The following is a 1,142,762-nucleotide window of genomic DNA, read 5'->3' on the forward strand; positions in this document are numbered from 1 at the left end:
GGATCTAGTCAATTAACAATGTTGTGATAGGTGAACAAGGAAGGAACTCAGCCATACATATACATGTATCCATTTCTTTATAACAAACAATCTGTGGATTTGTCTATTTCCCCTTTCTGTTCTGTCAGTTTTTGCTTCCTGCATTTTGAAGATCTGGGAGACGGATTTAGGATTATTGTGTCTTTCAGATGAATCTACCCTTCTGTCATTATGAAACATCTCACTATATCCCTGGTCATATTGTTTTTGCTGAAACCTACTTTGTCTGATATTATTACAGACAATCCAAATTTCTCAAGGCTGGTGTTTTCACAGTACTTTTTCCCACCCTTTTACTCTATGTCTTTATAGTTAAAGAGGTTTCTAATAGTCTATTGTTGAGACTTGCATTTTTGTTTTTTTTTGGAAATCTAGTCTTACAATATTTGCTTTGCAATTTAAGTATTTCCACTCCTTACATTTACTGTAATTAGCAATACTGTGCTTCATTCTATCATCTTGTTATTTGTTTTCCATTTGTCCCATCCGTCCTTCAGCCATTCTTCACCTTTTTATGCCTCCTTTGATTGATTATTCCACTTTGTCTCCATTATAAGCTTATTTGTTTACCATTTTATTTTATTTTCAGTGGTTGCTCTAGGCAGGGGTTAGCACAATACAGCCTGTAGTCAAATCTGACCCATTATTTATTTCTATTAAAGAAAATTTGATTGGAACACATTCTCACTTACTTTTGTATTGTCTTTAGCTGTCTATGTAGCTAATGAGTTTTATGCTATAAATCAGAGTTAAGTAGTCATGACAGTGACCTTCTTACCCAGAAGACTAAACTATGTATTACCTGATCCTTTATAGAAAGAGTTTGCCAACTCCTGCTGTAGTGTTTACTATGTTTCTGTAAATTATCACAATCTACCTTCAAATAATATTATATCACTTCACATATAAAAACTATAAAACAATATACTTTCATTTTTCCCCTCCTGTTCTTTGTCCTATATTTTATTTCTGCATATATTATAACCCCCAAATACACTTTATTGTTTTACTTTGAAGAGTCCAATATTTTTAAAGAAATTAAGAAATAAAAGGTATTTCATATTCACTCATACATTTACCATACTTTGCATTCTTCACTTCTTTTCTACATCCAAATTTCCAGCTGTTGAAAATTTTCTTCTGTCTAAAGGACATCCTTCAGTATTATAGTTCAGCACTTCTGGTAAGAAATGATCTCAGCTCATATTTGACTGAAAGCCTTTATGTCATCTTCATTTCTGAAGACAGTTTTCATTGGCTATAAAATCTTAGGTCAACATTTGCTTTTTCTTCTTCTATTATTCAGCACTTTAACTATAGTGTCCTGTTGTCTTCTTATATAGTTTCAGATAAGAAGTCTATAATCATTTTTTTTTATCTTTGTTCCTCTATATGTAATGTGTTTTTTTTTTTCCCCCCTTTGGTTACTTTGACAATTTTTCTCATTACCACTTGTTTTCCAAAACTTGGTTGTAATGTGCCCTGGTGGAGTTATCTTTGTTATCTTGACTGAGGCTCATTAAAATTATATTTTTGATCAAATTTGGGAATTTTTAATTATTACAATTAAAAATATTCTTCTGCTTCCCTTTGCCCTAGCCTCTCCTTTTATTATTCTGTTAAACCACTTCAAAACTGTCTTAAATGTCACTAAGATACTGTTAGTTATGCTTTTCAATTATTTTCTTCTATAAGATTCACTTGTATACCTTCTACTACCATATCTTCAATTTATTAATATTTTCTTCTTCAGTATATAATACACTCCTCGTCTTTCTAGAGAAGTTGATATTAGCATATATTTTTTTAATCTCTAGAAGTTTCATTTTGTCTTTTTAAAAGTCTCCCATTTCTCTTCTCACTAAATTCATGCTTACCTTTGAATAAATCCATATAACTTAAGAGCTGTTTAAAGTCCTTCTCTGCAAGCCTGTCATCTGTATAATTTCTGAGTCTGTTTCTATTGACTGTTTTTTTCCTGATTATAGATAACATCTGGCTACTTCTTGACATATCAAGAATTGACATATCCACATATTAGTGGATAATGACCATTGTGCTTTATGCTGAGTGTCTGGATTTCGTGGTTATCCTTTAAAGAGAGTTGAGCTTTGTTCTAGCAGGGAAAATAACTTGCTGATCAGCCTGATCCCTTCCAGACTTCTTTTCAAGATGTTTTAGAGCAAGTCTAGACAAGTCTTTACTCTAGAGACAGTTTAACCCTCTACTAAGTCATGACACCTCTCTGGTCTCTACTGAATGTCCCAGGTGATCTCTCTGCTTATAGTGGTTGGAGTCTCCCAACTCTGTGACTTCTGTGAACTGCTCAGCCTACAGCTCCCCAGTCATCCACTGCCTGGCCTCATGGAGTTATGCCTTAGGCATACATGTATGAGTATTTAGCAAAGACTCTGAAGTACTTTTTCTATGTTGCTGTCTTATTTCTGAAAGTCTATTCCACAATTTTGAGTCACCTCAACCCCCCAGATCTTCGATATCTGTCTTCTCAATTTACTTAGACTGTGGTGCTCTGCTTAGGATTCCCTTTGCTGCAGTGAGATCCAGAATGTGATTCCAAGCAGAGAGTCAAGGGCTTATCTCACTTATTTCCTTTTCTTGGGAATCATAATACATACTGTCTGTTGTTCAATATCTGAAAACAGTCGTTTTGTATAATTTTTTCCAGTTTCCTTATTGTTTATGATGAGAAAATATGTCTGGACCCTATCACCCCACCATGGCCTGAAATGGAAGTTCAACTATTATACTTTTATTTGTACATTTAGAGAAAATGGTAAACTTCAAGACTGGAAGCAGGAATAATCATGTTACAATAGCAAAATGAAACATGTACAAAGAGTGATGTCTAAGATGTATTCATTAAAGGAAGTATGGTGTCTAAGACTAGGAAAGTGATAATCCAACTTAATCCCACTCCACACACAACTGGCCTTGCTCCTCCATTCATTCATTCCATAAATATGTTTTGAGCACTATCTTTGTCACTGTGCTAAGCCACTGTGTTAAGCTAACAGGATGAATGAGATATAGCCTTTGTCCTTTAAAAAACTCATAGGCGAGGGAGAACTAGACAACATGGAAATAACAACACATCAGGATAAGTAATACAGGAGAGAGAACCCAGGGGTTATGAGAACACAGAGGATGGAAAGGTGTCCAACTTGAGTGAGGGTGGGAGTATCAAGATGCACTGTCTATCCCTTTGTCTCTTTAGACCAGTTGCGACACTTCCCGTATTTGAGGGGTAACTTGAAGCTGTCAGCTCAAGACATTACATATACAAATCCATGCTATTTATTATGACCATTATTTCATAAAACTAAAGACATCTTAGTCTTTAAAATAAAAGGATAAAGGACAATGTTTTCAATGGATTAAGTTTTGACATATGGAAAATTAAAAAAAAAAAAAAGAAAAGATGGCTGTCTACAGGAGATAATGACTTAGGAGTGGAGTCCTGATGGATGAGTAAGAATGTGTCAGATGAAGAAAGTGGGAGGAATTAGGGTTAAAGCACACACATGCAAAACTATATTTAATTTCTTTAGGGAATTATTTATATTTCAGAGTGGATGAAGTGTCACGTGGAAAGCATAAGAGTGGAGTGAGATGAAGCTAAAAAGAGATGTAGGAGCTGAGTAATATAAGGTATTATTTTAAAACTTAATTCTATTCTAGGAGAACTGAGGAACTATTGAATAGTTTACCCAGGTGAATAACATGGTCTAATTTCTTTTTAAATATCATGGGCTGCAGTTTGGAAAACAGGGCTATATGGAGGAAACAATAATCTATCAGGAAGACTTAGCATTACTTTAGGCAAAAGATGCTTTGGACCTATGGACCGTCTATGGGGTCGCACAGAGTCGGACACGACTGAAGTGACTTAGCAGCAGCAGCTTTGGACTTAAGCTGTTATTAGAAATGGGAACTGAGATAGTAGATGAGTGAGAGGTATTTAGAAGCTGTAAACAACTGACCTGAAGACTGGCCAGATACGGGGAGTAGGAAAGAGGCAGAAGCCATAGACAACACTTGGAGTTTCACTAGGATGACTCCAGTATTCTATTAAGGGATAGCAGATTTCTTTGTTTCTGTCTGAATTGACTGTTGTTTTGCCATGTGTGTGATTCTAGCCTTCTGGTTACCTGGGCCTGTGTACTTCCTTTGGGTATTTGAGATTGTTTCCTGTCTGCTAAGCTGCCTTTCATCTCCTGCCTCTTCTAACAGAATCTGTGTGAGCCAGTACTCCTGGCTGCTCTCCTGGTTCTGCTTGGACTACCAGGCTGGGTAACTTATCGGGTTTATCTAATTTTTCTATGGGACTTCCTATATTTATTTCCATGACTCATGGAAAATTATGACATGGAGCTGGCAAAATAATACTTGGAAGTCAGCAGTAGAAGGCAGTCAGCCACCATGTGGTACAATATGGCAATTTTGTCACCAAAAAAGTAAAAACATAGATTTATCATTTCATTCATACATTCACTCAACATGTGTCGATTTTACTATCCTTCATAGGTCAAATATATTGATAACTTATTAATAATTATAACTCCCTCATGTATAGATATATTCTTGCAAGGTTATATTGGGTAAGAAAGATGGTGATTTCCTTGCACTATGGAGATCAATACTGAAGGATAGAGGTTCAACCATCCTGGGTGTTCATTGGAAGGACTGATGCTAAAGCTGAAACTCCAATACTTAGGCCACCTCATGTGAAGAATTAACTCATTGGAAAAGACCCTGATGCTGGGAGGGATTGGGGGCAGGAGGAGAAGGGGACAACAGAGGATGAGATGGCTGGATGGCGTCACCGACTCGATGGACATGAGTTTGAGTGAACGCCGGGAGTTGGTGATGGACAGGGAGGCCTGGCGTGCTGCGATTCACGGGGTCGCAAAGAGTCGGACACGACTGAGCGACTGAACTGAACTGAAGAACTGATCAAGAAAAACTGATGGGACCATGGCAAAGACTGCTTGCTGTTTTGCTATATGGGTTCTCCTCTCCTATTTCGGTAATAGAACTGTTAATTTTTAAGTAAGTGACTGTCCCATAATAAAAACCTTGTAGTTAGGTAGGTGTGTCAAAATCCTAACAGAATACAGATGACATACTCAAAATGGGATAAGTCAAAGAGATTTTATTTCTAAAGGACCTATTTACTAAGATTGGGTGTGGAGGAACTGTAAGTATAATGCAGTAATCCAGTGCTCATAGCAACTGGGCTGTTATCTCCCTCAGGGCCTAATGGGATGAAGGGAGGGAGCAGTTACTAGAGACTAGAAAAAGAGAGAAGCAGGTAAAATCAATCATTTTTCAAGGATAAGTAACCCACCCAGTGCAACATTGAAGGGAGGGATCCAGCGAAATAAATGCCTGACCTCATGTTTGTTTGTTTGTTTTTTGATCTCTTGCTATAGCCCCTTGGAGAAGGAAATGACAACTGCTCCAATGTTCTTGCCTGGAAAATCCCATGGACAGAGGAGCCTGGCGGGTTACAGTCCCTGGGGTCACAAAGAGTTGGACCTCGCAACTCCATAACATAAGAGCCCCTATTGTCTACACTAGGGCCATAAAAAGCAGGGATTACCACCTCCCACTGATGAGGTGCCCGCGGGCCACCCCCACCTATGGCAGAGAGCAGATGAAGAGGACTAGGCAGTGGGCCTGGAGGATCAAATAGATGGCATGTGGGAATTACGTAACTACACTTTGGCCAGTGGAACAGAATTAGCAATAGTGTGATCAACTTTGAGGGGCACACCTTTAAAAGATGGGGCATGTCTTTCTCCTTCCTACATGCTGGACTGGTGACTGGAATTTGAGCAGCCATCTTGGTCATGAGATGAAAGCTGCATCCTGAGATTGGCAGAACAACATGAGAGAGGGAACTTGGATGATCAGGTAATTAGTTGATTTGGGAGAAAAACAGACTTGTAATCTTATATTTGGTTTCCTGTCACTTACAGCTGATGCAAATCTTCACCAATTCAGAGACCAAACAGGAAATTCTTTTTTGGATTTGGACTGTATTGGTTCTGATTTTTTAAACTTATAAGCATCTGAAATGGACTTTGTCTAGCTTAAGCTAAAGGGAAATTTATTGGAAGGATGCTGGGGGTGTCTCAGAAAATCAAAGGAAATGCTGAACTACCAAGATAGGAGAACCCAAGGCAGTTCTGGTATCTCAGAATTCTTCATGGCCTTTCACCTTGGAGGACTGCCACAAGTGTGACTCAGCTCCCACAGCTCCCAGGCTCTTCAGCAATCCATTCCAAATTTCGTATTTCTGTTAGAGAGAACCTGATTCAACCTGCTTGGGTCAGACGCTCATGTCTTTATTGGGTGTGGAGGGTCACAATGCAAACAGAGTCACTGGGATCCTTCAAGGTTCTTAGAACCACGGATGCATTGTGTGTCAAAGAGTCATCCCAATGACTGTGATGAAGGGACTGTTACCTCAATTTAAACCAATCATTTAAATACTAATAGCATGGACAATGATAATGACTGGTCCATAGAAGGTACCAATTAAATTAGACTCATTTTCTTTCATTTACCTTCTCAGTACCTGATGTCACCAGCTCATTATGAGGTAAGGATGGGCAACAACTCAAAGTCACAATTCTGTGTAAATTCAAAACTGTAACTAGATTCACATAATTCTCAATATCTACCATAATCCAGGAATTCTACTGAATACAACTGACAGGAAAAAAATGACTAAATGCCTTTAAGAAATCAGACTTCAGGGGAAAGAAGCGTGTAGACAAATGATCATAATAATAAATAGCGGGTCATATGCCATAGGAGAGTTAAGTATCAGATGCTTTAAGAGAATAAGCAACTAAGGGAATTGGAAGAGGTGATGTTTGAGGAGGTGTGTGTGGGTGAGTAGGCAATGGCACCCCACTCCAGTACTCTTGCCTAGAAAATCCCATGGGCGAAGGAGGCTGGTAGGCTGCAGTCCATGGGGTCACGAAGAGTCGGCTTCACTTTCACTTTTCACTTTCATGCATTGGAGAAGGAAATGGCAACCCACTCCAACTGTTTTTGCCTGGAGAATCCCAGGGACTGGGGAGCCTGGTGGGCTGCCGTCTATGGGGTCGCACAGAGTCCAACACGACTGAAGCGACTTAGCAGCAGCAGCAGTGTGGGTGAGTAGGAGTCCTATAGCCAAAAATGGAGGGAAAGAATTCTGAATAAAAGAAATAGCCCGTGCAAAACTCCTGAAGCATGAAAATGCTCATCCATTTTCAGGGAAAAGCTAAGACCTCTATGTGAATAGACTCCTGGGCATTGACTGGAAACTCATTTATTCATTCAGTTATAATTCACTGAGTACTCTGTGCAGGGTTACCAAGGAGTCAAAGGTAAATAAGATGTAAGCCTTACCTTCAGAGGAGGTGGCAAACTCAGTAGCTACAATCAGATGAGCCCTAAGCAGAGGAGATGAAAACCCTATTGAGTGCAAGCTGGGGAAAGGACATTATCTAGGGACCCAGGAGGAGTCCAGAGCTGTAGGCAAGAGTTAGGACCTTGAACAACATGTAATAACTGCTTGAGTTTCTTTACCCTGTAGGTCATGGGGCTCCTGAAGATAAACTCACGTGTTTGTTAAAACCTTGCTAAAGTTTATTAAAGCTTGTCAAAGAAGATTCTGATTTGCTGAGACTGCTTTAAAACATCTGACTCAAGACAAATAAATCCCATTTGTTGCACGCATGTGTGCCAGGCACTGAGCTAGGGATTTTATATACGTTGTCTCATTTGAGCTGAGAAGGACCAGCAGGGGAGCGTCCCATGTACCCAACTTTGGAGGTGAGCAAGGCAGAGAATGGAGACAAGAACACTGTGTAGAGTGTGGGGAGTGGGATGACTCAGCAGGTTAATACTATTTTAAGAATGAAGCACAGGAGTTTAAATTCTTGCCTGCATTTCAGAGAAAAGTCCCTGCTCTAATCAAAATGACTGCCATTTATTTGGGTATGTGTGGTGTATCAAAGCCTAGATTATTCCATCAGTCAGGAATATGGACAGCTGCAACCTGATTAAGCTAGCCAGGGTGGATTTGTCTCAAGCAATAAGTCCAGGGAAAAGCAGCCCAACCAACAATCCTAGCAGAGGTACAAGCTCTTCCATCTCTCCAAGCTGGCTGCTGAATCTCCATTTTCCCCTCTATTCCTTGGAACGTAATTTCATCCCAAGAAGGAAGAAGGGGAGAAGGAAGGCTTTTGCGAAAAAGGTTTAATTTTTTTATTCAGGACCAGGTCCCTTTCCTAGAGACTCCTGTTTACATTTCATTGCCCAGAACTATGTCACATGGCCACATCCAAGTGCAATGAAGACTGGGAAATAGAATATTTTAAGTGGGTGCATTTGCTGCCCCATCCACATCAAAGTGGGCTTCCCTGGTGTCTCAGATGGTAAAGAATCTGCCTGCAAGGCAGGAGACCTGGGTTTGATCCCTGGATTAGGAAGATTCCCCTGGAGGAGGGCATGGCAACCCACTTCAGTAGTCTTGCCTGGAGAATCCCCATGGACAGAGGAGCCTGGTGAGCTACTGTCCATGGGGTTGCAAAGAGTCAGACATTACTGAGCGACTAAGCATACCACATCAAACTGGACTTCCCTGGTGGCTCAGTGGTAAAGAATCTGCCTGCCAATGCAGGAGTCATGGATTCAGTCCCTGGGTCAGAAAAATCCCTGGGAGAAAGAAATGGCAACACACTCCAGCATTCTTGCCTGGGAAATCCTAAGGACAGAGGAGATTGGTGGGCTTCTGTTCATGGGGTCGCAAAAGAGTAGGACACAACTGAGTGATTAAAGCATCAATAACCACATCAAATTAGTTTTGAGTCCTAAGGAAGGAGGACTTACATAGTGGGCAGCATATATAATTTCACTCCATGTTTCCAAAAGTTCTATAAGATAGATAAAGTTATTCCCATTCTACATATAGGAAAATAGACTCAGAGAGGAAAGTAAATTACCCAAAGTCATATGAAGTAGTGAGTATGGAATCACGACTTAATGGAATAAAGATTTTAAAATAAGCCTGTATCATTTCAAAAGCAAAAGATTTTTAATGATACATTTATGTCTCCCTTAGCTGTGTGACCTTACCTGAGTCACTAAATTTCCCTTAGCCTCCATTCCAAGATCTGTAAAATGAAGATAATTATCCTTGATTCAGCAGTTCTTGAAGTATCAAGTTAGATGGTGAATGTAACATGGCTGAAAAGAATAATGTGGATGGGACCCTGCTTATTATCCACATATGTATCAGCCGAAATGTCTCTCTCTTGGCTGACAGGAAGAAATGGTTCTTGGAGGAGCATGGTTCCGACACTGGTATCCAAGCCTGGCACCAGTAAAATCTCTTGAGTGGCATTTCCTATTTGGGCCCCATGACAGTTTCCCAGGAATTTCCACTGGCTGGGTTTCCTTTGTCCATTCCAGTAGCTAGCTGCCCATGTAGATGAATTATGAGCCACATTCCACAGCAGGTCAGATGAAAACTATGTGCAAATCGTTCACCCATCTCTCTTGCCTTCTTCCTCCGTGGCTGCTCCTCCAAACTAGAACTAAATTCAGGCCACTCCTCGGCCTGTGCTTCTTCTGGTGCCTTGTTTCAGGACTGAATAAAGCATCTGAGCACTGAGGGTCACATTCCAGCTGCAAACACAGCACAGCCCACCCTGTTTCAGGCCCTAGGCCTGGGTTCTTGCGTTCCTCTGCCTAGGAAGCTTTGCCTTCATTGTCTTCCCCTGGAGAGCATCTCTTCCTAAGAGATGCCCAAGCCGAGCTCAGGCTAACTCCCCGAGCCTCCTCTTCTGTGCATCTTCTCCTGGGTTTTTGGAAAGGTGTTTGTTTTACATTCTCTTCTGTATTAGCATGGAGTTCTGTCCATACTTTTATTACTGAACTAAACCTGTTCACAAGTCTGGCTTTGGCTTGCTGGGTACCAGCATCTTGTAAAAAAAAAAAAAAAAGATAAAGTAATCTTGATAACAAAAATGCATGTTTATTAGACTTAAGGAAGAAAGAATAAAAGATAGGATAGAATGAAGGAAGGAAGAAGGGAAGAAAGGAAACCACAGATATAAATGGGGGAGGGGAGTCTCATCCCCTTCCCATCCCTGTTCCTTAGTTATGTATCTGGTGTGACACCCCCAGGGACAAATCAGAAGAGAGTTGTAATTAGAAGATCGAGGGCTCCTGGGGAGACAGGTGTTCATTTTTTAGAATCTGGTCATCTTTCCATTCCTTTCTATGAATATACCATCATTTTAAAAACCATTCCCTACTTTGGAAGATTTTTTTTCACTATTACAAACGATGCTGAAGTGAATGTGCTTGAAAATATATTTGTGAGCACATGTGTGGATTTACCTATGTATTAGTGTCCTGGAAATTGAATTTTGGTGGAGACTCTATATTTAGACTCCCACTAACTGAATATAATCATATCCATTTTCTCAGAGCATCACGTACCTTGAACACTGTTGACCTTTTTAACTTTTGCAAATCTTGGAAGAAAATCTCATTTACTTAGTTTGAATTTCTTTGATGATTAGTGCAACTGAGGATCTTTCTATATGTTTACAGAATATTTATTTTTTTCTTATTTTGTGCCATTGCTGTTAGCATCAGAATCTTGACTCCAGTGGGTCCCACTCAGTCTTGAGATCCAGTTCTAACAACACCCCATTAAGTTTTCAATTCAAGACTACATGACAGTGAGGCAAGAATTTGTTAAGAAAGACAGAGACAACTCTCTGAAATTAGAGCTCCAAAAAGTTTTTGCTTTTGCCACCACTGCGTTTGTCAACCATGCACATCATTCACGGGGGTTCTGAGGGCAACTTTCAGGCCGTCCTCTTGAAGCATCTATTGAGTGTCTTTCGTTTGTGTGACTAACGAAAGAGTTTAGGTGGGAGGGTTGTACTTGGGTCTCTTTTTTTCAGTTGACTCGTCTGCCCAGCTCTTGTCTTTGCTTTGTCTCAGTCTGGCCAAGCCCCTCCCGTGTGAGATGATGTCTAGCTCTGCAGCAGCCTGACCGGGGAAGTCACCGTCTCAATTTTGATCCCTTGGTATTAAATACGTGTACTCTATTGCCTTTGTATGATGAGTCAGTTTCATTTCATTTCAAAGTCAAGGAGCACCTACTCTGTGCTAGACTTTGGGAATACAAAAATGGATAATACTCAGTCCCTATTTCAGGGGAGCCTGAAGTCCAGTGGAGATGAAAGCCAGGTAAATGGGATTACCATGGTCCCACAGTTAAATCAAGAAAGAGTGGAACCCTGGTGCTCTAGGAGACAGGTGAGCTCGCCTGCTTCTCACTGATGACATCTCAGGCAGGTGATGTATACTCTGTGTGCTTCAGTGTCTTCCTCTGTAAAATGCAGAATGTATCTATATTCTTATTTCATAGGGTTGTTATGAGGATTAAATGAGCTAATTCAAATATAAGGCTTAGAAGCTGTTGTGTAGTAAGTGATCCATAAATGGTGGTTTTTAGTGTTAGTATCATCACTGATTTTTCAAATTACTATCAATATTATTATAATAGCGCAGCAAAGGGACCTAACCCAGTCTGGAGGCTACTAGAGAAGGTGATGGCAAGGTTGAGTCTTGAATAGTAGAGAAAGGAGACGTAGCCTTGATCCAGAGATGAAAATACCCCATTATTATCATGTGCTGAGCAGTGACAATGGGTTGGCCATTTAGCCTATATGACCTCATTTACAAATGAAGACATTCAGACACAGAGAAGTTATGTAACTTGCCCAAGGTTAAAGCAGCTAGTAATATATAGTATTTTATTTCTTCTATTTTATAGTCAAGAAAGGTGAAGCAGGGAGTGGTTTTAGGGGCATGATTTATGTTCATATCTCATGTTCTTCCCACTTGCTATATTGCCATCCAAGGGAGTATAAGTCTTGTGTCATTGGGACTTTTGAACAAGACGTGGGCTTCTTTACACTTTGATTTCTCTCTGTCTAAAGCAGGCATCTCCACACCTCTCCTCTCTGCACACAGCCCTTCTTTCAAGCTCCAGGAGAGTCTGTGACAAGGAGTGGGCTCCCTCTGCAAGACATCTTGATTCCTTTGAAGAAAGGCAGCCAGGAAATGTGAAGCATGGTGATGGTGGCCTTTTCAGGAGTGGGTGGTGAGTGGAAACTTCCTGACGTGTCAAGTGACAACATCAGAAAGGAAGTGGAATTTTCCTGAGGCACAGGCAGGAGTTCTCCCCAGCTATTGATTTGGAGTGTGCATCTCGAATTTAACCCAGTGATTAGTTTGGAGGGAGGCAGCATGCATGCTGGGCTTTCATTTAGTGAGTTTAAAGGCATACAGCTTCTGATTTATTTTTTCTTTCTTCGTGCAGGGCTGTTTTATTACTAAGAGTTGAGTGACAGGCTTCCCAGCAGACTCGAAAGACAGGTAAAAATTTAAAAAGGAACATAAAATTTTTCAAGGCACTCTATTTACCTTTTGTAATTTATTAATCACACCTAGTGAAGGCTGGTTGCCCCTCTGGGAACAGTTCAGCAAAGGAAAACTATTCTGAAGACTCAGCTTTCCAATCCCCTTTCTTTCCTTATGCTTTCTTATGGATGAGAGAACTAAGGATCCCAAATAGGAAGTAACTCATCCCAATCATAATATGGGTTAGAAATGGAAGTAAGTCTAGTCCTGTCTGGCAACCTCAGAATCATGAAACACAAAGACTATGTGTAGAGCTACATACATGTTCCCAAAATCTTCAAAGTTTTTTTTTTTTTTTAACTGATGAATTAATATAAGTACCCCCTTGCCTATATCTCTTCAATACCACTGAAGGACAAACTTCAGGGCAAGACTTACAAGGTCCTTCAAGAGCTGGTCTCTGTTTAACAGGCAAGGTTCATCTCTTGTCTTTCCTTCTTTGAAATCATCCATTTATATGGGCTTCCCTAGTAGCTGCTAAAGACTCTGCCTCCAATGCAGGAGACCTGGTTTCAATCCCCAGGTCAGGAAGATCCCCTGGAGAAGGGAATGACAACCCACTCTAGTGTTCTTGCCTGGAGAATTCCATGCACAGAGGAGCCTGGTGGGCTATAGTACATGGGGTCACAAAGAGTCAGACATGACTGAGTGACTAATACTTTCATTTATATGGAACATCTATATCTTTCCCACATAGAACATCTTTCTTACTGCTGGGTTGATGAACATGCTATCCATCTGCCTGAAACTTTCCTCCCTGGATGGATGGATGAAGGAATGAACAACTAGGGCCTGAATTTATAGCTCATTTCATTAGAAGTCATTGCCTCATTGGGTTAGTGTTCATTCGATCAATTCAAATTACCTCTAACTCCCCCAAATTATAATTTCTCTAGCTTGACTTTATCACTTGCTTGAGATTTTCCAATTGTAACCTTTGGGTCTGAAATAATTCCATTTAATTCAGGAAGTTGCCATACTTCCCTTGGTATAAGTCTTTCCTTTTAAAAATTCAAGAAATTCTCTCCATTTGATGCCTTTGTAGGCAAATCCTCCTCATCTATAAGCATGTAGATTCCAAGAAACCAAATAAAAATTTGAGAAGTTCAGAGTGGAAAAAAAAAAAAGAAAAAGCATTTGTATTATGTAAGTGAGCCACATTACTGTGAAGTTTGGTAGCTTCAAACTTCAAGCTCAAAAAGCAGGCATTTCCAAAGTGGGGGGTGTGCAAAATATGATATAAATGTGATGCGCTGCTGAGGGGAGCTAGAGATCACAGGGTGGGATGGAGGGGTGAGCATGGAAAATATATCCTATGTCATTGGCATGACGGAAAAGGCAGAACTCTAAAATAAAGGGGTGAAGAGATGGCATGCTGGGAAAGTTGGGGGATAGGTCATTTCACTTCTTTAACAGCACATTTTATTAAGTAGCTATGATGTGCAAGCCCTCGTCTGGGACCTGGGTATTTGCAGAGAAAAACAAGTGACAGAAAGAAAGTTTAGAATTTGACATCATGGAAACCTGGATTTCAGTTTCAGTTCCATCACACAGTACCAGTTTGATCTTGGATGGTTTGTTTTGGTTGCCTTGTTTGTAAAATGTGTGTGTACTTTCTTGTTTATCAATAGCTACTATGTCATTTAGACACTGTGCTAGGCACTGGACACCCAAAAGTAAACAAGACAGATAGGGCCCCCTCCTCCCAGAAGCTTATGGAGTAAGGGAAGAATCTGACAAGTTCTGAGAATAAAGTATTTGCTGTGGGAGGATTAGCAGGGCTGAGATACCACCTGACATACAGGACCATTAGGATTAAATGAGATAAAGTATTTGAGAGCCTACTGTGATTTTGAGAAGAGCACAGAACAGGAACGGAACCAGGCTGCCTCCGTTCAAATCCCAATGTGGCCACATATTAATTGTATCACTTAAGGAATTACTAAACCAATTTCCTGATCTATAACATGGGGATAATAATAGTAGTCAACTCATGGGGTTGTTAAGAAGATTAGATAAGTTAACATATGTGAAGAGTTTAGAATAGTGCCTGGCACACACTGAGTATGCAGCTGACATTTATGAATTATTGCTGTTGCTGTTATTGTTTGCACATGGCCCATGTGGGTGCTCACGATCACCAGTTCCCTACCTCCCCTCCACTGCTCTTCTGAAAGCAGTAGTCCCAGCAGTGAACAGCAGTCCATGTTCATGTTCCATCGTATATCAAAGGCCCAGAAGGGTAACTGCAGAAAGCATTGTTCTCAGTATAATTTATAATTTATTCCTGTCCAAGCCATTTGCCTTGTTGAGCCTTTGAAGAGCACAAAGTTCTTTCCTGTACTTGGCTGGGCTGAGCACAAAAGGTCATGGTAAAATTAGAGCTACAGGGACGAGAGTGCCTGGAAAAGAACTTGGGCCTCAAATGGATGACAACTGACTCCTTCCCTGGGAGCCTCAGAGAAGAAAAGGTCACGTGTTGATGTTCAGCCACACAGGGTCCAGGGGTCTCACAATCTTGTGAGCAGTGCTTGGCTCTGCTGGTACAAGCCATGCCGTCTCCTGGGTCATGTCTACCTCTTAGGGTCACTGTGACGATTATATGGAATAACTAATTTTCAAATGCCTGACAGTTGATGGAACTGTCGTCCAGCCTTGTCATCAGATGATGTTCATTAAATTCTAAGAGCAAGAAGAGCTTGCTTCTTCACAGCACTGAGTGATGCTCGCTGAGGGGTTATGGTTCTGATAGCTGAACAGCTAAACAGCTTTCCTCCCCCAGTGTTTGAAGGTCTGGTCTACACCCTCCCAGCAATGCAGGCATAGAATTAGGGGTTCAAACTTCAGGAAGGCAGGCACTGGAGAGTCTTGCTCCTTCTCGTGCTCCCAGATGCTCCCTGGCATGCAGCAGGGATGTGACGAGTACTCGCTGAAAGGGTAAACTATAAGGACAGGCAGAGAAATGTAGTGTGTCTGGAGGCATGGTGAAGGGACTCAAAGCCACACTGTATAAAGAACATGGGTGGAACTAAGGCTGAAAAGCTGGAGAAGGAAGACTGGGGCACAGAAGTCTTCTGTGATTGCATCAGTCAGACTTCAACTAGTATGAAAGACAGATGACTGAGATAGACAGATAATAGATGATTGATAGATTCATTAGTGGAAAGTTAATATAAAATAGACATATGTTAATTCATCATGTTGTACATCTAAAACCAATACAATGTTATATGTCATTTATATCTCAGTTTTTTTTAATGTTAAATAAATAAATAAAAGTAAGGAAGCTGTTTCAAAACACTTAGGAAACTTAGGAAAGTTGTTGAGTCAATACCAAAAAGTTCATGTGCCTGATTTTTGTCTCTTTCTTGTTTGATTTTATTAATACCACTCCAAAAAAAATGAGAAATTTTATAATCCATATTGTTCCAGGAATAGCACAAGTTTGCTTTTTAACAGAATACCAACTATTTTAGGATAAATTCTTCTATACCTGAAAATCCCATTGATTTTTGTCTGAAAGCAAGAATAGCAAATCAAAGAGAAAGCAACTCAGTTTATTTGTAGATTTTCAAAATTCAGTCATGTTTCATATGTTCAATAAACTAAGGGCTTTTGGTTTCATGTATAGGAAGCATAGGGCTTCCTTGGTGGCTCAGTTGGTAAAGAATCTACCTGCAATACAGGAGACCTGAGTTCGATTCCTAGGTTGGGAAGATCCCCTGGAGAATGAAATGACAACCCATTCCAGTATTCTTACCTGGAAAATCCCATGGACAAAGGAGCCTGGTGGGCTACAGTCTATGAGGTCACAAGAGTTAGACAGGATTTAGCAATTAAACCACCACCACCATGATAGAAAGCCAATTCAAACAAATTGAAGAATAGGCTTAAAATATTATAAACTCTGATGAAAACCTATCACATGGTGACTCATTTGTAGACTACCCTTCAAAATAAAATTTAACAAGAAATGGACTAAGTATTCACATTTTCTGTATTAATAATTTTAGATTATCTAACATTAAAAAAGATAAATCATTTAAAAGAAAATGTAGTAGTTTACGATTGTTATTGTTATAACTGTTGTTAATTATCCTGTGTAATTGGGAGAGCTGGCTAAGCAAACAACATCCACAGATAAGTGGTCAGGAAGGGAAGACCACAGGGAAGTGTGGGTAACTGCAGACCCCTGCCGGCTATATGAACAAGCAGAGTCTTCCCAGGGGAGTTAAGGTTGAAATAGGGGACTTCAACAAAGATAAAGAGTCAAACAGATAGACAGGATGAGGAAGGCATCTCAGGTGGAGGACACAGTGTGGTGTAGAGGTCACGGGCTCCTGGTGTGCTCATGGGGTGCATAGAGTATGGGAGTGGGGAGACATCAGACTTAATTCAACCCTGGGGGCCACGTTGAGCTGCTATCACACAGAAGCTGTGTGGTGTCTCTGAGCCTCAATTTCGTCCCTTGTGGACTGGATGTTATATTACCTGCTTTATCTGCCAGTTAGGGAAGAAGATTTGGACCCAGTTGAAGAAAGAACTTCAGAGCAGGCAGGACTGGCTTCTGAGTTCCTGCTATGGACAGGTTTTCTGAAAGGATGACCTGCAAACACCCCTCCCAGGCCCATGATTTTGAGATCCCATGAGTCAGGGATGCAGGCCTTGCTCTGACGCTGCCCCTCAGACACCAGCCTCATTCAAAGCCTCGGTCAACATTTGCTGCTGGCCTGCTGGGCACAGTAAGATCTGAGAGGCACTTAGATGAAATGACACCTGAATCACTTCAACTTTAACACCCAGTGAATCTCTTCCTAGGAGCTGAGAAGGTAGCACGGATATCCTCAAAATGACATCACAACAAAAAGAGGAGAGTTAACACCATGTATGCCAATTGTGTGTGGGGGGGAGGGGGGTCGGGGGGGGAGTTGGTCACCCGATCTGTGGATTATGTGGCCTGGAGCAAGAGCTTCGACCTCACCACTCAGCAAACACAGGTAGCTTCACTGTACGCATCGGTTCCATGGTGAATCAAGACCTTGGAATTCTTCATGAGCATATCAAATCTCTTCAAATTCCAAGAACAGTTAGGCAGCCTTTCCCCCCTCGAAATCTTTGTACCTGCTATTGCATCCTCTTCCTACAACCCTTACAGCCTGTTTCAGGTATCTAATGCTGTGTTAACAAAGCACCCCAAACATAATGCTTTATAATGAAATCACAAAAATCTCTATTTTGCCCCCAAATCTGCAATTTAGGCTGACTGAGAGGAAACGGCTCTTCTCTGCTTCACTCAGTGTCAGCTGGGTGCCTCTAAGGCCGGGGGGCTGAAATTAACCAAAGGTGGGGTCCCTGGGCATCTCTCTCCATTGTGCATGGCTTTTCCAAGTGGTGTCTACATGTCAGTTTCAGGGTAGCCAGACGTCTTACCAGACAGCTCAGGCCTCCTGAGGCATAAATCCTGAGAGGGGGAGAGAGAGAGAGAGAAAACCAAGCAAAATCCAGGTTGCTTTCAGTGACCTAACCTCAGAAGTCACACATCGCTTCTCTGCCCTCTCTGGGAGGAAGTAGTCAAAAGCCACCACCCAGATTCCAGAGCAGGGAACACAGAGCCCGCTGCTTCTCCATATGAGGCAGGCCAGTCTCACTATGAGAGGAGCACATGGGACGGGAGATACAGCTTGCTGAGTCCATTTCTAGAAGGTATAATCTGTATCCACTCTTTTCTGTCTGAAAAACCCTTCTTATGCTTTAAGACCCAGCTCAAACATCACCTCCTTTATAGAGCCCCCAAGTTCCTAAGAGCAGGTTACCTCCTTGATGAGGCCTAACTGTACTTTGTACCTCTGCTTTCAGAGCACTTAGCACCCTGAAATGACATCTGTCTCTTTCTGGAGTCTGTGAATGGCGAGTTCTTCAAGGTCTGAGGCTATAACATGTATTTCATTGCTCCTAGCTTTTGGTACTGGGGAGCTGCTTAGGAAACAGATGTTGCTACAAGCTAGACTAGGGCTTCTCATACGCTGGACTATGTGCTGCAGAATGCCTGGGTGCTCGTTCAAAATGCAGACTCCCAGATCTGCATCAAACCTGCTGCACTGACTCTTGCAGGAGGGGCGCTAGTTTAATCAACTGCCCAGATGATTCCAATGGGTATCAATCTTTGCAAGCTATCTTTGTGTTCCCAGTGCCTAGTACCATGCCTGGCACATAGTTACTACTCAGTAAATACCTGCTGAATGAATGAGTGAATAAGTGAGAGAATGAATGAATATTTTTAGACTGTACTGGGTACACGAGAGTCAGTTTGCTCTTTTGGCTAATGGGACATCCAGGTCTGGCTCCAGAGTCAGATAGGCAGACATCCCTCGAGGTTAAGTCCAGGTGGGACTCAATGCCCCCATTGGCCCTTAAGTGTGCTGGCTTTCCAGAGGAGGTGGCTGAGCCAGTAGAAGGGAGAGACTTGGCGGTTGTAAAGTTAGTGCATTTTCTCCCCCTCTACCAGAAAGCTCCCTTCCCATCCCCACCTCCCACTCGTCTCCCTTCCCCCAAGCATCCTGTCACATCCCATATCAGAACCATTCTGGAAGCAGTATTTGCTAGTTTGACATTTCAAAATAGCATCTAGGAGGCTAAAGATAGCTAGGTTACAAGGGAGGTTAAACAGCTTGCCAAATGACGCTGAGCAAATTTGGTCTTCTCTGCGATGTCCGAAGAGTTCTTTGATGTTTTCCCTCTACTTGGAGGAGTAGAGCATTGGATGGAGGGAGGATACTGAGCCAAGAGCCAAAGGGCGCAACCCTGGGGGCTGGGAATTCAGTGAATGGTAAAGGAGTGTGTGTTTCAGAGGTCAGCTTTCTCCAGCTGTCCAGGACGACAAGGCAGAGACGGTAAGAGCCTGCTTGCCTGGCCGCCTGTGTGTGGCCCTGTGTCTACCTATGCATCTGGTTTCCACTGAGACCAGCACAACCATGAGGAAACAATTTGTCCATGTGAGATAGTAAAATTTTTTAAATGTCACTAGCCTTTTACTTCCTTTTCATTTCTTCTTGGCTCATCCCCGTTTTAACTAAATTGCCCCAAGCCAGAACTATGTGACTATGGATGTGGTAGGTGGGGGCCAAGACCCTGGTGACTGTGAGGAGACACCATGTTCCCTGGGGATCAAGTACCCACTCAGCGTGTCCAAACAATAATACCTACCATTCATGGACCATTTGCTGTTCGCCAAGCTCTCTGCTAAGCTTCTCACATCCTTTACCTCATTTATTCTCACAGGAGCTCTGTGCCTTAGGTGTAGGATGGCCTCCTTCCCAGGTGGCACTAGTGGTAAAGAACCCGCGTGCCAATGCAGGAGACATAAGAGTAGAGGATTTGATCCCCGGGTCAGGAAGATCCCCTGGAGAAAGGCATGGTAAGCAACTCCAGTACTCTTGCCTGGAGAATCCCATGGACAGAGGAGCCTGGCGGGCTACAATCCATAGGATTTCAAAGAGTCAGAAACAACTGAAGCGACTTAGTATGCGTAACTTAGCATGCATACACCATATAAATGAAGGTCTGAGAGTCAGGGAAGTTAAGAACTTGCTTCTGGGACTGCAGCCAGTGCTGTAGAGTTGAGACTCCAAAGCAGGTGTGTCTGACTCCAAAGACAGCTCTCCTCCCAACCATGTTACTTAGGTTCCTTTTACAGAAACAGACATCTTCCCCCGCATGCCCTGCATTGAATCTATCCCAGGAATCAAACCACCTTCAAAGGGCAAACGGGTACCCCTTGCGATGGGCAGGTTGCCAGGATGGACACTCACGCTCGGTGACTCAGCAGCACAGTCCACTTGTCTGACCTTTTCCCATGTCACAGATATCTAATGAAAGGGCTAGCCCTGCTCGTGTCCTGCAGCCCCAGGGGCAACCTGAGTCACAGGAGACGGACTGAATGTCAGAGTTGAAGGGAGTGTCTCTGCCTCACCCTCTCTAAATGCGGCTGCAGCTGCCCATTCAGTGGTGGCTGAGCTGTCAAGCCAGCACAGGCTAGCAGAGAAGCAGGAGGGCCCCTTGCGGGGGTAGGATGCTGGTCATCTGGCTAAAAAAGGGGGGTGGGGTGGGGTGGGTGAGGCAGCCCAATTATGCCTGGCTTTGCTTCCAAGCTCTATAATCGGATTCAGGTGCTTCCAAAAGCTCCTGCCTCTTCCGAGCAAATTCAGTTAAGGGCAGGGGGAGGGCGCGCTAATGGTTTCCACATTGGGGGCCTCTGCAGAGAGGCCTCTCAAGAGTGGGGGCAAGGAATCTGACCTTGCCTCCAAGAAGAGTCGTGCTGGAAGGAATGCAAATGTGTTCATTAAGCACCTCTTACGAGTGAGGGTCTTAGGTCTTGTAGGCTGGACACTGAGAATATGATAAACAAGCAATCACAGATGTAGCCTGCCCGGAGCTTACAGCTGGTGGGAGAGACAGAAAATGGACCAGAAAATTACAATACAGAGTGAAGAAGCCTGCAGGTACTGTGGAGCGCAGAGAAGGCCACCTACCCAGATTCAGGGGAACAGTTGGCTCCCTGTTGAGTGGCTGAAGAGGAGTTCACTGGGGAATCTGAGGGTTCTGGGAGCAGAAAAACAGCCCAGGAGAACATGAATTGGGGGAGGTGTAGAGCTGGCCAGAGCATCGGTGGAATAGCACAGAGTGTAAAGAGGTAAGTTAAGAATGCGGAGAAGTTGGTAAAAACTTTTGGCCTTGTAACTCAGCAAGGAGAAGGCCAGAGGTCTAATACAATCCGTTTAGAAAGGCCAGTCTGACCGGGACGGAATAGACTGCGTAAAGGGAGACCAGTGAGGAAGCAGCGGGAGTGGTTCAGGGTCACACCAGCGTGTCTCAGACTAGGGTGGTGGCTGAGGGGATGGTGAGGGAGGGTATATCTGGTTATAAGGCCAAATCAACAAATTACACGGTCCTTGCCTTCAAGGAGAAAAGAGTTTTAGTTGAAAAAACATTTTCTCCCTTAATTCATCCCAGTCTTACATGACCAGAAGGGAGCTGAAGGGTCATTCAGTTCAATCTCCTTTTTGCAAGAAGTCTAGTGGTTTTCAACCTGGGTTTGAACTCCTTCAGTGAGGGAAGGCAGTAGTGGCAGCCTGGAGAGAGTCTGGATGGGCAGCTGGCCTGGACACAAGCTTTCTTGAAGTTTCAGAAACCCCTGGACCTGAGTGACGGTACACCCTGCTGGTGGGGCCCCTGGTTCCAAGCATTGGGGCAGTTTTAAGGTGACATCTATTTTGCCAGCTGTGATGGAACAGGCTGCTGCCCACCCCTACTCCCCCAGCAGACGGGGGCCACAGAGGTTGGCTGGGGGCTGAGGGCACTTTTCTGTCAACAGACCCACCTATGAGTGCTTCCTAAGTGTCTGCCCTGTGCCAGCCTTGTTCCTGGAAACCACTGTGATAACACTCCCTGGGTGAGAACCAACACTCACTGACCTTTTCCATGGGCAGAATCTGCAGGAAAAGGTTGTTGAAATTTTAATGACAGCAATTCCTGAGGCTTGTAAAATTCTTTTAACATTTCTCTAAGCACAGACAACAACCGCATCTTCTCTTAGCCTGAGCGGGGTTCTACAGCTCAAAAGCACTCACTCACTCAGGGTCACCCTTGATCCATAAACAAGCCTGGGGGAGGGGCAGAGCTCCTGGGCCCTAGAGCCCCAGTGACCTGGATTCACATCCTTTGTGCCCCATATGACAGTGTGACTGTGGTCCTTACTTTACCTCTCTGAGCTTCCTCTTCTGTAAAATAGGGATAATATGCCGATTTGAAAGGTTGTTGTAAGCGTTCAATAAGAAGATTCTGCCTAGCTGGTGCTTGGGGAAAGCTCATTTCCTTGGCCATATTTCTCTTTCATTCCTATATTCCAGATAAGGACATGTCTAAGTTTCCGTAACTAGAAGAAGTGGTGCCTAGCATATAGAGCCTTAGTCAGCTCAGGCTACTATCACAAAATGCCAAAGACTGGATGGCTTAAACAACAGACATCTATTTCTCATGGTGCTGGAGGCTTGGAAGTCTGACATCGGGGTGTCTGTCTACATGGTCAGGTCTGGTGAGGACCCTCTTCCTTGCTTGTAGATGACTGTCTTCCTGCTGTATCCTCACATGGCAGAGGGAGGAAGTTTTGATGTCTCCTCCTCTTCTTTTTTTTCTTAAATTTATTAGTTGGAGGATAATTGCTTTACAATGTTGTGCTGGCTTCTGCCATACAACGTGAATCAGCCATAACTATACGTATGTTTCCCCCTCTTGAACCTCCCTCCCACCCCCCACCGTCCCATCCCTTTAGATTGTCACAGAAAAATATGGAACGCTTCATGAATTTGTGTATCAACCTTGAGCAGGGGCCATGCTAATCCTCTGTATCCTTGCAATTTTAGTATACTACTGCCAAAGTAAGAACATCCTCATTTTTTTTTATAAGGTCATTAATCACTAATCTCATCATAGTGGCTTTCCTGGTGGCTCAAAAGGTAAAGAATCTGCCTGCAAGGCAGGAGACCAGGGTTTGATCCCTGGGTCAGGAAGAGTCCCTGGAGAAGGGAATGGTTACTCACTCTAGTACTCTTGCTTAGAGAATTCCATGGACAGAGGAGCCTGGCGGGCTACAGTCCATGGGGTCTCAAAAGAGTCAGACACAACTGAGTGACTAACACAACAATAACAATGCCATCACAGGGGCTCCACCCTCATTATCTCATCTAAACCTAATTTCCTCCCAACCTTAGGGTTAGGGCTTTAAGCTATGAATTTAAGGGGATACAAACATTCAGTTCATAATACAGTGGGCCTAAAATCAATGTTAGTTCCACTTTTCCTCCACCTCAAGGCCCTGAACTAGGGCTATCTCTTCTTCACGCTTCTCCTTATGCAGCCTCTAGTGCTTCCTAGGGACCCCCCTTTGAGAATGTCGTGAAAGCCATGAGCCTCTTCCCTGAAAACACACACATATATAAACAGACACCACGCACACCTTGTCACCCACGGAATTCCAGATCCCTGAAGCTCACCTATGGACTCTAATAACCTGCCATAACACCCATATGACACAAACTACCTTTGGCCACAAATTGTGGTTCCGTTTTCTAATTTCCCCAGGTAGATTTTTAACTACGTGAAATAGGAAACCAGCTTTTCTTGTTCAAGTCTGTATTCCATATAGTGACTGGAGAGGGGGGTGTATATAGTGAATGTTAATTGATCTGGTGGATAAACAGAGGGATGAATGGAAGGCTGCATGGATGGACGGTAATTTGGCTGGTGGGTCTGTGGGTAGGTGAGAAGATAGGTCAAGATGGATAAATAACAGAAAGGTGATGAGTGGTAGGTGGGTGAACAGATGTATGGGTGCTCTGGGTGAGAGGATAAGTGGGGAGATGGATGGGTGGATAGATGACTGGATGGTAGGATGGTGAGGTCTTCACCATGCTCAGAGAAGCACCCAAGCAAACCCTTCTTGAGAAGATAAATTCATGGTGGTGGGGATCCAAATACTGGAGGACCTGGAAAGCTCTGGAATTAATTCAGTAGAGAATACAAACTCCGGAAGGATCAGAAGCAGAGGCTGCATGGGGGGGAACAATGTGTTGGCAGGTGGGGTCTGAAGAAGGGCTGTGGGCTCCGGTGGGAGAAGACAACGCAGGGTCAGAAAAGCCAAGGAGGAAGCTGGACAAGAGGAGGGGAAACCTCTGATGGAGAAAGCAGCACCGGTACTAAAAGGAGACCGGAAGCTACAAAGACCCACTTCTAAGGAGAAGTGGAGGGCAGGCAGGATCTGGTGGGGAGCAGAGATGACTGAATGGAGACAGAAGAATTTATGACCTTGGGATTCTGAGCCACTCATTCAACAATCATTTGCTGAGCTCCTCCTGTGTGCCAGGGCTCACTGTAGGTACTGAGGAAAAGTCCCAGTCTGTGCCGTTAGATAAGAAAGACAGAAACACTAATGAAAGTTGAAATTTACACAGTACTTACTATGCACCAGCCACTATTCTGTTTAAGGGTGACTCGCCTCAACAACAGCCATATGAGGGAGATATTATTATCATCCCTACTTGGCAGACAGGGAAACTAAGGCACAGAGAAGGTAAGTTATACTTTACCCAGGTAACACAGCTAATACGTGTGAGAGTCAGGACTGGAACTCAGGTTCCAGAACTTATGTGCTTCATCCTTGTTGCCATTAAATGGAAGGTTAAACAATAGTTGTAATGCAAGGTGATGGCAGTCTGAACCATTACAGTGGGTTACAAAGCAGGGATGAGATGACTGACTGGCTGGTTGGATCTAAGAGGATTTGAGAGAGGAGACCCTTGGGAGCTGGGCCTTGGAGAATGAGTCAGGTTTCTTAGGCATCCTGCAAGAGGTATGTAAGTTGAAGGATGAGGGGAAGGGCATACCAGACAGAGAAATTGAGTTGTGCAAAGATCACAGGCACTGGGGCATGAAACAGCAGACACCTGTGCAGGTGATGGTACGTGGCTCTGTGTGACTGCTCGGCAGGGCTGGGAGCTGGGAAAGGGGAGACAAGCTACACATTGGAAAAATGCCAGGGACTGTTCCCTCATACTTATGTGAAGGTTTATGATGTTCAACACACTTCTCTATCCCTTTAGGAAGACAGTATGTGGCAGACTGTATATATAATATTTTTGTTCCCATTTTTTAGATGAGGAAACTAAAATTCAAAGTACAAAATCCATGAGGTCTATTACTATGACCATAGCCAATATCCATCCTATGATTACTGTGTGCTAGCCACTGTGTTCAATGCTTGTATGCAATTTTTCATTTCATTTCTACAAATTTGCCATGAGATAGATGCTGCTGTCAAGCTCATTTTAAAATAAAGAAAATCGAAACTCAAAACCAGTTAAGGTCCTCCCACTAGGATGATCAATCAACCACCACACAAAGGACCTGCTCTTTGGCACAACGTAATACTGAGCTTCCCCAGTGGGTCAGCTGGTAAAGGATCTGCCTGCCAATGCAGGAGACGAAAGAGATGCAGTCAGGATCCCTGGGTCAGGAAGATCCCATGGAGATGGAAATGACAACCCGCTCCAGTATTCTTGCCTGGGAATTCCCATGGACAGAGGAGCCTGGTGAAAAGGGGTCACAGAGTCAGATACAACTGAGCAGGCATGCATGCAAAACTGTCTTCGCTGACTTTGGATTCTAGTCTAGCCCACCTGAAAGGAAGATAACATGCTTTGAGTTTTGCATAAAACCTTTGTGGAAGCAGATACATTTAATGATGAAAAGTTTCTAACTCTTCTATACTAAACTATCTCCTCTGTGGGTGAACCAGACTGAAAATCCACTGGGTTCCAAGACTCCTAGGATATCCTGGTTTCTTCACAATCAGGACCTAGAGATCATGACTTTCATTTCTTTGCGAAAGAAAGGGCTTAGACTGGGCATGAGCCAGGCATGAGATAGGCCTGGGCTGCAGCGTGACAGGTTCCTGGCCTGGGTGAAGAAGCCTCCATTTAGAGCTGGGATAACAAAAGAACCAGGTAACATTCACTGGGTACTTACTTTGTGCTAAATAGCCTTCCTAACCTTAAAAACTGTTTACCTGTTATCTGCCCAGGGAAGCAGTAACCATTATAGCAATCTTTCAGATGATAAAATTGAGGCCCAGAAGGCTTAAGTGACTTATCCAAGATCACGCAGCAAGTCAGTAGTGGAAGCAAATTTCCAGCTCGGCTAGTCTGGCTCCAGACCCTATGTGCTAACCTATATATTATATCTGAAGGAGGCTTTTGTAGCCAAAGAGCCAAGCTCTACATTTTACCTATAAGGAGGATCCAGAGAGATCATGAAACTTCATTAATAACACACAGCATCACCCAAACCTCAGTTTAGTACTCAGAAGTTTTCTCTCTAGAGCCATTCCACTCCTCCTTCCTCACCTCCATCTTCTTTGTGGTACCCTTCCCTCCAAGCTGGCCTTGAAGGTTAATGGGAACCAACTCAGGAGTCAGTCATACAGGGGGTTAAATCTTGGTCATGCAGCTTTTCAGTTATAGGTACTTGGACAAGGTGCATGGTCTCTCAGCCTCAGTTTCCATATCTATCAAATTATTATACAGTCTTATTCACCTAGAAGAGAGGTTGAAAGGGTTAAATGCGGCATTGTTTGGTCACTCTGCATCATTGTTTTAATTTTTTCAGAGCGCTGTGAAGCACACCATCTATTGGACAGAGCTCCTTCTGAACAATCTCCAGCGAAGACTGTCTTCAATACATCGTTGGATGCACGCATGCATTTTCTCGAATGACTGTCTAGCACAAAGGTTGGACGACTGAGCGACTTCACTTTCACTTTTCACTTTCATGCACTGGAGAAGGAAATGGCAACCCACTCCGGTGTTCTTGCCTGCAGAAGCCCAGGGATGGCGGAGCCTGGTGGGCTGCCGTCTATGGGGTCGCACAGAGTTGGACACAACTGAAGCGACTTAGCAGCAGCAGCAGCAGCAGCACAAAGGTCAGTGTATTAATAGGTAGATACTAGGTGACCTCATAGGATCTGACTGTCTGCATTAAACTAATAAACTAATTTTGGTTGAGGTGTCCATAGCGGCTAACATTTGAAACTAGTGTCCTTGAAGGTAAGATTGCCATTTTAACTGCAACTTTATAACAGACAGAAGTAGGCTTTTTTTTCCTACCATGGGACCCAAAGAAAAGTTCCTTTAGATATGACCAGGAGAGGTAGAGGGAAGAACAGCCAGTGCTGAGAAGGCAGGGGAGAGCTGGGGTGCAGAGGCAGCAGAGGAAGGTGGGGAGAGATGGATTCAAGACCCAGTAAGCTCCCTGCCCACAGGTTTGCTTGTTTTCAGTGCTCACTGCCCAGAGCCTAGGACCACCCAGGGCACATCATGGGAGCTTAGTAACTGTTTAAAAAAAAAAAAAAAAGTATGAGAATGAAAAATAAAGAGAGGCAAGGAGAACACATCGGGCAGGAAGAGAGAAAAATAGAGACAGAGCTCCATCAAAGATAGAGAAGACAGCCAGAGGGGCCTGAGGCGGCTGGCAGCCGGGGGCAGAGGGAGGGACTCTGCTGGCTGAAGCCCAAGGACTCGGCGGGGCGGGGGGGGGGGGGCGTGGGGGGGACCCCAGCGGGAGGGGCGGTGGCCTGGCTGTGGTGAAGAGAGCGCACCCCGAGTGCAGCGCCTGCGCCCAGGGCTCCAGACAGCCCAGCCTGGAGAGGGCCGTGGCCGTCAGAAGGTCACGGCCGCGCCGCGGGACTTTCCTGGGGTGGGGGTGGAGGACCTGCGAACAACGCTGGCCTTTAACTTCCCAGGTCAGACCACCCCGCGCTGCCTCCGGTGCAGGGAACCCACCCTGAGCTAGCCTGCCCGAGGGACCTGTCCTCTGGCCTGACTTTTTAAAGTCCCTCCCTGCCTTCAAAGCTCTGAGTGCCTCCTTTCCCCTAGCCGGAGGCTTCTCACACTTGAGTGCATCAGAATCAGAATGAGGCTTTGTTCATTTATTTAACTGAACGATTTAATTAAGTCGATGACGCTCCACCCCACCCTCCTGTTTCTGACTGGTGGGTTTAGGTTGGAGCCATAGGCTATGTGTTTCTTTTAAGTTCCCAGGTGATGTTGATATATCTAGTCCCCGTACCCAGGCTTGAAAACCACTGCCCAGTATGGGACAACTGTCTCCCTCCTTTTCCTCCTTGATCCACCAAGTAGCTTGTTCAGCCTCTCAAGAGAGTCCGGACGGAACCCCTGATCTGCGCTTGGGCAAAGCCCGGAGGGTACCAGGAATCCCAGCTCCCAGCCCCCGAAGCTGTCTGGTAGCAGCAGCCGTTTCTCTACCCTTTCGCGGGTAGAACTGGGATCCAGAACAGGGCAGAACCCTGAGGAGTAAAAGCTGAGTGGAAAGCAATGTTAATCAAGTCCACCTCCAGGAAAGGGAGAAAAAAGTCCTTTTCTTCAGGAGAGGAGAGTGCATGGAGGATTCCTATTTAATGACCAGTAACACACTGATTAGTGCCACTGACACTTACTCCTACCAGCTGGGGATTGGGGGTCATAAGGGAAATAAAACTGGGGTCAATGTCTTAGGGAGAATGCTTTCTAGTAGGCAGATTAACAATAAACTTAGGAAAATAGTATGCTAGAAATAAATTATAAATCCTATGGGGGAAAAAACCAAGTAAGGTAAGGGGGTGCCACTGAGTACAATTTTAAACAACATGGTCAAGGTAGGCCTTGTTGGGAAGGTGACATTTGAACCAAGAGTTAAGGTAGGCAACCATGTGATACCAGAGAGGAGAGTTTTCAGGTAAGGGGAACAGCTGGAGCGAAAGTCCTGAGGTAGGAGCATGCCTAGCATATCCGAGGCCCCACGGAGAGGTGAGTGTAACTGAGTGGGGCGGGGTATGGAAAGAGCTGAGCAGGAGATTGAGGACAGAGAGGTAAGAGGCAGGCAGGAAGGTGTTATAGGGCTGGGGTGGAGCGACCATTCATAGGGTTTGACTTTTACCCTAAAATGTCCCTCCATTTTTCTTTACTTTTTTTGTCCTGTTCTTGCCTCTTCCATCTACAATACCAAGTTTAAGAATAGTGTTAATCTGGCTCACAGCCGGAGCTGGTTCTGAGAGACAATTTTCAGTAGGTTAGTCAGGCCATCCATCTCAGATAGTTAATACAGGTTATAATTACTTTTTCTAACCTGCAGGACAGACGGTGAGCTGTTTACATTTGCCTCAGCATCCTTCTTTCTTTTTTCCCGTCATTCTCCATGCCTCCTCCAGGCTCTAGTTTCCCTGATGCCCCTGCTCCCTGACACGCCCCAGGCTTCTACAGCAGCACTGTCCAATCAAAATAGAATATCAGCTGCACATGTTATTTAAAATTTTCTGGTGGCCACATTAAAACAAAAGTAAAAAGAAATAGGCAAAATTAGTTCTACTAATAGATTTGATTTAACCCATTATAGCCAAAATAGCATCTTGTCAACATGTAATCAATACAAAAATCAATGAGATATTTTACTTTATTTTTTCCTATACTGTCTTTGAAACCCAGAATGTATTTTACACTCATATCACACCTCAATTCAGCCTAGCCTCATTTCAAGTACTCTAAAGCTTCATGTGGCTAGTGAATACATGGACTGCACCACCCTAGACTCAAACTCCTGATCTTTCTTCTCAACAAAATTAACTCTTCCTGTTTCTAGAATAAGCTGACACTTCCTTCAGGAAGACTTTGCTGATTTCTTCACTTCCCTCACTGGCATGTAAGAAATAAATGAGTAAAACTGTATGAATATATGGTACTCAGAATAATCCCTGGCACAAAGTAAGTTTAATTGAGGTGTTAGCTATTGTTATTATAGTATTTACTGCCATTGTAATAAACTGATTGTTGTGTAATTCTTATATAAGAATTATATATTTAATTTCCTGCTTTCCTCTCAGGCTACCCTGAAAACTCCATGAGAAGAAAATGGCTGCCTTTTTCATTGCTCCACCCTCGGGACCTTGTGTCTGGGAAAAGTAGATTCAGTATAAATGTATTAAATGAATGAATAAGAAAGCATGCTTGGAGTTATGACTATTTTAATTCTAACATTATAGTAGATAATCATAATCCTGGAGGATATGACATCAGGTTCCATTTTTACAGAAGTTCAGACAGTAGATACTATAGAGAGATGAAATCTGGTCTCAAAAATGAAGAAGAAGAAAAAAAAAAGCAGAGTGGTGTGATGAAAGGGTCCATGCTCTGAATTCAGACAGATTTGGGTCTGAAGTCCTATTACTTTACTCACTACTAGTATGACCCTGGAGAACTTAGTTAATTTCCCTGTATCTCAGTTTCCCCATCTGTAAAATGGGGATATGAGTATTTTTTAACATTATGTTATATTCTGGGCTTCCCTGGCAGTTAAGATGGTAAAGAATCTGCCTGCAATGCAAGAGACCTGGGTTTGATTCCTGGGTCGGGAAGTTCCCCTGAAGAAGGGAATGGCTACCTACTCCAGTATTCTTGCCTGGAGAATTCCATGAATAGAGGAACCTGGCAGGCTACAGTCCATGGAGTCACAAAGAGTCAGATGTGACTGAGTGACTAACACTTTCACTTTACATTATATACCTACACTCAAGGTTAGTTTGTAAGTGGCAGGAACACAGGTCCTAATCTCAGCCCAGGTATCTGCTTTACCCCTTTGTGTAACAAAATCTACCGTGTGTGTGTGTGCATGTTCTGTTAGTATTCAGTGAGGTATACTATAGACACAAAGTTTTGATACACATTAGATGCCCACATTAGTATGTGTGGTTTTTCTTTCATTTCTATACAGCAGCATGGGATCTTTCTATTCTCCTTCTCTTTTTATTCCTCAAACGAGAAAAGTTCAAGAAGTTTACTTACTATTTCAGGGAAATTTCACCATCCTGCCTAGCAGATAGAGTGAAACAGGTTCAAGTCAAGAAAAGACCCTTTGGCAAAACTGTAAAACTTAACACTTTAGTCTCCCCACCCTTTTGTCTCCTTCTTCAGCCTCCCTACTTCCAGAAAGTCCTTCTTTTGTACCATTTTGGTTCCTGGCATTTTCTTCTCTCTCTGGCTCCCAGAGACAAAAGGAATTCCCACCCACACTGAATTTTGTTGCATGTTAAAGAGGAATTCCAGACACCTAGAGATGGTTGCCACTCATTGCTCAGGGTTCTCAAAGCTCTTTCTCTGGCTCAGCCACAGTGCTTTCCCCATTACTTCCTAAATGTCTGTGAATGCATTTTCCCCCACCAGACCCCTGAACAGTATGTGCAGAAACAGCCATGTCTCTCTGAATCTCAGCCCTTAGGAATCAACCAGACACATAGTAGGTGCTGGATGAACATATGCTAAATGCATATGTGCATGTATGATGTCTGAGTGCCTGTTTCTTAATACTTCCCCTCCAAAATGCCCCAAAGACTGACAGATGTGTGTGGTGAGAGCTGTAATGGGAGGAGGTTGGCTACCTTCTTAGAAATGAAACTGAACACGCCTCGAAGCTCAGCTCCACTGTCTGCTTCCCTCTGGTGTCCTCTGGGAATGACAGGGAGGAGGTTGGAGGTGGGGAGCCCAGGAGGGCTGACAAGGTGCCCTCTTCAGCACTGAGTCAGCAACACCCAGCCCCGTGGACACAGGAAGATCCAGCTTTCAGGGGCTGAGTCACTTGAATAACTGGAATAGTTGTTTAGATCATAATGAATTCCCAGAACCTTTCCAAGCCAACCAGCAGGCGCTTGCTCTCTCCCTACCCTAAAAGCCTTCTAGCTTTGTGACTTAGCAGAAAGGAAGAGCCGGACCTGGGATTCTGCAGGAGAGAGGCCTCAGGGGAGCAGGCTGCAAGTCTCCTTGCCATTCCCATCAGCTGGCACTGCAGGTTGTTTCTGGACATTTTCATGTTTCCCAGAAGATGTAAAAGGAGACTGGCATTGCAGGCAGCAATCCCGCACAGGCCACACAGCTGTTGTGTCAACTGGGCAAGGTGTGGTCCAGAGGTCCTGGCACCTCCCGGTGGAGCAGGGTGTCAGACGATACCAGATGCTCCAGGAGGCTGGACAGGTTATCCTCTACTGAAATGTCCTTAGAGGTCTGTGTTACCTTGGATGAAACAAGATACCTAATCTGCAGCGCTAGGAGTAACTGTATGGGAGAGGGGAGAGGATGGCAGCCCAGGCGCTGTGGGACTGGTGCACAGGTCCATGCTGTGCATCTTCTCAGCTGCAAGTCCTGAGTCCAGTAGCTCCCAGAAATGCCTGCTCTGAGAGCCGCAGAAGCCCGCAGGGAATGCCTTGTCAAAATATTGGCAGAATTCAAAGCTATGCCTCAGTGTTTCCTTCCTGAGAGAATCCAAAAAGGATCTCAGGCTTCTAAGATTTTCCTCTATCTTCTTTGATCGTATGCACTGTCAAAATCCCACTTAGGCCAGTGAACCGTGTCTAATGCCGTATCACTCAAGTTTATGCCTGTGTTAAGGCAGTGTTTCCCAAACTTAAGCATATATCAGAAGCACCTGAAAGACTCATCAACAGATTTCTGGGCCCCACGCTCAAAGTTCCTGGCTTACTAGGTCTTGGGTGGGCCTGGGAATACACATTTCCTAACAAGTGCCCTGGAGATGCGGATGCTGCTGATGGACGGAGGAGCCCGGTGGGCTGCAGTCCGTGGGGTCGCTCAGAGTCGGACAGGACTGAGCGACTTCACTTTCACTTTTCACCTTCATGCATTGGAGAGGAAAATGGCAACCCACTCCAGTATTCTTGCCTGGAGAATACTGGGGACGGGGGAGCCTGGTGGGCTGCCGTCTATGGGGTCGCATAGAGTCGGACACGACTGAAGCGACTTAGCAGCAGCAGCAGCAGCTCTAAAGCAAAGTTCTTAAATGTATTTTGGGGTCAAAAACCCATTTGAGAATCTCTGATAACCCATTTGATAAGTCTTGTCACCACTTCCCAGAAAAACAAGACACAAATGCTGAAAAATTTTGATTACAATTTCAGGGTTCATTAGACTTGCAGAAATTCATCCATGAACATCCAGGCTAAAATAACTCCTGATTCAGGGTCCAAACCAGAATTAAGAAGTAAAATGCAGATTAATAAAGTACAGGAAGGCGGACTTTATGTCTAAAAGCAAAAGAGTTTCATAGTAAATTTGTTGAGTGTTCGTTTTCTAAAACTAGACAACTACAACAGGCTGTAACATTTGCCAGCTGTCCGTCAGTTTTCTCTTCTGTGGATGGATAATTGAATCTATTTCATAGGGCTTTGTAGGGATTGAATGGGTTCATACATGCAAAATGTATAGAATAGAGCCTGGCACATAGTATACACGCAATAATTGTTCCCAATTATTTCAGCTCAGTCAAGCCCTATTGATTTTCAACTTCCTGACATATTTCAAACCCTCTCTTCTCCAGCCCAACATCCATAATCCTAATTTAGGTTCTAACCTTGTCTTGTCTACCATGTTGCAGTATCCTCTCAATATTCCTATTTTTCCTGCTCCTAAGTTAACTTCTACAGGATATTCTTCAAGACTCAGCAGGCGGACTCTTTTCTCTGCCACTTTCCCTGAACCCCAAGTAGACCTGATTTCTCTCTTCTTTGTGATTGTATAACATGCTTCCTCTAACGCTGTAGCGTGTGTATACATTCTTGAGCCCATGGGGAACACTGCTAATGATTCTCCCAGTCCCAGTTCTCATCTTCCATAATAAAAGGCCATTTCCAGACTTCCTTGTAGATAGGGTTCTGAATGCAAATTCAGTTCTGCCAGTAGATGTACATGAATGAGATTTGAAAAGTTAAAGTGAAACAAAGGAAATTCTGCTCTTTTAGACATTTTCAGCTGGCAAGCACGGTTGTGGTGACATGAAGCTTTTCTGCATTGTATTCTAATAACTCATCAACAGTTTTATGATTTTCAAGAGTCAGTTTTAACAGTAGCAATAACAGCTTCCTGAAGCTTTTATCTGATTCCCTAGATAAAAATACGGGATTTGTTACAGATTCTAGAAACTAGAATTCAAGATTGAATTTGAGTCTTCCTGATGTTCACCTTTCTGATGGAGCAGACGTCGCAGGTCTCTCTGGAAGTTACCTTGGAGCCTACAGTCCCCTCCTCCAGCCCTTGCAATGGCCCTATGAGCCTCTAATCCCCACATTGAAATCCTCTGTGCTTGAAATACCTAGAATGGCTTCTATTTCTTGAACACTGAATGATAGAGGTTGAGTGCTAGTAGGCTAAGATCAAGTCTCATTCATCTTTGTATCCTTCACGTCCAAAATTGTCAAGAGAAGTTTCTGAAAAATGAACCCCTTAAAGAAGTGAGTGGAGCCACTAACCAGAATTAAAGAGGGGCAGGTCATTTATCTGTATTTACCAAAAGAGCTTTGAAGTCAAAGTTGCTATCAGACCAACCAGTGAACAACACACTTTTGTTGTTGTTTAGTCCTTAGGTTGGGTCCAACTCTTTGAGACCCCATGGAGTGTCACCTGCCAGGCTCCTCTGTCTGGAGTGGGTTGCCATTTCCTTCTCCAGGGGATCTTCCCGACCCAGGGATTGAACCCACATCTCTTGAATTTCAGGTGGATTCTTTACTGATGACCCACCAGGGAAGCCCAGCATACCACCACCACCAAAATAACAAATAGTAGGAACTGAATGAATGGCTGGAACAGTAGCGCCAACTTTGAAATAGAAAGATGCAGACCTTGCTCCTCACTGTGGGTCTCTCCTCACAGAAGCATTTGGCCCCTCAAGAGCCCAATGGAGAAGTTAGGAGAGAATGAAGGGGAAGAGACTGTGAGTAGTCTTAACAGCCTGGAAAACTGTGAAGAACAGAGAAAAGACTAAGTGGTGCTGGGATTTCTCTCATGGTCCAGTAGTTAAGACTTCGCCTTCCAATATAGGGGGCAAGGGTTCAATCCCTGGTCAGGGAGCTAAGATACCACATGCCTTGTAGCCAAAACACCAAAACAGAAAACAGAAGCAATATTATAAAAAATTCAATGAAGACTTTAAAAACAGTCCACATAAAACATATATTTAAAAAAAAAAAGAATAAGTACTACTGGGCACAACCTCAGAAGTCAGAGGTACAGCATGGCTAGAGACCAGAGGGTTTGGCTGTTTGACATATAGGTGCATGAAATGAGGGACATGTTGCAAAAATAGAAAATACTTACAGTGGGAAACCCATGTGCTTTGGACATCAGACCTACTCATCATCAAATCCCAGGTCCATTGCTAATCTTTGTATGCGTGTGTGCATGCTAAGTCGCTTCAGTCATGTCCGACTCATTGCAACCTCATGGACTATAGCCCACCAGGCTCTTCTGTCCATGGGATTCTCCAGGCAAGAACACAGGAGTATGTTGCCATGCTCTTCTCCAGGGGATCTTCCCAGCCCAGGGATTGAACCCATGTCTCTTATGTCTCCTGTATTGGTTCTTTACCACTCACTCCATGAGCCTCTGTCCCTTCACTCCTAAAACTGATGTTTACAGTCCTTATCCTAGAAGATAAGGAGCCCAGCACAGGGAGCTCGAGGAACAGAGCTCTCCCCAGGACCCCTGCAGATCATCAATCTCTGCACATCCTTCAGATCCAGCCTGGTATTCTTTCTAGTGGTAACACTTTGCTCCATAAAAGAGCTGATTTAGTGTTTTGTTTTCTAATGATGGTGCTGGAAGATAAGGCACTGAGATTTGTGTGAGGGGCAACTTCTTAATCCATTCATTTTGTCTGAAAATGCTAAAGGCAGGAAGTAAGATTCCCGGAAGTTTTTTTAAGTGCAGAGAGGCTGGGAGGTAGGAGCGAGCTGTTCCAGGAAGCCTGCTCCTGCCAGCTGGGGAGAGAGTGCACAACTTGGCCTTGCAGTCCCTGTGTAATCACGTTGTCCATGCTCATCAGTGGGGCTATTAGCATTTGAGTCTCAGCCAGTCTTCCTGCGGCATCCCGGAGGACATCCGCCTCCTTCCATGTACCCTCTGTAATCTACTGCAGGTTTATTGTGATGAATTTCTCCGCCAAAAAGGCCAGAATGTTTCCACTTAGTGAGAGAGATGGCTATTTCAGATATCTCACCCGCCTTTTCACCAAGATATGTCCAAGGCCTTCGGGTCGAGCATAAGTGAAGTTCTTCAGGACAGGTCTAAGTCCTAACACACTGGGAGGGCTCTTTATCCCTTTAATCTGTGATCTTCCATGAGGGTTTTCCAGGTGGAGTTAGTAGTAAAGAACCCGCCTGCCAAAGCTGGAGATGTAAGAGATGCAGGTTCAGTTTAGATCGCTGGGTCCGGAAGATTCCCTAGAAGAGGGCATAGCAGCCCACTCCAGTATTCTTGCCTGGAGAAGCCCATGGACAGAGGAGACTGTGGGCTACAGTCCACAGGGTCACACAGGGTCGGACTGAAGCAACTTAGCACACACGATCTTCCATGAGTCCCTTGGCATCTTTTATGAGGCTGGTTGTTGGGTTTGTCGACTGAAAACAATGCACAACCTAAATGCTGAGAATTCTGTTTTATATGGTGAACTAAACTGAGGACTTAGCCCAGGACACAGCATCTCAGACAGCTCTGAGAAACTGCTGTCTGAAAATATTTTTCAGGAGAAGGGAGAAACTAGGATATATAGGAGTTTTGCAACAAAGACAAGGAAGTCAGGACATCAAAAGATTACTATTAATTCAAGAAAACCAGGCTTCTCAAGTTAAGGAACTTAGTGCTCCTCTACACAAGGGAAGATGCGAGAGTCTGAGCTCTCTGAAACCATTCCTTTGGCACACACCCCAGCTATCCAGGTGCAGTAGCCTGTGCTTTCCTTTCCCATCCTGAGTCTCCTCAGGGTGCACCATTGTCGAGGGCGTGGCTGCAGGGGCTGAGGGCTTGGCAGTCCTCTTGATTCCATCCTGAGTTCTCTCAGGGCTCGCTGTCAGTCTGTAGTGGCTTGAGGGCTGCAACATCCTTGGTTAACTGACACAGCAGGCAATATTTTTTGATTGACAGGTTCATCCAGGACTGGTAGGACTAAAGGAAGGAACCTCACAGAAAGTGGTCTCCAGGAGTGAGGACACATATACAGAACCACAGTAACATTAACCACAGGGGAGAGTGGAGAGATGGCCCGGATTCCTTCTGGGGAGCAGAAATCAGAATTAGGAAGAAAACTACCATTACTGGGCACCCATTGTGTTCACAGCATTGTGGCAGAGGATTCTGAAGCTCTTGCAGACTGGGCACAAAACAGTTAAGCTGTCAAGTTCTGAGTTTAGGCAGCAGGAATATTTGATGTTACTGCACAGGAAGCTTATCCTAGAGTGAATAATTCCTGCACAGCAGGGGAGCCTTTTTGCAGGTTGAACCCTGTCTGAAAGCTGCTCTTTTCCTGTCAAAGAGCCAGGGGCAATAGCTATCATCCTGTTCATCAGTTCCTGCCCCTCCCCCCACCAAGAAAGCCATGCAGGCAGCTGAGGGCCCAGGGAGAGATACTCAGAGGTCCAGGTAGAGGTCCACTGAGCTACTACTTGTGCCTCGTACCTTGTGCACAATGGAAGAAAATAAACCTCCTTATTAGCTGTTGATGACCACTTGTATCTTTAAGCCCCTGAAGACTGAGCGAGTAGGAATGCTTTATTGTTATTGTTGTTTTGTCGCTAAATGTCCAACCCTTTTGCAACCCAGGCTCCTCTGACCATGGGATTTCCCAGGCAAGAATACTGGAGTGGGTTGCCATTTCCTTCTGCAGGGTATCTTCCTGATCCAGGGATCGAAGCCGTGTCTCCTGCATTGGCAGGCCGATTACCCATGTGGAAGTGACTATTGCTTTGTCTACCTAGGCAGGACATAGACAAGGAGGAACTCGAAAAGGGATGGAAACAGTGTAAAACAGTGTAAAAACAGGATGACTAAGAAGAAGCGCCTCTAGATCAGAGGGCTCCCAGATCCCTGGTGAAAGACGAATACCACAGAATGTGTTAGGGTGTGATAATGTCGGGCTGTGTTATGTGTGTATGAGAAACCTCTTCAGCAAAGTAAGTATATATACAGAAAGGAAGAAAATATTAAACAATGAAGTAATAAGCAAGATGTCATTCCAGATATTATTCTACATTAATATCTGGTATTGAGAGTATTCTAATAATTCTTATAATTAAAATTCTTAGAAGCAGTCTTCTTTTTAGGACTTGGCCTTAACAAGGGTTATTTCTCATTGTTTTATGCCACTTGTTTAAAATGAATGTTTCCCTTATTCCTCATAGAAACACCGGGAAATAGGTTCCCCAGATCCATTTTACAGACAAATGAACTGAGGTGCAGGGGCATGAACTGAGTTGCTCAAAGCAACATGATTTATCACGTAATAGAGCTAAGGTGCAAATCTAAATATATCAGGTGATTTCCAAACCTGTGCCCTAGCTACTAAACCATGCTCATCAACTCCATCTGTGTTCTAATCTCTGGAATGTCCTCTTAGAAAAAAAGGAAGCTGACTCCAGGGGGAAGAACTAGAACAATTAAAAAAAAAAAATCAAACAATCCAATAAAAATAAAAGGGACAAAATATTTGCCAAAATAAGCCTTTTCACAAAGAGATGTACATGGCAAATAAGCACAGGCTTAATATCATTAGTCATTAGTGAAACATCAGTTAAAACCACAATGAAATACCTCTACTTGATAGCTAGAATGGCTAAAATTAAAAAGACTGATCATATCAAGTGCTGGTGAGGACACAAGCAACTGGAACTGTCAAACATTGCTGGTGAGAAGGTAAAATAGTACACTCATTTTGGAAAACTCTGAGACAGTGTCTTAAAAAGTTAAACATACACCTTCCATACAATCCAGCCATTACACTCCTAGATATGTATTTAAATAAAAGTATATGACCACACAGAGACTTGTACATGAATATTTATAGCAGTTACATCTGTGCTGATGTACATACTGTTATACACAGCAGCATCCATACAATGAAACAAAAGAAATAAAAAAGAACAAGGTAATGATATACTCTAAGTCATGGATCTCAAAATAATTATGCTGAGTGAATGAAGGAAGACAGAAAAATAATACATACTAGATGATTCCAATTCTAGAAAATGCAAACAGATCTATAACGACAGGAAGCAGATCAGTGGTTACCAAGGAATGGGGGAGAGCTGGAGAAGAGCTAGACTACAAAGAGACATGAGGAAGACTGGGAGAGGGAATGATGGATATGCTCCTTATTTGAACTGTAGTGATTTTTTATGAGTGTAAACATATGTCAGAACTCATCAGTTTTTACTGGTTATTGCATGTCAACTGCATCTCAAAAAATCAGCAGAGATAGGCTGCCAAGAAGATACAGCAGTAAGAAATTGAAGAAAATAAAAGCAAATATGAGCAAGGGAAGTAACCTAAAATAAATGTAACATAATAGTTAAGAACCCAAGCCATAGATTCAATTATCAGCTTCACTTTAAGCAAGGTAGTTAATTACTTCTATAAAATGCACATGATAATAGTATCTCCTCATAGGGGAGTTGGGATGATTAAATGAGTTATGTACATAAAGACCTAAATCAGTGCCTGGTACTTAATAATGATTCAATGAGCATTAACTATTATTATTGCAGAAATCATTGTTTTTCATCTGGTGTCAACCCTTTTTCCATTGGAAAAATCTTGAAGTCCCATCCAGATGATAAATCCAGAAGAGAAACCTGGGGCCAGTTTTTTCCAAGCTCAAGTTTTCTGATGAGTATCAATTCCTCCTCTTGAGCATGGCTTACTGTGGCTCCTTGAGATTTTTCAAGTCAAGGGCTAAATAATGTACTTAACAGCCCAATACACTCATTCTACAAGCATTGGGGAAATAAAAGATAATAAGACTCCCTATTGAGGGTGAGAGGAAGCAACAAGATACTTGGGTAGATACTTGAGTCACTTGGTAGAGCATCACCTGGATTCTGTTGCACTATCCATGGGTCTCTGTTTGTTCCTTGACCAGTTATTCTAGCGGCCCTGGGTTCTACCTACCAAGAGGGCTTTCTTTGGCCAATGTTAGTCAGTACCAAAACTGATAGGAGAATTGAGGAGGGTTCCATCATAAGGGACTGTACAGTTTTGGTAGTTCATTTCTGTTTGAGTCATGAATATGCCCCAAGTGTTGCTTTCAGGGTTCAATAAGCACATGTCTCTTTTTCCTAGGCTTGAGTCTTTCTTACAGCACAGCTTTTAAAATCTTTTCTTAGCCAAGCCTATTGATTTCACTGGGTTAGAGGAGGGAGGAGGCATGAGAGACCCAGTTTGCTGGTACCCAATACCAGAAATCTTGCCCAAATTTTATTTTTGAATTTGGACCTCATATTTGTACCATAAGTTTCTTAATATCAATACTAGGGACTCTGCACATCTCCTTAGATCTTAGCTTATGGGCCTCTGACTCAAAGTTTGAAGAGTAATAGCCTGGAGTAATGAGGAAAGGCTCAGTCTTTCTGCCATGAAGCTCCTGTCTCAACTTTGCTACCATCCAAATGTGTATTTCCAACGTTCCCAGGCAGGGATGCACAGGAGAGTTGCTCAGAAAGAATCTGATCACTAGGATTCCTAGATTCTGCCGTACCAACTTTAAGACCAGATTCTTAAGGCACGTGTTTATCTGATTCAACAGACTCAAATTCCTCACTACAGGTAGAAATAAACAGGACTGTAAATCTGTCCAGCTATTCTGGTTATCTGCTATTAGGCCAAAATCAACAAGTTACTTAGAGAAGAACAGGTGGCAATATTTTGACATTTTTCTACCAGGTTCCTAAAGTTCCTATTTTGTGGGCAATGTTCTGAATTCTAGCAGACAACTGATAATTTTTTTTAACCTCAGATTAAGCAATAGTTTATTAGATATAATACAACAAGCATGAATGACAAGGGAAGAACATAAATTAGACTTCATCAAAATTTAAAACTTTTATGTGAAAAGAAAAACTGAAGAGACAACCCACAGAATGGGAGAGAATATTTGCAAATTTTATATCTAAGGGATTTGTATTCAGTATATATAAGGAACACTTACTGTTGTTCTTTACATACAACTTACAACACTTACTGTATGTTCACAGATAATCTTTTAGCCAAACTGATTTTCTACCTCCTAACAAGGATTGCTAATATATCCACCCTGTATGGTAGAGTCCTAGCAACTCCCTAATCTATCCCAATTTAGATTCCCATCTCAGATGAGCTTGGACAAAGGGATAACTTATTGAAAGGATGTGAAACATCCCATAATTGAAGGGGAAAGGATCAGATTTCTGAGAGCAGTGACTTAGCCAGCTTTGGTCACTGCTCCAGGCCCAATACCTAGAGTAGAACTTGTTAAATGTTAAGGGAATAAAGGACCAAACTTCAGTAAGGCCAGGGTTCTCACTTGGCCTTGCTAATAACTAACACCAGCACTCCATGCCTCAGGAAGAGAGAGGAGATGGGACAGTCCATCTATTGTCAGAACTTCCCTGCTCTGTCATCTACATGGTGTCCAGGGACCAGCCCGAGGAAGTCAGAGTCATCCTCTGTAATCCTTTCTCCTGGTCAGAGTTGCCTGACATTGACCACAAGATTGGAGTGTGGCCGATGATACCTGCTCTGCAAGAAACTTTAACTAGGACCTAGATTCAGTCTCTTTTTTGGTGGTTGAATTGGTTACAACTAAATGTAGATACCAACGGAGGCTGTTATTCAAAGTGAGAGAGAGAAGGTTAGGGGGAGAAGAGGAAGAGGTGAAGGAGATGGAGAAAGAAGCAGGGAGAGGAGCAGGAGGGGAGGAAGAGGTGAGAAGGGGGAGGGGAAGGAGAAGAAGAGGGGGAAGGGAGTGGAAGGATGAGAGGGGATGGCTGGGGAAGCAAGAAGAGAAGGAGGAAGAGAAAAGAAAAAAGCAGATACTCTTAGAAACAGAGTGCCAAATGCTTTTGAGATCCTAGTTACAGTCCACCACCAGGCTCAGCTGAATCCCTATACTTGGGTCCCAAGAGATGCCTCTTATTCTTATTAAAGCTTTCCTCACATTTATAGAAGCTGGCTCAAATTCTTTTCTGACACTTTCAGAAACCTCAGATACCTCCCGCTAATGAAAATATGGACACTGAGGATTCGGAAGTATACAGATTTGCCTGTTTGTGAGAGAACAGGCAGTAAGTGCCGTGGTCTTTACTGTTCTCTCACTGCTAAAAAAAAAAAAAAAGATTTTGGCTGCAGATAAGAAAACAATACTAATAACAGCTTAAGAAACAAATGCATTTTGTTATTAAACGTAGCTAGAAAAAAAAAAAAAAAAACGTAGCTAGGAGGGGGGAAGCAGGCAATAGACAGATTTGTTGCAAGTGCCAACAGTGTCCCCAGGCACCCAGCCACCCTCAACTTACTAGTTTTCTATCTTTGTGGTTTTGGTCATAGAAGGCTACCATGGAGTTGGGCATCTTGACCAAAATCCAGTAGCAATGGGAGGAGCGTGTGGGGGAGAACGGATCCATGTATATGTATGGCTGAGTCACTTTGCTGTCCGCCTGAAAATTTACAACATTGTTAATCAGCTATACTACAAAATAAAATAAAAAGTTTAAAAAAAATCCAGTGGCAAACCCAAAGGGACTATGCTTGCCCCTTTGTGTACAGGTCTGATATCATGTTCCTGGCATACCACCAGCCTCCTTCAGGGCCCATAGTATAAGCAGGTGTGATATTAACAGAAGAGTCCTTGATGGAGGTGAAACTCTGGCACTGAAATCTGGGTTCTGTTTTTTTTTCTTCTTCTCACTGTTTTACTTGGAAGAGTCACCAAAGCTTTCTATATTTCATATAGTTTCTCATATGTTTAAAAAAAGAAAATAGTTATCCTTGGTGATTGTGAAAAGTAAATGAGATAATATATACAAATATGCTTAGTTTAATACCTTGGAATTTACAACTTTCTTGAAGAATGAGACTTCCCTTTCTTTTTCATTCAGGCCTCCCAGTTCTGCTAGGGAAGGAAGTACAAGAGCCGGCTCAGAAAAAGGATAGACTTCAGAGTCAGATTTTTATTTCAAGTCCTGTTTCTGTCATTTATTAGTTATCTGGGTTTGACAAATTACTTTATCTTGCTCACTGGCAAATATTTACTGGGCACTTGCTAGGTGACAAGCACTGTTCTGCCTATTGAGGATACAAGAATGAACGAGAAGGACATACTCCTTGCTCTTTAAAGCCTATATTCTAGTTTTCTCATTTATTAAGATGAATAATATATTATTGCTGTATGAACTAAATAGAAGAGCTCATGCAGAATATCTGTGAATAGCAGATGCTCAACATCTGAAAATTCTCTTCCCTGCTTCCCTTTCTCAGTCACTACTGGATGCTGGAAAAAGTACTGGGTTGGATATTAGAACCCTGGCATTCTAACCCTACCCCTGCTGTTCATTAGCTAGCTGTGTGATATCAGCCAAAGACCTTAATCTTTTTGGGTCTCAATTTCCTCTTCTGTAAAATAAGAGTGTTGTTTGAAATAATTTGTAAGACTCCCTTTGTTTGGTGAGATTCTGTATGTCTCAAAAGCAATCATTCTTCTTGGCATATTATGGCAGAATTAATTTAAGTCAAATTTATAGCATTCATTAAGAACCTCCTAGGTCTAAGCATTGTGCTACATCCCTGGTTTTTATTTTAATCCCACGATGACAATTGTATAAGGCACGTATTACAATCTTCATTCTGTATGAGGAAATGGAGCTCAGAGAAGCGAATTTGGTCAAAGTCAGAGGCAAAAGTGGCATTGATACCCACACCTGTCTGACTCTGAAGGCTTTAGCTTTGTCCTTCACTGCTGCTGAATGGTTATTCTGAACTTGTCATAAAACCAACTGGACAGAGTTAATGACTCCATAAATGAATCAGGATGTCACGTCAGGAAGAATGTCCCCCTCATGGTTCATCCAGGGGAATACACAGAGGTAAGTGTGGGTCTTTCTGCATCCCAGGTGTTATTCCTGGTTTCTCTCTGTAGCTGCCTCTCTGCCTCCATCTCTGTGGATGGGTCCACGTGATGAATGAGAAAACAAACATTATTGTTCAGGAATTACGTTTTTCAAATTGGACATCTGCTGCTTATTTGGCTGGGAGTTTGGCAAGTGTTTCAGTCTGTTGTAGTGGTCAGACCTAGAGGAAGTGATTAGGTAGTCATGGCAACCAGCATCCTAAGAACACCATGGTGATGCCAAGGAGGGAGCACTGGATGGACAGTCTAGTTGTCCACTCTGCCATGAATGCTCTGGCCTTGGATTCCGTAGGGCCTCTGGAACTTTAGTTCTTAAAATCTCTCCATTAGGATAATTTAATATTTAATTTCATACTGAAAGAGATAGGTCCTGAGATCCAAAGAGCATCTAAAGAGGTGGCATAAAAATCATATGAAGCTGAGAAAGACCAAAGAAGGGTGGAAAAATGCACATGTGAAATATCCACTATTGTCCCAGGAACAGTGCTGTATGCAATGTACCATCGCCTCAGGCCTCAGTTCACCCTGATGATATCCTTTGTGCAGAGGAAGAAACTGAGACTTGGAGAAGTGACATGACTTGCCTAAGATCACACAGCTAGGCAGTAAAGGAATGAGAATTTGAAATCTTGGCTAGTTGATCCTAAAGCTTTTTTATAACACCTACACTTGGCTGTCATCAGTACCTTTGCTAACATAGCTTCTGCTAGAGGTAGAATGGGGGCTGAGAAGAAATTCAGATGGTATCAGTCCTGAAGGCCCCGTCACTGGTTCCTCTACGTAGTCCAACTTGGTGGGATTTTGCTCTCTGGCCTAGACTTAAACCTTTCCAGCATCGGCTGAAGGTCTTATCCTCACCCTAGATTTTTTAAATCCAGGTTCTCTCCAATGTATCGATATTTCTGTTGTGCCCTAAGCAGTATATTGAAGTTGAGTCTGAGCTCAATTCTCTGTTTTTCTTTGCCTCATTGGAAAAAAAAAAAATGACAGAGTGTGCAAGATGCTCCCCGATCCCTGGATCATAGATCTTCCCTCTGACTCTAAAGTTAAATTGCTTATTGTCCTATAGGTATTTGAAAATTCCTGTTTCCCAGAAACAGGTTCAGAAAAATCACACTCTTCCATGATTTTTCTTCCCCTTCCCACCTTCCTATAATTGTTTTAGAATCACATGAGACTATTATATACCCTTGACTTGGTGAGGGCAGGTTATCTGGCATTTCATACTTGGTAGGCTCCAGGAACAGAGGAAAACTCTGACATTCCCTAAAATGGAATCAGAGGACTTGCCTTTGAGCCCCTTTGCTGCCACCAACTAGCCTGTAACCTTGAAGAAGTCAGTGAACATTTTTGCATCAGCCAAATAAGAGGTCAGACGAAGCCCTCCTGAAGGTGTCATTCCATGCTAAGATTTGGTAATTCAAGCCATCCTTCTAGTAAACAAAATTTCAGTGCCCATTTGAAATTTAAGATGGTTCAATCTGCTCCTTACTTCAGAATGGACAGGGTTACCTCTCAGATTGATACAAATTCAGTGTCCTCACCTTGAGCTATTGATTTTTTCTACCTTACATTCTCCCTGAGTTCTGAGGCTGTGAACTATGAGTCTTTAGAGAGCTGTCTGTCTCCTGATCTGATGGATAGAATGCTGGATAAAGGGCAAATAGAAATGGTGGTGGTGCCAGTGAAGAAAGTAAACAAGTTAAATGATACCTTTAGAGAACCGAAGACAAGGGTTGCCTGGGTCAGCCTGCCCTCACTATTACTATATTTCTCTGTTTTTGGCCACAGTGGGTGATGGTATAATAGGAAGGGCACAGTCTTTGGATCTGGTTCTGTCACTTAAATAGCTGTATGACCTTGGGCAAGTCATGCAACCCCTCTAAGCATCAGTATCTTTTCTGTTAAATGTGGATAATGGTACCTTGATGGTTATTGTAAGGATTAGTGATAAGACAGATAAAATGGTGGGGCACTGAAGTTTGGAGATACACACTGACATATTTACAGATGAACTGATATGTCTGCAATTTGCTTCAAAATAACAGGAGATGATGGTCAATTGATTTTCAAAAAGGGAACCAAGACAGTTCAACAGTCTTTTGAATATTGTTTTCAACAAATGGTGCTATAACACCTGGATATCCTCTTGCAAAAGAATGAAGTGAGACAGTATCTCATACCATGTATAAAAATTAACTTGAAATGAATCAAACACCTAAATATAATGACTAAAGCTATAAAACTCTTACAAGAAAGCATAGATGTACATCTTCATGATCTTGAATTAAGCAACTGTTTCTTAGATTTGACACCATAAATATAAGCAACAAAAGAAAAGCAGTAGGTAACTTGGGCTCCATCAGAATCAAAAAGTTTGGTGCTTTGAAGGATACCATACAGAAAAAGATGACCCACAGAATAGCAGAAAATATTAATATTTAAAAATTATTTATTTGATGACACATATCTTGAATATATGAAGAACTTTCACATCTTAGTAGTAAAAAGATGAATAACTCAATTAAAAATGGCCAAATGATCTGAATAGATATTTCTCTAAGTAGTCCCCCTTTATCCATTGGGAGTATGTTCCAAGACCCACTTTGGAGGCCTGAAATTGCAGATCGTACTGAAACCTGCATACTATGTTTTTTCTTACAAATATATAGCTATGAAAAAGTTTAATTCATAAATTAGGCATGGTAAGAAATTAAACACTAACTAATAATAAAATAGAACAATTATGACAACATACTGTAATAAAAGTTAAGTGAATGTGGACTCCCTCTTTCTCTCTGACTCTCTTTCAAAATTACAGTACCATGCCCTTCTTCTTGTGATGATGCGAGGTGATAAAATGCCTCCATGATGAGATGAAGTGAGGTGAATGACAGGCATTGTGACGTCACACTAGGCTAATGTTGACCTTCTGCTGATACATCAGAAGGAGGATCATCAGCTTCAGGTGATCCTGGATCATTGAGCCGTGATGATGTTGATGCTTGGATGTCAGAAACAGATGATATGGAAGGTTGGAGATCCTGGGTAGGCTGGAACAAGACTGCGTGAGATTTCATCCTGTTGCTCAGAACAGTTCACAATTTTTAAATTTATGAAGTATTTATTCCTGGAGTTTTCCATTTAATATTTTCTGATCGTGGTTGACTGTGGGTAACAGAAACCACAGAAAGTGAAATTGAGGATAAGAAGGGAATACTGTACAAATGACCACGGAGCACATGAAAATGCTCAACATCCTCAGAAATCAAGGAAATACTAATAAAATCAAGGATGCAGAATTATTATTAGGGCAGTCAAAATACTCTGAATGCTATTATAATGATTGATATAGATCATTATATATTTGTTCAAACTCATAGAATATACAACACCAAATACGAATCCTATTGTAAACTGGAATTTGGGTGATTATTATGGATCAATATAGATTCTTCAGTTGTAACAAATGTACCATTCTGGTGGAAGAAGTTAATAGGGAATGCTAAGCATATGTGGGGCAGAGGTGGGTGGGAGGGGGGTTCCCAGCTGGCTCAGCAGTAAAGAATATGCCTGCCAATACAGGAGATGTGGGTTTGATCTCTGGGTCAGGAGGCACCCCCCTGGAGGAGGAAATGGCGACCCACTCTAGTATTCTTGCCTAGATAATCCCATGGACAGAGAAACTTAGTGGGCTAGAGTCCATGGGGTGGCAAAGAATCAGACACAACTGAGCATGCATGCACTCCATTTTGAGAACCTAAAACTGCTCTAAAAATAAAGTCCTTAGAACTTTTAATTTAAAATTAACAACTTTAAATAATGAAAAATAGCAAAAAGTGTGAGGAAGATGTGGAAAAATTAGAATTCTTATACACTGTTGGTAGGTATGTAAAATGGTATAGCCACTGTGAAAACCAGTCTGGTAGTTTCTTAAAAGGTTAAACATATAGTTACTCTATGACACAGAATTATCTCTGCCAGAATACTGGAGTGGGTAGCCTATCCCTTCTCCAGCGGATCTTCCCAAACCAGGAATTGAACTGGGGTCTCCTGCATTGCAGCCAAATTCTTTACCAACTGAGCTATCAGGGAACCCCCATAACGTTACTCTATGATTCAGAAATGTCTCTCTTAAGTATATACTCAAAAGAAATGAAAATATATGTCCACTTGTATATGAATGTTCTTGTACACAGGTGTTCTTAGTAAATTATTCATAATAGCCAAAAATGGGAGCTCAATGTCCATCGACTGCTGGATGAATGGGTAAGATGTAGCCTATCCACACAATGGGGTATTATGTGGCAGAATAAAGAAATGAAGTGCTAATAGATTCTACAATATAGGTGAACCTTGAAATCATGATCCTAAGTGAAAGAAGATATTCACGGAAGACTATATACTGTATGATTCCATTTATATAAAGTGTCCATCATATGAAAATCTATAGTGACAGAAAGCAGATTAGTGGTTACTTAGGGCTGGAGGAAGAGGGATGTAGGAACAGAGAGTGACAGCTAGAGTACGGAATTTCTTTTTGGGGTGATGAAATGTTCTGAAATTGATTGTGGTGATGGTTGCACAACTCTATGAATATACTACAAACTATTTGCATTACACACTTTAAATATGTGCATTGTATGGTATGTTAATTGTATTGTATCTTAGCGATGAAGCACAACCTGGAATCAAGATTGCCAGGAAAAATATCAGTAATCTCAGATACACAGATGATACCACCCTTATGGCAGAAAGCAAAGAACTACTAAAGAGCCTCTTGATGAAAGTGAAAGAGGAGAGTGAAAAAGTTGGCTTAAAGCTCAACATTCAGAAAATGAAGGTCATGGCATCTGGTCCCATTACTTCATGGCAAATAGATGGGGAAACAGTGGAAACAGTCTCAGACTTTATTTTGGGGGGCTCCAAAATCACTGCAGATGGTGACTGCAGCCATGAAATTTAAAGACGCTTGCCCCTTGGAAGAAAAGTTATGACCAACCTAGACAGCTTATTAAAAAGCAGAGACATTACTTTGCCAACAAAGGTCCGTCTAATCAAGGCTATGGTTTTTCCAGTGGTCATGTATGGATGTGAGAGTTGGACTGTGAAGACAGCTGAGCACTGAAGAATTGATGCTTTTGAACTGTGGTGTTGGAGAAGACTCTTGAGAGTCCCTTGGACTGCAAGGAGATCAAACCAGTCCATCCTAAAGGAAATCAGTCCCGAATATTCATTGCAAGGACTGATGCTGAAGCTGAGACTCCAATACTTTGGCCACCTGATGAGAGGAGCTGACTCATTGGAAAAGACCCTGACGCTGGGAAAGATTGAAGGTGGGAGGAGAAGTGGACTACAGAGGATGAGATGGTTGGATGGCATCACCAACTCAATGGACATGAGTTTGAGTGAACTCCGGAAGTTGGTGATGTACAGGGAGGCCTGGCGTGCTGCAGTCCATGGGGTTGCAAAGAGTCAGACATGACTGAGTGACTGAACTGAACTGAACTGAACGTTGTTATTCAAAAAATAAAACCTGAGTTGATGTTGATTATAGAGAGTAAGAGAGAGACTAGAGAAACAAGATTAATTGGCTATGATTTGATCATGTAGAAGCTGATTAATAGGTACCTTCGGGTTCATTATACTATTTTCCCTACTTCTATATATGTTTGAAATTTTCTATAATAAAAATAAGTTTAAAGAAATAAAACAGCAAGACATAATAGGCTGGCAATAAGTTCAACTATTACTATTATTATTACATCATAGAGCCAAGACTGAATTTGAGAATTTAAGCATATACCCTTAAATAACCCATTATTAATACATCTGACAGTTTTCCTTTAACTTGCCTACATTCCTTTTGTAGGAAATAGCACTTTTCATCATGACTGCAGATGGGCAGGAGAACAACTGGTCACACACACAAAGATGGTGTGTAACCTCTGACTTGTCCCCTTCTTTATCTCCCTATGGCCAGTCACCCACTCTTGCCAGTTTCCTTCCAGATGACTCATCTTCAGCCATCCTTCTTACCCATGCCACCTACCTAGACCAAGTCCTTGGCAAATTCTACCAAGGCTGCAGCAATAGCTGAGCTTCTCTCACAGCCGCTCATCAATCCCTCCCCTGAGTCTAGTGCTCATCTCTGCTGCACATCATCAGTGGACTCTTTCCATGCATGTCCTTACATATTCCTATCCCCTGCTCAAAGGTAACAGGTTCTACAGGACTTAGAGCATATACTCTTAATTTTTCTATCTGGATTCCTATCATCTGATGCCATCCTGTGAATCTAAACTTATTTCTGTTTCAAAATGTGTCCCTATTGCATTGATTTAGCACTTCCATCCACTGTGTTCATTCAGGCATCCACAGGCTTCAAATGAGGCAAATCTCAAATAGTTTTTATCCAATCATGTTATTCCATTTTTCTTCCCAGTGATTGGCTTGGTAATGTGGGTGTGATGAAATTCAGTACAGTAGTAACACATGAGAGGAGGTCTTTGGGGGAAGAGTATACCTTGGGGGAAGAAAGTATTGCTCTTAAAAAAGACATGGAAGAAGAGACATGCCCTTTCTTCACTGATGTCTGGAATTGCTGCAGTCTTCTCGTGACCATGAAGAAAAAGTCAGGAGAATGGGAGCTACTGTTGAGCTGGAGCCATAAAGCCACTGAACTGCTGAATTAAATAAAATATGGAACTGAGCTACTTCTGTACATCTTATTACAAGAAATAATAGGTGTTCTTACAGTGCAAGGCAATTTTATTTCAAATCCTAAATCTTTGTGAACCATCTCAATACAGTCTCCCAGACTCTGGTTTAGGAGACAGTGGACTCTATTTTAAAACTTCTTCTTGTGACTTATTAGCTCTGGGAATTTGGCAAGTTACTCACTTTTTCTAGTGCAGTCCTTCTCAAATGTTAGTCTGCATCAGCATCACCAAGGGGCTTGTTAAAGCACAGATTCCTGAACACCACCCCACAGGGATTTGGTTTTAGGAGGTTTGTGATGGAGCTGAAGAATTTACATTTCTAACAAGTTCTCTGGTAATCTGTTGTAGCTCCAAGGACCACACTTTGAGTAACAGTGGCCTAGTCCTAAACTTCTTTGTCCACAAAACAGACATGAGAGTAATCCCTAGTAAGTTTTATGAGGATTAAACCTGATAATACAGACACACTGCTTGGCCTAGTGCCTGACATAGAAGTAGAGCTCAGAGACAATAGCTATTAATGTTAACTTGGGAAAATGTTAATCCTGCAGCTGAGGGCTCAGTTTGTGTGAATTCCAGATTCAGATTCATTTCTCTGGAGTTCTGGGGTCTTGCCTAGCAAGCATTCCCAGACAAAAGAGCCAAAAGAAACCTGTTGACTGCTGATATTAACTAGGTGGCGTGGGAGAATGACATGAGTGATTTGCTGGGATGATTGGAAATCATCTGAAATACAGCCTGGTTGAGAAGGAGCTGGGAGGAAAAATGGCCTTCACTTATCAGCTTCCCATTAAAATGGTTTGTAGTGTGTCCCAGCTTTATCCAAATGATTAAAGAGGTGAGACCTTGAAGAGGGGTAGGGGAGGGAACCAGACTTGCCGGCTTGCTTCAAAGAGGGAAGGCAATAAAAGATTAGTTATTAAATAAATGAAATTCAGGAAATGATCCAATGTCTTGGGAGTGTTCAATCACAGAAGACGAGAAGCTTCTAACCTTGTAGAGTCAAAGAAAATGGAGAGAAACAGGTTACCTCAGGCATGCCATTCTCTTGCAGTTTCTCAGGGTAAGGAAAAATTAAGAAGACTCAGAAATCTGGATTTTTTAAAAATTTCCATGGATTCAGATCCTAAAATTTTCAACAGATCTTACATTTCCTTTAATCCCAAGCAATAAAGGAAGGTTTCTATTGCTGTTGTTGTTGGTATATAGCAGAAACACAGCCACTCATTGAGTCCTTCCTATGTGCCAACACCATGCTAACATTTGCCTGCATTATTTCACTTAATCCCTTTAACAATTATAGGATGTAGGCTCTATTTATGTCTTTAGAGGTGAGTAAACAGGTTCAGAAAAATGAGTGGTTTCAGCCATATGTTTAGTAGAAGTGACTTTAACCTCGACCCAAATGGTATTTTAACTTTTCAAATAACATATAACTCTATTTTGTCACTGTTCTCCCCAGAATGTTAGGTAGGTTTTAATATTCCTGCATTTTTAGATAGGGACCTGGAGATGTAGAGGATTTACATGACATGCCCAAATTTCATCATGAGCTAGAACTCAAGAGCGATCTCTCTACAGTATTACAGTGCCAACTCCAAATTGCTTTATAGAAGTAATTTGTATGACATACCTATTTATAATTCCTTTCCCGTTAATAAATAAAACAAAAGAGCTTTCAAAATATCTTCTCACGCTAGTTTCTTAGAAACAGTGTTCACCTTCATCTTGATTTTCCGTCTCTCTTATTTCCCTTTCCTTCCATTTCCAGAGTAGGAATCACCTCTCATATTCTGGCATTGCTTAGATTTCTACCTATCTATGAGCCCTAGAGAGACAGAACGACTAAGTCAAAAATCATTCTTCTGTTTGTCCCTATTTCCTTTTAATTAGTCTTCACCACCTACGACTTGCAAAAGGTCAGATATTATTATCTGCATATTAGAGATGAGGAAATTGAGTCAACAGAAAGGTTAAAAATGTTTCCTAAAACAACCACATGGTTTTCGTCAGTGTTCTTTCTGATTTTAAAGTACTCTTTGTAAGGCTTTACTTTGAGTTGGCCAGAAATCTGATTTTGAGAAAAGTTCAGAATCTGCCCACAATCAGGTTAAGATTAGACTGATCTTAAGCAAATTTCTTATCTTCTCTGGTATCTGTTTCCTCTTTGTAAAATGGAATTTCTGTAAAATTTGGAGGTAGTGTATAAAGTGCTTCTACTGTGCCTATAGTAAAAGGTATTAACAAAAGCAAGTTATATGTATGTATATAAATATATACATACACTACATATATACATCAACTTATAAAAATGTTATACTGTTAGCTTTTATGTTTAGCTTTGATCCATTTTGAGTTAATTTTTGTATATGGTATAAGGGTCCAACTTCTGTTTTTTTCACATGAATATCCAGGTTTTCAAACACCATTTGTTGAAAACCTGCCCTTTCCCCCATTTGAATGCTTTGGCATGCTAGTGAAAATCATTTTACTATATATGCAAGGGTTTATTTCTGGTTCTTATTTTGTTCCATTGGTCTATATGTGTATCTTTATGCTAGTACCTCACTTTTTTGATTACCAAAGCTTTTCAATAAGTTTTGAAATGAGGAAGTGTGAAACTTCTAACTATGTTCTTCTTTTTTCAAGGTTATTTTGGCTCTTCTGGGTCCCTTGAAATTTGAAATTTCATATAAACTTGAGAATGTACTTTTCTATTTCTGAAAAAAAATCATTGGAAATTTAACAGGGATTGCATTGAATCTGTAAATAGCTTTCAGTTACATTAACATCTTAACAATATTAAGTCTTCCTGCCTGTGAACACAGGATGCCTTTCCATTATTTGTATATTTAATTTCTTTCAGCATCATTTTGTAGTTCTCAGTGTCATCTGCTGTCTTGGTTAAGTTTACTCATTAATATTTTATTCTTTTTTGATGCTATTGTTTTCTTAATTTCCTTTTCAGATGGTTCATTGTTAGCATAGGCAGGTGCAACTGATATTTTGCTCATTGATTTTGAATTTTGCAAATTTGCTCATTTATTTATTAGTCCTAACAATTTTTTTAAAAAATCTTTAAATTTTATTCATATAAGATCATGCCATCTGTGAACAGAAACAATTTTATACTTTCATTTCCAATTTGGATGGCTTTTATTTTTCTTGCCTAATTACTTTGGCTAGGACTTCCATTATTAAGTTTAATGCAAGTGGCAAAACCAGGCATTCTTGCCTGTCCTGCTCTTAGAGAAAAAGCTTTTAGTTTTCCACCACTGAGTATGTTAGCTGTAGTTTTTTTCACACATGGTCTTTACTATGTTAAGGTAGTTCCCTTTGTTCCTAGTCTTTTGAGTACAGATTACATTTTTAAAGACACCTGGGCTACTCAGTGGGGAATAGACTGGGTGGGGATGATATGATAGAAGCTTTCTGGAAGCTGTTGTACTAGTTTGTTTATTTGTTTCAGCTGCACCATGTGGTTTGTGGGATCTTAGTTCCCAGACCAGAGATTGAACCTGGGCCATGGCAGCCAAAGTGCCATGTCCTAACAACTAGACCACTAGGGGATTCCCTTTTGTACTAGTTGAAGCAATAGGTAATGTTATTCTGAATTAGGAAATTGTCAGGAAGAATGAAGAGGCAAGAACCGTGATAAGAGACTTTTAGGAAACAATGTTAGTAGATCTTAGTGATTGATTTGATATGCTAGTAAGGGAAGGGTTACTAGTAAGGGAAGGATGCTTTCCAGTCTTCTTTACTTGGGAAACTGGATAAAGAGACTCCTTTTAGGGATAGTTTTGTGAGCAAATATGATGAATTAGTTGAAAACAAGGCACTCAAGGTCAGGAATTTAGATGGAAGGGTCAGACGCTTGACAAGAAAAGGCACAAACTGGAGAAGTTTTGATGTATTTCCATCCAGGGGGTGGTCAAAACCATGTGTATGAATGAATCAAGCAAAGTTTACAAGAACGAATGCTCGGAGAGTTCAGGCAGGTAAAAATCACAGTGAACAGACCTGATGCAATACTGTGAGGGGCCACAAGGCCTGGGGCAAATGATCGCGCATGTCCTGCCCAGAGCCTTTCCAATGTAATCCGCCAAGCAGAGAATGCTAGCTTGCATGCAAGTCCTCTCCTATCCCATCATTATCCCTCATAAGCCTAACAGAATAAGTTCCATCATCTTAATGGAATTTCAGGGAGCGTGGCTGACCAGTGGGGAGATAATTAGAGTCAGGAGACACCCCTTGCCTTCCCCCCAGCACTCCTGACATCATTCCACAGAGGCAGATTGTGGCTCCAGCTGCAATTGGCTCTGTTCTTAGCAGCATTACGCAGAGCAGTGGCTGCCGGGAGCTCAATTTTGAGAGCCTGGGGGTCCTTAATATGAGAGAGCCAAGAGATCTCAAGGCCAAGGCCAGCAGACCTAGCTTCTGTTTCAGGGTCTGGAAGCACAGTTCTTCAAAACGTCAACATATTAAATGACCCGCTGAAGGCTTGGCTTCTTGTGCATGTGTGATATTTGGAAAGAAAAAGTTATTTTTGTTGTTGTTTTTATATAAATAATACAATCTGACTTTTCAGCACTACAGAGAGGTCTAGGCAGCCAGGATGTAAGACCCCCCCCACCCCCCTACAAGAGTGACTTTCGGGAGCCAGTTCTTACACGAGCCTGAAGCTCTAAGGGGATTTGGGCCTGAGCAGCCAGAGGTCAGCATCTCTCTTCCTGTTTTTCCCACAAATGGCAGGCCAACTGGGGCAGGAGATCCAGACAACCAGCCTACGTGGTTGAGGCTGTTTTTTGAAATGCCAGATTGAACAAGCTTAGCAAGCCTGCGATTTTTGCTTCTTTGATGGCTCTCCAGACCAGGGAGGAGATTTTAGGAGGCTCTTTCCAATGACAGAAATAATTAGGTCCATTAAGCAAGTAGCAAGCAAATATACTCATCTTTAAAATCCTGGCTCAGATGTCACCTTCTGCATCCAAACCTTTGTCTATAGCATTCCTTTGGGGCCCCGTAACATTTACTTCTGTTTTGAGCCTAACTGGACCATATTTTGGGCTTCTCAAAGGCAAAGAGAATCATATTCTAACTCATCTCTTAAAAATTGGAGTATAGTTGCTTTTCAATGTTGTGTTAATTTCTGCTATAGAGCGAAGTGAATCAGCTACACATATACATATATCCTTTCTTCTTTGGATTTCCTTCTAGGTCACCACAGAGTTCTGTGGTCGGTTCTCAATAGTTATCTACTTTATACATAGTAGTGTATATATGCTCATCCCAATCTCTCAGTCTATCCCACCCTCCTTTCCTCTCTTGGTATCCATATGTTTGTTCTCTACATCTGTGTCTCTGTTTGTGCCTTGCGAATATGTTCATCTACACCATTTTTCTAGATTCCACATATGTGTTAATATATGATATTTGTTTTTCTTTCTGACTGACTTCGCTCTGTATGACATTCTCTAGGTCCACTCACATCTCTGCAAATGGCACAATTTTGTTCCCTTTTATGACTGAGTAATATTCTATTATATGGCTTCCTAGGTGGTGCACTGGTAAGGAATCTGCCTGCCAATGCAGGAGACATAGGTTTGATCCCTGGGTTGGGAAGATGTCCTGGAGTAGGAAATGGCAACCCACTCCAGTATTCTTTCTGGGAAAATTTCCTGGACAGAGGACCCTGGAGGGCTATAGTCCATAGGATGGCAAAGGGTCGGACATGACTGAGCACCTGAGCACGCACACACAATATCATATTGTGTAAATGTACCACATCTTCTTTTTCTAGTCCTCTGTTGCTGAGTGTTTAGGTTGTTTCCATGTCCTGGCTATGATAAATAATGCTGCAATCAACACCGGGGTGCATCTATCTTTTTGAATTGTGGTTTTCTAATTCTTCGTGTATCTGCTCCAGGACCAAGTGAAAGTTACCTCATACAGATTCAGTGTGTGAATGATAAATACATTGATCTGATCTGATCTGATTGTTTCATTAAGGCATCATCCCTTCCTTCACAGTGCCTACTTCCTACGGCTACCACGTAACCTTTTTTTTAAGCTTATTTATTTACTTAATTTTGGCTCTGCGTGCAGGCTTTTCTCTAGTTGCAGAGAGCAGGGGCTACTCTCTAGTGGTGCGTGGGCTTCTCGTTGCGATCGCTTCTCTTGTGGAGCACAGGCTCTAGGTGCATGGGCTTCAACAGCTGCGGCTTGTGGGCTCAGTAGTTGCCGCTCCCGGGCGCTCGAGCACAGGCTCAATAGTTGTGGCACACAGGCTTAGCTGCTCTGCAGCATGTTGATCAGGGATTGAACCCATATCTCCTGCTTTGGCAGGCATATTCTTTACCACTGAGCCAGCAGGGAAGCCCCCCTGACACATAACTTTTCTTTCTTCTAGTGATTGTATTAGTTTCCTAAAGCTTCCATAACAAACACTGCAAAGTGAGTGGCTTAAAGAACAGAAATGTGTTGTTTCACAGTTCAGAAGGCTAGGAGGCAAGTATCAAGGTGTCACAGGGTTGGTTCCTACTAAGGGAGGTTCCTGGGAAGGAGATTCTGTTCCATGCTTCTTTCTTTACTCCTAGTGGTTTGCTGGAAATTTGAGGTGTTCTTGCTTTGTAGATACACTGTCCCGATCTCTGTCTTCATGTTCACTTGCCATTTCTCTCTGTGTGCACACCTAAACCTCCCTTTAATAAGGACCCCAGTTATTGACTACATTGAATGCAATGTATTCAGGGCCCACTCTACCCTAGTATGACCTCATCTTCATTAATTTCATCTGCACTCATCCTGTTTCCAAATAAGGCTATATTCTGAAGTTCTGAAAGTTAGAATTTCAAATTATGAATTTGTGGAAGACACAGTTCAATTCCTAACACATTTTGTACCTAGTGATTTTTCACAGCACTCGCTAATCTCATAGCTTAACCCAGGAGAGGAATTATGTCTTGCTCTTTTCACAAGGCTGTGGTGAATTAGAAGGAGCTCTGCTCCAGAAGAACAAGTCACTCCTACTTCCTGGCCTTGGTTTTCTCATATGTAAATGGAAAGTTTCATAATAACTTTATAAATAATATGTATAAATAATGCTTCAGGCAACTCCCAGCTCTGAGATTCTTGGATTTATCTGGTACTTAACTAGTCTCAGGGCCTGAGGTCTTTTCTAGACTTTCTACTCTTATCATCAACTAGCAGCAGACCTCATCATCAGTATGTGATTGTTGCTGATCAATGACATTTCTCATTTTTTATTCAATAATTTGTATATTCTTATATAGTTTGTTGATCTATATATTTTTTTTTACTGGGTGTCAATGTACACTCCTGATTTAATTTTTAATAACCTTGGAGAAGATGTTATCCACACAATCTGAAAGGAGTTCACACTCAGTTATACAAATGATGATCTAGCCTTCTCTGATTTCCTGTTGCATTAATGAATAACTAGGTCTGGTATCTGTCTGGTATCTATGTGGCCCTAATATATATTGTTCCGGAGAAGGCAATGGCAACCCACTCCAGTACTCTTGCCTGGAAAATCCCATGGACAGAGGGGCCTGGTGGGCTGCAGTCCATGGGGTCGCTAGGAGTCGGACACGACTGAGCGACTTCACTTTCACTTTTCACTTTCATGCATTGGAGAAGGAAATGGCAACCCACTCCAGTGTTCTTGCCTGGAGAATCCCAGGGAACCTGGTGGGCTGCTGTCTATGGGGTCGCACAGAGTCAGACACGACTGAAGCGACTTAGCAGCAGCAGTAGCAGCAGCAATACATATTGTTCACCTCTATCAGCTGGTTCTCTCCTTTATGCATATTTCTCTAGCCACATTATATGTGTATGTCTCTGTGCATCTCTGTGTATATCATCATTATTAATATTCATTCCTACCTTTATGCCTTTGTGTTTTAGATATTCTTTATTCCTTACATATGGCCTTTTCCCATCATCTCTTACTCATCAATCAAGATCTGGCTGAAATTCCATCTCTTCCATCAAGTCTTCTCTTACCATCTCAGGCCAAAGAATTCACCCCATTCTCTGAGCTGCCATTGTATTATATGTGTACTTTTCTTTCACATTTAATCACTTTCTACTTTGTATCTGCAGAGGATTCAGTTTCACTTTTCAGCTCCAACTCTGAGTTGAAAATCAGTTAAATTTTCAAGTCTCAAGTTTATCCATCTGCCAAGTGGGAACCATTATGCCCAACATATAGAGTAGTTATGAGAATTATTTAAAGCAATAATTGTGAAAGTATTGGAACACAGTAGGTAAATGATAAATGGTCGTTCCCTCTTCATAATCACCCAAGTAAGGTTGGTGCATTTGTTCATTTCTTCACCCCCATTGCCCTCTTGAATACAACCTGGTATTTGCTGTATGCTTAATAAGATATGGATATGTGAATGGACGGATGGGTGGTAAACTGAATAACCTGTGAGAAAAGTTGAGAATACTCAATTTGGGCTACTGTTTTTATATAAGCAATGCCAAAGTTGACTCTTCATGGTCCAAAACCATGATCTAATTAGTAAACAAAGAAAGGCATTTCTGGCACTTTATATACAGTCTCTCACCCCATCCCTTAGACTCAAACTCACACATTATTTATTTGTTCACTCCTACTCAGATACTCGAAATGCTAAACCTGCCTCTTGACTGCTATATTTAGCCAAGTCTTTCTCCTTACACTCGACTAGTTCTATGTATTCTTTCTTCTTTCTATTTGCCCATCAGAATTTACCTGCTCCTGAAGACTCTTGAGAGTCCCTTGGACTGCAAGGAGATCTAACCAGTCCATTCTAAAGGAGATCAGTCCTGGGTGTTCATTGGAAGGACTCTTGTTGAAGCTGAAACTCCAATACTTTGGCCACCTGATGTGAAGAGCTGACTCATTTGAAAAGACCCTGTTGCTGGGAAAGGTTGGGGGCAGGAGGAGAAGGGGACGACAGAGGATGAGATGGCTGGATGGCATCACCAACTCAATGGACATGAGTTTGGGTAAACTCTGGGAGTTGGTGATGGACAGGGAGGCCTGGTGTGCTGCGGTTCATGGGGTCACAAAGAGTCAGACACGACTGAGCGACTGAACTGTGCTAATCACTTAGGGCTCCAATTATTACAGAAAAAAGTCTTCAACTGGTAGAAATAAGGGTTTAATGGTATATTGACCAGCCTCCAAAACTGCCAAAAAGGATCCTCAATTTATGATTTTCATGCCTTAGTAGTGTGCCCTCCCATGCTGAATAAGGATGACTTGGGTGGTCAGTAAAATAATGAGAAAGTGACTGTGTATGATGTCCAGGGCGAGACCATAAGGCACACTGCTGCCTCTGCCTTGGGCTCTGGCACTGCTCACATGAAGCCAGCCACCATGTTGTGAGGACACTCAGCAGCCCTGTGGATAGACTCACGCGGATAGAAACTGAAGCTTTCTGTCAACAGTCAGTACCATCTTCCTAGTTATATATGAGAGAACCACCTTGAAAGTGGATCATCTAGCCCCAGTCAACTTTTTAGATGACTTTATCTAGCCCAGACCAACATCCGATTCAATCTCATTCAAGTCTAAGTCTGAATGTTTGAATCAGCAGCCAAATTATTCCCCAATTCCTCACCCACCTAAAGCATGAGGCATAATAAATATGTATTTTTTTCATTTAGTTAGGCCACTTATTTAGAGGAGGTTGTGTGTGTGCATGTGTGTGTAGCAATAGATAACTGGTACATTGGGTTACCCAAAGCTATTGATTTCTTATACCCAAAGAGTAAGATTACAGTTCATAGGTTCTAGGAAGTACAATGAGAAAGAGATTGTGAACAGACAGAGCTATCAAACCTTCTTGAGTTCTTACCAATTAAAAGCAGGGAACATTCAGCTACTTTGTAAAACTGCATGATAATATCTACAGAAGGCGAACGTGTACAAATCCCAACATTCAGAAATTCCACTCACAGATATGTACTCAACAGAAATGCATGAACTAAAGACACATCCAAGGATTTTTATGGCAGCATTTTTGATAATAGCCCAAACTCAGGAACCATCCAGATGCCCAACAACAGTAGAATGGATCAGTGAATTGCTGTATACACACTGGACACTGTGCAGAATGAGAGTGATCAAGCAAGACACAACTACACACACTATGAATGCATGTCTCCAGTACCATGTAGAGTTAAAAAAATCCAGACATAAGAACATCTACTTGTGATTTCATTTGTATAAAGTATAAAAAGGCAAAATTCATCTATAGTGTAAAGTTGTTATGTTGTTTGGTGGTGTTTAGTCACTAACTCTTGTCTGACTCTTTTTGCGACCCCAAGGACTATAGCCTGCCAGGCTCCTCTGTCCATGGAATTTCCCAGGCAAGAATATTGGAGTGTGCTGTCATTTCCTTCTCCAAGAGATCTTCCTGACCCAGGAATCAAACTCGTGTCTCTTGCATCTCCTGCATTGGCAGTCCATTTCTTTACCACTGAGCCACCAGGGAAACCCATAATGTAAACTGGTAGTTACCTTCAGAGATGGTAGTAAGGGGGCTGCTGGAGATGTTCTGGTTCTTAATTTGAACGCTAGTAACATGGGGCACATTCTCCATTTGGAAAACTCAGTGAGCTATACACTTATGACTTACGCATTTTTTCTGTATGTTGCTGCTGCTGCTGCTAAGTTGCTTCAGTCATGTCCGACTCTGTTAGACCCCATAGACGGCAGCCCACTAGGCTCCTCTGTCCCTGGGATTCTCCAGGCAAGAATACTGGAGTGGGTTGCCATTTCCTTCTCCAATGCATGAAAGTGAAAAGTGAAAGTGAAGTCGCCTAGTCGTGTCTGACTCTTAGCGACCCCATGGGCTGCAGCCCACCAGGCTCCTCCGTCCATGGGATTTTCCAGGCAAGATACTAGAGTGGGTTGCCATTTCCTTCTCCAATGCATGAAAGTGAAAAGTGAAAGTGAAGTCGCCTAGTCGTGTCTGACTCTTAGCGACCCCATGGGCTGCAGCCCACCAGGCTCCTCCGTCCATGGGATTTTCCAGGCAAGATACTAGAGTGGGTTGCCATTGCCTTATCCTTTTCTGTATGTACATTTACTTAAAAACAATGTACCTTTAAAAAGGACTTAACCAATTTTTAAAAACAAGTAAGTGTATTTGAGAGCAGAAAGGGATCTTGCTTTATATTAAGGAGGGAGATGGGAAATTCCTGATCTGATATTAATTTGCTCTGGGCCTCAATAGCCTAATAATAATAAAATAACTACTTAAAGTATTATGTCAAACAAATAAGTATGACATTGTAATTAACTGTAAAATATTTCAGGAGAGAGAACAGTATACTCATTTTACAAATGTGAAAACATAAGTTAAGACAGATTGAGTAACTTGCCCAGAGTTACACTATGTATTAATGACATGGGTTGCACTTGAATCTAGATCTCTGGCTCCTTTAGTTCAGTTTCAGTTCAGTCGCTCAGTCATGACAGACTCTTTGTGATCCCATGAACCGCAGCACACCAGGCCTCCCTGTCCATCACCAACTCCCAGAGTTTACCCAAACTCATGTCCATTGAGTCGGTGATGCCATCCAGCCATCTCATCCTCTGTCGTCCCCCTCTCCTCCTGCCCTCAATCTTTCCCAGCATCAGGGGCTTTCCCAATGAGTCAGCTCTTCACATCAGGTGGCCAAAGTATTGGAGTTTCAGCTTCAACATCAGTCCTTCCAATGAACACCCAGGACTGATCTTTAGAATGGACTGGTTGGATCTCCTTGCAGTCCAAGGGACTCTCAAGAGTCTTCTCCAACACCACAGTTCAAAAGCATCAATTCTTCTGGTTCCTAAAACTGCTTTTTTCAGCAAAGCCACAGGACCACTAAAAAGAGGAAGGTAACTAGGTGTGATCTCTCCTCCTCTAGTATAAGATTAGGATCTATGCAAGTGTAAATCTATGTTGCATATGTATGTATTCAATAGGTCTGTACACATACGCCTATGTGTGGGGGTTATGTGGGTGTCCACATACTGAGTTATGAGGCCAAGGCTCTGTCTGCCCAGTGCCAATATCTACAGAGAAACTGAAAAATGTGAAGATTCACAGGGATGATTCCAAATATTTGATCTTTAGCATTGGGTCATGCTAAAGATGACCCATGCTAAAGTAAAGCAACTGACTAGACCTTCGCTCTGCTTTTCACCCAGGTTATTTACTCAGTACAGATGTTAGCTCAGACTCAGTGACCTGATGGGTGAATTGATCTATACAACTGTCCTTAGGTATCTGCAAGGGATTGGTTTCAGGACCGCCAACACCGACATCAAAATCCATGGATGTTTCAGTTCCTCATATAAAATGGTGTGCTGCTGCTGCTGCTAAGTCGCTTCAGTCACGTCCGACTCTGTGCGACCCCATAGACGGCAGCCCACCAGGCTCCCCCATCCCTGGGATTCTCCAGGCAAGAACACTGGAGTGGGTTGCCATTTCCTTCTCCAATGCATGAAAGTGAAAAGTGAAAGTGAAGTCGCTCAGTCGTGTCCAACCCTCAGTGACCCCATGGACTGCAGCCTTCCAGGCTCCTCCATCCATGGGATTTTCCAGGCAAGAGTACTGGAGTGGGGTGCCATTGCCTTCTCCATAAAATGGTGTAGTACTTGCATATCATCATGCACATCCTCTTGTATACTTTAAATTATCTCTAGACTATCTATAACACTGGATGCAATATAATTGGCATGTAAATAGTTGACTGCATGGCAAATTCAAGTTTTGCTATTTGGAGCTTCCTAGAATTTTTTTCCAAATATTTTCTATCCTTGCTTGGTTGAATCCATGGATGTGGAACCTGCAGGTATTGAGGGCTGAGTATATTCATTTCCCTGATGTTTTTCTTGCTTCTGTCATTCCTGATCTTGAACAATAAAACTCTCAAATTGAAGCCGGGCACATGGTCACCAAGCTAGAGACTCCATCTGTCATCCTTCCTTGAAGTGGGACATGAATAAGGGTAAATGATGCATGGAGCCTCTTGTCACCTTCTTAAAGATAAAATCCCTCATGCAGGACTTGCTTTTTTTCCTCCCTGCATGCTGGAAAGCTGACAAAATAGCAACCCAGTTTCAACCAGAGAAAAGGATGACACTCTGAAGATGATACGAAGGATTTCCCTGGTGGTTCAATGGGTAAGACTCTGTGCTTCCACTGCAGAAGACATGGGTTCTGTCCCTGGTTGGGGAACTAAGATCCTGCAAGCCACTCTGTGTGGCCAAAAAACTTAAAAAAAATAAAGATAACACTTCCTATTATTAAAAAGTTTTTAAAAATCAATAAAGATGGTACAGAAATCAGCTGGAAGAAACGTGGGTGGCTTGTGGAGTACAGCCACGCCACTAACCCCACTGCTTTCCTTTGGTCTGTTAAAAGAGAAAGAAATCTGTTTTCTATCAGCCCAGTGTGGGGCTCCATGAAGCCTCCCTGACACCTGTGGCTCTACAGGAGGGGTTAATGCCCAGAGACCATGAAAGAGCGCCTTGGCCAATGGCCAGCAGCTCAGCCCTCAGGGAGCAGACACTTGCGTCCCCAAGTGAGAGACCACACTGTGGGAGGCAGTCCCAGAGGAACAGATAATTTCTTTTTTGTGGCTGACAACAGTGTTCCATATGCACCTTTTTATTTGATCCCCATGACAAATATATGGGGCAGGAATTAACTGTATTCCCATTTTGTAGGAAAACCAAGTTTCAAAGAAGCGCCTTGGTCGTATTAGTAAGTGACAAGGAGCCAAAAGCTTTTCATCATTCCTCATCTCCCTGGAAAAAGATTTACGTGGAAACTTGAGGCTAAGGAAGGAGTTCCTGACAGATGCCTTTTCACCACTGCCATAGAGCCACACAATTCAGACTGACAGTTCTGGCCTCTTCTGTAAGAAGGTAAAAAAATGCAGGAATTTCAGGAATCTGACTTTAAAACAGCCATGGCCTCTGTGCTTTGCCAGCCTTAGGTACCAGCTGGAATAACTGAATAGCTTTATGACCATAACCTAGACTACAGCACACTCACTTTCATTGGAGTCACAAAATAAGCCTGTAATTAGTTTTCTTTTTATTTATTTTTTATTGAAGGATAATTGCTTTACATAATTTTGTTGGATTCTATCAAACCTCAACATGAATCAGCCATAGGTATTCATTTATCCCCTCCCATTTTAACCTCCCTCCCATCTCCCGCCCCATCCCACCCCTCTAGATTGATACAGAGCCCCTCTTTGTGTTTCCTGAACCATACAGCAAATTCCTATTGGGTATCTATTTTACATATGGTAATGTAAGTTTCCATGCTACTCTTTCCATACATCTCACCCTCTCCTCCCCTATCCCCGTAAGTCTGTTCTCTATGTCTGTTTCTCCATTGTCACCCTGTAAATAAATTCTTCAATACCATTTTTCTAGACTCTGTATATATGACTTAGAATACGATGTTTATCTTTCTCTTTCTGACTCACTTCACTCTGTATAATAGGTTTTAGGTTCATGCACTACATCAGAACTGACTCAAATGCATTCCTTTTTATGGCTGAGTAATATTCCATTGCGTACCACAACTTCTTTATCCATTCATCTGTTGATGGATATCTAGGTTGCTTCCATGTTCTAGCTGTTGTAAAGAGTGCTGCAATGAACAATGGGATACACGTGTCTTCTTCAATTTTGGTTTCCTTAGGGTGTATGCCTAGGAGTCAGATTGCTGGGTCATAAGGCGGTTTTATTTCTTTTTTTAAGGAATCTCCATACCATCTTCCATAATGGCTATAATCAATTTACACTCCCACCAACAGTACAAGGGTGTTCCCTTTTCTCCACACCCTCTCCAGCATTTATTGTTTGTAGAATTTTTGTTGATAGCCATTCTGACCAGTGTGAGGTGATATCTCACTGTGGTTTTGATTTGCACTTCTCTAATAATGAGCGATGTTGAGCATCTTTTCATGTGTTTGTTAGCCATCTGTATGTCTTCTTTAGATAAATGTCTGTTTAGGCCTTTTCCCCACTTTTTGATTGGGTTGTTTGTTTTTCTGGCACTGAGTTGTATGACCTGCTTGTATATTTTAGAAATTAATCCTTTGTCAGTTGTTTCATTTGCTATTATTTTCTCCCATTCTGAGGGTTGTCTTTTCACCTTGCTTATAGTTTCCTTTGCTGTACAAAAGCTTTTAAGTTTAATCAGGTCCCACTTGTTTGCTTTTGTTTTTTATTTGCATTACTCTAGGAGGTGGGTCATAGAGGATCTTGTTTGATTTATGTCACCAAGTGTTCTGCCTATGTTTTCCTCTAAGAGTTTTATAGTTTCTGGTCTTACATGTAGGTCTTCAATCCATTTTGAGTTTATCTTTGTGTATGGTGTTAGGAAGTGTTCTAATTTCATTCTTTCACATGTAGCTGTCCAGTTTTCCCAGCACCATTTACTGAAGAGGCTGTCTTTACCCCATTGTATATTCTTGCCTCCTTTGTCAAAAATAAGGTACCCATAGGTGCATTGGTTTATTTCTGGGCTTTCTATCTTGTTCCATTGGTCTATATGTCTTTTTTTGTGCTAGTACCATACTGTCTTGATGACTATAGCTTTGCAGTATAATCTGAAGTCAGGAAGGTTGATTCCGCCAGCTCCATTCTTCTTCCTCAAGACTGCTTTGGCTATTCGGGGACTTTTGTGTTTCCATATGAATTGTGAAATTTTTGTTCTAGTTTTGTAAAAAAAAATACCATTGGCAATTTGATAGGGATTGCACTGAATCTGTAGATTGCATTTCGTAGTATAGTCATTTTCACAATATTGATTCTTCCTAACCAGAAATATCCCTTAGAAGAAATGGAGTAGCCATCATAGTCAACAAAAGAGTCTGAAATGCAGTACTTGGATGCAATCTCAAAAACGACAGAATGATCTCTGTTCGTTCCCAAGGCAAACCATTCAATATCATGGTAATCCAAGTCTATGCCCTGACCAGTAACACTGAAGAAGCTGAAGTTGAACAGTTCTATGAAGACCTACAAGACCTTCTAGAACTAACACCCAAAAAAGATGTCCTTTTCATTATAGGTGACTGGAATGCAAAAGTAGGAAGTCAAGAAACACCTGAAGTAAGTGTCAAATTTGGCCTTGGAGTACAGAACGAAGCAAGGCAAAGGCTAATAGAGTTCTGCCAAGAGAATGTACTGGTCATAGCAAACATCCTCTTCCAACTACACAAGAGAAGACTCTACACATGGACATCACCAGGTGGTCAACACCAAAATCAGATTGATTATATTCTTTGCAGCCAAAGATGGAGAAGCTCTATACAGTCAGCAAAAACAAGACCGGGAGCTGATTGTGGCTCAGATCATGAACTCCTTATTGCCAAATTCAGACTGAAATTGAAGAAAGTGGAGAAAACCACTAGACCATTCAGGTATGACCTAAATCAAATCCCTTATGATTATACAGTGGAAGTGAGAAATAGACTTAAGGGACTAGATCTGATAGATAGAGTGCCTGATGAACTGTGGATGGAGGTTCGTGGCATTGAATAGGAGACAGGAATCAAGACCATCCCCATGGAAAAGAAATGCAAAAAAGCAAAATGGCTGTCTGGGGAGGCCTTACAAATAGCTGTGAAAAGAAGAGAAGCAAAAACCAAAGGAGAAAAGGAAAGATATAAACATCTGAATGCAGAGTTCCAAAGAACAGCAAGGAGAGATAAGAAAGCTTTCCTCAGTGGTCAATGCAAAGAAAAAGAGGAAAACAACAGAATGGGAAAGACTAGAGATTGCTTCAAGAAAATTAGAGATACCAAGGAAACATTTCATGCAAAGATGGGCACAATAAAGGACAGAAATGGTAGGGACCTAGCAGAAGCAGAAGATATTAAGAAGTGGCAAGAATACACAGACGAACTGTACAAAAAAGGTCTTCATGACCCAGATAATCATGATGGTGTGATCACTCACCTAGAGCCAGACATCCTGGAATGTGAAGTCAAGTGGGCCTTAGAAAACATCACTATGAACAAAGCTAGTGGAGGTGATGGAATTCCAGTTGAGCTATTTCAAATCCTGAAAGATGATGCTGTGAAAGTGCTGCACTCAATATGCCAGCAAATTTGGAAAACTCAGCAGTGGCCACAGGACGGGAAAAGGTCAGTTTTTCATTCCAATCCCAAAGAAAGGCAATACCAAAGAATGCTCAAACTACTGCACAATTGCACTCATCTCACACGCTAGTAAAGTAATGCTCAAAATTCTCCAAGCCAGGCTTCAGCAATACACGAACCATGAACTTCCAGATGTTCAAGCTGGTTTTAGAAAAGGCAGAGGAACCAGAGATCAAATTGCCAACATCTGCTGGATCATCAAAAAAGCAAGATAGCTCCAGAAAAACATCTATTTCTGCTTTATCGACTATGCCAAAGCCTTTGACTGTGTGGATCACAATAACTGTGGAAAATTCTGAAAGAGATGGGAATACCAGAGCACCTGACCTGCCTCTTGAAAAACCTATATGCAGGTCAGGAAGCAACAGTTAGAACTGGACATGGAACAACAGACTGGTTCCAAATAGGAAAAGGAGTTCGTCAAGGCTGTATATTGTCACCCTGCTTATTTAACTTCTATGCAGAGTACATCGTGAGAAACATTGGGCTGGAAGAAGCACAAGCTGGAATCAAGATTGCCAGGAGAAATATCAATAACCTCAGATATGCAGATGACACCACCCTTATGGCAGAAAGTGAAGAGGAACTCAAAAGCCTCTTGATGAAAGTGAAAGTGGAGAGTGAAAAAGTTGGCTTAAAGCTCAACATTCAGAAAACTAAGATCATGGCATCGGTCCCATCATTTTATGGGGAATAGATAGGGAAACAGTGGAAACAGTGTCTGACTTTATTTTTCTGGGCTCCAAAATCACTGCAGTTGGTGACTGCAGCCATGAAATTAGAAGACGCTTACTCCTTGGAAGGAAAGTTATGACCAACCTAGACAGCATATTCAAAAGCAGAGACATTACTTTGTCAACAAAGGTTCATCTAATCAAGGCTATGGTTTTTCCAGTGGTCACGTATGGATGTGAGAGTTGGACTATAAAGAAAGCTGAGCACCGAAGAATTGATGCTTTTGAACTGTGGTGTTGGAGAAGACTCTTGAGAGTCCCTTGGACTGCAAGGAGATCCAACTAGTCCATCCTAAAGGAGATCAGTCCTGGGTGTTCTTTGGAAGGACTGATGTTGAAGCTGAAATTCCAATACTTTGGCCACCTCATGAGAAGAGCTGACTCATTGGGAAAGCCCCTGATGCTGGGAAAGATTGAAGGCAGGAGGAGAAGGGGACAACAGAGGATGAGATAGTTGGGTGGCATCATCGACTCAACGGACATGGGTTTGGGTGGACTCCGGGAGTTGGTGATAGACAGGGAGGCCTGGCATGCTGCAGTTTATGGGGTCGCAAAGAGTCAGACACGACTGAGCGACTGAACTGAACTGAGAGGTTTTGAGTTGTCGCATTTTCATTGTCATTTGTGTCTAGAAGTTTTTTGATTTCCCTTCTGATTTCTTCAGTAACCGATTGGTTATTTAGAAATGTGTTGTTTAATTTCTATGTGTTTGTGTTTCTTACAGTTTTTTTCTTGTAACTGATCTCTAGTCTCATACCATTGTGGTCAGAGAAGATGCTTGATATGATTTCAGTTTTCTCAAATTTCCTGAGGTTTGAATTGTGACCCAAGATGTGATCTATTCTGGAGAATGTTCCATGTGCTCTTGAGAAGAAGGTGTAATCGTCTGCATTTGGATGGAATGTCTTGAAGATATCAATGAGATCCATCTCATCTAATATATCATTTAAGACTAAAACAAGCCTGTATTTTTATTTTTCCCATTTTTCACAGATGGAAAAATTGAGGCTCAGAGAGGTTAAGCAACTGACCCATGGCACCTCAGTGAATAAGTGAGATCCTTCACTTTGAACACTCAACTCTGTTTTGGGCTCTTCTGAAGTGTAAAATAAAATGTGAATTACTATTTGGAAGGGCAGGTAATGACTTAAAGTGAAGTCTCCTGACTGTACATTGTCTATTCCCCTGGCCTCTGTCCTGAAGCTTTTTCTCTCAGATCTCCCTGTCCCTGAGGTTGTCTTTGTAACACACTCAGTAATTATGATGACATCACTGGCATGGTGCTTACTCTGTGTCAGAAACTGTTGTACGTGCTTCCACTTATTAACTGTGTCCATGCCCTCCAACCAAAGATCACCAGGAACAATCTGTAGTTGAACGCTGGATTGATGGACTCATTGTAATGAGGGAGAGCACACATCACAGGGAACTCTGGGGTGTTTCAGCAGAGGGTGTCTGAAAGGGCTTATAGGATGTGTACTTATAGGAGCTGAAGTCAGGTGATGTTGGAGAGAATTCTAGGAAGTGGGAATTTGCTCCATATTGGGTGCTACCAAGGAGCAAGGATAAGCAAACTACTATATAGAGAATGGATAAGCAACAATGGATAAGCAACTGTATAACATAAGGAACTATATACAATATCCTGTGACAAACCATAATAGAAAAGGATATGGAAAAGAATGTGTGTATGTATACACACACACACACACATACACACACTCTTATCCATATGGTAAACTGAGGCACTTTGCTGCACAGAATAAATTATCACAACCTTATAAATCAATTATACTTCAATAAAATTGAAAAAAGAAGCAAGTATAATTCTAATTTGATACCTTAGTGGATGTTATCAAGAAAGAGGGAAGAATAGACAGAGGCTAAAACAGTAATTTATAAAGAGGCAGCAGTCATTTATTCATATTAGCCAGGAAAGCGGGATGTCTGGTATTTTTGCGGTTTGCATGGCAACCCTGTCTCCGTAAATACTTGGAAAAAATATAAAATAGCTCTTTTTTGGTTTCATTTGTGAGATTATTTATGTTCAGCAGGAGAATTCTGCAGGGCTTCCCCGGTGATCCAGTGGCTGAGGATTCTCCTGCCAATGCAGGAATCATGGGTTCGATCTCCAGTCAGGGAAGAATCCACGTGCTACAGGGCAAGCAATTACTGAGCCCATGTGCAGCTCCTGAAGCTCACCCATCCTAGAGCCTGTGCTCCACAGGAGAAGCCACTGCAATGAGACATCTGCACGTTGCAACTAGAGAGTAGCCCCCACTTGCTGCAACCAAAGAAAGCTTGCAGGGAGCAACTAAGACCCAGCACAGCCAAAGAATACAGCAAGGACAGGACCAGCACCGAACAACCTAGCTTTTAGTGCTGGGCCAGTTTATAGATATCTGGCTACTTTTCTCTTTCTAATCTATTTCATCTTTATAAGAATCCTATTTATGACTTAGATCCTGAACGCAAGATAGAAAAGATCTGAGTAGCTCACCAAGGTCCCACAGGTAACAAATGGAGGCACAAGGGTAAGAATCTAGGCAGTGTGGCCTCAGAAATCTTCCCTCCTGATCAGCGGGTCTAATATCCCACCGCTCCAGTCATCTCCCTGGGGCTTAACCCTATCAGTGTTTGGGCAAACCCTCATGGAACACGCCTGCTGACTCGCCGACCCTATGCACTGGATTCTCTCCAATCCCATGGCTGGATTCCACAGCTCCTCACTCTGTGGAAACAGCTGCAACTCCTGACCTGAAAGCCTGCCTGGACCTTTCACTCATTCCCCATCCCAGACTCTGGAAACCTGCTCCGCCTGCTTCACAGGACAACGCTGTCATCACCTCCTATGGCTCCCTGATGTCCTCCCCACCCTGCTGATTGAGGCTTGTTTCTGGAGGGGCCAGACCTAGGGCCTGCCCAGCCCCGAGTGCCTGTTGTGACATCCCGAAAGAATCTGAAGAAGGCCCCCCAGGGTGTTGGAGGCTGCCTGCAAGCTTGGAGGTGGGGTTGTACAGGAAGCACTAGCTGAACCTCTGTTGAACACAGCTCTGTCCGCTGGGCAAGTTACTTCGCCTCTCTGATGTCCATCTGCTGTCAAACTACAGGCACTAGTGATCCCCTCAGAGTGCTGCAGGGAGGGTCAGATGCAATTACGTAGTATTCTTTTGGCGGAAACTGAGGGAGGGATTCGTTTTCTGTCTGGGTTGACATGGGACAGACTAGAGAGTGCAAGCAAGGGAATGTGACACAAGTTAGACACCATCCTGTGAAGGGGAAGCCTTCTAGAAATACTCATCTCCCCTTCCTCTTATAAGACAGAAGGAGCTGGGGACTATACCCTATAGGGGATGAGCACAGACACTGCCACCGGACTGCACGGTTCAAAGCCCTGTGCCATCAGTGCTTGTGTGCGGCCTCAGGCAAGTTCCTTAACCTCTCTGGGCTTTTCTCTCTCCCCCTGTGACACAGGGAGTAACACTGCTTGGTGCAGTGGTTGTGAAGGGGCAGCAGCTCGGCATCTGTGGCATGACTAGACCAGGACAGGCTTCAGCAGAGGGAGCTTCCCACCATTCCTCCCACCCAGTGAGGGTGTCCGTGTTTGAAAAGAGGCTGAAGGGGAAAGGACAGCGCCGAACTCCAAGGTCAGAAGAGCTGACATAGCCCTTTTGGGCTTTTGGGGAGGATTGCAGAGGCAGGTCAGGTAGGCTATCCCAACCCCCATCAGGGGCTGTGAACACACCAGTGCAAGTGCGGGTTGACTTCACCCACCAAGGTGAGGGTCAGGGGAGAGTTTCAGTCTTTGATGGACCTAGGAGTGCAAGATACTGAATGGAAGGGGTAAGTACTGGATTCAGCCTCAGAATATCCAAGTCTTAGATCTGGTGGCACCATTTTCTGGGCTTGAGTGAGTCATTTAACCTCTATCTTTTTCTCCTCTTCCTCCTTAAGAACAGACAAGAAGTTCCTACAAACCCAGGTAAAGTACTTGACTTCTGTATTTTTGGACTTCACTACTACTCTCTCTGAAGTCCAAAAAAAAAAAAAAAACCTACTACTCTCTCTGGGCTTCCCTGGTGGCTCAGACGGTAAAGCGTCTGCCTGCAATGCAGGAGACCTGGGTTTGATCCCTGGGTTAGGAAGATCCCCTGGAGAAGGAAAAGGCACCCCACTTCAGTATTCTTGCCTGGAAAATCCCATGGATGGAGCCTGGTAGGCTACAGTCCATGGGGTCACAAAGAGTTGGACACGACTGAGCGACTTCACTTCAGTTCACTACTCTCTCTAGTAGGTAATATCATTATGCCCATTTTACAGCAGAGGAAACACAGGCTCAGAGTGGTCAAAGAGCCCATCTAAAGACACACAGCCAACAATGGCTGGGGTATGACCCAGGCAGCCAGACTCTAGAGTCTGCACTCACAGCCTCTCCCACAAGCACGAGCAGCATCTCAAGGTTTCCACTCTGTTATCTGAAACCCTGGGAGAAGAACTGCCCCTGCTTTCTTCCAGGAAGCTCTGAGGATCAGATAAGCCAATGGACATGGTTGAGATGTGCTCTGTTGACTGGGGGAAGCAGGGTAGAAATGCAAGGGGTGTCCTGCTTGCTGTGGTTTTGGAGGACAGCATCAGCACAAAGGGGCTTCCCGGGGGCATTAGTGGTAAGGAAGCCATCTGTCAATGCAGGAGATGTAAGAGACACGGGTTTGATCTCTGGATTAGGAAGATCCCCTGGAGGAGGGCATGGCAACCCACTCCAGTATTCGTACCTGGAGAGTCCCGTGGACAGAGGAACCTGGTGGGCTACAGTCCATAGGGTGACAGAGAGTTGGGCACAACTGAAGTAACTGTGCATGCAAGCAAGCACCTTAGCACAGAAGTTCACAGCACAGATGAGAAAAGAAGATTTCAGTGGCAGGTAAAAGGGTAGACTTGCTGAGGCAAGAGATAGATGGGCCCCAGGCTGATGAGGTGGAGTTGGTTTCCTGTGGACAGACACTCCAAGATGAAGACAATAGCAGGAGGGAGAAGCTGGGCCATGCCCAGAGAGAGACTTCATATTCCTCATTCCGGAGGTCTAGGACACCTTCCCAACTACGCATGCACCGAAAGGCTCTTCAGAGGTCAAAGTTGGGGTACCATCCCTTAATAGATGATGTCAACATACCCATAGGCCTCTTCACTAGAATCCATTTTGGCGAAGAAATGTGGTGTGTACACACACATTGAGATAAACCAAATATGGACTCAGAGTCAGGCAAAGCAAAGTGACTGGCCAAAAGAAACTGGGAAAAAATGCCCTATAATAAGTGATTCAAATTACCATGAGGGCATGGCACTCTCTCTCATTCTGTCTGTGTGTGCCTATTCATATGTACTTTTTCCTCCTAATAAACACATTATTTGTTTCACTACATTCTGCCTCTTTATAAAAACTCATTTCTACAAAGGTCATGAGCCAGGGTCTGGCCACTGGTACCTGGTGGTCTAGTGGCTAGGATTCTGCACTCTCACTGCCATGGCCTGACTTCAGTCTCTGGCCGGGAACTGAAACCCTACTTCAAGCCACCACAGTCCAGGGCCACCTGAGATCACTTCCACAGTGCATGCTTCTGAGCGAGCTGGGCTGCCTCTGAGGCAGACAGCCCTCCCAGCAAAAGAAGCACCTGCTGAGCAAGCCAGGGGGTTCCTCCAGCAGCTAAGATACATACTGGGAAGCTTCTAGCACAGGGCTCTACACCATTTGGTGAGGCTTCCTGCCTCTTCCTCACTTCTTTTCACATTAGATGCTCTCCGGCCACCATTTCCCCTCAGATTTGGTGAATTTTCCCATTTCCGTGAGGTTGCCAGGGCCCAGCTAGATCTGGATGTCATTTGCCAACTTCCTCACAGCCTCTGGGGCAGGGGTGGGTCTGAGGGAAAACATTTTTCCTGAACTTTGGCTCCAACTCCTGCAACATCTGTGGAAAACAAGGGAGTTGACCACACGGCCCTCTCCCAATCACACTCTCATTTCATGCTTGGCTCCCCAGAGCGACCTTTCTCAAGAAAAATACCATTTAAAGCTCTTTCTCCACCTCCTTTCCTCTTTCTGAGAGAGGGAGTTCTGAGGCCAACTACAGAGAAAGAGTCTTTGGTTTCCCCCCCTGCAGATTGTTGTTCTAATACCCTGGGCCAAAGCAGGCAGAAGGGAGTGCTGAGCATACCCGGCGTGACCTCTTACGCTGCCTGGGTGGGGACAGAGCAGGGACTGAGGAGAAGGGCTAACAAGGAAGCCGTGGTTTCTTGACAGCTTACTCTGTCACCAGAGGACACGGGAGCCCAGATTTCTCAGGAACACTGGGAGAGGAGGATGAGATGAAGACGATGTTGATGGGGGGTATTGTGGAGAGAGAGAGAGACAGAGACAGAAAGGCAGAAAGAGAGGTAGTATGATGCCATCGGAAATTTTCCATCCCTTTGAGAGCTAGAGCCCTAGGACTCAAGGTGTGGTGGGAAGATCACAACAGCACTACCATCACCCGTGAGCTTGAGCCTGCTTGAAATGATTCCCTGCAGACTGACTGAATCAAAATCTACATCTCCCCAAGACCCTCAGGTGGTGTGGAAACACACTGAAATTTAAGAAGCACTGTTTGACGTAAGATTGCATTGAAGCTCCTAGCTGTGTTACCTGGAAGTCCAAATCCCTAGTGTACATTCTATGGAAGTCCAAATGTGTGTTAGTCGCTCTTTGTGACCCCATGGGATGTAGACAGCCAGGCTCCTCCGTCCATGGGATTTTCCAGGTAAGAATACTGGAGTGAGCTGTCATTTCCTTCTCCAGGGATCGAACCCGGGTCTCCTGCATTGCAGGCAGACTCTTTACCATCTGAGCCACCAGGGAAGCCCAAAGTCCTCCCTGAATTGTCCGTGAATTTCCAGGGAGCTAACCCTCTCAGAGTCACCTCTGCTAACTCTGGGAGAACTGTTCTCCTGCATGGGACAATTGAAAGCCTGTTCTGTTCTCCTTTGCTCACACACTCTGCCCGTTCCATATCAAACCAGACTGAAAACTTAATCCCTTTCTCAGTTTCCACCAAAAGCAACTTACACAGAACATGTGTGTGTATGTGTGTAGGAGATTTTCCAAAAATGTGTTAAGTAGTGAGGATGGAGTAAAACAATTACTGTAACCACTTTATCTGTAACCACATCTCTGGTCTCTGAACACACACATTGGGCCCTCATTCCAGGTGTTCCCTATGTCACCTCATCTCCCTGGATCATCTCTTCCTACCTTTCCTGCCCGGCCCCAATCCCCTCTTCTCTCCCAATCCCCTCTTCTCTCCCAATCCCTCTCAGGAGGTAATTCTCCTCATTTTCTCGTATGGAGCAGTAATGATATCCCTTCTTTTGTCTTCACACTATGTTCCTAGGATTCCCTTTCTGTCCGACATGTCTCAAAGCACCCATCTTCAGAGCAGCTCTATGCACAATGCCAGGAGGAGAAGGCAACCCAAGTGGCCAAAGACAAAATGAGTAGATTAACAACATCTGCTATATGCACACAATGGAACATATTCAATCTTAAAAGGGAAGGAAATTCCTATACACACTACAACATGGATGAGCCTTGAGGACATTATACTAATAAAGTAAACCTGTCTCAAAGAGATAACTATTGTATTAGTCCACTTATTGGTTGGCCAAGATGTTTGCTTGGGTTTTTCCATACAATCATGTGGAAAAACCTGAATGAGCTTTTCGGCCAAGCCAATACATGAACTATCTAGAGTCAAAATCATAGAAACAGGAAGTAGAATAGTGGCTGCCAGAGGCTGGAGGGAGGGGAGAAATGGGGAGGGACTGATTAACGAGTACCAAGTCTGATTAAGATGAAAACATTCTGGATATGAGTTACACAACGATGTGAATATACTTAGCACCACTGACTTGCACACTTAGAAGGAGTTAAGATGGTCAGTTGTATGTTATTCCACCCCCCCAATTAAAAGTTAAAATTAAAAAACCCTCTGGGCAAGGAATGTATCCTTCAGAATCTTGGTTTCCTCACTGGTAATTAAGGATAAATATATATGCTGCTGCTGCTGCTAAGTTGCTTCAGTCGTGTCCGACTCTGTGCAACCCCAGAGACGGCAGCCCACCAGGTTCCCCCGTCCCTGGGATTTTCCAGGCAAGAACACTCGAGTGGGTTGCCATTTCCTTCTCCAGTGCATGAAAGTGAAGTCACTCAGTCGTGTCAGACTCTTCTCGACCCCATGGACTGCAGCCTACCAGGCTCCTCTGCCCATGGGATTTTCCAGGCAAGAGTACTGGAGTGGGTTGCCATGGCCTTCTCCAAAATATATATGTTCCCCTCTAAATACACCTCATGGGATCCTTTTGAAGCTCATATAAATTGATGGCTTTGAAAGAAAAAAAAAGGCAATTCTTTTCCCAAGAGGAATTCAGATGCCAGTGGTTTAGTTCACTATCCCTTGTAGCATATATCTCTCCCATTTCCTCCGCCTGCCTGCCTAGGCTGCACCCATCCCCTAACCCTGCTCCTCCTCATCTACCATTTCCACCAACATTGGTGTGCCTTAACATCATTTCCTTCCTCTCTTATGTTTCTATTCTTTTTTACTTCACTGACATTCAAGGCTTCAGGTAGCTCTATAAGCAGACAAACACCAACCCATAACTCTTGCTTGGTCTCCTTCCTAATACAGACTAATTAATCCTACTATCTACTGCATTTCTGCCGCCCCCATGCACCTCAAATTGGCATGTTCAAAACCAAACACATCACCATTCCCCACCAACCATCTCCTCCAAAGTTCTTGCTCTGAGTGAAAGGTCTAATAACCATCTCCCCTGATGGCAAAAAAAAAAAAAAAAAAAAAATCACCCAGTTTCTGCCTCCCTCTCCTTCCTAACCTCACCCCTTTTAAAAGCCTACTCTCAAGAGAGAGTCTCAGATGAGTTATCTTTTAAAAGATCATTTCTCTCTTAGGTTATTGTCAGAGGCAAAGGCAGGGTAGCAGTGCTCTGCTTTGTGTCTTTTTTATTCCAAAATCCAAACTGAAGGGACATGCCATTCTAATGGCAGAGGGAAAACGGACATGGCTGACATTTGCAATGGCTCAGGATTTCTGCCTGGTCTCAGTCTAAGTGACTCCCACTTAAGGTTCCATTGGCTAAAGCAAGTCATATGTCCACAGTTTTGATACTAGTAATTCCTTCTCCAGGAAGACACTGCAAGTCACAGGGCAAATGATAGGAATATAGAATTCTCTTACCGGGAGAAGTGAGTAATATATGACACTGCTTGTGTATAAGGCTGATTCCATCTGTAGAAAGACCACAATTAGAAAAGCACCCACATCTCCCCCAGCCCGAATCCCAGGATTGCTGGTCTCCTGAAGGGAAGTAGATGAAGTCTTATAGGAAAAGTGTTGGCCTCTTGATAAAGAAACTCTAGAAGATAATCCTGCTTCAGTCAACCCAATGAGTAAAATGAAAGGAAATTTACTTCATGTTGTGGGCTCCTTCTGGAGTGTTCTTCATGACCTTCCTGGGCTTCCCAGATAGCACAAGTTGTAAAGAACCTGCCTGCCAATGCAGGAGACATGAGACGCAGGTTCAATCCCTGGGTGGGGAAGATCCCCTGGAGGAGGGCATGCAAGCCACTCCCAAATTCTTGCTTGGAGAATCCCATAGACAGTGGAGCCTGGCCACCTATAGTCCATAGGGTCACAAAGAATCAGACACAGTTGAAGGAATCTACAGGAGTGAGTGTCCAGCAGCAGTGTGTGTACACCACGGTGCCACTCATGGACCAAGTTTGACCAGACCAGGGGAAAGCCCCAGACCCAAGCTGGTCCATCCGGGTCCCATCTGTGGTCATGTGTAATCCAAGCAAAGTGAGCAAAGTGAGCAAAGGGCAATCTCCCCTATGGTTGGAGTGATAACTTGTGAATTTGGAAATTGTCTTGAGATGAACTTCAGCTTAAGCTGGATTCAGTTGGTTTCTGCAGCTTGCTAAAGTTCTTTGAGCAATTTTCATTCACCTTTCTGAGCCTTAGTTTGTTCAGCTGAAGAAGAAACAAGATAATGATGCTGAGGCACTAACCTGTTAAAAGAATCAACTGGATGTAAAAAATGTTATAAAAAATGGGAAGGACAGGAGAGAAATATCTTGGCTGAAGGAAAATGGCTTAGGAGGAATTTTTGCTCTGAATTTTTGAAATACTGGTTAAAAAGTAAGAAAAATAATAATCAGACATATATCAAAATATGCTAGACACTGTTCTAAGTATTGGAGACACATCATCTCCTTTCATCTTCATATCAACCTTATTTTCTATAGGTTCTGTTCTTTTACACCATTTTGCAGACGAGGAACCTAAGATATTCTAGAAGTTTAATAACTAGCGAAGGTCACATAATACTAGGTGGTCAAGTATTATTATTGACTTTTATATCTGTTTCCTAATCCATAAAATGGCACAAATAACAAATATTACAGGATTGTGTTTTGAGATTTAACTAAAAATGTTCTCACAAGTATATGACACATAGTAAGAACTGATGTAATAATCCCTTTCATAAGAAGACTCATCATAAATCTACTCCTTATTGCCTTGCAAATGAAGAAAATAAGCTATGCAACTATGAGGAGGTGAATTTCAAATAAATAAAAGGCAATTCTGTTACCAAGGCAGGAGATATACTTGTTAAACTCATTGACTGCAATGGAGAATAGGCCTGAAAATCTATCATGCTTTAATAAAATCTGGCCTAAGGCAACTTCAGCCAAACAATTCTCAAGCCCTCTCATTATAAGAGAATTGTGATAACCCATAGTCTGCAGTGCTTATTGACATACAGTCCTTAAAAAAAAAATTATTGGAGTATACTTGATTTACAATGTTGTGTTAGTTTCAGATATATAGCAAAGTGAAATCAGTTATACATATATCCACTCTTTTATAGATTCTTTTCCCATATAGGCCATCACAGAGTATTGAGTAGAGTTACCTGTGCTATATGGTAGGTCTTTATTAGTCATCTTTTTTATATATAGCAATCTTTTTTAAACTCTTCTCTGCTTTGAGACTAGCATGTCTCACTTGTATATGAAATGGAAGAGGACAAGGAAACTGAGAATGATGGTATGCTTCTATATCATGGGAGTTCTGCAGGCCTCATGTCATGTTATAGATGTAATGTGGGAGCTCCAGGAGGTAACAGGACATGCCTTCACTCCAACAACCAGGAAACTGAAGAGTTGGTGTTCAAAATACAAGTCTTTCCAACCAACCCTTTCCAACCAACCCAAGTCCCTACTCTCATCCTCATCCTTTGAAATGCCTTACCAAAATACATAGCTTGTGTGTGTGTGTGTGCTCAGTCGTGTCCGACTCTTTGCAACCCCACGGACTGTAGCCCTTCAGGCTTCTCTGTCCATGGAATTTTCCAGGCAAGAATACTGGAGTGGGTTGTTTCCTCCTCCAGGGGATCTTCCCTGGATCAAACCCAAGTCTCTGCATTGCAGGCAGATTCTTTACCACTACACTATAGGAATTCCCACTGTTAGTGCTGTGAGCTATTAGAGCCTAACAATGACCCAAAGTCAATAATTTGAAACAAGATGCACATATTATCTCACAGTTTTTTGTGCGCCAGAAATTCAGGGCTGGCTTATCTAGGTGGTTCAGACTGTGTCATGAGGAGACAGTCAAGATGTCAGCTGGAGGGACTTCCCTGGTGGTCCAGTGGCTAGGATGCCCTGCTGCCAACACAGGGGGCCTGAGTTCAATCCCTGGCCAGGGAACTCGATCCCATGTGCTCCAACTAAAAGTTTGCATGCCACAGCTAAAGATCCCACATGCTGCAACAAGGACTGAAGATCCCTCATGCTACAACTAAGGCCCAGCAGTCAGTCAGTTCAGTCGCTCAGTCGTGTGTGGCTCTTTGTGACCCCATAGACTGCAGCATGCCAGGTCCATCACCAATTCCCAGAGCTTGCTCAAACTCATGTCCATCGGGCTGGTGATACCATCCAACCATCTCACCCTCTGTCATCCCCTTCTCCTCCTGCCTTCAAACTTTCCCAGCATCAGGGTCCTTTCAAATGAGTCAGCTCTTTGCATTAGGGGGCCAAAGTATTGGAGTTTCAGCTTCAACATCAGTCCTCCCAATGAATATTCAGGACTGATCTCCTTTAGGATGAACTGATTGGATCTCTTACAGTCCAAGGGACTCTTAAGAGTCTTCTCTAACACCACACTTCAAAAGCATCCATTCTTTAGCACTCAGCTTTCTTTATAGTCCAACTCTTGCATCCATACATGACTATTGGAAAAATCATAGCTTTGACTAGATGGACCTTTTTTGGCAAAGTAATGTCTCTGCTTTTGAATATGCTGTCTAGGTTCGTCATAGCTTTTCTTCCAAGGAGCAAGCATCTTTTAATTTTATGGCTGCAGTCACCATCTGCAGTGAGTTTGGAGCCCCCCAAAATAAAGTTTCTCACTGTTTTCATTGTTTACCCATCTATTTGCCATTAAGTGATGGGACCGGATGCCATGATCTTAGTTTTCTGAATGTTGAGTCCAGGCAAATAAGTAAATATTTTTTCAAAAAGATGTCAGCTGGGGCTACAGTTATCTACAGGTTTGACTGGGCCTGAAGGATCTGTTTCCAGCTGTGATGGCTAGCAATTTGGTACTGTTGAAGTTCCTCTCCATCTAGACTTCACCATAGGCTGCCTGAGTGTCCCTACAGCATGGTGACTAACTTTCCCCAAAGCATGTAGTTTGGCAGAGAGAGCATGTCAGGGAAGCTATCCTAGCTGCAGAAGCCACATAGAATCACTTCTGTCACATTTTATCAGTTATTAATAGAATTAAGACTGCCTACATTCAAGGGAAGGAAATTAGGCCGAGAATGATGGACATATTTTTGACCACTACACTTAGCTAATGAGAAAGAATTTGCAGCTGTGGTGCGAATTGCCTAGCCTTTGTTTAAAATGAACCAAGGTTTCCAACACCTCTCTGTTTGAAATAAAAATCCTCAACATGACAGCCAGGCCAGGCCAGGCATGACCTACACACTGCATGTCTCCAGCCTCAAACCAGGTCTCTCCCCTTTATGTGATATAGTTGTGGTAGTGTTAGTCACTCAGTCGTGTCCGACTCTTTGTGACCCCATGGACTGTAGCCCGCAGTCTCCTCTGTCCATGGAGATTCTCCAGGCAAGAATTCTGGAGTGGGTTGCCATTCTCTTCTCCAGGGGATCTGCCCAACCCGAGGATTGAACCCAGGTCTCCTGCATTGCAGGCAGATTCTTTACCATCTATACCTGGACTGTTTTCATTTCTTCTAAAATACTGCATTCCCAGCTGCCTAAAAGCCTCTCAGAGATGTTTCCCTGGCTCTCTATGCCCTCCTCCAAACTCCTTTGCCTTGTTAACATTCATTCATGGGGTCCTGGTTCAAAGGATGCTTCTTCATCTAACTTTCCCTGATCCCTCAGACCACATCAGGTCTGGCCAGAAGCAGTTATGAGTCCTTGATTTTTTTCTGAATGATACTTTTCACTTGCAATTATGGATGGAAGTGATCACTTGATCATTTTCTGACCAATGTTTAGTCTGTATTGAGACTAAATGTTTTACTCACTGTTGCATCCCAGCACTTTGCACAGTGCCAGGGAAGTAATGTGTGCTGCTAAGTCGCATCAGTCATATCTGACTCTGTGCGACCCCACAGACGGCAGCCCAACAGGCTCCTCTGTCCCTGGGATTCTCCAGGCAAGAACACTGGAGTGGATTGCCACTTCCTTCTCCATTGCATGAAAGTGAAAAGTGAAAGTGAAGTCGCTCAGTCGTGTCCGACTCTTAGTGACTCCATGGACTGTAGCCTACCAGGCTCCTCTGTCCATGGGATTCTCCAGGCAAGAGTACTGGAGTGGGGTGCCATTGCAGTAATGTGTACTCAGTAACAAATGTGTAGAATAATAAGTGTCCAGACAATGATCTCCTTGCAGCTGGAGGTATGCACACAGAGGTGGAATCATCTCTTTATAAATGTGTTTCAGGGGAAGTTTGAGCATCAAATCACAGTTGACTGGATGACTTTTAAGGTTTTTTTCCTTCAGGGGAGTCTCTGAGATTCTGTGAGTCTGTGATTCTAGGGTCCCCACTCATGGTAGAAAACCCTGACTACTTGCGTAACTCACCTATGGCCCAGGTCTGGGGTCTCCTGGCTCCAAGGACACAACCCTCTCAAGAGGCAGCTGACTCCAGGCTCCTCTGGCAGCCTGGTACTCACATCAAGCACAGGGAGAAGCTATGTTGGAAACCTTGGGAGCAGCTGCCTGGGGGCTTTAGTGATTGGACCCTCTGTGGCTCCTTTAAGATGTTTTACAAGGTTAAGGTTTGCTCTAAAAATAAGCTCACAAGGCTTTTTAAAAAGCTTCTAAAACCATATGTCCACAACAGCCATTTTTTGAAGGGCCAGTGAACCTTTAAAAGCTTCAAAAATCACTAGTTGGCCTGCCTCCCACAGTGGAGAAAGTTCAATATGCAGTGTGCTTAAAAACAGACCTGCTTTTAAGTCTTCTAGAATCTCCACCTGAAACACTCTGCTCCCTATCAAAGGGGTTCAAAATGGAGATCAGTTTGTGTGTGGCTTGTTACCCCAGAGACTAGGTTCTTTCCACAGTGATCAAGTGCCCCAAATAACCACAACATTTCCATTAGTTGCCTATAGAGAGATTAGTTCAGGGTTTTCTTTCCTGTTCCTTCTTTCCTCCTATAGGTCTCTTCATATTATGGGGTGCTGTGGATTATTCTGTTAAGTGCATACACACAGATTCACAGGAACCATGGTGTGTCCAAGAAAATGTTCACCCAGATTGGGTGTCTATGAGATGACTGGTAGCAAATGAGAAAGGGCACTTATTTGTTAAATTGTTCTTAAGTTCAATATGTGGTACATAATAGGTAGGCAGTTATGTATTTATAGACATAGAATAGCTATATTTCAGGTAAGAAGGCAGGAGTTAGAGATGAGTGGAAAGCAATAGAAACGATATCTCAATGAATCATAAATATGTTCTCCTCTAGCATGAAGATTCCTCAAAAAACGAAAACTCTACTTGCTATAAGATCCAGCAACGACACTTCTGGGCATGTATCTGGACAAAACTCTAGCAGCTCTTTTCGCAATAGCTGAAACATGGGAACAACCTACATGTCTATCAACAGATGACTGGATAAAGAAGATGCGGTCCATATATACAATGAAAAATTACTCAGCTGCCCCCAAAAGAAAGAATGAAGTAATGTCATTTGTAGCAACATGGACGGACTTAGAGATTATCATACTAAACGAAGTAAGTCAGAAAGAGAAATTCAAATGCCGTATGATATCACTTATATATGGAATCTCACACAAATGAACTTATCTGCAAAACAGTAACTCACAGACAGAGAACAAGCTTTTGGTTGATAAGGGGATGGGGTGGGGGAGGGCTGGATTGGGAGCTTGGGACTAGCAGATGCACACGCATATATAGAACAGACAGACAAGGTCCTACTGTAGAGCACAGGGAGCTATATTCAATATCCTGTGCTAAACCATTATGGAAAACAGTATGAAAAAGAGCATATATGTATCTCTTTGCTGTATAGCAGAAACTAACACAGCATTCAAGAGCAGTTATACTTCAACAAAAAAAGGAAAAGAAAAATAATATGTTCTCCCCAAAGACATTTTATAATTTGCAGGGAGGACTAGAGAGAATCATGTGATACGATGAACCATATTTCAAGCTCCTCGAATCCTTCAAGCCTCAGTAAGGAATTCCCTATTGACCCCTCTACATAATGAAAAAATGGAGGCCCAGAGAGGTTACGATGATCCCACAGGACTGCCACCCTCTGCACCCAGGCTCCTCATATTGGTGTAAAAGGGTAATGTGATGGCTCTAGACACAGAGTACTGAGGTTTGACTCCCGACTTCACTACTTCCTAACTGTAAATTTTGGGGCAATTTTCTCCACCTCACAGAACTTCAGTTCCTTTATCTATAAAACAAAGATAATATCTACCATGTCATGGCCTACTCTTTTGGGACCCCATGGACTGTAGCCCACCAGGCTCCTCTGTCCATGGAATTTCCCAGGGAAGAACACTGGAGTAGGTTGCCATTTCCTCCTCCAGGGATCTTCCTGACCCAGGGATTGAACTCGAATCTCCTACATTGCGGGTGGATCTGCTACTGCTCAGCCACTGGGGAAACTCAAAATAGCTACCACAGAGGGTGATTAAAGAGACAAACTGCAACAATCCATGTGAAACAAATCCATGTGATGCTGTTATCAGCATCCCTGGAATACAGTATGCTTATAGTATATGTTATCTCATATGAGATGAGTACTTTACCTTGGGTGATAAAGTATTTCTTCCCTGTTTTGAGAGCAGAAAGGAATGAACAAAGAGCTCATTTGGAAAGATTACAGCACTTAAAAGTATGAGACAGCTGCAGAACTGCAATATCTCAGGTGCGTTCTGGATTACCATGGAGAGAAGAGAATCTCAGACTTAGCATGTACCAGAATCCTCTGAAAGACTTGATAAATCACAGCATGCTGGGTCTACCCCCAAAGTTTCTGATTTACTGGGTCTGGGTTATTTCTAACACATCCCCAGGTGAGGCTAATGCTGCTGGTCTAGAGACCACACTTTGAGAACCACTGTCCTAGAGATTAACCAGTGGTAAGTAACAAATTCACAATGATCCTGCTGAGGGCTGTGCACATTCATTTTATGTCTCATCTCAAGAAGTCCTCCCAGAAGAACTCATAGGTAACTACTTACTCACTTCCTCTTTAGAAATAAAGAAATTAACATGTGAGTTTGGGTAACTGGCCCTTTATGACGTATCAGTGGCAGAGATGAGATGGAAATCCAAGTTCAATTGCCCCAAAGTCTGTTCATCCCCACTTAGCAGATGAGTAAACCGAGGCACCAAGCAGTTTAATCTTGCCTAGATCACCCATTTAAAGGTAGTTGAATTCATTTTCAAATCTAGATCTATCTGACCCCAAAGTCCAAGACCTTAGCTCAAGCTTCGGTGCATAGCAGGCTATGTTAAAAGCTGTACTCATTCTAGCATGTAGCCCAGCCCCTCATCCGCAGTGCATGCTTTCCCTTTGTCCTTTTCTTTTTGCTTGACTTCTCTGGGTAATTGCCTCCTTTATCCAGGCCCTTGATTGGGTAGGCACAGTCTTCGTGGGGATTGAATGACCACAGAAGGAAAATAACTTAGAACAGGCAGTTCTTCATTCTTCCTCAGCTGGTGTTTTTCCTTCAGAGCCTGGAAAGAAATGTGGCCTCTGCACACTTTAAATTGGACCATCAATTATTTGTGTCCTGAATATGCAGAGCTCATTAGGGCTACCTTGGCCACAGCAGAGCACCTGGGCTGAGAAAAGTAAACTTTCCTCAGCTATTTCAATCCATGCCGCCCCTCTGGAGTGGAGCCCAGTCTGAGACTGCCAGGCACTAATGCAACCAATTATTTCTGTCCTCAGTTACTAGGTCATAAATTCTTCCCTGGCACCAAGTCCCTGGTTTCTGGTGGAAGAAGGTTGGGTTTAAGGAACGACTCTACCTTCTCACTGCAGAGTGGTGTGAAGCTGTGGTTAGGACTCTTGGACTTGAAGCCAGACTGTTGCTGGGACCTCATTATGGCCTGTCAGTAACCAGTTGTCATATTTCCATTCTACTCCTCGGCTATCAAATGGGTCCAGTGCGTCCCAAGTTTGCTCAAGTGACACTGTGTTTGAGAAAAGAGGTCAGGCATCTATATGGGGTCACTGGGAATATCTAGGTTTATCTGAAGGCCCTGGTGTGGTTTCCTAAAAGGAACGTTCAGGATCATTCCCAGGCTTATTTCTGCTCAGGAGCCTTTGTACTCTTCAGAATGTTCTTCCTTCTGCTGTTTGCATATCTGGATTATTCTCACTCTTAGTTATCTCCTCAAACTTGCCAGTTTTCCAAAGGGGCTTTCTCCAGCTCCTACCTCAAATCCCTCTTTCCTCTCTGGGCTCCAGTTACTCTCTGAAACATTACCCTCATTTCAACCTCTTCAATCTGGAACACAATCTACACTTACCTTGTTTATTTCTTCGATTGCATTGTTGTTAAGTAATGATGTCACACGCTGACAAGTTAATTTGTCTTTGTGGACGTTTTGAATGGGAAACGCCTGTCCCCTCTATGAACCCCACGCCCCTGAAATTAGAAAGCTCACTCTTTCAATACAGTATTGGAAACTTCTCACCAAAGCAATTCAGGTCTTTCAAATCAAACAACCCAAACAAAGCGCAGAAGAGTGTTATTGGTGACACTGATTGAAAAGTGTCTGTATCCATTAATCCAGTTTTATTGTTTTTAGTGGTGGTCATTAGACGTTATTAATTTGATCTCTTTTTTAAAAGGCAGGGAAAACAAAATGGAAAAAAAGACAAAAGACAATCCCTGCTTTGAAGGAATGCAGTTAAAAGGATAGATACCCAGAGTAGCAGACAATTGCATAGCCATTTGCTAAGTTTGCCAGTTGAGGTAATAAAACTTCACAGAAGCTTTTGAGGTGAAGAAGGGCAGGAAAAAACAGCGTGAATAAAGCCAGGGCTGAGAAATAGGACAGCACGTTCAGGGACTTAAAAGTAGCTCAAGGTATGCTGGATGTGAGCAGAGGGGAATGAAGAGCTCACAAACCCCTCAAGAGCCTCTCCACTCCATCCTGACTCTGGGTTATGGATGTGCGATTTTTTGTCTGTTTGTCTGTAATCTCAATCCCAGATTCCAAGTCCCCGGGATCAAGCATGGTACCTTTCCAGAATCAACATTCACTTATCATCTTCTGAATGAGCTTTGAATAAAGGGCCAGGTTCTCAGGGCAATAGAGGTGGTAGGTGGCAGACATATCTGCACAGTTGGAGACAGGGCCGAGAAAACTCGGGAGAGACAAAGGGACCCCACACACTTTGACTCATATGTAGATATTTCACAAAGATTTGGACCAGCAATTTGGCCAAATTTTCACTGAAAATGTGGGAAGAATAATCCTGGTTTTATAAGCCATAAACACACATCATTAAAATATAATTAATAGCCAATAAAGGAAAATTAAAGTTATTATTTTATAATTTCCCCCAAATCTTATTATATATATAGCAGTATCTAGGTTCAGTTTCTACTTCAACTTAATGGTTTTGTAAATAAATAGCTAAAGGGGAAAAAAAAACCCTTTGGTAATGAAGTTTAAAATGCAGGATTTAAAATCAAATAGATTTCCTTTCTGAACAAAGGTTTGCCACGTTCCATATGACCTTAAACAATTAATTTAATCTCTTTGAACTTCAGATGTCCTCCCCATAAAAAGGGCTAAAATCCCAAGTCTTATTGTGGCAATTGAACCATGTGTTTCAGTTATCTACTGCTGCCTGTCAAAACCACCCCAAATTTAGTAGCTTCCAACAACAACTTACAACGGGCTCTCACAGTTGTCTTAGTTGCCTGGATTTGGCCAAGCAGTTTTTGCTTACTTCCTCTCATGAATTGTAGTCAGATATTTGCTGGGGCCAAAGTCACCTGAAGGTTCAACTGGACTAGATATCCAAGATGGGGCGCTCATACGGCTGGCAGTTGATGTTACCTGGGAGCTCAACTAAGTTTCTCTTGACTGAAACACCTATCACGGACTTTCCATGTGGCATGGAACAGAAACATACAGTAACAACACAGCAACAGGGCTGGGTTCCAAGAAGGAGCATTCCTAGAACCAGTACTAACAAAGCTTCTTGCGACCTTGTCCTGGCAGTCCCAGATAATCATTTCTGCAGATTCTGTTGGCCAAGTAAGTCACTGAAGCCAGACTAGATTCAAAGGGAAGATGGAACTGGACTTCAGCTCTTCATGTGAAGAGCAGAATGCAGGTACAGAGAGGGGAGCTTTGGGGGCAGCCACCTTTGGAGACTCACAAACACACAGTATATGACATATACATACATGGCATATCAGACTTGGATGAACATCTGTTCTCTCCTCCCCATATTCACTGTGTCTCATTACTTTTCCAAAATTCTTTTGATACATACTTTTAGAAAATCAGAGCTAGGCAAAATGGCACTTTAAAGAGGATCTAAGAGATTCCTCTTTAATTGGACCTACAGGAAAAATGATGCCCAAAGGAAGGAAATACTAAACCCATGGCTTCCATCCCTAGACTGCATCCCAGGTTCTTGACAAAACAGATCCTAAGTAAGTGTTTCTTCATGAAGCAAGTGGCTCTCCACATCATTTGACTGATTTTAAAGCATTGCCACATATACCCTCAAAAGCAAAGTGAGGCAGTGAAAAGTTACCAGATTTTAGAATAATTAGATCTGTGTTAGAATTCTACCTCTTCAACTCACTTTATGATTCTAGGTGAATTGCTGATCTCCTCTGAGCTTCAGATTCCCTTAACTCTAAAAACAGTCTAATGAAGCATGGGTTTCCAAGGCATTATGAGTGCTGAAGTCATTAATCAAATAGCTGATACAAGCCAAGTGTTCAGTATTTGGCAGTCATGTTGGTACCCTGTGAGGGAGGCATTGTAGTCCCATTTTACAGATCAGGAGACTGGACCTGGAAAAGAGTACGTGCTTTGCTTAGCACAAACAGCTAGCAAAAGCCATCTCTGAGACTTGAAAATCATCTTTGATTCAACCTTGGAAGCGCCCTACCACTCATCACCCCCACCCTCACTGCCCATATATTCATCCTTGGTATTCTACTCTGAGAAGCAGAGAGAAGATTCTGGGTAGCAACAGGTTGCTAAATTAATGATTACTTAGGATTGTTTTCCCACTAAGGGGCGGGAACTCTCCAAATCATAGTCTGTTCAATAATTTAGCACCTTTTCTAGCACTTCAGCATTTTTAAAGTTTCCATATTTCTTTGATCTTCGATACCACATGAGACGGGAAAGGCCAAGATGATCATGTCTATGACATAGATGAGAAAATCAAACCTTACTTTTAGCAAAATGCCCACGGCTTCTCTTCCTACTCTGGGGACAGTATGCGGATCACACTGTTTACTATGAGGCAGAAAAATTAGAGGGAATAAGAAGATTGTGAATATAGCTCTTTCATCCTCATTAAACTAGTGTCATATCACCCTTTAAAAGGCCAACCACAAACCTCATCGAAAACTGTGAGATTCCTGGAAGAGCACCATAAACAGAAGATAATCAGAACAAGAGTAAGACAAAAACCATGGGGCAAATAAAAGGAAACCATATATTTCCAATGGACAGACTGGCTGACCTCTAAAGGAATCTTCACTTTTGAATCTGCTGGACAGGGCAGGAGTATAGCCCTGCCCATGAGCCATCCACTCACCCACCCCCTGTAATTGTTGATGACACTCTCCATGCAGATGTTGACATTTGCATCAGAACTCAACAAGGGGCCAGACACCTGGAAGAGGGCTAAACCCTTTTGTGCATGGCACATGTTTTTAAAAAGTTCTTTGAAAATATGTGTTCTAGATCCCATGAGAGAGTGACTTGAGAGTAAAAGAATTATTGCATTGCTTTTTGGGTTGCTTTCTTCTCAAATCACCTCTCCTACAATGAAGAAAATTCACTTGAGAAGCTTTCCTTTCCCTCTCCTTCACTCTCCTGAGCAAGAGCCAAATTGCCAACAGACTAGTTCTGATTTCCAACAGAAAACAAAGTGGAATGATGGCTGGGGAGGGGACTCTCTGGCCTGGGAGAAACCCAGCTTGTGTGCAGTGTTTCTGTTCCCTGTCACCAGGCAGGCAGACGACTCAGGGGACCAGCTCTACTCTTTTACTGGCTATTTGCAGGGGATACATGACATACTGTCTCTGAACTTCACTTTACTCAACAGCAAAATGAGGACACTCCCCAGAAGTGGTAAGACTCTTCTGTGATGCCAGGAAACATGCTTCATCAAATGTTCTCCATGTAAAGCTGTCACGGTGAACTTGGCAGGTTCACTCCTTTCAACCTCATAGCTTTCTTTCTCTTCTTGCTGCCAAATTATACCCAGATATGCCCATTGAAGAAATGTACTGACCCAAAGACAATAACATCTTGAAAATGAACTCAAAGGGATAAACAGAGTGGAGGAAAAGCCTTTCAAATGATGGCAAGTGGGAAATCTTGAATTGCTTTTTCTTCTTTTTAAAATTACAGTTCACATTAGGGTAACCTATTGGAAAGAATACTGTTCTGGAATCCTGGACAATGAGCTCTGCTGGTACTCACTGTGTGACCTCAGGCAAGCCACTCTGCTCTGTGAACCTCCCTCTTCTACAAAGTGGGGTCCCTAATGGGGAGTGTTGCATAAGAGAACACACTCTAGACACAGACATACTTAGCTTCAAATCACTTCCTCTGGCTTATTAGCCATATAACCTTGACCTCTCTAAAGTTTCCTTGTTTACTAGGAAGGTTTCCTTTGTTTACTAAACAAGGTTATTAAAAGTATCTATTTAATATGGTTATCCTGAGGATTAAACAAAATAAACTACATAATATATTTTGTAGCTTGCTTGGTGGACAGTCAGTACTGAAGAAAAGGAAGTTGCTATATTATTAGAACTATCATTATTATTATTAGTGTTATTGTTACTCTACAACTGTTAGGGGTTCAAGAAAGTAAAGGTCTCTCCTTCAGTTCTTTGTACTCTCTGAGGTCAGTCTCAGCAGGGGTGTACGTTGAATGGCCCATTCTCCCCAGGACCCACAGAAACACCACAAAGAGAGGGTGTCCATACTTTCTGGCACACAACTTGGGAAGGGAAATGAAGCCCTCCTGTGCCCTCTCTCTGGAGTCTCATGTTCTCTTCCTGGCCCTGCCTGGCCTGGCCCAGGTCTGATAGCTGGAGCTGCTGTGCTCTGGGCTCACAACAGTCAAGCAGCCAGGACGGAGAGGAAACCAGAATAAACATGTTTTGCAAGAGCAGAGCCAGTTTAAGTGAAAGCAATTCTAAATAAGGACAATGCAGAGACTTGACTGCCTAATGGCAGCTTCCTCCACATAGGGGTTTGCCGTGAAAAACCAAAGGTCAGACTGATAAGCTGGGGGTGCCTGCAACCAGGCTTGCAGGAAGCTCATGGCAGGAACCCCTAATTCAGTCAAGGGAGGTGGGTTCAGGGGAGGGGAATCCAAAGACCCAACCAGGATTGGGTTGTGATGTACTACTACTGCTATTCCATTGTGATAGAAGGTCTGTCCCTTCACCTTGTTGAACTTCAAATTCCCTATCAACATAAATTTTTTAAAATCTGCTCTGGGTGTCCATGAAAATTAAAAAAAAAAAGTTAAGTAAAGGTGGTTACAAACTATAAAGTGGTTTGCAAAACTCAGAAGTTAATCAGTAGTAGGTTTTAATCCCAGCTCCATTGCCTGCTAGCCATGTGACCCTGGGCAAATTAATCTGCTTGTTTGAAACAATTTTCTACGTTGTATGTTTCATACTTGTCCTGGCCTAGTGATCTCAGAGGTCATCAAAGGAGCAAAGTATGCAAAGTTGGCATATTAGTTTGTTGTGGCTTTTGTAACAAATTAACACCAATTGGGTGGCTTAAAACAAAAGACTTTTATTCTCTCGAAGTTCTGGAGGCCAGAGGTCTGAAATCAGTTTCACTAACCCAAAATTGGGATGTCTGTCTGGGGATTCCAGAGGAAAATCTATTCCTACCTCTTTTAAGCTTCCTTGGCTTGTGGCCGCATCAACCTAGCCTCAACCTCTATGGTTGCTGCTGCTGCTGCTGCTAAGTCGCTCCAGTTGTGTCCGACTCTGTGTGACCCCATAGACGACAGCCCACCAGTTTCCCCCGTCCCTGGGATTCTCCAGGCAAGAACACTGGAGTGGGTTGCCATTTCCTTCTCCAATGCATGAAAGTGAAAAGTGAAAGTGAAGTCGCTCAGTCGTGTCCGACTCTTCTTGACCCCATGGACTGCAGCCCACCAGGCTCCTCCATCCATGGGATTTTCCAGGCAAGAGTACTGGAGTGGAGTGCCATTGCCTTCTCTGAACCTCTATGGTTACATTGCCTTAAAAATCAGTGAGATTGCTTTGCTAACAAAGGTGCACATAGGCAAAGCTATGGTTTTTCCAATAGTCATGCATGGATGTGAGAGTTGGACCATAAAGAAGGATGAGCACTGAAGAATTGATGCTTTTGAACTGTGGTGTTGGAGAAGACTCTTGAGAGAGTCCCTTGGACAGCAAGGAGATCAGTCCAGTCAATCCTAAAGGAAATCCACCCTGAATTTTTATTGGAAGGACTGATGCTGAAGCTGTAGCTCCACTACTTTGGTCACCTAATGCAAAGAGTTGATTCATTTGAAAAGCCCCTGATGCTGGGAAGATTGAGGGTAAAAGAAGAGGGTGGCAGAGGATGAGATGGTTAGATAGCATCACCAATTGAATGGACAGGAATTTGAGCAAACTCCATGAGATAGTGGAAGACAGAGGAGCCTAGTGTGTTGTAGTCCATGGGATCACAAAGAGTCAGACATGATGTAGAGACTGAAAAGAAATGACAACAACTTCTGTGTGTATTCGAATCCCCCTCTGCCTCCCTCTTACAAGAACACTTGTGATTGCATTTAGGGCCCACATGAATAACCCAAAATAGTCGCATCTCAAATTTTTTAATTTAATCACATCTACAATGTCTTTGCTACATAAAATAACATTTATAGGTCTTAGGGATTAGGGCCTGATATCTTTGAGTTCTATTATTCAGCTATACTTAAGAGATATTTAAGTAGTAGTTTGCCTAGCATGCTTACTGTGTTCTTGTTTAGTCGCTAAGTCATGTCTGACTCTTTGCGACCCCATGAGCCCGCCAGGCTCCTCTGTTCATGGGATATCCCAGGCAAGAATACTAGAGTGGGTTGCCATTTACTTCTCTAGGGATCTTCCTGACCCAAGGATCCAACCCACATCTCCTGCTTGGCAGGTGGATTCTTTACTGCTGAGCCACCAGGGAATCCCACTTTATTATTAACTTAATTAAATAAAAATGATGAATAGTTGTCTAAATACAAAAATTAGACCTAGAAGGACACATTAAATTGTAAACTTCTTGTGATTATGGGTGACTTTGTCTTTTGCTTATGCGTTTTGCTTTCGTACAATGCACATGCTAACTTTTAAGAAATAAATGTTGATTTTAAAACTCTTTAAAAAGCAGATATGGAGGGCTTCAGAAGGATTTCAACATTAAAAATACCTTGTGACTGAAGCTGCGGATTAGGGACTATTAGAGTTTACCAGAAATAATGTTGAATGTCTTCATATTTCCATGTTTTGCATAGATGTCCTGCTTAGTTACCTCTTTATCCTAAGCAAGTAGTTAAGCAGAGACACTCAGTACAAGCTTGATGAATGGAAAAAGGGATGCATGGAAACACTTATATAAATTTGAATTTCATTTGGGCATAGAAGACTAGTTGTGTGTGGAGACTAGTATCAGATGACCTGAGTGAAAACAAGGTCCCCTTACTTATTAGATATGAGATTTGGGGCAAGTTACTTAGCTTGTCAAAAAACCTTCCATGTTTTCAGATATAAAATAAAAATAATTAAAGTATCTACCACATAGAGTTTTGCAGGTAATAACTGAGAAGGTCCATATAAAGGAATTTTCATTATGCCTAGCATGTGATAAGTACTTGTATAATATGCACATTAGCTATTATTAACTTTTTAAAGTTTCCAAGTTTAATTCATTTAACATACCCTTGGTATATGCCAGGAATTGACTCATTTAGGGGGCAGAAGGGAGAGGTAATTTAGAGAGAAACAGGAATTAGAAGCATATCTTTAGACTTATACTAAAGAATTCTGCCTAATAGTTTTATTCACCATCTTCAACTTAGGTTACCACAAGGACCAGGATTACGCTTTGCCTCTAGGTTTTGTTCCTTGGTAACAAACAAAGAAAAACAAAACAAAAACTTTGATCAACTGAGGTCTTTCTTTCAGCCACTGAGTTTCACGGTCCAAGGCAACACCCTAGAGTATGGCATGGCTCTAAGCTGTATCTGTGGCTCAAATGATCAGATGGAATTGAGGAGGGACAAGACTGGCATCGAAAAAACAATGTCTTTATCAAGGGGCACTGGAAGAGATACCAGAACACAGATACCAAGGCCCAGGAGATCAGAAGGCCACGGGAATGACAAGGAGTTGGGAAACACCCAGAATATATGTTGTTCGTGTGCTTAGGTTTTACGTGTTCCTCTGTTTGGAAAAGCAGACTCCATTTAAACAACTTATTTTTCAAGACTATAGGCTCTACCCAGAAAACAGATATGTATACAACAAATTTAAGCTAGATTGTGAAAAATGCAGCTTTAGAAGTGTGACAGGGCAGGGAGATGAAAGCGAAAAATCCAGCTCACGGACAATAGAAGGGGATGAAATTGGGAAAGTGTTCCAAAGAAAACGACATGACATTTTAATGGGTTTCATGCAGTTTCCTGTAACCTCTAGCCCTTTCAAAACACACTTTGAAGAATTAAACACAAGAGACCATGAGAGATTATCTGGCTTAGACCTCTGCTTTCAAGGGCCTGTTTATCCCCATTTTATAGATAAAGCTGCTGAGGTCCAAAGAAACACAGGAAATGTTGGTGGAGAGAAAATGATAACACAGATCTTTCTGCTTCTTAATATTCTCTACTTCTAGACAGGATAAATAAGTAAGAAATAAGATTTTTAAAAATTGTAATTGCTAGATTCCATATATAAGCGTTCCAGGTGGTACTAGTGGTAAAAGATTTTGTCTGCCAATACAGGAGATGTAAGAAATGTGGGTTAGATCCCTGAGCTGGAAAGATCCCTTGGAGAAGGAAGTGGCAACCCACTCCAGTATTATTGCCTGGAAAATTCCATGGACAGAGGAGCCTAGCAGGCGACAGTCCATGGGATCACAAAGAGTCGGACACGACTGAGCAGTTGAGCACGTTACACATTATAAAAGCTAAAATTATGACCAGTTAAGAATGACAAAACTCCAAACAAAAATGGGTTAAGTAGACAGAACCATACTCCTGGCTTGTGTAAAAGAAATCTAGAGATGCTTGTACACAAACATTCATAGAACACTATTCACTATAGTCAAAAAGTGGAAATAACCCAAATGTCCATCAACAGGTGAACAGATAAGCAGAATGTGGTATAAACACAAAGGAACTATTATTCATTCAAAGAAAGGAACAGAGTACTGATACATAATCCATCTGATGTGCACAAATCTCAAAAACATTATCCTAAATGAAAGAAGCCAGACACAAATGGTCACAGATACTACGATTCCATGTATATGAGATGTCCATAATAGGCAAATCCATAGAAACTGAGAGCAGACTCATAGTTTCTAATGACTGAGGAAAGGAGGGAATGGATAGTGACTGCATAATGCGTATGATGCTTCTTTCTGGGGGTGATTAATAGATCTTGGAACTAAACAGAGATGATTATTTCATAACCTGGTAAATATACTAAATGCCGCTGAATTGTACACTTTAAAATGGTTAATGGCCAATTATGTTACACAAATTTTACCTCAATTGGAAAAAAATAAATCCAGAGGTGGAAATTTAAAACTGGTATGCATCTTTATGACAACTTCAGGGATTCACACTCTTTCTATCTTGCAGTTCTGCCATGTACAGCTTTAACCTTTACCTCATGGTCCAAAATGGCTGCTCAAATCTCAGTAATCACACCTGCATTTCAGATATCATGAAGGATAAAAGGAAAAAAGAAGAAGTGAAATAGGAAAGGACCCCGAAGAATGACATAGATATACAAAAATTTGAAGAATATACAGGAATCAGCCAAAGGAAGAGTGATGAGGAGAGATTTCCAGAAGGACTCAGAGGGTACGCATCTCAGGAAAACTGATGGGAAAATTCCAGTACAACTGGCACATGGGGAGTGAGGAGGAGAGTCCCAGAGAGGTAAGCATGGACTAGATTTCCTCGTCCACCACTAACCCCTGTATGGTGCTGGAAATCTCTCTCTCTTCTCACCACTCCAGGTCTCGTTCGTTTTACCATACCATACTCTTGGGCCTTAAGGAAATTGGTTTCATAAAAATAAATGAGAGAAAAGTCTAGAGATGGCCTTTAGTAAGCATAAAAGCACACATTTTATCTTCCAGTCAAGGACTTTTTGAAGTTATTTACCTCTCAAAGACAGCTGCCAAGGACCCCATGACTCAAGTGTCCTCTCCCGCCTTCTGATGGCGTGTTTTACTGCTGCCCTCCTAGAGGTCTTCTCCATTGTCCCCTCCCTCTATGACCTCATTCACAATGCCAGTGAGAGCCAAGGTAAATCGTGCAGACTTACAGCCAGGGCCAGCTGCTGAGATGTGAACTGTTTATTTGTCTCCGCAGGCCCCAGGGGAGTGGCATTTGTTAGAACGAGGAGGAGGAAGCCTTAGGTCACCAGTGCCCGTGGTTCTGTCCATTTGGCTTTGATAGGAGCTAGGATTTTATGTGCCCAGAGGTGCAGGGGGGCCAACCTGCCCTGGCTGAACCTCTCACACCGAAAGAGAGAGAAAGCAGGAAACTGCCATGCTCGCACTTTGCTGTGCCCCGAAGATGCCAGTTTGTTGTGGTGACAAGAATGGCAGAACTGAAGAAGCTTAGTCTCTGATAGATGAGAGGATGTTCCTCCCCAAGGGCAGAATTTGAAGAGTTAACTTGCTCAGCTCAAAGGTTAAAGGCTATCTCATTTAATGTCTTTTGGTGCTAACCCCAAACTGCTGGATTCTTGATTCATAAAGATGGGGACAGAGAGCGAGAAGAAGGCAAAGATTAATAGGAAATGAGAACGTTAATACTGTTGTATATGTGAGTGAACTCTTGAATAACTGCTGCCAGTTGATTCCTAACCAGGGGCTTAACTCTAAGCACACTCATTACATGTTTAAACTCATTTTGTCACTGCTCCAGTGCTGTAAGGTAGTATAATTGTCTCCATTTCACAGGGGAGAAGCTGAGGCTCTAAGACATGCTATAACGTACCCAAAGTCACCCAGCTATTAAGAGACAGGAGCCAATGTTGAAACCCAGTTGTCTATGACCTTCTGGTCCAGGATCTTAGTCAATATCCTTCACTCTTTCTCTTCAAACTCTGCTAACCAGCATTTCCGTTCAGGTAGATATGATGTTTTCTAGCACAGGAAACCCACTCCAGTGTTCTTGCCTGGAGAATCACAGGGACGGGGGAGCCTGGTGGGCTGCCGTCTATGGGGTCGCACAGAGTTGGACACGACTGAAGCGATATAGCAGAAGCAGCAGCAGCAGCACAGGAAAAGATGTGGAGAAATCACCAAACTCTATTTGATCAAAAACAGAAACAAGGTAGCTGAAGATGTGAGATGCCTGGCTGAAGGCTGGCCATGGACAGAGGGTGGAGGAGACACAGGGCCTTCCACCTCCTGCCATCTTGCACTGGTCTGCAAGACTCCTGATATAAACTGGGTGGTTTCCATTCACCCTTGCAAATCCCCCTTCCACTTCAGTGTCTCAGGACCCCAGGAGTATGGCCTCCATGGACCCCATGAACCCTCTAGTTTCCATTGGGTTCAACCAATGGGAGGCAACCTCAGGAGATTTGAGAGCAGAGTATTTATTCCATGCTCCCTCCTCTGAGACCACAGGTTGGCAGTGGTTGTGCCCCTTTACCAAAGGCCTCGCTTCCCATTAGGTAGCCTTCTGCTGAAGCCACCGCATAGCTCCTGCTCTAAGGGCCTGGTTACTCTTGTTTGTTTCCCTTAATTCCATTCATACCTTTTTAGTAGTCCCTTCATTAAACTGTCCTCAATCACTCCATTTGAATAAGCCATCTGTTTCCTGTTAGGACCCAGGGCAATTTAGTATGAGAGTTTAGAGTCTGGAAGGCGTTTTAGAGTCTACTACTTACATGTTTTTCAAATTTTTTTTTTTTTTTATTGTTACTCGCAGAGATCTAGTAAGAACCATAATTACAAAACTGATAAAGTTCTGAAAGGTCATGGAACCCTGCCTGCTCCTCATCACACCCAAAAGTGCTCCTCTTCTCTGCCTCCCTCCAACTGCTCCTTGAAATCCAAGGATTGTGGGCAGCACACTCTGGAACCAGCTGACCTAATCCAAACCCCTCACTCACACGAGAGGGGTGGTTGGCAAAGTTTCCAAAGTGTCCTTTGTTGGCCCAAGAGGGTCTGATTTATGCCCTGGGCCTTCATCAACAGTTTGTCTCAATATCTTCCAAAGTGTAAAGTCCCGTAAATCTTCCCGGGGAGCGACAACTCGACCGCCGGCCCGTGTTATGCAAACACACAGAAATGTCATTAAGGCAACAAACAGCCCCATTGGCTTTGGCAAAGGCCTGTTCTGCCAGGCTCAAGTTACTTAAAATCAATATTTGAACAAGGACAAAACCACATGTTTTCAAAACCAAATTAGAGGGGTTTAATACCAGGCCTAGCAATGTGGTTACATCACGTGCATTCCAGCGCCGTCCCCCCAACACACACCTTCCGGGGTGGGGGGTGCGCCACCATTTGGTTTGACCCGGTCGTCCAGGCTCCTACCCCTTCGCAGTGACTGGACTTACTTGTCCTGAGTGTGTGACCTCACCAGACAGGTGACGCCAAGGGACAGGCTGAGCAAGAAACAGGAACTTTCAGAGACCGAGTTTTATAAAACAGAGGTTGGGTGTGTTCCTTCGTGCATGCCTCAAAGCAGTAGTTCAGGAACTGTACCAGGCTTTCCCTGAAAGTCTGGAAGCCCAAGAGTGAGGAAAACCATGAGTCTCTGCCCTTAGGGAACTCACTGCAGTATGGAAGGCCATTTCTTTTTTAAATTTAATTTACAATGTTGTGTTAATTTCTACTGTATAGGAAAGAGACTTGGTTACACATGTATACAATCTTTTTTATATTCCTTTCCATTATGGTTTATCACAGGGTAGACAAACATGTCAATTCTGGAGGACCAGTACCAGGGATGTAGGGAAGTTTAGGATACTTTAGAGGCACACGGCAGGGACAGGTAACCCAGGAGTTGAATGAGGGCCTATCAGAGAAGACTTCCAATGGCAGATATCCTAACAGGTGCTCCATCTAACCTACTATCCTGGCTTTATATGTGTAAGGACATGTGGCACTAGTGGTAAAGAATCTGCCTGCCAATACAGGAGATGTTAGAGATGCGGGTTCGATCCCTGGGTCAGGAAGATCCCCTGGAGAAGGGCACGGCACACTCACTCCAGTATTCTTACCTGGAAAACTCCACGGGCAGAGGAGCTATAGTTCATGGGGTTTCCAAGAGTCGGGCATGATTTAGTGACTAAAGAACAAACAAGTTTGGGGGTACACAGGTGTACCTACAAATTCTCGGAGGGGGTTCAAGCTGGTGTGTGGAACAATTAGACCATGAGAGAGTGTGGTACAGCAGCAGGTTATAGTCTCTACTTAAAAAGCCAATAACAGGGCTTGGAACTTAGTAGATTCTTCATAAATAACTGTTAATGGGTCTGTCTACTCCGTGACTTCAGAAGGGGGTTACACTGACAAGTACATGGATCTATGGATATGGAGATACTAGGAAGTTAGAAGCTTAGGAGGTACTAGGAAGACTGTTACAGTGATCAGTTTCAGGTAGGATTCTGCAATAATTGAATCCCAATCAGTATTTCTGCTCAGGGCCCTGGGATTCAAGACAGCGACTATACAGGGGAGCAAGCACAAGAAAGGTCAGGATTGCAGAATCAGGGGCCAAGGCCAAACAAGGGCACTTCATTTATTTACTCATCTACACATCCTGCCCTTCATCTGTTCATCCATCCAATCCTCCACCCATCTTTTTCTATATGAAATCTTTCCATAAAACTTAGCATTTGATTTCCGCCTCACTTCCTTCTTTCTCCTGCCACAAATATTTTGCGAGAAGTGATTGTTAGTAAGACAGGATAAAGATAAAAAGGTTGTGTCTGCACAAAAATACATTGAAGGTTTACTAAGAAAGTCAAAATGCTGGTTTGGCTTTGAATGCCGCTATTCCACTCAGAAGAACTGAAAGATCCTAAAGCTTTATAGATTTACTGCTGCCCTTTGGATTGAACCTGAGATTCTGGGCAGGGGAGGAGGACATATAGGCAGGAAGCAAGCGTAGAAAAAGAAGGGAATCGAAAAGGGAGGAACAAAGTCCCTGGATCCCAAATGTGTATGTCAGTTGGACTCTGGCATGGGAGATGGCAAAGTGAGAAAATAAACATTCCAGATCATCTTTACATGTGCTCAGAAGTAAAAAGCATTTTCATTTTGATGATGAGAAATAACCAAAAGCTCTTTCTGATATTTTGTTCAAATGAGGACCAACCATTCTTAAGTGCTGGGCACACCAACACAGATTAAGATACAGCCCTGCTCTGGAGTACCTCACATTCTAAGGGAGATGGCAGACATGAAGCAAAGCAATGTGATGGAGGAGAGTTGTATTGATAAGATGGGCCATCACACTCAGACTTGGACTTTCAAGAAGAATTCCCAGAAGAAGTATTATGGCTGAAAGCTGAGTTTTGAAAGAAAGGCTGGAGTTATCCAAACAAAGAAGTAACAAGTGTTGTAGGGAGTAGGAGAAGAACCAGGGCATGGAACAGTGGTGGTGGTTTGTGCGGTTAGAGAAAAGGTATAAGCAAGAAGGAGATAGGTGTTAAGGGCAAGAATTAGGTCATGAAGGGTCTTGTATGCCCGGATATAAGACTTCAAACTTTATTCTGACTGCTATTGAGAGCCATTTGAGGAGTATTCCACAGAACTAGGATCTTAAGTCACTGAGATGGAACTACTGGAATTTCTTGGATGCCTCCAACCATTTACCTCTGGGTCCTAGGCTCTGATGTCTGGCCTGAAACTCACGCAGCCTCTGGCTTCCTCTTGTGCCTTGGGAGCAAGTACTGACACCCCTGGCCCAGAGGATGGGCTCCTTTCCATGGTGCTGGGCCACTTGGGTGGAGCCTCGCTAGGCAGGGCCTTCCAGAAATGAGTTGCATGCACATGATGTCAGAGGGGTGGCGCATGGGGAATGGAGTGGGGTGTAACCTCTGCTATCACTGTCCCCCCTCCTTCCTCCTGAGAAATTGCAAATCCCTCCCCAGGCTGCTAATCAAAGAGTCCTTGCACTTCTGGAGAAATTCAAACTTTTGTAAAACCCAAATAATTTCTGGAAATGATAGGGTTGTGAAAAGACCTCAAGCTTTGTAGTGAAGTTGATCTGAGTTTGGATCCTGGCTCTGTTACAAGCTGGGAGATCTTAAGCAAATTAATTACTTTCTATGAATCTTAGTTCTTTATCTTTAAGAACATATATCTATATGAACATATATCTATATCTATATGGGGATAACAATGTATCTCTCACAGGGTTATCAGGAGCACCATAGAAGAAAATATTTGTAATTAACTTTGGCAGTATATGGGCTTCCCTGGTGGCTCAGATAGCAAAGAATCTGCCTGCAATGAGGGAGATCCAGATTCAACCCCTGGGTCAAGAAAAAGCCCTGAAGAAGGAAACGGAAATCCACTCCAGTATTCTTTCCTGGAGAACTCCATGGACAGAGGAGCATGGCTGGCTACAGTCTATGGAGTCACAAAGAGTAGGACACAATTGAGCAACTAACACGTTTCTTTTGCAGCATATATTAGCTCTGCAAGAATTTTCTCCTTGTGGAGTTTCACTCGTTTATTGGTCATCCACAGCTCACTCAGTTCAGTTGTTCTGCCCTAGAAAGAGATTTAGGAAAGTATTAGTTGACAATATATTAACATATACATATATATGGAACCTAGAAACATGGTAAAGGTTAACCTATTTGCAGGGCAGGAACAGGGAACATATTAATTGAAAACATGGATGCCATAGACCAACCTGTAAATTTTGGTTCATCTTGAACTTGTTAGTACACTGTACTATGTCAGGAATCACAAATTTATGAACTTGGAATGCAAAGAGCTTAGGACTCCAAGTATAAGTCCTGAGCTCTTATCTCTGTCCATCTCCTTGGCCAAGTCCCTTGTCTGGAAGATGAGGTCCCTTCTGGTCCTGTCCAGGTTTGATGGTCTCTAAAACAAGCTAATAAAGGATGATGAGACTCCAATAAGTCATGCTTATGGGGGGAACAGGAGATGAAGCACCAAAGGGTGTCCCTCTTTCTTGTTCGTGTAAGTTCTGTGCATTTCCATGCAGCTCTGCAGCTAAGGAAGAAGAAATTCCTCCATGGGAAAAAAGTTAAGAAGGTCATGCTCCAAGGATGAATCATAAAATATTCCAAGAATGTCAGAGAGAAATATGACCTACCCCAGGGGGCCCCCGGGGGAGTGGGAGAGGTGAGCAGCTAAAGCTGCCACAGGCTGAGCCAGGTGCTTTCTCCAGTCTGATCCCAGAGAGTAACATGAGCCCATGTCAGGGTGGGATGTCTCTCCCCGTCTCCATCCCTGTCTTCTGGATACAGGAGTCCTTTCCAGGGCAAACCCACTGATGATGTATCCAACTTCTGATTGGTGGATAAGAGAACTACCTTTGGAATCAAACATCTGGATTCAACACCCAATTGTGCCACTGACAGTGATTTTGGCCAAGTGAATTCATCTTTCTGGGCTTCAATTTCTTCACCTGTCCCCAAAGGATATACACATTTACTCCCTAAAATTTGTTTAAAGGACTGAATGAAATAATGTAATAAGGCCTTAGGTCCAGCATCCTAGGAGGGACTCCATCAATAACAGTTAATATTTTAGGTAAAGGCAGCTGGGTGGAGTGGCCACGTGCCACATGCACAGTTCAGGCCCTCTCTGAATCACCTGGGTCCCCACAGATGAATACAATTTATGAGGCTGATTTGGTTTCCATTCATAGTTCCAGAGGTCTCGAAGTTGTGGGGAGGGAAAGCAGAGACTTCATCCAGCAACAGAAAGGGAGAAACAGAGCTTCCAAGAGGCCGAGCAGCCAGAGGAGCAGGCCTGGCTATCTGCCTGAATGTGGACTTGCAGCTGGGCCAACACTGAGAGGGTGGGGTCTGAGGGGTGTGGTAAGCTTCATGGGATTCATTCAGCAATCATTCAACAACTCTCTGCTGGGCATCCACTGTGTGTCAGCCCCTGGTTCTGGAAAGTAGAGACACAGAAGAGAATAAGTCATTGCCTTTGTCTTCCTGGAGTTAAAATGTAATGGAGGAACAGAAGTGAAACAAAAATAAACTGGTATCTTTCAGGTAATATGTATTTCCCTGATTCAGACAAATCAGCCTCAGCTTTCTAAAGGGAGGCAGAAGGCCTGGCAGGGGCCCACAGGTTGGCCACAGCCTCTGTCCTCAGGTAAGCAGTGCCCACAGATGTCAGCAGGAGTGATTTTCTGAGGTTAAAAAAACAGGCTCTGAAGTCAGACAGCCGAAGATGACACCTCATTCCACTAATTTAAAAATCTGGGCCTTGGGCACATTACTTAACCTCTGGGAGATTTATTCTCCAGCTCTGTAAAAGAAATTAAAACACAATTTACCTCCAGTATTGCTATGAGTTTTAAATGAGATAATAGATACAAGGGCTTAGCAAAGCAACAATAAATTAATTGTTTTTATCCTAATAATTAGCATAGCCAGAATGTATCAATATGAGTTCTCTGAACTGGGTACTTACCAAAAAAGTGATGGACCCCATGAATAGGGCAGGAACCAGTCCTGGATCCAGCAATGAGTGGGTAAGAGCAGAGGGCACTCAGAGTGAGAGCAAAGGGGAAGGAAAGTGGGATTCCAGGGGTCAATACCTAGTATTAAACCTGGGCACATTTGGCAGAAGAGCAAAAGCAAAGAATTCGCAGACAACCTGAGGTACAAAGAGAAAGTCGGGATTCAAGCCAAAGAAAGAGTAGCTAATAATATCTCATCTTGACTGAATGCTTCCATGTACCAAGCCCTGTAAGTTTGATGTATCTGTTGCCATTTAATAATTCAGCAGTTCTCTGTGGTAGGTTTTAGTATCCTTCATTTTACAAATGAAGAAACTAAGACTCAAAGAGGTTATAATTTAGCAAAAGTCAACCAGCCAGCAAATGTTCTTGAACCTGGATTTGAACCTAGAGGTATCTAATGCCAAAGCCCAGGTTCTCAGACATAAGGCCATTCTGTTTTCCCCAAATCCAACTGGCCTCCTTTAATCAGGAGTTATTGAGGACTTCAGCACAGGTCAGTCCACAGCAAGTGGCCAGCACAGCTGTATGCTTCATTCAAGTGACAAATATTTATTAAGCATCCACCTTATGCTGGCCACTTGCCATGGACTGAACTGTGCTGAAGTCCTCAATAACTCTTAGTAACCTATAAAGAAGGATGTACAATTGAAGGAGCCCTGCTTGGAAATCAGACAGACCTTTGTGACTAGTAGGGTGACACTGGGCAGTTTTTGACAGCCCAATTCCTCAAAACCCACCTCAAAGCCACCAAGCTCATGTTCTGGTACAATGAGTTGCACTGAAAATGGTGCTGCAGAATGAAGCTTGAGTCAGAAGACCTGGTGGCAAGTCTTGGACACATCATCTAGTCTACCAGAACCTCAATGTCCTCTACTGCAAAATCAGATTTTAGGACTAGAAGCCTAAAAAGACCCCATGTGGATGCCAGAAGTATCTTAGGCTTTGAATTAAAATCTTTGAGCTCAAAGGAGGTTGGCCAAAATGGAAGAATAGAAAGACCCTGGGCTCACCTCTTGTTATAAACACACCAAAATCATAACCATTTGTGGAACTATTTGATGAAAAATACTGGAACTTTCCATAAAAGATCTACAACTAAAGACAAAGAAAGAACCACAGAGAAATGGGTAGGACGGGTAGACTCATGATACAGTCAAGTCCCATACTCCAAGATGGGCAAGTCACAAACTGCAGAAATATTATATTGCAGAGATTCTCCTATGGGAGAGAGAGCTATGAGCCCCACATCAGGCTCCAGGGGTCCTGTACTAGGAAGATGAGTCCCTAGAGGATCTGGCTTTGAGGGCCTGTGGGTCTTAGTTTCAGAAGACCCACAAGACTGGGAGAAATAGAGACCTCACTCTTAAAAGACACATACAAAATCTCACAGACTCTGGGACCCAGGGCCAAAGCAGTAATTTGATAGGAACCTGGGCCAAATAGCAGAGACATTACTTTGCCAACAAAGGTCCATCTAGTCAAAGCTATGGTTTTTCCAGTAGTCATGTATGGATGTGAGAGTTGGACTATAAAGAAACTAAGTGCCAAAGAATGGATGCTTTTGAACTGTGGTGCTGGAGAAGACTCTTGAGAGTCCCTTGGACTGCAAGGAGATCCAACCAGTCCATTCTAAAGGAGACCAGTCCTGGGTGTTCATTGGAAGGACTGATGTTGAAGCTGAAACTCCAATCCTTTGGCCACCTGATGCGAAGAACTGACTCATTTGAAAAGACCCTGATGCTGGGAAAGATTGAAGGCTGGAGGAGAAGGGGATGACAGGAGATGAGATGGCTGGATAGCATCACTGACTCAATGGACATGAGTTGAAGTAGGCTTCAAGAGTTGTTGATGGACAGGGAAGCCTGGTGTGCTGCAGTCCATGGATCACAAAGAGTCTGACACGACTGAGCAACTGAACTGAACTGAACTGATGGGCCAGACCTTCCTGCTGGTCTTGGTCTCCTGGAGAGGCAGGGGTCAGCTATGGCTCACCCTGGGGACACAGACACTGGTACCAGCCATTCCTCAGAGCTCTTTCTGTCACGTGGATGATGGGGCTGGCAGGCACCAATGTAGACTCCTCCCTTAGATCATTATGTGCCAAGGCTTTGCTCTACCTAATATCCTGTAAGTGCCAGTGCTACGATGCCTCAGGCCAATCAACTAACCAGGCAGGAACATAGCCCCACCCATCAGCAGACACGCTGCCTCAAGACTTCCTGAGCCTGCATTCCCCTCTGGACATGGCCCTGCCCACCAGAGGGTCCAGGTCCGAGTTCCACCACTACTGGGCAGCCACCAGCTCCAGAATCCCCTAAACCCTGGCTCTGCCCTCCAGAAAGGCTGCCTGAGCCTCTGGACCAGCCTCACCCACCAGACAGCAGACACCAAATGCAAGAAAAACACAATCTAGCAGCTTGCAGACCCAGCCAGCTGACAGCAGGGTAGACCCTGCCTTGGAACTAGCTGGGCCACAGCACTGTACACTAGCAAGTCAACACAAACTCTGGGACACCCCAAGCCTCATACCCAATTGTGTCAAGAGACAGCTCCCCCCACCCCCCAACCAGATCTGATACCAGGGATCCCAGGGCCTCACAATCAAATCTAAGACCTGGCTCTGCCTGCCAGTAGGTCTGTCTGGCACTAACCCTAGGATCTAGATTAAACCACCAGTGGGTGGACAACAGCTCTGGAGTCTTCTAGACCCTGACTTCACTCACCAGTGAGCCAGTACTAGACTCAGGGCCTCCTGGGGTTCTGTAGACAGCCACCTCATGACCTGGACGTGTCAACCAGAAGCTGGCAACATCTGCAAAGGCACCTGGTAACCAACCAGATCAGAGGCCACTCAAGACTACCAGACCACCTGCATAGTCAGCCCAACACAAGAGAAGGACCCATGAAACCCTAATGGGGAAATTTCTAGGGCACATAGCTTGGGTGATAAGAAGGGAGTGCATTGCTAGGATGTGTAGGATGTCTCCTATAGAAGGCCAACTCTCCAACTTTGGGAAATGTAATGAATTGACCAGGTACATAAAAATACACAGCAACTTAGGCAAAATGAGGTGACAGAAGAACATTTTCCAGATGAAGGAATAAGACAAAACCCCAGAGAAGAAGTAAGTGAACTGGACATAGGCAAACTACTCAAGAAAGAATTTAGGGTGGTGATCATAAAGATGACCAGAAACTCAGGAAAAAAATAGATGAACAGAGTGAAAACTTAGAAGCTTTAAACAAAGAATTAGAAAATACATTAAAAAACAACCAGAGATCAATGCAAAGAAATAGAGGAAAACAATAGAATGGGAAAGACTAGAGATCTCTTCAAGAAAATTAGAGATACCAAGGCAACATTTCATGCAAAGATGGGCTCGATAAAGGACAAAAATGGTAGGGACCTAACAGAAGCAGAAGATATTAAGAAGAGATGGCAAGAATACACAGAAGAACTGTACAAAAAAGATCTTCACAACCAAGATAATCACGATGGTGTGATCACTCACCTAGAGCCAGACATCCTGGAATGTGATGTCAAGTGGGCCTTAGGAAGCATAACTACAAATAAAGCTAGTGGAGGTGATGGAATTCCAGTTGAGTTATTTCAAATCATCCTGAAAGATGATGCTGTGAAAGTGCTGCACTCAATATGCCAGCAAATTTGGAAAACTCAGCAGTGGCCACAGGACTGGAAAAGGTCAGTTTTCATTCCAATCCCAAAGAAAGGCAATGCCAAAGAATGCTCAATCTATCGCACAATTGCACTCATCTCACACGCTAGTAAAGTAATGCTCAAAATTCTCCAAGCCAGGCTTCAGGAATACATGAACTGTGAACTTCCAGATGTTCAAGCTGGTTTTAAGAAAAGGCAGAGGAACCAGAGATCAAATTGCCAACATTCACTGGATCATCGAGAAAGCAAGAGAGTTCCAGGAAAACATATATTTCTGCTTTATTGACTATGCCAAAGCCTTTGACTGTGTGGATCACAATGAACTGTGGAAAATTCTGAAAGAGATGGAAATACCAGACCACCTGACCTGCCTCTTGAGAAACCTGTATGCAGGTCAGGAAGCAACAGTTAGAACTGGACATGGAACAACAGATTGGCTCCAAATAGGAAAAGGAGTACGTCAAGGCTGTATATTGTCACCCTGCTTATTTAACTTATATGCAGAGTACATCATGAGAAACGCTGGGCTAGAAGAAGCACAAGCTGGAATCAAGATTGCTGGGAGAAATATCAATAACCTCAGATATGCAGATGACACCACCCTTCTGGCAGAAAGTGAAGAAGAACTAAAGAGCCTCTTGTTGAAAGTGAAAGAGGAGAGTGAAAAAGTTGGCTTAAAGCTCAACATTCAGAAAACGAACATCATGGCATCCGGTCCCATCACTTCATGGGAAATAGATGGAGAAACATTGGAAAGAGTGGCTGACTTTATTTTCCTGGGCTCCAAAATCACTGCAGATGGTGACTGCAGCCATGAAATTAAAAGACACTTACTCCTTGGAAGGAAAGTTATGACCAACCTAGATGGCACATTCAAAAGTAGAGACATCACTTTGCCAACAAAGGTCTGTCTATTCAAGGCTATGGTTTTTCTAGTAGTCATGTATGGATGTGAGAGTTGGACTATGAAGAAAGCTGAGCACCAAAGAATTGATGCTTTTGAACTGTGGTGCTGGAGAATACTCTTGAGAGTCCCTTGGACTGCAAGGAGATCCAACCAGTCCATTCTGAAGGAGATCAGTCCTGGGTGTTCTTTGGAAGGGCTGATGTTAAATCTGAAACTCCATACTTTGGCCACCTGATGTGAAGAGCTGACTCGTTTGAAAAGACCCTGATGCTGGGAAAGATTGAGGGAAGGAGGAGAAGGGGACAACAGAGGATGAGATGGTTGGATGGCATCACGGACTCAATGGACATGGGTTTAGGTGGACTCCGGGAATTGGTGATGGACAGGGAGGCCTGGCGTGCTGCAGTTCATGGGGTCACAAAGAGTTGGACATGACTGAGCGACTGTACTGAAATGAACTGAACTGAAACAGAGATGACGAATACAATAACTTAAAGGAAAAATGCCGGAAGAAATCAACAGTAGACTAAATGATATAGAGGAATGGATCAGTGAGCTGGAAGACAGAGTAGTGGAAATCACTGTTGCTCTATAGAAAAAAAAAATGAATGAAATGAAATGAAAACTCTTGTAAGCCTATCAGCCGACTTTTCAGCAGAAATTGCAGGATGGAAGGGAGTGGCACAATATATTTATAGTGAATAAAGGGAAAAACCTACAACCAAGACTACTCAACACAGCAAGATTCTTATTCAGATTTGATGGAGGGAGAGACCAAAGGCTTTACAGACAAGCAAAAGCTAAAAGAGTTCTGCACCACCAAACCAACTTTACAAGAAAAATTAAAGGAACCTTTTTAAGTGAAAAAAAAAAGCCACAACTAGAAGTGTGAAAATTACAATATGAACTTTGTAATTCATCAGTAAAGGCAATGATACAGTAAAGAAAGGAAATTGTCTACACACAAAGCAAGTATAAGAAGGTTAAAAGACAAAAGCAGTAAAAATAATCTATATCTACAATAATCAGTTAAGGAATACACAAAACAATTACATGTAAAATACGATATCAAAAGAAGTAATCATGAGGGGAAGGGAGTACAAATGCAATGTTTTAAAAATGCACTTGAAATTAAGAGATAAGCAACTGAAAACAATCACACACACACATATATAGATTGCTATATAAAAACCTCATGCTAACCTCAAAGCAAAAATCTATAAAAGATATTTGCACAGAAAAGAAAAATGAATCCAGATACAACACTAAAGATAGTCATTAAATCACAAGAGAAGAGAACAAAATAAGCGAGGGGTAGGGGGGTGAAACATTCTACAGAAACAACTTCAATAAAATGGCAATAAGAACATACATATATAATTACTTCAAGTGTAAATGTAAGTGTAAATGCTCCAATCAAAAGACACAGAGTGGCTGAATGGATACAGAAACAAGACCTGTGTATATGCTGCCTACAGCAGAGTCACTTTAGAGCTAAAGACACACAGAGACTGAAAGTGAGGAGACGGACAAAGGTATTCTATGCAAATGGATACCAAAACAAAGTTGGAGTTGCAATAGTCATATTAGACTAAATAGACTTTAAAATAGTGACTGTTACAAAAGACAAAGAAGGACACTACATAATGTTCAAGGAATCCATATAAGAAGATATATAATTGGAAATATATATGCACCCAACATAGGAACACCTCAATATATTAGGCAAATATTAACAGACATAGAGGGAGAAACTGACATAACACAATAATAGCAGGGGACTTTAACATGCTACTTACATCAATGGACAGATCATACAGATAGAAAGTCAATAAGAAAACACTGATCTTAAATGACACCTTAGATCAGATAGATTAATTAATACATACAGAATATTTCACCCAAACATACAGAATACACATTATTTTCAAGTGCATACAGAACATTCTCCAGAATAGATCACAAACAAAGCCACAGAACAAGTCTTGGTAAAATAAGAAAACTGAAATAAAATCAAACACCTCTCTGACAACAAGGCTCTGAGACCAGAATCAGTTACAAGAACAAAATGCAAAAAATACAAACTTGTGGAGGCGTAACAATATGCTACTGAATAATCAATGGATTCAGTTCAGTTCAGTTCAGTCTCTCAGTCGTGTCAAACTCTTTGTGACCCCATGAATCGCAGCACGCCAGGCCTCCCTGTCCATCATCAACTCCCAGAGTTCACCCAGAATCAATGGATTACTGAAGAAATTAAAGAGGGAATAAAAACTACCTGAAGACAAAGGACGGAGAAGGCAATGGCACCCCACTCCAGCACTCTTGCCTGGAAAATCCCATGGATGGAGGAGCCTGGTAGGCTGCAGTCCATGGGGTCGCTAGGAGTCAGACACGACTGAGCAACTTCACTTTCACTTTTCACTTTCACGCATTGGAGAAGGAAATGGCAACCCACTCCAGTGTTCTTGCCTGGAGAATCCCAGGGACGGGGGAGCCTGGTGGGCTGCTGCCTCTGGGGTCGCACAGAGTCGGACACGACTGTAGCGACTTAGCAGCAGCAGCAGCAGCAGCAGCAGAAGACAAAGGAAAATGAAAACACAATAATCAGAAATCTGTGGAATGTATCAAAAGCAGTTCTAAGAGGGAAGTTTATAGAGATACAAGCTTACCTCAGAAAACAAAAACCTCAGTTAACAACCTAACCTTACAACTAAAGGACCTAGAGAAAGAAGAAAAAACAAAACCCCAAATTAGTAGGAGAAAAGAAATCATAAAGATGAGAGCAGAAATAAGTGAAATAGAGAATTAAAAAATAGAAAACATCAATGAAACTAAAAGTGGGTTATTTGAAAAGATAAACAAAAGTGAGAAAACTGTAGCCAGACTCAAGAAAAAAAGGGAGAGGACCTAAATCAATAAAATCAGAAATGAAAAAAGGCAAGCTACAATTCACATCAAAGAAATATAAAAGAACATAAGCAACTACTATGAACAACTCTAGGCCAATAAAACGGACAACTTAGAAGACATGGACAAATTCTTAGAATTGTACAATCTAAAATATGAACAGACCGATTACCAGTATGAAAGTGAGTCTAATTAAAAAATTCCTGATAAATAAAAGTCCAGAACCAGAAGGTTTCACAGATGAATTCTACCAAAATTTAGAGAACAGCTAACACTTATCCTTCTCAAACTGTTTCCAAAAATTGCAATGGAAGGAACACTTTCAAACTCATTCTATGATGTTAGCATTGGCCTGATAAGCAAACCAAAGATATCACACACAAAAACAAACTTATAGGTTAATATCACTGATGAACAAAGATGAAAAAATCCTCAACAAAACATTAGCAAATCAAATCCAACAATATGTTAAAATGATCACACACCATGATCAGGTGGGATTAATCCCAGGGAGGCAAGGGTATTTCAATATCCACAAATTATTCAATGTGCTAAAGCAGATTTATAAATTGAAAAGTAAAAACCATATGATCATCTCAATAGATACAGAAAAAAAAAAACTTTTGACAAATTCAGCATCTATTTACAATAAAAATTCTCCAGAAATCAGGCATAGAGGGAACATACCTCCACATAATAAAGACTGTATATGAAAAACTCATGGCTAACATCATACTCAATGATGAAAAGCTGAAAGCATTTCCTCTAAAATCAGGAACAAGACAAGGATGCAGACTCTCACCACTTTTATTAAATATAATATTGGAAGTTCTAGCCACAATCAGACAAGAAAAAGAAATAAAAAGGAATCTAAATTGCAAAAGGAACATGTACCAAGAATATTTTTAACAGAACTAGAACAAATAATTTTAAAATTTGTATGGAAACAAAAAACTCTGAATAGACAAAACAACCTTGAGAAACAAGAACAGAACTGGAGGAATCATGCTTCCTGACTTCAGACTACACTACAAAGCTACAGTCATAATAGTATGGTACTGGCACAAAACCAGACACAAAGATCAACAGAACAGAAGAGAGAGCCCAGAAATAATTTCGCACACTTATTTATGGTCAATTAATCTATGACAAAGGAGGCAAGGATATCCAATGAAAAAACAGTCATCTCTTCAAGTGGTGCTGATAAAACTGGACAGCTACATGTAAAAGAATGAAATCAGAACATTCTCTAACACCATATGTAAAAATAAACACAAGATGGATTAAAAACCTAAATATAAGACTGAAAACTACAAAAACTCCTAAAGGGAAACACAGGCAGAACAGTCTCTGATAGAAATCATAGCAGCGTTTTTCTGGATCTGTCTTTTAAAGCAAAGGAAATAAAAGCAAAATAAACAAAATGGGACCTAATCAAACTCAGTATATCAAAGGAAAAGTAGTTGCAAATGATATGACCAATAAGGGGTTAATATCCAAAATATATAAACAGCTAATACAACTCAATATAAAAAAAATCTGATTTAAAAATGTGCAGAAGACCCAAAGAGACATTTTTCCAAAGAGGATATGCAGATAGCCAATGAGCACATGAAAAGATGTTCAACATCACTAATAACCAGGGAAATGCAAATCAAAACCATGGTGAGATATCACCTCACACCTGTCAGAATGGCTATCATCAAAAAAACACAAATAACAAAAGTTTTTAAGGAAAGGGAACCCTTGTATACTGTTGGTGGGAATGTTAAGTTGGTACAGTCACTGTGGAACCCAATGTGAAGGCTTCTCAAAAAACTCAAAATATAACTACCCAGCAATATATATGACCCAGCAATTCCACCCCTGAGTTTATATCCAAAAATAACAAAAACACTAATTGAAAAAGATACATGTACCCCAATGTTCATGGCAGCATTATTTATAATTGTCAAGATATGGAAACAACATATATATATTCATAATATGCACATACACACACACACACACACACATATACAATGGAATACTATTTCAGCCACAAAAATGAATGAATTTTTGTCATTTGCAACAACATGGAAGAACCTGGATGGTATCTTTTAATAGTTTTATTTACTTATCTATTTTTGGCCGTGCTGGGCGTGTGTTGTTGCGTGGGCTTTCTCTAGTTGTGGAGAGTGGGGACTACTCTCTTGCTGTGTTGTGCCGGCTTGTCACTGGGCTGGCTTCTCTTGGTGCAGAGCATGGGCTCTAGGGCGTGGCGCTTTAGAACCTGTGGTGTATGGGTTCGGCGGCTGTTGTTCCTGGACTCTGGAGCACAGCCTCAGAAGTTGTAGTGCACAGGTTTTGCTGCTCTGTGGCATGTGGGATATTCCAAGACCAGGGATTGAACCAGTGTTTCCTGCACTGGCAGGCAGATTCTTTACCATTGAGACACCAGGGAAGCTTTGAACAGTATTATGCTAAGTGAGGTAAGTCAGAGACAGACAAAGACTGTATGATATCACTTATATGTGGAATCTAAAACATACAACAAAGTAGTGATCATAACAATAAAGAAACAGACTCATAGAGGAAAAAAACTAGTGCTTACTAATGGGGAGAGTGAGGAGGAGAGGCTATATTAGACGTAGGAGTTTAAGAGGTACAAACTATTATGTATAAAATAAATTACAGGGATATATTGTACAACACAGGGAATACAGCCAACACTTTATAAGAACTACAAATGAAGTTTAAACTTTAAAAATTGTGACTCACAATATTGTACACCTGTAATGTATATAATATTGTTTAGCAATCATACCTCAATACAGAAAATAAAATCTTTGAGTTCAAATCCCATATCTACTGCAAATCTACTCTGGGACTTTTGATAATTCAAACTCTTATACCCACCCCATCCCATATCTTGGGTTTTTGCTGTTGTTGTTAAACAGAGGGAATTGATTAACCCAACATTCAGTGAGTCTTTCAAGCAGTGGCTGTTTCCTCCACTACATTCTTGCATCACTGGAACAGGACTGGAGATTGATTGCTGTGGTTTAGTCACTAAGTCCTGTCCAACTCTGAGACTCCACGGACTGCAGCACACCAGGCTTCCCTATCCTTCACAATCTCCCGGAGTTTGCTCAAACTCATGTCATCGAGTCGGTTATTCCATCCAACCATCTCATCCTCTGTCACACCCTTCTCCTCCTGACTTCAATCTTTCCCAGCATCAGGGTTTTTACCAGAGTTGGTTCTTTGCATCAAGTGGCTAAAGTACGGAGCTTCAGTTTCAGCATCAGTCCTTCCTATGATGTTCATGGTTGATTTCCTTTAGAATGCTGGTTTGATCTCCTTGATATCCAAGGGACTCTCAAGAGTCTTCTCCAGCACCACAGTTTCAAAGCATCAGTTCTTCAGTGCTCAGTATTCTTTATGGTTCAACTCTCACATCTGTACATGACTACTGGAAAAACCATTGTTGGCAGAGTGATGTCTGATTTTTAAAATGCTTTGTTTGTCATAACTTTTCCTCCAAAGAGCAAGTGTCTTTTAATTTCATGGTTTGTAGTCACCATCCGCATTGATTTTGGAGCCCAGGAAAAGAAAATCTGTCACTGTTTCCACTTTTCCCCCTATTTGCCATTTCCCCTATTCCCCTATTTTCCATCTATTTGCCATGAAGTGGTGGGACCAGATGTCATGGTCTTAAGTTTTTTGAATGTTGAGTTTTAAGCCAGCTTTTTCACTCTGCTCTTTTACCCTCATCAAGAGGTTCTTTAATTTTTCTTCACTTTCTGCCATTAGAGTGGTATCATCTGCATATCTGAAGTTGTTGCTATTTCTCCTGGCAATCTTGATTCCAGCTTGTGATTTATCCAGCCCAGCATTTTGCATGATGTACTCTGCATGTAAGTTAAATAAGCAGGGTGATAATATACAGCCTTGACATACTCCTTTCCCAATTCTGAACCAGTCCATTGTTCCATGTCTGGTTCTGTCACTTCTTGGCCTGCATGCAGGTTTCTCAGGCGACAGGTAAGGTAGTCTGGTATTCCCATCTCTTTAAGAATTTTCCACAGTTTGTTGTGATCCACACAGTCAAAGGTTTTAGTGTAGTCAATGAAGCAGAAGTAGGTGTTTCTCTGGAATCCCTTTGTTCTCTCTATGATCCAACGGATGGTGGCAATTTGACTCACTAGGTGTCTTCCTTCTTACATTCAGCCCATGGTCCCTTCCCCCTCCAAAAATTCACCAGTTTGGAAGCTCATCAGACACCTGAGAGCTGGGTTAATGAGTGTGTGATCTGGGGGTATAGCGCTACAACTATACCATTCAACTCTATGTGCTTTGAATAACAAGTTCAACCCAACTGAATAGCTCCTCTTGGAGTCTGTTTTCTTTTCCCAGGGAAACTTACAAGGGGAAAATTAGTAGGATGAACTAGTCCCTGCCACTGCAGTTGGCCTCCTGGAGGCAACAGAGTTGCATCACTTCCCTCTCCTTACCCGTCTGTCCCTCTTATTTTCTACAGCCTCTGCTAATCTAGGTGGTTTACATGAGAAGATAGAGGATAATCTAGATTCTCACCTATGAAGTCTGAGACTCTGCCATCATGTTCTTCCTGTCCATTTACTCTCAAAATTGGTTACAGGAATATCAAATGATGCCCCTGTGATCCCCCTGGGTGTCAAACTGATCCCTCCATGACCCTATCATATAATAGCAGCTCTACCTCCTGCTGATGATCAGAGTCAATAAACTCGAAGGTGGTTTAGCTGGTTCACTGTAGTTGAGAATTCAATCTTCTCTAAAGAGAGTTCTGCTATCGTTATAATTAAGTTCTGGGATTGAGACTCAGATTTTTTTTTTTTTCTGCCCTCTGCTTGCATTACATGGGAGTCTGTCTGTATGCTGCCAAAGAGGACTGCTGACTTTCACATTTTGTCATAAATTGGTGATTAATCACCCCAGCCTTTCATGTCTTTCCAATGTGTTAATTACACTCAACCATCTGATTCCATTGTCTTTATAATTACTCTTTCCTTTAAATCTCTTAAATGGCTGAGATACAGCATAGCTAGTGCATTCCTTTCCACTAGTCTCTCATTCACCACTAATTAAAGTGTTAACAGTTGTACTGCCAGGGCTATCAGGGCTCTACCTATCGCCAGCAGTAGGGCCCTCATTGTCTGCCAGGATGCCCATTGAGTTAGCCCCCACTGAGACAAGGGGTCAGGTCTTTGTAACTCTGCATTGGATGTGAACTGCCCCTAGACAGTAGGGGCAAAATGTGATCCAGGTAGCTCCTTTGTTGAGGGGCAGTTCCAGGGGAGAGGTTCAGGTGGGGGCCACCAGCAGCTTCCAGAAGCCAGGGAAATGAATACCTTGGTCCTGATGTGGGCCACACAATACAACATTCTCTACAATACCGTGAAATTATAGGAACATTCTTACCACCACCATTCACACTGCCAGAGAATGTGAAATGCCATCTTACGAGTGAGGCCTCTCCCCTAGCACATGCTGTTCCTCTCACTCTGTTTCATTTTTTTCCACTGGGCTAATTTCCATCTGAAACTCTTGTTTATCATTTATCTCTTACCATCAGACCATATACTCCAGACTTAGGGTACCCATTACCCAGAAGAGGACCTGGCACAAGGCAGGCTCCCAACAAATATAAATGAAATTCCAAATATGTATATGAACCTACTCTGTGCATCTCACTGGAATTTCTGTGAGGACTAAAATCTCCTACATGTAAGAATACAGCTCACAGTAGACACTTAAGCCAAAAAAGTATATAAAAATATAAATGTTGGGAAAGAAATGTTTGTGTGTGTGTGTGTATGTATGTATGTATGTGTGTGTATATATATATATGGCATTGGGATAAGGAAATGGACCTTTTTTCTTTTCTTTTAAAATTTTCTGGCCATACCACTCAGCACATGGATCTTAGGTCCCAATCAGGGACTGAACCCATGCCCCCTGCATTGGAAGCATGGGGTTTTATAACCACTAGGGAAGTCCTTGGACCTTTTTTCTTATAGGAAAGACACCACAATTTGAGCAATTCAGCAGCAGGGAACAGAGACAGAACTTCTTATCCGGGGTTTAAGGGCAAGCCTTTGACTCTCTATAAGGTAGGGAGACTTAAGACTAGCATTTATTTCGTCCAGCACCAGCATTTAATTCCAGACTTAACAGGGACTGAGACCTATAAAAGATTCACCTTGTTTCTCTGAATGTGTACATTATTTACCATACAGTTTATAAAATATTTACCCTTTTATCAACCGACTGCACTCTGCTCAGCTTTAACTACCTTACTGCTGCTTAAAGGTGATCAAATAGGTGGCTGGCACCTCTCCAGAAATGAATGGAGTGAACAGCTGGAAGGGAACCATATTTTATGCATTTGTCAGAGCACATAGCAATCAAGGGTGTTGAAAGCCTTTCTAAAGGTGCTGGGGAGGGGTGTGGGTCTTCACTCCCTTCCCACCTCTACCCACCTGGTCTAAAACAAAGCTACCTTTGCCAGGCCCAGCTACTCATCTGTTTAAGATGCACTTACAGAGCAGTTATTGTGAGCAAGGGGTCTTGGGGAGATGGATGAGAGGAAAGCACATTACTATGCTCTTTCTGGGGAAAACGAGCCCAATGATAAAGAATCACAGCAAAAACACCTAAGTATTAGACTCTCTCTCCATATGATCAGTGCATGCAAAGTACACAGCCTTACAAGCCAGATTTTTGGGTTGAAACTATATCTTACTCTATCACAAGTGTATGCCTCTGGACAAGTTGCCTAACTTCTGGTTGCCTTAGTTTTCTCAGGACATTAATAGTCCCAATTTCATGATATTATTCATATTACATATATGGTGCCCAGCACATAGAAAACATTCAATAAAGTTAAGAGATGTGGAGAAAGGGGAGGATAATCCTTAGGCCAGCTCTACATGGTAAATATGTTCATTTTCAGTCGCTCAGTCGTGTCAAACTCTTTGTGACCCCATGAATCGCAGCACGCCAGGCCTCCCTGTCCACCACCAACTCCAGGAGTTCACTCAAACTCACGTCCATCGAGTCAGTGATGCCATCCAGCCATCTCATCCTCTGTCGTCCCTTCTCCTCCTGCCCCCAATCCCTCCCAGCATCAGAGTCTTTTCCAATGAATCAACTCTTCGCATGAGGTGGCCAAAGTACTGGAGTTTCAGCTTCAGCATCATTCCTTCCAAAGAAATCCCAGGGCTGATCTCCTTCAGAATGGACTGGTTGGATCTCCTTGCAGTCCAAGGGACTCTCAAGAGTCTTCTCCAACACCACACTTCAAAAGCATCAATTCTTCAGTGCTCAGCTTTCTTCACAGTCCAGCTCTCACATCCATACATGACTACTGGAAAAACCTAACCTTGATTAGATGGACCTTTGTTGGCAAAGTAATGTCTCTGCTTTTGAATGTGCTATCTAGGTTGGTCATAACTTTCCTTCCAAGAAGCAAGCGTCTTTTAATTTCATGGCTGCAATCACCACCTGCAGTGATTTTGGAGCCCCCCAAAATAAAGTGTGACAGTGTTTCCATTGTTTCCCCATCTATTTCCCATGAAGTGATGGGACTGGATGCCATGATCTTAGTTTTCTGAATGTTGAGCTTTAAGCCAACTTTTCCACTCTGTTCTTTCACTTTCATCAAGAGGCTCTTTAGTTCTTCTTCACTTTCTGCCAGAAGGGTGGTGTCATCTGCATATCTGAGGTTATTGATATTTCTCCCAGCAATCTTGATTCCAGCTTGTGCTTCTTCCAGTCCAGCGTTTCTCACGATGTACTCGGCATATAAGTTAAATAAGCAGGGTGACAATATACAGCCTTGATGAACTCCTTTTCCTATTTGGAACCAGTCTGTTGTTCCATGTCCAGTTCTAACTGTTGCTTCCTGACCTGTATATTCCCATCTCTTTCAGAATTTTCCACAGTTTATTGTGATCCACACAGTCAAAGGCTTTAGCATAGTCAATAAAGCAGAAATAGACATTTTTCTAGAACTCTCTTGCTTTTTTGATGATCCAGCAGATGTTGGCAATTTGATCTCTGGTTCCTCTGCCTTTTCTAAAACCAGCTTGAACATCAGGAAGTTCATGGTTCACATATTCCTGAAGCCTGGCTTGGAGAATTTTCAGCATTACTTTACTAGCGTGTGAGATGAGTGCAATTGTGCGGTAGTTTGAGCATTCTTTGGTATTGCCTTTCTTTGGGATTGGAATGAAAACTGACCTTTTCCAGTCCTGTGGCCACTGCTGAGTTTTTCAATTTGCTGGCATATTGAGTGCAGCACTTTCACAGCATCATCTTGCAGGATTTGGAATAGCTCAACTGGAATTCTATCACCTCCACTAGCTTTGTTTGTAGTGATGCTTTCTAAGGCCCACTTGACATCACATTCCAGGATGTCTGGCTCTAGGTCAGTGATCACACCATCATATTATCTGGGTTGTGAAGATCTTTTCTGTACAGTTCTTCTGTGTATTCTTACCAACTCTTCTTCATATCTTCTGCTTCTGTTAGGTCCATACTATTTCTGTCCTTTATTGAGCCCATCTTTGCATGAAATGTTCCCTTGGTATCTCTAATTTTCTTGAAGAGATCTCTAGTCTTTCCCAGTCTGTTGCTTTCCTCTATTTCTTTGCATTGATCGCTGAGGAAGGCTTTCTTATCTCTTCTTGCTATTCTTTGGAACTCTGCATTCAGATGCTTATATCTTTCCTTTTCTCCTTTGCTTTTCGCGTCTCTTCTTTTCACAGCTATTTGTAAGGCCTCCCCAGACAACCATTTTGCCTTTTTACATTTCTTTTCCACGGGGATGGTCTTGATCCCTGTCTCCTGTACAATGTTATGAACCTCCATCCATAGTTCATCAGGCACTCTATCACATCTAGTCCCTTAAATCTATTTCTCACTTCCACTGTATAGTCATAAGGGATTTGATTTAGGTCATACCTGAATGGTCTAGTGGTTTCCCTACTTTCTTCAATTAAAGTCTGAATTTGGCAATAAGGAGTTCATGATCTGAGCCACAGTCAGCTCCTGGTCTTGTTTTTGCTGACTGTATAGAGCTTCTCCATCTTTGGCTGCAAAGAATATAATCAATCTGATTTTGGAGTTGACCATCTGGTGATGTCCATGTGTAGAGTCTTCTCTTGTGTTGTTGGAAGAGGGTGCTTGCTATGACCAGTGCGTTCTCTTGGCAGAACTCTATTAGCCTTTATGATCCTCTTTTACAGATGAGAAACTGAGATTTAGGAAATTTAGTACTTTGTTAAAATTCACTTGTAAGCCAGGATTCAAGATTATGAATGCCTAATTATAAAGACTCTACTTGTAATCACTGCTTACACACACACACACGTGCACACACACACACATGCACACATGCACACACACACAGGGAAACATGGCATAACCATCAAGTGCACCTCCTCAGTGATGCTCCCAACCAACGTTCAATGAGATGAGATTTTCTTATTTGCCCTTATAGCACCTCTTTCACCACAGTCATCATGACGGTAATAATTTATCAATTGGATCCTTATTTGTGATGGGCTGGGTACCCCCCCTAAATTGTATGTAGACAGGGGCTTGTGTTCATCATGTATTCTCAGAGTCTAGTGACTATTTCACATACACTGTCATTAAATCTCCTCAACAATGTTAAGATAAAAGTGATATTTTTCTCCCATTTTATTGTTAATGAAACTGAAGCTCAAAAAAACCAAATAGAAGAACATACAGAAAAAAAAATGGGAGAAGATTTTAACCCAGCACAGTTGATTTCAGAGCCCATTCCCATTCACTGGGCTACATTCTCTCCCTAAGAAGGAGGGAACCAGAACAGAAGGGTAGAGGAATGAAGTTTACATATCAAGGGCCTGCCACGTTGGGTATCAAGCTGAAGTTCATTATCAATGGTATCTCTTTCACTCCTCAAGATAAATTTTTGTTCAAAACAAGATTTTGCTAAAACAAGGTTTTTCCAGACCCGGATGCAAGCCCTGCTGAGATGAGCTAGTGAAGTGGGGAGAAGGCTGGCAGTGAGCAAGAAGTGAATGGGAAAACTGACAAGCTTACAAAGCCCTTCAGTGTAGCCTTTTGCTTCAATACTTCATAATTAAAGAATAAGGCCAGTTCAGGTGGGGCTCAGGCAAAGGCCAAGGTCAGGAGCTCAGGCCTGGCGAGGTGGATGAGGGAAGGATCAGGAGAGAAGTCAGATGCTTTGACCCCATCATCTTGACTCTGACTCATACTGCATGACAGAAAGAAAGTGAAGTTGCTCAGTCATGTCTGACTCTTTGCGACCCTATGGACTGTAGCCCGCTAGGCTCCTCCATCCATGGGATTTTCCAGGTAAGAATACTAGAATGGGTTGCCATTTTCTTTTCCAGCAGATCTTCCCAACCCAGGGATCAAACACAGGTTTCCTGCATTGCAGGCAGACTCTTTACCCTCTGAGCCACCAGGGAATCCCATCATATTGGATGACCTCTCAGCTATACTAATGTCCTTTCTCCTTTGCTTTTAAAAAAAGAAAACAGAGATACCATTGATTTTCTCAGTCTTTTATGTTCAATTGTTGGTCGATTCTTTTTTTTTTTTTAATTGAAGTATAATTGATTTATGCTGGTTAATTCTTAATGAACACCACTGGTAAAAATAACTAGCATAAAACACAATTGATAATGATAAAACCACACACAGCATAACATGTTATTGGCTATCAGTTAACAGAAATATCAACTCTTCTTAAGTAAGAATAGATTTTCAAACTGAATTTTATAGAATTAATGTTTATGAAAGAAAACTGGCAGTGCCAGAAGCTATTATCAGATCAATATGATATGGAAAAAATGATGATTGGTTAGTATAATATTCAGTTTACAATTTACAAAGAAATATTTGATTCTAATAAAAGGTAAATAGGACACTCAGAAATAGTGAATGGTGCTGTATAGAAATTCAATGAAAATTATAAACTGGCTCAATAGAATTTGCTCCAGAAAAGAAATTTTTGGATAAACATGACTACAATTTTGATGAAAATAGGTGTTTCATGTAGTAACAACATAAACACCTCTCAGGTCCAATGCAAGGTCTCACAACATCTTATTACCTCACCCAGGGTTCAGTGCTATGCTGGGGGCTCTACTTAATGTTGTCTCTAATCCTTACAACAACATTTTGTTATAGGAATGTAATTCCCCAAGTTTCAGCTAAGGAAATAAATCAGAAAAGATATGTGATTTGCCCAGCATAACCCATGATTTAGTACCAGGGCCAGGATTATTTGTTGATTAAAACTGAACAGTCTAATCATGAAGTGATGATCACCTGGACCTCCCTTCCAAGATTTCAGGACATTTTGCAAGGGGTGTGGGGGGCATCTCTTTATTTCTTGGCCTCTCCAGAAACGCAGGTGTGTCTGTGCCTCTTTCCAGATGGAAATGTTGAGACCTCGGGAGAGAAAAGCACTAGCCTAAGGTTTCAAATTATATGAAGGGCCTGAGTTTTCCCTGATCCTCCATCCACCACTCTCTTCACTCAATGGAATGACCTGCATAAGGCTGTCTTTAAAAGTTACTAGAGACAGGAAGCTCTCTGCTTCAAGAAGGGTAGAGTTTATGGAATGTAAAGTGATTCATTCATGGCTGATAGCATTCATGGAATTTTGTCTCCCCATCCCCCAAAGTAAAACTACTTGTCAAAGATACCCTAAGTAATACATCCTTCAAAGACAGCCTGCGGTCCCTGTGCTCTTTATGCAACACTCAAGACAGGGAAGGGAAGGGGCCTAAATTGGTCCTCTGCAACATCATAATATCAATGTCTTCTATTATCACTGGTTTCTCCGTGAAGCAGATGTCTCCTATCTGTTTAGTAGTTATTTAAACTGGGGGTTCATGAGGAAAAGAAGGAGGCATATTTCAGGTCTCTAAGGAAATAAATATTTCTGGCATGATTTCCATTTGTTTAAATTCAAATCGATAAAATCATACTGAACTTCATTTCACGTTCCTGGCGTGACACTTAGTGTCTTGTGATGGGGGTACAATTTTATAGGAAACTTATGGGATCACCTGCCCTGGCTGCATCCTGGTTTTAGGATGCAAGAACTTTCAGGTTTAAAACTAAACAGTGTCAGGCAAGTCGGATGGTTGATCACCCGACTTATTCACTACTGTATTACCAGCAGCCTTGCTAGTACCTGGTGTGTACTGAGCCTCTGCTAGTCTCACTAGAGTTTTCAATGCCTTGATTTCTTTCCCTTTACAATGGGAACAAAGGGGGCTAATACTTGTCCTGTGTCACTCACAGGGTTATTATTCTATACGGTAATGTTGAGGGAGAATTATACTGTTATTATTATGTCTAGTAAAGTAAAAGAGAATTTAAAAAATCTCTGAAAAACCCTCTCCAGAGAGTCAATTTTTTGAGACTGGAACCATGGTTTATTGTATTATGTCCTGAAGCACAGTGACTGGCAGAAAAGATGCTCAAAAACCTAGTTGAATGAAAAAATAATGAACAAATGGATAGTTAAACCAACACTCTGTGAATGAGAATAAAGGGATTAAATTAACTCATTTCATAGAATTATTTTCAGAGCCAGAAGTGTATTTAATTGAACCCCTGCATTTTTCAGAGCCCACATGTAAACAACACATTCTTGGTAGGGTTAAGATTAAAACTGAGTCATGTCAATATACTAAAATAAAGTAAAAATTCTTGATTAATTTTACTTATTTTCTCCAGTGATGTTTTTCCCCCAGCACAAGAAATGCCAATTCAGCCTGTAACTCAGTTCTTCCAACAGAAGCTGAGGGTTGTCTACTAGCAGAGCATGTGGGCTTGAGTTCCACCTCACACCTATGCTCTGCTCTCACTGAGATATAGATAAGCTTCAGAGGTGGCTTCAGAAAAAGACCTGAGATGCTGGAGGGGGTTGTCTAAGAGCCTGGGGCATCGAAGGACATCACCATCAGCATCAAGAAATTGTATTACCAGAAGCCTGATCACAGCAAGCTAGAAGTCTTAACCTGCTTTCTTCCTTTCTTCTATGGTACCATTCCAAATTCAACCTCCTTCTAGGCCTCTGTCAAATTTCTCTTCTCAGTTCTTTGGCTTCATAGTTAAGATGCCATGAGACTCTGAGTAACTTGAGGACAAGGACCTACTTTATTCATCTCCAGATCCCAGCACTTAGCCAAAGGCCTTGGGTAACATAGGAGTTCAAAAAATGTGAGAATGAATAAATGAACTTAATGCCTAAAAGAGTTGGACTGTGAAGAAGGATGAGTGCGGAAGAATTGATGCTTTTGAACTGTGGTGTTGGAGAAGACTCTTGAGAGTCCCTTGGACTGCAAGGACATCCAACCAATCCATGCTAAAGGAGATCAGCCCTAGGATTTCTTTGGAAGGAATAATGCTAAAGCTGAAACTCCAGTACTCTGGCCACCTCATGCGAAGAGTTGACTCATTGGAAAAGACTGATGCTGGGAGGGATTGGGGGCAGGAGGAGAAGGGGACAACAGAGGATGAGATGGCTGGATGGCATCACTGACTCGATGGACGTGAGTCTGAGTGAACTCCAGGAGTTGGTGATGGACAGGGAGGCCTGGCGTGCTGCGATTCATGGGGTCGCAAAGAGTTGGACACGACTGAGCGACTGATTTGATCTGAATGCCTAAAAGTTCCAAAGTGTATCCAAATTATGACATCTGTGCCTAGCTTGAAACGTGGTTTCAACAGATACTGAATAAATGTGTGAAATAATGAATAAATGATTGATATGAATGACTACTATTAATGGACAACTGATTATGCACCAGACACTGGCCAGGAACATTTTACATGTCATCTTACTTAATCTTTTCAACAACCCTGCTTCATCTTTTTCTCTGCAGTGCTTAGCACTATCTAACATCCCATGCATTTTATTTATCCACCTTGTCCACTATCGGTCTCCTCCACTAGAATTTAGCCTCCACAAAGTCTGAATCTTTGTCTGCTTTGTTCACTGCTGCTTCCCCTGTCTGGAAGAGTGTTGGTACCAAGTTTATATTCACTAAATATCCATGGCATGAATATTGAATAAATATTATCCTTACCTGAATAGAAAAAGCTAAATTTAGTGATGCTAAGAAAAAAATTCCTGATCTTGTGTCAGACACTCCAAGTCTTCCACACTCGCACTGAAAACTGGGGACACATTGTGATGTAGCTAATGTCATTATTCTAGTCGGATGGACACTGAGACTCAGAAAGATAGGGTCACCAGTTCGAATCACAGAGCAGTTCACTTAATAAAGTGCTGGGTCACAATTCAAACCCTCGTGTGTGTGGCCTCAAAACTCTTGCTCTTGTCATGACCTCAATCTACCTTGCAATGAGAAATTGACCCATCCCTCAATTAAGATATTCACAGAGAGGTGTTGTTGCACACCTAGAAAAAATAGAGAGACCCCCATTACAATCCAAGTCAATTTAGAAAGATCCCGATCAAACAAAGAGCATCCTTTTAACATTAACAATGCAATACATGCTGAATGCAGGAGATTAGAAAAACGTTATTAGGACGAGAAAGACATGCCAAAGCCTTGAGCTTTTAATGAGATGCCCACTGTATCTAGAAGTAAGCAATTTCCCAGAGGATTATCTGATGTGAAAGGAATAGTAAGGAGCTCTTTAGTGGCACCCAGACACATCCTCTCCCATACACACCTGCTCAGGGCTCAGTGAAGACAGTGCGTAAATGTCTGGAATATTACATAAAAGCTGTCTGCCCAACCAGTCAAAGCTATTAAAATCCATCTTGCTGAAACAAACCCTGAGAGCAGGTCAAACAAATCTAATTTTTATTGTTCCTTAAGGAGATGACTATGTCGGAGACAAAGGAGAGAGGCAGAAGGCCAGTTAGAAAGGAAAAAAAAAAAAACCTAAGAGGCCTTAAAAAATTAAATGTTCAGAAGAACCGTGGCAGGCAAGATAAATGATATATTACAGTGCCGGTTTAAACCTAATTGATGACTAATGTTGCAATGCATCTGAACCTACACTGATCTATTATCCGTCTGGTGCAGGATGAAGGGACACTGCAAGGAGAAAAATTGCTAACTGTTTTAACCTGATGGAACTTTAAAAAAAATAACCAGCCCAGTTACTTTAAAAGATAAATGGCTGGGTGGTGACCTCCTAATGTATATCAGGGTCTTGCAAGGCAAAATCAAATGTTAATTAAATAGAATCCAGTGCAAGAACGATGCAGAAAGAGCGTGGTTTAGAGCCCAAGAGGCCACAGGGAATTGTGTTGTCAGATTTCAAAGAAACTACCAATGGAGAGGCAGTAATGGCAGACCACATAGGAGTAGCTGAAAAAAACCGGATGTACACACAAACACCATCTAAATAATACTTACAGGGCACAGCTAAATCACAATCTTTGGAAGGGCAGTGTTATCAACAGAGCCACTTAAATTCACTGGGGTGGATCAGAGATGTTTTATTTTTCTGATCTATATCAATATAATCTCAACACAACTCTCAGAAGGCAAAACAATGTAAGATGTAAGAATTTGTCAAAGGGATTCAAGAGCCAACTTGAAATGGCTCCAGATGGCCAAGTCTGGGATAATGTTAGCCACAAAATAGTGAATGTAATAGATGATAACCAAAGACTAAAATAAGAGTCAATGAGCTCATACTGATAATAATCAATGAATATATGAATGGAAGAAGGAATGAATGAGGAGAAGGGAAATTTCCTTGTTAGTGTGTGTGCCTGTGTGTGCATGTTAGGTTGCTTCAGTCTTGTCCAACTTGTTATGACATTATGGACTCCATCCTGCCAGGCTCTTCTGTCCATGGGATTCTCCAGGCAAGAATACTGGAGTGGGTTGCCATGCCTCCCTCCAGGGGATCTTCCCTACCCAAGGATTGAAGTCTGTCTCTTGTGGTTCCTGCATTCCAGGTGGATTCTTTACTGCTGAGCCACACACCAAGTATCAAGTCAAAGAATGACTCAGGAAGTATTTTATATTAAAGGAGATCATGTAGATATGGCAATAAAATTCAACCTGTTTGAACACTAGGCCAGAAAAATAGACATCTGTGGAACAACTGGAGACTTTTGCATTAAGTCCTTGAATTAGATACTAAACATTGTATTAACATTCCTCTCATAAATTTGACAGTTATACAATGACTATTTGGAAGAAAGTTAACATTTGGGGAATTAGAGTAAAATTTAGACATTCTTTGTTCTAATGTTGAAACTTTTTTTATAAGACTGAAATTATTTCAAAATGCAAAGTTAAAAGATTATACCCAGAATGCCATCATTGTACTTCCTCTGAAGGACTGAATCGAGAATAAGCTGGTCTCCTCAGAGGTGGGAAGAGCCACCACCAAAGCCTATACGTCCTTGCTCAATTGGGAAAGGAAAGAACCAATGGCAGAAAGAGGTGATCACGTTGATCAAGTTCAGAAATAGTCAGATACCTTCAAGACATGAGCAACCACAGAACAGTTTTGCCTGGCTTGTTCATGCCTAGGATGGTATCTGACCTTTTGGGTACAGGGGCTACAAATGAGTCCACTGAGAATAGCTCTGTACTGACAGTGACTTAGGAGAGGGAATCATTGCTAATAACTCTTAATAATAATTACACCATTTATTTTGCACTTATTGAGTTAGTCTTTGTGTTACTATCCTTAATATATTATCTAATCTAAGATGTATAGAGAAGCCTCTGAGAGAGGTATTGTCCACATTTTAGGAAATGGGAGGAGACATATTTGTTTTTGAAAACAGAACTGTTTCAATAAAAGGGAGATTTAAATGACCATACTACCCAAGGCAATCTATAGATTTAATGCACTCCCTATGAAATTATTAATGGCATTTTCCACAGAACTAGAACAAATAATTTTTAAATTTGTATGGAACCACAAAAGACCCTGAATAGCTAAAGCAATTCTGAGAAAAGAAGAATTTCAGGCTCTGCTACAAAGCTACAATCAACAAAATAGTACTGGCACAAAAATATATACATAGAACAGCCCTCGAGAATACTGGAGTGGGTAACCATTCCCTTCTCCAGGGGATCTTCCTGAGACAGGGATCGAACCCAAGTCTTCCGCATTGCGGACAGATTCTTTACCATCTGAGCCACCAGGGAAGTCCTAATAAATCAACTATACATCAGTAAAAATTTAAAAAGTAAAAGAAAGATTTATCAATTTGGCAATGGATGGAAGTGATAACGTAGTGATAATCTATGCTTATTATTCTAAATCCTGGTGTGTTCTACAATCTCAGCAAGAGTGTAGAGCCTACCTACCAATAACTTTTAAAATTTTTAACTAGATTTGATCCATAGTTCAGGGTAAAAATTTAAATGTGAAAAGGAAAATAAAAAAACAAGGAATTTCTAGCCAAGTATATAAATATATAGGCAAGATTGTTGCAGCATCACTTAATCTACTTAGGAAACCTATGATTTCCAGCACTTGAGTAGAACTTCACTTATTTCACAGTAGTCATCCATGCACTAATTGCTAATGATCCTCATCTATTGAGGCAATAAGAATTTAGTGAATATCTTCTAGTGCAAAATACAGTGCTGGGCCTCAGAGCAAAAGAAAGATAAAAATTATCCATTTGAGCCTACTGAGGGCAAGCCGTGTTAAGATCCATCATAGTGATATTCCTTCCTCTCCTTCCTCTCCCCATCCTTCCTCTTCTCCATTTTCCCTCCCCCTCCCTGACCTTCATCTTCTCTCCTCCTCCTGTCTCCTTTTCCTCTTCTCCTCCTCCATTCCTCTCTGTCTTTCTTATCCTCTCCCTCTCCTTCTTTTTCTTTCAAACTATGGAAGCATAGAAAAGGGGGAATTCATTCTAACTGGAGGATTTAGGAAGACTTATGGAATATAAGCCCTGACTGAATAGGGTCATGAACAAGAGGCAAGCCTTTAATATGCAGGGTGAGAGAAAAAGCTTTCCAAGGGACTCAATGGATCAAAACTATCTTGGTGGGGAAATTCAAGGAAATAAGAAGTAGTGTGAGTGGTCAGAGCATGTGTACATGAGATGATAAGGGTAAGGAGGAAAGAGCAAGGGATAGGGAGTGGCAGAACTACTGACAGAGGCTAGGGCTGATCCTGGAGAAGCCACTAGTTCCCTCAGGAGGGATCTGCATTTGGCCTTCTGGACCAAGGAATGGTTACTTGTAAGAGGGGTAAGTAATGAACAAGCACATTCTTTGTCATCTGAAAGACCTGAATCGAATTCATAAAAGTTAGGCTCAGGAATCATATGCATTTAAACAGTCCAGGATAGTCTCACAAACAATAAAATGACTCCACGAGACCTCCACCTGGGAACAGGTTGTTATTATTACATCCTTCCTAAAGAACAAATTATAGGTGCTCTTGTCCTTCCAAGATTCTCTGTAATCCAAACTTTTTTGTAATATAAACTGTCTATTTCTCTGCTTCATAAGAGCTAGTAGAGTTTGCTCATAAGGGCTCATTTTCCCCAATATATTTTGATAGAAGTGGATGATATGAGTACCCAAAGTTAGGAAAATAAGAACAAACACTCTTGGGAAGAATTATTAGCTTTCCTACTAGTGTAGGAGCTGACAAACGAGCTTCCCTAAATAGAGGCACTGGCTACCTTCCAGGATGGCCATGACCACTCCATCTCCAGACCAATGGTTAGAAAAGTCAAAGTCGTATTTTATGAAGCTCAGCTAGCTCAATGAAAACACCGTGCTGAAAAACCTCAAGTAGTCCATAAATAGATTTCTAGGATTTTCTCGAAAGGTTTATGAGAACACCATGGCTTAGCACTAAATTATGTGAGTGAAAGGACCAGAATGCACCTTTGAAGGGATGTGTGTCTCTTTGTAAATCTGTGCTTAGTCAACCAGATAAGAACACAAGTTCTGGGGTCAGGAAGACCTGGGTCCAAATCACAGTTCTCTCATTTATTACTTCTGTACAGGGGCAAGTTAGTTCCTCTGAACTTCAGTTTTCTTGGGGCTCTAGTGCCTAGTTCTTCAGGTTATTTTGAGGGCTGATCTCTTCCCCCACATATCTATATGCCTCATGATCACACCTCTTTGGGTCTTCACTCAATTGTCCTTCCCAGTGGAGACTTCCCCAAGCTTTGTATTTAACGCTGAATACACCCCTACCTGCCTCCAATACTTCTTATCCTCTTTTCATGCTTTTTCACTTCAGTACTTACTCACCACAATATATTACACTGCATATTTTACCATTTTTATCTTCTTTAATTTCTGTCTCCAATAGTAACATTTTAACAACACAGAGCAGGAATTTTTGCTTATTTTCATCACTGTTATAACTTCTGTGCCTAGAATAGTATTTGAAACAAAATAAGTGCTTAATAAATACTTATTGAATGAATGGGTGGATGATTAAATGGTTAGTCAATGGGAAGATTTCCTGGGCCAGATTCCTAGTCAATATGGTTTGATGAGTTCATGCTTCCAGTGTCCTTGAGTGCCAAATACCCAAAAATGAGAGATCAACTACAAAAAGGAAAAAAAAAAAAAAAAAACATAAAAAAACCTGTGTTATATGAGAGGTTAACATCAGGAGAAGTTGGTGGAAGTTATTCAGTTACTTTCTGTACTATTGCTGAAATTCTTCTGAGAATCCAAAACTATTTCAAAAGAAAAATTAAAAAAAAAATAACTGTGGTTGAGGAAAAAAAGATAAGCATTTCTTTGGCCCAGATATAGAACCAAAATACAGCAATAATCAGGGGCTAAAGGTGTGGCCTACTAGGCTCTTCACCTAGCTAGCCGACACTGAGTAGTTGAGCTTCTGAGGCAAGGAGAACCACATGTGGCAGGGAACCCAGTGAATCTCATAAGCTAAAATTTAGAGTCTCAGGCAGGACTCTCCAATCCATGAAGAAAGGCTTAAAGTCATACCACCCATTGTCCAGGGCTATGATTTGTATAATGCTCTAGGAAGGAAACAGACAACTGTGCAACTAGGATTTGGGTCAAGTGATTTGTTATTGACCCTCTTCTAGACAAGGGTGGAGAAGCAGTATATGAAAAGATAATGGATGAGAATTTTTCCAGCATGAATGATAGACCACTGGACTTTGAAACACAAGGAAGTCTAAAGAAATAAAAATTGAACTGTATTTACACACAAAGGGCAGAACATTATGGATACCAAGAAAATCTCCAAAACTACTAGAGAAAAAGGGCAGATTGTCTAGCACAGAACGATAGTGAGGCAGATGGCAGGTTACTCAGCAGCAGCAATCTCTGCCAGAACTCAATAGATACCTACAAAGTGCTGATGGGGGAAAGATCTGACCTAGACTTCTATACCCTGTGTGACTATCAAGCAAAGGTATATTAGTATACTGCTAGGGCTGCCATAATAAAATACCACACATTGACATAAACAGTCAAAATTTATTTTCTCACAGTTTTGGAAGTTGAAAGTCCAAGGTCTGGGTATCCGCAGATTTGATTTCTTCTGAGGCCTCTCTCCTTTGCTTGCAGACAGCTGCCTTTGTGCTATGTCCTCACATGGTCTTTCCTCCAGGCACATAAACTCCTGGTGTCTTTTTCACATGTCCAAATTTTCTCTTCATAGAGGGAAATCAGATTGGATAAGACCTCACACTAATAGCCTCATTTTAACTTAACCATTTAAAGGTCCTATTGCCAAATATAGTCACATTCTGATGTAGTGGAGTTTAGGGCTTTATCATATGAATTGGGGGAGAGGATGCAATTCAATCCATAATAAAGAGTAAGAGAAAGACATATTCAGACCCACAAAACACTAGAGCAATTATTACCTTCAAGAACCACTAAAAGCTATTTATCACTAATGAGGAATGAAAATTATCCAAAAATGGTAGAAATATATACAAAAAGTAATAATAAAGTTGATTATAAGTGCATTAAATTCCTCTGCAGAAAGCTAGAGATTATCATATTGGATTTTTAAGACATCCTGTTAAATGCCTCATCAAAGAGACATAGCCAAAACAGAATGGCCCAAAGATCAAAACTAAGTGTACGAAACAAGAGTTAGCAGCCACATGTGAGTCAAATAAAGCTGGTACATCAATATTAGAATTACACCAAAAACAACTTAAGGAAAAAGGGATTAGTAAAGTAAAGAATGCTAAATAATAATTAAAAGGAATTCTGCCAAGAAGATGGAAAAATTATAAACCTGTATTTACCTAAAACCTAATGAAATATCTCAGACTTTATTTTTTTGGGCTCCAAAATCACTGCAGATGGTGACTGCAGCCATGAAATTAAAAGACGCTTACTCCTTGGAAGAAAAGTTATGACCACTCTAGACAGCACATTAAAAAGCAGAGACATTACTTTGCTAGCAAAGGTCCGTCTAGTCAAGGCTATGGTTTTTCCAGTGGTCATGTATGGATGAGAGAGTTGGACTATATAAAAGCTGAGCGCAGAAAAATTGATGCTTTTGAACTGTGGTGTTGGAGAAGACTCTTGAAAGTCCCTTGGACTGCAAGGAGATCCAACCAGTCCATCCTAAAGTAGATCAGTCCTGGGTGTTCTTTGGAAGGAATGATGCTAAAGCTGAAACTCCAATACTTTGGCCACCTAATGCGAAGAGTTGACTCATTGGAAAAGACTCTGATGCTGGGAGGGATTGGGGGCAGCATCACCGACTCAATGGATGTGAGTTTGGGTGAAATCCGGGAGTTGGTGATGGACAGGGAGGCCTGGCGTGCTGCAATTCATGGGGTCGCAAAGAGTCAGACACGACTGAGCAACTGAACTAAACTGAACTGAATGAAATACATAGAATAAAAAGTGACTCATCAGCAAATATATAATTATGACTGAAATATATTCAATCTTGAATATAAATGCATTTGCACCCAGACAGACAGACAGACAGACACACACACACATACAGATACATTTACGTTTCTAACACAGAGAAAATATACATTCCCCTAGAATGTTCTGCCTTGTTAATCTGGCATATGCTTTTCAAACTTTAAGACTCAGTCTTACTTGGGTCTCTTGAGCAGAATTATTCATTACAACACTAGGGTCCCTTAAAATCATCCACATACATGGTATATAGTATTTGTAGAATGGTATCTATTTGTTTTCACTAGATGCTGAGTCCCTGAAATGATGGGCACTGGTGTGTTACCCACCTTTGCCATCCATTCCTGGCACATAGTACATGGTTGAAAACTGCTTATTGGATGAATGAATCCATAGTCTCTGCCCCTGAGAAGCTCACAAAGCAGAGAAATGAGCAGCTAACATGCACTGGGAAAGTCTAAGTGCTGAGCATGCTTATCAGTGCCTTACAGGTGGTATTCCATTAGGCATCACAACATCCCTATGGGGTAAGTGTTCAGATTATCTCCCATTAGAGATGAGAAAATTGAGATCACTGAGTTATTGTAACCTGTTCAAAGTCACAGAATTAATAAATGGCAGAATCAGGATTTGGTTCCAAATTCTCTGATCTCAGGGTCTGAGCCCTTCACCATCATATAATATTACTTACTTTGTATATGAAAACAGAATCACTAATAGAAAGCAGTACTGGCCAAGCAATACATTCAATGCTATTTTGCTAAAAAGACTAGTTGCACAAATTATATCTTAAAAAAAAAAAAGAATCAATCTTAATTTTTTTGGCCATGCTATGCAGCATGTACGAAGAAGGCGATGGCACCCCACTCCAGTATTCTTGCCTGGAGAATCCCAGGGATGGGGGAGCCTGGTGGGCTGCCGTCTATGGGGTCGCACAGAGTCGGACACAACTGAAGCGACTTAGCAGAAGCAGCAGCAGCATGCAGCACGTGGCATCTTAGTTCCCCAACCAGGGATCAATTTGAGCCTTTTGCATTGGAAGCACAGAGTCTTAACCACTGGACTGCTAAGGAGGTCCTGCGTGAATTTGTATCTTGACAAACTGTAAAATGATTCCCACATCTTTCCCTTTCCCTCTTTTGTGGAAAGCATTTCTCTCTCCCACTCTTCTAGAGGATTGTGTTGGGTGGGAGATAAGGGAAGAAGTCATCTGGTCTCTTTCCTTGGAGTCCAGGTCCTCTCTGAGGTCATTCCAGAACCCTGTTGCTGCTGCTGTTGCTAAGTTGCTTCAGTCAGATCTGACTCTGTAGGACCCCATAGACGGCAGCTCCCCCTTCTCCCCCGAGACACCAGGCTCCCCCGTCCCTGAGATTCTCCAGGCAAGAACAGTGGAGTGGATTGCCATTTCTTTCTCCCCACCCTACAACTCTACAGTCTTGGCAGGAATTGCAGAGTGGTGCTCTGTGACTCCAAATCCATCTGGCTTGATGCTTCTCAGTACCCTTAATAGGGACAAGGAGTGATGAGTAGTCCAGGCCATGTAGACAACTGAGCATCTGCTTTGTATCCCCTATATTATCCAGAAAGTTTAGCTATAGGTCCATTGTTGGATTCTGAGAAAAACCTGGGGTGAAACGGTGCAAGAAAACTGTTTGCCTCTCAATCCTCATTATCATGAAAACATTATAAACTGTTTTATATTTTTGGTGCCTGAATCATATGGGTCATGAACTAACATATACACATATCCAAGTATATTGACATATGCCATTGACAGCTTGTTCTCAGTGAAGTAACAGTTAAGAAGAAAAACTGCTTTATTTGAGGAGATATGTATCAACTTCTCTTGCATTCTGGAAGCCCTCATGGTCCATCCAGTGTCACTGAGAAATTATTATACAGCTTACATTGTCCACTGTGTTGGTTTTATGATACATTTGATCAGGGTTTATGAGACAATTTACCACTGAATAATTTCCCTCCAAATGTTGAAGCTGGAGACAGTTTAATTCATGTCTAACTTCAAAGCTGAAGCATTTGAGGGCTGCAGCTGAGCAATGAAACAGTTGGCAGGGTGAACATTGTAAAAACGGCTTTGACTACAAAATTTAGAGTGCAAATTTCTGGCCAGTAATTTAATATCAATGATCCATTTTAAGAAATCATCTAAAAAAGCTCCTCTGGTTTTCAAGGTAGATCTTTTAAGGCCCCAAATTGGTGAGAGAGGTAATAATCAAAATAATAATACTCTGTTGTTTGGTTGAGAGGGTTAGAGTTTTAAAATGTATTAATTTAATTTTAACATGGATTTTGTGGAAACTTTATTCTACCCCACATGACTAACAAGAAAGATAAAGTTCCCAGGAAAGAAATGACCTTTCTAAGCAAAATTGTATCATTCTTAGGAAGTAGCAGAGATAAGACTTAAAACTAGATTTTCTTGTCTAATGCAACATCTTTCCCCCATACCAAAGTTTGTAGTACTTTAATTTTTCATTATTTTTAACTGCCATCAGATGTGATCCTTTAGCCAAAGAGCTAGAATCTCTGCTGGTTACACAAGGGAAGGACAGGCAGAAGATACTTGAGCTGAGAGGGACCTTAAAGAACGTCATCTGGTTCCATATTTTTGCTTTAAGATGAGAAAATCAAGACCCAGAGAGATGGGGTTGTTGGATGATTTGAAACCAGAGTCAGAATCCATCTCGCCTCTTCATCAGCCTTTCTGCTACTTCCTGACACCTCACCAGAAATATTTCACCTCTCAACTCTTGAAATTGTGTTTATTTATTCAGTCTATATTTACTCATCGCTTTCTACAGGACAACTAATGGTTTAGTCCCAGAGAATACAAAAATTTACACTACGGGAACTCCTAGTCCTTTAGGGAAGACAGATACAAAAACAGTTATAGTTACTATTGGAGGTTTTCAGAGATGAAGTGGATTAGCCAAAAGAAGTAATTAATTAGGCGTCCAGAACAAAGGGAAGACAACCAAGAAGTAAGAGTTGAGTTTTCAAGTAAGTGGAGAAGTTTGTTATCCAGACCATAGAGAAAGGGGTTTTGCATGAGAGAAAATGATTTGTGTAGTAAAGGAATCAGGGCTGTGAGAAATCACTGAGAGAACCATGCCAGTCCTTAGGTATGGGGAAGTCACCAAGACTCAGAGGACAGTGAAAAGAAAAGAGAGCAGCAAGTACAGAGTGAGACGAAGGCTTCATATATCATAATAAGGAATATGGACTGTCTCCAGAGGGAGATAGAGAGGGAAAGTGAAAATGAAAGTCACTCAGTCGTGTCCGACTCTTTGCAACCCCATGGATTATGTAGTCCATGGAATTCTCCAGGCCAGAATACTGGAGAGGGTAGGCAGTTCCCTTCTCCAGGGGATCTTCCTAACCCAGGGATTGAACCCAGGTCTCCTGCATTGCAGGCAGATTCTTTACCACCTGAGCCACCAGGGAAGCCACCACCACCACAGGGACATAAGGAGCTATTAAATTATTGAAAGCAGCAGATTTGATTTACAAATTGCTTTGTTAGGTGAGTGTTATTATCCCCAACTGTAGTGATAGAGGAACTATGGTTCACAGAATAAATAACATACTCGTGTTTGTATGAGAAAGAGAGAGAGAATTAAAGAGCCTCAACCAAGACTCAGGTATTCTGAGTCCAAATCCCAGGTTCTTTAGACATCACCCTGTGGCTCAGGCAGTAGAGAATATGCCTGCAGTGCAGAGACCCAGGTTTGATCCCTGGGTCGTGAAGATTCCCTGGAGGAGATGGAAGCCCACTCCAGTATTCTTCCCCGGGAAATCCCATGGACAGAGGAGCCTGATGGGCTACAGTCCATGGAGTTGCAAAGAGCTGGACACAACTGAAGCTACTAACACACGCACATAGTCGCTCTGAGTGTAAGTGCTTTTGAAAGGGAGAGACTGGGTCCTAAGATCCTGCCAAAGATGTATAGTGTGGAGAGTAGAGAGATGCCATATGACTCCATCCCTGGTGAAACACCCACCTGGCCACTGCTTACTTCCAGATCCTGCTTTTCTGTTGGTCTGTAGAGTTCAGTTTGTCTTTCCCAAGCTTCTGAAAAACAAATGAACGAAACGATGACACTATGCCTATGACTCTAAGGGGTTTATGTTGACAGGATAGTTAAGATATAAGCAGAAAGACATAATGGGAAGAAGGCACTGCTCTGCCTCTAGCTCAACCTTCAGGAGAATTCAGTTGATGCAGAAGAAACACTCCAGATTCACATTCTCCCTCTCAATCCCTCTTTCTGTAGTCCAGATTATTCTGTCTCTAGACTCCTTCCCAAGAATTAGCACGTCAAGCTTGCCCTTTCTACATGATTCCAAGATCCAAACAAATCAGGTTTATCCTTTCTGCTCAAAAAATGCGTTTATTCTGTTTCATTTCCTATGTGATACACTTTCTACTCTTTGTGATTATAGAAGTGAGAAACAAAGAAAACTAGATCAGAAGAGTTTTAGCAGAAAGTCGGTCCAAGTGTCGCATCTTTTGTAGCTTTTGTATCCATAGCACCTAGCACCATTATTTGTGGCCAATTCATTGATAGCTTTGTACCAGGCCCACAGTAGACCCTCAATAATTTTTAAATTGCCCAAAGGTTTGATTCCCTCTCTAGCATCTTGGGTAAAAACTGGAAGAAAAAAATTATGATAGCTATCTATGTATAGCTGAGTAAATTTCTAAAAATGTAAAAGAATACCATTAAGAAAATAATAATTACCAGGTCAGTCACGGTCCAGTTAGAAAAACAGAAGCTAGGCCAAGTAATTCAATAGAGGAAATTTAATAGGAGAAACTCATTTCATGTGTCTTGGGAGAACTAAAGGTACAAACAATGGATAGAGGAGTGACCCAGAAATGAGCAGAAACCCATTGTCACCCTTAAGGATAGCAGGAAAAAAATGGTATCAGAACTGAGAAGCAGAGCCGCACAGAGGGAGGGGTTGCCAGGGGGAGATGAAACAATCGTGGAATCATTGCCACCTGGAAATGCTGTCTGAGACAGAGGAGGGGCAGAGAAATGCCCTGTCTTCTCTCCCCCTCCCACCCCCGCCCCCACCCCCGCCCCGGTCTAGTGCCTTCCATTGGCCAATCCCAACACAGTGACAGAAAGCAAGCATGTGTGATTATGAGAAATGTAGTTTGCAAGGCTTGGCTCTTTCTACTACGATGAAGATGACAAAAGTGGTGAACGGGTCTGAGATCAAACAAGAAAACAGAAACATATCTAAAACTTCACTTTGAAGAGACAGCCATGGTTTACATGCTGGCATATTTACTTTTCATCCTCTTTTAATGTATTTTCCATTTACATAATTGAGATCATACAGAATAATCTGTATGACAGATTATGACAGAATAATCTGGACATAATTGAATTATGTTCTTCTCTGTTGACTCAGTATTATTTCTTATGTGTTTTCCTACATCATTTAAAATTTTATAAACTTGACTTTTATGGATACATACTACTGCATTTTTATAGGAGTGCTATAACTTATTTATTATAGGACATCAAAAAATGTATATATCAAAGTAATCTTTTTTAAAAAAGAACAAAGCTAAAGGATCTCAACAGACTTCATGACTTATTATAAAACTACAGTAATTAAGCCAGTATAGTGCTGGTGCTAAGTTAGAAAAGTAGATCAGTGTAACAGAATATAGAATCCAGAAATAGATCCCCACATATAGGGGCACTTGATTTACAACCCTGAAGTTCAGTAGGAAAAAGGCAAGTTTTCTACAAGTGGTGCAAGGCAAATTGAATATCCTTATGGTTCATTTTTTTGAACTTTGATCCTTGATCTCAACCTCAAAGGATGCACAAAAACTAATTCAAAGTGGATTAAAAATCTCAGTGTAAAGGCTGAAACAATAAGGCTTCTAGCATAAAATATAGAAGAATAATATCCTGACTTTAATACATATTAAAGGGCACAAAATAAATAGGATGCAAAAGAACTTGCTATAAAAATGATTAAATGGATTATACCAATGTTAAGAATTTCTGTTTATCAAAAAGTGAATAAGTAAGCCATAGTTTGACTGGAAGCTATTATTGATAACACAAATCCAACAAATAAAACACATTCTCACAACATAAAAAGAACTTTCAAAAATGAATTTAAAAAACACAGACAACCTGATTTTTTGAAGGCAAAAATACTTGGAATACTGCACTAAAAAGCTTATTCAAATAGCAAGAACATTAAGAAGTATTTGATTTCATTAGTCATAAGGGAAGATAAAACCACAATGAGATGCCACCATAAAACCACCAAAATGGCTAAAGTTAATGACTAGCTATATCAAGGGTAATCAAGGATATGGAACAACTGGAACTCTCATACATTAATGGTATCATTGTAAACTAGTTTAGACACTTTGGAAAACTGTTTTTCAGTATCAATGAAAACCAAGATGCAGGATATGGATGAAAATACATATACACTAAGTGAAATGAAAGTCGCTCAGTCATGTCCAACTCTTTGAGACCCCATGAACTATAAAGTCCATGGAATTCTCCAGGCCAGAATACTGGAGTGGGTAGCCTTTCCCTTCTCCAGGGGATCTTCCCAACCCAGGGATCAAACGCAGGTTGCCCACATTGCAGGCAGATTCTTTCCCAGCTGAGCCACAAGGGAAGCCCAAGAATACTGGAGTGGGTAGCCTATCCCTTCTCCAGGGGATCTTCCCAACCCAGGAATCGAACCGGGGTCTCCTGCATTGCAGGTGGATTCTTTACCAACTGAACTATGAGGGAAGCCCATATATACACTAAAGACATGTACAAAAATACTTATAAAAACTTCATTCATAATGGACCCACACTGGAAAAACAACATGATTGCCCATCAACAGGAGGATGGATGTGAAACACTGTCAAAAATGTGTACAATGTAATTGGAAACAGTAACAGGAAAAAAGAAAGAAAGTGAAGTCGCTCAGTGGTGTCCAACTCTTTGCAACCCCATGGACGGTAGCCCACCAGGCTCCCCCGTCCATGGAATTTTCCAGGCAAGAGTACTGGAATGGGTTGCCATTTCCCGTTTATATTCACAAAAATGGATGAACTTTACAAACATAAAGCGTAATGAAAAAATCACAGAAGGCACTTACTATATGGTTCTATCTATATGAAGTTGTTGAATAGGCAAATCAATCTATGTACATGGAAGCTGGGTAGTGATTACCTCTGGGTATGGGTTATTAAAGAGGAAGAGGAAAGCAGGAGACCACTGGGATAGAGGAATGTTCTATAGCTTGATGTGAGTGGCAGTCACATGATCTATGTTTGTATGAAAAAATTGATTGAACTAAACACTTAAGATTTTGCAATACTGTAAGTCAATTATATATTTAAAAAGTACCAAAATATTCCCTAGGATAAATAATATGCTACTGCATATTTTTGAGTGTACATCTTAACCCATATACCTATCTACATAAATTGGGAAGGCCATGAAGCATGGTGCTAAGCATGCCAGCTCTGATGTCAGACTGCCTCGGTTTAAATTCTTGCTCTGCAAATTACCAGATGTGCAAGTGTGGGCATGGTATATCTGCTCTATTTCCCTTATCTTTTTCCTCACCAATAAGAAAGCAATAATAATAGTGTCTATCGCATAGGGTTTAATGAGATGTAACTGTCCTAATATGTAATTCACTTAAAACATTGCCTGTACATACTAAGTATTTGATAATTGCATCTGAATTCTTCAGAGAAGCAGAGCCAATAGAACACTGATGGACTTCAATTTTTTTTTTTCATTTTCCTTTTTATTTTTTTTAAAAGGAATTGGCTCATGTGATTATGGTAGCTGCCAAGTCCAAGATCTGCAGTCAGCAAGCTGCAGCCCCAGCAGAGCCAATGGTGCCATTCCAGCCTGAACACCAACAGGCCTGAGACCCAATAAGAGCAGATGCTTCTTTAGTTTGAGTCCAAAGGCAGGAAAAAAGCAATGCCCCTGCTAACAGCAGTCAGGCAGGAGGTCCTCAGCCTTTTGTTCCATGTAGGCCTTCAGCTGATTGAATGAGGCCCACTTCATTAGCAAGGAAAACTGACTTTACTTAATCTGTCAAGTTAAATGTGAGCCTTATCCAAAAACATACTCACAGAAATATCCAGAATGCTTGTCCAAATATCTGGGCACCCTCTGGCCCTGTCAAGTTGACACATAAAATTAATGATTAATAATTACGTATTTGGGCTTCCCTGGTGGCTCAGATGGTAAAGAATCCGTTTGCAGTGTGGGAGACCTGGGTTCGATCCCTGGGTAGGGAAGAGCCCCTGAAGGAGGACATGGCAACCCACTTCAGTATTCTTGCCTGGAGTATTGCCATGGACAGAGGAGCCAGGGGGCACAGAGAGTCAGATGTGACTGAGCAACTAAGCATGGCACAATTACCCATTATCATTAGGGAAATCCCTGGATTAAAGAATATTGACGCATGAAAGGTCTGCCATACACGTCACACAATTCCTTTGAAATGGTTGTACCAGTTTACATTTCATTCACCAGACTACAACAGGGCCTGTCACACCATTTAATGAAGAAAAGTATGTTCAGGTGTTGCAGCAGATTAAAAGGAAAGAACAGAACAGTGTGGTTAGGCAACAAGTACTGAGACTTGCAGCTTTGAGTGAGTGAGTGAAGTTGCTTAGTTGTGTCCTACTCTTTGTGACCCCATGGACTTTAACCTATCAGGCTCCTCTGACCATGCAATTTTCCAGCAAGGATACTGGAGTGGATTGCCATTTCCTTCTCCATGGGATCTTCCCAACCCAGGGATCAAACCTGGGTCTCCTGCATTACAGGCAGACGCTTTACCGTCTGAGCCACCAGGGCAGCTAAGTGAGTACAAAACAAGGCTGAAGAAGCTGACTGGATGTGGTGATCTGAAACTGACTTGCTCTTATAAGCTCCATGCTTCCAAGATTCCATCTTGAAATTACCGTCAGCACTTTTGGTACTTGTTCTGCATTGCAAGTCCTCTTCCTGTTGACTTGCCTCCCCAATCCTGCTCCAAATGGGCTACTGCCTGCTGGCCATCCTCTTGTCTTGTCCTGGCACTCCTGATATTCAGTTTTTGCAACTGCTATCAAGCAGCTTTCTTCAACAGATGGTGGAAAGAGGATTCTAGACACAGAATTAGCACCAGAGAGAGAGAACTTGAGAACTTTTATTAAAAATGAAACATATGTCTCCTCCTGGGCTCAGCAATTCCAGTACCAGGTATTGACCATATATGAGATGAAAGCATCAGCACTAGTGGCAGTAAGAGGGTTGAAGGCCTTGAAATTCAGGGTGCACGGGACGAAGGGTATAATAACTCAGTCATCTCTAACCTGTCCCACCACTTCACCAACTTCCTCATTCATTGTCAATATTCCATCAGTAGCAATGACTTAATGTTCCTGGATTCTGCTCTGCTTTGTCTCTGAGCCTTTGCACGTATTCTTCCCTTGAAACAACATTCTTAATTGTTATCAATGAGTGGCTCCTACTGTCCTTAGGACTCATCTCTTGAGCATACCCACGCCCATGTCCCCATAAGTCAGGATGGCCAACAGAAATGTACATCCTGAGCGACCCTTACGAACCTGGAGAAAACCTAATTAGAGCTTTCAGATAATTCCTCATTGCCTTTAGGATCAAAATCTGGAAACACGTAGCCTCAAACAATCTGGTTCTGATTGTCACTTCAGTCTCATCTTTCAATACCTCATGCTCCAAGGTCCAAGAACGTTGAAGGTCTTCAGACCCTTGAACTTAATGCTCACTGTTGCCTCTGGGCCTTTGCACTCTTTCCACAAGGAACACTCCTCTCTCTGGAACTCACTCCTCTAGGTGGCTGACTTCCATTCATTCCCAAGTCTCAACCTAAAGGTCACTTTCTCAGGGGAACATTCTATGGGCTCCAGATTTGATTAGCTACTTTCCCACTCATTATACTCCCAAAGCCCCCTGACCTCTCTTTAACATAATAGTCATTAAGCTTTATGAATTATTTATTTTGTCTTTTTTTCACTAGATAGAAAGCCCGTAGGGTAAAATGGTATTTTTTTTAGTTTGCTTTTCATCTCCATAGTTAAGTAAACTGTCTTCAGCAGATTTTATCTCTATTATTTCATAGTAGGTACTTCAAATTATTTGCTAATGAATGAATAATGTGTGTGTATGACATGTACACATACATGGAAGAAACCTTGAATGCCAGATGTGTTGGTTAGTCTCCATTTACCCTCTCCCGGGACCTATTTTCTGCTCTACTTTGCCCTCCTCTATGCTTCAGGAGGCTGAGTCTGTCAGGTTACATCACATTTGTGATCTGACTTCCACTGGATTCAGACAATGGGAAGCACCAATGGAAAATTAGGAAACTGAGCAGAGAGAGGCTGGGGCATTTCTTCCTGGCTTTGGTGCCTGTTCTCTGGCAGCTGTTGTGACTCTCTGTGGCTGAAGCCCCTGCTGAAAGGCTGCTCTCCAAGGCTCCAGTTCTTACCAGACTGTAATACACTATCTCTACCTCCTGCCCTCTGGCTCTGGAGGATATGCTAGCTTCTCATTGACTGTATTCTCCAGGTGCCCTCAAGTCCTTCGTTTGTTCTTGTCACTCTCCAAGACTATTCATTACAGTCTCTACATTTAAACTCTCTGAATGAATCCTGGCTCCTTATTTTCCTCTCCTCTCCCAACTGCCTGCCCTTATTTGGGTGGCTCACTTGGTTGCATGGCTCTATTTACTGATCTTGTATCCCCACTGGATGGCGAGTGCCTTGAGGGCAGAGAAAATATCTTATTTATCTCTCCAACCTCAGGGTCTAAGATAGCACCTAGCCTATAATGAATAATTAATTGTTGGTCTCCATCTCATCAGTAAAATTGGGCTGAATGATCTCTAAAACCATTTTTAACTCTTCCTAAGCAAAAGAGACAAAGAAAATGTTCTTTTTAGATCTCCCATATTGGAAGAGCTCTCCAGGAAGATGCAAACACATTTGTCGTTGCTGGGATGATGCTGAAGCCGTCTCTAGTGGGGTAGATGCCTAAATAAGCCCATCTTAAGCAATTTATGTTGAAGAGATTTACCGCAAAATATCACAGTTCAGATCAGATTTAATAGACCAATAAATGGCTGCTTAACAAGGACATTTGGTTACTGTTACATTAAGTTTCCTAAGGGACACTGTTCTGTTCTACTAAAAGGCTGCAAAGGGCTATAAAAGTACAAGCCTTCCAAATTTAATTTTTTTTTTAATCCAGTTCTTTTTGGAAATTGTTTTTCTTAAATGACAGTATGAAAACAAGCCTCAAACATTTTCTTTTCTAGGCACTTCCTTCATGTATTTTGGGGAAAGTCTGGCCTGACTTACAAGGAAACCCCTTAATTGTCCCTTAAAAGTAGAATTGCGTCATTGTGGATAAGACATGGTGTTCAAATAGCTCCCTGGGGGCCGGGCTCTTGGAAACTCAGCAGGATTTTAATTGTAAGCAGACAATTTGTTTTGGATTGTATGCAGAGCATGAAAATATAACTGCTATAGGATCTAACAACATATAAGAGGATTAAAGTCTAGTATTTCTCTCCTGCTTTACTTCTTGGTCCTAGGCAGTTTTGAAAGCCAGGAATTTACCATGTAAGGTTATTGTGAGTCCTTTTGAAAATCTGAATTGTATTAATTATTAGACCCCAGCATCTTGAGGGGCTATATTAGTCTTGTTCAATTATATCACTAGTGCCTAACATTATTGCTCATATCATCTGTGCCCAATAAATATACTGCATTTCATCAATTCTAAGACGCACTTTTTTTTTTTAATTTAAAAGTTTTAAAATCAGAATGCCTTATATCATCAATGGCATGTCACAGATTAATTGGGTTTTCCTTTTTCAGTGATATCCCAAATCATGATACCGATTACATCTGATATCATCTTTAACTCAGTGAAATGTGTAATGCCAAGTGCCTATGCTGAACCAGATTCTATGCCAAGTCCTTTAATCCATTATTCATTACACCATGTGATAATAACTCTTTAATGTGGGTAATATTATCTCCATTTGACGAGGCTCAGAGTAGTGCAGTCAACTGTCTAGAGTAACAATTTCTACTAGGAAACATAGAGTTGGCCTCAAATCCAAGTCTGACTCCAAAGCACATAATCTTCCCATTATATTGTGCTCTCTCCCAGTGGAGACTTCAGATAAACATATTTTAGAAACTATATGTTAAAATCTGAGATGCTTCATTGCAGTTTAACTTTCTCTACCCTGGTTGTCCTGAATTCAAGCAATAAATCCCATCTCAGGGAGCTCTCAAAAGAGATCAAGATGTATTTATTAGTTTATATTCTTGGTGACAAAGCGAGAGAATTATTGGAAGTATCTTCCCAGGTGGTGCTAGTGTAAAGAAACTTTCTGTCCATGCAGGAGGCACAAGAGACATGTGTTAGATTCCCAGGTCGGAAAGATCTCCTGGAGGAGGGCATGGCAACCCACTCCAGTATTTTTCCCTGGTGAATCTCATGGACAGAGAAGCCTGGTGGGCCACAGTCCATAGGTTCTCTAAGAGTCGGACATGACTGAAGCCATTTAACATGCAGCCATAGGTATCTCACAGCTCCAAGGCTAGGCAAATGTTGGATATAGTTGGAGCCCAGGAACTATTGGAACCAGAGACTACAATACTGATGGGATATTATCCTGTCTCTGTTTCTCTTTGTGTACACCTTCATTCTTCTCTTTTACTGGAAGCCCATGATTTACACAAAGCAAAACCATAGCCCTTAAGAGCTCCAGAGTCATACATCTTAGAGCTTCAGATAATAAGACAGGTGAAAGAACTCTTTCTAAAAATCCCAAAGTAAGTAAGTAATCCTTACTCATCAGCCCAGAGTTCAAGTATATGCCTTGCTCACCCCTAGAGCTAGAGTCTTGGGTAGAGTTACACTCATGTCACATGTCAGGTCCCACAGTAACTATGTGACTGGAGCTGGAAGACAAGCAGAGCAAGTTCCAGAAAACAACTAGAAGTAGGCAGGAATTTCTCTGATGTCTGTTCTACAAAGCAATCAGAGATGTCCAGAAACCATATTTAGAGATGATTAGAGAAGAAGTATCACTAAAAACAAAGCTAGTGGAGGTGATGGAATTCCAGTTGAGCTATTTCAAATCCTAAAAGCTGATGCTGTGAAAGTGCTACACTCAATATGAAAGCAAATTTGGAAAACTCAGCAGTGACCACAGGACTGGAAAAGGTCAGTTTTCATTCCAGTCCCAAAGAAAGCCAATGCCAAAGAAAGCTCAAACTACCACACAATTGCACTCATCTCACACACTAGCAAAGTAATGCTCAAAATTCTTGAAGCCAGGCTTCAACAGTATGTAAACAGTGAACTTCCAGATGTTCAAACTGTATTTAGGAAAGGCAGAGGATCCAGAAATCAAATTGCCAACATCCATTGGATCATCGAAAAAGCAAGAGAGTTCCAGAAAAACATCTATTTCTGCTTTATTGACTATGCCAAAGCCTTTGATTATGTGGAATCCAACAAACTATGAAAAATTCTTAAAGAGATGGGAATACCAGACCACCTGATCTGCCTCCTGAGAAATCTGTATGCAGGTCAAGAAGCAACAGTTAGAACTGGACATGGAACAACAGACTAATTCCAAATCAGGAAAGGAGTACATCAAGGCTGTATATTGCCACCCTGCTTATTCAACTTATATGCAGAGTACATCATGCGAAATGCCAGGCTGGATGAAGCACAAGCTGGAATCAAGATTGCTGGGAGAAATATTAATAACCTCAGACATGCAGATGACACCATCCTTATGGCAGAAAGTGAAGAAGAACTAAAGAGCCTCTTGATGAAAGTAAAAGAGAAGAGTTGGCTTAAAAAAAGAAAAACTTGGCTTAAAACTCAACATTCAAAAAACTAAGATCGTGGCATCGAGTCCCATCATTTCATGGCAAATAGATGGGGAAACAATGGAAACAGTGACAGATTTTATTTTGGGCGACTCCAAAACCACTGCAAATGGTGACTGCAGCCGTGAAATTAAATAATGCTTGCTCCTTGGAAGAAAAGCTATGACCAACCTAGACAGAATATTAAAAAGCAGAGACATTGCTTTGTCAACAAAACGCTGTCTAGTCATAGCTATGGTTTTTCCAGTAGTCATGTATGGATGTGAGTGTTGGACTATAAAGAAAACTGAGCGCTAAAGAATGGATGTTTTTAAACTATGGTGTTAGAGAAGACTTCTGAGAGTCCCTTGGACTGCAAGGAGATCCAACCAGTCCATCCTGAAGGAAATCAGTCCTGAATATTCATTGGAAGGACTGATGCTGAAGCTGAAACTCCAATCCTTTGGCCAACTGATGTGAAGAACTGACTCATTGGAAAAGACCCTGATGCTGGGAAAGATTGAAGGCAGGAGGAGAAGGGGACAACAGAGGATGAGATGGTTGGATGGCATCACCAGCTTGATGGACATAAGCTTGAGTAAGCTCTGGGAGTTGGTGATGGACAGGGAAGCCTGGCGTGCTCCAGTTCATGGGGTTGCAAAGAGTCGGACATGATTCAGCAACTGAACTGAATTTAACTGAGAGAAGAAGGGTAACAATATTTCCAGATGGGGAGACTGGTGGGAAAGAGAATTCCTGGAAGGAATAGACCTCGAAGGATGGCTATGATTTGAGTTTATGGAGATGGGAGGCCTTACCAGGTGGGGAAGCAATGTTACAAATACATAGTCTAGTTAGGAGTTGACTGTGTAATAACACAAAGACACAGCTGTAAATTAAATTTAGGGGCATGGAGGAAAATATATATGAAGATGTGATAAAGAAGACCTGACTTTGAGGAAGGAGGGACAGCTTCCTTTGAAAAGTGAAGTTTCAGTTGTGATCAGAAGGATGAGTAGTCAAAAACAAAGTGAAGACCTGGGATGATAGAGGGAACATTTCTAGATGGAAGGAAATGTATGTAAAGGATCCTGTCGTGGGGGAAGCAAGTCAGGTTTGTGCAACTAGAAGGACAGCTGCTTCTGATCTCTTTCTGGGTCTTGGTTAAAGCCCACTGAGGTTATCTCTTTATGCAAACCTAACCAGGTCATTTACGTACCTAAAGCTCTTATATTACTTCCCATCACCTAGAACAACACTTTCCAACAGCATCAGGACACACTGCTGTGTCACAAATGACTTATAAAGTCCCTCCATCCCTGGAGTTGGCATCCTCTTCCATTTACTCCACTGTGCCATAGGAAATCCCACTCTAGTACTCTTGCCTGGAAAATCCCATGGATGGAGGAGCCTGGTAGGCTGCAGTCCATGGGGTCACTAAGAGTTGGACAAGACTGAGTGACTTCACTTTCACTTTTCACTTTCATGCATTGGAGAAAGAAATGGCAACCCACTCCAGTGTTCTTGCCTGCAGAATCCCAGGGGCGGGAGAGCCTGGTGGGCTGACGTCTATGGGGTCGCACAGAGTTGGACACGACTGAAGTGACTTAGCAGCAGCAGCAGCCATAGTAAATAAAAAATGCTCTAATTTTCTATGTGCACCATGATGAGACAAAAGCTGAAAAGCACCAATGAGAATAAAATTCCAGTATTTAGCTTACAACTTAGTTCCCCTCTCTAATTTCACTGCCATGTATATCAGTCACAGTCTTCCAATTCACCTTCATGATACAGACACAGAAGAGGCTTAGTGGGGAGCTGGGACAATGTAATTTCCTTCCACCTTTCCTCCCTACTTGCTTTCAGAGTAGCCTTTGTAGGCGCCTTCATGAAACTTATTTCTGAGGACTAGGTCTTTCTTTGCACTCTCTTCTTTTCTATAAACATGAGGCATATACAACACATTAATAGTTTCCCCCAGCCCTCCTCCTACCACACACCATCAAACAAAATATTTTCACACTGCTGTGCCTTTTCACTTCTTCCCTCTTCCTGGAATGCCCTGATCCAAATCCCTTGGAGTCTAATAATGAGGGATATTAATGTAATAATGGCTTAGTCGCTAAGTCATGTCCGACTCTTGCTACCCTATTGACTGTAAGCCACCAGACTCCTTAGCCCGTGGGATTTCCCAGGCAAGAATACTGGAGTGGGTTGCCATTTCCTTCTCCAGGGTTATTAATAAGTATTGCAAAAAAAAAAAAAAAATGTGATTGCATTTGTGAGCAAAGAAGATGAGGAAGCCCTGGCTAGCCAGAGTTAAAGGGTGATTTCACCACAGGATTTCTCAGCACTTTCCACATGGTGAGTTGCACTGTGAATTTCTAGGAAGGATAGTTATTTGGGATCCTGAGTTTCCCAAAACTCCTTAACCACAGAGCCACTGTAGGTGGAACATCTGTGGGATGGGGAAATGTTCCCAAGGTCACATAGATGGGAATATGAAGAAATACAGGGTTTGTGTTTAGGATGCAGAGAAGTCAAGGAGGAGGAAGACGCTGAGACAGAGAAGGCAGATGAGAAAAAGGAGGAGGGGGAGGAGACACCTCTACAGGGACGAAGGCTCCCCTTCAAAACCTAGAGATTTATCAGATTGCCCCTATCTACACGGAATTACTTTTTCCCTTGGCAGAATCCCCCAGAATTGGGCTTGGGTGGAGGGTGAAAAATTAAGTAGACAAAGCCATCTCTTGTTGCTACTTGGGAACCTCGTTAATAACTATCCCTAGAGGGTGAGGAACGTGCCTCTCCTCTTTCATTAAGGTCTCAGCCGTAAGGATGGTCACCACTTGCTGTGACGATGGCTTTTGCAGCAGCCTTTCCTTCCGGATCTCAAACAATAGCTCTTCATGCCCTGGTCAGAGTTCACTTAAGGAATGAGATTCTAATGACCGTGCTGATGACCATGGCATCAGTACTTAATATTCTACCAGGACTGTACGTTTATAACTACTTTAACCAACAATATACTAGTATTAATAATAATGTTACTGATCACAGTTACCATACACTGAGCATCTTTTATGTATCAGAAACAGTGCAAAACAATGTGCATAATCAGTATTCAAAGCATGAGAATAGGGTGATTACACATATGCCTTTTTTGTCCTCATAACTGCATGAGTTGCTTCATAACCTGGGTTGCAATTAAGGTCATATTTTCATGGTTAAACATTTTGATGAGCATGACTCTGGCTTCCCTCTTTCATTTTGCTTCTTCTCTTTGAATTGCTTTCCTCATCCAAAAACTCAGGCTATTTCTAATAACTCTCAAAGGAAGAAAAGGAAGCTTTAATTCGTGTATGAGTGGCTCTGCTTTCTAGCTTCTGACACTACTGCATGGGGTCATCATCACAGTCTGGTCCTGCCTAGTCACCTTCACACTCACCTCCTGCCTAGTGCCATTCTTACTTTTTCAGACCCTTTCAAAGCTTCAGAGGCTTTTTTTTTTTTTTTTTTTTTTTTAAGGAAGGACAACACTATCTTCTCAGTGCTATTCTTGGCCATGGTTGCTCCATATCTGTGCTTCCAACTATCCTCAAAGCATTTCCACCAGCAGAATCAGAGGCCACACAGTTGACTAAAATGATCTTCCCTTTGTACCCACAGTGGTAAAAAAAAAAAAAATATCTGCTTGCCAATGAGATGTAGGTTCGATCTGTGCATTGGGAAGATCCCCTGGAGAAGGAAATGGCAACTCACTCCTATATTCTTGCCTGAGAAAATCCATGGACAGAGGAGCCTGACAGGCTACACTACATGGGGTCACAAAAGAGTTGGACAAGACTTAGCAACTAAACAACAGTAACAATAATCAGTCAAGAAATTTCCTCACGGGTTTTTAAAAATTTTATTTATTTAATTGGAGGCTAATTACTTTACAATATTGTGGTGGTTTTTGCCATACATCGACATGAATCAGCCACGGGTGTACATGTGTCCCCCCATCCTGAACCCCCCTCCCACTTCCCTCCCCACCCCATCCCTCTGGGTTTTCCCAGAGCACCAGCTTTCAGTGCCCTGCTTTATGCATCGAACTTGCACTGGTCATCTATTTTACATATTGTAATATACATGTTTCAACGCTATTCTCTCAAATCATCCCACCCTCGCCTTCTCCCACAGAGTCCAAAAGTCTGTTCTTTACATCTGTGTCTCTTTTGCTGTCTCCCATATAGGGTTATCGTTACCATCTTTGTAAATTGCACATATATGTGTTAATATATCGGGGTTTCTCTTTCTGACTTACTTCACTCTGTATAATAGGCTCCAGTTTCATCCACCTCATTAGAACTGACTAAAATGCATTATTTTTGTAGCTGAGTAATATTCCATTGTGTATATGTGTCATAACTTCCTTATCCATTCATCTGCCGGTGGACATTTAGGTTGCTTCCATGTCCTAGCTATCGTAAACAGTGCTGCAATGAACATTAGGGTACACGTATCTCTTTCAATTCTGGTTTCCTCATATGGCAATTCTATTTCCAGTTTTTTTTAAGGAATCTCCACACTGTTCTCTATAGTGGTTGTACTAGTTTATATTCCCACCAACAGTATAAGAGGGTTCCCTTTTCTCCACAACCTCTCCAGCATTTATTGCTTGTAGACTTTTTGATGACAGCCATTCTGACTGGCATGAGATGGTACTTCATTGTGGTTTTGATCTGCATTTCTTTGATAATAAGTGATTTTGAGCATCTTTCCATGTGTTTGTTAACCATCTGTATGTCTTCTTTGGAGAAATGTCTGTTTAGTTCTTTGGCCCACTTTTTTATTGGGTCATTTATTTTTCTGGTTTTGAGCTGCATGAGGTCAAGCAGCTCATTTTTTTTCTTTTTTAAAGCAACTCTCACTGTCCTTTTTGCCAGGAGACTTTAGCTGGGCTGTCTCTAGTCCATACTACAGCTGAATACCCAAAGGAAAGTTCTGGTGTCAATGCCTTGAGTCTCTGTGCAAATATTTCTATAGCCATCCAAGAGATTTTTTTAAAATATGAAGGGAGAGCAGCCTCCCAAAGCCACAAATAAAAGACTTTATTACAGAATTCCCTTAGGCACTGTGTGCCCACTTGCCTTACGTATGTGCAACTAGAAAGGGCCATCATGTGAAGAGACATCTTCCAGATCAAAGAAAGATGACTCCACTGGTGTCCAGGCTTTTTTTCTAGGCAGAGAGGCAATTTTAAAATGGCAGCTTACTTAAAAAAATGTTTTGGACCCACTCAGATATTCCACTACATTTACACCACTGTCCTTTCTCTATCCGATTTGCTGGCTCCTTCTGTTTCTCCTATGCTCTAAACATGAGTTCATAATCCTCTGCTCTGCTCTGCTCTTTCTCTTGACATCTAAATTCAAGCTTCAGCATCCACTATGTTGGTGACTCTACAATTCTCATTTTCTCACCAGAGCTCTGTTGGGTACCTACCTAGAGTCTGGCACTTACATGGTGCCCAATAAATTCTTTATCTCTAACCACCAAAGGACATCATCAGTTATACAGCCCCTTTCATCAGAAATTAAAGGTGTCTAAAACTGAGCTTTTCTTCCCATAGAAATGGACCCTCTCCAAGTCTCCTACTCTTAGTCAGTGATGCCATCAGCTTCTCAACCAAACTTCAAGTCAGTAAGGTTATCTGAGTCAATTTCTCCCCACCACCTGCTGCTCTCTTCTGGACCATTTCTGCACTTGTCAAACGGGAATAATAATAGTGCCTCCCTCCCAGTGCCCAGCATATAGAAGGCAATAAATGCTAAGATTTATTAATTTTTAAATTCAGGAGCTATATTTTCTGTAACTGGAACCTTGTCGTGGTCGTCTGAGGACAAAGGATGGACCCCTACTTAAATGGTGGATCTTAGTGTGATGACACTGTTCACACAGTAAAAATGTTATTAAATATAAAAGGGGACATATAATTTATTACTCATATAATGAGACTTTCTGGGGAGACCAGAGTGGCTGCCAAGCACATCCAAAAATGGCTTGAGAGAGGGCAGGGGCAGGAAACTTGGTTGGGATTTTATGGTGGCTGCGGGGTGAGGATGGGGTGAGGGTTCCCATGCATGATTTAAACTTGTCACTGGTGCCAAAGGAGGGAGTACCAGACTTTCTTATCAGCATGCTCAGATATGGAGTTTGGGGAGAAGAAGAGGGTGAGGCTTAGAAGCATCAAAAAAGAAGAAGAAGAAAAAAAAAAAGAGTAAGATTCTTTACTATAAAGCTTATAGGGTAGATCTCTGCCAGGCAGCTACCACATCTTCTCAATTCTTAATCTGAATTCTCTCTAACATGTGCCTCTAGGGGCTTCCCAGGTAGTGCCCAGTGGTAAAGAACATGCCTGCCAATGCAAGAGGCATAACGAGATGAGGGTTCAATCCCTGGGCTGGGAAGATACCCTGGAAGAGGAAATGGCAACCCACTCCACTATTCTTGCCTGGAGAATCCCATGGACAGAGGAGCCTGATGGGCTACAGTCCATGAAGTCGCAAAGAGTCAGACATGACTGAAGCAACTCAGTTTGGACTCATGTGCTTTTCCCCTCCTCTCTTATGATCCTAAATGAATAAAGTTTTCAATCACTTTTTTAATTCAAGTAGCAATGGCACCCCACTCCAGTACTCTTGCCTGGAAAATCCCATGGATGGAGGAGCCTGGTGGGCTGCAGTCCATGGGGTCGCTAAGAGTCGGACATGACTGACCGACTTCACTTTCACTTTTCATGCATTGGAGAAGGAAATGGCAACCCACTCCAGTATTCTTGCCTGGAGAATCCCAGGGGCAGGGGAGCCTGGTGGGCTGCCGTCTATGGGGTCACACAGAGTTGGACACGACTGAAGCAACTTAGCAGCAGCAGCAGCACAAAATCTGCTTTCTGGATTTCCTACCACTATTTCTCTGACCGTCTCTTGTTCTCTTTGTCCACAGCCATTTTTTTGCTAATGTAATAGCGCAAATGTAAGCTTCCTTCTCACTATGAGGTTCAAAGAGGTTTCCCATGTGACTTTTTAAGTCATAGTCTGAAAATTCCTTGACACTCTGCATAAAAAGAGGTGGGGTCTATGTTCCCTTCCCTTGACTCATGAAGTGCCACAGAAATGATGCTATCAACTTCCCACAGCAGGTCAGTAAAGGCCATGTAGTTCTAGGCCATGGACACCTGGTTTTCTCAGAATGCTTGCCCCAGGGAAGCCAGCCACCCTTTAAGAAGTCTGGATTCAAGCCAACCATGCTACAGAGGCTATGGACAGGGGCTCTGTGGACAGCTCCAGCGGAGCTCCCAGCCAGCACCCAGCAGCAACTGCAGCCTGAGTATGAGCCACCCTGGACACCCAGACCAACCAAGACTGTGGCCTACAGCCTCAGAAGACCCCTGACTCTAACCATATGAGAGACTCCAAACAAAAGCTTCTCAGTAAGCCCTTCCCAAAGGTCCAACCCACTATACTGTGACTAAATTATATGGTTGCTGTTTTATGTCACTAATTTTTAGGGTAATTTGTTATGTGGTAATAATGACTGGAAAACGATCATTTTTTGGCATTAAATGTGGACTGTCAAAGAATAATTTTTTTAGAATATCAACAATTATATATGTGGAATCTAAAAAAGGGGTACAAATGAAATTATCTACAAAACAGAAATAGAGTTATAGATGTAGAAAACAAACTGTGGTAGCCAGGGGTAAGTGGGAGGATAAATTGAGAGATTGGGATTGACATATACACACTACTATATACAAAATGTATCACTTACAAGGATCTGCTATATATCACAGGAAACTCTACTCAATGTTCTGTAATGGCCTATATGGGAAAAGAATCTTAAGAAGAGTGAATATATGTATCTATGTATAACTGATTCACTTTGCTGTACACTTGAAACTAATGCAACATCGTAAATCAAGTATTTGAAATCTCAAATTTCTTTAAAAAAGAATATCAACAATTATGAAGTGAGCACAAGAGTAATCTAACTCATTAATCAAGGAGCCAGCAGATGACTAAAAGTCATTTGAAAAAACATGTGAGACACTTTTTATGTACTGAAGAAAGTACATTGGGATAAGACTAATCAGTTAAACACAAAACTGGACAAAACCATTTAACATCCTATAGAGCAATGAAAGCATAATCTTTGGGGTTATTTTTCTTCCAAACAAAAGTCATTTGCATCTGTACTGGGAAACAAATCTATATTATGTTTCTTCACAGACTCTGGGCCTTAAACAATAGTAAATAATGTGCCAAACATTAGAAAATTAATAACCCTAATGGCACCCCACTCCACTACTCTTGCCTGGAAAATCCCATGGACGGAGGAGCCTGGTGGGCTGCAGTCCATGGGGTCTCGAACAGTCGGACACGACTGAGTGACTTCACTTTCACTTTTCACTTTCATGCATTGGAGAAGGAAATGCCAACCCACTCCAATGTCCTTGCCTGGAGAATCCCAGGGATGGTGGAGCCTGGTGGGCTGCCGTCTATGGGGTCGCACAGAGTTGGACACAACTGAAGCGACTTAGCAGCAGCAGCAGCAGATCTGCCAGTACAGGAGATGCAGGAGACATGGGTTTGATCCCTGGGTCGTGAAGGTCTCATGGAGTAGGAAATGGCAACTCACTCCAGTATTCCTGCATGGAAAATTCCATGGACAGAGGAATGTGGCGGGCTACAGTCCATGAGGTTGCAAAGAGTCGGACACGACTGAGTTACGGAGCACACACTGACAGGCCTGTTAGACAGTGCTCCAAAATGATACTGGAAGAATACATAGTTAAAGTTCAATCTAAGTTTTTGGTAGTTCTTTAAAAAAAAAAAAACTAGGATCTGTACTAGATCTTACCTTTTCCTAAAAAACTTTCTGAGGGCCAACAACAACCAAGGCAGAAATGGAGGAACTTCTGTCCCTGTGACAGACAGTGAAAAGAGACATTAAGGGGGATGATGGTCTAGCACCTTCAAACCACATCATAGGTATTGTGACTATCATTTAGCAAATCTGTGGTTTTGCTGAAGGAAAAAGAAAGCTGACTACTTTTCCTTTGGAAATAAAGGCACTCAGTAGTAAGGGATGATGTTGGGAGAATGGCCTGAATATTGAGTGTTCAGAGTCTTCAGCATAGTGTGATATATTTAAGTAGAAGATATTTGTACAGAAAGTCAGAACAGACCCTGGACCAGGTGTCCTTTTTTCAATCTACCATTTACTTCCTGGTTTCCTGATCAGGAAAATGGGGCTAATAGAAATCATTTTCCTAATTCACAGAGAGTTTTGGAAATGGTACAGATCTCTTTACAAGAAAAAGAGTGTTATTATCATTATTACCTAGTTGAGGACACAAATGGTGGAAAGAAGGAGATTCACTCTTGCAGGTTGCTGGGCCAAGGCAGCCCCACCCAAGTGGCTGGACCAGAAGCTCCTAGTGCAGCTGACTACTACCAGTGGAATTGTCTGACTGAACAGGATGTTTTGACATATATTGACAGGGGCAGCTCAGGAAATCCCCTCTTCACCCCAGCAATGACTCACAGGGACTCAGAGCAAAAGTGAGCTGGGGAAGTCTTCTGAGCCTGAAACACATTGGATTGAGAGGAGAACTGGTCCTCCAAGGAAGGGAGGAAGTGGCACTGCAGGCTTTGGAGTCAGAGAGAATTGAATGAAACCCTGGCTCTGCCACTCTGTGGCCATGTGACAACAGAAAAGTTTCTAATGCTCTTTGAGTTTCAGTGGCCTCATAGCTAAAGTGAAGATAATCATACCCAGCTCAAAGAGTTGGTGGGAGATTTGAAACTGGAGAAGGAAAAAAAAAATTCAGAGTTATTCATTGGAGTAGGTAGTCAAGGAAAACCCCCAATACCCACTGACAGCACAACGTCTAAATATTTAGTGATATAGTCACACAATAGAAGACAGTAAAGGAAAAAAAGTAGTAAAAAGGAATAAACTATAGCCATATGCACCAGAGTGGTGAATTTCTGTAAAAGTAAATGCAAATGTATGTGTATGTGTGCATACTGTATATTAAAAGTAAGGAATAAACATGCGAGAGTCAATAGCATTTGAGAAGGGTTAATTTGGCTGGGGGTGGAGGGAAAAGGAAAGAAGAGGAACACATGGGCAAACACCGATGTTCTAGTTCTATTTGTTGAACTTGGTGGCAAGTTCAAGAATATTTTATTTTACTATTAATGATGATGATGGACATTTCCTCACTGCTAACATGATGAAAGCATACCATGAACTAAGGATTAGAATGAATTCAGTTTTGTGCAAAACAACACAGGACAAGCACTCAATAAATATACCTTCCTGTCTCCTTGTCTCCTCGCTAACCTTCTTCTTCCAGAAATTTTTTTAAGAGCAAAGCATTTTCTTTAATGTATTTTTCTTCACACTGCATATAAGGAGGGTCCTTTGTCCACACATCTTTAATTAAAGCTAAAAATTATGATATTTCTGTGCTTAAATTGTTTCTATCTTTGGTAACTGTTTTAATTATACCGTTGTCTGTTTCTCTTCTCCATTATGTCTTTTCTAACTTCTAATTCTCACCCATGTTTGTAATACAATAAGGGGGACATGCAGTAAGATATATGGAGAAGGTGATGGCACCCCACTCCAGTACTCTTGCCTGGAAAATCCCATGGACGGAGGAGCCTGGTCAGCTGCAGTCCGTGGGGTCTCGAACAGTTGGACACGACTGAGCGACTTCACTTTCACTTTTCACTTTCATGCATTGGAGAAGAAAATGGCAACCCATTCCAGTGTTCTTGCCTGGAGAATCCCAGGGACGGGGGAGCCTGGTGGGCTGCCGTTTGTGGGGTCACACAGAGTCAGACATGACTGAAGTGACTTAGCAGCAGCAGCAGTAAGATATTCAAAGAATTGAAAAGAAAATGCTAGTGCTGACAAGATAAAGCTGAGAACTTGGAGCCGACACATAAGGCCTTTCATAATCTTGCACCAAACTCAAACCCATCCCTCAATACACCTCCCTTCCAGTCAAACCGAAAGTCTCGCTGTTCCCCAGCATGTTGTGACTGTTTACACCTCTACACAGTACCCTTCTTGAACGCCTTCAGCACCCCCTTTTTTTCTCTTTCTCGGAAAATTCCTGCTCTTTTTTCTGAACCACACTTAAATGTCACTTCCCCCACGAAGCCTTCCTGAGCAGCCCCAGGGAGGCTGTTGCTATCTCTTCTGGGCTCCTACATTACTTGAAAAATACCACTATTTTAGCCCCTAACACAGATATTGAAATTATTTCTTCACATGTGGTTCCCCTACCACTCTGAGGAAGGGTTACATCTTCTTCACCTCAGAAGTGTCTGGTGCATTACAGACAAGAAAATAAAGACGTGTAGGAGTGAGTGAGAGATCGTGATAACAAACATTTCATACCTCCTCTGCTCACAGGCAATTCTTCGACTGTAGTGTGGTGCTGACATGGGAGTGCTAATGAGACCAAATGTCCCGTCAGGGAGGTTTCTTGGAGAAGAGATTTAGTGGGAGCCTTGAAGGATCAGAAAGATGGAGAAGGGAGTATCTTCTCTGTGGACTCCATCAGTCCCTAGTTGCTTCATTTCTGGTTCTACACCCAGAAGACCCTCCTCTGCCTGGAAACAGAGCTCCTGTGAGACCCAATAAGGGAGATTACTCTCTTGTGAGAGTTTCACAGGAAACACATAAAAAAGCACTTGTGGATACAACTTTGGATGGCCTGGAAACAATTTCCAGAGGGGGAAAGTTGTAAGATATTTTCGTATTACAACTACTTGGTGAAATATCTCCCATCTTCTGAAAGTGTCCACTGATGGAAGGAAAGCCGGTATAACTGAACTGAGACTACAAAAGAGGTCAGTAAGACAGTGAACACTATAGCAGCTTCCGGTAAGTGACAGGAGCGCACGTGAGCAAGTACTACAGACTATCAGGAAAAAAACAGTATGTTGCAGTGACTAAAGAACAGGATTTGGAATTAGATTTGGGCTCATGTTTCATCTATCTAGTTAAATATCTTTGAATAAGTTACTCAACTTTTTTGATTATTTGGCTTGTCACCAATGACACAGGCAGAAAATAACATTTTATCTCATTGGATTGTTGTAAGATTATATGAGATGTAAAAACAATGGTAGAAAAGCTATGACCAACCTAGACAGCAAATTAGAAAGCAGAGACATTACGTTGCCCACAAAGGTCTGTCTAGTCAAATCTATGGCTTTTCCAGTAGTCATGTACGGATGTGAGAGTTGGACTATAAAGAAGGCTGAGCACCAAAGAATGGATGCTTTTGAACTGTGGTGTTGGAGAAGACTCTTGAGAGTCCCTTGGACTGCAAGGAGATCCAACCAGTTAATCCTAAAGGAAATCAGTCCTGAATATTCATTGGAAGGACAGATGCTGAAGCTGAAACTCCAATACTTTGGCTACCTGATGTGAAGAACTGACTCACTGGAAAAGACCCTGATGCTGGGAAAGATTGAAGGAGGGAGAAGAAGGGGACAACAGAGGATGAGATGGTTGGATGGCATCACCAGCTCAATGGACATGAGTTTAAGTAAGTTCTGGCAGTTGGTGATGGACAGGGAAGCCTGGCGTGCTGCAGTCTATGGGGTTGCAAAGAGTCGGACATGACTGAGCAACTGAACTAAACTGAAAAACAATGAGTATATGAGAAGTATTCAATAAAAAAAAAAGAAGTATTCAATAAATGGTAGCAATTACTATTAAACTCTCTGTTTGCTTCAAGAATGAAAAAAAAAGTGGGAGGCAGGCAATGTTACCTACCTCTCAGAAGGGTTAAATGAGGAAGCATTCAGTACAAAAATTGAGAATAGTGTTCAGCACCGGGCTCAACATACAATGGATATCTGAATCAAGAAGAGAAGAAAGCTTGAAATGAAGAAGTTGATCTAAGATTTCGTGGGGACTTCCCTGGAGGTCCAGTGGTTAAGACTCTGAGATCCCAGTGCAGGGGGTGTGGGTTTGATCTCTGGTGGGGGAACTAGGATCCCACATGCCACACAGTGTGGCAAAAAAAAAAAAAAAAAAGAAAATTCTTAATATTTTTTTCCAGAGATGTAGGCAGATACCCTCTTAAAATCTTAAATAGCTGTGAGTCATTTCACCAGGAAAAAAAAAAAGTAATGTATGTATATATTATTTTAAAATTCTAATAAAATTGTGGTGACTTCCTGAATTCTATCTAAAAAATAGAATACTTGGACCCCCCAGGCTTAAAATCCCTGGTCTAAATAAAGGTAAAAATATAGGTCAGAGGAAATGGGAACTACACCCTAGATTTTCTTTTCCTTGGTTTTAAATAAGTAGGTCTATTATTCATTTTCAAAACTATTGTTAGCTGAAGTAGGCAGACTGTTAAGTGTAAATTAATAAACTCTTTTGGTGGAAGAAACAGGAGCCAGTGGCAAATATTTAATCTTTTTGAAGTTGGAGTGGTTTAGTCTCTGCTCTTTTTTGTGCAAGCTATAGATTTTAATCCCCTTTTGGCCTCTTCCTTTGATTAGAGCTAATGGAATTGTTCGCCCCTTATGTCCTCATTTTCCATTCCTCAACCTGTCTGGACTTTTGCCTCCGAAGGTTAACATCACTATGAAGTAATGTAATTCATCATTACGAGTTAGACAGATTTATTCAGAGTTCTCCCTCCACAGCTGTCTGTAAGCATGGTGAATCTGACATCCGGATTGCCCACTGGGGTTGAATATTATATTTACTTTATCTAAGCCCAAAGCTAAGAAGCAGAGAACCCTCAAAACCCCCACAACTTTAGTGAACTTAGTTTCAGTTAATTTGTCTTACTTTGGAATACTGAAGTTGGCCTTACCAACATTTACAGCTTGGATAAAACATGCAGATTCATAGATTCTAAACATCCCTGGGTCAGGAAGACTCCCTGGAGTAGGAAATAGCAACCCATTCCAGTATTCTTGCCTGGAAAATTCCATGGACAGAGGAGCCTAGTGGGCTACAGTCCATGAGGTTGCAGATAGTCAGACACGACTGAGCAACTGAGCATGCACACACAAACACTGCAGCTTAGAAGGCTGTCTAAGGGACAGCACTGTTTCTTACAGAGGCCCAGATGGCTACTATCATTCAGCTGGAAGTGCCTTAGGACCAGAGTCTTCTTTGCCATGTCTGGTATTCTAGGGAATGTATTTGGGGAATATCCTTGTCATCATCTCCACACTGGAGCCCCTTTTTGGAAGGGGACCTCCTAGTAGTCTTTTCCATCCTGGGGCCATAGAGCTTTTTATGCCGAAGAGTCAAAATCCGTCTACCCCCCTGGAACTGACCTCCTCCTTGGGGGGGAAAAAAACACATCTAATGCCTCTTCCACTTAACAGACATTCAGTGAACTGTTTAATTAATGCTCCATATACTATTTATTGAGCGTTAATCATATCATACACACTGTGCCACACACATGGGGTATTTTGGTGAGCAGGACAGATCCGGCTCTTATAGAGCTTCTGTCTCAGCAGGAAAGAGATTTGATGACCACTGTGACTCTTCTCATCTTCAGAGTGAGAAGCGCATGGGTGCATAAGATGGGTGCATGCAGCCCCATCACCATCCTGCTCAGCCTCCTCTAAATTCATTCTAAGTGGTCTAGGACCCTCTCAAAGGGTAGGGCTAGACTGAACACCAGGAAGAAGGCAGGGGAGACTAAGCCTATCTCTGCTATTCTGGATTACTTTTCCCTGTGAGTCTCTGAAGCTCTCATCGTTATTAACCTTATTTGAGTCACCCAGCTTCCCTATGGAGTAGGGGATGAGGGCAATATGTAGACAACATGAGTGATTTGACAACATGAATTGAGACCATGGACTTTTGAATCAAAGAGGTCCAGGTATAAGTCAGCTCTATCACTTACTAACTTAAGTAAGCTGGACCAACTTTATGGATATGTGACCTGTGCAGTCATGGGGGTAAAGGAAGGAGAGGGGGCTCAAGCTCAGAAGGAATCTGAAGTTGGTTTAATGCTCTGCTGTCACCATCTTGAAATTCTTTAACAATTTCTCAGCATAGGGCCCTGTATTTCTATTTTGGACTAGACTCCACAAATTATTATCACTGTAAGCAAGTTATTTAACCCCTCTGAGCGTTAACATCCTCACCTAAAACAAGGTGTGATAAGGGCATTTACTCCTCAGATTTCTTCGATCTTCGGATGGGACAATGGGTGTACCATGTACATCCCAGTGTAAGGGCTACCGGCCAACCAATGTAAGTCAATGGCATTCTTATTTAGAATATCAGACATGAACTATTCTGAATTTATGATCTATGGTGCCAAAGTGAGCACTTCTAACCTCTATGTGCCATTAGTTACACTATTTAGTAACTCTTCTGTTAACTCAGCAATACTTGGGAAAGGAGAGTTAAATTTTTGTCTTTAGTGGGCATCTGATATGTTTGCCTATGACAAACACCGCTTCTTCACTGCTTATGCAAAAGGGAATTTTTGGAATGATAATGTGACCTCAAAACAAACAAAAATGATAGTAAGACTGGAGAATTAGGCTTGGAAGTGAGTTGGAACCAAGACATCTTTGCTCCCAGGCAGAAGAGTTTTGGCAAGGGTGGAATGCATGAGCTCCTACCATTTTCAGTCTCTGTATCATTCTGCTGAAGATTCAAATTCCAGAGAGAGTGTGGCCATGACCTACCTTGGTTCACATGCTCACCCCCAGGCCCAGGAAGGGCAGGGCACCTGATTACAGAATGTACTATAGTGTGCTAAGTTGCTTCAGTCATGTCCAACTCTTTACGACCCTATGGACTCCTCTGTCCATGGGATTCTCCAGGCAAGAATACTGCAGTGGGTTGCTGTGCCCTTCTCCAGGGGATCTTCCCAACCCAGGGATCAAACCTGTGTCTTTTAGTTTCTCTTGCACTGGCAGGCGGGTTCTTTACCACTAGAGCGACCTGGGAAGTCCCTAGATTGGGAGTGGAAGGGACTAAATATAAAAATAAGGTGCTAGTAGAAGAGGGAAATTGGTCCAGAAAAATAAAAACAAAATGATAAAATTTCCCCAGAGTGTCTGCTATGTAGCCATCCAGCTGTTAGGGACTTTTGTATAGTATTCATTTTATATTACATACAGTGCCTAGCATGAGGTAAGTACCCTGCAGGTATTTGTTGAATGAGTGAATAATTGAGTGAACTTACTTAACTCTCACACAACTCTTGGATGTAGGTATCAACAGTTCCATTTACAGAAGAGGAAACGGAGGCTCCAACAATCAAGTCTGTGCAAAATCACACAATCTATATGTTATAGTTGAGGTTATAACTGGGTTCTGTTTGATTTCAAAGCTTATTTTTGTTCCATTGCATGTGCGCCTGCCTTCCTCAGGGTGTACGTGAGAGGCTGTTCTAAACCTCTTGACCTCTTGCAGTGCTGTCCCAAGACAAAGGAGTATATATTTGAAATCTAGAAAAATTGTATAGATGATCTTATTTGCAAAGCAGAGATAGAGACAGACGTAAGAGAACAAGCATATACATACCAAGGGGGAAAGGGGTGGGGTGGGATGAATTGGGAGATTGGGATTGCTACATATATATGCTGCTGCTGCTGCTGCTGCTGCTAAGTCGCTTCACTCGTGTCCGACTCTTAGCGACCCCATAGACGGCAGCCCACCAGGCTCCCCCATCCCTGGGATTCTCCAGGCAAGAATACTGGAGTGGGTTGCCATTTCCTTCTCCAATGCACGAAAGTGAAAAGTGAAAGTGAAGTCGCTCAGTCGTGTCCGACTCTTAGCGACCCCATGGACTGCAGCCCACCAGGCTCCTCCGTCCATGGGATTTTCCAGGCAAAAGTACTGGAGTGGGGTGCCATTGCCTTTTCTGATATATATGCTACTATGTATAAAATAGACAACTAATGAGAACCTACTGTATAGCACAGGGAGCTCTACTCAATGCTCTGTGGAAGGAAATCAAAAAAAGGGGGTAGGTATATGTATATGTATGACTGATTCATTTTGCTGGATAGTAGAAGTTAACACAACACTGTAAAGCAATACACTCCAATAGGAGTTAATTTTTAAAAAAAGAGACAGGAGCTTGATGCATTATCGTTTATCTGGGCTGGGAAAAGTTCATTTTGTGATCCTCCACTAATTTCAGAAAGGAAGTGGTGTAAACTGTTTAACCTCAGGCAAGATATCTCAGTCTCTTCAGCGTTAGAAGTGTATGATAATGGTGTCTCCTACAGGGTTACTGTGAGACACTTGAGAGGATGTTTGTAAAGCCTTTAGCACAGTTTCTACACAGAATGCCCTCAGATATGACACCTTATCTACAGGCTAGACAATAAAGAAACTGGAAGAAAGTCCTGGGGGAGGCATCAGGTTTCAGTATCTTATTTCATCAAAGTTAAGAGGCCACCAGCTGAACTCTTAATTTACATATGTCTTAGAAAGAAAAAGCATTGGCAATTAAGCCATGAGGATGCTTTCTAAGTTTTTTAAACTTTTATTAATACCGAGAAAATCTCTTGTAGATATAATTAGACATGATTTAGATAATTTTTAGTGAAAATCTCCTTTAGGTTTTTTCGTATTTTTAATCATGTACTGCTTTTTAAAATAATTTTTAATTGAGGTATAGTTGATTTACAATGTTAATTTCTACTGTCCAGCAAAGTAATTCAGTTAAACATATACACGTTTATGTTCTTTTCCATTATGGTTTATCATGGTATATTCCCTGTGATATTCTGTTGGACCTTTTTATCCCTTTTATATATAATAGCTTGCATCAGCTAATCTCATACTCCGAATCCTTTCCTCCCCACACCTCTTCCCCTTGGCAGCCACAAGTCTGTTCTTTGGGTCTGTGAGTCTGTTTCTGTTTCGTAGATAAACTCACTTGCATCATGTTTTAGATTCCATATACCTGATATCATGTGGTATTTGTCTTTCTCTTTCTGACTTACTTCATTTGTTATGATAATCCCTAGATCCATCCATGTTGCTGTAAACATTATTTCATTCTTTTTAATGGCTAAGTAGTATTCCATGCTATACACATACTACATCTTCCTCCATTCATCTGTCAGTGAATACTCAGCTTGATTCAATGTTAGTCACAATGAACCCACTCCAGTATTCCTGCCTGGAAAATCCCAAGGACAGAGGAGCCTGGAGGGCTACCATGCAGAGGGCTGCAAAGAGTTGGACATGACTAAGCAACTAAATAACAACAATATGATTCTGCACTTTGCACAAATTCAGAAAAGTTGCCCTCTTGGCTGGGGTGGGACAGCCTCACAGGCCCATAGTCTGGCTGGCAGAGCAGGGACTGGATTTCAGTCCCCACTAGCTCCCCCTTACTGACTGTCTTGCGGAAGAGAACAACTTGGCAGAGGTGGGGGACATTCTGGAAGGCCTGTGGGTCCATTCAGCTTCTTTTGTGCTGTGCAGGCCTCTTCCTACAGGATGCAGTTTGAAAACTACCCAAACCAAAGTTCTCTAATTATTCCCAAACGCCATGGTTCTGGAGAAGCGAATGGCAGCATTCCTCCAACTGAAGTCCACATACCACACAGGCTTCAGTGGCCTCCTCTGACCCAGCCCCTGGGGCCTGGCATTATGTGCTTCCAGCAGGCTGACTCCTGGCTCTCCTCTGGCCTTGTCATCATCTCATGGTCCTGGGCTCTCTTCTTCCTTCTGTTGCCTCACAGTAGAAAAACGCTCATTGGAGTTTAGGGTCACACATTTTTGTCATGGATCATCACACAGTTTGCTCTTTTGTTAAAATGACTCATGGCCAAGAGGCTGTGGGGTTGCAGTCGGGAGATGTTAGGGGAGAAGGATATAGGTAGTGTAGAACTGGTTAGAATGGTGAGGTCTGGGAACTAGGGAGTGGGTGAGACAGGAGAGAACAAGTTTGATTAGGAGGGAGGGATCCAGGAGGCAGGTAAGTGCTGCCACTGCCATAATTATAAGTTAGTGATGTACCTGCTATCGAGAGGATACCTAGGTGGCACAGCATTAAAGAACCTGCCTGACAATGTAGGAGATATGGATTCGATCCCTGGGTCAGGAAGATCCCCTAGAGAAGAAAATGACAACCCACTCCAGTAATGTTGCCTGGGTGCCAGGGTCCAGCCCCAGCAGGATCCAGGGGTACCTTCAGGATGATGGCCTAGGCGAAAGGATAGCAAAGCAGAGAGCAGGGCTTGATCTTCCTTGATTAACACAGAAAGCCAATAAAGCTCCTGTGTTCCAAGGAGTCATCCTGAAAGAAGAACAGAGAGAGAAAAGGAGAGAAAAGGAAAAAAAAAGAATGACACGGGGAGACCAAGCTTTGGTGAGCGAGGCCCATAACTTTATTTTCAAAAGGAACTTTTATACCTTGACTTGTACATAGAGGGAAATGAAAGATGCAAAGTCATACAGAGTCAGCCCAAACATTACATCTGTTTTGTCTTTATCAAAACCAGGATTTTTTCTGCATACCTTTCCCATAAACAATGTTGTGTACATTATCTTCTGGCCTTGGAGGCCTGTGGACATTTTATGACGCTTTTTTGATAAAGGCTGCTCAACCAGAAAACTTATTTTCCCTTAAAGTGTTTCTTCTTTATTTCTCCCAGCCTCAGAAAGTACTAAACAGAGTTACATTCTCACAGAGCAAAGGTGCAGTGGGTCACAACAAAGAAAGAACCAGTTAGCTCAAAGGTCTGATGTGGTTAATTCCAAGGCTGCTGCTTGTTTTTCTTACATTCTAACTATGTTAACCAATGCACTCCCAGGTGCACAATGGATAAGGGATATGGGCACTTGGCAGCAAGCATTGGCCCACTAATGAAGCCCTTTACCAGTACTATCTATTCCAATAATTTTTCATCCCTTAAAGGACTCTATGCTTATTAGGACTTTTAGAATGTTTTGGCTTCCTGTGTCTTCCAAGGTTGGGGAGTTGTGAACAATCATGTGTGTTAATTGCAAGAGTATGGACAGGCAAGCTAGAATGCCAACAGAGGGGTTTTAATTGAAATACTCCTTTCATGCCCAGGAGACTTATTAATTAGAGCCCTAAGTTGACTTCTTTCAGAGAAAGGTGGTCGGGGATAGCCCCCTGTTAATGTCAGAAGAGTTGGTGAAAGGCACAAAATAGTAAGACAGACAGATTTTGGTTTTGGGGTGGATGGTCGAGCAGATTCAGGGGGTCCCTCGAGGCCTGATCTGCCTCTGCTGTCAGGTCTCTTCCGCATGACCTTTGTCATGGGTGGGATCTCCCGTGGTGGCTCCCGGCACCTGGGAAACTCCATGGACAGAGGAGCCTGAAAGGCTACAGTCCACAGGGATCATAGAGTTGGACACAGCTGAGTGACAGCACAAGCATGATACCTGCTATCACAGAGCACTGTGATAGTTGCTGAGACTGTAAAGTAGAAGGCATAGGTCTTGCCCTCCACAGGCTTCTGATCTAGGTAATGGGGCATCCCTGGAGGCTTAGATGGTAAAGAATCCACCTGCAATGCAGGAGACCTGGGTTTGATCCCTGGGTTCGGAAGATCCCCTGGAGGAAGGCATGGCAACCTACTCCAGTATTCTTGCCTGGAGAATCCCCATAGACAGAGGAGCCTGGTGGGCTACAGTCCATGAGGTCATAAAGAGTCAGACATGACTGAGCGACTAAGCACGGCACAGCACATAAAACTATGAAGCAAGGACCAAGTACTATCCATTCAGCACTGGGACACGTGCTTTAAGACCTATCTCAAGAAATAAATTACTGTTCTCCAAAGAAACTACAGAGAGGTTAAGCAATGTTCTCCAGGTCATTAAAGAAACAAGTAGGACTTGAAAAAGAACCCAGGTTTGTCTGCTTTGATGACTTTGTGCTTCTCACAGGACTGTGAACAAGGGCATCAGGGCAGGCGAGTAAGGAGAAGGAACTTTACCAGGTGTCTCAGGGCCAGTGCCACATGAGTAAAACATGACGACTGTTACGGAAGCTTAGAAAACAAGAGATGTGTTGAGACCTGCTGAGGAAGCAGGTCCTGCATTAGATGCTGAAGGCAGATTATGAATCCAATAAGAGAAGGATGGAGGGGTAGGCTTTCCAGGTTGAAGGAGGCATAGTGTGTGCAAAGGTGGAAGCTGGAAAAATGCGACCTTTGGGTTTGTGCTGTGCAGTGCAGAGCAGTGGAGAGAGCACCGCCTGCTCCAAACTTACTAACAGTGCAACCTGAAGCCAATCAGCTAATCTCCCCTTAAGCCTCAGTTTCCCTAGTTGCCAGTGGTTGTGATAGTAGCCACTTTACAAGGTTGTTGAAGACCCTTAGGTCTTCAGTGTATGTAATGCACCAGGCTCCTCAGAATCACCAATTTCAGACTTCAATTGAAATCACGTTCCCTCTGTCATAGTATCCCACATCCAGTCCTACCTGCAACTGGATCTATCTACATGGATTCAGTTGCAGATATATATATATCTATCTATCTCTGTATGCTTATATATTGAATGTCTGTTTCGTGTCTGTCAGTTTCATGATGACATGGACAATATCTGTTCTTCTCAACACCATCTCCATAAAGAACAGACTTTCGGACTCAGTGGGAGAGGGAGAGGGTGGGATGATTTGAGAGAATAGCTTTGAAACATATACATTAGCATATCTAAAATAGATGACCAGTGGGAGTTTAATGTATGATAAAGGGTACCCAAAGCTGGTACTCTGACAAGTTGGAAGGATGGGATAGGGAATGAGGCGGAAGGGAGGTTCAGGACAGAGGGGACACGTGTATGCCTATGGCCAATTCATACTGATATATGGCAAATACCATAACAATACTGTAAAGTAACTATCCTCCAATTAAAATAAATATATAAATTAAAAAAAAGTCTCTCAAACTGTTAGATGTGTGAATACATAAGTGTCTGAATTCATGAATAAATGAATAAGCATACCTATTTCTGTGCCATGACTCTAAGAATCTCAGGGAAAATATGTCTTCTCCGTAGTGGGGAAGGGGTGGTTACTTAGAAAAAGCTTTCAGAGAATGCAGTTGGAGCATCAGAGGGTCACCATGGATCACCAGGGAGAGCACCAGGTCTCCTGTCTGCCTCCTGATATTGCACATAATAGTCTCTGAACAGGAAGGAAATTACACAAACTTCCAGTTCAGCTGGTTCCAGTGTCACAACCCAGCTCTTTCTGTCTCACTTAAATCTGATGTGCTGCGTCACTGATGTGACTTGTGACCTGTCTAATGGACGACGACTTTGCGTGATCCCCACACTGCCTGCCAATAACCTAGAGTGGATGTCAAGACTTTCCAATAATTGAGTCTTTTAATCCAATGTGACATGATAATCCTTTATGCTTAGTGAAAATAAACAGATGCACTAATAACTACTAAGCATTTGATACATTCTAGTTCCATGATAGAGGTAAGGATAGAGAGCTGAAGGAGGCTATAATCCCACCTAAAGTGAAGCAGTGTACACATAGTACACATAATAATTGCAGCTTTCAAGTTACGGTTATGTATATCATCTTAGTCTTCCTTGTAGCCATGAAAAATGGGAAAGTATGGATAATATTTACGTTATTTGATCCCAATATAAAGGAAACTTAGGCAACTGGGGTTGGTTCAGGATATAGGTCTGGTTTCAGGGCAGATTTGAACTGAGTGTCCAGATCTCATGATTATCAATTTAGGGATCTTTCTTTCTTTTGTATCTCATTGTCACTCACTAGCTTTATACTGGTCAACAGTGTACAGATGCCTGGAATGTCACAGTCCCCCTACACCCTGTAATATATTTTTGATGCACTCTTGTGATGGGACATCAGAATCTAATAAATCAGGGGCTGGCAAGCTAAGGCACACTGGGTCACACTGGCCATTGTATGCCTTTGTAAAGTTGTATTGAAATAGTTACACCCACTTATTTACTTTTATCTATGGTTGCTTTTGCCCTACAAAAGCAGAGTTGAGTAGTTGCAACAGAAACTAGATGACTTACAAAGTCCCCCAAATTCACTATTTGGTGCTTTATAGAAAAAGTTTGCCACCTCCTAGAATAAATGAATGGAGTGGAAGTACAGCAAGTCCCCTACATACAAACCTTCAAGTTGCAAAGTTTCAAAGATGTGAATGTGTCTCTGTAGGCCAGCTGTTGTATGGTACTACTGTAATCTTCAAGATACTTTACTATAAAACTAAAAATGTTTTATTTATTTATTTTTTATGTGTTTGCTGTATGAAAAGTATTACAAACCTACTACAGTACAGTACTATATAGCCAATGTGTCAGTTGGGTACCTAGTCTAACTTTGTTGGACTTAATGAATGTGCTCACAAAACAGAACTCATTCATATGTAGGAGACTTGTAGCAGATGAAAAAAAAAATAGATTTGTTCATGCACAATAGGCAGTGGGTCATAGTTGAAAAAGAAAATGAGAACAGGCCACAAAATTATGCCTCGATCACTTGGCTGGATGACACTGAACAAGTCATTTACACTCTCAGGTCTGCTTCTGCATCTATCACAGAGTTGCTCCAGGATTTCTGTGACATAAAGTATACATATCAGTTATGGTTATGTTTGGCCCCATGGACAGAAAACACAAAATTGCAGTGTCTTGCACAAGAAAGCAGTTTCTTTCTTACAAGTGGAAGTGGGCAGTGGGTATTGGTCTGGTTCTGCTTGGTGTTAGAAACTCAAGCCCTTGCACCTTGGGGTGTGTAAACTTCATTCCTGAAATCCTCTCATGGTCCAAGATGGCTGCTGGAGCTCCAGCCACTGCGCTATTGTTGCTATTACCACTGACGACAGCATGATGATAAGAGGAAACAAACCCAAATCAAATACAAATGCCTAGTAACAGAGACATCTATAAAGGCCAGGAAGAAAACCCACATTAATTCAAGTCTAGCCAGGATGAGATCTCCTGTCATAGTTTCTAAGGCAAGCAGTATATTCATTTATTCTATTCCTGAGGTACAACTGAGGAAGGTTCAGAAGGCATCTTACATGTGTTCAGCTTCTAACACTTCACCAAGTATTTCTATATTTATTACCTTATTTACTCATCACAATACTCTGGAAAGGTAAGATGAACAGGTCTTAATATTATTATTCCTACTGTATTAATACATTATGATTCACACAGGTGCCGAGAAGCAGATCCTAGTACTTCCCACATTGCCAAAGAGTCCATGGTTAAAGCTTTGGCTATTTGTTGGAATATGAAGGTGAATAGCCATGGTGTAGAAGAAAGAAAATGACCCTGTGGGGATGGGTAGAGTTGCCACCCCAAAATGTCTCTTTGGCATGCAAATTATTGACAGCTGAAAAAATTCAAAGCCCAAGACGACTCAGGAAAAAGCTCTGATGTCCCCCCTTAGCTGCCTAAAGAATGCAGACAGGGAACCTTTTCCAAGAAGCTATCATAGATAACTATAGCATGAACTAGGTATGGTAGACTGGGAGAAACCTGGGAAGGTTTTTTTTCTCTAATTCTGTTCTGTGTCCTACTGTCTCTGTGCATCCAGAAAACATTTGTTTACTAAACATTTTATTTTCCGTCTTCATGTAAACTGCCTTCCTCCCTTCTGAAAACTCAAACCACACCTCCAACATCTTTGTCTTTTTTTTTTTTTCAATCTTTAGTTGAGGATGGTCTTTCCCATGTACACATGTGATTAAACTTTCATTTGGTTTTCTCCCATTGATCTGTAAATTCAATTCTTGACCAGCCAGAAGAACCTAGAAGGGTAGAAAAGAACTTCCTCCTGACAACCCCAATCCAGGAGCCCTAGGAACTAATCACACGGCCTCAGCCTCACTGAGCCAGTATCCTCACCTGTAAGACCAAGAGAAGAACATGTATTTGGGGTAGTTATGAGGAGAGCAGAGTGACTATCACAGACATGGCACACACCCCAGTTCAGTGCAAGCACAGTGATTACCTAGGCTTACCTCTCAGAGCTGGCATGTCCTTGGACAATAACTTCCTTTTACTGTAACTTCATCTCCTTTTCTAGGAAAATAAAGAATTTAGACTTGATAACTTATCTTCCAAATGCCTGGGAGCCTGACTTTTTAAAAGACATGGCTCAGGTTTAAGCTAAGTTTGTGGAATCTTCCCTCCTGTTACTTACTGGGTGTCTCAAAACAAGCTAAAAAACGTTTCAGACTCCCTGCATCTGTAAACCAGGGACAACTAGGACCTAGCGAACTGGAAATGTAAGGATAGTGAAGATTAAATGAGATAGGTGTGTCCAGGACCCACCAGACTGTAATTTCCTTAAAGGCTGGAACCCATTTGTAGATTTACAAACTGTGACACTTCTTCTCATGGTTGCTCACAAAATTAAATGAGAAAATTTAAATAAAGTATCAGGAATAGGATCTGGCACAAACTAAAAACATTTGATAAATATTATTAGAAGGGCTTCCCTCTTAGCTCAGTCGGTAAAGAATCTGCCTGTAATGCAGGAGACCCAGACTCGATTCCTGGGTCAGGAAAATGCCCTGGCGAAGGAAATGGCAACCCACTCCAGTATTCTTGCCGTGGAGAATCCCATGGACAGAGGAGCCTGGCAGGCCACAGTCCATGGGGTCGCAAGAGTCGAACACGACTTAGCGACTAAACCACTACCACTTTATTTTAGCAACTGTCTGCATGAGTCCTGATGTTCAGTGCATTGTTGAAACGCAAAGTTACAGGATACACGCTGGACACATACCAGCGGCTACGAAAAGTTTGCATGGATAAATTCTGCTAGAAGAGCCTGCAGAGCAGGAAACTCGAGGCCTGAGAGGACAGACCCACTTCAGGCCTTAAACGTCCCTGAGAGGGTGGAAGAACCTGTTAAGAGACTGAGGTCCACACGACTCGCCGGGGCCATATGACCGCAGGAGAGGCAGGGGCCAATCCCCGGCCCGGTTCAAAGGGCCAATCGCGGCACGTTTTACAAGGGCCCCGGCCGGAGGGGGCGGGGCCGCGCGCGGGGCGGGGCGGAGCCTCAGCTGCCCCTGTGGACCGCCCAGTCCAGGCCCGGTGGGGCTCCGCTCAGCAACCTGCAGAGCCCTGATAGCTAAAATGTAATTTCAGATTGGACAAGTAAGTGACCCTCCTCTCAGTCCCACGTGTGTACCAGGGGCTTTACAGAAGCGCAGGCTCGCAGCGCGAACGTTCTCCAACCGGAGAGCGTATCTGGCCCAAGCTTCCCTCCCCTTTCCCGCAGTCGCCTCCTCCTCTTCCTCCTCTCACCGCCCGAGTCTTAACGCCAGCGCCAGCCGGGCCCTTGGCCTCGGAGATCTTGTTGAGTCCCCTGTGTTCTGGGTGAGGTGTCCGGCCACTCAAGAGACGGGTGGGCCTTTTCTGCATTCCCCCATGCTGCCTAAGATGTGTGGAACCCTGGGTCCTCTGCAGTCACTATCCAGTTAATTATGTTAATTTCCTCGCTTTCCCCTCATCCCCTCAGGGCCCTCTACCACCTATTTCAGGATATTTCCTGGTAAAGAATCCGCCCGCAATGCAGGAGACCGAGGTTCGATCCTTGGGTTGGAAAGATTCCCTGGAGAAGGAAAAGGCTACTGGCCTGTAGAATTCCATGGACTATATTTTGGGGTCGCAAAGAGTCGGACACGACGGAGCAACTTTCACCTAGGCATTTTTGAGCCTTTTAATTTCAATCTGGCTACTGTAAGGCATTTTAAGACCTGTGTTGCTTGTAGCTTTCAACGCTTTCAGCAACTTGTAATTTTTGAAGTTTAGATTAGATGGTATAATGCCCTTTGGCTACAGTTATCCTGGGTAGAAACGGCCTAGGAGTATCTTTCCATTTTTATTAATGACCTTTCTTTTTAAGAACAAGATGCAAAATGGTGAATTTCCCTAATCCTTGACTATGTTCCACTAAAGCACTTTTCATGTCTTAACATTTGTCTCTAAAGAGTCTCTGATTTTGTCTCTAAAGAGTCAAGTCATTTACAAAATATTGAAAAGCAGTCATCATTAGATTAATTTTTAAAATACGGTATTAGGGGGAGGAATTGATGATGCTTTTGAATTGCAGAGCAGTGAGAAGGCAACCTGCCTTTTAGTTTGTGGCTGGTGTATAGAGGGTAGAGTTCTGTTTTATTTTGCTTGCTTTTCCCCCCTTCCCTGTAATCCACCAAATGTGCATCCTCAAGTTGTAGTTAAGTTGTCAGCTGGGTCTTCCAGCCTTCTGGCTGCCTCCTGGTCTTCTGGGAGTTTCCTGTTAATGAGGTCCTGTCCTTGGCTTTTGACCTGGTGGTCACTGGCCTGACTCTTGGAGGGATCAGCTAAGGAGGACTTCCTGGTGGCAGGCTCAGAAAACTCTTTATTAAGGATGATTGAAGGAACCCGGAGGGTAAGAAGGCCTGGAGATTGATTCTGAGGGGAAGGGAGTCTCCCTGCTGGCTTTGGAAGTCAAAACATGTGTACTGGAAGAAGGAACTAACCCAGAGGGTGGAGATCTGTGTCTTTCTGGGTGAAGTTAAGTTTACTGGACCTTCTTCCAGGCTGTGTTAATTGTTACTATCAGTAATTGTTACTAGGGACCTTGTCTTTTCCTAGAATCTGGTTCCCTTTCCCTAACCTACTTCACTTAGTTCAAATCACCATCTGTTATCAGCTGGTTCTGAAAACCGTTTCAGGTAGTGAATCTTCCCCACCCCCACCCCTAAATATTTGAAATAATTATTTTACCAGAATGCACTACATAGAGTATTCAGCCTCTTACCTGCCCCTATTTTTATACGGTAGAATTTAGAGTCTACTCAGATTATGTAAGGGGAGGCACCCAAACCACCTCTTGCGTTCATTTGTTTGTTCCCTGATTTGGGAACCTGCTCTGGGCCTGAGCACTGTGGTAGGCTCTGGGAAAGCAAGGATTGGTCTTTGCTTTCAAGCTTTCATCCATTCTGCTTCTGTCTAGTCTGGCAAAGGAGATTATATGATACTGAGATTGGTGCTGTAGCAAGGTATAAGAAGATTCTCCCCTGTAATGGACTGTATGGGAAAAAAATCTAAAAAAAAAAGAATGGATATTGCTGATTCACTTTGCTGTACACCTGAAACTAACACAACATTGTTAACCAACTATACTCCAATAAAAATCAATTTTAAAAGATTCTCAGGAGTTGAGAGAAGTCCAAATGGCCCACTATAGGGCCATCAGTATGACTGGGCTGGAGAAAGACTTGCTGACCTGGGACAGCATGGGCAAAGCTACACAAGGCTGGTGCACTACTGATTATGGGCAGACAGGAGAGAGTGAAGTGGGAAATCGCCAAAAAGGAGGATGGGAGAGTGCAAAGGCCAGCTCAGGGAGGGTCAGGTGAATCAGGTTAAGGAGTGAAATGTATCTCTAGAGCAAGCAGCAGCTAGTGAAGTGACTGACACTCAGGGATGTGTTTTAGAAAGTTAATTCTGGCTGCAGGATGGCAAATGAAGTGGTGAGGACTGAAGAGAGTAATTTAATGCAGGTGAGAGATGGGTTAGCATAGTTATGGACTAGAAGAAAGGGATTAGAATAGAATGCTTAAGAATTAATTACTGATTGAATGTAGGAGATAAGGAAAGAATATAGCAGTCAGGGTACCCTGGAAAAGAAAAGGCATTCACCACTGGGATATTTTTCAGCAGCTTTATTGAGGTATACTTGGCATAAGGTAAACTGTACATATATAAAGTGTCTAATTTGAGAAGTTTTAATATTATCCGTGACACTATCATCACAACCAAGATAAAGAACATTTCTTATACCCCCATTGATTTCTTGTGCCCTTTTCTAATTCCCTCCAAGAACCAGTGAGCTGCTTCCTGTCAGGATACATTATTTAAACTTTTTTAGAATATTTATCTGTAGGGTCATACAATATGTATCTTTTATGTATGGTGACTTTTCTTTAGCATGATCCTCTTGAGATTTGTCCAGGTGGTATGTGCATACATGGTTTATGTTTTGTTTTTCTGAGTAGTATTCCATTGTACAACTATGCCATATTTAGTTTATCCATTAACCTGTTGATGGACATTTGAATTATTTGCTGCTTCTTGGCTACTACACGTAAAGCTGATATGATTACTTGTATAAATGTCTTTGTGCAGCCTTTCTTTCTCTTGGTTAAATACTTAGAAGTGGAATGGCTAGTTTACACGGTAGGTGTGTATTTAACTTTTTAAGATGCATCCAATCTGTATTTCAGAGTGATTCTAGTTTGCCCCAACTGCTGTGGTCACTTTTAAATTTTAGTTATTCTATTAATGTGGAAATTCTTTCATGGGGTTTTAATGTGTACTTCCCTAATGACTAATAATCTCAAGCTTCTTTTCATGTGCTTATTTCCCCGTATATATTTCATACATCTTGGTTGAAGTGTTTATTAAATCTTTTGTCCATTTAAAAAAATGACCTATTTCTTTATTGATTTTTGAGAGGTTTTTATGTATATTCGCATTACAAGTTTGTTTTTTTTAAATCATAGTTGTGATTTGGAAAAATTTTCTCCCATTTTGTGGCTTATATTTTCATTTTCTTAACAGTGTCTTGAAAAGCGGAGTTCTTAATTTTGGTGAAGTTTAATTTATCAATTTGTAATTTTAATGATGTCTGTTTTATCAGTTTATTCTTTTATGGATCATGGTTTTGGTATCTAAGAAGTTGAGCCTAGTCTGAGATCTCAGATAGTTTGTCCTATTTTTTTTTTTAAAGAAGCTTTATTTGTTATTTTATATTACATCCAGGATCTATTTTATGTTTACCTGTAGAACAAGATATGGACAGATTTATTTTTTGCCTATGGTATCAGCTGTTCCAGTACCATTTGATAAAAAGCCTATCCTGTGTCTCATGAAGTGTCTTTGTACCTTTGAATAGAATCAGTTTACCATATGTATATGTGGACCCATTTCTGGATGTTTTATTTCATTACATCCATTTCTTTGTCTATTTTAATGCTATTACCACTTCGTTTTGATGACTGTAGCTTTGTAATAGATATTAAAGTCAGGTAGAATATCCTTCCACTTTTTTGTTTTTAAAGTTGTTTTGGTTATTCTACATCTGTTACATTTCCATATTAATTTTACAATCATTTCAAAATAAAGCCCTGCTTAGATTTTAATTGCAATTTAGTTTAATCTATACATTAATTTGGGGAGAGAATTGACATCTTAAATTTTGTTTTCTATCCTTGGACAGAGTATATCTATTCATTTATTTAGGTCTTCCTTAATTTCTTTCAACAGTGTTTTTTTAGCTTTCATAGATGGATCTTTGTCAGATTATCTGTAGGTTGTTCACATTTTTTGATGCTGTTGAAAATAATGTCCTTTTAGGTTTCAGCTATCAATTGTTTGTTGCTACTTGTATATTGACCGTGTATCTTGCCATCTTGCTAAATTACTTATTTAGTTCTAGTAACTTTTTGCTGGTACCATCAGATTGTCTATCTGATCATGTTATCTGTGAAAAAAGACAATTTTACTTCTTCCTTTCAGTAAGAATGTCTTAACTTTTCTTGCCATAGTACACTGGCTAGAATCTCCTGTGCTGAGAGGTTTCCTTAATTTTTTTAAATGAAGAATGGGTGTAATGTTTTGTCAGTTGCTTTTTTCTGTAACTATTGAGATCATAATTTTTTCAAAGACTGGTCAGTTACATTCATTGATTTTTTTTTTTTTTTGAACGTTAAATTAACCTTATATTACTGAGATAGATCCCATTTGGCCAGGACCTACTATCCTTTTTATATTTTGTTGGATTCTATTTGCTAAAATTTTAAGAATATTTGCATCTGTGTTAATGTTTGGTAATGATATAATTTTCTTTCCTTATATTGTCTTTTAAGTTTTGTTATCAAGATAATTCTGGCCTCATAGAATGATCAGGGAAACATTTATTTCTCTTCAGTTTTCTGTAAGGGTTCATGTAGAATTGACATTGTTTCTTTCTCAGATGTTTGGTAGAATTCATCAGTGAAGCCATTTAGCCATTTGAGTTTTTTTTTTTTTAATGGAGGAGACAGAAAAGTCAATTGACTTAATAATAGAGGACTGTGCAGATTATCTGTTTCTTCTTGAGTGAGGTTTGATAGTTTCTGTTAATATATTTAAAGGAATCTGTACATATCATCTAAGGTGCTCATAATACTTTTATTACCATTTAAACATTTATAGAAGCTGTTGTAATTTCATTTCCCTCATTCCAAATACTGGTTATGTGTCTCTTTTCTCTTTATTTTCTTGATCATTCTTGCCAGAAATTTATTAATATTATGGATCTTCTGAAAGAGTCAGCTTTTTGTTTTCATTTATTCTCTTTATTATTTTTTAATTTATTGATACTTACCCTAAATTTTATTTTCTTTCTTCTGCTAACTTTGGATCCCTCTTACCCTTTTTTTTTCCCTAATGTATTAAGGTAGAAATTACGGTCATTTACTTGAGACGTCTTTTCTAATATAGGCATTTGAGTCTGTAAATTTTTAAGCATGGCTTCAGCTGCATCCCACAAGTTTTGTTGTTTGTATTTTCATTCAGTGAATACATTTTCTAGTTTTTTAAAGTGTCTTTTTGACCGATTGGTTTATAGAAGTGTGTCAATCAGTCTCCAAATATTTGAGGATGTTCCACATATCTATTATTGATTTATAATTTAGTTCCATTTAAGTCACAGAAAGTAGTTTATATGATTTGAATTTTTTTACCTTTTTGAGACTTGCTTTATGGCCCAGAATATGGTCTGTCTTGTATTAGGTTGGTGCAAAAGTACTTGCAGTTTTACAGTGTTGAACTTTGCTGTTTTATACTGGAATACATTCTTAAGTGTGGTTATGTTATATGTCATTTTAATGCACATTTCTCACTTTATTTTTTTGTTAATGACTTATTACTTACTGTTTATTTTATATTTATTTTAGACTAGGGAAATGATGTTAGATAACAAAAGTGAATTCAAGTGATTTGCTTATTAGAATTTGCTTATTCAAAGTGAGTCATAAAGCAATGTAGACAACTCACAGCATCAGCAATGCATCTGGCTCAAAACTGCTAATGAGTGTACAAAAAGCAGTCGTGGCTCAAGAAGTTGTGCAAATGAGATGAGAGCCTTGAAGATAAAGAGCATAGTGGCCAGCCATTGGGAAGCTGACAATCACTAGTTGAGAGGATCATCGAAGCTGATGCTCTTACAACTACATGAAAAGTTGCCCAAGATCTCAGTGTCGACCATCCTACGTTCATTTGGTATTTGAAACAAATTGGAAAGATGAAAAAGGTTGATAAGTGTGTGCCTCATGAGCTGACCGAAATTCAAAAAAATTGTCATTTTGAAGTGTCATCTTCTCTTATTGTATGCAACAGCAACAAACCATTTCTTGATCGGATTGTGATGTGTGACAAAAACTGGATTTTATTTGACAACCGGAGGTGACTAGCTCAGAGGTTGGACCAAGAAGAAACTTCAAAGCGCTTTCCAAAGCCAAACTCGCACCAGAAAAAGGTCATGGTCACTGTTTGGTGGTCTGTTGCTGGTTTGATTTACTTTCAGTTCAGTTCAGTTCAGTCACTCAGTCGTGGCCAACTCTTTACAACTCCGTGGACTGCAGCACGCCAGGCCTCCCTGTTCATCACCAACTCCCGGCGTTTACCCAACCTCATGTCCATTGAGTCGGTGATGCCATCCAACCATCTCATCCTCTGTCGACCCCTTCTCCTCCTGCCCTCAAACTTTCCCAGCATCAGGGACTTTTCAGGTGAGTCACCTCTTCACATCAGGTGGCCAAAGTATTGGAATTTCAGCTTCAGCATCAGTCCTTGCAATGAATATTCAGGACTGATTTCCTTTAGGATTGACTGGTTGGATTTCCTTGCAGTCCAAGGGACTCTCAAGAGTCTTCTCCAACACCACAGTTCAAAAGCATTAATTCTTTGGTGCTCAGCTTTCTTTACAGTCCAACTGTCACATCCGTACATGACTACTGGAAAAACCATAGCCTAGACTAGACGGACCTTTGTTGGCAAAGTTAGTGTCTCTGCTTTTTAATATGCTGTCTAGGTTGGTCATAACTTTCTTTCCAAGGAGTAAGCATCTTTTAATTTCATGGCTGCAATCACCATCTGCAGTAAGTTTGGAACCCCTAAAAAATAAAGTCTGACACTGTTTCCACTGTTTCCCCATCTATTTGCCATGAAGTGATGGGACTGGATGCCATGATCTTAGTTTTCTGAATGTTGAGCTTTAAGCTAACTTTTTCACTCTCCTCTTTCACTTTCATCAAGAGGCTCTTTAGTTCTTCTTCACTTTCTGCCATAAGGGTGGTGTCATCTGTATATATGAGGTTATTGATATTTCTCCCGGCAATCTTGATTCCAGCTTGTGGTTCTTCCAGCCCAGCATTTCTCATGATGTACTCTGCATATAAGTTAAATAAGCAGGGTGACAATATACAGCTTGACGTACTCCTTTTCCTATTTGGAACCAGTTTGTTCCATGTCCAGTTCTAACTGTTGCTTCCTGACCTGCACACAGATTTCTCAGGAGGCAGTTGAAGTGGTTTGTTATTCCCATCTCTTTCAGAATTTTCCACAGTTTATTGTGATCCACACAGTCAAAGGCTTTGGCATAGTCAGTAAAGCAGAAATAGATGTTTTTCTGGAACTCTCTTGTTTTTCGATGATCCAGCGGATGTCGGCAATTTGATCTCTGGTTCCTCTGCCTTTTCTAAAACCAGCTTGAACATCTGGAAGTTTACGGTTCATGTATTGCTGAAGCCTGGCTTGGAGAATTTTGAGCATTACTTTAGTAGTGTGTGAGATGAGTGCAATTGTGTGGTAGTTTGAGCATTCTTTGGCATTACCTTTCTTTGGGATTGGAATGAAAACTGACCTTTTCCCGTCCTGTGGCCACTGCTGAGTTTTCCAAATTTGCTGGCATACTGAGTGCAGCACTTTCACAGCATCATCTTTCAGGATGTGAAAGAGCTCAACTGGAATTCCATCACCTCCACTAGCTTTGTTCGTAGTGATGCTTTCTAAGGCCCACTTGACTTCACATTCCAGGATGTCTGGCTCTAGGTGAGTGATCACACCATCGTGATTATCTGGGTCGTGAAGATCTTTTTTGTACAGTTCTTCTGTGTATTCTTGCCACCTCTTCTTAATATCTTCTGCTTCTGTTAGGTCCATACCATTTCTGTCGTTTATTGTGCTCATCTTTGCATGAAAATTTCCCTTGGTAGCTCTAATTTTCTTGAAGAGATCTCTAGTCTTTCCCATTCTGTTGTTTTCTTCTATTTCTTTGCATTGATACCTGAGGAAGGCTTTCTTATCTCTCCTTGCTATTCTTTGGAACTGTGCATTCAAATGGGTATATCTTTCCTTTTCTCCTTTGCTTTTCAGTTCTCTTCTTTTCACAGCTATTTGTAAGGCCTCCCCAGACAGCCATTTTTGGTTTTTGCATTTCTTTTTCTTGGAGATGTTCTTGATTCCTGTCTCCTGTACAATGTCACGAACCTCCATCCGTAGTTCATCAGGCACTCTGTCTATCAGATCTAGTCCCTTAAATCTATTTCTCACTTCCACTGTATAAGCATAAGAAATTTGATTTAGGTCATACCTGAATGGTCTAGTGGTTTTTCCCCACTTTCTTCAATTTCAGTCTGAATTTGGCAATAAGGAGTTCATGATCTGAGCCGCAGTCAGCTCCTGGTCTTGTTTTGCTGACTGTATAGAGCTTCTCCCTCTTTGGCTGCAAAGAATATAATCAATCTAATTTCGGTGTTGGCCGTCTGGTGATGTCCTTTAGCTTCCTGAATTCCAATGAAACCATTACATCTAAGATGTATGTTCTGCAGATGAATGAGTTTCACCAAAGATTGCAATGCCTGCAGCTGGCATCAGTCAACAGAAAGGGCCCTCTTCTCCACAAGAACACCTGACCACATGTCACACTCAGAACTTCAAAAGTTAAACATATTGGACTATGAAGTTTTGCCTCATCTGCAATATTCACCTGACCTATTGCCAACTGACTACCACTTCTTCAAGCATCTAGAAAAATTTTTTCAGGGAAAATGTTTCCACAACCAGCAGGATGCAGAAAATACTTTCCAAGATTTTGTGAAATCCTAAAGCATAGATTTTTATGCTACAGGAATAAACAAACTTATTTCTTATTGGCAAAAATGTGTTGATTATAATGATTCCTATCATGATTAATAAAGATGTGCTTGAGCCTAGTTATAATTTAAAATTCATAGTCCAAAACTACAATTACGTTTGTACCAACCTAATAAGTATTCCACGTGCTCTTGAAAAGAAAAAATATATTCTACTCTTGTTGGGAAATGTGCTTTTTACATGTCAGTTAGCTTTAATGACTACTGTTATGTATTATGTACTTGCTGATTTTCTATCTGCCTGTTCTACCAATTATTGAGAGTGGCACATTTAAATCTCTCATGATAATTGTAGACATACATGTTTCTCCTTGCAGTTCTATCAGATTTTGCTTTAGGTATTCTGACACTCTCTTATTAGGTGGATTAATATTTGGATTTTTAGGTCATATTGGTGAATCATCCACTTTATCATTTCATAATTTCTGCTGCTATTTTTCTTCAATATCTACTGAATCATTATTCCTGGTAATATTTTTGCTTTAAAATCTACTTGCTGCTGCTGCTGCTGCTGCTGCTGCTGCTGCTAAGTCGCTTCAGTCGTGTCCGACTCTGTGCGACCCCAGAGACGGCAGCCCACCAGGCTCCCCCTTCCCTGGGATTCTCCAGGCAAGAACACTGGAGTGGGTTGCCATTTCCTTCTCCAATGCATGAAAGTGAAAAGTGAAAGTGAAGTCGCTCAGTCGTGTCTGACTCTTAGCGACCCCATGGACTGCAGCCCACCAGGCTCCTCCGTCCATGGGATTCTCCAGGCAAGAGGACTGGAGTGGGGTGCCATTGCCTTCTACAATACATTTTACTTCTGCGTGTATTGAAACCCCACAATACATGGTCACTATTTTAGTTTTAAGCAGTCAATTATCTTTTTAAGACATTCAGAACTTTTTAAAAAGTGTATATATACCCACATAGTTAACTTTATGCTCTTCCTTTTATTTTATGGATCCAGATTTCCATGAGATATTATTTTCTCCCACTTCTTGTGGTACAGTTCTGCTGCTGAGAAATTTTGATCTTTTTTTCTTTTTTTTGGGTCCACACCTTGAGGCATGTGAAACTTCCCCAACTAGAGATAGAGTCCACACCCTCTGCAGTGGAACAGCAGAGTCTTAACCACTGGACCACCAGGGAAGCCACCGATGTTTTGTTCTTTTTTTTTTTTTTTTCCTCTGATGATGAATTTTGGTATGACATCTTTGGTATGTCTCAAAAAAAATCTTTATTTCAGCTTCAGTTTTGAAAGATTTTTTTCCCCCACAGGATAAAGAATTCTAGTATAAAGTTTTTTCTTCTAGTTCTTCAAATCTAGCTCTGCTGTTCATAGCTTGCATTATTTCTGTTGACATTCTCACATTTTTTTCTTTTTTTTTTGCATAATTTGCCATCTCTACCCTGACTGCCTTTAAGATTTCTCTTTACTATTGGTTTTGAACAATTTGGTTATGATGTTGCTTGGCTGAGTTTTCTTTATGTTTCTTTTGCTTGGAGTTCATTTGTGTTCTTGAATATGTGGTTTTATAGTTTTCATCAAATTTGGAAATTTTTAAGCATTATGTCTAATGTATTTCTCCTGATCTCTTCTTTGTTCTCTCCTTCAGGTATTCCCATTTCACATATATTAGGTCACTTAAGTTTTTCCACAGCTCACTGATGCTCTATTTTTAAAAAATCTTTTTTCTCTTTGTTATATTTTTGATAGTTTCTATTACAATGTCTTGAAGGTCACTAATCTTCTGTGTTATGTAATCTCATACAGTCAGCTTTTCATCTCAGATATTTTAGTTTTCATTTTTATAATTTCAACTTGATTCTTTTAAAAACCTTATATGTCTGAACTTTTAAATTCACTCTTTCCTTTAGCTTTTTGAACATAGGACTTTCACGTATAATAACTGCCATAATATCTGCATCAACTCATTCTATCAGATAGGTCAGTTCTGGGTTGGAGTCCATTGATTTTTCTCACTTTAAGTCGTATTTTCTTGGTTCTTTGCATGCTGTTAAGTTTTGACTGAATACCAGACCTTATGTGTTTTACCTTGTTCAATGCTAGATATTTCCGTATTTCTATAAATACACTTGATCTTTGTTTTGCAGCATGTCTAAGTTATTTGGAAACAGTTTGATCCTCTTGCGTCCTGCTTAAGCTTTGTTGAGTAGGACTAATGCTTCTTCACTGCTGAGGTAAAGCCGGTCTGTGTACTTGCCCCCAAGCGCTGTTAATTGTGAGGTTTTCCTCACTGGCTGGTGTGAATCGCCACTATTCATGGCCCTGTGTGAAGTCCACTGATTGCTCACTGTCATCCTTTTGAGTGCTTCTGGCTCAGACGGCTTCTTCGCATGTGTATAGTGACTGCTACTGTCCTGAATACTTGACGAACACACCTTCTGGGGCAACTTTCCTATCTCCTACTTTGCCCCAAGAATTCTAGCCTCCTTGCTCTGCACAGACTCCTAGCTCTCGCTCAGTTCAGGAAACTGCAGGCCTTGGTGTGGATTTTCTCTTCCTGTGTCCACGTCCCAGGCATTCAGCTTGAACAATTTCAGGATACCTCTTTTTCTCCCCCCATCTCTCTAACATCACTGTATTTTGTTGCCTGATGTCCTGTATCCTGAGAATCTTTGTTTCCTGTATTCATTATTTTAGTTATTTAAGGTGGGAGGGTAAATATGGTGCTCTTTATCTATCTTGGCTAGACGTGGAGGTCTTCACCTGGAAATTTTGAAGAAAATTTTAAGAGAGACTACTAGAGTTTCTGAGGAAGGGAATTTAAGTTATTCAGGCACTTTTACTGCTTGAGGCCTGAAAGGGCACAGTGAAGGAATAAATCAGAAGGAAAGACACCCTTAGATTTGTATAATTTTAAGTACAGGAACTATTTAGAAAGATGAGGGCAGCATGAATGCCTAGAGCTAATATTAGTGGTGTTGTTATACCTTTCTACTTAAGTGGGCAAGGGATGGAGAACTCAGAAATCCCGTGGAGAAAGCTGCCTTGAGAGGATGTATTATCTTAAAGAAATGCAGCAAGTTTGAGGCAGCTCCAAAGGAGGGGAACCCTGACCTTACTTTCCTTCCTCCTTTAAGGTTTCTGCTAATGGCTCTCCATGGGCAAAACCAACTAGAAGATAAAAGGGTTAGAGAGCCTTAGAGATCAGACTATAATCCCCAGGACACAGGGTAGGCAGAAAAGGGTTGAGTGTGGAAGAGGTGGGTAAACAGAATAACCTGCACAGGGAATCAGTGATAATTTTTAGATTGCTGGCTACAATGTCAGGGTGGTTGGTGGTGCCACTTGGTGGGAAAGAAGAGAAAAGGCACAGTATGTTTGGGCAGAAGTGGGTTTGACACAAGGAAAAACAATGAGATGGTTTTTCCTGGAAGTCCTGTAACTATCGTTTTAAATTGTTTAGAAGGTCCTTATCAACATGGATGATGAAGCAGAGTTTATATAGCAAGTACATATACAGTGATTTGTGTGGGGACTGGGTTTAGGAAGAGTGGGGAAAATAAAGTAAAAATCATTCAGCCTAAATGTATGTGTTGCCTGTCCCTTGGGCCATCTGGATTTTGGGCCAGTTACACTGAAATCTGTTGCAGACCAGGCTGAGAGCTGAGTATTTTGAATTCTGCTAGAGTGGCTATGGGATGAAGAGATTTGGAAAGCACTCAGTTACTGAACACCTATAGGGGATAAAAGTTGAGAAGACAGGTGATAAAATCAAGCGTGATTTAGATACGCCAAACTCAGTATAATTTATCAGATTCCGGGATTATAGAATTATGTGGCCAACGTTGATATTAGAGTGTGGCTGTTTTAAATCATCATGCGACATAGTGGAAAGAGTATGGGTTGAAGTCCCTCTCTTGTTTTTTACTGAGTCTGTGACATTGGGCTGCTGCTGCTAAGTCACTTCAGTCATGTCCGACTCTGTGCGACCCTATAGACGGCAGCCCACCAGGCTCCCCCGTCCCTGGGATTCTCCAGGCAAGAACAGTGGAGTGGGTTGCCATTTCCTTCTCCAATGCATGAAAGTGAAAAGTGAAAGGGAAGTCGCTCAGTTGTATCCGACTCTTCACGACCCCATGGACTGCGGCCTACCAGGCTCCTCCGTCCATGGGATTTTCCAGGCAAGAGTACTGAAGTGGGGTGCCATTGGGCAAGTGACCTAAATGCACAGAACCTTAGTTTCCCCTAAGAACTGGTCAGTCAGTTCTTTGCATCAGGTGGCCAAAGGATTGGAGTTTCAGCTTCAGCATTAGTCCTTCCAATGAATACTCAGGACTAGTTTCCTTTAGGATGGACTGGTTGGATCTCCTTGCAGTCCAAGGGACTCTCAGGAGTCTTTTCCAACACCGCAGTTCAAAAGGATCAGTTTTTGTTTGTGGACCCTCCAAAGTTGCTGGAAGTTTCAGCAAGGCCATCTACTAAGTCACTAGTAGCAGGCCAGGAAGAGAGTAAATGCTCACGTGAAATCTGTTGATCCAAGATGACGGTTGGCACAAAATACAAGTTTGAGAAAGATTGCTATTCGTGTGATGATACATATTGATAGAACATAGACAACACCAAATTCTAGGGACCTTAAAGGACGAGTCAGGTACTTGAGGAGGTTACCTCAAAGCTCACCTTCCAAAGCACTTTGCAAGACACCCCACCTCTCCTTCCCTTTTCTCCTCTGCAGATTGTTCCCTTTTTAGTGTGTGAGATTGGGTATTGGGCTGGATGGGCCAGTGATTTGTCCCAGCATGTGTTCCATCTGGGGAGCCTCCAGGGAGGTAAAGAAGACCTACTGTGTGCTCACAGGTTGCTATTAGCCCAGCTTCCCTCATCTCCACACAGAGTCACATGGGAACATGGGACTCTGAAGATTATTCTTGTTAAATGTACTAAGCACACCATATCCTTTTTTCCTGTCTCTTGATTTTAGGAAAAGCCATGGCATGGAGGAGCAGTTGTCGGAACTAAAAGTATATAACAAAGAGGAAAGAAAGTTCCTTCCTCGAGGAGGTCATGAGAATCATTTTAAAACATTCTAAGGGCTCAGTTCAGTTCAGTCTCTCAGTCGTGTCTGAATGTTTGTGACCCCATGGACTGCAGCACGCTAGGCCTCCCTGTCCATCACCAGCTCCCAGAGTTTACTGAAACTCATGTTCATTGAGTTGGTGATGCCATCCAATCATCTCATCCTCTGTCATCCCCTTCTCCCGCCTTCAATCTTTCCCAATATCAGGGTCTTTTCAGATTAGTCAGTTCTTCGCATCAGGTGGCCAAAGGATTGGAGTTTCAGCTTCAGCATCAGTCCTTCCAGTGAATATTCAGGACTGATCTTCTTTAGGATGAACTGGTTGGATCTCTTACAGTCCAAGGGGCTCTCAAGAGTCTTCTCCAACACCACAGTTCAAAAGCATCAATTCTTCAGCACTCAGCTTTCTTTATAGTCCTACTCATGTCCATCGGGCTGGTGATGCCATCCAACCATCTCACCCTCTGTCATCCCCTTCTCCTCCCTCCTTCAGTCTTTCCCAGCATCAGGGTCTTGTCAAATGAGTCAGCTCTTTGCATTAGGTGGCCAAAGTATTGGAGTTTCAGCTTCAACATCAGTCCTTCCAATGAATATTCAGGACTGATCTTCTTTAGGATGAACTGGTTGGATCTCTTACAGTCCAAGGGACTCTCAAGAGTCTTCTCTAACACCACAGTTCAAAAGCATCCATTCTTTAGCGCTCAGCTTTCTTTATAGTCCAAATCTTATATCCATACATGACTATTGGAAAAACCATAGCTTTGACTAGATGGACCTTTGTTGGCAAATAATGTCTCTGCTTTTTAATATGCTGTCTAGGTAGGTCACAGCTTTTCTTCCAAGGAGCAAGTGTCTTAATTTCATCGCTACAGTCACCATCTGCAATGATTTTGGAGCCCCCCAAAATGAAATCTGTCACTGTTTCCATTGTTTCCCCATCTATCTGCCATGAAGTGATGAGACTAGATGCCATGATCTTCATTTTCTGAATGTTGAGTTTTAAGCCAGCTTTCTCACTCTCCTCTTTCACTTTCATCAAGAGGCTCTTTAGTTCTTCACTTTCTGCCATAAGGGTGGTGTCATCTGCATATCTAAGGGCTGCATATCCAAGGGCTAGCTCACTTAAGAGAGATTAGGTGGTTTGGATGATCCCATGGGATAAAAATGTGGACTAGAGGGTGGAAGCCACATAAAGTAGATTTCAACCCAGTACAAGAATCTTTCTTATAATTACAATAGTAGCTGCCTATTGTGAAAATTCAAACAGCACAGAGAGGGGAGGTTAAAAATTGCCCTCCATGCTTCCACTGTACTGCTTTCTGTAGATGTCACTGCAGTAAGCAGGCTTTTGCATATTCTTCCTGAAGTTTTGTATGTTAGGTCCTTACACAGTTTCGGAGAAGGCAATGGTACCCCATTCCAGTACTCTTGCCCGGAAAATCCCATGGACAGAGGAGCCTAGTGGGCTGCAGTCCATGGGGTTGCTAAGAGTCAGACACAACTGAGCGACTTCACTTTCACTTTTCACTTTCATGCATTGGAGAAGGAAATGCCAACCCACTCCAATGTCCTTGCCCGGAGAATCCCAGGGACGGTGGAGCCTGGTGGGCTGCCGTCTATGGGGTCACACAGAGTCAGACATGACTGAAGCGACTTAGCAGCAGCAGCAGCAGCATTCAGGGTAGCCTGAAGGGTTTTAATAGCACAGACTGTGAACCGTACTCCCTAGAGTTTCTGCATTAGTAGGTCTGGGTTGGAGCCTGAGAGTTTGCGTTTCTAACACATTGCTTGGTGGTGCTGATGCTGACTTTCTGAAGCTCACAGTTTGAGAACCACTGATGTGGTTTCCTCTTTACAGAGTTCTTACAAATGCAGTCATATTGTAGTGTCTAAGAATTTGCTCTTTTACTCAATAACACGTAATTAGCAGTTTTCTTTAGCTATGTCTCATTTTTAACAACTGCTTCTGTATCAGTTTTAGCAAGGCCCCTATAAATGAATGGGGCTTCCCTAGTGGTTCAGTGGTAAAGAATCCAGCTGCAATGCAGGAGCTGCAGGAGATGTGGGTTTGATCCCTGGGTTGGGAAGATCCCCTGGAGGAGGGCATGACAACACACTCCAGTATTCTTGATTGGAGAATCCCTTGGATAGAGGAGCCTGGTGGTCTACAGTCCGTGAGGTTGCAAAGAGTCAGACAGACACAACTAAGCGACTTAGCATGCAGGCACTATAGATGAATATTGAATTTGTTTCCAGGGTTTTTGTGAGTGTGCCCTTGCCTTTAAAAAATAAATCTGAAATGTGCATTTTTGTATATATCTTTTAGATGAGCCAATCTTCAGTTCTTAGAAGGTAAATTCTTAGAAGTTACAGCTCTTGGGTAAAGAGGTAGATTTGGAAAACAGATAGATATTGCCAAATTGTTCTAAAGGAGGATGAACCAATTATTCTCCTGCTAAAAGTATCTGAAACTGCTTGTGTCCCCAAGCACTTGCCCAAAATGGATATTATCAGTGTTTTCATTTTCTGCCCATTTTTTTAAGGTGTAAAATTGTATATCAGTGTTGTTTTGATTTGCATTTCCCTCCATTTTTTGTGAGGTTAAAGGGTCAATGTATGGATTGAATATCTTTTTCTATGAACTGCAAGTTTGTATTTTTTGCATCACATGAACAAAGGCAGCAAACTTTTATTTGCGGGATTGCTAGTAATGTTGTAAGGTTGGCATATTAGGAGTTGTGATCAGAGATGAGGTTGGGCAGTGGGGTTAGTGGTTTGGGCAGGAGCAGGAGCTTTGAGTTCCTTGTGGGCCAGATAAAGAACTTGGCCTTCACTTTGGACAGAAGCAGCATTGCTGGTGTTGAAGCTTACCCTGCAGCTCGTGATAATTTTAACAGGGCCTGTTTCTGGAAAGGCACACTGTTCAGTAATCTTCCAGTAACTCATTCTTTCGGCCTTTCACGTGGGGCCTTGAAGCCACCTAGCCATTCTTCATAAATAGGGTAGGGGGGCGTCGTAGAGCAGCGCGTTGTACAGCAAAAATGAACACAACATTGTAAAGTAGTTATCCTCCAATTAACAAATGGTCAGTAATTGTTAGCAGTAAGTAAAAATACATTACTATATATTAATAATATATACTATATAATAATAACATAAAAATGTTTATATTAGTAAAATAATAGGAAAAAAATAATAGAATTTCTTTAAAAAGGGGAAAAAAAAAGCCAAAAGAGTAGGGTAGAAACCTCAGCCATCCTCAGGCTGGGCATTGTCTTTGAGGGCAGAGTTTTGCAAGATGGTGCAGGGACTGGATTTTGTTGCTGTACCCAATACTTCTCTCCTCAATGCCTGTGTGTGCGGAAGTGGGCTGCAGGTCAGGAGGAAGAATGCCCTGGGAAGGGGTGCAGTGCTTCATACAGAAGAAAGGCTTGCTGACTGTGCTTCTAGACCTCTCCAGGGATGGAGAGTTTTTAGATGCTTTTTATTTTAAAAGGTATTTGACTATTTTATACATTAATAATTTCCTCCTCCCTCCCAGCCCAAGAATTCCCTATTACTGCAGGACACACGGCATGTTTCCGTCTAGGCAGAAGGAAGTAGAGGGCAGAACATTCTCAATATCTAATGCTTCTCATAGTAGCCTGTATAGTGACATAGGGTTGTCATTAATCAGAGCATGGAGGAGGCGTTTCTGATGGTTGAGTGTCTGAGAAGTTTTCACAGGATGAACTGACTTGGAATTGTGTTCTGAGTATGCTAAGGATGAAAGCAACTTGGTTGGGAGGTGGGAAAAGTCAAGTCATTTCAGGGATAGATAAGAGTCCTGTTCTGGCCTAGACAAACCTGAAATTGAATACAGCCTCCTTAATCTTCCAGCTTTGTGACCATCCACTGGATTTTGTTCCCCTCAGGATTTCAGTGTCTTCCCCCTGTAAGTGGGGGAAGGGTGGGTGTCATAAATGTGGGTTCCCCCTCTCCCCGTCTCTGCAGAGAGAATAGCTTGGTAGGGCATTTTAAAGGGCTTGGAAGGCATTTTAACAAGTAGGGAGCTGCTTTATTGGATCACAAGGATTGAAGAGAAGGGAGTGTAAGTGAGGTTTTATAGAAGAGGACATGGGAGATCCAGAGTTTAATTTACTCTCAGGCAATGTTTGTTTTGGGAGTTTGGGGATGTCATTTGATGCGTCAGATTTTCCACCCATGATTTTGTTAGGACTTATACCGTGCATTTGGCCTCAGCATGGCTGGGTTTTGTATTTTCTCTGTGTCATCCATTGAGCATTGCCTGTGTGGCTTTTGGACGGTGGTGGGTTTTGGCCACGGCCCAGGATCGCCTCAGTGTTGATCCCTGTGACCACCACATTGTGAGGCATGCACGAGGCTTCCTTAAGTTTGCCTGTTCTACCTGTTGGAATCCAACTTTGAATCTAAGACGACAGCCAGCTTTTCTTCTGTCTGATTTAATTCCATACCCCTCATCCAGTCATCTCAGATTTGTCTTTAAAGATGGGCTCAGTCCAAAGCATGAAGATCCTAAACATCTTGAAAAATACTGGGCTTCTGATCTAGTGCTTGGAAGACTGATGAAAACAGTAACCCTGTACTTATTTTATCAACTTACATCTCCATATTCTGCCAAGGAAGGTGGAGTTGAAACAAGACGCTTGGCTTCAAGAGTATAGCCGAGGTTCCACTGGCAAATGGAGCCCCCCTTACTGCCACGTGCAATATTACCAGGTGCATTAGTTGTGCTTCAAGTACATAAACTAGGCACAACTTGAGGCATCACTGTTTGACTTTCAAAAATAAGATTCTTACACTAAATTGTCAACTATTTAAAATCAGAAATGATATATTTTTCAGCTTCCTATTCCTAGTGTCCTGACCCAGAGAAAGCACTTTACATTTGTTTACTGGAATTTGAGCTGTTAGACATGGTGTGAATACCTAGGTATAGATCATGCATACTAAACATCCCTGCAGATGTTCAGGGATGATTTGGTCATGAAAGAGAAGGTTGGCATATCTTAATAGACCTAATAATTGCTGCTGTTTACTGAGTGTGTTTGTGTGTGTGTGTGTGTGTGTGTGTTAGCCACTCAGTCATGTCTGACTCTCTGTGATCCTATGACTGTAGCCTGCCAAGCTCCTCTGTCCATGGAATTCTCCAGGCAAGAATACTGGAGTGGGTGGCCATTCCCTTCTCCAGGGGATCTTCCCAATCCGGAGGTCAAAGCTGGGTCTCCCATATTGTAGGCAGATTCTTTACCATCTGAGCCACTAGGGAAGCTGTTACTGAGCATACCATATATTAATACCAGGCACTGTGCTGGGCCCCCTGGTTATACAATCTTAGTTAATCGTTCAAAGCATATAGCAAGATTGGAGCTGCGGGAGACAGCCTTTCACTTTAAGAGGAGAAGTACCTGTCAAGAAGCTGTACTTGTTCTCCCATGTATATTTTTGGTAAAGCCGATGGAGAACCAGGTATTATTGCCAGATTAGCTCTTTCCTTCCCCTGCCAAATTTTCTCTCCATTTTAGAGCATGGGAGAATTGCTTTAAGTGGTATTTAATTCTTTCTGTTAAGGAGACTGAAGTGGAGCAGCATACTCATTGCTTATCTTTTTCTTCCCAAATCTCCCAACCCCCTGATTATATTATAACTAAAAAAAAAAATGTGTGTGTGACTTGTGTACTTGAACTCCCAGCCAAGACCAAAGATCAAAGTCAAGAGAGGATATTAAGCTCACTCCCAGGTCCCTGGGACACTGTATCTGTAGCCACTGTCCTCAAGTTTGTCCTGGAGGAGTGGCCCACTAAGAAGTAGAACTGCAGGTAAGCTTATCCACTCTGGAGGGTTGCAGTCTTAGGGACTAGTGTTCTGCTCTTTAGTCATTTAGGGGAAAAGAAGGAAGCAAATAAATATAAGAGACAACCCCAAAGAGTGGTTTTCAGCACGATTATGTGTAGCATGACCCCTTTTGAGAATTTTTGGGACAGTTATGCAGAGAACAGCCTCCATGTCCCTGACTCTGTCTCCTTTTCTCACACTGCCTTTGAGCAGCTTTCACGTTTGTTGAGGAATCAGCTGTGAAGCCTGTGGTTTCCTGTGGCACATTTCTAATAATATTTGTACAGGCTATTGTTTAATGCACCATATAAATATTTATCATAAGAGCGGTCTTTTGATCATGAACAGAGGCTAAAAACCAGTTCAGTCAATGCTGGCAATTGGCTGGGAAGCTGTTCTGCCCTTTGGAGCCTCTTGTAGACTGAGAAGTTAGGTAAGGCCTGGGACATGTGTGCAGCCAGCTTGAATTTCTCCCTGTAGCTTTTCTTTCTCTTGGCTTCCACAGTCTATGCTCTTAATTCTCTTGTCTGACCAGCCACCCCATATTCCCTGTTAGTTGTGTTTCTTTTTTAATGGGCTTCCCTGGTGGCTCAGATGGTAAAGAATCTGCCTGTAATGCAGAAGACCTGGGTTCGATACCTGGGTTGAGAAGATCCCCTGGAGGAGGCCATGCCAACCCATTCCAGTATTCTTGCCTGGATTATTGCCATAGACAAAGCAGCCTGGTGGGCTACAGCCCATGAGGTCACAGAGAGTCGGATACCCCATATTCCTTATTAGTTGTCTTTCTTTTTAGAGAATTTATCTCTGCCTCAAATGAATGAAGTGGGATCAACTTTCTGACTCTCAGCATTCATCTGTTGGGGTTTAAAGCCACACCATTGTGACCTGGACAAAACCCAGCTCCTTTGGTGTTGTGCTCTGTGACCTTAAACTGCTTTATTGCTGAGAACCTCAGTCTCTCTAACTGGGAAATGAGCTCACAGTGGCAACCTCACGGGATTGTTACAAGTGAAATCACAGAATCAGGTGGATGATTTGCAGAGCAGAGCCTAATAAGTGCCAGTTGTTGCTGCCTTTGTTGTTGGCACTGTTGTTGAAGGATTCGGTTTTCACTTTTAGGTTGGAAAGAGCCCTAAAGTTGCCTTAAGAGGCCAGGGTTCAAATGCAGATGCTGCTGCTGTTTACTCTTTGTGTGACTTGGGGCAAATTTTCCTATCCCAACAAGGTATAAAATGGTGGTAGGTTCCCCAGCTTGAATGCATTTCAGTTGGAAGAGATGAACAAAGGTGTAAAAATGCCAAGCATGCAGGAGGATCCTAATCCTTTTTTTTTTTTTAAAGCAAATTATAAAAGGGAATAATGTTTTCCATTTTGCAGTTACTTTATTCTCTGAGGCCAAGAGGAACTGGAATGTAGTTTGGAGTCTAGGACACATCAGAGAGTACTTATGACCCAGGAACAAAGGGCACAGAGGGGAGACTAGGAATCTGAGTGCAGAAAATCCTCTGGCAGAGTTTTTATAACTCACAGGGTCAAGTTTCAGGGAAGCTGCCCTAGAGCTTGAACTTCTCAAGATCCAGGTGTGGAAACAATCATAAAGAGATCACTTAAAACTATAGTAATAGGAAACGTAGTGAACCTGAAATATTTAATTAGGATCTATTTCTTACAAAAACATGAACTGGGGTGTGTGTGTGTGAACAACGCAGAGAAGGTATGATGCCCTTGTTCCCATGGGTTTGACTCTCTTTTGGACTGATATCTCAGTCATACAGTCTAGAAATGGATAGTTTTACCAGAGAGAGGCCACCTGGTATTGGGGAAGGGCCAGTCTCTGAAGGTGGGCAGCCTGAGTTCTGAGTAAACCAGTTGTAGACAGAGTAGGCACATGGCTTTGAGCCCTAGGTCAGGAAGATCCCCCGGAGAAGGAAATCCACTCCAGTATTCTTGTCATGAACAGAGGAGCCTGGTGGGCTGCATCTCACAGGGTCACAAAAGAGTCAGACACAACTTAGTGACTAAACAACAAGAACAGGGTACAGAGTAGGCAGAGTCCTTGGCAAACGTGCGTTAACTACGTGGAGGGTATCCTGCAGCATGGGGCTTCCTAGGTGGCACTGGTGGTAAAGAACCCACCTGCCAGTGCAGGAGACATAAGAGAGGTGGGTTCTATCCCTGAGTTGGGAAGATCTCCTGGAGGAGGGCACGGCAACCCACTCTAGTATTCTCACCTGGAGAGTCCCTATGGACAGAGGAGCCTGATGGGCTACATACAATCCATGGGGTCGCAGAGCCAGACACGACCGAAGCAACTTAGCACGCATGAACCTGTTAGCATGGCATTCCAAGAACGGTTAGGGATTTGGTAGCAGAGGGATCGAGACTGCTCTCACCTCTATCACTTGGTATTTATATAACGTACGTGAGCAAGTTACTTGACTAGCCTAGGACTTGTTTTCCCTCATCAGTAAAATGGGAATGGTCCTAGTAATTCTCTTCAAGGGTTGATATCAGGACAAAAAGTGGATTTAAAAATGTAAGCAAGCTGCTTAGTAAAGCATCAGGTACACAGTAAATTTTACCTGAAGGTGGGTTTTAAGAGTTTGCTCTGAGTCTCAGGGACATGGTGAGTTTGTGCCATGTGCCAGACACTGGGCTGGCACTAGGGGTACCGCTGTGGTCCAGGCAGCCCTGGAGTTAACTCTCTAATGGCAAAGCTCCAGTCTGCATACAAGTCAGAGTGGAGGGGGAGGGTTCTCCGGAAGGATGGGCTCTTTCCTCTTTAGCCAAGAAATAGGTCCAAAACCCAGAGCCAGGGTAAGCCCTGAGTCAGCTACAGAGTGGAAATTTGCCTCTTTGGATTTTACTGGACTGAATCAGGATGTCTGGTGGGTGGTGAGATGAGATATTCCATGCAGAAGAAGACAGTCGCAAGTGAAGGAACCAGGCCTGAGGAGCTGGGCCAGCCCCCTGGGGGCCTCTTTTGTCACTGGCTCTGGTAGGAGTAGAGAGAAGCTTGGGTGGCTGGCCAGGTCTGTGTAAGCCAGAATGTTTGCATGGACTCTTCATTTCCTATTTCTTTCCCCTTGTTTCTCCCTGCAGTGTTTAGAATAGTTTTGAAAAGCTCTAGTCAAGGACAGAGTTGTTGACTTGCCAGGATCAGTGTTGGAGGGCAGCGTCCTTGGGTCCTTCCAAGTGGTGACAGTGGGACGCTAAGAGAGGCAGTCCTGAGTTCAGCAAGTGGAGGCCTGTGGTCATTTGGGGGCGGTGGAGCGGCCAGCCTCGTCAGTCTTCTTCCTCGGCAGATAAAGAAATCTAGGAAGATATAAGCCATGGCACTGCCCTGTTTTGCCCTTCACTGTATCCTCAGTTCCTAGCAGGGTGTCTGATGCCTGGCACAATCTGCATTTCTTCTAATATCAGTCACTGATTGCAACATGCCTCATTATTTCATATATCACTAAGAAAGATGTTCCCAGTTGCCATTGGTTTTTAAGTCACTGATTTCAGAGAAGCTAAATGTGAAAAGAAATGAGTACCTTAGAATTAATAAAATGTGGTTGTAAGCATCCAGTAAATATTTATTAATTGGATGAATGAAGCATACAGATATTAGAATCAAGGCAAAACACTAGTGCAGATAAATCCAAACCTAGGAATCTGAACTATTAAAGCATTAAAGCATGAACCTGTTCATCCTTATTTTTTTTTGTTGATTCACTGATTTAGGTGTTCATTCCATAAGAACTTAGTTAGAACTATTATGTACCAGACAGTGTTTGGGGATACAGGCACTTGTAGGAGCTGAGGATATAGAAATCAATCAGTTCCTTTCTTCAGGTTCAGGCCAGTGAGGGAGGTGAACACAGAAGCCAAAAATTCGGTCAGAGTGATTTTTAAAAAGTTTAAAAGAAAGAAGGGACACAGTACTCTGGTGGCGCTGGGGCATGGAGAGAGGCAAGAGGTGATGGTTGGGATTCTCTGGTGGTGCAGTGATTAAGACTCTGTGCTTCCAGGGGAAGGAACCCAGGTCCAATCTCTGGTCTGGGAACTATATCCTACATGCCTCAGTGAAGATCCCACACATGGCAGCAAAGATCCTATGTGCCACAGAACAGCCAAACAAATTAAGAAAAAAGTGTTGGTTGAGCAAGATCTTAACGTGAAAGTCAGTAGGCAGCATATTAAAAAGCAGAGATGCCAACAACGGCCCTTCTAGTCAAAGCTGTGATTTTTACAGTAGTCATGTATGGATGTGAGAGTTGGACTATAAAAAGAGCTGAGCGCTGAAGAATTGATGCTTTTGAACTGTGGTGTTGGAGAAGACTCTTGAGAGTCCCTTGGACTGCAAGGAGATCCAACCAGTCCATCCTAGAGGAAATCAGTCCTGAATATTCATTGGAAGGACTGATGCTGAAGCTGAAGCTCCAATACTTTGGCCACCTGACTCATCGGAAAAGACTCTGATCATGGGAAAGATTGAAGGCAGGAGGAGAAGGGGATGACAGAGGATGAGATGGTTGGATGGTATCACCGACTCCATGGACATGAGTCTGAGTAAACCCCGTGAGTTGGTGATGGACAGGGAGGCCTGGCATGCTGCAGTCCATGGGGTTGCAAAGATTCAGACATGACTGAGCGACTGAACTGAACTGATGCACAGAAGAGAGAAAGGAAGTTGGAAGGAAAGAGAAGCATGAAGTGGAGACAGTCCTGTAGTGGTGTGGTGCACCTGGGAACCTGTGAGGGTTCAATGTGTCTGAAGCCTGATGTGAGAACAGGCAGGACTGTAGTAGATGTGGCTGGATAGGAGGCAGAGGGCAGATCCTGGAGGGCCTGGGATGCTGTGCCGAGGGCCTCAGCCAATGGTTTTAAGTCCTTAGGAAGAACTCAGCAGAGTCACTGTTGGGGGAGGGTCGAGGGCCAGGCAAGGATGATCTTTGCTTGACACAGCGCTGCTGTGCTTTGATCTATTTCAGTTTTCAGTTTCCTTCGAGTAATGGCTTGAAGAAAAAATATCCCTTTTGGGTGTTTGAAGGAATGCATGTTTTGAAAACTGGTGCCGCTGATCGTGTGGGCGAGGAGATGAGAAAGCAGTTAGGCCGGAGCCTTGGAGTTGTTCTCTGAAGCTCAGAGGAGGATAGCCCTTGTTCGTACTCCAGCTTCCACCTTCGCCTCTCCAGCTGCTCATGAACCATAGGGGCCACATGCTGTTGGGGGATCATTGTGAGCAAGTCAGAAACCATCATGTTTAACGAAGCCATTTTTAACTGGGATAAATACCCAGGAAACCTTAACGGAACACCTGCTGGCTGACTTCGTTTTTGAATCCCCAAGTATGATCTTGCCGAGGAAATATTACCTCTTTGAAGTGAAAGAATACAGAACACTGCTGTGGTTGAAATTAGACCCTGGGCGCTGAGGCTACCCTGAGCTCACCTAGGGGACTGTAGCACGTTCTCCAGCATAAATATCTTGGGGGCTTGTTCTTATTCTTTAAAACACCAGTCTGGAAAATGAAAGCCTCTGTGAGATGTCTGCGTCCTAGGGGCTAATCTGAGCAAAGGGACCCAGAGCAGCAGTGAAGGCCAAGGAATTCCTGGAGTGTTCGCTGGTCAGGTTTCCTTGTAACTCGCAAGGCGTCTGTAAAGAAAACAGATTGTCTAACAAATTCCTGATCCTGTCTCCCTCGAGGCTCCTTCCCAGTCCCAGTCAGTTCACGACACGGCCTGCAGTGTATTTGCCTCTTCTCTGAATCTGTGCTGTGAGCTGTTACCAAGGAAAAGAGAATGTACAGGTGTGGGATTGTGGGTTCAGGCTGCTCTGCAGTCGTGCTGCCTCATCTCTTCATTTCCGAAACCTTTTTGCCTGTCAGTATAATGTGCATGATTATTCCAACTTCCATTTACTGTTCATAAGTGTATGGACCTAGCATTAAGAGAAAATTTATATATTCCTTGGAGTCTCATCTTAATCACCTATAAAATAGACACTCACCGTCAGGGTGAGGGGGGAATTGGATGAAAGTAGGCAAAAGGTACAAAACTTCCAGTGATAAATGAATACTAGGAATATAATGTACAATGTGATAAATATAATTAACCCTGCTGTATTTGTATATGAAAGTTGTTAAGAGAGTAGATCCTACGAGACCTCATGACACAAATATTTTTCTGTTTCTTTGCTTTTCAATCTGTATGAGATGATAGATTTTTACTAGATGTATTGTGATAATCATTTCTTAAGGTATGTAAGCTTTATGCTGTGTACCTTGAACAATAGTTCTGTATGTCAATTATACTTTAATAAAACTGGAATAAAAACAATCTCACCTTGTAGCATCACAGTGAGTAGAGGGCCTCTATGACTTCCCTGGTAGCTCAGATGGTAAAGCATCTGCCTACAATGCGGGTGACCCAGGTTCGATCCCTGGGTCAGGAAGATTCCCTGGAGAAGGAAATGGCAACCCACTGCAGTACTCTTGCCTGGAAGATCCCATGGATGGAGGAGCCTGGTAGACTGCAGTCCATGGGGTCGCAAAGAGTCAGACACGACTGAGTGACTTCACTCACTTACTCATGTACTGTTTAGAGTGCTTATTGGCACGTGATAGGTGCTCAGTAGATAGTTTTTTCAATGAATGGCTGACCAGGTAGGTGAGTTCCTTTTTAGCACCATGGCCATTGCCCTTTTGATTCAAATTCATTGAGGAGAAAATGTGTACCTGTTGCTTCCAGATTCTCAGTTCTACAACCTTTTGTTTTTCTTCATTGCACTTTTCATCCGATATCATGATTTTGGTTGAATAATGGTGAAGCTTGTAAATGCTCATCATCTGACTCCCTCCAGAGAACAGAAACTCCATGTCTGAGGCCACGTCTGCCTGTTCACCCACCACCTACCTCAGTGCCTGCTCGCACACTGGCAGCAATGAGCATCTTTCTTGGATTAATGAATAATCATCCAGTTCGTCAGCTGTGCCCCTTCATTTCCACTTTCAAGATGTTCCTGTGCTCGACTTTGCAGACCCGCTTGGTCTTCACGTGGTTTGGCCTTTGACCCCACAGGTGGAGGGATAACAATGCCCGGTGGAAATGAACCCAGGAGCTACTATGTGGGCGTGGATGTGGGGACCGGCAGTGTCCGAGCAGCCCTTGTGGACCAGAGGGGCACCCTCTTGGCTTTTGCAGACCAGCCCATCAATCAATGGGAGCCTCAGTTCAACCACCATGAGCAGTCGTCCGAGGACATCTGGGCCGCATGCTGCGTTGTCTCAAAGGTATGGCCCTGACTCTGGCATTCTATCCTTGCACATGCTTCCTTCCCCCCGCCCCTCCACTGAGTGTCTCTTGTGTGTCCATCTGGTACCAGGGACAACGTATGGGTAACTTTAGACACTGGCTTTGCCTTTTGGGAGCTCAGAGTCTGTGACAGAGACCAACAGTCAGCAGGGATATGACATGACAGGTGTGGGAACAAAGTGACTGTGGCTGGAGCTGAGGATGGGGCCAAGCCAGAGGGGCTCAGGGTAGACGGTGGAGGACTCGGAGCATGCAGTCAGAGGATTTGGTTGGGTGTGACTGGATGTGAAGACGTCACTGATCACCAGAGCTCACCTCTACGGTGCCTTCAGGTGTGCCCAGTTCTGTGTAAAATAGGTTAACCTGCATCATAGAGGAGAATCCTTGCAATGGCTGTATAGAGGCAGTGCTATTAACACCCTCATTTCATTGAGGCAGAAACAGAGGCACAGAAAGATTAGATAACTTCCCCATGCTCATGCAGTTAATAAGTAGGAAAGGCAGGGCTGGAACCTAAGCAGTCTGATTCCAGTGCTGCACCCTGAGTCACTGGACTGTCCTGCCTTCCAAGTGGACAAGTGAGGGGAACCTCTCTTGTTCAGAGGGAGCAACATATGCAAAGGCAAGGTGGGCTCTGAGAAAGGAAGAAAGTCGAGCAAGACCAGTGCATCTCTGAGTTGTAGCAGGTAGGCATTTTTCTTGAGGGGCCTTTATTTGCAGTCAGCTTGCTGACTTGGAAAAAAGTGATGCTGGATGAGAATTGTTCCCTTTTAGTTTCGCTTGACTGGTTTTATATCCCAGTAATCAGGAACGACAGAGATGTTTTTGTCTTTTTATTTTTCCAGAGGGAAAAATAAAGACCTGGATTCTGTCTTCTCCCTGTTTCTGGTTTAGTTCCTTAAATATTCATGATGGGCTTGGTAATTTGCAGATGGACAATTCACCATTCTGTCCGTATTGATCAGTCTGTTTAAACTTTCATGAGCTCAGGGCTGCTGTTAGTCCCCCCAGAGAAGAAGGCAGGGAGAGGAGGCTGGGGGTGGGCAGCACTGGAGCATGATATAGGAATAAAAGGGAGGCGTGCCTTTTCTTCTGCCTGTTTAACTTTCTTCCTCCCTCCCCCTCCCAGCCCTTGCCTTGGTGAGAATCCTCTACTCTTTGCCCTTGGGTCTCCTTTGTCCTTCCAACATAGAGTCTTTCTTGCCATTAAGGAAATTGTCAAGAAGAAAATATAATCCCCTGATGAAAAGCTACTTTAAAACAGGTCTGCTCTAAGTACAGCTTGGTTTAATGTTGGATTTTTAATCATCTTGCAGTGGCAGCCACCACATTATCTCTTTGAGCCCCTTCAGCCATGTGAGTGCTCTGGGCATTGTCCTTCTTGAGGCTGTGCTTCTAGAGTAAACCTGGATAACACTATTGGTCTTAGGCCCTTCTTCTCACAAGGGGCATGGCCACGTGGCCATGTGTCAGAAGCCGTGGGATAAGCATGACACGTCTGCTCATAGCTCATCGCTGTGGGGTTGAAGGAGGGAAGCGTGTTTATATTGGAGAAGTAACACACCAGAGAGCACAGATTCTAGAGCTGGACTGCCTGGATTGACATCCCAGTTCCAACATTTATTAGCTTGTCATCTTGAAAAAATTACTTTCGGTTTCTTGCTTGAGTTTCATCATCTGTAAAATGGGAATGATGACTGTACCTATCTGCATTGGGTCGCTGTGAGGATTAAATGAGTTAATGCATACAAAATGTCATAACAGTGCCTGGAAATGAGTAAGCACTGTGATTCCTATGGCAATTGCACTGATAACAGTAACAAAAATGAGTAGATTATGGAGGAGAATGAATTTTTAAGATAGAATGTTGAGAAGTCAGAGTCAGTAAGGGAGGTACCTCATGGGGAATATTCACTCCTTTTCTGGTTAGGGTTCTTTCTATGTGAGATTTTGAGAAGCAATGGTCTGGGGCAAAGGGTGACATAAAATACACCCTGACCTGTCTTGTTCTCAAAAACTTAAGGAGCTCAAGGGCTTGAGAGCCGTTGTATTGTTTCCTTTTCTCTAAGTCGCTCACATTCCCTAAGATGGTTTTCCTGTAGTCAAATTAATAAAAACAACAACAGCAGCAACAGTAATAATAGTTACCACTATTATTAGTAATAGTAATAATAACAGTAATCATTAATAATTAATAGTAATATTAGCAGTAATAGTAATGATGATGGCAACTAACATTTCTTGGGCACTAATTCTGTTCCAGGTATCATGCTGAACACTTTATACCAATCACTCCTTGTTATCTACACAAAAAATCTTTTTTAAAAAATTGAAGTATAGTTGGTTTATAATGTTATGTTAGTTTCACATGTACAGCAAAGCAATTCAGTTATATATATACACACACACACACACACATATGTTCTTTTTCAGACTCTTTCCCCTTATTGGTTAGTACAAAATTATTGAGTATAGTTTCCTGTGCTATAGTGTAGGTCCTTGTTTGTTATTTTATATATAGTGAAAGTGAAGTCACTGAGTTGTGTCTAGCTCTTTGTGACCCCATGGACTGTAGCCCACCAGGCTCCTCTGTCCATGGGATTTTCCAGGCAAGAATACTGGAGTGTGTCGCTATTCCCTTCTCCAGGGGATCTTCCCGACCCAGGGATCAAACCCAAGTCTCCCACATTACAGGCCAACTCTTTACTGTCTGAGCCACCGGGGAAGTAGTGTGTATATATTAATCCCAAACCCCTAATTTATCCCTCCCTCACTTTTTCTTTTGGTAACCATAAGTTTGTTTTCTGTGTTTATAGGGCTATTTCTATTTTGTATCTAAGTACATTTGCATCTTTTTTTTAAGATTCCATGTATAAGCAATAATATACGTGGAATCTTTTGTCCTTTTCTGCCTGGCTTAGTTCACTTAGTAAGACAATCTCTAGGTCCATTTTTATTGGGGCAAATTTTTTTAACTAATATTCCATCGTATATATGAACCACATCTTCTTTATTCATTTCTCTGTTGATGGACATTTAGGTTGCTTCCATGTCTTGAGTTCTGTGTCATCGCTGATTTTAATGGCTTATGTTCCTTTTGGGGGGCTTCCCAGGGGCTCAGTGGTAAAGAATCCACCTGCCAGTGCAGGAGATATGAATTCCATCCCTGGGTCGGGAAGGTCCTCTGAAGGAGGAAATGGCAACCTACTCCAGTATTCTTGCCTGGAAAATCCCATGGACAGAGGAGCTTGGCAGGCTACAGTCCATAGGCTCACCAAAGAGTCAAACATAACTTAGTGACTAAACATTTCTTTTGGAGCCACAAATATTAATCCCCTCAACAAGGCAAGAACATTGCAAGTTTAGTGTATAGTAACAGATTCCATTAGGAAGAAGATGATAAGCTGGAGGTGTCATTTATTCTGCAAATATTTATTGAGCACTACTGTGTGCTATCGGAGAAGGCAATGGCACCCCACTCCAGTACTCTTGCCTGGAAAATCCCATGGACGGAGGAGCTTGGTGGGCTGCAGTCCATGGGATCGCTAAGAGTCGGACACAACTGAGCGACTTCACTTTCACTTTTCACTTTCATGCATTGGAGAAGGAAATGGCAACTCACTCCAGTGTTCTTGCCTGGAGAATCCCAGGGATGGCAGAGCCTGGTGGGCTGCCGTCTGTGGGGTCGCACAGAGTTGGACACGACTGAAGCGACTTAGCAGCAGCAGCAGCAGACTATGTGCTATGCTGTTTGCTAAGAACTGGAGTATGTATGGGAGAGGGGGCTACAACAAGTTCTCTGCCTCTAAGGATGAAATAGTTCAGTTGCATGGGGAAAAAATATCCACAAAGTCAACAAAGTACCATTTTTTTTACCCCCTAAATTGTACCAGCTGTATGAGTAATATATACTTCTAGAGAGAGAGAGCAGAAGGAGGAGTCATACATGTGGGACTGAGGGTGCAATGATGTCACCCTCCTACCATTCATAGAACTGTGTGGTTTGCAAAGCATGTTCCTATCCACTTGATTGTCATAGGAGGTGGGTAGGGGAGGGATTGTTTCTTCCATATTATAGTTGAAAAGAACAGCTGGGATCCAGAGAGTGAAGTGACTTTTCCTAAGTCACCCAGGAAGTGGGTGATAAGCCTGAAGTCAGGTCATATCTCTGGATTCCCTCCGTCTCCAACACCCGATACCTTCATCTTTTGTTTAGATCAGCGCTGGAATGTAACCTCCTCCTAAAATGTCCTTCCCCTCTATGATTGTTCTCCTTCTTGAGCAGGAATGATAATGCTAACCTGACAACTCTTCTATAGCCTCAAACTACTCTTCAGAAAGAATTCATAACATGCCCTCCAGGCCTCGCATGGTTTGGTTTTAGCCTGCTCTTCTGGTTTATCTCATGATCCTCCTTTCAGCTCTGCCTTCCACCTGCATTTTCCTTCTGTCCTGTCTTCACACATGCAGTGCTTCCTCTCTTTCACACATATTCTCTCTTCTTCCTGTACACTCTTCCTGCCTTCAGCCAACAGATTTCACTCCCATACATCCTTAGATCCATAAGGTCCAATATGGCAGTCACTAGCCACATGTCTTTTCATACTGTTCACGGGGTTCTCAGGGAAAGAATACCAAAGTGGTTTGCCATTCCCTTCTCCAGTGGACCACATTTTGTCAGAACTCTTCACCATGACCCGTCCATCTTGGGTGGGTGCCATGGCACTCCAGTAATCCCGCCGTTCCAGTGCCATTACTTTGACAACAAAGGTCCGTCTAGTCAAGGCTATGGTTTTTCCAGTAGTCATGTATGGATGTGAGAGTTGGACTGTAAAGAAAGCTGAGTGCCAAAGAATTGATGCTTTTGAAGTGTGGTGTTGGAGAAGACTCTTGAGAGCCCCTTGGACTGCAAGGAGATCCAACCAGTCCATTCTAAAGGAGACCAATCCTGGGTGTTCATTGGAAGGACTGATGCTGAGGCTGAAATTCCAATACTTTGGCCAGCTGATGGGAAGAGCTGACTCATTTGAAAACACCCTGATGCTGGGAAAAATTGAGGGCAGGCAGAGAAGGGGATGACAGAGGATGAGATGGTTGGAGGGCATCACCAACTCAATGGACATGAGTTTGGGTAGACTCCGGGAGTTGGTGATGGACAGGGAATCCTGGTGTGCTGCAGTCCATGGGGTCACAAAGAGTCAGACACAACTGAGCGACTAAACTGAGCCACATGTCACCATTTACCTTTAGTTAAAATGAAGTGTAGGTCAAAATTCACTTATTGGAAACACTTTTTTTTGCACAGGTTTCTACAGCCTATAGAAACAAGGTCAGCTTGTTTCTACAAGGTCAGCTTCTCAGGTCCTTCGAGTGTTTCCTCAAATCTCACCTTTTTGGCAACTGTCTGCCTTCCCTGACATTCCTGATTCCCGTGACATCACTTTCTAGTATGCTGTATATACACTATTTAATTTTTTCAGTTTATGGCTGTTGTCTGTCCTTACAGTGTAACCTCCAAAAGGGTAAGGAATTAAAAAATTTTTTTTTCCTTTCCCTTGCTTCCCAAATACCTGGAAGAGTGCATAGCATGACCTTAGAAGGGGCTTGATGGTATTGAATATTTGCTAACTAATTGAATGAATGAGTAATTGAATTGTGCAGGCAATGGGGACTGATGGGCCTAAGGGAACTAGGGATTTCATAACCTCATGCACACCCCCAAAGCTGACAAAGGCATTCAAATCAAGATTTAAAATAATACAGTACCAGCCACATGGAACTCTGTTGGAAGCTGAATTCCGTGAGGCCCCAGGCCTTGACCGTTGATTCAGATAGAGCTAAAGATAAAACCAGGTATGCCTCTGACCCTCCAGTTCTCAGTTTGGAAGATTTCTGAGGAACGCTGTCTCCCCACCCAATATGGCAGAGCCTACTGATTTAAAACACATGCAGTATTGAACTGGTTCCCACAGTCAGAACAAAGCGATGCACAATCCCTTCCCCAAATATTTGTTTGCTGCCCCATAGCTACGAGTTGACAGTTGCGAGACATGGACCAGGTTACAGAATGAAGTTGCAGAAATCTCCTTCTCTGGAAATTCTTTAGCAGAGCAATGTGCTTTCTCTCTAGCTGAGGAAATTCCCTTGATGCCAAGTTGCTGGGGTGAGTTTACTAGCCTGCTTTCTTCTTCCATTAATGAGAGTATAAAAAAGAATCCTCAGGTCAGCAGGTCAAAGTCCCGGGGGCCTTCTGGGTAGTGTGACTCTGACAGCCGTCTCTCTGAGATGGTTTAGCTGGGGGTGAGGTGGAGGAGTTGTGGTAGGGGGTCTCAATCATGATAAGCATGATCATAAGGTATTTCCATATAAGGCTGGGCAAATGACAGTGGCTGCCTAACCAAATCAGGTTTAAATGCATGTCACAGTTTTTTCTCCAGTTCTTTGTGATAGGTTTCCCTTTTAGAGATGGAGACGCTGAACCTTTGTTGCTGAAAAGCCATAATTAGAATATAGAACTCTGTAGGTCTTCAGAGGGGATTCATAAAATAGATTGAAGAGAATATTTTTTTTGCTTCTATTGGAAGGTCACCTTCACCACAATTCTTAGGAGGATTCGAGTTTAATCTTTCAATTGTTCATCCTGTGGTTTTTATATGTGATTACATTACACAGAGAGCATGCTATACTTCATACATAAGATTCCATAAACACAATTAATGAAGCATCAAGTGGATTTTTCCATCCTCCACGTTTCCTACAAAGGTTGATCGGTTCCAAAGCACTTTCAAACTAATTGACACTTTTGATCCTTACCTGTCTCTCTGTCAGGAGCCTGAGGCTCGTAAAGGTGATGATATTAGTGCAAGATTACCTGAACTGGGTGTTGGGACCAGAAGCTGGTGCTTTTGATAACCATAGTGTATACTCCTTTCTCCCGCAGAGCTGCCTTTTTGTATTGAGTTTTTTTGCATTTTCTACCTGTTCTCTCCTACTTCCTCTCTTGACTAGAGACCTTTTGTAGGCCTGTGTGGGATGGGCTTGCCTAAGTCAGGCATGTGCTCTCTGGGCACAGAGATCAATAGGGCTGCATGGCAGGTAGAAGTTAGGGCTGGTTTATGCATTGACAGATTGAGGCTCCATGAGTTCAAAGACTGGATGCAATTAATTCACTCATAATGGCAGCTACTTCTTGTGCACTGATGTTGGGCTAATCACACCTTATTTTGCTGAGTTCTCCTAACATCAATAGGAGATATAGTCTAAGTAGTAGCTTTGCATAACCAAGGGAGCTGTTTTTTTTGGCTTCCTAAAGTCACAAGACTAATCAGTGGTGGAGCCAGGTTTCAAGCTCAGATAGTCTGCACCCAACACCATTGATATTAGCCACTACCTAGAGATTTCCAAGCCAACTTGGAAGGACATTCCAGACAGAGTTGGCCATGCTTATAAATGCTGCAGAGACATGATCCAGCAAGACAAGGTGACTGGAAGGACTGAAATTGTGTAACCTGCATTGAATCATGTAGCCAGAGTGACAGAGCTAGGATTTGAAACCAGGTCTTTGTAGCTCTTTGTCATGAATTTATATGTTCCTCATGCTCTTCAATGGCAACCCACTCCAGTACTCTTGCCTGGCAAATCCCATGGCCAGAGAAGCCTGGTGGGCTGCAGTCCATGGGGTCGCTAGGAGTCAGACACGACTGAGCGACTTCACTTTCACTTTTCACTTTCATGCAGTGGAGAAGGCAATGGCAACCCACTCCAGTGTTCTTGCCTGGAGAATCCCAGGGACTGGGGAGCCTGGTGGGCTGCCATCTTTGGGGTCACACAGAGTTGGACACGACTGAAGTGACTTAGCAGCAGCAGCAGCATGCTCTTCATTGGTAGGACTGATGTTGAAGCTGAAACTCCAACACTTTGGCCACCTGATGCGAAGAGCTGACTCATTTGAAAAGACCCTGATGCTGGGAGGGATTGGGGGCAGGGGGAGAAGGGGACGACAGAGGATGAGATGGTTGGATGGCATCACTGACTCAGTGGACATGGGTTTGGGTGGACTCTGGGAGTTGGTGATGGACAGGGAGGCCTGGCATGCTGCGGTTCATGGGGTCGCAAAGAGTCGGACATGACTGAGTGACTGAACTGAACAGGCTGTTCTAACTCTAGATGGATCAATGTAGTAAAGATTTACAGGGCGTTTACCTGGTATTGTGGAGCAAAGACATTGCCTGGAGTCACAGGGGGGTTCACTGGCAGTGTTCTTCTGAGGACACATGCCCTGTCTGCAGGATAAGTCTCTTGGGCAGGCAGGCAGTGTGGTGGAGTAGGAAGAACATAGCCATTGATGGGTTCTGAAACAGGATTAAGTTCAAGTTCTCGGTCTCTGGGATGTGCTTGCTCTTCCCTTCTTTCCCTAGTCTTCTACTTACTCTTTTTATGAAATGAAAATACTAAATGTTCCCTCAGTAGGCTTTGTAAGGATTCAGTAAGGTGATGCTTGTAGAGTACCTGGCACACAGTAAGTGCTCAATACGTGATGACATTTTATTATTTGTTGTTAGTATTTGAAAAAAAATTAATTCTTTTCCTTGTTGAAAATATGTAATAGTTGTGTGTAGCTCTTATTTGAGGAACACATTCAAAGTAAGAAATAGAGTCCTAAATGACAAGTCTGGCATTCTATAACAGGGGAAAAGAAGAATTGTACAGTTTATCTCTTTAAATTTATTTTTAATTTTGTTTTTTTACTTTTTTAATGATGATGGACACTTTTGAATTGATTTTTGTGGGGTTTAAAAGATTATTATCTGTTTTAAGTTTCCAGAAAATGTTAATGAATATAATCACTTGTGCTTTTTCACAAAAGGAAACTGTGGAAACAAAAATAAAAAAAATAGAATTAATAAATGTGTTATTCTACAACTTAAAAAATTACATGACAAAGTGAAAAATCTCCCATCTCCTCCAGCTGTCGTTTCTGCTCTCAGAGGCACCCATTAGTAACAGTTGTATATGCTTTTTCTTTTTTTTACCTTGTTAATGTACCATGGGTATATTTCCATTTTTTGCATTTTATAGCTCAGTTTTTTCAAAAATATTTAACAGCTTCAGGTATAATTTACATACCATAAAAGCATCAATTTAAATGTATAATTCAATGATTTTATTAAATTTATACCTTTGTATAATCATCACCATAATTAAACTTTAGAACATTTCTTTCTAAGTGAAAGTCGCTCAGTTGTGTCCATCTCTTTGCTACCCCATGGACTGTACAGTCCATGGAATTCTCCAGGCCAGAATACTGGAGTGGGTAGCTGAACCTTCTCCAGGGGTTCTTCCCAACCCAGAGATCAAACCCAGGTCTCCCACATTGAAGGCACATTCTTTACCAGCTGAGCCACAAGGGAAGCCCAAGAATACTGGTGTGGGTGGCCTATTCCTTCTCCAGCAGATCTTCCCAATCCAGGAATTGAACCAGGGTCTCCTGCATTGCAGGCAGATTCTTTACCAACTGAGCTATCAGGGAAGCCCACAATGTTTCTGTTAAACCCCCAAAGTTCCCTTATGCCTGTTTGTAGTCAGTCCTCAGCCCTAGATAGATAATTTTTTCTGTCTTTATAGTTATTCTTTTCTAGAAAGTTTACATAAATGGAATCATGCAACATATCTTCTTTTGTGTCTGACTTTTTTCACTTAGAATAATGTTTTTAAGGTTAATTCATGTGGTTACACATATCATTGTATGGATATACCATACTTGGTTTCACCATTTGGTTAAACCATGATGAATATTTGATTTGTTCCCAGTTTTAGGGTATTTTGAATATTGCTGCTGTGAATATTCACATACAAGTCTTTATGTTGACATAAGTTTTTATTTTTCCTGCTTGGATACCAAGGAGTGAAACTGCTGGATTGTGTGATAAATTTTATTGCACTTCATGAAATAGCTGCATTGTTTATCTTCTTGTTATTGAGTTATAAGTGTTCTTTATATATTTCACATATGTCTATTATCAGATGTATGAATTGCAAATATTTTCTTCTAGTATTTAGTTTATCTTTTCACTATCTTGTTGTTTCTTTTAAAGAGCAAAATTTAAAAATTTTAATGAAGTCAAATTTATTATTTTTTTCTTTTATGAGTCTTGCTTTTTAATAAATCTTTGTCTAGCCCATGTCATAAAGGTTTTCTCTGTAAGTGTTATAGTCTTAATTCTTAACATTTGGGGATATGATACATTTTAGAGTTAATGTTTATGTATGGTATAAGATAAAGTCTAAAAGTGTGGGGTTTTTTTGTATATGTTTTGTGGAAATGTTTTAGGTACAGTTTTATTTTTCAAGAAAGATTACTTCTCAGTTTCTTATGTGACTTTGGTTAAGTTTTATTCCACTCAAATAGTTGTTTTTGATGATTTTGTCCCGTTTTATGCTTTTATTTTGCTAAGCAGATTTGCCAACTTCTTCATACTACCAAACCCAGAATATGCTTCTCTACTTTTTTTTAATGGTGTAGAAAATTCTATTTTATAGGTTTATTTAATAAAGTAGTTTTTACTGATTTTTATATTCATAAACAGTTAACCTTGGTTTATATAATATTTTACTTACTTATGCTAATAATTCATTAAGATAGTTTCCTAGAAGTGGATTTCTGGGTCAAAAGTTATATATGTTTTTAATTTTAATAAACACTATACTATATTCTTCAGAATCTGTACTAAATTATCACATTGTTAGAATGTAAAGAAGGCCCACTTCTCCCTATCTTGCCACTATTAATACTATATATTTTTAATTCTTAGATTTTTGCCAATAAACAAGATGAAGAGTGGAGTATTTTTATTTGCATTTATTTAATTTTAGTGGAGTTAGGAATTGTTTTATATACTCTTTATATACTCTTTGTTTCTTTTATGAAGTGACTTCTCATGTCCTTTGCTTAATTTCCAATTAGATTGGTTGTCTTTTTCAAAATTAATGTATAGAATATTCTGATATTTTAGTGATATTGAGTTTTTATCTGTGTTTTGTTGTAAGTACTTTATTCATTTCCTTCTAGTCATAACTGTTGTAAGTCTTTTAGAAGCCTGTTTTGTAATTCATGTTTTCGTTTATTTGTTTTTAAAACAGAAAGTTGTACAAGGGGTCAATTTACACCAAATTCGAGGGCTTGGGTTTGATGCCACATGTTCTCTGGTTGTTTTGGATAAGCAGTTTCGTCCTTTGCCAGTCAATCATGAAGGTAGGACCGTTTCTGTCTCTTTTTGTGGTAGTGGGAGACTGGCTGGGGCCCAGGGGGAGCGTGACCCCAGGTGTCTGTTATCGCCATGAGTGAGATTCACGAGTGGAGCATGGAGACCAGAGATCATGTCCCCAGAGGTTAAGAGCTTGGACAGCAGTTAGTAGGAGAGGGGTGACATTAGGGTTAGGTGGATTAGGAAGAGACTCTGCTCCCTAGGGCACAAGAGCAGCAGCAGAAAGTTTGATGTTAGCTCAGAGTGAGTAGCCTTGAAACAGGTAAGTGGTCTGGGCCTTTCCAAGGAAGCAGTCTGCAGTTGCTTGTGCATATGTATTTCACCACCACGTTCATTTGAGTGGATGAGTCAAGTTAATTTAAAGGAAATAGAATAAGATAGGTAGAACCATATATCACACAGAAGCTGGAAACAAATGTTCTCTGTTTTCAATAGTCAGACCAAAGATGTTCCCATTGAATGATGTTGTTCTAACAGACACTCTTGAGTACTATAATGAGCTGTTTCAAATGTTTAAATGCCACCTGCACCTGCCATCAGAAAATTTTCATGGATGAGTATGTGCCCTTTTGGGATACTTTAGCCAATAGTGCTAGCACGGAAGTTGCAACCCCAGAAGTCAGGTAGGTAATGGAAGTGAGTAAAGTGGGCCAAATTTGAGAAAAATAACAGCGCATGTGCAGAGATAAATTTCAACTGATGTTTATCCTTTCAACGGGTGGCATACATTTGGGAGTGGTGGAGACTATGGTGCATTGGAAATTGCATGCTGCATCTCAAGGAGTGTGGCTCTCTGCATTTTCAGTTGGCTGTTACCAGCATAGGCACCACAGCATGCTTTGGGCTGTGTTAAGAAATCCTTAGTAGTGGACACTGCTGTAGTAGCACCTTTCTTAAATGGTGGCTGTAGACACTGGGGCACTCTGAGACATTCTGAAATTGGAGTCAGACAGTTTCAGATCTTAACCCTGCTACTGCTGAGCTGTGATACCTTGAGTGAATCACTTAACCTCCGCGTGACTTGGTTTCATCTCTGAAAGACTTGGAATAATGAAACAGCACTTTGCTGTGAGAATTAAGTGAGAGACTGATACCTGATTGTTTAGAAAACTTTCTTCCATCCGATTATGAATTCTTTAACTTAGGAGAATGTGTTCCACTCATTCCTATGGACCTGATGCATGGAACAGTGATATCTATAAATGACATGCCCTGAAGAAGTATGCAAATGGACGAATGATTAGCACAAGTAGTAATGGTGACCATCTTTTACACACACACATTTTTTCTAATTATGTCACATTTACTAGCACAGCTTGTGTGCCAATCCCTGTCTTATTAAGTGTTAAGGCTTCAAAGATGAATACAAGTGGCCAACCACTGGCTTGGTTGGCATTGTTCTGGTCCAGGAGTGGTCCCGGTCTGGACCACTTCAGAGAGCAGAGACCCAAAGGATGGGACCGAACCTGCGCACTCAGCTCAGCAGCAGCAAGCCCTCTCCAGCCACGGAGCAGGCCGCGTGGGGAGGCTGCCAGGGCTGCTTTTAGGATGGCTTTAAGGAGCGGTCAGGTGATGTTCTGTCAGGGATGTTGTATGAGGAATTCTCATTTTGTATGGGGCTTTAGATGCTAAGAGCCCTAAGTTCCAAGGACTCTATGCCTCTAATCTGCTAAAATACAGGGTTTTAAATCTGGTTGCATGTTAGAATCAACTGGAGATCTTTTTAAGATTATCAGTTCATGAGCCTTACCCAGGGTTGTTTTTATTCACTTGGCTTGGGTAAACTTAGGCTATCCGTGTTTTTATAGTCTTCTCAATAATTCTAGTATTTGGAGAATCACTGGGTACAGATGAATGAACAGCTAAAATATTAGGAACAAGAACATTTGAAATGGAGGAAGAAGAGTTCTTTGTTAAATCTGCTTATACAAGCACCCTCAGATACCATCTTTTCTTCTCAGTGTAGGTAGAATTGCTTCCTATTAACAATTAAAAGGGTATGTAGGAAGCTACCCTAATTATGTGTTGAAAATATTGGGTAATTAGGTTGCAACCTATTAAAGAAAAGAGTAGCCAGGTTGCAGCCATAATTATAAGTGTTGAAAAAAATTGTATTCCACCTAAAAGGTTAAAATGTACCCATTCATCAAATGCACCCAGCTGCAGGTTCCCCTTACCAGTTTCTTGCCTTTCAGCAGGTTCTTTTAAGGTTAGATTTTATATGCAGTGGATTAGCCTGTGTTGGAAAGTGAAATTCAGATTTTAAGGATGAATTAAAGGGTCTTTAATGACTTCTCCTTACCTGGCAATGACCCATTCTTGATTGGTCAATTGGAGTAATTGTGGAGTGGGATCAAAAAATTAGCTATCACTGTTAAAACCGAGGGTTTCTGAGGTGGTGCGAGTGGTAACGAATCCACCTGCCAATGCAGGAGACACAAGAAATGCAGGTTCAGTCCTGGGTTGGGAAAATCCCCTGACATAGGAAATGGCGACCCAATCCAGTATTCTTGCCTGGAAAATTCCACGGACAGAGGAGCCTGGCGAGCTACAGTCCTTGGGGCCACCAAGCGTCGGACATGACTGAGCACACACAGACATTAAAACAAAACCCCCAAGACTGGCAAAATTTACCATCTTTAGATGGTAACCAAAAAAACGAGAAAAATTCTCAAGTAAGCTAAGTATAATAGTTTAAGGACACTGACCTGTGTGATAAAGTCGTCTCATTGTTTGGTTTCTCTTCCTTTGAAGGTCAGATTAGCTCTGGGTTGGGCCATGGTGACATTGCTCTGTGCTTCCTACCTCTACAGCCTGCCTGGCTCAGACCATAACTCTGGGTCAGTCATTCCAGCCACAGGAGCTCTTGGGAGGGAGAGCAATTGAGGCTGATAATTTAGGGTCAGGGAGGAAGTTACTACCTAGGCCAACTCTGCAACAGAAACCTCATGTTTAGATGGTTTTCTGATCTAGTCATTTCCTTCAAGTATCCCTGGAACACCTCCTGTGAGGCATTCACAGTATTAATTGAATGAGTACAGGGATGAATAATCTGCCCAAGGGTAAACTGACTATGTAACCCTAATTCTTCTCTATTAGATTGCTTCCAATTGTATTAAATATGATGCTGTCTTGGGTCTGTGCTCTGTTGGTCTCACATGCTGTTTCTGTTGTGTGATCCCTTTTCCCTCACTCTTTCTTCACCTGCCTACCCAGTGACCAGTCACTTTCAGAATTAACCAAAAACTTTCCCGCCTAGCGGAAGCCCCCTGTGCAGCCTCAGGTTTCACTAACTGGGGGCTTCTCTGTGCCCCTCCTCTTATGTGTACCATGTCCAGGTCTTCTGTCCTGGCAGTCATTACTACATACAGTTTTGTCCACTTACCCACCTGCTCCACAAGGGCAGGGTCTATGGCACATTCTTCTTGGTATCTTAGCACCCAGCACTGTGTCTGGCATGTAGCAAATGGTTAATAAAAGATGAAGTGAACTTTCAGTGGAGTCATTTGTTTGTATTTTTCTACAAGCACTGGAAAGATCACCTTCCATGTTGTTGTCTATAATGAACATTATTAGTTAATAATCATAATAAATAGAGTAAAGTAGTTGATTCTGCACAGTCTTCATTATGTCATTCTGAGAGCCTCTTCATGTAGAGCAGTGGTAGCTGATCAGTTGGTCTTTACAGGTAATAGTTTAGCAACAGGTGTTTTTGTCTTGAAGCAGCTGCAAATACATTCTACACAATATTGAAGATACCGTCCACGGTATCAGAATACTGATACTGTCCTTTCTAACACCCACACACGTGTGTGTGTGTGTGTGTATGCATGATGTGTGTTCACACACCCACCTTCTGATTCTGTGATGGTTCTTGAATAGGACCTGGACATTAGTATTTTTTAAAGCTATCCCGGGAGATTATAATGTGCAACTAGGGTTGAGAACCAGAGCTGTAAGTGGTTTTGTTATATAGTAGAATCCACTCAGCCCTTTATATAAAATCTTAGATGTGCTTATGGAAGGTTTCATGTACTTTCTTTTATTTTCAATGTGTTAATGTTGTTTGAGGAGCTTTTTGGGACCTGAAATCTCTCTGGTCAGGCAAATCAGTGATTGAGGCCCTGGCTTATTTCAAAGATGACCTAATTTAGTATTTTCTCAGGTTGACTTTTTTTGTTATGTTTTAAAAATTCTTTTTCAAATATATGGAAGAGTAAGGAAAATAAGATAACAGCCTCCTATGTATGTATGAAGATAAACAGATGAAGTTTTATCACATTTGCCACAATTCTTTTTTTTTTTTAAGAAAAAACCACTTTAGTCCATGCCCTCCTCCTCTCCTCTGTCAGCAGGTGATGGTTCTGCTGTAATTGGTGTTCACAAACACTTTTCTTCTGTGCTTTTATCACATGTGTGTATACGCACAACAACAAACAATATATATTGTGTTTAAAAATACCCCAACTGGTGTAGCTCAAGTTTAAACTTGTTTTACTAATTTATTTATCCATTCTCTGCACAGATCTACTTTCAAAACACATTTGTGCTTTTCCCAGCTATGAGAGAGCAGGCAGGTCTTCAAGCTTGAAGGCAGTTTGTCATTGAAAATGACCTAGATCTCAGAGTTGTTTTTAAGATTAAATAAGATAATGTATATAAAATGTTTAGCACAGGGCTGCACACACACACACACACAGAGCTTTATCAATATTTGTTATTAGCAAAAATTATATAATAGCTGCAGTTATTTTGCCAATAAATAAAATAACGCGTGAACTCAGTTCCTCTGGAGTCCTTTTTCTCTCTCCTGTTTATAATCTGCCAGGCATATTCATTGCTGTTCTCTGCATTTTGCCATTGGAGGAAGCAGAGGGCTGTGAAGAGTAGTGACTTGCCCGTCACTGCAGTATGAATTAACAAGGCTGGGGGAGGGCCAGCGGAGCAACTAGTTCCTCTATGGGCTGCAGGGTGTCAGAAGCAGGAGGCGAGGGGCACTGGCCATGCTCCTTTTCCAGCTGGTTTCACATTCTGCTTCCTATGAAACATTCCTCTCGAGGGTCTGCTATGCAACAAGTATGTGCCATATCTTTATGCACATTATCTTTTGTTCAATGAGTGAAAAAAATCTCAGTTAATCCATCTAGGCCTGGTTATCCCCATTTTATAGAGAAGAACACTCAGGCTGAGAAAAATTCCCCAACTTTTTCAGTATCTCTGTACTGAAAGAGCGTTCCTCGTTAGGTCTGCTTGGTTCCCCAAATGGAAAAAAAATATTCCAGTGTTTTCCACTCCACAAAACCAACCAAGTGAGGAAAAAGCACTTAAATTAACTAATTTTAATTAAAGTGACTAGAGGCAGTGAGACTATAAGCAGATAATAGCCATTATGTAGATGCATATGATAATTATACCTGAAATTATATGTCCTGATTTCCAGGAGGCATACCTTAAAAAACTGAAGTATCATTTAGGCTTATTTCATTGCTTCTTTGCTTGAGTATATGTCCAGAAAAGTTTTTCTTAGATATAAGGGATAGGAGAGGGGAAAAGTTGAGAGAATGAATGGCAATACTGTATAATTAATCAGTGAATCTTGACTAGGATTTTGTGTAGACATTTAACCTTGAAACTATATTCAAAGAGTACATCTTTTGAAGGGAGATCCGAGGTTCGGGTGGGATGTACTAGTCGGTGCTGGTGGTGTTCCCTGTTGATGTGTGAAACTATAGAAGCGATTGTGAAGATTTCTGCCCTTGGGAATCCACAAACAGCCCCTTGAATTAGAATGACAAGGATGTGCCTGTGTCCTCACTTTCCTTGTTTTTGCTAGGGGATTCCCATCGAAACATCATCATGTGGCTGGATCACCGGGCGGTCAGTCAGGTCCACCGGATCAACGAGACCAAGCACAGCGTCCTGCAGTACGTTGGGGGTGTAATGTCTGTGGAGATGCAGGCCCCGAAACTTCTGTGGCTAAAAGAGGTGAGTGCACAGGCTTGGGGAGAGATTGCTCATAATAGCAGAGGATTCCTTCCAGGGAATCTATCCGTACCAGGCACCCTGCTCGAGTCTGCTGTGTTGGATTTTTCCAGCAACTCCCAGAAGGTTGATCCCATTTTATTGATTCAGTAGCAGTTAAGTCATTCTGCGTAACTCATGCAAGGCACCGTGATAAGTATTTGACAGAGATTATCTCTTTGAATCCTAACAGCAACCCTATAAAGTAGGTTTTTTTTTCTTTTTTTGTGTGTGTTTTGTAAAAACTAAAGCTAATAGAGATTCATCAGCTCACCCTAAGCAACTTAATCTTAGCAGCAACCCTCTAGTTTTCTTTTTCTTCTTTATGTGTTTTGTAAAAGCTAAAACTAATAGAGATTTGTCAGCTCACTCTAAGTGACTCAGAAGCATGCAACAGAGCCAGAATCTGAACCTAAAACTGACTCTGAAATTGATTTTTCATAACATCCACTGCTCTACTGCAGTTCACAGAGGTTAATTACCATTCCGGTTAGAAAGTGGCAGAGCTGGGATTCAAGTCCTGATTTTCTAACGGGAACATTCTCTGCATACTTTTAGCCCCCAATGATTAATGTTTGACCTTGGTGGCATTTTATGGAATGCCTTTCTCATCTCACCTGAACCTGAGTTTCCATGTCCTTGTGTGATAAGGTGATCTCTGGACAAAGCACTTGCAGGTGGTTCCCATTTCCAGATGTTAGGATCATTTATGAAGTGCGGAGAATGGTGATGTCAACTTAATGGTTCCTGGTAGATATGGATGCATGAGAAAGTTCAGGTCCTCTGGGATCTGTAAGGACTTGAAAACCCCTAGTGCTCTGGTGAGAAGAGAATTCATCTAAGGATAAGGCCTAACATGATTCATTTACTGGCTCTGGTGGGTTGATTCTTCAATTACTCAAACGTGGGATTGGGGGAGTCTCAGGGTACTGAGAAGGTGTCCTTGGATTGCCACCATGGGACAGAGAGAGATGAGCAAAAAGGATATTGATAATTAAGGCAGGCTTGGGTTGTTACTTGTTTAGTATATTGAGCTATTTTGTAAGTTTGAATTTGCAGAAAGATGTATGTATTTGCTAGGAGTTTGAAAATACAGTGTTTTAGGAGTTGGGGTTTCAGGATCCTAATTCTGACTCTACTAGCATCACACTGTATTTGTCATCCCAGGCTTCACTTTTTCCATCTAGAAAGTGAGTGAGTTGAATTGGGTCACTTTGAAAACTGGATACCAAAATATCCTGAAATACAAATCAGATTACTAAACTGCCCTGCACTGCCCCCACACTCTATTCTGTGTTTGATAGGTTTTAATTGATTTCGTTCTAGCAACCTCTGACTGCTTGATGGCATGAGAAACTGAGGCTGAGAGAGAGGGTTATATGACTTTCCCAAACAGATGATAGAGCCAGAATGTAAACTGGTGTCTCCTGGTCTCTAAATCCCAGCTCATTCCATTTGTCATGCAGTGCTGAAACCCTCTTTAAAGTTGCTTGTCCAGGAAGTACCAGTAACAGGGGTGGTAGTGGTCTTTAAGCCAGCCTAAACATGGTTGCTGCTTCTGCTGCTGCTAAGTCGCTTCAGTCGTGTCCAACTCTGTGTGACCCCATAGATGGCAGCCCGCCAGGCTCCCCCATCACTGGGATTCTCCAGGCGAGAACACTGGAGTGGGTTGCCGTTTCCTTCTCCAATTCAGGAAAGTGAAAAGTGAAAGTGAAGTTGCTCAGTCGTGTCCGACTCTTCGCCACCCCATGGACTGCAGCCTACCAGGCTCCTCCGTCCATGGGATTTTCCAAGCAAGAGTACTGGAGTGGGTTGCCATTGCTTTCTCCGCCTAAACATGGTACAAAAGAACAAATGGGTTGGCCATGTCACCCTTGTTAGCCATAGGTGAGGAAGAGCCATTCTAAATTAGGTGAGAAGAATGGGACAGGTGGTCATTGGTGCAGTACCAGCACCTTCCTGAGCACCTGGTTTGTAGCCAGCTTAGTGTTTTGTATCCCAGGAGATCTTAATATACATCCAGTTATAAGCTTGTCTGGATATTTACCTATGTGCTTGAGATCAAAGTAAGCTAAATAAAACCCACAGAAAATAATTAATATCTAGATTGCCTGGCTGTGTTTATGACCTAAGACTGACCATCCATCTGTCCATTCATTTAGTCGATTCCATTTCAGAATTTTCTGAGTAAGGCTCTAAACCGTGCCTCACTGTGTATTCAACTACCTGAACATTGAGCTTCAAACCTGTGTTTCAGATTTTTTTTAATTGATTTTTATTTTTTGGTAAGCATACCCAGGAATCCTTGCTGAGAATTCCTTTGGTTTTACTGTGTTTGCAAATTCAAAATCAAAACAACTTCTAAAGAAATCAGTTTTCGCATCTTCTCCTTAAAGCGTGCCAGTGGCTTTATAGCTTCTCAAACTTTAATGTAAATGAATCACCTGGAGATCTTACTGAACTGTGGATTCTGACTTAGTAACCCTGAGATGGGACCTGAAAATTTGGGTTTCTAACAAGCTCCCAGGTGGTGCTGATGTTCCTGCCTGCAGATTCACAAAACCACTTTTGGTTCTAAAGGCTTTTCTACCCTTATATCCTGAAAAGTATCCGTGTATGGAGAAGTGGGAAGCAGTTCCTTCTTTTTAGTGGGCCTATGGGGAACTGAGACATAGGAAAGTACTGCTTCCCAGATGGCACTAGTGGTAAAGAACCCACCTGCCAATGCAAGAGATGTAAGAGACACAGGTTTGATCCCTGGGTCTGGAAGATCCCCTGGAGGAGGGCATGGTAACCCACTCCACTATTCTTGCCTGGAGAAATCCCATGGACAGAGGAGCCTGGCGGGCTCTAGTCCATAGGATCGCGAAGAGTTGTACACAACTGAAGCGACTTAGCATACATGCATACACATAGCTTCACTAACTGTCCAACAGCACATTCAACATCAGAACATGAGACTATGCAAGTTCACAGGGCTGCTAGGTGGTTATTCTTCATTCATTCCTTAGTTTGTCAAATCTTACTTGTGGTCCTGCCGTCAGCTGGCAGTATGGTAGGCACTGGGGGCATGGGTACAAGGAGGACTCAGCCTTACCCTCGAGGGGCACAGTGTCCAGTGGGAACAGTGGTGGGGAAGCATAAGGAGGATAGAAGCATGGACCCAGAGCCAGCAGAACATGCACTGAGCACTGTGATTCAGGAATATGAAAAGTGCTTTTGGGGAAAATAATTTGCTTCCTGGACAAGGTACTTGAGATGAGCCTCAAGATATGACTGGAGGTTTTGCCTAGTAGAGAATAAAGGAAGGATATTCTAGAGAGACTGTTTTTTTGTTATTGTAAGGTACATAGGCCCCAGGACAGGAGCCTGGGATGCTTCCCTGAGAGTAGTAGGAAATGAGACCAGGTAAGTAGCCTGGGCTTGATTTGTTAAGAGCCTGTTTGGTGAGAGAAATTAAGGATGGTTGTTAGCCAAGAGAGGAAATATCCTAGATACCTTGGGCAGGGTGAAAAGATTGGACTAGGAGTAAGAAAATGTGTGTGTGGTGGGGAGTAAGAGCCAGTTATCTTTTTTTTTTTTTAATTTATTTATTTGTTGCCCATGCCACATAGCTTGTGGGAGCTTAGTTCTTTACAGAAATCGAAACCAGGCCCCAGCAGTGAACGTGCCAAGTCCTAACCACTGGACCACCAGGGAATTCCCCAAGAATCAGTTTTCTTATTTTTCTGATTATAGCACTTTATTGGCCTTGCTTTGCTCTTAGGATAAGCTCCAAAATTTGTAATCTGGCTCAGAAGATGGTGTAGGATATCATTTTCACCTCCCCCCTGCTGCTTACTGTGTGTCCCTCACTTTGCTGTCTCCGGTCCATCCATAGGGATCCATCCACTCAGAGTGCCTCAGTCACTCCAGGTCTTTGCCATCTCAGAGTCTTTGACTAGGGGTTGGCCAACTATGGCCATGGGCCGAATCTGGCCTGCTGCCTACTTTTGGGTGTCCTGGGAGCTGAGAATGGCTTTTACCTTTTCAAATGTTGAATAAGAATTTAAAGAAGAGTCATGTTTTGTGACTGGTGAAAATGAGATGAAATTAAGACTTTGGTGGCCGTAAAGTTTTACTGGCAGCCAGCCACATTATTTGTTTATGGACTGTCTGAGGTACTTTTGTACTTCAGCAGTAGATCTGCATATTTGAGATGGAGATTGCATTTCCTGCAAAGCTGAAAATGTTTACTCTCTTAAATCATTATAGAAAATGTTTGCTGATCTCTGGTCTTAAATGACGCTGGGCCTTCTGATTGAATATTCTTCCCTCTACTCACCATTGATTCTAACTCATCATGTAAATCTCAGTTTTACTGTCACATATTTAAAGAAGCCTTTTCTGACTTTCAAGTAAATCAGAGGTCTTTTGTCATTTTACTCTTTTTTAAAACATTAATTGATTTATTTTTGGCTGAGCTGGGTCTTGGTTGCTTCGTGCAGGCTTTCTCTAGTTGCAATATTCGGGTTTCTCATTGCCTCTTCTATTGTTGTGGAGCATGGGCTCTAGAGCACGTGGGCTTCAGTAGCTGTGGTACTTGGGCTTAGCTGCCTCGAGGCATGTGGGATCTTCCCAGACTGAGGTTCAAACCCATGTCTCCTGCATTGGCAGGTGGATTCTTAACCACTGGACCACCAGGGAAGCCCTGTCATTTTACTCTTAATTTTATTTCATTATATCTTTCATAAATTGTAATGGCATGTCCATTTGTGTAACGACTTGTATAAAGCTCACCCCTTCCAACCATTGTAATCCACAGGAAGATGGAGGTGATGTCCATTTTGTTCCTTGCTGTGTCCCTATACTTAATCAAATGCCTGGCACATAATGGGTACTCAATAAATATTTTTTGAATGACTTGAGTGGGACAATAAGGAGCTCTTACAGTTCTCCAGGTGAGAAGTGATGAGACCTGAATTAGGCACAGTGGGATGGAGAGGAGACAGGTTCCCAAAATTGTTAGGGATTAATGTCAGCAGGACATTGAGGCTGATTGGCCACGAGGGGTGAGCTAGGTGGAGGAGTCAGAGCTGACCACTCATTTCAGTATTGCTGTCATTCATGCGCTCCTTGTGCTTAGCCTGGAATCGAATGTCGGAGGCAGTTGGATAGAATTTGGAATTCAGACTTCCCAGAAGACAGAGTGATGTACTAGGACCACCATGGCTCGTGGGCAAAGCCACTTGAGTCCTAGTTCTGCAATATGGAATTTTAATCGTGTCTTTTTCATTTAAGGTTTATGTGTTTTAGGTTGACGTATGTCTCCTTAATAAGAATTGTCAGATAAAAGGAAAAATGCCATTTGAATTTTTCATAACCCCCAGCAGTCTGGCTTCTCCATTTGGTCTCAATGATTCTGACTCTCATCTTAATGAAGGCCAAATGTAAATTAAGTTCTCTCAGGCTGAAACAGCTGGAGTCTCCTATCTTTATAAACATGAAACATCGTAGGGTAACGAGGTGCAGGCTGAGGAAGGTCAAGTAAGTTAACGGGCTGATGCCGATCCTGACAGCTCAGTGTTAATGGAAGATAATTAACTGGCTTGTAGAGGATGCATGGAGATATTCCAACCCCTCTTTTAACTCATTTCCTTTTTTTGCCATTGTCAGCAGAGCAGAAAGCTAATCATTTTATAGTTTGCAGTTTTCATTGTTCATTCCAAAGTCTGGAAGCAACTGGCTAGAATGTCAGAGAATTTTGTTGATGCGTTTAGAACACGTATCTGTCCCTTTCATTTCCCTAGTCCATACACTTCTGCTTCTGTTCTCTTGGTAACATATTGGGAAAATGAGTAAGTGATATTCTGATTGGTTCTAATGTGCTTTTTCCTGTATATGTAGGTTCTTGGGAGCAGCCAGGGAGTTTGGATGCCCAGAGAGGTGGTTTGATAACTTCCTGCTAGCTGTGCAAGGTATCAGTTGAATGCTTTGCAGTAGGAACTATTAAAAAGAAAACTGTTAGACTGCAGGAAAGCCCGATCATTGTCTCCTCTGTACAGTGAGAGGCTTGCACAATAAGTGCCTTGACCAGCCTTATTCTTCTATTCCTCTTGATTATATAGTAAGATCTATTTTCTTTTCTTCAGGTTTCTTGTCTTGAAACTTTATGAAAGATAAACAGTGTCAGTTTCTGTCTTAAAAATGGAGCCTTTCTTTTTTGATGGCAATATAGTGGAAACTAGTCTTTCTCTATTCGTTACTCTGGCTTTAAATGCATGCATAGGTCTTGATATTATTTACCTACATTCGTCAGGTCTTTGCCGTAGAGCTAATACAAGACAGGAACTTTGGGAGGTAGAACACAGTTGTGTAACAACAACAAGTACTGGATTTGAAGGCAAATGACACTTGCATTGAAATCTTTCTCCGCCATTTACCAGTTTTGCATGACCTTTGACTAAATCAATGTCTGTGATTTTCAGCATGCGTAGCTGTCAAATGACTAATGACAATAATGTCAGTCTTGTGGAATTAATTGTAATTTAGTCAGATATTTGTAAAATATACAGTAGATATTCAAATGGTAGTTTAATTCTCACTTCCACTGTGTTTTAAAATGTTTGTCTCTACTGATGGATATGTCAGTAACGTTCTATAGCCAATTGAGAGAATGTTAAACACTAGAATATCTTATTTCATGTCACTGAGTGTAATGAGTTGCATGTTTTTCCTGTTTGAATAATAGCTAAAGAGAGCATCTAAAAATGACCACAAAATTGTCAGGCAAATCAACAGTCATAGAAAATAGTAGAAGAGTGTAAAACATGTTTTCAGAGTCATTCATTTATCTGAATCCTCCGTATCCTATGTATGATACCTGTACCAGGAGGCAGCCAGCTTTGAACTGCAAAGCAGAGTGACTTACTGAATATCTTGTACATGTTTCCCCGAAAATTCACCAATGCTTACAGCCCCTGAGTTATTTTATTCCACAGTGATTATTTAATTTTTATACTATCTTGTGGTTAGATTTATCATTTTTTATAAATGAGGAAGATGCATGCGTTCTCAGTCGCTTCAGTTGTGTCTGACTCTGTGACTTTATGGACTGTAGCCTGCCAGGCTCCTCTGACCATGGGATTCTCCAGACAGGAATACTGGAGTGGGTTGCCATGCCCTCTTCTAGGGGAATTTCTCCACCCAGGGATCGAACTCACATCTCTTGAGTCTCCTAGCACTACAGGCAGATTCTTTACTGCTGAGCCACTGGGGAAGCCCATAAATGAGGAAACTAAGGCCCCCCAAAAAGGTTAAATGTCTTACTTCTAGCCTCATATCATGTAAGTATATGTACATCAAAAACCATACAAACAGCTCCACCCTGTCTCTTTTCCGTCCTATGGGGGCCTGCCTTCACAAAAAAAGTGATCTCTGCCTTCACAAAATTATAGCCTTTTTGAACTAAGCAATAAGAACAGAATAAGGAAATAGATGTGGTTTTGGAGAAGCCTCTTGAGAGTCCCTTGGACTACAAGGAGATCAAACCAGTCAATCCTAAAGGAAATCAGCCCTTAATATTCTTTGGAAGGACTGATGCTGAAGCTCCAATACTTTGGCCACCTGATGTGAAGAGCTGACTCATTTGAAAAGACTCTGCTGCTGGGAAAGATTGAAGGCAGGAGAAGGGGATGACAGAACGAGATGGTTGGATGGCATCACCGACTCAATGGGCATGAGTTGGAGCAAGCTCCAGGAAATGGTGAAGGACAGGGAAGTCTGGTGTGTTGCAGTCCAAGGAGTCGCAAAGATTTGTACACAACTGAACAACAGCAACAGCCAAGGAAATAGATGAAATCAGTAGCTAAAATGTACATAGTTCTTATTATATATCTAGCACTTGTCTAAGCATTTCATCCCAGTTAGACTTATCTGATCTTCACAACCACCCTAGAAAGTAAGTCTCATCTTTTACAGATGACAAAACAGCCTCAGAAATGTTAAACAACTTGCCTGAGGTTATTCAGCTAATAAAAGGCGAGATTGGGGTTTGAACCTTGGCATTTCAGACCCACAGAATGGGCTTATCACCATTTCACTCTACTGCTTCTTCAAATGTTTGCCTTCCAGGGTTTGCATAAACTAGTTCAGGGAAGAAACTTGGATGTGACAACTTCAGGAGCATCTGAGGCTGGGAACAATGGGTGCTGGGATCATTTTTTTTCATTTACAAAATATTGGTTGAGTGTTTCCTCTGTGATGAGTATTGGGGATGCCAAGGTGAGCAAGATAGATGAGCGCCCTGCGTAGGCTTCTGGGAACTTAGATTTTGGTGTAGAGAGACAGAAAATAGAACAAATATATATGCAAAGTGATTTTGTTTCCTGGAAAATGCTATGAGGGAGAAACTCAGGTGAACAGATTTGGCATGGCTGGTGTGTTCTCTTGGGAGGTTTCGGTTGACAAGAATGATGAGATTTTCAGGAAGCAGGAGCAGCAGACTCAGTGGAGAGAAGACTCTCAGGGGAGAGAAGCACCTATGAGATCCACCTAGGTCAGCAGGGCCAGGGGCAGGGTATGAGCGAGGCAGACAGGGGCAGAAGGGGGGTTAGAGAAGTGACCAAGGGCCAGACCCTACACAGCCTTGAGGTCATTGGCAGGAATTTGGATTTATTCTAAGAGCAGTGGGAAATGGTTGATGGATTTTAAACATGGGTGTGACATGATCTATGTTATGACTTTGGAAAAAAAAATACTTCTGGCACATGTACTGGGTAGATAATAAATATTTGTATAGCAACAACAAAGTTTACACTGCAATGTTAAAGGGAAAAATTATGAGGCTCTACAGTCTTACAAATGCATTTGTTTTAAGAAATTTACAATATAGGAAAAAATGGCTGCATATATCATTACAAAGCACAATAATGAGATACTATCCATGGTTGGAATAGTTTGCTACTGTTACAGCACAGTGCTCAGGCTTTTATTACTTCTTAGTCTTTTCCACTAAAAAATAATCTTATAGTTCCAGGTATCCTTTCTGGTCTACAGCACTTCATTATTTAGCATGGGATTTTTTTTCGCCCCCGCTGGGATTATTTCCTTAAACCATCTGCACTATACGAAGGGATTTACTTACATTATTTCATCTAACCCGCTGTGACAGGTATTGTTATTCCATTATACAGATGAGGAAAACAAGACCCGGGGGCTTGAATAGTTTCTTTAAAGCTACACAACAAGTAGGTGGTAGAGCCAGGATTCTCACTAGTCCAGCCTCCAGCCCTGGGCGCTATTCATTGGCCTGCACTGCTCTGTGACTCATTTCTGCCCATGTGCAGGGTTATAGGCTAGCAGCCCACAAACTGAATCTGGTCCCCAGATGGGTTTTGTTGGACCCACCCTGTACTTGAAAAAAAAAATTCCTTTTTGAATTAGTGTCCAACATTAAAAAAAAAAAAAGAAATTTCACATAAAAATCCAGATTTCTCTGTTCCTCTCGAAAAAATAATAAAAGGACTTGGCAGTCCTGGGTTCACATTCCCATGTGGGAGGAACTGGCCAGAGCTGCGCTGGGGCTGTCCCTCAAAAAGGGGTGAGTGTCCTGCATTTTACAGGTTCCCCACCCAGCCTGCTTCACCCTTTCCTCTTCCAGCAACTAACCCTCTGGGCGCTTGGAGCTGAGACCCAGGCCGCAAGAATTTGTTCAAGGACTCCATCATTACTTTTCCTATAACAGAATACTTAGAGAAATGGGAAGTCTTGCCAGATGGTGCATTTCTTGATCAGTGGATCTAAGGATACCTTACCCATGTTCTCTTACACCTCTGGATCTTTGCTGAGGTCTTCCTTCTGCATGGTAAACTTACAATGATTTCTTTTCACTTGGGGAAATTTATACCAATTCTTCAAGCTCTGAGAAGCCTTCCTTGACTTTCACCATGGGGTGTTGATTAGAGTCCCACCCTCTGCTCCGCCTATGGCATCTTCCTCTTACCCCTACCCTGGAATTTATTAAACTATTATTGCATCTCATTTATCTCCACGTCTGTGATGTCTGGGGCATTGCTTTGCTTTGTATCTAACAGTGATAACTCAGTAAATATTTTAATGGATGAATGGGTAAACTTACTAAATCATTTGTCATGCCATTTTTGGTTGCTGGGTGTGTCTGTTCTGTTCCAAAGTAAAGATCACTGCATGTCAAGCATATGTTACTTTTCTCTTCCCTATTGTGGAAAAGGAAGTTTGGAGTATTACTGCTCCTTTCCACCCCAGAGCCACCCCTTGGCTGCAGCCTATCACCTCAAGTCACTGCATATTTTGTGTGAAATGAAGCCTCCAGATAGAGGCAGGAACTCCTCTGTGCTTCTCTCCTTGTCTTTGTACTCTGAGGGGACTAACCCCTTTGTGTTGCTTCTTTCATCCCCAAGAAAATTGAAGACACATCATCTGAATCAAACAAGCTCTTTTTTAGAGTGTTTATACTAGGGCCATATTACGTTTGGACCAGATTTCTCCCAGCCTTTGAGCACGGCCGACCGTATTGTCAGCTGGTGTTAGGGCATCTGTTGTGGATTTTCTCTCCAGGGTGGTCTTCCCATAAACTGGGCTCGTAACTGAAATATATGGAGTGTTGAGGCTCATGGCCTGTCTTCATTTACCTGGACAGTGAATCTTTTCTTTATCCCTGCATTTGCATATTTGATTTATATGCCAGCTATGTGCTGTATTCTTTTAGTTTTATAGGCCAACAAAGTGATTTTAAAAAGCAGGCCAAATTTTTTAAAAAAAGAAGGACTTGGCCTGATACCTAATAACATTTAATAAACGTCAGCTATTGTTATGATACTATATTTTGCATTTTACTTTACAGCTTCTATGGCTTGAAACTGTATTTTCTTTATTTGACTGATGACATGGCCCTGTGAGTTAAATACTGAATGTTTGCTGCATTTTATAGATAAACAGAATAAGCCTCAAATAGATGCAGTGCCTTGTCCACAGGTATCAGGCTTGGGCCTTCATGAAGGTGCTTCTGGCCCTAAATCCTGTCTTGTTATTTTGTTTGTCATCTGTTGCATCATGTTCCTTTCTCATTTAGGTTGGTGGTTTCTGAGCTCCATAAAAGTAGGTACCAAATCTCTTTCCATACCTGTTTCCTCCCCTTACCCAAACGTGGTGCTTGGCATTGAAAACATACTCGATAAATATTTTCCAAATGATTCCTTGTTTTCTGGTCTAAGGCAGACTTATGGCTGAAATAAATAGCAAAGCCCCTGTCCCCAGCTTCCTTGCTGCCAGCCGTCCTGACAAGTGTGTAGGGATGTCAGCTACTTCCAGGAATATATAGAGAAGTGAGAGAACAATTGCTATGTTCCACTGGCCTTAGTCCTACATGGTATTATTTTCAATGTAAGACAAAGATTGAACAAAATTCTTTTCTCACCAGGTTAAAATGGAGGTCACATCTATTGGAGGAAAGAACTGTCTTTAGAAAATATGCTAAAAAAGACAGTGTATTTAATGCTTGTTGTGGTATACAGGAACTCATTAGCACGGTCAGCTTCATTGAGGTGAACTGTTCCGTTGGAAATCTGGAGGCCCAGGAGAGGTGGATGTTAATTAGGGAAAGGGAGGAGGCAGGCCAGAAGTCAGGAAGGACGTAAGTCGGAGCATTCTTCTGAAGTAGTAGTCTCATTTCTCTGAACATACAGGTTGGTTTTATTTTCTTTTGTTGTTGTTCTGTTGTTGTCTTCAAAATGAGAATAACTATTCTGTTATTGTAGGACTATGTTCATTTAATCAGTGAAACAAGCATTCATCTAGTAAATACTGTGAGAAAGGCACTGTGCCTGGGATGGGGAGGCAGAGTGGAAGCCGAGAGCATCCTTTATCTCAAGGGGCTCCCAAGGCTAGGATCAAGTGTAACAGGCTGTGAAAGCCATTTTCCCTCAACACTTTATTGTCAAAATTGTCAAACATACAGAGACGTAGAAACAGTTTTATAATGAACACATAGAACTCTGACCTGGATTCTGTCTTTAGTATTGTACTGTACTTGGCTTATCATGTGTATGTCCATCTATCTGTCCTTCTGTCCACCCAATCAGGCCATCTTAAGTTTTTGGAATAGGTTGAGTCACTGTTGGGCTTCCCAGATGGTGCTGGTGGTAAAGAACCCGCCTGCCAATGCAGGAAACACAAGAGGCACTGGTTTGATACCTGGGTCGAGACGATCCCCTAGAGGAGGGCATGGCAACCCACTCCAGTATTCTCCCTGGAGAATCCCGTGGACAGAGGAGCCTGGTGGGCTACAGTCCATAGGGCTGCAAAGAGTCGGACATGACTGAAGCAACTTAGCGTGCACGCACAAGACATTATTACACTTGTGAAAGCATGTTGAAATATTAAAACCCTTTACTTTTTTGAGATGCTTATCAATATTACTCAAGATATTGACCCTGTTTGATTGCTATCCATGAACATTATTGACACCTGCACTAGAATTTATTAAATATTCTACCATATGCTCTTAAGTCTGCTATCTCAGTTAATTCGTCTGAAAATCCTATGAAATAGATGTTATCACTTATTTTGAAGATAAAGAAGCTGAAGATGGAGAGAGTTAGATGGATTACCACCTCCCAGCTCTATGACTTCTGGGAGTGCTGCAATGCAAAAACCTGGGTTTTCTAACTCTAGGAAATGGATTTAAGAAGAAGTAAAGGTTATTTGGTCAACTCCAGCCTGTATCAGGCAATGCTCCCCGCCCCCCACCCCCATGCCTACGGATGAGATACCTAGGTAAAGAGAGCTAGTTCTCTTAGTTTAAGCTTCAAATCCCAGACAGCATTTTGTCTAACTCAGATTTTTAAGATAAATATGAACTCTAGAATAAAAAATTCTACTTATTTAGACATACGATTGAAGAATCATGCTTGAAACGGGTGAAATCTGAGGTTTCCTCTACTACACAAGCTCCAACACATTCCTCTTTTTTTCTCTGTGATCCAGCACATGAAGTTACCTCCCAAAGGTCTGGCCTCTTCCTTCTCCTTGCACTCACCTGAAATGTTTACAGTTGGAAAAAATGAATAAATGACTCAACTACTTCCTTAACTGTTCTGAACCTGGGGGTCCTGGCGGTACTTCTGTAGCTAAGATGTCACTGGAGTCCAGTCTCTATGCATGGAGCTGTGGCCACTTTGGTGGTTGAATGATAAAGGGATTCCAGGATCTGCATGAAAGCCCACATCTCTGAATCTTTCCTGTATGGAGAGGCTGAGGATTAGGTGAAACTTGGGCACCACCTCAGTAATAAAAGAAAGTCTGATCTCAGCTCTACAGCCTCATCAGTACTCCAACCCACACCTTCTCAAAAAGCTGCTTTAGTCTGGCTTCCAGGCTCTGTCTTCTCAACAGTCAGTGTCTTCTGGCTCAAAAACACAAGACTAGGGAATTAATGAATGGGTAAGTATATCTATATAGAAGACAAGGAAAGCCATACGTGGTCTAATTATGAGTGTTTAATGTATTTTTGCTATTAATACATTTCTAAAGTGCTCAATTCCAGTATAAATCTATTTGGATAAATAGCATACAGAGATAAATACCTGGAAATCAATGTTCTGCATTATTTGAGAAGTGCTGACTGCTTGTTGAAAATAAGAAGATATGATCTAATTGGTTATGTCTGGGAGTAATGATGGAGAAGGCAGTGGCAACCCACTCTAGTACTCTTGCCTTGAAAATCCCATGGACAGAGGAGCCTGGTAGGCTGCACTCTAGGGGTTTCGAAGAGTCGGACAGGACTGAGCGACTTCACTTTTCACTTAGGGAGTGTTCAGAGGGAAATAGAAGCTGCCCGGGTAGTGGCTGCCCTGTTTGGTCTCTCTCTCTCATGTCTTTGCTTAAGGATCAGAATAGTGGCACAGATCGATGTTTTTCTCCCAATAACGTTGTGTGTGTAGAGTATTGGAGCTTGCCCAAGAAAAGCAAAGTGAGCTACCAGGACATGAGATCTTTTTACCAATCAATTATTGATAGTATTATTAATAATAAGTATTTCATCTTCTCTATTGATATTATTCACCACTGATTAGCAAAAATGACCAGTCAAGGGCTAGCAGCAGTCAGGGTCTGGCATTTGGGAACAGCTGTTCTCCATGACCCCTGAAGTTCTCTTTCAGTGCTGGTGTTCTGTGAGCCTAAGATAGATAGGGAGAGAATCGGGACTAGAGTGAAGCCTACTGCAGTTGTCTTGGCGTGAGGCCGTGTGGTCTGGCTTTGGCCAGAGGTCAGAGACCAGCCCATGGACCTGAGAAAGGGAGTGAATCACTGTGCAAGTATTTATTGAGCACCTCCCATGTCCTGGGAGGCAGCAACAGGGGCAGCAAAGAAGAAATACTAGGTTTGGAGTTCAAGTGGCTAGGGTTTCACTTACTCTCTGCATGATCTTAGGAAATTCATTTCTCTGACGGGCCTTAGTTTCCTGTCCATAAAAGGTATTGACACGAATATTTTGTATCAGAAGGTATTTGGTAAGTTGTAGAGTGCTGGTACGGAGAAGGCAATGGCACCCCACTCCAGTACTCTTGCCTGGAAAATCCCATGGATGGAGGAGCCTGGCAGTCTGCAGTCCATGGGGTCGCAAAGAGTCAGACACAACTAAATGACTTCACTTTCACTTTTCACTTTCACGCATTGGAGAAGGAAATGGCAACCCACTCCAGTGTTCTTGCCTGGAGAATCTCAGGGATGGGGAAGCCTGGTGGGCTGCCGTCCATGGGGTTGCACAGAGTCGGACACGACTGAAGCGACTTAGCAGCAGCAGCAGAGTGCTGGTGGTAGTGATGTATTTTCTGATGATGATTAGAACAGAAAAAGTTGATTTTCAGGAAAAAAAGAGGTTAATGAAGTCTATTTTCCATATGCTCATCTCTAAATGCAGTTAAGAAAGCTAAACATGAAAGTAAAAATCCATATTTTCTTGAGGTAAGCACTGTTTTTTTTTTCTTTAAACTATGCTTAATCTTGCTGGACAGCTTGGGGAATGGGTGGTGTCATTTGTGTTTGAGCAAATGGGGACAGGCTGAGTGTGAGTGTTAGAGCAGGGCATCTAAATTAAAACTAACTCAATCCTCTACCCTTCCTACAACAGCTTACAGTCCCAGGGAGAGAGAAAATCCATCCTCAGATGCCCCAAGCAACTGCTTCCAGAGCAATTTCACTTGCATCGTTATGTGTAACTTTAGGGTACTGTCTTCAGCAAGCAACATTCTTAGGACTATGTCTATAAGAGCGGGCCCGTGTTTCAGAGAAGTCTGAAAATGCTAGCATGGTGCCTATCACTTCCTTCCAGAGTTGACAGGGACATTCATTCATTCAGCAAATATTTGAAATTTGTGTTTGAAATATTGTGTTTCAATATGAAAACATATTGAAAATGTGTTTTATTCCAGGTATTTGGTTAAATGCAGTAAACCAGAGTCCCTGTCCTTAAGCAGCTCATATTCTAGTAGAGGAACAGAAGTAAAGGCACAGCGCTCTGTAAGCAGGATGGAAATACACCCATGTTAGGGGAGAGGAGTCGGGAGGAGATGACGTGTAGGCTGGGAGTAGATGGAAGCGGGCGCTCGGCAGGGTGGATGACTGGTGCAGGGAGGGGTCTGGCCGTCCAAGGAAAGCAGGCCTCCTTGGGGCTGCAGTGGGAGCGTGGTGAGAGCCTCGAACGTGAGAAAGCAGTTCTGTGTCAGTCTAAAAGCACCTTTTTAGGCCCTTTTGCGAATTCGCTACTATTCATCGTGGGAATTTCCTTTATAAACATTATGGAATGGAGCCCTAGCCCCAGTCAGAGAAAGTCGGAACTTTCTGTCCCACCTGTTCTGACCATCCCACCGCAGGGCCTGGACCAGTGGCGACAGGCTTGGCGTGCTCCTGTGGCTGTGGTGTCCTCCCGGGGCCCAAGGAGAACCCTGCTCATTTCAGTCCTCTCAGGACCAGACTAGACAGTGTCCCAGAGCACAAGGCAGGGAATGAGCCCCTGTTGTCTGGGAGGGTGGGATGGAACACCTCCTTGGTGGGCGTGTGACTCAGAGGCGGTGACATCAGCCATGACTTCATTCCCTGAGAGGAGAGGCGGCTGCAGACCACGCGCGGGGCTCCGGCTTCTGCCCTTCCTTCTCCACCTCTGTCTCGTCCTGGGGACGTTGTCGTGGTCCTGCTCTTGTTTGCCACGCATCTTTCACTTTGCTGCTTTTCTGTCCTTCTCATTTTATTCACTTCTCATGTTTAACCTATTCTTTGCCTTCACCTTCACTTCCCCTTCTCTCTCTCTCTGTCTTTTGCTTTTGTCTTTTTCTTCTTCCTTCCTCTCTTCTACTTTCCTTTGTTTCACTTTCCTTCTCGCTCATCTTCTCTGCTCTTTTGTCTTCCTCTTCCTTCTTCTTCCTTTCCCTCTGCCCTTTCTCTTCCTTCTGTGTCTGAAAAGTATACGGAAGCTGGTCCTCCTACCTCTCCCTCCCCTCCAGACTTCCCTCCATGTTGTTGCTATCCTCCCCTTCCTAAAACTGGATCCACAAATCACCCCCTGCTCAGGACTCAAGGTGGCCCCCATTGTCTTCTGACTTGAGCATCTAATAGGAATTTCCCTCTTCCTCCGCCTTGGCACACGTCTCTCAGCCTGACCTTCCCAGCGTTCCTCTCTCATGACCATGGATAGTGTTGCTGCTTCTTCCTGCACTTTGCTCAAGCCATCACTGGAGCTGGACGTCTCCATCCCGTCTTCCTTAGTCTTTGCCTTCTCTCCACACTGAGGTCAGGTTCTCCCTCGCAAGTAATACCACCCCTCTGCTGCCTGCCCACAGCAGTGCCTTTCTTTCATGACCATGCAGCATTCTCAGTTTATAAATCAGATGTTTTCAAACTTAAGAATTATTTTTTGCTGCTTATCCATCCCTGCTGAGTGTTTCCTATGCAGATTCTTTGCTCCACCTGGCCAATAAGCAACCTAAGAATTAGGACCAGTATATTCCTGCCTTTCATCTATGGTTACCTTCATGTGTAGCACACACCCAGCACAAACTGGGACTGATGGACAAACTGTTGCGTGGTCAATAAGTATTTCATTTAAGAAATCATTATTTCATGTTATCTCAGGGACACAGGTGAATAAATTATGATCTCTTCTTAAAAGGACCTAAGAGTCTAATAAGGGAGACAGATTGGTCCCATATAATTTGAGAAAAGTAAGGATTGTGAGGGAAACTAACATTTACTTGTGATTGTGCCAGGATGAACATTGTGACATGTATAACCTCATTGAATTGAATCCTACTAACAGTGCGAGTTAAACATTGCTGTAAGTGAACAAAGGGAGACCCAGAGATATTAGGTGACTATTGTTCAGAAGTAATGTAATTACCAAGTAGGAGAACCTAGCGTTAAAAATTTTTTTATTATTTTAAAAATGTATTTTATTAAAGTATAATTGATTTACAATGTTGTGTTAATTTCTGCTGTACAGCAAAGTGATTCAGTTATATATATGTGTGTCTATATATATGTATACACATATATAAATATGTATATATACACACATATATAAATATTCTTTTAAATGTTCTTTTTCATTATGGTTTATCACAGGATATCAAATACAGTTCCCTGTGCTATACCATAGGACCTTGTTGTTTTTCCATTCTATGTGTAATATTTTTCCTCTGCCAATCCCAAACTCAATTTTTCTCTCTCCGACCTTCTTTCTTCCTTGGCAACCAAAAACCTGTTCTCTATGTCTAAGTTTGTTTCTGTTCTGTAGATAAGTTCATTTGTGTCGTATTTTTAATCCTACATATGTGATACCATCTATTTGTCTTTTTCTTTGTCCAACTTCACTTAGTATACTGATCTCTAATTACATCCATGTTGCTGCAAATGGCATTATTTTTGTATTACTGAGGAGTATTTCGTTGTATATATGTACCACATCTTTGCAGATCTTCCCAACCCAGGGATGGACCCTGGGTCCCCCGCGTTGTAGACAGACGCTTTCCCGTCTGAGCCACCAGGGAAGTACGTTCATCTGTCGATGGACATTTGTATTGTTTCCTTGTCTTGGCTGTTGTCAACAGTGCTACAGTGAACACTGGGGTGCGTGCATCTTTTGAATTATAGTTTTGTCACTATATGCCCAGGAGTGGGATTGGTGGATCATGTGGTAACTCTGGTTTTAGCTTTGTGTGGAACCTCCATACTGTTTTCCATGCTGTCTGTACCAATTTACATTCCTACCAACAGTGTAGGAGGGTTCCCTTGGGAGAAACAAGGTTGAAACTAAAGTGTGTCAGTCTCCAAAGCCCATTGTCCTTCCTGAAAATGGAAATGTGGTGGAGCAGACATTCTAACTAATACAGAAATCACTTAAGAAGTGGTTACTCTGCGCCAGACGTTGTTCTGGACACTTGACATACCCTTGCTCATCATTGTTCTCTCAGTAGCTGTGTGGTAAAGGTGGTGCTGTGCCCTCCGTAGTCACCATAGACAGAGAGATTGAAGTGAAGGGTAGTTGAGTAGCTCTCCCAAGGCCATGATGCATTAGATCTGGGATTTTCACTCTTGCAGTCTGTCTGTGAAGAAGAAGCAGTGGAGAGTGCAAAGGCACCTCTGTGCGGAGTAGAACATTGTGTTACTAGAGCTACCATTGCATCAGTCAGTTTGAGGAATCAGGGACAGGGTGGGGAGGGGTGGTGTTGAAAGGCAAACGTGTTGAGAGATGAGGCTAAAGGGAAGCCTGGGGCCAGGCCACAAAATCCTTATAGTGTTCAGTGCCCTCTGTAAGGACTCTTTACAGAAGATGCAGAAGTGTTCCTTAGAAAGGATGTTTTCTGTGATGTTGGGCAGTTATGCACCATCATAAGGAAGAGTTCATGAAGTTCTGATCTTCTGCTACTTGAGTAGTGAAGGGATCCTTAGTTGTGGACCTTGTCCACAGACATATATATCATACGATACATATGTGTATACAGAAAACGAAGATCATGGCATCTGGTCCCATCACTTCATGAGAAATAGATGGGGAAACAGTGGAAACAGTGTCAGACTTTATTTTTTTGGGCTCCAAAATCACTGCAGATGGTAACTGCAGCCATGAAATTAAAAGACGCTTACTCCTTGGAAGAAAAGTTATGACCAACCTAGACTGCATATTCAAAAGCAGAGACATTACTTTGCCAACAAAGGTCCATCTAGTCAAGGCTATGGTTTTTCCTGTGGTCATGTATGGATGTGAGAGTTGGACTGTGAAGAAGGCTGAGCACCGAAGAATTGATGCTTTTGAACTGTGGTGCTGGAGAAGACTCTTGAGAGTCCCTTGGACTGCAAGGAGATCCAACCAGTCCATTCTGAAGGAGATCAGCCCTGGGATTTCTTTGGAAGGAATGATTCTGAAGCTGAAACTCCAGTACTTGGGCCACCTCATGCAAAGAGTTGACTCATTGGAAAAGACTCTGATGCTGGGAGGAATTGGGGGCAAGAGAAGAAAGGGACGACAGAGGATGAGATGGCTGGATGGCATCACTGACTCGATGGACGTGAGTCTGGGGGAACTCCGGGAGTTGGTGACGAACAGGGAGGCCTGGCGTGCTGCGATTCATGGGGTCGCAAAGAGTCAGACACGACTGAGCGACTGAACTGAACTGATGCAGATGATATGCACCATATCTTTATCCATTCATCTGTCAGTGGAAGTTTAGGTTGTTTCCACACACACACCCACACCCACACACACCCAGATAAGTCCCCCAAGAAGGGCCAAATGGAACTGTGAAGTACACCCATCCTTTATGTGTTGGTATAAGTAACGTTTGGGTTGAAGGAAACTGGAGAAAAAAGAGGAAGGCCATCCCTGCGAGCCAGCCTGGACCTGCCGCCAGCTTGTCCTCAGATGTCCCAGAGCACGCGACACCTGACAGAGCACTTTTCCCGCTTCAGCCCCCTCTCCAGTGTGCTTGGCAGACATTCAGGGTAGTACTGCACTGACCCAGGAGTCCCAGCCAGGAAGTGAATGAATCCATTTTCCAATTAAAATGAAACTTCTCCAAAGGACCTGCTCACCCTGAGAAGAGAAATTTATCTTCCTGGCAGTCTGGCTTGGCTACGATATGTCTGTGCCCCTAAGACAGACAGTGAAAAGCCATTAACTTGAATGAGAAAAGAGAAACTGTGACAGTCCTTATTCACAACCTCATTCATTTATCCATTCATTTCTTATTTCCATTTCCATAAACTCCTATTTTGGTTGCACATCTATGCTCATTCATTTATTTCTTCATTCATTCAGCTAATGTTATTCATCATCTATACATCAGATAGAATGCAAGGTCCTAGCAGCAGAGAGACTGAACAAAAACACAGTCCACGACTCTTAAGAATTTTCAGTGTAGCTAGGGAGACAGACACGTGAATGGACAATGGGAAGTGTCATGGTGGGGCTAGCCACTGAGGGTTATGGAGGAGCATAGCGCAGCAGCACCCGACTCGGTGTGGGGGAATCAAAGATGTCATGGAGTGCATGAGTCTTAAATGATGATCTCATGTTGGCCAGGTGAGAGAGGGAGAGTATCCAGATAAGCAACACTGTGGATAAAGACGTAATAATAATGGTGAGAAAAAGGACAGTTTAGTGCAGTTATCTCAGAGATGGAGAATATCAGAGAGGAAGCTGCCAAGTAAGACATGGTTTACTTGTAATAAATTTACATGTAAATAAATTTAATCTTTTTTTTTAAAGAAGACAATGTCTTTTTTTGTTTGTTTTTATATGGACCATTTTTAAAGTCATCATTGCATTTGTTACTATATTGCTTGTGTTTTACATTTTGTTTTTGTGACCACAAGTCATGTGTGATCTTAGCTACCCATCAGGGATCAAACCTGCATCCCCCACACTGGAAGGCGAGTCTTAACCACTGGACCTCCAGGGAAGTCCTTAGTCTTTAACTCCAAAGGTGGTAGAAAACTTTGAAAGGTCCCTGTGGGTGGAGCTGTGTCTGCTGTTTGCTCTCATGTCCCTAGTACTGAGCACAGAGCCTGATGTGTAGAGGATGCAGAATGAAGAATGAATGAATGATTTACATAGTCAAATATACATTTTACGTAGGCCATTGTATTCTTTTTTTTAAATTTTGTTATTTTTTAAATTTAAATTTATTAATTTTAATTGGAGGCTAATTACTTTACAATATTGTATTGGTTTTGCCATACATCAGCATGAATCTGCCACGGGTGGTGCTCCCCATCCTGAACCCCCCTCCCACCTCCCTCCCTGTACCATCCTTCTGGGTCATCCCAGTGCACCAGCCCCAAGCATCCTGTATCCTGCATCGAACCTGGACTGGCGATTCATTTCTTATATGATATTATACATGTTTCAATGCCATTCTCCCAAATCATCCCCCACTCTCCCTCTCCCACAGAGTCCAAAATACTGTTCTATACATCTGTGTCTCTTTTGCTGTCTCGCATACAGGGTTATTATTACCATCTTTCTAAATTCCATATATATGCATTAGTATACTGTACTGGCGGAGAAGGCAATGGCACCCCACTCCAGTACTCTTGCCTGGAAAATCCCATGGACGGAGGAGCCTGGTAGGCTGCAGTCCATGGGGTCGCAGAGAGTTGGAGACGACTGCGCGACTTCATTTTCGTTTTTCACTTTCATGCATTGGAGAAGGAAATGGAAACCCACTCCAGTGTTCAATGGCAACCCACTCCAGTGTTCTTGCCTGGAGAATCCCAGGGATGGGGGAGCCTGGTGGGCTGCCGTCTATGGGGTCGAATGGCAACCCACTCCAGTGTTCTTGCCTGGAGAATCCCAGGGATGGGGGAGCCTGGTGGGCTACCGTCTATGGGGTCGCACAGAGTTGGTCATGACTGAAGCAACTTAGCAGCAGCAGCATACTGTATTAATGCTTTTCTTTCTGGCTTACTTCACTCTGTATAATAGGCTCCAGTTTCATCCACCTCATTAGAACTGATGCAAATGTATTCTTTTTAATGGCTGAGTAATACTCCATTGTGTATATGTACCACAGCTTTCTTATCCATTCATGTGCTGATGGACATCTAGGTTGCTTCCATGTCCTGGCTATTATAAATAGTGCTGCAATGAACATTGGCCATTGTATTCTAATTGGCTGTGTAGAGGGTGGGAATTGAAGGGGGTTAAAGTTTGAAAGAGGCCATATCAACTAGGGAGATAACAAACCACCTTAGCACTTAATAGAGTAAAAGAGCAACTATTTATTTACCTTGTAATTACACAGGTTACTGATTTGGGATGGGCTAAGGGAAATGGATTTTCTGGTCTCTGCTGAATGTGTTCAAGAGTCCCTGGAGGGCTGCTGGCTTTCCTGATCTGGGCTCTTCTCATCTCTCTTGAAAGCATGGAGCCTTAGCCGAGATGGTTTGTTTTTGCTCCAAGGGTCCTCTCATCCTCCAGGTTTCTGAGTTGCCTCATGCCGTAGCTCTACGCTCCAAGGAGAAAAAAAGCAAGGTCTTTGAGACCTCTATTTAGGAGCATCACAGTGGTGCTTCTGCTTCATTGCATTGGTTAAACCAGATACTGTGCCCAGCCCTAGTGATCTCCATGTGGTGGAGAAACAGGTTCACCTTCTTATTTTTATTTTAGATGAAGTATAGGTGATTTACCATGTTATATTCTGCTGTACAGCAAAATGATTCGTTTATACATATATGTAATTTTTTAGTATTTTTTTCCATTATGGTGTATCATAGGATATTGAATATGGTTCTCTGTGCTATACAGTAGGGCCTTGTTGTCTACCTATTCTCTCTATAATAGTTTCCATCTGCTTACTGCAACCTTCCAGTCCATCCCTTCCCCAGCCCCCTCCCCCTTGGCAACCACAAGTTTGTTGTTTATGTCCATGAGTCTGTCTCTGTTTTGTAGGTAAGTTCATTTGTCTCATATTTTAGATTCCACATATAGTGATATCATATTTGTCTTTCTCCCTCTGATTTAGTTTGATCATTTGTAGTTGTATCCATGTTGCTGTACATGGCATTAATGTGTTCCTTTTTATGGCTGAGTGGTACTCCATTTTATATATGCACCACGTCTTCTCTATCCATCCATCTGTTGATGAGTATTTAGGTTGTTTCCATGTCTTGGCTATTGTGAATAATGCTGCTGTGAACACTGGGGAGAATGTATGTTTTTGGACTGTAGTTTTCTCTGGATATATGTCCAGGAGTGGGATTGCTGGGTTGTATGGTAATTCTAGTTTTACTTTTTTGAGGAACCTCCATACCGTTTCCCATAGTGTCTGTACCAACTTACATTTCTATATTGATTCTTTTTCTTTGGAGAGCTCTGACTAATACGGGGGGATGAGAGGTGGGAACTGCTTCATGGGTTACTTGGAAATTTAAACTAGAAGGATGATTGGATATAAGCCGTGAGAGAGAAGGAGAAGATGACTTATTGGGTAACTCGTCCACTGAGGAGGAGGGAAACATTTGGGGAAAATAATGGATTCTGTTATGGGCCTGTCAAGTTAGAGGTTCAGTGGGGCAGTTTGAGATCATGCATGTTATTTGACTTGTAGTTGGTTGGAACCTTGGAAATAATTAAACTTGTTCAGGGAGCCCATGAACAATGAGAAGAGCATTTAGATGAGACAAGAACATCAGCATTTAAAGGGAAACTAAAGAGCAGGAGCTCGGGAAGGAGATAGAAAAGCAATGATGAGAAGGGCATGAAGGAGTCCAGGAGAATGAAGTGATAAGCAAGACCCCACTCAACCTCTACTTGTCCAAATCTCCCACTTTATGTTTTGTCTGTTCCAAGACATTACCCAGTCCAAAGCCCTCTCTTCTGTTAGATCCTCCCCTCCAGAGACAGTACCACCTACTTGAAACTGGTATCTAGGTCACCATTGCATCTTTCTCCTTTCCCCCTGCTTCACTTTATTGTGCTGTAGGGGAGGCAGACTGACTAGCACAAGGCCACGCATTAGGGATCTGTCGATACATTTTAGTCTGTCTTTCCACTTACGTGTTGTGTGACCTTGGGACAGTTGTGATCCCTTGCTGGTTTTTACTTTGTCAACCTGCAAGGTGAAGTTTATAATTTTTTGCCTTCCCTTTATTCTTTGCCTTAAAGAATTAGGCAGATCAGATGAGATCATGCATGTCAAAGTGTTTTAAAACTCATGAAGCTCTGCAGCAGTAATTAGAGTAAGATCTATTGACTTATTAGGCACTCGTGTTATTTCACTTAACCCTCACAACGTCCTTTGAGGTCAGTGCTAGTCATGTGCCGTTAGAGGAAACTGAGGCTTAGAGAAATTAATTTGCCTAAAAGCTACACAGTTGGGAAGTGGCAAGGACAGTAATCAAACTCAGGTCTGCCTGACTCCAAAGTTCTTAGAGCCCACATACCAAAGCCTTGTTTTCCTAATGATTGTGGTGGTATCACATTCCTGGGCAAAGTCAGCCTTGAAGAATATGATCAGTTTTCATACAAATGATAACATTTTTATGGTGAGGGAATCATTTCTAGTGTGGATTATAAATTCACCTCTCTGTATAATAGCAGGGCTTCAGGGAAGGTGTGGGGAGAGGATGCATATGTATGTCTAGTTCTTGAAGATTAATTGAAATCTTCCAATGGAATTATTTCATTTTATAAATAAATTCTGTGAAGGTACAGTAAAACAAATCCGTCTCTAAAAGGAATAATCTACCTTGTCAGTTTATTTTATTTTTGAGGAAGATTCACTTTTATTTTATTTTTAAATTAATTTTTATTGGAATATAGTTGCTTTACAGTGTCATGCTAGTTTCTATTGAACAACAAAGTGAATCTGCTATATGTATACACATATCCCCTCTTTTTTGGATTTCCTTCCCATTTAGGTCATCACACAGCATTGAGTAGAGTTCTCTGAGCTATGTAGTAGGTTCTCATTATTTTATACACAGTATCAGTAGAGTATATATGTGTCATTCCCAATCTCCCAGTTTATCCCACCTCTCTTAAACCCTTGGTGTCTGTACATTTGTTTATTGGGTGTCATTCTCAGCAGAAGCATAAATATTTTTTTCTACTTGATCTTTAGGCTTCAGCTCAAATCTCTCTGCCATAAAGTCTTTTTTAGCCACCTCGGCCCCAAAGCCCTTTCCCTTCTCTGAACAATGTCTATGATTAGTCATTAGAGGTAGATATATGGCCACACACACACAAAATGAGTTATGAGGCTGACTCACCAAACCTTGCTATCAGGCTCATTACATGATCATCATACATCATCTTATTCATTACCGACTGTTTCCTTTGCACACATCTTTCTCCAGCTTCATTGTAATTTAACTTTAGAAGTTTTTGATCTTAAATTTCTTTATACCTCCTGAAACTTTTTTCATTTTTTTCCCAGAAGTTAGCTGGCTTTTGCCCTCCAGGAGTTTGTCCCTTTGAGATGGACTTAGGTGTATGAGTATATAATAAGGACGCAGCAAGGGATGGAGAGATTCACTGAAAAGGTGACATTTGAGCTGCATTTGAATCAGGTAGACATTTGATCATGAGAGAAGATGGGAAAGTCAATCCCATAGTAGAGGCTTTAGCCTCGACAGAGACAGGGGAGTATAAAAGAGTACAGTGCATTTGGGGAAGGGAAAGAAATGAGGTGAGATCAGGGTGGGGAGTGGCGAAGAGAGAGGTGATGGGCAGTGAGCCCAGAAGGAGTCATACAAGTAATGGCCAAGTTGGAGCTAGGTTAAGTGTCCTGAGAGCCGTGCCAAGGAGATAAAATGTGATTCCAGGCCATGGGGAACTGTCGAACCATTTTAAACAAAGAAATGTCATGGTATGTTTTAAGTTTTTTAGAAAGATACCTCTGGTAGCACAAACTTCTCAGTGTATCTGTCTGTCTGACTTGAAATATCTCCAGTGTTTGCTCTTTTTTCTCTGTAGATGGGAGTTTGAAGCACAGTTGTTTCATTCATTCTGGAAAGTTTCTAGTTGGGGATTATGACCCAGTCCATGTTTTTAGCCTTTTTTTTTTTTTTTTTTTTAAGAATGACATTAGGGATTAAAATTTTTTCCTGAAACATCTCTCCTCTCTGGGCTATTAGCCTGTGCCCTACTTCTCAGTCCTAAATGTAGAGTGAGGATAAGTTTTTTCTTTTCAGAATGTCCTTGTGCTGGAAAACAACGTGAGTATTGGAGATGATCCAGCAGGATCCTTTACTGGGAGGGGAAGTAGGAAGCTCTGTTCCTCCCTTTCATTCAGTGTAGACAGCAGGAAGCCCAGATAAAATCCCTTTGTAAGTCATAACAAAATACTTCATGATCCCTTCTTAACTGGTCACCCCTACTTTCCCATGATGTTCCTGGACCCTGGCATCCCCTGACATACATTGCAGCATCTGCTTCATTTTATCCCAAAGTTCCCTTGGCATCTAGAAGCCAGCAGAGACCTCACTGCCTCCCTGGACATGGCAGTGAGAAGGAAAGGGCGAAAGCTTCATCTCTGTGCCCCAGGCTGGTGAGGTGGTTGCTGCCTGGCCTTGAACCTTGGTTTTACTACTCCACCTCTAGCCGCTGCTGAGACCCAAAGCTGTGTGTGCTTTGAGTGGTAGTCTCCTCCCAAGAAAGGCCGTGGTTTTAATGAAGTAATAGATGATTTTTTTTTTTTTTAAGAGTTGTTCTCTTTGGTGGCTTCCAAGCCTAAGGGATTGCTTAGCTCAAAGGATTGTTATTGGAATGCAGAAGCCTTGATTGCCAAGTCACACACCCCAGTAACCGCTGATTTCTTCTTTTTTTTTTCTTGAAAAGACTACTTTTTGTAAGTTGCTTGGTAACTGTAGGAGAGACTTAACTCCTTCAGCACAGAGACCTCCTAGTTTGAACTGGATTCAGTGCCCAGATTATGAGATGCGTCTAAAGTTGTCCTGTGATGGGGACCTGCTCTGTGTTTACTCCAGCCCATGTACCATTTGTGTTTTATGAGAGTTTCAAGGGATATAGAAGTTAAGTGAGTTGTCCAGGATTGAAAGTGAAATCTTTGAAATTTAATGTTGTTCTTGTTGTTGTTGTTCAGTTACTGGGTCATGTCTGACTCTTTGTGACCCAGTGAACTACAGCACGCCGGGCTTCCCTGTCCTTCACTATCTCTTGGAGTTTGCTCAAACTCATGTCCATTGAGTCAGTGATGCCATCCAACCATCTCATTCTCTGTCACTCCCTTCTCCTCCTGCCATCAGTCTTTCCCAGCATCTGGGCTTTCTTTGGCTCTTCTCATCAGTTGGATGAATTATTGGAGCTTCAGCGTCAGTCCTTCCAATAAATATTCAGGGTTGATTTCCTTTAGGATTGACTGATTTGATCTCCTTGCTGTCCAAGGGACTCCCAAGAGTCTTCTCAAGCATCAGCTTTCTTTATGGTCCAACTCTTACATCCCTACATGACTATTGGAAAAACCACAGCTTTGACTCTACAGACCTTTGTCAGCAATAGCTTCTATCATGATGCTTTCAAAAGGCCAAAACCTACAGCTCTGATAGATCAGGGAGCTTCAGGGTGGTGACTGTGGCCTGGTGGAGAAAAGGAACCCTCACTTTAGAGCAGGTTTGGGCCAAGTCTTGTCTGACTTTGGGCAAAGTATTATCACCTGAACCTCAGTTTCTGTATCCTTGACATGTGGACTACTGTGTATCACCTACAACCTCTGAACCATCCTGAGAATCCAGTGAGACAAGGCACTGTCTTGAGACGCGGGCGCTGTTGTGAGCTGTGGAAGAATCTAAGCGCACAGTCACGGTGTCTGGTGCAGGCCCAGTGGTTCCAAAGGCAGAGTTAATTCAGTAAGATTGAGGCCCTGGGCTGGGACTCTAGTGACTGGGGAGGGGCAGGGATGGAGGGATTTTCTCATAGAACTGGATTAAAAATCCATCCACAGGGGGTAATAGGCCCTTGGCCAGTCTGGCATGTGATGACTAAACACTTGTGAATCATGGAGCCCAACCTAAGAACATCATGGGAGCCTGCTAAGCAGTGTCAACGTTTCCCAGTGAGGGATCTGGCTCTCGGAGCATCCCTTTCATCCAGGCATACGCTTGCCCCCTCTCCTTTTCTGGCTGAGTTGCAGACTTTGCTTTTGTGGAGAAGACAGGGAGTTCATACTACTGCTGTCTTCTCTCCCGAGAAGGGAGGCATTCTTAAGGATCTTCCACACTCCTAATATGATACCATTTCTGGTGTCTCATTCTGTGGAGAGTTTGAGCTGGAATCTCTGACTTTGCCTGGTGATGCTGGCATTGTTTCAGGAAAAGATGACCCACCAGGCTGCCTTGCCCCTCCTGCCCCTGAAGTGTCTCTTTCTGGCCAGAGGCCTGAAGTGCTCTCTGAGATGTACTGCCTGGGTTCCATTGTCCACAGCAGCCTGTGTGCCTGGCCACAGGCTGCAAGCTCCGATTCTTCAGGTCTGTAATGACTGTGCACTAGATCTAACAGAAGCAGTTGTTGTCCCAGTTGAGGAAGACTGCTTGGCTTTGGCTGGTGGCACTGATTGATGCTGTAGCAGTTTCGTGGGTTTTTTTCTGATTGGCCTTGAATTTCTGGAGTCTTTAGAAGGAGGCTGCCATTTCTCCCTGAGAATTGATCACTGAAACCACAGAGTATGTGGGAAGCAATCTGGGGGACTACCCAGAAGACATACTAGTAATTTGACTCATCATTTCAAAGGCTACCATTTCCTGACTGTAATCTATTAGTGTACAAAGGTACTGCTAGTTCAGAACTACTTTTGGTCTATTTAGTTAACTTTAAGTATTACTTTTTTTAACATTAAGATATATGGTTGTTCAAAGCAAAGTTTAGCCCTTTCTACATGTAAAGTGAAAATGTATTAGTCACTCAGTAGTGTCCAACTCTATGTGACCCCGTGGACTATAGCATGCCAGGCTCTTCTGTCCATGGAATTCTTCAGGCAAGAATACTGGAATGGGTAGCCATTCCCTTCTCCAGAGGATCTTCCTGACCCAGGGGTTGAAGCCAGGTTTCTTGCATTGCAGCCAGATTCTTCTGTCTGAGCCACCAGGGAAGCCCCTTCTGCATGTAAGCGCTCACCCAAATGCTTAGGAATTTAAAACAACCAGCAGTAACAGAAAATGGGCTTAATACTGCCTTTTACATCTGAGCTCTTGTGATGTTAGTGTTGTTTTAATGGGACACTGTTCTGGGTTAAAACTGATTTTCTCTGCTGTGAGTAAGGGTCTGTGTTCTGAAAGTTGTGATGGGGAAGGAGAAAATAGGAAGAACTCATAGAAGTTGAGGGCAAATGTGGATGAAGGCCAGTGGTATGTCTGTAAAATAGATACAGCAGCACTTGGGACTTTTGTATGCCACGCAGTGCTTCCCTGGTGGCTCAGCAGTAAAGAATCTGCCTGCCAATGCAGAAGATATGGGTTTGATCCCTGGTTCAGGAAGATCCCCTGGAGCAGGAAATGGCAACCCACTCCAGTGTTCTTATCTGGAAAATCCCACGGACGGAGAAGCCTGGCAGGCTGCAGTCTATGGGGTTGCAAAGAGTTGGACATAACTTAGCGACTAAACCACAAGCAGTGGAGATAACACACGTGAAAAGCCTTTGTAAACTCTGAAGTGCCCCTCACCTGAGAAAGTTTGAAAGGTGAAAATGAGCAGTTTGGTTGTTAACCTTATCTGTTGAATGTCTGCTCTACATCACCTGCTAGCTGACACTGGCATATGTCTCTTTTGGAGTTTCTGCCTTGTTGCCTCTGGGATCCCAAAGATACCCTTGAGCTTTTGGTGCTTTCAGCTTTGTTGTAGCCTCTTGGGGAGGGAATAAGTGAAACCAGGACACAGAGAGTTGCCTGGTTGGTAGGGAACCTTTCTTGCTGCCACTTGTCTGCAGTGCTCTTTTCTTTATGAAGTCCTACTTCTCCAGGTCCTTGGCAAAAAATGGCCACTTCACAATTTCCAGCTTTATCTCACCTCCCGTTCCACTCAAAGGCAGAAGTTAAATGACTCTAATTGGATCCTGATTCTAAATTCCTGGGAGAAAGAGTCAAATTGGCCCCGCTAGGACACATGGCTGTCCCTTGTCCAGTTAAGCGCGTTGTCTTCTACCCTTGGGGGAGACTCCAGACTGGGGCTGGAGTCATGTGATTTCCACCTGGCAGCTAAGAGTCCAGTCCTGTGTGGGGGAGGAGAGAAGACAATCATGGGATGTTACAGTTCATGAAGCTGAAAGGTCCTTGGCCTCATGGAGCTTACAGTCTAGCAGGAGAGAAGGACATTATACAGATACTTGTGAGGTGATAGGGGTTGTATGACAGCCAGATCCCCCCCTGAGGAGGAGATCGTGGATGACCTCCCTAGGGAAGGCTGCTGCTGAGTCACGTCACGTCAGTCATGTCCAACTGACTCTGTGCGACCCCATAGACGGCAGCCCACCAGGCTCCCGTCCCTGGGATTCTCCAGGCAAGAACACTGGAGTGGGTTGCCATTTCCTTCTCCAGGGAAAGCTGGATCTGGTTAACCAAAAGGGGCAGGGCAATGTGGACCCTGGGAGGGAAAAAGGCGGTAAGTGAAGAAGGAGGGTTCCAGGCACAGGTGGCAGAGAAAAGAAAAAGCCCAGTGGTAAGAAAAAAAAAAATCTGGCCAAATTGGCAATGTGGAAGAAATTGGAAGCAACAAATATTTTAAAAAGGTATAAGGATAGGTTGATTCAGTACCATTCTCTGGCTTAGATTGGAAGTTCTTTGTGGACAAGGGGGGATCATTCCTGTTGTTTTTGGAACCTGTTAGCGTGGGGAGACGTTTTCATGGCAGGACACATCACATTTCATCAGGTAGTTTCCTAGTGTGATTTTTCTCCCCAGTTCCCAGCTGTTCAGCTTTGAAGTCTTTTTATATGTCTTGAAATATATCCCCTTGCAAGATGGATTGCATCCCCTTGCAAAGTGTACTTCTTCCCACACCAGGTTGGCAAAGAAGAATAAAAGGGAAATTATAGTCATTTTTGGAAGGATCAATAATTGCCAATTTTTCTTTCCTGTGTACTGCTTTTATACTCCCCTCCCCACCACCACTTCCCAGCCCCTGCACAGATGTTTTCTTGGGCATTGTTGGCTGTACTTTTGTTTTGAAAATTTTGAAACATTATTGAGAGAGGAGAGGAGGAGAAAAAATAGCCTGTAATTGATTCTAATATATATTTAATTTGGCAGAACTTGAGAGAGACTTGCTGGGATAAGGCGGGACATTTCTTTGATCTCCCAGACTTCTTATCGTGGAAGGCAACAGGTGTCACAGCACGGTATGTTAATTACAAGTTGGATTTTATTTGCGTTCATCCATTCCTGGGTGTCTGTATATATATTGCTTTCTTAACGCGCTTTGACTCGATGTACTATTTGTACATCTGCATGTGATTTTGCATACTTGAAACATCTTGAATCCATCTTCCACCTCCACTGCACATGCCCAAACACCATTGTTTTTATGAGGCCTGGAATGTGTGTATCCAAGGTGAAGACCATTCATTAAAATTGGACACATTTAAAGGAGATGTGAATAGTCCATTGTGAAATGTGACTATTTTTCCAAAGCCACTTTTTTACATGATGAAGAAAAGAAACATTTAGGCCCCTAAAATTAAGGCAAGAGATACGTTTTTTTAAGGAAGCTGATTTTAACTTTAACTAGATTGGTGTGTTAATGAAGCTATTTTGCTTTTTGTATCAATGTACCTGAATCATCCCAGAGGATAAAGGTATGTATGTTGATATCAATAGTATTTCTTAATAAATTTTGAATGTTATACATAAGTCATGTGCTATCTGGCACACACCTGACAATTTAAAAAAATACTCAAGTGTGATTGTAGCTGCTGCAGTAAACAGAGTGGATGTGTGCACAGATGTGCATATATTTGGACAGATAGGACATGAACTCTCAGTGCATGCAAACCTGTTGTCATCTTGACCTCAAATTTCAGGGGATGCACAAGGGCAGGGGTCTTCTTATCTTGAAAATGGCTCATAATTGCATATAAGAAAGAAGATCATCTCCCAAAGGACGGATAAACCTGCTTCAGTGTATATATTTAGGTGTATCTTAAATTCCTCTCTTTTAAATCTTCTCCATTTTTCTTTTTATTTAACTAATGAGAAGCTGGGACGGGGAGTTTCGTTTTTCCTGTGCTCTTTCCGTTTGTCCCATTTTGTGTGATTTGGACTTAACTAGTGGAGAGTTGATGGGAGTCTAGTAGTTCATTCAGCAGCAGGGCCTTCCAGAAAGTAGAAGATGCATTTCACAAGCACTTTATTCATTTTGTTGATTACTCTCCCCTCCTCTTCGTGAAATGCTAGAGTAGAGGGGATTCACGTGCATATAAAAATGGCCTTGGCAAACCTCAGGTACTCACCTTTCTCTGGGGAGAGGGCTCTGGAGGAGTGGTCTGAACTTGACCCCAGAACGTGCAATTAGTCACCGTCATCTTGTTACCATCAACGAGGAGAGGGGTTTGGGTAAATGTCTCATCTGGACCTTGCTCTTTTGTTGTAATATTGATTGTCCACAGTTATTTCAGGAAGGACCTTTCTCTAGTCCCCCCCCTCCCCGCCCCCCGCCCATTTTTGTGCAGTAGTGAAGGAAGTGTTTTGATTAATTTAGCCAAATGGACCTAGAAGTCAAAGCAGTGTAAATAGTGTGGGTATCAGTAACAATCCATTAGCCTGCAAGCCTTGAGGACTTCAAAACAGAACTAAAGATGGCAGAGGACCTCAATTTTCCTTTTCTTTCCTTGGGTGTTAATCAGTCCAGTATAATGATGTCTTCCTGGGTTTTGTTGTTGTTGTTTTTTTATTTAAACTTTTTTATTTTGTATTTGAGAATAGCTGATTAATAATGTTGTGATAGTTTCAGGTGTATTACAGAGTGACTCAGCCATACATATACATGTATCTATTCTCCCTCAAACTCCCTTGCCATCTAGGCTACCACATGACATTGAGCAGAATTTTCTGTGCTGTACACTAGGTCTTCGTTGGTTATTTTAACTGTCAATTCCAAACTCCCTAACTATCCCTTGTTTTTTTCTGATGGTGCTAGATTGTCCACACCCCCATTTCCAAGCGTCTGATGTCATGTTAAGACACCAGGAAGCTTGCTTTTGAAATTAGATCTGGCTCAGATAGATTTAAATGCTGTGGCATGCATATATGCTGTGGAGTTACAGTGTAATTTATCCTCAGTTCTGCCACACAAGAGTTTGGTGACCTTGGGCATGGCCTTCCCTTGTTTGTATCTCTCTTTCCTTATCTATAAAATGTACCTTGCGAGCCCATTGGCAAAGTCTTGTTAAAACAATTTTTTCCCAAACTAGCCTGCTTATAGGAATCAGCTGGATCATTCAAAGCCCACACCCCCAGGACTTCCAGTTTTAAACCTACTGAATCAGAATCTCCACGGGATACCTGGGAATATGTGTGATTAACAAGGGCCCCAGGTAGTTATGTGGTCAGGTAAATTGGAACAACAGTGCCTAAAGAGTACATGGAAGTAATATGTGATGGTAAGTTGGTCCATTCCTGTGAAGGATTAGAGTGTTTTAAAGAGTCAAATTAATTTGGTGAATTTAAAAATGGACAACTTCCGGTTGGCTTATCAGAACATGACTGGGGGCTTCCGTTGCCCACCCGTGACAATCTGAAACCCTGAGGATGCAGAAAGATTAGTGCTCAGAAATGACTTACTGACTAGTCCAGTCATCCCTGCCATTTTTTTCTTGACTGAGACACTCATGACTCATTCTACTTAGTATGAATTTGCAGACCCCTCCCCCACCCTTTGCCAGAACTTGCCAGCACCTTCAGAGGCCCCTCTTCCAGCTTCCCTCTCCTGAAAAGCTGAGCCATGGACCTTGGACCCTGGGCATCACATTCCTCTTGTTAAGACGGTTGCCCTCTCCCTGGCACATGTCTCTCTTACATCTGTCTTTACTATTGTTTCTTCAAGCTCTTCTTTCTTTCTTCTCTATTTCAACTTGCATGATCAAGGGTGAAACAGGAGACCTCTGAGCTTTCTCAATTATAAACATGATTGGGGGAATGACAGTACTTACTCCATGGAGTTACTATATGGACTGACTCAATGAGGTGACAGAAAAACTTCTGACACAGCGCTGAGAAACTTTTTGAAAGAATTAGCAATTTTATTTGGTTTTCTTTATCGATTTTGGCAGGGGATCTTTGCATTACGTTTCTGGCATAGCAGGAAGAGGGAAACCCTTGTAGTCAGGGGATCTGGGTTCAGTGTCTCTGCCATGTACTGTCTGTGAGTACCTGGAGGAAATTACTACTAATCCCCCCAACTCAAATTCAGGTCCTCATCTGGACATCCGGTCAGGGTTAGAGGTACTGTGGCTAAAACGTGTAGCACATAGGAGTTAAAGAACTCATAGTTCTTGTAGTGAAAATTCCCCATGGTCTGTCCATCTTCTAGAATAGGGAAGATGAGGATCTGTGTTTGAATGTACCAATGCCAAACAAACTTTGGGCAGTGGAAAATGAACTTGGCATCCTCTGAGCCAATGAAAGGGTCAGATTTGGTGTTTATCTGGCTCTTATTGTGATTGTTTTGGGAGCTTTTGGGTACATGGGTGCCAAAAGGCTAGAGGGTGTTTTTTTTTTTTCCTTTATTTTTTATTATTCTAGTGGAATCATAGCTAAAAAGTGATCAGATTTCACCTTGTCTTAAGCCTTCAGACTTGTTTTTGGCAGTGACTGTGTAAGAAGTCTTCTTCTTCCTCCTCTCATCTGTTTTCTTCTGTTCTCTTGTTTGACCTGCACCCTTTATTTATTGATCTTATCCTCCAAAATATGGCAGCTACTCTTGTATATCTGGGTCACTGAAAAATCATCACTTTGGCTTTGGTTAATTTGTAATTCAGTTGCATGCTTTTCAGCATTGTTGTTCGAGTTGCTAAGTTGTGTCTCTTTCGCGACCCCATGGTCTGTAGCCTACCAGCCTCCTCTGTGCATGGAATCTTCCAGGTCAGAATACTGCATGGGTTGCCATTCGCTTCTCAGGGGATCGTCCCAACCCAGGTATCAAACCTGCATCTCCTGCATTGGCAAGTGGCTTCTTCACCCCTGAGCCACAAGGGAAGCCCATCTTTTCATTATATCCATGAAAATAATTATTGCTATTTTTGTTAATAGTAATTTATATAACACAGGAGAAGACTCTACACACGGACATCACCAGATGGTCAACACTGAAATCAGATTGATTATATTCTTTGCAGCCAAAGATGGAGAAGCTCTATACAGTCAGCAAAAACAAGACCGGGAGCTGACTGTGGCTCAGATCGTGAACTCCTTATTGCGAAATTCAGACTGAAATTGAAGAAAGTAGGGAGAACCACTAGACCATTCAGGAATGACCTAAATCAAATCCCTTTTGATTATACAGTGGAAGTGAGAAATAGATTTAAGGGACTAGATGTGATAGAGTACCTGATAAACTATGGACTGAGGTTCGTGACATTGTACAGGAGACAGGGATCAAGACCATCCCCATGGAAAAGAAATGCAAAAAAGCAAAATGGTTGTCTGGGGAGGCCTTACAAATAGCTGTGAAAAGAAGAGAAGCAAAAAGCAAAGGAGAAAAGGAAAGATATAAGCATCTGAATGCAGAGTTCCAAAAAATAGCAAGGAGAGATAAGAAAGCCTTCCTCAGCAATCAATGCAAAGAAATAGAGGAAAACAACAGAATGGGAAAGACTAGAAATCTCTTCAAGAAAATTAAAGATATCAAGGGAACATTTCATGCAAAGATGGGCTCGATAAAGGACAGAAATGGTATGGACCTAACAGAAGCAGAAGATATTAAGAAGAGGTGGCAAGAATACACAGAAGAACTGTACAAAAAAGATCTTCATGACCCAGATAATCACGATGGTGTGATCACTCACCTAGAGCCAGACATCCTGCAATGTGAAGTCAAGTGGGCCTTAGAAAGCATCACTACGAACAAAGCTAGTGGAGGTGATGGAATTCCAGTTGAGCTCTTTCACATCCTGAAAGATGATGCTGTGAAAGTGCTGCACTCAATATGCCAGCAAATTTGGAAAACTCAGCAGTGGCCACAGGACTGGAAAAAGTCAGTTTTCATTCCAATCCCAAAGAAAGGCAAAGCCAAAGAATGCTCAAACTACCACACAATTGCACTCATCTCACACGCTAGTAAAGTAATGCTCAGAATTCTCCAAGCCAGGCTTCAGCAATACGTGAACCATGAACTTCAAGATGTTCAAGCTGGTTTTAGAAAAGGCAGAGGAATCAGAGATCAAATTGCCAACATCTGCTGGATCATTGAAAAAGCAAGAGAGTTCCAGAAAAACATCTATTTCTGCTTTATTGACTATGCTAAAGCCTTTGACTGTGTGGATCACAATAAATTGTGGAAAATTCTGGAAGAGATGGGAATACCAGACCACCTGACCTGCCTCTTGAGAAACCTGTATGCAGGTCAGGAAGCAACAGTTAGAACTGGACATGGAACAACAGACTGATTCCAAATAGGAAAAGAAGTATGTCAAGGCTGTATATTGTCACCCTGCTTATTTAACTTCTATGCAGAGTACATTGTGAGAAACACTGGGCTGGAAGAAGCACAAATTGGAATCAAGATTGCTGGGAGAAATATCAATAACCTCAGATATGCAGATGACACCACCCTTATGGCAGAAAGTGAAGAGGAACTAAAAAGTCTCTTGATGAAAGTGAAAGAGGAGAGTGAAAAAGTTGGCTTAAAGCTGAACATTCAGAAAACTAAGATCATGGCATCTGGTCCCATCAGTTCATGGAAAATAGATGGGGAAACAGTGGAAACAGTGTCAGACTTTATTTTTCTGGGCTCCAAAATCACTGCAGATGGTGACTGCAGCCATGAAATTAAAAGACGCTTACTCCTTGGAAGGAAAGTTTTGACCAAGCTAGATAGCATATTCAAAAGCAGAGACATTACTTTGCCAACAAAGATCTGTCTAGTCAAGGCTATGGTTTTTCCTGTGGTCATGTATGGATGTGAGAGTTGGACTGTGAAGAAAACTGAGCGCCAAAGAATTGATGCTTTTGAACTGTGATGTTGGAGTAGACTCTTTAGAGTCCCTTGGACTGCAAGGAGATCCAACCAGTCCATTCTAAAGGAGATCAGTCCTAGGTGTTCATTGGAAGGACTATCCTAAAGCTGAAACTCCAACACTTTGGTCACCTCATGTGAAGAGTTGACTCATTGGAAAAGACTCTGATGCTGGGAGGCATTGGGGGCAGGAGGAGAAGGGGACGACAGAGGATGAGATGGCTGGATGGCATCACTGACTCAGTGGACATGAGTTTGAATGAACTCCGGGAGTTGGTGATGGACAGGGAGGCCTGGCGTGCTGCAATTCATGGGGTCGCAAAGAGTTGGACACGACTGAGTGACTGAACTGAACTGAACTGACTGAATTTATATAATCATCATCATCATTTACCAAATGCATTCTCTGTATCTGAGCTAATATTTTAACAATTGTGAACCCCATTAGTCTTCCTAAGCATCAGGTAAAACAGGTTATGGTATCACCATTTTACCATTCAAGAACTGAAGCTCCATGTTTTAGTAATTTGCCACATCATAGCCTTTAGTGGCTAATAGTCCAGAATTTTGGTAACATGAGAAATGGGAAGTCAGAAATTTGTATAATAAAATTTTGTGTAATCAGAGAAAACCATATATACATATAAATCTCCCTAAAGAGATTTGAAGTGACTAGTAATAGAAGATAAAAACAGTGATAAAGATGTGAAAAGTGGAATGAAATCACAATGGAGTGAAGTATTAATAGAATAACATAAAGTTGCTGCTATTGCTGCTAAGTCATTCCAGTCGTGTCCGACTCTGTGCGACCCCAGAGACGGCAGCCCACCAGGCTTCCCTGTCCCTGGGATTCTCCAGGCAAGAACACTGGAGTGGGTTGCCATTTCCTTCTCCAATGCATGAAAGTGAAAAGTGAAAGTGAAGTCGCTCAGTCATGTCCAACTCTTAGCGACCCCATGGATTGCAGCCCACCAGGCTCCTCCACCCGTGGGATTTTCCAGGCAAGAATACCGGAGTGGGGTGCCATTGTCTTCTCCAACATAAAGTTAAGAACATCATAAAAACTATGTAGTTCTTCTTAATTACCAACGGATTTGTTTCCAAACTTCCTAGTCACCAAAGAAAAAGTGAGAACATAATCAAGATGGACTGAGTGAACAGATGAGAACCCAATTGCTGTTCAGGAGTAGAACTACTTCTAATACTGGGATCTGAGATAAGTTCCTCCTGGATTATCAAGGATTAGCAATACTCTGTAAACTGTCTAAAAGTATGTCCTTTTAAATTCAATTATAATTTCAAGTAGGCTTTATGTTAAACTAATTCTAGATTTACAGGAAAGTTGTGAAGATAGTATGAGAGTTCCAATATACTTGACACCCCGTTTCCCTTATTATTAACATTTATGTTAGTGTGATACATTCATAAACAGTTGATGAACCAGTGTTGCTATATTATTATTAACTAAATTCTGTACCTAGTCATATTTCTTTAGCTTTTACCTAATGGGCTTTTTTTTTTTTTTTTAATTCCAAGATCCGATTTTGGATACCATATACATGTAATCATATCTCCTTAGTCTCTTCATGACTTTGACAATTTCTCCACTTTCCCTGTGTTTGATGACTTTGATGGTTTCGAAGAGTGGTTATATATATTATAGCATGTCCCTCAAATGTAATTTGTTTGATGTTTATCTCATGATGAGACATGAGTAGTATGTTTTTGGAAGACTACCGTGCCATTTTCTGTTGAGTACTGATATTATCATATCATGTCATGTCATATCATCTATCATGCTGCTAAGTCACTTCAATCGTGTCCGACTCTGTGTGATCCCATAGACGGCAGCCCACCAGGCTCCTCCGTCCCTGGGATTCTCCAGGCAAGAACACTGGAGTGGGTTGCCATTTCCCTCTCCAATGCATGAAAGTGAAAAGTGAAAGTGAAGTCGCTCAGTCGTGTCTGACCCTCAGCGACCCCATGGACTGCAGCCGTCCAGGCTCCTCCATCCATAGGATTTCCCAGGCAAGAGTACTGGAGTGGGATGCCATTGCCTTCTCCGATCATCTATCATACCACATCATATATCAAGGGTAAATACTGTTAATATGATATCAGTGTTGATGTTGACCTTGATCTTGTGGCTGAGGTATCGTTTGTCAGGTTTCTCCAATGTAAAGTTACTCCTTTCCTCTTCCTATCTTGTACTTTTTGGAAAGAAATCACCATTCACAGTTCATGGCAAGGAGTAGAAAGGAGTTATGCTTTATTTTCTTAAGAATAGAGTTATCTACATAAATTACTTTGAATTTTCATAGGAGATTTATCCTCAATTCATTTGTTTTTATTGCTTAGGACTAAAAGAAATGATGACCAGGTTCCTTATGCACAAGAGACTATTTGGTTAGTTTGCTTTAGAAGTTATATGTTAGAATTTCTGAGACTTTTCTATGGCATGTGGGAAACCAGGACTAAGCTTCTAGAATCTCAGGTTTATTTTTCCTTACATTTCATATATGTTATACATTACTTCTCTCCCCCCTCAGTTCAGTTCAGTTGAGTCGTTCAGTCGTGTCCGACTCTTGCCTACTACAATGTAAAATTCTGTGAAGGTTGTTGGTAAATATTTTCTACTTTAAGAGATGAATTTATGTTCTTTAGAACTGTAATCTTTTTAAAATTGCATTTATTGTCTGGATTTGCATGGTTCTCTATGTTTGGGGTTGAGGGATATTAATATATTGTTATTTTCCTTATGGTTATTTGCTAATCTGTTAGGTGAAGATTCTGGAAGGTTATTGATCCACATCTGTAGTCATTTTCCAAGTATAATCTCCAAGATTTCAAAAATTTAGTAAAATTATTTAGACGGGTTATTATTGTGTTTCATTTATTAAATTATAAATCTGCCTTGCACAATTTGTTTTATTCATTATTGTATTTTCCATATCAATAGATATTATCTGAAAACATGTTTTTGATACCTGTTTAATATTCTATCCTATATCTATATGATATGTCTGTGTCAATCTTTAACCTTAAAATGATGGCTTATTTTAATGTGTATTTATATTATTAAATGCTTCAGCTTTGGCATCGGTCCTTCCTGTGAATATTCAGGATTGATAGCCTTCGGAGTTGACTGGTTTGATTTCTTTGCAGTCCAGGGGACTCTCAGGAGTCTTCTCCAGCACACAGTTTAAAAGCATCAATTTTTTGACTCTATATATATGTGTGTGTGTGTATCTGTAGATATGTATGTATATATAATATATACATTAGGTATATATGTGTGTATGTTTCTGGACTTTCTATTCTCTTTCATCTTTCTATTTTTCTCTCCTTGGGCCCATTATCTTCATTATTGTATCAATAAAACAAGTCTTCATAACTGGTAGTGCAAGTCCCCAAGCCTTGTTTTTCTTCTTCAAGGTTCTATTGACTGCTCTTGGTCTTTTACATTTGCAGATAGATTTTAGAATCAACTTGTCAATTTCTACAGAGAGAATAAAAACAGCTGCTGGGATTGTTTTTGGAATTGGATTAAATCAATAAGTCAGTTTGGGAGAAAATTGATATCTTTGGTGGCTTTATTTTTTTTTTAACTTTTATTTTATATTGGAGTATAGCCAATTAACAATATTGTGATAGTTTCAGGTTAACAGCAAAGGAATTCAGCCATACATATACATATATCCATTCTCCCCCAAACTATCCTTCCATCCAGGCTGCCACGTAACATTGAGCAGAGTTCCATGTCCTATACAGTAGGTCCTTGTTGGTTACCCATTTTAATTACAGCAGCGTGTACATGTCCATCCCACACTCCCTAACTTATCCCTTTCCCCCATCCTTCTCCCAGGCAACCATAAGTTCATACTCTAATTCTGTGAGTCTCTTTCTGTTTTGTAAGTAAGTTCATTTGTATCATTTCTTTTTAGATTCTACGTATTAGTGATGCTTAACGATATTTCTCCTTCTCTGTATGACTTACTTCACTCAGTATGACAATCTCTAGGTCCATCCACGTTGCTGCAGATGGCATTATTTCATTCTCTATAATGGCTGAATAATATTCCATTGTATATATATAAAACTCAGCACTGGCCACAGAACTGGAAAAGGTCAGTTTTCATTCCAATCCCAAGGAAAGGCAATGCCAAAGAATGCTCAAACTACCGCACAATTGTACTCATCTCACACGCTAGTAAAGTAATGCTCAAAATTCTCCAAGCCAGGCTTCAGCAATACATTAACCGTGAACTTCCAGATGTTCAAGCTGGTTTTAGAAAAGGCAGAGGAACCAGAGATCAAATTGCCAACATCTGCTGGATCATGGAAAAAGCAAGAGAGTTCCAGAAAAACACCTATTTCTGCTTTATTGACTATGCCAAAGCCTTTGACTGTGTGGATCACAGTAAACTGTGGAAAATTCTGGAAGAGATGGGAATACCAGACCACCTGACCTGCCTCTTGAGAAACCTATATGCAGGTCAGGAAGCAACAGTCAGAACTGGGCATGGAACAACAGACACCAAATAGGTGTCACCCTGCTTATTTAACTTCTATGCAGAGTACATCATGAGAATTGCTGGGCTGGAGGAAGCACAAGCTGGAATCAAGATTGCCAGGAGAAATATCAATAACCTCAGATATGCAGATGACACCACCCTTATGGCAGAAAGTGAAGAAGAACTAAAGAGCCTCTTGATGAAAGTGAAAGAGGAAAGTGAAAAATTTGGCTTAAAGCTCAACATTCAGAAAACTAAGATCATGGCATCTGGTCCCATCACTTCACGACAAATAGACGGGGAAACAGTGGAAACAGTGTCAGACTTTATTTTTCTGGGCTGCAAAATCACTGCAGATGGTGACTGCAGCCATGAAATTAAAAGACGCTTACTCTTTGGAAGGAAAGTTATGACCAACCTAGACAGCATATTAAAAAACAGAGACATTACTTCTTTCACAAAGGTCCGTCTAGTCAAGGCTATGGTTTTCCCAGTGGTCATGTATGGATGTGAGAGTTGGACTATAAAGAAAGCTGAGCACCAAAGAATTGATGCTTTTGAACTGTGTTGTTGGAGAGGACTCTTGAGGGTCCCTTGGACTGCGGGGAGATCCAGCCAGTCCATCCTGGAAGAGATCGATCCTGGGTGTTCATTGGAGGGACTGATGTTGAAGCTGAAGCTCTGATGCTTTGGCCATATGATGTGAAGAGCTGACTCATTGGAAGGGACCCTGATGCTGGGAAGGATTGAGGGCAGGAGGAGAAGGGGATGACAGAGGATGGGATGGTTGGATGGCATCACTGACTTGGTGGATGTGGGTTTGGGTGGACTCCGGGGGTTGCTGATGGACAGGGGGGCCTGGCATGCTGCACTTCATGGGGCACAAAGATTCAGACACAACTGAGCGACTGAACTGAACTGAATATGTCAGTGTATTTGTAAACAAAAGCTACATCTCCCATGGATATATTTAAGGCTGAATCCCTTTACTATTCACCTGAAACTGTTACAACATTGTTTGTTAATCCGCTATACCCCCAGTACAAAATAAAGTAAAAAGTAAATCTTGCTGCAAAAAAAAAAAAAAGCATTTACTTTTTCTTATATTTATTAACTACTTATTCTATTAAGTTATGCCAGTTAACATCAATAACTATTAGTATTACAGGTATCAATTACCTATTTATGTCAACTACTAATATTAATATTGGATTTCAGTGTTTTCTTAAGTATTGGTGAGCATTCATTTTTGTTGTTGTTGTTGTTTTAGTATTTCCCCCCAAGGTATTATTTTTGAAACAAGTTTAAAGCTACAGAAAAGTTGAGAGAGTGATATAGGGAACACCATATCTTTACAATAAACTACATTCATCAGTTAATGTTTTTGTTACATTGTGCTCAAAAGCGCTCTGACATGCAAATATGTGTTTATTTTGCTAAGCCATTTATAAATGAATTCCAAATACCATATTTTTCTTCATAAATTCTGCAATGCGGTCTCCAAGAGTACTGTCCTTCTCCTATGTAAACACAGTGCTGTTAATCACACTTAGGACGATTAGCGTTAATCCTCACTATTGTGGGCTTCCAGGTGGTGCTGGTGGTAAAGAACCTGCCCGCCAGTGCTTCCCTAATGGCTCAGATGGTAATGAATCTGCCTGCAATGAAGGAGACCAGGGTTCGATCCCTGGGTTAGGAAGATCCCTGGAGTAGGAAATGGCAACCCACTCTAGAAATCTTGCCTGGAGGATTCTTTACAGAGGAGCCTAGCAGACTGCAGTCCGTGGGGTCACAAGAGTCAGACACAACTGAGTGACTAACACTAACACACTCACTATGTACATTCCCAACAGGTACCCTTTGGTTGGGGCTTTTCTGGTGGCTCAGACAGTAAAGAATCTGCCTGTAATGTGGGAGACCCTGGTTTAATCTCCCAGTCGTGAAGATCCCCTGGAGAAGGGAATGGCAACCTACTCCCGTTTCTTGTCTGGAGAATTCCATGGACAGAGGAGCCTGATGGCTCCTATACAGTCCTTAGGATCGTAAAGAGTCAGACATGATGGAGTAACTTACATGCACATACCTATTGGTTAAGTGTTCAAAGTACCACTCACCTTTCCTTGCTGTTGGGGTTCTGACTGATAGAGACTACATAAAGAGCATATTAGCTAAATAAACAATGAACACCTACCTCGTAATTTTAGAAAATACTCATTAACTTCTAGTGTGTAGAGCTTTTAGTATACTGGATGGATAAAGCAACTCAGAAATGAGGCTAAACCAGCAACCACATATGCAGGTGTATGTGTACTTACATGGAGGAAGGCTGGCCTGGTATGCCAACCACATGTCATCAAGTCAAGTAACTGAGTCAGCAACATGAATGCAGATGACACTTAGGTGTGCTTTCTTGAAGCCAAGGCACCCTGGTTGCACCTGGTCATAGAGAGCAACGGTGTGGGCTCTGTGTTATTCTAAGAATGACATCTTTAACACAGTGACCCCTTAAAACGTGGCTTAATATATTCCAGTATCACAACAGTCAGATGGATTTCCCTTACCCTCTTGGAGAAAATTAAGTCAGAGGCTAGGGTGTAAAGTCAGCTCTGCTTCCTCTGGTGCTGCTCTCAGTGGAGAGAGCCAGTGGGTAGCCATCGCATGCTCCCTACAGGCCAAGATAGCAAGGCAGCATGGGAGGAAGGAGGGAGAGACTTCTATGATAATATCTGCCTCTGGTGACGTGCCTGCTGTCCACATCCCTCCCTTAGTACTTGATGTCCTGATTACCTCTCTCATTGCATATCTAAGATAAGATTTGATTAAAAAAACAGCTTTATTGTGAAAGAATTCATATACTGTACAAGTCACTCATTTATATAGGCCAGTGCTTTTGATAGATTATTTTATGAGTTATAATAGCTAAATATTTATAGCATACAATTTACCATTTAGGCCATTTTAATTTTTTTTCTGTTTTTTAATTAATTTATTTTTTTTTACTTTACAATATTAAAGTAATTTTAAGTATACAGTTCAATATTTTTAAGTATACAGTTAATATATTTTATATTTTTAAGTATACAGTTCAGTAGCATTAATTACATTCATGGTATTGAACAGCTGTTACCACTATCTCCAAAATTTGTTACTCAAATACAAATTCTAACCATTAAGTAACAACTCCCAGTTCATTCCTTCCCTCTCTCCTTGTAATGTCCAACCTACTTTCTGTCTTTATGAATTTGCCTATTATAGATATCCCATAAAAGTAGGATTTCATATGTCTGGCTTATCAGTAGTGCTTTCAGTATTCATCCATGTTGTAATACATAAGAATTTCCTTCATTTTTATGGCTGAATGATATTCCATTTTATACATGCACTGCATTTTGCTTTTCCATTCATCTGTTGGTGGACCCTTGATGGATAATTGGGTCATTTCTTCCTTTTGGCTATAATGAATAATGCTACCAGGGGTATTGGTATATATTTTTGAGTCTCTTCTTTCAGTTCTTGTCAGTATTTAACTAGGAGTTTAATTGCTGGGTCACATGGCAATCCCTTGTTTAGCTTTCTGAGGACCCAGTGTACTTTTCCATAGCAATTGCTTCATTCAGTATTCCCACCAGCAACGTATAAGGATTCTGATTTCTCTACATCTTCACCAACATTTGTTTCCGTGTTTTGTTTTTTTTTTAATTATAGCTACTCTCATAACTGCCAAATGGATTCTCATTGTTGTTAATGACTTGATTTTTTTTGTTTGCAATATATTGAATTAAAGGAAAACTGATTGGATTTAGGTCATTCTAGAGGTAACATTTTTGGGCCATAATTTGGTTGAAACTTGACAAGGGTTCTAGAGGTAGTATCATAAAATTAAAGAATTCTGGGGAAAATATAATTTATTTCTGATATGATTGATGCAAAAACTCTTTGATTTGCATTGTTTTATGGTTGTGTTCTCAGAACAACAGTATAAAACATTTCTTCTAGGTTCTATGAAAAATGATTCATCCATCCTTTTTTTTTATTTATTTTTTTTATTTTTTTAATTAATTTTAATTTATTTTTTAAACTTTACATAATTGTATTAGTTTTGCCAAATATCAAAATGAATCTGCCACATTTTGCATCAGCTTATTTTTCAGTATCTTTATAATAGTGCTGAGAAATGGCCTGTAAATATTAGATTTCCTTTATCCTTATTTTTTGGGAAGAAGGAGTTCTCTCACTCTTACAGAGGAAATACAATCCTTATCTCTTCACTGATGAGTAATAGAAATAATAGAAAATCACAGTGGTTTGAACACATAAGTGTTCATTCTCTTCTGTAAATATATCTGGTAGTCTTGGGCTACTTTGAAAGTCCCATGAAGTCATCAAGGACACTAACTGTTTTGGCATTTTTACTTCAGTTATCTTTGGGCCTGACTTCTGTCCTCAAAGACATCTCATGACATTGAGACCTCAAAATGGCTGCTAGAGTACAGACTTCTCAGCCCACATTCCACGTAGCAGGAAGAAAGAAGGTTCAGTTCAGTTCAGTGGCTCAGTTGTGTCCAACTCTTTGCGACCCCATGAATTGCAGCACGCCAGGCCTCCCTGTCCATTACCAACTCCCGGAGTTCACCCAAACTCATGTCCTTCGAGTCGGTGATGCCATCCAGCCATACTGAGATCCAGGGGATCTCATCCTATGTCGTCCCCTTCTCCTCCTGCCCCCAATCCCTCCCAGCATCAGAGTCTTTTCCAATGAGTTAACTCTTCGCACGAGGTGGCCAAAGTACTGGAGTTTCAGCTTCACCATCAGTCCTTCCAAAGAACACCCAGGACTGATCTCTTTCAGAATGGACTGGTTGGATCTCCTTGCAGTCCAAGGGACTCTCAAGAGTCTTCTCAAACACCACACTTCAAAAGCATCAATTCTTCGGCGCTCAGCTTTCTTCACAGTCCAACTCTCACATCCATACATGACCACTGGGAAAACTGTAGCCTTGACTAGACGGAGCTTTGTTGGCAAAGTAACGTCTCTGCTTTTGAATATGCTATCTAGGTTGGTCGTAACTTTCCTTCCAAGGAGTAAGCGTCATTTAATTTCATGGCTGCAATCATCATTTGCAGTGATTTGGGAGCCCCCAAAAATAAAGTCTGACACTGTTTCCACTAAACATCTATTTCCCATGAAGTGATGGGACCAGATGCCATGATCTTAGTTTTCTGACTGTTGAGCTTTAAGCCAACCTTTTTACTCTGCTCTTTCACTTTCATCAAGAGACTTCTTAGTTCCTCTTCCCTTTCTGCCATAAGGGTGGTGTCATCTGCATATCTGAGGTTATTGATATTTCTCCTGGCAATCTTGATTCCAGCTTGTGCTTCTTCTAGTCCAGCGTTTCTCATGATGTACTCTGCATATAAGTTAAATAAGCAGGGTGACAATATACAGCCTCGACTTACTCCTTTTCCTATTTGGAACCAATAGTCTTTTTTCCATGTCCAGTTCTAACTGTTGCTTCCTGACCTGCATATAGGTTTCTCAAGAGGCAGGTCAGGTGGTCTGGTATTCCCATCTCGAAGAATTTTCCACAGTTTATTGTGATCCACACAGTCAAAGGCTTTGGCATAGTCAATAAAGCAGAAATAGATGTTTTTCTGGAACTCTCTTGTTTTTCGATGATCCAGCGGATGTCAGCAATTTGATCTCTGGTTCCTCTGCCTTTTCTAAAACCAGCTTGAACATCTGGAAGTTCATGTATTGCTGAAAGAAGGTTGGAGGTGCATAAAATGATGTACACACCTGAGTCAGCCTTTTTAAAGCATTCTTTGAAGATCTGCAGAATACTTTTGCTTGCATATCATTGGTTTGTGCTCGCATGCAGCTAGACTGGAGCCAGATAAAGTTGAATGCCTTGTGACTTGAGTGAAATTGTTTATCTTACTACTAAATAAAAAGGGAAAATTAATACTGAGCAAGTAAAAAGATAGTCACAAATTGTAATTTGTCAGTAAATATTAATTGATATCCCAGATACTGATTTATAAGCCTTCTGTGATAGTGACAGAGAGAAGGGTGAGCATGGTAGAGGTCATAGAGGAGATGATGTAAGTTTGAAACAACCTTAGCTTACAATTTCCTTCATCTATCCATTCATTCACTTATTCTTTGTGTATATATTAATAGACCACCTAAGATGCCTCCTCTGTCTTGTCTAACAGTAGGTAGGTACACATTTATTTAAACTGTACAAATTCATTTAAGGTCTGGAGCCAAATACTCCTTAGCTCAAAGTTTTGCTCTGCCATTGATTAGCTGGGTGAACTTGGATAAGTTATGTAATCCTTCTCAGTCCCAGGTTCCAGTTTTGGTTGGTGCTGTTGCTGCTGCTAAGTCGCTTCAGTCGTGTCCGACTTGTGCGACCCCATGGACAGCAGCCCACCAGGCTTCTCCGTCCACCGAACTCTCCAGGCAAGAATACTGGAGTGGGTTGCCAGTTCCTTCTCCTTTTTTGGTTAAAGAGGGACAAAAACTTCATGGCTTTGTTTTAGGGAGAAAATGGAGCACTGTGGTGAAACCTGTACGGAAAGTGCACACAAGTTTCTACTTTCATTTATCTTTCTCTTTGGTCTTTATTTTTAGTTTTAACTTTTAAGGTGAAGCTAAATTTAGTTAAACAGCTTCCAGGTGGGGTGTGGACAATGGACCATTTATAAACAATAATCTGTTGGGCAACCTGTCTCCCCCTATTTGCAGCTTTTGTCTAGCCTTCCTATGGATATGATCAGGGTGCTGTGAGTCAGGGAGTGTGAGAGTGTTACCAAAGCTCCAGGAGCTATTGTGGGTGTGAAAAAATGAGCAGATGCCAGGAAACCACAGGCTGTCAGTGTTCAGGGGCTGCAAGTCCAGGGAGGGCAGGAGAGAATTGAATATACCCAGGCTTGTTGGAGCAGGAGGGGAATGCAGTGTTCCTATCATTGCTTCTCACCCACACCTACCAAAAGCATCAGAATTGAGGTACAGACCCCCGGAGCCTGGGAGTCCTGCTGCTACCCGCAGTATTGCTTAACTATGGGGTCAGTGACGGTCCTTTATCTACTATGTTGAGTGAAATCCTGGGGAAGGATTTCTTCTTTCACTTGTCATCAGTAAAGCAAATCTCCATAGAAAAGGTTAAGAATCCCTACCTTTGTTCTTTGGGACAAAGGAGGTAGAAATGTGTGACCTTGGGTGGTTATGATGTTCGCCCTTCATTAAGAACCACTGATTTGAATTTACTTAGTTTCCATAACTTAAAAAAATAATAACAGCCAATTTTTATTGAGTACTTGCTGTGTATCTAGATATCAAGGTACTGGTATCAGGTCTTTTTAAAAAAGATATATATATATATATATATATGTATGGGGGGTGGGGGCTTCCCAGGTGGTGCTCGCGATAAAGAATCCGCCTGCCAGTGCAGAAGACATAAGAGACATGGGTTTGATCCCTGGGTCTGGAAAATCCTGTGGAGAAGGGCGTGGCAACACACTCCAGTATTCTTGCCTAGAGAATGCCTCGGACAGAGGGACCTGGCAGGTTTGCAAAGAGTCGGGCACGACTGAAGTGACACATATATGTTGAAGTACAGTTGGTTTACAATGTTCTTTTAGTTTCAGGTGTACAGCACAGTGATTCAGACATGTATATATTCCCTTAGGTTATTACGGAATATTGAGTACAGTTCTTTGTACTGTTCAGTAGGTTCTTGTTGATTATCTATTTTCTGTATTGTAGTGTGTATATGTTAATCCCATATTTTATGGGATTAATAAATCCAGTAAAAAATCCTCTAATTTGTCCCTCTCCTTCCCCTTTCTCCTTTGGTAACCCTAAGTTTGTTTTCTATGTCTGTGGGTCTATTTCTATTTTGTCAATAATTTCATTTGTATCTTTTTTTCAGTGAAATTCCACATATAAGTGATATCATATGATATTTGTCTTTTTCTGTCTGGCATATTTCACTTAGTATGATAATCTCTGGGTCTGTGTTGCTGTAAATGGCGGTGTTTCATTCTTTCTTTGGCTGAGTAATATTCCATCACACACACACACGCCCCCCTACGCGCACATACACACCCCTACACACACACACCCCCTACACATACACTCACCCCTACACACACACACATCCCTACACACTCACACAAACCCCTTCACACACACACACACCCCTACACACTCACACACCCACACACCCCTACCACCCCTACACACACACACACACGCACACACACATACACCCCTACACACACACACAAACCCCTTCACACACACACACACACACACACACACCCCTACACACTCACACACCCACACACCCCTACCACCCCTACACACACACACACACACACACACACATACCCCTACCACCCCTACACACACACACACACACCTACACACACACACACACAGCCCCCCCCCCCAGATGTGAGTGCTTACACCTGAAAGATAATGGCCAGTATCACTGTAATTTTCCAACTGAGCAGCTCCATAGCGTTTCCTTTACTTAAGAGTTTTCTCTGAGACCTAGTATCACTTTTAGAATACAGCAATCTTGGGATGGGATACCTCATTTAAAAACAGTATGATGGTATGTGCTGTGCTGTGCTGTGCTTAGTCGCTCAGTCATGTCCAACTCTTTGGGACCCCATGGACTGTAGCCTGCCAGGCTTCTTGGTCCATGGGGATTCTCCAAGCAAGAATACTGGAATGGGTTGCCATGCCCTCCTCCAAGGGATCTTCCCAACCCAGGTATCGAACCCAGGTCTCCCACATTGCAGGCAGATTCTTTACCATCTGAGCCACCAGGAAAGCCCAAGAATACTGGAGTGGGTAGCCTTTCCCTTCTCCAGTGGGTCTTCCCAACCCAGGAATCGAACCAGATTCTCCTGCATTGCAGGCAGATTCTTTACCAGCTAAGCTAGCAGGGAAGCCCTATGGTGGTATATTCTTTGCTAAAAAATGTTTGGAACTATAAAAATGCTAAAGAATAGAGATCTCATTTTCCTTGTAATATGACAGAATTTCAGAAGGGTCTCACTCTGAGGGTGAAACTTGTACATTGTAGTTTGTTGTCCAGGGTGGCTATCACTGTAGGTGAACTCTTAATGAATTTCATTATTGGGTCTTCTGAGTATACTGTACCTGTGTGATTCTGGGTAGCCTCTAAATTTCTGTCAATCTGATGAAGGTATGTATATTCGGTCTTGGAGTCCATGATACTGTAAGATCTGAGACCTTGGCGATGGCCAGGACCCACATCATTAGGTACATAAGGTGTCATGGTTTGAAACTGGGAAGATGTGTCTGGTCCAGTCAGATAACTTTGGGTCTCCTGGAACTCAGTGTGTCTGCAGAATCTGATGGTTGGCTTAGGTGATCCATTTAGCTTCTCCCTGGATTAAAACTCTTGAGTCTGAGAGGAAATGGTATTGATCAAAGTCTTACTTTGACTTCTTGCTTCACCTTTTTTAGAAAAAGTATTGTAAAAGTTAAGCATTAAGTTCAACCCTTTGTGATGTCACTTAGTGTCAAACTCTTTCCTTCTTTTTTCACCTCTTCTAGTTAATTATTTTTTAATTTATCTTCTTTTTTTCATTGTTTTCTTCACTTTTCTTCCCTCCCTCTATCTAAATTATTGTCAGGGACCTTTGAAGAGAATTCTTAAATGTTATTAAGAAATTGTAGTCAGGGAGCCCTTTGTTCCCAAGTCATTTAGAAGATTGCCTTTCCTTTTGTTAAATACAAAAAATTGTCAACCTGTATTGTGAAAATGTGCCAGAAACTGTGTTCACCAAAAAAAAGCGTCAGCTCTCATTATTGCCCAGATATTCTTTTCAAAAGCTAAGCGCTGTCCCCAGGCTTTCTAAACAATCTTCGGCTCATTCATCTTCCTGGTTTCGTTAAATTTTGAACCTCTCTGGGTCTATATAGAGTGGCAGCGTGTCTTTTAAAAATTAATGGGTTCCAAATGCCATTCAGACCTATTTCCGCCCTCAACCTCCTGCTCCCTTCTCCAGCCCTGCCTGTTAGGAGTCTTATATTCTGTATAAATATTGAGCTGGAGATAGTTTCTAAAGAGGTGTTTGGACTTTTAATTAACACTGACAGCCTGTCTGCTTGGGATTTTGCTCTGCTGTCTCCATGGAAAAGTCAGGCAGGTCAGTATGGAGAGGGGAGGGAGGCCCACAGTGGATATGTTCCTGGCGGCTGGCCCTAGAGACACTGAACTCTGAGCCAACCATGAAGTCATTTCGAATTTAAGGAGTCTTGCTAATCCAAGGCAATGTGTCTTAATTTGACAAAGTAAAGACTGCCCGATAAGCAACCCTAACTACAATTTCTGTGAAACTGGGGGTGTTTGTAAGTTTAGATTGTGCTAGAGAAATGTGGTGATGTGGAAGAATGGGCTCATTTTCTTCTGTTTACTCCCTTTTCCAACCCCTCCCCCTCTCCCCTCCCTTTCTCTTTCTCTCTCTCTCCCTTACTTACTTTGGCCCAATTCAGCCCGGCAGTCTGGCCTCTGCAGTGGCTTGATGTGAAATTTGAGAAACATATGTAGTTTTCTATTTCAGGAAAATGATCTCAGGGATTGAATGTGTCTTTTTTTTGTTGTTGTTGTTGGCTGTTAAGCTCTGATCTTGCCCAGTGTGGTTTCTTGATGATGGGAAAGAGGCTTCAAAATGCTTTTTGTCAGAATTTCATGTCATAAACCTGAAGGCTTGGTTTTTTTCGTTGCCCCCCCGCCCCGGGCCCACGACACAATGTCATCTATTCTGTCAGAAGTGGCAAGAAGTGCACATTGTTCACATTACAATCAGTTCATTGCTGCAGGCACGCACACACATGAAAATGGCCGCTGTGTCTGCCCTTCACAAAAGCTATTTTAAATGTAGTTCAGTGGAGGGCCGGGGGTCTGCATACTGCTGCCCATGAAGGAAAAGGGATCCATGGGGGAGAAGTCAGCCTTTGTTTTGCCTTGGAAGGGCCAGTATTCTTCTTTGTTCTTGAGGTGAGAGCCAACAATGGACCCAGTGCCCTGTAAACCAAACTCCATTGATCCTGCTGTGAGGGGGATGTGCAGACCAGCATCACTGGGGCCTGGTGAGAGCGGTGCTGGAGGGGCGGGGGAGGGGGCCAGGCGAGCAAGGCTGCTGGCAAAGGCGCTAGCTGAGACTTGGCGTGGTGGAAGGTGGTCTCACTTGTTTTCAGTTGGGTACAATCTGCCTTATGTCCCAGGATCTCCAGTGGTATGAGACATGGCCCCAGCCTCCAGGGAAAATGGCTCCCTGACCTGAACTTCCGGAACTAGAAGTGAGCTTCTGGAAGACAATAGCTTGTCCGTGTTCATCTTTGTATCCAGAGAGTGCTTGCTGAATTAATGAGAGTGATATGCTCTAGTGGAGGCTCTACAGAGTATGCTGGGAGTACATAGAAGGGACCGGTCTACCCACCCCCAAACTTGGGGTGGGGTGAGGGTCGAAAAGGAGGATAAAGCTCAGGAAAGGCCCACCTAGAGGAAGGGAGCTGGCATTCCTGGGAAGTTTGCAAGTTATACTATTTGATTCTTCCAGTGTCTCATTTTTGCAGATGAGGAAATTGAGACTTAAGAAACTCCAAGAGGTCAAGGAACATGTTCAAGGTCACACAGCCACTGAGGAGCAGAGGCTGGGTCTGAACCTAGGTTTGCATGGCTTCAAGTTGGAGCCCTTTGCTGTGGCCAGCCTTTCTAGCAGGGGAGAAAGGATGGAAAGCTTAGTGCTTCTCATGCTGCATTTGTCTCCACCTCTTGGGTGGTCTGTAGTGAGCTGGCCGTCTTCCTCTGACTCTCAGATCTGGCCTTTGTCAAAGGGTTTGGAAAATTTTGGTGGTGCTCCTGGTAAAAGAACTGCCTGCCAATGCAGGAGATACAAAAGATATGGGTTTGATCCCTGGGTTGGGAAGATCCCCTGGAGGAGGGCATGGCAACCCACTCCAGATTTCTTGCCTGGAGAATCCCACTGGACAGAGGAGACTGGCAAGCTACATTCCATAGGGTCACACAGAGTCGGACCTGACTGAAGGAACTTAGTAGGGACACACGAGAGACTTTTAAGTGGTAGTGGAAATGGGCTTCACCGCCACTGTGAAATGAACACAATGGAGCTTAAGCTTCAGGGACCCTTACTCACATGGGCCCCAAGAGTTCAGGTAGTTGATGGGAGTTGTAGAATGTTCCAGGTGGGGAGGGGTTACAATCAGGAAGCATTTCTATGTAGACATTTCTGATCTAAGGAAAAGGGAACCTAAATCCTCGAGGCTCCAGTTATTTAATTTTTTCTTATTGTAAATATTCAATATTGCACCCGATTTTATAGTCATAGTTTTGCATTCCTTTCTTTAAGAGCACCCCCTCCCCCATGTAAAAGCTTCAGACCCTTCAAGATGTGGATTTGCCCAGGGAAGTGATGTGAGAGCATCCTTTGTGGAGGGAGGAATGAAACTCAAGGTAGCCGTTGAATTTGGGCTCTAGGGTATCGCGCCAGCCCTGGAACTCATCATGTGACCTGGAGCAAGCTTCTTACCTTTTCTGCCCTTCATTTACCTCTTTGTACCTTGCAGGCTTGCTAGTGGGGATTGTAAGAGTTCACACATGTGGAGCTTGTAGGACGGCATGCTTAGAAGTCAGTAGATGTCAGCAGCCCCCAGTGCAGTGGTTGCTGTTACTGGTATATGAGACCCACATAGATGGAGCTGAATACCCGAGTTTGCCATTAGAACACTGACCTTCTGAGGGGAAGAGTGCCAGGATAACTTCAGACTTACGTTAAAAAGCCCACAGACTATCCCTTAATGCGCTGATTTCCTTATCATCTTTGACCGTCATCCAAATGGCTTCAAATAAATTTCATTATGTGAAAAACTGGTGATATTTTCACAGAACCAAGACATGAGCTGTCTTCATCTCCTGCCACTCTTCATCACACACCAGCATTCCAGCCCCGTTAGCTGTCTCGTTGATCCCTAGGCCCTTTGCGTGTCTTCTCACCTCTACGCAGACTAGTCCTCCAGAATATCACCTGCCTGCTCTTTTCCCTGCTGAGCTGTTGCTCATCCTTCAGAAGTGAAGTCGCTCAGTCATGTCCGACTCTTTGCGACCCTGTGGACTGTAGCCCACCAGACTCCTCTGTCCATGGGACTCTCCAGGCAAGAATACTGGAGTGGGTTGCCATTTCCTTCTCCAGGGGATCTTCCCAACCCAGGGATTGAACCGGGTCTCCCTCATTGCAGGCAGACGCTTTAACCACTGAGCTACCAGGGAAGCTCATCCTTCAGGACCCACCTTAAACATCCTGTTGTTTGTGAAGCCCTCAGATTCCCTGGGGCAGCTAGCCACTCCCTCTTCATTGTTACTCTAGTTTTTCTAGCACTTCCCTCACCATACTGTAATTATTTCTCCACAAGTGTTTTTTTCCCCTAGTAACTTAGGAACCCTTTGTATAAAGAAAGCACAGTTTATCCAGCTTTACAGTATGCACAATACATATTAGCTGCAGAGGAATTTGAGGGGATTGATGGTAAAGAGCTTTTCATTCTGTATCGTTAGGGTGTCATTTTTACAGATGAGGTAACCAAGACTGAGGTCAAGGAACATGTTCAAGATCACACAGTTACTAAGGAGTAGAGGCTGGCTCTGAACCCCGGTTTGCATGGCTCTTGCTGTGGCCCATCTTTCTAGCAGGGGAGAAAGAATGGAACATCTAATGCCTCTCATACAGCGCTGTCTGCACGTCTTGTTTGGTCTGTAGTGAACTGGCCACTTCTCTCTGGCCCTAAGACCTGGCCTTTGCTGAAGTGACAAATACTAAGAGAACGTCACACATACTAAGTGCAGAGAAATTTGGGGAAGATTTTACTGAAAAGAATTTTTCTTCATATTTCATTATATTTTAAAAGCCACAACAGTTTGTTTCAGAAGAGCTGTATGGTATAATTACACAGAATCATGTTTTTCTGCTAGTTTTTATTCCACTTGAAGAAATGTTCTTAATGTCTGATTGATCTCCAATTTGAAATGACTTTGTAGAGTTTTCTCTTTGTTTCCCTGCTTTCAGCCCTCTGATTTAAGGATGTGCCTTGTAAACAACTACTTAAATAGTGTCTTCTTTTGTTCTAGACTGTAACTTAGTACAGAACATTGCATGTTTGGTCTACAGCTCTATCCCCAAGATCTAACACTGGCATTGACACAGGGTAATAGTTCTAATAGTTCTAGAAAAACTATTATCTCTCCTAGTAGAAGAAAGCTATAATAATAATATTAGAAGTAGTTTATACTGATAACAGGGCTTCCCCAATGACTCAGCAGGTTAAGTATCCACCTGAAATGCCGGAGACACAGGAGCCGTGGGTTCAGTCTCTGGGTCAGGAAAATCCCCTGGAGAAGGAAATGGTGACCTGCTCCAGTATTCTTGCCTGGAAAATGCTATAGGCAGAGGAGCCTGGCATGCTACAGTCCACAGAATCACAAAGAGTCAGACACGATTAAGCAACTAACAAAATAAAACAAATACTAATAATAGTACTCAACATGTGTAGGCACTGTTGTGAGCACTGTAGATATACAAGCCCCGCCAGTCCTCCCCATATGCACCTGTGGGAACCCGAGGTTCAAAGAGGCCAAGGACCTTGTGTGAAATCACACAGTTGGTGAGCAGCAGAGCTGGGATTTGAACCCAGGCAGGCTGCCGTGTGTGGGGTCGCACAGAGTCGGACACGACTGAAGCGACTTAGCAGCAGCAGCAGCAGCAGTCTGAAAACAGCAACAAGAAGTCTGGCCCCAGAATGCAGACTTTTTACCACAATGGTGTACTGTCTCTGCTTAGTATTAACTAGCTCAGCACTTGTTTGTTACCTGATTATTAAGGGAATCTCTTAGATACCTGTTTTTCTGAAGTGTTCATTTGTTAGGTGATTATTTACTCTAAACCAGTGGTTCTCAAAGCATGATCCCCAGACCAGCAGTATGAACATCGTCTGGACATACATTGGAAGTGCAGATTCTCTGTTTTCACTCTACCTACTGAATTAGAAGCTCAGGGAGCAGGACCCATTCATCTGTTTTGATCCCACAGAAGCTTCTGATGAGAACCATGGTCTAAGACTAAATAATTTTCTCTGGAATTTTCTTTCCCTTTCTCTTTTCACTTCTCCTTTCCTTTTCTGAGTAGAAAATAAGAACATTTAAAAATTTTCCCTAGTTTATTGAAATATAATTGACATATGCTGCTGCTGCTGCTAAGTCAATTCAGTCGTGTCCGACTCTGTGCGACCCCATAGATGGCAGCCCACCAGGCTCTCCTGTCCCTGGGATTCTCCAGGCAAGAACACTGGAGTGGGTTGCCATTTCCTTCTGCAATGCATGAAAGTGAAAAGTGAAAGTGAAGTCACTCAGTCGTGTCCGACTCTTAGCGACCCTATGGACTATAGCCTACCAGGCTCCTCCGTCCATGGAATTTTCCAGGCAATAGTACTGGCGTGGATTGCCGTTGCCTTCTCCAATAATTGACATATGACATTACATAATTTTAAGGTGTACATTGTGTTGATTTGATACAATTACATATTGCAAAATGATTACAAGGATTTCCCAGGTGGCTCGGTGGTAAAGAATACACCTGCCAATGCAGTAGACACGGGTTCAGTTCCTGGGTCAGAAAGATCCCCTGAAGAAGGGAATGGCAACCCACTTCAGTATTCTTGTCTGGGAAATCCCATGGACAGAGGAGCCTGGTGGGCTACGGTCCATGGGGTCCCAAAGAGATAGACACAACTGAGCACTCATGCACACAGGTGTGCCTTGTGTTGATTTGATACAGCTACATACTGCAAGATGATTACCATGGTAGTATTTAAGATCTACTCTAACTTTCTAGTATATAATAAAGTGTAATCAACTATAATCACTGTGTTGTATATTAAACCCCCAAAATTCATTCATCTTATAACTGGAAGTTTATATCCTTTCACCAACATCTCCTCATTTTTCCTACCTCTAGCCTCTGGCAACCACCATTCTGCTCTGTTTCTCTGAACTTGGCTTTTCCAGGTCCCCACACATAAGTGATATCGTACAGTATTTGTCTTTTTCTATCTCACTTAGCACAGTTCACCCATGTTGTTAAGTGACAGGATTTCCTTATTTTTCCTGGCGGAATAATATTTCATTGTATATATACATATATACGTATATCTATTTATATACCACATCTTTATCCTTCTATCCATTGGCACTTGGATCATTTCTACATTGTAAATAATGCTGCAGTGAACATTGGAGAGAAGACAGCTGTTTTAGATCCTGTTTTTATTTCCTTTGGATCTAAACCCAGAAGTGAAATCGCTAGGTCATATTTTAGTTCTGTTTTTAATTTTTTCAAGAAACCTCCATGCTGTTTTCCATAGTGGCTGCACCAGTTTACATTCCCATCAGCAGTGCACAAGGGTTCCCTTTCCTCCACTTGCTTGTGAGCACTTGTTATCTTTTTTTGATACTTTGATTTTTTTTTTTCCCATGGTACATTTGACTTTTCTTAAAACATGCTTTTTGAGTATCTCACCACTGTATAGCCCTGAGTTTTGCGACATTTATGTGGGAGACTCACTACTAGACTCTGTGAATATTTTTGCTGAGGTTCCTGAGCGGCTTTGAGATTTGGGCTTGATACTTTTCTTTTTTCAGTACTGACAGATTTCAGAATCTGGGAACTGAAAGAATACAAGACCTCCTCCATCCAGCGCTGCTCTCTCAGGTTCCCCTGACTGGAGGGTAAAGAAGTTGCCAGAGATGAAGGGATAATAGAAAAGGGGAGGTCACAGAACCAGTGGATGGGGGAACCAGAGATTCTTGCCATCACACTTCTCAGAGAGAACCTCAACCCTATGGCCTCTTGATTTATACACAATAGCAAAAAAGAATACTGGACTTCAAATTGGACTTGGAATCCTGCTTCAGCCTCTTTGCATATGTGATTTTAGGGAAATAACCTTGCTGAGCAGCAGTTTCTTCATCTGTAAAATCGGGATAATATTACCTACTTAATAATGATTATATGAGGATTTTAAATGCTCATATTATGAACATTTAACCTGTAATAGTTGTTGTTGCTAATAAATTCAGTTGTCTGAGTTAAAATCTGCAACTTGGAAAACAAAATACTGTATTGAAAGAAGTGGTAAGAGCTAGAGCTAGTCACTAGCATCTTTACCAGAGCATTTCCTAAGAAAATATTTGTAAGTTTTACAGGGTGGCAAGGACTCCACACAGTGGCTGATATTCCCAGGAATGGAGTTCTGGGATGTTCAGATCTAGAGAAAACCATGCCCCAGGTGAGATGCTTTATGTCTTCAATCTCCTAGTTTTCAAAAAGTGGTTTAACAATGTCATGATTTAGTCTTAAGGGTGGCAGGTGGGGGGGTTGGTGTGTGTCTGTGTATGTCTGTGTGTGTGTGTGTGTGTGTGTGTGTGTTAAAGAGGCCATTGGTGCAAGTCAAGACCTAAGGACTGTAAAAATATTGATGCAACTGTCAGAGGTACATGGCATTTGACCTTCTATTAATAAAGACAAATTACCACATTTCTGTGATATTTGAGTCTGCAAGAACTTCACTTAATTCTGCTGATATCCATTGCACAGCTACTGGGGCCACAAGGACGAGCAACACAGGGCTGTGTTTCTGATTTATGAGGTGGAACAGGAGTCTGATTTACCAAACTGAAAGTCAGAGAAGTTTCAGATAGCAATAGAGTGAAATTTCCTGAGTGATAACAACCACAACAGCAACTCAAGTATATTTGGCACGACAGCAGGTTTGGCCAGAAGTCATCTGCAGAACAAAATACAAGCGAGGGGGAATAACTAGTAGCTGGTGGTTGTTGCTGAGTCACTAAGTAGTGTCTGACTCTTTGTGATCCCATGGACTGTAGCCCTCCAGGCTCCTCTGTCCATGGGATTTCCCAGGCGTGGGTGGCCTTTTCCTTCTCCAGGGGATCTTCCTGACCCAGGCATTGAACTTGCATCTCCTGCATTGGCAGGCAGATTCGTTACCATTGTGCCACCTGGGAAGCCTATTAGTAGGTGAGCACACGTAAATAGAGGGTGAGGCAAATAGTGAGCTGATTAAACTGGAAGCAGAAGGACCTTGAGGGAGTTTTTTTCATGGGCCTTTGCAAGATGTAGGGAATGGAGTGTTCATGATGACTGTTTGCTAATATCATTCCACCTTCAGGGATTGTTCTTTTTCACCCAGATTTTAACAGTGGGTCATGGCAGGATGGCAGGGTAGTGCACTCTATATTACTTAAAGACATTTCAGCTTACACAGGGCAGCATTTTTACTTTTCACCCTCACCTTTGAAGAGAGCATTCCAGAATCAGCTCATCTAAGCCTCCAGCTTCAAAGAGAGCTCATTCTTGTTTGACAACAGTCACATCCACTTTTGCCAGTTCTTTGACCTTTAGAACAACACGCACTCAGGTTTGACCAGAGTGCATGTACAACATGCACGCAACATGCACCCTGTCAACTATCTAAAGAAGTCCATGCAGATCAAGGACGTGATATTTTCAAGAGCACATCTAAAGGACAGCGACCCTTCTAATTTTGATCATCCAGGACTTTTTTGGGGGAAACCAGCTGCTGCTTCTAGTCTTAATGAGATGTGACTTTAGACGGGTCGATTCTGTGGGGCCTCAACTTACATTATGATCCTGTACCCTTTTATTAAGCTACACATGGTGTTTTTAGCCACTCATGTCAGCATTTTTCTCCAGCTGCAGTCAATTTTATCTCACTCTTGTTGATCATGATCACTTGACTGAAAGTATATTAAAAAAGGGGGGGTTTCAAAGGCCATTTGCCATGGGAAAATAGAATATGGTGACCTTTTCACTTATGTCCATTTGGGGTCTTTTGGGCCCAAAGGTCTGTTCACATGTGGCTTCTGGGACCATTCTTTGGTATGTTTCAGGCAGTCCAGAGATCTTGAAATTTTGCAGAATGAGAAAGGAAAATTAAAGCGGAGTCTGACTCAATTCAGCTAGAACCTTGTTGGCTAATTAGGGCAATAAAATTCCTGGTGCAACTTGTTTATGTCTGCAAAATAGTAATAATATTACTTTATGTTTGTATAGTTTTTATCTTCTTAAATTTAAGCAGAGTCCCTTTTTGTATGCCCTATGTTTCCAAAATATATCTGAGATATTGTTTGTGGTTTCAAAATGCAGGCACATCATCATGAAGGATAAATGAGTGTAGTGTTGGGAATAATATATTATTGGAATTATCTAAAATCAGGACTGAAGAAGCCTGTCAAACTTCCAGTAGCTGTGAGGCACTTTTTAAAAATCTCAATTTCTTTATATTGTGGGGATAATAATAGTAACATTTTCATAGGGTTGTTGAGACCTTTGATTGTGTTAATATAGTTAAAACTTTTACATGGTAATGCTGGCACTTTGGGTGGTGCTAGTGGTAAAGAACCCGCCTGCCAATGAAGAAGCCATAAGAGACGCAGGTTCGATCCCTGGGTTTAGGAAGATCCCCTGGGGAAGGAAATGGCAACCTACTCCAGTATTCTTGCCCAGAAAGTCCCATGGACAGAGGGGCCTGGTGGACTACTATCCATAGGGTCACACAGAGTTGGACATGATGGAAGCAACTTAGCAAGCAAGCAGGGCTGGCACATGATAAATTATCAGTAAGTACTATTGTTTGTGTTGGTTTTGCTGCTGCTGCTAAGTCGCTTCAGTCGTGTCCGACTCTGTGCGACCCCATAGATGGCAGCCCACCAGGCTCCCCTGTCCCTGGGATTCTCCAGGCAAGAACACTGGAGTGGATTGCCATTTCCTTCTCCAATGCATGAAAGTGAAAAGTGGAAGTGAAGTCGCTCAGTCATGTCCGACTGACCCCATGGACTGCAGCTTACCAGGCTCCTCCGTCTGTGGGATTTTCCAGGCAAAAGTACTGGAGTGGGGTGCCATTGCTTCAGGTTACATGTGCTTTAATTTGCTTCCTGGGGGTCTCAGAGGCTGCTCTCCAGACGGAGGCGCTAGGCTGGGCTCTCCTGCAGTGGGCCCCCCATGCCAGCCTTGCATGGCCATGTCCTCGTCCAGGCTGCCTGTGCCCTCCACGAGCTCCTCGTAGGTGATCTTCTCGGTGAACGGGGTTTTAGAATCAGTCAAATGTGAATTTAAATGCCCACTCTGTCACTCACAAGGCATATAGTACTGGGCAATACTGATAACGATCAACATAGCTGCCATTTATTGAATATAACTTATGCTGCCAATCGTAATATTAGGTACCTTACATTATTTCTCTCTCAAAACTTACTTTGACTTTTCAAGGTATGTATGATTATACTCATTTTATAGATGAGTAAAGTCAGGTTTTAGAGATAGTAAGAGACTTACCCAAAGTAACAGAGCTAGGTTAGTAACAAAGCTGAGTTCTTATTCTCAGTTAACTTCTTAGTTAGGTTTCCCCAAGCCATGGTTTTATTATTTCTAATAGGAATAACAATAACCCTTCATTGGGATTAGATATTGTACATAAAGTGCTTGGTAACTACTGGGCACTCTTTACATGATGTGCTGTGATCGTATCATCACCTTTGATTACAGCTCCCATGCAATAGAATTTGTCTTTTTTCTATTCCTCGTATTAGGTATATATCTGTAGGGATTAAAACAAAGTTCTTAAGGATGGATTCTTACAACATTTCTGAGAACTTCAGAACTTCAGAATCTCCTGTATGATTTGGGGCTATATTTGGTGTCTGGGTATCAGTGTATATGAGTACTTGCATCCAGTCTAGAAGTAGATGGATGGGTACTAAATCCGGGTGCTATGTAAGGAAACTCACAAATGTTCAGGATCGTGGACTTGAACATGAAAACATCTTGGCCTCAACATTTTGCTTTTCTGTTTATTCTGGAAGTTGTTAAGAAAACTGGCTCAGCTGAAGCCAAGCATTTGGGAACCGAATAAGTTTGGATGGGTTGGGTCGAGTCAGCATTATGCATACATATTTTGCATTCAGAAGCAACAGTAATCCTTCAGACTGGTATGTAAAAATGTAATGTATTCCATGATGTTTTAGCTTATGTCGCCTGTCTTAGTAAGTCAAAACACTTTGTAAAATTGGACTGCAAACTACTGCCCTATTTCTCCCTTTCCTTTTGGCATCAGAACCTTTATATGAAGGATTCACACCCACTTCCTTCTTTTATTTAATTACCCATTCGTTACTTAACCCCCTACAATATGGTTTCACCCTAACCACCTACCTTGGAGGACACTGGTAATTCCTTTATTGTGAATTATGTCATAAACACCCATGCCAGACATAGCTTCTCATCGAATATCAGGACCTCTCTCCAGAAACACACTTTTAAGAAATTGTCCTCTTACCACTTACTTTAAAGTTTGTAATTTTGAAGATAAGTTAGTAGCGGCAAAATATATTATTGTACGTAATTTTGAAATTTTTCTTCCTTATAAAATATGGAGATCCTGAGGTTGACATTCTGCTTTTAATTAATCTTTATAAGATATGAAGCAATCCTAAGTCAAAGTACCCCTTAAAAGGCTTTTGACATAAATGGAATCAAACCTTATATGTAGTTCTTTATTATTGTTTTATGTTATGAATGTTAGGACCAAATAGCACCATAAAGATTAGAATTACATTCTCCTTGTTAATAATATCTTGCTTTATATGATTTAACTTTATATGGCAGTGTTCTCTGTCAATTCAAGTGTCTAATGCTGTCTGTCTTGACGTATGATTTAACTATCAATCTATCAATGTAAATTATATTTCTTAATTGTTGATTTGGTACATAATATTAGCAGTTTTCCAAATCATCGTTAATAGCATTTTTCTTTTGTAATAATACCTGTACATTTATATTTAAACTAACTGGTACATCTTGAACATATAATGCCCATAAAGAGATTTTTTTTTTAAACTCTAAGTTTGATCTAAATTGCTTACCATATTTAGAAGTGATATTATGATAGTAACATTAAATCCCAAAGCTATCTTGTCTTACTGACATGTTTACACTGTATAGAGGTGGTGGAGAACCTCACTGTGGTCATTATCATTGGTCACACCTAGGTTAGGTGATGCTAGGCCTGGTGTTGAAACAAGCAAGGTGAAGACTGAGGCCAAAGATGAAACTCACAATGACTTGGGATAAATACTGTCATCATGCTAAACTTCAGCGTATTCCTGATTTTTTCCCCACTTTAGAGATGTGGAAAATGTTGTGGGACTGAGATGTTAAATAACCTGCCCAAGGTCACATGCTTGTAATTACTTGCCAGAATTTAAACAATAAAACTCAGACTCTTAACCACTACAGTCCTGCAAGACGCTCAATAAATATTTGTCAATTAAAAAAATCAGTTCCCTCAATTCTAGAAATGAAGATAAATGATCATGTCATACATTATGATTCACTGTGAAAACTGTAACTGCAGAGTGTATAGTACAGTAAGAAATGTGAGGAACAATGAATTATGGTGGGATTGGAGGCAGAATGGGGAGAACAGTGTCTCAGGGAGGAGGCACCAAGACTGGGTTCCAGGCCTTTCCTTTGAGCTACAGGCAGCCTGTGTTTCCCTTGCCATGGGACAGACGTACTCTTTGGTGTGCTTGTGTGTTTACTCATCCTCACCTCCCACTGGACCGTAAGCTCTCGAAAGATGGGTCCTGAGTCTTATATCTCCATCATTTTCTACAGGAACTGGTACCTAACAGGTATTTAGTAAATACAGAATGGTGAATGAGTGAGCTTCAGGGGTGAATACAGTCCTCATGGGGAGATAGGACATTACAGCCAAAGACTTGAGCATGAATGAAGGTGTGAAAACTCACTGCATGTTCAGAGAAAAGTGGGTGCTATGGAGTGGACAGGGCATGGAAATATGAACTGGGGTCTTGTGAAGGGTTGGGCTAGTCATCTGTGCTTATGTAAGCCATGGTTAAGGGTGATAGTCTTCAGTTTCTTGAGTGCATGCCTTTCTTCAGTACATCTTCATCTTTTCAAGAACAAAGAAGACCAAAAACTGGAATATATCACGGGAATGCAAAAGATCTCTTTTCATATCCCACTTCTGCTACTCATCATCCGTGTAACATTGGACATGTCACCTAGCTTTGTTGTCCTGCTTATTACAGAGTATATTCACTGAAGATTTGTTGAATGGGCTAATTAGTATAATTATATCTTTTTGAAAGTAGGCTTTGAGGAATTTGGGATAGAACTACATAAAAGACCTAGTACCATGCCTGATATTTATTCACTGAGTGGGAGACACAGCTTAGGAATTTCTAGGTGAGAGGGACTGGACGTTTAAACATGGTAGCAGCTGTATGGTTCACAATGGCCAGTCTGCCTGGAACAGAACTAAGCTAGTACTAGCGTGGGCTAGGGGCGCTCAGATCCTCAGCAAGATGGACTATTTATTGAAAGGAGACGAGGTTTGTCGGGGCTCATCAGGTCAAAGAAAAGGCTCCAGTCTCAATGGAACCCTGGAGGACAAATCAAGTGACAGCTCAGATGCTCAGATCCCAGCTGGTAAAGAAGCCACGGGTCTAGGAAGCCTGAGAGTGGGGAGCCTGCTCTGCTGAGGCCTTGGACTCCAAGCTAGGACACGGGTAGCACAGTTAGGTCCAGACTACCTTGTGTGGCTGAACCTAAGCCTACTGTTTGCCCCCTGCTGTGGTCTGGATAGGGCTCATCTTAAGGATTGTAGGGTCACGGAAGAAAGGAACTTAATGCATTTTGATTGTCAGAAAACTAAAATAGGGTGTGCATTATCAGTGAATTGGATGCTTTGGGAAGTTTGGGAAGTTTAGAAGTGTTCTTAGATTTATGAAGCAAAATATGGTTTTTCTTTCCTTTCTGTCTATAAGTTGAACCAGAGAGCAACATTTTTCTCTATACTAATAATACTAGGCCATGTTGTATATATGGCCAATGTATCGATTTCGAGAACTCTTAGTTTCTTTACTTGTCATGCATCTATCAAAGTCCTGCTGTGTGTCCTGCCTTTAAGGGACTCTGAGATGAAACCAAGCCTCAGTCACATTGAAGTGCAGTTAGCACCATAATGGAGGTCCTGTAGGTTCTAGATTCTGCAGTCGCAAAGAGGTGAGTGATAAGCTCTATCCAGGGAATCAGGACAGTCCTCATGAGATAGGAAAGGAATGAGCAAAAATTTACCAGGTGGGGTCATGAAGACCACCTGGCAAACAGACAGCATGCGCAAAGCCATAGGTATGAAAGACTCTGATGTTTCTGCAAAGGCGGGGCTTGTTGACATAACCAGAACATAGGGCGCATGTTAGGAGCATGTGGAAAGAAGACCAAGACATCCCCATGTACTTTACTCAGGCTTTGGGCTTTGTGACACAGACTGCGGAGCCACACTTCATGGCTCTAAACCCTGGCCCCACTGCTGTGTGCCCCTGGGATCCTGGGCAGGCACCTTGATTTTTCTGTCCCTCCGTTTTTCATCTGATGAAATAATAGGACATGTATCATAGTGTGGATGTGAGAATTTGAGTAATAACAAGGAATTTTGAGTAATGTCTGGCATATTGATAATTATGATTATTGTATAAGATATAGAATCATATAATTAACAGTGATTTTTGTTCTTAAGGGCTTCTCAAGTGGTGCTAGTGGTAAAGAACCTGCCTGCCAGTGCAGGAGACATAAGAGATGCAGGTTCGATCCCTGGATTGGGAAGATCCCCTGGAGGAGGGCATGGGAACCCACTCTAGCATTCTTGCCTGGAGAATCCCATGTACAGAGGAGCTTGGTGGGCTGCAGTCCATAGGGTCACAAAGAGTCCAACATGACTGAAGTGACTTAGCATGCACTGTTCTTAAATCATAACCTGTAGTCAGAGTGGAACACTCTGATAAGAGTGATGCTAAAGAAAGGTCACTGTCAGCCCTGTGGAATGGAGTGTGACTTGGAACACAGGACCTGGGCTGGTGGTGGGCAAGTATAGCAATGTCCTCAAGGGGTGTTGGAGGTCTGACCTAACATGGTGGAAGTGGAGGTGGATCTGGCAGATGCTGGAAAGGTAGACTTGCTCGAGTCTGGTGAGCCATTAGATGAGAAGGTGAGAACCCTCTTTTCTCAGCATTCAGGAGTTGTGCTAAATACATGCTGATGCCAGCGTGTTCATATTTCAAGGTACCACCATGGTTTTTATGAAAGCTCTGCCTCCTGCATTGCCAGTTGAGCTCACATCCATATTGTGCATGCTGGGCAGCGTTCTGTTCATGATGTTTTCAGCCGACTTAAATGTAACCCTTGATGATGACCATATTTACATAATGTGTGGCTGGTGAAATCATGGAAGATTGGAATTTCCCATTTTAATTCCATTTTAAAGATGCTTGTTAAGCAAAAGGATATAATTCATTTTTCAAACTGCTGAAATGTTATTTTGGCCTCTTGAATCAAAGGCATTCCGCAAGTGTTTTCTTTATTACATGCCTTAAACTTTAATTAGAATTTAATTATAAGATCCTGACGGAATGAGTAAGAGGAGCAGATGGGACAGTAAAAGCAGCTTAGTGAAGGAGGATTAAAGATTAAAAGTTGCTTGTTAATGGCATAAGGAATGAACAGAGAGCTAAATTACTATGCTTTTCTGCTAGGCTAATGCTTTTCCAGTTCTGCAACTTAGTTTTATCCCTAGTTTGAAGCTTAAGAATCTCATAAATTTAAGTTTTTTATTTTATTTTTCAATCATTAGAGTAGGTTTGTGCATCTAAAATAAGCTCAATAGACACTTGTTACTTGAAGCTCCATTCTTAACCCAGACCTTTACTGCTGATAAATATTTTTGAACACAAAGATAGAAAGCAGTACCCGAGTACAGACTTTTCTCCCTCTCTTGCTTTATAGGTTAAAAAAAAAAGAGATGTTTCAGTGGATATGTGTACAGTTGTGCTTCTAGAACTTGGCTGGACTCATGTCATTTTTATAACATGTACCCAGGGCTTCCCTGGTGGCTCAGATGGTATAGAATCTGCCTGCAATGCAGGAGACCCAAGTTTGATTCCTAGGTCAGAAAGATCCCCTGGAGAAGGGAATGCCTACTCCAGTATTCCTGCCTGGAGAATTCTATGGACAGAGGAGCCTGGCGAGCTACAGCCCATGGGGTCACAAAGAGTTGGACAAAACTGAGTGACTAACACTGGAAGATGCAACAGCTCTGATACGGGGAAGGAACACTGGGCCTAGGGTCAGAGTCAGCACTTTATAACATGCTCTTGGACAAATAACTTCACCTCTCTGATTCTCTTCCCTCATCTGTAGAAAGTATTATTTTTTTTAGCTTTTTTTTTTTTTTTTCTTTTGTCTTTTTGTCACTTAGTGTGCTGCCATGAGAACGCCTCTACATGGGCAGTAATTCTGAATGTTCTATTTGTTTTAATTTTTTGGCTGCATCATATAGCATTCAGGATCTCAGTTCCCCAAAGAGAGATCAAACCCCATGTCCTCTGCATTGAAAGTGCAGAGTCTTAACCACTGCACTGCCAGGGAAGTCCCTGTAAAAATTAATATCTAATTCCCACTTTAGTGTTCTTGGGAGGTTTAAGCTAAATGCAATAACTCTGCAGTGCTTACTAACCCTACTTGGGCAGTGCTTCTCCTCAAGAAGCTAGCTCAGAGACTAAAAGGGAAAATGAACTGATAAATAAATTGAGATGATATAAAATCTCATAGTAGAGGTATCTATACAGTGGCAGAGGGATCACTAATCACTAACACAGACATTTAGAGCCAGGAGATAATGTATATATAAGGATGTTAGCAATAGAAAGTGCTTTACAAATATAAGCCATTTACCAGTATGAGGTGATAAAGTTAGGGATCCAAACCTTCTGATTATTCTCAAATTAGGTAGAATATTATTTACAAACAGGTAAAACACAAAAGTGGTAGCTCAGATGGTAAAGAGTCTGTCTACAATGCAGGAGACCCAGATTCCATCCCTGGGTGCGGAAGATCCCCTGGAGAAAGAAATGGCAACCCATTCCAGTATTCTTGCTTAGGAAATCCCATGGACAGGGTAGCCTGGCAGACTACAGTACATGGAGTCGCAAAGAGTTGGACCCAACTGAGCGACAAACACACAAAACAAAGAAGAGATAAAAACATGCAAAATGATGCTTAATTCTTCTGGCACCTTGTACAGAAATTTGTACATAGTTCACATCGTTGGGGCTCAAATGATATTTGTTGAATTGATTTGAAAGAGGCTCACATTTTCTCATGAATCAGCTTGAGCATAAGGAGATTTTGCTCAAGATGGGTGAGGAGGGTGTGAGTCTGTGAAGCCCAGGGAGGTTGTTTGGGGAATGTTGTCCATTCATTCAGGAAGTCAGCTCATGTGCCCCTCCTGCCCTCAGCCTGCCCCATGGTTGACCTTTGCAGCCATCCTCCTCACCCCTTGGGTTGTTTGCTGAAGGAGTGGTAGAGATTTGGAGGGGTACCTTGGAACTGCCCTTCACATCATGCAGTGAGGATGACCCATTCTGCTCTTGGGGCCATATCTAGCATCACCTCCTGCTCAACTAAGTGATTCTACTTCTCAATACTTTTGCTCCTAGTTTTTCTTTCTTTTTGAACTCTTAAGTTTAGAATCTCTCTCCTCCTCTGCCCTCCACTAATTACAAGCTTAATGAACACTAGGCAACAGTGGAAAATAAAAAGAAGTAAAAATGTATAACGGAGAAGGCAATGGCACCCCACTCCAGTACTCTTGCCTGGAAAATCCCATGGATGGAGGAACCTGGTAGGCTGTAGTCCATGGGGTCGACAGAGTCAGACACAACTGAGCGACTTCACTTTCACTTTTCACTTTCATGCATTGGAGAAGGAAATGGCAACCCACTCCAGTGTTCTTGCCTGGAGAATCCCAGGGATGGGGGAGCCTGGTGGGCTGCCGTCTATGGGGTCACACAGAGTCGGACACGACTGAAGTGACTTAGCAGTAGCAGCAGTAGCAGTAAAAATGTATAATGAAATAAAAAACATTTCATCTCCTACCATCTAGAGACAACTTCTTTTTCTTTAAATATCTTGATATATGCTTTGTTCTAATTGTTTGCAAATTCTGTATTTTAAAATTCATCTACTCAAATTTATTTGTAACTCCCAAATTAATATTGGTGGTGTTTCTGTGGTCATTATCAGATAAGCATGGAGCAGCAAAAATTTTCTGATTTGTGTGTGTATTCCCAGCAGAGTTTGTGCTAGGTGACACTCTGCCTTCTTGTTTCTGTTGTCACTCTATATGTGTCCTTTTGTGGTCTATTAGTACCCTATTTTTCTTATTTTTGTGCTTTTTACTGGTGGTCTTAGTGTTTAAATGACCCCCAGGCTTGGTATTGTCTGTATTCCTAAGTATAAGAAGGCTCTGCTGTGACTTATAGAGAAACTATGTTAGATAAACTTTGTTCAGACATGAGTTAAGTGCTATTGGCTGTTACATTCACTGTTAATGAATCAACAGCATATATTAAATGGTGTGCTTTTAAACAGAAGCACAAAAAACAAGGTTATGTATTCATAAGTTGGTGAAAACAGAACCAGAGGCTTGCAGGAACCTAACCCTGTGTTTCCCCTAGGAACGATGGAGCCATGTTTGTGGAGACTTCGTAGAACCTAAACCTTGGTGGATAATGAGAATCAACAGTGTATCTTTCTACTCTTCTTGTTTTCTCTTGTGTCTCACAATGCCTCAATCTCTGTTGTGTGCAGTATGTGTATATTTGCTTAAATTGTATGTGCATATGTTTAGGAACTGTAGTATCACACGACACACTGTTCTTTGACATATCTTAACTCATCAGTGGTCTGTGACATACCTTAACTCATCAGTGGTGTTGGCCTTTGGCCCAGATCTATTTGTTGTCCTATCCTGCTCTCTTCTGCATTCCAGATGGTTGACCCCTGCCCTCTGACAGTTTGACACCAGTGGGAGATGGGAGGATAGGAGAAAGGGAAGCCAGAATATATTGTCCTTCACTCTCTGCCTTGGACAGCGTTGCTGGCAGTGGCCACATCCCCTTTGTGGCTCTCCCACCCACAGGGCAGGCTCCATCTTCTGCTGAGTGACCCCAGCAACCACACCTCCTCCTTTTGTCCTTTCGGCCCACGAGTGGGAGCGGCTTCCTGCTGTCCCTAATCTTCCCTGTCCCCTGGGTAAAGCATCAGATTCAAACACCAAAACAAGACCAAAAAAAAAGAGAGAGAGAGACTAGTAGCAAGGGCCCAACACCGTATGAGAGAGACTGAGACAGGAGTGAGGGGTGGAGAGAGTCCTCAGCCTGAGGGCCGTGTGTGCTGAGGATGTGGTGCTGGACTCCGCATGCACAAGTTAAGCAGCTGAGATGCCGTCGGCGGTTGGAGAGTAGTCAGTGCCTTGTGACCTGAGCGTGTTTGTCTGGAATATGATGCCCCTTAACCTGACTAGATCATCCACTGAGGGAAGGAAAAAAAATCCGTTCTAATTATTCTGACAGAGTTCTAACAGGGCCTCATTCCCTAGAATATATATATATGTGTGTGTGGTAGTCGCTCAGTTACGTTCGACTCTTTGCGACCCTGTGGACCCCTCTGTCCATGGAATTCTCCAGGCAAGAATACTGGAGTGGGTTGCCATTTCCTTCTCCAAGAATATATATATAGATGTATGTATTTTTCTAGAATTTGTATATGTGTATATATGTGTGTGTGTGTGTGTGTATCTCCCTAGAATATATATATATATGTTTCTGGCCTCTTTTTATTTCCTTTTTCACATTAGGACCCTGTCTCCCTAGAGTGTGAGGTCCCCTGTGGGTCTTATATTCCATTTTCAACCTTTTACGTTGGCACAGTCCGTATTCAAAATGTATTTTTTCTGAGTCTTGGCCACACTGCTGAAATGTGGATTTATGGAAGGGCCTTCAGAGCTGAAAGACATTTTTGAAGAACCACTGTACCAAGTGACATTAAATATTTATCAACTACCATGTGTAAGTTGTTCATCTGTTTGCTTTACCTCTTGGACCAAAAGGTTTCTTGTCTCATTTTTGCTGAAGTAGATATCACAGAGAAGTTGCCTTTTTACCTGCCATTCCTGCCTGTGCTATTTTCCTGTCCCAGGAATATGGTACATTACTCTGCCTGTAGCAATACTTGGAAAGATTGCTACGGGCTTTGAGTATTTCATGGAGAAGAAATGCGGAATAATGATGGAAAAAGCCTTAGATTCTGGGGCAAGAATGGCTCTGCCACTTGCAACTGTGTAGTTTGAGTGGTCATGTTTACCGTTTAAGGTGGTCATGTAGTTGAAATAGGACAGAATGGGAACAGTACTGAGCACAATTCCTGGCCCCCAGTGGGGCAGCCATAAAAGGCAGCTTTCTCGTCTCATTTTCTTAGTCCTCTATCTGGGACTTTCCAAACACATTTCTAACAACCTAGAATAAAATATGCTATTAATAATAACTAAAAGCACACAGTTTAATCTTATTAAATAAACCCGAAATGTTGCTCAGACACCCTTCACTATTTCTGGAATACCTTTGTAAAACAACACTTTGGTTTTGTTATTAAAAATACCTACAACTTCTTAAAGACTGGTTACAGCCTTTGTTATTCACACCTGAAAAACATGCAGAAGTTTGGTTAATTTTGGCATATGCACGTACTTGCGTATATATTTATATGTGTATATTTATTCTTTTTTCTCTTTCTCTTTCACTATGTTTGTATATATATATGCAGGCACACATATAGCTCTTTAAGAAACATTCTTCTAGGGTTTTATTTTCTTAAAGTCTGTACTTCACAGAATTTTTTTCCCTCAGAACTGTTTATCCACACTCCAGACATGACCGTTGGAAAGGTGGCAGAAAAAACAAACGACTGGTGTGTTTTGGGGCAGTCTGCATTCCTTTTAACTCTCTGAGCCCAGGCTTATGCTTGGGCTTTCAACCTATTTGTCCTGGGGCTCAACCCCTTTGATTCCTGCTTGAAAATTAGCTTGTTGTTCAAGCTCATGAGAGCCACCCCAGAGCTCTCTTGGGTTCACGAACTAAAGATCTATGAAGTGTTTGACTTTATTTGTAACTTTAACCACAGCAGCCTTAACCAGGCTTTTGTTTTCTTATTTAACTTTTATCCTTGTAACCTTAACCTAATTTTGTTTTTAAATCTCCATTCTCCCCATCCCACAGTTCCTAATCCCTCTTTTGTCTTCAGATTTTCCTCCAAAGTCAAGAGTATGACATTTAAGTCCATCCTTTAGGAAGTGTCTAAAATCTTAACACACATACTGAATTAGGACTTTTTTTTCTGGGTTGCTTAGGAAGATTAAATACAGGTTTTAGAATTCAAAAAAGCACAGACAGAAGTTGTGGTGTGGCTTGGGAGTAGGGGTGTGGGTTTTAGAAAGTACTGTGATACTTCTCTTGGCCTTGGGGGGACTTTTATTTCCTCTGTGAGGGTCCCGGAGCCAGGGCTGTGGATGGTTTAGACAGAGAAGGATTGAAGGGATAACTACTTCCAGACCCTGAGCCTTGAATGCTAAATGATAGTTCAGGCTCTTGAGAAAGGGAGCAAGAGGCCGAAACAGGCTGGGGGAATCCCCATATAGCTTCCTGTAGCTCCAGTTCAGTTTAGTTGCTCAGTTGTTTCTGACTCTGTGACCCCACGGACTGCAGCACGCCAGGCTTCCCTGTCCTTCACCATCTCCCAGAGCTTGTTCAAACTCATGTCCATTGAGTCGGTGATGACATCCAGCCATCTCATCCTCTGTTGTCCCCTTCTCCTCCTGCTGTCAATCTTTCCCACCATCAGGGTCTTTTCCAGTGAGTCAGTTCTTCACATCAGGTGGCTAAAGTGTTAGAACTTCAGCATCAGTCCTTCCAATGAATATTCAGGATTGATTTCCATTAGAATTGACTGGTTTGATATCCTTGCAGTCCAAGGGACTCTCAAGAGTCTTCTCTTAACACCATAGTTCAAAAGCATCAATTCTTTGGTGCTCAACTTTCTTTATTGTCCAACTCTCACATCCATGCATGACTACTGGAAAAACCATAGCTTTGACTAGATGGACCTTTGTCGGGAAAGGGATGTCTCTGCTTTTTAATATGCTGTCTAGGTTGATCATAGCTTTTCTTCCAAGGAGCAGGCGTCTTTTAATCTCATGGCTGCAGTCACCATCTGCAGTGATTTTGGAGCCCAAGAAAATAAAGTCTCTCACTGTTTCCATTGTTTCCCCTTCTATTTGTCATGAAGTGATGGGACCAGATGCCATGATCTTAGTTTTTTGATTGTTGAGTTTTAAGACAGCTTTTCACCATCCTCATTCACTTTCATCAAGAGGCTCTTTAGTTCCTCTTTGCTTTCTGCCATAAAGGTGGTGTCACCTGCATATCTGAGGCTATTGATATTTATCCTGGCAATCTTGATTCCAGCTTTTGCTTTATGCAGCCTGGCATTTTGCATGATGTACTCTGCATAGAAGTTAAATAAGCAGGGTGACAGTATACAGCCTTGACATACTCCTTTCCCAATTTGGAAGCAGTCTGTTGTTCCATGTCTGGTTCTAACTGTTGCTTCTTGACCTGTGTATAGATTTCTCAGAAGGCGGAGATTCCCATCTCTTAAAGAATTTTCCAGTTTGTTGTGATCCACACAGTCAAAGGCTTTGGCCTAGTCAATGAAGCAGAAGTAGATGTTTTTCTGGAATTCTCTTGCTTTTTCTGTGATCCAGTGCATATTGGCAATTTGATCTCTGATTCCTGTGCCTTTTCTAAATCCAGCTTGAACATCTGGAAGTTCTCAGTTTGCATACTGTTGAAGCCTTGCTTGGAGAATTTTGAGCATTCTTTGCTAGTATATGAGATGAGTGCGATTGTGCCTTAGTTTGAACATTCTTTGAAATTGCCTTTCTTTGGGATTGGAATGAAAACTGACTTTTTCCAGTCCTGTGGCCACTGCTGAGTTTTCCAAATTTGCTGGCATATTGAGTGCAACACTTTTACAGCATCATCTTTTAGGATTTGAAATAGCTCAACTGGAATTCCATCACCTCCACTAGCTTCCTGTAGCTCCAACTTGTGTGTATTTATCTCCCAGCAGATCCATGGCCGCATGGGACATACTTCATTACCTCCACCAACCCTCACGGCTTTGCAAAAGAGGTGGTAGCAGTTTTCTTTTATAGAAGGGGGAAACTGAAGCTCTTCAAGGTGAAGGAAATTTAGGGTCTAACCAGGATTAGAGTGAGTCTGGATTAACCAGTTTGTGTATTGCCTTTCTCTTCCCCAGTACTTTTCCTTCCTTGATTTCCATGGCCCTTCTTTGGAGCTTAGTTTCTTTTGATATTCTTCCAAAGGGAGAGACTAAGATCTTTGCAGTATTTAAAAATGCATCAGGAACTGTTTTTGTTTTTTTTTTTATGCTTTCTTTTTAATTTTAAAATTGAAGTACAGTTCATTTACTGTGTTAATTTCTGCTCTCCAGCAAAGAGGTTCAGTTCTGCTATACAGATAAATATATTTGTTCATTTTTTTCCATCATGGTTTATCACAGGATATTGAATATACTTTCCAGTGCTGTGCAGTTGGACCTGGTTGTTTATCCATCTTCTGTATAGTAGTTTGCATCTGCTAATCCCAAAGTCCCAATCCTTCCCTCCCCATTTGCAACCATAAGTCTGTTCTTTATGTCAGTGAGTCTGTTTCTGTTTTGTAGATATGTTCATTTGTGTTGTATTTTATATTTCACATTTGGAGAAGGCAATGGCAACCCACTCCAGTACTCTTGCCTGGAAAATCCCATGGATGGAGGAGCCTGGAAGGCTACAGTCCATGGGGTCGCTAAGTCGGACAGGACTGAGCAACTTCACTTTCACTTTTCACTTTCATGCATTGCAGAAGGAAATGGCAACCCACTCCAGTGTTCTTGCCTGGAGAATCCCAGGGACGGGGCAGGCTGGTGGGCTACCGTCTATGGGGTCGCACAGAGTCAGACACGACTGAAGCGACTTAGCAGCAGCAGCAGCAGCAGCATATGGTTTTTGCCTTTCTCTTTCTGACTTGCTTTGCTTAGTATGATCTTAGGTCCATCCATGTTGCTACAAATGACATTATTTCATTCTTTTTTTTATAGCTTAGTATATATTCTTAGGGATTGGGGGCAGGAGGAAAAGGGGACGACAAAGAATGAGATGGCTCGATGGCATCACCGACTCGATGGACATGAGTTTGAGTGAACTCTGGGAGTTGGTGATGGACAGGGAAGCCTGGAGTGCTGTGATTCACGGGGTCACAAAGAGTTGGACACGACTGTGCAACTGAACTGAACTGAACTGAATATATTCTTTTTCAGGTTCTTTCCATTATAGGTTGTTACAAAATGTTGGATCTTGTTCCCTGTGCTTGTATGTCCTTGTTTTTTTCTGGGAGTTGGTGATGGACAGGGAGGCCTGGCGTGCTGCGATTCATGGGGTCACAAAGAGTTGGACACAACTGAACGATTGAACTGAACTGAACTGAATATGTATCTAGAGAGAGATAAATTAGGATTTGGAATTTAATAGATGCATCTGGCACTGTTTTTATACATTCATGCAAGGTACATTTTAATCGAAATCCTGTGAGAGGGTGGTGGTTTCCCCATTTTAAACAGGAAATCTCTGAAGCTTTGAGGGTTCATTCATTTGTCCAAGGTCACATGGGACAAGGAGGTGACTCTTTGGAGTCCAGGTGTGGCTGCAGAAACTTTGCCATGCCCTCTATACCAGATCTCCATGTTAGGATGATGTCCCAATATTGGGGTGAAGCCACTCAGAAGTGGTAGATATGTCGCCATCGGTGCAGACGTGGTGTGTCATGCTCTACTGCAATATCATTTTATTTCTAGGGATTTATGTCCGAGGTAGGCTTGCTTTCTTAGTCTCAGTTGGAAATGAAGGAAAGACAGTAATGATGAGTATTGCTCATATGTGAATATTTATGTCTATATACCAGGCACAGTTACTTGGGTTTTTATTTATCATTTATTGTTTCAGTTCAGCCATATAACAACTTCAGAGTTTTCTCTCATTTACAGATTTGGAAATACTCAGGGAAGTGGAGTCACCTCCCTGCTGTACCTCACACCACTGGAAAATGGAAGAATGGGATTTGAACCTACATCAAAACTATGTCTTACACCAACAGCGTTCTCCTTCTACTCAGCATATGGACACACATCCCTGGGAACACATGTGGGGACCTCATGTGATAGATAAGATGACTTATAGTAGTGGAGGCCAGGGCTTATAAAACAGCGACTCACATAGTGAAGAAGGGGCCGCCCCTTTTCAACTGTCTTGTAGACCATTAGATTGCAGAAAGGAGCACTAATGCATTTTATAGCTTTCTAATACTTCATCCTTTTTTTTTTTTTTAAAGAGAAAACAGAGCTCAGGCTATGAGGCTTAGACAACAGAATCTAAAAGGACACAGCAACATTTGTTATACTTTGTATTTAAAATTTTTCTCTTCTTAAAAAAATTATGACATGTTTATATTTTCTCCTCTTAAAAAATTATGACATGTTTATACATGCAGAATAATATAATGCATATATAAGGAATAAAGAATATTGTAGTGGACATCCATATACCTCTTATCTGCTGAAAAATTACCCACCACTTTCAGCTACTGTTGGAACCTTCTGTGTCTCTCTGGCCATCACATTTTTCTCCTCTCTCTCCCACTGACATCTTCCATGTTCACTGTACAATGGTCAGAATCAGGTGTTATTCATAGCACCTGATATTGACATTCATACAGAGCTATTATCGATGTATAGAACTTATTATGCTCTTTCCTATTGTTCTACTGATGTCTCTTTTTCTGGTCCAGAACATAATCTGGAATTACAGTGCATTTAATTGTGACATACTCTTTGTTCGCTTTAATCTGGAACTGTTCTTCAGTCTTGTTCTTTATGACCATGACCTTTTAAAGCATCCAGCCAGTTAGTTTGTGTTGTGTCCCTCAACTTATCTGAAGTTTCCTCAGGATTCCATTTACATTATGCATTTTTGGCAGGAAAACCAGAGAAATGATGTGCTCTTTACAGTACATGATATCAGGAGGCATGTGATGTTGATTTGCCCCATCACTGGTGAGGTCAACTTGTGATGTCTCTTGGTTAAGATTGTGTCTCCCAGGTTTTCCAGTATAAACTTACTATCTCCTCCTTTGTAATTAATATTACCTCGTGGGGAGATCCTTTGAGACTATGTAAATATCATGCTTCCTGTAGTATCTTTGCCCAGTAATTTTAGCGTTCATTATTAATTCTTGCTTGAGACAAGTATTCCTTTGGTTTTGCCAGGTAGTGTTTTTCTATGTTTATACTTTCTTCTACATTTATTAACTGGAACTCTCCTGTTAGTGACTTTCCCCTTGTCTCTTACTTATTTATTCTTTCAAATATTTATTTATTATTTTCAATATGTGCTTCTGAATTCTTGTTTTATTCTGTTGGTTATAATCCAGTATTATCATTATTTTGTTGCCTAAACAGTCTTTGACTTAACCATTGGGAACCCCTTCACACCGGCTTCTGTGTCCTTCTGTGCCCCAACTTTTTTTTGAGGACATGTTTACTTCCAGGCACCATAGGATGTCACTTAGTACTTTCCTTGTCCGGCCTTGGAATCAGCTGATTCTAGGCCACTGCATAGTTTTGGCAGAAGAGTGACATGATCCAATTTACATTTTAAGGAGCTGTTTCTAGCTGCTGTGTGGAGCAGGGATTGTAGGGAGATAAGAGTAGAAACAGGCAAGCAGCAGTTGCAATAATCCAAGTGAGAAATGACTGTGCTTTGGACCACAGTCATAAAGATGATGGAAAGTGTTTAGAGTGGGGATCTATTATGAAGCTGACGCTGAAAAGACTTGCTGGTGTGAGGGAGGGGAGTTTCAGGCAAAGAGTAATCAAGAATGAATCAGTGACCCTTCTATTCCCTTGACCTTGATGATAATTCGCATGCTTACACCTGTTTGACACTTCTGTCTGTGTCTCATTCACAGGTTCCTCTTCTGGAGTCTCTTTATGTGAGTTTTCAGAGGCTCCTGGCCTTGGTTTGTTTCTCTTTCTTTTCTGCCAGGAACTGCACAACGAAAGAAGCAAACTCACGTTTCTGTGGGATCCCAGAAAATAGCATAAGAGAAACACAGGCTGAGATAACTGTACACGTCCACACCTTGGGAGTGGGGACAACTACAGTGAACTAACTGTGTGGCGTGAGCCTGGTCTCAGGGGGCTTTCTGAAATGATCTCCAGAGGGGATGCTGGCCCCGTATTGCAAAGTCTTAGTTTTTCAAGACAAACCAGAAATGCAATTTTTAAAAGAGTTGCAATCTTAAGATTTTTGTATGTTGGCTGAAGCTTTTTTTAGAAAGCTGTGGAGGCCAAACAAAACAAGTCTGTGTTCCAGATGTGGTCCATGGGCCACTGGTTTGCAACTTGTGCTGAAATATTCTTTCTGGGGTAACTCAATGTGTACATGGCTTGGTTTTCTTATTAGTGTATGAGCCCATGACTTCCAAATCTGTATTTCCAGAACTCTTCTTCAAAATAGAAGTGGCCACAGGACGTAGGTAGCTTTCCACTGTTGTCTCCACCAGAAGGTCCCAGATTCACATTCCTCATCACCTTCCTCTTTTCTGCTTGCTTCATCCAAGTGATTCACTATCTTTTCTGAGGGATCCAGGCGGAAACCTGGTTTCATTCTTGATGCCTGCCTTTCTGACAAATGTCATGTTCAGAATGTCGTGTTAGTCCACCTCTGTGACTTGCTTGTGTTACTTTCTAAATGTTTTTCAGTGTGCCTTCTTATTTCCATTTCTTCTACAACGTTAATTTGGTCATTCAGGTAGCTTTGGAAGGAATATATCTAAGTCTCCATTATTACACCCATTTTATAGATGATGAAAACTGAGACTTGGAGAAAACTTGTCATTTGTCCAAATCACATAGTAGCAAGTGGCAAAGTGGCAGTTTGAACCCAGGTGACGTTAATTGCAGAATGTGTATTCTTTATCAGCATAAAATAGTGAACTGTTCATCTGTGTTACAGGAGCTATAAGTAACAAGGGTATGATCTTGATCATCATTGCACAGTGTATATATGTATGTCAAATCATGTTGTATACTTTAATATATACACAATTATATTTGTGAATTATTGCTCAATAAAAATGGGAATAAAAAGAAAGCAAATGTTTTAAAAATAGAAAATAAATGACAAATGGATAAGAAGTAGAAGTAATCAACTAGAATTACCTAGATTTGCTTATAGCAGACCTCTTCTAGTAAGTTACTGCTGCTGCTGCTAAGTCATTTCAGTCGTGTCCAACTCTGTGTGACCCCATAGATAGCAGCCCACCAGGCTCCATCCCTGGGATTCTCCAGGCAAGAACACTGGAGTGGGTTGCCATTTCCTTCTCCAATGCATGAAAGTGAAAAGTGAAAGTGAAGTCGCTCAGTCGTGTCCGACTCTTAGCGACCCCATGGACTGCAGCCCACCAGGCTCCTCTGTCCATGGGATTTTCCAGGCAAGAGTACTGGAGCGGGGTGCCATTGCCTTCTCCGTAGTAAGTTGCTATCTATATATAATTTGCCTATATATAATTTTTTTTCCCTTGGTTACAATATCATCTTTATATAAAATGGTGCTTGATAAGTACTCAATGGGTGTTTGAAAACACATCTTTCCCTTGCAGATTTTAGCTCCTTGTTTTAGGTACATTTGCTTTATCCATGAAATCAACTGTCATCCCCTTCTCCTGCCTTCTGTGTTTCCCAGCATCAGGGTCTTTTCCAATAAGTCAGTTCTTCACATCAGGTGGCCAAAGTATTGGAGCTTCAGAGGATGAGATGGTTGGATGGCATCACCAAATCGATGGACGTAAGTTTGAACAAGCTCTGGGAGTTGGTGATGGACAGGGAAGCCTGGTGTGCTGCAGTCCATGGGGTTGCAAATAGTAGAAAATGACTAAGTGACTGAACTGAACTGAAATCAGCTGAATCACAGAGAAGTTCATTACAAATTGTGAAATTTCAGTGTTCACATTGAAGACACTTTAATGTCATTTACAAATATGACATATAAGGGAGTCCAGGTGTCTGAAAGTAAACAAAAATTTGCCCCCTGTAACAGGGAACCTGTTGCCTACTTTCTCGGAGTCTCAATATTGGATGGGTTCTCTGTAGGTCATCTGGGTCTTCTGATAGCTTCACCCAGCTGTCCCCAGCAGACAGGCCTGGCCTGGGCTAGCTCTGGAAGGAGATTCCCCCTGCTTCCCCGCTCCATGGCGTTTTCTAAAGAGTTTGTTTGTTTTTAATTGAGAGCTGCTGGCAACAGCATTATGCTGATGTGGCAATTCCCAGTTGGTGGTCAGTTCTCTGCTTACTTTAGAAGGTAGCTTTTATTTTGGACAAATTTTAGTCACCCACAAAGAGAGCAAGCTTATTCCTTGGTACTCTGATGCTCTGGGTTCAAACACAACCAAAAGCCTTTGCAAGAAATCCTCAGGGATTTTTTCCATTAAAAACAAAACAAAACAAAACTGTGTTGAATAAGAGGTTGAACTTTGGATTCAGACATTCCTGGGTTTGAGCCCCAACTCCTTTCTCTGAGCCTATTTTTAGTCTGTAAAGTGGGGATGATAATACTGCATAGGATCCTTATGTCCATTGAATTAGATAATGCTGGTGTAGCCCTTAGTTAAGTACTTGGACTATAGTATGCACTTAATAAATGTCACTTATTACTGTTATTACTGTATCAATTGAATGGTTCTTATATTAGATCAGGTAACAGTTCCTCAATCAACTCCTATTATGTATTCCCCTAGCATCTCTCTCATGTCTAAGGGACTGCTTAATTATTGTCAAGCTATGCTTGATCAGCATTCCTTCCTGCCCAGTTTTTGAATGAATGAATTAAACAGATACTTTTTGAGTATCCTCTAGGTGCCAAGAACTGCACTGAATACTGCCCGTTTAAGAGTGATATACTGTGAACTTTCACTCTTTTTATTCCCTGTTTCAGATCAGAACGGCATTACTGTAGTTCCTCAAATGTGCCATCTCTCTCCTACCTACACACCACAGCATAGACTGTTCGTGTGGCCTGGAACACTCTCGCTTACCAAGGGGCATATTTCTGCCTTTGGCTCAAATCTTATCTGAAGCCAACTTGACTCAACGAGGGATAGTTCAGCGCTTTTTCTGTTGTCTGAGTGTTGTGCTTTGAGTATGTGATTCCTTCATAATATTCTCATGAGTGTGTGTATTATAATCATTTGTCTGTGTCTCTGCTCACTGGCCTAGGAACACTTTGAGACCAGAGATCACGTCTCTTTGTTTTTGCCTTCTTAACAGAGTGCTTATAGAAATGTGATTCTATCTATTGGTGAGTTGGATGGATGACTGAACGAGTAGGTGGGAGAAAGAAGAAAAATGGTATGTGAATTAAAACAGATAAATAAATGAAAGAAACAGGGACCTGACCCTATGACCTTAAGATACTGTCGTGCTTATAGAGGAACAGGAATGTAAACACTCTGAGTGTAGTGATAAATGCTTAGAGATCCTGAGAGTGTAGATGGCAAGTGATGGTCAGCAGGTTTTGCCTGTAGATGTGTCTTGTTTCAGCCACTCCGTGTTTGTTTATTTATTTAAAAAAATTCAGATACCCCAATATAAAAATCCTTCAGCTTCCCACATTTGGCAATGTTGGGCCATTCTCTGCATGAAACAGTATCCTAGAGCTGGAGAAACTGAGGGGCAAGGGACTGCCTTTATGTGTGGGCGACTGTTCCACAGTCCTCTCAGCTTTACTCATTTATGTTAACCATCCTGACCAGTCAATCCTACAGGAAATTAAATATTCATTGGAAGGACTGTTGCTGAAGCTGAAGCTCCAATACTTTGGCCATCTGATGCAAAGAGCCAGCTCTTTGGAAAAGACCCTGATTCTGGGAAAGATTGAAGGCAAAAGGAGAAGGGGATGGCAGAGGATGAGATGGCTAGATAGCATCACTGACTCAATGGACATGAATTTGAGGAAATACTGGGAGACAGTGGAGGACAGAGGAGCTTGGCGTGCTGCAGTCCATGAAGTCGCAAAGAATCGGACAGACTTAGGGACTGAACTACAACAAAGCTGACCTTGAATACACTTGAGTTTGCAATCTCTATTTTAGAAAGCAGTTGAAAATTTCTCCAAGTGGGAAGTGAGAAAAGGGGACAGTTGAGTGTGGATAGAAGGAAGGAGGGAGTTGCAGTAAGAGGAAATGCCTGGAGATGTGAAAACTACGTGGGATATTGGAAAACTGGCATAACTCCTGTCCACCCACAGCACACAGAGCTTGTAGGGGCCAGAGAAGCCAGTGGGGGCCCAATCAGGGTGTCTTTGTATATTTTTCCTGAAGAGTTTAGATTTCAATGTAGAGTAAGTGGGGAGTAGTCAGGGGATGGTTTAAGCACAGGAATGACATGGCTGTCCCTTATAAGGTGGATAAATTCTGAAGGGAGAAGAGCATATGCAGGCGGACCTAATAGGAGCCTGTTACCCAATTCAGTGGTTCTTAACCTGGGTGATTTTGCTTCTCAGGGGACACTTGGCAAAGTCTGTAGACATGAGGAGGGGGTGTGCTGTGGGCATCTTAGTAATAGAGGCTAGAGGTACTGCTAAACATCCTCTACTAACAAGATAGCCCCCCACAACAAAGAACTGTCCAGCCCCAAATGGCGGTAGTGACAAGATTGAGAAGCCCTGCTCTGACCAACTGAGCTACTGAGAGCACGAGCTCCTTAGTGACAGGGTGAAAGGGACACAGTCAGTGTATTTGGGACATAAAATCAGTGGGCCTACGTAACTGATTATTTGATTGTGTGTGTTTGAGGAGAGAAAAGGAGAATGAGCAAGTAGGGAGAAAGAGCTGAGCAAGGTTTATTTAGCAAATAAAGAAGAAGCCAGGCTTAAAAGGTGACTAGAGGTGCTACATTAATAAACCATCATTTACGCCTATTGATTGAACAGCACAAACAAGCACTCTCTCATCTTTTTTCGTCTCTAAGAAAACACTGATAATTTTATTGAGATCTAGCAAACTTAGTTTATTGGGGGAAAAATATAAAAAGGTTTCGATTTATACTTCGGGGCATTTTTTTGACAAAAGAGTTTTACTTTTGGGTGTCGAGGTAAAGTCATAAGGCCAAGATCAGTTTAATGGTTGTCTCAGGTCACTTCCTGATGTTTTTCTCTCTCCAGAAATATCTTGATCCTTTAGTATGTATCCCTTACAACAATCCATTGGAAAGACAAAAATTGTAAAGATAACTCTATCAAAACGTGTTTGAATTTTTCTTCTAACATGACTATATTGACACTTGTTCTTACTAGTTAAGGGGAAATGGAACTTGGTGTTGACAGCACTTAACCTTCCTATGCTGAAATTAATTTGATCTATTCTGTTGGCGCAGAAAGTTCAGCTTTTGAAGGGCCAGGAAGAGAACGGAGGGTAGGGGTGGAAAGCAATTGATTAATAGCAACCTGGCATCCTACTCAATCTGGAGGGAAAAAAAGCTTTTTTTAAGTCCTAGATCTTCACCACAAATACTGCTTCATCCAGATTCTAGTTACCTGGCAACATCTTACATCCATTCAGGGTATACAGATCAGGCAGGATTCTGAGGAATGAGATGGATAGTATACTTAACCTCCATCTCCACATGTTCATAGCTCTTCTTTGTCTTCCCTTTCCAGAATCTGCTGTTATGAGTAGAGCGAGAGGTGGGAGAAAGTTCCACTGGTATTCATCCAGTCCCCTCTGGGACACCTGTGTCCATTCTGTTTTGTCACAGCATCAGCCAGAGTCCCTGCAAGAAGCTGGTGGCATACTCCAGTGAGGTAGTTTGAGAAGAGTGGGCAAGTGTGAGCTAACCACAAGGATAGTGTGCAAGAGCCCCAGGCTACCAAATGTGGAGCTTGTGTCAAGGGCAAGGGGCGGGTGTGTCACCAGGTCCCGGAGAGATTATGTATGGAGAAGTTCAGCAGTGTGACCTTTGGTAGAGAGCCATGTCCAGGCCACACTTCCCTCTTGCCTGCTGATACCCCTCAGTGCCCCCTCCCTTACCCCCACATTGGCCAAACCCAGGCCAGAGGGCAGAGAGCCTTTTGGTATGATCCACACCAAATGCATCCTGATCACAAAGCAGTGGGGAGAAGGTTAGAGAGTGAATCTGGAGAGGCAGATGGAAGATGCTGGGACATGGTGGTGTTGATTCTGACTGCTGCTGCTTGTGGTCAGATATTTGTGGAGGAGTCAGGTGGTGGTGGGGGGTGCTGTGCTTTGGAGTCAGAGTCTGGTACAAAATCACATCTGCTCCACCTACTCACCGGGCAATTCTCAGTTCAGTTCAGTTGCTCAGTCATGTCTGACTCTTTGCGACCCCATGAACCACAGCACGCCAGGCCTCCCTGTCCATCACCAACTTCCAGAGTCCACCCAAACCCATGTCCATAGAGTCGGTGATACCATCCAACCATCTCATCTCTGTCGTCCCCTTCTCCTCCTGCCCTCAATCTTTCCCAGCATCAGGGTCTTTTCAAATGAGTCAGCTCTTCGTGTCAGGTGGCCAAAGTATTGGAGTTTCAGCTTCAACACCAGTCCTTCAGTTCTTCCAGTTTCACCAAGCTCATATTTCCTCATCACATGATGGGAGCAAGGCTAATGCTACACCACAAAGTTTTGGAGAGGCTCAAAAGAGAATATTTCAGTGTTGTTGACAGGGCCTTGGGAAAGGCTGGAAGAAGCTACAGTAAAATGATCAGTATACCTCAGTGAAGCTGTTTTTCTATATAAAACAGATGTAACTGTGTTGTGAGATAATCCTTTTTTTCACTATACTTTTTCTGTATTCCAGTTTCCCTACCATCAACACAAACATCCACAAAGGCTATTAATAAATATGTTGGTGTGTTAGTCATTCAGTCCTGTTCAACTCTTTGTGATCGCAAGGACTATAGCCTGCCAAGCTCCTCTGTTCATGGGATTCTCCAAGCAAGAACATTAAAGTGGGCAGCCATTCCCTTCTCCAGGGGATGTTCCCAACCCAGGGACTGAACCCAGGTCTCCCACTTTGAAGGCAGATTCTTTACCATCTCAGCCACCAGGGAAGCCTAGATATGTTGGTACCAGCCTCCAAATTATTATTGTTGGCTAATATTGTGCTCTCTGCCTTACTGAGGTGTGGAAATTAGCAGCCACAGCAGCGCTGGCTTGACTGTGGACCATCTTGTGTCATATCTTGTGATGTGGCCATAGCCTCGTTTCTCAGTTCTCGTCTCGTGGAAGCCTCTGGGATCCCCCAGTGCTTCTCCTGGAGGCCAAGGCTGTTCCCAGCAGTTAGCACATTGTGTTGCAATTCCTTCCTCTACTAGCCTGGGACCTTCTTTAGGTCATGCTACTATGTTTTATTCATCTCCTTATCACCAGCCTTGTCTCCTGTTTGTCAATGCTGCCTTCATTCCTGTTGCCCAGGTTCCCCTACACCTCTGCAGGGAGTTCTCAGGCTCACATACTGTAGCTTCTACAATGGAGAACAACAAGTTCCAAAATCCCGGGGAAGAATTTTGATTATTTTCATATGAGTCAGGTCCACCCTCTTTATTGATTAAACTATACCCATGGGCGTGAGGTGTTATAATGGTCTCAGCTTTAGGCAAGTGTCCATTCCCAGGGGAATCTGTCATGGCCAGTGGCATGGGGTCTATATAATCATATCAACTCTTACTTAAATCCATGGGTTGCAGTAGAGGAGGATGAATCAATTAGGAATGCATTCAGCTTCATAACACTAAGAAGCTCTCATTTAAATCAGTGAGTTGCAGTGAGGAAGAAGCATGGATCAGGAATATATCTGCAAGAGTGCAAACATTGGTTTTTGGAGGATGAAAAAATCTCAGGCATTAAAATGGTTTGTGGTCTTCTAAAACTCAGCTGTACCTGACATTGTAAACCGATATACAGGTGTTAAAACTTGATAGGGGCAGGGATGTCCCCAAGGAATGTCTGAAAATTCTCTTTAGTGGGGTTGATGGTGAAAAACTGGTTGAGAAACACTGAGTTCTAATGACAACAATAATACCTAACAGTTTTGCAGTACTTAGCAAGTGCTAGGAATTTTTTTGGATGTTATATTAAATTAACTTGTTTAACAATATACTCATCAAAATACCATTTTACAGTGGCTTAAACAAGTAGGCTTGATTTCCTACTCTACTTGATTTTTCTGCTCCTAAATGAAAGTCCAAAGGTGGTTTGACCATTTCAAAACCAGCATATCTTTAGTTCTGTAGACTTTTCCTTCATGCTAATTATCTCATGGTTAGGGGATAATTACTGTAGCTCTAGACATTACATCTACCTTTAATGGTAGAAGAATGGGGAAGAAATGAAGAAAGCAGTGTCTCCTTTTTTTTTCTTCTTTTTTTTTTTAATGAGCAGAGTTAAAGCTTTTCCAAGAGCTCTCCTACTTGACTTCTGCTTAGGTATCACTGGGTAGAATTAGGTTGCATCGTCACTTGTAGCTATAAGAGAGGCAGGGAAAGGGGAGAACAAGATTATCATGCTCACTTAGACCTACACAATTTAATATGATAGCCAGCTATGACTATTTAAAAATTTTCTTATTAAGATATGATTCATATACCATAATATTTATCATATTAAGTGTACTTTTTGGTGATTTTTAATATATTCACAAGATCATGTACAAGCATCACTAATTCCAGAACATTTTCATCATCCCCCGAAGAAATCCAATATCATTAGTATTCACTCATTTCTCCTACCCCCAGGCCCTGGCAATCTACTTTCTGTCCCTACGGATTTGTCTGTTCTGGACATTTCATAAAAATGGAATTATACAGTATATGGCATTTTGTATCTGGGTTCCTTCAGTTAGCATAAGTTTCTCAAATTTCAGTTAAGTTATAACATCTATCAGTGCTTCTATAAAATCCATTCATTTTTATGACTTTGTAATAGTCAACTCATGAGCCGACTCATTAGAAAAGACCCTGATGCTGGGAAATATTGAAGGCAGGAGGAGAAGGGGACAACAGAGGATGAGATGGTTGGATGGCATCACCGACTTAATGGACATGAGTTTGAGCAAGCTATGGGAGATGCTGAAGGACAGGGAAGCCTAGCGTGCTGTAGTCCATGGTGTCACAGAGTAGGACATGACTGAGCAACTGAACAACAATAGTCAGCTGCATGGATATGCCACATCTGTTATCTGTTCACTTGTTGATGGACATTTAGGTCATTTCCACTTTTTAGTTGTCATAAATACTACTATAAACATCCATATACAAGTTTTTGTGTGAACATGTTTTCAGTTCTGTTGGGTATATTCCTAGGAGTGAAAGTACTAGATTATATGCTAACTCTATGCTTAACCCTTTGAAGAAATACCAGACTTCCTTCAAAGCAGTGGCAAATCGATGGAGAAACAGTGGCTGACTTTATTTTTCTGGGCTCCAAAATCAGTGCAGATGGTGATTGCAGCCATGAAATTAAAAGACGCTTACTCCTTGGAAGGAAAGTTATGACCAACCTAGACAGCATATTAAAAAGCAGAGACATCACTTTGTCAACAAAGGTCCGTCTAGTCAAGGCTATGGTTTTCCCCATGATCACGTATGGATGTGAGAGTTGGACTATAAAGAAAACTGAGCGCCAAAGAATTGATGCTTTTGAACTGTGGTGTTGGAGAAGACTCTTGAGAGTCCCTTGAACAGCAAGGAGATCCAACCAGTCCATCCTAAAGGAGATCAGTCCTGAGTGTACATTGGAAGGACTGATGCTGAAGCTGAAACTCCAATATTTTGGCCACCTGATGTGAAGAGCTGACTCATTTGAAAAGACCCTGATGCTGGGAAAGATTGAGGGCAGGAGGAAAAGGGGATGACAGAGAATGAGATGGTTGGATGGCATCACTGACTCAATGGACATGGGTTTGGGTAAACTCCAGGAGTTGGTGATGGACAAGGAGGCCTGGTGTGCTGCAGTTCATGGGGTTGCGAAGAGTCGGACACAACTGAGCAACTGAACTGAACTGAAAATGAAATAAAATCGAAGACTCCGTTTCTCAGTCTCACTGGCCACGTTTCAGGTGCTCAGTCACTCTATGGAAAGTGGCTGCACTAGTGGGTGGTGCGTGTGTAGAGCATCTCCATCATCACAGAGTATACTGGACAGCACTGGCTTAGACCATCAACACTGATCACTTGGAGGTGGGCACATGGCCACTCGAAACAAAAATCAGATTTCTTAAGCTAAGAGAAATGGAATATAACTATAGAACATTCTTCAGAAATTGTAAGATATCCTGATCCCTAAAGATATGGATCTGCACATTCAATATATATCTCCTGAAGATGCATAGAATTTTCCCAAGGGAAAAGCTGGGGCAAGGGATGAGTGGGAGGCCAAAATTCTAGATCAGGGATTGGCAGTCTTTTTCTGTAAAAAGTTAGATGCTAAATATTCTTGGCTTTGCTTCTATATGGTATCTGTCATAACTATTCAGTTTTGTCATTTTAGTGAGAAAGCAGTCAGAGACAGTATGTAGGTTAATGGACCATACTGTGTTCTAATCAGACTTGATTTATAGAAACAGGTTGTGGGCTGGAGTTGGCCTATGGACCATGTTTTGTGAGTAACATTATGTAGAAAAGTATGGGGGTTAACAGGGGCCTACCATGCTGCAGTGGGTGGAGTGGTAAGATGCTTGTTATGGCCAGAAAATAGGCTTTAAGGATGATGGTATATCAAGAAGGCTGGGAAGAGAGACAACCAGATCATAGGCATGGATCCTCAATGCATATGAATCTTGTTTTGTTTTGTTCTGGTATTTTTGTTTATTTTTAAATATTGTATGTGACAAGAAGTCATCAGAGCTTTTTAAGTTGGAAATTATGCAGTTATGTTGACTTTTTAGACAACCTTCTGACAACATTGTGAAAAGTAGATTGGAGCAAGGGAGGCTAGAGGAAGAGAAGACCAATTAAGAAGCTGTTGAAGAGCCTGAACAAAAGCAGGAGTATAAACCAACTCATTCGGTTACTGAATATACACATGTGTGTCCCTAATCATGTCAGTCAGTCTGTTTACAGTACACCAATGATAGTGACACAGGTTAAGCCTCTGTGTCTTGAGTACACATAAATATCTGCTACTCATCCTGTTCATTGCCATCAGTATAGATATTAACAACCAAGCTGATAACTTGTCCCCACTAACCTCTTTACTGTGAACTGGGCAAGAAGTGATGTTGATTTAAATGAAATGTGAAGAGTGGGACTTGTATATATTCTTTTCATGTCCCAGGAGAGTCACCTTGAATTCCAGAGAATTGGTGCTGAATATTACTCTGAGACTGGAGAAGGAAATGGCAACCCACTCCAGTATTCTTGCCTGGAAAATCCCACGGACAGAGGAGCCTGGCAGGCTACAGTCCTTGGTGTCACCAAAGAGTTGGAGATGACTTAGCAACTAACCACCACCACCGTTAATGCTGAGAACATTGGTGACCTTTGGAAGCTGTGAGGCTGGAGTTGAGTGGAGAGACATGGTGGCCTTGGAAGAGTTATTTCTAAATGGGGACATGAGCTCATCCTCTATGGCTCAATTCTGAAAGGACCCCTGAAGGGGACAAAGAAAACTTGATGAACTCCTCATTTATGAAGTTAAATCCAGAGTTAACCACAATATGGAGGCTTGCCTGGGACTCTCAGCCATCAGTGAAGATGAATTATCCATGTGGACTCTGAAAATAGCAAATACAAGTTATGTGTCCATGGATTTTTTTTTTTTTAAACATAGTAATCCTGTCTAGTTAAGGCTATGGTTTTTCTAGTAGTCATGTATGGACGTGAGAATTGGACTGTGAAGAAAGCTGAGCGCTGAAGAATTGATGCTTTTGAACTATGATGTTGGAGAAGACTCTTGAGAGTCCCTTGGACTGCAAGGAGATCCAACCAGTCCATCCTAAAGGAGATCAGTCCTGGGTGTTCATTGGAAGGAATGATGCTGAGGCTGAAACTCCAATACTTTGGCCACCTCATGCGAAGAGTTGACTCATTGGAAAAGACTCTGATGCTGGGAGGGATTGGAGGCAGGAGGAGAAGGGGACGACAGAGGATGAGATGGCTGGATGGCATCACCGACTCGATGGACATGAGTTTGAGTGAACTCTGGGAGTTGGTGATGGACAGGGAGGCCTGGCGAGCTGCAGTTCATGGGGTCGCAAAGAGTTGGACATGACTGAGCGACTGAACTGAACTGAATCCTACCCTGTGAGTACACTACAGTTTTTGCAGACTTAGTAATAAGAACTCTAAAGTAAGTGTTGTTAAGCTGTTGCTAGGTTGGTTTTCCTCCTTGTAAGCATATTAGAGGTCTTCCCATGTGGCACAGCAGTAAAGAATCCACCTGCTAATGCAGGAGACACAAGATACAAGGGTTTGATCCCTGAGTTGGGAAGGTCCCCTGGAGTAGGAAATGGCAACATGCTCCAGTATTCTTGCCTGGAAAATTCCAGGGACAGAGTCTGGTGAGCTGCAGCCCATGGTGGTCACAGAGTCAGACGTGACTTAGTGACTCAGCACACATCTATACTTGTCAAAAAAGTATCGTGGCTTGTTCACTAGTTAAATAAATCCTCACTGATACCTAAATTATGAAATATAACTTTAAGAAGCAAACTTGGGCTCTTCACAAAGCTGAATCTGCTTCACCTCAGGAATGAAAATGAATGAATAGCTTACACACACAGTTTTGTGTGTGTGTGTTTTTTTCTCTCTCTCTGGATGTCCTGCCTTCAGATACTATGAGCATCAGAAAATACCTCTTGAGCCTAATTTTAAGTAGTCAGACCTATGTCCAGTGGGAATTATGAGTATTTTCAAGGGTAGGGTGGATAGGGTGATAGCATGAAACACGGCTGGCCCTCTGACCAGGCCTGCTTTGTGAAGGCGTCTTTCCCAAGGTGGGCGTGGGTGGATGTGCGCTTGTGCAAGCCCCTGTGGAAGCACAGGTCCGCTGCCTCTGCAGTCACTCTCCACAGGCAGAGGCCGCGGCTCTCCCTGAATGGCAGTCTTGGACGTTCTGAGTCCAGCACCCTTGAACAGAGGGACAGACTGAATCCAGGCACATGGCATTCACTGTTTGTCGACTTATTTTTCAGGCTTGGAGGGTTCAAAGAAAGTGAAAGTGAAGTCGCTCAGTCGTGTCCGACTCTCTGCGACCCCATGGACTGTAGCCTACCAGGCTCCTCCCTCCATGGGGTTCTCCAGGCAAGAGTACTGGAGTGGGTTGCCATTTCCTTCTCCAGGGGATCTTCCCGACCCAGGGATCAAACCTCGGTCTCCCGCATTCCAGGTAGACGCTTTAACCTCTGAGCCATCAGGGAACTCTTTTGGAGGGTTCAGGACTTCCCCAAATGTATTTTGCCAAGTGTTTGCATACTGGTGTCTACTAAGGGCCATGCCTTCTGTACATTTCTGATTCATTTATCCCAGAATGATCAAAACACTGTATTTTGGAAATGTGTGACATCCAGAAGAGTTCTTTTGAATTTTTAAATATCTTTTTTGCTTTTTAATGAGACTAACAGAAATGGGTGATCCCAGTGATCACAAAGAGGCCTAATTTGCCCCCAGCTTCCTGGACACCAAGAAGCTTTGGACACGAGTATTTTCTGGGGTGTTTTTGCTACAGCATTATTCTAGGATGTGTTTCTTATTTACTTTATATATACCGGCTCAGCAAAGTTGTTTTTGAGTGAGTTCTCCAGCAGTCATTAACTTTTATTTTTTTTTAATGAAGCTTCTCAAGTCATTTCTTAGAACAGGGAAATCTCTTTGTCACAAAGAATGAACTCTAGCATAAAAAGCTAGTTAGGTGACCTAGTTCCTTCAGCAAAAGCAACAAAAAGGTGCCAGGAGAAGGAAGAATAGAGAGAGGGATGAGGAACTATGAAGAAAAGAGACATAAGAAGCATATGGCCCACTTGTAATGTATGCCTTTATTTGAACCTTCATTCAAACAACAACTGTTAAAGAAGAAAGTAAAGTATTAGGAGAAGTAGGAACACAACAATAAGGAATTATTTTAAAATATGATACTACTGAAATTACATTCTAAAAGATATCTTGTACTTTATAATTGCATGCTGTGCAGAAAAATAATACAAAGTCTAAAATTCTCTTAAAAAAAATCAGAGTGGGGTACAGATGAAACAAGATGGGCATGAATTGAAATTACATGTAGCTGTTGTAAGTATCTGAGAGTTCACTAACTGTTCTTTCTAATTTTGAATATGTTTGTAATTTAACATACTAAAAAGTTTTTTTTTGTTGTTTGTTTGTTTGTTTTTAATTAACAGTTTGGGATCTCTGAAAGTCTTGGGTCCCTAAAAGAATTTCTTTTGGTTGCATTTGCTTCTCTTCCACACCTCCCTAAATCCCAGTGGAGGGATGTTTTCTCCTTTAGTTGTGGCTGTTTCCCTGTCTGTCTCTCCCTCCTTCCCTCCCTATATTCTATCCACTTGTCTTTCTGTTCCCACCCTCCTTAATCTGTCTTTCTGTTTTCCTGTCTTCATTTCTTCCATTTCTGACCTTCACTAGGGTTGACAAGAAGAGAAGACATATGTTTTGTATCAAGTTACAGATATACTTGGGACATATTATCAGGGCCACACAAGGGCTGGGCACTTTCTGGAGACTCCGATGAGTGTGGCAGGCTGCCAGGGCCTGCTTGACCACTAAGTAATCCTGCTGGCTGAGGACAAAACTTGACTAGACCACCGTCCCACAACAGTCAGTTCCTACAAGTTTTGCTGTGAGGTTGGTCTGATTTGATCACTGTCTCCCAAACTAGCCTCAGAAAGTAAATCAGGGAGAGAATCACCTGTAGAGATTAAAAAACAAAAAACCTTTCAGTAGAGATACTTGGGCAGTTCACTGGGAATTCTGATTGAGATTTGAATGGAAACAAAAGCTGAAAATCCATAGTTTTGTTAGCCTCTCATGATTCTCATGATCATTAGATTGGGGAATCTTCCCCAGTGGTTCAGATGGTAAAGAATCTGCCTGCAATGCAGGAGACCCAGGTTCAATTCCTGGGTCAGAACATGGGGTCTCAAAGAGTCGAACATGACTATGTGATCACTTGTGGCGGGTGGTTTAGTCGCTCAGTAATGCCCAACTCTTGAAACTCCACAGACTGTAGCCCACCGAGCTCCTCTATCCATAGGATTTTCCAGGCAAGAATACTGGAATGGGTTGCCATTTCCTTCTCCAGGGGATCTTCCCAACGTAGGCAGATTTTTTACCAACTGAGCTACCAGGGAAGCCCAAGTGACTACTTACTACTTCTCTAGTCTACTAGACTTAGTGGTTCTTTGATAGATTGGAGGGATTCTAGTTGCTCAAGGAGCAGATTTAGATTGTATTTCCATACAGTTCTGCTTTATTACAATGGATATGGCAAATTTTCCACTGGTATCAGTTACTGTTTATAATGTTTTTATGTAAGATGACATGTTCATGAACAAGGTGTTGCATCTGATAGTTACTGCATAAGCATCTGATGGCTCAGTGGGTAAAGAATCTGCCTGCTAATGCAAGAGATACAGGAGATGTGGGCTCAATCCCTGGGTTGGGAAGATCCCCTGGAGGAGGAAATGGCAGCCCACTCCAGTATTCTTGCCTGAAAAATGCCATGGACAGAAGAGCCTGGCGGGCTACAGTCCAGAGTCGCAAAAAGTCAGACACGACTGAGCACAGACATACATACAAGATAAACAAATGCTGAATACAGAAAAGAAAGTCAAGAAAAAGATAACGTACTTATCAAGTGCTGCTCTGGTAGTCAACTTGACTAATCATTTATATTTTCTCCTTTAATTTTTGCCAGAGCTCTGGAGAGCAGTTTTTACTGTCCATCTTTATACTTGATGGCACAGAAACTCAGAGAAGTTCAGTATTATACCCAAAGTCATCAGTGAACCTGTGACAGGAGGAGTATTGAAGCCAGATTTACCTGTCTTTTCTACCACACAGCCGTTCCAAACCCTGCTGCCCATTTGCCAGTCCTTTCGAAGCCTTAGAGGATTGTGTGCCACGAGGGGAAATCTGTTTAGAGGTCAGGAAACCCGACCAGTGCGGCAGGCTGCCAGAGCTTCCTTTGCTGGGCTGTACTGGTGTGTTTGTTTTTCTTGGTCCACAGCTGGATAAAGGGTCCCACTGAAAGCTTTGTTGCTGCTCACAATACCAGGGTGTCACGGCAGGGAGCTGTGACAGTTGAGGGGCAGAAGCCTCTTCTGGATGGTTTTCCCATATTGGAATTTGTGTGTATAGGGAACCTTGTCATAGGCCTGAGATATGGGGGGTTTTGTGAGCACCATCCAGCACCTTGGCCTTCTCTGACAGTGGGGAAGTCAGAATGTCAGCTGGAAAGAAAAACCTCCCTCAGTGGATTCCAGGCTCTGTGTATGTCACTCAGCTGGTGTCTCGCATACTGGCCTTCCTTATTGTGGTCTATTTTCCAAGACACTTTGCTCAGAGAGGATCCTTGTAAAGACGCAGATCTGATTATGTTCCTCCCTAGTGCAATCCCTTCAATGACTCCCCATCCCTTGAGCCCCCCTGCACTGCAATGAAGACCCTTCCTGGGCTGGCTGTGTCCCCCCTGCATTTTCTACCCCTCCCTGCATCAGGAGCATCCAGAGTCCTCACACTCATAGCTGTGCAGCCCATCCTGGAAACAGAGTGGAAAAGAACCCCAAGAAAATATATAAAATTTAATTATGACTTATGGTGCCTGGCAGGATTTGATTTTCCCATGTGTTTGTTGCCTGTCTTTCCCACTGTACTGTAAGCTCCCTGAGAGCATGGTCTTTAACTTGTCTCCTGTTGTATCATCAGTGTAGAACAATGCCTAGAGTGTAGTAGGTGCTCACGTAAATAATTCAGGGACTAGATGAATGGTTGTCACTATGCAGTCCTGTTCAAGGTCAAAAGAAAGCATGGTTATGGCCAGAGTGGTCAAGGAGGGCTTCACAGTGTACCTGTTGTGAAGGAATTAGGCTTTGAGGAATCAGAGGAACTGGTTGTGGTTTTAGTCTTAAGAGGATCAGAATTTTTGCAGGGCTCTTGGTATATTGGAAGGAAGATGGGTTTTATAACCAAAGAGATCTAGGTTCAAATTTGGACTCTTTCAGTTACCAGTTTTATGACTTAAAGATCTCTGAGCTTCAGTTTCTTCACCCGTAAAATGAGATTGATATTGCTGTCTTTATTCTTGTGAGGAATTAAAGCAATATCATATATAAAGCACATGCCATAATGCAGAGCACGTATTGGGCTCTCCATCAATGGTAAGTAAAACCTTATACAGATACAGTGTGACTGGATGCCTGGGAAACGGATTATTTAGAGGAGGTAGTTAAATTTAATGAAAATGGCACAATTGTTAAACTGGCACAGAAGAATCCGAGTTACAGTAGATTGCACAGTACTCTAGCTGTTTTCATGTGCTTTGAAGATTTCTGTCAGTCTGTACTTTTTTAACTTTGGAAAATGGAGGTAGGGGGATGTGCCTCCATCTTACCCACCCGGTACATAGATTCCCTCTGCCCTAATACTGGGGACCTGTTGCAAGGTAAGGCTTTTCTGGCAGGAGATCATGATGAGAAGAGGAGGAGGATGGAAATAAGCTTTTATTTATATATTTATTTTAGGTAGAAAAATTAGAACTGCTCTTCCCATGACGAACTACATGCGCCTGACTTTCCTTCTGCTCTGTGTGTGTGTGTGTGTGTCCCTGTAGACCTTGGCGTGAGAGTTTTCACTGTGGTCATGATCCTGACCTCTACCTAATTCTTCCCCTTTCCATTAGGACATCTCTCCCTTTCTCCACCCACCTCTGCTTCTCTTGGGCTCCTAGAAAATGCCAAGTTCTTTTCTGCCTTGGATTCTTTGAATCTGCCAATCCTTTTGACTGAAATTCTCCTCTGCCTCTTTCATTTTTCAGAAAATCAGCAGGCTTCTTTTCCTATAGTGGTACTGGAGCAAAATAACAATATTGGCTTTTTATTATTTATTTTACATGATGCCAAGATCTATTCCTTGGCATCATGGAATTTTTTTTTTTTTTCAGTATTCTCTGGTGCAAGAAATGGCAACCCACTCCAGTCTTCTTGCCTGGGAAGTCATGGACAGAGGAGCCAGGTGGGCTACAGTTCATGAGGTCACAAAAGAGCTGGACACAACTTAGGGACTAAACACCACCGCTTCTCTCCCTTGGGCTCCCTGTAGAGCTGCTCTCTCCTCATAGAGAGTTGTTAACAATAACCGCTGCACCCTTCCCTTCACCCTACTTGAGCCTTCAGGCAGCTCCTCTGCTTTAGACTGTTGCAGGTGGTTTTGTCCCTTTCCCTATGAATCCAGCAGGCTTCCCTTGTGGCTCAGCTGGTAAAGAATCTGCCTGTAATGTGGGAGACATGGGTTTGATCCCTGGGTTGGGAAGATCCCCTGGAGAATGGAAAGGCTACCCAGTCCAGTATTCTGGCCTGGAGAATTCCATGGACTGTATAGTCCATGGGGTAGCAAAGAGTCGGACACAACTGAGCAACTTTCAATTTCACTTTCTTTCTGTGAATCCAGTAGATGGCCCTGCTGGGGACCCAGTTCCTCCCCTCCCCAGTGGAAGATGAGTCCCGGCAGAGAGGTTACCAGAGCTGAGTAGCAAAGAGGGGCCAGGAATACTTGTCATCAGGGTATCCAGGACAGGAAGGAGGGAGTAATTGGATGGTAGAGTCAAGGAGGAGAAAGTTGACATGGAAATGACTTAGTTATTCACTGACAGATGAATGGATAAAGATGTGGTGCATATACATGATGGAAGATTCCTCAGCCATAAAAAAGAATGACATGTCATTTGTAGCAATATGGATGGACCTAGAGACGATCATACTAAGTGAAGTCAGACAAAGACAAATATATGATATCACTTATATGTGGAATCTGAAAAATCGAACAAATGGGCTTATTTACAAAGCAGAGGCAGACTCACAGATGTAGAAAACAAATGTGCGGTTACCAAAGGGGAATGGGGGTAGGGGAGAGGTAAATTAGGAGTTTGGGGTTAGCAGACAGACTCTACTATATATAAAATAGATAAACAGAAAGGTCTTATTGTACAGTACAGAGAACTATATTCAAAATCCTGTGATAAACCTTAATAGAAAAGAATATGAAAAAGTATTATATATATGTGTGTAACTGAATGACTCTACTGTATACCAGAAACTCGGAGAAGGCAATGGCACCCCACTCCAGTACTCTTGCCTGGAGAATCCCATGGACGGAGGAGCCTAGAAGGCTGCAGTCCATGGGGTCGCGAAGGGTCGGACACGTCTGAGCGACTTCACTTTGGCTTTTCACTTTCATGCATTGGAGAAGAAAATGGCAACCCACTCCAGTGTTCTTGCCTGGAGAATCCCAGGGACGGCGGAGCCTGGTGGGCTGCCGTCTGTGGGGTCGCACAGAGTCAGACACGACTGAAGTGACTTAGCAGCAGCAGCAGCAGCATACCAGAAATTAACACAACATTGTACATCATCTAAAGTCAATTAAAATCAACTGAAGTCAATTAAAAAAAAGTCAGTTGCTGACTGATGTCTGAAATAACAGTATTATATATTAAAAAAAACCCAGTAATTTAGGACTAAAAATAACCAACACAATATGGTTTAACACCAAAATGTGGTGGCCTATTCATAGTTCTCACCTTAGAAGTTATCGCCTCACGGAGACCATCTCAGGTGGACTTCTTCTACACTCCATGTTTAAGTCCCCATTGCACTTACTACTCTCTGGAAATGCATTGTTTATTCTTTTGTATTGTTTAGGTGTCTAAACGATATTTAATTGCCAGAGTCCCCCAAATGTCGTCTAAGCTCCACGAAGGCAGGGACCTGCCTGCTTGCTCCCCAGTGCCTAGAACTGTATCTGGGAATAGACAGTTTAAATCAGTACATGTTGAATGAGTGGACAGGAATGACTGTGACAATCCAAGTTGCTTTTGGTGAGATTAATGTTGAAGAAAGGAGTGCAGTTGCCTACAGTTCTCTAAGGCAGGTCAGGCAATGCTGATACAGGCTTGGTTGTTATCATCACGATTATTATTTTGTTTCAAACTCTTGAGGATGCTAGGCATGTTGTAGACTGAGGGAAGTAAAAGTCTTGCAACAGATGGTACCACCTGCAAAAGAATTAAGTCTGATTTCTCCACCCCAGCCTCCACTCCTTATCACAGATATGAATAAACACACACCCAATTGTTTTTAATGCTTTCTTTGGAGGGATGGCACATTTATATTCTGAGTCAGGCAAGAAAAGTCTCTAGCCACAGGACAGCTGGGAACTCAGGTCCGTGGAGGGCACCCAGGATGGAGGTGAGGAGAAGGCGCCTCCTTGTCTGGTGACAGCAGCTGGGGCCTCCTCTGCCTCCCTCCCCACAAAAATCCCTTTGGAACCAGCTCATGCTGGGATCCTGCCTGCCAGACAGAAACAGATGGCCTCAGGCCGCCGCTGATGCGGTGGCATGGACTGCATAGCTGCTGCTTTACTCACAGCCAGGGAGACAGAGATGGGGATGGTGGAGGTGAGGGCCGGTCACCTTGCGTTCCCTCCACAGCTGAGGTGACTCACTCTGCCTCAGCTGAAGTTTCGTGTCAGGTTCTGTGGGTTGCAGGCATTCTGTCTGCTCATGCCAGTGAGAAGCAGACTTGGCCGGGTATATTTGTAAGTGTGTATGCCTTCAATCAGAGCATTTGAAAAAGATACTTTATTTTTCCCCTTCTTCCTTCACCTGCCACACAAGGGGTTGCTGGAGTTAGCTTAGCAGTTGTTCATGAAGTACAGCCTCCCCCTCTGGGCAGCCCTGAGGAGTGGCTTCTCCCATCTGCCTGAGATGGTGTGGGCGGCTCGAAAAGGTGGCGCAGGAATGGGGAGATGGATGGTTTCCTCTCTGGAGCCAAGATTGTCATCTGCTAGAGGTGGGACCCTTGGCAGGTCACTTAACCTCCATAACCTCCTGCTGTCTCATGAAGGTGGGACTGGATTGGGGACATCATATAGCTTAGCTCTCAGTCTGTTTTTATCAATTGGAAATTGCTGTTTGGAGCAGAGCAAGGGATGACAGATAAGTCAGTCTCAGCTAAACCAGAAAGAAATATCCACTCTTTCTTTTTTTGGCTGCACCTGCAGTATGCCAGATCTTAGTTCCCCAACAAGGGATCAAACCTATGTCTCCTGCAGTGGAAGTGTGGTCTTAACTGACCACCAGGGAAGTCCCAAGAAACAGCCACTCCTGATGTTCTCCAGGTGTATGGACGTGGGTAGTAGTTCACATGCTGGATATTACCTGACTTGATGGTAATATCTGCCCCCGTTTTAGCTCCAGGAGTTGGTGGACAGGGAAGCCTGGTGTGCTGCAGTTTATAGGGTCACAAAGAGTTGGATGTGACTGAGTGACCGAACTGAACTGAACTGGTGTGTCCTTCAGGGATCATGTAACAGTTTCCCATCTTAATCACTGCCTGAGAATAAACTTTATTAATAAAGGTGAGGAACACACACACAATATGACTTTTATTGAGAGTTGGAGATTCCATCATTTACCCCTCCTCCTTATGCAGAGAGAATCTTTTAAATGACTTATCCAAAGGCATTCAGCTAATAAGCAATAGACCTTGAATTCAAACTCAGATCTGTCTTCAGAACCTAAGTTCTCTATTCCCACCTTGCACCCCTCTTCAGCTGGAGATTAACATTGAATGTCTGTGTGTAGGAATTGGTTGCTAAGGAAACAGAGATCAGAAAGTTGCCCGAGATTTATTAACTGTTATCTGCCTGTCTCTTTTGAGTTTACGAAGTACTTTCAAAATACTATGGGTACATACAGGATACTAAAAACATGTACAGATTAAAAAAAAAAAAAAACTGGGTTATTTCATTTAAACTTTCAAAACTGTTACTCCTCTTTTTCAGGGAAGGTAAGGCTCGTAGAGTAAGGTAGCTTGCCTTTGGGGGCTGCTACTCAAGCCAAGGCCTGCCTGCCTCTGGAGTCTCTGATGGTACCTGTTGGTGCTAATGCATCCTGAGTGGACCCCTTGGCAACATTAGAGGTGCTTTTGAATACAAAAGGTGGGGTGAATATCCCCCTCACCTAGGTCTCTTCTGTTCTCTAGAACTTGGAAAAATCCTGCCCTTACTTACCAGTGTGAGCAGGGAAGTTTCCCAGCTGCTCTTCCTGGCCACCAACCCCTGGCTGGGGCCAGGGGACTCCTCTGGGCGAGGAGCGTTTGGCTAGCATGCGCGTGAGTGGCTGATCACCAAGTGACTGACCTCATGCAGCAGGAAACTTTCTTCATCTTCATGAAAACTGAACACATGAGACCATCAGATGTGTGACTACACTGAATGCAAGAGAGTAAAGAGACCTTTAGAAAAGTGAATCTCCTGCTGGACCTGCTAATTTCAATAATTTTGGCCTTTTTAAAACTACCTTAGAAACTTAAAGGTTAAATAATAATACGTACAGATACCTAAGTATATATGTAGATATTTAAAATGCATGTGAAAATAGGGCCCATGAGAGGGTAAATGGAATAATATTTTTATGTTTTAGCAGTCTCTCCTTTTTTTTTTGTTGTTGGGAAACTTTCTGTCTTGCCAATCAGCTGAATTCATTTGGTGCTATTGCTTTCCTTTTATGAAAAAGATTACTTCTGGGGATTTGATCAAAATACACTTGAAAACACAAGCCTCAAATTGCAAATATCAGGCAATCTGGAATTTGGCTTTTTTGGCCTGAAGTCATTTGCCAGTAAATTTGCTGTCTTGCCCCTGCCTGTACCCCACAACAAGAAGTCTCACTCTTTTCTAGGTCCCCCCCAGTGTGCTTGTAGCCGACACGCACACACACCCAGGCACACACACGTGTGCTTGCACATGGTTTTGACTTTATGCTGATAGGTAAAAAAACGCCAGAATCAGCTAGGGCGGGCAGTAGGCCTGTCAGGTTTAAATTGAAGCTGCCTGGGAGATCTGGGGTAATAAGTGAGTGACAACAGGTGCAGATTTCGTTACGCCCTTCTGAGCTCAGCCCGTGGTTCTTTCTTTGATTCTTTTCACCCAACACCCTTGCCTGAGTTGCGTCCAATAAATTTTATAGCAGCATGATCTTGTTTCAGAGCGGAAGGGAGATTTTTCTCTCCACTTGGCTAAATGGTGCCTAAGTTAAAACCCCACTTCCTGCCCTCTCCTTAATTCTTAAGAAGTAGGAATAAGGAGTAACCGCAGTGAGAAGCTGCTGCTGGGCCCAATATCTATAGTCTGGCATGTGAACAGCTAATTTTGGGGTCCTGTTTTAGAAAAGCCAAGAATTAACTTGCAGAGTATGCATGTATGCTCTCGTTTCAGTCGTGTCCTACTCTTTGTGACCCTATGGATTGTAGCCCACCAGGCTCCCCTGTCTGTGGGGATTCTCCAGGCAAGAATACTGGAGTGGATTGCCATTTCCTTCTCCAAGGGATCTTCCCAACCCAGGAATCGAACCTGTGTCTCCTGCGTTAGCAGGTGGATTCTTTACTGCTGATCCACCTGGAGAGGCCAGAGAAACTTGCAGAAAATTAACCATAATTGGGGAGAAAATAATTACTGGGCTGCTTCTGCCCTGTGATAGCTGGAGCCACCAGCTAGTCAGAGAATTCTTTGTTGTCAGTTCAGCTCAGTTGCTCAGTCGTGTCCGACTCTTTGCAACCCCATGAACCACAGCAAGCCAGGCCTCCCTGTCCACAACCAACTCCCAGAGTTTACTCAAACTCAAGTCCTTTGAGTCAGTGATGCCATCCAACCATCTCATCCTCTGCCGTCCCTTTCTCCTCCCACCTTCAATCTTTCCCAGCATCAGGATCTTTTCTAATGAGTCACTTCTTTGCATCAGGTGGCCAAAGGATTGGAGTTTCAGCTTCAGCATCAGTCCTTCCAATGAATATTCAGGACTGATTTCCTTTAGAATTGACTGGTTTGATCTCCTTGCAGTCCAAGGGACTCTCAAGAGTCGTCTTCTTCAACACCACAGTTCAAAAGCATCAATTCTTCTGTGCTCAGCTTTCTTTATAGTCCAACTCTCACAACCATACATGACTACCAGAAAAACCATAGCCTTGACTAGACGGACCTTTGTTGGCAAAGTAGCATCTCTGCTTTTTAGTGTGCTGTCTAGTGTTCATAACTTTTCTTCTAAAGAGCAAATGTCTTTTAATTTCATGGCTGCAGTCACCATCTGCAGTGATTTTGGAGCCCAAGAAAATAAGGTCTGCCATTGTTTCCATTGTTTTCCCATCTATTTGCCATGAAGTGATGGGACCCGGTGCCATGATCTTAGTTTTCTGAATATTAAGCTTTAAGCCAACTTTTTCACTGTCCTTTTTCACTTTCATCAATAGGCTCTTTAGTTCTTCGCTTGCTGCCATAAGAGTGATGTTAGCTGCATATCTGAGGTTGTTGAAATTTTTCCCTGCAATCTTGAATTCAGCTTGTGCTTCATCCAGCCCAGCATTTCTCATGATGTACTATGCATATAAGTTAAATAAGCAGGGTGACAATATACAGCCTTGACGTACTCCTTTCCAGATTTGGAACCAGTCTGTTGTGTCATGTCTACTTCTAACTGTTGCTTCCTGACCTACATACAGGTTTCTAAAGAAGCAGGTCAGGTGGTATGATATTCCCATCTCTCTAAGAGTTTTCCACAGTTTTTTGTGATCTACACAGTCAAAGTCAATAAAGCAGAAGTATACACAATGGAGTATTACTCAGCCATTAAAAAGAATACATTTGAATCAGTTCTAATGAGGTGGATTAAACTGGAGCCTATTATACAGAGTGAAGTAAGCCAGAAAGAAAAACACCAATACAGTATACTAACACATATATATGGAATTTAGAAAAATGCTAACAATAACCCTGTGTACGAGACAGCAAAAGAGACACTGATGTATAGATCAGTCTTATGGACTCTGTGGGAGAGGGAGAGGGTGGGGAGATTTGGGAGAATGGCATTGAAACATGTATAATATCATGTATGAAACGAGTCGCCAGTCCAGGTTCGATGCACGATACTGGATGCTTGGGGCTGGTGTACTGGGACAACCCAGAGGGAGGGTATGGGGAGGGAGGAGGGAGGAGGGTTTAGGATGGGGAACACAGGCATACCTGTGGTGGGTTCATTTCGATATTTGGCAAAACTGATACAATATTGTAAAGTTTAAAAATAAAATAAAATTAAAAAAAAGAAGTATATATTTTTCTGGAACTCTCTTGCTTTTTCGATGATCCAGCGGATGTTGGCAGTTTGATCTCTGGTTCCTCTGCCTTTTCTGAAACCAGCTTGAACATCTGGAAGTTCACGGTTCACATACTGTTGAAGCCTGGCTTGGAGAATTTTGAGCATAACTTTACTAGTGTGTGAAATGAGTGCCATTGTGTGGTAGTTTGAGCATTCTTTGGCATTGCCTTTCTTTGGGATTGGAATGAAAACTGACCTTTTCCAGTCCTGTGGCCACTGCTGCGTTTTCCAAATTTGCTGGCATATTGAGTGCAGCACTTTCACAGCATCATCTTTCAGGATTTGAAATAGCTCAACTGGAATTCCATCACCTCCACTAGCTTTGTTCGTAGTGATGCCTTCTAAGACCCACTTGACTTCACATTGCAGGATGTCTGGCTCTAGGTGAGTGATCGCACCAACATGATTATCTGGGTCGTGAAGATCTTTTTTGTACAGTTCTTCTGTGTATTCTTGCCACCTCTTCTTAATATCTTCTGCTACCATTAGATCCATACCATTTCTGTCCTTTACTGAGCCCATCTTTGCATGAAATGTTGCCTTGGTATCTCTAATTTTCTTGAAGAAATCTCTAGTCTTTCCCATTCTATTGTTTTCCTCTATTTCTTTGCATTAATCACTGAGGAAGGCTTTTTTATCTCTCCTTGCTGTTCTTTGGAACTCTGCATTGAAATGGGTATATCTTTCCTTTTCTCCTTTGCCTTCAGTTTCTCTTCTTTCCACAGCTATTTGTAAGGCCTCATCAGGCAACCATTTTGCCTTTTTGCACTTCTTTTCTTGGGGATTGCCTTGATTCCTGCCTCCTTTACAATGTTACAAATCTCTGTCTACAGTTCTTCAGGCAGTCTGTCTATCTGATCTAATCCCTTGAATCTATTTGTCACTTCCACTGTATAATCGTAAGGAATTTGATTTAGGTCATACCTGAATGGTCTAGTGCTCTTCTCCACTTTCTTCAATTTCAGTCTGAATTTGGCAATAAGGAGTTCATGATCTGAGCCACAGTCAGCTCATGGTCTTGTTTCTGCTGACTGTGTAGAGCTTCTCCATCTTTAGCTACAAAGAATGTAATCAATCTGATTTCGGTATTGACCACCTGGTGATGTCCATGTGTAGAGTCTTCTCTTGTGTTGTTAGAACAGGGTGTTTGCTGTGACCATTGGGTTCCCTTGGCAAAACTCTACTACCCTTTGCCCTGCCTCATTCTGTACTCCAAAATCTTCATTCTTTGTTGTGCGGCTGTGCAATTGTGTGTTGTTGAGTGTTTAGCAGCATCCTTGGCATCCACAAACTAAATGCCAGTAGTACATCTCTCTAACCTTCTGTCAGGGAGACCAAAAATGTCCCCAGACAACCAGCCAGCCCCTGGGAGGCAATATCCCCCTGGTTAAGAACCACTGATTTAGATCAAGTGACAGCTTAGGAGCCTTGAGTAGCGCTCACATCCAGAAAGGACATCTCAGGACTGGTAAGGCGGCTGAGTCTCTCAAAGACGCTGATGTATTTTCCAGACCTCTGTGTCTGGCGTGCAGAGAGGAGTCTTGCTCCACTCAGAGTGTGTCTGCAGAGGCAGCCATGGTGATCTCCCTGCGTGTGCCAGGCCTTTTTGGGAAATACTAGAGAGGGTCCCTCTGGAGGCAGAGCTCGCTGGGCCGTGCAGATCTGTTCTCTGGCCTGGCACCACCTGGCAAAATCGTTGTCTTACCCAAAAATATGCTTTTGTAACTCCTGGCAAAACAGGGGCCGTGTTCTCTTTCCCAGCTTCTCTTTTCTGTTTCCAGATGTGTCACTGGTGACACGTGGAGCCCATGGAGAACTCTGTTGGAATCCAAGGCTCTCCTCATTCTCTGCCAGCCCCCTTGTCATGGCTTTTCCTGCCGTCTAAGCCAATCTACGTTCTGTCTCCGCATGGTGGTCAGTGTCTGGGTATCACTGTCCCCTTTATTTTTCTCAGGCCTGTAGCATGTTGCAAGGAGAAAACTTTGTAGGGCTTTTCTGGAGTTAACACCTTCATGCTTGCATTGCCTTGATTGATGACAAGGGGCAGGAACTCAAAATCTGCCATTTACTGGCTGTGTCATTTGGGGCAGTATACTTAGCTTCCTTGGTCCTTCATTTGTTTGCAATGAAGAGAGTAACTTACCCCTGCAGAGGTATTATAAGAACAAAATAAGATAATCTGTGCAAAAGGCTTAGACTCTCCAGTATAATATACTATTAGTGCACCTTTTATATCCAAGAAGACTGCAGCATCCTTGCTTGTGGGAACTGGTTTAAAGTTCAGTTGAGGTAGACTTTGTCTTTTTCTCCCAGGTCCCGGGACCTAGAAAGTACTCAGTAAATACCTGACGAATGACTGTATGAAGAAATGTTGGAAAGTCAGACCCTGTGGCCCATTGACCCCTTGAGGGTTGGAGACAAGGGTAGAGAGTTACTCTATGGTTTGTGTGTCACTTACATTTGTGAAAGAGATTCCAAACAGTCATATTTTAAAGAATTTACAGAGTGTTTATTAGGGTCCCAAACTGGAGTGCCTGGAGAGGCAGTCCACGTGTAAGACTCTGGCAAGTATAAGACGAGACAGGTGGGGAGGGGCCCAGGAATCTGGGGAGAGCACCTGCAGCCTGAAGACACTCATGGTCATGAATTTCAAAGTCTCTGCATCAGCCAAAGCAAATGTGTCTGTGGGCCCATTTAAGTCTTCCTGCAACCATTTGTGACTCCTATTTAATTTACAGAGTACCTAGGATAAACAGTAGGACAGGTGCTGGGCAGATAAAGATGAGGTGCTCAGAGTCCAGTAGCAGAGATGGATGGAAATGAATAGTGAGGACATGAGAGTAGCCGAGACGGACTGAGCCCTCAGCCAAGCACTGTTTTTACAAGTGACAACTTGGATTTAGTCCTCACAACAGTCCCATGTGAGCTACGGGATATTATTGCCCCTATAGAGGAGGACAGTTAAGATGCAGAGAGGTGGAGTGACCTGTCCACGATTGTGAAGCCAGTCGCTGGCTAGTGACGCAACGTGATGTGCTGTCGGCAGTAGGGCACAGCACACTGTCTGGGTCTCACTCCTTCCACAGCCCTCTCCCCAGCACTGCAGCCTAGGTGATCTCACAGAGTCACTGAGATCAGGCCACTCACAGTCTCCCAGCTGCTCGTGCAGCATCACCCCCACTCCAAGGAGGCCCTGTGCCATGGGGATGCCCCTTCTCTGCCAGCTGTGCTCCTCGGGCTCCGTGCTCAGTTCGACTTACTCGGCTGCATAGGCCCCGGGCTTTACGATCACCCTCCCCTCTGCCAAAGTCTTCTTCTGGGGGACCAGGATCTGGCGTCACCAGCCAGCGACTGGCTTCACAATTGTGGACAGGTTACTCTACCTCTCTGCATCTTAACTGTCCTCCTCTATAGGGGCAATAATACCCCCTACCTCACATGGGACTGTTGTGAGGATTAAATCCAAGTTGTCATTTGTAAAAACAGTGCTTGGCTGAGGGCTCAATCCATCTCGGCTACTCTTAGGTCCTCACCCTGGGCCTCAGATCCAGGGTCTTCTCTGCAGAGACCCACCCAGCCTGCCCCGTCAAAAGGCAGCCTCCCAGGTTACTCTCTTCCTCATCAACCTGCTCGTTTCCTCTCTGGCACATGTGTTTTCCTGGCTGATGCTCCTTGCTGGGATGTAAGCTCCAAGAATGTCAGGACCTGTCCTGTTTCCTGTTGCATGCCATTGATGACACATGGCTGGCACAAATTAGACACATGATGAAGACCTGTTTGTTGATTGAACAAGGCCAGATGTGGGAGGAGGCTGTCTTCACAGGGCAGAATCAGAGGAATGGAAACCCAGCTGATGTCATATGGATAACCAAAGCACAGTTGGGATTTTCAAGCGCCTTGCTTGAAACCTGTCATTGCCTCCCCTCTGGTTGTCACATTAGCTCCCCAGCACTTGGCACTTGGCATGTACCATAGACCTTCATGCTGCCCCTGCATCGCCTCTAGCCTCACAGCCCCCAGTTCTCTGCACACCCTCCCCTCCTGCTCTAGCCTCAGTGACATCACCACTGTCCAGTCAGACCACGTTCTGGCAGATCCAGCCCTTTCCATGTTCTCTTCCTGAAGCTTCCATTATCCTTCAAGTTTCAACTTAAATAGTCCTTCCCAGGAATCTGTCCTCAAGCCCCTGGACCAGACCAGAGGCCTCTCAAATACACCTTCCTTGCATTGATCACCACTGTCATTACATAGTTATTTTTGTGACTCACTGTCTGACTCTGGCTGTTCTCCCCAGGCCTCCAGGAAGGGCAGCCAGTTCATCTCACTCATCTCTGTGCACCGAGGGTCAACTCCTAGGCCTGTTAGATGGCACATGCTAAGGAAACTGAGTGTGTTTCCTGAGTATGTCCTTGTCAAGGGACTGATTATGTAGATGGATGAGTGTAGAGAGAGTGGGTGAATGAAGAGCACCTGAGTCTGCTATGACAACCCTCTTCTTTGAGAAAGCTCACGGATGAGATTCCGCGGCCCAGGCTGGAGCTTGCCCTTCACAGAAGTCTGCCTGTATCAGGTTAACCGGAGAGGATAAGGAGCTTTGTGTTTGTCTTGTCCCAGCATAGGAAAGGGAAGAGCTTCATCTCTGGATGTTACAATAAGAACTAGAATTAGCCCTTTGGGGGTGATCTTTGTTCCCCATTGCCTAAGGCCACTGTTCTTGGAGAAAGGTTAAGGGAAACCAGACAGGAGGTGGGTGTTTACAAGTCCTGTCCCAACTAGCCCAGGGTTCCCAGACCCTCGTTTCCCTGACCCTTGGTTAATTAGAGCTGAAGAGACAACTCCAGACGTGGATTTCGTATTTGAAGAATGATCCAGGACTCAGGGTGCCACCCTGAAGGCTTTGTTCTCCTCCTCCCCCTCCATGCTCACTCTCTCACCAAGTCCTTGTGATTCCAGCTCCCCAGTAGCTTCTCTTCTTCCTCGGGAGGTTGAGCAGCAGCATAGGTTCAGAGCTCTGTTGTTGTCTGAGGAGGCCTGTGTTTTAATTTGCATTACACGTGACGATGTCTGGATGACCACCAGTGACGTTGAGTGATGTTCTTCTAGATTGGTGGTAGGAAGGCAGTTCTGTACGGAGATGCAATCTGCAGGGGAAAGCGTGAGGCAGAAATAACCCGCTCCCTTGCTGTCAGAATGATGATCCCCCCCCAACCCCATAGTGGAGCTTTCTCTGCAGGCCAGGCACTAGCTACGCACCCAAGTCTATACCACCCTGGACTGGCCTGTTCTCAGTCACAATAAGACCCAGACCTGGCTCATGAGTTCATCTCCAGGGCTTCTGTACCTATTCCTACCTAAGGAAAGCACACCGACTCATGCTTTTTTAGTTAATGACACTATTTGAGACCTAGAACTCCATTGGTTTCTAATCCCAACAAGGCAGCTACCTGGCGTATACACATCCATAAGGTGTATAAAATGTCAGGCAACTGATATTTGCTGAAGAGGATCTGAAAGAGAAATCGCAGTTGCTAATATTAGTGAGTAATTTTGGCTGTGCAACTTTGAGTCAGGTACTTAAATTCTGTTTCTTGTTCCCAGCACTATCAGGAGGCAAAAATCAGATGTGCCAAAGTACCATTTTCTCCTTCCATCCCCAGGCTGTCCTCCTGGTTGGGACACTGTCCCCGCCCTCACGCCTCAGTGAACAGCGCTTGTTCACCCCGCCACTTCCCTAAGCAGTCCTGCCCTGACCCCTGCAAGTAAACTGGGCCTCTCTTACTATAAGATTTCATGGTTCCCTGCACCTTTCCCACTTAAGAAGACTTTAAGTAGTTATATAATTTTATGTTTAACACTGGGCTCTGCAGCCCCATTCTGGGTGCAGGATGTTGATTTTATTTCCTTCAGTGACTGGCACAGAATTGTTCAAATTACCATTCCCTAAGCCCTGGGTGTTCTTTGGAAGGAATAATGCTAAAACTGAAACTCCAGTACTCTGGCCACCTCATGCGAATAGTTGACTCATTGGAAAAGACTCTGATGCTGGGAGGGATCGGGGGCAGGAGGAGAAGGGGACGACAGAGGATGAGATGGCTGAATGGTATCACTGACTTGATGGACATGAGTTTGAGTGAACTCCGGGAGTTGATGATGGACAGGGAGGCCTGGTGTGCTGCGATTCATGGGGTCGCAAAGAGTCAGACACAACTGAGCGACTGAACTGAACTGAACTGAAGGTCAACATTAGACTCCATGTCTCTAAATCCTCTTTAACTTGATTCCTCTTTTCATTGTGGAAATTTTCAAAGGTACACAACAGTCAACAGAAAAGAAATTTCATTTACCCATTACGTGTAGTCACTAAGGACATATTTGAACATATTCCACCTTCATCCTACTTCCTAAGCAATGGGTCTGGTGACTGCCTTGGAGGAAGTGTTGGGGAAATACTTGGTAAAGTTAACACTGTGTTACTGATGTGCCAGCATGTGGCTCTCGCTGGAGATTACATCCATGCGCACGTATGCATGTCAGTGACTGTGCTGATGGACCAGGATGAGCGCAGGCATTTCACTGGAAATGTTCTTGTTTGGAGTTTGTACGTACATGCCACTGAAAACATGAATGTCTCAGACCGTTTGTCAAGCTAGAGGATTATTAAGCTCAGGGGAACAGACTGACTGGAAGGAATCTAAGCCAGTTTATGGACTGACAGGAGAATTGTGTGATGATGTAAAACCGACCTTCCCCATGTGGTCTCTGTACCAGTCAAGGAGAGATCTCGGGGTTTCAGAAGAACTTATTTAATTTATTGAGATGTGTGTGTGTGTGTGTGTGTGATGTGTGTGATGTGTGTGAGTGTTTAAATGTGCCAAGTGAAGGTGAAGAATAAGGATTACTGGTAATACTAGGTGTTGTTAATGAGGGCCTGCCTGGGTCAATTGCAGTGCCAGGAGGTCCTTTCCAGTATATCTGTTCTTCACAATAAGGTTCCACATTCAGTGTCATTACCCCAACTTAGAAGTAAGAAGATGGAGCGGTTCAGAGAGTTGCCCACGCCTAATCACACAGCAAGTGGCAGAACTAAAATTTCAATCCAGACCTACCTATTTCCAAAACCTCTGCCTTTTCCATAACATTACACAGCATCCTGAAACATTCTTTTGTTTTCTTGAGAGGTAATTACCAGTTGGGAACTTATTCTTTTCTTTCTTTATTCATTGGAAACCCAGAATGTTTTGCAAATCCTGCAGAAGTGGCCAGCTCTAAGGTTTAGGCATATCATAGTTTTTGTTTTGTTGTTGTTGTTGTTGTTGTTTTCCCCAAATAGCTGACAGTGATGTTTCTCTGCTTCTAGTTGGAAAGGTTTTTCAGAGTCAGGTAGCTACTGTGGCAATATTTTTAAACCGTTACCAAAAGTGCCACAGCCGTTCCGTTAGCTGGTCCTCCACTAGGCAATCCAATCCATATTGGCTCCTTATGGATGCGTTAAGTGGCTGGGAAACCAAAGATTGTGTGTGTGTTTAGCAGCTATTTGTTAATTGTCTGAATTATCACTTTCAACATCAGGAATTCTGTTAAAAAATCATAATAAATTTTATCTGACTTCTGTCAGTTGAGGGGAAAATAATTAGGAAATTACTTTATTTTGACCTAAGGATAATAAATATCTCTAGCCTCACCGTTAGAGATCTATATACTGGGTCACTTCTATGACCCAAGCCCTCTTTTGAGTTTTCTTTCTTATTACTTCCCAACAGCAACCTTTGTTCAGTTTAAACGAGGCCATTCCCTGTTCCCAGGCATGATTCAAATATTGATACTTCTGCGTCTTTGTTTATAATGTTTATAACATTTACCATCTTATGACTTTTTAATACCAACTTCATAGGCTACTTCTTCCTCAAATTCTTTCCAGCGCTTGACAGCCCAACTGCATGTCTCCTTTCTGTTTTTATTTTATTTAATTTTGTTGCCCCACGGTTTGGATTTCTGTAATGCTACTTATTAGTCTCACTTACATCACAGTAATTCATGGGCTCATTTTCTCTCCTTCATTGGACTGAGGACTGAGACTCATGTTTTATCTCCATGCTCCTGACACCTCCCACAGAATTTGCACTTCATAGCCACTCAATATATTTTATTAAATTGCAATTTGAAAAGAAGCCTGTGTGCTTTTATTTAAATAAGCCCATAAATTCAGCACAACCGTCTTCATGCATTCAAAATTCTCAGAAACGTTATTCTTCAGGATTGTTCTTTTGTTGAGATCCAAGAGGTTGGCTTTACAGTAAATAAAATGAATCACAGAATCTCGGGACCAGAATAACAACAGTAATAAGGATGGAAACTAGAAGTCATCTATGTGATCCATTCCCTTCTCTTCAGACAGTTCCTCAGTCACCTGAAACTGTTATGGCTGTCCTTTTGCAAAGATCCCCTTTAACGGAGAATGTCATCTCATACCAGCTCATCATGGCTTCTAGTCTTGTAAGTTAGGCAGTGTTCTCTCAGTTAATCTGAATCCTCCCTTACTGAAATTTATGCTCATTGCTTTCATAGAAATGGAAACCAGCTGCTTTCAACTGAAAATATTTCCCTTTCCAAAGATGGTTATTCCATCATTCCACATCCTTCTCTTCTCCTGGTGTAATTCTCCCTTCCATCTGACATTCCTTTCCGTTCTCCATTTCCCAAGTATTGAATGCTACACTCTTAATTTATTGGTCTTTTGCCTAAAGAAAACTTTAGGTTAGGTATGATTAGTAAGTGATCATTGATTTCAGATGTACCTGGAAGTATGTCTCACACCATTAAAATCAGTGGATCCAGCCAGGTTGGTGAGTAACTGAAATACTGAGACTGTGTGTGATATATGATGGTTTCTTTCTAAGCCTGCCATCAACCATTCTCATCTCAGATTCTCCAGTTGCTTAATTTACAAGACATGATTTGTTTGTCATAAACTGCTTTGCAAGGTTCAAAAGAAACAGAAATGATGCACATGGAAACAGCAAATTTAGGCCATGGACTTTTTTTCTTCAGATCTGGTTTATAAATAAGCCTTTCTCAATTAGAAAAACACATGATCATTTTAAAGGAGAGTAAAAAAAAGAACATGGTACACTGTAAGTGCCCTTTTACCTTTTTGTATGGTTTCTCTATTAAGAAACCCCTTGAGCTTCTTTGTGCTAGTTATTAAAAAGACTAGCAAGCAAGCGACTTCCTTTCCTTATTTAGTTTACCAAGGACTTGCAACTTGAGCAGAGGTCTCTGGGCCCCCTTTCATGGGTTGGTTGGTTGGTTTGTTTTTAGTTTGAATGCACTTAAAACCTCAACATACGGACTGAGTTGCAGTGGTAGAATTCCGGTTCAACACTCCAAGCAGACTTCCAGTACAGGAAGAAAATGGGTATGTATGCAGGCTAGAGAAGACGTCAGTGATAATAGTGAATCAACAGACATTTACTCAATGTCTTCCATGTGTCAGCCTTACCGAAAAGTCCAAAAAGCAGACTGTGCGTGTAGTTTGCAGTCGAGTGGGAAACGGACAATTTAGCAGACAGTCATAGTGCCGTACATGCTGGGATGGGGCCAGGGAGGTGCCACTGAGGAGTGAGGAACACGCCCTTGGACAAACTCCCGAAAGATCGATATTGGAAGGTGATTAAGATTTACCAAGGGCCGCAGGGTAAGGGTGTCTCAGACAAAGGAACTCCATGTCATGCGCAGAAGCAAGTGGAAACAGGACCTATTGAGGGGACTGCGGCTTGTTTGAACCAGAGAATAGGCAACTTAGTAGTCCTCACCCTAGCTTCCCTGGGACGTGTATCTCAGGCACATTTTTAATTTTTCTCTGGTGTTTTATCAAGGTTTCTACAATATATACATGGAGTTAATTTCTCAAGGCTTCTGTGCTCTTCTAGAGCTTTCATATATGCTCAGTGAAACCCTTCTTTCCTTGCTTTTCGCATTTCCCTTTATATGACTGTGTTTCCCTCTCTCTGAGTGGTTTGAGGGAGGAGATCTAGTACTTGCCTCCATATCTCTGTGACACCATGCTCAGTGGTGGCAAAATTGTGTCTGGGAATGAACGAATCATTCCAGAAATGCATGGAGTATTCTGACTGGTTTTGCCCCAACTTTGCTGAGGGGTCACAGTTTGGGTCCAATATTCGTATGCCAGATATGAAACAAAAATTTGGTTTTTAACCCAATTGTATATTGAATTGAGCAACAGTGAGCTGGGTTGCTTAGGTTATTATTTCATTTAGTTCAGTTTATGCTCATCAACATAGAGCTGAAAACCCAGGTTATTTCTCTGTAGTATTCTTAGTGTTGTCTTGAAGCAAGTTTTCATCTGAGTATTTCTTTTGTTAGTATTCTCTTGATAAGAGGTAACTATGAGATGAAATGGTGGTAGTGGTAATGAAAACAACGGGAACATAAATGACTCCTGTTCATTGTTTCCATGCTGTGTACCAGATGCTGTGCTACATGCACTATGTAAATTAATTTATGAGATAAATGCTACTTATTTGGCTTAAGGGATAAAGAGAATGAAGTGCAGGGGAGCATCATCATGTCTGATCTAGACTCTGTACATGCTCAGTAATCCCTTCCTCTTCAGTTCAGTTCAGTTCAGTCGCTCAGTCGTGTCCACCTCTTTGCGACCCCATGAATTGCAGCATGCCAGGCCTCCCTGTCCATCACCAACTCCCGCAGTTTACTCAAACTCATGTCCATCGAGTAGGTGATGCCATCCAGCCATCTCATCCTCTGCCGTCCCCTTCTCCTCCTGCCCCTAATCCCTGCCACCATCAGGGTCTTTTTCAGTGAGTCAACTCTTCGCATGAGGTGGCCAAAGTATTGGAGTTTCAGCTTTAACATCAGTCCTTCCAAAGAACACCCAGGACTGATCTCATTTAGAATGACTGGTTAGATCTCCTTGCAGTCCAAGGGACTCTCAAGAGTCCTCTCCAACACTGCAATTCAAAAGCATCAATTTTTTGGTGCTCAGCTTTCTTTATAGTCCAACTCTCACATCCATACATGACCACTGGAAAAGCCATAGCCTTGACTAGATGGACCTTTGTTGGCAAAGTAATGTCTCTGCTTTTCAATATGCTATCTAGGTTGGTCATAACTTTCCTTCCAAGGAGTAAGCATCTTTTAATTTCATGGCTGCAGTCACCATCTGCAGTGATTTTGGAGCCAAAAAAATAAAGTCAACCACTGTTTTCACTGTTTGCCCATGTATTTCCCATGAAGTGATGGGACCAGATGCCATGATCTTAGTTTTCTGAATGTTGAACTTTAAGCCAACTTTTCACTCTCCAATTTCACTTTCATCAAGAGGCTTTTTAGTTCCTCTTCACTTTCTGCCATAAGGGTGGTATCATCTGCATATCTGTGGTTATTGATATTTCTCCCGGCAATCTTGATTCCAGCTTGTGTTTCTTCCAGCCCAGCGTTTCTCATGATGTACTATGCATAGAAGTTAAATAAGCAGGGTGACAATATACAGCCTTGACGTACTCCTTTTCCTATTTGGAACCAGTCTGTTGTTCCATGTCCAGTTCTAACTGTTGCTTCCTGACCTGCATATAGGTTTCTTAAGAGGCAGGTCAGGTGGTCTGGTATTCCCATCTCTCTCAGAATTTTCCACAGTTTATTGTGATCCACACAGTCAAAGGCTTTGGTATAGGCAATAAAGCAGAAATAGATGTATTTCTGGAACTCTCTTGCTTTTTCCATGATCCAGCAGATGTTGGCAATTTGATCTCTGGTTCCTCTACCTTTTCTAAACCCAGCTTGAACATCTGGAAGTTCACGGTTCACATATTGCTGAAGCCTGGCTTGGAGAATTTTGAACATTACTTTACTAGCGTGTGAGATGAGTGCAATTGTGCAGTAGTTTGAGCATTCTTTGGCTTTGCCTTTCTTTGGGATTGGAATGAAAACTGACCTTTTCCAGTCCTGTGGCCACTGCTGAGTTTTCCAAATTTGCTGGCATATTGAGTGCAGCATTTTCACAGCATCATCTTTTAGAATTTGAAATAGCTCGACTGGAATTCCATCACCTCCACTAGCTTTGTTCAGAGTGATGCTTCCTAAGGCCCACTTGACTTCACATTGCAGGATGTCTGGCTCTAGATGAGTGATCACACCATCGTGATTATCTGGGTTGTGAAGATCTTTTTTGTACAGTTCTTCTCTGTATTCTTGCCACCTCTTCTTAATATCTTCTGTTAGGTCCATACCATTTCTGTCCTTTATCGAGCCCATCTTTGCATGAAATGTTCCCTTGGTATCTCTTAATTTTCTTGAAGAGATCTCTAGTCTTCCCCATTCTATCATTTTCCTCTATTTCTTTGCATTGATCGCTGAGGAAGGCTTTCTTATCTCTCCTTGCTATTCTTTGGAACTCTGCATTCAGATGCTTATATCTTTCCTTTTCTCCTTTGCTTTTCACTTCTCTTCTTTCCACAGCTATTTGTAAGGCCTCCTCAGACAGCCTCAGACAGCCATTTTGCTTTTTTGCATTTCTTTTTCTTGGGAATGGTTTTGATCCATGTCTCCTGTACAATGTCATGAACCTCCGTCCATAGTTCATCAGGCACTCTGTCTGTCAGATCTAGTCCCTTAAATCTGTTTCTCACTTCCACTGTATAATCATAAGGGATTTGATTTAGGTCATACCTGAATGGTCTAGTTGTTTTCCCTACTTTCTTCAATTTCAGTCTGAATTTGGCAACAAGGAGTTCATGATCTGAGCCACAGTCAGCTCCCAGTCTTGTTTTTGTTGATTGTATAGAGCTTCTCCATCTTTGGCTGCAAAGAATATAATCAATCTGATTTCAGTGTTGACCATTTGATGATGTCCATGTGTAGAGTCTTCTCTTGTGTTGTTGTAAGAGGGTGTTTGCTATGACTAGTGCGTTCTCTTGGCAAAACCCTGTTAGCCTTTGCCCTGCTTCATTCCGTATTCCAAGGCCAAATTTGACTGTTACCTCAGGTGTTTCTTGACTTCCTACTTTTGCATTCCAGTCCCCTATAATGAAAAGGGTATCTTTTTTGGGTGTTAGTTCTAAAAGGTCCACAGTAGTAGATATAATGGTCATCTGAGTTAAATTCACCCAATCCAGTCCATCTTAGTTCGCTGATTCCTAGAAGGCTGAGGTTCACTCTTGCCATCTCCTATTTGACCACTTCCAATTTGCCTTGATTCATGGACCTAACATTCCAGGTTCCTATGCAATATTGCTCTTTACAGCATTGGACCTTGCTTCTATCACCAGTCACCTCCACAACTGGGTATTGTTTTTGCTTTGGCTCCATCCCTTCATTCTTTCTGGAGTTATTTCTCCACTGATCTCCAGTAGCATATAGGGTACTTACGAGTTCCTCTTTCAGTATCCTATCTTTTTGCCTTTTCATACTGTTCATGGGGTTCTCAAGGCAAGAATACTGAAGTGGTTTGCCATTCCCTTCTCCAGTGGACCATATTCTCTCAGACCAAAAGACTAGAGGAGCCCTGAGGAGGTCAGGTGTTCTGTCTCCCATCTGATGGCAGGATCACACTTGAACTGAATGCCGCGGTACATATACTCTGCCTGAAACATCTCTTCCACAGCCTCTGTCCCCCTCCCCCACCCCACCAGTGAACTCTTATTCACATTTCAGGGCTCACAGCTCAAACTCCTCCTCTGAGGAAAGTGTCCTTAAGAGCCCCAGGTAGGATGTCTTCTTCCTTCCTCTGTTGTTCCTCTTCTATACCTTATATTTCACCTGTGAAATGCAACCCCCCCACCCCAGTCAGTGTCATGCAAACGGTATGTTCCCTAGAAGCAGTGTGTTTTGTTAAGGACATGGCTCTGAAGCTGTTGGGTCCACTTTATCTCCTCATGCTAACTGGGTGATCTTGGGGTGTGCTGTTCCCCTGAGAGACTGTAAACCCCCTGAAGCTAGAGAGGTGCTTTATAATATATTTATATTTATAATATAATAATTTAAATGGCTAAGTCAGAAAATTCCCATTTTCCTGACATTAATAGCAAGTCTGTTTGTTATCTTCCTTTGAAGAGCTGACGTGTGGTTTATGCCAGTCAGTTTCTTGATCTTGAGCCCTGAAGGACATTGAGAACTAAAGTTGTTGTCATCATTGTTTTTAATAGGCTATTTTTTAGAGCAGTTGTTAGTCTACAGAAAAAATGATCAGAGGTACAAAGACTTCCATATACCCCTTCCCTAACACCTGCATATCAGCATTCCACCATTAGAGTGGTATGTTTCTTGCAATTGATGAACTTATAGTGACATATCGCAAGCACCCTAAATCCATGACTAACATTAATATTCTCTTGGTGTTGCACATTTCATGAGTTTGGACAAATATAGATATGTTTCTGCATTTATAGAATTATGTAGATATATGTCTACACTTTGGCGACCTGATGTGAAGAGCCAGCTCATTGGAAAAGACGCTGATGCTGGGAAAGATTGAGGACAGAAGAAGGGGATGACAGAGGCTGAGATGGTTGAATGTCATCACTGACTCAATGGACATGAGATTGAGCAACCTCCGAGAGACACTGAAGGACTGGGAAGCCTGGCGTGCTGAAGTCCGTGGGGTCACAGAGTCAGACACAACTGACTGACTGAACAACAATAACATTATAGAATCATACAGAGTAGTTTCAGTGTCCTGAAAACCCTCTGTGTTCTGCCAGTTCATCCTTTGAGAACCTAGATTTAAGGTCATATTTTTGTCTGATTCTTTTTCTTTTCCATTTCCATTTCATTTTCCCGTTTTTGTTCCTTTCCTTTCCTTCCTTTTTTTAGAAATGATAATATCTTGAAAGTTATGAAAACTTCAAGTCTATACTTATAGTTCACTGACTCTTTTAAAAAATTTTAATTTTATTGGATTATAGTTGATTTACAATGTTGTATTAGTTTCAGACACAGCAGAGATATTCAGTTATGCATATAGTCACTACTTTTTAGATTCTTTTCTCTTATAGGTTATCACAGAATATCGAGGAGAGGTCCCTGTGCTCTACAGTAGGTCTTTGTTGGTTATCTGTCTCACATATAGTAATGTGTATATGCTTATCCCAAGCTCCTGATTTGTCCCCCCATTCCATGTCTCTTTCCCCTTTGGTGACTGTAAGTTTGTTTTCAATGTTTGCAAGTCTGTTCCTGTTTTGTAAGTTCATTTGTATCACTTTTAAGTCAGTTCCACATTTAAGTGATGGCATGTGCCCTTTGTCTTTCTCTGTCTTGACATCACTTAGTATGATATTTTCTAGGTCCATCCATGTTGCTGCAAATGGCAGCATTTCTCACTTTTTATGGTTGAGTAATATTGGAGAAGGCAATGGCACCCCACTCCAGTACTCTTGCCTGGAAAATCCCGTGGACAGAGGAGCCTGGTAGGCTGCAGTCCATGGGGTCGCTAGAGTCGGACACGACTGAGCGACTTCACTTTCACTTTTCACTTTCATGCATTGGAGAAGGGAATGGCAACCCACTCCAGTGTTCTTGCCTGGAGAATCCCAGGGACGGGGGAGCCTGGTGGGCTGCCGTCTATGGGGTCGCACAGAGTCGGACATGACTGAAGTGACTTAGCAGCAGCAGCAGTATTGTATAAATGTACCACATCTTCTTTATTCACTCCTCTGTGGATGGATATTTAGGTTACTTCCATGTCTTGACTATTTTAAATAGTTCTGCAATGAACATTGGCAAGAGGGGCGCGTATAACTTTTTGGATTATAGATTTCTCCAGATATATGTTCAGGAGTGGGATTGCTGGATCATATGATAACTCTTTTTTAAGGAGCTTCCATACTGTTCTTAGTATCTGTACCAATTGACATCCCCACCAACAGTTTGTAAGAGGGTTCCGTTTTCTTCACACCCCCTCCAGCATTTATTGTTTCTGGATACCATCTGTTTCTTTTAGTGTTTTCTCCTCTTTGTCTTGTTTGAAAAGTCTTAACCTGGCTCTCTCTTCTTTGTTCTAGAGAGCTACTACTTGAAGTTAAAACTCTCGGCTCTGCAAGTAAGTAAGCAGGCAGCTCCTCAGGTGCTAGCACAGTGGACGTGATTACTGAGAAGGGTACTGGCATCACCACGGTGACTTCCGCTTATCACTGTGGCCATCCTCATTTTGGCACCCTCAGTACCTGGAGTACAATGAGTCCTGGCAACAGGAGAACAAGGAAAGAAGTCTCCAAACACTCGTGCACTTTGCACCATGGGAGAACAGTGGCATCGTTTCTAGAGACCAAACCAAACCTGACAGAGAAAGAAAATTAGAAGCAGAGATCTGCCATTTTCAGGACTGGACAAAAACATCAAGTGTAGCACTTTGGAATGTTTATTGTAACAGAAGACACTACGTCTTGTCAGTGTCTCATAAAAGATAAAGTAAAACGTTTGTTGAGTGCCTGGAGTATGGTAGGGACTATGCTAAACTATAGCATAGTATAATTGTTATTACTAAGGGGATTTGCAAAGGTAATCCCAGCTTATCCAGGAAAGATTGTTTTTATAATTTGTTTATGCATTTATTTATATTGAAAAGTATTCTTGAGTTAAGATAAGGTTTGTTGGGTGTTCCAAAGGCCTAATAGCCAAAAGGCCAAATGAAATAAAGGAATACATGGGGCCACTTGGCAGGAGCTGTTTGAATCAACTGCCTCTTTCTCATCCTCTGCCAGGAATCTTAAATTATCTCTTCACAGCAGAGCAGCCTTGAATGACCATATATTAATGTAACTCTCTTTTCCTTGCTTCCCTCCCTACCAAGGAGTTGCATTAGAATAGCTTTGGTCTTTTTCACGTATTTCTTGTCTGTAGCATTGGATTTCAGACTTACTAATGTGTGCTCTTTAGATAACTTTGGATCAGTCCAGTGCTCAGCTTAACAAATGGCACATTTGGGATGCCATTAGGACTGAGGAATGTTGAGAGATAAGGATTGTATAGACATCACTGTTTGTCTTCATTAATACACAGTGTGTTGTCCTGTGTAGGATAGGCTAAAATGAGTTAACCTTGGAAGAAACACTTTAGTATTGGAACTTATAAAATGTTTGGGAAAGGACTCCCTTCTGAGTCAGACTGGGATAGGTCTGTATGTCCTACAGTGTCTTCCAAGTTATGCTAGGATACAGATATGATTGGACATAGATCTTGGTATCAATAACCTCATATCCTTACTAGGATAGACCTTATGGAGGAAGCCAGCAGCAGAGTCTGGGACCTTGGTCCCAGAGGTTTGAAAGAGCTAGAAGGGGCTTTGTTTTTATGTCTCTAAGTTGTGTCTACTCTTTTGCAACCCCATGGACTGTAGCCTACTGGGCTTCTCTGTCCATGGGATTTTCCATCCAAAAATACTGAGTGGGTTGTCATTTCCTTCTCCAGGGGATCTCTCCAACCCAGGGATCAAACTTGTGTATCCTGCATTGGCAAGCAGATTCTTTACCACTGAGCCACCAGAGAAGCCCACTAGAATGGGAACCAGTGGTGAATCTTCAGATGACCAGAGCCTAAAGGCTGAGATTAAGTCTCATGCCCAAGAAATAAAATAGTTTTTCTTGTTTGGCCAATCCAATGAAATTCCCCAAATCATAACAGTTTCTGTTCTTTTTTAAAAATTTTAATTAGAGGAAAGTTACTTTACAATGTTGTATTGGTTTCTGCCATACAGCAACTCAAATCAGTTATAATTATATATATGTCACAGAGGATGAGATGGTTGGTTGGTATCACTGACTCAATGGACATGAGTTTGAGAAAATTCCGGGAGATAGTGAAGGACAGGCAAGCCTGGCATGCTGTGTCCATCAGTTCAGTTCAGTTGCTCAGTCTTGTCCGACTCTTTGCGACCCCATGAACTGAAGCAGGCCAGGCCTCGCTGTCCATCACCAACTCCTGGAGTCCACCCAAACCCATGTCCATCGAGTCAGTGATGCCATCCAACCATCTCATCCTCTGTTGTCCCCTTCTCCTCCTGCCCTCAATCTTTCCCAGCATCAGGTTCTTTTCAAATGAATCAGCTCTTCACATCAGGTGGCTAAAGTATTGGAGTTTCAGCTTCAACATCAGTCCTTCCAATGAACACCCAGGACTGATCTCCTTTAGGATGGACTGGTCCATGGGATCGCAAAAAGTCAGACACGACTGAACAACAGCTAATATATGCATACACATATACATATCCCTGTATCCCCTCTCTCTTAAACCTTTCTCACCTCCCCACCATCCGTCATCTCAGAGTGCCAGGCTGGGTTCCCTGTGTTATAGAGCAGCTTCCCGCTAGCTAGCTATTTTACACATGATAGTGTATATATGTCAATGTAAGCCTGAAATGATTAACTTAGAAACCCAGCATCACCAGAATGGAGAAGGCCCAAGGCAACAGCAGAGGCGAACCAGAGGCAGGAGGAGAGGGCAAAATCTGAGGATGGTTCCATGAAAAGGCAGCCCCATTTTGATGCCCTTTAGCTCTAGGATTGGAGAAGGCAGTGGCACCCCACTCCAGCGCTCTTGCCTGGAGAATCCCATGGATGGAGGAGCCTGGAAGGCTGCAGTCCATGGGGTCGCTAAGAGTCGGACACGACTGAGCGACTTCACTTTCACTTTTCACTTTCATGCATTGGAGAAGGAAATGGCAACCCACTCCAGTGTTCTTGCCTGGAGAGTCCTAGGGATGGAGGAGCCTGGTGGGCTGCCATCTATGGGATCGCACAGAGTCAGACACGACTGAAGCTACTTAGCAGCAGCAGCAGCAGCTCTAGGATCCGCCAGTGGAAACCCTTGTGCCCAAGTCCTGGTGCCTTAATGGAAGAACCTGAGAGAGAATATAAATTCTTGTTCTCCATGTCTTTTGATACCATGAGCTCTATGTACACCCTGTAATGCTTCTTCATTTCACTTACCCTTCATAGTGTTTATTGGAAATTTGAGTGAGCCCCTCATGGATTTTTCCCTTCTGCTAGATTCTAAGCCCCATGAAGGAAGAGGCAGTATCTCTTTTTGGTATACGTTAAGAGCTTACTAAATAATTGTTAGTGAATGCAGGACAGAGGGAGTGAATGGTCTTTTTGTTCCTTTTCCTATTTGGGGAAGATGCTCAGCCTTTGAGGTTTGCATGGAGAGACTCTCTGAGATGTGCTTTGCACTCTCCTGTTTCCCACTTCCAGCCTCCTTCACATGTGGTTCTTTCTACCTGGAGATTTCCTCCCTCCCCCCATTGACACTGATCTCTGCCTCTCCCTCTTCTGCTCCTGCCTCTTCCTCACTCATGCAGACCAGCCATCCATCTGACTGACATTTTTTCTTGACCATCATTATGCTGTCAGTCTGGTTCCTGGGAGCCCGAAAGGTCCTGGAACCCATTTTGTCTTTTTAGGAAAATTTTGCAGATTTGGATTCCAGTTCATCATGAATGAGCATAACAGCTGAACTCTCAAAAGCAGTCTTCATTTCCCCGTCTTGAGAGAGCATCTTATTGTTGGCCTTGTGTCCCTGCCTGTGGTATGCATCTCTTTAACAGGGTGACTTTTATCAAACCATCCTCACAGGAAACCTAAGGCAGCAATCCATTTGCTCCCTGAGCTCTATGTTTCTTGAGCTCTTCACTTCTTTTGAGTCATCATCTAATTGTCGTCATTCTTATTCTTTAGGGGATAAATCCAAATCCTGGCACCCACGGGCTTTACCAGGATCTTGGAATGTTTTGGCTGAAACCCTAGGATCCTTAGGATCTTCAGTCTTTCTCTCTTGGGGGCATGGGAAAGCTCCCTGCACTTGATCACGTATTCAGTTCTTTCATGCTTCCCGTATTGTCATGGCCACCTTCAAACTATATTATAGGCAAGCCCAACTGAAAAGGCAATTTAATATTGCCCTGCCTTGCATCATGGCATATATTATTTCGGTCTGACCTGTCAGCAAGTCTTGATGAAGTGCAGAGCCAATAGTAACAAGCCTGGAGTCTGACAGCTCTTTAACAGGAGCAAGTCTGATGGGTGCAATGGTATTTCTTCAGAAATAAGGCCCTCTTGGTCCCTTTGTTGATACAATTAACAATCCCATTCAAGTCATATCTCCCCATGAGCTGTATCTTCAGTGCTAGTAACTTGGTCTCTTGTATGGCTTGGAAAAACAGAGCCTTCACAGGCCTGGGATGTACTGAATGCCGCAGCCAGGAATATCTTGGTAATTTATCCCTACCCTCAGCTCTAATTATTCTGTTATCCACTCGCTTGTTCGATTGAGACTCTCCAGGCCCTGCCTTCCCCAAGCAGAGAACAAAAGGTTTCCCTTGAAAGTGGGGGCCTGGCAGCGTCAGTACAGTGAACTGCTTATAAATAATGCAGCAGTGCCGACTTCATTTTTATAAAATCATGTAGCAGAAATATGTGATAATGATCAGGCCCCTGGAACTCAGCAGGCATGTGCTTTTGATGTGTGCCTTGCTCTGGGTAAAAGCAGGAAAGTCAAAAGTTCTCCTTGTTCTGCCTCAGACTGTTCATGGTCTCAGGAGTCTGGCCGGAATCTTGGTGATACTTTCTCTTTGTTTCTCCCAGAGTCTGGGGGCTCCCACCAGCCTGGAAATACTCTGGTATGTCCCTAGTGAGCCCACAGTAATTTTTTTAATGTTTTTTTTTAAATAGTGATGATTATTATAGAATTACCACTATTGATCATGAAAAATGGTCTTTACTTATATTGTGTCATTTTAATCCTCTTAAGACCTGAGTCATCTGGCTGGCCTATCCTTTCTGTACCCTCTGGCCTCCCAACTAACCTTAGGTTTTTCCCTTGTGTCAGGCTAGATTCCCCTAAAATGAATTTTCAGGGTATAAACCTGGCAGCCAGATCTCTGGGAGCTGAGTTGGGGAAAGGATCTTGAAGGCTGACCTGCACAAAGGCAGGGCCTTACTTCATCTCTGTTCTTGTCAGGGTGCCCCCTACTCTTATCTGGGCCTTGGGCCCCACTCTGTCTGAGGGTGAACCTGCATATTCTTCAGGGTGTGGGAGAGATGGCATCCAGGTTGCTTATCATGAGGGCACAGGGCAGGGTGGGGTGGTTCTAGTTTCATCTTACACAGCGTTCAACCATCCTGTTGATTTTGTGTGTGTGCTTAGTCATTCAGTCATGTCCAACTCTTTGCTACCCCATACACTGTAGCCCGCCAGTCTCCTCTGTCCATGGAATTTTCCACCAAGAATACTATGGGTCACCATTTCCTTCTCTAGGGACTTTTCCCAACCCAAGGATTGAACCTACATCTCTTGTATCTCCTTCATTGGCAAGCGAACTCTAAAGAATCCCATGTGCACCAGCTGGGAAGCCCTTTGATTTTAGCTCCACTTTTATCCCCACTTTTCAGAGGTACCTGGTGCCACCATGTCCTGAACTTGTCTGAGTCTCTTTAGGGTAATTGGGCTTCTGGAGTTTTTTCCACTGCTACTTAATTTTTATCTTTACAAGTCTGCCGAGTGAGTTACAACTCATCCCTCCATATTTTCTAGCTCTTAGAGTTCTGCTACTCTCATCTTTTATTCTGTCTACTTTGACATGGTAGAGTTTTGCCTTTTTGAAATTTTCTTCCACTGCCATTTTATTGGAATTTTTAAAGGGAGCATAAGTCGTGTTTAGTCAATCTGATGTCTTTCTCTGAAGGTCTCCTTGTTTTTCATTTATCAGAAAAGGAAAGTAGATGTATTTGAGATTTGACATGCTTTTGTGTTTAGGGAAATAGGAGATGGGAGCTGTGTGAGGTAGGCACAGTGCATTTTCTTTCTTTTTTTTTTTTTTAAGGTTTTTAAGATAACATTTATTTCTTAGCACGTACATAATGAGAAACAAAAACACAAGAAGCAAAAAACAAAGTCATTCCTAATCACAAGCAGTTTACCCTTTGATGTGTTCTTCTAGGTTTCATTTGTTTATTTTCACAACTAAGCATCCATTTTTATGTAATTAAGATCTTGCAGTTACGTATCATGCTGATTCACACATTTCAAAGTCCATTACCATTTCAGAGTCCCAAAGCTATGAGTATTTCCATAACCAAGAATACACTACACCAACTCAATCTGGAAGGAAGGCACAGTGCATTTTCAGAGCTGTCTGTGTTCTGTGGAGGGGGATGGTCTGTACAAGGAGCCCAGCGCTCTGCTACTGACCTTGGACCCTCCAGAGATCTCACTTCTGTCTCCTTTAGGACTTGCACAGAAGGCAATAGCTAAAGATTTGGGCCTTGGAATATAAATAACTCAAAAGTGATTAGGAACCACAACGTTTCCTTCTATAACTGACCTCCTAGAGTTCTCATTCATTCCCTAATAAGCATTCATTGAGCGCTCAAAATTTGCCAAAGAGGCACTCTGCTTGGTGCTAGGGAATGGCATGTTGGATGAGATAGATATGGCCCCTGCTATGGGAGGTCATGGCCAGGCCTCATATACTGAAATTCCCCAGAAGAACAGATAGAACATCAGGAAATGAAACAAAATAATGTTTTGTTATGATTAGGAGGTAGATCTTTCGGAACCTCCTGGCCTTACCCAATCATACACACTCTTGTCCAAAATACAGCAAGCTTGTAAAATGCAGCAAGCCCACAGTTCTAGATTTCTCCAGTCTGTCAGGTTGTTTAATCAGCATGGGCCACTGAGACCACTAAATTTCAGGCACGCCTGTAAAAGAAGCAAGGGCAACCCTGGGTGGTGGCGCTTAGTCTTTAAGTCATGTCCAACTCTTTTTCCACCCCATGGACTGTAGCCTGCCAGGTTTTTCTGTCCATGGGATTTCCCAGATAAGAATACTGGAGTGGGTTTCCATTTCCTTCTCCAGGGGATCTTCCTGACCCAGGGATTGAACCTGCATTCTCCTGCATTGCAGGTAGATTCTTTACCACTGAGCCACCAGGGAAGCCCAACCCTAGGTAACCACATCCAATTATACCACCATGAATCCTTGATATCACATGCACTTTTTACACTGCTTGTTTGTTCTGAGCTAAATAAAGAGAAAAGAAATCTGACTTCAGTTGCATTCAAGTTGCCATTCTACAAAAGTATCATTTCTTTTTTAAGTCACAAGTCTTCTTGACAAATTGACCCTTTTATCACTATGTAATGTATCTCTTCTTCCCTGGTAATGTTTCTTGTTCTGACAAGTCTACTTTCTGATATTCATATTGCTATTGCTATTGCTAAGTCACTTCAGTCGTGTCCAACTCTGTGTGACTCCATAGACGGCAGCCCACCAGGCTCCGCCGTCCCTGGGATTCTCCAGGCAAGACCACTGGAGTGGGTTGCCATTTCCTTCTCCAGTGCATGAAAGTGAAAAGTGAAAGTGAAGTCGTTCAGTCATGTTCGACCCTCAGCGACCCCATGGACTGCAGCCTTCCAGGCTCCTCCATCCATGGGATTTTCCAGGCAAGAGTACTGGAGTGGGGTGCCATTGCTTCTTTTTCTACCTTTTTATTCTTTAACCTATTTGTATGTTTATATTTAGGATGTTTCTTACAGACAGCATATAGTTGAATTTTATTTTTCATTTTCAAATGTCCAGTTGATGATTTCTGTCCTTACATTGACGTTTTTAGGCCATTTACATTTTTCAACATATTTTTCATCAGTTAATTTATTAATTGGACTGTGCTGGGTCTTGCAGTGGCACGCTGGATCTTTAGTTGCAGCGTGTGAACTCTGAATTGCAGCATATGGGATCTAGTTCCCTGACCAGGGATCAAACATAGGCCCCGTGCATTGGGAGTGCAGAGTCCTAGCCACTGGCCCATCAGGGAAGTCCCTAGGCCATTTACATGTAATGTTTGGATTTTAATCTACCATCTTGCTATTTGCTTTTTGTTTCTTCAATATATTCTATGTTATTTTGCCTTTTTCTTGCCTTCTGCTAGATTGCTGTATTATTTTTTAGTATTCTGTTTTATCCCCCAAGTTTGTTTATTCATTTTATCTTTTTCACTGGCTCTTCAAGGATTTATAATATGCATTTTAAATAATCACAGCTTTCTTTAAGGGAATAAAAGATCAAATTTATTTAGAATATTTTGCTTTTCATTTAACTTTTGTGTTCCTTCAGGATTAAATGGTCCTTAGTCTACAAATATTTTTACCTTTTTATTGGAATATAGTCACTTTACAGTGCTGTGTTAGTTTCTGCTGTACAACAAAGTGAATCATCTACATGTATAGATGTATCCCCTAATCCTTGAATTTCCTTCCCATTTGAGTCACCACAGACCACTCAGTAGGGTTCCCTGTGCCATGCAGTCGGTTCTCATTAGTTATCCATTTTATACACAGTAGTATACATACCTTAACCCCAATCTCCTAATCTGTCCCACACCCCTACCCCTCTTGATATCCATACATTTGTTCTCTACATCTGTGTCTCTGTTTCTGCTTTGCAAATAAATTCATTTATACCATTACCTTAAAATAATTTTATACCCCATCACATCTATCTTCATAATATCTCATCGTTAATGCTGCTATTGTTGTGTGTTTTCTTTGTACATATAAATCCCTCAAGGCATTGATTGTTTTCCCTAAATTATCTTTTAAAGATAAAGGTTGAAAGTCAATTATCTTTAAAATAAATTTTAAAATAAAAAGGTCCTTTGTATTTACCCATATATTTACTGACTGATATTTTTCATCCCTTTGTGTACATTCATATTTCCCTTTATTCTCATTTCCCTTCTACCTCAAGAACTTCCTTTAACATTTCTTATGTAGTGTAGGTTTCTTGGAAATGAATTTTCTCAGCGTTTGTTTGTCTGGAAAAGCCTATGTTCCACATTAATTGTTCGAAGCTATTTTTGCTGAATATAGAATTCTATATTGATTTTTCTTTTAAAATTTTTTCAGTGCTTTAAAGACATCATTCCATTTTCTTCTGGATTGTGTTGTTTCTGGCAAAGAGTCTGAAGACATTTTTATCCTGTTCCTCTGTAATGTTTCTTTTTCTCTGAGTACTTTTAAAGATTTTTCTTTTTTCATTTAAAAAACAATTTCATTGTAATCGATCTTGATGTGGTTTTGTGTTTATCTTGCCTTGGTTTCATTGAGCTTAAATCTGTGGATTGATAGCTTTTATTGAGTCGAGAAAAAAAATGTGGCCATTGTTTCTTCAAATATTTTTTATTAGATGCTGACATGATCAATTTTATGTTGTTGAGTGTCTGGATTTTGTTGGCTTCCTTTAAGGATTGTTGAGCTGCTTTTCATAGGAACCTATTAATGTACTTTTGGCTTAGTTTTACCCTTTGTAGTCTTTTTAAACTTTGGTAACATGGGTAGTATAGTCACATTGCTAAGGCATATACCTTTTGGGGTCTCCACTGAATGTCTCAAGTGATCAGTGATGGTGTTCCATTCTTAATTTTAGTAATTCAAGTGATTCCCAGCTGTTTGTGAACTCAGAAATTGTTTTGATAACAGATTCCCATTCACTCTTTAGCAGATCTCAAGAGTGTCAGCATGCATATCTGCATTGCGATAATCAGCAAAGATTTCACAGGACTCTTGTGCAAATTTCTAGGCCCTCATTGTACATTGCTACCTCCTCTTGGGAAGGCTGTGTTCCCAGCCACTTTAACTTCTCTGGATTCTTATCTCAGTTCCCTTAGCTTCATGAAGCTGCCATGTTTTCCTTGGCATCTCTCTTTCTGCTTTGTGGTCTGGCATGTTCTCCCAGGCAGAGAGCCAGCGGGCAATCTTAGGACTCATCCCATTGTTTCCTTCTCTCGGGGATCAGAGACCTACGCTGCGTCTTGTTGAAGTCTGAAAACAGTTGTTTCATACATTTTCTCGGAGTTCCCTAGTTGTTTAGGGCAAGGTGGTAAAATCCAGTCTCTGATACTCCCACATGATTGCACTTCTGTTATTCCCACTTCAATGGGTTTCTATTTATGTGCATTTAATTTTATCAGATACTTTCTATTGTTAGATACAAGTTAATCATTTTCTTTCTCTTAATAAAATACTGTGGTAAAATACATCCACAGTTCTTCTGTTATTAAATATTTCTTGAATATTGTTCTTGATGTGTTTTCCCCACATTTTTATATTAAATTTGGTCATGTCTAATTCAGAATTTTTATGTTCACATTCATAATGTGAGTGGACTCTGATTTTTGTTTATCTCTGCTTGCTCTTTGTAACATAGTTACCGTATCTTTATAAATAACTTAGGGAACATTCCTTCTCTTCTAGATTCTGAAATATATATTTTGGGGTACTCTGTTCCTTGAACATTTGTTAGAACTTTCCAGTACAACCATCTGGGCCTGAGGCTTTATTTGAGGTGTGGTTTTTAACTGCTGGATTAATTTCTTTAATTTCTTTAATGTAATAAATTCACTAAGATTTCTTGTGGGTTTTTTTTTTTTTTTTTGAGTCAGTTATGGTAAGTTCTGTTTTTTTAGTAAATTTTCCATTTCATCTAAATTTTCAAGTTTACTAACAAAATACTGTTCATGTAATTCTTCTTTATTTTTTTACTGTCTGCTTTATTGGTAGTTATCACTCCCATTTTCATTCGTGGTATTTGTTATTTTTGCCTTCTCTTCTTTTTTCTTCCTCAATTTTACCAGACGCCTTTTTGTTTAACTTGCCTTTTCATAGAACCGTTGTTTGGCTCTGTTAATCCCCTGAATTTTATCTTGCTATTTTATGTCTTTCATCTGCTCTTATCTTTACTACTCCTTTTTGATCTTTCTTTCAGCTGTTTACTGTTTTTCATAATTTCATAAGTTGGCTGCTTAGGTTATTAATTTTCAGACTTCTTTCTTTTCAAATCAAGTGTTTTAAAACTTTTAAGTTTACCCATGAAATACCACTTTACTTATCTGGTCTCTGCTTGTATTGAATAATAAAACATTCTTTCTTTCTTCCCTCATATGAATAAAAGGAATTGAGTTTGTTGACTGTATTTGAGTCTTTAATTCCTCAATAGTAGTAGTAATTGTTATTAATGTTTTGCTTTACCTGGTCCTTTAAATTATCAAAGAATAATAACATCTTTAAATAAAGTGTGTCTCTCTTTGAGTACATTTTTTATCCAGGAGTGCTTATTTTATATATTTCACATTATGTTGTTTAGTTCATAAAATTTAACAAAGAGTAGTATTCTTCTTTGATTGAGCATTTAGTTACTGGAATCTTCCTCTTAGTCTTGCTAATATTTTTGGTCTTGTGTTCTACTCTGATATTTTTAAAATATGCATTTGTTTTTTTTTGTTGACTTTTTTGGAAAAAAAAAAAAAACCTCTTTAACACATTTTAAAAATTTTATATTATAAACAGGGTATCCCTTAATTTTAATCCCACTGTGGCTATTATTATCTTTCAACCAGTGGCAGAATTCAGCTCATTCACATATGTTGTAATAATTGAAATAGCTGATTTTATTCTTTCTATTTTATTTTTCTTTTCTGTATATATTACATTACTCCCTCTTTTAATTTTTCTTGGCTTAGTTTGGTTTAATTTGTTAATTTGAGCATTCTATTAAGCTGTTTCCATTAGTGATTACCTTTTCATTTCTTACAACCAACATTAAACTTACGCTCTGTGCATATACACATAAAATCCTTTTCTTATGAATGCTTTTTCAAGTGTCTGACTTGATGTTTTGCTAAATTAATATTTTGGTTCCAGACTATCATTTGGTTTTCCTTCTAAGATGGCATACTTGTTATGTTTCAACAAAACTTAATATTGCAAATTCCTGGCACATTATTATCATCTATTTAGATAAAGTATGTGTACACCTATATATACATGTGTGTGTGTGTAAACATATATATATATATATGTATCCATGCGTGCACACACACATGCATATGTATTTACACACTATCCCCTTCATGGATCACAGCCTTGTCATGGTAAAGGGGCTTGCATAAATTAATGAAGCTATGAGCCATGCCATGCAGGGCCACCCAAGAAGGACAGGTCATGAATCTGCAGGTGTACAAGCTGGGTTTCAAAGAGGAAGAGGAACCAGAGATGAAATTACCAGCATTCATTGGCTCATGGAGAAAGCAAGGGAGTTCCAGAAAAACATCTACTTCTGTTTCTTTGACTACACTAAAGTCTTTGACTATGTGGATCACAACAAACTGTGGAAAATTCTTCAAGAGATGGGAGTACCATACCACCTTACCTGTTTCCTGAGAAACTTGTATGCAGGTCAAGAAGCAAGAGTTAGGACCAGACATGGAGTAACTGACTAGTTCAAAATCAGGAAAGTAATACAACAAGGCTGTGCATTGTCACCCTGCTTATTTTAACTTACATGCAGAGTACATCATGTGAAATACTGGGCTGGATGAATCACAGTCTGGAGTCCAGATTACCAGGAAAAATATTAACAACCTCAGATAGGTAGATGATACCATTTTAACGGCAGAAAGTAAAGATAAAGTGAATAGCCTTTTAATGAGGGTGAAAGAAGAGAGTGAAAAAGCTGACTTGAAACTCAACACTAAAAAAAAACTAAGATCATAGCATCCAGTTCCATCACTTCATGGCAAACAGATAAGGAAAAAGTGGAAGCAGTGGTAGATTTTATTTTCTTAGATTGATGCTGAAGCTGAAGCTCCAGTACTTTGGCCACCTGATGCGAAGAGCAGACTCTTTGGAAAAGACCCTGCCACTGGAAAAGATTGAAGACAAAAGGAAAAAGGGGCGGCAGAGGATGAGATGATTAGATAGCATCACTGACTCAATGGACATGAATTCAAGCAAACTCTGGGAGATAGTGGAGGACAGAGGAGCCTGGCATGCTTCAATGCATGGGATCACAAAGAGTTGGACACTTAGCAACTGAATAACAACAATAGCAATATTTATGATATATATACATATATATATATACACACACACACACATACACATATGTATATATACATAGAGAATGAATATGAATTAACATCAGGTTTCACCACCACTGCTTCCTCTAATCTTTGGTTTCCACTCTGTTGATATAGCTCCTCAGAACCCATTGCTTTTCTGGTTATGTGCTTTCTCAAATGCTATCCTCAGAGAACATATATGGGAAGTTTACTTTAGAATCCTTGCACTCTGAAAATGTTTTCCTTTCCCCTAACAGCTGAGTAATATTTTGCCTAAATATAGGATTCTTGGGTCATTTTTGTTAATGGTCTGTACGTTGTTCTTCCATCTTCTACATTCCATAGTTGTAGATGAGAATTCCTTAGTGAGGCTTAATTTCTTGCCTTTGTTTCTTGCCTTAATTCCTAACTTACTCTTTCTGTCTGGAAGTTTGTATAATTTTCTGTTTACACTTGAAATTCAAGTATTTCCTGGATTCACTTACTGAACTTAATGAGACTTTTCATCTGCAGGCTTAAATCTTGCTTCAGCCAGTTTAAAAAGAAAAACAAAAACCTAGTACTGTATTTGTTTAATTAGAGTATCTCCTTCAACTTTTCTTTTTTTTTTCCTTTTCTCCTTTAAAAAAAAAAAACCCCTTCTGGAATTCCTTCTATTTTTGTGTTAAGCTGCCAGATCTGTCCTTCAAAAGGCCCCTTATTGATTCTCTCATTATTTCTTCTTTTGTGTCTTTGTTACAAGTAGTAAGATATTTTGCTCACTTTGTCTTATAGATCATTAATTCAATTTTTAACAATGCCAGTGTTTTCTTTAGTTCTTCTAAGGAAATTTTTAATAAATTTTAAAATTCATAGCTTTAGTTCAGAGTCTTTCTTGCTCCCTTCTGATTTCTCATTGCTGTCCTTATTGGTATTCTCTTCCAATTATTTTTTCATCATTTCTATGTCACTGAGACCTTTCTCTTGGAGGCCTTCTGTATGAATCTTCTCTTGGGTGAACTAGTCCCCTAAGTTAGGTGTTGTTTTCATTTTGCCTTCTCTTTAATTTATGTTCTTTCAACTCTCATGTAGGCTGTAGGCTTTTAGTGTCTCTTTGATGTTAAAAAACCTGAAAGCAGTGAAGGATACAGCAGTTTCTGCCATGGTATTCTGGCTGGCAAGGAACAAATCGTGAGGGACCCTTTTCCCTGGGCAGATGCAGCTCTCCTTTCCTGCCAGTCTTGGAAACAGGGGCTAGTGGAGCCCCTGTCAGCTTCAGGTTCCTGTCTTTAATTCTAATCCTACAAATCACTCCTCCCACTCATGCCTACACACACAAAGACACACACAGACACACACAGACACACACACACAGACACACAGACACACAGACACACACACACACACACACACACACACAGACACGCCGATAGGTCAGCTTGCCTGAATGTGAATAGCTATCCTTAGAGTGCAGGTTGTTCACTGAAACGCTTGAGAGAATGACAAAACGTGGTCTTCATAGAAGCCTCAGAGGGAGGCAGACCTTTTGTTCTACTTCTGGGAACTTGCCTTTACTTACTAAGGAGATGAAGTCCTATATTTGCTCTCTCTCTCCTGGAGATTTCCAGAGAAGCTGTGGCCTCGGTTGTACTCTCTTGCTGTTGTTGTTCAGTCTCTCAGTTGTGTCTGACTCTTTGCAACCCCATGGACTGCAGCATGCCAAGCTTCCCTGTCTCACTGTCTCCTGGAGTTTGCCCAAACTCATGTCCATTGAGTTTGATGCTAAATAACCATCTCATCCTCTGTCATGCCTCTACATTTTGCCAATTCTGCCACTTTCACACGTCCATTTTATCCAAGAGCTGATTTAGAGACCAAATGAGATAGACCCTCATAGTGTTTGGATAAACCTAATGGAGGATGGAGTTACCAGAGGCACCTGGAGCTGTAACAGTTCCTGCCTGTTGGGCTCAGTCATCTTTACTCCAAGCACACTCTCTGGCCACTTATTCTAACTGGCTGTGAGATAGACATCCCTCTCCTTGCTCTTATTGGGGATCGCACAGGCAGTCTATGTGGGATAAGTTAGTTATGCTATAAACTGTTGAGTTGTTTAACTCTTGCTCTGTTATGAATCACACCAGTGCTTAGTAGTTCACACAATAATCATTCATCTGCCTCATGGACACAGCACGTAGACTCTGTTCTGCAGGGTGGTTCTTCCGTTCTCACCTGTACTCACTCCCTCAGGTCTTGGCTGCCTGGGGATGTGTGATCCAGACTGGACTTGGTGGTCATTCCTCTACCCACATACCTCTTGCCCTCCTCCTGGGACCAGTGAGCTAACCCTGCATTATCTTCTCACAGCAATACCGGAAGTGCAATAGAGCAAGCAGAAACATATAATGCTGCTTTTTGCTTAGACTTGAAACTGGAATGCAGTTATTTCTGCCTCATTCTTTTGGCCAAATCCAGTTGTGTGACAATATCCAAAATCTTGAAGTAGGAAAGGAGGCTGTGCCCCCTGTGGGGATTGAGAGAAGGAGGTGCAACACTACAAATTAAGTGGCAAAGGGTGTGGATATTTAGAGATTGGAAGACTGGGGGCCATGAACTCAACCTATCTCAGCTGTTAAGAAATACAGTGAAGTATTTCCAAGTTGTAATGCTACTTCAAAGGAGATAGCCAGGAAGTTAGCTTGGAGGTAGTGAGGAAACCTGTGCAGAAGAGCTGGACCATGAGAAAGACATGGAATTTTCCAGGTAGACAAGGATGAGTGGATGGAGCAACACTGAGTTAATGATAGATGGGACAGAGTAGAGGCTGGTCCCGGAAGTCTGCAAATGAGTGGAGTATTTGGGGAGTGAAGAGTTGTCCTATGTGGGTGGATCATAAGACACAGTCCTTGCACACTATATTGTTTCATCACATTGCTCTTTCCAGTGAGTTATCATAGCTTCTAAAACATCAAAATTTCAGGCATTGTGCCAGGAAGAGTTATCCTATTGCATATTCTTCAGAACATGCTTCATAGGTAACATCTTTCTTTATACCTCAAAAAATTATTTTGCTTAAGTCAGGTGAAGGGTTTCACACAGACATATTGTTTCCAATGGGACTAGTGTCCCTTCAGTATATCCATGCCACTTAGCTTAGCTCAGCGTGTCCTGTCGTCTGTGATGGTGGTGGCGGAGTTGCTAAGTCATGTCCGACTCTTACAACCCCATGGACTGTAGCCTGCCAGTGTCCTCTGACCATGGGATTCTCCAGGCAAGAATACTGGAGTGGGTTGCCATTTTCTTCTCCAAGGGATCTTCCTGATCCTAGAATCTTCCATCTATGCCACATGTGAAAAAAATAATGATAAGTAATGTTTGTTTGCTTTCAGAAGGCATTGAGGTCTCACAGAAGGTGAGGTCTTCTGTGAAGCCCTCCCTGACACTTTCTCCCTCTTTCTCCTGCCAGTTTCTCCTGCTAAAACTTTCCATTTCTCTCTCTACTTCCTTCATAACTTTTTGTTAGTATGTGACTTTAGATGTGATTATTTGATCACTGTCTCCTCAATTATATCATTAGTGTGTAGGAGAGCAGCAGGCTGACTGTTTTGCATATAACTGGATCCCCAGCACCTAGCATAGTGCCAGGGTCATAATGACTGAATACTAAATATTTATTAAGCGAGTGAGTGAATGAGTGAGTCAGTTTAATGACTGAATCAGATAGGCCAAAACTGCTGGCTCTATGAAATAGATAGGTTTTGCTTTATTTATAAAACAGCAAGAACTCTCCAGGTTTATCACTTACCTGTGGTAATGTGGACAGACTACATTTATTCTCCAGAGCTTCCACTTGATCAGTATTCACTGTGGCTTGAGCTCTGGCTGGATGTGAATACTGGTGATCTGGAGATTAGTAAGGTAGGTTCTCCTCTGAAGGTATTGCTGGTTTAGTGGGAGAAATAGAGATGGGAAGGGGCAAGGACAATGACTGTGCTAAGTATTAAGATATGGGTATGAGAATGTTGAACTTGGAGAAGAGGCTTTGGACTCAGCTGGACCTCCATTGGGGCTTTGTAAAAAGGGGAGTCTGAACTGAGTCAGGAAGGCTAATCAGCAGTCAGACACATAACAGGGAAGAACATTTTCGGCAGAATGGAGCAGAGGTTCAAGGCACTGGGAAGTGAGCAATCAAGGCCCACTATGGAAAGCCTCAAATAATTCATTAGTGTAGAATGAAGAAAGCAAGGATAGGAACGACAGGAGAGGAAGCCGGAGGTCAACATGGTCATATCACAAAGTGTCATTCAAGCCTAGCTGAGGACTGGACTTTTCCTGAAGGGAGTGAGGAGCAACTGAAGGCTTTTAATCAGGAGTTGGTACCATCAGATTTTACTTTAGAATGTTTTCTCTGGACACAATGGAGAATAGATTGGAAGGCTTGGGGCTGTTGGGAAGAAGATAAACAAATAAGCAGTTAATTACTCAGTGTGATAAGGTCTCTAATAGATTTGGTGCTTGCTCTGTGATGTCAGAGCGGGAACATCTAAACTAGAACTGAGGTCTCGGTCTAGACTAAAGGAAGTTATGAGGCTGAAGAATTTTTCAAGCACATAGAAGAGAAGTATGCAAGCACAGAAGTATGCAAGAATGTGACTTTTTCAGGGCACTCCAAAGGATTGTTTACTGCTGGAATATAGAACACTAAGAGGGAGTTGTCTGCCCTCTGATGCCCTCTTGCAACACCTACCATCTTACTTGGGTTTCTCTTACCTTGGAGGTGGGGTATCTCTTCATGGCTGCTCCAGCAAAGCGCAGCCGCTGCTCCTTACCTTGGACGAGGGGTATCTCCTCACCACCACCCCTCCTGACCTTGAATGTGGAGTAGCTCCTCTAGGCCCTCCTGCACCCGTGCAGCCACCGCTCCTTGGACGTGGGGTTGCTCCATCTCATGCAAAGAGTTGACTTACTGGAAAAGACTCTGGGAGGGATTAGGGGCAGGAGGAAAAGGGGATGACAGAGGATGAGATGGTTGGATGGCATCACTGACTCGATGGACGTGAGACTAAGTGAACTCCGGGAGTTGGTGATGGACAGGGAGGCCTGGCGTGCTGCAATTCATGGGGTTGCAAAGAGTCGGACACGACTGAGGGACTGAATTGAACTGAAGGAATCAATGAGACATGAAGCCAGAAAGGAAAAGGCCATCTAGCACTCAGTCTTCCTCCTGTTGAATATTGCTTTAGACTGCAGTGATCACATCTATACCAGGCACCTTTTTTTTTATTTTTTTATCACAGGGAATTTTGAACATGTACAGAATAGAGACGTATAATGAACACCCATTTAACCACCCTCAGCCCCACAGCTACCAACCCATGGCCAATTCTGCTCCATCTGCAATGTCATTCACTTCCCCTTCACTGTTATTTTATAGTAGATCCCAGATAATATATCATTTTATACATCAGTGTTTCAATATGTATCAGTTAGCTAAGAAGCCTTTTTCAAAACATAACCAAAAGTATCAATTTCATACCTAATACTTAATAATAATGCTCAGAATCCCATGGATGGAGGAGCGTGGTAGGCTGCAGTCCATGGGGTCGCTAGAGTCGGACACGACTGAGCGACTTCACTTTCACTTTTCACTTTCATGTATTGGAGAAGGAAATGGCAACCCACTCCAGTGTTCTTGCCTGGAGAATCCCAGGGATGGCGGAGCCTGGTGGGCTGCCATCTATGGGGTTGCGCAGAGTCGGACACAACTGAAGCGACTTAGCAGCAGCAGCAGCAGCAGCAGTATCATCAAATAGCTAGTCATTGTTTTAATTTCTGTTTATCTCAGGGCTTCCCTAGTAGCTCAGCTGGTAAAGAATCCGCCTGCAATGCAGGAGACCCTGGTTCAATTCCTGGGTTGGGAAGATCCCCTGGAGAAGGGATAGGCTACCCACTCCAGTATTCTTGGGCTTCCCTGGTGGCTCAGATGGTAAAGAATCTGCCTGTAACGTGGAATACCTTGGGTTCCATCCCTGGGTTGGGAAGATCCCTTGGAGGAGAGCATGGCAACCCACTCCAGTATTCTTGCCTGGAGGATCCCAGGTAACTAGTCATTGTTGTAATTTCTGGTTATCTCATAAATGTCATATAAATATGAATAGAAATATACATGCAAATATTTATATATACTGTTTAGTCAGATCCAAATAAAGGGCTGCAACCCTTTTGAAAAAAGAAGATGTTCTCAATCATTAATAGATATCACTGAGGACTTTTGATTTAATCAGGGGTGAATAATTACTTCAGTTTATTCTATTTTTTCACTATTACAGTTATCTGAACAAGTGTTTGGCAAAATATAAAGGAAGCCTGGCTCTTATTATTGGTTCTACCTCGCTCCTATTTCCCTAGGTCTCTCTGCTCCCTGGTGTGCAAATGGACATACTCTGCAGAGAAAGGCTGGGACGACAGTTTCTGGAAGATGGTTGGTTTGGAAGACTTGGTTACAGATAATTACAGCAAAATAGGTAAAAAATAATTTACATTTTTCTGATTATGTATACGTATACATGAAGATATTGGTGTTTGCTTTTTGTTTGTTTTTGTCTAAATTAAAATATAGGAACACATCCCTATTTTTCAAAGAGAAGCTAGTAAGCTATGATGGGTAGTCCATGACTAATAGGCCTTTGTATTGGGGCTTACAGTAACTGAGCTATGATAATCTCTTAGACATGCCACTAGACTGGGGAAGATTTTTGCATGGAGCAGCTGGAAATAACATAATCAAAGTTATTTATGGATCATTCCAGTCGGATCTTGGAAAATGTGTTGTGATTTAGGTTCAAGGAACCAGGTAAGGCCATGAACAGGAAAAAAAAAAAATAATAATAATAATTGAAGAGATCAAAATTGGAAGTATCAAGAACAAAGCATAAACTGGAATGTGAGCCAGTTGTTCCTGACTAAAGCCTTAGGACCCCTGACTTCCAGTTTTATGTGGCACTAACTAAGTAGTAAAGGAGTGGATGACTAGTAGGAATTTACCTGTAAAGTAATTCAGATACTAGGTATATATAATGGTAGCTGATATGTTAAAGTTTCAAGATAAAGTTCATATTCATGTCACAGACAGATGCTTATTTCATATAGTTACTACCTACCTTTCTAGTAAGCTGTCTTCAGGTAAGATATTACACCTTATGAAAGAAAATACTTCTGTATTGTTTAGTGTGTGGGCTAGGAGGTTGGAACAAGACAATTCTAAAGTACTGTGAATTAAACAGGATGGCAGAATATTTCCCTTTTATGTATTAGAACTGAAGTAAGTGATTATCAGGCAGCTCTGCCTTTCTTATAACATGACCTCCAAGTTTGGGTCCAAATTGCTCCTTCAGTTCTCATCAGTTCCCAGCTAGGGATTGGGAAGAAAGAAAAGGACCAGAAGAATCCATCCACATTCCTTTGGAGGAAGCATAACAGAAAAATGGACCAGTTCATTTCTGATCACAGCCTGTACACCAGCGCTTCTTAATGAAGCCCCACTAGGCTGCAGGGGTGGCTGGGAAATGTGGTAATTGGCCAAGCGGCCTTGTGGCCATCCATGTGACAGACCAGAAACTGAGAGCTGTGCTGTGAAATACGGGTGAAATGTGGGTGAAAATAGTAGTGTCTGCTACAGTTTCAACTGCCGTTGATAAGTGAGTCACATAGAGATTATTTCAGTCCAACTTTTCTCTGGTCGAGTCCTCATGACTACTGTCTTACATTTCGAGAATATAAGGACAGAAATATGAAAGATCCAAGTAGCATCCATACTGCTGTGCTGTAGACAGCATAGTTCAGCTGAGCATGGTCTGCTCAACTACTCATAGCTAAATCTAGGGAAAAGAACAGAGCCAGGGTAGTATGCAAAAGAACCCTTGTGGACTTTCTGTAGCTCAACTGAAACCACTGTAAGATTGGAGCTTGTGGAGAAGGGCAGGAGCTTGGGACCAGAGGAAGAGAAGAAGAAAGCAAACCAGCGATCATTAGTCATTAGTAGCATTCTAAGTCCTTTGGTTGGTGGTTTGATAGGTGATTAATTCATTTATCTCATTTGGCTCTCACAAACCTATTTGTCTAGCTATTTCCAATTTTCACATGGAAAGACTGAGATTCAGTTCTTTTGTCTGCTCTTGTAGGGTCATTATTAGGACTGCAGTCTCTAACTCTATACTTTCCTACCAAAGCAGACGTCCTCCTTGGGCTATTGGAGACTTGAGGGGGCTGATGTGGCTGTATAACTTACCTCCAGCAGGGTTAGGCAGAATTCCAATATTTAGCATCTAAATCCAGTTTGAGCTTCATTGAAACAAACATCCATAGTCCATACTTAGATTAGAGTCTGAGTGTGATAGACCCTCAACTGATGAGGGAATATAGCTTCACAGGGTATAAAAAGTGTTAATACTTTAAAGCATATAGTACCTTAAAATTCTAGATATTCACACCACTTGGAGCCAGGCAGCCAGAGAGAAAAATGATACTAAACCACAAGCTTCTGGAGGGCAGGGACTGTATCTGCCTTACCCTTGAGTATCTTGGCATAGAAGATGTTGATAAATACCTACTGACAGAATGTGTACAATATAGGCGTAGTTGTTTGAATTGACATGGACTGGGAGGTTCAGTTCAGTTTAGTTGCTCAGTCACGTCTGACTCTTTGCGACCCCTTGGATTGCAGTACATCAGGCTTCCCTGTCCATCACCAACTCCTGAAGATTGCTCAAACTCATGTCCATCAAGTCAGTGATGCCATCCAACCATTTAATCCTCTCTAATCCCCTTATTCTCCTGCCTTCACTCTTTTCCAGCATCAGAGTCTTTTCCAATGAGTCAGTTTTTCACATTGGGTGGCCAAAGTATTGGAGCTTCAGCTTCAGCATTGGTCTCTCCAATGAATATTCAGGACTGATTTCCTTTAGGATTGACTGGTTTGATCTCCATTCAGTCCTAGGGACTCTCAAGAGCCTTCTCCAACACCACAGTTTAAAAGCATTCTTCGGCACTCAGCTTTCTTTCTGGTCCAACTCTCACATCCACATATGACTACTGGAAAAACCATAGCTTTGACTAGATGGACCTTTGTTGGCAAAGTAATGTCTCTGCTTTTTAATATGCTGTCTAGGTTGGTCATAACTTTTCTTCCAAAGAGCAAGCGTCTTTTAATTTCATGGCTGCAGTCACCATCTGCAGTGATTTTGGAGCTCAAGAAAATAAAGTTTCTCACTGTTTCCATTGTTTCCCTATCTAGTTGCCATGAAGTGATGGGATCAGATGCCATGATCTTAGTTTTTTAAATGTGGAGTTTTAAGCCAACTTTTTCACTCTCCTCTTTCACTCATCAAGAGGCTCTTTAGTTCCTCTTTTTATTCTGCCATAAGGGTGGTGTCATCTTCATATTTGAGGTTATTGATATTTCTTCCTTCAGTCTTGATTCCAGCTCGTGCTGCATCCAGTCTGGCATTTCTCATGATGTACTCTGCATAGAAGTTAAATAATCAGGGAGACAATATACAGCCTCGATATACTCCTTTCCCAAGCTCTAACCATGTCCTTGTCTGGTTCTAACTGTTGGTTCTTGACCTGCATACACATTTCTCAAGAGGCAGGTAAGGTGGTCTGGTATTCCCATCTCTTTCAGAATTTTCCACAGTTTGTTGTGATCCCCACAGTCAAAGTCTTTGGCGTGGTCAATAAAGCAGAAATAGATGTTTTTCTGGATCTCTGTTGCTTTGTTGATGATCCAACGTATGTTGGCAATTTGATCTCTGGTTCCTCTGCCTTTTCTAAGTACAACTTGAGTGTCTGGAAGTTCTTGATTCATGTACTGTTGAAGCCTTGCTTGGAGAATTTTGAGCGTTACTTTGCTTGCGTGTGAGATGAGTACCTCCTTATCAACTCTAATCTCCAAATGCAATCACATTGAAGGCTAGACCTTTAACATATGAATCTTGGGTACACAATGTAGCCTACAACCCCAGGGTACTAGTTCATTGGTCATTGGCGCTAAAGCAGGGCCCCTAAGTTCTAATTCTCCAGTCTGATGTTCTGGAGGTACCCCATAAGTTCCCTGCCTCAAAGAAGAACCATCAAGACTGGGTCTCAGGGGCAGGACTATTGTCATCTAATTGAGGACTGCAGGAAAGTTGGGTCTAGAACATGGAACTGGGAGCAAGGGTAGTTTTAGTTTTAGCATTAATTGTATGAACTTAGACAAGTCTCATAATGCTTTTTTTATCTCTATAGTCTTGTCTATGAAAGATATAGTTAATGGTAGAATTAAAAGTAACAGTGTATTGTTTCTGAGATGTGGTACTATTGCATTACAACCATTATCTTTCAAAATTTTCATAACAGAGTTATTTTTAGTTATCCTGCTCTACAGCTGAAGCAGCCAAGGTTCAGAAAAGGGAAGGGTGTCTAACCTATGGTTGCACAGTTTGCAAATGGTAGAGGCAGAATTCAAACCTATGTTTGGAGGATTCCAAATCCTGCGTTAACCATGACACTGTATTGACTTCCAAATAATATTGATTGGAGTCTATAGTAGGCAATAAATAAATGCTAAACCTCCTTCCCCTTCTGTATTTCAAGCACATTTCTATGTGTTTTTATGTACCTTGTTGCATGTAATTTTCACAACCAGTGACAAAAGTATACTGTTACCTTGTTTTTAGATTAGAATCAGAGAGAGAAGGAGCTTTCTGTAACCACATGCAGAATCAATAAGTGATGTCCAGAATTAAAACTTTCCCTGTGGGGTAGCCTAGAAGAGCTAATAGTTTACTGGAACACAAATTTCAACTTCAGTTGCTTCATTGTTTCAGTGATTTTTAAAATTTATTTGCCCACCCTTTCCCTCAGATTTAGTCGTTTGTTCCTGAGTATTCCCATGGTGTGTTGAACACAGCTTTATTATAGTATACATTGATTACCTGTTAGATGTCTTGCTTTTACTGTAGACTGTAAGCTTCTTGACCTGCGAATCTTCACTTGTTTACCTTCATATTATGGTCCCAGCATAAGACATGGCACATTTTAGCAGCTAAATTACTCTTTGATTAGTAAGTGGATAAGGATAAATGAATGACTGGGGTGGCTGGTACTGTGATATCCACAATTTTCACTTCTAAAAGCTCTAGTGCTCTTTACTAATTTTAGCAGGATTTTAGGTGGCTTGGGTCCAACCTCAACTCTGATTTTCTGATTATTTTCATCTTTTTGTGCTCCCCTCCCCCCCCCAGCATAAGATCCATGTTTAATAAGTATATTAGCTCTGCTAATAGAGCAATACCTACAGGAAATATTCATTAAAGTCTATAATGTTAACCTCACAGAAAGTTTCCAGAGTAACTTTATTAGATTTTGCCTGTTAAGTTAATGGATTTTTAATGGATGTCCTAAGGAGACATATCATTAACCAGAATATTACCATACGTGAATTAAAACTTACCCATTCATCAAAATTAATTGTGTGATGTTTCCTTTGATTTTCATTTCTGGTGACCTGAGCTTGTAGTTTCAGTCTGAACCAGAAGTGGAGGATGTTAAAGAGATAAATATGCACTCCCAGTTGTGACTTTCAGAGACTCCTCTGGAAGTTACCTCCAGACAGTCTGTTGCAATTCTTGGAACTATGAGAAATGTATCTTGGAAGCTTCCCTATGAAGTGTTAAACATTTCCAGTGCACTCATTGCCCATCAGACGTGGGCAATACAGTGCAAAACCTTTTAACAGATTTGAACAGCACATCATGGATTTGACCATTAATATAATTACCATAATTCGTTCCGTGTGGAGCTTTTAGCCAAGTCTTTACCAGCCTTCCTGGGCTCATGCAGTAAATAAATGCTTTCCCCGAAAACTGAACACCTCAGCAGCTGATAGTCTTTGGAGGGATATTTTTGAAATAAATTATTTATGAAGTGTAAGTTAAGGATCAAATGCAATATTTATATGGTGCATTTCAAGGACAAGGGAAGAAATTTACAATGTTTTAAGTAACTACTTGCAAATTTCCAAAGATAAAATGTTACTACTTAATGCTTTCCTTCAGGGAGATGTTTGAGTGGTTTGGTTTGGGAACATTATACAAAATAAGGGAAAAAAACAGTTTTGTGAATCAGAAGCATATAGTAGACATTTTTTTGGACAGTTGTTAAAACTATACCAGTTGATTTCATGTTCAGAATTGATAGAGAAACCTCAAGCCCAGTATTTTGTAGGGAATTATATACCCGTAGTCCAATAAAATTATCTGTGTCAATAGATTTTGACCTTCCCTTCTGTGTGAACCCTTGTCTTGTTATCTATCTGATCCTAAACATCTATCAAAAGCAAATAGGAAGAAAGAAATCAACAGGGAAGAAGGATCCTTAGGAAGAGAAGCAGCATCCTACTTGTTCTAATTGATTATCCAGGCTCTCTTTAAGCATGTCCCAATTGCTTTTTATCTTCCTGGGAAAAGTGTTTCATTGTGTTGTTGGGGCAGGCCATTTTATGAATGTGTACAGCATGGTTGAATTATAGAGTGGTAATTTGCATTACAGAAAGACCCTTGTAATGCCTAAAAGGGTACAGTATGTTAGCTTATAGATCACTTGTTTTCTGGGGTCAGGGAAGCCAGACAACACAGAAACTTAAAGTCCAAGTAGAAGGAGTTATTAACTGTTACATGAGAGGCAGAAATGATGATGAAGCAGATGTAAAGGGGACCATTCCTTAAGAGCAGGGAGGCTGCGTTTTTTATCTTGTTTCCTCTCCCTTTATGAGACCATGTTTTAGGCATTGGACACTGTGGGCCCTTTATCTGGCACTTAGTACATACTGATGAAATATGTACTTGAATGAGTGAATATGTGTTTGAACAAAGGATTTGATAAATAAGTCCCTCTTTGGCTTCAATTGCTCCTACTAGTTGGGAACAATTAACCTAACAGTTAATGGTCTCTTGTACCTCCTTTTGAATTAAATGATAGTATTAGATGATAGACAATGATTTTGTTTCATAAATCCAGTGTTCATAGTCCTTTTTTCACTAACCCATTTGCCACTTAAGCAGGGACTCCTGTGGAAGACACACCCCCACCTGAATGAGAGCTCATTCCTACAAGTCTGTCAGAGACTTTCCTAAAAGGAAATATTAGACTCCTTCAGAAAAAAAAAAAAAAAAAAAAACACCCAAAGCAACATGCACAACTTATTTTCAAGAGATTGAGAATGTCACTTTTTTTAAGTGTATTTATTTATTCATTTTTGGCTGTGGTGGGTCTTCATTGCTGCAGGGGCTTTTTCTCTGCTTATGACAAGTGGGGGCTCCTCTGTAGTTGGAGTACACAGGTTTCTCACTGTGGTGGCTTCTCGTGTTGCAGAGACTGAGCTAGAGTGCGGGGGTTTCAGTAGCTGTGGCAAGCAGGCTCTAGAGCACAGGCTCAGTGGTTGTGGTACACGGGCTTAGTTGCTCTGCAACATGTGGGATCTTCCTGGACCAGGGGTTGAGCCGATATCTCTTGCATTGCAAGACAAATTCTTTACCACTGAGCCACCAGGGAATCCCTGAGAATACCACTTTTTTCATAGAGTAAAATAAATCCTGCAGTTAACTGAAGCTGCAGTTTAGATATTTTTGTCCTTTAGGCTTAAAATTATAGCTTAAGGATCTTGACTAATGACGTGTACATGTTGGGGACATAGATCTGCTAGTATTCACCACTGTTCTGCCCCAGAGTCTAACCAGTTGAGAATATTTTGCAGAGACACCTGAAGCAAAGTGTTGTTTTGATTTTGGTTAGACTAAATTAAAGAACATGAAGGGAATCTTACCCTCTTTTTTGGACCTGCCTGGGCCCTGGAAACTGCATGGCAGTGACTTGATCCATTTATTGGCAGGCCAAGGAGCTGGGATAAAGAGACAAGACATCTGGCTGGGCTTGTTTCAGCACTTGATGTGCTGTTTGATCTGCTAAATTCAAACTCAGACTCCAAGAGCCCACTGGCCTAGAGGTGGTTCAAGAAGAGACTCTCATGCCACACCTGCACTGACCCCTTTCAAGGCTGTGGCTCTACTTCCTCGTTAAAATGGCCCCATGGTATTGGTTTTTTTCTCCAAGTCTCATGAATCAGTTAGGCATTTCCTTTTCCTAGGATTAAATAAGAGTATAGAAGTAGGAAATGGGAGTATTTCTGCTAATTCTACCACATCCTTGGGGAAAGAAGAGGAAATCCCATTGTAGAAACACACCCAAGGAGTTTTCACCAGCAGTATTCATCAGGAACAATGTTGGAAGCCTGAGTCCAGCAACGGCATCCATAGCTGTGGATATTATAAAATCCTTGTATCTGTGAATACTCAATGTTCTGAATTTGCCCAATAAAACTAGACATGTTTACAAGGATTTATCCATTTGTTCCTTAGAGTGTGAGACTTCCTTGTCATTTCAAGCTTTGCTGAATTGCTTGTTGCACCATCTTGGTATCACAAGATGTCAGTGCTGTTTTTGGTAATTTACATTGGGATGTCTGGAGAAACCATGGGCCACAGGTAATTGCAATATTTTCTAGGCTCTGTAGGGTCTGTTGTACTATCTCTTCCTTGTCCTGAGGGAGACCATCCCTGTAGGTGCTGTGGACTAGGCTTTACCCTTGACCATGAATCTTTGGTCTTATCCTTTCTACTCTTAACATCTTTTTCTTTCTTGTCCAAGTGCCAGAACAAGGTCTTTCCAGGACTTGAGACAATAACATATCCTTTGAGTATCATAGTATCTTACTTTACCCTTTAAAATTAAACTTCTTCCTGATGGGAAATGACCTAGAGGTCTTCCTGTCAGTTAGTGACCTATCCAATCATGCATCCATCCCTCTAGCCATACTGCTGAGTGTCTCCTATGTGCTAGGTGCTGGGCTAAGCACCAGGGACAGAAAAATTGGATTCATCATGGTCCATCCCTTGTGTATCTCACATCTGTGGGATTAGGAGTGGAGATAATTGAATTAAAATTCTCAATGTTTTTTATGTTTTTCAATAATCTAGAGATGTACATGGAGAAGGCAATGGCACCCCACTTCAGTACTCTTGCCTGGAAAATCCCATGGACAGAGGAGCCTGATAGGCTTCAGTCCATGGGGTCGCTAAGAGTCGGAGACGACTGAGTGACTTCACTTTCACTTTTCACTTTCATGCATTGCAGAAGGAAATGGCAACCCACTCCAGCGTTCTTGCCTGGAGAATCCCAAGGACGGCAGAGCCTGGTGGGCTGCCGTCTATGGGGTCGCACAGAGTCAGACACGACTGAAGCGACTTAGCAGCAGCAGACATGTACAACTTACTTGGACAAGCAGAGCAGGAAGTCACCAATAACTAGAGGTTGTATCAAAGAAGTCTTCGCATGAGATAGCATTTGAGATGTGTCTGAAAGAATATGAGTAGTGTTTTACCAAGAAAAAAGGGAAAATGACTTGTGAGGTAGAAGAAACAGCACAGACAAAGTCATGAAAATACAGAAGAACATCAGTGAATGGTTGGGTGTCGCTGGAGCAGTGGACTTGGCATGGGGTGGGGATGAGTGGGATAGAGGATGGGCAGAAGATGGGATAGGAAAGGGGACTGGGTTTCACTTCTAATGACATTTCTATCCTTCCTTGAATATGGGGCCACTGGTAAGAGACTCAGTGTCAAAAAATTGGCTTCACTGCTCTCAAGAGATGGTTCCAATAATTATTCCTGCCAGTGCTATAAATAAAGTAGATAAAAGTGAAGAAGTTGTAGGAAGGAGTTTTGTAGCTCCTATGAAGCTGAGAAATTGTGTGTGTGCGTGTGTGTGTTTCCCAAGCCCATTTCTTTCCTTCAGTCACATATAGTACCCGTTACCTACCTTCCCTTCCATAAAGTTTGTTGAGAAGCTTAAATGAGATATCAGATCAGAGGACAATGTGATTTACAAAACCTGTAGACATGTTATCTGTTATCATTTGTAAGTGTGCCTTGGCAACTAGAGGACAACAGCCTTCACTCCCTGGACACTCCTTGTTTCCTATCAGTGGGCCTGAAAGAAGCAACCATGTTCCCCACTCTTCAGCACCCTTAGATTCCCAGAAGTACTGTTTCAGCTGCTGGTGCTTCCAGGAATAGCCCTGCAGAGCCAGAAGGATAACAGAACAGTGATGACCACATCAGTTTGTAAAATAATGACTGTCAGAGGTCATATAAGGTTTCATGGAACTGTTCCTCTTTTCAGCATGGCATCTGGAAAATAATTGGGAGCCTCCCAAAAGTGAGGTCAAACTCCAGCTTCTTTTCCTACCACTGGACAGCCAGTGAGTACCAGAGCCAAAAGAGATCTTGAAGATTTTGCTCTAATGCCCTCATTTTATTGATGAAAAACCAACACTCGGGGAGTCAGGGTGAATTTCTTTTCATCTTGCAGCCTCTTAGTGACAGAGCTGATATCAAAACCAGATCTTCTGACCCCCAGTTCCATTTCACTACTCCTTGTCAACTTTCCTCTTTGACATTTTTCAGTAAATTTTGGTCATTTAGCCAATCTGGATACTATCACTTAAAAGGGAGTAAGCTCTAGAAGAATGTTACTGAGGGAAAGACCTGCATAGGTGAACCCAACCATTGTCCAATGTTCAATCTTGAAGATGCAAAAACTGCTTTGCCCAAAAAAGCTGGAAATGGTTGGATCTTGGACCATATCAAGCAAGCTTTCAAGTAACTTATATAAATAAAATAAGTAGTATATTGGTCATTGCCAATTTTAAAGTTTTAAGACCTCTATCTCACTGGTAAAGAATCTGTGTGCCAATGCAGGAGACAGGGGTTCAACCCCAGGTTCAGGAAGATCCCCAGAGAAGGAAATGGAAATCCCATGGACAGAGGAGCCTGGCAGGTAGTAGTCCATGGGGTTACACTGAACAACTACAAATTTTAATGTTTAAAGATGCGGTCACCAGAGTCAGATGCCTGAGTTCAGTTCTGGCTCGGTCGTATGTGATTTTGCATGAAGTGCTTGATTTTTCTGAGCCTTAATTGGTATATTATGAAAATTAAAGGAAATATTGCAGGTATAGTTCCTAACACATCCTATGTCTTCAGAAAACATTAGTCCTTGGTATCTTCACAGCTGTCTCTTCTGAACACAAAGTCTTCTCTAAGTGACAGATCATGTCTTCCAAGACCCATTCCTCTTAAACAACCCAATATAATTATTACCAATGTATAAATTTGGGGAATATCTTTTTCTGAGCTTCATCTTTGGGTTCCCACAGCTTTTTTCCCCCCAAGTTGGATATAATAGACTAAGCAGATGTCTGCTTCTAAATCATAATCACATTCTTAACACTTTAAGAGGTTGTGTCTGTGTGTATATGTGTGTGTATGCACGTGTGCATGCTCAGCTGTGTCCAACTCTTTGTGACTCCATGGATGGTAGCCTCCCAGGCTCCTCTGTCCATAGAATTTTCCAGGCAAGAACATTTGGGTGGGTTGCCATTTCCTACTCCAGGGGATCTTCCCCACCCAGGGATTGAACTCATGTCTCTTGCATCTTCTGCATTGACAGGCAGATTCTTTACCATTGTGCCAACTGTGAAGTCCCTTTAAGAGGTTACCATGATTTGAATTATAGGTTTTCCTTCAGTTCCATAACTGGCAACTTTTTTTTTTTTTTTTAACTTTTTTTAATTTAATTTTATTTTCAAACTTTACAATATTGTATTAGTTTTGCCAAATATCGAAATGAATCCACCACAGGTATACATGTGTTCCCCATCCTGAACCCTCCTCCCTCCCCATATCATCCCTCTGGGTCCTCCCAGTGCACCATCCCCAAGCATCCAGTATCATGCATCGAACCTGGACTGGCGACTCGTTTCATACATGATATATACATGTTTCCATGCCATTCTCCCAAATCTTCCCACCCTCTCCCTCTCCCACAGGTCCATTAGACTGTTCTTTCGGGTTTTTTGATGAGCAAAATAGCACATCAGTTCAGTCAGTTCAGTTCAGTCGCTCAGTCGTGTCCAAGTCTTTGTGACCCCATGAATCGCAGCACGCCAGGCCTTCCTGTCCATCACCAACTCCCGGAGTTCACTCAGACTCACATCCATCGAGTCAGTGATGCCATCCAGCCATCTCATCCTCTGTTGTCCCCTTCTCCTCCTGCCCCCAATCCCTCCCAGCATCAGAGTCTTTTCCAGTGAGTCAACTCTTCGCATGAGGTGGCCAAAATACTGGAGTTTCAGCTTTAGCATCATTCCTCCCAAAGAAATCCCAGGGCTGATCTCCAGAATGTACTGGTTGGATCTCCTTGCAGTCCAGGGGACTCTCAAGAGTCTTCTCCAACACTTCAGTTCAAAAGCATCAATTCTTCAGTGCTCAGCCTTCTTCACAGTCCAACTCTCACATCCATACATGACCACTGGAAAAACCATAGCCTTGACTAGACGGACCTTTGTTGGCAAAGTAATGTCTCTGCTTTTCAATATGCTATCTAGGTGGGTCATAACTTTCCTTCCAAGGAGTAAGCGTCTTCTAATTTCATGGCTGCAGTCACCATCTGCAGTGATTTTGGAGCCCCAAAAAATAAAGTCTGACACTGTTTCCACTGTTTCCCCATCTATTTCCCATGAAGTGACAGGACCAGATGCCATGATCTTCATTTTCTGAATGTTGAGCTTTAAGCCAACTTTTTCACTCTCCACTTTCACTTTCATCAAGAGGCTTTTTAATTCCTCTTCACTTTCTGCCATAAGGGTGGTGTCATTTGCATATCTGAGGTTATTGATATTTCTCCCGGCAATCTTGATTCCAGCTTGTGTTTCTTCCAGTCCAGCGTTTCTCATGATGTACTCTGCATATAAGTTAAATAAGCAGGGTGACAATATACAGCCTTGATGTACTCCTTTTCCTATTTGGAACCAGTCTGTTGTTCCATGTCCAGTTCTAACTGTTGCTTCCTGACCTGCATACAGATTTCTCAAGAGGCAGGTCAGGTGGTCTTGTATTCCCATCTCTTTCAGAATTTTCCACAGTTTATTGTGATCCACACAGTCAAAGGTTTTGGCATAGTCAATAAAGCAGAAATAGATGTTTTTCTGGAACTCTCTTGCTTTTTCCATGATCCAGCGGATGTTGGCAATTTGATCTCTGGTTCCTCTGCCTTTTCTAAAACCAGCTTGAACATCAGGAAGTTCATGGTTCACGTATTGCTGAAGCCTGGCTTGGAGAATTTTGAGCACATAGCCACAGGCAAATAAAAAAATACAGTGTGTATTGGTAATTAACTGGGAAACTCAGTGACTAATGTTCCCACAATGCTTTACAACTTTAGAAGAGGTGTTTTTTTTTTTTAATCATATACTATCACATTTATTTTTCCCATCAGCTCTGAAAAAAAAAGTTTACATTTGGGAGAACCAGAAATCACAAGCTTTCAAGTCAGAAGGACCAGGGATCAAATCCCAGAATTACCACTTGGCTGTGGAACCTTGGATATGTCACTCAACCTCTGAGACTCAGTTTCTTCATCTTTATTAAACCTGTATAGGAATACCTACCTTGCATTGTCCTTATGAGGGAGTGGGTTTGTATGTGTGTGTTGTGACTTCTGTTAAGACCCTGGCAAACAGTAACTAACTTAACCAATGCGAGTTTCAGTACTCCATAAAATATCATAGTAGAACTAACAGTGGGCTGCCCTACTGCCAAATCCTATGAATAACTAAAAGGAACTTTTGGTAATTTTATTCAGGGGAAGGGAAAGTAAGAAGGTTGGGCTAATGGGATACGAAAACATGGTAATGGTAATGACAGTGTATAAAAAGAGAGGAAAGACTTTTATTTTTCTTCTTTGCTTTTGTTCATCAAATTAACAACACACACATACAAACCCACTCCCTCATAAGGACAATGCAAGGTAGGTATTCCTATACAGGTTTAATAAAGATGAAGAAAGCATTGTGCTCCATGCAGGAGAATAATGGTGAACCAAAGCCAGCTAGATTTCTGTCTTCCTAGAGGGTTTAGAGTAGTGGAGAGAGCATCACAAAACTGCCACTGAGGTAAATGCTGCAAAGAATGGGGAAAGGGGCTCCAAGAATGTAAGAGAGAATATGAGCTTGTCAGAGAAACTAGGAAATGTTTGAGAAAGTGATGCTTATGTAACTTAATGTGCATTAACTCTTTGAAGAGGCATGTGAACAGTGTTTGAGGCAGAGGTGACAGCATTTGAATGACTGTGGCAGGAGGGAGCATGGTGAGATGAGGCTACTGTGGCCTGAGCTGAGAAAGTTGGAAATCTATAGGATGCAAGATGCTGAAATCATTATTCCAGAGAACTAGCTTCATTCAGACCAAGTATGCCTGAGAGAAAATAAAACCTTAGATGGCATTTTGACCATCTCAGTCAATTTTATGTCCAGCTGGGCATTCACAATGAAGAAAATAAGTTTTAGATGTGATCTTGGAGCCCCTGGGAATAAAACTGAATTGCTGCCTAGAGGTAGGAAATAGTCATACTTTATCCCAATTTTCCAAAAGTTTAGTCCCTCAAAACTCTTGATCTGTGTCCTTTATATTAATGATATAAGATACCTTGGTTTTGGTTGTTAAGCCTATAACTGTGAAAGAGAATGTCATTAGGTAACCCGGGTTCACTGTGAATAAGTCCTGCCACCCTGACCTTAGGTGGTTTCTGTTCTTGAAATTCTTTTCTCAGTAACACTCTCCTTATCTGGTAGTTGGTACATAAACCAAGCTCCAGTAGCACCTGGTGCTTACATCTTGTCTGTCCGCTTTTATATCTTCTTGTAGACTCTCTTTTAAGACTCCTTGTCTCCTCTCTGTGTCCTAGCATCACCACAAAATGAACGTTTAATAGGGGCATAGATGCATGGGGAAGATGAATTCCAACACAGAACTCTTAATTTGCTCACACAGCCCAGCCATACAACATGTGGGTATCTCCATCTCAGTGAAAGGTACCACAATTCTCCAGTTGGTCAGGACCCAAATCTAGAAGTAATTCTTCGTGCTTCTTTTTCACTTGCACTTTACCTTCAATTCATCAATACCCTGACCTTAGGTGTTATCTGTTCTTGAAATTCTTTTCTCGGTAACCCGCATCTCTCTGTTTGACTCCAAAAGGAACCCAGAAGTGGGCTTTCTTCCCCTCTTCCGCTGTTACCCTCCCAGCTCTTATCTCATCTGTCGCTAGGTTAGTGTCCCAGCCTCTTCATTGGTTTCCTTCATCACGTTCTTCCCTCTGATAATCTGTTTTCTGCACGGCAGCCAGAATATTATTTTTAAAATGTAAATTAGATCATGTTACTATCCTGCCTAAATTCTTCCCAGCAGTGGCTTTTCATTACAGTAGGGAAAAAAAAAAACCAAACTAAATCCCTTGCCATGCTCTACAAGGTCACATGTGATATCTCCCTCTCTGTCTTTTTTATTGCTTACCATGACCCCCATAGTCACCATTCAACCATAGTAACCTTCTTTCTGTCCTCAAAGATTTCCAGTATATATTTCCTTTTCATTATCTCTAACTTCTCTCTGGCTCGGTCTTTCTCAAAATATCTTCATGGCCATCCCTTTCTTTTTAGGTCTAAGCTCAAATGTCATTAGAGAAGAGCCTTCCTTCCCACCCACGCCACCACCCCTGCTCTATCCATATGCTGTTTCTTTGTTGTATTTTCTTCTCAGCACTTGTCACTATATGAAATTACCTTGTTATTAAATTTATTTATCTGTTTAATGACAGAATGCTGTTCATGAATTGTTATTGAACATATAAATGAGTTAATTATTTAGAATTTTGAGAACATGATAGATCAGTAAAATGGCATAGAAGAAAAGTATCCTGCATTCAACACATTTTTGAGAATTTTAAAAATTTTCTCATAATGAAAAGAGGTATTTGAAATAAATGTGTTCAAAATGGATTCCCAAATGTACAAGGAAGTATCTCAAAGACTGTAATGGACCAGATCTCAACCCGTGTATCCCTGCTGGTATGACACACAGCACTGCATTCTGACTTGCCTCTGCCAGTATTTTTGATCAACAACTTAGATGAATACACAAGAGGCTTGCTGAATAAAAATGCAAATGATAGAAAACAACTGTAATTAATACATTGAACAACATAATCCAAAAATAGTTTAAACATCAGTGGACTAGAAGGTAGCCTAAACTTAACAAGGTGAATTTTTATCAAGGGTTTATAGTCATGTCTTTTCATTAAAAAATACAAGGAAAGAATGACAGAAGATATGAATAGACATTTTTTTCCCCCAAAAAGACATACAGATGGCCAGTAGGTAAATGAATAGATGCTCAACATCTCTAATCATCAGCAAAATGCAGATCAAAACCACAATGAAATATTACCTCACACTCCTGAATGACTATTATCAAAAACACAATAAATAACTAAGTGTTGGTGAGGATATGAAGAGAAGAAACTTTATGATGGTTGGTAGGACTCTGAGTTGGTACAGCCACTGTGGAAAACATTATGAAGGTTTCTCAAAAAATTAAAAATAGGACTACCACTTGATGCAACAATTCTACTTCTGGAGATTTATCTGAAGAAAATGAAAACACTAACTTGAGAAGGTGTATGTATCTCTGTGTTCATTGCAGCATTATGTACAATATCCAAGATACTAAAGTAACCACCTCAGTGCTCACCAACAGATGAATGAGTAAAGATGATATGGAATATATATACAATGAGATATTATTCAGCCATAAAAAAATGAAATCTTAACATTTGTGACAATATAGAAGGACCTTGAAGGCATTGTGCTAAGTGAAACAAGTCAGAGAAAGACAAATACCTTTTGATCTCACTTATATGTAGAATTAAAAAAATAATAATAAAACCAAGCTTTTCAAAACAGAAAACAGATTGGTGGTTGCCAGAGGCTAACGGTGATGAAAGTTAGCTAGATTTATTGTGATGCTCATTTTGTAATATCTACAAATATTAAATCATGTTATTCACCTAAAACTAATGTAATGCTATATATAAATTATGCTGTAATAAAAAAAATAAAGGGATGGAAAAATTATCTTTTCAGTGGTATAAATGTGAACTCAGTAGTAGCCTAAATTTCTTAGAGAATCATTATAATAAACCAAGTAAATATTTGTTGAGTATTACATACTGGTCACTTCTAGATACTTTACATCTATTAACTTATTTAATTCCCTTAACCAGTCTATGTAGATACTATTTTATACTTACTTTACTTATCAGTACACTAAGGCACAGAGAAGTAAGTTGCTCAGAGTCACGCAGTAAGTAATGGAGCTAGAGATAGGTTTTCTCTAGAGCCGGCATATCTGACCACAAGGCTGCAGAGCCTCCTGGGGGTGGGCCGCATTTATACAGCTGCACTATTCAAACCAAGATAGCAAGAGCCCCTTCTGATCAGATTATATCTGAAATCCTGTTTCCTATTCTAGGCCTATAAAGGCCACTGACAAAACAAAATGGTTTATCTACAGGAAAATGACCCAGATAAAAATCATACTTTCGACCCAGTGAAAGGGAAACAGTTGAAGAGTTTCTGGGGTTGTCTGATCTAATGAAATCACCTGCCCAAAGTCAAAATATTAATGAATCATGGAGCTAGATCCATGTCAAGATCTGCTGGACTCCAGAGCCCCTTCTGGTTGCCTACTCAAGGATATGGCTCAAGAAGATCACTGGAGATGCCTGCCATCTCATGGGTTCCTTCTTCCCTTTCTCTGAAATAACATAGATAAAAGAGGCTTAAGGATGTGGTTCTCAGATGATTAGAACTGTCTCAGTCCCTCTAAAATCCCAGAAGGACTGGACAGTATGATACAAAGTGGCATGTATTTTAATCACATTAAAACGTACAGCTCCATTTTGGATTTCTTTTCCCTTATTCTGAAAGGTATTAGCTTCTAGATCCTGCTTAGACACCTGAGCTCATGCCACGATTGTCATCCGTTTGGAGGACATTCCGTTCAATTTTCTTGAAGGGCAGCCATTTCCGGTGGCTGCCGTTCTCTGCTGCACGAAGCATGTCAGCTGCTGCCTCTTCCACTTAGCTTCTCTCGGTCACGCAGCAGATGGGTGATGACCTTGGCCTCTGAGGTGGCCCTTCCCTCTGACAGCCTAGCTCTTCTGCTCTGCCCTTTACCCCAGTTCTGTAGAGTTTTGATGGTGAGATACCCACGACCTTTTCAGTTCCCCAGCACGGGCTAACCTTTCTGAGAATCCACATTAGAAGGCCACTGTGGTCAGGTTGGCAGGTCACTGGTTGACTAATGGCCTTCTCCAAGGTTTGCTGGCAGATACTGCCTTGCCTTGAACCCTATTGATCCCAGAAGTTTGCCCACTGCTCAAGCAGGCTCTGCGGGCAGGAGGAGATGGTGAGTCACGGCCCTGCCACCCCTGTCACCCATCTGTTCTCGTGGCGAGGAGAACGAAAATGATCTCTTTGTGGTATCGTAAAACCTAGAAAGACATTAAAAATTCCGTTAAATTTTCATACCCTTTTAGCTGCTGAAATGTATGATCTATTAGGACGGGAAAAAAAAAAACCTCCTGCAGTGTTTTTTTTTTTTTTTTTTTTCCCCCACTGCCCTTACTTCAGAGGCTACTTAAGGGACCAGGTAATGGTTTTACAATGTTTTATTAATACATCATATTCTTCCCTCCCCACAATCTTTTCTACCAAGGACTATGGATTTGTCTTTAAATTGAAAGCGCAGAGCTGCCAGGGGATCTTCAAGATAGAGAGCTTTTGCGATATCATATGTTGCACTGTTATGGATGCTGTATGTAGACATCTGTTGTCTCAGAGATGCTGGGCAGGGGGGCGTTTTTAAAAAGATTTACTTATTTATTTCTTTTTGGCCATGCTGGGCCTTCGTTGCTGCATGGAACTTTCTCCAGTTGCAGTGAACAGGGGCTACTGTCTGGCCCTGGATGGATTTCTCATGGTGGTGGCTTCTTATTGTGGAGCATGAATTCTAGGCACACGGGCTTCAGTAGTGTGGCTCTCAGGCTCTAGAGCACAGGCTCAGGAGTTGTGGTGCATGGGCTTAGGTGCTCCAAGGTGTGTGGGATCTTCCCGGACCAGGGATCGAACCCATGTCTCCTGCATAGGCTGGAAGATTGCTAACCACTAGACCACCAGGAAAGCCCAGGGACATTTATTTTTAAAAGGCACTTTGGGGTTATGTAAAGAACATGGGTTTGGTAGCGTATGTATATATGAGTTTAAAATCTTGGCCTTGCCGTTTCCTAGCTGTGTGACTAGTATCAAGACAGTTGTTAAACCTGAGTTCACCCACCTCGCACACTGAGAAGGTAATTCCTAAATAATACCTGGTCATTAGGATTACCTCACACAGAGACCTCGTAATGCAGGCCTCACAGAAAAAAAAATCTTGTCTGATCTGAGTATTTAAATTATTTTTAGTTTCTCTTAGTTTTTCTGAATAATTTTAGTTTCTCCTGGGCATCATCTTGAGTCACTGGCAAGATATTCCTCGCCCCTTTAGCTGCCTGAAAATTTAAAGCAAATCTGAGACTCATTTTTAATGGATTTTAAAGCCACTGGTATATGTGTTTAGGCCCATCCCAATTCATTTTGTTCCCATCGTTGGCTTTATTTAATCTTTAATGTGTGTTTCATCTTTAACCCCACCCCCTTGTTTATCTTTGCTTACCAGTTATAAGTTCTCTCAAATATTTTCTAAAACGAAATAATGTGTAGAAAAACACTCTGGAACATAGGTACTCAGTAGATGCTTGGTAAATGAATGAATGTATTGATAGAAGTGTTAGGACATGCACAAAGACAGGCTTCAGAGGAGAGTTAAAACAAAGGAAAAAGGGTTAAGATCATGAGTCCTGCTTCTGAGATATCTAAATGAAGACAAGGAGTAGACAGTTGGGTCTATGCTGAAATAAGAGATAAGGTTAGAAGTAGAGATTTGGAAGCTGTCAGTGTAGGTGATGTTTGAAGCTGTAGATATGCGTGAGAGACTCTAGCAGAATAATGAATTTGGCACAAAGGAATTGCAGCACTTAAAGACTCAGTAGAGGAGGATGTGCCTGCAAAGGGGGGCTAAAGAGTAATGAACAAGAGCTAATCAGACCAGGAGAGCTGAAAATGGGAGGGAACAGCCTCCAGGGAGGTTGGGAGAGGAAATGAGATTAGGACTGAAAACTGTCTATTTGATAAAGTGACTTTATTATACTACTGGGGACAGATGATAAGGGTTGAGGAATAAATGATGATTAGTACAGCAGCTACAACTAATAATGACTGAATGCCAGACACCATGCCAAGTGCTTAAAATGGATTATGACATTGCAGCACGTAGTCATCTTATACCTCCCCAACCACTTTTTACAGAAGAGGTAAATTGAGTCTAAAGGAATTTAATCACTCAGAGTTGCACAGCTAGCTAGTGTGGATTCAAGCCACAGGCCAGCTAGGTAGTCAGGATTCAAGCCAAGACATTCAGATGCCAGACTCAGAATGATAGCTGAGAAAACAGAGCCAGCACGTTTAGGCAGTTCTTAAGAAATTTGGTTGGGAGGGAAAGAGAGAAATGGGGGCAGTTGCTAATGGAGGAGTAACTGAAAGTAAATGGAGTTTTCTGTTTGGTTGGTCAGTTGATAATGGCAGAGGTTTGCTTGAGCAGGTCTACTTGCTGATGGGAAGGTTCTAGCAGTGAGTGACAGGTTAGGGACATCAGAGAGAGAAGGGAGAATGGGCATGTAAGGTTTCGGAGAAGGCAGGAAGCAGTGACTTCTAGACAAGAGCAGGGATTTAACCCTACTATTGATATAAAAAAAAGAATGCAGACCTGGGGAAATGTAAGCTCAGAATGGAAAGTTGAGGGAGCTTTCTTCAGGTGACTTATATTTTCTCTGTGAGTGTGGTAGAGAACTGGAGGAGTCAGAAGTTTGAGAAGAGTAGACCAGGTTTAAGTAGGGAGTAGGGGAGCAAAGTAATTAGAGAGAACTTGGAGGATTAATGAATAGTCCTAAGAGCCCGGGTGAGGGGCAGTCATGGATTTACTATTAATCTGCCCTGTGGTGTGATTTTCTCCAGCAGTGCTCCACGTTGTGATTATCAGCACACAGGGTGGGGATCATTCATTTGTTGTTTTGTTTTGCAAGCCCTTGACATCTCCTTTTCTTTGATTTCACATGTCTAATCAATTACCAAGTGCTGTCAGTTTCATCCTCTGAGTATCTCTAATTCATACACTCTCCACTTTAAATGCCACCAAGTTTATAGTCCCGTAATCTCCCTTCTGGGCTATTCAACAGGCTTCTGATACTTCTCACTGAGTGGAAACTTGCCTTCTTCATCCCATTCTGCATACTGTAGCCAGCATGAACTTTCTATAATGAAAATCAAATCCTGTGACTTCACAGCATAAACCTTCTCGAGAATTCCAAATGCTCTTGGGGCACAAAACAAAACCCCATCTTGGCCTCCCCTTCTGCCACCATCTCCCCCTCTGATGTCTGTCTTCTGGTTGACTGCCCTTTTTCAGTCCTCTGCACATCATACCCTTGTCCTCACCATGGAGCCTCATCTGATGGTCTTACTATGGTTGCCTTCAGGGTCAAGTCCATGTTCTAGGAAGATGAGGAAGACCAAGAGCAAAAGTGTTCATGTTCAATGAGTCTGCTTCCATTTTAGAATGTTACAGTTCATCTACCACTTCTGCTTACATCTCATTGGCCAGAATGGTTTTACATGATTACAACTAAGGGAAGCTGAAAAAAAGATAAATTTTTCACTGGTTACATTTCAGCTGCCAATAAAAACAAGAGTTGTATAATTAAGAAAGGGGAGGTTCTGTAACTAAGTAGGCAAGCCATAGTCTCTGCCATAGATGAGAAGGTGTTTTCCAGGTGAAGAGCTATCCAGGTGAAGGGTATTGCTGATAGAAGTGACAGCATAAATAAAGATTCAAACTGAGTGATGGGGTATGTTCAGGGAAGAAATTTCTGGAACACTGAGTTAGAGGCCAGGAAAGGGGAGAGATGAAACTGGAAAAGTAAGCAGGAATCAAATTATAATGAATGACCTTTCTATGCACAATGAGTTGCTTAAACTTTATCCTGTATCTTCATGTTCTCTAAATGAGATTTTATACCTCGAATGATGTCAGCCAAGATGGTCCACTGAGTATGGAAAGAAATTTAGAATTTCTGTTTACTTTTAATTTCATTATTTTTAAATTCCACTTTTATGTATGTTGCATAATGCACACATAATACATAAATTCAATAGCACAAATATGTAATGTAATTTATAAGTAATAAATATATATTGGGAACTGATGCTAAAGACTTTTAGTGGCATGCACAATCAAAATGTTAAAAACTATTGCATTAGGCATCAAGGACCTTGAAGCATTTTAAACAAGGAAATAATGGGGTTCATTTTGTCATTTCTTTCCTTAACAATATAAAGTTCTTTAAATTAAAAAATATATATTTTTAGAATATTAGTACTTAAAAAGAAACATGAAGCACACCTACTGGCTTTACAAGGGAAACAGTGAAGCCCACAAAGGAGAAATAACTAGGGACAGTCTCTGAATTAGCTTGAGGCAGGTCCTGGGCCTAAACCCACCTTCTGTTTCGTTTGTGCATTTTAGCTACACAGTTCTTCTCTTCCTGATTCTCATCTTCTTTCTTCAACAATTACTTTCTCATCAGAACCATAGACCTGTGGGAGCCAGGTAGAGAGCAAAGCTGTGTATTTCCATTAAACATGAACACCAACAAAATAGAGTTTTTGTGACAGTAAATTAGCCAGTTTAACGTTCGATTCTACTGACTCTTTTACTTTCAACCTAGACGTTACAAGGCACAGGTTCCTACAGGGCCTGTTTTTCCATTATGCTGAAACCATATGAAGTTCAACTAATTGGAAAAACTTTAGACATTATATCAGCAAAGCTAAGGGGCTCGAGATTGAACTGAACAGCTTTCTGACTTGGGAAGACAGACTTCCCAAGAGGTGCGCTGCTCCGCTTTACGTCGGCTGTGTGCATATGAAGAAACACGTGTTCCTGTGGGAATGTGTCTGTATTGGGTTATGTTTCACAGAGAGTATCTTTGAAAACTGATAGGAAAAAAAATTCTGATTTATAGAATCCTATTTCCTGATGCTGTGAATACTAGTTCAGTTCTATGTTCACTGCTTTTTGGCTAGGGTAATTGATTTATTTCCTCATGCCATCATCAGCCGAGCTCTGCAAGTAGGGGAAGAACAGGGCTGATAACCAGATGGTGAACACAATCTGTGCTCTCTCATGTATGCTAAACTATTCAGAAACTTCAGTTTATAGGGGTATAGACCAAGGGTTAGATGTCTCTAGACGAATGTGTTTGTCAAGTTGATGATTGTGTTTACCAGGATCTTTTTATCACCAGCTGAGTCCTCTTTTAATGGCTTAGGTCACCCTGGAATTATTTCAAAAGCCAGACTGATGTTAGAACTCCTGTGGGCTTGCCAGACACAAATCTGAAGTGAAGTCTGTAGTTTTCATGGTAGCAAACTCCAACCTCAAGCTCAATTATGTGAATCACGGGCAAATGTTTTCATATTTGAGCAAGTTCTCACCCTTGGAAAAATGACCATTTATTTAAAAGAGAGAGGGTGCATAAAAACATTTAATAAGTTTGGAGATAAGAATCTTGACTACATTTCCCAAGGGGGAAATTTTGTGTCTATGTACATATGTGTGTATATTCTGTATAGAATCCTATTTCATATATATATATATATAAATAAAAACTATATATATATAAATAAAAACTATTTTCTGGTCCTAAAACTACATACAAGTGTATGTAGGACCAGAAAATAGTTTTTATTTATTTGACAACCCTGCATTGTCTGAGATTTAGTTTGTACATTGAAATAATTGCCTTTGCCAGAACACTCTAACCCCTTTGGGCACAGCAAGAAAGAATCCAGTATATATACCATACAATTTTGTGATTGTCTGTGGATGAACATATATATGACTAGAGTTTCTGATTTTTATTACTTAGAGTATAAGCTATTGCTGTAATAAAATCTCAAATTAAAGTGACTCAAACAAACAAACAAAAAAAGGTCTTCTTTCTCGTAGTTCAGGGCTGTACTGCACCTGAATGGATTCAGGGATACAGGCTTTCCCACTGGTGTTCTGTCATTCACGGGGCTTTGACCATATGTCTGAAGGAAGAACCATTCCAGCCCTCAGGAACAAAGAGGAGGGGGAACATATGGTTCTCTTCTTCAAGGTCGTGAACAAGTACTTATACAGATCACTTTACTCTCATCCCGTTGACCAGAACCTAGTCACAAGGCATTCTTTAGCTGATGGCCATGTGTCCACCCAAAATACCTTGCACCATAGAAGGGACAGAGGATGTATATTGGGGACCAGATATTAGTCTCTGCCATACAAATTAAGTTGAATGTGAGTTTCCCAACATCTTTTTCTCTATTTTTAGTAGAAATGAGTGTCAAATCCTATGAGACTGTTTCACAGTCTACCCTAAAGCATGGGGAAACATGGTGATATGAGAACTTAACTTGGTTGAAAGTCTACCGTATTCTATGTTCGTTATATAAAATATCATTTAGTTATTATAACCACCATGAGTAAGTATTATTCTTCCCAGTATTATGGGTAAGAGACCTAAAACTGAAGTGAAATAATCTCACAAAGCCAAGAAGTGGTAAATTTGGCACTGTTAAACTTTCTGCTTATTACAGAAGTTGATTCTGGAATCAAAGCCCTTTCTGGGTTTCCATTTCCTCTCTTGTAGACTTAGAAGATTGGACTATTATCAGTTTTTCTCAAACTGAAGGACTTCTTAAAACACTGATTTCCAGGCCCCCCGTGGCATTTCTGGTTCAAGGTATGGAGTGGGGCCTTTCCAGCAAGTTCCCAGGTGATGGTCTCCAGCCACACTTTGAGACCCATTGAAGTAGATAATCTTTCAGATTCTTTCCAGCCATTTCCTACGAGAGGGCCTGTGACCTGGCTAACTTCCTTCATCTCCTGCAGAACAGAAAGATTACTATTAATACTTCATGTGGTGACTTCTCAATGGCTTTGGCCAAATTTGGTGATGATCCAGGAACAGTCTCAGTATGACTTGGAGAAAAATGCTGATGAAAATTACTCCTTCTTGTATTCTTTCACTAATTTGTTCAACCAAAGTTTATTGAGTATTCCACGTGCCAAGCATTGTGCAAAATACTGATATGATGAAAACACATCTGGTCCCTGCCTGGGATGTGCACAGGGATGTGCATCCCCTGTGTGGGATCTGGAGAAAACAGATTATTCATTTATTGTTGTTACTGAAAAGGATATACAGGCCATATAAAAATAAAATAGCCTTCTCTGGAATTTTCGATGATATTTTCAAACTTTACCTAAGCAGGTCTACTTTCTACTATGGTCTTAAGTCATAAATTGTCTGTTTTCTATATCTAGTTTGATTTTTTTTTCTTGACTTTTTGAGGTATTTCTGTTGTGCCAGCTCAGTAAGTGGCATTTTCATTCAATTTTTGCCAACTTAAATGTTGCCTTCCTGTCCTAGATGAAACCTTGGCTTTGTTCAAATTTGCATTTTCATTTTTAGCAGATAGTGACAGGTTAAATCAACAGCAAGAGCAGAAACCCTTGTCTAAAGCAATTTCTGCACTGTTATTCCAGCTTCAATGAAATTAGAAGTCCTGGGGGGATGAATTCAAATAGTCATCTGCACTCCCACCCATACCTCCAGCGGTGTGGCTTTTTTTTTTAAAGAATAAAAGTTTAAAGATGCAGGGTTTGTGACAGGAGGATGTCTAGTATAAAAAGAGGAGGAAAGAGAGAACAAGATGGCAGAGGAGTAGGTGGACATGAAGTGCATCTCTCTCCATGGATGCATCAGGAATACACCTTCAGACACAGAAGTGCATGCAGAACACCAGCTGAGAGTGGACAGGAGTGCCTGACCAGTGGAAAAGAATATACAGAACCACGAAAAACTCGGCAGGATGAAGGAACTAGGGGGGAAAACAGGAGTGTTAGTAGGAATGGACTTGCCCTCAGCAGGTGGGGGAGCTGAAGCAGGGGTCCAATCCCCACATCAGGGAAATTGTCTTAGACAGAAAAGAAATATTTAAGGTTAAGAGTGAACAGCTGATCTGTGGCAGCCTAAATGGAATGAGAATCAGACAGTCCCTGATGGAGCCATACATACCCTGGACAGGGACGCAGGTCCCCTGGAAGGTGCAGGGGTTGGGAGCTGGAGTTTAGGGATTGTGTAGCAATCCCAGAGTGAGGGCTGCTATTGACTACAGAGAAATGAATCTAGGGGATGTGAGGGAGGAGATCATGGTGGGAAATGCCTGTGGAGGAAAGCCAGGCAGCCATGGAAGCAAGGCGATACTGCTGAGTCACGCGTAGGGTGTGGAGCCATCACCGTAGCCTCTCTGTCCCCACACACCAGCATCGGGAGCTTAAGAATAGAGAGGCTGGCCCATCAAACACCTGATGCACTCAACTACAGAAGTGGACCCCACCCAGGGTGCCCCTTTAAGTGACTGACGTGCCAATCTACAGAGTAGAACCCGAACCAGGGGGGCCCCTCTATGTGCCTGATTAGCTGAACGCAGAGAAGGACCCCAGGCAAGGGAGCCCTCTTAGTGCCTGAACAGGTGGAGCTATAGAGAAAGACTGGCCAAAGAGGCCTGATTGCCAGCTATAAGAGCCTCGAAAAAAGATTCTGCTAGGGACATAAGTCCTGGGGTGGAGGCAGTCCGTGTCCCTTCACATTTTGTGCTGCCAGGCTCCCAACAAGCCAAACAGCTGCACCACCTTCATTCTCAACTCTCACTAGGACAAAGCTGCCACAGGCAAAAAAAAAAAAAAAAAAAAAAATCTTGCGCCTATGTGCACAGGGTCGCTTCAGTCGTGTCCAGCTCTTTGTGATCCTGTAGACAGTGGCCTGCTAGGCTTCTCTGTCAGGGAGGGGGGTTTTCCAGGCAAGAATACTGGAGCGTATTGGCCAATACTGGTTTCCATACCCTTCTAGAGCACTGTATTTCCTGCTCCCCTAGCTGCCAACTCCCTTGAGTACCTGGTGCTATCAGAACCCCTGCAACCCAAGAAGCTGTACCACCTCCACACTTGGCCCTCAACAGGGGCAAACCCAAGTCCTCAGGAACAAACCCCAGTGGACGACCCACATGCAGAGGTGGAAATAAAACCACAATTGAAACCCAGGGGCAGTGTGGCTAAGGAAGAAGACCCAAAACCTTGCCACCAACTGTGTTAGCTGCAGATTAAATCCACACAGTCAACTGTCTATGGAATATATAAAAAGTCATTGAGAGCTCCCACAAAAGAAAACACACTAGTTCTGATAGCTGTGGACATTGGAGGCAAGAACACACAGGAGTAGGACCAGATTAGAATCTGAGCAGCCCCCACAGAAGGTCCAGAGATCAGCACAGTGTTGGAGGGCATCCTAGGGAGGTGAGGTGGACTATGACTCCCAGCATGGGAAAGGACTCTGACAGCAGTGACTTAAGAAAAACATTTATTATTCTTATGTGTTGACTTCTTCTGTAGATTCTTTTGGATTTCTTTTTTCTTTTCTTTTTTCCCCCCCTCTATTGTAATTGTTGATTTTATTGGCACTATGAAATCTAATTAAGCTTTTGAGCTTTTCTATTTTTCTCAGTTGTTGTTATAAACCTCTGCCTCTATGTTGGGCTTTGCAGTTCTGTGGAGATTGCCTTTCTTTTCTTCTTCTTTTCTCTTTAAAAAAATTTGTTAAAGCTATTATTATTTTTTCTATATTTATTCCTTTGTTTGCTTTTCCTACTCTTCTTTTCCCCATGCAGTTAATCTTTAATGTATACAAATCTTCTTTCAGTTCAGTTCAGTTCAGTCACTCAGTTGTGTCCAACTCTTTGCGACTCCATGAATCACAGCACGCCAGGCCTCCCTGTCCATCACCAACTTCCGGAGTTCACTCAGACTCACGTCCATCGAGTCAGTGATGCCATCCAGCCATCTCATCCTCTGTCGTCCCCTTCTCCTCCTGCCCCCAATCCCTCCCAGCATCAGAGTCTTTTCCAATGAGTCAACTCTTCGCATGAGCTGGCCAAAGTACTGGAGTTTCAGCTTTAGCATCATTCCTTCCAAAGAAATCCCAGGGCTGATCTCCTTCAGAATGGACTGGTTAGATCTCCTTGCAGTCCAAGGGACTCAAGAGTCTTCTCCAAACCACAGTTCAAAAGCATCAATTCTTTGGCGCTCAGCCTTCTTCACAGTCCAACTCTCACATCCATACATGACCACAGGAAAAACAATAGCCTTGCCTAGACGGACCTTTGCTGGCAAAGCAATGTCTCTGCTTTTGAATATGCTATCTAAGTTGGTCATAACTTTCCTTCCAAGGAGTGAGCGTCTTTTAATTTCATGGCTGCAGTCACCATCTGCAGTGATTTTGGAGCCCCCAAAAAATAAAGTCTGACACTGTTTCCACTGTTTCCCCATCTATCTGCCATGAAGTGATGGGACCAGATGCCATGATCTTCGTTTTCTGAATGTTGAGCTTTAAGCCAACTTTTTCACTCTCCACTTTCACTTTCATCAAGAGGCTTTTTAATTCCTCTTCACTTTCTGCCATAAGGGTGGTATCATCTGCATATCTGAGGTTATTGATATTTCTCCCGGCAATCTTGATTCCAGCTTGTGTTTCTTCCAGTCCAGTGTTTCTCATGATGTGCTCTGCATATAAGTTAAATAAGCAGAGTGACAATATACAGCCTTGACGTACTCCTTTTCCTATTTGGAACCAGTCTGTTGTTCCATGTCTAGTTCTAACTGTTGCTTCCTGACCTGCATACAGATTTCTCAAGAGGCAGGTCAGGTGGTCTGGTATTCCCATCTCTTTCAGAATTTTCCACAGTTTATTGTGATCCACACAGTCAAAGGCTTTGGCATAGTCAATAAAGCAGAAATACAAATTTTCTTTATCTACCTCTATTTAACTTTGCATATCTATTCTTTCTTTCCTTCCCTCTCAATATATTTGTTCATTTTGTTTTCACTGCTTTATTCCACACTTAGCAGCTTGCTTTCATTTTGTTTTCTGAGTTGTGCTTAAGTTAGTTTTGTTCTTAACTGGTAAATATAATTTTTGATTTCCTTTGTTTTTCAGGTCAATCTACTGTACTTTATTTTAGTTGGACTGTTCTAACTTTGCTTATGGGTATATATGTATATGTGTATATTCCATTATTTTAAGTATTATTTGCCTGACTTTGTAACTGCCATTTGTTTGAGGTTCATCTTCAGTTTTTTGTTTTTGGGTATCTATTTCAATGTCACTTAATACATCGCCCCTTCCCTGGTGGCTCAGACCGTAAAGCGTCTGCATACAATGCGGGAGACCCTGGTTCAATCCCAGGGTCAGGAAGATCTCCTGGAGAAGGAGATGGCAACCCATTCCAGTACTCTTGCCTGGAAAATCCTATGGACAGAGGAGCCTGGTAGGCTACAGTCCATGTGGTCAGACACAACTGAGCAACTTCACTCACTAATGCCGGAACCAACCACTTGTGGAATCTTCGTTCCTGACCAAAGATCAAGCCCTGAGCCTTTGGAGTAGGAACACTGACTCCAAGACCCTAGACTACCAGAGAACTAACCCTAAGGAGTATCAAATAGAGAGAACTCACACAAAAGAAACCATTTGAATACAAGACCCGGCATCACCCAACCACCAGTAGCACCCTGTTCAGGATGCCTCATCTAAACAAAACAAAAATACATATCCAGTGATCAGCAGACAGGATTACCACCTCACTCAGCCTTGCCCATCAGAGGAAAAACAGACAAACAAACAAAATTCAGCTCAAATCTCACCCTATACAAAGCTTACACAAACCACTGGACCAATCTTAGAAGGGCAGAAACCAAAAAGAAGAACAAATGCAGCCTTGAAGGCTGGGAAAAGGAGACCTCAAACTCAATAAGTGAAAAAAAAAAAAAAATCATGAAAAGGCAGGGAATTACTACACAAATGAAGGAACAACTTAGAAACACAGAAGCCCAAATAAACAAAGAGGAAATAGGCAAACTACTTGAAAAAGAATTCAGAATGATGATAATAAAGATGATCAAAAGCCTTGAAAACAAAGTGGAGAAAATGCAAGAGTCAATTAACAACGAGCTAGAAGAATTAAAGCATAAACATACAGAGACAAACAACACAATTACTGAAATTAAAAATACTCAGGAAGGAATAAATAGAAGAATATCTGAAGCAGAAGAATGAATCAGTGAGCTGGAAGATATAATGATGGAAATAACTTTTCAAGAGCAGAATAAAGTAAAAAGAATGAAAAGAACTGAGGATAGTCTCAGAGACCTCTGGAACAATATCCAGTGTACCAACATTCAAATTATAGGGGTCCCAGAAGATGAAGAGAAAAAGAAAGGGTATGAGAAAATTTTTGAAGAGATTAGAGTTGAAAATTTCTCCAACATGGAAAACGAAATAGTCAATCAAGTCTTAGAGACACAAAGAGCCCCATGCAGGATAAACCCAAGGAGAAACACGCCAAGACACATACTAAAGTAACAAAGACTAAACACAAAGAAAGAATATGAAAAGCAGCAAGGGAGAAACAATAAGTAACATACAAGGGAAACCCCATACGTTTAACAGCTCATCTTTCAGCAGAAACTCTGAAGCCCAGAAGGGAATGGCAGGATATAGTTAAAGTACTGAAAGGGGAAAATCTACAACCAAGATTACTGGACCCAGCAAGGATCTCACTCAAAATTGATGGAGAAATAAAAAACTTTTCAGAGAAGCAAAAGTTAAGAGAATTCAGTACCACCAAACCAGCTTTACAGCAAATGTTAAAGGGACTTATGTAGTCTAGAAATACAAAAGAAGAAAAAGTTCTACAAAATCAAACCCCAAACAATTACAAAAATGGCAATAGGAACATATATATCAATAATTACTTTAAATGTAAATGAATTAAATGCTCGAACCAAAAGACACAGACTGGCTGAATGGATACAAAAGCAAGACCCATATATATGCTGTCTACAAGAAACCCACTTCAGACCTCAAGACGCATATAGACTGAAAGTGAGAGGATGGAAATATATACTCCATACAAATGGAAAGCAAAAGAAAGATGGAGCAGCAATCCTCATATCAGACAAAATAGACCTTAAAATAAAGACTATCACAAGAGATAAGGAAGGATACTACATTATGATCAAGGGATCAATCCAAGAGGAAGACATAACAATTGTAAACATCTATGGACGCAAAGAAGGAGCACGTCAATACCTAAGACAAACACTACCAAACATAAAAGAAGAAACTGACAGTAACACAATAATAGTAGGAGACTTTAACACCCCACTCACACCAATGGACAGATCATCAAAACAGAAAATTAATAAGAAAGCACAAGTCTTTTTTTTTTTTTTTTTTTAGAAAGCACAAGTCTTAAGTGATACACTAGATGAGATGGATCTCATTGATTTCTTCAGGACATTCCATCCAAATGCAGAAGAATACCCTTTCTTCTCAAGTGCACATGGAACATTCTCCAGGATAGACCACACCTTGGGTCACAAATTAAACCTCAGTAAATTTAAGAAAGTTGAAATCTTATCAAGCATCTTCTCTGACCACAATGCTTTGAGACTAAATTACAAGAAAAAAACTGTAAAAAACACAAACACCCGGAGATTAAGCAATACGTTTCTAAATAACCAACAGGTTACTGAAGAAATCAAAAGGGAAATAAGACATTTGTAGAAGCAAATGACAATGAAAACATGGCAACTCAAAACTCGTGGGATTCAGTAAAAGCAGTGCTAAGAGGGAAATTTATAGCAATACAAGAATACAAGTATATAGCTACCTCAAGAAACAAGAAAATCTCAAATAGACAACCTAACTTTATACCTAAAACAACTGGAAAAAGAAGAATAGAAAATCCCCCAAAATTAGGAGAAGGAAAGAAATCATAAAGTTCAGAGCAGAAATCATTGAAAAAGAAATGAAAGAAACAGTAGTAAAGATTAACAGAACTAAAACCTGATTCTTTGAGAAGATAAACAAAATTGACAAACCTTTGGCCAGACTCATCAAGAAAAAACTAGAGAAGAATCGAGTCAACAAAATTAGAAATGAAAAAGGAGATGTTACCACAGACAATGTAGAAATACAAAGGATTATGAGACCACTATGACCAACTATATGGCAATAAAATGAATAACCTGGAAGAAATGGACATATTCTAAGAAAAGTTCAATCTTCCAAGGCTGAACCAAGAAGAAATAGAAATTATAAACAACCCAATTACAAGCACCAAAATTGAAGCTGTGATCAAAAATCTCCCAAAAAACAAAATCCCAAGACCAGATGGCTTCACAGGAGAATTCTATCAAACATTTAGAGAAGAGCTAACACCAATCCTTCTAAAACTCTTTCAAAAACTTTCCAAGGAAGGAATACATCCACCCTCATTCTATGAGGCCACCATCACCCTGATACCAAAACCAGACAAAGACAACACAAAAAAGAAAACTACAGGCCAATATCACTGATGAACATAGATGCAAAAATCCTCAACAAAATTTTAGCAAACAGAATTCAGCAACACATCAAAAAGCTCATACACCATGATCAAGTTGTGTTTATTCCACGGACAAGGATTCTTCAATATATGTAAATCAATCAATGTGATACACCATATTAATGAATTGAAAGATAAAAACCATATGATAATCTCAATAGATGCAGAAAACACCTTTGACAAAATTCAGCACCCATTTATGATTAAAACTCTTCAAAAAATGGGCGTAGAAGGAACCTACCTCAACATAGTAAAGGCCATATATGATAAGCCTACAGCAAACATTATTGTCAATGATGAAAAGCTGAAAGCATTTCACCTAAGATCAGGAACAAGACAAGGGTGTCCACTTTCACCACTGTTATTCAACATAAGTTGAAGTTGCCCTAAAATTCAACATTCAGACAACTAAGATCATGGCATCTGGTCCCATCACTTCATGGCAAATAGATGGGGAAACAGTGGAAACAGTGACAGGCTTTATTTTGGGGGCTGAAAAATCACTGCAGATGGTGACTGTAGGCATGAAGTTAAAAGACGCTTGCTCCTTGAAAGAGAAATTATGACCAAACTAGACAGCTTCTTAAAAAGCAGAGACATTACTATGCCAACAAAGGTCTGTCTAGTCAAAGCTATGGTTTTTCCAGTAGTCATGTATGGATGTGAGAGTTGGACTATAAAGAAAGATAGAAAGCCCAGAAATATACCCATGCACCTATGAGTATCTTATTTTTGACAAAGGTGGGAAGAATATACAATGGGGCAAAGATAGCCTCTTCAACAAGTGGTGCTGCGAAAACTGGACAGCTACATGTAAAAGAATGAAATTAGAACACTTTCTAACACCATACACAAAGATAAAATGGATTGAAGACCTACGTGTAAGACCAGAAACTATAAAACTCTTAGAGGAAAACATAGGCAGAACACTTGATGACATAAATCAATGCAAGATCGTCTATGACCCACCTCCTAAAGTAATGGAAATAAAAACAGAAATAAAAAACTGGGACCTGATTAAACTTTAAAGCTTTTGTACAGCAAAGGAGACTATAAGCAAGGTGAAAAGACATACCCTCAGAATGGGAGGAAATAATAGCAAATGAAACAACTGACAAAGGATTTATTTCCAAAATATACAAGCAGCTCATACAACTGAATGCCAGAAAAACAAACACCTCAATCAAAAAGTGGGGGGAAAAAACCTAAACAGACATTTCTCCAAAGAAGACATACAGATGGCTAACAAACACATGAAAAGATGCTCAACATCTCTCATTATTAGAGAAATGCAAATCAAAACCACAAGGAGCTATCACCTCACACCAGTCATAATGGACATCATCAAAAAGTCTACAAACGATAAATGCTGGAGAGGGTGTGGAGAAAAGGGAACCTTCTTGCACTGTTGGTGGGAATGTAAATTTATACAGCCACTTTGGAAGACATTGAGAGAATCAGTTCCTAGGCAGGTTGATAAGGAGTCTAGGGGTCCCCAAGGAGAGAGGGATCTGGAATTCTCAAGGAGGAAGAAAGGAAAAACTTTTTTTCTTTCTCCACATTCCTTAGGATTATACAACAATAATGTATGCTGCCTAAGGACAGTCTCTGGATTAAACCTTCTGTTACCTTAAAATGTAAATTATGGGAGTAGACCTGGTCTTTACAAGGATGTATCCTGCCTGAGGACAGTGTTATCTTAAAATGTAAATTATGGGAGTAGGTCTGATGAGGTCTTTACAACCTCCAGACATTCTTTGGATTATATAACTTCATTGTTAACACTAGCAAGCGGGTACTCTTTGTACCCACTTCTGATGCTTATGTCAGAAGCTTTCTCTATCTCCTTTATACTTTAATAAAACTTTATTACACAAAAGCTCTGAGCAATCAAGCCTTGTCTCTGGCCCTGGATTGAATTCTTCTCCTCCGGGGGCCAAGAATCCCGGTGTCTTCGTGTGATTCAACAACAACCTTTCAACATTATGGAGATCCCTTAAAAAACTAGGAATAAGCCCACCATATGACCCTGATGCTGGGAAAGATTGAGGGCAGGAGGAGAAGGGGATTGCAGAGAATTGGATGGCATCACCGACTCAATGGACATGAGTTTCGTTGAACTCCAGGAGTTGGTGATGGACTTGGAGGCCTGGTGTGCTGCGGTTCATGGGGTCGCAAAGAGTCAGACACGACTGAGCAACTGAACTGAACTGACTGATGACCCAGCAATCCCACTTCTAAGCATATACCCTGAGGAAACCAAAATTGAGTAAGACACATGTATCCCATTGTTCATTGCAGCACTGTTTACAACAGCTAGAACATGGAAGCAACTTGGATGTCCATCGACAGATGAATGGATAAAGAAGTTGTACATATGCAGAATGGAATATTATTGAGCCATAAAACGGAATGCATTTGAGTCAGTTCTAATGAGGTGGATGAATCTAGAACCTATTATACAGAGTGAAGCAAGTCAGAAAGAGAAAGATACATATCATATTCTTATGCATATATACGGAATCTAGAAAAATGGTACTGAAGAATTTTCTTACAGGGCAGCAATGAAGAAACAAACATAGAGAATAGACGTGTGGACATGGGGAGAGGGGAGGGGAGGGTGAGATGCATGGAGAGAGTAACAGGGAAACTTACATTACCATATGTAAAATAGACAGCCAAGGGGAATTTGCTCTATGGCTAAGGAAACTCAAACAGGGGCTCTGTATCAACCCAGAGGAGTGGGATGGGAAGGGAGATGGGAGGGAAGTTCAAAAGGGAGGGGATATATGTATCAGTCAGTTCAGTTCAGTCGCTCAGGCGTGTCCGACTCTTTGCGACCCCATGAACCTCAGCATGCCAGGTCTCCCTGTCCATCACCAACTCCCAGAGTACACCCAAACCCATGTCCATCGAGTTGGTGATGCCATCCAACCATCTCATCCTTTGTTGTCCCCTTCTCCTCCTGCCCTCAATCTTTCCCAGCATCAGGGTCTTTTCAAATGAGTCAACTCTTCGCATGAGGTGGCCAAAGTATTGGAGTTTCAGCTTCACCAACAATCCTTCCAATGAACACCCAGGAATGATCTCCTTTACCATGGACTGGTTGGATCTCCTTGCAGTCCAAGGGACTCTCAAGAGTCGTCTCTAATACCACAGTTCAAAAGCATCAATTCTTCGGCGCTCAGCTTTCTTTATAGTCCAACTCTCACATCCATACATGACTACTGGAAAAACCATAGCCTTGACTAGACGGACCTTTGATGACAAAGTAATGTCTCTGCTTTTTAATATGCTATCTAGGTTGGTCATAACTTTCCTTCCAAGGAGTAAGCATGTTTTAACTCCATGGCTGCAATCACCATCCGCAGTGATTTTGGAGCCCCCCAAAATAAAGTCAGCCACTGTTTCCACTGTTTCCCCATCTATTTCCCATGAAGTGATGGGACCAGGTGCCATGATCTTAGTTTTCTGAATGTTGAGCTTTAAGCCAACTTGTTCACTCTCTTCTTTCACTTTCATCAAGAGGCTCTTTAGTTCTTCTTCACTTTCCGCCTTAAGCGTGGTGTCATCTGCATATCTGAGGTTATTGATATTTCTCCCAGCAATCTTGATTCCAGCTTGTGCTTCCTCCAGCCCAGCATTTCTCATGATGTACTCTGCATATAAGTTAAATGAAGAAGTGAAGTTGCTCAGTCGTGTCTGACTCTTTGCGACCTCATGGACTATAGTCTACCAGGCTCCTCTGTCCATGGGGTTTTCCAGGCAAGAGTTCTGGAGTGGTTAAGTAGGGTGAATATACAGCCTTGACATACTCCTTTTCCTATTTGGAACCAGTCTGTTGTTCCATGGCCAGTTCTAACTGTTGCGTCCTGACCTGTATACAAGTTTCTCAAGAGGCAGGTCAGGTGGTCTGGTATTCCCATCTCTTTCAGAATTTTCCACAGTTTATTGTGATCCACACAGTCAAAGGTTTTGGCATAGTCAATAAAGCAGAAATGGATGTTTTTCTGGAACTCTCTTGCTTTTTCCAGTGGATGTTGGCGATTTGATCTCTGGTTCCTCTGCCTTTTCCAAAACCAGCTTGAATATCTGGAAGTTCACGGTTCACATATTGCTGAAGCCTGGCTTGGAGAATTTTGAGCATGACTTTACTAGCGTGTGAGATGAGTGCAATTGTGCAGTAGTTTGAACATTCTTTGGCATTGCCTTTCTTTGGGATTGGAATGAAAACTGACCTTTTCCAGTCCTGTGGCCACTGCTGAGTTTTCCAAATTTGCTGGCATATTGAGTGCAGCACTTTCACAGCATCATCTTTTAGAATTTGAAATAGCTCAACTGAAATACCATTGCCTCCGCTAGCTTTGTTTGTAGTGATGCTTCCTAAGGCCCTCCTGACTTCACATTCCAGGATGTCCGGCTCTAGGTAAGTGTGAATGATCACACCATCATGATTATCTGGGTCGTGAAAATCTTTTTTGTACAGTTCTTCTGTGTCTTCTTGCCACCTCTTCTTAACATCTTCTGCTTCTGTTAGGTCCATACCATTTCTGTATGTATATGTATACATACAGGTTTATGTATACCTATGGTTGATTCATGTTGAGGTTCGACAGAAAACAAAATTCTGTAAAGCAATTATCCTTCAATTAAAAAAATTTAAAAAAAAGGAAGAAAGGGAACAGTGTCCTGATAATGGTTATCATTTGTTGAGTGTGTGTTATGTACCAGGAACTGTTGCCAAGCATTTTATTTGAATTATCAAGTAAATTTTCTGACAGACCAATGAGGTACAGGTCCTATTTCTATCTCCTTTTACAGATATGAAAATCAAGGCTCACAGAGTTTACATAACTAGCTAAGTTTTCATAGCTATTTGGTGAAGAAGCAGGAATTCAAAACCAGGCCTGTATTACTCCGAAACTCATGCTCTTTACCAGTAAATTACATCCCCAATCACTTCATGCATTTTTCATGGGGATGGTGCTGAATCATTCAGCTTACTGGTTTTCTGACTCATCTCACTGAACAGGGCCAGATCCAATGTGTCTTCCGCACTCTGTCTGTCTCTCCCTGCCCTTTTTTTCCAACACAGTACGCCTACCCTATCACCTTCTTTCTTTCCGTTGGTTGTAAAGCAGTAGCTTCTTATGGACTGTTCCTCTGATACAGTAGAAGTCTGGTAAGTTTGCCAGGGAGTAAAAGTGCATTTGTTCAGAACTATAATGTTTTTTGAAAGGGATATTCAATCACAGATCTGACTTTTTTACGAGCCTCATCTATATCCTTGTGATTGGAAAAATGCTTCAGTAAGTAATGCCTCCATGAAGTTTCACTATCACATGCATTTATTTTTAAAGATTTGGCAATAAAAAGCACTCAAATTATTGATAATACATAATTAATATAAAGTAAATAATATGTGTTTTAAAATAAAATTCACCACCAGAGTGATGAGAATGTGTTTTTATTTTTTTTTCTAAGCCAAGGACTTATGATAGATGGATTATCCATCATTAAGGAATATGTAAACACATTAATCTGGATACTTAGTTTTTCTCTTTGTCAGGAAAAAAAACCTGATTCTCTTCTTCAGAAGAAAGAGTGTTTTTTTTTTTTTTTTAAGCTCATTAAGATGGTTCCAAAAGTCTTGGCTAGCAAACACCTTTTTAAAAAATCAATTTTTCAATAATTTAGAGTGAATCAGACCCTTATAGTTACATCTCCTTTAAGAGAGATATGCTTTCACAATAATTAAAGTTGAGGCAGCTTTATAGATCTTGAGATCATGTGCTCAGAAAATGTCCTTTGATTTGCTGTGAACCCCAAAGCTTTGATAAAACTGAGTAGGACTGCGATTAACTTCCCCCCTTCACTGCCAGCTAGTGGCACATGACCCAGAGGCACATGCCCACCTCATCTATGTATTCTTACCCTTTTCTTAACAAAATTCAGACTTTTAGCTGAATATAGGTATCTTTACATTTCCTGGCTTCCTTTGCACCTACATATGTTCATCTGAGTTTTGGCCAACATGACGTAAGGGGAAGTATTCTTTGGAATTCCTCAGATACCTCCTTTAAGTGCGGAGAGGGGCATCTAAAAAGGCACCCTTCCTTCATACCTGAATCAAGTAGACTGGCTGGAGTTCCTGCAGCCATTTTAGATAAGGAAGATGGGAGCCATACATCAAGGATGGCAGAGGAGTGAGCGTTTGTGGTGCTACAGTACCTGCTTTGAATTTGCTCTTTTGACTTCCTCTAAAAGAGAAATTTGGTTTTGTTTTTTATGTCGGTCTTTTGTGGGTTTGTAACTACATTTAATTATAACTAATAAAAATAGTGACTCAGCAGGTTTGAGGAAACAGCAAGAACATGAACATAATAAGTTTAGCTGTATTTATGTATTGAGCCCCTTCTATGTGCCAGGAAATATTCTGAGAGCTTTATCTGTTATAGCTCACATAACTCACTCAAAAGTCTTCTAAGAGACTGTTATCCCCATTTTACAGGTGATGAAACAGAAGCATCAGATCAGATCAGATCAGTCGCTCAGTCGTGTCCGACTCTTTGTGACCCCATGAATCGCAGCACGCCAGGCCTCCCTGTCCATCACCAACTCCCGGAGTTCACTCAGACTCACGTCCATCGAGTCAGTCATGCCATCCAGCCATCTCATCCTCTGTTGTCCCCTTCTCCTCTTGCCCCCAATCCCTCCCAACATCAGAGTATTTCCCAGTGAGTCAACTCTTCACATGAGGTGGCCAAAGTACTGGAGTTTCAGCTTTAGCATCATTTCTTCCAAAGAAATCCCAGGGCTGATCTCCTTCAGAATGGACTGGTTGGATCTCTTTGCAGTCCAAGGCACTCTCAAGAGTCTTCTCCAAACCACAGTTCAAAAGCATCAATTCTTCGGCTCTCAGCCTTCTTCACAGTCCAACTCTCACATCCATACATGACCACAGGAAAAACCATAGCCTTGACTAGACGAACCTTTGTTGGCAAAGTAATGTCTCTGCTTTTGAATATGCTATCTAGGTTGGTCATAACTTTCCTTCCAAGGAGTAAGCGTCTTTTAATTTCATGGCTGCAGTCACCATCTGCAGTGATTTTGGAGCCCAGAAAAATAAAGTCTGACACTGTTTCCACTGTTTCCCCATCTATTTCCCATGAAGTGATGGGACCAGATGCCATGATCTTCGTTTTCTGACTTTTTCACTCTCCACTTTCACCTTCATCAAGAGGCTTATGAGTTCCTCTTCACTTTCTGCCATAAGGGTGATGTCATGTGCATATGTGAGGTTATTGATATTTCTCCCGGCAATCTTGATTCCAGCTTGTGTTTCTTCCAGTCCAGCGTTTCTCATGATGTACTCTGCATATAAGTTAAATAAGCAGGGTGACAATATACAGCCTTGACGTACTCCTTTTCCTATTTGAAACCAGTCTGTTGTTCCATGGCCAGTTCTAACTGTTGCTTCCTGACCTGCATACAGATTTCTCAAGAGGCAGGTCAGGTGGTCTGGTATTCCCATCTCTTTCAGAATTTTCCACAGTTTATTGTGATCCACACAGTCAAAGGCCTTGGCATAGTCAATAAAGCAGAAATAGATGTTTTTCTGGAACTCTCTTGCTTTTTCCATGATCCAGCGGATGTTGGCAATTTGATCTCTGGTTCCTCTGCCTTTTCTAAAACCAGCTTGAACATCAGGAAGTTCACAGTTCACATATTGCTGAAGCCTGGCTTGGAGAATTTTGAGCATTACTTTACTAGCGTGTGAGATGAGTGCAATTGTGCAGTAGTTTGAGCATTCTTTGGCATTGCCTTTCTTTGGGATTGGAATGAAAACTGACCTTTTCCAGTCCTGTGGCCACTGTTGAGTTTTCCAAATTTGCTGGCATATTGAGTGCAGCACTTTCACAGCATCATCTTTCAGGATTTGGAATAGCTCAACTGGAATTCCATCACCTCCACTAGCTTTGTTCATAGTGATGCTTTCTAAGGCCCACTTGACTTCACATTCCAGGATGTCTGGCTCTAGGTCAGTGATCACACCATCGTGATTATCTGGGTCATGAAGATCTTTTTTGTACAGTTCTTCTGTGTATTCTTGCCATCTCTTCTTAATATCTTCTGCTTCTGTTAGGTCCATACCATTTCTGTCCTTTATCAAGCCCATCTTTGCATGAAATGTTCCTTTGGTATCTCTGATTTTCTTGAAGAGATCCCTAGTCTTTCCCATTCTGTTGTTTTCCTCTATTTCTTTGCATTGATCGCTGAAGAAGGCTTTCTTATCTCTTCTTGCTGTTCTTTGGAACTATGCATTCAGAAGCATAGAGAGGTTAAATAACTTAACCCAGTTTCGTACAACGAAGCCAGGAGGTGAAACCAAGCTAGGTCTAGAACTTTCTCTAAACCACTGTGGGGATGTGACTTGACAACATTTCAAAAACAAGTAAAAGCTAGATATTTGATAAAGTGTGTTTTATGGCTGTGTGCTCAGTTATGTCCGATTCTTTGCAACCCTGTGCACTGTAGCTCACTAGGCTCCTTGGTCCATGGGATTTTCCAGGCAAGAATGCTGGAGTAACTTGCCATTTCCTCCTCCAGAGGATCTTCCTGACCCAGGGATTGAACCCCAGTCTCCTTTGTCTTCTGCACTGCAGGCAGATTCTTTACCCATTGAGTCATAGATTAGAAGAAAAAGCCAGATTCAGACTCCAGCTTTTCCCCATAGAGCAGGTTTATCCCCTATACCTGACTGTCACTATGTTGAGTGTCCTCTGTAACTTTGCGGAACTCCCCCTGTGCCTCGAACTTCCCACGTGACAGTACCTAACCATGTGTATTGGGCATCCACTCTGGGCCTGGCACTGTGCCAGGCACATAAATGTATTCATGACAGCCCTGACCCAAAGACTGCACAGGTTGGTCAGAGAGTTGAGAGCTGAACCTTTGAGTTAACCTGAGAAACAAGGAAAATACAGAACAACATTACTACACCCAGGAACCCATGAGTGTTTCCAAAACTGAAGTGACAGCCCATAATTAAGTGCTGTGTGAGTAGGAAGAAGTCAAAATTGTGAATCAAAAGGTATGGAGATCTTTGAGATCCAAAGCTCTCATGGAGTAAGTCTCTTACTAAGGGTAAATTCTAGGTTAATGTTGGTGAAATCAGTCAGTGAGGGGGTCTTGCAGAGTTGGTAAGATTTGGCTTAGTAGGAGGTAAATTAGGCTGCCCTCTCCTTTCTGCCCTTTCTGTGTCACAAGTTTAGTTCCTTCAATTCCATGCTTACCTGCTTTGGTACCTAATCCTCTTCTCACTGCTGGCCATGCTTTCCCAGCCTCTCTCCCTAGATAAGTTCTGCTCATCCTTCTGCTCTCAGTGACCTACAAGGAGGCTCTTCTTAGTAGACCAGATCAGATCTCTCTTATACACCCTCTGAATGTGGTAGAACCTGTCGAAATGGAAGATTTGGTTCTAAAGTCAGTACCTATGGTGAGAATTTTGTCAGCCAGAATTATCCTTGAAAATCCCGTAGGAGCAAGATCTACAGTGGAAACTGACAAAACAGCAGAAGCAAAAATTCAGTATTTAGTTTTTCTTCCTTTGAGATACTGGCCTATTTTAGGGTCTAAGTTAATGAAAGAATTATATCACATTCAGCTGAGCATCCCCAGGAGCTCAGGTAGGAGACCATGATATAAATGGTGCCCTCTGAAGTTGTTCAGGGCCTGCAGAACTGTATATGAGGGCTTGTTGAGAATTATATGTAACAATAGGAGACACACTGTGAGAAAATCAGAGCTGAAGCCAAAACCCAGCAAACAGCGGATTTACATCCTACTCTAGGTCTGGGTTCCCTGAGTGGGACGGTGAAATAAATCAATTGCATTATTTATATTGCTTAATTTCTCTCTGCATCTTCATTTGCTTCCTGAATCTTGTGTGCAGTTGAATTTGTGTCATTTTTATGCAAACCACAAATCTTGTGCACTTCCTTTTATAACACTCATTATGTTTGAATTTTTCATGGATTGTTTGTAATTATGAGCTTAATGTTCATGGTCGATTACACATTCCATGAGGGCAGGGGCATGTCCACCTGCTGTAACTCAGAATCAACACAGTACCTGACTCAGTTTTGCCAGGCAGTTCCTTGTCAAACACTGATGTGGCTTTCTAGTCTCCGGCCTTCAAGACAATCCACTGAGAAGCTTTCTCAGTTACTTAGGGCTGAAATCTAGAGCTGCTGAGGCACTCAGTTAAGCCTTCAGGGAGATAAAACCTGCCTGGGCTGGTGCTGCTCTAATGCTGCAGAAACTCCTGAAACTGATAATTATCCAGAGATACTTGATATATGAAAGGCCTTAGGAGAAGGCAATGGCACCCCACTCCAGTACTCTTGCCTGGAAAATCCCATGGATGGAGGAGCCTGGTAGGCTGCAGTCCATGGGGTCGCTAAGAGTAGTACACGACTGAGCGACTTCACTTTCACTTTTCACTTTCATGCATTGGAGAAGGAAATGGCAACCCACTCCAGTGTTCTTGCCTGGAGAATCCCAGGGACAGGGGAGCCTGGTGGGTTGACATCTATAGGGTCGCACAGAGTCGGACACGACTGAAGTGACTTAGCAGCAGCAGCAGGAGCTTTGGACCATCTTGGCTCATTATCACCTCGTTAAGCCCCCCACCTCTAAATGCTCTTCTCACCATTCCCACTGCCAGCCCCAGGCTCCAAGGCTTCTCCCCAGCCTGACTTTGACTGAGGCCTTTTCACAAGTGAACTTCACTGCAGTGTGATCTTGAGCATATGTCAATGTTGGTTTCCAAAAAGGCAACCAGGTAACACCAGCATGATCTCCTCCCTCTTAATTTTTTCTTTTATTTTGCAAAAAAAAGGTACAAGTAAAGGGAACTAGTGAAAAGTCAAAAAGTAAATGAAAGCAGAAAACAACCTCACCACTCAAATACCCTAATACAATTTTAATTAACTTTGCCTTTTTTTCCTGGACAATTTAACACAATTAAAACCCCTATTTTATACTAGTTTGTGACTTGCAGTCTTTAAAGTAACACTATTATGTATTCATATTTCTGTTTTTCATTATGCCCTTTATAAGCACAATTTTAATTATAAAGTATAAAAGTTTCTGAAAATATGAAAATAATTTTTTTATCAAATGTTGCTCTTATAAAGTAATAATAGGCACTTACATGTTGTCCTTATTGGATACAAAGAATCAGGCTATGTCATTTTCTCAGATCTCATCCTCCCAACTCTGGAATTCTGTAATAAAATGGCTGAATACTCTTAGGATGTGTAAAAGCAAAATATCATATTTCAACTCTCAACTGTTTTAGGGCCAGTGGCTAAGTTAGTTCTACAACTCTGCCCATCATTTTGATAATAACTATTGTTCATTTATTTTGCATGGAGTGTCTGGTCCCACACTGTAGTATATGCATCAAGAGAGATGTAATCTCTCTGCATAATGTGATTCCTCTATTGCCTCCAAATTTTTATTATCTTTTGAATCTGCCTGCTTATTTGGGTGTCTGTCTTTTGTATGAGAGGCTGTCTTCAGATGTTCAGGTGATTCTTGGCTGTTTATATTTGAGAATGTGATACTAAATAGCTGATTGAAAATTCTGTTACAGGGCTTATCAGCACAGTGCTTCCTATAGGGCAAGCTGGATGGTTTGCTTACTATGAGAACCTTTGAATTTCTTCTCTTGCTTTCATTGGAGTCCCCAGAAAAAAAATCTTCCAATATTTTAATACCCCATAGCAGGGATACAGGCCTGGCTTCTTAAGTTCAAGAAAGCAGGGTAGGAATGAGGTTGGATGTCTCTAAACTCATTATGAAATCTTTTGCTCTTTCTTTCCTCTTTGCACTTCAGCATCCCTACTCTCGTTGCCTGGTATCCTGTATCCAGATCCAATTTGCTCTTTTCAGGGAATAAATCTTTGGCCAGGTTGGGGAAAGGGATGGTCATGCCAATGTCATGTCTGTGTTGAGCTTACCTTTTTATTATATAGGCTTTCAAGCAGACCTCCTATTTTCAACCACAAATGTCACTTCCAGAGATAATGTGTACCACTAAATTCCTAAGCCTTTGGGGGTTCTGCAGGGCAGATGGCATCATTGCTTCTTAACTTTCCTAACAACCAGTTTAGGATTCAGGTCACTTAGGGTTCATGGCTCTTCTTTCCAAGCTTCCAAAAGTTTGTTGCTGCTATCACCTTTTACATTTTTTTTGGCCTTATTTCTTTTAAAAGATGTACCCTTGTACCTCACACTCACCAGGATGAGAGTGTTAGCAAGAGTGTAGAGAGATTGAAAGTTCTGTGTATTGTTGATGGGAATGTAAAATAGTGTGTCCACTGTGGAAAACAGAATGGTGGTTCCTCAGAAAATTAAAAAATAGACTTATCGTGTCATCCAGCATTCCATTCTTGGGTATATACCCAAGAGAATTGAAGACAGGACTTGAAGAAATATATGTGTACACCCCTGTTCAAAGCAGCAGTATTGACAATAGCTGTGTCCAATGACAGATGAACAGATAAAATGTGGGATAGACATACAATGGAATACTATTCAGCCTGGAAAAAGAAGGAAATTCTGACACTTTGAAAGATGAACCTTGGAAACATTAAGTGAAATAAGACAATCACAGAAGGTCAAATACTATATGACTCTACTGATATAAGGTACCTAGAGTAGTTAAATTCAGAGACAGAAATTAGAATGGTGGTTACCAGGGGCCGAGAGTAGGGGGAGAATGGGGCTTTATTGTTTCATTCATACAGAGCTACAGTTTTGCCAGATGAAAAGAGTTCTGGAGATGGATGATAGTGATAGTTACATAACAGTGTGAATGCACTTAATTGCACACTGAGCTAAAAAATGGTTAAATGGTTAAGGTTTTAAATTTTATATTGTGTTTATTTTACTACAGTTTTAAAAAAAGGAATACCCCTTTACTTTTACTTCACTCCCAACTTGAGAGAGAGAAAACTAATTAATATGCTCAATCTGTTATATAAATAGAAGTCCATTATTTCCTATTTTATAGGACGCCTTCTGGAACTTAAATGACTTGCCCTGGTCACAGAGCTAGTCTTTGGTGGGTGAGGATTTGATCTCATTCTGGGAGGAAGGCTGGGGCTCTTAACTGCTGTGATGCATTGATTGATTCATTCATTTAGCAACCAGCAAATCTTCTTTTAGCATCTTCTTTGTTCCATCATTCTTGATGGTAACAGTGAGCCCAAATGTTTAGCTTATATTGCATTACAGTGAGAAGAGGGGATTCCATACAATAGCAAGAACATATACAGAGAAGACAGTGGCAAATATTGATGCGTGTAATGATGGAAACAAAATGCTGAGTGCAGTGTGGTGGGGGGGGAACACTTTTGAGTTGAGACCTTAAAGTGGAGATGGTTTCAGCAACGTGAACGTGTGGGCATAGGAATGGCATGAGAAACAGCATGTGTTTAGGCTCAGGAGGGGACTAGGACTGATTCTTTTAAGGAAGTCAAAAAGACCAGTTTAACAGAATGTAGTCAGAGAGGGGATTGGCAAAAGGCAGGGTAAAAGATTTTTTAAATGTGGAGCCTCATGAGCCTTGAAGTAAGGCAGATGGAGTTTCCCTCAGGGTGATAAGAGAAAGCCCCTAGAGGGTTTTCAGAAGGGGAATGATGTGATGATTTTGCCTTTTAGCATGTGGTTGACTTTCACCAAGTGTCTACCATATAGCAAGTGCTTAGGTAGACACTAGATATGCAGCACTGAGCAGACACTGTGGCCCACAAGGAAATCATAGTCTACTAAGGAAGAAAGAGCAGACAGTGCCATGAAAATATAGCAGCCTAGCCCACAGTGTACACTCTGAGACTAAAGATGATTTTTAGGAAAAAATTTCTAGGATCAGTAAAGAAATCCATCTGTAGTTCAGCTTAGCCTTTCCCAAATAAAACACCAAGAGCTTTATTTCTTCCCCAAATAAAACACCAAGAGTTTGTTTTAAATAACATCTTCTAACAGATTTTTGAACTCATGGAGTGTGAAATACACCCTGGGAAACACTGAATTAAGGAAAGATGACAAGTTACATGCCGGGTGAGACGGCTATGCCGAGAGGAGACCGAGCAGAGTTCAGGGTGTGGAAGAGGTAGGCATTCAGGGTGGCCTTCCAGGAGGAGCTGAGCCCTGAGTCGCTTCCTGTGACGGAAAGAGAAGTTAGCTACGTGAAGAAGCAAGGGAAGGGATATTCCATAGAGAACGAACAGCCTGAGTACAGACATCGAGACCCAAATAACCACTTCATTATCCCAGGAAAATAGATGAACAGATTTCGAGCAGGACAGGATGCATTTGCTTGTTTCACTCTGCAGTGGAAAGAGTTGTTTTAGAATGGAGATCGTAGAATGTACTTTTCCTAATCTGGATTTTAACCTCAGCTGCTGATTTCTGCTGTCCAGTAGGCACCTGTCCTCTGTTGCCTCTGTCGGCCTCTCTCACTTTCCCAGTATCCTTTCCACAGCCTTTTTCTCCCCTGCCCTGCACACACGGTGCAGCTCTGTCTTGGGAAGGACAGACAGAAGCCCCCCGCTGGGCACTGTTTTCACCTGTGTCAGGTGGCTCCGCCTTCCTGGAAACGTGGATTTCCTGTGAGTACCTACAGCTCTGTAGCACCATCCTTTCTGTCTTTGCATCCTTTCCACATCCTCTCACATTGCCTCCCGGTGTGGCGTTCCCTTCCACATCCTTCCAAGTTCATTTGCATCTCATTGGTGCAAGGCAACATAATGAGAGGATGTCATATTTCCCACAGGAGAGAGTCTCGCCCACAGCAGGACCCAAGGAAATGGAAAGGTACCTCGCAGATACCCAACAGTCTCGCATCTGTGTGCTCAGCCCCTTCTGTCTGACAGAATAGAGGTGCTTTACGTGGATTATGCTTTATTCATTGTTATTAGGTGATTGAAAGAAATAGCTTCTGCTTATTTAGTACTTACAAGGTACCAGACACTGTGCCAAGCATTGTATATTATCATTTAATTTTCACAACCCTAAGTATGTGTTATTAATTCTGTTTTGCACATGAGGAGAAAGGGGCTGGGGAATCATTTTCCCAAGGTCACTCAGCTGATCAGAAGAGAGGCCATTATTTAAACCAAGGGTGCATTTGCAAAGTTCACGCATCCAGTACACAGTGTCACTAAATGATTTAATTGTAAACATTTATTTTCTGGGGATTCTGTGCTTACATCTGCTTATGCTTCAGGCTCACCAGGAGAACTTTAAAAGTAAGGATTCTCAGGCCCCACTTTAAAACCATTGAGCAAAAGTCAGATGGGGCCCGGGAACTGCTGTTTTCGAAGGCCCTCCAGGTGATAATGCAGTTGTTGTTCAGTCGCTCAGTCTTGTCTGATTCTTTGTGACCCTATGGACCACAACATGCCAGGTTTCACTGTCCTTCACCCATCTCCCGGAGTTTGCTCAAACTCATGTCCATTGAGTCAGTGATGCCATCCAGCCATCTCAGCAGTGGTTCTCATCAAGATCACTTGGAGGGCCATTTGGGCTGCACCCCAGAGCTTCTGCTCTGGAGGTCTGGAGTGCAGCCCAAGAACGTGCCTTTCTAGCAGGTTCCCAGTTGCCGTTCATGCTGCCACTGGGGAACCTGCTTTGATAACACCAGTCTGATGCAGCAGGTGAAAATGAGGGAACAGAGCAAAGTGAGGAGAACAGGAGAGTTAGCACTCATAAGGCAAATGCTAATGCAGTCTCCTTTTCTTAAGTCCTTGAGGTTTTAATTGACTCTGACCAAACATTTTAATTCAGAAATAGGAAGGGAGATGTTGAAGTGGGTTTCGAGTCAGACAGCTGGCATCAGTCCCCAGCTTCACCGCTATGAAAGCTCCGGGCTCCAGTTTTTCCAGCTGAAAAATGGCACTGCTCATAACTGCCTCCCAGACATTTCATAAATGGAGTCTCAGTTTCCATCTCTTCCCTTTACACTTAGCTTAGGAAAGAATTGTGAAATCCCAAAGGCTTCACTTTTAGTCTTTAGTTCAGGAGGTTTCTTCAGGCAGTGGAAGCAAGCTCTAGTGTGAATTCATTTTGTGAATTAGTCAGTCCTGATATGGTTGGTATCTCTTCTGACATGTTTTCCTCTCCTTCGTTGTCCCCGAGAGCATATGCAAGGTGGAAAAATGGTAGAATCCTGGAGCATCTTTTGGGTAGACCACTAACTAGCTCATGGCCTGGAGTATTGGCTCTGGGGAGAAAGCAATATCAGCCTTCTATTGGAGAGGGAGGCTAGGGTTACTAAGCAGAATCTTACTGAGGGAATTTGCAAGCACATTTGGAAGACTGTCATTTTCCCCGAAAGGAAGAGTAGAGCTAATAGCAACATCCAGGCTTTGGGAAACAAAAGGAAATGAGTTTTACAACCAGAGCAACTAGATCGTAACTCTAGTCCTGCTATTTATTTGAAGTGGAACTCAAACATGTTATAAGTCCACACTATATCTTGGTTTCTTTATCTACAATATGGGGATGACCTCTGCTCCCTCACAGGCTTAGTAAAAGACTTTAAATGATACAAGAAGCATAAAGCACATTTATCATGCTTGGGTCACAGTTGGTGCTTAATGCAATGTGGCCCCTTCCATTATTTACTTCTATGTAACTTCATGTCTGTGGGAAAAAGAGGAAAATAAAATACTTAAGGAAAGTCAGTTAAATGCCTTGCAATATGCTAGGCTCTTTTATATTCATCATCTTACTCATTTCTTCACGGCATTCCTTTTGTGTACTGTTCTCCCCAGATTATACAACTTAACCACATAACCTAAATTTTTATAGCTGGTAAATGTTCAAGTGGCTTTGAACCCTAGTATGTCTAAATTCAACACCTGTGCTCCTTCTGTCATATCTCACTGAGCAAGGAACCCGGGACAGCGTCCATCTAAGGAAGGAGATGCAGGTGTTTTGGGTGTGACCTTTCTGGCTGGAAAAAGTTTTCATACTTTTGCCTTGTTTTTCTAGTTCCTTAAGGATGTGAGCTGTTGGAGAATATTAGACATTTATTTATGGCTTCTCTTTCTAAGTGAGGGATAGCAGAGGTGCTCTTCCTAAACTCCTCAAGTAAGCCATGGTGCCGTGTAGTTGAGGATGAATTCAAAGATGTTCTTCACTGTATTATTTATAAAAAGAATGCTTAGAAATGACAGCAATGAATTTTGTCTGAGCCCTGTGCTCCTGGAAAGCTGGGAAGGTTTACAAATGCCCCCAAGCTTTGTGTTCCAGGAAATGGCAGCTGCAGAGAATTGTCCTTCCCTGTGTGACTTGGATAAGACTCATAGGTCGTTCCTTTGTTTACTTCCAACAAGGCCAGACACAGACCCTCCACATTCCCATTCTTGGCTTTATGAACGATTAGCTGCACTGCATGTCCCCACTGATCATTTAGAACAACATACAGGTTTAACCATACATTGTGCTTCCTCAGGCCCCTGACCTTTGGCCCACCCTCAGCCTGAACCAACATACAGCCCTCCTTAAGAGTCTCATATAAGGGTTCTCCAGAGGAACAGATGAATAGGGTGCATGTGGATGAGAGCATGTGCATTTTATAATGAATTGGTTCATGCAGTTGTAGGGGTTGGCACATCTCAAGATCTGCAGGGTAAGTTGGCAAAGTAGAGACTCAGGAGAGCTGATGGTGTAGTTGCATCCTGAAGATGGCAGGTTGGAGACTCAGGAAGAGCTGGTGTTTCATTTCAAGTCCAAAGGCAGGAAAAAAGCCTATGGCAAACTGAAAGGTTTTCAGGCAGAAAGGATTCTGTGTTAGTAGGGGTTGGAGGTAGGTCGAGGAATGCATCAGCCTTTTTGTTCAATTCAGGTCTTTAACTGATTAGATGAGGCCCACCCACATTAGGGACGGCAGTCTGCTTTTTTCAGTCTATTGATTTCATCTCATCCAAAAACACCTTCACAGATATACCTAGAAAAACATTTCATCAAATATCCGGGCACCCTGTGGCCTAGTCAGGGTAACATGGAAAATAAACTATCATGAGTCCCTCCCCCAAAATAGACTGGCCTCAAGGTAAAACACTCTATCTACTCTTTCTTGCCATTTCCCTATACTTTATTCTTTCTAGCCTTGTTTACTCTATAAAAGACACACAATTTATGTGTAAGTCTTGGGATACTTACAGATTTTATGGTTACAATATTCTCCTTATTGCAGTAAATTTTCCTCTCCTATTGCAAAAGCCCCTTTACCCCCTTACAATAATCCATACTAAGTCTCTTCTAGTGATCACCCACCTAGAGCCAGACATCCTGGAGTTCAAAGTCAAATGGGCCTTAGGAAGCATCACAATGTAAAAAGCTACTGGAGGCGATGGCATTCCAGCTGAGCTATTTTACAACCTAAAAGATGATGCTGTTAAAGTGCTATACTAGGTATGCCAGAAAATTTGGAAGACTAAGCAGTGGCCACAGACTGGAAAAGGTCAGTTTTCATTCCAATCCCAAAGAAAGGCAATACCAAAGAATGTTCAAACTACCACACAATTGCACTCATCTCACACGCTAGTAAAGTAATGCTCAACATTCTCCAAGTGAGGCTTCAACAGTGTATGAACCGAGAACTTCCAGATGTTCAAGCTGGTTTTAGAAAAGGCAGAGGAACCAGAGATCAAACTGCCAATATCCATTAGATCATAGAAAAAGCAAGAGAATTCCAGAAAAAACATATACTTCTGCTTCACTGATTGCACTAAAGCTTTTGACTGCATGGATCACAACAAACTGTGGAAAATTCTTCAAGAGATGGGAATACCAGACCACCTTACCTGCCTCCTGAGAAATCTGTATGCAGATCAAGAAGCAACAGTTAGAACTGGACATGGAACAACAGACTGGTTCCAAATTGGGAAAGGAGTATGTCGAGGCTGTATATTGTCACCCTGCTTATTTAACTTACATGCAGAGTACATCATACGAAATGCCAGGCAGGATGAAGCACAAGCTGGAATCAAGATTGCCAAGAGAAATATCAATAACCTCAGATACGCAGATGACACCACCCTTATGGCTAAAAGCAAAGAGGAACTAAAGAGCCTCTTGATGAAAGTGAAAGAGGAGAGTGAAAAAGCTGGCTTAAAACTCAGCATTCAAAAAACTATGATCATGGCATCTGGCCCCATCACTTCATGGCAAATAGATGGGAAAACAATGGAAACAGTGAGAGACTTTATTTTCTTGGGCTCCAAAATCACTGCAGATGGTGACTGCAGCCATGAAATTAAAAGATGCTTGCTCCTTGGAAGAAAAGCTATGACCAACCTAGACAGCATATTAAAAAACAAAGACATTACTTTGCTGACATAGTCAAAGCTATGGTTTTTCCAGTAGCCATGTATGGATGTGAGAGTTGGACTATAAAGAAAGCTGAGCACCGAAGAATTGATGCTTTTGAACTGTGTTGTTGGAGAAGACTTTTGAGAGTTCCTTGGACTGCAAGATCAAACCCGTGTATCCTCAAGTAAATCAGTCCTGCATAATCATTGATGCTAAAGCTTAAGCTCTAATACTTTGGCCTCTTGATGTGAAGAACTGACTCATTGGAACAGACCCTGATGCTGGGAAGGATTGAAGGCAGGAGGAGAAGGGGACGACAGAGGATGAGCTGATTGGATGGCATCGCTGACTCGATGGACATGAGTTTGAGCAAGCTTTAGGAGTTGGTGATGGACAGGGAAGCCTGGCCTGCTGCAGTCAGAGTTGGACACAATTGAGTGACTGAATTGAAGTGAAGCCTCTCCTAAGTAAATTTAGATCTGCTTAATTTGACAGAAACAAACCAAGTTTCTGAAACCAGGGGCTTAGTTAAATAATATGGCACGTCCATATTACAGAATGATACATTTTCAAAAAAAAAATGTACTCACTGATGAGTAAAGAGGTCTGTGACACACTGCTGAGTTAAAAAGACAAACTATAAAATTACATGCGTGTAATATGCCTTTACATAAAAGTAAACATGTATGTATGGTATGTGCATGTGTGTTCAGTTGTCTCTTTTTGTGGACTTTAGTCTGCCAGGCTGCTCTGTTCATGGGATTTCCCAGGCAAGAATACTAGAGTGGGTTGCCATTTCCTCCTCCAATGGATCTTCCCAACCCAGGGATCAAACCTGCGTCTCCTGCATTAGCAGGCAGATTCTTTACCACTGAACTACTGGTACTTTAATATGTTGGTAGGGTATTCTCTATGAGTTTCAGGGGTAGTTATCTCTGGGAGAAGGAAATAAGTGGGAAATTTTTTCTGCTGTCTTTTTGTAGTGTTTGAATTGCCTGTAAGGAATTTGTATTATCTTTGTAAACTAGAGAGAAAAAAAGTTTTTCTACATATTATATTTCTGCATAATAGCTTTGTGATCTTGATTTTTGTTTAAAAAATAGTCGACTCTGGCTATGCAAGCTAGGGCCTGGTGGATTAACCTCATAGACACCTCCCCCCACCCGCCTCATAGATGTCCACCCTTGTTCGCCTTCCAGAGGCTACACAATCCCAAAACTCTCTGCCAAAGGTAGAATCCTGCACAGTCTGTCTGTTTCTCCTCCTGAACCAAGGCACTAGCTTCCTCTGCACCCAGTTCCCCTTCTGGGAATCATCCCTGTGGCCATTGTGAAAGGATGAGATGGCCAGTGACACTTCTGGGCTCTGAGCCAGCCTTCCTTTGGGGCATGGTCTGTTTAGTCTCCCTGGTCCTGTGTCCAGAGAATGAGACTTTGAAATTGAGAAATTAGATTTTGTTTTATTTACAAAGCTTAAAGTTGCATCTTCTTATCACTTGAGCATTTTCCCCAAAATCTCCACAAGCCTTCTCCCTTCCCAGCATACACACTGGATGAGCCAATCGGAGACTTAAAAGACATTAAGTTAGAGCATCACGTTTGGAAACTTTTCCTGCTAAATTCCCACGGTGACACAGTTGAGGGCTTCGGGGACTTTACTCTGACGTTTGGCTCAATGCCAACCTGGCATATTCCACTCCTGCTTGTGGGTCCTTCAGTGCCAGCATCTTCGCTCACTCAGAATGAGGTCACTGTCTTTGTGGTTAAATAGTGGACACTTTCTGCTCTTCACTTTTTGTTCTACAGCGCAGCCTTAGAGCTTGATGCTGGGACAGAGGGAAGGCAAAAGGAGAAAGGGGTGGCAGAGGAGGAGATGGTTAGATAGCATCACCAACTCAATGGACATGAATTTGAGCAACCTCTGGGAGGTAGTAGGTGCAGTGCAGTCCATGAGGTCGCAAGGAGTCCAACATGACTTAGAGACTGAACAACGACAGCTTTACAGACCCACGGTTTTCCAGCACCAGATTACCATCACTCCCCTGCAGAGTACCTTCCCATCACAGTTTCTCACTATAGATTAAGTTCGAGATTAGAATCCCTGAACCTCAGCCCCCAAATCTGGATGTCTTATAGATGTCAGGGCTAGGGCATCCAGCACTTTGGGGCATGTCCTCTCTAGTTGAACCAAATCAGAATTATGTATTGATTCCATTTGGGGAAAAAAAAAAGTTCTGATTTTTGGAAAAAAGTTTCAAAACCACAGCAACATTCTGTTTATTCGTATATTTTAGATGTTTCTATACTTTGGTAATAAAAGAATTTAACTTCTTAGAACACAACAACAAACTCAGCCCTTTTTGCCTCTATGTGCAGTGTTTCTCTTTGTAGCTTGGCTATTGAAATAAAATAGCTATTAAACAGCTGTTAAATTGAGTTCTTCGTAGAAGCTTCTCCTTGCCCAGTTGAGTTCACCATATATTCCCCTCTCCTTCTTTATATGTGTATTTGTATGTCTGCATCTGTGTATTTATATCCCTTTGAAGGATCTCAAGACCCTGAGACCCTGGTCTTTTAATATTGTCTGGGTATTGTTGAGTTTTGCTGTTAACCCTGACCAAAGGGACACATTGTCATCTGCTTTCCATATTCTGTCTGATAAATGGTTGGTTGTCAGGGCAACAGCATAGAAGGTGGAGGGTCATTGATAACCACATGAATTCTTTAAACAAATGTGATGAGAGCAAATTCCAGGGTGTGCTTGAGAGCCATAAAAGAAGAGGAAAGGTTTCAGACAGGTCCTTCCTTTTACAAATTTGATACTCCCTTAAACATTAGCTTCACTTGGAGTTGCTCATATTTTTATTAAAAACCCTGAATCAAGGCACTGCCCTTGTTGGACAGTATGCTTGTCCTTCCAGCACTTTAAACAGGGCTTGAACAGCACCCCAACTTGAGCACCTGTGCTCTTGACAGAAGCCCCAAGACAGCACTGGGGTTCCCCGTGGTGTCTCTGTAATAGACTCAGTAAATGTCCAACACACATGGTAGAAATGAATGATCTCAAGTCCTCCCAGTGCTCCTTATAAATGGTTTTATGATTTATATCTGCAAAGAAAATCAGAATCCAGAGACTTTAAGTAGCTTTGTCCAAGGCCCTTACAAGTCTGAGGGTGGGAATGGACACAGAACTAGAACCTTATTCGTCCTGACTCCTAAGACCACTCTTTTCATTATAGCATACTGACTTACTGCAAAACGTACTAGCTAACTAAATAAGGAATAAACATTTTAAAATGATAGAACACTCCTAAGATACAGTATATGCTTTTCAAAACAGGAGTGGAAAACCTTTTTTTTCAAGGTAAAATCATTGGGGAAAAAAAGAATATGTAATTTACTATTCATTGAAAATAAGCAATTAATTCTGCCCTCCAGGGTGAATTTATGTCTCACTTATTTGCACATGAAAGTACAAGATTGGCTTCATTTATATGAAACTAAGACATCTGGTTGGGAAGTGAAAAATTTGGTCAATTACCTGAATCATGTTTGGTCTACATGATGGAAAAGCCCCAGATGTCTTTAGATCACCAGATGTTTGATGATGTGTGGTTAACACTGGACCCACCAACAGACTTCTTCACGTGAGAGCTTGCTGTTTGTTTTCCCCATTGTTAAAAGGCTATTAGCATTCTGTAAACCAGCAGTTTGCTAACAGCAGTCTAGACTAGAGACCGACTATGGCCCCTGGCAAGGTGTTCACTGGTGTGTGATAGGATGAGAAAATAAATTCCATAAAAGATAATATATTTAATTTTAAGAGAATGTCCTTTATTTTGAGGTCATCCCCTTTCTATTGTCACAAATGATCCCAATTCTAGGATTTTTTTAAAATGAATCCAGGAGACTAAATAAAAAATTGAGAAGCCTGTGTCAGTCTCAAGTTTATATAAGTCCCAATCATATAAGATTTTTATTTTTTTACTGAATTATGCAAAGAGAAAATAAAACTGGCCAGACCACAGCTCTAATATCTTCAGCACAATGACAGCTAAAATATTTTCATATACTTCCTGAATTTGCCTTCCTCTAGCAATAGGGGAAGTCTCCGCGGCAGAACTGTGTGCCTGGGTTTTAAAATCATTGGTCATCTTAACAGTCAAGCGTTTCACTGACAAAATCATAATTTTTCCTTTTGAAGCAAACATTTGGTCCTTAAAATAACTCTGAGGGGAACACCTTCAGCGCTTTTAAAACATTTCACTCTGGAGACATACCATGGAGACACAGCCGTGGGGAGACACTTTTTTGTGCTGGAAAACTGAACTCCATTACTGTGAATATTTTAACAGATTTTCACAGTTTCTCTGGTTTGTTCTCATAAACCCCAAAGCATATATCTCCACATGCCCTAACATTGAGGCTCTCTCCTCAGCTTTATAATCTGCCAGAATGAACTGAGTAACCACTGTGTTCCAGGCAGTACCTATACACCAGCAATACAGAGTCACAAGAACCATGACATCTACATTTATTAAACATTTCCTATGTGGCAGACAGAATCCTAAAGTCCTTTTATATGTATCACCTTGTGTGAGTCTGACAACCACTTTGGGAGAAAAATATTCAATAGCATGATTGTAGCCTTTTAAAAAATGAGGATATTGCAGCAGGGAAATTGAATCACTTGCCCAGGTCACAAGCCCTGTGATTGGTAAAGCCAGGATCCTCATCCAAGCCTCCCCACCTCCTCACCTGACCTTCCGAGTGCTCTGCTAAACCAAAAGAGCTCTGCCCTCAAGGTGGTTAGAATCTAAAATAGGAGAAGGAAGCAAAAGAGGGGCGGGGGGAAGCCATTATGTAGAACAGAATGATGTAATTCCAAGAAACATGCTGTGGGATTGTAGAGGAAAGACTGATTAATTATGATCTACCCAGGAAAGGCTCTTTGGAGGTGGCCTTAGGCTAGGTGAGGGCAAAATAGGGCATCAGCAATTATCTAGAGAATTAGGTCACTGTGGGTGTCAAAGTGGATGATTTCAAGCTAAAAAACTGCACTTTATGCTCTGAATAGTTTAGAATTGGCTGCCTACACTGCTGGAATCCACTGGAATTTTGCCAACTCTCCTGTTCTCCCTGTGACTTAGACCCTGGCTTAGGTGAGCTTCCTGCTCCAGTTGGGGTTGGGGCAGGATGGAGAAGTGGAGGAAGCCTGCCTCTGGTTGGGAGCCCTAGGGTTCATTCCAGACTCTACTACCACAGAGAGTGACCCCAGGGAACCCACCTTCCTCCCTGATTCAGTGTTTTGGGCCGTAAGAGGAATATACCAAAGTTGATGGTCCCTAATGGCCATTTGAAGTCTTGAGTCTCTGTCTTTGGAATTTGCCTAGGAGAGAAAAGGAAGGATCTAGATGGATCAGCATGCTCGGATTTCATGTTCCTGGACATGACCCACTTGGGAGCCTCTTGTAAATGAAGCTTCCTCCTGTTATATCCATGACAGTCAGTATATTCTTGAGATCATCCTCTCTGGCTCTGTATCTCCCACCTCGAATCTATGTGGTATAGTAGGAAGATCTCTGACTTTGGAATCTAAGAATCCTGGATTGAAACACAGACCATGTCCCTTATCAGATAGATGAGTTTCAACAAATTATGTAACCTTTCTGTTGTGTTTATTTCTGCAATTGTAACATAGTGATTCTGGGCTTCCCTGGTGACTCAGATAGTAAAGAAGGGAAAGGCAAAGATATACCCATCTGAATGCAAGAGTTCCAAAAAATAACAAGGAGAGATAGGAAAGCCTTCTTAACTGAGCAATGCAAAGAAATAGAGGAAAACAGTAGAATGGATAAGACTAGAGATCTCATAAAGGAAATTGGAGATATCAAGGGAACATGTCATGCAAGGATGGGCATACTAAAGTACAGAAATGGTAAGGACCTAACAGAAGCAGAAGAGATTAAGAGGAGGTGGCAAGAATACACAGGAGAACTATATAAAAAAGATCTTCATGACCTGGATAACCATGATGATGTGGTCACTCACCTAGAGTCAGATATCCTAGATTGTGAAGTCAAGTAGGCCTTAGGAAACATCACTATGAACAAAAATAGTGAAGGTGATGGAATTCCAGCTGAGCTATTTCAAATCCTAAAAGATGATGCTGTTAAAGTGCTGCACTCAATATGCCAACAGATTTGAAAAAACTCAGCAGTGGCCACAGGACTGGAAAAGGTCAGTTTTCATTCCAATCCCAAAGAATGTTCAAATTACCATACAATTGTGCTCATTTCTCATGCTAGCAAGGTATAATGAAAACCCTACAAGCTAGACTTCAATGGTATATGAACTGAGAACTTCCAGATGTATAAGTTGGATTTAGAAAAGTCAGAGGAACCAAAGATCAAATTGCCAATATTCATTGTATCATAAGGAAAGCAAGGGATTTTCAGAAAAATATCTGCTTCTGCTTCATTGACTACACTAAAGCCTTTGACTATGTGGATCACAGTAAACTGTGGAAAATTCTTCAAGAGATGGAAATACCAGACCACCTTACCAGTCTTCTGAGAAACCTGTATGCAGGTCAAGAAGCAACAGTTAGAACTGAACATGGAACAACAAACTGGTTCAAAATTTAAGAAAGAAGTACAGTACATCATGCAAAGTGCCAGACTGGATGAATCACAAGGTGGAATCAAGATTGCCAGGAGAAATATCAGCAACCTGAGTTATGCAGATGATACCACTCTTAATGGCAGAAAACGAAGGGGAACTGAAGAGCCTCTTGATGACAGTGAAAGAGGAAGTGAAAAAGCTGGCTTAAAACTTAACATTCAAAAGTCTAAGATCATGGCAGCTGGTCCTATCACTTCATGGCAGATAGGAGGGAAAAAAGTAGAAGTAGTGACAGTTTTTTTCTTGGGCTCCAAAATCACAGCAGATGGTGACTGCAGCCATGAAATTAAAAGACATTTCCTCCTTGGAAGGAAAGCTATGACAAACCTAAACAATGTACTTTGAGGTCGCAAAGAGTCCTATATGACTGAGTGACTGAACTGAACTGAAACAGTGTATTAAAAAGCAGAGTCATTGCTTTGCCAGCAAAGTTCTGTATAGTTAAAGCCATTGTTTTTCCAGTAATCATGTACAGATGTGAGAGTTGGCCCATAAGGAAGGCTAAGTATTGAAGAATTAATGCTCTCAAATCGTGGTGCTGGAAAAGACTCTTGAGAGTCCGTTGGACTGCAAAGAGATCAAACTAGTCAATCTTAAAGAAAATCAACCCTGAATATTCATTGGAAGGACTGATGCTGAAACTCCAATACGTTGGCCACCTGATGTGAAGAGCCAACTCATTGGAAAAGACCCTGATGCTGGGAAAGATTGAGGGCAAAAGGAGAAGGGGGGAAACAGAAAATGAGATGGTTGAATAACATCACCAATTCAATGGGCATGAATTTGAGCAAACTCCATAAGATAGTGAAGAACAGGGAAGTCTGGCGTGCTGCCGTCCATGGGGTCCCAAAGAGTCAGACGTAACTTAGCTACTGAACGACAAACATGGTGATTCTAATACTAGCCTCACGGGTTTGTTGCTGTTACTGAAGTAGACAGAAACTGAGCAATGCCAAGAACAGTAACTGAGAGTCCATAGGTTTTGATAAATAGGCATTATTATTTTTAGGATATTTATCTTCCTAAGATATAAGTCATATATGCCACTTCTTGGCTCATTGACCTACAGTGGCAGTTGCTTGTTAGAAAAAGTCCAAACTCTTTAGTGTCCATCCTGCCTTCCTCAGGCCCACTTAGCTCTAAGACCTGGGGCTTTCAACCTATAACTTGACCACCATCCACTTCTTGAATCTGACTTGACCAGGGAAGGAGAGTTTGAGAGCCTCTGTTTCATTCAGGATGTTATCCACAATGACTTATCACCATAGCATCACCATACCTAGTGAGAGCCTTGGATCTGCTGGTCAATCATTTTCTAGGCACATGCATACATCTTAATACATTACATTGTGCCTGAGTTAGATGAGAGTATATTACTTGTGGGATTATATAAGGAAACATGTTCCTTGTCTCAGTAGCATTGAAGAATTAACCTTCAAACCAGTCTCTGCTCTTGACTGTCCCAACTACTGATATTCAGCCTTGTGTGTGTGTATAATCTTTCTAAGTTAGTTGATCGCAACTTTATGTTCTTTCTGAAAGGAATCTGTAAATTCAATTGAATGAACATTCCTGAGAATTTGTGTTCTAGAAAACACTGCTGGGTGCTGCGGGGTGGGGAAATGAATGCAGAGATAAATACAATTGTCTTTAAGCTGTTCTCTAATAGGAGAGAAGAAAAGAGAAACAGGAAAAAAACAAAACATAACATAAGGGTTATTCAAAGCTTGATTTAAAATATACTGTGTGTTTATTGAGTAAACACCTACTTTGAATCAGAATAGAATGGTAGGGATATAGCAGTATAAAAGAGAGAGTCCAAATCACAGAAGAGCTTACAGTATTGGAATAGTTACAAGATATAACTCAGAAGAAGTATTGGTTGTGATTAGTGTCTAGGAGGGCAGAGACCCTCATCTCTCTTGTTTCTTAATCCATTTTTATCATGACAACAGTGTTTGGCACATAGTAGGTGTTCAGTAAACATTTCTTTAATGACCAATGAATGATGAGGCTATCATCAGAAAATTATTAAATCAGTAATTTAAAATACAGTTTAGTTCCTAGTTGAAACAAGGTTATTTTTAGCAGGGAAATGAACGACTTCTTGTTTCAGAAGATGTCTTTCAACAGGTGGTGGAACATGTCACATTTGAGTTTTTCATTGCTTACTCTGAGTGAATAGTTGTAGGCATGTGTACTTCCCATTCGGGAGCAAGAATTACCGGAATGTTATTCAGTGAGTCTTGTATCAGTTTTGGTTCCAGGTCTAGAAAGCCCCCTGAACCAACCTGCCCAGGTGTGATCTCTGTAGGAGAATTTTGGTGCTAGGTATGGCTGAAGCCCCTGATTCTGTCAGTTCTTTTAAAAATAAGTATCAATAGCCAATCGACTGGCAGCCTTAAGCATATAATGGTATTATGTTTTGATAACGTGAGGCCTCATGGCTCACATAACTTTGGAGCTCTACCAGAATTGGACCAGGTCTTTACAAATCTTTGGAACTATCCCAGCTCAGTTTGCCCGTGGAAACAACAAAGTCATAGAAACCACCACACTCTTTTGAAGTAGTTCCCAGCCTGTTGTTTGAGAGTTGCATGTTCGCATGTTTTGTTCTCCCATCTCAAAACCAGATTGAAAGTGGATTCAATCTGAAAGTCCTCAGAGACCCACTCTGCAGGCAGGGCAGGATGTCACTTAGCACTGTCCTGGTTGATCCGGTTGGCCTGTTGACCTTGGCAGAAATGAGCAGGGACCAGGGGTCCAGTGCCAAGCACAGAGGAACCAGGGTCACATACCACCCACGCCCAAACCTCTCTCTGACATTTGCACGGGCTTTGAGCCAGCTCTCCCCTTGGGTTTCATCTCATGTTTGTAGGAATACAAAGGAACACTGAACCTTCCAGTTAATATGACACCCCGCCCCCACCTCCCCCTTCCTGGAGAGGATAACAGTTCTGTTGACCATTATAATGCATTTTCTGTCTCCCAGCAATCCACACAGTCATTAATTTCTGCTGCTGACGTCAGGAAAGAGGATTATGTGTGTGTCTGAAACTGTTCCCAAAGTGCTCATTAGTCATAGATAATTGAAAAACTGGTAGAGGAAGATTTGGTGTAATAGTAGCCCCTGCCTATGCAGAGAGACTGTAACCACCAGCTAATTGTAGGCCCCCGTTTGTGACCCTCAAACCGACTCTGCCCATCAGAATGGGAATCAGTGGACAGAGGGGCCCAAGAGCCCTCAAAGCAATTGCTTTTTTACACCCCAAGGTGAGGGTGTGTTCACAGGAAAAGAAGCCAACCAGATCAAGAAAGTAAGTAAAATGGACTAGGGCTTCTCCCCTGCCTTCAAGCTGAAGAGTACTGTTTGGAAAAAGTATGCAGAATTCTCCTTGTTTTAATCTTGCTTTTATTTTAACTTAACCAGTTTGCTTTGATCACAGAAGATGTTCAAGGCCAGGTACAGATGAAACACAAGTGGCAGAGACAAGGGCCACCCTGGATCCCGGTCCCCACTGGAACAATATTCTATGCTTTTTTCCTAGGACTTTCTGAAAGTGTCTGTGCTTACAGTTCTGTATCCTTTAACAGAATTCACAAGTGGGAGCATACTCTGAATACCACTCTGCATCTTGCCATTTTCACTTGGTTTATCTTGGACTCCCTTCCAAATCCATACCTCAATTCTTCCTCATTCATTTGAATGGTTATGAAGGATGCTGCGGAATGCATGTGCCCTAATTGACTCACCCTACACAGATTTAAGGGGGAAACACCTTCAAAAATATTACACAAGAAGCACATGTTCCAGGTAGAATAATTAGAAAGTATAGGTTAGTAAAAAGAAAAAAGTCATAATTTCTCTATCCAGAGAAAACCTATTCTCTGTATTTTCCCCCTAGGAATATATTTCTACAAGTAAGTCCATCTACATCTTTGTTGATGTCCTTAACAAGAATTCATCTCTACATAATGTTTCCCAGCCTGAAGTTCCTTTTCTAGTGTTTCTCACTGCAGATTTATTTTCTTAAGTAATAAATATAAGAGTTCAAAGTCACTGGTCATCAGGCCACATGGCCTTAGTTGACCCCACCTGAGGTCCCCCTTTCTTGTCCAGGCTGCCACCATTCTCTCCTCCCTGGTGCCCTTTTTGGCAACATATGAAAGCATCAAACATGCTGTGTGCCCCTCCAGGCTCCCTCCAGTGAAATCGCTTTTCGCTCTAATGGCCTCCATCTCCCCAAGCACTGAAACCAGCAATCTGCCACCTGTCTTTCCAAACCAGGCTCAGATGTCACCTTCATCTTGATTTCCTGCTCTCCCCCCGGCCACCCTCACTGTCCCTCCTCGGTGCTCTGGGACCGACATGCACATTCCACCTTGAGAGCATTTTCTCTGTGGTTTGGAGAGCCTTGGTTTGCACAGACCACTGTGTGAGCCTTCTGAGGTCAGAAGCTCCTCGATGAATCTATCACTCATTCCCCAGCACCTAGATCTGGGCACAGGACAATCGAAAATATCTGGGGCCATCCTCATTACCTTTGTTCTTGAAATGTCTGCTAAAATGCGTGAATAAACAGTTGAGTGAAGAAGGGAAGAGACTGCAAATGCTGGGGCTGTGAAGTTCTCGTTAAGTCTGGGAAAACCGATACTGTGATTAATTGAATTTTATGGTGAAAGAAGAGCGAAAGGAAGATTATTTCCAGAAAAGTTGTCAAGACACACTAAAGCCTACTCTGACAGCTCCTCTGGTCCCCAGTGCACCTCTGGCTGATGAAGTGTGATCTCCTGGGATGCCTTCTTAGAGGTCCCCACCTGTTTCTATCATCCCATCTTATACCAAGCTGTTTCCCTTTGGGCTCTAGCTAAACAAAGCTTCTTCCTGCTTGGGGTCCAGGGAAATGATTTCTGAAGGCTGTGGTTCCAGTTCACAAGAGGATGTTAATCTTTGTGCGTATTTATTTTTGTTCTTATACCATGGGATTGAGGAGAAAGCCTGGTTCACTGTGTTAGTTCGGGTTCTTTGGAAGCAGATGCTGAGATAGATTTGGAGGTATAAGATGGTTATTGGGGGTTGCCATCTGTGAAAGAAAGGGGATTGTAGTAGAATTGGGCAGAGGGTGAATTCAAATGTGATGAAGTCTGATGAGACCTGGGCTGACCGGCCAGAGCATTCTGTTCTGGAGTGAGTGGTGCACATCAGAGCCCTCTGCTCCCATTCTGTTGAGTCTGCCGTTGTGGCCATACTGGGAAAGTCATCACCTTATCTGATGACCTTGAGGAACTGGCAGTTGGAGGCTGTCTGCTGGCCTGACCGCCCACTGGGCAGCATGTCCATGCTTAATGGGAATCCAAGTGGTCATGGCTCCCTGTCTACCAGACTGCCCACCATTTCTCACTCCACAAAATCTCTCATATCTGCCTCTGTTTCTGCATCTTACTTGCCAGTAACCTTGATGAACGCCCTTCTCTATTCTCTGGTTACTGAGAGAGCTTCACTACTGTTTTTCCTTACATCATTCTGTCCACTTCCAGAGAGATCTTTAAAAAGATGCAAATTCATGTCTGTGAGTCTGAGTTGTTGTTTTTCAGTCACTGAGTCCCATTCAACTCTTTGCAACCGCATGGATTGCAGCACTCCTGGCTTCCTTGTCCTTTACTATCTCCCGGAGTTTGCTTAAACTCATGTCCATTGAGTTGGTGATGCCATCCAACCATCTCATCCTTTGTCGCCCCTTTCTCTTCCTGCCATCAATCTTTTCCAGCATCAGGGTCTTTTCCAATCAGTTGGCTCTTTACTTCACATGGCCAAAGTGCTGGAGCTTCAGCTTGGAGTCTGGGTACTGTATTCAGTATCTTGTTGTTGTTGCTGTTCAGTTCCTCAATCATGTCTGTCTCTTTGAAACCCCACGGACTGCAGCATGCCAGGCTTCCCTATCACCAACTCGCGGAGCTTGCTCAAACTCATGTCCATTGAGTCGGTGATGCCATCCAACCATCTTATCCTCTGCCGTCCCCTTCTCCTCCTGACTTCAATATTTCCCAGCATCAGGATCTTTTCCAGTGAGTTGGCTCTTCACATCAGGCAGCCAAAGTATTGCAGCTTCAGCGTCAGTCCTTCCAATGAAAATTCAGGACTGATTTCCTTTAGGATTGACTGGTTGGATCTCCTTGCAGTCCAAGGGACTCTCAAGAGTCTTCTCCAACACCACAGTTCAAAAACATCAATTTTTAGGCACTCAGCCTTCTTTATGACCCAATTCTCACATCCATACATGACTACTGGAAAAACCATAGCTTTGACTAGATGGACCTTTGTTGGCAAAGTAATGTCTCTGCTTTTTAATACACTGTCTAGGTTTATCATAGCTTTTTTTCCAAGGAGCAAGCATCTTTTAATTTTGTGGCTGCAGTAACCATCTGCAGTGATTTTGGAGCCCAAGATAATAGAGTCTCTCACTGTTTCCATTGTTTCCCCATCTATTTACCATGAAGTGATGGCACCAGATGCCATGATCTTAGTTTTCTGAATGTTGAGTTTTAAGTCGCTTTTTCACTCTCCTCTTTCACTTTCATCAAGAGGCTCTTTAGTTCCTCTTTGCTTTCTGCTATAGGGGTGGTATCATCTGCATATCTGAGGTTGTTGATATTTCTCCCTTCAGTGTTGATTCCAGCTTTTGCTTCATCCAGCCCATCATTTCGCATGATGTACTCTGCAAGTAAGATAAATAAGCAGGGTGACAATATACAGCCTTGATGTACTCCTTTCCCAATTTTGAACCAGTCCATTGTTCCATGTCTGGTTCTAACTGTTGTTTTTTTGACCTGCATACAGAAGTTTGTAATATCCTGTAATAAACTATAATGAAAAAGAGTAGAAAAAAGAATATATATATGTATATGTGTATATATTTGAAACCAAATCACTTTGCTGTATATCTGAAACTGACACAATATTGTAAAACAATTATGCTTCACACACACACACACACGCAAAAGCGAACATTCATTCACCTCACTCCCAGGCTTAGCTCTTTCAGAAACTTACAGAGATCTTTGTGATAAATTGAGACACCATCATCTGGATTTCCACATGTACCTCTCCAACCTTATCAGCCTCCTCCACCCACTGCTAAGCCCCACCCCACCTTCTATACCAGCTCACTCAGCCCTGTGGGTCTCCTCTCTTTCTTGGCCTTTGCTCAAAACGCTGCCTGTACTGTGAAGTCTATTTGTACCTCTCCAGCATGTCATTTGAATCCATATCTTCTGACTACAAGCCCAGGGCTCCCTCTGCATCTCATCAGCCAGCGTTCCTTTCTAAATTACTGTCCAAAAGGCTTGAAAGTGTACCCCACCCAGCTAACCCTTTTTCTTTTCTGAATTGTTTTTTTTTTTTTTTTCCATTGAAAATTGCAGGCTTTGTGTTTGTGGGGATTGGGGATGAATAGAAGTTCCCATTTTGACCCTCCTACGAAAATTCACCCTTCAAAGAGAAATCTGAATATAGATCACATGATTTCTACATGGGCCACTTTTTAAACACATGTAATGTGTTTGTTCTACAAATACTTCTCTTGATTCCTTCCTTCACCTAGAAGCTGCACTGAAATGTAAAGAACAGGGGCACAGGGTTGGTATCCATCAGATTGGAATCCATGCCCGTGTTCCAACACCGTAAGTCATGTGATTGTGGTAAATTTACTTTCCATTCATAAATTTGATTTTCCCCATCTATCTGCACAATGAGGACAAATTAGAATAGTACCCACATAGGGAATGTTCCCAGAGGAAGATAGGGTTTCTGTGACAATGAAGTGAGAAAATGTGTGATATATCCTTAGGATGGTCCCCAGCATAGAAGTGCTCAGTGAATGGGAATGCTGTTTGGTATGTGCTGGATACTAGACATAGTGACATGATGGAGACAGTGTCCAGAGCCAGACTGTCCACACCCAATGGTGTTGTTTTCCTCCAAGTTTCTGCTGGCTGTGCATTCAAAGCAGACTAGAGATTCTCTGGGCCCCCCACCCCATCATTTGAGTATCTGGACCTTATCCTCCAGTCCAGTGCTGTCCAATAGAAATATAATGTGAAAGTGAAAGTGAAGTCACGCAGTCATGTCCGACTCTTTGTGACCCCTGGACTGTAGCCCACCAAGCTCCTCCGTCCATGGGATTCTCCAGGCAAGAATACTGGAATGGGGTGCCATTTATTTCTCCAGGGTATCTGCCCGACCCAGGGATCGAACCCAGGTCTCCTGCATTGCAAGCAGATGCTTTTAACCTCTGAACCACCAGGGAAGCGCAATATAATGTGAGCCACATATGAAATCAAAAATTTACATGTAGTTTTAAAAAATTAATACGCATTTATTTATTATTATTTACTTTTGTCTATGCTGTGTCTTCGTCGTTGTGTGGGCTTTTCTCTAGTTGTGGCGAGTTGGGGCTACTCTCTGGCTGTGGTACATGGGCTTCTCATTGCAGTGACTTCTCCTGTTGAAGAGCACAGGCTCTAGGGCATGAGGGCTTTAGTAGTTGTGACACAGGAGTTTAGTAGCTGCAGCACGCAGGCTCTAGAGCACAGGCTCAACAGTTGTGGCACACGGACCTAGTTGCTCCAAGGCATATGGGATCCTCCCAATCAGGGATGGAACCCATGACCCCTGCATTGGCAGGTGGATTCTTTACCACTGAGCCTCTAGGGAAGCCCTGAAATTTAACATTTTCCAGTAGCCACTTTAAAGTAAAAAGACATAGGTGAGATTAATTTTAATAAGTTTTATTTTACCTACCATATCCACACATCATTTTAATATATAATTGATCTACAAATTATTGAGATATTTTACATTCATTTCCTCATACAAAATCTTTGACATCTGATGTGTATTTTCTACTTAGTTCCTCTCAATTCAGACTCTAAATTTTCACTGTGAATACTTGATTTAGATTTCTTGAATTAATGTTGAAAAATCAATTGGTGCTAGTTGTTCCAAGCATACTTAGAAGTTTTTCAGTAATTGAATTGAGTATCAGTTTTGAAATGGAAATGGAAATTAATTCAGGTGAAATTAATTTAGCACCTAGTTACTCCAGCCACATTTCAAAAGTTCCACCCACATATGCCCAGTGGATCCCATACTGGGCAGTGAAGCTGTAGAGGCCGTGCAGTGGGTTCAGTCTTCTCCTGCTTTCTTTCCTTAGCTAAACTTTTTCCAAATTGGAGAAAATTTGAAAAATGGATACAAAATGGTATTGTAGAGGTGCTTTGTTTTTGGTTACAGGAGATTGGTGAGCCATTCACCCTCTGCCTTCCTCTAATTTTCCACTCTCACCTCTGTCCCCAGAAGTCCTGAAGTGCCTCTGTTCATCCCTGGAACTCCATGAAACAATTAACAAGTGGTGGGAATTTTAGCACTGAGCAAATGGCACCCATTCAGAATCTTAGAGCCTTGAAGCTCAGAAAGATCTTAGCATATACAGAGGTCCAGCTCCATACCCTCCTTATTTTACAGAAATAGTTACTATAAATTCTTTGGCTGAACAGGGGTTGTGGGAGGCAGGGGGCACTCAGCCTCTGCTAAACACCTGCGAACAGATGGATCTCTTCATTCTCTTCTGACTTGCATGGTTGTCTGAGTCCTGATCTCTTCTCCCTAACTAGGTTGGGGGCAAGGACTGCCTTGTACAACAGTGCTGTGGCGCCCACACAAAGCAAGACAATCAATAAATTCTTAACTGAAAGCCTGGCTGACTGCAGGAATTCAAGGTCACTTGAAATATCAGGGTCAGTGCATTGCACAACTCCAAAGAACACCATTCAAACTGTATTCTGTGATTGTGCAAGTAGCAGCCTTGTGAAGTCTGCAAGGTTTAAGCTGGGCTCTCATTCCCAACTGAGATGAACTTCTAAGAAATTCTTTATTGGAACAAAATAATTTCCTTCCTTATCTTCTGACAGGAAGCAACTATATAAGTAAATTTTCTTAACTTCTTGGGAATATACATTAATCAGGGAGTATGTATGGGTATGTGATTGTGTGTGTGTGTGTGTGTGTGTGTATAACATATGCTGGTAGGGCTGCTATGTTATGAAGCACATTTGGAACAGTTTGACCATTTCAACCTTGTCTCCAAGAGGCCACTGTATTTGTATCTTTTGAAATTTCCCATGAATGGAATCTTTCTCTGATTTGAAAGATGCCTTAGAGCTCTTGGCTTTGTAAAGCACTCTAGAGCGTGACCTTTGGGAACCAAGCTCATACACCTAAGTCACCAGATGAGCACAAGGACTCTTTGTAGCTGCATGGTTTCTATCTTCATGAAGTTGAGAAAAGGCAGAGGAGAGGGGAGGGGTCCAAGAGGTTCTCTTAAGAAAACTCTCTATTTGCTTTTGTGTTTTTCAAGCTGACAGGTGTTTATTTTTTCTCCTGTCTACCCAGGAAACCAAGTGCTGCCTCCTGGAGCTTCTCTTGGAAGTGGGCTCACACCAGAGGCAGCAAAGGACCTTGGCCTTCCTCCCGGAATTGCAGTGGCAGCCTCACTAATTGATGCTCATGCAGGAGGACTAGGTAACCTCTTTCCCCGTGTCACCACTAGCACTGTGTTCAGTCACTGTCTAGGATCGAACACACTGCTTTTCTATTTTTAAAGCAAAGATTGAGAGCTAGTGATTCTAGTTAGAGAAGAAAGCCTTTTTATACTTAAGCATATGTATAGAATTATAGAACTTTTCATCAACTGTAGAATTCATTTATAATTTTATCAGTTTACCCATACAAACTAATAGAAAAATGATATAAATAAATACCTGGATGGCTCTTTGGTTTACTGAAAACTTGATAAAGATATGTTAACTTCCAACTAGCATGTATGACAATGGTGTACTTACCTGTACTACTTTTTCTACACATACTCCAAAGCCCTTGCAAGTCTAATTTTATTTTCATAATATATTTGGCTTATATCCCATGTCCAGTTACTTGGGTATATTCCTGATTTAATCTTTTAAGTAAATCTACAACCTGGCATGCTTGTATTCATTTATTCATTCATCAAAGAACCATTGAACACTTGGTGTGTCCCAAGCATGGTGCTAGGAAACAATGAATTAAAAAAAAACAAACACAAGGTTTCATCCCCCAGTGGGAGGCAGACCGTGAGGCAAAGTTTACTGTAAAGTGTGATGACTCTATCCTCTTCTTCATTCTCATTGCAGTTTTATTTTTTTGGGGAGGGGGTGGATTTTTCATATTCTCAATATTTCTTACTTCAACTATAGACAAACTTTTTTTTTTTCCCCTAGCCTTTCTTTCTAAGTGTTTCTTTTTAAATTATGGTTCAAACTTCTTGAGATCAATTTAGGAGATCATGACCATTATATTTTCAGAACAGAATGGACTGACCAGAAGAGCACTTTTTTGTAGAACATACATTTCCACTGCAATTGTATGTGTCTGCATGTGTATACTGCTCCATAATGAAAGTGAATTTCTTACTATGGATTACCATCAAAAAACTTTGAAAAATATTTTAGTCCATACTTCACATTACAGTCAAAAGTTATCTATCAAATGCTTACATCAAACTGCACTCACAGACCTCTGTCTTTGCATTTTTATTTCCGTGTCTTTGCACATGTGTTTCTCTGCGCGGGGATGACTCATCCTGCACTTTGCCACTAGCTAACTTCTACTCTAAGTTGAAGACGATCTTGGACGCTGTATCCTCTGTGTGGCCTTCCATGGACAACTCTTCCATTTATATCTAAATTCTCTAAGCTGTCTTTCTTTCATCGCTTTTACCTACCCCTATGGAAGAAGTGATTGTGTTGTAATTGCCGTTTTATCTGCTTGTCTTTCCCACTAGACTGTAAACTCCTTGAAGGCATGGGCATTGTATTATTCATCCTGTATAACCCATGCTCAGCCCTGTTTCTGGTTCTCACAGGTGCTTGATAAATTTATTAAATGAATATAGTCCCATTAAGTCAAGAATAAGATAAAACGGTCCTAAACTGTAGAGTGAAAGTTAATGTTTCCTTACACAGCAGATTATTAAGCAATGTCTAGGAGAAAGCAATGGCACCCCACTCCAGTACCCTTGCCTGGAAAATCCCATAGACAGAAGAGCCTGGTAGGCTGTAGTCCATGGGGTTGTGAAGAGTTGGATACCACTGAGCGACTTCACTTTCACTTTTCACTTTCATGCATTGGAGAAGGAAATGGCAACCCACTCCAGTGTCTTGCCTGGAGAATCCCAGGGATGGGAGAGCCTGGTGGACTGACATCTATGAGGTTGCACAGAGTCGGACACGACTGAAGCGACTTAGCAGCAGCAGCAGCAGCAGTCTTCCACATGGCCTCTGGAGTTTCAGAGCAAAAGAGGTATCTACAAACATGCCTGTTTTATTTATCTTTATGTATTCAGAATTTAACACAGTTCCTGAGAAATAGTAACAAGCCAATAAAGCATGTGCATTGGACAATATTGATTATTGATTATAGGCAAGGGTGTTTCCTTCCCTTTTTAATGTGGGCAGTGTGCACTTTTGATTGGAATGTCATGATTTTGGTTTCTAAGAACGGACACAAAGAGAACTTGTGGTCTAGACAGACATAGAGTGTTCCTATATCCTGGTAATCCCTACCTCTCATGTCCTGTTTGAGGCAAGGGAAGCCGCCTCCATCAAGCTTTTTCAGTTATCCTGGGGCAACAGTCTCAGTCATCCACCTGCACCCCAGGAGACAAGGACTTGACTTGGACCACCATGTGCTGAAAGAAAAAGGGCTACACTTGGGAACATTCGAACTCTGGTTCCCTTGTAAGTTTGCCAGACCTCCCTAAGGAACAAACCCAAACCTGCCTTCTCACTTCTGCCCAGGGCTCACTGTATCCTTTAGGAGAGGAGGCTGTGTCCTGTGTGGTACCTGGTACTTGAATACACTCAAAGAGTCTAAGTTGACCTGCACTGAGAGGATTCTGGGCCGTGAAATGAGCACCCACATGTTTTCCTAAACCAAAGATGGTCAGTGGCAGAAATTTTACCCTTAGAAGCTTTCATTTCGGTTGCTCAGTCATGTCTGAGTCTTTGCAACCCCATGGACTGCAGAATACCAGGCCTCCCTGTCCATCACCAACTCCCGGAGCTTACTCAAATTCATGTCCATCAAGTTGGTGGTGCCATCCAACCATCTCATCCTCTGTTATCCCCTTGCCCTCCTGCCTTCAATCTTTCCCAGCATCAGGGTATTTTCAAATGAGTCAGTTCTTTGCATCAGGTGGCCAAAATATTGGAGTTTCAGCTTCAACATGGTCCTTCCGATGAATATTCAGTCAGAACGGATTTCCTTTAAGATTGACTGGTTGGATCTCCTTGCAGTCCAAGGGACTCTCAAGAGTCTTCTCCAACACCACAGTTCAAAAGCATCAATTCTTCAGTGCTCAGCTTTCTTTATAGTCCACCTCTCACATCTCACATCCATACTACTGGAAAAACCATAGCTGTGACTAGACAGATCTTTGTTGGCAAAGTAATGTCTCTGCTTTTTAATGTGCTGTCTAGGTTAGTCATAGCTTTTTGTCCAGAAAGCAAGCATCTTTAAATTTCATGGCTGCAGTCACCATTTACAGTGATTTTTGGAGCCCAAAAAAATAAAATCTGTCACTATTTCCATTGTTTTCCCATCTATTTGCCATGAAGTGATGGGACCAGATGCCATGATCTTATTTTTCTGAATGTTGAGCTTTAAACCAACTTTTTCACTCTCCTCTTTCTCTTTCATCAAGAGGTTCTTTAGTTCTTCTTCACTTTCTACTATAAGGGTGGTGTCATCTGCATATCTGAGGTTGTTGATATTTCTCCTGGCAATCTTGTTTCCAGCTTGTGCTTAATCCAGCCCAGCATTTTGCATGATGTACTCTGCATATAAGTTAAACAAGCAGGGTGACAGTATACAGCCTTGATGTACTCCTTTCCCAATTTGAAACCAGTCTGTTGTTCCATGTCCAGTTCTAACTGTTGCTTCCTGACCTGCATACAGATTTCTCAGGAGGCAGGGAAGGTTGTCTGGTATTCCCATCTCTTTCAGAATTTTCCACAGTTTGTTGTGATCCACACAGTCAAAGGCTTTGGCATAGTCAGTAAAGCAGAAGTATACGTTTTTCTGGAACTCTCTTGCTTTTTCAATGATCCAGTGGATGTTGGCAATTTGATCTCTGGTTCCTCTGCCTTTTCTAAAACCAGCTTGAACATCTGGAAGTTCATGGTTCATGTACTGTTGAAGCCTGGCCTGGAGAATTTTGAGCATTACTTTACTAGCATGTGAAATGAGTGCAATTGTGTGGTAGTTTGAGCATTCTTTGGCATTGCCTTTCTTTGGGATTGGAATGAAAACTGACCTTTTCCAGTCCTGTGGCCACTGCTGAGTTTTCCAAATCTGCTGTCATATTGAGTGCAGCACTTTCACAGCATCATCTTGTAGGATTTGAAATAGCTCAACTGGAATTCCATCACCTCCACTAGCTTTGTTCATAGTGATGCTTCCTAAGGCCGACTTAACTTCACGTTCCAGGATGTCTGGCTGTAGGTGAGGGATCACACTATCGTGGTTCTCAGGGTCATGAAGATCTTTTTTGTATAGTTCTTCTGTGTATTCTTGCCACTTCTTCTTAATATCTTCTGCTTCTCTTAGGTCCATACCATTTCTGTCCTTTATCGAGCCCATCTTTGCATAAAATGTTCCCTTGGTATCTCTAATTTTCTTGAAGAGATCTCTAGTCTTTCCCATTCTTTTTCTATTTCTTTGTATTGATCACTGAGGAAGGCATTCTTATCTCTGCTTGCTATTCTTTGAAACTCTGCATTCAAATGTGTCTAAACTTTGGCTTTACCTTCTGTTCTTTTCTCAGCTATTTATTTAGAAACTTTGGCCCAGATGTTTTTGTTGCTTTTAAAACATAAATGCACTTACGTTAATGTTTCCCCCTTTCTTTTCCAAAAGTAAGTTTTTTAAGCAGAAAGAGAGGACAGGACCTTGGATTCTTAAAGGGTTAAATGTAGAAGCCAGAAGTGGCTAAGGAGGGCCTAGGAAGGTAATCTATTTAGCAGTTTTGACCAAGTTTTATCCTTCTTCTACCTCCATCTCTCGTCTTCATCTCATAGCCAGTTTAGAGTTAGAATGTCTCGGAAAGAAAGGAGGCCTGGGAGCAAATATTCCACCTTGTTTCCCAGCCTGCCTATGCTCCTTTCAGGATGGGAGGAGAAGAGAGGCTCAAATGTCTTAAAAAGTCATTCACCCATCCAAGCATGTAGTTACTAAGGATATATATTGAAAGCTTGCAAACCTGGTGCTTACTGGAGAAGGAAGTGGTGATGCACTCCTGTATTCGTGCCTAAAGAATTCCACGGATAGAGGAGCCTGTTGGGCTGCAGTCCATGGGGTCCCAAAGAGTTGGACACAACTGAGTGCTGGTCCAGGTGCTGGAGATTATAGCAGTGAACCAGGCAGCCAGTGTCCCAAAGCTTTCAGTTGTTCTCACCTGGCCTGCATGTTTGTGACTTAACGGTATTGGTGTGAGACAGCCATCCCCTGAGATGTATTGTGATACTGTAATCAGGGCTCTGAACATGGAGTTTGAAGATCTGGATTTAAATGTTTATATTCTCTCTACCTGTGTACCTTGGGTCAAATATCATACCTCTTCATACTTCTGAATTTCCCTTCAGGCAGTAGGAGATAGCAATACTCTCCTCATAGATATGTGAGGATGTACATAAGTAGAGCATCTGGCTTAGCATCTGGCACATCGCAGGCATGCAGTCATGAGCTATCTTCCTTTGATTTTTCTCACTCTGGAATCACAGTGCCTGACACAAAGTAGGAGCCTTATTAAGGGAAGTTCTCTTAGTTAATATCCAGGAGAATTATCTTCCCTTTGCATAGGCAGTCGGAGAAGAACCCCACCCAGGCTTCTGGATGTCATCTGATTCCTTGAATCTCTACCCTATATTTCCTTCCCCAAAACTCTTTCATGGAATGCAGGGTTTCCTACTTTAAGATTCTGTTTAGGTTGAGGTCAGAAACAACCTCAAGATCTGATTAGATGAACTCCATGCTGAGAGATTGCCAAGAGTCAGGTTAAGGATCTGGCTTTGGAATTGGATGTCATCCAGGCTTCACACAAGCCCCAAACAATTACGGTTCCTTCAAGTGCTGACCTGGTGTGACCTGCTGCAGATCCCACATTCTGACTGGCAGAAGGAGTCAACATTCTGCTTTGGAGAAAGCCTCCTGGACTCTCAGTCTCCGGGGAAGCCTGGGAACAGGAGGATAAAGATCAAAGAAGCAAGTGCCACTCAACTCTTGCTTTTTCCAGTTCTGGAAAAAGAGGAGGAAGGACTTGATGGGAATAAAAATCAAAGATAAAGGGACATTTCGTACTTAAGGTGCTGGTTAGTAAGTACTCCAGCAGACAGCCAGAAGATAGGACTAATTTTGTTTGCTCTTTGTGGGGGTGGTTCTGGCCAAGGCTCCTACTGCTGATATTTTTCTAGCTTACAAAAATAGTATTAACTTGGTTCCAGGTCTGTGCTTGGCTCTGGCAGCCCAGCTGTCCTGAAAGGCAATAACAACCTGATTCCTGTCTCTGTCCCTCTCCCCTCCAGTTTTTCTTCTCTACCAGTCCAACTTCTGATTGTCCTTCACATCTTGAGATCAGGCCATTTCCTCAGGGGGCCTTCCCTGACTCCCCTAAGCTGACTTAAGGGGTCTTTTCTCTCCGCCCCATGATGTGTGAGACTCGCCTCCATTACTGTACACATCACCCAGGTTTGTGTGTGACATCTCATTTACCTCATTTCCAAGTTTGTGGACTCTTTGAGAGTAAGCCCTGTGCCGTTTCATTCTTATATTCCAGCAACCAGCCCAGTGCTTTGCAAGTAGAGGATGGTTAACACCGTGCATATTCGGTGATGAATGAGTGAGTGAATGGCATCCCCTCCATGAGGGATGGATACTCAGCTGAGAAATAGGGTAACCTCCCATTACAGAGGTCCTACTGTCCCTGCACAGTAGGCGTACCTGGCTCAAGTCTGCACGAGGCAAAAGGGTCGTGTTGAGCACTCCCTGATCCAGTCTGGGATGTCTGGAAACTCGTGTCTTTTGTGCTCCCTCACATTAGCAGGTGTTGGCCGGGAGCAAACGTAGTGCCTTGGTTTGGCATCACTCTGATTCCAGACACTGGTTTCTTTGCCAGATGTTGATTTGGTTTAAATTGCTCATCTAGGCCAGATGTTGAATTGACTTAAATCACTTGAGTTGCAGAATCAAACCAAAATGCGAATTTTTCATTTCTCCCTCTCCTCCCGTCCCTTCCCCTCTGCTCTCCACTTCCTTCCTTCCTGTCTTTTTGCAGAAGAATTGGTTTAGCCCATCTTGCAAAAAGAACTTCTGGTTCAGTGCCCTCTTAGAGAAAAAACGTGGTTTATTCCAATGAGCAATAAAACTCGCCAACTTTACATCTCACCATTGTCAGTACTCTACAAGCCATACTGATTCTCAGAGCAGCTTTATACACACTATTATTTTGTTTCCTTTATTAAATAAAACAATGAAGCCCACAAAGACTACCTCACATACCTAAAGTCACGTGGTTAACAAGTGGTAAATTCATGATTTAAACCCACGCTATTTGATTCCACACTTCTGATCACTGTGCCTTATGGAATGCATATTTGTTACAGTATGGTCCAGCCTAGGCTTGCATTTGCCCTCAGTTATACTCCAATATCAGAGAAGGCGATGGCACCCCACTGCAGTACTCTTGCCTGGAAAATCCCAGGACAGAGGAACCTGGTAGGCTGCAGTCCAGGGGGTCGCAAAGAGTCAGACACGACTGAGCGACTTCACTTTCACGCATTGGAGAAGGTCTTGCCTGGAGAATCCCAGGGACGGGGGAGCCTGGTGGGCTGCCAACTATGACACAACTGAAGAGACTTAGCAGCAGCAGCAACAGCATACTCCAATATAAAACAAAAAGTTAAAAAATAGCACATGAGAAAGTAGCAAGTATCAAAAAAAGAAATTATTTTGATAAATATTTGTTGATGACTCACTCTACTAGTTGATGGGGGTTTAAGGTACATATGAAAGAGAATTAAACTTCTGGGTACTTGTATCTATTAGTAGTGAAAATAAACATTAAATACACAACACAATTATACATTCCAAGTATATAAGGCTTTGGGAAGATATGGAATGGGCCCAAAACTGAGACTTGAAAAATTGTGAAAGGATTCCTAGAGCAAGTGATGTCTGTAATGTAGTTGCAACATTCCCTGCCCTACAATTTCTTCTTGTGCTTCCCAGGTGGAGCTAGTGGTAAAGAACCTGCCTGTCAATGCAGGAGACATAATAAGAGATGCGTGTTCAATCCCTGGGTCAGGAACATCTCCTGGAGAAGGAAATGCCAACCCACTCCAGTATTGCTTGAAGAATCCCATGGACAGAGGAGCCAAGCAGGCTATAGTCCTTAGGTCTCTGAAGTGACTTAGGACACAATTGCTTCTTGATAAAATGGAATTTATTTAGTTGTTTAAACTTTCAAACTTCAATGAGGCTTTGTTCCTAAAAACAACGACAATATCACTAGTAAAACAAGAACCACTACTCTTATCGGCACCCCACTGTTACTGTAACTGTTTCTTACTTGCCTTCCAAGTGCCAAGTACGGTGGCTAACACGTCACATACTTTATCTGTTGCTTCTCATGATGATCCTACAAGGCAGAAGTTATTTCCCATTCTATACATGAGGAAGCTGAAGGCAGAAAGAATAATATTTCCACCATCCCATAGCTAGTATCATGGCAAGATGTGGACCTGAGACTGACTTCAAAGCTCATGATCTTTTTCTTTATCTCAGTGGTTCTCAACCAGGGGTGATTTTAACTCCTCAGCCCCACTCCCCTGGGACATTTGGCCATATCTGGAGACATATTTTTGATTGTCATTTGGAAAAGAGGAACTGGTATGGCATGGTAGAGGCCAAGAATGCTGCTAAATGCCCTAGAGCACTCAGGACAGCCCCACAACGGAGTTATCCAGCCTCAAATGTCAGCAGTGCTGGGGATGAGGAGTCCTACTCTTAATTGAAACCCTCCCAATGATTTTATTTCCCTTCATCAATTCAGGTGGTTTTTTGTTTGTTTATTTGTTTTTCTGTAGAAACCAGGAAGCAACCCCAATTAACTGTCTTAATGATATGTTAGTACTTCATCAAAATGTTCTTTCTGAAATTAACTTGTCAGTGAAACTAGTTGTGAGATACGAAACTGAAGACTTCTGAATGAGGAGTATAAGATGATTCCTGCCCCTTCTGTCTTTCCCAAGTCTAACGCTAGACCACTTGTCCTCCTTTCAACACATCAGATACACTTGCCCTCTGGCCTTTGCTTGGGCTGTTTGCTCTGTTTGGGGTGCTCCCCTCCCCCCCACTTCCACAGTCCTACTCATACATGACAAATCGGGCTAAATGTCATTTCCACAGTGGAGATGTCTCCAAACTTAACCTCATTCTTAGAAACCAAGAATCACTCCCTCCTCGTATCTCTGCCGCACTTTCTCCTTTTCCACTTTTCACACCATATCGTGTTTTTTCCTACCCATCATTCAGCATAGAACCACAGAGTCAGTCCTCTGGGTATCGGTGAGTTAATTAAGATAGTAAAAGTGAGAGGATTTTGAAAGATCCAAAACAAGAATTGGTAAATCCAGGTACGGGAGCATTTTAAAAAATGTAGATACTTACGGCCTGCCCACCAAGTATCCTGAGTCTGAGTGTATGAGGTGGGTCCAGAAAACTGCTTATGGGATGGAAGGTGTCACCTGGTGCCCAGGGGAGAAGGCCTGCAGGACAGGTTGGCACCGAGTACACAGGTGAGAAGCAGAGGGATGTGTAGCTTTCAGGTGGACAGATCCGACCAAAGCAGAATGGTGCTAAGAAGGAGCCAGGCCTAGACTCGGATCAGGAGCTGGAGGCAGGAAGGAGTGTATCCAGCAAGAAAGCAAAGGTGAATCCAAAGAGGCAGACTTTCTGTGAGGAATGGAGGGGATTAGAAGAGCAGATAAAGACTTGCTGGCTAATCTAGAAGGAGAAAAGCAGTGTTAGTACCCAAACAGATAGAGTGAGGGTGACTCTGGGAGTTACTGGATGTGAATCAGAAGGGGGAGGAGGAGTTTGTTTGTGTGATTTTTAAGACTATTGTTTTAGGATGAGGTTTGGTTTAATGAGAACCACTGCTGCCTGATATCAGAGCAGCTGCGCGAGACTTGTTGAGGGGCAGAGACGGGAAAAGGGGGTGGGCAAGATAGCTTTGGGTTTCCTGCCCCCAGGCCCAAGGGCTTTCCTGGAACACTGTGCTTCTCTGGATTGTAAGGGATGGGCCATAGCTGAGAGAACAGTCTTTTCTGTGGCCAGAAATCTGGGAGGAATGAGGGCCCATGGGGCTGCAGCTAGCTCCCGTGCCCTACCCTTCTTCACTGCACAACCCAGGATATACAGCCATGAGCCTGCCCTGAAAAGGTTGTTTCTTTAGTTTCTTTATTTGGTACACATGCTGCTCTTTGGATAATGAGTGATCATGGGCTTCAGAACTAAAAGTTTGCTCAAAGACTTTCTATATCAAATTCTTCAATATGAAAATGAGAAAACCAAAGCCCAGAAAAACAGTGAGTCATCAGGGTTGCCCCTCACATTACCATCAGAGTTGGAGTTAGAAACCGAGCCTCCTAATTCATTGGTCAGGGGCCCTGCCCCCATTCTACCACACTATCTCCAAATTAGGAAGAGGAAATGGTTTTGGGTATCTGGGACACTTATCAGTTGTAGAAAATAGGAGGTGAGAAGCAGGTATACTCACACAGGTGCTTAAATGAATATATATATGTGCAACTGTATGCCCTGCATGTACGCGTGTATGTTCCAGTAAATCCCTGCATGTGCACATACACTGTTACTTCATTCTACACATCATGTCCCACTTAAAGACTGTAATTAGGATCCTAGGTGGCCATCAAATAGGTAAACTAGTTGTTCTAAGCTACACATGAGCAAGTCTCTTCCATTTTGTTATCACAGTCTCCCTTAAAAGCTGGTACTAATAAAAGCACCTGGCATTCAAGGTCCTTCTGGGAAGTTCAAAGCAGTTATTTTTTGTTTCATTCTGTGCCCAACTTTGTGCTGGGCACTTAAATAGTCAGTGTCATCAACTCACAGCTATGCTGAGACATAACATTGTTTTCTGTATTTGACATACAAGGATATCAAGATTTAAAAACTTGTTCAGCATGGCATTTTGATAAATGATAAAGTTGGACCCTAGGTCCAAGTCTTTCTAACTCCAGAGTCTATACGCTTTCTCTTGCTTGCCCTGCAAGAATATTTTTGTCTGTCTAGATTATATCTATGACTTTACTTACATTAGCCTGCAGTTACACAAACATATGTCTATATGTAAAGCAGAAGATAGAGCTTCTATAATATTTAACATTCTTCCAGGTAGGTGTGTTTCTAAATCCATTTTATGGATGAGAGAGTTGAGGCACAGAGTGGAGAAGGGACTTAATAAAATATAATTAAGCCAGCACAGATTTCTGGGGATCTCCCAGTTGTGGGGAATTAAGACCAGGCTTAATGATCAGGCTGGCTCTTTTTTGACTGAATGCTGGAGAGATCAGTAATACTAAAGTTGATAAGATTTCATTGATTATTTTTTTGATTAATACTGAAATGGATATTGACACTAAACTTAACTTGTGTAGTGACTTGCTGTTCTAACCACCATCATGGTATTTTTACCTCCATGAATGGTTGAACAAATAGACTCCAGCAGGTAAAGGAATTTTCTTAGGGATACAGGGTGAAGGATTGTATTCAAGACTATGATACTGATCTCTCTCTCCCCTTGACTTTTTGTCTACTTTGGTGAAGATTTTTCATCAAACAATGGAGCAAGTGCTTCCTCCTATATAGAGCAGAATGTTTTAACTCAGTGTGAGTTCCTGGGCCCGGAGGCCCTGATTTCAAGTAAACCTGTGACCAACTCATCAGCTTCAGAAACTTATCTGGTATCCAGAGGGAATTTTTAACCAGGAGGCTCTACTTATTCTCTTCTGTATTAATACGTGACTGAAAACATGAGCTGTTGTTTTCGGTTGCTGAACTTGGGAACAAAAACAAAGACACAGAATAACCCGGTCCTAGGTTCTGACACCTCCACCACCTGTTAGGAGGACTTCCCACTCCAAGTTCAAAAGGTAGAAGGCTGCTGGAAAAGTGTTTGTTTGGGGGCCTGAGTTCTAAGATTGCACTTGCGTCACTGACTGTGTGAGTAGGCTTACCCTACGGGCCCACTGTTTTTCATGGCACAGAAACTCAACACATGATGCTTCACATCCATATAATATCCCCAAGTGCTAATGTTTACTTTGGGGCTCTCACATCCGCAGCTGTTGGTGGGAAAATGAACATCTCCAGTTATTGCTCAGTGGCGGCAGCCTCACATCTGAACTGCTGGCTGCTTCCTTATCATCTCTCCACGGGCCTGCTGAATTTCCTTGTTTTCAATTTTCTCTTAACTAAGCATTCATATGAGTCATAATAAAAGGCGAAGAGGAAAGAAAAAAATTTTTCCTACACTGGGAATCTTGAGGATCACCTCCTGGCACCCTGCAACCACTATAGATGTCTAGAGAAACTAAGGAATAAAATTTTTTGCAATATCAAAAAATTGCATTAGTCTCTAGTAAAATCTTTTAGTAGCGTCTCCCCCACCTACCTTGATAACTCTAATTTTACCATGTTCTGTGCTATGATTCTGATGTAAGAATTTGATTTCTGAAGACAATGAAAATGGAAACTCTTGAGGTAACACAAGGCAGCAAGTAAGAACACATAACTGATTCAAATGAATCAGAAATGGTATGGACCTAACAGAAGCAGAAGATATTAAGAAGAGGTGGCAAGAAGACACAGAAGAACTGTACAAAACAGATCTTCACAACCCAGATAATCACAATGGTGTGATCACTCACCTGGAGCCAGACATCCTGGAATACGAAGTCAAGTGGGCCTTAGGAAGCATCACTATCAACAAAGCTAGTGGAGGTGATGGAATTCCAGTTGAGCTATTTCAAATCCTAAAAGATGATGCTGTGAAAGTGCTGCACTCAATATGACAGCAGATTTGGAAAACTCAGCAGTGGCCACAGGACTGGAAAAGGTCAGTTTTCATTCCAATCCCAAAGAAAGGCCTTGCCAAAGAATACTCAAACTACCGCACAATTGCACTCATCTCACATGCTAGTAGAGAAATGCTCAAAATTCTCCAAGCCAGGCTCCAGCAATACATGAACCGTGAACTTCCAGATGTTTAAGCTGGTTTTAGAAAAAGCAGAGGAACCAGAGATCAAATTGCCAACATCCGTTGGATTATCAAAAAACCAAGAGAGTTCCAGAAACACATCTGTTTCTGCTTTATTGACTATGCCAAAGCCTTTGACTGTATGGACCACAGTAAACTGTGGAAAATTCTTCAAGATATGGGAATACCAGACAACCTTCCCTGCCTCCTGAGAAATCTGTATGCAGGTCAGGAAGCAACAGTTAGAACTGGACATGGAACAACAGAGTCAATTTGGAACCAATTGGTTCCAAATCAGGAAAGGAGTACGTTAAGGCTGTATATTGTCACCCTGCTTATTTAATTTATATGCAGAGTACATCATGAGAAACACTGGGCTGTATGAAGCACCAAGCTGGAATCATGATTGCTGGAAGAAATATCAATAACCTCAGATATGCAGATGACATCACGCTTAGGGCAGAAAGTGAAAGAGAATTAAAGAGCCTCTTGAAAGTGAAGAGGAGAGTGAAAAAGTTGGCTTAAAGCTCAACATTCAGAAAACTAAGATCATGGCATCTGGTCCCATCACTTCATGGCAGATAGAGGGGGAAACAGTGGAAACAATGACAAACTTTATTTTTGGGGGCTCCAAAATCACTGCAGATGGTGACTGCAGCCATGAAATTAAAAGATGCTTACTCCTTTGAAGAAAAGTTATGACCAACCTAGACAGCATATTAAAAAACAGAGACATTACTTTGCCAACAAAGGTCAGTCTAGTCACAGCTATGGTTTTTCCAGTGGTCATGTAGGGATGTGAGAGTTAGACTGTAAAGAAAGCTGAGTGCCAAAGAATTGATGCTTTTGAAGTGTGGTGTTGGAGAAGACTCTTGAGAGTCCCTTGGACTGCAAGAAGATCCAACCAGTCCATCTTGAAGGAAATCAGTCCTGAATATTCATTGAAAGGACTGATGTTGAAGCTGAAACTCCAATACTATGGCCATCTTATGCAAAGAACTGACTCATTTGAAAAGACCCTGATGATAGGAAAGATTGAAAATGGGAGGAGAAAGGAGGAAAAAGGATGACAGAGGATGAATTGGTTGGATGGGATCACCGACTCAATGGACATGAACTTGAGTAAACTCCAGGAGTTGGTGATGGACAGGGAGGGCTGCCGTGCTGCAGTCCATGGGGTTGCAAAGAGTCAGACATGATGAACGACTGAACTGAAAGGATTCAAATCCTGATTCTACTTACTGTCTATGTGACTTTGGGAAGTCGCTTGACACTCCATCCTTCAGTTTTTCCTCCTGTAAAATGGGAATAAAAATCACACCCACCTCGTAGAGTTGTTTGAAGAATAAATGAGGTAGTATTTGTAAAGCACTTAGAACAGTGTCTGTATATTTATGTGTGAGCAGTGGGATCTCAACAGATTTACATTATGAATGATAGAAGTGGGCAAGAGAAATTCAAATTTCCTTTCCTTTATTTAATAAATATGTGATATCTTCCTTTTATGTGCCATGTGTTATTATAGGAGTGTTAGATATGGTATTGAAAAGAAACAAGTTCCTACTCTGTAGAGCTTCTATTTGCTGATGGTGTTGTATCTTGCTGGAAGTGTTCATAAGCTCACATATGTGTATATATTTTATATGCACTGAATGCATGCATGCACATGCACACACATGCACGTGGATGGACATGTTCATGCATGTGCTTACATGAGTCCATATGTTTTCATTTGTTATACACTTCCATCTGCATATATGTATACATGCTGTGTTTCTCCAAATGCATGTACAAATGTACCTATATCTGCATGCTCTTAAATATGTATGTTTGGCTGAATGTTTGTATGTATGTTTGTATGTACATATGTGTGTGCCAATATACCCACACGCATACACTGGAGTGTAGTGTATGTGTGGGTTTGTGTGTATATGCATATATGCATTCATGTGTCTTTATCAGGTACTGCTAAGTGTTACGAAGATCAGATCTGTGTAAAGCAATGCAGAGTGCCAGCAGTTGCTGCCAGTACAGAGAGTTCTGGAAAGTTTAATCCAGAGTGGTGACATTTGAGGAAACATACCTTAGCAGAGTAAGGGAACATTTTGTGGTTTAAGAAGCAAGTAGCAATTAATTCAGTCAGCAAATATGTTTTAGGCCCATACTTGGCCCTGAGATGCCATACAGGAAACTGGGGCTACCAGGGTGAAGATGACCCAGGCCTTTCTTTAGAGGAGCTTAGCAGCTGGTAGACAAGGCAGACCTGTCATCAGGAAAATCTCACTGGAAGCTGCATCCTGCTTTTCCCAGATGAAAGGGAAGTGTCACAAGAGTGCAGGGAATAGATCAACCACCTCTGCCAGGACAAGAGAGAGAAGCATCACTTAGGAGGTGGAAATGGGATAAGCATTTCAAGAGGCCAGGACAGAATGTGAAAAATGTCCGAGTGTGATAAGGCCTGACTCCATCAAGGATCCTTTCAGTATGGCAAGCCTGCAGTCCATCTCTGAGGGGAACAGTGAGAGATGGCCCAGAAAGCAGAAGCCATGTACCATAGTATGGGTTCTGAGCTCCCAGCTTTGCCATTGGTTTTTAACAAGTTACATAGCTGCTCTACGCCTCAGAGTTCTTTTCTCTAAATGGAGATGATCCTCTGGAATTGTGTAGACACCTTCTCCTAACACATGGTGAGCCCTTAAGTGTTAGCTCTTCCAGGTCAGAAGCTCAAATGTAAAAAGCCTTGAATTCCAAGTCTAGGAGACTGGATGTGAAAATTAAGTTGGATCAACCATATCTATTCAAGTAGCTTCCTCAGCACTGATTGTCATGTGACAACCATGTCAAGTGTTCTACAGGACGCATTTGCCTTGAGAGTACGTCTACAGTTTGTAATACCAACGGATGATAGTCCAAAAGAAATAGAGCAGTAAAAAAAATAATAATGATATATCAATTTAACCTTAAAGCAAAAATTTACTTCAAGGGAATGAAGCAGATATTTGTTCTCCCAGGCCCTGGGAATTCAGAAATAACCTGCTTTTTTCTGCCAGGGCTTTGCACTCTTCCTTTACAGCATCACTTCCCAACCTGCAGAAGTGTAGCTGGAAGGCGAAATACATTTCCCCATCTCTGACTTCCATATCTCAGCATCACGGTTTCTCATCCATCAGGTCTGAGGGTGGCAGTGATCCTTTTCACTGTCTCGTACCCACCCTGATCTTGGCCACTGTCTTTATGTGAGAAGTTTTATCTCTGGTCCTGTCATCTCTCTCTTCAAATCCAAACAGTAATGTACAAAGTCTGCCCGTGCTCACTGTAGTCTGAGATGCTGAATGTTCTTCCAGAATCCTTAAGGATTTCTATGCCCATACTTCTCAATATTCCATCTTCATTTTTTTGGTGGTAATACAAATGTTCCCACATAGCTGCCCTCCGTTCCCATTTTGTTTAGAAATTATTATTTACTGGAGACTGAAAATGGAAAATGCACAGAGGAGCAATATGAAAAAATAAGTCATTTACATTATTTCCAATTCTCTGTAGTAAATTGAAATCATCATCCAGATAATCCAAAAAAAACACAAATATTTTACTTTGAACATAGAATGACGTAAGTTTTCGTTTGTTTGTACATCTGATTCCTGATCTTATTTACTTATTACAGTGGTTTGAATATGCAGAGTCAATCAAGGATTAATTAAAATGCAGAGTACTGGGTTCCCACAACCACCACTACCATAAATACTGAATAGTAGCTTTGACTGTGGCCTAAACATCTGCCTTGAATCCAGTCCCCACATGATACTAATGGACTTCACCACCAGCACTTTAAAAGATGTGCGAGGGATGGTCAGAACTCAGGTTGGTTCCAGTCAAAGTTATCTGATGTTTATAACCCAGAAAGAACAAAACTGAGTCCAGGCTAACTGAAGGACTGCTTTTAAAATTTTCTATTTGAAAAGTAGAGCAATAAAGAGCTCTTCCAATCTGGTACACTTACCATAAGTTGGGCACTGCATAAGTGTTTACCTTACAACACTTACAACTCTGGCTATGTACGTTCTTCCCACCCCCATGTAAAGGTCAAAATGAGACTTACTTCGGTTCAGGCATGTGGGTGGGATGAGAGGAGAACCTTGAAGGTCTATCTGACTCTGGGTCTCCTGTTCTTACCATCAGGTAGCTTCACCCAAGCCTGTGTTAACTGAGTTAGCCATAAACAAAATTTTTTTTTTTTAATGTTGAAAAAAGGGAAAACGTGGTGAACCTTTGAATCAAATGTTCAGGTCTAGGGAAAGCTGAGGTTCTTATATTCTGTTTAAAGAGATTGTGTTAGGCTGTTGAGCTGTGTTATTACAGGTTCCTGGGCTGAATTTAGCCTAGTGAGTTAAAAGCGTACCAGCCTTGTGACTCACCACTGTGAAACTGAGGTGGGGAGGGCGGGCGACTCTGCCACCAGTATCAGTAACATGAGTGAAGACTCCACACACCTTTTATATTCAGGCCTCTCACCACTGAAACTTGTAAAGAAAAACCCACACAATTCGATTCTGTGGAACACATTAAATATTCTTGAATAATATGTGTCTTATTCACACATTGTCTGGTTTACTGTGGTGTAACCTAATTGCCCAGCCTAATGCATGTGGGATAATAATTCTTTCCCCGTGTGCATATCTCTAAATGTAACACATAGAGAATAACATTTAAGTAGATGATTATATTACTGTCTCCCCTACTTAGACTATGAGCTTCTTGCGGGCAATGAATCTGGTCATATTCATCTCCATAACTTCAGAGCCCAGCACTTAACCCAGTAAGTATATACTTCAGTTAATGTTTTTGCCTATAAACATGCTAAGCACTATGCTATTAATAGTGTGGCAAAAAACAGTGATGTAAAGAAGTTCTTAGCCTGAGGACTAAGTTCTATAGGAATTTGGAAAAGGGAGAAGTCTCTCTCAGGAGAAACAGTAAGACAATGGAAAGACAAGATACTAAAATTCTTTGAATAACTTCAGTATGGCAGTAATGTGCTAGGTAGTGTTCTTGCCTGGAGAATCCCAGGGACAGCGGAGCCTGGTGGGCTGCCGTCTGTGGGGTCACACAGAGTCGGACATGACTGAAGCGACTTAGCAGCAGCAGCAGCAGCAGTCTACTTGTATGATCGTCATATCAACTCCAGCAGCTTACACAAGATCACACAACTAGTAATGAGAACCCTAGAATGTCAGCTGCCATAGTCCTTTAGGAAAGTGTGAGGGGTAGCCTTTGAACTGAACCCAGAATAATAAGTATCTTCTCCATTGCAAGCAATGAAATATAAAGTAGTCTGGATGGGGAGAATAGCATTCATGAAGCCACTAGAACGGGCTTGAGAAATGGTAAGCGTTTCGATCTGGCCGAAGTCTGTAATATCTGTAAGAGACTCCTGGAAGACGGGTTATAAGGATCAAATAGGTGGGGAGAAAATGGCACTACTTGAGCATCATGTTGAAAATCTGTGCTCCCCTCCTCTTCACAGGCATCGTCAAGGCACTGAAGGTGGTTTTAAACAAGATACTTATTCCAAGCAGATGTTTCTATATTTCCCAAAAGTTTGGGAAGAGGAAAGTGCAAAGGAGAAGGAGGAGTCTATAATAGCATTGTACCAGGGGACCTTGAAAGAAATCCAGGGAATTTGAACAGAATACAGGGAATTTGCCAGTTTTCCTCCTCCTCCCCCCTCTGGACACCTCCTCCACCTTCTTTCTCCTCTTCCACTTTTCTCCTTCTCCTTCTTTTCTAAACTCACTGATTATGCAAAAGTTACTGAAAATTTTGGATGCTCTTTATATTTCTCCTATTACTAAATGTATGAAAGTATCTTTTGAATTTCAAATGAAGTTTCTCTCATAATTGGCAAAATATAATAAATAACTTGTTAACTTTAAAGTAGTCAGAATAATTTATTCAATTTTAAGCTGGGCTTTCATTAAAACTTATTTTATTTAATGGCGGTATCCACTTGACTTGAGGGGCCATGATCAAAAGAGAAGCCCAGAGAATTTGACTTGATATTTCTACCCTTTACACAAGACATTTGCTGATTTGAAATCTGCAGCTGAGATTCTAGCAAGCTAAGCACCAATTTGGTAACCTCCCCAGGACGGAAGGACAACAACTTGAGTTCAGGGATCATTAAGGATGAAGGATACTGGTAAACACTCTAGACTTTTAGTTGGAGCCATAAGAGTAAACTGGAAAAGACAAACTTTACTGAAGCCTGGCTTTGAATCAAGTCAGCACCTAATTAAATGCAGCTAAATCTCTCCCTCTTCAGCTAACTGCAAGAAGCAAAACTGTATTTTTTCTGGAGGAAGACAACATAAGAGGTTCAACTTATACATAAAATTTTTCATTTACAGTTTCTCCACTTAGGTATGTAAAATATAGGAATTTTCATAAATCAAGAGAAAAACCAAACCCACAGATGATTGAGATGTTGGAAGTATTATATTCAAGAAATTATAGGAAAAGATGGAGAATTCAGAGGACTGGGAAGTTTAGAAAGAACCAAATGGAAATTCTAGAGCTGAAAATGCAATAACTAAAATTAACAGCAGATTCAATACAGCCTAAGAAAGAATTAATGAACTGGACAGTAGGTCAGGAAAATATCCATACTGCCACATAGTATACAAAAGGATGGAAAATACACAAGAGTATGAGATATGAGCATGGTAAAGGGGTCTGGCAGAGATAGAATCAGAAGCCTAGAAGGAGAGGAGATATATTATAAAGCAGAAGCTATATTTGAAAAGATAATTTCCAAAAGTTTTCCAAAATGGGTAAAAGAACTCAAGTGAATCATTTTAACATTTGAAAAAAAAAAAACTATTAATGCAGTTTCATATTTAAAAAAGAAGAAAATGATAGGATTATTTTAATAGCTGCTTAAAGAAAGACTTTTCATAAATAAAATGTAAGACAGATTCATGACTTTAAAAAAAATCTTGGCAAACGTAGAACAGAAAGGAACTTTCTTTATTCTGATTAAGGGTGCACACAGAACAAAACACTTAATTCAAACATCAGACTTAATGGTGAAGTAAAACTTTCCCATTCTTACCACTTTTATTCCACATTTTAGTGTATGTCCTAGCCACAGCAGTAAGTCAAGAAAAATATAAAGATTATGAGAAAGAAGTACAACTGGTGTCATAAATGACATAACACACATATAGAAAATTTAATATTTTATAGATAAAGTATTAAAATCTATAGATAATTTAGCAATATTGCTATTCAAAAAGTCAGGACAGAAATAAATTTGATTTTCATAAAGGACAAATGTTTATTTAAAATACTAAAATTTTAAATAGCATAATTTACAGTAATATAAAAAAATCCAATACCTAGAAGTAAATTTAATGGCAGATATTTAGGACATCTATGCACAAATCTATAAAATATTATTGAAAGAAACTGAAGAAGACACAAATGAATGGAGGGATATATGATGTTCATTGATTGGAAGACTCAATATTATAATCTCCTTTTTTTGTTCTTTCCAGTTTCTTATATGGACTCAATGAGTCCAGTTCAAAATTCTAGCAGATTTATGTGTGAGGGGGTAGAAATTGATGGTCAAATTCTGAAACTTTATGGAAAGAGCCAATAATAAACAAGATAACTTTGGAGAAGAACAAAGTTGGGAGAATTTAATACTACCAGATATATATAAAAAAATTGTTATAAAGTAATAAAGGCTGGTATTATGGCATGGGTATACCAACCAGGGCTTCCCTGGTGGCTCAGAGGGTAAAGCGTCTGCCTGCAATGCAGGAGACCTGGGTTCGATCCCTGGGTCAGGAAGATCCCTTGGAGAAGGAAATGGCAACCCACTCTAGTACTCTTGCCTGGAAAATCCCATGGACAGAGAAGCCTGGTAGACTACAGTTCATGGGATCGCAAAGAGTCGGACACGACTGAGCGACTTCACTTTCATTTTCAGACAAACCAGAGGAAAACAGATTAAGGAGTCTAGAAACAGACTTACTCATATATAAACAATTAATTTATTACCGGGGTAGTACTGCAGATCTGTGAGGTGTGTTAATTGGATATCGGTATGGGAAAAATTGGATGTTGCCCCTTACCTTATACCATCAAGTGAAAGTGACTCAGTCGTGTCCAACCCTTTACGACCCCATGGACTATATAGTCCATGAAATTCTCCAGGCCAGAATACTGGAGTGGGTAGCCTTTCCCTTGTCCAGGGGATCTTCCCAACCCAGGGATTGAACCCAGGTCTTCTGCATTGCAGGCAGATACTTTACCAGCTGAGCCACCAGGGAAGCCCAAGAGTACTGGAGTCGGTAGCCTATCCCTTCTCCAGCAGATCTTCCCAACCCAGAAATCGAACCAGGGTCTCCTGCACTGCAGATGGATTCTTTACCAGCTGAGCTACTAGGGAAACCCCATACATTAAAAATAAATTTCAGTGGATTTTATATACAATTTATAGACAATGGACTATTATTCAGTAATTAAAAAGAATGGCATCTTGCCATTTGTGCCAACATGGATAGACCTCAAGGGCATTATGCTAAGTGAAATGGATAGGACAGGAAAAGACAAATACTGTATGATCTCTCTTATATGTGGAATCAAAAAACAAATCCCAAGCTCATAAATACAGAGAACAGGTTGTTGGTTGCTAGAGGCAGGGGGTGAGAAGTCGGAGAAATGGATGAAGGAGGTCAAAAGCTAATGAAAAAAAGAAATGAGGAATGGATACCAAACCTTCCCAGCTAAGTTCTGATAACTGACAATGGTTCAGTACTTCAGTGAATTGTGAAAATGACTTTGAACCCTTTCATCATTTTTATTTTTTGCATGTTCCTCCCTCTGCCATGGTAAGAGTAAAAGCAAAATTTACTAGTTTACAGGGTGTTTTTTTTTTTTTCTTTTCCATGGAAATTTCTTTTCTTCTCAGTAGTCTAGTTGTTTTTTTTTTTTAATTTTTAACTTTACAATATTGTATTGGTTTTGCCATATATCAAAATGAATCCGCCACAGGTATACATGTGTTCCCCATCCTGAACCCTCCTTCCACCTTCCTCCCCATACCATCCCTCTGGGTCGTCCCAGTGCACCAGCCCCAAGCATCCAGTATCGTGCATTGAACCTGGACTGGCGACTCATTTCATATATGATATTATACATGTTTCAATGCCATTCTCCCAAATCATCCCACCCTCTCCCTCTCCCACAGAGTCCAAAAGACTGTTCTATACATCAGTGTCTCTTTTGCTATCTCATATACAGGGTTATTGTTGCCATCTTTCTAAATTCCATATATATGCATTAGTCTACTGTATTCGTGTTTTTCTTTCTGGCTTACTTCACTCTGTATAATAGGCTCCAGTTTCATCCACCTCATTAGAACTGATTCAAATGTATTCTTTTTAATGGCTGAGTAATACTCCATTGTGTATATGTACCACTGCTTTCTTATCCATTCATCTGCTGATGGACATCTAGGTTGCTTCCATGTCCTGGCTATTATAAACAGTGCTGCGATGAACATTGGGGTACACGTATCTCTTTCCCTTCTGGTTTCCTCAGTGTGTATGCCCAGCAGTGGGATTGCTAGGTCGTAAGGTAGTTCTATTTCCAGTTTTTTTAAGGAATCTCCACACTGTTCTCCATAGTGGCTGTACTAGTTTGCATTCTCACCAACAGTGTAAGAGGGTTCCCTTTTCTCCACACCCTCTCCAGCATTTATTGCTTGTAGACTTTTGGATCGCAGCCATTCTGACTGGCGTGAAATGGTACCTCATAGTGGCTTTGATTTGCATTTCTCTGATAATGAGTGATGTTGAGCATCTTTTCATGTGTTTGCTAGCCATCTGTATGTCTTCTTTGGAGAAATGTCTATTTAGTTCTTTGGCCCATTTTTTGATTGGGTCATTTATTTTTCTGGAATTGAGCTGTAGGAGTTGCTTATATATTTTTGAGATTAGTTGTTTGTCAGTTGCTTCATTTGCTATTATTTTCTCCCATTCTGAAGGCTGTCTTTTTACCTTGCTTATAGTTTCCTTTGTTGTGCAGAAGCTTTTAAGTTTAATTAGTTTAAGTTTTATCCTAAAAAATTCCAGGTTGCTAGTCAGATTATTTTTGTTCTTAATAAAGTTTGGTTGCATTGCTTGATTGATAACAGCCCAAATGAACTCCAGCCACACAGCTCCAAAGAAAAAGAATGCAGTAAAGAAGAAAAGAACACCTGTGGAGCTGCCAGAATCTAGGTTGCAGATTGGCAGATGGCAGAACGTGGGGAGGCTGTAGATGATGATGAGGACTGGCCAGCTTTGGGGGACAGCGCCCAGGGACAGCATAACAGGTGTGCCTGGACAATGCAAGGTTGGAAGGCCTGGCGAGTGGAAGCTGCTTCACATTGTCTGTTCAATTGCTGCCTCTGGTCCACACTGCTGATGGCCTTGGGAGTTATCTCTCCAAAGAGTGCTCAAAGAGATGCACTGACTTGGACACACTCCAGGTTTGCCCAGAGGTGCTTTGAAGTGATGGACTGGGTGTTATTTTTTAAATCACTCAAGAATTCTTCCCTTCATAGTAAAGAACTTAGAAGGAGTGAGAGCAAAGTCAGAGTGAAAAAATAATATGAACACACAGCATATATCCAACAGAATTAAGTACCTGTGTGTACCGAAAAGCCCTGTCCAAGAATACCCACAACTCCATTCCTATACTCTCAGGGTTGGAATAAAGCATGACTTCCAGAGCCAGACAGCCTGATTCTTATTCCACATATCACCTGCTCTCTGTGATCACTGGTCATTACTCACCCTGCTGGCTCGCAGGTTCTTGTTTCTCAGATGGGTCTCATAACAATTGTGTGGATTCACTTCTATGATCATTTACAAAAAGCACCTAGAAGAGTTCCTGGAGCAGGTAAAAACTACACAGGTGTTAGCTCTTATTCTAATGGTGTTGTAGAGAAGACCTAAAGCTTTTCAGGTAGGCTGCAGCAAGACCTGGAGTGAGTGGCCACAGCCGAGTTAGAGGAGGCCTCTGATCACCAGGTCAAAGAGGAAACAGGCCCTCAGTGGGGAAGCCTGTCTGGACCCACACATGGTGAGACCCTTCTGCTCGTCACTTGCTGTGCTCCTTTGGCAGCCATGGTCAGGCTGCCGGGTACCTGCATCCTTGGCTCCCAGGAGATTGTGAACCCTAGAAGGACAGTGATTATGTTTTTTCAGGTACTGTTTCCCCTGCAGTGCTAAGCATGCTGCCTCATGGAGAGCTGTGCTCAGTAAACGTTTATCAAATTGGATCCTACCCAATGGAGGAGAGAGAGAATATTATTCAGGGCCTAAGATGTGATCACAGCACTTTTCTTTCAAAACAAGATTGCCTTTTTACACTTTTACTTTGAAATCATCACTTCACTTTTACAAAGGAGGTATTAGAGGCTCAAGGAACTCAGCTCATTTGCTCAAAGTCATGTAGCTGGAAACATCTCTTTCTCCCTGAAGTCCAGGGCTCTTGCAGACCATCCCCCTTCCCCCCAGAGCCCAGGGCAGGCCCAGAGAAAGAAGAGAGGAACCTGGCCAGGGCTAACTATCCCAAGAACGTGGATGTCGGGAGCAGGTGTGTAGGTGGAAAGGGAGGGCTGAATGTTGATCTCTTGTCGTTTCATCAGCAGTTTTTGAAAAATCCCAGTGTATTCCTTGTGGGATTTTCTATAATTCATTTTTGCTCTCGTCTTCCACACTATTTATTTACCTAAGCCTTTGTTCTCTTTGAAACTATTTGAGCCACATGTCATTCATTCGCTGTGTTAAAACCCTGGACCCTTTATCCTGCTCAGGTTTTGTTTTGTTTTTCCTCTCTCCAGCTGCTCCGCATGACTCTCATTCAGCGATGGGTCGCCTTACACTCCCACCCCCACTCAGCCAGTAATAGGTCCCAGGAACAGAGGATCCAGCTTCAAAAATCTATTGTTCTTTTTTGTCTGCTTGTTGTCTGAAGCGTGGCGCAAGGTTAGATCAGTCAGTCTAGGTGTAGTGAAGCCCTGTTACCCTCTCTGGGGGAGATCCTAGCCCCGTAGAAACTTGCCTGGTTTTGGCTCTGGGAGGGAATTCCAGGCTTTGAAGAATCTGTCAATGTTCAACTAACCCCACAAAACCTCTGGACATTTTTTGATGGAACCAAAACTCACACCAAGGGAGGAGGCACTGAGTGTGGCCTCAGAGGCTAGGGAGAGAGAACTGGGGAGCCAACTATGATATTTTCCTCTGAAATTTCAGGCCTCTTTCCCAGGTTCAGGTGTCCAAAAGAATCTGTCTGAGCAAGTCCCATCTCCCCTTAGTGTTGTCCTGAATCGTCTCACCAGTCTGCTCTATGTCTTTGAGGGGACTGTCTGGGTGATTACTTCCTTTCTCACCTGCGGAGTGCCTTCAGAGAATTTGATAAATGAGACCATTTGTCTAGGGCCAAGAAAAGATTACTATCTCCCGGGAGAAGTTGGACACTGATATTTATTTAGCAGTTTTTATATCCCAGGCACAAGGCTGCTTGCCTTACGTGTAGGGTGACCATACATTACAACTTGCTCAGGGCTTGGGATGGGGGCGTGCTTCCTGGGACACTGGGTATACAGTGCTATTGTTGCTGTTGTTCAGCCACTAAATCATGTCCAGTTGCAACCCCATGAACTGCAGCACACTAGGCTTCCCTGTCCTTCAGTGTCTCCCGGAGTTTGCTCAAACTCATGTCCATTGAGTTCAGGATGCCTCATCTTCTGTAGCCCTCTTGTCCTCCAGCCTTCAATCTTTCCCAGCATCAGAGTCTTCTCCAAGGAGTCAGCTCTTCGCATCAGATGGCCAAGTAGATGCTGTTAGTCCCACCTCCCACCTGAGAAAACTGAGGCCCAAAGAGGCGAGTTAGCTTATGCAATGTGCTGAGTGCTTGTGCTTATGCACTAGCTGATGCTGCATAGTGCACACGTGGTGGACCTGGGAACCCAGTATAAATTGTCTGCCTTCTGATCCAGAGCCTGTCCAACCGTGTTCTTCACAATACAGGGTTGCATCTTCTTCAGATTCTGTAGGCCAGTAGTTCACATCATCTGTTTCTCTCTCCTTTGTCTTATCTGTCTATCTCTAGGCTACTGGAAATGCTTTTCCTTTCCTATTCTCTCCCGCTGCTGACTGAGGAGACTCCTGCTTCCCCTCCTTGAGGAGGTCCTTCTTGACCATCCAAACTAGATCAGGGGTCCTGGCTGCATACTTTGATTAGACAGGTTCAGATCTGAGTCACTGGTTGTTCCTTATTTTCTTGTGTCTGCCTGTGTCCCTTTTCTACCTCCTAGACTGGGATCCAGTAGTAAAAAAGGAAACAATTTTCATCTTTAGCATTCTTGCTCCTCACAGTGCCTGGCTTATAACTGGGAATCAATAAATAGCTGTCAAATTAACTAACTTATAAAACATCAGAAGGCAACTGTGTGATTTAGTCTCACAGTTTTAGATCTATGTAAGGACTTATTCCAGAAGACACATTTGTGATACTTGGACCAGCTCTCTTAATTTTATTTCTTTTACTTAGATGGTAAGTGATTTTTGTGACTTAACTTGGCTGTTTGGATTGGATTTCAACTTGACCCTTTTCCATGTCTAATGCCCGTGAGTGAAAAATTGTTTTTTATGATGTCACAGATGAGAATGTCCAAGTCATCTAGAGGCTGTGTTGCGGTTACAAAGAAAGGAATTTCTGAAATCAAGCTTTTGCTTAGTTAGTCTTTACTGTGGATTTTGCCAGTGTTCTCTGTGTCTCAGATTTCCAAGCTATTACATATTATAGCCTACCTTTGAGATTTGATCTTTCTGGGTAGAAGGGAGAACAGAGGAGTGAGACCCACATACAATTATCTGAGGGTCTCTTCTTTGTTCTCTGACCTTCCTAAAGCTCTTGTTTTGGCATCTGATGGGTGCAAGTCTTGGACAAGTGTGACATTTAGAATCGATGTTCGCCATCACCAAGTGGTACTGTAGGAAGAACGATCCTACATGTTATTGTGGGTTTAAGGAGTATAAATAGCTTTTAGTTCATTATCAGCAGTGTTTAAAATGTTAGCCTGGATTGTTCCTACTACCTGGTGTCTCATTTTTGTGATTCCCCTGAGCCCTCAATTATGCTGTCATCAGTTGTACACACAAGGACAGAAAACAAATGTTCCAGTCACTCTCTGTAGGCCCAAATCCCTCTGGCAGAGCGTGCAGCATGCTGAGAGGGAATGCCTGAACAGTCGTGCCAAGCCCTGCTTTAACGCCGAAGACTGAGATTGGTCAATAGTAACAACGATGGCAGAACTATATGGAGCAAACTGTGATCCGGGTACCAACCTGCTCACCTTGTCTTCACAATAGCGCTCGGAGCTACATTCTGTTATCATTCCAATTTCATAGGCAAGGGAACCGAGGCCCAACAAGGTTAAGTGACTTGACTAAGCTGCAGACTTGAAGTCAGGCAGTCTGATTCTAGAGCACTTGTTCTTCACCATTATGCCTGAAATAGTGCAGATATCTTGTAAAGTCTGTTCACATCTCATTTAGGCAAAAACCTTTCCTATTATCTTTCCAGTTCTGTGGATGGGGGCATGGCCTGAGGGGAACAGAGATGGTGGCAGTGTCAAGGTGTGCGAAATTTCTTTGTAGAAGTTTTACCTAGGATTTTTTTTTTTTTAAGATACACCTACTTTAGGATTTGGACTGGATGCATTCTAAGTGACATTTCTTTCAAAGCCAAAGTGATCCTTCATCAAACACTGGGATCACAGAAATCTTTTCAGCTGTTTCACTCCCCTTCATTTGTTAGGCTTGAGATGAACCCTTTGGGCTTGCTGTGGTGGATTATGACAGTAAATCCTGAAAGAGATCTGAGTTCAGCTCTGCTGTCTGTGAATATTTGAAATTCCTGTAAGTGGTTGGAAAGAAAGGAACTAGTTTCTGTAGCTCCATGAGATTTAGCATTGGGTGGATCTGATCTGTGTGTTGTCTTCCCTCGCTCTGACTCTGAAGGACCTTGAATAAGTTCCTTGAACAACTTTTGGTCTCATTTTCTGAGTTACTAAAACAGTGTGATAACAGCTACCTCTTGAGATCATTTTAAGAATTTAATACAATAATACTTGTAAGGTCTGAGACATAATACAGTGTTTCAATAATCAGAAGGGTCTTAGGACCTTTATCTTTACCAGTGATTTTGACAATTCAAAACAAGGTGAGTTGTGAGGCTCCAGTAAGATTTTTACCATCACTTATAAATTGTCCTTCAAAACTCTTTTATCTTTCACTGTCAGTCATATTTAAGACACAGCGTATCTGCCCATGATTAAATCCACTACCTTTATCTAGAAAACATCTTGTGTTTCACTAATATTATGTATACCTTGTACAACATGCCATCATTCATTTATTAAACAACAGCCAAAATTAGTGGGCCTTCCCTGGCCTCAGTCTGCTCACAGTCTGGTAGAGGGAGACAGCTGTGCAAACAAGTACATTACAGATACAAGAGGCTTGACCAGTTCTCCCTGACTGGGGTGTTCAGGGGGATGGGGGAAGTCACAGTCTGGAAAGACTGCTGATGAAAGAGCTGGGTCTGCACCCTGGAGCCCATGTTCCCCTGGTAGATTGTTGGGGGATGGCGTGTACTAGGGGAAGAACGTTCCGAGGAGAAGGAAGAGCATGAGGAAATGTTCAGTGGCCTGGCTGAGCAAGGAGCATTCAGGAATAAGTAGGAAATCTCTACATTTGTGCCAAGCACACCTGATGGTCCCATTTGTTGAGTATGGGTAGAGTCCACCTACATCTCACTTAATCCCCACCCACAGCAATTTTGGAAGGTAAACATTGTTATCCAGAATCTTTAGATTTGGAAATTGAGGTTCTAGAGATCAAGGCTTTTGCCTAAGAACGTGTTAATGGGGTTCAAGGCTAAGTCTGAAGACAACAATAATAGCAACGATAATAAAAACAGCAAGCATTCATATAGTCCTCAGCATGCTCTAATACAGCAGCCACTTAGCCACATGTGCTACTGAAATTAATCAAAATGGAAAATTCCGTTCCTCAGTTGCACTAGCCACATTCTGAGGGCTCAGTTGCCATCTATGTCTGGTGACTGCTGTGTTGGAAAATGCAATTACAGAACATTTCTGTCATCTTAGAATGTTCTCCAGACAGCACTGGTATAAGCACTTTACACATATTAACACATCTAATCCTTACAACTATCCGATGAGGAGGATACAATTATTCAAATTGTACAGATGTAGAAACTAATGCGTAAAGGAGATAAGAAACTTAACCAAGGGCCCCTGATGAACAAGTCCAGGTTTTTAAGCACTCTAGTGCCAAACTCATCTATTATTTTCTATATAAAATGAATGAATATTCATAAAAACAACAGAATTCAGTATCTTCTTGTGTAGAAACTAGTGTCTGGTCCTCTGCAGAAAAAATCCTGGGAGCTTACAATTATTGAAAAATCTTTGGTTACACAAGGCTGGTGGTCTTCAAAGATCCTCTTCCTGAAGAACCTCTAAACCCCTTGGCTGGCTTAGTCAAACAGCTCATTTGATGAAATTTATCAGTCAGTTTATTCCTCCACATGGCCAGTTCAAGAGTCTCAAGTTCATGCAGTCATAGGTAATGTTCAAATTCCTTCTCATCCTTTTTTTCTTCAGAAAGGTACCTGGGTTGTTATTTTAAGAGCATCATTTTCAAGATGTAAATCCATCTAAAACAGACCTTTTTATTTTTCAAACATAAGAAAAAATCTTCAGACTAGGAGAGTTAAAACTCCTAATTGAGTCCTGCTCCTGCCTCTAAGTAGCTAAATAAACTTGAGTAAGTTACTTTACCTCTCTTAAATGGTTTCTTCAACTGTGATCTCAAAATAACACATATTACAGGATTTTTAAAAAATCTTCATGAAGGGTACAGTGTTTAAGGATGCTTCGCAAACTGTAAAGGACTTTATGTAGCTATGAAGTACGAGATAATTACGGCACAAGTGCAGAGCTTGGGATGTTTCCTTCTGTGCAACCCTTTAAAGTTTTCAAAGCGGTTGTGGTTTGATAAATGACAGGATAACCAACCCACTGTTAATCATAACATTTGCAAAGTCTCTTTTTTCTTTGACAGAAATAGAGTCGATATTCAATAAGTGTTTGGATGGAGGATGGATGTTTGGTGGATGGGACAGAGGGAGGGAAAGAGCACATAAGGGAAAATAAGACTTGTTCATGGGTTTTTAATTCTCCCTTTTTAATTCTGTGTTTTTAAAACACATTTCTTGATATGAACTAAAGGAGAAAAGTCATTAAATAAGAGGCCCTGAATTGATTCATTGACTCAGTAAGCTGTTTGTTTTTCATTCAACAAAAAAAATTTTGTTAAGCAACTACCATCAGCTGAACATTGTGCAAGGTTCAAGGAAAATGCAGTTGAATCTCTCAAGGTTTTTTTTTTTTTTTTTGGTGCCTATTTCTTCAGCTGCTAATTTTGCTTTTTAAACTTTCTGAGGAATGCTGAATTCACTGACACTTGCATAGTCATGTGAAGGGCCCCAGCAGTGCTGAGAGCTGTGCTTGTCAAAACCCCGTCTTAGGAATTGTTTCCTGATGTACACATGAGGCCCATGATCCCTCTATGGGTTGTGAAATGTGTTTATGCAGAAAAGAGAAAGCTCCTCCTCCCCTCTGTTGCTTCCTGGACCTTGGACCTCTTTTCTCTGGGTCGGCACCTCCAAGCTCTATGTGGCCAAAGACAAAATGAGGGATGCCAGGGCTGAGACTCACGTGGTCTCAGCAGCATCAGCCCTTGGATCAGATCTGTTAGGCAGAGTGCTCAGAACCTCTCTGGAGGGGAAACCAGGCAATTCTTGCCTCTCACTGGTGCTGTGCCAGCCTGGCCTGAGATTTTCTATGTTCCCTCGGGACTTGAGACTATACCTTCTTGGGAGGGATTTCTTTCAACCCTCCTGTTTCCAGGCCAGGTGACACTTTTTCAAAGAATCAGTATTTTCAAAGAATCGTGTATGTTATATCCTGAAAATGGCTGAAAAAGAACCTCCATTTGTGATCCACTTCTCTCCTAGTGGATGTGTGGGAATAGTTCAGACTTTCAGGTGGTTCATGGCAGAACTTCAGCTCAAACTCAGATTTTCAAACTCGAAACTCATGGCTCTGAGTAAATGGTCCCTGGTGAACTGACACTTATAAATATATTTCCTTTGTATAAGATGATTATCACATTATAAAGTGAGGGATTCTAGAAAGAACGGGTTTTAGGGTCAGACCAAATAAATTCAAGATGCCACATCCTGGCACTGGTCTTATACCTCTGTGACCTTGGGCAAATTACTTTGCTGCTTCTGTATGTGTTGAAGGGAAGAAAGAATATATGTTGTGAAGGTTGTGAGACAATATTGAAAGACTTTAATGCAATATCCAGCCTATCCTAGCCATCTGATCAATTTTCTAAAAACGTAGGAAGAATACAACTGTCTCTTGAGAAGAGTTCAGAGGATACTGATGATGCTGGATAGTGATGGTGGTGACACAGCACCCATTAATCCAAGTTTTATTTTTAAGCATTACCTCTATATCACAGCTACCATGTGATATTGTTATTTTCTGCATGTTATAGCAGACCTTACTGTCTCCAAATCCCATTCTTTTTTTTTCTAATATGTGACAGCAGCTTTTAAATCATTTTTTATTTTTTAATTTTTATTGGAGTTTAGTTACTCCACAGTGTTGTGCTAACTTCCCACTGCACAAGCAAGGTGAATCAGCCATATGTATACATATATCCCATCCCCTTTGGATTTCCCTCCCATCCAGGTCAGCACAGTGCACTGAGCAGAGCTCCCTGCACCACACAGGAGTTCCTCATTAGTCATCCATTCCATAGACAGCAATGCATATAAGTCAGTCCCAACCCTCAATTCATCCCATTCCCACCCCGCCCCCACCCCAGTGTCCACACATCTGTTTTCTGTGCCTGTGTCTCTATCTCTACCCTGCAAATCGGTGTGGCTGCTATGAAGAACGTTGTGGAGATTCATTCTTTTTTCATTGTAATACACTCATTCTCAGATTCTAAGCCTAGTAATATCAACAATGAATCTGCTAATCAGGAAACAAAGAAATATTTTCCACAAATTTCTTTTCTTACCTTGCATAACTCCCTTTCAGGATTGAGGTACCCTATAAGATAACCTTTGCCCATGCTTTATATGTATGGGACCAATAAAAGCAGTCATCAGCAGGAATTCCTTGCCCATGCTTATAACACGGTGGACCACCTATGGCCAACCCCTTTTCCAGCAAGGATCTCAGGATCAGTATTGTAAGGCCCCAATATTTTGAGGTATACAGATGAGTAAACATTGACTACCTGGTTATACGATTTTTATTTTGGAGAAAAACCTAGACCCAGCAGTTCGAAATCAAGCTACCTGGATGGGATTCCCAGCCCTGCTTCTGGTGAGCTGTGTGAGCTTGGTTCAGTTCTCATTTCTAAGCTTCAGTTTCTTCCTTTGTAAAAATGAGAATTTTAATAACACCCATCACACTCAGTGGTTGTAAGAATAAAATGAGACATGTACAGAAAGAGGGGGCTTCCCTGCTGGTTCAGATGATAAAGAATCCGCCTGCCAATGCAAGAGACCTGGGTTCAATCCCTGGGTCAAGAAGATCCCCTGGAGAAGGGAATAGCTACCTATTCCAGTATTCTGGCCTGAAAAAATTCCATGGACAGAGGAACCTGGCAGGCTACAATCCATGGGGTCACAAAGAGTTGGACACAACTGAACGACTAACACTTTCACAGAGAGAGAGACTGCCAATACAACTCAAATAAAATGATCTCATATCTAGGGTTTCTTTCTGTCAAAAGTCTTTGTGCCCTGGATGGGGAAATTTATCACCCAGGATTTCCCAGAAAAAAATGTAAAGCACTGTAAGTATATACAAAAAAACAGGGAATTTAATACATAAAAATGGTGACTTAGATTATGAAGGAGCTGTAAAGGGTTATATTCCCTGCAAAGCAAGTCAGGGAAATAGCAAAATGGAAGCCATTGCCACCCCTTGCTGGAGGGACATAGGAGGAGGTGGTGTAACCAGAGGCATAGTGGTCCACATGGGCCGAGTGGGAGTCTCGGCCCTGTCAGCACAGCTGAAGTCATGAAGTAGCAGCCCCTTGACACGAGGGGAGTAGGGGAGACGCACTCTGGCTCTCCAGTGCCTTAAGCCTTCAGATCTCCTGGCAGGGCCCTGATTGAGTGGCCTAGTCCCATGGGTCACACGGGTCTGGGAAACAGGGGTCACAGGGGCAGCCACATGATGCTCAGGACTTAGTGAAAGCCCTCAGGCCCAGGACTCTTCCAGCCGTAGTCCCAGACTTCAGTCACTTGGTAGCTGGGACCTAATTCCTGTGATAACACAAAACAGGCTGTGATAACCAACACAGAGACTTACAAAGAGGCTTTTCCTCCACCACTGGGCCTCTGCACAATAACTGAGGTTCCAAGTCGCTGTGCCCAAGAAAGTAGAATATAGAAAAAGCTTTAGGAGAAAGCCTAGAAAGTTGTTGGCATGCAAGAGACCTCGTAGTGGCCCACTAGATCCTGCTTTCTGGAAAAGCCTGCTTGTTGAGCAGCCACAGCCTTCAGTAGCTAAGGATCTGTGGCTTGAGGATGGACCTTCACCCTTTCACATGCCTGACTCCTGCAGAACTCAGCATAGACCCCCTCCTTGGAAATCCCCTGAATCCCTGAAGGTGAGCTAAGCTGCTGTGCAATTCTCCTCGTCCGCCTTTCTTCTACTTCTCTTTATCCCATTTCTCCTCCTTCTTCTCCTTCTCTTTCTTCTTCTTTGATTATTTTCTTAAAATTTTGTAGCATATAGCTGATTTACAGTGTTGTGTTAGTTTCTGCTATGCAGCAAAGTGAATCAGTTACACATACATCCACTCTTTTTAGATTCTTTTCCCATAAGGGGCATTGCAGATTATCAATCAGAGTTCTCTGTGCTATAGAGTAGGTCTTTGTAGTCAGTTTAGTTCAGTTCAGTCACTCAGTTGTGTCCGACGGTTTGCAACCCCATGGACTGCAGCACATCAGGTTTCCCTGTCCATTACCAACTCCCAGAGCTTGCTTAAACTCATGTCCATCATAGTCAGTGATGCATTCCAACAATCTCATCCTCTGTTGTCCCCTTTTCCTGCTGCCTTTAATCTTTCCCAGCATCAAAGTCTTTTCTAAGGAGTCAGTTCTTTGCATCAGGTGGCCAAAGTATTAGGGCTTTAACTTTAGCATCAGTCCTTCCAATGAATATTCAGGACTCATTTCCTTTAGGATTGACTGGTTTGATCTCCTCGCAATCCAAGGGACTCTCAAGAGTCTTCTCCAACACCACATTTCAAAAGCATCAATTCTTCAGTGCTCAGCTTGCTTTATGATCCAACTCTCACATCCATACATGACTACTGGAAAAACCATAGCTTTGACTAGTTGGACCTTCACCAGCAAAGTAATGTTTCGGCTTTCTAATAGGCTGTCTAGATTTGTCATAGCTTTTCTTCCAAGAAGCAAATGTCTTTTAATCTCATGTCTGTAGTCACCATCTGCAGTGATTTTGGAGCCCAAGAAAATAAGGTCTGTCACTGTTTTCATTGTTTCCCCATCTATTTGCCATGAAGTGATGGGACCAGTAGTCATGTATGGATGTAAGAGTTGGACTATAAAGAAAGCTGACTGCCGAAGAATTGATGCTTTTGAACTATGGTGTTGGAGAAGACTCTTGAGAGTCCCTTGGACCTCAAGGAGAGCAAACCAGTCAATCCTAAAGGAAATCAACCCTGAATATTTATTGGAAGGACTGATGCTGAAACTGAAGCTCTGATAGTTTGACCACCAGATACAAGGAACTGATTCACTGGAAAAGACCCTGATGCTGGGAAAGATAGAAGGTAGGAGAAGAAAGGGACGGCAGAGGATGAGATGGTTGGATGACGTCATCAACTCAATGGACATGAGTTTGAGCAGGCTCCGGGAAATGGCGAAGGACCAGGAAGCCTGGTGTGCTGCAGTCCACGGGGTCCCAAAGAGTCTGACATGACTGAGTGACTGAACAACATACCAATCCCATTCTCCCAGTTTGTCCTCCTCCATCCCTGCTTTCCCCCTGGTAATCACGTGCTTGTTTTCTACATCCGTGATTCTACTCCTGTTTTGTAAAAAAGTTGAATATGTGTGTTTTTTAGATTCCATACATAAGTGATATTATATGTTATTTGTCTTTCTCTGATTTATATCTAGGTCCATCCATGTTGCTGCAAATGGCATTATTTCCTTCTTTTTGTGACGGAGGAGTATTCCATTGTATACACAAATACACCGTATCTTCCTTATCCATTCATTCTTGATGGACATTCAGGTGACTTCCATGTCTTGACTGTTGTAAACAGTACTGCAATGAACATCAGAGTACAATCCGTTCAGATTGTACTTTTCTATGGATATATGCCCTGGGGTGGGATTTATTGGATCACATTATAGTTCTGTTTTTAGTTTTTTAAGACACCTCCATATTGTTCTCCACTGTGGTTAGAGGCCCTGCAGTTCTTCCTGTCCCATCTGATCCCTGCATTTCAATGCTCCATCTAGGCTTCTCCTTCCCGCCCTCCCACAGGACTGTGAGCAGCACTAGGACAAGAGCTGTCATCTTATCATCACGTCCCCCACATAGGAACTTTCACTTCCTACTGTGTACTAGCCACTGTGGTCGGTGCTGGGGATCTAAGCATGTTTGCAAGGCAATGCCAGCTTCCAGCAGCTTTTATGATTGCAAGAGAGACAGACGGGGTGCAGTAATTCTGTAAATTACCAGTGTCTTGTGTGTTAGGGAAGTCCAAGAAGGTGTGAGAGCATCTTTCCTGGAGGAGCAGGGAAGCCTTCCGAGGAAATAACATTTGAGTTAGGAAGGAATTGGAGTTCACCTGGCAGAGAGGTTGGGGAATGGCATTTCAGGCAGAGGGCAGAGTGGATGCAGAGGTCTGGAGGTGGGAAGGAGCACTGAGGATTAGACATGGAGCATGGGGCAGCATGGCCCAGAGTCCATGAGGCGGGAAGGAGCTGTCCTCTCCCACATCCCAGCCTCTGTGCTCTGCCCTGACGCTCTCCACCTCCTGCCTGTGTCCTCACTGGGAATGTTTCCGTGTTTGCATGTCCCACGTATAAAACCCAGTATGTTGTATTATGTGTTGAAGGTGCTCATTGAATGAATGATGGATGACCCAAGGCTCTAAACAGTCTAACTCCCCCCTTGCATTTGTAACTTCACCTGCCCAGTAAGTATCAAGGAACACAGTCCATGTGGAGGAGCAGCCTGAGCTTATACCATTTATGGGACACTCTCTGCCACCTGGCATTCTTTCAACAGAAACTTACTGTTAGTCACTCTACCCTTTACACTGAGAGTTCTGGAAAGAGTAGTATTAAGAATGCTGACCCAGAGATGCTGAGAAGATCCCGTCATCGAATGATTCTATTGCCTTCTTTGAGATTGAAATGTGATGGGTTAAACTAGGTTCCCTTCAGCCCTGTTTCTTACTAGCAATGTGATCTTGGACAGGTCACTTCACCAAAACATAGGCCTTCCCTCTTTCACTAATGTGTGGTGTTAATAGCATCAGCGTGACAGGCTTCATATAAAATGAGACTATACTTGTAACTATTCAGCACAGTGCCTGGTAGTTTGGGACCCAAACTCACTGATGAGCATTGCTTCTATCATTCTGTTAGAGTCGCTATCATTATTCCTGTGTTCGAGACCATACACTGTGTGTGCTGGTGTGTGCCAAGTCGCTTCAGTTCACGTCCCGCTCTTTGCAACCCTGTGGATCATAGCCCTCCAGGCTCCTCTGTCCATGGGTTTCTTCAGACAAGAATACTGGAGTGGTTTGCCATGCCCTTCTCCCGGGGATCTTCCCAACCCAGAGATCGAACCCAACCCAGTTCTGTTACATCTCCTGCTTTGACAGGCAGGTTCTTTACCAGAAGCCATACCCTGACCAGAGAAAGGCAAAAATAGACAGGCCTCTTAGTTCCCCTGGCAGGCTGGTATGCTCTTTTGGTTTCTAGTCGAGACTGGCCTACACCTGGAATGCCTTCTCAGCGTTGTTTGGTGTTAAAAAATAAATTAATTAAAGAGTGTCTTGGGTGTGTTCTAGCTTTCTTGCTTTCTTTTTTAAGAGGATTCCGTTTTGTTTTCTCACAGGAGTGATTGGAGCAGATGTGAAGGGGCACGGCCTCGCCTGTGAGGGACAGCCGGTGACGTCACGGCTGGCTGTCATCTGTGGAACATCTTCTTGTCACATGGGCGTGAGTCTGCCGAGCGGGTGAGGGCGGGGCCGCCACACTCGGGTGGACAGCCCAGCCAGGGGGGAGATCTGAGCTGCTGGCTCCTGGGCCCCCTCAGCAACTTCTCTTTCTGTCGCCTGTGCCATGTCGAGTGGAAAGCACAGCGCTCCTTCCAATAGCCTTGCTTTGATTTGCCAGACCTTTTTACAGGGGTCAGATTTGTAAAAAGTGTAAAAAGGCATGAACCCACCTTTGACATTACCCGGGCCAGAGAGCTGAGGGGCGAGGAGTGAAATCGGATCCAGAGATGGCAATGCCTCACTCCCAGACAATCTGTCCCTAATGGGTAGCCAAGTCTTCTCTGCACAGAGGTGTCTGTTTCCCTTGGCAGCCAGGCTTTCCCTCAGTCAATATAAATCCATCTCCCTGGGAGCGGTCTGATGATGTATAGAATTAGGCTGCATATCATGACTTCAAAAGCACACTGATAAGCAATTTTCACTCTGTTAATTTTTCTCCATGAATTAGTGGAAAGGCTTTCTCCAAGATTACAGTTAAAATTTAGTGCCTGCCCTAAAATTTATATCTTCTTTAAATGCCTGAGTCTGAAAGCATTCCATTTCGATAAGTACCCATTTCTACCATATTTTTATTTAAAAGGCATTACTCTGTTAAAGTTAGATGGACGATCCTTGGATTTTTCCCAGATGAGTAAAATAGAGGGGAGCGTTGGGGGAGGAAGAGGAAGGCCTAGAGACAGGAGGAAGGGTTAGAGGGGGATCTGGGATACAGTCCAGGGCAGAAACCCTACCACAGTGGAGGAACTCGTAGGCCCTGAGAAACTGTGTTTAGTTACTGTGGGGACCAATGAGCCTGTTATACCATGTAATACTTTGGTTGAGTAAATATTGATACATTTACTTATCCACTGATCCTTTGCTCTTGTGCTAAACCCTGGGGACATAAGCATGATATGAGTCTTCCCATTGGTGAGATAGAATGATAACAGGTACTATGGTACAAGGCCCCTTGGTGTAGATTCAGATTGAACTTGAGAAGCTGAGCATCTAGTATGCAGCAGACATGGTGTCAGGGTTCTCACACATTTCATAGAGATGATGGGGCCACCGGACTGGTTTCCAATCCCAGTTCCTCCACTTCCTAACGATGGGCCCTTAGACAGCATTTAGCCTCTCTGGACCCCGGATTCCTCTGTGAGATGAGAGAGTTAGAGTACGTGTCTCATAGTGCGGTGAGGATGAATCGAGGTGTGCGCACAGGGAGTAAGCACTTTGCCAGGGCTAGCTCCCCATCGCTAGCACTGGTGTGCTGGGCAGAAAGGATACAGTGCCTGCCTAGGAAGGGTCCAGGCTTAGAGACAACTTCCTAAGAGGACAGTACACTGGACTTCTTAAACCTCCTCAAAAAAATTTTCTTCTGCTTGTTTCTGTGGACACACTTTTAAATGGAACTTCTTGAAAAGTCCTGGCCTCTGTCTTTCCCTCAGCAGCCCTGTCATAAGGCTTGGCTGTCCCTGAAGGGAGAAATCTACGGAGGCCTAAGGCCACCGTGAGCTGGAGGGCAGGAGGTGCCCACCAGGACACTCAGCCCTCATCTCCCGCTCTGTGAGTCTACACTATCCAGCTTGTCTTCACTGAACACTGTTTTAAGCCTGTTGCAATCATCTCCCATTTTCACAGGGACACGTCTAACCTGGTTTCTCCTATAAAGTCTTAAGTATTGAATACTTTTACCCCACTCAGTTTGGATTTGTGAGCAACAGCAAATCTGTTTGAACGTGAGTCTATGACATCCCCATGTCTTAATTTCCTGGTGTCTTCATGGAAATGGTGCTGGCTTGTTGTATACCATCTATTTTACAAATTAAGCAACTAAACCCTAAGAAAGACCAGACATTTTCCCAAGGTCACAAAACTTACGCTGGAGCTGAGAACGCAGGTCTAACTCTGCCTGAGTCCCACATGCATCCCCTCGGTGCCTTCCTGTGCTGTGCACAGTTTTAAAGGGCCAGTACTGGAGTGGAGCGAGCTTGGGCTTCAGAGTCAGACAGGTGTAGGTTTGGACATCTGCTCATGCACATTTTGACCCCATGACCTGATGTGAGCTACTGAAGTTCTCTGAGCCTCAGATTCTTGATCCATCACACTGAGGGTGAGGATGCCCATCTTAAAGGGTTGCTGGGTAACATGAGTTATGTACATACATCCCCTATGCATAATAGACACTCAGAAATGGTGGAGATTCTTATTACACTTCCCTAGTGATAAAAAAGGCTCACATGAAGCAACTGTTGGGACTTTAACAAGTTTGATGGGCAGCTGCAGTTGGTTGCAATGAATGAGGGCCATAAAATGCCGGTTTATTATGGTCGTGTTGTGCTGGAAATAAAGTCCCCACCCCCACCCCGCTTTGTACTTGGGAGTGGGAAGGGACCTCCTGGGCCAAGGGGATTAATCATCAGCTTTAATGTTATGTGGTGAGGGCGAGACTGTGGTCATGCTGGCATCGGAAAATGCCTTTGATCTGGCTCAGGTGCTGGGCGCCCAGCGAGCCAGCAATAATGACACCTTTGTGAGATCTCGGAGAGGTGCAGGTCTGAGGAAACACTCTCCAGGAAGCTCAAGGACCCTCTTTGTTGTGGTTCTGGCAAGTAAAACCACCAACTGTCAGGAAAAATTCTCCAAACAGAACACAGGGACTAGAGGGGTCTGTGGGGTTTTCAAAAAGTGATTTCCAGCTTGGTCTGAAGGATTCTCTTTCTTCCTGTCTCCTCACTGCTGATGTTTCTAATTCTAATTTTGATTGGGGCAAAACTCCCAGGAATATTTTGCATTTGATCCAGGTTGCCTCTTTCTAGGTCACCCAGAGTGAATGAATGAAGGAATGTCCAAGTAACAAGTCCTTTAGAGTTGCCTTTCTTCACGTCCCTGTTACTTCCAGGAATCTAGAGGAAAAAGCCTGAGGTTGAACATAAGCCTTACTAATCAGGCCTTTGATATTTTAGAAGATACAAGTGTGGGCTGCACATTTATCTTCCTTGTAGATGATTTAATTAACAAGGAAAAAGAATACTGTTCTTTTTTTAACTGCATGAAAGCAGAGCTGCTTGTTCAGAGTTAATTACTACCAAGTCACCAAAACCCAAGATCATACGCAGCAGGGGTGAGCCAGAGGTTGAAAAGTCATGGGGTCAGATGGAGCTGATCCCTGCCATCGCTCCCAGCACCCCTTTTCTCGAGCTGTCAAGTCAGGTCGTAACTTGGCAACTTGTCTTCAGTCAGCATGACAGATGGGGAGAGGACCCTGGGGCGGAGGGTGGCGAAGCATTGAAGAGGTAAGGTTTGAGCAGAACAATAGTTGGTGAGACCTAGGAATTACATCTGCATCTTAAATCACTCAGAACTGAAGTTTTTTCATTTTAGGTGAACGTAGACCTGATGATTAGCTATCACATAGTGGGTGTAATTTCAAAGGCAGGCTCTTACATTGCCTTTACCGCTCACTTAGGTAAGATACTTCATCTTTTAGTACCTCTGTAACTTCGTCTGTTTTATGTGGGCAATAGTATTTACATAACATTGTTTTGAGGATTAAGTGAAGTAATGTTTGTAAGCAGTTTGGCACTGTTCCTAGCACCATATACCAAATATGGCATTATTGTTAAAAGTGATTCAAGAGCCGACTCATTGGAAAATACCCTGATTCAGGGAAAGATTGAAGGCAGGAGGAGAAGAGGGTAACTGAGGATGAGATGGTTGGCTGGCATCACTGACACAATGGACATGAGTTTGAAGAAACTCCTGGAGTTAGCTAAGGACAGGGAAGCCTGGCATGCTGCAGTTCATGGGGTTGCAGAGTCAGACACAAATTAGTGGCTAAACAGCAACAACAGCAATGCTAGAATGATCCATGTGACAATGGGTTCAAATTAAAAACATCAAGATAAACTCATGTTGAGTTTATTGTAGATCTCAGATGCATATATAGAGAGAGAAATATTTATAGACATATGTAGGTATTCAGTTTAGTAAACCTGCATTTCCTAGCTGTGATAGTGGAGGGGTCTTTCAAACAAGGACACCCTAGCAGCTAGTTGCTACAAGCACTCCTGGTGCCTAGATCTTCATTTCTAATACTGTTTTCCAATAAAAAGTATCAGGCCTTCTTGGAGAAATGGTTGATTCTAGGACCTCAGATATGCAGAGGACACCACCCTTATAGCAGAAAGTGAAGAAGAAAAAAGAGCCTCTTGATGAAAGAAGAGAATGAAAGAGTTGGCTTAAAGCTCAACAGTCAGAAAACTAAGATCATGGTATCCAGTCCCATCACTTCATGGGAAATAGATGGGGAAACAGTGGAAACAGTGTCTGGCTTTATTTTGGGGGGCTCCAAAATCATTGCAAATGGTGACTGCAGCCATGAAATTAAAAGATGCTTACTTCTTGAAAGGAAAGTTTATGACCAACCTAATTCAATTCAGTTCAGTTGCTCAGTCATGTCCAACTACTTGTGACCCCATGAACCGCAGCATGCCAGGCCTCCCTGCCCATCACCAACTCCCAGAGTCCACCCAAACCCATGTTCATTGAGCCGGTGATGCCATCCAACCGTCTCATCCTCTGCCGTCCCCTTCTCCTCCTGCCCTCAATCTTTCCCAGCATGAGGGTCTTTTCAAACCAGTCAGCTCTTCGCATCAGGTGGCCAAAGTATTGGAGTTTCTGCTTCAGCATCAGTCCTTCCAATGAATATTCAGGACTGATCTCCTTTACAATGGACTGGTTGGATCTCTTTGCAGTCCAAGGGACCCTCAAGAGGCTTCTCCAACACCACAGTTCAAAAGCATCAATTCTTCTGCGCTCAGCTTTCTTTATCACCCAACTCTCACATCCATAGATGACTACTGGAAAAACCATAGCCTTAACTAGGCAGACCTTTGTGACAAAGTAATGTCTCTGCTTTTCAATATGCTGTCTAGGTTGGTCATAACTTTCCTTCCAAGGAGTAAGCGTCTTTTAATTTCATGGCTGCAGTCACCATCTGCAGTGATTTTGAAGCCCAGAAAAATAAAGTCAGCCACTGTTTCCCCATCTCTTTCCCATGAAGTGATGGGACCGGATGCCATGATCTTAGTTTTCTGAATATTGAGTTTTAAGCCAACTTTTTAACTCTCCACTTTCACTTTCATCAAGAGGCCCTTTAGTTCTTCTTCACTTTCTGCCATAAGTGTGGTGTCATCTGCATATCTGAGGTTATTGATATTTCTCCCAACCAACCTAGACAGCATATTAAAAAGCAGAGACCTTACTTTGCCAGCAAAGGTCCATCTAGTCAAGGCTATGGTTTTTCCAGTAGTCATGTATGGATGTGAGAGTTGGACTATAAAGAAAGCTGAGCACCAAAAAATTGATGCTTTTGAACTGTGGTGTTGGAGAAGACTCTTGAGAGTCCTTTGGACTGCAAGGAGATCCAACCAGTCCATTCTAAAGGAGATCAGTCCTGAGTGTTCATTGGAAGGACTGATGCTGAAACTGAAACTCCAATACTTTGGCCACCTGATGTGAAGAACTGACTCAATTGAAAAGACCCTGATGGTGGGAAAGATTGAGGGCAGGAGAAGGTGATGACAGAAGATGAGATGGTTGGATGGCATCACCGACTCAATAGACATGAGTTTGGGTAAACTCCAGGAGTTGGTGATAGATAGGGGGGCCTGGCGTGCTGTGGTCCATGGGGTCGGCAGCCCAACCCAGACACCACTGAGCAACTGAACTGAACTGAACTGGGGACTGAGGCAGGAAATAGACAAGATGATCCTAGAGTATCTTGCAGTAGCACCAAAAATAAAGAAATGTTAAAAAAAGAAAACACTGTAACAATTTGAGGGGACCTCCCTGTTTGCTCAGATGGTAAAGAATCTGCCTGCAATGCAGGAAACCATGGTTCAATTGTTTAGATCCCTGCATCAGGAAGATCCCCTGGAGAAGGGAATGGTAACTCACTCCAGTATTCTTGCCTGGAGATATAAATAAAGTGTATTGGATTATAACCCAAAGTGTCACATATATATTATGAATATGAGCCCATACTGATATAAATAAGTAAATAGAAGAGACAAATCTCCCAGGCAGGAGAATTCCAAATAATTTATGTAGATATATACCCCCCCCCTCCACGAGGTGGAGCATGACTTCCTACTCTTAAAGCATGAGCTACACATGGTAACTTTCTTTCAAAGAGGAAGGACAGTACAAAAAGGGGGAAAAAGAATAATTTTGCAATGGAGAAATCTGAGTGCTAACTTTAGCCAGGTGATCAAGGTCAGCACCAACAGTGGTAAGTAATGTTGATAGTATGTACTGTTGCCATGATGTGAGGAGAATGGCACTTTATCTCTGTTATCTTCCTCCCCCAAACCCATAACCGTAGTCTAATTAATCATAAGAAAAACATCAGACAAATTCCATTTGAGAGACATGCTACAAAATACCTGACCAGCACCATCCAGGCCATCAAGAAACAAGGAAAGTCTGAGAAATTATCGCAGTCAAGAGGAGTCTAAAGAGATGTAACAACTGAATGTAGTGTGGCATCCTGGATGGGATCCTAAAACAGAAGAAAGATGTTAGATGAACATTAAGGAAATCTGAATCAAGTAAGGTCTTTAGTTAATGATAATATATCATCATTTTTTAATCGTGACGTATTAGCTTAATGTAAGATATTAATGACAAAACTAGGTGTCAAATCTATGAAACTGTACTATCTTCCCAACTTTTCTGTAATCTAAGCTGTTTTAAAATTAAAAGTTCATTAAAAAAAATATTTATTAAATCGTTCACTCATTACCAAAATGTTTTCTTGTATTTGCCTGGCTAAGTACTAAGGGTATTAAGATAAATAAGATAAAGTGTCATGCCTGCCTTCATGGACAAAGACAGACGAGGAGATGACCACAGGTCAGAGTGGTAATTCTGATGGTAAATTTAAGACTAGAATGTGGAGGAGTGGGGGCTACCCTGATGGCTCAGACAGTAAAGAATATGCCTGCAATGCAGGAGACTGGGGTTCAATCCCTGGGTCCGTAAGATCTCCAGGAGAAGGAAATGGCTACCCACTCCCGTATTCTTGCCTAGGAAATCCCATGGACAGAGGAGCCTGGCGGACAATGGTCCATGGGGTTGCAAAGAGTTGAACACAACTGAGCGACTATTTCACTTTCACTTTCATATGGAGAATGGGACCAGTCAAGTCTTCAGTAGACAGGGAAGCTTTCCTGTAGCATGTAGTACTTACAGGACTGTAGTTTCCCCACTGCATGGGGATGCTCTTCCTACTCAGTTTCAGGCACCAGATCCCCCCCTAGTCTCACCCTCTTACTCCTTATCTTGGTCTTTTGTATCTACAGCACCCATCACTGAGTTCCTATACTCCTGGATGGTTTGTAGGTATTGCAGACCCACTGGGATAGGACTGTAGAAAAGGAGAAGGTCACAGCTAAGAGAGAGTGGGCGAGTTTCTCTGCCTTAGTCTGTTTAGCAAGTGGCATCTGCAGAGGTCACGAGAGAGGTGGAGAAGGAAGGGAGTCCATAGGCACAGATAGGTCCACAGTCACAACTCCCAGGGAAGGAGGCAGGTTCCTGTGCATGATTCACTAGGGCCTGCAGTTGTCAACCTTTAGGACCAGTGTTCTCAGGAGTACTCTCTATACTGAGGTTCACCCTGGGCCCCTCAACAACATGTTTGGAAAACAGACTGTATGCTAGGCATTGATTGGCTAGGAGGGGTTTGGCATGGTTCTATGGGCACTAAGAAGCTCAAGCAATCAGAAAACAGCATAGTGCTTCTCCTGGCATTTGAGGCAGGACAGTTCTACACTGCGCTGAATGGATAAAGTTCAGCATTCCTGGTCCAGCCTCAGTCATTATCAGAAGACAGGCAATAGTATTGGCTGCCGCCATCTATTGAGCACCTACAGTGTACCAGGCACTGTGCTAAATCCTGTATGTCTTGTCATCAGCTCAGCAGTCCTGTGAGCTGGGCACCATTACTCTCCCCATTTCACAAGTGAGGATATGAAGGTAAAGAGCAGTTAAGTGGGTCACACCATGTGCAGGAAGTGGGGACTGACCCCCCTCTAGGAGACTGAGCCCAGAGTCCTTGCTCTTCCCTTTCAGGTCCATCAGTTCTGTTCAGTTCAGTCGCTCAGTCGTGTCCGACTCTTTGCGACCCCGTGGATCGCAGCACGCCAGGCCTCCCTGTTCATCACCAACTCCCGGAGTCCACTCAGACTCATGTCCATTGAGTCAGTGATGCCATCCAGCCATCTCATCCTCTGCCGTCCCCTTCTCCTCCTGCCCCCAATCCCTCCCAGCATCAGAGTCTTTTCCAATGAGTCAACTCTTCGCATGAGGTGGCCAAAGTACTGGAGTTTCAACTTCAGCATCATTCCCTCCAAAGAAATCCCAGGGCTGATCTCCTTCAGAATGGACTGGTTGGATCTCCTTGCAGTCCAAGGGACTCTCAAGAGTCTTCTCCAACACCACACTTCAAAAGCATCAATTCTTCTGCGCTCAGCCTTCTTCAAAGTCCAACTCTCACATCCATGCATGACCACAGGAAAAACCATAGCCTTGACTAGATGGACCTTTGTTGGCAAAGTAATGTCTTTGCTTTTGAATATGCTATCTAGGTTGGTCATAACTTTCCTTCCAAGGAGTAAGCGTCTTTTAATTTCATGGCTGCAGTCACCATCTGCAGTGATTTTGGAGCCCCAAAAAATAAAGTCTGACACTGTTTCCACTGTTTCCCCATCTATTTCCCATGAAGTGATGGGACCGGATGCCATGATCTTCGTCTTCTAAATGTTGAGTTTTAAGCCAACTTTTTCACTCTCCACTTTCACTTTCATCAAGAGGCCCTTTAGTTCTTCTTCACTGTCTGCCATAAGGGTGGTGTCATCTGCATATCTGAGGTTATTGATATTTCTCCCAACCAACCTAGACAGCATATTAAAAAGCAGAGACCTTACTTTGCCAGCAAAGGTCCATCTAGTCAAGGCTATGGTTTTTCCAGTAGTCATGTATGGATGTGAGAGTTGGACTATAAAGAAAGCTGAGCACCAAAAAATTGATGCTTTTGAACTGTGGTGTTGGAGAAGACTCTTGAGAGTCCTTTGGACTGCAAGGAGATCCAACCAGTCCATTCTAAAGGAGATCAGTCCTGAGTGTTCATTGGAAGGACTGATGCTGAAACTGAAACTCCAATACTTTGGCCACCTGATGTGAAGAACTGACTCAATTGAAAAGACCCTGATGGTGGGAAAGATTGAGGGCAGGAGAAGGTGATGACAGAAGATGAGATGGTTGGATGGCATCACCGACTCAATAGACATGAGTTTGGGTAAACTCCAGGAGTTGGTGATAGATAGGGGGGCCTGGCGTGCTGTGGTCCATGGGGTCGGCAGCCCAACCCAGACACCACTGAGCAACTGAACTGAACTGAACTGGGGACTGAGGCAGGAAATAGACAAGATGATCCTAGAGTATCTTGCAGTAGCACCAAAAATAAAGAAATGTTAAAAAAAGAAAACACTGTAACAATTTGAGGGGACCTCCCTGTTTGCTCAGATGGTAAAGAATCTGCCTGCAATGCAGGAAACCATGGTTCAATTGTTTAGATCCCTGCATCAGGAAGATCCCCTGGAGAAGGGAATGGTAACTCACTCCAGTATTCTTGCCTGGAGATATAAATAAAGTGTATTGGATTATAACCCAAAGTGTCACATATATATTATGAATATGAGCCCATACTGATATAAATAAGTAAATAGAAGAGACAAATCTCCCAGGCAGGAGAATTCCAAATAATTTATGTAGATATATACCCCCCCCCTCCACGAGGTGGAGCATGACTTCCTACTCTTAAAGCATGAGCTACACATGGTAACTTTCTTTCAAAGAGGAAGGACAGTACAAAAAGGGGGAAAAAGAATAATTTTGCAATGGAGAAATCTGAGTGCTAACTTTAGCCAGGTGATCAAGGTCAGCACCAACAGTGGTAAGTAATGTTGATAGTATGTACTGTTGCCATGATGTGAGGAGAATGGCACTTTATCTCTGTTATCTTCCTCCCCCAAACCCATAACCGTAGTCTAATTAATCATAAGAAAAACATCAGACAAATTCCATTTGAGAGACATGCTACAAAATACCTGACCAGCACCATCCAGGCCATCAAGAAACAAGGAAAGTCTGAGAAATTATCGCAGTCAAGAGGAGTCTAAAGAGATGTAACAACTGAATGTAGTGTGGCATCCTGGATGGGATCCTAAAACAGAAGAAAGATGTTAGATGAACATTAAGGAAATCTGAATCAAGTAAGGTCTTTAGTTAATGATAATATATCATCATTTTTTAATCGTGACGTATTAGCTTAATGTAAGATATTAATGACAAAACTAGGTGTCAAATCTATGAAACTGTACTATCTTCCCAACTTTTCTGTAATCTAAGCTGTTTTAAAATTAAAAGTTCATTAAAAAAAATATTTATTAAATCGTTCACTCATTACCAAAATGTTTTCTTGTATTTGCCTGGCTAAGTACTAAGGGTATTAAGATAAATAAGATAAAGTGTCATGCCTGCCTTCATGGACAAAGACAGACGAGGAGATGACCACAGGTCAGAGTGGTAATTCTGATGGTAAATTTAAGACTAGAATGTGGAGGAGTGGGGGCTACCCTGATGGCTCAGACAGTAAAGAATATGCCTGCAATGCAGGAGACTGGGGTTCAATCCCTGGGTCCGTAAGATCTCCAGGAGAAGGAAATGGCTACCCACTCCCGTATTCTTGCCTAGGAAATCCCATGGACAGAGGAGCCTGGCGGACAATGGTCCATGGGGTTGCAAAGAGTTGAACACAACTGAGCGACTATTTCACTTTCACTTTCATATGGAGAATGGGACCAGTCAAGTCTTCAGTAGACAGGGAAGCTTTCCTGTAGCATGTAGTACTTACAGGACTGTAGTTTCCCCACTGCATGGGGATGCTCTTCCTACTCAGTTTCAGGCACCAGATCCCCCCCTAGTCTCACCCTCTTACTCCTTATCTTGGTCTTTTGTATCTACAGCACCCATCACTGAGTTCCTATACTCCTGGATGGTTTGTAGGTATTGCAGACCCACTGGGATAGGACTGTAGAAAAGGAGAAGGTCACAGCTAAGAGAGAGTGGGCGAGTTTCTCTGCCTTAGTCTGTTTAGCAAGTGGCATCTGCAGAGGTCACGAGAGAGGTGGAGAAGGAAGGGAGTCCATAGGCACAGATAGGTCCACAGTCACAACTCCCAGGGAAGGAGGCAGGTTCCTGTGCATGATTCACTAGGGCCTGCAGTTGTCAACCTTTAGGACCAGTGTTCTCAGGAGTACTCTCTATACTGAGGTTCACCCTGGGCCCCTCAACAACATGTTTGGAAAACAGACTGTATGCTAGGCATTGATTGGCAAGGAGGGGTTTGGCATGGTTCTATGAGCAGTAAGAAGCTCAAACAATCAGAAAACTCAGCATAGTGCTTCTCCTGGCATTTGAGGCAGGACAGTTCTACACTGTGCTGAATGGATAAAGTTCAGCATCCCTGGTCCAGCCTCAGTCATTATCAGAAGACAGGCAATAGTATTGGCTGCCGCCATCTATTGAGCACCTACAGTGTACCAGGCACTGTGCTAAATCCTGTATGTCTTGTCATCAGCTCAGCAGTCCTGTGAGCTGGGCACCATTACTCTCCCCATTTCACAAGTGAGGATATGAAGGTAAAGAGCAGTTAAGTGGGTCACACCATGTGCAGGAAGTGGGGACTGACCCCCCTCTAGGAGACTGAGCCCAGAGTCCTTGCTCTTCCCTTTCAGGTCCATCAGTTCAGTTCAGTTCAGTCGCTCAGTCGTGTCTGACTCTGTGCGGCCCCATGAATCGCAGCACGCCAGGCCTCCCTGTCCATCACCAACTCCCGGAGTCCACCCAGACCCACGTCCATCGAGTCAGTGATGCCATCCAGCCATCTCATCCTCTGCCGTCCCCTTCTCCTCCTGCCCCCAATCCCTCCCAGCATCAGAGTCTTTTCCAATGAGTCAACTCTTCGCATGAGGTGGCCAAAGTACTGGAGTTTCAACTTCAGCATCATTCCCTCCAAAGAAATCGCAGGGCTGATCTCCTTCAGAATGGACTGGTTGGATCTCCTTGCGGTCCAAGGGACTCTCAAGAGTCTTCTCCAACACCACAGTTCAAAAGCATCAATTCTTCTGTGCTCAGCCTTCTTCAAAGTCCAACTCTCACATCCATGCATGACCACAGGAAAAACCATAGCCTTGACTAGATGGACCTTTGTTGGCAAAGTAATGTCTTTGCTTTTGAATATGCTATCTAGGTTGGTCATAACTTTCCTTCCAAGGAGTAAGCGTCTTTTAATTTCATGGCTGCAGTCACCATCTACAGTGATTTTGGAGCCCAAAAAAATAAAGTCTGACACTGTTTCCACTGTTTCCCCATCTATTTCCCATGAAGTGATGGGACCGGATGCCATGATCTTCGTCTTGTAAATGTTGAGTTTTAAGCCAACTTTTTCACTCTCCACTTTCACTTTCATCAAGAGGCTTTTTAGTTCTTCTTCACTGTCTGCCATAAGGGTGGTGTCATCTGCATATCTGAGGTTATTGATATTTCTCCCGGCAATCTTGATTCCAGCTTGTGTTTCTTCCAGTCCAGCATTTCTCATGATGTACTCTGCATATCATAGCTTCTCTCAATTCCCCAGGGGAGAGGGAGAGCAGACTCGATTGAAATAAGGGCCAGTGTTGTTGCAGACATCTCCTCAAAGAAAAGATTTGAATGACAAATACCTGGGAAGATGCTCATGCCATTAGTCACTAGGGAAATGCCAATTCAAACCACCGTGAGATCCACTACATGCTTGTGAGAATGGCTGACATTGTGATGAAGGGGCAGGAAATTAGAACCTAACACACTGCTGAGGGGAATGTGAAATGGTACAACCACTTTGGAAAGTAGTTTAGCACTCTCTTACAAAGTCAGCATACACCTACTGTGTGACCCCACTGTTCCACTCATAAAAGCATTATGTCTATACAGAAACTCATGCAGGAATAGTAGTAGTAGTTCATAGTAGTTCAAGTTCATAGCAGTCTCATTTGTAATAGCCCCAAACTGGAAACAACCCAAATGCCTGTCAACAGTGAATAGATAAACTATTGGTCCATTGTTAGAATGGAATACTACTAAGCGATAAAAGGGAATGAGCTATTAATATGATACAACATGGATTCATCTCAAAGTATTAATTATGCTCAATGAGAGAAGCCAAACAGAAAGAGTATAAACTATATGTAATTCCATTTATTAAAAATTATTAGGAAATGCATTATATATATATTTATGTCTAATAGATAATGACAGAAAGCAGATCAGTGATTGCCTACGGTGGGGCCGTGGGCAGAATGAGGACCAGGAGGATAGGATTATAGATGGGCACAAGGAAACTTTTGGGGGTGATGGATATACCTGTGTGTTAGTCGCTCAGTTGTGCCTGACTGTTTGTGACCCCATAGACTGCAGTCCACCAGGTTCCTCTGTCCATGAGATTTTCCAGGCAAGGATACTGGAGTGGGTTGCCATTTCCTTCTCCAGGGGATCTTCCCAACCCAGGGATCGAACCCAGGTCTCCTGCACTGCAGGCAAATTCTTTACCGACTGAGCTACAAGGGAAGCCTGGATATACGTACCTTGATTATAATAATATCTTCATTTGTGGTTGTCTTCTATGTCAAAATTTATCAAACCGGATATTTTAAATATGTGCAACTTAATGAATACCAATTATAGTTCAGTAAAGCTTTAAAAAAAATAAAAAATACCAGAAAATAAGAACAATAATAATACTGCCTACAGTAACTTATATAGTGCTTACTATTTTCCAGGCACAATATCTCTAAAAATGGTTTAGTCTTAATTTAAAAAATAGTACATAGTAGATGCTCAATAAATATTAGTTGTCACTTCTTTCCTTCTAACCCAAGTAAATTCTCTAGGTAGTCTGACATATTTACTGTTGTGTTCTTTGGTCCCTAGCACAGACTGATAGGTATGGTTATTTGTATTTTTTAAATTTTTTATCTTATATTAGAATATAGTCGATTAACAACATTGTGATAATTTCAGGTATACAGCAGAGCAACTCAGCCATACATATACATGTATCCATGCTCCCCCAAACTCCCCTCCCATCCAGGCTGCCACATAACATTGAGCAGAGTTTCCTGTGCTACGCAGTAGGTCCTTGTTGGTTATCCATTTTAAATGTAACGGTGTATACATGTCAATCCCAAACCCCCTGTCTCCTCCTCCTGCTTTCCCTCCCCACTCATGATTACCAGGTGTGCTTATCTGTGTTTTAATGGTGGGGATTCCCTGGTGGCTCAGCCCGTAAAGAATCTGCCTGCAATGTAGAAGACATGGGTTCAGTCCCTGGGTCAGGAAGATCCCCTGGGGAAGAGAATGGCAACCCACTCCAGTATTTTTGCCTGGAGAATTCCATGGACAGAGGAGCCTGGTGGGCTACAGTCCATGGGGTCACAAAGAGTTGGACAAGACTCTGTTTAATGTTACCAGCTCATATCTTATAGGAAGCTGACTTGCTTATCAGGTCCACACTAGTGGGTCCATGTCTCTGTTACCCCTCTCATCCCATCCTGTCCGGTTTAGAGCTGGTGTATAATATTCATAGATGCTTAGTGACTACGTGGCTGGATTGCTTCCCCACCAGCACCACCACTTCCCTTGCTGACAAGCGTGCAAGTGCTTGAATTTTCCTAAGTCTCCTTTCACACCTCCCCACTGCAGTAGGGCCGTCTTTCATCATCTGTTTCTGCTGAGGGGCAGGGGGGGCGGCTGACCAACTGGTAGAAGCTCCCCCGTCCAGGATGCTGTCAGTCTGTCTCCTACCCCCACCTTGCCAGTGATACCTGGGAGCTCACTTGGCTTCTCTAGGAAGTGAGAGCCTCACTAAACAGCTTTACTTCAGCAGGACCTGCTTTCTCTTCCTTCCTCTACCTCACAGTCCTCCAGAGCTCTCCATTCCCATCCATCATGGGTCCCTGGAAGAGAACGGGGTCTCTTCTCAGCAGCTCTTCAGGATGCACCTTGGCCCAGAGTAGATCTGCAGCTTGATCTCTGCTCTGTTTGGAAACGAGGGCTCAGGAGTCCTAGAGTCCTGAGCTCTAACCAGAGAAAACACCCCTCAGACCAGGCCACGTCGTTGGAACTGTGCTCTTTGGGTGATGATTATAGCAGTGGAGTGCTCTACCCAGGTCCAGACTGAGGGACAGAGGGTGCCATACATGGTTCCTTACAAGGGAAATGCAAATTCAAACCACACTGAGACCCGCGACATACTTGTTAGAAGGACTGAAGTTTGATAAGCATGTGGAACTGGAACCCTCACAGGCTCCTGCCGGGTACGTGAAATGGCACAACCACTTCGGAAAATAGTTGAGCAGTTTCTTATAAGAGACTCTCACATGTGCTGTGCGATCCAGCCATTCCGCTCCCATAAAAGCTGGGCAGGGCCGTCTGGTCCCGTGTGTCTGGAAGCCCACCAGGAACACAGCAAAGCCAGGTAACACAAGACCTTTCATGAGGTCAGAACAAATGAGAGTGTGTCAGCTGGCATGAGCCCAGTTTTCCACAAAAGACGGCAGCTCGCCTGGAAGAATGGTTGTGGCAGAGGGAAGAATCGAAATTAGCAGCTGTAACAACAGCAGCTAATATTTACTGCATGCTTATGATGGGGTAAGAAATGTGCATCTATTATTGTATCTAACTCTCATAATAACCTTATGCAGTTATCAATGTTATCCTCTCGTTTTATAGGGACTGAACCTGGGTTTCAGAGAGGCAAAGTACTTATCCAAGTCCATAGCTAGTAAGTCCTGGAGATGTTTCTAACCCAGGCTGTTTGATTCCAGAGCTCACATTGTCAGCTCTTTGCAGAACAATGAGACAGGGGCCATGGGCTGGTTGGTTGTGCACATGGGTGTTTCGTGGGAATGGGGTGAAGCGACTACAAGGCAGATCTTTTTCAAAGTCTGGTGATAACTGCACAGTGAGGCCTGGGTGCAGTTCAACCACAATGTTCTCATTTTCCCTCCTTCCCAGTCTCTCAAATCACTGCCCTTCAAGGGGCCCCCAGACTAATGATAACAATAAAAATAAACAGCATCACTTGTCAACCACTGTCCCCTGGGCATGTATTTATGGAGACTTCTTATTTATCATCTTCCCTGTTTCCCCGCTGCTCTGTGGTCAAGTACGGAATTAGGCAATTTGAAGACATGTGACTAACTTCTCAAATCACGGAGATGTTTTTGTATTCATTTGGAAGAGCATGAAATGAAAACCACATTGATTTTTATTCCCCCTTTTTCTATTTCCCACTCATCTGCTGGAAGGGTGACTCTGATACTGTGGTTGCTGAGGGTGACCTAGCAGCGATGGGCAGTGTTAGTGCTCTTCCAGCGAATGAGTGAGGATGTAAAGGAGTCTGAGACAGGCAGAGCCCTCACTAAGCGTCAGCTTTTGTACTGTGGTTCTCAGTACACATCAACTCCTCCACTTCTACATACATTCTGGGGTTTCAGAACTTCTGCCTTATTGTTTTCTAGGTTTTTGTTAATATGTATTTTTTTCGTCTTTATTTATTTATTTGGCTGTACCATTTCTTAGCTACAGCTTTTGGGCTGTCGTTCCCTGGCCAGGGATTGAACCCAGGCCCCCTGCATTGGGAGCATGAAGTCTTAGCCACGGGACCACCAGGGAAGTCCCCCTTCCCCCTTATTTTTCATCCCCATCTCCCACTCTCCTTGTGTGTGTGCTCCAAGGACCTCTTTTTACACCTTAATTAAATTTTCCTATTTTTTTGACCCTCAGAGCCGTCAGAAGTTTGGTGTAGTTTCTGTTCTTCCATCTTACCAGTGTGAGAACACCAGGAGAAATGACATGTAAGACAACAAAGGTCCCAGAAAAACCCATGAGAAATTTTTTGAGCAATCAGTGCTGAAGGGTTGAGGTTGGAAGTCCCTCCCTAATGAACATCAGTGGCTCCCTACTGCCAATAGGAGAAAAAAAAAAGAGGTTCAGTGTGAAAACCCAGTGGAGAATTTGGCCATGTTGTTATAGATTTGGGATATATTCAGTTTAAAAAGAATGAAAGTCTTAAATCTCAAGGAGGTGAAAGTTACTGCAGTGCTATGATGTATTATTTTTTAACTTTTTGCTGAAAGATAATTCACATACCATAAAACTCACCCCTGTCGTGTATTTTTCAGAACTCTAGAGAATGGAGTTTAGTGATGTTTGAGAAAGAGAAAGATTTAGTGCCCATATTCCAGGTTATACTATGGAACGATACCAGCTTGTGGTCTTTGTTACTTACAGGGGTAATAGAAAGATAACACAGAACAATAAATTTCCACTTCTGCTTGCACTTGGGATAGCACCTGACACGTGGTGTGGGTCTAGTAAATATTGGATTGATAGATAGAAGGACAAACAGAAATATGCTGGGTAGCAACCATCCAGGTTTTCTGAAGAACACATCAGGCCATACCAGTTTGGTGCCCTTTTCTTCGATGGGTTGACGGGCTACGTGGTGAAAGAAGGAAGATCCAGCATGTCCACTCTCTGGTCTTCAAGAAGACAACAGGTTCTTTCCTTGATGACCTGATCCTTCCCACTTATTATAGCAGCATTGCTCGTTTAGTCACAAAATTCTATCCGCGTGAGAACTGATTTGTTTCACTAAATTATACCTTGAAGCAGACCATAAGCAAAAGCATAAAACTGATTGAAAAGTGTCCATATCATCCAATTGCCAGATTTGTGTTTGAGCCTTGTGTCACTGATTTTAGCCTTAAGTCGAGCCAGGCAGAAACAGCCTTGATTCTGTTGATTGAGGGGATGTTTAAGTGGAGGGTGTTTGTGAGTAACTGGTCAGCCATCCAGGAGCTGCTTGATGTAGACGAGTCACAGGGCCATCCTGGCTTACCTACCTGCCATCTGCCTACCTGTTAAAATCTACTGAAAGTTCCTCAGGTTTCCATGTAACTCTTCATTGAAAGACTAGCTGTGATCTTGAAAGTCAGGGCTGGTGTTCTCTGAAATTAGGGAAATGATCCATGAAAAAGAGGGAGCCCATGGAGAGAATGGCCAGTTATAGTAACACATGTACTCATTCTTCTGTGTTATGCAAGACCCTAATTTGCATGGACCTACTTTGACGGACTCACAGTGGAGATGGTCCTGAATATCAAGTCTGATGGCTTCACTTTCCCAGTTAAAATCTCTCAGTGAGTCTCTCGAATCCTAGCAGATCATAGAGGATCATGTGTGACCTGAGCCCTGCCCACCCCTGGCCTCATCCCCTGCTATTCCTGACTTTTCATCCTATATTTTAATAACAAGTATATCCCATATCCTTTTGTGAATTCCATGGGGTCAAAGATTTGTAGAATAGAGAATATCCAGATTTTTAAAAGTTTATACTGTATGTATACAGTATATTACATACCAATGTTAGTGAGATCTAGGATAGCACCCATAATCAATCACATTTGTATTTCTTCAGTAAAGCTTATGAATATTCACACCGGGGATGTTAAATAGGTTCTAAATAGTAAGCTATTTATTCATTTTGCCATCCCATGAAACATGAAAAAAGCGATTGGTATTTGGAATGCTTTAGATTGAAGAAGTATAGACTTCTTCTTGCAGAGATCCTGTACTTTCTCATTTGGCCTTTAGGCATATTTTTTTTTAAACTCTGGCTGGAATGGCCACAGCTCTCTTCTACCTGGTGAGTCTCATCACTACTAGAATCATCATCATTATTACAGTTCACATTTATTGAACATTTACCATGTTATTTGATACTCCCAGTAAACTCTAGGATGACTCTCATTGTATTATGATCCCAAGTGTTCAGATGAGGAAACTGAGGCTTGGGGAGCTCACAATGGGAGGAGGAGGCAGAACAGAGGTTGAACCAAAGCCCAGGGACCCCAGAACCTGTGTTCTTAGTCACTACAGTATCCTTAGTGCAAGTCTTACACAAAGTTCCCCAAAGGTCAGGTGTTACTTCACGTGGCTCTTGTCCCTTCCTCCAGCATGTTTGGTGAGTTCTGCTTCCTCTGGCCCTCATAGCTCCCTAAGCCCAGCTCCAGAGCAGCACTTATCACTCCTTGTCTTCCCTACATGCCTGAGCTCATTGAGCAGTCAAGGAGAAGCCTCCTTCATGCTCTATCCCTAGGGCACACAGGAGGAATTCAGCATACCACATGTTATCAAGTCCACCCAGAGAGGTTTGCTAACAGACAGTAAATGATCTGTAATCCTGGTGAAGTTAGATAGTAAAGACCACCACAATTTGAGGGATACAAATTTGAATTTTAAAAAGAGAAGGAAATATTTACCAAACAAAAGACTACTCAAATTTATGTGTTGTATGTACAGAAGAGGAATTTTCTGGGGACAACATCTTAGGGATGAACAAGCAACGTGTTTATATTTAGCAATAACAATAGCTGGGATTTATTACATAATTACTTTGTGCTAGTTCCTCTGTCTGGCAGCCTGTATATAGAATATCTTATCCTCATAACAAATATGGGTGATTAACTTACAAAAGAGAAAGGTATAGTAGGCATGTTTTAAGTCAGAATAAAGGGTAGTACTAATACATTCACATTAAACAAAAGTCAAATGTCCTTAAAGGGTAGTAACCTAAAATGACCCAATAGAGCATATTTCTCCATCTAAGAGATGATAGAATTGAGGTCAGAGAGATTACAGAGCTGGGATGAGGCAGAGGAAGCCAGGTCTGACTGGTCTCCTGTCTTTTATATTCATTCCTTGCAAATGTTAACATGGTACCAAGAGTATATCCCACTGTCCTACCCAGAACTGGGTCCATTTTCGAGTTCTGCTTCTGGAAAAAGCTGCTGGAACTTGGAAGGAAGCACATAATACACAGTTACAATGTTTAGGAGAAAGTGGGAGCAAAGTTCAGGATGGTTAAGAGATGGGCTAGTTCTGGCTGCTTAAGAGAAACCTTATGGGTTGGCTTAATTTTCTTGTTTATTAAAGTTTTTGTGATCATAAAATGACTAACTCATTCTTGGTGCTTTAGAGTTTGTAAAATGCCTTGTGGAATGTGATACTCAGAATAACTAAGTGAGGTAGACACAGCAGGTGTTGTTTTCTTTTTTTAAATGAGGTTCAGAGAAACTGAGTGATCTGTCCAAAGTCCCCTGGCTATTAATAGTAAGGGTTAGGTCCAACGTTCAGATACATATGTGAGCAAACCCAAAGCCATTTCTGCTGCATGCTTAGTTGGTTCATTTACTCAAATTGAAGGATCCTGCAGTTGGCGGAAGTCTGATATATCATAGGAAAGGCCCCTGATTCTGACACTGCCCCGCCACCGCTGAGACTGTAAATTCTCCGTTGAGCCACCAACCAGTGGTTCTCAATTACTGTGCATGAAATGTCCCTGAAGACTCCTTACAAATGCAGTTCTTCAGGTGCCACTCCCACAGGGAGTGAGTCAGTGAGTCTTTCTGGGAAGGAGTATACTGTCATTTTAACAGGTGGCCCAGTGATTCTAATCAGGGACTTTCAGAAAATGGCTTTAAGCTCCTTCAGAGTAGCAATTATACCTTCTCATCATGGTTTCCTCAGTGCCCAACACAGCACTTTGTACATAGAAGGGACTCTAAATTTATACTTGATGAATGTTAAGAGTGAAGTAAATAAATGTAAAAGTAGTGTAAAATGTAGTAAATTAAGTTGAATGGTCAGTCTGTCCCTGCTGGCTTGGGTCACACTTGGAGGTTCCATGAGTCTCCATCCTTTCAAAGGAAAACATCTCTTGGTAGGCTTAGGTCCAAACAGATTCAGAAGTCAGGACTTGGAGAGAGTACCTCGTAGAATCTGCTAACAATTAGACTGTAGAATTCTTATTTTCTTATGAAAAGCAAGATGAAGTGAAACTGTGAGGGACCCCATTTGCTGCTCTGTGCAGGCAACTCAGAAACCAAAGCACAGACACACCAGGATGCAACAGGAAACCGCAGGGGCCTAAGATCTTCAGTGTAAATAGGAAGTCAGAGTTTACTTTTTGAACCCACAGTGCCAAGCTGAAGTGCAGTATGTAATACAGCTCTCTGCCCAGCCTTTCTGTGAGCCCAGGCACAGATGAAAAGTGATGCCATCTGGATTAAAAGCATTTTCAAATGTTTGTTCTGATAGGGGCTTGGAGCAAGCTTCTTTTGTTTGTGCTGGTGAATAATTTGGGACACAGGTGCAATTTGGACTTGAAAGCATTAATTGCACTCCCTGGTTTTCCCTGTAGTGATATCTGAAACCCCTATATTTGTACACAAAGTAATCTTAATCCACATACATTCATCAACCATTTGCCATTGACAGTCACCTTTCATATACCCCATCTGCGGACCTTTGAGTCCAGGTGCATAGCAGTGGAACATTGGTGGACACTTACTGGGTACTCCATGCTTATTGGAGTGACATCTGTAATCACATTTGATTGCTACCATTGCATCGGACTTCCCTTGTGGCTCAACTGGTAAAGAATCTGCCTGCAATGTGGGAGACCTGGGTTCGATCCCTTGGTGGGAAGATCCCCTGGAGAAGAGAAAGGCTACCCACTCCAATATTCTTGGGCTTTCCTTGTGGCTCAGCTGGTAAAGAATCCATCTGCAGTGAGGGAGACCTGGGTTCAGTCCTTGGGTGGGAAGATCCCCTGGAGAAGGGAAAGGCTACCCACTCCATTATTGTGGCCTGGAGAATCCCATGGACAGTCCATGGGGTAGCAAAGAGCTGGGCACGACTGAGCAACTTTCACTTTCAGGGCTTCCCTGATAACTCGATAAAGAATCCGCCCGCAATGTAGGAGACCCTGGTTCGATTCCTGGATCAGAAAGATCCACTGGAGAGGGAATAGGCTGCCCACTCCAGTATTCTTGGGCTTCTCTTGTGGCTCAGCTGGTAAAGACTCCACCTTCAATGTGGGAGACCTGGGTTCGATCCCTAGGTTGGAAAGATCCCATGGAGAAGGGAAAGGCGGCCCACTCCATTATTCTGGCCTGGAGAATTCCATGGCCTATAGTCCATGGGGTTGCAAAGAGTCAGACACGACTGGGCAACTTTCACTTGCATTGCATTGGAAACTAGTAAGTAGGATACAAATGATCATTACCATTTTCAGAGAAGGAAAATGTAAATGATAGAAAAGACATGGGTTGTGAAGTTAGATAGACTTATGTTCACATCCAAAACACTTAAACTTTCTTATCCAGAGTGCCTTCTTTTATTCAGCCAGTTGTTCTTGAGCTCCTGCTCTGTGCCAGGCACTGGAGTGAAATGGTAATCACGAGTAGACACAGACCTTACAGTCTAATGGGGAAGATGGATACTAAGCAAACAATCACAAAAATATGTAGTTACAGATCTTGATAGGTGCTTTACATTCATACCCTGCTGCTGTTGTTCAGCTGCTTAGTTGTGTCCAACTCTTTGCGACCCTATAGCATGCCAGGCTTCCTTCCTTGTCCTTCACTATCTCCCTGAGTTAGATCAAAATCATGTCCATTGAGTCGGTGATGCCATCCAACCATCTCATCCTCTGTTGTCCCCTTCTCCTCCTGCCCTTAATCTTCTCTAGCATCAGGGTCTTTTTCATTGAGTCAGCTCTTCACATCAGATGGCCAAAATACTAGAGCTTCAGCTTCAGCGTCAGTCCTTCCAATGATATTCAGGCTTGATTTCCTTTAGGACTTACTGGTTTGATACCCAGCTGATGGGAGTACAAATGGGTGTAATCAGTTGGGAAAACAGTGAAGCATTATATGAATATGCACATAACTTGCACTCTACCAGTTTCATTCCTAGGTAAAAACCTGGAGAAACTATCATACCCTTGTACCAATATGAACCCAGAGACTAGTACAAAGAGTGTTCATAGCATTATTTTTATAATAACTCCAAATTTGAATCAACCCAAGTTTCTCCTTATAATAGAATGAATATGCTAAAGTGTATTATAGTCTTACAGTGGGAAATGGTAATCCACTCCAGTACTATTGCCTGGAAAATCCCATGGACAGAGGAGCCTGGTAGGCTACAGTCTATGGAGTCGCAAAGAGTCAGACATGACTTCACTTTCACTTTCACTTTATACATGTCAAAAAATTTTAAGTGAAAGAAACAAGGCATGAAAGAAGATACAGAATTATTTTATTCAAATAAAATTCAGAGAGACAAGAGAGACAACACATTTTAGGAATGTATGTATAGGTGATGAACCTTGAAAGACAAGCAAGAAATTTTTTGGCTATAAGTACATAACACTTCCTACAGGGCTTCCCTGGTGGCTAAGAGGTTAAAGCGTCTGCCTGGAATGCGGGAGACCCGGGTTCAATCCCTGGGTTCGGGAAGATCCCCTGGAGAAGGAAATGGCAACCGACTCCAGTATTCTTGCCTGGAGAATCCCATGGAGAGAGGAGCCTGGTAGGCTACAGTCCATGGGGTCGCAAAGAGTCGGACACAACTGAGCGACTTCACTCGACTTCATTCACAGAACACTTGGTTAATTACATGGCTGCGGCTGCTGGTTATTGAGGTTAAAAAGAAAAGATGCCTTCCAGGAGGGGCTTGTGACAAGTAGCATTATGGATAAAGGTTGGATGAGTCTTTATATTCAGTCTTTGAATTATACATATATGTGTCTGGTGTGTAAATGCTGTGAGGAGAAGGAGTGGCAGAGGATGAGATGGTTGGATGGCATCACCAATTCAATGGACATGAGTTTGAGCAAACTCTGGGAGATAGTGCCAGATAGGGAAGCCTGGCGTACTGCAGTCCATGGGGTTGCAAAGAGTGTGACACAATTTAGTAACTGAACAACAACAAAGTGCTGTGACGCGGAGGGAAAACCATGAGAGTGTAGAGTCAAGTGACTGATGACGTTTGGGTGATTGGCTTTTATAAGGCAGGGATGTTTGAGATGAAATACTTTGGTTAGGTAACTAAGCAGAGGAGCCTGGTAGGCTTCAGACCATGGGGTCGCGAAGAGTCGGACACGACTGAGCGACTTCACTTTCACTTTTCCCTTTCATGCATTGGAGAAGGAAATGGCAACCCGCTCCGGTGTTCTTGCCTGGAGAATCCCAGGGACGGGGGAGCCTGGTGGGCCACCGTCTATGGGGTCACACAGAGTCGGACACGACTGACGCGACTTCGCAGCAGCAGCAGCAGGGAGGGTTGAACATGGCAGTGGATGACTGGTGAGTGATCCAGGAAGAGTACAGTGGGATGATAGGAGGGAAACTAGCAGATTGGGTTCGGTACAGGCATGACACAAGTTAAGCCTGCAGAAGCAAAAAGGGGCAGGACACGCTAGGTTTGTAATCCTTGTGAAAGATGTTGGTCTTTTAAAAGAAACAAAGGTTTTAAGCACAGTGGGTAACATAAGTAGATTTACAAAGGATCAAAATAATTGCAATTTGAAGGACAGATTAGAGAGAGACCGCAGTGGATGCGAGAAGATTAGATAGAAGGACCTTAGAAATCAGGTGAGATGGTATTGCAATAGCTTGTCTCAGAGTATGGCAGGGGAGATGGAGAGGAGTGGATATATTTGAAAGACAGTTAGAAGATGGAATTGATGGTACTTTTGGCAGTGGAAATGCCAAGGTTGCAGGGCGGATGCAATCAAGGCTTCCTAGGAGAGGAGAAACCTTTCTGATTAACACAGATGTTAAGGAGACTAACATCTGAAGGCAGCATATGATCCTAAATTGAGTCCTAAACTAGAGAATTCTTTTTTCCTTTTACTGTAAAAGATGTTTTGTAGCAATTGGTGAAATTTGAATAAGGCCTATAGATAAAATAATAGAATTTTGTCCATTTGTATTTCCTGATACTATAATTGTATTGCTGCTGCTGCTGCTAAGTCGCTTCAGTCATGTCCGACTCTGCGACCCCATAGATGGCAGCCCACCAGCCTCCGCCATCCCTGGGATTCTCCAGGAAAGAACACTGGAGTGGGTTGCCATTTCCTTCTCCAAAGCATGAAAGTGAAAAGTGAAAGTGAAGTCGCTCAGTCCCGTCCGACTCTTAGGGACCCCACAGACTGCAGCCTACCAGGCGCCTCCGTCCATGGGATTTTCCAGGCAAGAGTACTAGAGTGGGGTGCCATTAGGGCCATATAAAGAAATAGCCTTTTAAAAATAAAATGTGCTTAAGTATTTAGGGGTAAATGGGCATTATATCTACAACTTACATTGGTTCAGAAAAATTTTTTTCACATACACACAATATGTGTGAGGGGAATGGATAGATAAGTGGATAGAAAGAAAGAATGCCTGTACAACATATTAAGAGACTCTGAATCAATGAAGGGTATACAGAATTCTTTGTACTATTTTTGCAGCTTTTCTCTAAGTCTAACATTATTTTTAATAAAAAATGTTAAATGCAAAAATTAAAGAGTAATAGCCATATGAAAGTCATACCTCTGTTACTTTAACTATGCTGATAAGCTAATATGTTACTCACTGTACCCCATATAAAGTTCCACTGGAGAATTTGCTTTAGAATTTACTGGTTAAAAATGTTATTTAATCTGAACTTACATATCCTTCTTTCCATAATGCAAGCTATACAACCAATCCCATTTTTCTTCTATCTCTGTAAACCAGGAAGCTTAGAGTTGAAATCTAACACTCAAGCTAAAATGGTTTATCATATTTGGTTTATCATATTTCCATTCTTCTTTTCATTAGTTTTATATTTATAGCTTTTGTTTATGAGTTACTATAACATCTGTGTGTGTGTGTGTGTGTGTTGAAGGGGGCTATATAAAATATCTAAAACCTTTTGAATTAGTTTTTAATGGATGCTGTAACAAACTATTACACACTTGCTGGCTTAAAACAATACACATTCATATTCTTAAAGTTCTGGAGACCAGAAGTCCAAAATCAGGTTCAGTACACTGAGATCAAGTGTGAATGGGGTCTTCCTCTCTCTGGAGGCGAGCTGTTCCTTGCTTCTTGCAACTTCCGGTGGCTGCGACCGTAACTTGGCTTGAGGATACACGACTTCGGTGCTCTATGGTCAAATCTCCCTCTTCTCTCTCAGAAGGACACTTATGACTGCATTTAGAGCCCACCTAGATAATCCATGATTATATCACCCCCCACTTTTTTTTTTTTTTTTGCCATATACAGTAGCATTCACAAATTGCAGGGATTTGGACACAGCTGTCTTTGAGAGGATCATTATTCAGTGTACCACATGCTTTGTGAAAAGAAGTAACATCAAAATACATTTTTTAAAAGTAAATACAGTTAAAATATAATAGTTTCTTCAGGAAGTGTTAAGTACTTTTACATTTGTGTGTAGCAGAAGAGCACAGATAAAGCAAAGAGTCAAACTCCGGTACAGTGACTTTTAATTACTTAAATGAATTTCATCCAGTTCTGTCTTATATTTCCTATTTACTTACTGCTGAAATAGAGAAATATATTTGATGTTTAAAAATTGGTCTTATATCCACTAACCTTGCTGAATGCATTTTATTAATTTTGTAATTGAAGTATAGTTGATTTACAGTGTTGTGATTCTGGTATATAGAAAAACAATACAGATATATATATATAGGTAGCTAGCTAGATAGATTTTTTTCATATTCTTTCCCATTATAGGTTATTACATGGTATCTAATACAGTCCCCTGTGCCATATAGTAGGACCTTATTGTTTAATTTATATGTATTAGTTTGTATCTGCTAATCTCAAACTCCTAGTTTATTTCTGCCTGCTCCTTTGGTAACCATAAATTTGTTTTCTATGCCTGTGAATTTGTTTCTATTCTGTAAGTAAGTTCATTTGTATCATATTTTAGATTCCACATGTAAGTAATAGCATATGCTATTTGGATTTCTATGTCTGACTTATTTCACTTAGTATGATCATCTCTAGGTCCATCCATATTGCTGCAAATGGAATTATTTCATTCTTTTTTATAGCTGAATAGTATTCCATTACACACACACACACACACACACACATCCACCACATCTTCTTTATCCATTCATCTGTCAGTGAACATTTAGGTTGCTTCCATGTGTTAGCTATTGTAAATATGCATTTTACTAAATTTTAAAATGCTGGGCTGGAGGAAGCACAACTGGAATCAAGATTTCCAGGAGAAATATCAATAACCTCAGATATGCAGAGGACACCACCTTTATGGCAGAAAGTGAAGAAGAACTAAAGAGCCTCTTGATGAAAGTGAAAGTGGAGAGTGAAAAAGTTGGCTTAAAGCTCAACATTCAGAAAACTAAGATCATGGCATCCGGTCCCATCACTTCATAGCAAATAGATGGGGAAACAGTGGAAACAGTGTCAGACTTTATTTTTTTGGGCTCCAAAATCACTGCAGATGGTGATTGCAGCCATGAAATTAAAAGATGCTTACTCCTTGGAAGGAAAGTTATGACCAACCTAGATAGCATATTAAAAAGCAGAGACATTACTTTGTCAACAAAGGTCCATCTAGTCAAGGCTGTGGTTTTCCCAGTAGTCACGTATAGATGTGAGAATTGGACTATAAAGAAAGCTGAGCGCCGAAGAATTGATGCTTTTGAACTGTGGTGTTGTAGAAGACTCTTGAGAGTCCCTTGGACTGCGAGGAGATCCAACCAGTCCATCCTAAAGGAGATCAGTCCTGGTTGTTCATGAGAAGGACTGATGTTGAAGCTGAAACTCCAATATTTTGGCCACCTGATGCAAAGAGCTGACTCATTTGAAAAGACCCTGATGTTGGGAAGGATTTAAGGCAGGAGGAGGAAGGGATGACAGAGAATGAGATGGTTAGATGGTATCACCGACTCAATGAACATGAATTTGGGTAAACTCTGGGAGTTGGTGATGGACAGGGAGGCCTGGCGTGCTGTGGTTCATGGGGTCACAAAGAGTCGTACACGAGTGAGCAACTGAACTGAACTGAACTGAAATTTTAAAATGTGCCTGTGTTAAACAATCTCTACATGCCTGATAGCTTTCACAGTAAGTTTTAAACCATAGAACCAGGTGATCTTATATGGTTTGGATGGTCACGGAAGGCTTCTGTAAGGCCGTGATGTTGGAAGAGGTCTTAGCAGGATAAGTATGAACTTTATCTGGAAGATCATTATCACCTACAAAATTTCTTCTCTCTCTTCCCTTCTTTATACCTTTTGTTGTTGTTGTTGTCAATTTGTGTGTAATTGTGTTAATCAGGACCTCAAGTATTATGTTAAAGTTATGATTAAAAAGCAATGTCATCTTGTTCCTGATATTAGAGGGGCTGTGTCTGAAATTTCTCTAGTGAATGTGGTATTTACTGGAGATTTTTGAGATGTATAGATATATAAATATAGATATTCTTTTTGTGAAATTGAGAAAATGATCTCCCATAGCATTCAGGACAGTTGATCAGTAGCCTATGCTTGAATAACCACTAAAGGTGGTTTTATTTGACAGTTCCATTCCAGGGCCGGGGAACTCCATCAGTCTAAATTTCACAAAGGTAGGGACCATCAGCTCTCCATTGTATCCTCTGTGTCTATTCTAGTACCTGGGACTCAGCTAGACATTCAATATTTATTGAATGAAGAGTAGAAGATATTTAATAAGTATTTGTGAATGAATGATTTAAAGTTAGCAAATTGTTTTCTTAAGGGGAACCAGAAACCATGCTACATTCCACACCCCTCACACCAGGCACTGAGTGTGCGGTGTGGGCATTCTTATATTCTCTCAGCATGTGGCTCAGTCAGATGAGCGTTGGACACAGAAAGGTAGAAATGAATGAATCAGTCAGAGAGTATTCTGTTGCTAGCTATTAGACTTTGTCCCTAATGATTCATTTTTATTGGAACTGGAGCCAGGTGGTTAAGATGATTTAATCAGGACAAACATAAAATACTTTCTTTAATGGAATAATTGCTAATTTCATTTTCTCCTTAAAGTTGGCCATTCATCTCATGCCTGTGTCTTTCAATTTGTATATGTCACCAGGAGTATTGAAAGCGATTGTTCTGAATTAAGACAAAAGTACTCACAAAGGATTATCTTAGTATGTTAGTAGAGGGTTCAGAATTTCAGTACGAAATTGGAAAGGGGTGGTAGAGTCGCAGGCTTACATCCAAAAAGATAGATTTGAATACACTGGTAAGATTATATACAGATTTATTGGTGAATAACTGAGGGAGGTTGGTTATCATAAAATAGGAAATTAGGTAAGAATATCTTAGCAGTTTTGAATTCTTTACAATTCTTTATAATCCTATATGTACTTCTCATGTCAAGGGGGATTTCATTTAATAAGTTAGTTAAAGTAACACCCAGAATTAGAATGTCTGGTGTTCAGAAATTGATGACGTTTTCCTGATTTGGGTCTCTACTCAGCCTTTGATGACTACTGTCGCCAGAAAATATGTCGACTTATCAAGCCCTGGCCAGCTATGCGCACCTCCTTTCCTGCATGTGTGCTCTGCTTCCGTACCTCTAAGGAGATCTTACAATAGGGCTCTTCCTCTCCTCAGGCTTTCAGAAGAGGCCCCAGAGACCAGACTGCCTACATAGGGCTTCCTCAAAGTTTGTTAAACTAGTGTTAAAAACCACCCTGAGGATATAATACAGAAGTCTGAGGAAAGAGGCCAGGGTTGACTGTTGTGTATGAGATACTAAGGCCAAAAGTGAGGGCTGCTCTGGGTGTGGGCTATGAGTCTGCTGAAGACAAGGCCGAGCTGTACTCATGGATCTGGCACAAGCAACCCAGCAGGGCATATCTTACAGGGGACCTTGTGCAGAAGGAATGAGTGAGGAGTAGTAGGGTTTAACACTGAGGGCCAGGAATGAAAGAGACTCCTGAGCAGAGCAGTGGAGAGGGAGGGAGAGCGAGCGAGAAAGCATGTGGGGCTATGGGGAGTCCCCAGTGGGCTTGTCGTGAATCAACAGAACCAGATCATGAGAGAGTCTGTTTGGGACCTGCATCCTACTCGGAGGACATATCGGAGCCAGATCATGGTCCTTTCAGTCCAGTAAGACCTCTCCAAGGTGCCTGCCTAGGCTGTGGAGTAGCCTGAGCAGCAGGTGGCTAGCCAGCAGAGGAAAGGGTGGAAGGAAAAAGAAACAGCCTGAACCCCCAGCCCCTGCCCCCAGGTATGCTTCTAAGTCAGTTGTAGCCATGGGAGAGAGATGTTTTCAATTAGATGAGATGAGAGCTTTTTTTCCCCTTAAATTTAGTTTTTATTTTATCTTGGAATATAGTTGATTTGCAGTATTGTGTTAGTTTCAGGTGTACAGCAAAGTGTTCCAGTTATAAATACACACACACACACACACACACACACACACATATACATTCTTTTTCTGACTCTTTTCCCATATAGGTAATTACAGAGTATTGAGTACAGTTCCCTGTGCTATACAGTAAGTCCTTATTGATTATCTATTTTAGATATACTAGTGTGTGTATGTTAATCCAAAACTCCTAATTTATCCCCCCCATGTTTCCCCTTCGATAACCATAAAATTGTTTTCAAAGTTTTTGAGTCTGTTTCGATTTTGCATGTAAGTTCATTTGTATCACTTTTTAAGATTTCATATACAAGTGTTATAGTATGATATTTATCTTTCTCTAACTTACCTCACTTAGTATGTTGCAGCACATGTCAGTATTTCATTCTTTTTTATGGCTGAGTAATATTCTAGCACGTGTGTGTGTTTATTGATATACATAGTACGTGTATATACATGCATACACTGTGTTTCCTTTATTCTTCTGCTGATGGACATTTAGCTTGCTTCTATATCTTGGCTATTGTCTAGTGCTGCGATTATCTTTCTGTTGTTGTTGAGTATAGCTGCTTTACACTGCTGTATCAGTTTCTGCTGTACTGCCAAGTGAATCAAGATGGGAGTTTTAAACATTACAAAGGAGTGTTCACATTAAATGTTGAAGGTCGACCAAACAGTTTTTATTATTTCAGGGTGTATGAATACTATGGCCCACCCTGAAATTTCATTCCAGGATGAGGAAGAAGTGTTCACAGAACAAATTTTGTAAGGAGTAGAGAAACAAATGCTTCCCCCCTGTACACTGCTGTAACTGTGCAGGTCCTTCAGTAAATCAGAATGTACTCCAGGCTCTAGCAGTTCTCCTCTCCCTCTCCTGCACTGACAAATCTTGTTCTCTTCAACCATATAAGATGACAACAGGCTGTAAGGAGTCTGGCCGTAAGGATGACAACAATCTGTAGACTGTAAGGCCTACAGTCCATGGGGTTGCAAAGAGTCAGACAACTTAGCGACTCAGCAAGAAGAACTGAAGAGAAGGGGGAAAAATTCTCTTAACCCCGTATGGAACTCCCATACCTCCATGTATCTCCTGTCTTTACTTTTCTGCCCTCATTTATGACTTTCCTCTTTGTTCATATCACTCCAGCTGCACTGATGTAAGATAGTTATTCATGTCAGATAGCAAGCACACCCCTGCTGCAGGGCCTTTGCACTTGCTCTTACCTCTCGGTCTGTATCATTCCTGACTCCATGCTTCCCTCCCTCATTCCCTTACAGTCTCAGCTTAAAGTAACCTCATCATAAAAGTCCACTGAGATCACCCTGTATTAAAATAACAACATTTGCCCTCACCACACTACTTACTTTCTCCTCCCTGCTTTATTTTTCTAAAAAGCCCTATCACTGCTGACTTATTATATATTTGAATACATATTATATATTATATATATATAACATATATATATATAATTATATATAATCTGTATTATATGTATAGACTATATAAATTATATATTCCTTTATTTTTGTCATCCCACGTTCCATCAGACCATAAGCTCCATAAAGGCAGGACTTTGTTTTTTCCCAGCTGTATCTGTAACCCATTGAACAGTGCCTTGAAAGCTAGTGGAGGTGATGGAATTCCAGTTGAGCTGTTGCAAATCCTAAAACATGATGCTGTGAAAGTGCTGCACTCAATGTGACAGCAAATTTGGAAAATTCAGCAGTGGCCATAGGACTGGAAAAGGTCAGTTTTCATTCCAATCCCAAAGAAAGGCAATGCCAAAGAATGGTCCAGTTACCACACAATTGAATTCATCTTACATGCTAGCAAAGTAATGCTCAAAATTCTCCAAGCCAGGCTTCAACAGTACGTGACCCATGAACTTTCAGATGTTCACTCTGGATTTAGAAAACGCATAGGAACCAGAGATCAAATTGCCAACATCCCTTGGATCATCAAAAAAGCAGGAGAGTTCCAGAAAAACATCTACTTCTGCTTTACTGACTATGCCAAAGCCTTTAACTGTGTGGATCACATAAACTGTTGGAAATTCTGAAAGAGATGGGAATACCAGACCACCTGACCTGCCTCCTGAGAAATCTGTTTGCAGGTAAAGAAGAAAACAGTTAGAACTGGACAAGGAACAACAGACTGGTCCCAAATTGGAAAAGGAGTACATCAAGCCTGCATGTTGTCACCCTGCTTATTTTACTTATATGCAGAGTACATCATGTGAAATGCTGGGCTGGATGATGCACAAGCTGGAATAAATATTGCCAGGAGAAATATCAATAACCTCAGATATGCAGATGACACCACCCTCATGGCAGAAAGTGAAGAAGAACTAAAGAGCCTCTTGATGAAAGTGAAAGAGGAGAGTGAAAAGGTTGGCTTAAAACTCAACATTCAGAAAACTAAGATCATGGCATCCGGTCCAATCACTTCATGGCAAATAGGTGGGGAAAAATGAAAACAGTGATAGACTTTATTTTGGGGGGCTCCAGAATCACTGCAGATAGTGAATGCAGCCATAAAATTAAAAGATGCTTGCTCCTTGGAAGAAAAGCAATGACCAACCTAGACAGCATATTAAAAAGCTGAGATACTGCTTTGTGAACAAAGGTCCATCTAGTCAAAACTATGGTTTTTCCAGTAGTCATCTATGGATGTGAGAGTTGGACTGTGAAGAAGGCTGAGCGCAGAATTGATGCTTTTGAACTGTGGTGTTGGAGAAGACTTTTGAGAGTCCCTTAGACTGCAAGGAGATCCAACTAGTCCATCCTAAAGGAAATCAGTCCTGAATATTCATTGGAAGTACTGATGCTGAAGCTGAAACTCCAATACTTTGGCCACCTGATGCAAAGAACTGACTCACAGAAAAGACCCTGATGCTGGAAAGGATTGAAGGTGGGAGGAGAAGGGGCCGACAGAGGATGAGATGGTTGGATGGCATCACTGACTTGATAAACATGAATTTGAGTAAGTACTGGGAGTTGGTGATGGACGCGGAAGCCTGGCATGCTGCAGTCCATGGTGTCACAAAGAGTCAGACACAGCTGAATGACTGAACTGAACTGACAGTTACTTTACAATGTTGTATAAGTTTTTACTGTATAGCAAAGTGAATCAGCTGTACATATATCTTCTCTTTTTTTGGATTTCCTTCCCATTTAGTTCACCACAGAGCACTGAGTAGAGTTCACTGAGCTATATAGTCAAGATCAAGAGAAGTCACTCAGTCATGTCTGACTCTTTGTGACCCCATGGACTGTAGCCTACCATGTTCCTCCATCCATGGGATTTTCTAGGCAAGAGTACTGGAGTGGGTTACCATTTCTTTCTCCAGGGTATCTTCCAGACCCAGAAATCAAACCCAGGTCTCCTGCATTGCAGGCAGACACTTTACTGTCTGAGCCACCTGGGAACCCAAGAGTGATATAGTGAGAGTGAAGTCACTCAGTCATGTCCGACTCTTTGCGACCCCGTGGACTGTAGCCCACCAGGCTCCTCTGTATTCCTCCTCCTCCAGTATTCTCCAGACAAGAATACTGGAATGGGTTGCCATTTCCTTCTCCAGGGGGATCTTCCCCACCCAGGGATCGAACCCAGGTCTCCTGCATTGCAGGCAGACTCTTTAACCTCTGAGCCACCAGGGAACCTGAGAGCAATATAGTAGGTTCTCATTATTTATCTATTTTGTATAAAGTATCAATAGTGTGTATATGTCAGTCCTAATCTCTCAATTCATCCCACCTCTCCTTTCCCATCTTGTTGTCCACAGGTTTGTTCTCTATTTTTGTGTGTCTATTTCTGCTTTGCAATAAATCATCTTATTATTTTTCTAGATTCCAGTCTCAGAAACAATTTTTTTTGTTGTTGTTTGTCTGTTTGGTTTTTTTTAAAGGAATGTTTCCTGACTTTCTTTGGCCTTTCCATATTCTGTTTCTTCAGGCGAAAAAACTTCTCTTTCCCTTCCTTTCTTTCTTCCTTTCTCCCACCCCAAATGAACCTGCTAAAATCTCGTGCATCCTTTGAGACCCCATTTCCATCCCACCCTCTCTGTGCTGGTGCCCTAGTCAGATGTTATCACACTCTGCAGAACTCTAACCTCTCAGTTATATTTCACTTTAATCAAGTTCAGGCTGTTTACCACTAGAAGAGCTCGTGTTCTTTCTCGATGTTTAGATTTTAGAGATGACTCATTCAACAACCAACTTCCTTGGAAGGAAAGTTATGACCAACTTAGATAGCATATTCAAAAGCAGAGACATTGCTTTGCCAACAAAAGTCCATCTAGTCAAGGCTATGGTTTTTCCAGTGGTCATGTACGGATGTGAGAGTTGGACTGTGAAGAAGGCTGAGCGCAGAAGAATTGATGCTTTTGAACTGTGGTGTTGGAGAAGACTCTTGAGAGTCCCTTGGACTGCAAGGAGATCCAACCAGTCCATTCTAAAGGAGATCAGCCCTGGAATTTCTTTGGAAGAAATGATGCTAAAGCTGAAACTCCAGTACTTTGGCTACCTGATGTGAAGAGTTGACTCATTGGAAAAGACTCTGATGCTGGGAGGGATTGGGGACAGGAGGAGAAGGGGACGACAGAGGATGAGATGGCTGGATGGCATCACTGACTCAATGGACGTGAGTCTGAGTGAACTCTGGGAGTTGGTGATGGACAGGGAGGCCTGGTGTGCTGTGATTCATGGGGTCGCGAAGAGTTGGACACGACTGAGCGACTGAACTGAACTGAACTGATTCAACAACCGCAGGTCCTTCTCATGTTGTAGAATTGTAGATAGCTGTCTTTGAATTCCATACAGCAGGATAAATCCTAAATCTAGACTTTCTAATCCCTCAGCTTTCTCTTTCTCTTTCTCTTTTTCCTCTTCCCCCTCTTCCTCCTTACTGTTCTCTTCTCTTCTTCATCATAAGAAAGTCCTAAGCACACATTTTATGTCCGTCATTTTTTTCAAGCTTCTTTCATTTACTAGTCAAGGAGAAAGCCCATCTCTTCCATTGACTGGCCTGCCCTGTGGCCATGCTAAGTAAGGAATTTTTCTCTCACTTGGCCTATGGAACAGCTGAAATGCCCCCAACTGTTAGCCTCCAACCATTTATGTTATGAAGCACAATGATGTCTGTCAATGACTTTGGTAAGCTTGTTATATATATATTTTTTAAGTAGACAATTTGCTTTTATTTACAAACCCGATAAAAATGGAAGTTTAGAAACTTTAGTTTTTACTAACTATTTTAATAATTTTAATTCACTGAGTAATTTTAAGACATATTAATTTGTGCATGGGGGAAATGACATTGGGTCATTGAGCACATGAAATCATTTCTGTCTTCCCTGAAATGGTTTGGGAGATGAGGCTGGTCAATCACTTTAGCTCAGTGCCTCCCTAGTAAGATCCCATTAAGTTTTTGGCCAAGAAGATGGTAATATTTCATGATGAAATTTGAAATTAAAAATTTACAGATGACTTATTCTTTTTCTCAGGTTTTTTTTTTTTTTAACTTCCTCCCTGTTTTTATTCCCTGAGATCATTTGCATGAGAAGGAATTTCATTAGAATCCCTTGTTGAGAACCTCTATAAGAGACAAAATTAGATTTGGAGATAAATTCTCTCACAACTTCTGTGGAATGAGATATGTTAAATAGTAGATTAAACAGCTTGTTTATCTACCGTTGGTCACCAGCTCAACTAGCACCTCATCTCTAATACCTGAGCCTCCTCCCATGATCCCAGGCAAAAGTCATCGCAAGTTTGTTTGTGTTGCCGTAGCACTTTATTCTTATGAATGTCATTGCATTCATTTTATTTTACAAAGTAGCAAATGGCAACAGAGGAATGGATAAATAAGATGTGGTTCATATATACAATGGAATATTAGCCATTAAAAAGAATGAAATATTGCCATTGGCAGCAACGTGGATGAAGCTAGAGATTGTCATACTGAGTGAAGTAAGTCAGACAGAGGAGAAATATTGTATAACATCCCTAATATGTGGAATCTAAAAAGAAATGATACAAATGAACTTACTTACAAAACAGAAACAAATTCACAGACTTAGAAAAGAACTTGTGGTTGCCCTAGGAAAGAATGGTAGAGCGAGAGAGTTAGGGAGTTGGGGATGGACATGTACACACTGCTTTATTCAAAATGGAAGACCAGCAAGGACCTACTGTATAACACAGGGAATTCTGCTCAATGTTATGTGGCAGCCTAAATGAGAGAGGAGTTTGGGGGAGAATGGATACATGTATATATGGCTGAGTCCCTTTGCTGTTCACCTGAAACTGTCACAACATTGTCAATCAGCTATATTCCAAGACAAAATAAAAAGTTTTGTTTTTTTTTAATAAAAATGTAGCAAATGGGTGTCTCTGCCACTAGCCCTTGAGCTCCCAAGCCTACTCCTTGAGCTCCCAAGGGCCGTGACGGTGGCTCATTCATCTCTGATGCTCAAGGTCTAGCATATACTGAGCTCCAGTCTGCTGTGTCCCATTAATAGTCAGTGGACCAGCTTTTGGCTTTGTTGATTTTTGCTATGGTCTCTTTTGTTTCTTTTGCATTTATTTATGCCCTAATTTTTAAGATTTCTTTCCTTCTACTAACCCTGGGGTTCTTCATTTCTTCCTTTTCTAGTTGCTTTAGGTGTACAGTTAGGTTATTTATTTGACTTTTTTCTTGTTTCTTGAGGTATGCCTGTATTGCTATGAACTTTCCCCTTAGGACTGCTTTTACATTTTCCCACAGGTTTGGGGTTGTTGTGTTTTCATTTTCATTCATTTCTATGCAAATTTTGATTTCTTTTTTGATTTCTTCTGTGATTTGTTGGTTATTCAGCAGCGTGTTGCTCAGGCTCCATATGTTGGAATTTTTAATAGTTTTTCTTCTGTAATTGAGATCTAATCTTACTGCATTGTGGTCAGAAAAGATGCTTGGAATGATTTCTATTTTTTTGAATTTACCAAGGCTAGATTTATGGCCCAGGATGTGATCTATCCTGGAGAAGGTTCCATGTGCGCTTGAGAAAAAGGTGAAATTCATTGTTTTGGGATGAAATGTCCTATAGATATCAATTAGGTCTAACTGGTCTATTGTATCGTTTAAAGTTTGTGTTTCCTTGTTGATTTTCTGTTTAGTTGATCTATCCATAGGTGTGAGTGGGGTATTAAAGTCTCCCACTATTATTGTGTTATTGTTAATTTCTCCTTTCATACTTGTTAGCATTTGTCTTACATACTGTGGTGCTCCCGTGTTGGATGCATATATATTTATAATTGTTATAATTGACAAACCATTAGCCAGACTCATCAAGAAACAAAGGGAGAAAAATCAAATCAATAAAATTAGAAATGAAACTGGAGAGATCACAACAGACAACACAGAAATACAAAGGATCATAAGAGACTACTATCAACAATTATATGCCAATAAAATGGACAACATGGAAGAAATGGACAAATTCTTAGAAAAGTACAACTTTCCAAAACTGGACCAGGAAGAAATAGAAAATCTTAACAGACCCATCACAAGCATGGAAATTGAAACTGTAATCAAAAATCTTCCAACAAACAAAAGGCCAGGTCCAGACGGCTTCACAGCTGAATTCTACCAAAAATTTAGAGAAGAGCTAACACCTATCCTGCTCAAACTCTTCCAGAAAATTGCAGAGGAAGGTAAACTTCCAAACTCATTCTATGAGGCCACCATCACCCTAATACCAAAACCTGACAAAGATCCCACAAAAAAAGAAAACTACAGGCCAATATCACTGATGAACATAGATACAAAAATCCTTAACAAAATTCTAGCAATCAGAATCCAACAACACATTAAAAAGATCATACACCATGATCAAGTGGGCTTTATCCCAGGGATGCAAGGATTCTTCAATATCCACAAATCAATCAATGTAATACACCACATTAACAAATTGAAAAATAAAAACCGTATGATTATCTCAATAGATGCAGAGAAAGCCTTTGACAAAATTCAACATCCATTTATGATAAAAACTCTCCAGAAAGCAGGAATAGAAGGAACATACCTCAACATAATAAAAGCTATATATGACAAACCCACAGCAAACATTATCCTCAATGGTGAAAAATTGAAAGCATTCCCTCTAAAGTCAGGAACAAGACAAGGGTGCCCACTTTCACCATTACTATTCAACATAGTTTTGGAAGTTTTGGCCACAGCAATCAGAGCAGAAAAAGAAATAAAAGGAATCCAAATTGGAAAAGAAGAAGTAAAACTCACTATTTGCAGATGACATGATCCTCTACATAGAAAACCCTAAAGACTCCACCAGAAAATTACTAGAACTAATCAATGATTATAGTAAAGTTGCAGGATGTAAAATCAACACACAGAAATCCCTTGCATTCCTATACACTAATAATGAGAAAACTGAAAGAGAAATTAAGGAAACAATTCCATTCACCATTGCAACAGAAAGAATAAAATACTTAGGAATATATCTACCTAGAGAAACTAAAGACCTATACATAGAAAACTATAAAACACTGGTGAAAGAAATCAAAGAGGACACTACTAGATGGAAAAATATACCATGTTCATGGATCGGAAGAATCAATATAGTGAAAATGAGTATACTACCCAAAGCAATTTATAGATTCAATGCAATCCCTATCAAGCTACCAACAGTATTCTTCACAGAGCTAGAACAAATAATTTCACAATTTGTATGGAAATACAAAAAACCTCGAATAGCCAAAGCTATCTTGAGAAAGAAGAATGGAACTGGAGGAATCAACCTACCTGACTTCAGGCTCTACTACAAAGCCACAGTTATCAAGACAGTATGGTACTGGCACAAAGACAGAAATATAGATCAATGGAACAAAATAGAAAGCCCAGAGATAAACCCACGCACATATGGACACCTTATCTTTGACAAAGGAGGCAAGAATATACAATGGATTAAAGACAATCTCTTTAACAAATGGTGCTGGGAAATCTGGTCAACCACTTGTAAAAGAATGAAACTAGAACACTTTCTAACACCATACACAAAAATAAACTCAAAATGGATTAAAGATCTAAACGTAAGACTAGAAACTATAAAACGCCTAGAGGAGAACATAGGCAAAACACTCTCTGACATACATCACAGCAGGATCCTCTATGACCCACCTCCCAAAATATTGGAAATAAAAGCAAAAATAAACAAATGGGACCTAATTAACCTTAAAAGCTTCTGCACATCAAAGGAAACTATTAGCAAGGTGAAAAGGCAGCCTTCAGAATGGGAGAAAATAATAGCAAATGAAGCAACTGACAAACAACTAATCTCAAAAATATACAAGCAACTCCTACAGCTCAACTCCAGAAAAATAAATGACCCAATCAAAAAATGGGCCAAAGAACTAAATAGACATTTCTCCAAAGAAGACATACAGATGGCTAACAAACACATGAAAAGATGCTCAACATCACTCATTATCAGAGAAATGCAAATCAAAACCACTATGAGGTACCATTTCACGCCAGTCAGAATGGCTGCGATCCAAAAGTCTACAAGCAATAAATGCTGGAGAGGGTGTGGAGAAAAGGGAACCCTCTTACACTGTTGGTGGGAATGCAAACTAGTACAGCCACTATGGAGAACAGTGTGGAGATTCCTTAAAAAACTGGAAATAGAACTGCCTTATGATCCAGCAACCCCACTGCTGGGCATACACACTGAGGAAACCAGAAGGGAAAGAGACACGTGTACCCCAATGTTCACCGCAGCACTGTTTATAATAGCCAGGACATGGAAGCAACCTAGATGTCCATCAGCAGATGAATGGATAAGAAAGCAGTGGTACATATACACAATGGAGTATTACTCAGCCATTAAAAAGAATACATTTGAATCAGTTCTAATGAGGTGGATGAAACTGGAGCCTATTGTACAGAGTGAAGTAAGCCAGAAAGAAAAACACCAATACAGTATACTAACACATATATATGGAATTTAGAAAGATGGTAACAATAACCCTGTATACGAGACAGCAAAAGAGACACTGATGTATAGAACAGTCTTATGGACTCTGTGGGAGAGGGAGAGGGTGGGAAGATTTGGGAGAATGGCATTGAAACATGTACAATATCATATATGAAACGAGTTGCCAGTCCAGGTTCAATACACGATACTGGATGTCTGGGGCTAGTGCACTGGGACGACCCAGAGGGATGGTATGGGGAGGGAGGAAGGAGAAGGGTTCAGGATGGGGAACACATGTATACCTGTGGTGGATTCATTTTGATATTTGGCAAAACTAATACAATTTTGTAAAGTTTAAAAATAAAATAAAATTTAAAAAAATACTGATTAAAAGGAAAAAAAAAAATAGTGGACATTTCTTGAGTAACTGCTATGGGCCAGGTATTTTGAAGTATTTGGTGTTCTTCACTGCTTGTAGTAACCCTCTAAAGCACTGCTCTCCCTCTTACAGATGAAAGAGAATGTGAGTGATTTACCTGGTCATGCAGTCAGTCAGTAGCACAGTTGTCTGAGCTCAGGTCACTGAGAGCCAAATGCTGTGTTCTTTCTCCCTTCCTTTGGAGCTTAAAAGATCTTTCAGGCACCCATTGGTAAGATTTAGCTACCATCTCTATAAGAGCGTGAAAAATATTTCTAGAACCGTGATCATCCTTTCAAAGAAGAATCAGATTATGGGACCCAGAAGGAACTTTAAAGATCATCCAGTTGAGTTCTCTGATTTACAGATGGCAAAGTGGAGTCCCAGAGAGGACAGAGGTCTTGGCCACCATCTCCTTTACCAGCTGGAATCGTATGACCTTCCCCTTCTGACCCCCCCCGCCCCCCCCCCCCCCCGCCCACAGTCAGCACCCGAAGTTCTCGGCAAATTCCGTGACCCTGTGCACAGAGTGGCCCATGTTGACCTCTGTGACCCCACATTACACAGCGTCTCCTTTCCCTTCTCCTACAACCCTGCGGTGCTGCACTCCCCGTTTCCCCTCCTTCCCCTTTCAGTGGCTGCTTCCCACTCCTCCTGGTTAATTCCCACTTAGCTGTCATATCTTGGTTCAGACATCATCTCTTTCTGGAAGCTTTCAGACTCCACTAGGTGGGATATCTGCGTGCCCTCATAGTACATACCTTTATAGCAGTGCTTGTTGCGTTGTTTGTTTGTTGTTAGTTGGGTATCCTTGCTCAGTGGTGTGAATTGCTCAGTGGTGTGAATTCAAGGGCCGGTATTGTAGCCTATTCATTTCTGTATCATGAGCGCCTGCTACAACCCCGACCCAAAGTTGGCTTTTGATGAATTTTTAATTAAACAATTGTTCACGTAGGACTCAAGTTGGAAATGGGACAAGCCTTGGAGACATGGTGGTGTTGAATGCTCATCTTGGTATCTTGAAGGTATTCCTGAGGGCTCTCCCAGTCTTGAGGATCCAACGAAACCCACCATTCCATAATGCTACAATGATTCCCTAGTGTCCCTGTGCCTGGGTGCTGCACTGAGAACTTCTGGCATGGCAGGTGCAGCTTCCTCACCCAGATCTTATGGTCTCATAGTATCTGCTCTTTACTGCCACTAAAGGAAAAACTGCTGTCAGAGCAAGGAGAGCTGGGGGAGGGCTTCTCAGCCAACATTGCCAAGAGCAGTCAGGATTTAGACTAAATTCAAACGCCAGAACCTCGAGACCAGGCATGTCATGAGTGAGAGATGGAGATGAAGGTCTTGGGCGAAATGTTACCTAAATCAAGACAGAAGTAGGTCTGAAGGGCTGACAGTCCCCGTCCGCTTTGAGAGGTCCAAGGCTCACATTTATGTTTTGGGTTTTCTGGCTTGGATTGGTCAGGTGGTTTAAAGGTCCACGGTCAAAGTACCAGGTCTGAAACATTCAAAGAATGGAGTGGCAGAAGGTGGTATAGGGCACAGTTTGGGAAGAGTAGATGGATTAAATGAGATGAAGGACTTTCTGGGGAGATGTATTTGAGGCAACGCCTGTTACCCTGCCTAGAACTGTTGACTTAGCAAAGTAGAAGAAACCACACATCCTTATGCACCAGGAGGCCGATCCAGAGCTTGGAGACTCCTGAGGCCGGGGAAGGTCGGGCTCTGTGTGGACACTTACGTAGGCTGTGACCACAGGAACTTTTGGGCCACATAACAGACAATTATCATTCATTATGCATTCAGTTGTGAATCAAAACAAACCAAACTGAACCACTATGCAAGTTTGGCCTCTGGTAATCCCGAATATGTGCTTGAGATGGGGGAAGCAGTGGGTTTGTGGACTTCCAGCTGCAAAATAACCAAAACAGAAACTGGGAATATATTTCCCCTATTGTCTGCAAGAAAAAAAATCTCTACTCTTCAGCATGTCGTGAAAAGGCTTTCATCATCCGACCTCTGCCTGCTGTCCACTCATAGGTCTGACATTTAATATTTTCTTGTCCTCCTCCATGGCGGCCTGATGTTGGGCAAGTTATATAACCCTGCTGAGCCTCAGTTCCTTCATCTGTAAAAATGGGAATACAGATAGCTATCTTACAGGCCTGTAATAATTATTACATGAGATAGTGCAGATAAAGCCACTAACACAGTCTTTTGCTCACACCTTGTGCCAATTCAACATTTGTATGCTTTTTGTTATTATTACTATATAGTCTACACTCTAGCCAAGCCATTATTATGCTAAGAACTTATGCCTTTATTGAAAAGTTTATCAGAGTCTCTTGCCACTGGAGGGTTAGCTGTTGGACATCATGACAACACTGCAGACTAGCACAAAGACAGACTTCTTTTCATCTTTATTTCTCCAGGGCCTGACACAGAGTAGGTGCTCAATTAAATGTTTGCTGAAGCAGTGTGTGAAGTGTCTCTGTTCCAGAGAATCTTGATTCCACAGAGGCCCCAGGTGTTGCCTGGGCCCTCCTCTCTTCCCCCGTCTTAGGGACCTGCTGGGTGTCAGAAACCACACGAGGTGCTTTGCATGCAGTCACAGCTCATAGCCCCAGCTCTAGAAGGCAGCTGCGGAAGCTCTTCACAGATGAGTGCAGAGCCTCAATTAACAGAAATGCCTCAAGTGTAAACATTAGTTGGGTTTTTTTTTTTTTTTTTTTTTTTTTACCATCAACCCATTAGGGACACAACTTGAGATCCAAGCCATCCTCCCGGTCTGGCTAAAAACAAATGAGACCCACATTCCTTCCACCCAAACCCTACTGTATCTCCAGCCATTCACACCCTCTGCCGGCATCTCAGTTATTTGCACCTGAGCAGGATTAACCAGGCCAGTCTGCTCTCTTTACTCAGAAAAATGTAGATCAAACGTTGCCTGGCTTAACATTTCCTGGTTCAGGAAGTTAAATAATCAGCTATCGCTTGTTGATTATTTACTGTGTGCAGGCACCATGTCAGGGTTTTCTCTCTGTTGCCTGTAATATTCCTGAACCTTCTGGAAGGTAAATACTCTTGTCTGTCACTGACATGAAAGAAACCAGGATTCACCAGAGTCTGATAACTTGGTAAAGAACCTGCGTGCAATGAGGGAGTTTGATTCCTGGGTTTGATTCCTGGGTTTGATTCCTGGGTCAGGAAGATCCCCTAGAAAAGGGAATGGCTACCTATTCCAGTATTCTTGCCTAGAAAATTCCATGGACAGAGGAGCCTGGTCATCACAGAGCCAGGGGGTCACAGAGTCAGACACGACTGAGCTACTAACACTTTTCACTTTAATAACTTACCACACAAGTTTTAACTCCCTATCTGGCTCAACCGAAATCCTCTCCTTTATGGCACTATTTGGCCTTGAGGAAGGAGTCTCACCCCAGATCCCATTAACCAGCGCTCCCCTCTCTGTATCCCCCAGAGGCCATTGTGGAGGGTTGAGGAGTGTCTCTTCCCACCATGGCTGTGTGCTCAGTCACCACCCTCCGACAGCCTGCCAGTGAAGTGGAAAAATAGCTCTGACTCCTTACCCTGACATCTGTCCCTCAGGTGAGAGCCAGATTCTCAGATTGCTAGGCCAATGGCGAATAAGCCCACACCACACACAGAGGGTATCAACACACAGAGCGTTCTGCCGGAATTCACACATCCTGGAAGCCAGGCTGGCCCTGGTGGCCAGTTTCATTTAATCTTATCTCTGATTGCTGCACGATGAGTGGAGACAGGGAAGCAGGACCCTAGGGAAGCACACTGAGCTCCAGAACCTAGGCTTGGTTCGCTCATTAAGGGAACCCTTAGGCAGTGCCCTTATCCTTGCAAGCACCAAGGGCCCCTCTCTGTAAACCCACAGCCCAGGCTCACACCCAGAATGGGAAGGGCTGCTTCCACTCACCCTCTTACATCCATTTGACTTTTCTGATTCCCAGAGAGCCAAGAAGCAGCTATAGGAAGAGCATGGCTTTTGGAGTCAGACAGACCCAGACCAATCCCCTTTCTGTCCCTTGGTACCTGTGTGGCCATGAACAGGGCTTTGAATTTTGTGAGCTATGGTTTCTTCATCTGTAAAACAAAGTGAAGTTGTTCAGTCGTGTCGTACTCTTTGCAACCCCATGGACTGTAACCTACCAGGTTCCTCAATCCGTGGGCTTTTCCAGGCAAGAGAACTGGAGTGGGTTGCCATTTCCTTCTCCAGGGGACCTTACCTACCCAGGGATCAAACCCTGGTCTCCCGCATTGTAGGCAGATGCTTTTACTGTCTGAGACACCAGGGAGGCCCTCTGTAAATCGAAGAAAATCTATAAATATGTAAAAACCATCAGACATAGCAACTGTTTGGCAAATGTTAGCTGTCTTCCCTTCCCTTCTCCCCTGTGTTTATTTACAGTGCCTTTAAATATATAAATATATAAACCATTGTATTGAGTTGGCCAATAATTTCATTTTTCCATAACATGTAATGGAAAAACCAGAACAAACTTCTTGGCAAACCCAGTAATTGTCATTTGTTACATTGTGAGCTAAATAATGCTTTCCAGGTAGCTCAGTGGTAAAGATTCCACCTGCCAATCCAGGAGACACAGGTTCTATCCCGGGGTAAGGAAGATCCCCTAAAGAAGGAAATAGCAACCCACTCCACAGAGTCGGGCACGACTGAAGCGACTTAGCAGCAGCAGCAGCCAATATTCTTTGCTTGGAAAATCCCACGGAGAGAGGAGCCTGGAGGACTACAGTCCGTGGGGTCACAAAGAGTCAGACACGACTTAGCACAGGCTAAATACATGACTGATCTATAACACAGAAACTTTATTTAAACCACTCTTCCAGAACTGTAACCCTGACCTACATCAGGTCATTTATTTTATATTTTGCAGATACCTGCTTTTTTCTCTTTTTCTACCCACTCCCCCATGCTTTTTTCCTAAGGAAATCCAGATGGGCCCTGATCCATTCTCATACACTAACTAGCCTATAGCCTAGTTGAAATCAGGCCTGCCTCACATGCAGATGATCTGTGCATAACAAAAGCTGCCTCCGGGCCATCGCCCACAGCTGAACTTTGTTACTCTGCAGCCCTCCTTTCTTTTGTTTCTGATTGTTCTGCAGTGTTTACATATTGCCTATATTAGCGTGGTCTTCTATAAGAGTACAGGCAGAGGGCACACCCCCTCAATCAACTTCCCCTCTGAGCATTCAGCATCCTTTCTTCTTTAGTCCCCTTGCCTCTGTGGTACAAGCCATTTCTCTTTTATAAGATCTCATTTAAATAGGAAAGTAATTTATTAAGTAAGTTATTTTTATCTAAACATGAAACTCCCTTAATATTCTTAAAGAATTTCTATTGAGTATAGATCGGAGGCTTCCCTGATGGCTCAGTAGTAAAGAGCCTGCCTGCAATGCAGGAGACGCTGGACATGCAGGTTCAATCCCTGGGTGGGGAAGATCCCCTGGAGGAGGAAATGGCAACCCACTCTAGCATTCTTGCCTTGAGAATCCCAAGGACAGAGGAGCCTGGCGGGCTACAGTCCGGGGGGCTGCAAAGAGTCGAACACAACTGAGAACTCTGCGTGCATAGAGAGGAGGAAAAAAATACTCTGGAATATGTGGGTTCTCTTTTTTCTCTTTCTCTCCCCAGTATAGGAAAATCTCATCATGCTTGTTGAATTTGCAAGTTACATATTCCATTCGAGGTCCAGAAGGCACCAGGCTTGCTCCAGACCAAATATGGAAGAGAGGGCTCTCTGTCTCCTGTGTTCTTACAACCTTTTTCCTCTAAAACAATGTCTCAGAAAAGTTAGGGACTCTTACATCCCATCTGAGTCTAAATCCTGATTCTGCCTTTTGGAAGCTGGGAACTTGAGTTAGTATCTCTAAAGCTCAGCTCCCTTTCCCATCAGAATCACATACAGCACAGGCCATCCCAGCATCTTGGAATATATGTGAAAGTGCCCCCGCCCCCATCAGATGACAGAGACGTTTCAGGGCACGTCACTGCATTTGATGGCAGTGACTCTTCAGAAGCACCCTGGATGCCTGCTCCAGAAATGGCAGGACAGAGGGCCATAATCACTTGTCTGCTCTGGACATGCTGGTAGCCAGAGAAGGTTGGGTTTCACACCATTTCTCCCCATCTTCTTTCTCCTCACTTGCATACAGCCATCACTATGTTTTGATGTTCTCAATCTCTGTTGTTACAGAGAAAATGTAAGGGGTAAACCCCTTCACCCTGAGTTTTGAATAAACTTCTCTGTTTATAATACTTTTGTAGTTACTCATTGAGGGAAGTATCATATAAATATGGATAGTTTTTAGTTTCTCTTCTGGCTTTATCTTCTGTGAGGCCAAAAATGGAGAGAAAATTCTGCAGAGGAGGATTCTTCAGGTCTAGACTTGCATGGACATGGCTCAAGTTCCTGAGTATCCCCTGATTAGCAGGAGTGGGGTGTCTGGGGAGCACTTCCAAATATGTATGCACAGAAATTCTTTTATCAAAAGAGGCTCCAATATAAATCAGCCAAGGCTCTCTTTGCCTTTATATTATATGCTTTTACCAGGGTAAAGCCTCGATTGTGTTTAATCCCAGTGACAGGTCTTGCCAATAGAACTGAACTCATCCGAGTGAGAGTTTGATTCTTATCTTGCATTCTCTTCTCTAGAGCCAGTGCAACTTCTGTACCCTACTTTAGCATTCTAGTCAAGAACATGTCAGATCGTGCATTTTAAAATTAAACACCCATGTGTATGCCAATCCATAAATAAGAAGTACACTTTGGCTGGTATGGAGGTGATGATATTAATACAGGCTTCATTTCCCTGGGTCACTGAATGTACCAGGCACGGCACCAATGCCTATAATAGACTGTGGCACATTTAATCTTTACAAATCTGTAAAAAGAGGTCCTCTGCACCCCATTTTTCAGATGACTACCCCCAAGGGGCTAGGTCACACAGCAAGTTAAGACAGAACATTGAATATTAAACCAGAAAAGCAGAATCCATGGTCAGATTTATGAGATAGCTGAGGCCAGACCACGGTCTTAATAAGGGACATACAGAAAGAGATCAGGAGCAGGGCTGGGAGAGAAATGTCCACAACTTAGCAGGCAGAGTCAGAGCATGTCTGATGGAGGCGCTGTGTCATAGGTGCCAAGGGTCTGTCACAAGGGAAAAGGCTGTGTCATCCCCCTCTGGACGTGCTGATTTGCTCAGCCTCAGTTATGAAACTACTCACTGCTATCATTTTTCACCCCTTGCTATAACTTTTTTTTTTCCTTTAAACTTTTTATTTTATACTAGAGTATAGAGAAGGCAATGGCACCCCACTCCAGTACTTTTGCCTAGAAAATCCCATGGACAGAGGAGCCTGGTAGGCTGCAGTCTATGGGGTCGCTAGAGTTGGACACAACTGAGCGACTTCACTTTCACTTTTTACTCTCATGCATTGGAGAAGGAAATGGCAACCCACTCCAGTGTTCTTGCCTAGAGAATCCCAGGGACGGGAAGCCTGGTGGGCTGCCTTCTATGGGGTCGCACAGAGTCAGACACGACCAAAGCGACTTAGCAGCAGCAGCAGCATAGCCAATTAACAATATTGTGATAGTTTCAGGTGGGTAGCCAAGGGACTCAGCCATACATATACATGTATCCATTCTCCCCCAAACTCCCCTCTCATCCAGATTGCCACATAAGATTGGGCAGAGTTCCTTGAGCTATACAGGAGGACCTAACTGGTTATCCATTTTAAATATAGCAGTGTGTACATGTCCATCCCCAACTCCCTAATTATCCCTTCTCCCTATCCTTTCCCCGGCAACAATAAGTTCATTCTCTAAGTCTGTGAGTCTCTGTCCATTTTTTAAGTAGTTTCATTTATATCATTTCTTTTTAGATTCTGCATATAAGAGATATCATATATTTCTGCTGCTCTGTTCTGGGCACCTTTTTAAAGGGCACCTAAATTCTTTACTTTGGCCACCTCATGCGAAGAGTTGACTCATTGGAAAAGACTCTGATGCTGTGAGGGATTGGGGGCAGGAGGAGAAGGGGACGACAGAGGATGAGATGGCTGGATGGCATCACCGACTTGATGGACGTGAGTTTGAGTGAACTCCTGGAGTTGGTGATGGACAGGGAGGCCTGGCATGCTGCGATTCATGGGGTCGCAAGGAATCGGACACGACTGAGTGACTGAACTGAACTGAACTGAAATTCTGTAAGGGGGAGCTGCTTTATATAGAAGCTAATTTGGAATCAAAAGAGCATTGGTTGAACCGTATTTGAGAACTGCTTAATAGCACTGTGCTCATTCATGAAGGGTGGGACAAAAATAGAAAATACAGTTCTGATTTTGAGGGTCCAATTCACTATGTAACATCAGAGCAACAGAGCTAAGAATCTGTCTGATGGATAAATACTGTGCACACAGAGCACCCCTCCTCCTCTTTAGCTCCCTCCCTCACTCCCCTGTGGCCCCTCCCCCATTACAGAAGAAACTGTGGTTTACCCACCACAGACTGTTTGGGCTGTGAAAAAGAGGCCAGATATGATTTTACATCTTTGGGGTCACACAGCTCTCAAAGCTTCCAAAGCTGAAGCCAGTCTGAGCTCCCTGGAGCGCATCAGGCATTTGTACAGAGAAGGTTGAGTGTGGCTTCTGGTCTGAAGGGGAAAGGAAGCTGGGGGAACTTCAGGAGGGCCCCCAAAGTCTTCTTGGCTATTCAATCTCTCTTGCAGTCAACTTTGGAACTTCAGGAGGATCTCAAAGTCTTGGCTATTCAGTCTCTCTTGCAGTCAACTTTGGGTGTGTTCAATGTGAGTGGATAAGAAACAGATGAATGACACTGCTGTTGTGATCACATACCAGTTTCAAGATGATGAAGAAGGAGGTTTAAAGGGTCCAGAATCCTTTGCAAATAATTCAGGACATTCCAGGCAATATCTGGCAGCTTCCCTCCATCCCCAGACTGGGGACCATTTGTTTGGGTGACACACCTGCCCAGTACCCTCCCCGCCTGCCCACTTAGACTGCTAAGCCCCAGAAGATATCTGTGAATGGAGTTTATGTGTTCTTATTTTGCTCCAGCTGAAATAAAGGGATTGAGTTTCTAGGAAAGGCAGACTTTATTGGAGGACTCTGAACCTTTCCAAAACCTCCAAATAGAGAAGAGGAAAACTTGGCAGACCTGAGCTTTATTAGCCACAGATCACTTACAGTGATTGGATATGTGTTTTATTCTATGGTTGTTCTTAATGCATGTGAGATAATTAATATTAATTATTAGTAAATTTATTAAAACTATTAATAGTAATTTTAGCCATTTCTTGCATATATGTGATGATTTCATTTACAAAGCATACTCTGTAGATATAAGTTGTATTTATAGACCTCAGTATACATATTTACACATGTAATGTTAGAATTGCCTACATCATGAAAGTACCGAGAGCTAAGGGAAGATGCAAGGAGGCACACCCACCTGGGAACTAGGAGGAAAGTCGGAGTTCAGAGGTTTCCCAGAGCAGGCAAAAGTAATATGGAATGGAGAATTACAAAAGGACATTTTAGAGTTAGGGGGTGGTGAGAGGGGCTGCCCTCTTTTCTTTCTTTCTTTTTTTTTTTTTTTTTTGTTTCTTTTTTAATGTGTATTTCAAATAAGCAGTGAGGTTTTCTTTCTTTTTTTTTTGGCCATGCCCCACAGCATGTGGGATCTTAGTTCCCCAACCAGGGATTGAACCAGCACCCTCTGCACTGGAAGCACAGTCTCAAACACTGGACTACCTGGGAATTCCTGGGGCTGCCTTTTAGAAAGAGAGAGGAGAATTGTTGAAGATTCAGAGATGAGAAAGAAAATGGCTCACTTATGGAATTTCTATGCTGTGATAAGCTTATTGCAGTAAAAAATAAAAAATGATAGGGTAAAGAGTGGAGGAAATGACCACTTGAACCAAAGGTCTATTTGGCCAAATCATACGTAGATCAGGTCAGAGAGGTGGGAATGTCTGGTCAATGTCTAAAGGATGTAAGTAAAGGAAGTGATAGAATTATATTTGTGTATTAGAAAGACCACTGGGCTGCAGGTATGGAAGTTAGTCTCTGATGGGGCTTGCAGATTGCAGGGAGGAGGACAGTATTTGAGGAAAATAAACCAGTTTAATTGCTGTTGCAAGAACCCAAGCAAGAGAAGGTAAAGGATTGACTAATATAATGGCCGTGGGGAGAAACATAAAGGTTTCTGTTTGAAAATAGAGTTGACCGTACATGCGACCTAACGTGGAGCAATGAGATGGAGAAGTCCAGAATGATATTCTGCTGGTTAAGTAAATAGGGTACCATGTAGTAAGACAGGGACCCCAAGACAGGAGGAGCCCTGGGAGGAAGAATGACAAGGTCTCTCTATATTGGACATGTTGATTAGACATTCGGGTCAAATGTCCTATATGGAACTCAGGAGTGAGGTCTGCATTTGGAATAAAAATTTGAAACTCAGCAGCATAAAAATTGTCATAACTACATGAGAGTGAACTGACCCTGAGAGATGTGGTAAGTGAGACCAATCCAGGAGGAAAGAGGAAGAAGAGCCCACCAGAGAGATGGAGCTGATGAGGGATAGGATCTGGAGTTATCCCCATTTATAATTGAGGAAAGGGACTCAAAGAGATTCAAAGGTTCACGGCTAGGATGCAACCCAACCATAACTGACAGCCAGCTTTAGGTAAAGATTCTACCAGCTACGAAGGAGACCTGGGTTCGCCAGCTTTTGGTAAAGAATCTACCAGCAACACGGGAGACCTGGGTTCAATCCCTGGGTCAGAAAGATCTCCTGTAGGAAATGACAACCCACTCCAGTATGCTTGTCTGGAGAATTTGGTGGACAGAGGAGCCTGGCAGGCTACGGTTCATGGGGTCACAAAGAGTCAGACGCAACTGAGCGTCTAACAACACTTTTCCTGACTCCAAGGTCTATGCTCATATTACCAAACCATGTTTATTTACTACCTTTAAGATAACACATGGTTCCTCACCATTTTATAGGAGAGGCTCATTGCAATTCAGCCTGAGAAGTGCAAAAATAGAGGTGAATGCTAAGAGCCCCCATTCATAAACAGAATTCTCTGTGCTCTTTTTTTGTACTGTGTAGTGAGCTGGGAGCTGGCTGGAATGTGTATAAATGGTTTTTTCTAGTAAGACGATAGCACAGTCCATTTGGAGGGAGAGATGAGCCACCACGGAAATACCCAGTCCCACACATGCCTGCGGCTACCCTCTTACATTCCCAACCTGGCTGGAGGCACTCAAAACAAAACCTCCTGTTCCCTCCCAGGACCACTGGCGCCTGCAGCCTGCCTCCTGCCCCTGCCAGAGGCTTAGGCCAAGCTTGGGATGATGGGATGGGGGAAGGCAGAGCGGACGTTGCTGGAGCAGCTCCCTGCCCTGAACCCAGTCACTGCCCCCAGAAAGGTGTGAGCAGGCGCCTGGGTTTTATCACCACAGGGAAACTCAGCTGACTGTAGCCCTAGATGAAAAGTCAGCCAGTGGCATCCACTCCTGGAGACAGCTCGGATACAGACATGAAAAGAGGCAGGAGCACATGGAGAGAGACTTCTAATCCCAACTCCACCATTTCTGATCCTTGTGATCCTGGGTAGTTCGATTACAGTCCCCATTCTTGTGTCTTCACCTGTAAAACGGACTCTGTGTGTTTGACTCCATGTATTAGTAGGATTATTTTAAGTCTGAATGCAAATGTACATTCAGAAGTCACTTGATGCCTGAGTGACTACCCAGCTCATCCTGTTCTCCAGTGCCTACTAGATTGTAAACAGGGATTATGTCATTTACATGGCTCTCAACACCCATCTTTCTTTTTATATTTAAAACAGTAGTTTGAAGTCAGTGTGTATCCAGTAAGTAGTTGCTGAATATTTACCCAGCTAATGTAAGATATTATAGATAATAGCCATTGAATATAATCCATGAAGTTGGCAATCTGGAGAAGCCCCCAATAATGTTGGCCATAGGTCAGAGAGTTGTTAGAGCAAAGTTGGGTACTTAGAGATGCCCCAAGAAGCAACCCCAGACAACCCCATGAGCCCCAGGCCATGTGAGGGCAGAGTCTGTGTTGAAATATTAATAGTGTTCTGGAGAGTTCCGATTGGCCAGCTAAGGGAGAATGACTCAACTTTCAGGAATCAGAGAATCTCAAAGACAAAAGAGATATTAAACATCTCTAGTCCAGGCTATTTTATGGGTAAGGAAAATATAATCTGGAGAGAAAAATAAGTTGGTAGATCATAGCTTAGATCCTTCCTGGACCTTGCAATTACTCCTTTTGTATTTAAGAGTTTTATTTGACCTCCTTCAGCTTAGATTTCCACATTTGTGGAGTAAGTATAATAATAGTATCTATCTCATTGGGTTGTCATGAGTATTAAATGTGATAATGTCTGTAAAGTGCCTCGAAGAGTCTGGCATGTAATAAATCCACAATAACTGTTAGCAATTGCTATTTCATTACTTATTATTATTATTTCTGTATTATTATTTCTTCTTTCTGACTTTGAGGGTGGTTTCACTGAGGGTTTTTTCCGTCATTGGGTTTTTAAAATGGAATCTTTGACAAGCAATAGGATATGTTGTTGCAAAAATATACCCATCCTTCAGACCTTGTGAACTTTTATGTAAAGTGGAGAATTTAAGCCCTCGTAAAAATTGAGATGCTTGCATAGCTTCATGCCTCTGAGGCTTGTTACCTGGGATACCCTCCCTGTCCACCTAAGGAAGTGCTTATTCATCCCTTAAGGCCTGGCTCCCACATGGCCACCTCTGTGAAGTGCTTGCTCTTCTCCCAGGCAGTTTGGGCTCCTACCACACTCCTCACCCAACTCACTGTAGCACTTGGCATGTTTTGTTGTAATTTGTTAATTTCCACCTCTGTCTACCCAGTCTGACCAGGAGCACCTTATGGAAAAGGGCTGTGCCTTATTGTTAATTCTTCTTCTTCTCCTCTCTCCTCCCTTCTCTCTCCTCACTGTTCTTCTTCTTTTTCTATTATTATTATTATTATGCCTTATTATTTTATTAACCTTGTTGCTGATCTTAGTGCCTGTCATACAGCGTGCAACCAAATATTTTGTTTTATTGTAGGTTTTTATAACTTTATTTCTATCACACATAATTAAACAATATGTCAAAGGTTTCCATACAATTCATACTAAATTGAATGCTCATGTAACATCACCCATTAAAAGGAATATTCCAGAAGGGAATATTACCAGTACCTTTTAAGTGTGAAATTTTGACTTTATGATTTAATAAATGAAATTAAAAGACGCTTACTCCTTGGAAGGAAAGTTATGACCAACCTAGATAGCATATTCAAAAGCAGAGACATTACTTTGCCAACAAAGGTCCATCTAGTCAAGGCTATGGTTTTTCCAGTGGTCATGTATGGATGTGAAATTTGGGCTGTGAAGAAAGCTGAGCGCCAAAGAATTGATGCTTTTGAACTGTGGTGTTGAAGAAGACTCTTGAGAGTCCCTTGGACTGCAAGGAGATCCAACCAGTCCATTCTAAAGGAGATCAGTCCTGGGTGTTCTTTGGAAGGAATGATGCTAAAGCTGAAACTCCAATACTTCGGCCACCTCTTGCGAAGAGTTGACTCATTGGAAAAGACTCTGATGCTGGGAGGGATTGGGGGCAGGAGGAGAAAGGGACGACAGAGGATGAGATGGCTGGATGGCATCACTGACTCGATGGACATGAGTTTGAGTGAACTCCAGGAGTTCTAATGAACAGGGAGGCCTGGCGTGCTGTGATTCATGGGGTCGCAAAGAGTCGGACACGACTGAGCAACTGAACTGAACTATTTTCTTGTTGTATTTTTCTTAATGTTCTAGTTCTTAAAGTAAGTTTGAATCATGATTTGGACATGGCTCATTGGCACCCCACTCCAGTACTCTTGCCTGGAAAATCCCATGGATGGAGTAGTCTGGAAGGCTGCAGTCCATGGGGTCACTGAGGGTCGGACAGGACTGAGCGACTTCACTTTCACTTTTCACTTTCATGCATTGGAGAAGGAAATGGCAACCCACTCCAGTGTTCTTGCTTGGAGAATCCCAGGGACAGGGGAGCCTGGTGGGCTGCCATCTATGGGGTTGCACAGAGTTAGACACGACTGAAGTGACTTAGCAGCAGCATGATAAATAATCCTCCCAAGTTTATAACCCCTGAAAATATGATAAACTTTGCTTCTATATCAGCTTCTGTGTGCTCTGCTGAGTCACTCAAACTCGTGTCCAGTTGTTTGTGACTCCATGGACTGTAGTCTTCTGGGCTCCTCTGTCCATGGAATTCTCCAGGCAAGAATACCGCAGCAAGTTGCCATTTCCTTCTCCACGGGGTCTTCCTGACCCAGGGATCAAACCAGCACCCACTGCGTCTCCTGCATTGGTAGGCAAATTCTTGAACTCTAGGCCACCTGGGAAGCCCATGTCATCTTCTACTTCATTATTAAGAACGTTGACTAAATTAAACCAAGAATGCATCTAGAGGCTTCCTTCATGGTGGTGGTGGTGGTTTAGTTGCTAAGCCATGTCCTACTCTTGTGACCCCATGGACTATAGCCTGCCAAGGTCCTCTGTCTGTAGGATTTTCTAGGCAAGAATACTGGAGTGGGTTGCCATTTCCTTTTCCAGGGGATTTCCTGACCCACAGATCGAACCCAGGTCTCCTGCACTGCAGGCAGATTCTTTACCAACTGAGTTACCAGGATGTGTACTTAATGGTAGCAGTTACTTTCGGCTATGGCCATTCATCCCAGTCACCTGACTATCCCGTCATACCTTCCTCATTTCAAGAACTAATGTTTACATGATATTTAACACATAATAAGCTGTTTATAGGTGACAGCTTATTTTATTTTCATGAAAGTCCTACCACATTTATATCATTGTTCCCATTTTGGAACTGAGGAAACTGAGGCTTAGAAAGATTCCCTTTCATAAGGTCACCTGGCTAAGAACATGGTAGTCATGATAGAGTGAAGACAGGCCTTTGACTCAGTCCTTTCTTTCTCCTCTCCCTTCACAAGTCTATAGGGGGAAACTTATCAAAACTTTTGCACCTGAAGATTCCCTAACCTACGTGTCATCAAGGCCAGGAGGTTGGTTCAGTCTAAGTGAGTCTCTTTTGGCTCTAATGACCCTTGCTTTCTGCCCTTTAAAGGTAAATGAAGGACTCAAAGAAGCAATGGTAGCCTAAAATCAGGAAGAAATACAGAACAGGAACAAACACAGAACCTGTAGAGCCTGACTGCTTTGTGTTTTTATAACCTTGTGTATATTATGTATGCTGTTTCATGGGCTTCCCAGGTGGCTCAGTGGTAATCTACCTGCCAGTGCAGGGGACACAGGAGATGTGGGTTCAATCCCTGGGTCAGGAAGATCCTCTGAAGGAGAAAATGGCAACCCTCTCCAGTGTTCTTGCCTAGAAAAATCCCATGGACAGAGGAGCCTGGTGGGCCACAGTCCACAGGATTGCAAAGAGTCAGACATGACCGAGCAACTGAGCATGAGCATGTATGCTGTTTAAGAGTCTCTGCCTCAGTTTACATATCTGAACAATAGGAGTAATGACAGAATCTTCCCCTTAGGGTTATTGTGGGGATCAAGTGATTTAATTCCTGCAGTGTGCTTAGAATAGGATCTTTAATAAGTACCCAGTCAATTGTAGTGGTTGCTGTTGCCAATAGCACATTATTGCTGGAAAGTCAATGTCCTGTATGACACCCGTTACTAGTGGAGTAAAATGTGCTCCTTCCCTTTGAGTCCCAGAGCAGCCTTCAGGCCAAGATAGCCATCAGCATGGAAAGGGCTTTCACAAAATTTTTCTGACGTATTTAGGTTTACTGCAGAGGATTAAAGTACACATAAATACACGAATGTGCACTCAGTCTAAACAAACTCTTACTTGTTTTCTCCCAGAGTTTGGGAGTAATTGGAGGTGCTCTGGGGAGCATATTTCTGTATCTGTTTCCTTGCTGTAGTCAGGATGTCCAGTGAGAAGTGTGTGCCATTCCAAATGAGTGAACACAAGCAGGAATCAACTCAGAGCATTCTGAACAGTCAGACAGAGCCTTTACTGCCATTTCTGAGCAGCAGAGTCCAGTCTGCCAGTGGAGTTCGGCAAAAACTGATACAGAAACATCTTTAAATCATGGGGTTTGAGGTGCAGGGACAGTTGTGGGGGGTGGGGGAGGGGCGGCGGGAGAGATGCAAAATCCTCCTAAGCAATTTATACAAATTTTGTTTGTTTTTAAAAAGCATATCCTAAAAAAAAAATAATAATAAATAAATAAAAAGCATATCCTAGAGTTTGAGGCTAGTATCTACTTGGGCTCAACTCCCACCTCAGCCATTTACAAACTTTGTGACTGTGGACAACATGCCACCTCTCTGAAACTAATCTGTCGAATGGTGCTGGAAGAATTCTGGACGAGAAGGGGTGCAGGGCATGAAAAGAGATGGCTTGACTTTGGTGGGTGTCCACGCACCCATCTAGACCCCGGGGCTTACGTGCTTATGGGCATGGGCTGTCTTATTCACCCCACAGTGGCTCAGGCATTGCAGAGTAGGGCAGTAGTTTCTAGAGCTGGCATGTGATAAAATTTTCACTAGCAAAGACAACGTGATAAAAATGAATACCGTTTAGCATGTGCTGCTTCTGTCTGGAACACTCTCTATATCATGTACATATACAAACACATATATATGTACAAAATACAGATGTATATATGCTCACACCTAAATAATTTCTGTGTATGTTTTCACCTTAATTCAAATATCACTTCTTTAGAAAAGTCTGACCCCTAGGTTGCATTAGGTACCTCACTTAATGAGCCCTTATAAAACCATTTGATATTCCTTCATTCACTTATCACAGTTTGTATTTATACATTTGAGTGATACCCATCTTAGGGTGACCAGCTGTCCCTTTTGCCTAGTACTGAGAATTTTCTAGGACATAGGGATTTTAGTGCTAAAACTGAGAGAATCCTGGCCAAACCTGAATCATCAGCCCCCCTAGTCTACTTTCCTCTTAAGAGAGCGGTTCCATGAAGGTGGAGACTGCACTCTTTTCTGTACATTTACTTTCAGTGCCTGGATCACAACAGGAACTCAGGAAACATCTGCTGAACCCGTCAAGAAATGAGTGAATATAAAATGGTCTTTCCTTACAGGGAAGAAAAACCAGAAAAGCTCTTTACCCCTGAGATTACGTTAGGTGTTAAATTTACCCTTTTTATAAACTATCTTTATTTGACAAAATTTAAAGTTGATAATATTGTATAGTCTCCTGCCTTCCCTCACCCCCTTCCTTTCTGGGGATTGGAACTCCTACTGATTTGACTGATTTCACTCATTTAATGAAAAGAGAACCAGAATAGTTAGAAGATTTATCCATATGCTGAAGTTCTGTACTATAAACTCCATGAGGGCAGAAATTATAGATATATTCAGTTCACTTTGTATCCCTAGGGCCTGGCATAGTAAGAGCTGAATAAATATTTGTAGAATAAATGAATGCATACATTCTCTGCCCAGCTTCAGGACACTCAGGAGTAGACCCAATGCACCTAACTCCCTTTTCATCCTTACCTTCTCATACACCCTCCCACAACCATAACATCACTTCAGCATTCACCCCCAGTGGGTGGATGAGAAGCTCATGCCTTTCCAGATCAGGAATCACGTGGTCCATCCCTGCCTGTCCTGTCTCATCCCTTGATGTACTTTCCTAACACCTAATGGACTTCCATGGTCTGCTACAAAAAGACATTGCCATATCTTGAATACCAAGAGCATCTGTCTCACCTACATGGCTTTGTTCAAGCTATCCCCTTGACCTGGAATGCCCGTTCTGTTTCATCTTGCTAAATCTTACTAGTCTAAGTGTATGTCCCATTCTCTAAGAGCCACAGTCTGGACCACTTCATTCCTTACCCAGTGTGCCCTCCACAGCATTCCATGCTTTGTCTTTACCATCCCACGGACCACACTCTTTTCTATTTGACTCTTTACTTATCTAGCTCCCTCTAAATGAGGAGTTTCTTGCAGACTAGAGCTCTTTCTCATTCATCTCCGTGTCCCCAGTCAAGAGAGATAGTATGCTATTAGGTGTCTAATAAATGTTTGTAGAAATAAGGGGAGGTATCAGTTATCTCTTGCCTTTAATATTTTAGGTGGGAAACAAACATAAGATCCTCATGACACACAACAGGACGTGTATTTTTGTTCACAAGTCTTATCAGTTGGCTGAGTGGTTCTGGTGATCCAGGCTTGCCAGCTGCTGGTTGACTAAAAGGATTTGCTGATCCGATTTTGGCTGTCTCATGTATCTGAATCATCACGTGTGACAACTGGACTGACTCAGCTTTCTGCATATCTGTCCAGAAGGCTCACTGGGGCATGTACTCATGGCAGAGGGAGAAGAGGAAGAACAGGAGCACACAGTTCTTGAGGTTTTGGCCTGAAAACTGGTACCTAATGTCACTTCTGCTCGATTCTGTTGGCCAGACCGAGTGACAAAGTTGATCCAGACTCAAGGGATGGGGACCCCACCTCTCAATGACAGGGGCTGCGAAGTCACATTGCAGAGCAGGTGGATGCAGAGAGGGCTAGGAAATGGGGACCACGACCGCAATCAGTTCACTACAGAGAGGGAGCCAGCCAAGGACTGTCACGTCAGTTTCTTTCCAAAATGATCCCTTTTGCTACCTTGACACCTGGATGAGTTTATCAGAAAGGTTCTTAAAGAAGAAGCCAGGCCCATCCTTTGGCAGGAGTGACTTCCCCACCATCAAAGGTATTTAGCAAGAAGCTGAATTCCATGGTCAGAGGGACCTCACATGGGAGGAAGATAAGACTGCTTCTAGCCTTGAGGATCAATATTTTCACATACTTTTCCCCTTTCTTTCCAGATCAGCAAAAACCCAATCTTTGTACCAGGTGTCTGGGGCCCTTATTTCTCAGCCATGGTCCCTGGGTTCTGGCTGAATGAAGGTGGTCAGAGCGTTACTGGAAAACTGGTAAGTTGACCCTTTCTTCCTATGGTCTTTAATGTTTTTCCACCCTTGACTAGTCCATTTTGTCATATTCTTTATACCCAGTATCTGAAAGATATGCAGACTCTTAAATCAGAATTAACTTTTCCTTAGCATACAACCTCACATATGGAGCATATGCAGCCTGTGTTTGCCAAAGGAATAAATGTTGGTCCAGGCATTGATGACTAACCGATCTTCTCACCTAGCTTTCTTTTCACATAACAACCCATTTTTCTCATGGCAACAAGAGTGATGTTCTACTGTGTGAAAAGGACTGTGTTAATTTCTAGCCAGCATCCTTCACTGGTTCCTCATAGCCCTGGGGGCATAGTTCAGATAGTTTTCTGGGCACATCATTCCCTTTGTGGTCTATCCCTTCCAGTCTGGCATGTGAACTTGTCACTACGGCTGGATTGCCCTACTCACAGCTTCCCCGTGGCTCATGTTATTCGACTCCTCTATGTCTTGGTATATGCTCTGCTTGGAGAGTTCTTTGTCACTTGCTAGCTTTACTTGATCTTTAAGACATAGCTTCAGTTCTTAGCACATTCTGAGATAATCTGTATTTTCCAGAAATCTAGGAGCTCTTTAAAGGTATGGACCATATCATACTTCTCTTTGTATCCAGCCCCATGCAATCCCTGGGTCAGGAAGATCCCCTGGAGAAGGGGCATGGCAACCCACTCCAGGATCATTGCCTGGAAAACCCCATGGACAGAGGAGCCTAGTGGGCTACAGTCCATAGAGTTGCAAAGAGTCAGATACGACTGAAGCGACCTACATGCAGGAGCTCTTTAAAAGTATGGGCCATATTGTACTTTTTGTATCCAGCCCAGTGCCTGGTTCATAAAAGGTGCTTAGAGAAAATGTGTTGAATTCATGGGGTCATCTCATAGGGAAGACAGAAGATCAATAAAAATGAGATGTGTACTATACCTAAGGTATAAGACGCAGAGCTGGAACAAAGCTAGATTAAGAAATTCTTGGCAGTAGAGACAGTTATGTGCTGAGCTTTAATGATAAATAGGGACCAACCAGACAAAGAAAGGCAGGGATATTTCCTAGGTAGGAGAACTGGCATAAACACAAAGTTATCCGAGTGAAAAAATAACAAGGCATGCTGCTGCTAATTAGCTTCAGTGGTGTCTGACTCTGTGCGACCCCATAGACGGCAGCCCACCAGGCTCCCCCGTCCCTGGGATTCTCTAGGCAAGAACACTGGAGTGGGTTGCCATTTCCTTCTCCAATGCATGAAAGGGAAAAGTGAAAGGGAAGTCGCTCAGTCATGTCCAACTCTAGCGACCCCATGGACTGCAGCCCACCAGGCTCCTCCGTCCATGGGATTTTCCAGGCAAGAGTACTGGAGTGCGGTGCCATTGCCTTCTCCAAACAAGGCATATTTGAGTATAATTGCAAACTTTCAGTTGTGGCATAAACTGTTCTTAGAAAAATGGCTTGCAATAAAATTGGGAGAACTGGTCAGGGACCCCACAGAAGAAGACCAAGAGGAACAGGTTAAAGATTGGAAGAGTGACAGATGTTGTCAGATCTCTGTTATAAAAACTGGCTAGTAGCCCTCAGGAAGAAAGCTTAGGTGTACATAGCCCAACAAAAAGAGACTAGCTTCAATAGACTGACCCACTGACAAAAAGCCATGAGAGCCTGAATGAGAACAGTGGCAATAATGACTGAGAATTGAGGTCGAGAGATCAGCAGACCTTTGAGGGATTAAATGTGGAAAAGCAAGAGAAAATGAGACCCAGCCTCGGTTACCCAACCTCACATTTACTATGTTGTATTGAAATCATCTGTTTATGGTCTGCTCCTCTCCAGCTCTTCTGAATGTTCAGCCAAATCAAAAGTGGTCTGATCCCAAGCTGAATGTGGATACAAATGACCATGAATTTCCATTTCTCAGTGTGTTTGTATATTAATCTTAGATGCCTTGTGTTCTCTCTCAAAGTTGACGGATGCATAGGTGTGTGCCTCCACTCTTATGCCAGGCTATTAAGATATATGAATTAGTCCCCTAATAGTCCCAGGTTTAAGGAGCTCGTTTTCTAGTAGAGAAGTGTAAATTAAATAACATTCGATTGTTCTCAATAGAAAAGTTGAGAAGAAGACATCACTCTGTGCCAAAGGCGCAGTGGGATTGGAACTTGACGATCTCCTATTTAAACGTAGTGTCATGTCTTTTACACAACTTTTCAACTTAAATATCCACTTCCTTTCTGTGACACAAAACCCGTTACTGAAACAAACACCTTTACAAGCCCACATTATGGTATAATTACCTTGGAAGACTCAGAATTCATAGCAGACACAACCTAGAGTCTTTTATAACAAAAAAACAAAACAAAAAAAATCACTATTTTTTATCACTATTTTCATTAAACTAACTCTTTTTGCAGGATGCATTGTCCATGAAGCTGTCCGTCAACAGGTTTTCAGAGACTCAGTATGCCAGTTGAACATCTGTGTCAGTCAAGAAATGCTTTTCCTAGTATTTGGCTTAGAGTTTGTTCCGTTGCTATGGATATAAGCCATCTTTGCCCAAACATTATGATGTATTTTGGTGGACAAGAATTGGTTATGCCTACTTCCTGAGCCTGAAATTAAAGCTTAAAGAGTGACTCTTTTCTGACCATTAACAAAATCTTCATAAGTGTCCACTATGGTTTTTGAAAAGAATCATGGGAACTGTTGGCCTTTATCTAGTTAGTTGATTTTGCACCATCAGTAAAGCTGCATATAGAGTTCTACTTTAGATAATTCTATGTATATAGTTTCATTGGACCTTGGGATGGAGCATGATTGACCCATGTGTTACAAAAAGCAAAATCTAAGGAAGTCCAGAAGCTAGCAAAATGGAGCAAAATCTGAATCAAGAAAAAAACAGACTATCCAATAAAGCATCAGTTCAAAGAGGCCAAGCAAAGAGACATAAACCACCTAGAAAATAGAGATATAAAAAGAATAGCAATGATGATGCTAATAATAATAGCAACAATAATTGTACCTTATTGAGTGCATTTTCCCATGGGAAAGATTTCTATATATAATCTTGTTAATCCTTGAGTGATAGTCATAATAATCACAATGCCTAATATTTATTTTGAAGACTTATTTAGTCTCTATTACAAGAGCCTTTCATGTACTATTTTATTTAATCCTCTTGGAACTCCGACAGGTTAGGTACAGTTGTTATCCATATTTTACAGATGAGGAACTGAAACTCAGGATCTCAAGCACAGCCTGGAGAGTTTCCTGACGCGCTGTTAATGACCTTTTTACATGATTCCTTTGCCACTTATCTTTCCTTTCTATTTACTTATTCTGGTTCATGTTTTGTGAATTCTTATCACTGGTTTTTCAGCATATTGTCATTGTACAGAACACTATAAGAGGAAGTTACATCTCTTTTGTTCTGTGTTTCATATGTACACCTTCTCTCATATACTTTGTTTATAAGAGTCTGCTCTATTATTATACTGTCCAGAATACATTACAAGCATGCAGTCATAAATATATCATCTAAAGTGGAAGAGAAGAGACAGAAGAAGAAAAGGGAAGTAAAGGAGAGAGGGGGAAAAAAAGAAATAAAATTTATCTGAACTCTAGATTTGGAAAAAAAGATATTTTGTCTTATTTTTGCAATTAAATACAGATCTTCCATCACAAAGCAAAGTCTTTCATTCCAAGTATATGAATAGATTGGTACTTTAAAAAAAAAAAAAGTCTCCATCTGGTTAACTTCAGGATGAAGAAAAAAAAAATAGGATAGAATCTTTTCTGGCTCTGGAGTCCTTGCAGTTTCATCTGCCTGAGATTTGGGCTTGTTTTCCACTCATTTCAAACTTGTGCAGCCGATATTTATTTCCTCTTAGAAAGGCACATACCCTGTTCCCATGGATGATTTATTTCAGCTCACCAAACACCCATCAAAGACTGTCTCGTGCTTGTCGATACTCTTTCCAGAATAGCTGTGCAAAAACCATCGTTTTTTGCCCAGATTTTTTCCACAGAATACCAACCCATGCAGTCACTGCGTCCAGATGCTGAAGCTTATTTCCAACTGGACCTCAGCCATCCTTCTCTCCAAGCTGTCTTCTCTATCTTACTTGAAGTCATTTTTATTGGGGCAGGCACTGGGTAAAAGAGACTAGGACAGATTCCTAAGCTGCGCCTGTGGTGCACTGGCTTTCTGGGACACCAGGGCTTGGTGGAAATTAACATTGAATTGCTTGGAGTCAGAATTTAACTTTATAAACTTGAGCCACAGGGTTATGTGACCTGCTGCTTGCTCTTGGAGTTTAGGATTTGTGCATCATGAGTGCCTATCTGCTTCCTCCTTTATCACCAATGCCCTTCAGCCTGGGGCTAGCCTCAGGGGCTCAGCCAGTCCTCCATAACTGAGTGTATACAGAGTACATCATGCAAAACGTTGGGCTGGATGAATCACAAGCTGGAGTCAAGATCACCCAGAGAAATATCAACAGCCTCAGATATGCAGATGATACCACTCTAATGGCAGAAAGTGAAGCGGAACATCATCAAGAGCTTTTTGGTGAGGGTGAAAGAGGAGAGTGAAAAGGCTGACTTGTAATTCAGCATTAAAAAAGCTAAAATCTTGGCATCTGGTCCTATCACTTCATGGCAAATAGAAGGGGAAAAAGTGGAAGCAGTGACAGATTTGGTTTTCTTGGGTTCTGAAATCACTGTGGATGGTGACTGCAACCATGAGATTAAAAGAACCTTGCTCCTTGGAAGGAAAGCTAGAGCAAACCTAGATAGCATATTAAAAAGCAGAGACATCACTTTGCCAACAAAGGTTCATATAGTCAAAGCTATGGTTTTCCAGTAGTCATGTACAGAAGTGAGAGTTGAGTCATAAAAAAGCCTCAGTGCCAAAGAACTGATGCTTTCAAATTATGGTGCTGGAGAAGATTCTTGAGAGTCCCTTGGACAGCATGGAGATCAAATCAGTCAATCCTAAAGGAAATCAACCATGAATATTCATTGGAAGTGTTAGGGGAGTGTGTGATTTCCTCAGTTCTGTCTCCTCCCAACAAAAATTTGAAGCGATGGACCAGCATTACAGCCCTCAGACAGACGAGTGTTATAGCTGTCAGATGGATCAGTGTTACAGCTCTGTGTTACAATTCAGTTTTATTTAGAAAATAAAGGAGAATACATCCTCAAAGCATGAGGGCATGATGACCCAAAAGACATGAAGAGAAGAGAGAGACCCTGGTCCTTTGGCTCCTCTTTTTATATGTTTTTTCTTCTCCACCTAGGCCTGCCCTTTGTAAATTGGACGAGCCAGGAGTGCTGTTTGTTCTACCTGAGGTCCTCACTCCAGTCCTCAGACCTTCCTTTGTTCTATTTTCATGGGCTTATGCCTTCCTTGTCTTTTAGCCACTGCCATTCTGGACTCCCTTTTCCTATTCTAACTACCTAGCAGAAGTATTTATACTGAAGCTGAAGCTCCAATACTTTGGCTACCTGATGTGAAGAGCTGACACAATGGGAAAAGACCCTGATGCTGGGAAATAGTGAAGGCAAAGGAGAAGGAGCAGTGGAGGATGAGGTGGTTAAGTAGCATCATTGACTCAATGGACATGAATTTGAATAAGCTGCAAGAGATGGTGGAGGACCGAGGAGCCTGGTACACTGCAGTCCATGGGGTCACAAAGAGTCAGATGGGACCTAGGGACTGAACAACAACAACATGAAGAGCTTAGAGTGTACACAGCTTACAGAGATAAGCGTACAGAGATCCAGCTTACAGAGATAGTGATGTCACTACCTGTGACTTCATTTAGTCACTGTTTCCTTCCTGTTACAGAGAGATTTCCTGAGGGATTAATCTGGGCCAGGCAAGGACATGGTCACATGATTCCTGTCCTCCAGTAGCTTATCATCTAATGGGAAAGTTGGATACAGAACTGGTAATTATAATTTATTGTAGCACATAAAAGTAAATTGCACTACCCCTACAGTCGACTGGAAGAATCTGTTCTATGCTAAGCACATTCAGGCCCTCGTGAAGATTCAGGATTTTATCTGATCTTCACAGCATGTTTGTGTGGTCAGTTTTATAAGTGTTACTAGTGACTAAATAGGCTCAGAACAGTGAGGTAACTTGATCAAGATCTAACAGCTATAGGTGGTGAGAGCCTTGATTCAAACCCAAGTCAGCTACTGGAAGCCCCAGATGTTTCCAGAAATGGACCTGACTTTTGTAGAGCTGCCTTTCTGAATTTTTTCTTACAGTTCTCTTGTGCACTTCCTTGAGAAGCAATTATTTTATCAGCTAGTGTGACTTTTCTTTTCAAGAGTATTAAAACACATAGTTAGTAGACTTTGTGAGGTCATGAAAGAGAAAAGTGTGTGAATCAGTGTTGGCAGGATCTAGGTGTATAGAGATAGGTGTGTTTCATGCCAAGCATCTCACATTAGCTAATTGGACCGACTTCATGGATACAAAGACCAGCTCTGCATAAACAGATGCTTCTCTGTTTCCTCCTCCTGCCCAGGCCTTCACTTTTTTTTTTTTTTTTCTTTTGTACATCCCCCTAGATCCTGCTCAGCTTCCTAATTACCTTCTCAATTCTAATCTTTCCCCCTTTAACCCTGGTGTATTAGTTTGGGCTGCTATTAAAAGAAAGTTCGACGGACCAAGTGGCTTATAAACAACAGAAATTTATTTCTCATAGTTCTGGACACTGGGCCCAAGGTCAAGGTAGCAGCATGGTTGGGGTCTGGTGAGGGCCCTCTTCTGGTTTTCAGAAGGCTGTCTTTTCCTTGCATCTTCACCTGGTAGAAAAGGAGAACTCTGGTTTCTTCAGATCTTTATAAGGACACTAATCCCATTCATCAGGCCTCTACCCTCATGACCTAACCACCTTCCAGAGGCCTCACCTCCCAACACCATGACATTGGTGGTTAAGATTAAAAGTATGAATTGGGGGGCAGGGGTAGGGGGACACATTTAGTCACATCACCCTCTCTAAAGATTGCAGCTAAAACAATCTTTCTAAAGCATAGAGATGACCCTGTCTCTCTTGTTAGCTCTCCAGTTATCTGTAAAGTCTAAACTTGAGTGATGTTTATTTATACAGTCAGTATTTATTGAGTGCCTACTGTTTTCAAGGCACTGTTCTGAGTGAGAAAAAGGCAATAAGTAAAACAACCCCTTCTGCCCCTCCTCTGAAAATCTGTCCTCTTGTCAAGCTTACATTCTAACAACAGGAGACAGATAATACACAATAAAATGATAAGTAAGTTTTATTTTATGATATAAGTTGTAAAACTAATAGAGGAAGTCAACTTGTGAGTTGACTTTGCAGTTTTAAATAGGGTGGTCAGGATAGGCCTCATTGAAGTGACATCTAACAAATATGGTTTGGAAGGGAGTTAGCCATTTGGTGGGTTCAATCCCTGGGTTGGGAAGATACCCTGGAGAAGGGAAAGGCTACTCACTCCAGTATTCTGGCCTAGAGAATTCCATGGACTGTATAGTCCATGGGGTTGCAAAGAGTGAGTCGGACGCAACTGAGTGACTTTCACTTTCACTTAGCCATTTGGAAACCTGGGAGAAGAACATATCAGGCCAAAGGAAAACCAGTGCAAAGATCCTGAGGGGGTCGCTTACCTGGAATAATATAGGAATAGCAAGGAGGCCACAGGAATGGGGCAGAGGGAACCGGAATGAGAGTTGTAGGGAATACAGTCAGAGAGCTAATGGAGGTTGTATTTTGGCCACTGTAAGGATTTTGGCTTTTACTCTGTAAAATGGGAAGTCACTGAACAATGATGAACAGAGGAGAGATATGCTATGACTTCGGTCTTTAAGTATCATTCTGGCTGCCGTCTGCTATGTTGGGAAGAAACTGTGGATGGGAGTAGGGGAAGTAGAAGCAGGAAGACCAGAAAGAAGCTCTTGGAGTAGGCCAAATGAGAGGTGAGAATGATGGCCGTGGGCTTAGTGAAAAGCGCCCAGATTGGGGATATGTTTTGAAGGTAGAAGCAAAAGTATTTCCTGCTGGATTGAATGTGAAGTGTGCAGAAAAGACAAAGGAGAGGGGTTTTGAAGGATAATTTTTCTATGGATAGAGACAGTGGATTAAATATCAAGGAGGTAGAGGGCAGAAGGAGTCAAGGATTACTCCGTTTTCTGACTGTAGTAACTGGTAAACTCACTGTGATCCTCCATTGTTTGTCTTCGTCTTGGTAAAGTACACCATCATTTATATACTTATTAAAGCCAGAAATTTAGGATTCGTACTTCCCTCCCTCTTTTCCCTCTCTGCCCACGTCCAATTCATCAGAAAACCTTGTTTCTAACTCCAGAATGTACATCACCAATCTAGCTGTTTCTCTTTACCTTCACTCCCAGCACCACTGGCCAAACCACCGTTGTCTGTGTCCTGGACCATGTAAGGTGCATCTTTTGTGCACAGCATGTAATTAGGTCTTGCCTTCCTGTTTTGTTTTATAACCTCTGATTTTTCTTGGAGTGTTTAAGCTATCAACATTTAATGTAACGACGAATATACTCAGATTTAGTCTTCCATTTTACTCTTGGTTTTCTGTGGTCACTTTTGTATTTTTGCTTTCTCCATCTCACATTTTTGTCTATTAGATTGAATATTTTCCAGTTTTGAAAATTTCATTTTTCTACTGGTTTGTAGGCATTTTTCCATTCTTTTTAAATGCCTTTTTTTAGGAATTATAGTAAACATTCTAAACTTTTCAGTCTACTTAGACTGTATACTGTATAACTGTGTAAAATTCAAAAAGCATTCAACTCTGTAGTTGCATTTACTAGTTCCCCCAACTCTTTATGTTGTATTTTGTGTGGTATCTACAAAGCTGTACACGCAACAGAACAGTAGTTGCTGTACTGTTTGCTTTAACCCGGTCTGCTTGGAATGCCATAACAAAATGCCACAGACTAGGTGGCTTAACCAGTAGACATTTACTTTCTTACAGTTCTGTATCAAGGTGCTATTTATGCTGGCAAGTTTGGTTTCTAGCGAGAACTCTCTTACTGGCCTGCACAGGGCTATATTTTCACTATGTCCCTCACATGGCCTTTGCTAGGTGTATGACATAGAGAGGGAGCTCTGGTGTCCCTTCCTCTTCTTATAAGGACAACAATCCTATCAGATTAGGGCCCCACCCTTATGACCTCATTTAACTTTAATTACCTCCATAATGTCTCCATCTCCAAATGCAGTCTTATTGGGGGTTGGACTTCAACATCTGAATTTTTAAAGGATACCATTTAGTCCATAACAGTCAGATGTATTTCAAAGAAATTCTGAGAAACAAAACATAATCTTTTGTGTTTACCTACATAGTTACAATTTCCATCATTTTTTAAAATTTCTTTATGAAATTATTATGAAAAAATTAAGCTTCCATCTGTATTTCCCTTCACTCTAAAGAACTCTCTTTAGCATTGCTTTGGTTCTTACAGGTCTACTGGTGAAACAACAACAAAAATACCTTCTTAGTTTTCTTCTTTTTTTTTTTTTTCTTTCAACAGTTAAATATGTCAATATATTGCATTCTGGCACCATTGTTTCTTATGAGAAGTCAACCATCATTTATTTTGTTCTTCCCCTTCATGCAGTATATCCTTTTTCTCTAGCTACTTTTAAAGTTTCTCTCCTAATCTTAGTTTTATGATGGTGTGCACATATGTGGTGTTTGAGGAATTTATCCTTCTCCAAGATTTGCTATACTTGTTGAATGTGTAAATTGCTGTCTTTTACCAAATTTGAGAAATCTTTAGCATTTACATAGAAATGTGATTACATAAAAATGATCTTTCTATGTATTTTCTAATATTGCAATTACATAGAAAATATCTTTTCTACCTATCTGCTCGTATTCCTCCTACTATGACGCCAGTTATACATATTGAAGACCTTAGGCTATTGTCTCATGGCCCCACCTGAGGGATTCTGTGGTTTTTCCCTCCCCCTAGTTTTTCTCTCTGTCTTTCTCTTCTCTCTCTCATTAGACACTCTCTATTGGTTGTTTATCAAGTTCATGGTCTCTTCTGTCTGCAATTTCCAATCAGCTATCAGGCCCATCCATTAAATATTTATTTCAGATATTATATTTATCAATATTAGAATTTCTACTTTTTGTTATAATTGTTTCCATTTCTTTACCATCTCCTATCTATTTATTAGTTATGGAATGTTATCCTTTTATATCCTTGAGCATTGTTAACCTGCTGGCTTTAAAATTCTTGCCTTTTTATTTTAACATCTGTATTATCTCAGGGATGTTGTCCATTAAATGGCCTTTCTCTTAAGTAAGGATTACATTTTCCTGTTGTGTCTAGTAATTTTGACTCTTATCTTTAATTTTGTAATTGATGTCATATAGTGACACTGGCTTATACCTTTTTTCTGGAGAGTACTTTTTTTTTAAGCAAGTAATTTAATGACTGAATGCAAACTCCAAGGGTTTTCTCTCTTATAATGGACACCTACTGAAATCTTTGTTGAACTCTCTAAGCCTTAGCCAGGCTACATATTGTGTAATTCGTAGATCATCCAGAGATCAAGGTAGCATTTATAGTCATAGTGTTGAACTCCCTTTTAATGTCTGTCTCCTTTCTGATATCTCCCTATCTCTTACTTTCTAGTTGTTATGGTTGCCTTGAGCTCTAACCTCTCATTTCCTAGCTAGGAAGACTGTGTATTTCTATCTGATTATTAGTTGTCCTGAATGGCAGTGATTGAGGCCTGCTCTCCAGCAAAAATCTGTAAAATCAAGAAACACATATAATGCTGTTTTTTCCTCCTATGTGTCTATTCCTCATCAGTTTCTACCTGGTTTGGTAACTTTCTAATATCTTCAGAGAATTGTTTACTGTAATTTGATAAGCATTTATAATTGTTATATTGTTATTTATAATTGTTTGCAAATAAGAGCTATCTAGTCAACTTAAGAAGTAGAACTCCTAAATGATTTCTTTTAAAGCAAACAAGATTACATCTCTTTCCTGATTAAAACCCTTCTGTTGGCCATCTGCATGTCATCTGTCTGGTCTTCTTTGGAAAAATGCCTATTTAGGTCTTCTGCCCATTGTTTGATTGAGTTGTTTATTTATATTGGGTTGTATGGGCTGTTCGTATAATTTAGATACAATCCCTTGTTGGTCTCATCATTTGCAAATGTTTTTTCCCATTCTGTAAGTTGTCTCTTCATTTTGTTGATGGTTTCCTTTGCTGTGCAGAAGCTTTTCAGTTTGATTAGGTCCTATTATTTAGTTTTGCTTTAATTTATTGTGCCTTAAGAGACTGATCTAAGAAAATATATTGCTACAATTTATGTCAAAGAATGCCTATGTTCTCTTTGAGAATTTTTATGGTGTCATGTCTTACATTTAGGTTTTTAGACCATTTCAATTTAGACCATTTATTTTCGTTTATGGTGTGGGGGAGTGATCTAATTTCATTGTGGTCAGAATGCTGCTAAGTCACTCCAGTTGTGTCTGACTCTGTGCAACCCCATGGACTGCAGCCTACCAGGCTTCTCTGTACATGGGATTCTCCAGGCAAGAACACTGGAGTGGGTTGCCATTTCTTTCTCCAATGCATGAAAGTGGAAAGTGAAAATGAAGTCAGTCGTGTCTGACTCTTAGCGACCCCATGGACTGCAGCCTACCAGGCTCCTCCATTCATGGGATTTTCCAGGCAAGAGTACTGGAGTGGGGTGCCATTGCAGAATGGCTATCCTCAAAAAATCTACAAATAATAAATGATAGAAGGGGTATGGAGAAAAGGGAAGTCTCCTACAATGTTGGTGGAAGTGTAACTTGGTGCAGCCACTATGGAAAACAGTATGGAAGTCTCTTAAAAAGCTAAAGATAGCGCTACCATGTGAAAAGAAAAAGAAAATTCTAATTTGGAAAGATAACATGCACCCCAGTGCTCATAGCACCACTCTTTATAATAGCTAAGACATGAAATTGAAAACAAAAGTGAAGTCGCTCAGTCGTGTCCAATTCTTTGCGACCCCATGGACTGCAGCCTACCAGGCTCCTCCATCCATGTGATTTTCCAGGCAAGAATACTGTAATGGGTTACCATTTCCTTCTCCAAGAGATCTTCCCAAGCCAGGGATTGAACCCGGGTCTCCCCCATTGTAGGCAGACGCTTTACCATTGGAAACCACCCAAATGCCCATCAACAGATGATTGGATTAAGAAGATGTGGTATGTATTTACAATGGAATATTACTCAGGTATAAATATTATGAAATACTGCCATTTGCAGCAATATGGAGGAACCTAGAAAATATTATACTAAGTGAAGTAAGTCAGAAGAGAAAAACAAATACTATATCATGTCACTTCTATGTAGAATCTTAAAAAATAACACAGATGACTCTATATACAAAATAGAAACAGACTCACAGATATAGAAGACAAATTTATTGCTAGCAAGGTAGGGAGAGGATAAATTAGCAATATGGGATTAACAGATAAAAACTACTATATAAAATAGATAAGCAGCAAAGATACACTGTACAGCACAGGATACTATATCCAATGTCATATTATAAATTTATAGTAACAGTGTTAGTTGCTCAGTCCTGTCTAACTCTTAGACCCCCACGGACTGTAGCCCACCGGGCTCCTCTGTCCATGGGATTCTCCAGACAACAATACTGAAGTGGGTTGCCATTCCCTTCTCCAGAGGATCTTTCCAACTCAGGGATCAAACCCAGGTCTCCTACATTGCAGGCAGATTCTTTACCATCTAAGCTACAGGGAAGTCCTGTATATATAATAACCTATATGGGATATAATTAGAAAAAATAACTGAATCACTTTGCTGTATACCTGACACTAACACAATACTGTAAATCAGTTATACTTCAATTAAAAAAAAAAAGCCACCTATGTCCTCTGATTGTACTTAGAGTAAAATCTAAAGCCTTTGAGATGGCCTGCTTGATCTGCCCCACTTCTACCTCTTTATCTTCATTTCATACAACTTTTCTGCTTCTTTGCTCCTTTGGATACCTATCAATTCCTAGGACACATGAAGCTCTTTCCTACTATTGAATCTTTGCATTTGTCATTCTCTCTACTGGGAATTATTGGTTCTTATTTTTTGTTCATATCTTTGCTCAAATTTCACCTTCAAATCTCTCCATCTTTACTGAATCCTCTATCTGAAATCAGTGTTTCTTTTTTTTTCTCTTTCTCTCTTTAATTTTTGACCTGTCTGCACAGCTTGCAGGATCTTAGTTCCCCAACCAGGGATTGAACCAGGGGCCACAGCAGGGAAAGCGCCAAGTCCTAACCCTGAACCACCAGGGAACTCCCCAAACCAGTGTTTTTATTACAGTGATTTATCTATTTCCTTCAAAAAACTAATCACAATCTTTAATTATTATATATATTTGTTGACTCTATATCTCAATAGAATATAATCTCCATGTGAAAAAGAAAATCTGCATGTGAACAGAAAGAATCCCCTGTGCTTATTGACTATGACCAAAACAGAGTGAGTGTGTGTGTATTTGGGTGTGTGTGGGTGTGTGTGTTAGTCACTCAGTCATGCCCAACTCTTTGCGATCCCATGCAGTGTAGCCCATCAGGGTCCTCCGTCCATGGGATTTTCCAGGCAAGAATCCTGGAGTGGGTTGCCATTTCCTTCTCCAGAGGATCTTCCTGACCCCGGGATCGAACCCAGGTCTCTTGCATTACAGGCAGAATCTTTACCATCTGACCCATGAGGGAAACCCTAATATTCATTGCATCCATAAAAAACCTTCTTATCAGTTCAGTTCAGTCACTCAGTCATGTCTGACTCTTTGCGACCCCATGAACCACAGCACGCCAGACTTCCCTGTCTCAAGATTAATACATAAAGCTGTTTTTAATAGAGAAAAGCCCATCATGCAATAAGACAGCTTAGTCTTAGCAAAAACAATTATGGAACCTAAAATTCTTACATTTTAAATTTGTCTTTTGCTTGCCTATAAACTCTTTGCCAACAGTTTTGATATCTCAAATGGTGCAGTTCTCTGTAATTTTATAAGCTCTTGCCTATTTGTCATATTAACTTATTAAATGTTTTAGAAAATTAGAAATGGTCTTTTCCAAAGTCATGCCCTGAGCCAGAGCAGAGCTCAGATCTCAAGAGTCCTTGACTGTGCTCACTCTGCCATATCAAGGGTCAAAAACGCCAATGCTTAAAGAAGTTAGAGAGATAGCATAAATGAACAAACAGACCAGGCAAAGAGAGATTTTTTACTTCTCCAGAGCAGTTTCTCTTTTCAGCTTACAGTACTCTTGGGCTGAATTCCATGTTCCCTCCTTTGACTGAGAGATGGGCATAGAGAAATAAATCTCTGCTCCGAGTAAAGCATTAGTGCCATCATGATGATAAATTGAGTGGTGGCGCCTCTCACAAAGTGGAGGGTGCAGGCCTGTCTGAGGGGATCAGTCCCCACTCAGCTCCAGCTGACTCTTACCATGGGGAATCTGGGTGACCCAGTGTTTTATATTCACCACTTCTTCAAGAGAAACCAAAATCTGGACTGAACGCGACATCTCTCAATTTTAAAACATTGGCTCATTTTTAAAAACATTATATATCCCAAATAAAGTACATCTGTGGGCCAGATGCCACCTCCTACTACACATGTATGATCTCTGTTTTCTATTGTATTGCATTTCTATTCTATTGTATTCCACTTTTATAAGGAAATGCAAAAAAGAAACAAAAATTCTACTTGTGTAGTGTAAGATGGCCTTTTTCCTCTTGATCCTGACCTGAAAGCCATCCTGAAGATATGACTCCACCCAGCCAGTGTAAGCTTCCTACCTCTCTAAATAGTTTGTAGTTTTTTCTGCCTACTCCTACAGCTGCCAGCTCTCAGAGCTGAAATCTGAGAAGATGGAAGAAACAAGAAAAGAGTCATAGAGTTAGGGTAGTTCTGTCTATATATCTCTATGGCAACCACTTGGCAAATAAAGTTATTGTGGTAAAACTGGTTATTTCATGGGGAAACAAAGAACCACTAATGGGACTCTGTGATCTTCTATACTCTGCTCAATGCTAGAGATTAGAACATATGTCGAAAGATCAACCCTTGGGACAGGCACTCCAGACTTTTGAAATGAGTGCTCAGTTATTTGACAAACTGGCTCCTTGTTTATTAATCAGGGTGGGCCTTTACCATCAGACGCTGTGGAAAAACGAACCGCAGCTGACCTTTTAAATCCTGTTCTTCCAGTCATTTTTACTGTTTGGGTGGTACCTCCTTCTTTTTAATAATAGGTGTTATGATCCGAAAACCATCTCTATATCACTCACCACAACCTTCCCTACAAAGCTAATTTTACTATCCACAAACTTAGATAGCAGAGGACATAAGTATAGACCATGAGTATGAACCTAAGCCTTTTCCCAAGGCCCATGTTTCAGCTGCTGTTTTAAAATATAGATTTTTATTATTATTCTGGGCTCTGGATCAGTTACTTTTCATATGAAAGACAATGCTCACAGGCCAGTGAGTCCTTCACTATCCCTGGGAATTGGCTAACCATGGAAGGAACAGTCTCACCAGGGTTACCAGGGCCCCAGATCCCAAAGCATCATAAATACAGAAAATAAAAAGATGTGATTACAATGACCACATTTCCTTTACTTAGACCCAAAAGTCCAAAGCATCTTTTCATTCTGATTTTCTTATATTCTGTAACGATTCAGTCACTAAGTTTGGTGGCTCGGACAGTAAAGTGTCTGCCTGCAATGTGAGAGACCTGGATTCGATCCCTGGGTCAGGAAGATCACTTGGAGAAGGAAATGGCAACCCATTCCAGTACTCTTGCCTAGAAAATCCCATGGACGGAGGAGACTGATAGGCTACAGTCCATGGAGTTGCAAAGCAACATGACTAAGCAACTTCACTTTCTTTCGAGTTTGTTTTATTTCCTTCAAAATGTATCTCATCCATCCATTCGAGATGCCAGGCATTATTGTAGGCATTGAAGAATGGGAAATTACAAAGCTTTTGATTTAAAAGCGCTCAGAGGGTAAGGTAAGAGACATATAAACTAATAATTGAGAAGAACTTAATTAAGCTGATAAATGCTACAATAGAGCAAAGGCAGAGGATATTTGTGCCTGTGTTCCCAACGTCAGCCTCTGAATCCTGTGTGTGTTTCCTACCCAGTTGTGCCTACCCTGCTAGGTTAATTTTCCTTAACTTGTCATTATTTTACTCCACGAATCAAAATGATTTCCTACAGCCTATAATTCAGTAAAACTATAGTCACTTATCTGACTTTTAAGAACCACTGGCAGTCCACACCCTCCTCGTGTACCCGTATTTTTACCACTTCATTTATTCTCTAATGTAATATATAGTTACTCTCTGACCATGTGTGCCCCACACAAACAGATACAAATATAAAGGGTAGTTAAGTGTTCCCAAGAAGCACATGGTATTCTGTGAGCATGTGGTCTATTATGGTTCATACATCCCATGTTTATTCATTGGATACTTATTGAGCATCTACAATTGCCAGTCTCAAGGCTAGACCAGTCTCCTGCTGTCTGTACCAGATTTGTCTTTCCATCTTCATATCTCTGCTCATCACAGCCTACTTCCTGGCATCTCTTGCCTGCAACTCTTTACTCCTCCAAACTGCTTTTTCTTTACTTCTTTCCTTTTGCTACTACGCATTATATGTGTTTGTTTTTTCCACTCTATCCCAGAACCTAGTCATAGTACCTGGTGAGGTAGGCACTTGGCAAATACCAAATAACCACATTCACGCACGTGGTTCACATGCTAAGTTCTGTGCTTCCTCCAAGAAGCTCATCTAAATCCCCTTTCTCTGACCTCCTAAAGCACTTCCCATAGAAATTAGCATCAAATCAAGTAATGGCTTTAATTATCCATTATAGATGCCAGTGGGTTCATTGTGATGTTCCTACTAGATTGCAAACTCTTTAAGGCTCAGATTGTGCCTCATTACAGTAACCGAAAATTGAACCTTCAGGAAGTAAACATTCAAAACCTGAATGACTTTCTTTCCATTGAAATGACCAATTGCTTTGGTGTTATTTTAAAATATTTTTGCAGCTCTACACAAGTGGAATTTAATACCTTATACCTAGAAGTTCAGGAGACAATGTGACATAGTGCTGAAGACCAGAGACTTTAAATAGACCTAGGTTTGAAACCTAAATCTGCCACTTATTCCCTATGACCCTAGGCAACCCTAGGGTTACTTAATCTCTTCTAGTTTTTTCACCTCCATGGTGAATAATAGTATCTTCTTCACAGAAGTGTTGTAAGGATAAACGAGATAATGAATGTAAAATGCTTAGCTTAGTATTGGTATATAGTAAATGAGTCAGTACATTTTAGGTGATATCATTTATACTGTTGTTGGCATTATGGTAAGCACACTCTGTGTCCTAGAAACCCCGCTTTAAAAGGATACTAGGATGGGGAAAGGGGGAGAGGAGCTTACTGAGGCTCGGAGCAGTAAAATGACTTGCACAAAGTCACACAGCTAGTTCCTATCAGAGCCAGAACCCCAGACCCAACCTAGGCAACTCCAGAACAAAGCTTCTTTCTCTTTACACAGTCCTGACTCTCTGGAGGCATGCTCAGAGAGACTATCTCCATGAGGCCACAGAAACTGGTCTGTTCATAGTTTGAATGAAAATAAATAGGTCAGAATGGTTGTTTTGGAGACTCATGTAAACACTGAGAAAATACACAGATTAGGTTCAGGAACTCAAGCCGGGTGTGGGGTGTGTTTTAGCAAGCAGAGTCACAGCATGGGGAAACACATCCCTTCCTGATACTTAGCACATATTATTTTGTTTAGAGCCACCAAGTGGATTAAGGAATAAACCCTAGGCATGGAATTTCAAATGAGAAGACCATTGTCCACAGAGCTCAGACATTTCTGTCCTTGGAAAGCTCTGTCCCACTTTCTCACAGGATAACTTCTCAGTCAGAAGAGGTTCTCTTGACAGCTCTGGGGCAACTCTTTGGTGCTTTTTTAAACTCGGACTCCCTCCTCAGAGTCTCTTTCACTCAGCTTTTCCATTAGTAAGATGCAGAGAGTAATTCAAGGTCTGGCATTGCCCTGGGGTGATAGCATGGGGTAACAGGAGGAGGGGGAGATAATGTAACCCAGAGATCAGTGTTTTTAATACCCAGGTCCCCCTCCCCAATCCCAAACACTTACCCTGAGTTACTTGAGTTATACCTCCTTCTCACACCTCTGTCAAACCTCACTCTTAGATCTGACACTACCTGCTGCTACCAGTTCAGCCTTGGGAGTTTCATTTCCTACTGTTCTTCTCTTTAAACTTCTTTGTTTTATAAATCCAAGAAGCCAGCAGTTAGTTAAACAAAGCTAGATTTCTGAAAGAGCTGAGACCCTCTTCCTGAGTTAGCTTTTTAGCATTCTTGGCTCCTCTGTAGACAAGGAATTGAAAGAAACAGACATTTTAATGTATCTTCTTCTGGCTTAAACATAAGCTAGAGAAGCTATAAAACTGACCCCTCTCTCTTGTTTTTCAGATAGACCACATGGTGCAGGGCCATGCTGCCTTTCCTGAACTACAAGCCAAGGCCACAGCCAGGTAATGGCTCTCTCTGTTCCCTACAACTTCCCAAGCCCAGCTGCACCCGTGGCACTGACTTTAGGCGGCTGCATGATTTTCACATTCTGTGAGCAATGAAAATGCCTGGAAGTTCTTAGTTATAAGACAGTCATCTGGATGATTCAGAACATACATGTATTCATTTTCAAAACAGCCTACGATAACTCACAAAGAACCTAGAGATCCCCATAGAATATTGTAGTGACCATGGTTGAGATGCTCTGATGTAGAAGAGGGTGCATGGATTTTGGAGTCAGAACTTCTTGGATTCGAATACAGTTTTTCTACTTATTAACTGTGTGACCTTGGGTAAGTTATTCAATCTCTCTAAGCCTGTCTTTCATCTATGAAACAAGATAGTAACTGACAGGAGTGGTTTCTAGAATATATTGTTAAGGGAAGAAAGCAGAGTATAAAGGAGTTTTGCAGTATACTCTTTTTATGTAGAAAGAAGGTGATAAAAGAAAATATATGTGTATCTACTCATTTATGCAAAAGAAGTATAGGAAAGTTAAATCAGAAACTAATGAAGTTATTAACTATAGGGGGGTGTGGGTAGGAATGCAATGGAAATAATGGGGAAATGGGAACAGGATAGTAGGAGGGAACAACACTTCTTTGAGTATGCCTTCTTATATAACTCTGACTCTTAGAATCACGATGGTACTTCATGTCCCTCTGAAAATAAATAACAGATAGATGGATAGGGGGATGGATGGATGGATGGATGGATAGATAGATACTTGGATAGATGCGTGTGATGGGGGTGAAGTGCAAATAGTAAAAAAAAAAAAAAAGGAACCTATTGTATTACTAATAACACGATCACACTAACAGAGATTTGAGAAAGAAAAAAACTAACCTAAGTAACTCTGAGAAAGAATATTTTGAGAGTATGCTGTATGGCTAAAAATAGAAATAACTACATAAATAATATGCTATTATTAATGAGTTTGTTTTTTATAGTATCAGTTAGCTATTCTGAAAATCCTTTATGTGTATGCTATAGTTGAGCAGAAAAATAGATTTTTTTTTTTTTGCAGATGATGAGAGCCAGGTTTTCTATAGACAAGAAAAGGAGAATGTTAGAATGAACAGTATAGTAATGGGTGGAAGTCAGAGGTATCAGTATCAGCTTGTGGCTTTTTAGTTTATATATTGCTGGATCTAGGTAGAAATAAATATAGATACATATATTCATGGGTGAGTGAGTGTGACATATTTATTTGTTCTCTAGCAATCTCTGCTGAGATGGTTTAGAAGTAATGACACCTTCCTAACAATGTGTACGCCCAGCACCCATGGTTGCCAAAAAGGAAAGTTGGGGAAGGATTAAATTAGGAGTTTGGGATTAATAGATACAAACTACTATATATATACACATATATATATATATAAAACAAAGTCCTACTCACAGCACAGGGAACTGCATTCAATATCATGTAATAAGCCTTAATGGAAAGGAATATGTGTATATGTATAACTGAATCATTGTGCTGTATGCCTGAAACTAACACAACATTGTAAATCAACTGTATTTCAAGTAAATAAATAAAATTAATGAGTGAGAGTCTGATACAAAGCAGAGTATTCAAACAGGGGCTCTGTAATAGCCTAGAGGGGTGGAATGGGGAGAGAGATGGGAGGCAGGTTCAAAAGGAAGGAGATATATGTATACCTATGGCTGATTCATGTTGAGGTTTGACAGAAAACAACGAAAGTCTGTAAAGCAATTACCCTTCAATTAAAAAAAATAATTTTTTTTAAAAAGCAGGGTATTTACATAGTCCCATAGTATTTCACTGTAAGATACTTATTAAAAGAAAAGAAAAATAATAAAGAAATCTTGGCTTCACAGTGGAGAAATTTGGCAGGCAATACCTTATCCAAGTGATCAAGACTAACAATACTGGCAATAAGGTACATCAGCATCATGGACCTCATTTTATGATGCACTGAGAAGAATACAACATCATTTTTGTAATGTTTAACCGAAAATGTATCACCTCAGTGTAAACATGAGGAAACATTATGCAAACCCAAATTGAGGGACATTCTACAAAATTATTAGCAAACATGCCTCAAAGATTATGAAATTTAAGGAATTACTAGAGAACTGTCCCAGATTCAAAGAGACTAAGATGCTACTGCATCTGGAAACAATATTTGATCATGGGTTGGTTTTGATCTTAGAAAAAGGCCATTAGTGGGGAAAAACTGTCAACATTCAAATAAGTATAGAGATTAGTAATACTATAGTATTTGTGTTAATTTCTTAGATGATGAGTATAAGGGAAGTCTGCATACTGTTTTTGCAATTTTTCTGTAAATCTAAAATGATTTTGAAAAAAGTTTGAAGAATAATTATCAAATTAATTCCATGATATTAATGCTAATTGTTGGGCTTTTTAACAAAAGTAAGGTATTTTATAATATTATCAGAGAAGTTCCATCAGTGTAGCTAGTACCTGGCAAAAGGGAGAAAGTCTAAGGTGAAGGTTATTATTATAGATTCTGGAGCCAAATTGCCTGTCTCAGCTTCAGCCCTTAGTAGCTTGTCACCCTCACAACTTATTTAACCTCATTGTGCCTTCATACTTTACTCTACAGGAAAATAATAGTAAGCACCTCATTAGGTTGTCGAGAAAATTAAATGAATTTCAATAGTGTCTGGGATACAATGACAGTTGCTGAGATTTACTGAATACCTGTAATAGGTATTTAGTAAATGCATATTCAAAAGCAGAGACATTATTTTGCCAACAAAGCTCTGTCTAGTCAAGGCTATGGTTTTTCCAATGGTCATGTATGGATGTGAGAGTTGGAATGTGAGGAAAGCTGAGCACCGAAGAATTGATGCTTTTGAACTGTGGTGTTGGAGAAGACTCTTGAGAGTCCCTTGGACTGCAAGGAGATCCAATCAGTCCATTCTGAAGGAGATCAGTCCTGGGTGTTCTTTGGAAGGAATGATGCTAAAGCCAAAACTCCAATACTTTGGCCACCTGATGCGAAGAGTTGACTCATTGGAAAAGACTCTGATGCTGGGAGGGATTGGGGGCAGGAGGAGAAGGGGACGACAGAGGATGAGATGGCTGGATGGCATCACCAATTCGATGGACATGAGTTTGGGTAAACTCTGGGAGTTGGTGATGGACAGGGAGACCTGGCGTGCTGCGGTTCATGGGATCGCAAAGAGTTGGACACGACTGAGCGACTGAACTGAACTGAACTGATATAGATAGTGATGAAAGGTGTTGTAGTCACTTGTGTTAGACATTTCCTTTCCACCAAGGGACATGCAATCATGGAAAGGCACACCTGCACAGAGCAGAAGGAAGTGCATACTGACTAGAATATAAACACTGTGTTGTCGGGGTATAGAGGGGGTTTGACCCCGACCAAGAGTCTCAGAAAGGCTTCGTATGTTTTTCCCTTCTAGGAGTCTGTAGTACAAGGTCATTACCATTGTACTAGAGGGATCACACCACTTAACCAATAATTAGCATTTTAGTTGGCTTAGAGACCACATAACCTAGAGGAGGGATGCCTAACCTCAGATCATCAGTGAACCGCTAATTGTGTGCAGAGTTTTATTGATTACATATTTATGTGTGTATTTCTGGAAAGAGAGGCCATAGCTTTTATCAGATTCTCAAGGAGATCCAGCATTTATAAACCTTTAACCCACAGAAAAGAGGGCAGATACAGAGTTCCAAGATCTGGATTCAAATCCCAGCTCTCACATGCATTGTTGTGTGAACCTTAGTTTCCTTAACTGACATGAGGTAGTAGACAGGAGAGAGCCAGCTGTGGGTAGCTCCAAGAATTTGAGTATTTCGAAAGCCTTCATAAACTATACAATGACAATGACAACCACCACTACCACAACTTCTACTGCTATTACAAATGATCATAAAAGAGGAGGATTTTTTTGGAGGGGATTGTTCTAGGGTTAAGCAGCAGATATCCGTCATCCATCACCTTACTTACTCTCAGGGAGTATCAAGAACACTGGAATGGGAATCAGAGGTCTTGGCTTCTTGTACCGATTCTGCCATAAATCTCTTGATGACTCAGTTTCCTCACCCATAAAATTACAAGAATACCACCCTGCTTAACTAGTTTTCCACGTATTATGAGGATGAAAGTAGACCATGGAAACACCAGTCTCTGAAGACCTTAAAGTTCAGCACAAACCTAAGGGATAGTTTAGACTTTGCCATGAAATACTCAAAATTTCCAGAACTTTCTTCTGTAGCTGAACCTCATGTAAGTAGTTTTGACTGAAAATAGGAAGAAAGAATTTATGGATTAGCATGAAAACTCAGAGAAACCACAGCATAGGGTGGTCCAGAAGCATTAATTTATGGAATTCACTCTTAAAGTCAGGCTAGGTTTAAATCCCACATCTCTTCACGTGCCAGCTGACTTCAACCCCCTTTCCAACTGCCTGTCTGTATTTTTCCTTCTCTTTAGAGCTAAGTTGACCCAAAGCATTGTGTGTACTCCTGGTCAGTTTCCTCACTCCTTCCTTGCCCACTTGAGTTTGAATTCTGTTATTATCAGCCCCTGAAACATTTAATATCCCAGTTTTCAGCAAACACAGGATGCCTTGCAGTCCCTTTCCTTGAACTCCCAGCTGCATGCGGCACCAGTAATCACTCCTCTTTCCAATACTCTCTTCTGTTGATTGTTTAGAATGTCGTCTTCACCCATGTACGTGAAGCTTCTGTATGTCTGACTCTTTCTTAATCTCCTTTTCAAGCTCATGATCCTCTTCTTGATCACTGACATCAGAGTTCATCACAGCTACATTCTTGGAGCTATTCTCTCTTCGTGGTCTTTTTCCATAACCCCATCTACATCGTTGGCTTCATTTAATTCTATATTTTATCTCCAGCTCATGTATTTAGTAGGCATTCAGTGTTGATTCTCTTCCCTTCTAGTTTCCTTCTGTTATCTTGCAAAGGAAAATGTCTCTATTTATCAGATCTATAAATAGACTGTATCAGGACTATAGCACTCACTATACTTCGGATCTTAGAACCAAATAAGGATAGTTGTTATTATGTGAAGTTGGTTATTTGGAAGGGACAACAAATCCCTTGGAATGAAAAACTGTATGCCTCTTTTGGTGTGACTTGGGGCTCTCTGAAAACAGTAATGCAGGTCACCCCTATCTCAGAGCTTAGCATCAGCAAATCCTATTTGAAACCATAGAGACAAATGTTGATAAACAGACTTAGTATTTTATACTCTCCATGTACTGTACTCCTAGAGTTCATCCTGAAGAGGACTGTTTTATGAGCTTATCAAGTGTGTAAACAGTAACTAGATGTACCAATGCATGTAAATGACAACCAGAGTCTCTTTCTATGTGGGGCCAAATATCCACATATTTTACTGCTTTGCCAGAGATCACTTTCCATTGATTATAACTTCAGCTCTTTTCCTCTAGTCTGCCTATTATTTTCTTACTTCTCTTAAAGACTCTTTACCAGTGTTTCAGAATGAGGTTATGGTGATGGCAGGATTTGATGGGAAGATAATAATCCACAAGTACTGGATTCAAGGTCGACAGCAGAGCCAAGGTTAAAATTTGGGTCCTCAGACTGTCTGCTAAGTGTCTTATGAACCCTTATGGTGTAACAGTGAACAAGAAATAAATAAGTCCCTGTTTTCATGGAAATTATGGTCATGCACATACACATACATGTATGTATGTGCGTATCTGCAGAGAGAGAGAGAGAACACATACTCCAGGAATTGGTCAGCATTATAAAGGAAAAATTGGAGAAGGCAATGGCACCCCACTCCAGTACTCTTGCTTGGAAAATCCCATGGATGGAGGAGCCTGGTAGGCTGCAGTCCATGGGGTGGCTAAGAGTCAGGCACGACTGAGCGACTTCACTTTCACTGTTCACTCTCATGCATTGGAGAAGGAAATGGCAACCCACTCCAGTATTCTTGCCTGGAGAATCCCAGGGACGGGGGAGCCTGATGGGCTGCCGTCTATGGGGTCGCACAGAGTCGGACACGACTGAAGTAACTTAGCAGCAGCAGCAGCATAAAGGAAAAATAGAGATGAGTAAGGAGACATAGAATGAGAGGTGTTAAGGTGATGGATGGGAGCTATTTCAGGTGGGGGAGCCATCCTTCATTAGGTTGCATTCAAAGAGGACTCTGAATAAGGAGAGGGAACGAGTCATGATTATGCAAAGAAGATCCCTTTGAATGAAAGAAACAAGTCCCACGGCCTGGAGGCAGAAGCCAGCTTGGCAAACTCAGTAGACATTTTAAAGGTCACTATGGCTGGACCAAAGTGGAAGAGAATGGGGGACAGATGAGAGCTGAAATTTAGCCAAGGGCCAAACCATGTGGGTTATTGTAGAAAGCTCTGAGACCACCGGACTTTATTAAAGACTTTTGTTTAAAGGATGACTTTGGGTGCTCTATAGAGAATAAACTAGACCATTGGTGGGAAGAGGGGTCAGTGGAATCCAGGGATCCTGACCTCAGCAGGCTGATAATCTTCTGGAGGAGGAGGACTGGAGACAGAGAAGCCCAGCCCCATTCTGAGCTACTTTTGCAGCCTCACTGCAGGCAGTGGTGTGATTTTTGTTCACTTCCAGTCTCAGAGGTGCAAGGTTCTGCTAATTCCCATCCTCTTGCTCAATCTGTGTTTCTTTTATCCCACTTCCCCCTGGAGTTTTTTTGTTATTCCTTTGAGGACAATCAATTTTTTTTAATCTGATTTCTTCTTCAAACCGCTTTTGTTTCTGTGATTTCCATAATCCCACTGAGGATCACTTTTAAAATGTACTAGTCCCCCATATGCCAAATCTTAGGGTATATCTAAATCTTTCCATTCGGAGAAGGCAATGGCACCCCACTCCAGTACTCTTGCCTGGAAAATCCCATGGATGGAGGAGCCTGGTGGGCTGCAGTCCGTGGGGTCACTAAGAGTCGGAGAGGACTGAGCAACTTCACTTTCACTTTTCACTTTCATGCATTGGAGAAGGAAATGGCAACCCACTCCAGTGTTCTTGCCTGGAGAATCCCAGGGACAGGGTAGCCTAGTGGGCTGCCGTCTACGGGGTCGCACAGAGTCAGACATGACTGAAGCGACTTAGCAGCAGCAGCAGCAGCAAATCTTTCCATTAAAATCTGTATAAATTCCCCCTCGAGAAAGAAAGGCCAAGAACACTTTTTAAGAATTTTCAATGTGCCTAACACTGTGTTTAGTGATAATTTTATATATATATATATAAAATCTCATTTAATTCTAGATGAGGAAATGAGTACTATAGGGACTCCACTTGTAAACATTGTCCTCACTATCCATTCTTGTGTTCCCTTGGCCTGTATGGATTCTTCAACCTTGGTCCCTCATTCCAACAACTGGAACCATCAGTCTATCAACAAGTATTTACTTAGGCTCCCCTGAGCTCTGGCAATCATAAAGCCAGGGTGATGATATTAACACCTTTTATCCCCCAGGGTGTGCCAGGATAATTAGTGAATTCTTGATATCTCTTGGATGAGAAATGTTTTTTAAATAGACATAAGCTGGATATTACAATGCCTTTCTTTGGCTTCTGTTCTTTGGGCAAGTATAAGAAAGTGCTCATTAGGGTGCTAAGAAGACTGAGGGCTATGCTGACTTAGGAAATCAATTCTTGATTTTCTGCCTCTCAGCAGATTCACTGCAGCCCAACATAGCGCCTGGCACATGAGTGGAAGCAGGGGGGTGGATGTCACAAGATGATTATTCCTTTTCTCTGCCCTCTTCTGTGGGATACATCTACACTCCTGGAAGGCTGTGTCCATGTGACTACAGAAATCTACTCTTTGGCAGCCCTGTGCTACAATGAGATGGAGAGGCTAAAAAATAACGTCTAATATCCCATGTGGGATCAGTATTTATTCACTCTACACTTTAGTAACCGTGTTGAACACCTGGTGGGATGAGTCAGATGTGACTGTTTCCCAGGAGTTCAGATTCCAGAGATGGATACAGATAACATTGGGACAATTATCATATAGTGGCAGAAGGACCATCCATTTGATATATACTCTTGAGTGGTACTGTGTGCCAAGTTCTCTGCTAAATTCTGAATGTATACTGGTGATGCCCTGCCTTCATGAAGCTTAAAGTCCACAGGAGGCCACAGGCAGTTAATAAGTAAACAAACCCATGAATAAATATATGGTGACCTGATATGAAAAAAACTGACAGAGTACAGTCATAGAATATCAGGGGAACCCCATTTAGATGAGGTGGTCAGGGAAACCCCAGCTAATGGAAACACAGTTAAGACAAAAGGGATAAAAATGAGATAATCATGTGAAGAGCAGAAGGGAAAAACACCAAAGGTTACCAAATGGGAAAGGGGGTAAGGAGGGATATATAAGGAGTTTGGGATACCAGATACAAACTACTATATATAAAATAGATAAACAATAAGGTTCTACTGTATAGCGGAGGGAACTATACTCTATACCTTATAATAAACTATAGAGAAAAATAATCTGAAAAAGAATATATATATATAGAACACCCATACATATATGTCTGTATATACATATATGTGTATGTATGTTTGTATATGTATGTGTATATGTATGTGTGTGTACTCAGTCACTTCAGTAATGTCTGTCTCTGTGTGACCCTATGGACTGTAGCCTGCCAGGCTCCTCTGTCCATGGGGTTTCCTAGGGAAGAATACTGGAGTGGGTTGCCATGCCCTCCTCCAAGGGATCTTCCCAACCCTGGGATCAAACCTGCATTTCCTGTTTCTCCTGCATTGCAGGTGAACTCTTTACCTGCTGAGCCACCAGGGAAGCCCAAGTTATTTATATATAAACTGAATCACTTTGCTGTATACCAAGAAATAACACAGCACTGTAAACCAACTATACTTCAATTAAAAAGAGTCTTGAACAATGATTACCATAGGCAGGTAAAGGAGGCAAGGAAGAGAATTCTAGGAGAGAAGGAGAATAGGCAAACATTCAGAGGTTAAGACCTGCATACTTTGAAAAATCCGAAGTAGTTTAGTGTCACTGGAGCATGATGTGTGCAGGGGTGAGGAGGGAGGAGGAATGGAAAACATGTCTGTAGTATGGAACAGTGTGACAAGGACTAAATAAGGAAGAACATCTATGTCAAACAAGGAAGCTTATGCTTTATCGTGAGGGCAATGGGAAGGAGCCACTAAAAGTTTTAGGTAGGTATGGAGTCATAATCAGAGTTGCATTTTTCAATGAACCACCCAGGAAGGAGTGCAGAAAACCCAGTTGAAGCGGGCAAAATTTTCAACAGGGGAGATAAGTTGAGGCCAAAGCTCTAATCTGGGCATTTAAGGAGGCATGCATAAAGAGTGGCAGTTGCACAAGAGAAAAGTATGCTGGTTAGAGGAATATTTAAAATAATAAGTTGACAGATTTTGGTGAAAACTTAAATTTGGAAACTGAGGGAGAAAGAGAAGTCAAATATGATACCCACTCTGATTCTTCCCCTAAAATGATTGAGCAACCACTTAAGTGAGCTTCTTGTTGTTTAGTTGCTAAGTCTTATCCAGCAATTTTGTGACCCCGTGGACTGTAGCCACCAGGCTCCTCTGTCCGTGGGATTTCCCAGGCAAGAATACTGGAGTTGGTTGCCATTTCCTTCTCCAGGGGATCTTCCTTGCCTAGGGATCGAACTCATGTCTCCTATGTTGCAGGCAGATTCTTTACCACTGAACCACCAGGGAAGTTAAGTGAGCTTGGCTTTGATCAAACCAAGGAGCATAGAAGGAAGATTGAGTATGTCAGAAAAGATGATGTGTGTCCTAATAGCTAGCTTTAGTTGAGGTCCCTTTGGGCTTCCAGGGGGAAGCATTTGGTGGGTGCTTGAATATTTGACATGGAACTCATCACAGAGAAAGAAGCTGGAGATGAGGGCATATATTTGGAAGTCTTCAGCACTAGATGGTTAACTGGGGCCGTGAAAGGAAGATGGAATCATCCAAGGACAGAGAAAGAATGAGAAAAGGACAGTGGACTGGACTCTGGGAGTCTTCATATACTTAGGGACAAACAGAGGAAGGGAACCAGCTGGAGAGGAGATAGGAAACCAAAAGAGAATTGTGGCCTGGAAACAAGGGGATAAAAACAAATGAGTAAGGAATGGTCATGCAGTACAAAATGCAAAAGACAGTTCAAGTGAAATAAAGGTAAATCATGGTTCACTGGAGATAGTGACAAAGAGGGGACTGATCTTTATGGTGGGACCAGTCTCAGTAGAATGGGGTGGGGTAAGGCAGAGGGGAAGTGCAAGCAGAATACCTTTTGCAGTGGGTCAGGAAGGAGGAACTAGAAAGAGTGTGGAAGCTTCTTTTCCAAGACTTTCTCTTTCTCCTAGAAAGGGCACAAATTCTTCAGTTACACCATGTGTTCTGATTTGGGATTTGAAAATGTGGTAACCATACTTTAGGGCAGCCTGTGAATCCAAAGAATTAAATGATTTATGGAGAAGGAAAGGGGAGATTCCAAGGGTCCGTCTGCATTGAAGATTGTGAGACATAAAGTCTGAAAAAACAAATCTTCCCTGACTCTTATATTTTGAAAAAAACTAGAAATGAATGTCCTGTGATAGAAACAGGAGGGAACTATTTATTGATCGTCTATCATTTTGTAGTACTCAGGACTCCATATCTAATCTTCAGAGCAGCCTATAGGGTAAAAGTATTGGCCCCGATGGCAAAAAAGTAAACCGGGCTTGGAGAGGTTTAGTGTGTCTGGCCAGCCACCTGGCACACAGTGAAGTCGCTTTGTCATTGTTGAAACTGTATTTCCTTCATACACACCAAGACTAGGAGAGCAAGGATTTCTCTCTGTAAGAGAGGATATATGAGCCTGGAATTTTCATGAGAAAGTGGGAGACAGATCCACTAAGAACAGTTAATATATGATTCCCAAGCTGAAAGAGGGCAGACCGCCATTTGGGAAAGAATTGATAAAACATACAAACTGAAACAAAGTCAGAACCAAAAAAGGCACCATGCAAGGTTAAAATTATGTGAATAATGATGTGCATTTGTTATTTTAATGTTTTCCAAGTGCATTTCATTTTGAATGATATACTCAGATAGCACACATGGTAAGGGATAATTGAAAAAATGTGCCGGAGAATGGCTGCATTCAAAGAATAAACATACAGCTGCGAAGAGGTTAGGAGTCAAAGGGGTAAGCATATGCCCCATCCCCCAGGGATCTCATTAGTGCATGAGTGACCATATATGTAGAGGCTAAATGAATCTCACTGTTTGCAAAGACCCACAGTAAATGAGACAATGACGAATCAATAGTAATTAAGCCAATAGATTCTTATTGACCCAGATGTCTGAAACCAAATGCCCTGCTCTGAGATTCCTTGAGAGACAAAAGATTTATAGACATGTGCTTTTTTTTTTTTTTTTTTTTAATCCCTTTACCCTAAGTACAGTGATGTTTTTCTGAAGCTAGAATTAATGCAGACTCTTGACTTGTAGGTGGAAAGGATGTTCTTATGGCCATTGTTGACCGGGTGATTCTGTTGGACCAGGAGCAGAGAAGCTGGGAAATGTAAAAGCAGGGTACAGTCGTATTCTTCCCAGATGTGTGATTCTGGCCTTGTCATCTATGAAGACCTCAGAGGACCCTTGCCTGACATTGTCATGCATGCACTGTGCTCAGTTGCTGTAGTCATGTCCAATTGTATAGACTGTTGCAACCCTGTAGATTGTAGCCCTCCAGGCTCCTCTGTCCATGGGATTCTCCAAACAAGAATAGTGAAGTGGATTGCCATGCCCTTTTCCAAGGGATCTTCCCAACCCGGGAGTCGAGACCGAGTCTCCTGCATCTCCGACATTGCAGGAAGGTTCTTTACTGCTGAGCCACCAGGGAAGCCCAACACTATCATAGAATCATTCTAAAACAGAGCTTAAACTTGGGGCTTTGACAAATCATTCCTGACCAGAGATACAGAAAGCACATGGCTTCAGAATCACAGAGAGGGTTTAAGTTTGACCTTGGTCACATGTCTTCACTCCTTACACATTCCCTCTATAAGGGGTGTTACCAGTACCTGGCTCACTGGGTTGTGGTTGAAGGCCAGAGGAAGAAGGAGCAGCAGTTAATGTTGCTGTGGTTAGTAAGCCTTTTCCACAAAAGATCTTCATTTTCTGATATAGGTTGAAAGATTTTTCCAAATGGGAATGAGATGTCAGGTCAAGGACCAAAGAGAGCGCCTGGTAAGGAGGACTGCCCGCACCTCCACCCAGCACACATCTCACAAACACACACACACACACATTCTCACATACACATGCAAGTACTTACATAGATTAGTTTTTTTTTTTCTATATTTTCTATCTTGGAGTTCTACATAAAATTTATATACTGTAAGAGTTTGAAAAACACCACTGTTTGTTTCTTTATACCTAGTGTAAAAATTTTTCAGGAATTTCATAGGATCCAGAAAGACATTCAGTTTCACAAAACTAAAACTAGGAATCTCTTAGCTGTACTCCTAAAGCATTTTAAATATAAATAATAAATATGTTAGGTGTCTTATGTATCAACATCTCTTGGTCATTGATCTCTCATACTTTTTTTACTTACCATTATTCAAGCTGTGTTTTTATGCTTTAAAGCTATGGTTCCAAGGGCAACGGTGAGTGGTGGCATGGGATACTAGTCCACTTTCTTCTAGAATTGTCAGTTCAAGAGAAGCAAGCACCTTTAAAGAGAGGAAGGCTAACCAACTTTAATCTTTGTGTCATGCAATGAGATTTCACCCACTAAGGTGAAATTTCCCACTCATTACATGTATGGGAAACTGAAGTTCAGAGAGGTTAAGTCACTGGCTTGTGTCACCCAGTGAGAACAGGTAGAACCACGATCTCTATCCAGCATGGTCTTGGATACAGATCCTGGTTCTGCCTGCCCTAAGCCCATTCTCCCAAGCCCAACCTCTCTGGCTCTCTCTCAAGTAAATAGACTGAGACAATGAGAAAGGTCATCTCTTTCATTCTACATATGAAGAAACTAAGGCTTAAAAAGAACAAGAACTAATGCATTGTCATTAGGTAGGTTTGGGTTGGAAATCAAGTCTCCCAGCTGTTGATCCCAACTGCATCCAGCCCAGCCTATCACTGCTTTCAGCAAACTCCCATCCTGAGTCTGGGAACTTACATTTGTCTCCATATGTCAAATTATTATTACAATTAGTAATACTGATTTTTTAAAATCCTTTACATATGTACAGCACTGTACAGTTTGCAAAATCGTGTATCTTCACCTACATAGTCTCCTTTGATCTTCACAATAATCCTATGAGGTCAGTTGGGCAGAAATTATAATGGCTTTTTTTACAGATGCAGAAAGAATGGTTCAGAAAGTTTGAATAACTTTTTCGTGGTTACATACCTACTATGGAGAAAAGCCATTCTTGGATCTGGTCTTCCAAGTCCAGACCTTTCCACCTTCCACCAGGACAGGCTTCCTGTCCTTGGTGAGAGCACAATGTGATCCGAGAGTGTGGTTTGCTGATTTCTGTAAGTTGGGGGTAGTTTCTTTGCTGAAGCTTTTGGGACCCCACTTACTTTCTGGATCTGATGTGGGAGTACAAACAGTTTCTTTCTACAGAGCAGTTTGCTCCCTGACCCTACCCCGCCTTTTAAAAACAACATCCTCTTCTCTTCCAGAGGCCAGAGTGTATATGCATATTTGAACAGTCACCTGGATCTGATTAAGAAGGCTCAGCCCGTGGGTTTCCTCACTGTTGATTTACATGTTTGGCCAGATTTCCATGGCAACCGGTCTCCCTTAGCAGATCTGACACTAAAGGGCATGGTAAGTAACAGTCAGTTCTTGCACGAAGGTGAAGGTGGGCCAGAGGGCTCCAGAGTTGGAAGAAGCAAAGTTGAGGAGAAGGAAAAAAGAGGAAATACCAACAAAGCCGGCCAGCAGCCCACTGGCTTCTTGCAGATGTACTGCTGTTGAGAAGGTTCTTGCAACTACACAGGACAATCTGCTGAAAGTTCTCATTGTTTCTGAGCCAACTTTGAGAGTGTTAAAAGCAGGATTTCTTGCTTATAGCTACTGCTGCCTCTTTGTCCCATGAAGCGACTAGAAGTGTGAGCCCCTGCCTATGCAATTTTTCTATTTACATCAGTTTGTGGAGTCATGTTTTCCATCTCCATCTCCAGGCTGCTGGGTAAATAAGTGGTAAATATTACCACCCATGGTCTAGCTTGCAACAGCCACACATCTGCCTAGGCTCTCAATCAGGGATGTTCAGAGTGTAGGCTAACATTATTAGAATTTCAGATAAACATTGGTAAAAGTAAAATAAAGTTAATAACTTATGTTAGTGGGTAAATTCAGTTGTTAGTGACCTTTAGACTCACTTTAGGTTCAGAGATTTGGGGCTGGAGGTGCCAACATGACCTTGGTGGAAGTGCTCACAACCACCTAAACTAAGGGATAACATCCCAATGGTCAAGCAAGATTGGGTGGCTAAGAGTAGCTTAGCACTAAGAATCGTGTTTGAGGATGGATGAAGCATGTGAAAACTAGGGAAAAAGAGACAAACTTCAGGTCCAAGAGGCCAGGAGAGACCACAAACAGGAAAAGATAAATTCAGAATCCAGATGTCCCATTGAGAAGCAAAGTATGAGGTGCATTAAGGCAGGGCTTTAGAGTGGAAGCCCTGGGCAGTGCAAGCTTTATGCACTCACTATGTGACAGCGGAGCAGGCCTGCTGGCTTGAGGAACTTCAAGACTTAACGAGCTTTGGTTTTGTGGTTAATTCTATTAGGATTATTTTGAATATTTTTGTGTAGCCAACAGAAAGACCCAGTCTTTACTTTCATTACCTATTTGACACAATCAACTTCTGTGTATAAAAGGGAGTCATGATAGAAAAGAAAATTGGACATAGCGAAAGCAGTGTCTGTCTGGAGTCCGTGAAGCAGGCCCGTGTGAAAAATAATGAACTTGGCCTCCTATTTGGCCCATGGAAACAGAAGAGGAATGTCCAGAGAGGCCCATGTGCCCTAGGCTACAGCTAGAAAGTCATACTTTCAGATGACTGACTTTCTGGGTACAAACAGAACTTAAGAGAAGAACACATTTTGTATGAGTATAAAAATCCATATCTTAGAGACAAATATCTAAAGCAAAATATAGGAGACACTTAAAATGTTAAAGAAGGGTCTTCCCTAGCAGTTCAGTGGTTAAGACTCCATGCTTCCACTGCAAGGGACCCAGGTTCAATCCCTGATTGGGAAACTAAAATGCCACATGTCACATGACGCAACCAAAAAGAAAAAGAAAAAAGAAATAGAATGAATGAAAAACTGGAAACAAAGAAATAAAAATTAAAACTTTTAAAAAATGTTAAAGAAGTTGAGAAGGATGACTGGTTCATAAAATGACTGCCCCCCCCCCCCCGCCGCCTCCCCCAGAAAAGCAGGGTTGTATCATAAAATGGCTCTGAAGTCCAGGGCTTGGATCCAGAGGCCTTCCCTTAGGGTCCTTACCTTGCGAAACCTGCTGTACCAGCTTCACCACCCAGCATGGCAAGTGCCATGGCTTCCCAAGGGCTTTGTCCATTTCTTAAAACCAACCCTGACATCCAGAGACTTAAGAATTGCCATCATCAGGATTCCAATAAAGTTAGCTCAAACACAGAATGGGATTCCAAACAAGCCAATGACTGCTTCAAAGAGCGTCTGTCTTATTAGATTAAGTACAAATAGGTATGTACTCACCAAAGGAGATGTCTTGCGTGGGGACATATGCCCAACTGTATTAAAAAATCCTGCTATATTTTTAAAAATAGAATCTCTCTTTCTATTGAAGCAGTATATGAATACAGGTTTGTTTGTTGATGTATTTAATGTTTTGGCCATGCCGTACAGCATGTGGGGTATTAGTTCCTGACCTGGGATTGAACCTGCACCCCCTACGGTGGAAGCACAGTCTCAATGACTGGACTGTGACGGAAGTCCCTGTATTTACTTTTTTAGAAGTTTTATTGTTTTATAAACATACTTTATAATCACCTGATGTTTCTTAGCAGGGATTTCCCGTCACAATTGCCCCTGGGTTGGCTTTACCTTTGAATAGCTATCATGCTATGAATTTATCTCACAAACTGGAAGGAGAAGATGACCTAGATAAGATACAAGAAAGGAAATCCTAGGCTAGAAATTTTTCCCCAAATCTCATTTTTTAAAAAAATTTTTATTTAATATTGGAGTATAGCTGATTTAAAATGCTGTGTTGGTTTCAGGTGTACAAAGTGATTCAGTTATACATATACATATATCTATTCTTTTTCAGATTCTTTTTCCATATAGGTTACTACAGAACATTAAGTAGAGTTCTCTGTGCTATATAGTAGGTCCTTGTTGATTATTTTATACATAGTAGTGTATATATGTTAATCCCAAACGCCTAATTCATCCCTCCCCAACACCTTTCCAACCATAAGTTTTGTTTTTGAAGCCTGTGAGTCTGTTTCTGTTATACAAATAAATTCATTTGTATTATTTTTTTAGATTCCACCTATAAGTAATGTCATTGATATTTGTCTTACTCTGTCCAACTTATGTCACTTTTTTTAGTGATATAAAAAGTGTCCATCCGTGTTGCTGCAAATGGCATTATTTCATTCTTTTGGATGGCTGAGTAATATTCCATTTTATATATGTACCACATCTTCTTTGTCCATTCAGCATCTGTCAATGAACATTTCGGTTGCTTCCATGTCTTGGCTATTGTAAATAGTGCTGCGATGAATGTTGGGGTGCCTGTATCTTTAAAATTATGGTTTCCTCCAAATATTTGCCCAGGAGTGAGATTGAAGTATCATGTGGTAGTTCTGTTTTTAGTTTTCTTAAGAAACCTCCATACTGTTCGCCATAGTGGCGGTACCAACTTACATTTCCACCAACAATGTAGTAGGGTTCCCTTTTCTCCACGGCCTCTCTAGCATTTTTGTTTGTAGAGTTTTTGATTATGGCCATTCTGACTGATGAGGTGATGACCCATTGCATTTTGATTTGCATTTCTCTAATAATCACAAAGAATCAGACATGACTTAGCAACTGAACAACAGCAACAAATAATTAGTAGTGTTGAGTATCTTTTCATGTGCTTTCTGGTCATCTGTATGTCTTTTTAGGGAAATATCTATTTAGATGTTTTGCCCATTTTTGATTAGGTTGTCTGGTTTTTTAGATTGAGATGCATGAACTGCTTGTGTGTTTTGGAGGTTAATTGCTTGTCAGTTACCTCATTTGCAAATATTTTCTCCAATTCTGTGGGCTGTCTTTTTGTTTTGTTTATGGTTTCCTTTTCTGTGAAAAAGCTTCTAAGTATAATTAGGCCCCATTTGTTTATTTTTGTTTTCGTTTTCATTAATCCTAAGAGATGGATCCAGAACGATATTGCTGATATTTATGTCAAAGAGTGCTCTGTCTGTTTTCTTCCAAGCGTTTTATACTATCTGGTCTTATATTTAAGTCTTTAATCCATTTCAAGCTTCTTTTTGTATGGTATTGGAGAATGTTCTAATTTATTCTTTTACATATAGCTATCCAGTTTCCCCAGCACCGATTATTGAAGGGACTGTCTTCTCTCCCTTGTATATTCTTTCCTCTTTTGTCATAGAATAATTGAACACAGATGTGTGGGTTTATTTCTGAGCTTTCCATCCTGCTCCATTGATCTATATTTCTGCTGGGCCAGTACTGTACTGCTTTGATTACTGTAACTTTGTAATATAGTCTGAGGTCAGGATGCATGATTCTTCCAGCTCTATTCTACTTCAAGATTCTTTTGGCTATTCAGAGTCTTCTGTGTTTCCATACACATTTTAAAATTTTGTTTATCTAGTTCTTTGAAAATTGCCAATTTGATAGGGATTGCATTGATTCTGTAGATTGCTTTGGGTAGTATAGTTATTTTGACAATATTAATTCTTCCAATTCAAGAACATAGTATATCTTTTCATCTGTTTGTGTCATCTTCAGTTTTTTTTCATCAGTGTCTTATAGCTTTCAGAGTACAGGTCTTTTGCCTCCTTAGGTAGGTTTATTCCTAGGTATTTTATTCTTTTTGATGTGGTGGTAAATGGGATTGTTTCCTTAATTTTTCTTTCTGATCTTTCATTGTTAGTGTATAGAAATGCAACAGGTTTTTGCATATTCTTTGGTTTCCTTCAATTTTATTGAATTCATTGATGAGCTCTAGTAGTTTTCTGATAGCATCTTTAGGATTTTCTATGTACAGTGTCATGTATCTGCAAACAGTTTTACTTCTGCTTTTCCAGTTTGGATTCCTTTTATTTCTTTTTTCTTCTCTGATTGCCATGGCTAGGACATCTAAAATTATGTTGAGTAAAAGTGGCGAGAGTAGACATCCTTGTCTTGTTCCTAATCTTAGAGGAAATGCTTTTAGTTTTTCACCATTGAGTATGATGTTAGCTGTGGGTTTGTCATATATGGCCTTTATTATGTTGAGATAGTTTTCTTTTATGCCCAGTTTCTGGAGAGTTTTTAATCATAAATAGGTGTTGAATTTTGTTGAAAACTTTTTATGCAACTATTGAGATGATCATATGGTTTTTATTCTTCAGTTTGTATCACATTTGTATCAGTTTTCAAAGAATTAGATTAATTTGTGTATATTGAAAAATCCTTGCATCCTGGGGATAAACCTTACGTGATCATGATGTGTGGTCCTTTTGATGTGTTGTTGGATCCAGTTTGCTAGTATTTTCTTGAGGATTTTTGTATCTATGTTCAAATCTCTTTCCCTCAGTCCAGTTTTGGATAACATCCAAATAATCACCCTGAATCTATTTGTCATTTTATCCTTTTGCCAGAACCTACAGTGACTACTTTCTGCAACACTCATTCGGAAAAAATTTATTTGATGCCTACTTTGTGCCAAGCCCTACTAAGAAAATCCCAGTAGGGATGAACAATCCCATGAACAATATATGATTTATATAAACAGGCAATGGGGATGCAAGTTCAAGCTCCAGATGCCACTCACTGTCCAAGGCTCTATAGACATATAGAAAATGATGGCCCACCATGGTCTCAGCAGTCAAGAAAAGCTTCAGATAGGAAGTGACATTGACTGAGTGAAATAGAAAACAGGGTTTACGAACAGTGTTCATAACAGTGCAGTGTTCTAGAGGCGGGGAGAGCATGGTGGGTGAATGTTTACAATTTCGGGGTCCATATGTCACTGTCTAACCAGTGATAGACTGCACTTAGCATTCTATCTAGGTAATAAAAAATCTCTCAAAGAACCAGTGGCCACTCCCTGTTCTTCTGCTTCACCAACAGCACACTCTCCCAATTCTTTTCTCTCTCCATGGTTGGCTCTTTTCTGTTACCCTTTATTGATCACCTACTATGTGCAGGGCTAGGCTAAACTGAGGGGAAACAGACTTAAAAAGAAACTGTACCTGTTCCAAGTTCACATGATAATTGGGGGAATAATATTGTACATGTGTGAGTGTGTGTGTATTTGTGTATATGTATATACTGTAATACAGACATCTGTACAAGCCAAAGGAAAAGTGAAAGTGAAGTCGCTCAGTTGTGTCCAACTCTTTGCAACTCCATGGACTGTAGCCTACCAGGTTCCTCCATCCATGGCATTTTCCAGGCAAGAATACTGGAGTGGGTTACCATTTCCTTCTCCAGGAGATCGTCTCAACCCAGGGATTGAACCCAGGTCTCCCACATTGTAGGCAGATGCTTTACCATCTAAGCTACCAGGGAAGTCCCACAAGCCAAAGGAGGTACTCAGTAAATGCCTGAGTTTGAATCTTTTAGGTGGCATTTGGGCAACAAACCCTGATGCAGCCTTTCTCTGCTTCATTTGAAAATATCTATGAAGGTGCAAGAAAAAAGCATAAACTTGTGCTGACTTAAACAATTGAGATGACATTCAACTAGAAAAACTAGAATTGACACTCTTAGGGAGAATCTGGGAAGGTTTTACAGAATCAAAAAGGTTAAATGTATTTAATAACTTGTTTGAGAAATATAATGTCTGACATATGAACAAAATAAACCATCAGCCTTGCAAAAGTTGGGACCTCTCCACTTCCTGGTCCCTAGCTTAAAAATGCAAGGTCCCTTTAAGCCTAAAAACAGAGCAGTCATCCCTCTACTCTAATGCTGATGGTTAAGGTTTTTTGTTTTGTTTTGCTTTGCTTTTTGGAAGCAGCCAGTGCGCTTAGTTTCCCAGAACTCTTCCAGAACCCAGACCTTATCTTCCCTTTCAGTTCAGTCCATTAGAAAACTGCCAACCCAAGTAGCCAGCTGGGCTGGAAGGCTGATTTAGGATGTATGCTGATGGGCTGCGGTCTGAGGACCCTGAATCGGACTCTCTTAGTGGGGCAGAGATAGGGAAACTCTGTGAATTTGACAGGCGGGTAGCTTTACATGTCTGTCATCTGCTCTAGGGTCAGAAAGCCAGGCAGTGGTCATCCCCCTCAGGCCAACAAAGCTACACAAAATAAAAACTGCTAGACTCTGGGAATTTGCAACTAGCTAAAGATCTGAAGAGGCAAACCCAAGTTACAGTGAGTGAGGCTGAGAGTAAATCATGTGTATAGTGTGCTGGGAAATACTGAATATGTATAGTGCCCTAGTAAAAGTGAATTAAAAAAATAGTAATAAAGTGAGTCCCTTAGGAAAAACATGTTGCATATAAAGTAAAAGAAATACCATTTTGAATGCTTAAGGGAAAGGCCTCTTAAAAATTACTTACTACTGAAACCAAAGAGAATATTTTAAAACTTCTCGGCATATTCAATAGGATTTTTTTTCAAAGCACATCTCTGTGAAAGAGGGCAGAAACTTATTAGAAAAAAGTGAGTTCAGATAGAGAGCCAATGGAATGAGAAAACAAAGGAAATAATAAAGACAACTGAAAATATAGCAGCAAGATTAAAACCTACATTGAAGATTTGAATGCAAAATTCATAATTTGTACTAAAAAAATAAGATCAGAGCTGTCACAAAGCAACATGTGCTTTAAATGTATTAGAAAAAATTTTTGATTGTAAGGCTTATTGTAAGGATTGTATGGCTTATTTTGTTTCTAATTTCAACAGTGCTTAGATCAAAGATGGGCACTGAATAATTGCCTTCTGGTTAAGCAATTATTGCAGCCTTCACTTGCCAAGGGAGGAAGGAACCGTGACCTGCCAAGGTCACAACACCAAGAAGCAGCAGAGCTTAGATGAAAACAGGAATCCCAGCTTTTAGGATGCACACCCATGTGCTGTGTGCTATGCCTAGTCGCTCAGTCATGTATTGGAGAAGGAAATGGCAACCCCCTCCAGTGTTCTTGCCTGGAGAATCCCAGGGACGGGGGAGCCTGGTGGGCTGCCGTCTATGGGGTCGCACAGAGTCGGACATGACTGAAGTGACTTAGCAGCAACAGCAGCATGTCCAACTCTGCGACCCCATGGACACTGGTCTACCAGGTTCCTCTGTCCATGGGGATTCTCCAGGCAAGAATACTAGAGTCGGTTGCCATGCCCTCCTCCAGGGGATCTTCCCAACCCAGGTCTCCTGCATTGCAGGAGGATTCTTTATTGTCTGAGCCTAAGGGAAGCCTATCAGGGAAGCCTGAGAATGCTGGAGTGGGTAACCTATCCCGAGACTTCCTTAACTCATACCTCTGGACTTCATGGGATGCACTGACTATAAAAAGGAGTCCCCAGAGCTCTATCATGCATGATTTCACACTGAAATCTATTTCACTCAGTCAATGTCACCTCCTATCTGACCACTAGCCTTCTTGCTTGTTCTCCCATTTTTCCCCTTACCCTGATTCTTGGATTTAAGCTCTAACCCTATCTTTTCTCAATAATAGTCCTGTTTTTCTTTCCACCCTCACTGACTCAGATTTCAGAAGTAATCACCACTCCTGGTTTGATCTGACTCTAAACCCTTCCACTTTAGGTGCCTACCCTCTTAAATAGAACAGGGTAAAACTCAGGAATCCTTCCATGAAGCTTGATAGGAATCACTTTCTTTTATTCTGGTAAGAGTTGGCTTCCTGCCATGTTACTAGCTGTTTCATTTCTCCTTCAGTGATGCAGGATTGACCTGTGGCACTGGACTCAAAAGAGCGATGGTTAGAGGGTGGGCAACTTAATAGTATGCTTGAACCGAGTAGCCACCTATGTAAATATTTCTCCTTGCCACTTGATAAATGAGGCATGGAGAGGTAAGGGTCATGCATCTGATGTTTGAAAGGAGGCTGGGTAACAGCAGTCAACATCAAAACGTTTAACACCAATGATTCTAGGTTCTTTAAAAACAAAAACAATACTTTTTAAAGAGGTATGATGTGGTCATGTGGTCATAGAGATGAAGCTAAATACCACCAGTAATGGTTGTGTGTCTTAGATAGTAGACGTATGTGTGATTTTTATTTTGAATGATTGGTTGGATAGCTTTTAGTCAAGTGAAAATTGGTTGGATAGCTTTTACTCAAGTGAAACAATAAAGTGAGCCCAGGATTTGAAGTCAGACGTAGCTTGAAAATGTGCCAGCTGTGTGTGACCTCTGAGGTTAGCTCTGTGAGGTCCGTCTGCCTGTCAGTAAGCAGGGGCAGCAGAGGCTTCCTTGCAGGGTCATTGTCAGAATCAAATGGAGAGACTGTCACACAGCAGACAGACAGCAACGGCAGCTACTTTTGAATTGTAGGTCCTGCTTAGTGGCCCTTACTTGCATGTTTACAAGATGGCCTTTGAATCCCAGGCAGCTGGTCACAAGCCATCCACTTTAGGCTCAGAACAGATGGTACCTACCAGCCACCAAGGCCTCCAGCCACAAACAATCAGCTAGAGAAACTAAACAATCACTTGGTCCATCACAGGAACCATGTTTCGTACAAGGTTAGAGATTCGCCTTCTCTTTCCCAGGTTGCACTAGTGCTAAAGAATCCACTTGCCAATGCCACAGACGTAAGAGACATGGGTTCCATCCCTGAGGTCTTCCCAGGGGATCCTGGAATGGCTACCCACTCCAGTATTCTTGCCTGGAAAATCCCCTGGGCTGAGGAGCCTGGTGGGCCACAGTCCATGGGGTCACAAAGATTCGGACACAACTGAGTGACTGAGAACGCTTCACACTTGAGTATTTAAATTATCAGCCCTCAGTTTCATCATCAATATGATAGGAAACTCCCCTTTGCTGTGCCTTAGTTGTAAAAGAGTCCTTGCCTCCTTGTGTACACAACCAGTGTTTATTCTCAAATCAATATGCCCTCTTTGTTATGGTGGGTTTTAAAAAAATTCCTTTCCTGAAACGCCCACTCAGAGAAGTAAATTACCTCAGAGACATACTGGGAGGTGAGAACACACCACATTCACCAATTGGCTGAAACGTGTTTTCCCTGCTTCATTTTGCAAGTACAACACTACCCAGAACGGAAAGTTATTTTCTGGTTCTTTGAAGAGCTGTGATTTCTAACATAAGGCCATATGCTGCTCAAACTGCTGGAGAGGTTGAGCGCTGTTCCAAGGGCTCTTCAAAACAAGCACAGTGCAACGTGCGTGTGGAAAACTAGGAGGGAGTCAGGAAAGAAGCACTATGAGATCTTAGCCAGTTCCCAGAGGACTGACTCCCAGCTAGAGACGGACATGGCTGAACAGAGTCAGATGTGGGGGAGTCAGCAATTCTGGCGAGTGTGTGCAGAGAAGCCAGAGGCTGTATCCCTGTGGCTTCACCTGATTGGGAGATAGATGATCGAGTTGGAAGCTCAGGACCAATTAAGCAGCGTTTGAATGATATATTTGTAAGCCTTGGAAACACATGGACTCTTTGACATGAGTTTATTGATTTTTTTTGTTCTGATTTAATATTGTTTTATGTACCATTCTTTCACATATTGTTTTTGCCTATGAAAAATTGACTCTTATAATGAAGTTTAATATCTTCAGTATCATTTAACTGGTTTTCAGATAATGTATTTTTTTTATTAAAGCAACTAATTTACCAGCTAGTATGATGATTTGTAATAGGTGCTTTTTTTTTCAGGAATCATGACCTACCAAGCACCATGATAGGTGCCTTCCAAGCATCATCACCAGCTTTCTTTATAACCCTACAAGACAGTATTATTACCACATTGAAAACAGTGGAGAAATTGAGGGTCAGAGAGTCTAAGTAATTCACTCAGGGAAGAAAAGACCAGAAGTAGTAGTAGAACCCAGTCAGTTCAAACCGAGGTCACTGACATTCTCAAATGAAAAATTTAATCTTTGTATTTTTGGCATTCCTTTTGTTCTGTTTTCAATCTGTCTGAAATATTTCTCCCTTAGTTTAGTGATTTTTTTTTTTTTAATTGCAGTATAGAATCAGTCTTTTCTTAGTGCTTTTTATCTTCCCTGTATGCACCAAATGACAAAACTGGGGCTAGGGGGCAGTGTGGATTGTGAACAGGATCCTTTCTCAAGATAGTGTATCATGATAAAAGATTGAGGAGTAAATCAGGTGGAAATCTGCCAGGAAGACCTAAGAGATGAATAATGGGAAATAATTAAGGCCAGAGGACCCAGGATGGGATCCAAGTTGTGTGTAAATCCAAGACAGGGTTATATGACAGCAAATGTGAACCAGGACTGTTGACCAAAACAGCCTTGTTAAGTGCATATTAAAATATATGATTATTTTAGATTTAGATTTTTTAGACTTAGGTTTAGCACATCAGAAGCAAGGCAGATGAAGGTGTGAAGTACCTGGTACATCTGTGCTGCGCTGTGCTAGGTCGCTTCAGTCATGTCCAACTCTTTGCGGTCCTATGAACCGTAGCCTGCCAGGCTCCTCTGTCCATGGAATTCTCCATGCAAGAATACAGGAGTGGGTTGCCACTTCCTACTCCACCTGGTACATCTGGGAAACAGCAAATGGACTAGTGTTCTTGGTACAGAGTTCACCAACAAAATAGGCTGTGAAGGAGAATGTCAGTCCGTTCTCCCGTTGTCATATGTGTATTAGTTGTCCATTGCTTCTGGAATAAATTACCACAAGCCTAGTGGCTTAAATGTATTTTTTATATTTATTTGTAAATGATTCATCTAACGTTGGCTCTGCTGGGTCTTCGTTGCTACGCACGCACTTTCTCTAGTTGTGGCGAGTGGGGCTCCCCTTTGCTGTGTTCAGGCTTCTCATGGTGGTGGCTTCTCTTGTTGCTCAGGCCTCAGTGGTTGAGGTGCACAGGCTTAGTTGCTCCATGGTATGTGGAATCTTTCCAGACAACGTATCAAAGCCTTGTCTCCTGCGTTGGCAGGCAGATTCTTAACCCCTGGTCCACAAGGGAAGTTCAAGGCTTAAATTTATTATCTCACAGTTATGTAGGTCAGAAGCCCAGGCTGGCCCAACTGGTTTCTCTGCTCCTGTTTTCACAAGACCAGAACTAAGGGAGGTTCTGGGAATAATCTGCTATCAAATCCTTCAAGTTGTTGGCCAAACTCAGCTCTGTGCAGTTGTAAGACAGAGGTGCCTGTTTCCAACATAGCTGTTAGCTAGGGATCCTCAGGTTTGAGAGGCCACATGAATGCCTTGGCTCATCGTCCTCTTTCTCCATCTTCAGAGCCAGCAATGGCAGATCAAGTCCTTCCCATGCTTTGAATCTCTCTAATTTCCACTTCTACCTCATCTCTCCTACATTATTCTACTGTATCTCTTGACTGACTCTTCTGTCTTCCTTTTCTGTTTTTAATAGCTCACAGGATTACATTGGGCCCAAATGGATAATGCAGGGTAATATCCCTATTTTAAGATCAACTGGCTAGTAACCAGTTCCATCTGCAAAAGCCCTTTATAGCAGTGCCCAAATTAGTGTTTGGTAGAGTAGTCAGGGGAGAAGGCAATGGCACCCCACTCCAGTACTCTTGCCTGGAAAAGTCCCATGGACCGAGGAGCCTGGTGGGCTGCAGTCCATGGGGTCACTAAGAGTCAGACATGACTGAGCAACTTCATTTTCACTTTTCACTTTCATGCATTGGAGAAGGAAATGGCAACCCACTCCAGTGCTCTTACCTGGAGAATCCCAGGGACAGGGGAGCCTGGTGGGCTGCCATCTGGGGTCACACAGGATCAGACATGACTGAAGTGACTTAGCAGCAGCAGCAGGATAGTCAGGGGATGTTAACCTAAATTTGGCCTATCACATTGTGTTAATACATTTATATGCATTTCCCATTTCTGGATGAGTTTTTGACAATGCCAAGTGTTGGTCTCCATCCCCGATACTGATAACCTATAAATATTTTGGGGAAATTTTATCTCCCTTTCTCTTCCAGGCTGCTGACTATCTGAGACCTGTTCTCCAATCTCTGGCCTCTCTCCAGAGGTTTACCGGAAATCTTTCTCTGATCCTCCTTATTTCCTTGCTATATGCCCATCATCTCCTTCATTACTGACTGAACAGCAGAGCGTTTCTTATTCCTTTGTGTTCTGAAAAGTTTTCAGTCAATTCCCTTGAGCCTTGGATACTCCATCAAACTCTGATGACCCTAGAAAATCTTATGACAAAGAATCCCGTTTTCTTGTCTTTCATAATGTTTAGAAACCCCTTGAGCTCTATTTCTAAGCATTTTTTTTCTTACCAATATACATAATCACTTAATTTTTTGAACAACTAAGAAGGGAAAAACTTAGCTAACTAAATTACTGATAGACCTTTGTTTATAATCTCAACTACTCCGTGGCCTATGGACCTATAATTGACATAACCAAGGTTTAGGGCAATTGTTCCTACAATTTATCATGCATTCAGGCCTTGCTAAAAATGCAGATTGCTGGGCCCCCACCAAAAGCTCAGTAACTAGAAGTTGGATCACAGGAAATCTGCCTTTAACTCAGACCTCAGGAAAGCGTTAAGAGAGAAACCCAAGTTCACACAGCTGCCTGGGGGGTACAGGATTTCAGCTGAAGTCTAGGGTGAAGATCATGTGTCTTTCCTTTCACAGAATGAACGGAAGTGTGTAGGTTGATAAGGACTAAGGCTTCTCCAAGAAGTCCTTGAAAGTGAGTCTTCCACTGTCCTATTGCTGGCCGCTCATCGGGGCACCCTGCTTCTCCACACTCCTGGACGTCTCACGTGATCCTGATCTGACACCCAGCACTCTTTCTGCTCTGCCTTCCCCACCCTATACCACTACTGGTCTTCAGTCCCCATCGCTGATACCCTGGGAGTACCCACAGCATGTTGCAGGAGATCTTTTGTTTCTATATCCCAATTAGTGAATGAGATTGAGCCGCTCATGTAATTCAGAAGAACAGAAGTGAACATTTATTAAGAGAAAAGGGAAGAGTATGAACATTTATTAAGCGCTATAAGTGTCTAGCTCTTGTCGATTTGGTACAGCTTGCATAAAAGGTTAGATGCTTTGCAAATGATAACTCATTTAATTATTAAATACCTTGAGGTATTATTATTCTTATTTTACAGAATTTAAAAAACTGAGGCTCAGACAACAAAACTCACAATTGTCCTGCCGTCAATCAGAGAGAACATCTTACTCCAAAGTGTATCGTCTTTCTTTCACCTTTATAAATCCCAATAGTATTTACATAAGTGTTTTATAATCGTACCTAGGAGGTTGAAATTATCCATTGCAGTTCACGTCTCTTTGGCCACCATATGCTCTAAATATTAATTATGAATGTTTTCTGTTACAGTCTTCATTTCACAATAGTCAAAATAAATAAAATATGCTTACCATTGGAACTCTCCATGGGGGCTTCCCCACTCATTTCACTCTCTCCCAAGCATTTGAAACAGGCACATGTGCATCTATAAACAGATTCCTTCCAGTTATGCTTCCTTTTCATATCTTCTTACTGATGGAGCCATTCAGCCTTCAGCCAAGAGTATCGGCTCCTCTGGCCTGTTCCAGCTTTCTGGCTGGTTGCAAAGCTGTGCCTCCCCCAGGACATCCTGGCATCTCCAGGGCTCTGACACCTCTTGCCATGATAGCTCCATGAGGGTCCTCTGTAGCCTCCTGAGTGGTCCACATGACAGTCACACCTTAGAAAGTTCCATCTTGTGTTGACTGTCATTTGATTTTTGTCAAGATGAGGCTGGGATGCCTGATACTTGAGGGAGAATCAAATGATTATCTGTTCTTCTACTGTCTCCATTGGCAAATAAGGTGAGATGTCAAGAAAGCAGGGACCCTGGGCCATAGTAATTTCACAGTTTAGAGAGAAGTGTCTTTCACTGAGTCACATTTCAACTCATGTCTCTGGTATTAGTGGTGAGGGAATGTTGGAAATAGCCATGGGAGAACCATTCTTGCTTATTACTCCCTTTTGATACTGAAGGCCTTCCATATGATGGTCCATGTAATAAATTCCTCCCCAGGAATAATTTTGTTTCTCTTGAAGAGTGATATGTTTTATTTGTCATAAATGAAAGGCTGTGCCATCCCTCATGTTTCTTTTTTTGCCATAGCTACTAGTAAACCAGCTCAAGAGTTAAATTTAGTACTCATTTACCTTGATCATCTCATTCTCCATTTCTGAAGAAAAGAAACTATCTTCTCTTTTCTTCCCTATGATTTCTGAGCTTTGAAAACACTCAGAATTTAGAGAAGGGTTCATCGTATCTTTTTGTTTGAATATAGATACGTTGGGGAAGTTCTCCTGAATAGTTGCTGGGATTAAGAAAACTCAATCTAGTGGTATTTTAGTCCTCCTCTCTCATGGGTTCTTACTAATTGAGAAGAGTATCAGAACCAGTTACATCGTCAATGTTATTATACAGAGCCCTAATAAATTAATAGGAAAATGGTCTATATAAAAAGTCAAAACCCTCCATCACAGTTTATCCACATGTGGCATTCAGGACCCTCCTGTGGATGGATGTTGGTCTGCCAAACAGACTCGTACCCAACCACATGGAGGACCATGGTCTGATTCACACCTCACTGATAGCCAGCGAGAGGAAGCCAAAGCTAGACTACCTATTGGACTGACTCTGAAAGAGAGCTCTAAACCGTGGCCCAATAACTTTTCCTACCCTGTTGAGGTCAGGCCAGTTGTGAAGAAGAGAGAAAGAGAGACCACTTATGACTTGTGATCTTTACCAAGCACCACTGCACTCCCTGGGGCTGGTGTTCACAGAGGGTGTTTGGCTGAGGGGCCTTAGGGCAGGGCTGAAATCCTGTCCACTCTGCTGCTTTTTATAATTCACTCTTCTCGATGGAATGTCTTGCATTTAGTCCACCTAGCAGGAGCACCGTTTTCTAAATCACACAACAGCCCCATATAACCTACAGGGTCACTTCTTCTGCTTCCCAGGTGGTGCAGTGATTAAGAATCTGCCTCCAATGCAGGAGACACGAGTTTAATCTCTGGGTCAGGAAGATTCCCCTGGAGTAGGAAATAGCAACCCAGGTGGTTCAGATGGTAAAGAATCTGCCTGCAATGCAGGAGACCCTGGTTTGATTCCCGGGTTGGAAAGATCCCCTGGAGAAGAGAATGGCTATCCACACCAGTATTCTTGGGGCTGCCCAGGTGTCTCAGACAGTAAGGAGTCTGCCTGCAATGAGGGTTCTGCTGGCAGAATCTTCCTGCAGACTGGGTTTGATTCCTGAGTCAGGAAGATCCCCTGGAGGAGGGAATGGTTACCCAATCCAGTATTCTTGCCTGGAGAATTCCAAAGGAGACTGGCAAGCTACAGTTCATGGGGTTTCAAAGAGCCAGACATGACTGAGCAACTTAATACTTTAACTTACTTTCTTTTACTGCAGTCTCATAGAAATCACTTCTCTGATGAGGAAGAGAAAGTGTGGAGGTTCGGGGAGGGGGAAGAGCATGGGGTAAGCAACTATTAAGTGATGGTCCAGTGTTTTTCTTTCTTGGGGTGTGGAGAAAATATACCCACTCCACCTCTGTGAATTTATGAGGGGCTGAGGGAATAGATACTGTCTTTCCTGGTGGCCCAGACAGGAAAGAATCTTCCTGCAGTGCAAGAGACCCAGGTTTGATCCCTCTATTGGGAAGACCTCCTGGAGAAGGGAATGGCTACCCACTCCAGTGTTCTCGCCTGGAGAATTCCATGGTCAGAGGAGCCTGGTGGGCTATAGTCCATGGTGTCCTAAAGAGTCAGACATGACAGGAACAACTAACACTTTTGCTTTTTTTTTCACTTTTATAATTGTATATGACAGAGAGGGATAGGATGTTAGAAGAGAGAATGGCATTCATAAAGAAAAAGGAGCACTGAAGCGCCACACATTCACCAAGTGTTAGCTTAGTGCTGCTGTGTACCAGGTCAGTGGCAGGCATGGGAGGTACTGTGGTGAGTAACACAGAGTCTGTCAGAACACCTGGGTTCTGGCTTCCATGAACCTCTGGATTCTCTCTTAAGCAAACTGCTTTCTCCTCTGTGTCATAAACCTCTATGTTATCAGTGTGGTTCATGTTCTCCTAGTTCCAACATTCTTACTGCATATTTAGGCCTCTGGAGAACTTTCTGAGAGATGTTCCTTCCGAGTTCTTGGCTGGAGAATATGTACCCCAAGAGCTCCTTTCTGGTTTCTCCTTCAAACCTCCCATGCTCCTTTGTGTTCATATCAACACCACTACTATCATTGAGTGGCTCCATAATCTGCCCTCTATCAGCAGGTAGCTCTACTGAATTCAGGAATACCCACTTTAGCAGACTTAGATGAGTAATCAGAACAGCTGGGTGACTTCCCTGGTGGCCCAGTGGTTAAGACCCTGTGCTTCCACTGCAGGGGACGTGAGTTAGATCCCTGGTCAGGGAACTAGATCCCACAGGCTATGCAGCCAAAAAGTTAAAATATAAATAAATAAATAAGCATGTGCATGTGCCGTGTGCTCAGTCGTGTCTCGCTTTTTGCAACCCCACTGAATGCAGCCTGACAGGCTTCTGTGTCCGTGGGATTCTCCAGGCAGGGATACTGTAGTGGGTTGTCATTTCCTACTTCAGGGAATCTTCCTGATCCAGGGATCGAACCCACACCTCCTATATCTCCTGCATTCCAGGCGAATTCTTTACCCACTCAGCTATCAGCAACCCACCCCCCCCCAAAAAAAAAAAAAACAGCCGGAACACAGGATGTTAAGTGAGAATAGAAAAGATGAGACACTGGGGAAGAGAGCGGGATTGACCATGGGCAGAATCACTCACAGAAGACAGGGAAGGTGCCTTCAGACTGAAGGCAATGGGGGCAGAATTTTTCACATGATCAGTTTACTTTTGAGAATAAGCACTAGCTCCCTTGTAGAGAGGAGCAAGCCCCATTGGAAACAAGGAGATTTGATCAGGAGCTATTTCAGCAATCAGGAAGAATGTGCGGAAGGACCTGGATTAAGGAAGTGACTGACAAGATGAAGAGAGGGGATGGATTCAAAATAAATTTGGGAGCTCAAATGTACAAGACTTGGAGACTGATTAAACACAAGAAGGGAGAGGGAAGTCAGGGGAAAGTGCTCCCAGGTTTCTGGTTTGAGTAGTGGAGGGATATCTGTGCCCTGTAACAGGCCAAGGCTGACGCCTTAATCCTGGCCGGGGGTGGAATCTGGAGAAAATGATAAATGGGGCTGGAGCGATTGAAGGACAGAGACCTGGGTAGACCACTAGGCTCCCCCGTTTTAGTGCAGGCTGCATGTCACCACTTCATTGAACTCAGAAATGTAAATACCGTTGCTGCTGCTGCTGCTTCTAAGTCGCTTTAGTCATGTCCGACTCTGTGCAACCCCATAGACGGCAGCCCACCAGGCTCCCCTGTCCCTGGGATTCTCCAGGCAAGAACACTGGAGTGGGTTGCCATTTCCTTCTCCAATGCATGAAAGTGAAAAGTGAAAGTGAAGTCGCTCAGTCATGTCCGACTCTTAGCGACCCCATGGCCCTCAGCCTACCAGGCTCCTCCATCCATGGGATTTTCCAGGCAGGAGTACTGGATGTAAATTAATTTTGTCATGAAAATCTGAAGTGAACTGTGGCACTGATGCCCACCAGCTTCGGACTAGACTTAAAGAAACCGGCAGTCTTCACCCTCTAGAAATGTCCCAAGAGAACACCTTCACAAATGGGAGACATGAAAGTGAGACCATGAACAAGTCTTGAAACTCCCCAAATCCAGTAACCTGTTGTCCTGGAACCTCTCAGAAATTTACATGCTCCATAAAAAAGCATGTGGTTTGGATTGACTTTAATTGAATTCCCTTGCAAACCACAGATTCTAAGTTATCCCCTAGTAGGTATAACATTCAGAGAAGGCAATGGCACCCCACTCCAGTACTCTTGCCTGGGAAATCCCATGGATGGAGGAGCCTGGTAGGCTGCAATCCATGGGGTCGAGAAGAGTCAGACATGACTGAACGACTTCACTTTCACTTTCATGCATTGGAGAAGGAAATGGCAACCCACTCCAGTGTTCTTGCCTGGAGAATCCTAGGGACGGGGGAGCCTGGTAGGCTGCCATCTATGGGGTCGCACAGAGTCGGACATGACTGACGCGACTTAGCAGCAGCAGCAGCAGCAGGTATAACATTTATAGGAGACATGTTAGTTTACTCTGAATACCCCACTGATTTCTAACAGTAGCAGAACTCAGAATAAGATCATCTTTTACTAGAATGCCAGAGCTACATGTTGATTTCTGCAAGCCAAAGAAAATAGGTGTTGGTAATAAAAGAATAATGTTTTCAGATAAGAAGAAAAATATTTAATTCATTCCATGCTAATAAATATCAAACACAATCTCCTAAGAAAAACCACACACAATCTCCTTATACTGTTTGGTTTGTTTTTCTCTAATCCAACGCAAGGCATTTTCTTTGGGGGAAGAAAGAATACTTTTTCCAGGTCTGGAGATTAAACAATTTAGTAGTCGCTTCACGTTCAGCTTACAAAAAGGGGATTTGCATATGAACTTGCTTCGGCAAGAAAACACATCTGAGCGTGTTTCATGGGAACTATCTCTAACCATGGCTCCATCTTTTCTTTTCTTCATCCCTATAGGTCACTGGATTGAAACTATCTCAGGACCTCGATGATCTTGCCATTCTCTACCTGGCCACAGTTCAAGCTATTGCTGTAAGACACTTGAATGCCATTTTTAAAGAGATTTAGGTCTATTGATAAAGTTGAGACTGCATATCCCCCAGGATACATCATATGCTGTTGTGACAGAGATTCTAGGGAGCTTGCCAAAAATAGATGCTTGTCCAGAAGGAAATTCTGAAGATCTTTATCTACTTTACTAATAGCTTCACATAGCTGAGAACTAAAAGGAGTTAAAATCTTAGAACATCTTACCTACCATTTATCTACTTTGTCTTCTAAGTTCAATTAAATAGAAGCAAGCAAGCAGATGCCATGTTCTTGTGCATTAAGAAGAGCTGGCATTAAGAATGTCCAGATTTATAAAATATGTGATATTGTTCACTTTACAAAAGCATCCAGTCCGGGGTTCCTTTAAATAGTAAGCTTCCTTGGAACATGAAAATGTTTGTTTTTATAATTAGGTGCTTAAACGAAAGCATTGGATGGTTAGGGAAGGAGAAAGGGGAGAATTCAGTGTTAGGAACTCCTAAACTGAAGATCAACCAGAAATGAAAACAAGTTTTTAGAAGGTCAAGCATCACTGTCTAAGGACTCATTGTCTAGAGGTGATCTGTGAGTGAGCTACAGGAGGGCTCTAAACCCTGAAATAACATGAAAGATTGCATGTATGTGCATGTTAGAAAGTGCATTTGAAGGGAGTGAGTCATGGCTTTCAGGATCTCAGAGCTGGTAGGAACTCCAAAATAACAATAATCCAGTGAGGCTTAGTTGCTCTGCTCTGGAAAGGGAGTTGGAGACTAAAGGAAAGGAGAATCAGTTCCCTGAATTCTGAGTCATAGTTTATTTTTCATAAATATACCTACTTAAGCAAAGTACTTTTATTTATTCATGCTATATAGATATAACTATATGCTATTCAATTACTCTGTTCTCCACATGCCACTTTCATATCCTCATTGGTTTAAAGAATAGAATTACATACATAGTTTCTATATGTCCATATCATCAACTAAAGTACTTTCCTTTTGTTTGGATTTACCCAGGTACCACATACATACAATAAAAGAGCCCAGTTGGCCAACACAATTAAATAATCCTTTTTAGCTTATAAACAAGTTCATCTAGAAACAACTTACTGAAGCAACTGTCTTATTGATATAAGAGCTTGTCCAGTCCAGTAATACCAGTCAGCCTGCTTTATTTATGGGAACTTGGTTTAAAAAAAAAAAAAAGGATAGTTCTGACATCTCTCAAAATGGCAAGAGTGACTAGTATGAAAAGATGAAAAAATGGAGAACAGAAATATGCATCAGTAGTAAAGGTAGTTATTTAGTGATCTTGCTTTATAGTAAAGATAATAATAATAAATGATACAGTTTTGAGATATTATGTACCAGGTAGTAGGCTAAATATTTTACATACATTATATGACTTTACCTTATGAGGGAGGAATTATAATCCCTGTTCCAAAGATTAGAATCTAAGCCTAAGTGAGGTTAATTAACTTGCTCAGTTTCATACCGCTAGTAAGTGGCAGAACTGGGATTTAAACCCACAGATTTGTAAAATAAACCTGGGTACACAGTGTATTGAGGAGCTTTTATTTTCTGATGTTAATGTGTGGAAAGTCTTATAGTGGAATGAATCACAGGCATTAAAATGAATAATCTAGGAAAATATCAGCGCTGCATGAGGCTCATCCTTCTGAGTCCCTGCTAAGAGGGAAACATGAAGAAGGAGGCCACCCAGGATGAGCCAAGGGTCACCATCATCTGATGATCATCCCTGTTCCCTCTCACTGATGCCCACTGCCTGTGCCAGGCACCAAACAGGGTACCTTACCCACAGTGAGTAACCCTGTAAGTAGGTGGGCTTGTCTCATTTTACAGACAGGGAACACTGCTTGCCAAGGTCAAACAGCTAGTGCATGGCAGAGTCAGAATCTGAACCTCTGTCCTTCTGCTCTCTGGCTTTTGCTCTTTCATGTTACCATGCTACCATTGCTCTTGGATCAGTTTGTAAAAGCTACGTGATTGAAATAAGCCTTCAGGCATTCCCAAGAACAGTTTTGATTTGACACATTTTAGAAAACATCATTAATCTGGCCAGGATTGTCCCACAGAGTCCCCTTCCTGGTAAGAACAGTGTAGCAGAAATCCAAGAATGTACAATGCAGGCCATGGGTGGGGGAAGGCTGGGGCGGGGGAAGCCAGCTACATTTTCCAGAACACCACACACTTGGCAAATCACTTTTGTTTGTAATAGGTCGTACATGTATTAAAAGCTATCATATTTATTCTCTCCATTGTTTTAATGACCTTTATAGCACCACAAAGGAAAGGCAATTGAAGACAGATTTTTCAATAAGGCTATGTTGTGCAGTCCATTGAACTGTGAGGAGTTCGGTCTGTTTTGCAAAAGTATCTGGGTGTTCTGATCTTTTAGTTCATTTGTGTGTTTTAATGTGCATTTTAATGAGCATTCTAATACCAGAGATTTTCCCATGATGTTCAAAAAAATGTGTTCACTGACTATGAATATTCCTTACACCTATTGATTATAAAGTTATTTAAGCACATTCCTCTCCATAGCAATATCTATGGTTGACATTTTCTAAGAACAGAATGAAATTAAAGAGATATTGTAGTGAAGTTAATTTGAGACTATGCAAAACCCTTCATGAAATGAAATTCTCTCTTGACCAAGCTTAATTGAAAGACCTGTCAAACACCCAGTTTATCCATAGCCTGTTCATCTATAGTTTTCTTTGCAGAATAGACTCTTTAAAAGTACTATTTGCATTTGAAGTCTCTCTATTTGCATTTGGTTCTGTACATTCCCAGTGGAACGGCCTAATTTTAATTTAAATTTCTCTGTGAAAACATTTTTTCCAGAAAGGTGAGCACAAAATCATTTTAGCACAAAGCCCTTTGGTGGGGCGTTTAAGGAGGGTGGAGTGTTTCACACAGAGTGGCGTTTAAGTTGCCGAAAGGGAAGGCCCTGTAACTAACCAGCAGCCTGAGTGGGAATTTCCTGCTGACAATGCCACACGGAGGATAGACCGGCCATCCCAGCCCCTCTGGAGGGAGCGCCTCTTGTTCTGATCGCTTCGCAACTTTTCCCAGAGAATGTGCTTTGTGTTACTCTCCTCTCAGGCCTGCTAATCACATGAGCCCCCAGGTTTCTGGTTTTAGAAATATCAGAAATATCCATTTTGCACGGCATCTCCATGCACGTTAGGAGGCAGCTTCCCCTCCCCTGAAGCAGAATGCATGGCTTTAAGCAAATTATGGAAATCCTAAATGGGGATAATAATATGCAGCTTTTGATTTTTTTTCATAAAATTAGAAGTGATGTTAAAGAGCATAGCAGAGTGCTTAGCCTATAGCTAATAACCAGAATAGCTCTCATTTCTAAATACCTTCCGTGTACTAGACACTCTTCTCTGAGCTTTACATATGCTGTCTACAGCAGCAACTTTGCAAGGTAAATATTTCTGTATTTCATCAAGTCTAAGACCACATTTTAAATTTTCGTTGCATATTAACATTTTAGACAGTCCATGGAGTTATCAAATGAAAAATATGATGTTTTATTCCCATTTTTAAAATGAGAATTGAGTCATGGAAAGGTTAGGTGTGAATTTGATTCTAAAAGTAGGTAAAATGCCTGAATGCCTTCCCAGGTTTTTTTTTTTTTGGTTTTGTTTTTTTAATTCAAAAGCCATACTCTTATTTCCTAGGTACAGATTCATGCTCCTAGAGTAGACTAGGGTTACCTGGAATCCACGGACACCAAATGATCCATGGCAGATGTAAGGCCATTTGTAGGGCTCCTAAAATTAATTATAATACTATTTTATATATGACTTTTTTCTGGGGAGGTCAGTAGGCTTTATCGTATTCTCAAGAGGGTTCATGACCGCCGCAAAAAGCTTAAGAAAGAACACCTGGGGGTAATCAGGCATATTCAATAAGCAGGATCTGGTCTTATAGGGTACAACATGTTTTAATCTTTTCTTTAACACACTACATCTGTGGATGATCTTTGGCGGCCCAAGTTTTATCTAATCCATATTCTTACTAGACTCGCTAATAGCTCCAACAAACCTGAAGACCTGTGGGCTGGAAATGCCTGGTTCTGCTCCTGAACTGCCCCCACTATTGCAGGAAAGGGGACCTCTTCCAGGACTCAAAAAGGGGTCTAATACTCGGAAATGAACTGTCCAAGGAGACACACGTGCCGACAAAACAAGAGACTTTATTGGGAAGGGGCACCCGGGCAGAGAGCAGCAGGGTAGGGAACCCAGGAGAACTGCTCTGCCACGTGGCTCACAGTTTCAGGTGTTACGGTGATGGGATTAGTTTCCTGGTTTTCTGTGGCCAGGGCCCTTCCTGGTGGTGCAAGCACTGCTCAGTCAAGATGAATGTCAGCAAGAAGGATTCTGGGAAGTAGTAGGACATGTGGTGTCTCCTTTTGACCTTTCCTGAACTCTTCCACTTGGTGGTGGCTTATTAGTTCCAGGTTCCTTGCTAGGACCTCCTCCATCCCTCATTATTTACTCAACAGCAATCAGGATTTTCTGCATCCTGATGATTTCCTAAACCCTCTTCCCTTCCTTTGGTGAAGCTCAGATACTGCATGTCCTCAAGCTGAGCTGTCGTCGCCTTCTTTGTGCACTTGAATGCCATCTGACCAGAACCACTGTCTACCTTCACTGAACCTGTGAAGCCCACACCCCACCTTCTTGGTGTTTGCACCATCTCTTACCTCCCAGATCCTTAACCTCCCTTTCTCCCTTGACCTTCTCCTTCCCCTTGACCTTTTCTTCCATCTGCTTCAGCCACTTCCTGTGTGCACACCTGGGACTTGGTCACTCTCCATAGTTGCTCTGTCTGAACATCTCAAGGGCTATCGTGACACCAAAATACCTTCTCCCTCATTTCTTCCCAGAGCCACTTTCTCTAACATCACTGTGCAGCTGCCTCCTAACATCATATCACAGTTCATCTTTTTGTTTTTAATCCTCTCTCAAATAAATGATGATTTGGAGACTTCCAGTTTTTTAATGTTCTAGGAAATTATGGTTTTTAGCTACTCTAATACCCTACCTAAAACTAATGACTTATGTATTAAGATTCACCTTGATGACCCTATGGTAGTATCTTCTTGTCAAGCATCAGTTTTTACTGAGTTTCGTGAACTGAACAAGACAAGGATGAAAATAACACATTTTCGAAAGATAGGAAGACACAAGGGCTGAAATGAAAATACGGTGAAGCTTGAGCCAAACAGGGCATGTGGTTTCTGCATCATCTCAGATCACTAAGGACTGATGAGGAATGGATTCTGGCACTGGAAACCGTCTCATTAGAACCACTACCTGGCTTCAGGTGATAACAAAGGTTCTTTTAGCCCTTTGCCAGCCTGAAGTCTTGTGGCTCACCTTCCTTGTGCAATGAGAGCCCTCTTTCCATGTTTCTGCTGCTGAGTTTGTTGGCGCCATTTCCAAGGAACTAACTTCTTTAGTTCCTCTTTAGGGAAGGAAAACTGACTTAGAGATCTCCAGCAGCGATCTTTTGAAACAGAGTTTTTTGGAGCAGAGCTGCCAGTCACTCCATTCCCCATAACTTATAGAGCAGAGGTCCCCAGCCTGCCAGGTTGCACAGCAGGAGGTGAGTGGCAGGTGAGCTAGCGAAGCTTCATCTGTATTTACAGTTGCTCCCCATCACTCATGTTACCAACTGAGCTCTCCTTCCTGTCAGATCAGCCACAGCATTAGATTCTTATAGGATCACGAATCCTGCTGTGAACTGCACATGTAAGGGATCTAGGTTGCACGTTCCTTATGAGAGTCATCCAGAAACCACCAACCCCACGCCAGTCTGTGGAAGAATTGTCTTCCACAAAACTAGCCCCTGGTGCCAAAAAGTTTATCGTAGAGGATCTGGACCATAGTGGATACTCATCAAATCTGTGTAGTTGAATGAACTGTGTTAACACTGTCAACTTGTTTTGTCAATGTATGACTACTGATAGAAGCAAATGGTATAATAATTCAGAAGGTTTTGGAATCAGGCAGACCCAGGTTGGAATTCCCACTCTGCAACTTAATATAATGGCATTATCACGAGCAATGTAATCTCCTTGAGTCCTGACTTTCTAAGAGAGTATATATATATGTCAGGCTCCAAGTGCAGGTTCTACTGCTGGGTAAACACTTAGCAAATGTTCTATATCATTTCCCTTTGCTACCATGCTGATGCTTTCTTCTATTTTTCCTTTTAAGTTCGGGACGCGCCTCATTATAGAGGCCATGGAGTCAGCAGGGCACTCGATCAGCACCCTTTTCCTGTGTGGTGGCCTCAGCAAGAATCCCCTTTTTGTGCAAATGCACGCCGATATCACTGGTAAGTATGAGGAGGAAGAGTAGAGATTATCCTAGACTTGACAGCACATGAATGTGGCCAAGATCTAGACAGGGTAGAAAAAAGGAGGATATAGGTGGGGTGCCATATTATTTGGAGCATTTATGTTAAAATGATTTTTTTCTTAAGTTAACTGCTGTTGTCATACCAGGAAAAGTGACTTCTATGTGTATCCAACTACTGGATGATGGTAAGAAATAAGAGAAGTTGGCAAGGGCCAGATCTTAGTTTTCAAATATTTACTTAAGAGTCTTGAGTACCTCTTCTCATACCCCACTTTGGGTAGTATTGAAGATACAGAAATGAAAACATGATTCTTGCCCCCAGAGAGCTCAGGGTCTGTGGAAGAAGGCGGACAGCAAACAGACACATCACATCTAGTGTAGCAAGAGCTTTGAGTGAGAAAAGCACAGGGTGTTATGGAAACACCATGACCTTGCCCTGGTTTGGATCTGTAACAGTGCAGGGCAAGTGACTGGCGGAAGTGATAAGCAAACCATCTTGAAGAAAGATTGCCGAGCCTGGCTATGGTGGGAGCTGTGGGTGTCTGGCTGCTGGTGGGAATTTGAGCCCTGATTGAAATGTCAAGATCCTGTGATTCCTTCTCAACTCATCAGAACCAGAGATCATGACACAGATGGAGGGAATCCTGGGTAATGGGCTGATCCTTCTGTGATCTGAACAGACAAAAGCAAGCAGGCTTCATAGTGCAGACTCCCGAGCCCCATGGAAGGGACCCCATGAATAGGAGGCCTGCTTGAGTCCCAGTGGCTGACCTGGGCTCCTTTCCCTCTGGACCTGCTGCCCTCATGCCTTTTGCTCCCTTCTCTCCCACTGTCTCCTGAGAACTCATGTTCCCACTCCCCACCACCACACGGAGGCCAGGTACCAGGGCAGGGCAAGCAGAGGGAAGTGGGAAAGGATTGAACCCTGCTCACAGCCCCAACTCCAGTCTCATCTGATTCTCCCTCCACTGGCCTCCATTCATCATGATCTCTTGCTGCCCCCCTGTCCCCTGTATGCCATACCTCTGATGAATGGGGGCTCCAGTTTTCTGCCAGACTCTCCCTTCCCCCCTCCAGGCCACGAAGATACCCACAGGTGAGAGCTTTCCCACACATGATGGGCAACATCACCCTCTTCACGTTATGAGATCAAACTCTGTTGCTGAACCCCTTCTTAGAGGTAGGGAAACAGAAGCATAGGCCAGTGAACAGTATCAAAAGCACACGGTCTAAGGGTAAGTATGTAAAAATAGGAGTAGAATTGACTACACTCAACTGCACTCCTACTCTGTGTCAAGGTAAATCACTTTATTTACATTTAATCTGCACACACCACCAAAGGTAGGAATCGGTGCCCCTGTCTTACAGCAGGGAAACTGAGGGTCAGGGAGGTGACTTATATTGACCATCCAAGGTCAGACACCTGGTAGGTGCCGGACTAGGATGGTACCGGGTGTGTCCAGACCTAATGTCCTCTACACTATGCTGCTGACCCAGGTTTCTTAACTTTTCTGCCCAGTTTATAACCATTTAATGATGAATCCCCCTTTCCTAAAGTGTCCAAAACCTATGGAAATGGGCCATATGGAGGCAGAAAAGAAGACGTAAAAAAGGAGCCCAGATTACCTTATAATTTTCCCTAAGAGAAAAGCCATAACTAGCTTGTTCAAATACAATTCATACTTCAGATCTGATCTGTGAGTGACTTTCCAACATCCAGCCTCCAAAGAGCCACCAAGACTTCCTACCTGGATCTAGGAAGGGAGATAGAATCAACCCTGGCTGACACATCACCCGAGGGAATAGGAAACAATGGCCCGAGAGCAGGGCAGCCGGCCCTGACTCTGCACTGTGGCTCCAGCCTTTAGGAAAGTGAGTTCTCTTCCAGGCCTCACACCACTGAGCTGACTCAGAAGAAAGGGGTGCAGTGGCTTCATAGAAAGTTCTACTTTGGAAACTGTTCTGCTTTAGGCTGTCAAATGAAAAGGCTGTTAATCGTTATTTGGATTCCGATTGAAACTGGACCCTTTGTCTCTGACTGTGGACCAGTTACAGTTTTGAACAAAGGGATCTTTTCTTTGGCCTGAAATGCCTCTGCCTGGGGAAGCCTGTGATTGACAAGTGATGGCAAAGTGCATCTGCCTTGAAATGCTTTGGGTTCTGCTAGACTCATTAATGCATCAGATAAAATAGTTCACATTCCAGGCAAAGCTGCCTTCTTCCTCTCCTTCACCCAGCACTCTGCAAAAAGAACACATTTGCATTTGTTTCTGTAAAAGACGGGTACACAAGCTGTGGGTGTATAGGTAGAGTGTTTGGTGCCTTGAAAATTGTAATTGCTCTAGTTTTCCTGCAAAGCTATAGAAAGAACCATAGACCTGATACATGGGTCTCAGGAATACATGTGAAAACATAATGGAATTTGGCAGATTCATTGGAGATAGTATGGAATAATGGAGCAGAGCACTAGCTCTGTGACTTTAGGCAAATTGCTTTACCACTCAGCCTCATTTCCCCCTTCTGAAAGGTAGAAATAATATTCTTTCCCTCATAGAGAGCATGCCGAGGAATAAATACTCATGAGTTTGTGTGCACCAATCTCTGTGCTTAGCTTAAGATAAGTGTTCAATGAATGTTAGTTCACTTCTTCCCTTCAGGCAGCCCCACGCCGAAAAGATGGAGGTGCATTTTAGAAAAAAAGAAGTTAAATATTTTGTAAGCAAGTCTTTGCCATTTGGGGAACAGTCTGCTCCTGCCTGCTCCATGCAGGGAGAGCAGGGAGAGCAGGATTTTGCCAACTTGAGAAATGTCCTCTACGTGAGGAAGAGGAATCTTGTTGTACCCTGGGCATATAGTTAACTGTGGTTTCAAGAAATACTTGGTGTGTACTGAGTAATTATAGGTTTCTCTCACTGACTCGGGACTAAATGTTCCTCCTAAATTTTGTTTTGAAAAATTCTGGCCATTTCAGTAGGGGTTTCCCTGTGCCTGTCTTATTCATTATTCAGTCATTTACTCTTTCATGTATTCATTCTCTGAGTTTGGCACGGGCATGTAAAGAAGAACAGTCCTGTCCTGCCAAGAGGCTCATTACAAACAGAAAAAGTGTTCTTGTGCTCTGACCACTCTCCAGAGAGGATAAGGAGACCCAGAGGACGTTGGTGTCAGTATGAGTCAGATCCAAGCAGAGAGCAGATGACACACTCACATTGGATTAACTGGAGATAAGTCCAGTAAAGGGTCTGTTTAGAGGCATGGGCAGGTTTGAGGGAAACCCCGGCCACCAGGCAGTACCATGAGTCTACTCACAGTCTAACTACCCCGAGGCTTCCAGGGGCCAGGGCGGGAGGTAACCCACCTGGGGCTGAGGGGCTGCGTGAAGAAGGGCCGCCTGACTGCAGATGAGCTCAGTCAAGGATGTGATCAGAGGGCAGGGGGCCTGCAGACATGGTCCATACAGGTCAGTGTCCCAGGACCCAAATCGGATAAACATGAAGAATTTGGGATTTTCCAGGCAAGAATAATGGAATGGGTTGCCATGCCCTTCTCCAGGGGATCTTCCAAATCCAGGCATCAAACCCTCATCTCTTGTGTCTCCTGCATTGGCAGGCGGGTTCTTTGCCACTAGTGCCACCTGGGAAGCCCAGTTTAGTGCTTTCTCTAAGCCACAAACTCTTTTAAGTGCCTTATTTACAATATCACTTTTTTTTTTTAAGTATAGAAGTTGGGTCAATTTTTTATGAGAATGTTCCGAAACAGTATTAAAAATGCTCAAATAAGCTTGTAAATTCTCACAACAACTCTGTGAGATCAGTGGAATTTCAACCTCATTTTGCAGCTGGGAAAACAGGCACAAAGAGGTTAAATAACTCACCTAGGGTCACACAGCTAAGACAGGGAGGAAGCCAAAATTCAAACCCTGGCAGCCTGACTCCAGAGTACTTTGGGCTGCAACTGGAGAGCTGAGAGGGGATCCACCCAGCTCCCCCTGGAGTCCCATTCCCGAGGACAGGGGCCGTGAGCAGTTCTTCTTTGCTCAGACCAGTGAGGCTTTACCAGGGAAAGAAAGGCTAGGAGGCAAGCAGCATGTGGGATGATGTCATGTGATAAGTCCAAAGCCCATGGGATGGTCAAGATCACATTCCCATCCCCACGATCCCCAGACTCTGCAAAGGCTTGTCATGCTCTCTCCACGTGTGGCCCACACAGCCCTCCCACGTGGCCTGGTGTCTCTCCTGCCTTCTGGACGACTGATGGGCATCTCCCCCATTCTTTCCCCACTGGTCCACTTTCCAGCCCAGGTGAAGTGCACCTAGAAGGCCCTCACCCCTCATTGAGATTCATCCTAACACCACCATTCTGAAAGGGATTGTGTTGAGCCCTGCACGTACCCTTTCCCATTAAATTCCAGCAAACCTGTTATTATCCCCGTTTTACACAGGGGGAAACTGAGGCTAAAAGTGTATAAATGACTTGCTGAAGAACACAGGGCTAGTGGAACCAGGTTGAGCTTTTCCCAGAGACCCCACCCCATCTTATCAGCAAAGTCTCCAGCACTGCCCCTGTGGATGGTGCTGGTATTCCTAAGTCTGCTGGGATATGTGTGAGAATTCTGTCCCCTGTTCCCTTCATCAAGGGTAGCTGGGGAAAGGGCCCCAACCTTGGAGTGGGATGATGAGTTAGGAGATGGTGGGAGGGCAGAGGAGGCTATGTCCAGGAAGTCTTCCCCAGAAAAGACAGGAAGAAAAATCCAGTCTTTGGAAAAACAATGTCTTGAGTAAAGGAAGATCCTACAGGTCTGGCCACAGAGCTTACCTCTGTGGAGTTTGCTGCCATCTCCTGATTATCAAAAATATTTATATTTTATGTATTTTTTTTCATATGCACACATATAAAATACTAAGAATTCTAAATTATTCCTATTCATCTTAAGTCCACTTTGAGCTAGGAGTGTTCCTCCCTACCTGGTGGACCCCTACTCATCCTTCATAGTCTTATTGAATCCTGAGCTCCACTGCTCTGACCCCCTTCCCCATCTCAAAAATTTATTCGTTCATCATATAAGCGCTTACATGTGCTCAATACCAGTCTCAATTCTAGGGATTCAGCAGTGGACAAAATAAAGCCTCTGCCCTCATGGAGCTTGTGTTCTAGCAGACAAGACAGAAAACCAGAGAAGTAATAATACAGTGTTGGAGGGCATTGAGGAAGTCAAGGGGGATAAGGGATGTTGTGGGTAAGTTGTCATTTTCCTTCGGATGGCCAGGAAAGCCACAATGGGAAGACATGTTTGCACAAACTTGCAGGAAGGAGTTGCCCCAGGGACATCCTGAAGGAAGTGACCCAGACAGGAGGAACAGCACAGGCAAGGCCTGAAGCTGATTCAGGAAAGAGCAAGGTGACAGGATCATGCGGCCTGGAGGAGAGGAGGAGCCAGTCAGGGTGGGAGAAGTAGCCCTGGTCCTGGAGTGCCTTGTCAGCCTTGGTAAGGGCTTTCGCTTGCACTCTGAGAGATGTAGGAGCACCCCCGCCTCCAAGGTTCATCACACCCTCTGTCACACTTCCCTTTTCTTAGTGCATCTCAGTTATAGACTGAACCCCATGTGAGGCCTCTGTCTCTTTCTCATCCATCTCCGCTTTGAGACCTGAGTAGCAGAGAAGTCAGATTCATCTCTGTCTACCATAGGCTCAGTAGAGCACTTCAGAAAAGTTTGTAGAAAACTACTCGAAATGGCAGGTAGCAGCTAGCAGAAGCCTAGAAACCCTAGGCAGAAAGGTCTCCTGAGTTGAGGTGTGTGTGTGTGTGTGTGTGTGTGTGTGTGTGTGTGTGTGTGTGTGTGTGTATTGGTTCCCAAGGGACCCTTGTCTATGGTACTGGCAGGCAGGTAATCCTACAGAACTGGAACTGCAGGGGGCAGGGAGGGAGCCCTGCCGCTGCCTCTACATCAGGTGTTTGTGCTGCCGGGGCTGCTGACTGGCTCCCCTGGCCCTGCTCCCTAACCAAGGTGTGGCCTTGTTCTGCGCAGGCTTGCCTGTGGTCCTGTCGCAAGAGGTGGAGTCTGTACTTGTGGGCGCTGCTGTTCTGGGGGCCTGTGCCTCGGGGGATTTCGCTTCTGTACAGGTATGTGAGGACCAAGGGGTGGGCCGTGGCCCCGCCCCTGTCTGGGGCTGTCCTTCGTCTTGACAGCAGCTCATGTCTTGCAAAACACACACAGGATATAATTAAGAAATGATAGGTTCCAGCCAGGGAAAGCACAAACACTTCTAGCTTCAGACGTATTTATTGCAGTTTTCATTTGACTTGGCCTTCGTTACTGTCAGTCGTTCTGTTCTTCTATTGGCTTTCTTTTTTTTTTTTTTTCCTCCTTTAAAATAGCTCTTACATGATTTCATCTAAATTTCCCCATTTTTTTTTCTTTTAGCAAGTGAAACAGGTAAGGTAGAAAACTTAAATTTTTCATGTGAATTTCTGATTTTTATTTGCTTCCTTCATCTCCACCTACCACTTTTTAAATACCTCCAAGGCCTCTTTCAACAAGAGACACAAATGAAAATGTTTGTAAAAGGGAATTAAAAGAAAAAAATAAGGAACAGAGATACAGGAAGAAGGAAACAACTTGCTGGTGATGATGGAGCACACAATTTGACTCTGAGCTTCCTGGCAGCCAAGACAAAAAAGAACACATGATAAGTTGCATAATTCTTATTTTCAAAAAGAGGAAGCATATTAGTCTCTTTGGGAGACAAAGCTTTTCCTCCCACCAAATTGCAAAAGACATTTCACACATGGGTTTTATGGAGAGATTTTGAGTTGTAAAATAATAAGGCTAACAATAGGTTTACAAAAAGGTAGAGAAACCATATGGATTAGGGCTCAGAGCACAAGCTCTGCAGTCAGCCCTCACTTGACTTCCTACAAGTTCTGTGATCTGCTGTTCACTCTGTTTCTTTATCTATAATAACAATCAGGAGCACATGAGTTCTTTCTCTGAATCAGGAATGTACATTCAGTCCCACAACAGCTCTATTATCCCCCTTTTATAGTTGATGAGTCTGAGGCAAAAGAAGTTAAATAACTTGGCTTATGTTGAAACAGCTAGTAAATGCCAAAACCAAGAAGTCTGGCTCCGAAGCTGTAACTGAAAGTTGAAGAAGTGTTTGTTCAGCTGAGCATCAGAGAGCTTAAGTGACTTGCCCACGGTCTCAAGGTTGGGACTAGAAGCCAGGTTTTCCATTAGTAGCTCAATAATGAGAGCTTTATTTATTGTAACCTCCTTTTGTACCAAGAACTATTCTAGGTGCTTTTCGTATAATCTTCCTGGTACCTCTCACAACCCACATGGGCAACAGAGATCCAGAAAGATTACAGAATTTAAGGGTACATATTGGAAATGGTCACATGCAAGGGTCTCATTCCAACACTTTGAAAGTGTAATGCCCTGCACCCTGTCCAAGCCTCTCAAGCTGATGCTTATGAACTATCTCTTCCAAAGAATTGAACCCATTCATGACTGCTTGTGGATTTTTTTTTTAATTTTATTTTATTTTTAAACTTTACAATATTGTATTAGTTTTGCCAAATATCGAAATGAATCCGCCACAGGTATACCTGTGTTCCCCATCCTGAACCCTCCTCCCTCCTCCCTCCCCATAACCTCCCTCTGGGTCGTCCCAGTGCACCATCCCCAAGCATCCAGTATCGTGCATCGAACCTGGACTGGCGACTCATTTCATACATGATATTATACATGTTTCAATGCCATTCTCCCAAATCTCCCCACCCTCTCCCTCTCCCACAGAGTCCATATGAGATGGATGAAACTGGAACCTATCATACAGAGTGAAGTAAGCCAGAAAGAAAAACACCAATACAGTATACTAACGCATATATATGGAATTTAGAAAGATGGTAACAATAACCCTGTGTACGAGACAGCAAAAGAGACACTGATGTATAGATCAGTCTTATGCTTGTGGATTTTAACTGGAGTTTTTATACAAAGATGGGAGAGTTGAATTTTCAACATTTTTCTGGATTTTCTGGTAACTGTCAGAAACGTCACATGGAGGTATTTATTGTTGAAATGTCAGTGACTTATTTTAATGTATTGATTGATGAAGATGTTCTCAGAACTAGCTGCCTCGCCCTCCCTGGGATGAAGCATAATTGCTAAAACAAAGCAGTAGAGATGCTTACTAAGGCTCTGCATAGGTTAATTCATATTATGAACTGGAAGTTTCTTTTCCCTTAAAATTCAAATGTTGAATCCTGAATCCTGCAGCATGATAATATTTAGAGATGTGGCCTCTGGGAGGTAATTTGGATTAGGTGAGGTCATGAGGGTGGGACCTCTATGGTGAGATTAGTGCCCTTCTAAGAAGAATACTGGACCTTGCTTTCTCTGTGTTATGTGAGGACACAGCCCAAAGGTAGCCATCTGCAAACCAGAACCAACCCTGCTGGCACCTTGATATTGGCACCTTGAGAAAATAGATTTATGTTGTTTAAACACTCAATCTGGTATTTCGTGATGTCAGCCCGAGCAGATGAAGACACCTCATTTAATCTTGACAGTCTCCAGGTAGGACTTTTTATTCCTGTGTTATATATGAAGAAAACCAGGCTCAGAGATGTTTTAAGAAATTTGCCCAAGGCTACAGTTAATAAGGGACAAAAGCAAAATTGAAATCAAGGTCATATATATCCTCTGCCGATTTTCTTTCTGTTTTTATTTATATTTTTCTTTTTTCTTGAAAAATGTTTTTTGGCTTCTTATATGTTCAAGGGTGAATTTTCTGCAAAGGAATGTCATTGGTCACAAGGAGATTGTCTACAGCCAAAACAGAGTAGTGTGACATGATCTGACTGTTCTGTCCAATTCTTCATACCATGACTTATAGCTCCTCATTGATATTTTAGTCATATTTGGAGTTTCTAACTCTGAGAATATTCCACTCACATCTTCTCCTAGATGGAAACTGAGCCTCATCCCACACTGACGTCTTCTTCACTACATAATATTCTCCCTTAGTCTTCCAGAAAAGTATCTAAGATAAGGTAGATTGAATGTTGGAATCAGTGACTTGAGTAGCAACTGCAAGGCTTACCACATTTTAAAGACAAGCTCCCATCCCCTGTTCAACCCACAAAATTAAGTGCCTCTCCTGATTATTTTTAGGAGACACTATAATCTAGTAAAGAAAGCCCGCAGGTGCAAGAGACCTGAATCTTACCTGCCATCACATGCCAGAGAGAACCCATGTGGTCTTGACTTCTGTGTGTGGTTGTTATACATCTTCAAGCAGTGCCACTTGACCTCTCCAGGTGCTTGTTTCATTTGTTTATTTCCTTTTAAAAAAATGTTTAATTAAGAATTGCCACACCTGTGGGACTGCTGAGATAGCGCCTTTGAAAGGTTCAGTGACCTCCATGAAGTTCAGTTCAGTTGCGTCCAACTCTTTTGCGACCCCATGGACTGCTGCATGCCAGGCCTCCCTGTCAATTAGCAACTCCCAGAGTTTACACAAACTTATCTACATTGAGTCGGTGATGCCATCCAACCATCTCATCGTGTCATCCCCTTCTTCTCCTGCTTTCAATCTTTCCTAGCATCAGGGTCTTTTCAAATGAGTCAGTTCTTCACATCCAGTGACCAAACTACTGGAGTTTCAGCTTCAGCATCAGTCCTTCCAATGAATATTTAGGATTGATTTCCTTTAGCATTGACTGGTTGGTTCTCCTTGCAGTCCAAGGGACTCTCAAGAGCCTTCTCCAAACCACAATTCAAAAGCATCACTTCTTCAGTGCTCAGTTTTCTTTATAGTCCAACTCTCACATACATACATGACTACTGGAAAAACCACAGCTTTGACTAGACGGACCTTTGTTGACAAGGTAATGTCTCTGCTTTTTAGTATGCTATCTAGGTTGGTCATAACTTTTCTTCCAAGGAGCAAGCATCTTTTAATTTCATGGCTTCAGTTACCATCTGCAGTGATTTTGGAGCCCCCCAAAATAAAGTCTGTCACTGTTTGCATTGTTTCACCATCTATTTGCCGTGAAGTGATGGGACCAGATGCCATGATCTTGGTTTTCTGAATGTTGAGTTTTAAGCCAACTTTTTCACTCTCCTCTTTCACTTTCATTAAGAGCTCTTTAGTTCTTTGCTTTCTGCCATAAGCATGGTGTCATCTGCATATCTGAGGTTATTGATATTTCTCCCAGCAGTCTTGATTCCATGAACCTCCATGAAGCCCAGGTATAATTATCAACATTGTTATAATGATTATGTTTGGAAATGTAAATACATGTACACTTGGATTCATTCATCTCTCTCTAAAGAAGAGATGCAAACCTCTGTGCCCCAGGTCTGGGGACCAGATCAGGACTCTGGCAGGTTGAGGTGAAACAGAATAACTTCCTCCCTGTGATTCATATTCTTCAACCTGAACTTCAAACTTCAAACCTGAACTTCATAGGTCCTAACTTGATCTTCAGGATGCCTGCTACCCCTTCCTTTAAGAAAGCTGAGCAAAGCTTGCCAGCAACTCAGTGATTCCCATGGGCCATATGTTTTGTCTTCTCATAGGCTACACATATGGTAGCTGGATAAAGAATTTCACTTCTTATCTAGATGGGCTGACTTTCATATGTTTAGCCAGTGGCATCTCCTTCAGATGAAGGAAAGGATAAGAAGACTCCAAAAGACCCAGACTACGTGCCTGGGGAGACAGAATTTCCCAAATTCTTAGGCCCATGAATGGATGACATCAGCCAGGGATAGAGTGCTATGCCTTCCTTTGCCAGTACAAACAGATCAGAAGAACTTAGAGTTGTGAATTTTACTTATAGCTATTGCACACTTCTATATATTTCAATTCTGGGGAAAGTGTATCAGCTGGAGGGAAAGGGATAGTGGATGGAATTTTCTGATGGGTTATTAATGAGAGAGATTACTCAAGTTACAAGGTCCATTGCTATTCAAATTTTGCACTCCACTGACAGTTCCTACTTCCACCCTTTGTTTATTTATCCATTCATATTCTCATCCTCAGAGTCTTCCTTTCTTCCCCTGCCCTTGTCTGCCCTCCCTTTAGACGGCTAAAGTCTTCCCCAGTTCAGTTCAGTCGCTCAGTTGTGTCCAACTCTTTACAACCCTATGGACTGCAGCATGCCAGGCCTCCCTGTTGGTCACCAACTCCTGGAGCTTGTTCAAACTCATGTCCATCGAGTCAGTGATGACATCCAACCATCTCATCCTCTGTTGTCCCCTTCTCCTCCTGCCTTCAATCTTTCCCAGCATCAGGGTCTTTTCCAATGAGTCAGTTCTTCGCATCACGTGGCCAAAGTATTGGAGCTTCAGCTTCAGCATCAGTCCTTCCAATGAACATTCAGGGTGGATTTCCTTTAAGGTTGACTGGTTTGATTTCCTTATAGTCCAAGGGACTCCCAAGAGTCTTCTCCAATGCCACAGTTCAGAAGCATCGATTCTTCCGCAGAGTCTTCCTACTCTTCCCTTTTCAAATTAGGGTCTCACAAAGGGTATTGATATAGCCATCCAGCCACATTAAACAATAGAATAATAATATCTTAAAGCAGGGGTCCCCAACCCCCAGCCCACAAACGCCCAGCCTTCCTCCCTCCTTATAGTCATAAAAACATGGAATACAGGCAGTCTTGGCATCTATGATCTTTCTATCTGACCTCTCCCCCATCCCTAGAAGGTCACCCACTGCTCCTCTGTCCATCAGTGCACTTCAAAGTGATCCTCTCTAATTCTGAATGTCCTGGAATGCAAATAATCACAATTAGAAGTTGGGAGCATCCCATAACAATTCTGTAGGCTCCTAGGTCCTGGAAAATTAACAAACTAGAAAAAATAACTTTATGAGCTATCAGCACACTTCCATTTTCTAAGCACAGACAATAGAGAAGTTCTGAGAAATGCAAAGGACACATAAAACAAGAAACCGGGTTCATGATGCCATGAGAGAAAAACTCAGTCCAATGGCAAAGAGGCAGAAATACAACATGGCTTTCCACTTTCTGCTTCCTTCAGGCCCTCTGCAGAAGTCATTAGCTTCCTGTAATTTCTTATCTTATAAGGCAGTTTTTTTTCCCCAAGACTATTTATATAAAATAAGCTTTAATTCTAACAGTGCTATTTATCTTGATCCCACCCTCCCCACCTCAGGAGGAGGCGGGTAAGCAGTAGAGAGAAGCCTCTAAAGCAAAAATCAGCAAAATGAGACGGTGACAGGAGATCAGAATGAATTCAGCCATCTTTCAGGGTAAGGAAAACAAGCCCTTGGAATCAACCAATTAATCAAAACCTCTTTTCCTCCCATGGTGTGAGGGCTGCTGCCTCTGAAAACCATTGACTCCATGTGTTCCCACCATCAGCTTTCCTTGTCACGTTCCAGACAGACTCCTGTGTCTCGCAGACCAATACGTGTAAGCGGCCAGTGGAGAGCGGTGATTACTCACCCTTTCTGTAATGTGTGCCCACAGGATAAACGATCCACGCTGACCGCAGTGGTCTACCCTCAAGGTCAGTCCTTGCAAACACCCTCACTACTTAGCCAAAGCCTCTCCTCCTTTCTGTTCTTTTTTGCGAGGTTTTACTTCATTTGGAGCCAGTTTATATTCATCACCTATTATGTGCTTCAAAGCCTGTGGTTTTGTATGTGACACAATACGTCTCCAGTCTGCTTTATTTTGTGAGAGTCAACTTTCTGTGCTTTTTAGTTCTGTTTGGTTTTCTGTCACCATAAATACCAGTTTTACATTTTGCAAAGTAAAGTTGATTATCATGATCTTGCTTTCTGGAGGTTTGGAAGGACGGATAGATTTATATAATGGATGTTCAGAAATATGAAACCATCCCATTTCTTGGTACATTCAATATTAATTTGCTGAGTTTTTTCCTTTTTCTGTAATACAAGTAATAATAATTCGTGTTCATTGGGAAAAATAAGAAAATTCAGTTAAGCTGAAAGAAAAGTATGAAAAGTTTTAGGATAGGATATTGCTATCCTAAAACTATCACTATATTATATTCTGGTTTCTGTCCTTTTAATCCTTTGGTCCATATTTTAAAATTACTTTGTACTTTTATTGATTGCAGAAATGTATTCATACAATGCATATTGTTTTATAACCTTTTCCCCCACCCCAAAATACATAGTAAACATCTATATTTATCATTTTTGTAGGCTGTATAATTTTTTGCCCCATAGAAAATGCCGTGACTTATTTTTTCCAGTCCTCTAGTTTTGAATATTTAGGTTGTCTCTGTTGTTTTAAGGAATGTTGCAACTAATAACATCTCTGTAGCTAAAATTTGCCCACCACACCCTAAATTATTTCCAGAAACTAAATTATGGAAGTATAGTTGTTTGGTCAAAGAGTTTGCCCAAGCTTTAGGACTTTGATACATATTAGCACTTTATACTCCCACCAACAGTGAGTGAAATTTCAGGGCTCACATTTCTTGTGTGTAAGGAGTCTTTTGGTATGAGTTTTAGTTTCATTTGGTTTTCATTCCCAGGCCTCTTAAAATCCCATTCATTTCACATATGGTCCTGATACTGTCAGCTCTCTTTAGTAGCCTTTTGCCCTTTGCTGCATAAGCATATGCTTCAAGAGCTATGAGATTCTGGTTTCTTATTAAGTAGATTCAGGCCTCTGATTGGATTTTCAATGTCCTATCCCATATGGGAGTGCCTCGTAGAAAATCAACAGAAAATCCTGAAATGGTAATTAATTTAAAGAAGGATTAAATTAAGAATGTGATATTGCCCTTAACATTCTTTATACTTACTGCCATACCTGGTTAACAGTACATTCTTATATTTTTTGAAAATTGCTCCTACTCAAAAAAAACAACCAACCAACCACAAATTCAGGTCCTGATTAATTACATATCTCTTACTCTAATCCGGTTTGCAAAATGGCATCATGGATATAAAAGTCAAAAATTAGGGACTTCCCCAGTGGTTAAGACTCAGTGCTTCCACTTCAGGGGGACATGGGTTTGATCCCTGGTTGGGGAACTAAGATCCCCTAATGAAGACTTACTGTATAGCACAAGGACCTCTACTCAGTGCTCTGTGGTGACCTAAATGGGAAGGAAATCTAAAAAAGAGAACATATATGTACACATATAACTGATTTACTTTGCTGTACAGCAGAAACTTTAACACAACATTGTAAAGTAACTATCAGTCCAGTTCAGTTCAGTCGTTCAGTCGTGTCCGACTCTTTGCGACCCTGTGAATCGCAGCACACCAGGCCTCCCTGTCCATCACCAACTCCAATAAAAATAAATAAATATTTAAAAATAGCTCAAAATTGGAATTCTGTTTTTAAGAGATTATTTCAATATATAAGATATATGACATTTGACTCTCCCGCTCTTTATAGGGTGATCCTAGATCAAGGCCTGTTACTTTCCATCCTATGTCAGTCATGGAATCTTTGGTTTGTCATTCATAGAATCTCTGCAGCAACCAGTGGATGTTAACAGTCCCCACTGTGCAGATGGGGACAGTGAGGCATCAGTTCAGTCGCTCAGTCATGTCCAACTCTTTGCGACCCCATGAATCACAGCACGCCAGGCCTCCCTGTCCATCACCAACTCCCGGAGTTCACTCAGACTCATGTCCATCGAGTCAGTGATGCCATCCAGCCATCTCATTCTCTGTCGTCCCCTTCTCCTCCTGCCCCCAATCCCTGCCAGCATCAGAGTCTTTTCCAATGAGTCAACTCTTCGCATCAGGTGGCCAAAGTTTTGGAGTTTCAGTGAGGCATGGAGAGGTCATATAACCTTGTTCTTTTTGTTCCAACAAACCATGCTTTTTATATCTGTTGCTTGGAAAAAGCAGAGATTACCATGTGGCAGCTCAGCTGCCCTTCTAGGGTGGAATGGATAATAGAATAATCAGCATCCATGTTTATCATTGCTACTTTGTTGATTATGACTTGTAGAAATAAAAAGAAGAAACATACTCTGTTTGGTTTGGAAGCTTTCTACTTCTTTTGTTTGGAGAAGACTGCATACCATGTTCCCAGTAGTGTTTTATCTTTTTGTATTTAATCATAACCTGTCCATTTACTTTTTATAGAGATAGATATAAAAAAGCACTTAACTAATTAAGAACTTTAGTTAAAAGACAGTTTTTATGGTATTGTTATTAACACAGAGGTTTAGGCTAACAAACATTTTTTTCAAATATCTCCTTCCTCCTGCAGTTTTTACTCAGGAACTTAAGAATTGGGCTTTTATAAAAACAAACAATAGCCAAATATCTACTGAGTCCTTTAGTGGCTTAGGAGGATTTCAGAACTGTAATTCTAAAATAAAGTTTACCTACTTCTCTTTGACTTAATTTTGTTCAAGACAACATTTTATACTGGTACAAATCTGAAGAAATATATTAGATTATTTTGTAGAAATGAATGTCTATACATACTTAATTCATCATTCTAATTATCATTTATGCTTTTACTTTTTATGGTGAATTTCCTTGTTGGGATAAATTAGAAATTTCTAATAATTAGAAATTTCTAATAAATTAGAAATGAATAAGTTGGGCTTTTTTCTCTTTAGGATGTTAGGAATAGAAGATCTGTGCAATATAAATTTAATATTCAACACCGTAAATTAAGCTATAGAAGCAAATAAGACATGAGGGAAGATAAGACCTTTAGTTAAATCAGAAATTGTCTGTAATTGGGGAAAAGTTCTTAAAAATGCCTACACGTGCACACACATAAATGCGCACATAGATGCCACTGGACGAAGATTGATTCAGAGCCATGGAATATTTAGAGGTCTTTCTGAAATCTATGAAAGACTTCTGATTGCATCATTGAGGCAAATGATCAAGATGTATGTGAGAGAAAAATATCATTATTACAGTTACTTATTGGAAATGTTTGATACTTTGCAGTGAGCCATAAAGTACTACGGGTACAGAAACTTGGATGTCATCTCTCTAATCATATACATATCAAAGAAATTTTAACATCTAAAAATTTAATATCATGTTAAAAGTGATTCATAAGGAAATTTCCTATACTATTATCATCATAAATTTTACAAATGAAGAAACAGGGTAGGAAGGTTTAAGTGACTTACCAAAGTCAAAGGCTAGAAATGGTGGGAGCCAGAATCCAAGGCCTAGGCTAGAATTCCAAAGCTGAAGATTGTTCAACTTAATCATACTTGGAAGTGGACTCCTGTGGGGCTGAGTGTGATTACCATTACTTTTTAAAAATTTTTTAAAATGTATTTTATTGAAGTATAGCTGATTTACAGTATTGTGTTATTTTCTGCTGTGCAACAAAATGATTCAGTTATACTTATGTATACCCTCTTTTTCATATTCTTTTCCATTATGGCTTATCACAGGATATTGAATATCGTTCCCTCGGCTATCCAGGACCTTGTTGTTTATCCATCCTGTGTATTTTGCATCCTGTGTAGTTTGCATCTGCTAATCCCAAACTCCTAATCCATCTCTGCCTCACTCCCCCTCCCTCTTGGCAACCACAAATATGTTCTCTATATCTGTGAGTCTGCTTCTCTAGACAACTAGAATTTGAATATACATTAAAATGTCACTGTGTTAGTCAGGGTCTTCACAGAAGATACCCTCAAATGGATAGTTGTAGGGAGTTTAGTAGAGGGACTGTTTACAGACTGTAGACTGGCTGTGGAGAAATCACAAGGGGCGATGTAGTACACTGGAATCTGTAAGAGCTGGACCTTAAGAGGTGAAGGAGGAACACAGTTCCTAGAACCTCTGAATCCCAGAAGAGGACTATATGGAGGCTACCAAGTCAGCTGTCTTGCCAGTGACCTTGGAAGTGAAGAGCTGGATTATTGACTCCTTTCTCTTCCCTCTCACTGATTGGCTGTCAGGCTTCCATTGGGTGCAGTCAAAGTCAGAGGTCAAGGAAGCTTGTTAATACGGTCCATACACATGAGCCTGGCTCAGCCCAGAGGAGGGTGGGAGAGAGTGTTCAGGAGCATGTACCGCCATCCTCTGCAGTCATCCAGACTGGGCTGGGCAGGTCTGTCTGCAGACCAGAGGCCAATCTGTGAATGGTTTGTTACAGATTTGCGATGAGATAAAGCACTTGCATCAGAATGTAACTCAATTATGACCTTTTGTTCATAGCACAGTATTCTCAGTGAAAGAATCAGTGTGTTTACTTTCTGCCGCAACTCTTTTTGTCATTATGTCATGGACAGCCCCTTTAAGTAGCCCTGATCAGATCTGCCAGCTCTGCAGATGACAGAGAGAACCCCCTTATATCTGCCTTTATTTTCCTCCCTTACCTTCCACTAAAGATAGGAAAACTGTCTGTGCCTCTTCTGAGATAGGCAGTGTGCTAAGGTACTGGAGATGACATTTATTTCTTGAAAATAGGTGATTCACCTCACCATTACAGATAGGAAACTGAGGCTCAGAAAGTTTAAATACATCATCTAACAAGTAAGCAGAGGTGGTGATCAAATCCAGAGCTGACTCCAGAACCCATGCTCTTCCTATGGGCTGCCCTAGGACCACGCTTAAAATTATCTGACATTAATACTTAGGAAACAATGCAGAATTCTGGTGGGATTGCCTTGTTTGGAGGTCCAGAGCCGTGTTCTGGTGTCGGTAACAACCAAGTCATGGTTTCTGGGAATAGACACACCCCAACTCCCAAAAAAAAAGAACCATTTATGGATCCCATGTCACTCAGTTTTATAAGGCCTTTCCCAACCCAGCCAGCCAGATCAGAAGGTGAAGTCAGTTTGTTTCTAAGGACCTCTTGTCTGTTTCTATCTCTTTTTTAATCTGGGAGTTTGGAAAGAAGATGAGGAGAAAGAATTCATGCAAGGGATACATTTCCTTAGAAATGTTATTAATTGGCTGGGCAAAACAAGCGAAGGAAATAAAATAGCTGCTCCTTACTAAGTGAAGGCATCTCATTCCCTTATCTCATTAAAAATTAAAAGCACTCTTGGTTTAAGTAGGGCAAATTAGTAATTAAGTGCTATATAATCAACTTGTGTAAACATAATATTGAAGAGGAGGCCAAATTAATCACTCTGCTGGCTTGTTCTTGCCCCCATTAATGCACCTTTTATTTGGGTCCTTCCTGTGATGTCAGGATGCATTTTCTGCTCTCCCTCTGCTGCTGGAGATAGGGTGGGCTGTGATAGCTGGGCTGTCAGATAACAGTGGGCTGGATCTGGAAAAGGCATGTGTCTGGGCCTGATTCAACCAGGTGCTGAGGCTCCCTGCTTCATTGTTTGACCTAGAGCTCATCAGAGGAAGGCTGCCATGTGTCAGGGACAGTCCCAGATGGTAGCAGGACAAAGAAGAATTAAACACATCTCAGGACCCATGGGGTTCCAATCTCGGGGGGAAAAGATGGACACAGGCAGATAGATACAGTTATGAAAAAGTCAGCACTAAGTGTAATGGCAAGGATCAGTGGGCCTTGGCTTGGGCTCAGATCATGACTCTGCCACTTACCTTGGGTGACTTACTTAATTTCTCTGTGCCTCAGAGCCCTCATCTGTAAGCCTAACCATAATATCTGCATCATGATATGCTATCTCACAGTTTGTGTTGTAAGAGGCAAACACATGAGTACCTGTAAGGGTAGAACGGGCCTTCAAGGTGGCTCAGCGGTAAGGAATCCATCTGCCAAGTCAGGAGATGTGGGTTTGATCCCTGGGTTGGGAAGATCCCCTGGAGAAGGAAATGGCAACCCACTCCAGTATTCTTGCCTGGGAAATCCTATGGTCGGAGGAGCCTGGTGGGCTATAATCCATGGAGTCACAAAACAGTCAGTCACTACTTAGCAACTAAACAGCAACAAAGCAGAATCCTGTCTATTTAATGTTGGCTATTACTTAACTATACTTGGATAGTGGAGTACCACGAAGGAGTGTCTTCCATTGCCTTAGGGCTATGAGTGTCCTTCTGAGAAGGGGACATTTGAACCAGGCCATAGAGCATTAGTTACTCTAGAGCTGGAACTCTGTTTGGAGGGGCATGTGACCCAGGCTGGCTTTTAATCTTTGCATTGGAGTCTCTTCTCTGGAAGTAGAGGAAGGAGCATATACTTCAGTCCTACACAAATCTCTCTCCACTTTAATTCCACACAATAAATAGTAATAACTGATGGAGTTCAGTTGTGTTATGGCAACTGCCTGCCAAGTCTGGGGAGTGGAAGAGGGCAAATGAGCTACACCTGTTGTGGGCAAGATAAGAGGAAATCAAATGGGGCAGTAAAAAGTGTAAGTCACCTTATTCCACTCAAGGTGATGGCATCTCCTTGACTTGCTAGCTGGGTGAACCATCCCGACAGGCAAGATACTTCATTTCTCTCAGCCTCTGTGCCATATTAACTGACCCCACTGAATAACTGCAAATATTCTGTGAATGAAAGCACATTTAGCACAATACTCTGCATACACAAAAATACTGTTATTATTTCCTGTATTGATTTAATCTTTACCTAAAACCCAGTCAAGTAGGTAGTAACATCATCCCACTTTATAAAGCAGGAAATGGAGGCATCAAGATGCTGATGAGCTCCTAAGGTCACATGGATGGCTGGTGCAGAGAGGAGGGTTCCTGTTTAGCTGTCTAACTCTAGGCTTACCCTCTGCATCTCCCTTGCTGCCCAGTGCTTCAGAGAGCACCTGGAGCTCAATTTACATATTATATGCTAGAAGTAGGGAAGATGTCACTTGATTATGTCCAGGCCCCTCACTTGCTAATGAGGAAGAAATCTTTTCTCCCGCTTGAAGGAACAACAGGATTCCCTTTAACAGATGGGGCAGGCCAAAGAGACCCCCTGAAATGATCATCCCTTGGATGCAATGGATGCAGCTACTTGAACTCATCTTGGCAGTTTTGCTTTGGGAAGAAAACAGTGTATTTATCATTCATACTCCTCTTCCATAAAGGATTTGAGCAAGCTTATAATAAAGGGCTAAGCAGAATAAAACTAAGCAAAATAAAACACAAGTTAGAAGCTATGTAGAAAGAGAATACCCCAACTACTTAGACTAGGGGATCCTCAAATATGTATGCCTTCAGGTGCCAACTAGTCTGTATAAACTTGGGACAATACCAGCAAAGGCCAAGATGATTTCTTCTGCAGGTTGGAGAATGTATACTCTTGCCTAAGGACATTGCCATTCAGGTTGTTTTAACCCTGCTTTGGTGAGTGCCAGACCAAGCAGATTTATGGGGCAGATTTGGCCTGTGGGTCTCTGACCCTGAAATAAGGGGATTACTTGGAGCTTCCCAGCAGCCAACACAGAACTGGGAAATAGGTCAAGTCAGATAGTGTCCACGGAGTCAAGGAAGTATACACCCATTCTCCAAAAGAGACTATGTCTTCCCTGCTATCAAATTCCAAAGTTGCCATTTCTTTAAAAACAAACTGAGAAATCCTTCTTTGAAACTTTACAGAAGCAGCAGAAGAATTCATCCTATATTAAGTTGTTAAGAGTCCAGAGCAGAACATTGAAACTTGACTTGAACTTAAGAATTGCCCAGGTTTATAACTTTGTGGAGCTGTCGCTTGACCCAAGGGTAAAACTGAATACCCAGCATGGTAGATGGATGGCGTGTCCCTTACCACTCTTCCCTGAATATTCCTTCCCTCAGCCAGCTTCACAAACAGAGCTGTGTCACTGACCTAGGAGTATCTTAGAAGACCTCAGTACTAAAGCTTTTACCAGCCTGGCATCAGGGACGTGCTAAAATGAAGCAGCCATCAATCGAGAAGGGCAACAGATGTTGAAGCCTATCAGATGTCAGTAAACAGCAAGCCTACAGAGGCCAGTGAACTTGGCATCCTCCTAGCAAAAATACACTGTTGCCTTCAAGAGGGAACACCATGGACTTTTATAAACTGCATTAGGTGATATATTTTTTCTTAACCTCTATTTTTTTTTAAAGGGCAGATTTAATGTTCACAGAGTGTTCTAGGCTTTCAGCCCTAGAAGTGTAGGTCTTCAAAATATCCTCCCAGTAATTATGAGACGTTTCATGTTCAGCTTATCTAGTACCCTCCCTTTTACTGTTAGAAGTATGATTCATATTATAAGCAATAAATAGGCCCATAGTTCAGAGCACAGACTCAGATGTCACAGAAGTCTGGGCTCCAGTCCTGAGTTCAGATGCTAAAGCTGCACGTTAGGTCAATCCCTTTACCTCTCCTGTCAAAACTGGTGTTCTCACTGTACAAATGAGACTGTTTAAAGCGCCTGCCTCAAAAAGAGTGCCGTGAAGATTAAATGAGATAATATGTAGAAAGTATTTAGCACAGTGGCTGGTATGAATAAACTTTCAGTGAGAATTCTACAAAGTTAGAGAAATGTTTATGATACCTCTCCTTATTAGCTGACTGTAAATTACATGTTGTTATAGCTCTTTAAGTACATTATTAAAAGACGGCTGGGCCACTCATTTACCTCCTGTTTGCTCTCAGGTAGCTTTTTACTACCTGTGCATTACATTTCCTGGACTCTCTTGCAACTGGCCATTAAGTAGTATTTAGCACTGTTTTTGGTTTAGTTTTAGTATTTGGTTAATGGGAGATAGTGATGGAGATTGGTATGCAGGAAACAGGGAGAAGTCAGGTCATTGCTCTCTTTTACTTCAGCAGCAGCAGCAGCTGCATCTCCTTTGTGATTCCAGCTTCCAGCCTTCCCCTTCAGGTTCCAGTGCTGAGCACTCAGCCCTTAGTTGGTTTCAGCTCCAGCCTGACATCCCTAGCCCCTATCTCTGGTCACACTACTGCCTCCCATCAGCTCTTGACCCCTGAGAGGAATAGCAGCTTTCTGCCATCCCTGACCTCTGAGTTCCTTTGGCATCATCAGTTTGGCTTCTTAGTTTCCTCTGTCGTCAGTGAAAACAATTTCTTGCGCTCAGTTCTTTCTGTTAAATGACCTAGAGTGGCTTCGCGTCTCCTGACTGCACTCTAATGATACCGTTGCTTTTAAATATTAAAAGAGAAGTCAGTCCTTACGGTGAATCCACTTCCCCTTCTCTCTGCCTGTTGGAATGGGCTAGGCCAGTGGGAGGAAGAGTGGCTGCTTCTCATGAAGAACAGTTTACTTTGACTAAATAAAACAGACAAGAAAATTGACCTTAGCAACTCTAGTGAATACCCAGCTCTGAATAATCAAACTCTGAGTCAGGCATTGAGGACAGTGGCTGTGCATAGCTTACCACTTCCATCAGGAGACACGGCTGGAGTACAGGTCAGAACCGGGCCCAGGTCAAGGGAGAGTCTAGTCGAAAAGAATAGAAACTCCTCTTTCTTGAACCAGAACTCTGGACCATTCTAAGTGAGTCATTATATTACATGTGTGATTATTCTCATCACTCAAGTGAGGAAATAGAGACTCAGAAAGGACAAGCGATTTGCCCAGCATCCCGTAGCTATTAAGTAGTGGCATTAGTTTAAGTCTGTATGTCTCGGAGCTTATGTTTATTAAGACATATCGTTTACTCAAGATTTTCCAAACTTTCTTCCTGTTTCAAAGCAAATTATAAGAAAGCTACTTGCAAAACTCGTATTTCTCTGGTCTTGTAGACATTCCCTTGCAGAATCAATAGTTAGCCTTTTCTCCCCTAATTCTCACAATAGATTTATATGCAAATTTTCTTGCCTTCAGTTTTACAAATGAGAAAACAGAAAGTGAAAAGAACTTACCCAAGGTCACACTAGGTGTTAATATTCAAGCTGAAATTTGAATACAGGTTTTCCTGTCCCCAAGCAAACACTATTCCTACTGGTGACGTCAAAGTACTGGATTATGTGATAGAAGGCCAAATGTTTTACAGTTTTAAAAAAGAAAAAGGGGAAAAACAAGGCCAGGTTCCCCACCTTCAAGGAGTTGACAGGCTAGAAAAATAAAAATGAAGCAACCTGAAACCAGACAGTGCTGTTACATGATCTACTCCCTGGTAACAGCTACAGGCAGGAAAGAGAAGTGTGACTTTGTAGAAGAAGTAGGGCTTGAAATGGAAATGGTAATTTAGGAGGAGCAGAGAAGCAGTAGGAAGTGGACTTTTCAGACAGAGATGCTAGTGAAAGGAAAGGAACAACACAGACAGAAGAGACATCAACTCAGCTCCTAGGGAAGCATCCCAGTTCATGAGGAACAGAAGAAAAAGCTCGATACATAAGGACCACACTTGACTGGGAATGGGGGTCATCAACTATGAACAAATTATTAGGAATTTGATCAGGAGTCTTGGGAGCGTGCTTTGCCCAACATCCTGCAACTCTGTCAGCTGTTTTTTGTTTTTTTAATGTTTCAGGCTAATAGTCTCATTTTTTTTTAAATCAACAACATCAAGTGCTTCTTAGATGATAATACTGTTTCCCACTTAAAAAATAAAACCTGTAAACTAATTCAACCTGAGAGTAACAACAGAGATTGATTATTTATATCTAACAGTTTTAAAGTCTTTAAATGCCCCTGGAAAAGTATCCTATTTTGCAAGAGAACATTTGTGTATAGAGTGTTATAGCATATCATGTTTGAGAATTTCAGGATGAAGATACCTTCTGAGACAAGGCCACTGAGATAACGGGAAGCAAGCAACCCCCCTCACCCCACCTCAAATCCTACTCCTTCCCCTCCCTGTCTCAACTGACACCTTGCCCAGAGGAGCCTGTATGTTGGATGGAGTTGATCAGACTGAAATTCCTACCAAGTTGGCCATGTCAGTTTCACCTGTCAGCATCTCTGATGAGGAAGGATCCTGAGAGACCAGACTGGTTTAGGTAATTGGATTATAGCGGTTGTCTTCATCTTAGTAAGCTGATTAACCACGACTAACAGATATTTACAGAGGAAAAATTTATAGACAGCCCTAAAGTGGTGACTCAAGCAAGTGCTTAGACTACTGAGAAGCAGCAGGCTTTGTGAGTCCAGCATGTTGTGACGTGGTGGGGAACTAGGAACCTGCTCTTCAAGGGGCTCCTAAAAGGATAACAGAGGGTATTCATGTCATTTCACCAGTCATTGTGCATGTGACTTTGTGGATTAAATCACTTAATCCTCACAACTATTCCATTCAATTCTGATATTCCTAGTGCTTTGCAGATAAAGAGGTCTTTGCAGATAAGGAGGTCAAATCACAAATTAAATACTTTCCCAAGGTCACAAAGCTGGTAAGATATACTTGGGTGATGTTCTGACCCTGTAGTCTCTCCACTGGAATAATACTGGAACCCATCTGTGAAATTGCCTTGGGACATTTCCTCGTGTCAGGCCCACCTCTACACTCCCCACCCAAGCCTGTGCTTATCTCTAGTATTGCCCTTCAGTGTTTCAGTGTCTGCTTACCCCACTTGGGTATGGGCTTCCAGGGAAGGATCCCAGAAGTCTTCATCCTTAACCAGTAGAGAGTGCTGCATAAACATGTGTGGTACCACAAAGGAGGTGAAATTGACAGAGAATGTATAGTCTCCCTTGATCTGGCTGAGCAGCCACTTAAAGCAGAAGTACTGCTGTGGACAGACGTGGATTGAAAACCCTTAGCAGGTAAAATCTGATGCAAGACCACCTATTTCTTAGCTCTGTCTCTGAAAACAGCTTTCCCCATTCTCATGGGCATTCACTCCAGACTGTTCCTTGTGATTCTCAGGTACTCTCTTTTTTCCAAAGATAAAGTCCCCATCCTCAAAGTCGGTTTGGTTACTAAACAACTCAGTATATAACCTGGGACAAGAGGTCTACCACTTGAGGCCTCAGATTCCTCATCTACACCGAAAAAATTAGGTCTTGATTTTCAAACAGTTTAAAGTGGTGGACCACTTAGGAGGCCACTGTGTAAACACACAGAAGCCGAGCCACGTCTCCTGTTCACCGAGGGTCCCAGCTGAACGTAAGAAGCCGGGCTCTCAATTGTTTCAGAGGCAATAACCCCAAATATATTAAGGTAATCAACACAAATACTTAATAGTACAGTAATTAAAATGAGTTCAGAATGGAAGATCCAGGCCATTGGAAAAAATGGGTTCAAGGGCTGCCAGCGAGACCCCCGTGCCTGCTTCTCTGTTGAAGGCTTCTCTGTGTGCTCCTGGAGGAAGCGGGTGTGTAGCTTGACTGTGTACAGTGGGCTGGGGAAGCTAAAGCCTCTGGGCCCATCCTCCTTGACTGAAGACAGACTGTGTGCTGTGGCACTGGTGAATTAGAAATTCTAGCCAGTGACTCTTAGAGGTTGATTTTCTGTCTGGGGATCTGACCTCTTGCTTCACCAGCCTAGGGGATCAGACTGTCCTGGGAGGAGCTGTGAGCTAACCCTCTGAAAAGCCTTTCCTTTCTTTCTCTTTCTTTCTTTTTTTAACTGTATGCTTCAAGGGGAATTTCTGATTGGGGGCTTAACACCGTGAGTTTGAATCCCTCTTGGCATTTAGAGCTTTGAGAGATCCATACCACCCTCTTCATTGGTGTTTTGTGCTCGAAGATTACTAGAGATTTAATTCCATTTATGTCACTGGATTTATTTAAAAAAAAAAAAAAACCTTTGGGAATCAGGCATGAATGCCCCATTTCTTTTTTTTTTTTTGGTCAGTTTTCACCGATTCCTTATGTGAATGCCTCAAGGGTAAGAATCTAGTTTTAGTTATTTAGTTAACTAATCTAGTTATTTAGTTATTTCCAAATCTCCAGACCCTAACACAGAGACTGACCTGGACTGCATGGTAAATATTTATATTTCATTCTACAAATACAACCTCCCCCCACCCCACCCCCGCCCCAGGTGCAACAATGTGTAAAATAACCATTGTACCAGGTTTCATCCCATTTACAGTGGAGTGTAAGAGACCATTAAAAAAGTAAATCCAAATAAATATATAGTGTATCTTGGAATATACTATAAGGGCTCTAAAGGGAAAAGAACAGTTTCAATGAAAGGACAAATTTGATTGATGAATGAAAGGAAAATGACCCCAACTGCCAACTCAAAATCTGTCTCATCTCATCTCTTTGTAAATAATTATTATTGGTATTATTTTAACTATCACAACTGCTGCCATTTCTTGAGTATCCACCACATTCCAAGCTCTGTGCTATTACCTTCCTATTTAGTGCATCAAATTCTCAAAAGAACCTTGCTGTTTAGACCTTCTTATCCCTTATTCCAGAGAAGGCAATGGCACCCCACTGCAGTACTCTTGCCTGGAACATCCCACGGATGGAGGAGCCTGGTAGGCTGCAGTCCATGGGGTCGCTAGGAGTCGGACACGACTGAGTGACTTCACTTTCACTTTTCACTTTCATGCATTGGAGAAGGAAACGGCAACCCACTCCAGTGTTCTTGCCTGGAGAATCCCAGGGACGGGGGAGCCTGGTGGGCTGCCGTCTGTGGAGTCGCACAGAGTCGGACACGACTGACGTGACCTAGCAGTAGCAGCAGCAGTATCCCTTATTCCAGATAAAAAAGGAAGGCCCAAGGAAAGTAATTAACTCGTTCATGATCAGAGTCAGTAAATGTCTGGGACAAATGCAAGTTGGTCTGAGAGAGACTCTGCATTGAGCAAAAGGGAAAAAATTCCAAAGATTATCATCAGGGATCCAATAGGGAGTCGCTGACTGAGGAACACTATATCCTACCTTGTTGCAAATGATCAATTATGTTAGGGGAGAGGAAGAAAACAAAGAGAAAAATCTATGTTCAAGAGTTAGAGGGAAAGGGAGGAAGATAGTATTCTTGAATTGGTCATCTTATCAGCCTAGCAATAATAAGCCATCACCATGGGAACAAGAACTCTAATTAATGACAGATGTTGAGTCACTTTATAAACCACACCATCTGAATGCCGAGCCGGTGCTGTAACCCTCTCTCCCCTTTCGCAGCTGGGAGCATGCTATGGTCTTGTTGGAGAGACCCGTCTTCTGTGGGTGGAGCAAACTCTGGACTTGGCATCAGAAGACTTGCATCTGAGCCTCAGATCTGCCCTTTCTGAGTTCTTTTGCCGTGAACAATAAGCTCACCAAAAGTGAGAGGTGGCCATTGTTACTTTTGTCATTATTATTGCTACCACTAATAGTAGCTTTCTAAGACTCCAGATCTACAAAATGCAACGTAACGTCATCTCATCAGTTACTACACTGACAGCAAATGTCTGGCATAGACAGTGTGCTATGTTATTTAACCATGGTGATGCTGATTCTGGAGAAGAAAAGTAGGAAAGGGAAAGAGGAAGAAAAGCAGTTGCAGTGATACGCAATGATGTACGTGTGTAGAACTATGAAAGCTCTGAGGTGTGATACAAATGAGGGCATTCTACTCATGGTCAAAATATTTTTGGTTAGTTCCTGGGCTGGTAGCCCATTCCTGTGTTCAGTTTTGTCAAAGGTTCTTTTGTCTCTGTTCCCTTTCTGTCCAGCCCCGTGTGCGTGTCTCTCCTCCTTCCGGCTGTGCTGTTTAACTGGGGAAGGACAACCAAGACAAAGAATTCACAGAAATCATGAAAAAAATTTACTCAGAGCCCAAGTTCTCTATAGGCCAGGATTTCCCATAGACTGTTCTTTTGGACATTAGAAGGTATTCCTGGAAATAATTCCTTTGGAAAACACTACATTCAAGTTAACTAGGTATCTTAATAGTAAGACTTTGCATAAGAGTTTAATATATTAACGTGCCTCGTGAATCTCCCAGGTTGTGGAGGCATTTAGAATACAGACTTTCCTAAATTTACTTGCCCAAAAAGTTAGTTTTTCATGGAGCATTTTACTTTGCTAAAGGACCAAACATTGAAAAGTGCTACTGTAAACCAAGAGTCAAGACCATCAAGTGTACAAGTAGTACCACATAACAAGTTTGAAAAATCCCACCAATCTTCCCGTCATTCATGTGTCCATTTTACAAATTAAAAGGGCGCCAATCCTGTATGTCCTTCCCTGGTGAAGGACAGGGAAGCCTGTGCGCTGTAGTGCTTGGGGTCGCAGAGAGTCAGACACAACTGAGCGAGTGAACAACAATGCTGTATTTGGCAGTGACTTCATGCTGGATGGTGGAGAAGCAACAACAAGATCCATATATTTCCACTCTTACCATCTTGGAGCTCTTGTGAGCATTTTGGGGTGATAGAGAAATCGCCTGGCAATAGCAATGCAGGTGAAGGGTAGAAAGCAAGGGTGCTGTGGTACCAAGGACTGCTGCTGCTAAGTCGCTTCAGTCGTGTCCGACTCTGTGCGACCCCAGAGACGGCAGCCCACCAGGCTCCCCCATCCCTGGGATTCTCCAGGCAAGAACACTGGGGTGGGTTGCCATTTCCTTCTCCAATGCATGAAAGTGAAAAGTCAAAGTGAAGTCGCTCAGTCATGTCCGACTCTTAGCGACCCCATGGACTGCAGCCCACCAGGCTCATCCATCCATGGGATTCTCCGGGACAGGGGCTTCTTATTCCTACTTCGTAGGTCAAGAGGAGTTTCCCAGGGGAAGGAACTTCTAACCTGAGATCCAAAGAACAGTAAGAACAATAGGTAACACATTGTCAGTGCACTTTCCCAGGTGTTGTCCCATCACATCCTCCTAGCAGTCCTGTGGGTCAGACACAATGAGAGTGGTGACAGGAAAGATGAGAGGAATGTGAACCAGCACATTGCTTTGGGTCTGTTGGTTCGAACTTGAACGAGTCACTAAACTCCATGGACTCAAGTGTCCAGGAGCCATAAATGGATACAAAACAGAATAACATGGTTTCTCCCCAAATGCACAGGTAAACCATCGGTAGCACCCAGGATTTTAGCTGGCTTGTGGACACTCTTTTTGTAATAGATATATATTTAATTTAACATATATTAGAAAAAGGTAACCAGCATCATACCTATGTTTTCATAGACATTTTTGCCAAGAACAAGGCAATTTGAAAAAAGAGAAAAAAGAATTTATTCCAAATTTAGAAAAAAATATTATACTAATATAATACTACACATGATACTTGAACATGGAAACAATTATGAAGATGGTATGTGAATAAAATTTGTGAAGTAATAAAGTAACATGTGTGAAAGTGTCTCATGCATAGAAAGTGAAAGAAGGGTTAGTTGCTCAGTTGTCTCCAACTCTTTGTGATGCCATGGACTATAACCTGCCAGGCTCCTCTGTCCATGGAATTCTCCAGGCAAGAATACTGGAGTGGGTTGCCATTCCCTTCTCCAGGGCCTCTTCTCAACCCAGGCACTGAACCCAGGTCTCCTGCATTGCAGGCATATTCTTTATTGTCTGAGCCACCAGGGAAGCCTCATGCATAGATCAAATCAGATCAGTTGCTCAGTCGTGTCCGACTCTTTGGGACCCCATGAATCACAGCACGCCAGGCCTCCCTGTCCATCACCAACTCCCAGAGTTCACTGAGACTCACATCCATCGAGTCAGTGATGCCATCCAGACATCTCATCCTCTGTCATCCCCTTCTCCTCTTGCCCCCAATCCCTCCCAGCATCAGAGTCTTTTCCAATGAGTCAACTCTTCGCATGAGGTGGCCAAAGTACTGGAGTTTCAGCTTTAGCATCATTCCTTCCAAAGAAATCCCAGGGCTGATCTCCTTCAGAATGGACTGGTTGGATCTCCTTGCAGTCCAAGGGACTCTCAAGAGTCTTCTCCAACACCACAGTTCAAAAGCATCAATTCTTTGGCACTCAGCCTTCTTCACAGTCCAACTCTCACATCCATACATGACCACAGGAAAAACCGTAGCCTTGACTAGACGAACCTTTGCTGGCAAAGTAATGTCTCTGTTTTTGAATATGCTGTCTAGGTTGGTCATAACTTTCCTTCCAAGGAGGCCCCAGTAAATTCTTCCTTTCTTTCTGATTCACTGGGCCAGCAAGTGGCAGACCCCAGGTCTAAGCCAGAGCTTCAGACTCCGAGTCCAATGCTCCTTCCAGGACACCTTTAACTGTGTCTGCCTCATCCAGCCACTCATCCCTCAGTAATAATGCAATGAGTGGGTATTTCAGAAGTGACTCATGACTTTGCAAAAATGTTCGGACGAATGTCAATAATAAATAACATGTATACGTACTAAACATAGACAGTGTTAGCATTTTCAAAAACAGGAATTGGAATCTGAGAATTGAAAGGGCACTCAGAGATCATCTCACCCAATCTTGCCTTTTATGGATGTGGAACTTGGGACCCAGAGAGGAGAAGTGCTTTGTTCAGAGCTCTTAGCTAATCAAACCAGGATGAGAATTCATATAAAACAGGCAGATATAAAATGTTACATGTAAGGACTTCCCTGGTGGTCCAGTGGTTAAGACTCTGTGCTTCCAATGCACGAGGTGCAAGTTCAATCCCTGGTCAGGTAACTAAGATCCTACTTGCTGAGAGGTGCGGCCACAAAAAATAAAGAAACAAAAAAGTTACATGTAAAAAGGAAAAAAAAAAAAAAACTGTCTCCTTTTTCCAGAAAAGTAGCAGGGATATACCACAAAAGGACTTTTACTTTAACAAACTTAAAAATTTGGGAGGTCATGCTTCATGCTATGCCAAGCAGAACATTGTAAACGATCACTGGAGAAGGCATTCCTGGTTCTATTCATTTGTTTGTTTGTTTTAATTGTAAAATATACATAACAAAATTTACCATTTTTGCATAAATGATATAGTAGTGTTAAGTATTATTCACATTATTGTGCAACCAAGGTCCAGAACTCTTTTCATTTTGCAAAACTGAACTCTCTACCCATTAAACAACAGTTCCCCACCCCTCTCTCTTCCAGGTTCTAGCAACCATGATTCTACTTTCTATCTCTGTGAATTTTACTACTCTCAGTACATATATAAGTGCAATCATACATATTTGTCTTTTTTGTGACTAGCTTCTTTCATTTAGCATAATGTCCTCAAGAGCCATACTCATGGTGGCATGTGTCAGAATTTCTCTCCTTCCTGGTTGTTTTCTTGATGTGACACAGACTGTTCTCTGTGGTTCCTGATTATACCCATCATCACCGTTAAGACTTCGGCATGCTTACTATTTTAGTGACTTTTCTCCAGTGGGGGAAATAGATAGCTCAGTTGTGGATGACAGCAGCAGTGAAAATCAGTATCTAAGAGGAACTCAAGCCTTCGTCTTCCAATCTTTTCTAAGTAGGTGACAAGGGAGATAAATGAGATTGCTTGCTGTATCTCCCACCCTCACCCCCAGTTCCCTTCATTGCTTCCACCTCAAGTCTTCCGTCAGCCACAAAGGAACCATAAGGTGGTGGTTAGTGATTTAAAAAGTGGATTTTCAAGTAAAACAGCCTTGGATTCCAGTCTAGCCTCTGTAACTTACTAAATCTAGGATCATGCATAATATGATTAACTCTCAAAGCTATGCTTCTGTTATCTGTGGATGGATAGAATAATACTTGTATATAATTTTTCTTTTTTAAAGCTTTTTTTTCTCCTTTTATGTGGTAAGATATTATTTCTGGACTTAGTTTCTCAAACTGAAAAATAATAATCGGTAATTTCTTCCACTGGATTGTTCGGAGATGGGATGTGATGTTATCTGACATTTTGGCCACTGAGACATCTTGTTCCAGGCTGAAAGTTCTAGGGAACCTCATGATATTGGAAAGGAGAAAACGCTCATTTATTATGCAGCCTCTGTAGGTCAGATATAGTACTTTTTCATCCAAAACTCTGAGTACTACTCTATTATGGCCCTTGGCCCTTTGCATCATTAGCATTTGCAGTCTCCCTGGCTTATCTTAACCATCCTTGTCCCCCAGCTCCCAGCCCTTCATCAGGGCCTGCAAGATACCCAGAAAACTACAGATCCTGCTCGCCCTGCTGCCATTTTTTTTTTAAACTGTTTCTTTAATGCATTGGGAATCACTCAACATGTGCCTGCATTTCTTTGGCCACTAATACATTCCCCATATCTCAAGATATTCTCTCTCTTCCCATTCCAATATCCCCATGGCCTCATGGTAAAAGGTACCATTCATTTGACAAGGAAGCCTGCAGATGGAAACTGATTTGGGCTCCTCTCTCAGCACTCTCCTTGCTGACCACTCTTTTATTTCCCCCTGGATTTGACCCTCCCATCTTCTTTCTTTTGATAAACAGGACAGCTGTCCCCAAAGGGATGCATCCATTACATTTCACCAGAGTTGAGTTCACTTTCCATTGTGTTTCTGTTTAAAAAGAAAGCCTTTTAAAAGGGTTGAGCATACATTGACTGTGTACTTAATTTTTAATATGTGTGTGTGCCCACAGCCAAGAGAATAGAAGAGAAGCCTTAAATAACAATGAAACTGAATGTATATGTGTGTTATGTGGCACTGATTCCTAAACATGTATATTCTTAGCAGCCAGGTATTATTTAATACATCCCCATTAGTCAAGATGCCAAATCTAAATGAAAACCATGTTTAAATATATTTAGTAATAGTATGGCTTTTGGTTGACTTTCAAGCTGTATTAACATAACTTTATTTTTCCCCAGCCAGCCCTCAGTCACTGTCTTATATTTTTACTCTGAATGTTAGTCTAGTTCTTTTGTGTTATTAAGCCAATTTTGATCATAAACAATTTATACCACAGACTTTTAGCATCATTTGCACTGGGCCCTTAAATGTAAATGTTTTAGAAAGAGAATAACCCTGAGCTTTTTTGTTTTTTTTTTTCCTGGCTGAAAAATGAAATGTCTCTTCTTCATGGGGTGAGTCCCTGAATTTAAAAGGAAGTTAATAAGTGCCTTGGAGATAGTAAATTGTTTGTAGTTTCTGTAACGAATGGTGTCTGCCTTTTGAGTTGTTGTTGCTTTTAGTGTTTTGTACTAAATGTACTGTGTTCATTTTTTTCTTCCCCTTTGTGATGATTCACGCTTCTGTTAGTTTTGCAATAGCACCACCTACAGGCTGTGGGGAACATTGCATGTGCTGCTAAAATGATCTTCGTTTCAGTCGCTCAGTCGTGTCCGACTCTTTGCCACCCCATGAATCGCAGCACGCCAGGCCTCCCTGTCCATCACCAACTCCCGGAGTTCACCCAAACTCACGTCCATCGAGTCAGTGATGCCATCCAGCCACCTCATCCTCTGTCGTCCCCTTCTCCTCCTGCCCCCAATCCCTTCCAGCATCAGAGTCTTTTCCAGTGAGTCAACTCTTCACATGAGGTGGCCAAAGTACTGGAGTTTCAGCTTTAGCATCATTCCTTCCAAAGAAATCCCAGGGCTGATCTCCTTCAGAATGGACTGGTTGGATCTCCTTGCAGTCCAAGAAGACTCTCAAGAGTCTTCTCCAACACCACAGTTCAAAAGCATCAATTCTTCGGTGCTCAGCTTTCTTCACAGTTAGTAGCTTTTTAAAAAGCAATTCCCCTGCTCTTCAGGATGTAATGACAAAAGGCTTGTGGGTCTTGGGGTTGAAGAAGAGAGAAGGCAGTAGTAGCCTGTTGAGGTAGGCTCCTATCTCCATCCACCAGGTTTCCAATCTGGTGACAAACCAAAAAGAGCTATAACTAGAAAGCATTCCTTTTATAAAGAATTAGCCACACTTGGAGTAAAATATTCTGTTCCAGCAGATTTTTAAAAAATTATTAATAAAACATCATTGTATTTATTTAACATGTTTCACTCTTTTTCTTGTGCCCAGCAGTTTTCTTGCTGTTTTCATCCTTGTAATGCATTTTCCAACATAACGTAGTGAAATGATTCTTGCATGTGGTGCTTCGGTTTTGATCTTATAGTAATTACTTGCCTCTCACATTTCTACACGCTCTCTTCTTTCTTCATTGTTCTCTGTATTAGTCCTTATAAAGTTTTATTTCAGCCTCCAGCCTGTTTATGCTTTCCATTAATGTTTCATTATCGTTTCTTCTTGTTTCTGGAGTTCTTATATGGTTCTTTGTGTTTACATCTGAAAACGTTTTAAAACCTGATTAAAGTATCACAAATGTGTTTATTAAAAAACACAACACAATTCTTTGATTATATTAGTGCTGATAAATAATGCTTACAAAACTGTTATTTGCATCATATTAAATCCAAAATTTAACATGTGTTTAACTTTGTACACTGTAGATGTTCTATGGTTCACTTTAAAAAAAAATTAAATATAGTACATCAGTTCAGTTCAGTCGCTCAGTCGTGTCCGACTCTTTGCGACCCCGTGAATCGCAGCATGCCAGGCCTCCCTATCCATCACCAACTCCCGGAGTTCACCCAAACTCATGTCCATCAAGTTGGTGATTCCATCCAGCCATCTCATCCTCTGTCGTCCCCTTCTCCTCCTGCCCCTAATCCCTCCTAGCATCAGGGTCTTTTCCAATGAGTCAACTCTTCGCATGAGGTGACCAAAGTATTGGAGTTTCAGCATCAGCATCAGTCCTTCCAATGAACACCCAGGACTGATCTCCTTTAGAATGGACTGGTTGGATCTCCTTGCAGTCCAAAGGACTCTCAAGAGTCTTCTCCAACACCACAGTTCAAAAGCATCAATTCTTTGGCACTGAGCCTTCTTCACAGTCCAACTCTCACATCCATACATGACCACAGGAAAAACCATAGCCTTGACTAGACAGACCTTTGTTGGCAAAGTAATGTCTCTGCTTTTGAATATGCTATCTAGGTTGGTCATAACTTTCCTTCCAAGGAGTAAGCGTCTTTTAATTTAATGGCTGCAGTCATCATCTGTAGTGATTTTGGAGCCCAGAAAAATAAAGTCTGACACTGATTCCACTGTTTCCCCATCTATTTCCCATGAAGTGATGGGACCAGATGCCATGATCTTCGTTTTCTGAATGTTGAGCTTTAAGCCAACTTTTTCACTCTCCTCTTCCACTTTCATCAAGAGGCTTTTGAGTTCCTCTTCACTTTCTGCCATAAGGGTGGTGTCATCTGCATATCTGAGGTTATTGATATTTCTCCCGGCAATCCTGATTCCAGCTTGTGTTTCTTCCAGCCCAGCGTTTCTCATGATGTACTCTGCATATAAGTTAAATAAGCAGGGTGACAATATACAGCCTTGACGTACTCCTTTTCCTATTTGGAACCAGTCTGTTGTTCCATGTCCAGTTCTAACTGTTGCTTCCTCACCTGCATACAGGTTTCTATAGTGCATAGCAGTACATAAAAGTCTTGTAAACAGGCATTACTACCTATGTGCCATATCTCTGTAGATGATGATGGCAGTGATAATGATTTTAGGCATCACTTGATGACTTCCACAGGCCAAACACTGTTCAAATCACTTTACATGAATTAGCATATTTAATCACCAAAACAATATCATGGGATAAGATCTAAAAGTATTCCCATTTTATACATGTTTACAGAATGTTTGTGTGTTCCCCAAAAGGAAACGTCTACAAGGTAATGTATGAGCCTGCCATAGCTAATGTGCAATTAAAAAGTTAATATTAGTGGCTCTTTCTTGGACTTTAAGAATTAGTTTGGGTCACTTGTCTTTGTCCCATTAACCAACTCTCCCTTTGGGAGCTTATGCTTCCCTTCACCCTTTTATACCTGTCAACTTCTCCTCACTGGGTGACTCCAGCTTTATCTCCTGAAAGAGCAATGTCTGCCCTCCCAGAGCTTATACTCTCATTGGGAGGAGTCTCATACAAGTATTTCTGGAAACAAGTAGTCACAACAAATAATAGGATTTCAGGTAGCAAAAAAAAAAAAAAAATGCTGTAAGAGGAAGTAAAGCAACATGAAGGAACAAAGAGAGAAGGCCAGGCAGATTGGGCAGGTGGGACTGGCTGTGTGAGCAGCGTTGGTAGAAGGGCCGTCCTGAGTTAGGATGTCTGAGATGAGACTGGCATGGCAGAGAGCACGGGGTGCAAAGGTCCGTGGGTGGGAATGAACCGAACATGTCTAAAGAAGAGCAGGAAAAAACCAGGGAATGGGTCTCTTCTTTCTCTCCCTCCTCAGCTCTCTGACACTCCATTTTCTGCCTCAGACCCTGGTCTTGCTGAATTCAAAGAAATGATCTGGAATGACAGAATCCTGGGATGATATTCATGGAAGTCAGGGGACAGGGAGGGACACTGGCAAGAGGATCAGACTGGGGAGAGCCTACACTCCGTTTGTCTGCCAGGTACACTCACATGTAATGTCTGTCTATTGTGTACAGTCGGATTAAAGTGAGCATAAGGCAGAAGTGAGGTCCCAGCCCTTCCTGGCACAGCGAGTCATTCATCCTTCAGTGCTCCTGTAGTACAGAACAGACCGGGCACATATTCCTCCTCATATGTAGGGCAACTCTTCCTCCCACCAGGCTAGAAGCTTATTGAGGGCAGAAGCTATGTCAGAATCATTCTTCAAGCCGTTTTCCTTCTTGCATTCATTTACCCGGCACTGTTTCTGAGTGCCAGCCACTTATGCTAGGTCTGTCTCTCTGTCCATAGATGCAGGTCTGCACAAGAAAGACCCGGTCCTTGTTCTCAAGTTTACAGTATTGCAGAGGGAAAATACAGTAAAGTAGACAACCAACCGTACTGGAGTCTGCTCTGTGCTGTAATAGGTGATGCACCTCACCCAGCCTTTGGGAGGCAGAGAAAAAGTTCAAAGGAATGACAGTTGCACCAGGACTTGGAAGTATGAACTAAACAGAGGGGGGTGTGTGTGTGTGTGTGTGTGGCTGAGATGGGGGAGGGTGTACACAATTTTAGATCTTGGGAACAAAGGATTCATGAACCTAAAGGTGAATTCAGTATGTACTGGATGAAAATATGAATTTGAGTAAATAAACGAATGAACAAATTAATGCTTTGGTCTTGTAGGAGCAGCTCCTAACATGGAAGTAGAAAGCCGGAAGACATTTTGTTAATTTACTTTGATAAGTCACTGTTCCCAATGCTGCCTGTCCTGTGCCTGTGGGCAGACTCTCATGAAAACCTGTGTGATTATCAGAAGGCTGCTTGCCTCATAGATCATGCAGGGATTTATTGGAAAAGTGAATTAAGCAGTCATTTTTAACCTGGGGAACGGATCTATCCCAAGCCCAATGACCAGCATCCCTATCTATCCTGAACATTACTTAGATGACAACTGTGGGATGGATGAAGGGTTAAAAAAATGAAGTCGGAATCTCAAGGCTGTGCATAGAAGGGAGAGTGGCTGTTAGAATGTTCGAGATGCGAGAGGAAGAGTGCTGGCTTGAAAGAGGCAAGGACCTGGCTTCTGGTCTTTGCTCTGTTTTTGGTGTGGCATTGGTCTCTACCCTGTGCAGTGCAGTGATGCCAGGCAATGGCTGAGATCCCCTTCAGCTCTGAAATTCTGTGATCATCTTAGTTCCACCAGATGAAGAGAGGGAGGGAGTGGGTATGTATGGGTACCAGCCCCGCCCTGGGGTGCTTCCTCCCCAAGAAGCCTGGGCATCTCCTGGCCCAGAGAACCCTAAGGAGCTATCCTGACCTGCCACACTCGTGGGCGGGTCTGACTGTCCTTCACCTGTGTTCCTGCAGAGCCATGCATGACTTCACTCCTGGTGGCCTTCTCCTCCCCGTGTCTGTTCTACAGTGATGCGAGAGCTCAGCTATTCCTGATGTAGCCTTTCCTGAGAGCCCCCACACTGAGCCTCTGGTCTGCTTATTTTCCCTCTTTCCTTCCTGCTCTAAAGCCATATCACAAGCATTCATATCCCAGCCCTTCCACTAACCACCTGTGTAGCCTTCATCAGGTGCCTTAATCTCTCTGCTGCTGCTGCTGCTGCTGCTAAGTCGCTTCAGTCGTGTCTGACTCTGTGCGACCCCACAGACGGCAGCCCACCAGGCTTCCCCGTCCCTGGGATTCTCCAGGCAAGAACACTGGAGTGGGTTGCCATTTCCTTCTCCAATGCATGAAAGTGAAAAGTGAAAGGGAAGTCGCTCAGTCGTGTCCGACTCTTTGTGACCCCATGGACTGCAGCCCACCAGGCTCCTCCGTCCATGGGATTTCCCAGGCAAGAGTACTGGAGTGGGTGGTCATTGCCTTCTCCACTCTCTCTGGTGGATAGCAAATAAATCTATAGAGTTTTTTGTAAAGAGGAATGAAATAATTCATATAAAGCAGTTAGAACGGTACCTGGTACACTGTAGGTACAATGTGCATTGCTTCCTTCCTTCCTCAAACATTTTCTGCTCTATTCTCAGCAAACAGGATGGATCCTGTGGTTGTAGGACACCTCTGCCCTGAGGAGTCCAGTCCAGTGCCTACTGTGAGGCACATGCTGCACCTTGGCTACCTCACTGAGTCCCCACCTCAGTCCAGAGTGATACTTATTCTCAGAATTCTTTTCAGGCCCCAGCCCAGAGAGCAGAGGAGTCATGTAACATTCCCTGCAGGGTGCAATTTGTAAACGGCACAGTTGGAATCAGAGCTCAGCTCTCAGATCTCTCAGACTCCAAATCCAATGCTCTTTTTCCCACCTCACCCAGGCTGGCACTGGCTTGTTTTGAAAGGAAAATGAAGAAGTTGTGCATTATGGGAGTGATGCTCTGGAGATCAACTCTCCTTCCCAGGTCATCCACTCCCAGCTTTCAGAAGAGGTGGGACTGCTAGGCTCCTGAGCCCAGCTCCCAGCAGCCCTTGCGTCCGCCCATCTGAAAAGGATCGTCTTTAAAAGCAAGGAGCCAGAAAAAATAATTCATACTAAAAACAAACTCTGTCATGAGTCATTTGACTTTGCTTTCCCCCGAACACATAGTTTATGTCTTGGGCGAGCTAAGGCTAAAGGAACATCTGATATGTTTTAGGCTAGCAGAGCCATTATTTAAGGAGCTCTACATCCAGTATGTGTCTCTTGAACCCCATGGTTTAAATCAAGGCTTGTGCTGAGGGAGCCTGACAATTTGTTACTGCTGTTGTGGTTCTTTCGGGGTGTGACTGTACGAGTTTTATCAAGGTGACGAGAATCTTTGGTCCGCGGTTCAGAAGCTCTCGAGTGTTGAACTGACCTATGCAGTAGCTATTCTGAGTGAATATGTGCCCGAGAGGAAGGTGTACAATGTGCAAGTGCTGAGATGGGTGAGCCCCCCTGGAAATGAGAGGGAGAGAAGGTGGGGGAGGGGACAGGCTTCCAAAGCAGCTGCTTTCTTGTCCCATCTGCAGAGGAGGGAGTCTCAGCCCTGGACCAGAGTACTTCTCAATCCTAGGTGAACAGGACATTACCCAGAACCCAAGACAAATGTCTGCACTCCTGTGAATTGCTCCTCTTTAGATAACTGAAAAATGATGGAAATACATTTATATTGTAAAATCTCAAACAACGTAGCAATGGGCTTCCCTGGTAGCTCAGCTGGTAAAGAATCCACCTGCAATGCGGGGATACCTGGGTTCGATCCCTGGGACAGGAAGATCCCCTGGAGGAGGGCATGGCAGCCCACTCCAGTATTCTTGCCTGGAGAATCCCGTGGACAGAGGAGCCTGCTGGGCTACAGTCCATGGGGTCGCAAAGAGTCAGACACGACTGAGCAACTGAGCACATAGAGTAAAAGGCAAAAGACACAAATATCCCCTCATCACAGAGATAATCGTATTGTCCGTTTTATTTGTCTTTCTAATCTTTTTAATACAGTCACAGATATATATATATATGTGTGTGTGCGTGTGTGTGCATGAATAGGGTCATATAGTACAAACTGTTCTGCAAGTTTTTTTTCACTTATTAGATATTTGGAATATGTCAGTACAGGTAGAGCCACCCCATGCCTGTTACATATTGATAGAAATTCCAGAGCCTGCATACATAAACGTTATTTAACCAATGTCCTATTGACAGACATTTAGGTTGTTTCTAGTGTCTGGCTTTTGCAAACAGAGATACAAGGATCATCCTGGGTATGGTTCTTTATACATAAATATGAACAGTTCTCTTGGAGAGATACAAAAGGTGGAATTTCTACTGGAAGGATTTGTGTGTTTGAAATCATGTTGCTGCTGCTGCTGCTAAGTCACTTGTCGTGTCCAACTCTGTGAGACCCTATAGACAGCAGCCCACCAGGCTCCCCCGTCCCTGGGATTCTCCAGGCAAGAGCACTGGAGTGGGTGGCCATTTCCTTCTCCAATGCATGAAAGTGTAAAGTGTTAGCTGTGGCCAAAACTATCCTCCAAAGAGGCTGTCCCAGTTTGTCTCCCTGCCAATGGTGCCCCCGTGCCTTTGCCAACACTGCATATTGTTAACCATTTAACATTTTTGCCCATTTCTTAGGCAGACAATGACAGCTCATTGTTCCTTTCCTTTGCCTCAGCCCTGTTGCTAGTGAGAATGAACATTTTCTTTATTTATCTTCAGTCACTTAATACTGTATTCTGTTGTGCATGCTTCAGTCAGGTCTGACTCTTTGTGACCTTATAGACTGTAGCCAGCTAGGCTCTTCTGTCCATACCATTCTCCAGGCAAGAATTCTGGAGTAGGTTGCTTTGCCCTCCTCCAGGGGATCTTCCCAACCCAGGGATTGTATCCACGTCTCTTATGTCTCCTGCGTTGGCAGGCAGGTTCTTTATCACTAGCAACACCTGGAAAGACCCTCTGTTTTCTGTTAATGGCCTATTACTATCCTCTCTTCATGTTCCCATAAGGTTGTTTGTCTTTCCCTCAGGGATCTGGAGGGGTTCTTCGTGTGGTCTGTACATCAATTCTTTGTCATATATATTAAAGATTTTCTTTTTATAATTTTATTTTATTTTTTAACTTTACAATATTGTATTGGTTTTGCCATATATCAAAATGAATCTGCCACAGGTATACATGTGTTCCCCATCCTGAACCCTCCTCCCTCCTCCCTCCCCGTACCATCCCTCTGGGTCGTCCCAGTGCACCAGCCCCAAGCATCCAGTATCGTGCATCGAACCTGGACTGGCGACTCGTTTCATATATGATATTATACATGTTTCAATGCCGTTCTCCCAAACCCTCAATATCTACCTTTGCTTATAGTGTCTCATATAGGAGTTTTAAATTTTCTTGTGTTTACATCCATGAATCTCTTTCTTTATGGCTTCAAGATTTCTTGCAAGTTTTTCCTGTAAACTATTTCTTTTCCTGAAGCTGTGTTTTTCAGAATAATAACATTGTACACTACAACACACCAGGTTGGCAGAATGGCCTCTGTGTTTTTGCAGACATTCTTGGTTATTTCGCGATTAACAATGGGGAAATTCTGAAACCATATGGATCAGTCATAGGCAAATGAGAGGCCGCAGGGAACTAGCTAGCAGGCAGCCCACAGTCATATATGTGGGCCTTGGACCATATCCCAGCTCCCGTACTTACCACTTGATTTGGGGACATCACGTTGCTGCTCTGAGCCTTAGTTTATTTCTCTGTAAAACTGGGCAAATCACAATTCCAAAGGATTACTGTGAGGTTTAATGTCTCCCGTGTCCCAGCCCACTTAATGCATGCTTGTTTCTGCCTCTCCTGATAAAAGTCTTTTTTTTCCCTTCTCCCTGCACATTTAAGTATAATTGGTCACTGAAAACTGTTGACTTCCATTTCTTCGGAGGATTTTGTAGCTGAATTGTGGAGTCACAGCTTACCCAAGAGTCTGAGGCAATTTCCTCATGATACATCTCTGTGGGCCTAAAGGAAACGAAACACCTACACTGTTGCTCAATGCTGGAAAATTCTCCAGGGTGGCCAACACCTCTGGCAGACAGAAGCCAGGGTTCTGGGGGACACAGTCCATGTAGGCAGAGAGCTTTAGTAGTTCCTGGACTCACTGAGTTCTTGCCTGGGCAAGGACAATCCGCTCTTCTTTGAAATCATCTCCTCTTCTCCATCCCTTGCCTGGCATCCTTTGCTTCTTATAGCAACACAACACTCAAAGTTAGGATCACAGACACTTGAGTTAAACTACCTGGGTATAAGATCCAGCCTGGAACAAATGACTTAATTGCTCTCTACCTCAGTTTCCCTTTCTGTAAAATGGGAATACTCATATTACCTAGTCCATAGGGCTGTTATAAGAATTAATACTTATAAAGCCCTGGTACATAGTACAGTGATCAAGGAGCTACAAAGAAATCACAGATGGTATCTGAATCCTGGTTTCTTCTTTCACAGCTGGCTGACTTTGGATAATGTACTTATTCTGACCTCAGCTCTCTCATTTGTAAAATGGGTATGAAAATACCTACTTCATAGGATTGCTGGGAAAGTCAAGTGGGATAATATATGTAATGAGTATTGTTATGTTGTTTGGTTGCTAAGTCGTGTCCAACTCTTCATGATCCCATGAACCACCAGGCTCCTCTGTCCATGGGATTCTCCAGGCAAGAATACTGAAGTAGGTTGCCATTTCCTTCTCCAGTGGGTCTTCCTGACCCAGGGATCCATGTCTCCTACATTGGCAGGAGGATTCTTTACCACTGAGCCAATAGGGAAGCCATGTAATGAGTATAAGGCTTCAATTATTGGTTGTTACTGTGGTGATGATTATTGAAAAAGCCAGCAGTGAATACGCAAGGAGGATTCAACACTGAAAAACAGAGAGACTGGTGATTAAAAAAGAAGATTCTGTAGTCAGACACACTGGGTATTAGAACTCAGCCTCCACTACTCTTGACTCTGACCTTGGACCTAAACCTTTGTGACATTCAGTTTCCTGATCTGTTGAATAGGATTGAGAGTGGTGCCTACCTCTAGGTTTGATATGAGGAGGAAATGATGATAAAACAGGAACATAGAAAGTGCATAATAAAATTAACTGTTATTGTTACTTACATCTCCATCAATGGAAAGACTCCTGCCTGCAGTCAGGAGTCCCTGGGCAGGAGGAACAGCAGCACCGCCAGAGCCCATGCCCAATCCATTCTGCTGGGTTTGGACCAGAAGATAGGAAAAAGGGCCAAAACTCAAAAGGGAATCTGAGCACAAGCCTGGTTTTTACAGATCATCCAGAATGGTTTGCATAGAGAGAGAAACACAGTGAAGGGTGTCTGGCAGGATTTAGTTCAGTGATGTATCTCCTTGTGATTCTTAAAATCATTCTATTGGGTAGGTCCTGTTATTTCCAGTTATCACCTGGTGAAAACTGAGGGTCAGAGAGGTTAGGTGACTTGCCTAAGATCACACGGCTAACAAGTGGAGGAACTGGGATTTGAGCCCAGGACTATCCAGCTCCAAATCCCTAATAACACGCTGTTAATATATGTCCCGCCTCTGTTGGGAATGACTCAGAGGCCCAGCGGGAGCAGGGTGGAGTAGGGGCGTGACCCTGTTTTCTGGGAGACCAGAGGAGGTGGAGGAAGGGGCAGCAGGTCTGGAGCTGACAGGCTGCATGTAAAAATTTGGAAATTTTGCCCCGAAAGACTAAGAAAGGGTTTTCAGCAGGGGCCATTTTCAACTGTACCCTGTGTACTAGGCCAAGGGTAAACCAAAACACAGCCATAAATAGTACTCCCCAGAATTCTCGTCACAGCAGCCCACTGTGCTCCTTCTGTTTGGAGAGGACTGTCAAAACACTTCGCATGGAAATGTCTGAACCTGTTACTGTTCACCAAGTCAGTCACAGCCCATTTGCACGAGGTGCCCTGGGTGTGAGTAGAGACACAAGAATCATCAGATGACCAGTCATTGTGAAGTCTCACCAAATGGCCTGCCCAAGAAACCAGCATCCTGGTCTAGGGCCAGTCCTTCCTAAAGCCACAGCTTTGAAGGGGTCCATCCTGGTTCAGTGGGCCTGCCCTAGCTGGTTATAGAATATGTTTTTATAGCTATCCTTTTTCTAATTAAAAATAAAGTATCAAAGATGAGATTGACTTAAGTCATCTCGTCTAATGCATTTAATAGATGGAGACATTAGTTTCCCAAGTGGGAAGTGACATTCCCAAGGTTATAGAGAGAAAGTCTGAGACTAGAATCAGGGCTTCCTGATTCTTAGTCTAAAACACATCTCGTGCTGCCCTCCTGAGCCTTCCCAGCATAATCATGAAGTTCCCACCAGCCTTTTCAGAGGGCAGAGCTGAAAGACAGGAGATGTAGGAAGGAGGCTGTGCTTCTCCTTGTTGTATTCTGCCTTCCCCTCCACGTCTGTCCCCGCCTTTCAGTGTTTCCCCTCACCTGTCAAAGCTAGTTCTGTGGGCCCAAATCTAGATCCTTGAGAAGCAGCTTCTCGGGTGTCCAGGGTTCGTTGCTCCCCTGTCCAGGGCTTTTTCCTGTTATGGCAGTGCAACCTCTTGAACAATGGATAGGTGCCCAGACTGGGAGGGTGCCTGGCTCAGCACCTGTTGGGTGGGTTTCCCAGGTGAGACAAGGCCTCCCCAAGCATCATTTCTCATCTCCAGGGGAAGGCCAGGAAGAAGAAAGGATTGGATGCTAATTGATTGTCTGATAATATGCTGGATTATATAACCCCATTTAATCTTCAATTTAGGCTATGTGGGGTAGATAGATACTATCATTTCCACTTACAAACGAGGACCAAGAAGCCACATAGCTAGAAAGGGAGAGAGTTGGGACCTGAACCTAGATTGGTGCAAAATTCCAAAGTATAAGCTCTTTCAATTTCACCAGGCTAGAGAAAATGAGATTAGTGTGTACTTTCTAATCTGTGAAGAGCCACCCACCCGTGAAGGATAGTGAGGATGACAATTAGCAATCAATCCAGGCCAAGCAGGAAATGACTCCCAACAGGCAGGTGTTTAGCCCCTGGGGGAATGTGCCTTCCACAAGGACATCTGCTTATCGAACCCGCTGCTCAAAGAGTCTACTTACAAGAAGGGGAGTGTAGGGGCTCTTTAGGGGCCAGGGTCTCTCAGTGACATGCATGCATGCTAAGTCGCTTTGTGTCAGACTCTTTGCAACCCTATGGATGACGGTAGCCCACCAGGCTCCTCTGTCCATAAGATTCTCCAGGCAAGAATAGTGGACTGGGTTTCCATGCCCTCCTCCGGGGATCTTCCCAACCCAGGGACTGAACCTCCATCTCTTATGTCTCCTGCATTGATAGGCAGGTTCTTTACCACTAGTGTCACCTGGGAAGCCATTGGTTTTAATGGTGATGGTTAATTTCTTGACCCCACTCTCTGCTCCTCACAGTTACTCCAATTGACCAGTCAGGAATGGGTCACTGTCAGGTAAGCAGAAGTCATTAAAGACCCTTTCATTCATCCTTAAAATGTGAAGTTCATTTTCTAGCACAGGCTAATCCATTGCAGATAAAATCTAACCTTAATAGAACTTGTTGAAAGTCAAGAAACTGACGAGGGGCACCTGCCACTGGCTGACAGGCCAGCCCCAGGGGTTTCCAGCTTCCCAGGTGTCTGTGCAACACTCCATGGCAGTGGGGCATGGGGCGGGAGAGGCACTGCTCGGCTGGCCCTGAGACACCACAGGCAGGCTCATGGCTTGGCCTGGCTCTCCCCACACCTGTGCTTGTCCCTATACTGCCCCCTCCCCGTGCCACCCTGGGGGTACGTGTTCAGCAGTGGGGAAGTGGGGTAAAGTGCCCAAAGGCAAGGAGCACATAGCCAAGAACTGATCCCAGAAAAGGAGAGGCAGTAGCAGGTCTTCCCCCACCCGCCCAGCACATGCTCCCTTGTTCCATCACCCTTCATCTGCAAAGCACACATTCAAAGATAAAATCAAGAATTTCCAAACAGGGAGGGCCTGCAAATCACAGAACCCCAAGCTTGAGCCCTTCCTGGCACAGGGCCCTGGGCGACTGCACAGGTGACATACCCATAAAATTGATCCTTATTGCAACTCTTTAACAGAACGTCACTAGTAGAGGGGAAATGAAAAAGTGAGGGCAGTCTGTCAAGGTTTTACCAAAACTGTATGTGAACAATTTAAATGATTTCCCTATATTCTGAGATTATGATAACTGTTTCCCGCTCCCCTCCCTTTAGTGTTAAAATCTTTTTTTTCTTGGATTTATTTATTTATATTTTGGTGGTATATGGATTCACTTTTTACTTGACTTTTATTGGAGTATGGTTGCCTTACAACATTGTGTTAGTTTCTATGGACAGCAAAGTGAATCAGCTATACGTATTTGTTAAGCCCTCTTGTTTGGATTTCCTGCCCATTTAAAACTCTTTTTCATTAGGACATGATGGCCATGATGGCCAGACTAAAGTTGAGTAGGTTTTGGTTGGTTGTTTTGTTTCTAAGGTGCTTATATGGGCTTCCCATGTGGTGCTAATGGTAAAGACCCCACCTGCCAGTGCAGGAGAATAAGAAACACGAGTTCAGTCCCTGGGTCAGGAAGATCCCCTTGAGAAGGACATGGCTACCCACTCCAATATTCTTGCCTGGGAAATCCCATGGACAGAGGAGCCTGGCGGGCTACAATCCATGGGGTCAGAAAAAGTCAGACACAACTGAGCACTGACCTTCTGAGCACAAATGGCAAAGCAAAATAAGAAGCTGACAATTCTTTGTAGATCTCCAAAAGGACTGGGAACTCCTGAGCTGGGGCTTCCAGGAAGATAGCCCTCCCTGATTGTTAGGAATGGAGCTTCTTCCCCAGCTGCTGGAATCCGAATGGCATACCTTTAGTAATTGTATATTTCAGTAGTTTCTAGGTACATCTTTGCTTTTGTGAAGTCTAAAGTCTGGTGGAATCTGTGAGAAGAGGCAACACAGAATAAGGGCATCAAAATAGAAATTCAAAGTCTGAAACTTTCAGTTTTCTGTGACCCTAGAGATCATTTCTCTAAATTTCCCAACCATCAAGAGGTCCACAGAAATAAAATGGAAAATAATAACATACCCAGGACAAATCCAGCTTATGTCTGATGTCCTAGTCTAATTATTAATTGATCATTAAATTGTCCAGGACTCAAAAGAGAGTTCATTGGGTTAATAAACTATGACTCCCTTTATTAAAGTCCCCTTCATCTCTCCTGGGGCTTCCCTGGTGGCTCAGCTGGTAAAGCATCTGCCTGCAATGAGGGAGACCTGGGTTAAATCCCTGGGTTGGAAAGATCCCCTGGAGAATAGAACAGCTACCCACTCCAGTATTCTGGCCTGGAGGATTCCATGGACTGTATAGTCCATGGGGTTGCAAAGAGTCAGACATGACTGAGCGACTTTCACTTTCATCTCTCCTGGAGCAGCAGGAACCACTTGTGGGCAGTTGAAGGGTTGCATCTGTCCTGCCAGCCTGGAGCCTGGAAGATCCCCTTGTGGTGGTAAATCTCTGCGACTCCCAGCGCAGTGCCTCCCACCATTGTATTGTTTTGTAGGAGCATTAAGTCGAAGGCCAACCCGCTTTCCATCCTTTGATGAGGGAAAATACATCAACACAGTGGTCCACTGAAATCTGGATATAGACAGTACACAGCGCCTTTTGGGGTCTGTAGCCTAAATAGTTTTACTCCCAAAGATGTGGCATTAGACATAAAGCAGACAGCTGATTAGTGCTAAGCCCACATGCTCAAAACCAACCATTATGGCCTCTTCTCAGTTACAGAACCAGAGAGGCTTTCCCTAGAATAGACATTGGCAGACTGGGCTTTGGGGTGAGAAGTGAGAGGGAGGAGGAAGGGGAGGAGGAGGGAAAAGAGAAATAACACGTTGCAGAGGTGTACAGTTTTGAAATGTACAAGATCTGTTGCATTTAATTGGGATTACTTTTCCTTCTTATCCCATGTGTATTTCTTTTTATCCATATGGAAAGAAATCTTGGTCAATACCTGCTTCAGAGTCTCAGGTTTAAGAAGTCGATTGCTGACCTAAGGAAAGAGAGACATAAATCACTTTCAAGTTCTTCAGACAAAGAACAGCTCAAGGCAAGCTGGAGAGTTTGCAGGGCATTTTGGTGACATTTCTGGATGCCCTTTTTTTCCCCCCTTTCAAGAAAAGCCCTTTCTTTCCTTGCCTTCTCACATAACAGCTTGGGATTCTTGTCCCCCACCCCGTCCCCAGAAATGCATTTGAGCTTGCTGTGTTTGTTAAGAGTCGGAGCATAAAGCATTTTTCCATGGTAGAAAATTCTGGCATTCCACAGCAGAACTAATGTGAGATTTGGGAAAGCTGCCCTATTTGTGCACTTAATTAGGGCTCCCCAAAGGCAGTTGATCCATCGGTGTCATAGGAAACCGACGCCAGAGCCAGCAAAGGCTGAGACTGTGAGCACCCAAGAGGGGGTGAACGTGAATTCCACACCTGTTCCCCACTGACTTGGATCAAGACTCAAGGGAAATAAAGACAAGGGCTTGCCTACAGTGCTCATTTGGATCCCAGGCCTGATTTCAGCATTCTGGGTATCACCAGCTTTTGAGTCAAGTACCAAAACACTTGTAGATAAAGGACCAGAGTTGCAGGTTCTCTGCAGGTCTGTGCAGTAAGGTCTTGGTTCTAATAAAATCTGTGAAGTTGACAAAATTACAGAGGAAAAATTACAGACTCTAAAGACCAACCAGCCTCTGCTCTGAGTCTGACTCTGCTGCTATTAGACAGTACCAGATCTTGAAGAAGTTACCAGGTTATTTCTGAGATTTAATTTCTTTCCCTAGAAAAGACCATCCTAACACCTCTTCCATGGGTTCATTATCATAACAACAGCGAACATTTGTTGAGCAATTTCAGTGTGTGAACACTGTTGTAAAAGCATGAACTGAACATGTGTATTATCATATGTGAACAGATCACCAGCCCAGGTTCGATGCATGAGACAGGGTGCTCAGGGTTGGTGCACTGGGATGACCCTGAGGGATGGGATGGGGAAGGAGGTGGGAAGGGGGTTCAGGATGGGGAACACATGTATACCCATGGCTTATTCGTGTCAATGTATGGCAAAAACCACTACAATATTATAATTAGCCTGCAATTAAAATAAATTAATTTTAAAAAATAAAAATAAAAACTTTAAAAAAGAAATAAATAAATAAAAATAAAAGCATGAAGAGTATTCTCTTCAATCCTCTAGAGACCCTATAAGGTAAAGTGTGTATTAGAGGTTGCAAACTACTCACCATGGGCAGTTCTTGCCCACTGCTTATTTGTGCAAATAATGTTCTTTGGAACATAGTTATGCACATCAGTTCATGTGTACTCTGCGGCTACTTTCATGCTATAGCTCCAGGGTTGAGTAGTTGCAACAGAAACTATATGTCCAACCAAACCTGAAGTATTTGTTATCTGGCTTTCTACAGAAGCAAATTTGTCAACGCTTGCTATGAATCATCCCAACTGAAAGATGAAGAAAATAAGCCATGGGTATTTTAAATAGCTTAACTGAAGTCATTAGTTAGTGACAGATAGAACTAGGAGTGGAACCCAGTGGCCTCATCCAGAACTTGTGATCTTCACCAGTAACCTACATGTAATATATATGAATTGTTTAGTGCAATGCCTGACACATAGGAGATGCCTGATGTCTGCTGCCTTAGCAATCCTTTGCATTCCTCCATGGTTCTCTTTTTCCTTCTGCCTCCCCTTGCAGGTTACTGTCAATTCCAATTGCCTTATCTTTCTCTTCTACCAGAGTGTGTTTTCAATTCAGCAGACTTCTGGGCGATTTTATACCCATTATCTCAATCCATCAAACGACCCTGTGAATGGGTAAAGAGAGTAGGAACAAATTGTACAGGACTTTGAAGGCTGAGAGAGGGCTTTAGAATAATGATAGTGCTAATTATGGTAACACTTTGGCAAAGGGTTGCTGATCCAGGCACTCTAGATACATACTCTCCTTTAACCCTAACAACCTGTCGGTGATGCACAATTAGTATTGTCCTATCTTGCAGATGAGAACATTGAGGCTTACACTGTAGCAATCAAATATTAATGAGAAAATCAGAAATCTTCCATATGCTTAGTTCAACAGCACAGGGCTTTTTTGTTGTTCACTTCTTCTGTGGATACATGTGCTTTCAGTTGGGGTTTTAGATATGTCCATACAGTATACTCCCTGGTGGCTCAGAGGTTAAAGCGTCTGCCTGCAATGTGGGAGACCCGGGTTTGATCCCTGAGCTGGGAAGATCCTCTGGAAAAGGAAATAGCAACCCACTCCAGTATTCTTGCCTGGAGAATCCCATGGAGGGAAGAGCCTGGTAGGCTACAGTCCATGGGGTCGCAAAGAGTCAGACACGACTGAGCTACTTCACTTTCACTTTCATACAGTATACTCTTAGGCTTTGCTGGTAAAATTATCCTCGCTTGCTCTGATCCTGTAATCTACGGTTGCCCGTGGACTCAGACGGAGAACACCAGAGATTAGAGGCTCTACACCTGGACCACTATGATACCTCTCATCACAGGCAGTAGGGAGCCGTGGAATGCTTTGGAGCAGGAGATGCCATAATGAGGAAACTACTCTGCCAACAAAGTCAAGCTGGGTGGGAGCTGGGAAAGTCAGTGATAGCTTATGGTGAACGGTGTCTGATTCATAATCTCTGAAGAAGATTTAGCTTCTGCACCAGGGACCAGGCTTGGTCACTCAAGAGCTTTTGTGTAGGAGAGTTTTATTAAAGTGAAAAAGGGACAGAGAAAGCTTCTAAAATAGACATCAGAAGGGAGATGGAGAGTGCCCCCCTCAAAAATCTAAGCAAGGGGGTTATATACTTTTTAATTGGTTATTACAATAAATCAAAAGAATGTCTCAAGGTTGAAAAATTTTACCAGACCCACTCCCACAGTTTACATTTTAAGATAACAGGATTAAAATGAAGGATGAAGACCTACAAGACCTTCTAGAACTAACACCTAAAAAAGATGTCCTTTTCATTATAGGGGACTGGAAGGCAAAAGTAGGAAGTCAAGAGGTACCTGGAGTAACAGGCAAATTTGACCTCAGAGTACAGAATGAAGCAGGGCAAAGGCTAACAGAGTTTTGCCAAGAGTATGCACTAGTCATAGCAAACACCTCTTCCAACAACACAAGAGAAGACTCCACACCTGGACATCACCAGATGGTCAACACCAAAATCAGATTGATTATATTCTTTGCAGCCAAAGATGGAAAAGCTCTTTACAGTCAGCAAAAACAAGACCAGGAGCTGACTGTGGCTCAGATCATGAACTCCTTATTGCCAAATTCAGACTTTAATTGAATAAAGTAGGGAAAACCACTAGACCATTCAGGTATGACCTAAATCAAATCCCTTTTGATTATACAGTGAAAGTGACAAATAGATTCAAGGCATTAGATCTGATAGAGTGCCTGATGAACTATGGATGGAGGTTCATGACATTGTACAGAAGGCAGGGATCAAGACCATCCTCAAGAAAAAGAAATGCAAAAAGTCAAAATGGTTGTCTGAGGAGGCCTTACAAATAGCTGAGAAAAGAAGAGAAGCAAAAGGCAAAGGAGAAAAGGAAAGATATACCCATTTGAATGCAGAGTTCCAAAGAATAGCAAGGAGAGATAAGAAAGCCTTCCTCAGTGATCAATGCAAAGAAATAGAGGAAAACAACAGAATGGGAAAGACTAGAGATCTCTTCAAGAAAATTAGAGATACCAAGGGAACATTTCATGCAACGATGGGCTTGATAAAGGACAGAAATGGACCTAACAGAAGCAGAAGATATTAAGAAGAGGTGGCAAGAATACACGGAAGAACTATACAAAAAAGATCTTCATGACCCAGATAACCATGATGGTGTGATCACTCACCTAGAGCCAGACATCCTGGAATGTGAAGTCAAGTGGGCCTTAGAAAGCATCACTACGAACAAAGCTAGTGGAGGTGATGGAATTCCAGTTGAACTATTTTAAATCCTAAAAGATGATGCCATGAAAGTGCTACACTCAATATGTCAGCAGATTTGGAAAACTCAGCAGTGGCCACATGGCTGGAAAAGATAAGTTTTCATTCCAATCCCAAAGAAAGGCAAAGCCATAGAATTCTCAAACTACTGCACAATTGCACTCATCTCACAGGCTAGCAAAGTAATTCTCAAAATTTTCCAAGCCAGACTTCAACAGTACATGAACCATGAACTTCAAAATGTTCAAGCTGGATTTAGAAAAGACAGAGGAACCAGAGATCAAATTGCCAACATCTGGGATCATTGAAAAAGAGAGAGAGTTCCAGAAAAACAACTACTTCTGCTTTCTTGACTATGCCAAAGCCTTGGACTGTGTGGATCACAACAAACTGGAAAATTCTTCAAGAGATGGGAATACCAGACAACCTTCCCTGCCTCCTGAGAAATCTGTATGCAGATCAGGAAACAACAGTGAGAACTGGACATGGAACAACAGACTGGTTCCAAATCAGGAAAGGAATACATCAAGGCTGTATATTGTCACCCTGCTTATTTAACTTATATGCAGAGTACATCATGCGAAATGCTGGGCTGGATGGAAGCACAAGGTAGAATCAAGATTGCCGGGAGAAATAGCAATAACTTCAGTTATGCAGATAACACCACCCTTATGGCAGAAAGTGAAGAAAAACTTAAGAGCCTCTTGATGAAAGTGAAAGAGGAGAGTGAAAAAGTTGGCTTAAAACTCAACATTCAGAAAACTAAGATCATGGCATCTGGTCCCATCACTTTGCAGCAAATAGATGGGGAAACAATGGAAACAGTGACAGACTTTATTTTGGGGGGCTCCAAAATCACTGAGGATGGTGACTGCAGCCATGAAATGAAAAGACTCTTACTCCTTGGAAGAAAAGCTATGACCAACTTAGACAGCATATTAAAAAAGCAGAGACATTACTTTGCCAAAAAAAAGTCCATCTAGTCAAAGCGATGGTTTTTCCAGTAGTCATGTATGGATGTGAGAGTTGGACCATAAAGAAAGCTGAGCACTGAAGAATTTATACTTTTGAACTGTGGTGTTGGAGAAGACTCTTCAGAGTCCCTTAGATTGCAAAGAAATCAAACCAGTCAATCCTAAAGGAAATTAGTCCTGAATAATCATTGGAAGGACTGATGCTAAAGCTGAAACTCCAATACTTTAACCACCTGATGAGAAGAACTGACTTTTTGGAAAAGAGCCTGATGCTGTGAAAGATTGAAAGTAGGAGGAGAAGGGGACGACAGAGGATGAGATGGTTGGATGGCACCACCAACTCGATGGACATAAGTTTGAATAAACTCCAGGAGTCAGTGATGGACAGGGAGGTCTTACTTGCTGCAATCCATGGGGTTGCAAAGAGTTGGATAGGACTGAGTGACTGAACTGAACTGTACTGAACTTCCGCACTTTACATTTTAAGATAACGGGAATAGAACCTAACAATAGAAAGACTTTACCAGACCCACTCCCATAATATACATTCTAAGGTATTAGGATTAGTCACATTTTTAGGAAGAGGAAACTGTCCTCAAGCAGGATACATTGTTGTTATATAATCCTTAGTACAGAGCTTAAACTGAGTTGTTTGTTGTGTAATCATCAGTTCTTGGCTTAAAGAAAAAAAAAAAAAAAAGTTTGTGTGACTAAGACTAAGGAATGTAGAGGGAAAAAAAGACATTTGTTCTTTCCTCCTCCTTGAGAATTCCAAACCGCTATCTCCTCCTTGGGGACCCTGGACTTCTTATCAACCTTCCTAGGAACTGACTCTCTCATCAGGAAGGAGGGAATATGAACCCACAAGTGTGATATGCAGTATCCAAGCCCTCCTTGAATTGAGCTGTAAGAGCTTAGGTTTGGGATGACTGAAGAGGATCTGGCAAGAAGAGAGGGGCATGTATATGTTAGTCAGAGGGCCAAGACCAGCACTGCTTAGACCTTTCTACCAGCCATGCCTGAGGTACATAGGACTTGGAGCCTGAAGATTTAGGTTCAAGTCCTGGCTCTACTGCTAAAGTTGCACTTGTATAGGAAGAGGGAATGGGGAGGAATTTTATGCTGTTGGAGTTAGACACCATCTTCTGTGTTTTCTCATCAACTTTTGGAGGTGGTAATAATAAGAACAGTAGATAATATGTAAATACTTCTGGAACCAGCACTTTTCATGTTCTCTTCTAGCCATTTCTCTCTATATATTTAATCTTCATAAAAACCCCACGAGATAGGGAGCATTTTCATCCCCTTTGGATATATGGGGAGACAGAGGCATAGAGAGGTTAAGCAACATGGCTGTGGTCACGCAGCTGGTAAATAGAGAAACTAAGCTTTGAACCCAGGCAGTGTGGCACCAGAGTCCTTGCTCTTAGTCATTTTCACATGGTCTCTGAGGCACATTTACCTCAGAGACGGTTCTGGGGTTAAGGCTGTTCTGTCCCACCCCATCAGGGCTTCCATTTGGCTCAGGGATAAAGAACCTGCCTTCCAATGCAGGAGACGCAGGTTCGTTTCCTGGGTCGGGAAGGTCCCCTGGAGGAGGAAATGGCAACCCACTCCACTATTCTTCCCTGAAAAAAAACAAAAAACAAAAACATGGATAGAAGAGCCTGGCGGCAACAGTCCTTGGAGTCACAGAGAGTCAGACGTGACTGAGCAACTGAGCACCCGTACACACACTTCCCACTCCATCACCTGCACACTGACAGCCCTGCCTCCACACCACAGGGTCGGGACCTCCCACTGAGAAGACTCCTTGCCACAGCCTGGTACTTCTCACAGCCCGTCTGGAACATTTCACTGTGTCCTCTGCACAGACCCTGCCCCCACGCCTCCCCACCTCCGCCACCTCCTGGCTCCTGGCCATACCCAGTGCCCTTGGTTCTAGCTTCCCAATCCAGTAGCACTTATGCCCAACCTCCAGTTCTCCTTCTCTGAATAATTTTTTTTTATTACAAATTAATAATAATAATTATTTGGGGCACTTTTACCTCTTTGTTCAAGGTAAGACTCTAGCACCCAGCTTCCTCCCTCCAGTGCCAGCCCACACGAGTGGCATCCCCATCAGATTTGTATTGGATCCTGGAAACAGGACTGGACAGCTTGTTCAGCCACTTTCTCATAGGCTGGTCCCTGACCATGTTAGCAGTCCCATCTGTTCCTGGCCCGGTAGCTGCCAGTCCAACTAGATGAGGCTATTCCGGGAGCAGCAAAGACTTATTCACACTGGTGGAGTCTTTAACAGAAGAAGTCAAAAGGCCTTTCATTGTTGTTTTGTTTGTTGTTTGTTTTTTTTAATGTGCGTTACAATTCTACCCAGAATGCTATAGCAGTTAAGTCATGGCCTCTGAAATCAGAAGCATATGGGTTTAAAATCCATTTCTGCTTGCTAGCTGTGTCATCCCAGGAAAATTGCTCTGTCTCTGTCCTTCATTTGTAAAGTGGAGGGGAAAAGGTCTGTCTTATGGGGTAGTTGTGAGACTTTGGTGAAATGATGTATGCGAGCACGTGTCACACCACCTGACCAGCAGTAAGTTCTCAACAAGTGGTAGTTATTATCAGCATTATATTAAGTATCATTATATAAGTATCATTCAAGACTCCCTGGAGATAGTTCACACAGTTATTTACTCAGCAGGCATTTATCAGGAGGCTACTCTTTGCCAAATCTATGCCAGGTACAAATATAGGATGTATGTTTATGAGAGGAAGCAATGCATGTTAATCACTTACTACAGGCCATACCCTATTCTAGGCAGTTTTAGGGACATATATCATTTTATCTATTTTTATGTATAAATGTATTTTTATTTTTAACCTTATAAAGCATATATTTTTAATTTATTAATATTTTTACAGTAGGTCCTTGTTTATCTTTTGATCCTTGGGTCAGGACAATCCCCTGGAGAAGGGAATGGTTAGCCACTCCAGTATTCTTGCTTGGAGAATTCCCTGGACAGAGGAACCTGGCAGGCTACAGTCCACGGGGTCACAAAGATTCAGATACAACTGAGCAATTAACACTTTCACTGTGTTTATCTTATCTCATTTTTAAATTTATTTTTATAGGAATATAATTGCTTTACAGTGCTGTGTTAGTTTCTGCTATACAGGAAACGAGTCAGCTGTATATATACATATATCCCCTGCCTCTTGGACCTCCCTCCAGTCCCACCCCCATCCCACCCACTATGTCATCACAGAGCACCGAACTGAGCTTCCTGTTCTTTATAGCAGGTTCCCACTAGCTAGCTGTCAAGTCTAATCTCCCAGCTCGTCCCCCGCTCCCCTTGCCTCCCTGTAACCACATGTCCATCTCTATATCTGCATCTCTATTCCCACCCTGGAAATATGTTCATCTGTACTATTTTTTTAGATTCCACATATATGAGTTAACATAGCAGTGCAGCAGCAGCAGTCCGTATCAATCCCAAACTCTCAATGTATCCCTTATCCCCGCCTTTCCCCACTGGCAACCATAAATACATTCATTAAATCTGTGAGTCTGTGTTTCTGTTTTGTAAATAAGTTTCTTCAAAAAAAAAAAAAGATACAAATGAACTTACATTTCATCTTGATAAGAGCTTTTCAGGCAAACATTAGAATTGTCATTTTACAGATGAAGAAACCAAGGTTCAGAAAGAGTGGCTTCTCCAAAGACGTGTCCAGTGATTGAGTGTAGCCATGAATAAACCAAGGTACTCTCAGATCAAGTCCCCACTCTTGAGAGAGTCACACTTTATTCTCATATTCATGCAACTGAATGCCTTGGTTTATATACCTTTCTGGTAAAACGGAAGTTCAAATAAAAGTATTTTTTATTTCAGCCTATTCGTACAAATCTCTGAAAGAGGTGAGAGTTCCGTGTCCATCTTAGCGTGCTAGTGATGAGCCTGGGGGGCTGTCCTCCAATAACTGGGGATTTTGTCATCCTGAAGGATAACTTTTCTCCTTATGTGGGACTGGAATTAAGAGAGGGAAAAGGCAGTAGGTAAGGAGCTTATATTGGACTCACCCAAGGCATACTTTGCAAGTTATTTTGTTTTGTTTTTTTAAATCAATCTCAGTCATAAGCTTGCTTTTTGGATCAGTGCCTTATGCCTCTAGCCATTGAAAGCCAAGTATGTCAGGGAAAAAAAGTTCCTTCAGTTAGTTGAGGTTTTATTCTGTTTCTACTTTGGTGGTTTGAAACTAATTACAGACTCTGGGTTGTGCCTACACGTCCAAAATGAAATGAGAGTTTGAGCCAATTGCTCTAATAATGAAGAGAGGAAAATCCACTTTTCTTTCCATTATCTAAAGATTTCAGGCATATGTAGTTGTTTTTTTTTAATTGAATTATGTGAAAAGTTGGCCTCAAGCCTTCATTTCACTTTGCCTGTCTAGAAACTAGACTGAAATTTAGTTTCAGGGAGGAGATGGCATGCCTTAGACTGCTTTGGTGGGTCTAGAGGGTCTTGTTAGAGCAATTAATGGATAAGAGATTTTGTGTTCTTATGATAAAATATTTGCATATGCTTGGGGGAGGGAGGTGTATTACAAAGGATGTCTCTTTATTTAAACTTTTTTGAAAAACTGGAGTACCTAAAATAAATTTCAAAATGAACAGTTTCCATTCATCTCATTTATTGATTCATTTATTTGATCCTCACTGTGGCCTACAAGGGTGCCCACCTGGCACCCAGTCCTTTTCTGCCTTCATCTCCAGCTCTTTGCCCCTTTCCCAGGTTGCATATCTGCCCTGGCCCCTTCACTCTCTGTCCATATACTAAGCACACTTCCACCTCTGGGCTTTCAGACATATAGTTCCCTCTGCGTAGACTCCTCTTCCTTAGATATTTGCATGGTTCATCTTCTCATCCCTTTCAGATCTCTGCTCTAACATCGTTGTTTCAGAGTGATGCCTTTCCCGCTGCCCTGTACAAACTGCCTTCTCGACTCCTGTAGAGAATCCTTCATCCCCTTATCCTACTTGGTTTTGTTTCCCTAGTACTCATCACCACCTAACATAATGTATGTGTATGTGTACTTATTCATATATTATTTTAATAAACTCTTTTTTTGAACGATGTTGTATTTATAGAAAATTATATAAAATTATGTAATTATATCTCTGTAAAAATATAGAGTTTTCATAAACTGGGCATAAACCCCATGCCCAGTGTCCCTTATTATTAGCATCTTACATTAGTATAGTATGTTTGTTGCAATTAGTTAACCAATATTGATAGGTTATTATTAAAGTCCATACTTTATTTAGATTTCCTCAATTTTAACATAATATCCTTTACTTGTTCCAGGATCCCATCCAGTATATTAGATTACACTTAAACATCATGTGTCCTTAGGCTTCTCTGGTTTTTGATGACCCTGACAGTTTGGAGGAGTCTTATAGAATGTTCAATTGGCATTTGTCTGATGCTTCTCTTATGATTAGACTGTGGCTGTAAGTTTGGGGGAGGAGGACCACAGAGATGAAGTACCATTCTCATCACATCACATCAAAGGTACCTACTGTCAATATGGCTTGTCATTGTTGACGCTGACTTTGATCACCTGGCTGAAGTAGTGTAAGCCAGGTTTCTCCACTGTAAAATTGCTCTTTTTCTACTTTACATGCTGTTCTCTTTGGGAGGAAGTCACTGTGTGAATCCCACACTTAACAGCATGGAAATCATGCTCTATTTCCTTAAGGGTGGAATATTTACATAGAATTCTGTGTGGGAGATTCATGTCCTTATTCATTCATTCTTTCTGTATTTACTTAGTCATTTCTTTATGATAGTTTGCATTCATAGCTATCTATGGTATATTTTGGGTTATAATCCCATACTACTTACCCTGTTTCCCAATTCTTCCACTTTTGACCATTGCAAGCTCCTTAATTGCCTTCTTTATCTCCCTGATATAACCTCATAATTCTATAGTATTTTTTTTAATTACTTCTTTAATTTTGGGCAGTACAAGATGTTCCAGGCTCACCTTTTATATTTCTTGCCCCAGAGCTGGAATCAGACACTTCTCCAGGAACTCTGATTGTTTTTATTAGAGAATGATCCAGTGGACAGTGAAAGGAAATATATGTGCATATACTAATCTGTGTATATACCCATCTCTATAAGTATTTCTATATATAATCATCTCTGTCTACATTAAGCTACACATTAATTTATACTGATGTCTACAACTGTAGTCTGTTACCACATGAATCAGTCTAACCTTCCCCTTTCGCTTATTTGTAAACTCTCACTCACATAGTGAGAAACCTGGCTCCCACCATTCACCATCGCTTTTCAATTGTTCAATTCCAGTGCACCTGTATGGAAATATCGGAATTATTAAGCCAGACTCTTATGGAGTATAGCTTCATCAACTAGAGTACACTATTTATGTACAGTTTCTTTTGCCTTTAGTTTTACAAACTCTTCTCATTTCCAAAATTATTTAGATCAGCACCTTAATCTCCCACAACCTACAGTGAGATGGTCTCATATCATACATTGTATTACAGTTAGATTGCTTGACACCTACTGTATTCCATCATAGGATTCCCCTCATCTCTGAAATTACTTTTTGAATTTGCACATCTTATGGCTCACTCTTTGTGCTGTAACATTCAGTGGTTTTGACAAATGTATAATGTTGTATATACATGGTTACATTCCAGAATGTCACATAATTGGAATCATGAATATTTAACCTTTTCAGACTCATTTCTCTCACTTGGTAATATGCATGTAAGATGCATCCATGTCTTATTGAAGCTTGGTAATTCATTTCTTTTTATTGTGTAATAATATTCAATTGGTGTAGATGGTACAGATATACCAGCTTATTTATTCACTCACCTACTGAGCTAGGTTGCACAATAAGACTATATTCACATTTGTTATAAAAGAGCAAACTATCTTCCAAAGTAGCTGTACTATTTTGAAGTTCCACCAGCAAAGATTGAGAGTTCCTGTTGCTCACCATTTATGTGAAAGTTTGATACTGCCAGTTTTGTGGATCTGGGCTATTTTGTAGTGATATATATAGGTTTGTAGTGATATATCATTATTGTTTTAATTTTTAATTTGCTAATGGAAAATGATGTTGAGCATCTTTTCATATGATTATTTGCCGTCAGCCTATTTTCTTTGGTTAAGTTCATATCTTTTGGTCATCTTTTTACTGGGTTGCTTCTTTTGTTATTGTTGAATTTTAAGTATTCTTTGTATATTTTGGATGCAAATTCTCAAATGTATGTTTTACAGATATGTTCTCCAAGTCTGTGGCTAGTCTATTCATTCCCTTGAAATTGTCTATCACAGAGCAGTTTTTAAATGTTAATGATCCAGCTAATCGATTTTTTCTTTCATGGATTGTTCTTTTGATGTTGTATCTAAAAACTTATTGTTAAACCCAAGGCCACCTTAATTTTCTCCTGTGTTATGTTCTAGAACTTTTATGGTTGCACATTTTACCTTTGGGTTTATGAGCCATTTTAAGTTAGGTTTTGTGGGAGGTATAATGTCAGTGCATAGATTATTTGATTATTCTTTTTGCATGTGTGTGTCCACTTGTTTCAGCATCATTTATTGAAAAGACTACCCTTTATCCTGTGAATTGACTTTGCTCCTTTGTCAAAGATCAGCTAATTGTGTTTGTGTGGGCCTATTTATGGACTGACTTCATTGATCTGTTTTCCTGTTCTTTCACCAGTTCCACACTATTGTGATTATTATAGCTTTATGTAAGTCACGGGCTTCCCCTGGTAGCTCAGCCAATAAAGAATCTGCCTGCAGTGCAGGAGACCCCAATTCGATTCCTGGGTCGGGAAGATCACCTGGAGAAGGGCTAGACTATCCACTCTAGTATTCTTGGACTTCCTGGTGGCTCAGATGGTAAAGAATCTGCCTTCAATGTGGGAGACCTGGGTTTGATCCCTGGGTTGGGAAGATCCCCTGGAGAAGGGAACAGCTACCCACTCCAGTGTTCTTGCCTGGAGAATCCCAGGACAGAGGAGCCTGGCAGGCCCCAGTCCGTGGGGTCACAGAGTCAGACATGACTAAGCGACTTTCACTTCGCATAGTGAGTCATGAAGTCTGACTTTGTTCTTCTTCTTTACTATTATATTGACTAATCTATGTCTTTTGCCTTTCATATAAATCTTAGAATCATTTTGTTGATGATTTACAAAATAGCTTTCTGAATGTTCAGTTGGGACTGTGTTGAATCTATTGATCAAGTTGGGAAAATTTGTCATCTTAACAACATTGAATCTTACAATCCATGAATACAGAATATCTCTCCATTTACTTAGATCTTCTTTAATTTCTTTCATTAGAGTTATGTACTTTTCCATACATAGATTCTGTATATTTTATGTTAAACTTATGCCAAAATATTTTAGGTTTTGCAGTTTGCTAATATAAATTATTTTTACTTCAAATTCCAGTATTTCATTGCTAGCAACTTGTGGGACATAATTATATATTACCTTATGTCCTGTGACTTTACTGTGCTCTTTCATTAGTTCAAACGGTGTTTTTTTTTTTTTTTTAATTTGGAGTTTTCCACATAGATAGTTATGTCATCTGAGAATGAAGACAGCTTTATTTCTTCCTTCCCAGTTTGTATACTTTTTGTTTCCTTTTCTTGTCTTATTGTACCATCTAAGACCAATACAATCTTGAATAAGAATGGTAAGAAAGGACATCCTTGCCTTGTTCCCAGTTTTTTCTCATTAAGTATGATGTTAGCTGTAGAGGTTTTGGTAGATGTTCTTTATCAAATTGGATTTGTTCCCATATTTTCCAAGTTTGCTGAGAGTTTTTAATCATGAATAGGTGTTAAAGTTTGTCAGATGTCTTTTCTGCATCTATTAATATGATTATTATTCTTTAACCTGTTGATGTGGTGAATTACACTGATTGAATTTTGAGTGTTGAACCAGTCTTGCATAACTGGAATAATTTCTATTTGGTTGCGGTGTATATTTCTTTTTTTACGTTATTTAATTCGACATGCTAATATATTGATAATATTAAAGATTTTGCGTCTATATTCATGACGTATTTGTTTTTGGATTTCCTTTCTTGAAATGTCATTATCTGATTTTTGGTAGTAGAGTAATGCTGGCCTCAGAATGAGTCAGAATGTCTTTGCTCTGCTCCTCTTTTTTTTTTGGAGGAGATAGTGAAGAACTGGTATAATTTATTTTTTAAGTGTTTGGTAGGATTCACTAGTAAAACCATCTGAGCCTGGTGCTTTGTGGGCTTTTTTGAAGTTTGAATCTTTCATTGAATAGTCTGTTTCATCTAAGTTATAAAATTTGTGGGCATAGAGTTGCTCATAGATTCTTTTTTTATCTGATCGATGTCCATGGGATCAATAATCATGATCTCTCTTTAATATCTGATATTAGTATTTTGTGTCCTCTCTCTATCTTGGTTAACCTGGTTAAAGGTTCATCTATTTAATTAATCTTTTCAAAGAACCAGATTTTAGTTTCATTGATTTTCTCTATTGTTCTCCTGTGTTCAGTTTCATTGATTTCTGCCTTTTATTATTTTTTTCTTGCTTTTTATTCTTCTTTCTTTCTTTGATATGGCTTAAATTTTTTTCTGTCTTAGGGCTTCCCCAGGAACTCCTCCATAAACAGAGCCTGCAACTTTCAGCTGTAATCCACTATTATTTTACTGGAGCACTTGGTAGTGTGGTTTTAAGGGGTGGGAAAGGGAAAGCACTTGATTTAATCTTGAGCCTGTGTCCTTGGGTTGTGACCTTCACAAAGTTTCTTACCTTTTTACCTCCCTTGTTAAGTGAGAACGGCAGGTTAGAAGGGGCTAGGGTTCAAAAGATGTCCCTCCCCTGTATAGGATGAGGCTTTGGTTAAGCCTTTTATCCTTGAAAGTAGACCTTTGTTATAAAGAACTCTCTGGCATATATCACAGTGTTTCTTCTCTTTCACTCCTGCTGGAACCAGTGGGGGATCATTCTTGCTTCTTTACAGTGAGTACCTGGTAGGGTTCCCAGAGGTAAAATTCATGAATGTGTGGGCCTCCCCCTAAAACTATAGCCCCTGAAATTTCTCAGTCTCACACCCCCAGCACCTCATCAAAATTATCACTTAAATGTTTCTACCAGTTTGTGACTCCAGTGGCTTCTACTCTCGGTAAGGAGATCTGGCCTCCAACTCTTTGGAATTCTCCTGTGTGTCCAGAACTCAAGCTGGTGGTTTGCCCCGTAACCTCATTTCTCCAAACAATCTGAGTGGAAGTGAAAGTCGCTCAGTCATGTCTGACTCTTTGTGACCCCACAGACTCTCCATGGAATCCTCTAGGCCAGAATACTGAAATGCATAGCCATTCCATTGTCCAGGGGATCTTCCCAGGGATCGAACCCAGGTCTCCCACATAACAGACGGATTCTTTACCAGCTGAGCCACAAGGGAAGCCCAAGAATACTGGAGTGGGTAGCCTATCCCTTTATTGGAGTGGGTAGCCTATCCCTTTTAGTGGATCTTCCTGACCCAGGAATCGAATCATGGTCTCCTGCATTGCAGGCAGAAACAATCTGAGAGCCATCAGTAACTTTCCATTTGTTAGCTCTTTTCTTATTATAGAAATGGGAGTAATGACTTCTAACTTCTTTACACACTGGAGCTATAAAAGGACGTCACTCTCTATATTTCCTTAGTGTATTTTCTGATTCTCCTACAAGAATATTAATTTATGAAAGCAAGGGCTGTGTCTGTTTTATTCACTAGTATATTTTCAATAGCTGAAATAGTACCTGACTCAAAGTAGCTGCTTAATAAATACTTGTTAGATACATTGATTAATCAGTTGATATTCACTGGGCACATCAGTATACTAGGCACTGTGCTTGGTATGGAGACACAGCAATGAAAAAGTTCCCATGTGTCTACAGCCATTACAATGGTAGTAGGGGGCATGGTAGACATACTGTAAATGGAAATAACAATAAACTATGAATTAGGAATAGGTAGGTATTGAAACATGGAAGATGCCTACCTAAACTAGCCTAAGCAATATGGAGGTAAAACATTGCCAAAGGAGGAAACCACCACGTGAGTTGAGTTGTAAAGAACAAGTCACTTCTAGCTCATATAAGGGAGGGTGATACTGGCAGAGGAGCCAGCATGGACCTGTTAAAGTTCATGTACAACAACATGTAAAGTGATTTTCTCACCACAACTCATGTAACATTTAGTGCACCACACAAAGCAGGCACCATTAATTCTTTCACAGATCAGAGAGTTTAAGTGACTTGACAGAATGTCACCCATGCTGAGCCATGGAGCAAGTCCCTTTGAGTCCAGAGTCCATTTTCCTCCTGCTGCAAAGATGACTCACGCACGAGTCAGAGCCTGGCGGAGGAGCCAAACACATAAACAGATCTTTCTGGTGCCAGTTGCTCCCTTTGAATTTGCTTCATTGTCGTTTTTCTTTAAGACTGCAGCCCTCGAAGTAGTGAGCTGCAAATCAGGGCTGCTTTGCAAATGCCCACAAACCACTGGGGGCAGTTTTGTCAAAGAAGGCGGGAAAGAAAAATAAATGTGGGCTTCTGCTCTTTAAACCTCAGCCCAGTGAGGCGGACTTCCCGGAATACTTCAGGCCGCTTCAAAGGCCTATTGTGGGAAATCTCCAGATGTGCGTGGAAAACCTCACTGGGGAGCTTCCCAGTGAAGAGGCCTTTTAAGCTTGAACTGAGATGAAGGAAGTTGACGTGATGAGTCCTACCAGGTGGCCCGTTTTCTGAAGGCGCCCAGATTCCACCATGACTTTGAGAAGGCGGGGGTGTGGAGGTGGGGGGGATGTGCAGATTAGCCAGTTCAGATGCCTTTGCCCAGCAGTGCATCTTCTTTGATTGTGGAAAGTGCAGGTCTTTTTGTGCTAGAGTCAGGGATGAGGGGCATTCACCAAATGATTTATCTACTTTAAATGGTTAGTGACAGCCTGGTCATTCCTCCAGCCCATCTTGGGAGGGTTGGGAGGGATTTCAGGATTGGAAAAAGTCGAGGCCCTGAGCAATTCGTGCCAGTTCTCACAAGGATGCCCCTTGGCGTTCTGAGAGCCAGCATCCTCAGGATTCTTGCTCGGAGACTGCCCTGAATCTCCACTTAACCCATGTACCCAGTGCCCCTTCTGGCCTCAGTTCGACATCTTCTTGCTAGGCATGGTGGAATCAGACAGGCCCAAGTTTAAATCCTGGCTCTCAGGTTCGCTTTGCCATCTTGGAGAGAGCAACTTCAATTTGACCAGCTCTCAGTTTCCTCATCTGTAAAATGAGGGGACCTAGTCTCTGCACCATTACTCATGTGGAGGAGATGAATGACTGAGTTGGTGCACACTCATGGGACCCAGCACATAGCCTGGCACAGAGTAAAGACATACTCTGCTTTTATCCCTTTCCTCTCCCCGCAAGTCATAAAGCAAGGCAGGGGCTGTCCCTTTTGGCCTTTGAATGTTTCTTCTTCTGTAGCTCTTTAAATCCTCTCTCTGCCTCGTCCATATGGGCTTAGCTAAGTATTTTGAGATCACAGTGTATTTAAGGGAAAGTCCTTTTGGCTACAGCTAAAATTAGGCCTCTCTTTTGCTCCTCTGTTTACCGCCCCCCTTCCTCTTTTCACTAAGCAGAGGCATTGACACTGGAAACACTTGAGAAAAGTTGGGAGAACAGCTGGGAGTTGTTCTAGATACCGGCAGCTGCTCTCAGCACACAGGCACCGAAGAGGATGCTCCTGATCCGAAGGGAGAAAGGGTGCCTCAGAGGAGACGGAGGAATGCCAGAGCCTGCCTGGGCTTGGCAAACAGCAGGGTTGGGGTTGGGGGCGGGTGGGTTCCCGTTACTGTGTCCTCCACCTTGTGCTGGAGCGGCAGACCAGAAAGAACCGTGGAGACAGAGCGAAAGAGCCAAAGGGCAGGTGGTGTTTAAGAAGTTTAGCGAGGTGGCTAGTTATTTAGCTGGCTATTTCATGCAAACAGCTTCTTCTCCCTCCAGGACTCCGACGGTAGACTTCTCCCACGCATCTGGTGGGAAGTACAGTCTCGCTTGGAGATGGCCTCTGAGCGCCTAGCAGTGCCCCGCACCTCCGCCCCTGTTGTCGCTGCAGCTCAGGCCACCGCCCTTCCATCATCTCCCTCTCCAGGCCTCCCTTCCCTGCAGCCACATCACCCGAGTTTTATCCAGGTGTCTGCCTTCGAGCTATGTGACCTGGGTTGAGCAAGCTACTTCACAGCTTTGTGCCTCATTTTCCCTATCTGAAAAATGGGAACACGAATGGTGATTGTCTCAGAAAGCTGATGTAAAGATTAAGTGAATAAATAGTTATCAGGTACTTAGTATAGTGACTGGCACCTGCTCAAAATTGCTGTCTCTATCGTCCTCATCATTGTTATCATTGTTATCATTTCATTTATTCCCTTGGCTGTAATGCCACCCCTCCCCCAACACACAGACTTTTTCTTGTGACCTAGGTCCTCCTGTTCCTTCCTTCATGAGTTTAAATGTCACTTCCTGAGAAAAGTATTTCCCAACACCCCCCAATCTAAACTTGTGTTCTTCACATGATATCCTGTAGCCCAGTACTTCCGTTCCACAAGTGTAATGAATTGGTATAGATATTTTTGAGGATATTTGTTTGCTATTTGTTTCTGGTAAGTCTATCAAGGGTGAGAACTATGCCAATTTTGTTTGTTTGTTAATTTATTTATTTTAATTGGAGGCTAATTATTGTAGTGGTTTTTGCCGTACATTGACATGAATCAGCCATGGGTGTACATGTGTTCCCCATCCTGAACCCCCCTCCCACCTCCCCATCGCTCCCCATCCCTCCCCATCCCATCCGTCAGGGTCATCCCAGTGCATGAGCCCTGAGCACCCTGTCTCATGCATCAAACCTGGACTGGCGATCTGTTTCACATATGATAATATACATGTTCAATGCTGTTCTCTCAAATCATCCCACCCTTACCTTCTCCCACAGAGTCCAAAAGTCTGTTCTTTACATCTGTATCTCTTTTGCTGTCTCGCACATAGGGTCATCATTACCATCTTTCTAAATTCCATGTATATGTGTTAGTATACTGTATTGATGTTTCCTTCTGACTTACTTCACTCTGTATAATAGGCTCCACCTCATTAGAACTGACTCACTTCTATGCCGATTTTGTTTACCAGTAACTGACAGAGCCTAAAACAGGGATGTTACGTAGTAGGTGTTCAATAAATGTATATAAAGGGAGGGAGGAAATAAAGGAGATGGGAGAAAGGAAGAAAGGAGAAAAGAAGAGAGGGAGGGAGGAAGCAGGACGAGGGAAGAGGAAACGAAGGTTATTGGGACAAAAAGAAAAATTACTTCTAGAGTTCACTCTCTTTGGGGTCAGATTCTCTCATACTTCTTAGGACATAAAGGGCTACAGAGTACATCTAGCCTCCTCTGTCCTCACTTTTCTTTCTTGTTTCCCACCCCTCCAGGACTTGCTCTAGGCATCTCCATCATATTGATATAACAAAGATACTTTCCAGCATATTGACTGTTTCACAAATCCCTTCTTATTAAACACAATAAAAAGGCAGACATTTGTCCTCTGGAGATACTATCTTAATTAAACTCTTATAGGATCAAGACTCCAGGTAGTAAGCCATGGAGATAAGCAAGCTTTTGGTGTCACATGGCCCCTGGGGACCTTACTTATGAAGGCCCTTCCTCCAACATCATAGAAATTTTCAAAGATGTCATGGCAGAATTTGGGGGTCAGGAGACTTTTTATCTGACCTCAACTCTGCCTGACTCCATGTTAAATGCTGAGCCGTTCCAGTGGTTCCTGCCACTGGCCAGCTGTGACCCCAGAGTGTCTGTGCCCCTGACCTCAGTGTGTCTGTTCCCTCCTGGTACAGTTCACACAGCCCCCCTCCCGGGTGTCCCAACACAAGGACTGACTTTGCTGTGACCCACCTGTCAGAGGAGACCTGGGAACTCTTCTCTTATAGATAGACCACTCAGAAAGGCTGCCTGGAGCATCATTTTATTTTTGGTGGAAAAAAATATATATTTTTTAAAGGATGAATAAAAGGACATGATACAGCATGATATCTAGAACAATTTATAAAAGATTACAGTCTCATTTAGTAAACAGGCTTGAAATGGCCTGTGAGAAGTGCTTTAGCAAAATGTGTCTTAGTTGTAGTGAACTTATAAACCAACATGCTTCCATTTTGGAGTAAAAACTACATCCCATATCATAGGGTTGTCTGCAGAGTTGCATTTATCCAGCACCTGAGAAACATGCAGAAACAGAGTAGATTTCTCTAAGGAACATACTGGGATTTTTTTTAATATCTAAATTCTGATCAAAGATTCAGCAGTCCTAAAGATAATCCAAAATCTTGTCTCAGTATAAGTAGTTCCAGGCCTTAGATCCAGTCACTAGTAGTTCTCAAACATCAGTCTCAAAAAGGGTGTCTTCTCTTCCTGGGGAGGGTGATTCCATGAGGAGAAATGTTGGGGTTCAAAGCGCAAAGCTACACTAAGACCCACGCTCGTCTCACCTGGCAGAGAACTTCCTGGGCTGCCATGGAGGTGAAAGGGGCCCAGTCCAGCAACACAGCTTCTGCCAACGTCACTCACTTCACTTTACTCTGAAAAGCTGAGGCCTTCATTCCTTAAGGAAAACTTCCTGGAGGAGGTGGCATTTTCTGCTCAGACAATCATGTCCAATTCTTTGCAACCCCATGGACTGTAGCCCACCAGGTTCTTCTGTCCATGGGATTCTCCTGGCGAGAATACTGGAGTGGGCTGCCATTTCCTCCTTCAGGGGATCTTCTGACCTAAGGACTGAACCCACCTCTCTTACATCTCCTGCACTGGCAGGCAGATTCTTTACCACTGAGCGACCTGGGAAGCCAGTGGCATTTTAGGTTGACCATTTATTCACTATCCATTCATTCAGCAAATATTTACTGAGTGAGCATCACCAGCAGGCTAATCTCTGTGCTTCAGTATGACCTGTATACATAGGTCCTACCCGCCCTGGAGTTGTTGGGCCAATGACAAAGTCAGAGAATAAAGAAATAATTGTACATATAACCAATATATTCATTATGAGAACTTAAAGGAGAGGTACAGGGTGTGATGGGAGTGTTTAAATGGAAGCTGAGACCTGTAAACGTGCCTCGTGATTGCTACCTTCTAGGGCAATTGTCTTATGAGAATGGGAAGTGTGCCCTGGAGGGGAGATTTACCACCAACAAACTGCCAATGCCTGTGATAATAAAATCAGATGAACCTTTTAACCAGTCTTCTTCTTATATTTTAATTCTCTACAGAGAGTACAGCCCTCCCACCCACATTGTCCACACTCAAGGTGAATGGCTCATACCACCCTGCCCTTTGATATACCTCTGAGTTAAACAGATAGATTCTATTACCTGGGTTTGAATTCTGGATTTATCGTTTACTATCTGGGTACTTTTGAGCAAGTTACTTAACCTCTGTTTACCTTTGTGTAATTTTAGTTTTTGTTGGAGTACAGTTGATTTACAATGTTGTGTTAGTTTCAGGTGTACAGTAACCTCTCTTCTCTCCCCTATAAAATAGGGTTAATAATTATAGCACCCATCTTATGGGGTCACTGTGAATATTGATGAAATAAGGCATGTACACTCTTAACATGGTGCAAAATGCATATGACACCAAATAATGTTAGCCATGGTTACTATAAGTGCTTAAGGAGTTGTGCTGATTCTTATTTTCTTCTTTTCTACAAGGGTGGAAGTAAGATCTGGCCCCTGAGCAGAAATCTGCTGGGGATGTGAGAAAGTAGGAGGCAGAAGGAAGTTTCCTTCCAGTGTCTGATTTAAATGGGCCTCTCCATGTCCATGGGCTTCCCAGGTAACACTAGTGGTAAAGAGCCTGCCTACCAATGCAGGAGACTTAAGAGATACAAGTTCAATCCCTGGGCTGGGAAGATCCCCCCTAGGAGGGCATGGCAACCCATTCCAGTATTCTTCCCAGGAAATCCCATGAACAGAGGAGCCTGGCGGGCTATGAGCCATAGAGTCGCAAAGAGCGACTTAGAACGCATGCTTCATGTCCATTCCAGCCTTGAAAAGCTCCCAAGTTCCCCCTTGAATTCCCTATGCATGTCCCGTACACATTCACTCCTGGGTGGAGGCTCCCACCCGGTGCACCCCAGGTAAAGGCTCTGTGGTTCCAAGCAGCCATAGTTGCTTGCTCGAAGATGTCTGTGCATAAGTGCTCTAGCATTTTCCATGGCCTTGTGTCTTCTGTCCTGACACATTTTTGTGTCTTCCCATCTCCTCCTGAACACCCTCAGGAAACCGGGAGATGCCTCTCTGGGAGGGTCTCAGCCACAAATACTGTGCTGAGTGTCCAAAAGTTACACTTAAACTCCCAGGTTGTCCAGAGCTGCTGTTTTAAAAAAAAATGCCTTCACTCTCAGAAGTAGGTGCCAGATCTTGTAGCACTTACAAGGACAAATCCATTTCTTACTGAGAAAGGGAGCTTAAAACCCACATGACTGGCTGATGTAAGCTTTGGCCAGGTCTGTGAGGAACCTTTGCAACATTATTTCTGCTGATGTTCTTTTCTTATAACCGATGTCCTCGGAACAGGAAGAGGCAGGGCTGAGGCTTTGCTGCTCCGTGACCCTGAGTGGCCCTTTCAGATCTAGAGAAGCAGGCTGTGTGCAGACAGCCCTCAGTCCCAATCCTCACTCTGCCTCCAACTAACCAGGCAGATGCCTAAGCCCAGATATCTACCAGTTCTTGAGTTGCTTCTGACAACTTTTGTTCTCTAATACCCCCAACTGTTTGCTCCCTAACACCTCCACCACCAAAGCCACCCGAGCACCTCTTATATCTGCATGCATCTCTCTTGTCCAGTAGCACCACCCTGATTTCCCCCTGGACCCCTGCACCTGACCCCTGCCAGGTTGAACACAGCAGAGCAGCCCAGTGGCACGCCTCTGGCTTCCCTGTGCCCAGGGAAGGGAGACGGCCAGCAAGGGCTGTGCGGGCACTGCCTGCCTCTCGGCTGTGTGTCGTCTGCCCTTGCCCTTGCCCTGTCTGCTCCGAACATGCTGGCCTTCTCCTACCTCAGAGGTGTCGCTTTTCCGCTTGCTGCACATGGTCCTCTCCTCTGCTGGGTGCATGCTTCCCCCGTCCTTCAGCCAGCTAATGCCAGCACATCTTTGAATGTCAGCCAAGCCATAACATATAGGATGCATACACACATACATAAGATAGCGTACATACACGCATGCCGTACATCAGAGGCAGTGGACCGTCCCTGGGGGAAGAGTGAGCCCTCCTCTCTCTGATTCAGCCGGCTCTCTGACAGAGAGAGGAAGGATCTGAGGAGACAGCTGTCTGAACTAGCCATGTCATGTCACTCCTCCTCACACTCGTGAGCAGACTGTCCAAGGGGAGGCTGTGGACTTGATCATTTCTTCTCACCTTGTCTCTAAACTGGCAGATCATTCCTTGATTACCAGGCAGAGATTAATTTGACTTCTGCAAGCAAACTTGCAAAGCTTTCCCACCCAAACTATCAAGCATAACCTCACCTATCTCTCTAGCCACATCCAAAACATTCGTTCAAAGAATTTTTTTTTTTTCTTTTGGGCTACACTCGGGACTTCCCTGATGGTTCAGTGGAAGAGAACCCACATGCCAATGCAGGAGACATAGGTTTGATCCCTGGGCCAGGAAGATCCCCTGAAACACCGGGCTGGATGAGCACAACCTGGAATCAAGTTTGCCAGGAGAAATATCAATAATCTCAGATATGCAGATGACAACACCCTTATGGTAGAAAGCAAAGAGGAACTAAAGAGCCTCTTGATGAAAGTAAAAGAGGAGACTGACAAAACTGGCTTAAAACTCAACATTCATAAAACTAAGATCATGGCATCTGGTCCCATCACTTCATGGCAAATAGATGGAGAAACAATGGAAACAGTGACAGACTTTATTTTGGGGGGCTCCAAAATCACTGTGGACAGTGACTGCAGCCATGAAATTAAAAGACGCATGCTCCTTGGAAGAAAAGCTATGACCAACCTAGGCAGCATATTAAAAAACAGAGACATTACTTTGCCAACAAAGGTCTGTCTAGTGAAAGTGATGGTTTTTCCAGTAGTCATGTATGGATGTGAGAGCTGGACCATAAAGAAAGCTGAGCACCGAAAAATTGATGTTTTTGAACTGTGGTGTTGGAGAGACTCTTGAGAGTTCCTTAGCCTACAAGGAGATCAAACCAGTCAATGCTAAAGGAGATCAGTCCTGGGTGTTCATTGGAAGGACTGATGCTGAAGCTGAAGCTCCAGTACTTTGGCCACCTGATGTGAAGAACTGACTCATTGCAAAAGAGACTGATGCTGAGAAATAATGAAAGCAGGAGAAGGGGACAACAGAGGCTGAGATGGTTGGATGGCATCACTGACTTGATGGACATGAGTTTGAGCAAGCTCCGGGAGTTGGTGATAGACAGGGAAGCCTGGTATGCTGAAGTCCATGGGGTTGCAAAGAGTCGGACACAGCTGAGCGACTGAACTGAACTAACTTTCTACTCACAATCCCTATGAGGTTATTATTCCCATGTTACAGAGAAGAAAGATTAAGACTTAGGAATATTAAGAAAATTGCCCAGGTCCATAGGCTGGTGAAGATGGGTTTCAAACCTAGATCCGCTTCACACTAAGCTGAGTCCCAAGTGTACTGCAGGGAAAGAAATAACAGTGACTTTTTACAAAACGAGAAATAGAGCTCATCCTCTTTCATTCATGCATTATGCAGGAGATGAAATGCCTTTCTTGGATTCCCCCTCATGCATACCTCTTCCTGGGAGCTAAGAAGAGGGAAAACACACGCTGGGACTTCACATACTCGTCTGTAAGAGTCACAGACCCAGTACCAGAGGAAGAGGAAGAAACAAAAGAGAGAACATTGGGTGCTGTGAGGCTCTTAGGTGTCAGAGCAAACCCAACCTGAGCCTTTGGATACACGACAAACAGAGGACTAGAATGGTTACAAAACTTGTTTGAGTTCACACCAGTTAGAGATGGAGAGCAGAGACTAGACCCCAGGTCTCCTGACTCCACAGAATTGGCAGAGTCAAATAGGCCTCCTCCAATCAAAAAGAAGAACTTCCAAGAACATTGGTTTTGTCCCTGTCTAAAAGCCATGCCAAGCTGTATGTATTGGGTAAGTAAGCCAAAGGTATTGGGCATTGCAAACATGTTCTCACAGAGACTTCCAGCTGAACACACAAAGAAGGGAGTCTCCAAGGAACAGGGTAAGGATTGTCTGAAGGGATCTGTGCTGGTGAGATTACAAAAATCATAATATATGAATAAATGAACATATGGAAGAAATCAAGCAAAGCCCTTTCCTTCTTCCCATATGTAAACTCAGTCTTCGCCTCAAATCATTAAGCAAACACAGATGCAGCCAAACCAGGCACCAGATGGCAAATGAGAGTTGGAAGAAAAGGTAAAGAAAGCTTTCGGTGTTTATTCAAAGATGGGGGAAAAGCCATGACCCAAAATGCCATGGTTTCCACGGAATGGTCACCTGAGGTCACCAAGACCCCAATGTGACCAAAACAAAACTAGAGTAATCTTGATGGGAAGTTGTAGGCAAACCACCACTGTCTTCTGTCAATGGAATACAGCATCAGAAGAAAGTGATAATTGTGGGAAATGAAAGAAAGAGTTAAATAACAGAAGGACCAGAGAGGGACAGGAAGGTGGGAAGAATGGACTTTAGCTGAGTTCTTGCATGAGGCAGGAGCTTTGCACCCTTGGTCTCCTTTAGTCTTTACAACTACCCATTTAGGTATTGGCCAAATTTTATAAAGAAGGAGATTTTGTAAATGGACCAAGAGAGATTAAGTTCCAAGGTCATATCACAGGAATTCCAATCTAGCTATTTCCAGTGCTTTCTGTGTACCTCTCCCAATTAGAGAGAATTCTTATTTCTAATCTTTTATCTTGTTGTCAGACCATGTAATATTTGACACAGAAATACGGCCCTTGAAAGGTTCCATTTACCCTGTAATCACTAATCATTTGTCACAGGCCATGCCCCTGGGAATATGCATGGGTTATAGTTGTGTACCAGACACACAGGGGAATCATATGGCACTCTCTCGCCCCCTCTGCCCACCCCACTGGGTGTGAGGAAGAAGGTAGCCTAGTCAGGTACTGCCTAGAGGGGAGACCAGAGCAGATGCAGACTGGAGAAAAGAGCCTGCCTGAGAGCATAACACCACTTCTGATTCATCACAGACCCCCTTGCACATGCCTTACCCGCCTCTTAGCTTGTCCCTTGGGAATGAGCATCTGTAATGACAAACCAAAGGACATCTTAGTTTTTCAGTGTGTGTGAGTTCATATATACAGGATAGGAAAATTCCAATAATATATTGGTTTCAATGAAGAGTTTAAAGGAACATGAAAGTGTACCTCCACTCCCCAAATCAATCACACCTCTCCTTAGCTTGCAGGTGGACCAGCAGTGCAGAAACTGTGTGCCCACTTGGCAGACCTGTCTCCTGACTCCTCCACTAACTAAGCTTACTTCTGAGGCAGGCCACTCTTTACTTCTAGTTCCTTGTGTCTAAAACAGAATTAACGTGTACTTTGAAAGGCTGTTGTGGGACTTTCTTTCCGTTCTTCTTGCCCCTCTTCTCTCCTTACAGCTGGCCAATCTATTTATGACTATTTAATTTTTTCACTTTTTCCCTTTGTTCTTCTTTTACCAAATCCCAATCGAGGATGAATCCAGCTTTCAACCTTATGCCTGCCTGAAGGCCACTGAACAATATCAGTTCAGTTCGGTTCAATTGCTCAGTCGTGTCTGACTCTTTACGACCCCGTGAATCACAGCACGCCAGGCCTCCCTGTCTATCACCAACTCCCGGAGTTCACTCAAACTCATGTCCATTGAGTCGGTGATGCCATCCAGCCATCTCATCCTCTGTCGTCCCCTTCTCCTCCTGCCCCCAATCCCTCCCAGCATCAGTCTTTTCCAATGAGTCAACTCTTCACATGAGATGGCCAAAGTACTGGAGTTTCAGCTTTAGCATCATTCCTTCCAAAGAATACCCAGGACTGATCTCCTTCAGAATGGACTGGTTGGATCTCCTTGCAGTCCAAGGGACTCAAGAGTCTTCTCCAACACCACAGTTAAAAAGCATCAATTCTTTGGCACTCAGCTTTCTTCACAGTCCAACTCTCACATCCATACATGACCACAGGAAAAACCATAGCCTTGACTAGACAGACCTTTGTTGGCAAAGTAATGTCTCTGCTTTTGAATATGCTCTCTAGGTTGGTCATAACTTTCCTTCCAAGGAGTAAGCGTCTTTTAATTTCATGGCTGCAGTTACCATCTGCAGTGATTTTGGAGCCCAAAAAAAAGTCTGACACTGTTTCCACTGTTTCCCCATCTATTTCCCATGAAGTGATGGGGCCAGATGCCATGATCTTCGTTTTCTGAATGTTGAGCTTTAAGCCAACTTTTTACTCTCCACTTTCATTTTCATCAAGAGGCTTTTGAGTTCCTCTTCACTTTCTGCCATAAGGGTGGTGTCATCTGCATATCTGAGGTTATCGATATTTGTCCCAGCAATCTTGATTCCAGCTTGTGCTTCTTCCAGCCCAGCATTTCTCATGATGTACTCTGCATAGAAGTTAAATAAGCAGGGTGACAATATACAGCCTTGACGTACTCCTTTTCCTATTTGGAATCAGTCTGTTGTTCCATGTCCAGTTCTAACTGTTGCTTCCTGACCTACATATAGGTTTCTCAAGAGGCCAGTCAGGTGGTCTGGTATTCCCATCTCTCTCAGAATTTTCCACAGTTTATTGTGATCCACACAGTCAAAGGCTTTGGCATAGTCAGTAAAGCAGAAATAGGTGTTTTTCGGAACTCTCTTGCTTTTTCGATGATCCAGCGGATGTTGGCAATTTGATCTCTGGTTCCTCTCCATTTTCTAAAACCAGCTTGAACATCAGGAAGTTCACGGTTCACGTATTGCTGAAGCCTGGCTCGGAGAATTTTGAGCATCACTTTACTAGCGTGTGAGATGAGTGCAATTGTGTGGTAGTTTGAGCATTCTTTGGCATTACCTTTCTTTGGGATTGGAATGAAAACTGACCTTTTCCAGTCCTGTGGCCACTGCTGAGTTTTCCAAATTTGCTGGCATATTGAGTGCAGCACTTTCATAGCATCATCTTTCAGGATTTGAAACTGAACACTATAGGGAAACACTATACAGCAATAGGGGGCTTCCCTGGTGGCTCAGCGATAAAGAATCCACCTGCAGTGAAGGAGCTGCAGGAGACCTGGGTTTGATCCCTGGGTTGGGAAGATCCCCTGGAGGAGGGCATGACAACCCACTCCAGTATTCTTGCCTGGAGAATCCCATGGACAGAAAATCCTGGCAGGCTTATTCTGTAGTCACAAAGAGTTGGACACAACTGAAGCGACTTAGCACTCACGCATGCACACATACAACAATAAGTTGTATTGACTTCTAACTTTATGTATGAATGATCCTCAGACAGCCTCCCTCACCCTCTAGTTTCTAGTTGGATTTGGCCACTGGGCACCAGAGGAAGCCTGGAGGGTAGATGGAGCTATTTGTTTCCCCAGATCCCTCCTTGCTGAATTGCCACGGTTTAGCTGATCCATCTACTATGTGTCTATACCATAGACCACAATTCCGGCATGTGGCCCTCTCCCTCGTCCCATCTTCTCTCCAGGTGATGGGAATCACTCCCTCCCCTTGCTGCTTCAGGCCTGGAGGCAGTAAAGGTTCTCCACTGTTGCTAGTCTTTTCCTAAACCTTCTTTAAAACAAACCCTTTGTTAAGCTTTACTTCAGTTACCCAATGTCCATCTGTTTCCTCACAGAAACCAGACTAATACATCAGATCAGTCTCTAATTTTCTGCAACATGATATCAAATCTTCTCCATTCCCAGCCCTGTCTTTCCTCTCACATTCAGGCATATGACCTCCTATTTATCTCAACCCCCAACTACCTCAAAAAGAAAATAAAAGCCATTGGAAAGACACCTCCTGTCAAACCTGTGTTTCTCATATCCAGTGATGTGCTGAAGCTGACTCTCGCCTGCTCCCAGGAGGCAACTGTGGGCATCTCTGCCCTGCTTCACTTTCAGAGACATCACATTTAGTTCAGTTCAGTCACTCAGTTGTGTCCGACTCTGTGATCCCATGGACTGCAGCACGCCAGTCTTCCCTGTCCATCACCAACTCCCAGAGCTTACTCAAATCATGTCCATACAGTTGGTAATACCATCCAACCATCTCATCTTCTGTCATCCCCTTCTCCTCCTACCTTCAGTCTTTCTCAGCATCAGGGTCTTTTCCAATGAGTCAGTTCTTCACATCAGGTGGCCAAAGTATTGGGGCTTCAGCTTCAGCATCAGTCCTTCCAATGAATATTCAGGACTGATTTACTTTAGGGTTGACCGGTTCAATCTCCTTGCAGTCCAAGACACTCTTAAGAGTCTTCTCTAATACCACAGTTCAAAAGCATCAATTCTCGGCACTCAGCTTTCTTTATAGTCCAACTCTCACATCCTTACATGACCACTGGAAAAACCATAGCTTTGACTAGATGGACCTTTGTTGGCAAAGTAATATCTCTGCTTTTTAATATGCTGTCTAGGTTGGTCATAGCTTTTCTTCCAAGGAGCAAGTGTCTTTTAATTTCACGGCTGCAGTCGATTTTGGAGCCCCCAAAAATAAAATCTCTCACTGTTTCCATTGTTTCCTCATGAAATCAGCCATAGTGGAAGTCTTTACACCCCAGTGCTATGAATCAGAGCCTTTTTTTTTTTTTAATAGAACCAGTTGTTGAGCATTTATCAGCATGCCACTGCTTACATCCAGATGCAGCCTTTTGCTCCTTTACATTTGGTATAGTGGAAGAGACACCCCACCTGTTATCAGAGGCTCTCCACCTCCCACTACGTTTGATAATCCATCGATCTCTTCCTCTGGCGTATTTAGCCTCTCCTTCCATACTAACTCCTCATCAACATTTAAACCTGCTCTAAACTTGTGCTGTCCCACACTGAAGCCACTCATCAGACATAGTTACTGAGCACTTGAAATGTGGCCAGTGCAAACTTAAATGTGTAGAAGACACACCAGATTTCAAAGATTTAGTATGAATACAAGAACATAGACTATTTCATTAATAATTTTTATATTGTTGAAAAGATATTTGGGATATAATAGGGTAAATAAAAGACATTAAAATAAAGTTCAGCAATTTCTTTTCACTTTTTTAAATGGCTTCTAGGAAATTTAAAATTACTTACAGAATTCACATTATTTCTATTGGACAGTGCTACCACAAACTCTCATCTTAAAAATAAAGTCTCTTCTTCTCCCTATCAGCCCCTCCAGTTACTGCCTCTCACAGTCAAAAATGCTTTAAAAAGTGGCCACTGTCATTGTGATTTTCTTTATTTTAAATAGATCTATTTATTTAGTTTTGGTTGTTCCGGGTCTTCGTTGCTATGCGGGCTCTTCTCTGCTTGTGGTGAGCGGGGGCTACTCTCTAGCTGCTGTGCACCAGTTTCTCCCTGGGGTGGCTCCTCTTGTTGCTGAGCATGGGCTCTAGGCATGTGGGCTTCAGAAGTTATGGTGTGTGGGCACTAGAGCACAGGCTCAATAGTTTTGACACAGGGGTTCAGTTGCTCTGTGGCATGTGGGATCTTCCCAGATCAGGGATCGAACCCATGTCTCCTGCATTGGCAGGAGAATTCTTTACCACTCAGCCACCAGGGAAGCCCTGTCATGATTTTCTTACACACCACCTCTCTCCTCAACCAAAGATGATCTGCCTTCCTGTTCCACAAATCTACCAGAATCATGCTAGTTTAGGTCACTAATGCTAACCTAGGTCATTGCACACCACAAAGGACTGTCCGGGCCTTACCCTGCTTTACCCTGAGCAGCAGTTTGCAATGTGGCGTACTCACTTCATTGAAACACTTTTCTTTTTATTTTTTTAACTTGATTAAAGTATAGTTGAGTTACACTATTGTGTTAATTTCCACTGTACAGCAAATTCCATTATTCATATATAAATATATATATGCATTCTTTTTGTATTCTTTTCCATTATGGTTTATCACAGGATACTGAATATAGTTCTCTGTGCCTACAGTAGGACCTTGTTACCCGCAAATTCCCAGTCCATTCCCCCCCACTGACTCTCCCTCCCCTTGGCAAACACAAGTCTGTTCTCTCTGGCTATGAGTCTGTTCCTGTTTCATAGATAAGTTCATTTGGAAACACTTTCCCATTGACAGCATACTTTCTTGATTTTCCTCCTACTGAGATGCTCATAACGCTGCTTTCCAGATTCCTTGTCAGCTCCTGTCTCTCCTCTACCTAGAATTCTGTGTTGGTCTTCTATAAGATTTTGTCCTTCTCATCTACTTCTTTTTTTTTTTTTTTTTTTTCTAATTTTATTTTATTTTTAATCTTTACATAATTGTATTAGTTTTGCCAAATATCAAAATGAATCCGCCGCAGGTATACATGTGTTCCCCATCCCGAACCCTCCTCCCTCTTCCCTCCTCATACCAACCCTCTGGGTCGTCCCAGTGCACCAGCCCCAAGCATCCAGCATCGTGCATCGAACCTGGACTGGCAACTCGTTTCCTACATGATATTTTACATGTTTCAATGCCATTCTCCCAAATCTTCCCACCCCCTCCCTCTCCCACAGAGTCCATAAGACTGTTCTATACATCAGTGTCTCTTTTGCTGTCTCGTATACAGAGTTATTGTTACCATCTTTCTAAATTCCATATATATGCGTTAGTATACTGTATTTATGTTTTTCCTTCTGGCTTACTTCACTCTGTATAATAGGCTCCAGTTTCATCCACCTCATTAGAACTGATTCAAATGTATTCTTTTTAATGGCTGAGTAATACTCCATTGTGTATATGTACCACAGCTTTCTTATCCATTCATCTGCTGATGGACATCTAGGTTGCTTCCATGTCCTGGCTATTATAAACAGTGCTGCGATGAACATTGGGGTACACGTGTCTCTTTCCCTTCTGGTTTCCTCAGTGTGTATGCCCAGCAGTGGGATTGCTGGATCATAAGGCAGTTCTATTTCCAGTTTTTTAAGGAATCTCCACACTGTTCTCCATAGTGGCTGTACTAGGTTGCATTCCCACCAACAGTGTAAGAGGGTTCCCTTTTCTCCACACCCTCTCCAGCATTTATTATTTGTAGACTTTTGGATTGCAGCCATTCTGACTGGTGTGAAATGGTACCTCATAGTGGTTTTGATTTGCATTTCTCTGATAATGAGTGATGTTGAGCATCTTTTCATGTGTTTGTTAGCCATCTGTATGTCTTCTTTGGAGAAATGTCTATTTAGTTCTTTGGCCCATTTTTTGATTGGGTCATTTATTTTTCTGGAGTTGAGCTGTAGGAGTTGCTTGTATATTTTTGAGATTAGTTGTTTGTCGGTTGCTTCATTTGCTATTATTTTCTCCCATTCTGAAGGCTGTCTTTTCACCTTGCTAATAGTTTCCTTTGATGTGCAGAAGCTTTTAAGGTTAATTAGGTCCCATTTGTTTATTTTTGCTTTTATTTCCAATATTCTGGGAGGTGGGTCATAGAGGATCCTGCTGTGATGTATGTCAGAGAGTGTTTTGCCTATGTTCTCCTCTAGGAGTTTTATAGTTTCTGGTCTTACGTTTAGATCTTTAATCCATTTTGAGTTTATTTTTGTGTATGGTGTTAGAAAGTGGTCCAGTTTCATTCTTTTACAAGTGGTTGACCAGATTTCCCAGCACCACTTGTTAAAGAGATTGTCTTTAATCCATTGTATATTCTTGCCTCCTTTGTCAAAGATAAGGTGTCCATATGTGCCTGGATTTATCTCTGGGCTTTCTATTTTATTCCATTGATCAATATTTCTGTCTTTGTGCCAGTACCATACTGTCTTGATAACTGTGGCTTTGTAGTAGAGCCTGAAGTCAGGTAGGTTGATTCCTCCAGTTCCATTCTTCTTTCTCAAGATCGCTTTGGCTATTCGAGGTTTTTTGTATTTCTATACAAATTGTGAAATTATTTGTTCTAGCTCTGTGAAGAATACTGTTGGTAGCTTGATAGGGATTGCATTGAATCTATAAATTGCTTTGGGTAGTATACTCATTTTCACTATATTGATTCTTCCAATCCATGAACATGGTATATTTCTCCATCTAGTAGTGTCCTCTTTGATTTCTTTCACCAGTGTTTTATAGTTTTCTATATATAGGTCTTTAGTTTCTTTAGGTAGATATATTCCTAAGTATTTTATTCTTTCCGTTGCAATGCTGAATGGAATTGTTTCCTTAATTTCTCTTTCAGTTTTCTCATTATTAGTGTATAGGAATGCAAAGGATTTCTGTGTGTTGATTTTATATCCTGCAACTTTACTATAGTCATTGATTATTTCTAGTAATTTTCTGGTGGAATCTTTAGGGTTTTCTATGTAGAGGATCATGTCATCTGCAAATAGTGAGAGTTTTACTTCTTCTTTTCCAATTTGGATTCCTTTTATTTCTTTTTCTGCTCTGATTGCTGTGGCCAAAACTTCCAAAACTATGTTGAATAGTAATGGTGAAAGTGGGCACCCTTGTCTTGTTCCTGACTTTAGAGGAAATGCTTTCAATTTTTCACCATTGAGGATAATGTTTGCTGTGGGTTTGTCATATATAGCTTTTATTATGTTGAGGTATGTTCCTTCTATTCCTGCTTTCTGGAGAGTTTTTATCATAAATGGATGTTGAATTTTGTCAAAGGCTTTCTCTGCATCTATTGGGATAATCATATGGTTTTTATTTTTCAATTTGTTAATGTGGTGTATTACATTGATTGATTTGCGGATATTGAAGAATCCTTGCATCCCTGGGATAAAGCCCACTTGATCATGGTGTATGATCTTTTTAATGTGTTGCTGGATTCTGATTGCTAGAATTTTGTTAAGGATTTTTGCATCTATGTTCATCAGTGATATTGGCCTGTAGTTTTCTTTTTTTGTGGCATCTTTGTCAGGTTTTGGTATTAGGGTGATGGTGGCCTCATAGAATGAGTTTGGAAGTTTACCTTCCTCTGCAATTTTCTGGAAGAGTTTGAGCAGGATAGGTGTGAGCTCTTCTCTAAATTTTTGGTAGAATTCAGCTGTGAAGCCGTCTGGACCTGGGCTTTTGTTTGCTGGAAGATTTTTGATTACAGTTTCAATTTCCATGCTTGTGATGGGTCTGTTAAGATTTTCTATTTCTTCCTGGTCCAATTTTGGAAAGTTGTACTTTTCTAAGAATTTGTCCATTTCTTCCACGTTGTCCATTTTATTGGCATATAATTGTTGATAGTAGTCTCTTATGATCCTTTGTATTTCTGTGTTGTCTGTTGTGATATCTCCATTTTCGTTTCTAATTTTGTTGATTTGATTTTTCTCCCTTTGTTTCTTGATGAGTCTGGCTAATGGTTTGTCAATTTTATTTATCCTTTCAAAGAACCAGCTTTTGGTTTTGTTGATTTTTGCTATGGTCTCTTTTGTTTCTTTTACATTTATTTCTGCCCTAATTTTTAAGATTTCTTTCCTTCTACTAACCCTGGGGTTCTTCATTTCTTCCTTTTCTAGTTGCTTTAGGTGTAGAGTTAGGTTATTTATTTGACTTTTTTCTTTTTCTTGAGGTGTGCCTGTATTGCTATGAACTTTCCCCTTAGGACTGCTTTTACCGTGTCCCACAGGTTTGGGGTTGTTGTGTTTTCATTTTCATTCGTTTCTATGCAAATTTTGATTTCTTTTTTGATTTCTTCTGTGATTTGTTGGTTATTCAGTAGTGTGTTGTTCAGCCTCCATATGTTGGAATTTTTAATAGTTTTTCTCCTGTAATTGAGATCTAATCTTACTGCATTGTGGTCATAAAAAATGCTTGGAATGATTTCTATTTTTTTGAATTTACCAAGGCTAGCTTTATGGCCCAGGATGTGATCTATCCTGGAGAAGGTTCCATGTGCGCTTGAGAAAAAGGTGAAATTCATTGTTTTGGGATGAAATGTCCTATAGATATCAATTAGGTCTAACTGGTCTATTGTATCGTTTAAAGTTTGTGTTTCCTTGTTAATTTTCTGTTTAGTTGATCTATCCATAGGTGTAAGTGGGGTATTAAAGTCTCCCACTATTATTGTGTTATTATTAATTTCTCCTTTCATACTTGTTAGCATTTGTCTTACATACTGTGGTGCTCCCGTGTTGGGTGCATATATATTTATAATTGTTATATCTTCTTCTTGGATTGATCCTTTGATCATTATGTAGTGACCTTCTTTGTCTCTTTTCACAGCCTTTGTTTTAAAGTCTATTTTATCTGATATAAGTATTGCTACTCCTGCTTTCTTTTGGTCCCTATTTGCATGGAAAATCTTTTTCCAGCCCTTCACTTTCAGTCTGTATGTGTCCCCTGTTTTGAGGTGGGTCTCTTGTAGACAACATATGTAGGGGTCTTGTTTTTGTATCTATTCAGCCAGTCTTTGTCTTTTGGTTGGGGCATTCAACCCATTTACGTTTAAGGTAATTACTGATAAGTATGATCCCGTTGCCATTTACTTTATTGTTTTGGGTTCGAGTTTATACACCGTTTTTGTGTTTCCTGTCTAGAGAATATCCTTTAGTATTTGTTGGAGAGCTGGTTTGGTGGTGCAGAATTCTCTCAGCTTTTGCTTGTCTGAAAAGCTTTTGATTTCTCCTTCATACTTGAATGAGATCCTTGCTGGGTACAATAATCTGGGCTGTAGGTTATTTTCTTTCATCATTTTAAGTATGTCTTGCCATTCCCTCCTGGCTTGAAGAGTTTCTATTGAAAGATCAGCTGTTATCCGTATGGGAATTCCCTTGTGTGTTATTTGTTGTTTTTCCCTTGCTGCTTTTAATATTTGTTCTTTGTGTTTGATCTTTGTTAATTTGATTAATATGTGTCTTGGGGTGTTTCTCCTTGGGTTTATCCTGTTTGGGACTCTCTGGGTTTCTTGGACTTGGGTGATTATTTCCTTCCCCATTTTAGGGAAGTTTTCCACTATTATCTCCTCAAGTATTTTCTCATGGTCTTTCTTTTTGTCTTCTTCTTCTGGAACCCCTATGATTCGAATGTTGTAGCGTTTAATATTGTCCTGGAGGTCTCTGAGATTGTCCTCATTTCTTTTGATTCGTTTTTCTTTTATCCTCTCTGATTCATTTATTTCTACCATTCTATCTTCTAATTCACTAATCCTGTGTTCTGCCTCTGTTATTCTACTATTTGTTGCCTCCAGAGTGTTTTTAATTTCACTTATTGCATTATTCATTATATATTGACTCTTTTTTATTTCTTCTAGGTCCTTGTTAAACCTTTCTTGCATCTTCTCAATCCTTGTCTCCAGGCTATTTATCTGTGATTCCATTTTAGTTTCAAGATTTTGGATCAATTTCACTATCATTATTCGGAATTCTTTATCAGGTAGATTCCCTATCTCTTCCTCTTTTGTTTGGTTTGGTGGGCATTTATCCTGTTCCTTTATCTGCTGAGTATTCCTCTGTCTCTTCATCTTGTTTAAATTGCTGAGTTTGGGGTGTCCTTTCTGTATTCTGGCAGTTTGTGGAGTTCTCTTTATTGTGGCGTTTCCTCACTGTGTGTGGGTTTGTACAGGTGGCTTGTCAAGGTTTCCTGGTTAGGGAAGCTTGTGTCGGTGTTCTGGTGGGTGGAGCTGTATTTCTTCTCTCTGGAGTGCAATGAAATGTCCAGTAATGATTTATGAGATGTCTATAGTTTTGGGGTGACTTTGGGCAGCCTGTATCTTGAAGCTCAGGGCTGTGTTCCTTTGTTGCTAGAGAATTTGGTATGTCTTGCCCTGGAATTTATTGGCCCTTGTGTGGTGCTTGGTTTCAGTGTCGGTATGGATGCGTTTGATGAGCTCCCGTCAATTAATGTTCCTTGGAGTCAGGAGTTCCCTGGAGTCAGGGTTTGGACTTAAGTCTCCTGCTTCCGGTTATTGGTCTTATTTTTACAGTAGTTTCAAAACTTCTCCTTCTATACAGCACCATTGATAAAACATCTACATTAAAGATGAAAAGTTTCTCTACAGTGAGGGTCACTCAGAGAGGTTCACAGGGTTACATGGAGAAGAGAAGAGGGAGGAGGGAGTTAGAGGTGACCCAAATGAGATGAGGTGAATCAATAGTGGAGAGAGTGGGCTAGCCAGTAGTCACTTCCTTATGTGCACTCCACAACTGGACCACTCAGAGATGTTCATGGGGTTATACAGAGAAGAGAAGAAGGAGGAAGGTAACAGAGGTGGCCAGAAGGATAAAAGGGGGGAATGAAAAGGAGGGAGACAGATCCAGCCAGTAATCAGTTCCCTAAGTGTTCTCCACCGTCTGGAACACACAGAATTTCACAGAGTTGGGTAGAGTAGAGAGGGGTTAGGGAGGAGACACAGGCGACCTGGTGGAGAAAAAGGAGAGTCCAAAGGGAGAGAGAGCAGTCAAGCCAGTAATCTCACTCCCTAGTGAAAAATGGGTCCTGAAGATTGGGTCCTTAAAGGTACAAAATTGGTAACAAATACATAAAAGCAAAAATTAAAAATCTAGAGTAGAGTTTGGAATTTCAAAAATATGATGTTAAAGAAAAGAAGAAGGAAAAGAAAGAGAGAAAAAACGAACAAACAAAAACAAACAAGGTCACGAAAATTATAAAGAAAGTACAGGTACAAAATTGATAACTAATACCAGAAAGCAAAAATTAAAAATCTAGAGTAGAGTTTGGAATTTCAAAAATACGATGTTAAAGAAAAGAAGAAGGAAAAGAAAGAGAGAAAAAACGAACAAACAAAAACAAACAAGGTCGCAAAAATTATAAAGAAAATACAGGTACAAAATTGATAACTAATACCAGAAAGCAAAAATTAAAAATCTAGAGTAGAGTTTGGAATTTCAAAAATACAATGTTAAAAAAAAAAAAAGAAGAAGAAGAAGAAGAAAAATAAAGAGAGAAAACAAACAAACAAATATGAACAATGTCACAAAAATTATAAAGAAAATACAGGTACAAAATTGATATCAAATACCAAAAAGCATAAATTAAAAATCTAGAGTAAAGTTTGGAATTTCAGATATACAATGTTATATAAAAGAAGAAGAGAAAGAAACAGAGAAGGAAAAAAAAAAAAAAAAGTCAGAAATTATATAAAAAAAAAAAAACTATAGGTACAAAATTGATAAAATATACCAAAAAGTGAAAATTAAAAATCTAGAGTAGAGTTTGGAATTTCAAAAATACAATGTTAAAGAAAAGAAGAAAAAAACAAAAATAAACAAAAAACAAGGTCAAAAAATTATAAAATATATATATATGAAGTTTGCTGAAGAAGAAAAAAATAGGGTCTTTTTTTTTTTTTTTTTTTTGCAAAGTAATAGGTTATAAAAGTGAAATTTAAAGAAACAATAGAGGACTTAAAAAAAATTTTTTTTAATTAAAAAAAAAAAGGAAAGAATGATTGTAAAAATAATAAAAATATATCTAGGACTTTTTTGTTTTTTTTTTTGTGGGTGTTGTGGGTTCAGTTCATTTTTGGCTAGTTCCTTGGTCAGATTTATATTTCTCAAGATCTATAGGCCCCTTCCTATGTAGTCCGTAGTAACCACAGGGTTTTGATCTATTGCCTGTAGCTTCCAAGGCGTTTCCCTCTGTTATATCTTCTTCTGTTTGCTAGTCTCTTCAGTATCTGGTTTCCGCCCTGACACAAAGGGCACGGTGGAGGACACTTTTTTTTTCTTTTTTTCTTTTTTTTTTTAGGCTTACTTGTTCAGTCGCGCTGTGGGGAGGGAGGGAGGGAGGGAGGGATGCTGCAAACAAATAACACTGGCGTGGGCTCGCAGTGCCTCAGCCACCCTGGGTCTGCCCCTGCTCACGGTGCGTGTAGCCTCCCTGTCCACACTGCTCGGACTCTAGGTTGTTCCGCCGGGAACAATCTGAGGCTGGCCCTGGGCTGCATGCACCTCCCAGGTCCAAGCCGCTCAGGTTCAGGCACTCGGGTAGTCCTCAGAGGCGCAGACTCAGTTGGGCCTGCGTTTTGTGCTCTTCCCAGGTCCGAGCAGCTCAGGTGATGAGGTGTTTGGCGAGCGCCAATGCTGCGACTTATCGCCTCCCTGCCACTCGGTTATCTGGGTGTTAAAACCGGCGCACCTTCTCAGGCAGATGTTGACCGTCCAGACCCCCAAGAAGTTTTAGTTAGCAAAGAAGCCTGCTTACAGTTTTATAGATAATGTCTCTCTGGGGCTGCGATTGCCCCCTTCCGGCTCTGGCTGCCTGTCACCGGAGGGGGAAGATCTGCAGCCGGCTATCTCTGTTCAGTCCTTTGTTCCATGCGCGGGCCTGGCGGTCTTAGGTTAGGGCTGGCTTTTCGCGTGGTAGATATCCCACAGTCTGGTTTGCTAGCCCAAATTATTTCACTCAGATAGCGCTCAGGGTATTCAGGCCAGATTCTTACTCTCAGTGATGCAGCCCACGCCGCGCCTCCCTGCCCAGCCCCAGCTTGCTAATGGCGGATGCAGGCGTCTGCGCTGCTTCTCCGCTGGGGGAGTTACCGTAGGGCTCGCAATCTGCGAGTTTTAATTGTTTATTTATTTTTTCTCCCTGTTATGTTGCCCTCTGTGCTTCCAAAGCTCGGCACGGATTCGGCAGTGAGAAGGTTTCCTGGTGTTTGGAAACTTCTCTCTTTTTAAGATTCCCTTCCCGGGATGGAACTCCGTCCCTCCCTCTTTTGTCTCTTTTTTTTTGTTTTTAATATTTTTTCCTACCTCCTTTCGAAGAGTTGGGTTGCTTTTCTGGGTGCCTGATGTCCTCTGCCGGCATTCAGAAGTTGTTTTGTGGAATTTACTCGACGTTTAAATGCTCTTTTGATGAATTTGTGGGGGAGAAAGTGTTCTCCCCGTCCTACTCTTCCGCCATCTTCCCTCTCATCTACTTCTAAGGATTCATTTTCTATTGATATGCAAGCAGCTGTACATCTGCACTTAAAGGTCTCACAGGCATCTCAACTTAAACAGGTTCAAACCTGAACTCAGCATCTCCACCTCTGCCTGCAAAACTGGCGCTAGCTTAGGACATGGCAGTATTGGTAATGGTACCACATCTACTTAATCACTTCTGCCAGGACCTCAAGGACATTCGTAGCCCACCCTCTTCTTCCTCCACTGTGGTCTCTCCTGGTCTCTTTCTAAACTACTCGTTGTGTCTCTTTAATTCTCCACTTTGCTTTAATTCCACAGTCCCACCCTAGTCCAAGCCACCATCAGCTCTCACACGGACTTCTCCAAGAGCCTCTTGAATGGGTTCCCTACCACCACTTTTACCACTCTAATCCATTCTCTACACATCTGCCAAAGTGATCTTTTACAAACTTGAATAGGATGCTTTAGCTTAAAAACCTTCAGTGTCTTCCCCTTGACTTTGGCATAATGTCGGAAACCTTTAACATGATGTTAAGAGGCCACCCCAGAACCTATTCCTGCCTTCATTTGTAGCTTTGTCTGTTTTCACTCTTTGCCTGCATTCTGTCTACTCAAACCACCTTGGACTTCTTTTAGTTCTTTGAATGCACCATATAATCTTGACTTGGGACCTGAAAATATGCCTTTTCTTCAGCCTGGGACCCTCTTCATCAGTTTTCTTTAACTGTTTGCCCATGTCCTAGTGAACCTTCAGATAGTTCGCTAAGCCCCCAAACTAGTTTTGTCTTCATCTGGCGCTCTCACATAGCTCCTGTGTTTTTCTAATAGACTCTGAACTCCATGAGGTCAAGGATCAGAGCCATCTGATTCACTTATGTATCCACAGTGCCTAGTACAATGTCTGGCACACAGTAGGTCCTCAATAACTATTTGTTGAACAGTAAAACATTATCTGACTCAGACTTCTCGTTTTGGAGATGAGGAAACTAGTATCCAAAGAAAGGAAGCAATTCATTCAAAATTACAGAGCCCAGACTGAGATTCATACAGGACCAGAGCCTCCTGATTTCCAGGTCAGTCTTCTTTCCAGTACATCATGTGTTTGTCAATAACTTAGTAAACAGAGGGAAGTAGACTGAATTCCCTATGTTTTGAGAAAGCCAGCGCAAGCTCATGTTCATAAACACAGCTGACATAGTTGTTATTTTCTTTGTTTTATGTAAAAGGCCTGGAAGTCCAACCCAAAAGTAAACTCCGTATTTCTAAACCTACAAACTCCTACAACTTTTATTGCCTACAGGCCCCATTCTGCTTATTGTACTTCTTCCTTCCCTGCATTAACCAGAGGCATCAGCTGGTTCAGGGTTGAGCAATGCCTTCATTCCATGCTTTTTATCAATCCCCTGCCGAGGCAGCATGTCACATGTAGCAGAAGATTAGGAAGTGCTGTCTTTAAATAGTAGTGCTCAAGAAAACAATATAAGATCCTGTATAGTGTTGGGATGGAGATAGTGGAGATTTTTATAAAAATAACAAATTTTTTAGCTCTCACTTGTGCCAGGCACTAAATTAGATGGTTTGCATATATTTTCTCTTGTCTTACTAACTCTATGAGTAATTATTTCTATTGTTTCTGTTTTACAGATGAGTAAACTGAGGCATAAAGAGGTTATTAAATCGCCTAAGCCATTCATTTAAAAGAGCCAAGGCTCTGATCTAGTCAGTCCAGAACCCATGATCTTAATGGTGTGATATCTGAAAGTGAAGAATAGGTTGACCTGACAGGAAATACCAAAAAGTACAATTGAGGGAGATCCCATAGTTGATTTATACAGATATCCCATCTCTAATTCATTCATTCATTGATCTGTCTACTCATTCGTTCTTTTACTCTCTCAACATTACTTATTGAAAAGTCACATTATATCTATTGTTGAGGATACTGGTAAAATTAATGGCCTCTCTCCTCTGAGCTCTCACTGTCTAGTGTAAGAAACATAAGTAAAAAGATATTTATCCTACTGCATGCCAAGTGCTAAGATACAGGGGGCTTTGGGACACAAGAGAAGCTTATAAACCAACTTAAAAGGACACATATGAGTTATCCTGGACCTGCCTGCCGTGCTTTCTTTACCCTGTGTACCTCTGCTCTCTCCTTCCTTCCCGGTTTCCCTCCAGGCTTTCTCATGCTTTTGGAGCTTTGCCGACATCTTCAGCCTCCTCTACTCCTGGTTTCAGACACATCCTCCCTGCTTGTCTTTGTCCTACTAATGTAGGTTTGAAATGCATTCTGGCATAGCCGGAAGCACATCTGTATCATAAAGCAGTCTAAGGCCAACCCAAAGGCTAGACCAGGATGTGCATGCCCCACTTCTAATGTGACTCTGATCTAGGAGAGTTGGAAATCTAAAACATGGAGCTTTAAGGAGTGTGGAGGACAAAATAGATGGAAAAATACCTGCGTCTTAGAAAATGTGGTTATTTACCAGCCTAAACACAGAGAAATTGACTAGTGACTACCCAACATCCCTTGGAGCTCAGTCATCATGTCTTGCATGTTCTACACCACTTTTTCATGATCTTATAGGATATTAGCCTCTGTGCAATGGGGGGATTTTTGATTTTACAACGGAGTATAATAAAATATATCAGATTTGGAACATTAAAAAATGTTAATGCCATTACATTTTTATTTTCTGCTATCAATTATGGTACCTGATCTGTTAACCAAAAAAATCTTCACAATACAAAATTAGCTTTGAAACAGGAAGTGTAAATTTCCAAGGTATTTGGACCGTGAGAACTTTCAGGATCCTGTATTTTCTCAAGTTGCAATCTCCCCTCAGCCCACTCCTTCCTAAACTTTGTTTTTCTCCTACAGTCATAAATGAAGCATATTCCTGCTAAGGAATGTCTGTGGATTAGATGTATCAATTGAATTTGACAAATAAAAGAGAATCAGTGGTGACTCTTATTGATCAGCGTTTGATTTAATGGACAGGGACTCACCCCTATATATGGAAGAAATAAGTCAGAAAAGGTATATAGACTGAAAAAAGGGACTGAGATTCTGGCAATAACTGTCAGGTGGAGGAAGACATATGATAGGAATGATGTGGCAAACAAGATTAAATTAATGGGCAACTGAAGTCAGAAAGTGGCAATTATAATATTGAAAACACTTCAAAACCATAAGTCTCAAGCATTGGATGGGTCTTGTAAACAGACACTGAAGTCTTACATGATGATGACAAACCCCTAGATGGATAGGGAGATGATATCTAAGCCTTAGGCTCATTTGACGTCAACAAGAGGCTAATGATGACAGCACAGAGATGCAGAGGAACTAAATATGATTATATCTCTATCGTTAGATGGCATAAAACTCAGAGTAGAGGTTTTTGCTTGCAGATGGAGAAGCAATCATCCAGAAATGATGATAAGGAGCCATGAGATTGTTAACATCCACCACCTTCCCTAATCCACCCACCCCACCAACCTGAAACATATATCCAAGTATTAGTAATGCATGTTAACTCTTACTTTTAATAAAGCTTCTGGGAAAATAAGGTTTGTTTCAGTTGATGGGTAAATAGTAGTAGTAATAATAACAACAACGGGGTCGCTAAGAGTTGGACACGACTGAGCGACTTCACTTTCACTTTTCACTTTCATGCATTGGAGATGGAAATGGCAACCCACTCCAGTGTTCTTGCCTGGAGAACCCCAGGGATGGCGGAGCCTGGTGGGCTGCCGTCTATGGGGTCACACAGAGTCAGACATGACTGAAGTGACGCAGCAGCAGCAGCAGGGTTTGAATTATGGTCTCTTTTATCACCAAAGCCTTTGTTCCACAGTGAATGGTTAAGAATAGAATTCCAAAACTGTTTGTCTCCTCATCTTTCAGTTGGGGATGTGAAGTAGGTAAAGTGTTTAATGGGGTTTCCCAAGTGGCGCAATGGTAAAGAATCCACCTGCAATGCGGGAGACACAAGAGACATGAGTTCAGTCCTTGGGTCATGAAGATCCCTTAGAGAGAGTAGAAAATGGCAACTGGCTCCAGTATTCTTGCCTGGAAAATTCCATAGGAGCCTGGCAATACAGTCAGTGAGGTCGCAAAGAATCATACACAACTTAGTGACTCAACAACAGCAACAACAAAGCGTTTAATAGAGTATTGGGCCATTAGCTGCTGTTATTATTTTTGTTGTTGAGTTATTATTAATAGTAGTATTTCTGTCATAGCTCACTGCAGTACTCAGCCAGAAATATCAGCAGGACCATTTCTTTTTCAGTCAATAACAGATTATTAAATGGGTGATAACTTGCAGTTTTGAAGTCTATAATCTGATGCTTTTAGCAAGAAGCTTGATATTTTGCCTTTGAGAAAACTCAGAAGAGCCAAGTCAAACCAATGTAAGTAGGATGAATAGTTGCTCAATTATTCATTTTAGGGCCCAAACCCTTTGCAACCAGGCCCTGTATTAGGACTGCATCTCAAAATATCACAGTGGTAGGTATCCTTACCTATTATGGGACCTCTCTCCTCTGCCATGATTGTATGACTGAGTTGGAATAGGCTGTACCTTGCTGAGGAAACATGGTAGGTATATTCCCTCTTAGAGTGAACCTAGTTAAATAAAATAAATAAATAAAATAAAATGTACCATTGAGAGTAACCGGTTCATTTGTCAACTGAAAGTTAATCAAAAAAAGACATGTACATGGAACCAACAGATTGCAAAGCTGGCAAAGATTTTAGAAATAATCTAATCCAATCCCTTTATTTTGCTGATAAGGAAAGTGAGTCCCAGGGAAGGCTAGAGCCTTACTCAGGGTCATACAGCTGGCAATAATTTTGTTTGCTTCAAAAATTAATATGAACAGTCTTTCCATACATCAACGAATCTTCCTGCCTTTGTGAGCACAATATCATAACTATAATTGAATTTGTCTTTGATGGTGGAGAAAGCAAGCTTTTAGGGTTTAACAGGGCCTTAAAGTCATCAGAGCAAGATAAATTGTCTTGAACTAATGCTGGAGATCTATTAACTTGTGAGCTTGTCAAGGAATAGGCCTGGTCTTATTCATGAGTTAAAGCAAGTTTCAAATCCTAGCTAATCCATCTACTAGCTTAGGAAAGTCACTTAACCGCTCTGAGCCTCTGTTTGCTCATTATAAATTTAGATAATAAGTCCTTCATTACAGAATGTTTGTGAGCATCAAATGAGGCAAGATATAGATACACAGTGCCTCACCAGAACAGACACTTAATTAGTGTATACTTTCAAATAACCTTCAGCTAACATCCTCCTAAAAGCTAAGGATACATCAATGAATAAGAAAGCCAAGGACCTGATTTCATAGAGCTTAGGTTCACAAGGAAGGAGTAGATGTGAAAGCCAAGGAAGAAATAGACAGGAAGCAAGGATGCAGATAAATTAACAATATAATTTCACATACAGGTTAGGTAGATTGATGCCATGTATTTAAAATTATAAATGAGGCGTGAGTCTTTATGTCATGATTCGTGATGAAGACTCACTTTCCTTTCTCTCATCCTTTCTTGCCTCTCAATTGTTGTTGTCACGGAGGTTACACAGAATACCAGGTGCAGGTCAAAAGATGAGTGTGTCAAAACGAAAAACAAAATAAATAGGAGAACAACGAGCCATTTCTTAACACTTGCTGGAGGAGAATCACATTGCTATACTTTGTTTTTCTTCGGAGGGGTCATGTGCCTCAGCCCACACATTAGCATGTGAACTTGTTGTTCCAGTCAAATGAGTCAGAGTTCCTCAAGAAGGCATATTCATGTATTTCAGAGCTATGTGTCAGCACCTTTGAAAAAAGGTACAGTGTTCTGTATTGGTGTGTCTCACAAACGCACACACATCGATCACATGGCTAATCAGCAGCAGAAGTGGGATTTGAACTCAAGCCCAGGGGACTCAGGGCTTCCCTGGTGGCTGCCTTGAAGAGGGAAATGGCAACCCACTCCAGTATTCTTGGGAAATCCCACGGACAGAGGAGCCTGGCAGGCTACAATCCACGGAGTCACAAGAGTTGAACACGACTTATTAAACCACCACCACCAGGGGACTCAGGCACGAGGTTTTTGCATCGCAAGGAGGACAGGAGGGTTACGCCTGAGTGTAGGGCTAAGCAAAAGCCTGGAGTCAGAGGTGGGTCTGAATTCTAGCTTTACTGCATATTCGCTTTCTTACCTTGGGCAAATTCCTCATACTCTCTCCGTTCACTTCTTGGCCCATAAAGTGAAGATAGATGATGATATCTGTGTCATAGTCATTTTGAGAATTTAAAGAGTCGTACATAAAGTGACTAGTACAATGCACAGCACAAAGTAGCACCTGCAGTATCTTGGCTGAACTGGTCACCTAGCAACAACCATGGGAGTTGACTGCTGGGCCAATGGACACCTTGCTTTTTGGCTCATAAACTCCATCAGTTTAAAAAGAAATTGAACTTACATCCTAAATACATGGAAGCTTATTTATGAAAAAGCGTATACATATTCTACTGTGCTTGTAGATTATTTACACATAAAACAACTGAAATAGAGCTGAAATAAGATACTATTTCATCATAATAGCATCATACTAACATTAGGCAATAGTTGAAGGTACACTGTCTATGGCCAGATGAGTTTTTAATGATTTTTTAAATGATTATTGATGATTTCTAAATGATTTTGTATGTGCCCCTCTATATATCAAACAGTATTCTTTTTCTTTTTTTAATTAAAGTATAGTTGATTTATGATATTATGTTAATTTCAAGTATACAGCATAGTGATTCAGTATTTTTACCGATTATACTCCATGAAGTTATTACAAGATAAAGACTATGATTCCCTGTGCTATACAATAGTACAGTATATGCTTATTGCTTATCTATTTTATACATAATTTATTTCTCTCAATCTCCTACTCCCATCTTACCCATCCTTCCATCCTTGTCCCGATTGATAAACACTGGTTTGTCCTCTACTGTTTTACATATGAATTCATTTGTATTATTTTTTTAGATTCCACATATAAGTGATGTCATACAGTATTTATCTTTTTCTATCTGACTTATTAGCTTTCCAGGTGACTCAGTGGTAAAGAATCCACCTGCCAAGCAGGAGACGTGGGAGACACAGGTTCAATCCCTGGGTCAAGAAGACCCTTGGAGGAGGAAATGGCAGCCCACTCCCGTAGTCTTGCCTGGGAAATCCCATGGATGGAGGAGCCTGGCTGGCTATTCAGTCCATGGGGTCACAAAGAGTCAGACATGACTTAGCAAGTGCACACTCACACTTGCACATAAACTCCCAACCTGGAACACGTAAATGACACACGTAGCAAACCCCTGGAAGCTGGGGACACAGCATGGAGCGCCCTGCTGGCCTCTGAGGTGGTGTAGCAGAACTCTCACCCTCCCTTTAGGAGACCTCACACATCGTATTCATGGCTGATGTGTGGACCAACCTTTAGAACTGGTGACAATCTGTATATTAAAGCTGAATTAATTTCCTCAGACTAAAAGTCATATAAGTAGCGCTCCCAGTATTTTCTTCTGAAATCTTAGTAGGTCATCTCCAGCACTCCCTTGGAGCGCATGTATGCTATTTTAGGTGATCTTCCATTACCTCTGTCATGAATGTCACCACCCTTTCATTCAGCAGCTCAGCCAACATTCACCACGCAACTATGCCCTTATGTGCTAGGACCATGCTAAGCGTGAGACTTAGTGACATGGTTCCTGCCTTGTGGGAGTCACAGTTTAGCTCCCACCAGGCCAGGTTGTGGTTGTTCTTCCCTGCAGACCATGACTCGACGCTGCCAAACTTGCACTGCACTTTGGTGCCTAAGTCTAGACTACCTGCCAGCCTTCCCAAAGTCTTAAGGTCATTGTTCCTCTTCTCCTGGGTAGGAGGGAAAGTATCAAATCCCCTGCTCCCCAAATTGCCGAAACTTCTGTCTGCCACTCTCGGAATCCCCTTCTTCTCCATGGGTGCTGATGAGCACCTTCCTTTCTTGAACTTGACTTCCCTGGGTACCTCCCCCAGTGTAGCCTACAGCCCTCCGGTGGCTCCCAAGCCAGTCTGGAAGACGTGAGAACTGGGAGTTCCCTGGGCCTACACAGGCCTGGTGGCTGCCAGCGCTGCTCCAGGGAAGTGGTGAGCTGCGTGTGCAGACTGGTATCTCGGCCTTGACACGGCAGGGAAGGGTCATACCCCATGAATGCGGTCTTTCATGGCCCTGATACAGGGCTCCTATTTTTTCTTACAGAAGTGACGATCAAATGTGAACTTTCATGATTTATTTATAGCTTGGCCTTATAGACAGAAAGAAAAGAAGTGATTAAAAGGCGATTTTGCCAAATATTTTGTTTTCAAAAGCTCTCATTGTGTGGGCAAAAAGGAAAGAGAAAAGTCCCTGTCTTCGTTGTTTCTGTCTAGACTCCCCAACAAAGAGGGTAGCGTGCCACAAATCCAGATTGTCCAGCTCTTGCCTGCTGACAAAAAGAATGAATTTTGAGGCCAACTTCAAATAAACCCTTTTGAACAGAAATACATTGTGGGGGGGAGGTGACTATATTTAGCACGTGTCAGCATGTCCATAATAAATTCATATTGTTATGCTGTGGTAATTTCCAGATTTACTGCAGCCAGTGGGTTCATGAGGTTTCAGTTTTATGTTAATGATTTGGAAAAATGGGAAAACTCAGCAGTGCCGTTTCTGATGACAGCACCAGTTCTCTGGGTACTCTCCATATTGTGTCGAATACCCTCAATGAGCCCTGCCTCCCAGAAGAAAGGAGAATGACCACGAGTCATTTTGATTGCCTCTAGAAGCATCACTTTTTTTTTAGAGTGCAGTTTTGTTTTATTCTCCTTCAAATGATCAAATCCCTTTGTGCCACTGTATCAAGTGAAGACAGAAAAAAACAAGTGAACACTAAAAAACTAACCACCCATGCTCCTGAACCTGTTGATTTTTTAAATATATTTTCAACTATTGTTTATTATGCACATATACATAATTTTTGAGACAGAATTGAAAAACAACTATATTTTTTACTCCCACTGTCCCTTTATATCTGTGCACTTTAGCTAGTTTCTCTCTGGCCCACTTAAAAATTTTGGTAGTACCATTACTTTCTTAAGTAAGCAGAAAGTCACTTAGATAATGTGGGTTTTATGGTCCCTGTAAGTCATGAGACATAACCAAAATTCCAACATTAGAATACCAAGAAATATATCATGCTCATCACTTGAACGTTCATCTAAAGATAAGACAGCTCCTCATTGCTCCAGCCAGGACTGCTGGGGATATGAAGAGATGGCTGTGATTAGATTCTTCTGTTTTTCCTCATTCGCTTTCTCTCCAAGAATATGTTAGCTTTCTTCTTGTTCTTCAGATGTGGTTGGAAGCTGGAAAGGAAGAGAGTTAAGGGGTGTAGGAAAGTTCTTATCTTGAATAGCACTGTCATAAATGGGCTTGGTGCTAAGTCAAAAATGTGTTTACAGCTGGGCTCCATTGCAGATTTTTTAGGGAGACTCTCCACTTCTGTAGACATCTCATTGTATCTTGTCCTTGTCCTTCTCCATTCTAGTAGCTCTTTTAATTCCTTAAAAATCCAGCTGGTTGCCTCAAGCTTCTTTTTTCTCTTTTTTTAAATTGGAATATAATTGCTTTACAATGTTGTGTTCATTTCTGCTGTACAGTGAACTGAATCAGCCATGTGTACATATATATCCCCTCTCTCTTGGACCTCCCTGCCATCCCACCCCCATCCCAACCATGGAGATCACAGAGCACTGAGCTGAGCTTTCTGTGCTTTATAGCAGGCTCCCAGTGCAGGCTCCCTCTCCTCATTAGATGGCCTTACTGGCCAGGATCTTAGACAACCCACAAAGCCCTCTCACCCGTGGCCACCTCGGGTCTGTGGAAAACAGTCATGCCTTTTGAAGTCTGACAGACACTGGCAGAACTCGCTGATCCCAGGGCAAGCCTCCTTCACTTCTATACCAAAGCTGCCAGCTAGCACTTCTCCAGACAAGAGGTACACTCAGCCCACCCTGTCCCACAACCTCAGGGACATGTGTCCAGATACCAGTTGATATCAGTGAAACCATGCTCTCACCCTCTCCCCTGGAAGGAGCCCTGATGCTCAGTCCACACACAGCTCCCTCCTAAAATTCCACCTCTTTTTCTGACCTTCCACATGGATGAAAGGTTTCAGAGTTGATTTATGGGTCCTCAGCTACCCTTTCAGGGTGGTCTGTTTCCAGCTCACTTTGGTATCTTATATCTGTCAACTTTAGCTCTCAGACAAAACTTGCATTTTAACATTCCTTCATGTGTATGGTCCTTAAGTTCACTCATCCCATAGACATTTGCTGGGCATGTATGATACACCAGATGCTGAGTTTGGCAGTGGAAATGGTTAAAAGAGTTGCTGCTTAAGGAGCAGGAGTCTAGTTGGGGAAGCTGATGTGGTAACAAAAAATTGTGGTACTGTGTCATAAATGCTATGATAGATGGAAGCATAAGTTTCTAGAGTAGCAGATAACTCATTCTAGGTGGGAGGCAGGCAGTGAGGATGAGTCAGGAAAGACCTTCTGTGGAATCAGTACCTGAGCTCAGCTTAATGTCTTAAATCTGTACTTTTGTGAGAAACAAAATAACCTCTTGTTAAACCTTTGAAATCTCTATTGCTTTTATTCGTCAAAAATTTATTTTAAAAATAAGCAAAAGTAACATGAAGACAGGAAGAAAGAATTCCCTGCTATCTGCCATGTGTCTACACATCCATTACGGTGTGAAGGGAAGTGACATTTATGATGCTTCTTGTATAATACAAGTTTCCTGGATCCCACCCATGAAGGCGGTCTTGGAATGTCCGCTCAAGTTTAAAGCCTAAGCCCAATGCTGAGGATTCCCCCAGGGTATTTTCAAGATTGAGAGCAGGCAGGTCTGCCCTAAAACAGGCAGAGCAGAACAGAGCACCGCTGTGAAGGAAGAAGCGAGCCCAAAACAGGAGACCTAGTGGCAAAGTTGGTGGGGGAATGACTGCACCCATCTCAGCAACACATGGGACTTGCTTTAGAGGAAATCAGAATTTAGTTTATGAAGGAGAACGTCTGGCATACGTTGGGGTGAGCAGAGCTGTTTAAATATTCTTGCTAAGTGGAACAGCAGTGACCGCACTAAGATATGGTTGCTCTTTTACAAACTGTCTCTAGACTGCCCTTTGTTGGTTCTTATCCTTTCACCTTGATTCCCTTTTCAATAACTTTTCATAATTTTTCAAACCTCCTCCTTAGTAAGTTTGCTGTTTTTTTCCTTCTGTCAGTGGGCTTCTTACTCTCAGCATTTCTGATCTCCCAAACAGCACTTTTAAAACCCCTGGACACCAGGAAACCAGATAACTAGTCAGAATGTCCATGGCATCCTTGAGAAAGAGCTGGTAGAACATATTTGCCAGATTGGAAATATGTGTAAGTGATTAATAGATTAAATAAGTGATTAGTAGATGAAAAAGTATCAAGTTTCTTAATCCTTGAATAGCTATTGAAGTTTATCTGCTTCTAGCATGGTATTTATCACATTCTATTTTGATCGCAGTAAATGTCTTTTCCATTCCATGGTGAGCTCCTTGATGAAAGGACCACTTAATTCTTCATCTCTGTTTTCCATATATAGTGAATGCTGTGCTTGGCACATGGAAGGGGCTCAATATGTTTTATGAATATTTCAGGTACTGAGATTAAGCAGCAAACAGACATATCTCCCAGCCTATGTAGCTTACATTCTGGTTAGAACGAAGGATGAAGAGGCAGAGAAGGAATATAAACTAGTAAGTACATGACTTGTCACACAAGAATTAGTGATAAATAATAAATATAATATTTATAGAATTGGATAAGTACATATGTATGTATATGTAAATAAATAAATCACCAGTAAAGTGGTAAGGATGTTCAGGGAAACACTTGGGCATGTTTTGAAGATGCCCAGGCCTTTCACATTCTGTGTGGTAGCCAGATTCTTAAGTTTCTTTCCTCCTCTGCTAGTATGTGAGTTTCCCTAGGCCATAGAGCATGTCTTACACAAATCTGTATTCCTAGCACAGTGTCTGGTACATAGTAATTAATACATGTATAGAGTAAGAAGTTGTACATATGTGACCCCAGAATGACTACATCCTTAACAATAGGAGTTCAATAGCTGTTCCCAAGACAGGACCTCTTCTGAGGAGCTTTGTCATGCTATTGCTTGCAATCTCCCCAAAGTCAAGACTTTGGATTCCACAAAGTATGGGTTCACTCTACTCCCCTAACTTTCCCACAGACTTAACAACATTGAGAGACCATCCAAGGAAACCTGACCTCTCCTTTCATGCAATGGAGCCAATGCAATCTGTGGTTGATCTTGCTGCTGTTCATTCCAACCATGTCCACCCAAGACACTGCAACTTGCTGACTGCCCACCTGCCCCATTGTAAAGACAAGAATGTCCTGAGGTCAAGTCTGTTAGGCTCAGCCCAGAGGTCTCACATCTGTACTCACAGTTGCAGAGACTACTGGGAAAAGAACTGAAAGTGAAATGAAGAGGTCTTAAATATTCTGACCTAAAGTTTGGGTGCAGAGTGGCTTCTGTTCAGTTACTGTTGTGAGTTAAGTGGACAACAGGCTCAGTGGCAGATTATGTTACCTCTCAGGCCCTCATGTCCGGGCAATGGGAAGTGGAAATAGTTCCCTCCCATAGCCCCCTGCAAGCCATCACAAAAGTGCTTTGCCTTCCAGGATCTTTATGCTCTGGAGGTCTCAATAGGCAATCATTTATTAAGCCCAGGCTTGTGGTGGTAGATGTAACTTTTAATATTCATTGGGTTTTCATCTTAACACTAGAGATATTAAGTTGAAAAAAAATGAACTCACTGAATCTCTTAAGGGGAAATAAATTCTCATTAACATGTTTTTGCCCGTGATAGGCCTCACTTAGGTTTTAACTTTCCAACTTAGCTGTGTTCTGTTTTCTATTTGACAGGAGGCAATGGCAAAAATGAGCAAAGTTGGAAAAGTCGTGTTTCCTAGACATGAGGATAAAAGGTAAGTTTATATGTTTTCTGTCCACAATGCTGAGGAATGAAAACAACAGACACATGCAACTCTAGAGCTGGAATAAACCGCAGGGATCAGCAAGCCAGCCTTTTCATTTCATAGTTGATAAAACTACATCTCAGAAAGGTAAAGTCCTTTTCAGTTCCCTAAGATCGCAGAGCCAGGAAGGGCCAGACCTGGGGGTCAAATATTAGCTTCTGAACTTTGAACTTCAAATCAATTTCTTTTCCTTAGATCATTAACAGCAAATCTGGTCTCATCTGTCCTAAAATGGAAATCTCATGTCTTCCCACACAGTAGCATCTATCTGTTCCTCCACCCTTTGCCTTTGCATTACGTGACTTTGAGGGTTACAACATGACTTTTTTTTTTTTAATTGAAGTATATTTGATTTACAATATCCTGTTAGTTTCAGGTATACAGCACAGCAGTTCAGTTATATATATGCATGCCTGTGTGTGTGTGTGTGTGTGTGTGTCTTTTTCAGATTCTGTTCCTTTATAGTTATTACAATATTGAGTATAGTTCCCTGTGCTATACAGTAGACCACCATCATTTTGATTAATGTTTTAACCCCAATTCACAAAACACTTATTTATTGAGTCCCTCCTATCTTTAAGCCATTATGCTCCTTGACATCTAGGCAGGACTTAGAAGAGAGTAAGACACAATCTTATTTATGTAATAGATCACTTCAGGACAAACAGGTATGTTTTATAATAAAAGTATTACCAGATGATAAAGTAACCCAAAGCAGAAGAAAATTTGACCCTGTAGGAGTAAGGGAAAGCTTTTGAGAGGAGGTTAAGTTTACCTGACTTTAAATGCTTAAAAGAAATTGTCAAACCAAAACCAAAAAGAACTTTTGTCAGTAGAGGGAATAACAAAGGCCAAGTTATAAAGGTGGGAACAGCATAGTATATTTAGGAAACTCTAAACAACTCATAATTCTGAAATGCAAAGTATGAGATGGGAGATGATAGGAAATGGAACAGGGTGTTGGGGGAACAGAGGGTTCCTCTCATAGGGAGCTGTGAGGGAGCTAAGGACCTCAGGTTTCATCCTACCAGCAGAATGGAGATAGTGAATTTTAAGGAGTGGTGGGACCTGTTCAGATGCAGATATTAGAAAGATCCTCTTAGAGGATACATGAGAGGGCCTAAGGGTAGAAGCAGAGAGACCAGATGGAAAACTTTTCAACAATCCATTTGAGAGATGAAAAGAACCTATACTGACTCACTGGTTTTCAGTTTAGAGATGAAGGAACAATTGTGCCAGTGGCTTTATCATTTTAGGAAAGTATTTGAGGTTAAGACATAAAAGCAAATTCTACCTTATGTAATGGACAAGAAAAGGTGCTGATCCCACCAAAGCATGATCAACGTTTAACAGAGTGGAATGGTCCATGGAAAAAGCCATCCACCTTTTATTTTCTTAGAAGATCTCCAAATGGGAGCTGTTAATCCCCTGAATATAAACCCCTCTCTAAATACCGGGGTTGTAAAGCAGAACATGGAGAGATCTGAGTTCCCGGCGGCGGTGGGAGCCCTGGGCTAGCAACATCCCTCTTTTGTTGAAATTAGAAACAGATTCTTCTTTCCATCTCCTCACTGACCCTCCGAAGACTTTTGAGGAAAGTCTGTTTTTCAGTTCTTTGAGTAGGTCCCACGTGTTCTTTTGAGAAGAATCCTTGGTTTCTTGCCGTCAGCTGGGAGCGGGCCTCTGCGAGGGAGCCACACACGGTGCTCTAGCACCATCTGCAGGTGGCCCGGAGATTTGCAAGTGGAAAGAGAGCCGGTTTCCTTCCGGGCATTTCTCAACATCTTGACTCAAATCATGTTCTTGTCTGAACAAAACAGTCACTCAGGTCTGTGCCACACAGACCCAAGATGGAAGGATCGAGGATTATCTGATCAAGGATTAATATCCATATACAGATAACTCTTAAAACTCCACAACAAGAAAACCAACAACCCAAATCAAAAATGGGCAAAGGACTTTGAATAGACATTTCTCCAAAAATAATATATAGCCAGTAAGCACATGAAAAGATCAACATCACTAATCTTTAGGGAAATGCAAATCAAAACCACAATGAGATACAAATTTACAGTCATTAGGATGGCTACTGTCAAAAAAGCAAAAATTAACTAGTAGGGGCTTCCCTGGTGGCTCTGATGGTAAAGAATCCGCCCGCAATGCAGGAGACCTGGGTTCAATCCCTGGGTTGGGAAGATCCCCTGGAGAAGGGAATGGCTACCCACTCCAGTGTTCTTGCCTGGAGAAGTCCATAGACAGGGGAGCCTGGTGGGCAATAGTCCATAGGGTCACAAGGACTGAGCAACTAACACTTTCACTTTTCACTTTTATTTACAAGGGTGCAGAAAAACTGGATCCCTTGCCCACTGCTAGTGGGAATGTAAAATGGTGCATCCTCTGTCAAAAATAATACAGTGGTTCCTCAAAATGTAAAGATAGAATTATCATATAACCCAGAAAGTCCACTTCTGGGTATTTAGGCACCCATGTTCACAGCAGCATTATTCACAGTAGTTGAATGAAGGCAACTTAGGTGTCCACCAACAGTTGAATACATGAAGAAAAAGTGGTATGTACATATGATAGAATATTATTCAGCCTTAAAAAATAGGATTCTGAAATATGCTGTAACATGGATGGGCCTTGAGGACATTATGTTAGTGAAAAGAGTCAGTCAGAAAATGACAAATACCATATGATTCCATTTACATGCCACTCCCTGGAGAAGGAAATGGCAAGCCACTCCAGTATTCTTGCCTGGAGAACCCCATGGATAGAGGAGCCTGGCGGGTTATAGTCCATAGGGTTGCACAGAGTCAAACACGACTGAAGGGACTTAGCATAGCATGCCACTTACATGAGGAACCTAGTATAGTTGAATTCAGAGAGACAGAAAATAGAATGGTGGTGGCTAGAGACTAGGGAGAAGGAGAGAAAGCGAAGTTACTGTTTAATGGGTAGAGTTTTAGTTTTGCAAAGTGAAAACTGTTCCGTGGATAGATGGTGGCGATGACTGTACAGTGATATGAATGTACTTAATACTACTAAATTGTGCAGTTTAAAATGTCTAAAACAGTCAATTTCGTGGTATGTATGAAGTGAAGTGAAGTTGCTCAGTCGTGTCTGACTCTTTGTGACCCTATGGACTGTAGCCTACCAGGCTCCTTGGTCTATGGAATTTTCTAGGCACAAGTACTGGAGTGGGTTGCCATTTCCTTCTCCAGGGGATCTTGCTAACACAGGGATCGAGCCCAGGTCTCCCACATTGCAGGCAGACACTTTACCATCTGAGTCACCAGGGAAGCCGTGGTATGTATATTTTACCACAATAAAAAAAGATTGAAAAATTAAAAGCACAGGGAAAGAAGTGCCTTGGGACCTCAGCTTGCCATGTATAAGAAAGGGAAAATATAGTCTATCCATCTCTCTTTTTTTGTTGTTGTTGTTGAAGTGTAGTTAATTTATAATGTGTTGTGTTATGTGTCAGGCATATAGCAAAGTGATTCAGTTATGCAGATATGTATATATGTGTGCGTATGTGTGTGTATGTGTATATATATATTCTTCTTTAGATTCTTTTCCATTATAGTTTATTACAAGATATTAAGTATAGTTCCTTGTGCTATACAGTAGGTTCTTGTTGCTTATTTATTTTATATATAGTAGTGTATGTATTTTAATTCCAAGCTCCTAATTTATTCCTCCTTCCCTTTCTCTTTTGGTAACCGTAAGTTTGTTTTCTATATCAGTGAGTCTATTTCTGTTTTGTAAATAGTTAATTTGTATAATTTTTTTTGGATTCCATGTATAAGTGATACCATATGGTATTTTTCTCTTTCTGACTTCACTTAGTATGATAATCTCTATGTCCATCCACGTGGTTGCAAATTTCATTATTTCATTCTTTTTTATGCCTGAATAACAGTCTATCCATCTCTTGACATTTCAGAATACTAGAAGGATATAAGAACATTAGCTCACATGTGTAAGAGTTTGACAGCCTGGAGAGTACTTCGTGTTCATTTTCATGTTTACAGTTCAGTCACTCTGTGACATTAGGTACTGTTATCATCCCTCTAACAGCGGGGAAACTGAGACTTGGGCCATTTAAAGAAGTTCCCCCAAATCACCTAGCCTTCTCTGCCTGAAAAGCCGATGCTTTTCCCACTGTACGAAGTTGCTGCGAAGGTTTCAGTATTAAAACTGGAAATCTTGAAGTATATGAGAAGGAATACTGACCCAAGCTCCCTTCTAGAAGTGTCCCCAGAGTCAGAAAATCCATCTCATATAGTGAAAAAAAAATTATTGACATTAGACTGTCTGAGAGTAACATTAGAAGAAGCAAATTGCTGTTCCCCAAATCATTCTGTGGTTAATAAATTTGGAGGCTCATAGAGCGAGTTTTCGTAGAACCTACATATAGTGAGATTGATGATAAGACTGGAACATTAATTTTTAAGGAGTAGCCATAGCCAGCGTTGATATCACTTGCTATGATCCTAGTGCTGTTCTAAGAGCTTCTCAAATATTACCTCATTTAGTTCACATAACAGCTCTCTTGAGGTAGAGAGCTGTCTGAGGTTGAGAGCTGTCCCATTTACAAATAGGACATTTAGGAACGAATAGATTAAGTAAAATATCCATGGTCACACAACTAGCAATGAGGCCAAGCTGAGACTCAAACCCAGGCCTCAAAGTCCACTTCTTAACCGTGTGTTTGGCCCCATCACAGCTCTTAAGTTACCAGAATTCTTAAAGTGGAAATGCTGGGGTGGGGGTGGGGTGGCACTGGGGGGTTGTATTCCTGTTGATCCATTTAGCCCTGCGTGTTACAGGTAGAAGTCCCTATGTGTAATCCAGGGTTACTTTTACACTCTCTCACCCCCAATTCCCAAGCTTGCCCCAAAGTTCCTTCATGAAGACTTCTTTTCAAAGAACCTCAGAATCTACCAAGGCATGTTAGACAGGTTTCATTAACCCCTTATCCTTTCTCCCAGCCAAAAGGAATAAGGGCCAAGCTGCCATCTGCAAGTATAACTGGTCTTAGCTACTATTGTCCTTTTGAAGATTGTGATGCCAAGGTAGCTTCAGCTGCTCTGCTGTCTGACTCATGGGCAACACTAGTTCTAACACGTCTCATCTGAAGACTCAGCCAGAGAGTACAGGAGAGGAGGGTCCTCTGTGGGATGCCTGGAAGGCAGGGTGCAGCTCCAGGAGAGGCATTAGTCATGTTTTCATAGGGTTTTACTCCCAGATAAAGCAGTCTGCAAAGGAAACACAGGTGCAGAATCTGCAAATGGTGATTAAAACACTCAGTCTCATCTCTGGGCAGGCTATGACTTTAAACCAGTCACTAAACTGGAGTAGGGGTGGAGTAGTCATATATGAAATACTTATTGAAGCTGAGAATGCGAAAAGTCCTGTGTCAGCCCTGGGTTTTTCACTATGTTATGGTGGAGGCTTTGAAATCAGGCAGCCCTGAGTTTGAATTCCAGCTCTGCCCATTTTTAGTGATACTCTAGATTTGCCTCCTTGAGCAGCTCTCAGATATAAAATCTTTACCTCTAACATGGAGATGTAGATTCACCCATGGAGGTTAAAGATAGGGGGTGTGAAACATGTGACTCAGGGTGCCGTCCGCATCCAAAGACTGGGAAGTGTTTGCAAAACCGAAACAGATATTCCTGTTTTTCTAAACCTTGGGGGAAGCTGCACAGCAGTTTTGTTGAGATCATTCAACATGATTATTTTTTTCCTACAGGTATTATGACAAGAAATATCAAGTATTCCTGAAGCTGGTTGAACACCAGAAGGAGTATGCAGCCATCATGAAAGGGGACTGAGCAGAGCTTGCAGGGGCTGATGCCAGGTTTCATATCATTGCATCGGGGACCTCTGTCATTTCACCTTACATTCGAGACCCTTAGGTATCATTTCATTCATTTCTGCATTGCCTTTTAATAAAAAAAAGCTGAGACATATGCAACCAAAACTAGAGTCTTCCATTTCAAAATACCACCATTATTTACTTGGTAGTTGCCACGGGCACCATCATGGAGACAGAAGTTTCACCAGGTAGCATAGGATCTCCTATAGGACTGGAACTTGGGGATCATTCCATCCAGGAGAAATGGTCCTTGGTAATTGATTTGATGCCAGTCACTAAAGACGTACATCACTTCATGTGGGACATCCAATGTTTATTCTGCTGCTGCTGCTAAGTCACTTCAGTCATGTCCAACTCTGTGCAACCCCATAGAAGACAGCCCACCAGGATCCCCCGTCCCTGGGATTCTCCAGGCAAGAACACTGGAGTGGGTTGCCATTTCCTTCTCCAATGCATGAAAGTGAAAAGTGAAAGTGAAGTCACTCAGTCATGTCCAACTCTTCACGACCCCATGGACTGCAGCCTACCAGGCTCCTCTGTCCATGGGATTTTCCAGGCAAGAATACTGGAGTGGGGTGCCATTGCCTTCTCCAAATGTTTATTCTAGAGATGGCTAAACACTTGTTGTTAATTTATTTGGAAATAATTTCAAACTTACAGAAAAGTTGCAAGAATAGGAATAATAGAGGGAACACCCATTACCTTTGAATAATTATCCCATCCATCTGCTTTCCCATTTATATGTTCCCTCTATGTGTGTGTGTGTGTATACTCATATATATTCATTCTCATATGAATACATATACACACAGATTTTTATGAATCACTTGAGAGTAAATTTCAGTAGCCTTAATTTTTATATAGTGCTTTTATTTAATCTTCCATTCATATTCTGATTTTGTCAATAATTCAATAATGTCTTCTATGGCATTTTTCCCTCCTGCATAGGATCCAGTTTAGACTGAGACATTGCAAAGAGTTGGACACAGTTTAATGATGAAACCACCACCACCACTCCTTTTAACTGCAGAAGAGTCATCTTGCAAACATCATATTAAAGATAGGTACAGGCAGGAATCATCAATGAATCCAGAAGGAAATTTTGATGAGTAACCGGATTTGTGTGGTCTTAAAATGTCTCCTCATAGATTGTTTATCAGTTAAAAGAAGGGAAAAAAAATGTTAACCACGCAGGGAAGACATAGGACAGCGTCTTGACTGGGTGATCAAAATTAACTTCAGATGCATAAATAGACATCAGGGGCCTCCAGATGTGACAGCCTGAAAAGGACACAACATCATTCTGGCTGGGAACTCATAGCCTCCATCTAATCAGAAGGAAGCATTAGCTAAAACCCAAATTGGGCAGCATTCTATTCTTTTAATAGACTATATTCTTTAAAAGTATTTATGTCATGCAAAGTGTGTGGAAAAGAAGCATGGTGGCTTAAAGTTTTTGATGCAGACAAGTGTTTGAAAACACAACTACAGTTACTTTAGTTGATATCATAATACATACATACAAACACACGCAATATGTACATTCACACACATACCATTTTGGACCCAAGAGTAACTGCCAGTGTTGATTCCAGAGCTGTCATCCTTCAGACGAATTTGGATAGAAAGCGTATGCAACCTCAGCAACATAAGTCAGCAGGTAGAAAAGTCACCGCTACCACTCGGTCAGTGAACCTCTTTAGGATTTCGTATTTCTTATTCTGTGTCAGGATAGGATTTCGTATTTCTTATTCTTATTTCGTATCTTATTTCGTATTATTATTCTTCGTATTTCTTATTCTTATTGTGCTACACACTGGAGTACAGGGATTAAAAAAAACAAAACAAAACACATGGTCCCTGCTCTCAGGGCTCTTCCAGTCTAAAGAAACACAGAAACGAGTAAATTAATCACAGTACATTGTAAGAGTCGCCGCATTGAAAGAAGGCATCTGCTGCCACAGAGCATATCAAACAGCCAGAAAAGTGGGAGACTGACAGATTGGATGGAGCATTATGGTATAATGGCTGTGACCTTTGGCTTGGGATTCTTGGCCTGGTTTCACCTCTAACTTCCTGCATGACTTGAAGAAAGTCCCTCAGTCTTCCCAAGTTTCAGTTTTTAAATGAAGATGTTCATAGTACCTACTTTACCAGATCATAACAAGGATTAAGTGAAATCATACTTGTAAGGCACTTAGCTCCATTGTCTGGACCATATCTGTCTTTTTGCAGGGCCTGTCACCTAGGAGATGCTCAGTGGTGGTTTAGTCGCTAAGTTGTGGCTGACTATTGTGACCCCATGGACTGTAGCCTGCTAGGCTTCTCTGTCCATGGGATTCTCCAGGCAAGAATACTGGAGTGGGTTGCTATTTCCTTCTCCAGGGAATCTCCCCAACCCAGGAATCAAACCCAGGTCTCCTGCATTGCAGACTAGGCCTGGTTTCACTTCTAACTTCTGAGGAGATGCTCAGAAAAATAACAATAACAATACAAATTATGAGTAGGATGATCATACCCAGTTGCAGAGGCCAGCTCTATAATAGCATTCTATAGCATCTAAAGGACATCAAGATCTTGGGCATGGAGTAGGGTGTAAAGTGAGTGTGGCCATCCAATCCAGCAGGCTTTGGCAGCAGGAAGAAGACCAGTTCATTCACCTAGACCCCAGACAGAACCTGAGCTAGGGATGATAAAGACTGAGGAGAAGTCAGGTACAGCAGGATCTAGGCAAGATGTTAGGACCACAGTCTGACAGGCCTAGGCTCCTAATGCTGATCAACACTGACTTAGAGACCAGGGCAGGCCTGGCCCCACTCTGGCAAAGCAGTGATGAATGCAGGAGCTGTGCCTCCAGGAACTGCAAAGGTAGGAGGGAGAATAATTAGCCACTGTTTGCCAAGTCCTTCCTGTAATCCTTACCATAGTGTGGAGAAGTAGGTAGCATTAACTTCACATTGCAGTTAAGAAAGCTAAGGCTCAGAGAAGTTAAACAGCTTGCCCCGAGTCCCTCAGGTGGTAGTAGAGACAGGATACAAGTCCAGATCTCTGTGGGTGCAAAACTTCGAGTGTTTCCTTGGTGTAGTAATAACAGCTACAAAGGAATCTGTCCCTACTATCCATCTGCTCTTTGGTTAGAGTGCTTCTGATGTGGGTGACTAGCAGAGCTACTGGTCATTCTTTGAGGCAACTCCTATCCAAACCAAACCTGACCTAGGGTTCCCATTGCTTTATAGAGAAAGGAAAACACACAAAAGAGGCAAGGAACATGGGAATCCTAGAAATGCTCCGGCATCTTAAGAGTAGGGAGCTGAACTAAGTTAGAAGGGCTGAAAAGCCTTGGGCAAGATACTTAACCTGTAAGCCTCAGTCTCTTTCTCTGTCAGTGCTTACCTACCTGTTACTTACCTCCTAATGTTGGTCATAAGGATTCAGTGAAGAAAACATAAAGGCCCTACCTCAGTGGGTAATAGACACTCTGCAAGTATTGTTCCCACAGTGTTCTCTGATGCCATCTGGCCAGATGGCTAATCCCTAAGAAAATAATTCTGGTTCTTACTATAATGCCAGTGTCTTAGGAAAATGTAGATGTCTATATGGCTTTCTTTAACCAATGGTGGCTCAATAATAAAAATTTTAATGACTCCAGTACTCACCTTCTTGCACTGGTAAGGGGGGGGGGGGTTTATTTAATGCACACCTGTAAAGTGTAAGTGTATTTAGCTTTTACGAATAAGAATTACAGTGTGGCCAGAGTGGTTCTGGGAATTTTTGTTTGATTTGGTTGCCTACCACAAGCTTTTCTTTCAAGTTGAAGCCAGTCTTGTTTCTCAAATCACTGTGCTAAGGAGCACAGTGCAGATTTTTTTCTTTTGACCAAAAACACTTGCCATATGTGAAGAATGTAAATATGGCTTTCCAAAGAGCCTGGAAGAACAAAAGCTGGGAGAGGAGGGAAACAGGGAAGAAAAGACAGGGACAGCAGAACGTTTGATGTGGTGCAGAGCAGGGATAGACAGCAGGACCTGACGCTAGCGTCCAAGTGCAGCAGCTGAACACGATGCCCTCTCAGGGGGATCCCAGCTGGGCAGTTGGTCTTAATATCAGAGCAGTCTGTGTTGTTGCTGGTTGCACTAGCGGGCAGAAGGATAGAGTGTGTTCCAAGGGGTGGGTCAAAATATTGTAGGCCATCCCTGGAAACACCCAGCTTTGAGGAGGCACTAGATCAGCAGGTGAGGGTAACAAGCTGGAGCATTAAAGTCTTAACATTAACGTGATCCTCTGTTTCTCAGAGGCTGGAGGATAATCAGGTTATTCAGGTTGACTTATTTGTTCCCCTGCCACTGACCTGGTTGCTCTTGTGGAAACCAAGATCTGGGTTCTATGCACCTAAATAGTTCCCAATGCATATGGGTGCTCAATATATGTATATGTAAGTAAATACACAAACATGAGACATTTTTCTGCACAAAGAAGACGGGTAAAACTAAAAATATCTCCAAAATGTCTCACTCTCAGGTCAATCTATGATATGTGTTGCTAAGTCACTTCAGTCGTGTCCGACTCTGTGCGACCCCCATAGATGGCAGCCCATCAGGCTCCACCATCCCTGGGATTCTCCAGGCAAGAACACTGGAGTGGGTTGCCATTTCCTTCTCCAATGCATGAAACTGAAAAGTGAAAGTAAAACCGCTCAGACGTGTCCGACTCTTAGCGACCCTATGGACTGCAGCCTACCAGGTTCCTCTGTCCATGGGATTTTCCAGGCAAGAGTACTGGAGTGGGGTGCCATTGCCTTCTCCTTGATATGTGTTAACACACCTTAATTTAAGCAGCATCAAAAACTTTAAAATGTGACATGGTTATTAAGCCATTACGAAAATCATGCCTTGTATCTAACGACTTGCTTTTAGTTTTTTATTGCACAAGCGCACACATGTACATGCATAAGCACACACCACATTTGGGGCTGTGCTCCAAGCTCAGAAGCCTTCTGCAAATTGTTAGTGTTCTTACAGGCCATTTCTGTATGATCTCTTATGGGAAACCAGTTACGTCGTTGTCCAGAAATACCCATTGTTCATCAGGGCTGTGGTACACACGCTTTCAGAATTCAAGGGCATAGTTACAAATGATTACCATCAAAGGATTTAAAATGAAGGACATTGTTGCTAAACAAGAAACTAATGACCAAGCAGAGCTGTGTAATATAATTATACTTAAGAAGGGCCTTCTAATGAATTACAGAAGCATCTTTGTGCTGTTTCATGTCTCCAAAAATACACTTAAGTGTTATTGACGGTTAATAGCAGGAAGTCTTGCATATAAAAAATTGTTTTTTTCCTTTCCTAGTTTTCATAGAAAGAACTTAAAAAGCAGTACATTTTTAAAAGGATGTTTCTGCCTGTACTTCTAAATATTTGGCAATTATATAAAATTTATAAAGCAAAAGTAACTTAAAGACTACTGCTAATAAATTCAGGTTTCCTAACTTGTGATTAGCTCACTCATTAATCTTATGATCCATTTCTATTCTATACAGAAAATCATTTAAAATTACATATTAGAATAAATTGTTCTAAAGACCTAATTTTGTTTGCTTAAGTTATGTCTGATGTCTTGATTAGAAATGTTTTCTCGTTAAAATCTAGGGTTAGCCTGGCTCCCTCCTGTACAATTTTAACACATGAAGTGGAAAATATTTGACTTATAATGTCTGGTGGGCAAAGTCAATAATGATGTCTTCCATTTGAATATTTCTTTTCAGTATCCGTATTGATTGAACATATATAATCTCAGCTACTCCTTATAAATGGATTGGTAAGGGAATCCCTGACAAAGGGGGAGATCACATTTTATAGATACATAAACCAGGGCTCCAAGAGGTAAATTAACTGGCCCAAGACTGGATAGCAGAAACAGGGGGGCCTTGTTTCTTCCTAAGTAAATTCAATTAGCTTATCTGTGCAACAGAGGATGATTCACTAGTTAGCTAATTGCTCTCTCCTCTGTGGTTCCCCTCTTTAGCAGATGTATAAATAATATCTAGGAGGCCCCTTGTGATGCTCATTGGTTGGTCAAAGTACTGTGTTATTTCTATTGTCTGCGGAGTGGTGAAGTGATAACGCCTTGAGCTATGGAGTCCTGCCTTCAGAACACAGCTTCATTGCTTACTGATCCACACAGTGTATAAACTCATGCAAGCTAATTAACCTGTGAGTCTCTGGTCCTTATTTATAAAGTGAAAGAAAAGAAAATCTGCCTCATGACTAATGTGAGAAGTAAATGGGATGATGTTTTGAAGTACCTGGCCCAGCGTGTGTGTGAATGTTAAATTGCTTCGGTCATGTCTGAATCTTTGTGACCCTATGGATTATAGGCCACCAGGTTTCTCTGTCCATGGGATTCTCCAGCCAAGAATACTGGAGTGGGTTGCTGTATCCTCCTCCAGGAGATCTTTCAGACCCAGGGATAGAACCCCCATCTCACGTCTCCTGCATCGGCACGTGGGAAGTGCCACTTGGGAAGCCCCGCCTGGTCCAGTGCCTGATATAAAATAGAATTGCAACAGATAGCAGTTTTTCTCCTCAATCAATCCAATTTTACATCATAAAGTTTCAAGAAGCATTGTTTCCAGTCAGGTTGGACAACTTTATATCCAGTTTCTGTGGATAGAAGTTCTATGTTCCATCCATAACAACCAATGATTAATGGGTTCTTACTAGGTCAAGAGTGCCGGAATAGTTCTTGTCAGTGCATCAAGAGGCCAGGTGCAAGTCACTGAGAAAGGGAATATACATAGAAAGAGATTTCAAATGCCCAGAAATCTCATTCTAGATGCCCAATGAGTGGTGTTGAGAGAGATCCAAGGCTGCCAGTAATGTAGGTCTGTCTTGAAAAGCCATCTGTAAGTGATGAAACAGCCAGCCCTCCTTTTCAGCTCTGCTAAGCTCAGGTACTGAAGGTCTTTCACCTGAAGATTCAGCTCTGCTCCATCCCCAAGGTACACCCAGGCTGTGTACACCCAGTTCAGACCAGCTGCAGCTCTTCCCCAGCCAGTGAGTCTGGAATTTGTCTTTCTGCCCTTAGGCCCAAGGCACTGGGAGCCTCACTAAATCACAGGCTTCTCCCCTAAGGAACAAACATGTTTGTCCAGTCTGGCATGACCCCTTGAAATTGCGCAGTTCTTCTTATGCTGGACACAAAGAAAGAAATGTTGAGTCCACTCACATGGTTCACTGCATTATTCCTAAGCTACTTGTCAAAGTCCATGCCTCACATTACATTGCGTTCCACATGTAATCCTCCTGAACTCGGGCTTTGTTTACTTATTCTCTTATTTCTGGCCTCACTAATCCCTTCAAATTTGACTTTTGAAACTATCTCCCTGGGTGGAACTTTGGCTCTCCTTCAACCATAAGTTGGTTAAATTCACCTTCCTGCTACTCTGACTTACAAATCCTCTCTCCCATCCCACCTGGCCCCAGAAATTCCTCTCAAATTAAACCATATGGAAGGTTTATCTACCTGAACTCAGCAAATAGAAACTTGTGGTAAACATCTAGGCCTCCAGTTTCCCTCCTGGGGCCCGAGTCCTGCTTGGATTTTGGGCTGTTTGATAGAACCCTGACACTTCGTCTAGTGCTTGTGAGCTCTCTCCCCCAAGGCCAAATGCAGTTCCCTGAAACCCTCCAGCCACCAACTCAGGTCTGGCTTTTGCCCAGACAGACCTCCCAGAGAGAATCCAAGGGACTCAAGCATTCTTTCTGGCTAGAAACTTTTGTTGCAGTGCCAGCCCCGCTGCTGTGAGCCATAGCCGGTGAAGATGGTCTCTGAGTGCTTCCCGTTCCTGGCCTCTTTATGGTTGAGTGGAATCTTGTAACCAGTTCTGTTTAATGAGCTGTGAGAAATGATGGGTGTTATTTCTGGCCCAAGCCTTTGATTGTCAAGTGAGAATCCCCAGAGCTTTCTTTTCTGTTATACAACAACCAGCAGTGGTCCAGACAAGGATTCTCCCTCCTCCTGGGCCCCAGAGTGAAGATGAGTCAGAGCAGAGACCCCCAGTCAACCCACAGGACTTGCAGCTTGAATGAGACTTAAATTTTTAAGATTGTTTCTTCCCTCAGCATAATCTCTTTTTATCCTTACTGATGGACTTCACAGCGGATAGACCTCATACTATTAGCACCACACTGACTCACATGAAGCTAAGTTTGCTGTGATCTGAACAGCAGACTCAGTCTTGTTAAATTAATCCCCTTGGTCCCAGCCCTGAACAACCCTTCATGCTTCCTTCCCCAACTAGTGTGTGTTGAGCACTCAATCTCACAGGAAATCAGCCGGACACCCTCTTAATTCCATTGCCCAAGAGAATGTTTGTCTATTGGGATGGTTGGAGCTGCAAGTGACAGAAATCACGTTTGAGAGTAGCTTACATGAAATTTGCATTTTCTTATTAAGAAATATGGAGACAGGCGCAGTCATCAAGTTGATTTTTGGATTCAACAATTTCATCAAAGATTCAAGTCCTTTTCATCTTTCTGTTCCTCCCACCTCAGCCAGAAGGCTTTTGACCTCAGGTTTTGTAACTTCCTGACTGAAAGAGGCTGTCACTTTTAGAGGTGTCTTATTTTTCACAGAACAGTATCCAAAGGATAATAGGATAATAGGCCTGGTTCGCAATGCCACACTTTGTGATAAAGGAAGAATCTCTCAGGAGACTTCTCCTTAGGTCTCATTGGCCAGGTTCTGCATCACAGGTCTGCCACTAGGGATTCTCAAGACTGGCTTAGAGAACGCAAGATGCATTGGGACTGGGCATGTTGCTGTTCCAATGAAATCATTGTTCTGTTAGAAAAGGGGAGGAGGGAAGGACTGTTGTATAAGGAGCCAACAGGGTTTGCCAGAATAAAGGTTTTCCTTGGGAAAATGACCCAGGAACAACCAACTTTGGGAAACAGTTAAAACAGGCTTTGTTATTATACGATATCTTAGAATAATTCAGACTGATGCTAAAGCTGAAGCTCTAATACTTTGGCTACCTGATATGAAGAACTGACACACTGGAAAAGACCCTGATACTGGGAAAGATTGGAGGCGGGAGGAGAAGGGGATGACAGAAGATGAGATGGTTGGGTGGCATCACCAACTTGATGGACATGAGTTTGAGCAAGCTCCAGGAGTTGGTGATGGACGGGGAAGCCTGGCATGCTGCAGTTGGTGAGATCGCAGAGTCGGACACAACTGAATGACTGAACTGAACTGAACTAAACTAGAATAATCTTATCCTCTGTGCACTGTGAATCTCCTAGAGAGAGAGAGAGACAAGTTGTGAGGCATATTCCAGACTTATCTCATTTTTGTAGTGACCATTTTATTGTACTCATATAGAACCACTATAGTGATACAAACTGACCAAGAGTTTGTAATGTTTTACCTTGAGTTGTATGAATGTTTCTTTCATGTTATCTGTGAATAAGAGATTTATTCAGCAAATTAATAGCTATTAAATGAAATTTGGTTATTTTACCTAATTATAGAAACCGAATTATAGAAACAAATTGCTTTACTGTATCAATGTACTATACTCACTACTTTGCTACATCAAATATTACCTTACAAATGAGTATTAATTGTCAAGGTCTAAACTAGTCACTCGGAGAAGGCAATGGCACCCCACTCCAGTACTCCTGCCTGGAAAATCCCATGGACAGAGGAGCCTGGTGGGCTGCAGTCCGTGGGGTCGCTAAGAGTCGGACAGGACTGAGCGACTTCCCTTTCACTTTTCACTTTCATGCATTGGAGAAGGAAATGGCAACCCACTCCAGTGTTCTTGCCTGGAGAACCCCAGGGACGGGTGGGCTGCCGTCTCTGGGGTTGCACAGAGTCGGACACGACTGAAGCGACTTAGCAAACTAGTCACTGGGGCTTCCCCTGTGCCTCAGCAGTAAAGAATCCATCTGCAAAGCTGGATGTGCGTGTCCCATCCCTGGGTCAGGAAGATCCCCTGGAGGAGGGCATGGCTGCCCACTCCGGTACTCTTGTCTGGAGACTCCCGTGGACAGAGGAGCCTGATGGGCTGCAGTCCATAGGGTCACAAAGAGTCTGACATGACTGAAACGACTGAGCGTGCACAAACTAGTCATTAAAAATAGGCTCAAAGAGTGTGTTTATTTAGGAGCACATTATAATAAATCTTTCAATTCAATCAAATTATCCTTTCAGTTAAATTTTAGCTCTTAGTGCAGCATAGATCAAATCATTAGGGTAGCAGCTAGTGTTAAATACAGCTGAAGATACAATGCTGCCTTTTTTGGTAATATTATCAAACTTAGTATTTCCATTTATTCCAACTTTAAGTCTTCCTCTGCTCTATGATATATTCCAGGTAGGAAACTCTCCAGTCGCACACAGCAGCCTGAGAGACATCCCACTCTTACCTTACTTTCCTGTGCACACCCTAACCCTAAACCATACCTACAACATGAACAACCTTAACACAGTGTTAGATCTTCAGCTAAAAAGAGTAGAAAGCTCTTTCCCTGAGACCAACAAAATTTCAATGGAAAATATATCTGCCAATAGCTATTTTGTGACACATGGAGTTTCTGATAACTACATTTTGTGAGTTGCATTAAAACTGAGTTGATTTATATCTCAATGTTGCATAGAAATTTTAGTATCATCTTTTTGACAATAGACTTCTTAGATTTTTGGCTTATTGTATGTTAATGGTTTTAGAAGAAGTTTTGGCATATCTTAGATTTTTAAAAACTTGTTGCATTTAAAAAGGATTTGAAGAAAACATACAGTTGAGTTGTGTTAATAGCAAACGTGTTTAGTTTTTTGTAAATGTGCATTTTCCTTTTTGACATCTACATAGTAATTTTCAAAGTATAATTTCTGAAACATATGGCTTAGCTGTTCTACACAGGTGTTATACTGCACTGGAGAATGTATTGTGCTTCTATATATTCAAGCATATGTTTCAAACCTACTCTTCTTAAAACAAACACTTCATAGACTTCCTGCTATTTATATCAGGAACATATACTTGGCCTTGGTATCACCTGCTCTTTTTAATACAAGGTATTGCCAGGAAACTTCTGGCAGCTTATGAAATCTACCAGAAATATATACAATGTTGACTTTGTTATAAAGGTGATTAAGTTGGTGAGGAAGTGGTTAAGAAAAAAAACATCTTTATGATTGTAAATGTAGAATGAGATAACAATGTGTTACCCTTTTAAACCTTTCCTTATTATTTTACTCTCCTTGCAAGCTTTTGTGTTTGTACTCAATTCAGTGTTCTAAAAATTATTGTTTCTCATGCTTTAATCCCAGCTCTCATTTCAAGTATTTATAGTCTATGTACCAATAAAAATAACTAATAATGATAATATCTTACACTGGATAAGTATTATCAAAGACTATTGGGTCATATTAAAATAACACTAGAGCCAACTTGAAGTGTTTCTACTGGCCAAATATGGCAATTATTGCATCAAAAAAAGAAACAACTATAATGGATAAATAGGTATATATCAATATGTAAACATCCATGCTGCTGCTGCTGCTAAGTTGCTTCAGTCGTGTCCAACTCTGTGAGACCCCATAGATGGCAGCCCACCAGGTTCCTCCGTCCCTGGGATTCTCCAAGCAGGAGTAGTCCCTAAATATAAACATGACTTAATTTACATTTATCCACTGGATAACTCTGCAACATACTGCTAATAAAATCATATTTATGCAAATAGATTCAGCAAAATCCTTCCACCCTAGATCTGAATATAAAGTGAAGTCACTCAGTCGTGTCCAACTCTTTGCGACCCTGTGGACTGTAGCCCACCAGGCTCCTCTGTCCATGGGATTCTCCAGGCAAGAATACTGGAGTGGGTTGATCTGAATATAAGGTGATAGTAAACTGAAATTGTCTCTTTTAGGAAAATGAAGGTTCATATTGCTCATAAGAGAGGACGAATACTAGTCTTCTCAAATCTGTAGAACACAAAGGATTGTAAGACTGTTGTCTGTATTAGAGTACTCCAGAGAAACAGAATAGACACACACACACATACACACACACACACATATATATACTGTTGTTAGGTTACTAAATTGTGTCTGACTCTTTTGCGACCCCATTGACTCTTCTGCCTGCCATGCTCCTTTGTCCATGGGATTTTCCAGACAAGGGTACTGGAGTGGATTGCCAGTTCCTGCTCGAGGGGAATCTTCCCAACCCAGGGATTGAACCCATGTCTCCTGCACTGGCAGGTGGATTCTTTACCACTGAGCCACCAGGGGAGCCGTGTATATATACTTTGTACTTTGTTATAAAGAATTGGATCACAAAATTATGGAAGCTAAGAAATCCCACAATCTGCTGTCTGTAAACTGGAGACCCAGGAAATCCGGTGGTATAGTCAAGTTCAACGGCCAAAAAGACCAGAAAGAGCCAATGGTAAAAATCCCAGCCTAAGGGCAGAAGGCGATGTCCCAGCTTATATAATTAGAGAGAATTCTCCCTCCACCTTTTGGTTCTCTTCACTTCCTGAAAAGACTGGATGATGCTCACCCACATTGGGGATGGTAATCTGCCTTTCGTAGTCTATTAGATTCAAATGCTAATCTTATCCAGAAATATCCCCACAGACATGCATAGAAATAACATTTAATCAAATATGTGGACCACCCCCACCATGGCCCTTGTCAAGTTGACACACAAAATTAACCATCATGCCATCCAACTTCAGATCCATGGTTCCTCTAAGCTGGTGATTCTCACTCCCAATTGCATGTTAGAAGAACCTGTTTGGATTTTACCTCCAGACATTTTACCAGTTTTTACATTTACCAGATTTTACCAGTCAGACATTCTGACTGAATTGTTCTGAGATGTGGCCTGGCATTGGTATATTTGAAAATCTCTGCCAAGTAATTCTAAAGTGCAGCTGTCACTAAGAACCATTGGAATGGACTTTCCTGGCATTCAAGTGGTTAATACTCTGAGCTTTCAATGTTGGAGTCATGGGTTCGATCCCTGGCAGGGAACTGACATCCCACATTCCACGCTGTGTGGCTCCCCCAAAAAAGAACCATCACAATCTAACTTCATTTTATCTCTAGGAGAGGGCTCTATGGAACAGGAATGAGAGAGCCTGTCCTTCAGGAAATACACTTAAAAACACCATCACTAGCAATAACAAGCCACTAAATACCAGCTATGCTAGATCCAGTATTATTACTCATTTAATCCTTTAGAAAGCACTATAAGGGATGCATTATTATCCTGATTTTTGTGATAGAATGAAGCACAGGGAAGTTAAATAAATTACCAATAGTCACACAGCCGGTAAATAGTGAAGCCAGTACTCAAAGTAGGTCTTCATCCACGCAAAACCCATATTGCTCACAATATCACACTCCAGATACATTGTCTTCCTGGATTCCTGGCTAAAAATAAGTTGCTATCTAGGCTGAGCAGGTAACTTCTCAGTCTCAGCCTGTGGTGACAAATGTTTTCATTATTTTTCATCAAAGAGTCACCTCTGGGGATGTGAACACAATCAGGCTTACCTTTAGAGGTGACGAGAAGAAGGCATTTATGAGCCTGGCTTGCATGGGAGTGTAGGTGGTTGCACTCTCTAACTAAATCACCAACTAATGATACTGTTTTCTAGATTTTAAGTGCCATGATCAATATTTAATAGCCATAAAGTGCCTCTTTCAGTAGAGAACTGAGAATGTCTATATAGGAATTTCTTTGAGGACTCAATTTGGTGGAAAGGAGGAACTAACAGACTTCTCATAAAACTGCTTTTGCAACACCCTTTCCATAGGAATGAGAAACCCCCTCACCCTAAAAACCCTACCTGTCACTGCTACTGTCTCAGATAGGCAAGGATGTTTACAGAACCATCCAACTGAGGCCAAAAGGAAGGGATCAGATACTCTGAAAGCTGTGTCTTCATTATTAAATATTATTACTATCATTATCTCTCTCTCTAAAGAAATCTCTTGGAGTTCCCATACATCTTCACTTCTTCCACTCTCAGAGTCCAGGTTCTAACTACATTTAACAGCTCCCTAGCTAACTGCTTGCCCCCATCTCTCGTTCCATTATTCTAACCTGACCATTGCTGCCAACCTCATCATCAACCCTCACACCCATCTTTCATTTGGTTTCCTATTTTTAATTGAAATGAAAGGAAGACCCTGGTGAGGTCCTAAGTGAATGTATGGAAGGAGGGTCCTTCATCACTGTGGTGGGGGTATGAGGAGCTGAGAGACAAATTCCAGAATGATGTCCTGGAAGGGACACCAAGGTCAAGGTAGGGCAGCCAGCCAAGCCAGGTTGCCCTTCCCAAGGGCAAAGTGAGGAATAAGTGTGGGAAATGGAGCCCAAATGAGGAGAAAGAGAACAAGAACACATGTGAGAGGCTGTCTAAACAAATGCTGGAGACACAATGCTAATGATCGTAGCATCTTTGTGCATGAAGTACCAGCGTGGCCAAGTCAGGTTTATTTAAAGCACCTGGAATGGTATGGATGCCCCTTCTCTGACTCCAGTACTTGAGCATACTTCTAATCAGGGGGGCTCTTTTGCCCATATAAACCCTGTTGACCCATCACTGGGGTTGGCTGTGTGTCACTGGGATTCTAACACTTCCTCCTCCCATCAGATGTTTCTTACCTGTCTGGGACTGTCTGGAAAGCAGTGGTGCTTCAGTAATCCTACACTGACTCCCAGAAACACCACCTTCTTCTGAACTTCACAATCCCTGAAGCCCAGGATACTTCACAGCACACTGACTGTCACAGATAATTAGGATAACAAGCCATGGAGCGCTGGGAAACCGTGCCCCAGAGTTTCAGTCCATCTGGAAAACAGGGAATTTCACCACGACCTTTGTTTTTGTCAGAATCTAACCAGGAAACAGAAACCACCTGAGCATTCATTAAACAGCAGTTTCAAAACTGGGAATAAGTTACACGGGTAATGGAGGGACTGACAGCCAAACAGAGGACAGGGAGGCAACCCAGAGAATAACTCACAGAAGGAGTTATTCTGTGAGAATACCACAGAAGGAGCCATTAAGACTCTTAAGTTACAGGGACAGAGGAGGTGGTGACATGACTGGCCCCTGGGCAAAAACTGAGGCCATGGCAGGACTGTTCATGGGCGAAATGTCACTGCTGCTGGAGTCATTGCCCTAGCCAGGGACTCCAGTCTCCCACTCTGCAGCATCTCAACATTGCCTCCTATTGACTGTGAAAGTGAAGTGAAAGTGACTCAGTCGTGTCCGACTCTTTGAGACCCCATGACTGATACAGTCCAGTACAGTGCATGGAATTCTCCAGGCCAGAATACTGGAGTGGCTAGCCTTTCCCTTCTCCAAGGCATCTTCCCAACGCAGGGATCGAACCCAGGTTTCCCACTTTGCAGGTGGATTCTTTACCAGCTGAGCTACAAGGGAAGCCCAAGAATACAAGCGAAGCCCAAGAATACTGGAGTGGGTAGCCTATCCCTTCTCCAGTGGATTTTACTGACCCAAAAATTGAACTGGGGTCTCCTGCATTGCAGGCAGATTCTTTACCAACAGAGCTACCTGGGAAGCCCAATTGACCGTATTGAGCTGGAAACCAGCAGAAATGGAAGGCTGAGAAATGCAGCCTGCAGGGGATAGCCTCCTGCAAATGCAGAGTGGGGTTCAAGAGAAGAACCTACCTAAGGCAGCATGCCCTAGAGAGACTACTCGCTCCTCACTGTTAATCAGAATTCAGGGCACTCAGACACACTTCCATATCAGTATTGCTCCTTGTTTCACCGCCCTACCCCCCACAAATTATTCTTATATTTGTGCCATCTTTATGCCAACCCCTCCACTGTGCCTCATGGAGCCTCCACTTTGCGCCCTCAGCTTCTTCTCCAAACTCTCTCTGACTTTAATTGAATCGCAACTCCCTCTTAGCAAAAACCTTGCATCATTCATTCTTCAATCATTCAACAATGATATATTGAATGGGAATTAAATCAATGATAACTAACCCTCCACTGTTATTTGTGTTTTATACATATTAAACCCTGCCATTCTCATAACCACCTATCTTCTCTTTTACAGATGAGAACATTGAAACATGGAATACTTAAGAAACTTGTTCATAACATAGCTCATGAGTGGCCAGGACAGGAATTAAATATACCCCCAGGCTCTGGAAACCAAAGTCTTATCCAGCATATCTGGATAACAGCATTCTAGGAATGGATATACTGCCGAGATGATTCCTGCTGATGGAGTTCTGTGGAAGAAGATATTTTTAGCTTCTCATTTTGAAATAGTTTTACAGAACAGTTGCAAGTAATGCAGAGTACCAGTATATGCTTCCCCCATCTACCCTAATGTTAACATCTAACATAACCATAGAATGTTTATCACTAAGTATTAACATTGGTGCAATACTCCTAACTGAGCTACAGATTTTAATAGATTTCACCAGCTTTTCCGCTAATATTTTTGTTCCAGGATTCCACATAGGACAAAACATTGCATTTAGTCAGCAATGTCTTCGTACTCTCCTCCAATCTGTGCCAGTTTCTCAGACTTCTTTTTTTTAATGACCTTGAGACTTGAAAATTAAAGATTAGGTAGCTTGTATGAAATCCCTTAGTTTGGGTTTGTCTGATGTTTTCTCACAATAGACAGGAGTTATGGAGAAGGCAATGGCACCCCACTCCAGTACTCTTGCCTGGAAAATCCCATGGATGGGGGAGCCTGGTAGGCTGCAGTCCATGGGGTCGCTGAGGGTCGGATACAACTGAGCGACTTCACTTTCACTTTTCACTTTCATGCATTGGAGAAGAAAATGGCAACCCACTCCAGTGTTCTTGCCTGGAGAATCCCAGGGACAGGGGAGCCTGGTGGGCTGCCGTCTATGGGGTCTCACAGAGTCAGACATGACTGAAGCGACTTAGCAGCAGCAGCAGCAGGTGTTATTTACTATAAATGAGGCAAGGCAGTGGCCAGTGTGATCTTCTTTGTAGCAGGAATACATAAGCCAAAATCTTATAAATGAACAAGAATTAGCCAGACAAAAAGGGCAAGGAGAGAGAGCATTTCAGGCAGGAGCAGCCTCTGAAGAAATACTGTGTAGGAAGAGCTCTTGCATTTGCAGAAGTGGAAGAGATCCATCATGGTGAGAGCAAAGAGATCCAAGGGAAATGTAACTGTAAATGGGCAGAGGCTGAATCATGTATGGCCTCGAAGGCCATGATGAGAATTTCAGGTTTTGTCATGAATGCAATGGGTTATCATTGAAGGGCTTTAAATAGGGAGGGAGATGCATCCTGGTTCACATAGAAATGTACGCCTGTGTGAAGTGGGAACCACCCCCAACCGCCTCGGCTCTCCTTGCCCTCTCTCCTATAAGCTTGTCTCTGCTGGCACCCATTCCAGGAAGCCATATCACTGTGGTCCACGCCACAGTCTTCTCTTTCCAGTTTGTTTTGGATTTCACCAAGGCCATATCTATGAAATGCAGTCATATGAGGGATACCTGTATGCTTTAGTTGTAAAGTGTGCTCTCATTTACATTGTCTATGTAAAGCCTTTTCTATGAACAGACTTATATCCAGTGCTTCACAGAACTCCAGGCTCTGCTAAATAGTAAGAATAGTGTTTCCTTCTGTTGCTCAGTTGCTATGAAGTTCAGGACCACATATGATACACACCCAGTTGTATTTTCCTGCGAATTCTTGATAAAATAATTTCTCCTCTCCTCTTTTACTGATTGGTTGATTATAGTGACTGCTTGGATAGTTTATTATATCTGTACTTTTACAAATTGAAGATATTTTTTGAAGTGAGGGCCGTTACAATATAGATATATATTTTTTTAATGAACAAAGAAATAAGAAGGCTATCCTACTACTCGAGTCTAGAATTTTCTCTCTGGCACCACTACGAGCCTCAGCCTGAGGATTTCAGCAACACAGAGCTCCTGACGTTGCTCTGTTTCTCTGAAAAGCTCTAATTACTGCAGAGTTGTTAATGTTTGTTGATTGTTGGGCCAAATGAATTAACAATGGTCTGTTGTTTTTGTTAAATAACAGGGTACTGGTTATTTAAAATGTTCATTGTGCCTTATGTAAAAGTAAAGGTTTACTAAGCTTAAAATACCTTAAGAAAGCAATTTGTTTATTAAAATCATAGATTTAAAAATGCATGGATCAAATGTAACTATTGAAATGAAAATGGTAGGTTCTATATCATCTATAGAGTAGAATTGCTGGAATGCAATAAAGACAAACAATTATCACCAGAAGAACACCATTACAGTCATTGCTTAATTACAGTTTATTTTTCCTTTCCTCTTGTGATAATTACTTAGTCCTTCAGACCAAGAGATGCTGACATTTCGCTAACAGCATGATTGTTTTTATTCCACACACCTGTGGTTTCCTCCCATTTTAGTCCTAAGACAATGTGTTCAATTATTTGCAGATTCTAAATTTATTTTAATAGTCTCTGTGTTTATTTAGATTAATGATTCTAATTTTTAAAAATTAGAACATTTTATTTTGACATTTTACAAATATATAGAGTGCCAGTTGACTTGTTAAAGAATTCTCAGTCCTTATGCCATGCATAACAATGGCACCCCACTCCAGTACTCTTGCCTGGAAAATCCCATGGATGGAGGAGACTGGTGGGCTGCAGTCCATGGGATAGCTGAGGGTCAGACACGACTGAGCAACTTCACTTTCACTTTTCACTTTCATGCATTGGAGAAGGAAATGGCAACCCACTCCAGTGTTCTTGCCTGGAGAATCCCAGGGACGGGGGAGCCTGGTGGGCTGTCTTCTATGGGGTCACACAGAGTCAGACGACTGAAGTGACTTAGCAGCAGCAGCAGCATACCATACATAAACTTAAGTTTGAAGGTCAAGTCAGAAAAGCATCAGCACCAAAACTTGGATTTAAAAGACAGCTCTATTACATACTATGTGTGAACTCAGACAAATCAATTAGTCCTTCTGAATTGTTCTTCTTTTATTTTTAAGATAGAGTTCATAGTTATCCCTCTATCCAAACCACTAGGCTGTTATGAGGTTCCAATGGAATAATTGCTGAAAAATGGTCCACTTTCTATACCGTAAATTTCTTGTCAAGGATCAGTCATGGTATATGTATTCATTCATTTCAAGAATGTTTTCTGAGTACACACAATACACCATCCCCAGTGCTCATGCCAGATATCTAGAGATGTTTGAATAGAAGATAATGATGAAAACAAGTTTCATAGAATTAAACATGTACATGGTAATTCTTAGATTACATCTATGTAACAACATCAGAACATTATCATGGAGTTACGATATTTCCTCTTGTTAAACCTTTAAAATTTGTTTTACTTATTTTGAAAGCAATACATTTCTTCTAACTGAGTCATAGATATTATATACTGAGCTTTACCAATTAATGTAACTGAAAATCTGGATTTGCAACTGTATGATTGATGATTCTACTATTTCTAGTAAAAAAAAAAAGTTAGAAACGGGCTAATTTTTTACTAAACTGGTGAATTTTATCAGGTTTTGTGTTTGTTTTTTTCATTAGCACTGAATTTTAATTAAAATCGATAGTTTAGATGAAGAACAGGACTAGAATAGTGTTTACAATCAACTTCTGAAAAATCACATTTACATAAAGGAAATAAAAGAGACCAGCAGATGTCCAAAAAAAAAGGTGCAGCTTGTATTATTGCACTTGGATGAAACACGCTGTTCAAGGTCGCATAATACTTAGGCCACACAAGGTCAGGAGGAGGACACAAATACCAGCCACCCTCCCCCACCCCCAGGTAGTATTTCTTCTGGATTCTCCAAGGAGCTAAAAAATATTTAGTATTTTTAAAAGATTCAACTAGAGCTCTTTACAAAGATGAGTCTTCAACAGGTTTTAGTTACGGCCATGCTCTTCATTTCAAATCATGTGCAAGTCTAACATACAGCTTCTACTGCAAATAATGAGATATCTGTTACATTAGAATGACCCAGGGCCCCAGGCCATGGAAAGCGGGAAAAGGAATGAATCTCTACCTTATACAATTTCAGGGAATAATACCGTGGCTATAGTTTATCCTTTTGAGCACTGTTCATTTTGGTCATTGATCTCAGCACATGAGAAAAAGTGACAGTGAGTACAAGTGGACATTAAAAGTAGTTCCTAGGCTATTAGTAGAAAATAAAATTTAAAAAAAAGTCCCCGGCCACGTTCACAAAGGTGGCATAACTGTATGCATAAGAAAAAGGCTGTAAACTTATAGAAAAGATAAATTCTGGCTTCTAAACAAATTACAAAATTGATTTTGCCTTTACCCATGAGAGTTATAGAGAAAAATGTAAACCCTAGTTACCAGAAAAAAAAAAAAAAAAAATCCTCCAAAGACAAGAAATGACCTTAAAGTTTGGCCTGGGCTAGTTTTAACTGCAGGTTCTCTCCGAGTTTATCCATGAACTCAAAAATTTCAAGTAGTCAGAACGTTGCATGTTGGGTAAACCTTTAATACATGCAGCTAAGTCCTTGGTCATGAAGCCAGCCTCAATGATCTCAATACAGACTTCTTCCAAAGCCTTTGCAAAAAAGCTGAGCTCTTTACTGTTATCAAGCTTAGCTCTGTGGGCTAAGTCTCTGGTCCAGGCAAAAATGGAAGCAATGGGATTGGTGGATGTCTCCTGTCCTTTCTGGTACATTTGGTAGTGACGGGTTACAGTCCCGTGGGCAGCCTCTGCTTCTACTGTCTTGCCATCTTGACAAACCAGCACACTAGTCATCATGCTGAGAGAGCCATAACCTTGGACCATGGAGTCCAACTGCACGTCCCCATCATAGTTCTTACAGGCCCAAATGAAGCCCCCCTCCGATTTCATAGCTTGGGCCACCATGTCATCAATGAGCCTGTGCTCATACCAGATATTCTGAGCTTTAAATTCAGATTTGTACTGCTTGTCATGTATCTCCTGAAAGATGTCTTTAAAACGTCCATTGTATTTCTTCAGAATAGTGTTTTTGGTGCTCCGATACAAAGGCCAATTCTTAGACAAAGCCATCTGGAAAGAACTGTATGCAAAATCTTCTATTGACTTATCTTGATTGTACATCCCCATGGCAACACCACCACTCTCTGAAGTTATATACTAGGTATACCGTTTTGGGGGATCCATCACTTGGCATGTAGGACGTCTCTACTTTTCCAGGCCCCGGCACAACAAAATTGGTTGCTCTATATTGATCCCCGTAAGCATGACGACCCATGATAATGGGTTTTACCCATCCACTCACAAGCCAGGGCATATTTTTCCAGATAATAGCTTCCCTGAAGACAGTGCCACCCAAGATAATTCAGATGGTGCCATTTGGAGATTTCCACGTTTGTTTCAACTTGAACTTCTCCACTCTCTTCTCATCGGGGGTGATGGTGGCATACTTGACACCAACGTTGTACTTCTTTATAGCTTCTGCAGCGTCCTCGGTGACCTAGTCATTGGTGGCATGGTGATTCTCTATGCCTAAATTGTAGCTGTGCTGATCCAGTTCCACATAGGGAAAAATGAGTTTCTCTTTAATCAACTCCCAAATGATTCATGTCATTTCATCTTCTTGCATCTCTACCACAGACCCGCCTTGGATTTTTTGAGACATTTTGACTTCAGTAGACCTCTTTACAATTTCTAATCACCCCAACCCCTCTCAATCTTGCAGACTCAGCTTATCTCCTGCGGGAAAGCTACATTGGCCATGACCCGGGAGCACACAGTCCACTTTAGCAATCCGGGCTGGACCCCAACTGTTCCGGATTCTCACGGTGCCTCGGCAGAAACCCCCAGGTTTTGTGTTTAGTTCTTAGTATTGTCCTGATCACTTCTTTCTGTTTTGGCTTGACAGTGGGCCCAAGCCAAATAACATGATGAACTTTTGAGAAAAGACTTTTGAGACCTTCTGTATCACCTGTTTTCTGGAGTTTATTTCAGAATCAGAAGCAGAAATGGCAGTAGGACTCCAAAGCAAGAGAAATGTGAGCTGTAGTTACAACAGGGCAGCAAGGAAGTAAAATTACTGCAGGGACAGAATGAGACAAGATATGCCCTATTAAGTCAGCAAATACTGATGGAGCGTTTACCATGTACAGAGCACTAGTGACAGGAATACAGCAGGAAATACAGACCTACTGCTTAATTCATGAGTTTTAGAGAAATTAAGAAGAGTTAAAAAGAGTTAGGAAGAAACTTCCAGGCAGAAAAAGCAGCACTTGGAAAGACCGGGAGGTCTTCCCTCACAAGTAAGTTACTCCTGGGGCTTGGAGGACATGTCCCAAAGTGTTCTGTGTATCTGTGTATTGCTCCGCATGTCTGGTATTGTGTGGTACACACAGAGGTGAACAACAGATATTTTAAAATCAACAGTAAATGATGAACACCAATGATTACGGCACCATTGGCTCAGCTGACTCTCCCACACCTGATCTAGCTCTGAATGCCAGAGCATTAATATCTTCATTGGTAAAGTATGAACCTTGATGTCCACTACACAGGGTGATATGGAAAAATAATGAAGTGTTACAAGAGAAAGCAATTTTTAAATGTGAAAACATCATCAAATGTCCATTGTTCATCTTTGAAACAAATGGAGGAATAGTACGAACATGGAAAGAAGAGCTACCAGGAAGATTCTACATTGGAAGGTGTCAGAATCCTGAACATTTTCTTAGTTTTAGTCCTCAAACACATGAAAGAACAGACTATAACTGAATCAGAAATAGCCACATCTGTGTCAATGTCAAAGTTTCATAAACTGGACTTGGAGGAGAAAGAAAAAGTGCTCAGGCTTTCACTGGGGTAAAAGAATCATTTCTCATGATCAAAGGTCACAGGTCAGTGAACCTGTTTCACACAACAGAGTAGAAGGTGAATGGTTTGATTAAAGAACATATTAATGATGCTGATCAGTGAGTGTGGGTAGATTCTCCACAGACTTAAACTCCTTTTGTTTATATGTTTTTATACCTACAGTTAAATATGTGCATTAATATGAACCTTGTTAAAGCTTCATTTGGAGATTATGAGATAACATAGGTGAAAACACATTAAAACCTACCAATATGTATGGAACTCTAAGAAACTGCTTTTGTTGTTTTTCATTCGCTAAGTCATGTCCAACTCCTTGCAACCCCATGAACTGCAGCATGCCAGGTTCCTCTGTCCTTCACTATCTCCCAGAGTTTGCTCAAATTCATGACCACTGAGTTGGTGATGCTATCTAACCAAGAAACTGCTATTATCTGTAGTATTTTGATTGTTATACTGTTCCAGTGCCATTACAAACTCACAGGCAAGGCTTCATAATAATAGTCCTTTGAAACTTTCACTAAATGCACTTGAATGAAATCCAAGTCTCAAATTGCTTAAATGAGTTCCACTCCTTTCTGAATAGTGTTGTCGTGCTGCTTCAGGATGTGAGATAATGTTATTGTGACCCGGCAGCTTTAACAACGCTAACTCTATTAATAAGGCCAAAGAGGCCTTTATCTAGGATGATAAAAAAAACAAACAGCAAGCAACTTCTTAAAATAACCACTTGAGATATCGTTGGAATCATGCCACATACTTGAGTCTAAAGAAGAAAACTTAATTATTTGGAGAAGGAGTGCACTCATATATTGCATATACTGCCTTTTACTAAAGTATCTGAAGCATGGGAAGCAGTCAGACTATAATGACGTGCATCACATACAGTGAGCTTAATAAAAGGCTCTCAGGATGTCTGCGATTAAACAGACATTGGTTGATTTACTGGTCGTATTACACCAGGCATAGCAAATAGGTTTCAACTCCGCTGTCAATATTAATTGATGGGTAGTGGTTGCTAGGAATACAACGTTGAAAAAGGCTGTGATAATAAAGCCAACTCTACCACAAAGTTAACAGATGTGTGTGTTTGAGAATGGAGGTCAACATTAGCAGTCCCTATACGGTGATGGTCTGTATTAGGGGAAAGGCTAATCAAGCACAGATCCCCAAGGTTATTCAGATACTAGCTACTCATTTACTCATTTGTTTATCCTTTACCTCTTCAAAAAAGACATGTAATATGAAAAGATTTTAAATAACAAGGCAAAAGGTAGGTAAGGCCACTGAGATATGCAAGCCACAAAATCCTGCACAATTAGCAATGGGGGCTTAATATTTGATAGAATTTCCTAACAACCAAATTAAATATGGAAGTCATAATCATTTACAAGGCTCACATTGTCAAAAATATAAGGCTGGTCATGTAAGTAAAGTGTAAGGACAGGACAACCATTTTAGTATAAAGAAATAGAAGTGGCACTAGAAGGCCTGAATTTGAATTTTAGGTCTGCCATTTAGTCCTGGAAGAGGAAATGGCAACCCACTCCAGTATTCTTGCCTGGAGAATCCCAGGGACAGAGGAGTCTGGCAGGCTACCTATGGTTCATATGGTTGCAGAGTTGGACAAGATTGAAGTGACTTAGGATACACACGCACAGGCTGCCACTTAGTAGCCATATGACCTTCAGCAAGTTATTTAAACTTGACTGCCTCAGTGTCTTCATTTGTAAACTTTGGATAATAATGCTGCTTCCTCAATTATTCTGAAGTTAAACTGTGAAGTGAGCATATTCTTTATCTTCCCTTTGGTCACCGAGATCCATTCCCTCACTTCTCTGCCCTGCAGGCTGCATTGCCTGGGCTCCCTTTGCCCTCAGGCTTCCTATTCCATTCAACCAACGAGGAGAAACCTCTCCCCACCTCTTCAATGCCGAGAGTCTTATGGTAGCTGGTCCCTTTATGACTGTAGCTCCTGATGAGCAGCTACCTTCCAGACCACCAACTCTCACCAGGCTCCAAGACTGTGGCCTCCCCTTCCTTCTTTAGGCCAAAGGATCACAGGGTATCTCAGGATCACTTGTTGGTTTCCCCAGCTCCATTCATATTTCTGTAAGCAGTCCCTTCATTAAATTCTCACCGGAATCCAACATGAGCATATTTTCTATTTCTGGTCAGGGCCCTGACTGAATAGATTTGATTTTTGAGCCCCAACTACAGGCCAACCATAGACCAGTCAATATTTATAGCAGATATTCAATAAATGCTGATAAATCTGAAGTAAGGGGTATGAGAAGGATAAAGGAGAACAGATTTCACACACAAGAAGTTGAGGCATAGGACTCGGATCCTTTCCATCAGATGACCTCCTTTCCCCAGTATGGAATGTCAGCAGAAGAAAGAGGAATAAGCAGGATTAATCAGGCTGTTTAACTTGCACAACCACAACAAAATGCCAGCATTTATGAAGATGTAAACTATTGTTCTAGGTTTCAGAAAAAATTCAAAAAGAAATAATGCAGCAGAAAGCAAGTATGTGAATTTTCTTTGTGCCATTTCACATACCTGGGGGTGGGATACAGGTGAGTGGACATAAACATAATTAATGAAATGCCTAGTGTGCTCATGCACTTTTTGATTTTGGAATGATTTATAATTTTCCAAGGATGTGCAATCAGAAAGGAAGTACTTTGTCTCCCTTTCAAAATAAAGATACTTTAAGAATCACAAACAAGAGAGACCACAACAAGAACTCATGAAGAGTGTTCCAGCAGAGGGACAACAAAAGGTTTGTGACCGCACAGCAAATTCTGCTGTTGTCCCTAGAAGACACCAAAGGCACATAATTTCAAGAGCTTCCCTTACTGAAATATCCTACATGTTACTACCATCAGGAGAGACTCTCATTCTCAGGACCTCTTTATAGAAAGAGATCCATTTTTTTTTTCTTTTCTCTGTTGATGCACATTTTTACAGGAGGGCAGAGATGTCTTAGATCTTTTGCCCAAAAGCTGTCCCTATAACCAAACAGACAGACCTTGTACAAAATAACCACAGGATCGGGGAGAACTCACAAAGACAAAGATGCATAAAGTGAAATGCTTTGCTTTTCTTTTTTTGCCATTTTCATCCTGTTTTGGTTTTTAACATGTGCAAATCGTTCTGTTGCTGTAAAACTTATTAAATGAAGTAAAAGAGCAAAGACCAAAAATGTAATAATGAAGTGAAGTTTTAATCCTTTACAGTTTTTTTGGCATCATCAGCTTGATTACATTTGATATACACTGAAGGGTTTTGAATTTCAGACGGAACTTTCTTAAAACTGTTCATGCGTCCCAGATGTGACCTAGTTTCATTCTGGGAAATGGATGCTGAGTGTAGCACAGGCAAGTCAAACAGGCATGGCTATTTTAGGAGCCATTAATGTAGTATATTTACAGGAACCAAATATGTGATTCCAGCTGGCCGGTGAAAACCTTCATTGAGCATGTACTATATGCTGAGCTGCTGCTGCTGCTAAGTCACTTCAGTTGTGTCTGACTCTGTGCGACCCCATAGACGGCAGCCCACCAGGCTCCCCTGTCCCTGGGATTCTCCAGGCAAGAACACTGGAGTGGGTTGCCATTTCTTTCTCCGATGCGTGAAAAGTGAAAGTGAAGCTGCTCAGTCGTGTCCGACTCTTCGAGACCCCATGGACTGTACCCCACCAGACTCCTCTTCCATGGGATTTTCCAGGCAAGAGTACTGGAGTGGGGTGCCATCGCCTTCTCCAGTATGCTGAGCACAGACCTGTAAACACAAAGGAGCAGTCCTGATCTTGAGGAGCTCAGAAACCAGGCAATGAACATGTCACATTGTAAAAGAAAATACATGTGAAAAGTAAAGCTAAGGGGTAAAATGTGCAGGTATTAGAAGCTGGAAAAAGGTAGAAAATTGCTCCAAAATCTGTAAACATTTTTTTTTTTTTTTGTCTTAGAAGAGTTAAGGGGATGCTTCACAGAGGAGGTGGAATTGTGCAAATTCTAAAGTTTTAATTCCAGCTGGGAAATTCTCTTCAGTCAAGTCATGACCTATTTATGGACAAATGAATTTATGGTCCACTTGGCTCAATGAGAAAACAAATGCAAAATGCCTAGGGTAAGACTGGGAATAAGATAAGAATCATCAAATGCTTCCTCTCTCCTCCTGTATTTTCTTAATGGAAGTGAAATTCGTGTAACACCCTGTTCATCATTTTAAATTATACAGTTCAGTGGTGTTAGTACATTCACAATGTTTTTCAAGCATTATCACTATCTAATTCTAGAATATCTTCATCAGCCTACAAAGAAAGGCTGTGCCCATTGAGAAGTCACTGGTCATTCCCCTCCCCCTCCAGCACCTGGCAACCACTAATCTGCTATCTGTTCCTAAGGATTTGTCTGTTCCAGACATTTCTTATGAATATAATCATAGCATATGTGCCCTTTTGTGTCTGCCTTCTTTCACTTACCATAATGTTTTCAAGGTTCATCCAAATATTAATGTGAATTGGTACTTCATTTCTTTTTATGACTGAATAACATTTCATTGTACACAAATACCATGTTTTGTGTAACCATTCATCTGTTGGTAGACACTGCGTCATTACTACCTTTTGCCTGTTGCGAACAGTGTTGGTATCAACATTCACATACAAGTTTTTATTTAAACACCTGTTTTCAATTTTTCTGCAGGATACATACCTGGGAGTGGAATTGCTGGGTCACATGCTAATGAGACAGTTAACTTTTTGAGGAACGATTAAGCTGCCTTTGTGGGTGTACCATTTTACATTATTATCAGCAATGTATGAGTGTTTTAATTTCTTCACACCTCACTGATGCTTGTTATTTTCTGTTTTGTTTTGTTTTGGCTTGGCTTTGCTTGCAGCCATCCCAGTGGGAGTAAAGTGGCATCTCATTGTGGTTTTCGTTTGTGTTTTCCTACTGACTGATGATTTTGAGCAACTTTATATGGGCTTATTGACCATTAAAATTTCTTTTTTAGAAAAAATGTCTATTCAGATCATTTGTCCATTTTTAAACTGGATTGTTTGACCTTTTTGTTGTTGTATGGCAAGTTATTTATGTATTCTGCACACAAGTCTCTTAACAAATAGATGATATGCAAATATTTTCTCTCATACTATAGTTGTCTTTATTTAAAGGATGGTGTCCTTTGATGAAAAAAAGTGCTGTTTTAAATTTTTATAAAGTCCAGATTATCTACTTTTTTCCTTTTGTTGCTTGTGGTTTAGGTATCATGTTTAAGAAACTATTGCCTAACCCAAAGTCATGAAGATTTACATCTATGTTCTTTCCTAGAGTTGTAGAACTTTAGCACTCACATTTAGGTCTTTTGATTAATTTTGAATTATTTTTTTGTATATGGTAGAAGTAGACATCTAAGTTCATTCTTTTGTGTGGATATCCAGTTGTCCTGTTGTAGCCACGTGTTCCAGGAAACAAACTCACTCAGAAGGACAATGCAGACAGTGGAGTGCAGTTTATTACACCGGTGGGTCCAACACAGAGTCTCCTCTTAGCCAAGGACCCCGACCAGTTTTTGTGAAAACCTTATATATACCAAAATCACTGCAGATGGTGACTGCAGCCATGAAATTAAAAGACGCTTACTCCTTGGAAGGAAAGTTATGACCAACCTAGATAGCATATTCAAAAGCAGAGACATTACTTTACCAACAAAGGTCCATCTAGTCAAGGCTATGGTTTTTCCTGTGGTCATGTATGGATGTGAGAGTTGGACTGTGAAGAAAGCTGAGCGCCAAAGACTTGATGCTTTTGAACTGTGGTGTTGGAGAAGACTCTTGAGAGTCCCTTGGACTGCAAGGAGATCCAACCAGTCCATCCTAAAGGAGATCAGCCGTGGGTGTTCTTTGGAAGGAATGATGCTAAAGCTGAAACTCCAGTACTTTGGCCACCTCATGCGAAGAGTTGACTCATTGGAAAAGATTCTGATGCTGAGAGGGATTGGGGGCAGGAAGAAAGGGGGACGACAGAGGATGAGATGGCTGGATGGCATCACCAACTCAATGGACGTGAATTTGAGTGAACTCCGGGAGATGGTGATGGACAGGGAGGCCTGGCGTGCTGCGATTCATGGGGTTGCAAAGAGTCAGACACGACTGAGCGACTGAACTGAACTATATACCCTAAGTGTATGTGCTCAAACCTACCTCCCCAAATTCTCTGAAACTAGTCTGAACAAAGGGAAAGAAAGATACAATCAAAGTTAACCCAAGATTCATATGCCTTCAGCCTAGGTAGTTAACAGTGGACAATTATCAATAGGTCTGTGGTCATACCCCAATAAGCATAACAGAATGTATGATTCTATCCGATTACACAGATAATTAGGGTATTCTTTTAGGCCAGGGAGAGTCTAGATACGAGCCCTGGGCTCTTCCTTCTAGGGGCCTGGTTTTCTAGTTGGTATGTCGTTTCCATAGATACTGGGCATATAGCTCAAAGTCCACAGTCTGGCCCAAGATGGAGTCCTGCTTTCAAGAAGGAGCCCATTCAATCTGTTTCCTCCTTCAGTCCCAGGACTGTATGTTGAAAAGGCTATTCTTTCTCCCATTGAATGTTCTTGGTATCTTATAGATATTTGGGTTTACTTCTGGATTCTGAATTATATTCCATTGATCTGTATGTCAGTCCTTACTTCAGCACAACAGTGTTTTGGTTACTGTAGCTTAGCAGTAAGTTTTGAAATAGAGAAATATGAAGAATTTTGCCCTTTTTCAAGATTTTGGATATTTGGCATCCTTTGCAATTACATGTGAATTTTATAATCAGCTTGTCCATTCTTCAAAAAGGCACCTGGAATTTTGATAGAGATTACACTGAATCTGTACATCAACTTGAGGAATATGAATATTAGTTGCTCAGTTATGTCCAACGCTTTGCAACCCCATGGACTGTAACCCTCCAGGCTCCTCTCTCCATTGAATTCTGCAGGCAAGAATACTGGAGTGGGTAGCCATTCCCTTCTCCAGAGGATCTTCCCAACCCAGGGATTGAACTTAGGTCTCTTGCAGTGCAGGCAGATTCTTTACCATCTGAACCAAGAAGGAATATTGCCTCTTAACTATGTTAGGTCTTCCAATCTATGAATGTGGGATGCCCTTCCATTTATTTAGGTCTTCTTCAATTTCTTTGAGCAATATTTTGTTGTTTTTAGTGTATGAGTCTTATACCTCCTTAGTTATACTAAGTATTTTATTCATTTTGATCTTAAGTGGAATCTTTTTTTTTTCTATTTCATTTATCTCTACTCAAATTTTCATTGTTTCTTTCTGTTTGCTTTGGATTTAGTTTGGTAGTTTGGATTTTTCTTTACTAGTTCCTTAGAAGTTTAGATTATTGATAATAAGGTTTTTCTTTTTTTTGAATGTAAGCATTTTAGAACCACAAATTTTCTTCTACTGAAAGAGGAAACAAAACAGGCTCTATCTTGAAAGTAGGACTCCATCTTAGGCCAGACTGTGGACTATGAGCTATATGCCCAGTATCTAAGAAAACGACATACCAACTGGAAAACCAGGCCCCCGGGAGGAAGAGCCCAGGGCTCCTACCTATACTTTCCCTGGCCTAAAAGAATATCCTAATTATCTGTGTAACCGAATAGAATCATACATTCTATTATGCTTATTGGGGTCTGACCACAGGCCTATTGATAATTGTCCACTGTTAACTACCTAGGCTGAAGGCATATGAATCACAGGTTAACTTTGACTGTATCTTTCTTTTTCCTTTATTCAGACTAGTTTCAGGGAATTTGGGGAAGGTTTTGTGCACATACACTTCAGATATATAAGATTTTCGCAAAAACTGGTCAGGGTCCTTGGCTAAGAGGAGACTCTGCCTTGGGCCCACCGGTGTAATAAGCTGCACTCCACTATCTGCATCGTCCTGAGTGAGTTTGTTTCCCGGAACGTGTGGCTACACCACCACAAACTGCTTTAACTGCATCCCATAAGTTTTGGTGTGTTATGTTTTCTTTTTCATTCATCTCACAGTATCTTCTAATTTCTTGCGATTTAATTTTTGACCCATTGGTTAGTGTGTTGTTTAATTTCCATATATTTGTGAATTTGACAGTTCTCCTGTTTGTTATCTTCCTCCCTTATTCCCTTCCTTCCTTTGCACTTTTCTTTCTTTTTCTTCTATCTATCTTTTAAGAAGGACTTTTTGTGTGTTAACACTAAACATATCTATCTACTCTGTTAATAAACTTTAAGTGCACAATACAGTATTATTATAGGTTAACTTAGGCAGAGTATTGTACAGCAGATCTCTAGAAGTTTTTCAGGTGGCAACACTGAAACCTTATACCTGTTAAACAGCGCCGTCCCACTTTCCCGTCCCTCCAGCCCCTGGCAACCATCATTGTATTCTCTGTTTCTATGAGGTTGGCAGTTTTAAATACTTCATCTAACTGAAATCAGGCAGTATTTATCCCCTGTGACTGGGTTATCTCACTTAGCATAGTGTCCTCTAGGTTTATCTATATTGACACATATGGCAGGATTTCCTTCTTTTTTAAGGTTGAACAATATTCCATTGTATGTATATATCACATTTTCTTTCATCTGTTGTTGGATATTTAGGTCATTCCTATATCTTGGTTATTGTCAATAATGCAAAGAACTTTGGAATGCATATATCTTGTGGAGATCCTGAATCCAGTTTATTTTGATATATGATCCCCTGGTAAGTCTAATTTTAATTTTTTAAAGAAACTCTATACTGTTTTCCATAGAGGCTCACCCTTTTATATATCTTACATCTACCAAAAGTGTACAAGAGTTCCAATTTCTCCACTTCCTTACCAACACTCATTACCTTTGAAATATTTATAATAGCTATCCTAACAAGTGTGAGTGATATCTAATTGTGACTTTGATTTGCATTTCCCTGGTGATTAATGATGCTGAGCATCTTTTCATATGCCTGTCAACCAGTGGCCTATCTTTGGAGAAATGTTTATTCAAGTTCATTGCTCATTTTTTAATCTTTTTTTTTTTTTTTTGGCTGTTGAGTTGTAGGAGTTCCTTGTATATTTTGGATACTAATCTTTTATCAGATATATGGTTTTAAAATATTTTTCCTTCTCTATATTCTGTCTTTTCACCCTGTTTCCTTCACTATGCAGAAGATTTTTAGTGTGATTGCATCTGTATTTTTGCTTTTGTTGCTTGTGCTTTTGGTGTATTATGCAAGAATCATTGCCAAACCCAATGTCATGAGCGTTTCTTCTGTGTTTTCTTCTAGGACTTCTACACTAATTTCTCATTTTGTTCCATTGTGGTCAGAAAACATATTTTGTATGGTATTGGTCTTTTTAAATGTATTTTGTGGCCTAATATATGGTCTTTCCTGGAGAATGTTCCACATGCTCCTGACAAGAAAGTTTATTCTGCTGTTACTGGGTGTTCTGTTCTATATATGTCTCTTAGCTCTAGTTGGCTTATAACGTTGTTAAAGTCTTCTGTTTCCTTGCTGACTTCTGTGTAGTTGTTTCATCCATCATTGAAAGTGGGGTATATGTATGTTCTACTATTATTGTTTGGTGCTTTAATTGTTAGTTTTTGCTTCATATATTTTTTTGGCTTGATTTATGTGTTTGTACTTAATATGTCTTCTTGATGGATCGTTTTATCACTATGTAATGGCCTTTTATCTTTTATAATAATTTTTCTTAAACTATGTTTTGTCTGATATTAGTATAGACAATCCACCTGTGTTTTGATTAGTGTTTGCATGGAATATTTTTTTCATATCTCTAAATTTTCAACCTTACTTACCTTTGAGTGCAAGGTGAGTCTCTTATAGATAGCATATGATTGAATCATGTTTTTAGAAACCATTCTGCCTTTTTTTTTTTTGCCTTTTGGTTGAAGTTTTAATTTCATTTTCCTTCAATGTTATTACAGATAAGGGAGGATTTCTATTTTGCATAGGTTCTCTACATGTCTTATATCTTTTCTTGTACATCAACTCCATGACTGCCTTCTTTCATGTTCAATAAGTATTTTTTAGTGAACCACTTTGATTCCTTTCTCTTTTTTTCTACACATTTTTAAGTTATTTTCTTAGTGGTTGCCCTAGAGATTGTAAGTAGCATTTTGATTCATAACAATCTAGTTTGAATTAGTGTCAATTAAATGCACTGGTCATAGCAAACACCCTCTTCCAACAACACAAGAGAAGACTCTACACATGGACATCACCAGATGGTCAACACCGAAATCAGATTGATTATATTCTTTGCAGCCAAAGATGGAGAAGCTCTAAACAGTCAACAAAAACAAGACCAGGAGCTGACTGTGGCTCAGATCATGAACTCCTTATTACCAAATTCAGACTTAAATTGAAGAAAGTAGGGAAAACCACTAGACCATTCAGGTATGACCTAAATCAAATCCCTTATGATTATACAGTGGAAGTGAGAAATAGATTTAAGGGCCTAGATCTGATAGATAGAGTGCCTGATGAACTATGGAATGAGGTTCGTGACATTGTTCAGAAGACAGGGATCAAGACCATCCCCATGGAAAAGAAATGCAAAAAAGCAAAATGGCTGTCTGGGGAGGCCTTACAAATAGCTGTGAAAGGAGAGAAACGAAAAGCAAAGGAGAAAAGAAAAGATATAAGCATCTGAATGCAGAGTTCCAAAGAATAGCAAGAAGAGATAAGAAAGCCTTCCTTAGTGATCAATGCAAAGAAATAAGAGAAAAACAACAGAATGGGAAAGACTAGAAATCTCTTCAAGAAAATCAGAGATACCAAGGGAATATTTCATGCAAAGATGGGCTTGATAAAGGACAGAAATTGTATGGACCTAACAGAAGCAGAAGATATTAAGAAGAGGTGGCAAGAATACACAGAAGAACTGTACAAAAAAGATCTTCATGACCCAGACAATCACAATGGTGTGATAACTCATCTAGAGCCAGACATCCTGGAATGTGAAGTCAAGTGGGCCTTAGAAAGCATCACTAGGAACAAAGCTAGTGGAGGTGATGGAATTCCAGTTGAGCTATTTCAAATCCTGAAAGATGATGCTGTGAAAGTGCTGCACTCAATGTGCCAGCAAATTTGGAAAACTCAGCAGTGGCCATAGGACTGGAAAAGGTCAGTTTTCATTCCAATCCCAAAGAAAGGCAATGCCAAAGAATGCTCAAACTACCGCACAATTGCACTCATCTCACATGCTAGTAAAGTAATGCTCAAAATTCTCCAAGCCAGGCTTCAGCAATACGTGAACCGTGAACTTCCTGATGTTCAAGCTGGTTTTAGAAAACGGAGAGGAACCAGAGATCAAATTGCCAACATCCACTGGATCATGGAAAAAGCAAGAGAGTTCCAGAAAAACATCTATTTCTGCTTTATTGACTATGCCAAAGCCTTTGACTGTGTGGATCACAATAAACTCTGGAAAATTCTGAGAGAGATGGGAATACCAGACCACCTGACCTGCCTCTTAAGAAATCTGTATGCAGGTCAGGAAGCAACAGTTAGAACTGGACATGGAACAACAGACTGGTTCCAAATAGGAAAAGGAGTACATCAAGGCTGTATACTGTCACCCTGCTTATTTAACTTATATGCAGAGTACATCATGAGAAACGCTGGGCTGGAAGAAACACAAGCTGGAATCAAGATTGCCAGGAGAAATATCAATAACCTCAGATATGCAGATGACACCACCCTTCTGGCAGAAAGTGAAGAGGAACTCAAAAGCCTCTTGATGAAAGTGAAAGTGGAGAGTGAAAAAGTTGGCTTAAAGCTCAGCATTCAGAAAATGAAGATCATGGCATCCGGTCCCATCACTTCATGGGAAATCGATGGGGAAACAGTGGAAAAAGTGTCAGACTTTATTTTTCTGGGCTCCAAAATCACTGCAGATGGTGACTGCAGCCATGAAATTAAAAGATGCTTACTCCTTGGAAGGAAAGTTATGTCCAACCTAGATAGCATATTCAAAAGCAGAGACATCGCTTTGCCAACAAAGGTCCGTCTAGTCAAGGCTGTGGTTTTTCCTGTGGTCATGTATGGATGTGAGAGTTGGACTGTGAAGAAGGCTGAGCGCCGAAGAATTGATGCTTTTGAACTGTGGAGTTGGAGAAGACTCTTGAGAGCCCCTTGGACTGCAAGGAGATCCAACCAGTCCATTCTGAAGGAGATCAGCCCTGGGATTTCTTTGGAGGGAATGAAGCTGAAGCTGAAACTCCAGTACTTTGGCCACCTCATGTGAAGAGTTAACTCATTGGAAAAGACTCTGATACTGGGAGGGATTGGGGGCAGGATAAGAAGGGGACGACAGAGGATGAGATGGCTGGATGGCATCACTGACTCGATGGACGTGAGTCTGGGGGAACTCCGGGAGTTGGTGATGGACAGGGAGGCCTGGCATGCTGCGATTCATGGGGTGGCAAAGAGTCGGACATGACTCAGCGACTGAACTGAACTGAACTGAACTGAAGCTTCAATTATGTAGGAAATGTTTGTTCCTATACAATTTGATCCTCCCTTTATGCTACTGTCACGTTACCTTTTATGCATTGTATACCCATCAACATAGACTTACAATAATTATTTTATAGGAAAACAAGGAGTTACAAAGTAAAACTACATTAATACTAACTTTTTTAACCTATGTAGTTATCATCATTGCTCTCCGTTTTTTTCCTTTCCTTTCTCCCTTCCCTCTTCATTTGTTCCATTTTCCTTGTCTCTTCATTCCTTGTTTCTTACTTCATTTCTAAAACATTGATTGAAAAAAAAGAAAGTTGTATTTTATTATTATTTTAAATTAGTACACTAATACTGTCCTTGGTAATTAATCATTTCCCTTGTCTTTGACACTCACATGGTGTGTTACAAAATTTATTTGTTCTTTTTCATATGCAAATTCAGCATCCCCAACTAGATGGCCAGCATAGTAAGAGTAGATACTCTGCCTTATAGTTCTCCACATTTTCAGTGTCAAAGGAAATGTTCAGAGATCAGATTGCTAACATCCATTGGATCATAGAAAAAGCAGTTGAATTCCAGCAAAACTTCTACTTTAGGCTTCATTGACTATGCTGAAGCCTTTGACTGTGTGGATGAAAACAAACTGTGGAAAATTCTTAAAGAGATGGGAATACCAGACCATCTTACCTGCCTCTTGAGAAATCTGTAGGCAGGTCAAGAAGCAATGGTTAGAACCTGACATGGAACAACGGACTGGTTCCAAATTGGGAAAGGAGTATGTCAAGGGTATATATTGTCATCCTGCTTATTTAAGTTATATGCAGAGTACATCATGCGAAATGCCAGACTGGATGAAGCACAAGCTGGAATCAAGATTGCTGGAAGAAATATCAATAACCTCAGATATGCAGATGACACCACCCTTATTGCAGAAAGTGAAGAGGAAATAAAGAGCCTCTTGATGAAAGTGGAAGAGCAGAGTGAAAAGGCTGGCTTAAAAATCAACATTCGAAAAACTAAGATCATGGCATCCAGTTCCATCACTTCACGACAAATAGATGGGGAAATAATGGAAACAGTGATGGACTTTATTTTCTTGAGCTCCAAAATCACTGCAGCTGGTGACTGCAGCCGTGAAATTCAAAGATGCTTGCTCCTTGGAAGGAAAGCTATAACAAATCTAGACAGCATATTATAAAGCAGAAACATTACTTTGCCAACAAAGGTCCATCTAGTCAAGGCTATAGTTTTTCCAGTAGTCATGTATGGATGTGAGAACTGGACCATAAAAAAAGCTGAGCGACAAAGAATGGATGCTTTTGAACTGTGGTGTTGGAGAAGACTCTTGAGAGTCCCTTGGACTGCAAGGAGATCAAGTCAGTCAATCTTAAAGGAAATCAGTTCTGAATATTCATTAGAAGGATTGATGCTGAAGCTGAAACTCCAATACTTTGGCCACCTGATGTGAAGAACTGACTCATTGGAAAAGACCCTGATGCTGCGAAAAACTGAAGGCAGGAGGAGAAGGGGACAACTAGGATGAAATCGTTGGATGGCATCACCAACTCAATGGACATGAGTTTGAACAAGCTCCAGGAGTTGGTGATGGCAAGCCTGGTGCTATCGGTGGGGTTGCAAAGGGCTGGACACGACTGAGCGACTGAACTGAGCTGAACTGAATAGAAGATACTTAATGCGTGGTTATTGATGTCCTAGGTATTCTGCCTCCTTTCTTCAGGCAAGAAAGCTATCATCCCCATTTACAGTAAGAAAACTGAGAACCAAGAGAATTTGGGAGTCAACCAATGTATTAATAAGAAGGGGAGACAAGCATGTTCTTGTGGGTTTTGTTCCCAACCTTGTTTTTCGGGTAACTTGCCTCAGTTCTCTCTTTCAAGCCTTTAACAAGCTTTCCCACCACTAGACAAACTTCTGGCAACAGGCAGGACTTGTAATAAATAATCCAACTGAGAAACATTCAATTTGAGATGCCTGTCTGTTCTTTTTGAATCAACAATGAAAGCAAATGAAATCGAATTGCTTCCCACAGACTTCCCGAGCACTGGAAAAATGTTTGAACCTTATTCTCAACTGAAGGACAGTATTTGTGAGGGTGGCTATGCATGCAACTCATAACAAACAACTTCAAGTGAAAGAGGGTAAGCAGCTGGACCGTAGTTTACTCTGCTTCAAAACTGAGGTAGGCGAAACTTGTCTTTTTAGCTAATCAACCTCCTTGCTTGCCTTGGGGAACAACTTAGGGTAATAGAAGGCACAGACAAGGTTTTTCTGGCCAAGCAAAAAGGGTTTTAGTTCTAGACTATCTGCTATACATATTACAACTTTGAGGAAGTTACTTCCTCTTTTGTAAAAATAAGGATTGTTGTAAGGATTAATTTAAATAGTTTACACAAATGTTCCCAGAATAGAAGTAATTGATATTAGCTTTCTTTCTATCCATGAACCTGTTTCACCTCTCTACTGCCCTCAACCTCCTCCCTTCACATTGTCTGGTGTCCTCATTCTCTCTGCTTCCAATCTCTTATAAAATATGCAAGCTGATAAATACTTTCACCCTGACATGTAAATGACTATTATGTTCCATATTCTAGTTTTTACAGGGATGTATTATTTCAACACAGAAAAATCGAATGTCAAAAAAACAAAATTATAATTAAGAAATGTAACCCACTTTGGTCACAGAAATTCAGCCCTACTAAATACCATTCCCCATAAAATGGAGCCAGGGTTTCTGTGAGAAATGACTGATGTCAAGATAGGGGCAGGAAAGTACAAAGGGAACTTGGAACTTCTTGTGTAGAGAAGTGCATAAAAACAGGAGCGGTATGCAGAAAGGACATAGAAGCCAACTGGAAGGGGCTCCTACTGGCTGAATTTGGGACGGTTTGATGACTAAAAAATAGTGATGAGAATTAATTGTGTCATATTGAATTAAAACACATTTATGAGTCCATATTTATACTTTAAAAAGTTAAAAGTGGGTGTGGAGATAAGAGGAAAGGTCATTTTTAACAAAACAGTGTCAGCTAACAGATGTAAAAAGAATGATGGAAATGGAAAAGCACCATTTTGTGACCACCATGATAGTAATCAGTTCAGGCAATAACTAACAGTAGATGCTAAAAGGACTGGCTGACAAACTCTTGGGGAACCATATATTCACACAGTGTCAAGTTACTAAGTAATTACAATGAAAAAAAAATCTTTACAATGGAGAAATCTGGTGGATCCTATCTAAATTATAAAATTTAACTTCTCCCATAATCAGATGCAGAGAAGCAATGGCACCCCACTCCAGTATTCTTGCCTGGAAAATCCCATGGACATAGGAGCCTGGTGGGCTGCAGTCCATGGGGTCGCTGAGGGTCGGACACAACTGAGCAACTTCACTTTCACTTTTCACTTTCATGCACTGGAGAAGGAAATGGCCACCCACTCCAGTGTTCTTGCCTGGAGAATCCCAGGGACAGGGGAGCCTGGTGGGCTGCCATCTCTGGGGTTGCACAGAGTCGGACACGACTGAAGCGACTTAGCAGCATAATCAGATGACACAATGTCATGTTCCTGCCAATGTGACACACTCATTGAGTTCATATATAAAAATGGTTAAACCAAATCTTGTCATAAGGAGACAATCTGACAAATGTTACTAGACCGGGCCATTCAAAAATGTTGAGGTCATGAAATCACACACATACACATGCACACAGGCTAGAGTACTGACCTAGATTAAGGGAGATCAAAACAACTTGGAGACACAGGAGACGTGGATTCAGTTCCTGGGTGGGGAAGATCTCTTGGAGGAGGAAATGGCAACCCACTCCTATATTCTTGTCTAGGAAATCCCCTGGACAGAGGAGCCTCATGGGCTACAGTCCCTGGGGTCAATGAGGATTCCGGAGGGAGAAAAATAATTAAGGACAATTAGGTAAATTTAAAGAAGGATTGTAGGTTGAATGGCTTCCCGGGTGGCAGAATCCACCTACCAATGCAGGAGCTTCAGGATTTGTGAGTTCTATCCCTGGATGGGGAAGGTCCCCTGAAGGAGGAAATGGTAACCCATACCAGTATTCTTGCCTGGAAAGTTACATAGACAGAGGAACCTTGTGGGTTACTGTCAATGGGGTCACAGAGAGCAATCGAGCACACATGATTGAATAATAATATTGTATTAATGTTAAATTTCCCAAATGTGATGATTATAGGTGGTTATGTAAGTGTGTGTGGTAGTTGCTCAGTTGTGTCTGACGCTTTGCCACCCAATAGACTGTAGCCCGCCAGGCTCCTCTGTCCATGGGATTTTCCAGGTAAGAATACTGGAGTGGGTTGCCATTTCCTTCTCCAGGGGGTCTTCCCAACCCAGAGATCAACCCTGGGTCTCCCACATTGCAGGCAGATTCTTTATCATCTGAGCTACCAGGGAAGCCAGCCAGGTTATGTAAGGATTGTAGGTTGAATGGCTTCCCATTCAACCTAATAAGAATAATCATTCTTATTATTTGATGATTTAAGGAGAAAGGGTAACTATTTTGATTACTATTGAAATATACAGAGAGAATGAACATAGTGACTATAATCAATAAAAACAATTTGAACATAAAAAATACACCCCCAATAGTAGACCAGTTATTCAGACCAAACAGCCAACTTAATTATTGCTGAGAAAAATCATGCAATGTTTATAAGAAAAATCATATTTGAAATAATAAGTCAGACTCATCTTCAGATAAAAAATGTCAAAAGCTTGATCCACTCAAGGTCTCTCAGTCACGTGTATAGTCACTAGCCTTCAGTTAGCAGACTCTCTAAAAGCAACAATTAATTTCACTCATCTGGATATGATGGCTTCACTTGCTTCACAGTGTTTAACAAAAAGAATCTTGACTGCCTGAAGACATATTTCAGTAGCAAGGGACAAAACAAAAACAATAATGACTGAAGAACTGAATGTGCTATATTTTATTTTGTAATGGTTATCTTAAAAAAAAAAAATCAGTTCTTACCACAAACCACACACAAACACCAAAGAACACAAGGAAATTTTTGGAGATGGTGGCTAGGTTTAGAACCTTGATTGTGGTGATGGCATGATGGGTATATGCAGATATTCAAACTGATCAATATGCATATGTTAAATGTGTGTAAATGTTTGTATATCAATTATACTATAATAAAGCTTAAAAAACAGTGTTGATATCCCCTAGTAGAAGTCTCCTCTTCACATTTGGAAAGAGATTTTCTGAAGTATGCAGCTTATTCATGATCAGTTTCTTCATCTGCAAAAGACTAAAAATGTTACCTACCTTGTCAGTTTGTTAAAGATATTAATAAATGAATTGGCAAAGATGAAGTACTTTGAATAGTGCTTAGCACCTAATAACTATGCCTTAAATTTTAGCTGCTATTACTATTGTTGCTGTTGTAGGTCTTTATAGCCTCAGGACTAGGTATCTTCTTGGTTACCAATCACGATCATACTAAACACTATTTAAGCGTGAGGCCCCGTACTTTAATGAAATGTGTAGCTTCTCTCTTTATAAGAATAAACCTTGATCAGTTTTTAAATTTATGTTTGTTTTGTTTTATTTTTAGGCTATCTGGAAAATATTTCCAAGTCACATTACAGAGTATTTATTTATTTGGTTAAATCACTTCAAAAATTTTATTAACCTTAATTGGACTTTTAGGTATTTCCTATAGTTGCTCATATTAACAAAGCCATCACGCGTCTGTCCCGGCCTTTCTGTCTTTATTTTTACAGCCTGACTTGTATGGCTCTTGATTAGATAGCCCACCCTCTTCTTTTGTCCTTAATTTCCAGATAAATTTCTTCCTTCTAGCATTTTGGTATTTTAAGTCACAGTATTTAACACATGGAGAGTGAACAGGTATATCTCCTCAGGGAAAAATCACTTTCCTTATTTTCAATTGATATACATGTGGAGGTTTCATTACGCCTAAACACCATGTTTAGGCATAATGGTTTCAAATATAGGTTTTTCAAGCTATAAAAAGATATAAGCAGTATTTCTAACACAGTGATCCCTGTCATCCTTAGAAACCATACTTTTATCATTTTTGTGAACCTTGTCTCGTGAATGTGATTGTATTCACTTTCCATTTACATGGTGTAAACTAAAGAACTTCTTATTTTTGAAATATTAATCTTCAATACCCTTGAAGACAATAGGAGGTACCTTGGAGAGTTATACTGTAAAGTTAGATTTTGCTTGCTTTTTAGAAACAAACATCTGTGGATTAAGTGATAAGCCACTGTGTGTCTGTTTAGGTTTTATTTTAAAAATCTGCTTACATGGATTAGAAGGATTTTTGTATAGAAGAAACAGGTCACCAACAGAATGAGGAGTGGGGATCAGCTCTTCTAACAGAGTGTAAAATGATGACATATCTTGTGATTCACTTAGGGAAGCTGAGCCGGAAAGCAGACGACTTGTATGTTTAAAGTGATGCTTTAGGTTGGTTACATTATTATCAATACATTTTACTAAATATTTATTTTTGTTACGTGTTGCTTTTAGGTTTTTGAAATGTAGTTTTTGAAATATATACCTTGCTATTAATTTTTTTTTTCTCATCTTTGTTTCTTGTGTGTGTCAGTGGCTCAATCATGTCCGAGTCTTTGTGGCTCTATGGACTATAGCCTGCCAGGCTTTTCTGTCCATGGAATTCTTCAGGCAAGTATACTGGAGTGGGTTGTCATTTCATACTCCAGGGGATCTTCCCAGCCCAGGGACTGAACCCAAGTCTCCTGGATTAAAAGCAGATTCTTTACCACTGTGCCACCTTAGGGCAAGATAAAATAATCAGGTTCAGCTTTATTTGACTTAGCTTTGGAGTGTGTTTAAATATGCTTAGTAAATGAAATGGTGGTATTCATTTTCACTCAATTAAGTGACATATTGATCATTCGTTCTCATCAGTTTAAAATACAATTGATAATATCATCCTACATTGTGATTTGTCTTTCATAACTTTTATTTCCCCAGACACCCCGGTTTTAAATTCTCCAAGGCAGTATTTGTTTAGTTATTTGACACCAAGTCTCTATATGAAATTATAACTGTTTCTATACTCTCTTTCCATTTTGGTGCCTTCTCAGTACAAGAACGAAGGATGCCAGCGTTCTTCCTCTGGGACTGTTTTAACTTCGTGGTTATGATACTATTGCTCCAGTTGGGGCTACTTGTCCAGGCTTTTCTGAACCAGGCTTTACCATTCTGAGTGATGGCACCCCCACCTCCATCTACATGACTGTGGGCCCGACTGCTGTTCAGAGGATTCTGTGATGTGATGCCCAGATCCCAACATGGGGGAGTGCTGTTCACAGACAGCCATCAGCCATTGTGAACTGCCTGGGCTGCCATGCCACCTTTCTAGGATAGCCCACATCCAAGGACTATGGAGGCATAAGGATTAAACCCCTTTCATTCAAACTCAGAAAACTCAGACACATCATCCCAGCTTCAGAGCTCCACAGGGGTTGGTTGGGACTATCAATAGGACTCCATCTCAGCCTTCTTTCTCCCTCTACTCACTTCTGCTTCCTTTCCTTCCCTTTCACGGCTGTTATTCCCAAGAGCATTTCTTTTTTAAAGTAATACATGTATTTATTTATTTATTGCCTGTGCTGGGTACTATTGTGGCTCACGGGCTCTTTGTTGCTATGCATGGACTCTCTCCAGTTGCGGTGCATGGGTTTCTCATTGTGGTGTCTTCTCTTGGTGCAGAGTACAGGCTTTAGAACACACAGACTTAGTAGTTATACTGTATGGGCTTAGTTGCCCCCAAGGCATGTGGGATCTTAGTTCCTGGACTAGGGATCAAACCCCTGTCCCCTGCAGGCAGATTCTTATCCAATGGACTACCAGGGAAGACCTTCAAGAGCACTTCTTAACAAACCTCCTGAATGCTAATCTTCATCTCAGAATCACTTTTTGAAATTTTTTTCTTATAATATAAATTTAAAATCTTTTGTATTGTATCTGTATATTCATCAATGACAGAGATGCTTTCACTCTTGATCTGAACATGAACATGAACTTCATCATTGAAATCTTAGAATAATCTCTTTTGGGGTAGCTCAATAGGTTAGTAATCATATTGATTTTAAATACTGAAATAAAATGCACTTAAAAGCAGTTTTATTAAGTGATATAAAATCTCATAAGTCTATGAAAAGCCCCAGAAGCAATATTTTCAGTATCCTGTAAGTCTCCAAATGATCATTATTTTCGTAACAGGAGTCAGTTCCTGGCCAAGGTGAAGTATTCCCTTTTATACCCAGTGGGAAGTAGTCCTCATCCCTGATCCATTTTCTCCAGTTTCTTTCCCATTAGTCATCAGGTCTGAAAGTGCCTGTGGGGATGACTCCCACTGAGTGCTCAAGTCAATTCTGTCCAAGATTGTCTCATCAAAAAGCTAAAGCTCACCTACGGTTAGTGTTTGGGGTTGGTCTTGAGGTCTTGCTTTCCTAAAGCCAGTACAGGATTTAATAGAGCTAGGCACTTGCACCAACTCTGGTCACAGGCCTAAGAACTAGATGTTGTTTTAAAATGTAGATTTTCATCATCATTTCTCTTCCCTGGGAATCTACCTAGGGCTTGTAAATCCCCTTTCCCAGGATGTGGACACTCTTACTCCAAAACATCTCCCAGATTCTACAAATTGTCACAATCTAGAAATGTCTCCTGTTGTATTCAGCTCATTATAGATCTAGATGCTGACTGGATGTAGGATCTTGTGTGTAGGGGCCCAATAATTTGCTTCAGGAATGAATGCTTTGCTGGGAGGTCCACTGGGTTGTTTGCTGCTGATATGGTCACTCTGCTAGAATGGCTGTTCTTTCTGAATGTCCAGATCTGTGCCTGTCCAGGCCAGGGTTTTCTTCCATTTTCTCCCTCAGCCATTCAGTGTATCTACATATCAGCAGGGAAAATCTTAGACTTCTCCATTTTTTTCACTCCATAACTTGTATGGGCAAGGCACAGATATACTCTTATTAGTAGAGCCGTCTACAGTTCTTTTTAAGGTACCTAGTTAGGACTTTTCTCCTTTTATCACATATCCATCCACTTAGAGGCCAATTTAGAGCTTAAAAATCTCATCCTGATCTCATCTTTCTCTTTTAGAAGTTTTGGTTTTATTTTTAAAAGGTAATATTAGTTCATTTTGGTAAGAGAGGAAATTTTAAAAATTAATAATCATTGTGAATAACCTCTACCAAAATTTTAATGTATCTTCTTTCACTGTTTTTATAATGAGTGCAAACACACACACACACCTTAAGACATACATACAGTGTAAATAATAGTTGTACTAAAATAGATTTAGCAACTATCATGAGCTAAGAGTTCTGTTAGACATTTTATATGCATTTGGTATTCACAGCAACCATATGAGTTTACATGGAGGGAATTGCTGGTTTTGTTTTTGTCTGCAGGCATCCATACACCCTACTCTATCCACATGGGGCAACCATTGCATGATTTCAACTTGGGTTTACAGTCCTGGTAGGGCAGCCATTCTAGGTACTTTATCTTCTTCTGGCAAAGGATTGGACAAATATGTCATGATAGACCCACTAGATGCTCTTTCTCCAACTTGAATTTTGAATAGAATGACTCAAAAAGACTTGAAACCATTTTTATCATATTCATCTGGGTGGCACTCTCTTGAAAAGACTTGTTATAACTTTTGCAACCTAGATCTGATGAGCTCCTCTGAGACCTGCCCTTTCCCATGTGGAGTTCTTCAGATTTTTTCTCTGAATCCGAGAGATTTTGTACCCTTGTGATAACATTTTAATAGTTAGCAGGTTAAATTTCACCTACTTACCACCAAAAAACCCCTAATCAATATAGAAATGCCCAGTAATATTATTTGAGTAGTATTATTTGAGTTTACAGAGTAATATTATTTGACTAGTATTATTTGAGTTTACAGAGACTGAAATTGGAGATTACTGAAATTAAGTGACTTGCCCAAGATCATCCAGGCAATAAGTCACATCAGGTATCTAGAACACTAAAGTTTGAACTTAATATTTTTTAAAAAATTTGTGGGCATATAGTTGATTTATAGTGTTCTGTTAGTTTCAGTATACAGCCAAGTGAATCAGTTACACATATACATATATCCACTCTTTTAGAGTCTTTTCCCGTATAACCTTTACAAGTATTGAGTAGAGTTCCCTATGCTATACAGCAGGTTCTTCTTAGTTATCTGTTTTACATATAGTAGTGTATGTGTTTGTGTATGTGTATATGTTTTACATATAGTAGTGTGTATATGTCAATCCCAATCTCCCAATTTATTGCCCCACCCCCTTATTCCCTGGTAACCATTAATTTGTTTTCTACACGTGACTCTACTTCTGTTTGATAAATAAGTTCATTTGTATCCTATTGTTTTTAGATTCCACATATAAATACCATATGATGTTTATCATTCTGTGTCTAACTTACTTCATTCAGGATGATAATCTCTAGGTCCATCCATGTTGTTGAAAATAGCATTATTTCATGCTTTTTATGGCTAATATTCCATTGTATGTATGTACCACATCTTTTTTATCCATTCCTCTGTTGATGGACATTAGGTTGCTTCCATGTCCTGGCTATTGTAAACAGTGCTACAATGAACATTAGTGTTCATGAAGCTTTTCAATTTATGGTTTTCTCCCAGTATATGCCCAGGAGTGGGATTGCTAGGTCATAGGCATAATTTTAATCAACTTTCTTTTCAATCTCTCTCTGTTCAAACACTTAGGGGTGGGGTGTGTGTGTGTGTGTGTGTGTGTGTGTTTGCATTCTTATATATATTCTTCCACAGTTGAGATCTAGCCATATTCAAATTTTAATTATTTTCAGTTCTTTAGTTTGTCTAATGATAAAAATCACTGTAGAAAATTTCAAAATTATTGTCAAGTACAAAGAGGTAAAACTTACCAATTAGTCCAAAACCTGGATATTATCATTATATTACTATTCATCTCTCTCTCTCTCAAGAGAGCCACACTGTATGTACAGATTTGTATCATCACTTTTTAATTTTAATATTATTTTGTAAGCATTTTCCTGAGCAATTAAACTTCTTTCAAAATATTTTAAGAGCTACTATATATTTTATTGTATGGATATATCATAATGTAGTTAATCATTCTTCTTTCAGATATTTAATGACTGTTTCTATTTTCTGCTTTGATAAATAGCACTGCAATCAACAACTTTGTTGGCATCTGATTATTTTCTTAGAATAGATTCTGGAAGTAAAATTGACTTAAAGGCTTGAACATTTTAAAGATTCTTGATATCCTCAAAAACTTTTCAGAAGAGTGTATCAATTTATAATTCCATTGCTACTGCTTAAAAGTTAGTTTTATCCAATTCTCCAAATAATGGGTGCTGACTTTTAGAAATGAATGCCAACAGTTGGAAAATAACAGCCTACATTGTATTAGGCATTTCTTTTAACATCTTTTTTTTTTCTGGTCCAATGTAATACAAGATAATCTTATAATTAAAAACAGAAAAAAATTTCTAAAATGCTTGTTCCAGTTGTATATGAAAGTACACTTTACTCTTTTCAACATTTTGTATTGTTTTATTTCAATGATTCATGTTTTACACTTTTCTAACTTTTCAAATTTGAAATATTTCTTTAAATTCACAATCATGTCCTTCACATGTTAATATTTTCTTATTGAATCTAGTATCATGAATAAAACTGGGCATCTATTCCTGATTGTATAGATCCCAGAAAGATAACTCAATTGCCCCTCAGTTGCCCCTTCTTAAATATTTCCAGTAGTCACTAATGTGGCTCTTAGAGACACGTTCTCATACACTTCTAAGCATATATGATTGTAGTAACTCATATCTGCAAAAGAGTTTTCCATTCATAAAAACCTTCCACGTCCATTGTCATTTTTGCCCTTATGAGGTACCCAGGGGAGGTTAGTGTCATTCTCATCATTTTAGGAAGGTGGAGGGTAGGTTCCACAGGAGAAAGCTGTCAACATTGCCAGTGAAGAGTAAAATCAAGACCCAGACCAGGTCTTCAATTCCTAGATCTTCTACTTTTCATTAAGTCATATTACTAGTGTTGCCAGTGTACAGAAGTATAAAATGACTCCACACAGTGTAAGAAAGTCCTGGAATAATGTTAAGGGACTCAGTAGCAAATGCATGTACTCTAGTTTTAGAATGAGACTGATTTAAATTGGGGGGCTTTTAATTGCAGTGATCAGTTTTAAACATTCCATGTCGAAACATAAAGATGCAATAATATAAATGAGCCAGCTGCAGTTTTACACATAGCATGGACTGATGAGTTTATGAATGAGTGATGAAAATCAAGCGAGAGTAATAATATTCTGCTGCTGTTGCTGCTAAATCGCTTCAGTCGTGTCCGACTCTGTGCGACCCCATAGACGGCAGCCCACCAGGCTCCCCGGTCCCTGGGATTCTCCAGGCAAGAACACTGGAGTGGGTTGCCATTTCCTTCTCCAATGCAAGAAAGTGAAAAGTGAAAATGAAGGCTCTCTGTCGTGTCCGACTCTTAGCGACCCCATGGACTGCAGCCTAACAGGCTCCTCCGTCCATGGGATATTCTAGCCCAATTCAATAACCTAAGCTATATATCAGTCAGTACCTTAGTTTCCAATTTTACACCTCCTCATGAACATTTTGAGAAAAGACAGGTTTTTCAACCGCTCTAGAAACATAAGAAGCATTGTACATTGATATCTTTCATATTTTTTTGAAAAGTAAAAGATCATTTTATTTTTCATTTTCCTACCTGTAAATGACTTTCCCTTTTGCCTCATTTAAAATAAAATTGTCCATGGTTTTGTGATCTTGTGAGAGCTTATTTGGTTTAAGCAGCTTTATAGTATTCACTCCGGGAGTTGGTGATGGACAGGGAGGCCTGGCGTGCTGCGATTCATGGGGTCGCAAAGAGTCGGACCCGACTGAGCGTCTGAACTGAACTGAACTGAACTGAATAGTATTTTACCCTATAGGAAAAAATTTCTTTCCCATATCTGCAAATTAAAATATCCTTTTCTAATGAGCGCCTAGAACATTAGCTTTCCCTTTCTGGATGGTTTTTATTCACTGGTAGGATCTATCTCTGAAGACGCTGTGGAAGCAGTCTGTCGGTCTCCACAGGTGTAGCCAGGAGCTGCCCTACTCGCAAGGAGGCGGGAAGATGCCTGGAGTTTCTCCTACACATTCCTAGGCCCCCGTGGCCACTTGTGCCCTTGGGACTACGCGATCGACTACCTCACTAACGCCCCATCGCGCACGCGCACTCATTGCCCCCCGCCCTAACTGCACCTGCCAGGTCATAAACCCCTTCCCACCCGCTTGAGCTCTCTCTAGGAGGCTCAGTCTTATCTCACGTTGATTGGTCGAAGCCCAAGAGGGTGCGTCCAATCAGCAATCCCTCCTGCTCCACCAATTCCCGCTCTTCCCGCCCCCTCCCCGCCCCACCCGTCCCTCTCGGGCGCCTATCTTCTTTGTGACTGGTGCGCACCCAGGTCACTCAGTGCGCCAGGCAGAGGTGTGCCGGGGTGGGAAGGAGGGGCGGGAGGAGGACAGGGAGGGGAGGGGAGAGGAGGGGAGAAAAGAGGAGGGGAGGGGGCGGGGCTCAGGTGCCGTGCGGCGCAGTCCAGGCCAGAAGCGGGAGGGGGCGAACTGCGGAGCGGGGCGGGGGCAGCGGCGAGGAGGGCGTTACGCCGGCGACGTCGGCCGCGCGAGGCTTCGCGCGTGAGCGGCGAGGGCACTGGGCCTGGCTACCGAGCTTTCCCGGTGGGCGAGCAGGTCCTCGACGTCGGCTCCTGGGGGAGCGCGGGGAGGAGGGAGGTGTCGGCGTCAGCGGTGTAGTCGACGGCGGTCCTGGCCATGGAAGAGACGCAGCCGCTTCCGCAGTCCGAGCTCCCGCTGTGCGACAGCCTCATCATCTGGGTGAGTGCGAGGGGGCGAATCGGGCCGAGGGGCCGCGGCGAGTTCCTGGGGCAGGGGGGTGCCTGGTTCTCGCACGTTAGCCTGCGGAGGAGCGACGGTCACCTGCGCCCCGGACTGCGCGTAGCCCTCCGCGTCTCCAGTCGCCCTTGACCTCGAGAGTGCCACCTGCGGGTCGCGGGGCAGGTGTGCGTAGGTGAGTGAGTGTGCGTACGTGTGTTTCTGTCTTCGCGGGCGGGAGGAGGGAGGGTAAAAGGAGCTGGGAGTGGGGGTGGGGGAGCGGGAAGAAGGACACTTGTCTTACCGCCCTGATCCTGCTCCTGACAACTGTGGCGGGAGCCTAGCGCCCATCCGTTTACTCCTCGCTGGGCCATTTGCTACCCCCTGCTCTGCGCCCAGGCTCTAGACTTTCTGGACCACCGACATCCTTGCCTTACGTCTGCAGAACAGCCTTCTCATAGAGACCTTTATGCTCCTTGGGAGTGAAGAGCCCCCTCTGAAACCTCCCTCCCACTGCAACCACCTAGCTCTAATTTGGACGCAGGTGGCAAAGAAGTGGTTTTAGTTCATGGGTTAGTGCTTCTCCCGGACCCCAGGACATCCGTTTTTGTAGAGGCCTCTTAGAAGAGATGTTTCCACGTATATATTTCCTGCGTGGATCAGAAGATAATGTTGGGGGTGGGGCGCTCGTATTCTCTTGTTCTCACTGGTTCCCCTCCTCTTCCAATGGACAAGCATTTTCTTTAAAGAAAAAAAAAAACTTGGCATTTTCGTTTGCACTTTATCCGCACTTGGTAGTCCTATTAATTTATGTTGGGTTTGGACAGACAGGATCTGTCCTCAGTATTGCGATCAACAAAAGTGTCTCACCTTTTGGAAGTGCTCAGCGATCGGAGAGAGCTGGCATTTAGGTGTGGCTTCTAGTCCATATTGGGCAAGTCTGACGCTCCATGGTCCACAAGGTGCAGTCAGTGATGCTCACCCCTAAAGCAGTTTTTTAATTTTGTGTCCGGGAGTGTGTGTAGAATGGAATGTAAACAGACTAGATTAAGAGGCAGTAATTGATGAATTTCTCTCTCTCTCAGTGCATGTAATTCAAAAGAAAGAAATCAGGGAATGTTTCTGGCAGTATGTGAATTCTCTTGTAAATAACCATAATGTAAAGCTACCTTTACACTTTGGAGGTAAAAAGTTTTTGCTCTAAGTAAAATGCAAGCATCTGGAGTTTCTGAGTTAAAAGCAGTTAGCTGACTGTTCACCCATATTTTCACTTAAACTTAGTATGGGGTTTAAATGCCATATTTAAGGTTGTCGTGAAACAAGGCAGTTACTTCTAATGGTGTGGCTTAGTAAATTACTAATTAAAGGGTGTTTCCTAATCTGTTGCATTGTTGCTCTAAACATGTGACTTATAGTAAACTTAGTCTTCATGATGTCATTGACTTATATGAGGGTTGGTGGTGAAGTATAAGATTTTCATGAATTTTATTAAAAAGTTTAAACTATTTCGTGACTATATCCATTCTTTTAATCAGTATTAATAGTGACATTCCTACTTTGTATAAGACACTGAGGAAGAAAGATATCAAGAATAATCAAAAGAATCTTCCATTTTAATTGGTGTGGTAGGTAGATCTGTGTATTTTTTGTAATGGAAGGCAAAATTCCTTAAAAACAGTAAAATTTTTATTTTATTTTTTTTCGGCTGTGCCATTCAGCATATAGGATCTTTGTTCCCCCACCAGGGATGGGATTGAACCCATGCCTCCTGCATTGGGAGTGCAGAGTCTTAACCACTAGACCTCCAGGGAAGCCCCATGTAAAAAAATTATTTAAAACATAAGGAATGATAATAGATGACAGAGTATAATCGGTTGTTTGCTTCTCCAGTTCTCTCTCAGGCTGCTGAAACATTATGGAGAAAATGGAATTAATGTACAGACTGTTGCCTCCCAAATGCTGCTATAGACAAATCCTCCTGTTTCCATACCCAGCCCAGCTTTACTATTAAGATTAACCATACAGTTCCTCTCATGTTTCTCTTTGCAAACCTTAATCAGTATCCTATTTGAGCCCCAATGCTTCTCTCCATCAGGAAAGTGACCTCCTCCTTATCTTTGGCTCTGGCTCTAGATCCACACCTTCGACGTTGTCTTAAACTTTGCTCTGTCATTTATCCCCTCTAGTATCTATTTTTTCCTTTCCATTAGCTCCTTCCTCACTACATGTAAACTTGATCAAATATTCCCTCTCCTAAAGAGAAAAAGCAGAAAGCCATCGGTGTCTACTGAGCCACACTGTATCCCCCCACTTTCCTTCAGTCATATTTCTTTCATTTTTAAATACTCATCCTTTATACTTTTTGAACTTTTATTTACACCTCAGCCCACTGCACTGGCATTCTTTGCTCTAAGGCCTTCTCTTACTGGGTTTGGCAAACTGGAAACTTTTATTATCCTTATGTTAATTGATGATTCCTTTGTGAAATTATCTTCTGCCTTAGTTTCTTGGGTTCTTGCCTCTAGGCTTTTCTTTACTTCTTTGACTTCACTTTCACTTTTCTCTTTCATGCATTGGAGAAGGAAATGGCAACCCACTCCAGTGTTCTTGCCTGGAGAATCCAGGGACGGGGGAGCCTGGTGGGCTGCCATCTGTGGGGTCGCACAGAGTCGGGCAAGACTGAAGTGACTTAGCAGCAGCAGCAGGGAACTTTGCTGATTGTCAGCCACTTCACTGTTAGTGTTAGCTTACCTCTCCAACTTTCTACAAACTGCCCTCATGCCATGCTTCTCTTTGCCCCCATGCTACATTGACTTTCTTTAGGAAGATAAGCATTTGTGTGGGGTTTTTTTGTTTGTTTTTATTTATAAATGCATCACAGCTTTTTAATTTCTCTTTGAAATATCCTTCTTCTAGTTCTTTCAGTGGCTGATTGACTTCTTACCGTTCATTTCTTGGGTCTAGTGTCATGTTTCAGAGACACTGTGACAGTGAGTGACCTACCTGTACCCTACTCATATCCCGTTGTAACCTGCTAACCCCTTTTTGTTGTGTCTGTAAACACTTAATATTTTCTGAAGTCATCTTGTTTGCACTTTAGGGACAGAGGCCTTGTCCAACCTGTTTTCTGTTCTGTCCCCAGGAACAAAAACTGACTAGGATCTCTAGTACAACACTGAATCAACGTGATGATAGTAAATATCCTAGTCTTGGTCCTCATCTCGAAAACTAATATTTCACCATTGATTATTTCACCACTAAGTACCTGGGATACATTTTTAACTGTTTCATAGAAGATTGATGCATTTCAACACATTGAAATCAGGAGAAATGAGTTTTCAAGACACAGAGAAGAACCCTTAGAAGTAATGTAAATGGTCGTCTTTGATGATAGATTGAAAGATGGTAATGGAAGACACGTTTGTCATGATACCCCTGGACTCTTAATGTGTTCCCTGCCAATCTAAGTAATGTTAATCTGCTGAGAGGAAGTTGTAGGAGATAGAAGGTAAAAAAAAAAAGTTATAACGGAGGAGAGAACACAGATGGTAGTAAACCGTGTTCTTTCAGTGCTGCACATTGTTCTAGGACAGTAGAACCATCCTTAACAGAGAAGTCACCAAGAAAAGTTGGTTAGGTGAAGAGATGCCTGTTTTGGCAGTGTTTTAAAAGGTACATTTTATGATTTGAAATTCATCTTAAAATAACTAATTCTTCGAAATGTTATACTGCCACTTAGCAAAAAAATTCAGGGCTGAAAGATAAATTTGGCATCGTTTACGTGGTGGAGAGAGTTCAAGGTATGTGTGTGAAGGTGAATTTAATTCTGCCTCTTGGCTCTGTGACATTTAAAATTTTAAAGTTATTGGACTCTGATTTCACCAATAGAATTAGAGTGTTGGATATGCCCAAATTACAAAAAAAAAAAAAAAAGCATGGTTGAATTGTTTTTATAAAGATCTTAAAATTCAAAGCGGTGATCCTCTTTCTGAAATGAGCGGCTGGAGGAAGAGAATTTGAGACCAGAGTTGACTCAAAGTTGAGTTTTTGTTGGCTTTCAGTTGTGAAAACCCCTTTTCTTTCTTGATTTCTTTGACATTTATATTGAAGCAGTTCAGGAACAGCATTTCCACATTTCTGATCATTTGCTTTATTTAAAAAATAAAGAAGACAGTAAGATGCTATTTGCCAAAGAACTGTGTTTAGAGATGGAAGCCCTGTCTGTCATTTTTGGGTCACTCACAAAGAGACTTCGGCCTCTTCACCTCTATGAAGAGTAGTCTGAAAGAATACATTTTCTTTCATCCTGCTGCTTTGGCTATACTCCCCGTACTGGGCTTTATAATTTAGTCACACTTTTGGTTGTAAAGTCTTTCAGTTTAGCCAAATGAAATGACATTCTCTGTTACCTATTTTGTAACTAGTTTAAAAGCTTATAGGAAATACTTTTCATGGCTGTAAAAAGGAGAAATCGATCTTAATTTGGGTGTGGTGGGCCTTGAGGCACTCAGTGTATTTACTCCTTTTACATACTTCTTTCCTATTTTGCCTAATATTCTGTGTCTCATGAAATTGTCTTTTTAAAATCACTAATCATAACCATTTTATAGAAACTTAATGGTGTAAAGTATAAGTAGGAAGGGTTGAAAAATGGAAGCCACATTTTACCTGAAAGTATATGATTATCTTCCTTTGAAAAATGCCCTAAACCCTGGGGTTTTTCTTCCTTGTACATCCACTTGACTGCAAAATCCTTTTTACTTTGTATTTTACATATTCCATGAATTTGCTGTCCTTTCAGTCAGTATTATGGTAACTCATCTCAGCATCCCAGGTTATCACAAAGACCATTGCCGGAGCCTTCTAACTGACACAGGCATAAAGCTGTTCTCTCTCCTTCTCTGTGTCACTTTTAACTGCTCTCCACAACATACTAAAGATAAAGATGTCTCTCCCTTGTTATTCTTCAGTGATTCTTCATCACCCAGAGCAATAGTTCTAAAAAAATGAGGTGCATAACAATCACTTGGGGATTTTCTGATTCTGATACATGTTGTCTTGGACTCTACACTTTGAGAAACCCTTAGCTAATGTGCTAACAGCTGTTGAATTTGTACCATGTGCTAGACACAGATCTGAGTACACTGTGTTTGCTAATTTATTTAATTCTCACAACCATCTTGTGAGGTAGAAACTATTTTGCTGTTTCCCTATAATATAGATAATGCCCTGAAGGTTAATTCCAAGTTTCTTACCACGGCCCTTCCGAGCTCTAACCTGCGCCCCTTGGTTGTCTCCCTTGGCACTGAAATGCGTAGAAAGCCGTTAATACTGAACTATGCCTTACCTAAAAACACCATTTCTTGTATTTGTACTCTATGTTGCTATTTCCTAAAGCTTCCTTCTCCTGGTCCTTTGTGTACTCAAGACCATCCATTGGAATCATCTCTAGTAAAGTCTTTCCTAGTACACACCCTAGTTTGATTAGCTGGCTCTTACACACTTCAGAACATTTTGTGTATGCTGCAGTCATGGGAGAAGAAGTGGCATCTTCTAGAGATGATTTGTGTCTTTTTCTCCTCTCCTGAATTCTCAGTTGAAGCTACTAAATGTGGAAGCCCGGTAATGTTCCCTTGTAATTCCACCTTATACTGCAGTGCCCTATGTACAGTAGAAAGCTCAGGAAAGTATCTTTATCTTTGTGCTTTGAATGTAATTGTGGCTCGATTTAGTTTCTGTCAATCTTCCATGTTGTGTTAGGATAATAGAGACAGATTTCTAGAACCTCAAAATAAACAGCAACCACTAAAGGTGTTTTATGGTGATAAACTAAGGAATTAGAATTGAATAACTGAATAGTAAAGGAGATGAATAAATGTGGGAAAAGAGAATCATAGTATATTTAAGATCTTTACAGATTGAGATTGGATTTCTAGAAAATATATAATCCATTTAGCTCTATTGTAATTTGCTTTTAAATAATTCTTCTATCTTGTATTTACCTCTTAGAAAGAGCTGCTGCCATTTCACTTCTCTTCTCAAAATATACGTGAATATTTAACAGAGATTTGGAAAGTTAGTAGTATCTAACACCGAACTAGATAGAAACAACTTGATGTTGAAGGTGCGCCCTGGACTGTTCATGCTCTAAGGATAACTGTTGGTAGCAGGCAGAAGTCTTGCCTAGAGCTCCGTGATAAACTAGGTAGTGTTAAACTTGACATTTGTAGCCTTTGTTTTCCTAGCAAGTGATATGAATGAAATTTTCACTTGCAGATATTAGGTTGTTTTAAAGTTCTTTTTCTGATGTTATTCTCCTAAAACTTGACAAAACAGAAAGTATGACTCTCTTGAGTTCTACATGTATTTTTCAGAAATTCTGAAGTACTTCATATATGACATCAATATATCTGAATATTTTAGGTATAATATTCAGTGGTTTTATGAAATGTTAAGTGTTTATTCTTATGAAAATACAACCCAGTTATAGAAACTTATTAGTATAGTTTCCTTTGTTTGGCAGAGTGTTCTCTCCAGTGCTCATTCATGTATATAAATTCAGTGGAGTGAGGACTATGGCATTAAAGTAACTTGCTTTATGTCATTTTAGCTGCAGACATTCAATACTGCTGCACCCTGTCAGGATGTCAAACAGCTGACTAGTGGAGTTGCCATGGCACAAGTTCTTCATCAAATGTACGTATTGTTTCAGATTCTTCCTAAAATAATTATATTAAAAGGCTACTGAAACTTGATCCTTTTTAGCGCTGACAGGCGTATGGTATCAAGGTATTCATGCATCTAGGGGACAAAAAGTTTTACCATCTGATTATTTCTTGCTTATTCATAGAGATACATCTTAATTAAATTACCAATCAGGATTCTTATCTATTCAACTGATGTTTAATTTTAAACTTGTTCTGGTCATGTTCACAAGTTACAGTTACTAGGAAAGAAGCAGGTTAAATGAGTGATGTAATTTCTTACAGTGTTTTCTCCAATTATACTGTTGTCATTTTAAGGTATCAATCCGTAGAGATTATTGCTTTTTAGATAATTCAAACATGAAATACTGGTTTTAGAAAAAAATATTAAATTTAAAATTTATATTTGAATTAATAATAGCAATTGTATGAATCCACCAATAATGAAATATTCTATAAATGAAATTTTAGCCCAGTAAAGAGATTCTGTTTGGCTTGGGCCCATTTTAAGTAATTATACAATATCAGAAGAGCCTTAATCCATTATTTCACCATTTTTGCCAAGCATTGTAAGAGGATTAGGATTATAATATCCACAGTATGAACTGTACTCTTAATAAGACAAAGAGGGCCAATGCTATAGTCATAATTTATTAATTTTCATATTGATTTTGTACTAGCTGACATTCATGATAATATATCTTCAATGAATCCTATCTCTGCTACATGGCTTTAGATGTCAGAAATTGTTTAATTATTGCCATCATTTTTGTAAAGGTTTTTTTTTTTATGATTGACTCTGAAAAATGCTTTAGCAAAAAATGGGTTAGCAGAAATTCTTTACCATCTTAAAAAAACAACTTGAAACATTATCATAATCTTAGTTACGTTGAATCTTTAAAATGATCTAATTAGAATAGACAGATTTTATGGTTAACTCAAGATTAACACTTGAGCATTAAATTTAGCATGTTAACATTTTTTTTTTGGCAGTCATTCTGAAGTATGCCTTAATTCCCTGCTTTCTTAAAAATATTTCTTAATTATTTTATTTTTACCCTGATTGGCTTTCAGTTCAGTTCAGTTAAGTCACTCAGTCGTGTCCGACTCTTTGAGACTCCATGAATCGCAGCACACCAGGCCTCCCTGTCCATAACCAATTCCTGGAGCGTACCCAAACTCATATCCATCGAGTCAGTGATGCCATCCAGCCATCTCATCCTCTGTCGTCCCCTTCTCCTCCTGCCCCCAATCCCTCCCAGCATCAGAGTCTTTTCCAATGAGTCAACTCTTCGCATGAGGTGGCCAAAATACTGGAGTTTCAGCTTTAGCATCATTCCTTCCAAAGAAATCCCAGGGCTGATCTCCTTCAGAATGGACTGGTTGGATCTCCTTGCAGTCCAAGGGACTCTCAAGAGTCTTCTTCAACACCACAGTTCAAAAGCATCAGTTCTTCGGCACTCAGCTTTCTTCACAGTCCAACTCTCACATCCATACATGACCACTGGAAAAACCATAGCCTTGACTAGACGGACCTTTGTTGACAAAGTAATGTCTCTGCTTTTTAATATGCTGTGTAGGTTGGTCATAACTTTCCTTCCAAGGAGTAAGTGTCTTAATTTCATGGCTGCAGTCATCATCTGCAGTGCTTTTGGAGCCCCCCAAAATAAAGCCAGCCACTGTTTCCCCATCTATTTCCCATGAAGTGATGGACCACATGCCATGATCTTCATTTTCTGAATGTTGAGCTTTAAGCCAACTTTTTCACTCTCCTCTTTCACTTTCTTCAAGAGACGTTTTAGTTCCTCTTCACTTTCTGCCATAAGGGTGGTGTCATCTGCATATCTGAAGTTATTGATATTTCTCTTGGCAGTCTTGATTCCAGCTTGTGCTTCCTCAGCCCAGTGTTTCTCATGATGTACTCTGCATATAAGTTAAATAAGCAGGGTGACAATATACAGCCTTGATGTACTCCTTTTACTATTTGGAACCAGCCTGTTGTTCCATGTCCAGTTCTAACTATTGCTTCCTGTCTTGCATATAGATTGTCTTTAAAGTGATTTAATTGGTCCAAACTAAGAATTGGGCTTCCCGGATGGTGCCTAGTGGTAAAGAACCCATCTGCCAAAGCAGGAGATATAAGAGACACTGGTTCAGTCCCTGGGTTGGGAAGATCCCCTGGAGAAGGGAATGGCAACCCACTCCAGTATTCTTGCCTGGAGTATCCCATGGACACAGGAGCCTGGCAGGCTGCAGTCTATACAGTCAGAAAGAATTGGACACAACTGAAGCAACTTAGCATGCACACAAGAATTGTGAACATGGTCTTGTTGATTTGGGAAATTCATCATTGTTTTAATGTACAGTCTGGCCTTTTCTTATTGTTGTGGTTATTGGTGTACATATAGCTATCTTGTGGTTGGCATAGATGTAAGGCTGATGAATGTTCACTTACTTTGATATCCAAAAATGTTATTTATATGTATTGAAGCATCTTTCATAGCTTTACACCACAACATAGTAGATGAGAGCTGTTTTTACCATTATATGATTATATACATATGGCTCTTTGACCTCCTATATGCCAGTACTATACCTGATGTTTAGAGTAGGGTCAGGTCAATTTTAGTTAAACTGTATCCTTTATCACCAACTCATTTTTACATAATATGTTGGATTCTGTTGTTATTGCTGATCCTCTGTCTCTCCAATTTTTCTTTTTTTATTCTCTCTTTTGTCTCTTACCATCTTCTAATAGCTTTTCTGTAGGAATAATATGAGTGAACCAATCAGAAAGCTTTCTTTCTTCATAAAACAAATGACAGTGACCTAAAATTGGCTCTAAACCTCTGGCTTCATTTACTTGTTTTTGCATGTACTTGCTGGGAGAAATATCAGTAACCTCAGATATGCAGATGACACCACCCTTATGGCAGAAAGTGAAGAGGAACTAAAAAGCCTATTGATGAAAGTGAAGGAGAGTGAAAAAGTTGGCTTAAAGCTCAACATTCAGAAAATGAAGATCATGGCATCTGGTCCAATCACTTCATGGGAAATAGATGGGGAAATAGTGGAAACAGTGTCAGACTTTTTTTTGGGCTCCCAAATCACTGCAGATGGTGATTGTAGCCATGAAATTAAAAGACGCTTACTCCTTGGAAGGAAAGTTATGACCAACCTAGATGGCATATTCAAAAGCACAGACATTACTTTGCCAACAAAGGTCCTTTTAGTGAAGGCTATGGTTTTTCCTGTGGTCATGTATGGATGTAAGAGTTGGGAGTTGACTCTCAGAAAGCTGAGCGCCGAAGAATTGATGCTTTTGAACTGTGGTGTTGGGGAAGACTCTTGAGAGTCCTTTGGACTGCAAGGAGATCCAACCAGTCCATTCTAAAGGAGATCAGTCCTGAGTGTTCATTGGAAGGAATGATGCTGAAGCTGACTCCAATACTTTGGTCACCTCATGGGAAGAGTTGAGTCATTGGAAAAGACTGATGCTGGGAGGGATTGGGGGCAGGAAGAGAAGGAGACGACAGAGGATGAAATGGCTGGATGGCATTTCCGACTCGATAGACGTGAGTTTGAGTGAACTCTGGGAATTGGTGATGGACAGGGAGGCCTGGCGAGCTGCAATTCATGGGGTCGCAAAGAGTCGGACACAACTGAGCGACTGAACTGAACTGAGATGTGTAAACCTCCTTATCCTATAAGAGCCAGTTTAAATTTATTTTTCTTTTGAACTCCCTTCCATTTTTGTAAGCTTTTTAGAAGTCTGGTTCCAGACAGTGAAATTCACAGCACATATTTTCCCTTAGTTGGGTCAGTGTATCATATTCCTGCTTTAAAAAAAGAAAAAAAAGCAAATTTTACTTCATTTCTTTGAACACTTCAAAGCACTTTATATATGTTCCAATTTATTATGTATTTCTTTGATGGCTGTTGTGACTCACATCAAAGTTGTTACTGAAAATGAGATGGGAAAGTTTGCTTTTTTAAGGAAATAGCAAAATCTAGTGAATAATTCTTTCATTAGTTACCTGAGGCAGATACACTTCTAAATAATACAGTCTTAAAAGTCAATTCCCAAAGTATATGACTTAGACATGATGAGTCATGAAATTGTTGGTAGGATTCTACACTTCTGTATTTGTTATCTTTAATCCAAATAAATAATATATATCACTTTAAAAAACGCAGAAACTTGCTATTTTAAAGACACATGGGAGAAAACCTGTAACTACAACTGTATTCATTTCTTGGGATTTTCATAACAAAGTGCAACAGATTATGTGGCTTAAAACAACAAAAATATCTTCTTTAGCTTTCAGGAGGTTACAAATCCTATATCAAGGTATTAACTGGACCATGTTCCCTTCAAAACCTCTAGGTCAGGATCCTACCTTGCTGTTTCTAGTCTCTGGGTCTCCAGGCATCCCTTAGTTTGAGGTTCAGTTCACTTCAGTCGCTCAGTCGTGTCCCAGCTCTTTGCGACCCCATGAATCGCAGCATGCCAGGCCTCCCTGTCCATCACCAACTCCCGGAGTCCACCCACACCCATGTCCATTGAGTCAGTGATGCCATCCAACCATCTCATCCTCTGTCGTCCTTTCTCCTGCTCTCAAACTTTCCCAGCATCGGGGTGTTTTCCAGTGAGTCAGCTCTTCGCATCAGGTCGCCGAAGTATTGGAGTTTCAGCTTCAAGATCAGTCCTTCCAATGAACACCCAGGACTGATCTCCTTTAGGATGGCCTGGTTGGATCTCCTTGCAGTCCAAGGGACTCTCAAGAGTCTTCTCCAACACCACAGTTCAAAAGCATCAATTCTTCAGTGTTCAGCTTTCTTCACAGTCCAACTCTCACATCCATACATGACCACTGGGAAAACTATAGGCTTGAACAGATGGACCTTTGTTGACAAAGTAATGTCTCTGCTTTTTAATATGCTGTGTAGGTTGGTCATAACTTTCCTTCCAAGGAGTAAGCGTCTTTTAATTTCATGGCTGCAGTCACCATCTGCGGTGATTTTGGAGCCCAGAAAAATAAAGTCAGCCACTATTTCCACTGTTTCCCCATCTATTTCCCATGAAGTGATGGGACTGGATGCCATGATCTTCATTTTCTGAATGTTGAGCTTTAAGTCAACTTTTTCACTCTCCTCTTTCACTTTCATCAAGAGGCTCTTTAGTTCTTCTTCACTTTCTGCCATAAGGGTGCTCTTTACTTTCTCCCTTTAGTAGCTATTTCTCTAAGAGGATAGTAAATTTTTCATCTTTGTATTAATCTCACTCAATGTTTTTACTCAGAGTAAGCCTCCAAATGTTGCTTAGAATATAATCTTTTATTATAGCTGACTATTTTTGATCAGATGTTATTCTTCAAGGCCTTATTAAATACATAATAATTTGATATAGTAGCTCTTTGTCTTGGACTTCCATGCCAATTTAAGGCTTAACAAATTTAATACTAAACTTTGCTATGTACTAGTGTCACTTAGGAGAAGGAAATGGCAACCCACTCCAGTATTCTTACCTGGAGAATCTTGTGGACAGAGGAGCCTGGAGGGCTGCTGTCCATAGGGTCGCACAGAGTCGGACATGGCTGAAGCGACTTAGCATGCGTGCATGCATGCATTGGAGAAGGAAATGGCAACCCACTCCAGTATTCTTGCCTGGAGAATCCCAGGGACAGAGGAGCCTGGTGGGCTGCCGTCTATGAGGTCGTACAGAGTCAGACATGACTCAAGTGACCTAGCAGCAGCAGCAGTGTCACTTAGTGCAAATTACTATCTTATTCTCAGTTCACTAAAGGAATAAGATTGGGGATCATAGACCCTTTACTCAGTTCAGTTCAGTCGCTCAGTCGTGTCCAACTCTTTGTGACCCCATGAATCACAGCACGCCAGGCCTCCCTGTCCATCACCAACTCCCGGAGTTCACTCAGACTCACGTCCATCGAGTCAGTGATGCCATCCAGCCATCTCATCCTCTGTCGTCCCCTCTTCCTTCTGGTCCCAATCCCTCCCAGCATCAGAGTTTTTCCAATGAGTCAACTCTTCGCATGAGGGGGCCAAAGTACTGGAGTTTCAGCTTTAGAAACATTCCCTCCAAAGAAATCCCAGGGCTGATCTCCTTCAGAATCTCCTTGCAGTCCAAGGGACCCTCAAGAGTCTTTTCCAACACCACAGTTCAAAAGCATCAGTTCTTCGGCACTCAGCTTTCTTCACATCACATCACAACTCTCACATCCATACATGACCACTGGAAAAACCATAGCCATGACTAGATGGACCTTTGTTGGCAAAGTAATGTCTCTGCTTTTCAATATGCTATCTAGGTTGGCATAACTTTCCTTCCACGGAGTAAGCGTCTTTTAATTTCATGGCTGCAGTCACCATCTGCGGTGATTTTCGAGCCCCAAAAAATAAATTCAGCCACTGTTTCCACTGTTTCCCCATCTATTTCCCATGAAATGATGGGACCAGATTCCATGATCTTAGTTTTCTGAATGTTGAGCTTTAAGCCAACTTTTTCTCTCACCTCTTTCACTTTCATGAAGAGGCTTTTTAGTTCCTCTTCACTTTTTGCCATAAGGGTGGTGTCATCTGCATATCTGAGGTCGTTGATATTTACTAAGTTATGCTATGCTAAGTCACTTCAGTTGTGTCCGACTCTGTGTGACCCCATAGACGGCATCCACCAGGCTTCCCCGTCCCTGGGATTCGCCAGGCAAGAACACTGGAGTGGGTTGCCATTTCCTTCTCCAGTGCATGAAAGTGAAAAGTGAAAGCGAAGTCGCTCAGTTGTGTCTGACTCTTAGCAACCCCATGGACTGCAGCCTACCAGGCCCCTCCATCCATGGGATTTTCCAGGCAAAAGTACTGGAGTTACTGTTATATTAAAATGAAGTGATATGGAAAAACATTAGGCACAATTATTGACACGTAGTAGATACATTAAATTGTTTTCTTTTTTTTCCCCTTTAGGATTGGGATTTTTACATCTACCTGCTACCAGGGTGCCTAGTATGAGTTATTTAGTAAATTTTGTTAAATTGAAGATGTTACTGACTTAATTCATTTACTATGAGAAATTCCAAAAGAAACCCTCAGGAATAACAAAAAATTCAGTGGGTTCATTTTAAATAATATTTACTGTTCTTGATAAGGACAGCCTTTAAGATGGAAAATAACTTTATCTATTGATTAGATGTGGTATTTTCATGTCATAAAAACATTTTAATGTTCATTTGTATTTTTGTTGTAGTGATGTAGCTTGGTTCGATGAACCTTGGTTAAGCCGAATTAAAGAAGATACTGGTGACAACTGGAGAATAAAGGTATGCAGGATGAATGCTAGGTATACATGATCCAAACAGTGGTTCTGAAATTAGCACTAAGCTCAACTAAATCTTCTTTTTTAAACTAACTGAAGGCTGTATTTTGTTGTGTGTAGTTTCAGTTTTGATAGTTACATGTGTTCTTATACCATCATAATCAGACATAGAACATTTTCATTAACCGAAAACATGTACGTATTCCCCTTACTAGTTAATCCTCACTCCTAAGTTGGCCCTGGATGGCCACAGGTCTGCTTTTAGTCACTGTAGGTTTAATTTCTAGAAAGTGGAAGTCGCTCAGTCTTGTCCTACTCTTTGCGGCCCCATGAACTATATCATGTAATTCTCCAGGCCAATATATTGGAGTGGGTAGCTTTTCCCTTCTCCAGGGGATCTTCCCAACCCAGGCCCAGAGTCTCCCATATTGCAGGCAGATTATTTACCAGCTGAGCCACAAAGGAAGCCCAAGAATGCTGCAGTGGGTAGCCTATCCCTTCTCCAGGGGATCTTCCCGACCCAGGAATTGAACCATGTGTCCTGCATTGCAGGTGGATTCTGTACCAACTGAGCTATCAGGGAAGCCCTTAATTTCTAGAGTTCAATATAAATGGATTGAACTCTATGGACATTATGAACTCTCTGGTATTCTTTTACTCAGTGTAATATTTTATTTAGAGACTCATCAACGTTGCCTGTATTAGTTTCTTTTTTTTTTTTTTGCTGACTAGTATTTCATTACACTGATTTACTACAGTTTGCTTGGCCTGTTGATGAATCTTTGAACTGTTTTTAGTCTTTCTTCCTTAATACTGGTGATTTATGGCTTTTGTATTTTCTTTCTTGATAAATCTGGTTTGATTTTCCATTTTTTGAAATTTTTTTTTCAAAAGAGCAGCTTTTGTTTTCTTTTTTGTTGATTTCCTTTCTGATCTTTATTATTTCCTTTCTTCTTTACATCTGCACTTTTTTTTTGCTTCTTAAGGTGAAAGCTTAAATGATGTTTTAAGCACTTTTCCCTAATAGTAAGCATTGCTTTAGCCACATCCACACATTTTAACATACTATGTTCTTATTTTCATTTCATTCAAAATATTTGATAATTTCCCTTGTGATTTTTCTTTTGACCCCTGAGTAGATTAGAATAAGTATTTCAGCTTCTAAATATTTGAGGATTTTCTATGTATCTTTTATTTATTAATTTATAAATTAATTCCATTTTAGTTTGAGAACATACTCTGAATTCTTTTACATTTACTGAGACTTATTTTGTGACCTAATATATAGTCTGTCTTGGTGAATATTCCATGTACACTTGAAAATAACATACAGTCTGCATTTCTACAAGTATGGATTATTTCACTTCTTTGATAGTACTGTTTACATCTTTTATATCTCTATTGATTTTCTGTCTGATTATTCTGTCAGTTAAGGGAGTAGGAGTTTTCAAATCACTAATGATGAGTGTGGATTTTTCAGTTTCTCCTTTCAGATCTGCAAATATTTTAATCATGTAATTTGAATCTATGTTATATGGTTTACATACATTAGTTTTTTATGTCTTGTTGATGAATGAATCTACTTACCATTATGAAATGACTTTCTTTATCCTGGTAATATTTTCTCTTTGAAAGTGTAATTTTTCCAATACTGATATAACCACTTTTGTTATGATTTTTTTTGCCTGTTGTCATTTTCTTTAGTCTCTCTCTGTTTATATTGAAAATGCTGTGGACACCTAATAGATCTTGCTTTTTAAAAAGTCCATTAACAGTCTCTTTATTTAGTTTTTTTTTAAATAAATCATTAGCTTTCTTATATTCCTGCTATTTAAATCCTTGAACAGTTTAAACTAGCAATTTTAACATCTTGTTTTCTCATTCTTTCATCTCTCATTTTTGGGCTTCTTTCTATTGACTGTGGTTTCTCCTAATTATAGTTCACATATTCCTGCTTCTTCATGTGTGTAGTAATTTTTTATTGGATGCTAGATAGTATGAATTTTATTATTGAGTGCTGGGGTTTTTTGTATTCCTTTAAAGAGTGTTGGATTTTGTTCTCATAGGCAGTTAAGATACTTGTGAATCAGTTTGATTCTTTCATGGTTTGTGGAAATGGAAGGCAGATCTAGAGTTATTTTCTCCTCTTGGACTATTTAGATTCACTAAGTTGTGACCTTTTTGAGGTCTTTATTGAATGCTTATCTGTATTAACCTGGTCATGGTCTCTTCACTCTTACTGGTGAGAATTTCAACTGTTTCTGGCCCTGTGCAATCTTCAGGAATTGTTCAGTTTATAGTTCCCTGGATTGTTGTTTCCTTGGAAATTATTTTTGTTTAATCTCATAGAGTTTCACCCATGCACGTGCAAATTATTGTTCAGCCAAAGAGTCAAAGGAACTACTATGCAGATTTCTGGAGCTTTTTCTTTCCATAGCTCTCACCTCTTCATTTTTCTACTCTGCAAATCCCAACTACCTTGACCTTCCTGAACTTCTTTTTTTTTTTTTTTTCTTCCTGAACTTCTGATGTCTATCTTCTCAAATCCACTAGAATGTCAGGCTTTGTTTCGTTCCCACCTCCCTATCCCATGGTATGAAAATTACCTCTAGAGAGAAATCTTAGATTAGTATAGGGCTCACCTTTTTTGTTTTTCTTCTCTCAGAAATTAGAGTTCTATATTGTCTTTTGGCTAAGCTTGAAGATAATATTCCTGTTTTCTTGTTGTTACTCGTGACTAAAGGTGGGCATGCTCATAGCTAAATTTTCTAAGTTAGTACTTGAATTTTAACTTAGCCACAACTTGGTTGTGGCTCATTTTAAATAGAATCACTGTGGTTAAACTATGTAAGCAGTAAAACATTTTTTCTTTAATAAAACTCTAAATAAAGCTTTGATGTTTAAAAATTACCATGTACTTGTATTTGTAGAACTCCAATATGTATTTTTGTTGTCCTTTTTATTGGGAAGTTTTTATTGTCTTTCACCTTGACATGCATTTTCTTTCATTATTAATATTAAATGATTTAATTCTTATTTTTTCTTCTGTTAGGCTAGTAATTTAAAGAAGGTACTTCAAGGAATTATGAGTTACTACAATGAGGTATGAAAATCATCTGACTATTTAAATATAAAATACTCTGTGACAATTACATTGACAATGAAAAATGACTTGCTTTTAGTTTATAACATTTTATGATGTATAATTCATAATTGAAAGATATTGTTTTTTCTCCATTTTTAGTACACTCAAATTTTGTGAATATAAAAGGGCTAAAACTTAATATATTGATTTGTAAAATAATATTTATATGTTGCTACTCTTTAAGTTGATTATTTTCTCAAATAAAATTGCTTACATCTTTATATAATTTGATTTTATGCAATGCTATAAAGTAGATCTTATAATTAAACTGAAGTACTTCTATGTTTAAAATATTATTCTGTTTCTTTCCAGTGTAAACAGCAGCAAAATACACTATGAAATTATGCTTATGCAAGTGAATTGAGGAAGAATGCAAAATAGAAGTAGTATTAAAGTCACATTAGATATTACATTATTCAAGTACTTTGTTTTTCTTATTCAGCATTATAAGAAATTCTCTAGTAGGATTATTTGATATTAGAAGGTTAATTGCTTAATGTGTGAAAACTTTTGGTCTGGTTTTGCCATTAAAGAATTTTTTTTTAATTTTTGTACAATTGAACTTGTTTCTTCCAAGTAATTTTAGAACTAAAATTTTTCAATTCACTAATGCCTAAAACTCATTTTGAGTTTTTGTTTGTTTTTTTGTCTTTTTAATGCCAAGAATACTTTTAGTAACTTGAAGAAAACAGTCTTGGGAACTCCCTGGCAGTTCAGTGATAGAACTTGGCACTTTCACTCCCAGGGCACTGGTTCAGTCCCTGGTTGGGAAATTAAGATCCCACAAGCCGTGTGGCACAACAGAAAAATAGAATGAAAGTTGTTGTTCCGTCTCTTAAGTTGTGTCCCACTCTGCGATCCCATGGACACCATGCAGAAAAATTATAGAGCCAGCCAAGATTAATCGTTTAAATCTGTTATTCATTTGTCAAAGTGTGACAGTTTATTTTGTGTTTCTCTGTTCATCAAGACTATATCAAAATATTTTGAATATTCTTTGACTTAACATAAATCTGTTTATTTTATATGGAAAGGCATAAGTTTTATCATAATAGATCAGGCCAGGGGCTTCCTAAACAATTCCTCTCTCTGACAGTGGGGTAAAATGATACTTGGTATAAAACCATGTTAGTTGCATTTGGTTGGTTCTCAAAATTTTAGGAGCTTGCTTTAACTTTGCTAACTGGTTTTAGTCAATAATTGTGGTTTTGTCATTTGTTAATTTATCTGAATCATTTCATGAACCTATTTATAGAATTTATCTTCCTTATAACAACTAAATGTAGTCAGTTCTCTGTAGCCTACATAAGTGAGTGATCTAATTTATTTTTAACACTGCAGTTTTTGGGGCAACAGATTTCTGAAGAACTTATCCCTGATTTAAACCAGATAACTGAATGTTCAGATTCTGTGGAGCTTGGGAGATTGCTCCAGCTTATTTTAGGTTGTGCTGTCAACTGTGAAAAGAAACAAGGTAAGTGAATTTCAATTATTTGAGTATATCTACTTTCTAGAAACAACCTACATTGCTTATAAGAAAGAGCATAATAATGTAGTATTGAGGGTTGGCAAAAGGCCAGAGGTTCTGAATTCAAGCACAGCTCTGCCATTAAAAAGCTATAGATCTTCAGTATAATTGTATTTCTGGATTCTGAGATTCATATTCAGTGGCTAAATAAAATGTACTTTAATTAGCTTAATTTAATCAGTGCTTAGGACTTAGTGGGTATTCAATAAAAACTGTACTTATTCATTTGATAAGCTTTTTCTTTCACATACAGAACCTTATGTTGGTTCAGACTTTCATAAATGATTATGCAGCTGCTAAATTATAATCCAGGCTTCTTCAGGTGATATTCTGCTATTTTCAGAAGAATGCCTTCAATGTGTCCTCCAGAGAGCAGTCTGATGATATAAATGGAGTTGAGGACTATATTAGTATATCTGAACACAGTAATCCATATCCAGCTGAGTACAAAAAGAGTGTTTTTGGTTGAAAGTAATGAGTAAAATGATGAACTGAACAGACCAAGATCTACTTCTCTCAGGAGCTTGCATCAGTCTGGGTGATGAGATTTTTGATCCTGATATTTTTTGCATGACTTATCCAAAACTGGCTTTAGGACATCACCTTTTTAAGAGGATGTTGGGTGCTGAAGTTTGTAAAATACTTTAAGTCAGAACCTTAGAAAATATTCAGTTTTATCTAACTAATGAAGACAGCACAGAAGACAAGATAAATTCAGTAAGAATTAATTCAGGAAGGAGAAAAATAAAATATATGAAATCAGCTATAGTTTATCAATAAAAAAGGGTTTGGGTATCAGAAAACTTTCATATTAGGCCATCTCTATTATTAACTGGCTGTTTTTTCTTGGGCAAGTGAGTACTTCTCTATAGGTTTTTATTTCTCATAGCTATCCTTTGCTGTGCAAAAAAATTTTTAAGTTTAACTAGGTCCTATTATTTATTTTTATTTTTACTACTCTAAGGAGGTGGATCCAAAAAGATATTGCAGCAGTTTATGTCAAAAAGTGTTCTGCCTATATTTTCCTTTGAGAGTTTTACAGTATATGGTCTTACATGTAGGTCTTTAATCCATTTAAAATTTATTTTTGTGTATGATGTTAGAGAATGTTAATTCATTCTTTTACATTTACCTATTCAGTTTTTCCAGTACCACTTATTGAAGAGACTGTCTTTTCTCCATTTTATATTCTTGCCTCCTTTGTTATAGATTAATGGACCATAGGTACATGAGTTTATCTCTGGACTTTCTATCCTGTCCCATTGATCAATACCTCTGTTTTTGTGCCATTACCAAACTGTTTGATTACTGTAGGTTTTGATTACTTTATAATCTGAGGTCAGGGAGCCTGTTTCCTCTAGCTCCATTTTTCCTCTCTCAAGATTGCTTTAGCTATTCAGGGTCTTTTGTGTTTCCATACAAATTTTAAGATATTTTTGTTCTAGAGCTGCAAAAAAATGCCATTGGTAATTTGATAGGGATTGCATTGAATCTGTAGGTTACCTTTGGGTGGTGTAGTCATTTTGACAATATTGATTCTTCCAATCCAAGAACTTGGTATATCATTACATTTGTTTGTGTCAGCCTAGACTGTTGGTGGGAATATAAATTGGTACAGCCACTATAGAGAACAATATAGATGTTAAAAACTAAAAATAGATTTGATTCACTCTTGGGCATATATCTGAAGAAAACTAATTAGCAAAGATCCTTGCACCCCAATGTTGATTGCAGCACTATTTACAATAGCCAAGGCATGGAAGCAGCCTAAATGTCCATCAGTAGATAATGGTAAGGAAGATGTGGTACATATATACAATGGAAGATTACTCAGCCATAGAGAAGGAATGAAATAATGCTATTTGCAGCAACATGGATGCAATTAGAGATTGTTACTAAGTGAAGTAAGTCGGACAGAGAAAGACATATATCATATACTAATATGTGAAATCTAAAAATTGTACAAGTGAGTTTATTTATAAAACAGAAACAGATTCACAGGCTTAGCAAACAAACTTATGGTTGCCAAAGGGGAAAGGTGAGGAGGGCAGATAAACTAGGATATTGAGATTAACATATGCAAACTACCATATGTGGGAAAAGACTATGAGAAAGACTGGATGTTATATGTGTAACTACTTTCCTGTACACCCAGAATGAACACAACATTGTAAATCAACTATATTCCAATGTAAAATAAAAATTAAAAAGGTAAAGGCGTGTTTGCCTTAGGGGAAAAAGAAAGAGCATAGATGATTCATGGGAAGAGGTAAAAACATTAAACTCCAGCATTAATTAGAGTTTGGAAAAAACTAATTCCAACTCGTACATGACTTAAGCAGTTCAAGACTTCAATGGAGGGTTTAACTGCAGATGTAAGATAGCAAGAGAATTTGAATTAGAAGTGGAGCTTAAAGATACGACTAAATCTCATGAGAAAATGTTAATAGATGAGTTGGTTCTTATGGATGAACAAAGAAAATGGTTTCTTGACATGGAATCTACTCCTGGCCAAGATGCCGTGAAGATTGCTGAAATGACAACAAAGAATTTAGAAATTACATAAACTTAGTTGATGAAGCAGTAGCAGGATTTGAGAGGATAGACTCTAGTTTTGAAAGAAGCTATACTGTGTGTAAAATGGTATCAAACAGCACTGCACGCTATAGAGAAATTGTTTGTGAAAGGAAGAGTCAGTTGATGCGGCAGACTTCACTGGTGTCTTATTTTAAGAAATTGCCACAGACACCACAGCTTTCGCTAGCGCCCTCTTTGGTTTTCTTCTAGCAGCCATCAGCATCAAAATATCAATAAGATCCTCTTATTAGTAAAAGGATCAGCACTTACTAAAGTCTCAGGTGATGGTTAGCATTTTGTTAGCAATAAAGCAATATTTAATTCAGGTTTGTACATTGTCTTTTTTAGATATAATGCTATTGTCACTTAATTGATTACAATAGTTTGTAAATAGAACTTTTAAACTAAAAAATTCATGTGACTTACTTTATTGTGATCATTGCTTTATTGTCTGGAACTGAACTTATAATATCTCTGTGCTATATCTGTATATGTGAATTCATCCCATAATGTTGAATATTTAACAAGATGGAAGAAATTGTCATAGTTGTTTTAAGATTAATTGCAATTACTTCTCGTTTTCTTCCTTATAAGAGACTTAGAGATTTTCTTTAAAACATTTATAAATATTTATATGAATATTTTCAATTATGCGTATTTGTTTTCAATGGACATATTTCTTGTGGAAAAAGTATTGTACTTGCATAAAGAATTATATGTAGTGAATGAATTTTTATGTGGTTAATTGAATGGCTGAATTACTGTGGGTAAAGAGTAGAGTTTTCATCAGATCTGATTTTTTTTTTTAATCATAGAACATATTCAGAATATAATGACTTTGGAAGAATCTGTTCAACACGTGGTCATGACTGCTATTCAAGAGGTACGTTATATCATAATCACACATGTATAAAAATCCTAAACCAAATTGAATAAAACTGTTCACAAACACTTTATGGATGTATATTTCACTACTGTATAAACGTGCCCTTTGCAGTAGGTTGATTTGTCTTTGATTGTTGTGTTGTCCCTTCATTCTTTTCCCCCAAAATTTCTTATAAGGACTTCAAGCCCAATTTTAGTACCTCTGCATTTTAAAAGTTAAATTACTATTAAGTTCCTTTAAGTAACTTCAGCTAAGCAGGATAAACAGCATCTTCCCAGATAGGAATTTTTATACCTTCTCTTTTTTCTGCCAGATAGAATAATTGTCTCTGAAATTTAAAGTGTGTGTGTGTATGTATCTTATGTGCATTTTCAGAATGTTAGAACTGTGAGCAAACACAGTGATAAGTATATTTCAGAGCCAGGTCATCTGGGTTCAATCCAGCCTGGTTATCTTAAGTTATGCCATAAAGATTCAGAATTCATTTGGCACATGTTCATTCTTAAAGTCAGACCAGAAGGCAGAGATGAAGTCAAGTGAAGAGGAGGCCTGAGGGAAAATTGAGTGAAGGGTTAGTTTGGAAGAGTCATGATTTAAAGAGAGGCAGCATATAGGACGTGAAAAATGGATATACCCTGAGTCTGCATTGCTAGTTTGAATTCAAAACACTGCTATGCATAAATATACATGTCTCGCATATGCAAAAGAAATTATTTTACAGGATCTTTTTTCTCATATAATTGTAGCTCTTACATTTAAAATGGCTTCTTGGATTAGGAATTTTGCCACATAACTCATTTATAGCTGAATTTTTAAAGTGCCAACTCATGTTACAGAAGAATCATTCTTTAAAATTATTTAATGTGCTCAATTTTATGTAGAATTTGTATTATAATTTTTAGTACATTAGTATTTTAAATATATCTATTTACATATTTCAAGCACACTCTACTTTTTGTCTTCACTAATATAATGTTTGAACATTGAGTTATTTAGCTTAAGCTGCTATATATTTATTATTTGAATAAAATAAGGGTCATCAAATTAAGGCAGGGAAAAATTAAACATAAAACACCTTACTGTTATTTTTACTGTGTAAAAGAACTTTTTGCTTGTAAAAAAAAGTGAATACTTTTACTGTGTGTGCCTCAGTTTATTGTACTTAATTTTATTATTTTCATCCTAGTTGATGAGTAAAGAAATTGTGAGCTCTCCCACAAATGATGCTGTTGGAGAATTAGAACAACAGGTGAGTATTTCAGTATGTGAGGAAAATGTAACAGTGATTGAGTTCCTCTGTCAGTTACTGGGTTAACTAAAAGGTTCATTTGGGTTTTCCATACATCTTAACGGAAGGACCCAAACGAACTTTCTGGCAAACCCAGTACTGTCTTAAAGGCTTATATCGGAGAGCACATACAAGATATTTTCCTCCATGAAATTTAGATAGTTTGTTCTCTTGTAAGATCTTAAATATTATTATTCATTCCTTCTTGAATGCAGGTAGTGTTGATTTCCAGTTTTTAATGATGGTGTTTGAAGAGTCAAGTGGCATTAAACTTTCCTGATATTTGTTAATACATATGTAGCTCATGCTATATAGTTACATAATTAAATAGCAGACAATTTTAAAAATTCTGCTAAATTCTGATTTATCTAATAAGGAAATGTGATTTTTATCACAGTTGCTTTCCTTTAATACTGAACTCTACGGTTCTGTACTCAAGACTCCTTCCCCTGGGTATTTTACACAGTTGTTTTCCCTGGTGGGAAAGATACTCTCTTCCTCTGTATAACCCAACCTCGGTTGGAAGGGAAATGGTAAAAGAAGAGGCAAATGCGTTTGTTAATTTTGAAACTGTTTCCAACATCAGTATATATATGTGTTGTGATAAATACATCAGTTTGTTTCAAAATATGATTTACTAAGAATTAGGACATTTTCTGTTTCAGCTTAAAAGGGCCCTAGAAGAACTTCAGGAAGCACTAGCAGAAAAAGAAGAACTGAGGCAAAGATGCCAAGAACTAGATATGCAGGTATGGATGTGAGAGTAATTTCCTCTTTGAATTAATAAGCCTTTTTTAATTAATTAATGGGTAAAGTGTTTTGGAGATTGGATTTTATTTCACGGAGGGACCATTGAAAGAGTTTGCTATAGACTTGAATATTGAAACATAAATTTGATCATTTTTCTTTTAGAGTTGAAAATTGCTGGCATAACTACTTCATTGAGAAGATCATTCAAATTGTAAAATTTCAACTGCTTAGATAGAGCTTAATTTGTTATTCTATAAAAAGGGGAAACTAAAGTATCTCCTTTATAAGGTGTGAGTATTAAGTGGAGTCCTTTATGGAAATATTTAGAAGTGCTTGACCTCCAGTAAATGCAGGTGCAAAGTTTGTTTTGCTAACATGTACATGTATATGAACACGTATGTAATTCTCAGGTTGGTATGCACATACATGTTAGCAAAATAAACTGGGAATGAGAAACAGTAGTTAAATAGTTGAAGGGGTGAATCGTCAGACCAGGCTTCCTGTATTCAGAACCTGATCGTGTTACTGTTGTTGTTGTTTAGTTGCTAAGTCATGTCCAACTCTTCTGTGACCCCATTAATGGTAGCCCGCCAAGCTCATCTGTCCGTGGGATTTCCCAGGCAAGAATCCTGGAGTAGGTGCCAATTTCCTTCTCCAGGGGATCTTCCTGACCCAGGGATTGAATCCATGTCTCCTGAGTTGCAAGTGGATTTACAGCTGAGCCACCAGGGAAGTCCTGGTCATGTTACTAGCTAGTTGTGTCTGCTTGGGCTCATTGCTTAGTTTCTCTATACTTCGTTTTTCTCTTTTGAGAAATGATGTGATAATAGTATATATTTCCCTGAGTGATATGAAGATTAAGTGAATTAATATACTTGAAGCTCTTAAAGAGGGCCAGGCACATAAGGGGTTATGTATGTGTTTGCATATATTGTTATTATTAAATGAAAGTGCAAATATGAAATTATGCAATAAGTCTTGAAAAATTGTACAAAAGGTTAAATATGCCATCCTAATATGCTACATGTTTTTCATTCAAATAATGAGCTACGTAAATAATTGACTCTGAAAAGTATGAGGACAAGGAACAAGGCTTGTGGTAGCAATACCCTTGCTTAACTATCTAAAAGTATAGCGCTGGGTGTATTTCTAACCTTCCTGAGTTTGCAAATGAGATGAGAAGTGACTTGGTCAGGGTGATTCAGATGTGCAGGGCAGTGACAACCAGCACCAGAATCCAAACCTCCTAACTTTATCATTAAATATCCCTCCTCTGTGTTTGAACAAAACTAGTGTCTCACTATGTTTTTGCCTTTCTTCATTCTTAACCACATGCACAGCATCTGAAATGTTTTATTTTCAAGTAAGATTATATCCTTCCAGAACACCTCATGTAAGGAGTAGAGGACTGACTCATTCAGGTGTTACCAGCCTTATGTAAGATCTCTGTACAGTTTTCTGAGAAATTCTTTTTTAAAAAAGAACACAAAATTCGGTTAAAACATTTCAGTATTTGTAACACATGGTGAAGAGTACATGATGATCTGATTTTTGTTGAAAAGTATAGACATCCCAAGTTTTGGCATTTTAATTCCAGTATCAAAATAGAGGCAACCCTCAACTATCTGCTACATGTGTGAAATAAATGACTACTGCATATAATCAGAACAAAAAGTAATTGATTAATTTAACAATGTGAATTTCACACAGGTGTATATGATGCATACCCTAATTTTATAAGAAAAATTATTTTTGAAAAATGTGTATTTTTAATCATATGTAACCAGACAGTAGGTTATATTACTTCATGGCAAATAGAAGGGGAAAAGATGGAAATAGTGACAGATTTCATCATCTTGGGCTCTAAAATCGCTGTGGATGATGACTGCAGCCATGAAATCAAAAGACAGTAGCTTCTTGGCAGGAAAGTTATGACAAACCTAGACAGTATGTTGAAAAGCAGAGATGTTTCTCTGCTGAGAAGAGTCCATATAATCAAGGCTATGGTCTTCCCAACGGTCACATACAGTCTTGAGAGCTGGACCATAAAGAAGGCAGAGCACCAAAGAATTGATGCCTTCGAACTGTGGTGCTGGAGAAGACTCCTGGAAGTCCAATTAACAGCAAGGAGATCAAACCAGTCAATCTTAAGGGAAATCAACCATGAATATTCATTGGAAGGACTGATGCTGAAGCTCCAGTACTTTGCTCAGCTGATGAGAATAGCTACCTCATTGGAAAAGTCCCTGATGCTGGGAAAGATTGAGGGCAGGAGAAGAGGGCATCAGAGGATGAGATGGTTGGATAACATCACTGGATTCATGGATGCATGAACTTGGATTGGACACGAACTTGGCCAGGCTTCGGGAGATGGTGAGGGACAGGGAGGCCTGGTGTGCTACAGTCCATGGTGTCACAGAGTCAGACGTGACTGGGCAACTGAACAACAATAAAATTGGAGAGTGATATTTAAATTAGGGGGGAATTTTTTTAATACCCAACCAAGTGAACCAAAAAAGAAAAATAGGTGGCAAAGAAATTCGCCAAGGGCAGGTAAACAAGAAAAAGGGCTTAACCTAATAAAGTTAAATTAAAAAGCTTGGTAATCAAGGAAAGAAGCAAGCGTATTGATATTGACAGAGGTGCTGCAGAGCAGAAACCTGCTGTTCATTCTTCATTCCTTGCTCTTGCTGGGGAGTCAACAGAAATCTTGTGACTTCTCACAGTAATCTCAATCAGAAGGAAATTCACTCTTTGAGTTCTTCATTTTATTTGCACTAGATGTGAGTGGAAATAATGGCCAAGAAGAAACTAAGGGCCTGACTCTGATAAGAACAAAGGGTATAGGGCCACACACTGAATTGGGGCAGCACTGATGCCCAAAGGAATTTCTCCACGGCAATGGAATGCCATTCTCACCGTCCTTGTATGAGGTACTTAAACCTCGGAAATGATAGCCTAGCTCACGTGTTATTAAAAAAGATTGCCCACTGGCTCAGCTGCTCTTCCCCGCCCCCGCAACTACTGCCTTCCCTCACCATTCACAAGGCTGTATAGAGTGGTGGAGAAAAAACAGTCCCAGCTATAACTCAAGAGGGGAAAGCATACTGGGCCATGGGGTACATTGGAGAGCATGTCCAAGAAGTCTTCAACATTGCCAAAACAAATAGGGTATCTTGACTGCCAGCAAAGCATGAACTAGATGAAAAGAATAAAAGCGTGACATCTGTGTGAACATTACAGACTAAAACCAGAAATAGATAAGTGTACGTAGAAGACGGTAGCCGAGCTTAGAGAGGGCTACCCAGGTGGCTTAGTGGTAAAGAATCTGCCTGCCAGTGCAGGAGACATGGGAGACACAGGTTTGATCCCTGGGTCAGGAAGTTCCTCTGGAGAAGGACATGGCAACCTATTCCAGTATTCTTTTTTTTTTTAATTTTATTTTATTTTTAAACTTTACAATATTGTATTAGTTTTGCCAAATATTGAAATGAATCCTTGCGTGGAGAATCCCATGGACAGAGGAGCTTGGCAGGCTACAGTCTATAGGGTCGCAAAGAGCTGGGCATGACTGAAGCGACTTAGCACGCACGCACTCAAGCTTAGAGAACTTTTGCTTTATGTAGTATTACAGTTTCATAAGAACACTTCAGTAGAGTAGACTAGGTGGTAGGACAGTGAAGTGAGATTTAAAAGGAAATTTCGGCTAGAAACAAATTAGTGAATAATTAACATCAAACCTCATCCTAGTTAAGCTCTCAGATTTCAGGAATAAAGGCAAAACAACTCTGTAACACAGGTAGAAAAGCTAAATCACCGACAAAGATAAGAAAATCAGGCTCCCCTGCAACTTTGATGCCAGAAAATGGAGGAGCTATATCCATAAAATGCTGAGGCAGGGAAGAGCATTAGCTGAAGAAGCGTTAACTGCGTTAACTGAAGAAGAGCACAGATGCAAATTCATGAGCCCTTCTTGAAAAAAACCTGCTTGTTCGCACAGTCCAGTTAGCAAACATGTTTTAATCAGAATAAAAAAATGCAAGAACTCTGTAGTGAAAGATCTGGTGGTGAAGCATTACCCATTTAAATAAAGATCTATGTGCATTCTGTGCAAATTATGGTTACAGATTCTGGAACAACTGAAATTCTGACTCACTAAATCAGGAGGAAGCCTGATTATGTGTACTTTAAAAAGAAAAGAAAAAAACCCATATGAGAATTAGATGTAAGGTTTGAGAAACTCATGTAATCTTATAGTTTTTGTCCAATGATTATGGGGCCTTTGGGCAAGTTAGGATGAGTTTATCAACAGCTCTTTCCTCTGCCTTACTCAACCATTAATCCTAACACTTGACAGCCATCAGTAGCTCTCTTTCACTTACTGGAGTAACAGAGGCTGGTTATTCTTGCTTACAGTATGTTAGAGAGAAACATACTCCTACCCAGCATCGTGTCACATGTAGTGAGGCAGTGATCTTCAAACCTAAAGGTGTCTGAAAATTATGTGTGAAACAGGACTCCAGCTATAGAAATTTATGTTTTAAGTTTTTAATAAGCTAATATAAAAATATTAAATCTGAGTGACATGAGAAAAGAGCATTATTTTTTTTAGCTTTTTGAACTTTCTTTTAAGTAGCTCAGAGAGAGAGAGACAGAAAAACTAGAGAAACAGAAAGGGACAGAGGCAGGTACAGAGTGAGCCTAAACAAAATATCACCATGGCATCTTGTTAAAAGATACCTAGAACCACCTCTGGACATTCTAAGTCACTCATCCGGGGTGGCTCTGGAACGACTATGTGAAATTCATGGTTAGGAACAGGGTTGGTTTCCCACTAGATATTGAAAACTAAGTTTGCCCTTGCTCTTCTCCCTTCTTCAGGGGATTCCTATCCAGTTTGAAGACAAGGTATTGTTTCTACTCTACCAGTCTTGTAACAGCCCCTACCCTCAAGCTAATAGAGAGATTCTTTTCTCGCACCCCCAAATAGCATAATTTCATCAAAGCACCACATTTTCTGTCCTATAATTGTTTACATTTCTTCTGTAGGGATCTTAAAGGGTGCAGCCTCCACTGTTTTTTGTATCTCAATAACAGGATTGTATTACATGACAGATAATAGTCACTAAACTGCTTATATGACAAGGATGGATGCATGCATTGTATTTAGGAAGAGAAACTGTTTCCTCTTTGTCTGGCAGTGGTTTTTTAGATTTTGTGTTACTCATTTGGAGGACAGTGTTTGTAACTTGCCTACACTGTATTTAAGACTATATAATATAACTTGATTTTTTAAAAAAGATTATTTATTTATTTTTGGCTACTCTAGGTCTTTGTTGCTGTGCATGGGCTTTCGCTTGTTCTGGTGATCAAGAGCTACTTTTTGTTGCAGTGAGAGGGCTTCTCATTGTGGTAGCTTCTCTTGTTGTGGAGTACGGGCTCAGTAATTGTGGTTCTTGGGCTTAGGTGCCCCGTGGCATGTGGAATCTTCCTGCATGAGGAATCAAACCCATGACCCCTGCATTCACAGGTGATTCTTAACCACCAGACCACCAGGGAAGTCCCTATAACTTGATTTTAATTTGCTGTTATTAGCTCGGTGTATCAATATGTAGTCCCATTCACATAACTAGACTGCATTGATTACACCTTTTGAAACTATAAATAGCAAACTTGTGCAGTAATATGTTGTGAAAGTGAAAGTCGCTCAGTTGTGTCTGACTCTTTGTGACCCCATGGACTGACTATACGTCCATGGAATTCTCCAGGCCAGAATACTGGAGTGGGTAGCCATTCTCTTCTCCAGGGGATCTTCCCAATGCAGGGATCGAACCAAGGTCTCCCTCATTGCAGGCAGAGTCTTTACCAGCTGAGCCACTAGGGAAGCCCAATAACTTACAATGTATTGTAAGTTATGATAAGTCAGCCTTTTTCAAACTAGTCTTAGTAAAATCCCATGTAGATGTCTGGTCTTATAAAGAAAGAAAGGAAAGAAAGATAGCGCTAAGTCATGTCCAACTCTTGGGATCCCACAAACTGTAGCCCACCAGGCTCCTCTGTCTATGGAATTCTCCAGGCAAGAATACTGGAGTGGGTTGCAATTTCCTTCTCCAGGGGATCTTCCTGACTCAGGAATTGAACCCAGGTCTCCCGCATTGCAGGCAGATGCTTTACTGACTGAGTTACTCAGGAAGCATGTCTTATAAAAGGTTGCAGCCTTATCTCTAAATGTTTAAAGATATTTTTAAATGAAAAAGAAGTAGAACTAAGGGAGCAAATAATGCTTGTTAACACAAATATGTAAGTAGAATTAAAAATGTATCAAGTGCTGGTATTTATGTCATTCTAAAGTTATATGTTTATATCCATTAAATCTTAAGCAAATAGTTTCAGTGTGCAATTGGGTTCAGTTTTTTGCTGCTGATTCACTAACCAAATAATGTGGTTATCCCCTGAAGATACATGTGAATCTGATAATTTTCTACTATGAACCTAAAATGGTAATTTTGTGCATATTTGTTTGTACCTCAGTTTACTAGGTAACAGCATCCTGAAAATACATTTATACCTAAAGGGGAAACAAATTATTTTTTTGAAGTACATAGGTGCATAAAATTTTTAGAGACTTAGAAACAGTTTCTTCTCTGACCTAAAGCAAGCATGAAGTTTGGAAGATATTCTGCTTTATATGTATTAACTCTCTTTTCTCTCTATTAATAAAATTAATTTTATTTCTTCTGATCCAAACCTAGACCCAGAATTCCAGAGCTAGAAGGATCTTTAAGAATTTATCTAGTCTGATTGACTAGGCTAGTTAATGGCTTGGTCAGATTTAGAATCTAGAATTCCACTCTAAACTCTTTATTTGCTACTGATGCTTATGTTTGTGTTTTTGTTTTTTAGGTGACAGCGCTTCAAGATGAAAAGAATTCACTAGTTTCTGAGAACGAGATGATGAACGAAAAACTTGACCAGTTGGATGGATCTTTTGATGATCCAAATACAATGGTTGCAAAAAAATATTTTCATGCACAGTTGCAACTAGAACAATTACAGGAAGAAAACTTCAGGTAGCATTTTTAGTAGAAATCATTCTATACAGTTTTATTAAACCAGTAGCTAAAAATCATAATAGCAACAACTGATGATTAAGCATTACAACACATGTTTAGAATACTAAGTGGATGAAAATACTGTCTAGTATAAGTGGTTCCTGTCCTCGTAGGGCTAACAATCCAGTTAAGCAAGTGGGATACATATATAAAAAGCAAAACAATTCAAAATAATGTGTGATGAGGGCCAAACAAAAGCCATAGGCAAGTCCACGAGGAATTAAAAGAATGATTGCTAAAGCCTGGGGAGAAGAGAAATTTTTGCATAGAAGAGGGAACTTGATAATTGGAAGAAATATATAAGTCTCACACTAAAAGGATGCTTTTCATATCAACTTTTATATTTCTTCCTTTGGGAAAAAAAAGTGTACATCTAACCTTTGATAAACATTATCTTTTTGTGTGCTTACCCCTGAGCCCTGCAATGTAAGGCCCTGATAAATAGGCGCTCCAGTTGTACTGTATGTGTTTTTTTGTTACTTTATTTTGGTATGATTTCAGACTTACTGAAAAAAGTTGCAAGAATAGGATAGGGAGCTTCTGTATATTTCTCATTCAGATTCGACATTTGTTTTACAGTTCTATTCATTTGCTTTAGCAGTCTCTTTACATGGTCACATGTGTATATATGTTTTGTTTTTTGAACCATTTGAGAATAAACTGGAGGCATACTGCTTTACCCCTATGTACTTCAGTGTGTATTTCCTAAGAACAAAGATATTCTCTTATAAACCGCAGCATAGTTATCAAAATTAGTGAATTGGTATTTGAAACAAATCATTATCTAATCTATAAATCATATGCAAATTCTATCAGCTATCTCAGTATCCTTAAAACTTAAGCTTTTTCTTGTTTCAGAATCTAATCCAGGATCGTGCTTTGCATTTAAAAATTGATTCTTACTCAACGGACTATAATTCCATTACTATTGTCATTTATTTTTATGTTTAAATTGTCCCAGATTTGACCACTGAGAAGCCTTTCTATTAGCCATGTGTCTTTACAATATGTTGCTATCCTTTTTTGAGTATTTTCGTCTTTCTGGCACAACAAAATGTTCCAGACTCTAATTGTTCTTCCTCCACTCTAGATCAACCATTTCTCCAAAAGTCCTGATTCCTTTTAGTGGAGAATATTATTCTCCACTAAAAAGAGAGATCTATGGTCTAGATGAATTTTTCTGTCTAGATTTATTCTCCGCTAAAAACAAAGGTCTATGGTCTCAGTTCAGTTCAGTCGCTCAGCCGTGTCTGATTCTTTGTGATCCCACCGACTGCAGCACGCCAGGCTTCCCTGTCCATAACCAACTCCCGGAGCTCACTCAAACTCATGTCCATCAAGTCAGTGATGCTATCCAACCATCTCATCCTCTGTCATCCCCCTCTCCTCCTGCCTTCAGTCTTTTCCAGTGAGTCAGTTCTTCACATCAGGTGGCCAACGTATTGGAGTTTTAGGTTTAGCATTAGTCCTTCCAGTGAATATTCAGGGCAGATATCTTTTAGGATGGACTGGTTGTATCTCCTTGCAGTCCAAGGAACTCTCAAGAGTCTTCTCCAACACCACTGTTCAAAACCATCAATTCTTCAGCACTCAGCTTTCTTTATAGTCCAACTCTCACATCCATACATGACTACTGGAAAAACCATAGCTTTGACTAGATGGACCTTTGTTGGCAAAGTAATGTCTCTGCTTTTTAATATGCTGTCTAAGTTGATCATGGCTTTTCTTCCAAGGATGATCTAGATGAATTTTTTTGTCATTGCTTCTGGGCCACCTTGGTGTACAGAGCTAGGAAAGTCACTTGTACAGGTTCATACCAGTCCATGTTTGCACACATATGTCTATGCATGTATCTATCTATTTTCATAGTGAACAGTGAATTCATATTATCATCTTCCATTTCAGTCCAGTGACTTCAGGGTGCATTCTGATTTTCTGCATTTTCATATTGTAACTCCCTTCTCCAACATTGAGAAACCTGACTTCCATTTTCCTCAGCAGATTTATTCATCTACTCAATCCCAAAACACATTTGAAGTAAGAATTGCTAATTCATGCCTTCTATAAAAAGGTAACGCTACAGTGCAAACTAATGCTACACTTCAGTATGTTTACAGTTCTTTTTTCAAGATAACGTTTACATACCGTGAGTTGAGTGAATTGCACTGTTTGGCATCTTTTACTAAAAGCATACATTTGTGTAACTCACATCTTTATCATTTGATAAATCATTTCTGTCACTACAGAAAGTTCCCCTATGTCCCTTCCCAGATAACCCCTATGTCCCAGAGACTCTTCCGATTATTTTCCAGTATAGAATGTTTTCTCTGATCTAGAACTTCTTAGAAATTGTAATATGAATTCTTTGGTGACTGGCTTCTTTTGCTCAGCATATTTGTGAAATCTACCAATGTTGCTGAATATATCAGTTCATTTTTTTTTTAATTGCTGAGTAGTATTCTGCTAAATGGAATTATTGCACATTGTAACACATTTTGCTTATTCATTTTCCTTTAGATGGACATTTGAGTTTCCAGATTTTGGCTAATATAAATAAAATGGATATGAACATGGGAATATAAAACTTTTGTGAACATATTTATTCATTTCTCATTGGCAATTATATAGAGTGGCATTGCTGAGTCACACATTTTGTTTGTGTTACATTTAAAAGACACCAGCAGACCATTTCCCAAAGTGGTCATATTGTTTTACATCCCCACCAGCAGTGCTTGCTGCTGGTTGCTCTAGTTACTCTGCCTATATAACGTAAGTTGGCCTTATCAGTCTTCTTCATTTTAGTTATTCCAGGGAATGGGTTAAGAGTGTTGAATTGTGGCTTTAATATGCATTTTCCTGATAACTAATGATAATGGTGGTAAGCACCTTTTCATGTGCTTTTTTGCACTATATTTTACTATATGAATTGTCTCTCTACACTGTTAGCCTATTTTTAAATTGGGTTGTTTGTCTTTATTACTGAGTTGTAAGAGTTTAAAAAATATGTATTCTGGTTATAGAATCTCTGTCAGATATGCATGTAATAATATTTCACCTTTTCTGTAGCCTGCCACTTCATTTTCAAATGTTATCTATCAGGAATTAAAGTTCTTAGATGAAGTCTGATTTATCAGTATTTTTTAGATTAGTGCTTTTTATGTACTATCCAAGAAATCTGTCTACTCCCTAGTCATGAAAATACTCTAGTATTTCCTTCTAGAACCTTTATAGTTTTATTTTTCACAGTTAGGTCTGTGATCCATCTTGAATTGACTTTTTTGAAAATAGTGTGATATGTGGGTGTCAGACTTTACTTTTATTTCCCTTATGTGTATCCAGTTGTTCCAGTATCATCAGGTGAAAAGATTTTTATTTTACTCCATCAAATTGCTTTGGCGCCTTTGTGAAAAATGATATAGCTATAAAATTTGGTTGATTTTCTGTATTCAGTTCCTTCCTACTGATGAATTTGTCTGTCTTTAGCCCGTAAGACTTGATCTTGACTACTATAGCTCTAGAGTAAGTCATTTAAAATCAGGTAGTGTGAATATTCCAACTCTTTCTTCTCAAAATATGTTGTTGACTCTTCTGTCTTTTTGCTTTTTTGGTCAGTTTCTCTTAAAAACCTTTTGTGATTGTGTCTTCAAGTTGTATATGATTGATTCCTTAACCATATTGAGAATTTCTGTTTTATGAATTTAGTGTCTTTGTCTATTTGTCTTTAATTTCTCTAGCAGTGTTGTATTGTTTCCAGCATAGTGTTGTGTGTGTCTTCTGTTCATTTCATTCTCAAATATTTAATTTTTTGCTATTACAAACACAGTTACAAAAATTATTCTGAAAAGTTGCTGCTAATATATAGATACACAGTTGGTTTTTATATGTTGAAACTTTTATATCTTGAATCTTAATGTCTTGCATTTGAAAACTTGTATGTTTTGCAGAGTTTCCCCTTTTTTTTGTTCAAACAACTTTATTTATTTCCTTTTTTATTTTTTGGCCACACTGCTCAGCATGCAGGATCTTGATTCTCTGACCAGGGTCCAGTCCCGTGCTCCTGCAGTGGAAGTGCAAAGTCTTAACCGCTGGACCACCAGGGAAGCCCTGCAAAGTTTTTTAATTCACTTACTGATTCTAGTAGTTTGTTTTGGTAAAAAAAATCCTAAGGAATCTGCAGTCATCTATTAATAGACCTTTACCTCTTCCTTTTGTTATTTCTGCCTTGTCTTTATTTTCCTTGCTTTGAACAGGCGCAAACATCTTGCTATGTTCTGAGTCTTGGGGAGTAAACGTCCAATTAAGTACTGTCAAGAATGAAGCTAGCTAGTAGTGTTTTTATATTTCTTTGTTTATTTCTGGCTGTGCTGGGTCTTTGCTATTGTGTGGGCTTTCTCTAGTTGTGGAGAGTCGGCAGTACTCTCTAGTTGTGGTAGTTGTGAAGAGTGGCGGATACGCTCTAGTTGTGTGCCAGCTTCTCATTGCAGTGTCTTGTTTTGGAGCACGGGATCTAGGCACACAGATCGGTAGTTGCAGCACGTGGTCTCTAGAGCACAGGGCCAACAGTCGTGGCACATGGGCTTAGTTACTCTGCTGCATGTAGAATCTTCCTGGACTGGGAATCAAACTTGTGTCTCCTGCATTGGCAGGCAGATTCTTTACCACTGAGCCACCAGGGAAACCTGCTGTAGAGTTTTTAAATGGGCTTTTTATCAGATTGAAAGAGTTCTCCTTTATTTCTGCCTTGCTAAGAGTTTTTATCACTTATGAGTGTTGATTTTTGTCTTAGGACTTCTATGCATCTTGAAAAAAGATGGTTTGGTTTTTCTTTTTTATTCTTTTAATACAATTAATTTTTGACTGTTAAAAAAATTTGTATTCCAGAGAAAAACCACCTTGGTCATATTTTCTTATCTTATGCACATATGACTCGATTTGATTGGTTGATATTTTGAAAGTATTTTTGTGTCTTGTCTTTATAATAGATACTGGTCTATAACTTTTTTCTCTTGTAATGTCTTTCAGGTTTTGTTCTGCTAGTCTCATAGAATAATTGGGAAATACTCTCTCCTCCTCTATTTTCTGAAAGAGTTTATGTAAGAATGACATTATTTCTTCCTTCAATATTTGATAGAATTAATCAGTAAAACAATTGGATCTGTGGTTTTCTTTGTGAAAGGGCTTTTAATGACACATGTAATTTATTTAATGGTTCATAGGCTTTTTAGATTTTGTTTCATATTATGTCAGTTTCCTAAATTGTTTTTTTCAAGGTATGTATTTATTTGATTTAAGTTGTTTAATTTATTGGCATGAAGTTTTTCATAATATTCTATTTATGGTCCCTTTAATGATTACAGGAGCTGTAATGGTGTTTCCTTTTTCTTTCTTGATGTTGGTAATTTGTGTTTTCTTTCATTTTTCTTGGTCACCCTTGCTTGAGGTTCATCAGTTTTATTAATCTTACACCCTTTATTAATCGAACAGCCTTTATTAGTTTCCCATAGTGTGAGTTTTAGATCTCTGTTCTTTATTCCTTTCCTTTTACTTACTTTGGATTTGATTTGCTCTTCTTTTTCTAGCCTCCTAAAGTTAGATGATTGATTTTAAGCATTTCTTTATTTCTATTATAAGCCTTTAAAACTGTAAATTTCTCTTTAAGCACTGGTTTAGCTGTGTCCCTAAAATTTGATTGATTGTGTTTCTGTTATTATTCAGTTCAAAATATTTTCTAATTTCCTCTCTGATTTCTTCTCTGACTCAGGAATCATTTAGAAATGTATTTTAAAATTTGCAAATATTTAAGGCTTTTCTCCAAACTTCTCATTGTGACTGATTCCTAATTTAATTTCCTCGCGGTTAAAGAATATAGTCCGTAAGACTTCATTCTTTTTAATATTTATGATACCTATTGATCATCACGTTTTATTGCAGTGAATATTCCATGTGTACTTGCAAAGGATGTGTATTCTGTAATTTTTTACTGACATGTTTCACAAATATTTATTATATCAAGCTGATTAGTAAGGTTATTCAGATTTCTTCTGTATTTGACATTTTTGGTTAGTTCTTTCATTTATTGGGAGACTGATGTTAACATTCTTGACAATAATTATGGATTTGTAGATCTCTGATTCTGTCAGTTTTTGCTTCATCTGTTTTAAAATTTTGTTTTTAGCTACATATAATTTTTTGATATGTCTTTCTGATGGCTTGACCCTGTTATAATTGTGAAATATCTATACCTTTGGTAATACTTTTTGTATTAAACCATTTTTTTGATGTTAAGATAAATACCCCAGTTTTCTTTGCTTATTATTTACATGATACTTATTTTCATCTTTTTACTTTTAACCTATTGTGTTTTGATATTTAAAATGTTTCTCATAACTAGTATATATTTGAGCCTTGCTTTTTTATCCATCTGATAGTCTCTGCCTTTTTAATTGGTGTGTTTAGTCCTTTTGCCCTTTACATAATTTTTGATATGGTTGTGCTTAGGGTCTATCAGTTTGCTATTTTTCATTTGTCATATATGTTCTTGTGTTTATTTTTCTTTTCTGCATTATTGTCAGCTGATCAAGTAATTTTTAAATATTTTTATCACTATATAGTCATTTTAGTTTTTGTTGTTCCTTTTGGGTTCAAAGTATTTATTCTTTATCACAGTCTATACTTAGAGTTCATATTTTACCACTTTGTGTGCTATGTACATTTTTGGGTAACTTTATATGGTTTCTCTTTTTGTTTTGAAATTAAAATTCCTATTTGAACTAGAGAACCAGACTCAGTGTTTCAGAGTGATAATGAAAATTCAGAACATTACTGGCTTATCAGTTCTTACAAGTAACCACACTAATGCAAGATGTTAATAATAAGGGAAACTGGGGAATGAGACAACCATGAGAGAATATACAGGAACTTTGTACTTTCTGTTCAGTTTTTCTGGGGGGGAAAAAAAAATCTATTAATTTTTTTAAGTAAAAAAAAATCATTTGACCATAAATGTTAAGAGTTTACTTTTGGACTTCTAATTGTCATTGATCCATATGTCTAGCTTTATGGTAGGATGACACTATCATGATTACTGTAGCTTTGTAGTAACTTTTAAAATGGGAAAGTATGAGTTCTCCAACTTTTTTTAAGCTATTGTTTTAAAACTAAGGACCAGAAAGTAGCTTATTCCTTTAGTTTTTCTTTTTTTGAATGTGGAATCAAACATTTTAGAAGTTAGTTTTGCTAAGCTCATATCTCAGTGAAAAAACAAATAATGGAAATTACATTATAAATACTTGTTTTCTTTATGCAAGGCTTGAAGCTGCAAAAGATGATTACCGTGTTCACTGTGAAGAACTTGAAAAGCAATTAATTGAATTTCAACATAGGAATGATGAATTGACTAGTCTTGCTGAGGAAACAAGAGCCCTGAAAGATGAAATAGATGTTCTTAGGTATGGCATGTCTAAATATAATTATGTCACTTCTCATTTTGGTATTCTATATTTTAATTAAGGAATCTTACAGTTATACCTGTGTATCAAGTATTGATCAGTTTTTATCCAAGTTCCTAGTCTTTACTTCTTTTATGTTAGTTGATAGTTATGTGAAGTTTTAGGATAATATTTGATTCGTGTTAGGACAGATTTTCATATTGGAACCATAAACCTTTTTCTTATTTCTGATTAAAGAAGACGATACCTTTTTCTTAAAAATTTGTAAGCTGTTATTTTTAGATACATTTGACTTGACCTTCTTGTACTTACTAGTACATCTTGTGAAATTTTTGTGTAAGAAATGTATTCTCACAAACCGTATTTTGACATTTGATAAAATATAGATAAGAATCCTAGCATTTATTTCAAGATTATCCCAGGTTCTCTTATTGTCTTTGACAGTACAAAGTTTATAATGAGCTTTGCCTACGAAATGTTAAGCAAAGAATCTGTTTAAATGATTTTTTATGTTAATTTTTCTTAATTAACCATTTCTTACACAGTTTTTAATGTTCATTTAAAACAAAATCTTTATAAGCATTAATTTTAACCTTCATGTGATATTGAAGTGATTCTGTTTATTTATTTTTTCTCCATCCCATTTGTCAGGAGTGCACAGCTCTAAAGGGAAGTGCTTTGCCAAACAAATTATAAATTAGGTCAACTTACTGAGTATATCAAATACTTACAACAAACTACATTAGATTTATGCACAGAGCACAACTGGCCTGTGAGCTAAAATGCAGCTTGGAATTGTTCAGCTGTATTTACAAAACCATTCTTTTTTTTATACATTGTTGAGATATATAGAATAGTTCAATAATACAGTGTGTCAAATTTTGAGCATTTTATTTTGATGACTTTATAACAGAAGGGTTGAACTTTTTGAGCCCGTTTCCAGATTTCTCACAAAGTTAATGATTTCTTGTCTCTGTCCCTCTCATTTTTTTTGACCAGTTGATAGTTCATTTGGAAGACTCGTTTTACAGCCAGAATAACACTGTTATGTGCATTTACTTGTTTTTACATAGTAATGTTTAATCTTTGTTATTATAGGGCTACCTCTGATAAAGCAAATAAACTGGAGTCTACAGTTGAGATATATCGTCAGAAGCTACAAGATCTGAATGACCTTCGCAAGCAAGTGAAAACTTTACAGGAAACAAACATGATGTACATGCATAATACAGTCAGCTTAGAAGAGGAATTAAAGAAGGCAAATGCTGCACGCACACAATTAGAAACATACAAGAGACAGGTGAGAAAATACCTAAATTTTTTTAATCAATAAAATTGAAAGAGTATAACTTTTCACTCCTTAAGAAGGATGTAGCAGTGAATAAACACTGTGCTGTGCTGTGCTTAGTTACTCAGTTGTGTCTGACTCAGCAATCCCATGGACTGTGTAGCTTGCCAGGCTCCTCTGTCTTTTGGGATTCTCCAGGCAAGAGTACTGGAGTGGGTTGCTATGCCCTCCTCCAGGGGATCTTCCCAACCCAGTAATAGAACCCACGTCTCACACATTGCAGGTGGATTATTTACCATCTGAGCCACCAGGGAAGCCCCAAAATACTGGAGTGGGTAGTCTGTTCCTTCTCCAGGGAAACTTCCCGACCCAGGAATAGAACTGGGGTCTCCTGCATTTCAGGTGGATTCTTTACCCACTGAGCTACCCAGGAAGCCCCAAATAAACACTACTTGTAGTCAGTTGTGTACTTATTATCACATGTATCTTCTATCTGTAATTTTAATTCAAGAGTTGATCATTGAGTTTGTGTTTTCTAGGTCTTTTGGACTTCCCTGATAGCTTAGTTGGTAAAGAATCCGTCTGCAGTGCAGGAGACCTCGGTTTGATTCCTGGGTCAGGAAGATCTGCTGGAGAAGGGATAAACCGCCCACTCCAGTATTATTGGGCTTCCCTTGTGGCATTTTTATTGGCTTCTGAGCTTGTATACTTTGGGGATATTTTATTGTTTCATTAACATTTCTGATAACCAGGGATAAATACCTAGAGAATGGAGTTATAACCTAAAATATTCTCTTTTGTTATTTATCAAACACCCTAGAGAAACAGTAGAAGACTTACTTATGTTTTTTTGCTAAATTATTATTTGTGTATTTTAAAACTTATTTTAATTTTTTATTTACATGCCATTTCCACAAATATTTAGAATTAGACTGTAATCTTACTATAAATTTTATTTCCAGTTCATTTATTGATCTCTGAAATGCTATGAATATTATATACTCTTTATTTTCTACTTTTGTTTCTGATAAAAGGTTCAGGATCTTCATGTTAAACTTTCCTCTGAATCCAAAAGGGCGGACACACTAGCATTTGAAATGAAGCGGCTTGAAGAGAAACACGAAGCTTTACTTAAGGAAAAAGAGGTAAACATAAATGTAATTGATGTGAAATATGTATGTCCTATTTTAGTTTTAATATTATCCTTGCTGTTTTAAGAATGGAAGTGATGTAACCAGTTCTTCTTTCTCCAAATTGAAATTAGTGATGTAAAAGAAAGTCTTGTAGAAATTCTTTGTGCAGTTTTGTTAAATTTTCTTGATATGATGAAGTCATGTCTCAGTGCATGTGTTCCAGCTCTAGACTGTCAATTCCTTGAAAGCAAGGACCATAGATGCAATTTTTAAAAGCTTTATTAGTATATAATTTACATATCATAAATTGCACCTAGTTAAAAGGTATAGTTCAGTGGTGTAAGTATTCAGAGTTGGAAACCATCATTGTTTCTAGAATTCTGTCATCATTCCAAAGAGACCCTGTGCCTGATAGCAGTTATTCTGCATCTGGTCCCCTTTTCCCCAGCCTTAGCAACCATCATCTACTTGCTGTCTGTGAATTTGCCTGGTCTGTCCTGAATATATAATCATGCACTTTATGACTTTTGTGACTGGGTTCCATCATTTAGCATAATACTTTCAGGGTTTATCAGTGTTGTAGCAGGTATCAGTACTACACTCATTTTTATTGCTGAGTAGTAATCCATCAGACTTTATTTTGGGGGGCTGCAAAATCATTGCAGATGGTGATTGCAGCCATGAAATTAAAAGACGCTTACTCCTTGGAAGGAAAGTTATGACCAACCTAGATAGAACATGCAAAAGCAGAGACACTGTTTTGCCAACAAAGGTCCGTCTAGTCAAGGCTATGGTTTTTCCTGTGGTCATGTATGGATGTGAGAGTTGGACTGTGAAGAAGGCTGAGTGCCGAAGAGTTGATGCTTTTGAACTGTGGTGTTGGAGAAGACTCTTGAGAGTCCCTTGGACTTCAAGGAGATCCAACCAGTCCATTCTGAAGGAGATCAGCCCTGGGATTTCTTTGGAAGGAATGATGCTAAAGCTGAAACTCCAGTACTTTGGCCACCTCATGCAAAGAGTTGACTCCTTGGAAAAGACTCTGATGCTGGGAGGGATTGGGGGCTGGAGGAGAAGGGGACGACAGAGGGTCAGTTGGCTGGATGGCATCACTGACTCAATGGACATGAGTTTGGGTAAACTGCGGGAGCTGGTGATGGACAGGGAGGCCTGGTGTGCTGTGATTCATGGGGTTGCAAAGAGTCGGACACGACTGAGCGACTGAACTGAACTGAATTGAGTAATCCGTTATATGGATATACTCCATTTTATTTATCTGTTCATCAGTGGAAACAAAGTGCAATTGGGTTGTTTCCACATTTTGCCTATTAAATGAATAATATGGCTATGAACATTTTTTTTTTTTTTGCCAGTATATTGTTGCATCTTCTTTTTTTTTTTTTTACTTTACAATATTGTATTGGTTTTGCCATACATCAACATGCATCCACCACGGGTGGACACATGTTCCCCATCCTGAACCCCCCTCTCACCTCCCCATACCATCCCTCTGGGTCATCCCGTGCACCAGCCCCAAGCTTCCTATATCCTGCATCGAACCTGGACTGGCAATTTGTTTCTTACATGATATTATACATGTTTTAATGCCATTTTCCCAAATCATCCCCACCTCCCTCTCCCACAGAGTTGCCAAAAGACTGTTTTATACATCTGTGTCTCTTTTGCTGTCTCGCATACAGGGTTGTCTTTCTAAATTCCATATATATGCGTTAGTATACTGTATTGGGCTATGAACATTTATGTACAAGTTTTTATGTGGACACACATCTTCATTTCTTGAATAGGTGTTGAGGAATGGTATTGCTGGGTCATATGGTAGGTGTTTAACTTTTTTAAGAATTACCAGACTTTTCTAAAGTGGATGAACCATTTTTCATTCTCACTAGTAGTTTGTAAAAGATTCCAATTTCTCCCAACTCTTGTCAAATCATATTGAGTTTTGACTTTGGCTATCCTAGTAGGTATGCAGTAGTATATCATTGTGGTTTTGATTTGTATTTCCCTAATGACAAATGATGTTGAACATCTTTTCATGAACTTATTGACCATTTCTGATTTTATTTCTTTGAGAAATGCCTCTTCAAATTCTTTAGACCATATTTTATTTGTTATTTGCTTTTTTATTTTTGAATTCTAAGAGTTCTTTATATATTCTAGATACAAATCTTTTGTCAGATACGTGGTTTGCAAATATTTTCTCCCATTCTGTGAGTCATCTTTGCACTTTTTAAATGGTGTGTGTGTGTGTGTTGCAGCAGAATAGTTTTTTATTTGATGAAAACAAAGTTATCTACTTTTTATTTTGTGTTTTTTTGGTGGTGTTTCTATGACACCATTGGGTAACCTTAAGGTTATAAAGGTTTATTCCTCTGTTTTCTTTTAGGAATTTTATATTTTTAGCTCTTATATTTACTCTGTGATCAATATTGAATTCATTTTTATGTGGTATGAGATAGGTTTCTAACTTTCTTCCTTTGTGTTTAGATATTCATTTGTCCCAGCACCATTTGTTGACATGACTGTTCTTTCCCCCGCTGAATATTCTTGATACTACTGTTAAAAATCAGTTGACATGGTCCTGTAATGATGGATATATTATACCTTTGTCAAAACTCATAAAAATGAAACAAAGAATGTCCCCTAATGTAGACTTATGTCCTTTAGTTAATAGTAGTGTATCACTTTTGGCTTATCAGTTCTTACAAGTAGCCACACTAATGCAAGATGTTAATAATAAGGGAAACTGGGGAGTTGGTGAGGGGTGGCGATGATGGAATATATGGGAACTTTGTATTTTCTGTTCAGGTCTTTTTAAAAAAAAAAAAAACCTATTAATTTTTTTAAAGTAAAAAGAAAGCATTTGGCCACAAATGTTAGAGTTTATTTCCAGATTTTTAACTGTCATTGATATACATGTCTAATTTTATGGTAGTACCACACTGTCATGATTACTGAAGCTTTGTACTAAGTTCAAATTGGAAAGTATACTTGTTTGAAATAAGTTCTCCAACTTTTTCTTTGGAAAGCTATTGTTTTGGTTATTCTGGGTCTCTAGCATTTCATACGAATATAAGGGTCAGATTATTGTTACTGCAAAATAGCCAGATTGAAATATTGATAGAAATTTCCTGAATTTGTTGATCAGTTTGGAAACCTGGCCACCTTAATAGCATTAAGTTTTCTGATCCATTAATATGTCATAACATTCCATATATTTAGGTCTTTAGTTTCTTTCAACAGTGTTTTGTAGTTTTCATTTTATAAAATTCATACCTTTTAAAACTGTTCATGAGTTTTTATTCTTTCTGTCAGTGCTAACAATAGAAATACAATTTATTTTTTGACATTGATCTTATATTTTATTTACATCCTTGTTGGATTCCCTTAGTATTTCTAATAGTTTTTAGTGAATTCTTTAGGATTTCTATATACAAAATCAGGACATCTGTAAATACAGATAGTTTTATTTCTTTTTTTGCATTCTGAGTCTTTTATTTCTTGTTAAATTGTCCTGTCTAGAACCTTCAGTACTTTGTTGAAAGAAATGGCAAGGTGAGAGTATCTTTCTCTTGTTTCCAATATTCGAAAGAAAGCATTCATTCTTTCACCATTATGTGTCTTATTAGTTGTAGATTTTATTTGTAGATGCCTTCTGTCAGGTTAAAGAAGTTTTAATTCCTAATTTATTCCATGTTTTTATCCTGAAAGGGTTCTGGATTTTGTCAACTTCTGTTTCTGGGTTAGTAGGATGACACATAGTTCTTGTCTTTTACTGTATTAATGTCATTGATTGATTTTTTAAAATCTTAAACCAGTTTGTGTTCTTAAGGTAAATTCTACTTAGTCATAGGGTATAATCACTTTTGTATGTTGCTTGATTCAGTTTACTAGTGTTTTGTTGAGTGTTTTCCCATCTGTATTATAAGAGATATTGGTTGGTAGTTTTGTTTTGATGTCATTGCCTGGTTTTGGTGTCAAGGTGATATGATATAAAATGCATTGAGAAAATGTTCCTGCATTTTTGGTCTTAGCTCACTTAAAGTCTTTGTCTAGTATGTCCACCCACTAGTGTCATCTCATTGACTCTTTCTGTTAACTGTTCATTTTTTTCCCCCTGTGTAGGTATTTCTCTATTTCTTTGCATGTTTTGTTTTTTTGTTGTTGTTTAAAATATGACCTTTAAAATAATAATGTATTTCAACTCTGGAAATCAGATTTCCCCCCAACCTCAGGGTTTTTTGTTTTTGCTGGTTTTTTAGTGACTCTTTTAGACTAATTCTATAAAGTTTTTTTTTCTTTGTAAAGTTTTTTTTTCTTTGTAATGTGGAGCCACTGCATTCTCTGCCCAGTAACCACTGAGATCAGTTAATGATTTGTCAGCTATTTCCGTAGATGTCCCAATCTTTGCCAAAGGACTCAATGTGTGTTTATTTTGGAAAACATCTTCAGTTCTTAGGAAGTTTAAAACTCTGCCTTTGCCTTTATTTCCTGTTTGCACAGGGCTTCAAGTTTATCCAGAGCTGAGACATTGGGGTCCTCTCAGGTTATTTCTGGGCATGCACACAGCTCTGTACATAGCTGACCTCCTGGATCTACAGGAATATGTTAGGACTTTTTAACGTCCTCTATGGATATCTTGTTCCCCAGCTCTTCCTTGTAAGTTTTTGGCAAGAGTCTTATTTGCCTTAACTGGCATCATGCCTTCAGCAGCTATAATGAAAGCAATTGCTGATGATTCACCTACTGACCTGGGGAGTTTCTCTTTCAGTATCCTATCATTTTGCCTTTTCATACTGTTCATGGGGTTCTCAAGGCAAGAATACTGAAGTGGTTTGCCATTCCCTTCTCCAGTGGACCACATTCTGTCAAATCTCTCCACCATGACCCGCCCGTCTTGGGTTGCCCCACGGGCATGACTTAGTTTCATTGAGTTAGACAAGGCTGTGGTCCTACTGTGATTAGATTGAGTAGTTTTCTGTGAGTATGGTTTCAGTGTGTTTGCCCTCTGATGCCCTCTTACAACACTTACTGTCCTACTTGGGTTTCTCTTACCTTGGGCGTGGGGTATCTCTTCACGGCTGCTCCAACAAAGCACAGCCATTGCTCCTTACCTTGGATGAGGGGTATCTCCTTGAAAGGTTGTTGTTGAATCACACGAATACACCGGGCTTCTTGGCCCCCGGAGGAGAAGAATTCAATCCGGGGCCAGAGACAAGGCTTGATCGCTCGGAGCTTTTGTGTAATAAAGTTTTATTAAAGTATAAAGGAGATAGAGAAAGCTTCTGACATAGGCATCAGAAGAGGGTAGAAAGAGTACCCGCTTGCTAGTGTTAATAATGAGGTTATATAATCCAAAGAATGTCTGGAGGTTGTAAAGACCTCCTCCGACCTACTCCCATAATTTACATTTTAAGATAACACTGTCCTCAGGCAAGATACATCCTTGTAAAGACCAGGTATACTCCCATAATTAACATTTTAAAATAACAGAAGGTTGAATCCAAAGACTGTCCTTAGGCAGGATACATTATTGGTATATAATCCTAAGGAATGTGGAGAAAGAAAAAAGTTTGTCCTTTCTTCCTCCTTGAGAATTTCAGACCCCTCTCTCCTTGGGGACCCCTAGACTCCCTATCAACCTGTCTAGGAACTGACTCTATCATCCTCACCGCCGCCCTTCCTGACCTTCAATGTGGGATAGCTCCTCTAGGCCCTCCTGCGCCCTTGCAGCCACGGCTCCGGGTAACTCCTCTCCTTGCTGACCCTGGCCTCGGGCGTGGGTTGCTCCTCCCGGCCGCCGCCCCTGGCATCGGGCGTGGGGGCATGGGGTAGCTCCTCCCGGCCATCGCCCCTAGATGTTCAAGCTGGTTTTAGAAAAGGCAGAGGAACCAGAGATCAAATTGCCAACATCCGCTGGATCATAGAAAAAGCAAGAGAGTTCCAGAAAAACATCTATTTCTGCTTTATTGACTATGCCAAAGCCTTTGACTGTGTGGATCACAATAAACTGTGGAAAATTCTGAGAGAGATGGGAATACCAGACCACCTGACCTGCCTCTTGAGAAATTTGTATGCAGGTCAGGAAGCAACAGTTAGAACTGGACATGGAACAACAGACTGGTTCCAAATAGGAAAAGGAGTATGTCAAGGCTGTATATTATCACCCTGTTTATTTAACTTATATGCAGAGTACATCATGAGAAACACTGGACTGGAAGAAACACAAGCTGGAATCAAGATTGCCGGGAGAAATATCAGTCACCTCAGATATGCAGATGACACCACCCTTATGGCAGAAAATGAAGAGGAACTCAAAAGCCTCTTGATGAAGGTGAAAGTGGAGAGTGAAAAAGTTGGCTTAAAGCTCAACATTCAGAAAACGAAGATCATGGCATCTGGTCCCAGCACTTCATGGGAAATAGCTGGGGAAATAGTGTCAGACTTTATTTTTCTGGGCTCCAAAATCACTGCAGATGGTGACCGCAGCCATGAAATTAAAAGACGCTTACTCCTTGGAAGGAAAGTTATGACCAACCTAGATAGCATATTGAAAAGCAGAGACATTACTTTGCCAACAAAGGTCTGTCTAGTCAAGGCTATGGTTTTTCCTGTGGTCATGTATGGATATGAGAGTTGGACTGTGAAGAAGGCTGAGCGCCAAAGAATTGATGCTTTTGAACTGTGGTGTTGGAGAAGACTCTTGAGCGTCCCTTGGACTGCAAGGAGATCCAACCAGTCCATTCTGAAGGAGATCAGCCCTGGGATTTCTTTGGAAGGAATGATGCTAAAGCTGAAATTCCAGTACTTTGGCCACCTCATGCGAAGAGTTGACTCCTTGGAAAAGACTCTGATGCTGGGAGGGATTGGGGGCAGGAGGAGAAGGGGATGACAGAGGATGAGATGGCTGGATGGCATCACTGACTCTATGGACGTGAGTCTGAGTGAACTCTGGGAGTTGGTGATGGACAGGGAGGCCTGGCGTGCTGCGATTCATGGGGTTGCAAAGAGTCAGACACGACTGAGTGACTGATCTGAAGGAATGTTTTCTGGCACAGCAAGCACCAAATTAGCTCAAATAATGAAAAGCATGATTGGGACTTCTCCAAGGTGCTGCTCGACAGACCAAATAGTGATAGTTTTCTTTTTCTTTTGATATATCTAGCATGGGGCTTTTAAAGAAGAGTTTCATAGCTAGTCAGCCTCTCCAGGTGGTGGTAACCTCTGCTTTCAAAGCTACTCAGGGCTACTCCATGGTTAGGGAGAGGGTGATAGTAATCAGGATAGTTAGAACAAAAAGCTCACTGTTCTGAGGTTTAGCACATTTTCTTTAATAAGTGTTCCTAAAATCATGGCTGACCTTTGGTTAATCTTCAGACTTTTTGAAAAGTTGATTTTGACAAATTTCAAGTGTTCACATTGCATTTTTGAAGGAACAGATTTATAGGGGTCCTGATGCCTGACTGTAGTTATAATTTACAGCATTCAGAGATTCTTAGAACACTGTACACACTGGCCTAAGGACCCTTGGAATCAGTTACCAATTTACTGCTAAGTTGATTGCTTGATAAAGGACAGAAATGGTATGGACCTAACAGAAGCAGAAGATATTAAGAAGAGATGGCAAGAATACACAGAAGAACTGTACAAAAAGGATCTTCACGACCCAGATAATCATGATGGTGTGATTACTGACCTAGAGCCAGACATCCTGGAATGTGAAGTCAGGTGGGCCTTAGAAAGCATCACTACGAACAAAGGTAGTGGAGGTGATGGAATTCCAGTTGAGCTATTCCAAATCCTGAAAGATGATGCTGTGAAAGTGCTGCACTCAAAATGCCAGCAAATTTGGAAAACTCAGCAGTGGCCACAGGACTGGAAAAGGTCAGTTTTCATTCCAGTCCCAAAGAAAGGCAATGCCAAAGAATGCTCAAACTACCGCACAATTGCACTCATCTCACACGCTAGTAAAGTAATGCTCAAAATTCTCCAAGCCAGGCTTCAGCAATATGTGAACCGTGAACTTCCTGATGTTCAAGCTGGTTTTAGAAAAGGCAGAGGAACCAGAGATCAAATTGCCAACATCTGCTGGATCATGGAAAAAGCAAGAGAGTTCCAGAAAAGCATCTATTTCTGCTTTATTGACTATGCCAAAGCCTTTGACTGTGTGGATCACAATAAACTGTGGAAAATTCTGAGAGATGGGAATACCAGACCACCTGATCTGCCTCTTGAGAAATTTGTATGCAGGTCAGGAAGCAACAGTTAGAACTGGACATGAAACAACAGACTGGTTCCAAATAGGAAAAGGAGTATGTCAAGGCTGTATATTATCACCCTGTATATTTAACTTATATGCAGAGTACATCATGAGAAACGCTGGACTGGGAGAATCACAAGCTGGAATCAAGATTGCCGGGAGAAATATCAATCACCTCAGATATGCAGATGACACCACCCTTATGGCAGAAAGTGAAGAGGAACTCAAAAGCCTCTTGATGAAGGTGAAAGTGGAGAGTGAAAAAGTTGGCTTAAAGCTCAACATTCAGAAAACGAAGATCATGGCATCTGGTCCCAGCACTTCATGGGAAATAGCTGGGGAAATAGTGTCAGACTTTATTTTTCTGGGCTCCAAAATCACTGCAGATGGTGACCGCAGCCATGAAATTAAAAGACGCTTACTCCTTGGAAGGAAAGTTATGACCAACCTAGATAGCATATTCAAAAGCAGAGACATTACTTTGCCAACAAAGGTTCATCTAGTCAAGGCTATGGTTTTTCCTGTGGTCATGTATGGATATGAGAGTTGGACTGTGAAGAAGGCTGAGCACCGAAGAATTGATGCATTTGAACTGTGGTGTTGGAGAAGACTCTTGAGAGTCCTTTGGACTGCAAGGAGATCCAACCAGTCCATTCTGAAGGAGATCAGCCCTGGGATTTCTTTGGAAGGAATGATGCTGAAGCTGAAACTCCAGTACTTTGGCCACCTCATGCGAAGAGTTGACTCATTGCAAAAGACTCTGATGCTGGGAGGGATTGGGGGCAAGAGGAGAAGGGGACGACAGAGGATGAGATGGCTGGATGGCATCACTGACTCAGTGGATGTGAGTCTCAGTGAACTCTGGGAGTTGGTGATGGACAGGGAGGCCTGGCGTGCTGCGATTCATGGGGTCGCAAAGAGTCAGACACGACTGAGCGACTTATCTGATCTGATCTGATCTGATCTGGATGGACCTAATAGGGTTTTGTTTATTGATTTGAAGTATAGCAGCATTTAAAATACGATTTTATGTTACTTTTCAGGTTCTGGAAAACTCATTTAAACCTGAGCCTTTTTCTCAGAGTGTAGTAATTTGTCATTTGACTGTCAGCTGTAAAATAAAACGAGTTGAGTTCAGTGGCTCGGTCTTGTACAACTTTTTGCAACCCCATGTGGAGAAGGCAGTGGCACCCCACTCCAGTACTCCTGCCTGGAAAATCCCATGGACGGAGGAGCCTGGTAGGCTGCAGTCCATGGGGTCGCTAAGAGTCGGACACAACTGAGCGACTTCACTTTCACTTTTCACTTTCATGCCTTGGAGAAGGAAATGGCAACCTACTCCAGTGTTCTTGCCCGGAGAACCCCTGGGACGGGTGGGCTGCCGTCTCTGGGGTCCCACAGAGTCAGATACGACTGAAGCGACTTAGCAACAGCAGCACTGGAGCACACCAGGCTTCCCTGTCTATCACCCACTTCTGGAGCTTGCTCAAACTTATGTCCATTGAGTCGGTGATGCCATCCAACTGTTTCATCCTCTGTTGTCCCCTTGTCCTCCTGCCTTCAATATTTCCCAGGAACAGGGTCTTTTCCAGTGAGTTAGTTCTTCACATCAGGTGGCCATAGTATGAGCTTCAGCTTCATGATCAGTCATTCCAATGAATATTCCAGCCTGATTTCCTTTAGGATGGACTGGTTGGATCTTCTTCCAGTTCAAGGGACTCTCAAGCACTTTCTCCCACACTACAATTCAAAAGCATCAATACTTCGGCGCTCAGCCTTCTTTATGGTCCAACTGTCACAACTATACATGACTACTGGAAAAACCATAGCTTTGACTATATGGACCTTTGTCCATAAAATAATGTCTCTTTTTTAATATGCTGTCTAGGTTTGTCATAACTTTCTTCCAAGGAGCAAGTGTCTTTTACTTTCGTGGCTGCAGTCACCATCTGCAGTGATTTTGGAGCCTGAGAAAATAGTCTGTCTCTGTTTCCATTATTTCCCCATCTATTTGCATGAAGTGATGGGACTGGATGCCAGAATCTTCTCTTTTTGAATGTTGAGTTTTAAGCCAGCTTTTTCACTCTCCTCTTTCACCTTCACGAAGAGGCTCTTTAGTTCCTCTTTGCTTTCTGCCACAAGGGTGGTGTCATCGGCATATCTGAGGTTATTGATATTTCTCCTGGCAATCTTGATTCCAGCTTGTGCTTCATCCAGTCCAGTAAAATAAAATAACTAATGACATGAAGTCCTAGCATACTATCCCTGGTAGATAGTGGGTTTTCACAGATTCATACTTCCAATATGCTGTTTACAGTAATAGAAGGAAATAACAAGTCTCTCACATCTCTTACACACTGGACTGTATTCTAGCTTTAGACAAACTTTTTCTTATTCACTACTCAGAACACCTTGTAGGGGCTTATGAATCAGTATCTCAATTTTGATGATAAAGATCTAAAGCCAAAGAGTCAGTAGCTTGCCTTAAATAATACAACTGGAAATAGTAAAACTGAATTCAAGCCACACTCTGTTTGCCTCCAGAGTCCATATCCTGTTATTACTCTAAAGTTAAATTTTTGTACTCTGTTGTATAATACATTCATTTGGTTCAAAGATAAGCTATCTAGTGGGAAAATCACAAGCTTTGTGTTGTATAAAGTCTTGTTATTTATGTGATTTACACAAGAGAAAATTACCCCTTAGCACTAAAACTAAAACGTTGTCTTTTTTAATTAAGTAGGTAGCAATTATCAGATTAACATATTAAGGTAAATTATCTTAAGTATAAAGTACATTGCTTTTGGGCAGAATTAAATATTTTGCTTATATAAATAATTCTTTTTTAGAGACTAATAGAACAGCGTGACACTCTGAAAGAAACAAATGAAGAGCTTCGATGTTCACAAGTACAACAGGATCACCTAAACCAAGCAGGTGGATTTTGTTGCATTTAGAAAAGGTTTTTTAATGTTAGATACTGGGATGTTAATCTGTTTTTTCGTTGCTGATATTGTTTAGATGCGTCCGCTACAAAAAGTTATGAGAATCTTGCTGCTGAGATTATGCCAGTGGAATATAGGTAAATTTGTTTTTATCAATTGACAACCCATACTTAATATTAGAAATGTGAATTCTTTTCATAATTTTCTAAGCCTTTATTTTTCATTTTATGAGTCATAGAGCTTGAAAATACTTTGTCTCATCTGCTTATACTTTCTAAATCATATTGTTATTGCTACTATAGCAGTTTAAAAATTTACCAGAAATAAAATTTCACTTACTAGCTGAATAACATATTCTGGTTTTTTGTAATATGACCTTTATTGTGTAGAACTTATTTTTCTATCCTTAAACTCTTTGGTATCACTTTAAAATGACAGTTATTTAATGGACAGGAATTTCCTTTCTTAAACTCTGGAAAACCTTTTTAATACATAGTTTTCAAATTCCCAGCAGTGAAACAAAGTAGGAGATGATCTGTCAATTGCAGGACGAGTAAGCCAGAGTTAAAATACACATTTTAAAGGTTCCTCTTGACCCAACTTTTATTTTGGTATTTTATTGCTGTGTTTACTTCTAGGTATTTGACTTACCTGGTATTTTTACGGTCTTCTTTTCCTTTTTGTGGCAACAGTTTTACTTATTAATTACTTCACATCCTACTCTTTATTTATTACTGAGATATAATTCATGCATTTACAAATGTGCAGCCTGGTACTTTTTAGTAGTCACAAGTTGTACAACCATCATCGCTATCTAATTCTAGAACATTTTCATCCTCCCCAAAAGATACCCATTCCTGCCTCCCCTCCAGTGCCAGCTCCAGGTAGCCAGCTCTGTGGATTTGCTTATTACAGACATTTCATATTTGTGGAATCATACCATATGTGGCCTTTTGTGGTTGAATTCTTTCATTTTGCATAGTTTTTATAAGTTGTTGATTTTCAGTTTGTTCAGTTTTTTTGCTGTTAAGATAAAGCTCCTTATAAGCTGGGCTGGAAACTAACTTGCACTTTTAGTTAGTAATATCCAGTGGTATTAATCAGGAGAAGGCAATGGCACCCTGGAAAATGGCATCCTGGAAAATCCCATGGATGGAGGAGCCTGGTAGGCTGCAGTCCATGGGGTTGCTAAGAGTCGGATACCACTGAGCGACTTCACTTTCACTTTCATGCATTGGAGAAGGAAATGGCAACCCACTCCAGTGTTCTTGCCTGGAGAATCCCAGGGATGGGGGAGCCTGGTGGGCTGCTGTCTGTGGGGTCGCACAGAGTCAGACATGACTGAAGTGACTTAGCAGCAGCAGCAGTGATATTAATCACTTAAAAATAGTCCTATGAGCCTATATTTTTAAAGTTATCATGCTGGCATTCAGAACAGAAATTGAGATTAATTGAAATTAGTTGTTTTTGGGTAATGGGATTTAGGAGGGCAGCAGGTAGTAGAGCATTATTTTTAATTTAACACCATTCCTATCATTTGCATTTTTAAAAAATATATATGTATGTATACCTTTAATAAAATATTTTCTAGAAACAGAATTCTAAAGACAGTCATTAGCATAAAAGTATATTTAAAAATTTTAGGCAGACTGTAATTTCTTAAATCTATTGCTTTTTCTTCATATGTTTTTTAAGGATGTGCTGTATATTACTTTAATGTGAATTGTTTCTCAATTATCAAAAAAAATTCATATTATCTCTTGGAGAGTTGCATAATAAACATTTATTGATCTATAATCTTGTACCTTTAAAAATTTACTATTTGTTTTTTGAGACATAGTGTTAGAGTATACATTTTTTTTAAAAGAAAAGCTTTTAGAAACTTTAGTAACATTTCAAAATGACAGCTGTTGAGTAGATAGAAATTTTCTTTTTCAAAAGTTAAAGAATTTTTTAAACTCATATTTAAAAAATTTAAAAAGAAATTTTGATTTTTAACATCAGGGAGGTGTTCATTCGACTGCAACATGAAAATAAGATGCTTCGATTACAGCAGGAAGGCACTGAGAACGAGCGTATTGAGGAGCTGCAGGAGCAGCTGGAGCAGAAGCACCGCAAGATGAATGAGCTGGAAACCGAGCAGAGGTGACTGATGCACTCCTTCCTAGTCGATGATCATAGCCATTTAATTACCTGGCCACAGAATTGTGACTCACAAAGGCGGAAGATGTCATTGTAGTTCAAATCATTAGGATTTGTGCAAGTTTCAGTTTCTGTTTTTTTCATCTCTCACTATCCATTATTTTTAGCAGACTTTGTTAAGCAGATTGCTTATTCTTGAATTTCATTCATATGTCTTCACAAATGACAGAAAATTTAACAAATGAATAAATGGCAATAAATGGTTTTCAACTGGAGTCCGGTGCACAGATGGTACACAGATTGTGGAATCAAATTTGAATGCCACCTTTACTTAACTGGGCATTTACTTAAACTCACACTTAGTATCCCAGATATAAATTGGAGATGGCACCTATTTGCAGGTTGTAATGAAGATTACAGGTAATGTGTTTAAAACAGATGGTGTACTTATTTGATACCAGTGAGGTGCTTAAAATTTATAAATATTTTTAAAAAATTATGTTCAGGTGGCGCTTGGGCTTTCCTGGTGGCTCATTGGTAAAGAACCCACCTGCCAATGTGGGAGATGCGGATTTGAACCTTGGGTTGGGAAGATCTCTTGGAGAAGGAATGGCTACCCACTCCAGTATTCTTGACTGGGAAATCTCATGAACAGAGGAGCCTGGCAGGGCCACATTTCATGGGGTCGCAAAGAGTCAGACATGACATAGTGACTATACTACAACACCAACATGTGGTGCTTACTAGTGAGCTTCTAAGCTCTTTTTGATATTAACTCATGAAATTCTTATAATAACTCTATGTTTTATGAACAGGAAACCGAGGGTGCAAGGACGTTAAGAAACTTGCCCAAATCACACAGCTAGTGAGTTCTGGACCTGCCTTTGAGCCTTCTGTCAGTCAGGCTTCAGTCTGTGCTGTTACCACTGTTGCTGTCCTGCCTCTTACAAATAGCATACTGGCAATAAAAGTATTTGGGTTTGTTGGACATACCTGTATTGGATCTGAGAGATCACTAGGAATTTTAGACACTTGAACCTTGTCTGTCAACCTGTATGTGTACTATTATATCAACCGTAGTTAAAAGAATAATAGCATTTTAGCTTCTTGAAGAGACTGTTGAAAGTGAAAGTCACTCAGTCATGTCCAACTCTTTGTGACCCCACGTGCTATACAGTCCATGGAATTCTCCAGGCCAGAATACTGGAGTGGGTAGCCTTTCCCTACTCCAGGGCATCTTTCCAACTCAGGGATCGAACCCAGGTCTCCTGCATTGCAGGCAGATTCTTTACCAGCTGAGCCATAAGGGAAATATTGCTAATTTATATAATTCAGTATCAGCACTGGAGATGCTGAGTTTGAGCTTTTAATACAGGAAGGTAAACATGTGAATAGGTAATGATTATGTAATATATATAACAGTGGAAATATGTAGTATTATAGTGGGCAGGGGATGTTTTGTCATATACATATATATGAAGAGAAAGACAGATACTAATTGTCTTGCTGGTAACTTCAGTAGAGGTAATGATTAAGCAAGGTTTTAAAGAATGAGATTTTGCCAAGTTAAAAAGCTACACTTGTTGCTAGTGCCAGGCTCTTTTAGGTCATGAAGAAATGGTTGAAAAAATGGTGGCCTTCCTTTTCTTGCAATACCGTAGGAAATCTGAAACAAGAAACAGAAACCTAGTTTCCATTCATTAAAAATACAACTGAAGGAAAACTGAGCTAGTTTTCTAATTTTTATTCCAGTGAGTTCACTGCAGAAATGTTATGCTTTTTAAACTAACTCATTAAGGTACTTTAAACTTTTAAATGTGGGCATATATGCTTTTAGGATAAAAATATCTTTTTTAAAAGAATATTTCCTTGAAAGTAGTTTACTGTACCATATATTATATCTAGCCACAGGTAGTTTTTCAGCTTTGGTTGTTGCTATTAAATGCACACTCTGTGAGTTAAATTGCATAATGCACCTGGCTTCCCTGGAGGCTCAGCAAATAAAGAATCCGCTGGCAATGTAGGAGAAGTGGGATTGATCCCTGGGTGGGGAAGATCACCTGGCAGGGAGTATGGCAACCCTCTCTAGTTTTCTTGCCTGGAGAATTCCAATGGACAGAGGAGCCTGGCAGACTATAGTCCATAGGGTCACAAAGAGTTGGACACAATTGAAGCAATTTAGCACACATGCACGAATCCTTAAGTACTTTGACTTTCAGTACAAATAAACACATGTAACCCATCTTATAATAGGCTGAGCAAAGAGCGAATCCGAGAGTTGCAGCAGCAGATTGAGGACCTCCAGAAGTCTTTACAAGAACAAGGCTCCAAGTCTGAAGGTGAAAGTGTAAGTAACTTAAAAATTATGATACTTCTGTTGTGGATGGACTCTCTGTAATTGGTCCTGATGCCCAAATTAATCTTATATTTGAAAATGCTACCCTTATCATTGGGGGGTGCCCTTAAATACCGTATATATCTGCATAACAGATGCAGTGACTTTGCCAATTTGAAGCCTATAAATCAGTAATATGGGTTGGAAAGTGATTTGTATCTGCTGTTCTTCAATAGCTACCCCTTAGATTCATGTAATTCCTGATTACATGCGTGCTACACTTGAACCTTCACAGTAGTGCTGGAATCCCAACAGGACTAGCCTGAGAAAAACCCTAATAAGAGTAATTAGCAGTCAGAATTGAGGAAAAGAGAGAGTGAGAAAGCGATTTCTACCAAAAGAGCACTCAGGAAATAGTAGATCACACCAGCCTCCAAAGGACAGAAATCTTAAAGCAGTCTTGAAGTACATTGCCCCTTAATTCTTCCCTCCTTTCCTACAGACTCATGGCCTTGCCATTTCTCATGGTTTTTATGGTCAATAATTGTGAGGGTATAGAGACAAGAGAACCTAAAAGAGATCATACAGTGTAACTGAGTAGACATAGCAATGTTTCCCTAGTTTGAGTTCTGTGCAGAGAAAAAAAGGAGTAATAATTGAGGGAGAATGTATTTAACTAAAACAACAACAACAAAAAGGAAGGGTGTGTTAGATAGATTTTGATTGGATAGAATGTTAGCTGACATACCTGTATTGATGGGGGAGAAAACTATGGAGTGAGAGTAAATAAGATGAAAAGGAAGATTGAAAGGGTTGTTTCCTTTCTGTCTTTTATATGCTTTATATGATTTTCTCTTTCTTCCCTGGGGGCTTGGAAAATAGAAATCGTCTCATGCATGGCGGCATCTCATATGTGCATATATACGGTATTGTACCTCTCTAATACAAATTTTGTTAAGCCACAGTAGAGAATATTTTTAAAATGGGATCATTTTGGGGTAGTACATTTTGGATCGCAGTGTTTTAAAGATTTTAAATTTATCACTATAAAAAATTTATTGGAGAGCTTTCCTGGTGGTCCAGTGGCTGAGACGCCACATTTCCACTGCAAAGGGCATAGGTTCAGTTCCTGGTCAGGAAATTAAGACCCTGTGTGCTGTGTGGTTCGGCCAAAAACAAACAAACAAAAATAATTGGTATCAAAAATACATTTCAGATTATATATTTCAAACTTTTCAATCTGTTTGGTAGATGATTCAGAACTACTATTGCCACTTAAATTCCTGTTCTTTTAAACAGAAAATTTTGTGTTTTAAATTTTTTTTTTAACAAAATCCAGTTGCCTCATTTTGATGTTATCATTAGAAGTGTTTGCATTTAATGGTAAGGTTTTATTATAGAGATGATATAGTTTTTTAAGTCTGTTCTTCAGTGAAGGTCTAAAATCTTAAATTTTATATTTTAGATGGATAATTCTTTAGATGTTTAAATGTTTGATACTCCTCAGTATATCACATTCAGCTTGCATTTGCTATTTTTCATCAAGTTCAAATTTTACTTTCATTGTATTTAGAAATATGAAGCATTTTTCTTTCTACTCTTGCACTATTCCTAATTTAATTTTCTGTTCTCTTTCCTGTCTTCGTTGAAGTAAAAATATACTTAAAATTTTATGTTTTGAAAGTATGTTATTAGAAATAAAATTTTAAAAACATTTATTATTTTATATAATCCATCTTCAAAAGGAGGTAAAGAGATTTTGATGTCTGAAAAACTTACCTTTGTCACAATAGTTATCTTACAGCAACTTTTTCTAATTTTTATAGTCCAGCAAACTAAAGCAGAAGTTGGAAGCTCATATGTAAGTAAAACTGATACTTCGTTTCAAATGTGAGAGGGGAAGGATTTTACTTTAAAAGGTTATTAATACCCTTTTCTGATTTTGTTTATAAAAAGTAAAAACCCTGATGCAATCGAATGTTCAGCACTGTCACCAAAATGTGAAAAGAAAAACATGGTAAAAGATTCAGCCTGCCTGCTCGTGATCCCAAACTCCTGTATTTTTCAATTGCTAGTGTCATTTGAAGAATTTACAAAATAGACAACTGTCACAACTAGATTATGTGGAAAGGAAAAGTGAAAGTGTTAGTCTCTCGGTCATGTCCAACTCTTTGTGACCCCATTGTAGCCCGCCAGGCAATGTGGGGTGTTTAACCTGTAAAATATTTATTTTAACTTTCTTAGGAAAGTTAGGGTGGCTGGGGAAAAAAAACTAAAATTTTTGCCATTCACCACGTGTCAGGCAGTTTGCATCCTCACAACCAACCCTTAGAATACTTGCCAGGGATTATTACCATTTCACAGATAAGGAAATTATGAATCAGAAAGTGACTTGTCCATAGTCCACAGATGTTATATGGCAGAAAGCAGTTTTCATTCTTAGGTCTCTCTGGCTCCAAACCTCCATGCTCTTTCCATTACTTAGGGAAAAACTAACAGAGGTCCATGAAGAACTACAGAAGAAACAAGAGCTCATTGAAGACCTCCAGCCAGATGTAAACCAGAACGGTGGGTATTTGTAAAAACCTGAATCAGACTGTATCTAAAGACTTGCCTTTTTAGTTGAAGGATGCTAGAACTGTGTATATAAGTCTTTGGGCAATGCAAAGATAAATACGTTGCAAATAAAAATCATTGATAATTTTCAATGATTTAAGTAATTAATAAATGATTATATCTTAAAGCAAAAAGTAAATCTATAAAATGAACCGAATGATATATAGGAGTATCAAACATTGTAAAACATAATAGAATTAGCAATTTGAAAGTGTAAATAAAATTTGTAATCAGATTAAAATGAGCTTCAAATATGTAGAAAGAACATTTTACTTTGTGATGGTTGTGCTTAAATTATAAGCTGTATTTGCTCATTGAAATACCTGCTAGAAAGGAGAAAAATAGGTTGGGAATGCAAATTATTGATATTTTTGAGAAAAAATAATACAAAATAAACATGGATGTCTTGGGTATAGTTCAAAAGTTTTAGAGAATTCACTATAAAGAAGGAATAAAAGGTTTCTCTCTTAAGTTCTCTTTATCAGTCTTTAGAAAATACATGTACTCTTTTTATGTGAGGAGGGAGTATTTCAAATTGGTCATATCTCTTTTTTTTCAACAATAGTACAAAAGATCAATGAGCTTGAAGCTGCTCTTCAGAAGAAAGATGAAGATATGAAAGCAATGGAGGAAAGATACAAAATGTACTTAGAGAAAGCAAGAAATGTGAGTGGCTTGTCTTCCAGCATTTTAGTCTTTGTGACTCGGGTTCTAACGGGGTCCATACCCCCCTTCATGGATCTACGTCACGTTGCTTTGCTCCTTACCACCCTGCCTTGTCAGTCAGGTCCCTATTTGCAAGGCAGACATATTAGCAGTATTTTAAGGCTCTGCATAAAATTCTCTTCTTTTATTCAGTAAATAGAAACAGGTACAATAACTGCACATGACTTCATAGGGACAGTTTAAATGTTGCAGTAACCTCACTGGAGAAAATGATTACTGTAAGTAACGTAATCTTTAGCTCTTACAATTAACATTTGCCTTTATGAAAACTGAGCTTTGAAAACGTGTTTAACTTGTTTTAGCATTGTCTATAATAGACAACTAAAGACTGGTCTACTGTCCACCAGATTATTCTTTCCCTTATTTCATACTTTTTCTTAAATATTTGTAAGTACTGTTTTCATAAAATCTTTTACTTCCGTGAATATATTTTATTCATTAACTGTAAGTATTTTCAAAGAATGTTATTGTACCTGCAGCAACAGGTAAACCCCATGACCTCAAGGCTTAACAAGGTAGGAGTTTACTTCTTGGTCAGTGTGGGAGGGGCTCTACTCTACGCAATCATGCAGAGTCCCAAGCTGACGGAGGCTCAGCCTTCTTCACTATGGAGTTCTCAGATTCACTTGACATTGTCCAGCTGTGGATTGGGGAAGACAGCCAAGATTGCATGGGAGATACTCAGTGGATCAGGTGTAAAGCACTTCCCTCTCATTTCATTGGGCAGAATTCAGGCATGTGGCTGCTCCCAACTTCTAGGGAGGCAGGCTTGTGAAACATCCAGGCAGACTGCCACAGTTCAGTGTCTCAGTTAAAAACAAAAGTGTAAATGCTTTCAGTGAAAATATATTGTAAGGTTCCCAGAGACAACTGCTCATAACCTTTTGGTATATTTTCTTAACAGTGCATTTTTTTCAATGCCTATTATCTCTGTGATTGTTTACCATAATACAAACGCACACTTGGTTTGTATGATCATATCACATATGATTTGTGATCATATGATTTGTATTTTAAAACTTAATGTTCTCATGTTATATAGATATAATTTAATATTTAATGTTATGCTAAGTACTGGGAATGCAGTGGCAAAGAAGACACTTTGTATATGAAGCAGACTACAAAATAAAAGACTCGCTAGGTAATATTCTTTCAGTTGAGTGGATATATCATAGTTTACCTAGTCGATGTCCTATTGTTGGAAAAATTTTGTTTCCATGTCTTTTTTTTTTTTTTGCTCCTAAAAATAAGGCTATAGGCAGCATATTTATATAGAAAGTTTTTCGCCTTATTTTGGTTTATTGTCTTAATCTCATTCCTAGGTTTATCTATCAAATAAAATTATTAGGTCAAAGTATAAGAACATTGTTAAGATGCTTGAAATGATATTCCAAAAGTATTATAACTACTTAGATGAAGCAGTGACAATGAATCCCATCTTCTTGCTGTCATCAAATATTGTCATTTAAAAAACAGCTGCTTTTTTGGTAAATATGATTTTGTTTTTTACCCTTATGCTACTTCAGGGCAGAGGTTAAAGTAGTACCATGTGTATATAATTGGAGAAGGCAGTGGCACCCCACTCCAGTACTCTTGCCTGGAAAATCCCATGGACGGAGGAGCCTGGAAGGCTGCAGTCCATGGGGTCGCTGAGGGTCGGACACGACTGAGCGACTTCACTTTCACTTTTCATTTTCATGCATTGGAGGAGGAAACGGCAACTCACTCCAGTGTTCTTGCCTGGAGAATCCCAGGGACGGGGGAGCCTGGTGGGCTGCCATCTCTGGGGTCACACAGAGTCGGACACAACTGAAGCAACTTAGCAGCAGTAGCAGCAGCATGTGTATATAATAGAAAACTCAGAAAATATAAAAAAGTCACAACCATACTTTCAGCACTTAGAGGCAACAAACTATTAATGTGTTCTTTGTAATTAAACTGTGATTTAAACACTAATATGTCTGCTTTTATAATGTGTACTTCTATGGGAGTGTCCCCTGACTCTGGTGAACTGTTGTAGTCCCATCTGCCGTAATGCCTGCCGCATTTAGTGCTCAGTAAATTGTTTTGAATGAACCACAGTAATTTTCAGGGATTATTACCTTCTAGTCTTTTTTTCCTTAACTTCTGTAAACATAGATGAAATTTTCTGAATTCATTAAATTTTCAGTTCAGTCCTTAGTCGTGTCCAATTCTTTGCAACCCCATGGACTGCAGCACACCAGGCTTCACTGTCCCTCAACAACTCCTGGAGCTTGCTCAAACTCATGTCCATCAAGTCAGTGATGCCATCCAACCATCTCATCCTCTGTTGTCCCCTCCTCCTGCCTTCAGTCTTTCCCAGCATCAGGGTCTTTTCCAGTGAGTCAGTTCTTTGCATCAGGTGGCCAAATTATTGGAGTTTCAGTAAATTTTAAATCCTTTAAAATAGCTTTGTAATTAGATCAAACAAATGACCTTATTATTGGAAACTTGTTTTTGCTTGTAATTTACACCTGATATTTCTGAGTTGATTTTCCACCATAGTAGGAAAACACCTAGTAAACTAGGTGACCACCTAGTTTAGTCCACTCTGAGCAACATCTGATCAAACTTTGTTTTTACTCAACTTGTAGTAATTTACATAGCTATAATTGAGTACTCTAGAATTTACACATAAAATCATCAATACCTATTATATTGATCTTATATATTGAATTACATTTAACTAGATAATGGTGATAAAAAAGATTATTGCTAAGAAATTTTTGTTACTCTTAACCGTGTATATTCAGCAGATTGTATAATTATTGAATTCATTTTAATTAAACTTAAACAAAATTTTTAATTTGTCTGATATAAGTCAGATAAATGTTTAAAAGGGTTATTTCAAGGCTTCAGTGCTCAAAGCTTTATAAAGCTAAGTAACTATTCCTGAGTACTATGTCTTGAAGAAAGGAAATTTGATTTGGGGATGTGTATCTTCATATTTTTAATATTGAATTTCTTTAGAATGTTATTTTTATTATTCTGCACTTAACTCTTGGATCACTTTCTGGATAATGTTCCACTTTATTTACACTGATTTTATGGACTGTGTTCATATTTCAGTATTTGACAAAGTAAACATAAGAGATTTGTTTTGTTTTCTTTCCTTTAAACAGGTAATAAAAACTTTAGATCCCAAATTAAATCCAGCATCAGCTGAAATAATGCTACTTAGAAAGCAGTTGGCAGAGAAAGAGAGAAGAATTGAGATTCTGGAGGTAAAATTTCCATATGCATTTATCCCCTCTTAATTCTGTATAATCCTAATAATTAACTGCTGTTAGCATTTTCCATTAATGATCAAGTTTCACAAGAACTTAGAAGAGTAGCACATTTTAGCACTCAGTATGGTTATTATAGAGCATCTCACTAGCCCACAAGATGGGCCTTTCCAAGCTTGTGTACCCTGCCGCATTGTATGTCTCTCTGTCTGTAACAGCCAGTCATATAGCTAGTCCTTCTTTCTAGTAGAGTTCTGCTATCATGCTCCTTTTAAAATCAAAGGATGGATGAGAGTTCATTTTTTTTTAAAAAAGAAACAAAGCTCATCTGGCACCCTACTCCAGTACTCTTGCCTGGAAAATACCATGGACGGAGGAGCCTGGTAGGCTGCAGTCCATGGGGTCGCGAAGAGTCGGACACGACTGAGCGACTTCACTTTCACTTTTCACTTTCATGCATTGGAGAAGGAAAACCCACTCCAGTGTTCTTGCCTGGAGAATCCCAGGGACTGGGGAGTCTGGTGGGCTGCCGGTCGCACAGAGTTGGACATGACTGAAGTGACTTAGCAGCAGCAGCAGCAGTACTCAGTTAACCAGATTCTTCTTCCCTTTTCTTCTCCCTGTAAGTCAACTAGGAAGGTTATGTTTTAGGGAAGTGTATTCATTTATCATTTTCTTTACATTATTTCTGAGCCATTAGATAGAGTGTGGTAAAAATATTTAAAGACTTGAAGACTTTAATATCCAGCATGTACACCAGCGTTATGGTGGCGCTTGCTATAAATGCTTGTCCAGGCCATGTCAGGCATTGTAAAAAGCACTGGATAGAGGCATCTCTCGGGAGAAATACTATTCATTCTTCAGGATCCAGTTTGAATATCTCCTCTTTTATAAAGCTCTCCGTATATATCTTAGGCACAGTTAGTGATCTCTCCATAGTGACTCCATGTACTTTGAACTCATGAATTCATTCCATGATAGCATCTTTCTTTATGACATGTGTTAGAGTGTCTTGAGGACAGGGGCTGTATCTTATATCTCTGTACCCGCAGCATTCAGTATCACATCAATCAGAGGCCAAGGTTACAGCTTTAGTGTTAATATATGTTAAAGTTATCAACTTCCTCTCTAGTCGTCAGTCTGTTCATCCGTAAAATAATGGGACTTGAACTGAATGATTGCTGAACTCTAAGTTGCTCTGATTATTCACTTCCCAGTGAAAGCCCATGAGCTGAGTACACCAGTGTCGTTGCCTGACATGCAGCTCCCTAACAGCTGTGATGATAAAACCATGCCTCTAATACAGGGCTCTGAGGAAATCTTCAGTTAAGACCCTTCATATGGACTTTTAATTTATGGATGCGTATCTGTATACACACTGCAGAAGTAAAGAGCAGAAAGCTAGTGTTTATAGCAGAGGTTATTCTGTCTGCATTCTCCTTGGGCAGTCCTCCTGGAGTGCCTGTGATCCAGAAGATCATCTTACCTCCTTTGTTTCCTGTACGCTTTTGTTTCATGAGCATCTGTAGGAACATTCAGATGTTTTAGGTTATAACATTTTATGTGAGTCAACTATATCAGGTGCTCAACAAAATTACAAAATCCACTGTACTAGAATAGTTAAGAAATGAATGTCACTCTCTAGGCAAACAGATAGGGCCACAGCCAGTCTAGTATACAGACAGAACAATTGATGCTTAAGCTTTACAGGAAATTTTAAAAGATTTTTCGGGTTATTTTTCCCCACATCCCTTTTCTCCTTAGTTTTGACTCCTCCACAGGTGCAGCTCTGTTTTGTCACTGAAGCCAGTGGTTACTTTTTTCTCTAGATAGAATCGCTCAGTTTTTGTTGTTATTGTTCAGTATCTGTTCTCCCAGTAAACTTCCTACATTTATTAGTCAGTCTTACTCTTTCCTAAAGGTGTTGGGCATATACTCTCCATGATTCAGCTTTACATTTTGTCTGCTGTATGTGCCTCCCAGCACATTCTTCACATTCTCTTGATCATGAGCATAATGAAAAAGTATCCATTTTTAGCAGTTTGGGTTTATTTCTGGGATATTAAATAGTCCTCGTATCTTTTTCCAGAGTGAATGTAAAGTAGCAAAATTCCGTGATTATGAAGAAAAGCTCATTGTTTCTGCCTGGTATAATAAGGTGAGTTGAAATTTAGCCAGTGACTGGATGTCTTGAACCATGCTCATCAAGCATTTTGACCATGACCCATGGAAGGAATCAGTGCAAATCAGAACATGCTCCTGTTTATGCACAGCTGAACAGAGTTAACCTGACTGTGTGTTGCACTCAGGTATTTTGTTGTATGATCTTTTATTTAAAAAAAAAACTGATCATAATCCAAATTTACTTTATATTTTATTTTAATGTCCTTAGTTGATTCTGACTTTTTCAAAACCACTAAATTGATTTCATTACTCACTAACCTTTAAATTAATGTACATGAAGCATTAGTGCAATTCATAAACATTTTAAAAATTGCCTCATTTGAGCTAAAGCAGTTAATATGTTCTTCATAAAGGGTTTCTGTGGAAATACAAATATCTGTATAATGCAAAATTAAGTGTTACTAGTGCTCAGCATTTAATATCCATAAAGCTGATCTCAGTATGCCCTTTATTATATTTATTTGTTTTAGTCCAGACACTGCTCTTTAAGAATTATCTGTCTGTCCTAACAAAGAAAGTAGTATAAAATAATTTGAAATATATTTTATTTTGTTATCCTTAGTGGGATGTTTTCAAGAGTAGCATTTCTTGATGTATATGGTTCTTTTGGGTATTCTAACCAGCTAGCATAGATAATAACACAGCCATTGTCGACCTTAGCTGCTGCTGCTGCTAAGTCGCTTCAGTCGTGTCCGACTCTGTGCGACCCCATAGACGGCAGCCCACCAGGCTCCCCTGTCCCTGGGATTCTCCAGGCAAGAACACTGGCGTGGGTTGCCATCTCCTTCTCCAATGCATGAAAGTGAAAAGTGAAAGTGAAGTCGCTCAGTTGTGTCCGACTCTGTGCGACCCCATAGACGGCAGCCCACCAAGCTCCCCCATCCCTGGGACTCTCCAGGCAAGAACACTGACGTGGGTTGCCATTTCCTTCTCCATCGACCTTAGCTACTGTGTATTTATTGATAGTGTGGGAGAGTTTCGGACTCTCAACCTGTGAACCCTGTACTTCATCACGTGGAGCTGGCTCTCCTTCCTCAAACATGCCTTCTTCTTTCATGCTATCATACTTTTTGTCTGTATTCTTTCCCTCCCTCCTCTGTTTGATAAACTCTGCCTTAATTTAGCAAGACCTTGAAGGAAATTGTGTGAAATGTTCCCAGCACCTTCCCTCATGGGTTATCCATCCTAGTTAAGATCAGAGACGATCTTATTTATTATTTTCCTTGTTGCTCTGTGGCCTCTTGACACATAAATCAGCAAAGATACTAGAGCCAAATAATGCATTATTTAGTCATTTCTCAGCCTGTGTTTTTTGAGCATTTAAATGGCAACCCACTCCAGTATCCTTGCCTGGAAAATCTCATGGACAGAGAAGCCTGGTGGGCTGCAGTCCATGGGGTCGCAGAGAGTCAGGCACGACTGAGTGACTGACACTTACCCTATGTACTAGTTACTAGTGAAGCTGTAACTGAAATGTGGTCTAGTGAGAGAGGAGTAATGACTTTCCTTAGTAAGGAACGCAACAGCCCACAACTACAATAATTTGTCATGTACAGATTTACAGCTAGACCATAGTAAATTTGAAGTAGTCTGTTATTCTCAAACTTCAGCATGCATCAGAAGGCTTGTTAAAATACACTACCGGACTTACCTGAAGAGGTTCTTAGTCAGTCAGTCTGGGTAGAATCCATAAGTATAATTTGCACTTTTAAATTCCCAGTGGTGCAGGTATTAATCCACAGGCCACACTTCAAGCACCATTGATCTGAGCTGTTCTCTTGTGCTGTATCTGCTCATAGTGGCTGGAATAATGGCCTGACACGAGTGTTTGCCTTGGAACTTTTTTTGTTGTTTTTATACTTAAGCTTAATTCTAGAACATTATTTTAAGCTATTGTTTTTAAAGATTTCAAATGTAATGGATTAAAATAGAGAAACTGGGTTTTATGCCCTGGTTTTCTCCTATCTTAATGGGTATTATCATGTGCAGATTAGCTTCTGAACTCTTATTTTTCTCTATAAGAAGTGAGGAAAACACCAGCTTTAGAGAATTGTTTTGAGGATTAAATGACTTTGTATAGGTGGAAAGCACTTTGCAGACTCTAAATAGTCATTTATTATTTGTTTATTTGTTTATTTTTGTTCAGAGTCTAGCATTCCAGAAATTGGGGATGGAATCTAGACTTGTGAGCAGCAGTGGTGCTTGCAAAGACACGGGGACCTATGCTCCTGCCCGGTCTTTCCTAGCACAGCAGCGCCACATCACCAGCACCAGAAGAAGTCTCTCTGTTAAAGTTCCTGCTGCGACAACTGATTAAACCGCAAAAGAACACATAAACAGAAGTGCCCTTAAAATGTTTTGTATCTTTCAACTAACTGCATGGTTGAAAAGAAGTGTATGTTTCTGGATAGCAGCTTTTTTAAAATCAAAATGTATGCAATTAATCTTGCCAGATTAATATGGAGACAGAATTTAGAAGTAGCTATCTGGGGGAGCACGTGTGAGTAATTGGAAGATATAATAAGGTAAACATCTCAAACGTTTGTCTTTGGAGAGTATTATATTATTTCACATTGACTTAGTATATTTTAATGTTCTCAGTTGTAGCAGTAACTAATTTGCAATGTGTAATCAGTTATATGCAATTTAAAACTACTGTTCTGGTCCATATAAAAATAGTGAACAGGTAGGCACATGGAGAACTATGCAAGAGTTATATTTTTTGATTAAAAATACACAGATATTACCTCTGACCTCTCATTCTGTCGTTGAATGGGTATATTTTATCATGTAATGGAAAATAACATTTGGAAGATTTGACTATATTGAAATGACTTCTCCATAGTAGAGTGACTATTTGGAAATGTTGCAGATTTAGACAAGGTCATAGTTCTCATATGTACCTACTATAAACAAAGGCTTCTGTATAGCATGCTTGAAATGTTAAGGGTATGGACTTTTGACTTTAAGAGATGACTTTCGGACGGGAAGCAAGCTGAAAAGTCTACTTTGTGTGAAATGCCCACACTATATTTAATATAATTAATGAAGATTACAATTATTGCTTTAAAGCATAAAATTATTATTGTTTTTAAGCGAAAAATTAAGAGGGCTTCTCGTTAAAAAAAAAAAAAGATAGTAGTTTACCTCTTCACTGAAAAGAGAGTGTACAGAGGTAGAGTGAAGGGTCAATTTGGAATAAGTTTTACCTTGTTTACTAATTAAGAAACCTGTCTTGGGCTGAGTTTATGGTATTCAGTTCATATCTGCCCAAAGCTCTTTTTCTCAAAGGTGTTACTCCATTATTTTTAGTTATTTTTAAGAGTCACACTTTGGAATTTTAATTTGAGTAAAATCTGTGCTGTCCAATAATGTAACCAAAAGCCACGATGTGGCAAATTGATTAAAACTGAAAATTCAGGTTGTTGGTTTCACTAGCCACATTTCAAGGGCTCAACAGCCACGTGTGGCTAGTGGCTCCAGTACTGGACAGTGCAGATGTAAAATGCAGAAACCTCCAGTGGACAGCGCAGTACTTGATCTTTTTATAAAAACCTGGAATACTCGATGTTAGAACACAAAGATGAAAAAAAAAAGAAAAATGTTAGGACGATATCAGACATGAAAAGGAATTGAATTGTGATGTAACCAGCATCTTACATTCCTTTCAGTTGAATACCTTGTGTTGTGACATTCACAGTTAATTTTTCCAGAGCTGTTCACAGTTACAGTACCGATCAGCACAGGTCTAGAGCAGGGGCCAGCAAACTTTCCATAAAGGGACAGATGGTCGATATTTCAGTAAATGTTTTAGACTTTGTGGGCCATATAATCTATTGCAAATACTCATCTCAGCTGAAAGTATAAAAGCAGCCACCATACACAATATGTAAATAAAATAGGTGTGGTTGTATTTCAGTAAAACTTCGCAGAAACCAGCAGTAGGCCAGACTTAGTAGGCTTATAGGCCTCTGTTAAAGATTTTATTCTTAGCCTCTTAGCCTTTTTGTTTTTTTGAAAATACGAGTATTGTTCCATTTATAGTATTATTCAGATACTTGGTTTTTAGATTCTATACCAGTAAATGTTTCTAATCATTGAAGATGTAAGAATTTAATACTCTATTTGGGTCTCTGAGATTAGGGAGCATCTGCCAGGATATTTTGTTTTATCAGGGTTACTTCTTTTGACTACCTCTTAGATTTTGGTGTTCTTTACTGGTGGTGCAATTATGTTGTTGGGTTGCATTTTCCTATATTTTTATAGTCTGTGCTTGCCTGTGACTTTTAGTGAAATGAAACTATTTTAGCATGCTAATTAAATTTTCCAAGTATTATAGCATTTTGGTACATTTTGGTCAATGTAAGACATCTGCTCCTTTAGTGTTTACTACTTGCTGTAATTGAGATTTCAGAAGCTCTTCAAGCTCCCTTTTAATGAAATCAGTTCTAAAACATCAATTTCAATAAATTAGAATTTTCACAGTCCAATTGCTTATAATTTTCCAGTTATTATATTTGAAATTTCTAAATAATTCATGCAATTTCTAAATAAGGATGTGAGGCTAGATTCTTTTTTCCTAAATAGAGAGAAAGCAAATTTTGTGATTTATCACTTTTCTAGTTGATAGAATTTAACATGCTCAATATGTATTTATACTTATAAATTACTAACATAATTTAAAGTTCTATATTATTGTGATTATTATATGGAAATTCAGGAACTGATCAGAAGTGAGAGTCTTTTCCACATCTGGTTAATATAGTGAGATTGACACCCTGTGGGTGGTAAAGATAAAGGAATTATTAATCTTAGAGAAAATGCTGAAAATTAAAGATCATTCCCAAAGTGGTTTTACTTTATAATCACTGGGACATTCCATTCCTTATCAAATACATAAATGCTGAATTTCTCTTCCCTTTATCTTTTTAAAATAAAAGTGTGTATACATATGACAGTGATGTTTATCCTCTGCTTAACTTAATGTAACGCAAAATATTTCAAGTTCATTGTATTTTTTCAGTGAAGAAGACTGTTGAACTAATGATTTAAGATACATTAAGAATTAATGTCTTGTCTAGAAACATTAAACTGAGAATCCCTTGCTAAGATGCCCTCATCTTTAATAACTGGAGTGCTAAGTTGAATGTCAAATAATACTTCTACTTCTATACCTGTTTCTACACCTCTGGCCCTATGGGATGGCTTTTAGGCCACAATATTATCTGTGTTAGGTTCTCTGTATGTGTATTTAATGAATAACATTCCTATGTAAAAATGTGTGTATGTGGTTTTATGCATACATTCATATTGTGAATCTGTACATTGCAAAGAAGTAAATTTGTAAAGCACAACCATAAAAGAAAATAGTGTGCAGTTATTAAACTTGATGTATCTTAAATGTAATTTTTAGTTTATAAAAGGTTCTTTCTATTTTCTATGGCAAAGACTTTGACACTTAAAAAATAGAAGTGATACTGGATTTATTTTTGTAAGTATTTAGGATATTATTTTAAATAAATGATTGTCCAATATGATGGTTGTCAGATGTTTTAAGTAAATAAACTTTCTGATTTTGTGTCTGATATGTATTTTTAGTGGGTACAAGTGCACATTTATTTGCTGCTTTAAATAAAAAACTTAAATATTTAGACTGGTAAAGAGAAAATAATTGCATTCATTCTAATTTTGTTTTACATTTGAATTTTTTTTGGTGAATGAGATGTGTAAAAGTGATTTTTGATGTATCATTTATGTCCCCAGTTTGCATTATCATGGACTCTAGAATTTTTTTTTTTTTGCAAAATCTGATACTGTCCTTTAATATTCATTTTTCTCTTCTTTCTTTAGTCACAGAACCCCATACTTTAGCTTGTTACATTTACCAAGGGGAAGGCATGGGAAGGAGGTATGGATTAACTACTTGCCAAATTCCTTTGTGGGGCTTTCCAGGTGGGGCAGTGGTAAAGAATCTGCCTGCTAATGCAGGAGTGCAGGTTCGATCCCTGGATTGGGAAGATCCTCTGGAGAAGGAAATGGCAACCCACTCCAGTATTCTTGCCCGGAGAATCCCATGGATGGAGGAGCCTGGTAGGCTACAGTCCACGGGGTTGGAAAGAGTCAGACACGACTGAGTGACTTCACTTTCACTCTAGATACCTAGGTTTATGTACATACTCTACAGCTCTCTGAGGTTCCAGATTATAGGGGATAACAAAAATATAATGAAGTGAAACTTCCAGGCATCACCCTGCACACAGTAACATGTTCAGGAATAGAGCTACGGTTGGATCCTTAAACTGATTTTCATGGTGAAGTGCTCCATTCCCTTGCCCACCTAGGCTGCAACAACTTGCTATCAATAAGTGGTTAAACGTTGTAAATTAGATCACTTGTCTCGTTTCAACTCAAATTCCAAGATAAAATGAGAGATCTATTTTTTCTGTAACTTTCAAAGTCTTTTTCCTAGTGACCTTAATGCAGTCTACCTTTTTTAAAAAATGTGTCTGTCCTGCTACACTAAGTTTCTTGAGGTCTTTGGCCATATCTGGTTCATTTCTGTTTCTCCCACAACACTTGGCACAGTATGTTCCACAGAGTCAGTAAATATGCACTAGCTGAACGAGAATTGCTGATGCTGGACAGAATGTTTTCTGCCCTGGACATCAGGGCAGGGTGTGTTGGAAGGAGTATCTGAATAGGCAAACAACCCTCTACCCACAGATTCGATAAACTTCACGAAACTAGAGACTCCTACACACTGGGTGACTAAGAAAATACCCATTGAAACAGGTGGAATGGCTGAGCCACCCTTCCCATGAACTTCATCATCAACAGCATGCCATACAATTGGCATTTGGGAGGAAACTGTCAGCCACCAGCTTCAACTTGAGTGAAGGGTTTGGACCACACATCTAGCATCCCAATTTTTATGGCTGCCTCCTGAAGGACTGGCTTCTAATCCTTTGGGAGCTGATGGGGCCTGGTCTTTGCTTGTTCCCCAAGACCTCAAGGAACTATAAGGTAGTTTTAAACTTGTGCAACACTTGCCCAGCTCCTTCCCCTTGGCTAGGTGCTGAGTGAGCAGGCAATAATACTCAGGTCCCACCTGCATCCTGGAAGGGGTTGACTGCTCATGTCACTGCCTTTCCCAACTGCTGTCTGAGGATTTGCCTTCTAACCAGCCTGCATCTGGGAGCTAATGTTAGAGTTATTCGCTCAGTCATGTCCGACTCTTCTCAGCCTCATGGACAATACCCTACCATACTCTTCTGTCCACGGAATTCTCCAGGCAAGAATACTCTAGTGGGTAGCCATTCCCTTCTCCAGGGGATCTTCCAGGGATCGAATCCAGGTCTCCCACATTGCAGGCAGATTCTTGACTGAGCCACCAGGGAAGCCCCCTGGTGCTAATGGGTATTATCTGGGGGCTATTGGGGTAGGTAATTATTATGCTTCGCAGCTTAAAGGGGCATGTGGGCATTTCCTTTGGTTTCTCATTGGCTTGCTCCAGTGAAAATCCAAGCCTCCAGCTTCTCCCTAGAAAGAGCTGAACTGTACAGTCAATGTCCTCACTTTTCCAGCTGGCTCTTTAATGGTTTAACTTGCCTTTCTTTGGGAGGCCTGCATTAGTCACCCAGGGTTAACAGAGAAGCAACAATTCTGAATGGCCCTGCATGCTTTTCCCATCACACTCCTCAGCTCACTCCAAAATACCCAGCTCTCAGCTACACTTTAGGACGAGTTAAACTGCATACTGGTGCTCTGACTTACAGTTGCTGCCTGAGGATCTGATTTCTAACTTGCCTGTCTCTGAGAGCCCGCAGGACAGGCAATGACCAGTCTACTGGGAGTTTAAACAGGTATGCAGGCACTTTCTGCAGCTCCTACCCTCCCCTGCCTGCAACAGTGATAAAATCAAGCTCCCAGCTTCTCCCTAGAGGAAGTTGAACTTCACATCAAGACCCCCACTTTGCAACTGCTACCCAAGGGACTGCTTTTAACCCACCTATGAAACCTAACATTACACAGCATTTGCTAAGACTCTGGGAGAAATACAGCAAAGCAACCATTTGAAAGAGTGGTTGGTCTGAATAAGGGTGCAGAAATTTGCCACAGTTCTTCACCCAAGTTCATTGTATAGCAAGTGAGTGATAAACTCCAGCTTCTGATGTCTCACTTAGAGAAGGACTTGGTTTACTCATTTAGTGCCCCAAGTTTTCTAGCTGTTATTTGACCTACTGACTTGTCACCTTTTCTGAGGACTTGACATTCTTTATTTTCCTGGGGGGAAATAAGAACAAAGATGAAAGTTTGGACAAGCACAGTAGTCTGAGAGGCACTCAGAATCTCTGGCCAGAATAATTGGTGAGGTTTATCTCATACTATACACAGAAAGTCCATGAAGCCTGGGAGAGGTGGGTGTTTTATCTGATGTGTAGAAATCAACAGAGAGTCAAGGAAAACAAAGAAGGAAATATGTTCCAAATAAAAGAACAAGATAAGTTTCCAGAAACTGATGCCAAATAAAATGGAGATTGGTGATTTACCTGGCAGGGAATTCAGAATAATGGTCATAAAGATGTTCACCAAGGACTGAAGAGGAATGCATGAACAAAGAATTTCACACAGAAAATTTTAAAAAGTACTAAGCAGAAATCGCAGAGGTAAAGAATACAATAGCTGAACTGAAAAACTTTAATGGGCTTCAAAACAATAAATCAAGCTGATAAAAGCATTGACAAACCAAAAAGACTGGCTGTTGGAAATCAGAGGGTAAAAAGGGAAAAAAGATAGCTTAAAGGACTTACAGAAAGTTCAGAGAGTCCCAGGAGGAGGAGGGGACTTCCCCGGTACATCAGTTGGCAAAGAATCTGCCTGCAATGTGGAGGACCCTGGTTCGATTACTGGGTCGGGAAGATCCCCTGGAGGAGGGTATGAAAACCCACACCAGTGTTCTTGCCTGGAGAATCCCCATGGACAGAGGTGCCTGGCAGGCTACAGTCTATAGGGTCATAAAGAATCAGACATGACTGAGCAGTGAAACAGTGGAGCAGCACAGGAGGAGAAAGAAAGGGAAAGTTTATTCAAAGAAATAATAGCTGAAAACTTCACAAACCTGGGAAAAGAAACAGCCATTCAGGTCCATGAATCCTAAAGGATACCAAATAAAATAAGACCCACACCAAGACACATTACAATCAAATTATTAAAAGGTTAAACAGAATTTTGAAACAAAAGAGAAAGTGATTTGTTAGGTACAAGGGAAGCCCCATAAAACTATAAGCAGATTTTTCATCAGAAATCTTGCCCTCTAGAAGGGAATGTGATGATATATTTAAAATTCTGCAGGGGGAAAAAAACTGCTAGCCAAGAATACTATATCTGACAAAGCTGTCCTTCAAAAATGAAGAGGAAACAAAAGACTTTCACAGATAAAAGCTGAAGGATATTAAACAACATAAGAGCATAAGAAATTATGAAACTCATTGATAAATGTAAATATATAGACAAAAACAATTCTATATTACTATTACAGTGGTGGTAAATCATTTTTCATTCTAGTACAAAAGATTGATTAATGGATACACAATATAAACAGATGTAAGTTGTGACATTACCATATAATGGGGGAGGAGAGAAAGATTTGTTTGCAAGTGAAGTTATCTTAAATAGACGGTTACAACTATATTTTATATAAGCCCCATATTAACCATCATGTACACCACACCCTATCCTGGGACCAATTTGTCCCTGACCCTTGAGTGATGAGAGGGGAGGGCTCTGCTCAGATGCATAGGACATCTCTTACAGAGGGTCACATCTCCAAGATTGAAAAGCATAACAAACCTACCACATACATATAAAAACTAATGTGGTGGCAGGGGAATACATATGGGACAAAAGAACAAGATAAAATCACAGAAGAACTAAGTGATGTAGAGACAGGCAGTCTACCTGAAAAAAAGTTCAGAGTAATGAACGTAAAGGTGATCAAAGAACTCAGGAAGAGAATGTATGCACATTCTCACATTCAGAGTGAGAACTTAGAAGTTTAAAAAATACTTAGAAAATATAAAGAACAAAAAAGCAGAGTTGAAGAATATGATAAGTGAAGTGAAAAATACACTACAAGAAATCAAGTTGGCCAGATGATGCAAAAGAATAGATCAGTGAGCTGTAAGACAGAGTAGTGGAAATCACTGCTATGGAACAGAATAAAGGGGAAAAAAATGAAAAGAAATAAGAGCAGTTTAAGAGACCTCTGGGACAACATCAACTGTGATATTCACATTATAGGGGTCCCATAAGGATAACAGAAGAAAGAACCTCAGAAATACTTGAAAGATAATAACTGAAAATACTCCCTAGCCTGGGAAAGCAAACAGTCAACAAGTCCAGAAATTCCAGAGAGTCCTATATAGGATTAACTCAAGGAGGAACACACACACACATCACAATCAAAATGAAAAAAAAAAAAGAAAAGGGAATATTAAGAGCAACAAGGGGAAAGCAACAAATAAAATACAAGGAAATTCCCATAAAATCATCAGATGATTTTTCAGCAGAATCTGCAGGTCAGAAGGGAGTGGCATGTCATATTTAAGGTGATGAAAGGGGAAAACTTGCAACAATAATACTCCGAGAGGCTCATGTTCAGATTTAATGGAGAAATCAAAAGGAAAATTTAGAAGAATTCAGCACCAAACTAATTTTACAACAAATCCTAAAGGAACTTCTGTAGGCAGAATAAAATAGAAACAATAAAGTATGGTAAAGGCAAACAGTAAAGGTAGGAAACCATCTGATCCTAAACTGATGAGCAGGTTAAAAGACTAAGGCAGTGAAAAAAAGTTCATGATTGGGCTTCCCTAGTGGCTCAGCTGCTAAAGAATCCGCCTGCGAAGCGGGAGACCTGAGTTCGATCCCTGGGTTGGGAAGATCCCCTGGAGAAAGGAAAGGCTACCCACTCCAGTATTCTGGCCTGGAGAATTCCCTGGATTGTATAGTCCATGGGGTTGCCAAGAGTCGGACACAACTGAGTGACTTTCACAACGTAGTAAAATCACTTGCATCCACAAAAAGCAAGCAATTAGATGTAAAATATGATATAAAAACAGTAATCACAGGCAGAGAGTACAAATGCAGGGTGTTTAAAATGCAATTGGAATTAAGAGATCAGCAAGCAATATATATGATTGCTCTAAGTTGCTGATCTACAGCTATATAGATTGCTATACAAAAACTTTATGGTAATGTGTGTGTGTTAATCGCTCAGTCATGTCCCACTCTGCGACCTCACAGACTGTAGCCCACCAGGCTCCTCTGTCCATGGATGGTAATGGCAAAGCAAAAATTTATAATAGATATGCACATTTTAAAAAAAGTTTCTTCCTATACACACTCTGCAAAATGCTGATCAATTGTGTTAAGCCTGGGACTTAACTTGTCAATCAAAAGCTGACAATCAGTTTTCAAGAAAAGATCACACCCACCATATCGTTATCCCAACATGGGGCTTGGGAATAAATGCCCAAGATGGGGTTTAAGGTAAAGAGGCACATAAAAAGACAGAAAACACGTCTACATTTGTTCCCCAAACCTGCCTTCCAGGTTTACTTTATTTTGCTCACATTCTTCTTAGCTCTGGTGTCCAACGCCAAGGTAGTGTTTCCGTAGGTAAACCAGATGAATCGTTTCTCCATAGAACCCTATTTGTCAGGAATTTACCTGCCCTGCTGACTTCCCAGGAGCTAGTCTGAGGGAGAAGCAGGATAAGCTTGCTCAGTGCTACCAGTGTGAGGGCCTTTCTGGCCTAGGTCAGTGGCTGCCCCCGGGCCCAACTTCTAACTCTTATCCACCATTTGGCACCAGTTTGACCCAGGCCATCTCAACAGGCCAGAAGCAAGTCCTCATCTAAGGAAGGTCATAGAAGGAAGCAGATCAGAGCTATGACTTTTATGATGTGCTTTATGATTTCCAAACCACTTAAAATCCATTCTTTCCTCTGATATTTACAGCAATTTTTCCTTTAGAGAAGGAATCATTGTCCACTTTAAATCTTCTGGATGAAAATGGAATCACAACGTAACTGATTTCTTCAAGGTCCCACTGGAGACGGTAAAGCCTGAATGCAGTTTCCTGTGTCTGGTTCCTATGATCTGTCCTAGAGGTGCTGGATGCTGTTCCCTCACTTCTGAGCAGGCCCCGAGCCTTGAGCGGGGACAGGCCCATTCTTCCTGCTCTCCTTCACTCCCCCGCCCCAACAACTTCACCCTCGGGGAACAGCACAGAGCCGGTGGCTGACTGGGGCAAGGGTCAAGCTAACTCTGAACTTCAGGCTCAACTTCTCATTCTCTGGAGGCCTGAAGGTAAATTTTTGCAGAAGTGAGGTAAAAAAAATAAACAACTCAGTCCTGGCCAACTGTTCTCCAAGGCACATCCGCTTTCCTGAAAGACAAAAATGTGAGTTACCTGGTTAGGTGGTCTGTGTCAGCAGGGACGGAAATCTTCCACCACGTCTTGCAAAACCTGAGCAAATGGCAGGCCTGCCTGGCCCTGGGCCTTTACGTACTCAGCTTAGTTGATCACAGCCACCTGGGGTAACAGAAGCCCTCCAAGCTCATTCCACCTTCACACATTCAGTGCCTTCAGGGCTCAGACAGGTGAGCAAGGGTGAAGGGGCCGGGTATAGAGGAAACAAGCGAGGGCCAAGGTTGACCTATAAGTGTGGTCGAGCCGAAAGTCTTATCAAAAATCCATTAGCAAAGGACAAAAGCAAAACTCTGTGTTTATCTCTTTCAATTTTCAAAAAAAATTGTTGAGAAGTAAAAGAAAGTCAGTGTTAAAGCAAGGCACCTTTTCGCTATGTCGTTTCCCTCCTTCACGACGGGGAAGCTCCCTGCCAGGGCTCCCTGTGCAGGGCCGACCCCATCTCATCCCAGCCATGCATCACCTGCTCCAGGCTTCCCCTAGCCCCTCCCCTTCATGACGCCCTCTGCCCCGACTTGGGCTACAACACCCCACACTGGTCTCTACCATCATCTCTCTTGGGGGTGTTTTACTTTCTCCCTAAGTAATACATGTTTAACTGCAAAAATGAAAAAAAAAAAAAAGTATAAAGACATTAAAGATGTTTGTAATCCCCCAATCCAGAAAAAACCCTTGTTAACATTTGATGTAGTTGCTCACTATCTCTGTAAAGATTCTCTTGCACACTGTCACTGAGATGACCCTCTGTAGTTAATTCTGGGTGTAACTTCTGCTACTTTGTATTTCCCAGTGCAATTACAGTTGTGCCTCTTTAGGCTCAGTGGTAAAGAATCCGCCAGCAACGCAGGAGTGGCCGGAGACATAAGAGATGCTAGTTCGATCCCTGGGTGGAGGAGATCCCCTGGAGAAGGAAATGGCAACCCACTCGAGTATTCTTGCCTGGGAAATCCCATGGACAGAGGAGCCTGTATATATGTATAATTGAATCACTTCGCAGTACACCTAAAACGAATACAATATTGTAAATCAACTATACTTCAACAAAAATTTTAAAAAAGAAACCAGAAAGTTGAGTCTTCAGCCCTTTTAAGCCAATTCCTTGGGCACATGACCTTGGATGAGAAAAAACCTTATCTTCTTATTTCCTTTCACTGAGAAAGGAGCTACTAATTGCTTTCCTAACTGTTAATAACTGGGTTGCTGTAAGTATAAAATAAAATAATTTGCTTGCAAATGAAATCTGTAATTAAAAGGATGCATTACAACTCTCAATAACAACAACAAAACAGTGAAGCAAGAATAATTATAATACTTAAAACAGCTGAAACTTGTTCTATGATAGGAAATATAAAGCTCTTGTAGATAGGAAGACTGGAAGGTTTTCCTATATCTCATGTCTGCTTTCATGTTAGAAAGTTACTTGTCCAGTGTGAGCAAAGGTAGCATAGAACCAGAGGAAGAAAGACACAGAAGATCTAATCAGAGTCAGTTCAGATACACGCAGGACAGTGTCCTACATCAGGAAAGCCTGGGCTGTGAATCACTCCTACATGAGTTCAAATTCCAGTCCCTCCCTTTCTGTGCCTCTGTGGCATGATCAGCAAAACTATACTGTCACAGAAAGTCAGTCCATATTTAATTTAATGATAAGAAAAGGAGAAGGAAATGGCAACCCACTCCAGTGTTCTTGCCTGGAGAATCCCAGGGATGGAGGAGCCTGGTGGGCTGCCGTCTACGAGGGCGCACAGTCAGACACGACTGAAGTGACTTAGCAGCAGCAGCAGCAATGATAAGAAAACTATTATGAATTTCAAGTGTCAACTTACTGTAGCATTTAGTTACTTTTTGGGGGAGACACTGCTAGAAGAGCACAGGCTTTACTATTTGATAAACCTGGTCAACCTGAGTTCTACTTGTGCCCTGTGAGCTTTAAGACTGTAGATCCCATAGTTGGCCCTGATAAGCTCCACTTTTGAGCCTTATCCCCAGTGTGGTGATTGGAATTTGAACCTTGTAACCTTAAACTAGAACACATGGTCCATGAAAGTTACACTGGTCTTTTTTCTACCTAATTATTGTCATATTCACAGGGTTGCATAATTGAGACATAATATATGCTCAGGAAGCATTTATAGATATAAGGACTTAGGAAACAATTTGAAATGATCTCAGCAGCATAACTAACTCTTTATTTGGTATACAAAAAAGATTTTTTCTTACTCATTTTACAATATTATGAGTAAAACACCCAACTGGCTGGCTGGCTGGGAAACAAGAGAGAAAGAGTTTTCTCTGCATTCTCATTCATATTTCAAGTTATGCATCATATAAATGTATCACCTAGATTTGTAAAGGGTGGTTGTTGTTCAGTCACTGAGTTGTGTCTGACTCTGTGACCCCACATACTGCACTACACCAGGCTTCCCTGTTTTTCACAATCTCTGGGAGTTTGCTCAAACTCATGTTCCCTGAGTCGGTGATGCTTATCTAACCATCTCATTTAAAAAGGCAAAACGACCTCTGCAGGAAGAACTTACAGAGTAGAATCTCATCTACTTAAGTCCATGGTACTTAGAATCACTTGTGATGCCCACAGTGCTAAGGAAGCAGCCTTCCCCATCCCTTTCTCAGCAATTAGCTTCACGTTTTTGTGAGTGGGAGGCCCTAAAAAGATCTCAGAACATTTAAAGCTCAATAAAGATGGTGAGTGTCCAATCTTCTTTGTGGGTAACAGGCAGAGGCTAAGCTCCTATCCCCCAAGTTTCTAGGGAGGGAACAACTTGAAGCTGAAATCTCCATCAGAGTCAAGCCAGGGCTTAGGAAGTAAGGGCATGAGTCTTGGTGATGCACAGCCTAGGGAACCTTGAGGTACAAACAGCTGCAAGAGTGACTCATGCTGGGTAGGGCTATCTGGAGACATTCCAACTAAAGCAAAGCATCACAAGAAGAAGAGTAGGGAAGGGCAGAGAGAGGAACTCTGGGTCCCCATGCTCCTATTTCTTGTTACTCACCTATTGAAAAAGGCAGAAAGGATTCCCTTTTCTTAAACTGTCCATTCTCCAGAAAATGCTCTGGATTGAAGGTGTCAGGGGTGGCCCACTCTGTGGGGTCCCTGTGCAGTGCAATCAGGTTAGTCATGACCATGGTGCCCTGGAGAAGACAGAAGTGACTCATGCAAGACAGGACACAACACATGTGTGCAGAGGCAGTCCCCCTGCTCACGCAGCCCAGGCTCCAGGGCTGACAGCACCCTGAACTCCCTCCGTCTCCCCAACTCACCACCTTCTGAGGCCAGCCCCTAGCACCATGCTCCTTGCCATGGGACAGCTTACAATGGTGCACTGAAATTGTCTGCTGGGAATTTTATCAGGGAAGTGTGGCTACTCGAGTGCAGAATGGATCCCTTCAGGGACTTGCCAGTGTAGAACTCGGGAAGGAAGGTGTGTGCATCAATAAGAGAATACTGTGACAGTGGGCAGGCAGTTCTGGACCAAAATCAACCCAGTTGCTCAGTGAGATGGCAGCTTCTCCAACATGAAAAATGTCTCATTCATCTAAGATTCTCCAACTCTCTTCCCTTCATTGTCTAGCACATTCCACAGAAGATTTAATGACAGAATCAGGTCACCCAGTGAAAGGAACCACTGTCCTTCCCAGTGCCCAGCAAGAAACCCAGGAGTCCTCCTTAGTGCCTCCCTTTCCCTCATTCTGCTTTCATCCCATCCTTCACCAGGCTGGCCACTTTTCCTTGAAATTCCTCTCGATTCTATCACCTCCATGTTATGTCCTCCACTGTCTGGTCCAAGTTACTACCTTGGTTGTCCACACTCCTACAGTAGGCCTAACTACAACTCTATATCCTCTCCCCGCTTCAAAGGGCTTCACACACGGAAAGCAGAGTTAGGTCTGGACATGATTTGGTTGTCACTGCTATCCATCCACTACATCTGGAACCTGATAGATACACTCCAGTATTTCCCAGCACTCTTATATTAAGGACACATCACCTGCCCTCTATCTGAGTCATGGTCCTTCTGCCTGCACTCCCACTATATCAAGCCTCTTTCAGTTTCTCAATCATACCACTTGTTCCCATAACTTTCTACATGGTGGCTTCCGGGCTTCCTCACTAGACCTGCTGGTGCCAGGGTCTTTGTCCCTGGCATGAGCCCTGGTCGCCCCCTCCCTCTGCAGGAGACCTTCCAATATTAGTAGGTAGGTCTGGTCCGGTCTCTTATGAGGTCACTGCTGTTTTTCCCTGAGTGCTAGTGTGCACATGATCCAAGAGTGGAGTTGATATTTCCTATAGCCCTGTGGAATTCCTGCAGTCAAAAGCTGCTGGCATTCAAAGCCAGATTCCTTCGGGCTCAGGACTTTCACTCTTGTGGGCAGAATTTCTGTATTGTAATCATTTTCCAGTTGCAAGTTCCCCACCCAGAGATTTGTTCTAGTCCTCACAGAATACTACATCAGAAAAAAAATCTTGTAGAACCAGTCTGTTGAGCTAGGATGGTTCTCTGGAGCTAACTGAATTGCTACGAATATGTGAAGATCACCTGTAATATCATTTAGACCTCAGAATTCACCCATAAAATGGTCAATCAATAAGAAAATAGCAAATGCAGTCACTGCGGGAATAGCTGCTTTTTCTAGGGCTGCAGGGCCCATGACCAAACGAGCCCAAAGGGAGGTTCTGCCAGTTTTGCCTTGAGATCAACACCAGGTTCAATACACAAAGAGGGATCAGATTGGATTGGATCCACAGAAATAGACCAAGGTGGCGAGAAAGCAAGGTACTGGATATGTGCAGTGTTCTGGTGAGATACTATGGGGCAGAGGAGAGCTGTTTGCTGAGATCCTTAGGAGTGATGGGCAGAGAGAGAGCAGAATTGCCTTTGTGAGGAGAGGGAATTTAACAGGGCCCTGCTGAGAACAATTGCAGGAACACTCTCTTGAAATCAAGCCAAATGAAGCAACTCCAGTGGGAGAACATGGTGTAGTACAAAAAAGATGAACCTGGGCATCAGAACACTTCTATTTCTTTAACCCAACTCATATGACTTTGTAGCCAAGGGATCTTAAATACAAGATCAATCAGCTCTGAGCCTTGATGCAAATTCGTAAAATGAAGATAAGAGAATGATTGAGAATTAAGACATTTTGAAAGCATCTATATAGTTCATAGTACATAACCACTCCTTAAAAAGCATTCATTAGTTCTCTCCTTTTGTGATATTTAATGTGCACAGGCTTGGATTGATTCTCTTGTGAGGTAGTCCCATCAACAGACTGTAAGTCAAGGCAATACCTGTGGGGATATTATGTTAGAAACACCAGTTTAATGTGATGGCCCAGGAGGTCTCAACTGTCCCTCACATTTTAACATTCTATAGCCCTAGGATTGTGAAGCAGAATTTTCCAAAAATAAATCTGGCAAGTCACTATCCTATCAGAAGCCCTCCCATGACAAAGAAAAGGACTTCATGGCAAAGGCTGACTGAGAATTGCTGCCTGCACATCATGCAGTAAAAAGAATGAGAAATCTCACAGCAGAGAGAATTCAGCCTTTGCCTGAATGTGCTTGACGTAGGAATTTCCATTCTCCTTCAGAACACCAATTACCATTGATCTGATAATGTTCTGAAGACCTCACATGAAGAGAGATATCCAGTATTAGGTCAGTAATTATATCTCTCTCTCCCCATTTAAGTGTTTCGCTAAGACAAGAAAACAGGTCGCTTTTCCAGGTGAGAATCCCACCATTTAAAATATGAGCTTGGAGATCTGAGGCTGTTGGTGTGAGTCCCTAATTACCTTGGGCAGGTGGTATCCAGCCAGGGTGGTGTCCACTGCCACCTCCCGGGGCACGTTCAGAGGGATGATGTTCCCCATTCGCAGCACCTCATGGATGACAGCGTTGGTGTAGGGCATGGACTCTCGAGCGGCCATGCTTGGCTGTTGTGATTGGCCAAGCACCCTGTCAATCTCAGCTTGGACTTTTTCTGAAAAAAGCAGAGGTGGTTCTATTATTCTGTTTTTCCATAACTCTCCTTGAGCCTGGTTAAGTTAAGGAATGAAATAACCAGCATCAAAATGGCTATCTTAGGCTCTCCAGACTAGCTTCTCAGGGAGGTATGAAAGTGGGAAGTGGGCCCTGCTCTGAGACAAATTAGGTGGCAAACTCTTGCTCAACAACATTCCTGCTGGAAAGCTCTCTGAGCTTCAGATTCCTCTTATTAGTGAGAGTGAACCAACATTCCCTATAGATGAACTAATTTATGGAAGCATACTGGCCTGGCCCAGCCCATCCACTAATGAGCTCACCTTGGATTTCGGGGTTAAGGGCCATGAAGAGCAGCCCCCAGCGCAGGCTGGTTGAAGTCGTCTCTGTTCCAGCAAGGAAGAGGTCCAGGGTGTTGTAGATGAGGTTTTCTTCCTGGAAACTTGAAGTAGCATCACCCTTATGCTAAAAAATACAGCGATTATTGACTTATCCAGATGGTTCTTAGTTGCCACAACATAGGAGGCTTCATCCTAGTGAGAACATGGGAGGAGAGATTCCCCCAAGAGAAATGACTTTTCCTTTGACCATCTCAGCAGGCCAAGGCTTATTATTGCAGTATCATTAGCATACTCCTGCCCCAAGTGCTGGAATCTCTTGTCACCGTGGATGGGTGAAAATTGAGACATCCTCTTTACTTCCATATTTTGGGAGAATCTGTTATTTATTATTATAACAGTATATTATTATATTGGAAATATAATAATATTTGGGTTACAATATTAGCCACACCTTTTACTATGTATATGACTTGACCAAGTTACTAAACCTTTCAAACTACATTCAATACCCATCCCTCAACTGGCATTATGAACTATGTGAGATGGAAAGGTCATAGAAGAAATCCTCAACAAATGTTTGTACTGTTATCATAAAGAATAAAATGAATTTCTCTGCAGTACAACAATTTTCATAATTTCCCATCAACATCCTCCTTTTTAGGTTAAAATTCTCTGATTCCAGCGGCCATTCCTCATGGCACTTCAGCATCTTCACCACTTTGCTAGAGAAGCTTCAAAGTGTCAGTGTTCCTCTGTGTGTGGTCGCACACCTGCACACCTTATAACAAGTGAAATCGCCTCCTCTCAGGAGAAATCAATGCTTCTATTAACGGTATAATGATAAAGTGAAATAGGAGACAGAGAAAAATGCACAATTATTTCAACTGCAAGAGTTGAAAATGAGTCAAAAATTATGCCACTGTGGCAGTGATGAGTATTAGCCAGAGGGCTTACTATGTTAAAGGACATACAACCTATTTGGCCTTTCCCATGCATCTTACAAATAACATTTGAAAGTGCATGAAATAGGGAGGAGGAAGGAATTCTGGCCAAAGTCCTCCACTTGAGGCTAACCTTTGGCATCTGACTCATGTTCGCTTGTGCTCTGCACTGGGGAACTGGGAAAGAGGTAGTGGACTGGACATTGTATGGCTATTAACAAAACAATGCTTCTTTTTCTTATCGGGTACAGGTCTTTCAGATATGGGCAGAGCATAGAGATTAGACTGAAAAGGCAGTATTTGGGCTTTCCAAAGACCTCAATTAAAGAAAGTAGGGGAAACTACTAGACCATCCAGGTATGACCTAAATCAAATACCTTATGATTATACAGTGGAAGTGACAAATAGATTCAAGGGATTAGATCTGATAGACAGAGTGCCTGAAGAACTATGGATGAGGTTCATGACATTGTATAGGCGGTAGTGATCAAGAAAAAGAAATGAAAAAAAGCAAAATGGTTGTCTGAGGAGGCTTTACAAATAGCTGAGAAAAGAAGAGAGGCTAAAAGCAAAGGAGAAAAGGAAAGATATACCCATCTGAATACCAAGTTACAAAGAACAGCAAGGAGAGATAAGAAACCCTTCCTAAGTGGTCAGTGCAAAGAAATAGAGGAAAACAATAGAATGGGAAAAACTAGAGATCTCTTCAAGAAAATTAAAGATACCATGGGAACATTTCATGTGAAGATGGGCACAATAAAGGACAGAAACAGTATGGACCTAACAGAAGCAGAAGATATTATGAAGAGGTGGCAAGAATACACACAAGAACTATACAAAAAAGATCTTAATGACCCATATAACCACAATGGTGTGATCACTCATGTACAGCCAGACATCCTGGAATGTGAAATCAAGTGGGCCTTAGGAAGCATCACTATGAACAAAGCTACTAGAGGTGATGGAATTCCAGTCGAGCCATTTCAAATCCTAAAAGATGATGCTATTAAAGCACTGCACTCAATATGTCAGCAAATTTGGAAAACTCAGCCATGGTCATAGGACTGGAAAAGGTCAGTTCTCATTCCGATCCCCAAGAAAGGCAATGCCAAAGAATGTCAAACTACTGCACAAGTGCACTCATCTCACACACTAGCAAAGTAATGCTCAAAATTCTCCAAGAGACTTCAACAGTACGTGAACCAAGAACTTCCAGATGTTCAAGGTGGATTTAGAAAAGACAGAGGAACCAGAGATCAAATTGCCAACTCTTTTGGATCATCAAAAGAGCAAGAGAGACCATTCACACTGACTGCTTCTCCTGAGCAGATCAGCAAGACCATGGGTGCTTGCAAGGAGCTCGATACAGCACCGTCCCACCCCAAGCCAGGAGCCGGCAGGGGACATCTGCGTGCTCCAATCCATGGGCAAAATGCTTTGAAGAGCTCACCACACACACCTTTATGGTTCTCTTTAAAGAAGCCTCACAGAAGCTTGAGGAGGAGAATAAGATGGCAGAGGAGTAGGTGGACATGGAGTACATCTCTCTCCACAGATACACCAGGAATACACCTTCGAACAGAGATGTGCATGCAGAACACCAGCTGTGAGTGGACAGGAGTGCCTGACCAGCAGAAAAGAATATCCAGAACCATGCAAAACTCAGTAGGATGAAGGAATGAGGGGGAAAACTAGGAGTGGACCTGCCCTCAACTGGTGGGGGAACTGAAGCAGGGGTCCTATCCCCACATTGGGGCAATTGTATGAGTCAGAGGAGAAACATTTAAGGCTGAGAGTGAAACAGCTGATCTGTGGCAGCCTAAATGGAATGAAAACCAGACAGTCCTTGCTGCAGCCACACATACATTGGACAGGGACATAGGTTCCCTGGAAGGTGCAATGGCTGAGAGATGGAGTTTAGGGATTGTGGAGCAATCCCAGGGTGAGGGCTGCTGCTGGTTACAGAGAGACAGATCGAGGGGATGTGAACAAGAAGATTATGGTGGGAAATGCCTGTGGAGAAAACCTGGGCAGCCATGGAAGCAAAGCAATACTTCTGAGTCACGCAGTAGTGTCTGGAACATTCACCATAGCCTCTCTCTCCCCACACACCAGCATCGGTGTGAACAATAGAGAGGCTAGCCCATCAAACGCCTGATGCACTGAACTAGAGTAGGACCCCACCCAGGGTGCCTCTTTAAGTGCCTGATACACAGATCTACAGAGTAGGATGCCAGCCAGGTGGGCCCCTCTGTGTGCCTGACGTGCCCAACAACAGAAAACGACCCCAGGCAAGGGAGCCCTCTAAGTGCCTGAATGAGCAGAGCTACAGAGAAAGGCTGGCTAAAGAGGCCTTCTGATCACCAGCTACAAGAGGCTTGAAAAAAGACTCTGAGAGGGTCATAACTCCTGCGATGGAGGCAGTCCGTGTCCCCACACACTTGGTGCTGCCAGGGTCCCTGCAAGCCAAGAAGCTGCGCCACCTTCATGCTCAACTCTCACTGGGGCAGAGCTGCCACAGGCCAAAAAAAAAAAAAAAAGTCTTGCATCTATGCAAACAGGATCACTTCATTCGTGTCCAACTCTTTGTGACCCTGTAGACCCTGTGGCCTGCCAGGCTTCTCTGTTAGGGGGCTTCTCCAGGTAAGAATACTGGAACGTATTGGCCAATACTGGTTGCCATACTCTCCTAGAGCACTATATTTCCTGCTGCCCTAGCCGCCAACTCCTCTGAGTACCTGGTGCTGCCAGAACCCCTGCGACCCAAGCAGCTGGACCACCTCTGCACTTGACCTTCACAAGGGCAAACCCAAGTCCTCCAGGGCAGCCTCAGAAGCAAACCCCAATGAACGATGGATGACCCACATGCAGAAGTGGAAATAAAACCACAATTGAAACCCAGGGGCAGTGTGGCCAAGGAAGAAGACCCAAAATCTTCCCACCAGCTGTACAAGCTCCAGATTAAACCCACATGATCAACTAGGCAGTCTCTGTGCCTATGGAATATGTAAAAGGACACTGAGAGCTCGCACAAAAGAAAATGCACTGGTTCTGTTAGCTGTGGACACTGGAGGGAAGAACACACAGGAATGGGACCAGATTAGAATCTGAGCTGCACCCACAGCAGGTCCAGAGATCAGCATAGTGTTGGAGGGCATCCTAGAGAAGTGAGGTGGACTGTGACTCCCAGAGAGGAAAAGGACTCTGACAGCAATGATTCAGGAAAAACATTTATTATTCTTGTGTTTTGATTTGTTCTGTAGATTCTTTTGGATTTTTTTTTCTTTTTCCCCCCTTTCTGTTGTAGTTGTTGATTTTATTGGCACTATGAAATCTAATTAAGCTTTTGAGCTTTTTTTTTTTTCCTCACATTTTTTATTGTTGTTATAAACCTCTGCCTCTATGTTGGGCTTTCACAGTTCTGTGGAGTTTTCCTTTTGTTTTTTTTATTTTAATTTTTGACTTTTTAAACCTATTATTATTTTTCTATATTTATTCCTTTGTTTGCTTTTCCTACTGTTCTTTTCCCCTGCAGTTAATCTTTAATGTATATAAATCTTCTTTATCTACCTCTATTTAACTTTGCATATCTATTCTTTCTTTACTTTCTTTCCTTTCCTCTCAACATATTTGTTAGTTTTATTTTCATTGCTTTATTCCCCAATTGGCACCTTGCTTTTGTTTTGTTTTCCAGTTTGTGCTTTAGTTAGTTTTATTCTTAACTGGTAGATATAATTTTTGGTTTCCTTTGTTCGCCAGGTTAATCTATTCTACTTTATTTTTGTTGGACTGTTTTGATTTTGCTTATGGGTGTGTATATATATGTGTGTGTGTGTGTGTGTGTGTGTGTATTCAGTGACACTTTTTATTGTTGTTATAAACCTCTGCCTCTATATTGGGCTTTTGCAGTTCTGTGGAGTTTTCCTTTTTCTTTCTTTATTCTTCCTTTTTTAAATCTTTTTTTTCTTTTCTTTTTTTATAATTTTAATTTTTAATTTTTTAAACCTACTATATATTTTTCTACATTTATTCCTTGGTTTGCCTTTCCTACTATTCTTCATTTTGCAGTTAATCATTAATGTATATAAATCTTCTGCATCCATGACTATTTAACTTTGCATATCTATTCTTTCTTTTCTTTCCTCTCAACATATTTGTTAGGTCTGCTTTCATTGCTTTATTTGCACCTTGATTTAGTTTTGTTTTCCAGTTTGTGCTTTAGTTAGTTTTGTTCTTAACTGATAAATACAATTTTTTATTTCCTTTGTTCACCTGGTCAATCTACTGTACTTTATTTTCGTTGGACTGTTTTGACTTTACTTATGGGTATATATATATGTGTGTATATTCTGTTATTTTGATTATTATTTACCTGATTTTGTAACGGCTATTTGTCGGGGGTTCATCTTTGGGTTCTTGGTTTGGGGTATTTGTTTTAATCTCACTTAATACCACAGCAAACCACTTGAGGAATCTTTGTTCATGACCAGAGATCAAGCCCTAAGCCTTTGGAATGAAAGCACTGACTCCACGACCCTAGTCTACCAGAGAACTAACCCCAGGGAGTATCAAATAGTGAGAACTCACACAAAGGAAGCCACTTGAATACAAAATATGGCATCACTCAACCACCAGTAGCACCCTGTGCAGGACGCTTCATCTAAACAAACAAAACAATACAAACCCAATCATCAGCACAGAGGATTACCACCTCACTCAGCCTTGCCCATCTGAGGAAAAACAAACAAACAAAAAACTCAGCACAAATCCCATCCTATACAAAGCTTACACTGGACCAACACTTAGGAGGGCAGAAACCAAAAAGAAGAAATAATTCAACCTTGAAGATTGAGAAAAGGAGACCTCAAACACAATAAGTTAAAAAAAATAATAATGAAAAGGCAGAGAAGTACTATGCAAATGAAGGAACAGACTAGAAACACAGAGGTCCAAATAAATGAAGAGGAAATACGCAAACTACCTGAAAAAGAATTCAGAATAATGATAGTAAAGATGATCAAAAACCTTGAAAACAAAATGGAGAAAATGCAAGAATCAATTAACAAAGACCTAGAAGAATTAAAGAATAAGCCAAGACAGACAAACAACACAATTACTGAAATTAAAAATACTCTAGAAGGATTCAATATCAGAATATCTGAAGCAGAAGAATGAATCAGTGAGCTGGGAGACAAAATTGTGGAAATAACTTCTGAAGAACAGATAAAGTAAAAATAATGAAAAGAACTGAGGATAGTCTCAGAAACCTCTGAGACAATATCAAATGCCCCAAATTTGAATTATAGGGGTCCCAGAAGAAGAACAGAAAAAGAAAGGGTATGAGAAAATTTTTGAAGAGATTATAGTTGAAAATTTCCCCAACATGGAAGAGGAAATAGTCAAGTCCAAGAGGAACAAAGAGTCCCATTGATGATAAACCCAAGGAGAAACACACCATGACACATACTAATCAAACTAACAAAGACTAAACACAAAGAAATAATATTAAAAGCAGCAAGGGAAAAGCAACAAGTAACATACATGGGAAACCCCATTTGCTTAATAGCTGATCTTTCAGCAGAAACTGCAGGCCAGAAGGGAATGGCAGGATATATTTAAAGTACTGAAAAGGAAAAATCTACAACCAAGATTATTGTACTCAGCAAGGATCTCATTCAAAGTTGATGGAGAGATAAAAGCTTTTCAGACAAGCAAAAGTTAAGAGAATTCAGTACCACCAAACCAGCTTTACAACAAATGTTAAAGGGACTTATATAGTCAAGAAATATAAGAGAAGAAAAAGATCTACAAAATCAAACCCCAAACAATTAAGAAAATGGCAATAGGAACACATATATCAATAATTACTTCAAATGTACATGGATTAAATACTCCAACCAAAAGACACAGACTGGCTGAATGGATGCAAAAATAAGACCCATATTTGCTGTCTACAAGAAACCCACTTCAGATCTAAAGACACATATAGACTGAAAGTGATAGGATGGAAAAATATATTCCTTGCAAATGGGAAGTAAAAGAAAGCTGGAGCAGCAATCCTCATATAAGACAAAATAGACATTAAAATAAAGAATATTACAAGAGATAAGGAAGGACACTACATAATGATCAAGGGAACAATCAAGATGAAGAGATAACAATTGTAAATATCTATGCACCCAACATAAGAGCACCTCAGTACATAAGACTAACACTAACAGACATAAGGAGAAATTGACAGTAACACAATAATAGTAGGAGACTTTAACACCCCACTCACACCAGTGGACAGATCATCAAAACAGAAAATTAATAAGGAAACACAAGTCTTAAGTGATACATTAGATGAGATGGATGTCATTCATATCTTCAGGACATTCCATCCAAATGCAGAAGAATACACCTTCTCAGGTACACATGGAACATTGGCCAGGATAGACCACATCTTGGGTCACAAATCAAACCTCAGTGAATTTAAGAAATTGAAATCATACCAAGCATCTTCTTCGACCACAATTCTATGAGACTAGATATCAATTACAAGAAAAAATGGTAAGAAACACAAACACTTGGAGATTAAATAATACATTTCTAAATAACCAACAGGTGACTGAAGAAATCAAAAGGGAAATAAAAAAATTTCTAGGAACAAATGGCAATGAAAACATGACAACTCAAAACCTATGGGATGCAGCGAAAGCAGTTCTAAGAGGGAAGTTTATAGAAATACAATCCTACCTCAGGAAACAAGAAAAACATCTAATAGACAACCTAACTTTACACCTAAAACAACTGGGAAAAGAAAAACAAAACAAAAAATCCAAAGATTAGCAGAAGGAAAGAAACCATAAAGATCCAAGCAGAAATAAATGAAAAAGAAATGAAAGAAACAATAGTAAAGATTAATAAAACTGAAAGCTGATTCTTTGAGAAGATAAACAAAATTGACAAACCTTTATCCAGACTCTTCAAGAAAAAAGAGAAGAATCAAATCAACAAAATTAGAAATGAAAAAGAAGAGGTTACAACAGACAATGCAGTAATACAAAGGATCATAAGAGACTATTATGAACAACTCTATGGCAATAAAATGGATAACCTGGAGGAAGTGGACAGATTCTTAGAAAAGTTCCATCTTCCAACACTGAACTGGCAAGAAATAGAAATTATGAACAACCCAAATACAAGCACTGAAATTGAAGCTGTGATCAAAAATTTCCCCAAAAACAAAAGCCCAGGACCAGATGGCTTCACAGGAGAGTTCTATCAAACATTTAGAGAAGACCTAATGCCTGTCCTTCTAAAACTCTTTCAAAAAATTTCAGAGGAAGGAACACTTCCAAACTCATTCTATGAGGCCATCATTACCCTGATACCAAAACCAGGGAAAGACAACACACAAAAAAGAAAACTACAGGCCAATATCACTGATGAACATAGATGTAAAAATCCTCAACAAAATTTTAGCAACAGAATTTAGCAACACAACAAAAAGCTCATACATAATGATAAAGTTGGGTTTATTCCAGGGATGTAAGGATTCTTCAATATACTCAAATCATTCAATGTAATACACCATATTAACAAATTGAAAGATAAAAACCATATCATTTTAATAGATGCAGAAAAAGAATTTGATAAAATACAGCACCCATTTGTGATTAAAATCCTTCCAAAAAATGGGCATAGAAAGAACCTACCTCAAAATAGTAAAGACCGTAAATGATAAGACTATAGCAAATATTATTCTCAATGGTGAAAAACTGAAAGTATTCCCCCTAAGATCAGGAACAAGACAATGGTGTCCACTTTCACCACTATTATTCAATATCATTCTGGAAGTCCTGTTACAGCAATCAGAGAAGAAAAGGAAACAAAAGGAATCCAGATCAGAAAAGAAGGAAAGCTCTCACTGTTTGTAGATGACATGATACTGTACATAGAAAACCCAAAAGATAGTATCAGAAAATTACTAGAGCTAATCAGTGAATTTAGCAAAGTTGCAGGATACAAAATCAATACACAGAAATCACTTGCATTTCTCTATACTAACAATGAAAACTCAGAAAGACAAATTAAGGAATCAATCCCATTCACCACTGCAACAAAAAGAATTAAATACCAAGGAATAAACTTACCTAAGGAAATATAAGAATTGTACACAGAAAATTATAAGACACTAATGAAAAATCAAAGACAACATAAATAGATGCAGAGATATTTCATGTTCCTGGGTAGGAATAATCAATATTATGAACATGACTATACTACCAAATGCAATCTACAGATTCAATATGATCCCTATCAAATTACCAGAGACATTTTTCACAGAACCAGAACAAATTCATATGAAAACACAGAAGACCCTGAATAGCCAAAGCAATCTTGAGAAGTAAGAATGGAGCTGGAGGAATCAACCTTCCTGGCTTCAGATTATACTACAAAGCTATAGTCATCAAGAAAAGATGGTACTGGCACAGAAAAGAAATACAGATCAATGGAACAAGATCGAAAGCCCAGAAATAAACCCATGCACCTATGGGTACCTTATTTTTAACAAAGGAGGCATGAATATACAATGGGGCAAAGACAGCTTCTTCAATAAATGGTGCTGTGAAAACTGGACAGCTACATGTAAAAGAATGAAATTAGAACACTTCCTAACATCAAACAAAAAGACAAACTCAAAATGGATTAAAGACCTAAATATAAGACCAGAAACTATAAAACTATTAGAGGAAAACACAGGCAGAACACTCAATTACATAAATCAAAGCAGGATCCTCTAGGACCCACCTCCTAGAGTAACAGAAATAAAAACAAAAGTAAACAAGTGGGACCTGATTAAACTTTTGCATAGCAAAGGAAACTATAGCAAGGTGAAAAGACAACCCTCAGAATGGAAGAAAATAATAGCAAATGAAACAAATGACAAAGGATTAATTTTCATAATATACAAGCAGGTCATACAACTCAAAGACAGAAAAACAAACAATCCAATCAAAAAGTGGGAAGAAGACCTAAACAGATATTTCTCCAAAGAAGACATACAGATGGCTAACAAACACATGAAAAGATGCTCAATGTCTCTCATTATTAGAGAAATGCAAATCAAAACTACAATGAGATATCACTCACACTAGTCAGAATGGCCATCATCAAAAAGTCTACAAAGAATAAATGCTGGAGAAAAGGGAACACTCTTGCACTGTTGGTGGGAACGTAAATTGATTCAGTTACTATGGAAGATGGTATGGAAATTCCTTAAAAAGCTAGGATTAAACCCACCATATGACCCAGCAATCCCACTCCGAGGCCTATACCCTGAGGAAACCAAAATCAAAAAAGACACATGTATCTCATTGTTTACTGCAGCACTATTTACAATAGCTAGAACATGGAACAATGTTGGGGGCCAGAGTGAGGCACTCCGCCCATGGCAAAGGTCATGAGGAAGGAGGCTCGACATACACAAAGACGGGATCGAGCCTCAGGAGTCCCCCTGGAAATCCTCGAGCATCTACCCCCATAACCAGAGCCTGCCTACTTTACTACTTAGTGCTCCCACCTACACCTCTGACTTTACGGGGGGCTGTCCCCCATCACCTCTTTCGGAGAAGGAGTTAACTTAGAGCTCCAGTTAATAAAAACTCCTGGGCGTGACAAGAGTGTTTTAACCTACAAACTCCTCTGAAGGTTCTCTAGCCTGCCTGACAGGCTTGTCCGGCCACATGTGATTGCTCACAGCCTCCCAACCGTGAGAAGCACGAGATGCTTTAAACCTTCTAAAAACAGGTTCCTTAGAAAAGTTAGAAAACTATTAGTATAAGTATAATGGGCTGATTAGAAATTGTATTGGTGAAGGGTTTTTCATTTGTTGAGCCAATGTTTGTTGCTAAGACTCCATATCCCCTGCCCTTACACACATTAATGAATATATAGAAGAAATAAGTATTAACCTTTGATATTAATCACATTAGACCTTAGGCTAAGTAAATTCTTTCCTTAACTAAAATCCACTACACCCTCACCCTATAGGAATGTAACTTTATTTGGGTGGCATCTGTTTTAAGAATAATCACCCCTGGAGAAATAAGTGTCCTGGTTGACTGACCGCTGTCACAAGGAGAGGGTCATAAATTGTCAGCAGGCTGCCTGTCCAGAAGATGATGTAACACCCCTAAGACCTCCGTATACATTTGTATGAAGCACCTGACTTGATAAAAGTCAGGACTGCTGACCCCATGTGATTTTTGCATAACCTCTCAGTGTATAAAAGTAGACCATGGAAAATAAAGAATTGGGATCAGTTTCTCGAAATACTGGTCTCCCCATGTCGCTCTCTCTCTCACTGTGGCTGAGTCTAAATCTGGAGTGCAGAACCCACCATGCTTACTAATTTTGCCTGGGCTTCTAAGATCTGACCGGGGAGGCCTCAGTGTCTCCTCTCCTTTGGGAGAACGGAAGGACGCCTGCGGCCTACGTAAGTGGTGCAAACTTCTTGTCTTGAAGTTTTATTGGTTTCCCGCGTAAACCAAGCTACTCAGCCTCTTTTCTCCACTGAATTTTCCTACTGAGCTATCCTCTTTCTATTACTCTTTACATCTCTAATTAATATCTAATTGAAGCTATTGTATCCTGATCCTCGCCGATGCTGTCCCCGCTTCGAATACCCTGGATCAGCCGGGGCTGGACCCCGGCAGAACAAACTAGATATCCATCTACAGACGAATGGATAAAGAAGTCATGTATATATACACAATGGAATATTACTCAGTGATAAAAAGGAATGCATTTGAGTCAGTTCTGATGAGGTGGATGAACCTAGAACCTATTATACAGAGGGAAGTAAGTCAGAAAGAGAAAGATAAATATCATATGCTAATGCATATATACAGAATCTAGAAAAATGGTTCTGAAGAATTTATTTACAGGGCAGCAATGGAGAAACAGACATAGAGAATAGACTTATGGACATAGGGAGAGGGGAGGAGAGGTGAGATCTATGGAAAGAGTAACGTGGAAACTTACATTACCTTATTTAAAATAGATAGGCAATGGGAATTTGCTATGTGGCTCAGGAAACTCAAACAGGTGCTCTGTATCAACCTAGAGGGGTGGGATGGGAAGGGAGATGGAAGGAAGGTTCAAAAGGGAGGGGATATATGTATAACTATGGTGGATTTATGTTGAGATTTGACAGAAAACAACAAAATTCTATAAAGCAATTATCCTTCAATAAAAAAATTAATTAAAAAAAAGCAAGAGAGTTCCAGAAAAACATCTACTTCTGCTTTATTGACTAAGCCAAAGCCTTTGACTGTGCAGATCACAGCAAACTGTTGAAAATTCTCACAGAGATGATAATACCAGACACCTTACCTGCCTCTTGAGAAATCTGTATGCAGGTCAAGAAACAACAGTTAGAACAGGGCATGGAACAACAGACTGTTTCCACATTGGGAAAGGAGTATGTCAAGGCTGTATATTGTCACCCTGCTGATTTAAATTATATTCAGGTCACATCGTGCAAAATGCTGGGCTGGATGAAGCACAAGCTGGAATCAAGATTACTGGGGGAAATATCAATAACCTCAGATACACAGATGATATCACTCCTATGGCAGAAAGCAAAGAGGAACTGAAGAGACTCTTGATGAAGGTAAAAGAGGAGAGTGAAAAACCTGGTTTAAAACTCAACATTCAGAAAATGAAGATTATGGCATCTGGTCCCATCACTTTATGGAAAATAGATGGCAAAACAATGGAAACAGTGACAGACTTTATTTCTTGGGGTTCCAAATCACTCCAGATGGTGACTGAAGCCATGAAAGTAAGATGCTTGCTCCCTGGATGAAAAGCTATGACCAACCTACACAACATATTAAAAAGCAGAGTCATTACTTTGCCAACAAAGGTTCATCTAGTCAAAGGTATGGTTTTTCCAGTAGTCATGTTTGGATGTGAGAGTTGGACTATAAAGAAAGCTGAGTGCCAAAGAATTGATGCTGTTGAACTGTGGTGTTGGAGAAGACTCTTGAGAGTCCGTTGGACTGCAAGATCAAACCAGTTAATACTAAAGGAAATCAGTCATGAATATTCATTGGAAGGACTGATGCTAAGCTAAAGCTCCAATACTTTGGCCACCTGATGTTAAGAACTGACTCATTTGAGAAGACCCTGATGCTGGGAAAGATTAAAACCAGGAGCAGAAGGGGACAAAAGAGGATGAGATGGTTGGATAGCATCACTGACTCGATGGATATGAGTTTGATTAAGCTACGGGAACTGTTGTTATACAGAGAAGCCTGGCGTGCTACAGTCCATGAGGTCACAAAGAGTCGGACACAACTGAGCGACTGAACTGAACTGAAAGACCTCAAGCCAAATACTCTTAAACAAATATCTTTATTTTGAATGTATCTGTATTCTGAGTTAATGATATTCCTACACTCTGAAATAGGGGAAGGAAATGGCACCCCACTCCAGTACTCTTGCCTGGAAAATCCCATGGACAGAGGAGCCTGGTGGGCTGCAGTCCATGGGGTCGCGAAGAGCCAGACATGACTGAGCGACTTCACTTTCACGTTTCACTTTCATGCATTGGAGATGGAAATGGAAACCCACTCCAGTGTTCTTGCCTGGAGAATCCCAGGGACGGTGGAGCCTGGTGGGCTGCCATCTATGGGGTCGCATAGAGTCGGACACAACTGAAGAGACTTAGCAGCAGCACACTCTGAAATAGTGTCTCTATTTTTCCAACCCTCTGGTAGGCTGAATAATGACTCACAAAGATGTTCATGTCTCATCTCTGGAACTGGTAAATAATTTTTGACAGATATAATTTTGTAGATATGATGAAATTAATGATTTTGATATGGATTATCTTAGTGAACCCATTATAATCAGAAGAGTCTCTGTAAGAGGAGGCAAGTTGCACATTGAGAGAATACGTGAGGATGGTGCAAGAGAAGAAGCTACATTGATGGTTCTGAAGATGGAGGAAAGGGGCATAAGTTGAGGGGTACAGGTAGCTTCTAGACTCTGAAAAATCCCGTCAATGGATTCTGCCCTAAAGACTGGAAAGAGCCAGCCCTGCCCAACCTTGACTTGATAAATGTTGGTTGTCTTAAGTACCAAGTTTGTGGTGATTTCTTATAGCAGCAATAAGATATCAGAATTGCCTCATTTGCTCTCTAAGAACACTACTCAGGAAAATACTCAGGTTCCCTAACCTTTTCTATTTCCTGGAGATAAGCATCAATGAAGTCTCTTGCTTCAGCAGGATTCCAGTCTCTCTTGTGGTTTTCAATCATACGGGCAACAAACATTTTCAGTTTCTCCATATTACTAAAGAGTGCTTGGTGCGGACCCGGAAGGAAATTCATTATCCTTGGAAAAACATTGTAGAGCTGATGGAGAAAACAAAACAGTCTTAGAGACAAGTGGGTACCAGATTTCTACTTTTGAAGACAAAGAAACCATTGTATTTCTATATGTATTTTTTTTTGCTAACACTCAACCCTTGGAATCACCCTTGTCTCATCTTCTCTGTCACACCCGTCTTCTTTCCCCTCTGGCAAAGCATTTCAGCACTCCATCCAAAATAGAACCATTTTCAGACCACTTCTCAGTACTCCATGTGTTTGTCATTCTAGGACAAAGCCCCAATATTTCTTACCTAGGTGCTTTAAGGCCTCCCAGCAATTTCCCTGATTCTGTCCTCAACCCCCTTCCCAGTCTAATTTCCACTGAGCTGCCAGAGAGATCATTTAACAATTTAATCAGATCATTTCACTATTTATCTTTCAATCCTCCAATGACTTTCCATGACATTTAGAGAAATTCTACATCATTCTCCTGGCCTGGAGCTCCACATGAGCTGGCCTCTCACCCTCCTGTCCCCTCTTCTGCTATCACTCGCTGCCATCTTACTCTCTCTTGGTCTTTCTAGTCCAGCTCCGTTGGTCTCTGTGACAACGTCAAGAATGACAATGTTTAGTTTTTCCATTCACTATTCCTTCAATGAAGATTGGTCTTCCTCTGGAAATTGTATAACTCTAGCCTTGGTTTCATTCAGGTAGGCTCAAGTGTCACTTGCTTGGAGATATCTTACCTGATAATTCTATAATGCAGTACTTCTGGAACCTCTTCCCATCCCCCTACTTCCTTTTATTATTTTTTCATGGCATTTTTCTCTACTATGCGTGTATATATCTTTGTGTGTGCATAAAACACCTCTTTCTAGCTAGGTAGCTAGTTACGTTCAACATAGATGCATGTTTGACTATCTATGCATTATGATGTATTCTTCATGTGGATAAGACATTTTTAAAACTAAGTGGATTTTGGATATATTTTCACTAAAAATATCTGGTAGAAAACGGATAGCCCAACATAATGGAAAATTGCCTAGACTTAAAATGAAACATACATGCCTTTGACTGTTAGCTCTATCGCTTTCTAGCTATAAGGCTTTGGGAATAATAATGATATTAATGACAATAATGAAGATGATGATGTAATTTGAAGGACTTAGTGTAACCCACTGCCATTGGGGCACCAGAGTTATTTTCCTTACTCAATTAATTACATGAGATCTATTCCACACTTAACAACAGCCAATGGGTCACTATGTGGATTTGCTTAAGCATTCCCATATCTACTTGCACACATTAGGATGCTCCATTTCATCTTTAAAGGATTTTTGTAAAAAAACTGACTGAAATAAAGTATGTGAAATTGTCGGGTAAACTGCCTGATCTATTTTGGGTCTCTAAAAAAATGCATATTACCCCCTGCCTCCTGACTCATCCAACCTTCCCCGGAATTTCTTTTCCCTGGGAATAGTCAATACATGCTCACTGAGGTCCCAAACTTCCTAGGTTCTGTCTTAATAGGACAGAAGAAAACGGAATTACTGAACAGGGGCTGGGGTTTAGCATGATTAGAAGTGACAATAAGGAATGTTATTCAAAAGTAATACTGACAACAATAATCCTAGTAGCTCATATTCATTATGTTCCTTTAATGTGCCAGGAAACATGCTAACTGCTTTATCAGTTTGGGTGAGATGGGTCCATCAAACTCCGGGCAGTGTTGCTTGTTAAAAATGATTACAAATAAATCGTCCTTTAGGTGTACAAGGATTTACCTCAAGACTTGGGGCTGATTTTCCCCTAGAAGTACCTTCCAAATAAAGAAAAGAGCCTAAGAGACCAAGCAGATGAGCAGAGCTTTTGACAGACTTAAAACCCTAGCAGGACAAAAGGAGACAGCAGGGACTACCAAGGATGGGGTGAGTGTTGAATCCCTTAAATCCATATCCTACAAATTTAGAAAACTGGTAATAACAAGTGTGGATGGGCATGGAAATAGTGCAACAGGTGGAAATCTTTAAGGATTTTTACAAACAGGTGAATATGCAAGAGAAAGGAGTGGATGTGTCCACATGAACAATAGAATAAGAATCAAAAACAGTAAAGTCAACAGATCGATTTCAAACAGGTTTGTGCTGAAGTCAATTTTAAAAGGTTACATTAGTTAAAAAGGAAAGAAAGACCCAATCTAACCTGTGATGGACATCAGCCTAATGTCTTTATGAAAGATAGCAAGTGACAACTGCCTCACCTGGCAGCACATTGACGTCTGCAGATTTAATATCTCATCCAGCATCCTCAGCAGTTCCTGGAACTGATCATCCTGGTAGTCAAAGCGCTCCCCGAAGGTGATGGAGCAAATAATATTGGAAACGGCATTGTTGATTGTCAAGTGAGGGTCAAAAGGCTGTCCTGGAGGCAGGAGAAGAAATGGAGCCTTCGGATAGGGTTGCTTCTATTTTACAGAGATGCTACTCTGTGTGATGTATGGCACACTGACTACAGAACCACCTCTGAGACTGTGACCCCGGGTCTGACACCCTCAGGGTCTAATCAGTATTCAGTCAATGCCTGGCAAGTCTAACTGATGACCAGTATTTGAAACCAATAATGTGTTTAATACCAATCTTTTCCTTATTTCACAAGCCACATGAGGGCAGGTCATGGTTAGCTGTTCCCTGTCATCCCCTCAGCACCCTACACAATTCTGGGCTCAGGAAAGGCAGGTAGGCACTGATGAACATCTAGTTAGTGAAAGTATGAGCCACAGTCCCTGCACCTGTCCTATGACATGCTCACCGTTCTCCTCTCTTATCGTCTGGATGAGGTAGGAGGCCTCCTCCTGAATGCGTTCCTCTAAGCTCTTCTTTCCTAAACCAAAGTTCCTAAGAGTTGTCAGGGCAAACCTTCTTTGTTCCTTCCATAACTGGCCACTGGACATGATCAAGCCTGGGAAAAGAAGGCCAACATTATGAAAAAAAGCCAACAAGACCCATGATGTATCAGATGAAAGGAAGAAAAAGGGCTGTAAGGTACTTGAAAACTAATCAGAGAAATAGTCCCTAAGCAAGAATATAATGGCTTGAATTTACTGATTGCTTGCAGTGCTGTGCACATTAGCATTTGTAATGCATTCTGGGATTTAGTACTCACAGATACTCTCTGATTAAATCATTAGTGTAAAATCAGCCCCCCCATTTTTTGATGAGAAAAATAAGGCACAGGAGATAAAAGTACATTCTACAAGGTTACACAGTTGGAACAGTTAAACAGGCATTCATTTTCAAGCCTGCCTGACCCTGATGCCCATGCTCTGATTACTTGTCACATACTATATTTAAGTATTTGTTATGCTACGTACTAAGTATGCACTAATGGACTAGACAAAATCAAAACTCATAAGGAGAGAGTTTAAATATCTTTAAAAAATAGATGAATCACCCAAGAAAACAAAGAATTGTGAATGTGTGCAGAAAGAAAATCACAGGCAAAGGATAAAAAATCCATCATGAGGTGTGCAGAGAACTTCATTTATTTTATAACACAGGTGAGACCACCACCCTCTCAATTCTTCATTCCCATACACTCTTCCACTCCTTCTAATATCTCCCTTTCACTTCCACCACCTTAGTGAAGCGGCCCTCCCTGCTGTTCAGTCCAGGATCCTTTTCAGCCTCATGTTGATGTGTCAACAGCACGAGATGCTTTTTTCTTGAAACACTCTTTTCCAGTGGTGCCCAGGACACCACACTCTCCAGACGTTTCTGCTAATTCTCTGACTTCACAGAAATCATCATACCTTCAGTTAACTTATCTCCTATCAAATTTTGAAATGATGGGCCTTTTCAAGCTTGGGTCAAACCCTCTTCTCTCTTACCCTTATCTTCCATTTCTGTGAAATCTCATCAGCTCCAAATATTTCAAATAACATCTACTGATGTGAACATCTCTATCTGTGCCTCAGCTGCAGGTACGTAACCAATTGTCTGCTTGACTCTCTTGGCTTTATACTCAGCATATTCATGATTTTATTCATGACTTGCTCCATACAACTCCCCATCCAGGCCAGCCAACACCTTCTCCTTCTTCATATCCTCCTTCTTTCCTTTACGTACTCATTTGGGTGTCTACCTCATTCTCCCTCTGTCTAGGTCATCATATCCTATTGGATATGCCTCCTGAATAGCTTAAATCCATATATTTTCACAGTCAGTCTCCTGGTCTAGCCTACTGAACTGCCATTTCTTGATAACTCCCTAATCCAGGCCACCACCCTCTCTCACCTAAAACGCTACAGTAGTCTCCTACTCCTTTTATTCCATTCTTGACATTATAGCTTAGAGAAGTCTTTAAAATGTAGCATGTAAATACAATGATTTCTTTTTCTACTTAAACCATTCAGAATCCTCTGTCGTTACTAGGATAAAAGCAACATCCTTAAACATGAACTCTTTCTGGCCAAACTTAGCATCTTCATCTTCATTTAATTATCTCCATTTAATCTCTGTTCTTCCCACACTGGGTACCTTTCAATTCCTCAATTCACTGTCCTTCTTCCCACCTCATAAACTTTTCATATTCTATTCCCTCTAGTGGATTGCTTCTTCACCTGATTACTTGTCATTTACTTACAATAGCTTTTCCTGAGTCTCAGGACCAGATTCGATACCCATACTAAGTGAACCCTGCTCTTAACTTCATAACACCGAGGACTTAAATTATTAGCTTACTTGATACTGTTTTTCTTAATTGCATGTAGCTTACAGAAAAATCAAGAATTTTTTCGTTCTACTCACTACTCTGTCACTGGTGCCTAGTCTTACTAGGTTCACACGGCAGATGATGGAGTAAATGAATGCAAAATAATGGGTGCACTATTTCAAAGCGGGATTGAGAAATACCTGAAAAAAAAATGCTGTCTTGTTAGAAGTATAGATTTAAGTTTTGCATTTAGATTTTTGAAAATGGAAGTTTATTTAGTGACAACTCTAAGTATTCACGCCAAACTCTTTTAACATAGATAGAAGGCTTGAGATACCTTTGGGGCACAGCCTTAAAATAGAGCATAAGGAACTGGAGGCAAGAAGGGATCACTTAATCAACAGGAACAAGCTGATCCACATCCGATTTCTAGGGGAAGAGATCTGAGCGGGAAAGCAGAAAGAGAGCCTGACGATGCATTGCCTTTTCTCTGCTTAAACAACACATCACATCACTGAGTGATGAGGATACTTATTTATCAAAGCATCCAGAGTGAGTTCATGCAGGTGATGTCGCTTCCTCCAAATCCCTGACATTAGAGCTGACTCTGCCAGGTGCCCTGAGGGGGTGCCTTCAACAGGGAAACGCGGGCACTCAGGTTCCTTATGAGGAGCTTGGCTCCTGGGATTGTTGGAGACACTTTCACAGACCACAAGAATATCAAACATACACTTACCAGTGTAACAGCTTACCTTTGTTGTTTATGATGTGCTCTTGGAGAGGCACTACAGGGCGGTTGGAGAAGATTTGGCCTTGGTGGACAAGCACTTCTTTAATTAAGGGCAATCCAGTTATAAGAACAGAAGGAACTGTACCAAAATCCAAGCTAAAAACATTCCCATATTTCTTCACAAACTGAAAAATAGTAGAAAAGTTACAGTTACATATGCACATCTCTGTGTGTCCTGGAATGGAGGGTATGTGGAGCTTTGGCAGCCTATATTAAGGGGAATTTGTGTGTGTGTGTGTGTGTGTGTGCGCGCGCACGCGCGCGCACACGCACGCCTTGGGCTGTTGGAAATATTTCTGCCTGTTTCCATTTTTCTTGGTCTCAACTAGACTTCAGTTTAATCTACTACAGGACACAGGCATTCATTACAAATACTCATCCATATGTTCACCTTACTTGGATTGAGTGAGCATATGTATCCTGAGAATAAGGCATAAAGATACAATAAAATAAGCAAGGTCTCTAACCTCAAGCATCTTAGACTCTAGTGAAGCGAGAGAATTCAGCCCATGTGACTCACCAGAGAAGGCAGAGATGTGTTTAGTGAATGTCTGGGGTAGAAAGCATGGACTTCATAGTAAATCATATCTGTTTAACCACAAGACAGTGTCCCCTTCTTCAACAGGTTCTAGGTGGCAAAAAATTCATTACAGGGCTAGGGCCAGTCATAGACAAGAACACACTAGCTGGAGCCAAGTTAACTCTACGGCTGGCTAGCTGTGAGATCTCGGGAAAGTTGTTTCATTTTTTTTGGAGCCTGTGCTCCCCAGCTATAAGAGAGAGAAAATTATTCTTCCCTTACAGTTTCTGGGACGGGGTAATTCCCTGGCTGTCGAGTGGTCAGGGCTTGGACTTTTAGTGCCATGGATACAGGTTTAATCCTGGACGGGGAACTAAAATCTCACAAGCAGGGCAGTGTGCTCTCTACACCCCTAATAAAGGGGAAAAAAGTTTCTGTGAGGAAGAAAGAGGACAACAATAGGAAAGACAGTTTGTTTTCTGATACTGGCAGACGGCCATTCTAGACTCTGGGGAATGCATGGGCTCCGTGAGCAAAGGAGCACAGGTGCACTTGCTCAAGGGGCAGACAGGACAAGAGCAAAGGGAAGACGTACAGGGGAAAGGCACCGGTGGTCACAGCCAGCCACACCCACTGGGTGCCACGCTAACCACCTTTCACCTTTTATCTCATTTCCCTCACACCACCTTATGGCAGTAATGATGTTAGTCATGTTTTAGTAAGGAAAATGAGTCATGGAGAAATAACTTAGCCAAAGTGCCAAAAATATATGGGACTGTAGGTATTTGTGAGATTTAAGGACAAAGACATAAAGCTGAAATAGCACGGAGAACTTAGAGTTTACTGGATGTGACAGCAGTAAACTGAGAATGAGAGTAATGGGGCAGGGAGAGGAAGAGGGAGGAAGCACTAATTAAGGAAGGGTGTGTGGGTGTGTCCCGGGCTAGGAGAGGTGCCCGCAGAGAATACATCTCACTTGGGTAGGGAGCTGGGATACAGTGTCGGAAAGGTGCTAGAATTAGACCAAGAAGGTCTTAATGTCAAAAGGTGAGTGTTTAAGAACTTGGATTTTGAAGGCCAACAAATTGCTTTGTATCCAGCTTCCACTGTTTACTTTCCATGTTATATTTGGTTAAGCTACATAACTTCCCTCTGTCTCAGTTTCTAAAGGTATAAAATGAGAGCTGTTATAAATCTCATTATTAGGATTCTGCTGTTAGTAATCATAACACTAAACTTAATAATAAAATTATGTATTATTATTAATATATTTAGAGTGTATTTTAGCAAATAATTCTTGAAAGATATTGACAAAGAAATAGAGGGGAAATGGCCAGAGAGTGATACCATTTCCCTATCATAGTCCAGTAAGATTTTTTTCTTATTCACATAAATGATTCTAAAATAAGCCAGACAGCTATTGTAGAAAATGTTTAGAAAATGGGGCATGGGAAATTAAGAAGGTTCTCATCATGCCAAACAGATAAGCCAGTTTCTTCACTGCCTTCTCACTTTGTTTCAGCTCCTGTCACTTCTCCAATTAAAAAATCTCCTGTCCACTTTACTCCACACAACCCCTCTCCTACCATTCTGTTCAAGTTCACTCAAATTTATTTCAGCATTCTACAGAGGTTATCCCCAAGGTTTCCTATTCACAGTGAACCACTTAATGACATCTCACTTGGTTATCAAAAATTTATACCACACATTTCATCACATACTCTCTTGTATTATGCTGTCATTCGATAAGTACGTCATAAATGCCTGTTGGCTAAATGAAACCCTGAAAAATCAATTACCTGCTACCTATATCATGAAAAGTAGCATAAGTAAAGACCAGATAGATGTAAGTTTCAAGTCCTTGTTTGGCCATTATCAATTTTGAATAACTTAGGCAAATCACTTAGTTTTTGACTCAACGGACATGAGTTTGAGCAAGCTCTGGGATTGGTGATGGACAGGGGAGCCTGGCATGCTGCAGTCCATGGGGTTGCAGAGTTAGACACGACTGAGTGACTGAACTGACTGACTGCATAGCACATAAGGTTTACAGCAAGCACTTAGAGCACAATATAAAGAGATGTACTAAAAAAAAACTATGGATAAATTAAAAAGGAATTCTTAAAAAATATTCGTGTGACCCAGAGGAGAAAGGAGAACTAGAGGAACAAAAAACAAAGTGAAAAATAGAAAATAAATAGTAAAATGGCAGACTTAAGTGTTTCCACAACAAAAATTACACTACATACAAATGATCTAGATTCACCAATTAAAAGATATTGGTAGAATGAAACAATGAGCCACTTATATGTTATATATAAAAACTCATTTCAAGTATAATCATATAAGTAGGTCAAAAGTGAAAAACTGGAGAAGCATGTGCTACATAAATACTAATCAAAAGAGAGCTGGCGTGGCTATATTATATCAAATAAAGTTCAGGCAAAGACAATCATCAGGGATAAAGAATGACATTGTATAATAATTAAAGAGCCAATTCACCAAGATGACATAACAATTTTAATATGCATGAGCCAAATTAAAGAGCTGTCAAATAAATAAAGTAGAACTACCAGAACTGACCAAACGCAGAAATAAGCCTCTAATTATGTCTGGAAACTTAACACGCCTCTCCTAGTAATTGATAGAATGAGTAGATAAGAAGTCAGCAAGGGTATGGAAGCACAAAGAACACACTCATCTTTTCAAGCTTAATGACATATAGTACAGGGCGCTCCAAACAGCAGCAGCAGCAGAATTTTTTTTTTAAGTGTCTATCATGGGTCATAAAACCAACCTTTACACATTTGTTCAAATTTGAAATCATATAGTATATGTCTTCTGATCCTAATGAACGCCAACTGTAAATCATTAACAGAAAGAAAAGAGAAAATCCTCCAATACTTGGAAATTAAAAAACACATTTCTTAAAGAAAGGTGCAGGTTTAGTATCCTAGCATTTTAGCTTGAAAATTTTATATTCTAATCATATCACTTAATGCTACTTAATGACATTTTTAAATTAATACTTTAGTGAGAGTGGACTGTTTATGGAGGATCCTGAAAGTGAGGGGCTCTGTCCTTGTGGGGATGGAAGCAATGTGGTTGAAAAATGGTGAGGATTTAGGTGGTGATTGCTCAGCAGGTAAAGAATCCACCTGTAGTGCAGGAGACACAGGAGTCTCGGGCTCGATTCCTGGGTCTGAGAGATCCCCTGGAGAAGGAAATGGCAACCCACTCCACTTTTCTTGCTTGAAAAAAATCCTATGGATAGAGGACCCTTGCAGGCTACCATTCATGGGGTCACAAAGAGAGAGGCAGGATTGAGCTACTAGGCACACACACACACATCCTCATTTTACAGTTAGAAAAGGGAACCTCCAAAAGGGGAAATATAGCATCCCTCCTCCCCCTACCAAGGATAAAATTATTAAAAAGACAAAATTATCATACTATAAATTGAATGTCCCAGTAATACGCAACAAGACACAACTAAATGACTTACAAATGTATTATATCTGTCACCCTCAAAATAAAAGAAACTGTAATAAAAGAAATAAAAGAAACTGAAGAGAAAACACAGGGTCACCTAGTCAGTCAAAAACATTTACTGAGAATGCAGAGGGGGTTCTGAACCATACTCTATCCAAATATCCTTAAATTATGAGATATATCCTTAAATATCCTTAAATTAAGAGAAATTATGCAGATAACCAAGCTCCTGGAAGGATATGAGACTTCAGATGAGTGCTACAGTTCAATATTTACACTTCTTTGCATCAGCTAGATGCACTGAGAAGCAAGTTTTGCTTTGTACATTAAACCTGCAGCCCCTCCCTCCCCCAAAGCGCATGGAGGCGGGATTCTTAAATAGTAAACAGTTAACAGCAGTTCACCCCTAGAAAGTACAGCTGGAATCATTCCAGTTGATGGTAAGGAAAGAGAAGTTCAACGTCGGGTGTACCCGTGTTTCCGATTTAACCTCAGAGCCCCCTCAGTCTCCTGTCCTCAGTACCCAGAATGGCCCTTGTCCTGCAGGTCAGGGTGAAGACGTGGCCCTGACACTTTCGCCTGCTCCTACCTGATGAAGGACCAGGGGCGCCTTCTCAGGGTCCAGCTGGAACAAATTGCCTACGAAGGGCAGGCCGGGGGGCCCCGGCGGGTAGTTCTTTGGATGCCGCCTTTTGAGGAAATCAACAAAGAGGAGAAAGGCGAGTGTCCCCAGCAGGACGGTGTCAGGACGGAGCGCGGCCCAGAGGGCCGTCGCCAGGGAGCTCAGGGCTTCCAGCATCACTGCGACGTCTGGTTTCTCTTCTGTGAGGGTCGGTGCCTCCGAGCTCTCAGCCGGGTTCCCAGGCCCCGCCCCATCCTACTGTCTCACCCCGCCCTTCCCTCCTCCCACCACTGCTCTTCCCTTCCCCCAGCGCTCAGCTAAGCCCCACCCCTGGCTCCCTGTGGCACCTGGTCCACCTTACCCCTCCTTGCCTTTCCTCAGGTCCTGTCTCCTCCTCCCCTCTCTCCAACTTTCTCCCACCTGAGCCTGTTCTTCTCTGGGCTGGAGCCCAGCCTGTCTGCTACCCACTAGATGTCAAGCATGGGATTCCCTGGAGAACCTGCCTGGATGTCAGAAAAGGCCAGGCTGGGAGGTTTTTTTTATTTCTGTCTAAAGAATATTCACAGCCTTAACGTTGAGAAATTTGGTGATTTTTATCATATAGATAAGTGACATGAAAGATGCAATGTTGGCTGAGCAGAAGGAAGGGATTAGGAACATTCCATTAAGGTCCTTGAACTTCGAATTAAGCAGTGTAGTACTATTTGAAGCTAGATTTGAATTAGTTGGAAATGCATACTGTGAACTATAAGTCAACAACTGAAGTTTTAGAAAAGAAATATAATCAATGTGCTAAGACAGAAGAGAAAATGGAGTTATACAAAATGCTTAGTTAAAACCAAAGAAGAAAGGGAAAAGAGTGAAAGACAAAAAAGAAACAAAACTTAAATGCAATGAATAGAAAACAGTAATGACTATGGTAGATAATCTGAATCAATAACCACATTAAATATTAATATTCTGAACACATTAATTAAAAGAATGTTTATGAGTTCATTAAAATAAAGACCAAGACTCCTTGCAGATGCTTCATTATCAAAATATGGAAACACAATTTATTTTTGTAGGTGTTGAATCCTGAGACTTTGCTGAATTCATTTATTATTTCCAACAGTTTATGTGTATGTGTAATCTTTAGGGTTTTCTAGATATTAATATGGGTTTCCCATTTGGTGCAGTGGTCAAGAATTGACTGCCAATGTAGAAGACACAAAGAGACCCAGGTCGATCACTGGGTCTGGAAGATCCCCTGGAGAAGGAAATGGCAACCCATTCCTGTATTCTTGTGTGAAAAAGTCCATGGACAGAGGAGCACAGTCAGCTACAGTCTGTGGGGTCACAAAGAGTCAGACATGAGTGAGCACAGTTACACACACACACACACATTAAAACAATGTCATCTGCACACAGAGATAGTATTAGCTCAGCATCAAAAAGAACAAGATACTTAGCAATAACTTAAGCAAGAAGGCAAAGGACTCATACATTGAAAATATAAAATATTGCTCAGCAAAATTGAAGAAGCTGAAGATATGGAAAGATATCTCATGTTCAAAACTGAAAGACTTAATATTATTAAATTGCTCATGTTAGTCAATACAATTCTTATCAAAATCCTAAAGGCATTTTTTACAGAAATAGAAAATGAAATGAAATGAAGTCGCTCAGTCGTGTCCGATTTTTTGTGATCCCATGGACTGTAGCCCACCAGGCTCCTCGGTCCATGGGATTTTCCAGGCATGAATACTGGAGTGGGTTGCCATTTCCTTCTCTAGGGGACCTTCCCGACCCAAGCACAAAGACTCTGAATAGTCAAAACAACCTTGGACACCTCACATTTTTGTCTATGAGCTGTCTATAAGGTAACTGAGAGGAGTGAAATCATGTAATATTTTTCCTTCTGTGGCTGGCTTATTTCACTTAGCATAAAGTTCTCAAGGTTCATCTGTTTCTAGAATTTGAAAATATTTCTTTCTTCTTATTGGCAGAAGAATATTTCATTGTATGTATAGTCCACATTTTCATTATCCATTCATTCATTAAAGGACATTTAGCTTATATCCACCTCTTGGTTATTATGAATAATGGTGCTGTGAAATGAGAATATCTCTTCAAGATTCTGATTTCCATTCTTGTGGATAAATGTCCAGTAATCACACTAGTGGATCATAGGGGAGATCTATTTTTAATTTTAAAGAATCTCTATACTGTTTTCTGTGGAGAAGGCAATGGCAACCCACTCCAGTACTCTTGCCTGGAAAATCCCATGGACGGAGGAGCCTGGTGGGCTGTAGTCCAGGGTTGCAAAGAGTCAGACCCGACTGAGTGACTTCACTGTCACTTTTCACTTTCAGGCGTTGGAGAAGGAAATGGCAACCCACTCCAGTGTTCTTGCCTGGAGAATCCTGGGGACGGCGAAGCCTGGTGGGCTGCCATCTCTGGGGTCGCACAGAGTCGGACACGACTGAAGCGACTTAGCAGCAGCATACTGTTTTCTATAGTGGCTGCACCATTTTACATTCTTACCAATGGTGCACAAGTCTCCCAATTTGCCCACACTAGTGGTTTCCTGGGACTGGAGGAAGGAGAAAATGAAAATTTTCTGTTCCATGGGAAGAGAGTTCCAGCCATGTGAGATGGAAAATTTCTAGAGTTCATGTGTGAAACACAGTGCTTAGAGTTAACACTACTGTACTATACACTTGAAAGTGAAAGTGTTAATCCCGCATGTCCAGAGTCATATCCAGCTCTTTGCGACTCTATGGACTTTAGCCCATCAGTCTCCTCTGTCCATGGAATTCTCCAGGCAAGATACTGGAGTGGGCTGCCATTTCCTTCTCGAGGGCATCGTCCTGACTCAGGGATTGAACTTGTGTCTCCTGCATTGTAGGCAGATTGTTTACCATCTGAGCCACCAGGGAAGCCGGATTGCTGGATTCAGAGTCCAGAGCACTAATCATTACACCACGGGACCCAAGAACTGGTGGTTTACTGTACACTTAACATTTTATAAACCAGGTAGATCTCTTGTTATTTGTTTTTGATTACACACACACACACAAACCTAACTATACATTATCTAGGACAAACTGACTTTAAATATGGAGACACAAATAGATTGAAATTAAAGGGTTGGAGGAAGATATACCATGCTGCTGCTGCTGCTAAGTCGCTTCAGTCGTGTCCGACTCTGTGTGACCCCCTAGACGACAGCCAACCAGGCTTCCCCATCCCTGGGATTCTCCAGGCAAGAACACTGGAGTGGGTTGCCATTTCCTTCTCCAATGCATGAAAGTGAAAAGTGAAAGGGAAGTCGCTCAGTCGTGTCTGACTCTTCGCAACCCCATGGGCTGCAGCCAACCAGGCTCCTCCGTCCGTGGGATTTTCCAGGCAAGAGTACTAGTGTGGGGTGCCATCGCTTTCTCCGATATACCATGCTAACACCAATCAAAAGAAAACTGGAGTAACTGTTTATTGCTGATATCAGAGCAAAGAAAATATTAATTAACTGTAAAAGGGCATTACATAATGATAAAGGGTCAATTCTCCAAGAAGACATAGCAGTTCTATAATGTGTTTACACCTAATAAGGGAGCTTCAAAATATGTGCAGGCAAACTGACGGAACTGCAGGGAAAATTAGATGACTTTACCATTATAATTAGAGACTTGAATATCCCTCTACTACCAATGAACAGAACAAGAGGCAGAAAACAAATAAAAGCAAAGTTGAACCATGCAGCATTATCAATTACCTGGATCCAACTTATATGCATAGAACTTATCATCCAGCAAGAGCAGCATGCATATTCTTCTCAAGCTCATGTACAACATTCAACAAATAGGCCACATTCTAATATCAAACATACTTTATTAAATATAAATATAGAAATCACACAAATTTTGCTTTCATAACAAAACAGAATTAACTAGAAATCAATAAAGGAATAGGAGGTAGAAAACTTCAAACTACCTGACTATTGAATAACACACAGAAATAAACATGGCTCAAAGAAGAAATCTCCAAAAAATAAAAAATATCTTTGAACAAATGAAAATAAAGCTTATCAATATGTGTGGACACAGTGAAAACAGTGATTTGAGGAAAATTTATACCATTGAATGCATATATTAGAAAGAAGAGAAGACTAAAATAAAAAATCTGACTTTCTAGATTCTAGAAAAAGAGCAGAAAATTAAATCCAAAGGAAGGACAAGAAGATAAATAATAAAAATCAGTGCAGCATTAAATCAAACTGAAAATAGGAAAACAATAGAAAAATGAACAAAAGCAAAAGTTAAAAAAAATTTTTTTTAATTGGCAAATGTCTAGCCAACTTATCTAAGAAAATAGGGTGTTAATTATTATCATAAATGAACAAGTGCCATCACTATTCATCTCATGGACATTATAAGAAAGAAATGTTATGAATAACTCTATGCCCACAAATTTGAAAACACAGATGAAGTGGGCCAACTCACTGAATGACACAATCTGCAAAAACTCACATAAGGAGAACAAGAGATCTCAATAGGCTTGTATCTATTAAAGAAAAAAATAAGTCATTAATAAATGCACAAAAGTGAAAACACAGATCCAGAAACTTGCAAAGATATATTGTACTAAACTTTAAGAAGCAAATTACAGTAAGTTGCTACAATCTATTCTATAAAATCAAAGCATAGAAAATACTTTATAATTCAGTCCTTGAGACTAGCATTACACTAAAAAAAAAAAAAAATCAAAGACATCAGGAGAAGGAAAATCAGTATTTCTTGTGAACATAGTTGCAAAAATCTTTAAACTGGTGTTGGTAAATCAGATCCAGAGATGTATACGAAACAGTATACACCATGATCAAGAGGGATTTTCTGCTAGACATGCAAAGTGGACTCCATATTTGAAATTCAATTATTGTATCTCCATCACATCAACAGGCTAAAGAAAAATATATGATTCTATCAATAGATTCTATCATTAGATGACACTACTATAATGGCAGAAAACTAAGAGGAACTAAAGAGTCTCTTGATGAAGGTGAAAGAGAGTGAAAAAGCTGGCTTAAAACTGAACATTCAAAATTATGATCATGGCATCTGGTCCCATTACTTCATGGCAAATAGATGGAGAAAAATTGTGACATATTTTATTTTCTTGGGCTCCATATCACTGAGGGATGGTGACTGAAGCCAGGAAATTAAAAGATACTCCTTGGAAGAACAGCTTTGACAAACCTAGACAGTGTATGAAAAAGCAGAGACATCACTTTGCTGACAAAGGTGTGAATAGTCAGAGCTATGGATTTTCCTATAGCCATGCATGGATTTGAGAGTTGAACCATAAAGAAGGCAGAGTGCCAAAGAATTGATGCTTTTGAACTGTGGTGCTGGAAAAGACTCTTGAGAGTCCCTTGAAGAGCAAGGAGATCATACTGTCAATCCTAAAGGAAAGCAATCCTGAATATTCATTGGAAGGACTGATGCTGAAGCAGAAGCCCAATACTTTGGCTACCTGATGCAAAGAGCTGACTCACTGAAAAGTCCTGATGATGGGAAAGATTAAAGGCAAAAGGAGAAGGGGGCAGCAGAAGACGAGACGGTTGGATGGCATCACTGATTCAAACGGACATGAGTTTGAGCAAACTCAGGGAGGTAGTGAAGCACAGGGAAGCCTAGCAAGCTACAGTTAATGGGTCACAAAGAGTCAGACTTGACTTAGTGACTGAACAACAAATCAATAAATGCAGAAAAAGTATTTGACAAATTCCAACATCCATTCACAATAAAAATTCTTAGCTAATGAAGAATAGAAGGAAATGTCCTCAAGTTGAAAAATAATATCTACAAAAAACTCATGGCTAACACCATAGTCAAGGTTGAGAAACCAGATGCTTTCTCTATAAGATCAGTAAAAGGGTATACGTGGCCTCTTTGACCATCTTATTCAACATTGTACCTGTAGTCCTAGCTAATACACTATGACAAAGACAAGGAAACAAAAGCTGTATTTAGATTACAAATAAAAAAACAAAATGTCTATGTAGACAATCACAAAGAATTAACAAAATGTCTCCTGGAACTAGTAAGCAATGATAGCAAGGTTATCTATATCAATGATAGTAGGATAGAGTCTCAGATTATACTACAAAAGCATTCATTAAAAAAGGGATTAACACAGAAGAGTTAATTTCTTTCTTAAGTACCAGCAATGAACAATTGTAGTTTGAAATTAAACTTCCAATGCAAAATATTACTTACTTCCAATTACTTACTTCCAATGCAAAATATTAATAATAGGAGAAAAATGTGTGAGGAATAAAGAATGGGTATATGGGAACTCTCTACTTCTCACTCATATTTTTCTCTGTAAGTCTGTAAAACAAAATTGACAATCTGATTCTAAAGTTTCTATAGAAAGGCAAAAACCTAGAATAGTAAACACAAAATTGAAGGAGAAGAACAATTTTGGGGGACTGATACGATTGACTTCTAGATTTACTATTAAGCTGCATGTATCAGGGCATGTGGTATTGGTGGAAGAAGACATATGGGTCATTGTTGTTTAGTCACTCAGTCGTGTTCGACTCTTTGAGACCCCATGAACTATAGCCACCAGGCTCCTCTGTCCATGGAATTCTTCAGGCAAGAATACTGGAGTGGGTTGCCATTTCCTTCTCCATATAGGTCATTAGAAAAGAATAAAGATCCCAGTAATAGAAAAATATAGTCCTTTGACAAAGGAGCAAATGCAGTTCAATGGAAAAAGTGTAATATTCATACAAGTGGTGCTGGAACACTGGACATCTCTATGCAAAGAGGAATCTGGACACAGATCTTACACTTCTCACAGAAGTTGACTCAAAATGGATCACAGACCTACATGTAAAATTCAAAGCTAAAACTTCAAGAAGATAACATAGGAAAATGCCAAGATGACCTTCAGCTCTTGTCAATGATTTCTGATAAATACCAAAGGCATGAGCTATGAAACAGAAAAAGTAATTTAGACTTCATTAAGATTTAAAATTTAAAAACCTTGGACTGCAAGGAGATCCAACCAGTCCATTCTGAAGGAGATCAGCCCTGGGATTTCTTTGGAGGGAATGATGCTGAAGCTGAAACTCCAGTAGTTTGGCCACCTCATGTGAAGAGCTGACTCATTGGAAAAGACTCTGATGCTGGGAGGGATTGAGGGCAGGAGGAGAAGGGGATGCCAGAGGATGAGATGGCTGGATGGCATCACTGACTCGATGGACTTGAGTCTGAGTGAACTCCGGGAGTTTGTGATGGACAGGGAGGCCTGGCGTGCTGCGATTCATGGGGTCGCAGAGTCGGACACGACTGAGCGACTGAACTGACTGAACTGAACTGAAGATTTAAAAAATCCTACTTATCTGCAAGTGCACTTTTGAAAATTAGAGGAAGTGCATGCCGTATTTCTTTCAGAGAGTAACTGTTCAGGTAACTATTGTTAGGAACTTCCTCTTCCTGTAGTCTATAGGAAGGACAGTAATTGCCCTGTGAACCCATTGAGGAAGAAATCAAATGGCCTAGAAAAAAAGTAGAAATAACTAGAGGCTTTATCTGAGAAATCATAAAGCTTACAATTAGACTTTTAAAAATTTTATTTTTAATTAGAGCATAATTGCTTTACAATGTTGTGTTGGTTTCTGTCAGACAACAACATGAATCAGCCATCAGCATGGTTCAGTTGTCACTCAGTCATGTCTGACTCTTTGCGACCCCATGGACTGCAGCACGCTAGGCTTCCCTGTCCATCACCAACTCCTGGAACTCCCTCAAACTCATGTCCATCGAGTCAGTGATGCCATCCAACCGTCTCATCCTCTGTCATTCCATTCTCCTCCTGCCTTCAATCTTTCCCAGCATCAGGATCTTTTCAAATGAGTCAGTTCTTCACATAAGGTGGCCAAAGTATTGGCGCTTCAGCATCAGCATCAGTCCTTCCAGTGAATATTCAGGACTGATTTCCTTTAGGATTGACTGGCTTGATCTTGCAGTCCAAGGGACTCTCAAGAGTTTTCTCCAACACCACAGTTCAAAAGCATCAATTTTTTGGCACTCAGCTTTCTTTATGGTCCTGCTCTCACATGTCTACATGTCTACAGTAGACATGTCCATACATGGTCTACTGGAAAAACCATAGCTTTGACTAGACAGACCTTTGTTGATAAAGTAATGTCTCTGCTTTTTAATATGCTGTCTAGGTTGGTCATAGATTTTCTTTGAGGGAGCAAATGTCTTTTCCTTTCATGGCTGCAGTCACCATCTGCAGTAATTTTGAATCCCAAGAAAATAAAGTCTCTCGCTGTTTCCATTGTTTCCCCATCTATCTGCCTTGGAGTAATGGAACCGGATACCATGATCTTATTTTTTTGAAAGTTGAGTTTTAAGTCAACTTTTTCACTCTCCTCTTTCACCTTCATTGAGAGGCTCCTCAGTTCCTCTTCACTTTCTGCCATAAGGCTGGTGTTATCTGCATATCTGAGGTTATTGATATTTCTCCTGGCAATCTTGATTCTAGCTTGTGCTTCATCTAACCTGGCATTTCACATGATGTACTCTGCATATAAGTTAAATAAGCAGGGTGAACATATATAGTCTTGACATACTCCTTTCCCAATTTGGAAACAGTTCATTGTTCCATGTCCAGTTCTAACTTTTGCTTCTTGACCTGCATACAGATTTCTTAGGAGGCAGGTGAGGTGGTCTGGTAGTCCCATCTCTCGAAGAATTTTTCACAGATTGTTGTGATTCACACAACGGGGCTTTGACATAGTCAAAAAAGCAGAAGTATATGTTTTTCTGGAACTCTCTTGCTTTTTTGATGAATCACATATCACTTCCCTTTTGAGTTCCCTGCCTCCCCTTCTGGGTTGTCACAGAACCCTGGCTGTGCTCCCGGTGTTATACAGCAGCTTCCCACTAGCTATTTATTTTATACATGGTAGGGTATTCATTTCAATACCACTCTCTCAATTTGTCCCATGCTTCCCTTCCTCAGCTGTGTCCACAGGTCCATTCTCTACATCTGCATGTTTATCTGTGCTCTGCAAATAGGTTTATCAGTGTTGCTTTTATAGATTCCATATATATGCATGAATATAGGATATTTGTTTTTCTCTGACTTACTGCAGTCTGTATGGCAGGCTTTAGGTTCATCCACCTCATTTCAGCTGAATCAAATTTATTACTTTTTATGGCTGAGTAATATTCCATTGTATATATGTACCCCAACTTCTTTACCATTCATTTGTTGATGAACATCTAGATCGTTTCCTCATCCTGGCTATTGTAAGTAGTGCTTCAGTGAACACTAGGATACATATGTGTTTTTGAATTATGTTTTTTCAGGATATATGCCTCCGAGTGCGATTGATGGGTCATTGTTTCTGTTCAGTCACTAAATCATGTCTGACTCTTTCTGACTCCATGGACTGCAGCACACCATACTTCATTGTCCTTCACTATCACCCAGAGTTTGCTCAAACTCATGTTCATAGAGTCAGTGATGCCATCCAAACTTCTCATCTTCTGTTCTCCTCTTCTCCTCCCATCCTCAATCTTTCCCAGCATCAGGGTCTTTTCCATAGAGTCAACTCTTCACTTCTGTTGGCCGAAGTATTGGATCTTCTGCTTCAGCATCAGTCCTTCCAGTGAATATTCTGGGTTGATTTCCTTTAGGATTGACTTATTTGATCTCTTTGCAGTCCAAGGGACTCTCGACAGTCTGCAACACCATAGTTCAAAAGCATCAATTCTTCAGTATTCAGCATTATTATGGTGCAAATCTCACATCCATACATGACTACTGGAAAAACCATAGCTTTGATAGCTTTGAATATATGGACTTTGTTGGTAAAATATGGTCTCTGCTTTTTAATATGCTGTCAGGGTTTGTCATAGTTTTTCTTTTGAAGAGCAAGCATCTTTAATTTCATGGCTATAGTCAATGTCCACAGTGATTTTTGAGCCTAAGAAAATAAATGTCACTCTTTCCATTTCTCCCCATCTTTTTGTCATGATGTGATGGGACCAGATGCCATGATCTTAGTTTTTTGATGTTGAGTTTTAAGTCATATGGTAATTTTATTCCTAGTTTTGTAAGAAATGTCCATATTGTTCTCCTAGTGGTTGCATTAATTTACATTCCTACCAACAGTGCAAGAGGGTTCACTTTTGTCCACGTCCTGTCCAGCATTTATTTTTTGTAGATTTTTTGATGATGGCCTTTCTGACCAGTGTTAGGTGACACCTCATTTTACTTTTTATTTGTGTTTTTCTAATAATGAGCAATGTTGAGCATTTATTTCATGTGTTAATTTGCCATCTGTGTGTCTTCTTTGGATAAATGTCTGTTTAAGTATTTTGCCCATTTTTTAAAAATTGGGTTGCTTGTTTTTCTGACATTGTGTTGCATGAGTTGATTGTATATTTTGGAGATTAATCCTTTGTCACTTGCTTCATTTACAATTATTTTCTCCCAGTCTGAGGGTTGTCTTTTCATCTTGCTTACAATTTCATTTGTTGTGCAAAAGCTTTTAAGTACAATTAGATTCCATTTCTATTTTCATCAGTCTATGAGATGGGTCAAAAAGGATCTTGCTGCTCTTTATGTCAAAGAGTGTTCTATCTAGCTTTTCCTCTAAAAAATTTATAGTTTCTGGCCTTCCATTTAGGTCTTTAATTCAGTTTGAGTTTATTTTTGTGTATGGTGTTAGGAAATGTCCTAGTTTCATTCTTTTATATGTAGCTGTCCAGTCTTCCCAGCACCGCTTAGTGAAAAGTCTGTCTTTTCTCCATTGTGTATTCTTGCCTCCTTTGTCAAAGTTAAGGTGCCCATAGTGGGTTTATCTTGGAGCTTTCTATCTTGTTTCATTGATCTATATTTCTGCTTTTGTGCCATTCTATCATGCTGACTGAGCTTTGTAGTATAATCTGAAGTCAGGGAGCCTGATTCCTCCAGCTCAATTTTTCTTTCTTAAGATTGCTTTGGGTATTTCTAGTCTTTTGTGTTTCTACACAAATGGTAAAATTTTATTCTAGTTTTGTGAAAAATGATTGCATTGAATCTGTAGACCACTTTGGGTAGTATAGTCGTTTTCATAATATTGATTCTTCAGATTCAAGAAGATGCTATATATATATCTCCATCTGTTTATGTCATCGTTTCTTTCTTTCATCAGTGTCTTATAATTTTCTGCAAACATGTCTTTTGTCTCCTTTAGGTATTTTATTCTTTTTGTTGCAGTGGTGATTGGGATTGTTTCCTCAATTTCATTCTGCGTTTTCATTGTTGGTCTATAGGTTTGCAAGGGATTTCTGTGTTTAATTTTATATACTGTCATGTTACTAAATTTATTGATTAATTCTAGTAATTTTTTGATGGTATATTTAGGATTTTCTGTGTATAGTGTCATGTCACCTGCCACCAGTTAGAGTTTTACTTCTTTTTCTATCTGGATTCCTTTTATATCTTTTTCCCCCCTGCTTCCCATTGCTAGGACTTCCAAAACTATATTAAATAATAGTGACGAGAGTGGGCACCATTGTCTTATTTCTGATCTAACAGGAAATGCTTTCAGTTTTTTTTTTTTTTTTTTCTGAGAATAATGTTTGCTGTGGGTTTGTTTGTCATATACGGCCTTTATTATGTTGAGGAAGGTTGCTTCTAGGCCCTGGAGAGTTTCTATCTGGAGAGTTTTTATCATAAATGGATGTTGAATTTTGTCAAAAGTTTTTTCTGCATCTGTTGAAATTATATGGTTTTTATGTTTCAGATTTTTAATATGGTGTATCACATTGATTGAAGAATCCTTGCATCTCTGGGATAAACCCCTCTTGATTATGGTATATGATCCTTTTAATGTGCTGTTGGATTCTGTTCACTAGTATTTTATTGAGGATATTTTACAACTATGTTTATCAGTGATATTGACCTGTAATTTTCTTTTTTGGTGGTATCCTTGTCTTGTTTTGGTATCAGGGTGATGGTGGCCTCATATTAATAGAATGAGTTTGGGAGTGTTTCTCCCTCTGCAATGTTTTTGGAAGAATTTGAGGAGGATATATGTCAGCTCTTTTCTAAACGTTTGATAGAATTTGCCTGTGAAGCCATCCGGCCCTGGGTTTTTGTTTGTTATTAGATCACAGTTTCAATTTTAGTGCTTGTGACTGGCATGTTCATAATTTCTATTTCTTCCTAGTTCATTATTGGCAAGCTGTACTTTTTTAAGGCTACAGCTGTACTTTAAGGTATTATATGCAAAGTAAACTGTTACTTGATTTAATATATATATTACATTTATATTTATTCACAATAAAATGTTATATACTATATAATTGAAATCTAATTGATTATATATGAATATTTAATATATTAAACAAAATATGTTAAATATGAACAATAGGTGGCTTCCTGGAGGCATTGACTTGAATCCCTTACAAGAAGGAGGGGGTGGGAATTTGCAACATAGTAGTGTCATCTTGCTAAGAAGAGAAAATACATTGGAATTTGGGATGAATGACATGGACCAATGTCCCTGGGCACTCATCCTCAGTGCCCACCTCCTTCCTTCTTGGTAGCTTAGCAATAAGCAAGTTTGAGTTAGATCACAGGGAGAAGAGCTTGACATGGAGGTAGGCTCTGGGGTTCTCAGGTCACACATAGAAACTCACCTAGGACACTGTCCTTGTTTCTTAGGCATCTGCCAGCTCCTGCCTCCTGTCTGTAAACACACAGGGGAGTGGGAAGTGGCTCCTCTGCTAGAGCCCCTGCTTGGTGCATGTCCTGCAGTCATGCCTGACCTGAATATGTTTCTATACAACTCAGGGTATCCTGAGTGCCCTGCTCCTCATCTACTTGTAAAGGGCCAGCCTCCAACCTAACTTTATATAACACTGCAGCCTGTGCATGTCAGTGTCTCTAAGGGAGGAAGAGGGTGAAGGGAATATTCACAGCCTGGGTGCTTCCCAGTAAAATCTGCATCTCATCCACAATGTCACAGAACACGTCATATGCTGGCATGCTATGTGTCAGATACAGACACAAAGGAAGAGGGAAAGATGACATGGAGCTTCCAAAATAGATGAGGAATAAGAGAGTTACAAAAGGACAGAAAACAAAATCCTTGTTAATGCTTTTACAGTAGAGAATTCATACTTAAGGGTCTCTGAAATATGAGCTTTGAGGAAAAAAGGAGACATTTTGCAAGTTCAGAAATTCAGCTACTCCCAGCCCTGTGTCCTGTAGCTTTCTGGTTAATTGTGATCACATGCTACTTGGGTCTGGGTCCCACTGCATCTATTAGGGCAGGATGACTGTCCAAGAGTTTTCCATTGATTCCACAGGGAGTAGGTAAATGCCTGCCCTACCGACTCTAGTAAACATGATTCTAGTAAATCATGGAAAATGCACAGCAGAGCATGAATGGACCTTGGAGATGATTCAGTAGAGTTCATTTAACAGTTGAGGAGACTGAGTAGATAAGGGAAAGTATTTTGGCCAGTTTGCAGTCTCCTATGACAATGATCTGACTGCAGAAACCCAGAGCGGATGACAAGGTCTCAGATGCTCGGGAAGTTCAAGGTCTGGTTTGATTGGTTTCATTTCAGAAATATCATTTAGGGTGTTTTCTAGAGATGCAACTTTTCAAGAGGTTACAAAGAAAGTGCACTCTGGTGGGCAGCTGGGGTTCTAACTTTTTACTCTAGTACATACCATCTCCCTGCCCTTCAGGACACACAACTATTTCTCCCAGACTTACTCTTGACTCTGACAGGCTCAGGCTAGCTCCAGCCAGACACTCTCACTCCTTCTCTCTTGCCTCCTCTTCCTACTTCTGATTCCCTTTCTAATGGTGCCATGATTTAGCTTTTCTCTAAATCCCAAGCAACAGGGATGAAAAGGCCCATGTCCTCAAGTGCCTTTTTGTTCTGAGATATTTAAATTTCTTAAATTCTAACACTTGAGAAAAATAACTTTTCTTTATGGATAAGTCCATTTTATAGGTGTGTTGATATTTGTCTGCATGGGGTTGGCATCCAAATTCCAGGGACTCTCAGTGGCACCTGGCCTTTCCATTGATACCATTTTTGCCCCTCAGTGACCACACACAGGAAGGCTAACAGGATTCTGGCATTTCTGTTTCCTTCTATACTATACTTTACCAGAGCTTATCAGTTGTGTTTAGCCTGGGAATACTTGTCAATCAAAAGCTGACAAGCAATATATACTAAAAGATCACAACCATCAAGTTGTTAACACCAATCATGGGGCTGGGAGTAAATGCATGAGAGGATTTAAGGTAAGGAGGCACAGTAATGACAGAAACTATTTCCACATTTGTTCCCTCCTAACCTGTGAAGAAAGCTGAGCACCGAAGAATTGATGCTTTTGAACTGTGGTGTTGGAGAAGACTCATGAGAGTCCCTTGGACTGCAGGGAGATCCAACCAGTCCATTCTAAAGGAGATCAGTCCTGGATTTCTTTGGAAGGAATGATGCTGAAGCTGAAACTCCAGTACTTTGGCCACCTCATGCGAAGAGTTGACTCCTTGGAAAAGACTCTGATGCTGGGAGAGATTGGGGGCAGGAGGAGAAGGGGACGACAGAGGATGAGATGGCTGGATGGCATCACCAACTCGATGGACATGAGTTTGGGTAAACTCTGGGAGCTGGTGATGGACAGGGAGGCCTGGCGTGCTGCGATTCATGGGGTCACAAAGAGCTGGACACGACTGAACGACTGAACTGAACTAAACTGAACCTGAGTTCCATACTTGGTTATTGTGGTGACATTCTTATTGGCTCTGGTGTCCAAGGCTAAGGTAGTGTTTCCTTAGATAAATCAGAGGAACTCCTTCTCCATAAGAACCTGTCTATAAATCAGGAATCCACCTGCCCTGCTATTTCCCAGGGGTCAGTCTGAGGGAGAAGCAGGATAAGCTTGCCCAGGGATACCAAGTATAAGTGCCTTTCTGGCTGACCTCCATAGCTGTCCCAGACCCAACTTCTAACTCTTATCCACTATTTGGCACCTCTTTGACCCAGGCCATTTCAACAGACCAGAAGCAAAACCAAGCTAAGGAAGGAAGTAGGGAGGAGGCAGATCACAGCTATGACTTTTATGATGTGCTTTATGGTTTCCAAGCCATTTAAAGTCCATTATTTCCTCTGATCTATATAGTAGATTTTCCTTTAGAGATGGAATCATTGTCCACTTTAAATCTTCTGGATGAAAACGAAATCACTCACAACATAACTCATTTGCTCAGGGCCCCACTGGAGATGGCAAAGCTGGGGTTTGGTTCCAGTTTCCTCTGAGTCCAGTTCCTGTGACATATCCTAGAGGCACTGGATGCTGTTCCCTCACTTCTGAGCAGATGCCCTGCCTTGGGGTGTGTGAGAAAGCTCATTCTTCCTGCTTTTCTTCACTCCCCCGACCCCAGCAACTTCAGCCCCGAGGAACAGCACAGAGCCGGTGGCTGACTGGGGCAAGGGTCAAGCTAACTCTGAACTTCAGGCTCAACTTCTCATTCTCTGGAGGCCTGAAGGTAAATTTTTGCAGAAGTGAAGTAAAGAAAATAAACAACTCAGCTCTGGCCAACTGTTCTCCAAGGCACATCCGTTTTCCTAAAAGACAAAAATATGAGTACCTCATTTGGTTTGTGCCAGCAAGGACTGAAATCTTCCACCACATCTTGCAAAACCTGAGCAAATCGCAGGCCTGCTTGGCCCTGAGCCTTTACGCACTCAGCTTATTTAATCACGACCACCTGGGGTAACCTAAGCCCAGTGAGGTCATTCCACAATCACACACTCCAGTGCCTTCAGGACTCAGACAGTGGAGCAACGGTGAAGAGGCAGGCTGTGGATGAAGCAAGTGAGCAGCCAAGGTTGACCTATAAATGTGGTCTAGCCAAAAGTCTTACAAAAATCCATTAGCAAACGGTAAGGACAAAAGCAAAACTCTGTGTTTACCTCTCTCAATTTTCAAAAAAAAATGTTGAAAGTTAAAAGAAAGTAAATGTCAAAGCAAGGTTTTTCAAGTATGAGGCATCTTTTCCCTATGTCAAGTATTCCCCCATCATGACCGGGAATCTTCCTGCCAGGGTTCCCCATGCAGGGCCAACCTCATCTCATCCCACCTGTGTTTGCCTGCTCTAGGCTTCCCCCAGCCCCTCCTCTTCACGATGCCTTCTTGCCCAACTTGGGCAACAACACCCCACAAAAGACTCTATCATCATCTCTCTTGTGAGTGTTTTAATAGCTCACTTTCTCCCTAATTAATATATGTTCATGGCAAAAATGAAAAAAGTGTGAAAAGTATAAAAATATTAAAACATATTTTAATCCCCAAATCCAGAAAAACCCTCGTTAACATCTTACATAGTTCCTCACTATCTCAGTAAAGATTCTCCTGGATATCATCAGTGGGATTACCCTCTGAAGTTAATTGTGAGCATGACTTTTGCTACTTTTTGCTTTCCCATGTAATGAAATATTCTTGGAAAATGGTTAATGCAGGATGCCTCTATTTTGTACTCTGCCTGTAACCAGTTGTTGAGAAATTCAGAGTTTCAGATAGACTGAAAACCACAATGAGAAAACTAACCAATCTGATCGCATGGAACACAGCCTTGCTAACTCAATGAAACTACGAGCCATGCTGTGTAGGGCCACCCAAGACAGACAGGTCATGGTGGAGAGTTCTGACAAACCGTGGTCCACTGGAGAAGAGAATAGCAAACCACTTCAGTATCCTTGCCTTGAGAACCCTATAAACACTATGAAGAGGCAAAAAGATAGGACAGCGAAAGATGAACTCCCCAGGTAAGTATGTGCCCAATATGCTTCTGGAGAAAAGTAGAGAAATAACTCCAGAAAGAATGAAGAGATGGAGTCAAAGCAAAAACAACACCCATTTGTGGATATGGCTGGTGATAGAAGTAAAGTCTGATGCTGTAAAGAGCAATACTGCATAGGAACCTGGACTGTTATGTCCATGAATCAAGGCAAATTGGAAGTTGTCAAACAGGAGATGGCAAGAGTGAATGTAAACATTTTAGGAATCAGCAAACTAAAATGGACTGAAATGGGTGAATTTAACTCAGACAAACATTACATCTACTACTGTGGGCAGGAATCCCTTAGAAGAAGTGGAGTAGCCATCATAGTCAACAAGAGTCCTAAATATACTACTTGGATGCAATCTTAAAAATGACAGAATGATCTCTGTTCATTTCCAAGGCAAACCACTCAATATCACAGTAATCCAAGACTATGCCCCAACCAGTAATGCTGAAGAAGGTGAAGTTGAACGGTTTTATGAAGGCCTACAGGAACTTCTAGAACTAACACCCAAAAAAGATGTCGTTTTCATTATAGGGGACTGGAATGCAAAAGTAGGAAGTCAAGAAATACCTGGAGTAACAGGCAAATTTGGCCTTGGAGTACCGAATGAAGCAGGGCAAAGGTTAATAGAGTTTTACCAAGAGACCGCACTGGTCATAGCAAACACCCTCTTCCAACAACACAAGAGAAGACTCTATACATGGACATCACCAGATGGTCAACACCAGAATCATATTGATTATATTCTTTGCAGCTAAAGATAGAGAAGCTCTATACAGTCAGCAAAAACAAGAACAGGAGCTGACTGTGGCTCAGATCATGAGCTCCTTATTGCCAAACTCAGACTGAACTTGAAGAAAGTAGGGAAAACCACTTGACCATTCAGGTATGACCTAAATCAAATCCCTTAAGATTATACAGTGCAAGTGACAAATAGATTTAAGGTATTATATCTGATAGAGTGCCTGAAGAACTATAGATGGAGGTTTATGACATTATACAGAAGGCAGGGATCAAGACCATCCTCAAGAAAAAGAAATGCAAAAAGACAAAATGGTTGTCTGAGGAGGCCTTACAAATAGCTGTGAAAAGAGGGGAAGCAAAAGGCAAAGGAGAAAAGGAAAGATATACCCATTTGAATGCAGAGTTCCAAAGAGTAGCAAGGAAAGATAAGAAAGCCATCCTCAGTGATCAATACAAAGAAATAGAGGAAAACAATAGAATGGGAAAGACTAGAGGTCTCTTCAAGAAAATTAGAGATACCACAGGAACTTTTCATGCAAAGATGGGCACAATAAAGGACAGAAATGATATGGACCTAACAGAAGCAGAAGATATTAAGAAGAGGTGGCAAGAATACACAGAAGAACTGTACAAAAAAGATCTTCACAACCCAGATAACTGCGATGGTATGATCACACACCTAGAGCCAGACATCCTGCAATGCAAAGTCAAGTATGCCTTAGGAAGCATCACTATGAACAAAGCTAGTGGAGGTGATGGAATTCCTGTTGAGCTCTTTCAAATCCTAAAAGATGATGCTGTGAAAGTTCTGCACTCAATATGTCAGCAAATTTGGAAAACTCAGCAGTGGCCATAGGACTGGAAAAGGTCAGTTTTCATTCCAATCCCATAGAAAGGCAATGCCAAAGAATGCTCAAGCTACTGCACAATTGCACTCATCTCACACGCTAGTAAAGTAGTGCTCAAAATTGTCCAAGCCCAGCTTCAACAGTACGTGAACTGTGAACTTCCAGATATTCAAGCTGGTTTTAGAAAAGGCTGAGGAACCAGAGATCAAATTCCCAACATCTACTGGATCATCAAAAAAGCAAGAGTTCCAGAAAAACATCTACTTTTGCTTTATTGACTATGCCAAAGCCTTCGGCTGTGTGGATCACAACAAACTGGAAAGTTCTTCAAGAGATGGGAATTCCAGACCACCTGACCTGCCTCCTGAGAAATTTGTATGCAGATCAAGAAGAAACAGACATGATCTGGACATGCAGCTAGACATGGAACAACAGACTGGTTCCACATAGGGAAAGGAGTACATCAAGGCTGTATATTGTCACCCTGCTTATTTAATTTATATGCAGAGTACATCATGAGAAACGCTGGGCTGGATGAAGCACAAGCTGGAATCAAGATTGCTGGGAGAAATATCAATAACCTCAGATATGCAGATGACACCACCCTTCTGGCAGAAAGTGAAGAAGAAATAAAGAGCCTCTTGATGAAAGTGAAAGAGGAGAATGAAAAAGTTGGGTTAAAACTCAACATTCAGAAAACTAAGATCATGACATCCAGTCCCATTACTTAATGGCAAATAGATGCGTAAACAGTGGAAACAGTGACAGACTTTATTTTGGGGGGCTCCAAAATCACTGCAGATGGTGACTGTAGCCATGAAATTAAAAGATGCTTGCTCCTTGGAAGAAAAGTTATGACCAACCTAGACAGCATATTAAAAAGCAGAAGCATTACTTTGCCAACAAAGGTCTATCTAGTCAAAGCTATGGTTTTTCCAATAGTCATGTATGGATGTGAGACTTGGACTATAAAGAAAGCTGAGCACTGAAGTATTGATGCTTTTGAACTTGAGAGTCCCTTGGACTGCAAGGAGATCCAACCAGTCCATCCTAAAGGAAATCAGTCCTGAATATTCATTGGAAGGACTGATGATGAAGCTGGAACTCTAATACTTTGGCCACCTGATGCAAAGAACTGACTCATTTGAAAAGACCCTGATGCTGGGAAAGTTTGAAGGTGGGAGGAGAGGGGACAACAGAAGATGAGATGGTTGGATGGCATCACTGACTTAAGGGACATGAGTTTGAGTAAACTCCCGGAGTTGGTGATGGACAGGGGGGCCTGCTGTGCTGCAGTCCATGGGGTCACAAATTTCAGACATAACTGAGGGACTGAACTGAACTGAACTGAATTGAAAAAAAAAAAGAAATTGGCTTAAATTGCAGGAAATGAAAAATTTGTTTTAGATGGCACCAGATCAGCCATATTATAAATACCCAAAATTCTCCTAGAAAAATCCATATTTTGGGATAAAACTGCACCCTTAGAGTCAGGATCCAGGATTACATTACTGGTTCCATCAGTAACCAGCTCTGGGCTCTGAGTAAATTGCTTTTTTTCATCACCATATACAATTTTCACTTGTCAAACCTGTGAAGTAATTGCTCTCCTAAGTACTATATATGGCTGATCAAGGATACCAGTAAAAAGGAGATTTGAGTGTGATTTATAAGTCATGAAAAGGAGTGCTACCTTATTTCAAGGCTTCATCCTGCATTATGGGAAACACAGACTTTCTTCTTGGTGCATGTACTAACTCACCATCACTGACTAACCAGATCAGTCACTAGAAGTGAGAGCATTGACCTAGGGTTTTTGAGAGAAGATCTTCCTAATCTTATCTCCATGATTCAGTGATATTTCTGGAAATTGAGGACTCAGACTCTTGCCTTTCATGAAGATATCTGCTGCTTTGTTGGATCGAAAGGGAAAACTTAAATGAAGAAAAGAAAATATATGTTTGCATAACACCTTTGTAATCTCCCCAGCTGTGCATGTCTCCTAATTCCACACCTGACCTTCTTTCCAAGAGAAGGGAGGGTGCTTTTTCACACCCTGTTCCTTCAGGGAAACTTTCTTTATAAAGTGCTGGATCAGGTATGAGGCAAAGCAACTGAGCCCTAAAAACGGGAGTCTGGTGGGAATAAACCTGATGGCAGTGCTGACACTTTAAGTCAGTGGATTTTCTGGTTTCTATTTCCGTTTCTGCTTCGCTAGTCCTCATTTAGTCACAGCTGAGGGGATCCCCAAATTGCTAGTTTGGTCTGAATCACTCTTCTTGGGCAGAAAGAAAGATAGTGAGATCACCTGACTGCAATACTGGCTCCAATTTCCCCCCTCTCCCCAAACCCCCATCATTTGCAGTGTGATTCCATAGCCCTTCCCATAAAAATCGTGCTATTTGCCCTTTCCCTTGAACTGGGGCTCACAGTATGGCCTGCTTGGGCACCAGAATGCAGTGGGAGTGATGGTCGCCAGTTCCCAGCCTGGCCTTTGAGAGGCACTGTGTGCTTTCTTCCCTTCTGGGGTCTTGTCTTCTACATGCACACAAGCTAGATGGGCTAGCTTGCTGGAGGAGGAAACTTGGAAAAGAGCCCTATTGTCCCAGCTTATGTCATCCTAGATCAGCCTTCAGCCAGCTGACCTCCCTAATGGGCAAGAGAGGCCAGCTAAGAACAGTGGAGCTCTCAGTTCAACTGTAGCCTTGTGAGCAATAACATACACTTATTGTTCTAAGTCACTGAGTTTGCCACCTTTGTGATGCAGCAATGTAACAATTGATACATATGATATGAATTTAGTGAATCTTAAAATGGAAGGGCCTTTAAGTAGGAAAATTCTAAGTGTGTTAGGGAGAACACTAGATTAGAACTATGTATATAACCAACAAGGACCTACTGTATAGCATAGGGAACTATACGCAATATTTTGTAATAACCAGTAAGGTGGAAACCTAGAAAGAAAAAGATATATATGTATCTATAACTAAATCTTTACCATGTGAGCCAGTAGCTCAGCTGGTAAAGAATCCGTCTGCAATGCAGGAGACCCTAGTTTGATCCTTGGATCACAAAGATCCCCTGGAGAAGGGATAGGCTACCCACTCCAGTATTCTTGGGCTTCCCTGGTGGTTCAGTCGGTAGAGAATCTGCCTGCAAAGTTGGAGACCTGGGTTTGATCCGTGGGTTTGGGAAGACCCCCTGGCAGAGGGAGAGCATGGCAATCCACTCTCGTATTCGTGCCTGGAGAATCCCCATGGACAGAGGAGCCTGGTGGGCTGTAGTCCATGGGGTCACAAAGAGTTGGACATGATTGAGCAACTAAGAACATAGATAAATCACTTTGCTGTACACCTGAGACTAATACAATATTGTAAATCAACTATACTTCAACAAAAATTTAAAAGAAACCAGAAACTTGAGTCTTCAGCCCTTTTATGCCAATTCCTTGGGCACATGACCTTGGATGAGAAATAACTTTCTCTTAATCCTAATTTCCTTTCACTGAGAAAGGAGATACTAATCGTTTTCCTAACTGTTAATAATTGGGTTGCTGTAAGTATAAAATAAAATAATTTGCTTGCAAATGAAATCTGTAGTAGGAAGGACGTGTTTCAACTCTAAATAACAAAAAATACAGTGAAGCAATAAAAATTATAACACTTAAGATAAAACAGCTGAAACTCTGCACTATAATAAGAAACATAAAGCTCTTGTTGGCAAGAAGTCTACGCTTCCCAGGTGGTGCTAGTGGTAAGAATCCACCTGCTAATGCAGTAGACTTAGAAGATATGGGTTCAAACCGTGGGCTGGGAAGATTCCCTGGAGGAAGGCATGGCAATGCATCCAGTATTCTTGTCTGGAGATTCCCATGGACAGAGGAGCCTGGCAGGCTATAGCCCATAAGGTTGCAAAGAGTCAGACATGACTGAAGCGACTTAGCATGCACCAAGGCAGACAAGAAGTCTGGAAGGTTTTCCAACATTCTCATGTCTGCTTTCATATTAAAAAGTGACTTGTACAAGTGAGCAAAGGTGGCAGAGAACCAGAGAAAGAAAGAAGATCTAATTGGAATCAGTCCAGATACATGCAGGACAGTGTCCTATAGCAGAAAAGCCTGGGCTCTGTATCATGCCTACATGGGGTCAATTTCCAGTCCCTCCCTTTCTGTGCCTTTGTGGCATGATCAATAAGATTATACTGTCACAGAAAGTCAATGTCTATTTAATTTAACTTAATGATAAGAAAATTGTTGCGAAATTCAGAGCATTCACTCACTGTAGCATTTAGTTACTTTCTTGGGAGACGTTTCTAGGAAGTGCATAGGCTTTATTTGATAAACCTGGTGAACACTGAGTTCAGTCTCTGCTCTGTGAGCTTTATGACTATAGATACCACAGTTGACCCTGTTGAGCTGCAGTTTCCTCCCTTATCTCCAGTGTGGTGACTAGAATTTGGACCTTGTAATTTTAAGGTTGAACACATGGTCCTTAAAAGTTGCACTGGTTTTTTTCCTACCTAATCATTGTCATATTCTCAGGGCTGCATAATTGACACATAATAGGTGCTTAGAAAACATTTATAGAATTAAGGATTTGGGAAATTATTTAAAATGATCTCAGTAACATACTTAACTCATTACCTGGTAAATAAAAGACTTTTCCTTCCTCATTTCACAAAGTTATGAGTAAAACACCACTTTGGAACTGGCTGGCTGGGAAACATGAGAGAAAGAGTTTTCTCTGCATTCTCTTTCATATATTTCAAGTTATACACCATGTAAATGTATTAACTAGATGTGTAAAGGATGCTGTTATTCAGTCACTAAGTTGTGTCTGACTCTTTGCGACCCCATGTACCGCACTACACAGACTTCCCTGTACTTTACCACATCTCAGAGTTTGCTCAAACTCGTGTCCATAGCATTGATGCTATCAAACCATCTCATTTAAAAAAGTAAAAGGACCTCTTCAGGAAGAACATATTATAGATAGAATCTCATCTACTTAAGCCCATGGCACCTAGAGTCATTTGTAATGCCCATAATGATAAGAAAACAGTCCCTTTACTGGAACCTCTCCTACCCCTTCTTAGCAATTAGCTTTATGTTTTTGTGAATGGGAAGCACTAAAAAGATCTCGGAATACTTTAAGTTCTATAAAGATGGCAAGTGCCCAACCTTCTTTTGTGGGTACCAGGCAGAGGCTAAGTTCCTCTCCCCAAAGTTCCTAGGGACCAAACAATTTAAAGCTGAAATCTCCATCAGAGTCAAGCCAGGGCTTAGGATATAAGAGAGTGAATCCTGGTGATGCTCAGCCCAGGGAAACCTGCAATGCACCCACAGCAAGAGTGAGTCATGCTAGGCAGGGCTATCTAGAGACATGCCAACTAAAGCAAAGCATCATAGGAAGAGTAGGGCTGAGAGAGCATCAGAAGAAGGGCTGAGAGAGGGACTCTGGGTTCCCACACTCCTATTTCCAGATACTCACCTATTGAAAAAGGCAGAAAGGATTCCCTTTTCTTAAACTGTCCATTTTCCAAGAAATGCTCTGGATTGAAGGTGTCAGGGGTGGCCCATTCTGCAGGGTCCCTGTGCAGTGCAGTCAGATTGGTCACAACCACGGTTCCCTGGAGAAAGCAGGAGGCTCATGCAAGACATGACACACACAGCAGATGTGTGCCAAGGGGCAGCAGTCCCCCAGGCTCCCACATCAAGGCTGATCGAACTTCTTCGGCCTCCCCAACCCTGTACCTGCTGAGCTCAACCCCTAGGACCCTGCTCTTTGCCATGGGACAGCTTACAATGATGGACTGGAATTGTCTGCTGGGAATTTTATCAGCAAAATGTGACTACTCTTAGTGCAGAATGGGAAGATGTGTGCATTAATGAGAGAATAATGTGACAGTGCGTAGGCAGTTCTGGACCAAAATCAACCCCGTTGCTCAGTGAAGTGGTAAATACGGCAGCCTCCCCAACATGAAAAATGTCTCATTCATCTGTTTCTCCCATTCTCTTCCCTCCATTATCTCACACATTCCAGAGAAGGTTTAATAATACAATCAGGTCACCTAGTGGAAAGAACCACTATTCTTTCCGGCTTGCAGCAAGAAACCCAAGAGTTCTCCTTAATGGCCCCCCACCTTTACTTCATTCTGCCTTCATTCCATCCTTTTCCAGCCTGGTCAATTTTCCTTGAAATTCCTCTTGATTCTATCACCTCCATGTTATTTCCCCCCACTGTCTGGTCCAAGATACTACCTTGGTTGTCCACACTCCTACAGTAGGCCTAACTATAACTCTATATCCTCTTCCCCCTTCAAAGTGCTTCACACACGGAAAGCAGAGTTAGCTCTTGAGATGATTTAGTTATGTCCCTCCTAGCCACCCAACACTCCTGGAACTTGATAAAAAACCCTCCAAATAGTTCTCATCACTCAGATTAAGGACCTATCACCAGCCCTCTGTCTGAGTCATGGTCCTTCTGCCTGCACTCCCACTATATCAAGCCTTTTTCAGTTTCTCAATCATACCACTGCTTCCCATACCTTTTTGCATGGTGGCCTCTGGGCATCTTCATGCCAGTGACTACTCACTAGAGCTGCCAGTGCCAGGGTCTTTGTCCCTGCCGTGAGCCCCAGCTGCCCCCTGCCTCTGCAGGAGACCTTCCAATATTAGTAGGTAGGTCTGGTCCAGACTCTTATGAGGTCACTGCTATTTTTCCATGGGTCTCAGTATGCACATGACCCAAGAGTGGAGTTGATGCTTCCTTTAGTCCAGTGGAATTCCTGCAATAAAAGGCTGCTGACATTCAAAGCCAGATTCTTGGGGGCTCCTCCTCCTGATGCCAGACCCTCAGGCTGGGAAGATTGCCTTGGGGCTCAGGACTTTTGCTCCTGTGGCAGAACTTCTATAGTATAATTGTTTTCCAGTTTGCAAGTTGCCCACCCAGTGGGTAAGGGTCTTGCAGAACAGTACTTAAAAAAATCTTACAAAACCAATCTCTTGAGCTAGGATGGTTCTCTGGAGCTAAGTGAATTGCTGTGAATATGTGAAGATCACCTGTAATATCATCTAGACCTCAGAATTCATCCATAAGATGGTCAATCAACAAGAAAATAGTAAATGAAATCACTGCAGGAATAGCTGCTTCTCCAAGGGCTGCAGGGACCATGACCAAGGCGAGCCCAAAGCATAGGCTCTTCTGGTTTTATCTTGAAATCAACACCAGGTTCGACACACAAAGAGGGACTCAGACAAACTGAAATGGATCCATGGAAATGGACTAAGGTGTCGAGAAAGCAAAACTGTGAATGTGCAGTGTGCAGAGAAGGCACTAGTAGGGACAGGAGAGCTGATTGCTGAGATCTTAAGAGTGATTGGCAGAGCGCAGAACTGCCTTTGTGAGGACAGGGAACTTAACAGGGTCCTACTGAGAACAATTTAAGGAGCTTCTTTTAAAGTAAAGCAAGTCCTGTGGAGAAAACATGGTATAGCACAAAAAAGATGAGCCTGGGGCCCAGAACACATCTATTTCTTTAACCCCACTCTTGTCACTTTGTACACCAGAGATTTTATGTGAGATCAGTCAGCTCTGAACCTTCATTATAAATTTGTAAAAAAAAAAAAAAAAAAAAGGTAGAATTATTCTGAGGACTGACTAAGTTGAAAGAACCTATATAGTCCATAGTACATGATCACTGCTTAAAAACCATTGGTTCTTTCACTCCTGTGAGATTCAATGTGCACAGGCTTGGATCGATCCCCTTGTGAGGCAGGCCCATCAAGGGACTGTAAGTCAAGGCTGGAAGCGATACCTGTGGGGATATTATGTTAGAAACACCAGTTTAATGTGATGTTGGCCCAGGAGGTCTCAACTGTCTCTCATATTTCAACATTCTAAACCCCCAGGATTTTGAAACAGAATTTTCCAAAATAAGTCTGGCAGGTCCCTATCCTGTGAAAAGCTCTCCCATGGCAAAGAAAAGGACCTCATGGCAAAGTCTGACTGAGAATTGCTGCCTGCTGTTTCCCCACAAGAATTAACAATGCACGTCAGGCAGTAAAAAGAATGAGAAATCTCATAGCAGAGAAAAGCCAGGCTTTGTCTGAACATGTTTGACGTAGGAATCCCCCTTCTCCTCTAGAACAACTATTAACATTTATTTGAACTAATATTCTAAAGACCCCATGTAAAGAAAAATATCTAGAATTACATCAGTGGTAATATATCTCCCTGTCCAATTAAGTGTTTCCCTAAGACAAGAAAACACATCGCATTTGCCATTGAGATTTCCATCATTTACAAATATGAGCTTGGAGATCTAAGGTTATTGGTGTGAGCCTCTAACTACCTTGGGCAGGTGGTATCCAGCCAGGGTGGTGTCCACTGCCACCTCCCGGGGCACGTTCAGAGGGATAATGTTCCCCATTCGCAGCACCTCATGGATGACAGCGTTGGTGTAGGGCATGGACTCTCGAGCGGCCGTGCTTGGCTGTTGTGATTGGCCAAGCACCCTGTCAATCTCAGCTTGGACTTTTTCTGAAAAAAGCAGAGGTGGTTCTATTATTCTGTTTTTCCATAACTCTCCTTGAGCCTGGTTAAGTTAAGGAATGAAATAACCAGCATCAAAATGGCTATCTTAGGCTCTCCAGACTAGCTTCTCAGGGAGGTATGAAAGTGGGAAGTGGGCCCTGCTCTGAGACAAATTAGGTGGAAAACTCTTGCTAAACAACATTCCTGCTGCAAGTTCCTAAAGCTGTGGGAGCCTCAGGTTCCTCTTATTAGTGAGGGTGAACCAACATTCCCTTTAGGAATATTGAGACACTGATGAACTAATTTATGGAAGCATACTGGCCTGGCCCAGCCCATCCACTAATGAGCTCACCTTGGATTTCGGGGTTAAGGGCCATGTAGAGCAGCCCCCAGCGCAGGCTGGTTGAAGTTGTCTCTGTTCCAGCAAGGAAGAGGTCCAAGGTGCTGTAGATGAGGTTTTCTTCACGGAAACTTGAAGCATCACCTCCCTTATGCTAGAAAATACAGTGATTATTGGTTTATCCAGATGGTTCTTAGTTGCCACAACATAGGAGGCTTCATCCTAGTGAGAACATGGGAGGAGAGATTCCCCCAAGAGAAATGACTTTTCCTTTGACCATCTCAGCAGGCAGAGGCTTATTATTGCAGTATCATTAGCATCTTCCTGCGCCAAGTGCTGGGAGCTTTTGTCACCTTGGAAGGATGAAAATTGAGAGAACCTTTTTACTTCCATATTTTGGGAGAATCTATTATTATATTGGAAATATAATAATATTTGCGTTCCAATATTAGCCACACCTTTCACTATATGTACAACTTGACCAAGTTACTAAACCTCTCAAACACTCTGTGTTCAGTATTCACTCCTCACTTGGCATTATGAACTATGTGAGATGGAAAGGTCATGTAAGAAATCCTCAACAAATGTTTGCATTGATACCAGAAAGAATAAAATTAATTTCTCTAAAGTACAATTCTCATAATCCCCCATCAACATCCTCCTTAGGTTAACCTTCCCTGATTCCAACAATCATTCCTCATGGCACTCCAGCGTCTTCACCACTTTCCTACAGGAGCTTCAATGTGTCAGTGTTCCTCTGTGTGCCTGCACACCTTATAACAAGTGAAGTCTCCTCCTCTCAGGAGGAATCAATACTTCTATTAATGGTATAACAATAAGGTGAAATAAGAGAGGAGACAGAAAAAAAAATTCACCATTCTTTCAACTCTACAAGTTGAAAATGAGTCAAAAATGATGACACTGATGTAGTGATGAGTGTTAACCACAGGGCTTAATATGTTAAAGGACCTATATCCAATTTGGCCTTTTCCCTGCATCTCACAGACAACATTTTAAAGTACATGAAATAGGGAGGAGAGAGGAAGGCAAAAGTCCTCCACTTGAGACTAACCTTTGACATCTGACTCAGCTTCACTTATACTCTGCGCTGGGGAACTGGGGAAGGGGTAGGGGACTGGACATTGGTACAAGTAATAATGAAACAATTCTTCTTTTCCCTATTGTGTACAGGTCTTTCAGATATGGGTAGAGGACAGAAATAGACTATCAAAAGGCAGTATATGTGGGCTTTCCAAAGATCTCAAGCTGAATATTCTTAAACCAGTATCTTTATTTCAAATGTATCATTAATTCTGAGCTAATGATATTCCTAAACTCTGAAATAGTGTCTCTATTTTTCCAACCTTGTGCTAGGCTGAATAATGACCCACAAAAATGTCCATGTCCTAATCTCTGGAACGGGTAAATTTTTTTTGACAGATGGAACTTTGTAGATATCATGAAATTAAGGATCTTGATATGGATTATCCTAGCGTGCCCATTCGGAGAAGGCAATGGCACCCCACTCCAGTACTCTTGCCTGGAAAATCCCATGGATGGAGAAGTCTGGTGGGCTGCAGTCCATGGGGTCGCTAAGAGTTGGACACGACTGAGCGACTTCCCTTTCACTTTTCACTTTCATACATTGGAGAAGGAAATGGCAACCCACTCCAGTGTTCTTGCCTGGAGAATCCCAGGGATGGCAGAGCCTGGTGGGCTGCCGTCTCTAGGGTTGCACAGAGTCGGACACGACTGAAGCGACTTAGCAGCAGCAGCAGCAGCGTGCCCATTGTAATCAGAAGAGTATAAGAGGAGACTGCTGCTAAGTCACTTCAGTCGTGTCCAACTCTGTGCAACCCCAGAGACGGCAGCCCACCAGGCTCCCCCGTCCCTGTGATTCTCCAGGCAAGAACTCTGGAGTGGGTTGCCATTTCCTTCTCCAATGCATGAAAGTGAAAAGTGAAAGTAAAGTCGTTTAGTCGTGTCCAACTCTTAGCAACCCCATGGACCTCTGCCTACCAGGCTCCTCCGTCCATGGGATTTTCCAGGCAAGAGGACTGGAGTGAGGTGCCATTGCCTTCTCCAATAAGAGGAGACAAGGAGCAAATTAAGAGAAGACGCAAGGACAGTGGAAAGGAAGACATTACATCAATGGCTTTGAAGACAGAGGGAAGGGGCATGAATTCAGGGGTATAGACAGCCTCTAGATGCTGGAAAAGCCCATCAATGGATTCTGCCCTAGAGCCTCAAAAGAGCCAGCCTGCCCCAACCTTGAGTTGATAAATGTTGGTTGTTTTAAGCCACCAAGTTTAAAATAGTGATCTCTTACAGCAGCGATAAGATACTAGAATCACCTCATTTGCTCTTTAAGAACACTACTCAGGAAAACACTCAAGGTTCCTTCACCTTTTCTATTTCCTGGAGATAAGCATCAATGAAGTCTCTTGCTTCAGCAGGATTCCAGTCTCTCTTGTGGTTTTCAATCATTTCGGCAACAAACATTTTCAGTTTCTCCAAATTACTAAAGAGGGTTTGGTGGGGACCCGGAACGAAATTCATTATCCTTGGAAAGACACTGTAGAGCTGATGGAGAAAACAAAACAGTCAGGGAGACAAGGAGGTGCCTGTTTTCTACTTTTGAAGACGAGGAAACCATTGTATCTCTATATGTATTTTCTTTGCTTACATTAACCCTTGGAATCACCCTTGTCTCATCTTCTCTGTCACACCCCTCTTCTTTCCCCTCTGGCAAAGCATTTCAGCACTCCATCCAAAATAGAACCATTTTCAGACCACTTCTCAGTACTCCATGTGTTTGTCATTCTAGGACAAAGCCCCAATATTTCTTACCTAGGTGCTTTAAGGCCTCCCAGCAATTTCCCTGATTCTGTCCTCAACCCCTTTCCCAGTCTATTTTCCACTGAGCTGCCAGAGAGATCATTTAACAGTTTAATCAGATCATTTCACTATTTATCTTTCAATCCTCCAATGACTTTCCATGACATTTAGAGAAATTCTACATCATTCTCCTGGCCTGGAGCTCCACATGAGCTGGCCTCTTCCACTCCTGTCCCCTCTTCTGCTATCACTTGCTGCCATCTTACTCTCTCTTGGTCTTTCTAGTCCAGCTCCGTTGGTCTCTGTGACAACGTCAAGAATGACAATGTTTAGTTTTTCCATTCACTATTCCTTCAATGAAGATTGGTCTTCCTCTGGAATTTGTATAATTCTAGCCTTTGTTTCATTCAGGTTGGCTCTTGCTTGGAGATATCTTACCTGATAATCCTATAATGCAGTACTTCTAGAATCTCTTCCCATTCCCTTATTTTCTATTTTTTCATGACATTTTCCTCTGTGTGTATATATCTTTGTGCATGAAACACCTCTTTCTAGCCAGCTAGTTAGTTATGTTAAACATAGATATGTGTTTATCTAACTTACCATTATGATGTATTCTTCATGCGGATAAGATATTTTTAATAAAATTAAGTGTATTTTGGACATATTTTCCCTAAAAATATCTGGTGGAAAACAGATAGCCCAACATAATGGAAAATTGCCTAGACTTAAAATGAAACATACATGCCTTTGAATATTAGCTCCACTGCTTTCTAGATATAAGGCTTCAGGAATAATAATAATGACAATAATGAAGATGATGATGTAATTTGTCTGGGCTTAGTATAATCCGCTGCCATTGGGGCACCAGAGTTATTTTCCTTATTCAATCACATGAGATCTATTCCACACTTAACACACAGCCAGTGGATCACTATGTGAATATGCTTAAGCATTCCCATATCTACTTGCACACATTAGGATGCTCCATTTCATCTTTAAAGGGTTGTTGTAAAAATTGAAATAAAGTATATGGAATTGTCAGTCATACTGCCTGAGCTATTTTGGGTCTCTAAAAAATGTTTATTACCCCCTGCCTCACTGCCTCATCCAACCTTCTCAGGAATTTCTTTTCCCTGGGAATAGTCAACACATGCTCACTGAGGTCCCAGACTTCCTAAGTTCTGTCTTAATGGGAAGGAAGAAAATGGAATTACTGAATGGAGGGGTTACCATGATTAGAAGTGACAATAAGAAATGTTGTTCAAAAATAATACTGACAATAATAATCATAGTAGCTCACATTCATTATGTCCGTTTTCTGTGCCAGGATTCATGCTAACTGCTTTATCAGGTTAGGTGAAGTTCATAAATCTCCAGGCAATGTTACTTTTAAAAAATGATTACAAGTAAATCCTCCTTTACATATACAAGGGTTTACCCCAACACTTAGGGCTGATTTTCCCCTAACAGTGCCTTCCAGATACACAAAAGGGGCTGAGAGGCCAAGCAGATGAGCAGAGCTTTTGACAGACTTACAACCCTAGCAGGGCAAAAGGAGACGGCAGGGACTACCAAGGACAGGGTGAGGGTTGAATCCCTTAAATCCATATCCTAGACATTTAGAAAACTGGTAGGAACAAGTGTGGATGGGCATGGAAATAGACCAACAGGTGGAAACCATTAAGGGTTTTTACATACAGGTGCATATGCAAGAGAAATGAGTGGATGTGTCCACATGAACCGGAGAAGGCAATGGCACCCCACTCCAGTACTCTTGCCTGGAAAATCCCATGGACAGAGGAGCCTGGTAGGCTGCAGTCCATGGAGTCGCTAAGAGTCAGACATGACTGAGCGACTTCACTTTCACTTTTCACTTTCATGCACTGGAGAAGGAAATGGCAACCCATTCCAGGGTTCTTGCCCGGAGAATCCCAGGGACGGTGGAGCCTGGTAGGCTGCCATCTATGGGGTCGCACAGAGTTGGACACGACTGAAGCGACTTAGCAGCAGCAGCAGCAGTCCACATGAACAATAAAACAGGAATGTTCATGGCAGCTTTATTCATAACATCCTCAAATTAGAAATCCCTCATATGTTCAATAAATCTGCAAGCATTATTCAGGAGAATAACAATCAGTGGCACCTGCATGCAGAGGAAAACTACACAGAGCAAATTAGAAGAGCCAATAAATAAATTTCAAGACAATGAGCTGAGTTAGAGCCAGGCACAGAAGCATACATTTGAGGATCACAGACGTGTGGGACTAGGGAGGGACATGGGCAGAAGGGACTCAAAAGTTATGGCAGTATTCTGTTTTTTAAGGAAAAGAATGTAGTGTATACCTGTATGTCATGTAAAGTACTGTACTTTATACAAATGTTAGTAATGTTATTTATCAATAGTAAATATTTGACAATATTATAAAAAACATTAAAGTCAACAGATGGATTTCAAACAAGTTTGTGCTGAAGTCAATTTAAAAAGGTTATCTTTTAGCTACAAAGGAAAGGAAGACCCCATCTAATCTGTGACAAACATCAACATAATATCTTTATGCAAGATAGGAAGTGACAACTGCCTCACCTGGCAGCACAGTGACGTATGCAGATTTAAGACCTCATCCAGCAGCCTCAGCAGCTCCCGGAACTGACTATCCTGGTAGTCAAACCGCTCCCCGAAGGTGATGGAGCAAATAATATTGGAAACGGCATTGTTGATTATGAAGTGAGGGTCGAAAGGCTTTCCTGGAGGAAGAAGAAGAGATGGAGCCTTCATATTGGATTGCTTCTATTTTACAGAGATGCTGCTCTGTATGACATACGACACACTGACTATAGAACCACCTCCGAGACTGTGACCCCAGGGTCTGACACTGGGCCAGTACTTAGTCAATGCATGGGAAGTCAAACTGATGACCAGGATTTAAAACCAATATGTTTATTACCCATCTTTGTCTTAATTCATGAGCCCCATGAGGACAGGTCACGGTTAGCTGTTCCCTGTTATCCCCTCAGCACCCTACACAACTCTGGGCTCAGGAAAGGCAGGTAGGCACTGATGAACATCTGGTTAGTGAAAGTATGAGCCACAGTCCCTGCACCTGTCCTATGACATGCTCACCATTCTCCTCTCTTATCATCTGGATGAGGTAGGAGGCCTCCTCCTGAATGCGTTCCTCTAAGCTCTTCTTTCCTAAACCAAAGTTCCTAAGAGTTGTCAGGGCAAACCTTCTTTGTTCCTTCCATATGCGGCCACTGGACATGATCAAGCCTGGGAAAAGAAAGCCAACATTATGAAAAAAAGCCAACATTATGAAAAAAAGCCAACAAGACCCATGATGTATCAAAAGGATGAAAAAAGGGCTTTAAGGTGCTTGAAACTATTCAGAGAAATAATTTCAAACCAATTGATATAATGGATTGAATTTACTGATTGCTTGCAATGCCATGCACATTAGCATTTGTAATGCATTCTGGCATTTAGTATTCACTCTCTGATATACTTCTATATATATCACTATTGCCAAACCACTACCCCAATTTTGCTGATGAGAAAATTGAGGCACAAGAGATAAAAGTACACTCTGCAAGGTCACAGAGTTGGAGCAGCAGAACAGGCATTCATTTTCAAGCCTGCCTGACTGATGCCCATGCTTTGATTACCTGTCACATACTATATTTAAGTATTTGTTATGCTACGTACTAAGTATGCACTAATGGACTAGACAAAACCAAAACTCATAAGGAGAAAGTGCTTAAAGATCCTAAAAAGATGAATCACCCAAGCAAACAAAGAATTGTGAATGTGTGCAGAAAGAAAATCACAGGCAAAGGATAAAAAATCCATCATGAGGTGTGCAGAGAACTTCATTTATTTTATAACACAGGTGAGACCACCACCCTCTCAATTCTTCATTCCCATACACTCTTCCACTCCTTCTAATATCTCCCTTTCACTTCCACCACCTTAGTGAAGTGGCCCTCCCTGCTGTTCAGTCCAGGATCCTTTTCAGCCTCATGCTGATGTGTCAACAGCACGAGATGCTTTTTTCTTGAAACACTCTTTTCCAGTGGTGCCCAGGACACCACACTCTCCAGACTCTTCTGCTAATTCTCTGACTTCACAGAAATCATCATATCTTAGGTTAACTTATCTCCTATCAAATTTTGAAATGATGAACCTTTTCAATCTTGGATCAAAGCCTCTTCTCTCCTTATCCTTATCCTCCATTTCTACTAAATCTTATCAATTCCAAATATTTCAAATGACATCTACTGATGTGAATGTCTGTATCTGTGCAGACATGTAACCAATTTTCTGCTTGACTCTCTTGGCTTCACACTCAGCATATTCATGACTGAGTTAATGATTTGCTCCATACAACTCACCACCCAGGCCAATGAACACCTTGTTCTCCTCCACATCTTCCTTTTTTCCTTTACCTACCCATTTGGGTAGGGTGTCTACCTCATTCTCCTTCCATCTAGGTCATCATGTCCTATTGAATATGCCTCCTGAATAGCTTAAATCAACTTGTCTTCACAGTCACTCTCCTAGTGTAACCTACTAGACTACCATTTCTTGCCACTTCCCTAGTTCAGGCTACCACCTCTTCTCACTTAAAATTCTACAGTAGTCTTTTGCTCCTTTTATTCCATTCTTGACATTGAAGCTTAGAGAAGTCTTTAAAACTTACCATGTAAGTATGTTGATCCCTTTTACTACTTAAACATTCAGAAGCCTGCATTGTTATTAGGATAAAAAGCAATATCCTTAAACATGAACTATTTCTGGACAAACTTAGCATCTTCATCTTCATTTAATTATCTCCATTTAAACCCCGTTCTTCTCACACTGGACACCTTTCAATTCCTCAGTTCACTGTCCATTTACCCATCTTAGAAACTTTTCATATTCTATTCCCCCTAGTGGATTGCTTCTTCATTTTATTACTTGTTATTTACTTACAATAGCTTTTCCTGAGTCTCAGGACCAGATTTGATACCCATACTAAGTGAACCCTCCTCTTATCTTCATAAAACCGAGGCATTAAATTTTAGCATACTTGATACTGACTCTCTTAATAACATGTAAATTACACAAAAATCAAGAATTTTTTCTGTTCTACTCACTACTCTGTCACTGGTGCCTCTAGTCCTAAGTTCTCATGGCAGATAATTGAGTGAATGGATGTAGAATAATGGGTGAACTATTTCAAAGAGGGATTGAGAAATACCTGGAAAAAAATGGTGTAGAAGTATAAAATTTTTGTAGAAGTATAAAGTTTTTCATTTAGAATTTTGAAAAAGTAAGTTTATTTAGTGACCATTCTAAGTACTCATGCCAAACTCTTTTAACATAGATAGAAGGCTTGAGATACCTTTGGAGCACAGCCTCAAAATAGAGCATAAGGAACTGGAGGCAAGAAGGGATCACTTAATCAACAGGAACAAGCTGATCCACATCCGTTTTCTAGGGGAAGAGATCTGAGCGGGAAAGCAGAAAGAGAGCCTGAGGACGCATTGCCTTTTCTCTGCTTAAACAACACATCACATTCACTGAGTGATGAGGATACTTATTTATCAAAGCATCCAGAGTGAGTTCATGCAGGTGATGTCGCTTCCCCCAAATCCCTGACATTAGAGCTGACTCTGCCAGGTGCCCTGAGGGGGTGCCTTCAACAGGGAAACACGGGCACTCAGGTTCCTTATGAGGAGCTTGGTCCCTGGGATTGTTGGAGATACTTTCACAGACCACAAGAATATAAAACACATGCTAACCAATGCAAGAACTTACCTTTAGTGTTAAAGATACGCTCCTGGAGAGGCATTACAGGACGTTTGGAAAAGTTTTCGCCTTGGTGGACAAGCGCTTCTTTAATTAAGGGTAATCCCGTTATAAGAATAGAAGGAAATGTACCAAAATCCAAGCTAAAAACATTCCCATATTTCTTCACAAACTGAAAAATAGTAGAAGAGTTACAGTTACATATGCACATCCTGTGTGTCCTGGAATGGAGGGTATGTAGAGCTGAGGGAGATTATATTGAGGGGAATCTCTGTGTTTGTGTGTGTGTGTGTGTGTGTTTGTGTGTATACCTTTGCTGTTGGAAATACTTATGCCTGTTTCCATTTCTCTTGCTGTCAACTTGACTTCAGTTCAATCCACTAGAGGATGTAGACATTCATTATAAATACTCATCCATATGTTCACTTTACTTGGATTGAGTGAACATATGTATCCTGAGAATAAGGCATAAGGATACAATAAAATAAGCGAGGTCTCTAACCTCAAGCATCTTAGACTCTAGTGAAGCGAGAGAATTCAGCCTATGTGACTCACCAGAGAAGGCAGAGATGTGTTTAGTGAATGTCTGGGGTAGAAAGCATGGACTTCGTAGTAAATCATATCTGTTTAACCACAAGACAGTGTCCCCTTCTTCAACAGGTTCTAGGTGGCAAAAAATTCATTACAGGGCTAGGGCCAGTCATAGACAAGAACACACTAGCTGGAGCCATGCAAACTCTATGCTTGGCTAGCTTTGAGATCTCGGAAACGTTGTTTCACTTTTTTTTGGAGCCTCCACTCCCCCCGTATAAGAGGGAGAAAACAATTTTTCGCTTACAGTTTCTGGGAGGGGTAATTCCCTGGCTGTCGAGTGGTCAGGGCTTGGACTTTTAGTGCCATGGATACAGGTTTAACCCTGGACGGGGAACTAAAATCTCACAAGCAGGGCAGTATGCTCTCTACAGCCCTGAAAAAGGGGAAAGAAAATTTCTGTGAGGAAGAAAGAGAACAACAATGGGAAAGACAGTTTGTTTTCGATACTGGCAGACAGCCACTCTAGACTCTGGGGAATGCATGGGCTCCGTGAGCAAAGGAGCACAGGTGCACTTGCTCAAGGAGGCAGACAGGACAAGAGCAAAGGGAAGACGTACAGGGGAAAGGCACCGGTGGTCACAGCCAGCCACACCCACTGGGTGCCACGCTAACCACCCTTCACCTTTTATCTCATTTCCCTCACACCACCCTATGACGGTGTGTACTCCCTATTAGGGAAGCTAGACCAAATATATCTTTTTTTGAGTGCACCACATTGCTGTGGGTCCTTAGTTCCCTGAATAGGGATCGAACTCGTGCCTCCTACAGTGGAAGTGCATTTTCTTAACCACTCATCCATCCACCCTATGGCAGTAATGATATTATTTATGTTTTAGTAAGGAAAATGAGTCATGGAGAAGTAACTTAGCCAAAGTGCCAAAGATATTAAGGACTGGAGGTATTTGTAAGATTTAAAGACAAAGACATAAAGCTGGAATAGCACTGGGAACTTAGAGTTTACTGGATGTGACAGCAATAAACTGAGAATGAGAGTAATGGGGCAGGGAGAGGAGAGAAAGAGAGTGTGAGTGAAAGGAAGAGTGTCTGGGTGTGTCACACACACATAAGGGTCCTGGGGCTGGGATAGGTTCCTGGAAAGAATACCTCTCACCTGTGTAGGGAGATGGGCTACAAGGCCAGAAAGGTACTATGAGCTAGACCAAGGACGTCTTAATGTCAAGTGAAACACTTTATACCTTGTTATGTTTGCAACTAAAAATTGAATAGGAGAGGTAAGGTGAGTGCTTAGTACTTGGATTTTGAAGGCATACAAATCCCTTTGTATCCAGCTTCCACTGGTTATTTTCTATGTGACACTTGGTCAAGTTATTTAACTTCTCTCTGTCTCAGTTTCCAAATATATAAAATGAGGGCTCTTACAAATTCTAATCTTTAGGATTCTGGGGTTAGTAATCATAATACTAAGGTTAATAATAAAATTATGTACTTTTATTGATATATTGGGAGTGTATTTTAACAAAAGATTTCTTGTAAGATACTGACAAAGAAATGGAGGGGAAGTGGGCAGAGTGTGTATGAAGGGAGCCCATGCAGCAAGCAGGCCAGACAAGTGATGCCTCATTTGCAATCAAAAACTTTTTGTTCTTGAATTGGTTACTGTAAATGTTTGAAGAGAGGGGGAGGGAGGTAGATATATAAACTGAGCATCAACTGTATGCTAGGCACCCTGGCAGTAGGCTGATAATCCTAATTTTTTTCTTGTAACAACTCTATAATGTATGCCCAATTTTCAGAAAAAGAGGCACAGAGATAATAGTGCATAGCTGATGGGCATAAAGTAGGACTGTTTCTAATTTGCTCTGTATGTCTCATCCTTAAAGAAAGCATGGACACATTCTCTCTCTCTTCTGCTAAGTGATGGAACTCCCTAAGGATTAACTGGTCACATTCAGTTCAGTTCAGTTCAGCTGCTCAGTCGTGTCTGACTCTTTGCGAACCCGTGAATCGCAGCATGCCAGGCCTCCCTGTCCATCACCAACTCCCGGAGTTCACTCAGACTCACGTCCATCGAGTTGGTGATGCCATCCAGCCATCTCATCCTCTGTCATTCCCTTTTCCTCCTGCCCCCAATCCCTTCCAGCATCAGACTCTCTCCCAATGAGTCAACTCTTTGCATGAGGTGGCCAAAGTATTGGAGTTTTAGCTTTAGCATCATTCCTTCCAAAGAAATCCCAGGGCTGATCTCCTTCAGAATGGACCGGTTGGATCTCCTTGCACTCCAAGGGACTCTCAAGAGTCTTCTCCAACACCACAGTTCAAAAGCATCAATTCTTCGGTGCTCAGCCTTCTTCACAGTCCAACTCTCACATCCATACATGACCACAGGAAAAACCATAGCCTTGACTAGACAGAACTTTGTTGGCAAAGTAATGTCTCTGCTTTTCAATATGCTATCTAGGTTGGTCATAACTTTCCTTCCAAGGAGTAAGCATCTTTTAATTTCATGGCTGCAATCACCATCTGCAGTGATTTTGGAGCCCAGAAAGATAAAGTCTGACACTGTTTCCACTGTTTCCCCATCTATTTGCCATGAAGTAATGGGACCAGATGCCATGATCTTAGTTTTCTGAATGTTGAGCTTTAAGCCAACTTTTTCACTCCCCTCTTTCACTCTCATCAAGAGGCTTTTTAGTTCCTCTTCACTTTCTGCCATAAGGGTGGTGTCATCTGCATATCTGAGGTTATTGATATTTCTCCTGGCAATCTTGATTCCAGCTTGTGCTTCCTCCAGCCCAGCATTTCTCATGATGTCCTCTGCATATAAGTTAAGTAAGCAGGGTGACAAGTACAGCCTTGACGTACTCCTTTTCCTATTTGGAACCAGTCTGTTGTTCCATGTCCAGTTCTAACTATTGCTTCCTGACCTGCATATAGGTTTCTCAAGAGGCAGGTCAGGTGGTCTGGTATTCCCATCTCTTTCAGAATTTTCCACAGTTTATTGTGATCCACACAGTCAAAGGCTTTGGCACATTACTCCTCACTTAATTTCACGTGAATCCAATGGGACGTGAGCAGAGGTGACGTGTGCATCTTCTGGGTCGTGTTCTTAAAGGAAAGTTGCTTCTCACCACCTCTCACTTTCCCCTTTTCATGGCGCAGAACTTACACATGACACTGTTGCAGGGCCAGAGCAACAAGACAGAAGCACTGTGGTTTTAGATGACCTTGTGGAGCAAAGCAGCCTTCCTATCCTAGTCTTCCTACCTACATCTCAACCTACTTGTGAGTGACAAATCAATTTCAGTCTTTTTACAACACTGTCTTTTGGAATCTTTTTGTTACAAGCAACTCTATATAAACCCTTATAGTGCATTTAACCAACTTATCTACCATTTCCCCTTCTTAGTCCAATAAGAAATTTTTCTTATTTACATAAATGTTTCAATAATAAGCCAGACAGCTATGGTAGAGAATGTTGAGAAAATGGGGGAAAAACCATGCTAAACCAATCAGCCAGTTTCTTCACTGCCTTCTTATTTTGTTTTAGCTCAAGTCGCTTCTCCAACTTAAAATCTCCTGTCCACTTTACTCCACAGAGCCACTTGCCTCTGTTCAAGTTCAGCCAAGTTTATTTCAACATTCAATGGAGGGTATCCCCATGGATTCCCATTCACAATGAACCCACCTAATGACATCTCATTTGGTTACCAAAAATTTATACCACACATTTCACCATATACTCTTCTTGTATTATACCTGTCATATGATAAGCACTTCTTAAGTGTCTATTGGATAAGTGCAACCCTGAACAAAATCAACTATCTGCTAACTATATCATGAAAAGTCAAGTAGCATAAGTAGAGACCAGATTAAGATTCAAGTCCTACTTTGGCCATTTTCAGTGTTGAGTAACTTAGGCAAATCACTTAGTTTTCAGTTTCCTCAGCCTTAAAATGGAGAAACAACCTCAGATGATACAATAAGCTATGTATGCATAGCACATGAACTTTAGAGCAAACACTTAAAGCACCAAACAAAGAAACGTACTATAAACACTACAGTTAAATTAGAAAGGAATTCTTAAAAATGCTCAAGTGACCCACAAAAGACCGGAGAGGAGAAACAGAGGAACAAAAAACAAAGTGAACAATAGAAAGTGAATAGTAAAATGGCATACTTAAGTGTTCACACATCAAAGCGAAAGTCTCTCAGTCCTGTCCGACTCTTTGTGACTCCGTGGACTATACAGCCTATGGAATTCTCCAGGCCAGAATACTGGAGTGGGTAGCCTTTCCCTTCTCCAGGAGATCTTCCTGACCCAGGCATCAAAGCAGGGTCTCCGGCACTGCAGGAGGATTCTTTACCAGCTGAGCTACCAGGGAATCCCTCAAACATCAAAAGCTACCCTAAATACAAATGATCTAGATTCACCAATTAAAAGAGATATTGGCACCATGAAAAAATGACCCACCTGTATGTTCTATATAAAAACTCATTTCAAGTATAATCATATAAGTTGGTTAAAAGTGAAAGAATGGAGAAGCATATAGTATGCAAATCCTAATTAAAAGAGAGCTGGTGTGGCTCTATTATATCAGGTAACATTCAGGCAAAGAAAATCTTCAGGGATAAAGAAGAACATGTAATAACTAAAGAGCCAATTCATGAAGACAATGTAACAATTTTAATGTGTATGAGCTAAATAAAAAGAGCTGCCAAATATATAAAGTAAAACTATCGGAACTGATTTGACACATAGATGAACTTCTAATTATAGTTGGAAACTTCAACATGCCTCTCCTAATAATTGACAGAATTAGTAGATAAAAATTCACCAAGGGTATAGAAGCACTAAACAACGCACTCACCTCTTCAAGTCTATCTGATCTATAGTACAGAATGCTCCAACAACAGCAGAAGACATTATTTCAAGTATGCATGGACTCCATTTTAGGTCATAAAACCAACCTGTACATATCTGTTCAAAGTTGAAATACAGTATATGTCCTCTGACCCTAATGAATGCCAACTGTAAATCATTAACAGAAAGAAATCAGGAAGATCTTCCAATACTTGGAAATTAAACAGCACAATTCTTGAAGAAAGGCACAGGTTTAGAATCTTAGCATCTTGGCTTTAAAATTCTATATACTCATCCTGTAACTTTGTGCAACCAATGGGCTGTTTCTCCCAGAAAGTGATGAAGCCATCTCCATCTGAACTTGAGTTTGTAATACAGGCTTGTGTTGAAAGTGCTCCAGGAATTTCTAGGGAACTAGAACTATTCTTTTTTTAGCACCAACTATAAGCTATTTTAACACTGAACATTCCTTTTATTTAATCATCACAACCACTTACCACAGTGTTGTCGGTCAGGAAGATGCCTGTGCTGAGAGGCAGGGAGGCAGTTGATTCTTGAGACAGTATTAAGTGATGAAGGGAATTTTAAGGAATTCAGAATGGCCACAATTAGGGAGCCTTGATGGGAGACAACTATAAAGTGGAAAGAGGCTACAAGAAAGTATCCGTGTGGCTCCCTAAGGAATATGAACTATAGGAAGCAGCAGAAAGCACTAAGAAAATCTAGGCAGAATGACATTTTTAAATGAATACTTTAGTGAGAGTGGATTGTAGAAGGAAGAGCCTGAAGATGAGGAACTCTGTCATTGTGTGGATGGAAGCAATGTAGTTGAAAGGTCGTGAGGATTTAGGTAGGGATGGCTCAGTGGGTAGAGTCAACCTGCAGTGCAGGAGTCAAAGGAGACTCGGGTTCGATCCCCAATTCTGAAAGATCCCCTGAAGGAAATGGCAACTCCAGTATTCTTGCCCGAAAAAAATCTCATGAACAGAGGACACTGGTGAGCTACAGTCTATGGGATTACAAAGAGTTGGATGTGACTGAGCGACTAAGCACACGCACAGACATCCTCATTTTACATATGGAAAATGGAGCCTCCAAGAGGGGAAGTATAGCATTCACCCCTACCCCCGCCAAGAATAAAAGTATTGAAAAGACAAGTGATCATACTATAAATAGAATGTCCCAGTAATATGTAACCAGACACAACGAAATGACTTTTTAATTTTTTTTCAAAATGACTTTAAAAACATGTGTCTGTCACACTCTAGACTCATAAAAGAAACAGAAGAGACAAAGAGTCACTTGGTCAGTCAAAAACATTTACTGAGCATATAGAGGGGATTCTGAACCATATTCTATCCAAGGATCCCTGACACGAGAGAAAATATGCAGATGTTAAAGCTCCTGGCAGTATGTGAGGCTTCAGATGAGAGCTACAGTTCAATATTTACACTTTTTCCATCAGCTATATGGACCAAGAAACACTTTTTGTTTTGTACAATAAACCTGCAGCCCCTACCTTCCCGAAAGCTGATCGTGTCGGGACACTTAAATGGTAAACAGTTAACAACAGTTCTGGAGAAGGCAATGGCACCCCATCCCAGTCCTCTTGCCTGGAGAATCCCACGGATGGAGGATTCTGGTGGGCTACAGTCCATGAGGTCGCTAAGAGTCAGATACGACGGAGCGACTTCACTTTCACTTTTCACTTTCATGCATTGGAGAAGGAAATGGCAACCCACTCCAGTGTTCTTGCCTGGAGAATCCCAGGGAAGGGGGAGCCTGGTGGGCTGCCGTCTATGGGGTAGCACAGAGTCGGACACCACTGAAGCGACTTAGCAGCAGCAGCAGCAGCAACAACAGTTCACCCCTAGAAAGCACAGCTGGAATCATTCCAGGTGATGGTGAGGAAAGAGAAGCTCAAAGCAGGGTATACCCGGTTCCCGACTGAATGCTTCAGAAGCCCCCATGCTCCGGCCCTCGGTACCCGGAAGGCCCTTGTCCTGCAGATCAGGTCAGGACGCGGCTCTGACACCGTCACCGAGTCCTACCTGCTGAAGCGTCAGGTGCACCTTCTCAGGATCCAGCTGGAACGAGTTGCCTACAAAGGGCAGGCCCGCGGGCCCTGGCGGGAAGTTCTTTGGACGCCGCCTTTTGAGGAAATCAGCAAAGAAGAGAAAAGCGACAGCCCCCAGGAGGACAGTGCCAGGACGGAGAGCTGCCCAGAGGGCCGCTGCCAGGGAGCTGAAGGCCTCCAGCATTACTGCGATGTCTGGTTTCGCTTCTGTGAGGATCTGTGCGTCTTGTGCGCTCAGCCGGGTTCCCAGATCCCGCCCCATCCTACCGTCTCACCCCGCCCTTCCCTCCTCCCACCACTGCTCTTCCCTTCCCCCAGCGCTCAGCTAAGCCCCACCCCTGGCTCCCTGTGGCACCGGGTCCACCTTACCCCTCCTTGCCTTTCCTTAGGTCCTGTCTCCTCCTCCCCTCTCTCCAACTTTCTCCCACCTGAGCCTGTTCTTCTCTGGGCTGGAGCCCAGCCTATCTGCTACCCACTAGATGTCAGGCATGGGATTCCCTGGAGAACATACTTGGATCTGAGAAAAGGCTAGGCTGGGAGGTTTTTTGTGTCCACTGAAAGAATATTCACAACCTAAACATTGAGGGTAATGTTTTATTCCATGAGAAGTTTAGAACTTCAAGCTAGTTCAATTCAGTTCAGTCGCTCAGTCATGTCCAACTTTTTGTGACCCCATGGACTGCAGCATGCCAGGCCTCCCTGTCCATCACCAGCTCCCGGAACTTGTTCATATCATGTCCATTGAGTAGGTGATGCCATCCAAGCATCTCATCCTCTGTCATCCCCTTCTCTTCCTGCCTTTAATCTTTCCCAGCATCAGGGTCTTTTCCAAGGAGTCAGATCTTCACATCAGGTGGCCAAAGTATTGGAGTTTCAGCTTCAGCATCAGTCCTTCCAATGAATATTCAGGACTGGTTTCCTTTAGGATTGACTGGTTGGATCTCCTTGCAGTCCAAGGGACTCTCAAGTCTTCTCCAACATCACAGTTCAAAAGCATCAATTCTTTGGAGCTTAGCTTTCTTTATAGTCCAACTCTCACATCCATACCTGACTACTGGAAAAACCATAGTCTTGACTAGATGGACCTTTGTCGGCAAAGTAATGTCTCTGCTTTTTAATATGCTGTCTAGGTTGGTCATAGCTTTTCTTCCAAGGAGCAAGCATCTTTTAATTTCATGGCTGCAGTCACCAGCTAGGGCAGCAGCATTTCAAGTAACAGAGAACTGCTCAGAGGAGTTGGTGGGGGGACAGGCAGTCTGAGTGGCAAAAGATTATTGTTAATTAAAGTAAAACCAGATATCTCAAGTTAAGGAATTTAGCACTTTTCTATATACAGTAAGATGTAAGAGTCTGGGCTCACTGAAATCATTCCTTTGATAGGCACCTCACTTATCTGGGGCCAGTATCCAGTGTCTTCACATCCTGAGTTTTCTCAGGGCTCAACATAGGGAGTAGCTGCAGTCTGATGGCTCCTAGGAGGCAAGTATTCTTTCTTTCCTGAGTTCCCTCAAGGGTCATCAGCTCACCATCTGCAGTTACTGCAATCGCTGATGATTTTGACATACTTTGTTTACTAATACAACAGGAAATAGTCCATTTCTCATTTGTTGGTTTGTTTATTGTTTTGCTCTATTTAGAGAGCCTGTCATTCTGAGACCAAGGATGTACTAAGGTTTATGGTTTCATTGCATCTCAGAGAGCTCCACAGACACTTGAGCTTTGTGTTTTTCAATCACCTTCTCACCAAAGGATTGGAGCCCAGCATCTTGAACTTCGGAAAAACAACAGAACCAGACATTTCTTGTGAGGTACTCTGTAACAAGGGACTGAACTCTTCTCTTTATATAAATTACTTCAGTGACAAAATTATGGGGATGCATTCTTGGTTCCATTTAGCAGTTAAGGAGAAGTAAACATCTTTTCAAACAAAGTTTGAAAGAATTTGTTGCTAGTAGACCTGCCTTAATAATGTTTAAGGTCTTCAGAAAGAAAGATATATAGGTCAAAAACACAAATATAAATAAAGAACATTAGAGAAACAAGTAAAGCATATTGAGTCTTACTTGCTTTTTCTTAATTGAGCTGATAATAAAACTTTGTTCAAAAAAAATAGCAACAATGTATTTGGTGATTTTAGCATATAGATAGGTGATATGAAAGATGAAATGTTGGTTGCACAGAAGGAAAGAATTGGGAAAATTCTGTTATAAGGTACTTGACCTTCTAATTAAGCAGTGTAGTATTATTTGAAGGTGGATTTGAATTAGTTGGAAATGTATACTGTGAACTATAGAGCAATCACTAAAGGTTTAAAAAAGAAATATAACTGTATGCTCAGACAGAAGAGAAAATGGATTTATACAAAATACTCGGTTAAAACCAAAGGAGAGATAAAAAGAGTGAAAGACAAAAAAGAAACACATATCAAAAGCAATGAATAGGAAAAAATAATGACTATTATAGATAATAATCTGTATCAATAACCACATTAAATATTTATATTCTGAACACACTTGTTAAAAGACTGTCAGGGTCCATTAAAAAAAAAAAGACTCCTTTCAGATGGTTCATTATTAAGATACAGAAACATGACTGATTTTTGTAGGTTTTGGATCCTGAGACTTTGCTGAATTCGTTTATTATTTGTAACAGTTTTTGTATGTGTGTAATCATTAGAGTTTTCTAGATATTAAAATGGGCTTCCCAAGTGGTGCAGTGGTAAAGAATCGCCTGCCAATGTAGGAGATGCAAAAAAACCCAGGTCAGTCTCAGGATCTGGAAGATCTCCTGGAGAAGGAAATGGCAACCCATTTCAGTATTCTTGCCTGGAAAATTCCATGGGCAGGGGAGCCTGGTGGACTCACTCCATGGGGTCACAAAGAATTGGATATGAGTGAGCATGCGTGTGCATGCATGCACACACACACACACACACATTAAAATAATGTCATCTACACACAGAAATAGTTTTAGCCCAGCATCAGAAAGAACAAGATACTTAGGAATAAACTTAACCAAGAAGGCAAAGGACTTTACATTGAAAATGTAAAATATTGCTGAGGAAAATTAAAGAAGATGCAGATAAATGGAAAGCTATCTCATGCTTGTGAACTAGAAGAATTAATATTATTAAATTGCTCATGTTAGTCAATACAATTTCGGTCAAAATCCCAAAGGCATTTTTTATAGAAATAGAGAATATAATCCTAATATCTATATGAAATCACAAAGACTCTGAATAGTCAAAGCAACCTTGGATACCTCACACTTTTGTCTATGAGCTGTCTGTTTTAGATAATTGAGAGAAGTAGAATCATGTAGTATTTGTCCTTCAATGGCTAGCTTATTTCACTTAGTATAAAGTCCTCAATGGTCATCCATTTCTAGAATTTGATAAGGTTTCTTTCTCCTTTATGAATGAAGAATATTTCATTGCATATATAGTACACATTTTCATTACTCATTCATTCATTAAAGGACATTTAGCTTGTTTCCAACTCTTGGTTATTATGAATAATGGTGCTGTGAAATCAAAATCTCTCTCTTCAATTTTCTGATTTCTATTCTTGTGGATAAGTGCCCAGTAATAGCACCAGTGGTTCATAGGGAAGATCTATTTTTAATTGTAAAGAATCTCCATACTGGTTTCCATAGTGACTGCACCACTTTACATTCTTACCAATGGTGCATAAGTCTCCCAGTTTGCCCACACTAGTTGTTTCCAGATACTGGAGGAAGGAGAAAAATGAAAATTTTCTGCTCCATGGGAATAGAGTTTCAACCATGTGAGATGGAAAATTTCTAGAGATCATGTGTGAAATGCTGTGGTTAGAGTTAACACTACTGTCCTATACACTTAGAAGTGAAAGTGTTAGTCACTCAGTCTTGTCTGACTCTTTGAGATGCTATGAACTGTAGCCTGCCTGGCTCCTCTGTCCATAGAATTCTCCAGGCAAGATACTGGAGTGGGTTGCCATTTCCTCCTCCAGGGCATCTTCCTGATCCACAGATCAAACCTAGGTCTCCTGCACTGCAGAGTGATTGTTTACCATCTAAGCACCAGGGAAGTTAGGTCACTGGATTCAGAGTCCAGAGTGCTAACCATTACAACATGGAACCCCACAGCTGGTGATTTACTCTACATTTAAAATTTTATATATCAGGTAGATCTCCTGTTATTTGTTTTTGATCACACATACACAGACCCAACTGTATGTTGCCTAGAGCAGACTGATTTTAAATATGGAGACACAGATATATTGAAATTAAAGGGTTGGAGGAAGATATACCATGATAACACCAATCAAAGAAAACTGAAGTAGCTGTATTAATTGCTGATACCAGAACAAGGAAAACTTTCATAAACTGTAAAATTTATATCATTGAATGCATATAGTAGGAAAGAATAAAAGACTAAAATAAACAATTTAATCTCCTAACTCATGATTCTAGAAAAAGAAGAGAAAATTAAATCCAAAGAAAGCACAAGAAATAAATAATAAAAATTAGAGCAGCAATGAATCAAAGGTCTATGCATAATGATAAAGGGTCAGTTCTCCAAGAGGACATCAGATCAGATCAGATCAGTCGCTCAGTCGTGTCCGACTCTTCGCGACCCCATGAATCGCAGCGCACCAGGCCTCCCTGTCCATCACCAACTCCCGGAGTTCACTCAGACTCACGTCCATCGAGTCAGTGATGCCATCCAGCCATCTCATCCTCTGTCATCCCCTTCTCCTCCTGCCCCCAATCCCTCCCAGCATCAGTCTTTTCCAATGAGTCAACTCTTCGCATGAGGTGGCCAAAGTACTGGAGTTTCAGCTTTAGCATCATTCCTTCCAAAGAAATCCCAGGGCTGATCTCCTTCAGAATGGACTGGTTGGATCTCCTTGCAGTCCAAGGGACTCTCAAGAGTCTTCTCCAACACCACAGTTCAAAAGCATCAATTCTTTGGCGCTCAGCCTTCTTCACAGTCCAACTCTCACATCCATACATGACCACAGGAAAAACCATAGCCTTGACTAGACGAACCTTTGTTGGCAAAGTAATGTCTCTGCTTTTGAATATGCTATCTAGGTTGGTCATAACTTTCCTTCCAAGGAGTAAGCAATTCTATAATGTGTATATACCTAACAATGGAGTTTCAAAGTACTTGCAGGCAAAATGATGGAACTTCAAGGGAAAATAGATGAATTTACCATTATACTTAGAGACTTGAATACCCCTCTACCATCAATGGACAGAACCAAGATGCAGAAAACCAGTAAGAGCAAAGTTGAACCAGGCAGCATTATCTATTACCTGGATTCAATTAACCTTTATAGAATTCATCATCCAACAAGATCAGCATGCATATTCTTCTCAGGCTCATGTAGGACATTCACCAAATAGGCCACATTCTAATATAAAATATATTTTATTAAATATCAATATATAAGTCACACAAATTATGCTTTCATAATAAAACAAAGTTAACTAGATATCAATAAAAGAATAGTAGGTAGAAAACGGCAAACTACTTGGATATTGAACAACACACATAAATAAACATGACTCAAAGAAGAAATCTCCAAAAAATAAAAAATCTTGAACAAATGAAAATATAACTTATCAAAATGTGTGGATTCAGTAAAATCAGTGTTTTGAGGAAATTTTATACCATTGAAGGTATATAGCAGGAAAGAATAAAAGACTTAACAATCTAATCTTCTATCTCATGATTCTAGAAAAAGAAGAGAAAATTAAATCCAAAGAAAGCATGAGAAGATAAATAATAAAAATTAGAGCAGTAATTAATCAAAATGAAGATAGGCGAACAATAGAAAAATGAACAAAAGCAAAAGTTTTTTTTTTTAATTTCTTAGAAATTGGCAAATGTCTAGCCAAGTTAACTGAGAAAAGAGAGAAAGGATGTAAATTACTATGATAAATGAATAAACACCATCACTACTCATCTAATGGATATTATAAGAAAGGAATATCATGAATAACTCTATGCCCACACATTTGATAACCTACATGAAATGGGCCAATTCATTGAGAGACAGTCTACAAAAACTCACATAAGAAGAAATAGAGATCTCAATAAGCCTATATCTATTAAAGAAAAAGTAATTCATTAATAAACTTTCAAAGGTGAAAGTACAGACCCAGAAGCTTTCAAAGATGTATTCTACTGAACTTTAAGAAGAACTACTGAACAGAAGAACTATTATGTTACTACATTGTAGTAACATAATAAGTTACTACAATCTTTTCCACAAAATCAATGCATAGAAAATATTAATTTAGTCCTTGAGACCAATGTTACACTAATTAAAAAACCAAACAAAGATCTGAGGAGAAGGAAGAATCACTCTCATGAACATTGGTGCAAAAATTTTGTCAAGTGTTAGTAAATCAAATTCAGAGATGTATACAAGGTGGTATACACCATGATCAAGAAGGATTTTCTGCTAGGTATGCAAAGTGGATCCCATATTTGAAATTCAATCAATGTAACTTCATCACATCAACAGGCTAAAGAAAAATATGTGATTCCATCAATAGATTCTATCATTAGATGATACCACTCTAATGGCAGAAAGTGAAGAGGAACTAAACAGCATCTTAATGAATGTGAAAGTGGAGAGGGAAAAAGCTGGCTTGAAACTCAACATTCAAAAAATTAAGAACATGACATCCAGTCCCATCACTTCATGGAAGATATTTGGAGAAAAGCTGGGAACAGTGACAGATTTTATTTTGGGGGGTCCAAAATTACTGAAAAATCAGTGACTAATAGTCATGAACTTAAAAGATGCTTACTCCTTGGAAGAAAAGCTATGACAAACTTAGACAGCATATTTAAAAGCAGAGAGATCACTTTGCCGATGGAGGTCCATATTGTCAAAGCTATAGTTTTTCCAGTAGTCACATATAGATGTTAGAATTGGACCAAAAAGAAGGCTAAGTGCCAAAGAACTGATGCTTTTGACCTGTGCTGTTTGAGCATCCATTAGACAGCAAGGATATTAAGCAGTCAATCCTAAAGGAAATCAACCCTGAATAATAATTGGAAGGACTGATGCTGAAACTGAACCTCCAATAATTTGGCTACCTGATGCAAAGAGCTGACTCACTGGGCACGAATCTGAGCCAACTCTGGGTTATAGTGAAGGACAGGAAAGCCTGAAGTCCATCGGGGTCACAAAGCATTGAACGCTACTTAGTTGGCTGAAGAGCAAGTCAATCAGTTCAGTTCAGTTCAGTTGCTCAGTCGTGTCCAACTTTTTGCGACCCCATGAAGTGCAGCCCTCCAGGCCTCCCAGTCTGTCACCAACTCCCGGAGGCCACCCAAACCCATGTCCATTGTGTCCGTGAGCCATCCAACAATTTCATCCTCTGTCGTCCCCTTCTCCTCCTACCCTCAATCTTTCCTAGCATCAGGGTCTTTTCAAATGAGTCAGCTCTCTGCATCAGGTGGCCAAAGTATTGGAGTTTCAGCTTCAACATCAGTCCCTCCAATGAACATCCAGGACTGGTCTCCTTTAGGATGGACTGGTTGGATCTCCTTGCAGTACGAAGGACTCTCAAAAGTCTTCTCCAACACCACAGTTCAAAAGCATCAACTCTTTGGTGTTCAGCATTCTTTATAGTCCAACTCTCACATCCATATATGACCATTGGAAAAAACATAGCTTTGACTAGATGGGCCTTTGTTGGCAAAGTAATGTCTCTGCTTTTTAATATGCTGCCTAGGTTGGTCATAAATTCCTTCCAAGAAGTAAGCGTCTTTTAATTTCATGGCTGCAATCACCATCTGCAGTGATTTTGGAGCCCCGAAAAATAAAGTCAGCCACTGTTCCCCCTGTTTCCCCATCTATTTCCCATGAAGTGATGGGACCAGATGCCATGATCTTCATTTTCTGAATGTTGAGCTTTAAGCCAACTTTTTCACTCTCCTCTTTCACTTTCACCAAGAGGCTCTTTAGTTCTTCTTCACTTTCTGCCATAAGGGTGGTGTCATCTGCATATCTGAGGTTATTGATATTTCTCCTGGCAATCATAATTCCAACTTGTGCTTCTTCCAGCCCAGTGTTTCTCATGATGTACTCTGCATAGAAGTTAAATAAGCAGGGTGACAATATACAGCCTTGATGTACTCCTTTTCCTATTTGGAACCAATCTGTTGTTCCATGTCCAGTTCTAACTGTTGCTTCCTGACCTGCATATAGGTTTCTCAAGAGGCAGGTCAGGTCGTCTGGTATTCCCATTTCTTTCAGAATTTTCCACAGTTTATTGTGATCCACGCAGTCAAAGGCTTTGGCATAGTCAATAAAGCAGAAATAGATGTTTTTCTGGAACTCTCTTGCTTTTTCGATGATCCAGCAGACGTTGGGAATTTGATCTCTGGTTCCTCTGCCTTTTCTAAATCCAGCTTGAACATCTAGAATTTCACAGTTCATGTATTGCTGAAGCCTGGCTTGGAGAATTTTGAGCATTACTTTACTAGCGTGTGAGATGAGTGCAATTGTATTGTAGTTTGAGCATTCTTTGGCATTGCCTTTCTTTGGGATTGGAATGAAAACTGACCTTTTCCAGTCCTATGGCCACTGCTGAGTTTTCCAAATTTGTTGGAATGTTGAGTGCAGCACTTTCACAGCATCATCTTTCAGGATTTGAAATAGCTCAACTGGAATTTCATCACCACTAGCTTTGTTCATAGTGATGCTTCCTAAGGCCCACTTGACTTCACATTCCAGAATGTCTGGCTCTAGGTGAGTGATCATACCATCGTGATTATCTGGGTCGCGAAGATCCTTTTTGTACAGTTCTTCTGTGTATTCTTGCCATCTCTTCTTAATATCTTCTGCTTCTGTTAGGTCCATACCATTTCTGTCCTTTATTGAGCCCATCTTTGCATGAAATATTCCCTTGGTATCTCTAGTTTTCTTAAAGAGATCTCTAGTCTTTCCTATTCTGTTGTTTTCCTCTATTTCTTTTCATTGATCACTGAGGAAGCCTTTTTTATTCCTCCTTGCCATTCTTTGGAACTCTGCATTCAAATGGGTATATCTTTCCTTTTCTCCTCTGCTTTTCACTTCTCTTATTTTCACAGCTATTTGTAAGGCCACCTCAGACAGCCATTTTGCTTTTTTGCATTTCTTTTTCTTGGGCACAGTCTTGATTCCTGTCTCCTATACAATGTCATGAACCTCCATCCATAGTTCATCAGGCACTCTATCAGATCTAGTCCCTTAAATCTATTTCTCACTTTCACTGTATAGTCATAAGGGATTTGATTTAGGTCATGCCTGAATGGTCTAGTGGTTTTGTCCATTTTCTTCAATTTAAGTCTGAATTTGGCAATAAGGAGTTCATGATCTGAGCCAGTCAGCTCCTGGTCTTGTTTTTGCTGACTGTACAGAGCTTCTCCATCTTTGGCTGCAAAGAATATAATCAATCTGATTTTGATATTGATCATCTGGTGATGTCCATGTGTAGAGTCTTCTCTTGTGTTGTTGGAAGAGTGTGTTTGCTATGACCAGTGCGTTCTCTTGGCAGAACTCTATTAGCCTTTGCCCTGCTTCATTCTGTACTCCAAGGCCAAATCTGCCTGTTATTCCAGGTGTTTCTTGACTTTCTACTTTTGCATTCCAGTCCCCTATAATGAAAAGAACATCTTTTTGGGGTGTTAGTTCTAGAAGGTCTTGTCGGTCTTCATACGATACTATACTATACTATACTATACTATACTAAGTCACTTCAGTTGTGTCTGACTCTATGTGACCCCATAGATGGCAGCCCACCAAGCTCCCCCATCCCTGGGATTCTCCAGGCAAGAACAATGGAGTGGGTTGCCATTTCTTTCTCCAATGCATGAAAGTGAAAAGTGAAAGGGAAGTCGCTCACAACTCTTCACAACCCCATGGACTGCAGCCTACCAGGTTCCTCCTTCCATGGGATTTTCCAGGCAAGAGGACTGGCGTGGGGTGCCATCATGTTCTTCGGTCTTCACAGAACTGTTCAACTTCAGCTTCTTCAGTGTTACTGGTCAGGGCATAGACTTGGAATATCGTGATATTGAATGGTTTGCCTCAGAAACAAACAGAGATCATTCTGTCCTTTTGAGATTGCATCCAAGTACTGCATTTCGGACTCTTTTGTTGACTATGATGGCTACTCCATTTGTTCTAACGGATTCCTGCCCACAGTAGTAGATATAATGGTCATCTGAGTTAAATTCACCCATTCCAGTCCATCTTAGCTCACTGATTCCTAGAGTGTCGACGTTCACTCTTGCCGTCTCCTGTTTGACCACTTCCAATTTGCCTTGATTCATGGACCTAACATTCCAGGTTCCTGTGCAATATTGCTCTTTACAGCATCGAACCTTGCTTCTATCACCAGTCCCATTCACAACTGGGTGTTGTTTTTGCTTTGGCTCCATCCCTTTATTTTTTCTGGAGCTATTTCTCCACTGATCCCCAGTAGCATATTGGGCACTTACCAACCTGGGGAGTTCATCTTTCAGTATCCTATCTTTTTGCCTTTTCATACTATTCATGGGGTCAATAGATGCAGCAAGTCAACAGATGCAGAAAAAGTATTTGACAGATTCCAACATACATTTATGATAAACTGCTGCTAAGTCGCTTCAGTCGTGTCCAACTCTGTGTGACCCCAGAGACGGGGGTCTTCTCCAATGCATGAAAGTGAAAAGTGAAAGGGAAGTCGCTCAGTCGTGTCCAACTCTTAGCGACTCCATGGACTGCAGCCTACCAGGCTTCTCCGTCCATGGGATTTTCCAGGCAAGAGGACTGGAGTGGGGTGCCATTGCCTTCTCCAACATTCATGATAAAACCTCTTAGCAAATGGAGAATAGAGGGAAACTTACTCAACTTAGAAAAGAATATCTACAAAAAACTCATGGTTAGATTCCTGTGTCGGGCAGATCACCTGGAGAAGGAAATGGCAAGGCACTCCAGTATTCCTGCCTGGAAATCCCATGGACAGAGGATCCTGGTGGGCTACAGTCCATGGAGTCACAAGACGCAGCTTAGCGACTAAAGTACCACCACCGAGATCATAGTCAAATCTGAGTTGCCAGGTATTTTCTCCATAAGATCAGTAAAAAGATACAATGGCCTCTTTCACCACCTTATTCAACATTGTACCTGTAGTCCTAGCTAATACACTATGACAAAGACAAGGAAACAAAAGCTATATTTAGATTACAAAGAAAGAAACAAAAGGTCTATGTAGAGAATTATGAAAAATTAACAAAATGTCTCCTGGAAATAGTGAGCAATGATAGCAAGGTTGTAAGACAGAATATTGGATTATACTATAAAAGTATTAGTTAAAAAAAGGATTAACACAGAAAAGTTAATTTCTTTCTTATGTATCAGCAATGAATAATTGGAGTTTGAAATTTAAAAATTACTATTCAATGCAAAATATTAAGAATAGGAGAAGAATGTATGGGAACTAGTGAAAGGGTATATGGGAACTTTCTACTTTTCACTTGTTTTTTTCTGTAAATTTGTAAAACAAAATTGACAATCTGATTCTAAAGTTTATTTAGAAAGACAAAAACCCAGAATAGTAAACACAAAATTGAAGGAGAAGAACATTGGGGGACTGACACCACCTGACTTCAAGACTTACTATAAAGCTGCATATATCAGGGCATGTGGTACTGGTGGAAGAATAGACACATAGATCGTTTGAAAAGAATAAAACCCCCAGAAATAGATAAATATAGTCCTTTGACAAAGGAGCAAATGCAGTTCATGGGAAAAGGGTAATATTCATAACAAGTGGTGCTGGAACAACTGGATGTGCCCATGAAAATGAAACTTGACAAAACCTTACACTTTTCACAAAAGTTGACTCAAAATGGATCACAGACTTATGTGTAAAATCAAAACAGAAACTCCTAGGAGATAACATAGGAAAATATTGCGATACATCCAGCACTTGTCAATGATTTTAGATAAATACCAAATGCATGTTCTGTGAAACAAAAAAGTAATTTAGACTTTATTAAGATTTAAAAAATCCTACTTATCTGCAAGTGCACTTTTGAATATTGAAGGAAGTGTATGCCATATTTCCTTCAGAGCATAGCTGTTCAGATAACTGTGGTTAAGAACTCCATTCCCTGTGGTCTATAGGAAGGACAGTAATTGCTCTGTGAAGCCAGTGAGGAAGAGATCAAATGGCATAGAAAAAGGGTATAGAAATAACTGGAGGCTAAGTCTGAGAAAGTATTCAGTTCAATTCAGTCAGTTCAGTCGCTCAGTTGTGTCCAACTCTTTGCGACCTCATGAATCACAGCACGCCAGGCCTCCCTGTCCATCACCAACTCCTGGAGTTCACTCAAACTCACGTCCATCAAGTCGGTGATGCCATCCAGCTATCTCATCCTCTGTCATCCCCTTTTCCTCCTACCCCCAATCCCTCCCAGCATCAGAGTCTTTTCCAATGAGTCAACTCTTTGCATGAGGTGGCCAAAGTACTGGAGTTTCAGCTTTAGCATCATTCCTTCCAAAGAACACCCAGGGCTGATCTCCTCTAGAATGGGCTGCTTGGATCTCCTTGCAGTCCAAGGCACTCTCAAGAGTCTTCTCCAACACCGCAGTTCAAAAGCATCAATTCTTTGGCGCTCAGCTTTCTTCACAGTCCAACTCTCACATCCATACATGACCACTGGAGAAACCATAGTCTTGAGTAGACGGACCTTTGTTGGCAAAGTAATGTCTTTGCTTTTCAATATGCTATCTAGGTTGGTCATAACTTTCCTTCCAAGGAGTAAGCATCTTTTAATTTCATGGCTGCAATCACCATCTGCAGTGATTTTGGAGCCCAGAAAAATAAAGTCTGACACTTTTTCCACTGTTTCCTCATCTATTTCCCATGAAGTGATGGGACCAGATGCCATGATCTTCGTTTTCTGAATGTTGAGCTTTAAGCGAACTTTTTCACTCTCCTCTTTCACTTTCATCAACAGGCTTTTTAGTTGTGAAAAAACTAAAAAAAATGAAAGTTCCTCTTCACTTTCTTTTTTTTAATATAATTTTTTTTAAATTTTATTTTATTTTTAAACTTTACAATATTGTATTAGTTTTGCCAAATATCAAAATGAATCCGCAACAGGTATACCCGCATCCCCCATCCTGAACCCTCCTCCCTCCTCTCCCCTCCCTCTGGGTCGTCCCAGTGCACCAGCCCCAAGCATCCAGTACCGTGCATTGAACCTGGACTGGCGACTCGTTTCATACATGATATTATACATGTTTCAATGCTATTCTCCCAAATCTCCCCACCCTCTCCCTCTCCCACAGAGTCCATAAGACTGATCTGTACATCGGTGTCTCTTTTGCTGTCTCGTACACAGGGTTATTGTTACCATCTTTCTAAATTCCATATATATGCGTTAGTATACTGTATTGGTGTTTTTCTTTCTGGCTTACTTCACTCTGTATAATAGGTTCCAGTTTCATCCATCTCATTAGAACTAATTCAAATGTATTCTTTTTAATGGCTGAGTAATACTCCATTGTGTATATGTACCACTGCTTTCTTATCCATTCATCTGCTGATGGACATCTAGGTTGCTTCCATGTCCTGGCTATTATAAACAGTGCTGCGATGAACATTGGGGTACACGTGTCTCTTTCCCTTCTGGTTTCCTCAGTGTGTATGCCCAGCAGTGGGATTGCTGGATCATAAGGCAGTTCTATTTCCAGTTTTTTAAGGAATCTCCACACTGTTCTCCATAGTGGCTGTACTAGTTTGCATTCCCACCAACAGTGTAAGAGAGTTCCCTTTTCTCCATACCCTCTCCAGCATTTATTGCTTGTAGACTTTTGGATCGCAGCCATTCTGACTGGCGTGAAATGGTACCTCATAGTGGTTTTGATTTGCATTTCTCTGCTAATGAGTGATGTTGAGCATCTTTTCATGTGTTTGTTAGCCATCTGTATGTCTTCTTTGGAGAAATGTCTATTTAGTTCTTTGGCCCATTTTTTGATTGGATCATTTAGTTTTCTGGAGTTGAGCTGTAGGAGTTGCTTGTATATTTTTGAGATTAGTTGTTTGTCCGTTGCTTCATTTGCTAATATTTTCTCCCATTCTGAAGGCTGCCTTTTCACCTTGCTAATAGTTTCCTTTGTTGTGCAGAAGCTTTTAAGTTTAATTAGGTCCCATTTGTTTATTTTTGCTTTTATTTCCAATATTCTGGGAGGTGGGTCATAGAGGATCCTGCTGTGATGTATGTCGGAGAGTGTTTTGCCTATGTTCTCCTCTAGGAGTTTTATAGTTTCTGGTCTTACATTTAGATCTTTAATCCATTTTGAGTTTATTTTTGTGTAAGGTGTTAGAAAGTGTTCTAGTTTCATTCTTTTACAAGTGGTTGACCAGTTTTCCCAGCACCACTTGTTAAAGAGATTGTCTTTAATCCATTGTATATTCTTGCCTCCTTTGTCAAAGATAAGGTGTCCATATGTGCGTGGATTTATCTCTGGGCTTTCTATTTTGTTCCATTGATCTATATTTCTGTCTTTGTGCCAGTACCATACTGTCTTGATAACTGTGGCTTTGTAATAGAGCCTGAAGTCAGGTAGGTTGATTCCTCCAGTTCCATTCTTCTTTCTCAAGATAGCTTTGGCTATTCGAGGTATTTTGTATTTCCATACAAATTGTGAAATTATTTGTTCTAGCTCTGTGAAGAATACAGTTGGTAGCTTGATAGGGATTGCATTGAATCTATAAATTGCTTTGGGTAGTATACTCATTTTCACTATATTGATTCTTCCAATCCATGAACATGGTATATTTCTCCATCTATTAGTGTCCTCTTTGATTTCTTTCACCAGTGTTTTATAGTTTTCTATATACAGGTCTTTAGTTTCTTTAGGTAGATATATTCCTAAGTATTTTATTCTTTCCATTGCAATGGTGAATGGAATTGTTTCCTTAATTTCTCTTTCTGTTTTCTCATTATTAGTGTATAGGAATGCCAGGGATTTCTGTGTGTTGATTTTATATCCTGCAACTTTACTATAATCATTGATAAGTTCTAGTAATTTTCTGGTGGAGTCTTTAGGGTTTTCTATGTAAAGGATCATGTCATCTGCAAACAGTGAGAGTTTTATTTCTTCTTTTCCAATTTGGATTCCTTTTATTTCTTTTTCTGCTCTGATTGCTGTGGCCAAAACTTCCAAAACTATGTTGAATAGTAATGGTGAAAGTGGGCACCCTTGTCTTGTTCCTGACTTTAGAGGAAATGCTTTCAATTTTTCACCATTGAGGATAATGTTTGCTGTGGGTTTGTCATATACAGCTTTTATTATGTTGAGGTATATTCCTTCTATTCCTGCTTTCTGGAGAGTTCTTATCATAAATGGATGTTGAATTTTGTCAAAGGCTTTCTCTGCATCTATTGAGATAATCATATGGTTTTTGTTTTTCAATTTGTTAATGTGGTGTATAACATTGATTGATTTGCAGATATTGAAGAATCCTTGCATCCCTGGGATAAAGCCCACTTGGTCATGGTGTATGATCTTTTTAATGTGTTGTTGGATTCTGATTGCTAGAATTTTGTTAAGGATTTTTGCATCTAGGTTCATCAGTGATATTGGCCTGTAGTTTTCTTTTTTTGTGGCATCTTTGTCAGGTTTTGGTATTAGGGTGATGGTGGCCTCATAGAATGAGTTTGGAAGTTTACCTTCCTCTGCAATTTTCTGGAAGAGTTTGAGCAGGATAGGTGTTAGCTCTTCTCTGAATTTTTGGTAGAATTCAGCTGTGAAGCCGTCTGGACCTGGGCTTTTGTTTGCTGGAAGAGTTTTGATTACAGTTTCAATTTCCGTGCTTGTGATGGGTCTGTTAAGATTTTCTATTTCTTCCTGGTCCAGTTTGGAAAGTTATACTTTTCTAAGAATTTGTCCATTTCTTCCACGTTGTCCATTTTATTGGCATATAATTGTTTTTTTTTTTTTTTTTTATTCTTCCAATTTTATTTTATTTTTAAACTTTACATAATTGTATTAGTTTTGCCAAATATCAAAATGAATCCGCCACAGGTATACATGTGTTCCCCATCCCGAACCCTCCTCCCTCCTCCCTCCCCATACCATCCCTCTGGGCCGTCCCAGTGCACCAGCCCCAAGCATCCAGCATCATGCATCGAACCTGGACTGGCAACTCGTTTCCTACATGATATTTAACATGTTTCATTGCCATTCTCTCAAATCTTCCCACCCTCTCCCTCTCCCACAGAGTCCATAAGACTGTTCTATACATCAGTGCCTCTTTTGCTGTCTCGTACACCGGGTAATTGTTACCATCTTTCTAAATTCCATATATGTGCGTTAGTATACTGTATTTATGTTTTTCCTTCTGGCTTACTTCACTCTGTATAATAGGCTCCAGTTTCATCCACCTCATTAGAACTGATTCAAATGTATTCTTTTTAATGGCTGAGTAATACTCCATTGTGTATATGTACCACAGCTTTCTTATCCATTCATCTGCTGATGGACATCTAGGTTGCTTCCATGTCTTGGCTATTATAAACAGTGCTGCAATGAACATTGGGGTACACGTGTCTCTTTCCCTTCTGGTTTCCTCAGTATGTATGCCCAGCAGTGGGGTTGCTGGATCATAAGGCAGTTCTATTTCCAGTTTTTTAAGGAATCTCCACACTGTTCTCCATAGTGGCTGTACTAGTTTGCATTCCCACCAACAGTGTAAGAGGGTTCCCTTTTCTCCACACCCTCTCCAACATTTATTATTTGTAGACTTTTGGATCGCAGCCATTCTGACTGGTGTGAAATGGTACCTCATAGTGGTTTTGATTTGCATTTCTCTGATAATGAGTGATGTTGAGCATCTTTTCATGTGTTTGTTAGCCATCTGTATGTCTTTTTTGGAGAAATGTCTATTTAGTTCTTTGGCCCATTTTTTGATTGGGTCGTTTATTTTTCTGGAGTTGAGCTGTAGGAGTTGCTTGTATATTTTTGAGATTAGTTGTTTGTCGGTTGCTTCATTTGCTATTATTTTCTCCCATTCTGAAGGCTGTCTTTTCACCTTGCTAATAGTTTCCTTTGATGTGCAGAAGCTTTTAAGGTTAATTAGGTCCCATTTGTTTATTTTTGCTTTTATTTCCAATATTCTGGGAGGTGGGTCATAGAGGATCCTGCTGTGATGTATGTCAGAGAGTGTTTTGCCTATGTTCTCCTCTAGGAGTTTTATAGTTTCTGGTCTTACGTTGAGATCTTTAATCCATTTTGAGTTTATTTTTGTGTATGGTGTTAGAAAGTGGTCCAGTTTCATTCTTTTACAAGTGGTTGACCAGATTTCCCAGCACCACTTGTTAAAGAGATTGTCTTTAATCCATTGTATATTCTTGCCTCCTTTGTCGAAGATAAGGTGTCCATATGTGCGTGGATTTATCTCTGGGCTTTCTATTTTATTCCATTGATCAATATTTCTGTCTTTGTGCCAGTACCATACTGTCTTGATAACTGTGGCTTTGTAGTAGAGCCTGAAGTCAGGTAGGTTGATTCCTCCAGTTCCATTCTTCTTTCTCAAGATCGCTTTGGCTATTCGAGGTTTTTTGTATTTCCATACAAATTGTGAAATTATTTGTTCTAGCTCTGTGAAGAATACTGTTGGTAGCTTGATAGGGATTGCGTTGAATCTATAAATTGCTTTGGGTAGTATACTCATTTTCACTATATTGATTCTTCCAATCCATGAACATGGTATATTTCTCCATCTATTAGTGTCCTCTTTGATTTCTTTCACCAGTGTTTTATAGTTTTCTATATATAGGTCTTTAGTTTCTTTAGGTAGATATATTCCTAAGTATTTTATTCTTTCCATTGCAATGGTGAATGGAATTGTTTCCTTAATTTCTCTTTCTGTTTTCTCATTATTAGTGTATAGGAATGCCAGGGATTTCTGTGTGTTGATTTTATATCCTGCAACTTTACTGTAGTCATTGATTATTTCTAGTAATTTTCTGGTGGACTCTTTAGGGTTTTCTATGTAGAGGATCATGTCATCTGCAAATAGTGAGAGTTTTACTTCTTCTTTTCCAATTTGGATTCCTTTTATTTCTTTTTCTGCTCTGATTGCTGTGGCCAAAACTTCCAAAACTATGTTGAATAGTAATGGTGAAAGTGGGCACCCTTGTCTTGTTCCTGACTTTAGAGGAAATGCTTTCAATTTTTCACCATTGAGGATAATGTTTGCAGTGGGTTTGTCATATATAGCTTTTATTATGTTGAGGTATGTTCCTTCTATTCCTGCTTTCTGGAGAGTTTTTATCATAAATGGATGTTGAATTTTGTCAAAGGCTTTCTCTGCATCTATTGAGATAATCATATGGTTTTTATTTTTCAATTTGTTAATGTGGTGTATTACATTGATTGATTTGCGGATATTGAAGAATCCTTGCATCCCTGGGATAAAGCCCACTTGATCATGGTGTATGATCTTTTTAATGTGTTGTTGGATTCTGATTGCTAGAATTTTGTTAAGGATTTTTGCATCTATGTTCATCAGTGATATTGGCCTGTAGTTTTCTTTTTTTGTGGGATCTTTGTCAGGTTTTGGTATTAGGGTGATGGTGGCCTCATAGAATGAGTTTGGAAGTTTACCTTCCTCTGCAATTTTCTGGAAGAGTTTGAGCAGGATAGGTGTTAGCTCTTCTCTAAATTTTTGGTAGAATTCAGCTGTGAAGCCGTCTGGACCGGGGCTTTTGTTTGCTGGAAGATTTTTGATTACAGTTTCAATTTCCATGCTTGTGATGTGTCTGTTAAGATTTTCTATTTCTTCCTGGTCCAGTTTTGGAAAGTTGTACTTTTCTAAGAATTTGTCCATTTCTTCCACGTTGTCCATTTTATTGGCATATAATTGTTGATAGTAGTCTCTTATGATCCTTTGTATTTCTGTGTTGTCTGTTGTGATCTCTCCATTTTCGTTTCTAATTTTGTTGATTTGATTTTTCTCCCTTTGTTTCTTGATGAGTCTGGCTAATGGTTTGTCAATTTTATTTATCCTTTCAAAGAACCAGCTTTTGGTTTTGTTGATTTTTGCTATGGTCTCTTTTGTTTCTTTTGCATTTATTTCTGCCCTAATTTTTCAGATTTCTTTCCTTCTACTAACCCTGGGGTTCTTCATTTCTTCCTTTTCTAGTTGCTTTAGGTGTAGAGTTAGGTTATTCATTTGACTTTTTTCTTGTTTCTTGAGGTGTGCCTGTATTGCTATGAACTTTCCCCTTAGGACTGCTTTTACCGTGTCCCACAGGTTTTGGGTTGTTGTGTTTTCATTTTCATTCGTTTCTATGCAAATTTTGATTTCTTTTTTGATTTCTTCTGTGATTTGTTGGTTATTCAGCAGCGTGTTGTTCAGCCTCCATATGTTGGAATTTTTAATAGTTTTTCTCCTGTAATTGAGATCTAATCTTACTGCATTGTGGTCAGAAAAAATGCTTGGAATGATTTCTATTTTTTTGAATTTACCAAGGCTAGCTTTATGGCCCAGCATGTGATCTATCCTGGAGAAGGTTCCATGTGCGCTTGAGAAAAAGGTGAAATTCATTGTTTTGGGATGAAATGACCTATAGATATCAATTAGGTCTAACTGGTCTATTGTATCGTTTAAAGTTTGTGTTTCCTTGTTAATTTTCTGTTTAGTTGATCTATCCATAGGTGTAAGTGGGGTATTAAAGTCTCCCACTATTATTGTGTTATTGTTAATTTCTCCTTTCATACTTGTTAGCATTTGTCTTACGTACTGTGGTGCTCCTGTGTTGGGTGCATATATATTTATAATTGTTATATCTTCTTCTTGGATTGATCCTTTGATCATTATGTAGTGACCTTCTTTGTCTCTTTTCACAGCCTTTGTTTTAAAGTCTATTTTATCTGATATGAGTATTGCTACTCCTGCTTTCTTTTGGTCCCTATTTGCATGGAAAATCTTTTTCCAGCCCTTCACTTTCAGTCTGTATGTGTCCCCTGTTTTGAGGTGGGTCTCTTGTAGACAACATATGTAGGGGTCTTGTTTTTGTATCCATTCAGCCAGTCTTTGTCTTTTGGTTGGGGCATTCAACCCATTTACATTTAAGGTAATTACTGATAAGTATGTTCCCGTTGCCATTTACTTTATTGTTTTGGGTTCGAGTTTATACACCATTTTTGTGTTTCCTGTCTAGAGAATATCCTTTAGTATTTGTTGGAGCGCTGGTTTGGTGGTGCAGAATTCTCTCAGCTTTTGCTTGTCTGAAAAGCTTTTGATTTCTCCTTCATACTTGAATGAGATCCTTGCTGGGTACAATAATCTGGGCTGTAGGTTATTTTCTTTCATCATTTTAAGTATGTCTTGCCATTCCCTCCTGGCTTGAAGAGTTTCTATTGAAAGATCAGCTGTTATCCTTATGGGAATTCCCTTGTGTGTTATTTGCTGTTTTTCCCTTGCTGCTTTTAATATTTGTTCTTTGTGTTTGATATTTGTTAATTTGATTAATATGTGTCTTGGGGTGTTTCTCCTTGGGTTTATCCTGTTTGGTACTCTCTGGGTTTCTTGGACTTGGGTGATTATTTCCTTCCCCATTTTAGGGAAGTTTTCCACTATTATCTCCTCAAGTATTTTCTCATGGTCTTTCTTTTTGTCTTCTTCTTCTGGAACCCCTATGATTCGAATGTTGTAGCGTTTAATATTGTCCTGGAGGTCTCTGAGATTGTCCTCATTTCTTTTAATTCGTTTTTCTTTTATCCTCTCTGATTCATTTATTTCTACCATTCTATCTTCTAATTCACTAATCCTGTCTTCTGCCTCTGTTATTCTACTATTTGTTGCCTCCAGAGTGTTTTTAATTTCACTTATTGCATTATTCATTATATATTGACTCTTTTTTATTTCTTCTAGGTCCTTGTTAAACCTTTCTTGCATCTTCTCAATCCTTGTCTCCAGGCTATTTATCTGTGATTCCATTTTAGTTTCAAGATTTTGGATCAATTTCACTATCATTATTCGGAATTCTTTATCAGGTAGATTCCCTATCTCTTCCTCTTTTGTTTGGTTTGGTGGGCATTTATCCTGTTCCTTTATCTGCTGAGTATTCCTCTGTCTCTTCATCTTGTTTAAATTGCTGAGTTTGGGGTGTCCTTTCTGTATTCTGGCAGTTTGTGGAGTTCTCTTTATTATGGCGTTTCCTCACTGTGTGTGGGTTTGTACAGGTGGCTTGTCAAGGTTTCCTGGTTAGGGAAGCTTGTGTCGGTGTTCTGGTGGGTGGAGCTGTATTTCTTCTCTCTGGAGTGCAATGAAATGTCCAGTAATGAGTTATGAGATGTCTATAGTTTTGGGGTGACTTGGGGCAGCCTGTATCTTGAAGCTCATGGCTGTGTTCCTTTGTTGCTGGAGAATTTGCTTGGTATGTCTTGCCCTGGAACTTATTGGCCCTTGTGTGGTGCTTGGTTTCAGTGTCGGTATGGAGGCATTTGATGAGCTCCTGTCAATGAATGTTCCTTGGAGTCAGGAGTTCCCTGGAGTCAGGGTTTGGACTTAAGTCTCCTGCTTCCGATTATCGGTCTTATTTTTACAGTAGTTTCAAAACTTCTCCTTCTATACAGCACCATTGATAAAACATCTACATTAAAGATGATAAGTTTCTCTACAGTGAGGGTCACTCAGAGAGGTTCACAGGGTTACATGGAGAAGAGAAGAGGGAGGAGGGAGTTAGAGGTGACCCAAATGAGATGAGGTGAATCAATAGTGGAGAGAGTGGGCTAGCCAGTAGTCACTTCCTTATGTGCACTCCGCAACTGGAGCACTCAGAGATGTTCACGGGGTTATACAGAGAAGAGAAGAAGGAGGAAGGTAACAGAGGTGGCCAGAAGGATAAAAGGGGGGAATGAAAAGGAGGGAGACAGATCCAGCCAGTGATCAGTTCCCTAAGTGTTCTCCACCATCTGGAACACACAGAAATTCACAGAGTTGGGTAGAGTAGAGAGGGGTTAGGGAGGAGACACAGGCGACCTGGTGGAGAAAAAGGAGGGTCCAAAGGGAGAGAGAGCAGTCAAGCCAGTAATCTCACTCCCTAGTGAAAAATGGGTCCTGAAGATTGGGTCCTTAAAGGTACAAAATTGGTAACAAATACATAAAAGCAAAAATTAAAAATCTAGAGTAGAGTTTGGAATTTCAAAAATACGATGTTAAAGAAAAGAAGAAGGAAAAGAAAGAGAGAAAAAACGAACAAACAAAAACAAACAAGGTCGCAAAAATTATAAAGAAAGTACAGGTACAAAATTGATAACTAATACCAGAAAGCGAAAATTAAAAATCTAGAGTAGAGTTTGGAATTTCAAAAATACGATGTTAAAGAAAAGAAGGAAAAGAAAGAGAGAAAAAACGAACAAACAAAAACAAACAAGGTCGCGAAAATTATAAAGAAAGTACAGGTACAAAATTGATAACTAATACCAGAAAGCAAAAATTAAAAATCTAGAGTAGAGTTTGGAGTTTCAAAAATACAATGTTAAAAAAAAAAAAAAGAAGAAAAATAAAGAGAGAAAACAAACAAACAAATACGAACAATGTCACAAAAATTATAAAGAAAATACAGGTACAAAATTGATATCAAATACCAAAAAGCATAAATTAAAAATCTAGAGTAAAGTTTGGAATTTCAGATATACAATGTTATATAAAAGAAGAAGAGAAAGAAACAGAGAAGAAGAAAAAAAAAGAAAAAAAAAGTCACAGAAATTATATAAAAAAAAACTATAGGTACAAAATTGATAACATATACCAAAAAGCGAAAATTAAAAATCTCCTTTCGAAGAGTTGGGTTGCTTTTCTGGGTGCCTGATGTCCTCTGCCGGCATTCAGAAGTTGTTTTGTGGAATTTACTCGACGTTTAAATGCTCTTTTGATGAATTTGTGGGGGAGAAAGTGTTCTCCCCGTCCTACTCCTCCGCCATCTTGGCTCCTCCTCCTGGCATATAATTGTTGATAGTAGTCTCTTATGATCCTTTGTATTTCTGTGTTGTCTGTTGTGATCTCTCCATTTTCATTTCTAATTTTATTGATTTGATTTTTCTTCCTTTGTTTCTTGATGAGTCTGGCTAATGGTTTGTCAATTTTATTTATCCTTTCAAAGAACCAGCTTTTGGCTTTGTTGATTTTTGCTATGGTCTCTTTTGTTTCTTTTACATTTATTTCTGCCCTAATTTTTAAGATTTCTTTCCTTCTACTAACCCTGGGGTTCTTCATTTCTTCCTTTTCTAGTTGCTTTAGGTGTAGGGTTAGGTTATTTATTTGACTTTTTTCTTGTTTCTTTAGGTATGCCTGTATTGCTATGGACTTTCCCCTTAGGACTGCTGTTAAAGTGTCCCACAGGTGTTGAGTTGTTGTGTTTTCATTTTCATTAGTTTCTATGCAAATTTTGATTTCTTTTTTGATTTCTTCTGTGATTTGTTGGTTATTCAGCAAGGTGTTGTTCATCCTCCATATGTTGGAATTTTTAATAGTTTTTCTCCTGTAATTGAGATCTAATCTTACTGCATTGTGGTCAGAAAAGATGCTTGGAATGATTTCTATTTTTTTGAATTTACCAAGGCTAGATTTATGGCCCAGGATGTGATCTATCCTGGAGAAGGTTCCATGTGCGCTTGAGAAAAAGGTGAAATTCATTGTTTTGGGATGAAATGTCCTATAGATATCAATTAGGTCTAACTGGTCTGTTGTATCGTTTAACGTTTGTGTTTCCTTGTTAATTTTCTGTTTAGTTGATCTATTCATAGGTGTGAGTGGGGTATTAAAGTCTCCCACTATTATTGTGTTATTGTTAATTTCTCCTTTCATACTTGTTAGCATTTGTCTTACATATTGCGGTGCTCCCGTGTTGGGTGCATATATATTTATAATTGTTATATCTTCTTATTGGATTGATCCTTTGATCATTAGGTAGTGACCATCTTTGTCTCTTTTCACAGCCTTTGTTTTAAAGTCTATTTTATCTGATATAAGTATTGCTACTCCTGCTTTCTTTTGGTCCCTATTTGCATGGAAAATCTTTTTCCCTCCCTTCACTTTCAGTCTGTATGTGTCTCCTGTTTTGAGGTGGGTCTCTTGTAGACAACATATATAGGGGTCTTGTTTTTGTATCCATTCAGCCAGTCTTTGTCTTTTGGTTGGGGCATTCAACCTATTTACATTTAAGGTAATTACTGATAAGTATGATCCCATTGCCATTTACTTTATTGTTTTGGGTTCGAGTTTATACACTGTTTTTGTGTTTCCTGTCTAGAGAATATCCTTTAGTATTTGTTGGAGAGCTGGTTTGGTGGTGCTGAATCCTCTCAGCTTTTGCTTGTCTGAGAAACTTTTGATTTCTCCTTCATATTTGAATGAGATCCTTGCTGGGTACAATAATCTGGGCTGTAGGTTATTTTCTTTCATCACTTTAAGTATGTCTTGCCATTCCCTCCTGGCTTGAAGAGTTTCTATTCAAAGATCAGCTGTTATCCTTATGGGAATTCCCTTGTGTGTTATTTGTTGTTTTTCCCTTGCTGCTTTTAGTATTTGTTCTTTGTGTTTGATCTTTGTTAATTTGATTAATATGTGTCTTGGGGTGTTTTGCCTTGGGTTTATCCTGTTGGGGACTCTCTGAGTTTCTTGGATTTGGGTGATTATTTCCTTCCCCATTTTAGGGAAGTTTTCAACTATTATCTCCTCGAGTATTTTCTCATGGTCTTTCTTTTTGTCTTCTTCTTCTGGGACCCCTATGATTCGAATGTTGTAGTGTTTAATATTGTCCTGGAGGTCTCTGAGATTGTCCTCATTTCTTTTAATTCGTTTTTCTTTTATCCTCTCTGATTCATTTATTTCTACCATTCTATCTTCTAATTCACTAATCCTATCTTCTGCCTCTGTTATTCTACTATTTGTTGCCTCCAGAGTGTTTTTAATTTCATTTATTGCATTATTCATTTTATATTGACTCTTTTTTATTTCTTCTAGGTCCTTGTTAAACCTTTCTTGCATTTTCTCAATCTTTGTCTCCAAGCTATTTATCTGTGATTCCATTTTGATTTCAAGATTTTGGATCAATTTCACTAGCATTATTCGGAATTCTTTATCAGGTAGATTCCCTATCTCTTCCTCGTTGGTTTGGTGGGCTTTTATCCTGTTCCTTTATCTGCTGGGTATTCCTCTTTCTCTTCATCTTGTTTAAATTGCTGAGTTTGGGGTGTCCTTTCTGTATTCTGGCAGTTTGTGGAGTTCTCTTTATTGTGGCATTTCCTCGCTCTGTGTGGGTTTGTACAGGTGGCTTGTCAAGGTTTCTTGGTTAGGGAAGCTTGTGTTGGTGTTCTGGTGAGTGGAGCTATATTTCTTCTCTCTGGAGTGCAATGAAATGTCCAGTAATGAGTTATGGGATGTCTATGGTTTTGGGGTGACTTTGGGCTGCCTGTATCTTGGAGCTCAGGTCTGTGTTCCTTGCTGCTGGAGAATTTGCTTGGTATGTCTTGCCCTGAAACTTGTTTCGCCCAGAGAGGTTTACAGCGTTATATGGAGAAGAGAAGAGTGAGGAGGGAGTTAGAGGTGACCCAAATGAGATGAGGTGGAGTCAATAGAGGGCTATTCAGTGGGCTATTCAGTAATCTCTTCCTTATGTGCACTCCACAACTGGACTGCTCAGAGTTGTTCACAGAGTTATACAGAGAAGAGAAGAAGGAAGAAGGTGGCAGAGGTGGCCAGGAGGATAAATGGGGGGAATGAAAAGGAGGGAGACAGATCCAGCCAGTAATCAGTTCCCTAAGTGTTCTCCACCGTCTGGAACACACAGAAATTCGCAGAGTTGGGTAGAGTAGAGAGGGGTTAGGGAGGAGACACAGGCGACCTAGTGGAGAAAAAGGAGAGTCCAAAGGGAGAGAGAGCAGTTAAGCCAGTAATCTCGCTCCCTAGTGAAAAATGGGTACTGAAGATTGGGTTCTTAAAGGTACAAAATTGGTAACAAATACATAAAAGCAAAAATTTAAAATCTAGAGTAGAGTTTGGAATTTCAAAAATAAGATGTTAAAGGAAAGAAGAAGGAAAAGAAAGACAGAAAAAACGAACAAACACAAACAAGGTCACAAAAATTATAAAGAAAATATAGGTACAAAATTGATAACTAATACCAAAAAGCAAAAGTTAAAAATCTAGAGTAGAGTTTGGAATTTCAAAAATACAATGTTAAAAGAAGAAGAAGAAAAAGAAAGAGAGAGAAAAACAAACAAACAAACAAGAACAAACAAGGTCGCATAAATGATATATATAAAAAAATACAGGTACAAAATTGATAACAAATACCCAAAAGCATAAATTAAAAATCTAGAATAGAGTTTGGAATTTCAGATATACAATGTTATTTAAAAGAAGAAGAGAAAGAAACAGAGAAAAAGAAAAAGAAAAAATAAAAAAGGGTCACAGAAATTATATCAAAACAAAAACAAAAAAAAACTATAGGTACAAAATTGATAACAAATACTAAAAAGCTAAAATTAAAAATCTAGAGTAGAGTTTGGAATTTCAAAATACGATGTTAAAGAAAAGAAGGAAAAAGAAAAAAAAAGGTCAAAAAATTATTTTAAAAAATATATATGAAGTTTGCTTTAAAAAAAAATAGGGTCTTTTTTTTTTTTTTTTTTTGCAAAGTAATCGGTTATAAAAGTGGAAATTAAAGGAATAATAGAGGACTTAATTTTTTTTTTTTTTTATAGGCTCACTTGTTCAGTCGCACTGAGGGGAGGTAGGGAGGGATGCTGCAAACAAATAACACTGATGTGTGCTCGCAGTGCCTCAGCCACACTGGGTCTGCCCCCAGTTCACAGAGCGTGTAGCCTCTCTGCCCACGCTGCTCAGGCTCTAGGTTGCTCCGCAGCGAACCATCCGCAGCCTGCCCTGGGCTGCCTGTACTTCCCAGGTCCAAGCCGCTCAGGTTCAGGCACTCAGGTAGTCCTCAGAGGCGCAGACTCTCAGTTGGGCCTGCGTTTTGTGCCCTTCCCAGATCCGAGCAGCTCAGGTGATGAGGTGTTTTGCGCGCACGATTGCTGCGACTTATCGCCTCCCCGCCGCTCGGTTATCTAGTTGTGCACCGGCACACCTTCTCAGGCAGATATTGACCGTCCAGACCCCCAAGAAGTTTTAGTTAGCAAAGAAGCCTGCTTACAGTTTTATAGATAATGTCTCTCTGGGGCTGCGATTGTCCCCTTCTGGCTCTGGCTGCCTGTCACCGGAGGGGGATGGTCTGCCGCCGGCTATCTCTGTTCAGTCCTTTATTCCGTGCGCGGGCCTAGCGGTGTCATAGGTTAGGGCTGGCTTTTCGTGTGGTAGATATCCCACAGTCTGGTTTGCTAGCCCAAATTATTTCGCTCAGATAGTGCTCGGGGTGTTCAGGCCAGATTCTTGCGATGCAGCCCGCGCCGCGCCTCCCTGCCCAGCCCCCGCTTGCTAATGGCGTATGCAGGCCTCTGCGCTGCTTCTCCGCTGGGGGAGTTACCGTAGGGCTCGCAATGTGCGGGTTTTAATTATTTATTTTTCCTCCCTGTTATGTTGCCCTCTGTGCTTCCAAGGCTCGGCACAGATTCGGCAGTGAGAAGGTTTCCTGGTGTTTGGAAACTTCTCTCTTTTTAAGACTCCCTTCCCGGGACGGAACTCCGTCCCTCCCTCTTTTGTCCCTTTTTTTGTCTTTTATATTTTTCCCTACCTCCTTTCAAAGACTTGGGTTGCTTTTCTGGGTGCCTGATGTCCTCTGCCGACTTTCAGAAGTTGTTTTGTGGAATTTACTCGGCGTTTAAATGTTCTTTTCATGAATTTGTGGGGGAGAAAGTGTTCTCCCCGTCCTACTCCTCCGCCATCTTAGCTCCTCCCCCCTTCACTTTCTGCCATAAGGGTGGTGTCATCTGCATATCTGAGGTTATTGGTATTTCTCCCAGCAATCTTGATTCCAGTTTGTGCTTCTTCCAGCCCAGCATTTCTCATGATGTACTCTGCATAGAAGTTAAATAAGCAGGGTGACAATATACAGCCTTGATGTACTCCTTTTCCTATTTGGAACCAGTCTGTTGTTCCATGTCCAGTTCTAACTGTTGCTTCCTGACCTGCATATAAGTTTCTCAAGAGGCAGGTCAGGTGGTCTGGTAGAAAGTATTACAGCATTATAATTACACTTTATTCACTTTTTAAATTTATTTATTTATTTATTTTCCCTCCCCATCCCACCCCTTCCGGGTTGATAACAGAGTCCCTGTTCGAGTTTTCTGAGTCATACAGCAAATTCCCATTGGCTGTCTATTTTATATATGGTAATGTAAGTTTCCATGTTACTCTTTCCATACATCCCACCCTCTTCTCCCCTCTCCCCATGCCCGTAAGTCTATTCTCTATGTCTGTTTCTCCATTGCCACCCCGTAAATATATTCTTCAGTACCATTTTTCTAGATTCTGTATATATGTGTTAGAGTACGATATTTATCTTTCTCTTTCTGACTCACTTCACTCTGTATAATAGGTTCTAGGTTCATCCACCTCATCAGAACTGACTCAAACGTGTTCCTTTCTGTGGCTGAGTAATATTCCATTGTGTATATGTACCACACTTTTTAATCCATTCATCTGTCAAATGACATCTAGGTGCTTCCATGTTCTAGCTATTGTAAATTATGCTGCAATGAACAATGGGATACAGGTGTCTATTTCAATTTTGATTTCCTCAAGGTATATGCCCAGGAGTAGGATTGCTGGGTCATGGTGGTTTTACTCCTAGTTTTTTTTTTTTTTTTTTTTTTTAGGACTCTCCACATGGTCTTCCATAATGGCTATATCAATTTACATTCCCACCAACAATGCAAGAGTGTTCCCTTTTCTCCACACTCTCTTCAGCAATTATTGTTTTTAGACTTTTTGTCGATGGCCATTCTGACTGGTGTGAGGTGATATCTCATTGTGGTTTTGATTTGCACTTCTCTAATAATCAGTGATGTTGAGCATCTTTTCATGTGTTTGTTAGCTATCCGTATGTCTTCTTTGGACAAATGTCTGTTTTGATCTTTTTCCTGCTTTTTGATTAGGTTGTTCATTTTTCTGGCTTTGAGTTATATGATCTGCTTGTATATTTTGGAAATTAATTCTTTGTCAGCTGTTTCATTTGCTATTATTTTCTCCCATTCTGAGTGTTGTCTTTTCACCTTGCTTATAGTTTCCTTTGCTGTGCAAAAGTTTTAAATTTAATCAGGTCCCACTTGTTTACTTTTGTTTGTATTTTGGTTACTCTAGGAGGTGGGTCCTAGAGGATCTTGCTTTGATTTATGTCATTGAGTGTTCTGCCTATGTTTTCCTCTAAGAGATTTATAGTTTCTGGTATTACATTTAGGTCTTTAATCCATTTTGAGTTTATCTTGGTGTATGGTGTTAGGAAGTGTTCTGATTTCATTCTTTCGCACGTAGCTGTCCAGTTTTCCCAGCACCATTTATTGAAGAGGCTGTCTTTGCCCCATTGTATATCCTCACCTCCTTTGTCAAAAATAAGGTACCCATAGGTGCATGCGTTTATTTCTGGGCTTTTGATCTTGTTGCATTGGTCTATATTTCTGTTTTTGTGCCAGTACCATACTGTCTTGATGACTGTAGATTTGTAGTATAATATGAAGTTAGGAAGGTTGATTCCTCCAGCTCCATTCTTCCTTCAGTCTTTCTCAAGAGTGCTTTGGCTATTCGGGGTCTTTTGTGTTTCCATATGAATTGTGAAATTTTTTGTTCTAGTTCTGTGAAAAATGGCATTGGTAATTTGATAGGGATTCCATTGAATCTGTAGATTGCATTTGGTAGTATAGACATTTTCATAATATTGATTCTTCCTTCCCAGGAAAATGGAATATCTCTCCATCTGTTTATGTCATCTTTGGTTTCTTTCATTAATGTCTTCTAATTTCCTGTGTACAGTTCTTTTGTCTCCTTAGGTAAGTTTATTCCTAGATATTTAATTGTTTTTGTTGCAATGGTGAATGGCATTGATTCCTTAATTTCTCTTTCTGATTTTTCATTATTAGTATATAGAAATGCAAGTGATTTCTGTGTATTGGTTTTGTATCCTGCAACTTTGCTAAATTCACTGAATAGCTCTAGTAATTTTCTGATACCATCTTTAGGGTTTTCTGTGTACAGTATCATGTCATCTGCAAACAGTGAGAGCTTGACTTCTTTTCCAATCTGGATTCCTTTTATTTCTTCTTCTTCTCTGATTGGTGTAGCTGGGACTTCCAGAACTATGTTGATTAATAGTGGTGGAAGTGGACACTGTTGTCTTGTCCCTGATCTTAGGGGGACTGCTTTCATTTTTTCACCATTGAGAATAATGTTTGCTGTGGGCATATTATATATGGCCTTTACTATGTTGAGGTAGGTTCCTTCTATGCCCATTTTTTGAAGAGTTTTAATCAAATGGGTGCTGAATTTTGTCAAAGGATTTTTTCTGCATCTTTTGAGATGATCATATGGCTTTTACCTTTCAGTTTGTTAATATGGTGTATCACATCAATTGTTTTGTGTATATTGAAGAATATTTGCATTGCTGGAATAAACCCAACTTGATCATGATGTGTGAGCTTTTTGATGTGTTGCTGAATTCTGTTTGCTAAAATTTTGTTGAGGATTTTTGCATCTGTGTTCATCAGTAATATTGGCCTGTAGTTTTCTTTTTTGTGTGTTGTCTTTGTCTGGTTTTGGTATCAGGGTGATGGTGGCCTCATAGAATGAGTTTGGAAGTGTTCCTTTCTCTGAAATTTTTTTGAAAGAGTTTTAGAAGGACAGGCATTAGGTCTTCTCTAAATGTTTGATAGAATTCTGTGAAGCCATCTGGTCCTGGGCTTCTATTTTGGGGGAGATTTTTGATCACAGCTTCAATTTCAGGGCTTGTAATTGGGTTGTTCATAATTTCTATTTCTTGCTGGTTTAGTCTTGGAAGATTGAACTTTTCTAAGAATCTGTCCATTTCTTCCAGGTTATCTATTTTATTGCCATAGAGTTGTCCATAATAGTCTCTTCTAATCTTTTGTATTTCTGCATTGTCTGTTGTAACCTCTCCTTTTTAATTTCTGATTTTGTTGATTTGATTCTTCTCTTTTTCTTGATGAGTCTGCCTAAAGGTTTGTCAATTTTATCTTCTCAAATAACCAGCTTTTAGTTTTATTAATCTTTATTATTGTTTCTTTCATTTCTTTTTCATTTATTTCTGCTTGGATTTTTATGATTTCTTTCCTATATTTAACTAGATAATTGCGTTACAATGTTGTGTTGGTTTATGTCAGACTACAACATGTATCAGCTATAATTATACATACATCATCTCCCTCTTGAGCTTCCCTCATGCACCCCTGCATCTCACCCCTCTAGAGTTGTAACAGAGCATTGGCTGAGCTCCCTGTGCTATACAGCATCTTCTCAGTGACTATCTATTTTACACATGGTAGTGTATATGTATCAATGCTGCTCTCAGTTTGTTCCACTCTTCCCTTCCCCAACTGTGTCCACAAGTCCGTTCAGTACATCTATGTCTTTATTCCTGTCCTGCAAATAGGTTTATCCACACCGTTTTCATAGATTCCATATATATGCATTAATATACAATATTTGTTTTTCTCTTGTGATTTACTGCACTCTGCTTCAGATTCATCCACCTCATTTCAATGGATTCAAATTATTCCTTTTATGGCTGAGAAGAGGAACTAAAAAGCTTCTTGATGAAAGTGAAAGAGGAGAGTGAAAAAGTTGGCTTAAAGCGCAACATTTAGAAAACGAAGATCATGGCATCCGGTCCCATCACTTCATGGGAAATAGATGGGGAAACAGTGGAAAAAGTGTCAGACTTTATTTTGGGGGGCTCCAAAATCACTGCAGATGGTGACTGCAGCCATGAAATTAAAAGACGCTTACTCCTTAGAAGGAAAGTTATGACCAACCTAGATAGCATATTGAAAAGCAGAGACATTACTTTGCCAACAAAGGTCCATCTAGTCAAGGCTATGGTTTTTCTAGCGGTCATGTATGGCTGTGAGAGTCGGACTATGAAGAAAGCTGAGCACCAAAGAATTGATGCTTTTGAACTGTGGTGTTGGAGAAGACTCTTGAGAGTCCCTTGGACTGCAAGGAGATGCAAGCAATCCATTCTAAAGGAGATCAGCCCTGGGTGTTCTTTGGAAGGAATGATGCTAAAGCTGAAACTCCAGTACTTTGGCCACCTCATGCGAAGAGTTGACTCATTGGAAAAGACTCTGATGCTGGAAGGGATTGGGGGCAGGAGGAAAAGGAGATGACAAAGGATGAGATGGCTGGATGGCAGCACCAACTCGATGGACGTGAGTCTGAGTGAACTCTGGGAGTTGGTGATGGACAGGGAGGCCTGGTGTGCTGCGATTCATGGGGTCGCAAAGAGTCGGACACGACTGAGCAACTGAACCAAACTGAACGGAATATTCCATTGTATATATGTATCGCAACTTCTTTACCATTCATCTGTTGGTACATACATGGTACATACCATCTGTTGATGGACATCTAGATGGTTTCCATGGCCTGGCTATTGTAAATATTGTTGTAATGAACATTATGGTACATGTGTCTTATTGAATTATGTTTTTTTCAGAGTATATGCCCAGGAGTGGGATTGCTGGGTTATTGTTATTGTTCAGTCGCTAAGTCTTGTCTGACTCTTTGCAACCCCATGGACTGCAGCATACCAGGTTTTCCTGTCCTTTGCTATCTCCCAGAATTTTCTCAAACTCATGTCCATTGAGTCGATGATGCCATCCAACCTTCTCATCCTCCTCACCCCCTTCTCCTCCTGCCCACAATCTTTCCCACCATCAGGGTCTTTTCCAATGAATCAGCTCTTCGCATCATGTGGCCAAAGTATTGGAGCTTCAGCTTCATGATCAGTCCTTCCAATGAATATTCAGGACTGACTTCCTTTAGGATTGACTAAAGGAGATCCTTTAGTCAGACTAAAGGAGATCCTTTTTGATCTCCTTGCTGTCCAGCGGATTCTCAAGAGTCTTCTCCAGCACTGCAGTCCTAAAGAATCAATTCTTCAGTGCTCAGCCTTTTTTATGGTCCAATTCTCAAATCCGTACGTGACTACTGGAAAAAGCATAGCTTTGACTATATGAGTATTTGTCAGCAAAATGATGTCTCTGCTTCTTAATATACCATCTAGGTTTATCATAACTTTTCTTCCCAGGAGCAAGCATCTTTTAATTTCACGGCTGCAGTCACTGTCTTCGGTAATTTTGGAGCCCAAGAAAATGAAGTCTGTCACTGTTTCCATTTTCCCCTTGTCTATTTGCCATGAAGTGATGGAACTGGATGCCACGATCTTAGTGTTTCAAATGTTGAGTTTTGAGTCATAAGGTAGTTTTATTCCTAGTCCCCCCACTCCCCAACCGCAAGGAATCCCCATATTGTTCTCCTTAGTGGTTGTATTAATTTACATTCCCACCAGCAATGCCAGAGGGTTCCCTTTTCTCCACACCCTCTCCAGCATTTATTGTCTGTAGATTTTTTGATGATGGCCCTTCTGACCCGTGTTAGTTGACACTTCATTGTAGTTTTGATTTGCATTTCTCTAGTAATAAGCAATGTTGAGCATTATTTTCATGTGTTTATTTGCCATTTGTGTGTCTTCTTAAGAGAAATGTCTGCTTAGATCTTCTGTCCATTTTTTGATTGGATTGTTTGTTTCCCTGATATTGGGTTGCCTGAGCTGTTTGTATATTTTGGAGATTAATCCTTTGTCAGTTGCTTCATTTGTAATCATTTTCTCCCATTCTGAGGGTTGTCTTTCATCTTATTTATAACTCCCTTTATTGTGCAAAGGCTTTCAGGTTTAATTAGGTCCCATTTGTTTACTCTTGTTTCTATTTTCATTACTCTATGAGGTAGGTCAAAAAGGATCTTGCTGCTCTTTATGTCAAAGAGTGTTCTATGTTTTCCTCTAGGAATTTCATAGTTTCTGTCCTTACATTTAGATCTTTAATTCACTTTGAATTTATTTTTGTGTATGGTGTTAGTACGTGTTCTACTTCCATCCTTTTACATGTAGCTATACAGTTTTAGTGGCACCACTTATTGAAGAAGCTGCCTTTTCTCTATTGTATATTCTTGCCTCCTTTGTCAAAGATAAGTTGCCTATAGGTATGTGGGTTTATCTCTGAGCATTCTATCCTGTTCACTGAGGTACATTTCTATTTTCATGCCATAGTATCTTGATGACTGTAGTTTTGTAGGATAGCCTAAAGTCATGGAACCTGATTCCTCCAGCTCAATTTTTCTTTCTCAAAATTGCTTTGGGTATTTGGAGTCTTCTGTGTTTCCACACAAATGGTAAAATTGTATTCTAGTTCTGTAGAAAATGCCATTGGTAATTTGATAGCGATTGCATTGAATCTGTAGATTGCTTTGGGTAGTATAGTCATTTTCACAATATTGATTCTTTCAACCCAAGAACATGCTATATCTTTCCATCTGTTTATGTCATCATTGATTTCTTTCATCAATGTCTTATAATTTTCAGCATACAGGTCTTTTTTCTCTCTAGGTTTATTCCTAGGTATTTTATTCTTTTTGGTGAAATGGTAATTGGGATTGCTTCCTCAATTTCTCTTTCTGATTTTTCATTTTTAGTGTATAGGAAGGCAAGGGATTTCTGTGTGTTAATTTTGTATCCTGCAGTATTACTAAATTCATTGGTTAGTTCTAGTAATTTTCTGATGGCATCTTTAGGGTTTTCTTTGTATAGCATCATGTCATCTGCAACCACTTAGAGTTTTACTTCTTTTTCAATCTGTATTCATTTTATATCTTTTTCTTCTCTGATTCCTATGGCTAGAGCTTCCAAATCTATACTTAATAATAGTGGTGAGAGTGGGCAACCTTGTCTTATTTCTCATCTTAGGGGAAATGCTTTCAGTTTTTCACCTTTGAGAATAATGTTTGCTGTAGGTTTTTCGTATAGGGACTTTATTATGTTGAGGTAGGTTCCTTCTATGCCCATATTCTGGAGAGTTTTTATCATAAGTGAATGTTGAATTTTGTCAAACGCTTTTTCTGCATCTATTGAAATTATTATATGGTTTTTATCATTCAGTTTCTTAATACGGTGTATCACATTGATTGATTTTTATATTTTGAAGAATCCTTGCATCTCTAGGATAAACCCCACTTGATCACGGTATATGATCCTTTTAATGTGTTGTTGGATTCTGTTTGCTAGCATTTTATTGAGGATTTTTGACATATGTTTATCAGTGATATTGGCCTGTAATTTTCTTTTTTGGTGGTATCATTGTCTTCTTTTGGTATCAGGGTGATCATGGCATCATATTAATTGAACGAGTTTGGGAGTATTCCTCCCCCTGCAATTTTTTGGAAGAGTTTGAGCAGAATATATGTGAGCTCTTCCCTAAATATTTGATAGAATTTGCCTGTAAAGTGATCTGGCCTTGGGTTTTTGTTTTCTGGAAGATTTTTGATTGCAGTTTCAATTCCAGTGCTTGTGATTGGTCTCTATATAATTTCTATTTCTTTCTGGTTCATACTTGGCGGGTTGTACTTTTCTAAGACTACAACTACACTTTAGTGTATTATATGCAAAGTAAACTGTAACTTGATTTAATATAGATATATTACATATATATTTATACCACAAAAATGTTTATATAATATATAATTTAAATCTAGTATATATTATATATATAAATATTTAGTATATTAAATAAAATGTTAAATATGAAACATAAGGCGCTCCCTGGAAGACTGACTTGAATCTTTTACAACAATGAGAGAATTTGCAACATAGTAGAGAAGGCAATGGCACCCCACTCCAGTACTCTTGCCTGGAAAATCCCATGGACGGAGAAGCCTGGTAGGTTGCAGTCCATGGGGTCGCTAACAGTCTGACACGACTGAGCGACTTCACTTTCACTTTTCACTTTCATGCATTGGAGAAGGAAATGGCAACCCACTCCAGTGTTCTGACTTGGAGAATCCCAGGGACGGGGGAGCCTGGTGTGCTGCCATCTATGGGGTCGCACAGAGTCAGACACGACTGAAGCGACTTAGCAGCAGCAGCAGCAGTGTCATCTTGCTAAGAAGAGAAATTTGGAATTTGGGATGACTGACATGGACCAATGTCCCTGGACACTCATCCTCAGTGCACGCCTCCTTCCTTCTTGGTAGCTTAGCAATAAGCAAGTTTGAGTTAGATCACAGGGAGAAGAGCTTGACATGGAGGTAGGCTCTGGGGTTCTCAGGTCACACATAGAAACTCACCTAGGACACTGTCCTTGTTTCTTAGGCATCTGCCAGCTCCTGCCTCCTGTCTGTAAACACACAGGGGCATGGGAAGTGGCTCCTCTGCTAGACCCGCTTCTTGGTCATGTTCTGCAGTCATGCCTGACCTGAATATGTTTCTATACAACTCAGGGTATCCTGAGTGCCCTGCTCCTCATCTACTTGTAAAAGGCCAGCCTCTGACCTGACCTTAAATAACACAGCAGCATGTGCATGTCAGTGTCTCTAAGGGAGGACGAGGGTGAAGGGAATATTCACAGCCTGGGTGCTTTCCAGTAAAATCTGCATCTCATCCACGATGTCACAGAACACGTCATATGCTGGCATGCTATGTGTCAGATACAGACACAAAGAAAGAGGGAACGATGACGTGGAGCTTCCAAAATAGATGAGGAATAAGAGAGTTACAAAAGGACAGAAAACAAAATCCTTGTTAATGCTTTTACAGTAGAGAATTCATACTTAAGGGTCTCTGAAATATGAGCTTTGAGGAAAAAAGGAGACATTTTGCAAGTTCAGAAATTCAGCTACTCCCAGCCCTGTGTCCTGTAGCTTTCTGGTTAATTGTGATCACATGCTACTTGGGTCTGGGTCCCACTGCATCTATTAGGGCAGGATGAGTGTCCAGGAGTTTTCCATTGATTCCACAGGGAGTAGGTAAATGCCTGCCCTACCAACTCTAGTAAACATGATTCTAGTAAATCATGGAAAATGCACAGCAGAGCATGAATGGACCTTGGAGATGATTCAGTAGAGTTCATTTAACAGTTGAGGAGATTGAGTAGATAGGGGAAAGTATTTTGGCCAGTTTGCAGTCTCCTATGACAATGATCTGACTGCAGAAACACAGAGCGGATGACAAGGTCTCAGATGCTCGGGAAGTTCAAGGTCTGGTTTGATTGGTTTCATTTCAGAAATATCATTTAGGGTGTTTTATAGACATGCAACTTTTCAAGAGGTTACAAAGAAAGTGCACTCTGGTGGGCAGCTGGGGTTCTCATTTTCTACTCTACTGCAAATCATCTCCCTGCCCTTCAGGACATGCAACCATTTCTCCCAGACTTACTCTTGACTCTGACAGGCTCAGGCTAGCTCCAGCCAGATGCTCTCACTCCTTCTCTCTTGCCTTCTCTTCCTGAGTCCCTTTCTAATGGTGCCATGTTTTAGCTTTTCTCTAAATCCCAAGCAACAGGGATGAAAAGGCCCATGTCTTCAAGTGTCTTTTTGTTCTGAGATATTTATATTTTTTAAATTCTAACACCTGAGAAAATAAACTACAAGGTTTAATCCAGTTTACCAGGTTTGCTGGTGTTTGTCTGCATGGGGATTGGCATTAAAACCCCATGGACTCTCAGTGGGACCTGGCCTTCCTGTTAATGCCATTTTTGCCCCTCAGTGACCACACACAGGAGAGCTAACAGGATTCTGGCATTTCTGTTTCCTTCTATACTATACTTTACCAGAGCTCATCAGTTGTGTTTAGGCTGGGAATATTTATCAGTCAAAAGCTGACAATCAATATATAAGAAAAGATCACAACTACCATGTTACTAATACCAATAAGGGGGGTGGGGTGGGGTGGGAATAAATGCATGAGAAGAGTTAAGGTAAGGAGGCACAATATAATGACAAAATATTTCCACGTTTGTTTCTCCATAAATTGATTTCTATGTTTGGTCATATGTAGTGATGTTCTTCTTGGCTCTAGTGTCAAAAGCCAAGGCAGTGTGTTCTTAGGTAAACCAGAGAAACTGCTTCTCCATAGAAACCTGCCTATAAATCAAGAATCTCCCTGCCCTACTGATTTCCCAGGGGCCAGTCTGAGGCAGAAGCAGGATAAGTTTGCCCAGTGCTACCAAATGTGAGGGCCTTCCTGGTTGACCACCATGGTTGCCCCAGGGCCCAACTTCTGACTCTTATCCATCATTTGGCACCTCTTTGACCCAGGCCATCTCAACAGGCCAGAAGCAAATTTCCCTCTCAGGAACTACACAGAAAAGCAGATCTCGATGATAACTTTTTTGATGTGCTTTACAATTTACAAACCACTTAAAGTCCATTATTTTCCCTGATCTATTTTTTTTAATGGAGCAAAATTGCTTTACAATGTCATGTTGGTTTCTGCTATACAACAATGTGAATCAGACATAAACACACACACACACACACACACACACACACATGGCTTCCCTGGTGGCTCAGATGGTAAAGAATCTGCCTGAAATGTAGGAGGCCTGGGTTTGATCCCTGGGCCAGGAAGATCCCCCGAAGAATGGAATGACTATCCACTCCAGTTTTCTTGCCCAGGAAGTCCCGTGGATATACATATATCCACTCCCTCTTGAGCCTCAATCCTCCCACCCCATCCCACCCCTCTAGGAGGTCATAGAGCACCAGCTGAGCGCCCTGTGTTATACAGCAGCTTCCCAATATCTATTTTTCACATGGTCGTGTATATATGGCAATGCTACTTCCTCAATTAGTTCTACCCTGTCTTTCCCCTCCTTTCTCCATAAGTCTGTTCTCTACTCCTCTGATCTTAACAGCAGTTTTTTGTTTAGTTAAGGAATTGCTGTCCACTTCAAACCTCCTAGTTGTTGTTATTCGTTGTTCAGTCACTCAGCTGTGTCTGACTCTTTGAGACCCCATGGATTGCAGCACACCAGACTTCCCTGTTGAAGGAAAGTTGCATGGCTCAAGGTAACCTGGAAGTAAAACTCCCCTCCAGGTCCTCCCCACCTTTCTAGGCAAAACAAAGAATTCTCACCAGAAGGAAAAATAGACATTAGGTTGATTATGCCCAGCTCCAAGCCGGCCCAGCCTCTGGCCAATCTCCAGAACTCCTTGCCCTAGCCGTTTAAGAGATAGCTACTCCCAGCAACCTTGGAGAAGAACAGGCCCCCTTTAAGACAGTAGCTTTCTACATACATGCCTATATATACTTACTCTTTTCTTAGATAAGTACAGCAGCTTGCTAATCTGACTTCTGCCCCTTCTCGCCTCATTAAAGGTGATCTGTTCCTGTAGAGTGCCAGTCTCATTCTTTTTCTGAACCTCGCCTACTCTAACTCCATACCTTACATTTTTGGTGCTGAAACCAGGGAGGTTGAGGTTCCTTCTCCTTCCCCTTGGCCAGCTCTTCAGAGCGTGGAAGCCTGCTGAGCTCACTTTGCTGCCCGGGCTTTCAAGACCTCCTCGAGAGAATGCCCTGTGCCTTTGTAAGCGGTACAAGTCCTGTGTAAGGGCTTTATTGGTTTTCCATGTACCCCAAGGAATACTGGCCTCTCTCTCTCTCTATTCCTGCTTTCTCTATACTTTATTTTCCGTGAGACTGACCAACTCAGGACAGAGGCCTTTTGCCATTTGACCGTTTTACATGCAACACTCCATTCAAGCCAGCCCCTAAATTAAGGTAAGACCCATTCTGGACAGTTTTCTAATGGTGCCCTAAAACTTAGTCCTCTCCGGGTTCCAGGGACCCCCAGCCTAGGGCCATTCTGTAGGCAACAATGGGGGATGCTCCACCTCAACACAGAGCTCTCTTCTCATAACTCCTATTGCGACTACAGGTGATGACTCGAGCTCCCAACAGGAGTCTCTGATTGCCTTTCAATTATGGGGTCTGGCCAATCTGTCCCAAAGGATTCCCCTCTGGCCTGTGTTCTCAAAAATCTCAAGCCACTCTCTCTCACTGAACTCAAAGCTAACCACTTAAAACAACTCTGTATACAGATTTGGCCTCAATACCAATTAGACAGACAAAACCACTGGCCTGAGTTCAGGACTTTTGATTTCAATATTTTATCAGATCTCACTAACTTCCTCAAACGGAATGGAAAAGGGTCGGAGGTCCTATATGCCCAAGCTTTTTGGGCCCTTCAGAGCAGGCCCTCCCTATGCAAGAATTGCTCTACCCATGAGGTCCTTCTATGCACCTTGCCTCCCCCCATAAAGGGCTCTTCTTCAACTAACTGCTGGTCATGACCTTCTGCACCCCCAGAGTTTGACCCAGCGGACGAGCCCCCGCCCTATCTGCCACCCCGCCAACCCTCTCCTTCCCCTTCATCCAATTCACCTACTGACCCCAAAACCTCTCCTGACTCCCCCTCAACCCTGCTACTCCATCTCCCTGACTCCCCCTCCCCTCTTCCCTCCCCTCCTGCCACAGGGTCACGTACCCAACATGTGTTTCCCCTGAGAGAGGTAGCGGGGCCAGAGGGCCCCACCCGAGTCCATGTACCATTTTCATTGTCAGATATGAGCCAGACAGAAGAAAAGTTAGGGTCATTTTCTGAAAATCCTACCAGATACAGAAAAGAATTCCTGAGACTCTCCCAGGCCTATAACCTCACATGGAGTGACATATATTATATCCTAAATGCCACTCTCACACTTTCACTCTCATGAAAAAGACCGTAACTGGCAAGCGGCAAAAGCCCATGCTGATCACTTACATAACCAAGACTGGGATAGCACAATTGCGGATGAGGCGCTGCCTCAATTAGATCCCCACTGGACTTACCAGCCCAATGACCCAGGTATCAAGAGGCTCAATCATATGATTACTTGCCTTCTAGAAGGAATGCAGAAAAATACTTATATCCATGTCAATTATGATAAAATCAGAGAAATCACCCAAGGGGCAAATGAAAATCCAGCCTTATTCTTGGCACGCTTCACAGAGGCAGTCCAAAGCTACATATCACCACCCCTGCTGGGTTACTCTACCTTCATGTTCAATTCATCAGCCAGTCCACCCTTGACATTAGACGCAAGCTTCGACAACTAGAGAAGGGCCCCGATACCCCTCAAAGAGACCTTCTAGAAGTAGCCTTCAAGGTGTTCAATAATAGAGAGGAAGAAGCTAAGAGAGAAAAAGACCCCGAGAGAAAAGCTAAATATGCCCTTTTGGTGGCAGCAATTAAGGGAAGAGATCAGCCTGGCCCAAGTCATCCCAGACTGGGACTCAAGACCGCCCCCCCCACCCCCCCGCCACAACCGCCCGCCCCTGGACCCTGCTTCCGATGCAACCAGTCAGGACACTGAGCAAAGGCATGCCCAAACCCGCAGCCCCCTACAAAAACATGCCCGACCTGTGGCCAGTGGGGACACTGGAAGATGGACTGTCCCCAGGGACGCCCTGACACCCCTGGAGAGGTCCCCACCTCCCAGACCTGGAGAATGGAATGTCCACAGAGACGCCCTGGTGCCCCTGGGGAGATCCCCACTTCTCACTAAAACCCCAGCCCAACACTACAAGAGTTTGTCCAATGACAGGACCCAGGTTCCAGGCCCCCAGCCCATGTCCCGGACATGAGCTCGGAACCTAGGGTAGACGGGGTAGTGGCTGGAAAAAAGACCTCCTTTAGAGTAGACACTGGAGCCACTTTCTCTCTCTTAACTTCCTATTCTGGCCTAACTCAAGATTCAGAACTCAAAATCAAGGGGGTCTCTGGAGTTCCCTTAAGGCCAAAAATCAGTCCTCCATTACTCTGTCAATTTAGAAAATCAACCCTCATACACTCATTCCTCATAATGCCTAAGTGCCCAATGGCACTCCTGGAGAGAGACCTATTATCTAAATTGGGAATCTTTATTACCATTCCCCTCCTCGATACAGTCTCTATATTCTGCATGCAGATGACACCTGGATCGTCCCTATCTCTCACCTCTGACCTTCCCTTGGATCTACCCACCTTAGACACCTAAGTCTGGGACACTGATCACCCATCCATAGCCAAACATCATCCCCCAGTCCACATTACCCTAAAAGACCCCTCGACTATAATCACCCAACAACAGTACTCTCTCACCCCAGAGGCCCACAAGGGACTTAAGCCTATCATAGATAGTCTTCTTCAAGCCTCTATCTTAATTCCTACCCATTTACCACACAACACACCTATTCTGGCAGTAAGAAAGGGACCAAACTCTTGAAGACTGGTCCAGGACCTGAAAAATATCAATGAGGCAATTATGCCAACATTCCCAGTAGTCCCTAATCCTTACACCCTTCTGTCTGCCATACCCCAACTGCAAGCCACTTCACAGTATTAGATCTCAAAGATGCCTTTCTCACTATCTCCCTCCACCCACTCTCCCAACCCCTTTTCACCTTCACCTGGCAAGACCCCAAGACTCACATTTCCCAACAACTAACATAGACAGTTCTCCCCCAGAGACAGCCCCCACATTTTTGGACAGGCTTTACAAAAGGACCTACAGACACTCGACCTAGCCCCAAGTCATCTCCTCCAATACGTAGATGACCTCTTCCTTTGTAGCCCAAACCCAAAACTCTGTCTCCAACATACTGCCAAACTCCTTGGGGCCCTGGGATCTTAGGGTTATTGGGTGTTCTGATCCAAGGCCCAAGTAGTACAGACAAATGTCACCTACCTGGGGCTCTCCATATCCCACCAACAAAGAACGATTCCTCCAGATAGAATCCAGGCCTTGATTACTGTCCACTTCCAAAAACGAAAAGGGACTCCTGCCTATCCTCCTCAACCCTTTCCATATCTGGATCCCTAACTTCTCCCTCCTTGCAAAGCCGCTCTATGAGGCAACTAAAGGATGTCCAGATGAGCCCCTCTTTAATCCCTCCTCCCTGGCCAATCCTATTCGCCGGCTCACCCAGAGCCTCCTCAGAGTGCTAACTCTCCACCTGCCAGATCACACCAGACCATTCTTTCTCTTTGCCCATTCCAACCAAGGACAGGCCCTGGGACTTCTATGTCAGCAGGCTGGAGACACCTGGTCTCCTATAGCCTATCTGTCAAAAGAGCTTGACATGGTGACCAAGGAGTGGCCTCCCTGCATACAGGCCATGGCTGCTATTGCAGCCCTTGTACCCGAAGCAAATAAACTCTCTAGACATGCCCCTTTAACAGTCTGTTCTCCACACACCTTCTGACACTTACTATCACATCAGGCTTTCCTCTCCCTTCACCCTTCCAGGGTACAGGTCCTACACGCCTTTCTCCTCGACCCTCGGCTCTCATTCTCCACCTGCTCTCCCCTTAACCCCATCAGCTTATTACCCACGTCCTCTACAACAGACCCTCTCCGACATAGCTGCAGCCTAACAGTAGATCTTTTTTTTTTTTTTAATTATTACTTTTTTACTTTACAATATTGTATTGGTTTTGCCATACATCAACATACATCCGCCATGGGTGTACACGTGTTCCCAATCCTGAAACCCCCTCCCAACTCCCTCCCCATACCATCCCTCTGGGTCATCCCAGTGCACCAGCCCCAAGCATCCTGTATCCTGCATCGAACCTGGACTGGCGATTCGTTTCATATATGATATTTTACATGTTTTAATGCCATTCTCCCAAATCTCCCCCCCACCCCACAGAGTCCAAAAGACTGTTCTATACATCTGTGTCTCTTTTGCTCTCTCACATACAGGGTTGTTGTTACCATCTTTCTAAATTCCATATATATGCGTTAGTATACTGTATTGGTGTTTTTCTTTCTGGCTTACTTCAGTCTGTATAATAGGCTCCAGTTTCATCCACTGCCGGGAGCCAGCACGGGAGTCCCCACCCATAACAAGGTTATGTGGGAGCGTTCTGGTGGGCAAGGCGAGCCAGAACTTGAGGGGTGCCCCTCTGGGCCTGCCTGAGCATCTACCCCAAAACCAGAGTCTGCCTACTTTACTGCTTTGTGCTCACCTACACCTCTGACTCTACGGGGACCTGTCCCCCACCACCATTCTCTCTCTCTGGAAAAGAATTAACTTACAGCCCCAGTTAATAAAGTTCCCAGGTGTGACAAGAGTGTTTTAGTTCACAAACCCCTCAGATGGCTCCCTAACTTGCCTGACAGGTTTACCTGGACTCCTACAGCTATGCATACGATTGTTTACAGTCTCCCAGCCGGGAGAGGCACGGGAAGCTTAAGATATTCAAATAGTATAGAGCCTCTCGGAGACTTAGAAATTGTCAGAATAGAACTAGTAGAAGATTTCATTGTTGGGCCAATGCTTGCTGCCAAGTTTCCACATCCCCTGTATTGTATCCTTGGAAGTGTATAATTAATATAGTTGGTATGTAGAAAAAATAAGTAGTGGCCTTGGTGTTAACAACTTTAGACCCTTAAAGTAATAAATTCTTTTCTTTGTTGTAAACCCACTGCACCTTTGCCCTACAGGAATGCAACTTTATCTAACACCTTCAGAGGATGGCGCCAAACTTTAAAATAATTACTCTTAGAGAAAATAAGTCTTATGGTTGACAAACCTTTATCAGAGTCATAAAATGTTAACAGGCCTTCTGGCCAGAAGATGATGGAAATCACCTAAACCATTTGTATACAATAAATTTGCAGAAAAGAAAGCCTGGTCTCAATAAGGATCAAAGACTGCTGACTTTGCATGATTTCATACCCCCTATTATCCTCTATGTGCAACTTAGGGTATAAAAGCCCCTGTTGAAAATAAAGCTATGGGCCTTGCTCACCGAAGCTTGGTCTCCCCGTGTCGTTCTTTCTTGTTTCCTTTTCCTGCTTTTCTCTTCTGTTCTTCCTTCATGCCAAAATAATTGGAGTGCGGGGGTCCTCTGTGACCACTTATTTGCCTGGGTTTCTAAGACCCACTCGAGAAGGTGCCTAAGGTGGGGCACCTTCTGCTATTTGAGAGGGCACCTGCAGCCTCCGTGGTCAGAGCAAGTTTGGTGTCACGAACTTTATTGATTTCCCACGTAAACCAGTTATTATTGAGCATCTAATAAATCTCTGCTTTGCTATTCTAATCGCCAATGCCGTCATCCTGAGGGAATCCCTGGATCCAACCGGGGCTGGACCCCGAGAATCCACCTCATTAAAACTGATTCAAATGTATTCTTTTTAATGGCTGAGTAATACTCCATTGTGTATATGTACCACAGCTTTCTTATCCATTCATCTGCTGATGGACATCTAGGTTGCCTCCATGTCCTGGCTATTATAAACAGTGCTGTGATGAACATTGGGGTACACATGTCTCTTTCAATTCTGGTTTCCTTGGTGTGTATGCCCAGCAGGGGGCTTGCTGGGTTGTATGGCAGTTCTATTTCCAGTTTTTAAAGGAATCTCCACACTGTTCTCCATAGTGGCTGTACTAGTTTGCATTCCCACCAACAGTGTAAGAGGGTTCCCTTTTCTTCACATCCTCTCCAGCATTTATTGCTTGTAGACTTTTGGATCACAGCCATTCTGACTGGCATGAAATGGTACCTCATAGTGGTTTTGATTTGCATTTCTCTGCTAATGAGTGATGTTGAGCATCTTTTCATGTGTTTGTTAGCCATCTGTATGTCTTCTTTGGAGAAATGTCTATTTAGTTCTTTGGCCCATTTTTTTATTAGGTCGTTTATTTTTCTGGAATTGAGCTGCAGGAGTTGCTTGTATATTTTTGAGATTAGTTGTTTGTCTGTTGCTTCATTTGCTATTATTTTCTCCCATTCTGAAGGCTGTCCTTTCACCTTGCTAATAGTTTCTTTTGTTGTGCAGAAGCTTTTAATTTTAATTAGATTCCATTTGTTTATTTTTGCTTTTATTTCCAATATTCTGGGAGGTGGGTCATAGAGGAGCCTGCTGTGATGTATGTCGGAGAGTGTTTTGCCTATGTTCTCCTCTAAGAGTTTTATAGTTTTTGGTCTTATGTGTAGATCTTTAATCCATTTTGAGTTTATTTTTGTGTATGGTATTAGAAAGTGTTCTAGCTTCATTCTTTTACAAGTGGTTGACCAGTATATCTTATCCAAAACTCCTTTCAACATTTAACAGCCCATCCTAGATCCAGACACTCCAGACATCAACTGGTTTGTTGATGGCAGCTCTCAAAAATCCCCACCCTTCGCAGCAGGATATGCCATTATCCAGGTGGACCTTTGTCACAATTATGAGACCCAGACAATTGAAGCTTCACCTCTGCCACCTCACACCACCTCCCAACAGGCAGAACTGATAGCTTTCACCAGAGCTTTGACTCTGGCTAAAAATCTAAGGGTTAACATCCACACAGACTCCAAATACGCCTATAACATACTTCACTCAAACATCCTAATACAGAGAGAGAGAGGTTTCCAAACCCAAAAGGGATCCCCCATTATTAACTCAGACCTCATCCACAACTTCTAGAAGCAGCACTCTTACCAAACAAAGCTGCCATCCTCCACTGTAGGGGACATCAAAAGAGAAGTCTCATATCAGCCTACAACAATGCTGCAGACCAGAAGACAAAAGAGATAGCCCTGTCTCATCTCTCCCTCCAGCACCCTGTCATCTTACTTCTGACTCCATCCGACCCTCCCACCACCAAAAAAGTCCTCTTATCTACATTCACTCTTTCATCCCTCATCCAAGACACCCCAACAGTTCCTCCATAACTACTTCCCTATATTCATTGCTGACCAACAATATTTAGATAACCTTACCTGCTCCTGTCAAACATGTCAACGTATTAAGCCCAATTCCAACCTTAAACCTACCTCCTTTCCAACTCATCAAATGCGAGACAGCCTCCCAGCTGGCAGATAGACTGGCAGATAGACTTTACTCATATGTCCCCGGTTTGGCAATTCAGATACCTCCTGGTCCTTGTGGACACTTTTTCGGGATGGGTAGAAACATTTCCCACTACAAACAAAAGAGCCCACACTGTGGCCCAAATCCTCCTCACAAAAACTATCCCCAGGTTTGGCCTGCCTTCATCCCTACAGTCTGATAAGGGCCCAAAATTTACATCCAAGGTCACCCAACAACTTGTCCAATTCTTACAGATACCCTGGAAATTTCACATTCCATATCATCCCCAGTCCTCAGGAAAGGTAGAAAGGATGAATAGAATAATCAAAGAAACTCTTACCAAATTAACCCTCGAGGTACATCTGGATTGGACTAAAACTTTTGTCGATTGTTCTCCTCAGAGTACGGGCTTTGCCCAAAAAGCCCCTGGGGCTGAGCCCCTTTGAGGTGATGTATGGAAGGCCCATGCTCCTTCCTGGACTCCCTGCTGAAGCTCCTCCCATACCAAGCTTCCTACACTCCCCTCTGCTGGCAGAACTCCACAATGCCCTCTGGAAATTCATCAACCACTACCTGCCTGCCCCTGACCCCCAAGCCCCCTTGCCCCCTTTACAAATTAGAGACATGGTCTATCTGTCGGATAATCCCCCAGGTGACCTAAATCCAAAGTGGCAGGGACCATTCAAAATCATCCTGCTTACCCCAACTGTAGCTAAACTCGAGAAGGTCACTTCCTGGGTACACCTCTCTTGCCTAAAATGGGTCACTTCTCATCCTGCGCTGCCCTCCTTATTTGACCCCTATCAGGCCTCCCTCACAGAACCTACCTCCTTAAAAGTCACCCGCGACAGCCTCTGTCGACCGTCCAAGAAGACACTGAATGACCTGGACTCTCTTCAACCTACAGCTGTTCCTGACCCAACAGCTCCAACCCTGATATAATAGAAACATGCCTTGGTAAAAGCCTATAGTTAACTCTTATCACATTATCGAAACAGACAACCCACTTTGCCTGAGATGTCAGCCTTAGACAGATTAGTACAACTTCAAGCCAAAAAAAAAAAAGAGGGCAAAGAGATCTTTTAAATCTTAAAGGAGAAGACTGTGAGATCTCTGTCTGCCTGGATATACATGTATGTCTCAGTGTATGTCTTTGTCTCTGGATAATATTGCTGAGGTTAATTTATAAATGAGCTAAACAACAGTTCATGGTTTCTGAAAGAAAGTAAGATGCATGTTTTCACTAAAAAAGGTATAAGAAATAGAATTACATTTTATTAAGAGAAAAAGGAAGTATGGCTTATAGATTGGCTGTTCTATGAATGGACAAATAAAGTGATGAATACAGAAAGTGTAAAAAAGGTCTGTGACAAGTAGAAGGAAATGGCAACCCACTCCAGTGTTCTTGCCTGGAGAATCCCAGGGACGGGGGAACCTGGTGGGCTGCCGTCTGTGGGGTCGCACAGAGTCGGACACTACTGAAGCGACTTAGCAGCAGCAGCAGCAAGTAGAAGAGAGTTTTGTGCATGATACAAGTTTCTTAAGACATTAAACTGCCTTTGCCAAAAAAACAACAAAGCCCCTTATATTTCTATCCCATTACCCACTGGAGTCACCTCCTGGGTAAACCTCTCTCACCTAAAACGGGTCACTTCTGATCCTGTGCTGCCCTCCTTAACTGACCCCTCTCAGGTCTCTCTCACTGGACCTACCTCCTTAAAAATCACCCGGTGACAACCTCTGTCAACCATCCAAGAAGACACTGAATGACCTGGACACTCTTCAACCTACAGCTGTTCCTGACCCAACTACTACAAGACCTCTGGACCAGTGCCCTGACAGGAACCTCCTTCGAAGACCTGACCATGCTAGTATCTCAACTGTGACTTCAGGGAACCTTTTACAACCTGACTCCAGAAGAAACTGATTTCTTTACTCTCATTCTCTACATCATTCTACATCCTAATGAACACTGTTCCCTCCTCAGATTCAAGCAACCACCAACTTGGGACCTTCTGCCCCTCGCCCTGACTGGCCTCTTCCCGTCTCTCTAACTATAACTGCACTCTTAATCTTAGTCCTTGCTATAGGCCTAATAACTATCTCCCTTCAGGACTGGTCACTTACCCTTCGTCTTTCTGTTGGTATCGCCTACAGGGTATTATTTCCTCTGCACTGCCTAACTAACAGAATCATGGCTCCTCTGTTCCTTATCCTTGCTGCACTCCCCAGCCTTCTGGCTAGTCCCTGCCCCTGCTTAGACATTTATTCCTATGTTCATTCTTTATGTTATAATAGGGCTCCAAGACCATGCACCATGAACCTCGGGGGGAGACAGTCCAATACCCTATCCACTGTTAAAGTACAAAAGAGAGGAAGTTTCGTGAGTACCTGCCATAAGCCAAATGGAAAAAAACATATGTTTCTAGGGGTGGGATACTAGATCAAAATAAAAAAAGAAAAAAAAAGTTATAAAGAACTTAACTTCCCAGTTACAGGTGACCCCTGAGCCTTATAAACGCCTAGACCTCCTTTCCCAATTACGGCCTCTCCTAAAACCTCCCTCTGATAACCAACACCTTACCTGCCTTCTCAGCTCTTCTTTCCAATTCTTCCAGTACACACAACAAACATCCCAGTGTTGGATATACGTGTCACTGTCTCCCTCACCGCACATAGCAATTCCCTTATCCTCAACCTGGCTGTCACAGAACAACTATATCTCCCCTTCCCCCCAAAAAACCACATAACTCATTGGGCCAGTCTCTGACAATGTCCTACTCTCAGCCTCTTCAAACCTAACCTGTATCAACTACTCTCGTCCTAACTACACTGGTCTTACAATCTCCGCTCCCTCCTTCTGTTCCACTTGAGTTCTTTGGAACAGCACAAATAATTGCACCAACCCAGGAATCTTCATTCTCTGTGGGACCTATGCATATTCATGTCTCCCCCTTGATCCCCTTGGACCTTGCATCATGGTCTTCCTGACCCCAGGTCCAACATTCCTCAAAGAAGTAGAACAAATAGTCTACCCCCAAGGAGAACTTTCCCACAAAAAGACGAGCTGTCATAGCCCCTCCTGATTGGGACTGACATAGCAGCAGCCCTAGGCACTGGCATTGGGGGCATCTCGACCTCAGGCCATTTTTACTACAAACTGTACCAAGAACTTAATGAGGATATGGAGCAAGCAGTAGAGTCCTTCATTTCAGTCCAAAGACAAATTAACTCATTGGCTTCTGTGGCCCTACAAAATAGGCGAGCCCTGGACCTACTCACCACAGAAAAGGGAGGGACCTGCCTTTTTCTAGGGTAAGACTGCTGCTATTTTGTTAATGAAATAGGCATACTCCAGGGCAAAGTCAAAGAACTTAGAGACAGAATTGAACACCGCAAAAAAGAGTTAAGAAACCTTTACACTCCCCAAAACCCATTCCAACAGGCCCTCCTTTGGTTACTCCCTTTCTTGGGACCATTGGTACTTATCATTTATTCCTTTTATTTAGACCCTGTCTCTTCAATCTCTTTCAAAGGTTTCTCCAAGAACGGATTCGGGCCATCTCTCGAGACCAAGTCAAGACTGTTCTTATGCTTGAAACCCTGATGGCGAGAATAAAAAATCAACACTATGGGACTTAGACTTCCTTCCCCCCAAACTACAAACCCCTGACTCTCATTTATCAGCACGAAGAAGCCCTAACATTAACGGCACCCACATCTCTTTCTCTTTTTATATATATTCCTTAAAGCCTGGAATGAAGGAAAGTTGCATGGCTAAAGGTAACCTGGAATTAAAACTCCCCTCCAGGACCTCCCCACCTTTCTAGGCAAAACAAAGAACTCTCTCACCAGAAGGAAAAATAGACATTAGGTTGATTACGCCCAGCTCCAAGCCGGCCCAGCCTCTGGCCAATCTCCAGAACTCCTTGTCCCAGCTGTTTAAGAGATAACTACTCCCAGCAACCTTGGAGAAGAACAGGCCCCCTTAAGGGGGCTTTCTACATACATGCCTATATATACTTACTCTTTTCTTAGATAAGTGAAGCAGCTCGCTAATCTGACTGCTGCCCCTTCTCGCCTCATTAAAGGTGATCTGTTCCTGTAGAGTGCCAGTCTCATTCTTTTTCTGACTCACCTACTCTAACTCCATACTTTACACCTGTCCCTCACCATCTCCCAGAGTTTGCCCAAGTTCATGTCCATTGAATTGGTGATGCCATCCAACCATCTCATCCTCTGCCGCCCTCTTCTCCTCCTGTCCTGACTCTTTCCCAGCATCAGGGTCTTTTCCAATGAATCAGTTGTTGGCATCAGGTGGCCAGAGTATTGGAGCTTCAGTTTCAGCATCAGTCCTTCCAAAGCGTGCTCCAGATTGATTAAATCTCCTAGATGAAATGGCAAATCACTCACAAAGTAACTGATTTCCTAAGGCTCCACTGAAGATGACAAAGCTGAGGTTTGGATCCAGTTCCGTCTGAGTCCAGCTCCTGTGACCTGTCCTAGAGGCTCTGGATGCAGCTCCCTCATTTCTGAGCAGGGCCCCTGCCTTGAGGGGACATGCCCATTCTTCCAGCTTTCCTCCCCTTCCCTGCAATATCACACCCTAGGAATAGCACAGAGGCGGTGGCTGAGTGGGGAGAGGGTCATGCTCATTCTGAACTTCAGGCTCAGCTTCTCATTCTCTGGAGGCCTGAAAGTAAATTTTTGCAGAAGTGAAGTAAAGAAAATAAACAACTCAGTCCTGGCCAACTGTTCTCCAAGGCACATCCGCTTTCCTAAAAGACAAAAATATAAGATGAGTTACCTCCTCAGATGGTATCTGTGTCCCGAAAGGATGGAAATCTCCCACCACATCTTGTAAAACCTGAGCAAAGTGAGGGCCTGCCTGGTCCTGGGCCTTTATGCACTGTTTATTTGATCACAACCACCTGGTGTAACCTAAGTCCAGCGAGTTCATTCCACAATCACACACTCCATTGCCTTCAAGGATCAGACTGGTGAGGCACAGGACGAAGGTACAGGGTGTGGATGAAACAAGCGAGGGGTTGGGTTGACCTACAAATGTCGTCAAAAGTCTTTCAAAAATCCATTAGCAAATGATAAGGACAAAAGCAGACAAAAAGCAAAATTTTGCATTTTTTTTTTTCAATTTTCAGAAGACGACTGATGAAAAGTATAAGCAAATGAATGTCAAAGTTTCTCAAGCAGGAGGCACTTTTCCCTATGGCAGGTTTCCTGCCTTAATAACTGGGAATCTCACTGCCATAGGACCCCATTCCCACTGCCCATAGGATAGAAGTAAGACTCCATCTCATCCCACCTGTGTTCACCTGCTCCAGGCTTCCCTCACCCCTTCCCCTTCATGATGTTTTCCTCCCTGACTTGGGCTACAACACCCCACACAGGGCTCTACCACCATCTCTCTTGTGGGTGTTTTCATAACTTACTTTCTCCCTAAGTAATGCATGTTTACTGGAAAAATGAAGAAAATGTGTGAAAAATATAAAAGATGTCTGTAATCCTATAATCCAGACAAAACCCTTGTTAACATTTTGACATATTGCCTATCTGTCTTTGAAAAGATTCTGCTGTACACCCTCACTGGCATGACTCTCTGTAGTTAATTCTGGGTGCTGCTTTTTCGTGTTTCCCCAAGTAATGAAATATTCTTGGAAAGCAGCAATGTAGCATGCTTCCATTTTGTCCTTTGCCTGAAACCACTTGTTGAGGAAATAAAATCAGAGAGTAGCTGCAAAAGTGTTTAATAAATCAAAATATGCTTCAGAATTATGCCATTTTTATATAATTCTGTTTCTGTGCTTCCCACCAGCACACATCTAATCATTTCTGTTCCTCTCATTCTGATTTCTTTATCCATCACTAATGGAACAATGAAAAAATTGGTTCAAACGATACCAAATCAGTTGTATTGTAAATACCCAAGATTTTTCTAGAAGAATTCAGATATTGTGACAAAATTGGACCCACAGAGTCAGCAACCAGTGTTACAGTACTGGTCCTATCAGTACCCAGCTCTGGGCTATGAGTAAATCCTTTATTCTCACTGACATAAACAATTCTCACTTGTCAAACTTGTGAAGTAATCTTTCTCCTACCCACAGTATGTGGCTGGGAAAGGATACCAGTAAGACAGGAGACATGATTTATAAACCATGAAAAGTAGGGCTACTTTACTTCAAGTCTTCATCCTGGACTACGGGAAACATAGCCTTCTCCTTGGTGCTTCCACTAGCTGGCCATCACTAACCAGGTCAATTGCCTCACTAGGAATGAGAGAACTGGCCTAGGGCTTTTGAAAAAAGATCTTTCTAATCTTATCTCCTATGATCCAATTATTTCTTTTTGAAAATGAGGATTCAGCCTCTTGCTTTTCAAGTTGTTTGCTGTTTTGTTGGATCAAAGGGGAAAACCTTACATGAAGAAAATACAAGTTTGCAATAATAGTTGACTGTGCATACCTCCTAATTCCACACCTGATCGTCTTTCCAAGAGAAGGGAAGGAGCTTTCCGCATCCCATTCCTTCAAGGAAGTTTTCTTTACAAAGTGCTGGATCAAGAATGAGGCAAAGCAACAGTGCCCCGAAGATGGGGGTGGGGTGCGAAAAACCTGACAGCTGTGTTGACTTTGTGACTCAGTGCATTTTTCAGGTTTCTATATTCTGCTGTGTTCAGCTAGCTCTCATTCTGTAATAGCTGAGAGTATCCCCAAAATGCTTGCCTTTTCTAGATTTGACTCTTAGGCAGAAAGACAGCTTGTGAGAACTCTTGATTGCAACAGTGGCTCCAAGTTCTACCCTCTCCCTGTACCCCCATCATTTGCAATGTGATTCATAGCTCTTTCCCCCAAATTGTGCTGTTTTCCCTTTCCTTTGAACTGGGGCTATAATCTGCATGGGCAGCAGAATGCAGTCGCAGTGATGGTCACTAGTTCCCAGCTAGGCCTTTTGGAGGCACTGTGTGCTTCTGTTCTCCCACCTGTGGTCATATCTTCCACAAGTACACCAGCTGGGCTAACCTGCTGGAGGGAAAAAACCTAGAAAAGAGCCCTGTTGTCCCAGCCAGGGTCATCTTAGATCAGCCTTCAGCCAGTTGACCTTCCAAACAGGCAAGGAAGCCCAGCTAAGATCAGTCGAGCTCCCAGGCTCAATTGTAGACTTGGGAGCAATAATACATATTATTTTAAGTAACTGAGTTCTTGACTTTATTATGTAGTAATATAATGATCAATATATATAAATAGGAACTCAGTGAATCTTAAAATGGAAGTTACTTTAGGAAAATAAGTAACGTTCTAATTGTGTTAGCAAGAGCACTAGATCAGAACTTAAATATAACCACCAAGGACCTACTGTATAGCACAGGGAACTATACTAAATATTTTGTAATAATCAGTAAGGGGAAAAAAAGTAGGAAAAAAGATATAAATGTATGTATAACGGAACCACTTTTCTGTACACTTGAAACTAATACAATAATGTAAATCAACTATACATCAATAAAAATTTAAAAAGAAACCAGAAACTTGAGTCTTTGGCCCTTTTCTGCCAATTCCTTGGGCAGATGACCTTGGATGAGAAACAACTTTCTCTGAATCCTCATTTCCTTATATTGCAAGTTAGATACTGATCCCTTTAACTGCTAATAATTGGGTTTTTGTAAGTAGCAAATCGGAGAAGGCAATGGCACCCCACTCCAGTACTCTTGCCTGGAAAATCCATGGACAGAGGAGCCTGGTAGGCTGCAGTCTATGGGGTCGCTAAGAGTCGGACACGACTGAGAGACTTCACTTTCACTTTTCTCTTTCATGCGTTGGAGAAGGAAATGGCAACCCACTCCAGTGTTCTTGCCTAGAGAATCCCAGGGACTGTGGAGCCTGGTGGGCTGCCGTCTATGGGGTCACACAGAGTCGGACATGACTGAAGTGACTTAGCATTAGCAAAGTAGTAAATAAAACAATTTGCTTGCCAATGAAATCTATAATTAGAAGAGTATGATACAACTTTGAATAAAAACAGCAATAACAACAAAACCAGTGAGGCGAGAATAATTTCATACTTAAATAAAGCACCTGAAGCTTTGTACTATAATAGGAAATTGGAAGCTCTTGTAGACAGGAAGACTGAAAGGTTTTCCTACATCTCATGTCTGCTTTCATGTTGAAAAGTGACTTGTCAAAATGAGCAACGGTAGCATAGAATGAGAGTGAGAAAGACACAGAAGATCTAATTAGAATCAGTCTAGATACACGCAGGACAGAGTCCTACAGCAGGAAACCTGGGCTCTGCATCACGTCTATGTGGGTTCAAATTCCAATCCCTCCCTTACTGTGCCTTTGTGTCATGATCAGCAAAATTATACTGTTGCAGATAATCAATCTATATTTAATTTAAATTAATGATTAGAAAACTACTATGAATTTCAGAGTGTTAACTCACTAGCATTTAGTTACTTTTTAAAGAACACACTGCTAGGAAGAGCACAGGCTTCAGTATTTGATAAACATGTTCAACACTGAGTTCTAGCTCTGCTTCTATGAGCTTTATTACTGTAGATACCACAGTTGGCCCTTCTAAGCTTCAGTTTCCTTCCTTAACCCCAATGTGGTGACAGGAATTTGAACCATGTAAGGTTACACTACAAGACGTGGTCCATGGGAGTTGCATTGTTTTTCCCCCGCTACCTAATCATTGTCATATCCTCCAGGCTGAATGCTTGACACAAAATAAGTGCTTAGGAAACATTTATAGAATTAAGGATTTGGGAATTTATTTGAAACGATGTCAGCAACATACTTAACTCGTTATCTGGTATATATGGAGACTTTTGCTACTCATTTCACGTTGTTATGAGTTAAAACACCCTTTTTTAACAGGCAGGCTGGGAAACATGAGAGAAAGCGTTTTGTCTGCATTCTCTTTTGTACATTTCAAGTTGTGCACCATGTAAATGTATTAACTAGATTTTTAAAGGGTTATTAGAATTTAGAAAGGCAAAGGGACCTCATCAGAAAACGGATAGAGTAGAACCTCATCTGCTTAAGTCCATGGCACCCAGAGTCACTTGTGATGCCCATAATGATAAGGAAGCGGCCCCTTTACCGGAACCTCCTCCAACCTCTTTCTTAGAAAATAGCTTTAGTTTTGTGAGTGGGCAGCCCTAAAAGGATCATGGAACTTAAAGCTCTATGAAGATGGTGAGGTTCTAACCTTCTTTGTGGGTAACAGGCAGAGGCTAAGCTTCTGTCTCTGGTGTTCTGGGGACAGAACAACTTGATGGTGAAATCTCCACCAGAGTCAAGCCAGGGCTTAGGAAGTAAGGGCATGAGTCCTCATGATGCTCCACCCAGGGACTCCTAAGATGTAATCGCAGCAAGAGTGAGTCCCGCTGGGCAGGGCGATCTAGAGACATTCCAACTAAAGCAAAGCCTCACAAGGAGAAGAGTAGGGAAGGGTAAAGAGAGAGAGACTCTGGGTTCCCGCACTCCTAATTTTTTCTACTCACCTATTGAAAAAGGCAGAAAGGATTCCCTTTTTTTAAACTGCCCATTCTCCAGAAAATGCTCTGGATTGAATGTGTCAGGGGTGGCCCACTCTGCAGGGTCCCTGTGCAGTGCAGTCAGGTTGGTCGTGACCATGGTGCCCTGGAGAAGGCAGAAAAGACTCATGACACACACAACACGCATGTGGGATGGGGCAGCAGCCCCCCGGTCTCCTACATCAATGCTGACGGCACCCCAAACTCCCTCAAACTCCCCAACCCAGTTACTTCAGAGCCCAGCCCCTGCGACTCAGCTCTTTGTCATGGGTCAGCTTAAAATTGTGGACTGGAATTGTCTTTTGGGAATTTGATTGGGGAAGTATGACTACTCTTAGTGCAGAATGCATCTCTGCAGGGACCTTTCAGTGTTGATCTTGGGAGGGAACACGTATGAATCAATGAACATGTATGCAACAGGTATGAACCATGTGACAGTGGGCAGGCAGTTCTGGACCAAAATCAACCCAGCTGCTCAGTGAAGTGGTAACTATGGCCGTTTGTATAACAAAAATGTCTCATTTGTCTAAGTTTCTCCCTCCATTATCTAGCACATTCCACAGAAGGTTTAATGATAGAATCAGGTCACCCAGTGGAAGGAACCACTATCCTTTTTGATACACAGCAAGAAACCCAGGAGTCCTCCTTAGTGCCTCCCTTTCCCCCTTTTTGCCTTCATCCAGTCCTTCAGGCAGGCTGGTCAATTTTACTTGAAATTTCTCTTGATTCTGTCACCTGCATTATGCCCACTGCCACGTCCAAGGTACCACCTTGGTTGTCCACACACTCCTACAGTAGCTCTGACTACAACTCTATATCCTCTCTTCCCCTTCAATGTTCTCAACACAATGAAAGCAGAGTTAGCTCTGGACATGATTTAATCATGTTAGTCCTGTCCACCCACCATACCTGGCACTTGACAGACAGCCTTCAAGAGCTCCCATCACTCTCAGATTAAGGACACATCACTTGCCCCGTTGGAGCCACTGTCCTTCTACCTGCACTCCCACTACATCCAGCCTCTTTCAATTTCTCAATCTGTCATTTGTCCCCACTCCCTTCCATGCCGTTTTGCATGGCAGCCTCTGGGTATCTTCATGCCAATGAGTACTTGCTGGAGTTACCAGTGTTTGTCCCTGCTGTGAGCCACAGCTGCCCCCCACCTTTCCAGGACACCCTCCAATACTAGCAGGTAGGTCTGGTCCAGCCTCTTACGAGGTCACTGCTTTTTTCCCCTGGGTCCTGGGGTGCACACCACCTTGTGTGTGCCCTCCAAGAGTGGCGCTTCTGTTACCCCCAGTCCTGTGGAATTCCAGCAATCAAACCCTGCTGGTCTTCAAAGCTAGGTTCTGTGGGGGCACTTCCTCCTGTTGTTAGACCCCCAGGCTGGGGCACTTGACATGGGGCTCAGGGCTTCCACTTCTGTGGCAGAATTTCTGTGACGTAATTGGCTTCCTGTTTGCGCACCGCCCACCCAGTGAGTATGGGACTTGACTTTATCCTAATCGTGCCATCTTGCTGTGGCTTCTTCATCTTTGGATGTAGGGTATCTTTTCTGGTAGGTTTCCTTTTTTTTTTGGTCAGTGGTTGTTCAGAAGATATCTGTGGTTTTTGTGTTTGCATAAGAAGGTTAAGTTCAAGTCCTTCTACTACACCATTGTGAGCTAATCAACCAGGACCTAGCTTTCTGTGACCTAAGTTTAACCCAATTTGAGGAGCATTCTCATCGTGTATCCTTCAGCAAGTACCTGCCTATCCTCAGCACCCAATGCCCTATCTTCTTTTCCTCTGCATTTAGTCTAGTATCACTTGCTCCTAGAGGGTTGCTTGCAGAGGCCTGGAAGCCAACACTTCAGAACTCCTCCGCTTGGGGCTGAGAGAAGGGTGGAGAAGCACTGCGCATGCCACCCCTCAGGGTGATTATTCGAGCTGCTATTAAAACTCAGTTTTACTTGGCTTTCTGGGCCTGCAGAATGTTACATCAGAAAAGAAAACTTGTTATAACCAGTCTATTGACTTAGAATGGTTATCGGGAACTAAATTAATTGGTATGAATATACAAAGATAACCTGTGAAGTCATTTAGACTTCAGATTTCACCCACAAAATGGTCAATCAGCAAGAGAATAGTAAACGCAATCATTGCAGGAATAGCTGCTTTTCCCAGCTCTGCAGGATGGGGACAAAGGGGAACGCAATGGGGAAGTTCCTACTGTTCTGCCTTGATATCAGCCCCAGGTTCCACACACAGAGGAACTCAGACAAACTGCAATGGATCCACAGAGATGGACCAAGGGGTGAGAAAGGAAAGAACTGTGAATGCGCAGTGTGCAGAGAGGGCACTCGGGGGCACAGGAGAGCTGTCTGCTGAGGTCCTAAGAGTGGTGGGCAGAATGAGAGCAGAATTGCCTTTGTGAGGACAGGGCCCCACAGAGAATAATTGCAGGGAGACTTTTTTAAAGGCAAAGTAAAGTAACCCCTGAGGAGAGAACTTGGTGTAGAACAGAAAAAGATGAGCCTGGGCATCAGAAAATCTCTGTTTCTGGAACCCAACTGTGGTCATTTTGTAGTTGAGAAGTCTTTAAAAGACTAGTAACTCTCTCAGCCTGAAGTTCCAATTTGTAAAATGAGGATAACAAAATTATTCTGAGGACCGATGCAGATGTTCTGAGAGAGCCTGAGCAGCCAGTGGCACATGGTGTGTGTGTGCTTGTCGCTCAGCCGTGTCCGACTCTGTGCAACCCCATGGACTGCAGCCCGCCAGGCTACTCTCTCCATGGGAGTCTCCAGGCAAGAATACTGGAGCGGGCTGTCATTCCCTTCTCCAGGGGATCTTCCCGACCCGGGGATCAAATGTGGGTCTCCTGCATTGCAGGCAGATTCTTTACAGTCTGAGCCACCAGGGAAGACCAATGCCACATAATTACTGCTTAAAAAGCACACGTTCCTTTCTCTCCTTTTCTGATATTTAGTACTACACAGACTTGGATTGTTTCCCCTTGTGATGCAGTCCCATCAAGAGGGTGTACATCAGAGCTGGAAAAATACATTTGGGGACATTATGTTAGAACCATCACTTTAAAGTGATTTTGGTTCACTTTGGTTCAAATCACTTTAAAGTGATTTAAGATGGTCTCAAATATTTATTCATATTTCAATATTCTAAACCACCAGGATTGTGAAGCAGAATTTTCCAACATACATGTGGCAGGTCCATATCCTGTGAGAAGCTCTCCCAAGGCAAAGAAAAGGACCTCACGGCAAAGTCTGACTGAGAATTGCTGCCTGCTGTCTCCCCACAGGAATTAACAATGCACATCACATATTAAAACACTGAGATATCTCAAATCTAAAACAGCAAATCTTTGCCTAAACATGTTTGACCTAGGAATCCCCTTACTTTCCCACAACACCTATTAACGTTTTTTTGAACTAACGTTCTAAAAACCCCACAAGAAAAAAAAAATTCTACTATTACATCAGCAATAATATTAATATCTCTCTCTCCCTATTTAAGTGCTTCCCTAAGACATGAAAACACGTCACATTTCCTATTGAGACTCCAACCATTTACAAATATGAACTTGGAGACCTGAGGCTATGAGAGAGGCCCTAACTACCTTGGGCAGGTGGTATCCAGCCAGGGTGGTGTCCACTGCCACCTCCCGGGGCACGTTCAGAGGGAGGATGTTTCCCATTCTCAGCACCTCGTGGATGACAGCGTTGGTGTAGGGCATGGACTCTCGCGCGGCCATGCTTGGTTTCTGAGATTGGCCAAGCACCCTATCAATCTCAGCTTGGACTTTTTCTGGAAAATAAGAGGAGGTTGTATTATTCTAGTATTCCATAATTTTTCTTAAGCCTGATTAAGCTAAGGAATGGAATAACCAGGATCAAAATGGCTATTTTAGGTTCTCCAGACTAGCTCTTCAGGGAGGTTATATGAGTAGGAAGTAGACCCTGGTGTGAGACAAATCTGGTGGCAAATTCTTGCTGGACAACATTCCTGCTGTGAGTTTCGGAAGCTCTTTGAGCCTCGGGTTCCTCTTCTTAATAGTGAGGATAAATCAAATAGCACTCTTTAGGAATACTGAGATTGACATGAACTAATTTAGGGAAGTATTCTGACCTGACCCAGGCCTACCCTCTGATGTGCTCACCTTGGATTTCAGGATACAAGGCCATGTAGAGCAGTCCCCACCGCAAGATGGTTGAAGTTGTCTCTGTTCCAGCAAAGAAGAGGTCCAGGGTATTATAGATAAGGTTTTCTTCATGGAAACATGAAGTAGCATTGCCCTTATGCTAGAAAGCACAGTGATTATTGGTTTATTGAGACTGTTCTTAGTGGCCACAACATAGGGGGCTTCATCCTAGACAGAACATGGGAGGAGAGACCACTCCCTCTCCAGGAGAAATGGCTTTCCCTTTGGTCATCTCAGGAGGCAGAGACTTATTACTCCAATATAATTAGCATCCTCCTGCCCCAAGTGCTAGAATCTTCTGTTAGCTCTGGTGGATGAAAATTGAGACAATAAATTTATTTTACTTCTATAACTTGGGAGAATCTATTATTACATTTGAAAAACAGTCTTGAGTTCCAATATTAGCCACATCATTCACTATCTGTACAACTTGGCCAGGTTACTAAACCTCAAACTTATCAGCCTGTCTATGTTTCACTTTCCTGATACGTAAAATAGAAATAATAACACTCACCCCTGAAAGTTATACTGTAGATTATGTGAGTAGAAAGGGCACATAACAAATTTTCAACAACTGTTTGTATTGATACCAGAAATAATAAAATGCATTTCTCTAAAGTACAACAATTCTCGCATCACCCCAGTTAAACTTCTCTAATTCTAACAGTCATTCCTCATGGCACCCCAGCGTCTTTACCACCGTCCTCCAGGAGCTTCAGTGTGTCCATGTGGCTCTGTGTGTGATCCCACATCTGCACACCTCATAGCAAGTGAAGTCTCTTTCTCTCAGGAAGAATCAGTGCCTCTATCTATGCTGTAAGAGTAAGGTGAACTAAGAGAGGAGATGGGGGAAAAATGCACCATTCTTTTAACTCCAGGAGAAGGAATGAACAATCTAATGAGACAAAAATGATAACACTGATGCAGTGATGAGTATTAACCAGGGGGTTCACTATGTTAAATGATATACATCCAAACTGGCCTTTCTCTTGCTTCTCCTATATAATATTGGAAAGTGGATGATATGAGGATGTGGGAAGAGGCACATGTCCCTCCACTTGAGGCTTAACTCTGGCCTCTGCCTCAGCTTCACTTGTGTTCTGTACTAGGGAGCTAAAGAAAGGGGCGAGAGACTGGGCATTGGCCCAAGTAATAGTGAAACAATGGTTCTTCATCCTTTTGTGCACAGGCACTTCAGACTCAGGTAGAAGACAGAGACTGAACAATGAAAAGGCAGTTGTTTGGGCTTTTCAAAGACCTCAAGTCAATTACTCTTACACTAATATTTTTATTTCTAATTGTATCATCAATTCTAAGCTAATGATATTTCTAATCTCTATATCCTTCCCCTGTGGTGGGCTGAAAAATGAGCCATAAAAATTGTCCACTTTTGTGGGAAGATTATCCTGGATCATCCCAGTGTTTCAATTATAATCACAAGAGTCTCTATAAGAGGAGGCAAGAAGAACGTAAAGAGACCACATGAGGATGGTGGCAGAGAAGAAGATATATCAATGGTTTGGAAGGTGGAGGAAGGGGCCCTGAGTCATGGAGTACAAGCAGCCTCGAGACGCTGGAGAAGTCAGTCAATAATTCTGCCCTAGAGCCACTGAAGGAGCCAGCCCTGCCAACACCTTGCCTTGATAAATGTGGGTCTATTTAAGCCCCTAAGTTTGATTTGTCACAGCAGCATAAGAAACCAGAATCCTTTCACTTGTTCTTTAAGAACACTACTCAGGAAAACACTTAGGTTCTCTCACCTTTTCTATTTCCTGCAGATAAGCATCAATGAAGTCTCTTGCTTCTGCAGGATTCCAGTCTCTCTTGTGGTTTTCAATCACACCAGCAATAAACATTTTCAGTTTCTCCCATTTACTAAAGAGTGCATGCTGGGGACCCGGAAGGAAACTCATTATCCTTGGAAAGATATTGTAGAGCTGACGGAGAAAACAGAACAGTCATGAAGACAAGGGGGTGCCAGTTTTCCACTCTTGAAGACTAAGAAACTATTGTATCGTTATCTATATTTTCTTTGCTTACACTTAACCCTTTGAGTTACCCTTGATTCATCTTCTCTGTCTCAATCCTCTTTTCTCTTGGCAAAGTATTTTAGCACTTCTTCCAAAATACAACCAATTTCAGACCACTTCTCACTACTCAATGTATTTGTCATTCTAGTACAAAGCACCAACATTTCTCACCTGGATGCTGTAAAGCCTCCACCATTTCCCTTGATTCTCTCCTTAACCCCCTTCCCAGTTGATTTTCCACTGAGGTGCCAGAGGGACCCTTTAACAGTTTAATAAATCATTTCATCATAAGCATCAACGAAGTCTCTTGCTTCAGCAGGATTCCAGTCTCTCTTGTGGTTTTCAATCACACCAGCAATAAACATTTTCAGTTTCTCCCATTTACTAAAGAGTGTATGCTGGGGACCCGGAAGGAAATTCATTATCCTTGGAAAGACATTGGAGAGCATAATCATTTCACTGCTTATCCCTCAATACTTTACTGACTTTCCATGACATTTCGACAAATCTTCTCCTGATCTGGACTCCACATGAGCTGGCCTCTCACCCTCCTGTCCTCTCTTCTGCTATCACTTGCTGTCATCTTACTCTCTCTTAGTCTTTCTAGTCCAGCCCCTTTGGTCTCTGTGACAACCTGAAGGATGATAATGTTTAGTCCTTTGCATTGGCTATTCATACAATCCGATTGGTCTTCGTCTGAAATCTGTACAACACTAGCCTTGTACTTCATTCATGTCCACATAAGTGTCACTTACTTGGACCTGTCTTTCCTGGTATCCTCTAATCAGCAGCACCCCTGGGGCCCTTCTCCTATTCCCTTACATTGTTTTACTATTTGTTCATGGCAATTGTCTCTAGTGTGTGTGTGTGTATGTGTATCTTTGAGTGTGCATAAAGCAAGAATATTCATTGCCGCTTTATTCATAATATCCCTCAAATTAGAAATCCCTCTAATTAGAAATGTGTTTATCAATCAATCCCCCGAGCCTTTATTCAAGAGAATAACAATCAGTGTCACATTCATGAAGTGGAAAACTATGCAGAGTAAAATAAGAGGAACTAACAAATGAATCAAAACAATGTGCTGAGGGAGAGTCAGGCACAGAAACACACATCTGAGGATCATGGAGGTGTGGAGCTAGGGAGGAACGTGGAGAGGAGAGACTCAAAAGTGATGGTGATATTGTTTTTTAAGGAAAAAAACGTAAGTGCATACGTGTCTGTCATAAATTCTGTACTTTAAATGACCGTAAGAAATGTTTTTTATTGATAGTAAATATTTAATGTGTGTGTGTTAGTAGCTCAGTTGTGTCTGACTCTTTGCAACCCCTTGGACTGTAGGTCCTCAGGCTCCTCTGTGCATGAATTCTCCAGGCAAGAATACTGGAGTGGGTTGCCATTCCCTTCTCCAGGGGATTTTCCCAACCCAGGGATGGAACCTAGGTCTTGCACATTGCTGGTAGATTTTTTACCATCTGAGCCACCAGGGACACAAACACTAAAGTCAACAGATTTATTTTAAACAAGTTTGTGGTGAAGTCAATTTCAAAGGTTGCATTTTAGCCTAAAACAAAAGGAAGACCATCTCATCTGTATCTGACATTAGCCCACTGTCTTTATCCAAGAGAGGAAGTGAGAAGGGGCTCACCTGGCAGCACGTTGATGTCCTCAGATGCATCACCTCATCGAACAGCCTCAGTAGCTCCTGGAACTGATCATCCTGGTAGTCAAACCGCTCCCCAAAGGTGATGGAGCAAATAATATTGGAAACGGCATTGTTGATTGTGAAGTGAGGGTCGAAAGGCTGTCCTGGAGGCAGGAGAAGAGATAGAGCCTTCAGATTGGTTTCTATTTTCCAGAGAACCTACTCTCTGTGACATACGGCACACTGACTACAGAACCACATCTTAGACTGTGTCCACAGCCCCTGCACAGGGTCTGACACACAGCAAGTACTTAGTCAATGTCTGGGAAGTCGAAGTGATGACCAGGATTTAAAACCAATAGTAAGTTTTAATACCCCTCTTCTTCTTCTTCTTAATTCTTGACCCCCACGAGGGCAGGTCATGGTTAGCTGTCCACTGTCATTCCCTCAGTGTCCCACAGTGCTGGGCACAGGACAGGCACATGGGCTCTAACTCAGCATCTGACTAGTGAATGAGTAAACCACAGTCGCTGCACCTGTCCTGGGACCTGATTACCGTTCTCCTTTCCTATTTCCTGGATGAGGTAGGCAGCCTCTTCCTGAATGCGTTCCTCTAAGCTCTTCTTTCCTAAACCAAAGTTCCTCAGAGTTGTCAGGGCAAATCTTCTTTGTTCTTTCCACACATGGCCATTGGACATGATCAATCCTGGGAAAAGAAAGCTAACATTAAAAAAAGCCAACAAGACCCATTAAGGATAATGTACCAGATGGAGGAAAGGAGGGCTTTAAGGTGCTTGAAAACTATTCAGAGAAATAATTCCAAAGCAATAATCCCTTGAATTTACTGATTGCTTGTCATGATGGACATGCTAGCATTTTTAATGCATTGTGTAATTTAGTGTTCACAGAAACTCTCTGGGGTAGGTACAATCGTTAGGCCAAACCAACAGCCTAACTTTGATGATGAGAAAAATGAGACATGGGAGATAAAAGGAAATTCTGCTAGGTCACAGAGTGAGTAAGCAGCTGAACAGGCATTCAAATTCAAGTCTGCTTGACTCCAAAGCCTGTCATTTGATTACTTGTCTCATAAGACTATTTAATTACTAGGACTGAAGCGACTTAGCAGCAGCAGCAGCAGTTATGCTACATAGCAAGTATGAACTTATGGATTAGAAGGAGTCAATACCCATAAATAGAAAAGATCTTAAATATCTTAAAAAGATAAGAATCACCCTAGATAACAAACTGTGGACACTGTGCAGAAAGAACACCACAGGCAAAGGAAAACAATCTGTATGGTGTGTGCAGTTGAATTTCAGTGATTTTATAAGACAGGAGAGGCCACCATCCTCCCATTTCTTCATTCCAGAGCACTCTTCAACTCCTTCTAACGTCTCCTTTCACTTCCATCACCTTAGTGAAATGGCCCTCCCTGCTGTTCAATTCAGGATCCTTTTCAACCCCATCCTAATGAGTCAGCAGCATGAGATCCTTTCTTTCTGAAACATTCTCTGCCAGTGTAGCCCAGGATACCACACTCTCCATAATTTTCTGGTAATTCTATGACTTCAGAGAAATTATCATACCTTAGGTTAACTATCTTCTATACTAGATCTGAAGCTTCCTCTCTTTTACCCTATCCTCCATTTCTAGGAAATCTCAATTTCTAAAACTTCAAATCACATCTACTGACAGTAAACACCTATTTTCTGCCTCTCAGCTCCAGACACATGTACAATTCTCTGCTTGACTCTCTCGGCTTCACACTCAGCATATTCATCACTGAATTCATGATTCACTCTATACAACTCCCTACCCAGGCCAGCCAACACTTTGTCCTCCTCCACATCTCTCTTCTTTCCTTTACCTACCCACTTGGGTGTGTACCTCAGCACCTCATTCTCCCTCTGTCTAGGTCATCGTGTCCTATTGGAGTTGCCTCCTGAGTAGCTTAAATCCATGTATCTTCAGTCACTCTCCTGCTCTAACCTACTGGACTGACATTTCTTGCCATCCCCCTCTTCTAGGCCACCACCTCTTCTAATCTAAAAGGCTACAACAGTCTCTTGCTTCCTTTATTCCATTCTTGACATTGCAGCTTAGAGAAGTCTTTAAAATGTCCCATATAAATATGATGGTTCCTTTCTCTACTTAAACCATTCAGAACCTCCATTGTTATTAGGATAAAAAGCAACATTCTTAAAAAGAACTTGCATGAACTATTTCTGGCCAAACTCAGCAGCTTCATCTTCATTTCATTATCTCCATTTAATCTCTGTGCTTCCCGCACTGGCCACCTTTCAATTCCTCAGTTCACTGTCTGTCTTCCCATCTTGGAAACTTTTACATTTTATTTCCTCTGCTGCACTGCTTCATCACTTTATTAAATGTCATTTACTTACATAAGTTTTTCCTGAGTCTCAGGACTAGATTAGATACCTGTAATAAGTGAACCCTGCTCTTATCTTCATAACACTGAGGCCTTAAATTATGAATGTAATTGACACTGTTTCTCTTAATAGTATGTAAGTTACAGAACAATCAAGGATTTTGTATGTTATCCTCACTGTTCTATCACTGGTGCCTAGCACTAGGTACACCTGGCTTTCATGGAGTGAATGGATATAGAGTTAATAGATTAAATGTTTCAAAGAGAAACTGGGAAACATCTGAAAAAACATGGCTTCTCCCAAATCCTTGACATTAGGGCTGACCCTGCCAGGTTCCCTGAGGGGGTACCTTCAAAAAAAGCTGAGTGGGGACTCAGCTTCCTAGAGGGGCAGGAATATGATGAGCCTGGTCCTTGGGATTATTGGAGACCCTTTCATGGACCATAGGAATAGCAAACATACATTGTTCAAGAAACTTACCTTTATTGTTAAAGATACGTTTTTCAATAGGGATCAAGGGGCGGTTGGCAAAGTTTTGGTCTTGGTGGACAAGGGCTTCTTTGATTAAGGGCAATCCAGTTATAAGAACGGAACGAAATATACCAAAATCGACGCTAAAAACATTTCCATATTTCTTCACGAACTGAAAAATAGAAGAGCCACAGTTGAGTATGCATATGTCTCTGAATCCTGGAATGGAGGGTGTGTGGAGCTGGCAGGAGGCTTGTATTGAGGGGAGTCTCTGTGTTTGTCTGTCTGTGTACCTTGAGCTGTTGGAAATATGTCTACCTGTTTCCATTTTTTTTTTGCTCTTATCTAGACTACACCATAGGACATAGACATTCATTATACACCCTCATTTATATGTTCAATATACTTGAATTGGGTGAGCACATGTGTCCTGAGAATAAGGCATAAAGATAAAATAAACAAGGTCTCTAACCTCAAGCATCTTAGAGTCTAATGAAAAGAGAGAATTCAGCCCATGTGACTTACCAGAGAAGGCAGAGATATGTTTAGTGAATTCTGGGGTAGGGAACAGGGACTTCCTAGTAAATCAAATCTACTAAACTAGGAGAGAATGTCCCCTTACTCAGCAGGCTGTAGGTGACAGAAGTTTCATTAGAGGAATTATGGAGAGGAGTACACTAGCTGTGGAGACATGTGGAAATCTTAACTCCGTGGTTGACTAGCTGTGAGCACTTAGGAAAGCTACTTCATTTTTTTATGAGCCTCACCTTCCCATATATAAAAGGTAGAAAACTGTTCTTCCCTCAAAGTTTATGTAAGGGGGAATTCCCTGGTGGGTCAGTGGTCAGGACATCAGGACTCAGGCCTTCACTGCTGAGTATCCAGGTTCAATGCCTGGACAGGGAACAAAAGTCCCACAAGCAGCACTGTGTGTTCCCTTCCCTCCAAAGAAGCTTCTGTGAGGAAGAATGAGAACAGCAATGTGAAAGTCACTTTGTTCCTGGGTCCCTGGCAGACGGCCACTGGAGCCTCTGCGGAATGAATGGACTCTGTGTGCAAAGGGATGTGGAAGCCCTTGTTCAAAGGGACAGATAGGACTTTCTTCTGTCTCAGTTTCCAAATGAATAAAATGAGGGCTATTACAAATTCCCATCTTTAAGATTCTGGTGATAGCAACCATAACACAACAAGAAAATTATTTTTATTGATATATTTGGGAGTGTATTTTAGCAAAAAGATTCTAATAAGGTATTGACAAAGAAATGGAGGGGCAGTGGCTAGAGAGTGGATAAATGAAGTCCATGAGGTAATCAGGTCAGACAAGTGATGCCACATTTATAATCAACAATTGGTTTTTCCTTGAGTTGGTTACCATACATTTTTGAAGAAAAGGGGAGAAGGGTAGATATAGAAGTAAGCATTAGCTATGTGCTAGTTTACCCTGGGGTAAACTGATATTCACAAACTTGTTTGGTTCCTATAACAACCCTATAATGTATTCCTAGTTTTCAGAAAATGATGCACAGAGATTTAGTGCCTAGTCGGTGGGCATAAAGTAGAGCTCTAACTCGCTCTGTATGTCTCATCCTTAAATGAAAGCATGGAGAAAGCATATTCTCTCTCTTTTCTGCTGCGTGATGGAACTCCCTAAGGATTAACTGGCCACATTACTTTCCAATTAACTTCCAACGGGATGTGAGTAGTGGTGATGTGTGCATCTTCCGGGTCATGTCCTTAAAGGAAAGCTGCTGCTCACCACCTCCCACTTTCCCCTTTTCATGGTACAGAAATCGCACATGTTGAGGGTTGTGGGACCAGAGCAGCAAGATAGAAGCACTGAGTATTTGGATAACCTTGTGGAGCAAAGCAGCCTTGCTATCCTGGTCTTCCTGCCTACATCTCACCTTATTTGTTTAGAGAAATAAATTTCAATATTCTCACACCACTGTACTTTGGGATCTTTTTGTTACAAGCAGCCTAATTTATATCCTCATAATACATTTATCCTCCTTATCTATCACTTCCCATCCTTAGTCCAGTTAGATTTTTTTCGTTATTCACATTTATGTTTCTATAATAAGCCATATAGTTATGGTGGAGAATGTTTCAGAAATGGGGGAAATAAGGAAGGTTCCGCTTATGTCAAACAAATCAACCAGCTTCTTCACTGCCTTCTCACTTTGTTTTAGCTCATGTTACCTCCCATTTAAAAACTTACTGTCCACTTTACTCCATATAGCCACTTGCCTCACAGTTCTTTCAAGTTCAAGCAAAATCACTAACAGAAAGAAAACAGGAAAAGCTTCCAATACTTGGAAATTAAACAACACAGTTCTCAAAGAAAGGTACAGGTTTAGCATCTTAGCTTTAAAACTCTATATACTAATCCTGTCACTTAGTGCTACCAACTGGGTGTTTCTCACAGAAAGTGATGAAGCCATCTCCATTTGAACTTGAGTTTGTAATACAAGCTTGTGTTGAAGTGCTCCAGGCATTCTTAGGTAACTTGAACTATTCTGAGCACCAACATTAAGCTACATTAACATTGAACATTCCTTTTATTTAATCATCACAACCACTTACCACTGAGCTGTCTGTCAGGAAGGTACCTGTGCTGAGAGGCAGGGAAGCAGCTGATGATTCTTGAGATAGTGTTGAGTGGTGAAAGGAATTTTATGGAATTCAGGGTGGCCACAGTTAGGGAGCCCTGAGGGGAGATGACTATAAAGTGGAAAGAGGCTACAAGAAGGGATCCATGTGGCTCCCTAAGGAATATGAACTCTGGGAAGCAGCAGGAAGCACTAAGAAAATCTAGACAGAGGAATGGCATTTTAAAATGAGTACGTTATTGAGAGTGGATTGTAGAAGGAGGAACCTGAAGATGAGGGGCTCTAACCTTGTGGGGATGGGAACAATGTGGTTGACAAGTGGTGAAGATTTAGGTGGCTCAGACCGTAAAGAATCTGCTTTCAATGCAGAAGCCCTGGGTTTGATTCCTAGGTTGGGAAAATCCCATGGAGGAGGGACTGGCAACCCACTCCAGTATACTTGCCTGGAGAATTCCACGGACGGATGCGTCTGGAGGGCTACAGTCAATGGGGTCGCAAAGACTCAGACATGACTGAGTGTCTAATACTTTCACTTCTTTTCTTCATAATCATTTTACACCAGGGAAACAGAACCTCCCAGGGAAAGTATAGCTTCCACTCTCTCTTTCCCCACCAAGGATAATAATGTTAAAAGGACAAAGTGGGAGATTTCCCTGGGGGCGCAGTGGATGAGAATCTGCCTGCCAATGCAGGGGACATGGGTTCTATCTCTGGTCTGGGAAAATTCCATATTCCACAAGCAACTAAGCATGAGCACCTCAACTACTGGGCTCACGATTTAGAGCCAGCGAAATGCAACCACCGAAGGCCCTGTGCCTAAAGTCTGTTCTCCACAACAAGAGAAGGCACCACAATGAGAAGCCCAGATACTCCAACCAACAGCAGTCCCCACTTGGAGCAACTAGAGAAGGCCCTAGCAAAAGCAAGGAAGACCTAGTGCAGCCAAAAATAAACAATGTGAAAAAAAAAGACAAAGTGATCATACTATAAAAAGAATGTCCCAGTAATACGTAACAGAGAAGAGAGAAAGTCGTTCAGTCGTGTCTGACTCTTTGCGGCCCCATGGACTATTCAGTCCCTGGAATTCTCCAGACCAGAATACTGGAGTGGGTAGCCTTTCCCTTCTCCAGGGGTTCTTCCCAACCCAGGGATTGAACCCAGGTCTCCTGCATTGTAGGCGGATTCTTTACCAATTGAGCTATCAGGGAAGCTCAATGTGTAACAAGACGCAACTAAATGACTTAAAACCGTATTGTGTCTGTCACCCTCAAGGCTCCAATAAAAGAAATGGAAGAGATAAAGGACCACCTGGTCAGTCAAAAACATTTACTAAGCATGCAGAGTGGGTTCTGAACCATACTGTATCCTGACAGAAGAGAAAATATGCGGATGACTAAGCTCCTGGCAGCATGTGAAGGCTTCAGATGAGTGCTTGTTGTTACTGAATCCCTAAATGGTGTCGGACACTTAGCAGCCCCATGGACTATAGCCCGCCAGGCTCCTCTGTCCTTGGGGGTGTCTCAGGCAAGAATATTGCAGTGGGTTGCCATTCCTCCTCCAATCGGCTTGGCAGGCTGATTCTTACCACTGAGGCACCTGAGAAGCTACAGTTCAATAGTTAAACTTTTTCCCACAGCTAGATGGACCGAGAGGCACTTTTTGTTTTGTACAATAAACCTGCACCACCGCCCCCAAAGTATATTTTTTCTAGCACACTCAACAGTGAAAAGTTAACCATATTTCACATGTAGAAAGCACTGTGAATCATGCCACTTGCTACGGTCAAGAGAGAGGCTCAAAGTGGGTGTACCAGGGTGCCTGCGTTAGCCTCAGAAAAGTGAAATTGTTAATTGCTCCATAGTGTCCAACTCCTTGCGACCCCATGGACTATAGCCCACCAGGCTCCCTGTTCATGGGCTTCTCCAGACAAGAATACTGGAGTGGGTTGCTATTTCTTTCTCCAGGGGATATTCCACACCCAGGGATCAAACCTGGGGTTCCTGCACTGCAGGCAGATTATTTACCGCCTGAGCCACCAGGGAAGCCTCCAGAGCGTGCACCCTCCCAGGCCTCCCGCCCTCGGTACCCGGAATGGCCCCTGTCCCGCAGGTCAGGGTCAGGACGCGCGTGGGCACCTTCGCCCGCTCCTACCCGCTGAAGCGACAGGTGCGCCTTGTCGAAATCCAGTTGGAAGAAGTTGCCTACGAAGGGCAGGGGCGGGGGCCCTGGCGGGTAGTTCTTTGGTCGACGCCTTTTGAGAAAATCATCTAAGAAAAGAAAGACAACGGCCCCCAGCAGGACAGTGCCAGGACGGAGCGCGGCCCAGAGGGCAGCCGCCAGGGAGCCCAACGCCTCCAACATGGCTGCGCTGCCTGCTCCCCCTTCCGCGGTCCGAGTCTGCGGAGGTCCCTGTGGGGGCTCTGCCTCCCAGCTGCCAGCACCGCCCTCCTTCCCCAGCGAGTCGGCTTCCCAGGCCCCGCCTCCCCGTCCCTCTGTGCACCCGGTCTTTTCCTTTCTCTTTGGTGCTTTCCTGCCCCACCTCCTCCTGCTCTTCTTCTTCCCTCCGTCCGCAACTCCGCTTCGCCCCGCCCCTGGCGTGGCCTAGCTTCCAGTGACGAGGTGGGCCAGACCAGTCCTGGCTTTCCCCCAGGCCCCACCTCTTGTGCACCTCGCCTGCCCCCGCCAAATCTCCACCGCATCACTCCTTGCCTCTGAAATCCGGCCTTCCTCCTGCCCACCAGCTGGCTCCATGGGATTCTGGAAAGAACACACACTTGGGTCTTGGTAAAGGCCAGGCTTGGAGTATTTTGTTGTTGTTGTTGCTGTTTAGAGAGCTCGTCATTCCCTGAGACCAAGGGTGCCCTAAGGTTTTTGGTTTCATTGCATCTCAGAGGGCTCCACAGATCCTTGAGCTTTGTGTTTTTCAGTCAACTTCTCACCAAAGTATTGGAGCCCAGCATCTTGAACTTTGGGGAAAACAACAGCACCTGACATTTATTGTGAGCTACTCTGGAACATCACTTCATGGGAAATAGATGGGGAAACAGTGGAAACAGTGTCAGACTTTATTTTTCTGGGCTCCAAAGTCACTGCAGATGGTGACTGCAGCCATGAAATTAAAAGATGCTTACTCCTTGGAAGAAAAGTTATGACCAACCTAGACAGCATATTTAAAAGCAGAGACATTACTTTGCCAACAAAGGTCCGTCTAGTCAAGGCTATGATTTTTCCAGTGGTCATGTATGGATATGAGAGTTGGACTGTGAAGAAAGCTGAGCACCGAAGAATTGATGCCTTTGAACTGTGGTGTTGGAGAAGACTCTTGAGAGTCCCTTGGACTGCAAGGAGATCCAAGCAGTCCATTCTAAAGGAGATCAACCCTGGGTGTTCTTTGGAAGGAATGATGCTAAAGCTGAAACTCCAGTACTTTGGCCACCTCATGCGAAGAGTTGACTCCTCGGAAAAGACTGATGCTGGGAGGGATTGGGGGCAGGAGGAGAAGGGGACGACAGAGGATGAGATGGCTGGATGGTATGACCGACTCAATGGACGTGAGTTTGAGTGAACTCCGGGAGTTGGTGATGGACAGGGAGGCCTGGCGTGCTGCGATTCATGGGGTCACAAAGAGTCGGACACGACTGAGCGACTGAACTGAACTGAACTGATGCCTGTATTTCCCAGCAGCACAAGTTTAATTATCTCTGTTCCTCTCATTACCTCTCTTTACCAGTTACTAATAGAACACTGAGAAAATTGGTTAACATTGCAGCAAATGAGGAAATTTGTTCAAATGGCACCAAACCAGCTGCATTGGAAATACCTCAAATTCTAGGAGAGTCCAGATATTGTGACAAAACTGGAGCCACAGAGTCAGGAACCAGTGCTGGAGTACCGGACCAGCTCTGGGCCATAACTAAACAGCTTATTCTCCCCTAACAAAAACATTCTCACTTGTCAAACTGAAGAAATAATTTCTCTCCTATCTATGTTATGTGGCTGGGCAGGATACCAGTAAGACAGGAGATGAGAATTTGATCTTAAAATCATGAAAATCAGGGCTACCTTATTTCAAGGCTTCATTCTGGATTATATGAAACATGAAGCTTCTCCTTGGTGCTTCCAGTAACTGGCCATCACTAGCAAACACATCAATTACCTCTCTAGGAATGAGAGAATTAACCTAGAGTTTTTTTTTAAAAAGATCTTTCAAATCTTGTTGCTATGACCCAGTGACTTTTTTTTTTTTTAAATGAGGACTCAACCTCTTGCCTTTCATGAAACTGTCTGCTGCTTTGTTGGATCAAAAGGGAAAAACTGAAATGAAGAAAAGAAAATGTAAGTTTGCAATAACACCTTTGTCATCTGCCCTGACTGTGCATATGTCCTAATCCTATACCTGACTGTTTTTTCTAAGGAAAGGGAAGGAGCTATATACATGCCATTCCTTCAAGTAAGCTTTCTTTACAAAGTACTGGATCAAGAACGAGGGACAGCAATTGTGCTCCAAAGACGGGAGTGTGGTAGGAATAAACCTGCCAGGGGTGTTGACACTGCGACTCGGTGGAGCTTTGGAGTTTCCATTTGCTGTTCTGTTTAGCTAGGCCTTATTCTCTCACGACTGATAGCGTCCCCAAATTGCTTGCCTTCCCTGAATTTCACTCAGGCAGAAAGACAGACAGTGAGATCACCTGATTTCAACACTGGCTCCAATTTCCCCCTCTCCCTGAATCCACATCATTTGCAATGTGATTTCATAGCTCTTCTCATAAAAATTGTGCTATTTTCCCTTTTCCTTGGACTGGGGCTCACAGTATGACCTACATGGGCCCAGAAAGCAGTGGGAGTGATGGTTACCTATTCCAAGCCTGACCCTTAGGAAGCACTATGTGCTTTTCTTCCTCACAGGGTCTTATCTTCCAGATGTACACCAACTGGGCTATTTTCCTGGAAAGGAAACTTGGAAAAGAGCCCCATTGCCCCAGCCGAGGTCATCCTAGATCAGCCTCAGCCAACTGACTTCCCACACAGACAAGAGAGCCCAGCTAAGATCAATGGAGCTCCCAGCTCAACTGTAGACTTGTGAGCAATAATGCACACCTATTATATTGCTACATTACAAAGGTGGAAAACTCGGTGACTTAAAATAATAATTGATACATATGATATGAACTTGGTGAATGGTAAAATGGAGGGCTTTTAAATGGGAAAATGAGTTACATTCTTATTGTTTAGAATACTCAGTTAGAACTTAATGCATAACCAACAAGGACCTACTCTATAGTAGAGGGAACTATACTCAATATTTTGTAATAACCCAGATAAAGGATATATATGTATGTATAACTTAAACACTTCTATGTACATCCGAAATGAACATAACATTGTAAATCAACTACACTTCAAAAAAAGTTAAAACAAAACTTTAGCATTAGGCCATTTTCTGTCAGTTCCTTGGGCGCATTACCTTGGATGAGAAATAACTTTCTTTTAACCCTAATTTCCTTACATTGAGAAAGGAAACTCTGATCCCTGTCCTCTTTAACTGTTAATTAAATAAGTAAGTATTAAATAAGATAACTTGCTTGCAAATAAAATCTATAATTAGAACTCTGTGTAACACCTCTCAATAACCACCACAACAAAAGAAACAAGAATGATTATAATTCTTAAAACAACTGAAACTTTGTACTGTAACAGGAAATATGAAGCTTTTGTAGACAGGAAGACTGAAAGGTTTTCCTGCATCTCATATGGGCTTTCATGTTAGGAAGTGATTTGTCCAAGTGAGCAAAGGTGGCACAGGACCAGAGGAAGAAAGACACAGAAGATCTAACCAGAATCAGTCCAGATACCTGCTAAACAGTGTCCTACAGCAGGAAAACCTGGGCTCTGCATCATGTATGCTGCTGCTGCTGCTGCTAAGTCGAAGTTGTGTCCGACTCTGTGCGACCCCATAGACGGCAGCCCACCAGGCTCCCCCGTCCCTGGGATTCTCCAAGCAAGAACACTGGAGTGGGTTGCCATTTCCTTCTCCAATGCATGAAAGTGAAAAGTGAAAGTGAAGTCGCTCAGTCGTGTCCGACTCTTCCGACCCCATGGACTGCAGCCTACCAGGCTCCTCCATCCATGGGATTTTCCAGGCAAGAGTACTGGAGTGGGGTGCCATTGCCTTCTCTCTGCATCATGTATACATGGGGTCAAATTCCATTGCCTCCCTTTCTGTGCCTTTTGGGCATGATTAGCAAAATGATACTGTCACCAAAAAATCAATCTATATTTAATTTAAATTAATTATAAGAAAACTATTACGAATTTCAAAGTGCCAACTCACTGTGGCATGTAGTCATTATTTTCGGGAGATATTGCTAGGAAGGGCACACTTTTTGTTTTTGTACAGATTTTAAGTGAAAGGCAAAGCAAACTAAAATGAAATGAAAGCAATGATGCTGTAGCTGTTAATAGAGATCCTTTTAATTTAAAGTTGGAAACTGTTTCCTAAGGTTTATCTTAAATTACAGACTATATGGTAGACAATACAAACTGGACTGATGTAGAACAGAAATAAGAGTAACATCAAACATAGATTACTCTCTGTCCTTTTAGAAATATTCTTCAAAATGAAAGAGGTATGTATAATCTTTCCATAGCACTTAACCTATACATCGTGTGGTCATCACTTTCACCATTGTTGATGGTAATTATGTACATAAATCTTACTTGTCTCCAATTTAACCTTCAGCAGCACCAGTTATTTTCCTAAATGATGCATCTAATCATGTCACATTCTGAACTCAGGTTTTATATTTGATAAACCTGGTTAACATTGAGTTCTAACTCTGCCCCTGTGAGCTTTATGACTATAGGTACCATTCTTGACTCTGCTAAGCTTCAGAGTCCTTCCTTATCCCCAACGTGGTGACTGGAATTTGAACCTTGTAAGATTGCACTACAATATATGGTCCACGAGAGTTGCATTTTTTTTTCCTACCTAATCATTGTCATATCCTCCAGGCTGAATACTTGACACATAATAGGTACTCAGGAAACATTTACAGAATCAAGGATTTGGGAAATTATTTGAAATAACCCCAAGAACATATTTAACTAATTATCTGGTATATATAAAGAATTTTTCTTATTTCATACTGTTAAGAGTTACACCCTTTTGCAACTGGATGACTTGGAAATGTGAGAGAATATCTCTGCATTCTCCTTATGCATTTCCAGTTGTACACCCTGTAAATATATTAACTGGATTTCTTAAAGGTTATTAGAAATTAAAAAGGCAAAAAGACCTCTTCAGAAAGAATATATAGAATAGAATCTCATCTAGTAAGTCCATGGCACCTAGAGTCACTTGTGTTGCCCATAATGATAAAGAAGTAACCCCTTTACTGGTGCCTCATCCATCCCTTTCTTAGCAGTTAGCTTTAGTTTTGATCCCAACCCAGGGATTAAATCCAGGTCTCCTGCATTGCAGGAAGATTCTTTACCATCTGAGCCACCAGAGAAGCAAAGTGAAAGTGTCTGTCACTCAGTCGTGTCCGACTCCTTAGACCCCATGGACTGTAGCCTGCCAGTCTCCTCTGTCCATGGGATTTCCCAGGCAAGAATACTGGAATGGGTAGCCATTTCTGTCTCCAGGGGATCTTCCCTGATCCAGGGATTGGACCCAGGTCTCCTACACTGCAGGCAGATTCTTTATCATCTGAGCCACTCGGGAAGCCCTCGAGCCACTACGGAGTATGCCGTAAAAAGATCTTGGATCATTTAAAATTCTATAAAGATGGCAATGTTCCAATCTTCTCTGTAGGTAGCAGGCAGAGGCTAAGCTTCTGTTCCCAGTGTTCTGGGACACAGAACAACTTGAAGCTGAAATCATCGCCAGAATCAAGCCAGAGCTTAGGAAATAAGAACACAGTCCCGGTGATGCTCCACCCAAGGAAACCTGAGGTGCAACCACAGCAATAGTGAGTCACGCTGGGCAGGGCTATCTGGAGACATTCCAACGAAAGCAAAGCATCACAAGGAGAAGAGTAGGCAAGGGCAGAGAGAGGGACTCGATTTTCAGATACCTATATCTTGCTACTCACCTATTGAGAAAGGCAGGAAGGATTCCCTTTTCTTAAACTGTCCATTCTCCAGAAAATGCTCTGTATTGAACGTGTCAGAGGTGGTGCACTTTGCGGGGTCCCTGTGCAGTGCAGTCAGGTTGGTCAGCCCCATGGTACCCTGGAGAAGGCAGAAGAGACTCACAAAGACTTGACACACACAACACGCATGTGCAAAGGGGCAGCAGTCCCCCAGGTTCCCACACCAAGGCTGACAGCACCCTGAAGTCCCTCAGCATCCCCAACCCTCCACCTTCTAAGCCCAACCCTAGGACTTTGCTCTTTGCCATGGAAAAGCTTAAGATGATGGACTGGAATTAACTGCTGGGAATTTTATCAGGGGACTGTGATTACTTCCGAGTAAAGAATGGGTCTCTGGAGGGACTTCATGTAGATCTTGGGAGAGAATATGTATGTATCAATGAACATGTATGCAACATGTATAAATAATGTGACAGTGGGCAGGCAGTTCTGGACCAAAATCAACTGAGCTGCTCAGTGAAGAGGTAACTATAGGAGCTTCTACAACATGAAAAATATCTCATTCATCTAACTTTCTCCCATTAACTTCCATCCATTATCCAGCACACTCCATAGAGGGTTGAATAATAGAATCAGGTCACCCAGTGGAAGGAACCACTATCCTTCCTGGAATGCAGTAAGAAACCCAGGAGTCCTTGTAGGAGCCTCGCTTTCCCTCATTCTGCCTTCATTCCATTCTTCATTGTGCTGGTCAATTTCACTTGAGATTTCTCTTGATTCTATCACCCGCATTTTATGTCAACTGCAAGCTGGTCCAAGTTACTACCTTAGTTGCTCACACTCCTACAGTAGCCCCATCCATGCCCATCTTCTCTTCTCCATGAATGTACTCAACACACTGAAAGCAGAGTTAGTTTTGGACATGATTTTATTATGCCACTCCTATCCACCCACTACACCTGGACCTTATAGATACCCTTCAATAGTTCCCATCTCTCTTAGATGGACACATCGCCTGCCCCCTGTGTGAGCCACTGACCTTCTGCCTGCACTCCCACTTCATCAAATTTCTTTTAGCTTCTCAGTCATGCCATTTGTTCCCACTTCTTTCCATGCCTCTTTTCATGGCAGCCTCTGGGCATCCTCATGCCAGTGAGTACTGGCTGAAGCTGCTGCCGCCAGTGTCTTTATCCCTGGTGTGAGCCAAAGCTGCCCCTGACCCCCTCCTTTTCCAGGGGATCCTCCAGTACTAGCAGGTAGGTCTGGTCCAGTCTCCTATGAGGTCACTGCCTTATTCCCTGGGTCCTGGTGTGCACACGACATTGGGTGTGCCCTTCATATATGGAGTTTCTTTTCCCCACACAGCCTTGTAGAGTTCCTGGGTTCAAAAGCTGCTGGTCTACAAAGCTACATTCTCTGGGGGCTCCTCCTCTTGTTACCAGACCCCCAGGCTGGGAAGCCTTACACTGTGCTCAGGACTTTCACATCTGTGACAGAACTTGTTATTAATATAATTGCTTTCCAGTTTGCAGGTTGCCCACCTGATGGGTATGGGATTTGATTTTACTGCACTTGTGCCCTTCCTACCATCTTCTTGTGGCTCCTTCTTTGTCTTTGGATGTAATATATCTTTTTGGTAACTTTCTTTCTTTTTTTTTCTTCTCAGTGATTGTTCAATTGATAATTGTGATTTTTATGTTTACATAAGAAGGGTTAAGCCCACAACCTCCTACCGTACCCTCTTGAGCTAACTGACCAGGCCCCAGCTTTGGGGGACCTAAACCTTACACAACTTGAGGAGCACTCTCATTGTGTATCCATGGGCAAGACTCTGGCTTACCTCAGTGTCCACTTCCCCCTCTCTTTCCCTTTGCATTCAGTCTAGTGTCCCTTGCTCATAGAAAGTTGCATGCAGAGGACTGGCACTCCTCAGCTTGGGGCAGTGTGGAGAAGCACTGTGAATGACACCCCCCAGGGTGCTATTCAAGTTGTTATTAAAAATCACTGGGCTCACTGGGCCTCACAGAACAACACATTAGAAAAGAAAACCCATTAGAACCAGTCTGTTGAGATGGGATGGTTCTCTGGAGCTAAATCAATTGCTATGAATATGCACAGGTCCTTTGTGAACTCATTTAGCTCTCAATGTCACCCACAAGATGGTCAATCAGCAAGAAAATAGTAAATGCACTCACTGCAGAAATAGCTGTTTTTCTTGGTTTGCAGCGATGGTGACCAAGGGAAACACAATGGGGAAGTTCCTCTGGTTTTGCTTTAAGAACAACCCCAGGTTCCACACACAAGCTGCTGCTAAGTCACTTCAGTCGTATCCGACTCTGTGCGACCCCATAGACAGCAGCCCACCAGGCTCCCCTGTCCCTGGAGGGACTCAGAAAAACTGCAGTGGATCCTCAGAGTTGGACCAAGGTGGTGTGCAGTGTGCAGAGAGGGCACTAGGGGGCACAGGAGAGCTGTCTGCTGAGATTGTTGAGAAGGGTGGGCAGAGTGAGAGCAGAATTGCCTTGGAGAGGACAGGAAATTTAACAGGGAATCACTGAGAAGAGTTGCAGGGAGACTCTTCCAAAGTCAAAGTAAAGCAGCTCCTGTGGAGAGAACATGTATATAGTAAGAAAAAGATGAGCCTGGAAATTAAAACAGGTTTGTTTCCGGAACCCAGCTTTGGTCACTTTGTAGTTGAGAATTCAAATGCAAGATTAATCATTCTCTGAGCCTGAATTTCAAATTTCTAAAAGGAGGATAACAGAATTATTCTGAAGACTGATAAAGACATTTTGAAAGAACCTTTATAGTCCATGGCACATAATCATTGCTTAACAATTCTTTTCTGTTTTTAATACTTAATGCTACATAGCTTGGATTCTTTTCCCTTGTGAGGTAATCTCATTAAGGGGCTCTAAGTTAAAGTTGGAGAAATACCTTTGGGGATATTATGTTGGAAACACCAATTTAATGTAATGTTGGTTCAGGTGATCTCAAATATGTATTCATATTTCAACATTCTATAGGCCCAGGATTGTGAAGGAGAATTTTCCAAAGTAAGTGTGGTAGGTCCCTGTAAGAAGTTCTCCCAAGGCAAAGAAAAGGATCTCATGGCAAAGGCTGACTGAGAATTGCTGCCTGCTGCATCTCAACAAGTATTAACAATGCACGTGCTTGCATGTGTGCGTGCTAAGTTGCTTGTCATGTCCAACTTTTTGCAATTCTAAGGACTGTAGCCCACCAGGCTCCTCTCTTCATGGGATTTCCCAGGCAAGAATGCTGGAGTGGGTTGCTGTGCCTTCTTCCGGGGGATCTTCCCAACCCAGAGATGGAACCTGCAAAGCAGGAGACTAGCAAAGCAGTCTCGGAGAAGGTAATGGCAACCCACTCCAGTACTCTTGCCTGGAGAATCCATGGACCGAGGAGCCTAGTGGGCTGCAGTCCATGGGGTTGCGAAGAGTCAGACATGACTGAGTGACTTCACTTTCACTTTTCACTTTCATGCATTGGAGAAAGCAATGGCAACCCACTCCGGTGTTCTTGCCTGGAGAATCCCAGGGGTGGTGGAGCCTGGTGGGCTGCCATCTATGGGGTCGCACAGAGTCCGACACGACTGAAGCGACTTAGCAGCAGCAGCAGCAAAGCAGTCTAGCACCACCTAGCACCACTTTACCACTAGCACCACCAGGGAAGCTCTGACAATTCATATCACATAGTAAAAACACTGGGAAATTTCATAGCAAAGAAAAGTCAATCTTTGCTTGAAAATGTTTGACCTAGGAATCTGCCTTCTTCACCACAACACCTGTTAACATTAATTTGAACTAATTTTCTAAGGACACCAAATGAAGAAAAAAAATCTGGTATCACATCAACAGTAATACATCTCTCCCTCCATTTAAGTGTTTCCCTAAGATAAGAATACATGTGACTTTTCTAGTTGAGATTCCTAGTATTTACAAATAGGAGCTTGAAGACTGTTAGTGAACCTCTAATTACTTTGGGCATGTGGTATCCAGCCAGAGTGGTGTCCAGTGCCACCTCCCGGGGCACGTTCACGGGGATGATGTTTTCCATTCTCAGCACCTCGTGGATGACAGCATTGGTGTAGGTCATGGAGTCTGGAATGGCTGTTTGGCTGTCGTGACTGGCCAAGCATGCTGTCAATCTCAGCTTGGACTTTTTCTGAAAAAAGCAGAGGAGCTTCTATTATTCTATTTTCCCATAACATTCATGCAGGCTGGTCAAACTAAAGAATGGAATAACCAGGATCATAATGGCTAAAGCTATAGTAAGCTCTCCAGACTAGCTCCTCAGGGATGTATGTGAGTGGGAAGTGGGCCCTTGTGTGAGACAAATCTGGTGGCAAACCCTTGATCCACATGTCTGCTGTGAGATCCTAAAGCTCTTTGAGCCTCAGTTTCTTCTCGTTATTAGTGACAGTGAATCCAATTTCCCTTTAGGAATATTGAGATTTATATGAACTGCTTTATGGAAGCATACTGATCTGGGCCAGGTCTACCCACTGATGCACTGACCTTGGATTTTGGGGTTCAGGGCCATATAGAGAAGCCCCTAGCGCAGGGTGGTTGAAGTTGTCTCTGTTCCAGAAAAGAAGAGGTCCAGGGTGTTTTAGATGAGGTTTTCTTCACGTAAACTTGAATCAGCATTGCCCTTATGCTAGAAAGCACAGTGATTATTGGCTTATTCAGATGGTTCTTGGTTGCCACAACAAAGGGGGCTTCATTCTAAAGAGAAATGACATCCCCAGGAGAAATGGCTTTCCCTTTGGCCATCTCAGGAGGCAGAGGCTTATTACTGAAGTATCATTAGCATACTCCTACCCAAATGCTGGAAGGTTTAGTTACTTTGGTAGATGAAAATTGAGACAGTTATTTTTTTTTACTTCCATAATTTGGGAGAATCTATTATTACACTGGAATACAGCCTTTGGTTCCAATATTAGCCACACCATTCACTATGTGTACAACTTTATAGGAAGTGCTTAAAGCACAGTACAAAGATACATACTCAAAAATATTACAGATAAATTAGAACAGAATTCTTACAGAATGTTCAAGTGACTGACCCATAGGAAGACCAGAAAGGAGAAACAGAGGAATAAAAAAAGTGAAATACAAAGTAAATAGTATAATGGAAGACGTAATTGTTTAGACCTCAGAAATTGTGCTAAATATAAATGATCTAGATTTATGAATTAAAAGAGAGAGTGGGAGAATGAAAAAAATGACCCACCTATATGTTACATATAAAAACACATCTAAAATATAACCGTATAAGTAGGTTAAAAGTGAAAGAATGGAGAAGCATATGCTATGCAAATACTAATCAAAAGAGAGCTGCTGTGGCTAAATTATATTGGATAAAGTTCAGGCAAAGAAAATCATCAGGGATAAAGAAGGACATTATGTAATAATTAAAGAGCCAGTTCACCAAGATAATGTAACAATTTTAATGTGCATGTGCCAAATAAAAGAGCTGCCAAATACATGAAATAAAACTATCAGAACCGACTAGATACAGAAATAAGCCTCTAATTATAGTTAGAAACTTCAACACGCCTCTCCTAGTAATTGATAGAATTAGTAGATAAGAAGTCAACAAGGGCATAGAAGCACTAACCAACAAACTAATCTCTTCAAGTCTAACTGACATATAGTACAGAATGCTCCACACAGCAACAGCAGGAGACATATTTTTTAAAGTATGCATGGACTCTATCTTGGGTCATAAAACCAACCTTTATATATTTGTTCAAAGTTGAAATCATACAGTTAAATGTTCTCTGACCCTAACGATCTCCAATTGTAAATCATTAACAGGTAAAGAAAACAAGACAAGCTTCTAATACTTGGAAATTAAACAACATATTTCTCAAAGAAGGGTATACAGGTTTAGGATCTTAGCTTTAAAATTCTATATACTAATCCTGTCACTTAGTGCTACCAATTGGGGTTTCTCCTAGTAAGTGATGAAGCCATCTCCTTCTGAACTTCAGTTTGTAATACAGGCTTGTGTTGAAAGTGCTCCAGGCATTTCTAGCGATCTAGAACTATTCTTTGCTGAGTACCAACAATAAGCTATGTTAGCATTGAACATTCCTTTTATTTAATCATCACAACCACCTACCACAGTGCTGTTTGTCAGGAAGATACCTGTGCTGGGAGGCAGGGAAGAAGCTGATGATTCTTGAGAGTGTTGGGTGTTGCAGGGAATTTTAAGGAATTCAGAGTGGCCACAGTTATGGAATGCTGAGGTAAGAAGACTATCAAGTGGAAAGAGGCTACAAGAAGGGATCCATGTGGCTCCCTAAGGAATATGAACTCTGGGAAGCAGCAGGAAGCACTAAGAAAACCTAGGCAGAGGAACATTTTAAAATGAATACCTTAGTGAGAGTGGATTGTAGATGGAGTAGCCCTTCCTTCTCCTCCCCTCCCCACAACTGGCCCCTAACAGATTCTTTCCCTTTCTGGGCTGTAGCCCAGCCTGCCTGTTATCCACTAGATGTCAGGCATGGGATTCCCTGGAGAACATGCTTAGATATCAGAAAAAGGACAGGCTGGAAGTTTTTTGTTTCATCAACTTAAAGAATATTCACCACCTAAATATTTAAAGTTATGTTTTATTTGGTGGGGATTTTTAGGACTTCCCTGGTGGCTCAGATGGTAAAAGCATCTGCCTACAATGTGGGAGACCCAGGTTTGATTCCTGGGCTGGGAAGATCCCCTGGAGAACGAAATGACAACCCACTCCAGTACTCTTGCCTGGAAAATCCCATGGATGGATGCAGGAGGCAGCTAGGAGTCCATGGGGTCGCAAAGAGTCAGACATGACTGAGCGACTTCACTTTCACTTTAGGACTTTAAGTCCAGAAGGCAGCATCTCAAGTAACAGTGAGAGAACTGCTCAGCTGAGGAGAAGATGGGAGCCAGGTTATTTAGAAGTTTTGCAACAAACGTCAAGTAGTCTGAAAGGCAAAAGATTTTCATTAATTAAAGGAAATCCAGATATCTCAAGTTAAGAAATTTAGCACTTTCCTGTATATGGAAAGATGTAAGAGTCTGGGCTCACTGAAATCATTCCTTTGATAGGCACCTTACCTATCTGCGGCCAGTATCCTATGTCTTCACATCCTGAGTTTCCTCGGGGCTCAACATAGGGAGTGGCTGCAGTCTGATGGCTGCTAGGTGGCAGGTATTCTTTTCTTCCTGAGTTCCCTCAAGGTAATCAGCTCACCCTCTCTGGTGACTGCAATTGCTGATGACTCTGACATCCTTTGTTTACTGATATGGCAGGAAATATTCCATTTCTCATGTGTTGGTTCTTTTCCATTGGTTTGTTACTCTATCTAGAGAGTGTCATTCTCTGAGACCAAGGGGCGCTAAGGTTTATGGTTTTATTGTATCTCAGAGAGCTCCACAGACACTTGAGCATCTCAATTTTCAATCACCTTCTCACCAAAGGATGGAACCCAGCCTGGTGAACCATCACAAAAACAGCAGCAGCTGACATTTCTTGTGAACTACTTTATAACAAGGCACTGAACTCTCTGCTTTATATAGATTGCTTCAGTAAAAAAAATTATGTGTATGCATTTTTTGTTCCATCTAGCAGTTAAGGAAAAATAAATATCTTCTCAAAGTCTGAGGGAATTTGTTGTTAGTAGACCTGCCTCACAAGAAATGATTAATTAAGTTCCTCAGAGAGAAGGAAAGATATATAGAATACAAACACAGACCTAAACAAGGACATTAAAGAAAAAAATTAAAGTATTAAATACTATTTGCTTTTACTTAATTGAGCTGATAAAAGTTTGTTCAAAATAAAAATAGCAACAATATACTTGGTGATTTCAGCAAATGCAAAGATGATATGAAAGATAAAATGTTGGAAGGGGTAGAATTAATTAGGAAAATTCTACTGTAAGGTGCTTGCACTACCAATCAAGTAGACTAGTTCTAGCTGAAAGTGGATTTGAATCAGTTGGAAATATATACTGTGAACTGTAGAGCCACCACTGAAATTTTAAAAAAGAAATATAATTGACATGCTAAGACAAAGAGAAAATGGAATTATGCAAAATACTCAGTTAAAAGGGGAGAAAAAAGTGAAAAACAAAAAGAAACAAAAATCAAAAGCAATGAACAGAAAACAGCAATGAATATGGTAGATAATAGTCTGTATCAATAACCACATTAAACATTAATATTCTAAACACACTAATTAAAAGACTGTCAGAGTCCATTAAAGAAAAAAACAAGACCTGTTTCAGATGGTTTTTTATTAATGTACAGAAACACAACTGAGTTTTGTAGGTTTTGGATCCTGCAAATTTGCTGAATTAATTTGTTATTTCTAACAGCTTTTGTGTATGTGGTATCTTTAGTGTTTCCTACATATTAATATAAGGGCTTCTCTGGTGGCTCAGAGGTTAAAGCATCTGCCTCCAATGCGGGAGACCTGGGTTTGATCCCTGGGTTGGGAAGATCCCCTGGAGAAGGAAATGGTAACCCACTCCAGTATTCTTGCCTGGAGAATCCCATGGACAGAGAGGCCTGGTAGGCTACAGTCCATGGGGTAGCAAAGAGTCAGACACAACTGAGCAACTTCACTTCACTTCTTTACTTCACATATTAATATAGTATCATCTGCACACAGAGAAGGAGGGAACACAGCACCACCCTTCAACAGAAAATTGGATTAAAGATTTACTAAGCATGGCCCCTCCCAGCAATTCAGTTCAGTTTAGTCCCTCAGTCGTGTCCAACTCTTTGCAGCCATGCACTGCAGCAGGCCAGGCTTCCCTGTCCATTACCAACTCCCAGAGTTTACCAAAACTCACGTCCATTGAGTCGGTGATGCCATCCAACCATCTCATCCTCTGCCGTCCCCTTCTCCTCCTGCCCCCAATCTTTCCCAGCATCAGGGTTTTTCTAATGAGTCAGATCTTTACATCATGTGGCCGAAGTATTGGTGCTTCAACTGTAGCATTAGTGCTTCCAATGAATTTAAAGACTGATTTCCTTTAGGATGGACTGGTTTGACTCCTTGTTGTCCAAGGGACTCTCAAGAGTCTTCTCCAACACGATAGTTCAAAAGCATAGGTTCTTCAGCACTCAGCTTTCTTTATAGTCCAACTCTCACATCCATACATGACTACTGGAAAAACCATAGCCTTGACTAGACGGACCTTTGTTGGCAAAGTAATGTCTCTGCTTTTTAATATGCTGTCTAGTTTGGTCATAACTTTCCTTCCAAGGAGCAAGCATCTTTTAATTTCATGGCTGCAATCACCATCTGCAGTGATTTTGGAGACCTTTATGGGGTTCTCAAAGCAAGAATATTGATGTGGTTTGCCATTCCCTTCTCCAGTGGACCACATTCTGTCCTTTTAGAACTAACACCCAAAAATGATGTCCTTTTCATTAAAGGGGACTGGAATGCAAAAGTAGGAAGTCAAGAAACACCTGGAGCAACAAGCAATTTTGGCCTTGGAATATGGAATGAAGCAAGGCAAAGGTTAATAGAGTTTTGCCAAGAGAACACACTGGTCATAGCAAACACCCTCTTCCAACAACACAAGAGAAGACTCTACACATGGACATCACCAGATGGTCAACACCAAAATCAGATTGATTATATTCTTTGCAGCCAAAGATGGAGAAGCTCTATACAGTCAGCAAAAACAAGACTGGGAGCTGACTGTGGCTCAGATCATAATTTCCTCATTGCCAAATTCAGACATAAATTGAAGAAAGTAGGGAAAACCAATAGACCATTCAGTTCAGTTCAGTTCAGATCAGTCACTCAGTCATGTCTGACTCTTTGTGACCACATGAATTGCAGCACGCCAGGCCTCCCTGTCCATCACCAACTCCTGGAGTTCACTCAAACTCATGTCCATCAAGTCGGTGATGCCATCCAGCCATCTCATCCTCTGTCATCCCCTTCTCCTCCTGCCCCCAATCCCTCCCAGCATCAGAGTCTTTTCCAAGGAGTCAACTCTTTGCACGAGGTGGCCAAAGTACTGGAGTTTCAGCTTTAGCGTCAGTCCTTCCAAAGAACACCCAGGACTGATCTCCTTTGGAATGTACTGGTTGGATCTCCTTGCAGTCCAAGGGACTCTCAAGAGTCTTCTCCAGCACCACAGTTCAAAAGCATCAATTCTTCAGCGCTCAGCTTTCTTCACCGTCCAACTTTCACATCCATACATGACTACTGGAAAAACCATAGCCTTGACTAGACAGACCTTTGTTGGCAAAGTAATGTCTCTGATTTGAATATGCTATCTAGGTTGGTCATAACCCTTATTCCAAGGAGTAAGCGTCTTTTAATTTCATGGCTGCAATCAGCATCTGCAGTGATTTTGGAGACCCCCCCCCAAATAAAGTCTGACACTGTTTCCACCCTTTCCCCATCTATTTCCCATGAAGTGATGGGACCAGATGCCATGATCTTAGTTTTCTGAATATTGAGCTTTAAGCCAACTTTTTCACTCTCCTCTTTCACTTTCATCAAGAGGCTCTTTAGTTCTTCTTCACTTCCTGCCATAAGGGTGCTGTCATCTGGATATCTGAGGTTATTGATAATTCTCCCGGTAATCTTGATTCCAGCTTGTGATTCTTCCAGCCCAGCGTTTCTCATGATGTACTCTGCATAGAAGTTAAATAAGCAGGGTGACAGTATACAGCCTTGACGTACTCCTTTTCCTATTTGGAACCAGTCTGTTATTCCATGTCCAGTTCTAACTGTTGCTTCCTGACCTGCATATAGGTTTCTCAAGAGGCAGGTCAGGTGGTCTGGTATTCCCATCTCTTAAAAAAATTTCCACAGATTATTGTGATCCACACAGTCAAAGGCTTTGGCATAGTCAATAAAGCAGAAATAGATGTTTTTCTGGAACTCTCTTCCTTTTTTGATGATCCAGTGGATGTTGGCAATTTGATCTCTGGTTCCTCTGCCTTTTCTAAAACCAGCTTGAACTTCTGGAAGTTCACAGTTCGCATATTGTTGAAACCTGGCTTGGAGAATTTTGATCATTACTTTACTACCATGTGAGATGAGTGCAATTGTACAGTAGTTTGAGCATTCTTTGGCATTGCCTTTCTTTGGGATTGGAATGAAAACTGACCTTTTCCAGTCCTATGGCCACTGCTGAGTTTTCCAAATTTGCTGGCATATTGAGTGCAGCACTTTCACAGCATCGTCTTTCAGGATTTGAAATAGTTCAACTGGAATTCCATCACCTCTGCTAGCTTTGTTGGTAGTGATGCTTCCTAAGGCCCACTTGATTTCACATTCCAGGATGTCCGGCTCTAGGTCAGTGATGACACCATCGTGATTATCTGGGTCATCAAGATCCTTTTTGTACAGTTCTTCTGTGTATTCTTGCCACCTCTTCTTAATATCTTCTGCTTCTGTTAGGTTCATACCATTTCTGTCCCTTATCAAACCCATCTTTGCATTAAATGTTCCCTTGGTATCTCTAATTTTCTTGAAGAGATCGCTGGTCTTTCCCATTCTGTTGTTTTCCTCTATTTCTTTGTATTGATCACTGAAGAAGGTTTTCTTATCTCTCCTTGCTGTTCTTTGGAACTCTGCATTCAGATACTTATATCTTTCCTTTTCTCCTTTGCTTTTCACTTCTCTTCTATTCACAGCTATTTGTAAAGCCTTCCCAGACAGCCATTTTGCTTTTTTGCATTTCTTTTCCATGGGGATGGTCTTGATCCCTGTCTCCTGTACAATGTCATGAACCTCCATCTATAGTTCATCAGGCACTCTATCTATCAGATCTAATCTCTTAAATCTATTTCTCACTTCCACTGTATAATCATAAGGGATTCCATTTGGGTCATACCTGAATGGTCTAGTGGTTTTCCCTACTTTCTTCAATTTATGTCTGAATTTGGCAATAAGGAATTCATGATCTGAGCCACAGTCGGCTCCTGGTCTTGTTTTTGCTGACTGTATAGAGCATCTCCATCTTTGGCTGCAAAGAATATAATCAATCTGATTTTGGAGTTGACCATCTGGTGATGTCCATGTGTAGAGTCTTCTCTTGTGTTGTTGGAAGAGGGTGTTTACTATGACCAGTGTGTTCTCTTGGCAAAACTCTATTAGCCTTTGCCCTGCTTCATTCTGTATTCCAAGGCCAAATTTTCCTGTTACTCCAGGTGTTTCTTGACTTCCTACTTTTGCATTCCATTCCCCTTTAATGAAAAGGACATCTTTTTTGGGTGTTAGTTCTAAAAGATCTTGTAGGTCTTCATAGAACCATTCAATTTCAGCTTCTTCAGCATTACTTGTTGGGGCATAGACTTGGATTACTGTGATATTGAATGGTTTGCCTTGGAAACTAACAGAGATCATTATGGCAGAAAGTGAAGAGTTACTAAAAAGCCTCTTGATGAAAGTGAAAGTGGAGAGTGAAAAACTTGGCTTAAAGCTCAACATTCAGAAAACGAAGATCATGGCATCTGGTCCCATCACGTCATGGGAAATAGATGGGGCAACAGTGGAAACAGTGTCAGACTTTATTTTTTGGGGCTCCAAAATCACTGCAGATGGTGACTGCTGCCATGAAATTAAAAGACGCTTACTCCTTGGAAGGAAAGTTATGACCAATCTAGATAGCATATTGAAAAGCAGAGACATTACTTTGCCAACAAAGGTCCATCTAGTCAAGGCTATGGTTTTTCCTGTGGTCATGTATGGATGTGAGGGTTGGACTGTGAAGAAAGCTGAGCACCGAAGAATTGACGCTTTTGAACTCTGGTGTTGGAGCAGACTCTCGAGAGTCCCTTGGACTGCAAGGAGATCCAACCAGTCCATTCTGAAGGAGATCAGCCCTGGGATTTCTTTGGAAGGAATGATGCTAAAGCTGAAACTCCAGTACTTTGGCCACCTCATGCAAAGAGTTGACTCATTGCAAAAGACTCTGATGCTGAGAAGGATAGGGAGCAGGAGGAGAAGGGGACAACAGAGGATGAGATGGCTGCATGGCATCATTGACTCGATGGACGTAAGTCTGAGTGAACTCCGGAAGTTGGTGATGGACAGGGAGGCCTGGCGTGCTGCGATTCATGGGGTGGCAAAAAGTCGGACACGACTGAGCAACTGAACTGACTGACTGAGGATCACTGGATCATAAGGTTGACCTATTTAAAATTTTGAGTAATCTTTATAATGTTTTCCATAATGGTTGTGCCAATTTACTCACTCATCAACAGTGTACAAGGGTTTGTCCATGTACTTGCCAACACTTGATATCTTTTGATAATAGCCATTATGACAAGTATGAGGGCATAGCTCATTTTCATTTTCATTTTCCTAATAGTAAGTAATGTTGAGCACTCACTGGTAACTTATTTCATCGCTATCACTGTTATAGTTAATTTTTTATAAGTCATATTTGAATATAATTGACAAAGGTATTTGACTAAAAAAACCCAGGTTCTGATTTTGGCTGTGCCATTCATTCTGCCTTGGTGAGCTTTGGCAAAACACTTCACTCTTTTGGGCCTTCTGTATAATGAGAATAATATTTTCACTTCATACTGAGAGTTGTAAGAATTAAATCAATTTAAGGCCAAAGTTCTGAGATATCTGATATCTACTAGGCTTTTGGTGAATTTGGGAATCTTATCCATCCTAATCAGTTTCCTTTGGATACAGTCCAGTAGAAGTCCTCAACCACAGTTACCTGAACAGCTACTATCTGGAATAAATATGGCTAATTTTCAAAGTGCACTTTCAAATAAGTGTTAATTTTTTAAATTTTAATGAAGTCCAGCTTACTTTTTTGTTTCATAAATCTTGCATTTGGTGTTATATGGAAAATCATGAGAAACTCTCAAGGTCATCTAGATAGCTTCCTTGTTATCTTCTAGAGGTTTAATAGTTTTGAGTTTTACATTTATATCTGTGATCCATTTTGAGTCAACCTTTGTGAGAAGTGTAACATCCGTGTCCAGGTTCATTTTTTCCATAGGGATTCCAGTTATTCCAGCAAAAGATATTACTTTTTCTCCATTGAATTGCATTTGCTCCTTTGTCAAGGACTGTGTTTTTCTGAATCTATTTCTGGGGTCTTTATTCTGTTCTACTGATCTATGTGTCTATTCTCCACCAATACCGCACATCCTGATATGCAGCTTATAGTAAGTCTTGAAGTCTGCTGGTGTCAGTCCTCCAAATTTGCTCTTCTCCTTCAATTTTGTGTTTATTATTCTGGATCTTTTGCCTTTCCATAAAAACTTTAGGAACAGATCGTCAACTTTGTATTATAAATTTACATAAAATGAGTGATAAGTAAAGAAAGTTCCCATATTTAGCTTGCATACGATACTAAGTTGTTAATTTCAAATTTCTATTGTTCTTTGCTTGTATTTAAAGAAATTAAATTTTATGTATTCATCTTTTTTTACTTAATACTTTGTAGTATAATCCAATGTTTTGTCCTACTACGTTGCTACCATTGCTTATTAGTTCCAGAAGGTATTTTGTTAATTTCTCGTGATTCTCTACATAGACATTTTGTTTCTTTCTTGGTAGTTTATATATATATATATATATATATATATATATATATATATATATATATCTTTAATCTCATTTTCTTGTCATATTGCATTAGCTAGGACTTCTGGTACAATCTTGAATAAGAAGGATACCTATATCTTTTTACTGATCTTTTGATGAAAGCGTCTAGCTTCTTGCCATTGACTATGATGTTAGTTAGCCATGAGTTCTCTGTAGATATTTTTTTATCAAGTTGAGGAAGTCCTTCTCTATTCTTCATTTGCTAAGAGTTTTTATTATTAGTGCATGTTGGAGTTTGTCAAATGCTCCTTCTGCATCTGTTGATGAAGTTACATGAATATTCTTCTTTAGTCTGTTGATGTGATGGAGCTTCATTAACTGAATTTCAAACCCACTTTGCACCATAGAAAAAATTCCACTTGATCATGCTATATAACTGTGTAATCTCTGGATTGGATTTACTAATACTTGTTTGAAGATTTTTGCACTTATATCAGAGAGAGATTGATTTTTCCCTTTTTCTGATGTCTTTTTTTTTTTTTTTTTAGTGCTGGTCTCAAGGGCTGAATTATGAAGTATTTTCTATGCTTTGATTTTCTGGAAGAGATTGTAGCAACTTGCTATAGTTTTATTCTTAAAGTTTAGTAGAATGGATATTTGGAAGCTTCTGGATCTGGTGCTTTCACTTTTCAAAGTTTATTATTTATTTTATTTCTTAAATGGATACAGGCCTATTGAGATATCTATTTCTCCTGGTGAGTTTTTCTAGACTGTGTTTCAGTGAATTGGCCCATTTATCAAATTTGTGGGCACAGAGTTGTACATAATATTCCTTTCTTACAATGTCCATGAGATGAGTAGTGATGTTGCATGTTCATTTATAGTAGTAACTTAAACCATCTCTCTCTTTTTCTTAGTTAACTTGGTTAGATGTTTGCCAATTTAAAAACTTAAATTTTTTTAACTTTTGGTTTTGTTCATTTTCTCTATTTTCCTATCTTCAATTTCATTCACTGATGCTTTAATTTTTATTATTTATTTTCTTATGATTTCTTTGGATTTAATTTTCTCTTCCTTTTCTAGAACCATGAGGTGGAAGCATAGATTATTTTAAACCTTTATTTATTCAATGGTATAAATTTTCCTCAGCGCACTGATTTCACTGCATCTACACATTTTGATACCTTATATTTTCTTTGTTTAAAGATATTTTTTGGAGATTTCTTCTTTGGTCCATGCTTATTTATATGTGTTATTCAATATTCAAATAGTTTTAAGTTTTTCATGTACTATTCTTTTATTGGTCTCTAGTTAACTCCATTTTGTTATGAAAACATAATTTGTGTGATTTCCATATGATACTTGATAAAATGTGTTTTATACTTAGAATGTGGCCTATTTGGTGAATGTTCAACATGAGCTTGAGAAGAATATGCGTGCTGCTCTTGTTAGATTATGAATTCTATAAATCTCAATTGGATCCAAGTAAGTGGTAATATTGCATGGTTCAACTTTGCCTTTACTGATTTTCTGACTCTTGGTTCTGTCCACTGATGGTAAAGGGATATTCAAGTATCTAACTATAATAAGAAATTCATCTATTTTCCCTTGCAGTTCCATCAGTTTGCAGGTGCATGCACATTGTAGAATTGCTATGTCTTCGTGGAGAACTGATCCTTTTGTTATGTACTTCCCTTTTAAAATTTATGATAATTTTCCTTGCTCTGATATCAGCACTTAGTACAGCGACTTCACTTTTCTTTTGATTGGTGTTAGGATGGTATATCTGCAGAGGGCATGGCAACCCACTCCAGTATTCTTGCCTGGAGAATCCCATGGACAGAGGAATTTGGTGGGCTACGGTCCATGGGGTTGCAAAGAGTCGGACAGGACTGAGCAACTTCACTTTCACTTTCATGGGATCAATGGAAAACCCCTGGACACTCATCTGGCCTGATAGATGCAATGGGGCCCAGACCCAAGTAGCATGTGACCACAATTAACCAGAAACTTGGGGACACAGGACTGAGGGTAGTTGAACTTTCTGCCCTATATTTTTCTCAAAAGCTCATTGAGAGACCGTAAAATATAAATTCTCGATCTGTAAAAGCATTACAAAATAATTTTTGTTTTCTGTCCTTTTATAACTCTCTTTTTTAAAATTCTTTTTTATATTATTTTAAATTTTATTTTATTTTTAAACTTTAAAAAATTGTATTAGTTTTGCCAAATATCAAAATGAATCCGCCACAGGTATACATGTGTTCCCCATCCTGAACCCTCCTCCCTCCTCCCTCCCCATACCATCCCTCTTGGGATGGTGGACTGTAGCCCACCAAGCTCCTCCATCCATGGGATTCTCCAGGCAAGAATACTGGAGTGGGTTGCCATTTCCTTCTCCAGGGGATCTTCCCGACCCAGGGATCGAACCCAGGTCTCCCACAGTGCAGGCAGATGCTTTAACCTCTGATCCACCAGAGAGTCATGGAAAATGCACAACAGAGTAGGAATGGACCTCAGAGATGACTATAAAAAGCCCTATATTTTATAATTTAGGAGACTGAGCACATAATGAAAAGTATTTTGGCCAATTCTTAGTCTCCAAAGAGGATAAACTGATTGGGGGAATAAAGAGTGGAAGACAAGGTCTCAGATGTTTGGGTGTTCGAGGGCTGGTTTGATTCATTTTATTCTAGAAATATAATTTGCAGTGCTTTCCAGAGAGGCAGCTTTCCAAAAGGTTACAAGGAAAGTGCATTCGGGTGATGCAGCTGGGGCTCTCAGTGTCCTGCTGTTGTTGTTCAGTCACTCAGGTGTGTCCAGCTCTTTATGACTCCATGGACTGAAGCATACTAGGCGTCCCTGTCCATCACCAACTCCCGGAGCTTGCTCAAACTCATGTCCATCGAGTTGGTGATGACATCCAACCATCTCATCCTCTGTCACTCCCTTCTCCTCCTGCCCTCAACCTTTCCCAGAATCAGGGTCTTTTCCAATGAGTCAGCTCTTTACATCAAGTGGCCAAAGTATTGGAGCTTCACCTTCAGCATCATTCCTTCCAATGAATATTCAGGGTTGATTTCCTTTAGGATTGACTAGTTTGATTTCCCTGCTGTTGAAGGGACTCTTAAGAGTCTTCTCAGCACAGCAATTTGAAAGAATCAATTCTTCAGTGCTCAACCTTCTTTATGGTTCAACTTTGACATCTGTACATGACTATTGGAAAATCATAGCTTTGACTATACAGATCTTTATTGGCAAAGTGATGTCTTTGCTTTTTAATGCTGTCTAGGTTTGTCATAGCTTTTCTTCCAAGGAGCAAATGTCTTTTAACTTCATGGCTGCAGTCACTATCTGTAGTGATCTTGGAGCCCAAGAAAATAAAGCCTGTTAATGTTTTCATTTTTTCCCTGTCTCTTTTCCATGAAGTGAGTTCTAGTCTAACTCAAACCCTCCCCATGCACTTTAGGAAACACAATCATTTCTCTTTGAATACCAATTGGCTCTGACAGACACAGGATAGATCCAGCCAGACTCTCCCTTCCTCCCTGCCTCCCTTCCTATTTCTATTTTCCTTTAATGGTGCCCACTGACATAGTTTTTCTCTGAATCCCAGCAACAGGATTGAAGAGCCCCATGTCTTCATGGCCCTTTTTGCTCTGAGCTATTTAAATTCCTTAATTCTAACAGCCTTAGGAAAAAAGACCTTCTATAAGGTTTAATACAGTTTACCATGTTTCATTGCTTGTCTGCATGTGGGCTGGCATCCCAACCCCATGGGTTCTCAGTGGGACCTGGCCTTCCAGTTGATGGCATTTTCTCTCCTTAGCACCCACACAGGAGGGCTGAGCAGGACTCCTGCATTTCTGTCTCCTTCTACACAATACTCTGTCAATGCTCATCATCTGTGTTTAGGCTGGGGCTACATGTCAATCACAGTGACAATCAATTTTTAAGAAAACATCACAACCACCGTGTTCTTAACAACAATAAGGGGGTTCAGAAATAATGCATGAGGGAGGTTTTAAGGTAAGAGGGCACGTTAAAGTCAGAAAATATTTCCACATTTACTTCCCCCTAAGTAGCTTTCCATGTTTGTTTAAATTTGGTGACATTCTATTTGTCTCTGGTGTCCAAGGCCAAGGTAGTATTTTCTTAGGTAAACCAGAGAAACTGCTTTTCCACAGAACCGTACTTATTAATAGGAATCTACCTGCCTTGCTGACTTCCCAGGGGCCAGTCTGAGGCAGAAGCAGGATAAGATTGCCTGGTGCTACCAAATGTGAGGGCCTTTCTGGCTGACCTCCATGGCTGCCCCAGGGCCCAACTTCTGACTCTTATCCACCATTTGGTCCCACTTTGACCCAGGCCATCTCAACAGGCCAGAAGCATATTTCTGTCTAAGGAAGGACACAGAAGGCAGATCACAACTATGAATTTTATGATGTGCTTTATGGTTTCCAAGCCATTTAAAGCCCTTAATTTCCTTTGATCTTTGCATTAGTTTTTGCTTTAGAGAAGAAATCATTGTCCATCTTCTATTTCCCAAATGAAAATGAAATCACTCACAACATAACTGATTTGCCCAAGGCCCCACTGGAGACAGTTAAGCTGGGGTTTGGATTCAGTTTCCTCTGAGTCCAGTTCCTGTGACCTGTCCTAGAGGCACTGAATGCTGCTCCCTCACTCCTGAGCATGTGCTCTGTCTTGAGGGGAACAGGCCCATTCTTCTTTCTTTCCTTCTCCTCCCCCTCTGGACAATTTCAGGCCCGAGGAATAGCACAGAGGCGGTAGCTGGCTGGGGAGCTGGTCAGGCTTTCTCTAAACTTCAGGCTCAGCTTCTCATTCTCTGGAGGCCTGAAGGTAAATTTTTGCAGAAGTGAAGTAAAGAAAATAAACAACTCTGTCCTGGCCAATTGTTCTCCAAGGCACATCCGCTTTCCTAAAAGACAAAAATATGACGTGAGTTACCTGCTCAGGTGGTGACTGTGTCTTGCAAGGACTGAAATCTTGTACCACGTCTTAAAAAACTGAGCAAAGTGAGAGGCTGATAGGCCCTGGCCTTTATGCAGCTGGCTTATTTCATGGCAACCACCTTGTAAACCTAAGCCCAGTTGAGTGAATCTACAATCGCACAGCTCAGTGCCTTCAGGGGTCAGGATGGTAAGGTACAGGGTGCAGGTGCAGGCTGCGGACAGAGCGCAGAGGGGCTGGGCTGACCTACAAACAGCGTCTAGCCTAAAGTCGTTCAAAAATCCATCAGGAAATGATGATGACAAAAGCAGACAAAAAGAAAAATTGTTTTAATATTTTTCAATCATTATAAAAAACAACTGTTGAGAAGGATAAGAAAGTGAACATCAGATCAAGGCTTCTCAAGTATGAGGCATCTTCTCTCTACATCACGTTTCCCTCCATCAGGACTGGGCATCTCCCTGCCAGGGCTGCCCGTGCAGGGCCAACCCCGTCTCAGCCCACCTCTGCACCATCTCTTCCAGGCTTCCCCCAGCCCCTCCCTTCATGATGCCCTCCTCCCCACTTGGGCTACAACACCCTACTCGGGTCTCCATTATCTCTCTTGTGGGTGTTTTAATAATTTACCTTCTCACTAATTAATACATGTTCATTGCAAAAATGAAAAAAAAAAAGTCTGAGAAGTATAAAGATATAAAAGATGTTTGTAATCCCATAATCCAGACAAAAACCCCTTGTTAACATTTGACAAATTTCCTCACTGTCTTTGTAAAGATTCTCCTGCACACCCATCCCTGAGATTACTCTCTGTAGTTAATTCTGGGCATTGCTATTGTTACTTTGGTTTTTCCCCATGTCGTGAAATATTCTTCAAAAATAGTTATTGTAGGGGTATGCCTCAATTTTGTCCTCTGCCTCTGTAAGCAGTTGTTGAAAATAAGATTAGAGAATGCCTGCAAATGTGTTTAATAAATCAAGATATGCTTCAGAATTATGTCCTTTTTATATGATTTTGTGCCTGTGTGTCTGTGTTTCCCACCAGCAGTTTCTAATCATCTCTGTTCCCCTCTCTCTGATCTCTTTACGCATCACTAATAGAACAATGAGGACATCAGTTAAAAATGCAGCAGAGGAAGAAATTTGTTCAAATGGTACCAAACCAGCTGTATTGTAAATACTGAAAATTATCCTCAAGTAATCCAGATTTGTGACAAAACTGGATCCACAGAGTCAGGATCCAGATTTACAGTGTTGGTAACCAGTAACCAGTTCTGGGCTATGAGTAAATATTCTCACCAACCTAAACCATTTTCAGTTGTCAAACTTGTAAAATAATATCCTAACTACACTATGTGGCTGGACAAGGATATGAGTAATACAGGAGATATGAATTTGATTTTAAAATCATGAAAAGGAGGGCCACTTGATTCTACAACTTCATTCTGGACCACGGGAAATGTGGACCTTCTCCTTGGTGCTCCCTCTAAATAACTAGATCAATCACCTCACTAAGAATGAGAGAATTGGTCTAGGGTTTCTGAAAAAAGGTCTTTCTCTTTTTGTCTCCTATGATCCAGTGATTACTTTGAAAAATGAGGACTCAGTCTCTTGTCTTCATGAAGATGTCTGCTGCTTCGCTGCATCAACAGGGAAACACTTAAATGAAGAAAAAAAATATGTTTGCAATGATACCTCTGCCATCTGCCCTGACTGTGTGTGTGTTCTAATTCCACACCTGATCGCCTCTCCAAGAGAAGGGAGGGAGCTCTCCACACCCCATTCTTCAAGGAAGCTTTCTTTACAAAGTGCTGGATCAAGAATGAGTCAAAGCAACTGTGCCCCAGATGGGAGTGTGGTGGGAGAAAAACGAATAGTAGTGTTGACTTTTCGATTCAGAGCATTTTTCAGGCTTCCGTTTCCTACTCTATTTAGGTAGGCTGCGTTCTGCCACAGCTGAGGAAAACCCCAAGTTGCTTACCTTCTCTGAATTTCGTTCTTCCCAGGCAGAAAGAGGGATATTACCTGATTGCAACACTTGTTCCAATCTCCCCCCTCTCCCTGTACCCACATCATCTGCAATGTGATTCCATAGCCCTTCCCATAAATTCCAATCTCCCCCCTCTCCCTGTACCCACATCATCTGCAATGTGATTCCATAGCCCTTCCCATAAATTCCAATCTCCCCCCTCTCCCTGTACCCACATCATCTGCAATGTGATTCCATAGCCCTTCCCATAAATTCCAATCTCCCCCCTCTCCCTGTACCCACATCATCTGCAATGTGATTCCATAGCCCTTCCCATAAATTCCAATCTCCCCCCTCTCCCTGTACCCACATCATCTGCAATGTGATTCCACAGCCCTTCCCATAAAAGCTGTGCTATTTCCCTTTCCCTTGAACTGGGGCTCACAGTGTGACCTGCGTGGGCCCCGGAATGAAGTGGGAGTGACGGTCGCCAGTTCCCAGCCTGGCTCTCAGGAGGCACTGTGTGCTTTCCTCCCTCCTGGGTCTTATCATCTGCATGTATACCAGCGGGGGTTAGCTTGCTGGAGGAGGAAACTTGGAAAAGAGCCCCACTGACCCAGCCAATCTAGTCCTAGATCAGTCTTCAGTCATCTGACCTCCTACACAGGCAAGAGAGCCCGGCTAAGATCAGGCAGCTCCCAGCTCAATTGTAGGCTTCGGGCAACGATACACACTTACTGTTTTACGTCACTGAGTTTACCACCTTTGTAATACAGCAATGTAACAATCGATACATATGACATGGACTTGGTGAATCTTAAAATGGAAGGGCTTTTAAGTAAGTAAATGTGTTACATTCTAGTTGTGTTAGGGAGCACACTAGATTAGAACTTCATACATAACCAATGAAGACCTACTGTATAGCTCAGGGAAGTATACCAATATTTTGTAGTATCTTGTAAGGGAAAAAACTAAAACAACAAAAAAAGGTGTGTGTATATACGTGTATGCTGCTAAGTCACTTCAGTCGTGTCCGACTCTGTGTGACCCCATAGACGGCAGCCACCAGGCTCCCCATCCCTGGGATTCTCCAGGCAAGAACACTGGAGTGGGTTGCCATTTCCTTCTCCATATATGTGTGTGTGTGTGTGTGTGTGTGTATATATATATATATATATATATATATATATATATATATATATAATTGAATCACTTTGCTCTACTACTGAAAGTAACACAATATTGTAAATGAACTCTGCTTTACAAAAAAAAATTTAAAAAAACAACAAATGAGTCTTAGGCTGTTTTCTGCCAATTCCTTGGGCACATGGCCTTGGGTAAGAAACAGCTTTCTCTAAATCCTAATTTCTATGCCTTGGGAAAGGAAATACTGATTTCTTTCCTGTCAAACTGTTAATAACTGGATTGCTGTACATATTAAATAAAATAATTTCCTTGCAAATAAAATCTGTAATTAGAAGGGTGTGTTACAACTCTCACAACAACAACAACAAAAACTTCAGGAGAATTATAACATTAAAACAGCTAAAACTTTGTACTGTAATAGGAAACCTGAAGCTCTTATAGACAGAAAGACTGGAAGGTTTTCTTACATCTCATCTCTGCTTTGAGATTAGAAAGTGACTTGCCCAATGTGAGCAAAGGTGGCACAGAACTGGAGAGGAAAGACACAGAAGATCTAATCGAATGAGTTCAGATACACTCAGGACAGTATCCTACAGCAGGGAAGCCTGGGCTCTGGATCATGCCTAAGCTAAGCTAAGCATGGGGTCAAATTCCAGACCCTTCCTCTCTGTGCCTTTGTGGCATGATCAGCAAAATGATACTGTCACAGAAAATTAATGATAAGAAAACTACTATGAATTTCAGAATGTCAACTCAGTGTAGCATTTAGTTATTATTTTAGGAGATACTGTTAGGAAGAGGCACGGGCATTAGTATTGGATAAACATGAATAACACTCAATTCTAGGACTGCCCCCATGACTTTTATGAGTGTATATTCCATAGCTGACCCTGCTAAACTTCAGTTATCTTCCTTATACCCAAAGCGGTGATTCAAATTTGAACCTTGAAAGGTTACAGGAGAATTGCATGGTATTTTTGTCTACTGAATCATTTTTCATATCCTCAGGACTGAATACTTTACACATAACAGGTGCTCAAGAAACATTTATAGAATTAAGGATCTGGGATATTATTTGAAATGATCTCAACAAAATACATAACTCATTATCTGATACATATGAAGAATTTTGTTACTCATTTCACAGTTATAAGTTAAAATATTTGGAACTTTTGGAACTGGCTGCCTTGGAAACATGAGAGAGAGTTTCCCTGCATTCTCTTTCATACATTTCGGGTTGTGCATCATGTGAATGATGTAACTATATTTGTAAAGGGGTTATTAGAGTTTAAAAAGGCAAAATTTTAAAAGACCTCTTCAGGAATATCTTAAAGAGTAGAATCTCATCTACTTAAGTCCATGGCACAAGTCCCTTGTGATGCCCATAATGACAGACAAGCAGCTCCTTTACTGGCACCTCCCCCATCCCTTTTGTAGTAATTCACTTTACATTTTTGTGAGTGGGAGGCTCTAAAAAGATCTTGGAACACTTAAAACTCTACTCAGATGGTAAGGTTCCAACCTTCTTTGTGGGTAACAGGAGGAGGCTACGCTTCTATCCCCAGTGTTGGCAGGGACAGAACAATGTGAAGCTGAAATCTCCATCAGAGTCAAGCCAGGGCTTAGGAAGCAACAGCATTAATCCTGGGGATGCTCACCCCAGGGAATCTTGAGGTGCAACCACAGCAAGAGTGAGTCATGCTTGGCAGGGCTATCTGGAGTTGTTCCAACTAAAGCAAAGCATCACAAGGAGAAGAGTAGGCAAGGGTAGAGAGAGGAGTCCTGGGTTCCCACATACCTATTTCTTGCTACTCACCTATTGAGAAAGGCAGAAAGGATTCCCTTTTCTTAAACTGTCCATTTTCCAGAAAATGCTCTGGATTGAACGTGTCAGGGGTGGCCCACTCTGCGGGGTCCCTGTGCAGTGCAGTCAGGTTGGTCAGCACCATGGTGCCCTGAAGAAGGCAGAAGAGACTCAGGCAAGACTTGACCCACACAACATACACGTACAGACGGGCGGCAGTCCTCCGGCGCTCCCACACCTGGGCTGACAGCACCCTGAACTCCCTCGGCCTCACCAACCCACCACCTTCTGAGCCCAATCCCTAGCACTGTTTTTTTTGCCTTGGGACAGCTTACAGTGATGGACTGGAATTGTCTGCTGGGAATTTGTCAGGGAAGTGTGACTGCTCTTAGTGCAGAATGGATCTCTGCAGGGACTTGTCAGTGTAGAACTTGGGAGGGAACACATATGCATCAGTGAACACATATGAAACATATATGAATAATGTGACAGTGGGCAGGCAGTTCTAGACCGAGACTGACCCAGCTGCTTACTCAAGTGGTAACTATGGCAGTTTGTCCAACATGAAAAATGTCTCATTTGCCTACGGTTCTCACATTCTCTTCCCTCCATTATCTAGTAAAGTCCACAGAAAGTTTAACAATAGAATAAGGTCACCAAGTGGAAGAAACCACTATTCTTCCTGGTATGCAGCAACAAACTCAGGAGTCCTCCTTAACGCCCCCCTTTCCCTCATTCTGCCTTCGTCCAGGCCTTCGCTGGGCTGCTCAACTTGACTTGAGTTTTCTCTGGATTCTGTCACCTCCATTTCAGGTCCATCACTGCCTGGTCCAAGTTACTACCTTGGTTTCCCACACTCCTACACTAGTCCTAACTACATCCATATCCTTTCTTTCCCCTTCAATGTGCTGGACACATTGAAAGCTGAGATAGCTTTGGACATGATTTAATTATGTCACTTCTATCCGCCCACCATATTTGGACCTCAATAGATACCCCTCAATGGCTTCCATCTCTCTTAGGTTATGGGCACGTCACCTGCCCATCCTGAGTCACCATCCTTCTCCCTGCGTGCTTACTACATCAAGTCTCTTTCAGTTTCTCAATTTGTCATTTGTTCCCAATATTTTCCAGGACTCTTTGTATGGCAACCTCTGGGCATCCTCATGCCAATGAGTATCTGCTGGAGCTGCTGCTCTGAGTGTCTTTGTCCCTGCTGTGAGCTGTGCTGCCCCCTGCCTCTGCAGGTGACCCTCCAATACTAGCAGTAGGTCTGGTCCAGCCTCTTATGAGGTCACTGCTTTATTTGCCTGTGTGCTCATGTGCACACAGTCCACAGTCTTGTGTGTGCCCTCCAAGACTGTCCTTTTTCCATCCAGCCCTGTGGAATTCCTGAGATCACAATCTGCTCATCTTCATAGCTACATTCTCTGGGGGCTCCTCCTCCTGTTACCAGACCCCTAGGCTGGGATGCCTGCCTTGGGGCTCAGGATTTTCACTACTGTGGCAGAACTTCTGTAGTATAATTGTTTTCCAGTTGGCAGGTTGCCCACCTGGCAAGTAGGCTTCCCTGGTGGCTCAGACTGTAAAGAATCCACCTGCAATGTGGGAGACCTGGGTTTGATCCCTGGATTGGAAAGATCCCCTGGAGGAGGGAATGGGAGCCCACTCCAGTATTCTTGCCTGGAGAATCCCCATGGACAGAGGTGCCTGGTGGGTTACAGTCCTTGGTTACATGGTTACATGTCCACAAAGACTGAACATGACTAAGTGATTAAGCACAGCATCTGGTGGGTATGGGAGCTGATTTTGTTGCAGTTCTACCCCTCCTGATATCTTGTGGTGGCTTCTTCTTTGTCTTTGGATTTAAGGTATCTTTAAAAATTTTTATTTATTTTTAATTTAAGGATAATTGCTTTACAATATTGTGTTGGGTTTCTGCCATACCTCAACATGTATCAACTATAGTATACATACATCCCTGCCCTCTTGATCCTCCCTCCCACCCCATCCTACCCCTCTGTGTTGTTATAGAGCACCAGTTTGAGCTCCTTGAGTCGTATGGCAAATTCCCACTGGCTATCTATTTAGGGTGTCTTTTTTTAAATATATAAATTTATTTATTTTAATTGGAGGCTAATTACTTTATGATATTGTAGTGGTTTTGCCATACATTGGAATGAATCCGCCACGGGTGTACATGTGTCCCCCATCCTGAACTCCCTTCCCACCTCCCTCCCCGTACCATCCCTCTGGGTCTTCCCAGTGCACCAGCCCTGAGCACCCTGTATCCTGCATCAAACCTGGACTGACATTTGTTTCACATATGATAATATACATGTTTCAATGCCATTCTCCCAAATCATCCCACCCTTGCCCTCTCCCACAGAGTCCGAAAGACTGTTCTATACATCTGTGTCTCTTTTGCTGTCTCGCATACAGGTTATCGTTACCATCTTTCTAAATTCCATATATATGTGTTAGTATACTCTATTGGTGTTTTTCTTTCTGGCTTACTTCACTCTGTACAATAGGCTCCAGAGTCATCCACCTCATTAGAACTGATTCAAATGTATTCTTTTTAATGGCTGAGTAATACTCCATTGTATATATGTACCACAGCTTTCTTATCCGAACACATGAAAAGATGTTCAACATCACTCGTTATCAGGGAAATGCAAATCAAAACCACAATGAGGTACCATTTCACGCCAGTCAGAATGGCTGTGATCCAAAAGTCTACAGGCAATAAATGCTGGAGAGGGTGTGGAGAAAAGGGAAACCCCTTACACTGTTGGTGGGAATGCAAACTAGTATAGCCACTATGGAGAACAGTGTGGAGATTCCTTAAAAAACTGGAATTAGGGTGTCTTTTTTGACAAGTTTTAGCAGTTTTGTTAATGGTTATTCAGCAGATCCCTGGAGAAGGAAATGGCAATCCACTCCAGTAATCTTGCCTAGAAAATCCCATGGACAGAAAAGCCTAGTAGGGTACAGTCCATGGGATCTTAAAGAGTCGGACATGACTGAGCGACTGAGCACCCAGTAGATAATTGTGATTTTTGTGTTTACATAAGAAGAGTTAAGCTGGTGTCCTTCTGTTGCATCATCTTGAACGAATCAACCAGGCCAGCTTTGTGGGACCTAAATCTTACACAATTTGAGGATCGCTTTCATTATGTATCCTTGGCCAAGGATCCTTGGCCAAGGATCCATTACCTCATCTTCTTTTCTTTTGCTTTCAGTCAGTTTCCCTTGCTAATAGAGGGGCGCATCCTGACCCTGGCAGCCAGGACTTCAGAGCTCCCATGCTGGGGCTTACAGAGAAGCACTGCACACGACATCCTCCAGGGGGACTTTAGTTGCTACTAAAAGTCAGTGTAAGGAATCCCCACACTTCTGCATAGTGACTGTACGAGTGTAAGAGGGTTCCCTTGTCTCCACACCCTCTCCAGCATTTATTGTTTATAGACTTTAATGGTGGCCATTCTGACCCGTGTGAGATGATACCTCACTGTGGTTTTGATTTGCATTTCTCTAAAAATGAGTGATGTTGAGCATCTTTTCATGTGTTTATTAGCCATCTGTATGAGACTTGGGTTTGATCCCTGGGTCAGGAAGATCTTCTGGAGAAGGAAATGGCAACCCACTCCAGTACTCTTGCCTGGAAAATCTCATGGACAGAGAAGCGTGGTGGGCTACAGTCCACAGGGTCGCAAAGAGTCGGACATGACTGAGCGAATTCACTTTCACTTTCACTTTCATGTCTTCTTTGGAGAAATGTCTGTTTAGTTCTTTGGCCCCCTTTTTGATTGAGTTGTTTGTTTCTCTGGTATTGAGCTACATAAGCTGCTTGTATATTTTGGAGACTAGTTCTTTGTCAGTTGTTTCATTTGCTATTATTTCCCCCCATTCTGAAGGCTGCCTTATCAACCTTGCTTATAGTTTCCTTCATTGTGGAAAAGCTTTTAAGTTTAGTTAGGTCCCATTTGTTTATTTTTATTTTTATTTATTACTCTGGGAAGTGGGTCATAGAGGATCTTGCTGTGATTTATGTCAGAGAGTGTTCTGCTTATGTTTTCCTCCAAGAGTTTTATAGTTTCTGGTCTTACATTTAGATCTTTAATTAATTTTGAGTTTATTTTTCTGTGTGGTGTTAGAAAGTGTTCTAGTTTCATTCTTTTACAGGTGGTTGGCCAGTTTTCCCAGCACCACCTGTTAAAGAGATAGTCTTTTCTCCATTGTATAGTTTCACCTTTTCAAAGATAAGGGTTCCATGGATTTATCCCTGGGCTTTTTATTTTGTTCCATTGATCTGTACTTCTGTCTTTGGCCAGTACCATACTGTCTTGATGACTGTAGCTTGGTAGTATAGGCTGAAGTCAGAAAAGTTGATTCCTCCAGTTCCATTCTGCCATATGACCCAGCAATTCCACAGCTGGGCATACACACAGAGGGAACCAGAATTAAAGAGACACATTTACTCCAATGTTCACTGCAGCACTGTTTACATAGGTAGGACATGGAAGCAGCCTAGATGCCCATTGGCAGATGAATGGATAAGAAAGTTGTGGTACATACACGATGGACTATTTCTCAGCTATAAAGAAGAACACATTTGAGTCAGTTCTAATGAGGTGGATGGAACTGGAGCCTATTATACAAAGTGAAGTAAGTCAGAAAGAGAAACACCAATACAGTATATTAATGCATACATATGAAATTTAGAAAGACGGTAATGATGATCCTATATGCAAGGCAGCAAAAGAGACACAGACATAAAGAACAGATTATTGGACTCAGTGGGAAAGGTGAAGGTGGGATGATTTGAGAGAATAGCATTGAAACATGTATATTACCATACGTAAAACACATGACCAGTGCAAGTTCGATGCATGAAGCAGGACACTCAAAGCTGGTGTCCTGGGACAACCCTGAGGGATGGGGTGGGGAAGGAGGTGGGAGGGGGGTTCAGCATAGGGTGACACATGTGCACCTGTGGCTGATTCATGTTGATGTATGGCAAAAACCACCACAATATTGTAAAGTAATTGTCTTCAAATTAAAATAAATGAAATAAAATAAAAATCAGATTTAGTTGGTTCGCTAGGTCTCATTGAACATTACATCAGAAAAAATCTGTTGGAATGAATCTTTTAAGTTAGGATAGTTCTTAAATATAAATAGCAGTTAAATATATTGCTGTGAATATGCAAAGATCACCTGTGAAAACCTTTAGACCTCATATTTCACACATAAGATGGTCAATCAGCAAGAAAATCAAAAACACAGTTGCTGCAGGAATAACTGCATTTACAGGCTCTGTAGGCACAGAGACCATGGGGAGCCCACGGGAGATGCTCCTGTGTTTTTCCCTTGAGATCAACCCCAGGTTCCACATACAGAGGGACTCAGGCCAACTGCAATGCATCCACAGAGATGGACCAAGGTGGTGAGAAAGCAGACTGTGAATGTGCAGTGTGCAGAGAGGGCACTAGGGGGCACAGCAGAGCTGTCTGCTGAGATCCTAAGAGAGCAGGGCAGAGAGAGCAGAATTTCCTCTGTGAACGCAGGGAATTTAACAGAGAACCACTGAGAACAATTGCAGGGAGACTCTTCTAAAGTCAAAGTAGAGCAACTCTTATAAAGAGAACATGGTGTAGACAACAAAGATGAGCCTGGAACTCAGAACGAGTCTGTTTCTGGAACCCAACTCTCGTCACTTTGTAACTGAGAATTCTTAAACAAGATTAATCACTCTCTGAGCCTGGATTTCAAATTTGTAAAATGAGGATAGCAGAATTATTCTGAGGACTGAATCAGACATTTTGAAAGAATCTATAGAGTCCTGACTGCTTTAGGAACCAAGGAAGTATTGGTTTCCTTCTCCTCTTTTCTGTTATTTAATAGTGCACAGGCTTGGATTCTTTTCCCTTTTGAGGTAGTCCCATCAAGGGGCTGTAAGTTAACGCTGGAAACAATACCTGTGGGGACGTTATGTTAGAAACAGCAGTACTAATGTGATTTTGGTTCAAGTGGTCCCACATGTCCCTCATAAGTCAACATTTTCTGCCCGAAAAGATGCTCAACATCACTCATTATCAGAGAAATGCAAATCAAAACCACTATGAGGTACCATTTCACGCCAGTCAGAACGGCTGCGATCCAAAAGTCTACAGGCAATAAATGCTGGAGAGGGTGTGGAGAAAAGGGAACCCTCTTACACTGTTGGTGGGAATGCAAACTAGTACAGCCACTATGGAGAACAGTGTGGAGATTCCTTAAAAAACTGGAAATAGAACTGCCTTATGATCCAGCAACCCCACTGCTGGGCATACACACTGAGGAAACCAGAAGGGAAAGAGACACATGTACCCCAATGTTCATCGCAGCACTGTTTATAATAGCCAGGACATGGAAGCAACCTAGATGTCCATCAGCAGATGAATGGATAAGAAAGCTATGGTACATATACACAATGGAGTATTACTCAGCCATTAAAAGAATACATTTGAATCAGTTCTAATGAGGTGGATGAAACTGGAGCCTATTATACAGAGTGAAGTAAGCCAGAAAGAAAAACACCAATACAGTATACTAACGCATGTATATGGAATTTAGAAAGATGGTAACAATAACCCTGTGTACAAGACAGCAAAAGAGACACTGATGTATAGAACAGTCTTATGGTCTCTGTGGGAGAGGGAGAGGGTGGGACGATTTGGGAGAATGGCATTGAAACATGTAAAATATCATGTAAGAAACGAGTTGCCAGTCCAGGTTCGATGCACGATACTGGATGCTTGGGGCTAGTGCACTGGGACGACCCAGAGGGATGGTATGGGGAGGGAGGAGGGAGGAGGGTTCAGGATGGGGAACACATGTATACCTGTGGCGGATTCATTTTGATATTTGGCAAAACTAATACAATTATGTAAAGTTTAAAAATAAAATAAAATTAAAAAAAAAAAAAGAAGCAGAACTTTCCAACATAAGTCTGGCAGGTCCCCATCCTGTGAGAAGCTCTCCCAAGGCAAACAAAAGGATCTCTTAGCAAAGTCTGACTGAGAATTGCTGCAGCTATATCCCCAGAGATATTCACAATCACGGAGTAAGAACACTGAGCAATCTCGTAGCAAAGAAAAGCCAATCTTCATATAAACACATTTGACCTAGGAGTCCCCCTTCCCCTCCAGAACACCTATTAACATATATTTGAACTAATCTTGTAAAGATCCCAAATGAAAGAAAAAATCTAGTATTCCACCAGCAAAAATACCTCTCCCCATAAGTGTTTCTCTAAGAGAAGAAAACATGTCACTTTTCAGTTGAGATTCACACCATTTAAAATATAAGCTTGGAGATCTGAGGCTGTGAGTGAGCCTCTAATTACCTTGACCAAGTGGTATCCAGCCAGGACGGTGTCCACTGTCACCTCCCTGGGCACGTTCATGGGGACGATGTTCCCCATTCTCTGCACCTCGTGGATGACAGCGTTGGTGTAGGGCATGGACTCTCGAGAGGCCGTGCTCACCTTCTGTGATTGCCCGAGCACCCTGTCGATCTCAGCTTGGACTTTTTCTGGGAAATAAGAGGAGGCTGTATTATTCTAATATTCCATAATTTTCCTTAAGCCTGGTTAAGCTAAGGAATGGAATAACTAGGATCAAAATGGCTAAAGCTATAGTGAGCTCTCCAGACTGCTCCCCAGGGAGGTATGTGAGTGGGAAGTGGGCCCTGGTGTGAGACAAATCTGGTGCCAAACTCTTGCTCTACAACATTTCTGCTGAGAGTTCCTGAAGCTTGTTGAGGCTTAGTTTCGCCTGACTAGTGAGGATAAACCAACTTTCCTTTTAGGAACATTAAGATTTATAAGAACTGATTTACAGAAGCACTCTGACTTGGTCCAGGCACACACACTGATGTGCTCACCTTGGATTTCGGGGTTCAGGGCCATGAAAAGCAATCCCCAGCGCAGGGTAGTTGAAGTTGTCTCTGTTCCAGCCAAGAAGAGGTCCAGGGTGCTGCAGATGAGGTTTTCGTCATCGAAACTCGAAGTAGCATTGCCTTTGTGCTAGAAAGCATAGTGATTATTGACTTTTCAGATGATTCTAAGTTGCCACAGCACAGGGGGCTTCACCCAAGAGAGAACAGGGAAGGAAACACCCCCTCCCCCCAGGAGAAATGACTTTCCCTTTAGCCATCCCAGGATGCAGAGACTTATTACTGCAGTATCATTATCATCCTCCGGCTCAAGTGCTGGAAGCTTTTGTTAGTTTTGGTGGATGGAAATGGGTCAATTAATTTATTTTACTACCATAATTTGGGAGAATCTATTAATATCCTGGGTCTTGTGGTAAAAAATCTGCCTGCCAATGCAGGAGACATCAGAGACACTGGATTGATCCTTACGTTGGGAAGATCCCCTGGAGTAGGAAATGGTAACCTGTTCCAGTATTCTTGCCAGCAAAATACCATGGACTGTAGCCCACCATACTCTAGAAAAATTCCTTGGACTGTAGCCCACCAGACTCCTCTGCCCATGTAGCCTGGTGGGCTATATCCATGGGACCACAAGAGTTGGACAAGACTAAGCAACTGCACACACAAACACATACACACATGTTATTTCACTGGAAAAACAGCTTTCCATTCCTACATTAGCCACAGCATTCACTATGTGTACAACTTGATCAAGTTCCTAAACCACTAAACCTGTCTATAACTGGGGTGTAGCTCAGTAGTAGAGCTTGTGTTTAGCATGCACAAGGTCCTGGGTTCAAGTCCCAGCTCCTCCAGGGCTTTAATCTCAGCCCTGAACCAAGGCCCACAACTTATTTGGGCTTCCCTGGTGGCTCAGATAGTAAAGAATTTGACTGAAACGCAGGAGACTGGGGTTTGATCCCTGGGTCAGGAAGAGCCCCTAGAGAAGGAAATGGCAACCCACTCCAGTATTCTTGCCTGGAGAATTTCATAGACAGAAGAGCCTGGCAGGCTACAGTCCAGGGGATTGCAGAGTTGGACACAACTGAGTGACTAACACACACACAAACCTGTCTATATTTCAATTGCCTTTTCCATAAAATAGAAATAACAATATTCACCCATCAAGTGGCATTATGGATTATGTGAGTAGGAAATGGCATATAACAAATCCTCAACAAATGCTTTTACTGACACCAGAAACAATAAATGCATTTCACTAAAGTATAATCCTCACGCCTCCCCAGTTAAACATCTCTGATTCCAACAGCCATTCTTTATGGCATTCCAGCATCTTTACCACCTTCCTCCAGAAGCTTCAATGAGTCAGTGTTGCCCTGTGTGCCGTCCACAACTGCACACTTCATAGCAAGTGAAGTCTCCTCCTTTCAGGAGGAATCAATGCTTCTATGTTATAACAAGAAGGTGAAATAGAGGAGACAGAAAAAATGTTTCGTTCTTTCAACTCCTGGGAAGGAATAAACAATCCAATGAGTCCAAAATGCAATGGTGAACATTAACCAGGGGATCAGAGGATGAGATGGCTGGATGGCATCACTGACCTGATGGATGTGAGTCTGGGTGAACTCTGGGAGTTGGTGATGGACAGGGAGGCCTGGCATGCTGCGATTCATAGGGTTGCAAAGAGTCGGACATGACTGAGCGACTGAACTGAACTGAACTCACTATGTTAAAGGATAGACATCCAATTTTGCCTTTTTCCTGCTTTTTGCAAATAGTACTGAAAAGTGGATGACATGGGGATGAGGGAGGAAGGCAAAAGTCCCTCCCACTTGAGGCTAAACTCTGGGCATCAGACTCAATTTCACTTTTGTGTTCTGTACTGGGGAGCTTGAGAAAAGTGTAGGAGACTGGTATTGACAAGTAAGAATAAAACAATGCTTCTTTTTCCTTTGTGTACAGGTCTCTCACATATGGGTAGAGGATAGAATAGACTATTAAAGGCAGTATTTGGTCTTTCCAAAGATTTCAAGTCAAATGGGCTACCCAGGCAGAGAATCTGCCTGCAATGTAGGAGACATGGGGAGATCCCCTTGAGAATGAAATGGCTACCCTCTCCAGTATTCTTGTTTGGGAAATTTCATGAACAGAGGAGCCTGGTGGACTACAGCCCATGAGGTTACAAAGAGTTGGACATGACTTAGTGACTGAGCATGCACACAAGCCAAATACTCTTTAACCAATATCTTTATTTCTAATTGTATCATCAATTCTGAGTTAATGATATTCGTACACACTGAAATATTGCCTCTGTTTTTTCTCCCCTGTGATAGACTGAATAATGACTCACAAACATATGAATGTCCTAATCTCTGGAATGGGTGAATACTTTTTGAAAGATGGAGCTTTGCAGATATGATGAAGTTAAGGATCTTGATACGGGAGGATTATTCTAGATTATCCCAGTGTACCATTATAGTCACAAGAGTCTATAAGGGGAAGTAAGTAGAACATAAAGAGAAGATGTGAGGATGGGGGCAGAGAAGAATCTACACCAATGGTTTTGAAGTTGGAGGAAGGGGCCCTGGTTGTTTTCAGCCCCCAAGTTTGTGGTGATTTGTTACAGCAGCAATAAGAAACCAGAATCCCCCCATGTGCTCTTTAAGAACACTCCTCAGGGAAACACCCAGGTTCACTCACCTTCTCTATCTCCTGGAGGTAAGCATCAATGAAGTCTCTTGCTTCAGCAGGATTCCAGTCTTTCCTGTGGTTTTCAATCACATTAGCAACAAACATTTTCAGTTTCTCCCATTTACGAAAGAGAGTGTGGTGGGATCCCGGAAGGAAATTCATTATTCTTGGAAAGGCATTGTAGAGCTGATGGAGAAAACGACAGTCAAGTGGACAAGGGGGTGAGACAGTGTTCCCCATTCTATGTCTCTTCTTTACTTACACTTGGCCCTTGGCGTCACCCTTGACTCGTCTTCTCTGCCTCAATCCTCTTCTTTCCCCTCTGGCCTCCATCAAAATATAGCCAATTTTGAACCACTTCTCACTACTCTATGCATTTTCAGTTTAGTAAAAATCACCACCATTTCTTATCTGGATTCTGTAAAGCCTCCAACACATTTCCTGATTCTCTCCTTAACCCCCTTCCCAGTCTTCCTTCTACTGAGCAGCTGGAGGGATCCTTTAAGAGTTTAATAGATTGTTTTACTGTTTATCCCTCAATATTCTGGTGACTTTTGAAGATGTTTAGACAAACTCTATACCCTTCTCCTGGCCTGGAGCTCTACATGTCCCGACTCCTCACCCTCGTGTCCCTTCCTCTGCTGTCACTCACTGCCATCTTAGCTCTCTCTTAGTCTTTCTAGTCCATCCCTAATGGTCTCTGTGATAACATCAAGGATGACAATATTTAGTCCTTTGTATTTGCTATTCTTTCAATGGCAATTGGTCTTCCTCTGGAATCTGTATAACACCAGCCTTTTATTTCATTCATCATGATAATCCTCTAAGTAGCAGCATCTCTGGAATCCTTTCTCCATTCCCTTAATTCTGCTTTATTTTTTTTCATGGCAATTGTCTCTAGCATATGAGTGTGTATTTGTGTGTGTGTGTGTGTGTAGAATACCACTGTCTAGCTAGCTAGCCATCTATGTTAAAAATAGATATGTATTTGATTATCTGCCCATTATGATGTATTCTCCATGTGGGTAAGATATTTTTAATAAAATTAAGTGACTTTTGGATATATTTTCTCTAATACTTTCTGGTATAAAATTGATAGCACAACATAATGGAAAGTTTCCTTGACTTACAATGAAACAGACATGGGTTTGACTATTAGCTCTGCTGCTTTCATAAATTTGGGGGACAATAATAATGATGATAATGATGGTGATGTAATCTGTCATGACATTGGGCACCAGGGTTATTTGCATGACCAAATCACACGAGATCATTAGTGCACCTAATGGAGAGTCAGGAAATGGATAGGAAAACTCAAAAGTGATGGCAATGTTATGTTTTTCAAGGGAAAAAACATAAGTGCATACATGGTTTGTCATGTAAAGTTTTGTACTTTATATGAATGTTGGAAATTTTCTTTGTCCATAGTAAATATTAAACAATATTACCCAAAAACAGTAAAATCAACAGATTGATTTCAAATAAGCTTGTGTTGAAAAAGATTAGATTTCAGCTAAAAAGGAAAGAGTGACTCCATCTCATCTGATTCTGACATCAACCCAATATTTTTTTCAAGACATGAAATGTGAACTGTTTTACCTGGCAGCACACTGATGCCTGAATACACAAGATCTCATCCAGCAGCCTCAGCAGCTCCTGGAACTGATCATCCTTGTAGTCAAACCGCTCCCCGAAGGTGATGGAGCAAATAATATTGGAAACGGCATTGTTGATTATGAAGTGAGGGTCAAAAGGCTGTCCTGGAGGCAGGAGAAGAGATGGAGCCTTCAGATAGGTTTCTTTCTCATGCCACTAAAAGTCTACTCTATATGATGTATGACATAAAGACAATAGAACCACCACCAGGACTATGACCCTAGGACCCTACAAAGTGCTGGTATTAGGACAGACATGTAGGTATTGATGAGCTTCTGGTTAGTGAAAGCATGAACCACAGTTAGTGGTTTCACAGTTAGTGAAAGCATGAACCTGCATCTGTCCTACGACTGGCTCACCGTTCTTCTCTCCTATTGCCTGGATGAGGTAGGTGACCTCTTCCTGAATGCGTTCCTCTAAGCTCTTCCTTCCCAAACCGAAGTTCCTCAGAGTTGTCAGGGTGAACCTTCTTTGCTCTTTCCATACCTGGCCATTGGACCTGACCAAGCCTGGGAAAATGAATACAATGGTATGAAAAGCAAGGCAACAAGGTCCATGGGTGATAACCTGTCAGATGGAAGGAAGGAGAAGCACTTTAAGGCACTTGAAAATTATTCAGAGAAATAATCTCTAAGCAATGGATATAATGGCTTGAATTTACTGATTGCTTGCAATGCTGGGCACATTAGCATTTTTAATGCATTATGTAATTTAGTACTCATGGAATTTCTCTGATGTAAGTATAACCGTTACTGCCAAAAAAGCCTCCCAATTTTGATGATGAGAAAAATGAGTCTCAAAGGATAAATCACACTATAAAAGGTCATAGAGTCAGTATACACCTGAACATGCATTCAAATTCAAGTCTGCCTGACTCCAAAACCCACACTTTGATTACTTGTCACATAACCATATTTAAGAATTTGCTATGCTACATATTAAGTATGAATTTATGGATTATACAAAATCAATACTCATAAGGACAAAAGACCTTAAAAAGATAAATAAATCACCCAAGAACATAAAGAAATGTGAACACTGTGCAGAAAGAATACCACAGAAAAAGGAAAAAAGAATACATCTTAATATGCCATCGTATAAAGGCATTTATTTTATAACACTGGTGAGGCCACCGTCCTCTTATTTCTTCCTTTCATCTTACACTTCAACTCCTTCTAATATCTCCCTTTGGCTTCCATCACCTTAGTGAAATGGCTCTTCTTACTGTTCAATCCAGGGTCCTTTTCAGCTTCATCTTGATGTCTCAGCAGCATGAGATGCTTTCTTCTTGAAACACTCTCTGCCAATGGAGCCCAGAACATCACACTCTCCAGATTTTTCTGCTAATTCGCTGACTTCAGAGAAATTATCATACCTTTGGTTAACTATCTTCTTTGATCTAATTTTGAAATGATGGAGCTCTTCAAGATTAGGTCTGAAGCCTCTTCTCTTCTTACCCCATCCTCCATTTCTAGGAAATCTCCACTCCAAAATTTCAAATGACATCTACTGATAGTTAACATGTGCTATTGTCTCTCAGCTTCAGGTGCTTACACAATTCCCTGCTGCTTGTTTCTCCTGGCTTCACACTCAGCATATCAATGACTGAATTCATGGTTTGCTCCATACAACTCCCCACTCAGGCCAGTCAACATCTGTCCTCCTTCACATGACCCTTCTTTCCTTTACCTACCCATTTGGGTGTCTACCTCAGCACCTCACTGTCCCTCTGTCTAGGTCATCATGTCCTATTGGATTTGCCTCCTGAGTAGCTTAAATCCATGTATCTTCACAGTCACTTTCCTGGTCTAACTCACTATGCTATCATTTCTTGCCACCTCCCTCATCCAGGCCACCACCTCCTCTAACCTCCAAGACTCCATAGTCTCTTGCTCCTTTTATTCCATTCTTGACATTGCAGCTTAGATAAGTCTCTAAAATGTACAATGTAAATATGGTGATTCCTTTCTCTACTGAAACCATTCAGGAGCCTCCATTGTTATTAGGATAAAAAACAACATCCTTAACAAGAATTTGGATGAACTGTTTCTGGCCAAACTCCCCAGCTTTATCTCCACTTAATTATCTCCATTTAATCCCTGTGTGTACTACACTGGCCCTCTTTCAATTCCTCAGTTTACTGTCCTTCCCACTTCAGAGACTTTTCATATTCTATTCCGGATTGCTTCGTCACTGGATTTCTGGATTGCTTCTTCACTTTATCAATTGTCTTTAACTTCATTAGCTTCTCCTGAGTCTCAGGACTAGATTAGATACCCATAATAGATGAACCCTGCTCTTCGTAACACTTCATAGCCTTAAATGATTTGTGTAATTGATATCGTCTTTCTTAGTCACTTGTAAGTTATAGATAACCAAGGATTTTGTCTGTTCTACTCACAGTTTTATCACTAGAGCCAGCCACTAGGTTCACATTACAGACATAGAATAAATGGACATAGAGTTAATAGATGCAATATTTCAAAGAGGAATCGAGAAACCCCCGGGGGTAAAAAAAAAGAGTGCTTTGGTAGAAGAATTGACTTTAGCTTTTCATTCAGATTTGTGAAAATCTAAGTTAATTTACCAAGTTTATTTTATGATCTTTTTAAGTATTCATGCCAAACTCTTCCATTGACAGAAAGCTCGAGATACTTTGTGAGGCACAGCTTTAATACCAGAGCACAAGGAATTAGAGGCAAGAAGGGATCACAAAGTCAGTACGAGGAAACTGATCTACATATTTTCCTAGGGGACAAGATTTGAAGATTTGAATGAGAAAATAGAAGAGAGCCTGAGAACACAGCATTGCCTTTCTTCTTCTTAAAAAAACACATCACATCACTGAGTGATGAGGATACTTATTTATCAAAACACCCAGAGTGAGTTCATGCAGGTGATGCCACTTCTCCCAAATCCCTGACATTAGAGCTGACCTGGCCAGGTTCCCTGAGGAGGTGACTTCAACAGGAAATGGGGCCACTCCATTTCCTTGAGGGGCAGAGATTCCATGAGGGGCCTGGTCCTGGGAGTGTTGGAAGCAATTTCAGAGGCCACAGGAATATCAAATATATGCTTCTTATTTTGGTCATGGAACTTACCTTTATTGTTAAAGATATGTTTCTGAAGAGGTATCATGGGGCGGTTTACAAAGTTTTGTTCCTGGTCGACAAGGGCTTCTTTGATATAGGGCAATCCAGTTATAACGATGGAATGAATTACACCAAAATCTAGCCTAATAATGTTCCCATATTTCTTCACAACCTGAAAAATAGAAGAGTCACAGTTGAGTATGTACACGTCTATGTGTCCTAGATGGAGAATGTGTGGAGCTGCGATGGGGGTGTGGGGTGGGGGGTGCAGAGGGGAGGCTTGTAATGAGTGGAATCTGTGTGTATGTGTGTGCGTCTTGGGCTGCATTTAGACGTCCACGAAATCCACTAGAGGGCACAGACATTCATTATAAAACTCATTCATATGTTCAACTTACTTGAGTGAGCTTATGTGACCTGCGAATAATGCATAAAATATAATAAAGTAAGCAAAGGTCTCTTATCCTAAGCATCTTAGAATTTAGTGAATGGAGAGAATTCAGCACATGTGACTCACCAGAGAAGTCAGAGATGTTTAGTTGAAGACTAACCTATCAAGCATGGACTTCTTAGTGCATAGTATCTGTTAAATCACAAGAGAACATCCCCTTCCTCAACAGGTTCTAGGTGATAAAAAAAAGTCACTCTGAGTCAGGGACTAGATATGGAGAAGTGAACACTAGTTCTGGAGTCATGTCAACTCTGTGATTGACAACTGAGATCTCAGAATAGTTGCTTCACTTTTCTTGGCGCCTAAGCTCCCCAGCTGTGAAAGGTAGAAAACTGTTCCTCCCTTGGAGTTTCTGTGAGGGGGAACTCCCTGACCCTTCAGTGATTAGGACTAGGCATCCACTGCCCTGGACCCAGGTATGATCCCTGCACAGGGAGCAAAATCCCACAAGCAGAACGGTGCGCTGGAAAACCCCACACTCCAGAACCCAAATGGTTTCTGTGAGGAGGAATGAGAACAATAATGTGAAATGCACTTTGTGCCCTGGGTCCTGTCAGACAGCCACTCTATAGTGTGGGGAATGAATGGCCTCTGTGTGCAAAGCGACATGCATGCACTTGCTCAAGGGGACAGATAGGACAAGAGCATATGGATGACGTGCAGAAGAAAGGCATGGATGTTCATAGACAACCACAGCTCCTGGGTGCCATGCTAACTACTTTCACCTTTTATCTCATTTCCTTCACACCACCCTACAGTACTAATGATTTTATTCAGGTTTTAGTAAGGAAAATTAGTCATGGAGAAGCAACTTAGACAATGTGACAGAGCTATTGGTGGCTGGAGGGAATATGCCAGGCATTATGTAAGATATAAGAACAGAAACATGAACTTGAGATGGTACTGGACCTTAGAGTTTCGTGGATGTGACAGCATGAAAGTGAGAATGAGAATAATGGACCAAAGAGAAAGAAAGAGAAAGGGAGAGTGTGTGGGTGTGTCACAGACACATAAGGAACCCAGGGGCTAGGATAGGTTCCTGGAAAAAATAGCTCTCACTGTGTAGAGAGATGGGATACAGGCTGGCAAGGTACTGTGAGCTGGACCAAGGATGTCTTAATGTCAAGTGAAACACTTTAGACCTTGTTTTGCTTGTATTTAGAAACCTGAATAGATGAGGTAAGGTGAGTGCCTCAGAGCTTGGATTTTGAAGTCATACAAATCCCTTTGTATTCAGCTTCCACTTGTTACTTTCTGTGTGATATTTAGTCAAGCTTTTTAAATTCCCTCTGTCTCAATTTCAAAATGTATAAAATGACAGCTATTACAATTTAGGATTCTGGTGATAGTGTTGCAATGAAAAGGGGGAAAAAAGAGGAATGAGTTTTCTTTCCCTTTCCTGAAAACAATGAAGATAAGAGAACAGTGGGCAGGCCTGAACATTCTGCGTTTTCTTACTTTGCATAGGTGTGTGCATGCATGCAAATTTGCTTCAGTCATGTTTGATTCTGTGTGACTCTATGGATTGTAGCCTGCAAGGCTCTTCTATCCATGGGATTCTCCAGGTAAGAATACTGGAGTGGAGCCCCCTCCTCAAGGGGCTCTTCCTGACCCATGGATCAAACCCATGTCTCATATCTCCTGCATTGACAGGCAGTTTCTTTATCACTAGTGAAAGGTTGTTGCTGAACCACGAAAAGACGCCAGGATTCTTGGCCTCCGGAAGAGAAGAATTCAATCCGGGGCCAGAGGCTTGATGGCTTAGAGCTTTTGTGTAATAAAGTTTTATTAAAGTGTTAAGGAGATAGAGAAAGCTTTTGCCATAGGCATCAGAAGGGGGCAGAAAGAGTGCCCCCTTGCTAATGTTAGCAGTGGAGTTATGTACTCTCCAGTGAATCAAAAGAATGTCTGGAGGTTGTAAAGACCTCAACCAGACCTACTTCCATAATTTACATTTTAAGATAATAGGATTAGCATTTGACAATAGAAAGATCCTCCAGGCCCACTCCCATAATATACTTTCTAAGATATCAGGATTAGTCAGAAGGTTTTCAGGAAGGAGAAACTGTCCTCCAGCTGGATACATTGCTTCATAATCCCTAGTACAGAGTTTAAACTGAGTTGTGTAACTGACTAAAACTAAGGAATGCAGAGGAAAAAAAAGTTTGTCCTTTTCTCCTCCTTGAGAATTCCAGACCCCTCTCTCCTTGGGGACCCCTAGACTTCTTATCAACCTGCCTAGGAAATGATTCTCGCACTAGCATCACCCAACTGCTCCTAACTGCATGTCCATAACTAAGTTTGCTTTTCTGCCTCCTAACTCAACATGTCTGTAACTAAGTTTACTTTTCTGCCCCCCTAGAAAATCCCATGGACGGAGGAGCCTGGTAGGCTGCAGTCCATGGGGTCGCTAAGAGTCGGACACGACTGAGCGACTTCACTTTCACTTTTCACTTTCATGCATTAGAGAAGGAAATGGCAACCCACTCCAGTTTCTTGCCTGGAGAATCCCAGGGACGGGGGACTCTGGTGGGCTGCTGTCTATGGTGTCACACAGAGTCGGACACGACTGAAGAGACTTAGCAGCAGCAGCAGCTCTCTGTAGGAGGCACATTTCACACCTATTTTCCCTTTGACTCTATGCTAAATACATCCTCTGTCTGGTGCTGACCCTTCCAATACTCTCTTCCTCTTGTAGTTCTTTGTTACATATCAGAAAGAAGGCCACAGGACCACCAAATTGCCAGACTCAATTACTGGGTTAGTGACCCCAGCCTATGACTGTTTTTGAAACAATACAAAAGGAAAAAAAAACAAAAAACACATGTTAACACCTGTGTTTCTCATCATCAACTCATGACTGTGAACCTTTATCTTATATAAGCCCCTAGTCTCCTCAAGGAAAGATATACCCATTTGAATGCAGAGTTCCAAAGAATAGCAGGGAGAGATAAGAAAGCTTTCCTCAGTGATCAATGCAAAGAAATAGAGGAAAACAACAGAATGGGAAAGACCAGCGATCTCTTCAAGAAAATTAGAGATACCAAGAGAACATTTCATGCATAGATGGGCACAATAAAGTACATAAATGGTATGGACCTAATAGAAGCAGAAGATATCAAGAAGAGGTGGCAAGAATACACAGAAGAACTGTACAAAAAATATCTTCATGACTCAGATAATCATGATGGTGTGATCACTCACACTTACCTAGAGCCAGACATCCTGGAATGTGAAGGCAAGTGGGCCTTAGGAAGTATCACTAGGAACAAAGCTAGTGGAGATGATGGAATTCCAGTTGTGCTATTTCAAATCCTGAAAGATGATGCTGTGAGAGTGCTATACTCAATATGCCAGAATTTGGAAAATTCAGCAGTGCCCACAGGACTGGAAAAGATCAGTTTTCATTCCATTCCAAAGAAAGGCAATGCCAAAGAATGCTCAAACTACTACATAATTGAACTCATCTCAAAAGCTAGTAATGTAATGCTCCAAATTCTCCAAGCCAGGCTTCAGCAATATGTGAACCATGAACTTCCAGATGTTCAAGCTGGTTTTAGAAAAGGCAGAGGAACCAGAGATCAAATTGCCAACATCCACTGGATCATCGAAAAAGCAAGAGAGTTCCAGAAAAACATCTGTTTCTGCTTTATTGACTATGCCAAAGCCTTTGACTGTGTGGATCACAATAATCTGTGGAAATTTTTTTAAGAGATGGGAATACCAGACGACCTGACCTGCCTCTTGAGAAACCTATATGCAGGTCAGGAAGCAACAGTTAGAACTGGACATGGAATAACAGACTGGTTCCAAATAGGACAAGGAGTATGTCAAGGCTGTATACTGTCACCCTGCTTATTTAACTTATTTGCAGAGTACATCATGAGAAATGCTGGGCTGGAAGAAACACAAGCTGGAATCAAGATTGCCACAGAAATATCAATAACCTCAGATATGCAGATGACACCACCCTTATGGGAGAAAGTGAAGAAGAACTAAAGGGCCTCTTGAGGAAAGTAAAAGAGAAGAGTGAAAAAGTTGGCTTAAAGCTCAACATTCAGAAAACTAATATCATGGCATCTGGTCCCATCACTTCATAGGAAATAGATGGGGATACAGTGGCTGACTTTATTTTTTTGGGGGGGCTCCAAAATCACTGCAGATGGTGATTGCAGCCATGAAACTAAAAGACACTTACTCCTTGGAAGGAAAGTTATGACCAACCTAGATAGCATATTAAAAAGCAGAGATATTACTTTGCCAACAAAGGTCTATCTAGTCAAGGCTATAGTTTTTCAGCTGAGTGCCGAAGAATTGATGCTTTTGAACTGTGGTGTTGGAGAAGACTCTTGAGAGTCCCTTGGACTGCAAGGAGGTCCAACCAGTCCATCCTAAAGGAGATCAGTCCTGGGTGTTCATTGGAAGGACTGATCTTGAAGCTGAAACTTCAATAGTTTGGCCACTTGATGTGAAGAGCTGACTTATTTAAGAAGACCCTGATGATTGGAAAGATTGAGGCCAGGAAGAGAAGGGGATGACAGAGGATGAGATGATTGGATAGCATCACCGACTCAAAAGACATGGGTTTGGGTAGACTCCAGAAGTTGGTGATGGACAGGGAGGCCTGGCATGCTGTGGTTCATGGAGTGGCAAAGAGTTGGACATGACTGAGTGACTGAACTGAAGACTCTTCATGAGGCAGAGGACAGGCACAGTTTTTGAGGCATGAACCTACTGTGTTCCCCTCTCTGTTGGCTGAGAGTTAAAGCCAACTTTCTACATCCTCCTGTCTTTCTCTTTTATTTGGCTTCAGTGAACAGAGAAAGTCAAGGTTTCGGCCCACAAAAATAGTGATCATAATACTAAAATTAATAATAAATTATTTATTGTTATTGATCTATTTGGAAGTGTATTTTAGTGAAAGGATTTGGAAGAAGTGGCCAGAGACTGGATGGATGGAGCCCATGTAGTGATCAGGCCAGACAAGTGATTCCTGGTATGCAACCAACAACTGGTTTTTCCTTGAATTTGTTACTATAAAGTTCTGAAGAATGGGAGAGGGTGATAGACATAGAAATAAGCATCGACTATGTGCTAGGCATCCTGGCAGTTAACTGATATTCATGACTTGTTTAATTCTTATGACAACCCCAGAATTTATTCTCAGCTTTCAGAAAAAGAGGCACAGAGATAAAGAGCCTAATTAATGAGCATAAAGTAGGGCTCTCTCTAGCTCCCTCTGTATGACTCATCCTTAAATGAAAGCATGGAGATATTCTCTGTTCTTCTGAGTGATGAATTCCCTAGGGTTAATGGGACACCTTACTTTTCTATCAGTTTCACATGAGTCCAGTGGGGCGTGAGTAGTGATGGTGTGTGCATCTTCTAGGTCGTGTCCTTAAAAGAAAGTTGCTTCCCATCATCTCCCATTTTCCTCTTGTCACGGCACAGTTCTCACATGTGACACTGCTGCAGGACCAGAGCAGTAAGACAGAAGTGTTGCAGTTTTCAGAAGACTTTGCAGTACAAAGCAGCCTTGTTATCCTGGTCTTCCTGCCTACATCTATTTCTACTTGTGAGAGACAAATACATTTCAACCTTTTTCCACTACTGTATTTAGAAATCTTTTTGTTACAAGCAGCCTGATGTATATCCTCATAATACAATTATCTACCTTATCTATCACTTCCCCACCATAGCCAATAAGATTTCTTCATATTTCCAGAATGTTCTCTTAATAAGCCTTGCAGCTATGACAGAGAGAGTTTAGAAAATGGGGAGAAAATAAGGAAGGTTCTCATCATGCCAAACAAATAGGCCTATTTCTTCACTGTTCTGTCACTTTGTTTTCGCTCATGTCACTGTCTCCTATTCAAAAATCTCCTGTCTACTTTATTCCATAACCACTTGCATAACATGCCTTTCAAGTTCAGCCAAATTTATTTCAACATTCTTCAGAGGTTATCCCATGGTTTCCCAATCGCAGTAAACCTACCTAATGATATTTCGTTTGGTTACCCAAAGGTGGGTTATACCACACATTACATCATACACTCTCTTGTACTATGCCTGTCATCTGGTAAGTACTTCATAAATGCCTCTTGGATAAATGAATCTTAGAATAAATCAATTATTCATTAACTATATCAAAAAAAGTCAGGTAGCCTAAGTAGAGATTGTGTGTAGGATTCAAATAGTCTTAGGTGTAAGTCCTTGTTTGATCATTATCAATTTTGAATAACTTAGGCAAATAATTTGACAGATTTCTGTCAGTTTCTTCAGCCTTAAAATGGAAACAATATCAGATGAGGCAATAAGCTATGTATGCATAGCCTGTAAGCTTTACAGCAAGCACTTAAACTGGAATACAAAGAGATATACTCAAAAACACTACAGATACATTAAAATGGGGTGCTCACAAAATGTTTAAGTGACTCAAAGTAAGAGAAAAAAAGAGAAATAGAAGATAGAAAGCAAAGTGAAAAACAGAAATAATAAAACAGTAGACTTTAGTGTTCACACATCAAAACATACACTAAATGTATATGATCTAAATTCACCAATTAAAAGAGGGTTTGGTAGAATGAAATAATAATCTACCTATAAGTTATATACAAAAATTCATTTCAAATATAATCATATAAATATGCTAAAAGTAAAAGAATGGAAAAGCATATGCTATGCAAATATTAACCAAAGGAGAGCTGTTGTGGTGATATAGGATAAGGTTCAGGCAAAGACAGTCATCAGAGATATAGAGAGACATTATGTAATAATTAAAGAGCCAATTCACCAAGATGACACAGCAATTTTAATGTCTGTGTATATGCCATAAAAGAGCTGCCAAATTCATTGGTGGCTCAGATGGTAAAGAATCTGGCCTGCGATGCAGAAGACATGTTTGATCCCTCAGTCGGGAAGATACCCTGAAAGGGGAAGGGCAACCCACTTCAGTTTTGCTGCCGGAAGAATTTCACAAACAGAGGAGCCTGGCAGACTACAGTCCGTGGGGTCACAAAGAGTCGGGCATGACTGAGCGACTAACAAATACAACACAACAACACACACACACCAGAACTGAATAAACACATTGACAAACCTGTATTTTTCAGTTGCAGATATTAGGACTCTTATAGTAATTGATAGAATTAGTAGATAAGAAATCAACAAGGGTACAGATGCACTCAAACAACACAAATATCTAATAAGGTCTACCAGACACAGAGTACAGAACACTCCTCTGAACAATAGCAGAAGACATATTGTTTCAAGTATCTATCATGGGTCATAAAACCAACCTTTACATATTTGTTCAAGGTTGAAATCACACAGTGTATGCCCTCTGCCCTAATGGACTCCAGTTGGAAATTAACAGAAAGAAAACAAGAATATTTCACAATGCTTGAAAAACAACACATTTCTTAAAAAGGGTATAGGTTTAGGACTTTAATATTCTAAATACTAATCCTATCACTTAGTAATACCAATGGGGTGTTTCTTCCAGAAACTGGTAAAGTCATCTGCATCTGAACTTTGTAATATAGGCTTGTGTTAAAACTTTTCCAGACGTTCCTAGGGAACTAGACCTATTAATTGTTGAGCACCAACTATAAGCTATGTTAACACTGAACATTCCTTTTATTTCATCATCACAACCACCTTCCACAGAGCTGCCGGTCATGAAGGTACCTGTCCTGAGAGGCAGAGAAAAAGAGATAGTATTGGGAGAGATTCTTGAGATAGTATAGGATGTTGAAGGGAATTTTAAGGAATTCAGGATGGCCACAGTTAGAGAGCCCTGAGCGGAGAAGACTATAAAGTGGAAAGAGGCTATAAGAAGGGATCTTAAGGAATATGAACTCTGGGAAGCAGCAGGAAGCACTAGAAAACCTAGGCAGAGGAATGACACTTTTAAATGAATATTTGAGAGTGATTGCTCATGGAGGAGCCTGAAGGCGGGGCTCTGTCTTGGCAGGGGTGGTTGAAGAGTGGTAAGGACGTAGGTATCACCATTCTACACATGCGAAACAGAGCCTCTAAGAGCGAAGCTTAGCATTTCCCCCTCCCCCCACCCGGGATAATAATATTAAAAAGACAAAGTGATCATGCTCTAAATATAATGTCCCAGTAATACGTACAAAGACATAACTAAATGATTTAAAATACATATTGTGTCTGTTACACTTGAGGCTCCAGTAAAAAAAAACAAAGAGACAAAGGGTCACTTGGTCAATCAAAAAGATTTAAGGGGGATGCAGAGTGGTTCTGAACCATACTCTATCCAAGGATCCCTGACATGTGAGAAAATATGCAGATGACTAAGCTCCAGTAGTCACGTACTGATGCGCTAGCTGGATGACAAAAAAGGCCGAATGCCGAAGAATTGATGTCTTTGAACCGTGGTGCTGGAGAAAACTAAACAACACCAAAGCTCCTGGCAGTATGTGAGGCTTCATTTGAGTGCTACAGTTCAATATTTACACTTTTGCCATCATCTAGATGGACCAAGAAGCTCTTTTTGTTTTGTACAATAAACCTGCACCACCACCATCCCCCCAAAGCATATCTTGTCTAGCACACTTAAATAGCAAAACAGTTAACGATATTTCATCCCTACAAAGCACCGGTTGAATCATGCCAGTTTCTGGGGAGAACAGAGAGGCAGGATGTACCCAGATGGCCACTTTAGCCTCAGAACCGCCATGTTCCCACCCTTGGTACCCAGAATGGGCCTGGTCCTGCAGGTCAGGATGTACTTGGGCCCTTTTGCCTGCTCTTACCTGCTGAGGAACCAAGATCCCTTTCCCCAACTCCAGGTGGAAGAAATTGCCTATGAAGGGCAGGCGCAGGGGCCCTGGTGGGTAGTTCTTTGGGTGCTGCCTTTTGAGGAAATCAGCAAAGAGGAGAAAGACAAAGGCCCCCAGTAGGACAGTGCCAGGACGGAGCGTGGTCCAGAGGGCAGCCACCAGGGAGCCCAGTGCCTCCAGCATGGCTGTGCTGTCTGGTTCCCCTTCAGCGATCAGAGCCAAGGAAGGTCCTCACACCTGTGAATTTATAATCTCTGCACCATGCCTTTCCTGCCCTGTGTCCAGCCCCCGCCCCATCCTTCCTGTCAGACCCTGCCCTCCCTCCCTTCCTCTTCTGTCCTTCCCTGCTCCCACCTCTACTCTTCCCTCCCCCCTCTACTCAAGTGAGCCCTGCTCCTTGCTCCCCTTGGCACCCGGTCCATTTTACCCTTCCATGACCTGACTTTTCCTCTCCTCTTGCCAATTTGTTGTTCAGTCCCTAAGTCCTGTCTGAATCTTTTCCACCCCATGGAGGCAGCACATCAGGCTTCCCTGAGCCATGAGTCAGCAGTGGCCTGCTGCAGGGGCACAGGCTCTGGCAACAGCAGTGCTGGGAAGCACAGTGTATGGCATAAGTCTTCTTGCACATCACCATTAGCCCCACTATACAGCTGCCAGGCTGACAACTCACAAACTGGAGAGAAATTATACCAAAGAAGTTCTCACTCTGCTGGGAAAGTTCTAGGCCTCACATCAGACTTCCCAACCTGGGGATCAGGAAAAGACAACGAGGATCCCCAGGGAATCTGACTTTGAGGGTCAGTGGGATTTGATTACAGAATTTCCACAGGACTGGGAAAACAGACTCTTTGAGGGGAGAAAGAAAACCTTGTGTGCACCAGGACACAGGAGAAAGGAGAGGTGACCCCCTAAGAGACTGAGCCACACTTGCCTTTGTGTGTTTGGAAGTCTCTGGTGGAGGCATGAGTTGACAGTGGCCTGCTGCAGAGGCAGTGACACTGACTACAACAGTCCTGGGAGCCATGGCATGCTTGCATAAGTCCTTTTGAAGGAGGTAGCCATCATTGCCATTACCCCTACCACCTGAGGCCAAACTACAGGGAGGGAACACTGCCCCACCATCAGCAGTGATTGGATTAAGACTTACTGAGCATGGCCCTGCCCACCAGAACAAGACCCAGTTTTCCCCACAGCCAGTCCCTCCCAAAGAAGGTTCAAACTACTGCATAATTGCACTCATCTCACATACTAGCAAAGTAATGCTCAAAATCCTCCAAGCTAGGCTTCAACAGTTATGTGAACCAAGAACTTCCAGATGTACAAGCTGACTTTAGAAAAGGCAGAGGAACCAGAAATCAAATTGCCAACATCCACTGGATCATAGGAAAAGCAAGAGAATTCCAGAAAAACACCTACTTCTGCTTCATTGACTATGCTAAAGCATTTGACTGTATGGATCACAACATACTGCGGGAAATTCTTAAAGAGATGAGAATACCAGACTACCTTACCTGCCTCCTAAGAAATCTGTAGGCAGATCAAAAAGCAACAGTTAAAACTGTACATGGAACAGCAGACTGGTTCCAAATAAGGAAAGGGGTACGTCAAGGCTGTATATTGTCACCCTACTTATTTAACTTATATGCAAAGTACACCATGCAAAATGCCAGGCTGGATGAAGCAGAAGCTGGAATCAAGATTGCCAGAGGAAATACCAACAACCTAAGATATGCAGATGACACCAGCCTTATGGCAGAAAGCGAAGAGGAACTAAAGAGCCTCTTGATAAAAGTGAAAGAGGAGAGTGAAAATGCTGGATTAAAACTCAACAGTCAAAAACTAAGATCATGGCATCCGGTCCCATTGCTTCATGGCAAATAGGTGGGGAAAAATGGAAACAGTGACGGACTTTATTTTCTTGAGCTCCAAATTCGCTGTGAATGGTGACTGTGGCCATGATATTAAAAGATGCTTGCTCCTTGGAAGAAAAGCTATGACAAACCTAGACGACATAGTAAAAAGCAGAGACATTACTTTGCCGAAAAAAAGACTGTATAGTCATAGCTATGGTATTTCCAGAGTACATCATGAGAAACGCTGGACTGGAAGAAACACAAGCTGGAATCAAGATTGCCGGGAGAAATATCAATAACCTCAGATATGCAGATGACACCACCCTTATGGCAGAAAGTGAAGAGGAACTCAAAAGCCTCTTGATGAAAGTGAAAGTGGAGAGTGAAAAAGTTGGCTTAAAGCTCAACATTCAGAAAACGAAGATCACGGCATCCGGTCCCATCACTTCATGGGAAATAGATGGGGAACAGTGGAAAGAGTGTCAGACTTTATTTTTTCGGGCTCCAAAAATCACTGCAGATGGTGACTGCAGCCATGAAATTAAAAGACGCTTACTCCTTGGAAGGAAAGTTATGACCAACCTAGATAGCATATTCAAAAGCAGAAACATGACTTTGCCAACAAAGGTCCGTCTAGTCAAGGCTATGGTTTTTCCTGTGGTCATGTATGGATGTGAGAGTTGGACTGTGAAGAAGGTTGAGTGCTAAAGAATTGATGCTTTTGAACTGTGGTGTTGGAGAAGACTCTTGAGAGTCCCTTGGACTGCAAGGAGATCCAACCAGTCCATTCTGAAGGAGATCAGCCCTGGGATTTCTTTGGAAGGAATGACGCTGAAACTCCAGTACTTTGGCCACCTCATGTGAAGAGTTGACTCATTGGAAAAGACTCTGATGCTGGAAGGGATTGGGGGCAGGAGGAGAAGGGGACAACAGAGGATGAGATGGCTGGATGGCATCACTGACTCGATGGATGTGAGTCTGAGTGAACTCCGGGAGTTGGTGATGGACAGGGAGGCCTGGCATGCTGCGATTCATGGGGTCGCAAAGAGTCAGACACGACTGAGCGACTGAAATGAACTGAACTGAACTGATGGTATTTCCAGTAGTCATGTATGGATGTGAGAGTTGGACCATAAGGAAGGCTGAGTGCTGAAGAATTGATGCTTTTGAACTGTGGTGTGGAGAAGACTCTTTCGAGTCCCTTGGACAGCAAGGAGATCATACCAGTGAATCCTAAAGGAAATCAACCCTGAATATTCATTGGAAGGACTCATGCTGAAGCTCCAATACTTTGGCCACCTGATGGGAAGAGCTGACTTATTGGAAAAGACACTGATGCTGGGAAAGATTGAAGGCAGGAGAAGGGGACAACAGAAGGCAAGGTGGTTGGATGGCATCACCGACTCAAGGGACATGAACTGAAGCAAGCTCCAGGAGATGGTGAAGGACAGGGAAGTCTGGCATGTTGCAGTCTATGGGGTCGAAAAGAGTTGTACACAACTGAGCGACCGAACTAACAAACAAGTCCCTCCAATCAGAGAGCTTGTACAAGATTCTTATCCATCAGAGGACAGTTAAGTGAACTGAGAACTACCAGCTGTATAAGCTGGATTTAGAATAGGCAGAGGAACCAGAGATCAAATGCCAACATCCTGCCAACTGGCCTCTACCTGATCCTCTCCTCCTGCTTTTTTTGTTTTGTTCCATCTCCAAGTGTGTCATTCTCTGAGACCAAAGGTGCTCTAAGATTTGTGGTCATTGCATCTCAGAGTGCGCCAGAGACACCTGAGTTACGTGTTTTTCAATCAACTTCTCACCAAAGGATTAAAACCCAGCCTCATGAACAATCAGAAAAACAGTAGCATCGCATTTCTTGTGAGCTCTTATATGCAAAGCACTGAGTTCACCTGTTTACATGGATTTCTTCAATGATAAAATTATGCAGATACAGTTCTTTGTTCCATCTAGCAGTTAAGGAAAAGGAAACATCTTTTCAAACAATATTTGAGGAAATTTGTTGCTAGTAGAACTTCCTCATTAGAAATGTTAAAATAAGTTATTCAGAAAAAAAGGAAAGATATGTAGGTCAGACACTCAGATCTAAATAAAGTAAGAATGTTAGAGAAAAAAATTAAGGTGCATTAAATCTCTTACTTTCTTAATTGATCTGATGCATAAGATTTTGTTCAAAATAAAAATATTAACATTGTATTCTGTGAGTCTAGCTTAGAGATAGTGGTATGTATGATGTAGTTGGAAAGGACAGAAGGAAGGAATTAGGAAAATTCTATTATAAGGTACTTGCACTAACAATCAAGCAGTGTAATGAAGTTCAAAGTGGATTTGAATCAGTTGGAAATGTATACTGTGAACTGTAGGGCTACCACTGATATTTTAAAAAAGAAATATGACTCACATGCTAAGACAGAAAAGAAAATGGAATTATACAAAATGCTCAGTTAAAACCAGACAAGAGAGAAGAAAAAGTGAAAGACAAAAAACCCCAAAAGCAATGAATACAAAATAGTAATGACTATGGTAGTTAACAGTCTGTATTGATAACCACATTAAATGTTAATATTCTAAACACACTAACTAAAAGACTGTTACCCAGAGACCATTTAAAAAAACCCAAGACTTGTTTCAGATGATTGTTTTCAATGTTCAGAAACACAACTGATTTTTGTAGGTTGATTTTTATCCTGCAACGTTGCTGAATTCATTATGTCAGTGTGTGTGTAATCTTTAGGATTTTTTACATATTAAGATAATGTCATTTGCACACAGAGATAGTTTTAGATCAGCATCAAAAAGAACAGGATACTTAGGAATAAGTATAACCAAGGAGGCAAAGGACTTATTCACTGAAAACTATAAAATATTGCTGAGGAAAATGAAAGAAGGCACAGATAAATGGAAATATATCTCATGTTTATGAAAAAGAAGGATTAAGTTTATTAAATTGTTCATGTTAGTCAAAATAATTCCTATCAAAATCCTAAAGGCATGCTTTATACAGAAATAGAAAATATAATCCTAAAATCCATGTGAAACCTCAAAATTGTAAATAGCCAAACAGCCTTGGAGACCTTACACTTTCATCTAAGAGTTGTCTATTCTAGATAATTGAGAGAAGCACCATCATATAATCATGTCCTTGTGTGGCTAGCTTATTTCACTTAGCGTAAAGTCCTCACAGCTTATCTATTTCTAGAATTTGGTAGCATTCTCTCCTTCTTTACTGCTGAGGAATGTTTCATTGTATGTACAGTCCACATTTTCATTATCTCTTCATCCATTAATGGACATTTAACTTGCTTCCACCTCTTTGCTATTATGTATAATGCTGCATGAAATGAAAATCTCTCTTCAAGATTTTGATTTCTATTCTGATAAATGCCATGTAATGGGATCAGCAGATCAAATGGGAGAACCTCCAAACTCTTTTCTGTGGTGACTGCATGATTTTATATTCTCACCAAACAGTGCCCAATGGCCCAATTTCCCCTACACCAGTAGTTTCCAGGGACTGGCAGGAGTGCGTGAAATCCGCTTCAGTCATGTCTGACTCTCTGAGACTCTATGGACTGTATCCTAACAGGCTTCTCTGTCCATGGGGTTTTCCAGGCAAGAATACTGGGGTGGGTTGCCATGCCTTCCTCCAGGGGATCTTCCTGACCCAAGGACTGAACCAACATATCTTATATCTCCTGCATTGGCAGGTGGGTTCTTTACCACCAGTGCCACCTGGAAGCCCCTGGGGAAGTAGGAAATGAAAAATTTCTGTTCCATCAGTACAGAGTTCCAGCCATGTGAGATGGAAAATTTCTAGAAGTCTTGTGCACGATACTGTCTTTAGAGTTAACAGTATTGTACTGTATATACACATTTCATAAAGCAAGTAGCTGTTGTTCAGTTACTAAGGCATGTCTCTTTTGGGACCCTATGAATCGTAGCCCAGCAGGCTCCATTGCCCATAGAATTTCCCAGGCAAGAATACTGGAGTGGGTTGTCATTTCCTCCTCCAGGGTATCTTCCCTACCCAGGGATCAAACCCACATCTCCTGTTTGGCAGGCAGATCCTTTACCACTGAGCTACCAGAGAAGCTCTAAAACAAGAGTGTGCATGCTAAGTCGCTTCAGTTGTGTCCAACTCTTTGTTACCCTATGGACTGTAGCCCACCAGGCTTCTCTGTCCATGGGATTCTCCATGGACAGAAGCAAGAATACTGGAGTGGGTGGCGGTGCCCTCTTCCAGGTGATCTTCCCAACCCAGGGATTGAACTGGTGTCTCTTGTGTCTCCTGCACTGGCAGGTGGGTTCTTTACCACTAGTCCCACCTGGGAAGCTCCTAAAGCAAGTAGATCTCCTATTAATTGGCTTTGATCATACATACACACACACACAAAGACCTAACTATATGCTGTCTAGAACAGACCTACTTTAATTATGGAGATAGATTGAAATTAAAGGGTTAAAGGAAGATATACCATGCTAACACCAATCAAAGAAAACTGAAGTAACTATATTAATCGCTAATATTAGGGCAAGGAGAAGTATCATAAACTAAAAGGGCATCACATAATGAAACAAGGTCAGCTTTCCAAGAAGACATAGCAATTGTATGTGTGTGCACCTAACAAGGGAGCTTCAAAATGCATGTAGGCAAACTGATGGAACTCCAAATAAAAATAGATGCATTTCCTATTATAGTTAGAGACTTGAATACCCCTCTACTATCAATGGACAGAACCAAGCAGGAGAAAACCAGTAGAAGCAAAGTCGAACTCTATGGCATTATCAGTTACCTTGATCCAATTAATCTTTACGGAATTCATCCAACAAGAGCAGCATGCATATTCTTCTGAAGCGCATGTAGAACATTAACCAAACAGGCCACATTCTAATATAAAACACACGTTATCAAATATCAATATAGAAATCACACAAATTATGCTTTCATAACAAAACTGAGTTAACTAGAAATCAACTAAAGAATAGCAGGTGGAAACTTCAAACTACTTGAATGTTGAACAACATACTGATATATATAAACATGGCTCCAAGAAGAAATCTCCAAAAAATAAAAAAAATCTTTGAACAAATGAAAATATAGCTTATCAAAATGTATGGATGAAGTGAAGTCAGTGTTTTGAGGAAAATTTAAAGCATTGAATTAATATATTAGAAAAGAAGAAAGGTCTGGAATAAACAATCTAAATGTCAAACTCATGATTGTATAAAAAGAAAAGAAAATTAAATCTAAAGAAAGCACAAGAAAATAAATAACAAAAACAAGAGCAGCAATGAATGAAATTGAAAATAGCAATAAAATGGAGAAATTGAAGAAAATCAAAATTAAAAAAAAATTTTTTTTAATTGGCAAACATCTCACCAAGTAGCTGAGAAAAAGAAGAGAAGATATAAATTATTATCATAACTGAATAAGTGCCATAACTACTCATCTTATGGACATTATAAGAAAGGAATATTATGAATAACTATAAGCCCCAAAATTTGATAGTGTAGATGAAATAGGTCAATTCATTGAAAAACAAGAAAGTTGGGGGGTGGGGTGGATTTAGAACAGAGTAGTCTCGTCTTGCTAAGATGAGAAAATATAGATTGGAACCTGGGATAATTGACATGGACGAATGTCCCAGATGCTCATTCTTAGTGGCCTCCAGCTTCTGTCATGGTATCTTAGCAACAAGCAGGCTTGAGTCAGATCACAGGGAGAAGAGCCTGACATGCAGGTAGACTGTGGAGTCCCCAGGTCTAACAAAGAAACATCCAGGTAGCTGCCCTTGTTTCTTAGTCATCTGCCAGCCTCCACCTCCTGTCAGGCCTCTATAAATATATAGGGGCCTGGAGGTGGCCCCGTCTGATAGACCCCCTCTCTGGTGTACAACCTCCAGCCATCCGGACCAGAACACATTTCTATACAACTCAGGGTATCCAGAGTGCCGTGTTCCTCGTCTGCTTATAAGAGTCCAATCTCCAATCTGACTCTAATTTTCACAGCAGCTTATGCATGTTAGGGTCTCTAAGGCAGGACAAGGGTGAAGGGAATATTCAAGTCTGGGGTGCTTTTTAGTAAAATCTGCGTCTCACCCACGATGTCACACAACATGTCATATGCTGGCCACACTATGTGTCAGACACAGATACAGGGGAAGAGGAAAAGGGGACCTGGAGCTTCCAAAACAGATGAGGAATAAGAGAGTTACAAAAGGACAGAAAACAAAATCTTTGTGTAATGCTTTTACAGAAGAGAATTCATATTTTAGAGACTCTAAAATATGAACTTGAGGAAAAAAAGAGACATTTTGCATGGTCAGAAAATTCAGCTACTCCCAGTCTTGTGTCCCCAAGCTTCTGGTTAACTGTGGTCACATGCTACTTGAGCCTGTGTCCCGCTGCATCTATTAGGCAGGATGAGTATTCAGGGGTTTTCCACTGATTCCATTGGAGAAGGTAAATGCTTCTCCTTCTGGAATCATGGAAAATGTACAGCAGAGCAGGAATGGACCTCAGATATGACTCCAACACAGTCCTTCATTAAACAGATGAGACTGAGCACATAATGGATAGAAACTTGGCCAATTTCTCAGTTTCCTATATGGATGATCCAATTGGGGAAAAAAGAAGTGGAAGACAAGATCTCAGATATTCAGGAAGTTCAAGGCCTGGTTATATTGGTTTTATTCTAGAAATATCATTGTTGTGCTTTGCAGACATGCAACTTTCTAGGAAGTTACACGGAAAGTGCATTCCAGTTGAGGGTGGCTGGGGATTCAGACCAAATTCTATGACCAAATTCAGATTCTATGACAAGTTCTGTGACATTCTGGATGAGACACAGCTTTTACTGAAAAGCATCCCAAGCTGGGGTTCCAGGCCACGCCTATCTAGTCTACACCAAACTCTCCCTCTGTTTCCTGTTTAGGAAACAAAATCATTTCACCGAGACTTACTCTTGGCTCCAACAGGCCCAGGTTAGCTCCAATCAGATTCTCTTTCTCTCCCCCTCACTTAGTCTATTTCCCTTTCTAATGGTATTTATTGGATTAGCTTTTACTGAATCCTAAGCAGTCAAGGCTATGGTTTTTCCAGTGGTCATGTATGAATGTCAGAGTTGGACTGTGAAGAAGGTTGAGTGCTAAAGAATTGATGCTTTTGAACTGTGGTGTTGGAGAAGACTCTTGAGAGTCCCTTGGACTGCAAGGAGATCCAACCAGTCCATTCTGAAGGAGATCAGCCCTGGGATTTCTTTGGAAGGAATGATGCTAAAGCTGAAACTCCAGTACTTTGGCCACCTCATGCGAAGAGTTGACTCATTGGAAAAGACTCTGCTGCTGGGAGGGATTGGGGGCAGGAGGAGAAGGGGACGACAGAGGACGAGATGGCTGGATGGCATCACTGACTCGATGGACGTGGGTCTGAGTGAACTCCGGGAGTTGGTGATGGACAGGGAGGCCTGGCGTGCTATGATTCATGGGGTCGCAAAGAGTCAGACACGACTGAGCGACTGACCTGAACTGAAGCAGTAGGAACAAATATCCCCATGTTCTTATGGTCCTTTTTATTCTGAGCTATTTAAATTCCTTAATTCTAACAGCCTTAGGAAGGTTTAGGGCAGTTTACCAGGTTTCATTTTATGTCTGAATGGGGGTCAGTATCCAAACTCCAAGGATGCTCAGTGGGACCTGGCCCTTTGGTTGATGCCATTTTCTCCCCTCAGTGACCACACACAGGAGGGCTGAGCAGGATTCCCACATTTCTGTTCCCTGATATAAAATACTCTGCTGTTGTTGTTATTATTCAGTCATTAAGTCATGTCCAACTCTTTATGACCCCATGGACTGCAGCAAACCAGGCCTCCTCCCTGTTCTTCACTATCTCCTGGAGTTTGCTCAAACTCATGTCCATTGAGTCCGTGATGCCATCCAACCATCCCATCTTCTGTTGCCCTCATCTTTTTCTGCCCTCAATCTTTCCCAGCATCAGGGTCTTTTCCAATAAGTTGGCTCTTCACATAGGTAGCCGAAGTATTGGTGCTTCAGCTTCAGCATAAGACTATCTACCAGTGCTTATCAGTTCTGTTTAGGCTGGAAACGCTTGTGAATCACAGCTGACAATCAGTTTGCAAGAAAAGATCACAACCATCACATTGTTAACAGCAATAATGGAGTCGAGAATAAATACATGAGAGAGGATTAAAGGTAAGGAGGCACCTTGCTGCTACTGCTAAGCCACTTCAGCCATGTCCAACTCTGTGCGACCCCATAGACGGCAGCCCATAAGGCTCCCCCGTCCCTGGGATTCTCCAGGCAAGAACACTGGAGTGGGTTGCCATTTCCTTCTCCAATGCATGAAAGTGAAAAGTGAAGTCAAGTCATTCAGTTGTATCAGACTCTTAGTGACCCCATGGACTGCAGCCTACCAGGCTTCTCCATCCATAGGATTTTCCAGGCAAAAGTACTGGAGTGGGGTGCCATTGCTTTCTCCCAAGGAGGCATCTTATAGACAGGAAATATTTCCGTAATTTTTTCTGCCTAATCTGATTTCTATGTTTGGTTATATGTAGTGACATTCTTCTTAGCTCTACTGTCCAAGGCCAAGGTAGTGTTTCTTAGTAAACAGGATAAACCACTTGTCTATAGAATCCTGCCTGTCAATCAGGAATCTCCCTGCCCACTGACTTCCCAGGGGCCAGTCTGAGGCAGAAGCAGGATAAACTTGCCCAATGTTACCAAGTGTGAGGGCCTTTCTGAGTGACCTCCATGGCTGCCCCAGGCCAAACTTCTAACTCTTATCTGCCATTTGGCACTGCTCTCACCTAGGCCATTTCAAAAGGCCAGAAGCAAGTCCCCATCTAAGGAAGGAAACAGAAGGAGGCAGACCAGAGTTATGACTTTTATGATACACTTTATGGTTTCCAAGCCACTTGAAGCCTATTATTTCCTCTGGTTTTTACAGCAGCTCATTCTTTAGAGAAGGATCATTTTCCACTTTATATTTCCTAGATGAAAATGAAATCACTCACGACATAATTGATTTGCTCAAGGTTCTACTGGAGATGGTAAAGCTAGGGTTTGGATCCAGTTTCCTCTGAGTCCAGTTCCTATGTCCTGTCCTAGAGGCACTGAATGCTGCTCCCTCACTTCTGAGCAGGTGCCCTGCCATGAGGTGGTAGGCAGGAACATAAGCTCATTCTTCCTGCTTTCCTTCCCCTCCTGCTCCCCGACAATCAGGCTCAAGGAACAGCACAGAGCCAGTGGCTGACTGAGGAGATGGTGAGGCTCACTCTGAACTGCAGGCTCAGCTTCTCATCACCTGGAGGCCTAAAGGTAAATTTTTGCAGAAGTGAGGTAAAGAAAATAAACAACTCAGTCCTGGCCAACTGTTCTCCAGGGCACATCCACATTCCTAAAACACAAAAATATGAGACAAGTTACCTGCTTAAGTGGTGTCTGTGTGCAGCAAGGAGTGAAACCTATGAAGTTCTGCAAAATCTGAGCAAAGGGAGGGGCTTTATGTACTCAACTTATTTAATCACAGCTACCTGGGTAAACTGAAGCCCAAGGAGCTAAGTCCACAAGTGCACACTCAGCACCTTCAGGGGTCAGGCGGGTGAGGCACGGGGTGAAGATGCAAGCTGTGGATAGAACAAGTGAGGCGCTGGGTTGACCTACAAATGACATCTAGCCTAAATTCTTTCAAAAATCCATTAGCAAACAATGACTATAAAAACACACAAAAAGCAAAATTCTGTTTTAATTTTTTTCAATCTTCAAAAGAAAACTGTTGAGAAGTATAAGAAAGTGAACATCAGATCAAGGCTTCCCAAGTGTGAGGCACCTTCTCTCTACATTACGTTTCCCTCCATTGTGACCTGGAATCTCCCTGCCAGGGCTCCCCATGCAGGGCTGATCCCATCCCATCCCACCTCTGCATGATGTACTCTGCATATAATTTAAATAAGCAGGGTGACAATATACAGCCTTGACATACTCTTTTTCCTGTTTGGGACCAGTCTGTATTCCATGTCTGGTTCTAACTGTTGCTTATTGATCTGCATACAGGTTTCTCAGAAGGCAGGTAAGGTGGTCTGGTATTCCCATCTCTTAAAGAATTTTCCACAGTTTATCGTGATCCACACAGTCACAGTCAAAGGCTTTAGCATAGCCAATGAAGCAGAAGTAGATGATTTTCTGGAATTCTCTTGCTTTTTCTATGATCCAAAAGATGTTGGCAATTGGATCTCTGGTTCTTCTGCTTTTTCTAAATCCAGCTTGAACATCTGGAAGTTCTCGGTTCATCTGTTGTTGAAGACTGGCTTAGAGAATTTGGAGCATTAGTCTGCTAGCATGTGAAATGAGTGCTTCTATGCAGTAGTTTGAACATTCTTTGGCATTGTCCTTCTTTAGGATTGAAATGAAAACTGACCTTTTCCAGTTCTGGGGCCACTGCTGAGTTTTTCCTATTTGCTGGCATATTGAGTGCAGCACTTTAACAGCATCATCTTTTAGGATTTGAAACAGCTTAACTGGAATTCCATCACCTCCACTAGCTTTGTCCGTAGTTATGTTTCTTAAGGACTACTTGACTTCACACTCCAAGATTTATGGCTCTAGGTGAGTGATCACATCATCATGGTTATCTGGGTCATTAAGATCTTTTTTGCATAGTTCTTCTGTGTATTCTTGCCACCTCTTCTTAATATATTCTGCTTCTGTTAGGTGCATATCCGTTTCTGTCCTTCATTGTGCTCAACTTTTTAGGTTAATTTAAACATGTCTGATTCTGTCAGCCATTCCTCATGGCACTCCAGCATCTTTCCCACCTTCCTCCAGAAGCTTCAATGTGTCAACATTCCTCCCTGTGTGTGGTTCCACACCTGCACACCTTACAGCAAGTGAAGTATCCTCCTCTGAGGAGATACCAATGCTTCTACTAATGGTATGCCAATAAGGGGAAATAAAAAAGGAGCTGCAAAGAAATGTACAATTCTGCCAACTCGAGGAGAAGGAAGAAATATTCTACATCAAAGACGATACCACCACACAGTGATGTGTATTAACCAGAGGGGTTACTGTGTTAAAGAATATACATACAATTTCACTTTTTTTCCTGCTTCTGGCTTATAATGTTGGAAAAGTGCATGATATGGGGATGAGGGAGGAAAGCAAAACTTCCTCACGCTTAAACTCTGGCATCTGACTCAGCTTCACTTGTGTTCTGCACTGGGGAGCTGGGGGAAGGGGTAGGAGACTGAGCATTGATCCAACGAACCATGAAACAATACTTACTCCTCCTTTTGTGTGTATCTCCTTCAGATATGGGGAAAGAATAGAGAACAGACCTCAAAAAGGCAGTATTTCAGCTTTCCAAAGACTTCAAGTCAAATACCACTAAATCTCTATCTTTATTTTTACTTGTATCAACAATTCTGAGTTATGTTATTCCTATACTCTATGAAATATTGCCTATATTTTTCCTCCCCTGTGGTAGGCTGAATAATGTCCCACAAAGATGTCCATGGCTTAATCTCTGGAACCCATGAATGTTAAATGCAGACAGAAGTTTGTAAATACAATTAACTTAAAGATCTTGATATGGCAAGATGATCCTGAATTATCCAATGGGCCCAATACAATCACAAGAGTCTCATAAGAGGGGTACAAGAAAGGCGTAGAGGGAAGATGTGAGGATGGGGGCAGAGAGGATGCTATTTTGATGGCTTTGAAGATGGAGGAAGGGGCTCTGAGTCAAGGAATACAGGCAGCCTCTACAGGCTGGAAAAGTGCATCAATGGATTCTGCCCAAGCGCCTCCAGAAGCAGCAGCCCTGCCCTCACCTTGACTTCAGTCCAGAGAAACTGGCTTCAGCCTTTTGACCTCTGGAATTATAAGACAATAAATGTGTGCTTTTTTAAGATTCTGCATTTTTGGTGATTTGGTACAGCGGCAGTAAGAAGCCAGAATCTCCTTATTTCTTTTTAAGAACAAAACTCAGGAGAAAACTCTGATTTCTTATCTTTTCTATTTCCTGCAGCATCAGTGAAGTCTCTTGGTTCCACAGGATTCCAGTCTCTCTCGTGGTTTTCAATCACACTGGCAATAAACCTGTTCAGTTTCTCCCATTTACTAAAGAGTTTGGTGGGGTCCTGGAAGGAAATTCATTATCCTTGCAAAGAAATTGTAGAGCTGATGGAGAAAACAAAACAGTCATGGAGACAAGTTGTTGTCGTTGTTTAGTCGCTAAGTTGTGTCTGATTCCTTTGCAACCCCATAGTCTGCAGCCCGCCAGGCTGCTCTGTCCATGGGATTTCCCAGGCAAGAATACTGGAGTGGGTTGCCATTTTCTTTTCCAGGGGATCTTCCCAACCCAGGGATCAAAGCCACATCTCCTGCATTGACAAGTGGGTTCTTTACCAGGGAGCCATTGGGGATGACAGTTTTCCACTTTTGAAGACAAAGAAACCATCTTCTCTTTCCATCTCTTCTATTCATTCATACTTAACCAGAAATGGTATGGACCTAACAGAAGCAGAAGATATTAACAAGAGGCGGCAAGAATACACAGAAGAACTATACAAAAAAGACCTTCACAACCCAGATAATCGCGATGGTGTGATCACTCATCCAGAAGCAGACATCCTGGAATGGGAAGTCAAGTGGGCCTGAGGAAGCATCATTATGAACAAAGTTAGTGGAGGTGATGGAATTCCAGTGGAGCTATTTCAAATCCTGAAAGATGATGCTGTGAAAGTTCTGCACTCAATATGCCAGCACATTTGGAAAACTCAGCAGTGGCTACAGGACTCGAAAAGGTCAGTTTTCATTCCAATCCCTAAGAAAGGCAATGCCAAAAAATGCTCGAACTACTGCACAATTGCACTCATCTCACACACTAGTAAAGTAATGCTCAGAACTCTCCAGGCCAGGCTTCAACAATACATAATCTGTGAACTTCCAGATGCTCAAGCTAGTTTTAGAAAAGACAGAGGAACCAGAGATCAAATTGCCAACATCTGGAAAAAGCAAGAGAGTTCCAGAAAATCATCTATTTCTTCTTTATTGACTATGCCAAAGCCTTTGACTGTGTGGATCACAAGAAACTACGGAAAACCCTGAAAGAGATGGGAATACCAGACCTCCTGACCTGCCTCTTGAGAAATCTATACGCAGGTCAGGAAGCAACAGTTAGAATTGGACATGGAACAACAGACTGGTTCCAAATAGGAAAAGGAGTACGTCAAGGTTGCATATTGACACCCTGCTTATTTAACTTATATGCAGAGTACATCATGAGAAACGCTGGGCTGGAGGAAGCACAAGCCAGAATCAAGATTGCTGGGAGAAATATCAATAACCTCAGATATGCAGATGATACCACGCTTATGGCAGAAAGTGAAGAAGAACTAAAGAGCCTCATGATGAAAGTGAAAGAGGAGAGTGAAAAAGTTGGCTTAAAGCTCAACATTCAGAAAACAAAGATCATGGCATCCGGTCCCATCACTTCATTGTAAATAGATGGGGAAACAGTGGAAACAGTGGCAGACTTTATTTTTGAGTGGCTCCAAAATCACTGCAGATGGTGACTGCAGCCATGAAATTAAAAGATGCTTACTGCTTGTCAGGAAAGTTATGACCAACCTAGACAGCATATTAAAAAGCAGAGATATTACTTTGTCAACAGAGGTCTGTCTAGTCAAGGCTATGGTTTTTCCAGTAGTCATGTATGAACGTGAGATTTGGACTATAAAGAAAGCTGAGCACCGAAGAATTGTTGCTTTTGAACTGTGGTGTTGGAGAAGACTCTTGAGAGTCCCTTGGACTGCAAGGAGATCCAACTGGTCCATCCTAAAGGAAATCAACCTTGAATATTCATTGGAAGGACTGATGTTGAAGCTGAAACTCCAATACTTTGGCCACCCGATGTGAAGAACTGACTCATTGGAAAAGACCCTGATGCTGGGAAAGATTGAAGGTGAGAGAAGAAGAGGACAACAGAGGATGAGATGGTTGGATGGCATCACCGACTCAATGGACATGAGTTTGGGTAAACTCCGTGTGTTGGTGATAGACAGGGAGGCCTGGTGGATTGCAGTCCATGGGGTCACAAGGGGTCAGACATGACTGAGTGACTGAACTGAACTGAACTGAATCATGAGAGTCACCCTGGACTCATCATCCCTATCTCAACCCTCTTTTCCTCTCTGGCAAATCATTTTGGCACTCCATTCAAAATATAACCAGTCTTGGACCACTTCTCACCATTCCATCTGCTTTGTCATCCTCATACAAAACACTAACATTTCTTACCTGGATGCTGTAAAGCCTCCAACATTTTTCCTGATTCTCTCCTAACCTCCTTCCCAGTCTATCTTCCACTGAGCTGCCCAAGGGATCATTTAACAGTTTAATGGGATCATTTCACTTTTTGGCTCTCAATCCTCCAATGACTTTCCAAGGCATTTAGACAAATTCTACATCCTTCTCCTGGCCTGGAGCTCTACATAATCTGGTGCCTCACCCTCCTGTTGCCTCCTCGGCTATCATTCTCTGCCATCTTGTTCTCTTTACTCGTTCCAGTCCGGCCCCATTGGTCTCTGCAAAAACATAAAGGATTTTCTTCTTTAGGACTCTGCATTTGCTATTCCTTGCACATAGAATGCTCTTCCTCTGAAATCCATATAACTCCAGTCACTAACTTCATTAAACTGAAAGTGTTATATGCTCAGTCAGGTGCTGCTCAAATGTCACTTACTTGAACCTGTCTTACCTGACGTTCCTATAATTAGCAGCTCATCTGGTACCTCTTTCCCTTATTTTGCTTTATTTCTTTTTCTTGGTGATTGTCACGTGTGTGTGTGTGTGTGTGTGTGTGTGTGTATGTATGTATCTTTGTGTGTATTAGCTCTGCTCCTTTCTAGTTATGGGGCTTCCCTGGATTCTCAGTTGGTAAAGAATCTGCCTGCAGTGCAGGAGACATGGGTTTGATCCCTAGGTTAGGAACATCCTCTAGTGAAGAGAATGGCTACCCATGCTGGTATTCTTGCCTGGAGAATCCCATGGACAAAGCAGCCTGGCAGGCTACAGTCTATGGGGTTGAGACTTTGGCAACAATAATATTATTAATAATGATGATGATGATGTAATTTGTCACTACATAGCTTAACTTGCTGCCCATAGGGCACAAGGGTTATTTTCTTGGCAGAATCACATGAGATCCATATTAAATATCCTTAACACAGAGTGAATGGACAACTATGTGGATTTGCTTACACATTCCCATATCTGCTTGCACACTTTAGGGTGCTTCATTTTATCTTTAAAAGATTATTATAATATTAACTGAGGTAGAGTGTACAATTGTCCAATAGTGCCTGATCTATTTTGGGTCTCTAAAAATACATATTACCTCTGTCCCACTGTACCATCCAACCTTCCCAGGAATTTCTTTTCCCTGACAATAGTCAGTGAGGTACCCCTGAGGTCCCAGACTTCCTAGGTTCTGTCTTAATAGGAAGGAAGAAAATGGAATTACTGGATGGGAGAATTACCATTACAGAAGTGGGAATAAGGAACGTTATTCAAAAACAACATTGACAGTAGTCATCTTAAAAGCTCACATTCATTATGCCCATTTAATGTACCAGGATTCATGCTAACTGCTTATTCAGTTTTGGTGAAATGTGTCCATAAATCTCCAAGCGGTGTTGCTTGTTAAAAGTGAATAAATCTTCCTTTAGATACCTGAGGGTTTATTTATCTCAACCCTTGGGGCTGATTTCCCTTAGAAATGTCTTCCAAATCCAGAAAAGGGGCTGAGAGACCAAGCGGCTGAGCAGAGGTTTTGACAGACTCAAAACCTTAGCAGGACAAAAGAGGAAGGCAGGAATTACCAAGGAAGGGGTGAGGTTTGAATCCCTTAAATCCATATCCTACAAGTTTAGAGTATAATGTCATGTATGGATGGGTAAGTAGTACAACCGCTTGGAAACATTTAAGTTTTTTATGACCAGGTGTACATGCAAGAGAAATGAGCATGTGTGTCTACATGAACAACTGAACAAGAACATGGCAGCTTTATTCACAACATCTCCCAAACTGGAAATCCTCCACATGTACATCAATGAAGATAATATAGAAAAAAAAATCAGTAACATATTCAAACAGTAGAAAACTATGCAGAGTGAAAATAAGAGCATCTAACCCAGATGAGTCTGAAAACAGTTTGCTCGAGGAGAGCCAGAACAGAAAGGCACCTCTGATGGAGGGTGGAGATGGGAGGGGCACAGAGAGCAGGGGCTCAAAAATGATGACAGCACTGTGCTTTTAAAGAGCACAGGTGCACGTGTATATGTCATGTAGAGTGCTGTACTATACATGAATGCTAGAGATGTTCTTTGTCTACAGTAAATGTGTAAAATATTACCCAAAACACTAAAGTCAACAGATTGCTTTCAAATAAGCTTGTGTTGAAGTCATTTTCAAAATATTACTTTTTAGCTGAAAAGGAATAGAAGAGTCCATCTCATCTGTGTCTAACACCAGCCCAATATCCTAATCCAAGATAGGAAGTGAGAACTGCCTTACACGGCACCTCACTGATGTCTGCAGATACATGACCTCATCCATCAGCCTCAGCAGCTCCTGGACTGTCCTGGTAGTCAAATGGCTCCCCAAAGGCGATGGAGCAAACAATATTGGAAACTGCATTGTTGATTGTGAAGTGAGGGTCGAAAGGCTGTTCTGGAGGCAGAAGAGGTGGAGGCTTCAGACTGGTTCCTATTTTCCAGAGTCTATTCCACGTGACACATGACACACTGATTACGACCACCCCTGAGACTGGACCCACAGCCCTCTGCACAGGGTCTGACACACAGCCAGTACTACGTCAGTGCCTGGGGGTCAGTCTGATTACCAAGATTTTAAAACCTACAATATGCTTTAAACCCATGTTCTTATTTTGAATTCTCAAACTCCACAAGGGCAGGTCATGGCTGCTGTTTGCTGTCATTCCCTCGGGGCCCTCACAGTGCTGGGTGCAGGACACGCGTGTAGGCACTCATTCATCATCTGTTAGTGAACGTATGAGCCACGGTTCCTGCACCTGTCTTATGACATGCTCACCGTTCTCCTCTCCTACTGTCTGGATGAGGTAGGCGGCCTCTTCCTGAATGTATTCCTCTAAGCTCTTCCTTCCTAAACCAAAGTTCCTCAGAGTTGTCAGGGCGGACCTTCTTTGCTCCTTCCATATGTGGCCATTAGACATGATCAAGCCTGGGAAAAAGAAAACCAAGGTTATGAAAAGAAAGTCAACAAGACCCACGAGGAACAATGTACCAGATGGAAGGAAGGAGAAGGGTTTAGGGTGTTTGAAACTATTCAGAGAAAGAAAAAATCCCAAAGCAAAGGATATAAGCAACCCACATTTACTGATTGCCTGTAGGGCTGGACACTTTGGCATTTGTAATGTATTATGTAATTAAGTACTCACAGAACCTCTCTGAAGTACGTCTTATCATACCTGCCACATCCTGAAAGTTTTATTGATGAGAAAAATAAGGCACGGGGATAAAAATAAACTCTGCAAAGTCACAGAGTGAGTAAGCAGCTGGACAGGCATTCAAAATCAAGTCTGCCTGACTCAAAAGGCCATGCTTGGATGACTTGTTGCATAAAAAGTACACTGAAGTAGATATTATGCTACATATTAAGAATTAACTTATGGATTAGTGAAAACCCATATTCATAAGGAGAAAGGCTTTCATCTAACCTGATCTTAAAAAGAGAAATGAATCACTCGACAAATCAAGGAAGTATAAACAGTCTGTGCAGAAGGAACAACACAGGCAAAGGAAAAAAAAATCCATCTTTGTGTGTTCAATAAATGATCATTTATTTCGTAATACATGTGAGGTCATCACCCTTTCATTTCTTCACTTCAGAGCACCCTTCAACTCCTTCTCATTTCTGCCTTTGCCCTCCACCACAACAAGGACATGACCTTCCCTGCCATCCAGTCCAGGATCCTCTCAATCTCAGTTTGAAATGTCAGCTGCAGGAGACACTTCTTTCTTGGAACACTCTTCCAATGGTGTCCAGGTCACACACTCCATAGATTTCCCTCCCAATTCTCTGATCACAGAGATATTCCCGTATCTTTCATTAACTCATCTTCTATAGAATTTTGAAATGATGGAGCTCTTCAAGATGACGTCTGAAGTCTCTTCTTTCCTTATCTATGCTCCATTTTGGGGAAAATCTCATTAACTCCTAAAATTTTAAGTGAAATCTACTTATAATGAACATCTATTTCTATCTCTCAGCTCTGGACATATATGTAAGTGCCTGCTTGACTCTGCTGATTTATAGGCATTTCACACTCACGAATCTATGACTGAATTCACACTTTACTCTATACAACTCTGCACCAGGCCAGCCAACACCTCCTCCACAGCTTACCCCTTTCCTTTATCTACAAATTTGGGTGTCTACCTCAACGCCTCATTCTCTCTCTCTCTAGGTCATCCTGTCTTACTGGATTTGCCTCCTGAGTAACTTAAATCCATGTATCGTCGTGGCCACTCTCCTGGTCTAATCTGCTGTCATTTCTCGCCACCTCCCTAGTCCAAGCCAGCACCTCCTCTCACCTAAAATGCTGCAATAGTCTCTTGCTCCCTTTATTCCATTCTTCACATTGTAGTTTAGAGAAGTCTTTAAAATGTACCATGTAAGGATGAAGACTCCTTTCTCTACTGAAACCATTCAGGAGCTTCCATTGTTATTAGGTTAAAAAGCTACATCCTTAATGAGAACTTGCATGAACTCTTCCTGCTTGAATTCAGCAGCTTTATCTCCATTTAATCTCTGTTCTTCCTACACTGCTGCTGCTAAGTCGCTTCAGTCGTGTCCGACTCTGTGTGACCCCATAGACGGCAGCCCACCAGGCTCTACCGTCCCTGGGATTCTCCAGGCAAGAGCACTGGAGCGGGTTGCCATTTCCTTCTCCAATGCATGAAAGTGAAAAGTGAAAGTGAAGTCGCTCAGTCAAGGGACCCCAGTTACTGCAGCCTACCAGGCTCCTCTGTCCATGGGATTTTCCAGGCAAGAGTACTGGAGTGGGGTGCCATTGCCTTCTCCGACACTGGCCACCTTCAATTCCTCAGTTCTGTGTTCATCTTCCCACCCCAGAGATGTTTCCCATTATATTCCCTCTGCCTGATAGTTTCTTAACTTTATTAAAATAATTGTTACTTATGTTAGCTTTTCCTGAGTCTCAGGATGTTAGATACTCCTAAGAAGTGCATCCTGCTCTTATCTTCAGAACACTATGGCTTTAAATCATTAGAGAAATTGATACTGCTTTCCTGAATGGAGTGTAAGTTACAGAAACACAAGGGTTTTGTCACTCTCCTCATTGTTTTGCCACTGGTGCCTAGCACCAGGCTTCACATGACAAATAACAGAGCGAAATGATGTAGAGTTAATGGATGAAATATTGCAAAGAGGAACTGAGAAAAACTTGAAAAAAATGGTACTTTGGTAGAAGAATATATTTCAGCTTTTCATTTAGATTTTTAAATGTGCAAGTTTATTTTACGATCATTTTAAGTATTCATGCCAAACTCTTATAGACTGTAGGCTCAAAGTACCTGGTGAGCACAGCCTTAATAACAGGACATAAGAAATTAGAGGCAAGAAGGGATCACACAATCAGCAGGAGGAAGCTGATCCACCTCCATTTTTCTGGGGAAGAGATCTGAATGGGAAAGTAGAAACAGAGCCTGGGAATGCATTGCCTTTCCTCTGCTTCAACAACACATTACATCACTGAGTGATGAGGATACTTATTTATCAAAGTGTCCTGAGTGAGTTCACGCAGGTGAAGCTGCTTCTCCCAAATCCCTGACATTAACACTGACCCTGCCAGGTGCCCTGAGGGGGTGCCTTCAACCGGGAAATGAGGGACTCAGCTTCCTTGAGGGGCAGGAACTTATGAGGGGGCTGGTCCCTGAAGTACTGGAGAATTACAGTCACAAAAGTACATTTCAGAGACTACAAGAATATCAAACATTCACCTCTTTCATTAGTCAAGAAACTTACCATGTTTCTTAAAGATATTCTCTTGGATACGCTGTATGGGGTGGTTCACAAGTTTTGGTCCTGGTAGACAAGGGCTTCTTTGATTTTGGGCAATCCACTTAAAAAAACTGTAGAAAATCCACCCATTTCCAGGCTAATCATGTTCCCATATTTCTTCACAATCTGAAAAACAGTGGAATGATCACAGGTAAGTATGCACAGGTATGTGTGTCCAGGAATGAAGGGTGTATGTTGCTGATGGAACGTACATAGAGAGGAGTCTGTGTGTGGAGTGTTGTGTGTACACCTTGGTAGGATGGGGATGTTTCTACCTGTCTCCATTTATCCTCCTCTCAACTAGACTCCATTATAGGACATGTGCATTCATTATAAACATTCACTCATATGTTCAACCTACTTGAATTGAGTGAGCATGAACCACTGCAGCCTGAGAATAAGGCAGAAAGATATAATAAAGCCCTCATTTCCTCCAGGTTTGCCCAACCTCTTCAATTGCCATGCACTGATGCTCCTCCAAGTCACCTAGAACTCCATGGACTGTGTCACCCCATGAGAGAAAACATCATGGATTTAGTCTCATTCCACCACCCTGCTCCCATATTAAAGACCAAGCCTGAATTCAAGCCTTCCACTGTCCAGTTTATTCATCACTAGCATAGTAAGTCTGTCTTGTTAGAAAGAGCAGAACCAAGGTTCTATCTTAGTCTGGTCTGCCTCTAAAGTATATGTCTTTCTCTAAGAAAGGGTAGGATGGGAATCAGATTTTTTACTTCATTTTGTTGAACACCTGGAAGAACTTCTAGGGTTTTATTTAAAAAAGATTTCTCAATTAATTTAGAATATATAATAAGGATTTTTTTTGGAACTACTGAAAATCTCAGGTTAAGCTAAAGGGCTCCTCACTGACAAGGTATACAACCTGGGATTTCAGCTTGAAGCACCTTCTGAAATGAATTTCTTCAGAATTTCATCTCTGCCAATTCTCTGCCTGTGTATATTTTCAGTCCAAAGGGACTGGATCAAACACTGTAATGGTACTGTGTAAACATGGATAGGTAAAATGAGTCCTGAAGCCCTGGTATTGATGATGGTAATGTCTACCAATTCTTAAGCGTGTCATGCCAGTCACTGGGCCAATTGCTTTACATGGATATAAATGTGTGAGCCACAGTCATCTGAGAATACTTTGTCAGGTAGAGAATATTATTCCATGTACAACAGGCAAGTCATCAAAAAAGAAATAATTTAAAAGAATAAGAGAGGTTAAAAATAAGGTGCTTCAAGAGGCTAACACAGACTTAAAATCAGAAATGATTATAGAAAAACAAGGATTAACATAGGAGCTAAAAAGAAGGCAAATAAAAGTAATAGGTTACAAGAAGTTTATCCTATGAAGGATAAAAATATCAAATGTAGGATTAAGCACTTAAATAATAAAATAGAGCAAAATAAATGTTTAGAATAAAAAAATTAGAAATGGTAAGTTAGTGAGATGAGATAAGTTGAGCGAGATTCTATCATTTTGGTTTGGTTAAACCCAAAACCAACTGACCAAAGGTACAAAAAGAGAAAAAGGAAAAAAAAGAAAAGTATACCAATTCTTGTTTTGTTTTTATTTTTAATTGAAGGATAATTACAGAATTTTGTTGTTTTCTGTCAAATATCAACATGAATTGATAGGAGTATGGGAGTATACCAATTCTTACTCCCACTAGCAGTAGTGAGAGGGTCTGTTCCTCTGAACATTCACTGAGCAGTGTCTGTGTGTGGGGGGGAGGGGGCGGGGGGGTGGGGATTGGTGGAGGCTTGGGCACAAGGGAGGGTAAGATTCTCTCACTTGCTAAATTGTGTTTTTAAATGTCCCAATGTGCTTGCATTGCTGTTATAATTAACAAGTGTTTCTAACCAATGAAGCACAATAAAGAAACCTAAGGACATACAAAATAAAGTCTCATAACAGTAGTTCATATTTTTTTGAATCACAGAATCCTTTGAGAAACTAGTGTATGTCAGGGATCTCCTCTCCAGGAAAGTCCTGTACATATGAATACAGTTTCAGGGGTTCACCAATCCCCGGGAGTACATGAACACCCACTAAGACTCGAGGTTTCAAAGGCAGTTTTTCTTGGGTTTATGCCAGGTTTCTGAGAACAGTCTGTGGAAATCAAATTCAAATTCAATCCAACAGGTTTTTACAAAATGCTTCCGAGTTGCCAGGCACCATCTGACATTGCTATGTTACATGTGGAGACAATACACAGATCAATGTGCTATGGTGTTTTCCTAAAGCATCAGAGTCTCTTGGTAAAAGAACACTACAGAAAAAAATTAATGCACAGTGGAAGATGATATATGTTCCAGTGCTGATAGAAAGGGAAATGGAGATATCGAAAGAAGAAATCAATTTCCACTCCAGATATGGGAGAAAGCTTCTAAGAGAAGGTGGTATTTGAGCCAGTGAAAGGACACCTATTGTAAAGACAAAGATATTTATGCTCTGTGAATGGCATACACAAATGCACTGATAGGAAAATGTGGGCCTTTGGGAACAAGTGAGCTCTCCTGTCTGACTGCAGTGAAGATTCATTAATAAGAACTAACCTTGTGGTTGGTCAAGGCCAAGCCCTGGGGGTACAGGTTAAATTAATGAAATTAATTTAATGTTTAAATTACTTGCAGTGTAATGGAACATATCAATAGGTAGTCAGTTCTCATTATTGCCATTCTGTGCAATAAATTATTTGATAGGGGTTATATAAGAAGCACATAAGGAACTCCAGGGGCTAGGATAGGTTCTTGGAAAAATTACCAGTCATTTGTGTAGAGAGATGAGGGACAAGGCTGAAGTCTGGCAGGTAATGTGAGCTGGACCAAGGATATCTTAATGTCGAGTGAAATATTTCAGATCTTGTTTTGTTTGCAGTTGGAAAATTGAATACAAGAGGTAACAACAGTGAGTGCTTAAGAACTTGGATTTTGAAGTCATACAAATTCTTTTCTCTCAGGCAGATTCTACTTGTTATTTTATGTGTGATTTTTGGTCAAGTTATTTAACTTACTTGTGTTTCAGTTTTCAAATGCATAATATGAGGGCTATTACTAGTTCTCATCTTTAAAACTGTGGTGATAAGTAACTATAATACTAAAACTAATAATAAAATTATTTATTGTTATTGATATACTTGGGAATGTATTTTAGCAAAAGGACTCTGATTAGACCTGGACAAAGGAATGGAAGGAAGTTGCCAGAGAGTAGACTGATGGAGCCCACGAAGCAGTCAGGCTAGACAAGTGATGCCTGGTATATAACCAACAAACGGCTTTCCTTGAGTTTGTTACTATAAAGTTTTCAAGAAAGGGGGAGGGTATTAGAGAAAGATATAAGCATCAGTTGTGTGCATCAGTAAACTGATTGGTTTATTTGGTTCTTATAACAACCCTACAATGTAGTCACGGTTTTCAGAAAAGGAGACACAGAGATTTAGTGCATAGCTGATGAGCATAAAGTTGGGCTCTTTCTAACTCACTCTGTAGGTCTTACCTTTAAGTGAAAGCATGGAGATATTCTCTCTCTTCTTCTAAGTGAAGGACTACATAAGTGTTAACTGGCCACATGACTTCCCACTTCCCATCAAAAACCACATTTCTGGGGCGCCAGTGGAACATGAGTAGTGGTGATGCGTACATCTTCTAGGTCGTGTCCTTAAAGGAAAGGTACTCCTCTCCACTTTCCACTCCTCTTTCTGGTCCAGAACCCATATGTGACAGTGCTGCAGGAGCAGAACAACAAGACGGAGCACTGAAGTTTTGGATGACCTTGTGGAACAAAGTAGCCTTCCTATCCTGGTCTTCCCTGCCTACATCTCAACTTATTTGTGAGACAGAAATAAATCTCAACCTTTTTTATATGACTGTATATCCTCACAAATACATTTATCCATCATACTTATTACTTTTCTACCTTAGTCCAAAAATGTTTTCTTCTTCACATAAATGTTCTTATAATAAACCATATGGCTATGGCAGAGAAAGTTAAGAAAATGTGGGGAAAGGAAGGAAAGTGGTCACAGTTAGGGAGCCCTGAAGGGAGATGATTATAAAGCAGAGGAAAAAGCCTACAACAAGATTTTTAGGTGGCTCTTAAGGAAAAAGTGTGAGAAGCAAGTGAAAACACTACTAACATCTAAGCAGGCAAATGATAATTTTAAATGATTAGCGAGAGGAGATTGCAGGTCAGGGAGTTGAAAAATGAAGGGCTCAGTCCTTGTAGGGATGGGTGCAATTCAGTTGAAAAGTGGTGAGGATTTAGGTAGGTGGCTCAGCTGGTAAAGAATCCACCGGTAAAGAATCCACAGGCAGTGCAGGAGACCTGAGTTCAATACCTGGATAGGGAATATCCCTTGGAGATCTATCCATTCCAGTATTCTTGCCTGGAGAATTACATGGACAGAGGAGCCTGACAGGCCCAGTCCAGGGGGTTGCAAACAGTCGGACACGACTGAACTACTAACACATTACCATTTTACACATGGGAAACTGCCTCTCAGAGGGAAAGAACAGCATTCCCCTGACCCCTCACCAGGGATCAGGTGATCATATTACAAATAGCATGTCCCAATAATATGTAACAAGACACACACTTAAATAGTAAACAGTTAATATTTCATTCCTAGAAAACATAGATGTAATCATGCCAGCTGCTGGGGAGAAGTGAGAAGCTCAAAGCCGATGCCTGCTTTAGCCTCAGCATTCCCATCCTCCCGCCCTGGGTACCTGGAATGGCCCTTGTCCTGCAGGCCAGGGTCAGGACGTGTCCGGGCACCTCTGCCCGCTCCTACCTGCTGAAGCGACAGGTGTAACTGCTTCAAGTCCAGATGGAAGAAGTTGCCTAAGAAGGGCAGTCCTGGGGGCCCTGGCGGGTAGTTCTTTCCACGCCGCCTTTTGAGATGAACAACGAAAAGAAAGGCGGCTGCCCCCATCAGGAGCACCCGGGACGGGGCGCGGTCCAGAATGCTGCGGTCCGGGCTCCGCCAGGGAGCCCAATACCTCCAGCTTGGCTGCGAAGTCTGGCCCCTCTTTCGCAGTCCAAAACACCAGAGAACCAGAGGGTCTCTTCCTCTTTGTTCTCAACACCGCCAGCCTTCCCTGCCCCGCACCGTTGCCGCCCCCTTCCTGGCCCCCTGTTCCACTGCGCACCTCCCCTGCCCCGCCTGGCCCCCAGGGTCAGCCTCCAGACCCGTCCTTCCTTAGGGTCCTCCTCTTGCTCCTCGACATCCCCCTAAACTGGCCCCTACAGGCTCTGCTCCTTCCCTCTACTCCTCAGCCTGACTGCTGCTCACTAGATGTCTAGCGTGAGACTCCCGGGAGAACTTGCTTGGGTCTCGGAAAAGGCCAGGCTAGAAGCGTGTTTTTTGGTTTTGGTTTTGGTTTTGGTTTTGCTAGAGAACCTCATTCTTTGAGGCCAAGGGTGCTCTAAAGTTTATAGTTTCATTGCTTGTCAGAGAGCGCCACAGATGCTTGAGTTTGTGTTTTTCAATCACCTTCTCATCGAATGATTGGAACTGAGCCTAAGGAACAATCAGAAAAACAACAGCACCTGACATTTCTTGTCTCTTACAATATACCTGCCATCACATTAGCCTCTTCACATAGATAGCTTCAACGACAAAATTACCCATGTGCCGTTCTTGGTTCCATGTAGCAGTTAAGGAATACTAAAATTTTTCAAACAAAATTTGAGGGAATTTGTTGCTAGTAGACCTGCCTTACGAGAAAAGTTAAAGTTCTTCAGAAAGTAGGAAAATATATAGGTCAGAAACACAGATCTAAGGAAAGAAAGGAGATTAGAGAAAAAGCAAATTAGGGTTATTAAATCTCTTATTTTCTAATTCTTAATTGGTCTAAGAGTTTGTTCAAAATAAAAATAGTAATGATTTATTTATTATAGCTTACAGATAAGTGATATGAATGATGCAATGTTGGAAAGGATGGAAGGAAAGAATTAGGAAAATGCTGTTACAAGGTACTTGAAGTACCAACCAAGCAATTAAATGATATTTGAATGTATGTTTTAATCAGTTGGAAATGTATACTATGAACTGTAGGGCAATCACGTATGTTTTAAAAAAAGATAAAGAATGAAAAATAAACTCAAAATGGATTAAAGATCTAAACGTAAGACCAGAAACTATAAAACTCCTAGAGGAGAACATAGGCAAAACACTCTCCGACATACATCACAGCAGGATCCTCTATGACCCACCTCCCAGAATATTGGAAATAAAAGCAAAAATAAACAAATTGGACCTAATTAAATTTAAAAGCTTCTGCACAACAAAGGAAAGTATTAGCAAGGTGAAAAGACAGCCTTCAGAATGGGAGAAAATAATAGCAAATGAAGCAACTGACAAACAACTAATCTCAAAAATATACAAGCAACTCCTACAGCTCAACTCCAGGAAAATAAATGACCCAATCAAAAAATGGGCCAAAGAACTAAATAGACATTTCTCCAAAGAAGACATACAGATGGCTAACAAACACATGAAAAGATGCTCAACATCACTCATTATCAGAGAAATGCAAATCAAAACCACTATGAGGTACCATTTCACGCCAGTCAGAATGGCTGCTATCCACAAGTCTACAAGCAATAAATGCTGGAGAGGGTGTGGAGAAAAGGGAACCCTCTTACACTGTTGGTGGGAATGCAAACTAGTACAGCCACTATGGAGAACAGTGTGGAGATTCCTTAAAAAACTAGAAATAGAACTGCCTTATGATCCAGCAATCCCACTGCTGGGCATACACACTGAGGAAGCCAGAAGGGAAAGAGACACGTGTACCCCAATGTTCATCGCAGCACTGTTTATAATAGCCAGAACATGGAAGCAATCTAGATGTCCATCAGCAGATGAATGGATAAGAAAGCTATGGTACATATACACAATGGAGTATTTACTCAGCCATTAAAAAAAATACATTTGAATCAGTTCTAATGAGGTGGATGAAACTGGAGCCTATTATACAGAGTGAAGTAAGCCAGAAAGAAAAACACCAACACAGTATACTAATGCATGTATATGGAATTTAGAAAGATGGTAACAATAACCCTGTACATGAGACAGCAAAAGAGACACTGATGTATAGATCAGTCTTATGGACTCTGTGGGAGAGGGAGAGGGTGGGAAGATTTGGGAGAATGGCATTGAAACATGTATAATATCATGTATGAAACGAGTCGCCAGTCCAGGTTCAATGCACGATACTGGATGCTTGGGGCTGGTGCACTGGGACGACCCAGAGGGATGGTATGGGGAGGGAGGAGGGAGGAGGGTTCAGAATGGGGAACACATGTATACCTGTGGCGGATTCATTTCGATATTTGGCAAAACCAATACAATATTGTAAAGTTTAAAAATAAAAAAAAAAATTGAAAAAAAGATAAAGAATGGACATGCTAAGACAGAAGAGAAAATGTAATTATCCAAAATACTCAATTAAAATCAGAGAAGAGTGTAAAAGGGTGAAAAACAGAAAATAAATAAAAATCAATAGCAATAAATAGAAGGCAGTAATGAATATGATTGGGTTTTATATATGACATTGGCAGAGACAGTTTTAGCTCAGCATCAAAACAACAAAATACTTAGGAAAAAACTTAACCAAGAAGACAAAAGACTTATACATTGAAAAGTATAAACTACAGAAAACCCCCTACATACAAAGCTTCAAGTTGCAAACTTTCAAAGATGTGAACGTGGGGGTTCCAGTGTTGGGCATGAGTGAAACTGCAGTTTGCCCTCTGTCTCCTATTGCTGATGATCCTTCAGCTCTACCATTTCCCACCTCCACTTGCTCCTCCTCTAGTCAATAACTGTTGTTACTTGTCAGTTCATCTGATGCCATCCCCTGCAAGCCAGATGTTGTAATATACCACTGTACTTTTCAAGGTACTATAAGATTTAAAATGTTTTCTTTATTTTTGTGTTTTTTATGTATTGTATGAAGATTATTATAAACCTGTAACAGTATGGTAATATATAGCTGATTGTGATAGTTGGGTACCTAGGCTAACTTAATTGGACTTATGAACAAAATTAGACTTATGAATGTGCTCTCAAAATGGAATTCTTTAGTATATAGGGGACATACTGCATTGTTGAACAAAATTAAAGAAGACACAAATAAATGGAAATATCTCATGTTGTGAACTGGAAAGCTTAACATTATAAAAATGTCCAGGTTAGATATACATCTAACATTTTTGAATTGTATTATAATAGTATGAAGTAAAAAATGATTAATATAGAAAATTTAATTTCCTACTTAATTACCTGTAGTGAACAATTGGAGTTTGAAATTAAAAACTCAATATCATTTACATAAGCACCAAAACAGAAACAAGAACAAAAGAATGATGATACACTTAGTTGTATATTAACAACAAGAGGAAAACTACAAAACCGTGATGAAAGAAACCAAAGGAAAGACAAGGAATGGAGAGATATTCTATGGACATCGATAGGAAGAAAATATCATTAAGGTGTCAATTCTTCCCAAATCTATACATAAATGAAAAAATGTGTATATAATTTAATGAATTCCTAAACAAAATTGATGCTTTTGAACTGTGGTGTTGGAGAAGACTCTTGAGAGTCCCTTGGACTGCAAAGAGATCCACCCTGTCCATTTTACAGGAAATCTGTCCTGAATATTCATTGGAGGGACTGATGCTGAAGCTGAAACTCTAATACTTTGGTCACCTGATGCGAAGAACTGACTCACTGGAAAAGACCCTAATGCTGGGAAAGATTGAAGGCAGGAGGAGTAGCGGACAACAGAGGATGAGATGGTTGGATGGCATCACCGACTTGATGGACATGAGTTTGAGTAAGCTCCAGGAGTTGATGATGGACAGGGAAGCCTGTTGTGCTGCGGTCCATGGGGTCAAAAAGAGTCAGACATGACTGAGTGGCAGAACTGAACTGAACTGAAAACAAAATTCCAGTGGGTTATTTAAATGTTTTGACAAATTGAAAATTGATTCTAAAAATTATGGAAAGATAAAAGGTCCTTGGAATGTACAACAGAAAGTATCAAGACTAATGTAAAGTATGTAGTTAGTAATAACATATCAATACTGACGCATCAATTATAACATGCAAGTTGTTAATCATATGAGAATATGGGGGGTAGTGAATGAGTATATGGAACTGTATTCTCCACTCAAATTTTCTTTAAATCTGTAAAACAAAATCCACAAACTGATTCTAAAGTTTATATAGAAAGGTCAAAGACCTGGAGTAGCAAACACATTATAAAAGGAGAACAAATTTGGAGGATGGACACCCCCTTGTCTTCAAGACTTACTATAAAGTTGCCTAATCAGAACATGTGGTATTGGTGAAAGAATATACAAATAGATCATGAGAAAATAATAGAAACTCCAGAAAAAGAGTCACATCAATAGTCAACTGTTCCTTGACAAAGGAGCAAATGCTATTCAGTGGAAAAAGGATAATCTTTTGCAGAAGGCATGTGTGAGCAACTGGATTATCCACATATAAAAATGAACCTGGTCACCAATCCTACACTTTTCACAAGTTAACTGAAAATAAATTACAAATCCGAATGTAAAGCTCACAACTATAAAACTCCTAGAAAACAACAAAGTAAAATACCTAGATGACACTAGATGGCAATGACTTTTTAGATGTAACACTAAACACTTGTTCCATAAAAGAAAAAAATAATTGAACTTCATTAAAATTAAAAGCTTCTTTCTTATCTGAAAGTTTACTTTGGGAATTAGGGGGAAAACATGCCGTATTTTGTTTTGAGAAGCATTCAGGCTCCCGTGGTTAACACTTCCCACTGGAATGTATCCAGAGGAGACTGATCAGAATGGGTAAGATTCCTTACTTACTGAAAATCTGGTAGATAGCAGACATTTCAGAACTTCTGCCTGAATCTGATTTAATTTTTTAAAACTTCCCTATGAACTGAAATTATCATTCTCATTTTACAGATGGTCCAGCAAGTTCAGAGGGAAGTGTTTTGCCACAACTCACAAAGGCAGAATAAGTGACATCATCAAAATAAGAACTCTAGCTTTTTATTCAAAGATCAGTGCTTATTATTTCAAATATGGCTTACAGGAAAATAGACTGTAGCAGCCTTGGAACAGGATAGTAATGAATCATCATTGGAGGCATTCAAAGAGAATTAGAATAGGATTGCTGTAGAGGAAATTTACATGTCACGAGGAATGAATAATTAGAAGGACATTAAGGTTCTTCAAACTGAGAGTCTATGATTCCACAGGTCCTCAGCGAAAACACAGAGTTAGGTGAATAAAGATGGATCCATAATACATACCATTTAATAAATTGTTCTTTTTAAAAATATTTTATTGAAGTACAGTTGATTTACAATGCCGTGTTAATTTCTGCTGTATAGCAGAAGAAACAGTGAGAATGGGCATCCTTGTCTTGTTCCAGATTTTAGTAGGAAGACTTACTGCTTTTCACTTTTGAGTATTATATTTACTGTGACTTTGTCATAAATAGCTTTTATTACATTGAGATATACTTCCTCTAATCCCACTTTGATAAGAGTTTTTATCATGAATGAACGTTGAACTTTATCAAATACTTTTTTTGCATCTACTGACATGATCATATGGGTTGATCTTCTGCTGATGTGTTTTGCATTGATTGACTTGCCTTTGTTGAACCATCCTTATGAATCCAAATTGGTTGTGGTGTATAATCTTTTTTGATGTGTTGATGTTTTATGTTTGCTAACATTTTGTTGAGAATTTTTGCATCTATATTCATCAAATATATTGATCTGTAATGTTCTTTTTAGGTAGTGTCTTTGGTTTTGGTATCAGGTTGATGGAACCTTCATAGAATGTCTTCAGCAGTGTTTCCTCCTCTTTAGCCTTTTGGAAGAGTTTTGGTAGTATCAGTGTATGTTCTTCTTTGTATGTTTGGTAGAACTGCCTGTGAAGCCATCAGGTCCTGGACTTTTGCTTGTAGGGAGGTTTTTGTTTGTTTAAACATGTTCTATTTCATTTCTAGTGATTGGTCTGTTTGAATTATCTATTTATTCTTCTCCGGTGGCTTAGATGGTAAAGAATCTGCCCACAATGCGGGAGACCCAGGTTCAATCCCTGGGTTGGGAAAATCCCCTGGAGTTGGAAATGGCAACCTACTCCAGTATGCTTGCCTGGAGAATTCTGTGGACAGAGTTGCCTGGCAGGCTACAGTCCATGGGGTTGCAAAGAGTCAGACATGACTGAGGAGCTAACACTTTCATTTTCATTCTTGATTCAATTTTGGTGAGCTGTATGTTTTTAGAAACGTGTTCATTTCTTCTAGGTTGTTGAACTTGTTGGCATAAAATCATTCATAGTATTTTCTGATGGTTTTTTGCACTTCCGTGTTAACAGTTGTTATTTCTTCTTCCTCACTTCTTACATTGTTTATTTGGGTCCTTTCTCTTTTCTTGGTGAGCCTGGCCAGAGGTTTGTCAATTTTGTTTACCCTTTCAAAGAACCAACTCTTGGTTTTATTGATTTTTTTTTCCTATTATGTTTTAATCTCTGTTTTATTTATTTTATCTCTGATCTTTATTATTTCTTTTCTTCTGCTGACTTTGGGTTTTGTTTGTGCTTTATTTTCTAATTCTTTTAGGTGGTGGGTTAGGTTGTTTAAGCAAGATTTTACTTGTTTCTTAAAGAAGGCTTGTATTGCTATGATCTTCCCTCTAAGAACTGATTTTGCTGCATCTCATAGAGTTTATATGGTTGTGATATCATTGTCATTTGTCTCAAGATATTTTTAAATTGAGAATTAAATCATTGATATATTGGTATTTAGTAGTATGTTTTTTAGTTTTCATGTAGTTGCTTTTTTCCCATTTTATTTTCTGTGAATGACTTCTAGTTGTATGCCACTGTGGTCAGAAAAGACACTTGACATAATTTCTATACTCTTAAATTTGTTGAGGCTTATTTTGTCCCCTGTTCCCTGGTATGTGGTCAGCCCCAGAGACTGAACCATGTATACTTGAAAAGAATGTGTATTCTGTTTTTTTGGGGAGGGTATTATGTTGAATGTATCAATTAAGTCTAACTGTTCTATTATATCATTTAGGATCTCTGTTGCCTTGTTGATTTTCTAACTAGAAGATCTGTGAGCAGAGTGTTTAAGTCTCACACTATTATTGTATTCCTGTCAATTTCTTCTTTTATGTCTATTAGTATTTATTTTATATATTTAGGTGCTCCAATGTGTGTTAAGTTGCTTCGGTCATGTCCGACTCTTTGTGACACTATGGACTGTATCCCACCAGGCTCCTCTGTTCTTGGGATTCGCCAGGCAAAAATACTGGAGTGGATTGCCATGCCCTCCTCCAGGGACTCTTTCTGACCCAGGGATCGAACCTACATCTCCTGCAGCTTCTGCATTGGCAGGAGGGTTCTTTCCTACTCTGCCACCTGGGAAGCTAGGTGCTCTATACTGGATGCATAATATTGACAAGGATATTGATCCTTTCATCAGTATATAATGTCCTTCATCTCTCTTTATAGTCTTTGTCTTAAACTCTAGTTTGTCTGATTTGAGTATATCGACTCCAGTATTCTTACCTGGAGAATTACATGGACAGAGGATCCTGGCAGGCTACAGTCTCTGGGGTCTCAGAGTTAGATACGACTGAGCAACTAACATTTTCACCACTTTTCACTTTTCAAACCTTGTTTTCCAGTTGATATTTGTATTTCTTACTTGATCCATTCATTTTCTTTCTTTCTTTTTTTTTTTTTTTCGTTTGGTGGTTTGACAATTTTCATTCATGTTATGCTTGTGTTTCCCCGTTTTGGTTTTTGTAAGTCTGTTGCTTATTTTGATTTGTGGTTAGCTTGTTTTTCAAATATGTTAACCCCCTCCTATATATACTTGCTTTAGACTAAAAATCATGGAGGCTCAAACATATTCTTTTTTTTTTTTTTTTTCCAAGGTGAATCTCAATTTTTGAATAGAACAGTCTTAGTTTTACTTATGTTTTCTAATAAAGAGAATTAGTTTTAGAATAGCAACATGAATCCAGGTGATATTTGCTCAGCATGAATGTAGTATGAGTAATATAAGTCACTATGTCTTGGAAACCTAATTCCTTACATACCGTTAAATAATTTAAGTTGAATGATCTTTGATTGTCTTGCTTCATTCATTTCATTCATCCATTCAGCAAATCATTATTGTCCAAAAAAGATTACTTCAGTTTGCTCAAACCACAACTATGGTTATTGTTTGACCGTAACCACAGAAACATTTTGTGACTAGCTTTATATTAGAACCTAATGTACTGCTTATCCTAAATTGTTGACATTATGAAGCTAAGAAAAGCAGACTATTTTAGGATTGACCATGGATGGTATCTACATATTTTAGGCACAAATATTATAAATCATATATCTAATAAGGGATTTTTTTTTTTTTAGATGAGCTCACACTTTATTGGTTGCATCAACAATAAATCCAATAGTATGTCTAGAAGTGGAAAACCATGCTTATTTCCATTCTCAGAAAATGCACAACATGTCTAAGGATTTAAGGGTTCTTTGCAACAATTCCATGCCCTATTCCTCCCACACTGGGTCCTCAAGCTGAAAGTACAAGTTCAGGAAATGGTACCCATAGAGTTTCTCCTCTCTTATTTTCATTTTTTTTTTTTAATGTCTATCACAGGGCTACCATTAGGATTAAATAAGACAAAGTATGTGAAATTGCCCTGCATATCACCTGCTCAATATGGGATTTCAGTGGTGATTTTTTTTTTTTTTATTGCCATACCTCATTTTACTGTGCTTTGCTTTAGTGAGCTTTATAGATACATGTTTTTTTTTTTTCCTTGTTAATTTTCTGTTTAGTTGATCTATCCATAAGTGTGAGTGGGGTATTAAAGTCTCCCACTATTATTGTGTTATTCTTAAACATATTCTTAAACATAAACATATTCTTAAAATTAACCCTACATTTTCTTACCCTCCTTCCCTCATTTTAGATTTTTCTGTCTTCTTTTACATCTTCATGTTTATCCTTTCATTGTGGTTATTATTGTGGTTATTATTCACAAAAAAAATTTTTTAACTGGATACTGGGTTATTTAAGTGATTTACTTTCCAATTGTGATTTTCTTTTTTCTTTAGATTCTTATTTCTTTTATATTTAAAGACTTCTCCATATTTCCTTTAGGATTGATTTAGTATTTCTACATTCTTTTATCTTTTGCTTTCCCGAGAGTTTATCTCTCCTACTATTCTAAATGATAATCTTCTTGGGTAGAGTATGCTAGATTTTTCCCCTTTTACGACTTTGACTGTTCCATCACTTTCTTCCAGACTGCAACATTTCTTTGGTTCCCTTGCAATTAACTTTTTGATTTTCTCTTGCTGTCTTTAGAGTCCTCTCTTTATCTTTAGCTTTTGCCATTTTAATTATAATACATCTTGGTGTAGGTTTGTTTGGATTCACCTTGTTTGCGACCATCTGTGGTTCCTGTACTTGGATACCTCTTTCCTTTTTAGGTTTGGGAAATTTTCAGTCTTAATTACTTGCTATACATTTTTAATCCCCTTTTCTCTTTCTTCTTCTTCTGGAATCCCTATTAGGCATTGATTGGCACACTTTATACTATCCCATATGTCTCTCAGATTGCTTCTTTCTTTGTTGTTTGTTTTTAATTTGAATTTCTGTCTGCTGTTCTGATTAGGGGATTTCTATTATTCTGTCTTTGAGATCATTTGCTTTTCTGCATTATTCAATCTGTTATTCATTGCCTTTAGCTCAGCTTTCACCTTGGCAAATGTGTTCTCATTTTTCTTGCTCCTCCCTTTAGTTTCTAGTTTCTTTTAATTTGTATTTTTATCAATAACCTTTCTTAAATCCTTTAATATTTTCATCACCTATTTTTTGAATTTGTTATCTAATAGACCAAAGTGATCTGTTTTATTGTTCTTTTAGGGGACTTCTCTTGAAAATTAAAAGATTTGGAGTGGGTCCTGTGCTTCTCATTTTACTTTTAGTTTTCTTACTCTATGAGTTTAGGAGAAGCAACTACTGTGTTCTTGGTGAGATATCCTTATGTGAGATCATCTCTGTATAGCCTGCATGGGTTTAATATGTTTGGTGTGAGGATTATTTTTAGTATGGATGCATGCTGCCTCTTTTCTCAGTGTATGCTGGCCATTATCCCCTTGATAGGAGGTGTGACTGGTGTTCAGTTACCAGAGCCTGCATGGATGTTGAATGGGGCTTTCCTTTTTTCTGTGGTTGTCATACACCTGTAGGGGCAGGGTCTGCTCCCTAGTGGTTGGAATGGAAACCCCCAGATCCATTTCTGAGCTGCAGTGTGAGGTGGATGGGACTGGAGCACTTCCACTGAGAGAGGAACCACTGAGCATTCCTCCACTGGAGTGGTCTACTGGGGCATGTGCTCTGTTGTATTGCCTGGCATGCACTATGGGGTTCACAAAATACACTGCTGTTGGCACTGCCCTTGGCCCTGCTTCAACCATTGGTATGCTGGAAATCAGCCCTGGTGATCTCAGGTGGTGTTTTCACAAAGCCACCAGTGCAGATCCACCAAAATCAGGTACCAGAACCACTGTAGTTACACTCCGGGACCTACCATGGGAGCTATGGAGGCAGCCTAGACCCTGGCCCAGCCTAGCCTGCATGGGCATATGCCCACAAAGCCCACAAAGTCAGACTCATCCCAGCTGTGGGGGCACCCAATGTCCACTTGGTTGTCCTGCAGGTGCTGAATTTACAAGGTTGGCTGCAGTGGTGTAAATCCATGGATTTCACAGCCATGGGGCGTTGCTCTGATTTCAACCCTACCTATGTGTCAGCAACTATGCCTCCAGAACTTGCAGAGGCAGTGCTGTGGGGCTGAGACAGCACAGGCTGTTATGGCAGGCCCCGCCCCTTCTTTGAATGCCCTTTAACAATGGTGCTTTACTTCTCTGCTGTACCACACCCAAGCCTCTTCAGGCTGTTTCCATGCAGCTGCCAATCCGAGTCCTTTCCCTGGTCTTGTCCTTTAAAGCCTGAGTTTCAGTACCCAGCATGTGCCTGCACCAGTGGGTGTGTGTCTTAGACTGAGGAGTTGAGGGTAGTTGGACAAACCATCTGTGCAGTCTCTTTCCATTCTGCCTGCCACAAACCTGTTATAGATCTCTCCCTCCTGACCTTCTGAAGCTCCCTTTCTGTCCTGGCTAATTTCCCAGCAAATAAGGGGGTTTCCCAGGGTGTGGTAACCATTCCTCTTTCACAGCGCCCTCCCTGAGGCACAGGTGTTGTCCTTTTTTTTTTTTTCCTTTCATCCTACCCAGTTACATGGAGATCTTTCTTTCATTTCCAGATTTCAATTTCAGCTCAGAATTGTTTCACATGTATTTTTGATGTATTTGTGGGAGGAGGTGAGCTCCGGGGTCTTTTGACTCTGCAGTTTTAATGGGAGCCAATAAATTGTTATTTTCCTTTCTTTGCAAATAATAAGTAGCTATAATTTCATTAAAGATCCAGTTATCCAACATTACATGTGCTTAGTCGCTCAGTAGTGTCCAGCTTTCTGTGACCCCATGGACTGTAGCCTGCCAGCCTCCTCTGCCCATGGGGATTCTCCAGGCAAGAATACTGGACTGGGTTGCCATGCCCTCCTCCAGAGGATATTCACAACCCAGGGACTGAACCCAGGTCTCCCACATTGCAGACAGATTCTTTACCATCATCATCATCTGAGCCACCAGGGAAGCCCAATATTACATGATGTCCTTAATTTTCCTACTATTCTCTAATGGATTCAAGATGGATTCTTTTTTTATTCCAGAAAAACCTGATCTTTGTTTCTACAGCAAAGGCTCAGTAAAATCTATGCACAGGATTGACCTGTAGACCCTTTTACCTGTGATTACAGTATAAAAATTTCATACAAAGATGGGCACTATAAAGGACATAAACAGTATGCACCTAACAGAAGCAGAAGATATTAAGAAGAGGTGGCAAGAATACACAGAAGAACTAAACAAAAAAGATCTTAATGACCTAGATAACCATGATTGTGTGATCACTCACCTAGAGCCAGACATCCTGGAGTGCGAAGTCAAGTGAGTCTTAGGAAGCATCACTATGAACAAAGCTAGTGGAAGTGATGAAATTCCAGCTGAGCTATAACAAATCCCCAAAGATGATGCTGTTAGTGTTGCACTCAATATTCCAGCAAGTTTGAAAAATTCAGCAGTGGCCACAGGACTAGAAATGGTCAGTTTTCATTCCAAACCCAAAGAAAGGCAATGCCAAAATGTTCAAACTGCCACACAATTGCACTCAACTCACATGCTAGCAAAGTAATTCTCAAAATTCTCCAAAGGAGGCTTCAACAGTACATAAACTGATAATTTCCAGATGTTCAAGCTGGATTTAGAAAAGGCAGAGGAACCAGTGATCAAACTACCAACATGTAATGGATCACAGAAAAAGCAAGAGAGTTCCAGAAAAACATCTACTTCTGCTTTATTGACTACGCCAAAGACTTTGACTGTGGGTCACAACAAACTGTGGAAAATTCTCACAGAGATGAGAATACTAAACACATTACCTGCCTTCTGAGAAATCTGTAAGCAGGTCAAGAAGCAACAGTTAGAACCAGACATGGAACAATGGATTGGTTCCAAATCGGGAAAGGAGTACGTCAAGGCCATATATTGTCACCCTGCTTATTTAACTTCTATGCAGAGTATATCATGCGAAATGCTGGGCTGGATGAAGCACAAGCTGGAATCAAGATTACTGGGAGAAATATCAATAATCTCATATACACAGATGACACCACCCTCATGGAAGAAAACAAAGAGGAACTGAGAAGCCTCTTGATAAAAGTAAAAGAGGAGAGTGAAAAAGCTGGCTTACAACTCAACATTCAAAAAACTAAAATCATGGCACCTGGTCCCACCACTTCATGGAAAATAGATGGGGATACAACAAAAACTGTGACAGATTTTATTTTCTTGGGCTCCAAAATCACTGCAGATGGTGACTGCAGCCATGAAATTAGAAGACGCTTGCTCCTTGGAAGAAAAGCTATGACCAACCTAGACAGCATATTAAAAAGCAGAGACATTACTTTGCCTTAAGTCAAAGCTATGGTTTTTCCAATAGTCATATATGGATGTGAGAGTTGGATTCTAAAGAAAGCTGAGTGCCAAAGAATTGATGCCTTTGAATTGTGGTGTTTGAGAAGACTCTTGAGAGTCCCTTGGACTCCAAGGAGATGCAACCAGTCAATCCTAAAGGAAATCAGTCCTGAATATTCATTGGAAGGACTGATGTTGAAGCTGAAGCTCCAATATTTTGGCCACCTGATATGAAGAACTGATACAAGGTCATTGGAAATGACCCTGATGCTGGGAAAGATTGAAGGCAGGAGGAGAAGGGAATGACAGAGGATGAGATGGTTGGATGGCATCACCAACTTGATGGACATGAGTTTGAGTAAGCCCCGGGAGTTGGTGATGGACAGGGAAGCCTGGTGTGCTGCAGTCCATGGAGTCAACAAGAGTCGGACAAAACTGAGTGACTGAATTGACCTTGGAAGAAAAGCTATGACCAATCTAGACAGCATATGAAAAAGCAGAGACATTATTTTGCCAACAAAGGTCCATCCAGTCAAAGCCATGGTTTTTCCAGTAGTCACGTATGGATGTGAGAGTTGGACAATAAAGAAAGCAGAGTGCTAAAGAATTGATGGTTTTTAACTGTGGTGTTGGACAAGACGCTTGAGAGTTCCTTGGACAGCAAGGAGATCAAACCAATCAAAAAACCAGTCAGGAAATCAGTCCTGAATATTCACTGGAAGGACTGATGCTGAAGCTGAAGCTCCAATACTTTTGCTAACTTATGCGAAGAACTGACTCATTGGAAAAGACCGTAATGCTGGGAAAGATTGAAGGCAGGAGGAGAAGGGAAGACAGAGGATGAGATGGTTGGATGGCATCACCGACTCAATGCACATGAATTTGAGCAAGCTTCAGATATTGGTGATGGTCAGGGAAACCTGGCGTGCTGCAGTCCATGGGGTCACAAAGAGTCAGACACAACTGAGTGACTGAACTGAATTGAACTACAGTATAAAAAGGTTTTAAAAATACTTATTGAAGTATTTCTTACATGCAGAGAAGTGGATATATTGTGAGTACACAGCTCAGTAAAATTTCCTACATTCAACATATCCTTTATAACTCATGCACTGAACAGAAAATAGAATATTGTCAGTAACCTGCATTGTTCCTTTTTCCAGGTATTGCCTTTCACCCAGGATTAAAGCTCTACCTTGATTTATAAAAAACATCATGATTTTGAATCAAGCTAAATCCTTTTTGCCCTCACTCAGGAGCCACAGTTCCAAGAAAGATTTAGATGTTTTTAGGGCTTTAGATCTTGTCCCCCCCCCCCCCCCCCATACATTTAATCATTTTGTTGTCCTTATCATCTCCAATGTCTGTCCTCTTATCAGCTCTAACATAATTTCTTCAGATTCTGGTTGGTCACATTGGCTCCTTCACTTCTCACTTGGAAGGTATGAGCTAAAGTTTGAGAATGATGAACACTTTTGCAAAAGAAACTTGGTGACTCCAGTCTTGGGAGTGGGCCTCAAAGCTGCACCATGCACTTGAATTCTCAACTGTTAGTGGGAGAAACTTCTTTTCTGAACAGAATAAAATCTTTTCTTTTACCTGAGATAAGAATTTAAATCCTTTTGTTTTCTAATTGTCATCATTATTGGAACATTCTACATTTCTTATTTCACTTGATCCTTCTAACAATATTGAAATGTAAGTACTATTGTCACCATTTTTCAGATAAGGAAACTGCGGATGTAAAACCACTTGGTTCAAGTTCAAAATGTCAGTGAGTTTAGGGGAAAAAAAAAAAAAAATCAGACACTGCTCTGCTCATGAGCAGAATTAGTACCTTTTCCCTCAACCTTAAATTGTTTATTTTTTCCTTGTCACTTGTGAACAATCCTGCTTAATTTCTAGAGCCTCCAAAATTTATGCCAGCCTCCTTCCTTCCCAAACTAATTTATCTGATTGAATCTCTATTTTTAAGAATGCAATCTGTCTCTCAGCAAGTCTGACACCACACCTTTCTCCGAATAAATTATATTTATTTTCACCTTTGGACATATTTGTTTTATATCATCTTCCAGGAGCGCCCAGTTGGCCCTATAAATATCATAGACACTTTTTCAAGACCCAGTTTAAGTCCTACCTCCTCCATGACTCTCTGTATTTTTGTACCTTGCTCTACCTTCTTACTTACAATTTTTTCTCTGCTCCTTCTGCCTGGAATATATACTATTAATAAAATACTGTCCAAATATCAAAGGTCAATTCAAAGACTGGGTGTTTGAGTACTGAGATCAATTTTTCCCCGGTGGAGTGATGTCTAGAACCAATCTTCAAAGCATTTATCAGCTGACTAATGAGTAGTAAGCTAATTGAAGTATAACTTTGTGACTATATGACCAGTTATCAGTCTTACAATAAAGTTAAAAATTAACCACCAATAGATTTCTATGCTGCTGCTAAGTCGCTTCAGTCGTGTCAGACTCTGTGCGACCCTATGGACAGCAGCCCACCAGGCTCCTCTGTCCCTGGGATTCTCCAGGCAAGAAAACTGGAGTGGGTTGCCATTTCCTTCTCCAATGCATGAAAGTGAAAAATGAAAGTGAAGTCGCTCAGTCGTGCCCAACTCTTTGCGACCCCATGGACTGCAGCCTATCAGGCTCCTCCATCCATGGGATTTTCCAGGCAAGAGTACTGGAGTGGGGTGCCATTGCCTTCTCTGATAGATTTCTATAAGTAGTTATAAATGTCTACATAAGAAGAAAATAAGAAAGATCTCAAACAATCTAATTTTACACTTCAAGGAACTAAAACAAAACAAAAACAAAAAACAACAACCCAGAAAAAGATAAAAACTGCTTTCTAAGTTGGCTAAAATATTAGAGGGGAAATATACCAAATATAGAAAAATGACGGAAAAAATCAACAAAGCTAAGAAATTTTTTAAAGTAAAGATAAACAAAATCAGAAAAACCTTTGATGGACTACTGAGAAAAAAGGAAGATGACTTAAATGAAATCAGAAATGAAAAAGAAGAGATTATAATAAAAGCTTCAGAAATAAAAAGGATCCAAAGGATTATTATTAATGATTAAATGCTGAAAAATTGATAGCAAAAAGTAGATACATTGCTAGAAAAGTTTCAAGAAAAATATAGAAGCATAAAGAGACCTAATAAAATAAGTAATTGAAGCAGTAATCATAAACTTCCCCACAAAGAAAATACCAGGGCCAGATGGCTTCATTGGTGCATTCCACCAAACATACACAAGAGTTAATACCAATTCTTCTTGAACTCTTCAAAAGCAGAAATGGCCAAATGTCTGAATTCATTTGATGAGGCCAAAATCATCTTGATTTCAAAGTAAAACAAAGACACCATAAGAAAATAAAACAATAGGCCAATATCTCTAATAAGCAGAGAATCAAATATCTTCAGTGAAATATTAGTAAATCAAATTTCCACAGCACATTTAAAGGATAATAGGCTATAACCAAGTGGGACTTATCCCCAGGTCACAAGGATGGTTCAACATAAACAAATCAATCAATGTGATTCATCTCATCAATGGAATGAAGCATAAAGGCTACATGATCTTCTCAGTAGATATAGAAAAAGCATTTGACAGAATTAAATGTCTAATCATGATAAAAACTCTCAAAAAATAGGTGTAGATGGAATTGACCTTAAAGACCTTATATTAAAAGCCTATAGGTAACAATCAGTGGGGGGAAACAGAAAGTTTTTCTTCTAAGAACTGGTACAAGACAAAGATGCCCATCCTTACCACTTCTATTTAACACAGTTGTGGAAGTCCAAGCCAGAGCAATTAGAGAAATAAAAGAAATAAGGCATTCAGATTGGAAGAAAGAAGTAAAATTATACCATTTTGCAGATTACATGGACATATATGTAGAAAACACTAAAGACTCAAACAAAAATTTTTGTTTAAAAATTGTTTGACTTAATAAACAAAGTCGGTAAAGTTGTAGGATAAAAATTGACATACAAAAATCAGAGAAGACTTAATACTTGTCCTTTTGAAACTGTTCCCAAAAAAATGCAGAGGAAGAAAAACTACCAAATTCATTCTATGAGGCCACCATTACCTTGATTCCAACATCAGACCAAGATACTACAAAAAATTACAGGCGAGGATCACTGATGAACAAAGATGCAAAAGACCTCAACAAAATACTACCAATCCAAATCTAACAGTACATTAAAAGGATCTCACACCATGATCAAGTGGGATTTAGCCCAGTTATACAAGTTTTTCAATATCAGCAAATCAATTAGTGTGATACATATATTAACAAACTGAAGAATTAAAAACCATGTGATTATCTCAAAATATGCAGAAAAATCTTTCAACAAAATTCAACATTCAGTTATGGTAAAAACTCTCCAGAAAGTGGGCAAAGAGGGAACATATTTCAACATGATAAAGGCCATGTACAACAAACCTAAAGCTGAAAGCATTTCATCTAAGACCAGGAACATGACAAGAATATTCACTCTCACCGTTTTTATGCAACATTGTTTTAGAAATCCTAGCCACAGCAATCAGAAAAGAAAAAGAAATAAAAGTAAATCAAATTGGAAAAGAAGTCAAACTGTCACTGTTTGCAGATAACATGATACCATTCATAGAAAATCCTAAAGATACTACTAGAAAACCAAGGAGCTCATCAGTGAATTCAGTAAAGTTGCAGGCTACAAAATTAATATACAGAAATTTGTTGCATCTCTATACACTGACAATGAATGAAAGATCAGAAACAGAAATTCAAGAAACAACCCCATTTACCATTGCATCAGAAAGAGTAAAATACTTAGGAATAAACCTGCTTAAGGAGACCTCTAAGATGCTGATGAAAGAAATCAAAGACAACACAAACAGATGGAAATATATATCATATTCTTAGATTGGAAGACTCAATATTGAGAAAATGACTATACTGACCAAGGCAGTCTACAGAGCGGATACAACCCCTATCAAATTATCAATGGTATATTTCATAGAACTAGAAAAAAATAATCTTAAAATTTGTATAGAGACACAAAAAACCCTGAATAGTCAAGTTAAGTTCAGTCGCTCAGTCATGTCCGACTCTTTGCGACCTCATGAATCGCAGCACGCCAGGCCTCCCTGTCCATCACCAGCTCCCGGAGTTCACCCAGACTCACGTCCATCGAGTCAGTGATGCCATCCAGCCATCTCATCCACTATCATCCCCTTCTCTTTCTGCCCCCAATCCCTCCCAGCATCAGAGTCTTTTCCAATGAGTCAACTCTTCGCATGAGGTGGCCAAAGTACTGGAGTTTCAGCTTCAGCATCATTCCTCCAAAGAAATCCCAGCGCTGATCTCCTTCAGAATGGACTGGTTGGATCTCCTTGTAGTCCAAGGGACTCTCAAGAGTCTTCTCCAACACCACAGTTCAAAAGCATCAATTCTTCGGCGCTCAGCCTTCTTCACAGTCCGACTCTCACATCCATACATGACCACAGGAAAAACCATAGCCTCGACTAGATGAACCTTTGTTGGCAAAGTAATGTCTCTGCTTTTGAATATGCTATCTAGGTTGGTCATAACTTTCCTTCCAAGGAGTAAGCGTCTTTTAATTTCTTGGCTGCAGTCACCATCTGCAGTGATTTTGGAGCCCCCAAAAATAAAGTCTGACACTGTTTCCACTGTTTCCCCATCTATTTCCCATGAAGTGATGGGACCGGATGCCATGATCTTCGTTTTCTGAATGTTGAGCTTTAAGCCAACTTTTCCACTCTCCACTTTCACTTCCATCAAGAGGCTTTTGAGTTCCTCTTCACTTTCTGCCGTAAAGGTGGTGTCATCTGCATATCTGAGGTTATTGATAATTCTCCCGGCAATCTTGATTCCAGCTTGTGATTCTTCCAGCCCAGCGTTTCTCATGATGTACTCTGCATAGAACTTAAATAATCAGGGTGACAATATACAGTCTTGATGTACTCCTTTTCCTATTTGGAACCAGTCTGTTGTTCCATGTCCAGTTCTAATTTTTGCTTCCTGACCTGCATACAGATTTCTCAAGAGGCAGATAAGGTGGTCTGGTATTCCCATCTCTTTCAGAATTTTCCACAGTTTATTGTGATCCACACAGTCAAAGGCTTTGGCATAGCCAATAAAGCAGAAATAGATGTTTTTCTGGAACTCTCTTGCTTTTTCGATGATCCAGCGGATGTTGGCAATTTGATCTCTGGTTCCTCTGTTGCGGGGAGCCGGTGAGGCATTCCGCTCATGACAAAGGTCATGAGGAAGGAGGCTCGGCATACGCAAAGGCGGGATCGAGCCTCAGGAGTCCGCCCGGATATTCTCGAGCATTTTCCCCCAAAAAACCAGAGTCTGCCTACTTTATTGCTTTGTGCTCTCACCTCTGACTTTACTGGGGGCTGTCCCCTACCACCATCTCTCTCTCTCTCTGTCAAAGAGTTAACTTACAGCTCCAATTAATAAAGTTCCTGGGCAATTAGGAGTGTTTAAATCCAAACCCCTCTGATGGCTCTCTAACTCGCCTGACAAGTTTACCCGGACTCCTGCAGCTATGCATACGATTGTTTACAGTCTCCCAGCCTCGAGAGGCATGGGAAGCTTAAGATATTCAAATAGCTTAGAGCCTCTCAGAGAGTTAAAAACTGTCAGAATAAACTAGTAAAGGATTTCATTGATGAGTCAATGCTTGTTGCCAAGTTTTCACATCCCCTGAATTGTATCCTTGAACATGTATCAATTAATAGTGGGTATGTAGAAAAAATAAGTAGTGGCCTTGGTGTTAGTAACTTTAGACCCTTAAGGTAATAAATTCTTTCTTTGTTGTAAACCCATTACACATCCGCCCTATAGGAATGCAATTTTATCTTTGGAAGATGGTGCCAAACCTTGAAATAATTACTCTTAGAGAAAATAAGTCTTTGTTGATAAGTCCTTGTCAAGAGTCATAAAATGTTAGTAGGCCTTCTGGCCAGAAGATGATGTAAATCACCTAAACCATTTGTATACGATACATTTGCAGGAAAGAAACCTTGGTTTTTGATAAGAACCAAAGACTGCTGACTTTGCATCCCCTATTATCCTCTATGTGTAACTTAGGGTATAAAAGCCCCTGTTAAAAATAAAGCTATGGGCCTTGCTCACCAACGCTTGGTCTCCCCATGTCATTCTTCCCTTTAACTTCCAGCTGAGTCTCCATCTGGAGCGCGGAACCCACCACGCTTACTAATCATGCCTGGGCTTCTAAGACCCACTCGAGAAGGTGTCTAGGGTGAGACACCTTCCGCTATTCGAGAGGGCGCCTGCGGCCTACGTAAGTGGTGCAAACTTCTTGTCTTGAAGTTTTATTGGTCTCCCGCGTAAACCAAGCTACTCAGCTTCTTTTCTCCACTGAATTTTCCTACTGAGCTATCCTCATTCTATTGTTCTCTATATCTCTAATTAGCATATAAATAGTCGCCGACGCCGTCTCCCCTTCGAATACCCTGGATCAGCCAGGGCTGGTCCTCGGCACTCTGTCTTTTCTAAAACCAGCTTGAACATCAGGAAGTTCACAGTTCACATATTGCTGAAGCCTGGCTTGGAGACTTTTGAGCATTACTTTACTAGCGTGTGAGATGAGTGCAATTGTGCAGTAGTTTGAGCATTCTTTGGCATTGCCTTTCTTTGGGATTGGAATGAAAACTGACTTTTTCCAGTCCTGTGGCCACTGCTGAGTTTTCCAAATTTGCTGACATATTGAGTGCAGCACTTTCACAGCATCATCTTTTAGTATTTGAAAGAGCTCAACTGGAATTCCATCACCTCCACTAGCTTTGTTTGTAGTGATGCTTTCTAAGGCCCACTTGACTTCACATTCCAGGATGTCTGGCTCTAGGTCAGTGATCACACCATCGTGATTATCTGGGTCGTGAAGATCTTTTTTGTACAGTTCTTCTGTGTATTCTTGCCATCTCTTCTTAATATCTTCTGCTTCTGTTAGGTCCATACCATTTCTGTCCTTTATCGAGCCCATCTTTGCATGAAATGTTCCCTTGGTATCTCTAATTTTCTTGAAGAGATCTCTAGTCTTTCTCATTCTGTTGTCTTCCTCTATTTCTTTGCATTGATTGCTGAAGAAGGCTTTCTTATCTCTTCTTGCTATTCTTTGGAACTCTGCTTTCAGATGCTTATATATTTCCTTTTCTCCTTTGCTTTTCGCTTCTCTTCTTTTCACAGCTATTTGTAAGGCCTCCCCAGACAGCCATTTTGCTTTTTTGCATTTCTTTCCATGGGGATGGTCTTGATCCCTGTTTCCTGTACAATGTCACGAACCTCATTCCATAGTTCATCAGGCACTCTATCTATCAGATCTAGGCCCTTAAATCTATTTCTCACTTCCACTGTATAATCATAAGGGATTTGATTTAGGTCATACCTGAATGGTCTAGTGGTTTCCCCCACTTTCTTCAATTTAAGTTTGAATTTGGATCTGAGCCACAGTCAGCTCCTGGTCTTGTTTTTGCTGACTGTGTAGAGCTTCTCCATCTTTGGCTGCAAAGAATATAATCAATCTGATTTTGGTGTTGACCATCTGGTGATGTCCATGTGTGGAGTCTTCTCTTGTATTGTTAGAAGAGGGTGTTTGTTATGACCAGTGCATTTTCTTGGCAAAACTCTATTGGTCTTTGCCCTGCTTCATTCTGTACTCCAAGGCCAAATTTGCCTGTTACTCCAGGTGTTTCTTGACTTCCTACTTTTGCATTCCAGTCCCCTTTAATGAAAAAAAGGACATCTTTTTTTGGTGTTAGTTCTAAAAGGTCTTGTAGGTCTTCATAGAACCGTTCAACTTCAGCTTCTTCAGCATTGCTGGTTGGGGCATAGACTTGGATTACTCTGATATTGAATGGTTTGCCTTGGAAACGAACAGAGATCATTCTGTCATTTTTGAGATTGCATCCAAGTACTGCATTTCGGACTCTTTTGTTGACCATGATGGCCACTCCATTTCTTCTGAGGGATTCCTGCCACAGTAGTAGATATAATGGTCATCTGAGTTAAATTCACCCATTCCAGTCCATTTCAGTTCGCTGATTCCTAGAATATCAATATTCACTCTTGCCATCTCTTGTTTGACCACTTCCAGTTTGCCTTGATTCATGGACCTGACATTCCAGGTTCCTATGCAATATTGCTCTTTACAGCATCGGACCTTGCTTCTATCACCAGTCACATCCACAGCTGGGTATTCTTTTTGCTTTGACTCCATCCCTTCATTCTTTCTGGAGTTATTTTTCCACTGATCTCCAGTAGCATATTGGGCACCTACTGACCTGGGGAGTTCCTCTTTCAGTATCCTATCATTTTGCCTTTTCATACTGTTCATGGGGTTCTCAAGGCAAGAATACTGAAGTGGTTTTCCATTCCCTTCTCCAGTGGACCACATTCTGTCAGATCTCTGCAACATGAACCGCCCGTCTTGGGTTGCCCCACGGCATGGCTTAGTTTCATTGAGTTAGACAAAGCTGTGGTCCTAGTGTGATTAGATTGACTAGTTTTCTGTGAGTGTGGTTTCAGTGTATCTGCCCTCTGAAGCCCTCTTGCAACACCAACCGTCTTACTTGGGTTTCTCTTACCTTGGGCGTGGGGTATCTCTTCACAGCTGCTCCAGCAAAGTGCAGCTGCTGCTCCTTACCTTGGATGAGGGGTATCTCCTCACCGCTGCCCTTCCTTACCTTCAACGTAGGATAGCTCCTCTAGGCCCTCCTGTGCCTGTGCAGCCATGGCTCCTTGGACATGGGGTTGGTCCTCCTGGCCGCTGCCCCTGGCCTTGGACATGGGTTGCTCCTCCCGGCTGCTGCCCTTGGCCTTGGGCTTGGGGTGTGGGGTAGCTCCTCCCAGCTACCACCCCTGACCTCAGATGCGGGGTAGGTCCTCTAGGCTGTTCCTGCGCCATCGCAGCCTGGCACTCTCGGCTGCCGCCCCTCACCTCGGACGTGGGGTAACTCCTCTTGGCTGCCGCCCTTCGGGCATGGCGTCCTCCCGGCTTCTGCCCCTGACCTCGGACGTAGGGTAGCTCCTCTCGGCCACGCTTAGAGCGCCGGTCACAGCTGCCTGCGCTTAGCGCGCCAATAGAACAGAGCCAGCGAAATTCATACTGTACTACAAAGCTATAGTCATTAAAACAGTATGTATTGGCACAAAAATAGAAATGTAGACCAATGCAACTGGATAGAAAGCCCAGAAATAAACCCATGCATCTATGGTCAATTCATCTATGACAAAGGAGGCAAGACTATACAATGGGGGAAAGACAATCTGTTTAATAATGGTGCTAGGAAATCTGGACAGCTATATATAAAACACTAAATTAGAACATTATTTAGCATCATACATAAAAATAAGCTCAAAGTGGATTAATGGCCTAAATGTGAAAATGGACAATATAAAACTCTCAGAGGAAAACATAGGCAGAACAATCTCCAACATAAATCACAGCAATATCTTCTTTGATATATCTCCCAGAGCAATGGAATTGAAACAAAAATAAACAAATGGGACCTAATTAAACTCAAAAACTTCAGCATAGCAAAGGAAACCATAAGCAAAATGAAAAGGTAATCCATCAACTGGGAGAAAATATTTGCAAATATTGTGATCAATAAAGGATTAGTCTTCAAAATTTACAAACAGTTCATGCGCTGAACCCCATCAAAAAATGGGTGAAATATCTAAATAAACATTTCTTCAGAGAAGACATACAGATGGCCAAGAGGTACATAAAATGATGTTCAACACTGCTAATTATTAGAGTAAAGCAAGTCAAAACTATAATGAGCTGTCACCTCACACCACTCAAAATCTCTATCATCAAAAAATCTACAATAAATGCTGTAGAAGGTGTGGAGAGAAGAGAATCCTCCTACACTGTTGGTGCGAATGTAAATTGGTACGACCACTGTGGAGAACAGTATGGGAGTTCCTTAAAAACTAAACACAGAACTACCACATGTTCCTGTAGTCCCACTCCTGGGCATACACCTGGAGAAAAACATAGTCCAAAAGGATACATGCACCCCAGTGTTCATTGCAGCACTGTTTACAATAGCCAAGACATGAAAGCAACCTAGATATCCACTGATAGAGGAATGGACACATAGAATATGGTAATCATATACAATGGAATATTACTTGGTCATTAAAAATAATGACTAATGCCATCTGCAGCAATGCAGATGGGCCTGGAGATTGTCATACTGAGTCAAGTAAGTCAGACAGAGGAAGAGCCATGTCATAAGACTTTGCTTATATGTGGCATTTAATAAGAAATGATACAACTGAACTTATTTACAAAACAGAAACAGACTCACAGACTCAGACAAAGAACTATGGTTACTAGGGTAGAAGGGTCAGGGAAAGGGGTAATTAGGGAGTTTGGGATTGAGATGTACATACTTCTATATTTAAAATTGCTTATCAACAAGGACCTACTGTATAGCATAGGGTAATCTGCTCGGTGTTGTGTGATGACCTAAACAGGAGGGAAATTTGAGGGGGAATAGATCCATGTATGTGTGTGTGACTGGGCTCCTTTGCTATATGCCTGAAGCTATCACAGCATTATTGGTGAACCATATAACTCCAATATAAAATAAAAAGTTTAGAAAAAGTCAGTGTTTATATATACTAACAATGGACTATCCACAAAGGAAAGTAAGAAAACAATCTCATTTACAACAGCAACATAAAGACTGAAAAAACTTATGAATACAGTTAATCAAAGAGGTGAGAGACTTGTACATTGAAAATTATAAAATATAGCGAATTAAAGAAGACCTGGATACATGGAAAGACTTCCTATTTTCACAGATTGAAAGAATTCATATTGTAAAAATACTACCTAAAGTCATCTACATATTGAAGGTAAACCTTATCAAAATCCTAATGGCATTCTTCTCAGAAATAGGAAAAATATAAAATGCATATGGAAGCAGAAAAAAACCCTGGACAGCTAGAGTAATCTCAAACAAGAGGAACAAAGCTGTAAGCATCACAGTTTTGATTTCAAAATATGTTGCAAAACTATATATTGCAAACAGACATATAGACCAATGGACCAGAATATTGAGCCCAGAAATAAACCCACAAATTATGGTCAGCTGCTCTTCAACCACAGATCTAGGAACACATAATGGGAAAAGATAGTACTGGGAGAACTGGATGTCCATATGTAGAAGAATGAAACGGAAACCTTACCTCACACAATACACAAAAATCAACTTAAAATGGATTAAAGACTTAAAGGTAAGAGTCAAAATTCCAAAAATATAGGGGGAGAAGTTCTTGACATTGGCTTTAATAACAATTTTTTGGTCACAACATCAAAAGCACAGACAACCAAAGCCTAAAGAGACAAGTGAGAATATATCAAACTCAAGAGTTTTTGAACAGCAAAGGAAACAGAGGGAAAAGGCAACCTGTGGAAGGGGAGAAAATATCTGCAAAGGAAGTATAGAGATATATATATATATACACATAGCTATATGTATATATATATATGAAGTCAAGTCACTCAGTCGTGTCTGACTCTTTGCGACCCTATAGACTGTAGCCCACTGGACTCCTATGTCCATGGGATTCTCTAGGCAAGAATACTGGAGTGGGTTGCCATTTTACTCCAGGGGATATATATATATATATGTGTATATATATATATATATAATATACACTATGTTTGCAAATATATATATACACAAGCATTATATATTAGGCATTAACATACAGTATATATAAAGAACTCATAAAACTCAATAGCAAAAAAATCCAAATAACTCAAACAAAAACTTGAATAGATATTTCTCAAAAGAAGACATGCACATGGCCAAAAAATTAGTGCTCAACATTACTTACTAGTAGTGAAATGCAAATGAAGGCCACAATGAGATGTCACCTCACAATTTTTAAAATGGCTAGCATCAAAAAAAAAAAAAAAAAAACAAATCTTGGAGACTACGTGGACAGAAGGGAACCATTATACACTGTTGATGGGAAAGTAAATTGGTACAGCCATTATGGAAAACAGTAGAGAGGATCCTCAAAATTTTAAAAAATATGTTGTGTATGATCCAGTAATCCCACTTCTGGAAAAATATCCAAAGAAAGGAAATTAGTATATTGAAGAGATGGCTGCACTCCCAAATCCACTGCAGCATTATTCATAAAAGCCAAGATACAGAAACAAGCTAAGTGTCGGTCACTGGTGAATGAATAAAGAAAATACAAAGTGCACATATGGGTTTCCTAGGTGGCTCAGTAGTAAAGAATCTGCCTACAAATGCAAGAGCCACAGGAGTTGCAGGTTCTATCCCTGGGTCAGGATGATCCCCTGAAGGAGAAAATGGCAACCCACTCCAGTATTCTTGCCTGGGAAATTCCATTGACAGAGGAGCCTGGAAGCCTACAGTCCATGGAGTTGCAAAGAGTTGGACACAATTGAGTGACTGAGTTGTGACACACACAAAGTGTGTGTATATATACATACACATAATACACACACACAAACACAAAATAACCAGAATTTTTTAAGCCTGAAAAGAAAGGAAATTCTGCCATTTGCAAACAAAGTGAACCTGGAGTACATTATGCTAAGAAAAATAGTCATGTGAGAAAAAGAAGCACTATACTATCTCACTTAAACGCTGAATCTAAAAAAAGTCAAACTCATAAAAGCAGAGGGTTGAACCATGGCTACCAGTGGCTGAAGGGTGTGGGATGTGGGGAGATATTCATCAGTGGATACTAGGGTTCAGTTTGTGGGTTAAGTTCTGGAGATCCAATGTAGAGTATGATGATGATATACTTGAAATTTTCTACAAGTGTAGATCTTAGATGAAATATCACTACACACACACACACACACACACATACACACACATGGGTAACTAGAGATGATTGATAAGTTATTTAGCTTGATTGTGGTGAATTTTCACATTGTGTACTTAATATATACACATATCAAGTATACCCCTTAAACATGTACAAATATATCTTAAAGTCTTTTGGTGATGGTGTCTGACTCTTGCGATCCCATGGACTGTAGCCTGCTAGCTTCCTGTGTCCATGGATTCTCCAGGCAAGTATACTGGAGTAGGTTGCCATTTCCTTCTCCAGGGGACCTTCCAGACCCAGGAATTGAACCCAGGTCTCCTGCATTGCAGGCAGATGATTTACCAACTGAGACGAGGGAACCAATTTAAATCTTAATTAAAATATATTAATAATTAAAGTTGTTAAAATTGCTCATTTGAAGTGTTTGTTTAGTAATTCTAATGTCTGGGTTTTTCAGGGAGAGTTTCTAATTGCTTTTTACCCGGTATGTGAGCCACAGTTTCTTATTTCCTTACAATAGTTATAATTTTTGTTTAGAATTTGACCTTTTAAATGATACAGTGAGGAAACTCTGGACCACCACGAGTCTGTTATTGTGACTGTCACTGTTTGTGTTGCTTCCTGTTTAGTGACTTTCTTGGGATAATTCTGTAAAATTTCTGTTCTTCATCACATGGGGCATCTGAATGCTGTGCTGTTAGCCTCGTGTTCCTGCAAATGTGTGCACAGAGGTCTTCTCAAATGCCTCAAGCCTAATGGTCTCTCGGGACTCTGCATGTGATTTGGGTTAAGCCTTCAACACTTCAGCAGGCAGTTCACACCCTACATTAGCATTAACTTCCTGTTTGGAGATGAAATTAGTGCTTCCTAGGTTCCTCCTGAGCATGCACAGAGTCCTTGAAGGTACATAGCTTTCTAAATTCCCAGGAATATGGCAGAGTTTGTTGAATCCCCAGTGGACACCTCCTTCCCAGTTTTCCCTCTTAATCCTCAGGGCAGCATGTCTTCCCCCCTCATGTTACACCAATGTCCAATTGTCCCTGATGTGTTTGAATACATGCCTTATAGTGTGGTTCACACAGGCTGGGCTTGGAGGCAGGTTAAGTAAAGACAATGCGAAGAGTTGACTTATTGGAAAAGACCCTGATGCTGGGAGGGACTGGGGGCAGGAGGAGAAGGGGACAGAGGATGAGATGGCTGGATGGCATCACTGACTTGATGGACATGAGTCTGAGTGAACTCCAGGAGTTGGTGAAGGACAGGGAGGCCTGGCGTGCTGCAATTCATGAGGTTGCAAGGAGTTGGACATGACTGAGCGCCTGAACTGAACTGAACTGATGGACTTCCGCGGTGATCCAGTGGCTAAAATTTTACCTTCCAATGTGGGAGGTGCGAGTTATCAATGCCTGGTTGGGGAGCTATGATCGTACATGCCTTGTGGCCAAAACAACCAAAACATAAAAAAACAGAAGCAATATTGTAAAAAATTCAAAAAAGATTTTAAAAAATGGTCCGCATTAAAAAAGATCTTAAAAGAAAAAAAAATACAGGCCTTGAGAGTGGGTCTTTCAAGGGATCTGCCAGGTAGTCCAGTACTGACAGCTGTCTGGGCTCAGGGCCTTTGGGGAACATGCTCCAGTGGCTGTTTGGCACCTGGTTTTCTTGGCTGCCAGAGTTGCCAGGCTGTTGCTTTTCAGGGTGACTGCAGACCTGGGGAGAGAAAAGCTGGAGCAGGGTACAAGAGCTCAGTGCTCCTACTGAGATTCAGCCCTCCTTTTGTTTTTCTTTAAGTTTTTCCTTAAACAGAAGCTCAAGTTGTTCCAAGACTGCTTGCAATACTGTAGTTGCTGCACAAAATATGGTTAATGTGCAGAATTCTGGAAATGTGGATTTTGAGAACTTTTGTTGGTTTTCTCTGTGCTTTTATGGAGAAGTAGATTTCAGAATGTCCTTACTTTGCCATTTCAGAAGTTCTCCCCATAAGTCAGAGTTTTGGAAGTAGAAGGGACCTGAGCAAGCAGTCTTTGAGATCAACATTTCCCAGAGTGTGACATGAAGGCTTTTAAAAGGCCTGCTGCACACAGCAGACATCTCTGACACTCTGCAGCATTGATCAGTCTGCCCTGTCCCAATCACTGGGCTACTCCCCCACCCCATCCCAACCCCAACAGGTTCAACAAACATTTGGTGAACACCTACTATGCAACCACTTAGATACTGAGCCTAAGGGAGCCAGGAATAGTCACCTCTGAAGAGCTCAGTACACTTAGCAGATTACATGGAAATAGGGAATTTAAACCTCTGAATAAAGTTCTCAGAGAATGAAGAAGGGATCAACTAACTGGCTGAGAGAGTCCAGAAAATCGAAGATTTGGCATTAAAGCAGAGTCTGCCAGACATAATTAGACATTTCTTACAGAAAAATTGGAGAAGGCAATGGCACCCCACTCCAGTACTCTTGCCTGGAAAATCCCATGGACAGAGGAGCCCGGTAGGCTGCAGTCCATGGGGTCGCTAAGAGTTGGACACGACTGAGCGACTTCACTTTGACTTTTCACTTTCATGCATTGGAGAAGGAAATGGCAACCCACTCCAGTGTTCTTGCCTGGAGAATCCCAGGGACGGGGGACCCTGGTGAGCTGCCATCTATGGGGTCACACAGAGTCGGACACAACTGAAGCGACTTAGCAGTAGCAGTAGCAGCAGTAGTACAGAAAAATAGAGATAGACAAGAATATGATAAAGAACCTAGCCTGGAGGGAATTGATAAGAGGTAAGCATTTTGGCAGAAGTACTAAGAGATGTGTCTGAAGAGATGAGCTGGTGTCAGAGCACAAAGACTACCGTGTGCCCAGTTAGTGAGCAGGACCCCCTGATCTGCTCACTGACCGGGAATGCCTGGCTGTGCCTGGTCCACCTCCAGAGGGCGCTGTTCACCTAGCCCACCGTGAAGGCATCCTGGGGGTTTACCACGTGGCAGCCCTGCTAAAGGATTCATAAAGATCCTGTGGTCAGTAGGGAGGAAAGTAACCTACAGTGAACCCACCTGATGACCTTATAAGAAGGTAGGGAAATTTAGAATACAGTAGAGGGAAAGGGTTAGTTACTTAGTAACTTCACTTCAAACTACGGAGAAGGCAGTGGCACCCCACTCCAGTACTCTTGCCTGGAAAATCCCATGGATGGAGGAGACTGGTAGGCTGCAACCCATGGGGTTGTGAAGAGTTGGACACGACTGAGCGACTTCACTTTCTCTTTTCACTTTCATGCTTTGGGGAAGGAAATGGCAACCCACTCCAGTGTTCTTGCCTGGAAAAATCCCAGGGACGGGGGAGCCTGGTGAGCTGCCGTCTATGGGGTCGCACAGAGTCAGACACAGCAGCAGCAGTCTTCTATGTGGATGATCTGATTGGGAGAAAAAGAAGGACTCAGATGTTCAGGAAGTTCAAGGTCTGCTTTATTCTAGACATGTCCTTTAGGTTGCTTTCCGGAGATGCAACTTTCCAGGATGTTACAAAGAAAGCATGCTCTGGTGGGTGGCTAGGGTTCTCACTTTCTATTCTAGACCAAATTCTCCATCTAAACTCTAGGAACACAACCAAATCTCCCAGACATACTCTTGGCTCTGACAGGCTCAGGCTAGCTCCAGTCAGACACTTTCTCTCTCACTTGCCTTCTGTCCCTCCCTCTCTCCTTCTCTTGCTCTTCAGTCTCTTTCCCTTTCTAATGGTATTTATTGAATTAGCTTTTCTCTGAATTCCAAGCAACAGGAACGAAAAGCGCAATGACCTCATGGCCCTTTTTGTTCTGAGCTATTTAAATTCCTTAAGTGTACCAAAGTTAGACAAAAGACCTTGAATGGTTTAGTCCCATTCACTAGGTTTGTTGGTATCTGTCTGCATGGGGGTTGGCATCCAAACCCAGGGACTGTCAGTGGGACCTGGCCTTCCAGTTGGTGCCATTTTCTCCCCTCAGTGACCACACACAAGGAGGGCTGAGCAGGATTCTGGCATTTCACTTTCCTGCTATAAAATACTCTACCATGCCTCAGCTGTTGTGTTTAGGCTGGGAATACTTGCCAACCAAAAGCCAACATCAGTTTGTGAGAAAAGATCACACCCACCACACTGTCAAATCCAATATGAAACGGCTTGAGAATAAATTATACCAGAGAGGGGATTGAAGTGTAAGGAGGAGCTTAAAAGATAGAAAATATTTCCACATTTGTTTCCCCCTAACCTGCTTACCGGGAGAAGGCAATGGCACCCTACTCCAGTACAAAATCCCATGGACGGAGGAGCCTGGTGGGGTGCAGTCCATGGGGTCGCTAAGAGTGAGTCACGACTGAGCGACTTCACTTTCACTTTTCACTTTCATGTACTGGAGAAGGAAACGGCAACCCACTCCAGTGTTCTTGCTTGGAGAATCCCAGGGACAGGGGAGCCTGGTGGGCTGCCATCTGTGGGGTCGCACAGAGTTGGACATGACTGAAGCGACTTAGCAGCAGCAGCAGCAGCAACCTGCTTACCACGTTTAGTTAAATGGAGTTCAAGACCAAGATAGTGCTTTGTTAGGTAAATCAGAGAACATTCTTCTTCACAGAAACCAGCCTATAAATTAGGAATTCCATCTGCCCTGCTGACTTCCCAGGGGCCAGTCTGGGGCAGGAGCAGGATAAGCCTGCCCAGTGCTACCAAGTGTGAGGGCCTATCTGGACACGGTCAGTAGCTGCCCCAGGGCCCAACTTCTAACTCTTATCCACCATTTGGCACCACTTTGACCCAGGCCATCTCAACAAGCCAAAGCAAATCCCTATCTAAGGAAGGAAGCAGAAGGAGGCAGATCAGAGCTATGACTTTTATGATGCACTTTATGGTTTCCAAGCCACTTAAAGCCCATTATTTCCTCTGATTTTTACAGCAGTTCTTCTTTTTAGAGAAGAAATCATTGTCCACTTTAAATCCTCTGGATGAAATGAAATCACTCACAACATCACTGATTCTCTCAATGCCCCACTGGAGACGGTAAAGCTGGGGTTTGGATCCAGTTTCCTCTGAGTCCAGCTCCTGTGACCTGTCCCAGAGGCACTGGATGCTGTCCTCTCACTTCTGAGCAGGCCCTGTGCCTTGAGGGGTGACAGGCCCATTCTTCCTGCTTTCCTTCCCCTCTCTCTCCCCAACAACTTCAGGCCCGAGGAACAGCACAGAGGCGATGGCTGACTGGGGAGAGGGTCAAGCCCATTCTGAACTTCAGGCTTAACTCTTCATTGTCTGGAGGCCTGAAGGTAAATTTTTGCAGAAGTGAGGTAAAAAAAATAAACAGCTCAGTTCTGGCCAATTGTTCTCCAAGGCACATCCTCTTTCCTGAAAGACAATAAAAAGTTACCTGTTCAGGTGGTGTCTGTACCAGCAAGCACTGAAATATTTTATGACTTCTTGTAAAACCTGAGCAAAGGGAGGGCCGGCCAGCCTCTGGGGCTTTATGTATTCAGTTTGATCACAACCACCTGGGTTAACCAATGGAGAAGGAAATGGCGATCCACTCCAGTATTCTTGCCTGGAAAGTCCCATGGATGGAAGAACCTGGCGGGCTACAGTCCATGGGGTTGCAAGGAGTCGGACATGACTGAGTGACTAACGCTTACGCATAAACACCGGGGTGAAGCAAAGCTCCGAGAGCTAATTACACAATCGCACACTCCCAGCCTGCAGGGCTCAGACGCATGAGGTACAGGGTGAAGGTGTGGCGTGTGGGCGAGAGAAGTGAGGCCTGAGCTGGCCCAGCGCTAGCCTAACGCTGTTTACAAAGCCATTAGCAAACAGTAATGACTAAAGCAGACAAAACCCCAAAACTCTAGGTAGTTTTTCTCAATTGTTAAAAGAAACTTTTGAAAAGTGTAAGCAAGTAAGTGTCAGATCAAGGTTTCTCAAGTACAAGGCATCTTCTCTCTACATCACAGTTCCCTCTATTATGACCGGGAATCTCCCTGCCATGCAGGGCCGACCCCATCTCATCCCACCTGTGTTCACCTGCTCCAGGCTTCCCTCCTCCCCAACTTGGGTTACAACACCCCACACTGGGCTCTACCATCATCTCTCTTTTTGGTGTTTTAATAACTTACTTTCTCCCTAAGAGAGAAAGAAAAAAGAAAAAGAAAAAAAACTGTGAAATGTGTAAAGACAAAAAAAGATGTTTGTAACCCCCAAATTCAGACAAAACCCTTGTTAATATTAGACATATTTCCGCACTGTCTTTGTAAGGATTCTCCTGCACACCGTCACTGGGATTACTGTCTGTAAGCAATTCTGGGCGTTGCTTCTGTTACTTGGTATTTTCCCCTGTAATGAAACTTTCTCAGAAATAGTTAATGTAGCATGCCTCTATTTCGTCCTTGCCTATAATGAGCTGTTGAGGAAATGAAATTAGAGAATATCTGCAAAAGTGTTGAATAAATTAAAATATGCTTTAGAATCATATCGTTCTTAAATTGTTTTGTGCCTGTTTCCCACCAGCGTGTATCTAATTTTCTCTGTTCCCCTCATCCTTATCTGTGTGTGTGTGTGTATGTGTGTGCTCAGTCGTGCCCAGTTTTCCAGGCAAGAACACTAAGTGGGTTGCCATTTCCTACTCCGGGGATCTTCCTGACCCAGGCATGGAACCCGCATCTCTTGCATCTCCTGCTTTGGCAGGTGGATTCTTTACCACTGAACCACTTGGGAAACCCCCTTATCTCTTCACCCATCACAAATAGTACAATGAGGAATTTTGTTAAAATAGTATCAGATCAGATATATTGTAAATACCCAGGATTCTCCTAGAAGAATCCATATATGACAAAACTGGATCCACGGAATCAGGAACCAGGGTTACAGTACTTGTTTCATCAGTACCCAGCTCTGGGCTATGAGTAAACCCTTTATTCTTACAGACCTGAACATGTCTCACTTGTCAAACACGTGAGATAATCTCTCTCCCAACTATACTATGTGGCCAGGTGAGGATACCAGGAAGACAGGAGATATGAATTATATGAATTCTGCTTTTAAAATCATGAGAGGGAGGGCAACTTGATCTCACAGCTTCATCCTGGACTATGGGAAATGTGGACCTTCTCCTTGGTGCTTCCACTAACTGGCCGTCAGTAACTAACCAGGTCAATTACCTCATTGGTGAAATGAGAGCAATGACCTAGGGTTTTGGGGGAAAGTTCTTCATAATTTTATCTCCCATGATCCAGTGAATTAAAAAAAATTTTTTTTTTAAAAACGAGGACTCAGCCTCTTGCTTTTCATGAAGCTGTCTGTGCTTTGTTGGATCGAAAGGGAAAAACTTAAATGATGAAAAGAGAATACAAATTTGCAGTAATAGCTTTGCCATCTGCCCTGCTTATATGCATGTGTCCTAATTCCACACCTGATCATCCTTTCCAGAGAAGGGAAGGAGCTCTCCACATTCTATCCCTTCAGGGAAGTTGTTTTTACAAAGTGCCAGATCAAGAATGAGGCAAAGCCACTGTGCTCCAGAGATGGCAGTGTGGTGAGAAAATAAGACAGTGGTGTTGACTCTATCTCCTGAAACCTTTTAAGCTGTTCTCACTCTGTCACAGCTAAGGAAATCCCCAAATTGCTTGCCTTCTCTCAATTGCATTCTCCTCAGCAAAAAGACAGACAGTGAGACCAACTATTTGCAAAAATGGCTCCCATTTACCCCATCTCCCTGTACCCACATCATTGGCAACGTGATTTCATACCCTTCCCATGAAAACTGTGCTACTTTCCCTTTCTCTTGAACTGGGGCTCACAGGTGACCTATGGTGGCCACCAGAATGCAGTGGAAGTGATGGTTTCCAGTTCCCAGCCTGGCCCTTAGGAGGCACTGTGTGCTTTTCTCCCTCCTGGGGTCTTATCTTCTACATGTACATCCGCTGGCTAGATTGCTGGAGGATGAAATTTGGAAAGGACCACCACTGTCTCAGCTGAGGTCATCTTCCCTCAGTCTTCAGTCAGCTTAGCTCACAAACAGGCAAGAGGACAAAGCTAAGATCAGTCGAGCTCCCAGCTCAACTGCAGACTTGGGAGCAGTAATACACACTAAAGCTATGGTTTTCCCAATAGTCATGTACAGGTATAAGAGTAGGAACATAAAGAAGGTTGAGCGCTGAAGAACTGATGCTTTTGAACTGTGGTGCTGGAAAAGACCCTTGTGAGTCCCTTGGACTGCAAGGAGATCAAATCAGGCAATCCTAAAGAAAATCAACTCTGAATATTTATTGGAAAGACTGTTACTCAAGCTGAAACTCCAATACTTTGAACATCTGATGCAAAGAGCTGACTCACTGGAAAAATCCCAATGCTGGGGAAGATTGAAGGTAAAAGGAGAAGGCGCATGGTAGAGGATAAGATGGTTAGATAACATCACTGACTCAAATGATTGAATCCGAGAAAACTCCAGGAGATGCTGGGAAAGACTGAGAACAGGAGGAGAAGTGGGTGACAGAGGATGAGATGGTTGGATGGCATCATTGACTCAATGGACATGAGTGTGAATAAACTCTAGGAGATAGTAAGAGGACAGAGGAGCCTGGTGTGCTACAGTCCATGGGGTCACAAAGAGCCAGACATAACTTAGCTACTGAACAACAACAACCATGATTGTTTTAAGTCACCGAGTTATTCATCTTTGTTATGCAGCAATATAATACTTGATACATACGATATGAATGTGGTGAATCTTAAAATGGAAAGGCTTTAAGTGGGCAAGTGAATTACATTTTAACTATGCAAGAAGGAGCACTAGATGAGAAACTTGAGTCTAGGCCCCATTCTGACAATTCTTTGGGCTCAAGATCTTGAATAAGAAATTACCCTTTTAATTATAGGCTTCAGTTACAAGGAAATTATCTCATTTAATCCTCACAGCAGCCCAGTTATTAATGGTTAGGCAATGGATCAGTATCTCATTTCTTAATGTAAGGAAACTAAGAATAAGAGAGAATTGTTTCTTATTCAAGATCTTGAGCCCAGAGAATCGTCAGAATGGGGCCTAGACTCAAGTTTCTCATCTAGTGCTCCTTCTTGCATAGTTAAAATGTAATCCACTTGCCCACTTAAAGCCTTTCCATTTTAAGATTCATCAAATTCATATCATAACTCTCAATAGCAAAAACAACAAAAAAAAACTGTGAGTCAAGAATGATTAAAATACTTAACATACACATGTGAAACTCTGTCTTGTAATAGGAAACATGAAGCTCTTACAGACAGGAAGATTGAAAGGTGTTTCTACATCTCATGTCTGCTTTCATGTTAGGAAGTGACTTGTCCAGTGTAAAGGTGGTACAGAACCAGAGGAAGAAAGACACAGAAGATCTAATCAGAATCAGTTCAGATACACGCAGGACAGTGTCCTACATCAGGAAAGCCTGGGCTTTGCATCACTTCTACATGGGGTCAAATTCCAGTCCCTCCCTCTCTATGCCTTTGTGGCATGATCAGCAAAATAATACTGTTGTAGAAGATCAATCTATATTTAATTTAAATCAGTGATAAGAAAACTACTATAAACTCCAGAGTGCCAACCCACTGTAATGCTTAGTTACTGTTTTGGAGGGAGACGCTGCTAGGAAGAACACAGGCTTTAGTATTTGATAAACGTGGTCAACACTGAGTTCCAGCTCTGTCTTGTGACCTTTTTCATGACTGCAGGCACAGTAGTCGACCCTGCTAAGCCCGGGTTTCCTTCCATATCCCTAAAGGTGGTGAATAGAATTTTGTAATAAGGTTACACTAGAACACATGCTTTTTCACTTTTTATGACAATTAAATTTATTTTTTTAATTGAAGGATACTTGCTTTACAGAATTGGAACACACACTTTTTAAGAGATTTTTTTTTTTTTTAACTTCATTCATTATCATATCCTCAGGGCTGAATGTCTGATACATAATAGATGCCCAGGAAATACTTACAGAATTAAGAAATTGGAAATTTAGTTGAAATGATCTCTGCAACATACCTAACTTAATATGTGAAATATACTAAAATTTTTCTCATTCATTTTACAATGTTATAAACTAAAATACTCTTTTGGAACTGGCTGGCTTAGAAACCTGGGAGGATTCACTGCACCTTCTTTCATACCTTTCAAATTGTATACCATGTAAATGTATTGACTAGTTATTTAAGGAGTTATTAGAATCTAAAACAGTAAAAGGACTTCTTACGGACCAGTGATAGAGTAGAATCCCAATTAGTTAAGCCTACGGCACTTAGAGTCACAGGCATCACTTGTGATGCCCATAAAGCAAGTAGCCCATTTCCTTGCCCCTTCTCCATCCTCTCCTAGCAACTGACTCTAGTTCTGTGTGAATGGATTGCCCTAAAAAGATCTTTGAACATTTAAAACTCTGTAAGGAAGGCAAGTATTCAATCTTCTCTCTGCACGACAGGAAGGGTCTGAGCTCTTGTTTCAGCATTCTGGGGCCAGCACAACGTGAACCTGAAATCTCCATCAGAGTCAAGCAAGGGCTTAGGAAGTAAAGGCATGAGTCCTGGTGATGCTCCACCCAGGGAATCCTGAGGTGTAACCAACAGCGAGAGAGAGTCACTCTGGAGGGGACTCCATGGTGTGGACTGAACACTGTTGCCTGACATTCTGGTAAACAATGAATGCTGCCCTCCACAAAGCCATCAGTCACTGAAGCTGCCCCCAGCGCTGTGCTCTCAGTAGAATTCAGGATGGAAAAAAAGAGGGTACTGGCTCTAGAGTATTAGGATGCACGTAAAGGACTGATGCTAAAGCTGAAACTCCAGTACTTTGGCCACCTCATGTGAAGAGTTGACTCATTGGAAAAGACTCTGATGCTGGGAGGGATTGGGGGCAGGAGGAGAAGGGGACGACAGAGGATGAGATGGCTGGATGGCATCACTGACTCGATGGACGTGAGTCTGGGTGAACTCCGGGAGTTGGTGATGGACAGGGAGGCCTGGTGTGCTGTGATTCATGGGGTCGCAAAGAGTTGGACATGACTGAGCGACTGAACTGAACTGAACTGAAAGGAATAATTTCACTGAGCCCAGACTCTTGCATCTTCCCATAAAAAGAAAGACACTAAAATCATTAACTTGAAATGTTTGGTCTTTTTTTTGTGTGTGTGACTAGCAAAATCTTATGATGTTTGATTACATGTTTATTTTTTCTCTTTTCCAGCAAGAACTCCTACATACCCTGGTTCTTTCCCTACCTTTTGGAAACAGTCCCCAAGAGCTATCTGAGAAGCCACCTTCCTAGGATATAGTCTTCTGTAATGCCCTGAATAAAAATTCTCAACTTTTAGGCTGAGTTTTTATTTTCCTGTTGAACCTGGAGACATGCCAACTAAAGCAAAACACCAGGGAGAAGAGGAGGGAAAGGCTGCAAGAAGGACTCTGGGTTCCCACATTCATATTTCTCGATACTCACCTATTGAAAAAGGCAGAAAGGCTTCCCTTTTCTTAAACTGTCCATTCTCTAGAAAATGCTCCGGATTGAATGTGTCGGGGGTGGTCCACTCTGCGGGGTCCCTGTGCAGTGCAGTCAGGTTGGTCAGCACCATGGTACCCTGGAGAAGGCAGAAGAGACTCAGGCAGGGATTGACCCACACAACATACGTGTGCAGAGGGGTGGCAGTCCCCCAGGACTCCACACCAAGGCTGACAGCTCCCTGAGCTCCCTCAGCCTCCCTGACCCACCACCTTCTGAGGCCAGCCCCTAGCACCCAGCTCTTTGCCATGGGACAGCTTACAGTGATGGACTGGAATTGTCTGCTGGGAATTTGACCAGGGAAGTGTGACTGCTCTTAGTGCAGAATAGATCTCTGCAGGGACTTGTCAGTGTAGAACTCGGGAGGGAACACATATGCATCAATAAAGAGAATAGTGAGACATCTCTTATTTGCTTCCTTCCAATGTCTAGTCTGTTCTACAGAGGGTTTAAGAATAGAATGAGGTTACCCAGCAAAAGGAACCGCTGTTCTTCCAGATACAGAGCAAGAAACCAAGGTGTCTTCCTTAGTGCCTTCCTTTCCCCCATTCTTCCTTCAACCAGTCCTTCTTTTGGTCAATTTTACTTGAAATTTCTCTTGATCCTGTTATTCCATTTTGTGTCCACTACTGCCACCTGATTCAGGCTACCGCCTCGCTTGGCTGCTGCTGCTGCTGCTAAGTCGCTTCAGTCGTGTCCGACTCTGTGGGACCCCATAGACGGTAGCCCACCAGGCTCCCCTGTCCCTGGGATTCTCCAGGCAAGAACACTGGGGTGGGTTGCCATTTCCTTCTCCAATGCATGAAAGTGAAAAGTGAAAGTGAAGTCGCTCAGTCATGTCCGACTCTTAGTGACCTCATAGACTGCAGCCTACCAGGCTCCTCCGCCTATGGGATTTTCCAGGCAAGAGTGCTGGAGTGGAAAATCCACTGCCTAATAGTCCTGCCTGTGCTGGTGATGGACAGGGAGGCCTGGCGAGCTGCGATTCATGGGGTCGAAAAGAGTCAGACATGACTGAGTGACTGATCTGATCTGATCCGATGCCCATATTCTCTTTTCCCCTTCAGTGTGCTCCACATGATGAAAGCAGAATTCGCTCTGAATAAGATTTAGTCATTCCACTCCTATCTACCCACCACACCTGGAACGTGATAGATACCCTTCAATAACTCCCATCACTCTTAGATGAAGGACACATCACCTGCTCCCTGTCTGAGTCACCCTCCTGCCTGCACTCCCACTACATCAAGCTTCTTTCAGTTTCTCAGACATGCCACATTTCCCCACTCATTTCTGTGCCTTTTTACATGCTGTTCACGTTTGCCTGGAATGTCCTTCCTTCTCCTTTTGTCAATGAGTTAACTCTTAACCATCCTTTAATCCTCTGCTCAAACATCACTTCCTTTGGGAAGTCCTCTCTGCCTGCTCCTGCTCCCACTCCTCATTGCAGCCAGCCTGCATCTTCCTAGAAACCAGTGATTTTTCTCCTTTAGATAGTTACCACAGCTGTACTTATAAACTTGCATGATTATTTTCCTCTGAGTTGTTCTCTGAGGTCTAAACATTTTAGGTGCTTAATGAACATCTGATGAATTAATAAAGAATAATAAGTGCTATTTTGAGAACTTTCTATAGTAAGCACAAGGTTAAATATTCTACATGCATGACCTCATTACATGTTCATCTGTGAGATGGATTTAAATGCATTCTCACAGATAAAGATTTTAAAGCTCTGAGAGGTGGAATAAGATGCCCAGAGTCACAGGGTGGAAGGAGGTAGAAAAATGATTTGAATTAGGACATTTGACATCAAAGTTATGACCCCTAGCCTCTACAACAAAGCCAACGGGATACTTTAATTCCCAGGATGATTTTTTAAGTCAACATTAACAATCAATGTCAGAGCAAGTCTACTGATCTGGGGTGGTTTCCTGGAGTTAAATGAATTGCTATAAAAATGCAAAGATCACTTGAGAAATAATATAGACCTCAGCAAGAGTCAAATACAACTTAGCAACTAAACCACCACCACCAGCCTTCAACCACAAATGATCAATTAGCAAGAAAATATTAGGTTGGTACAAAAGTAATTGTGGTTTTGCACTACTGAATTTCGCCCTTCGATACTGGAATACATTCTTAAATGTGGTTATGTTATACATCGTTTTCATGCACATTTCTTGCTTTATGTTTTTTTTGCTAATGACTTATTACTTGCTGTGTATTTTATATTTATTTTAGACTATGGAAATAATGTTAGACAAAAAGCAAGTGAGCAATTTTCTTATAGGTCAGAATGGGTCATAAAGCAGCAGAGACAACTTGCAGCATCAACAACACATTTGGTCCAGGAACTGCTAATGAATACACAGTGCAGTGGTGGTTCAAGAAGTTTTGCAAGGGAGATGAGAGAGAGTCTTGAAGATGAGGAGTATAGTGGCTGGCCATTGGAAATAGACGACTGTTGGAGAGCAATCATCAAAGCTGATCCTTTTACAACTATCAGAGAAGTTGCTGAAGAACTCAGTGTCAACCATTCTATGGTCACTTGGCATTTGAAGCAAATTGGAAAGGTGAAAAGCTCAATAAGTAGGTACCTCACGAGTAGACCGCAAATTTAAAAAAAATCATCATTTTGAAGTGTCATCTTTGCTTACTCTACACAACAAAGAACCATTTCTCGATTGAATGGTGATATGCAACAAAAAGTGGGTTTTATATGACAACACGTGATGACCAGCTCAGTGGCTGAATCTAGAAGAAGCTCTAAAGCATTTCCCAAAGCCAAACTTGCACCAAAAAAAAGGTCAGTCACTGTTTGGTGGTCTGCTGCTGGTCTGATCCACTACAGCCTTATGAATTCCAGCTAAACCATTACATTTGAAAAGCATGCTCAGCGAATCAATTAGATGCACCGAAAACTGCAATGTCTGCAGCTGGGATTAGTCAACAGAATGGGCCCAATTCTTCTCCATGACAACAACTGACTGCATGTTGCATACTTCAAAAGTTGAGATGACCCAGAGGGATGGTACGGGGAGGCAGGAGGGAGGGGGGTTCAGGATGGGGAACACGTGTATACCTGTGGCAGATTCTTGTTGATGTATGGCAAAACCAATACAATATTGTAAAGTAATTAACCTCCAATTAAAATAAATAAATTTATATTTTAAAAAAAGTTGAATGAATTGGGCTACAGAGTTTTGCCTCATCCACCATATTGACCCGACCTCAGTAGCCAACCAATTACCACTTCCTCAAGCATCTTGATAACTTTTTGCAAGGAAAATGCTTCCATTATCAGTAAGAGGCAGAAAATGCTTGCCAAGAGTCCTGAAGGACAGATTTTTTACACTACAAGAATAAGCAAACTTATTTCTCATTGGCAAAAATGTGTTGATTGTAATGGTTCCTACTTTGATTAATAAAGATGTGTTTGAGCCTAGTTCACTTCAATTCAGTTCATTCACTCAGTCGTGTCCAACTCTTTGTGACCCCATGGACTGCAGCATGCCTGGCCTCCCTGTCCATCACCAACTCCCGGAGTTTACCCAAACTCATGTCCATTGAGTCAGTGATGCCTTCCAACCATCTCATCCTGTCATCCCCTTCTCCTCCCGCCTTCAATCTTTCCCAACATCAGGGTCTTTTTAAATGAGTCAGTTCTTCGCATCAGGTGGGCAAAGTATTAGAGTTTCAGCTTCAACATCAGTCCTTCCAATGAATATTCAGGACTGATTTCCTTTAGGATAGACTGGTTGGGTCCCCTTGCAGTCCAAGGGACTCTCAAGAGTCTTCTCCAACATCACAGTTCAAAAGCATCAATTCTTCGGTGCAGAGCTTTATAGTCCAACTCTCACATCCATACATGACTACTGGAAAAACCATAGCCTTGACTACACAGACCTTTGTTGGCAAAGTAAAGTCTCTGCTTTTTGATATGCTATCTAGGTTGGTCATAACTTTTCTTCCAAGGAATAAGTGTCTTTTAATTTCATGGCTGCAATCACCAACTGCAGTGATTTTGGCGCCCCCAAAAATAAAGTCTGCCACTGTTTCCACTGTTTCTCCATCTATTTGCCATGAAGTGATGGGACGGGATGCCATGATCTTTGTTTTTTGAATGTTGAGTTTTAAGCCTATTTTTTCACTCTCCTCTTTTACTTTCATCAAGAGGCTCTTTAGTTCTTCTTCACTTTCTGCCATAAGGGTGGTATTATCTGCATGTCTGAGGTTATTGATATTTCTCTGGAAATCTTGATTCCAGTTTGTGCTTCATCCAGCCCAGCGTTTCTCATGATGTACTCTGCATATAAGTTAAATAAGCAGGGTGACGATACACAGCCTTGACGTACTCCTTTTCCTATTTGGAAAAAGTCTGTTCCATGTCCAGTTCTAACTGTTGCTTCCTGACCTGCATACAGATTTCTCAAGAGGCAGATCAGGTGGTCTGGGATTCCTGTCTCTTTCAGAATTTTCCACAGTTTATTGTGATCTACACAGTCAAAGGCTTTGTCATAGTCAATAAAGCAGAAACAGATGTTTACCTGGAACTCTCTTGCTTTTTTGATGAGCCAGTGGATGTTGGCAATTTGATCTCTGGTTCCTCTGCCTTTTCTTAAAGCCTAGTTGCAATGATTTAAAATTCACAGTCCAAAACAGCAATTATATTTGCACCAAACTAATATAGTAAAACAATCATTGCAGGAATAGCTGCTATTCCTGGTTCTGCTCGGCTGGTGACTAAGGGGTGGACAATGCAGAATTTCCTCTGGCTTTGCCTTGAGATTGTCCCCAGGTACAACTCTGTGTACAACTCTGTGTGTGTACACAGAGCAATTTAGACAAACTAGAATGACAGTGGCACCCCACTCCAGTACTCTTGCCTGGAAAATCCCATGGATGGAGGAGCCTGGTGGGCTGCAGTCCATGGGGTCGCTGGGCGTTGGACACGGTTGAGTGGCTTCACTTTCACTTTTCACTTTCATGCATTGGAGAAGGAAATGGCAACCCACTCCAGTGTTCTTGCCTGGAGAACCCCAGGGACGGGGGAGCCTGGTGGGCTGCTGTCTATGGGGTCGCACAGAATCGGACACGACTGAAGTGACTTAGCAGCAGCAGCAGCAGCAGAATGGATCCACAGAGGCTCACGAAAGTTGTGAGAAAGGGAACTGTAAATGTGCAGTGTGCAGAGAGGACACTACAGGGCACAGGAGAGCTGTCATCTGAGATCCTCAGGGTGGTGCGCCGAGTGAGAGCAGAATTTCCTTTGGGAGGACAGGGAATTTAATGGGGACCCACTGAGAAATATTTCAGGGAGACTCTTTTAAAATCAAAGGAAAGCAACTCCTGTGGAGAGAACATGGTGTAGTACAACAAAAGATGAGCCTGGGAATCAGAACAATTCCGTTTCTGGAACCCAACTCCTGTCTCTGTAGCCGAGAGATCTTATGCAAGATTACTCTCCAAGCCCTGGCTTTCAGATTTATAAAATGAGAATGGAATTATTCTAAGGACTGATTCAGACATTTTGAAATAACATATATAGTCCGAAGTACATAACCACTGCTTAACAAGCATTGGTTCCTCCTTTCTCTCCTATTCTGATATTTAATACTGCACATACTTGGATTGCTTTCCCTTGTGAGGCAGTCCCATCAAGGGTCTGTAAGTCAAGGATAGAAAAACACCTGTGGGGATAGTATGTTAGAAACACCAGAATGAATGTGATGTTGGTTCAGGTGGTCTCAAAAGTCCCTCATTTTTCAACATTCCAGCACTGCAAAGCACAATTATCTAAAATAAGTCCAGTAGGTCTCTATCTTGTGAGAAGCACTCCCAAGGCAAAAGAAAGGACCTCGTGACAAAGTCTGAGGCTGAGAACTGCTGCCTTCTGTATCCCCATGTAGATTTACCACTCACATCACACAGTAAAACACTGAGAAACCTCATAGCAAAGAAAAGCCTGGTTTTGCCTAACCACAGCTGACTTAAGAATCCCCCCTCTCCTCTAAAACACCTGTTAACATCCAGTTGAACTAACTTTCTAAGCTCACACTTAGGGAACAAAACTAGTATTTCATCAGGCATAATATATTTCTCTTCCCATGTAAGTAACTCTCTAGGATAAGAATGCTTTTCCAATTGAGATATTCCCACCATTTACAGATATGAGCTTGGAGATCTGAGGCTGTTGGTGTGAGCCCCTAATTACCTTGGGCAGGTGGTATCCAGCCAGGACAGTGTCCACTGTCACCTCCCGGGGCACGTTCAGAGGGAGGATGTTCCCCATTCTTTGCACCTCGTGGATGACAGCGTTGGTGTAGGGCATGGACTCGCGAGCGGCCATGCTTGGTTGTTGTGACTCGTCAAGCACCTTATCAATTTCAGCTTGGACTTTCTCTGGAAAAGTACAGGAGATTTCATCATTCTATTTTTCTATAACTTTCCTAGAGGCCAGTTAAGCTAAGGAATGGAATAACCAGGATCAAAAATGCTAAAGGAGTACATCAAGGCTATATAGCATCACCCTCCTTGTTTAACTTATATTCAGAGTACATTATGCGAAATGCTGGGCTGGATGAAATCAACCCTGAATATTCATTGGAAAGACTGATGCTTAAGCTCAAATCTTTTGGCCACTTGATGCAAAGAGCTGACTCACAGAAAAGACCCTGATGCTGGGAAAGATTGAGGGCAGGAAGAGAAGTGAGCGACAGAGGATGAGATGGTTAGATGGCATCACTGACTCAATGGAAGTGAGTTTGAGCAAATTCCAGTAATAGTGAGGGACAGGGAAGCCTGGTGTGCTACAATCTATGGGTTGCAAAGACTTGGACACGGCTCAGCGATTGAAAAACAATAACAAAATGACTAAAGCTATAGTAGGGTCTCTGGACAACCTCCTCAGGGAGGTATGTGAGTGGGAAGTGAGCCCTGGTGTGAGACAAACCTGGTGGCAAATTCTTGCTCAATACTAGTCCTGCTGCGAGTTCCTGGAGCTCTTTGAGCCTCTGGTTCCTCTTCTTATTAGTGAGGATGAATCAAGTTTCATCTTTAGCAATTTTTAGATTTGCATGAACTGATTTAGGGAAGTATCCAACAACAACAAAACCCTGTTAACTATGCCCCAATATTTGTTTTCCTCTTTTTAAACAATAATAAATATTTGATCTGGATACCTGGTCCCTCAGCTAAAGACTACATTTCCTAGATCCCCTTGTGACTAAGTTCTGGCCAAGAGAGTGTAAGTAGAGGGAATGTTTAATACTTGAAACATGCCCTAAAAGGAAAGGCATGTGGTTCCTGCTCCTCCCCTTCCTGCTGGTGGAAAGGCAGCCATAGAGGTGAGCCATCTGTGAGTCCCAGCAAGGGTGCCATTCTAGATACAACAGAGCAACACACGGGAAGCAGTTTAGACCCAAAGGGTTCTGCAGAGTCTAGCTTAGAGTCTCTGAATTGAGAGAAAAATAAACTTTCTTTTTTTACTGAACATTTAGAAACGTTTTAAATTGTGGTAAAATACACATAATATATAACTTACTTATCTTAGCCACTTTAAAGTGTGTGGTTTAATAATGTTAAGTATATTCACATCGTTGTACAACCAATCTCCAGAAATTTTTGTCTTGCAAAACCAAAACTATTCTCACTGAACCAGAACTCCCATTTGCACTAACTCCAGGCTCTAACCATGGTGTCTAACAACCACCATTTTACTTTCACTTTCTATGAGTTAACTGTTCCAGATACCTCAGATGAACAGAATCATGTAGTTTGTTCGTTTTGATTGGATTACTGAGTTTAGCATAATGTCCTTAAGGTTCACCATGTAGCATGTGTCAAAATGCTTCATTTTTAAGGACAGATATTTCATTGCATTCCACATTTTGCTTATCCACTCAGCCACTGATAGACACTTGGGTTGTATCCACTTTTATTACATCTAAGGTGACTGGTGATAGAAGCAAGGTCCGATGCTGTAAAGAGCAATATTGCATAGGAACCTGGAATGTCAGGTCCATGAATCAAGGCAAATTGGAAGTGGTCAAACAAGAGATGGCAAGAGTGAATGTCGACATTCTAGGAACCAGCGAACTGAAATGGACTGGAATGGGTGAATTTAACTCAGATGACCATTATATCTACTACTGTGGCAGGAATCCCTCAGAAGAAATGGAGTGGCCATCATGGTCAACAAAAGAGTCTGAAATGCAGTACTTGGATGCAATCTCAAAAACCACAGAATGATCTCTGTTCGTTTCCAAGGCAAACCATTCAATATCACAGTAATCCAAGTCTATGCCCCAATCAGCAATGCTGAAAAAGCCGAAGTTGAACGGTTCTATGAAGACCTACAAGACCTTTTAGAACTAACACCAAAAAAAAGACATCCTTTTCATTAAAGGGGACTGGAATGCAAAAGTAGGAAGTCAAGAAACACCTGGAGTAACAGGAAAATTTGGCCTTGGAATACAGAATGAAGCAGGGCAAAGACTAATAGAGTTTTGTCAAGAAAATTGCACTGGTCATAACAAACACCCTCTTCCAACAACACAAGAGAAGACTCTATACATGGACATCACCAGATGGTCAACACCAAAATCAGATTGATTATATTCTTTGCAGCCAAATATGGAGAAGCTCTACACAGTCAGCAAAAACAAGACCAGGAGTTGACTGTGGCTCAGATCATGAACTCCTTATTGCCAAATTCAGCTTAAATTGAAGAAAGTGGGGGAAACCACTAGACCATTCAGGTATGACCTAAATCAAATCCCTTATGATTATACAGTGGAAGTGAGAAATAGATTTAAGGGCCTAGATCTGATAGATAGAGTGCCTGATGAACTATGGAATGAAGTTCGTGACATTGTCCAGGAGACAGGGATCAAGACCATCCCCATGGAAAAGAAATGCAAAAAAGCAAAATGGCTGTCTGGGGAGGCCTTACAAATAGCTGTGAAAAGAAGAGAAGTGAAAAGCAAAGGAGAAAAGGAAAGATATAAGCATCTGAATGCAGAGTTCCAAAGAATAGCACGAAAAGATAAGAAAGCCTTCTTCAGCGATCAATGCAAAGAAATAGAGGAAAACAACAGAATGGGAAAGACTAGAGATCTCTTCAAGAAAATTAGAGATACTAAGGGAACATTTCATGCAAAGATGGGCTCGATAAAGGACAGAAATGGTATGGACCTAACAGAAGCAGAAGATATTAAGAAGAGATGGCAAGAATACACAGAAGAACTGTACAAAAAAGATCTTCACGACCCAGATAATCACAATGGTGTGACCACTGACCTAGAGCCAGACATCCTGGAATGTGAAGTCAAGTGGGCCTTAGAAAGTATCACTACGAACAAAGGTAGTGGAGGTGATGGAATTCCAGTTGAGCTATTTCAAATTCTGAAAGATGATGCTGTGAAAGTGCTGCACTCAATATGCCAGCAAATTTGGAAAACTCAGCAGTGGCCACAGGACTGGAAAAGGTCAGTTTTCATTCCAATCCCAAAGAAAGGCAATGCCAAAGAATGCTCAAACTACCACGCAATTGCACTCATCTCACACGCTAGTAAAGTGATGCTCAAAATTCTCCAAGCCAGGCTTCAGCAATATGTGAACCGTGAACTTCCTGATGTTCAAGCTGGTTTTAGAAAAGGCAGAGGAACCAGAGATCAAATTGCCAACATCCGCTGGATCATGGAAAAAGCAAGGGAGTTTCAGAAAAACATCTACTTCTGTTTTATTGACTATGCCAAAGCTTTGACTGTGTGAATCACAATAAAAAGTGGAAAATTCTGAAAGAGATGGGAATACCAGACCACCTTATCTGCTTCTTGAGAAATCTGTATGCAGGTCAGGAAGCAACAGTTAGAACTGGACATGTAACAACAGACTGCTTCCAAATAGGAAAAGGAGTATGTCAAGGCTGTATATTGTCCCCCCTGCTTATTTAACTTATATGCAGAGTGCATCATGAGAAACGCTGGACTGGAAGAAACACAGGCTGGAATCAAGATTGCCGGGAGAAATATCAATAACTCAGATATGCAGATGACACCACCCTTGTGGCAGAAAGTGAAGAGGAACTAAAGAGCCTCTTGATGAAAGTGAAAGAGGAGAGTGAAAAACTTTGCTTAAAGCTCAACATTCAGAAAACGAAGACTATGGCATCTGGTCGCATCACTTCATGGGAAATAGATGGGGAAACAGTGGAAACAGTGTCAGACTTTATATTTTTGGCCTCCAAAATCACTGCAGATGGTGACTGCAGCCATGAAATTAAAAGACGCTTACTCCTTGGAAGGAAAGTTATGACCAACCTAGATAGCATATTCAAAAGCAGAGACATTATTAGCTAATGTTGTTAGCAACATTATTTTGCTAACAAAGGTTCATCTAGTCAAGGCTATGGTTTTTCCTGTGGTCATGTATGGATGTGAGAGTTGGACTGTGAAGAAAGCTGAGCGCCGAAGAATTAATGCTTCTGAACTGTGGTGTTGGAGAACACTCTTGAGAGTCCCTTGGACTGCAAGGAGATCCAACCAGTCCATTCTGAAGGAGATCAGCCCTGGGATTTCTTTGGAAGGAATGATGCTAAAGCTGAAACTCCAATACTTTGGCCAGCTCATGCGTAGAGTTGACTCATTGGAAAGGACTCTGATGCTGGGAGGGATTGGGGGCAGGAGGAGAAGGGGATGACAGAGGATGAGATGGCTGGATGGCATCACTGACTTGATGCACGTAAGTCTGGGTGAACTCCGGGAGTTGGTGATGGACAGGGAGGCCTGGCGTGCTGTGATTCATTGGGTCGCAAAGAGTCGGACACAACTGAGTGACTGAACTGAACTGAACTGAAGACATTATTATTTTGGAGCCTTTTATAGGGAAGCTATAAATATATCCTAACTAGGTGGCTTTTAAACTTAAAGAAAACCCTGTAATTCACAGTTGTTTAGTTGCTAAATCCTGTCTGACTCTTGTGACTCCATGGACTGTAGCCCACCAGGCTCTTTGGTTCATGGAATTGCTCAGGCAAGAATACTGGAGTGGGTTGCCATTTCCTTCTTCAGGGGATCTTCCCGACCCAGGGATAGAATTTGCTTCTCCTGCATTTGCAGGAGGATTCTTTACCACTGAGCCATCAGGGAAGCCCATAATTAAAAAATAAGTGCATTTTACAAGTGCATGACTCAGGACACATTAAAAAAATATACACACACGTATAAAACATTTATTCATATACTTAAGGAAAGTTTCATGAAAAAGCATTATCCTCAGTACACAGAAAGCACTCTGATTTTACTTTTTTTTTTTTTAAATTTAGGGAAAAAAGTTGGTCTTGATTTACTAAATTGACTCTATCTCCTATTAATGAACTTTCACCCACAGTTTGCAAAACTGTATCACAATAGTTTCTATCCTACATGTGCTTAAACTGTTTCGGGGGAGTGGGGGCTAGAAAATGAAAAATGAATCTTAACAGTCACTGTCCTTGAAAGGACTACAGTCTCTGGGGAAGATATATAAATAACATGTTATAAACAAACTAATGGAGGTTCATTAGGTCATCTTTAAAGAAAGGAAATGCTAGTATTTTCCCAGAAGTGTGGAGAAACTCTTGGAGGCTATGTTGAGTAGACTCTTCAAGCATAGCTAAGGGTTTACTGTATAGAGAAATCAGGGAAATACATTCTTGATTATTCTTCTGGGGAACAGCAGGTGTGATGGTCCAGAGGCACAAATAAGGACAGTGAAATGAAATGGCCTGTGACTTACTGAAGCCCCTATGCAGGCTGGACAGGTAGAAAAGAGGCACAGCAGAGCGCATGATCTACCAGACTAAGGACTGTGAGCATTGTCCACAGGGTGCTGGAAGACACTACTTGAAAAGGAGGGAAGGCTGCTACCAGATTTCATATGTGAGTGGAGTGGAGCTCCTTCCTGGGACTCACCACAATGTCAGTGGGCTTCACTGTTTTCCCCACTGGACAGTGAGTTTGCTGAGGGCAGGGGCTCTCCGTTATATCTGTGTAATGTGGACCCATCCCAATTCTGGCAGAAAACTGAAGAAGGCACCCGTTCAAGTCCACCTGTCCTACCTATCTCTCCATCCTACCATGCTATCCTCTGGCCTTTCTTTTGGACCGTGCTCCAGGAGGCCCCATTCTTATTTTCTTTTTTCCTTTAAAAAAATCATTTATTTTTAACTGAAGGATAATTGCTTTATAGTATTGTGTTGGTATCTACCAAACATCAACATGAATTAGCCATAGGTTTACCCATGTCCCCCGACACCTGAACATCCCTCCCACTTCCCTCCCGTCCCACCCGTCTAGGCTGTTACCCAGCCCCAGTTTGCGTTTCCTGTGTCTTGCCGCAAATTCACATTGGGTATCTATTTTCATATGGTATTCTATATTTCCATGTTACTCTCTCCATATCTCCCACCCTCTCCTTCCTCCCCTCCCAGCCATGCCCATAATCTGTTCTCAATGTCTGTGTCTCCACTGCTGCTCTCCAAATAGGTTCATCAGAACCATCTGGTTTCCAAATTCCATATCTATGCATTAGTATATGATATTTTTCTCTTTCTGACTTACTTCACTCTGTATAATAGGCTTTAGGTTCACCCACCTCATTAGGACTGACTCAAATGCATTCCTTTTTATGGCTGAGTAATATTTCATTATATACCACGGCTTCTTTATCTATTCATCTGTTGATGGACATCTAGGTTGCTTCCATGTCCTAGCTGTTGTAATATAACTGCAGTGAACCCTGGTGTACATGTGTCTTGTTCAATGCCTAGTGATGGGACTGCTGGTCATACGGTGGTTTTATTCCTAGTTTTTTAAGGAGTGTCCATACTGTTTTCCATAGTGGTTGTATCAATTTACATTCCCACCAACAGCACAAGAGGGTTCCCTTTTCTCTACACCCTCTCCAGCTTTTATAGTTTGTAGATTTTTCAATGAGGGCCATTCTGACCAGTGTGAGGTGATATCTCATTATAGTTTTGATTTGCATTTCTCTAATAATGAGTGATGTTGACCATCTTTTCATGTAGTTGTTAGCCATCTGTGTGTCTTCTTTGGAAAAATGTCTGTTTAGGTCTTTTGCCAACTTTTTGATTGGGTTTTTGCTTTTCTGTTATTGATTTGTATGAGCTGCTTACATATTTTTGAAATTAATGTTTTGTCAGTTGTTTCATTTGCTATTATTTTTTCCCATCCTGAGGGTTGTCTTTTCACCTTATTTATAGTTTCCTTTGCTGTGCAAAAGCTTTTAAGTTTAATTAGGTTCCACTTTAAAATTTTTGTTTTGATTTCCATTATTCTAGGAGGTGTGTCATAGAGGATCTTGTTGTGATTTATGTCATAGAGTGTTCTGCCTATGTTTTCTTCTAAGAGTTTTATAGTTTCTGGTCTTACATTTAGGTCTTTAATACATTTTGGATTTATCTTTGTGGATGGTGTTAGGAAGTGTTGTAATGTCATTCTTTTACACGCAGCTGTCCAGTTTTCCCAGAAGCACTGACTGAAGAGACCTTCTTTGCCCCACTGTATATTCTTGAGGAGGCCCCATTCTGACCCAGCCGAGGCCCACCCACTGACGTGCTCACCTTGGATTTCAGGGTACAGGGCCATGTAGAGCAGACCCCAGCGCAAGGTGGTTGAAGTTGTTTCTGTTCCAGCAAAGAAGAGGTCCAGGGTATTGTAGATAAGGTTTTCTTCGTGGAAACTTGAAGCAGCATTACCCTTATGCTAGAAAGCACAGTGATTATTGATTTATTCAGGTGGTTCTTAGTTGCCACAACACACGGGGTTTCATCCTAAAGAAAACATGAAGGAGAGACTACCCCAGGAGAAATAACTCTCCCTTTGGCTGTCTCATGAGGCAGAGATTTATTACTGGAATATCACTGCCCGTAGTGCTGAAAGCTTTTGTTAGCTTTGGTGGACAAAAAAGATAACTAATTTTTTACACCCATAATTAGGCAGAATCTATTATTACACTGGCAAACAGCCCTAGGTTCCAATATTAGCGACACCATTCACTATTTGTATGACTCGAGCAAGTTAACAAACCTTTCTGTGCTTCAGATTCCTGTTCCACAAAACAGACATAACAATACTCACCTCTTAAGATGGAATTATGAATTATGTGAGTAGGAAAGGGCACATAGCAATTCTCAACAAATGTTTGTACCAATAACAGAAACAATAACTGAATTTCTCTAAAGTATAGTAATTCTCCTGAGAAGGCAGTGGCACCCCACTCCAGTACTCTTGCCTGGAAAATCCCATGGACGGAGGAGCCTGGAAGGCTGCAGTCCATGGGGTCGCTGAGGGTCGGACACAACTGAGCGACTTCACTTTAACTTTTCACTTTCATGCATTGGAGGAGGAAATGGCAACCCACTCCAGTGTTCTTGCCTGGAGAATCCCAGGAACAGGGAAGCCTGGTGGGCTGCCTCTATGGGGTTGCACAGTCCGACATGACTGAAGTGACTTAGCAGCAGCAGCATAGTAATTCTCATATCTCCCCATTAATCTTTTCCTTTTAGGTTAAACTTTTCTGATTCCAACAGTCATTCCTCATGGCACTCCAGCATCTTTACCACCTTTCTTCAATGAATGTATCAATGTTCCTCCCTGTGTGGTCCCACACCTGCATATCTTATAGTAAGTGAAGTCTCCTCCTCATAAGAGAAATCAATGCTTCTATTAATGTTATCACAATAAAGTGAAATAAGAGAGGAGTTGGAAAGAAATCCATTCTGCCAACTCTGGGAATGAATAATCTGACGGGTCAAAGATGATGACACCAATGCAATGATATGTTTACCAGAGGGATGACTATGGCAAAGGTCATCCCATTTGGCTTTTATCCTGCTTCTTTCCTATAGTAACATTGAAAAGTAGATGACATAGGGATGAGGGAGGAAGGCAAATGTCTCTCTCATCTGAGGCTAAACTCGCATCTGACTCAGATTTACCTGTGTTCTGCAATGGGGAGCTGGGGGAAGATGTAGGAGACTGGGCATTGGTCCAGCTAATAATGAAATAATACTTTTTTTCCCCTTTTATGTACAGGTCCTTCAGATATGGGTAGAGAATGGATTACGAAAAGGCAGTATTTGGTCTTTCTAAAGTCCTTAGGCCAAATACTGATAAACCTCTGTCTTCATTTTTAATTGTCCCGTCAATTTTGAGTTAATGTTATTCCTACATTCTGTGAAGTACTGCCTCTATTTTTCCTCCCCTGTGGTAGGCTGAATAATGACCCACAAAGAAGTCTATGTCCTTAACTCTAGAATCTGTGAATTTTATATGGCAGACAAAATTCTATAGATATATTGAAATAAGGCTCTTGATGGGAAAATTATCCTGGATTATCCCAGTGGGCCCAATACAATCACAAGAGTCTTTAGAAGAGGGAGGCAAGAAAGTCATAAAGAGCAGATGTGAAGATGGTGGCAGAAAAAAGTGCTATATTGATGGCTTTGAAGATGGAGGAAGGGGTCATGAGTCAGTCAAGGAGTAAAGGCAGCCTCTAGACTCTGGAAAAGTCCATCAGTAGTTTCTTCCCTAGAGCCTTGAAAGAGCCAGTACTGCCCCTACCTTGACTTGATAAATGTTGGTTGTTTTAAGCTATCAAGTTTGTGGTGACTTCTTACACCAGCAATAAGATATTAGAATCCCTTCATTTGATCTTTAAGAACAATACTTTGGAAAAAAACTCAGGTTTCCTCACCTTTTCTGTCTCCTGGAGATAAGCATCAATGAAGTCTCTTGCTTCAGCAGGATTCCAGTCTCTCTTGTGGTTTTCAATCACACGGGCAACAAACATTTTCAGTTTCCTCCAGTTACTGAAGAGCATTTGGTGTGGACCCGGAAGGAAATTCATTATCCTTGGAAAGACATTGTAGAGCTGATGGAACAAATAAAACTGTCATGGAGGAGAGTGGGGGTGACGTTTTTCTACTTTTTAAGATAAGTCCATGGGGTTGCAAAGCGTTGAACATGAGAGCAACTGAGCAACACGTCAAGGAAACCGTAGTCTTTTCCTATCTCTTTTATTTACTTAAATTTAATCCTTTGAGTCAACCTTGACTCTTCTCTTTCTCAACCCTCTTCTTTCCCTTCCAGCAAAGCATTTCAACCCTCCATCCAAAACATGACACTTCAGACCAATTTTCACCACTCCATCTGCTTTGTCATCCTAGTACAAAGTACTAACATTTTTTATCTGGATGCTGTAAGCCTCCAGCAGGTTTCCTGATGCTCTCCCTAACCCCCTTCTCAGCCCATCTTCCACTGACCTGCCATAGAGATCATTTAAAAGTTTAATGAGATCATTTCACTTTCTGACTCTCAATCCGACAATGACTTTCCAAGACATTTAGACAGATCCTACCTCATTCTCCTGGCGGGGAGCTCTACATGATCTGGCCCCTCACCCTCCTGGCACCTCCTCTCCTATGACTCCCTGCCATCTTGCTCTCCCTTACTCTTTCCAGTCCAGCCCCATTGGTCTCTGTGCAAACATAAAAAAATGTTCTTGTTTAGGACTTTGTAGTTGTTATTTCTTTCATCTAGAATGGTTTTCCTCTGAAATCTGTGTAACTCCAGTTCCTTAATGTGCTGCTCAAATGTCACCAATTTGGATCCGTCTTAGCTGATGAGCCTACGATTAGCAGCACTTCTGGAACTCTCTTTCCATTCCTTTATTTTGTTTTATATTTTTCCATGACAATTGTCATTAGTTGTGTGTGTATATATATTTGTGTGTATTTGTAAAATATGTATGTTTATCTGTGTATATGTATCTAACTATGTATCTACATTCCTGTGTATCTAAATATCTAGGGCAAACACATATGTGTATTTATTTGTCTGTCCTCACTATGAGGTAAGCTCCATGTGGGTAAAATATTTTTTACTGAAATACAGTAGTCTTTGTATATATTTTTTCTAATAAAATATGAAAGAAAATAGATAGCATAAGGTAATGGAAAGTTGCCTAGATTTCAAATGTGATAGGTATGCATTTACAATTAGGTCTGTTTCTTTCTAGCTATAGTACTTTGCTAATGGTAGTAATAATGATATGATCTGTATCTACCTAAACTAGCTGCTAATGGGGGCAAAGGTTATTTTCATGATCAAATGACATGAGAGCCATACCACACTTAACACAGAGCCAGTGGAACACTATGTGGATTTGTTTACACATTCCTATATCTGCTTGCATACATCAGGATGATCCATTTCATTAGCAAGGTGAAAAGGCAGCCTTCAGAATGGGAGAAAATAATAGCAAATGAAGTAACTGACAAACAACTAATCTCAAAAATATACAAGCAACTCCTACAGCTCAACTCCAGAAAAATAAATGACCCAATCAAAAAATGGGCCAAAGAACTAAATAGACATTTCTCCAAAGAAGACATACAGATGGCTAACAAACACATGAAAAGATGCTCAACATCACTCATTATCAGAGAAATGCAAATCAAAACCACTATGAGGTACCATTTCACACCAGTCAGAATGGCTGCGATCCACAAGTCTACAAGCAATAAATGCTGGAGAGGGTGTGGACAAAAGGGAACTCTCTTACACTGTTGGTGGGAATGAAAACTAGTACAGCCACTATGGAGAACAGTGTGGAGATTCCTTAAAAAACTGGAAATAGAACTGCCTTACGATCCAGCAATCCCACTGCTGGGCATACACACTGAGGAAACCAGAAGGGAAAGAGACACATGTACCCCAATGTTCATCGCAGCACTGTTTATAATAGCCAGGACATGGAAGCAACCTAGATGCCCATCAGCAGATGAATGGATAAGAAAGCTGAGGTACATATACACAATGGAGTATTACTCAGCCATTAAAAAGAATACATTTGAATCAGTTCTAATGAGATGGATGAAACTGGAACCTATTATACAGAGTGAAGTAAGCCAGAAAGAAAAACACCAATACAGTATACTAACGCATATATATGGAATTTAGAAAGATGGTAACAATAACCCTGTACGAGACAGCAAAAGAGACACTGATGTATAGATCAGTCTTATGGACTCTGTGGGAGAGGGAGAGGGTGGGGAGATTTGGGAGAATGGCATTGAAACATGTATAATATCATGTATGAAACGAGTCACCAGTCCAGGTTCGATGCACGATACTGGATGCTTGGAGCTGGTGCACTGGGACGACCCAGAGGGAGGGCATGGGGAGGGAGGAGGGAGGAGGGTTCAGGATGGGGAACACAGGTATACCTGTGGCGGATTCATTTAGATATTTGGCAAAACTAATACAATATTGTAAAGTTTAAAAATAAAATAAAATTAAAAAAAAAGAACTGCTGTAAAAAAATAAATTAACTGAGATAAAGTATGTATAGTTGTCCATCAAAGTGCCTGGTCTACTTTGGATCTCTAAGAAATGCTTTTTACCCTGCCCTATTGCTCCCTCCTAACCTCCCAGGATTTTTATTCCTTGGGAACAGTCAGCCTGGTATCCACTGAAGTCCCATTACTGAACTCAATTTTCCAGTAATTAGTGCATATATGAAAGTAGCATCTAACTCTTTGTGAACCCATGGACTGTAGCCTGCCAGGCTCCTCTGTCCATGGGATTCTCCAGGCAATAATAGTGGAGTGGGTTGCCATTTTCTCCTCTAGGGGATCTTCCCAATTCATCTTCAGCGTCACCTGCATTGGCAGGTAGATTTTTTTTTTTTTTTTTAACCACTGAGCCACCTGGGAAGCCCTCTTTGTCTATAATCAATGTTCATCAATGTTACACAAAACATCAAATTCAACAGACTGACTTCAGACATGTTTGTCAAAGTCAATTTTAAACGGTTGTGTTAACTTAAGAAAAAAATAAAAGGAAGAACCCATCTCTGTCTGACATCAGCTCATTGTCCTTCTCCAAGGTAGGAAGTGAGAACCGCCTCACCTGGCACCACACTGTTGTCTCTAAGTAGGTGACCTCATCCAGCAGCCTCAACAGCTCCTGGAACTGATCATCCTGGTAGTCAAACCGCTCCCCGAAGGTGATGGAGCAAATAATATTGGAAACAGCATTGTTGATTTTGAAGTGAGGGTTGAAAGGCTGTCCTGGAAGCAGAAGAAGAGATAGAGACTTCAGATTGGTTCGTTCCTATTTTCCAGAGTATATTCTACGTGGCATATAACACACTGACTACAGAACTATATCTGAAACTGTGGTCCCAGCACCCTACATAGGTCTGACACACAGCAAGTACTCAGTCAATGCCTGGAAGTCAAATTGATGACCAGGATTTAAAACCAATAATGAGTTTTATATCCATCTTCTTTTTAACACTCAAGCTCCATAATGGCAGTTCATGGTTAGCTGTTCACTGTTATCGCCTAATCACCCAACACAGTCCTGGGCTTAGGACAGAAATGTAGGTATTGATGAGCATCTGGTTAGTGAAAGCATGAACCACAGTCCCTGTACCTGTCCTAGGACCTGCTCACCTTTCTCCTCTCCTATTGCCTGGATGAGGTAGGCAACTTCTTCCTGTATGCGTTCCTCTAAGCTCTTCCTTCCTAAACCAAAGTTCCTCAGAGCTGTCAGGGAGAACCTTCTTTGCTCTTTCCATATGTGGCCATTGGACATGATCAAGCCTGGGAAAAAGAAAGCCAACATTATGAAAAGAAAGTCAACAAGACCCATGAGGAACAATGTATCACATGAAAGGAAGGGGAAGGGCTTTAAGGTGTTTCAAACTATTCAGAGAAATAATCCCAAAGCAATGGATACAATGGCTAGCATTTACTGACTACTAATAATGAAAGACCTTTTAGCATTTTTAATGCATTATTGAAAAGGAAACTGAGGTGTAAGAGATAAACTCTGCAATGTCACAGAGTTAGCAAGCAACTGAACAGGATTGAAATTCAAGTCTGTTTGACTCCAAAGTCCATTTTTGATGACTTGTCATATAAGTATATGTAAATATTTGTATCATACAACATACTAAGAGTGCACTTGTGGATTAGACAAAATCCATATTCACAAGGTAAGTCCTTTAGGTGAGATCTTATCTAAACCAGGCCTTGAAAATAAATGAATCACTCAAGAAAGCACGGAAGAGTGAAAAATCTATGCAGAGTGGACAACACAGGCAGAGGAAAACAATCCATCTTTGTGTGTTCAATAAATGATCATTTATTTCATAACACAGGGGAGGTCACCATCCTTTCATTTCTTTACTTCCAGAGTACTCTTCAACTCACTCTTATACCTGACTTTGGCTTACCCCATGACAAGGACATGATCTTCCCTGCTGTCCAGTCCAGGATCCTTTTCAGCCTCACCACCATGTGTCATCAGCATGAGATGCTTCTTTCTTGAAACACTCTCTTCCAATGGTGTCCGGGACACCACACTCTCTAGATTTCCCTCCTTTAATCTCTGACCACAGAGAAATTCCTGTATCTTTTGTTAATTCATCTTCTATTGAATTTTGAAATGATGGAGCTCTTCAAGACTAGGCCTGAAGTCTTTTCTCTTTATCTATATTCCATTTTGGGGGAAATCTCATTAGTTCCTAAAATTTTAAGTGAAATCTACTGATAGTTAATATCTATTTCTGGCCCTCAGCACTAGACACATATACGAGTATCTGCTTGACTCTGCAGATTTAAATGCATTTCACACTCAGCATATCTATAACTGAATTCATTATTTTGCTCTATACAACTCTCCAGGCCAGCCAACACTTTGTCCTCTTCCACATGTCCCTTCTTTCCTTTACCTACCCATTTGGGTGTCTACCTCAACACCTCATTCTCCCTCTGTCTGGGTCATCATGTCCTACTGGATTTTCCTCCTTAGAAACTTAAATACGTGTATCTTCACAGTCACTCTCCTGGTCTAACCTGTTGGAGTGCTATTTCTCTCCACCTCCCTAGTCCAGGCCACCATCTCGTCTCACCTAAAATGCTGCAATAGTCTCTTGCTCCCTTTATTCCATTCTTCACATTATAGCTTTGAGAAGTCTTTAAAATGTACCGTGTAAGTATGATGATCCCTTTCTATACTGAAACCATGCAGGAGCTTCCATTGTTCTTAGGATAAAAGGCAACATCCTTAATTTGCATGAACTATTCCTGTTAGAACTCAGCAGCTTCATCTCCATTTAATCCCTGTGCGGCAACACTGGTCACCTTTCAGTTCCTCCAGTTCAGTGTCCTTCTTCCCACCTCAGAGACTTTTCATACTCCATTCCCTCCACCTGATAGTTTTTTCACTTTATTAACTGTCACTGTGTTAGCTTTACCTAAGTCTCAGGATATTAGACACTCTTAGGAAGTACATTATGCTCTTATCTTCATAACACTAAGGTCTTAAATTGTTAGAGTAACTGATACTGTTTTTCTGAATGAAATGTAAGTTACAGAAAAATAAGGACTTTGTCATCTCCTCACTGTTCTGTTACTGGTGCTTCATATGGCAAATAAACACAGTGAATGCATGTAGAGTTAATGGGTAAAATATTTCAAAGAGAAATTGAGAAGCACCTAATAATATGGTGCTTTCGTAGAATATTGAGTTTTTCATTTAGATTTTTAAACGTGTAAATTTAATAATCATTTTAAGTATTTATGCTAAACCCCTCTTTTTCCGTTTCAATGATTTTACTTATTTATGGCTCTGCTGGGTCTTCACTGCTGTGGGCTTTTGTCTAGTTGGGACAAGCAGGGGCTGCTTTCTAGTTGCAGTGCACTGGCTTCTCACTGTGGTGGTTTCTCTTTTTGCGGAGCACAGCTTCTGTATTTGTGGTGCACAGGCTTAGCTGCTCCGCGGTATGTGGGATCTTCCCAGAAGAACCCATGTCTTCTACACTGGCAGGCAGATTCTTTACCACTGAGCCACCAGGGAAACCCCAAACCCTTCTAACAAAAATGGAAGCCTCGAGATATCTTGTAAGGCACAGCCTTAACAACAGATCACAAGAAGCGAGACGCAAGAAGGGATCACATAATCAAGAGGAGGAGGAAGCTGATCCACATCCATTTTCCTAGGGGAAGAGATCTGAGTGGAGAAAGAGAGCCTGAGAATTCATTGCCTTTCCTCTGCGAAAAAACACATCACATCACTGAGTGATGAGGATACTTATTTATCTAAGCATCCAGAGTGAGTTCATGCAGGTGATGTCGCTTTTCCCAAATCCCTGACATTAGGGTGGACCCTGCCAGGGGCCCTGAGGAGGTACCTTCAACAGAGAAATGAGGGCACTCAGCTTCCTTAAGGGGCAGGAACTTATGAGGGGCCTAGTCCCTGGGAGTGTTGGAGAATTACAGAAACAAAAGTACCTTTCACAGACTATAAGAATATCAAATGTACACATCTTATATTAGTCAAGAAACTTACCATTTTTCTTAAAAACACGTTCTCGAATAGGGCTTATGGGGCGGTTCACAAAGTTTTGGTCCTGGTAGACAAGGACTTCTTTGATTAAGGGCAATCCAGTTATAACAACTGAAGGCAAGTCACCGAATTCCAGGCTAAAAAGGTTCCCGTATTTCTTCACAAACTAAAAAATAGTAAAAATAGTCATAGAATATGCGCATGTCTGTGTGTCATGGAATGTAGAGTATGTGTGGCTGTGGGAGCTTGGATGGGACAGGAAGGGTGTGTGTGTGTGTGTGTGTGTGTGTGCGCATCCATGTTATGCACCCAGGTTTGATGGGGATGTTTCTGTTTCCAATTCTCCTCTTCTCAACTAGCCTCTGGTCGAATCTACTACAGGACGTGGACATTCCTTATAAACATTCATTCATATGTTCGACTTCCTTGAATTGAGTATCCGCCATTTGTCCTGAGAATAAGGCATAAAGATTTAACAAGATAAACAAGGTATCTAACCTCAAGTATCTTCGTGTCTAGTAAAGGGCAGAATTCAGCCCATGTGCCTTACCAGAGAAGGCAGAGATGTGACTAGTGAACATGGACTTCTTAGTAAATCACGTCTGCTTGATAGAATGTCCTTTTCCTCAACATGTTTTAGGTGACAGAAAATTCATCATAAGGCTGGGAGAAGAGCACACTGATTCTGAGCCGAGTGTAAGTCTTAACTCTGTGGCTGACTAGCTGCGAGCTCCAGGGAAAATTGCTTAGTTTTTTTTTGTTTTTGAGTCTCAGTTCCCCAGTTGCCCAGTTCCTCAGTTCCCCGGTTGCATTAAAGTGAGAAAATAATTCTTTCCCTCAAAGAATTCTATGGAGAAAAATGAGAACAGAAATGTGAAAGGCACTTTGTTCCCTGGTCCCTGGCAGATAGCCACTCGAGTCTCTGGGGAATGAATGGGCTCTGTGTGCAAAGGGATGTGGGTGTGCTTCTGCATGGTGAAAGATAGGACAAGAACACAGGGATGATGTCGGGAGAAAGGCCCTGGTGGTCACAGACAACCACATCTACTGGGTGCCATGATAACTACCTTTCATGTTTTATCTCATTTAACCTACAACTGCCCTGTGGCAGTAATGATTTTCCTTGTCTTTCAGCAAGAAGTAACTTAGCCAAGGTTGCAAAGCTACTGCACGTTGGTGAAATTTTCCAAGCATTATGTAAGATTTAAGGACAAAGCCATGGACCTGAGATGGTGATAGGAACTTAGAGTTTAGTGGATGTGAGAGAAAGAATGTGAGACTGAGGGTGAGGGATCTGGGGGGAGGGGAGAGAGAGAGAATGGAAGACTGGGTGGGTGGGTCAGGAGTGTACACAAACGTGCAGGTATGTGCAAATATGATTTGGACTGCAGTCAACAGTCATTAATCAATGTCTTCCCTGATATGTTTACTCAAGACAGCAATCTAGATAGGCCCTGCCTCTGCCCTCAGTGTGCAGGGCTGTGTCCTGCTGCAGGCTGTGTATCAAACAGAAGCACATATTTCCTCCAGGGGTCTATGGCCCCATCTCCCCACCTGCCATGACTGATGCTCCCCCATGTCTCTCCAAATGCCCTGGACCCCACTGGCCCATCAAAGCAGATACCATGGATTTAGTCTCATTCTACACCCTGCTCCCATGTTAAAGGCCAAGGCTGAACTCAATCCTTCCATCGTTCTTTTGGTCCAGAGTCTTCCAGCTGTGTTTGCTCATTACCAGCACGGTAAGTCTGTCTTGTTATAAAGAGAAGAGCCAGGATTCCATCTCAGTCTGGTCTGGCTTTAAAGTACATGTCTTTGTTCTAAAAAATGGCAGGAATGGGTCTCTTAAATCAAGACATTTTATTTCATTGAGCTGAATGCCTGGATGAACTTCTTAGGTTTTACTTTAGAAAGGATTTCTTGACTAGTTTAGAATATACAGTAAAAATATTTTTGGAATGGCTGAAAATCTCAGTTTAAACTAAAGAACTCCTTACTGACAATGGATACAATCTGGAACCTCAGCTTGTTCTTGGAAGGAATTAGGCATTCCATTAGTGTTTACTGAAATGAACTTCTACAGAGTTCTATCACTTAGAACTTTCTGCCCAAGTATATTTCTAGTCCAGCAGAACTAGATCAAACATTTTTATGGTGTGATCAATAGTATAAACATGGATACATCAAATGACTTCCTGCAGTCCTGGTACCAATGATGGTGATGTCTACCAATTCTTACATAACCATGCCAGTCACTGTGCCAATGGCTTTACTTGGAGGTAAACGTAAGTCCCAGTGTCATCTGAGATTTTGTAAGATAGAGAATACACTTCAATGTACAACAATAAACAAGTTGTTAAGAAAGGGACAGTATAAGGGAAAAAAGAGGTTAAAAATAAGGCTGTCGGTCTCCTACACTGTTGGTGGGGATGTAAGAAGGTCCGGTCACTATGGAAACAGTACAGCGGTTCCTTAGAAAATGAAACATACTGTTGCCATGTGATCCAGCAATCCTACTCCTGCCATACTTTTGGGCAAAACCATAATTCAAAACAATGCACACATGTTCACAGCAGCTCTATTCACAATTGCTGAGACATGGAAATAACCTAGATGTCCATCGGCAGACGAACGGCTAAAGAAAAGGTGGTACATGTATAAGATGAAATACTGCTCAGTCATAAAAAGAATGCAATAATGCCGTTTGTGGCAGCGTGGATGGACCTAGAGAATATCGTACTAAGTGAACTAAGTTAGAAAAAGACAAATACCATATGGTATCACTTATATGTGGAATCTAAAGTATAACGTAAATGAAGCTGTCTACAAAACAGAGACAGACAGGGACGCAGAGAACAGATGTGTGGTTGCAGCGGTGGGGCATGGGAGACGGACGGAGTGGGAATTTACGATTAGCAGATGCAAACTATTATACATAGGGTGGAAAAACAACGAGGTCCTGCAGTATAACACAGGGAACCATACTCAGTGTTCTGTGATACACCATTGTGAAAAAGAACATCACAAAGAATACATATATATAAATAAGTGTATATATATATATATATATAAAAACTGAATCACTCTGCTGTATAGTAGAAATTAACGCAGCAGTGTAAAAAAGTGTAAAAAAGGTGGTTCAGGAGTCTGAAACAGGCTTAAGGAATGAAAACAGAAAAATAAACAGAAAAGGAACGGCACAGTAGCTATAAGAGGCAAATAAAAGTGATAGGTTACAGGAAATTTCATATGAAGGATAAAGTTCCCACATGTAAGATTAAGCACTTAAATAATAAAATGGAGCAAAATACATGTTTAGGACAAAAAATTAGAAGTGTTGAGTTAGTGAGACAAGACACTGAACCATGAAATGTAGTTGAGGAAAATACTACTTTATCTAAGTTCTTAAACCCAAAAACCAACAGACAAAGACACAAAAAGAGAAAAGGAAAAAAAAGGAAGAGTGCACCAACTCTTACTCCCACTAGCAGTGACAGCGTCTGTTGCTCTAACACTCACTGGCAAGTGTGTGTGTGTGTGTGTGTGTGTTTGGAGGGGGGCTGGACACAAGGAGGACTAAGATTCTCTCTTACTTATTAAATTATATTTTAAAATGTGTCACTCAATGTATTTGTATTGCTTTTGTCATTAAAAAGTGCTTCTATCCAATAAAGCACAAAAGAGAAACCTAAGGACATAGGAAATAAAACTTCATGGCATTTTATACAATTTTTTAAGCAATAAAATCATTTGAATATAGAGTATGTCATGGATCTGGTAAAGGAAAATCCTGTACACGTGAATACATTTATGCATAAATGCAGTTCACCACTCCCCTGAGGTCCACAAACTCCTGCTAAGACTACTGGTCTAACTGGTAGTTCTTGGGATTATATTAGGTTTCTGAGAACAGCCTGTGGAAATCAAATTCAAGTCCAACAGGTTTCTATGAACTGGTTTGGAGTTGTCAGACACCTTCTGACATTGCTATGTTATATGTGGGGACAATACACAGATCACTATGCTATGGTGTTTTCCTGAAGTGCCAAAGCCTCCTGAGGAAGGCTGACTGCAGAAAAAAACTAATGCATAGAAGAAGATGAAATATGTTACCATTCTGGGGCAAGGCGCATGAAGCTATTGAAAGAGGAGAACAATTTCCACTCAATATATGGGAGAAAGTGTCCAAGAGGACGATATTCGGGCCAGACTGTAAATGAAGGTCAGGGTACTGGCAAAAGGACATGTATTGTGAAGGCAAAGATTTTAGACTGTGGGAACGGCATACACAAATGCAAAGACAGGGAAACGGCTTTCAGGAACAAGTGAGCTCTCTTTTCTGACTACTGTATAGGTTCGTTAAAGAGCACTAACCCTATGGTAGGTCAAGGCCCATTGCTGGGGGTATAGACCCTGAAGTTTAAGATGCCCCCAATCTAATGGAGCATACAGATAAGTAAACAGTTCTTCTTAGTATTACCATTCTATACAATAAATTATCAAATGGGGGAAAGTAGGGAACACATAAGGGGACCGAAGACTAGCATACGTTCCTGGAAACAAACAAACACCTTTTTGTTTATGTAGGAAGAGGGGAAACAAGCCTGACAAGGTACTGCGAAATAGACCAAGGATATCTTAATGTCAAGTGAAATAATTTGGATCTTGTTTTGTTTCTAGCTAGAAAACTGAATGCAGAGAAGGCAATGGCACCCCACTCCAGTACTCTTGCCTGGAAAATCCCATGGACGGGGGAGCCTGGTAGGCTGCAGTCCATGGGGTCGCGAAGAGTCGGGCATGACTGAGCGACTTCACTTTCACTTTTCACTTTCATGCATTGGAGAAGGAAATGGCAACCCACTCCAGTATTCTTGCCTGGAGAATCCCAGGGACAGAGGAGCCTAGTGGGCTGCAGTCTATGGGGTCGCACAGAGTCGGACACGACTGAAGCAACTTAGCAGCAGCAGCAGCAGAAAACTGAATGAGAGGTAAGGGCAGTGAATGCTTAAGAACCTGGATTTTGAAGTTATACAAACCTGTATCCAGCTTCTGCTTGTTACTTTCTATGTGATTTTTGCTTTAGTTATTTACCTTCTCTCTGTCCCAGTTTTCAAATCTATAAAATGGGGGCTATTATTAGTTTCCATCTTTGGGATGGTGGTGATAAGTAACCACAATACTAAAATAAATAATACAATTATTTATTGTTATTGATATATTTGACAGTGTGTTTTAGCAAAATGACTCTGGTTAGATCTGGACAAAGGAATGGAGGGGAAGTGGCCAGAGAGTAGATTGATGGAGCCCATACAGCAATCAGGCCAGACAAGTGATGCCTGGTATGCAGCCAATGACTGGTTTTTCCTAGAGTTTGTTACTATAAGTTTTTGAAGAAGGTGGGGTTGGGTGGTAGATATAGGAAGAAGCATCAACTATGCACGAAGCACCTTGGCAATAAACTGATATTCTTGAACTTATTAGGTTCTTACAATAATCCTATAATGCATTCTTTGTTTTTGGAAAAAGAGGCAAGGAGATAGACAGCACAGCTGATGGGTATAAAATTGGGCTCTTTATAACTCACTGTCTCATCTTTAAATGAAAGCATGAAGATATTATCTCTCTTCTTCTGAGTGACAGACTCCCTAAAGATTAGTGGGCCACATGACATCCCAATTAAAACCCACATGTCCAAGCTTCTCCAGGTGTGGCCAGTGAGATACCTGACAATGGGAGCAGTAGTGATATGTGCATCTTCTGGGTTATGCTCTTAAAGGAAGGTTGCTTCTCATCACCTCCCACTTTCCCTTTCCATGGAATGGACCTTATGTATGCTGATGTTGTAGGACGAGAACAATAAGACAGAAGGAAGTGGGGTTTCTAGATGACCTTGTGGTACAAAGCAGTCTTCCAATCCTGGTCTTCTGGCCTATATCTGAACTTACTTGTGTGAGAGAGATAAATTCCAATCTTTTTTTTTTTTTTTAGATGACTGTATTTTGGGGCCTTTTTTATTACAAGCAGCTCCATGTATATCCTCACTAATACATTTATTCACCTTATCTACGGTTCTCCCAATTCAGTCCAATAAGATTTTCTCTTACTTAAAAATATGCTCCTACAATAAGCCATGCAGCTGTGGTATAGGAAGTTTAGAAACAGGTGAAAAAATAAGAGTGGTTCATGGTTCCCATCATGCCATATAAATTGGCCAGTTTCTTCACTGCCTTCTCACTTCATTTTACCTGATGTCACTTCCCCCATTTAAAAATCTCCTGTCTACTTTACTCCATATAACCTCTTGCCTAAGATTCCTTTCCAGTCCAGCCAAATTTAACATTCTATAGAAGCTATCCCCATTGCTTCCCATTCATAGTGATCCCACATAATGACATATCACCTGGTTTACCACAAAGGTTATACCACACATTTGATCATACACTGTCTTGTACTGTGCCTGTCATATGATAAGCACTTCATAAATGTCTGTTGCATAAATGAACCCATGAGTAAGTCAATTATCCTCTAGCTATAGCATGAAAAGTCAGATAGCATCAGTAGAGAATAAATATATGAGTCAAATAATCATGTGTCCAAGGCCTTGTTTGGCCATGACCTACGCTGAATAACTTAGGCTAACTGCTTTACTATTTTCAGCCTGTTTCCTCAGTGGTAAAATGGAAACATCAAAAGATTTCTAACTTGTGTGCCTTTTGTGCAGATTAAATGAAAATGAATCCACATACAAGACCTAGAAGCTAGTCAGTGTTAAGTGCCTGCTATGTTATTCAGTTGTGTCCAACTCTTTGCAACCCCTGGACTGCAGCCTACCAGGCTCTTCTGTCCATGAGATTTTCCAGGCAAGAATACTGGAGTGGGTTGCCATTTCCTCTTCCAGGGGATCTTCCCAACCCAGGAATTGAACCCACATCTCCTGTGGCTCCTGCATTGGCAGGCAGATTCTTTACCACTGAGCCACCTGCAAAGCCCTGTTAATATTACAGCAGATAGTTAATGATAGGTACTGGTAGATAGGTAAGTAAAGATATATAGGTAATGATAGATAATGACAGGTGCTTAATGTTTCCAAACTGCTTGAATGCAAATTTAATTACAGCCAAATCACATTATTTAAACTCTATTTTTTACAACTAGAAATATTTAATTGCAAACTTATATAAAATAAAACAACACTTCTGATTAAAAATCTTTTGCCAGAGATAAGGCCCTAGGCTCAGTATGATCCTTGGCCAGTTTTATGATATGAGGCAAATCATTTAACCTCTCCAGTCATATCTATCTTAATAGTAAAACAAGGGCACAGATCAAGTTTCTGATTTCAGACAAGAGTGAGTAAAAGCATCCCATTTTACTCCTCCTCAGCCTCATGGTACTAACTGGCACATACAAAATTAACACAAATAAAGTCCCGTTCTTTGTAGCAAATGAACCAGATAAACAGTGATCCACCAGGACAGAATACTCAACCTTTCTACCTTCCTGTTCCAGAGACAAATACCGTAAGAGCTGTAATCCTCCCCCATCCTAATGGGAAGCTACAGTACTAAAGATGCATGAAAACTTGCCTTCATCCTGTCTCTGCATCCTGCCTTCATCCTGTCTCTACAGCAAGGGAGTACTTCTCCCCTACTGAGTTTGTAAGCTGAATTATAACTATCTCACCCCTGAACTGCAGAAAAGAGACTCCTTGAAGGAGTCAGTGGGCAAAATCCTGATTTCTACAACTCTACAAAAATAAGGAGGTACCCATATTCCATGGAGATAATATGGTTAGATTACTGACTTCTCCCCACCCCCTGTAGTAAGGAAGAGGCTACCCTACTCAGAGGGGCCCCAGTCTTTTGTCCCCATCCTCATTCTCTCCAGCCTGCACTGAGGAGAATGTGGGTTAGAGTCCTATTGAGGTGAACAATATATAAGTGGAGTACACCAATAGAGCACTGCAAAGGCCTTATAACCTAAACTGACACTTGAACCACAATTCTCAAAAGTGAACATTCTAAACATAAGCAGGTTGACTATCTGCAAAAATAAAAGATTTACATAGAGTCCAGAGTCATGTACATACACAAAATGTCCAGAGTATAGTCCAAAATTACTCATGTTATCAAGAACCAGAGAAATCTCAAAGTGAACGAGTTGAAACCAATACTGAGATGATAAAGATGCTGTAATTACTGATTAAAGATTTTAAACCAGCTATTGAAAATATGTTTCCATAAACAATTACACTCTTGAAAAAATTTTAAATAGAAAATCTTAACCAAGAGCCAGAAAATATACATATGAACAAAAAAGAAATTTTAGAATTGAAAAACAATAACTAAACAAAAACTCATTAGAGCAATTCAGTGGCAAAGTGGTAATGACAGGATAATCAGTGAAACTGAAGACATCAGCAGAAAGTGTCCAATCTGAACAATACAGAGAAAATAGGCTGAGAAGAGATCAAAAACTGAGCTTCAGGGACTGATGTTAGAATAGGAGAAGATCTATCACTTGCATCATCAGTGCCAAAGAGGACAAGAAGGAAAAAGTATGGACTTGAAAAAATATTTGAAGGAATAAAGGCTGAAAAATTCTCAAATTTGGTACTACTTAAACTGACTGAGGCAAGAAGTTGTGAGTGAACCCAATAAATCCAAAGAATTCAACACTAAGGCATATAATTGAATTTCTGAAATCTAAAAACTAAGAAAACCTAGCTTTCAAAGCATGTAGAGGAAAACAATTCATTACTTATGGGGAACAACAGTTCAAATTACAGCAGATTTTTCATGAGGAACCCTAGTTCCTAGGCCAGAAAGAAGTAGCACTACATTTTCAAGGGTTTAATAAAAGAAAACTGTCAACCTAGAATTCTATATCCAGTGATAATATACTTCAGAAATGAAGATGAAATAAAAACATTCTTAGATGAAGGAAAGCTAAGATAATTTTTTTTTTCAGCAGACCAGTTCTAAAAGAATGGCTAAAGAAAGTTCTTCAGAGAAATGGGTAAATACAGTAGACGAATCTTCTTGAATTTAACACGTTGTGTTTGACAGTTAAAAGAAAAATTATAATACTGTCTGAGGTGGTTCTCAGTGTATATAGAGATAATACTTAAGATAATTTATATATTATAAAGTGGGGGAAGGTAAAGGGACCTAAAGAGTTTTAAGGTGTGTGTATTCCACCTGAAGTGATAAACCATTGATACTTACTGCAATAAGTTATGTATACATAGCATGTAATCTTTACAGCAAGCATTTAAAAAACAATACAAAGAAACATACTCAAAAACACTATAGATAAATGAAAATGGAGTTCTAAAAAAATATTCAAGTGACCTACAGGAAGAGAGGAAAGGAGAAAAAACGAAGAGTAAAAAACAAGATGAGTGAAAAAACAAAGTGAAAAATAGGAAACAAATAATAAATTGGCAGACTTAAGTTTTAACAAATCAATAATTACATTAAATATAAATGATCTAAACTCACCAATTAAATGTTTGATATTAGAAGCATGAACAAAAATTTACCTACCTATATGTTTCAAATAGAATGATATAAGTAGGTTAAAAGTAAATAAATAGAGAAGCATATACTATGTAAATATTAATCAAAAGAGAGCTGAGAGCTGGTGTGGCTATACTATATCAGATAAAGCAAAATTCAGGGAAAGAAAATTACCAGAGAAAAAGAGGGACATTACCTAATAAGAAGATAACAAATTCACAAAGATGACATAATAATTTTAGTGCATATGTGCCAAATAAAAGAGCTGTGACACACATACAAGAAAACTACCAGAACTGAATAGATACACAGAGAAACCTTTAATTATAAGTTGCAGACTTTAACAAGCCTCTCCTAGTAATTGATAGAATTAGTAGCTAAGAAGTCAACAAGGGTTCAGGAGCACTAAACAACTGATTCATCTAATAAGGTCTAACTGACATATAGTACAGAACATTCCACTCAAGAGCAGAATACATTATTTTTCAAGTACGTATGGACTCTATCTTGGGTCAACTTTAACATAATTTTTTCAAAGTTGAAATCATATATGTTCTCTGACCATAATGGACTCCAATTGGAAATCATTAACAGAAAGAAAACAGAAAAATCTCCCAATACTTGGAAGTTAAATAACATATTTATTAAACAAAGGTACAGGGTTAGACTCCTTAGAAAAGACCCTGATGCTGGGAAAGATTGAAGGCAGGAGGAGAGGGGGTGACAGAGGATGAGATGGGTGGATGACATCACCCACTTGATGGATATGAGTTTGAGCAAGCTCCAGGGGTTGGTGATGGACAGGGAAGCCTAGCATGCTGCAGTCCATGGGGGTCGCAAAGAGTTAGAAATGACTGAGCAACTGAACTGAACTGACAGGTTAAGGAGACAAGCTTTAAAATTCTGGAGACAAATCCAGTCACTTAACCGGTACCAATTGTGTGTTTCTTCCAGAAAGTTGATAAAAACCTTCTCCATCTGAACTTGAGTTTGTATTACACACTTGTGTTTAAAGTGCTCCAGGCATTCAAGGGGAACTGTTATTTGTTGGGAACCTATAATAAGCAGTGTTAGTATTGACCATTCACTGTTTTATTTCATGTTCACAACCATCTATCACAGTGCTGTCTGTCAGCACTGTGATGGGAGGCAGGGAAGCAGCTGAAGGTGCTTGAGAAAGTGCTTTTATGTTGGAGGAAATATTAAGGAATTCAGAATGGCCACAATTAGGGAGCCCTGATGGGAGATGCGGAGAAGGCAATGGCACCCCACTCCAGTACTCTTGCCTGGAAAATCCCATGGACGGGGGAGCCTGGTAGGCTGCAGTCCATGGGGTCACTAAGAGTGGGACACAACTGAGCGACTTCATTTCACTTTTCACTTTCATGCATTGGAGAAGGAAATGGCAACCCACTCCAGTGTTCTTACCTGGAGAATCCCAGGGACGGTGGAACCGGTGGGCTGCCATCTATGGGGTCGCACAGAGTCGGACACGACTAAAGCGACTTAGCAGCAGCAGATGGGAGATGATTATAAAGAAATGGAAAGAGGTTACAAGAACGGTTCCAAGTAGCTCCCGGCATCTTGTGTGCCAAGTCGCTTCAGTCCTGTCCGACTCTGTGCGACCCCATGGACTGTAGGCTGCCAGGCTCCTCTGTTCATAGGATTCTCCAGGCAAGAGTACTAGAGTGGACTGCCATGCTCTCCTCAAGTAGCTCCCTAAGGAACAAGAACTCTGGGAAGCAGCAGGGATCACTAACAAAATCTAAGCAACGGAGTGACATTTAAAAATGATTAGTGAGTGTGGACCGCTGGGTGAGGAGGCTAAATGTGAGGGGCTCAGTCCTTGTGGAGTTAGGAGCAATTCAGTTGAAAAACGGTAAGGATTTAGATAGTATTTATCACCATTTTACCGAGTGGCAAAATATGCGATTTTTTTCCCCAAGGATAATGATATTAAAAAGATAAACTGATCATATTATAAATAGAAAGTCCCAATAGTATGTAACAAGGCCTTCAGTTAAGTGACAGAGAACGCATCGTATCTAACACACTCAACAGTAAACAGTTAACAATATTTCACCCCGGGAAATCACGGGTGGTGTAATCATGCCAGTCACTGGGGAAAAGAGAGAGGTTCAAAGCAGGTGCCCGCTTCAGCCTCAGAACCCGCATCCTCCCGCCCTCCCCGGAATGGCCCCTGTCCCGCAGGTCAGGGTCAGGAGGCGCGCGGGCACCTTCGCCCGCTCCTACCCGCTGAAGCGACAGGTGTCCCTGCTCAAAGTCCAGTTGGAAGAAGTTGCCTACGAAGGGCAGGCGCGGGGGCCCCGGCGGATAGTTCTTTGGACGCCGCCTGTTGAGGAGATCAGTCAAGAGGAGAAAGACGATGGCCCCCAGCAGGACAGTGCCAGGACGGAGCGCGGCCCAGAGGGCAGCGGCCAGGGAGCCCAACGCCTCCAACATGGCTGCGCTGGTCCCCCTTCGGCGGTCCGAGTCGGCGGAGGTCCCTGCAGTACTGCCAGCACCGCCTCCTTCCCCGTCTGCCCCGCCCCGCCCCGCCCCGCCCCGCCCCGCCGGGTCTGTCTGTCTGCAGCTCCTCTCCGCCTCCTGCCGCCTCGCCGCCCCTCTGCCCCTCTGCCCCTCTGCCCCTCTGCTGCTGCTGCTAAGTCGCTTCAGTCGTGTCCGACTCTGTGCTACCCCATAGACGGCAGCCCACCAGGCTTCCCGTCCCTGGGATTCTCCAGGCAAGAACACTGGAGTGGGTTGTCATTTCCTTCTCCAATGCATGAAAGTGGAAGGGAAGTCGGTCAGTCGTGTCTGACTCTAGCGACCCCATGGACTGCAGCCCACCAGGCCCCTCCTTCCATGGGATTTTCTAGGCAAAAGTACTCGAGTGGGGTGTCATTGCCTTCTCCGTCTGCCCCTCTAGGTTGCCACAGAGCTTAATCTGCTCGACGCTCCCGGCTCTTTCTCAGGCGCCGCCTTCTGCCTGCCCCTCAACTCGCCCCACCGGGGCCCCTACTCCCCTGTGTCTCCATCTAGCCCTCCTACGGCCCGCCAGGTGCCTGTGGCCAGGTTCCTAGGAGAACGGCAAAGGCGTTGGAAAAGGCCAGACTAGATTTTATTACTATTTAGAGAGCCTTTCTCTTTGTGAGAGACTTCTCTGGTGGCTCAGACGGTAGTGTCTGCCCGCAATGAGGGAGACTTGGGTTCGATCCCTGGGTCGGGAAGATCCCGTGAAGGAAATAGCAACCCACTCCAATACTTTTGCCTGGAAAATTCCATGAACTGAGGAGCCTGACAGGCTACAGTCCATGGGGTCGCAAAGAGTCGGACACGACTGAGCGACTTCACTTTCACTTTCTCTTTGTGAGAGCGTCAGGACTCTTGGGTTTAGGATTTCACTGCATCTCAGAGGGCGCGCCGACATTTGAGCTCTGTTTTTCAGTCTCCGTCTCATCAAAGCATTGGAACTGTGCCTAATAATCAGGAAAACAACAGCACGTGATATTTCTTGGGCGCATGCTACTTGCCAGGTATTGAGTCCCCTTCTTTAGATGAATTGCTTAATTCTGACAAATTTAGGCAGATACCGTCGTTCCATTGTGTAGTTGCTAACAGAAGTTGATTTATGAATTACGTGGTGAATAAGTGAATCCAGTTTACATGCAGCACATGTAAAGGAGGCCCTGTCTTTGTAACTTAAGTACTACATCACAGCTCTAACAGTGAGGCTAGTCCATAATAGGTGTTTAATGAACACTGGAGGGAGGTGTCTTAGCCGTTGTCTTTTATTGGTTTGCTTAGTGAGATTCTTCCTCTGAAGCCTCAAGATGGTGTAGAAACTGAGATTCCAAACTTCCATGCTATCCAGTGTGCCTGCCCGTGTCTTACCATGTGTGCGATACATAAAATATGAATCATAGTTCCAGAGTGTATAGCACACACTCAGATTTTCGACATATGCTTAAAACATTTCTCTAAAAAGAAAAGAGCATCCAAGCCACTTTTCTATCTTCTAAAGTCTATGCTGCTGCTGCTAAGTCACTTCAGTCGTGTCCCACTCTGCGCGACCCCATAGACTGCAGCCCACCAGGCTCCCCCATCCCTGGGATTCTCCAGGCAAGAACACTGGAGTGGGTTGCCATTTCCTTCTCCAATGCATGAAAGTGAAGAGTGAAAGTGAAGTCGCTCAGTCGTGTCCGACCCTTAGCAACCCCGTGGACTGCAGCCTACCAGGCTCCTCCGTCTATGGGATTCTCCAGGCAAGAGTACTGGAGTGGGTTGCCATTGCCTTCTCCATCCAAAGTCTATGCTGCTGCTGCTGCTGCTAAGTCGCTTCAGTCGTGTCTGACTCTGTGTGACCCCATAGACGGCAGCCCACCAGGCTCCCGTCCCTGGGATTCTCCAGGCAAGAACCCTGGAGTGGGTTGCCATTTCCTTCTCCAATGCGTGAAAGTGAAAAGTAAAAGTGAAGTCGCTCAGTCGTGTCCGACTCTTCGTGACCCCATGGACTGCAGCGCACCAGGGTCCTCCATCCATGGGATTTTCCAGGCAAGAGAACTGGAGTGGGTTGCCATTGCCAAAGTCTATAGGGAGATATTAATCACAACCTAGTTTTTATCCTTCCAGTCCATAGCGTCCTGTTTCATTGTAGTTGTTATGCATCCATGCATTGTTTCTTTAAAAATTTTTTTCTTTTTAGTTGTACTGGGTCTTTGTTGCCTGGCACAGGCTGCTTCATTGCAGCACAGGGGCTCTCTCTAGTCGCAGTGCACAGCCTTCGTTGTCCCAGGGCATCTGGGATCTTAGTTCCCTGAGCATTCCCGGCATTAGAAAGCAGATTCTTAACCACTGGAGCACCAAGGAAGTCCCATGCAATGCTTCTAACATTTATATGAATGCTGTTTTTATTTTTAAATTTTTTCCCATTTATCACTTTTCAAAGTAAGCAGTAGGTTTCCACAGTATCACCAAGAGTAACTGACAAGTATGTCTTTGTTGTTCAGCCTCTCAGTCATGTCCAGCTCTTTGCAACCCCATGTGCGGCAGCAGGCCAGACTTCCTCGTCCTTCACTGTTTCCTGGAGTTTGCTCAAACTTAAGTCTATTGAGTCAGTGATGCCATCCAACCATTTCACCCTCTGTCATCTGTTTTTAAAATAATTCTTCTACAATCAATATTTTTCTCAGTATTTTGTGTTTGAGATCTATCTGGGTTGAAATACGTGGCTTTAGTTTATTCACTCTAATAGTTCTGTTACTGGTGTGCTGCAGTCCACGGGCTCACGAAGAGTCAGACATGACCTGGCCAGGGAACAACAACAAGAGACTTGTCACTCCCCCACAATGTTTATAGGGGTATAATGGACATATAACACTGCAAATGGTAAGATTTCCTTAAAGACAAATAAGGTGGTCGGATAATCTGACTTAACAATTTTCCACAGTTTGCTAAGATTCACACAGTCAAAGACTTTAGCATAGTCAATGAAGCAGAAATAAATGTTTTTTTCTGGAATTCCCTTGCTTTCTTTATAATCCGATGAATGTTGGCAATTTGAGCTCTGGTTTCTTTGCCCTTTCTAAACCCAGCTTGTACATCTGGAAGTTCTCAGTTCATATACTGCTGAAACCTAGCTTGAAGGATTTTGAGCATTACCTTGCTAGCATGTGAAATGAGTAGAATTGTACAGTAGTTCAAAAATTCTTTGGCGTTGACCTTCCTTGGGATTAGGATAAAAACTGACCTTTTCCAGTACTATGGCCACTGCTGAGTTTTCCAAGTTTGCTGACATATTGAGTGTAACACTTTACCAGCATCATCTTTTAGGATTTGAAGTAGCTTAGCTGGAATTCCATCACCTCCACTAGCTTTGTTTGTAGTAATGCTTCCTAAAGCCCACTTGACTTCACACTCCAAAATATCTGGCTCTAGATGAGTGACCACACCATCATGGTTATCCAGGTCATTGAGACCTTTTTTGTGTGGTTCTGTGTGTTCTTGATACCTCTTCTTAATATCTTCTGCTTCTGTTAGGTCTTTAAGGTTTCTGTCCTTTATCATGCCAACCCTTGCATGAAATGTTCCCTTGATAGCTCCACTTTTCTTGAAGAGATGTCTAGTCTTTCCCATTCTTTTGTTTTCCTCTATTTCTTTGCATTGTTCATTTAAGAAGGCCTTCTTATCTCTCCTTGCTATTCTCTGGAACTCTACATTCAGTTGGGTATATCTTTTCCTTTCTCCCTTACCTTTTGCATTTCTTCTTTTCTTAGCTATTTGTAAAGCCTCCTTTGACAACCACTTTGCCTCCTTGTTTTTTTTTTCATTTGGGATGATTTTGGTCACTGTCTCCCTTATAATGTTATGAATCTCTGTCCAGAGTTCTTCAGGCACTTTGTCTACCAGATCTAATCCCTTATATCTATTCATCACTTCCACTGCATAACCATAAGGGATTTGATTTAGGTCATACCTGAATGGCTAGTGGTTTTCCCTACTTTCTTCAATTTAAGCCTGAATTTGGCAATCAGGAGGTCATAATCTGATCCACAATCAGCTCCCAGTCTGGTTTTTGCTGACTGTATAGAGCTTCTCCATCTTCAGCTTCAAAGAATATAATCAATCTGATTTTGGTATTGACCATCTGGTGATGTTCCTGTATAGAGTCGTCGCTTGGGTTGTTGGAAGATGGTGTTTGCTACGACTAGAGTGTTCTCTTGACGAAACTCTGTCTTTGCCCTGCTTCATTTTGTGCTCCGAGGCCAAACTTGCCTGTTACTCCAGGTATCTCTTGCCTACCTACTTTTACATTCCAGTCCCCTGTGTTGAAAAGGACATCTTTTTTTGGTGTCAGTTCTAGAAGGTCTTGTAGGTCTTCACGGAACTAGTCAACTTCAGCTTCTCGGGTGTTAATGGTTGGGACATAGACTTGCATTACTGTAACGCAGGAAAGGAACTGAGATTATTCTGTCATTTGGAAAGGAAATGAGATCATTCTGTCATTTTTGAGATTGTACCCAAGTACTGCATTTCAGACTCTTTTGATGACTATGAGGGCTACTCCTTTTTTCCTAAGGGATTACTTTGGCAGTAACTGCTCTCTGTTATTCTGTTCCTCCTCTGTATTTTTCACCTTCTGGGCAAGGGCTTCCAAATGTAAGTGATGGATCTCCAACACTGCTTACTGAACCACCCTGGGACTCTAATTCTGAGGCCCCCAACCCCCTCTCTTTAAAAGCCAGTGAGCACTGTGTCTAACTGAATCTATTTGGGAAGTCACAAAGGAAGCAGTGGAACTTTGTAGTTTTCTTGCAGTGAGGTTTACGAGTGATGTAGACAAGTATCTACAGTTCACTCTAGCTGGCTGCTACAGTGGAGGTTCCTTCAACAATGTTGTGTGCCTCCAGAGTGGCAGGCATCATGCCAGTAAAGGAGATACCATGGTACACAAAAATATATCAGTTCCTCTTCTCATGGAGCTTACAGTCTAGATGCTGTGCCCCAAAGAACATGAGTTCCCAGATCTATGATTAGTCTTCATATACTTCAGACATTTCCTCTTTATGTATGCATTGCTGCTGCTGCTAAGTCACTTCAGTCATGTCCGACTCTGTGCAATCCCACAGACGGTAGCCCACCAGGCTCCACTGACCCTGGGATTCTCCCGATAAGAGTACTGGAGTGGGTTGCCATTTCCTTCTCCAATGCATGAAAGTGAAACGTGAAAGTGAAGTCACTCAGTCGTGTCCGACTCTTAGCGACCCCATGGACTGCAGCCCACCAGGCTCCTCCATCCATGGGATTTTCCAGGCAAGAGTACTGGAGTGGGGTGCCATTGCCTTCTCCTCATTTCTTATCTGGATTATTGTAAAAGCCTGATTTTCCTACTTCCACAGTTACCTTTGGAACTTTTACAAACATACATGCATGCACATGCCTGCCAGAGTGGTTCATTAGAAAACAAAATCCGATCACGTTACTCAACTGCTCAAATAGCTCTCCAACAGCGTTCATCCTCGCGATGTCCTGGGAGGCTCCACCGTCTGGCTCTTGTGGGTTTTCTCACACTACCTGATACTCCTCCCGTGATTCTTCCAGTCCTGCAGTTCGCGTGCTGCCATCTTTGCAAGTCCCAGCACACTCCTGACTCAGAGCCTTTACCCTGACTCTTCATTCTGCCTACAAAACTCCTCCCCAGAATATCTACGTGGCTCCCTTCCTAACCTCCTTCTGGTCTTTGCTCGGAAACTGTGGTCTCAAGAAGGATTTCTCTAACCACTGTGTGAACTTCAACTCCTCCCTTCCTGTTTTATTTTTCTTTATATCATGAATTCTCACTTTAGCATACCTCATGCTGATATTTGTTTATTCTCTTTCCCTCTATTCCCCACTGGAATGTAAGATCCATGAGCACAGAGTTTATAAAACAGTTTTGTTCACTGTGATATCACTAACAACTAGCACATAAATAGATGCTCAATAAATATTTATTGACTGTTGCAGCAGATTAAAAAAAGGAAGGGAAAGAAGAATAAAATTCACATTCTAGGAAGTACAGAAAAGAAAGCAATATGAAAGACACATTACATTTGTGGGTCAAGTATTGAAAAAGGTAATGAGATTAGACTTCAGAAGGTAAAAATGGGTTATTTTACACAAAATAAAGTAACATATTTATGTTAGCATTCATAGAATTTCTACATATGAAAGCTTAATCTTTGAAATTATAATGATAAAACTTAATGTATGTTGTTCTTCAGTCACTAAGCCGTGCCCAACTCCTTGTGACCCATGGACTGCAGCACACCAGGCTCTTCTGTCTTCCACTGTCCTCCGGAGTTTGCTCAAATTCATATCCATTGAGTCGGCGATGTTATCTAACCATCTCATCCTCTGCCACCGCCTTCTCCTTTTGCCTTCAGTCTTTCCCACCAAGCAGCAGTCTCTTCCAGTGAGTCAGCTCTTTGCATCAGGTGGCCAAAGTATTTAAGTACTAGTAACATTTAAGGCAGTTACAGAGCATTTTTAGAGACGAGTTTAATCTGAGGAGTGTGCGAGGGGAAAGCTGAGGCACAGAAGAGGAGGCACTTGCCTGAGGTTTCTCATCCACTAAATGATGAAGACGGGACTCAGACTCTCGCTGTCTGTGCCCTGAGCCACTCCTCTTGCTTTTTACTTGTCTACACACTTTGATTTCCCAACTGTACAATTTCTCTGGCCACGGCCCTTCTTGCGACTTATTCTTCAAGGAGGGTGCATGTGAAATGGAAGAGATGAGGTTAGGCTGCACGGTGTGCTGAACATTGTACTGCCGTGTCCTGTGGAATGTCACTTCTCTGCAGTTTGAAAACTCAAAGAACAGATGAGAATTTGACCTGGGAAATCCCAGGAACTGTTTAGCAAAACCTCTTAAAACACCGTTAATTTCTGAAAAGCTCATTCTCCCAAGGAGGGGCAACACAGAACAGGACTTGAGAATGGGATAATTTGGAAAGCTCAGGTGCCATCTGAAGCTTCGCGCCGCTCCTCAGATTCAATGGGTTGAGACCGCCCCCATGTGGTCACAAAGTGAAATTGTAGAAGCAAGCCCACTCAGTTTCTGGGAGAACTCTGCTGTATCCTTGTTTCCTTCCGACCTTCTTGTCACTTGATGTAAGGTCATTGATGATATTCTAGCCATGCCGGCATTTTTCTAGAGAACATTCATAGTTTGAACTTATCACAGGATAAAATTCCTTTGGGAGCACGGCACTCCTGTGCTTAATCGCTCAGTCCTGTCCGACTCTTTGTGACACCATGGACTGTAGCCCTCCAGGCTCCTCCTCTGTCCATGGGGATGCTCCAGGCAAGAATACTGGAGTGAGTTGTCATACCGTCCTCCAGGGGATCTTCCCAACCCAGGTCTCCCACATTGCAGGGGGATTCTTTACTGTCTGAGCCATCAGTGAAGCCCAAGAATACTGGAGTGGGTAGCCTATCCCTTCTCCAGGGGATCTTCCTGATCTAGGAATTGAACCTGGGTCTCCTGCATTGCAGGCAGATTCTTTACCAGCTGAGCTACCAGGGATTCCTAGCCCTCATGTTAATCTGGGGCCAGATAACCTATCAATCCTTGGTTTCATCTAAGGTTTTCTATTTTTTGCACATGACAGGCTTCTGTCTTCCCAATACACAATCCCCTGGCCTGGAATGCCCTTTGCCTCCATTTCTACCGCAAGAAACTCCCATAAAACCCAGTTGAAAAGCTCTGTGTGACCCTTGTATTCCTGCCCCCCAAAGCCTTAGTTATTTTGGGAGTAATGTAGGGCTTCTTTCGACTTAACACTCCCTAGACCCTAGGACTGTGCAACCCACTAGCAAGCTGGTACCACTTGCTTTCAAGTATTCTTAATTGCATTTTATCTCATGAGTTTTAAACAATAGAACACAATTAGTTCAGGCATTCTTATTTCCCACCTTGACTATTTAAACATCCTCTTACATGGTTTCCCTGCCTGCCTCTATTCTTTTTCTCCTTCACTTATCCTCCAAACATTTGCCAGAGCAAAATGTCCAAAAATCTACATTAATAGAACCCTATTTTACAAAAAATCCTCTAACTTTCCATTGCTTGCCAGAGTGGCCTTCAAATATTTTGATTATGCACATTTATTAGCAAAATACGTCTCAGCATGCACCCACAACATAGATTTATTTAGGTATTTATAAATCATATATATGTTTACTATGGTCATGAATCATGTATGTTATAAAATGTATAAAAATTAAAATTAAAATAATAAAAATAAGAACAATTCTTACAATATTTTTGTCAACATATAAAAATCTCATTGCACTTATAATCTTTATGGTGTGAGCCATATCATTGGATGTACTTGATCATTTTTGAAAGTCTTTGTTCAACACTATGTTACTCTCAGTTTACTTGAGTGCTGCATATTAATGGGTGTTATAGCAATAGTAATAGAAGTTCAGAATTTTTTTAAGCATCTCAACGGACAGTCCTATGCAACCTCCAGTGTAGATGTAAATCTCTTTGGAAAACACTGATTTGAAGCACAGGATTCTAACTCCAAAATGGCATTCAGTTCAGTGACACAGTTGTGTCTGACTCTTTGTGATCCCGTGGACTGCAGCACGCCAAGCCTCCCTGTCTATCACCAACTCCTGGGGTTTACTCAAACTCATGTTCATTGACTCAGTGATGCCATCCAACCATCTCATCCTCTGTCGTCCCCTTCTCCTCCTGCCTTCAGTCCTTCCCAGCATCAGAGTCTTTTCCAATGAGTCAGTTCTTTGCATCAGGTGGCCAAAATATTGGAGTTTCAGCTTCAACAGTCCTGCCAATGAACACTCAGGACTGATCTCCTTTAGGATGGACTGGTTGGATCTCCTTGCAGTCCAAGGGACTCTCAAGAGTCTTCTCCAGCACCTCAGTTCAATAGCATCAATTCTTTGGTGCTCAGCTTTCTTTATAGTTCAACTCTCACATCCATACATGACTACTGGAAAAACCATAGCCTTGACTAGACAGACCTTTGTTGACAAAGTAATGTCTCTGCTTTTTAATATGCTGTCTAGGTTGGTCATAACTTTTCTTCCATGGAGTACTACTACTAAGTCACTTCAGTCGTGTTCGACTCTGTGCGACCCCATAGACAGCAGCCCACCAGGCTCCCTGTCCCTGGGATTCTCCAGGCAAGAACACTGGAGTGGGTTGCCATTTCCTCCTCCAATGCATGAAAGTGAAAAGTGAAAGTGAAGTCGCTCAGTTGTGTCCGACTCTTTGCGACCCCATGGACTGCAGCCCACCAGGCTCCTCCATCCATAGGATTTTCCAGGCAAGAGTACCGGAGTGGGGTGCCATAAGCGTCTTTTAATTTCATGGCTACAGTTACCATCTGCAGTGATTCTGGAGCCCCCCAAAATAAAGTTTGTCATTATTTCCTCTCTTTCCCCATCTATCTTCCATGAAGTGATGGGACCAGATGTCATGATCTTAGTTTTCTGAATGTTGAGCTTTAAGCCAACTTTTTCACTGTCCTCTTTCACTTTCATCAGAGGCTCTTTATTTCCTCTTCACTTTCTGCCATAGGGTGGTGTCCTCCGCATGTCTGAGGTTATCGACATTTCTCTGGCAATCTTGATTCCAGTTTGTGCTTCATCCAGTCCAGCATTTCTCCTAATGTACTCTGCATATAAATTAAATAAACAGGCATTCAGGAGTCTTTAAAACCTGGCCTAACCTACGCTTCCACCCTGGCTCTGAGTGTTGTCTCCTGTACCATGACGTACTTGATCTCAGATAAACTGGATGACTTTTGAGTCCAAGGCTGCACGGTACACTTTCATGTTTCTGTGCTTTCGCACGTGCATGGAATGTACTTGACCTCCTTTGTCTGCTGTGAATTTCTGATCATCTCTCACAAGTATGCATGTAAAAGCCATTTGTTTTTGAGATTTTCCAGATTCTACCCATAACCCCTAGACTCAGTATCTTCCTCATTTGGTGTTTGGATAACATCTTTACATTCTCCCCAACGATAAATTTTTAGTGTATTATAGATTTTGATTGTCCCAATTTTTTGGAAGACTTGGGAGAAGCTGTTTATCTCCGACAACCTTTCCAGTTCATGCGAGAAGTTCAAAAAGTGTTTGTGGAGTGATGTATATAGACTCAAGGAAATATCCAAAACCTTAATTTTGAAAGTTAGGTGTTATTCAGTGGGAATTTTTAGGAGTTAAACCCAGGAGACAGCATCCAAAATAACTCTGTGAGAACTGTTCCCAGGAGGCAAGGGGCGGAGCCAGGTTATGTAGAATTTTTGCAACAAAGGACAGGTGGTCTGAACATCAAAAAGATTATTGTTAAAGAAAGTTAGATCCTAAGTTAAGGAATTTATCACTTTTCTGTATATATGAAAATGAAAGAGTCCTGGCTCCCTGAAATCATTCCTTTGATATGCACCTTAGCTATTTGGTGGCTCAGATGGTAAAGAATCTGCCTGCAATGCAGGAAACCTGAGTTCAGTCCCTGGGTTGGGAAGATTCCCTGGAGAAGGGAATGGCTATCCACTCCAGTATTTTTGCCTGGAGAATCCCAAAGACAGAGGAGCCTGGCAGACTATAGTCCATGGGTGGCAAAGAGTCAGACATGAATGTGGGACTAACAGTTTCACTTCCGTTATCTGAGGCAGTATCCTCTGTTTCCTCAGGGTTTACCATAGGGAGTGGCTGCAGTCTAATGTCTACTTGATGGCAGGTATTCTTTCCTTCCTGAGTTCCTCCAGGACTCACCACCAGCTCACCATCTGTGATGGCTGCAATTGCTGATGACTGTCACATCCTTTACTTACTGATATGGCAGGAAATATTTCATTGCTCAAGTGAATGCCAATAACTACCAATAAGTCTGTATATGTCTCCCAGTTGAGTCAGTCATGAATAAACTCCAATCACCTCCAGTTACTAGACAGCAGGTCCTAATCTCTGCAGTGAGACACCTTGATCTTCTGTGGCTAGAAGCCTTTGTTACTTTTCCTTAGCAGGAGACTTCTGCTCCTCATGGCCTTGGTCATTCTCCAGATTATCTGAGGTTATTCTCCACGTTACCTTGGATTGCTTCTGGTATGTGTGCTACCACTCAGCAGAGAAAGAGGGGAATATTCCATGGATGTTCTTGGATATCTCGGTTTTTTAAAATGTTGTTCTCTATCATCTGACCTGACTAAATTTTTGGGGGGGGGGGCGGGCGGCACAGAGGAGGAGACATGATCTGATTCAAGAAACCGAATGGGAGAATCAAGATTTTCTAAAAATGAATGAAATGCTCCTTGGGCTGCATTGTCAACTTGACAATGCAGTTCTGTTGTCAACTTGGCTTCACTAGCACTCCATCTAAGGACTGTAAGAATCCATGGGTTTCATTTGCTAGAATTCCCTTCCTGTGGGGTTTTAACTGGCTGCTGAGCATCATCCGTAGGAGACTTGGAAGGTGAGAGGGAGGGAAAAGCAGGAGTCAGCTGAAGTCATGAGTGAAGGCAGGTAAAGGATTCTCAGGTTTTCCAAAAGCTCTTGAGACCCTTTGATTTTCTGCTGTAGACTGACAAAACTGGTGGGGACTTTTCAGAGATCTTCATCAACTTTCTGACAAGCTCTATTGAACTACCTGTTTCAGTTCTTTGGGCTGAGTCTGACATTTGCTCCCTCAGCTATTCCAATGATGTGTAGGTCCTCAACTCCTATATCCAGCTCCTAGCCCTTGGAATTCGTGGAGTTGTTTCTCGTTTGCTCTGTGAGGTATACACAGAATGAGTTAGATAGTTGGGCTGTTGACCAGTTGTGTGTGTGTGTGTGCTCAGTCACTCTGTTGTGTCTGATTCTTTGTGAACCCATGGAGTGTTGCCCACCAGGCTTTTCTGTCCAGCTGTAGCAGGTATCTAAATCATCCTGCAACATAGGGGTTTAGAACAATAGCCCATTCATTGTTCTCAATTCTATGGGTCAGGACTTTGGACTTTCAGAGTTCAGTAAGAATGTTTGTCCTGGTTCCATGTGATGCTGCCTGCAGGGGCCTTGATTGAGACTGGGAGATCCAAGGTCGTTTCTCACAACCTCTGAAGCCTTATGCTGGCTGTCTACTGAAGCAGCTTGATCCTCCACCACATGGCCTCTCTCTCCACGTGTTCTGCAGCCTCTCAGTAGTCTGGCTTGAGTTTCTTTCCATGGTGGCTGGCTTCCAAGAGGGTGAAAGCAAGCACTGCAAGGCTTCTTAACGTGCAAGGCTTGATTGGGAGAGCTTTGCCTTTGCAACATTCTGTTGGCTAAAACAGGTAACCAGCCCAAATTGAAGGGAGGCATCAGAGTCCTCCTTTAAAGGGAAGAATGGCAAAGTCACTTTATAAAGAGTATGGGAGGGAATGTTATAGCCACTTCTGCAAATAATTTCCACTCCAGCTGAGGAAACAGAAGCATGGGGAGGTTAAATAACTTGCCCAACGTATACTCTTAGAAAACCTTAATTAAAAAAGACACATGTAGCTCAGTGTTCATTACAGCACTATTTACAATAGCCAGGACATGGAAGCAACCTAGATGTCCATTGACAGATGAATGGATGAAGATGTGGTACATATATACAATGGAATATTACTCAGCCATAAAAAGGAATGAAATTGGGTCATTTGTATGATGTGAATGAACTTTGAGTCTGTCATACAGAGTGAAGTAAGTCAGAAAGAAAAACAAATATCATATACCAGAATATATGTATATATATATATATATCAGTGCAGAAATAGAGATACAGACCTAGAATATGGACTTGTGGACACAGAACGGTAGGAAAGGGTGGGACGAACCGAGAGAGTATAGACATGTATACACTATCATGTGTGAAATAGAGAGCTAGTGGGAAGTTGCTTATAGCACAGGGAGCTCAGCTCGGTGCTCTGTGATGACCTAGAGGTGTGGGCAGGATGGAGGCTCATGAGGGAGACACATGTACTTATAGCTAATTCACATTTTTGTACAGCAGAAACTAACACAACATTGTAAAGCAACTTTATTCCAATTAAAAAAAAAATGACTTGCCCCAGGTCACTCAGCAGCTAAGTGTCAGGGTCAAGATTAGACTGCCGTGTTCATGTTCTTTCCCACCACACTACACTGCTTTATGATTTCCTGTTAATTTATCTCTAAAGATTTTCCTGACTACATGTTTGGTATGTCCAATTTCCACATGGCTTTAAGGCCCAGAAAACAATGCTACCTTTTTTATTTTCCCAAGCTTGAAATAAACAGTCCTCCAACTTATCCTATAGCATTTTTCTGAAGGTCTTTCACATTAAAAGTAAAGCAAAACATTGTCTCTATTTCAGATAACTCAAGCAGAAGTTTCCCTTAGTGTCTTACTATTTCAGTTAGGGTATAGGGCTTTTATCTTTCACATAACCCTGCTGGAATCCTGTACCAGGGCTTGGGTCTTATGTATCTCCCTTACCTCTTAGATCATATGACATATAGTCTAGTGCATTGTAGTTAATGAACAAATACTGAATAAATGAACATGTGAATAAGCTCCAACCTGTTTCTTGAGAACCATTCTGACCTCTCTGTGTACCAAGAAATGCATAGCTATTAAAAGTAAACTCGAAGAGCCTCAGCCCTACTTTTCATCATTTGGGAACCTCCTGGAGAAGGAAATGGCAACCCACTCCAGTATTCTTGCCTGGAAAATCCCATGGACAGAGTCTGGTGGGCTACAGTCTATGGGGTCGCAGAGTCGGACACAACTGAGCAACTTGACTTTCACTTTCACTGGCCTCTCTCCTGACTTTGCTCTTTCCATGCCATGTCCAGCTAACATGTCTGGCCCTTGGCTTAACATCATGGCTTTGGCTCAGCTTTTAAGTGTTGGTTTTGACATTCTTGGTTTCGATCCTTATTAACTTCTGAGAACAACATTGGACTGGATCTTATACCTTGTGTCCCATCTTTGTCACACAGACCATGCCTTTAAATTTCCATTATAAACTTCACGACTGAGTGACTAACACACACACACACAATCTTCATGAGAACAGGTGCAATATTTTGCTCATTGACTGACTCTTTCAATACAAAACTCAAAAAGTACTCTATAGATTGAACAAACTGGTGCCCTTAATGAGGCCCACCCTAGTCCCTAATGAGACTGTGGTTCAGACAGAATGAATGACAGATGTGTTATAATGAAGTGCTATGGGGCTGCTTTTGTATTAGGCAGGAGGATGACGGCAGGCTGCATCAGAAGAGCTTCCCGTGAACCAATAAGCTGAGCCATCTCGAGTGAAGCATGCTTAACATGGCCATAACGAACCTGGTGTCAGAGGGGCCAACTGGCTGCCAATTCTCTATGCATATGTTGATCTATTTTTGTTGAACTTCCCCGGAGCTCCTTTGCTTATTTAACTTTCCTTAATAACCAGCAGATGGCTTCTGTCTGGGCAATCATCAGCTGGTGCTTAGCAGTGGCAGATTCAAGAGGAGGCATGGGACTTGTTAGGGGTGGGGGAATCCAGATGCCAACATGTAGGATGCCAGGTGAAGTTATCAGGCGTTGTTTAATTGGTGTTGGAGACAGTGAGGCCAGCTGAGAGGGGTATTAGGAAGAACCCTTTCTGGGAGCGGGGAGACTGCTGCTCAGAGAGCCAGGCACAGCCAGAGAGGACAATGGCAATGGAAACCAGGAGCAACTCCAGAAGACAGACTAGTTCTTTTCTGAGTACTCATTATGTAGCAGCATGTGTTATGCATAGAGGTATGCAAGCAATGTATAGGGATATACACTGGGACCCACCATTTACTCACATATTCATTCATCCAACAAATAGGCGTTGAGGTCCTAAGGGTCCATTAGGCCCCAGCCAGTGCCCCCAGGCCCTAGAGTTAAAGCAGTGAACCAGATATAGTCCCTCTTGTATCTGTCCTTGGTTTTCGTGAAAATGATTATGTGCATTCAGGTGATACAGTAAGCAAACAAATGGTTCACTTTGCTTTAGAGGAAGAGGTTCAGGCAGACAGAACCATGACAGGGAAAGTGGATTCAGCAACTGGAAGAGACTCAACTTTTGCGTAGTCAGAGAAGTGAGAGGAATAAGCAAGGTCATCACGTTGGAGAAAAATCCTAGGGAAGTCCAGGAAAAGCTCTCCACTGGTTGGTCCTAGATACTCTTCCTGGATGTGAGAGTACAAATGATGAATAGGTCATACGTGAACAAACCAAATTATTTACAAAAGTGGGTGGCTGGCTGTCCTCTGTGTCAGAGTCCAGGAGCCTTTGCTACCTGATGCTCACTAAGCACGTCCATCTCTACGTGTGTACTGTCTTTATTCTTATGACTCTTCTTTAGGCTTGAAATTATTTCCAAATAAAAAGCATGCTGCTGCTGCTGCTAGCTAAGTCGCTTCAGTCGTGTCCGACTCTGTGCGACCCCATAGACGGCAGCCCACCAGGCTCCCCCATCCCTGGGATTCTCCAGGCAAGAACACTGGAGTGGTTGCCATTTCCTTCTCCAATGCATGAAAGTGAAAAGTGAAAGTGAAGTCGCTCAGTCGTGTCTGACTCTTAGCGACCCCATGGACTGCGGCCTACTAGGCTCCTCCATCCCTGGGATTCTCCAGGCAAGAGTACTGGAGTGGGGTGCCATTGGCTTCTCCGAATAAAAAGCATAAAAGGAAATAAAAATAGGAGAAAAACTCCCAAATTCCTGCAGAGTCATTGTATGGGTCAGCACTGGACATGGTCATATGCAATTTTATATTGAACGTCCCACATGAATCTGAAATTATTGTGTGTTACTGAACTCAATAATGCAGGCATGTTTTTCACCTATGTTACATTTGAATTTACACAGATGAGTTTAGTATTTAAAAAAAAGAGTAGAAAACTTTGTTTTTCAATTTTTTGCTTCAAAATTTTGCCTACGCTTTTGTCTTTTTATTTAAACTAATTTTAATAGGTGATAAAATTTTCAAGGAACAACATGCATTTCCTTTGCATTGGTGTGACACTCTGCACAGGTTTTCTAAATGCTAATTAATTCCAATTTCACATTACCTGCTGTTTCAAAGGCTGGCAGCTTGTCGTCACTGTCTGAATGACAGCTGTTTCTGATCTCCTCTTTTTGAAAAGAAATAAGAAAATAAAAACACGTTTCAAAGGAACGTAGCAGTTCTGTGAATTCTCTAATCTTTCTCCATTAAGGGGTTTAGTTCAGTTCAGTCACTCAGTCGTGTCCAACTCTTTGTGACCCTGTAGACTGCAGCATGCCAGGTTTCCCTGTCCATCACCAACACACTACTTTCCCTTATTTTATTTTCTCCCAGTGTTTTTAAGGGCCAAGCATGCTGAAAGCACCCAGGTTAGGGTCTCTCTATTTCCCTTGAATCTGGTAACTGGTGGAACCATAGTGGGAACTAAAGTAGCCCTTGGTGACTTCTGAAGCTGGGTTGTAAGAGGCAATGCAGCTTCTGCTTGGCTCTCAGGACATTTGTCCTTCAGCCCTGAGCCACCAGGTAGGAAGTCCTATCACGTTCAGGCCCCAAAGTGACCCATGTAGGGAGACCAGAGGGAGAAGCCCTAAGACTCTTTGTGGAGAGATGCCTGGACTACCCACAGCTGCTCCAGACCCCCATCATTCTTATTCAAACACTGTTTGACTCATTGCATGAGCAAACCCAAGCCAGAAGACCCTAACTCAGGTGCTTTCAGCGTGCTTGGCCCTTAAAAATGCTGGGAGAAAATAAAATAAGGGAAAATAGTGGGTTAAAACCAAAACAATGATTTAAAATTGTTTCTTAGGGCCAAGCATGCTGAAAGTACCCAGGTTAGGGGCTCTGGCTTTCCAGGTGGTTCAGTGGGTAAAGAATCCTGCCTGCAATGGAGGAGGTGCAGGAGACACGTGTTCATTCCCTGGGTTGGGAAGATCCCCTGGTGGAGGGCATGGCAACCCACTCTAGTATTCTTGCCTGGAGACTCCCACGGACAGAGGAGCCTAGCAGGCTGTAGTCCATAGGGTCACAAAGAGTCGGACATGACTGAAACGACTGAGCACACACACAAGCCACTAAGGGAAAGACGGTGGAGGTATTAGCAGAGAGAAGAGAGCAGAACACCAGGGAAATGACAGCAAAAAGCAAATTCAACTCACATTGCAGAATCTTGGAAAGCTCTAAAAATGGAATGACCAGGAACCAAGAAAGGTGAGGGTGGTGCATGAAGTTAGAAAGAATTTTGTATTCTTTCTATTTGTATATTGTAATAAAATCCTATTATCCATTGCATGTAGGCCTTTATTTACCCCTTCTTTATCCTGGAAAGTTTCAGGATGTTTGCTCTGTGGAGAAACTGAACCAGAACACTTCCAAACTTGATAATATCAGGCATTAACAGACCATGAAGGAGAGGCTTGATACTGAAACTGGAGGATTTGATAGAAGTCTACAGAGAAATCTAGAGTTCCCTTCCCCTCTTGCACACAGATCCTGTAATCAGTTTTCAAAAGTATCCTTCTTAACCATGATGAATAAATAAGGAAAATTCCATTGTGAGAGGGATTACACACACACACACTCGCATGTGTACACACACACACTCGCATGTGTACACACATGAGCGTGCACACGCACGTTTTCCCAGATTATAGGACATTAGTCTCCAGACCAAAGACTTACTGAGTATCCAACACAACACATGGAAAAGAGCCATATGATTGTATGTGATCTTAAAATTTCAGAGCACCAAGTAAGGAATGACCCTACAATATTTCACAGGATGAGAATTAAGTACTACTCAGAGAATCCAACAGAATAATGGCAACTGGACTTCAACCAAATTAAAAACTTTGTGTTTCAAATGACGCTATCAAGAAAGTGATATGACAGTCTACAGAATAGGGGAAAATATTTATCCCTATACTTGATAAAGGATTCCGATTCATAAAGGATTCATTGTTCAATAATAAAAAGGCAAATAATCCAATTAGAAATACATACCTAGGAGTGGAATTGCTGGGTTATGTGACCACTTCGTGTTTAAGACTTTGAGGAACTTTCAGATTGTTTACCAAAATTGCTGCAGCATTATTCATTCCCACCAGCGATGTATGAGGATTTCGCTTTGTCCACATTTTCAGCAATACTTCAATGGTATGTCTTTTTAAAATTACAGCTATTCTTGTAGATGTATAGTAATCTCACTGTGATTTTGATCTGTATTTCCCTAATGACGTTGAAGAGACCCTGATGGTGGGAAAGAATGAGGGAAGGAGAAGAAGGGGACGACAGAGGATGAGATGGTTGGATGGCATCACCGGCTCAATGGACATGAGTGGGCTCCGGGTGGGCTCCGGGAGTTGGTGTTGGACAGGGAGGCCTAGCGTGCTGCAGCTCATGGGGTTGCAAAGAGTCGGACACGGCTGAGCAACTGAACTGAACTGAATGACGTTGAATGGGCTTTCATGTGCTTATCAGCCATTCATGTATCTTCTTTGGAGAAATAACTAAACCATTACATATGGGCTTCCCTGGTGGTCAGATGGTAAAGAATCTGCCTGCAATGCAGGAGACCTGGGTTTGATCCCTGGGCTGGGAAGATCCTCTGGAGAAGGGAATGGCTACCCACTCCAGTATTCTTGCCTGGAGAATCTCATGAACAGAGGAGCCTGGTGGGCTACAGTCCATGGGGTCACACAGAGTTGGACATGACTGGAGTGAATAACACGTTTTACACTTTGATATATATATATATATATATCCCTGAGAAATGAAAACATAGGTCTGCACAAAAACCAGTACATGAATGTTTCTAGAGGCATTATTCATAATGATCAAAAAGTAGAAATGAAGTACTGATACAGGCTATAAAATGGATAAATCTCAAAAATGTTACGCTTTCTGAAGGAAGCTAGAGAAAAGATCACATAGTGTATGACCATTGTACATGAAATGTCCAGAATACTAAAATTCTTAGAAATTGGGCAGGATGAGGTGGAGAATAGGAAGTGATGCTAACGGGTATGAGGTTTCTTTTTGCAGCACCGTATTCACAAGTTAAAAAGTGAATTTGGTTTCACTTTGGGGTGTTTAAACAGACCAATTATCCCATCAATCTCTGAGAAAAGCCCGTTTCAGCGCTTTACAACTATTCAGTTTTTGAAGACTTTGTTTTTCCCAATGAACTCAAAAGTGGCTCTAATAAGGGAGATCTGATGAGACACTATCCTTTTATTAAAATGTTTCAATGATTTAAAGATTGTTCTATTTTATCCAGGACATTTTAAAACAGCTTTGTTGAGATATAATTAACTTACCTATGTATGTATGGGCTTCCCTGGTGGCTTAGATTGTAAACAATTTGCCTGCAATTCAGGAGACCCAAGTTCAATCCCTGGGTCAGGAAGATCCCCTGGAGAAGGGAATGGCTACCCAACTCTAGTATTCTTGCCTGAGAAATTCTATGGATAGATGAAGCTGGTGGGCTGTAGTCCACGGGATTGCAAAGAGTTGGACACAACCGAGCACCACACACACATATATATAATCTTGCATTGAGATATACATCCCCTATTTAAAGCATACAATTCAATGGTTTTTGTTATTATGTTATCACAGTTTTAAAGTTGTAGGTTATATATATATATATATATAACATATGTATATATAACATAAAACTTGCCATTTAACTATTAAGTATACAATTCAGTGGCATTAGCAAACAGAAACTCTGTTGACATGATTTGGCCTACATTTTAAAAGAATAACTCTTTATGCTATATGAAAAAAAGATTTATACCTGGAGAGGGCACAATTGAAATATGGGACCTGTTAAGAGTCTATTGCAACAATCTAGGTGAGAGATGGTGGGAGTTTTGGCCAGAATAATATCTGAAAGCTCACAGGAATATGTCAGACTGAGGATATATTTTGAAATCAGAGATTGTAGGATTTGCTGATAGTATGAGTATGGAGTACATTAAAAATCGAGGCATTAAGAATGATTCTAAGGTTTTGGCTTGATCAATTGAGTTGTCATTTTCTGAAAGAGGACAGAGCAGATTTGGAGTTGTGATGGTGGTGAGGAGGAAGGAATTCATTTTTGGAACTGTTAAATTTGAGATAACTTAGATATCCAAATAAAGATATGTGTAGTAAGTTAGATATCTGTAGTCCAGAGGAGCAGAGAAGGCAATGGCAACCCACTCCAGTATTCTTGCCTGGAAAATCTCATGGACAGAGGAGCCTGGTAGGCTGCAGTCCATGGGGTTACAAAGAGTTGGACATGACTGAGCGACTTCACTTTCACTTCTCACTTTCATGCATTGGAGAAGGAAATGGCAACCCACTCCAGTGTTCTTGCCTGGAGAATCCCAGGGATGGGGGAGCCTGGTGGGCTGCCATCTATGGGGTAGCACAGAGTCGGACAAAACTGAAGCGACTTAGCAGCAGCAGCAGTCCAGAGGAGAGGGTCAAGCTGGAAATATACATTAGAAATATTGAATGTAGATGGTATATTAAACTGTGGGTTGGCTGAAATCAACTAGAGTGTGTTGATAGAGAAGAGCGGAGTTCAGAGGACTGAGGGGGGCTACTCCAATTCTGTGCCTCCAACACAAGAAGTGACTTATTACATTTTCAAGAAAAGACAGAATGTAAGAGAAACTATGAGTGGTGACCCACTGTCAGAGTGGTCCAGTTCCTTTGTGCACTGTGGTTGTCATGGGATCAGCATCTCAGTGGGATGATGGCAGTGAGCTGTGGTGATCTCGTATTACGGCATTACTCTGGTATTACAGTATTACTCTGATGGTTACAAGGTATTAAGATTTTGTGTTGGTTGGGATAAGCTGTAAAATCATGGGTAATCACCCATGCCTTGGGGGTGTGGTAGGGTTATTTTGGAAGAGCTCTAATGTTCTGATGCTACTTTCTGACATGTATTGTGGATCCTTAGCTGTCTTGTCATTAGTGGCCCAGAAGCAAGATGGTAGCAGATAGAAATAATATTGATTAAGCTTGACTCTCCACCATGTAGTAAGGTAAGCTCAGTCCAGCCTTCTTATGGTGCCTCAACCTTCACGACAGTACTCTTCTTCTTCCTCATCTTTACCTGCGTCTAGAGCCTTCCAGGGCAGTCTTTACTTACAGTCCTTCATGCATACATTTATGGAAGGCATGCTACATCCAGAACACCTTAAAGATATTTATTGTTTCATTTAATTGAATCACAACAGCAGCCCTATGATATGGATTTTTTTTTATCCCTTCCATCCCATTACAGATGAGGAAACTGAGGCTCAGGTAGGTCACGTAGGTGGTGAGTCGCAAGACAGAGAACCAGACACAGGCCTGCTGGACTCCCAAGGCCATGTTCTTCTTGCTTTACACACTAATGACATATCTAATGCATGAAGCACAAACACAGAACTCCTCATGGTTGCTGGTGAGGACTAAACAGACTTTCCTGGGAAAACATGCAGGTGAGGCTGATAAAAAGTAACATAAAAACAATAGCTGACAACTCATTACATACATGATATTATACATGTTTCAATGCTATTCTCCCAAATCTCCCCCACCCTCTCCCTCTCCCACAGAGTCCATAAGACTGATCTATACATCGGTGTCTCTTTTGCTGTCTCATACACAGGGTTATTGTTACCATCTTTCTAAATTCCATATATATGCGTTAGTATACTGTATTGGTGTTTTTCTTTCTGGCTTACTTCACTCTGTATAATAGGTTCCAGTTTCATCCATCTCATTAGAACTGGTCCAGGTTCGATGCACGGTACTGGATGCTTGGGGCTGGTGCACTGGGACGACCCAGAGGGAGGGTAGGGGTGGGAGGAGGGAGGAGGGTTTAGGATGGGGAACGCGGGTTTACCTGTGGCAGATTCATTTCGATATTTGGCAAAACTAATACAAGATTGTAAAATTTAAAAATAAAATAAAATTAAAAAAAAATTAATTAATTAAAAAAACAAAACAAAAAAAACGATAGCTGAATTTCTTCAGTAGAAACATCTTTGCCAAAGGGTGAGTGGCAACGAAAGCAGACCAAGGCTTCAGTTGTGACTGTCTTCACATACCATTAAGTTGGCTGAATTTATTTTGGAGTAAATTTGGAAGGAAGTAGATATTAGTGTACATGTTCATCCATATCACCAAAGCTAACACCTCTGATTGAATGTTTTACTTTCTGGGTGGTTGTTTACTTGTTGTAAGTCATGGTATTTATGTCTCAGACAGTGTTGGTGGTGGGTGGTAGAAAGGGACAAGGTATTTAGATCAGGGAAATCTAAGTGCTTCAGGCAACACTACTCAACAAACCATCATTTTGCATTTACAATGTATATCTGAGCTTCCCTTTTTTTTCCTCCCATCGAAATGTGACCTTGGCCTCTGTCTCTGAACCAGCCAGCCTTTGAGCGGATGTAGTTTTATGGTTTAGGTTGAAAACTCCAGATACAAAAGCTTACATGAATGAGCTGAGATAACTGAGAGAGAAAGCTTTTGCTGGAGGAGCTAACAGAGCCAGGAACAAATCTCCAGGCCATGTAATCACAAGGGGTTTATGCAAACCTCTTAAAGGAGGTTTATACAAATATACATCCAATTTCCTCTTTAGAAAGGGCCGTTCCTTTCCAATGAGTCAGTGTTTAACAGAGCTTGGCAAAGCATGAGCCTGTCGGCTGGAAGAAGACGTGGTTTTAAAACTCGACCTTTTCTTTAAAGAAGAAAATAACCCTTAAGCTGCATTAACATGGCCTCCCATGAGCAGCAGGCATGGGGATTCTGTTATCACGGCATCCTCTGGGCTGGTGTTTCCTTTCCAGGCTTCAGCAGCTCCTGCTTGCCTGCACCTGCCTTGTTATCTGCCTCCTGCAGACGAGACTTGCCTTTGTGTGTGCCATCTCTGAGCATGTATCTGTGAGCAAGCCTCAGCTTTCTGAGCCTTTAATTTTGAATGAGATGGAAAACACACTCAGCATAGCCTCTGCTTCCTATGTCTAAGTCTTGGGGCAAAGTTAATTTCATCTTCCTATTGCATGGGAAGAACCGGACTGCGTTGGGTGCAGACATGGTGGGATTATGCTGTAACGTGCTGTTTCTAAGGACTGACCTACTGGCCCCATTTTGGGTAGTATAATACTGTTTTCCTAGTATTTTTATGAATCTGAAATCAGAATCATTGTGTCTGGATCTCAAGGTCAAAGACCCAACTTTTTAATGCATGGCAAAAGACAAACTGCTGGATAGTCCTCTAGCCTGGCCGGGGCTATGGGTCTCACGTTCTCAGTAAGTCCCCATTTCATGTCTATGCTTAGTCGCTCAGTTGTGTCTGACTCTTTGTGACCCCATGGACTATATCACACCAGGCTCCTCTGTCCATGGGAGTCTCCAGGCAAGAATACTGGAGTGGGTTGCCATTCCCTTCTCCAGAGGATCTTCCCAACCCAGGGATCGAACCTGGGTCTCCTGCATTGCAGGCAGATTCTTTACCATCTGAACCACCAAGGAAACCCAAGTCCCCAGTTCACAGAGCTTCTATTACTAGAATAATTCTTCTCTGCTCTCTTTAAGGTGGAGAAGGAAATGGCAACCCACTCTGGTACTCTTTCCTGGAGAATCCCATGGACAGAGGAGCCTTGGTAGGCTGTAGTCCATGGGGTCACGAAGAGTTGGACACGACTGAGTGACTTCACTTTCACGCATTGGAGAAGGAAATGGCAACCCACTCCAGTGTTCTTGCCTGGAGAATCCCAGGGACAGAGGAGACTGTGGGCTGACGTCTATGGGGTCGCACAGAGTGGGACACGACTGAAGCGACTTAGCAGCAGCAGCAGCAGTAGCTCTCTTTAAGGAGTGGAATGTGACCTGAAAGCG

General features: G+C 41.4%; 7 protein-coding genes, 4 long non-coding RNA genes, 1 other non-coding gene and 2 pseudogenes across 56 annotated transcripts; 3 read left to right on the forward strand and 11 right to left on the reverse strand.

The window, feature by feature from the left end:
- The first annotated feature begins 19,221 nt into the window (after positions 1–19,221).
- Positions 19,222–30,173, forward strand: LOC147375453 (uncharacterized). Of its 4 annotated transcripts, none has more exons than XR_015161550.1 (3): positions 19,222–19,460; positions 26,788–27,100; positions 30,053–30,173. It is a non-coding gene; the product is annotated as an uncharacterized LOC147375453 (long non-coding RNA). The 4 variants fall into 4 exon arrangements; XR_015161549.1 differs by lacking the exon at positions 19,222–19,460 and adding an exon at positions 20,431–21,259; XR_015161552.1 differs by lacking the exon at positions 19,222–19,460 and adding an exon at positions 20,552–20,633.
- On the reverse strand, positions 22,908–23,010 carry LOC147375454 (U6 spliceosomal RNA). The gene has a single exon (XR_015161781.1). It is a non-coding gene; the product is annotated as a U6 spliceosomal RNA (small nuclear RNA).
- A 142,508-nt stretch (positions 30,174–172,681) lies between the features above and the next one.
- Positions 172,682–174,098, reverse strand: LOC147375455 (uncharacterized). The gene is made up of 3 exons (XR_015160126.1): positions 173,873–174,098; positions 173,103–173,163; positions 172,682–172,986 (listed from the first exon to the last, which is right to left on the reverse strand). It is a non-coding gene; the product is annotated as an uncharacterized LOC147375455 (long non-coding RNA).
- Positions 174,099–174,174: 76 nt separating this feature from the next.
- FGGY (FGGY carbohydrate kinase domain containing) lies at positions 174,175–706,922 on the forward strand. 29 transcript variants are annotated; one of them, XM_086390249.1, is made up of 19 exons: positions 174,175–174,249; positions 201,292–201,503; positions 212,665–212,776; positions 218,623–218,774; positions 250,080–250,168; positions 315,944–316,014; positions 339,238–339,275; positions 358,516–358,631; positions 427,397–427,525; positions 464,737–464,840; positions 524,754–524,861; positions 543,483–543,544; positions 557,299–557,446; positions 576,653–576,727; positions 582,987–583,107; positions 589,157–589,251; positions 682,664–682,762; positions 683,956–684,017; positions 689,830–690,060. In XM_086390249.1, the coding sequence occupies exons 8-19, from the start codon at positions 358,586–358,588 to the stop codon at positions 689,909–689,911; spliced, it is 1,131 nt and encodes a 376-aa protein (XP_086246375.1). In that variant the 5' UTR covers positions 174,175–174,249; positions 201,292–201,503; positions 212,665–212,776; positions 218,623–218,774; positions 250,080–250,168; positions 315,944–316,014; positions 339,238–339,275; positions 358,516–358,585; the 3' UTR covers positions 689,912–690,060. The 29 variants fall into 29 exon arrangements, 28 of the variants coding, with proteins under 28 accessions (XP_086246375.1, XP_086246374.1, XP_086246379.1 ...); XR_015160120.1 differs by lacking the exons at positions 315,944–316,014; positions 339,238–339,275 and adding an exon at positions 706,080–706,922 and having other exon boundaries at positions 689,830–689,995; XM_086390248.1 differs by lacking the exon at positions 315,944–316,014.
- LOC147375457 (uncharacterized) lies at positions 420,345–437,140 on the reverse strand. Its single transcript, XR_015160127.1, has 2 exons — positions 436,763–437,140; positions 420,345–423,662 (listed from the first exon to the last, which is right to left on the reverse strand). It is a non-coding gene; the product is annotated as an uncharacterized LOC147375457 (long non-coding RNA).
- On the reverse strand, positions 674,701–676,492 carry LOC147375458 (uncharacterized). Its single transcript, XR_015160128.1, has 3 exons — positions 676,355–676,492; positions 675,419–675,521; positions 674,701–674,865 (listed from the first exon to the last, which is right to left on the reverse strand). It is a non-coding gene; the product is annotated as an uncharacterized LOC147375458 (long non-coding RNA).
- Positions 706,923–710,383: 3,461 nt separating the features above from the next.
- Positions 710,384–711,742, reverse strand: LOC147375459 (isocitrate dehydrogenase [NADP] cytoplasmic pseudogene; annotated as a pseudogene).
- A 27,428-nt stretch (positions 711,743–739,170) lies between these two features.
- Positions 739,171–810,585, forward strand: HOOK1 (hook microtubule tethering protein 1). 2 transcript variants are annotated; one of them, XM_086390260.1, is made up of 22 exons: positions 739,171–739,394; positions 746,002–746,087; positions 753,357–753,429; positions 756,478–756,528; positions 757,912–758,044; positions 761,491–761,558; positions 762,748–762,810; positions 763,515–763,598; positions 770,503–770,669; positions 778,019–778,159; positions 779,258–779,459; positions 780,482–780,592; positions 791,705–791,792; positions 791,877–791,937; positions 793,805–793,945; positions 796,196–796,289; positions 798,104–798,138; positions 798,763–798,845; positions 799,459–799,559; positions 802,763–802,864; positions 804,957–805,025; positions 807,198–810,585. In XM_086390260.1, the coding sequence occupies exons 1-22, from the start codon at positions 739,332–739,334 to the stop codon at positions 807,366–807,368; spliced, it is 2,187 nt and encodes a 728-aa protein (XP_086246386.1). In that variant the 5' UTR covers positions 739,171–739,331; the 3' UTR covers positions 807,369–810,585. The 2 variants fall into 2 exon arrangements, with proteins under 2 accessions (XP_086246386.1, XP_086246387.1); XM_086390261.1 differs by lacking the exon at positions 804,957–805,025 and having other exon boundaries at positions 807,198–807,388.
- Positions 810,586–816,639: 6,054 nt separating this feature from the next.
- LOC147375461 (cytochrome P450 2J2-like) lies at positions 816,640–848,534 on the reverse strand. Of its 4 annotated transcripts, none has more exons than XM_086390262.1 (9): positions 848,298–848,534; positions 843,659–843,821; positions 841,005–841,154; positions 840,457–840,617; positions 838,062–838,238; positions 823,868–824,009; positions 823,358–823,545; positions 820,555–820,693; positions 816,640–817,501 (listed from the first exon to the last, which is right to left on the reverse strand). In XM_086390262.1, the coding sequence occupies exons 1-9, from the start codon at positions 848,505–848,507 to the stop codon at positions 817,323–817,325; spliced, it is 1,509 nt and encodes a 502-aa protein (XP_086246388.1). In that variant the 5' UTR covers positions 848,508–848,534; the 3' UTR covers positions 816,640–817,322. The 4 variants fall into 4 exon arrangements, with proteins under 4 accessions (XP_086246388.1, XP_086246389.1, XP_086246390.1 ...); XM_086390263.1 differs by lacking the exon at positions 848,298–848,534 and adding an exon at positions 844,217–844,297; XM_086390264.1 differs by lacking the exon at positions 838,062–838,238.
- A 14,935-nt stretch (positions 848,535–863,469) lies between these two features.
- Positions 863,470–892,124, reverse strand: LOC147375462 (cytochrome P450 2J2-like). 2 transcript variants are annotated; one of them, XM_086390266.1, is made up of 9 exons: positions 891,767–892,123; positions 884,309–884,471; positions 881,633–881,782; positions 881,096–881,256; positions 878,077–878,253; positions 875,683–875,824; positions 875,149–875,336; positions 872,286–872,424; positions 863,470–863,983 (listed from the first exon to the last, which is right to left on the reverse strand). In XM_086390266.1, the coding sequence occupies exons 1-9, from the start codon at positions 892,052–892,054 to the stop codon at positions 863,805–863,807; spliced, it is 1,587 nt and encodes a 528-aa protein (XP_086246392.1). In that variant the 5' UTR covers positions 892,055–892,123; the 3' UTR covers positions 863,470–863,804. The 2 variants fall into 2 exon arrangements, 1 of the variants encoding a protein (XP_086246392.1); XR_015160129.1 differs by lacking the exon at positions 875,149–875,336 and having other exon boundaries at positions 891,767–892,124.
- Positions 892,125–939,950: 47,826 nt separating this feature from the next.
- On the reverse strand, positions 939,951–964,398 carry LOC147375463 (cytochrome P450 2J2-like). Of its 6 annotated transcripts, none has more exons than XR_015160131.1 (9): positions 963,756–964,398; positions 959,005–959,167; positions 956,688–956,837; positions 956,135–956,295; positions 954,217–954,393; positions 952,415–952,763; positions 951,875–952,062; positions 948,223–948,361; positions 939,951–943,475 (listed from the first exon to the last, which is right to left on the reverse strand). XR_015160131.1 is itself a non-coding variant. In XM_086390267.1 (9 exons), the coding sequence occupies exons 1-9, from the start codon at positions 963,963–963,965 to the stop codon at positions 943,297–943,299; spliced, it is 1,509 nt and encodes a 502-aa protein (XP_086246393.1). In that variant the 5' UTR covers positions 963,966–964,398; the 3' UTR covers positions 939,951–943,296. The 6 variants fall into 6 exon arrangements, 4 of the variants coding, with proteins under 4 accessions (XP_086246393.1, XP_086246395.1, XP_086246394.1 ...); XM_086390267.1 differs by having other exon boundaries at positions 952,415–952,556; XM_086390269.1 differs by having other exon boundaries at positions 952,415–952,556; positions 963,740–964,136.
- A 24,297-nt stretch (positions 964,399–988,695) lies between these two features.
- Positions 988,696–1,026,831, reverse strand: LOC147375464 (cytochrome P450 2J2-like). 2 transcript variants are annotated; one of them, XM_086390272.1, is made up of 9 exons: positions 1,025,455–1,026,831; positions 1,009,545–1,009,707; positions 1,006,803–1,006,952; positions 1,006,387–1,006,547; positions 1,004,797–1,004,973; positions 1,002,085–1,002,226; positions 1,001,546–1,001,733; positions 994,165–994,303; positions 988,696–989,204 (listed from the first exon to the last, which is right to left on the reverse strand). In XM_086390272.1, the coding sequence occupies exons 1-9, from the start codon at positions 1,025,482–1,025,484 to the stop codon at positions 989,026–989,028; spliced, it is 1,329 nt and encodes a 442-aa protein (XP_086246398.1). In that variant the 5' UTR covers positions 1,025,485–1,026,831; the 3' UTR covers positions 988,696–989,025. The 2 variants fall into 2 exon arrangements, with proteins under 2 accessions (XP_086246398.1, XP_086246397.1); XM_086390271.1 differs by lacking the exon at positions 1,025,455–1,026,831 and adding an exon at positions 1,018,767–1,019,013.
- Positions 1,026,832–1,037,098: 10,267 nt separating this feature from the next.
- Positions 1,037,099–1,043,852, reverse strand: LOC147375465 (cytochrome P450 2J2-like; annotated as a pseudogene). Its single transcript, XR_015161401.1, has 4 exons — positions 1,043,829–1,043,852; positions 1,040,770–1,040,931; positions 1,037,794–1,037,943; positions 1,037,099–1,037,412 (listed from the first exon to the last, which is right to left on the reverse strand). The product of XR_015161401.1 is annotated as a cytochrome P450 2J2-like (transcript).
- A 33,858-nt stretch (positions 1,043,853–1,077,710) lies between these two features.
- On the reverse strand, positions 1,077,711–1,118,828 carry LOC147375466 (cytochrome P450 2J2-like). 2 transcript variants are annotated; one of them, XM_086390273.1, is made up of 9 exons: positions 1,118,586–1,118,828; positions 1,106,815–1,106,977; positions 1,103,913–1,104,062; positions 1,103,365–1,103,525; positions 1,100,147–1,100,323; positions 1,098,012–1,098,153; positions 1,090,602–1,090,789; positions 1,084,328–1,084,466; positions 1,077,711–1,078,230 (listed from the first exon to the last, which is right to left on the reverse strand). In XM_086390273.1, the coding sequence occupies exons 1-9, from the start codon at positions 1,118,793–1,118,795 to the stop codon at positions 1,078,052–1,078,054; spliced, it is 1,509 nt and encodes a 502-aa protein (XP_086246399.1). In that variant the 5' UTR covers positions 1,118,796–1,118,828; the 3' UTR covers positions 1,077,711–1,078,051. The 2 variants fall into 2 exon arrangements, with proteins under 2 accessions (XP_086246399.1, XP_086246400.1); XM_086390274.1 differs by lacking the exon at positions 1,106,815–1,106,977.
- Positions 1,118,829–1,142,762: the final 23,934 nt, after the last annotated feature.

The sequence above is a fragment of the Bos grunniens genome, chromosome 3 (assembly GCF_055505025.1).
Source record: "Bos grunniens cultivar Pamir isolate PY7600 chromosome 3, Bosgru_T2T1.0, whole genome shotgun sequence".
In the NCBI taxonomy this organism is placed as follows: Eukaryota; Metazoa; Chordata; class Mammalia; order Artiodactyla; family Bovidae; genus Bos; species Bos grunniens.

What these genes read in the sequence shown, in the direction of transcription:
- LOC147375463 (XM_086390267.1), bottom strand. Translation starts at nt 963,965, where the DNA reads ATGTTGGAGGCGTTGGGCTCCCTGGCGGCTGCCCTCTGGGCCGCGCTC. An exon ending in GGAAATAGGAAAGGAGAACG is followed by an intron (nt 956,296 to 956,687) that starts GTAATCAGGTCC and finishes TCCTGCCTCCAG; the next exon opens with GACAGCCTTTCGACCCTCAC. An exon ending in CTTTCTGCCTTTTTCAATAG is followed by an intron (nt 943,476 to 948,222) that starts GTGAGTAGAAAA and finishes TTTGTCTTTTAG; the next exon opens with GAAAGCGGATGTGCCTTGGA.
- LOC147375466 (XM_086390273.1), bottom strand. Translation starts at nt 1,118,795, where the DNA reads ATGTTGGAGGCGTTGGGCTCCCTGGCCGCTGCCCTCTGGGCCGCGCTC. An exon ending in GGCAATAGGAGAGGAGAAAG is followed by an intron (nt 1,103,526 to 1,103,912) that starts GTGAGCAGGTCC and finishes TTCTGCTTCCAG; the next exon opens with GACAGCCTTTCAACCCTCAC. An exon ending in CTGGATACCACCTGCCCAAG is followed by an intron (nt 1,084,467 to 1,090,601) that starts GTAATTAGGGGC and finishes TGCCTTCTCCAG; the next exon opens with GGTACCATGGTGCTGACCAA.
- FGGY (XM_086390231.1), top strand. Translation starts at nt 201,306, where the DNA reads ATGCCCGGTGGAAATGAACCCAGGAGCTACTATGTGGGCGTGGATGTG. An exon ending in AACTTCTGTGGCTAAAAGAG is followed by an intron (nt 218,775 to 250,079) that starts GTGAGTGCACAG and finishes TTAATTTGGCAG; the next exon opens with AACTTGAGAGAGACTTGCTG. An exon ending in ATCTGACACTAAAGGGCATG is followed by an intron (nt 557,447 to 576,652) that starts GTAAGTAACAGT and finishes TCATCCCTATAG; the next exon opens with GTCACTGGATTGAAACTATC.
- HOOK1 (XM_086390260.1), top strand. Translation starts at nt 739,332, where the DNA reads ATGGAAGAGACGCAGCCGCTTCCGCAGTCCGAGCTCCCGCTGTGCGAC. An exon ending in TTATGAGTTACTACAATGAG is followed by an intron (nt 756,529 to 757,911) that starts GTATGAAAATCA and finishes TTAACACTGCAG; the next exon opens with TTTTTGGGGCAACAGATTTC. An exon ending in ATTATGCCAGTGGAATATAG is followed by an intron (nt 791,938 to 793,804) that starts GTAAATTTGTTT and finishes TTTTAACATCAG; the next exon opens with GGAGGTGTTCATTCGACTGC.
- LOC147375464 (XM_086390271.1), bottom strand. Translation starts at nt 1,018,976, where the DNA reads ATGCTGGAGGCACTGGGCTCCCTGGTGGCTGCCCTCTGGACCACGCTC. An exon ending in GGATCTTGGTTCCTCAGCAG is followed by an intron (nt 1,009,708 to 1,018,766) that starts GTAAGAGCAGGC and finishes TCTATTTTTCAG; the next exon opens with GTTGTGAAGAAATATGGGAA. An exon ending in CTTTCTGCCTTTCTCAATAG is followed by an intron (nt 989,205 to 994,164) that starts GTGAGTAGCAAG and finishes TTTGTCTTTTAG; the next exon opens with GAAAGCGGATGTGCCTTGGA.
- LOC147375461 (XM_086390262.1), bottom strand. Translation starts at nt 848,507, where the DNA reads ATGCTGGAAGCCCTGAGCTCCCTGGCGACGGCCCTCTGGGCCGCGCTC. An exon ending in CGCCCCTGGTCCTTCATCAG is followed by an intron (nt 843,822 to 848,297) that starts GTAGGAGCAGGC and finishes ACTATTTTTCAG; the next exon opens with TTTGTGAAGAAATATGGGAA. An exon ending in GACGATAAGAGAGGAGAACG is followed by an intron (nt 840,618 to 841,004) that starts GTGAGCATGTCA and finishes TCCTGCCTCCAG; the next exon opens with GACAGCCTTTTGACCCTCAC.
- LOC147375462 (XM_086390266.1), bottom strand. Translation starts at nt 892,054, where the DNA reads ATGGGGCGGGATCTGGGAACCCGGCTGAGCGCACAAGACGCACAGATC. An exon ending in GCGTATCTTTAACACTAAAG is followed by an intron (nt 881,783 to 884,308) that starts GTAAGTTCTTGC and finishes TTCTTTTCCCAG; the next exon opens with GCTTGATCATGTCCAGTGGC. An exon ending in CTGGATACCACCTGCCCAAG is followed by an intron (nt 872,425 to 875,148) that starts GTAGTTAGAGGC and finishes TGCTTTCTCCAG; the next exon opens with GGAACCGTGGTTGTGACCAA.